At 40.1% G+C, this 1,137,754-nt stretch overlaps 41 protein-coding genes, 7 long non-coding RNA genes and 1 pseudogene across 86 annotated transcripts; 26 read left to right on the top strand and 23 right to left on the bottom strand.

The window, feature by feature from the left end:
* Nucleotides 1-12,734: 12,734 nt before the first annotated feature.
* Nucleotides 12,735-34,636, top strand: LOC137186164 (SH2B adapter protein 2). 2 transcript variants are annotated; one of them, XM_067594860.1, is made up of 9 exons: nucleotides 12,735-12,992; nucleotides 21,856-22,801; nucleotides 27,214-27,315; nucleotides 27,583-27,674; nucleotides 28,081-28,181; nucleotides 28,280-28,441; nucleotides 28,543-28,745; nucleotides 29,597-29,771; nucleotides 32,234-34,636. In XM_067594860.1, the coding sequence occupies exons 2-9, from the start codon at nucleotides 21,887-21,889 to the stop codon at nucleotides 32,554-32,556; spliced, it is 2,073 nt and encodes a 690-aa protein (XP_067450961.1). In that variant the 5' UTR covers nucleotides 12,735-12,992; nucleotides 21,856-21,886; the 3' UTR covers nucleotides 32,557-34,636. The 2 variants fall into 2 exon arrangements, with proteins under 2 accessions (XP_067450961.1, XP_067450962.1); XM_067594861.1 differs by lacking the exon at nucleotides 12,735-12,992 and adding an exon at nucleotides 13,038-13,792.
* Nucleotides 34,637-35,279: 643 nt separating this feature from the next.
* Nucleotides 35,280-38,164, bottom strand: dnajc30b (DnaJ (Hsp40) homolog, subfamily C, member 30b). The gene has a single exon (XM_067594863.1). It carries the CDS (start codon nucleotides 37,804-37,806, stop codon nucleotides 36,634-36,636), a length of 1,173 nt encoding a protein of 390 aa, XP_067450964.1. The 5' UTR covers nucleotides 37,807-38,164; the 3' UTR covers nucleotides 35,280-36,633.
* A 37,296-nt stretch (nucleotides 38,165-75,460) lies between these two features.
* Nucleotides 75,461-81,346, top strand: LOC137186166 (uncharacterized). Of its 2 annotated transcripts, XR_010928985.1 has the most exons (4): nucleotides 75,461-75,545; nucleotides 75,576-77,597; nucleotides 78,037-78,134; nucleotides 78,383-81,346. It is a non-coding gene; the product is annotated as an uncharacterized lncRNA (long non-coding RNA). The 2 variants fall into 2 exon arrangements; XR_010928984.1 differs by having other exon boundaries at nucleotides 75,474-77,597.
* A 7,978-nt stretch (nucleotides 81,347-89,324) lies between these two features.
* On the top strand, nucleotides 89,325-94,897 carry LOC137186167 (uncharacterized). The gene is made up of 3 exons (XR_010928986.1): nucleotides 89,325-90,233; nucleotides 91,619-92,949; nucleotides 94,272-94,897. It is a non-coding gene; the product is annotated as an uncharacterized lncRNA (long non-coding RNA).
* Nucleotides 94,898-109,261: 14,364 nt separating this feature from the next.
* Nucleotides 109,262-117,575, top strand: LOC137186866 (uncharacterized; annotated as a pseudogene).
* LOC137186168 (uncharacterized) lies at nucleotides 111,412-113,907 on the top strand. The gene is made up of 3 exons (XR_010928987.1): nucleotides 111,412-112,024; nucleotides 112,457-112,554; nucleotides 112,795-113,907. It is a non-coding gene; the product is annotated as an uncharacterized lncRNA (long non-coding RNA).
* A 12,720-nt stretch (nucleotides 117,576-130,295) lies between the features above and the next one.
* On the top strand, nucleotides 130,296-135,185 carry LOC137186169 (uncharacterized). Its single transcript, XR_010928988.1, has 3 exons — nucleotides 130,296-130,492; nucleotides 131,790-131,827; nucleotides 134,560-135,185. It is a non-coding gene; the product is annotated as an uncharacterized lncRNA (long non-coding RNA).
* A 14,312-nt stretch (nucleotides 135,186-149,497) lies between these two features.
* bud23 (BUD23 rRNA methyltransferase and ribosome maturation factor) lies at nucleotides 149,498-157,298 on the top strand. Its single transcript, XM_067594869.1, has 12 exons — nucleotides 149,498-149,664; nucleotides 151,050-151,087; nucleotides 153,479-153,574; nucleotides 154,074-154,156; nucleotides 154,757-154,853; nucleotides 154,959-155,055; nucleotides 155,143-155,193; nucleotides 155,318-155,403; nucleotides 155,629-155,674; nucleotides 155,760-155,821; nucleotides 156,659-156,748; nucleotides 156,847-157,298. Exons 1-12 carry the CDS (start codon nucleotides 149,617-149,619, stop codon nucleotides 156,899-156,901), a joined length of 849 nt encoding a protein of 282 aa, XP_067450970.1. The 5' UTR covers nucleotides 149,498-149,616; the 3' UTR covers nucleotides 156,902-157,298.
* Nucleotides 157,299-157,920: 622 nt separating this feature from the next.
* On the top strand, nucleotides 157,921-221,787 carry stx1a (syntaxin 1A (brain)). Of its 5 annotated transcripts, none has more exons than XM_067594868.1 (11): nucleotides 157,921-158,281; nucleotides 177,089-177,166; nucleotides 184,848-184,947; nucleotides 201,851-201,925; nucleotides 204,153-204,226; nucleotides 204,368-204,476; nucleotides 214,295-214,368; nucleotides 214,467-214,601; nucleotides 216,742-216,852; nucleotides 217,104-217,214; nucleotides 220,454-221,787. In XM_067594868.1, exons 1-11 carry the CDS (start codon nucleotides 158,252-158,254, stop codon nucleotides 220,529-220,531), a joined length of 975 nt encoding a protein of 324 aa, XP_067450969.1. In that variant the 5' UTR covers nucleotides 157,921-158,251; the 3' UTR covers nucleotides 220,532-221,787. The 5 variants fall into 5 exon arrangements, 4 of the variants coding, with proteins under 4 accessions (XP_067450969.1, XP_067450966.1, XP_067450965.1 ...); XR_010928989.1 differs by lacking the exon at nucleotides 217,104-217,214 and adding an exon at nucleotides 216,161-216,197 and having other exon boundaries at nucleotides 157,924-158,281; nucleotides 218,346-221,787; XM_067594865.1 differs by lacking the exon at nucleotides 216,742-216,852 and having other exon boundaries at nucleotides 157,922-158,281.
* A 2,023-nt stretch (nucleotides 221,788-223,810) lies between these two features.
* LOC137186173 (caspase a-like) lies at nucleotides 223,811-227,778 on the bottom strand. Its single transcript, XM_067594873.1, has 8 exons — nucleotides 227,602-227,778; nucleotides 226,155-226,439; nucleotides 225,995-226,071; nucleotides 225,528-225,704; nucleotides 225,209-225,443; nucleotides 224,889-225,059; nucleotides 224,649-224,758; nucleotides 223,811-224,468 (listed from the first exon to the last, which is right to left on the bottom strand). The coding sequence occupies exons 1-8, from the start codon at nucleotides 227,606-227,608 to the stop codon at nucleotides 224,346-224,348; spliced, it is 1,185 nt and encodes a 394-aa protein (XP_067450974.1). The 5' UTR covers nucleotides 227,609-227,778; the 3' UTR covers nucleotides 223,811-224,345.
* Nucleotides 227,779-229,328: 1,550 nt separating this feature from the next.
* Nucleotides 229,329-231,614, bottom strand: LOC137186867 (caspase a-like). The gene is made up of 5 exons (XM_067595898.1): nucleotides 231,584-231,614; nucleotides 230,903-231,046; nucleotides 230,548-230,718; nucleotides 230,312-230,421; nucleotides 229,329-230,130 (listed from the first exon to the last, which is right to left on the bottom strand). Exons 1-5 carry the CDS (start codon nucleotides 231,612-231,614, stop codon nucleotides 230,023-230,025), a joined length of 564 nt encoding a protein of 187 aa, XP_067451999.1. The 3' UTR covers nucleotides 229,329-230,022.
* Nucleotides 230,903-246,802, bottom strand: LOC137186172 (uncharacterized). Its single transcript, XM_067594871.1, has 22 exons — nucleotides 246,637-246,802; nucleotides 245,128-245,412; nucleotides 244,956-245,044; nucleotides 244,489-244,665; nucleotides 244,137-244,371; nucleotides 243,782-243,952; nucleotides 243,542-243,651; nucleotides 243,234-243,372; nucleotides 239,182-239,466; nucleotides 239,010-239,098; nucleotides 238,539-238,715; nucleotides 238,174-238,408; nucleotides 237,836-237,982; nucleotides 237,603-237,712; nucleotides 237,283-237,421; nucleotides 233,642-233,926; nucleotides 233,470-233,558; nucleotides 233,011-233,187; nucleotides 232,659-232,893; nucleotides 232,304-232,474; nucleotides 232,068-232,177; nucleotides 230,903-231,886 (listed from the first exon to the last, which is right to left on the bottom strand). Exons 1-22 carry the CDS (start codon nucleotides 246,641-246,643, stop codon nucleotides 231,779-231,781), a joined length of 3,570 nt encoding a protein of 1,189 aa, XP_067450972.1. The 5' UTR covers nucleotides 246,644-246,802; the 3' UTR covers nucleotides 230,903-231,778.
* A 6,878-nt stretch (nucleotides 246,803-253,680) lies between these two features.
* On the top strand, nucleotides 253,681-256,002 carry LOC137186739 (uncharacterized). The gene is made up of 3 exons (XR_010929094.1): nucleotides 253,681-254,554; nucleotides 255,409-255,473; nucleotides 255,914-256,002. It is a non-coding gene; the product is annotated as an uncharacterized lncRNA (long non-coding RNA).
* Nucleotides 256,003-258,783: 2,781 nt separating this feature from the next.
* Nucleotides 258,784-456,862, bottom strand: LOC137186186 (caspase a-like). 3 transcript variants are annotated; one of them, XM_067594897.1, is made up of 9 exons: nucleotides 456,852-456,862; nucleotides 269,055-269,123; nucleotides 261,897-262,181; nucleotides 261,725-261,813; nucleotides 261,268-261,444; nucleotides 260,913-261,147; nucleotides 260,558-260,728; nucleotides 260,318-260,427; nucleotides 258,784-260,136 (listed from the first exon to the last, which is right to left on the bottom strand). In XM_067594897.1, the coding sequence occupies exons 2-9, from the start codon at nucleotides 269,059-269,061 to the stop codon at nucleotides 260,029-260,031; spliced, it is 1,182 nt and encodes a 393-aa protein (XP_067450998.1). In that variant the 5' UTR covers nucleotides 269,062-269,123; nucleotides 456,852-456,862; the 3' UTR covers nucleotides 258,784-260,028. The 3 variants fall into 3 exon arrangements, with proteins under 3 accessions (XP_067450998.1, XP_067450997.1, XP_067450996.1); XM_067594896.1 differs by lacking the exon at nucleotides 456,852-456,862 and having other exon boundaries at nucleotides 269,055-269,242; XM_067594895.1 differs by lacking the exons at nucleotides 269,055-269,123; nucleotides 456,852-456,862 and adding an exon at nucleotides 263,945-264,820.
* Nucleotides 272,277-282,146, top strand: rabgef1l (RAB guanine nucleotide exchange factor (GEF) 1, like). The gene is made up of 9 exons (XM_067594891.1): nucleotides 272,277-272,421; nucleotides 273,082-273,278; nucleotides 273,426-273,598; nucleotides 275,498-275,676; nucleotides 276,364-276,445; nucleotides 276,548-276,680; nucleotides 276,834-276,925; nucleotides 277,036-277,292; nucleotides 278,931-282,146. The coding sequence occupies exons 2-9, from the start codon at nucleotides 273,106-273,108 to the stop codon at nucleotides 279,357-279,359; spliced, it is 1,518 nt and encodes a 505-aa protein (XP_067450992.1). The 5' UTR covers nucleotides 272,277-272,421; nucleotides 273,082-273,105; the 3' UTR covers nucleotides 279,360-282,146.
* Nucleotides 283,517-286,415, top strand: LOC137186185 (high affinity immunoglobulin gamma Fc receptor I-like). The gene is made up of 6 exons (XM_067594894.1): nucleotides 283,517-283,592; nucleotides 283,699-283,734; nucleotides 284,083-284,373; nucleotides 284,679-284,951; nucleotides 285,318-285,593; nucleotides 285,760-286,415. Exons 1-6 carry the CDS (start codon nucleotides 283,568-283,570, stop codon nucleotides 286,119-286,121), a joined length of 1,263 nt encoding a protein of 420 aa, XP_067450995.1. The 5' UTR covers nucleotides 283,517-283,567; the 3' UTR covers nucleotides 286,122-286,415.
* Nucleotides 286,485-289,932, bottom strand: otol1b (otolin 1b). The gene is made up of 4 exons (XM_067594892.1): nucleotides 289,530-289,932; nucleotides 289,338-289,427; nucleotides 288,102-288,173; nucleotides 286,485-288,012 (listed from the first exon to the last, which is right to left on the bottom strand). Exons 1-4 carry the CDS (start codon nucleotides 289,930-289,932, stop codon nucleotides 287,114-287,116), a joined length of 1,464 nt encoding a protein of 487 aa, XP_067450993.1. The 3' UTR covers nucleotides 286,485-287,113.
* On the bottom strand, nucleotides 296,447-304,571 carry sptssb (serine palmitoyltransferase, small subunit B). 2 transcript variants are annotated; one of them, XM_067594877.1, is made up of 2 exons: nucleotides 301,801-304,571; nucleotides 296,447-299,768 (listed from the first exon to the last, which is right to left on the bottom strand). In XM_067594877.1, exons 1-2 carry the CDS (start codon nucleotides 301,814-301,816, stop codon nucleotides 299,518-299,520), a joined length of 267 nt encoding a protein of 88 aa, XP_067450978.1. In that variant the 5' UTR covers nucleotides 301,817-304,571; the 3' UTR covers nucleotides 296,447-299,517. The 2 variants fall into 2 exon arrangements, with proteins under 2 accessions (XP_067450978.1, XP_067450979.1); XM_067594878.1 differs by lacking the exon at nucleotides 301,801-304,571 and adding an exon at nucleotides 301,583-301,790.
* Nucleotides 304,710-318,936, bottom strand: nmd3 (NMD3 ribosome export adaptor). The gene is made up of 16 exons (XM_067594874.1): nucleotides 318,812-318,936; nucleotides 318,481-318,556; nucleotides 317,157-317,291; nucleotides 316,943-317,039; nucleotides 316,416-316,496; nucleotides 315,640-315,768; nucleotides 313,858-313,948; nucleotides 312,712-312,790; nucleotides 312,029-312,125; nucleotides 308,910-309,027; nucleotides 307,423-307,568; nucleotides 306,965-307,077; nucleotides 306,776-306,848; nucleotides 306,445-306,551; nucleotides 305,492-305,562; nucleotides 304,710-305,276 (listed from the first exon to the last, which is right to left on the bottom strand). Exons 2-16 carry the CDS (start codon nucleotides 318,522-318,524, stop codon nucleotides 305,143-305,145), a joined length of 1,515 nt encoding a protein of 504 aa, XP_067450975.1. The 5' UTR covers nucleotides 318,525-318,556; nucleotides 318,812-318,936; the 3' UTR covers nucleotides 304,710-305,142.
* On the top strand, nucleotides 320,517-368,448 carry ppm1lb (protein phosphatase, Mg2+/Mn2+ dependent, 1Lb). Its single transcript, XM_067594875.1, has 4 exons — nucleotides 320,517-321,429; nucleotides 352,078-352,294; nucleotides 363,545-363,706; nucleotides 365,996-368,448. Exons 1-4 carry the CDS (start codon nucleotides 321,031-321,033, stop codon nucleotides 366,334-366,336), a joined length of 1,119 nt encoding a protein of 372 aa, XP_067450976.1. The 5' UTR covers nucleotides 320,517-321,030; the 3' UTR covers nucleotides 366,337-368,448.
* LOC137186176 (ADP-ribosylation factor-like protein 14) lies at nucleotides 369,925-372,802 on the top strand. Its single transcript, XM_067594876.1, has 2 exons — nucleotides 369,925-370,402; nucleotides 371,369-372,802. Exons 1-2 carry the CDS (start codon nucleotides 370,088-370,090, stop codon nucleotides 371,660-371,662), a joined length of 609 nt encoding a protein of 202 aa, XP_067450977.1. The 5' UTR covers nucleotides 369,925-370,087; the 3' UTR covers nucleotides 371,663-372,802.
* kpna4 (karyopherin alpha 4 (importin alpha 3)) lies at nucleotides 377,462-391,464 on the top strand. The gene is made up of 17 exons (XM_067594879.1): nucleotides 377,462-377,706; nucleotides 380,095-380,139; nucleotides 380,292-380,381; nucleotides 383,165-383,194; nucleotides 383,469-383,521; nucleotides 384,527-384,622; nucleotides 384,944-385,029; nucleotides 386,807-386,893; nucleotides 386,997-387,166; nucleotides 388,020-388,064; nucleotides 388,599-388,730; nucleotides 389,014-389,142; nucleotides 389,854-389,958; nucleotides 390,080-390,151; nucleotides 390,593-390,755; nucleotides 390,860-390,954; nucleotides 391,226-391,464. The coding sequence occupies exons 1-17, from the start codon at nucleotides 377,638-377,640 to the stop codon at nucleotides 391,319-391,321; spliced, it is 1,563 nt and encodes a 520-aa protein (XP_067450980.1). The 5' UTR covers nucleotides 377,462-377,637; the 3' UTR covers nucleotides 391,322-391,464.
* trim59 (tripartite motif containing 59) lies at nucleotides 391,533-400,083 on the top strand. 3 transcript variants are annotated; one of them, XM_067594881.1, is made up of 5 exons: nucleotides 391,533-394,171; nucleotides 396,142-396,490; nucleotides 396,622-396,843; nucleotides 396,970-397,179; nucleotides 398,490-400,083. In XM_067594881.1, exons 2-5 carry the CDS (start codon nucleotides 396,236-396,238, stop codon nucleotides 399,090-399,092), a joined length of 1,290 nt encoding a protein of 429 aa, XP_067450982.1. In that variant the 5' UTR covers nucleotides 391,533-394,171; nucleotides 396,142-396,235; the 3' UTR covers nucleotides 399,093-400,083. The 3 variants fall into 3 exon arrangements, with proteins under 3 accessions (XP_067450982.1, XP_067450981.1, XP_067450983.1); XM_067594880.1 differs by having other exon boundaries at nucleotides 396,183-396,490; XM_067594882.1 differs by lacking the exon at nucleotides 391,533-394,171 and adding an exon at nucleotides 394,178-396,004 and having other exon boundaries at nucleotides 396,183-396,490.
* On the bottom strand, nucleotides 401,289-420,751 carry smc4 (structural maintenance of chromosomes 4). Of its 2 annotated transcripts, XM_067594883.1 has the most exons (24): nucleotides 420,602-420,751; nucleotides 418,958-419,115; nucleotides 417,790-417,980; nucleotides 417,013-417,204; nucleotides 415,771-415,947; nucleotides 413,509-413,673; nucleotides 412,842-412,969; nucleotides 412,480-412,620; nucleotides 411,754-411,904; nucleotides 409,825-409,989; nucleotides 409,458-409,691; nucleotides 409,097-409,282; nucleotides 408,777-408,938; nucleotides 408,352-408,580; nucleotides 408,120-408,196; nucleotides 407,412-407,564; nucleotides 407,110-407,236; nucleotides 406,486-406,675; nucleotides 405,014-405,158; nucleotides 403,334-403,507; nucleotides 402,892-403,074; nucleotides 402,519-402,751; nucleotides 402,215-402,398; nucleotides 401,289-401,727 (listed from the first exon to the last, which is right to left on the bottom strand). In XM_067594883.1, the coding sequence occupies exons 2-24, from the start codon at nucleotides 419,103-419,105 to the stop codon at nucleotides 401,563-401,565; spliced, it is 3,900 nt and encodes a 1,299-aa protein (XP_067450984.1). In that variant the 5' UTR covers nucleotides 419,106-419,115; nucleotides 420,602-420,751; the 3' UTR covers nucleotides 401,289-401,562. The 2 variants fall into 2 exon arrangements, with proteins under 2 accessions (XP_067450984.1, XP_067450986.1); XM_067594885.1 differs by lacking the exons at nucleotides 418,958-419,115; nucleotides 420,602-420,751 and adding an exon at nucleotides 418,697-418,847.
* On the top strand, nucleotides 421,261-465,358 carry ift80 (intraflagellar transport 80 homolog (Chlamydomonas)). Of its 5 annotated transcripts, none has more exons than XM_067594886.1 (20): nucleotides 421,261-421,522; nucleotides 421,740-421,801; nucleotides 422,112-422,335; nucleotides 425,942-426,052; nucleotides 426,219-426,287; nucleotides 429,154-429,263; nucleotides 433,094-433,183; nucleotides 433,269-433,406; nucleotides 450,850-451,029; nucleotides 452,339-452,457; nucleotides 453,333-453,407; nucleotides 453,986-454,149; nucleotides 454,235-454,299; nucleotides 456,023-456,158; nucleotides 456,381-456,528; nucleotides 457,944-458,115; nucleotides 463,420-463,509; nucleotides 463,736-463,908; nucleotides 464,110-464,233; nucleotides 464,605-465,358. In XM_067594886.1, exons 2-20 carry the CDS (start codon nucleotides 421,767-421,769, stop codon nucleotides 464,713-464,715), a joined length of 2,334 nt encoding a protein of 777 aa, XP_067450987.1. In that variant the 5' UTR covers nucleotides 421,261-421,522; nucleotides 421,740-421,766; the 3' UTR covers nucleotides 464,716-465,358. The 5 variants fall into 5 exon arrangements, with proteins under 5 accessions (XP_067450987.1, XP_067450988.1, XP_067450989.1 ...); XM_067594887.1 differs by having other exon boundaries at nucleotides 421,743-421,801; XM_067594888.1 differs by lacking the exon at nucleotides 421,261-421,522 and adding an exon at nucleotides 421,564-421,624.
* A 3,406-nt stretch (nucleotides 465,359-468,764) lies between these two features.
* Nucleotides 468,765-469,836, bottom strand: LOC137186187 (uncharacterized membrane protein C3orf80). Its single transcript, XM_067594898.1, has one exon. It carries the CDS (start codon nucleotides 469,671-469,673, stop codon nucleotides 469,014-469,016), a length of 660 nt encoding a protein of 219 aa, XP_067450999.1. The 5' UTR covers nucleotides 469,674-469,836; the 3' UTR covers nucleotides 468,765-469,013.
* A 9,488-nt stretch (nucleotides 469,837-479,324) lies between these two features.
* On the top strand, nucleotides 479,325-495,695 carry si:dkeyp-97b10.3 (uncharacterized). 2 transcript variants are annotated; one of them, XM_067594900.1, is made up of 17 exons: nucleotides 479,325-479,812; nucleotides 482,699-482,730; nucleotides 485,901-485,933; nucleotides 486,125-486,178; nucleotides 486,406-486,435; nucleotides 486,582-486,617; nucleotides 487,062-487,103; nucleotides 487,205-487,254; nucleotides 487,445-487,497; nucleotides 487,605-487,831; nucleotides 488,225-488,484; nucleotides 491,757-491,882; nucleotides 492,021-492,156; nucleotides 492,583-492,630; nucleotides 492,731-492,802; nucleotides 492,999-493,289; nucleotides 494,321-495,695. In XM_067594900.1, the coding sequence occupies exons 1-17, from the start codon at nucleotides 479,763-479,765 to the stop codon at nucleotides 494,347-494,349; spliced, it is 1,569 nt and encodes a 522-aa protein (XP_067451001.1). In that variant the 5' UTR covers nucleotides 479,325-479,762; the 3' UTR covers nucleotides 494,350-495,695. The 2 variants fall into 2 exon arrangements, with proteins under 2 accessions (XP_067451001.1, XP_067451000.1); XM_067594899.1 differs by having other exon boundaries at nucleotides 479,326-479,812; nucleotides 486,403-486,435.
* Nucleotides 495,696-496,094: 399 nt separating this feature from the next.
* On the bottom strand, nucleotides 496,095-498,052 carry il12a (interleukin 12a). Its single transcript, XM_067595787.1, has 7 exons — nucleotides 498,034-498,052; nucleotides 497,722-497,867; nucleotides 497,529-497,618; nucleotides 497,234-497,275; nucleotides 496,893-497,036; nucleotides 496,707-496,748; nucleotides 496,095-496,571 (listed from the first exon to the last, which is right to left on the bottom strand). Exons 1-7 carry the CDS (start codon nucleotides 498,050-498,052, stop codon nucleotides 496,431-496,433), a joined length of 624 nt encoding a protein of 207 aa, XP_067451888.1. The 3' UTR covers nucleotides 496,095-496,430.
* A 2,125-nt stretch (nucleotides 498,053-500,177) lies between these two features.
* On the bottom strand, nucleotides 500,178-718,326 carry schip1 (schwannomin interacting protein 1). 6 transcript variants are annotated; one of them, XM_067594903.1, is made up of 15 exons: nucleotides 718,289-718,326; nucleotides 717,944-718,028; nucleotides 712,103-712,170; nucleotides 711,729-711,815; nucleotides 709,783-709,924; nucleotides 651,202-651,266; nucleotides 650,861-650,932; nucleotides 650,151-650,286; nucleotides 540,707-541,480; nucleotides 510,171-510,289; nucleotides 508,642-508,759; nucleotides 507,749-507,946; nucleotides 502,661-502,784; nucleotides 501,766-501,859; nucleotides 500,178-501,098 (listed from the first exon to the last, which is right to left on the bottom strand). In XM_067594903.1, exons 1-15 carry the CDS (start codon nucleotides 718,309-718,311, stop codon nucleotides 501,047-501,049), a joined length of 2,157 nt encoding a protein of 718 aa, XP_067451004.1. In that variant the 5' UTR covers nucleotides 718,312-718,326; the 3' UTR covers nucleotides 500,178-501,046. The 6 variants fall into 6 exon arrangements, with proteins under 6 accessions (XP_067451004.1, XP_067451002.1, XP_067451006.1 ...); XM_067594901.1 differs by having other exon boundaries at nucleotides 717,944-718,031; XM_067594905.1 differs by lacking the exons at nucleotides 650,151-650,286; nucleotides 650,861-650,932; nucleotides 651,202-651,266; ... (3 more) ...; nucleotides 717,944-718,028; nucleotides 718,289-718,326 and adding an exon at nucleotides 544,420-545,007.
* Nucleotides 718,327-718,389: 63 nt separating this feature from the next.
* Nucleotides 718,390-719,885, top strand: LOC137186192 (P2Y purinoceptor 3-like). Its single transcript, XM_067594914.1, has one exon. It carries the CDS (start codon nucleotides 718,893-718,895, stop codon nucleotides 719,883-719,885), a length of 993 nt encoding a protein of 330 aa, XP_067451015.1. The 5' UTR covers nucleotides 718,390-718,892.
* An 86-nt stretch (nucleotides 719,886-719,971) lies between these two features.
* mfsd1 (major facilitator superfamily domain containing 1) lies at nucleotides 719,972-730,944 on the bottom strand. Of its 2 annotated transcripts, XM_067594908.1 has the most exons (17): nucleotides 730,685-730,944; nucleotides 730,446-730,498; nucleotides 730,030-730,142; nucleotides 729,853-729,895; nucleotides 729,619-729,686; nucleotides 729,211-729,319; nucleotides 728,949-729,051; nucleotides 728,353-728,451; nucleotides 727,869-727,980; nucleotides 726,295-726,351; nucleotides 725,657-725,813; nucleotides 725,036-725,133; nucleotides 724,797-724,909; nucleotides 724,533-724,580; nucleotides 724,210-724,276; nucleotides 720,932-721,037; nucleotides 719,972-720,700 (listed from the first exon to the last, which is right to left on the bottom strand). In XM_067594908.1, exons 1-17 carry the CDS (start codon nucleotides 730,851-730,853, stop codon nucleotides 720,641-720,643), a joined length of 1,575 nt encoding a protein of 524 aa, XP_067451009.1. In that variant the 5' UTR covers nucleotides 730,854-730,944; the 3' UTR covers nucleotides 719,972-720,640. The 2 variants fall into 2 exon arrangements, with proteins under 2 accessions (XP_067451009.1, XP_067451010.1); XM_067594909.1 differs by lacking the exons at nucleotides 719,972-720,700; nucleotides 720,932-721,037 and adding an exon at nucleotides 721,206-722,876.
* A 141-nt stretch (nucleotides 730,945-731,085) lies between these two features.
* Nucleotides 731,086-735,649, top strand: LOC137186193 (uncharacterized). Of its 2 annotated transcripts, XR_010928991.1 has the most exons (4): nucleotides 731,086-731,280; nucleotides 733,124-733,220; nucleotides 734,774-734,913; nucleotides 735,007-735,649. It is a non-coding gene; the product is annotated as an uncharacterized lncRNA (long non-coding RNA). The 2 variants fall into 2 exon arrangements; XR_010928990.1 differs by having other exon boundaries at nucleotides 734,774-735,649.
* Nucleotides 735,650-735,977: 328 nt separating this feature from the next.
* On the bottom strand, nucleotides 735,978-739,253 carry LOC137186191 (P2Y purinoceptor 13-like). 3 transcript variants are annotated; one of them, XM_067594913.1, is made up of 5 exons: nucleotides 738,824-739,253; nucleotides 738,524-738,551; nucleotides 737,623-737,824; nucleotides 737,142-737,531; nucleotides 735,978-736,553 (listed from the first exon to the last, which is right to left on the bottom strand). In XM_067594913.1, the coding sequence occupies exons 3-5, from the start codon at nucleotides 737,803-737,805 to the stop codon at nucleotides 736,092-736,094; spliced, it is 1,035 nt and encodes a 344-aa protein (XP_067451014.1). In that variant the 5' UTR covers nucleotides 737,806-737,824; nucleotides 738,524-738,551; nucleotides 738,824-739,253; the 3' UTR covers nucleotides 735,978-736,091. The 3 variants fall into 3 exon arrangements, with proteins under 3 accessions (XP_067451014.1, XP_067451011.1, XP_067451012.1); XM_067594910.1 differs by having other exon boundaries at nucleotides 738,524-738,649; nucleotides 738,824-739,252; XM_067594911.1 differs by having other exon boundaries at nucleotides 738,524-738,649; nucleotides 738,747-739,252.
* Nucleotides 739,254-740,551: 1,298 nt separating this feature from the next.
* LOC137186741 (P2Y purinoceptor 13-like) lies at nucleotides 740,552-741,750 on the bottom strand. The gene has a single exon (XM_067595788.1). The coding sequence runs from the start codon at nucleotides 741,746-741,748 to the stop codon at nucleotides 740,753-740,755; it is 996 nt and encodes a 331-aa protein (XP_067451889.1). The 5' UTR covers nucleotides 741,749-741,750; the 3' UTR covers nucleotides 740,552-740,752.
* Nucleotides 741,751-744,827: 3,077 nt separating this feature from the next.
* On the bottom strand, nucleotides 744,828-745,814 carry LOC137186868 (P2Y purinoceptor 13-like). The gene has a single exon (XM_067595899.1). The coding sequence runs from the start codon at nucleotides 745,812-745,814 to the stop codon at nucleotides 744,828-744,830; it is 987 nt and encodes a 328-aa protein (XP_067452000.1).
* A 1,726-nt stretch (nucleotides 745,815-747,540) lies between these two features.
* Nucleotides 747,541-751,161, bottom strand: p2ry12 (purinergic receptor P2Y12). Its single transcript, XM_067594918.1, has 3 exons — nucleotides 750,603-751,161; nucleotides 750,046-750,309; nucleotides 747,541-749,341 (listed from the first exon to the last, which is right to left on the bottom strand). The coding sequence occupies exons 2-3, from the start codon at nucleotides 750,295-750,297 to the stop codon at nucleotides 748,496-748,498; spliced, it is 1,098 nt and encodes a 365-aa protein (XP_067451019.1). The 5' UTR covers nucleotides 750,298-750,309; nucleotides 750,603-751,161; the 3' UTR covers nucleotides 747,541-748,495.
* Nucleotides 751,162-762,349: 11,188 nt separating this feature from the next.
* On the bottom strand, nucleotides 762,350-776,092 carry igsf10 (immunoglobulin superfamily, member 10). Its single transcript, XM_067594915.1, has 10 exons — nucleotides 775,931-776,092; nucleotides 775,358-775,614; nucleotides 773,361-773,490; nucleotides 772,825-773,215; nucleotides 771,463-772,227; nucleotides 769,435-771,252; nucleotides 767,626-769,251; nucleotides 766,248-767,151; nucleotides 764,914-765,280; nucleotides 762,350-764,836 (listed from the first exon to the last, which is right to left on the bottom strand). Exons 2-10 carry the CDS (start codon nucleotides 775,558-775,560, stop codon nucleotides 763,286-763,288), a joined length of 7,755 nt encoding a protein of 2,584 aa, XP_067451016.1. The 5' UTR covers nucleotides 775,561-775,614; nucleotides 775,931-776,092; the 3' UTR covers nucleotides 762,350-763,285.
* aadac (arylacetamide deacetylase) lies at nucleotides 775,442-808,682 on the top strand. 2 transcript variants are annotated; one of them, XM_067594917.1, is made up of 5 exons: nucleotides 775,442-775,530; nucleotides 800,117-800,345; nucleotides 800,928-800,997; nucleotides 802,194-802,365; nucleotides 805,410-808,682. In XM_067594917.1, exons 2-5 carry the CDS (start codon nucleotides 800,153-800,155, stop codon nucleotides 806,034-806,036), a joined length of 1,062 nt encoding a protein of 353 aa, XP_067451018.1. In that variant the 5' UTR covers nucleotides 775,442-775,530; nucleotides 800,117-800,152; the 3' UTR covers nucleotides 806,037-808,682. The 2 variants fall into 2 exon arrangements, with proteins under 2 accessions (XP_067451018.1, XP_067451017.1); XM_067594916.1 differs by lacking the exon at nucleotides 775,442-775,530 and adding an exon at nucleotides 797,536-798,482.
* Nucleotides 808,683-811,232: 2,550 nt separating this feature from the next.
* LOC137186197 (succinate receptor 1-like) lies at nucleotides 811,233-827,394 on the bottom strand. 3 transcript variants are annotated; one of them, XM_067594922.1, is made up of 3 exons: nucleotides 823,339-827,394; nucleotides 813,031-813,112; nucleotides 811,233-812,777 (listed from the first exon to the last, which is right to left on the bottom strand). In XM_067594922.1, the coding sequence occupies exons 2-3, from the start codon at nucleotides 813,031-813,033 to the stop codon at nucleotides 811,827-811,829; spliced, it is 954 nt and encodes a 317-aa protein (XP_067451023.1). In that variant the 5' UTR covers nucleotides 813,034-813,112; nucleotides 823,339-827,394; the 3' UTR covers nucleotides 811,233-811,826. The 3 variants fall into 3 exon arrangements, with proteins under 3 accessions (XP_067451023.1, XP_067451022.1, XP_067451021.1); XM_067594921.1 differs by lacking the exon at nucleotides 823,339-827,394 and adding an exon at nucleotides 814,937-817,156; XM_067594920.1 differs by lacking the exon at nucleotides 823,339-827,394 and having other exon boundaries at nucleotides 813,031-813,488.
* A 9,151-nt stretch (nucleotides 827,395-836,545) lies between these two features.
* LOC137186198 (muscleblind-like protein 1) lies at nucleotides 836,546-910,746 on the top strand. Of its 8 annotated transcripts, none has more exons than XM_067594924.1 (11): nucleotides 836,546-836,820; nucleotides 861,104-862,158; nucleotides 890,956-891,126; nucleotides 896,193-896,411; nucleotides 899,512-899,751; nucleotides 901,968-902,021; nucleotides 902,887-903,037; nucleotides 904,533-904,568; nucleotides 905,433-905,524; nucleotides 905,870-905,943; nucleotides 907,035-910,746. In XM_067594924.1, exons 2-10 carry the CDS (start codon nucleotides 861,985-861,987, stop codon nucleotides 905,924-905,926), a joined length of 1,194 nt encoding a protein of 397 aa, XP_067451025.1. In that variant the 5' UTR covers nucleotides 836,546-836,820; nucleotides 861,104-861,984; the 3' UTR covers nucleotides 905,927-905,943; nucleotides 907,035-910,746. The 8 variants fall into 8 exon arrangements, with proteins under 8 accessions (XP_067451025.1, XP_067451032.1, XP_067451024.1 ...); XM_067594923.1 differs by lacking the exon at nucleotides 836,546-836,820 and adding an exon at nucleotides 842,265-842,422; XM_067594931.1 differs by lacking the exon at nucleotides 861,104-862,158 and having other exon boundaries at nucleotides 836,798-836,820.
* On the bottom strand, nucleotides 844,352-849,400 carry LOC137186199 (uncharacterized). Its single transcript, XR_010928992.1, has 2 exons — nucleotides 847,460-849,400; nucleotides 844,352-846,801 (listed from the first exon to the last, which is right to left on the bottom strand). It is a non-coding gene; the product is annotated as an uncharacterized lncRNA (long non-coding RNA).
* Nucleotides 910,747-937,046: 26,300 nt separating the features above from the next.
* On the top strand, nucleotides 937,047-940,120 carry p2ry1 (purinergic receptor P2Y1). The gene is made up of 2 exons (XM_067594932.1): nucleotides 937,047-937,402; nucleotides 937,669-940,120. The coding sequence occupies exon 2, from the start codon at nucleotides 937,698-937,700 to the stop codon at nucleotides 938,757-938,759; it is 1,062 nt and encodes a 353-aa protein (XP_067451033.1). The 5' UTR covers nucleotides 937,047-937,402; nucleotides 937,669-937,697; the 3' UTR covers nucleotides 938,760-940,120.
* A 16,597-nt stretch (nucleotides 940,121-956,717) lies between these two features.
* LOC137186201 (ras-related protein Rap-2b) lies at nucleotides 956,718-959,419 on the top strand. The gene is made up of 2 exons (XM_067594933.1): nucleotides 956,718-957,643; nucleotides 958,237-959,419. The coding sequence occupies exon 1, from the start codon at nucleotides 957,036-957,038 to the stop codon at nucleotides 957,585-957,587; it is 552 nt and encodes a 183-aa protein (XP_067451034.1). The 5' UTR covers nucleotides 956,718-957,035; the 3' UTR covers nucleotides 957,588-957,643; nucleotides 958,237-959,419.
* A 32,239-nt stretch (nucleotides 959,420-991,658) lies between these two features.
* On the top strand, nucleotides 991,659-1,020,328 carry LOC137186203 (rho guanine nucleotide exchange factor 26-like). Its single transcript, XM_067594936.1, has 15 exons — nucleotides 991,659-992,081; nucleotides 992,571-994,194; nucleotides 994,949-995,000; nucleotides 995,131-995,273; nucleotides 997,475-997,531; nucleotides 998,084-998,244; nucleotides 1,001,272-1,001,424; nucleotides 1,001,623-1,001,752; nucleotides 1,002,361-1,002,435; nucleotides 1,002,582-1,002,671; nucleotides 1,003,113-1,003,267; nucleotides 1,010,154-1,010,363; nucleotides 1,017,755-1,017,825; nucleotides 1,018,038-1,018,142; nucleotides 1,018,491-1,020,328. The coding sequence occupies exons 2-15, from the start codon at nucleotides 992,665-992,667 to the stop codon at nucleotides 1,018,631-1,018,633; spliced, it is 3,075 nt and encodes a 1,024-aa protein (XP_067451037.1). The 5' UTR covers nucleotides 991,659-992,081; nucleotides 992,571-992,664; the 3' UTR covers nucleotides 1,018,634-1,020,328.
* Nucleotides 1,020,115-1,048,366, bottom strand: dhx36 (DEAH (Asp-Glu-Ala-His) box polypeptide 36). 2 transcript variants are annotated; one of them, XM_067594934.1, is made up of 26 exons: nucleotides 1,047,772-1,048,365; nucleotides 1,043,356-1,043,513; nucleotides 1,043,063-1,043,176; nucleotides 1,042,673-1,042,886; nucleotides 1,041,557-1,041,595; nucleotides 1,041,152-1,041,322; nucleotides 1,040,873-1,040,952; nucleotides 1,036,655-1,036,729; nucleotides 1,035,648-1,035,814; nucleotides 1,035,417-1,035,498; nucleotides 1,035,169-1,035,309; nucleotides 1,032,957-1,033,062; nucleotides 1,029,608-1,029,695; nucleotides 1,028,972-1,029,027; nucleotides 1,028,776-1,028,840; nucleotides 1,028,029-1,028,172; nucleotides 1,027,486-1,027,603; nucleotides 1,026,255-1,026,353; nucleotides 1,025,458-1,025,631; nucleotides 1,025,233-1,025,319; nucleotides 1,025,059-1,025,142; nucleotides 1,024,814-1,024,913; nucleotides 1,024,613-1,024,703; nucleotides 1,022,965-1,023,085; nucleotides 1,021,410-1,021,562; nucleotides 1,020,115-1,021,314 (listed from the first exon to the last, which is right to left on the bottom strand). In XM_067594934.1, the coding sequence occupies exons 1-26, from the start codon at nucleotides 1,048,021-1,048,023 to the stop codon at nucleotides 1,021,081-1,021,083; spliced, it is 3,213 nt and encodes a 1,070-aa protein (XP_067451035.1). In that variant the 5' UTR covers nucleotides 1,048,024-1,048,365; the 3' UTR covers nucleotides 1,020,115-1,021,080. The 2 variants fall into 2 exon arrangements, with proteins under 2 accessions (XP_067451035.1, XP_067451036.1); XM_067594935.1 differs by lacking the exons at nucleotides 1,020,115-1,021,314; nucleotides 1,021,410-1,021,562; nucleotides 1,022,965-1,023,085 and adding an exon at nucleotides 1,023,103-1,024,503 and having other exon boundaries at nucleotides 1,047,772-1,048,366.
* Nucleotides 1,048,367-1,052,712: 4,346 nt separating this feature from the next.
* LOC137186204 (probable G-protein coupled receptor 149) lies at nucleotides 1,052,713-1,065,556 on the bottom strand. Its single transcript, XM_067594938.1, has 5 exons — nucleotides 1,064,236-1,065,556; nucleotides 1,062,377-1,062,557; nucleotides 1,061,719-1,062,221; nucleotides 1,056,253-1,056,393; nucleotides 1,052,713-1,055,549 (listed from the first exon to the last, which is right to left on the bottom strand). Exons 1-5 carry the CDS (start codon nucleotides 1,065,208-1,065,210, stop codon nucleotides 1,055,043-1,055,045), a joined length of 2,307 nt encoding a protein of 768 aa, XP_067451039.1. The 5' UTR covers nucleotides 1,065,211-1,065,556; the 3' UTR covers nucleotides 1,052,713-1,055,042.
* Nucleotides 1,065,557-1,082,564: 17,008 nt separating this feature from the next.
* On the top strand, nucleotides 1,082,565-1,115,496 carry LOC137186205 (neprilysin-like). 2 transcript variants are annotated; one of them, XM_067594939.1, is made up of 23 exons: nucleotides 1,082,565-1,083,052; nucleotides 1,086,235-1,086,411; nucleotides 1,089,125-1,089,160; nucleotides 1,090,349-1,090,510; nucleotides 1,101,106-1,101,186; nucleotides 1,101,639-1,101,734; nucleotides 1,101,839-1,101,957; nucleotides 1,102,146-1,102,214; nucleotides 1,102,870-1,103,004; nucleotides 1,103,579-1,103,680; nucleotides 1,103,793-1,103,929; nucleotides 1,104,137-1,104,230; nucleotides 1,105,087-1,105,215; nucleotides 1,109,480-1,109,578; nucleotides 1,109,686-1,109,763; nucleotides 1,109,980-1,110,083; nucleotides 1,110,451-1,110,509; nucleotides 1,110,625-1,110,744; nucleotides 1,111,060-1,111,193; nucleotides 1,111,625-1,111,690; nucleotides 1,112,576-1,112,671; nucleotides 1,112,945-1,113,021; nucleotides 1,113,203-1,115,496. In XM_067594939.1, exons 1-23 carry the CDS (start codon nucleotides 1,083,010-1,083,012, stop codon nucleotides 1,113,300-1,113,302), a joined length of 2,313 nt encoding a protein of 770 aa, XP_067451040.1. In that variant the 5' UTR covers nucleotides 1,082,565-1,083,009; the 3' UTR covers nucleotides 1,113,303-1,115,496. The 2 variants fall into 2 exon arrangements, with proteins under 2 accessions (XP_067451040.1, XP_067451041.1); XM_067594940.1 differs by lacking the exon at nucleotides 1,082,565-1,083,052 and adding an exon at nucleotides 1,085,351-1,085,584.
* Nucleotides 1,115,497-1,124,578: 9,082 nt separating this feature from the next.
* Nucleotides 1,124,579-1,130,183, top strand: LOC137186742 (extracellular calcium-sensing receptor-like). The gene is made up of 11 exons (XM_067595789.1): nucleotides 1,124,579-1,124,725; nucleotides 1,124,867-1,125,158; nucleotides 1,125,578-1,125,820; nucleotides 1,125,950-1,126,045; nucleotides 1,126,160-1,126,460; nucleotides 1,126,625-1,126,797; nucleotides 1,126,883-1,127,113; nucleotides 1,127,227-1,127,350; nucleotides 1,128,365-1,128,558; nucleotides 1,128,674-1,128,952; nucleotides 1,129,485-1,130,183. Exons 1-11 carry the CDS (start codon nucleotides 1,124,592-1,124,594, stop codon nucleotides 1,129,911-1,129,913), a joined length of 2,496 nt encoding a protein of 831 aa, XP_067451890.1. The 5' UTR covers nucleotides 1,124,579-1,124,591; the 3' UTR covers nucleotides 1,129,914-1,130,183.
* A 3,085-nt stretch (nucleotides 1,130,184-1,133,268) lies between these two features.
* Nucleotides 1,133,269-1,136,836, bottom strand: LOC137186209 (extracellular calcium-sensing receptor-like). The gene is made up of 9 exons (XM_067594946.1): nucleotides 1,136,543-1,136,836; nucleotides 1,136,147-1,136,233; nucleotides 1,135,896-1,136,003; nucleotides 1,135,602-1,135,768; nucleotides 1,134,955-1,135,432; nucleotides 1,134,620-1,134,850; nucleotides 1,134,389-1,134,512; nucleotides 1,133,822-1,134,294; nucleotides 1,133,269-1,133,737 (listed from the first exon to the last, which is right to left on the bottom strand). The coding sequence occupies exons 1-9, from the start codon at nucleotides 1,136,819-1,136,821 to the stop codon at nucleotides 1,133,297-1,133,299; spliced, it is 2,388 nt and encodes a 795-aa protein (XP_067451047.1). The 5' UTR covers nucleotides 1,136,822-1,136,836; the 3' UTR covers nucleotides 1,133,269-1,133,296.
* Between the last annotated feature and the right edge of the window lie 918 nt (nucleotides 1,136,837-1,137,754).

Here is a 1,137,754-nt window from a genome sequence, read left to right on the forward strand (position 1 = left end):
CCATTAGGACCAGGCTTTGGTCCCCATGAGGACTACTGGTCCCAATAAGGTAGGTGTTTATACCGGAAAAGGTCCCAATGAGGTAACAAAAATGTGTACACATATATACACACACACTTAAGTCTCTTTTTGTTCATTAATCAGAACCGACCTGGAGCTATCTCAGCACAATTACAGCCTCGTTCTGCCCTCCAGAGTGCCATTCACCTTTCACCCCAAACTTGGGAATGTTACCACTCACACACACCTTATTTTACTCTCTCGCTCCACATCTTTCGTCCCAGCTTCTCCAGCCGCCCATCGACAGCTCCATAAATATTAACAACCTCCATCTGTGGAATAACAAAGGTCTTAAGTAAGCCTAATGGCTTGATGTTATTTTTACTGCAGTGGACGGGTCATTTCACATGGGCTGATCCTCGGTCAGAGAGCTTTCTTTAATGAAAGCTCACTGATGGGTCAGCGTTTTTTTTGTTTGTTTGTTTTTTTTGCCATGTCATGTTTGTCTTGAGACTGCTCCAAGGAGCAAATGTCATCCTGCAGTGAGCGAGACTGACTGTAGAGGAGAAAGAAGAGGAGAATATTGGATTATTTCATTTTTGTTTCATGGTCTGAATTTTTCATCTCTACCATGGGTTCAGCAGAGAGCAGTAAAGTTATGTTTTATTATGAATATGAATTATTTAGTTGACTTTTCCTGACTCCAGTCCCTCCTGTCTGTCTCTGCCCACCATTTCTTCCTGTGTCCCCTTGTACAAGAAATAAACTGTCTTAATGGGACAGACTTATATCCCTGTTATATTGGCCCCAATGATGGCTTTGGATCACAACAAGGAACTGGTTTGCATCCAACTATTATTAGTTCATCTGCTGTCCAATTAGTTGATGTATAGTTTTATCGGAAAAAAAGTCCTCTTCAAATTGTTTGTTTTGTCCGACCAATCAGGGCTGTAGCTTCCATCGAGGGCGCTGAGGTCGTTTCCTCTGTAATATTTCTGGGATTTTTAGTGGGAGTTTATATACGCGTACACATGTTGGGTTTTTTAAAGGATAGGTTCACAATTTCCCAAGTCTGTCTTAAAACAATACTCACATACAGATATGTTTATTTCAAGAGTTAGTGGTCATTGACATCATTCCTCTTCCTAATGCAGTTCCAGTGTGGGGGATGGGGGACAAAATCCAAGATCCTTCTGAAAAATGCTTTCTAAAAGCTTAGTCAAGGCTAAAATGAGGCTTCGGAAGTCTGAATTAGTCAAATCTAGTGTGGATCATCCAGAGTGGCAGTTTTTTTTGTCTTTGCAGTAACACAAAGAGGAGCCTCGTATTGACTTTAGCTGAACATAAGAATTTATTTTTACACATGGTAAGCGTTGTGGAATTTGTCCCTTATTACTAAGGTTTGTGTTTTCGCAGCTACTTTGAACAGGAAGAACAATTACATCGACCAAAACCTGTTTCAGTGTTAACATGGGCAGGAGAGACAAATGTGAACCTACAGTATCTTTTAAAGAAGATTTTAACCACTGTTAGACTGAATATCTTCAAATTTGACAGTTTTTAGACATAAAACTAATTAATGCATGATTAAATTAATGTAAAAGTGGGGTTTAGTACTATTGAGGAGACTTTAAACAACATTTATTTATAGAAAATTATAATGATAATGTTAAAATTTGTGATTTTTTTAAAAATACTCAAAAAGTTGTACAGAGTTTGGTTCGTGGCAAGTCAACAATTTCTTAGGCTGGTGAAATTTGGATTCATGACCTCAGCATTTCTAAAATACTCGTAAAGAAATTCAGTTTATAATGGTATAAGCCAGAGAAAAGCAGCAAATTCTCACATTTAAGAAACTCAGTGAATACTTGATAAATGGCAATTATTACTTTTCTTTTTGGTTATTTTTTTAATGAGCAAATGGTTTTATAAAGCATGTTTGGATTAGAGTTGTACATATCAGCTGTATGTTTTGAGCTGTAGCCTATATTTGTTTGGGGCCGTATGCAAATAAATTGCTCTGATGTTGTGCACTGAATGAATGAAGAGAAACCAGCAGTTTTTTTGGTGGAGCGTTCAGGGCTGCAGATCAGTCCTAGTGAGAGAGGAATTATGTAAACAGAATGAATTCGGCTTTATCTTGGCAGGTATGAGTTTTGTTTTTTTCCTCCCAGACATCCCTCCCATTCAGAGGCATCTCTTCATTCATTTCTCGGTGGCTGTGAAAATCTCATTCAGTGCATTCATTGAACTAACACACCATTCAGGATTTTTCTCTTTGTGTCGCTAAGTAGCTCAGACCATAAACTGCTGAGGACTGTTGCATGGATACAAAGAGTGTGTGTGTGTGTGTGTGTGTGTTTTTGTTACCTCAGTGGGACCATTTCTGGTATAAACACTGACCTTATCAGGACCAGTAATCCTCATGGGGACCAAAGCCTGGTCCTAAAGAGGCAAAATGTAATTTCTGAGGTCCTGGTTGAGGTTTGGGTTAGACTGTCCACAATGAATGGAAGTCAATGCAATGTCCTAACAAGGATAGCTGCACAAACTTATGTGTGTTTAACGCATTAACACTCAAAACTATATCTGTTCTCTCTTTCTCCATTTCCTCTGCCCCCCCCCTCCAACATATATCACCCTCACCCCTCCTCCCCATGAGTGTTGCTATGGAAACAGACCTCCTCTGTCAGGTGGCTCCATGCTGAATGCTCCCCACTCTGATTTGCTCTGACATCGTCTGGCTGAATCACTCGGCCCACGTGATGCCGGATCAGCCAATCCGGATGCTGAATACGGAGTCGGTTTCCAGCCTCTCAGCCCCTGCTGGACCCCCCACATCCCCACCCCATCGTCCTCTCACCTCGGTTGGGGAAGGTGATGGGAAGTGATGTTCAGATCATGTTAATTCACAGACAAAAGATGAAAGCGTGCAGTCATTACAAAGACAAAACAATAATTAACATATTCAAATGATAGAATTCACAGACTAAATGCATTTACAATGTTTCTAGTTTCATAAAATTTGAGTGGCTTTTTCCACAATAAAATGCATTTTATTTATTGTTACTTCAGTTGGATGTTTGACCTTCACTGTGCAGAATGATGTACAGTATGTGCAGAGTTTGATACTGGAAGACTGTTTTCACATTCATCTGCTGAAGGAGAACCATAGACTGCATGTAAAGATGGAGGTAGCGAGGTACGATGTCACCCATTGCTTTACATTGGAGTCGGTTTGAAGCCCAGAATTGCTGCTTATGGTCTGCATCATCTTTTTCATTTGGAACCAGGACCTTCCAAATAAGGAGTGCGGGGTGTTGCCTTTCATGCTCTGGAAACACACCAGCTACCTCAGACAGAGGAGAACACTGGTTTACTTGGAACAAAGAGCAGTGCACACTTGGGCTAACATTAGCTACTTTAGCTAAATTGTGCTAACAGGGCAGGTATTTTAATTGGGGCCGGCCCTGACTGTGCTGGTGCCCTAGGCAAGATTTTAGATTGGAGCCACCAAAAAGTGCAACAATAGGACCTCCAGACCTTGAACTTCAAAAATGAACTCACACTAAAATAAAGTGCAACAATGGTTCCTCCAGCCCAGACACAGGCCTCCCAGTCATCGAGACAAAGAGGCAAGAAGGGGTCAAGGCACCATTCAATGAGTGTTATGTGTCATTGCCTGAGGTAGCACATGAAGTTTGGTGGCTGTCGGGTGAAAACTGACCAACCAGTAAGGCTTTGAAAAACCAGATAAAAACCCTTTGCAAGTAAATGTGGAAATGGAATGTGGAGATGGTTAACAAGTGTGTATTTCCAAAAGCTGTATACAAGCACACCTGTCTGTTAAAAAAAACAGTACTACTCATTTGGCGTCCCTCCCTCTTTTGGCACCCAAAGCGACTGCCTATGTGGCTTATTCCAGGGGCTGCCTCTGACTGTAATTAAGTAATTTTCTGAAATATTGCAAGAATAGTCTGACTCTACTATAAGTCTTCAAATCTTATTAACGGAGCAATAATTTCCGAAATGACCAGCAGGACACTTATTAGAGGACCTGAATTTAGTGACTGAGAGCATAGTGACTGATTTAAAAAAAATATTGACTTAGTGTTTCTAGAGAGAAGTTGATGCTTTTTGAAAGGAAGACAATTGAAGGCAGGGATTTTTTTGGAGCCAGCATCTAGCAGCTGTCAAATAGGAAACACAAAGAGGGAATTTGATGCTAAAAAGACTGTAAATATGTCAGATATCCACTTGATATAACTAACTCAGACTGCTTAAGCCTCATATAAGCTTCAGATCAACTTTTAAATGCATTTTTGCACAAAATGACTGTGTGGACACACTGTGGATTTTGGCCTCCATCGCTGACATTGAAAGTGCATTTAAAGGGGATCTTTTGATAGCCAGTATGAACAGCAGGAATGATTACAGTGTGCAAAACCTCTTTCAGTGTTCAAATGGACACCTGACTGTTGTTTTAAGACTCACTTGAAAAATGTTGAACCTATTCTTTAAGTCGTGTATATATGAGCATGATTTGTGATGTTACAACTAGATTGTTTTCCTGGTTCAGACACAGACACACTAACACGGGTGTGATGTGGAAACTCGAAACCTGCAGTAAACAAACACTGAAAATGGACTTTTCAGAGAACTGAGAGACATCTTGTTTCCAACAGTTGAACTTTTGAAATGAAAGAATATTTTCATAGATTCTGGGTTTTTTTTAATATCTAGATGTAATTTTAAGAACTCTTAATTAGTTAATAGAACTTTCTTAGGAAACCCCACATCAGATACAGATTATTAATCAAATAATTCATATTTTTATATGTCTTAAAACATGTTTTAACAGATGCTTTGAATAATTTTAATCTAAATACATATGTCTGCAAACAGGCCATTATATTCTCAGATGCACTATAAAGTTTATTGGCAGAGTCTTTACAGTACATGACTAACTGACGTGCTTTCCTTCCTGTTGTTGCTTGCTCATGTTGTTTACAGTGTCATTGATAGTGTGGTTTGCTGTGCTATCTTGAGCTGAGCTCCAGAGTAGCTCAAATGACATCATCGCACACATCACGCATCATCTCCTGCCAGCTCAGCGGGGGAGATGCAACCTCAGGTACAGGGTGACACAGAAAACACACACACTCATACACACACAAACACATTTCATCAGCAGGTCACCTGAGGATCAGCGCTGCTAATTTCCCAGCACCTCTGTGAAGCAGTTATGGTTGAAATGTGGTATGACTCAGCCGACAGACTGACACCTGTGACACTGTGTCAATGCCCTGACATACACTCAGGAAAGGCATGACTTGTGTTTGTTAAACAAAGAGAGAATTACTTCCTCTGGCTTGTGCACTCACTCATGGTGGAGTAAACACAGTTGGATGGACCTCTAAAGCAAGGTTGCATTAACAAGTGAGCAAAACAGGCAACTGAGAATTTTAAAGGTATTTCCAGCATTAAAGGATAAGGTTGGTGATGTTCCTTCTGATCAAAAAAATCCCATGTGCAAGCAAACGATGAATTGATCCTTACAAGTACTGTGTGTATATCCAAAGCCTGATATATTATATTCCTCTGTGCACATAGTTGTACTGGATCACATGTTCCTTCATTATAAAGAGTTTGGTCAGTTTGGTTAGTTTGTTTAGAAACGGCTCTAAAGACTCATGTTCTCAGTCTCTGGTGAGTGGTTCCTTGTAAGGCAGAAGCCACTGTGCATGTGCAGGAACATGGTTCTGTTTACAGAGCTTGGCGAGCTCGTTGTGCTACATATCACAACCTCTTGACTTTGTACTAACTTTCTCAGAAATTTACGATGTAGCACAATGTCAAGAGGTTGTGATATGAAGCACAACAAATTAGCAAAGCTCTGTAAGCGGAAATTCGTCACCATACATGCTCGGTGGTGTCTGCCTTATACAGAACTACTACTAAAAAGAATTGTATTTCACCAAATTACCATAAATTAATTGACACATAGTAAATCTGCCTGGTTGTAGTGCAGCCCACGAGTAGCAGTTTCTGGGTCTCGGGGCATAAAATTAAACCATGTACTCAATGGGAAACTTGTAGGTTACAGGTTATATATGTAATGCTCAGAGGGCATGAGTTGTGTGGGGGGCAGCAACATTTTTTAAAGTCTTTTTATAGGCATTTTTGTCTTGATTGACAGCAGACATATGATGCATTAGATGTGCTCTGCTGTAATCAAATGGGGGAAAGTTGCGGTTACAGTATATGGTACACGTCTAAACCACAGGGCCACCAGTACACCCCCTCCAGCAACATTTTTTTGACCCAACAGGTAAATTGGAGAGAGAGCTGTATTGAAAACAGCGTCATAGCCACAAATTCTAAAAGAGTATTTAACAGTCTAATACCTTTTTTTTAATATCAGTTAGCAAGAGTAGAGGAGCTCCAACAATAGGACGAGGCATCCCTGGTTAGTTATGAGTGAAGGAAAAGTCCTCTTGTCAGAGACAGTGCCTCCTATCAAGTAAAATTTGTTTTATTCCCTATTTTTACACCATGGTATATTTAGATTCTTCCCATTTTTTGTTCCAATCCTGGCAAAATTTCAAAAAGTTCCTGCATGCCATAAGGTCTTAGTGATGAGTGTGTAGGATCTAAAATTCGATCCATCACTTGAACTCATTTTAAAAACATATCGTCTCCTCAGACTTTCATCAGGCAAAATTAATACAGACTAGAATTTAACCTGATGAAGGTCTAAAGACCAAAACGTGTAAAGTGAGTTCAAGTGATGGACCGTGTGTGGGATTCTGTCTTTGGAGATTCAGGTTACAGCACTTCCCATGAGCTATTCATGCATTCACACATTTTTACAAATGCTGGGTGCAGGTGAGGTGTGGCGTTTATGCCACATGTTGGATACGATGCCGTCTTCAAAGGCAACCAGAGTTTGCTATGTACTTCATTGCTGGCTGTGTTTTCCTGGTCAGGAGACAGTGAGGGGCAGTTCTTATTAAAGTCTGCTGACACATTGATCCTCAAACAGCCCCAGGAGGCCAATCTCCATCTCAACCACTTCAGATGCTTTCACAGGAAATCATCTCAAAAGCATCTCTGTTTTTTTTCTTCCCTTTTGTCTTTCAGCCCCCAACCCGCTGCTGCCTCACCCCTCTGAAGTCTAAATATGGTATATATTTGAACTCCTGATCGATGACTTGTTCTTTGTGTGCAGTGTTACGTTATGGGTTCCTGCTCTGCCATCGAATTGTACTGTACGCCTGAACAGAGGGAGGAATGGAAAAGTTTCTCTGAAGGACTGAAAACTGTGACCTTTACTAGTGAGGAATTAAAAAGAAACAGTGTGATACGTTGTTGGTTGATTGGAGGGATTGAGACATGTAAGGAACTAAAACAGAGGTGATGTGTGAGAGACAGTGCTTGTAGATGAGCAGGAGGTTGAAACAGCTCCTGCCCCCTCAAGGCTCCCGTCGATTCATCCTTCCGGCAGGAAGTGTGCAAGGATCAATAAGAAGCAAGGGTCTCTGGAGAGAGGCAGAGAGAGAGCCCTCGCCCAGCCCTGATCTCTTTTTGCTTCATTAAGCAGCTCCTCGCTCTATTCTGGGTTGGAAATGAGAATTATGAGCTTAAAGGCTTCTGTTGTCATCAACATCAGTCATCACTGAAAATACAAACAATGATAGTGCCTCCTCCTCAGAACCAGCCTCTCCAACCAGATGTCATTTCATCATAACCCCACATCTGGTTTTATTAGTTTAAAATGACTTTCTTCTGTTAGGAATTTACACTGTCTTGTGCCACTAACGCTTCCTTTGCTTTAATGTTAAACATGTTTTAATTGGCTAATAATAATGATGATAAACTTTACTTGTATGATGCTTTTTCAACAATTACAAAGTGCTTTCGGCAAAACAGAGAAAAATTATAAAATTGGCTAAAATAAAAAAAGCAGGATAATATAAGAATATTAGTAAAATAAATGTATTTTGGGTCTTTGAAAGATGCGTTAACATGAGAAATATTTTTACAGTTACAAAAGTGCATTTCTATCATGTGGAGGGTCTCATATAATCCAGACTCTAACTTTAAACTCTTCCTTCACCAAACAAGAGTGAACAAAGCACATTTTCATTCAAGAAAGAGCCTGAAAAGTAAACTAGTAGTTCTGGTCTGAAAAACAACACTGGTCCTTGAAAAGGTTATGAGGGGTTACCAGGAGAAGACACGAGTTAGTAACAGGAAGTATTCATTTATGATTGATGATGATTTATTAAGATTTCACAAGGTTCTGCATATCTTCCTGTTACCTCTCTACTGGAGAAGAAGTTATACAAAACAGCAAATAAATATTCAGATAATATTTCTTTAGACTTTGGACCACATTTATCTGAGGGGGGGTCTGTGGTTTAAAGATGATCTGGTTTAGGTTTGGGAACTCCCTGCATTTATTGAAGCCATTGGATCGTTTAGAGCTGCTTTACAGCTGAGCGATGAGTTTTGAAAACAAGATCACACCGCTGATCAGAAGCAGGTGTTGTTTAAGAAGGAAACATTCAGATTAGTTGATGACCTTCTACAGCAGTTCGTCCTCTCGTACTACCACCTGTCCTCAGCCTGACCAGGTTATTATTTTAGCCCTTAACCCAACCACGAAGCCACAGAGTCAATCCTCTCAGAGAGGATTAGTAGTGAAGGTGTGCTACGCTGGAGTCTCTGTGCCATTAACCAAATGGTAAACATCAACAAGCCATCACCACGATAAACTATTATGATGCCGGTCTGAGTGCTCTGCAGGGCACACGACATCACTATAGCCAATAATTAAGACATTTGAATATTATATATCTGCTTCTTGTTGTTTACTTGTCATGTTTAGTACTGTTCAGCCCGCGAAAACAATCACATAAAGTACTGAAGTACTAAAGGAGCTTTCTGAAGTTTAAAAAAATATTCCATCTGCATCATATCATATGATGTTTTTAAATGTGGTTTTTTTGGGTCAGTTCAGTCAAGTATGAGCTGAACCACTGATATTTCTTTATTACTTTCCCATGTTGTTTTGGGTCTTCAGAGTAGCAGTGTTGTAAGAGCAGTGGATCTGACATGTTTGCACGACTTCATGGTTGAAGCTGGAGTGCGGGAATTTTGTCATCCCCCTATGGCAGTGAGAGTAATTACAAACACACTGGTGACACGTGCTTACGCCATGGGCTCCGCCGTAGCCTACTCTGTCGCTACTGTTGTGGCTGTAAAACGGTGGATAAATTGTTTTGAGCATCACACAGCCCCCATGAAATGACTCATTTCCCTATCAGAATTTGATCAATTCGGTCCGATAACATTTGAAAAGTCTAGAAGAGCATGATTAAATTACTTTATCCCCATTAAAGTTAGCAGAGAGCTAACCAGAAGTCAGCCGGCTCGGCCAGCGGAAGTCTCTAGTGCACATGCTCTGTACGCATCCATTCGGCCAGCGCTGGAATGTCAAACCTGATTATAAGATTAAAAACTCTGGTATACTGTGAAATACAGAGAGATTTATCTGGCAGTGACAGGCTTAATCAGCATTGTGTGAACTCATTTGGCAAGGGCTTGAATGTAACAGATGTTAATTTATATGGAAAAGTTCCACACTGCAGGTTTAAGTCACCTCTTTATCAGAAACAAACATTTTGGTTTCAGTTGCGGTCTGACTGGTAGGTTGAATGTTTGAGGGCATCACTCTGATCAACAACATCAACTCTGACTACACAAAGCAGATGTGAGACAGTGTAATCAAGAGTTTGTCTGTGTGTGTGTGTGTGTGTGTGTGTGTGTGTGCGTGTGTGTGTGTGTGTGTGTGTGTGTGTGTGTGTGTGTGTGTGTGTGTGTGTGTGTGTGTGTGTGTGTGTGTGTGTGAGGAAGACAGATTCTACTGGTCCAGCTGGCCTGACCCTCCTTCCAGTGAGCTGTTTTCAGTCTCAAACAACAATATTAGTGAGAACACACAACAAGCAGCCTGACTGGTTCATTCAGTCAGTCAATACTGTTACTGTGTGTGTGTGTGTGTGCTATGAGGTTAAATGCACTCTTTCTTAAATTCACTCACTCATTCACTAATACACTCACACACACACACACACACAGGACATCTATTATTGTGTCGGTGGTGAGTATGGTAACAATAAAAGGGCGTGGCTCCTTTAAGGGCAGTCATCAGTGACTGTTAAATAGATCAGTGAAACACACACACACACACACACACCAGTGAGGGAAGCTGAGGTCAAGTCAGCTGAAGACACACACACACACAATATGCCAGTATCTTAGTGTGCCTTCAAAATAAAGCCTGCAGAATCAGTGACTTGTGTTTCAGGAAATAAAATGCAGTCACAGCGTGTCAGTTAACAGTTATGAAACACAACGACATTTTGGAGTTGCTAAATCTGTCTGAATGGAGCACTAGTATGCTTAAAATGTCAACTTTTCAGGAAGCAACATTTTAAACGTTCATAGCTAGACCACAGTGTATTTTCACTTCACTATATCCACACGCACAAGAGCCATGTCAACTCTCTTGACTGTATTTGTCAGCAATCCTTGAAAATTTGCTAAAAATGCAGGACTTTAATTGATATTGACTGTCAAATGATTTTGCATTTGCAGTTGATAGATTTGTAAATTAATTTGATATGTTAGAGATACTTTGCAGTAATAAAGATAAATACAAGACAGATAAATCCAGTCCTGACATACAATTAAAACTGCAGATTCTAACAGTAAAGTTAAAGGTTCATTTTCATTGTGGTCCTCATTAGAAATAGTAGGATATCAGGTCTTCAAGTCAGAGAGAGGTTAAAAACATACAAAACAGAACAAACAAACAAAATGACAAGACAGACATAAGGGCAATTATTTAACCAACATTTCTTTACCAAGAGTTTAAATCCTCTGTAGGTGTATAAGAATGTATTTTTTATGCATGGAACTCCTAATCTAGATGGTGAAACATTAGCTAAGCTTCGTCTTGTTGTATAACTATGTGAATTTCTGATGAAACTGAGAGGCAACACTTTATTTTACTGGACCTGGACCTGTAGTTCCCAATAATGATTCTTGGGAAAGTTCGTGGGGAAGTTGCTAGTATTTCTATAGAGTCTTTCAATGCATAGCTAAACATGCAAAAATGCAAAATGTGTATACAGGGAAGCATAATATTCAACACATTTAGAACTAATAAAATATTTACTTTGGCTTAAATAGACCAAAAAATCATCAAACTAAACTCAAACTATCTTAGAATATTGTCTCCATTTCACAGGAAGTTGTTAGAAAATGGAAGTGGACCTGTAAAATAGAACATTGAACTGAAATAGTTGACTAGTAAAGCAGGAACCATTTACATCCAGTGAAAGTTGGACATCTGGGGCCCCTGGAGGTCTGGGCTCCAGTCCGGCACATTCAAAAAATATTTGGCAGGTGATTGGATGAACCATCTGTCTGTCACCGTCTTACCTTGTGAGGCAGCTGGATTTATGATGCCGATTGGTCCGGACCACCGATGGTTCAGACACAAGCACATAACTTGAAGCCTCTTGAATTTGAAGATCTTGCGAATCCAGCTGCCTTGCAAGGTAACGTGAAGAAGGACTTTGTGTCAAAATCTACACATTTGACATTCACTGTTTTAGTTTATAGTGTTTAGTGCTCATTTGTTGTAAAGTTGTGTTTTATACCATCATCAGAGTACTGTAAGGCTGCAAGCAGCAATTATTTTCATTACCAATAGATCTGACAAACTTTTCACATAGAGCAGGTCTAGACCATATTCTTTAATTTACAGAGACCCAACAATTCCCCCATGAGCATGCAGTAAGGAAAAACTCCCCTCTAACCGGAAGAAACCTCAAGCAGAACCAGGCTCTTGGTTAGCAGCCATCTGCCTTCACTTGGTTAGCTTCAGGCATGAGGAGTGAGATGGTTAGGGTTAGGGTAAGAGGCAGAGTAGGGGTGGGTCTTCACAGAATGTGGGTTGGAAAAAAAATAATGATATATAAAGTGAACTGGATACAGCGTCAGAGGCGGGGTCCTGTTCATTCCTATGAAAGTTGCTCAGTGGTGCATGATGCCAAAAAAGTTCAACTTCCTCTGCATTGCTTCTGCATCTGTGCGGTCCATAGAGCAAGTGCACTAGTGATTTTCACCGGCCAGCTCTTCTAGACTTTTGAAATGTGATCGCACCAAACGGATCAAATTCTGATAATGAGACGAGTCATTTCGTGAGCTGTGTGATGCTCAAAAAAAATTATACGCTGATTTACAGACGTCTCTTTCACAATGTAAGTCTATGGGACACAGTCTTTTTGGGCCCAAAAGCATCACGTGACGTTGTAATTGCACATTTTGGCCGCTATGCCAAATTGGCGTCACAGCCTGCGCAGTTCCTGGAGACTTGGCCCATAGACTTCACATCAGGGCTTTTTAAATCACTTTTTACAAAATATACGTTTACAAATATAAAACCTTCATGGATCAAAAATTTATAAAAGAAAGAGTCATAATTGACCTTGTTTTCAGTTCTTGGTGTCCTGTCAACAGTTTTACAGATGTCTTTTATAATGGTGGTCTATGGGGAAAATGTTTTTTGGGCCGCAGGGGGATTTTTTCGCTGCAATATCGCGAGTGACCACTGGGCAAAATTGGCTGCAAGGCTAAGCTTATTTGGAAAGAACGAGCCGGAAGTAGCACTTTATCTGCCTCTTTCGGACTTGACAGTGGTCGGTGGGCAGCAGAGGCAGAGGTACGGCAGCGGCACAGTGCGTCGAGCGTAGAGATGGAGGGAGAGCTGGCCGGCGGCGAGCTCGTGTAACCCGGACAGGAGGACATCAGATGAAGAGAGGAGATAACCATGTTTGATGCCGAATAGAAAGTATCTTCACAGCAAAGCCAGGATCGCCTCAGACATACCAGCGTCATGAAACCAGTCCTGTATTGAGGTGAGAGCCGCTGCTGCCGCTGCTGCGTTTTTATCTCTTATTTAGCGCGTCTGACGCTTCTGATGAGACGTTTTTACAGAGCTCCTGTTTTCATGTGCTGGTGATGTGAGGAGAAAGGCTTCGATTTGTTTGAGGAGAACAACAAACCTCCAGGTGCTGAGGAGGACAGAGAAGAGTGTTTCGGTGTCAAAAAAGAAGCCTGCGTTTATTTGACGGTAGAGAACAAGTGCAGTCGGCTGGTTGAGACTCCGGATGAGACTTTTGAGGGGGGTCGCGGTGAAAAGGGGCTTTTCCGATAATCCATTTAATAGCCTTTAGGGAGTAAAGTCTGGTCAGTGACAGGGACGGCTCGGATCAGGGGCCTGATGTGATGTGATCTTGATGTGATGTGATCTATAGGCCCGCTCGAGATGATCCAAAATCAGTGTACCGACTCGTGCCTCCGACGCACGCAGCCTCCCATTCATCGCCTCCATTCTGGACCCGGATCTGTCAGCCATTCAGCAGGAGGCTGCCACCGCTTCCCATTCATGAAGTCCAGTATACGCAGCCTGCACAACGATCCACTGTTGGCTTTAAATAGGCTCCCTGGGCCTGCAGTAGGCCTGTTTTAGGCCTGCTATTGACTTTCTCTCATATATCTTTTTATAGGCTACACGAGTCAGTTAATATGAAGCCTGATAAGTCTGATTTTAACAGGATAAAGGCCTTTACATCACTGTAGTATCATGATAATACCCCAATTAGGCTGTATTGCATCTCTGACACTACGTTGGCATTTTACAGTGAATTCACAGAAGGTAGGTGCTTGTTATATATTTATAATTGAATTATGTCAACAGGGTTGTTGTCTTGCATCTCTCTGAAATCAAATGTTACAAAGATGCAACAATCCTTTCATTAAAAATGAAAGTTTTTCACAGCCAAGTGATGTCACTCCATCCAGGTGAGGCTATATATCCTGCAGAGGGATGGACAGAATAACAAGAACACCTTTCATGTATTATGATACAATCCAACAGCACCACAAAAATGCCTCTTGCACAGATGAATCTTCACCTGTCTGTCATTGTCTCTATGAAGAAGGTATAGCTGAAACGTCTGTGCATCTTTCTCCCTGTGCTTGTATTGGACAAGTGAAATGAAATAAAAAGAAAATATCTGATTGATTTTTTAGTGCAGAAACAGTTAGTTGGTTAATCAATTAGGTGATAAACAGGAAATTAATTGAATTTTAATCATTGATTAATTCAGCTTCTCAAACAAGAGGATTTGCTGTTTTTTATGTTTTATATCATTGAATATCCTGTGAAGATGTTACCTTGTCCTCCAGGAACTTGTGACGGGCATTTTTTTTCTTTTTTACAGTTTTATGACATTTCATAGACCAAACAATGACTCAATTAATATTAGAAATAACCCACAAATGAATCATTAATGAAAATAAGGATTATTTTCATTACTGTTTAATCTGCAGATTATTTTTTCAGTTTGGTCCATAAAATGTTTAATTTGGTTGTTTTGTTTCACCAACAGTCCAAACCTAAAGATATTCAGTTTACTATCACATAAGACAAAGAAAAACTAAATCCTCACAATCCAGATGCTTGAGCAAGGAAATGTTTGGCCTTTTTGCTTGAAAAAAGTCTTAAACAATGAATTGATTATCAAAATAGCGGCTATTTTTCTGTTGATCAACTACTCGACTAATTATGAGCCCTACTAAGTTATATAGTTACATCCCTACATACATAGAGGTGTACATGCTATTTTGTCCACCCCTCTTGGTACCATCATCAGGCTGTTTATTATATCAGCTCCGCTCTGTGACACTGCATTAAAAACCCATCTATTTCCGTGAGTGACACACTTGACGCTCACACAGGTTGTGCTGTATTTCTCCTCCATGCGAGGCCTGTGGTCATCTGTGAAATTAGTTAGACCCTGGTGGGTGAGAGACAGGAAATGGAAGTCCGTAGCGGAATGTGCGTCTCCCACGCGCTCCATCCTTTATCACTGGCTGCCATATGGATGCCTGAGCTCACTCAATATTTACATTGTCACTGCTTGCCAGGGAGAGAAGGAGAGAGAGCCTGCTGGTTGGAGGACACGCTAATTAATGTGTTTAATATCTGTGTTATGAGGCCCGGCTACCGACATCATTAGAAGTGGCTGAAAAACCCGCAGGGAGACGGGCGAGCCCTGATCAGTTTGTTCATGTGTGTTATGTTTTTGGTGATGTGGTACTCAGGAATGAACAGTCTTTGTCTTCTTATCAAGTCTGGTTTGTTATCACTGGTATCACTGGTTTGCACGCACACACATGCACACTGATACTTTTATGTAGCTGGGTGTATCACTATATAGCTTTCATAATGTCTGCCTGTGTGCACGTCACATCCTCTAGTCTCACAGCGAAGGTAGACACTCTCCTCTCTGGTGGTCCTGTGCTGCGTTGGGACTGATAGAAACGTTCCAGACAACATTCAGTTGCATCAATGGAGGGAGGAGGTTATCAGCTGCCAGGTCAAAGGTCAGTGACCGGCTGCACAGATCCAAACGTAGGTAAAGGAGGGGGTCTATTACTGCTGACCCCTACTTCTGCTTTTCCTCATCTCATCCCTTATCTGACCCTTCTATCTGCTATCTCTCCCCTCATGGGATTATTATCTCCTGTCTACATCTGCTCCTTCCACCTCCATCATCCTTCCCTTCATACAGACAGTTTACATACTTTCCCTTATTGCCTTCCCGCCATCTTCACACACACACACACACCCACACACACACCTGGACGTCTACTGTAATAATCTGTCTTTTGACTTGACTGGAGGTGAGTCATTGTGTGACTTCCCCCCTGTGTCGTTGTCTGCTTTTGTGTTTGTAGCTGGAGTGCAGCTCCTCCTTCTGCGAGTGTCCAGAGAAACAAAACTAAACAAGACATGTTCCTGCTGATATCTGCATCTCTGTCATCTAAAAGTTTGTGCTGCAAAATCCATCTTAATTTTTGGCCTAGTAACCAATTAGATAGCTCTGGCAGCCCCGATCCTGTCTCTGTCACATATTTAATGTGCTTAGTTACCTCATTATCACGACTGCAAGTAATAATTGTGACTGAACAATTATTTTCTCAGTTAATCAATTATTCATTTGGTCAATAAAAGGTCAAAACATAGTGATAGATGTCCATCACAGCTTCCTGAAGGCCGAAGTGACAACTTCAAAATATTTATTTTGTCTGACCAACAGTCTAAAACCTAAATATATTCAGTTTAGTCTCATATAAGACAAAGAAAAGCAGTAAATCCTCACAATTGAGACGCATGAAGAAGGGAATGGTTGGCGTTTGCTTGAAAAATGACTGTAATGATTAATCGATACAGAGCTGAAACAATTAGTCAATTTTATTTAGTTAATGGACAGAAAATAAATCAATTTTGGTGACTAGATAATTTAATTAAGTTATTTGATCAAGCAAAAATGCCAAAAACGGGGATGTGGGAACTGGGATCTCTATCTCTATCTTCTCAAATGTGAGAATTTGCTGTTTTTCTCTGATTTATATCATTTTAAATTGAATGTTTTTTGGTTTTTGGGCTGTTGGCCAAACAAAACAAGACATTTGAAGATGTAACTGTGAGCTCTTAGAAATTGCAATGATCATTTGCCCCCCCCCCCCCCCTTTTTTTTTTTTTTTTTTAAATTTCATAAATTAAAATATCAATTAATCGAAAAAATTATTGTCAGATTAATTGGAAATTAAATAATCCTTAGTTACAGCCCCTAAAGTGGTTATCAAAATAGTTGCCTGATTATTTTTCTGTAGATCGACTAATCAATTAATAGACTAATCATTTAATCTCTATTTATAATGAATACTTTTGGATATGCATGAACAGTATGTGAACATCATATTTATGAAGGAGGGTGTGATATCCGGTGTTCTGGTGTGTGTGTGTGATAGACATAACAGCTTGTACGTCTTCAAATGTCCTCATTCCACATTTAACTGCTGCAATATTTACATCTTATATAAGAAAACATAATTAATGGATTCACGTGGCGTGGAAAATGTTGTGTATGTGCGGTGCTGCGCTGTACTGAGTGTGCTGCTAGCTGTGCTGTGCTGTGCTGTGCTGTGGAGCAGGCTAATCTTAGAAAACATGGCTGGACCCAAACTCCCCGGGGTGGGAGCACAACATCACCAATCATCCTCATCAGCCAATCACGGAGGGTGCGCTCCTGGCATGAAACCGCTCGCAGCAACGTGTGTGCTTGGATGTAAGAGTCTAAAACATGTTAAACTACATGTTTATCTCAGCGAGGACATGGAAGTACAGTATGCGTACACACAGCTTTAAAAACACAATCCTTCTACATCCGTTATGCTTGGCTGGAGTATTATTTCCTCAGTAGCTCTATAGTACTGCCCACAATACCGCAGTATTAATCAGGCATATGTAATTCCTGGCTCTGCACAGTTCAGTCCTGTGAGGGCTCTCTACAAAGCACATGAAGTGAACAGATCTTGTACGATGTGTTTTGCAGGCTGCAGTTGATAGCTTCTCCCTGCGCAGTAATGTCTCTTTCCTCTCCTCCCCAGTCAGTTTACTGTTACAGTCACAACTCCCAACCATCTGACAGAGACATCAGCCCTGCTCCCCTGGGTAAAGGAGCAGCAGGAGGGGGCACAGTAGTGGTAGATTTTTACAACAGATAGGGAAGAGATACAGGAAGGGGAAAGGCTTCTGAGGGATGAAGGATGGAGGTGAAAATTGCTCAGATGGACCTGAAGTGAAGGGGAGTCGTGGGGATGCCTCTTCGTCTCCCTTCCTTTATGATCCCCTTGTCCCACCTCCACACACTCCTTGATTGTTTTAGCAGCTGTCCTATGGAGCAAAAACATGCCCCCCCCCCCCCCCCTTTTTGAATCCCACTCCTCTTTTTCTCCTCCGCCACTTGTTCTTTCATTCAGTCCCCACACACAATTCTTGTTTTCGCTGTCTCTGCCAATCATTTTTGCTTTATACCCCTGTGTGCCTTTGCAGCATGTAGTCTGCTGAGCCTCAGAAAAACCTTAATGCTGTCCACTTCCTCCAGCGTCTCATGGCTTGAGTTTCATGCTGACTCGGTGAGCGAGTGTGTGTGTGTGTGCGTGTGTGTGTGTGTGTGTGAATGTGAGTGTGTGTGGGTGTGTGAATGTGAGTGTGTGTGGGCGTGGCATACAGTGAGCTCAGTATCCTTGAGAGAGGCACATCCTCATCTTTGCGGAAGGGCAGGAGTTTGAGAAATGCACCTCGGTGTGTGTTGTTGTTTTTCTGCTGAATGAGTGGAAAGTTGGCCCAGTGCAGGTTTTTAAATAGCTGAATGGGTATTGACTTCCTCGCAGCCAGCGGTAGCACACACACCCACACACACACACACACACACACACACAAGATAATTATTACAACAACACTTGGTGATTAGTGGTTTAGCTTACAAATCTTGTGAGGCTTGAATGAATGAATGGATGGATGTTTGGATGAATGACACGATGGATTCATGAATGAAGCCCTTAAAGTGGAAAGTGATCTTACCTTTTCTTCCATACATTTATCAGCTCGGTGCTGCTTTCTAGTAAGGAACCCTTTATAACAGGTTTTTATAAGTTATAACTAGCGGGTTTATTAATAAATAAGTTAATAAAACATTCAGAGCATTATGCCCTTAATTGCCAGGTTGTGAAAAACACCTTTGTACTTTATATTTCTTAACAAAGCAGTTATAATAGCTGGTAATCCATTTATGAATGTTTTTGTGTTGTTATAAAGGGTTCCTAATACATCTAGTCTGCAGTTGTAATTAGTTATTAATAAATGGATTTTGGTCCAGATCTTATGCGGCTCTTTTCTAGAAGTACTCTATGGAAGCAAAAAGGGGCCATAATAATTTGAATTTTATAAGCAACCAAATACCTAATTGTTAAACCTAACCTCCACTGGATATTAGATACTACTGAATGTATAGCATTGAAATGTTGTAGCCTGTTGTCTCAATTTATGTGGTTTGAATTCCTCTCTTTGAAATTTCCAGAAACGTCAAATTTTGTAACTTCAAAAACTTCCTTCAATTCAGACGAAAAATTCAATTGTCTGACGTTTCCTCATTGGATCACATGACTGACAGAACATAACCTGATAGGTCAGAAGTCTATTGAGTCCAATTAGGTTGGTTTCTTCTCCTTGGTGGCACAGATGTTCAAGTTAGAATTTTTCATTATGAATTTCGCCAATCCACTGTAGGCAACTCAATTCTTTTGACTTTTAGATTCGATAGGCTAATTACCTTCTGGAAATTAAACAAGAAAATTCAAATGAAATTCATTCAGAGGGATGATTTTCAAATTCAAATAATGCAGTGCTATAAATTCAGTGGTATTTAAATTTGAACATGAGTTATTGAGTAGCGGTTCAACTTCATAATTACGTATTTAACTGCTCATAAAATCCTTTCTTGGCTTTCATAGCGGTCAAACTGTCCAACCAATCAAAGGGACTTTTTCACATCCAACCCAACAGATGTTATTAATGGCTTGTAACTGATCTAGTAAGCTTTATTAACCATTAATAAAGCAATTAGTTACAACTCTTTGTGGAACCACAAACTCTTTATGTTAGCATATTTCTACTCTTTCTTTCTCTCCTCTTTCTCTCAGTAAGTCATCAGTTTGTGTATAAGAGCACCGTCACAAAATCAAACCTCTTGCTTTGCCTCTGTGCGCTGCAAGTCTCTAAAACCTGTTAAGATGTATTTCTGTCGCCTGATGACAGGTTATGAAAGCACTCCCATCTCGGGACCTTTGGTTGTGATTTAGCCCGGGGCTAGAACGTGGGAGAAAACAACAACGACACAGTGCTGCTCATTCACTTTCCTTCACTGCACAGACAACCCAAGCGGTGAGATAATCTCAGAAATGTCATGCCTCCAATCAAAACAGCACAAATCGAGATTCCCGGGCCTCCCACAATATGTGAAGTCATACAGCAGCATGATGCAGGGCTAAAATGGCCACAGTATTTGCATTTAAGATTCCACCTGGCCACAGATAATGGTGACATTTCCTTCTCTGTTTTTTTTTATTATTCTCTAATCTCACCTGTTCCTTTGCTTTCTCAATCCATCACCACATTCTTCTGAAAATCTGACACCGTGTCTAAGCATCCAGGAGTTTCTACAAGATGAGCTAAGAGATAGTCCTTCAAAGAACAGGGACTCCTGTGTACTTTCCCTTATCATATCCTGTCTCTGATCTGGTGTATTGTTTGTGTCAGATCTGTGAGTTTTTCAAAGGGGACAGAGGGAAATGGAAGAGGGAATGAGTAAAAGAGATTGGCTTATAGTTGAACGTGTGTGTCAGACTTAATTCCAGTGGAGACCAGAGAGTTTTGCGCTAATCCTTTATGAAAAGACAACCCACACGGATGCTTTTGAAAATGAAAATAAAGCTGCTTGCAGGAAAAATTCCAGGAAACTCTGCAGCGTTGTAAGCGTGTACGCATGCATGATTCGGTTTAAGAGTGCAATTTCAGAAGCAAACATTTGAGCACATTTTGTGAGGGAGCAGCCAAGAGGAGCCCAGCAGCTCTGAGAATAAGCTCTCACAGCTTGGGGAGTGTTGGCCATCCCTGTGCGTATGTCACCCAGCCTGCCCACTCAGACAATCTCCTTTTATGTGCGGTATTTACAGATGACAATAATAAAACCAACATGTGTTTGATTGTGTGATGCTATTTGCTGATGCTGATCTGCAGCTGTATTAGTCACTGATGTTCTGAGGCAGAGAGAGAGAGAGAGGAAGGAAGGGGGTGAAAACTGGCCTTGGATATTGCTACTGACACAATGGTGGTATGACTCTGTGTTAAATCCCCACCGCAGACCAGAGAGAGGAGTTTTTTCAGTGATGTGATGTGGTTTGGCACTGCTTGGCCCTGATGTGGCCCAGAGAGGGAGGCATACACACAGAGAGGAATAGAGGAATGTAAGGATGATTGGAGGAGAGCAACTATGGTCTGAAAAAATATTCATTATTCAGAGAAACAACAGTGAGTGAAACAGACGGGACATAAAGAGGAGCCATATGATCACTCTTTGTTGAATCCAAGTTGCTGTTAACCTGCTCTGACAGAACACACTTCTAGATAATTCAGATAATCTGAGTGCTTGTCAGAAATGATCAATTCGTGAAGCTCAAAACTGATGGAGACCCGGATGATTTTCTTTTGATCAGTTGTCACATTGAATCTGCCAATAAGTCATTTTCAAACTTTCATGACAATCCTGCACAAGATCTTGAGCGGTCATGAATTTAGGACTCTTAAAAATGAATTTTTAAAGTGTTTTAGGGGCATTTTTGCTTTTATTAGACAGTGATAGCAGAGAGATGACAGGAAATGAATGGAGAGAGATTACATGTAAATTCTTTGGCCAGATTCAAACCAGCAGTGTTGTGATTACATGATTATGGATGGATTGCGGTGAGATTTTGTACAGATATGCTTGGTCCCCAGAGGAAGCCTGCTGAACATCAGTATGTTAGCAATTATCATTATGAACATGTTAGCATGCTAATGGTAGCATTTAGCTCAAAGCACACTGTGCCTAAGTACAGGCTGTCATGATATTAATATTATAATGACAGACACAAGCTGGTTCAGCAGTCTGCTTCATTCACACATCTTTTATTCTTTGCACCATCACACGTGCAGGCTGTCCCACAGCTGCTGCATGTCTGATCTAAAGCCAGGAGTTACACAAATACATACTGCAGTCTTTTGCTTGCATCCACACTGACACTGTGCTCTCTCTCTCTCTCTCTCTCCAGCCTCTCCTCGGTGGGTTGGCATGGCCCAGTGATGAACGGAGCGGTGGTGCCCGGTAGCCCGGAGCTCTCCTCCTCGTGCCCACTGCCTGACTGGCGAGAGTTCTGTGAGCTCCATGCTCGAGCCTCCGCTGCAGACTTCGCTGACAAGTTCCAGCGCTTCCTGTCAGAGAACCCGTGCTACGACTCGCCTGGTGCCGATGCCAGCTTCTCACAGCACTTTGCTCATCATTTCTTGGAGTGCTTCTCTGCAGCACTGACCCAGGCCCGGGAGAACCAGGCATCCTCGCCGGGGGAGGACGGCTCCAACACAGCGCCCAAGTACAGCATTGTTCCTTTCCTGGGAATCCAGGGCTGCCCATTGTCCTACGGTCACGACCTCTACCAGAGACGCAAGGACGCCGGGGCTTCAAGTGAATCCCTGGACAGTATGGACAGCGGAGGGGGAGGGATAGATGGGGGAGGCAGTGGCACTGCTGCCTCCCGAGGCCCCCAGCCGGCCCACAAGGTGTCTGCTCTGGGACAGTCCCGCAGCTCAGAGGACGTGTCGGTAAGTCATCCCAAAGCTCGCTTCAAGAAAGGCTTCTCCCTGAGGAACATGAGCCTGTGTGTGGTGGATGGGGTGAAGGAGATGTGGCACCGACGGGCCTCCCCTGAACCTGACGCTCCCTCTGGGGCCAGGAAGGCTAACGGGGGAGGAGGAGGAGGAGCAGGGGAGGCTGCAGGGGGAGAGAAGTGGTCCCAGAAGCTGCGGCTTCCCAGGGGTTCCCAGGGCCACAAGGCCGAGCTGCTGGAAATCCAGAGAGAGGGAGCACTGAGGTACATGGTGGCCGATGACACAAACTGTATGGGTGCTGCGCAATGGCAGAAGTGCCGCCTGCTGCTGAGGAAAACCAAGAGGGAGGAAGGAGGGGAAAGATTCCTGCTGGAGTTCTACGTACCACCTAAGGTACACAAATACACACATTGAGAACAGCTAGGCAGCATGGATATGGTCCTGAAATGATGATGATTTAATATAAAATATGTCTTCATTGGAGTACTTAATACTGTACATTAAGGAAACTTAAAATGTCCTTATATCTGCCCACAATGTGCTATAAACTATTTACGAAATGTTTATATACTGCTTATAAATGCTAAATAGGGATTTTAAGTAAAATGTTACCTTTGGGATCCATGTCTTTATTCAGACCACTTAAAAATGGTCCCCAAATCTTGTTGAACTTTTCACCAGAGCCATTTCTATTATAGTGAACGTTTTCCAGGTATAGCAAGGAAGTAATTTCTTCCAGGCTCTGTGTAAGACTAGGTGGACAAGCTGATTCCCAGTTCGTCAAGATAAGTCTAATTGAAGATTAGTCTTAAAGATTAATTGAAAAAAATGATCAAAACATTAACTATTAATGAAAATAACATGGAGAGACATGAATTCAGCCTGATAATCCAACCTTCTCTTGACCCTGGGTAACACAGCCTGAAGCCGAAACACACACATTGCACTCACGTGCATGCATGCACACTTCACATTTGTCTATATGGGATTTCCAGATCATTGCCCCTGACCTTAAGAAGGCCATGAGGCTGTGCAGCTGAGTGTGTGTAAATCTGCCACTGTCCTTTGATCATGGCTGGTGGGAATGTGGGGGTAAGGCTGGCGGAGAGGGGGGAGAGAGGGGTAAGGACAGGTGGGAGGCAGGCATGGGAGGGGGTTGAAGTAGTTGATAGAGATCCAGAGACTGTGTGAGAGAGAGCGGAAGCTGTTACATTGATTTCTGTAAGTGTAACGGATCGCAGAAGTTTCCCTTTCATGTGCAAAAAATAAATATTGATTGGTTCCCCCATCTCTGGCAAACTGGCTGCGGTGACAAACTGAAGAGGAACCGAAATAGTTTTGTGAGTCACTCAAAAACTCTGCCAAGTGAGAGCCACAAGGGGAACATATAAAATGAAACTTAATAATTGTGCTTCAGCAGTTTCATCTGTTATGTTCTATTAATGTCCACACGTTGGAAAATTATTATCAGCCGCGGATGAGGCTGAGATTAGGGGAGACTTCAGAGTAGCGGTTACAGCCTTGTTGACACATAAATTAAACACACACATCTAGACGGGCTTGCCCTGTAGACGCTCTCCAAGTTGTTTTATCACTGCTGTCCTATTCAGGTCTTACAAATCATAACAGTGCAGAGTCAACAGTGTTGGAAAGATAAACTGACTTATAAAATCTCACTCCTGCCTGCTCCTGGCTGACTGGTTCTGGCTCCGTCCCTGTCAGTGCCATCAATCTGCCGGCTGCTCTGTGTGGCAGAGACAGCACACTGCAGCACGCTAACTGCCTGCATTATGACACAGCAGCAGGCCCTGAGAGGACCCAACTGTTTTATGTAAAAACAAGTCCTAAAATGCCTTAAAAAATAGCTGTCTTTTTCTATTTGCTGAAGTGCTTGTCTTATTTTTATTGATAACTTGCCCAAATGAAACCCATTACTGTGGGTGTTTTGACAATCGGTTACATGTATTTAAGGATAGGTTCATATTTTTCCTCAATCTGTTTTAAAACAATCCTCACATGCCCAAATGCACTTTGAAAGAGTTATTGTTTGCCTTTATTGTTCCTCCTCTCCATACTGGCTGTGAAGAAAACTTGGCTCTCATTCGGTTAGTGTTGTTGGCTTTGTTTGTTTAAACAGTAGGTTCGGCCAACTCGTGGAAAAACATATTTTCTCGCTTACCTCTTGTGGTATTTAACCATGCAGATAGTTTTGGTTTTCTCCTGTGAGGTTTTGAGACATCCATCTCTGAGATTGTCACCTCATTTAAATTGAAATACTGAACTTAAAGCTGCACTAATCAATATTTTCATATTAAAATGGATCAAATAATATGAGTAACCTGAGAGGGGTCACTCAAATTGATGAAAACCATAAACAATTATCGCCCGACTATGCAGTTTCCCTCAGCTCTATGGAGCATTATAGAGTCTTTCAGCTCATTGTTTTGGTTTTACACCCCCCAACTTCACTGCTTTGGTTCAGTCTCACCGTTCTCATCAGTGTTATCTCTAGACGCAGCAGGCAGCTGTTTTCAGAAAAAAAAGCTCTAAAAACGGACTGCATGCTACCGGCCCAGCACCAAACAACAGACAGACAAAGTTAGTGATTATCTGGTGAGCATAGTGGAGCATTTAGTGGCTAAAGAGCAAAATATTTCTCTGAGGAATTGGTAGAGATCAAAGGTTCATTGGATTTACATTTGTCTGGTGTCCAGAAACACAACTACTACTGCAATGCCAAATATCTCAAAACATGGACCAATAAATGCAAAACTATCTGTATTGCTAAATACTGCTCAAAGTGAGTGACAATAATATGATTTTTTGTAATTTGGACAAACTTTTTTCTCAAAAAGACAGTTCAAGATTGATATTTAACACTTTCCTGTAAGACTGTAAATGCTCTGTGCTGAAGCGTAGACTGTCATGGTCACTGGTTAACACTGGCTTGCATAACTACACATTTCAATAGACAGTGCCCACAGATATCAGGCTTGCACTGTCCATTGTAGAGGTACAGGAAATGGTCAAACAGTTTAATACAGGAAGTGGTTTTTGACATCTGATCCTCAGAAAGGAATTGTGGGCGTGGATGGCAGCCAGCTGCACAGGCAGATCAAGATGAGAACAGTGTTACTCCAGACAGATCAGCTGATAAGCCTCTGCCAGACCATCAGTCAGCCTCTCTCTCGCTCTCTGCCTCTCCTGACACAAACAGAAATAAATACACACACACACACAGCTCACTGCTCCGAACACACTCATTGGATCTGTTAAGATTATCGTCTGGATCCAACTCTCTGCAGAGGGCAAACTCAGGCCAGGCTGTTTTCTGTGATCACCCTCTTGTAAACTCTTCCTGTGTTATGTTTGTTACAGTCAGCAAGGATAATCGCTGAGAGGCGCAGTGAGAAATAAGAGAGCTGCAGAATAGTTTTGCATATTGTGCAGTCTTCTGTAAATCCTTACTACTCTTTTATATTTAGATATATGTTTGGGGAGAGTTGTTAAATCTCAGGACAGCAGACAGGGGGTGTAGTTCATTGCTAGTTAGGCTGTACCTATAACTCAGATTGTATGTTACCCCTTAATTATCATGCGTGAGGGACAATTTTGAGGGTTGGGCGCAGCTCATACTAGAGACGGGGGATGTAGAGGCACTGCTTAAAACTACACCACTAATTTAAAGTTCTAAATGGGGCTTTTTTTGTAGTAAAATATAAAGGTTCCACTTTTACAAGTTGCCTCTGACAGGATGTAATGAAGGAGTTATTTTAACTTTGGACCCTTCATAATTGCTTATGGTGTTTTTTGGTGAAAGTACACTGGCACAAAATTGTACTACTATCCATGGAGTGATGCATTTTTGGTTTTCTGGAACAGAGATGATTAGAAGTAATGTTGCCACCATCTTGCAGGTGTTTCTTGATCCACTCAGGCAGCACATGCTTAGTTATCATCTAAAGCAGTGGTTCCCAACCTTTTCTGCGTGTGATTCTTTAATAGAAAGCATAAAGCATACTCTGATTCTGATTCATACTCTTGTCTGTTTTTAGCAGTTCACACCAAGCAGATTTTCCTGTTTAAAACTGTTTAATTTGATTAATTTTTAAAGGCCTATTGAGGTATAAATACACACTATTAAACTACACACTAAGAAATAAGCAAATATTAGAGAAATATAAGAAAATAAACATACTGTTGTGTAGCTGAATTTGTTTTTTTTTGTTTGTTTCCTTCCTTGGAAATAATCTTGGAAATATTGACCCCTTTGATTCATCTCAGATTCAGCTCACCTTGTAAGAGTCCTAATCTCAGCAAATTTTTGTTTTTACTACTTCCTTGAAACACACAAACTGTGTAGATGCAGCAAGATGACACAGTATAACCACAACATCTGCAACACACTGTATATATTGCGTGTACCGTACAGAGTGCACATGATTTTTTCCAATCCTGTTCCTGCCCTGGTGACATCTCATAATCACTTTACCCCACCCTCACCATTGCAGAATATCCAGATTACAGAGAACGGTAGAACTTACATAATAAAGGAATAAACAAATATAAGAAAGCACCACAAGACAGCTCTGAACTAATTTCCTCCCATTTCCTAAAAAGGTAAATACAACACTTTTTAAATTTTATATTTTTTTGCAGGAAACCACTGATCTTACAGTGCAACATACTACAGTTGTGAATTTGGACCTTTATGTCCAGATTGTCTTTAAAGTGTTAAGTTATCACAAAAATATTCATAATGCAGTTAATATGAGCTTTTGTGTGTCTTTGCATGTTCGTTCCAGTCCTCAAAGCCTAAGGTGAGCATCCCTTTGTCAGCCATCGTGGAGGTGAGGACCACCATGCCGCTTGAGATGCCAGACAAGGACAACACCTTTGTTCTTAAGGTAGAAGCTGCTCCATTTTACAGCCACATGTACGCAACTGCATCTGACTCAGTTTCAGATCTAAGTGCTTGACGGGATTACTCCATTTTGATGAAAAAAAAGCTACATAGATATACTTGAAGACATAGTTTGTTGAAAAAACAGGTTGTTGGAAAATGCTAAGCTAGTCCCTGCTGAGTTAACATTGGATTTGCCCTGTTCTGTACCCTGATGCGGTCTCTCAAACAGAGCTCAGTGTGTGATCGTAGTGTTTGGCTGCTTCCACAGGTGGAAAACGGGGGTGAGTACATCCTGGAAACCATCGACTCGCTGCAGAAAAACTCCTGGGTTGCTGACATCCAGGACTGCTTAGACCCTGGGTAAACCACCAGATAAATATTTGCTACTGGCTGAAGATGGAGAGAAGAGAGGGACAGAGGGATGGAGAGAGGGGGAAAGGGTGGATGGGAAGGGGGAAGGGAGGGGTAACACACACAGTCATTAATCATCCAATTAGTGGAGTTTTTTGACAGGTTTCTTTAGCACAAACATGGGCAAGTTTGCACCCTCACACACACACACACACTCACACCGCTGACATTCCTCCTCAGTCCCCTGAGGACGTTTGTCGGCGCAGCTCAGGACCTAAACAAAGATTATTTGTGTCCATGTTTGTAGGATGTCGGTGTGTGTTGAGTTGTGTGTTAGGACGTGGTGGTGTTTGCACATGCGTGTGCGTTGTGTATACGTTCTTGCGGTTCTCCTGACCTGCCTGCTTGTGTACAGTGACAGCGGTGATGACATCGAGCTGGCGTCATGTCCTCATGGTCAGGCCTCCAAAGATTGCTCCATGGTGGCCTCTTGCAGCTGTGAGCTGCTGTCTGAGGGTGAGCAAAGACTTTTTCCCCAGCAGCACTGTCATGTTACATAACATTCAAATCTTTGGATCCAGATGAATGTGTTAATATATAAAAAACATGTTTAGGTGTGTACCGTGCTCCAGAGAGGTCATGTCCTACAGCAGCGGAGCATTACAGCGCCCCCTCGGTCCGTTGCAGGGAACCCCCCTTCACCCAGCACCCATCCCACATGCCTTTAGAGCGTTTCCTCCAGTCCCCAGAGGCCCAGGGCTCCAACCCTGCAGCAGGTAATAACACTTACATTTGCTTTGTCTCTCCACAAATTGAAAGAAAAACAGAAAAGAGGATTACAGATTAAGAAAAGAAACATTAATTTGACTCTACTCAGGTGGCAGTGAAGGTGCAAAAGACTCAGATGGGGATGCTAGCCTGGCGGGTTACCCATGGTTCCATGGCACACTGTCCCGTGTGCGTGCCGCTCAGCTGGTGCTTGCAGGGGGGGCCAGGAGCCACGGGCTCTTTGTGATTCGCCAGAGCGAGACACGGCCGGGCGAGTATGTCCTCACCTTCAACTTCCAGGGCAAAGCCAAGGTGAGGCAATTGGAGAGAGCACAAAAAAAAGAGTGAACTAAACAGTTTAATAGCAGTTTGTTACAGCATGTGATCGAGTCTTTACACCCCAGTAAACTAACTGTAGAGAGAGGAGGGTGTGAGTGTGTTGAATATGTGTAGATCATGGGTGAAATGTGTTAATTTATCAATTAATGTATTGATTGTTTTTCCAATTAATAAATTAAATTTGGTCAATAAAATGTAAAACTGTATAGCATGTGATTGTTACAAATTACCAGATTCCAAATTTGTGTCCTAAGTTGGCTTATTTTATCCAACAACAGTGAAAAACCCCAAAGGTATTGAATTTGAAGTGATATAAAATCAAGAAAAGCAGGAAATCTATTATTTTATTCAGCGAATAATGAGATAACGTATCGTTTCCACACTAGAATACATAATTTTCGTCTCCCAGCTACAGTCTTGCTGTGCAGGAGTATTACAGTATGACATTTGAGGCGGTAGCTCACAGCAGACCAAGTTGCCCCAGGCCTGGAAAAGATGCAGTAATGTCAACGTTTTATGTCCTCTTATGTAACACGATCCCTGCACATCACATCCTGCCAGCCGGCAGTGTTGAGGAAGTGTCAGCTGCCGCCTCTTCCTCTGGTGTCAGTCTTGGCATTCTGTTAAGCTGTTCCCACAGCGAGACGCCTCTCAGATAATGTCCTGACCTCTGTCTTGGTCTGTCTGTTTCAGATGTTCACTTTGTCTCCCTCTGCAATTCTCTGTCTTTCTTTCCCTCACTTCATTTACCTATCTTCCCTCCTTGGAATCAACTCTCCTGTTGATTTCTTGTCTCCCCCTCTGTCCTTTCTTCTCCCTCACAGCATTTGCGTTTGTCAGTGAATGAGAACGGGCAGTGCCACGTCCACCACTTGTGGTTCCACACCGTGTCGGACATGTTGAGACACTTCCATGCCCACCCCATCCCCCTCGAATCTGGAGGTTCAGCTGACATCACATTACGCTCCTATGTACAAGTGCAGAGAAGCTCCACCACAGGTACACAACACGCAAACTTAAAATAATTTATCTAACTGGAAATGTCCTAGATTTTGATGATTCTAGATGTTCTTAAACATACAATAAGACCTTTTCAGAGTATATGTTTCTAGATACTTTGTAAATTGTAACACATTGGCCTTATATTTGTATGTCAGGACCTCTTGGAAAATGATCAGATCCTAATTGGACTTTTAATTAGAGACTTGAAGCTTCAGCTGTCTGAGTTAGTCATATCAAGTGGATATCTTCCACATTTAAAGTCTTTTTAGCATCAAATTCCCTCTTTGTGTTTCCCTGTTGAGCTGTGGTGGAAGTATAGTAACAAAAAGAGGGACTTTGGCACTAAAAACACTGTAATGTTGAAAGATATCTATTTGATTTGACAAATGTGGATGACTGAAGCTTCATATTAGCTTTAGATAAGCTTTTAAATACATTTTTGCACAGAAGGAGGACTGTGGATTTTGGCCCCCATCACTTACATTGTAAGTGCATTATGAAGGGATCTTCTAATGGTCAGTATGAACAGGAAGAATGATTATACCAAGAAAAAAATATTTCAATGTTCATTTGGGCACCTGACTGTTGTTTTAATACAGACTTGAAAAATTGTGAACCCATCCTTTAAAGACACTGTAGAGGTGTTTTCTGGCCTTGTGTTGAAGTCTGGTGGATTTATGATGGGAGATACCTGAGGTCACCAAAGTCCTGCACTAATGGTTAAGTCGTAAGTTGATCTCAAATGTGCAATAAAAAGATGTTGGTCAATCACATTCTATACATGACCACACAACCCTGAGAAGAGGTCCAATCAGGCAATTAAATAAAAATATCTGAGGATGAACTAAGGGTGTGTAGGACTTTTAAAAACCAGCAGTCCTATCATGAGTTGTAGGACAAATGTACAATTTTGTGGTCTACAATGGCTGCACAAAGATGGGCCTGGGTCATATTCTATAAAATATCACAATAGCACTATAGAGCTAGAAGGTACACAAAACGTGTTCACTTAAACTATTCCTTATTTACATTTTGTTGATTTGGGGTATTCCAATGAGTTTCTCATTACTACAGCCTGACCTATACTGGATGTTTAGGCTGACATCTATAATTGATAGGACAATAGTCATTTTTACATAAACACATAACATGCACAATTTTTAAAAATAATTTTAATAATAATATTGTATAACTTGTCAGTTCTCTCTGGTGGACAAACTGAAATGGAGACTCCATTTCTTCACCTCAAAGCTATTGTAGGCCTTTCTGTACTGCAATTTCTTGTTACTTATCAGCTGACATACAATAAACAAATATGATCGATAGGATATATCAGCAGTAAGTTAATATCGGCCGACATATCGGTTTACTTCTACTCATTACATTGCTTGAGATTCAACACAAGACTATCCAACAATTGGATTAACACATCTTCCCTCTTACAAATGAAAAGTTGAGTTCATAAGAAATAAAACATACCTTTAATCAGTTGAATACACTTTGCCGCTACAGCCCTACTTGATGCGGTATGACCAGTAGTTTATGGTGGCTACTGTTAGCAAACTTAAGCCAAATATTGCTATGTAACTAACTACCATTACTAAGCCAGTTCACTCACTTTATGGCTCTTCTACGCATGTGGTACTGTTACACTGTGTTCTAGCATTTTACATGATCCTGAAACAGCCACTTATAGCCACAGTTGTTCCTGTTGAGCAAACATTAAGAGTCACTTTAACAAAAATGCTAGAGTAGAGCTTTGAAATAAGTTGTTTGTGGTTTCAGTGAAGAGCTAGATGACATGAGTATATGTAACTGCATTTTTTCAAGTGTCTCTGCTTGACAGTCACCCTCTCAGGTCACCAGAGAATAATGGAGGGTGATTAGAAACTTCTAGAAAGTTGGATGTGCTGATGGATCCTTGAAGAAGGAGGAGGTTGAGCTGAAACTCACTGAACCTGCCCACCCCCCTCCTCCATACCGTTCCTGCCGTCCGCTCTCCTGGCATGGGATGAATGCCCTCCTGTACAGGAGAGTGAGGGGGCGATTATACCACAGGAGTTTTGCATGCAGGCCGAGACTCTGGTCCCAACCCACCCTGGTTGTCACAAAGAGGCTCTCTGTTTCGCCAAACGCTGGACCTACACACACTCACTCCCATGCACACACTTACATAGAGTGAGGGTTTGAGTCAGGGTGTAAAAGGCTTTATTGATACACTGGTCAGGCATGTCTTTGGCACCAATGTTGTCAGTGTTATTGCCAACCGAGAGAAAGGATAATAAAGGAAGCCAACACTGCCTGTGTTTACATGCTGCTCTATGAAGGAGTCTTTTACTCACAACTCTCTCGGCTAAACCAGTGAACTTTAATCAGCAGCACAGATAAATCTATATTATTGATATGTCTTATATTAAAAGATTTCTTCTCCCCACAAACTCTCCTTGAATCTGCTACAGATGTGACCGTGCCTCCAGTCCTCACCCCACCCAGGGATGCGGGCTGCCGGACAGATTCAGCCCAGCCAGCTCTCCACCCTTCCGGGATCACAGCCTCTGCAGGGCCTCCTCCTGATACCCCTCTCTCTTCGAGCACCTCCTCCTCACCCACAGCCCTTCCCTCCCTCTCCCGCAGTGACCCAGGCACTGGAGGAGGGTTACAGAGCCGGAGCAACAGCTCCGAACGCCTGCTTGAGGCCTCTAGTGGTGCATCTGAGGACTACCATGATGCTGATGGGACTCGCAGGGCCCGAGCAGTAGAGAACCAGTACTCTTTCTACTAAATGACCCAAGGCAGGCTTAAGTCAAAGGTTCTGATTGGATGAGACACAGAAAGTTGGAGGTGACATGGGATGCTCTGCTGATGATGAAAGTGATCCATATCACTGGATCACACATTGTTTTATTTGTTTGTTTTTGTTTCAAGGCAATTTCCTGTTTCTCTGATTTGAGAGGGGAGGTGAGATCATGCAGGGGCAGAGTGTTCACGCTGATAAATCCCTCAGGCTCCGTGGCTGCATTTCAAACTAAAACTGTCAGCTGGCATTGTGAACAAAGAAAGAGAGTGCTACAGGTCAAAAAAGGACATGTTGAGACCTAGATGTAAAAAACACAGCAGTGAAGATGGGTGTGGGCGCAGAAAGCAAGAGGAAGTCATCTAGTCGAGTCATATGGCTTTGATTCACCTCATCTGACCACTTCCTGTTCACTCTAACTCACACTTCCCCGGGAGCAGAGCCTGCGTCACCACCCCACTGATGGATCGAGAGTTTTGAAATGACCCCAAAGAAACACTCCTTCCCCTCAGAGCTCCTCCGAGCTCCCGAGAGCATCCAGTTAATGTTTGTAAAGCTGCTTTGAGTCTGTCCCGGATATCCTCACTGTCCCTGTGGGGTTTCCCTACAAAATCCTGCTCTGGGTCTGCTTTACACTAATATCAGCACAGCAATCATGGGTGTGTTAGTGTTAGCTCAGAGATGTTTTTCTTAAATGTGTACAGCCTAAAAGGTCTTAGTGCCTGACAATTACCTTGGACTTGAACGGACACAGCGACACAGAAAGCTACTGTCAGTGACGATGTCGAGGAGGATGTTGACATCTTGCATAATCACAACAGCCCAAAAACTAAATGCAGGTGGTTCTTTTTACTGTCAGTTTCTGCTTAAAACACACTGAACATGCATACTGAAACGTTTTTGTTCTCACAGATTTATTGATGGCTGCAACATAAACACAAAACATCAGTTTCAAAATGTTAAAACGGAAGTGAAAAGTTCAGTTCAGTCTGTATGAAAATGATGAGGCGGCTCCCATTTTGGTGTCATGCTGGGTTATTTCTATGAGTGTGTGGTGGTGTATTAGAGTCCAAGTATTTTTCAATGATCGGTGTGCTACAGTAGTGTTTCTAAAACATGGTTTTCGAGGTCCCTCCGTCTGGTGCTGGTTCTGTATTCAAGCTCATCATATCGATAACCTGTAGATTAGATATGCTGTTAATATAGGAGTTCACTTTGAAGTAATGCCTTGAAGATTATTATTAAACCAAATCCAGCATTTATCGGAGGGACTTGGGACTTGGTTTTTAGAACGGTGGCAGTATTGCGTGTTGTTTGCACGGCCTGCAGGTGAACTTGTGTGAACTGGAACGGTACAAGCAGTAAAACAAAAGGTACTAAATGGCCATGCTTGAATGGAAAGATGTGATATTGCTGCTTTACTTTATGCTGACCCAGTATTACTTAGGCTTTTAAGTTAGCTATTCAAAAGGATATTAAAACCTGATTATCACACCTCAAGATATTTACAATTAAAAGAATTCATGTCATGGTCCAAGAGATTCATCAGAACACAACGTACCCTCTTAAAGCATGTGAAACCCATTTAAAAACCATAAACCCAGCTACTAAAAAAGCAGCTACTATATATAATATTTCCTTTTGTTCAGTTGAAATAAACAAATCAAGATGCCACCCACGTCTGTCTTTTCAAGCACGGCCATTTAGCTGTGAAGGTGAAATTTCAATTTCAGTCAAGGAGCAGGCAGAGCAGTTCATGTGCCAATTTGAATCCTATTTTTGAGACATATTTATTCCTCAGCCGTTGTAAATTACGTTTTTCCTATTGAGTCTTATTTATGTACAATTGATTGATTCTTCTTGATGAAACGTCCTCAGTGGAAACCGTCCGTTGCAGGAGCCCATCTTACATATCACAGATTGCTCACGTCTCCCTTTTATTTTCTTAACACTTCTTAAAGCTGATTTTCTGTTGTCTGACTGAGTTTTGAAGAGTCTGTGCAATTTTGTACAAAGTGATGTACTTGACATACTACTTTATATTTCTGTGAATAAAATGTGAACAAACTGTTGCACGTTTTTCATTCATAAATGTGTCGATTTGTGGGTTGAGAGTAAAATGTGGGAGGTGAAAGACACTGAAAGGACAAGAGCTTTTAGTTTTGTAAACATAATCTGATGGAGACAGTTTTTAAAGTGACAGGTATTGCTCTGCAGAGATGAAACAGTCACTCCTCAATAGTGGAGTGACTGTTTGTGAGAGATGTGCAACAAGTCGTGGTTTTCTTTTGTTTCAGTTTTAATAAAAATGTCAGTCTGTGTTCCACAAATAGGCCTGAATGCAGATACCATGTTTACAAGTTATGCTATGAATAAACTCTGAGTGGTCATCTATGTACTTATAGTTAGGGTTATGGTTAAGTGTATGACATCTGATAACCATGACTCAGAGATCTTAATTGAGAGTGTTTGATCAATAGGTTAGTTTACTGTATAATCACAGACATTTCCCACAATTGATAGTGATGTTTGTAGCATCTCTGAGGAAACAGATGAGAGAAATGAGTGAAATAGATGAGATATTTTATCATCAACAGCAACCTTCTGCAGGCTGCAGCTGACCACTTGCATCAGTGTCACTGAGCCACTCCAGTCATGTACTCAGATGCCCTCTACAGGTCAGATCTAACAACATTACAAAAAACCCCCAAAACAATTAAACTGTTTTATTTATTTCCTGTATGTACAATACATACACTTGTACACATTTCAGCACCTGGAAGAAGGTGTTAAATATGTACCAATTTTCTAATAACTATTATAACTCTACTGCACTTCAAAGTAAATTTTCTACATTACAGAGCCAGTGTGTAGGGAAAGGAAGAGGAATTATGCATCATTCAACATTACTAGTTACATTTTTCCATCCTTGTGCAGCATTTGGATGGACAAAAACCCTTTCAAGCTGCCAAAAAACGCAGTTTGGCTTCAAACTTTTTGCTACTAATAGAGCTAAATAAATTACAGAGCTTACATTACATCTTTACAAACGACAGAACAAATTGTTGATGTACAAAGACTGAATCTCCATTCACACAAAGCTTTTCGCACTTTGTAGCAACATCTGAAAAAGCATAATTCTTCACACCTCTGTGATGATGTGACTCTGAAATGATCATGAACGTTCAAGTACAACAGTCTTTAAAACAGTTTTATAATGGATAAAATATTTAAGGCTGCAACTAATTTTTATTAGATTTTCATTATCAATTAAACTGCTGATTATTTTTTAGACTGCTCGGTTAATTGTTTGGTCTATAAAATCTCAAAAAATGGTGAAAAATGCCTGTCACAGTTCTCTAAGGCCCAAGATGATGACTTCAGATAGCATCTGTTGTCCAACAAACAATCTAAAACCCCAAAATATTCAGTGTGCTATCACATGAGACAAAGAAAAGCAGCAAATCCTCCCAACTGGGAAGCTGGAACCGATTAATGTTCGGCATTTGTACTATGAAGGATGACCAAAATAGTTGCCTATTAATTTTCTGTCAATCGACTCATCGATTAATTGATTCAGCTGAAAATGTTAAAGCCATGAATTGTGAAACACTTCTTTCCACTCTTACATCAGGCGCTTTGGAGATCCTTGGAAGAGCTATGTGCTTGAAACTTTGCAGCAATAAATAATCCCAGATTTCCAGTCTCTACTTTAAATGACTGTTTTTGATCCAGCATCCATTTCTAGGTAAGTGTACGTGAGTGTATACATGAAGAAATTAACAAAATTATGTTCAGTTGCTCACTTAAAACAATCATCATGTGTGGATTAATTTAATGAAAGACAAGCCTACCTATGGCTTGAGACCCAGTGAGCAGGCTTTAGGTTTCTGCTTGCAACACACTAAAATAATCATCACCTTCAACTGCCAGAAACTGTGCAACACTTGCAAAACAGTCTGAGGTAGCACCCCCACCACCCCTCCCCCCATCCATCTCCTCCACCCTGAGAGTCCTAACGTGCAACCCCAGAAAGGGACACGTCCGGTTGCTGCTGCTTCTATTTCAGGGCCTGCTGAGATTGACAAAAATCAGCCCTGCGGTGGCCAGCAGCATCGCCACAGTCATCTCCATTATTTTACCCTCCCTCCACTTGCTATAATTGTCCTTCTGTTTCTCCTGCATGCGCTGCTTCCTGGCTCTCATGTCCTTCTCTCTCTGCAGCTGCTCCCCATAGTGAGCCTGATAAAAGGCGTCAAAATCAAACATGGGCTTCCCCCCAGCTTGGGAAAATCTTCTGGCCCTCTGTTGATGTTGATGCTGCTGCTGCTGCTGCTGCGTGGATCCTGTGGACTTGCTTGGGGCCTCTTTGGAGGACGGCCTCCCCGCACTTTGGATGTCTGACTGACTCAGGATGCCCCGATCGTACTTCCTCCTCAGGCTGATGTTGCCCAGCACTGTGTAGGCTTCGCTGATCTCAGAGAAGCGCTGCGTGGCCTCTTTGCTCCCCGGGTTCTTATCAGGGTGGTAGATGAAGGACTGCTTGTAGTAGGCTGTCTTGATCTGGGACTGTGTGGCGCTGGGGGTCACTTTGAGAATGTCATAATAGGCTGTCCTACTTCTGTACAGCAGAAGAGCATCTCTTGTGCTGCTGTCACCCCTCCAGCTGTAGCCTCTCGTTGTTGTTGATGAGTGCGGAGTATCAGGATGTAGTTTGAGACGCCTCAATCCACAGCTGGGCCGCTCTGATCCCTGCTCTGCCAGGATGAAGATCACCGTGCAGAAAGCTTGGAGCTGCTGAGGGGACCTGAAGGTGTCAGGGTGGATGGAGACAGCTCCTCTGGTCCAGGGTGTCATCCTGACAGGCAGGAGAGACTGCAGTCTTGTTGATGAGAGGTACAGGGCTGTTTTATGGTCTTGCAAGCTCTCTCTGGTTTGAACAAATCCAATAAAACGGGATGAATCCGGGTCCAAAGAGGCGGAAGTCCCATTTACCTGTCTACCTTTTCTCACCCTGGAAAGTTTCTCTGATTTGCGTCGTGTTGCTCTGCTTTTTGACTCTGGATGAACTTGACGTTGATCCAGAGCTGTTTCCGCTTTTATCCGACTGTCATTGACGGTGCAAGTTACCAGCAGAGATCCGGGACTTTCTCCGGTGCAGACCGGTCGACTCTGGCTGTTTCTGAGAGCGGACAGCCGGTAAACTCCGCTCCCCAGCCTCTGACCGACCTCTGCCATTTTACCGAGAGCGGACCCGGTGACCAGGCAGGCCGGAAAACAGCTGCGGCATCCGGCTGCGTCACACAGCGGAGAACCAACCAGAGTCTATGTTTACAGGAAGTACTTATCACACCCGACCAATCATTTAGCAGAAAAGGCGTCAATAAACAGTTACGTAATCTCCTGTGAAATACCATAGTGAATGTTTTTTTTTTTTTTTTTTTTTTTTTTTTTTTTTTTTAATGAAAGAACTAATATTACTTGAATATAGATCTACAGCCCTTTATTTTTTAAAACTCATTTTCCCTCCTCCTGTGTATTATTTTGTTTTTGAATGTAAGAAGCTTCTTGCACAATCTTTTTGCCAAATGTTTATTCTTATAAAACATTAAGACCTTCATAGTTTTACAAAGTTATAAGGATGATAATATATATATATATATATATATATATATATATATATATATATATATATATATATATTCTCTATAAATGTAATTATTTTATGGCATATTTTCACATTCAGCAATGTAAATTTGCTAATAAAAACTTTACCTAGCTTTTGAAGATAATGGAAACCTAATATCTAAACCACTGATATGTATAATATCACATCCTTTATTTGTTTATTTAATTGATATATTCCTCCTTTGTCTTGAGTCTTGAATTCATATGTAGGCCTATGTAGTACAGTCAATCTAACTCAAAAAGGGCCCAACCCAGGAGAAATTGCAATGGTAATGTTTCATAATTTTTATTGGTCCTAATACCCTCCTACATCATATATTAAAAATATACCTTCGCAGATTCAGTGAAACATACTTTTTTTCAAGGTCAAAAGTAACATAAAGTTTTTGGGGTCAATCTTTCCAATGAAACACTTTTTCAGAGGATATTCTAATGTCTTAAACCTGTATTTGGGATACTACTAGCCCAACACCCATTTTTTGCCAAATTTTCCACTCAAAGTGTGTGCTACATTGTCCCTATGGGTTGCTCCCTCCCCCGCTTCCCCAGTCCTCAGCATTGGCACATGATGCAGGTTACAATGTGTGTGTGAGAATCTGACAAGAGTCTGTTGTTGGGGGCTTATCTCCCATAAGTAGTTCAAACAATGGATATGTCAGACATGTCTGTACTCCTACCACTCAGTACTATATTACACATTTATAATCATCACCAGGCTTCATTTTCACTGCTTAGGTCATTCTTTATGTTAGCTAGCGGTTAGCTAACGTTTGCTAGCTAGCCACGGTAACATCAACCAGTGTTGTGTGCAGCTGTTTGAATTTGAACAGTTGAAAAGAATTTCAGGAGTCAAATATAAACAAAAAATAATGAGTATTAATCAAATGCTGAAATTACTATTGAAATGTGTATTTTTGAAATCTTTTTATAAATGTGTTGGCTAACGTTAGCAAATCTTGCCCTTTGGCCTACATACATGTGAAAACGGAATAGTTTTATCACATCTGATGAACAATGAAAGTTTTCTGAGTCTGACTCTATCTGAATCACAATCTCACGTTTAATGTGCTAACCTCTAATATTACAACATCAGAAATGGCAAAAAATGATGTACCCACAGAGATTACAACTCCTGACCATTTAACAAGCGATGTGTGGAAAATCCATCAACAAATGAAAAAATGTTAAAAAGGGTTAAAAAAGCTTGAGCCTGGGTGATCAATGCTACAGCTTGCATGCTAAATTTGAGCATTAAAATTTTAAAAATTAATTGGCAATGCAATGTAGTATTCCTTAGATGGCAGGGTGAGAGTGTTTGTGAGCAGAGTCACAGCTAGGACTGTAGCTATCGAATACTTTAGTTATCAATTATTCTACCAAAAATTCCATCGATTAATCGAGTAATTGGATAAAACGTAATTTTGCTTAATTAAAGAGTAATAGTAAATATACAAGAGAAAATAAGACAGGTCTCTTAAAATGAACAACTAATTGGTTTCCTTTTTTTAAAAAAAAAAATCAACATTTTTATGTTTTAAATGCATAGTATGCAATGCATACAACAATATTTTCTACCAAAAATAAACATTTAATCATAAACAATTTTTTCTCTGTCTGTAATTGTACTTTGAACAATGACAATAAAGTTGACTGAGATGAATTAAGTGCATCTAAGTGCCATACATTCTGGGTTTTAAAGAAGCATTTTCTGAGATAGAAAAACAAATAAAAATAAATTACTTTCAAATTACTTTTTCAAAAAAGTATCAAAACTAAGGCATATGTGACATATAGGGTATTTATGTGTATCTGCCCACTCAATTGTGACATTATTTTACGCATATGATATTGATTTTGTATCTTTACAGATACCATACAGATACCCCCCGTTCAATTTAAGGCATAACTGATTTGAGTAAAGGCACGAGACCAAATCTGGGTATATAAACGGTTGGTGTGCGCTGCGTTCTTCAGTTGGCAGTTACACCCAGAGTAAAGCTACTGAAGACCAGCAAAATCACCGTTTGTTTTCATTTAGTCTTTCAGGTGGGTAGATGGCAACTGACTCTGGACCGTATCCGCCTCCAAACCGGCAGATCCGTGTTACAGTCTCACCGGTTTTACGTCCCCATGCCAGATACGGACCGCATACAGGCTGACGAGTGAGCGTGTCAGTTAGACTCGCAATCAGTCAAAGTAGTTACGGGCCAGAACTGTGGAAACGAGCGCGCGATTTCTTTCCTTTTTCCTTTTGTTCAGTCGTATCAGACCGGAGCAAGGAGAAGCAGGACACAGTTGGCGGCCTTTCTTCCAGCCTTGGAAAATTATTTATAACGGTAAGGCGAACAATGTTGTGGCAAAACAGTATTTAAAGTGGTTTAGTGCTTCTTAACATAATTTCAGAAGATTCTGACTTCCCATATAAGCTTGCTAATAATATTATATCGGCAACGGCTAGCTTTTTAGCTGGGCTAGCTTACTTAACTAGCTAAGTTAGTTAGAATTAATAATGAATAAACAACTCTGTGTTTGTTATTAGTGATGTTACAACAAATGTTGCCCACAGTTTGCCTTTCATCCGCATCTTACTATCTGTTAACGTTACGTTAGCTGCTCATAGGAATGTAGCCAGTAGCATATAGGCTAACGGCTAACGTTAAGGCTAACTGCTAACGTTAGTTTGAAACAGCACCACTTGACAGAACAACCTGTCTCTATTTCAGGTTCAGGTTCCCCCAGAGTGCCGCGGATTAGTAGGGTAAGTTTTTTTTCCTGCTTTGATTGCCCCATCATTACAGTAATTTTCAAATCCAGGCTATAAGCTAGTTAAAGTTTTGTAGTCTTATTGGATAAGTAACGTAAAGAAGTTAAAACTTTAATCTAAAGTTAACTGTAATTCATTGTCTGATCGCTGTGTAATAAGTTGTGTAATGCGCTGCAATATGTATTACCACTGAAAAGCAATTTAAGGCATAACTGATTTGAGTAAAGGCACGAGAGCAAATCTGGGTATATAAACGGTTGGTGTGCGCTGCGTTCTTCAGTTGGCAGTTACACCCAGAGTAAAGCTACTGAAGACCAGCAAAATCACCGTTTGTTTTAACTTTAAATTAAAGTTAACTGTAATTCATTGTCTGATCGCTGTGTTATAAGTTGTGTAATGCGCTGCAATATGTATGACCACTGAAAAGCATATTGTATTTGGTTGTTCATTTAGTTGTTGTGACTAGCTAAGAGAGAGGTTCACTCACCTCTGTACTTGTAACGTTAGTCGGTTTGTTCGTGGTGTTGTGTTGAATTGCTCTGGCGCAGACTGAACAAAAGTTGAACTTCATGGCCACTGGTTTCACAGCAGTGTGACGATTCTGATGTGAACACGGTGTAAATGCATCATGTTACTCATATACTTACAGTACATGACATTTTAAGCTTAAGTATAGTTGATCGGTGTGCAATACTGAGCATTTTGAAATTTGAATGGAGTTTGTACTGTATACAGGTGCTGAGTTATAAATACAATGGGACTGAATGGGCTTCCATGGACATTAATACATTATATAATTCACAAACTATGCATTCCATCTTTATGAGCTCAAGTAGAGTTAAATAGTGTGCAATAATGAGTATTTTGAAATTTAAAAGGAGTTGGTAACAAATAACAAATTTCATATTTAGGCTAAGCTCTTTATTACCAAGTGTTTTCTGTCATGTCTGTCAGGGGTTAGTGAAATTTTACAGATTAAGTTATGTAAAACTGTGATGAGGTTCATGATATTAGTACATTGAGATGGCTGGTAGAGGTAGCTTGTTCTTTTTAATTTGCCCCCCCTTTTGTCTTGTTTCTGCTGGCTTTGCACATACAGCCATTTGGGGTTGGTTTCACAAACAAAGAGTTTGACTATGGCTTAGAGCAAACTAATAGTCACACTTCAGATAGACCTTTAAATTCATCTGTAGCACAAAGCTGTCTAGTTCTTAATTATTTTAAGATGGACTAATTTGCTATTGAATCTGGGTAAATTTAGACTTTTTTGAAACTAAATAACATGACTGATTATTGAGCAACCCTGTCAAACCGCTCAGCTCTGTTCACTCCAGTAGAAAATATTTGTCTTCTGTAAGAATTTAAAGTTACAAGGACAATTGACTGTGAAAGTTCAGTGAAGATTGCAACAATACAAAAAACTTACAGTAGCATAAAGTCTCAAGGCAGTGTAAATCCATAGCAGAGGTGAGCTGCTGTGGCTTCTTAATGTGGCAGGGCTCAGAAGCTCTTCCAACTCACCAGACTCAGGATAGTTTTCAAATGAAAATGACTGATGTCCACACTGCTGTATATTTCCAACAGGTTACTGCACTCTCTAAAAACTCTTTCCCTCCTCATTGGTCACTTCACAAAAATGTTAACAAACCAAAATTTATGACACATATTTTCCTCTTTTTTGTCATGTGGTGCCACTGGTCAGAAGTTGTCACTGATTGTTACCATGGAAACACTGGTCTGTTACCATGGAGACATGGGTCTTAGTTCCGAGTTAGCCTTGGGATAGGGTGTAGGGGTGTGCCCAAATACATTATTCGTCAAAGCACAAATAGTGTTTTCTTTGTTTTTTTGTTTGTTTTTGTTTTTTTTTAATGAATATTTGTTTCATACAAATATTTTAAAACATGTCAAATATAAGCAGTTTATTTTTATTTGTTTATTTTTGGAAAACTGTCTCGCTTACCATTAAACCACATGAGACCAATGTGAAACTAGAGGTCTATAAGTTACATATTGGTTGTATATTGTAGAGCATGTGAGCCTTTTGGACAGCTTGTCCAATTGGGCTCTACAGTTCAGTGTTTCTTTAGTAGCGCTCACAGCCCTCCTTAGTTTGTTAAGGGTGTACCACCCAGAACTGCCCAAAGATGCTAGGACTATCCTCAAAACACAAGTGAATTATAAAATCCAAGAAAAATGTGGTGGATTGTATCATTATAGCGGTATCTTGACAGCGCTTTGTAACACCTTAACTCAGCTGATTGACAATGTCGCTGATGGCTTTACATTTAGGCTGCAGTTTAATATTGATGGGTTACCATGGACCTGTTGTTGTTGGCCTTTTTTGTGGTGGACAAAAACCAAATCCAGCTGATGAATTTTTGCGAGACTTCACACATGAGTTACAACAGCTAGAGGAAGGATTTCATTTCAGAGGGAAAAAAGTGTTCATCGAACTGGATTCTGTTGTGTGTGATACACCTGCTAGGGCATTTTTAAAAAACACAAAGGCTCACAATGCATACCATGGATGTGATAAATGTTCCCAGCCAGGTGTTTACATTAACCGACGAATGACGTTCCCCATAAATGATTACATGTTACGGACAGACTCATCATTTTCAGAGAGAGCTGATGAGGACCATCACCATGAAGGACCTCATGGATTTTCTGATTTAGATATTGGTATGGTTATTCGGTTTCCCCTAGATTACATGCACCTTGCATGTTTAGGTGTAATGTGTCGATTGTTAAACATTTAGCTGAGGGGCCCTTTTAAGTTTCATTTCTCCTCTAACCTTGTAGACAGGATTTCAGAAAGTCTAACTCAGATGCGTAGGTATATACCAGTAGAGTTTGCAAGGAAACCAAGATCCCTCAGAGAGTTAGATCGTTGGAAAGCTACAGAGTTAAGACAAATTTTCTTGTATGCAGGCCCTGTTGTTCTGGCACAATATGTAGACAGTAATTTATATGACAACTTCATGTTGTTATCTACAGGTATTTGCATCCTTGTCAGTCCACAGCTTTGCTCTGTGTATAGTAATTATGCAAAGACATTGCTGACCACATTTGTATGTCATTTAGGGGAGCTGTACGGCAAAGATGCTTTAGTGTGTAATGTGCATTCTTTGGTCCACCTATCTGCAGATGCACAATTACATGGTTTTTTGGACTCTTTCTTGGCTTTTCCATATGAAAATTACCTCCATATACTGTAGAGGTTTGTGAGAAAGCCAGAATTCTCCCTTGCTCAGATAATAAGATTATCAGAGGTTCAAAAGATTTGCAGCATTGAGTTGTCTTGTAAGAGTTTAAGAGGGCAACATTATGTTGGACCTGTTCCTGATGGTCTTCAAGCTGAAGCACAGGACAGAGAGGTACATACAGAAAAATGGGCAATGAAAGTTTCCACAGGTGATAATGTTTTTGCTATAGGCAGAGAAATCGGTGTTGTATATAACATCACTCGATCTGTGGAGGGAATGTATGCAGTATTTAAAGTTTTCACAAAAAGGGAAAAGTTCTTTGACTATCCCATGAGCTCTGATTTTCTCCAAACATTTATTGTCTCTCAACCAACAGGGCCATTTAAGGTGGCTAAAGCATCAGAGATCTCTCATAAGTGTGTGCTCCTACCTTTTATAAGGATAGGTTTGTTGTCATGGCCTTCTTACATAGCCTATAGGGCATAGTTGTGGTGGTGGGCATAGGAAATGAGGGTGGGGACTTGTGTAGGGGGGGACAAAAAGACTGAAGACTGACTTAACGCTGCTGAGACCAACAGAAATGAAGAAGAGCAGCTTTACTCCACAAAGGGTTCTGGATACTTCTGGTTTTTAATGAAGTAAGTATCCTTAATGAATATCCAAAAAAACACCAAAACACTTGGTTTTTAAACAATGGATGTCACTGATAAATCAACAATCGATTAATTGACATTGATAACTTGATTGATCAAACATAGAGTAGGTAACCAACAAGTAGGAGATAAGGATTGGTTGGTGAGACAGCCAGAAAATGTGCTGTGTTTTTTGTTGTAGTAACTGGTTGCATCACACCTTTCTGTTTGTTGAGACGGAGTTACAGGTGTGTGATATGTGTGAAGTCGAGCAAACCGTAGGCCGAGAGGATTCATTGCATCATAAGAAAGTCACTATTTTCATTGTGCTGTTAGCAACCACAGTGTTATCTCATGCTGCACACATGGCACGAGTAGTTTTCCACACAATAGCAGGGCATAGTGAGTTGTTTATTTTAATGTGTTGGAAGTGTGTTAGTTCTCACAAACTACAGTAAAGGCATGTTGCCTGCAACTCTTCATCTAACAGTTTACTGTGGCTGTTTCTGCTGGTCCCCCTACTTTCTTTTCAAAAATTAAACAAGACCTGCTGACAAAAGTGTTGAAAATGACTGTTGTCTTATTTTGTAAATCCATTTTTTGTGATCAATAGTAATCAGCGTTTAACTCGGTGACAAATGCATTGCATTTACTGTGACTGCTTCACAATAAAAGCCAACCTGCGGTTCCTCTGTTGAACGCTTTTAATGTGAAGCTTCAGCATTAGCAAATGTTAAGTTTGCGTCAGCAATAAAGTAACACTACTCTGATACTGTTGTCTGAGAGCTATCAGTAAACAGGGAGGCTTCTATAATGAGATAAAATTACAAACTGTATTTCTTGAGCACATGAATGCATTATTTCCTGTGAATCTCAGTGAAAGGCAGTCTACTATATAGAGAGATAATTACTGATTGTAAACACACCGAATTGCTATTGCAGAAAAATTACGACCATGGAGAGTATTAAAACAGGGGTTTCAAATAATGATAATCTGAACATTTTCTTTTTCAGATGTACACAGTTGTGGAGTTTACTGAGGCCAAGGAGCCAGGACCAGACTGGAAACAGTACAATGTTCGAGTCCTCTCAAGAGCTGGTAAGGATATGTTTAGAGACATAATTTAGCCAAATTATGCACTGAAATTTACTGATTCCATAACTATTGGACCTATTAAGTTAAGGCCCCCCTTCAGTGTATTTGGGCATTTTTAAGATATTTCTGTTTTCTGAGAGTTTGTGTGTTGCACATGCTGCATCATTAACTAGGCCTTTGGGTGTTTTGCTTTGTTTGTTAGACACATATTTGGTGATACAGACTCTGACAGTGAGCCAGAGGAGGGGAACAAGAGGAGACGCACTCCCACTCCAGCGCCACCTATTCCTCCCCCTACTCCTAACATGCCATTGAAAGAAACTTGCCAGACCTCTGCTAGACCTCTGTCAGATCCAAGGCACACTGAATCGCTTCATTTCACTGGTATCTTCCTTTACTATAGTAGTATCATTCTGCAAACCTCTGGTCATGAAAGTATCCACCCATCAACATGAAAATGTTCAGTATTGTCAACTTACTTCTGCTCAGCTCCATTACCACCTGTTCTTACATCTACTTTGAGTCCCAGGCTAAAAATTGTGTTTTTGTAGTACTTCCATTTATCTGCCTTGTCTCTTTTTAGCTTCAAATATGGATATGTTGCACATTTTCTTCTTTTAAGATAACCATGGCTGTTTTAAAATAAAGGACCGTTTGATGTGATTAACTGCAGTCAAGATTTTAAAGGACTATGTACTAGGGCTGTAGTCTCCTAGTCAACTGGTCGATTAGTTGGTCGATATGCTCTTGTCCAACTAAATTCTCATTGGTCTAATAATCGCCATGTTACTTTCATAAGGAGAGAAGTGCTACATCAATAGTTTTCAAATCCATTATTTCCTGCAAGAGGGACAGACTAACAAATTACCTGTGAAAAACCTGTGTATTCAAAACACCCCTGTTGTTTTCACAGCTTTGCACTCGCCCAACCTAATGGATACTGCTAGGTCTAAGGCTGTATTCAGACCAAATCAGGCGGTGCGGTGTTCAGCAGCAGGGTTGAGTGGAGGTCTGGGGGGATTGTGGATGTGTTTATTTGTGCTTTAGAACGTAACTGCTGTGAAACAATCAGAAAATAATGTTTTATTGATCGGATTCACCAGCTTTCTCGCTACCAGCGCTCCCTCTCTTCATTGACTCTCTAGCTCGCTCGACCACAGCTCCTTGCTCTCTCGCTGGTGCTCTCAGCTCACAAAGACATTACTAGGATGAGGGGAGGATATTTCTCTTTGTTTGATAATGTTAAAAGTAAAGTACACTGTGTTGTCAGCTTCCCAAATCACTTTAAAAAAGACGAGAGAAAAAGAGAGAGAGAGTAGCTGCCCCCCCCCCCCCCCCCGCAAATAATCGATTAGTTGAAGATTATGTGCGATTTCAGTCTTTGGTTGACTCCAGCCCTTCTATGTACATGTAGAATTTAGGTTTGCCTGAAAAACCTAGAATGCATTTATAATTTTGAAGGTGCCAAACATGGCAGCTCAAAACAGATCAGTAATGTAACTGATAACTGAAACCCTTTGGTTACACTGACAGCAACTATGGGCTTATAACACCATCATAACTAACAAATGACACAGGTTTAAGGTGATGAAGTGCAAGAACAAACATTTACTAAGTAACTTTTACTCTAGGTCTGCATAGATTATTCAAATCATCAGTCAAGAACCCCTCGATGAGTGTAACCTAATTTTTTCAGTTGAAAAAGGTGCAGTTGAAAAGTTTTTTGGTCTTCAAATCATTGAACTACAAACAAACCCTGAAGAAATACAGAAGGGCAGAGTAAGGTGTGTTGGTGAAAAAAAAATATAGAGAAGCAGGAACCACAAGCAAATGGCAAAATAAAACACAGAAGTAGAGTAACCAGTGGGACTAGATAGCAAGATACACTGATCAGCTCACGTGTAAACCTCACTCAAACAGTGAGTGGAATGTTCTGGTGCGACTGATGTGGTTGTGACCATGCCCTCAGGTCACATTCTCTGGCAGAACTCTGACATTTTTTATGCTGGTATGATAGCAAATTATTTTATATATTCTTTTATATAAGTGTTTAACAATAAATATAAACATAATAATGATGATGATATTATCAAATTATTTCTCAGCTGCTCCACCACTTGTCCCCATCCCTCCACCTCACATGCCTTCAAGTCCTCCACACCAGTTCTCTGCTAGACCTCTGCCAGATTTGAGGCCATCTGAATGTGGTTATTATACAGGTACTACAATAAATTCTTTTATAAAACTGCTTAGCAAAGTACTTTATTGTTAGCAAAAGTGATGTATTCAATTTACCTCTCCTCAGCTCCAATACCACCTACATCTTGCATGACTTCCTATGAGCCAGATCCCTGCCACTCCTCGCTCAGAAGACCCTTCTTTCATCCCCACTTTTAGACTGGGGAAGACTGGCCCTGGACTTGTTCCTTGCTCTGGTAAAATCCTTTTAAAACAGTCTGTGTTCATATAAATGGTTCAAATAAGCTATTATGGAAATGTTTTTTTGTACTTAGATAACATGGTCTTTGGAACTACTTTACCCCATGTGAATTTGAATAGGGGAAAAACATATTTCATATAACAGCTGAAAGTAACAACACTTTTAATAGAATTGTTTCTCACATTCTGACATTGTTGGAACATATCAAGGAGCAGCAAATGCAGCTTGCTGCTGCTGTTAATAATCTTGCTGCAAGAATGGGGACGGAAACTCCCGTGCCTGAGATGCCTCAAAATGTCAGTGTCTCACTGGCCACCATGTCTGAGGTGGAGGAGTTGGAGGAATGGCTTAAAGATCCAAGACACGCACATGCTAAGCAAAATATGGTATGGTTATTGAAATGTCATTGTCTTTTTCTTTTTTTTTTACATGATCACTTTTAAAGCTACATCCATCAATGCTGTTCAGTCTACTGTGTGCTGATATAATGTCAATTCTCTGTATGGCCCCCTGCCCGGCTTTACCTGCTTACCCTTGAAGGGATAAGAGCCAATCCCATCTGACACAGGTCGCCAGTCAGTCACAATTGTATCCAGTTTTTGTCTTTTGATCTGAAATATTTTTCTGTCTTGTCAGATTTCTGCTCTTGGTGCTGTAGGTGGAGAGAACACCAAAAGAGTCACGTGGAATATCCTGTCAAGGATTTTCTCAGACACAGTGGCCAAAAAAATAAACTGGAAAGGGGTCAATGGGAAAAAGTGCTTCAAAGAAATGGGCACAAGAAGTCTGTTGATCAGTAAGTATTGTAGAATACAGTATGGCAATTGCTCATAGACACGGACAGAACACAGTTTTTTTACTTCACAACAGTGCTGATGTAAGGGATGCAAGTCGAGGAGAATGAATTTGTCACTGAAGTGCTGTTGAGTGGGAATTTTTTACCTTGTTGCCAGTGTTGGTGTCATTCATCTGAATTAGGTATTTTATCAAAGCTTTATGACCTTATAAGTAAAATACCTCATGGTTTCAGTAAATGTCCTACCTATAACTGGGAGTAGTCGGCAGGGTGCTTTGGAAATTGCTCTAGCTGCTAACACTAGCCTTAACTAGCCTGAGGTAGACTGCTTCTGACAGAAACTACAGTACTGCTTGTACTATCACTCTGTCAGTATTGACCAAACAAAATTCTAAATAATTAGGTTTTTGACTTCTTATTTGATGTTGCTAAAAGCATGCCCGGTACTACAACAAAAACACAGAAATCACAGTTCAATTTCCTGCTGTTACACTGCATGTCTCCTACTTGTCTGTTAATTGTATTATGATCTATTAAATTTTTAATAAAAATTACCGTATTTCCTCAAATAATGGCTGGGGGCATGGTCGACAGAAACAAATAAAGGTTGGCCCCAAATACAGGCCAGGGATAATAACAAGGATGGATAAACTCTTGGTGCCTATCATATGGGTCATTCTACAAAACACTTTGCAATTTTTAATTTTTTTATCAAGAGCAAACTTTTTTTTAAAATCCACAACATAAAAGACATGTTAATCCTCCAAGAAAAAATATTTTTCCACCTCAGGCATAAAATCCTTATTAATATGATCCTTTTTATTCAAACATGGGAGCCATTCTTGTACCACCCTGTCACTGACAATATGTACACCAGTTGAGTAATAACACATGAAATAAATTTTAAAAATCTAATGTCAAGTAAAATGTCCTTTTTTTTGGGAATCATCAATAGAAAGTATGAAATTTAATCTTTTTTTTTTTCATTTTTAGATTCTTAATCTTAAAATTGAATTCGACATGTCAATGGCCTCATTGTTTTTACCAAAAATAGTCATTCACTTCAAAATTTTAAATAAAAGTTACAATCATTTGATTATTCCACAAAACAATAATGTTATTCAACATTCATTTATGAAGCATTTCACTCCTTCGTCATTTGTTAACAAAATGACCCTCTGACAGGGTGGTTCACTGTGATGGAGTGGTACAGACAAACTGTCTCTCTATATGATCTGTTGGTTTTAGCCTTCATCTGATATTAGAAACTTTTGTTAATTCTGGAGACAGATCTGTCATGAAATGTAACGTTATTCTTGAAACACAAATACTTTATAACACATTTGGTCAAGAATAAGAAAATACTCTTTAATGTTAGGTAAGAGAGGTTGCATATAATTGGGATATAATTAAGACTTATTCTATATGTTTTGAAACTACAGCATTAGATAATTGGACATAATTTGGTGAGTGAGTGAGATTAGTGAGTGAGTGAGATTAGTGAGAGTGATTCAGAGATAGTGAGTGAGCAAGTGAGTGATTGATTTGAAATATCATTTTCTTTGCATTAATAGTGTAGAAAATTTAATAAAAAACAGTTTTCCCTATCTATTTTGCATGACGGGGTGGTAGGGTTGAGCTTTACAGACCATGTCCCTGGCTGCTCCAAAGGCTTAAATTATGTCACTTCCTCTTTGTGATGTCACTTATAGCAACAGTATAGTATTTATAGCCAAAACTGGTGAGTGTGACGGGGTGGTAAGTCAAACTGAGGAACACACACAAATCAAAAATTTGTAATTTGTAAAATTTTTACAAACAATAATGTTTTTATTTTGAATAAATATATTTTATGTAGTGACACACATATACTTCTGAAAATAATAAAGGTTTGATAAAAATCTAACATTTATTTGGTGATATTTTAGATGTAAATGTCATGTTGGTCAATTCAGACATGTGAAAATGGCCCTGTACTAATAAAAACTTATTAAGAAATAGTATGTTACTCTTTAAGAATAGCATTTTCTCATATATCTTGTTAACAAGAACAATTGAATTACTAGCTTTAAGCTTTAGAAACACACTTTGGCACATGTTTTGTGCCTTATGCACCTCATCAAACATTGCAGACGCAAATGGCACTCGTTTGGTAGAATGACTCATATAATGTGCATGCCAAATAAGCATAATGTACATACATTTCTATCACTTTAATTTAATAAATTTAACAATATAACCATGCTGTTTTCAACACCTTCTTGTTCTGGATTACTCATCTGAAGTGTTATATAACCATGCAAGTCACTGAATTTTCCACAACACATTCCTGCAAATATTTCAATATAAAAGCCATAAACGTTAAGAAATGAAGGGATGCTGTCCACAGAAATGCTAGAGGACTTTTAATTTGAGATGGATACAGGAAGTCTTGAGTTTATATGTAACAACATAATGCAGTAACAAAACTTGAAAACAGGCAAACGGGAGCGGATCAGAAGAAAAGGAGGATTCGTACTAAAATACAAAGAGAGGGAATTAGAAATAAAGGCCTATCACTAATATAAGGCTGGGTAGCCTCTGCAGTTGAGGTGCTATTTGAGGAAATTCTGTAATTAATTGTTGACATCCCTAGCTGTTGCACAATCTGTTTATCACTTAATTGACCCATTGGACATACTTTTTTCCACCCCTCTAAAGCAGCTTTCAAAACAGTGGGTTATTAGCATGGCGAAGTGGAAAATGGAGAATTTCGGTCGCTGACAGCTTATCTGTCTTACAATGTGATGGACATTCTCTCTCAACAGGGGCTGTAAGGAAGAACGAAGCTGCTAGCAGTGCTCCAGACAGTGAGATCGACTCATACGCTATCAGATGGTTTAACTTGGTGTCTGACCGGGGAGGCGGCCGCAATGACCGTGCCAAGGTTAAAGAGGCATTAACCACGGTAAATTTCAGATAAAGTATTGTGCTAGTCTTTTGCAGCAGCACTTATGTTTTGTGTTTTTAACTTTACAATTGGTTGTTTATAGGCATCACAACATTCCACCGAGCAGCAGTGGCTGACTTGATAAAGGTACTGTATATTTTACATATATTTTGCATTCATGATTACTGTGGCAGCCGCACTAAACACCGATACCGAGTGTTAGTGGTTTTCTTTTTAGCACCGTTAACATACAAACATTTTAAGTAATGACAGTACACATAGCCTTTTGTTTTTCCTACAGCACACACTTTATTTTTTGACAGTTTGCTAATTTGTATGCACACATTTTGGTTAACATTCTGTCATTTCTTGCTTACTTTAAATTATGTTCTAACTTTTTGTTTTTCATGGATCCAGCAAAAGAAGTGGTACGAGGAAGTGGAAATGACAGCAAGCAGTGGGAGAGGTCATATGAGTGGGGATATGTTTGGGATTCAGTTAAACTTAATTGTTTTAAGTTTTATTGTTTTTTTGTTTGTTTTTTTTGTTGGGGTGGGGTATTTGTTTGGCATTACAGTCTGACACAGCAGATGCAAATTTTAATTACAGTAGCAGCACTAAAGATGTCCCACCCTGCTGGGAGTGTGTGCTGATAAATTTTAGGGGGCACTCAGTTTACACTCAACATGCACAGGTAAACCCAACTGATGTCATGTCACGCTTCATTCAGTTTTTTCTGGAGTTAATCCACCATGAGTAGAGTACACTTCATTACAGATTTTGACTAATGAGTGTACAGTGAACGACCAACAAAACCGCATCTCCTGTCGTAACTTATGATTTCTGTTTTTTTTTTTAACAACCAGTTATGATGACGCAACTATAGTTCTAGAAATTTATATCCAGAGATACTTTTTTTTAGTTTGAATTTAGTTATGGAAAAGATAAAGGTTAGCCCAGAACTAATTCCGATACAGCAAATACTTGAACAAAATGGCTAGAAAGTGATCTGATCTGGAGCTGGCCGAGTACCGGCCCAGATAAGAAAGGACGCCGGCCCAGGTCTATTTTACACATCAGAACTTATGGAAGCTCTGGGCCGGATCCAGTACAGAACTGAACCAGATCTGGCCCACCTTCGGACAAATGACTACAAAATAATCTCATCCGTTCTGGAGCTGGCCCAGTGCCGGCCAAGAAGTGAAAAAACGGTTACGCACCATTATTGGCCCGTTGAGCCAAAGGACACCGGCCCCGGTCCATTTTACAGATCTGGCCCACAACTTATGGAGGCTCTGGGCCGGATCTGGGCCATATCATTTTTGCTATCTAGTCTACCCTTTATAGTTCATTTGTTTATATAGTTTGTATTGTGTTTCGTTATATTGTTTGAGTGAACTGTAACGTTAGGTAACTGCATACGAGTGGATGCAACCGTCACTAATGCTCATCAGGGATTAGAGCTGTTATTACTCTAATTTTGCAAATCTAACCTGTGACAACACGTTAGCTAAGGTTGTAGGGACCATAGTTGTTGGTAGCTGTTGTCGATTTTGTGTAAATATGTTAAAATTGTAATTTTATGATTTATTGTTTGTCGGATGATTGAGCTAAGCTAACTAACGCTAACGTCAGCTGTCACTTGTTGCCATAGCAACGGTAAACATTCACGCGGGCTAATCGGACGTGGAAGTGCAGACTCAAGGCCTAAACGCACTGGAAGCGATAATGACACGCGTCAGTTGAGGCGCGTCAATTCATGCTCCTATGGCACACAGCAAGCGTCAGATTTGAAATTCCAACACCACAGAACCAACACAAATTTGTCATTTTGTCCTTGTATTAACCGCTAGTTGGATGTAATGAATAAATTGAAAAGGAGAAATGCAGAGGAGGAAAATGAAACTGAAACTAAGAGCGTCTGTTTCTACAGTAAATCATCTGTTGACTGTTTGATGGTTATTTATTTGTGCGTTAAAACGTGACTGCTGTGAAATAATCCGAATATAACGTTTTCCTTCTCTCATTCAGAGGTTTTGTTCTCACTACCGCTCGCTCTCCTTGCTCGACCACCGCCGCGCTGTCTCTCTCTCGCTTGCTCGCCCGTGCGCCAGCCGGCTTGCGCTATTTCTCTCTTTTTCGGCTGCAGAGAAACCAGTTTTGGTCGCTGGGTCCTCATTTGACCCTCCAAAAATCGAAACAAGGTCGGAGTAGAAGTGTCAAGGCAGTTTGACGCGCGTTAGACGCTTCCAGTGCGTTTAGGCCTTCAAGTTTCATTGTAAATATAGTGAAGATGCATTGTATTTAGCACAGGATGTGGGATTTAGTAGTTAGTGAAGTTTTAGAAAAGAGCTTAATTTGTAATATCATTTAATTTATTGTAATCTTTGGGTTCATATATTGTTTTCTTTGAAATATACTAGTCATAAGAATTGTAGATCAATGAATGAGTTTTAATACCTTTTTGTGATTTTTACATAATACTGTGATTGTTGCCCTATATTGTACATTGTTCGAAGCCAGATCAGTACCTAGAGTAAAGCTACTGAAGACCAGCAAAATCCCCGTTTGTTTTCATTTATTCTTTCAGAATAAAACCATCCTTCTTTTTACAAAATATGTTCATCCTGAGTCCAGTATGATTCGTGGGTGCAACACATTAAAATTATTAATAATAATAATAATAATACAAAGACACTGCCTTCAAGTTGTGCAACTTAACTTTCAGAAATAAAAGTTTCAACATTTACAGCTCAGGCATAACATAAGCCTTTACGGACGCACGGACAGGAACTTGGAACAAGAGTCCATGCATGCATAGTTTTACACATTTTTGTTCTGAGTGCTTTAAGCCTATTTATTCATTAGAATAGGCTATACTTCCTTAAATTCTCTCTCGTCGTGTGTGTGCAAGTCTTTAAAGGAGTATGTGATATCAATGAAGAACTAAGGTTTGCCCTGCGCTTTGAAGCAATGTTTCCCGCTGCTGAAAACGCTCTGATGGTGTGGATGTGGCCAGATTACACAGCAAAGTCTTTGCCAGCTTTCCCAGTGTTGGATAGCGTGCTGCATTCATTTTCCACCATGATAGTGGATTCTCCGTCTTGGACAGGGTTCTCTGAAATACATCAAGATCTATGGAATAGTTTTGACAACGAAAGAATGGATGCTCCATTTTCACTTGGAGTGGGCTGCCTCACTTGCTTTTTAGCAGCAAGTGCCATTGTTTGTACTGTGCTTTGGACCTTGAATACTTGGTCAGCAGGCAAGAACTTCAGTTTTTGAAACCTGGGATCCAGAGCAGCAGCAATTAGGGCGATGTTCGGAGATTCAGGTGTAAACTCCGTCAGTCCTTGCCATCTTGCTGTGATCTGTTCTGTCACATGAGCATGGAATGACCTTAGTGCTGCAGTCTCAAGATCTGGACTCTATGTCGTTCTAAAGCTTGTGCACTAGCTGTGGAAGTGCAGAGAATGTAACATATTGCTGTCCGCTCAGAAACACTGTAGCTGCTTCAAAGGGCTCAAGGACCTGGCTCAGCTCCTCAATCAGGTTCCACTGTTCAGGCTTGAGATCAAGATAGTGTTTCCCTCTCTGAGTATCTGCTGGGTCAGAGAGTGCGGCAGTCACTAGCCATCTTTGTTCTAACAGCCTGGACAACATCTGATAGGTGCTGTTCCAGTGTGTACATACACCTTGCACCAGCATGTTTGTCTCGGCGCCCATTTGCTTCTGCTTCTTCAACTTTGATAGCCACTTATACAACCTTGGCATCAAGCTGTTAGGTTGAGAGGCATCCATGAGGCCACATTAGTGACACCAGCTGTTACTTACAAGGGCAACAAATACCAGAATTCTATGGTTGTAGCTATGGAGGACAGAGACACTGGATACACCTTTGGAAAAATTTCACTGATTTTGACAAACTCATCCAGTGTTTATTTTGTCATTGAAAAATATATGTCCCTTGTGTAGTACAAAATTCCTGCATTTATAATATTGGACACTGAACAATGCTGTCATCAGCATTCATGCAGCTGTCAACTATTTTCACGTAAGACAAAAGTAACGAGTAACAAGCCCGTTTAAATTTCAGTAATTGTAACTGCATTATTTAACTTGAAAAAGTAATTAGTTACATTACTAGTTACCACCAAAAGTAGTGGAATTACAGTAACATGTTACTTTGTAACACGTTATTCCCAACACTGCATATAAACATAACCTTAGAAAGACTCAAGTATGTTCTCTATGTATGTAATAAATTTCTTCCATCTTTTTTATTAATTGCTGCACTCAGGTCACGGCAACTCCAGCAGACGTAGTTGGCAGCCTCTCTTTGCCCAGCACCCCAAGGCTGATCACACTTGGTAAGGCTATCAAAATAGTTGATTAACTGATATTATGACTGAGATTATGATCAGCTGGAGGGTCTGCTTTAGCTTCTAAGGTCTCCTCATTCTACTTCCTATGTGCTACGCCCTTTGTATGGGCTTTGTATGGGTTTTGCTATTGGTTAACCCCATCAAGGCTCTCCCTAGGCACCCTGAGACAGTTTTTTGCACTCATCGCCCAATCAGGAGATTGCAGCCTTCATGCATGTCTATCAGCAGGGATAGGGGGTGAACTGAACCCATCTTTCCAACCCAAGTTCATCACCTCCACCTTCAGGTCCAGGGTCTAAGGTGCACTCCACCAGGAGCATTGCCTCATCGGCAATTAAAAAATTAATCAGAATATGCAGGCTGATAATCTTATCCCTTGAATTAATGAAACTAGAGACCAGGACTCACTCCTTTGTTGTGCACAGAGGGATCACAGAGACAGGAGGAGAGAAAACAGAAGTTTAACATGCTGATACTCAGCAGAGTTAAGACTTTAAGAGTTAAGATACTTTCAGACAATCATATAGCAATGTCTGTGTTCTTTATTTTGAATTGGCAGCAGATAAACAGAGAGGGTTGTAGCTTAAAATAGAGGAAAGTTTTAGCAATATGACAAGTTTTGCTAACTTATATCATAAATGTTTATTTTATTAAAAACTGTAAACACCTCTTAATATTATCTCCACCTTTAATAATACTGTCACTGACAAATCACGATCACCTTTAAGCTCTCTCACCTCATTGTCACCCATCATTGTTATGACCATAGACCATAATAACACTAAAAAGCTGCTGTGCCGGTGTCTGTTACAGGGGATTCTGTTCTCCAAACAAAAGCATGGATGCTGACTATTGAGGGTGGCGTCATCATCGAGCTGGTGATTGGCATTGGCTAATGGATTAGCATTACTGTCCTGTTTGGCTTCTACCATGTATTCAATGTGTTGTACCAGGAGGAGGCAGTCAGCACGCTGGAGTTCATTCAGAGGTTTGTACATCATAAATTAATTGAAAAGCAGGATAACTCCAGTTGTCATGTTAGTGTCAATATAATATTTAAACCACTGTTGGGTTTTTTATGTTGAAGTCTGTTACTACAAACGGTACATACTTTATATTCATAATTTATATTTTGGCTGACATTTTATTGATTTCATACCTTCCAGGTAGCCTTCTGTTTTAGTTTAAGTTTGGTCTGAGAATCAATTCACAGTGCTTTGAAACTTATTAGAGGTAGATTCCATCCCAGTTAGCATTTAATTGCCTATATATTTATTCACAGTTACATTATTTGTTAGCATCAGAATTTAAGGAATTACATTATGAGTGTTTATGTAGTGGAAAGCAGCAACTGTTTAAAAAAGATGTAGTTAAAAGACTCGTGCATTTAAGGACATTTAATTTTTTTTTAATGTGAATAACAAGTTCATGTTATACTTTTCACCTTACACATCTTGTGAGAGACTCTAAAGGCAGTTTGTTAATGAAACAGAACAGTATTTATTTAGATTACTTATATTTAGAGGAAAAGCAGCACAGTCAGTACTGTTTAGAGCACTGTATTTCTCTTCCTTCTAGCTGGGGGATGTTAAACTTTACCATAAATTCTCAAATAGTGACCAGGGCCTTTATTTACCTCAACTGCAAAAGGGCCCAGGCCATTATTTCTAATTCCCTCTGTTTGATACGTATATTTGGTCATATTTTAGTATGAAGCTTACTTGTTTTCCGATCTGCTCTCCTTTGTTCTATTAAATTTTTGTTACTGCATTATGCTGTTAATACAAACTCAACACTTTGTGTATTTGTTTCAAATTAAAAGCCCTCTAGCGTTTCTGTGAAAAGAATCCCTTCATTTCCTAACAATTCTTTTATTGTGAAATATTTGCAGGAATGTGTTGTTGAAAATTCAGTGACTTGCATTGTTCTTCAAATGTAACTATTGCTGCCAGGGGCGTCGCAGCCGTGGGTGTTACGGGTGTTGTGACACCCGCACTTTCACAGAAACCTAATTCCACTCCCCACACTTTTTCCTGTGGTAGCCATTGATGAAACGAAACTGAGTTTCCCATACATAAAAAACCTATTGGTCAAGTTAGATTAATTGAACAGCCATCCAGCCAATCACAGCCATTTGACCAACCCACCAGGCCAGGGAAGAGTAAACAGTTGAAGTATTGTATAGTTACGTTTGTATATTCAGTAACGGTGCTTCTGTTACTCGCTGCTGGTTGTGGTAACAGATTAGAGGTATGAAACAGCTATTTAACTAGTTAGTAATGTAGAATTTTCTTTTGTAACTTTGTCTTGTTATGTGATGTATAAGCTCAGCTAACATCATTGAACATAAATGAAATAGGCTATCCTTAATGTAAGCCAGGTGGCAAATGTGGTTTGTAAAGTCACTTCTATTGTCGTTTTTAAATAGTCATAAACAAAGATGAGCATTCATATTTAAGATGTGTAACATCTGTCTGTCTTATGGCAATGTGTTGCCTGCCTTATGGTAAAGTCTGAACAACCAAATTAATGTTTATTAGCATGCTAATTGCTAATCGTGAGTTAAACTAATCGCTAATTAGCCACCATGCTGGGCGGACTTTGGCAAGAATATGTAGCTACAAGTTACCTCTGTGTCCAGAATGTAAACTCACATAGTTCATGCTATTTTGAGCTAAATGTCAAAGGAATATGTTGCATTAGACGTCATAGTTTTTCTCCTTATGTTAGGGAGTAATGTGTGTTTTGCATTTAATTTAAGTTACAGTGAGTTATAGTTTGTATTGCGTATTAAAGCTAGACCACAGTAAAATTACTATTAATTACTGAGCTTAAAAAGGGTTCAGATGGTTGTAGGTGTGGCAATTAGCCTGTGAGAGCTAGTTGCTCACTCTCTGCACTCACTAGCCTCAAATCACCTGCTTGTGTGATATTCTGTTAGCTTTGAGGTAGACTTCAGATGAAGAGGGACCGCTTGTTTCCTGTGGCTGTTGGAGAGGAACTGACACCTGCTGATACAAAACCTCCTGGAAAACTTTTGGTATTTAATTTCCCAATTAAAGACAAATAAAGATCCCCTTTGGATTCCTACTAAAAGACACTTTAAAAAAAAATTGAAGACAGTTAAGGCTGTACTAGTCCATGGACTCAGAAATGACTTGACATCTTTACTGATTTGACTCTTTACTGATTCTGATTTGTTACCAGGGTTCAATTTGTTATGCATCTATAACTATCCATTTCATTTTAATGGAAGTGTAAGTTTCCTTTAATTTTATGTCTATAAGGTATGTAAGGAAGTAGGATAAAGATACTCTGTGACTATCTTAAGCATAATAAGGATAGCTATGCACCAGTACAGCAATTCATACAAATAACTGGATATAAGTAGTAAACTGCTATGAGACCCTAAATAAATTCTGATGAGTTGTTACACTCATATGGTCTCAGTAATTATTTTATGGTAAGCTGAAGCAGTGGTTACAACCACAGTAGTAGAAGAAATTGTTTAAATGCATGGCATTCATTTTGATTTGGCATGTTGAGACTGGAACAGGGCTCGAAGGCGGGGGGTTGCTGTGCTCATGTCCCTCCTCTAGATCCCTCACACTTTTAAAATCACTGCTCCGCCCCTGATTGCCGACTTGGGTCACTTTTGCGTTACTACAAAATACAGTTTGGCTGTGACATTAATACACATACACCCACAGTGACTGAATAAGGACAATAAAACTTCAAATGAGTAATCCAGAACAACAAAATGTTGGAAATAGCATGATTAAATTGTTGAATGTATTACATTTAAGCGATGGAAATGTGCATTATGCTTACTTAGCATGCATATTATACGACTGACACTAGGAGTTTATCCACCCTTGTTTTTTCCAACGGCCTGTGTTTGTTCATGGCAACCACGCCATTATTTGATTACGGTAAATGTTTTTCTGTTTTTGATATCCATTTGATTGATCAAATATAGTACATTTATTAACCAACAATGTAGTAGATGAGGGGTGAGAGGTGTATCGGTGGGGGAAAAAAAAGCTAGCTCATTGGGAAGCATTGTTGCCTCAAAGCCCATCCTGGGTATGCATTTGCTGGCCAGCCAGTGCCTTTCTGTTCTGAGTTTCCTCGCATTGCTATGCTTTCCACCCACAGTCCAACGACATTTACTTCAGGTTAATTAGTGAGTCAAGAATATTTTTAAAAATATATTTATTTATTTTATATGCACTGTATAGACTGGTAGCCCTTCCAGGTGTATCCTGCCTCTCTCCCAGTGTAAGCAGGTTTAGATACAGATGGATGGATGGGTTAGGTTAAATGTGGAAAATTTAAATGCTTACATTTTGTTCAAATGAGGGGTGCAGCATTAGATAACCCAAAATACATTTTGTTGTAATGGATGGAGCTTCAATGATTTGAATGTGATTGATTATCAACTAATTATGTACCTTCCCTGTAGGCTTATTCAGATGTGCACGTATAGTACATGATGCTTTTATTAACATTAAAGTGCATACAGCACCAAGTTATAACAGTTGGGGAAACATTGCTTTGAGTAATAATGTTTTTTTTTTTTGTGCTTGTACGCTCATTCAGAGAATCAACCCTGATGACTCTAAATGCAAATCAACATCACTGGTGAACCAGAACTCTGGAAAGAGGGTCCAAAGAAAAAAACGGCACCCTGAGTCCCCACGTGGCGTCTCTCATCAGAGAGCTTGTCCACTGTGATTGGCAAAATTACTGAACTGCAACACAACAACAACATAAAGTGATTTTGATTGTATTTTATTTATGTAATGTTTTGCTGTTCACCATGTATAAATTTACATTTTAGCAGTTGTTCCACCACTTTGGTCCAGACAGAAATATCTTGGCACTTATTAGATAGATTGCCATGAAGTTTGATACAGATACCCATGGTCCCCAGGTGATGAATTCTATGGACTTTGGTCATGCCCTGGTTTTTCAGCTAGTGCCAAGTCAAGACTTGCACTTATTATAATTGTTACTTGTTGTTTTCACAACATGTTAGTATTGTCATTGTGAGCATGCTGACATTAGTGTTGGATGGATTGTGATGAAATGTTCATTTTTTTTAGGAAACACTCAAGGTTCACAGCGGCTTGCTGGAGGAGTTTGCTGTAAGACTCATTAAAGGGCATTTTTTATAGTTATGGTACTTGTTAACTTTTTTGTAAAAATTAATTATTATAACAGATATTCATGGTGTCATTTTTAACTGAAGAAGTAACATATATGGATGTTAAGGGGGTAGGCATGGGTAATGCAGGGTTGGGGAGGGAATGCCACGAAAAAAAGTCACTTATTGTTACCTCACTTGGATGTTTGAGCTTCACTGTGCAGAATGATGTACAGTTGCATGTGCGATGAGTTCTTTGTAGCATTAGTATGGCCTCTAGTGAGCAGGGTCTGAGGCAGGTGCAGCTTGTGTTTGTTCTGATTTGTGAGCCCAACCTTGTCTGGCATGGGTGATAAGCATGCTTTGGTGGTACATGCTTTCATGGTTATTCAGACCCTTTCTTTTGGCCTGTGGTGAGCAGGGTCTGAGGCAGGTGTGGATCAAAGTGGGTCCAATTATGTGTAAGCTGAACCTGATTAGGGATGGGTGGTAAGCGTACATGGTTGGATGTTTTTTCAGACTCCCACTTGCCTGGCATGGTGTCTAGTGGAGATGTGAGGACACTGTCTTTGAATGTATCCCTTGACTTAATCTTCAGCACACATCCATATGTGGACGTTTTAATGCATTCCCTGACTGGATGTTGATGAGCTCTTTGTAGCTGTAATATGGCCTCTGGTGAGCAAGGTCTGAGGTGGGTGCAGTTTGTTTTTGGTCTGATTTGTGAGCGCAACCTTATCTGGGATGGGTTGGAAGCTTACATGCTTTGATGGTTGTTCAGACCCTTTCTTTCAGCCTGTGGTGAGCAGGGTCTGAGGCAGGTGTGGATCAAATTGGGACCAATTATGTGTAAGCTGAACCTGATCAGGGATGAGTGGTAAATGTAAATTGTTGGATGTCTTTTTAGACTCCCGTTTGGCTGGCAGGGTGTCTGGTGGAGATGTGAGGACACAGTCTTTGAATGTATCCCTTGACTTCATCTTGAGCACACGTCCATATTTGGACCAAGTCTTGTTCATATGTGGAGATGATTCTGCTTGAGGAGAGCTTTGTTTAATGTCAGTGCAACCTCTAGTGAGCGGGATCTGAGGTGGATATGGTATGGATTGAGTCTGACTATATGTGAGCTGCATTGTATCTGAGATGGGTTGGAAGTGTGTGCGCCATGAAGTGTGTTCAGATCCTTGCTTGACCGCATTAGCAGATTGATGCATGTATGGTGAGCTGTTTGTAGTGTTAGCACAGTCTGTGGTTAGTGTCGTTTTTGCTGGACATGTCTTTTCAGACTCCCGCTGGCCTGGCATGGTGTCTGGAGGAGATGTGAGGACCACTTTCTTTGGATGTATCCCTTGACTGAATCTTGAGCAAACATCCACAGTTGGACCGAGTCTTGTTCATATGTGGAGATGATTCTGCTTGAGGAAAGTTTTGTTTAATGTCAGTGTGATTACTAGTGTGCGGTATCTGAGGCGGATGTGGAATAAATGGGGACTGATTATGTGTAAGCTGAACCTTATCAGGAATGGGTGGTAGATGTAGATGGTTGGATGTCTTTTCAGAATCACATTTGGCTGGCAGGGTGTCTGGTGGAGATGTGAGGACACTGTCTTTAAATGTATCCCTCGACTTAATCTTCAGCACACGTCCATATGTGGACTTTTTAATGCATTCCCCGACTGGATGTTGATGAGCTCTTTGTAGCAGTAGTATGGCCTTTGGTGAGCAGGGTCTAAGGTGGGTGCAGCTTGTGTTCGGTCTGATTTGTGAGTGCAACCTCATCTGGGATGAGTTTGAAGGTTACATGCTTTGATGGTTTTTCAGACCCTTTCTTTAGGCCTGTGGTGAGCAGGGTCTGAGGCGGGTGTGGATCAAATTGGGACTGATTATGTGTAAGCTGGACCTGATCAGGGATGAGTGGTAAATGTGAATTGTTGGATGTCTTTTTAGACTCCCGTTTGGCTGGCAGGGTGTCTGGAGGAGGTGTGAGGACACTGTCTTTGAATGTATCCCTTGACTTAATCTTGAGCACACGTCCATATTTGGACCGAGTCTTGTTCATATGTGGAGATGATTCTGCTTGAGGAGAGCTTTGTTTAATGTCAGTGCGACCACTGGTGCGTGGTATCTGAGGCGGATGTGGATCAAATTGGGGCTGATTATGTGTAAGCTGAACCTTATCAAGAATGGGTGGGAAACGTACATGGTTGGATGTCTTTTTAGACTCCCGCTTGGCTGGCAGGGTGTCTGGTGGAGATGTGAGGACACTGTCTTTGAATGTATCCTTTGACTTAATCTTGAGCACACGTCCATATTTAGAGCTTTGTTTAATGTCAGTGCGACCACTAGTGTGTGGTATCTGAGGCGGATGTGGATCAAATGGGGACTGATTATGTGTAAGCTGAACCTTATCACGAATGGGTGGGAAACGTACATGGTTGGATGTCTTTTTAGACTCCTGCTTGGCTGGCAGGGTGTCTGGTGGAGATGTGAGGACACTGTCTTTGAATGTATCCCCTGACTTAATCTTGAGCACACGTCCATATTTGGACCGAGTGTTGTTCATATGTGGAGATGATTCTGCTTGAGGAGAGCTTTGTTTAATGTCAGTGCGACCACTGGTGCGTGGTATCTGAGGCGGATGTGGATCAAATGGGGACTGATTATGTGTAAGCTGAACCTTATCAAGAATGGGTGGGAAACGTACATGGTTGGATGTCTTTTTAGACTCCTGCTTGGCTGGCAGGGTGTCTGGTGGAGATGTGAGGACACTGTCTTTGAATGTATCCTTTGACTTAATCTTGAGCACACGTCCATATTTAGAGCTTTGTTTAATGTCAGTGCGACCACTAGTGCGTGGTATCTGAGGCGGATGTGGATCAAATGGGGACTGATTATGTGTAAGCTGAACCTTATCAAGAATGGGTGGGAAACGTACATGGTTGGATGTCTTTTTAGACTCCTGCTTGGCTGGCAGGGTGTCTGGTGGAGATGTGAGGACACTGTCTTTGAATGTATCCTTTGACTTAATCTTGAGCACACGTCCATATTTGTACCAAGGCTTGTTCATATGTGGAGATGATTCTGCTTGAGGAGAGCTTTGTTTAATGTCAGTGCGACCACTAGTGCGTGGTATCTGAGGCGGATGTGGATCAAATTGGGGCTGATTATGTGTAAGCTGAACCTTATCAAGAATGGGTGGGAAACGTACATGGTTGGATGTCTTTTTAGACTCCTGCTTGGCTGGCAGGGTGTCTGGTGGAGATGTGAGGACACTGTCTTTGAATGTATCCTTTGACTTAATCTTGAGCACACATCTATATTTGGACTGAGTGTTGTTCATATGTGGAGATGATTCTGCTTGAGGAGAGCTTTGTTTAATGTCAGTGCGACCACCAGTGCGTGGTATCTGAGGCGGATGTGGATCAAATGGGGACTGATTATGTGTAAGCTGAACCTTATCAAGAATGGGTGGGAAACGTACATGGTTGGATGTCTTTTTAGACTCCTGCTTGGCTGGCAGGGTGTCTGGTGGAGATGTGAGGACACTGTCTTTGAATGTATCCTTTGACTTAATCTTGAGCACACGTCCATATTTGGACCGAGTCTTGTTCATATGTGGAGATGATTCTGCTTGAGGAGAGCTTTGTTTAATGTCAGTGCAACCTCTAGTGAGCGGGATCTGGGTAGGATATGGTATGGATTGAGTCTGACTATATGTGAGCAGCATTGTATCTGAGATGGGTTGAAAGTATGTGCGCCATGAAGTGTGTTCAGATCCTTGCTTGACCGCACAAGCAGATTGATGCATGTATGGTGAGCTGTTTGTAGTGTTAGCACAGTCTGTAGTTAGTGTCGTTTTTGCTGGACATGTCTTTTCAGACTCCCGCTTGCCTGCCATGGTGTCTGGAGGAGACGTGAGGACACTTTCTTTGAATGCATCCCTTGACTGAATCTTGAGCACACGTCCATATTTGGACCGAGTGTTGTTCATATGTGGAGATGATTCTGCTTGAGGAGAGCTTTGTTTAATGTCAGTGCGACCTCTAGTGAGCGGGATCTGAGGTGGATATGGTATGGATTGAGTCTGACTATATGTGAGCTGCATTGTATCTGAGATGGGTTGGAAGTGTTCGTGACATGAAGTGTGTTCAGACCCTTTCTTGACTTCTTGTGGTGAGCTGGTTGTAGTGTTAGCACAGTCTGTGGTTAGTGTCATCTTCACTGGACATGTCTTTTCAGACCTTTTCTTAACCTCATTTGTGGATAGTGGAGTGGGGTCCTCGTCCTCGTCCCTTACTATATCTGAAATTTCCCCGTATTTTTTTCTGGTAAGAGATGAACGAATAGTCATCATCTCTCGCACTTTGTTAGACAGTTGCTGCTTTGTTAGTATTGGAATAGGCTTAGGTACTGTGGTTACCTTTTTAATTTTTTCAAAGAGGTCTCTATACTCGTTTGGTGGTCTGGGTAATTCCGATGGAAAGTCAGGGAATGGCATTTGATACTTTCCTCTTGTTGCTGTTCTGGGTTCATCTGCCTCCTCCTGGCTAGTATCCACCTTAAGCCTGAGTTGTATAGCATCCCACTCGTGCTTTCCAAAGGTGCCGATAAGTTCTCCTTTGTTTGTCCATAGACAGACATTGCAATCCAGTGATGCTGTAAGTATCTTTCTGCATTCTGAATCGCACTGAATACTCACCACCCTGTCCTTGTGAGCCTTCCAGTGGCCCAACAGAGGAGGTGGACTCAGTGACACACGCCAGCCTCTTATGACCTCAGATGGCCCTTGAGGGTCTCCCTTTTTTAGAAGTCCAAACCGCTGAATGTCCCACAGATAAATGTTTCCAGTGCTATCCCCAATCAGAAGTATCTTCTCGTTGCCATCAGTCGACATGGTGGTAACAACTGCACTTGTCTCACACACCGCCCTGAATTTTCCTAACAGACCACCCTTGCTAATAATCGACCAGGCATAGATATGGTCATTTTTAGAAGTCAGCAGTGTGGCTGTGTCAGTAGTGGCCGCCCTGGTCTGCAGACATAGAATAATGGGACTGGTAGTCACTTTAGTCCTCCGATTAGTCAGAGCAGTAGATTTTTTACATAGAGATATTGTCCCAGTGCCTCCTTTCTTTTGGTGTCTGCCAGCACGGAGGTTTTTTACACAGCCTTGAGCTTTTCCGTCTGCCATGTGTGTTCGTGGGTTGTTACTGGTATCAAGCCAATAGAAAACTTCCGCAGTTTTAGCATCCCAGACAACTACATTACCATTGCTCGAGGCAGTAAACAGTATGTTTCCGTGTGTGCTCATGGAGGATACATCATTTAAATAATCATGCTCCAAAATTCTGTTGTCAGACTCATCTAAATCCAGGTTAAAAATGACGTTTGACCGCCGTCCAGCCACAAACACCCTATTGTTCATGGAGACAATACCTGTCACCTCCTTTTGCACTATGACAGGAAGAACGCGAAGCTCTTGTCCAATGTTGAAGTTCCACAGTCTCACTTTCCTATCGTTGGAAACTGTAATTAATCTGCGCTTTGAACCATCAAATGCAATGGTGGTGAACCCCACATGCTGATCTGGAGTGACCTTGAACTGCATGATGGCCTTTCCTGTAAGGATATCCCATACTTTCACCAAACCGTTCTGGCAAATAGAGATGACTTGCTTGAATATGGAGTGATAAAGAACACTGCACAGGGGCTTGTCATGGGATGTTAACATTTCTATAAAAAGATCTGTTCCTCTTCCAAGAAATGCTCCTATATCTGAGTTAGCCAGGACTAACTCATTGTTGTACATGTTATAGCAAACACTGGAGATTGGGGCCTGTCTCATGCCTTGTACCTGGATGCTTTGCAGGCACACCCAAGTTTCCTCTGACCACAGACGTACATTGTTGTCCACAGATATACTGTAGACTACTTTTTTTGTTGTGTTAACGATTATGTGCCTGATTGGTTTGACGTGTCCCATTACTGTCTTTCTGCAATGTACATTGTCGTGGGGATACCACGCCCGCAGTATGCCATCTGTACCGCCAGTCACCAGAAACTGAACTGAAGGGCAGTATTCAACGCAGGTGAAAAACTCATGGTCTTTATTGCTCTCAAATACCCTTCTATGGATTTTGCCTTGAGGTGTCTTCGGTAAGGTAGTGAGTACCATTGTTTTGGATGAATGACCACAGATGGCAAAGGAATCCAGTGATGCAAAGTATTGAATCTGATGGCATATGTCATCAAAGATGGAAAGCTTGATAGATAGAAACCCTTCCCATTTCTTTTTTAACAGGGATGACTCATGAACAGTTGGATACTGGTGCAGAGAGATTTTATCGAATGCATCTTTGTGGAAGAGGATTTTACTCTCTATGTTGTGGATGACAAAAACAGACAAAGAGCCTTTTGTGTCACCGTAGGAAAATACTGCTTTAGTGCCGTCGGACCAGTAGTTCATGGTATTCACTATGCTGTCGTCTTTTATTAAAGCATATTTGGCTTGAAATAACTCAGGGAATGCATTGCAGGTATAGAATACCAGTTCCCTGCAAGAGGTTGCGATAACCAGCTCGTTGAGGTCGCTGATGTACACCATGTCATTAATACATATTTTCTCCCTGTGTGAAAAAGGAAGTTTCTCTTCCATATCGTTTAGTTTGATTGGGTGTGACTCCTTAAAGCTGTCAGTCCAAAAGGTGAGGATTCCATCAGAGCTGATTGATAGGTATTGACCATTCTGGTAGGTCCTGACTGACGATATTGACAGCTGAGAATCATCCTCTGGTTGGCTGTCATGAACGTTCTTAAATGGACGGAAAATCACCTTAGTTATTGTTGTATAGTGATCTATGGGAACTATTTTTATTGGTCTGGGAAAGGCATGAATACTCAGATTTATGCTTGCTGTTGCTCTGTTCTTAACCAATAGGAAGTTCAGTAGTTCACTAAGGTCCACAGTTCCATCACAGTTTGTGTCAATCTGCATATGGAGTGTAATGAGGTCTTCTTTATTCACAGTTCCATATAACTGCTCCAGTGCAACACAAAATTCATTCATGTCCAACCCTCCACCTCCGTCAACATCCACTTCTCGAAACAACTTCACAATCGCTGGAATATGTTCATAACCGAACATTTCTTTAATATTTTTAAGTCCACTTTTGGTCTCCATTGTAGTGTTCTCAGGCAGGTCTTCTGCTATTGCTGTATGTGTTTCCATTATTATTTTGATATAACAAATCAACCAATTAGGTAATGTTTTCAATCGATGAAAGTTTTGTTGAACCAAAAGAATTCCTTATACACAGGATTCCACGAAAGATTTGTTTGATATCAGACAGAATTGTCAACTCATTGCACTCCTACAGTCAACTTGACTTGGTGAAGTCAATCAAAAGATCAAAGCTGGAATATCAAAGACAAAATCCCAAGATCTAAGCTAAATAAATATGATGTCATAAACTTAAAAGAAATGGCAACACTTTATGATGTCACCACAATAAAGAACCACAAAAGTGACTTGCTACTTTCTCGACCTCATAACTCACTTATGTAAACATGTAATCTTTATTTATTTTTTATTTATTTACCAATTTATTTCTTCTCTTAAGTTCTCATTTCTTTTGGGGGTTTGTTGTTTGGTTTTTTAAATATATGATTCTATTCTTGTGCCTCTTATGTTGTTCTGATCATCCACCTTTTAGAAAAGGGCTGGAGGCCATCAGGACCAAGATACATTTTTTAACAACTTATTAACTGCAGACTTATAAAGTACAGATTTGATGGATTACTACAAGAAGGATTTTATTAAAGATTTATTAACATTTATAATTTGAGTATAATGACTTTGACATTGACTTTATATCATTATGACAGCATATTTACTTGGCTTTGATTCTAGAATCCTGCACCACCCCTCCTGTGTATGAGGACACAACACACACACACACACACACACATATATATATATATGTGTGTATGTATATATATATATATATATATATATATATATATATGGCACTCACCTCCTTAAAGTGTGAACAATAGCTATTCCCTTCCCAGGTCTGTGGATGATGGTAAAATTGAAGCTGCAATATCAAAGAATGCTACAGGAAGTTATTCCTGCCAGCTGCCATCAGTCTGTACAGTGACTCTCCTCTGTGCTCATCTGGACTTTTATTTATTTATTACATTATCCATCACATCTGATTCATCTGTATATAATATTTCAAGTACTGTCTGTGTATATGGTTACATATGTATATACTTTGTGTTGTGTAAATTATTCATGTTTCAGTGTACACTTAACATTCATGGGCAATTATGCACCTTATTGCCATAGCAATATCCATTTGACTTATATTATGTACCATAATATAGCATATTAATATCATTGAACAGTGTATACTCAGCAAATAGTGTATTATAATTATGGTTATGGTTATATCTCTTTGGGTTTCATAAATAAACACTAAATTAATAAATTAGATGGCATAGAGCTCTTTCTCAATCGGGGCATGGTTGACTTTGCTGTTAGTCAGTGATTTAGATGCATAATTATACAACACGTTATAATTATTTTTTTCAGCGGATATCTTAGTTACAATGAGACTGAGCTAGCAAAAGCACTTTTGTGTTTATATATGTGGTATTTGTTCAGTTTGGGAAATGCTGCAATCTCCAGAAAGCATTAGCTGCAGTTGGCGGGCTGATTCAGCAGGGACTAGAAATCGTCTCTGTTGCTAGGTCGTTACTAAGGGTCGACCTACTTGCTGGAGTAGTTAGCTAGGTTTTATTAAATAGGATTTTACTGACGTGAGTGATTATTTTCCAGGTATTAGTCATAATTACCTGGCTAAAAGAAAGCAAAGGTCCACCACATAACACCCCCCCCCCCCCACACACACACACACACACACACACACACACATGCGCTAATGCTTCATGTGAAAGTAAAATCAGTGATGTAGATCTCCTGAAAGGTAGTGTAAGTGAGAGATGTGAAGCTCAAATGGAAGATGAAGTAAGGCTCTAGATATAAGACTAACTGTTGTATTCGTCTTTTTTTACTCTTAGCTATCAAAGGAAAAAGAGACCGGGAAAGATCACAAACATCCCAGTTTCAGATCTGCCCAGGCAAAAACAGGAGAAGATGAGGGAAAAGTGGAGGCAGTATCAGAGGCAATACAGAGAGAAGAAAAGGGTGCTTGCTGATGTTTTGAACCTTACTCCTCCCTCACTGAATTCAACAGCAAGTGACCAGCTTAATGGCCCTCCAGAGCTCAAGGAAAAGGAAAGGCTAAGGACCTTAAGAGTGAAAGAATGAATGCAAAAAAGCTGCAACGGAAACTCGAGAAACTCCCAGAGAAGAAAGGACAGAAAGTAAGTGAGGGAAACAAGAAGAGAGACAAAAAGAAAATTGCAGAGGAAATAGAACACACATAGACAAAAAGAAAATAGCCGCATGCTGTCGGTTACCGTTACAAAAAACAAAATTAAACACCAAAGGAGAGTGCTGCTTCAGTCTCTGAAAAACCTCCACGCCAACTACAATACAACCACCCTGAAACACCATGCAGTCTCATACAGACAGTTCCTCAGATACTGCCCTTTTTATGTTACTCCAGCAAAAGAGTCCGACCGAAACACCTGTGCCTGTTATGACCACGACAATTTTAAAATGATTATTGACAAGCTCTGTCAGAAAGGCATTTTGTTGACTAACAGCATTTCGGATCTCCTGGAAGCAATTGTTTGTGACCCGGCCAACCAGAAGTGTATGTACCGCTTGTGTACTAGGTTTTGCTACAATGAAGTGGAGTTCGAGGGCCCACTAGATAATAGCATCGTCACATGGGAGCAGTGGGAGAGGATTGTTGTTACAGAGGAGGAGAAAACATCTGCAAAATATCAAAAGATTGAAAAGAGTGGCAGAATGGCAGACCTTCTCAGTCTCCTGAACAGCTGGACGCCTTCACCCGCCATCAGTTTCTCTGCTTACAGATGAACTGTGTGTTCATGTTGATTTCTCTGAAAATTATGGCTGCAAATTAAATTGCGAGATCCAGCCCTTTCACGTTGCTGGCAGCCGGAAGCAGTCGACCATCAACACTTAACAGGGACAGAGCTAACATACACACTAAAATGCTGCAAAGCCAAAATCAAGGCTAGCGTTTCCTTTTCAATGACTGAGTAATTCAGGTGATGTTTATTAAATTTCCTTGAAAAAAAAGAAACTGGCTTATCCACTCCTAAGTCATCAGGCTGTAACAGCACGGCCCCTGCACCCACAAAACTTGCATCCACTTCCAGTTTGAATGGTTTCTCCCACTGTGGTAGCATATGCTTGGTAGTGGTATTGCACAGCCATCTTGTTCTAGCTGGGCATCACCTTGCTTGCTTGTGCCAAAGTCCGATAATACTCCTAGGTTTTGTTCAGACTTTCGTAAAGTTAATAATGTCACAAAACCGGACTCTTTTCCACTTCCCCGTATGGAAGACTGTATTGATCAAGTCGGCTCGGCTAAGTTTGTTGGCAAGTTTGACCTTCTGAAGGGATACTGGCAGGTTCCGTTGTCTGAAAGAGCACGTGAGATTGCTGCGTTTATTACACCCACGGGGTTGTGCTCTTATAATGTGATGCCTTTTGGGTTGCGGAATGTGCCAGCAACCTTTCAACGCTTGATGAACAGGGTTGTTGGAGATCTGGAAGGTTGCTCGGTGTATCTTGATGATGTGGTCATCTATTCTGATGACTGGGATGTCCATCTTGACCGCATTGAGAGGTTGTTTGACCGCTTGGCTCATGCACATCTGACTGTTAATCTTGCCAAGTGCGAGTTTGCGAAGGCCACAGTCTCTTATTTGGGTGGTGTGGTGGGGCAAGGCAGAGTGTGTCCCGTGCGTGCGAAAGTGCAGGCTATTGATGACTATGCTCCACCCACAACTAAGAAGGAGCTCATGCGTTTTTTGGGATTAGTTGGTTATTATCGTTGCTTTTGTAGGAACTCTTCTTCTGTTGTTGCGCCTCTCACTGATATGTTGAAAGCTAAGGCCAAATATATGTGGTCCTCAGAGTGTCAGAAGGCTTTTGAAAGTGTTAAAGCCCTCATCTGTAACGCTCCTGTTTTGGCTGCTCCACAATGGGAGAAACCATTCAAACTGGAAGTGGATGCAACTTTTGTGGGTGCAGGGGCCGTGCTGTCACAGCCTGATGACTTAGGAGTGGATAAGCCAGTTTCTTTTTTTTCAAGGAAATTTAATAAACATCAGCTGAATTACTCAGTCATTGAAAAGGAAACGCTAGCCTTGACTTTGGCTTTGCAGCATTTCAGTGTGTATGTTAGCTCTGTCCCTGTTATGGTCTTTAAAGACCACAATCCTTTAACATTCTTGAGTTCCTTACAGTGCCCTAATCAGAGGCTGATTCGCTGGGCTCTGATGCTCCAGTCCTATAACTTAGATATTCGTCATATCAAGGGGCGGGACAATGTGGTGGCAAACGCATTGTCTCAGGCTCCCTGTGAATGATGTCTTTTTTTAAAATGTGGTTATTTTGCTCTGTTTGGTTCCATCATCTTGTTGCTTTCTCTTTCTTTCCTCTTAATCAGCTTCCAGGATCCAGTTGCTGAGGATCGAGGGGGGGGATGACAGGGTTATTAGGGAACAAACAGTGAGGTGTTACTTTATTTGGTATTATATATATGGGTGGTTGACGTGACGCTGCATTTTTGTGTTCTTGGTGACAAATGTAAATAATAATATATAATATTTCATTAAAATCTCTGTTTTTTATACAGTATAATCTTCCAGAACTAATACATCTGTAATTAATGAGCATTACAATTCAAATATGTAAATATTTTGTTTTAAACATGACATTTGTCCACTGGCGTGACTGTCCGGAGTAGCATTGCTCATCTCAAAACTACTGTATTTAAATTAATAATAAGTCAAAATACATAAAATACTTGAATATATATTATCGTAGTGTTAACTTACAGAAACTAAGGTTATAAGTCTTAAGGTCACCATTTAGAATAATTATGAAACGTTACATTTTGTCCGCAAAACTGGTGTCCACCTGGTGTGACGCCACTCTGTAGATATAAAACAGGCATTAATTTGGGTACCCTATTACTGAGAGGGGTCCTTTTTCATCCAGGAAGTACAGTAGACATCACTGGAGCAGATGCACTGCACACAAGGTGAGTTCTGTCTCAAATCTTTTCATAATTTTGCTATTTCTGTGCATTGTTAGAAATGGGATCCATTGTGCAGTCCTTTGGTGTGACGTAATTTAAGCACTGATCTGAAAATTTTCATCAATTTATATTGATTGACATAATGTAAACCTTTACCAAGGATTGAAGACTGTCTCTCATTTAGCTAGGCCGCAAACTGACCTTGACCTTGAAAACGTCCACTGGTGTGACAGCACTGTCCTATAGTGTGACATGAACTGAACGTCACATTGGTGGACATGGCTGTCACACCAGTGGATGTAGGTTCTATGAAGGAGGACAAACCCATCACTCTCTCTCTCCTAACCACTCAATAGTCACTCAATACAGGAACAAGGCTAACTGTTACCTTTTAAGCAGCGTACCCTACACATGGGGGCTAGAGCGAATAATGTGGAACTATTCAGAGAGAGCTCATGGGAAAGGTGCTCCTGATGGAGTTGGGGGAGCGGTGAAACAAATGGCAGACAACCATATCCATGGGGGGCAAGACCTTAAAAGCCCAAAGGATGTCTATGAGTTCCTAGTCCAAAAAGAGGTAACAAACATAAGATTCAAGTGGATCGATGAGGCAGATATCCAGGTGTTCGCCGAGATGTTGCCACCATCTGTCCCAAAAGTACCCGGCATATTAAACACGCACCAAATACTTTCCTTCTCTGTCGGAGAGATCTTCTCAGCTGTTTCTGCCGGTTCCCAGAGATGTGCCACTGCTTCTCTCCAAGCAAGATGAGGCCAGACAAATCAAAAGATTTGGAGGAACCACTCACCTCTGAAGTCCAAGCGACCCAGCCTGAGAATCCCAATAGTGGAGAGGAAGCGGAGGAAGAGCTTGATGACAAGTACACTGTAGGGAAATTCGTCATTGTCCGCTATGACCAGAAGCCATTTGTGGGCCAGATCACACAACTAAATGCTGAGCACATTGAGGTCAATTGCATGGTGCAAATTTGTGGGAAAAACATCTTTAAATGGCCTGCTAAGTGAGACTGCATTATGTACAGCAAGGACGAACTTGTCAGTGTCATCTTTGAGCCAGAGCCCCACCAGCGTGCAGCCCAACTCACCAAATATGACTGGCTGCTGTTCAATGAGGTGTGAAAGGAGGAGGATGAGTCCTTAAACACTACAGCTTTTTTAATTTTGTTTGTATTTCAAGCTGTACTCTTGTGCTGGGTTGTTTAATGAATTTTACCCAAACAGTAGTTTTTAGGTCAGTTCCAATGGTTATGAATTGTGACAAGTATGGCTATTTGAAAAATGATTTTACTTGAGCACTAAAAATGTGACTGAATTTAATACAGAGAACTCTAATTTTAATTCTTTATCCTGTTTAGTTTTGACTTGAACAAAAATGTAATGAATTTTAAGATAAATTTGAAAAAGAAAAGTAATAATAAGCCAGGACAATTTTGTTTACATGTTCATGTTGTGTTGCTAAATGTTACTAGTCTGGCTATCTTAATTGTACAAAAAACATTTGAACTTCAGGTTATAACTTTATTTTAATGAATTGTTAATGATTTTGAAGGTAATGAATTTTAGAATAAATTTGAACAGGAAATAATAAATGTGACTTTGTAACAAAACATGGGCATAAGGTATTTTTTGTCCAATGGTGTGACGGAATGTCCTGTGGTGTGACAAACTGAATTATGAGTGGAAAAGGCATTTTAATGCACAAATTCATGTAAAAAGTGTTGAATAGCATAATAATGATATCATCACTATGCACATATAAGGATGAATTGAAGCTTCATTAGGTTTTATACTAATTATAATGAATATAACCCAACCGTTTGGGTGAAGTCCCTATGTGGACATCTTATAGTAGGGTAATGACATGATTGCGAATTTTTATTGGTTACTTTTGATGTGGAAATATAATTAGAACAAATTGATAAGGATTATGCATATTTGTCTTATCTGGCAAACAATCTCTGAATTAAATATTAATATTAAAAATGTTGTCACACCGGTGGACAATTTTTAGGAGTACCACACAAAAAAGTGAAAAAAATTTAAAATAAATGAGGAATTGGTAATGAACACCATCAATTTTGAGTTACTTACATATAAAGCAATACAATTATGTGTCATTTGACATACATTTTAAAAATATATTTTTTTCCTCTTTGGATTTGAGTTCACGTCAACCACCCATATATTCTGTACTGTAGTTTATACTTTGTTGTTTTATTTAAGTATTTAGTGTATACATTAGTTATATGAGAGAGAAGAATCACTTGTTCTGGTATTACGATGATTTTGGATAATGATATAGCAGGGAGTCGGGTGTGGCCTGATGTTGCACCTCGTGCTATCGTGGCGCCAGCGCCCCTGGTTAGCAGTAAGCCTGACAAATGTGAAACAGAGTTTCCTGATGTGTTTACGTGGTGTACACTGGGAATGCGACTCACACCTATGGCACCATCTCTGGCTGTCTTCACCACGACGAACGTGCTGTGTGGGCGCATTTAGAAGCTGTTGTGAGAGATGCCATGACAAAATGTGAAACGCCGCCTTCCTCCCTCCACATTATAAGTGATGGGCCTGTAACACAGTACAGGAACCAAATGAACTTTTATCTTTACTGTACCCTTTCTCTTTGGTTTCAAGAGTGTGACTAGGAACTTCAGTGAGACTGTTGTTTGTATGTATTGTATGAATTTAATGTATATAGATATATATACATTAATAATTAGGGTGATTTCTGTCCGTTGATGGACGTTGATGACAGCCAAGCGAGGGATGAGTCTAATCTTTCAATATCGTCAACCAGGACCTACCAGAAAGGTCAATACCTATCCATCAGCCCTGATGGAATCCTCACCTTTTGGACTGACAGCTTTAAGGCGTCACACCCAATCAAACTAAATAATATACAAAAGAAACTTCCTTTTTCACACAGGGAGAAAATGTGTATTAATGACATGGTGTACATCAGCAAACTCAACGAGCTGGCTATCACAACCTCTTGCAGGGAACTGGTATTCTATACCGGCAATGAATTCCCTGATTTACTTAAACCCAAATATGCTTTAATAAAGAAGATAGCATAGTGAATACCATGACCTACTGGTCCGATGGCACTAAAGCAGTATTTCCTATGGTGACACAAAAGGCTTTTTGTCTGTTTTTGTCAGCTACAACATAGAGAGGAAAAGCCTCTTCCACAAAAATGCATACGAGTCAGTGACGTGATGCACTGATTTTTTGTTCCAGGAGAAATTACTATTACACACTTGGATTAAATAAGGTTGATATTGTATATATTCTTTAATCTCACGTCACATTTCCTCCTCACTATTCATATTTGCATGAAAAATACAAAATTGACTGACTTTTATACCATTAAAGTGGAAAAATGTCATACGGTAAAACGGCAGTCACTTGATGTCAAAGAAGACAACTTCATTTAAAATGATTAAAAATATGTAAAAATCATCAACTTTTGTCTGTGGCATATGTTTAGAATGTACAGAAAAGCACTGTTAAGTATTAATAGGATAAATCTTGAAGAAATGTCTTTAATATCTAAAACACTTTGTTCCGCAAGGACAGATTTCCCTCAATGTCATTTGGTAAAACAAATTTTGGAAGCCATTTTGAATTGTGGATAAATGACTCGTGTCATGTGACATGTGATGACATCACTCAGAAGACCCCTGAAGACCACCAGAGTTGGAGGTAAGTTCAAAAATGTACTCCTTTTTTACGTTAATATCACCTTTTCCATGTGTTGTACAAAGTGTCACAGATTTCAGCGTCATTTGGTCAAACATTTAAAGAGTGATGATAAAAGTTATTGATTTAAAAATTATTGATTTACCCATGAAATTTAAAGTTCATAAGTCAAGGTCATTGTTAGCAATAGGTGGCCATGCAACTGGCTGTACAGAATGAAAATATTGAAATCCGTCATGCGGAAAAACAAAATATGTCATTTGGACAAATGGTTTGACTAAATGACATGTTGTCATCCCAAATGACACAGAGGATTTAACTAAATTATCTGTTTGTTTTTTAATTATTTTAACTATTTGTTAAGTCTGAACAATTGTTCTTAATTACATTTAACATGTAATATGTTTCCGTATGTTGTAAACATTATTTTACATTTTTACAGATGCCTCTTTCCAGTAAAGAGAGGGGTGCACGTTTTCGTGCAAAGATCAGGGCAGATCCTGTTGCTAGAGAGGAGAGACTAGAAAAGAGAAGGGAAAGGTATTACTGTGAAAGTGTATGATGGTAATAATGTCAGTGTATGTCAGTTGTGTCAGTACAGGCAGCAATCTATAAGCCTGATTTATAGTCCTTAACAGAGGCACAACCATAAAGTGCCTTTGTTGACGTGCAATAAGTAAATGAAGGAATAAATAAATAAATAAACTAATGAATTAATATGATATTTATATTATTCATATATTAAATTCATATTATTAATATATAAACATTTATTTCAATTCTTGCAGGTATCGGCAAATGAAGCAAGCTGGGCAATATGATTATCAACCCATCAAACACTTGACCACATCTGCAGCCACAAAAAGAAGAGAACAGTGGAGTCTCAACCAGAGGAAATGTAGGGAAAGACAGCGACAGGCAGAAGCTGTGATGACCCTCACGCCACTATCAGTGGATTTGTTTGCGGAGCCTTTTCAAGTTGACCATCCTGGAACTCACTGAACTGGGTTCAGTGAACTACTGAACTTCCTATTGGTTAAAAACAAAGCAACAGAAAGCATAAATCTGAGTATGCATGCCTTTCCCAAACCAATAAACTCCTCAGCATTCCTCGCCACCTGGAACTCCTCAGCACTCCTCATCACCACAGTCACCGCAACACTCTGCACCACCAGGGCCATTGCAACACTCTGCACCACTAGGGCCATTGCAACACTCTGCACCACTAGGGCCGTCACAACACTCTGCACCTGATGAGACAGCATTATCTTGGGAGGGACCATCTTCATCTTCCACCCCTTCACATGGAAGCAAGAAAAATAGCTCCCGTCAGAAATCAGAAAATAGTGTTAGGAAATTGAGAGAAGAAATTGGGCAGTTAAAAAAGGACATTTTGAGAGAAAAAAGAAGAGCTGACAGGTTCCGCAAGAGCTTTAAGAACCTGAAGAATACAAACTTCAAGGCAGCTAGAAAAAAGAAAATGGAAAAAGTTTTCAGGAAAGGTACACAAAGACGACGCAGTGTGGTCCGATTTCTAACGCGTGATGAAAACAGTCGTCTTTTACTGGGAAAAAAGGACACTGTAACTAAAAGCAAGGTCAAGCAATAGCGTCGTGTGCTGACCAAGTCTCTTAAAGAGCTTCATAACGAATACAATACAGAGGTAGGAGGAGCACTCATATCATACCGGCATTTTGCCCGCCTTCGTCCATTTTATGTCACAGAGCCTAAGGCTAGTGACCGCAACGCATGTGCCTGTATTGATCATGAAAATGTGAGGTTGATGATAGAGAAACTGCATCAAGGAGGCTTTTTAGGAAGTAAAAGCATTACTGATGCACTCACCCGCATTGTGTGTGACATGAAAAACAAAAAATGTGTGTTTAGGCAGTGTGCAAAGTGCTGCTATTCAGAGATGGAGCCAGCCATTCCAAATGACACTGGGCTGGTTTCATGGCATCAATGGCAGAAGGAGAAAGTCAGCTCAGAAGGGAAAATCTATTCACATTTTGTGAAGAGAGAAGTGACCGGAAAATGGGAAGATCTCCTGAAGAGCTTTAATGAAAAGCTGGAAAGACTGACAAAGCATCATTATACATGGATCCATCAGGTGGAGCAATGTAGGGCTCTCAAGAACAGCCTTCGAAACCATGAGGCTCTAGTCCACATGGAATTTTCTGAGAATTATTCATGCAAGCTGAATGTTGAGGTTCAGTCCTATCATTGGGGGGGGAGTCGAAGACAAGCAACAGTCCACACATGCATGGTCTACACTGCAGAAAGATCAAAAGCTTATGCTACCATTTTCACTTCTCTCAGACATGATGAACGGGCAGTATGGGCACACTTGAAGCCTGTGTTGGATGAAATACAGTCAAATGCACCAATATCTACAGTGCACTTAATGAGTGATGGCCCTCTGACACAATATAGAAATAAGAAAAATTTCTTCTTGATGTCAACCTTGCCTTTCATGCATGGCATTGAGGCTGTCACATGGAACTTCTCAGAGAAGTCCCATGGAAAGGGTGTACCAGATGGTATTGGTGGTTTATTAAAGAGAAAAGCAAATGCATTTGTCCAGCAAGGAGGGGATATTCAGCACCCAGAGGAATTGTTTTCCTTTCTGGAAAAGTCCAATTCTGACAGAGAATACTGGCCAGGAGGAAGCAGGAGAACCAGAAGCAGTGAACTACTGAACTTCCTATTGGTTAAAAACAAAGCAACAGAAAGCATAAATCTGAGTGTTCATGCCTTTCCCAAACCAATAAAAATAGTTCCCACATAAAACTCTACTGGGTAACAGAAGAGGACATTGCTAGGGTGGATGAGGCTGTGCCCACTGCCTTGCCAATAGTCAAAGGCACCTTGGGCATTCACCAAGTGATTACAGACACCCCTGGAAAGATCTCTCACAGAGAGCTGTCCTGTTTTTGCAAGCGTTTTGGAGTTACCTGCGAATGTGAGCCACCCATGGTCTTCGATTTTAACTCTGAAAAAGCATCCTGCACCACCAGTCAAGAACAGGAAGACATGGCTGGAAAGATGGTCATTGTGTCTTATGATGACAAGCCTTTCGTGGGGCAGGTACTGAAGATTGTTGATGAAGAAATTGAGGTCTCTTGTATGCAACAGTCTGGGGGGAAGAATTGCTTTGTGTGGCCCCAAATTCCAGATGTGATCTTTTACTTTCAATCAGATGTGAAAGCTGTCATCTCAGAACCAGAGTCATCAACCAGTCGAAGTTCAAGATTGTCAGCTGAGGACTGGAAAAGATTCTTATCTGTCTGAAGAAAACAACAGTGACCAGCCACAGGGGGAGGGCGTTAGAAGACAGATATTTTATGCACACTGTACTGATTTCAGGTTACCATGACAGATTTGTTTTAATCATTGTTCAAGTGATAGATTACAGTTATAGGGGTTAGACAGAGTGTTACGTTTTTTTCTATGACTAAATGAATTCTGAGAATTAGTATTAGAGATTAGAAGTGTTCATAAGGTTTAGATATAAATGTTACTGTGCTGTTTTTAACTGACTGTTATGTTTGGAATCAAACTGTAAATATGTTTTACCAAATAAGAAAGTTAGTGCTCTTTTTAAATTGACTAGTGGTAAAAATCAAATTTTAAATTGGATTTACTTGTTCATATATTGTATAAGACCTCAAACTGACAATGCATTCATTCTTGTATGAAACAAGAAAACTGTTGCAAGACATTTTAATGTCATTAAAAGGTTTACTTTGGAGGCCCTGTGTATCTTTTGCATTATTCAGAAGTAGCCAACTTAACTTATTGGATATACTATATGTGCCATGGTATTTTGCAGTTGTGCTATGTCATGCGGTAAAACAAAATGTCATATGGTAAAACACTTAATTTTGAAATAAATATACAAAATACTAATATATTAAATGAGTTTATGAATGAGCATAATGAAGAAGTGCTAATAAAATATAAAAGTATGCCTGATTTTAAAGCACTTTTGCCTTTCTACTTGAAAAAAAATGTAACAAATATTGACAAATGACATGATGTCGTCTTTAAAGGCAAAATATCCAAAATTTGTAATTCTAGTGTTGACATGCTGCAACTGTGTATAACATACTTGTGGATCAATAATTGCATTTTGATTGTTTGTAACAGTGTCATTAACATTAATTGTAATATAATATTGAAAATTAGTTCGTTTTACCAAATGACATTTTTCAGGGGTCTTTACAGATAAATGCATTAAAATGTCATATATCGTAGCCTTTTACAAGGGGCAGTAAAAAAAATGAGAAATACACTTGTGGAATCACACATGAAAAGCTGAAACTAACACATTACTTCAATTTTATTTTTTTGCTATTTTGATATTCTAAAATGTCACTGACCCATACGAGGAAATCTCTCTGGACAACTATTGATGAGTCATCCCTGTTAAAAAAGAAATGGGAAGGGTTTCTATCTATCAAGCTTCCCATCTTTGATGACATATGCCATCAGATTCGATACTTTCCATCACTGGATTCCTTTGCCGTCTGTGGTCATTCATCCAGAACAATGGTACTCACTACCTTACCGAAGCCACCTCAATGCAAAATCCATAGAAGGGTATTTGAGAGCAATAAAGACCATGAGTTTTTCACCTGCGTTGAATACTGCCCTTCAGTTCAGTTTCTGGTGACTGGCGGTACAGATGGCATACTGCGGGCGTCGTATCCCTATGACAATGTACATTGCAAAAAGACAGTAATGGGACATGTCAAACCAATCAGGCACATAACCCTTAACATAAGAAACAAAATAGTCTACAGTATATCCGTGGACAACAATGTAGGTCTGTGGTCAGAGGAAACTTGGGTGTGCCTGCAAAGCATCCAGGTACAAGGCATGAGACAGGCCCCAATCTCCAGTGTTTGCTATAACATGTACAACAATGAGTTAGTCCTGGCTAACTCAGATATAGGAGCATTTCTTGGAAGAGGAACAGATCTTTTTATAGAAATGTTAACATCCCATGACAAGCCCCTGTGCAGTATTCTTTATCACTCCATATTCAAGCAAGGCATCTCTATTTGCCAGAATGGTTTGGTGAAAGTATGGGATATCCTAACAAGAAAGGCCATCATCCCATTCAAAGTCACTCCAGATCAGCATGTGGGGTTCACCACCATTGCATTTGATGGTTCACAGCGCAGATTAATTACAGTTTCCAACGATAGGAAAGTGAGACTGTGAGACTGAACTTCAACAACGGAGAAGAGCTTCGCGTTCTTCCTGTCACTGTGCAAAAGGAGGTGACAGGTATTGTCTCCATGAACAATAGGGTGTTTGTGTCTGGACGGCGGTCAAAGGTCATTTTTAACCTGGATTTAGATGAGTCTGAGAACAGAATTTTGGAGCATGATTATTTAAATGACATATCCTCCATGAGCGCACACGGAAACATACTGTTTGCTGCCTCGAGCAATGGTAATGTAGTTGTCTGGGATGCTAAAACTGCGGAGGTTTTCTATTGGCTTGATACCAGTAACAACCCACGAACACACATGGCAGACAGAAAAGCTCAAGGCTGTGTAAAAAACCTCCCTGCTGGCAGTCACCAAAAGAAAGTCAGAGGCACTGGAACAATGTAAAAAATCTACTGCTCTGACTAACGAGAGGACTGATGTGACTACCAGTCCCATTATTCTATGTCTGCAGACCAGGACGGCCACTGCTGACACAGTCACACTGCTGACTTCTAAAAATGACCATATCTATGCCTGGTCGATTATTAGCAGGGGTGGTCTGTTAGGAAAATTCAGGGCGGTGTGTGATACAAGTGCAGTTGTTACCAACGAGAAGATACTTCTGATTGGGGATAGTACTGGAAAGATTAATTTGTGGGACATTCAGCGGGTTTGGACTTCCAAAAAAGGAAGACCCTCAAGGGCCATCTGAGGTCATAAGAGGCTGGCGTGTGTCACTGAGTCCATCTCCTCTGTTGGGCCACTGGAAGGCTCACAAGGAGAAGGTGGTGAGTATTCACTGCGATTCAGAATACAGAAAGATAATTACGGCATTACTGGATTGCAATGTTTGTCTATGGACAACAGCAAATGTCTAAAGAGTATCGACAGATGATGATGTTTAATTCATCTCTTACCAAAATAAAAACCGGGCACCTTTCATATGTAATAAAGGAAAAGGACAAGGACTCCACTCCACAGAAATCCACAAATGAGGTACAGCAAGGGTCTGAAAAGACATGTCCAGCGAAGACTTCATCAACCAGAGACTGTGCTAACGCTACAAGCAGCTGACCAGCCATGCATCAATCTGCTAGTGCAGTCAAGCAAGGGTCTGTGGTGGAATGTAATGCCTAATATGACAAATTATATACATATATATCATATTAAGACTCTTCAATGTTGTTTGTATATATTTGTTAATAGTTCAACTTGTGTCTTAATTTCTTTGTTCATCATAAGGCTTTGTATATAGTTCCATTTCATGATTTCTTTTTAAAGATTTTTTTAAAAACTTTTTTTTAATCTATTGTTATGAATTTCACCAACATGAATTGTGTCCCTAAATGTTTGTATTCTGTTGTTTGTATATATTGTATGAATTTAATGTATATAGTTATATTTATTTATTTTTCACATGATCAAAGGAATGTGCCAGTGAATGTGAAAAGATAACATTTATGTCAATAAGAGACCGTTCCCAGGGAAGTTAAAAAAAAAGGCTAATCAGTAATGTAACATTTGGGTTCTCTGTGTGAGATGATTAACGGCCGCTAGGCCCGTTTTTATTATGAGAAATGTGGAAGATGCTGATAAGGTATTATTTCTAAGATAAATCATACTTGGATTATTACCAAAGCGTCAAGGTCACTAAGTTACCAGCAAAACAGACCCTTTGTCGAGTGGATCTAACTCTGAGACTGTGGGACGATTTACACACACACACAATCACACACACCTTCTTCATTTTTCATCGTTACTTGGCACCCTCATACACAGCAAAACATAGCCATTTTCCCTTCAGTTGAGAGTATATCATAGCTTTCACTCCGGCATCCGGCATGATACTAGGGCGCTACTAGCTTAAAAATGTCTGTGAAGTTTGAGGACATCGTAGTTAAATCTGTCCCTCTAAAAAATGATATCTTAGTTACAACAAGATTGAGCTAGCAAAGCAGTTTTGTGTCTATATATGTGGTATTCATGACAGTAAAGCACACCCTCTCGTGTAATATTGCTTAATTAGCTAAGAGGAGGAGTTTTTGGTTATGTTAACAGCAAGCTAACGTGAATGACTGCAGGAAAGTGAGTTAGGCAACACTCTAAACACAGTTTTTAAAACTATATTTTTAAGTGCATCTTTTGTTTTTTATTTTCCAGTTTGTAGACTGGACTTGCTGTTTGCTAATTTAACATCGACTAAATTAGCCAAAGTAAACATTAACTTAATGCAGTGCTCAACGCTTATTTTCCCCAAGGTACATGTGCTCCTAAATGAAAAGAAATTTAGGAGCACACTGAAAAAGTTTAAGTTTATTAAAGAACAGAATAGAAGAACAATCCATTACATACATATTTACAATTTATTACATACATATTTAAACTCTGTGTGTGAGCGCGCGTGTGTGTGTGTGTGTGTAAATCAAAATTTATGCTGTCTTATTCTTTAAGATAAATCATTCAGTCTGACTTGATGTTGGAAATGGATTCATTTTTAGCAGGACAATGAGCTCACACTGGATGTTGAAGTGACAGCAGGGGTCACTGTAGCTTCGCCGATGTTGTTCTCAGCGGTCCAGTCATTACTGGCTGCCATGTTGAAGTTAGCATCGTTACCGTTAGCCACCGTGCTAGCGTGAGCTACCTCAGTGGAACCTTGCGAATCCCCCTCGCCGGATTCCTCTTTCTCCTCTTCCCTTTTTCGCCCAAAATAAAAATGAATGGGCTTCATCTTCAGAGATGATGTTAACTATTGTACCAAATATTTCTTCAGCGTGAGTGCAAGTCTGTTCCTGACCGATCCGTTGTTTCAATTTAAAAGCCCTCTAGTGTTTCATATAGTCTTATGGTTGTAATTTGTACTTGCTCAGTGTGCGAGTAAATTATTTTTACAGTTCACACATCTCTATTTTTAGAAGCAAATGCGAGTGAAATACTCGCACTGTAGAGCCCTGACTTAATGTTAGAGTAGAGTTTAATATTAGAGTCAAATAACGTTGGTTAATGTTACATCACCAGTTTTTTCCCGTGTACAAAGACCATCTGTCATGTTTCTTTCTTATGTTTGTCTGTTTAACTAACTTAAATCAGCAGTCTCTCATTGTAGTTAGATAACGTGATATACCGTTAACAGACTAACATTACATTTAACAGATGACGCCACGCTCATGACATTCACAATTTATGGTACATATTTATTGAGAGACTAGTTAGCAGTAACTGTCAAGATGGTCACGCCATTTGTTTGCAAACAATGTAATTTATCTGTGAACGCTTTCCAGGTTTTACAACCATATCAAAATGCATAGTAACCTGGCTAATTTAGGGTTTGCTGACTTGTTCTTTCAGTTTTCAGACACTGCCTAAACTTAAGTCCCACATGCGTCGGAAGCACAAACAGCCAAATAAACCTAATGTTAGCTGCAGACCTTGTCAGATGGATGCAGTGATTTGTCAGGTTGAAGGATGTGAACATACATCTCCCAATTTGCTCAGCTTGTGTGATCATTTGAAATGGCATATAAGAGATAGGGAAAAAGTTACCTGCCTCTTTCCAGGATGGCCACGGGTACTTAAAAAGCCTTAAAATGTCTTAAATACACCTTTTCAAATGAAAGGGCCTTAAAATGACCGCACATAGATGTTCTAGCATTTCCAGACAATTATCTTTTTGAGAGATACCGTTTCACGTCACAGTCCATCATCTACATACACAACCTAATCCGTCCTTACATTTGCAACATTACCAATCGTAGTCATGCTCTCACATCCCAGCAGATATTGTGTGTTGCGCTGCGTTTCTTTGCAAACGGAAGTTTTTTGTACAGTGTCGGGGCCAGCCACTGGCCTTCCTATAGTCTGGCTTATGGCCAGCTCCTCTGCCTCCGTTAGAGGTGGCAGTGCTGGACCACCACCCGTTTTACGGACATCTGCCTTCTTTCTGTTGGCTGAGTAGAAGTCTGTGTTAGTTTAAATAGGATTAATTATTTAACAGAACATGATGTAGATGAGAAGACATTTATGTGTGTGAAACCAGCATTATGTTGGGGATAAAACAACTGCACAGTCAAACAGCCACTTTATATTTACTTTACAATATAAAACATGATCAAAATGAGGTACCCCCATGAGATTATGCCGAGGTCTCACCTGTTTGAACAATGTTTTTATATTTCATCCTAAACTGCTGCCAAGTGCGCTTCTCCCTCGCGGGATTGGACCTAAATGAAATAAATTAATAGGCGACCAATCAAGCAGTTTTCCTCTGTAATATTATTGTGATTGCAAAGGACTACATTTAAACTTACGCATTGACCCGAGCAGCGATGTTCTCCCACGCCGTCTCCCTCTCTTTTGCAGCTGCAGCGGTGTTGCACTTCGTTTTGAAAACATGTTCAAACTCGCCGTATTATCGCATTAAGATTTCTAGCCCTAGTGGGGCGAAAAACGCAGCCCTCCTCTTCCCCGTTGCCATGGTGACTCGTTGAATCGGGGCTCCATTGATGCTGGCTTTTTATAGTTGTGGTGCACGCGCTTAACTCCAGGTGAAACTACTCCGAGTTGAATAAACTGACTCAAATCAGCTGTTCTGGAACCGGAAACTCGGAGTTTCCTATCTCAGAGTAGATCAACTCAGAGTTCAGGATTAGACTCAGAGTTTGTTGAACCTGCTTTGTGAAACGGACCCCAGATACGTAGCTAAATTTGGATTGGCCACGTATATTAAAAAACAGCTAGTCGCCGATGTAAGCACAAGCGGTGTGTTTGTAATCATGTTTGACGAGACCCTGAATCAGACAACGAAAAGCTAACAACTGGACCTTCATGTGCGTTATTGCCAGCTGAGTTGAATTTTAAAATAGACTCTGGTATTGCGAATATATAAATATAGACTTACCAGCCACAGACAAAAATTGACCAGTATTAGGCTGGTGACATCTCCTATACTGACTATGGCTATAGGCTAGCTGCACTGGTTAGTTATGTAAATGGCTCATGTTGCTTCATTTGTGAATTCATTCTTTTTCATCTGACCCAGTCATTAATCTGAAGTACAATGTCAGATATGAGATATGGCTAATGTCTGCATCTTTTTTAATTACTAGGAGTGTGTGCAGCAGCTTGACTTGAGAAACATGATTTCTATTTCCATAGATAGACCCAGTGTCAACTGGAATTTTTTTTTAACTGCTCCAGCAGGAACATGCAGAAGTGTTTGGAGGTGCCCAGCTGATTGTGGTGGGGAGCTGTGGGCTACACACACTCCACAATGCCTTCAAAAGTGGCTTCAGTGTCTGTCAGCTGGACAAAGTGCTCAAGACTTTGCATATAGTCTTTCACAATACTCCTGCTAGAAGAGACAATTTCTGCACTTTGACCAAGATATCTGTATTTCCCCTACCGTTCTGTGGGCTTCTCATATGGTTTCATAGAAACCTACCTGTCGTCAATAGGGCTATTGCAATGACCAATGATCGTGATGTACGTGGATGCAGTTACACAGAAAAAACTAACATCGTCCAGAAAATGTAAGACAAGAGCCCACTGAAGTACACCATTGTGAGGCAGATGGCATGTTTGGACCTAACAAACATGTTCTCAGACCCCGACTTGTGCCAGGAAAGAATGAAACAACTTGTTCAGAGGTTTCTACAAGACAACCAGCTGTCAGGAGGTGTCTCTGCTGGTACTTAAGTTTTCAGAAACCTAGCAGAATGTACACTGTCACGCTTAACTGAAGCTTGTTCAGTCATGCGTACAGCAGTGATAGGTTTGTCTGATTCAGTAATTTTTTAAAATTACATTAAATGTATCATACAAAGAAAAAGTCACAGAGCTGAAAGAGGTTGAGATTGAGCCGGAAAATAATCAGCAGAACTCAGGCATATGCCATAATGTCCAGTCAGGAATTTTCTCTCTCTTCCTTACCTTTCCACCTCCCTGTTTCAAGGGTTCACACAGTGAAAGTTGTGCTTTCACGCTGTTATAATGTTTAAGGTAGGCCTATAACAGAAATACAAGGTTTCATTAGCCGGGACAGAAATCAAACTGCTATTGTGAGCTGGTCAGTGATCATAAGCAAGTAATGTGGTACAGTAGCTTCTTTGCAGTTCAAAAGAATTGCTGTTAGTATTTTTTCAGGGGACCTAATTTTAGACCAAGGCAACGTATCCACACATGGCATTACATGGTGAAAAATACTTGGTTTGGTTTGCACACAACTGTCGATTTTGATTTCTAGATTTTTGTCCGCTGATAGTAAATGTTCTGAGAATATTCTAATAAATACCATTTAGGACAGCAATGATATTTTTTTGTTTTTTCCACATTAAACACATTTGGACAATGTTAAACTTAAACTCAACCAACTGAATTTAAACTCAACCGATTATTGTCATTTAACCTTACTGTTCATTTTGAACTGACATTGATCATTGAGTATATTTTCACTTTTGGTGTGTATTTCCATTGCAAGTTTGGGCTGAAATTTCATTTAAAATGGTATTAAAAAGGTATTAAAAAGTCTTAAATTTAACTTGTTTATACCTGTAGACACCCTGCCTTCCCAACTGTAAAAAATATTTTCATGTGAAATCATCTTTCACATCCCACATCAGCAGGAAACACAGAGACTCCTTGGAGAACCCTGCACAAGTAGATAATGATGCATCAAGCTGTAGGCATGATGGTGACATCCATGTAGACAGTCACATGCATTTTGAGATTCAAGATGATGATGGCAATGATGTAAAAGACACATTTTTGACTAATTTGGTACTGTTCTATTTGATGATGCAAGCTAAAATGCTGCTATCAGCCACCACAATCCAAAGTTTAATAGAGGAATTCCAAGTGGTGCATGACAGCAACATAGAGCACATCTTTTCAAAACTGAGAGATAAATTAATAAAGCTGAATATGTCAGTAACCGATATTGATAACATAATAGCTGGCCTAAACAAGAGCAACCTTCTTCGGTTGTATAATGAGAGAGTATTTAGGTCTGATGAAACCCAGGAGACATATTTCTGCAGAAATTTTAACTACGTGGCACCTAAACAAGTGTATTTGAGTAAAAATGCCAAATACTTAAATGTAGTGGCATTGCCGTCACCTTTTTGATCATTGACTGTATATAAATAGTTCACACTGCAATCCGCAAGGTGGCGGTAATGCGCCTAAAAGCAGTTTGCCAATCAACAACAAAAGAGGGGGAGGAAGAAGCGCTCCTGTCGTTTGTATATGACGTCACTGTATTCCCTATTTCACGTGTTGTCTGCTACCACAACACATGGGACATTTTAGCTCATTATTGCACTGATGTTAACTTTTAATCCCCAGAAACTGGTAAACTAAGTCAGCGAAAAGCATGTCCTCCAGCTGTCGACGGCCGGAACGATCGGCTCCTCCAGATGTGGTCAGTGACTCGGTTTACTGCGGTGTATAAGTTAGCTACTAGGCTAACAGTAGGAGCGTTTTCTAACGTCTCATAACCATGGATGTATTAAACAACCGTTAATTAACGCACGGGGACGTTTATCGATGTTTACTGACCGCTTTGGCAACTTCTCAGTGGTTTCTGTTTTCTAATATTGAAATTAGCCTCAGTTTGAGTCTCAAATGTTACAGTGGTGGAAAGTAACTAACTACATTTATCCAAGTACTGTACTTCAGTACAGTTTTGAGGTACTTTAGTATTTCTATTTGATGCTACTTCATACTTCCACTCAACTACATTTCAGAGGGAAATACTGTACTTCCTACTCCACTACTTATTCTACCTATTTATTTGACAGCTTTACTTACCTTTCAGATGAAGATCTGACACGATGGATACTATAACAAGCTTTTAAAATACGACACATGGTAAAGATGAAATCAGTGGTTTCCAACCTTTTTGGCTTTTGATGTCTTGCAGTGTGTAGTCGGGGTCACATTCCAAATAGTTGTTTTTCCTTCTAAACTTCTCATATGGTTTCATTTCAGTAACTGTTCAAATTATACAATATTTCACCAAAAATCAAAGATTAGAGATAAAGTCCCAAAACTGAAAACAGATTTGTGTGTCAAAACTTTGTTTTTTCTTCTTCCCTCTGACCCTTTGGAGGGGCCCGACCCCTAGTTTGGGAACCACTGGAGTAAACTAGCTAATTGTATATAAAGTAGTTCAAACTAGCTCCACCTCCAGCAGCTACAACAGTAACATGCTGCTTACATACTGATGCTTCAGTATTAATAATCTAATGATGTCATATATAATAATATATCAGTCAGTCAGTCACAAAATTAGTACTTTAACTTTAATTGGGGGGTTGTCATTTTTGGGACTTTTTCTCTAATCTGAGTTTTAGTGAAATATTGGATCATATTTAATTGACCCAGTATTGGATCAGTATTTAAATGAAAACCAGAGAAGTTTAGAGGGAAAAATCACTATTTGGTGGCGCTGTTAACAACTCATTGACAATCTGAAATGTGACCCCAACTACACACTGCTTTTTGTAAGATGTCAAAAGACAAAAAGGTTGGAAACCATTGGTTTCATCTTAAACAATGTGTTGTATTTTAAAAGCTTGTTATGTTATCCATTGTGTCAAATCTTCATCTGAAAAGTAACTAAAACTGTCAAAGGAATGTAGTGGAGTAGAAAGTATAAAGTAGCATAAATATTCAAGTAAAGTACAAATACTTTAAAATTGTACTTAAGTACAATACTTGAACAAATATACTGTAGTACTTACTGTAGTTGTGTCATGAGCAGTTTTGTTGAAGTGTTAATCTGATGTGTTCTCTTCTCCGCAGTTCTACAATGAAGAGGAGGCCAAGAAATACTCCCAGAAGCAAGTTTGGATGTTATATTATACTAAATTTCACTTTCTGTGACCGCTTAACATACAGTTTTACCTTTTTTATTTCACCCAAAGTAGTTTTAAAGGACTGGTGTGTAGGATTTAGATGCATCCAGCGGTGAGGTTGCAGAAGATACAACTGAATACCCTTCCCCTTCCACTTAAGCATGTAGGAGAAACTATAGTGGCCTTCTCTAGAGCCAGTGTTTGGTTTGTCCATTCTGGGCTACTGTAGAAACATGGTGGGCTCCGTGGAAGGGGACCCTCTCCCTATGTAGATATAAAGGGAGAGGGTAGTCAGCTTACTCTGTTGGGACGAAAATAGCTGCATGCTGTCGGGTAAAAAAAGACACCATTACAAAAAACAAAATTAAACACCAAAGGAGAGTGCTGCTTCAGTCTCTGAAAGACCTCCACGCCAACTACAATACAACCGCCCTGAAACACCATGCAGTCTCATTCAGACAGTTCCTCAGATACTGCCCTTTTTATGTTACTCCAGCAAAAGAGTCCGACCGAAACACCGGTGCCTGCTATGACCACGACAATTTTAAAATGATTATTGACAAGCTCTGTCAGAAAGGCATTTTGTTGACTAACAGCATTTCGGATCTCCTGGAAGCAATTGTTTGTGACCCGGCCAACCAGAAGTGTATGTACCGCTTGTGTACAAGGTATTGCTACAATGAAGTGGAGTTCGAGGGCCCACTAGATAATAGCATCGTCACATGGGAGCAATGGGAGAGGATTGTTGTTACAGAGGAGGAGAAAACATCTGCAAAATATCAAAAGATTGAAAAGAGTGGCAGGATGGCAGACCTTCTCAGTCTCCTGAACAGCTGGACGCCTTCACTCGCCATCAGTTTCTCTGCTTACAGATGAACTGTGTGTTCATGTTGATTTCTCTGAAAATTATGGCTGCAAATTAAATCGCGAGATCCAGCCCTTTCGCGTTGCTGGCAGCCGGAAGCAGTCGACCATCAACACTTAACAGGGACAGAGCTAACATACACACTGAAATGCTGCAAAGCCAAAATCAAGGCTAGCGTTTCCTTTTCAATGACTGAGTAATTCAGCTGATATTTATTAAATTTCTTCAGTTCAGTTTACTTCAGTTTATTATTGCGGAGTTTGGGTGTGCGTCTCCCTCCTTTGTTGTGGCCTGCTTGTGTGATATTCTGTTAGCTTTGAGGTGGACTTCAGATGAAGAGGGACCACTTGTTTCCTGTGGCTGTTGGAGAGGAACTGACGCCTGCTGATACAAAACCTCCTGGAAAACTTTTGGTATTTAATTAATTTACTGATTCTGATTTGTTACCAGGGTTCAATTTGTTATGCATCTATAACTATCCATTTCATTTTAATGGAAGTGTAAGTTTCCTTTAATTTTATGTCTATAAGGTATGTAAGGAAGTAGGATAAAGATACTCTGTAACTATCTTAAGCATAATAAGGATAGCTATGCACCAGTACAGCAATTCATACAAATAACTGGATATAAGTAGTAAACTGCTATGAGACCCTAAATAAATTCTGATGAGTTGTTACACTCATATGGTCTCAGTAATTATTTTATGGTAAGCTGAAGCAGTGGTTACAACTACAGTAGTAGAAGAAATTGTTTAAATGCATGGCATTCATTTTGATTTGGCATGTTGAGACTGGAACAGGGCTCGAAGGCGGGGGGTTGCTGTGCTCATGTCCCTCCTCTAGATCCCTCACACTTTTAAAATCGCTGCTCCGCCCCTGATTGCCGACTTGGGTCACTTTTGCGTTATTACAAAATACAGTTTGGCTGTGACATTAATACAAATACACCCACAGTGACTGAATAAGGACAATAAAACTTCAAATGAGTAATCCAGAACAACAAAGTGTTGGAAATAGCATGATTAAATTGTTGAATGTATTACATTTAAGCGATGGAAATGTGCATTATGCTTACTTAGCATACATATTATACGACTGGCACCAGGAGTTTATCCACCCTTGTTTTTTCCAACAATGTAGTAGATGAGGGATGAGAGGTGTATCGGTGGGGGAAAAAAAAGCTAGCTCATTGGGAAGCATTGTTGCCTCAAAGCCCATCCTGGGTATGCATTTGCTGGCCAGCCAGTGCCTTTCTGTTCTGAGTTTCCTCGCATTGCTTTCCTCCCACAGTCCAACGACATTTACTTCAGGTTAATTAGTGAGTCAAAGAATATTTTTTAAAATATATTTATTTATTTTATTTGCACTGTATAGACTGGTAGCCCTTCCAGGTGTATCCTGCCTCTCGCCCAGTGTAAGCAGGTTTAGATACAGATGGATGGATGGGTTAGGTTAAATGTGGAAAATTTAAATGCTTACATTTTGTTCAAATGAGGGGTGCAGCATTAGATAACCCAAAATACATTTTATTGTAATGGATGGAGCTTCAATGATTTGAATGTGATTGATTATCAACTAATTATGTACCTTCCTTGTAGGCTTATTCAGATGTGCACATATAGTACATGATGCTTTTATTAACATTAAAGTGCATACAGCACCAAGTTATAACAGCTGGGGAAACATTGCTTTGAGTAATAATGTTTTTTTTTTTTTGTGCTTGTACGTTCATTCAGAGAATCAACCCTGATGACTCTAAATGCAAATCAACATCACCGGTGAGCCAGAACTCTGGAAAGAGGATCCAAAGAAAAAAACGGCACCCTGAGTCCCCACGTGGCGTCTCTCATCAGAGAGCTTGTCCACTTTGATTGGCAAAATTACTGAACTGCAACACAACAACAACATAAAGTGATTTTGATTGTATTTTATTTTTGTAATGTTTTGCTGTTCACCATGTATAAATTTACATTTTAGCAGTTGTTCCACCACTTTGGTCCAGACAGAAATATCTTGACACTTATTAGATGGATTGCCATGAAGTTTGATACAGATACCCATGGTCCCCAGGTGATGAATTCTATGGACTTTGGTCATGCCCTGGTTTTTCAGCTAGTGCCAAGTCAAGACTTGCACTTATTATAATTGTTACTTGTTGTTTTCACAACATGTTAGTATTGTCATTGTGAGCATGCTGACATTAGTGTTGGATGGATTGTGATGAAATGTTCAGATATTCATGTTCCCCTCAGTACTTTTATCAACTTTTATCTTTTTATCTAGCGCCATCATCAGTCCATAAATTCAATTTGTTTAATATTAAGGAAATGTTCAACAATTAAAAAGCATATTTTTAGGACAATTTTTCATGAGTATCTCTCTCTCTCTATGTATGTGTGTGTGTGTGTGTGTATATATATATATATATATATATATATATATATATATATATATATATATATATATATATATATATATATATATATACACAATTTTTTTTTTTTTTTCAGGAAACACTTAACGTTCACAGCGGCTTGCTGGAGGAGTTTGCTGTAAGACTCATTAAAGAGCATTTTTTATAGTTATGGTACTTGTTAACTTCTTTGTAAAAAATAATTATTATAACAGATATTCGTGGTGTAATTTTTAACTGAAGAAGTAACATATATGGATGTTAAGGGGGTAGGCATGGGTAATGCAGGGGTGGGGAGGGAATGCCACGAAAAAAAGTCACTTATTGTTACCTCACTTGGATGTTTGAGCTTCACTGTGCAGAATGATGTACAGTTGCATGTGCGATGAGTTCTTTGTAGCATTAGTACGGCCTCTAGTGAGCAGGGTCTGAGGCAGGTGCAGCTTGTGTTTGTTCTGATTTGTGAGCCCAACCTTGTCTGGCATGGGTGATAAGCATGCTTTGGTGGTACATGCTTTCATGGTTATTCAGACCCTTTCTTTTGGCCTGTGGTGAGCAGGGTCTGAGGCAGGTGTGGATCAAAGTGGGTCCAATTATGTGTAAGCTGAACCTGATTAGGGATGGGTGGTAAGCGTACATGGTTGGATGTTTTTTCAGACTCCCTCTTGCCTGGCATGGTGTCTAGTGGAGATGTGAGGACACTGTCTTTGAATGTATCCCTTGACTTAATCTTCAGCACACATCCATATGTGGACGTTTTAATGCATTCCCTGACTGGATGTTGATGAGCTCTTTGTAGCTGTAATATGGCCTCTGGTGAGCAAGGTCTTAGGTGGGCGCAGCTTGTGTTTGGTCTGATTTGTGAGCGCAACCTTATCTGGGATGGGTTGGAAGCTTACATGCTTTGATGGTTGTTCAGACCCTTTCTTTCAGCCTGTGGTGAGCAGGGTCTGAGGCAGGTGTGGATCAAATTGGGACCAATTATGTGTAAGCTGAACCTGATCAGGGATGAGTGGTAAATGTAAATTGTTGGATGTCTTTTTAGACTCCCGTTTGGCTGGCAGGGTGTCTGGAGGAGATGTGAGGACACTGTCTTTGAATGTATCCCTTGACTTAATCTTGAGCACACGTCCATATTTGGACCAAGTCTTGTTCATATGTGGAGATGATTCTGCTTGAGGAGAGCTTTGTTTAATGTCAGTGCAACCTCTAGTGAGCGGGATCTGGGGTGGATATGGTATGGATTGAGTCTGACTATATGTGAGCTGCATTGTATCTGAGATGGGTTGGAAGTGTGTGCGCCATGAAGTGTGTTCAGATCCTTGCTTGACCGCATTAGCAGATTTATGCATGTATGGTGAGCTGTTTGTAGTGTTAGCACAGTCTGTGGTTAGTGTCGTTTTTGCTGGACATGTCTTTTCAGACTCCCGCTGGCCTGGCATGGTGTCTGGAGGAGATGTGAGGACCACTTTCTTTGAATGTATCCCTTGACTGAATCTTGAGCAAACATCCACAGTTGGACCGAGTCTTGTTCATATGTGGAGATGATTCTGCTTGAGGAAAGTTTTGTTTAATGTCAGTGTGATTACTAGTGTGCGGTATCTGAGGCGGATGTGGAATAAATGGGGACTGATTATGTGTAAGCTGAACCTTATCAGGAATGGGTGGTAGATGTAGATGGTTGGATGTCTTTTCAGAATCACATTTGGCTGGCAGGGTGTCTGGTGGAGATGTGAGGACACTGTCTTTAAATGTATCCCTCGACTTAATCTTCAGCACACGTCCATATGTGGACTTTTTAATGCATTCCCCGACTGGATGTTGATGAGCTCTTTGTAGCAGTAGTATGGCCTTTGGTGAGCAGGGTCTAAGGTGGGTGCAGCTTGTGTTCGGTCTGATTTGTGAGTGCAACCTCATCTGGGATGAGTTTGAAGGTTACATGCTTTGATGGTTTTTCAGACCCTTTCTTTAGGCCTGTGGTGAGCAGGGTCTGAGGCGGGTGTGGATCAAATGGGGACTGATTATGTGTAAGCTGGACCTGATCAGGGATGAGTGGTAAATGTGAATTGTTGGATGTCTTTTTAGACTCCCGTTTGGCTGGCAGGGTGTCTGGAGGAGGTGTGAGGACACTGTCTTTGAATGTATCCCTTGACTTAATCTTGAGCACACGTCCATATTTAGAGCTTTGTTTAATGTCAGTGCGACCACTAGTGCGTGGTATCTGAGGCGGATGTGGATCAAATTGGGGCTGATTATGTGTAAGCTGAACCTTATCAAGAATCGGTGGGAAACGTACATGGTTGGATGTCTTTTTAGACTCCCGCTTGGCTGGCAGGGTGTCTGGTGGAGATGTGAGGACACTGTCTTTGAATGTATCCTTTGACTTATTCTTGAGCACACGTCCATATTTAGAGCTTTGTTTAATGTCAGTGCGACCACTAGTGCGTGGTATCTGAGGTGGATGTGGATCAAATGGGGACTGATTATGTGTAAGCTGAACCTTATCACGAATGGGTGGGAAACGTACATGGTTGGATGTCTTTTTAGACTCCTGCTTGGCTGGCAGGGTGTCTGGTGGAGATGTGAGGACACTGTCTTTGAATGTATCCCTTGACTTAATCTTGAGCACACGTCCATATTTAGAGCTTTGTTTAATGTCAGTGCGACCACTAGTGCGTGGTATCTGAGGTGGATGTGGATCAAATGGGGACTGATTATGTGTAAGCTGAACCTTATCACGAATGGGTGGGAAACGTACATGGTTGGATGTCTTTTTAGACTCCTGCTTTGCTGGCAGGGTGTCTGGTGGAGATGTGAGGACACTGTCTTTGAATGTATCCCTTGACTTAATCTTGAGCACACGTCCATATTTAGAGCTTTGTTTAATGTCAGTGCGACCACTAGTGCGTGGTATCTGAGGCGGATGTGGATCAAATGGGGACTGATTATGTGTAAGCTGAACCTTATCAAGAATGGATGGGAAACGTACATGGTTGGATGTCTTTTTAGACTCCTGCTTGGTTGGCAGGGTGTCTGGTGGAGATGTGAGGACACTGTCTTTGAATGTATCCTTTGACTTAATCTTGAGCACACATCTATATTTGGACTGAGTGTTGTTCATATGTGGAGATGATTCTGCTTGAGGAGAGCTTTGTTTAATGTCAGTGCGACCACTAGTGCGTGGTATCTGAGGCGGATGTGGATCAAATGGGGACTGATTATGTGTAAGCTGAACCTTATCAAGAATGGGTGGGAAACGTACATGGTTGGATGTCTTTTTAGACTCCTGCTTGGCTGGCAGGGTGTCTGGTGGAGATGTGAGGACACTGTCTTTGAATGTATCCTTTGACCTAATCTTGAGCACACGTCCATATTTGGATCGAGTGTTGTTCATATGTGGAGATGATTCTGCTTGAGGAGAGCTTTGTTTAATGTCAGTGCGACCACCAGTGCGTGGTATCTGAGGCGGATGTGGATCAAATGGGGACTGATTATGTGTAAGCTGAACCTTATCAAGAATGGGTGGGAAACGTACATGGTTGGATGTCTTTTTAGACTCCTGCTTGGCTGGCAGGGTGTCTGGTGGAGATGTGAGGACACTGTCTTTGAATGTATCCTTTGACTTAATCTTGAGCACACGTCCATATTTGGACCGAGTGTTGTTCATATGTGGAGATGATTCTGCTTGAGGAGAGCTTTGTTTAATGTCAGTGCAACCTCTAGTGAGCGGGATCTGGGGTGGATATGGTATGGATTGAGTCTGACTATATGTGAGCTGCATTGTATCTGAGATGGGTTGAAAGTATGTGCGCCATGAAGTGTGTTCAGATCCTTGCTTGACCGCACAAGCAGATTGATGCATGTATGGTGAGCTGTTTGTAGTGTTAGCACAGTCTGTAGTTAGTGTCGTTTTTGCTGGACATGTCTTTTCAGACTCCCGCTTGCCTGCCATGGTGTCTGGAGGAGACGTGAGGACACTTTCTTTGAATGCATCCCTTGACTGAATCTTGAGCACACGTCCATATTTGGACCGAGTGTTGTTCATATGTGGAGATGATTCTGCTTGAGGAGAGCTTTGTTTAATGTCAGTGCGACCTCTAGTGAGCGGGATCTGAGGTGGATATGGTATGGATTGAGTCTGACTATATGTGAGCTGCATTGTATCTGAGATGGGTTGGAAGTGTTCGTGACATGAAGTGTGTTCAGACCCTTTCTTGACTTCTTGTGGTGAGCTGGTTGTAGTGTTAGCACAGTCTGTGGTTAGTGTCGTCTTCACTGGACATGTCTTTTCAGACCTTTTCTTCACCTCATTTGTGGATAGTGGAGTGGGGTCCTCGTCCTCGTCCCTTACTATATCTGAAATTTCCCCGTATTTTTTTCTGGTAAGAGATGAACGAATAGTCATCATCTCTCGCACTTTGTTAGACAGTTGCTGCTTTGTTAGTATTGGAATAGGCTTAGGTACTGTGGTTACCTTTTTAATTTTTTCAAAGAGGTCTCTATACTCGTTTGGTGGTCTGGGTAATTCCGATGGAAAGTCAGGGAATGGCATTTGATACTTTCCTCTTGTTGCTGTTCTGGGTTCATCTGCCTCCTCCTGGCTAGTATCCACCTTAAGCCTGAGTTGTATAGCATCCCACTCGTGCTTTCCAAAGGTGCCGATAAGTTCTCCTTTGTTTGTCCATAGACAGACATTGCAATCCAGTGATGCCGTAAGTATCTTTCTGCATTCTGAATCGCACTGAATACTCACCACCCTGTCCTTGTGAGCCTTCCAGTGGCCCAACAGAGGAGGTGGACTCAGTGACACACGCCAGCCTCTTATGACCTCAGATGGCCCTTGAGGGTCTCCCTTTTTTAGAAGTCCAAACCGCTGAATGTCCCACAGATAAATGTTTCCAGTGCTATCCCCAATCAGAAGTATCTTCTCGTTGCCATCAGTCGACATGGTGGTAACAACTGCACTTGTCTCACACACCGCCCTGAATTTTCCTAACAGACCACCCTTGCTAATAATCGACCAGGCATAGATATGGTCATTTTTAGAAGTCAGCAGTGTGGCTGTGTCAGTAGTGGCCGCCCTGGTCTGCAGACATAGAATAATGGGACTGGTAGTCACTTTAGTCCTCCGATTAGTCAGAGCAGTAGATTTTTTACATAGAGATATTGTCCCAGTGCCTCCTTTCTTTTGGTGTCTGCCAGCACGGAGGTTTTTTACACAGCCTTGAGCTTTTCCGTCTGCCATGTGTGTTCGTGGGTTGTTACTGGTATCAAGCCAATAGAAAACCTCCGCAGTTTTAGCATCCCAGACAACTACATTACCATTGCTCGAGGCAGTAAACAGTATGTTTCCGTGTGTGCTCATGGAGGATACATCATTTAAATAATCATGCTCCAAAATTCTGTTGTCAGACTCATCTAAATCCAGGTTAAAAATGACGTTTGACCGCCGTCCAGCCACAAACACCCTATTGTTCATGGAGACAATACCTGTCACCTCCTTTTGCACTTTGACAGGAAGAACGCGAAGCTCTTGTCCAATGTTGAAGTTCCACAGTCTCACTTTCCTATCGTTGGAAACTGTAATTAATCTGCGCTTTGAACCATCAAATGCAATGGCGGTGAACCCCACATGCTGATCTGGAGTGACCTTGAACTGCATGATGGCCTTTCCTGTAAGGATATCCCATACTTTCACCAAACCGTTCTGGCAAATAGAGATGACTTGCTTGAATATGGAGTGATAAAGAACACTGCACAGGGGCTTGTCATGGGATGTTAACATTTCTATAAAAAGATCTGTTCCTCTTCCAAGAAATGCTCCTATATCTGAGTTAGCCAGGACTAACTCATTGTTGTACATGTTATAGCAAACACTGGAGATTGGGGCCTGTCTCATGCCTTGTACCTGGATGCTTTGCAGGCACACCCAAGTTTCCTCTGACCACAGACGTACATTGTTGTCCACAGATATACTGTAGACTACTTTCTTTGTTGTGTTAACGATTATGTGCCTGATTGGTTTGACGTGTCCCATTACTGTCTTTCTGCAATGTACATTGTCGTGGGGATACCACGCCCGCAGTATGCCATCTGTACCGCCAGTCACCAGAAACTGAACTGAAGGGCAGTATTCAACGCAGGTGAAAAACTCATGGTCTTTATTGCTCTCAAATACCCTTCTATGGATTTTGCCTTGAGGTGTCTTCGGTAAGGTAGTGAGTACCATTGTTTTGGATGAATGACCACAGACGGCAAAGGAATCCAGTGATGGAAAGTATTGAATCTGATGGCATATGTCATCAAATATGGAAAGCTTGATAGATAGAAACCCTTCCCATTTCTTTTTTAACAGGGATGACTCATGAACAGTTGGATACTGGTGCAGAGAGATTTTATCGAATGCATCTTTGTGGAAGAGGATTTTACTCTCTATGTTGTGGATGACAAAAACAGACAAAGAGCCTTTTGTGTCACCGTAGGAAAATACTGCTTTAGTGCCGTCGGACCAGTAGTTCATGGTATTCACTATGCTGTCGTCTTTTATTAAAGCATATTTGGCTTGAAATAACTCAGGGAATGCATTGCAGGTATAGAATACCAGTTCCCTGCAAGAGGTTGCGATAACCAGCTCGTTGAGGTCGCTGATGTACACCATGTCATTAATACATATTTTCTCCCTGTGTGAAAAAGGAAGTTTCTCTTCCATATCATTTAGTTTGATTGGGTGTGACTCCTTAAAGCTGTCAGTCCAAAAGGTGAGGATTCCATCAGAGCTGATTGATAGGTATTGACCATTCTGGTAGGTCCTGACTGACGATATTGACAGCTGAGAATCATCCTCTGGTTGGCTGTCATGAACGTTCTTAAATGGACGGAAAATCACCTTAGTTATTGTTGTATAGTGATCTATGGGAACTATTTTTATTGGTCTGGGAAAGGCATGAATACTCAGATTTATGCTTGCTGTTGCTCTGTTCTTAACCAATAGGAAGTTCAGTAGTTCACTAAGGTCCACAGTTCCATCACAGTTTGTGTCAATCTGCATATGGAGTGTAATGAGGTCTTCTTTATTCACAGTTCCATATAACTGCTCCAGTGCAACACAAAATTCATTCATGTCCAACCCTCCACCTCCGTCAACATCCACTTCTCGAAACAACTTCACAATCGCTGGAATATGTTCATAACCGAACATTTCTTTAATATTTTTAAGTCCACTTTTGGTCTCCATTGTAGTGTTCTCAGGCAGGTCTTCTGCTATTGCTGTATGTGTTTCCATTATTATTTTGATATAACAAATCAACCAATTAGGTAATGTTTTCAATCGATGAAAGTTTTGTTGAACCGAAAGAATTCCTTATACACAGGATTCCACGAAAGATTTGTTTGATATCAGACAGAATTGTCAACTCATTGCACTCCTACAGTTAACTTGACTTGGTGAAGTCAATCAAAAGATCAAAGCTGGAATATCAAAGACAAAATCCCAAGATCTAAGCTAAATAAATATGATGTCATAAACTTAAAAGAAATGGCAACACTTTATGATGTCACCACAATAAAGAACCACAAAAGTGACATGCTACTTTCTCGACCTCATAACTCACTTATGTAAACATGTAATCTTTATTTATTTTTTATTTATTTACCAATTTATTTCTTCTCTTAAGTTCTCATTTCTTTTGGGGGTTTGTTGTTTGGTTTTTTAATGTTGTTCTGATCATCCACCTTTTAGAAAAGGGCTGGAGGCCATCAGGACCAAGATACATTTTTTAACAACTTATTAACTGCAGACTTATAAAGTACAGATTTGATGGATTACTACAAGAAGGATTTTATTAAAGATTTATTAACATTTATAATTTGAGTATAATGACTTTGACATTGACTTTATATCATTATGACAGCATATTTACTTGGCTTTGATTCTAGAATCCTGCACCACCCCTCCTGTGTATGAGGACAACACACACACACACACACACACATATATATATATATATGTGTGTATGTATGTATATATATATATATATATATATATATATATATATATATATATATATATATATATATATGGCACTCACCTCCTTAAAGTGTGAACAATAGCTATTCCCTTCCCAGGTCTGTGGATGATGGTAAAATTGAAGCTGCAATATCAAAGAATGCTACAGGAAGTTATTCCTGCCAGCTGCCATCAGTCTGTACAGTGACTCTCCTCTGTGCTCATCTGGACTTTTATTTATTTATTACATTATCCATCACATCTAATTCATCTGTATATAATATTTCAAGTACTGTCTGTGTATATGGTTACATATGTATATACTTTGTGTTGTGTAAATTATTCATGTTTCAGTGTACACTTAACATTCATGGGCAATTATGCACCTTATTGCCATAGCAATATCCATTTGACTTATATTATGTACCATAATATAGCATATTAATATCATTGAACAGTGTATACTCAGCAAATAGTGTATTATAATTATGGTTATGGTTATATCTCTTTGGGTTTCATAAATAAACACTAAATTAATAAATTAGATGGCATAGAGCTCTTTCTCAATCGGGGCATGGTTGACTTTGCTGTTAGTCAGTGATTTAGATGCATAATTATACAACACGTTATAATTATTTTTTTCAGCGGATATCTTAGTTACAATGAGACTGAGCTAGCAAAAGCACTTTTGTGTTTATATATGTGGTATTTGTTCAGTTTGGGAAATGCTGCAATCTCCAGAAAGCATTAGCTGCAGTTGGCTGGCTGATTCAGCAGGGACTAGAAATCGTCTCTGTTGCTAGGTCGTTACTAAGGGTCGACCTACTTGCTGGAGTAGTTAGCTAGGTTTTATTAAATAGGATTTTACTGACGTGAGTGATTATTTTCCAGGTATTAGTCATAATTACCTGGCTAAAAGAAAGCAAAGGTCCACCACATAACACTCCCCCCCCCCCCCCCCCCCCCCCCCCCCCCCCCCCCCACACACACACATGCGCTAATGCTTCATGTGAAAGTAAAATCAGTGATGTAGATCTCCTGAAAGGGTAGTGTAAGTGAGAGATGTGAAGCTCAAATGGAAGATGAAGTAAGGCTCTAGATATAAGACTAACTGTTGTATTCGTCTTTTTTTACTCTTAGCTATCAAAGGAAAAAGAGACCGGGAAAGATCACAAACATCCCAGTTTCAGATCTGCCCAGGCAAAAACAGGAGAAGATGAGGGAAAAGTGGAGGCAGTATCAGAGCCAATACAGAGAGAAGAAAAGGGTGCTTGCTGATGTTTTGAACCTTACTCCTCCCTCACTGAATTCAACAGCAAGTGACCAGCTTAATGGCCCTCCAGAGCTCAAGGAAAAGGAAAGGCTAAGGACCTTAAGAGTGAAAGAATGAAGGCAAAAAAGCTGCAACGGAAACTCGAGAAACTCCCAGAGAAGAAAGGACAGAAAGTAAGTGAGGGAAATTGCAGAGGAGAAAAGGGAGAGGGTAGTCAGCTTTCTCTGTAGGGAAGAAAATAGCCGCATGCTGTCGGTTACCGTTACAAAAAACAAAATTAAACACCAAAGGAGAGTGCTGCTTCAGTCTCTGAAAAACCTCCACGCCAACTACAATACAACCACCCTGAAACACCATGCAGTCTCATACAGACAGTTCCTCAGATACTGCCCTTTTTATGTTACTCCAGCAAAAGAGTCCGACCGAAACACCTGTGCCTGCTATGACCACAACAATTTTAAAATGATTATTGACAAGCTCTGTCAGAAAGGCATTTTGTTGACTAACAGCATTTCGGATCTCCTGGAAGCAATTGTTTGTGACCCGGCCAACCAGAAGTGTATGTACCGCTTGTGTACTAGGTTTTGCTACAATGAAGTGGAGTTCGAGGGCCCACTAGATAATAGCATCGTCACATGGGAGCAGTGGGAGAGGATTGTTGTTACAGAGGAGGAGAAAACATCTGCAAAATATCAAAAGATTGAAAAGAGTGGCAGGATGGCAGACCTTCTCAGTCTCCTGAACAGCTGGACGCCTTCACTCGCCATCAGTTTCTCTGCTTACAGATGAACTGTGTGTTCATGTTGATTTCTCTGAAAATTATGGCTGCAAATTAAATTGCGAGATCCAGCCCTTTCACGTTGCTGGCAGCCGGAAGCAGTCGACCATCAACACTTAACAGGGACAGAGCTAACATACACACTAAAATGCTGCAAAGCCAAAATCAAGGCTAGCGTTTCCTTTTCAATGACTGAGTAATTCAGGTGATGTTTATTAAATTTCCTTGAAAAAAAAGAAACTGGCTTATCCACTCCTAAGTCATCAGGCTGTAACAGCACGGCCCCTGCACCCACAAAACTTGCATCCACTTCCAGTTTGAATGGTTTCTCCCACTGTGGTAGCATATGCTTGGTAGTGGTATTGCACAGCCATCTTGTTCTAGCTGGGCATCACCTTGCTTGCTTGTGCCAAAGTCCGATAATACTCCTAGGTTTTGTTCAGACTTTCGTAAAGTTAATAATGTCACAAAACCGGACTCTTTTCCACTTCCCCGTATGGAAGACTGTATTGATCAAGTCGGCTCGGCTAAGTTTGTTAGCAAGTTTGACCTTCTGAAGGGATACTGGCAGGTTCCGTTGTCTGAAAGAGCACGTGAGATTGCTGCGTTTATTACACCCACGGGGTTGTGCTCTTATAATGTGATGCCTTTTGGGTTGCGGAATGTGCCAGCAACCTTTCAACGCTTGATGAACAGGGTTGTTGGAGATCTGGAAGGTTGCTCGGTGTATCTTGATGATGTGGTCATCTATTCTGATGACTGTGATGTCCATCTTGACCGCATTGAGAGGTTGTTTGACCGCTTGGCTCATGCACATCTGACTGTTAATCTTGCCAAGTGCGAGTTTGCGAAGGCCACAGTCTCTTATTTGGGTGGTGTGGTGGGGCAAGGCAGAGTGTGTCCCGTGCGTGCGAAAGTGCAGGCTATTGATGACTATGCTCCACCCACAACTAAGAAGGAGCTCATGCGTTTTTTGGGATTAGTTGGTTATTATCGTTGCTTTTGTAGGAACTCTTCTTCTGTTGTTGCGCCTCTCACTGATATGTTGAAAGCTAAGGCCAAATATATGTGGTCCTCAGAGTGTCAGAAGGCTTTTGAAAGTGTTAAAGCCCTCATCTGTAACGCTCCTGTTTTGGCTGCTCCACAATGGGAGAAACCATTCAAACTGGAAGTGGATGCAACTTTTGTGGGTGCAGGGGCCGTGCTGTCACAGCCTGATGACTTAGGAGTGGATAAGCCAGTTTCTTTTTTTTCAAGGAAATTTAATAAACATCAGCTGAATTACTCAGTCATTGAAAAGGAAACGCTAGCCTTGACTTTGGCTTTGCAGCATTTCAGTGTGTATGTTAGCTCTGTCCCTGTTATGGTCTTTAAAGACCACAATCCTTTAACATTCTTGAGTTCCTTACAGTGCCCTAATCAGAGGCTGATTCGCTGGGCTCTGATGCTCCAGTCCTATAACTTAGATATTCGTCATATCAAGGGGCGGGACAATGTGGTGGCAAACGCATTGTCTCAGGCTCCCTGTGAATGATGTCTTTTTTTAAAATGTGGTTATTTTGCTCTGTTTGGTTCCATCATCTTGTTGCTTTCTCTTTCTTTCCTCTTAATCATCTTCCAGGATCCAGTTGCTGAGGATCGAGGGGGGGGATGACAGGGTTATTAGGGAACAAACAGTGAGGTGTTACTTTATTTGGTATTATATATATGGGTGGTTGACGTGACGCTGCATTTTTGTGTTCTTGGTGACAAATGTAAATAATAATATATAATATTTCATTAAAATCTCTGTTTTTTATACAGTATAATCTTCCAGAACTAATACATCTGTAATTAATGAGCATTACAATTCAAATATGTAAATATTTTGTTTTAAACATGACATTTGTCCACTGGCGTGACTGTCCGGAGTAGCATTGCTCATCTCAAAACTACTGTATTTAAATTAATAATAAGTCAAAATACATTAAAATACTTGAATATATATTATCGTAGTGTTAACTTACAGAAACTAAGGTTATAAGTCTTAAGGTCACCATTTAGAATAATTATGAAACGTTACATTTTGTCCGCAAAACTGGTGTCCACCTGGTGTGACGCCACTCTGTAGATATAAAACAGGCATTAATTTGGGTACCCTATTACTGAGAGGGGTCCTTCTTCATCCAGGAAGTACAGTAGACATCACTGGAGCAGATGCACTGCACACAAGGTGAGTTCTGTCTCAAATCTTTTCATAATTTTGCTATTTCTGTGCATTGTTAGAAATGGGATCCATTGTGCAGTCCTTTGGTGTGACGTAATTTAAGCACTGATCTGAAAATTTTCATCAATTTATATTGATTGACATAATGTAAACCTTTACCAAGGATTGAAGACTGTCTCTCATTTAGCTAGGCCGCAAACTGACCTTGACCTTGAAAACGTCCACTGGTGTGACAGCACTGTCCTATAGTGTGACATGAACTGAACGTCACATTGGTGGACATGGCTGTCACACCAGTGGATGTAGGTTCTATGAAGGAGGACAAACCCATCACTCTCTCTCTCCTAACCACTCAATAGTCACTCAATACAGGAACAAGGCTAACTGTTACCTTTTAAGCAGCGTACCCTACACATGGGGGCTAGAGCGAATAATGTGGAACTATTCAGAGAGAGCTCATGGGAAAGGTGCTCCTGATGGAGTTGGGGGAGCAGTGAAACAAATGGCAGACAACCATATCCATGGGGGGCAAGACCTTAAAAGCCCAAAGGATGTCTATGAGTTCCTAGTCCAAAAAGAGGTAACAAACATAAGATTCAAGTGGATCGATGAGGCAGATATCCAGGTGTTCGCCGAGATGTTGCCACCATCTGTCCCAAAAGTACCCGGCATATTAAACACGCACCAAATACTTTCCTTCTCTGTCGGAGAGATCTTCTCAGCTGTTTCTGCCGGTTCCCAGAGATGTGCCACTGCTTCTCTCCAAGCAAGATGAGGCCAGACAAATCAAAAGATTTGGAGGAACCACTCACCTCTGAAGTCCAAGCGACCCAGCCTGAGAATCCCAATAGTGGAGAGGAAGCGGAGGAAGAGCTTGATGACAAGTACACTGTAGGGAAATTCGTCATTGTCCGCTATGACCAGAAGCCATTTGTGGGCCAGATCACACAACTAAATGCTGAGCACATTGAGGTCAATTGCATGGTGCAAATTTGTGGGAAAAACATCTTTAAATGGCCTGCTAAGTGAGACTGCATTATGTACAGCAAGGACGAACTTGTCAGTGTCATCTTTGAGCCAGAGCCCCACCAGCGTGCAGCCCAACTCACCAAATATGACTGGCTGCTGTTCAATGAGGTGTGAAAGGAGGAGGATGAGTCCTTAAACACTACAGCTTTTTTAATTTTGTTTGTATTTCAAGCTGTACTCTTGTGCTGGGTTGTTTAATGAATTTTACCCAAACAGTAGTTTTTAGGTCAGTTCCAATGGTTATGAATTGTGACAAGTATGGCTATTTGAAAAATGATTTTACTTGAGCACTAAAAATGTGACTGAATTTAATACAGAGAACTCTAATTTTAATTCTTTATCCTGTTTAGTTTTGACTTGAACAAAAATGTAATGAATTTTAAGATAAATTTGAAAAAGAAAAGTAATAATAAGCCAGGACAATTTTGTTTACATGTTCATGTTGTGTTGCTAAATGTTACTAGTCTGGCTATCTTAATTGTACAAAAAACATTTGAACTTCAGGTTATAACTTTATTTTAATGAATTGTTAATGATTTTGAAGGTAATGAATTTTAAAATAAATTTGAACAGGAAATAATAAATGTGACTTTGTAACAAAACATGGGCATAAGGTATTTTTTGTCCAATGGTGTGACGGAATGTCCTGTGGTGTGACAAACTGAATTATGAGTGGAAAAGGCATTTTAATGCACAAATTCATGTAAAAAGTGTTGAATAGCATAATAATGATATCATCACTATGCACATATAAGGATGAATTGAAGCTTCATTAGGTTTTATACTAATTATAATGAATATAACCCAACCGTTTGGGTGAAGTCCCTATGTGGACATCTTATAGTAGGGTAATGACATGATTGCGAATTTTTATTGGTTACTTTTGATGTGGAAATATAATTAGAACAAATTGATAAGGATTATGCATATTTGTCTTATCTGGCAAACAATCTCTGAATTAAATATTAATATTAAAAATGTTGTCACACCGGTGGACAATTTTTAGGAGTACCACACAAAAAAGTGAAAGAAATTTAAAATAAATGAGGAATTGGTAATGAACACCATCAATTTTGAGTTACTTACATATAAAGCAATACAATTATGTGTCATTTGACATACATTTTAAAAATATATTTTTTTCCTCTTTGGATTTGAGTTCACGTCAACCACCCATATATTCTGTACTGTAGTTTATACTTTGTTGTTTTATTTAAGTATTTAGTGTATACATTAGTTATATGAGAGAGAAGAATCACTTGTCTTGGTGCCAGGGTTCCCTCTGGGACCCTGACTTTATGGGGGGGGGGGGTGTGACGGCCCCAGAGCCTGTCTTACTTGCCTTTCATCACTGAAGGTTTTGTCTCTCTGGTAGGGAGTGAGGAGAAAGTGCATGTAAAGATATTGCGTGACACTGGTGCTTTTGACTCATTCATTTTAGCATCAACTTTACCATTTTCAGATGACACCTACATGGGTTCTTTCATTCCAGTGCTTGGAATGGGCTTAAAAGTTCTACGTGTACCTCTCCATAAAATGATGTTGTTTTCTGATCTGTTTCAGGGTGAGGTGGCGGTTGGCGTGCAGCCGGCTCTGCCTGTGGCTGGTATTACGATGATTTTGGATAATGATATAGCAGGGAGTCGGGTGTGGCCTGATGTTGCACCTCGTGCTATCGTGGCGCCAGCGCCCCTGGTTAGCAGTAAGCCTGACAAATGTGAAACAGAGTTTCCTGATGTGTTTACGTGGTGTACACTGGGAATGCGGCTCACACCTATGGCACCATCTCTGGCTGTCTTCACCACGACGAACGTGCTGTGTGGGCGCATTTAGAACCTGTTGTGAGAGATGCCATGACAAAATGTGAAACGCCGCCTTCCTCCCTCCACATTATAAGTGATGGGTCTGTAACACAGTACAGGAACCAAATGAACTTTTATCTTTACTGTACCTTTTCTCTTTGGTTTCAAGAGTGTGACTAGGAACTTCAGTGAGACTGTTGTTTGTATGTATTGTATGAATTTAATGTATATAGATATATATACATTATAGATAGATAGATAGATAGATTTATTAATAACCCTCATCTCTTTTTCTCTACAATGCCAAGTGTGGCAGACACTTCCCCTTTATCCTGATTCTCTGCACTGAATTTCACCAACATTAATTATGTCCCTAAATGTCTTCTGTTGTTTGTAGAAGAGAAGAAGCTACCACAACAATAACCCTAGGCCAATACTAAATGAGAAGCAAATAATATATATATTATATAGAAATATTATTATTATTATTATAGATTATATTAAGACTCCTCAATGTTGTTTGTATATATTTGTAAATAGGTCACCTTGTGCCCTAATTTCTTTGTTCATCACAAGGCTTTCTATATAATTCCATTTCATTATTTTTTAAAAATTTTTTATTTAAATCTGTTGAGTCATAAAAAGAAACCATGTCCACCTCCTCTGTTGGGCTACTGGCAAGCTCACAATGAGGAGGTGGTGTGTGTTAAGTGTAACTGAATGTAAAAAGATAATTACTGTGTCATTGGATAGGAATGTCTGTCTATGGACAAACACAGGACACTGCACTGGCATCTTTGGGAAACACGAGTGGGATTCTATGCAACTCAGCCTTAAGGAGAATACTGGCCAGGAGGAAGCAGGAGAACCAGAAGCAGTGAACTACTGAACTTCCTATTGGTTAAAAACAAAGCAACAGAAAGCATAAATCTGAGTATTCATGCCTTTCCCAAACCAATAAAAACAGTTCCCATAGATCACTATACATCAATAATTAGGGTGATTTCCGTCCGTTGATGGACGTTGATGACAGCCAAGTGAGGGATGAGTCTAAGCTTTCAATATCGTCAACCAGGACCTACCAGAAAGGTCAATACCTATCCATCAGCCCTGATGGAATCCTCACCTTTTGGACTGACAGCTTTAAGGCGTCACACCCAATCAAACTAAATAATATACAAAAGAAACTTCCTTTTTCACACAGGGAGAAAATGTGTATTAATGACATGGTGTACATCAGCGACCTCAACGAGCTGGCTATCGCAACCTCTTGCAGGGAACTGGTATTCTATACCTGCAATGAATTCCCTGATTTACTTAAACCCAAATATGCTTTAATAAAGAAGATAGCATAGTGAATACCATGACCTACTGGTCCGATGGCACTAAAGCAGTATTTCCTATGGTGACACAAAAGGCTTTTTGTCTGTTTTTGTCAGCTACAACATAGAGAGGAAAAGCCTCTTCCACAAAAATGCATACGAGTCAGTGACGTGATGCACTGATTTTTTGTTCCAGGAGAAATTACTATTACACACTTGGATTAAATAAGGTTGATATTGTATATATTCTTTAATCTCACGTCACATTTCCTCCTCACTATTCATATTTGCATGAAAAATACAAAATTGACTGACTTTTATACCATTAAAGTGGAAAAATGTCATACGGTAAAACGGCAGTCACTTGATGTCAAAGAAGACAACTTCATTTAAAATGATTAAAAATATGTAAAAATCATCAACTTTTGTCTGTGGCATATGTTTAGAATGTACAGAAAAGCACTGTTAAGTATTAATAGGATAAATCTTGAAGAAATGTCTTTAATATCTAAAACACTTTGTTCCGCAAGGACAGATTTCCCTCAATATCATTTGGTAAAACAAATTTTGGAAGCCATTTTGAATTGTGGATAAATGACTCGTGTCATGTGACATGTGATGACATCACTCAGAAGACCCCTGAAGACCACCAGAGTTGGAGGTAAAAATGTACTCCTTTTTTACGTTAATATCACCTTTTCAATGTGTTGTGCAAAGTGTCACAGATTTCAGCGTCATTTGGTCAAACATTTAAAAAGTGATGATAAAGTTATTGATTTAAAAATTATTGATTTACCCATGAAATTTAAAGTTCATAAGTCAAGGTCATTGTTAGCAATAGGTGGCCATGCAACTGGCTGTACAGAATGAAAATATTGAAATCCGTCATGCGGAAAAACAAAATATGTCATTTGGACAAATGGTTTGACTAAATGACATGTTGTCATCCCAAATGACACAGAGGATTTAACTAAATTATCTGTTTGTTTTTTAATTATTTTAACTATTTGTTAAGTCTGAACAATTGTTCTTAATTACATTTAACATGTAATATGTTTCCGTATGTTGTAAACATTATTTTACATTTTTACAGATGCCTCTTTCCAGTAAAGAGAGGGGTGCACGTTTTCGTGCAAAGATCAGGGCAGATCCTGTTGCTAGAGAGGAGAGACTAGAAAAGAGAAGGGAAAGGTATTACTGTGAAAGTGTATGATGGTAATAATGTCAGTGTATGTCAGTTGTGTCAGTACAGGCAGCAATCTATAAGCCTGATTTATAGTCCTTAACAGAGGCACAACCATAAAGTGCCTTTGTTGACGTGCAATAAGTAAATGAAGGAATAAATAAACTAATGAATTAATATGATATTTATATTATTCATATATTAAATTCATATTATTAATATATAAACATTTATTTCAATTCTTGCAGGTATCGGCAAATGAAGCAAGCTGGGCAATATGATTATCAACCCATCAAACACTTGACCACATCTGCAGCCACAAAAAGAAGAGAACAGTGGAGGCTCAACCAGAGGAAATGTAGGGAAAGACAGCGACAGGCAGAAGCTGTGATGACCTTCACGCCACTATCAGTGGATTTGTTTGCGGAGCCTTTTCAAGTTGACCATCCTGGAACTCACTGAACTGGGTTCAGTGAACTACTGAACTTCCTATTGGTTAAAAACAAAGCAACAGAAAGCATAAATCTGAGTATGCATGCCTTTCCCAAACCAATAAACTCCTCAGCATTCCTCGCCACCTGGAACTCCTCAGCACTCCTCATCACCACAGTCACCGCAACACTCTGCACCACCAGGGCCATTGCAACACTGCACCACTAGGGCCGTCACAACACTCTGCACCTGATGAGACAACTGATGTAACTAAAAGCAAGGTCAAGCAATAGCGTTGTGTGCTGACCAAGTCTCTTAAAGAGCTTCATAAAGAATACAATACAGAGGTAGGAGGAGCACCCATATCATACCGGCATTTTGCCCGCCTTCGTCCATTTTATGTCACAGAGCCTAAGGCTAGTGACCGCAACGCATGTGCCTGTATTGATCATGAAAATGTGAGGTTGATGATAGAGAAACTGCATCAAGGAGGCTTTTTAGGAAGTAAAAGCATTACTGATGCACTCACCCGCATTGTGTGTGACATGAAAAACAAAAAATGCGTGTTTAGGCAGTGTGCAAAGTGCTGCTATTCAGAGATGGAGCCAGCCATTCCAAATGACACTGGGCTGGTTTCATGGCATCAATGGCAGAAGGAGAAAGTCAGCTCAGAAGGGAAAATCTATTCACATTTTGTGAAGAGAGAAGTGACCGGAAAATGGGAAGATCTCCTGAAGAGCTTTAATGAAAAGCTGGAAAGACTGGCAAAGCATCATTATACATGGATCCATCAGGTGGAGCAATGTAGGGCTCTCAAGAACAGCCTTCGAAACCATGAGGCTCTAGTCCACATGGACTTTTCTGAGAATTATTCATGCAAGCTGAATGTTGAGGTTCAGTCCTATCATTGGGGGGGAAGTCGAAGACAAGCAACAGTCCACACATGCATGGTCTACACTGCAGAAAGATCAAAAGCTTATGCTACCATTTTCACTTCTCTCAGACATGATGAACGGGCAGTATGGGCACACTTGAAGCCTGTGTTGGATGAAATACAGTCAAATGCACCAATATCTACAGTGCACTTAATGAGTGATGGCCCTCTGACACAATATAGAAATAAGAAAAATTTCTTCTTGATGTCAACCTTGCCTTTCATGCATGGCATTGAGGCTGTCACATGGAACTTCTCAGAGAAGTCCCATGGAAAGGGTGTACCAGATGGTATTGGTGGTTTATTAAAGAGAAAAGCAAATGCATTTGTCCAGCAAGGAGGGGATATTCAGCACCCAGAGGAATTGTTTTCCTTTCTGGAAAAGTCCAATTCTGACAGAGAATACTGGCCAGGAGGAAGCAGGAGAACCAGAAGCAGTGAACTACTGAACTTCCTATTGGTTAAAAACAAAGCAACAGCAACATAAAAATAGTTCCCACATAAAACTCTACTGGGTAACAGAAGAGGACATTGCTAGGGTGGATGAGGCTGTGCCCACTGCCTTGCCAATAGTCAAAGGAACCTTGGGCATTCACCAAGTGATTACAGACACCCCTGGAAAGATCTCTCACAGAGAGCTGTCCTATTTTTGCAAGCGTTTTGGAGTTACCTGCGAATGTGAGCCACCCATGGTCTTCGATTTTAACTCTGAAAAAGCATCCTGCACCACCAATCAAGAACAGGAAGACATGGCTGGAAAGATGGTCATTGTGTCTTATGATGACAAGCCTTTCATGGGGCAGGTACTGAAGATTGTTGATGAAGAAATTGAGGTCTCTTGTATGCAACAGTCTGGGGGGAAGAATTGCTTTGTGTGGCCCCAAATTCCAGATGTGATCTTTTACTTTCAATCAGATGTGAAAGCTGTCATCTCAGAACCAGAGCCATCAACCAGTCGAAGTTCAAGATTGTCAGCTGAGGACTGGAAAAGATTCTTATCTGTCTGAAGAAAACAACAGTGACCAGCCACAGGGGGAGGGCGTTAGAAGACAGATATTTTATGCACACTGTACTGATTTCAGGTTACCATGACAGATTTGTTTTAATCATTGTTCAAGTGATAGATTACAGTTATAGGGGTTAGACAGAGTGTTACGTTTTTTTCTATGACTAAATGAATTCTGAGAATTAGTATTAGAGATTAGAAGTGTTCATAAGGTTTAGATATAAATGTTACTGTGCTGTTTTTAACTGACTGTTATGTTTGGAATCAAACTGTAAATATGTTTTACCAAATAAGAAAGTTAGTGCTCTTTTTAAATTGACTAGTGGTAAAAATCAAATTTTAAATTGGATTTACTTGTTCATATATTGTATAAGACCTCAAACTGACAATGCATTCATTCTTGTATGAAACAAGAAAACTGTTGCAAGACATTTTAATGTCATTAAAAGGTTTACTTTGGAGGCCCTGTGTATCTTTTGCATTATTCAGAAGTAGCCAACTTAACTTATTGGGTATACTATATGTGCCATGGTATTTTGCAGTTGTGCTATGTCATGTGGTAAAACAAAATGTCATATGGTAAAACACTTAATTTTGAAATAAATATACAAAATACTCTATTAAATGAGTTTATGAATGAACATAATGAAGAAGTGCTAATAAAATATAAAAGTATGCCTGATTTTAAAGCACTTTTGCCTTTCTACTTGAAAAAAAATGTAACAAATATTGACAAATGACATGATGTCGTCTTTAAAGGCAAAATATCCAAAATTTGTAATTCTAGTGTTGACATGCTGCAACTGTGTATAACATACTTGTGGATCAATAATTGCATTTTGATTGTTTGTAACAGTGTCATTAACATTAATTGTAATATAATATTGAAAATTAGTTCGTTTTACCGAATGACATTTTTCAGGGGTCTTTACAGATAAATGCATTAAAATGTCATATATCGTAGCCTTTTACAAGGGGCAGTAAAAAAAATGAAAAATACACTTGTGGATTCACACATAAAAAGCTGAAACTAACACATTACTTCAATTTTATTTTTTTGCTATTTTGATATTCTAAAATGTCACTGACCCATACGAGGAAATCTCTCTGGACAACTATTGATGAGTCATCACTGTTAAAAAAGAAATAGGAAGGGTTTCTATCTATCAAGCTTCCCATCTTTGATGACATATGCCATCAGATTCGATACTTTCCATCACTGGATTCCTTTGCCGTCTGTGGTCATTCATCCAGAACAATGGTACTCACTACCTTACCGAAGCCACCTCAATGCAAAATCCATAGAAGGGTATTTGAGAGCAATAAAGACCATGAGTTTTTCACCTGTGTTGAATACTGCCCTTCAGTTCAGTTTCTGGTGACTGGCGGTACAGATGGCATACTGCGGGCGTCGTATCCCTATGACAATGTACATACAAAGACAGTAATGGGACATGTCAAACCAATCAGGCACATAACCCTTAACATAAGAAACAAAATAGTCTACAGTATATCCGTGGACAACAATGTAGGTCTGTGGTCAGAGGAAACTTGGGTGTGCCTGCAAAGCATCCAGGTACAAGGCATGAGACAGGCCCCAATCTCCAGTGTTTGCTATAACATGTACAACAATGAGTTAGTCCTGGCTAACTCAGATATAGGAGCATTTCTTGGAGGAGGAACAGATCTTTTTATAGAAATGTTAACATCCCATGACAAGCCAGTGTTCTTTATCACTCCATATTCAAGCAAGGCATCTCTATTTGCCAGAATGGTGTGGTGAAAGTATGGGATATCCTAACAGGAAAGGCCATCATGCAATTCAAAGTCACTCCAGATCAGCATGTGGGGTTCACCACCATTGCATTTGATGGTTCACAGCGCAGATTAATTACAGTTTCCAACGATAGGAAAGTGAGACTATGAGACTGAACTTCAACAACGGAGAAGAGCTTCGCGTTCTTCCTGTCACTGTGCAAAAGGAGGTGACAGGTATTGTCTCCATGAACAATAGGGTGTTTGTGTCTGGATGGCGGTCAAAGGTCATTTTTAACCTGGATTTAGATGAGTCTGAGAACAGAATTTTGGAGCATGATTATTTAAATGACATATCCTCCATGAGCGCACACGGAAACATACTGTTTGCTGCCTCGAGCAATGGTAATGTAGTTGTCTGGGATGCTAAGACTGCAGAGGTTTTCTATTGGCTTGATACCAGTAACAACCCACGAACACACATGGCAGACGGAAAAGCTCAAGGCTATGTAAAAAACCTCCCTGCTGGCAGTCACCAAAAGAAAGTCAGAGGCACTGGAACAATGTAAAAAATCTACTGCTCTGACTAACGAGAGGACTGATGTGACTACCAGTCCTATTATTCTATGTCTGCAGACCAGGACGGCCACTGCTGACACAGTCACACTGCTGACTTCTAAAAATGACCATATCTATGCCTGGTCGATTATTAGCAGAGGTGGTCTGTTAGGAAAATTCAGGGCGGTGTGTGATACAAGTGCAGTTGTTACCAACGAGAAGATACTTCTGATTGGGGATAGTACTGGAAAGATTAATCTGTGGGACAATCAGTGGGTTTGGACCCTCAAAGGCCATCTGAGGTCATAAGAGGCTGGCGTGTGTCACTGAGTCCATCTCCTCTGTTGGGCCACTGGAAGGCTCACAAGGAGAAGGTGGTGAGTATTCAGTGCGATTCAGAATACAGAAAGATAATTACGGCATTACTGGATTGCAATGTCTGTCTATGGACAACAGCAAATGTCTAAAGAGTATCGACAGATGATGATGTTTAATTCATCTCTTACCAAAATAAAAACCGGGCACCTTTCATATTTAATAAAGGAAAAGGACAAGGACTCCACTCCACAGAAATCCACAAATGAGGTACAGCAAGGGTCTGAAAAGACATGTCCAGCGAAGACTTCACCAACCAGAGACTGTGCTAACGCTACAAGCAGCTGACCAGCCATGCATCAATCTGCTAGTGCAGTCAAGCAAGGGTCTGTGGTGGAATGTAATGCCTAATATGACAAATTATATACATATATATCATATTAAGACTCCTCAATGTTGTTTGTATATATTTGTTAATAGTTCAACTTGTGTCTTAATTTCTTTGTTCATCATAAGGCTTTGTATATAGTTCCATTTCAAGATTTCTTTCTAAGATTTTTTTTAAAACTTTTTTTTAATCTATTGTTATGAATTTCACCAACATGAATTGTGTCCCTAAATGTTTGTATTCTGTTGTTTTTATATATTGTATGAATTTAATGTATATAGTTATATTTATTTATTTATTTTTCACATGATCAAAGGAATGTGCCAGTGAATGTGAAAAGATAACATTTATGTCAATAAGAGACCGTTCCCAGGGAAGTTAAAAAAAAAGGCTAATCAGTAATGTAACATTTGGGTTCTCTGTGTGAGATGATTAACGGCCGCTAGGCCCGTTTTTATTATGAGAAATGTGGAAGATGCTGATAAGGTATTATTTCTAAGATAAATCATACTTGGATTATTACCAAAGCGTCGAAGTCACTAAGTTACCAGCAAAACAGACCCTTTGTCGAGTGGATCTAACTCTGAGACTGTGGGACGAGTTACACACACACACAATCACACACACCTTCTTCATTTTTCATCGTTACTTGGCACCCTCATACACAGCAAAACATAGCCATTTTCCCTTCAGTTGAGAGTATATCATAGCTTTCACTCCGGCATCCGGCATGATACTAGGGCGCTACTAGCTTAAAAATGTCTGTGAAGTTTGAGGACATAGTAGTTAAATCTGTCCCTCTAAAAAATGATATCTTAGTTACAACAAGATTGAGCTAGCAAAGCAGTTTTGTGTCTATATATGTGGTATTCATGACAGTAAAGCACACCCTCTCGTGTAATATTGCTTAATTAGCTAAGAGGAGGAGTTTTTGGTTATGTTAACAGCAAGCTAACGTGAATGACTGCAGGAAAGTGAGTTAGGCAACACTCTAAACACAGAGTTTTTAAAACTATATTTTTAAGTGCATCTTTTGTTTTTTATTTTCCAGTTTGTAGACTGGACTCGCTGTTTGCTAATTTAACATCGACTAAATTAGCCAAAGTAAACATTAACTTAATGCAGTGCTCAACGCTTATTTTCCCCAAGGTACATGTGCTCCTAAATGAAAAGAAATTTAGGAGCACACTGAAAAAGTTCAAGTTTATTAAAGAACAGAATAGAAGAACAATCCATTACATACATATTTACAATTTATTACATACATATTTAAACTCTGTGTGTGGGCGTGTGTGTGTGTGTGTGTGTAAATCAAAATTTATGCTGTCTTATTCTTTAAGATAAGTCATTCAGTCTGACTTGATGTTGGAAATGGATTCATTTTTAGCAGGACAATGAGCTCACACTGGATGTTGAAGTGACAGCAGGGGTCACTGTAGCTTCGCCGATGTTTTTCTCAGCGGTCCAGTCATTACTGGCTGCCATGTTGAAGTTAGCATTGTTACCGTTAGCCACCGTGCTAGCGTGAGCTACCTCAGTGGAACCTTGCGAATCCCCCTCGCCGGATTCCTCTTTCTCCTCTTCCCTTTTTCGCCCAAAATAAAAATGAATGGGCTTCATCTTCAGAGATGATGTTAACTATTGTACCAAATATTTCTTCAGCGTGAGTGCAAGTCTGTTCCTGACCGATCCGTTGTTTCAATTTAAAAACCTTCTAGTGTTTCATATAGTCTTATGGTTGTAATTTGTACTTGCACAGTGTGCGAGTAAATTATTTTTACAGTTCACACATCTCTATTTTTAGAAGCAAATGCGAGTGAAATACTCGCACTGTAGAGCCCTGACTTAATGTTAGAGTAGAGTTTAATATTAGAGTCAAAAAACGTTGGTTAACGTTACATCACCAGTTTTTCCCGTGTACAAAGACCATCCGTCACGTTTCTTTCTTATGTTTGTCTGTTTAACTAACTTAAATCAGCAGTCTCTCATTGTAGTTAGATAACGTGATATACCGTTAACAGACTAACATTACAGTTAACAGATGACGCCACGCTCATGACATTCACAATTTATGGTACATATTTATTGAGAGACTAGTTAGCAGTAACTGTCAAGATGGTCACGCCATTTGTTTGCAAACAATGTAATTTATCTGTGAACGCTTTCCAGGTTTTACAACCATATCAAAATGCATAGTAACCTGGCTAATTTAGGGTTTGCTGACTTGTTCTTTCAGTTTTCAGACACTGCCTAAACTTAAGTCCCACATGCGTCGGAAGCACAAACAGCCAAATAAACCTAATGTTAGCTGCAGACCTTGTCAGATGGATGCAGTGATTTGTCAGGTTGAAGGATGTGAACATACATCTCCCAATTTGCTCAGCTTGTGTGATCATTTGAAATGGCATATAAGAGATAGGGAAAAAGTTACCTGCCTCTTTCCAGGATGGCCACGGGTACTTAAAAAGTCTTAAAATGTCTTAAATACACCTTTTCAAATGAAAGGCCTTAAAATGTATTATAATGTCTTAAATTCAGATTGAATGGTCTTAAATGTTTTTTTGTCAAGTCACCGGGAGAATTTTTCTAATCTGCCAGATTGAAGAAGAGGAAGAATTTCCGGTATGCACTGTCGTTAAAGCAGAGAAGTTTGGTTACACCATAGGGTTAAACTAAAGCCAGATTATTCACTGTAGACAGGCTGTGCTAAGGCCTTGCTAGAACAAATTGTGGCTCTAAGCCAACACTCAGAGCAGAGGTGATTTGGGTGCTGAGGATGGGGACAAGCCACCACTCATACAAGTCAAATGACGGTATTAAAGACATATTCAAAGCCATGTTTTCAGACTCGGGGCTTGAACAGATATTTATATATCTGGAAAAGACAAGACCAGATACGTAGCTAAATTTGGATTGGCCACGTATATTAAAAAACAGCTAGTCGCCGATGTAAGCACAAGCGGTGTGTTTGTAATCATGTTTGACGAGACCCTGAATCAGACAACGAAAAGCTAACAACTGGACCTTCATGTGCGTTATTGCCAGCTGAGTTGAATTGTAGAATAGACTCTGGTATTGCGAATATATAAATATAGACTTACCAGCCACAGACAAAAATTGACCAGTATTAGGCTGGTGACATCTCCTATACTGACTATGGCTATAGGCTAGCTGCACTGGTTAGTTACATAAATGGCTCATGTTGCTTCATTTGTGAATTCATTCTTTTTCATCTGACCCAGTCATTAATCTGAAGTACAATGTCAGATATGAGATATGGCTAATGTCTGCATCTTTTTTAATTACTAGGAGTGTGTGCAGCAGCTTGACTTGAGAAACATGATTTCTGTTTCCATAGATAGACCCAGTGTCAACTGGAAGTTTTTTGTAACTGCTCCAGCAGGAACATGCAGAAGTGTTTGGAGGTGCCCAGCTGATTGTGGTGGGGAGCTGTGTGCTACACACACTCCACAATGCCTTCAAAAGTGGCTTCAGTGTCTGTCAGCTGGACAAAGTGCTCAAGACTTTGCATATAGTCTTTAACAATACCCCTGCTAGAAGAGACAATTTCTGCACTTAGATATTTGTATTTCTCCTACCGTTCTGTGGGCTTCTCATATGGTTTCATAGAAACCTACCTGTCGTCAATAGGGCTATTGCAAAATGACCAATGATCGTGATGTACGTGGATGCAGTTACACAGAAAAAACTAACATCGTCCAGAAAATGTAAGACAAGAGCCCACTGAAGTACACCATTGTGAGGCAGATGGCATGTTTGGACCTAACAAACATGTTCTCAGACCCCGACTTGTGCCAGGAAAGAATGAAACAACTTGTTCAGAGGTTTCTACAAGACAACCAGCTGTCAGGAGGTGTCTCTGCTGGTACTTAAGTTTTCAGAAACCTAGCAGAATGTACACTGTCACGCTTAACTGAAGCTTGTTCAGTCATGCGTACAGCAGTGATAGGTTTGTCTGATTCAGTAATTTTTTAAAATTACATTAAATGTATCATACAAAGAAAAAGTCACAGAGCTGAAAGAGGTTGAGATTGAGCCGGAAAATAATCAGCAGAACTCAGGCATATGCCATAATGTCCAGTCAGGAATTTTCTCTCTCTTCCTTACCTTTCCACCTCCCTGTTTCAAGGGTTCACATAGTGAAAGTTGTGCTTTCACACTGTTATAATGTTTAAGGTAGGCCTATAACAGAAATACAAGGTTTCATTAGCCGGGACAGAAATCAAACTGCTATTGTGAGCTGGTCAGTGATCATAAGCAAGTAATGTGGTACAGTAGCTTCTTTGCAGTTCAAAAGAATTGCTGTTAGAATTTTTCAGGGGACCTAATTTTAGACCAAGGCAACGTATCCACACATGGCATTACATGGTGAAAAACACTTGGTTTGGTTTGCACACAACTGTCGATTTTGATTTCTAGATTTTTGTCCGCTGATATTAAATGTTCTGAGAATATTCTAATAAATACCATTTAGGACAGCAATGATATTTTTTTGTTTTTTCCACATTAAACACATTTGGACAATGTTAAACTTAAACTCAACCAACTGAATTTAAACTCAACCGATTATTGTCATTTAACCTTACTGTTCATTTTGAACTGACATTGATCATTGAGTATATTTTCACTTTTGGTGTGTATTTCCATTGCAAGTTTGGGCTGAAATTTCATTTAAAATGGTATTAAAAAGGTATTAAAAAGTCTTAAATTTAACTTGTTTATACCTGTAGACACCCTGCCTTCCCAACTGTAAAAAATATTTTCATGTGAAATCATCTTTCACATCCCACATCAGCAGGAAACACAGAGACTCCTTGGAGAACCCTGCACAAGTAGATAATGATGCATCAAGCTGTAGGCATGATGGTGACATCCATGTAGACAGTCACATGCATTTTGAGATTGCATTGTTGCCTCAAAGACCATCCTGGGTATGCATTTGCTGGCCAGCCAGTGCCTTTCTGTTCTGAGTTTCCTCGCATTGCTATACTTTCCTCCCACAGTCCAACGACATTTACTTCAGGTTAATTAGTGAGTCAAAGAATATTTTTTTAAAATATATTTATTTATTTTATATGCACTGTATAGACTGGTAGCCCTTCCAGGTGTATCCTGCCTCTCGCCCAGTGTAAGCAGGTTTAGATACAGATGGATGGATGGGTTAGGTTAAATGTGGAAAATTTAAATGCTTACATTTTGTTCAAATGAGGGGTGCAGCATTAGATAACCCAAAATACATTTTATTGTAATGGATGGAGCTTCAATGATTTGAATGTGATTGATTATCAACTAATTATGTACCTTCCCTGTAGGCTTATTCAGATGTGCACATATAGTACATGATGCTTTTATTAACATTAAAGTGCATACAGCACCAAGTTATAACAGCTGGGGAAACATTGCTTTGAGTAATAATGTTTTTTTTTTTTTGTGCTTGTACGTTCATTCAGAGAATCAACCCTGATGACTCTAAATGCAAATCAACATCACCGGTGAGCCAGAACTCTGGAAAGAGGATCCAAAGAAAAAAACGGCACCCTGAGTCCCCACGTGGCGTCTCTCATCAGAGAGCTTGTCCACTTTGATTGGCAAAATTACTGAACTGCAACACAACAACAACATAAAGTGATTTTGATTGTATTTTATTTTTGTAATGTTTTGCTGTTCACCATGTATAAGTTTACATTTTAGCAGTTGTTCCACCACTTTGGTCCAGACAGAAATATCTTGACACTTATTAGATGGATTGCCATGAAGTTTGATACAGATACCCATGGTCCCCAGGTGATGAATTCTATGGACTTTGGTCATGCCCTGGTTTTTCAGCTAGTGCCAAGTCAAGACTTGCACTTATTATAATTGTTACTTGTTGTTTTCACAACATGTTAGTATTGTCATTGTGAGCATGCTGACATTAGTGTTGGATGGATTGTGATGAAATGTTCAGATATTCATGTTCCCCTCAGTACTTTTATCAACTTTTATCTTTTTATCTAGCGCCATCATCAGTCCATAAATTCAATTTGTTTAATATTAAGGAAATATTCAACAATTAAAAAGCATATTTTTAGGACAATTGTTCATGAGTATCTCTCTCTCTCTCTCTCTCTCTATGTATGTGTGTGTGTGTGTGTGTGTGTGTGTGTGTGTGTGTGTGTGTGTAGATATATATATATATATATATATATATATATATATATATTTTTTTTTTTTTTTTTTTTTTTTTTTTTTAGGAAACACTCAAGGTTCACAGCGGCTTGCTAGAGGAGTTTGCTGTAAGACTCATTAAAGGGCATTTTTTATAGTTATGGTACTTGTTAACTTTTTTGTAAAAATTAATTATTATAACAGATATTCGTGGTGTAATTTTTAACTGAAGAAGTAACATATATGGATGTTAAGGGGGTAGGCATGGGTAATGCAGGGGTGGGGAGGGAATGCCACGAAAAAAAGTCACTTATTGTTACCTCACTTGGATGTTTGAGCTTCACTGTGCAGAATGATGTACAGCTGCATGTGTGATGAGTTCTTTGTAGCATTAGTACGGCCTCTAGTGAGCAGGGTCTGAGGCAGGTGCAGCTTGTGTTTGTTCTGATTTGTGAGCCCAACCTTGTCTGGCATGGGTGATAAGCATGCTTTGGTGGTACATGCTTTCATGGTTATTCAGACCCTTTCTTTTGGCCTGTGGTGAGCAGGGTCTGAGGCAGGTGTGGATCAAAGTGGGTCCAATTATGTGTAAGCTAAACCTGATCAGGGATGGGTGGTAAGCGTACATGGTTGGATGTTTTTTCAGACTCCCACTTGCCTGGCATGGTGTCTAGTGGAGATGTGAGGACACTGTCTTTGAATGTATCCCTTGACTTAATCTTCAGCACACATCCATATGTGGACATTTTAATGCATTCCCTGACTGGATGTTGATGAGCTCTTTGTAGCTGTAATATGGCCTCTGGTGAGCAAGGTCTGAGGTGGGTGCAGCTTGTGTTTGGTCTGATTTGTGAGCGCAACCTTATCTGGGATGGGTTGGAAGCTTACATGCTTTGATGGTTGTTCAGACCCTTTCTTTCAGCCTGTGGTGAGCAGGGTCTGAGGCAGGTGTGGATCAAATTGGGACCAATTATGTGTAAGCTGAACCTGATCAGGGATGAGTGGTAAATGTAAATTGTTGGATGTCTTTTTAGACTCCCGTTTGGCTGGCAGGGTGTCTGGAGGAGGTGGGAGGACACTGTCTTTGGATGTATCCCTTGACTTAATCTTGAGCACGCGTCCATATTTGGACCGAGTCTTGTTCATATGTGGAGATGATTCTGCTTGAGGAGAGCTTTGTTTAATGTCAGTGCGACCACTAGTGCGTGGTATCTGAGGCGGATGTGGATGAAATGGGGACTGATTATGTGTAAGCTGAACCTTATCAAGAATGGGTGGGAAACGTACATGGTTGGATGTCTTTTTAGACTCCTGCTTGGCTGGCAGGGTGTCTGGTGGAGATGTGAGGACACTGTCTTTGAATGTATCCTTTGACTTAATCTTGAGCACACGTCCATATTTGGACCAAGGCTTGTTCATATGAGGAGATGATTCTGCTCGAGGAGAGTTTTGTTTAATGTCAGTGTGACCACTAGTGCGTGGTATCTGAGGCGGATGTGGATCAAATGGGGACTGATTATGTGTAAGCTGAACCTTATCAAGAATGGGTGGGAAACGTACATGGTTGGATGTCTTTTTAGACTCCTGCTTGGCTGGCAGGGTGTCTGGTGGAGATGTGAGGACACTGTCTTTGAATGTATCCTTTGACTTAATCTTGAGCACACGTCCATATTTGGACCAAGGCTTGTTCATATGTGGAGATGATTCTGCTTGAGGAGAGCTTTGTTTAATGTCAGTGCGACCACTAGTGCGTGGTATCTGAGGCGGATGTGGATCAAATGGGGACTGATTATGTGTAAGCTGAACCTTATCAAGAATGGGTGGGAAACGTACATGGTTGGATGTCTTTTTAGACTCCTGCTTGGCTGGCAGGGTGTCTGGTGGAGATGTGAGGACACTGTCTTTGAATGTATCCTTTGACTTAATCTTGAGCACACGTCCATATTTGGACCAAGGCTTGTTCATATGTGGAGATGATTCTGCTTGAGGAGAGCTTTGTTTAATGTCAGTGCGACCACTAGTGCGTGGTATCTGAGGCGGATGTGGATGAAATGGGGACTGATTATGTGTAAGCTGAACCTTATCAAGAATGGGTGGGAAACGTACATGGTTGGATGTCTTTTTAGACTCCTGCTTGGCTGGCAGGGTGTCTGGTGGAGGTGTGAGGACACTGTCTTTGAATGTATCCTTTGACTTAATCTTGAGCACACGTCCATATTTGGACCGAGTCTTGTTCATATGTGGAGATGATTCTGCTTGAGGAGAGCTTTGTTTAATGTCAGTGCGACCTCTAGTGAGCGGGATCTGAGGTGGATATGGTATGGATTGAGTCTGACTATATGTGAGCTGCATCGTATCTGAGATGGGTTGGAAGTGTCCGTGACATGAAGTGTGTTCAGATCCTTTCTTGACTTCTTGTGGTGAGCTGTTTGTAGTGTTAGCACAGTCTGTGGTTAGTGTCGTCTTCACTGGGCATGTCTTTTCAGACCTTTGCTTTACCTCATTTGTGGATTGTGGAGTGGATTCCTCGTCCTCGTCCCTTATTATATATGAAATTTCCCCGGTTTTTAATCTGGTAAGAGTTGGACGAATATTCATCATCTCTCGCACTCTTTTAGACATTTTTGCTTTATTATTTGGAATAGGCTTAGGTACTGTGGTTACCTTTTTAATTTTTTCAAAGAGGTCTCTATACTCGTTTGGTGGTCTGGGAAATTCCGATGGAAAGTCAGGGAATGGCATTTGATACTTTCCTCTTGTTGCTGTTCTGGGTTCATCTGCCTCCTCCTGGCTAGTATCCACCTTAAGCCTGAGTTGTATAGCATCCCACTCGTGCTTTCCAAAGGTGCCGATAAGTTCTCCTTTAATATTTTTAAGTCCACTTTTGGTCTCCATTGTAGTGTTCTCAGGCAGGTCTTCTGCTATTGCTGTATGTGTTTCCATTATTATTTTGATATAACAAATCAACCAATTAGGTAATGTTTTCAATCGATGAAAGTTTTGTTGAACCGAAAGAATTCCTTATACACAGGATTCCACGAAAGATTTGTTTGATATCAGACAGAATTGTCAACTCATTGCACTCCTACAGTCAACTTGACTTGGTGAAGTCAATCAAAAGATCAAAGCTGGAATATCAAAGACAAAATCCCAGGATCTAAGCTAAATAAATATGATGTCATAAACTTAAAAGAAATGGCAACACTTTATGATGTCACCACAATAAAGAACCACAAAAGTGACTTGCTACTTTCTCGACCTCATAACTCACTTATGTAAACATGTAATCTTTATTTATTTTTTATTTATTTACCAATTTATTTCTTCTCTTAAGTTCTCATTTCTTTTGGGGGTTTGTTGTTTGGTTTTTTTAAATATATGATTCTATTCTTGTGCCTCTTATGTTGTTCTGATCATCCACCTTTTAGAAAAGGGCTGGAGGCCATCAGGACCAAGATACATTTTTTAACAACTTATTAACTGCAGACTTATAAAGTACAGATTTGATGGATTACTACAAGAAGGATTTTATTAAAGATTTATTAACATTTATAATTTGAGTATAATGACTTTGACATTGACTTTATATCATTATGACAGCATATTTACTTGGCTTTGATTCTAGAATCCTGCACCACCCCTCCTGTGTATGAGGACACAACACACACACACACACACACACACACACATATATATATATGTGTATGTATATATATATATATATATATATATATATATATATATATATGGCACTCACCTCCTTAAAGTGTGAACAATAGCTATTCCCTTCCCAGGTCTGTGGATGATGGTAAAATTGAAGCTGCAATATCAAAGAATGCTACAGGAAGTTATTCCTGCCAGCTGCCATCAGTCTGTACAGTGACTCTCCTCTGTGCTCATCTGGACTTTTATTTATTTATTACATTATCCATCACATCTGATTCATCTGTATATAATATTTCAAGTACTGTCTGTGTATATGATTACATATGTATATACTTTGTGTTGTGTAAATTATTCATGTTTCAGTGTACACTTAATTCTAACATTCATGGGCAATTATGCACCTTATTGCCATAGCAATATCCCTTTGACTTATATTATGTACCATAATATAGCATATTAATATCATTGAACAGTGTATACTCAGCAAATAGTGTATTATAATTATGGTTATGGTTATATATCTGGGTTTAATAAATAAACACTAAATTAATAAATTAGATGGCATAGAGCTCTTTCTCAATCGGGGCATGGTTGACTTTGCTGTTAGTCAGTGATTTAGATGCATAATTATACAACACGTTATAATTATTTTTTTCAGCGGATATCTTAGTTACAATGAAACTGAGCTAGCAAAAGCACTTTTGTGTTTATATATGTGGTATTTGTTCAGTTTGGGAAATGCTGCAATCTCCAGAAAGCATTAGCTGCAGTTGGCTGGCTGATTCAGCAGGGACTAGAAATCGTCTCTGTTGCTAGGTCGTTACTAAGGGTCGACCTACTTGCTGGAGTAGTTAGCTAGGTTTTATTAAATAAGATTTTACTGACGTGAGTGATTATTTTCCAGGTATTAGTCATAATTACCTGGCTAAAAGAAAGCAAAGGTCCATCACATAACCCCCCCCCCCCCCACATACACACACACACACACACACACACACACACACACACACGCTAATGCTTTATGTGAAAGTAAAATCAGTGATGTAGATCTCCTGAAAGGGTAGTGCAAGTGAGAGATGTGAAGCTCAAATGGAAGATGAAGTAAGGCTCTAGATATAAGACTAACTGTTGTATTCGTCTTTTTTTACTCTTAGCTATCAAAGGAAAAAGAGACCGGGAAAGATCACAAACATCCCAGTTTCAGATCTGCCCAGGCAAAAACAGGAGAAGATGAGGGAAAAGTGGAGGCAGTATCAGAGGCAATACAGAGAGTAGAAAAGGGTGCTTGCTGATGTTTTGAACCTTACTCCTCCCTCACTGAATTCAACAGCAAGTGACCAGCTTAATGGCCCTCCAGAGCCCATAGTAAACCTTGCTGATCATGACTATGTGCAGCCAAGTTTTGAGAGACCACAGGCATCATCAACTCCTGTAAGGGCAGTGCAGAAAAGTACCAGCAAAACGTAGAGCAGTGCTGAAGGAAAAGGAAAGGCTAAGGACCTTAAGAGTGAAAGAATGAAGGCAAAAAAGCTGCAACGGAAACTCAAGAAACTCACAGAGAAGAAAGGACAGAAAGTAAGTGAGGGAAACAAGAAGAGAGACAAAAAGAAAATTGCAGAGGAGAAAAGGGAGAGGGTAGTCAGCTTTCTCTGTAGGGAAGAAAATAGCTGCATGCTGTCGGGTAAAAAAGACACCGTTACAAAAAACAAAATTAAACACCAAAGGAGAGTGCTGCTTCAGTCTCTGAAAGACCTCCACGCCAACTACAATACAACCGCCCTGAAACACCATGCAGTCTCATACAGACAGTTCCTCAGATACTGCCCTTTTTATGTTACTCCAGCAAAAGAGTCCGACCGAAACACCTGTGCCTGCTATGACCACGACAATTTTAAAATGATTATTGACAAGCTCTGTCAGAAAGGCATTTTGTTGACTAACAGCATTTCGGATCTCCTGGAAGCAATTGTTTGTGACCCGGCCAACCAGAAGTGTATGTACTGCTTGTGTACTAGGTGTTGCTACAATGAAGTGGAGTTCGAGGGCCCACTAGATAATAGCATCGTCACATGGGAGCAGTGGGAGAGGATTGTTGTTACAGAGGAGGAGAAAACATCTGCAAAATATCAAAAGATTGAAAAGAGTGGCAGGAGAGGTGAAAGTGTTGCATGACAGCAACATGGAGCACATCTTTTCAAAACTGAGAGATAAATTAATAAAGCTGAATATGTCAGTAACCGATATTGATAACATAATAGCTGGCCTAAACGAGCAACCTTCTTCGGTTGTATAATGAGAGAGTATTTAGGTCTGATGAAACCCAGGAGACATATTTCTGCAGAAATTTTAACTACGTGGCACCTAAACAAGTGTATTTGAGTAAAAATGCCAAATACTTAAATGTAGTGGCATTGCCGTCACCTTTTTGATCATTGACTGTATGTAAATAGTTCACACTCCAATCAGCCAGGTGGCGGTAATGCGCCTAAAAGCAGTTTGCCAATCAACAACAAAAGAGGGGGAGGAAGAAGCGCTCCTGTCGTTTGTATATGACGTCACTGTATTCCCTATTTCACGTGTTGTCTGCTACCACAACACATGGGACATTTTAGCTCATTATTGCACTGATCTTAACTTTTTATCCCCAGAAACTGGTGAACTAAGTCAGCGAAAAGCATGTCCTCCAGCTGTCGACGGCCGGAACACTCGGCTCCTCCAGATGTGGTCAGTGACTCGGTTTACTGCGGTGTATAAGTTAGCTACTAGGCTAACAGTAGGAGCGTTTTCTAACGTCTCATAACCATGGATGTATTAAACAACCGTTAATTAACGCACGGGGACGTTTATTGATGTTTACTGACCGCTTTGGCAACTTCTCAGTGGTTTCTGTTTTCTAACATTGAAATTAGCCTCAGTTTGAGTCTCAAATGTTACAGTGGTGGAAAGTAACTAACTACATTTATCCAAGTACTGTACTTCAGTACAGTTTTGAGGTACTTGAGTATTTCTATTTGATGCTACGTCATACTTCCACTCAACTACATTTCAGAGGGAAATACTGTACTTCCTACTCCACTACTTATTCTACCTATTTATTTGACAGCTTTACTTACCTTTCAGATGAAGATCTGACACGATGGATACTATAACAAGCTTTTAAAATACGACACATGGTAAAGATGAAATCAGTGGTTTCCAACCTTTTTGGCTTTTGATGTCTTGCAGTGTGTAGTCGGGGTCACATTCCAAATAGTTGTTTTTCCTTCTAAACTTCTCATATGGTTTCATTTCAGTAACTGTTCAAATTATACAATATTTCACCAAAAATCAAAGATTAGAGATAAAGTCCCAAAACTGAAAACAGATTTGTGTGTCAAAACTTTGTTTTTTCTTCTTCCCTCTGACCCTTTGGAAGGGCCCGACCCCTAGTTTGGGAACCACTGGAGTAAACTAGCTAATTGTATATAAAGTAGTTCAAACTAGCTCCACCTCCAGCAGCTACAACAGTAACATGCAACTTTAATTGAGGGGTTGTCATTTTTGGGACTTTTTCTCTAATCTGAGTTTTAGTGAAATATTGGATCATATTTAATTGACCCAGTATTGGATCAGTATTTAAATGAAAACCTGAGAAGTTTAGAGGGAAAAATCACTATTTGGTGGCGCTGTTAACAACTCATAGACATCTGAAATGTGACCCCAACTACACACTGCTTTTTGTAAGATGTCAAAAGACAAAAAGGTTGGAAACCATTGGTTTCATCTTAAACAATGTGTTGTATTTTAAAAGCTTGTTATGTTATCCATTGTGTCAAATCTTCATCTGAAAAGTAACTAAAACTGTCAAAGGAATGTAGTGGAGTAGAAAGTATAAAGTAGCATAAATATTCAAGTAAAGTACAAATACTTTAAAATTGTACTTAAGTACAATACTTGAACAAATATACTGTAGTACTTACTGTAGTTGTGTCGTGAGCGGTTTTGTTGAAGTGTTAATCTGAAGGTGTTCTCTTCTCTGCAGTTCTACAATGAAGAGGAGGCCAAGAAATACTCCCAGAAGCAAGTTTGGATGTTATATTATACTAAATTTCACTTTCTGTGACCGCTTAACATATAGTTTTACCTTTTTTATTTCACCCAAAGTAGTTTTAAAGGACTGGTGTGTAGGATTTAGATGCATCCAGCGGTGAGGTTGCAGAAGATACAACTGAATACCCTTCCCCTTCCACTTAAGCATGTAGGAGGAACTATAGTGGCCTTCTCTAGAGCCAGTGTTTGGTTTGTCCATTCTGGGCTACTGTAGAAACATGGTGGGCTCCGTGGAAGGGGACCCTCTCCCTATGTAGATATAAAGGGAGAGGGTAGTCAGCTTACTCTGTTGGGACGAAAATAGCTGCATGCTGTCGGGTAAAAAAAGACACCATTACAAAAAACAAAATTAAACACCAAAGGAGAGTGCTGCTTCAGTCTCTGAAAGACCTCCACGCCAACTACAATACAACCGCCCTGAAACACCATGCAGTCTCATTCAGACAGTTCCTCAGATACTGCCCTTTTTATGTTACTCCAGCAAAAGAGTCCGACCGAAACACCGGTGCCTGCTATGACCACAACAATTTTAAAATGATTATTGACAAGCTCTGTCAGAAAGGCATTTTGTTGACTAACAGCATTTCGGATCTCCTGGAAGCAATTGTTTGTGACCCGGCCAACCAGAAGTGTATGTACCGCTTGTGTACAAGGTATTGCTACAATGAAGTGGAGTTCGAGGGCCCACTAGATAATAGCATCGTCACATGGGAGCAGTGGGAGAGGATTGTTGTTACAGAGGAGGAGAAAACATCTGCAAAATATCAAAAGATTGAAAAGAGTGGCAGGATGGCAGACCTTCTCAGTCTCCTGAACAGCTGGACGCCTTCACTCGCCATCAGTTTCTCTGCTTACAGATGAACTGTGTGTTCATGTTGATTTCTCTGAAAATTATGGCTGCAAATTAAATCGCGAGATCCAGCCCTTTCACGTTACTGGCAGCCAGAAGCAGTCGACCATCAACACTTAACAGGGACAGAGCTAACATACACACTGCAAAGCAATGCTGCAAAGCCAAAATCAAGGCTAGCGTTTCCTTTTCAATGACTGAGTAATTCAGCTGATATTTATGAAATTTCTCCAGTTCAGTTTACTTCAGTTTATTATTGCGGAGTTTGGGTGTGCGTCTCCCTCCTTTGTTGTGGCCTGCTTGTGTGATATTCTGTTAGCTTTGAGGTGGACTTCAGATGAAGAGGGACCACTTGTTTCCTGTGGCTGTTGGAGAGGAACTGACGCCTGCTGATACAAAACCTCCTGGAAAACTTTTGGTATTTAATTAATTTACTGATTCTGATTTGTTACCAGGGTTCAATTTGTTATGCATCTATAACTATCCATTTCATTTTAATGGAAGTGTAAGTTTCCTTTAATTTTATGTCTATAAGGTATGTAAGGAAGTAGGATAAAGATACTCTGTGACTATCTTAAGCATAATAAGGATAGCTATGCACCAGTACAGCAATTCATACAAATAACTGGATATAAGTAGTAAACTGCTATGAGACCCTAAATAAATTCTGATGAGTTGTTACACTCATATGGTCTCAGTAATTATTTTATGGTAAGCTGAAGCAGTGGTTACAACTACAGTAGTAGAAGAAATTGTTTAAATGCATGGCATTCATTTTGATATGGCATGTTGAGACTGGAACAGGGCTCGAAGGCGGGGGGTTGCTGTGCTCATGTCCCTCCTCTAGATCCCTCACACTTTTAAAATCGCTGCTCTGCCCCTGATTGCCGACTTGGGTCACTTTTGCGTTATTACAAAATACAGTTTGGCTGTGACATTAATACAAATACACCCACAGTGACTGAATAAGGACAATAAAACTTCAAATGAGTAATCCAGAACAACAAAGTGTTGGAAATAGCATGATTAAATTGTTGAATGTATTACATTTAAGCGATGGAAATGTGCATTATGCTTACTTAGCATACATATTATACGACTGGCACCAGGAGTTTATCCACCCTTGTTTTTTCCAACGGCCTGTGTTTGTTCATGGCAACCACGCCATTATTTGATTACGGTAAATGTTTTTCTGTTTTTGATATCCATTTGATTGATCAAATATAGTACATTTATTAACCAACAATGTAGTAGATGAGGGATGAGAGGTGTATCGGTGGGGGGAAAAAAAGCTAGCTCATTGGGAAGCATTGTTGCCTCAAAGCCCATCCTGGGTATGCATTTGCTGGCCAGCCAGTGCCTTTCTGTTCTGAGTTTCCTCGCATTGCTATGCTTTCCTCCCACAGTCCAACGACATTTACTTCAGGTTAATTAGTGAGTCAAAGAATATTTTAAAAAATATATTTATTTATTTTATATGCACTGTATAGACTGGTAGCCCTTCCAGGTGTATCCTGCCTCTCGCCCAGTGTAAGCAGGTTTAGATACAGATGGATGGATGGGTTAGGTTAAATGTGGAAAATTTAAATGCTTACATTTTGTTCAAATGAGGGGTGCAGCATTAGATAACCCAAAATACATTTTATTGTAATGGATGGAGCTTCAATGATTTGAATGTGATTGATTATCAACTAATTATGTACCTTCCTTGTAGGCTTATTCAGATGTGCACATATAGTACATGATGCTTTTATTAACATTAAAGTGCATACAGCACCAAGTTATAACAGCTGGGGAAACATTGCTTTGAGTAATAATGTTTTTTTTTTTTTGTGCTTGTACGTTCATTCAGAGAATCAACCCTGATGACTCTAAATGCAAATCAACATCACTGGTGAGCCAGAACTCTGGAAAGAGGATCCAAAGAAAAAAACGGCACCCTGAGTCCCCACGTGGCGTCTCTCATCAGAGAGCTTGTCCACTTTGATTGGCAAAATTACTGAACTGCAACACAACAACAACATAAAGTGATTTTGATTGTATTTTATTTTTGTAATGTTTTGCTGTTCACCATGTATAAATTTACATTTTAGCAGTTGTTCCACCACTTTGGTCCAGACAGAAATATCTTGACACTTATTAGATGGATTGCCGTGAAGTTTGATACAGATACCCATGGTCCCCAGGTGATGAATTCTATGGACTTTGGTCATGCCCTGGTTTTTCAGCTAGTGCCAAGTCAAGACTTGCACTTATTATAATTGTTACTTGTTGTTTTCACAACATGTTAGTATTGTCATTGTGAGCATGCTGACATTAGTGTTGGATGGATTGTGATGAAATGTTCAGATATTCATGTTCCCCTCAGTACTTTTATCAACTTTTATCTTTTTATCTAGCGCCATCATCAGTCCATAAATTCAATTTGTTTAATATTAAGGAAATGTTCAACAATTAAAAAGCATATTTTTAGGACAATTGTTCATGAGTATCTCTCTCTCTCTATGTATGTGTGTGTGTGTGTGTGTGTATATATATATATATATATATATATATATATATTTTTTTTTGTTTTTTGTTTTTTTTCAGGAAACACTTAACGTTCACAGCGGCTTGCTGGAGGAGTTTGCTGTAAGACTCATTAAAGAGCATTTTTTATAGTTATGGTACTTGTTAACTTCTTTGTAAAAAATAGTTATTATAACAGATATTCGTGGTGTAATTTTTAACTGAAGAAGTAACATATATGGATGTTAAGGGGGTAGGCATGGGTAATGCAGGGGTGGGGAGGGAATGCCACGAAAAAAAGTCACTTATTGTTACCTCACTTGGATGTTTGAGCTTCACTGTGCAGAATGATGTACAGTTGCATGTGCGATGAGTTCTTTGTAGCATTAGTACGGCCTCTAGTGAGCAGGGTCTGAGGCAGGTGCAGCTTGTGTTTGTTCTGATTTGTGAGCCCAACCTTGTCTGGCATGGGTGATAAGCATGCTTTGGTGGTACATGCTTTCATGGTTATTCAGACCCTTTCTTTTGGCCTGTGGTGAGCAGGGTCTGAGGCAGGTGTGGATCAAAGTGGGTCCAATTATGTGTAAGCTGAACCTGATTAGGGATGGGTGGTAAGCGTACATGGTTGGATGTTTTTTCAGACTCCCTCTTGCCTGGCATGGTGTCTAGTGGAGATGTGAGGACACTGTCTTTGAATGTATCCCTTGACTTAATCTTCAGCACACATCCATATGTGGACGTTTTAATGCATTCCCTGACTGGATGTTGATGAGCTCTTTGTAGCTGTAATATGGCCTCTGGTGAGCAAGGTCTGAGGTGGGCGCAGCTTGTGTTTGGTCTGATTTGTGAGCGCAACCTTATCTGGGATGGGTTGGAAGCTTACATGCTTTGATGGTTGTTCAGACCCTTTCTTTCAGCCTGTGGTGAGCAGGGTCTGAGGCAGGTGTGGATCAAATTGGGACCAATTATGTGTAAGCTGAACCTGATCAGGGATGAGTGGTAAATGTAAATTGTTGGATGTCTTTTTAGACTCCCGTTTGGCTGGCAGGGTGTCTGGTGGAGATGTGAGGACACTGTCTTTGAATGTATCCCTTGACTTAATCTTGAGCACACGTCCATATTTGGACCAAGTCTTGTTCATATGTGGAGATGATTCTGCTTGAGGAGAGCTTTGTTTAATGTCAGTGCAACCTCTAGTGAGCGGGATCTGGGGTGGATATGGTATGGATTGAGTCTGACTATATGTGAGCTGCATTGTATCTGAGATGGGTTGGAAGTGTGTGCGCCATGAAGTGTGTTCAGATCCTTGCTTGACCGCATTAGCAGATTGATGCATGTATGGTGAGCTGTTTGTAGTGTTAGCACAGTCTGTGGTTAGTGTCGTTTTTGCTGGACATGTCTTTTCAGACTCCCGCTGGCCTGGAATGGTGTCTGGAGGAGATGTGAGGACACTGTCTTTGAATGTATCCCTTGACTTAATCTTGAGCACACGTCCATATTTGGACCAAGTCTTGTTCATATGTGGAGATGATTCTGCTTGAGGAGAGCTTTGTTTAATGTCAGTGCAACCTCTAGTGAGCGGGATCTGAGGTGGATATGGTATGGATTGAGTCTGACTATATGTGAGCTGCATTGTATCTGAGATGGGTTGGAAGTGTGTGCGCCATGAAGTGTGTTCAGATCCTTGCTTGACCGCATTAGCAGATTGATGCATGTATGGTGAGCTGTTTGTAGTGTTAGCACAGTCTGTGGTTAGTGTCGTTTTTGCTGGACATGTCTTTTCAGACTCCCGCTGGCCTGGAATGGTGTCTGGAGGAGATGTGAGGACCACTTTCTTTGAATGTATCCCTTGACTGAATCTTGAGCAAACATCCACAGTTGGACCGAGTCTTGTTCATATGTGGAGATGATTCTGCTTGAGGAAAGTTTTGTTTAATGTCAGTGTGATTACTAGTGTGCGGTATCTGAGGCGGATGTGGAATAAATGGGGACTGATTATGTGTAAGCTGAACCTTATCAGGAATGGGTGGTAGATGTAGATGGTTGGATGTCTTTTCAGAATCACATTTGGCTGGCAGGGTGTCTGGTGGAGATGTGAGGACACTGTCTTTGAATGTATCCTTTGACTTAATCTTCAGCACACGTCCATATTTGGACCGAGTGTTGTTCATATGTGGAGATGATTCTGCTTGAGGAGAGCTTTGTTTAATGTCAGTGCAACCTCTAGTGAGCGGGATCTGGGGTGGATATGGTATGGATTGAGTCTGACTATATGTGAGCTGCATTGTATCTGAGATGGGTTGAAAGTATGTGCGCCATGAAGTGTGTTCAGATCCTTGCTTGACCGCACTTTAAATGTATCCCTCGACTTAATCTTCAGCACACGTCCATATGTGGACTTTTTAATGCATTCCCCGACTGGATGTTGATGAGCTCTTTGTAGCAGTAGTATGGCCTTTGGTGAGCAGGGTCTAAGGTGGGTGCAGCTTGTGTTCGGTCTGATTTGTGAGTGCAACCTCATCTGGGATGAGTTTGAAGGTTACATGCTTTGATGGTTTTTCAGACCCTTTCTTTAGGCCTGTGGTGAGCAGGGTCTGAGGCGGGTGTGGATCAAATGGGGACTGATTATGTGTAAGCTGGACCTGATCAGGGATGAGTGGTAAATGTGAATTGTTGGATGTCTTTTTAGACTCCCGTTTGGCTGGCAGGGTGTCTGGAGGAGGTGTGAGGACACTGTCTTTGAATGTATCCCTTGACTTAATCTTGAGCACACGTCCATATTTAGAGCTTTGTTTAATGTCAGTGCGACCACTAGTGCGTGGTATCTGAGGCGGATGTGGATCAAATTGAGGCTGATTATGTGTAAGCTGAACCTTATCAAGAATGGGTGGGAAACGTACATGGTTGGATGTCTTTTTAGACTCCCGCTTGGCTGGCAGGGTGTCTGGTGGAGATGTGAGGACACTGTCTTTGAATGTATCCTTTGACTTAATCTTGAGCACACGTCCATATTTAGAGCTTTGTTTAATGTCAGTGCGACCACTAGTGCGTGGTATCTGAGGTGGATGTGGATCAAATGGGGACTGATTATGTGTAAGCTGAACCTTATCACGAATGGGTGGGAAACGTACATGGTTGGATGTCTTTTTAGACTCCTGCTTGGCTGGCAGGGTGTCTGGTGGAGATGTGAGGACACTGTCTTTGAATGTATCCCTTGACTTAATCTTGAGCACACGTCCATATTTAGAGCTTTGTTTAATGTCAGTGCGACCACTAGCGCGTGGTATCTGAGGTGGATGTGGATCAAATGGGGACTGATTATGTGTAAGCTGAACCTTATCAAGAATGGGTGGGAAACGTACATGGTTGGATGTCTTTTTAGACTCCTGCTTGGCTGGCAGGGTGTCTGGTGGAGATGTGAGGACACTGTCTTTGAATGTATCCCTTGACTTAATCTTGAGCACACGTCCATATTTAGAGCTTTGTTTAATGTCAGTGCGACCACTAGTGCGTGGTATCTGAGGCGGATGTGGATGAAATGGGGACTGATTATGTGTAAGCTGAACCTTATCAAGAATGGGTGGGAAACGTACATGGTTGGATGTCTTTTTAGACTCCTGCTTGGCTGGCAGGGTGTCTGGTGGAGATGTGAGGACACTGTCTTTGAATGTATCCTTTGACTTAATCTTGAGCACACGTCCATATTTGGACCGAGTGTTGTTCATATGTGGAGATGATTCTGCTTGAGGAGAGCTTTGTTTAATGTCAGTGCGACCACTAGTGCGTGGTATCTGAGGCGGATGTGGATGAAATGGGGACTGATTATGTGTAAGCTGAACCTTATCAAGAATGGGTGGGAAACGTACATGGTTGGATGTCTTTTTAGACTCCTGCTTGGCTGGCAGGGTGTCTGGTGGAGATGTGAGGACACTGTCTTTGAATGTATCCTTTGACTTAATCTTGAGCACACATCTATATTTGGACTGAGTGTTGTTCATATGTGGAGATGATTCTGCTTGGGGAGAGCTTTGTTTAATGTCAGTGCGACCACTAGTGCGTGGTATCTGAGGCGGATGTGGATGAAATGGGGACTGATTATGTGTAAGCTGAACCTTATCAAGAATGGGTGGAAAACGTACATGGTTGGATGTCTTTTTAGACTCCTGCTTGGCTGGCAGGGTGTCTGGTGGAGATGTGAGGACACTGTCTTTGAATGTATCCTTTGACCTAATCTTGAGCACACGTCCATATTTGGACCGAGTCTTGTTCATATGTGGAGATGATTCTGCTTGAGGAGAGCTTTGTTTAATGTCAGTGCGACCACCAGTGCGTGGTATCTGAGGCGGATGTGGATGAAATGGGGACTGATTATGTGTAAGCTGAACCTTATCAAGAATGGGTGGGAAACGTACATGGTTGGATGTCTTTTTAGACTCCTGCTTGGCTGGCAGGGTGTCTGGTGGAGATGTGAGGACACTGTCTTTGAATGTATCCTTTGACTTAATCTTGAGCACACGTCCATATTTGGACCGAGTGTTGTTCATATGTGGAGATGATTCTGCTTGAGGAGAGCTTTGTTTAATGTCAGTGCAACCTCTAGTGAGCGGGATCTGGGGTGGATATGGTATGGATTGAGTCTGACTATATGTGAGCTGCATTGTATCTGAGATGGGTTGGAAGTGTGTGCGCCATGAAGTGTGTTCAGATCCTTGCTTGACCGCATTAGCAGATTGATGCATGTATGGTGAGCTGTTTGTAGTGTTAGCACAGTCTGTGGTTAGTGTCGTTTTTGCTGGACATGTCTTTTCAGACTCCCGCTGGCCTGGAATGGTGTCTGGAGGAGATGTGAGGACACTGTCTTTGAATGTATCCCTTGACTTAATCTTGAGCACACGTCCATATTTGGACCAAGTCTTGTTCATATGTGGAGATGATTCTGCTTGAGGAGAGCTTTGTTTAATGTCAGTGCAACCTCTAGTGAGCGGGATCTGAGGTGGATATGGTATGGATTGAGTCTGACTATATGTGAGCTGCATTGTATCTGAGATGGGTTGGAAGTGTGTGCGCCATGAAGTGTGTTCAGATCCTTGCTTGACCGCATTAGCAGATTGATGCATGTATGGTGAGCTGTTTGTAGTGTTAGCACAGTCTGTGGTTAGTGTCGTTTTTGCTGGACATGTCTTTTCAGACTCCCGCTGGCCTGGAATGGTGTCTGGAGGAGATGTGAGGACCACTTTCTTTGAATGTATCCCTTGACTGAATCTTGAGCAAACATCCACAGTTGGACCGAGTCTTGTTCATATGTGGAGATGATTCTGCTTGAGGAAAGTTTTGTTTAATGTCAGTGTGATTACTAGTGTGCGGTATCTGAGGCGGATGTGGAATAAATGGGGACTGATTATGTGTAAGCTGAACCTTATCAGGAATGGGTGGTAGATGTAGATGGTTGGATGTCTTTTCAGAATCACATTTGGCTGGCAGGGTGTCTGGTGGAGATGTGAGGACACTGTCTTTGAATGTATCCTTTGACTTAATCTTCAGCACACGTCCATATTTGGACCGAGTGTTGTTCATATGTGGAGATGATTCTGCTTGAGGAGAGCTTTGTTTAATGTCAGTGCAACCTCTAGTGAGCGGGATCTGGGGTGGATATGGTATGGATTGAGTCTGACTATATGTGAGCTGCATTGTATCTGAGATGGGTTGAAAGTATGTGCGCCATGAAGTGTGTTCAGATCCTTGCTTGACCGCACTTTAAATGTATCCCTCGACTTAATCTTCAGCACACGTCCATATGTGGACTTTTTAATGCATTCCCCGACTGGATGTTGATGAGCTCTTTGTAGCAGTAGTATGGCCTTTGGTGAGCAGGGTCTAAGGTGGGTGCAGCTTGTGTTCGGTCTGATTTGTGAGTGCAACCTCATCTGGGATGAGTTTGAAGGTTACATGCTTTGATGGTTTTTCAGACCCTTTCTTTAGGCCTGTGGTGAGCAGGGTCTGAGGCGGGTGTGGATCAAATGGGGACTGATTATGTGTAAGCTGGACCTGATCAGGGATGAGTGGTAAATGTGAATTGTTGGATGTCTTTTTAGACTCCCGTTTGGCTGGCAGGGTGTCTGGAGGAGGTGTGAGGACACTGTCTTTGAATGTATCCCTTGACTTAATCTTGAGCACACGTCCATATTTAGAGCTTTGTTTAATGTCAGTGCGACCACTAGTGCGTGGTATCTGAGGCGGATGTGGATCAAATTGAGGCTGATTATGTGTAAGCTGAACCTTATCAAGAATGGGTGGGAAACGTACATGGTTGGATGTCTTTTTAGACTCCCGCTTGGCTGGCAGGGTGTCTGGTGGAGATGTGAGGACACTGTCTTTGAATGTATCCTTTGACTTAATCTTGAGCACACGTCCATATTTAGAGCTTTGTTTAATGTCAGTGCGACCACTAGTGCGTGGTATCTGAGGTGGATGTGGATCAAATGGGGACTGATTATGTGTAAGCTGAACCTTATCACGAATGGGTGGGAAACGTACATGGTTGGATGTCTTTTTAGACTCCTGCTTGGCTGGCAGGGTGTCTGGTGGAGATGTGAGGACACTGTCTTTGAATGTATCCCTTGACTTAATCTTGAGCACACGTCCATATTTAGAGCTTTGTTTAATGTCAGTGCGACCACTAGTGCGTGGTATCTGAGGCGGATGTGGATGAAATGGGGACTGATTATGTGTAAGCTGAACCTTATCAAGAATGGGTGGGAAACGTACATGGTTGGATGTCTTTTTAGACTCCTGCTTGGCTGGCAGGGTGTCTGGTGGAGATGTGAGGACACTGTCTTTGAATGTATCCTTTGACTTAATCTTGAGCACACGTCCATATTTGGACCGAGTGTTGTTCATATGTGGAGATGATTCTGCTTGAGGAGAGCTTTGTTTAATGTCAGTGCGACCACTAGTGCGTGGTATCTGAGGCGGATGTGGATGAAATGGGGACTGATTATGTGTAAGCTGAACCTTATCAAGAATGGGTGGAAAACGTACATGGTTGGATGTCTTTTTAGACTCCTGCTTGGCTGGCAGGGTGTCTGGTGGAGATGTGAGGACACTGTCTTTGAATGTATCCTTTGACCTAATCTTGAGCACACGTCCATATTTGGACCGAGTCTTGTTCATATGTGGAGATGATTCTGCTTGAGGAGAGCTTTGTTTAATGTCAGTGCGACCACCAGTGCGTGGTATCTGAGGCGGATGTGGATGAAATGGGGACTGATTATGTGTAAGCTGAACCTTATCAAGAATGGGTGGGAAACGTACATGGTTGGATGTCTTTTTAGACTCCTGCTTGGCTGGCAGGGTGTCTGGTGGAGATGTGAGGACACTGTCTTTGAATGTATCCTTTGACTTAATCTTGAGCACACGTCCATATTTGGACCGAGTGTTGTTCATATGTGGAGATGATTCTGCTTGAGGAGAGCTTTGTTTAATGTCAGTGCAACCTCTAGTGAGCGGGATCTGGGGTGGATATGGTATGGATTGAGTCTGACTATATGTGAGCTGCATTGTATCTGAGATGGGTTGAAAGTATGTGCGCCATGAAGTGTGTTCAGATCCTTGCTTGACCGCACAAGCAGATTGATGCATGTATGGTGAGCTGTTTGTAGTGTTAGCACAGTCTGTAGTTAGTGTCGTTTTTGCTGGACATGTCTTTTCAGACTCCCGCTTGCCTGCCATGGTGTCTGGAGGAGACGTGAGGACACTTTCTTTGAATGCATCCCTTGACTGAATCTTGAGCACACGTCCATATTTGGACCGAGTGTTGTTCATATGTGGAGATGATTCTGCTTGAGGAGAGCTTTGTTTAATGTCAGTGCGACCTCTAGTGAGCGGGATCTGAGGTGGATATGGTATGGATTGAGTCTGACTATATGTGAGCTGCATTGTATCTGAGATGGGTTGGAAGTGTTCGTGACATGAAGTGTGTTCAGACCCTTTCTTGACTTCTTGTGGTGAGCTGGTTGTAGTGTTAGCACAGTCTGTGGTTAGTGTCGTCTTCACTGGACATGTCTTTTCAGACCTTTTCTTCACCTCATTTGTGGATAGTGGAGTGGGGTCCTCGTCCTCGTCCCTTACTATATCTGAAATTTCCCCGTATTTTTTTCTGGTAAGAGATGAACGAATAGTCATCATCTCTCGCACTTTGTTAGACAGTTGCTGCTTTGTTAGTATTGGAATAGGCTTAGGTACTGTGGTTACCTTTTTAATTTTTTCAAAGAGGTCTCTATACTCGTTTGGTGGTCTGGGTAATTCCGATGGAAAGTCAGGGAATGGCATTTGATACTTTCCTCTTGTTGCTGTTCTGGGTTCATCTGCCTCCTCCTGGCTAGTATCCACCTTAAGCCTGAGTTGTATAGCATCCCACTCGTGCTTTCCAAAGGTGCCGATAAGTTCTCCTTTGTTTGTCCATAGACAGACATTGCAATCCAGTGATGCCGTAAGTATCTTTCTGCATTCTGAATCGCACTGAATACTCACCACCCTGTCCTTGTGAGCCTTCCAGTGGCCCAACAGAGGAGGTGGACTCAGTGACACACGCCAGCCTCTTATGACCTCAGATGGCCCTTGAGGGTCTCCCTTTTTTAGAAGTCCAAACCGCTGAATGTCCCACAGATAAATGTTTCCAGTGCTATCCCCAATCAGAAGTATCTTCTCGTTGCCATCAGTCGACATGGTGGTAACAACTGCACTTGTCTCACACACCGCCCTGAATTTTCCTAACAGACCACCCTTGCTAATAATCGACCAGGCATAGATATGGTCATTTTTAGAAGTCAGCAGTGTGGCTGTGTCAGTAGTGGCCGCCCTGGTCTGCAGACATAGAATAATGGGACTGGTAGTCACTTTAGTCCTCCGATTAGTCAGAGCAGTAGATTTTTTACATAGAGATATTGTCCCAGTGCCTCCTTTCTTTTGGTGTCTGCCAGCACGGAGGTTTTTTACACAGCCTTGAGCTTTTCCGTCTGCCATGTGTGTTCGTGGGTTGTTACTGGTATCAAGCCAATAGAAAACCTCCGCAGTTTTAGCATCCCAGACAACTACATTACCATTGCTCGAGGCAGTAAACAGTATGTTTCCGTGTGTGCTCATGGAGGATACATCATTTAAATAATCATGCTCCAAAATTCTGTTGTCAGACTCATCTAAATCCAGGTTAAAAATGACGTTTGACCGCCGTCCAGCCACAAACACCCTATTGTTCATGGAGACAATACCTGTCACCTCCTTTTGCACTTTGACAGGAAGAACGCGAAGCTCTTGTCCAATGTTGAAGTTCCACAGTCTCACTTTCCTATCGTTGGAAACTGTAATTAATCTGCGCTTTGAACCATCAAATGCAATGGCGGTGAACCCCACATGCTGATCTGGAGTGACCTTGAACTGCATGATGGCCTTTCCTGTAAGGATATCCCATACTTTCACCAAACCGTTCTGGCAAATAGAGATGACTTGCTTGAATATGGAGTGATAAAGAACACTGCACAAGGGCTTGTCATGGGATGTTAACATTTCTATAAAAAGATCTGTTCCTCTTCCAAGAAATGCTCCTATATCTGAGTTAGCCAGGACTAACTCATTGTTGTACATGTTATAGCAAACACTGGAGATTGGGGCCTGTCTCATGCCTTGTACCTGGATGCTTTGCAGGCACACCCAAGTTTCCTCTGACCACAGACGTACATTGTTGTCCACAGATATACTGTAGACTACTTTCTTTGTTGTGTTAACGATTATGTGCCTGATTGGTTTGACGTGTCCCATTACTGTCTTTTTGCAATGTACATTGTCGTGGGGATACCACGCCCGCAGTATGCCATCTGTACCGCCAGTCACCAGAAACTGAACTGAAGGGCAGTATTCAACGCAGGTGAAAAACTCATGGTCTTTATTGCTCTCAAATACCCTTCTATGGATTTTGCCTTGAGGTGTCTTCGGTAAGGTAGTGAGTACCATTGTTTTGGATGAATGACCACAGACGGCAAAGGAATCCAGTGATGGAAAGTATTGAATCTGATGGCATATGTCATCAAAGATGGAAAGCTTGATAGATAGAAACCCTTCCCATTTCTTTTTTAACAGGGATGACTCATGAACAGTTGGATACTGGTGCAGAGAGATTTTATCGAATGCATCTTTGTGGAAGAGGATTTTACTCTCTATGTTGTGGATGACAAAAACAGACAAAGAGCCTTTTGTGTCACCGTAGGAAAATACTGCTTTAGTGCCGTCGGACCAGTAGTTCATGGTATTCACTATGCTGTCGTCTTTTATTAAAGCATATTTGGCTTGAAATAACTCAGGGAATGCATTGCAGGTATAGAATACCAGTTCCCTGCAAGAGGTTGCGATAACCAGCTCGTTGAGGTCGCTGATGTACACCATGTCATTAATACATATTTTCTCCCTGTGTGAAAAAGGAAGTTTCTCTTCCATATCGTTTAGTTTGATTGGGTGTGACTCCTTAAAGCTGTCAGTCCAAAAGGTGAGGATTCCATCAGAGCTGATTGATAGGTATTGACCATTCTGGTAGGTCCTGACTGACGATATTGACAGCTGAGAATCATCCTCTGGTTGGCTGTCATGAACGTTCTTAAATGGACGGAAAATCACCTTAGTTATTGTTGTATAGTGATCTATGGGAACTATTTTTATTGGTCTGGGAAAGGCATGAATACTCAGATTTATGCTTGCTGTTGCTCTGTTCTTAACCAATAGGAAGTTCAGTAGTTCACTAAGGTCCACAGTTCCATCACAGTTTGTGTCAATCTGCATATGGAGTGTAATGAGGTCTTCTTTATTCACAGTTCCATATAACTGCTCCAGTGCAACACAAAATTCATTCATGTCCAACCCTCCACCTCCGTCAACATCCACTTCTCGAAACAACTTCACAATCGCTGGAATATGTTCATAACCGAACATTTCTTTAATATTTTTAAGTCCACTTTTGGTCTCCATTGTAGTGTTCTCAGGCAGGTCTTCTGCTATTGCTGTATGTGTTTCCATTATTATTTTGATATAACAAATCAACCAATTAGGTAATGTTTTCAATCGATGAAAGTTTTGTTGAACCGAAAGAATTCCTTATACACAGGATTCCACGAAAGATTTGTTTGATATCAGACAGAATTGTCAACTCATTGCACTCCTACAGTCAACTTGACTTGGTGAAGTCAATCAAAAGATCAAAGCTGGAATATCAAAGACAAAATCCCAAGATCTAAGCTAAATAAATATGATGTCATAAACTTAAAAGAAATGGCAACACTTTATGATGTCACCACAATAAAGAACCACAAAAGTGACTTGCTACTTTCTCGACCTCATAACTCACTTATGTAAACATGTAATCTTTATTTATTTTTTATTTATTTACCAATTTATTTCTTCTCTTAAGTTCTCATTTCTTTTGGGGGTTTGTTGTTTGGTTTTTTAAATATATGATTCTATTCTTGTGCCTCTTATGTTGTTCTGATCATCCACCTTTTAGAAAAGGGCTGGAGGCCATCAGGACCAAGATACATTTTTTAACAACTTATTAACTGCAGACTTATAAAGTACAGATTTGATGGATTACTACAAGAAGGATTTTATTAAAGATTTATTAACATTTATAATTTGAGTATAATGACTTTGACATTGACTTTATATCATTATGACAGCATATTTACTTGGCTTTGATTCTAGAATCCTGCACCACCCCTCCTGTGTATGAGGACACAACACACACACACACACACACACACACATATATATATATGTGTATGTATATATATGGCACTCACCTCCTTAAAGTGTGAACAATAGCTATTCCCTTCCCAGGTCTGTGGATGATGGTAAAATTGAAGCTGCAATATCAAAGAATGCTACAGGAAGTTATTCCTGCCAGCTGCCATCAGTCTGTACAGTGACTCTCCTCTGTGCTCATCTGGACTTTTATTTATTTATTACATTATCCATCACATCTGATTCATCTGTATATAATATTTCAAGTACTGTCTGTGTATATGATTACATATGTATATACTTTGTGTTGTGTAAATTATTCATGTTTCAGTGTACACTTAACATTCATGGGCAATTATGCACCTTATTGCCATAGCAATATCCATTTGACTTATATTATGTACCATAATATAGCATATTAATATCATTGAACAGTGTATACTCAGCAAATAGTGTATTATAATTATGGTTATGGTTATATCTCTGGGTTTAATAAATAAACACTAAATTAATAAATTAGATGGCATAGAGCTCTTTCTCAATCGGGGCATGGTTGACTTTGCTGTTAGTCAGTGATTTAGATGCATAATTATACAACACGTTATAATTATTTTTTTCAGCGGATATCTTAGTTACAATGAGACTGAGCTATTAAAAGCACTTTTGTGTTTATATATGTGGTATTTGTACAGTTTGGGAAATGCTGCAATCTCCAGAAAGCATTAGCTGCAGTTGGCTGGCGGATTCAGCAGGGACTAGAAATCGTCTCTGTTGCTAGGTCGTTACTAAGGGTCGACCTACTTGCTGGAGTAGTTAGCTAGGTTTTATTAAATAAGATTTTACTGACATGAGTGATTATTTTCCAGGTATTAGTCATAATTACCTGGCTAAAAGAAAGCAAAGGTCCACCACATAACCCCCCCCCCCCACATACACACACACACACACACACACACACATGCGCTAATGCTTCATGTGAAAGTAAAATCAGTGATGTAGATCTCCTGAAAGGGTAGTGTAAGTGAGAGATGTGAAGCTCAAATGGAAGATGAAGTAAGGCTCTAGATATAGGACTAACTGTTGTATTCGTCTTTTTTTACTCTTAGCTATCAAAGGAAAAAGAGACCGGGAAAGATCACAAACATCCCAGTTTCAGATCTGCCCAGGCAAAAACAGGAGAAGATGAGGGAAAAGTGGAGGCAGTATCAGAGGCAATACAGAGAGAAGAAAAGGGTGCTTGCTGATGTTTTGAACCTTACTCCTCCCTCACTGAATTCAACAGCAAGTGACCAGCTTAATGGCCCTCCAGAGCCCATAGTAAACCTTGCTGATCATGACTATGTGCAGCCAAGTTTTGAGAGACCACAGGCATCATCAACTCCTGTAAGGGCAGTGCAGAAAAGTACCAGCAAAACGTAGAGCAGTGCTGAAGGAAAAGGAAAGGCTAAGGACCTTAAGAGTGAAAGAATGAAGGCAAAAAAGCTGCAACGGAAACTCAAGAAACTCACAGAGAAGAAAGGACAGAAAGTAAGTGAGGGAAACAAGAAGAGAGACAAAAAGAAAATTGCAGAGGAGAAAAGGGAGAGGGTAGTCAGCTTTCTCTGTAGGGAAGAAAATAGCCGCATGCTGTCGGGTAAAAAAGACACCGTTACAAAAAACAAAATTAAACACCAACGGAGAGTGCTGCTTCAGTCTCTGAAAAACCTCCATTCCAACTACAATACAACCGCCCTGAAACACCATGCAGTCTCATACAGACAGTTCCTCAGATACTGCCCTTTTTATGTTAGTCCAGCAAAAGAGTCCGACCGAAACACCTGTGCCTGCTATGACCACGACAATTTTAAAATGATTATTGACAAGCTCTGTCAGAAAGGCATTTTGTTGACTAACAGCATTTCGGATCTCCTGGAAGCAATTGTTTGTGACCCGGCCAACCAGAAGTGTATGTACCGCTTGTGTACTAGGTTTTGCTACAATGAAGTGGAGTTCGAGGGCCCACTAGATAATAGCATCGTCACATGGGAGCAGTGGGAGAGGATTGTTGTTACAGAGGAGGAGAAAACATCTGCAAAATATCAAAAGATTGAAAAGAGTGGCAGGAGAGGTGAAAGTGTTGCATGACAGCAACATGGAGCACATCTTTTCAAAACTGAGAGATAAATTAATAAAGCTGAATATGTCAGTAACCGATATTGATAACATAATAGCTGGCCTAAACAAGAGCAACCTTCTTCGGTTGTATAATGAGAGAGTATTTAGGTCTGATGAAACCCAGGAGACATATTTCTGCAGAAATTTTAACTACGTGGCACCTAAACAAGTGTATTTGAGTAAAAATGCCAAATACTTAAATATAGTGGCATTGCCGTCACCTTTTTGATCATTGACTGTATGTAAATAGTTCACACTCCAATCCGCAAGGTGGCGGTAATGCGCCTAAAAGCAGTTTGCCAATCAACAACAAAAGAGGGGGAGGAAGAAGCGCTCCTGTCGTTTGTATATGACGTCACTGTATCCCCTATTTCACGTGTTGTCTGCTACCACAACACATTTTAGCTCATTATTGCACTGATCTTAACTTTTTATCCCCAGAAACTGGTGAACTAAGTCAGCGAAAAGCATGTCCTCCAGCTGTCGACGGCCGGAACACTCGGCTCCTCCAGATGTGGTCAGTGACTCGGTTTACTGCGGTGTATAAGTTAGCTACTAGGCTAACAGTAGGAGCGTTTTCTAACGTCTCATAACCATGGATGTATTAAACAACCGTTAATTAACGCACGGGGACGTTTATTGATGTTTACTGACCGCTTTGGCAACTTCTCAGTGGTTTCTGTTTTCTAACATTGAAATTAGCCTCAGTTTGAGTCTCAAATGTTACAGTGGTGGAAAGTAACTAACTACATTTATCCAAGTACTGTACTTCAGTACAGTTTTGAGGTACTTGAGTATTTCTATTTGATGCTACGTCATACTTCCACTCAACTACATTTCAGAGGGAAATACTGTCCTTCCTACTACACTACTTTTCCTACCTATTTATTTGACAGCTTTAGTTACCTTTCAGATGAAGATCTGACACGATGGATACTATAACAAGCTTTTAAAATACGACACATGGTAAAGATAAAATCAGTGGTTTCCAACCTTTTTGGCTTTTGATGTTTTGCAGTGTGTAGTCGGGGTCACATTCCAAATTGTTGTTTTTCCTTCTAAACTTCTCATATGGTTTCATTTCAGTAACTGTTCAAATTATACAATATTTCACCAAAAATCAAAGATTAGAGATAAAGTCCCAAAACTGAAAACAGATTTGTGTGTCAAAACTTTGTTTTTTCTTCTTCCCTCTGACCCTTTGGAGGGGCCCGACCCCTAGGTTGGGAACCACTGGAGTAAACTAGCTAATTGTATATAAAGTAGTTCAAACTAGCTCCACCTCCAGCAGCTACAACAGTAACATGCTGCTTACATACTGATGCTTCAGTATTAATAATCTAATGATGTCATATATAATAATATATCAGTCAGTCAGTCACAAAATTAGTACTTTAACTTTAATTGGGGGGTTGTCATTTTTGGGACTTTTTCTCTAATCTGAGTTTTAGTGAAATATAGGATCATATTTAATTGACCCAGTATTGGATCAGTATTTAAATGAAAACCTGAGAAGTTTAGAGGGAAAAATCACTATTTGGTGGCGCTGTTAACAACTCATAGACAATCTGAAATGTGACCCGGACTACACACTGCCTTTTGTAAGATGTCAAAAGACAAAAAGGTTGGAAACCATTGGTTTCATCTTAAACAATGTGTTGTATTTTAAAAGCTTGTTATGTTATCCATTGTGTCAAATCTTCATCTGAAAAGTAACTAAAGCTGTCAAAGGAATGTAGTGGAGTAGAAAGTATAAAGTAGCATAAATATTCAAGTAAAGTACAATTACTTTAAAATTGTACTTAAGTACAATACTTGAACAAATATACTGTAGTACTTACTGTAGTTGTGTCGTGAGCAGTTTTGTTGAAGTGTTAATCTGATGTGTTCTCTTCTCTGCAGTTCTACAATGAAGAGGAGGCCAAGAAATACTCCCAGAAGCAAGTTTGGATGTTATATTATACTAAATTTCACTTTCTGTGACCGCTTAACATACAGTTTTACCTTTTTTATTTCACCCAAAGTAGTTTTAAAGGACTGGTGTGTAGGATTTTAGATGCATCCAGCGGTGAGGTTGCAGAAGATACAACTGAATACCCTTCCCCTTCCACTTAAGCATGTAGGAGAAACTATAGTGGCCCTCTCTAGAGCCAGTGTTTGGTTTGTCCATTCTGAGCTACTGTAGAAACATGGTGGGCTCCGTGAAAGGGGACCCTCTCCCTATGTAGATATAAAAGGCTCATTCTGTGGTAACGAAAACACAGTGATTTTTATTTTCATGTGATTATACACTAATTAAAACATACTTATGAATATTATATTCCATTTCTGCCAAGTACGTTCCGCTAGATGCCACTAAATTCTACACACTGCACCTTTAAGGTTGAACAAATCATATTCCACACTATTAGATAGTATCACAAACATATCTTTATATATTCTTTATCAGTTTCACAATTCGATTCACAACTGATTTGCGATTCAAAATCAGTTCTCAATTCAATACATTCATAGATTTGATTCTAGATTGATGTTTTGAGTTACTCTCTCCATTTGCCTGCAGTAGACACTTTTATAGGTCTCAAATAAAAAAGATCACACTGAATCAAATGTAAACATTTGCTACTAAATGTCAACCTGAGTAAGATTTATGTTCCTTTAGTTCACTCAGTCAACAGGAAACCAAGGCAGCCCTGAGACAAAGGGTCAAATGAATACTTAATACAAAAATAAAAATGATTGCAAAGATAAACTAAGTGTAAAACCTCAAATAACTTAAATTCCTACTTCAATTGACAAAATCAAACAAACAATAGCTGCCTGCTACATTTAGCTGCAAAGTGCATAAAAGAACATTGATCACTATTAGCGAGTGATTACTATAGGCTAACCAATTTTGTTTCTTTTCCTCCATTTCTCATGCAGATTACCATCTAATTGATATTTGTATATTTACTACATGAATGTAAAGTGATGAAACAGGCAGCTTCGCTATTTACTGAATTTTATTGACTGTTTCAAAATACATAACAGCTGTTTAAACGCTTGTTTCGCTGCTGCATCTTGTTGGCTTGTTTTTGGCAGTTTGTCATAAGCTTCAAGGAGACTACGTTTTTCATTTAGAGAAAATTAATTTCTCGTTCCCGTCCTCAGATAACCAGCTGGCAGCAGACCTGCTGTGCATTGTGTGTTTAGGCTGTGGGGGAGGAGGGCTGCAGGGGCCGCAGCGAGAAAACTGAACCAGAATCAACTTTTGGAGAAACGCAACCTGTAACGCTGTACAACCCTGCCATATGACAAAAACATTACTAGGAAGAGGGGAGGACACAGGGTCATCATTTGATAACGTTAAAAGTAAAGTTAGGATTTGCTGGCGGCTTCCCGACTCATTTCAAAAAGACGAGAGAGAGAAGCAGTGGTCGAACGAGCTAGAGAGTGAATGAGGAGAGGGAGCGCTGGTAACGTTAGTGAGGAAGCTGGTCAGATCAATTAAACGTTATTTTCTGACTGTTTCACAGCGGTTACAAATAAATAAGCCCACAATGGCACACACCTGTGGAGGTGCGCTGCAGCGCCTGATAATGGCATTAAGCTCCTTCTTCCCTTGGAGATGAGAAAATCCAAAATTTGTCCAAATGATCGCCTTCACAGCCGGTGGACCAGGTTGTATTTGTTTTACTGTCAAGTACTCCATTGCTCACGGTCTCTCCATGACACACACTTTACTTCCTTCTTGCCCCCGGATTTGGGTCCGGGCGCCATCTATGGGATTTAGCGAGCTAATTCATATCAGGAAAAAATTGAAAACAGCGTCGTGAAAAGACTGAAAAATGTGAATCGATTCTCGGAATTTCTGAATCGGCAGAGATAGAATCGCGATTCTTATGTGAATCGATTTTTTTTTTGCGCACCCCTATTATTTCTATAATATTGTACAGTTCAGTTTTATTTAATGAACTTGAACAAGTCAAAAAGTAAATAGACAATGCCATCTACAGATAAATTCTGGAGCATCTGTTTTAGGGCAAAAGGAAATTAATTGTGGAGATTTTGATAAATTTAGGAACATTATCTAAATTACAGCTAAAACTCTACACTCACATTAAACTTTATGAAAAAAAAAACCCTCACTAAATCATGGTCAGTGGAAATAATCACGATATGATTACCTCAAGTCAATCTCTTCAAAATCAGAGTCCCATAAGATTTATAAGTCTGCTAAATTCAGAGTAAAATCGAATGGTTTCGAAGTTGAATTTGTATGTCTTAGAGCATGCTTCTATTCCCAAAAGTCACATGTGAAACTGTCTGTGTGTTTTGTTGCTTTACAGCTCTCGTATGATTGAGATTCAGACTCAGATGTCGGAGAGAGCCGTAGAGCTTTTGAACCTACCAGAGGGACAGCCATGCTTCCTGCTAGATGTGGGGTGAGCATGTGACAAAGTCTTATGTTTACGTGAACTTCCGTATTCCACTATGAGCCTGATTAAGGCAATATTAGTGTGAAATGTCCATGCCAAGAGAATTTTGTGAACCTGAACAGAGTCACATTAAGATGTGTATGCTGTATTGTCATAATAGGTGGGAAGGGAAGTTTAGATATGTTTATACATTTTGCATTACAAGAGGATACAATCATTCTGAAGTACAGTAGTTTTGCAAAACTCAACACAAAGATAACCTCACTGGTAAACTGCCGTAGCAACATTACAGAAAGAGTCTGAGGTTGGATGTTTCTGAGAAACTCTGTAGTAACGACAACATGAAGAAGTGGTGGTTTACCATCATCTTAACGGGTGTGCATGAAAGAGTTTGACAGTGTTTGAGAAGTTTAAACATAACTGTATAAACTTAACTTGTAAGATCCAGAATAGCGATCTTGTGTGTTAGTGATGAGAACTCAGGTGTGTGTCATTTGTCTTTCAGGTGTGGCTCAGGGCTCAGTGGAGACTACCTGTCAGAGGAAGGACACTACTGGGTTGGAGTCGACATCAGCACTGCGATGTTGGGTTAGTGACGTTGTTGCACTTATGGAAGAAAGTAGAGCTGGATGATGTAGCAATATAATATCAATATTTTGATATTATACAGGATATCATGTGATATTCTGGTTATCTTAAATTGTGATACAGTTTAAATGTCCTGGTCTTAAAAGTTAAATTACAGTTAAAATGATTTAACTTTCTGAAAAAAATTAGCTAAGGGGTATGAACAGTTAGTACCTTTACCTGCTGTGTTATCATATCAATATCACTTATTATGATTTCTCAAAATATGTTGACATTGTGTGAAAACATTAATAGTCTTTCCTGAAATATTGTGCTTGAAGAATGTATTCCCAAACAGTCTCAGCTGCTTATAGATGACCAAAGATCCAAAGTATACAAAACATCAACATCATACTCTTAAAATATTCTTTACAAAAATTGTGATAATGATTTTGAATATTACACATAGATTAAATTGGGGAGTGACATTTTAACTGTTGTGCAAAATAACTTTATCATTTCTTTTATATATTTAAGATTTGTTTGTTTAATTAATATGTAAAAGTGATGCAAGTAAATTGCTGAGACGATGATCAAATGTGAACGTCTTCTCCGTGACAGATGTTGCACTGGACAGAGAAGTAGACGGAGACCTTTTAGTGGGCGACATGGGCCAGGGGATGCCTTTCCGACCAGGCACCTTCGACGGTTGTATCAGGTGAACAACATAACATACTTATGTAAAAAATAAACAGTCACCGCAGTCATTTCTGATTTTAAAAGCAGAGTATTTTCATTGACATTATGTTTTATTCCTCCTCAGTATCTCTGCCCTGCAGTGGCTCTGCAATGCCGACAAAAGGTCACATAGTCCTCCAAAGAGACTCTATACCTTCTTTACTACTCTGTACTCTTCTCTGGTAAGGTTTTATGAATCTTGTTGATATGAATTCAAAATAGCCAGATATCCATATTTTACAATCTTCTCCTCGCTCTTTGTCTTTCAGTCAAGAGGCTCACGTGCTGTTTTTCAGCTTTATCCAGAGAACTCAGAACAGGTGAAAAGAAGAAAAAAAAAACATTGTGTCATTCTGTATTTTATGATGGTTGGGTGTCAGAGTTTACAATCTGATGTTAGAATTCCTTCACTCACCTCTAGTCTTCCTTGTCCCTCTCTAAAAGCTTGAGCTGATCACGTCGCAGGCCATGAGGGCAGGCTTCAGCGGAGGCATGGTGGTGGACTACCCCAACAGCAGCAAGGCTAAAAAGTCAGTTCCTGTCTGAAGTGGAGCTTTCATTTTGTCATGTTCAGCCACAGGCATCTGCAATTGATTGCTTCTTAACGGCCTGTGAAATTAGAAGCAGTGTACTCTCAACACAAGGCTAATTAGAACAGGATGACATGTTTGGCACATTAGCCTTGTGATAAATTGTCACACATTAGAATGATTTTCCTTCTCACAAGCACCTTTTTCTTTTTTCTTTTTTAACAGGTTCTTCCTGTGTTTGTTTGCTGGAGTAACAGGAGTCCTTCCTAAAGTAAGAAGCAAAGGAGTTAGCTGTAGATATTGTCTGTCTTATTAGCCACGTTATGATTGCTGTGATCTTTTTTTCTTCATTTCAGGGTTTGGGATCAGAAACTTCAGACAGAGCTGTTTCAAACCAGGTCCAGTATTCAGGACAAAGGTAAAGATACAGAAAGACACTGGATGTGTTTACATGAATGTGATACCCGTGTGATCAGATTATTGTGATAGTTTAATGAAACTGTTAACACAGTTTGAAGAAGCAGTTAGTTCAAATAACCAGAAATTATAGAGATTCATTTGTTGGTTTATATTATCTAGAGAGAGATATGATGTGATGAGATACAGCCTGAGGCCATGTGTGCATCACATGAAACATGTCAAGATATTTATTTCTTTTTAGTTTTTCTTAATGTGTTTACAACAGATTTTGGCACAGTGGTTATTCATTTTCCTACAGAAATGAAAGAATTGCCTGTGTTCACAAACACACTGCTGCTGTTTACATCAGCATTGTCTGTGACCTTTACAGAATAATTGCATGTTTGAGAAGAGCATTCATAACAGGCTATAATATTTACCCAACCAAATAAATCCAAGGGACTAGAATAGTAGCTGTATTAAGTGAATAATCTTACACTGGACTTTACTCTGATTCAAATCATTCATATGTGGTTATACTGTCGATTTGTATTTAAACCGCCATTTAAAAACATTCCCATTTACTGCTAGCTGTCAGGATAGGAAACAGGTCTTGGCACTCATAGGTACAGGTTCAGTCATACCTGGATTGATGAAGCCAAAAGACCGAGAGAAATCTTACAAAAGGTTGTCGTCCTGCCTGATGTGAAACCCTGTCAGGTGGGTTTTCCTCCCTTTCACATCATTATGTATAAGTCTCTTCTCCTGGTAACACAAGAGACTTTCATGTCTGATATAGAAGTGCAGATTTTTGATGTGGTGCATTTTAAATAAGCTACACTTTGTCTTTGTGAAGATGCCGTTTCAAAAACATGAAGGGGAAATCGTTGAAGAAGGGACGAGATTGGATCATGGAGAAAAAGGAGAGGAGGAGGAGACAAGGACGGTATGTACATGACTGTTTTAAATTGGCTTTTACTTTTAGGGTTAGTTGTGTCTATAACAGTTGTTGACGCCTCCTCTCTCTCTTTTGTGGTCCTATAGGGAGGTTCGAGCCGACACAAAATACACCGGACGTCAGAGAAGACCTCACTTCTAGCTCTGACTCATGCAGCTGTACCTTCATTAGCTCTCGTCTATACCTCACCCGCACACAAGCACCTCTGGAACTGCAGTGTGTTTGGACTCAATTCATTTTGCAGCTCTTCAATTCAAGTGGATGAGACTCAAGAGCGAAATGCTATTATGGCCAATCGTTTTTATATTTGGTCGAGTGTTTGGCAATTTCTCTCCCAACAAATGGTGGTGAGGATGGAAGGTACCAAGTGCATGAACAGACATCTGTACTGCCCACTGTTGGCACAAAACACAGTGGAGACAGAGGTGGCACCACAATGTCACAGAATTAAATTATGAGTGATCAAATGAATCTCTGATCAGCTGCTTATTGTATTATCTGCAATATTTTCACAATTAAAACTAAACAAAAATAGAAATCTTCGTCATATTTGCTGTTTGTTTTCCCAGAATATAGAAGAAATTGACAAAACTTCACAGTATCACAATTCCATGTTACAAAGAAGAAGATGATGGGATATGCAATGTGACATATTTATTACATATGCAGATGTGTCCTGAACAAACTTAAGTTTGTAAAGATTACAAAAAGGGTGAGTCAGTAGGGACCTCAGGTTGTGAGTGACAAAACAATAAAACCTAATACATAAATGGTCAAAACAGGATTTTTGCTGGTAAAATAAAATCAAAAAAAACAGCTTATGAATGCATCTCACCAAAAAGGAAAACCAAAGGGATGTAATAGCCTATATTTTCCTATACATAATGTAAGACAAATCCAATTGATAATGAAGATTTCTTGTGCTGATGATGTGTTCTGTGCTGTCTTTGCGCTTCGTGTGGCCAACAGAGGTCGCTGTGCGCTTTGGCACGGTGCAAACCACCTGGGCGTTATCTCTGAACGTGCCCAATCGATAATGAAATTCAACACAATTTCACCACTTAGCCTGTCTCTCTGGGGCGGTTATTTCTCTGTCAAACTAAACCACATGCTGTCAGACTGACGTTGGCGGAACAAAAAGAAACCTGGAGGGTTGAGTACTTTTTATTTTATTATTTATTTTTTTTTGAAGACTCAATTAGTGCGAATTGAGGAGGAAGTTGCGGGTGTGTAATGGGTTAACGGCGGAAGGCCTCGCCTCACCTTTTGTGCGCGTCACCCGGCTTTGTAAAGTGGTCCCACCACCACCCCAGCATCCAAACCGAGGGGGGTGGAAATCACCGCCTCTCGCCGCCGAAAGACGCGCATCCTCGCCTCGGTCGTTCTCTCATCATCCTGTCGGTCTCCGCCCCGCCGCTCCATCATCACACACATCCATTAGGAAACGACAACTGACGGAATAAGAGTGATTCAGCGGCGAAGCAGGGCAGCATGAAAGACCGCATGCAAGAACTTAGACATGTAAGTTACTGTTTGATTCTTTAAAATGCTCAGCATCCACCTGATCTGAGAATAAATGATTTTTAAATCCGCTTTTAGATGATGTAAAAGTGTTGTCGGAGAGGGCAGCGCCACAGCGCCCGCTGCGCTGATTGAGCAACAGTTGTTACTCTCGGGGAGTCTGATGGAGCCTGAAATTGTGTTTTATTTTGGGCAACAGGCGCTTATAGCTACCAAGGTTTACTGTTTATGTCTAAAGCAAGATTGAGCCCAGGGCAGATTGATGATTTCAGTTTTTTTAAAGTAAAAGTCAGTTTTTCCCTTCAATCTCCCACCAAAAAACACTGATCTTGCTGCTTATATTCCTCCAGCAGTTTATAGGCTATTATAGCATGTCTGTTGTACTCAAGGGAGTATAGTTAAGACATTTTGTACTTACTAGAATTTAATCTCGATTGTTTCATTCATTTAACATTCAGTGTTAAATTCTACAATTTTTATGTGGTATCATCCAAATTTGTACACTTATCATAAGAGAGAGGTTGCATATTGCATATGTGGAAATGTGCGACCGGTGATTGAATTATTTTGTGTATGTGTGTGTCGTTTCATCGATCTGGCCAATTATGGGTATGTGATTACGGAGGGAAATTGGTCCCAGCTCGCCCATTTCACCTGTTAGATGTCCGCCCTCTGCGCGTCACAGGCGGTCTTATAAAAAAAAAAAAATCCTTTAACCACCCACACCCAGCACAATGTTTTGTGCATTACTAGCAATTGTGTTGTAGTTAATTTGGGTCTCTGTGCATGTGTGCGAGAAAGAGACCGGAGTTCATTGTGTCATAACAGATTCTGGAGAGGGCTGGTGCGCACCAACAGTCTCCGTACCTCAATACTCAATCCCGCATCCTCTAATTGTGAAAATATTTGACCTGATAGCCTCAATATCCTCATATATATAGTTTAAATCAAGACAGTCATAGAAGAACACCTTTATATTTATTGCTCAAAGACATTCAGGGATAAAATTAGACCAAAACTAAAGGATATGATTGGACAGGTAAAGAAGAGGAGTCATTGAGTATCATCCTTTTACAGGAATGCTGCTTTTGAGCTTGATATAGGCTACTGTGTGAGTGTGTGTGTGTATTGGCAAAGTGGCTACTGTCAGATCTGGGTAATTGCCAGTTAAGCTGGGGAGAGAGAGGGGAAACAATTTGCGGCTCCTCGGTTTTCAGTGAAGATCTAGCTATGAATTGGCCTCGAGGGAGACAACCTAGTCCTGCCAAGTGTGTGTGTTAGAGAGGCGTGCCTTGCAGCCTGCCATGCTGCCTCCTCTCAGTGCTGGAGAGATGCAGTTGTGCAACTGAGATAGACAGAGACAGAGACTTCTTCACCAGCTTCAGTTTCGAGTCGTCAGAAATTATCTGTCAGCTGCGGATTCTGTTTAGTTTTCTTATTTTTGATCATATCTTTCATGTCTGCTCCAGCCAGACCCATGTCAGGCAATCTAGACCAAACAAAATTGAAGTAAATTGCAAGTCACAGACTGTTATTTCCCATCAGCACTAGATTAAAATTTGTTTTCCATATTACAGCCTCAAGTTAATGCAGCTTCTTGAATCTCATGGAAACATCTCAGTGGTGCTTGTCGACACATTACAGCAGCACAGTGTAGGATACATGTGTGATTGTATAAAGACTCTGAGCTGGTGTAACTAGTCTCAATATTGATTAATCTATCAATTATTTTTTTAAATTAAGCCACTAATCACTTAGTCTAGAAAATGTCAGAAAATGGTGAAAAATGCCCATCAGAAGTTGCCAGTGATGTCTTCATTTTACTTTTGTTTGTCTGTCTACCAGTGTAAAACTCAAAGACATTACCTTTACAATGCTATAAAACAGAGAAAAGCAGAAAATCCTCACATTTTGGTAGCTGGAACCAGCAAATGTTTAGCATTTTGTTGCAACTAATCTATAAATTGACTAATTGTTTCAGCACTACAAGTGACCCAACACCTTTTGAGCTGCAGCTTCAATTTAGAGCAACGTTATAACTTGTGACTGGGCTGAGATCCTGTTGAGATTTGGTGGTGAGCGCCAACTGAGTTCCTAAAAACACTTCAGCTTAATGTTCGACATTGATTACTTTAATGTAGGCTATATTGCATATGTGTGTACACCTTGATTTTGCCAGTTGCACCTGTAGCTAGTCTAGCAAAAGCCATGCTGCACTTTTTTTGGACTAACTCACCTCTTGCTGGGCTGCTGTTGGTCTTTAGTTTTAATTTAAAGCTGAAATATGTGGTTGCTGTTCTTGAAATGGTTTAATAATTTTTTTTAAAAAAAGAAGAAATAAAATTTGAATGGTTGTGAATGAGATTTGAGAGAGTGGAGAGCCCCCCCCCCCCCCCCCCCCAAGAAACCTCACCTTATCATGGTTGGGGGTGTTTAGGTGCCCCTTTGATTCTGGGGACTTTGCTGCTAGGCAGGGCCCCTCCTGGTAGGGCCTTCTGAACCATATTGAGGGGCCACACTAACAGTAGTTCAAAGACTTCTGTGGATCAGCAGTGGGAAAGAGTGCATTTAGGCCTGGGATCTTGCAGGTTCAGCACCTGGTGGCTCAGTCTGTATCCAGTTGGCCTCAGCCTGAGAATACCTGAGAATGATTTGGGATCCCACAGGAAGAGCAGGAGGACATAGCTGAGGAAAAGGATGTCTGAGCTGTCTTTCTTAGCGTGCTGCCACCCCAAGCTTCCTGGATAACTAAACAACTAAATGTTTACTGATTGGACAGTATCTATGGCTACACACACTCCCAAGGTGCTTAGAAAAGCAATCCATGCATAATGCAGTCTGGTTGAGCCTTGCTAGATAATGGTGTCCCCAAATCTCTCCCAGCTCAGTGTTGATGTTCACATTGATTTGCAAATAATCACCATAATTGGGGGATTGAGGGATTCGGCTCGGGGCTATAACAAAATAAGAGAGTTTACTTATTAAATAACTATTAAACTGTCAAATAAACAAAGTCTAGACACTGGTCTACAGCGCAAAATCATATCTGAATAATGTGGATGGGAATCAGGTATTTGATATGTATTGTATGTGAAGGCAAGTTGAAATTTATATGGACATTATTCATCAAAGCCAGTTAAGGTTTTCTTTATTTAGACTATTTAGATTTGCATTCTGACTCTCTCAGTTAAATGTTGTGATTCTTTTTTGGACTTTGGCACATTTCTTCCAGCATGAAAACATTTGTTTTTACACATAACAAAAGACAAAGATATTACATATTGAGGCCTTCATTTTTACATACAAACCAAGCTTGGGAGCAGCAAGAAGAAGAGAACTGAGCTTTACAGATTTGGTTGCTTCCGTGTGTTTTTGTAGAGTCATACTGCAAGTTTACTCATCCATGTGCTTGTGTGTCATCCTGGCAGGAAATTGTGTTTTGCTGATATTTGTGCGAGAGTGCACGTTCTGCTCCAACATCGTCCATATGTACATGAAGCTACTTTATGAGCTCAACACCTGTTGACGGCTCCGCTCTTCCAATCGCTCATTAGCTTGCTGCCTAAAGCTGCCAGTGTCAATAACTAAAACGGTCATACGTCCTCTCCCCTTCCCTCACCTTGTCCCATCACTCCCAGTTGGCCCAGCAGTGATTTAGTGACAGATGGTGCAGATATGATGCGTTTGTGAGCCTTCCTTGAGCTTTGAAGCCTAAGGGGAAACGCGCTGATGAGGTTATTACAGATTTCACACACCACAGAGACTGTTATCAATCAAATGTGATTGTTTATCATTTTGTGGCAGTGAGTTATTTATTTAGGCCGGCGTTATGAGCGCTGCACCTGTAGCAGGTCATATCTCCTCATTTTTTCCTGACGTTTTATCAACTCTGCCTTTTTTCTTCCATCTCATCGTTTGATTGAACATATCTCCCTCTTTTCCCGTCTCCGTCTCTTTAATAATAACCCTCTTTTTTTTCTTTCATCCTCTCAGTAATGGTGAGTTCCTCTATTATTGCTCTTTGCTCTTTTCCTATCAGTGATTTATCAGATGGCTTCTTGTCCTCCCTTACATTTTTCCTTTCATTTCTCCCTCCCGTCCTCTGTGCAGCCTTGTTAGTCAGTGTTAGTATTGGCTCGGGCAGCTCTTTGTGTGTGTGTATATGGTCGAAGTACTCACTGTCACTGCCTGTTTGGCGTTAGAGTGACACATTAACTAATAGGATAGATGGGAAGCACCGACTCAGAGGCTGTGTTTGTCTTTGACTCTCTTGTTTCTCCTTTTCTTTTCATTACCCCCCCCCCCCTTTCTTCGCCGCTCATGTCCATCTCACCTTTATTCCACATCTTTTAACTCTTTTTTTCTTCTGTCCTTGACCCGATCTTGGCTCGTTGACACTTCTTTAGTGACACAAACAACAGCGAGGAAAAAAAGAGCCACTTCAGTTGCTATTGAACTGAACACTGATCCTAGAGGGTCAGAGGTTTTATTTGTCCTTGTTACAAGCTTCAAGCCTCTGTAAACTCCTGGATCTGTGGCGGACAAACTGGCAGCTGACCCACAAATGAGCCTTTATTCATAAAATCAGCTGTAGAGGGAATTAAGTAGTGCCAATATGTGTCGTCATCATCCTATATTTTTACTATTACCATGAGAAAGGGACATGCTTACACACTGACAAACACATTATTCATCAACACATAAAGCCTGCATAATTGCATTAATGAGGCATGAAATGAGTGTGACTGATTTGGCATTTCACCAGGGACTTGCCTGTCTCTGCAAATGAGGTGACAGTTGCAACGATACCCGATATCTGTTGGCTGCTAATAGTTATTTTTGAAATGTGTGAATGGATGGTCCATTTGAACCGTTATGCACTATGCCATCCTTAACTATTCCAGTAAAGCATGAAATAAGCACCAGTGTTCATGATGGATCCATTTTTCAGGTTGACTTCTTCTGATATCAGTGTCTGCTGATTGTTTTTGTGGTGTTGACTGTGTAGTGAAATCAAGTAGCAGCTCCCGAGGCGTCGGTTAATGGAGATCCTAATAATTAAAAAAGACAATTCTGTGATCAAACCTTCCCCATCTGTTGTGGGAGAATTAGCTTCAGGTCATCTTTGTTACTGCTGCTAAAATTGAATTTTTAATGTGCCAGCCTCCCCTTTCACATCATCTCATAATCAGTGGTAGCAGAGTGGTTCTTTAGTCGTGGTAGCATACAGATAACGTCTTTTATCACAGATACTTGTTGGAGATTAAGGCCTGTAAACATAATTTACAACCATGTGAACTGTCATTGACCTCATAAGGCCCTAAGTAGCTCTGTCTGTCTTTGTCGGGTGATATTCGTGCTTAATCTTGCTATAGGTCTCAATTAGGGCTGCAACTGTCAATTATTTGCATTATGGAGTCATCTGCAGATAATTTTCTTGATTAATTGATTAATCGTTTGGTCTATAGAATGTCAGAAAAATGGCCATTATAATTTTCCATAGTCAAAGTTGACGTCTGTAGATGTCTTGTTTTGTCTGATCGACAGTCCAAAACCCAAATATTTACTGTCATGTTTGACAAAGAAAATCCTTAAATCCTCCACCTTTGAGAAGCTGAAACCAGCAAATTTTTGGCATGTTTGCTTAAAAAATGACTAAATAGTTGAATTATTGATTTCTTTTTCTGTCAAACAACTACTCGGTTAATCGTTGCAGCTCTACTTTTAATCTATTTATCCCTCAGAACAACACTTAGAGTATAAACCTTTTGTGATCTGACCACATGGTTTGTTAGTGTGACAAAAATAAAACCTTTTCATGATCCAACAACTCTATGGTTGGGCTTTGGTTAGTTTTAAGCACAAAAGCAACTTGGTTAAGATTGGGGGAAGATCATGTTTGGGTTAAAATATACTCTGTTAAGGTTGGGGAATAATCATGGCCATGTCTAGAAGAAACCAACATTGACAGCTGGTAAGAAATGGTAAGCATCCACCTTGACCTCCTCCCTCCTCGGACCTCTGCATAATTCTTACGGACACTAGAGAGTTTGTCACTTCATAATTAATCAATGGCTATTTTGATCATCTTAAAATATTCTCTTTTTTTGTCATTTTGTATCCGTCTGCTTCTTTCCTGATATTTTTCTCTTTTCTCTGCACTTCCTGTCCTACAGCTCTTTCATCTTTCCCCTTTTGCTGCCATTATTTTTTTCTACTGGTCCTGCCATTCCTTGACATCCCTCTCACTCTCTGTTACATTTCCCCTATACCTACAGTATGATTGTGTTAGTAACGCATTGGTGCTGTCATAATCCTTCATGGTCAGCGAGTTACGGAGTGAGGTGCTCTGAATATATCCCACAGGGGGAGAAAGAGAGAGGAGACTGGGGGTGGGAAAAGGCATGGCAGGAGAGGTGACAGCACATCTCTTTTTGCTGCCTTTGATCTGTCATTAAAGTTCAATTGCTTTATGACATTTTATCCCCCCACTCCTGCAACGCTGAACACTGACTGACCACCCCGCAGCTGTCGACACGCATGCCCGGGCCAGCTGTTTTTTGTATGAACGTCATTTAATTTGTGTATTCATATCCATACCCATTGGCCTATTACGTGCTAACAACCCAAAATGGAAGTAAGCATCCACTATTTAGTCTAAAAGGTCAGTCATCTCATCTGAGTCCCTGCAGCAGAAAGACTTATCTGTGAGAACTGGCTGCTGCAGACATTTGAATTCGGGCCTGAAATTGATTATCATTGATTTGTGCACCAACGTGTTATTAATCGCATTATAAGTCATAATTTAACCTTTTATAGTGTGTCAGTTTGTGAATTTGTATTTAGGTGCGTTTAAATGGCATCACTTTGATGATTACACTGTTAGAGGTCAGAATGATTTGAGAGAGGCAGAGGATTGAGAGGAAAACAGGGAGGAATATCAAATGAGGGGAGAAATCTGGGGTAAGATGCACTGAGGAGGAAGCGACTGTATGAGGAAGATCAATGTCAGGTTTATTTGTGATTTGAAAAAAGTGAAAAAAGCCACACAGTCATAACTCTAATTTATTTTAACAGATTAAGATCAACATTTTGGCCAAGTGCCTTCTTCAGGAATCGTCTTCTTATTTGTGATTCCAACCATATCCATATGTACAGCAGAGTAAGATATTGTTTCTGTCAAGACCAGGTAATAAAGTGTATGTTTGGTTGAATAAATGAAGGTTAAAGCTTCATTATGCAAGTTCTGGAAGTCAAACTATTGCTGGCATGAGGCTTGAAAGCAAATGACTTTGCTATTGCCTCCCCTTCCTTTCCTGCTGACCCGATGTATTTATTTCTCCTCAGGAACTGGAAGCAATGGCGCTCTTCAATTCGATGTAGGTATTGAGAGCATGCTAGCCTGTTAGTGAGCCATAGTGACGTCTTCATCTAATGCTAGCTTGAACGCCCTGTACAGGACTAGTAGTAGGCCAGAAGTGCATTCACCTATTGGTTGTCAGCTGTGAATGCCCACCCTTGACTTTGGCCTCCTCTGATTCGTTAGAAGGGTTAGTCTTACTTAAAAACTTGAAGGGGAATATCTCTGTATTGCTGCCAGGCTGTTTCATTCAGTCTAGGTAACAGAAGTCTTTGACAGCACCTCTCCATATTAAAATATACTTTTGAACACATTTCTACTAAGAAATATGAGAAAAAACGCAAATACTGTAACTTAAATGTAGATGAAGTGAAGGCGTGAGGAGGAGGGAGAGCGAGACAAAGGTAACTGAGTCCATGTTGTGTGGGCCAGCTGCTGTAATGACTCTGTAGTGAAGCTGAAGTCTGGAGGAAGGAGAGCGAGAGAATGACGGACGTGGAGAATGAGAAAGAAAAAGGAAGATGATTAAAGGGGGAGGACATTGAGGAGGATTGTTAGGAAAAGGAAATTGTTGCGTATGCAGCGCACACACTTTTTGACTCTGTGCTGCTGTGGTGGCAGTGCTTCATCGCTTCTTCCACCCACATTATTCTTCTTTGTGTATCTGCTGAGCCCTCCACACTGTGGGCATGGCTGATAAAAACCATCTTGTTAACCTCGGCCTGATCTGTTTTTCACTGGAATGCAAAGCATCAGTATATTTGAACAAAATCAAATGAATATCCAATGTAATAAGTCATGGCAAAGTTATAACAGGTAAAATACAAGGAACGAATCATACGTTCACTACAGATGTGCTGGCAGAGCCGAAAAAGCCAAGAGCCTTATGATGTAACTTGAAGAGTAAACATTAAAAAATAAATAACTACAGACAATCATGCAATCATCTGTGCAAATACGATTATTATCAATGTAAATTTGAAAGGTTTCTAGGTGTTAGCAATGAAGAATTTCTTAACATGTGACACAAGAGTGCTGGGAAATTTACAAAATTGATGGGAATTGAACTCCAGATTCTGGGAACTGATAATTCCACTGAATAGTAGTAGTGAGTGGTGTAGCCGTTCCATCAATGTCATTTTCAGTCGACACAGAAGCGGCGGTAGGACTTGTAGGAGCAGTTAACGTTTTTCATTTTGATTGAAGATGTGCCTATTTAAGAGTTGTTGTTTCTGTAATTTGGCTTGCAGTAACCTTTACAGATGCATTGATCTCATCCTTCTTTCATTTTTTAATTGTCTCAGGAAGATGACAACCCTGTTAGCATCTAACATCTTAGATGTGGACAGCAATTCAGAGGTCTGGAATTAGACCAAGAAATTGGTCATTTGGGGCATTTGAAGTTCTTTAAAGTTCAATATTATAGCTGCAACTAATGATTATTTATTATCAATTAATCTGATGATTATTTTCTCGATTAATCGTTTTGTCTTTAAAATGTCCAAAAATAGTGTAAATGGCCGTCATGAAGAGGCCAAGGTGACACCTTCAAATGTCTTGTTTTGTCTGATCAATGGCCCAAAATCCAAATATATTATATGTATGTAAAGGTTCAAATTCTCATATTTCAGAAGGTGCAACCAGCAAATATTTGTCATTTATCCTTTAAAAAACGACTAAAACAATTATTCAGTTATCAGATGGTTGAATTAATTTTCTGTCGACCGACTAATTGGTCAATCGATTTATTGTTGGAGCTCTTACCAATGTTTTTATATAAACAGTTGGTCAGATGACTACCTGTACACCATAGACTGCATAGAAAGATGGACAATATGCAATTATCATAATCAAGTAACATTAAACTTACCGAAATATTGCAACAATAGTCCAACTTAGTGCAAGTCCCAGAGCAGCAGATAAGCGAACTGTCAATCACGGCTGTCATTCAGCGCCCACACAGCAGGCATCAAAGCCTACTGTAAGTGTTGAAATCTTATTAACAGAGCAATGATTTCTAAAATGACCACCAAATAACTTATTAGAGGGTCTGAATTTAGCAATTGAGACTATAATGACTCGTTGAAATAAATGATTGACTTAATATTTCTAGAGAGGAGTTGACGCTTTTTGAATGGAAGTCAATTGGAGCCATCTTTTGGAACCAGCATGTGGTGGCATTGCATTTTAAGGTATTAAGATATTGACTTCAGATTCAAACTGTGGTAGTTGCTGCTTGATGTAGACAGATAAATATCACCTGACAGCCGGTCTTCATCTCTTCAGAGGTTTTTAACATCTTTCACCTCATTCTTTTGGTTTCACGGCCTGCAACTTTACTGTTTCGGCTCAGTCTTGCTGCTTTCATAACCTAAAATCTGGTTTGGTAGTTGTGAGTGGTGGTAAGTAAGCTGAAATAAAGACAGAAGGCAGAGTGTTTAGATACACAGTTGTACTGGATTCAAACTCAAATGTCTTGGCAAATCAGAAGAATAGATTTTCTCCCACAAGTAGTTGTGCTGTCCTCCAGGGATGTGTATAAATAACAGAGAAGTTTGTCTGGAAAGTACTGCAGCTCGTACATGTCTTAAATTAAAACAAATTGATCTGTATTTTTGATTTGCAAGTTACCAGCAGGAGTGCATTGATCAGCTCGTACACATGGAGCAGACCTATGAACTCGCCCGTTTTTCCCGGGTTTTTCCCGTATTTTCACCCCCTCTCCCACAGTATTCCCGTCTCGTAATTTCACCTGTAAATGTCCCGTATTTCCCTTTTTTCATTTTTACAGTCATACACAGGGCTGTAGTGGAGACTAAACACACGTAAATGCCATTTACTCACCTCTCAAATTCTGAAAAAACATTACGCAGACTTTCCATCACTTTACAGCTGTTAGTGGCTCAAACTGGCTTGATGTAGCTTTGATAGTTTGGATAGCTTGACTGCTGATGCATTCCTACTGTGTGTTTGTCCACAACCATACAAGCTAAAGTTCTGCTTCATGCTCACTCAGACTTTTAAAAAGAAGGCTTTTTACATTTCCAGAGTGTGAGTGAAGGAATCAGGAGAGAGGAGACAGAAGTAAGGAAAGTGAAGAAGATGCAACTGAAGAAAAAGTTTAAGGAGGAAAGAGAAACACATAGAAGCAGCCCAGGTGTCAGGTGATGGAGAGATATTAAGAAATTCAAAGCAGGAAAACTGTAAGGAACTTACACCTGTATCTAGATGAATTATTGTTTTGGTAAATATTTTTGAAGGCACAATCTAGATGTCCAAATGCAAATCCAAATGTACACTAAAGGCCATCCACACTAACAAAAGTCAAGATTGCACCCTCCCTCCCAAAAGACAGAGAGTGGAAAGAGCCAAGTCTATGGATTTGTAATATTGCTCACACACACACACACACACACACACACATACATACATACATATATACATACATATACATACTTCACTGAATGTTGAATAGCGTTTGCTCTGTTTGTTCTTTTCTATATCATTTCTGTATCTGATAATATTCCCAGGAAAGGGCTAAAAAATAGCCCATTATAATATATGTAGCCTCAGAAATAAGGCTCAGGATATCAATAACTTGCTAACATCAGACAACATTGATATTCTGGCCATTTCCGCGACCCACTTAAATGACTCATTTAATGATGCTACAGTGGCAATACAGGGATATAACATGTATAGAAGAGACAGGGACATCTATGGGGGAGGAATTGTAATATACATTCAAAGCCACACTCCTGTTAAGCTCAAAGAGGACTTAATGTCTAGTGCTGTTGAAATGTATGGGTTGGAGGTTCACCCGCCTCATTCAAAGCCTTTGCCGTAGGGGTGCTGCTATAGGCCTCCAAGTTCTGACAGTCAATATCTAGATAATTTGAGTGAAATGCTTGATAGAATATGAGATGTGAATAGAGAGATTTATTTCCTGGGATACCTGAACATTACTTTTCTTTCGTCAAGCTGAAAAAGAGACTTCTCACTGTAACCAGTGCTTGTAATCTGGTCCAGGTCATTAATCAGTCTACCAGGGTGTTCACTAATTGTACAGGAATCATATCATCCATGTGCATTGGTAACATTTACAATAACGCTAGAGAACCTTGCTCCAAAGCTGTATCTGTTCCCATTGCATTTAGCGATCATAATCAAGTAGCTATATCCAGGAAAGCCAAAGTTCCAAAGTCTGGACCTAAAATAGTGTTTAAGAGATTATTATGTGGATGATGTTAAAAATATTTGTTGGTCTGATGTGAGTAAAGAGAAGGACCCAGATGTTGCACTTGATGTATTCATGAAATTGTTGTTTCCGGTTATTGATAAGCACGCACCTGTCAGGAAACTGACTGTTAGAACTGTTAGTGCACCGTGGTTAGTGTGTCAGTTAATAAATGCTAAAAAGTCAAGTCCGTTGTCCCCCCTCCCCCCAGTGACTACTCGATTAAGTGAAGATTATGTAAGATTTTAGTTGACCAAGATTTTCTTTGGTTGACTAAAGCCCTAGTTGAAAGAGATGAAGCGAAAGTAGCGGCAAATAAGTCTGGCTGCACACCTGGCTGGCAGACATACTGTAAAATAAGGAACAATATGATATAAAGCATGATGGAAAAAAGCTCTTGAGTACCTTAAATGATGATCATGGACAGAAAGAATAACTCAACTCCATCTTTCATGGAATCAGATTAATCTTTAATGACTAAACCATTAGATATTTTCAGTTATTTTATTGATAATTTTCTTGGCTAAGTGTGTAAACTAAAGCAGGAAATAGCAAAATCAAGTTGTGAGCCATCATATTTATGTATAAAAGACCAAATGATGAAAGACAAAAATTGTACTTTTGAACTGTGTGAAGTGAGTATAGAAGAGGTGAAAAAATTATTGCTGTCTATCAATAATGAGAAATCACCTGGTATTTACAACTTAGATGGAAAGCTACTGAGGACGGTAGCAGACCATATTGCCTCTCCTATTTGCCATATCTTTAATTTGAGCCTTGAGAGTAATGTTTGTCCCCATGTTGTCCCCCAATGTTTGTGTTTCTCTTTGAGACGTCACTACCAGCACACTTAACCTGTAACCACATTTTGTATATATTTTACTTTTTTTTTAATTTTATTTTTATGTATATAAATATGTTGTAAGATCTCACTTTGTATGTATATTCAGTGCTTATGAATTTAGTGTATAGTAATATACAGTTTATACATCGATATGAATAAGAATATATATAGTAATATGTTTGCGAGAAAGAATATTGTTAGTTATACTGTTCTGATTTTAACATTATTTAGTTGATTTGTCTTTAAGTCTTATCTGTTGTCTTTTATCTGTTGTGTTGCTTCTATGTTTTCTGTAGACCCCAGGAAGAGTAGCTGATGTTCTGCATCAGCTAATGGGGATCCTAATAAAATCCTAAATCCTAGAAAGCACAGTAATGTGAAAAGAACTGAGTTTTACATCTGGCTGGTCGTCTCTTGGCTCAATCTATCATTTCCTGTGTCCTCTCGTCACCCACACTGCTACATGGTTGTGTAATTATCCTGTCTCAATAGCCCTACTCTGTGTCCTCCCCTTCTATCAGCCAGTCATTCACTCTGACAGTCATTCGGTCAGCCGACCGGCAGGGCAATCAGTCAGTGTGGCTGGTTTTTTGATGTGCGGTTGTGCAGCATCACCTCTGTGCCACCAATGCTCTGCTGCTTTTGTCATCTTTCTCAGACATCTCACATATGATGGAAAATGAATGCTTTAGTTTGCTTTGAAATCGTTTTGAATGCATATATATGCTTTCTCTTGGTTGTAGAAATATTCCAACTCTTTGTCTTGACTGGTGACCTGTAAATTCAATTCAACACCTGCGCTCTGTAATAAAGTCACTCTTAGCATCAGCTACAAGCCTACAATATGAGTCAAAATTAATCTTCCTCTGTGGTTTTACTCCCAGCTGTTCCTGCATGCATATACAGTATACGGTAGATCTCTCAGCGTGTAGGTGGCGAATGTCCTGAGGGCTTGAGTATGGGAGCAGGTGAGGGCATGACTGTGGCTATTTTTATAAGTGGGGTTGTGTGTATGTGCACTGTTGAAAGTTTATCTTTGTGAGGACCAGTTTGTGGTTTAAGTGGTGAGACATTTTTAGGAAGGGAGGACATTGACTGGCCCTCACTTCTTCACAGGGCTGTTTTAGGTTTAAGACTTGGTTTTAGGGTTGGTCCAGTTAGTTACCTTTACAGGTATCTATCCATGCAGATATGTTGGTTTTATTTGTCCATGTTTGGAGATATCTGTCGTCTACTCTTGGAAAGACCCTCACTGATATAATGCATTTTCTAACCTTAAAGGGTGGGTTCTCCCAAATTAAAAAACACTTGTTATACAACTTGTTATACTTCAAGTTTTGGTCTTATTTGTACAGGTTTTTATATGTCAGTCTTTGAGAGTTCTGCCTCCACCCTAATACAATGGAGGTGGAGGAATTTCATCGGTGGTGCTCACAGTACTGAAAAATTACGATTGAGAGCGGAAAAAAGCTACATGTCAATCCAGAAACAGTGTCTCCATAACTCTGGATAATCCACAGATCTTATTGGAGCTACTTTCTATTGAAGGACTAGTTTTAGGAGAAGTGCTCACAGTGTGTGTAGAATTATTTTATAGTAAAGGGCCAGATATGGTCCAAAAACGGACATTGAAGTGGAACCAGTTGTCTGTATAAATGGACACGTTAATGGGTTTGTTGGTGTGTACAGTATATTTTGGGACCCTGCACAGGGACCCTCTCAGACTTGGGCAAATGACTACATTTCCTCACGCTGACCTTCGCCAATCCAAATGGCCACTTGGATGTGGAAAGGTCGATTTGGGCTTAATGGGAGCACTGATTCTGCAAAAAGATGTTGCTGTTTTTTAAATGTACATACACAGGGTGTGTTGATGTTTTCTCTTAAGTAGGCAGGTTAATTGGAGAGGGAGAGAATGCAAGTCGGTATGCATAAATGTCATATGAACTAGTTAGTTTCAAGCATACTGACATTTTTAGTATTTAGATAATGCATTATGTCAATGATTGTCACAAGTGTAGAAGAACAAACATATGTGTGTGTAGTGAGCCAATGACCTGGCCTTGAAACATCAGTTGGTCAATGTCCTCTCCATGTGCTCTCCAGTTGAACTAAGCAGATTTACACACATGCATGTGAGCAACAAGGCTTTGCATACAGAGAACAAAACAAACTCTTATTCAGTTCTTATTCTTCATATCTTTGCAGTTGTCTACTGTAGGAAATATGAATAAATAATAAAATGTTCAAGTGTGTGTGTGTGAGTGAGCACACATACATAATGGATGTTACCTAGCTGTATTATGATAATAAATGTGGTTATGCTCTCAGTAGTCCTCTGTGCAGCTGACATAGATTTTTATGAGTCATTTCTAATGGGACTACAGGAAGCTGCTTGAATTGGCTGTAATACAAAGATACAGGAAACAGGTCTACTGTAATATGGAAATACAAAAGGACAATAAAGTACTGCCCAATTGGGTTTCCATCTCAACTTGAACTGTCTCTCAAAAACTCTCTCTCGTATTCTCAGATAATACTATGAAAAGGGTTCGAATGCATACAGACTTAAATGTACATTTAATTCTCTTCCTCTCCATGTAACCTGACAACTTAAGAGTACACATCAACACCAACTCCGTGTCCTCTGATTGCACATGCAATTACATGTTCACAGCTTTCAATAATGTTGCTGTTTCTCCTCCTCCTTTTTTTCCGTGCTGACATCATCCTTCTCACTCCTTGTCTTTTTTATCTCTCGCTCCCTCACTCTGGGACTGTACTTCCTCCTCCTCCTGTTTACACTGTGTGTGCAGGCACTGACTTTTGTCTTTATGGAGTGACTCCCTGCTGGCATGGTGCCTAGAACAACTCTCTAATCTAATAAGCAGCATAATCAGGCCACTTTTCCTGCCGGGGTGTTTCGCCCGAGTGTGAGCCCCAGAGGCAGGGTGCATTGAAGGGTTATGGCCTAATGGGGACCGGCTTGTATAGGCCTTATTCTCTCTCTCTGTTTACCATCTGGTGTATATTATCAGTGTCAGCTGCAGTGTGCATGTGCGTCTTGAGCTCAGCGCATCTGCTGTGCCTGTGGACAGTCATGTCCAAGTCCGTAGGCTAAGTCAAGAGTGCAGCACTGAAGTCCTCCTTCAACCTCTTTGTGACTCAGCGGGAGCTGTGGATGTGGGTGGGAGGTTGAGGTCCTCTTCCCTCCTCACCACTCCAAGTAAAACCAGACCAAAGGCCCCCTTCTTTCTGCAGGAGATACAGAATCTCTCTGTGGAGTCTGAACACACCACTGGGGCTCTCCTTGTGGAAACTCATTGAGATTCCCTACCTGTCCTCCTCCTCTTCCTCCTGCTGCTGCCGCGTCTTTTCTCTCTGCTTCTAATAGTCTGCAGCTCCTCCAATGCTGTACCAACACCAAGTTTGACTTATTGATGCCATGTGAAGAGCTTTGTTCTAAAATGAGTGTTGTCATGAACATTGAGCACATTAAATCATTAGACTCATTTACCTTTTTTTTAAAAAAATGTAAAAGTCTGATTAATTTCTGCTTTTCCAAATAAATAGCTCTGAGGAATAAAACACTTCATTGTTTATTGTTGGTTTAAATATAGTTTGAGTGGGTTTAGATAATATTAGTGTGATCACAGTGGCTCTCACTTAGTTTTGTGCCAACTGCGTCGCCATCTCTCGCTCAAGTCTGTTATCTCAGAAGTTTTTCTCAAAAGCAGGTTCCTCACTCTCTCTACTTCTCCCCCCTCTATTTTCCCACATTTCCTCCCTGCCTCTCCTCTATTTTGCTGATTCTGATTCTTTGTCAGCACATCACAAGTTAACTCTCCACAGAAGGAGTTTGTGTGTGAGAAAACACGAACGCCTGTATTAGCTCGTATCTGTAACTGTTAGAAACACAGTTATTCACAGGTTTCATTACTCAGTGTCTCAATTTACATGCAAAATCAAAGAAGCAACTCATAAGCTACATTTATTTTGGGATTGTTGTTGATTGACGTGAGAGTAATTGTTTCTATCTGTTCCAGTATAGACAAAAAAAACTATTCTTCACAGAGACGTGGTTACATAAATTGATATCTCACATTTGGAAAAACTGTTTGAATAACTTAACATGTCAGTTTACATCGTGGGCATCTTTTCTACCATATATTGAAACAAGGTGATTGATTGGTGTGGTTTGATTTATGTCTTTTTGTTAATTTGGCAGCCCTATAGAGATGATCTGGTTTTGTTTATCATTATAAACAACTCTAGTGTTCATTCAGCCATCTTCTTTATTAATATATTATATGAGTTGTGATTGTTTAGGTCTCAGTGGATTTTGCTTTGGGATCAAGTGTGTTTCTGTGTTTGTTGATTTGACTAAAACTCAATATTCTCCACAGAACCTAAGCTGTGCCTTGGATAACAACAATGTTAACATAATGTTACCAGCAGAGAGATAGATATTGACTAGCTCTAGATTAGCAAGGGATCTACAAGGGAGCTGTCGTTGATGTATTGAGAGGAATTTATTCATCCTGCTTCCTACCATGGATACCTGTATTTCATGCATATTAGTATCTTTCTCTAGATGAACCTGGTTGACTGCCTGCACACGAGTGGCATGAAAATAATCTCTAATACGACTCTTGGTGGTTTTTAAATATTTATTGGATATAATGTTTTAAAGAGTAGTTCTTAAATGTGAGGGGCGCTCAGGAAATTCTCATCTTAGTTTTACAGTGGTTCCTTTTCAAAAGGAAGCATTTGTCAAATACAGTAGTCGTTCTGAGTCCCAGAGTGTCTGAAACCTATTACACCAATATCACACCACAATCCTTTTGGGCCAATGAGGATTTTAAATAGAAAATTTGGTGGGTTGGTTTTTTGAGCTGCTTGATGGTGGGAAGGAGAAATAGATACGATTGTAATTTTGATGCACACAACTAGGAAAGTTGCTGTCATCAGCATTATATGAGGGTCTGTATTTACAGTGTCTACATTGTGTCACTGCTCAATAACCAACTATGTGGTCCAAAGTCATAGAAACAAGACGTCAACTGACTTACACTGATTTGTGTGTGTGTGTGTGTGTGTGTGTGTGTGTAGTAAAAACATGACCGGTATCTCCAAGATTTTCTCCCTGTTGTTGGGAAATTTCGGGACGAGAATAAGGCATCATTTCAGCCAGGACAAGATGGAAACTACACTCCTTCTCCACAGCGTTGATAAGCAAATGGATCTCATAGGCTGCTAATTGGGAATTGAATTAGTTTGACAGAGGCTAGATGAATGAGATGAAGCTAGATGAGATCCCTGCTAATGTCGTGTAATGGCAGATATGTGATTAGAAATGAACATGTATCTCAGAATGAATCATTGGCCGGACACTGGTAAGTCTGAGAAGTTTTAACTTTTCAGGATGGAACTGATTCAACGGTAAAGTTTCATCTTTGGATGTTAGTAGACAGACTTTAAAGGCCTGATTGATAATCTTTGTGACCATGTAAATGTGAATTTTTGTATAGTTTGAGCTAGAAATGGAAAAACTAAATATTACTTGTTCTTATTTACTGATATTTATTGATGTAAATATAATATTTTGCAGCAGCAGTAAAAACAAACTTTTCTTGTTGTTGTTGTCTGGTATTAAATGACCTGTCAGTCATTTTCAGATTGAAAGCAGGTTCCACTCTTGTGTTTTTTCTTACATACTGGAGCAACCTTTTTTTTTTTTTATATATATGTATTTGCTTCCCATATTGTGCATTTAAAGGAACAGGCGGACATTTCAGGGAAATATGCTTATTCGTATTTTTGCTCCCTGTAAAACCACAACTTAATTATAAGTGAGCTTTAGAGGTGCTAAGCTAACCAGCTGCTAGCTCCAGCTTGATATTTAATGGACAAACACAAGAGTGGTGTCGATTTTCTGAGCTAGCTCTTGGCAAGAAAGAGAATAAGCATATTTACTAAAATTATACTTTTAAACTGAAATGTTCATGTGCATCTGCATGTTGGTGTATGTGTGTGCAGGAAAAAGTGTGTAAAAGCCAAGGTTTTCTCTGCCCCTAGATCCTAATTCAATAATAACTTGCTAATCACTCGACCTGTGGTTCTAATTACAAGTGTTGTTAAGTGCTCCTTGTTTCTAATCAGTCGATGGGTGGAGAGGTGGGGAGCGTGTTAATGCTGTTCTATTTCACCTTGAATTATGCAAAAAAAAAAACAATAAAAAACCCACAACTTACATGGTTTGTTCCATTTGATCACAATTGAAGTTTTTGGGGAACATGTTCAATATTAGTTTTTTAATTGTGTGTGTGTGTGTGTGTGTGTGTGTGTGTGTGTGTGTTTGTTCAGGGGAAGGAGACGACAGAGGAAGAGGATGAAGTCACCGTCGGGATGGAGAAAGGATTTATGGACGAATTCTTTGAACAGGTGTGTTGCTCTCATTGATCTTATCTTCTTTTGTCTCTCTCCATCACTGATCTCATTCACCTATTCAACGAGTTCATAGTACACTAATAAATTGCTGTTTTGACCCCCAGGGGTCCTTGAAGGGGTTCCAGGGGGTCCCTAGCAAAAAGGAGAATAATGTATTTTCACTATAATTCTAAGTGATGACAGAATGTGTGAGTATTTTGGTCACAGGTTTCATACGCTTTCTGTATAAAACATCTAAAAGCAAAAGTCTCATCAAATGTGAGACCCTGGTACAAAATCTTATCAAATGGGTGGTCCGTGGTCTTATTTGTGTCAGGTTAGGGGTCCTTGATGTGAAAAAGTTTGAGAACCACTGGACAAATCTGCCTGGGTATTATTCCTCTCCCAGTATTGAATCTAATTTTGTTGATTTTTCACAGCTCTGTTATCAATCTCGTGACATTTTTTATCTCTGGGGAGCATTGATTTGATTTATGGCTATTGATGTTGTTGCTGGTGTGACATGGATCGTTACGTATTTTATTTCATTTCAAAAAGCCTTTATTGATTCAACAACACAACAATGCACTCCGTGTCCAGCTCTGAATATAAACAATGGTAATTTCTTTCCACTCTTTCCTCTTGTGCATGACAGATATGCACCGAGCCTGTGTAAAACTGCATCTATGCATGCGTTTGGGAGTGTATTTTCCTGTACATGCTGTGCACATATGCTGGGAACACAAACTGAACATCGTCATGGCTCTCAGAGGGGGGGCCCCCATTTCAGTGTAGCGGCAGTTGACATCTCCTCCCCAGAGAGATGGAGACCTGCTGTGAATCATCAGTCATAAGGAGCCAGACTGACTTTACTCTCTGACATCTTTCTCTGTGAGTAAAGTGGCCTCTGTAATGCCTTTTTAATGGGCCTTATACAGCGAGTGGTTTAGAAGTAAAAAGCAGGATAATTCAGCTCAAATAACAAGAAAGCTGAGGGAGACTTCCATATTTATCATCATCTATCATCTGTTTGATCCTCTGGTTCTCTATATTTTTACAGTTTTTAAGACACCTGCATATATCATTTTATGTATACGGGGGGCTTTAACTTTGAAGTATTTAAATCACCATTGCTAATGCTGCTACAAAAGGTGGGTAGTGTGAGGTTGAATGCCAGTTAGCAGCATTTGCGAGCTATGAAAGAGGTCTAACAATAAACACTTTGATATGTGAGTTTTCAAAGCAACATGAAACAACTAAAGAGGCCAAATCCTCTGTGTGTGAACTGCAGGTGCATCCATCAAAAACCTGCATAGTTATTTAATATTTTAAGGGGAATATTTCAAAAAAATTAACCAACAGATTTATGATGGACATACTGTAAATACGTGGTGAATAATTACTGATAAATGGAGCCATGTGGTAGTTCAAGCAAGCAGAGATGTCATTTTAAATTTACATCGTCCATACCCTTCAATCATATATGACAACAACCACTAACACAAGCAACTGGGCAGCACATAAATAGATTTGATGCTCAGTCATTCTGCTCAGCACTGCTTTCCTGCTGCTACAACCACCACCTGCTTCTCAGCAGTCGAATATGTCCACCTCCCCAGCCGACTCCTGCATTAGCTTTTAGATTTCTCGTTTCAGTATGAGAGACCCAGACTCTTTCCCTGTTTGTGTGAGCGTACAGACAAGACCAATGCCTTTTTCTTCAAATGTGGCATAAAGGGGCCATATACACAATTACAGGTCTATATTTTCAGTCTGGGACTCTACCAGAGTATCCTTGCATGGTTTACAGTTCAAAAACTCCTTATTTATACTGACCCTTTACACAGCCCCTCAGGAGGGTTGTTTAGCTCCTGTCTCTTTAAGGCCTCCCTCCTGAGGAGCTCATTCTGCTCATGGAAGCTGCCTCTCAGCAGACTTCAACAACAAACAATGAAACAAACTATAGTAGTAGGATTTCACTACTTTTTCTCATTCTTTGCTCAAAATGTCAACTTCTCAAATACATCTATGCATGTTTGAGCCAAAATCTGATCCAAAATATGCAGCAACACATAGTAAAACCTCAGCAACAACCTTAGCAAGAAAGGCTGTTATAAATCTCAGAAAAAAGCTTAAAAAGCAAATGTATCTCCAGCCAAAATATCCAAACTCAAATCATCAACATTATAATCTGGATAACTCAAAGAACACACAAACACAAAGAATGGGGCCCTGATCTACAAAACACAGATTTTTTTACCTCTTGAGTAAGAAATTGTTTTTTACTTCACTGTACCCAGGACTGAAATCTCCTGAATGTACATGGTGTAACCTACACTTAAAACAGTGTAATTGTGGGATGTTTTAGCTGTGAGGAACATTGCAGCCTGCAGTCATTTCTCTCACATTTGTATCCTCTCATTTCTCTTCTGTCTCTAGTTCTCGCCTCTGACAGACAGTTTCTATCCATCCTTGATATAAAAACGAACATCTCTTTATCTGTCTGGAGTTTCTGTTTCAAGTGAGGAGAGACAAGGTTGAGTGAAATGTGGAGACGGAGTTTCAGACTGAGCAAGAAGCAGGAGAAATGGTGAGACAGCCAGATGAGAGTGATGTGGAAGAAGTTAAATAGCAAGACCAGAGAAGAGGAACAGGTAATAAGATGTGACAGAGGGAGATGTAGATAGTGCAGTGAGCAGATTAAGGGAGCAGAGGGGGAGAAAGAGTAATCAGGCTCTCACCCTGACTGGGTGCATTAATTAAGCTTTCAGTGGAGGGATAGCAGACCGCTGTCCTTCACTCACACCATAAACAGGACCCTCAGAGTGTTGATATTGATTTCATAATGTGTTTGTGGCATTTTGTTCTGCAAACATGCATGTGGTGGTGTCTTTGTCATAATGTATTAAAGTATCATGTACTACACAGCTGTATGTTGCAAGGATATCTATCTGTGTGTGTGTTTGTTTGTGTGTGGATGTTAAAGAGTTTAAGAGGCCCACTAATGGCAATTCAAGGATAAGACTGAAATTATTTTACCTTTCAAAGGATAAGGCTGGTGATTTTCTATATTTTTCTTATTGTCAACAAATCTCATGTGCAGAGCCAAACCAACAATGAATTGATCATTAAAAGTATTGTGTGTGTATCCAAAGCCTGATATATCTTATTCCTCTGTGCCTTAGACTGCTATTGTTGTCCAAAAACTATTAAAAACATATCAATTAGCCACACCATTGCACACATTCCTTTGCTAGCTTGTTGTGCTACATATCACAACCTCTTGACTTTGTACTACATTGTAAATTTCTCAAAGAACTTAAGTAAAAAGTCAAGAGGTTGTGATATGTAGCACAACAAGCTAGTTAAGCTCTGTAATTGTAACCGTGTCATTGTTAGTTGCAGCCCTAAACCAAACCAAATCAATCCAAAGCCTGATGCCTTGAAGCAATTGACTTCTGTTGTTCATACTATGATGAACTTCAGAGTGTCACTTTTCATTGACAAAACCTTTAAATATATTCTTGTGTATGAATGATCAAAAATTGGAATAGTTGGTAAATTTTGATGTCTTTAAGCTAGCTAAGTTTGTCGAAAGTTAGCTGGAGAACTTAAGAAGATGTATTGCTCTACAGATCAAAAAGCCCCCTGAGGCAAACTTTTGTGATCTTTGGCTGCTATAAAAATAAAAATTGACTTGACTCGTCTGAAAAGCTTGGAAAAAAGGTCAGTTTTTTGATCATTTAATTAGTCTTCACTCTGATTTCTCTTGTGGTTTGCAATGGTGTGCTTTAATAGTAATTAATGATTATTTTATTATGCTTTATTATTATTATTATTATTTTACTTTTTATCATTTGAAGATGTATGTGCTTTATTCCATAATCCATCATCACATTCGAAAAAGGCAGTGGCAGAAAAGTTTAAGTTTTAATAGTTCAGCAAGTTTTCCATAGTGTCTGTAGACTTGTCGCAATACTGACTGACATAAACCACACATGGTAACTGTAATGAAGTCTTTCTGCCGTGTCGTTCAACAGCAGGTACAACATCTGACATAGCCTGTTTACCTCTGCACTTTCTGGCCTTCAGTCTGTACGTTGTATGTTGACTTGACAGCTTTGACAGCGAAGTGTGAGCATGTGTATGTTTCTGCAGTATGTGATGCTTAGCTGAAGTTTTAACCTTATGCAGTCATGAACCAATCTGTCACAGAGATGGTGTTAAAGTGTCTGTCGCTCAATAGTGTTTTAATGTACAGTGGAACACAAGATTTGAAGCTGGTATCTCTTTTAAACTGATTGGTGTTTAAATACAAACGTCAAGCACCAGAAAGCAACTAAAGTTCTTAGTTATTGGAGTTTCATGATGCTGTAAAAGGTTTATTTACATCAGCATTGTAGAAAACAGGCATGTATTTTAGCCAATGTTGAAGCACACAATATTCTGATTTTCTATCTATTACTCAAAGTCCTGTTTATACCTCAAAGTTAAAAGAAGTAAAGAAATATTATAAATTTGCCCTTAAACCATTGATGATAATAAATAGGGGTAATTTTCAACATAAAGAAATAACTTTGCTTGTACGACTTCATAAAAAAAAGATTTAAAAGATTTTCAGCCTTATGTGCATGTATTTGTCATAGTATGACCTGAATATAGGCACCATTACACGTCAGTATTCTTCTAACATCTTGTAGGAGGACTCTTTTCTCATGTCCCCAATATCCTTCACCTGATGATGCAAGTATGAAGAGAGAAGACGCAAGACAGACCCGCTGTGGCCACAGGCCTTATCTTTCCCATTATAATATAAAAATGAGACTTTTACACCAAAACACTAAAATTAGACATCAAACTGCAAAAATGGCAATTGTTCTTGTTGCTTCTCATCCTAGACTGTATTACGAGCTGTAGGACTTTGGTGGTTAACAGGGCTTTTATACAAGATACAGAAAACTGACAAATGTCATGTCAAATATATGAATTTCATAAAGAATAGTTATAAAAATCTGCGAAATGGCCCTGTAAATGTGTGTGTGTTTGTGTGTCTGTTTGTTTGTTTCTGCATGTATATGCGTTTTTCCTGATGTGTCTGATAGTGTTTTTTCTCCCACACCAATAAAATCTGCCTGATGTCTTATGAGAGCTGAGAGGCGCACAGTGACTCACTAACACATGGTCTCTGAACCGAGACAGCTCAAAGTGGTTTCATCTTCTGCTCACTTCCCATCCTATCAAACTGTCTAGCTGTCTTACTTTTTTAACTTCTGTGATCTCTCTCCGAGCATTTAACTCTGGATTCACCTCATGTGAATACAGAGCCTTTGGTAGTGCCTGGTCTCTCCTCAGTGGTCTTCCAAAGCCAATTATGATGTTATTAAAAACAGATCCAATCTGCAGCTAATTAAAGAGATAATGTGAGAATAATGACCCAAGCTGAGACGAAGGAAGCTCAGGAATGTATGGATGGAGGAGTGGAGGGATTTCAGATCTGAGAGGACTGACAGAGGTATGCATAAACCAGAGATATGCGAGAGGATGTGACTTTGGTCGTATCAGAGAGACCAGAGGGAAGAACGAAGGGAGAACAGGCTGGCCTGTAGTTGAGCAGGTGTAGAGGTGGAGGAAAGTGAATCGAGAGTAGATGACAGGCTGAGATGAAAGTACAGATTGATGAAGTCACCGACAGATGTGACCTGCTGCTCGTCCAGCTGTTACCGGAGCCAGAGGCAGCACAGCTGGTAACAAGGCAGCAGGGAGGAGGAGGAGGGAGATGATTGGTTAGAATGTCAAACCAGGATCTTAGTGGCAGATGATTCTGTGAAATGCAGTATTCAAAGGAGAATACGCATGTTATGCACTTAATTTCTTTAATGTATTTAAAAAAAAAAAAACAGTGTTCACAAACGAAGAGTGTTTAAGCCCAGTCACACGTCTCGTAGCTTGCGTTGTGTCTCCCTAAACCAGTTAATTTGACTCTATGTTTGTCTTTAGGTCAATTAAACTGACACATTGTTTCATTAAACTTACTTCATTTATCGATAATAATGAGTTGAGATCTTCCTGCTGTTTTAGGGTTATGTTCGATTTGTTAGCTTTGTCCTGATGTGGCGTTCCTCCAGCAAAAGGAGGAGCTTTACCTATTTATCATAGGTGTGGTTACTGGTCAGAACCAACTCACCAGGATTCATAGGGGGAGATCAAAACTTCATATGTGATATTCAGTATAAGTTATGTTAAATTATACAGAGCAAAGTAATATTGTGGATTAAACTGAAAAACTATTTATTGTTAATGGTATTTCTTTTGTCTAATGTTCCCCTTCTGTGTCTTTGTGAGTCAGTCATGTCAGTATGTTCATTGTTCAGTTTTGTAGCTCTTTCTGAGTTGAGCCTCAGTCCATGGGTGGCTAGAAAGAACTGCATTTTTTTGCCCTGTTAAATGTGTTGAGTTAAAGTGATTGTTTGTCTCAGACAATGAAATTTGTTTTCACATTAGTCGGTCTGTCGTCCCTGTAGAATATCCTTGAATATCCTTGAATATGCAAAATCATTGAGGTTTGTTTTTATTATTTACTCCTGTGCTTTTCCTACTGTGATATTTCAAAATGTCCTCCATGAAAAAGGCCTATTGTGTGCTTCCAAACTTGTGGCTGTCCTGTTTCTATTTGATAATGCCCCTGTGCACAAAGCCAGGTCATAAAGAAATGGTTTTCCAAGTTTGATGTGGACAAACTTCACTGGCCTGCACAGATATTTAACCTCAATCCCAACCAACACCTCTGGGATGAACTGAAAAGCAGACTGTGAGCCAAACATTATCTCCAGTCATCAGCATCCAACCTCTTTAATGTTCTTGTGGCTAAATTGGAGCAAATCTCTTCTGCCAGGTCCCACAACATTTAAGAAAGCCTTTGCAGAAGAGTGGAGGCTGTAATAGCAGCATATTAATGTCCAGTGAAGAATGAGATATTCAACAATCACATAAGGGTGTAATGTATGGGTGTAGTGATAATGTATGGGTGTAGACATTTTTTATTGTAAAAGGAAACTGGAGTAGCCTTAGATTCCATTACCCACAGCACTGATTTATTTAAGCCCCATTCACACTTTACAGCCTCCGATTCTCAGTTACATCACAGGTAGTAAAAACACAGCTTTGGCTGAGTATCAAATGTTACAAACTGAGTCATTTCCACTGCACATTATAATTCACACATACATCTTCCCTGACAGTTGTTATTGACTAAAATTAGTTTAAAAAACAGCATTAATTTAAATCAAGTGAGAACTGCTGCATTTGTATTAATTATAAATAGCAGCTGTATATTGATGAGGATGTCTGAGTCTGTAACTTAATAGATTTTAGTCTGAAAACAGCCCAGTTTGCTGCTGATAGAAATGCAAATTTAGTCGACACATCACACGCATGAATGAGAGATCCTTCTAGGTGTCTGTAAAGTCACAGAGAAGTGATGATTGAGGCCAAATAAACATGAAAAACTTGAAAATCTGTGTGTTCCTTCACATGAACCTGCTTCACTCTGCTTTCATTCTGCCTCTAATATGATAATGACATCTTCACTTCAGATTCTATCAACATCACTCAGGCTAATCACTGGTACTTCCTGCCTCTGTGTGCAGAGCAGATCTAAAGCACCTTTTGCTCTCTTATCCTCTCTCTCTCTTAACAGGTGGAGGAGATCCGGGGTTTTATCGAGTCTCTGGCAGAGAAAGTTGAGGAGGTGAAGAGGAAGCACAGCGCCATCCTCGCCTCACCCAACCCTGATGAGAGTAAGGCTGTTTTTATGTATTTTATATCTCTCCGTGTTTCATTTTGTCAACTCAACAATAATTTAAGATTTTAGAACAGTGTTCAAACTGAAAGCAGCCCCATGTTAGAAAAACATAATGGACTGCAGTGGTTTAGGCGTGTTGCTTCAGGTACCAGTGAGACGATGAAATACAATCCAGGAAGGTCAGTTGGAGTGATATTTGAAAGCTGATCAGATGCCAGAACACTTCAAAGTGGGTTACAATACTATTAGGATGGATTTTACAGCTCTGGAAAGTTATGGCAATGGAGATCATTTTATTTTTTCACCAGATGAACAGCAGAAATATAAAGTTGGAGTTGGGCTGACGATGATCTTATTACAGAAACGTTCACTTTTTTCACATTTTTTCAGATTTGGTTACCATATTTAGTCACATTTAGACCTTTTGTGCATGTATTTTCTTTGCATCTGAAGAGCTTCTAATAGTTTTTTGTTGATATGCGGGCAGTTTGATTCTATGGATGGCAATTTGGATGGATTGCCTTGAAATTGGAAGTTTCCAGAGGATGAATCCTACTGACTTTGGTGACTTTTTGATTTAGTGCCACCATGAGTTTGACATTTGCAGTTTTGAGTGAAATATCTCAATATCTATTTGGTGGACTGCCATGAAATTTGGCACATTCCTGTCCTCCTCAGGATGAATTGTACAAACTTAAGTGGTCCTCTGACTTTTAATCTAGCGCTGTCATCAGATTAGTTTGTCCAGTACTTTTGTTTAGGGTCAAATACCTGCGAAACTAATGACATTCCCATCAGCCACAGCTATACTTTGCTTTTATTGCTAATTAGCAAATGTTGGCTTGTAACACGCTGGACAAACATGAGCTCAATTAGCATTTAGCTCAAAGCAAGTACAGGCTCAGAGTCGATAGCATGGACTCATATTCTTGTTTTACTAATGATATGGGACCGTTCGCCTTGACTACATGCACTGGACACTACTTCTTGGAAAGCCTGGATACAAGAGCTCAAAATCTTTCACATTTTCTTATTTTCATGTTAGTAACTACCAGGAATGTGCATGTGTCTGGGCATGCCAGACAACGCTCAGCACCACCATCATCAAAGCACCAAATGAGGGAACATGGAGCACATTATGTTGTTTTTTCCTTAATCTGTCACCCATCTTTATTTCCAAAAAGTGTGATTCATCATGAATTTATTTATCGATTCATCCAGAGGAGGTTACATTGTCCAAGCCAAGACTGACCCTTTTCTACAGACCTATAATCCTATAGCTTCTTAATGATAACATTAATATTTAATACTGCAATGACTCATTAATAAGTCAGAGAAGCAGAAAGAGAATGAAGCCAAAAAGTCACTATTTTATATGCCTCTAATGTACATCAGCAGCAAAGAGCCTGACAATAGTGGCAGATTCTACTGAACAAAAGAAGAAAAAAAAAACAAAAAGAAAAGAAATTGAGCAATTAAAGAACAATTTGTCACAAAGCAAAAAGCCTGCTTGTTGATGGAGGCTGTGACAGAAGTCAGAGAACCAATCAGTCCTCTCTGTTCTTTTGAGCGTCCATGCTCTCACAGTGAAATCTCATGTTTGTCCATTTTCTTCACTTTTCTGCTCCCCCTCCATTGCTCTTTAGTTCTGTCATTACCTCTTCACCTGCTGTTAACACCGTCTGCCATATTTCTCAGTTTCTCTCTTATCTTTACCAATTTCAACTACTCTCCATTTTGCTTTTGCTGAATCCGTGCTTGATGCTGTAAAGTGCTGCCATCTTCCCTCCGATCTTCCTACTCCCCCACCTCTGTTCTGTAACACCTCCTCCTCTCTCGTTTATGTCAGGGCATTGATCTAGATCCCTACTCTCACAAGGGGGATGTTACTCATACTAGTAACATCCCCCAATCCTCTTCCTCCCCCTGATCCCCTACCTGTCATCTACCTGAAAAAGCATCGATCTGCTTGCAGCAGCAGGCATCAGACGAGCCCTTCAACTAGCCGATGACACATCTCGGCAAGGTGCTGCGTTTAAGATACAAATCCTTCTACAAGTCGTCTTCTTTGTGACTGAAATCAATGTTGTGTCTGTGTGTGTCTGCCTGATAAATGCACATCAGTCAGCAGCTGATGTAAATGTCAGGGTTGTTCATTACACGGAGGTCAGTATGTTTTTCACTGTGAGCCTGTTGCATTGTGGTAATTGAGATTCATCTTATTACCCGCAGTGCAGACACTGCTCTGTCTCCTTAAGAGCATTTTATATAGTTTGAGTGTGTATGTGTGTCTTTGTAAGTGTGTAACCCTTTTTCCTACAGTGCCAGTCAAAAGTTTGGACACACTTTCTCAAACTTTTAACTGGTAGGCTACTGTATAAATAATCTGCATACATTTTGTTTGGAAACAATGCTACCGAGATTAAATTTTTAATGAATTTAACAAGCAGTGACAAGGACTGCAGTACACATGGATATGGGTGTTCAAAGATTGAGAGATTGAGAGAAAATGGAGAAAAATTACTTCAGTAGAAAAGAAGAACTAAAACAATCATTTATATTGAGTGTTTTTGCAAAAAGTTCATTGTCAATGTTTCTCATTAGTGTTCCCAACAGTATCTGCTCCTTGCAACTAAAGCATAATTAATGTTTATAGGTTACGTCCAGGTTCTTGAATTACATAAGGGACACAAGGTGGTTTTTGCTTGCAGTAATACCTTTTTTGGCAGCAGAAGCAAGCTGTAAACACAGCAATGACATATTATCACCTTTTAAGCTGATATGGTGAACTTGTTAGCAAACAGTTCCTTATTAATACCTCCAGCATATGCATTAGGGAGCGACATTATCATTAATTTGTGGTCATGTTTCTGGCCACCTGGTGAATATGCAACATGCACTCTTCTTTTAGCTGTGTTTGGTCTCCCCCAATATCTGAGAAAAAAACAAAGCAAAACGTTGCCTGTGAACGTAATCCTTGCAGACTTACATTTCCTTGTATTAGTCATGGAAAATTAGTAGCATATGACTCGTTTAACATGGCGTCGGCGTGTGTGTGTGCCTGTCTGTCGAGATCATACGAACTTAGCAGTGTGTTTGCGTAGTTGTGTGTATATGTGTGCTGACTACTGTGGAAACAGTGTGTAAGTGACATTTTTGTGCTGCGGCTTGCACTGGAATGCGTCATCACAACTACTTGTGCAATGACATTTTAACATGAAATCGAATGTATTTTAACAACTAATGTTTTGAAAATGCTGCTTACATGAAAGGTCAGTGTGGTCTTTAATTTTTTTTTTCTTTCTTCATATTCCGCTTTTTAAGTCTGTTTTTTGCATTATAAAGTCTTTGCTGGTTTTTTTTCCTCCCTTGTGTTGTAAAGGAGTCTGCTCTGCTTCTGCTGTAACTTCAGAGCTTATTCCTCCCACCAATCGAACTTCATCTCCTCCCTGATGAGAATGAGCCCTCTTCTTCTCCCGTATTTTTTTTTCACAGTAGTTTCTCATAAGTCCTCCTCTCTTCACTCTTTCTCTCTCCTACATAAAAAAACATGTATCATGGATGTCACTGAAACAGGCGCTGAGACTTAGAGTGTGTGATAGCAAGAGCGAGGATGATCACAGTGTCATTTATTTTCCCTGCAGTCTGCTCATAAACAGGATAATGGAGGAGTAGTAGGGAATCACACACACAAAATGACTTTTTTCCCCCAGAACTCAGCGTAACATTGTTGGCAAGTAAACCCTCTGTTTCTGTCACGGTTTATCAGTTTCATATTGCATCACATGTCCCCAGCTACCACCCACCTGGCCAGCTTCATGACCCCGGCCTCTCCTCCTTCCTCTCTCCTCCTCCCCCTCTGCTGGGGAAGCTGTTGTGCTCGCTGACTGAGACATTTCCTGGTGATCTCCACGGAGTTAATTCCAACCCACTTGCGGAGCCGGAATTAATACACACACTCATTTTGACACACACACACACACACAAACACAGCCTCTGTGTAATATTACCATCGCCCCTGCATTACACATTATCCCATATCACGGTTTACCCACTCCTCTAGATGAGGCATAGCAAATTTCCACCAGGGAATTGCAATATAGGGTATGTGTGCTTGTTTTGCTTGTTAAGGATTTGTGTGTTGCCTGTTTTGTGTGGGCTGCGCTCAGCAGCAGTGGGCAGTAGTAGGTTCAATAATGATGACAGATTAGGTAATAGCCATCAGATCATAATGGGTATTGAATCTGCGTTTCTTCATGAGCGCATTCCTCTAATGCAGGAAGGGAAGACACAAATGCATTTTTATATTTAGAAACATGATTGAATTCACATCTTCCATGAAATAATTGCATTATTTGTTTTACTTTTCTTGTATGGTTTATTGGCCTTGTGCAGCGTTGCTTCCCATTATTTTGATCAATGATGAAAGTTGGTGATAGATTTCATAATGAAAGGTCAAAAGTCAGGAATGATTGCCTCTCCTGCAAGAGCATCAGTAGCCTTTACTCCCTAGCTTTCCCCAGGAGAGTCTGGGGTCATAGGGAAGGCTGGTATGAAATGAAACACAGTATTTGAGGAGGTTGAGGTATTAAAACCTTTGAGTTATTGTTTAATCAACATTAGAGGAGTGTGGTGCTGGGAAAAGTCTTTGTGAGACTGAGAAAATGGTTTTAGATGTTTTCCCATGTTTGACTCACTGTTTTCCTGTCGTCAACATGTCCAGTTCCTCTCTTTTGCTCTACAGTGACTCATGTATTGTATCAGATAGTGAATTTACTCACCGACTCTGTGTTTCTGTGGTCTGATAACAAAGTACGGCTCATCTCTTCCAAACTGTCAATTCCCGTCTCCGGTTGCAGGTTAGACATCTATCATCAGTATCCTCACTGGAGGGAAGTAAAGATGTGTTCAGCCAGTTCTGTAGCATTGCATCATTTTATCTAAACATCAGACCAGTTTTTGATACTTGAAAGACACATCAATGTACATCGTTCTTCTTTAGAGCAATAAAGGAAATATAACACTATAGTATAGTCATATCCAGAAAATACATTATTTCAGTATATACTTTTAAATTTTGTGAACTACAGACTATAATTTATTAGAAAAAGTTGATCAGCAGCACAAAGACACAATTTTATAAGCTAAAGTTAACCTGAAAAAGTAGTTCACCCTACTCTTTATCAACTTATAAACTAAACTAAATACAGTGTTTCCCCTAGGTTGACTGCTTTGGGGCAGCGGGGGGAGTGGGTGGAGGCAGTGGAGAATGGGGGCAAAACTGGGAGGAGACTTAGCAGCCAAACATTTCTCCATTGTCTATCTAAGAGTAGCTGAGATTTACACTAAAATGAGAATAGCTGGTCCACCTTAAAGTAGGGGTGGGAATCTTTGGGAATCTCACGATTTGATGGAGTTCTGATACTTTGGTGTCTGATTCAATTCAGAATCGATTCTTGATTGAATAGAAAAGGGGGCACTATTTTCAGTCTCTTGCTCCAGTAAACTGTGTGCCGAACCATTCATTGGTGTCCTTAGTCCACTGAAATACAATATGAAACATAACCGGCAGATAAGATAAATGGACCACAGCCTTTTTATTTTAAAGAGTTAACTTCATTTGAATGAATTGATTTGAAAGCAGTCTCCTGCCTGTATGAGAATAACCAAATGAGGGGAGGAGGAGTGCTCTGCTGTGTTGTTATTAACGTCATGTCTTCAGCGGTGGAGAGCAGCCTCTCTGCTGCGCCGTTAGCTCTGGAGAAAGACATCGCTGTCCAAGATGCTTAGTGGACGCAGGGTTGTCAAGGTGAAACAGACAGAGTACTGAGTTAGTTTCTTCACTTCAGAGAAGTTGTTTGTGCCGCAGCTTCACTCTGCTAATGTTACTCTCTGAGTGATGGCGTAGAACGTTCACAATGTACCTCATGTTCATCTTGCAAAGGTAATTATTAGTCATTAAATCAAAAAACGCTTGCAACAACTGCCTTATTTTTAAGATGAACTGCAATATAACTCTAGCGTGTGTTCACTGTAGACTGTCTAGGTGCTATACTGCTCTCGCAGTTGACTTCCACCTTTTTCCTTGCGTCAACATCACGTTATTAACTAACATTTAGAAAATCGATTTTTTGACATTTGTGAATCGATGCAGAATCGTCCACGTCCACATCACGATACATTTAAGAATAATTTTTTTCCCCAAACCGCCACTAGTCCAGATTGACAACTTACTGCTAAGCTTTTCATGTGCTCTGCTCGCATTCACATCACTTTTCTGCCGCTCCCTCAACCACTCACTCTCTACGCACACACATTACGCACTGCCCTCTTCCTTAATGGAGCTACTTTACTCTTATTCCAGTAACTTTCATGGAGATGTCCGTTGAAGAATGAGGAGAGGGAGGATGACTCAAAACAATTCCACGATAAGGGGAAGTAGTGGGGCGTTATCATGCTCACGCAGTGTGCAAGTGAAAATCATTAGTAGCCCATTGATATGAATGATCGTGTGAAATTTTAGCAGCAGCGCTTATGATTTATTCATAATTTATTCAAAAGAATGAATATAGGAGAAACACTGCTATAATAACCATTAATCAAGATAATCCATCCATGCATTAAATCTGACACATGTAGACAGACAATCACACTCACGATCAGACCAATTTTAGAGTCTCCAATTAGCCTAACATGCACGTCTTTGGACTGTAGGAGGAAACCTGAACAGTGATCATAAAAGACTGATCCCAGTGCACTTAATGTGCCTTCCTGGTTTGTACTTTAAAAGCATATGAGACAAGTATCCTGGTGTAAGAACTTGTAGTGCTTTCTATACAAGTAAAGTGATGTAAAACTAATAGAAAACCAGGACTTTTTGGCTGGAGAGTTTTGGATCAAATAATGTCCTGCTCCAACTGCTATCTACCAGAAAATTGGTCCACAAATAAATGTTAACAGTAACTCAAAATGAAACATCCTGTTGTTTGTTCATCATTCCATTTTCACATTTGCATTTTCACTCAAAACCAGTGGAGCAGACAGATGTTTGTGTTAAAAAATGGAAGGAATGTTAACTTTCAAATATAATAGGAGGACCAAAGATGACCTGAGAGTTGCAGTTGTTGACAAAAAATTACTCTCATATATAAAATATAATTAAGTACAGAATCCACAGTTTTAGCTGCCATCATGTGTCTGCAAAATTTACTAGTTTAATTAGATGCAGAGAATCTGCTCCTTAACACTGATACTTGGAGTTTATTTAATAACATTTCTCAGTCTGTTTTTCCAACCACTTAGCGTTTGCTCCCTCTGACATCTCAGCCTCCTGTTTCTAATGAGCATCTTTTCTCTGACTCGTAAAAGTCCTCAACTCGCAGCTCTGGAGATGCTTGTTTTAATTGCAGCCTGTGAGTGTTACTATTTCTAGAGTCAGTTTTTGGCTGAGTGTGCTCCCACCCTCGGAGTACTGTTTGCCAAAGCTCATCCACCCTCAACCAAAATTTGAAAGTGTTGTGTAAGTTCCCCCCAGCTTTTCTCTGTTGTCTTTTGTTCTTCCTCAACCATCTTTATTTGTTTTATCTTTGTCTCTCTCTCTATTTTCCTGTCTCTTACATCTCCCTCATAATGTCCAAGCTGATGTAGTGTTATAGCCATTGAAGACATGGCTTCATCCTGTGGAATAATAAGATCCCTCTTGAAGTGAGAGACACACACACACAATGGAGGTCAAAGCGAGTAAGATAACTCATTCATGCAGGGATAAATCAGTTTAACTGCCCTCTGTCCTCTTGGCTCCTGAGCCAGCGGTCAGCGTGAGGCGTGTGGTGTTAGTGCTCTGATCTAGATTGAAATGTCAAGTGTTGGGAGCCAGGGGTATTTTTCAAAGTGACAGTGATAGTGTTATGTTAACTCACAGCAACCCTGTTTCACTGTCTCAGAAGATGTTGCAGGAGAGGAAGAGGTTGTAAGAAAGCAGGATGGGGGTTGTTAACAGAAACTGATTTAGGTAAAACACTCACATCTGTTCTTGAGTGGCACCCAAAAAAAGATGTACTGTGTTTTACTCGAAACAGAAACTATATGACAATGATAAATATCAGTCAAAATGGATTGCCAAGTGTAAACACATTGGGTTATTATTCATGGCATGATTTTGAGGATAACAATCCAGAATACATGAAGTTTCCCTGAAGTTAACCTCAGATTCAAGGATATGGATCATCAGGACTGTTATTCTTTAAGTTTATAAAAACCTTCAGTGTAATAACTAAAGGTTGTTTATAAGAGATCAAAATCAGCAGCAGAACTGGAGTCGCATTATTCTTTGGCAAAACCTGGTCTAACATTAGGCTGAGTGTCCATACCACATTTTTTTCTGAGTGCCACCGTCTTTTTCAGATGTTCCCAGTGAGGAGAGAGCGTATGTGCCCACCTAGAGAAAACGTCTTTTTTCAGAGCGCTCCGACTGTTTTGTGCAGCCACACTGAGCACTTCTAGTCGAAAATCTCTGAACTCTTCAGAAAGATGCATATTAGATGGGGCGTCCTCTCATCGGTACTCATGGTGAAAAAACAATGTCAAACAAATAAATAGTAGCCTAAGAATAACAAATAGATAATAAAAAGCAAAGGGGCGATGCTAGTCTATCATACAACAGTGGTTAGAGTGGTCATATGTTGTCAAGATATTGTTGTCATAGAAACAAAACCCATGCACAGCGTTTCATCAAAAAAGCGCTGGTTGCGCGGGGATGAAGCGCTCCCTGGCACCCTGCCAGCGCTTTTCTGCCAGAGAACAACGTTATATGGACAACCCCCCCCTTACCCACAATGCAAATTGAATGCTGACAGCAGAGATGAGGTGCAGCCTACAAAGGTCTAATAACCTCACCTCTGTCTAACACCACATCCTGAGACTTTTCAAATTTGCAGTCTTCAGCCTCAACCAATGAAATCACATAAATTAATCAGTTTTTTCACAGCTCCCTCTGGAGCCACAAAAGGCTTTATACAACTTTTTTCACATATGCAGTAGTTTTCCTTGAGACCTGTAACAAGACGTTAATATGTAAAATTGCTGCACTTCCCCTTTAAAACTGATGTTTTTTTTAAAATATATGTATATATTTGGGGGGACAGCCCAGTGTAAGGAACTAATTTGTCTAAATTGGATGTGGTAGCCATGATCTGCCACAAAGACAAGAGATTTACGTGATTTCCCAAGATCATGTACTTTATGAGTTTCATTACATACTATACTAGTTTGTCCTAGATTTGACAACGAGAGAAACAGATTAATTAAAGAATAATATAAGATTATACCCACCACTGTTAAGTTTGAGATTATTCAACACTAGAACATCAGAAACTTGCAAAGTTTCTTAAAATGATAATGGCTACTTTTAAGTTACTACTGAATATTTTGAATAGTGTACTTTTTAATTTACTTTCTTATCATTTCCTTCTTTGTTTTATTATATTTGCCCATTACTTGGCAACGAGCTCCACTGTACACTTGCTCCATTTCTCTTTCTTTTATTTGTATGTGTGTCCATATAACTCAATAACATGTCATTGTGGAATAAAGAAAAAGTCTAAAGTCTGCAAGTTTATAACCAGGATTTTAAATAGTAATACTTGTTATTCACTGTAGCAAATCTGTACAACTGTCACAATGGAAAGGTTAGTGTGTGTTATCACGAAACTCTTTTCCCTGGAGTAGTTTAGTGGTTAGTCTTTATCTGTGTTGTCAGTTTGTCATTACCTGAGTCTGTACTGTATTCCTGCACTAAGGCAAATATCAGTAATGTTTGAGGGATGAGCTCAGAATCTGTCTCTCCAAAACATCAGACACCTGGACTCTAGACGATCAATAAGCGGAGCAAACACACAAAGGACTGGTAATATATTTACAGAGAGAGCAGAGGGAGATGGAGAGAGACTGTGAGATAGAGAGAAAGATAAATGGCTGCAAGTTAGAGATTGGAAAAGCAGCAATTGACCCTGTGTTAGCGCGGAAGAAAACAGAATCGGTTTGGTGTCTTGTCAGTGTCATGGCACCTTGACATCAGACTGACACACACACACACACACACACACACACACACACACACACACACACACACACACACACATTGTGTCGATGAAATAATAGGAGCTACAGTGTTAAAGACGCACTACTGATTGACAGTCAAGGAGAAACCAATAATAGTCTTATTTGGTGCAGCACAGTGGTTAGCACTGTTACCTCACAGCTGGGTCCTGGGTTCAAACTCCGGCCATCACAGGTCCTTTCTGTGTGGATTTTGCATGTTCTCCTGTAGGTGTTTTCGTGGGTTTCTGCCAGGTGCTCCAGTTTCCTTCCACCACCAAAGACATGTACATTAGGGTTAATACTCCTGTCAGTGCCCCTGACTAAGGCACTGGCAAGAACTGCACTGCGGCTGCCCACTGCTCCTAGCTTATAGGATGGGTCAAATGCAGAGGTCACTTTCATTATAATGTATGTGAGTGCTGAGAAATGACAATAAAGAAATCTTTATCTTATTCAAATGCATCCTGGTGCTTCAGTGGTGTAAGGTGCATGCATTATAGGCATGTTACTGTGTCCTGGTTTTCAGTCCTGTTGAGAGCCCTTGTTGTATTTAAAGCATTTCTATCAGAAAATCTCATGAAAAGACCAGAACTAACAACACGTCCATCTCTGAATACTTACCGACCTCTCCACTCTGCCTTTAATACGCAGACCCAGTTCATGCTGAACAGGTCACAAAAGACATTGTTTCAGTTTTTAAAAAGGCTTTATTAGCATTTTTATGGTAATGGAGGTCCATGTTTCCCAGTGGCTCATCGATGTGTTTTTAATAGTTTTTGGACAGCAATGGAGGTCTATGGCGCAGAAGAAAACTTTTTTTCTTATTTTAGGTTTTGTTTACACAGGCAATACTTGTTATTCATCAGTTCCTTTTTGGTCTTTTTATTGGATTTACTGAAAAATAGAAATATATTATAATTTTATTATATAAATTTTTTTTATTTATAGTTATATATTTTTTAAAATATACTATTTCCTGACTTTTTGTCTCAAAAAGGACATACAAATAACCTTTACAAAGAAATGTATTTAGCACACTGGTATAACTTTTCCTGAATACAATGTGTTTGATCTTCTGTGCTTGCATGTTTCATCAACTGCTTCCTGCCTCGTAGCGTCTCTCTCTCACTCTCCGGCTCTCTTTTTCCCTCTGCCACTTTGAAACAATCTGAAGCCGGCGAGAGGACCGACTGCACACATCGCCATAGCAACGCAGTCTTAATGATGGCAACAAGCGTGACCTGAAGATTCCCTTTGAGAGCGTCTGGGCGAGGGATGGAGTGTGAAGCCACAGCTCAATTGACTCCTCAGTTTTGCCCTCTAATTTGCTTCCCTCTCACTTCTCCCTCTACTTATTCATCAGTGTCTGCACTCTTCCTCTTTTCAGACAGCCAATAATGAGACTGAATAGACACTTGATCGAGCAGGTTGGCCTCCTCTGTTTGGTAACCACGAGGAAGAAATCTAATCTAACTCCTTAACACACATACCGCGCTCTCTCTCTTTCACACACACTCAATGCATGGCCCAAAACTAAACTCAGTTTTTATGTTATTATCTCCATGATGCTGGTGCAGCTGACCTCATGGAACAGGTTACCAGAGGTTGCTATGGTTACACAGAAATGAGACCTTACAGCCGTCTGAGTTTCTGAAGTTGTGCAAACACATGCACAAAAGCACACAAAGATGAACAAACAAAACAGTGTCAGGAAAATCCACAAACAAATCCATCATGCAGAATGATAATAAAAAGTTTATTTAATAACGATAATTCAGACTGAATCTAATCAGCTCACAGTTTTAAGCAGGTAATCTGTGAGCTATAACTGTTTACATTTGTGAAGCAGCTCTCACTGTACACACAAACACACACACACCACAGAGCACTGCTTATATATTCTGCCCCGAAGGCCGCAGGTCACCACTTCACATCAGTCTCTGATCCCGACAAACTCAGTGTATGCTGCATACATCTCTCCGCTAGCAGCAAAATTATTGACATGAGACACAATTATATTCAAATGTGTACAATTGATATGGTGATGTTATGTGTGCTCGAGGAAAAAATCGAATTTTCATGTTTAGTTTGTGTAGAATTTAATATCCCAGTGTTTTCAGTACTTTTAATTATTGTTTGATTGTTCCAGTCGGATTGGTTTCTCTCTATTTCCTAAGAGCCTCGTATCACTTCACTATGATGTGTTATTTCTCTTTCTAACCTCGCTGCACATTTGTGCTCTCATCAGTAACCTTCCTTTTTGCTGGAGACAATTGTTGGTTCCTAAACATTTCTTAAAGAATAAGGGTGATCATGCTCTATATTTTTCTCATTTTCAACAAATCCAACAGTATGAAACCAACAGAGCGTTAGTCTGTCTTTCAATACTTTCCAATGTCCCCAGCCTGTCTGTGGCACTCACTCCCAAAACCATTAGTTCCTAAATGAACACTTGTATCTTAGAAAAACGGATCACAATTATAAATCTTCATTTCTAAAAATAGGCTAAATAATGTCCTAAAACAGCAGCAGTTTTGAGCAAAGGTTACTAAAAGAGGAGTCAATTGTGTATTTGTTGGGGACTATTTTTAATCACAGATCCTTTGAATATTTGAGAAACATCACCAACACCTGCCTGAACGTTCTGGTGACCCAGGAGTATAAAGATCCCTTTATGATATAAAGACATCTTTATGATATAAAAATACTCTTGAACAATACATTTGTTTCTCGCAATTGGCTTGTCAAAAAAATAAAATTACATCTCTTCCTTCTCTTCCGTCTCCTGTTTCACTACAAAGTTCATTCTTAGTGTACAGTATGTGCACTTCTCCTACATAATGCTTGTGTAAGTTGTATACTGGACCACGATTGGCTCTAGGCTAGTTGTGATGTCACTAATCCTGCTTATACATACATGTCTTAAACTTAAGACTAAACTTACATTTGTAATGAGCACAGAGAAACTTTCCACCTTCAGCGGATGAATGTGAAAACAGCCCTCTAGTGTCAAACTCTGCATATACATCATACTGCACAGTGAAGTTCAAACATCCAACTGAAGAAACAATTATCAAAGCACTTTTTTTTTACTGGAGGGGGGCTTGAAGATGCTGTCCATATAATTGCAACGCCCCTACTTCATGTCCATTTAGGGACCTTTGTTGTCTGTCATTCCTCCTCCCTCTCCCCTCATTTCCTGTCACCTCACCTCTATTGTCTCTATCAAATAAAGTAAAAAAAAAAACAGATTCTTAAAAAAAAAAGAAAATATAAAGAATTTAAAAGAAAAGAAACACCTGGCTGTGGCAGATGGATATAAAGTTAAATCTGTGAAAGAGTCCGAAGTTATCAGTTAGCACTCTGCATGTCCACAGCTTTGTCCTGCTGAGCTGTATGCACCACAGACTGATTTTCACTGATATGGAAAAACATCTGTTAAGCAGATTAAAGGTTGTCATGTTTTGCTGATCTGTGTGTAATAGGTTTACCATTTCCACTGAGCTGTTATAGTTTTACCTTGTCATACAAGCTGGCCAGAGGATTTATCCCAGTTGGTGTCTGGTATAAGCTGCTGATTAGGATTCATATGACATATATTATTTACTACAGTATGAATAAAATGAGGCCCTATCGTCACTTTTTTTGCTTGTTTGTATTTATGAGATTTCACATGCTACCCATGTGGGCTGTCTTGACTGTTCTTAATCATCAAAGTGTGATTTGTATACTGTGGATTTGCTGTGTGGCTGTAGACATCACACATTTTTGAGCTTCATTCTTATCATAAAATATGTGCAAATATTATGTTTTAATAAATGAACATCAGTGATTGAAGCGTAACTCGCACTGTGTGATTAAATTATCCGTTGAGGTTCAGTCTGTAATTGGGTGCAGATGTTTGCTATGAGTTTCAGTTATTCTGTGTCTCTTATTCATCTCTGTGATTCATGCAGCCTTAAAGAAGCAGGTACCATGCAGAGACAAACTCATTATGAAGAGATACCGCAGACAGTCTTTGTTTGATTGAATAGTTTGACTAGAATGACTTTTAAGGACCATCTTTTATGTCTGCTGGCTTCCTGGGGATTGTTATCATATGGAGATTTGGTTCTCTGATAGCATTAAGATGATAAATGACCTTCTCACTTCTTTGCAATGTGCTAAAATGGCAACAATAATAATAATAATGCTAAATAATAAACTTTATTTATACAGCACTTTTCAACAAACTTATGAAGTGCTGTACATGGTTGAACCAAGATTAGAACATTTCAGGACTGAGGCAAATAAAATCAGGCAATTCAAATAATACAAAAATAAAATGGAAGAAAATCCACAACAATAAAGTAACAACAGTGATAATGAAACAGGTAAGACATGTTATAAAACGGTGTGCTAGGATTAATAAAAGGCCTTTTTAAAAAGATAAATTTTGAGAAGTGATTTAAAAGATGTATATCCTGCAACCCTCAGATTCTCAGGCCGGGAGTTCCAGATCTGAGGGGCCCTGACTGCAAAAGACCGGTCACCTTTAGTCTTGAGCCAGGACATAGGAACAGCCAGCAGAGCCCTTCCCGAGGTTCTGAGGCCATGCTCTGGCTCACATTCTGAACAGGGACGACCTGATTTTTGAGATACTCCTTAGTTGATAAAAACATCATTGAACAACATTTGTAATTTGTTTTTCAAATGAAAGATCACTGTCCAATATTAAACCCAGGTTTCCGGCAGGTTTGATATTTCTTTTGGACCGAAGAGAATTATTTCTGATTTCTTTTCGTTTAGCCGGAGACGGTTTTGGGACATCCAGCACTTAATTTCTGCCAGAAAAGATAAAAGATGACGAAGTGCCTTCTTCACTGGTTTTTAATGGGACATAAATTTGTGTGTCATCTGCATAACAATGGTACTGGTTTTATGTTCATGTATGTTTGTGATTGTATAGATCTTCTGTGCTGCTGGGTTGAAGATGTGTGAGAAGCATCCAAGTTTTAGAGTTTGTAGCTTCTTTGGATGTCTACTGTCATGGCTACAACTTTGTGTTCTATCAGAATCAGCTTTATTGGCCAAGTATTTGAACACAAAATACACTTAACACCTTTTATTAAATTCACTACAAATATTATATGAGTCTGGACAGACATGGATGTAAAATGCAACTTGACTGGTTGGAGGAGGTATACAACCGCAAGGCAGTATTTCTAGTTTCAGTCTACATTTTAAAGTAATGATAGCAAAGAGGAAGATGGTTTATAATAGTTAGGATAGCACACTGGGAAAATTATGATAATCATATAATTTTCATCTGTTTCCATTTTGTATGCAAATGCAAATACAAAAGAAGAAGAAGAAGGTCATTAGACAAGCTTAGTCAAGTGAGTCGTTCATGTGCATCTACATCACCAAAGAGAATATTATTTTGTTTTTTGGTTAATTTTCTATGCTCTTGTTGAAACAGTCACTTCAGATTGGAATCCAGTTTCACATGTGGTCAAGTTCTTTGACATGACAAAATAATCACAATATTTATTTATTTTTGACGAGGGAGATGAGGCTCAGTAAATCTAAGGGGTTTGCAGCTAATTCGTTTTTTTGTGCACTCTTATATGTGGAGTGTATGTAATATATAACTATGAAACTGCTGATAGCTGTAATGAGCAACAGAAGGAAGGGAAGATTAAAAGAAAAACACAGATTTGTTCGTTCTTCAGTTTGTCATAAGCAGCACTGTGACAATCACTCCGCCCGACCATCAGTGCTGTCGCTTTTTAAAGATTGTACTGATGAGAAGAACTGTATGTCCTCTGTGTGGAGGATGTGTGTGTTTCTGTTAAATTATCTCTAACAAAAGATGTAGCCACTAAAACAATCTCTGCTGTGGCATTAGCATTAACATCTAAACTTGAAAAAAAGAAGAAATGTCATTTTGTAACTATTTTTCACACATGTTGCTGCTCCAGGAAATTTATTTAGTTGCAGAGAAAAACTAAATGGGAGACTTTTGTGTTTTTTTGCACACCAGACTCGTAAACTGTCCCTTGCTGATTCTTCCTGAGGCGTCCTCAGGCTGTGTCTTAACCTCCATGAATTGTTTTTCTTCCTTTATTTGGGCTGCTATATATTTATACTGAATTTAGCAAACTGTGCAGCTGCGCTTTGGTTGTCTCTTTTGCATTTATGCCCTCTGGACAAGAACAGCATCCATTTAGGAATCTGTCAGTGCGCCATGCCAGAGAGTTTGTTGATTTGATTGATCATTATTGAAGTCTGCCTCAACTCCACCTTCTGATAATGTGGTCCTGCTTCAACGTTTTTTCCAGATTGTATCGCAATCTGTCATTTTACTTGCTTCTCTTGTCACCAGAATAGCTAATCTTAGTTGTCCACAAGCACGTGTACCCATCTATCCGCATGAGTTGCAACTCTATGTCTCTATACTGTACAATATTTGCAGTATGTGTGAAGGATGCTGGTTCTCTATATGAGATAAAGAGACACCATAAGGAAATGTTGAGCTGTACTGTTGAGGACTGGAGCTGATGAATTGTTTGTTTGTCCCTTTTGGGAGTCATCCCTTGTGTGTCAGCATTGATTCTGTCTTTGTGAAACTGGCTGGCACGCAGGTTTTTGTGAGTGGGTGAGTTAGCATATACTACAAGTGTGTGTTTCTGTGTGTGTGTATGTGTTGTTGCAAGTCCACTAATCTCTTCTCTTCTCTTCTCTTCTCTTCTCTTCTCTTCTCTTCTCTTCTCTTCTCTTCTCTTCTCTTCTCTTCTCCTCTCTTCTCCTTTCCTCAGAAACTAAGGTTGAGCTGGAGGATCTTATGGCAGACATCAAGAAGTTGGCCAACAAAGTACGCTCCAAATTAAAGAGTAAGTATAATTCTCCTGCTAGAGCAGCAGCTAGTGATTATTTTCTGTATCACCTAAATATTTTGATTGCCTGTGTTCAACTAAGTCAGTGTTTAGTAAAAAAAATCTAATACTGGCAAATGCTTGTCAAGAGCCAGACCCTTTTTTCTAGCTAGAAATTATTCATTTGTACAGCTTCAACTAACAATTATTGTCATTATTGATTAGCGTTATTAATCTTATTATTTTCTCACTTAATCAATTAATCACTTGGTCTTTATAACTGTGAAAAATGCCCATCACAATTTCCTACAGCCCAAGTTTCAAAACCCAAAGACATTCAATTAACCAAAATGTTAAGACAAAGAAAAGCAGAGAACTCTCATTTAAAGAAGCTTAAAACCATCAAATGTTTTTGCTTGAAAAGGAACTTAAACAATTATCAAAATAGTTGCACATCTCATCTTAGTGTTTGGTCATTTTACATGATAATTGACCCTAATAAACAATGAATTGTTTTGTGCTATTCTTAACAAAGCTGATTTATTACAACTATATCCATAAGCAGCTGTTTATCTTTTATGTAATGTGATGGTCATGGTGCTTTCTGGTGAGGGGACAGAGGGAAACAAGTGAGACATAAAGAGACAGTGAACTGTATAGCATTTGGCAGGTAACAGACAACTCAGTTTACACTAGTGGATCCTGTGCTGCAGTGGGCAGAGTGATTAGTGTCACTCACCACAGAGGTGGTTGGCTGTGATTCATTCACACAGAGTCATATTCATACAAACTGATTACTGTTATAGTCTCATACCGTGTGCAGGCATAATGGACATGTAGCTAGTCCTGGATTACACCCCCAATATGTATTAGTATCCTTGCTTGGTTTTTATCCCTGCATGTTTATATGTATGTGTGTGTGTTAGGCCAATAATCTTATTCTCTTTCGCCCTCCCACCTTTTAAGCTCTTCTTGTATGCTTGACAATACCTTTTTCGCCTCTCTCTCTCCCCTCCTCTGGCATATATGAATATTTTCTCATATTCATGTGCCATTCCTGAAATCATGTGGCATCAAAGCTCCTATGTCCTCTCTACGGTGCCTTCCTACAGGGCTCAGGTGTCAAAGAATAGGGGTCAGATCGAAAACATCTGTATAAAGTAAAAGTAGAAAGTAGAACACAACTTCAATGAAGAAAGCAAGAAGATAATAGCCCCTATCCCTCATCCTTGTGCCTACAGCATGAAGACGCACGCACATATACACACAGTGTCATGTGCACATATATGTACACTGATACACACACTTGACACAAGTGCTGTCAGGCGAAACAGGCTCTGCATCACACGCTTCTAACTGTGTCACTCCAGTTCACATCACTTGTTGCCACAGGATACCTTTGTGTGTGTGTGTTTGGTTAGTCAGTAAGTGACCTCATCTTTGTCACACTGCACACTGGGATTGATCCTCAAGAGGGAGTAACATCATTTACTTTATCTTTAACTTTCCCCACCCTGTTTAATGGATTCAGAAGAAGTCGATGAATTTCTTTAAAAATAGAAGACACACAATGCTGATGTTGATCTTGATAGATTTAGGTATATCTACTGTAAAGTGATACATCTTTAACAGCTTTGAAAGTTCTCAAGAGAAACACTAATAAAATTAAGGGGTTAAGAGTTGAGTTTAGACAATGGTCCTAATGCAAGTCAATTTTTATATTTTCATCCTCACCTCTCTTACTTTTTTCTGTGAGACTTCTTCTAAATCAGATTCAATAAACTCTCTTAGCAAACTTATCACAAATTGCTTGTTCAACCTAATGAATGCGACTTATGATCATTAGCATAATCTGCACCCCCTACAATTGCTATATACAGTATGCTATACAAAGATGTATGGCTTTGTATACAACATATACAAGGCTAAACAAGGTTACTTGTTCATTTTTATTCACAAAAATGTTAAGAGTTAAAAAAAGAACAAAGGCAGTGTTTTCCCCCTTTGGAGATAGATCAGCTCAAAATTTCAGTTTGTCCAGTACTTTGGTTTGTGACCAAACACACAAATTAATGGCATTCCCATCAGCCTCAGCTATACTTTGTGTTTAGTGCTGATTAACAAATGTTAGCATGTTAACATGCTAAAATAACATGGGGAAGATGTTTAACTTTATACCTGCTAAACATGCAAACAAACATAAACAACCTGCTGACTGAATGTATGTTTTTGCGTATTCGTCCAGGTATCCTGCAAACCATTGAGCAGGAAGAAAAGCAGAACAGATCATCAGCTGACCTGAGGATACGTAAGACACAGGTACAGCAGCAGAGTCAAGTCACCTCTGTTTCACTGTCAGTATATGTTCATACTTGCTTAAATTAGTTATGAGTTGGCGTCTGCTGCTGGCATCAAGCAGGCTTAATTTAAGTGTTTTGTTGTTCTCCACTGTCTCTCCAGCACTCCACACTGTCCCGTAAGTTTGTCGAGGTGATGTCAGAGTACAACACCACCCAATCGGACTACAGGGAGCGCTGCAAGGGACGCATTCAAAGACAGCTGGAGATCAGTGAGTATCAGTGAGTGGGAGACTAAACCCTCCTCCACCCTTCATATTGACTGCACACATATTAGCACTGCATGGATCCAGCACATCTGCATCTCTTCTAAATCATGTGGTGTTTATTGTTCTGTTTTTTGAAATGTTGATGTTGCAGTTGAAGTCGTCAAGTTATACATGGGGAACCTGACCACTTTCCCCAATAATCCTTTTAGTTTTCAAATCAAGTGCCTTATTTGTTTGCATCCTCTTTAACTGTTAAAAATCACAATCAAAAGTCAGACAATCAGCTCTTGGTCACTTGATAGGAAACACTACACACTTTAAATCCTGTTTTATATGGAGAAGGAGCTGGGGGAGGAGTTAACATTGTTAGGAAAGAGGGAAGACTGTCAAACAAAGAAAATAATAGTTGAAAACAGAACTGACATGCTGATCTTTATGTTGAGGCATATGTATTGTACGGTGCCCCAGATGCCATGTTGGTTATCTTCCACCATGTCACACCACAGGGGATAAAATGACCGACTGTCATCCTCGATGCTCATTTTCATTCTTGATGCCAAAGGTTTGTCAAATCAGTCTTATATCATGTAGTCTGATCCCACCTTTAGGGGCTGGATGTGCCATTTATGCTATGGCCTGGATTTGGATAAGTGCGCTGTAAACTGTTACTATGCGCAAAATATGTACAAAAATGTTTGCCTAATGTATAACTGTCATAAAAGAGTCACTGTTAATCAGGTGCACTTTGAAACTTTTGGTCATTTCTACACAAAAAAAAAAAAAATCACAATTACCTGTCATTCCTCTTCAAGTTTATTGTCAAAACAGTCAACAGGATTCCCATATTTCCTTGTATGTGTTTTACTGCATGCTAAGCAAAACATCCTCTTCATCTTCATCCTCCCTGTTATTTGTTAGATGTTAGATTCATTTAATTAAGCTAGAAAGACAATATGTATTTCAAAATCATTTTACATCTGCAGAGTATATCGGTATCATCTATGTTAGCAGAAGGGTTACTATGTCTACTTACCCATATTAAAGGTCCAGTGTGTAGTATTTAGTAACATCTAAAACAACAGACTTGGTAAAAATTGAATAGATTATTTATAAGTATATCTTAATTAGTGTCTAATCAGCTGAAAATAATAATTGTTGTGTTTTCGTTACCTTAGAAATAAGCCCTTTATATCTACATGGGAGCGGGTCCCCCTCCACAGTATTACAAATGTCATTATTCTTAGTGTTGTTTTTTATATTTTTATTTTGTGGTTCAAACTAGTGAATTACAGTTAATATAATCTGAAGTGGCAATGAAAATTAATCCATAACATGTACTACAGTGCCCTGTTCTGTGGATCAGTGGTATTCAAACTTCACTACTGTTTTATGTTGCTTTATAAATATAAATAATGACAATATGAATTAATGGTGGAAGTGGTAATGACAATATACTGACACAGCAGGGAAATTCTGTCATTGTATAAGTATATATTAATATGTTTATCATTGCAATTATCACAGCACATCTGATGAATATCTTATTTGGTAAACTTGCACATTTAAGTTGAACAAATGTGAAAATATAAACAAAAAGTTTAAAAATTATCCAGAAAATATATAAATATAGAAAATGTATAGAACAAGTATAAAATAAATAAAATATCAGAAATGTTACAAATAAATATGAGATGATCTGATGCCTTGATGATGAACCGGCAGGTGTGCGAGTACCTGAGATACTGTGTGGAACTTGTCCCTGATCCTCCAAACACATCAACTGGAGATGACAAGTCAGTTTTCCTGGCCTAAAGAGCCATGCTGTCAATAGATGAAATGTCTATAGGCAGCATAACGGTACTCCCGGTTGTCATCCCCAGGCTTCCTGGTTTGGCCAATTACCATAATGTCCTCCCAGTATCGCCTGTGAATTCATAAAAAGCATTTTCAAGACAGTACTAGGGGAAGTGCGGTATTGCGGATAACGTTAAAAGTAAAGTTAGACTTTTCTGTTGGCTTCCCAACTCATTTTAAAAACACGAGAGAAAGAGAGAGAGAGAGAGCAGCTGTGGTCGAGTGAGCTAGAGGGTGAATGAAGAGAGGGAGCACTAGTAACGTTAGTGGGGAAGCTGGTGAACCAGATCGATAAACGTTATTTTCTGATTGTTTCACAGTGGTTAGCTTTTAAAGCATAAACACATCCACACACCTCTTCAACCCTGCAGCTGTGCGTTGCGCCGCCTGATTTGGTCTGAATACGGGCTAAACAGAACAGCGAGGCGGATTACAGGTGCAGTATTCCCGCCTTGAACGGGCTGTGTAAAAGGGGCTACTGACTCACATTACACTGATAACACATCAAACTATACAGACCACAGTAATGTAAAGCACAGAGCTGCTATGTAAATACCACTTTGTGTTGTATTGGCATTTTTAATATCATGCAGAACAGGTAGGAATATGATAAAATAATTGTATAAATAACGTCACAAACCTCAGCCTGCTTCCGCGGTGCCGGTGTTTGCTCTCCTCCCTCGCCTGGCCCTGCCTGCAGCAGAACCGCTAAGTGGCCCTCTTCCTCTCCCGCTAACCTCCGGTACTTGACTCTGCAAACGGATAATAAAATATGTAACGTTATCCTGCCAATGCTATCTCGCAATAATGCCTAACGTTAGAATAAAATAACATAAATTTTGTTTAGCATGACATTGCTAATGTTAGCTTGTATTACCAAAACAATAAAACACTCATAATTGCTATCTTACTTGTGAGCTATAACCTATAGTATTAAAGACTAAATAATTAAATACATCTTCACCTCATCGCTTGACTTGTTAATAATGCTCGAAGTTGTCGTGGACGATGACATCTTCAGCAAATAGCTTCTTGTCCTTGAAGGCCACCGTAGCTTCTGGAATCTCCAAAGTCTTAGGGAGGACACTAAACTGTTAACAACAACGGCTCAATTTTAATCAGTGAAATTCATGTGGCGAGAGGTGCTATGATTGCAGAAGCAGACACTTCTCACATTTCTATTTTTTAAGCTTTTGCCTCTGATCGGAGAAAAGTTCATCATTACGACATCCTGCGAGTGCCGTAACCATTTTCGAGACTCGCAGCTCCATTGTCTCTAGTTTTTAGTGTTGCACTTAAATAAATAGTTACTTTACTGGGTTGACATGCAGTTTCATTTAAAAAAAACAAACATATCTGATACTAACAGAAATATATTAAGTGCAGTATTTTCTTCTGCATCCAATCGAAAAAGAGGCTTAACATGGGTGGTGAAAATACATTACCTGAGCTCCAACCTGTTGACTGTGTATGCACAAGAAAACACTATCCATTACTTCTTTTATTTATAAAGAAATTACACTTTAACTCATCCATATTTTATGTTGAATTGGACTAGTGTGTGCAAAACAACCACTCACTTTCCAAAACACATACATCACCAACACCTACACTCATATTCATGCACATGCCAGGTTGCTGCAGCTAAGATCTGTGCTCCTCTCACACGTGTCACACCGTATGCGTAATATGATTTGACAGATATTAGCTGCAGGCCCAATGCTCCTGGACCAGGCACTGACACGGCCTCTGCCACGGCATCCTGGCAGGCTACTCTGCACCAGCTGCCCCTAACAGTCATTGTCACACAGTCACCTTAGACACAAAGGCACACACATGCACACACATGCAGAAAAGAAAACTGTGAGTCAGTTAGTGGTAATAGCAGAGGAGATCAGGGGCAGTTGTGTGGCAGGGCACTTGGCATGGATGTAATTTCCTCTGGCCATCTGTCAGTTTAGAGTGGACACATGCAGCCAGGTCTGGATGTGTGAGCACCGCCCAATATAACTCCACTAAATGCGGTCCAGTCAAAAGAACATTGGCAACTTGGTGAACATACAGGTTCTTTGAGGGGTTAACTGAAGGACCAACACAAACCATCGTCATGGAGTAAAACACACACACCTGACTCATTTTTTCCTCAAGCTCCTCCAGATCCATTTGGATTTGATTTGTCAGCTGGTGGAGTCACAGGAGGCCTTAGCTGATATCACCTGTTGTCAAGGAAGGGATTAGACACATAGAGAGAGTACAGAGATGAAATGAAAGCATAAAGGAGATGGGAAATTATGAGAATGAAGGAAAGAAACACATTTTTTGAAGGAAACAAGTTCACAAGTCTCGAATAAAGCTTTTTCCCTTAAGATCACATTTGGTCATATATTTTGATTTAACACCTTTTAGTTCCTTCAGGTTTATTTGGTAAGAGAGCTGTGTTTTCTGTAGTGCCAACCTCTTTGACTTGTTTGTGTGTGAATCAATAAGAGTGTGTCACACACAGGGGGAAACCAAGTCTGTTCTGTCAGACTGAGTATTGATATTTTCTCTCCTGCTTCTCTCCTGTTCCTTTCACCTCTACACAAACCTGCTTGATACAGAGATTAAAAAAACAGGAAAGCATCAGACATTTTTAATACAACAGCATTTTTGCCCCTATTTGCATGGACAACCAGAAGTTCTTTGGGTGTCTTTCTGTATAAATAAAATGGTTGAACAAGTACCCAGGAGCAAAAAATTGTGAACACAAAACAATTTTTCTGGATACTGCATATAATACTGTCACACTTTTGAGATATCAAGGCAAGCCATGTGTTTCTATAGAATATGCTACATCATTTGACAGTTTGGATAACTTCGATGCCTACCTTATTGCATAAATGAAAACTGATATTGTTGAAATACTTTCCATAAACAGTACTGTTGTCAGTTGCTCGGCCTCTCCTCCACAATTTATTCAACTCACACTTTTGAGTAAATGTGCATGCATGAGAACTGTCCTACATGAGACAGAGAGAGCTCCTTCCACTTACATTAATAAATATATATGTGGACACACGAGAGGTCAGAATAAGTCTGCCTTGTTTTTAAGCCTTGTGTATTTATTTGTACTGCTGCTATATTTTGTGAGTTTCCTACTTTCATTAATTAGCCTTGAGGCTTGGCTAAGGGTGGCAGTGCTGGTCAATTGGTCCTGACTGAAATATTTCAACAACTATTGGATGCATTGCTGCGAACATTTGTACAGACATTCATGGTCCCCAGAGGATAAATCCTACTAACTTCGGTGATCTCCTGACTTTTCCCCTTAACACTATCTTGAGGTTCGTATTTGTGGTTTTGAGTGACAACAATTGGATGGATTGTCATGTAATTTGGTACAGATATCTGTGGTGCCCAGAGGATGGCTTGTAATAACTTTAGTAATCCCTTAGCTTTCCCGTAGCTCCTATACTGCTATCATCAGGTCAAAATGTCAATATGTCCAATGCTTTGGGTATTTGGTTGATGGTGAGTGATGCAAATACCTGCAAAACTGAAGACATTCCCATGAGCCTGAGATACTTTTGAGTGCTAATTAGCAAATGTAAGCATGCTAAAGTAAGATGCTGAACATGGTAAACACTATACCTGCCGAACATCAGCATGTAAGCATTGTCGTTGTGTGCATGTTAGCATGCTGATGGTATCATTTAACTCAAAGCACTGCTGTACTTCAGTGTAGCCTCACAGAGCCGCTAGCGTGGCTGTAGACTTTTTGTCTTGTGAGTTCATTGTTGACACTACCATTACAGTCAACTGAACTTTATTTAGATACGGTTCATTCATATCTTTCGTCAAGTCACTGTTAATCACTGATAGTTAGATTAAAGCCGGCAAACCAGCAGTATGTACTATTTTAAATTACAATACGATTGAAATACTGAGCTAATATTCAGCCTGTTGTGTCAGTGAATTATAGTCCCAGTTCTTGAATATTATTGAGGCTTAAGTAACACCTCTATTTGAATATTTTTGCATTGTAAATTAAGATTAAAAAACACATTGGGATATGGTCATATTTCAAGCCAATGAAGTGGCCTTTACTGTATGTTGCCTTTTAGTTTAATATTGATTCAGAATGAATATTACACGTTTATTTATTTAAGCAGTGAGCAGACAGGCAGGCTCAGCAGGATGGAGGGTATGTTGGTCACAGGCATCGCAGGGCCTCTTTGACATTTGATTGTTATTTTATTTCCCTGTGGACACTCCTTTAGCTGGGAGAGACACACTCACAGTGCCGGGGAAAAAGACAGAGATGTACACCAACACATTCTTCTGGTATAATAAACATATTGACTTACATGTGAACAAGTAAACAACAGGTAAAAAAAAAAATTACATATGCACATTTTCTCATTCCTTTGCAGGTGAAATTGATATGAACAGAAGCTTATTTCATTCTGCAGGCATGAACATTTGAGTGGTTTGCCTTTTCACTCAGGTCCTTGGGGGTCTCACTTCATTTGTGTTACATAACAATGGAGATGAAATAATATTGTTAGTGGTAGCAACATCGTATGAATGATTTAATAACCAATAAATGCTACGGGTGAATTGAGACTTCTTGGCTTCATATTAGGTTTTTCAGGGTTTGGGTCTCCATGGTAACAAATAAGAGGCTCCCTCAGAGCCTGTCAGGGCTTTAAAAAAGCCAGTGAGGAGTGGGAATGTGCTTGTGTGTGTGTGTGTGTGTGTGTGTGTGTGTGTGCGCGTGTGTGGGAAGTGGGATAAATAGGGTAGGGTAGCACCAGAGGGCCTTCCCTCTTTTTTCTTCACAATTATCCATGACTCATTGTCGCTTTTCTCTGTCCTTCAACTCTAACTCTGACCCTCTTAATGTTGCAGTTTTAGCCTTAATGATAGAGAAATTATTTATTATCAGAGGGGAATAGGGAATTGATCACCATGATGTGTTGAATGTGGCCTCCTCTTTGTGTCCCGTCTTCATCCTCTCATTTGTCAAACTGCAAAATGTCATTGCTGAACATGAGTAGATTGTTAAGTACCGTAATGACGCAGCGGGACCACTTAACCACAGCTAAATCAAAATCATAAGTTTCATATGAATATGACATTTGGACATAAAATGCCAAATGCCATTATATGTAAAGAGAAATTAAACACACACGGGCACAGGTGCACGCGTTCATGCACCGCACAGTAAATATTAGAGAGCAGCTTCATCAGTATTCTTTTCATGAAGGCAATCATCGCCTCTGACTCCCAACCATCATCACTCACCATCAACCTGCCTGCTCTGCCACCAAGACCCCCGCACCAACCACAGGTCTTCATCACACATATAAACAACATTCTGATTAGGGCATGAATGGAGGTTTTGTAGTTGCATCCAGAATCTCCTAGGAACCACAGCTGCTGGAGGTCTGGTGCAGAACGAGTTGGAGAGAAAAAGTATATCTGACAAAGCTGTTATGAGTGTAGGTCTATTTGGATATATTATGGGTAAAACTGAATTGACTAGTGTTTTTTTTTTTTATGAATAGTTCAACATTTGGAGAAATAAGCTTATTTGCTTTCTTGCCAAGAGTTAGATGAGAAGATCGATACCACTGTCAAGTCTGTTTGGTAAATAAGAAGCTACTGCCAGCAGCCGGTTAGCTTAGCTTAGCTTCCCCCTGTTTCAAGCTAAACTAACTGGCTGCTCATGGTAGCTTCATAACATTAGCATCATGAATATGACATCAACTCAGAGAGGTTGGAGAAGGGGAAAAGATTGTGAAACTGTATATACTGTACTGTATCTCACAGAAGATTTATAATAATAATAATAATAATGACTGATAATATAATAATGACTTAGTATCTCATAATAATGACTTAGTATCTCAAAATAAGTCATTATTTTGAGATACTAAGTCATTATGAGATATTAAGTGATTATTTTGAGATAGTTTCTCATTATAATGACTTACAGGATCTTTTTTTCCATCACAGTGGCGGAAATGGGCTTCCATAGATTTAATATGTGCAAAGGAAAGACTGGAGATGATACTGACTGGCTGTGACTTACTGTATCAGCAGGGCGGAAATGGAGCCCAAGAGAAACAGCTCTGCAGTCACAGTCAGCGCTCATACACAAGGATATTACTACACGTGTAGCAAAGAGGTGTAAGGAAATGTATATGAAGTGGGACAACTCTGTCAGGGAAAATAAAGACAGATGAGGAGCAAATACATCAGCAGGAGGAAGCGGTGAAGTGTGCTGTCATATAGGCAAGGTCGATAAATAGATAGATAGATAGAAGCTTTGTTGGGGGCAAACAGATAGGTATGTGATGATCTTTACTGTTTAGACTTAAGATAGCATACACACCCAAAAACTATGAGGCCTGCTTACACTGATTTTTCCCATATGGACAATTTGAGGGGAAATATCAGAGATTATCTGCTAGAATGAGATGCAGTCTTACACTGCAAATGACGTGCACACTGACACAAGCTGTTCTGATACTATCAAACATGACTGATATTTTCAGACTCAACATTTGCACAAGCCCTGTGGTGTGTAGAAATCAGATTGATTCAAAGAGAAAAAAGACACAAGTTTTTTTTTGGTTTAAACACATTGTAATGCAGTGTAGCTTACCTTTATGGCTGCAACTATTATTTTCATTATTGAATCTGTTGATTATTTTCTTGATTAGTCGATTAATCGTTAAAAAAGTAGGTCAGTAAAATGTTCACTGTTTCCTAAAGCCCAAGATGACATCCTGAAATGTCTTCTTTTGTGACAACCAGCAGTCCACAACAACTGTCGTAGAAGACTAAAGAAACCATAAAATATCCATATTTGAGAAGCTTGATTCAGAAGAGTTTGATATTTTTTAATTATTAGAAACAAGTAATTGATTATCAAAATAGTTGGAGATTATTTTCAACTAATCGTTGCAGCTGTTCAAAATAGTATTTAAAACAAACAAAGTGTGCATAGATCTAAGAGTATTAGAGGTTAATGACACGCATGTCATGCACAAGTTAAATGAGGCAATGCAGGATAAATGCTTGTATGCAATAGGTTATCATGAAAATTTGGGGCTTTTTTCCATTACAGCGTCAAAATCCACCATAACAAATGGATCTACAGAGAAGGAAACCTCAAGAGCAATATAGTTTATGTTAACCTCAGAAATTGTTTCAGTCAGTTATTTTACACACCTGATCATCTTCACATTAGTCTGGGAGAAAGCTGGATCTGGAAGACCTTATTTGGACAGGAAAAATGTATCACATCTTACTGGCCAATATTTGAACTGTAAGCCTGTAAGTGTTGGAGCTGTCCAGTGTTTATGTAACTGAAGTTGTGTATGGTGTTGAGATTGCATACTGAGTCTGGTAGTTGTGGGACTGCACCAATTGTTGTTGAGCCTTGTGTTGCAGGTCAAACTCAATTGCATATTTGCTTGATTGAATAGCGACAATGTCACAAACACACACTTAACCCTGTCACATTCAGATCAGCTTGAAGCGTAAGTTAGTTAGTTAAAGGCGCGGCTTGTCCGGTGATCCAGATCCATGATGGTACAGACTTATATCTGCTATAACTGTTATTCCATCATTCATTTTGACTCCAGCAATAGATGTTTATCCTGAATTCTGGCAAATGATTTTTAAGAATAAAGAGTTTAAAATGCAGTGGAGACAGATTAGACAGAACAGGCACACAGCTTTTTAATTAATCCTCAGACAGATATGAAGAAGGAAGGGGGATGGCTATTATTATCCTTGGAGTTTTATCAGCGCTTCTTAATGTGGTCCTCATCCACTGTAGTTTGAGGAACCCTTTAAATCCAATTGCATTGCACCTACACCACTTAATTCCTGGGCTTAAAATTATTAGTAACACATTCACTAAATCTCTAACACCTACACATGTTTACGACTGTGTGTGTTTGTCTCTTTAGCTGGGAGAAACACAACAAATGACGAGCTGGAGAGCATGTTGGAGAGTGACAACCCAGCTATCTTCACCTCGGGGGTAAGTGATGGAACAAATGCAACAATAGTGCACACAAAGCATGTTTTTAATCTAACTCTACTCCTCTCTAACTCTTTCCTCCTCTAATATGATCTTAGATCATTATGGACAACATCACCCAGCAAGCTATGAATGAGATCGAGACGCGGCACAATGAGATTATCAAGTTGGAAAACAGCATCAGAGAGCTTCACGACATGTTCATGGACATGGCCATGTTGGTGGAGAACCAGGTGAAATCACTGATCCTCTTTCTCTGTACCTACAGCTGTGTGGTTTTGGGCTCAACCAAACTCATGTGAAAACAAACCTGTTAATGCTATTCATAAATTGGTAATCTGTCTGCCATCATTTACTGCAGAGCAAAAATGGGCAATCTAGTCAAAATTCCAGTTTCCGGATTCAAGTGTTTCTTCTTGGCAATGGTTTGAAAGGGTGGCCTGGCTAATGCAGAGGTTCAGTAGCACATGGGTTTCACAATGGTAAAATCATTAACCAGTTATAAGCATGCTAGCCTTCTGCAGCAGCTGCTACTTCTCCCTCTCGTGAAAATAACTCCACTTCAGACAAACAGCAACTGGCAGACTTTTAATTTGCATACAAGTTGTAGAGTGTATTAGTACAAACATAGGCCTATGTCTGCCAACAGAGTTGGAAGGAGGTTGTGTTTTCATCTCCATCTGGTTGTCTGTTTGCAAAATATCTCAGTAAATTTAGACAAAATTTAGGGGACAGATAATGTTTGGCTCAATGATCAGTTGATTGGAATTTTATGATTTTCTGTGATTGGGATTTCTGCCATTAAACCATTTTTTAGACGTAAGTTTCATGCTGTGTTCATGAGCTGGAAGGAAAATCTGACATCTGGGACTTCTAGTTGGCAACTACACAGCATTGCATTTAGTTTGTTTTGTCGCAGCATCAAACCAGGATAATTTAGGATAAACAAACCTTAAATGTTATAAAGAGGCTTCCAATTTTTTCACGATTAGTGGAGCTTTGTTGTTTGCTTAAGGCCTTCTAGTTTACAGTTGTATAATCATCTGCTCTGTGGGATTTAACAGGAGGGCTTACCTCATCTTGTTAGCAGTGAACATACTTGCGCTGACAACGTTTCCTGAGTACATACAGTTGCTTCTGCAAAGCCACGCACGAAGATTATCCTCAAGAGTAAAAAGAGTGCCTATGTTCTGCTCAGTAAATTGCAGAGCTTCAGGTAAATCTGTAGGCCTAGTGCCTGTATGTGTGACTCCACGAGTGTGTGGGCTGAACCCCCACAGAGATGAACTGTTTCCCTCATCACAAATACTCGACCTATGAATTATGCAAAAGGCAGTCTGAGTGAGAGAACACATGAATAAGAAAATCCGCTGAATGACGAATATTTAAGTAAATTGTTGCATATACAGTACCAGTCAAAAGTTTGGACACACTTTCAAGTGAATGGGATGGTGTGTAACTGATATGAATTACAATGACGGCACAATGCAATGGCAGGCTTCCCTTCGTAAATTCAGTGTAGGAGTTATAATTGTATAAATGTCAAACAATTCAGTAGTATTGTGTGTGTTTCTGTGAGTTTGTGTGTACTCTTTTATTCTCGTCACACATGTTAATGCTCTAAACGTAAATAATTCAATTAACTAATCCTTCCTTTATTAACCACATCATTTAATATTACACTTCAGTCAGTTTGTTAATTTTGCCTTCCTCAGCTTGCTGTTTCTCCCTCTTTTTTCTCTTCTCTTCTCCTATACAACACTGTCATCACAACAATGACTCTAAGCTCTAGAGAACAGAGAACAGCGCTCCCCTTCTAATACAGCAAGGTAATTTACCTGTGATTCCTCATTTCCTCCTTTTTATACTTGGAGAAATCATTGTCAGAGTGCATGCACGAAGACCTGTATACACTTTAATAGTCATTCAAATGCTAAATTGTTTATTCTTTATGTTTTTTTTATCAATCCTGGGTCGGTGCTAAATGTGCAAATGTGGTGTTCTTTGTTGATGAATGCTGATTTAAACATGTTTAATGACACCTGCTGCTTTCATAAATTAAAGTGTGAGTAAGAAGGAAAATGTGGATAGGTATATGAATAAAGAGAAGAAGAGAATGGATGAATTAGTACCTTTTTCAAAGCCTTCACAATACACTAATGTTTCAAATTCTATAAACATGATGAAACTATTTATTATTGTCTCATATAAAGATAAATGAAACCTAATGAAACTGAACTTGTCTTCTGATTATTATTTAAAAGCAAATCTATGAAGTTTCATTCTTGATGTGGTTAAAGATGAACATGTGAGCTCAGGCTGATTTCTGCTCTCACCCAAACTACAATGACTCTTTCTCTTGTTTTTGTGCAGGGCGAGCTGGTGAACAACATTGAGCGGAGCGTGGTGGGGGCACAGGAATATGTGGAGCAGGCAAAGGAGAGCATCCCAAAATGCAAAAAGTTCAAAAAGACCGGCAAACGGGTGAGAAGCAAAATGCACAGTCTAGAAACTAACTCTTATGTCGTTATTTCTCTTTTTCCCCTTTCTGCTTCTCCTTCTCTCGTCCTCTTTCACCCTTTATTCCCCCCGTCTCTCACCTCCTCTCCATCTGTATTCACCCCTCCTCCTCCTCCTCCCCCTGCTCCTCCTCCTCCTGCCCACACATCTGTCTCCCTCTTTTCTCCTCCTGTCTGCATGTCCTCCACACCTCCTCTGTAACTAACCTCTTCTAGGGGGAAATGATAGACCGCATAGAGTACAATGTGGAGCACTCAGTAGACTATGTGGAGAGGGCAGTATCAGACACTAAGAAGGCGGTTAAATACCAGAGTAAAGCTCTGCGGGTGAGTTGCATACACAGCAAAACAATGCATGTGCTTTCACCTAACTCTGAAGATGTCGTGGCTGACTTCAGAAGCATTTCATGTGTATATTGTGGTGCAGTGACTGTCTTCAATGTGTCTGCATGCTCTGTCATGTATTCGGCATGTGGAGCATGTGTGTCGTGAGTGTATTTGACATATACTGTAGTCTACAGCAGTGATTCCCAACCAGGAGGTACTTCCACAGTTACTACTAAAAAGTACCTCAACTAATTTGATCTGTTATATGTGTTTAGGAGGTAAATAAACACACAAATAGGATTGCAAATTGATGTGAGACTAATCTGATAGTGTATTTAATCAATTAAATACCAGCTACAATAGGCCCACCTCACAGGACACACCTCCCACCAACCTGAGTCAGTTATAACACCTGAGAGTTTGTGTCATCTAGTTAGAAAGCAAGCAGATAAATCAAAATACATGTTTCCAAGTGGTACAAATGAAAACTTGACCAAACATACTGAAAAAAAAGAACCCAAGCCTAAACACCAACAATTCCAGGATCACTATGTCAAAAAAAAGTATTGTAACAATATCCCCTTTTTATATAATAAATAGTTTTAAATAACATCCAGTTTAAAATTAACTCAAAAGAACACATACAGTAGTTGGTGTTGATGATGAGGTGCTTGAGCTCATCTGACTGGGCTGTGGGTGTCGGTCAGACAAAAAAAGCAAAAAAAACCCCAAACACTTGTCTACAGTTTGTAAAGAGGGTTATTCACCTGGATACTTGAAATAGGTCAGAAATACAACACTCAGTGATAAAAAAAATATGCTTTTGAAATGTGTTATTTATGTCCCTCAGTCTGCACTACTGTGGAACAACTCTGCCACCTCTTGGCTAATATCCATAATAACACTCACAGGAAGAGGAACTTCATAGATCGCTTGACCCCAATTCACCAGGAAAGTCATCTACATGATTATTCCCCCCTCTTTCTTTCTTTCTTTCTTTTTTTCTTTCTTTCTTTCTTTCTTTCTTTCTTTCTTTCTTTCTGTCTGTCTCTGCTCATTCTCTCCTACGTCCACTGAATCATTATCTGAAACTACACTCTCCTTGTTTCCCTTCCCATTTCCCCCATCCAGAAGATGATCCTGATAGGAGGTTGTGTTGCAGTATGTCTGACCGTCCTCATTATTTCCCTTGTGGTTGGACTCAGTTAGGACTTTAAGAAACCCCCACAGAGAGACACTCTTTATTATTCAGATGTTAAAAATGTACTGTATACTGGGTCTTATGATGTACAGTCAGTAATTGCTTGTGAGCTGGGAAACTGGCTTACATTACTGGTCTGAAAGCTGTTTATGAGTAAACCAGCTCAATATGCTTCTGTGCACTTAAATATTTTATATTACAAAACAATTAAAATTTGCTTTTTCTAAACTAAATAGTCAAGTACCTTGAGGATCTGTTTGTGCTTTGTGTGCCATGATTCATATACCTTTGTCATGTGCATGTTCTGCAGTCTGTTAAAGAGCTTTGCATGTTTTTCTACAAGCACAAAGCGGCAGATAAATTGTCAAGTTAATTGATAATAAATATAAACATGTGTGGAATCAGAGTTACAAAGAACATTTTCATTTTTCACACACCTCAGCATAGAGTAAGTTCATGAACAGTCAACCTTTCAGATGAATCTTACATTGAGAACCCTGATAATGAGTCTATCCAGATCACTATTTTGCAAATATAAGCTGTTTGTAGCACTAAAGGAATAGTTCAATAATATGGGAAATTAGCTTATTGGGTTTCTTGCCAAAGGTTAGATGAGAAAATCGATAAAAACCCGTAAAAAGTGTAAAAACATCAAGTTGTGGTTTATTTTTCAAGGGGCTATGTGCTGAGACTGAGCAGTTACTTCTTGGAGTCTCTGCTGGTTGCTTGGCAACCTCACGTTGACGACAATACTCCAGGAAGTGTACTGACTGCACCTGGCCAAGATATAGTCCAGCACATAAACCCGATGGATGTGTTATATTATAATACATATAATACATGCAGTTCTTATAATAAATATAATTGAAATATATAATTTATTTGAAAGTGCAATGATTAACCTCAGTAAGCATGCAACTAGAAAAGGAAGTAAAGGTTCTTTTACTTTACTTTAATTGGGAGGAAAGGGGAAGTTCAGAGAGTTGATGGAAAGTCAAGAGTCAAAAGGACATAGTTGTCCTATAAAACTGGGAAGTAAAACAGTCAGAAATATATTAGCCTTAGAATTAGAGAAGGAGTCAAACTTTAAATCAAAGGGTGCAGAAAACACATCAACCATAGCAAAGACGTTGCTGCTACTATCTCTCTGTGAGGGACAGAAACAGCCTTAAAAAAAAACAGCATTACTTACTGGAGATCAAGAAAGAAAGTAGACAGGTACTGAAGGGCGATGAAATATATAAATATAAGAACTGCAAGTCTCCAAGATGCCACCCATTCACCAGACAAAAAACATGATGTAGCTTCAGGGTTTACTTCCCCCTCTCTTTCATACATGTTTACCATTCATAAGGGTGTTACTGATCTCTTCTCATCTAACTCTCAGCTGAAGGGAAGTAAGTGTATTTCCCAAAACGTCAAACTATTTTAAAAATTGTTGTAAACTGTTGATTCCACAGACTTTAAATGTTGGACGTTGACTGTTTATGAACTCATGTTGAGGAATGCATGCTAAAAGAAAAGTTTTACAAGTTAAGTTTGCTTTAAAGTCACTGTGTGGATTTTTTATGGAAAATTAATCTATCTCGGTGCAGTCTGTACATGTTTTCTGCCTCTGCTGCATGAATTGTCGTCTGCCACATTACCCTCTTTCATATTACCACTAGATGTCGCCAAAAATGAGGATTCCCATATTCTACACATAGTGGCTTTAAGATGAAGAATGATTCATGTTTGTGGCATGTTTGAATATACTGTATATTGTTTGATGTGGTCTGAACAAAATGCAGGAACCGAAGATTTATGGTTGTAAAAGCAGTGGATGTGAAAATGCTTCTAAACCTCAGTCACACTCCAACAACATCACCAGACACATTAAAATCAAACCAGCCTTTCTCAAAACTGCATTTTGTTCTTATTGTTATAAATATTGTAACATGTGTTAGGCAAAATACAAGTGATATTTCTAACATGTTTTCTTCTGCTCTTCATTTGCTGCCTTGGATGATTTTTTTCTGCTTTTGTTAACACTATTCAGAAGAAAATTATGATTATTATATGCTGTGTGGTTCTGGGAATTATCATTGCTTCCGTCGTTGGGGGAGTGTTGGCCTAAACCTCAGCCACAGTCCCCACTAAAACACACACAACAGAGCAAAAACAGAACAGATCCACCTTTTCAGTTCCATTTGTTTTTCATGAATGCAATCTATTACACATATAGCACAAGCGTTGTTACACACGATACATTTTACACACAGTGTACAGGGCCAGAGGTGTTTTTCGCATGAGTTGCTATTTTGTAAATGTGTGGTGCTGCAAAATGTTTATCTGAGTGTTGAGTGTTGTCAGCGATATGTTTCCAAAAGTTAATTATTGAATGAAAAAGCTACTAAATGATATGTAACACTATACTGATACATTCCGACTTCCAAATATGACACTTATTGAGTTGTAAAGTCCATTTTGTGTTGTATGGGCAAAGTGACAGGCCACTTATCCGCAGTGTTGTCAAGGCCACGTTATCTATAGACCTCTGTTAGCTTTATCTTTTCTAGTCTTTACTTTCTCTCTAATCTCCTCTACCTCCCTCTAAAAACCCTGCATGGTTTAGTTCACTGTAAACTAGTGTTTTTTTATTCTATTGCAAAAGGGAAAAGAAGACAGTTGTACTGATGTTGGATATTTTGCTCGCAGAATCGTCATACTGCCAAACCTTCATAAAGTCATCACTTCTAGTTTACAGAAGCAACGCTACTGTACTTTTTTTTATCTGGCCTTACCAATTGTGCAGCATTTCCGACCGTTGCTCCAGTGTTGAGTCTGAGTGAGTGCATGCATACGGGTGAAAAAGGATATGTTCATTTATCTTCATGTTTGAACATGTGAGTTGTGCGATAAGAACATGAGTGCTTGTTAGTAGCCACTTGTGTCTTTGTTTTGTATAAAGTGTAAACTGATATAAAGCTCTCTAACACTGCCAGTATGTTCAAATAAGCTGTTAATATGGAGTCTAGTCTGGTTGGATTGATAATTCTGATCTGTAAGTGACAAACCATTGTTGTTTTATGTCTTTTTATAAATCTCAAGCTTTAAACAGAGCATATCCTTCTGTAAAGCTACTTTTCTGTTTATTTCTAATAAGTGAACTTGAAGAGTCAATGAAAACATCAGCATGATCTCAAAGTAGCCCCGTAAAAAAGACTCTCATATCAGTTTTCTGGCGACACATCAGACATGCACAGACTGCAACCATGTTACCATGTTGCCTACTCAACTTGTTGCCTTTGTGTTGTATATTGTGATAACATGGTTCTGTTTGTTTCATTTGGGTATTTTTTTTTCAAGTAAAGTTTGTCTGAAAAAGCTAAACCTGAGTTTGTGCCTTGCTTCATGGAGACAGGGTGTTTTAATAAGTGGATTAAATGGTGTTTATTCCAGATAAATATACTGTTCCCTGTAGTTATTTAAAGAAATAATGCAGCCATATATGTATATATAAATATATATATATAATATAACAGAAATTCTAAAAGGCTTCTGAAAGGGCTCAGTATTAATAAAGATTATTTTTATTTACCTTTCAAAAAGTCCAAATACATGTACATCTGCTGATATGAAACCCAATAATGCTCATATAGGAATAACACTACACTAGAAATTAATATTAAGCACTACACGGACCCCCATCTTCTGATACAAAGGAATACAAATACAAATCAAGATATTTATTGAACTACTAAAGGAAATCAAGATATTTATTGAACTACTAAAGGAATAGGGATCAATAGGGAAACATTAAGCATATGTACATATGTAAAATTAAAATGAATGAGTGAATGGATGCATGAATGAATGGGTAAATTGACAAGTTATTGCCAACAGAATGAATGGATGTTATCAAAAACGCAATGAGGGGCAATTAACTCTAAGTAAAGCCGATAAAAATGTAATTTTTGAATATCTCTTGTGTCAACTCTGAGACAGAAGCATGGTAGATGGTTTTCCTACTGTTTCCTACTGGTGATGAAGGCTTGATGATGAGGCGAACTTCCCAGAAAGTGCCAAGCAATGCGAAGCAGACTCGGGGATCTTCGAGTACCAGCTATATGAGAACCGCTGCAGCAGGTTCAGTGAAGCACTTTGGTTCACTGCTTCTTTTGTCTAGTTATCTAATGTTTAGTGTATGAAAAGGCCTTCTCGTAACTGTTGAGCATTGTTAAAACAGTATGTGCGTCTATATTTTCATCTCATGCAGACTATAATGACTATTTGCTACTCTTGCTGGGCCTGAATGTGATTTGCTGCTAAAGCTGCTTAAAATAAAATGTCCGGGTTTCCCAATTAAACAAGAACTCATCAAACATTATTGCTATGTAGCCCATTTCATTCACTTTCATTTCAAATAAACAAAAACTCAGCCATGTAAGTTCATAGGAACAAATGAAGGCAACTAAAATGGGTTCTAAAGGTTCAATGTTTTATTTAATTTAGGTGGAGACAAAAAGGAAAATCATGGATTAAATGAGAAAATACATTGTTCCATAAACTAATGTGTGTGGCACCTTTCTCTGAACAAACACTTGAAATGACAATCGTGAGCCATTAAACTTTAACTAGTCACATAAACTCGCAGTAATTAAATCATCATGCCTTAGTTAGATTCAAGATTCAAGAGCTTTTGTTGACACATGTACAGCAACATTAGAGGCAGTGAAATTTGGCTTTTTCAAGCTCAAATTCCAATTAGAGTGTATAATAAATGTTTGCAATTAATAACTTAATAACATCTAGGTGGCATATACAACAAAATTCAGACTCATCAAGACTTTTCTTTGACAGACATTCGTTGTAAAACTGAGGAAGTTTAAGAAATATTATCTCTAACCCCTATCCTCCTCTACAACACAGACACACACGACAAATACAGTTTATGTAAGTTTTTGTCTGATCGCCTTCACATTGCCACCAACTTTTAAGTCATGTTACTTGCATTTAGTGCATTTAGACCGAGAACTCTTTTGCTCAAGTCTCAGGTCACTGGATTATTTAAATTGAAGCCTGCAAATTGCACATGAAACCCCCCCAGCTCCCTGTAGTCTGGTGGGTGCGTAATAAGCACTGGGTGGTGGTCTCCGTTTCCTGCTTTACATCAATAATGTCTATATTTTCATCTCATGCAGACTATAATGACTAATTGCTACACTTGGTGGGGCTGAGTGTTATTTGCTATTAAGACTGTTAACTTTGCTGTGCTGTATGTTGTTGCACTTACACAGAAATTGATAAATATCTATATCAATATATGAAGACCAAACCTTAGTCTTAATTTTTTACACCACTAATGGTTTAATGTGTGCGCGGTTTTAGTTTGTTAAAAAGAGTAATAGTAGCCTTTTACTGTATCTAAAAGATCAATGTTTTATTTTGTTTAGGTGGAGACAAAAATGAAAATCATGGATTAAATGACAAAATACACTGAAACAAGAATAAATGATAATTCAGAGACATATTGAACCATTCTCTGTCTTTACTTACAATCTATTAAGGTCTGAAATCATTACAAATGATAAAAAATATAATTTTCAGGTGGAGCCATTAAAACAGATTAAAAACAGCAGTGTGTAATTCATAATAATTCATCAGTGGCAGTTATACAGTACAAGAAAGTTTTCACCTCTTACCACCAAGAGTACATATTGATCATTTCAGGTAGATAGAACAAATATTATTCTCAATAGTATTTTTCTTCATATCATGTTCATCACACATTTATTACATCACCTCAGCTAACTGTGGAGCAGACAAGATTACTTTTTCATGCAGAATAAAGAAAGTTCAAGGCTACACTTTGTATTAGCAAAGTACTTCCTTATAAAGCATTCTGATCATAATGTTTAATGTTAAACAAACTTTGCATTGCACAACACTCAAGCCTGACTCTGTGGCCTGAGGTAGAAGCGTCTTGTTAGAGTGCATCTTTCTTTGGTTGGCATCTGTGTATCGTGACCTCTCTCAGTGAGGACTAAAAGATCTTCAAAGCGTTGCATCACCTGTGAGGTTGAAACAAACAGTTTATGACATTAAGCAAACAAATAAATCAAGAACATCATTACTGCTTGCTCTTTGGTCGTGTTGCCTGACAGCTGATATTACTTTCCACTAGATACATTGTATCCTATTATACATGAAAATTTTACACCCTGAAGAGAGTTTACACTTGCAAAACTTACTTTTCTGAAAAGTTCATCAATGTCATCTTCACGCCAGCTGTCGTTGAACACCTCAACAATGTACTGGATAAGAAAAGACCCTTTATTTTCATCTCTATGTGAGACTGTATCTGCAGGAAAATAATACAGACAGTTTTTATTACATAAAGTAACTACTCTTAGCTGTTATTAATGCAGATTATTGATGTTTACATTCTCGAGCTTTAGAATAAGATCTGAGAATATTTCAGACAGACTCACCAGGAGTGGAAGAAAGAAGAGCAATGAAGTCTTTTTCCTTGTGTGCATGTCGCACAAAGTCCTCCTCGATGTCTTCGACACCAGCAGACAGGGATAGATCTGGCTGTTGCACATCATCACAAACCACAGCTGCTTGTGCACTATCACTTACAAGCACAGATCCTTTCTTGCCTACAACACATGTGACATACTTTAAATACAGTGTATATGAGCCTCATCACTTAAAGACAACAAACAAGACATTAGAGGACTTTTTTCCAGAGAGTCAGAGAGTTTTTTTCAGCATCTTTCAAAGATCTGTAAGAACAGATGAGAATCACCTCCTCTGCAGGCCTGGATGATGATGATCTTGGGTTTGTTCAGCAGTGCTGGACATTTCTGTGTGTCCAAGTGTTTGTAAATGTTATCAATGGGGAATTTGTCTGGTTGCCCCTTTTTATGGTTGACACCGAGGACAGCTCCCGGTTTCCCGTGAGACATGATAATCACAAACACGCTGTCTGTCTCTTTGAGTTTTGGATGTTTGGAGAACTTAATTACAGCATCATCAATCTCCTGCGAGAACACAGAAAAGTGAGATACCAGTTACTGTATCGCTCAATCAACCAGAGAAAATGTGTTTTTTTCCATCAAAAATACCTTTCCAGTGAGGTTTGTGTGTTTCACCACCTCGTATCCCAGCGCTTTAAGCAGTTTCTCCATGTTCTGCTCGTCTTTCTCTGCTCCATCTCTGTTTAATTTCTCATCAGTAAACTTTATGTTAGTGATTAGCAGGGCGACACGACTCCTAATGGATTCTTCAGTCACAAGGTAGGGCTGAAAAATGGAAATTTAAACTAAGAAAGTTAATCAAAAAATTATTATAATCATTTACAGGAAAAAATGTACTGGAACTTCTTAGTAGACTTTAATGAAAAAAAATTAAGCTCAAAGAAAACCATTTTATTTCTTGATGAATGATGCACAAGAAACCAACTTAATGTTGGTTCATTTTGCATCAGAACTACATTTTTCTATAATGTTTCCACTGTTGGCAAATAGCTGAAGATAAATCTATCAGTTAAGACCATGTGACATATTTGATAATGCTTTTATGAATGACTAACCTTATCATCGGTTCGTTTGAGTGTGGTTGACGACTTCTGCTGCAAAGACAGACCCTGCTCCGTCTGGGGCTCTGCAGCTGTGAACGGCAAAACACAACGTCACTGTTTAAAATGAAGTTCTTCTACTTGTATACTACACCTATGAAATATGTCAGCTCACCTGGTTCAGCAGGTTGACCAGGAGACAGACCCAGGGTGGTGTAAAGTGCAGCATCTCTGCATTTTAGGTGATCAATCATCTTCCTGCTGGCTTCATCTCCTTTCCTCTTCACCGTGTCAATGAGGCAGCGTGCCCTGTCTGCTGTGGTTTTGTTCTCCTCAAGTATTGAGTCTTTCTCCCCGTCGTTTACGATACCATCATGTAACATGTCATCCAGGAGCTGATTAATAAGGTATTTGTTCACCCTCTCTACAAACTTTCTCCTCACCTTGAAAAGCTCCTTGTCTATAGGAGGGAACATAAAGCAAAAAATAAATTAAAAAAATTAAAATATAATATTCTCAACCCATAAAAAAACACTTAATCCTTCAGTTTAACTGTAATATCCAATATTAACAAATGGGGTTGCCACTTATCCTGACAGTGATGAAAGGATGCTTGGATGTTTAAATTCTGAAAACCATCTGAAATCAATTTGTGATTTAATCATATTTCAGTAACACTTTATGATAAGGTTAATAAACAAATGTTCAAGTGATAAATATAAATTAATGTTTGAAGTAACTGATGATCCACTATGCATTAACTAATCACATAAACTCACAGTAATTAATAGTGAGCCACAAGAATCCATGATGCATTAAATCATCATGAATCATGCATTTTTTAACTCATATTATGAACTGTTACCAATATTTCTTCATGGTTTATGTTTATATGTGTTTTCAAACACACTGTAATAGGAAACTATGAGTACTTCCCTTTTATATCGCGGGAGGAGGGTTGGCGGTGGTTTGTGCCCTTCCTCCTCACACAGAGCAGAAAAGAAGCCTCCAAAGAATTTCACATCATAAATCATTAGACCATAAGTGATATATGTTTTAACTTAATGTACACTTTTCTGTCAAAATCTGATACTTTAATACAAATCTTTACGGGCTGACCTGCGCTCTTTGGACATTTCAGCTCCATAAACTCGTGTTTAATGTTTTCCACCTTTCTATGAACAAACACTTGAAATGACAACCGTTATAACAGAAAACATATTGCAGTTGTCATTTCGACAGATCTTTCTCTTACACACTGAGCTGTTAATCGATATTTCGAAAAACAAAAAGGTTGCATCATATTATTTCATCTTCTTTTCTTTTTGCAAATAAAACAAAACAAAACAAAACGGAGCGGGCATAAACGATCAGCAAAGTGAAACTTAATAGTCTACGTGGTATATACAACAAACTCATCAAGACTTTTCTTTGACACGCATTCGTTGTAAAACTGAGAAAACAGAAAGATTATGAAGAAATATTATCTCTAACCCCTATCCTCCTCACCGCCTCCACACGGTAAATACAGTTTATGTAAGTTTTTGTCTGATCGCCTTCACATTGCCGCCAACTTTTAACTTATGTTACTTACAAAATGCATTTAGACCGAGAACTCTTACCTGCCATTGCTCAAGTCTCAGGTTACTGGATTATTTAAATTGAAGTCTGCAAATTGTACATTGAAACAGATCCCTGTAGCCTACGTAGGGGAGATCGGAGATGACTGTAACATGGCTTAGTTGTAACACTTTCGATTTCTCCAATCAGGAACATGTTACAATTCATCTGATTCACTCTGCACATGCTCAATTTAGTCCTTGTTCCACATCTGAGGAAGTTGCACCCTGTGGCAAGTTATTTTTGTGATAGCATTGCCCACTTTGTAGATGAACTCATCAAACTTAAATCATGTTAATTGTGTGTCTGTGTAGATATCTTTCATGCAAGTGGTTAGTGCTAATGTTTTAGTTGTTAGCTGTAAGGTAGTTCATGCCTATAAGAGTCTCGGTTAGTTGTAACAACATGTGAAAAAATGTTACAACCTACCCCAAGCAAAAAATTAATTGTATTTATATGTTAACCTTGAATTTCAATATGCATAGGTCATGGAAGAGAAAGCCAGGGGGGTGCCTCTCAACATTTTGTAGTGCCATACACACTCCATACACACTTGGCACACATAGACACCGACACACTCACACAGAAACACACTAATGTTCAATTGATGAAGATGGTGCACATTTGCACATTTTGTTTAGTGTTATTATAATGTTAAAATGAAAGTGTAACACACACACACACACACACACACACACACACACACACACATCCCAATTATGTTAAAAAAACATCAAAAATAATTTAAGTAATGAATAAAAAGTTTTCAATATGTTAAGTATTTGTCATAATCCTTATTTCATAATGTTACATTTCACCTCAGGGTATGTTACAACTAACCTGGACTATGGGGTCAATTGTAACATTTCACTGCTTGTGTTTGAGACTAAACCATGCATTTTCTGTTTGTGTTGCAGAGATAACAGGTACACCATTTAATAGCAGGCACATGTCACTAGTTTGCATCACATTTTGAAGGCAGTGGTTTAAAAGTTCCCAAGCTACAGACAGAAATGTCAAAAATGTTACAACCATCCCCAGTCTCCCCTAATGGACACTGGGTGAGTTGGTAGCCTACTCACTGAGGCTACCAACAAGTACGTTACTTGTTTTACATCAAGTAATGTACTTGAATTAATCAGCACAACAGGGTACTATTAAAGGTTAAAAATGAAGCATAAAAAATACACCAATCAAAGATGCACAAGACATATTCTAACCACACATAAATCACACCATTGTTACTCACAAATCGTATTTTGAAAGCCAAAATGTTACAAAACTGCTGGTTAAAGATTCACTTCACCGAAATTACAAAGAAGACAGTATCGTATGTAACTCTAGTGTTGTCTGACCATACATACTGCATGTATGTATGGTCAAATATGTTTGTTGGGGGGTTTACATATCTGAAGAGGGAGATTTGTTTTCTTTTGCCTAAAAAGGGGAGTTTTTCAGCAACATCAGCAGATACATTAGAACATTTTTTAATTTTAAACTGCATTGTGTTCTTCTGCTATTCCTCTAAACTGCATTATACTCTTCTTGTTGGGAATGTAACATTTACTAAGTAATATTTCTAACATGTTTATTTGTTTATTTGGTGTCATGTACCCTGTCTCAAAGAGAATAACAAGCCCACAACAGCAGACATTCACAACCCAAGAAAAAACATATTGAAAAGAAAAAGCCTTAACCCAACTGTTATCAGTCCTGTTAATATATAATGTTAACCAGGAAAGGTACAGATATTCATAAAACCTTTTCTAAACATCTGGTTCTATATTGTAACAACATAAAGAGAGACTCTTGAAAGATGGCGTAGTGAAGTTTTAATTTGTGGTTAAACATCTGGACAGAAATGAATAAAAACAAACACAAGTAAATGCCCATTCATAGTCAATATGTCACACTAAAAAATCTTAAAAAGGTTAATTATGCTGAGTTAACTTACTTATACAATACAATTACAACAAGATCTGACAAGAGGAATGACCACAGCTATCATATACTTTAATCCTCTATATGCTGAAATGGATTTCCAATATAGTCCCTGTTTAATATATGTGTAAACTACCACCTATTTAAATGATGAGAAATTAATAACAATATATAACTCGTAGAGATTTTTGATTTTCAGGCACATTGTGTCTGACTTAATGGCAGTGTTGTCTGGTGTCATAACCTTTAAAAAGTTTAAAATAGATAATAAATGATGCACATTTTACATGATGTGGTGTTATAGAAGATCAAAGTCATTTCATAATTTTGTGTGAGTGGGTGAATTTTGAAATTTGATGGAAGAACAAGGAGCCATGTGAAGGAAATCATTCAATATCCTGTTTTTCTTTAATAGAAAGTCAATCTCAGTAAGCAACCAGTTGAAATGAAACATGGCTACAAAGTCTGTGTTGGATCCTGTCTCAGAGGCCTGGGAAGAGGTAGAAGCGCTTTGGGAGACTGCATCTGTCTTTGGTAGGCATCAGCTTTTTGGTCGCAGAGGGGAAATCCTCTTCAAAGCGTTGCATGACCTGTGAGGTTGAAACAAACAGTGTATGACATTAAACAAGGCAAATAAAACAAGAACATCATTACTGCTTGCTCTTTGGTCTTGTTGCCTCACAGCTGATATTACTTTCCGCTAGATAGATCGTATCCTATTATATATGAAAATTTTACATCCAGAAGAGAGTTTACACTTGCAAAACTTACTTTTCTGAAAAGTTCCTCAATGTCTTCCTTATGCGCAAAGGTGTTCACTACCTCAAAAATAAACTTGATGAGAAAAGATCCAAGGAATCTATTTCTATATGAGACAGTATCTGCAGGAAAAACATACAATTTTTATTACATAAGGTAACTACTCTTAGCTGTTATCAATACTGATTATTGATGTTTATATTCCTGAGCTTTAAAATAAGATCTGATAACATTTCAGACAGACTCACCAGGGGTGCAAGAAAGAAAACGAATGAAGTCTTTTTCTTTGTGTGCATGTCGCAAAGCATCCTCCTCAATGTCTTCTACACCAGCAGACAGGGATAGATCTGGCTGTTGCACATCATCACAAACCACAGCTGCTTTTGCACTATCACTTACAAGCACAGATCCTTTCTTTTCTGCAACACATGTGACATACTTTAAATACAGATCACAAGGGCCTTGTCACTTAAAGCAACAACCAAGACATTAGCAGACTTATACAAGGCTATATTAATATACAAAAAATAAAGCTATTAAATGTAGGTCCTAAAAAAAACCATGTTGATGTTTGGTGTATCTGTGAGAACAGATGAGAATCACCTCTTCTGCAGGCCTGGATGATGATGATCTTGGGTTTGTCCAGCAGCGCTGGACATTTCTGTGTGTCCAAGTGTTTGTAAATGTTATCAATGGGGAATTCGTCCGGTTCCCAACCCAAGAAAAAACATATTGAAAAGAAAAAGCCTTAACCCAACTGTTATCAGTCCTGTTAATATATAATGTTAACCAGGAAAGGTACAGATATTCATAAAACCTTTTCTAAACATCTGGTTCTATATTGTAACAACATAAAGAGAGACTCTTGAAAGATGGCGTAGTGAAGTTTTAATTTGTGGTTAAACATCTGGACAGAAATGAATAAAAACAAACACAAGTAAATGCCCATTCATAGTCAATATGTCACACTAAAAAATCTTAAAAAGGTTAATTATGCTGAGTTAACTTACTTATACAATACAATTACAACAAGATCTGACAAGAGGAATGACCACAGCTATCATATACTTTAATCCTCTATATGCTGAAATGGATTTCCAATATAGTCCCTGTTTAATATATGTGTAAACTACCACCTATTTAAATGATGAGAAATTAATAACAATATATAACTCGTAGAGATTTTTGATTTTCAGGCACATTGTGTCTGACTTAATGGCAGTGTTGTCTGGTTTCATAACATTTAAAAAGTTTAAAATAGATAATAAATGATGCACATTTTACATGATGTGGTGTTATAGAAGATCAAAGTCATTTCATAATTTTGTGTGAGTGGGTGAATTTTGAAATTTGATGGAAGAACAAGGAGCCATGTGAAGGAAATCATTCAATATCCTGTTTTTCTTTAATAGAAAGTCAATCTCAGTAAGCAACCAGTTGAAATGAAACATGGCTACAAAGTCTGTGTTGGATCCTGTCTCAGAGGCCTGGGAAGAGGTAGAAGCGCTTTGGGAGACTGCATCTGTCTTTGGTAGGCATCAGCTTTTTGGTCGCAGAGGGGAAATCCTCTTCAAAGCGTTGCATGACCTGTGAGGTTGAAACAAACAGTGTATGACATTAAACAAGGCAAATAAAACAAGAACATCATTACTGCTTGCTCTTTGGTCTTGTTGCCTCACAGCTGATATTACTTTCCGCTAGATAGATCGTATCCTATTATATATGAAAATTTTACATCCAGAAGAGAGTTTACACTTGCAAAACTTACTTTTCTGAAAAGTTCCTCAATGTCTTCCTTATGCGCAAAGGTGTTCACTACCTCAAAAATAAACTTGATGAGAAAAGATCCAAGGAATCTATTTCTATATGAGACAGTATCTGCAGGAAAAACATACAATTTTTATTACATAAGGTAACTACTCTTAGCTGTTATCAATACTGATTATTGATGTTTATATTCCTGAGCTTTAAAATAAGATCTGATAACATTTCAGACAGACTCACCAGGGGTGCAAGAAAGAAAACGAATGAAGTCTTTTTCTTTGTGTGCATGTCGCAAAGCATCCTCCTCAATGTCTTCTACACCAGCAGACAGGGATAGATCTGGCTGTTGCACATCATCACAAACCACAGCTGCTTTTGCACTATCACTAACAAGCACAGATCCTTTCTTTTCTGCAACACATGTGACATACTTTAAATACAGATCACAAGGGCCTTGTCACTTAAAGCAACAACCAAGACATTAGCAGACTTATACAAGGCTATATTAATATACAAAAAATAAAGCTATTAAATGTAGGTCCTAAAAAAAACCATGTTGATGTTTGGTGTATCTGTGAGAACAGATGAGAATCACCTCTTCTGCAGGCCTGGATGATGATGATCTTGGGTTTGTCCAGCAGCGCTGGACATTTCTGTGTGTCCAAGTGTTTGTAAATGTTATCAATGGGGAATTCGTCCGGTTCCTCGTCTTTATATTTGACACCGAGGACAGCTCCTGGTTTCCCGTGAGACATGATAATCACAAACACGCTGTCTGTCTGTCTGAGTTTTGGATGTTTGGAGAACTTAATTACAGCATTGTCAATCTCCTGCGAGAACACAGAAAAGTCAGATGCCAGTTACCGTATCGCTGAATCAACCAGACAAAATAATACTTTTGATTTACACTAACATGAGAAAATGTGTTTTTTGGTCATCAAAAGTACCTTTCCAGTGAGGTTTGTGTGTTTCACCACCTCGTATCTCAGCGCTTTAAGCAGTTTCTCCATGTTCTGCTCATCTATGTCTGCTCCATCTCTGTTTAATTTCTCATCAGTAAACTTTATATTAGTGATTAGCAGGGCAACACGACTCATAATGGAATTTTTGGCCGCAAGGTAAATCTGAAAAATGGAAATTTAAACGAAAAAAGTTAAACAAAGTTAAACATAAATGTATTATGATAATTTAAAAGAAAAATATACTGTATATAGTAGACTTTAATTAAGAAAAAATGTAGCTTAAAGAAAAACATTTTATTTTTTGATAAATGATGCACAACATTATTTGGTTTGCACCAAAACTACATTTTTCCATAATGTTTCCACTATTGGGAAATAGCTGAAGGTAAATCTGTCAGTTCAGACCATGTGACATATTTGATAATGCTTTAATGAATGACTAACTCTTTTATCATTCTGTTTTTCCCTCCAGAATGCTTCGGTTGTTGGGATGAGTGTCGGTGACCACTCCTGCTCCGTCTGGGGCTCTGCAGCTGTGAACGGCAAAACGCAACATCACTGTTCAAATTGAAGTTCTTCTACTTGTGTACTACACCTATGAAATATGTCAGCTCACCTGGTTCAGCAGGTCGACCAGGAGACAGACCCAGGGTGGTGTAAAGTGCAGGATCTCTGTGTTGAAGGAGAGCAATCATCGTCCTGCTGGCTTCATCTCCTTTCTTCCTCACTATGTCAATGAGGCAGCGTGCTTTGTCTGCTCTGGTTATGTTGTTCCCAAGTATGAAGTCTATCTCTTCGTCATACATGACACAATGCACTAAAAGGTCATCCAGGAGCTGCCTAATAAGTACTTCATTCGCCCTCATCACAAACGTAGTCCTCACCTTGGCAAGCTCCTTGCCTTGGAGAGGGAATATGAAGCAAAAAAAATTAGTTTTACTAAGTTTAACGATACATTGGAAACCACTGATAGTGATCACAGTTATGTTGATCAACTGCTTATATGGATCAAAAAGCTCAGGACAGAATCATTCTTATACAAATGCTGTTTAAATAATTTGCTTATAGTAATCGAATAGTCCGCTTACATTGTTAATTTTTGTTTTTTTCATACATGAAAATATATATATATATGGAAAAAAATTAAAACTACAGTTATTCTATTTTCTCCTTACCTTACTCCCATAGTTCATGTATGATAGTATTTAGCGGCTGCAGCACCATTATCAGGGGTTGCAGCGCACCTCCACAGGGTTGTGCGGAGGTGCGGGGTGTGGGCATGTTTATTTGTAACCGCCGTGAAACAATCAGAGAATAACATTTTATTCCTCTCGTTCACCGGCTTTCTCGCTACCACTGCTCACTCTCCTCATCCACTCTCTAGCTCGCTCGACCACTGCTTCTTTCTCTCTCTCTCTCTCTCTCTCTCTCGGCTTTATTAAAATGAGTCGGGAAGCCATCAGCAAAGTCTAACTTTACTTTTAACGTTATCAAACAAAGAGAAATGTCCTCCCCTCTTCCTAGTAATGTTTTTGTCTTCCCTCATGGCAGGGTTGTACAGTGTTATAAGTTGCATTTCTCCAAAAGTTGATTCTGGTCCAACTTTCTCACTGTGGCACCCCTGCGGCACCCACCCCCACAGCCTAAACACACAACTCGTCTGTTTCAGGCTGGGAGGCTGGTGCTGTGTGCACATTGAAATCATGACGGGAAAAAGAAAAGGGAAAAGTCATTTTCTCTCAATGAAAAATGTAGTCTTCTTGATGCTTATGTTAAACTGCCAAAAACGAGCCAACGAGATGCAGCAGCAAGCAGCAACAACAAGTGTTTGAAACAGCTGCATGGTATATTGAAACAGTCAATAAAATTCAGTAAATAGTGAATCTGCCTGTTTCATTATTTTATATTAATGTAATAAATATACAAATGTCAATTAAATGGTAATCTATCTGAGAAAAAAAAATCGGTTATAATTATCATCCACTTATAGTGATCAGTTTGACCTGAATGGACATGATCACTATAAGCGGTTTCAGTAACACTTTATAATACAGTGTAACTCCCCATCACTTACCATGTAATCTCCCAGAACTCATGGTGCAACTTCCTCGTATGAATCCGTACATATAAAATACTTACTGGTTCTTACTGGTACTTAAATGCAGGTACAGTGGAAGAAAACAAGACAATGAGAGACAAGGGAGTAACAATCAGGGATTTGAAGTGTAACTTCCCGACATTTACCATGTAATTTCCTGGAACTTATGGTGTAACTTCCTCGTATAAATCAGTATATATGTACATGTGCAATAAAATCACATGTTTTTGCCCTTTGCTCATGGCTGTTATGACAATATTTTTTATGCATGTGTGTTTGGCAGGCTAGCTTCACCCACACTCCAGAGATTTATTATGTTTATGTCTTGTACTTCATTGTATGAATTTGAATAAGAACAAGTCCAGAAATGGGTCCATACTTTTGAAAATTAGCTCCTAGCAGGCATGTTGGTTGAGCACTGCGGCAGCTCATAACAAGCATCTTACCTCTCTCAAGTGCATATATATTGCACATATACGTATGTACTGATTCATACGAGGAAGTTACACCATAAGTTCCAGGAAATTACACGGTAAATGTCGGGAAGTTACCCTTTAAATCCCCAATTGTTACTCCCTTGTTTCTTGTTGTCTTGTTTTCTGCCACTGTACCTACATTTAAATACCAGTAAGAACCAGTAAGTATTTTATATGTACAGATTCATATGAGGAAGTTACACCGTAACTTCTGGGAGATTACATGGTAAGTGATGGTAAGTTACCCTGTAAAATGTGGGCTGTATTATAAAGTGTTACCACAATTTCCACTTTATGTGTTTTCAAGCACACTGTAAAAGTAAGGTAGTGTTTGTTATTTATCAGAGGGAGGGGAGTGGCTGGGGTGTGACTTCGTTTTTTTTTTTGATCTTGACCCTCCCTGGAGCTACAAATATTTTTCCTTGAGCCTCCCTGAGTGACTGGGGGAAAATGCATGACCCTCCCTCCACTATAAATAACCATATTTTATTATATTTACACCAAAGGTAGGTAGTATTGGAGAAAATAAAAAGCAAAGGCTGACCTTTTCAAATCATTTCGTTTAATAGTGAACCGTGACTCTTAAACCTTGGCCCTCTGACCCCCCTTTCCTCGTCAGGAAAAAAAGCAAACTAGCAGCTCAATTTCCCGTACAGTACTGCAAAAGTTACCCATGACAATTCCAGCTCTGAAACAAAAATAAGTTGCTAACTTAGTCCAGCCAATGTAACAATCAAACAGCACGGAGGGAGTGAGAGATGTCACCAAAACAAACAGATAATTTCTTAAGCAAAATGCAAATCCTCCTTACAAATAATCACATCATCACACAAGCTGTGTGCACTTCCGCAGAATATGAGTGCATGACAGTCACCCATCCTACCACACATAACCAACAACATTTAATAAGCCTATACATCACAGACACACACACACACACACACACACACACACACACACACACACTCACATACATCACAGCGCACACACATTAGCGACACATATTAATGACCGTTTTTCCAAATAAAGTAACATACGCAACAGTGGCGGCAGCAGCCAGAATAATATCAGTTGGCACGGCAGTCGTTATCAGATTTTAAAAACTTACCCTTTGATGATCACATTGATGAAAGTTACTTGAAAAAAAAGCCTTGGCTTTCGGCGCCAAATTAGCTCTGGTGAAGGTCTTCCTTTGCCAATTAACTCCAACTTTTCATTAAAAGTTAATCTTGAAAAAGGCATGGATAATCCTCACTAGCCATCGTTACTCCTGGCTTGTTTGTCTAGCTTTTGATTGTGTCTGCTCCATTTCAGTGCACCGGTGTACCGCTCAACACGTAACACTGAAGGGCAGGAAAACTGTTTAAACTATGTGTTTAATGGATAATCTGCCTGTAATTTGTGTAATCTGTCAGTCAGTGGCAGCAACCACGTAGTTGTCAACTGACAAAACAAATAGCAGTGTCGGCCTACAGGGCAAAAGCCATGGTAGATTTCCTAGCTGACAAATAATTGCCAGCATGGACACTAATGTTCACAATATGATTTCATGTAAGCCTGAATGGCATTATCAGTTCTCTGTCTCATCAATCTTCTTTGACTTGTTTGTGTTTGTATGGGCCATATAGTCATGCCTGTTGTTACTTGCAAAGTGTATTTTGAATAGAAATCATTCATTCTTACCTGCCATTACTGTCTCAGAGGCCTGGAAAGCCTGGAGGCCTGGAAAGAGGTAGAAGCACTTTGGAAGACTGCATCGGTCTTTGGTAGGCATCTGCTTTTTGTCCACTGAGGAGAAATCCTCTTCAAAGCGTTGCATGACCTGTAAGGTTGAAACAAACAGTGTATGACATTAAACAAGGCAAATAAAACAAGAACATCATTACTGCTTGCTCTTTGGTCTTGTAGCCTCACAGCTGATATTACTTTCAGCTAGATAGATCGTATCCTATTATATATGAAAATTTTACATCCAGAATAGAGTTTGAACTTGCAAAACTTACTTTTCTGAAAAGTTCCTCAATGTCATCCTTATGCGCGAAGGTGTTCAGTACCTCAAAAATATATGTGATAAGAAAAGATCCAAGGAATCTATTTCTATATGAGACAGTATCTGCAGGAAAAACATACAGTTTTTATTACATAAGGTAACTACTCTTAGCTGTTATCAATACTGATTATTGATGTTAATGTTCCTGATTAAAATAAGATCTGATAACATTTCAGACAGACTCACCAGGGGTGCAAGAAAGAAAACGCATAAAGTCTTTTTCATCCTCGATGTCTTCTACACCAGCAGACAGGGATAGATCTGGCTGTTGCACATCATCACAAACCACAGCTGCTTTTGCACTATCACTTACAAGCACAGATCCTTTCTTTTCTGCAACACATGTGACATACTTTAAATACAGATCACAAGGGCCTTGTCACTTAAAGCAACAACCAAGACATTAGCAGACTTATACAAGGCTATATTATTATACAAAAAGTAAAGCTTTTAAATATAGATCCTAAAAAAATGTTGATGATATGTTGATGTTTGGTGTATCTGTGAGAACAGATGAGAATCACCTCCTCTGCAGGCCTGGATGATGATGATCTTGGGTTTGTCCAGCAGTGCTGGACATTTCTGTGTGTCCAAGTGTTTGTAAATGTTATTAATGGGGAATTCATCCGGTTGCCCCTTTTTATGGTTGACACCGAGGACAGCTCCCAGTTTCCCGTGAGACATGATAATCACAAACACGCTGTCTGTCTCTTTGAGTTTTGGATGTTTGGAGAACTTAATTACAGCATTGTCAATCTTCTGCGAAAACACATAAAAATCAGATACCAGTTACTGTATCGCTCAATCAACCAGACAAAATAACACTTTTAATTTACACTAACATGAGAAAATGTGTTTTGTTTTGGTTTTTTTTTTAAATCAAAAGTACCTTTCCAGTGAGGTTTGTGTGTTTCACCACCTCGTATCCCAGTGCTTTAAGCAGTTTCTCCATGTTCTGCTCATCTATGTCTGCTCCATCTCTGTTTAATTTCTCATCAGTAAACTTTATGTTAGTGATTAGCAGGGCGACACGACTCATAATGGATTTTTTGGCTGCAGGGTAAATCTGAAAAATGGAAATTTAAATGAAGAAAGTTCAACAAAGTTAAACAAAAATGTATTATGATAATTTACAGGAAAAATATACTGTATATAGTAGACTTTAATTTAAAAAATGTAGCTCAAAGAAAAACATTTTATTTCTCAATAAATTATGCACAAGAAACCAACTTAATGTTGGTTAGTTTTACATCAAAACTACATTTTTCCATAATGTTTCCACTATTGGGAAATAGCTGAAGGTAAATCTGTCAGTTAAGACCATGTGACATATTTGATAATGCTTTAATGAATGACTAACTCTTTTATCATTCTGTTTTTCCCTCCAGAATGCTTCGGTTGTTGGGATCAGTGTCAGTGACCACTCCTGCTCTGTCTGGGGCTCTGCAGCTGTGAACGGCAAAACGCAACATCACTGTTCAAATTGAAGTTCTTCTACTTGTGTACTACACCTATGAAATATGTCAGCTCACCTGGTTCAGCAGGTTGACCAGGAGACAGACCCAGGGTGGTGTAAAGTGCAGGATCTCTGTGTTGAAGGAGAGCAATCATCGTCCTGCTGGCTTCATCTCCTTTCTTCCTCACTATGTCAATGAGGCAGCGTGCTTTGTCTGCTCTGGTTATGTTGTTCTCAAGTATGAAGTCTATCTCTTCGTCATACATGACACAATGCACTAAAAGGTCATCCAGGAGCTGCTTAATAAGTACTTCATTCGCCCTCATCACAAACGTAGTCCTCACCTTGGCAAGCTCCTTGCCTAGGAGAGGGAATATGAAGCAAAAAAAAAAAAAAAGTTTTACTAAGTTTAACGATACATTGGAAACCACTGATAGTGATCACAGTCATGGTGATCAACTGCTTATATGGATCAAAAAGCTCAGGACAGAATCATTCTTATGCAAATGCTGTTTAAATAATTTGCTTATAGTAATCGAATAGTCCGCTTACATTGCTTACGAAGAGAAATGTCCTCCCCTCTTCCTAGAAATGTTTTTGTCCTCCCTCATGGCAGGTTTACAACTTTCAAGCAACATTATAACTTAAAATAACATTCAACCTCTCTTATGTATTTATATGAATGTACAGAACACATGGCTCCACTGGACAGCGCCATCTTGGTTCATACTACACCTGCCTATTGGCTATGTATGCAGTGAACGACACACTCAAACAGTGCCTCATTACGAGCACCTTCTAAACTTTGAGAAACAATCACCAGTTCACTCCAGACTACCAGGTACTACATTGATACACATTGCATGAAAAATAGTTATTCTCTCAGACTTGTCATCCTGAAACTCTCCGGAGCGACTGAAAATGGGATACAACTTACGTCTGCTACGAAGGATTGATTGACAGTCTATTCAACCAATCAAAATACACAGTAAGCAGGACTGAGCAAATGATAGGCAAAGACATGAAACTAAGAACAGACATTTGAGCAATATAAAAACTGAGGTAGAAATACATGAAAGGATATGAAATCTTCTTTACAGCTGCCCCAAAATATGGTGTGCCATATTTGCTGTCAAGGAGAAGATTTACTCAGTCAATGTCCTCGTCTGGAAGGGCTGGGAGCTTGATGAGACGCGCAACTGGCCTTGTGTATGTCTTCACTTCAATCTGAACTCAGCTGTACGGATTCATCCATCTGCTCCTGGGATGATCTTGCTCACTTGTCCAATTGGCCAAGACGCCCTTGGCAGCTGTGGGTCAACGACCATGACCACTGTGTCTGACTGGAGGTCCTCATTGTCATTCCACCACTTGGAGCGGGTCTGTAGATTAAGCAAGTCATACCTCACAAAGGGCCTCCAGAACTAGTCAGCCAACGCTTGGCAGTGTCAACATCAACAGCGACTTAGAAGCTCTGACTCCTGGTAAACAGTCTGAGGCAATGCAGTGTCAAGCCGCCCCATGAGGAGCAAGTTTGGTGTGATGGGTTCTGGGTCTGCCACATCTGTAGACAAGTACCCCAAAGGCTTCGAATTTAAGATTCCTTCCACTTCAATAAGCATGGTGTTAAGGACTTCCTCAAGGATGATCTGTGCTTTCACATTGGCGTTTAGAGTGGTCTTGACAGATCTAATCTCACATTCCCAAACTCTCCCAAAATGAGGGGCGCTTGGTGGGTTGATTGTGAACACAATCTGATATTTACCCAGCTTTGCTTGAGGGGTGGGGTGCAGAGCCCTGAATACCTCCAGTAGTTCTCCGATCTCCACCTTTGAAATTCGTGCCCTGGTCGGACAGAAGCTCTGCAGCTTTTCCTCTCCATGCAATGAATCTCTGCAGGGCCATGAGAAAGGAATCTGAATCGAGGCTGAACAGGAGCTACATATGGACTGCTCTAGTTGTCATGCACTTAAACAGGACCCCTGACCTTTTCTCATTCCATCGTCCCACTTTCACTTGGAGAGTTCCAAAGCGGTCTGATCCAGTGGAGGTGCATGCTGGCTGGCAAAGAAGTAGATGAGATTCGCGTGGGTCGGACATTTTCAGAACAGTAAGTTTGGCCCTCCATCTTTGGCATTCTACACAGGTTGCTGCAACAGCAGCCCATAACTCAAGTCATGGCATGAACTGCTGGCACTTAGGGGCTACCCTTGATCTAGCAGTCAGGAACGCCACTTGAACTTGCCTCTGGTAATCATCTGTGAGTAGGTGTGCCACTGACCCATATGCACATTCTGATGCATCACAGAATATGTGTACATCCCTGATGCTATCCGTGAGGTCAATTTCAGTGCTTGCATAGCAGTGGGAAAGGAAATCAAGGGTAAGTATTTCAGTTTGTCCTCCCAGGTGTTCCAGGCCTAGAGAGGCTTGCTGTGCAAGAAGGGATCATGCCATTGTCTGTGTTTGTCCCACAGACTTTGCACCAGTACCTTGGCTCTTGTAGTGTAAGGCACAATGAATCCCAGCGGATCATATTGCTTGGCTAGTATACGGTAGATGCTTCTCATTGTGGGTGTGGGGCATCCTGTGCCACATGCTTGCCTTTGCATATCTGACTGGTTGCTTTGAGCCGGCACTGTGCTGCTTGGTGGCCACGGCCACACCTCCAGCACTTCTTATTGGACTTCACTGACATGCTCCTCTGTTCTTTAGTAAGTTGACTGAAGTTTGAGCGCTGGTGTAGGAAATGCAGTGTGTTGTTGCAATACAGGTAATACGGTTTCACCTTTTCTTGGGATGTGTTTGTGGAAAGAGTAGGCTCTTTGGCGGTGGTGAAGGTTGGGGCTGCACCTTGTAGGATGGTCATCAACCTATGTAAGTTGGAGTCTCTGCATCGATCCTTCCTTAGCTCTGTGCTCTCCTTCCCTTCACTGCGGCCAATATTGAGTGCACTCTGTAAGATCTCAAGCTCGTACTCCAGCCAATCAGCAAAGTTCAGAAGGGTTGGGACTTTGATCTTCAGTGGATGAACATACCTTTTGAAGTTGGCGCGCATGACGTGAGGCAATTTGGCAGTAAGTCTCATGGCCTGTGTTGGGTGCTGGCACAGGCAGACTGTTGGGCTGAGATAACTGTTCAGGTTGTGAAAGGGACTAGACCTGTGGTGGCGGGACTGGTGGAGGAGGGTGCGGAGAAGATAGAGGAGTGCTAGCTTCTATCTGACATTTCATGTGTTATGTCCGTTCTCTGATTCTCTTCTTGAAGCTGCCTAATAGCTCTTAAAACCTGTGGTAAAGCAGCTGTAGCAGGATGGTGGAATAACAGTGGCATATTGTAGGTGGCTTCAGCAGTGCTCATCCATCCAGGACTTGGAGCAGCTTCAGCCCCAAGAGCATACCAGTGACTTGGCTCATTGGTCACTGTGCTCCATTGCTGTACCTCTGCCATTGTGTGAGGGGCATCATCTCGGCATAACCCTCCCTTTGACTGAATAATGGCTGTTCTTCAACTGCTTGGTGCTGAACAGTGCGACTTAAGTAGTTACGTAGTGGAGGATGCCTCAAACCAGGGAGGATGACCTTGTAATCCTCCAGCCATAAACAGTCAACTAAGCGGAACTTAATAGTCTACATGGCATATATCACAAAATGCAGACTCATCAAGACGTCTTTGACAGACATTCATTGTAAAACTGAGAAAGTTTAAGAAGTATTTCTAACCCCTATACTCCTAACCGCCTCCATAACACAGACACACATGGTAAATACAGTTTATGTGATTTTGTCTTATCGCTTTCACATTGCCGCCAACTTTTAAGTCATGTTACTTGCAAATTGCATTTATACTGTGAACTCTTACCCGCCATTGCTCAAGTTTGGGATCACTGGATTATTTAAATTGAAGTCTGCTGGGTGAGTTGGTAGCCTATGTTTCCTGTTTTACGTCAAGTAACGTATGTTAAATAATCAGCACAACAGGGTAGTATTAAAGATTAAAAATTAACCATAAAAAATACACCATACTACTTATCAAATGTAAGATGAACAAGACATATTCTAACCACACATATATCATGCCTATTGTTACTTACATACTGTATTTTGAATAGAAATCATTCATTCTTACCTGCCATTACTGTCTCAGAGGCCTGGAAAGCCTGGAGGCGTGGAAAGAGGTAGAAGCGCTTTGGAAGACTGCATCTGTCTTTGGTAGGCATCTTATTTTTGGTCGCAGAGGGGAAATCCTCTTCAAAGCGTTGCATGACCTGTGAGGTTGAAACAAACAGTGTATGACATTAAGCAAGGCAAATAAAACAAGATCATTACTGCTTGCTCTTTGGTCTTGTAGCCTCACAGCTGATATTACTTTCAGCTAGATATTATTATATATGAAAATTTTACACCCAGAAGAGAGTTTACACTTGCAAAACTTACTTTTCTGAAAAGTTCCTCAATGTCATCCTTATGCGCAAAGGTGTTCACTACCTCAAAAATATATGTGATAAGAAAAGATCCAAGGAATCTATTTCTATATGAGACAGTATCTGCAGGAAAAACAAACAGACAGTTTTTATTACATAAGGTAACTACTCTTAGCTGTTATCAATGCAGATTATTGATGTTAATGCTTCTGAGCTTTAGAATAAGATCTGATAATATTTCAGACAGACTCACCAGGGTTGCAAGAAAGAAGAGCAATGAAGTCTTTTTCTTTGTGTGCACATTGCAAAGCATCATCCACAATGTCTTCTTCACCAGCAGACAGGGATAGATCTGGCTGTTGCACATTATCACAAACCACAGCTGCTTCTGCACTATCACTAACAAGCACAGATCCTTTCTTTTCTGCAACACATGTGACATACTTTAAATACAGATCATGAGGGCCTTGTCACTTAAAGCAACAACCAAGACATAAGCAGACTTATACAAAGCTATATTATTATGCAAAAAGTAAAGCTATTAAATGTAGGTCCTAAAAAAAACTATGTTGATGTTTGGTGTATCTGTGAGAACAGATGAGAATCACCTCCTCTGCAGGCCTGGATGATGACGATCTTGGGTTTGTTCAGCAGCGCTGGACATTTCTGTGTGTCCAAGTGTTTGTAAATGTTATCAATGGGGAATTCATCCGGTTCCTCGTCTTTATATTTGACACCGAGGACAGCTCCTGGTTTCCCGTGAGACATGATAACCACAAACACACTGTCTGTCTCTTTGAGTTTTGGATGTTTGGAGAACTTAATTACAGCATTGTCAATCTCCTGCAGAAACACATAAAAATCAGATGCCAGTTACTGTATCACTCAATCAACCAGACAAAATAATACTTTTGATTTACGCTAACATGAGAAAATGTGTTTTTTGGTCATCAAAAGTACCTTTCCAGTGAGGTTTGTGTGTTTCACCACCTCGTATCCCAGCGCTTTAAGCAGTTTCTCCATGTTCTGCTCATCTATGTCTGCTCCATCTCTGTTTAATTTCTCATCAGTAAACTTTATGTTAGTGATTAGCAGGGCGACACGACTCATAATGGATTTTTTGGCCGCAGGGTAAATCTGAAAAATGTAAATGTAAATGAAAAAAGTTCAACAAAGTTTAACAAAAATGTATTATGATAATTTACAGGAAATGTACTGTATATAGTAGACTTTAAGAAAAAATGTAGCTCAAAGAAAAACATTTTATTTCTTGATAAATGATGCACAAGAAACCAACTTAATGTTGGTTAGTTTTACATCAAAACTACATTTTTCCATAATGTTTCCACTATTGGGAAATAGCTGAAGGTAAATCTGTCAGTTAAGACCATGTGACATATTTGATAATGCTTTAATGAATGACTAACTCTTTTATCATTCTGTTTTTCCCTCCAGAATGCTTTGGTTGTTGGGATGAGTGTCAGTGACCACTCCTGCTCTGTCTGGGGCTCTGCAGCTGTGAACGGCAAAACGCAACATCACTGTTCAAATTGAAGTTCTTCTACTTGTGTACTACACCTATGAAATATGTCAGCTCACCTGGTTCAGCAGGTTGACCAGGAGACAGACCCAGGGTGGTGTAAAGTGCAGGATCTCTGTGTTGAAGGAGAGCAATCATCGTCCTGCTGGCTTCATCTCCTTTCTTCCTCACTATGTCAATGAGGCAGCGTGCTTTGTCTGCTCTGGTTATGTTGTTCTTAAGTATGAAGTCTATCTCTTCGTCATACATGACACAATGCACTAAAAGGTCATCCAGGAGCTGCTTAATAAGTACTTCATTCGCCCTCATCACAAACGTAGTCCTCACCTTGGCAAGCTCCTTGCCTAGGAGAGGGAATATGAAGCAAAAAAAAAATAATTACACATTTCAAAATTTTGTCTCTTGAGGTGGTTTGAAAGAAGGTGCTAATAATGAATTAGATGGAACATTAGAAACATTTACAAAAATATTAACACTTTACCAGCTAACTTTAAAAAAACACTTAATCCTCCAGTTTAACTGAAATATCCAAAATCAACAAATTGGGTTGTCACTCATCCTGACATTCTGAAAACCATTTGAAATCAATTTGAAATCAATCAATTTTAATCATATTTCAGTAATACATTATGATAAGGTTGATAAACAAATGTTCAAGTGATAAATAAATTAATGTTTGAAGTAACTGATGATCCACTATGCATTAACTAATCACATAAACTCACAGTAATTAATAGTGAGCCACAAGAATCCATGATGCATTAAATCATCATGAATCATGCATTTTTTAACTCATATTATAAACTGTTACCAATATTTCTTCATGGTTTATGTGTATATGTGTTTTCAAACACACTGTAATAGGAAACTATGAGTACTTCCCTTTTATATTGCGGGAGGAGGGTTGGCGGTGGTTTGTGCCCTTCCTCCTCACACAGAGCAGAAAAGAAGCCTCCAAAGAATTTCACATCATAAATCATTAGACCATAAGTGATATATGTTTTAACTTAATGTACACTTTTCTGTCAGAATCTGATACTTTAATACAAACCTTTACGGGCTGACCTGCGCTCTTTGGACATTTCAGCTCCATAAACTCGTGTTTAATGTTTTCCACCTTTCTATGAACAAACACTTGAAATGACAACCGTTATAACAGAAAACATATTGCAGTTGTCATTTCGACAGATCTTTCTCTTACACACTGAGCTGTTAATCGATATTTCGAAAAACAAAAAGGTTGCATCATATTATTTCATCTTCTTTTCTTTTTGCAAATAAAACAAAACAAAACAAAACGGAGCGGGCATAAACGATCAGCAAAGTGAAACTTAATAGTCTACGTGGTATATACAACAAACTCATCAAGACTTTTCTTTGACACGCATTCGTTGTAAAACTGAGAAAACAGAAAGATTATGAAGAAATATTATCTCTAACCCCTATCCTCCTCACCGCCTCCACACGGTAAATACAGTTTATGTAAGTTTTTGTCTGATCGCCTTCACATTGCCGCCAACTTTTAACTTATGTTACTTACAAAATGCATTTAGACCGAGAACTCTTACCTGCCATTGCTCAAGTCTCAGGTTACTGGATTATTTAAATTGAAGTCTGCAAATTGTACATTGAAACAGATCCCTGTAGCCTACGTAGGGGAGATCGGAGATGACTGTAACATGGCTTAGTTGTAACACTTTCGATTTCTCCAATCAGGAACATGTTACAATTCATCTGATTCACTCTGCACATGCTCAATTTAGTCCTTGTTCCACATCCGAGGAAGTTGCACCCAGTGGCAAGTTATTTTTGTGATAGCATTGCCCACTTTGTAGATGAACTCATCAAACTTAAATCATGTTAATTGTGTGTCTGTGTAGATATCTTTCATGCAAGTGGTTAGTGCTAATGTTTTAGTTGTTAGCTGTAAGGTAGTTCATGCCTATAAGAGTCTCGGTTAGTTGTAACAACATGTGAAAAAATGTTACAACCTACCCCAAGCAAAAAATAATTGTATTTATATGTTAACCTTGAATTTCAATATGCATAGGTCATGGAAGAGAAAGCCAGGGGGGTGCCTCTCAACATTTTGTAGTGCCATACACACTCCATACACACTTGGCACACATAGACACCGACACACTCACACAGAAACACACTAATGTTCAATTGATGAAGATGGTGCACATTTGCACATTTTGTTTAGTTTTATTATAATGTTAAAATGAAAGTGTAACACACACACACACACACACACACACACACACATCCCAATTATGTTAAAAAAAACATCAAAAATAATTTAAGTAATGAATAAAAAGTTTTCAATATGTTAAGTATTTGTCATAATCCTTATTTCATAATGTTACATTTCACCTCAGGGTATGTTACAACTAACCTGGACTATGGGGTCAATTGTAACATTTCACTGCTTGTGTTTGAGACTAAACCATGCATTTTCTGTTTGTGTTGCAGAGATAATTCGTACACCATTTAATAGCAGACACATGTCACTAGTTTGCATCACAAATTTGAATGCAGTGGTTTAAAAGAGCTCCAAGCTACAGACAGAAATGTCAAAAATGTTACAACCATCCCCGGTCTCCCCTAATGTGCTTTTTTATTTAGGTTGAAATCTAGTGGCAGCAATGGTTGTGACATTACACTTATTACATTATTTAGTGATATTTCATTTGGGGATAGTAGCACTGTAATCCTTTACGGGACCACTCCCATTTGCTTTGAAATCATATCATAAAGATCAATTAAAATGTGTGTTGTGTGGCCTGGCCATAAGGGGTTAAGTGACATTGACCCATGTTCATCTTACCAGTTTATTATACAGTCTGGTTTCAACATGCCATCCCTTGATCACCAATAATTTTCCTTATTTTTTTCTTCAGGATAAAATTCTCAAAGACCAATAGCTTTCCTGCTTCTGGTGTATACATTATATATATAGGATCCCCCTGGGCGTCAGGTGGTTTACCCACCATCATCTCAGCCGGAGTCCGGATCTCCCTGCCAAGCATGAGAAGGGCGGGTGAGCAGGAGGTGGAGTCCTGTGCAGCAGACCGGTACCAGTCCCATTGGTGTTTAGCTGTCACAATGGCCAGCTGCTGTGCTAGTGTGCAGTTAAATTTCTCGACCAGGCCATTGCTCTGAGGGTGGAGGGGTGTGGTGCAGGTCTTGTGGGAGCCCAGTTTTTCACACATGGCTGCAAACACACGGGACTCAAAGTTCTTGCCCCCAGTATGAATGACTTCGGGCACCCCAAATCTGCTGAACATTCCCTCCACCAGCGCATCCACTATGGTCTCTGCCTCCTGGTCCAGCAGGCAGTATGCCTCAGGCCACTTAGTGAAATAGTCCATGGCAGTGAGGATGTAGCAGTTACCTTGCTCTGTGTGTGGAAACAGACTAAGGACATCAATCCCCACTCTCTCCATCAGGCACCCCACTAGAAACTGTTGGAGCAGGGCATGAGATCTGTCTGTGGGCCCCTTACGGGCCTTGCAGCTATCACAGCGGCGGCAATTGTCCTCCATGTCTCGTTTGTGCTGGCCCCAGTAGAATCCCTGATGGAGGCAGCAGAGCATTTTGCCGACCCCGAAGTGACCAGATCCTGGGGCTCCATGTACCGCCTGGAGCACCACCTCTCTCAGGGCCCTTGGCACCACCACCTGCCAATGTGTCTCTCCTGTAGCTGGTTCTTTCCACCCCTTCTGCAGCACCCTGTCGCACAGGCGCAAGGCTTCAAACATTGACTAGAGTCCTTTTGTGGCTCGAGAGCACATTCTGACCTCCTCCCATGAGGGTCGGAACTGTGTTGCCAGTCACCTGAGCACTGGTTTGATGTCGACGTCCTCCGCCTGTTTGTGCCTCCACTCAGCTGCACCCACAGCTATTAGTTCATGCTCAGCCAGCTGCCCCTCTGACCCCATCTAAAATACAGCTTAATTACAATATTAAGTTGACCAAATGCAGAAGTGTTCAGCTATTTGTTCAGTTAGTTTATCTGCTTTTTTCTTTTTCTGCATCAAAGTCACTGGAGCTTTGTGCCTGCTCTGGTGCCTACCGGTGTGTATCTCTCACTTGAGCTCAGCATCACTTTCCTGGAGGTGCGTTTGTAGCAGCTAATAATGTAATAACTACTGTTAATGTAATAACTGGCATAATGTACTCAGGCTTGAGGTACCGAACTAGCTCTTTCAATCCCTTGCCCTCTACCACACTGATAGGCAGCATATTGGTCTCAATCATTCGGCACACAAACTGAGTGATGGCCTCTGACTAGCGCGCCCCTTGGCTAGCAGCCTTGTTCTTAATGTGGTGCAGCATAATGCTAATACACTATTCACCCAAATATAAGCTGGCCCTGACGCCTAGGACACACTGGATGCGTGAGCAGCGCGTGTGCCTCATGGAACGTCTTGCTTTTCATTTCGGCACCCATGTTAACAGGTTAGAGCAGCCACAGCTCGCGTGAGACACGCATCTCATGCGAGGCTGCTGCTTCGCATCATCTAGAGATTCGAGGTCTATTTTCTCCGCGTGACTGCGCGGTTCTCAGCAGAAATAGACAAGGAACGCGATAGAAAGATAGGGCTGCCAGTGGCAGAAGCGCCGCAGCAGACACACTTCCTGTGTGGACGCTGCAAGCGTGAGAGACACAGCAGTTCAGCGACGCACACGCACTGCTGAGGTTCGTCACACAGGCGTCACACATCCAGTGTGTCCTAGGCGTGAGTATAACTGTTTTTGGAAAAATAATGTTAAAGTTACTTTTTGAATATAACTTACATCATATTATACTTACGTACTCACACACTCTCCTACCAGGCTCTTGAAAGTGGTGAAAATTTATTTTCTCTGGCAGTTAGCATTTATCAGACTGCCTGTTTTGTCTTTTTGAGCTCCTTGGTATTTGGCAGCTTGACATATTCTGTTTCTGCAGTAGAAATGTCAGAAGATGCTTTTTTTCTTCGTCTTCACTTGTCATGAATTTATTACACAACTCTTCAAATTGGACTAACGAAACAGTTTTAGGGCTGACTGACTTTCTCACTCTGACTGACACTCGATATAAATAGATTTTAAGACAACATCAAGGCTACAAACAACCCACAATGCAACACTCTGTGTAAGAGTCAGTTTTACATCAGTACTTTATCCATTCAAAAAGAGTATCTGATGTTGTGAACATGTAATTGTTTAGCCGTTAGCGAAGTATGTATGCAAATTAACCTATAGACTGACATGTGTAACTTGTCAAAAATATTGTCAGTGGTTTACCAATCAACAGTTAACTGCTGACATCCCTAGTCATGTGTCACAATAATGTTATTGAGTTGAAATTTTGAGGCTTTTCTAAACAAATATTGATTAAAACGATCTACATTGATTGATCAAGGCTCTCAGTCTGTCTGTGAGGTCACCTGTTTCTTCCACTTGCTATGGTGGGCGGGGCAATGAAATCAATGAATCAATAAATACAAACACTGCTGATTTCTTCCCATGGAGCCAACATGCAAACTATTTTGGTTCTGTAAATATCTGCTGTCAGTCAGCCTGGTGAAGACAGGTTAGCCGGCCACTGGTCAGAATCTGCTGCTGACAGTTGGCTGTTACTGTGGAGAGAGATGCTGAATGCAGGTCGGAGTAGGTGTGGATTGAATGGTTAGAACGCACTCACTGACATCTCCCAGTAACGTTGCATTGGTGAAGGCTCGTAGTATGGGGATAAAACTTGGTGGCCACAGGGGGCCACCTACATGGAGTATTTGGTGTCTACATAGTTACTTTTTATGGCCACAGGCCATCAGGCCATGGTTCATGTTGAACCCTGGAAAAGTGTTCCTAATATTCCCTCCTTGCGTATGTTAATGGAGTGGTAAAATATTAGGAACACCATTTAATATAATGCACCCCAGTACACCACCAGTATCCACTACGACCTCAATAATAAACATAAAGTAGATTTATCACATTTCTGACAATGTCAACAAACTGAAAATGTATAGGCTTCATAAATGTAGAATTTATAGCAGAGCTGTTGTATTGGATTGCATTAGATTGCACAGGTTTTTCTAATGAAGTGGCCAGTGAGCGTATGTCAATGTGTGTTGTTTGAGGATGGCTTGGATTAGGGCAATGTGGCAAGAGAATAAAAGGCAAGAAGAAGGGACGGTGCCAGCCAGCTGGGTAGACACAGAAAACATGCCGTTATTCTGGCCAAATGTGTAAATGCAACAAGACATTTGAATGAATGCCGCAAACCATCTGATGGTTGGAGAGAGTTTCCTCTTCTGAAAGTGAAGATGAGATCCGGTAGGTACAGTTGCATGATACATTTATTTTGTAGATTTTAGATCATTAACCTGCCATATCAATGTTATGCATTCATGGGTGCAAGAGCTCCATCTGCAGACGGATTTCCATCAAAACTGAACTTTTTGTTCCATCATAGTCTGTTTATTGTTAATTGTTTAAAAATTGTTTATTTCTAATGCAAAAAAAGAAATTCTTTTATTGATACTTTTGTAACGTTTATGCATTTTAAAAATGGTGCAATTTGACTCAAAACATTTTTTTTCACCAGCACCCACGTGCACTGACAATCTTTTTGCTTTGCCACTGTTTGATGTTATTTATGATTTATCGATGACTTCAAAGAATGTGATAACTTTAACTTCACGAGTAGTACAGAAGCTGAAGAAGGTGCACTGGAAGTAAAAAGAAGAAGAAAAACTAAGACATCTGAAGAATGTTTGGCAGGTATTCTGTTTACTTTGCAGTTGTTAATCATTCACTGAGTTATACTCCTGCATTTATTTATTATCTAACCAGTTCTTATCTCTTCCAAAAGTAGTTATTCATGCCTATCTTGCAATGGAACAGTACTGTTAATGGAATTTCATGAACTCCCTTTTTGCCCTGTTGACAGTGCAACACTTCACTTAAAAGCAACACATCTTAAAATCCATTTAGCATACTTTCATGAATTCTTATGAGTGCACTATGCTACCAAAAGCAAACTATGTCAATTTTGGTGTCACCATGACAACAAGGCCACAATAATTAATAATTATTGCCATCAAATTTTATAAGCATACACACTCCTGTAGTATTAAACTTATAAACTCTGGTCATTGGATTGCCATGCAGTTTGCAGAGTGAAGTTATGCTTCCCATGAAATAAACCCTGTTGATGTCAGAGAGCCCATGTTATAGTCCATTACAGCTTGTAATTAAAATACTAATGTGAATCTAAAACACTGCTCCCACAACAAGGAATCCTAATACATTCCTCTTTTTACTCACCAGTCAGTCAGTTTTGTTAACTTAATAACAGTTAGCCTAGAACTGCAAACAACATCAATTATGACTCTTTCTATTATGAACTTTTGATCGATGGAGGTTTTATGTTCGTAAAACTTTCCTCGAGCCAAACTCATCATTCTTCTTGTCGCTGAAAATAGTTCTTTATGACTCTAGCTGTATGCTTGGGGTCATTGTCATGTCATGAATAAATTTGGGACCGATCAGACACCTTCCTGATGGTATTGCATAATGGATAAGAATCTAAACATCTAGGGTGCCTAAAACTTTTGCACAGTGCTGTATATATATATATATAAGGAATTGCTTATCGATGTGTAAAAAAGGTCAAACTGATGGTTTTATGTAATATTAGAAGGGTTAGTGTTACATAATTTAGATCCACATATGGGCACGTCATCCACAGTTTCAATGTAAGGGATTCCATTTTTATTTTCAGTAATCACATTACAGTTGCTCCTCTGAGATTTTTTCTCTTTATTTGTGTTACTTAAGTATATGACTTTAACTTAGTTAGAGTTATGACAAATTTAACACCTAAAAAATTAAATCAAGGACAGCTCACTGATCAAATGCATGCTCAGTTTATACCAGCTAGTACACAGTGGCAGGCTGCTACTTCTGGACAGAGGTGTCGTTGCCAGTTAATCCACTGTTGCTGTCATGGCTGCTGAGAGTTTGAGCTCTATAGTGTATGTGTATAGAGAATATAGTAAAATAGGAATGCCAACAATGATTGAGGAGCACCCACTTGTGATTGATGGCAAAGGCTGATCTGGGTTTTTAGAAAGTAACTAAAAAGTAAAGTAAATTGTAATCCGATTCCTTTTTATAGCAACTAATTAGTAAAGTAATGTGATTGCAATTAATAGAAAGTAATTAGTAACTTTACTTCATAACTTTTTTGGAGTAACTTATCCAACACTGGTCATCCATTATGAAGAACAAACATGAGCAGTTTCATTTCTGGGCTAAGATGAGCAATTTTTTTGGGAGGCCAGCGTGCAGTGGTGAGATGAAAGTTAATAAAGTTACCGCTAGGGCAAACACTGGTCCACAAATTAGGATGACAAGTGAAGAGGTGTGATATTACTAAACTACTTTTTGTATAATCATTTTTCGGTAGTGTTTGCATGGATATAAATACGAGATTTCAATCCTTTCTCCAATTTTTGTACATTCCAATTCACGTGCCAATCCCACGTTCACACAGTTGCTCCTTTTCTCACCAATTTCTGTGACAGACAAATATTTCAGCTAGCAAAGGTTTATCCTTTGGACCTGGTCTTCAGCTGTTAGTATACCAACTTGACTGCACCTCTGCCATTACCAAGGTGTTATGAATAGTCCTGTCATATCATTGAGCTGCTTGCAGAGGCTTTTAAGACAATGCAGCAGACGCCAACCTCCTTTAGTGTTCACCAGTGTGCACAGGATGTGCTTGACACTAATGTAAGGACACCCTCTAGCTGTGATTGTTTGATTTGAAACAAATGATTATTGCCAATTAAATCAGGAGCAGACAAAGAGAATGACTTTGTTAATATTATATTGAATACCCTTTGATACAAATTGATTTTTTTTTTTTTTTTGTTATCCAAAAATGACAGCTCTGTGGGATAAAACTAAATATCTGTCCCAGGATCATACAAATTAATAAGTGCTTTTTATTCGGCCACATTTATGTTAGCAGCTACATGATCCCATAGGTATCCAAGAATTGAGTTAAGCTAAAGGGATTTGCATTTTTATGAGCTTTGTGCAAGTTAAGTCCAATAGTCTGAGACTAAACCCTCTGATATGGATTAAAGAACAATAACATCTATATTATAGTACATGATTTTTAGTTGCCTGTAGGTTGGGCCAAAGGGTTAGGGTTAGGGCTTGGGGCTTGTTATGTTAGTGGTAAGATATGCCTTGATAATATTTCAAATTATGATAATCATTTGTTTCAGTGCATTAGAATTTCAGAGAAAAGTCATGGAAATACTCGTGAAAATCTGTGAGGATGTCAGCGCCATGAAGAAACATCCTGGGAATGCTGAAAGATGCGAAGACTCAAAGATTCCTGCACAGGGTTCAACAGTTGAGGCACTAAACCTCCTTGACAAATCCCTTGACTCCCTGGATGAAAAGCAGAAACTGGTGAGATCATACCTGTAGTAGGAATGTGAATCTCCATCACTGGGGCCGATGCGATACGCATCTTAATGCATTGCCAACAATTCATACATTAAAGATACATATGAAGCAACTACCAATGTGATACGATATGATTCACCCCTATTGTGATGCAGTGCAATTTGACACGATTTGATTCAACACAATGTGATTCAACGTGATATGATTCGATTCAATGCAATAGAATGATGCTATGCAATTCAATATGGTACAGTTTGATTTTATTTCATAAGCATACGGAAAATTATAAATCAACTAAAAATTTCCAGTTTTACTTTACCTATTTGTTTCTCTAGTAGTGCAACTCAGTAAGCATATTTATGCTGTTTCTTTTACAAGTCCTTTGTAGTGTATTGTTTTCTGTCTTCAGTTTACATGCATATGCTGCGTGAACCAATAGAGCATGAGTCTCACCCAGAACGTTTTGGCATCACACTACTTAGCTGTAGCATGCTAGCGCACTTGAGAAATCAATGTTAATATCAAATGTCTAAATAATAAAAGCATAGGGTCCCTACTAATAATTATATCTAAATAAATCTGATTTTACCGATGCAGATGTTAGAAAGGATTCATCGCAAGTCATCCAAAATTGTATCCAGAACACACCTTTTTTAATTGGGGCACTTGCATTGTGAACACTTATGCACCGATGTGAATCTCTCCATCCCTAACCTGTAGTCATAGCAACATAATGCAATTTTTCTCTAATGTGCAGTATTTCAATTCCAGTGTGACTTGCAACAGTCATGGGTATATACTGAACACTTTTTTTTTTTTTTTTTGGTTAAACAGAAATATTGTTCGTCTAATTTCAGATTAATGGCTTGTCCAAGGTGGGAGGAGTCCACTTGAAGGACAACGTGAAGAGAATGATCAAAAAGTAAGTTTTTTGTTTTTTTATCTCAGTGTCAATCAATAGAATGGGAATTGAGTAGAATTGACATTGTATAGCGGACTCAGTGGTTGCCACTGGGCCCACTGGCAGCCTTCTTCTGGGAACTGATGGAGTACCTTCATTGACATTTCCACTGTGACAAAACAGGCATCTTGCTTGGGATCTTCATCAGCTTATGTCATAAAACTATTATTGCCTTTTTTTTATTAATTAGACTTTAAAGGATAGTTTGGGTTTTTTAGACATGGGGTTGTATGAGTAACTTCTGGATAGATGTTATCTGGTGTAGATCACAGACAGCGAGCGCTCTGTTTAGAGAGCAGCAGTCCCTGGCAGTGGAGCCAAGCAGCAGCACAAGCGACACGCTGTTCATAATACAAGTAAATGATTGTGACATATAAATCCTTTCCCTTTCGTATCCACAGGTTGAATACAAATTGGGTCATGGCGAATTTCAACATGAAGGGTGGAGGGGGCAAGCTTGCCTTCCCAAAGCTCTGTCTCTTCACTGTTGTCACAGGTAAAAAGCATATATCCTCAGTGTTGATAGTGTCACCAGTAACCACGTAGCACAGTGAACAACCTGTGAGCAACCTGGCCGCTACCTGCAAGAAATGTCAGATTTTCAGTGCACTGTTTTTCATTGTTTTGTAGTGTAAAAATGCTGGATGGATGTCTTTTACATTCTTTTATGTCTTTAAAACAGAGAGCTGCTGGCATTCACATTTTGACAAGTTTACATTATTAATTTCTAGTTGATATTGTGGGTGTAAGTGATGTGCTATTGTGTGTAGCTTTGTATTTTGTATAATGTGTTCTGTGTTTTTAATTATAAGGGACTGCAGATGAAAATTGGCTTGAAGCTAAATCTGGTACAGCAGGGTCTTCAAAAATGCTCCAATAAAAGGTTATTTTGATAAAAATAAAGCCACCAAAAATTTCACTTTCATTGAGATTTTAAAGTTTAATTTTTCTATGTTCATGTCTTAAAATTAATACTTTTGGGTCTGTCTGACATTGGATCTTGATATCTGTCCAACCCTGATATGTCATCCATGTTTCTCAGTATGTTGATTTTTCATTTACAACAAAAATGTGGCTCTGTTAAAAGTTTGATGTCATGCCACCAACAACATCCATACTAACCAAATTTAAACATCTTTCTTTTAACGGGTAATGTTGAGTTTTTATAGATATTCAACCAAAATTCAATGTCTGTCCAACAGTAGAGGTTGATGTCAAACCAAGGTTGGGTTTTGACATCAACCTGATTTTCATTTTTATCTAAAATTCAACATCTGTCCAACGTCTCTGTGACGTTTAATTGATGTCCTGTGCCAGCTGAGAGGAGACAGAACACACAAAGATTTGCATCAGTTCATCTCAGCGAACAACAAGTAAACCTAATCTTTTATAGTTGAAGAAGGAACAAAGAAATTATCTGTGATTAGTCAAATCATACAAACTTATGGATTACAGCCAATGGCAAACAGCCACAAGATACATTTACATTCATATGTATGTTAACTAGGAGCCACATCACCTATAGACACAAATCAAGGAAGAGCCTCAATCCATGTATGGCCTTTAACCCCTCAACATTGCTTGTTTACTCTAAGACACAGAATAGTACCTTATTTGGGCCTAAGCCAGGATAGGAAGAGAGGGGTGTGGGCCTCCTAAGGCACATTCCCTCTCTCAGGAACATGCACACATTAGAAAAGGAGAAAAGTAATGATCATCCTAACACATCTCTGCACATCAAAATGATGAGACAGTATCTGCAGGAGTACATAAACAGAAAATACATTTAGTTTTTGTTACTATTCTTGTCTGGTATCAGTGCAGATAATTAATGTTTATCTTCCTGAGCTTTAGGATCACAAGGGCCTCGTCACCAAGACATTAGCAGACTTATACAAGGCTGTATTATTATACAGAAAATAAAGCTAGAAATTATGTTGATGTTAGGTGTATTTGTGAGAATAAATGGGAATCACCTCCTCTGCAGGCCTGGATGATGATGATCTTGGGTTTGTTCATCAGCGTGTAATTGTTTCACTTTTAAAACATGCTTTTCTCTACTACTCTAATAGTAATGCACCTTAAAGGAGCTTCTCTGCTATGTGCGTTTTGTGTGTGTCATAATTTACATACCCTCTTGTCACGTGCATGCTTTGTGATCTGTTGTAGAGCTTTGCATGTTTTTCTAAGAACACAAAGCTGCAGATAAGTGGTGGTGATAACTGATGATGAAAGAATAAAAAGCAGCGCTAAGAAGAAAACAGATTGTTAACAGAAATAAAGCTGTTACAAAGTTCATTTTCAAATGAATGTACGCTAAAAATGAAATATGATAACATTATAAGGAACAAAATTGAATATGAATTAAAGAGAGCATAGTTAAATTATTGCAAATGCGGGGAGAAGGCAGGAAAGGTGCTAGCTTCAAGACTTAAAAAGCAGATGACTAAAAATACCATATCTTGTATTAGATTACCAAATAACTCAACTACCACTGATCCAGATCAAATAAATAAAACCTTTACTAACGTTTATGAAAATCTCTACAAGTCTGACAGTGATGATGAACCCGATTCAACGCAGTAATTCTTAAATAATATTAATCTTCCCTGATTATTAGAGGAAGAAAAAATGCATTGGAACAGCCAATAACCATATTTGAAATAAATAAAGCCATTAACTCACTCATTTTCTGAAAATAAATCTCCAGGGCCTGATGGTTATAATCCAGAGTTCTTCCAACACTTTATTGAGGATCTATCCCCTCTATTTTTGCAGGCTTATCAAGCATCATTTGTGAATGGAAGTTTTCCACCCATGCTTAATTATTCCCACATAACTTTAAGTCATAAAAAAGATAAAGACCCTTTAATCTGTAACAACTGTAATCCAGTATCATTAGCAAATTTGGATAAAATCCTGGCAAAAATTCTTGGAGCAAGATTAGTTCATGTAATCAGAATGATGATACATACTGACCAAACTGGCTTCATGAAAAATTAACATTCATCTGATAATTTAAGGAAACTATTCAGTCATTTAATGCGCAAAAAAGGCTCCCTCATCCAGTAGCACTGTGTACTTTAGATGCTGAAAAGGCCTTTGATTGAATTGAATGGTCCTTTATGTTTAGTACCCTGCAGAAATATGGGTTTGGTAACAATTTTATGCAGTGGATTAGGATGATCTACTCAAAGCCCACGGCTTCAATAGGAACTAACAATGTAATTTCAGAACATTTCATTTTACATCAAGGAACAAAACAAGGATGTCCAGCTTCAGGACTTTTATTTAATCTAATCATTGAACCGTTAGCTGAGAAAATAAGATCTGAAAAGAATATTAAAGGCATAAAAATTGAAAGTCAAATATATCAAACATCACTGTATTGTGATGACCTCATCCTCTACCTAACAGATGTGGACTCCTAACTTTGTATATCAATCAGATTAATTGAATATGGCTCACTCCCAGGATACAAAGTAAACTGTATATTAATACAGAAATAACATATTTAGGATTAAGAATTACAACAAATAGCTATCAAACACAAGATATAAATCTCACACAAACATTTAATAAAACAAAATCAAATATAGATCGATGGTCAAATCTTCCCATATCTCTGTGGGGTTGAGTGAACATAATAAAGGTGAACATTCTTCCTAATGTCAATTACACTCTGAGGATGTTAGCTGTCACAATACAAAAAACCTGGTGTGAACATTTGCATAAAACAATCTCAACCTTTATTTGGCAAGATGTTCATACTTAAGGATATCTATAGATCATACAAAAAAGGTGGAATACAGCAACCCAACTTCTTTCACTTTTACATATCCTTTGATTGTCAGTAAGTCAGTGACTTTGATCCTTCTGTAAGCAAAGATTGGAAATACATAGAAGAAAATATGTTTCGAAGCTTAAACATTGACACAAAATGTGCATAATTTATGAAAATATTTCCAAAGGAAGTAATGCAAAGCCCAATCAAAGCGCCATTTAACATCCTGAAATCACATACAAAGATCATTGAATAAAACACAGATACTTCAATAACTCAACCGTGGCAAGATGAAATATAACAGTAAACAAAAAGGTTATAAGATGGAATAAATGGAAAGATATTGGAATAACTAAACTTTATCACATATTTTCTAACAACTGTTTTAAAACTTTTAATGAATTATTCAAGGAACCTAGTATCCCAAAAACTGAATACTTAAATCACATCACTCTATGGCATACTATTAAAAAGAATATTCCCACTGACAAATTGAACACTGACACAATCAAATTTGAAAATATACTTTTTAACCACAGCTTGTCCAATATTAAATGAAAGTGCCAATGATCAATTCTTCAAAAGAAAGTCAACTTGAATAAACAACCTGTTGAATCAAGGAATACAAACTGATAAAACTCTTCAATTCAGAAAGCATTGCAAGAATAATTGAATGAATAAATGAATTTGAATGAATGAAACATGGCTACAAAGTCTGTGTTGGATCCTGTCTCAGAGGCCTGGAAAGAGGTAGAAGCGCTTTGGGAGAGTGCATCTGTCTTTAGTAGGCATCTGCTTTTTGGTCGCAGAAGGGAAGTCCTCTTCAAAGCGTTGCATGACCTGTGAGGTTGAAACAAACAGTGTATGACATTAAACAAGGCAAATAAAACAAGAACATCATTACTGCTTGCTCTTTGGTCTTGTTGCCTCACAGCTGATATTACTTTCCGCTAGATAGATCGTATCCTATTATATACGAAAATTTTACACCCAGAAGAGAGTTTACACTTGCAAAACTTACTTTTCTGAAAAGTTCCTCAATGTCCTCCTTATGCGCAAAGGTGTTCAGTACCTCAAAAATAAACTTGATGAGAAAAGATCCATGGTCTCTATTTCTATATGAGACAGTATCTGCAGGAAAAACATACAGACAGTTTTTATTACATAAGGTAACTACTCTTAGCTGTTATCAATGCTGATTATTGATGTTTATGTTCCTGAGCTTTAAAATAAGATCTGATAACATTTCAGACAGACTCACCAGGGGTGCAAGAAAGAAAACGTATGAAGTCTTTTTCTTTGTGTGCATGGTGCAAAGCATCCTCCTCGATGTCTTCTACACCAGCAGACAGGGATAGATCTGGCTGTTGCACATCATCACAAACCACAGCTGCTTCTGCACTATCACTTACAAGCACAGCTCCATCTTTTCCTGCAATACATGTGACATACTTTAAATACAGATCACAAGGGCCTTGTCACTTAAAGCAACAACCAAGACATTAGCAGACTTATACAAAGCTATATTATTATACAAAAAATAAAGCTATTAAATGTAGGTCCTAAAAAAAAACATGTTGATGTTTGGTGTATCTGTGAGAACAGATGAAAATCACCTCCTCTGCAGGCCTGGATGATGATGATCTTGGGTTTGTTCAGCAGTGCTGGACATTTCTGTGTGTCCAAGTATTTGCAAATGTTATCAATGGGGAATTCGTCTGGTTCCTCGTCTTTATGGTTGACACCGAGGACAGCTCCCAGTTTCCCGTGAGACATGATAATCACAAACACGCTGTCTGTCTCTTTGAGTTTTGGATGTTTGGAGAACTTAATTACAGCATCATCAATCTCCTGCGAGAACACATAAAAATCAGATACCAGTTACTGTATCGCTCAATCAACCAGACAAAATAATACTTTTAATTTACACTAACATGAGAAAATGTGTGTTTTTTTTTTAATCAAAAGTACCTTTCCAGTGAGGTTTGTGTGTTTCACCACCTCGTATCTCAGCGCTTTAAGTTGTTTCTCCATGTTCTGCTCGTCTTTCTCTGCTCCATTTCTATTTAACTTCTCATCAGTAAACTTTATGTTAGTGATTAGCAGGGCGACGCGACTCATAATGGAATTTTTGGTCACAGGGTAAATCTGAAAAATGGAAATTTAAAGTCACACAAAGTGACACAAAAATGTATTATGATAATTTACAGGAAAAATGTCATGTACATAGTAGACTTTAATTTTGAAAATTAAGTTCAAAGAAAACCATTTTATTTCTTGATAAATGATGCACAAGAAACCGACTTGGTTAATTTTGCATCAGAACTGCATTTTTCCATAATGTTTCCACTACTGGCAAATCACTGAAGGTAAATCTGTCAGTTAAGACCATGTGACATATTTGATAATGCTTTAATGAATGACTAACACTTTTATCATTCTGTTTTTCCCTCCAGAATGCTTCGGTTGTTGGGATGAGTGTCGGTGACCAGTCCTGCACCGTCTGGGGCTCTGCAGCTGTGAAGGGCAAAACACAACATCACTGTTCAAAATGAAGTTCTTCTACTTGTGTACTACACCTATGAAATATGTCAGCTCACCTAGTTGAGCAGGTTGACCAGAAGACAGACCCAGTGTTTTGTGAAGTGCACGATCTCTGTGTTGAAGCTGAGCAATCATCTTCCTGCTGGCTTCATCTCCTTTCTTCCTCACTAAGTCAATGAGGCAGCGTGCCTGGTCTGCTCTGGATGAGTTCTCCTCAAGTACTGAGTCTTTCTCCCCGTCATTCATGAAACTATCCTCTAAAAGGTCATCCAGGAGCTGCTTAATAACTTCTTTGCTCACCTTCTCCACAAACTTAGTCCTCACCTTGCGAAGCTCCTCGTCTAGGAGAAGGAATATAAAGCAAAAAAAAAAAAAAAATTACACATTTCAAAATTTTGTCTGAGGTGGTTTCAAAGAAGGTGCTAATACTGAATCAGATATAACATTAGAAATATAATATCATGCTGATTTTTTTTCTTTTATTTAGGGATTGTGGTCAGGTGAAGCCATTTATTTTTACATAATTCTGTGTGCCCTTTTTAAATCACAATGATAACTGAAATCACCCAAATGGCTCTGATCAAAAGTTTACATACCCTTGAATGTTTGACCTGATAATACACACACAAACTGACACACACAGGTTTAAATAGCTATGAAGGGTAAGCTTCCACATGTGTGACTTGTTTGATTGTAATTAGTGTCCTTGTATAAATAGTCAATGAGTTTTCTTGAGAGTTGAACTTTATAAATTAGGAAGAGGATATAAAAAGATATCCAAAGATATGAAAATGCCAATCAGTAGTGTTCAAGCTCTGATAAAGAAGTGAAAAATTAGGTGTTCTGCTGATACCAAGCCACGGTCAGTTAGACCACCAAAGATTTAAGCCACAAATGGCAGGAAAATTGTTCGAGTTGCAAAGAAAAACCCACATGTAACTTCAGCTGAAATAAAGACTTCTGTAAAAAACGTGGTGAGGCTGTTTCGAGATGCACAATAAGGACGTATTTGAACAAAAATGGGTTGCACGAGTTGCCAGAAAAAAAGACGTTCCTGCGCCAACGAAAACAAAACGGCCTGCTTGCAATATACCAAAAAGCGCCAAGACAAGCCTCAATTTAGAGTGATGAGTCCAAAATTTAACTTTATGGTCACAACCATAAACACTATGAATGGTACACATCTTACAAAGTCTGCCAGGGTATGTAAACCTATTACCACAACTGTGTACATACTGTATACACAAATATGCATTAGACCTATATTGCACATAAGTGATAAATCGGTGAATTAGTGTATTGCACATAAGTGGTATGTGAATATATGTGGATATATGAGTGCTGCATTACTGAGCCCCTATATACTTTATGTATATATGTGTTTTCAAACACACTGTAATAAACTATGAGTACTTCCTTTTCGTATTGCGAGAGGGGGTTTGACGGTGGTTTGTGCCCTTCCTCCTCACACAGTGTGGAAAAGAAGCGTCCAAAGAATTTCACATCATAAATCATTAGACTATAAGTGATATCTATTCATGTCCGCCCTTCTTTCATAAGAAATTCTTTAATAAAAACTTTACAGGCTGACCTACGCTCTTTGGACATTTCAGCTCCATAAACTCGTGTTTAATGTTTGCCACCTTTCTCTGAACAAACACTTGAAATGACAACCGTGAGGCGGATATGAATATAACAGATAACATATCACAGTTGTCATTTCAACAGATCTTTCTCTTATACACTGAGCTGTTCATCGAAATTTCGAAAAACAAAAAGGTAGCATCATATTATTTTTTTTTCTTTTTGCAACCAAACAAAACGGGGCGGGCATAAACGATCAGCAAAGTGAAACTAATAGTCTAGGTGGCACATACAACAAAATTCAGGCTCATCAAGACTTTTCTTTGACAGACATTCGTTGTAAAACTGAGAAAGTTTAAGAAATATTATCTCCAACCCCTATCCTCCTCACCGCCTCCATAACACACAGTAAACACACGATAAATACAGTTTATGCAGGTTTTTGTCTAATCGATTTCGCATTGCCGCCAACTTTCAAGTCATGTTACTTGCAAAGTGCATTTATGCCGAGAACTCTTACCTGCCATGGCTCAAGTCTTGGATCACAGGATTATTTAAATTGAGGTCTGCAAAGTGCACATGAAAACTCTCCAGCTCCCTGTAGACTGATAGGTGTGTGATAGGCACTGGGTGTATATGGTAGCCTGTGTTTCCTGTTTTACGTCAAGTAACGTGACCTACTTAAAGTAATCAGTACAACAGGCTACTATTAAAGGTTTTATTAATGAAAATGACATATGTGTGGCTGAAGAAAAGAAGAGAACAATTTTTCCAAATGATGAAGCGTATACTGGACATTTTGGTGTTAGCTGATATTAAACACGTTTTAAAATATTGAGACCCTGACATAGGCTAAATCCCATGCTTAATAATTATTAATCATTAAACCAGAGGCTTTAGATAAAATCTCATAGGTTGTGAAAGGCAACCTTTGCCTGGAAATGGAAAATTACTTCCTCTAACTTTTACACAGCAAAAAACATGACACTCCCAACAAGAATGTTAGAGTTTCACAGTGAAACTGAAATAACTGAAAAATACTGTATTTGCCAATAAGTACACACGTTTGTTTTTTTCCCATTGAAGCTAGATGAATGAAGCCTGATGAACCCAATCAGTTAAACAAACTCCAAACATGCCTTAACGACATAAAGACCTGGATGACCTGCAATTTTCTACTACTAAATTCAGATAAAACTGAAGTTATTGTGCTTGGCCCTAAACACCTTAGAAACACATTATCTAATGATAAAGCTACTCTGGATGGCATTACCCTGGCCTCCAGCACCACCGTAAGGAATCTGGGAGTTATCTTTGATCAAGGACTGCCTTTTTTTCACTTACGTAATATCACAAAAATCAGGCACATCCTGTCCCTAAAAGATGCAGAAAAACTAGTTCACGCATTTGTTACTTCTAGGCTGGATTATTGCAATTCCTTATTATCAGGCTGCCCTAACAAGTCTCTAAAGACTCTCCAGCTGGTCCAGAATGCAGCTGCACGTGTATTGACTAAAACTAGAAAAAGAGACCACATTTCTCCCATTTTAGCTTCGCTACATTGGCTTCCTGTAAAATCTAGAATAGAATTTAAAATCCTTCTCCTAACTTACAAAGCCCTTAATGGTCAGGCACCATCATCTCTTGAAGAGCTCATAATACCGTATTATCCCACTAGAACACTGCGCTCCCAGTATGCAGGCTTACTGGTGGTCCCTACAGTCTTTAAAAGTAGAATGGGAGGCAGAGCCTTCAGCTATCAGGCTCCTCTTCTATGGAACCATCTACCGGATTCAGTCCGGGGTGCAGACACCCTCTCTATGTTTAAGAGTAGGCTTAAAACTTTCCTTTTTGATAAAGCTTATAGTTAGGGCCGACCAGGCTCGCCTTGGATCAGCCCTTAGTTATGCTGCTATAGGCCTAGACTGCTGGGGGACTTCCCATGATGCACTGAGCTCCTCTCTTCTCCTCCTCCTCTCCATCTGTATGCATTCATGTAACATCAATGCATGGCCCTAACTTTGCTTCTTCCCCAGAGTTTTTTGTGCTTTCTCATCTCACAGGAAAAGCTGAGTCCCGGGCCGAACCTTCGCGGTCCTTCACAGTCCTGATGGCATCCTTCCCTGGCTATTGCTGCTTGTGCTTATTGTTGTTGTTGTGATTGTTTTTCTTCTGTCCCCCCTCCCCCTTTCCCTCTCTCAACCCAACCGGTCAAAGCAGATGGCCGCCCACCAAGAGCCGGGGTCTGCTTGAGGTTTCTACCCGTTAAAGGGGAGTTTTTCCTTACCGCTGTCGCCAAGTGCTTGCTCATGGGGGAATTGTTGGGTCTCTGTAAATTAAAGAGTACGGTCTTGACCTGCTCTATGTGAAAAGTGCCTTGAGATGACTTCTGTTGTGATATGGCGCTATATAAATAAAAATTGATTGATTGATTGATGATGATCTTATTGCAAACAGACTGTATAGTAAATGACAGGAATCATCCATATATGACCATTATGCAAATATAAATACAAATGCATTTGGACTACATTCAGTATAATTAAGGACTCCCTACAAGTGGTTGTAATTAAGTCACTTTACTTAATCTTTATAGATATTTCTCCATCTAGCAAAAATAAATCAATATTTTTTCTTTTTGAAACATTTCACGACTGTGAAATTTCATACCCACAAAACATTTTTATATTTCATAACTTGGACTTCTCCCTGGAAAATACAAGGTGAAAAGATCTGCTGCTGGTGAAGAACAAAATGTAGACTTCTGCCGGCCAACAAGGTTTTATTTTCTTTGCAAAGAAAAGGTCATGGTTTTTAAAAAATGAGTAGTGTACAGTACTCAGTGTAACTGAATCTACTAGACTTCTTTGTTACTCTCTGCTCTCTAAAACTAAACAAGATGAAAAGTATCATGATATATCTCTGAAACCAATCCAACACTTGCTGAAAACATTAGTATAGTGTAATATATGCATAGAGTTTGTATCCAAGACATCAAGTATGAACATATATCCTATATCTTCATTTTCCCTGTCCACAACGCATCAGCAGGATGAATGGCAAGTTCTGCTCCTCCTGAGACACTGTGGATGGAAACAGCAAAACACAAAGTCACTGCAACAGATTACTGTGTATGTATTTAAGATATGTATTTCTCTGTTTCTCTCTGTTCTCGAAGCTACAGTACAATATAGGGTGTCACACTTAAAGGATAGGGCTGGTGATATTCAGTATTATTATTGTTTTCAATAAAATCCCATGAAAAGATGGAAAAACAACAATGAACCTCAATTGTTGAACAAAAACAATAAAAAACACATGAGTAAGCCCTGCTGCTGCACTGGCTCACATGTTTTTTCATTACAGTTAACATGGACACTATAGTTTATACCATCCTGCTGCTGTAAATACTCACTAACACACCAAATGTGTAGTAATCCGCAGCTGAAAATAGTCCCCCAACAAATACACTATTTACTCCTGTTTGAGTGACGTTTGCTAAAAATGACAGTGCCCAGCTGTTAAAGGAAATTACTGAGCCTTTTGGGGAAATGAAACTATATGCTTGATACCCCTTTTTTTTAAGGTTTTGGTCTTCAGTAAGAACTAATCTGCTTGGGGCTGAATGCTACAAACAAGTTAGTACATGTCAGGAAACAGAATGTATTAAGAGACAGACTACAGCATTGTTGGTTTTGGTCTTTTCATGGGATTTGTTGACAATAAGAGAAATATCAAATAAAGCCAAATTTATTATTTGAACAAAAATAGGATAAATGTATTCAATACAGTTATTGTCACTGTGATTACTGTTCAAAACAATATACTTCTCTATGTACTGTATGTAACATAGCTCTGAACATAACAGTGTCAAGGTACAATATTAATTTGTGACAACACTTGCATAAAAGTGGGGCAAAGGTCTCCCTAGCTCATTAATGTTTAGCAACTCCTGTGAAATATGTCAGCTCACCTGGTTAAACAGGTGGATCAGGGCAGGCCCAGGGTTCTGTGAAGTGCAGGATCTCTGCCTTTAAGGTGAACAATCAACTTCCAGCTGGCTTCATCTCCTTTCTTCTTCACCGTGTCAATGAGACAGCGTGCCTTGTCTGCCTTGCTCAAGTTCTCCTCAAGTATTGAGTCTTTCTCCCCATCATTCAAGATACCATCTTCTAAAAGGTCATCCAGGAGCTGCTTAATAAGTTCTTTGTTCGCCCCCTCCACAAATCTAACCCGTACCCTGGCGAGCTGGTCTAGAAAAAAAATGATGGAGAAAAAAAACTCAAAATTTGGTTTCTGAAGGTGGTATAAGATCCTAAAAATGAATATGACAGTAAAATATTTACAAAAGGTGTCTGCAGATCTACATTTGAAACTCAAAATATGATTTGAAATGAATATATGATGTGAAAAATATAAACATATTTCTCAAATGTTTTCCACATGGTTAAGTTAAACTGTAATGGTAGATAATGGGTGAGCGGTGGAAGAAGTACTCAAATCCTTAACTAATGTGCTTAAGTTACAAATACCCTCTTATAAAAAAATACTCCATTACAAGTAAAAAGTATTGCATTCACAATTTTAGTTCAGAAGTTTCAGAGAGCTATATCATAACCTATGATATATTATTGGATTACTATTAGTGATGCATCAGTATGTAAGCAGCATTTTAACATCATAACGGGTCAAGTTACTTTATGTACTATTGGGTTTTTTAAACTATAATAAAAACGGATCATTGTTTTGTATTAAAATCCTAATCTGCAGATTAACTAGTAATAATAGTTGTGGAATAAATGTATTTTAGTAAAAGATACAATATTTACATCTGAATTGTAGGTGGAATAGAACTATAATGTTGCATAACAGGGAAATACTCAGTTAAAAGTACCTCAAATTGCACGTAAATCGGATGTACAGTACTTTACACTACTGCAATCAATGTAACCCGTAAAGGTAAAGTGTGTCTGTGTTTTGGGTCATTGTGTGTCTTCCTATGGTGGTTATGAAACCTATATGACATGTAGTTTTCCTAGAGGCGAAAATTAATGTGTCTATAATAGTATGAATTTATATTTTTTTATATACGGGTTTCTCAGTCAGGGGAAATAAGTCAGTGAAACCATTCATTTCATCTAATCTCTTATGTATGGTCATAGTTTTTGCCACCTAATCTTAAAGAAGTTCTTGACCTAAAAGTTCTTGACCTAAAAACATCACAAGTGGCTTTCAAAGTTGTGGGATTCTTATGGCTAAAGCTTGTTTATGCATCTTTATGGAGGAATGCATACCCTGGGCTTTCAGTGTCACTTTTTCTTTCTAAAAGAAAAAGAGCACTCGGCTAGTTTAAAATAAGGCGGATGCAACCGTCTGTCGTGCGTAATGTAATTTGGATACGCCCACGCAGCAGCTCAAAGCTGCACTTAACTTTGCGCAAACTTTACTTGTAACTCTCGATATAGCTCATATTAGCGTCACACAAAGGAAATACTAAAAATCTAGCCTCCTTTGCAGACTCCCTACTTGTAGATCTGACCGTCTGTATCAAACTACCGCCGACTTTATCTTGAGTTATACGCACATACACAATTGCATGAAAAATACATTTATACCACAAATCATCTTACCCGCCATTGCTCATGAAACTCGTATCACAGAGTCGTGCCGCTTAAAGCCAAACGAGTTTTACTGTAACACTGTCCTTCCCGCTTGTACTGTAGTGACGTATGCGTAAAGTTTTGGAGATGTCGCGTCATGGATTATTAGTTTCGGGGTGGAGTCATCATGCTTTCCGTGAATCCTTTTACTTCTTCACTACGCCAATGAGACAGGGCTCTCTTTACCTCTGTGTTGTTTTTTCTTGAAGTCTCAGTAGTAAAGAGTCAAGCAGGGTCGAGCATTGTGCTTTTGTGTAATTTTGAGGCTACTTCACTTAAATACATTTCCATTCTCTGCTACATTATGCTTTTATTATTATTTGCCTCCAAAAAGTAGTGGAGTAAAACTTCATTTATACAGCACATTTCATACAGAAAGATGTAATACAATGTGCTTCACAAAACCATGAAAAACACAACAACAAATGCAATGCTGTACTTTTTACTCCCTGTTTATCTGCATCAGTAGTAAGGATCCAACAATGTAATATGGAAAAAGAAGATAACTCCAGGAGTCACTCTGCTGCATAACATTTAATATATTAAGTACATTTTTCTCATGATGCCTCTGAACGTCTTTTTTCTTCAGTAGAAATATTGAATGCAGGACTTGTAACACTTGAAATACTTCTTCTGCCACTGCATTTCTTTAACAGCTGCTCTGCAGATTAAGATTTTGGGTGACATACAAAACTCCTCATATATAATATCCATGTGCAATGTGCATTATCAAAGACCACATAAAAAAGGTGGCAAATACATCAAATGTTCACCCATATGTGTCATTCTGGATGTGAAAAATGCATTGTTACAGATTAAATGTTGCAATTAGAATATAAAGTAGTTAAAATAGCTACAGCCACAACATTAAAAATAATGATTACACATTAATGCAATGACTAGTAAAACAAAAATGTAATATCCATAGTAAAATGACAGTATGAAAGGGGGCATTCTCCAAATCTTAGTTACTTTTGATACTTTGAGCACATTTATCTAAAAATACTTGGTTTTTACTTAAGCAAAGGTGCCGAGTACTTCTTCCACTGCTGAGTCTTTCTCCTCATTACTCAAGAACCAGACTGTAAGGTCCATAGATAGGTGTGTGTGTGTGTGTGTGTGTGTGTGTATGTATGTGTGAGTGATTGAGAGAGAGAGAGAAATACATAATGTAATATGTGTACAATTTATGACATTAATAAATATATTAATATATTACAGTAGGTGTGTTTACTGAATCTATTTCGGATAGCTACATAAAAGATATTGCTTAATGTAGCCATTCAGAATACCAAAGACAGTTCTTGCATATTAAGTTCAGGCAAAATTGAAAAAATAAAATCATTGTCTGCAATATAAATGCACAATTATGAGATTATCTTCATGATTGAAAGCATGGTTTGTTCTCATGGAGCTATGATAATCAAAATTCTACCAGAATCTTTGTTTTTTTGGTTCATTCGAGACAAGCACAGTTGTCCTATGCTCATTACTTAAAATAAAAACCAGTATTGGTAGAAAAATACAAGGATTAAAAATACAATATAAGCCTCTTTCATCATAGATTCCAATTAGAGCAAGTTTTAAAATGGATCCAGGTAAGGTGGCTGCCATATGACTCCATCCCAAAATGGCAGTTCACTATGACTCATTGCATCTATGGCAACGGTCATCCAGGAGCTTCTCATAATACCATCCACAAACTTCACAACCTGACGACATCTGTACAAAGGGAGATATTAGGATTTAGATAAGGTCCTTTTAGCAGAACACAGTGTGACATGTCGCAGTAGAAGAAGAAAATGGCTGAATTCCATTTAGCTGCTTCAGTTTCAGGGTCCTGATGTTGTGCATGATGGCTCAAGATTCAAGATTCAAAAAATGTCCCAGAGGGGAAATTTGCTTTACAGACAGTAGTCCAACACAAATACATACAATACAACATACACAACACAGCACAAGATCTGTTCCTCTTACACTGTCTACTACGCATTAAAATACACAATTTTTTACTTTTATGGCCTTGATATTTTCAGAAAAACACTCAATTTGCATCTTACATTTTACATATCTCCAGCTGATTTCCCACATTTTCTCACTCAGTAGCACATATGCTATCATAAAATCTCATAAGTGGCTCATGGTAATATATTGGCCTTTTTGTTTGGTTTGCTCACATAAAAAAATATTTACAAAAATAAAATTTAAAAACAAGTGCAATTCTGCCCATCGTATTTCTTTTGCAACACTAATCATCACAACATGATATACCCTTTTGACATACAGTACTGGGCAAAAGTTTTAGGCACTAAAAGTAAAGGGAGGATGCTTTCAAAAATAATGGAATTTATCAATAACTTCATACAAAGTTCAGTAAAAAGAGGAAGCCTAAATGAAATCAGTATTTAGTGCAAGCATGCTTTGCCTTTAAAACAGCAGCAGTTCTCCTCGGTACACTTGCAAACAGTTTTTCAAGGTTCTTGGCAGGTCGGTTGTTCCAAGCATCTTGGAAAAGTTGCCACAGTTCTTCTGTGGATTTAGGTTGTTTCAGTGTCTTCTGTCTCTGCATGTACTCCCAGACTGACTCCATGATGTTGAGATCATGGGTCTATGTGGGAGCCAAACCATCTGTTGCAGGACTCCTTGTTCTTCTTGTTGCTGAAGATAGTTATTTATGACTCTGGCTGTATGTTAGAGTTTGTTGTCATGGTGCAGAATAAATTTGGGAAAGATCAGACGCCTCCCTGATGGTATCGCATCAGGGATAAGAATGTAAACATCTCAAGTGCCTAAACTAGGTCACCAAAGACACCACCTCTTAGACACATTTTATTTCACTATGACTACTTATGTTCAAAAAACAAACTTTGGACTTCAATTTATATCCAGCTTACTGTTTTGAGCAGTTGAACAGACTTGCAAAAAACATTAAACTAATGGATTAGTCCACCAAAATTGGGCATCTAAAACTGCTTTTAAAGGGGCGGTTTTATATCGTCTTATATAATAGGAATGTGCGTGTTTCTATTGAAAAGGGTCTTAACTTAGAGTATTAACATCAATATTTGTAGCGAATAAGAATGATTAACATTATTATTTCCTCACAATGCCAATTTTTTCTGATAAAGTATATTGGCTATTGCACTGTGTCAACGCTAGGTGGCGATAAACAATTTATATTCATGCGTAACACACTTTAAAAAAGAAAGAAGAAGAATTGACAGACAAAATGGCCGTAGGGCGAAGCTAGCTGCCTGGCAAATGTAAACATCCACCCTCAGCAGACTGAAGCGACGACAGCATTACCTGATAGCTTGTTGACTCTGCGAATGAGAGTGTATGTTGACACCAAATTCCTGTCGCCAAACATAGAGCATCTTCATCAACACGCTGTTAATCTAGCTAGTTAGTTAGCTTAGCTGGCTAGGCTAGCTCTGTAATTAGCTTGAGTAAACACTGGTAGGTAGCTGCAGATTAGCTCGCTGGTTTCGCGTTTGTTTTTGAGCGTGAATACCAACTTTTGCAGTCCGAATATACTTATCTACAACAACACAACCATCTTTCTGAATGACAGAAGGCTATCGTAACGAAGGGACAAAACTGTATTTAAGGCTGTATCTGTATTGTCAGGTCATGTTTGTGAGAGGCAGCGATTGGACATGAGCTAATGCTAACAAAGCTGGAGACTCTCCTTTAGTATCTTATTATTCGCTGCTTGTGTTTTGTACATAATTAATTAAAGACATCAAATTAGACTCGTCGGGCCTCTGGTTAAACGTTTTGAATTAGCTGGGTCTGATTAATGACGTGTGGTGACATTGATCCCAGCTACAACTCAACGATACACAAAGTTTTTGTTAATTCTTGAAAGGCAAATTGAAGGACCAGTAAGACCTGTCTTTAGATACGACAATACAAAGTTCTGGTCACTACGGTGCTGGATGACCTCACTGTCTTGATTTTTTACTGTTTTCTGTCGTGTCCCCCCCCCCAACAGCAGTCTTCCTAACTCTGGTGAGAGATGTTGAGCCAGCGGCGTGGTATCCATCTGGACCAGTCCGAGCTGCTTTGCAAGAAAGGATGCGGTTTTTATGGCAACACAGCTTGGCAAGGCCTTTGCTCAAAGTGCTGGCGAGAGGAATATCAGCGAGACAGACAAAAACAGATTCAAGAAGACTGGGCACTTGCTGAGAGGTTTGTCTGTCTTTGTGTTGACATTTGAACTCTTATTTCTACACAGTGTCTGTTGCTGTCTTACCTCCTCATCTTCTTTTGCTTGAGTTCCTGTCCATCTGTCCACCTGACAGCGATTAACAGTGGTGCTGTATTTTCCCGTCCTAGGCTGCAAAGAGAGGAAGAGGAAGCGTATGCAAGTAGAAATCAGAAGGCCCAACCACAGCCCTCCATCACACCCTTCAGCAAGTTTGAGGAAAGGAAAACAAAGGAGAAGTCCAGCAAGGTCAACACAGTCACAAAGTTTTTTACTCCTTCCACAAAAACACCGCCAAAAAAAGGTACATCATTTTACACACTGTAAGAGATGCTAGTCATTAATCACCAAATATTTGTAATTTTACAGGTATTTTTGCTGCTCTTGCATTAAGAGATAACTGTGTCGATATCAAGCACATTTTTGTGTGACTGGCTTTCGTAACCTGTTACTGGAGACACATGAGGAAATAAAACCAGACTGTGGTCTCCCAAATTATCTCAATAATCCGTGTCTCTTTTCAGTTCAACCACTTCCTTAGATTTGTTGCTATAACCTACATACAGTCTGGTTAAAAGAGGCTATTAGACTTCAGCACACAGCAACACTATGTGGCAAAGGAAGTGCTTATACAGTGCTTATACAAAATCATCATACCCCTTTGAAATAGTTACTTTATTTGTTGTACAGCCTGAAATCAAAATCCTTTTTAAAAAAAACAAAACAAAAAAAACTTTTCCAGCTTTATTTACAAATTACACCTTACAACATCAAACTAATGAAAAAAAGGCAGCAACAGGGTTGGGAAATTCATCAGTCCCCTGATTTAATACTTTGTAGAGCCACCTTTTGGTACAATTACAGCCATTAATCTGTTTGGATATGTCTCTACTAGCTTTGCACACCTAGATTGGGTAATATCTGCCCATTCTTCCTTGCTGAATTGTTCGAGTTCAGTCAAATTCGTTGGTGAGCAGCAATGAACTGCTCTCTTCAAGTCAATCAACAGATGTTCTATCGGACTTAAATCAGGGCTCTGAATTGGCCACTCAAGTGCATTTACCTTCCTGTCCTTAACCCACTGCGTTGTTCTTTTGGCAGTATGTTTAGGATTGTTGTTGTGTTGGAAGGTGAATGACCTGCCCATCCACAGCTGTCTAGCAGAGGGACGCAGGTTTTCCTCAAGAATTTGAGTGTACTTGGCAGCATCCATTTTCCCTTCAGTCCTGACCTATTGCCCAGTCCCCACTGAAGAGAAACATCACCACAACATAATGTTGCCACCACCATACTTCATAGTAGGTGTGGTGTGTTTCAGGTTGTGTGCTGTGTTTGGTTTTCGCCAAACATGTGCTTGGAGTTCAGTCCAAAAAGTTCAGTCTCAGTCTCATCTGCCCACAGAAACGTTTTCCACATGGCAACAGAATCTTCCAGGTTTGTTTTTGTATAGCACAAACGAGACTGTGTATGGCACGTTTTCAGAAAAGGCTCCTTTGTTGCCACACTGCCATATAGGCCAGCTTTGTTTAAAGCTTATGAGATTGTTGTCACATGCACAGACAGACCAGTCCCAGCCATAAAAACTTGTAAGTCCTTCAAAGTTGCCTTTAGCCTCTTGGTAGCCTCTCTGATCAGTGTCCTCCTGGCTCAGTCATCCAGTCTGGACGGACAGCCTGATCTAGGCAAGGTGTTGGTGGTACCATACGTTTTCCACTTCTTAATGAACAGTACTCAGTACTCTGAAGCCTTAGAAATCTTTTTGTAGCCTTCACCTAACTTGTACCTTCCTCCAACTTTATCCCAGAGGCCATTTGAAAGCACTTTCCCAACCATGGTGAATGCTTTGCAGTACCATTCACTACTAGTAGTGGAATCACTGGTTTTATTCTGAATTTTTATTTTGTAATCAAAATCACTATACTTGATGTCAGGTGGGGGGCAATTAGCCTGGTGTTTGATCTAGAAGTTGATTGGTTGCACTTGAGCAAGTTTATAATGTTATACTGTAAGGGGTTGATCACTTAACCAAACCAGGTCTTTCACTAATTCATTTTTAATAATTGTCCAGAATTTTTTTAAAATGCTTTGATGATGAGGGTTATATTGTATACATGCAGCTCAAAAAAGTTATTTTTTTCATTTATTTTAATTTCCAGGGTGTAATGTGACAAAGGTTAAAGTAACATTAAATATCTTCTCCCAGATGCTTCTCCTTTTGATGCTCAGTCCAGCCCAAGCCCCAGCTCATCAGCAAGCCGGCATTCCTCTGTGGACACTGATCACGCAACGCGGGAGTTCATTGATTTTCTCAAGCCTCTGAAGTCTGGCAGGGAGATCTTCAAACAGTGCCGGGCCTTCACTGAGAGTATGGCCTATAAGCGGGTGAGCTACAGTGGATTACTTGCAATGTTTTTGTGTGTTGGCGGGTGAATTGAGCTTTTAGGAGCCAGGTTATTATTGTGTATGAATATCTGTGTAACTTGTTCATTTTTGCTTAAATTTATTTTTTGTGTGTTTTTGCTCAAAGCAGGTGACACTGATTGCAGTAGTTGTTTTTTTTAAAGTCATTGTGATTGCATTACTTATCATTTTCCACCAGTGTGTACCTGTTTTACTCTTTAATTACCACCTGTCCTGATTAATTACTAAACACATCACCTCATTAAGTGTCCATATGAATGAAATAAGCACAAATTGCTTCATCTCAAATGTTGAAAACAGGCAGCATTTACTTTTTTCATGACATTGTCAAATATCTTGAACATTTAACATTTAAACATAGAGCTGGTGGAACGTTCAAAGCTTCCCTACAAGATGCTGACTGTCGTTTTGTTGCCTTAAGTGAAAACAAGTTTTTGTTGTTATCAATATCAAATGTGAAAATCTGCTGCCTTCAGTCTTTGTATTTCTAAAAACTTCTACACTCTGTTAAATAGGAACTATTTATCTATTTAACATTGTCTAGTAATTGTCACATTTGAACAGATAAGGTGATCACATTTTAATATATAAAACTATCAGAATATAAGACCTGCCAGTATAATTGTTTATGTCCATTCCTTCATATAGGACATGGGTGCTGACGAGCTGTCAGAGTGTGTACAGGACTTTTACCAGAACCTCTCAGAACGCCTCCAGACCCAATTCAAAGGTACTGCTTTACTCTTGCACTCATGAAGAATCAGCTATAAACAGTGCAGAGTCTGAACATCACAAACCTTATACAATATATTCTTTGTGCTTCTATGTCTAGGTTCATCAGAGCATGTAGAGAGCGTTATGGATGAAGTAGAGAAGTACATGATGACTCGTCTCTACAAGGAAGTCTTCTGTCCTGAGACCACAGATGACGAGAAGAAAGACCTGGCTATTCAGAAGAGAATCAGGTTAGTGCACAACAGTTGTAATAATGCCAGAAAATGCTACTCAAATCGTCATTAATCTCCCTGAATTTCCTCAGAGGACAATGACACACAATTGCGGGTAAAATGACAACATCAAAGTTACTTAGATTGAAATTCTGATTGTGTTTTTTACAGAGCCTTGCACTGGGTCACCATTGAGATGCTGTGTGTCCCTGTAGACGAGGAGATCCCTGAAGTGTCTGACAGTGTGGTTAAAGCCATCACAGGTGAGAGTTAATTTTCAGAATGCCACAGCAGGACATCACCTCATCATCCTGGTGGTAGAGATCCAGTAAGATTTTCAGATGAACAATTTACCATCTCCGCATCATTCCAGATGTGATCGAAATGGATTCCAAGCGTGTGCCCAAGGACAAGCTGGGGTGCATCACTCGTTGCAGCAAGCACATCTTCAACGCCATCAAAGTCAGCAAGAAGGAGGCAGCGTCTGCAGATGACTTCCTCCCCACACTCATCTACATTGTGCTGAAGGCAAACCCTCCACGGCTTCAGTCCAACATCCAGTACATCACCCGCTTCTGCAACCCCAGCAGACTCATGACTGGAGAGGATGGTTACTACTTCACTAACCTGGTGAGGAAATTAGTACATGCTTGTGTAACCCCTCTATTCCAGCTCAATCTTCGCAGACTTAAGAGACCACTCGACGACTTCTCTCAGGTTCACGGCACATTTATTTCAGCTGTTAGAAAAACACACATCAATGTGGCTGGTGATGGTCAGATATACAGTACAGCTCCTTGCCCCACATCTGAAATTGGCGGTGGCAAAAGGGATGAGCTGACGTTTTCCAGTCACTATATTTAACACCACCGACCACGGGAGGGCGCTCAAATCAACAAATAAAAGGAGCCTTGCATAGATAAACACAGGATATTAACCTGTTTTCAAAGAAAATAATGAAAATGAAAAACAGCAAGATAACTTGCTTGCAAAATAAAATAAATACTGAATGAACAGAAATGAATTTTGACGAACTTCAACAATCTATAACAACCTTGTTACACTTGTATGCATGTATCTGGCTTATATGTGTTTGCCTTTAAGTATCCATATATTCACATTTTCGAAGCAGAAAATCCACCATAGAACATTTAAAACACTAAAATATACAAATCAAAAGATATAACTTGTGATGTACTGTGGATTATTGGGGTCCATGTTACATTATTTTCTAATGACCAGGTAATCATCAGGTCCATTTTGTGGTGATATCTCATGTTTTCTTTTTATATTCATATTTTATTTAACCTCTATTTAACCAGGATTCCTATTGAGATTAAGAATCTCTTTCAAGGAAGACATGGCCAAGACAGCAGCAGCACAAATAAAAAACACATAGTTAACAGACACAATAAGAAAATAAAAACAAGCATAAGGAAACTCACAAACTCACAAAGAGAAATTTCTTGGAAACAGTTACGTCACCAGGTAACTTAAAAACATTTACATTGTAGGGAATCTGCCTCTAATTCTTTCATTTCATAAATTATTGGTCAAATATACACTATGACATCAGTCTACATTAAACATTTCTGTAGAGAAAAAAAAATTGCTCATAAACTAAAGATGTCAGATTATGATTATCTGTGCAGCTCATATAGAAACCAATTACCTGTTACCACTCAGAGTCTTTTAGCCACAAGACGGTTAACATTATTCTGTGTAGCAGTTACAGTAAGCAGATCATATCCTGAAAACCTCGTACTTCACAGTGTTATTGTTCACTCCACTCATCATAAAACCAGCAGCTGATTTGCTCTGGTAGAGAAGTCAGAAGAATAAAAAAGTCAGTGAAGAGGTCTTAAAATCTCTGAAACATTTAAGGCCTCAAGTAGCCTTGAATATAATTAAATACTAGTGTTTTACATTTAAAGTCATTTATAACGGTTTTAAAAATATTTCAGGTTTCTTCTGTCTTCTGTCTACTGATTGGTCGATAACTTTTATTTTCAAGTTCTTGTCTGTGTGGATGGGTATGTTCACCACTCCAATTGGCATAAAAGCGTCTTTAAAAGTTAGAAATTTGAGGAAATCTGGGGACTCCTGGTGATCAAGTGGTCTCTCCCCTCGTTTGCTGTCTGTCTCATCTGTCCAATAAAGGATAAAATGCCAGAACATTCATAAAAGAAAATCTGATGTTACTGATAATATGATGATGTTCTACAGTGACTTTTTCCCTTAATGACCCTCTACGTCCTCTCTCCCCAGTGCTGTGCAGTGGCCTTCATTGAGAAGCTGGATGGCCAATCTCTGAACCTGAGCTCTGAGGAGTTTGAGCTCTACATGTCGGGCCAGGCATCCCCCAACTGGCCTCAGGCTGCTGGAGCTTCCTCCTGCTCCCCAGGCAGCACAGCTCTCAATCAGGTCCATAAACGACTGGACCTGCTAACAGGGCTCGGGGAAAGGCAAGACCGTGTCATGGAGAAGGCTCGCCAGCTGGAAAACGACCTCATCGACTGGACGGACGAAGTGGAGCAGAAGGTGCAGAACGTTTTGCAGAGTTTCCCACCAGAGACGCAAAACCCTACCCCAACCACGGCTACTTCGACATCCGCATCTTCATCAGCAATCGACTCTGATAACGTTGAGAATGAGCTCCTGCCGCCACCACTGCAACCGCAAGTGTTTGCTGGTTGATGTGAAGAGATCTGCCCTAAATTAAAAAAAAAAATCCCTCTAGATGCTTTACTCCACCCTCCCCCTTTTCCCGGCTGTTAAACTTTGCTGTCCGTATGCACATACAGCCATCTTTATTCCATCCATCGTCCAGGTCCAGGCTGTGGACAGCGGCAGAAAACTAGAAGCCCTGAAACTACATTGAACAGTAATTGTACATTGGAATTAAAGCAATAGTTAAGAATTTGGGGAAATACTCTTATTCACTTTCTTGCCAAGAGTTAGATGAGAGGATCAGTACCTCTCTCATATCTAGCAATTAAATACCAAGCTGGAGCCAAGAGGCAATTAGCTTAGCATAAATCAGCTAGCCTGGCTCTTTCTGACAGTAACAAAATCCGCCCACTAGCACCCCTGAAGCTCACTAATAAACGCGTTATATCTTGTTCTTGTTTGTACAAAAATACAAGTGAAAAACAGCAAGTTTCAGTTTTTACAGAGGTCACTTGCCCAGCTATATCTTGAGTATCTGCTGGCTGCCTTGTAAACTCAGAGTGATGACAAGTTTGCATGAAGTCATTGTGCAAGAAATGGTTTTGACGCCCCGTAAAACCACAACTTTTCTTTTTTTTACACTCGAGTTTTTGTATGGATTAGTGAGCTTTGGAGGTGCTGGCAGGGAGACTTTGTTACCTTTGAACAGAGCCACACAAGCTGTTGCCCCCGTTTTCAGTCTCTATGCTAAACTAAACTTACTGCCTCCTGGCTTTAGCTTCATGATAAATGGAGAAACATAAGTGGCATTGATCGTCTCACCCAAGTCTAAGTAAAAAACTGATTAAGTATAAAACTGTTCCTTGAATATCAGACTATATGAGACGAAAAGTCCCAGAGTCAGCGCTGTAAGGGCAAATACACTCCAAATATTTTGTCCTGGTTGCAAAGAGAAAGATCCGGTGCATTCTGATGCTGTTTGAGTTTCAGTGCAGTTTCAGGATAAGCAGGCTACTGCAAACGTCCTTAGCCCAGCTATGTCCTCCAGAAGTTCTAGAGGCGTTTTCCTAGACTATTTGGGAAATCTAATCCCCTCAGAGCATTTTCTGACTGTTGCTTCCTCCAATGGGATTATGCAGGGAAACCTTCCACAGAGTGGCGTCCAGGAGACATCCTGATAAGATGCCCAAACAACCTCACCTGGCTCCTTTTTAATACAAAGGAGCAGTGGCTCCACTCCAAGCTCTTCCCGAACATCTCTGTTGGTCACCTACAACAGCATCTTCAGTACCTCAGTACTTAATTATCTTAGTTGTTGTTTGTGCAAACAGGATAGATGGTTGGATGTGATTTTTAGACATGTTTCTGTCATTATTCACATCTTTTCAGACAAAGGTTTTTGTCATTATGTTGAGGTATCTCCAGGTGTGTGGGTAGTGTGTGTGTCTGAGTGTGTGTGTCTGATTGTCATGTTGACAGGTAGAACTTTACAGCCCAAGTAACATCTGAAAACAGCAGCAGTAACTTTCAGTAATAATATGGTTTAAAGGAAATGGAGAAAGCTGAATGATCTGAAATTTAACTTCCTCCCACTAAAATAACCCTTCACTTCATGCTCGTGATTTGTATCATATTTACTGTGTATTTCCCTGTCCTGCGGAGAAGTGCGTGTGAGTGTGTTGCATGGAAATGTTCCATTAATGTTGATAAGTCATAAGTCCTCCAGTTGTGTGTGAGTAACATAGTCTTGTCTCATGCCAGACCTCTCACTACAGTCATAAGCTGGATGTACAGAAGTGATTTTATTTTTCTATAGAGTGGCAGGTATCAATTCCTCTGGATGCAATCGGAGACATTAATCCTGTAATATTTACAGTAGTACTCTTGTCATAGAACATTGCTTGAAGATGTATTACATGAATTGTAATGATTGAATAGGAAGTGATAAAAGCTTTCATCTAGTCATTTATCCTCTTAAGAGGGACTCTTAATAAGTATGTCCCATCAAAGAAAAAAAAATCTGTTTTTAGGTGAATTAATTCTTTGTTGCTGTTAGATTGGTAGATAAGAAGACAAAGATGAAGATATGAAATCACTCCTTAAGGCCTGTTGTTTTACCGGTGCAGAAGAATCAACACAACAGGTTTAACTTATTTTGAAGCACTTTTCTTTTGTTTGATTTTAAAGATCTTAATTCTGATTTAATGAAGGAGAATTGGTGTACTTGAGATGAAAGGATACTTTGAAAATAGTGTTGTGGACTGTTACCACACAGGCATATTTCAGCTGTCTTTGTATTTGGCAGTCAAATGTTTGGGGAGAGTTGTATGTATGAAAAAAGGTGAAAGGCACATTTATTCCCCTTTGCCTCATGAGCTAATATTCCCATGTGTTGCTTGAATTGAATCTTATTTCTCATTCATATTTGCAACAAGTATAGTCAGTGTGTGTTTTGCTGTACAAGTTTAATTTGAGAAAAGGCTTTTAATGCAAACTTAATAGCTTGAATAACTACATATTGCACTGTATGCAGAAGCCATTTATCAGGTATTTTAAAAAGTTTCAAACATCTTTGTAACCTTATAGGTTTGTTATTGTATCACATGGGAGAAAGTAACTCAATGCTGTCTTTTATTTAAACGTAACTTATTGGGGCAGTATTGGTTTATTTGCATCTGTGGGTGTGTGACGATTAATAAAAATTGAAAATGCACGTGCACTCGTGTGCAGTTCCTCTTCATAATGTAATTTCACATGACTGCACGAATAGATTGTGCAAGCTGGGATTAAATAAAGAGTTGACTGAGAATTTAACTACTTCTGCAGTTCTGTATCATGTTGGGGAAATACAGAGGATATTAAGAAATATTGAGAAAAACACAAAATGCCAGAAATTCATTAACCTTTTTTCTTCATATACACACTGCAGTGATGGTGCTCATACTTTACTATTTTTTAACATTGGGCTCTTGCAGGCTAACAGTTTGTCAAATTATTAAAGATCCCCTCCAGACATATAAGATATATAACAATACTCTGCTTGGGATAATAATGTGTCTAATGTGTTTTTTCCTCAAAAAAAGTAATTACCTCATTAAAAACCTTACAATTCCATCTATTCCTTCTCCTTCATTGAAAAATTCAGTATTGATGAATATGCAAATATTGTTAAAAGCTGTCTCCTCTTTCGCTGACAAGTCTTCTCAATGTATGTACCCTGGAGGCTTCAAGTGTAAATAAATACAGTTCAATGTCATACATCTTGTTTTGAAATTTGAGTTTATTTAACACCAAAAGTCTTCCCCACCTCACTAAGGAGGAATTTAAAATAAGGATTTATTTAGACCTTTTCTATACTATGTGATGTCATTTGTTGTTTTTTTCCTACATTTCTCTCTCAGGCAGTGTTTTTCCCCCATACAGTGCACTCTATAGGGCACATTTTTCCATTGATAGAGCACCCAATTCTGCACTTCAATATGTCAGACCCTAAATTTAGAACCCTAAATTGCACTTTGTTCCTCCAGCTTACCGCATTACAACAGCATCAAATGGGCACCACACCACATCCTCTTCATTTAAAGGTTCTTTACAGGGCACTATCACATTTTCTTCCACTGAAAGGGCACCATGAGAGCACTTCATTCCAGATTGTCACATATAGACGCATTTCATCCTGATTTACCCACAACTAGACAGTCATTACAGGACTTTTGTATGTTTTCGCCTTTGTGCAGGAACCTTAGAGGGCACAGTTTTTTGTTGTTGTTGTTTTGTCCTTGAGTCCACCAGGGCTCTCAGGGGTGTACATGGGTACATTTCAACTGAAACTGAAATCTAAAAAAAGGGTGTGTTACTTTTATTTCCTTTGTATTTCACTGGTCATACACTTTCCAGGATTGAGACATACCTCCAATAGGGTTAAGCAGAAATTTAGAAGGAACTGAAAATGATTGTAATATATATATATATATATGTATATATATATATATATATATTAAAAACTACAATAATACAACTCATTCTTTCTTCAAAGAAAAGCCCCTCTGTTTCCATAAAAATATGCAGTTACATGAAAAATAAACTTATGCCAGAAATGAAAGAAAGAGGGTGTTATTTGTGGAAAAGAGGATATCCTGTGTGATTTGTTAAAGCTCAGAAATCACCATTTTCACTTCCCTCTTTAACAGAAATAAAAGTCTCCTTCATTCTGTTTCTCACAAACAGAAATCACAATGGACGCAGTCATCACCCTCCTTGGTGAGTTTTCTTCAGTTTATTTACAACATCTCACAAATTTGTATTTTGGAAATATTGTCATTTACTGTAATTTGTCATTCATTCTCAAATATTTGTCCCATTTCAGTTCTTTCAACACTACCACAGCTTGTAGTATCTCAGGGTATGTACCAAATATTCTTATAATTAAATTCTAAATGTACTGTAAAACAACATATGTTAACATTTGCAATCATATATCAAGAAAATCAAGATGTTAGTTTCTGATGATGCTGTGAAACATGAATCTCTTAAAATGCCATTAATTATTCCTTAATTTACCCCTGAAAACATTAAGTGGTTTTGTATGGTAGACAGAGATCCATTAAGTTACCAATTAATTTATAAAACCAAGTTATTAAGGGCTTCTAAATTGAAAACCTCTTCATTATCAATTGATTAGTATTTTCTTTTTCTTCTTAAAATGGGCCCAAACTCTTTTTTTAGGGATAATCTATGTTTGTCTCTGTAGCTTCCTCTGTGGCCTCATTTAGAGCTGTTGCGGAGATGGTGTCAGGAGATTCAAGGATCTTCTCTGGGGAGAGTGTCCGATTGAGATGCAGCATTCCTGCTGGCCACAGGTCCACCTGGACTTTCCGGTGGTTCAGGGGATCTGAGCAACTCTCACAGGATATGGACAGCCTCACTCTGTGGAAAGCCAGTGTTAAAGAAAGTGGAAAATTTTACTGCCAAGGAGTGAGGGACACAGCGGTGGGAAACATATACACCCTCCAAAGTCTGCCTGTGGAGATAAACGTGGATGGTAAGACCTGATTTATCAGTATAGACAGAAAATCTCTTCTGGTCGTCATATCAGGCCACACATTTCCTCTTTGTCCTACTTCTGCATCTCCTGTTAAAATTGAAAATTTGAAAACACTGAAAGTCTTGCTTCCCTAAGCTTGTTTTTAGCACTGTACAGTGCTTTTTGTGTTTCATTTTAGAAAGCAAGACAAACTTGCCAGTGTTGATATCAAAACAGATCTCAAACATGCTACTACTGTTCTACTTTATTGCTGTGATCATCAATATTATAATCTAACTTCCTTCATTGTGCTCTTTGTTCAGGAGGGTGGGCTATTCTGCAGGTCCCGCCACATCCTGGCCTTGTTGGAGACACCTTGACAGTGACGTGTCGCGTCCGAGCCAACCCCCAGCTTAGAGAGGTGATCCTGTACAAAGATGGTGTTGAAGTTATGAGACAAAGTGGCCTGAACCCACATTTCAACTTGACCAACTTGACCCTCAAAGACCAAGGACTGTATTCCTGTAGGGCCTCCTGGGATATAGACAGACGTACACGCTCTGTAATTTCAGCTGACATTGAAGTGCAGGTCTCAGGTGAGTTTTACATACTGGGTTGCATTTGCTGAGTTTGGTTGTGATTACACGATACATGTTAAGTAGGGTTAAGCACAGTTATTCCGAGCCGAATAAATTTCCAATATACAACAGCACTGGGGATGAAGTTGCAAAACATATGATCTTATTTCTAGATTTTTCTCTCTCAGTCTTATTTGGTTAATGCATGGACATTTGTGATTACATTTACTTTCTTTGTGGTCTATCAAACTTGTAACCCCAGCCCTATTTAATTATGGTTAAATACCAATGAAAAATTGACCACATAAAAAAAAAAAAATCAGAAATGTTTTTTTAAGATTCCAATGTCTCAACAATGTTTTCTCTTCTTTGGCTCTTTCTCAGAGGTTCTGACGCAGCCAGCTTTGGAGATTGTTGCTGGTGATAACCTGATACCAGCAAATATGATGAGGCTCATTTGCAATCTCCAGTACAACGCCCGTGCTCCTGCCCCTCCAATACACTACTATTTCTATAAGAATAACCAAAGACTGGGAATAGCAACCTCTGAGAACCATGATCTGGTGAAACAGACCCCAGGCCAATACAGCTGCAAGGCCAAGGTGCCTGAGTTGGGCATCTCTAGGTGGAGTGAGCCCAAAAGCTTTGGACAAGAGACAGGTACTTTAGGTTAAATGTAACCTGCTGTTTACTAAACTGACTTTAAATCTTAATCCCCTGCCAGTCTTTTTAATTCCATCATCACTCCTTCCTAAATTGCCAAAAATGTGAAACATAGCACAGCATTTGCGCAACTTCTGAGGTCAACTTGTCTCTGACCCAATAGGACCAGTGACGATGTCTCCAACTCTTCATCCCAGAGATCCATGGCCTTTAGCTCCCCCAATCCCAACCCCAGACCTTTCCCTGCTTCCTGCAGTTGAGCCCACAGCAGCCTGGCCCACCCCTCAACAATCCAGTGCAACTCCTACTTTTATTCGGCCTACAGAGGAGCGCACCCAATCCTCAGATCCTCCTCTGAAGCCTTCACAGCCGGCACCAAGCACTCTGCTACCTACAGTCCACCTCATCACACAAACCCCAGAGCTTGTTGATATATCTGAGGAATCTGGTGACATGTCTGGGGACTCTCCAGACATTTACTTTGATTATATGTCTGGGGACTTTCCAGACACTGTCCCAAAGTGACAAGTAATCTTACTTTACAGACCATTGCAGAAACTAATCATCCAAAATCATCCAATCTGGGCAATAATGTGTGAAAATAATGTGTCATCTTTCTCTATCTGATATCAATCATACAGGGTCATTGGGCTGCGATTGCACACTTGTGTATGTGATTCTTTGTATAACATTAATTTAACAGATTATAAGGTATCGACTTCATGATCTCATCTGTAGAAAACTAACTGGATCAATACTGTTGAGGATAATAACTAATGTTATTTTGCTTGAAGGAAATAAAGCATTCCATAAATGATATGTACTACTGGATTTTATTTTCAGTGAACACAATCTCTTTTTACAACCACATTGTAAAGCAACGCTGTTTACAAAGAATATAAGTATTAATGATATGACAGTGGATATTATATTTTTCCACTGCAGAAGAGTAAGGTCTTCATTGCCAGATTTACAGTAAGAATACAGTTATAGGTCACAGTGATAATCTCTCAACACACACATCATATATTTCTGTCTTATTTGTAGTTACATACAGATAGCCTAGGTCATCAGTGACAGTGTTGTGAAGGAAGAAGTCAGAGTGCAAGAAACAAAATCACAAAACAGACATCATCATAGAATGAGGATGTGAAATTAATGTTTTTGGGTCAGACAAACAGTGAGGTAAGCGTGACATGGGGTCATAGTGTTTAACTGATGGTGTAATTGAACTATATTGACCATTAATAAATACTTCAGAGCTATGAGTTTTAAGGGTTAAAGTCGAAGTTCATCAGGGTGCCAGGCAAAATAAGAAAATACTTGCAAGGTGATAATATAATAGACATGATATCGCCAGTCCTTAAGTTCTCAGACTAGTTGCACTGCAGCATAGAGTACAGTTCTGGAAGAGTTCGGGAGTAGCAGTATAGTGTAACACCACCAGTATTTGGCCTTTTCACAGATATGGATAACAGCCCAGTAAATGAGAATATTTCCAGTTACATTTATGAGTATCAGGCCTTGTCTGAGTAAAGCAGAAATCCAGAGAAGATGCTGTCATCCTCACTGCTGGCATACACCCCATTCCAGTCTCTGAACGTCTCCATCCACACCTGATCACCCACCGCCAGCCGCAGCACCACCAGAGTAGATGCCTGGTCGATGTCTTGACCATACAGAGAGTCCCGTGTCCTTACCCGCCGTGACCCGTTCACCACCAGCGTGGCTCGTAGTGGCTGATTGCGCACAGTGATGTGGAAGGAGAAGACGTAAACCCCAGCGTGGACACATGTAAAGCTGTTGGATGTGACATTGAAGTGGTTCTCTTCATTGTAGAAGACTTTGTCAAAGCGGATTGGGAAACCAGAAGGAGGGAAAGACTTTCTTGGAGAGATACCTACACTGAAGGCTGAACGCTTCAGGGGAACCCCTGATCCCTTAGCTCCTTTGAACCCACGAATGCCCCTCTCCCCTCTCATCCCAGGGTAACCTCTATCCCCTTTTGGCCCAAGCATCCCTCTTAGGCCTTGTGGTCCCTGAGCCCCTCTCACTCCTGGTTCCCCCTGTGGTCCAGGAAGTCCTGGATCCCCTCGTACACCTACAGGACCTGGGGAACCATGCTTGCCATTTATTCCTGGAATTCCCATCCCTCCTGGGATGCCAGGAGACCCAGAATCCCCACGCTCACCTTTCTGTCCTCTCTCCCCAAATGTGCCACACTCCCCCTTATCCCCCTTATCTCCCTTAGGGCCTAGCTCTACAGCCACTCCTGGAGGTCCAGCTGGCCCCTCTTTTCCTGGTTCTCCTTTCTCACCAGCAGTCCCATTCTGGCCAGGTTCACCTTTCTCCCCACGATTACCTTTTACACCTTGCAACCCTATTTCACCTTTGCCCCCTTTTGAGCCAACATCACCTGCAGAGTAAAGGACAAATTGTCAGAACTGTGACAACAAAATGAAATAATGTAACAAGCACTTGAATAAGTCAGCACTGTTTCTGCACCTTTCTGTCCTGGTTTCCCTGGACCTCCTGGTGGCCCAGCTATCCCACTGTTTCCTCTGTCACCTTTATCCCCTAAGAAATCAACATAATACAGCTTTTATTCAATTAACAATATCAAACATCAGATATTACATATATTTGCTTCTACTAGAGCTAGTAGGTGAGGAAGAACAATATACTGTATGATCATGGATGATTACAGAACAGGCCTACCAGGTACAGGCTCAGGAGCCCAAGTGGTCTTTTTGGTGGTCGGTTTGAAGTGACTTTTAACATTTCTCATTGGAAAGTCACAGGGTTCAACCAAATGAAGGAATGTTATGATCATGTTAATTTGGTCCTGATAAAGTAAGTACATCCAGATTTTTTTCAGTTGTAAACTTCTATTTATTATCCTCACAGATAGAATAAAACAATACTGATAAGTATGTCACCAGGTGAGCACATAATGTGAAGTGGTCCTGTGAGAAACTGAGGGTGTCCCACCCCCCTAAAATTCTTGTCTTTGGCGACCTCCAGTGGTTTAACCTCTCACCTTGCTGCAGTGATGTAAAGGTGTACTCCAGGACCTTGTGACATTACTATTGGGTGTGATTACAGGTGCAACACACACTTGTGACCACTTGTGACCACACTATCAGTGATGGTTGGTGGTCAATAAAACATTGCTTTTCAGCCTGGAGTGTTAATATTTTATATGACGTATTTACTGATATTTAGTCTGATCTACAGTTTATTTTTGTTATATTTTATTTATTTCCAACTACATAATATAGCTGCACAGTTCATACTTAGGATACATGAAACCCATATCAACATTAATTAAGCAATTCAATTTAGTTTGACAGCTAGCAGACCACCGCTACTTGGACTTGGACTTGGACATTAAGAAAATTGGACTTGCATCACAGCTTTCTCTTGATAGTTTCCAATAATATGTTGTATAATATGCTACAGTATTTAGTATGATATCTGTGGAGAGGAGTGGATCTGCTGCTCCAGGAAGCTGTAGGAAAGATTATTAATTCTCTTTTCATCTCCAGCATGAACAAAATACTGAAGTTAAGGGTCTGTTTTCAAAAAGCAGCTGCACTTTATTGTTAAGGTTAATCTACAAAACAGTAAGGAAAGATATTCAAGTGAGGGGTGGTGGCTGGGGGTGTTGCCCTTGCAGGTAGGAGGAGGGGCTCTTTAGATGTTGGCAACTTTAGTTGTGTTTAACCATATTATGCTCACCTTTGTCTCCTTTTAACCCCATAGCACCACTCACACCTGGTGGTCCAGGTAAACCAGTTGCTCCTACAAGGCCTCTTTCACCTGGTGGCCCTAGATAAGAAAATGTAAGTGAAATACAAAATGCTGAAAGCAAACACACAAACAAACAAGTTATTTAATTAGATCTATAGCCTTTTTCTGTCAGTCTTTTACCTGCCAGGCCTCTGTCTCCCTTTGGACCCCTGGGGCCTCTCTCAGGTGGACAGCACTCACAGAAGTTGAAGTAACATTCATTGTAATCCAGAGTGTAGTTCTCGGGGCCAACACCAGGGGACTCAGTGCTCTCTATGTGGTACTGTTGGAAGACATGACTGGGGTAGGTGGTCCTCTCTGTGGCAGGCAGTGGATTTGGCTCCACCGGATTTGCGCTTGCCACTATCTTGAGGGTCTTGGGAATGCTGGTGGTCACAGGGCTGTGCATTGTGACCTGAGAGATGGGCTTCTTGGTGTACTGGTACTTGGGCTTTTGTGTAGTTTTAGCTTCAGTGCAGGACACCACAGTGAGTGTAAGCACAACTACAGCCATAAGGGTCGACTGACAGGAGATAATCCTCATGGTTGACTGGGATCTGAGAACAGATGAGTTTACACATGACATGTTTCCTCTGTTTGTCATTTTCCCTCTACTACAGAAGTTAAACAGTCCACTGCTGTAAATCACTCACATAGCACTGACAAGTGGTGACATCTTCCCTCTCGTCTGTAATCATTCCCAATCTTATTCTTACCATTCCTACTTCTGCTTCATTTCTCTGTTTCCACTTGTACATTGTTTTTAGTCATGTACCATCATGACCCAGTGTGTCTGCAGTCCACTGAAAGCTGATTTCATTATTGTTTATGAGTAAATTAATTGATTAACTGGAATGAAAACCTGTATCCTCTTGGGTGTTTAAATTCAGTACGCTTCTCAAGGTAGATACAGCATTTATTACACATAAACTAATGATTTTAGCAGGTTACCTGCCATGCTGTCATGCAACTCTCTGTACAGATTATATAATTTAACAAAGACTCACCCAGTTATGCATAAGTGGTATGGTCATTTACTCTCTCTAGCAGTGGTGGTGGAGGCAGCACCAAGGAGCTCCGGGTCTCTCTGATATCTCTGCCAGGCTTGGGCGAAAGAACTTCCCCACCAATGAGGGTGTTTGCTGGAAGCACAGGGGGAGGTCTGAAATCCAACTACGGCAGGCTGGAGCTGAACCAAGGAGAACCACTGTGCTGTGGCCCATTCTCTGTACCCCTGTTGTGTAGAAAGGTGCTTTTGTGACATGGGATACAGCACCCGCCAGGAGCACTCCCTCACTGCAAGCTAGGCAAGGAGCAAAGGCCGTGGGGCAATGGGTCACCCGATATGGAGGAATTCCTCCAAAATCCAACCAACTACCTTGCTCTTACAGTGGGACAAAGCCAAGCAAAGAGGGTTCTGTGACAGAGGCCAGAGCACTACAACGGCCTTTTTTCAAGCAGAGGTTTGGACAGCATTCTGCATGTCGCTGCAGGTGGGAAGGTGCAAACCATTTTAGAGGTCTTTTACAGAATTTTGCAAGTTAATAGCAAGATGTATCTTCATTATATTTAATTACAACAGTTAATTTTAAATGACTTACTATTAAATCTGCAAACTGGCACACAGCAGCACTGGGAGCTCAGTGTTAACAATCTACTGGCATTTGGTGAACATCCAGAAGAAAGCTTTAGCCTAAAGAGCACTGATAATCTCCTCACTCAACAGTTGCTAAACCTGAGCTGTTCGTCAAAGGCACATGCTTATCTCCCCCAAATCAGTGCAGTTGCAATGCTTACCTGATCACTGTGACCGACTTTCTGCTCATGAGCCCCGGAGACTCCTGGCAGGTACATTTGCTTACTATGATTCATACTGTGTGGCAGGACAATGATTCATTCTTACGGTGTAACGAGATAGCATTGGGTTTTTGTAGAAAAGTGATTTTCTGGTAGCTGTCTAGTCGAAACTCTCGACTTGCCAGTGACAATGAATGTTTGAGCAGTGGACATGCCTGAGTTGTCAAAGACCTCACGTCCTAAGAGGGATCTATGACAAGCTATGAGTGAGCAGGAAGAAGGGAAATGAAATTTGGGAAATGGAGAGGGTTGATGGTGAGATGAAGGGGTGAGGATGGAGCTACTAAATAGGAGAAGCTTATGTTTACATAAACCATTTTGATCTTCTCTTCTCACACACACTTTTCTTTATCTCCTCACCTCCATTTACATGCTCTTCTTCTTCTCCCTCCTTCCCAGCAGCTCAGGTGAAGTGTCCCTGACTTGCCCCTCCAGGATAAACAGAAGGAGTGTAAGATATGCAGCTGAGTCCTGAGAGAGAGAGAAGTTCCTCTGGGGTTCTCCATGCCCGACCTCAACCCCCATTGTCTCTCAGCCCCATTCAGACCACACACAACAGCAGCGGTCAGCTTACAGTGCCCAGCTGGTCACTGAGGACTCAGGCACTGCTCACCTGTCCGTCCATTTAACACTGGCACCGACCGACTGCCCTCAGCCTCCATCCACATGGACTATGGAGCGAAGGATAAGGAAGAGTTAACTTACTCAGAGGGTGCAGCCGAGCAGAGAGAGGACCAAAGAGGACTTGGATGGATGGAGGGAGGTGTATTGCCTTACATTAACCCTATTCATGTAAAGGAGATCTTGAAGCTGCAGTGAATGTGTATAGAGTGAGTTAGACAGGGTGAGAGTGAAACAATAAGATAGACTTGTTTACAACAACCACTTATTCAATTTATCATTATTCTCCTACTGTGCTCACCAGCACTAGTAAGGCCAAAGATTGTTTTTTTTTCTTTACTGTGGGGTCTTATCAAAGAAAATCTAGATCCCACAGAATTAGCCGCTAATGACTTTGGCAAGAGAACTGTTGGCAGTAAAGACACATCTCATGTAATCAGACAGAGTACAAAAACACTTTCCCCTGCCACACTTGATCTGATGTTAAGAAACAGCACGATCCCATTTTCCACAAAAGAAAAGCAGTTTTAGTTATTGCAAAATTCATTATTGCTAGATGGATTGTGCACTCAGAGAACTAGATTTTAATCACACAGACTGATATTGTATATGTGCAGAATATGTAATTTCATTCGGTGTTGTTAATGAATGTGGAATTGGAGTATTTTTGCATTTACTGAAAAATGTTGTAATAAGCTGTTGATTGAGTTTCATCTGGACATCTCCTATTTAAAGAAAATATGTGTGATTCATTTTCTTGCCTACTGAACAACACATCATAGTTTAAAGAAGTGGTCTGACATTTTATGGAAATATGTTTATTGGCTTTCTTGCTGACAGCTAGATTAGAACATTGATACCACTCTCAAATTTCTTAGTTAAATATAAGCAGGAAACATCTATTGGCACCCCTGAAGGGACTGATCTTTTCATTATTAATTATTATTATTAACAATTATAAGAAATGTGTAACTTTATTCAACTTAACTAAACTTCTGGTCTGTTTCATATCATCAATATGATATAGTCTGTCAATTAGTACCTTTACATGAACATTAGTCCCTATTATGTCTTATTCTGATTTTAATCATGTTCAGTACTTGATATGGAACATAAGACACCTGGTTATTCATATTCCTTTGTAATGCAAACATTATCCAGGTTACTGTTCAGCTGTGCAGGAGTGTCTTTGACTCCTCAACAACCCAGACAGAATCAGCCAGTTAGCTTAGCTTAGCACAACAACCAGAAACAGCAGGAGGTCAGTCAGCTACCCTGGCCCTGTCTGAAGGTAACAAAAACAAAGCCCTTATGCTATGTTATGCTGAGCTAAGCTAACTGTGCTACTTGCTCCAGCTTCATATTTGACTGACAAACATAACAGTGGTGCCAATAATCTCATGTAACCCTTGGCAAAAAAGTAAATAAGCATTTCCCAAAATGTCAAACTATTTCTATGAGGAGCAACTTAATGGTAGCGGAAGCTCTTGTTTGTTAGGTAGAGTTAAAAGTGTTTTGTCAGTAAACATAATTCGCAGTTGACTGACCGCTGGCCTGATGGTTTAACTTGGCGGTTGGACAAATCAAAGGGGAAGTCATAGCAGAGTTTTTGGATCATTATCTGCCCTACAAGCTTCTTGAATGCTTTCCTGTACTGAGTTGTGCCTCCAGAAAACAGGAACTACTTACAAAAAATTAGATTATATTGCAAAATGTGGCTGATGAATGGATGGTTTACCACCTGCATGTTCCCCCTCTCCTTCTTCACAACTTATAGCCTTTCCTCCAACTCCAACTAACCTACAACTCCACCAGCAGCCTCATGATATCTTTCTTACCTTATACAGTACCTACATTCCCAAACAAAGGTCCCATACCTAATACACCAACTGCCCTCATGTGTCTATTTAATGACTCCTGTGATTGATTCTAATGCAGCATGTGATTTTTGTCTGGCTATTTGTGTTGTGTGTCTCTGTCCTTTTGTTATGCCTGGTTATGTTTGTTTTCTGTCTCTCTGTGGTACTCAGGCGCCTCTTGCAAAAGAGACCTGATTAAATAAAGGTTATAAATGCCCCCAAATCAACAACAACCCCTAAATAGAGGAACAAAATAAAAAGCCTTCATCTTTCACACCTCTGGATTTAGTGAACTAAGCGAGATGGTGATCAGTGTAGCTCTCCCAACAGAGTCCTATGATGATCAGGCAGGTTTGGTGTCTGTTGGAAAAACATATTACCAAACTCTGACTCACTTTCTCCCTTGTATGTTTCACACTAAAATTCTTGATACCTTGTTAAACGTTCCTTCACAGCAGCTTGCACACATGTCATGCAGGAAAATTTCACTTTTTACAAGACACCAAATTCATTGACACTTTTTTTATTGTGCAAAGAATAAGTTGATTGTTACTGTTCCTGTACTGCAATAAGCAAAAAATAGTTTCTCTACTAGACCACTTGGTGGCAGACTTGTGGGCTCTTTATATTTGCAGGGCTTGAATTACTTTTGTGATTGTTACCACATATTTGATCAGACACAAATGAAAATGCATGTGTATTAGTTCATGTTAAAGGTCCAGTGTGTAGAATTTAGGCATCTAGCAAAACAGACTTGGCATAAATTGACTATAATATTCATAAGTATGTTTTAATTAGTGTATAATCACCTGAAAATAAGAATCATTATGTTTTCGTTACCTTAGACTGGGCCTTTTATATCTACATAGGGAGCAGGTCGTCTGCCATGGAGCCCAACATGTTGCACCTCCATGTTTCTATAGTAGCCCAGAATGGAAAAACCAAACACTGGCTCTAGAGGGTCTTTTGCATTTTTCGCAACCACTTTAGGTTCTCCTACATTCTTGGAAGGGGAAGGTGAAGGGAGGTGTATTCAGTTGGTTGCCATCTGCAACCCCACCACTAGATGCCACTATATCCTACACACTGGTCCTTTAAAGCCTATACACCATTCACAATATCCAGATTAACATTGCACTCACAAATACATGTAGGAACACAACACTCCTGTATGTTATACGCTGCTCATCAACATCTATGAGAAAAACATGTTGTCATGTGTCCATTGACTGCATCAGGGTTTGGCTCCAGTTATGTTTTCATACCTTGTTGGTCTCATGTTTTTATCAAGTCAGCCACTCCTAGGCTCATATTGACTTATTGATCCTTCAGATATACCATGGCACTGGGAGTTGTGTCTTAAGGTGAATTCCTCTTCCATCTTTGATCAACAGAGTATGGCAATAATTGCACAATGACTCTGAACACCACAGCACAAACCTTGTCTGATTGCACAGAGATCAGTCTAGAAAGAAATCTGGTGTTGATATGCAGTAGACATACAACATAATTTATCTTCAAACCATAATAATGTGATTGTCTACGTGATCTCTGTTGTGGATGTGATTATATTCCCAAATCATGTTACCACATGATTGCCTAATCTGATCTATGCTAATTGTTTGCTCAGTGGATGATTAGACAACAATGTGTTTAAAACCTTTGTTTTAGTTCAAAATTAATTTCCAACAAGTAAAGAAAGAAAATGATTGAAGAATATTTACAGGGCTTGTTAGCTCACCAAGTGTTCCTGAATTTCTGTTTTATGGGGGGGAAAACACAATTTTATACCCAGTGTGAATTCAACCTTTTGGAGATGACCTCCTGACTTTTTCCATGTACACATCTGAATCCTTAAAAGGAGACGTGCAGTTAAAAGAGTGTGTTGAACCAAGCCTCAGCCTGAAACACTACACTGCATAACAACAGACAGAGACACACGCAAACACACACACACACACACACACACACACACACACACATACACACCCAGCAGAGCAAACAATGTTCCCTCAAAAGAAGCCTGTTGAATGACACTATAATATGTTTTAATAGCAGGGTAGTGTCTTATCTTCTCTCTCTCTCTCGCTCTCTTTTGAACTAACTCATAAAGTAACCAATCACTGCAAATTGTTGTTTCACAATGAATCATATGACTCACACAGTCAAGTGGAATACATTTGTTGGCCATATTAGTTGATCATGTGAGTGACCAAAAAAAACAAAACAACACTTGCACAATGTAAATTCATCTGACATCTTTAAAGTATACAGATTTGTGGCTAACTCTCAATGAAGGCTCTGGCAGATAATAAAATGATTATACAATTCATTGATTTTTGCACTTTATAAAACATCAAATGTCTCAAGATACTGATGGTATGTAGTGACAATAGCTATAAACATGTTCAAGTACAAGCAGTTTATGAAGGCTGTCCTGTGATTAAATGATAGTGACATTCACTATTTCTACTGCAATTATCAATTTAATGTATATAACTGTAATATAACTAACATGTTTTATGTATCTCTGAACATGTCCCTTAAAACCTAATGGATTATGTTTACAGTAAGTATAAATACATATTTCCTACAGTCGTGGACACTATGTACAAACACTTATATCAAACAGGACACACAAGAACATGAACAAAAACAAGAAAACAGCTGTTGTGTTTGTCTTTATTTTTTATTTTATGAACATTGCAGTGAGATGTTGCTATCATACAGTACAGTACAAAAAAAATGAGTTTTACAAAAGTGAAGATAAATGATAAACTGGAAATAAAAATACATTACCAACCAATTATTTACCAGTAAACATGAATATATCACCTCATATCAACAAATTACTACATAGATCACGTACATGCTGTAAAATCAGTTGTGTGTGTGTGTGTGTATATGTAGTTTGTGGTTAAACAGTAGCCTTAGGTTATTACCATGGAGACATTCATTGTAATGGCACACGTGTGTGTGTGTGTGTTGGCAATAATATTAATATTTGAACACTTTCTGGGGTTTTCTCGTAAACTGAAACCTGGTGGTGAGTGGTGGTGTCGGTGTGTTTTTCTTTGTCATGTACCTCTCCGTCTGTGTACCTGACAGTTGCTAAGAGTTCCCCCAAGTTGTCTTTGAGAGAAACGGTCACAGGCCACATGTAAACATGACAGAAACAATACACCACCACCCCGCTGAGTGTGTTTAGAGCATTTGTGTCTTCAGATAGCTTTGTTTACACCTTGTCATTAAGGAGATAACCTCTGACCTCTTCCTTCGTGGGATACAAATTAACATGTGACCTGTAAACAGAGGACAGTTCTTCAAAGATGCTGAGGCAGACTTCAATCCTAAAAACATGCACTATGTAGAATATCATAAGAATTTTACATAGTGCATTTGGTTTTTTTGTATTGGAGAGGAGAGGAAAGGGAAGGAAATGAAGATAAAGGAGAGGAAAGAAGAAGAAACTAGAGAAAAGTAGAGGAGAGGAAAGAAAAAGAAAGGAAAGGAAAGAAAAGGAAATGAAACAAAAGGAAACGAAAGGAAAGGAAATGGCTTCAGTAGTATTTTGGGATGTGTTTCGGTGTGGACGTTGGAAACATATGCTGTTGCAGCCATTGTGTTCCAACATCCTGGGGAAAAAAACCAAGATGGAGGTGTCCAATTACAAGGCATAAACATAATTACCTGACTGTTCCCTCTACTGAAGCCAAACTGATAACCAAAACAATTTCCTGCTCCCTCACCCATCGTCCATGTTAATAATATTGCAGGAAATTTGCAGTGCAAATTTAATTTCAGCACCATAAATTTTACACGATTCTACCAGCAAGCCTTTAAAACCCTATTGTGTTTTACATTGGTATAAACTGTGTCCGTGCCAATAAAGAGGGTGGACCCCGCAGAGCTTGTAGGCATGGAGAGGTTGGACAGTGTCTAGAGAGGGGAAGGTGAAGCCCCTGGCCATTCATTCTTGCACTGTCTGGGGAGAACTGGTTTGGTGGCTCTGCCTCTTATTGTGTGAATTCACTTAATGTGTTACAGTCCATTGTGTGAGAAATGTGCCACCCAAGCTTTTATTTCACTTGTTCTTCCATTTCAAACTGACTGCTTGTGTTTGTGTTTGTATGTGAGGCTTACAAAGCCTTCTGCTTGTTTTATCAGCATACATTCAAATCAAAAACCAAACTTGGATGAGAAAGACGTATCATCAGATGTCTTTATTTCCTGAATGTTGCAGTGATGTGTTGCTATCATATATAAATAAAACATTCATTTGGTGACAAGAGATGTCTTCTGTCTTAAAGCTTCTTAAAGAGCTACTCATTCATGGTACAGAAATGTCCCGGACTACTGCAAAACTAAATGACATAAACGGGAAACAATATAAAAGCATGTTCAGCTGGAGTAAAACATAAAGAACAAATTATAGTATGTGTTATTTATGGCCACAAGAGAACACAGATATAAATAATTAAAACAGTTTGGTAATTGACATTGTAACCAGCCAAGCATTTACCAGTGTGTATAAATATATAACTCCATATAAATAAGGTTAACATAGAGATCATGTTTAGACTGTAATCAGCGAGCCCTTGACCCAAAGCACAAAAGTCAAAGATGATCTTGAACACACAACTAAACGCAATGCTCAGTGCTCAACTACTAGGAAGACAATGTTTTTGGTTGGCCAGTCAGGCTTTGCTTTTCATTCAGGCCAATTTGACTGCAGTGTCTCTGCATTTTTACATGTGAAAGCAAACAGTTTTGCTTTGAGTCCAGAGGCTGTTGATTAAGTAAAGCGATGTCATTAACAAAGCCAAGCCTAACACACAAAGGTGTGTTTTGTCAATATTTGATAATGCTCAGTGGTGAGCACACCTTCCTGACATACCAACAGTTAAAACACTGGAGATAAAGAGAGGGTTCGGCACACATCGATGCCATTATTGCAGTTTATTCCTCATTTTGACAAGGAAATCAGCAAATGTAGGCTTAGGGACAAACATTCCAACAACTGACAGATCCCTGATCATGACGCTTTTTGATTCATTGCATAGCTTTAGCTTTTCTATCAACTCTCTCTTTAAAGATCAGCTACACAATGGCTTCATGAAATGTGCAATGTACCCTGCCAATTAGTGTTACAGTGCATAAAGGCAACTAAAAAAGGTGATAGTGGTTCTGATACAAAACCATAAATCAACCAGTAAGTGCATGCCAAATATGTTGGGATGACTACTAACTCCCTCTTTATCTGGGAGTGCTTCACATTTCAGTGATAACATGTTGTCACAGATACAGCAGATAAACAAAGACATAAAAACTGCGGTATGGCGGAAGGAAGAGGGTCTAGTAGTATTTTGTAGTGAGACAAGCATGCAAATCTACTACCCATGTATGATCCTATCATGCAAAACCCAGAGGTGATATGCACTCACACAGAACATAGGGTAAGAAGAATTAAAAAAAAAACAACAAAAAGGACAGACAACATTTCACAAGACGTTCCACAGCGAGGGTGTGAAAGAAATGTACAGTCGTGTGTCTAATACCGTGGGGTAAGGCCAGAGGGTTTGGGATGTAAAGAAGATAGTGAGGCTCTGATTTCCAGAGCATTCCTTTAAGATCTTCATGTTTTCAGTCTTGATTAGGATTTGCTGAGGTGACTGATAGGTTCAGGATTACTGTGGTGTTAAGAGAGGCTCAAGGTGCTCCAAGAGCTACGGAGTTGAGTTATAGAAAATGATTAGTGGACTAATCCTTTCCTCCATATTCTCTGCTTTCTTTTAGTTCATGAGTGCCATGGTGCTCTCAGGCTGTCCACCGCAGATGCCAGAGAAAAACTCCAATGCCAGACGTACGTGAATGGGCACAAAGACATATGAGGTGTAGATCACCATGGCGATGGCAGAGAAGAGGATGGAGTTAAAGATGGACTTTTCCCACGGCTCCAGGACATAGATGCCTGTGATGAGAAGGTACTGGTAGTACAGCCAGGCCAGGTACTCCCTCAAGTTCTTGAAGTTCATCCTGCGGGCTGAGAGAAAGACAGAGAAATGCCAACATGTAAGAGGATAAAGAAACTGTGGTAAAGGTCAGGGATACACCTATGAGGCCACTGCTCAGTCTACAGTGTGATAAATATCTACGGATGATTCAACAACATCTCTGAGTCATGATTGTTACTTTACTTGCAGTGATGGAGGATGTATTCAGATTATTAAGTTAAGTTAAAGTAGCAACAGCAAAGTGTGCTTTAAGTATCAAAAGTCAAAGGAGAATTACTTCTCTTAGTGTTATTGGATTATTATTACTGATGTTCAGCATTTAATGTTGTGGCTCGTCAAATTAAGCTATTGTATACAACTTTATATACTGGTTGCATTGTTTAATTTATAGCAATGCATCATATTTTATAAGCTTGTCATACATTTTTGTATGTAAAACCTTGAATTAAGTAATGGTAATTACAGTGTTGTCACATGAACACAGAGGAGTTAAAAGTCTGATGTTTACTTCTGAGATGTAGTGGAGTAGAAGTAAAAAATAACATAAAATGGTAACACTCAAGTTGTACTTAAGTACAGTTCTTACTCACTACCTGTATTTTAGTGGGTAAATATAAGGAGAAAACACCCTGAACAAGAGGAATTTACTCTCTATGGAAACAAGTTGACTACGAATATGCAGAAAAGAATATCTCATAGTGCTCTCATCATGTATCATTTTGTAATCATGAAGACTGATGCTCCAAACACAGACGAATATATTCTGTCCCCTGTTTGCCATTATCCCTGGGACACTTGTGTAACCACAATGGAAAAAAAGACCCCCTTGTGACTGTGTTTATTAATAAGGAGGTGTGAAGGGGAATTAGGAGCACTCCTCTAGCCCCTCGAAACCCAAAGCAGAGCCCTGAGGGGGCAATCAACAGGCCATATGGGAGCTCAGGGTCTTACAGGCATTAGTTGTGTGGGTGGAGAAACGCAGAGAAATTAAACCCAGGGGTCCCACATGGACCAGAACAGCAAAAACCTTCCTCCCTTATTTTCTTGGCACATTTCTCCCCATACTTACATGATACACATACACGTATTACACATGGGACACTTACAAATGAGTTTATGCTGTGTGAGGAAAGTAATGAGCAATGGTTTTCCACAACTACAGAACATACAGCACAGGGCAAAAAAACATGCACTTCAGCCTACATATGGATAAAATAACGCACACTTGTTTTAAAGTTTGCTTGGGTTAACACTGTTTGCAATCATTTTAACTGTTTTTTTCCCCAAATATCAGATAAAATCGCTGTGTTTATTTGAAGCAAGGTTCACATAGCCGCAGGCGTTAACAGATCCTGCTACACAGGCAGGGGGCGGGGCCAACAGGTGCGCTACAGGTGCGCTACAGGTGCGCTACTGGTGTATACTCACCTGGCTGTGTAGAATATACTTTATAAGTAGAAAGAATGGGAAATATAAGCCACGTCCGTTTTCAGCATATCTTCTGTGTACAGGATGCAAACAAATTAACTTCCTTAATAGCCCTTAAATAAAGACAACAACAAACCTGTTGTTGCTTTCTACTCAGTCTCTTATTATAATTAAAATACTTGATAAATGCCTCAATTAACAAGCTTGGCCCACAGAAGTACCAAAGCAAAAGTTGTTCTTCTTGGCCTAATGATTTAAATAGGTAATTATTAAAGACTTGCACATAGAAATGATATATTTCATCACTTAGCTGTCATATTGATATTTTTAATAAGCAGAGTATTAGAGGGGGTATAGCAGCTCTTGAGCACCTAGTGTAGCCTGAATTATGTATAACAGAATCCATACGACTCACCTCAGCAGCCGACGTCAGTTCTTCTGGATATTTTCTACTAATGATAGATTATTATACAGGACGAGCCAAAGACAACAGCCCGCGTCCCGCTGCTGCTGCGTTGCTTTGTGTAAACGAAAAGCTGTCTCACCAGTTTGCCACTGGCCTATATGTAGTGGGTCACACGGACTATGAGAATGACACCACACCCACTACTCGTGTTTACACTCCCGACTCACCTGGCTCACAGATCATGCAGGTGGAGTGGCCGTGACACACAGGCCGGTGTATGAGTGTATGTAGGCTACGTGTGTGTCCAGGCAGCGAAAAGAAAACAATCCTCGCATCAGAAGCTAAGGAGGTTTCGATGTCTTGGTTGCAGCCCTATTTGCGCCATGTGAAGTCCGCTGCTTTGTGCAGCATCTTGAAACTTTCTTCAGCCCGTGTGTCGCATCCTCCTGCGCATCTGTCCCACCATGCTGCAGCCCGACACTGCGCCGCAGTACCACCTCTGACGTAGGCAGCCAGCAGCAGCGCTGCTCTGCTGCACAGGATGGGAAAACAAGCCGAAAAAGCACAGACATCACACTGGTATGCACTTATACCGCAGCCTTGGGTACTGTAGTTTATATGAATTACTATATGGAAATGAAAGATTGAACAAAAATGGTCAGAAATGATACACTGCACATGAAATTATTTCCAACATGCTCTAAATATTAAGCTGCAGTGTTTGCACAGTCCGTAGCTCATAAACCATTCACAAACAGTCATGCTTCTCTTTATCTCCGCCTTTGGTAGACTTAAGAAAAAAATCAATCTCATGGACCCTCTTTCATGATAAGAATATATTGCAGGCTGCAGAAGTGAGTGTTTCTATGAGATCACAGTGCATGCAGCATTTAGGACTAGTGTCCTCCTAGTAAGTTTGTAAACCTTTGGCCATTTTGAAGAAATATGCAAAAATCCATCTATACTCCCTTTTGTCCTTTAGTCTATGGGCGTCGACATTTTGGTGGCTGATATTTGGTTATGTATAATGAAAAATAGAAATAGGAATCAGAGGAATGAGGTGTGTGACTATAATCAGGTACTGAAACCATAACATATTACGCACCAGTGACCACAGAATTGACCAACTCTAACAGCAGCTGTGGCTCAGTTTGTCTTGGAAAAATGCCAAAAGCCTACTATGCACACTCACATACAATAGAATATATTCAGAAAAGTATTAATATAGTCTTTCTTCTCTTCAAAGCCCCTGCCTAAACAGGGCTGAGAAAAGGTTTTCTGAATTAAATGTGAATAACCTGAAGGGTTCCTTCAACACCTGGTTTTAGACATCTAGCCACTGCAGAATCGAATAGGAAAAGTTAATAACCAACCACAAACACAAAGAGAAAAACGCTCAGTCCCAAACACCCCTGAAAAAGAAATTCAAGTATAAGCTTGAAGACGGTGTTTCTTTGTTTTGGGGCAATCAGACGTACAGTTAGGAAATCTTATCTCCTATCTGCCAGGGGTTTGCTGACCAGCTCAGTTCTTACACTTCACAACACTTTGCATTATTGATGTGTAAACACGGGCAGTGCTGCCGTGGCGCACCAATTACGCATGGATACACTCTGCAGCTTTGTTAGCATCAAAAGCTCTGCGGATGAATGCCAAAAAACAATTATCAACTTTGCGAATATTGAACCGCTCTTGCAACAGATTTGTCACAGAAAATGCACATAGCCTCTGGTTCTGTTGTGATTCAAAGATCCAATAACACACCACGTGTCTTCTAATACCTGGAAAGTGAGTCTGTAATACTAGAAATTCCAGGTAATGAGGTGCCAGAGGCAAAGCATTTGGGTCATAAGGGTTCAAATTGTGCACATGCAAAGATGGTGAGAAAATCAGGACAACAGGAGGGTGATCAGAAAAAAAGGAGAACCCCTTTTCTGCACTGTTGCTGCACCCACCTGCATACACACATACTTCATTCACTTTCCCAAGTAGATCTGATTACCATTAACAACCAGCTCGGGTTTGTGAAAAACAAAACTGGACGACCTCCTCCTTCTTCAGGTTAGAATGTGAGACATGTCACACAGACTAAAACACCCTGAAACAAACATTCCTCTAGTGTGTTAGATTACATAAAGCTTCATATCATTAGGGTTTACACAGCGGAGCAACAAACACAAAACTGTGCCTGTAACAATTTAATGGTTTTACATTCCCAAAATCATCACCGGGGATTATTAAATTATCTGATATTCAATTTGATATGAATTCCATGCTTTCAAACCGTTTTAAAATAAGAGTTTTTAAGGCAAACTGTTTTATAATAGCTGCTCTTCACTTCTTCCACAAAGATGCTCAAAAGATGTTTTCATAACGTAAAGTGTCCTTGCATTTTATACATTATACTGCAGCTCTACAGTATTACCACAGTGACAGCAGCACCTATATGCGGCTGCCTTGAATGAGAATCAGGATACAAAAAGAAAGAAAATTATTTGATAATTTGATAATAATTCAATTTTTACAGTGTTTTAATTTGTTTTCTTATAAGGACGAAATCTTATCTAAATCCTTAAAAATCAGACTACTGTCAGACTACCAGATAACACATCTACATAACACCTGAAAGTACTGTGCTAATTATTACTGTCATTACAGGATGAATTAATAAGTTGTCACTAGTTTAAAACCCCCTTATTTGACAGCTAGTGAGGTATTATGTGTTTTGAAGGGCACTTCTATGTGTTAAGTGTTCAAATGTTAAATGTTATTTTGTGTATATAGAGCACTCTAGGTGGGGGACAGTTTACAGCAGACATTGCACATCACTCCAGATCATCTCAGGACATTACTGTTATGCAGAACATCCTTTATCCTTATTTGTATCTTAAACTTCAGCCCTTATCAGGGCACAGACAGCACAGTCTGACTGACAAGGCCCTGCAGCTGAGTCTGTATTTGAATATTACCCACAGTAACCAAATCACACCATTAAGGGGTTTGACTCCACTTACTTTATGTGTGGCTGTTCGAATATATTACTTCCTTTTTCTAAGTGTCTCTGAGCTCCCTCTGGTGGACCTCTCCAACAGAACACTGTGTTTTTCATCTCCAAGTAGAAAATATATATGAAAAGTGTGCATAAGACAAATATTTATTTTGATATTGTAAAGCAGAAGCACACCATTTCTATATCACTTCAAAACTTTACATGACAAAGGAGAGAAGAATACTTCAGTAATAGGTGAAAATGTTAATTTTTTTGGAAAGACAAAAATTCACTGAGAAGAGGTGGACAAGGTAAATAAGTCCGGTTTCTCGGGGGAAACTTGTTAAGTGGCACTGCTATACTGCACAGTTTTGCAGCTTTAACTGTAATGAGTCACCACACCAGTCAGAAAAACTGTTATTTTTCAGTATGAAAAATCATCTGTCAATGGTTCAATCAGTCCTCAATCTGCTGTCAGTTCAAAATCAGATGCCTCAGCTCTGTAACTATCACTGTATCATCAGTGGACCTGCATTTGACAGATCAGCTGTCAGTGTCACACAGGCAGAATGGCAACCGGCTAGTCTGTCATCATGTCAGCACCCTCTCCTCCTGTGGCATCTGAGAGGCTGAGCTCCTCCATCATCTCCATCAGGGAGATGCGCGGTGCTCCGTCGTCATCGGTGTCACTCTCCACTGGGATCTTTGTTGCATCTGAAATTAAAATATTTATTAAAAAAAAGAATCAACCTCTACTCTGTCATCCAGTATATATTCTCTCAATTATAATAAACTGTGTGCCACTAGATCTTTTAGCAGCTTCAGCAGTCATTTACAGTAAATTAGCCGTAGCCTGACTATTTTAGTTGCAACAATGGAAAGATACAGCAAATATATCAAAGGAAACTCTGCCATGTCCAGCTGCTCACCTCTGTAGATGTTAACATTCTTCCTCAGTGCCTCATCCTCCTCCAGGTCCTCCAGGAAGTCCTGGTATTGTCTGAGGACAAAAAAGCAAGTTAAAGGAAAACCCATGTGGTACAACATTACAGATAGAAAACAATCCACGGGGTACTTGGCATTCTTGGCACACTTTCAAACTATTCACCAACTAATGAAAACAATGTCATCAGTCATGCCTTTAATCACCGCTCCAGATATCTTGAGTGTTTTCCCTTATTTTCTGTGCCAAGTACATGTGTGCAGAAAACAAACTTTGAGGAATCCCTCATAGCCTAAATGGCATTTTTTAAACACAAGACATTATTATCTTTTTGTAAGCATATGTCTACATTAATAAGATACTTCATGCAACTGAATACAGGATATTCCAAACAACAAATCCCATTAAAAGACCAAAACCAACAATTAATTGGCTATGTTGTCATGTATGTTGCCTGATATAGATGATTAATTTGTGTCACAGACCTCCATTGTTGCCCAAAAACTATTTAAAAATCACATTAGTGAGTCACACTGTTTCACTGGGTGTCATGTTCCTTCATTATCACAAACACAGGCACTGAAGTTTATTTTTAATCCATCCCACAAACACCGTCGTGTTGCCTGGAATACTCAATAGATCACCAAGTACTCGATGTAATCAACATGGCTGAAAATAGTCTCCTACAAATGCACTTTTTTTACTCCTGTTTGAGTAACATTTGCTCAAATCTACGGTGCCCAAGTGCATTAGAAAATATCTTTTGAAAACAAATTCACATCTTCAGTTAGATCTAATAGGTAGGGAAGTAGGAAAGTATTGAGAGACAGACTAATGCATTATTGGTTTTGGTGTTTTCATGGGATCTGTTGCCAATAAGAAGCTCTCACGAGACACGTGGCAATTCACTCCACGAGAACTGTGTGATTACTCTCCTACCTCTCATCATCTGTGTCCATGCCATCTCGGTCTCTGGCCATCTCCTGCAGTTTCCAGTTCCTGCGCTTAATCCTCCTTGTGCGGTCATAGCTCTTCTTGATCAGCACCTTAAACAGTCCACATTGTCATTGTACAAATTAAAAGCACTACAACAGATTCCCACATATTTTTGTTATGTGATTCTATGGGAAGATACAGCAGATATAGCACAATCAGTATTTCATACCACCACTAGAGGTCAGTGTCAAACAAGTCGACAGTGGTTACTGTGGGGATATACAGTATGAAATGCAAGTTTATTCTCAATCAGTGAAGTGCAGTTTAGTCTTACCACATCAGGAACGTGGTGAGGGTTCATCTTATTCAAGTACTCATCATTGACGTTGGAATTGGCAAAGTCAAACCTGTAGGGTGAAAAGTAAATGCGGCATTAAGTGCAAACCACACAGCCTGCCATCGGTCTTTATTTTACTGCCAATCTGACCAACATCTCAAATTCTTGTGCCTCCTCCAGACTCACCCGAGAACCAGGTCTCCTATATTAAGCAGGTGACCCAGGAATGTGCGGCAGTGATACTGCTGACTAGTGTCCATCTCTGATGTTTTCTGAACCCACACTTCAGCCAGGGTATGCTGTAAAACACACACACACACACACACACACACACACACACGGAATAGAAATTTACTTTCAAGCCATTGTAACAACATTACTCTTGTTCTTTCCCTCCAATTTGTTCTGACAGTTGCATCGATAATAATGCAGCAGTCAGACAGAAGAGAGAGCCCAATGTCCCTACAAACCTCATTCCCTGTGCCATCAAAACAAACACCCTCAGTGCGTTTCTGTTGTTTTGGCTTGAATCCCGCATACAGGTTCAGGGATAATGTAATGGTTCACTATTGATTTTGCTTCCAAGAGAAGAGCAATGTTCCGCCATAATGCAATCTGTTCTGCAACAAAAGACACACGTTCACCTTATTGGACCTCATGCCGGCTCCAGCACCCAGCTTCTGGTCTCTGATGATGTCAGTGTCCATAACGATGAACTCCTCCAGTTGCCGTGGGTTACAGAGACTGTTGAAGGGGTTACGCCAGTATGTGTTCCCATCCACCTCAGCAACTAGTGAGTTAGAGTTATACATTTATTACTAACAGCAGAGCAAAGTGAGCACTAATTATAATCTACCCTCTCATTCTACTTAATTAGATAGCTAGAATACATTTCGCCCATTATCATTTCACAGACAGCTTTTTAAAGAAATGAGTCACTCCTGATGCAAAGTTTAAATATTTTTTGAATTCCTTAAAAAGTCAAACCTCAACACTCCCAGCTTCTTAATCAAAAGTCATATGGGTACTGAGCTAATATGAATCAGACTTGTCTAACAGTGTGTTTTTCTAACTCTACATATTAAAAAATAAACCAAATGCAGACAGGAGTGATATGTTTCTGCCTATATAGCAAATAAAGCAAACACAAGCAGACAAACAGCAATAAAAATATTTTTAATAGTCCAGTTAATTGCCAACTGAATCCCAAATCTGCCTAACAGAGCTCTGCCTCGAGGCTGTTTCTGATATTCAGCCAGCTCCAAAACTTTCTGCAGCAAAAATAGCCTAGTCTTTGAAGAGTAATTAAAAACGTGTGTGCCGCTTCCAAGATGTCAGAATTCTGTTGAGGAGTGCCAAAGCCTCTCAAGTAATTAGTGATTACACCAGGAAGAGAGGAAACACATCCTCACTAATTGTCACCATACGTGTATTGATTAAAAATGCATCCAAATAAGCTGACTTGGCTGTGACAGCATGCTTAACATAAACTAAAAATATGTTTTTTCTTTTTGTGAGTGTGTCTGTAGCTGAGCTGTGACTGGAAGCAGAGGGAGTTAGACATCTGTGATAAACATGTGGTCCGCAGACTGAGGTCAGCTTAGTGCAGCACTGAAGGGTTTAACCAAGAAATGAGTGTCACCATGGTAACATACAGGAAATGCTTTTGATGTTTTTTGATAAACACTCAGACATAAATGCATAAATATGTTCCTTCTGCAGCAATGATTCCCAAATAGTAGAATAATGCAAAAGACCCTACTATAGTGCATAGCTGAAACGATTAGTCAATTAATGAATTAGTCCATCAACAGAAAATGACTGTGCATCTATTCTAATACTCATCTGATTGTTAAAGTCACTTATCAAGCGGTAAATTCACTGATTCCAGCCTTTTTAATTGTCTGGATCTGCTGCACTTTTCTGTTGATCCACTAATTGATTATTCATCTATCCTTTCAGCATAGACACCTTTGGAAATCTCTCCCCTGCTGTACACTAGGTCTTTCACAATGTCTACACATAGAGCTCATATTATTGAATGAAAGAGTATCTGTGCTTTTTCGCTAAATACACCGAGGCAACTGAACCTGGTAAAACTCAGCAGGACACTGTCAGTGGAGATACTCACTCTGCAGGGTGTTGGGATCGATGAGGTGGATGGTGCTGGTGACACGGACGCACACACACACTTGACCCATGTTCCCCAGGCTCTGCGCCAGCCGTGGTGAGAGGCACACTACGTTGTCCTGGCAACAAGACAACTCAGGGTCAAAGTGAGCTCGTTGGGAAAGTAATAAGACTGCCGACTTGCTACGGTAAGTGAAAAAAGTACAAAGTGTGTCCTACTGCTCTTGTTTCCCAAAGACAGTCCTTGTTATCTTAAAGCTGAGATAACAAGTGTGTCTGGATTATATCTTTCTGGCCTAAAAAAATAACATGGGAGCTAAGATTTGCCAGTTCACACATAAAAATCTGATTAAGATCTTGATATCAGTTGATATTAATTTGCTTATTGAATGTGTCAGTGGCTTTTGCACCATTTGCCGCCCCTGTCATTCAACCAGGCTATGAAATAAACCACAAAAATGTGTGTATTGCTATATAAAATACATAACTAATACTACATGTCAAATTGGATTTAGCAACTACTGAAAATCAAAGATATGCCTCTGCCAAAAATCTCTACACCCAATTTAAGTTTTCATGTCAAAACACTGTAGGACATCTTGGATGATTCATGGATAATTCATGGGTAAAACAGCCTTCCTTTAATTTCAAAATAAGAGACATGGAGAATGCCTCACCCTGAACCCTGAACTTACCTCCTTGCCAAGTGAATGTCTGTTAGCGGGACATTACCCCAGAACTTAAACACTGTGACAAAACAGAGACTGAACAGACCTCCTGAGAAACCATTTTTGACCCTAAACTGAATTATGGCCTGAACTAAAAGCATAAATGACCTCTGGGGTCATTTGAACCAGGAGAAATCATCAACAACTCAGTAAACATGGACAGAGAACGCCCCTCTTTTGGGCCTTTCTCTTACCAGACCAGAGCCACAAACTCTAACTCACATTCCTGGAGTCTCCCTGCAAATCTGAGCCAAACCTGAATTTCATGTAAATTATATGTCTAATCATTATGTAAATTATGTAATGTTATTTGTCATGTAAATACATGAAGAATGGTACAACTTTGATAGTTGTGTGATTATCTACTAAGGAGACATTAAACTTTGATTTTATTATCTTTTTACTACATGTGACCCTACTGCCCTCTAGTGACAAGAGTTAAACTCCGTTATGTCAAAAGTTAATGCAATTGTATTTTAAAATCACCTAAGTGTTTAACTTTTGATCTATTAATCTAATAGACAATCATATTTTAGTAGTTAAATTAGATAAGTAGTTGTATTGAAAGAGTGAATTTTCTGAAGTAATAAGAATGTAAAGATAGTTTGAAGAGTTTCAATTTTAACTTTTCTTTTATTATCAAATAATAGTCAAATTAAATGTTTTTGTATTATGAAGTAAGAGTTGTGTTGAATTTATATTTGAATATGTTTCTGAAGGTTTAATCTAATCACATAAGTGTTGCTTAACTTTATTTCATTTCACTATAGTATTAAACTTTTATTTCAGTATGGATGGTTTGAGAAAGTTGGATGTTTAGACATCATGAAGTGCTAATATGAAGGTTAATGTTTGATATGTTAATAGAAGAATTATGACTTATTATAAAGTGGATGTGTACTGCTCAACTGTTTAGCGATATATGATACAAAGTGACATGAAATGTTCAGACCTAGTGACTCTGAAGTGTGAATTTTGTATTTAAAAGTCAAAACTTGATTCCTCAGTGTAAGAAAGTAATTTGCCATCTCAAGTCAAACTCAAACCACACCTTATAACTCCCTGAAACAAAGAAATTGAATATTCATCAGTAATTTGGCACGAAAATTTAAAACACGCCCAAAACTCCAACCGTTTTGTCCAAACTTATAAAACAGCCTCAAAGTGAATTCTCTTTGAGGGGGTCTCTTTTATTTGTTTTTCAACCAAGTATATGTGAATTTAATCTTTTATTGCAACAAGTTTAGTTTGTCCTAGTTTGTGACATTAAGTGTTGTGTTTCCACATACAGTATTTTACTTTTGAAGTAAATGCCACTGAAGATTTGAGAGTAGTCAGATTAAACTTAATTCAGCATTAAACTCAGGTTGCCACGAGCCAACCAAAGCCTGAACCCTCAACTTAAACGCCTGAAGAAGACGATTGAAAAAGGACCTCTACCAGCTTTCTGAGAGCAATACTGCAAACTAGAATTTAAGCCAGCCTAAATTTAAGCACCTCTGTACCCAGGAAGACGTGCCCACAGTCTAAAGCCTGATCTGGGCTCTTTAACTGCCAAACATTGCTGATGATTCTACACCAAACAATGCTGGACCTGCCAAGATGACCCCTCTATCATGACGAAACACGTCAACTATAAGGCTAAACATGGCTTTGTGATAAAGGGTTGATGTCGAATAACATTAAAATTAAAAAGAGAATTTCTTTAGATAAGTTGAATTAGCTTTCCTTTAGCATCCTTGATGCAATAAGTTAGCACTTCGTGCTACTCTTGCTGAATAATTTGATCTTATTTTCATTACCATTTATAGGCCTTATTATTCTTTTTATTTGTTATCTAATGCTTTATCATCTATCCTCAAGATGTTTAGCTATTAATAAATGTAATAATTTATCCTAAAAGTGGTTGGTTGTTTCTTTAAGCAACAGTAAATAAGAGGTCACTGTCGGGACAAGAACAGTTTTGAGACTGATTAAGTGACCAAATTGAGAATTAAATTCAAACTTAAATGTTTCCTCCAGACATTAAAAGGTTACTTCTAGGAGGTGGTGCCCAGACGAGGTTATGTTTTATATTAATAAATTGTCATGTCACAACAGCACATTAATTCTGTCTAATACTGAATGAGTTGATTTTTTTACTATGTGTCAGTGCCAAAAACAAATATAACATGAGAGATTTTTGGCCAGCCGCAGGTTTCCATCTGCATATCACCAAAACGTCTAACACCCTTTTAAAACAACATTTTTCCTAAACTAACAAAGTGAAAGCTTTCGCGATGACGTGTAAGAACATCAACAGTTCTGGCTTGTCTGAAAAGGTCTGAGCAGATACAGTTGTGTCTCAGCGGCAATTAAGAGAAACAAAATCCCACTAAAAATGAAAACAAACCTTGCAGACAGGTACAATCTCCATAGAGAAGGTGCTCTTATAGTTGAACGTGTTTGAGTGGATGTCATGAGAGATGAGCCGCTGGGAAGTCTTTGACCTTTAAAAATGAAAAGAAAGTGTTCGTCATTATCACAGACACCATTCAGAGACATAATCCATCGTGTCCCAGGTGGACAAATCATCACAACAAAAGAGCCTAATTGCAATAAGATGTTCTGCACACATGGAAAAGACTATGTATTGTGCTGTTTAACTCATCTGAACTGTTGAAGGTCATGTCAACATGCCATCTCCACATCCAGTTGACTGATTACATAATGTTTGAGTTTTTACTATCCAACAATAGCTGCAGTTTATTTTGGCAAATTACATTATGTACATAGCAAAAGAAACACTCATTTAAAATAATGTCACAGTATGAATACTGTTTTTAATAGAGTTAAATTCTTTGTTTATGCAGTTTTTATTAGGATAATTTATTCACTTCAACAAATATGTTGAATCAAGCCAATGATTTTTTGTGACCGCATTTGCTCATAAATTTCTGGACTACTGGGTGGAAACATAACTACTCAATGTAGCTCTGAAGGTTATGTTCTAAATAAATAAAAGGATAATGTTGGCCTAATACTGAGCCTCATGAGAACAATGTTTTCATAAGCACAGACTGAAGCATCGCTCACCTGCAGGGCACAGTGCACTGGAGGAAGTCCACCATCTTCTGAGCGTGCTGCTTGGAGCCATAGTAGAAATCAATCCCCTCTGAGAAAAAAAAAAAGAAAGAAAAAAGAGCAATACCATCAAACCCTCCACCAATAAATTAATCACTGGCATGCTTCACGGGTCATCATCACTGCGGAACACATGCAACACAAGCTCGAGCCGATGAAGACAGGAGACAATATGGCAGCCACATGTTGTAACCTTCATAAAGCTTTTAAGTCCTGCTGAGATATGGGCATGATTTAAATTACACTACCAGAGCCAAACTCCACTTCACAGTCCTAGAGTGCAGAGAGCCGCTGCTCACTCAACTCACAGCATGTGTGCCTGAGTGTGTGGATGCTTGTGTGTGTGTATGAGGTCGGAGTTAGCATCTCTAAATAGGGTATGAAGTGAGCTTGCATTGCTGGAATCTGGTATGGAATGCCTGCTCTGATTACAGCACAATGATTAGACGCACAGACGCATGCCCCGCTGAGGCCCACACAGGCCAGCTGTATGAACTGATTGGCACCAGCGATATGCATGCATGGCTTGCTGTCTGGTACGGGAAGAGGTAATTAACACTCGACACGTCATTATGTTCTGCTCAGTTCTAATCCACATTAGTTACGCCGGTGACGAATGAGACAAGTTTCCCACTTTTCAGTGTAATTTGGCCCTGTGGAAAACAGCGGGTCTCTACTTTTAAAGATATACATACTAGCAGCGGTTATCTGAGTGCTCGCTGTCCTTCACGAGTTATTAATGGACAACTCGTGAAAGACAGCGAGGCACTCACAACTGCTGCTCTTCACCATTTGTGTGTTTGTTTGTAAACATGTAAAGGGAGATGTGCCTGTTTGTAATTTATTGAGATGCTTGAGATGTTTTTGCCTTAGACTGCAGTTTTTTAATAGAGTGAATGGTTTTTGTAGTAATTTGATGATTCTCAGGCCAGCATCTACATGTGTGTTCTTAGTTACTGTGTTTGTACTGTGTTTGCTTATTTACTGTGTTTTTTCTTAGATTGTTCTTATTGTGATGTTGTTGTTGCAGCAATTCTCTTTGTCCAAGACGTGATCTTGAAAAAATTGAATATATGAAATCATGTGCCACAAACCTACCATGGATTTCTTTGATGTTGAGGGAATTCTGATGGAGCTTGTGCTTGAGGATCAGCTGTTCTAGGTAGTAGAAAGTCTTTTTATGAGCAGTCTGTAAAAAAAAAAAAAAAGATTTCTCAGTATAATCATTATCATACAAATCCCTGGCCTGGCAGACTAATTTGCAAATACGAATTAGTCTGGAACCTCTCAGTTCATTTTGAATTTCCAAGGGGTGTTATCAACAGGCGAAGACCAAAATGTCTCTGGACGTAATTGGACAGACCTACAACCAGTCAGAGCAACAAAATGTGTGACGTAGCAATGAGCGACACATGCAAGTTGGGTGGTGCTTCGCCCTTCTCAAGGAGGAAAAAAATGGCGGTCTGGTCACAAAATTTCTCATATTAGAGCTAAACAGTACTCTAAAATATGTTTTTGAAAACATTTGAGGTGGGAAATAGGCAATACAGTAACAGAATCTTGATTCATATTTGATCAGCACCGCCTAGTTTGACAGTTTGATCTGAGTTTCGTGAGCCTGGTGCGTTGCACTGGACGGACCTCTGCAGACTGTCAGTGACAGATCCTGCACTAACCAATAGGGTGCTCTGATGGAGTTTAGCAACGTCGACCAATCACAGCATGGAATCCCTACATGGCCATTCCCCCCATACGTTCCCACACATATGGATAAATGGTTGTGATTGGCTCATCATGGCCCAGGACGGGTGGAAATCTGTCTGAACGAGAGGGGGCCAGACGTATCTGCCAGAGCAAATAAAACATGAGCTCGGCAGACTCTTCTGGTTCCCAGGCTAACAAATCCCTCCACCCCATGTCTCAATTACTGTAACATTTATTGGTGTGGAACGAGGATGAACAGATTAGCATCTGCCACAGCCTGTCGCCACCTTTGACCTCTCAGAAAAATACTCAATTTAAAATCTTCGGTATCTGGGGCTTACTACTTCTTTTCTCTGAAAAAAGCAGTTTGTGAAAATGCATTCCAGTGGCAAAGCGTTGCAGAGGAACGAGTGAGAACAAGCAGACCTTTAGTTTTTAGTATGTTGTTAATTCACACTTCCTGTACAGCTGCTTCACAGGAAATGCCTTCCAGTGAAGAGAGGTAATTGTGGCTGTTAAGTAGCCGTGGACAGTGTTGAGTTGATAATCAGCAGGAGTAACTTAGCTTAATTTAGGTGGCATGATCTCACAAGTCTATTGTCTTTATATGACTGCAGCAAAACTTGGTTTATTTCCACATCAATGATAAAAGGGAAAAAAAGTGTAACCTTTGGATTTAGTGTTATATTTTACTGCAGAATATCTAGGCCTCTATATTTGCTTTACATTAAACCTACAAAGATACAGGGTTAGGTTTAAACAAACAAAAACAACAGGATTGAGAGAAGGGTAAAGTGAGCGCGCCAAAACGGAAAAATGACATCAACCTAGAAAAACCCCCACACACTTAAATAGGAGTCAATTAGGGAGTCACACCCAGTATAATTTATTTACAAGCATATTTTCAGCCTCAAGCATGAGCAGTTTTTCAGGCTCTTTGCTACCTAGACGACTAGAATTACTGAATCGTACCTTGCTAAAATAAAACCACTATTAATGATTCAACTAATCAATAAATACTTCCTAAAATTAGGCTTATAGCACGTACACATTGGTGTATTTTACATTCTTTATAGGTGAACATGTGAGTCCAGTTCAGGTAGAGTAAAACAGCAGATAACCAAAAATAAAATAAATATTTATATATACACGCTTCGTTAGATCACAGACAACTACCTTCTGCCTGACTTGAACGACGGCCTTCCAGAAGTCCTTGGCCTCCACACGGTGGCAGTCGTCACACATCTGGGACTGGATGACAAACTCGACCACGAACACCTGCTGTAGGATAGCACCATTCATCACCTGGAGACGCAAAAGACAGCAACAAGTTACACCATATGCTCTAACGGCATTGTAAGCAGCAGCGAAGACTGTGCACACAGCCATTCACTAACCAAGTCTTTCGGGGGGGAAAAAAAATATTTGTTCATTATGTTGCCATCTCTGAACCATTAAGAGAATATGTGAGCAGCGTTATACAGACCCTTCAACAGCACAAACAAAAGAGTTGGCTCTGAGCAGCACAGGGCTCAGGTTCTCACTTAAGGTCAAGGAGATGAGATGACAGCCACTGGCTACGCTCACCTCTCTCAAACACAACTAAATGAACTGAGAACAGGCGACTCTGTTTCAAGACTTTACGTCAAAGCCTGCTGTGCTTATGATTATCTCTGAGTCACTTTGTAATGGGAGTGTTGTGTGTTGCACCTTGACATTATTATTTTCATATGTTGTTAAACAAAGCACTCAAATTATTGCAATTTCTAAATGAGAACAATTCAAACACAAACAAATCTGGCTGCCAATTACCACCTGAAATAAATAACCTAGATAACCTTTGGACAAAAAAAAAAGGAAAAAAAAAGAAAGAAAAACATCTTGCCAATCTCAGGTCGCTAATCAGTTTAAATGTCTCTCTCCCACACTTATCACTTCTCCTGTTTCCTTACCTCTTTCTGGATGGTAAGTTTCATCTTAATCCTCTTGGAGTGTGGTTCTGTCCACAGGAAGCCAGCGTCAATAAGACGCACCTGTGAGAAGAGAGGTGTTGTTGAATCCATCAAGCAGCAGGAGCTCTGAATCAAGTACTTCTCCTTGATTTTAATTATCCATGACATGAGATCATTTCTATAAACATGAACATTAAAATGTTGAGTTTTTGTTGATTTAACTTTATGTATTAGGCAGCTTTATATTATAAGATGCAACAATTAATTTGTCATTGAAATGATGCATGATGCGTCTACACACTGCCAAAAAAATTTAATTAAAAGGCAAAAATGAGATACAGAAATGATTTCCTTCATAATTTATTACATTAGTATTAAAAGGCTGACATTGAAATCAAAATCAGGGAATCCCACGATTAGGAAAGGACACGAGATCCCCTAGCTTTTATAAACTTTCTTTGTACATGTGAATATTTTGTGCAAATATGCTGTTGTCTTCTGTGCAGTTTAGTAAGAATCACACTTACTTTGGTCATAGATCCTTTAAGTTTTTTCAGGCAAAGGGCCAGCAGCTCCCTGGACTCCAGAGCACACTGCACCCAGGTGGCTGGAGGCTGCAAGTACCTACACGGAGGAGACAGCCATACAGTACATTCAAGCCTCAACACAATTACTCAAAAAATGGTTTTGTACAGTGTGTGTTTTTGAAAAATGTACTCTATGTATCATATAGTTCAGTACCGTTCACACTGCTTGCAGAAGTGGACTGTGACCTGCTTGGGGATTCCCTCTGAGATGTCTACCTGAGTACGCAGACAAGCCACGCACATGTTGGCTGGGTTGGGAGGAATAGGGACACCGCAAGTACAGCACAGGCTGGGAAGAGAGAGGGTCAAATCTGTGAGATAAATTGCTTGCGTATTTTCACATCTCTAAGTTGAAGAAAAATACTGGCGTTGTTACTGTGACAAAGTGGGTGTGGCCACGCCATTTATCCCTGTTAGACTTTGCTGTAGAACTTCCCATTCTTGTCATTTGTTTGTTTGGAAGGATAAGTGCTTAGGTGTGGAAGACTGAAACAATCCTGAGAGAAATGTGGTTCTTCTTAGACAGATTGAAGGGCCTGTTTAAGGGAGGAGTTTGTTGTTTGTTCAGGACAGAGACAAGGATGTCCAAGTAGCTGTAAGAACATGATCATGCCTAAGTTTGTGGACTTTTCTTGAGTTAAATCAGATTAAGCTGCGTTTGATTTGCTTGCTTTTTTCATTTCATTTTTGGAGTCACTTGTCTTTAGTTACATGGATCTAAATAATTCACCTTTTTTGCTATTCAAAAAGTCTCTGAATCTGCCTCTTATCACCTTCCTTGACACCCTGGCTAAGCTTCCTCACAGTTATGTTTTAGACTATTAATTTCAAAACATGTATACTTAGTTTGACAAAACAATATTATTTTCCATGTATAAAATCAGGGGCACAAAACTTCACATTTGATCTATCCATCTATCTGAATATTATGTTTTACATTCATTGATATGATTGCTGCTGTGTCATCTAACCACTGTGAAAATATTAAATTACATCATTAAATTACATCATCAACATGATGTCAGCAGCTTTGTGAACAGATCTCAAGAAGAAACTTTTAGCCAGGAACCTTTTGGGTAATTTAGGAGGACTCCTAGTGAAAAGATAAAGATACAGAGTGCTGAGTAATGCTTGTGCTTGTTAATGTGGTGCTGGGCTGCAGTCAACTCTTCGTTTCCAATCAATGCTTTCAATGGCAAAACAAAGCTTCAATAAGTTCATCTTAAAAAACAACAACAAAAATGACAAAATCTTCACTACAATGAATTCCCCATCACCAGTCTCTACAAACTGAAACCCCTCTGATTGTTGAGCATGTCTGTCATGACCACTACAGATGAGTATTTGAGAGATATATCTGCAGTAATACGTCTGTCAGTACAGCAAAGACGCAATAGAATAGTAGACATATTGACGAGACAGAGATGAAATGTCATTAATACACACACACAGTACTACATTTATGCATTTTTACTTACATATTCCCCTGGCTACTTGTGGCAGGAGCTTGTATGTACTCCATTCTTGTCAAACCTCACAGTTTTGTGTGGATCTCTAAGGACAGAAACATCATGGCAGACAGATTTTTATACAATATAAGTGTATTGTCACGCACTAGGTGTTAAAGTCAGGGACAGAGAAGACAGTTATACACAGGCTGTAGTTGACGTTACAGTTAGCACCAAATGCTAAACGGCTACTTCTGCTGATTTCTGAGAGACATTTCGTGAAGAAATGAGCAGAAGACGTCAACTTAACTTTTTTTTTCTAGCTACGACTGTTGCAAACTGAGAGGGTGACAACACTTACTGGTGTTATTTAGAAGTGACATCCGAAACACACCGTGAAGTGCTCCACGTTTTCCCCACCGAGGACCAAGGAAGGCTGGGTGACGTCAGGCAGGCCTCGAGGACCCCGAGACTGTCTTTGTTTGCCTGAATGAAAATTGATTCAAAAAGCCATGCAGGTTAAATTAAAATGGGATAATAAAAGGCAAGTAAAGTATATTTGGCATTTAATTATTGTCTTATCTGATCTACCTTACTGAGTCACAGCATAAATAGAGCTGTTTAATATCAGAAACCAAAATGAATGGTTAAAATTTGAAAAATACTGTCATCATATTGCAGTAAAAAAAACTAAGGAAAAGAAAAATAAGGAAAGAAAATAAGAGAGAAAGAACTTTATTTTGCCCTATGTATGTCTGAAATTCTGCCCTGCTGCAACATAGGTCACACAAAAAGTAGTAGGCTGCTAGCCCAGCAATGTGAACAGATAACCTATAAGGAAAATATTTATGAGAAATGTATACCATATTCAACGATATGAGATTGTAACTTGGAAATGAACAATTAATATTTCATGTGTGCGTGTAGTTTTTCTTAAACACACTGCAACACACCTCAACAAACAACAAACACACCTCTGGACCTGATTCCATGTCATTGTATTATAGTGAGAACAGATTAGCATTTATTTGACTAAACTGGGTATTGACTTAGTAATATAAAACAGTTCTACTGGTCGTTCACAATTCAAAATACAGGTCTGATAAACTCAATATATAGCTTTAAGCGTGGACTGGTCTATAAAAGCAAACATTCAAAGCCTCAAAATTCATATGGACCGTATAGCCAGGTTAGTGTGAACTATATTGATTTCTGCTCAACATTGTGATTGTTTTGTCTGATTTGTTTTATGGTTGTGATGGATTTATCGCTTGTGGGTTACCTTTTATAAATCTGCTGTCTTTGCACGCACCTGTGGTTCGGCAGCGCTTTGGACGCCTTACATTGCTGTCGGAAATATCCAAACTCAAAACGTGCGCACGTTAATGATCTTCCAAAGGAAATACGAAATGATGTGACTATTAACCGACACTAAGAATAAAAGCCCGAAGATTGATGTTAACAATTATAAGGTCTTTTTTGGTGTGCATTTAATGTTAATATTGCTGTACCCGATTAAATCAACGAATAACCAACCAATTTCAGAATCATATTTTGGGTTTATTGTGCTATCATCATATGTACATACTTTGTGTACATTATTCAGGTATGAAGTTGGAGTTAGTTTATTTAGTTATTGTATATAATTTAGCCTTTGATTGTATTTATTTCTTTTACCACATTGTTTTTTTGTTGTTGTCGTTTTTTACCTAATAAGGCTGCTGCTCTATCTATCTATCTATCTATCTATCTATCTATCTATCTATCTATCTATCCATCTATTTGTGTAAACATACTGGACCAATAAAGATTATTCTGGTTCTGATCATTCATAGAGCTTCTAATGAAATACTGGAGCAGCAGTTGGAAGTTGTGCCATTTTATAGACCTATAGCCTACCAAAAAAAACAAAAAAAAAAAAACAACAACAACAAAAAAAAAAACTTTCAGAAACGTAGCTGAAACATGTTTCCAGCAGTCTCCTGTATATGGTCATCCGCGCTTCTCAACTTCACTAGATCTCTGACTCACTTAAGTGAACTTTACGGGGTGCACTTGAAGGCAGCACCGCCGCTTAGTCAGGTCAGGCAGCAGAAACAGAAGCAGAGTCGCAGCCAGTGTGGCAGCTGGGAATGTGAGGGTTCAACACAGACTGCTATTTTCAGGACTGGGAACAGTAGCAGGGGAAGAGACGCTGCCACGGCTCGCCTCTGATCCCCACATTGGCTTAATTTTAAGTCAAAACGGGCGACCTGCGTTTTCTCTCCGGGGTAGCGGATCTCTCGGACCGCATCAGATGGTCAACGGACAGCCGTTGGTGGCTCACTGCGGGGCTGTGTGCTAGAGCAGCCGGAGCACCGTGCTTAGACCGGGTCTGTGTAGGAAACAACCTTACCTCCAGCCTGGTGGTTCCGCATAAAATGCAGTGAAGTGTCACCCTTAAAGTCAGTATAATCTTAATGTTCCCCGCTGTGAAACACTCGGTTAAATGCGCCTGTTTCACCGCGACGATGGACTGAAATCTGCGGCGGGGGCGAACGACACACAACCTGCCGCGATTTCCTGCATGTAAATAAATAAATGATAGAGGATACAATGACCCTGCTGTCTCTATTAGGTCGGATCATGCGTTATTTTCTGCTCAGACCGGAGACCTTGTTCCTGCTGTGCATCAGCCTGGCTCTGTGGAGTTACTTCTTCCACACGGACGAAGTGAAGACCATCGTCAAGTCCAGCCGGGATGCGGTCAAGATGGTCAAGGGGAAAGTGGCGGAGATGATGCAGAACGAGCGGTTCGGCGGGCTGGACGTCCTGGACGCGGAGTTCGCCAAGACCTGGGAGTTCAAGAGCAACAACGCGGCCGTGTACTCCATCCAAGGCCGGCGAGATCACATGGAGGACAGGTTCGAGGTGCTCACCGACATCGTCAACAAGAGTCACCCGTCTATATTTGGGATTTTTGACGGCCACGGAGGAGAGGTGAGTACAATGTGGAGGAGAAAACGGAGGCGAGGTGTCATTTCTGTCTCTGTGTGTGTATCTCTTTCCCACATTCAGTCCAAATTACGCTCCCACTCCAAAATATACTCAAGTGTTTGGGTACCCAGGGGCCCCAAAAATAAACAAGGAGCTCTACTTTGAATAATAATTTGTGTCTGATATGGTTTTTCCACAAAAAATGTTCAGTTATCTTGTTAAAATCCTTAAAATTACCTCTACTCCTTCTCCCTCATTAAAAATCCAGAATCTATTAATATGCAAATATATTTAATTTCTAAAGTTTTCCTGCTGGACACAGGATGTCCCCTACTTCACTGTAAAGTCTATTCTCAGTGTTTGTGCACTGGAGGCTTAAAGTTTCCATGTCACACCTTGGATATTGGACCAGTTTGTCTTCCAAACATTTTGTGATTTCAGAAATCCCGCCTGTATGTCCGCCCCTTAAAAGTGGATTTTCAGTGATCACAGAGAAAGTTTCCACTTTCAGCAGATTAATGTGAAAACAGCCTTCAACTGTCAGAAGTCTGCACATGCATAATTCTGCACAGTGAACATCCAACTGTAGGAACAGGAGGAAAAACAAATTTTTGAGTGGAAGAGGCCCTGAAGTATCTGGAGTAAAATGATTCTCAAGTGAGTATTTAACACAGTTTGTAGGATTATTTATTATGTCTGGTCTGATTTTCAAATTCTGCTGTCAAAAATTAATGAAAACCATGAAAGAGGCAAAGTGGAGCACGCTGGAATCTATATTTTCCTCTTTCAAATTCAAATTACAGCTGAATTGTCTTCCACACACTTTGGAAAGAGGATTTCTTAAGTGGAAAATATCTCTATTTTTTTTTTTTTTTTTTTTACAATAATCATTTACACCATTTTTTATTATCTTTTTCTATTTAAAACACAGCCAATCAGCTCTTTCACGCCAGTACCCAAAAAACATAACTCCAGTAAGTCATGCATCTCATCAAAATCCCCAAATCAATATGGAAAGCTGTGATAAAGGTGTGGACATTTGCAGGACCAGATTAACCTGACAGCGGGCAAAAACAAGCTACTGGGCCTCTTTTAACTCCCTGTACTCATACATTCTTTACACCAATTTAATAATGTGCAACATATGAGCACAAAACTGACCCAATTAAGCTGTTTAAACTATGTTTTGACATATAGGCCTCTTCAAGACAGGTCCTTGAGGTCAGGCAATAAAGCAGGACTGGTCTTTAGGCCTTTATCGCACTTTAGTGGTGCATATCCCCAAACAACTTTTCAATTAAATTAGCTCAAACCAGCTGACAAATAAGCCCAGAGCTTTCTGGGACTGAGGAGTTCTGGGATTCTGGGACAGTTGCCCGGGTTGCACGGTTAATAGTCCAGCGTTGGGCTTTTCTCATTCAGGGAGTATTGATAAGTGGAGGTGGCATGTAGAAGCCCATAATTCCTTGCTACAGCCCTGCACACACATACACCCACGCTTTCACAGTTTTCTTCCAGATGGCAAGACAACCGCATCTTGTCCATCCACAGCTTAAAATTATTCCCCCAAAATACCCATCTCTTGTGTTTTTTTGTGTGGCCAAAACAACATTTTTAGGATGCGGACGGTATTGGCCCCACAGTCTATGATGATTATAGCTGGAAGGAGGAGGATGTACTCAAATCCGTGTTATTCAGAGGCAAACACAGCTAGCCAAGCTCAAAATACCATGAGCAGAGCAAAAACTGAAGTGGGTCATTGATCACTGATCTGCTGGTCACTGTCCGCCCCCGATTGATACTTGTTTGCAGCTAAGAAACCTCCTGGGTCTTTCTGCTTCCTTGGAGCTAACTAATGTTGCCCTTCCACACGAGCACATGAACGTGGCAGCGAGTTCAGTGTAACAAGGGAACAGTTTAACAAAGCAAGCTCCTGGAAAAAAAAAAAACGATGTCACTTAAAGGGACAAAGAGAATTTGAGATGACGCCGCGGTGAGACGGGAACTGCATGAAAACGCTGATTTATCGTGCAGTGATGGCATGCTTGAACACTGGCATTGTCTCTTAGGGCGGCAACCATGACCTCAGCTGACAGTATAGTATTGATGCTACAAAGCCACAAAGAAAAAAAGTGTATAAACTGTAAGTGACAGGGCATCTTCTCTTCTCTTCTCTTCTCTTCTCCTCTCTTCTCTTCTCTCTTCTTCTCTTACACACTTTTCGATCATCCAGTTGCGGTTGTTGCGGAGCTCTGTTCTGTTTTGCGCTTGACAGCCACTGTCTTCATTCTTAGTTTGACTGCTGTGGTCTGATTGAGGCTGAACGATAACATGCTAAAAATAGGCAGCCAAAGGCATAGAGGATAGCTGTTCTTTTAGGGGAAATTAAATTTAAGGCCGCAGTGCTGACTGCTGCAGCTTTTGACCAAAAGTGGTCATTGGATTGTTTTTCCCTGCGGCCTTTCTCCCGATTCTCCTTCCCTCTGTGGAGTTCCTTTTGAGACCGGTGACCTAACCTGTGAGTCCTGCTACAGCTACCAGACATGTGGTTAAGAGACTATGAGAAATAAATAGTGAATAGAAGATATATGTTTATATATGTGAAAGAGAGAAAGGAGAAGATGAGTGGGAGAGCATCAATGGTGAGAGTAAAAGCAAGAGAAGGTTCAGATTCTCCCATGTAGGCGAGAGGCTGTTTTATCACTGAACGTCCATGGGCAAAAATTTGGTCTGTTGTCATTCCTACGCCCTCTTTTGAAGTGTGTGAAATGGTTGCCAGACAGCAGCTTTAAGAAACAACTTCCTCTGTTTAGTGAATTTAGATTTTTTTTTTTTTTTTGCTAGCCAGAGGGCATTGAATAAAGCAGAGGGACTCTGTGTGGCCCAAGGCAACACCAGGAATACTGGCTGCCTCAGCTGGCTAGTTAGTGAGGTGTCAACCGCTTCCCTATCTCTCCACACATACAGTAGACACTGTCCATATCTACACCTCATACACAGTCATTAAAGCAATGAAGGACATGTATCATCAACAGATAGCCTGTAATGGACAGATATGTAAGATACAGTTCAGCGTGCCAGTTATTTAGAGCAGAGATTCAACAAAAGAGAGGTAGTCAATCAGAATGCAACTAACATTATTTTCATTATCTATTAATCTGACGATTATTTTCCCAATGAAACAATGAGTTGTTTTGTCTCTAAGTTCAGGGAGACATCTCTCAATTGCTTGATTTCCGACTAACAGTCCAAACCCCACTTTACTATCACATAAGACAAAGAGACGCAGCAAATCCCTATCATTAAGAGGCTAGAAAAAAATGACATTTTTGCTTGAAAAATGACTTAAATGATCAATCAATCAATGAAAATAGTTGATATTTGATTATCTGTTGGCGGACTGATCAATTAATCGACTCGTCATTTCAGCTCTAACTGCAACATAATGATGTATAATCATTTAGCCTTTTTTTCAGTTGCCCGTGGCACCATCACCCATTGTTGACTTATTGTAAATGCAGGGAGCAGGTGTTGTGGAAGAGTACGTGCTGTAAATGGAGCTTTTTGAAAGCTAGAAATGGCAGCACCAAGTGATGTAATCACTCTATCAATATAGTACTGACCAGAACAGCAATCGCACTGGTGAAAATGATGTAGGTAATGGATATTTTTCAATGTGGGACATATAAAAAACGCACTTAATGCATTTGTCATAACAGACTATAGGGTGGGTGCAGTTCCCCACAAAACTGGAACATCAGAGGAATAGTTCGACATTTTGGGAAAAACACTTTTGACTTTTTTCCCTTAAGAGTTAGATGATAAGACTGATACCATGTGCTGTTTGTTTTTTTACCTCTCTGTAGCTTGGCAAGTTACAACATTACAGTAACCACATTTGTTTATATATATTTTTGTTTGTGTAGAAATTAAAGACAATATGTGAATTTTAGGGGTGCTGGTAGTTGTCTTTTTTCACTTTAGACAGAGCCAGGCCAGCTGCTTTCCCTCGCTTCCAGTCTTTACACTACACTGGCTCCAGATCCATATTCAACACATAAAATGAGAAAGGCATCGATCTTCTCATCTACTTCTCGACAAGAAAGCAAATAAGCGCGGTTCCCAAAATGTCAAACCATTCCTTACATAGTTTTAATCTGCAAGGAGGTTGGGTTGATTTTAATCCTGCGACCCCACGGTGTGAGTCCAGCAGGTTGGAGGAGAGGAGGTTAAGGAAGTAAAACTGAATCTCTCGTTGAGTGTGACCCTGTCACTATTTCACCACCTCACTGGAACCAATCCGTTTACTAGCAGATGAATCACCAGTCAGTTCTTGATAACATCTGGAAATCTAGTTTTCTCATTTTCTATCTCGCTGCAGCACACAAACACACACACACACACACACATACACACCAGCCCAAATTCAATTTTCAAAGTGTTTAAAATCAGTGTCTAATGTGAACATATCCATCGGCGCCCTCAGTCATATTAGATGTCAGTGAGAGGATTTATCTGTTAAATAGAGATTGAGTTTTAGCTGACACATAGGAATAACCTGCATGAAAGTGATAACCCTGGGCTTTCCATCCATATAACGGCAACATGAGCCATTTGTTCCTCACTGACATGTAGAGAGTCAGCCATGTTCTGTCCCTCCCTGCCTCACAGGCTTCAGGCGCTGCAAAATTACCTTAACTGAGTACATATAAGACATTCGCTATAAGCCTGTTTGACTTGAGTGTAGGGGCTGCTTTTCTTTCTCTGTCCGCTTTGCCGTCCTTTAAAACTTTTGTTCTGTCGATTTCTTTTTCTATCAGAGCTCCCTCTTTTATGTAGTATCAATCAGTGGTGTTTGTTTGTGAGTGGGTTGTGATAGATGTGTCTAACTGTGATGGAGGTGACAGGAGAGCACAGTGTAAAGAAGTGGGGGGGGGGGGGTAAACATGCTGAAACCACAGGGACAATGACCATTTTTAGAAGGATTCTCTCTGATATTATTCAGCCTGTCCTTAGTTCAACTTTACTTCATATTCAGGCTGAATGGCAATTTCATTTTCAGCTTCATTATTCATTTTTTGAATTGCAAAGTAGGCAAGACTTTTGAGAGCGAGTGAAGCAGTCGTGCGGCATAGTTCACCTTCTTTGCAACTTTACAATGAAGGATGTTTTATAGTCAGAAATACTGCTGTATAGTTTTAGGTAATTTAATGCGTTTATATTCATGTTTGTGTTTGACTCCGGCGGGGGCATGTAGTTAAGATACTAAGCAGTTTGAATTCCTCCTGAGCTCGCTCTCACTTGGGGGATGAAAGAAAGAGCCAGCATGTGACTAATTGCACTGTTGGTATTACAGGATTAGAGAGAGAGCAAACGAAGAGAGGGAGTCGTGTGAAAACCAAGGACAGCAATGTGGGCCTGAGTGCATGAATATGTATATATATGTGTGTGTGTGTGTTTGTGCGTGTTGCAAGCTTACCCAAGAAGACACACTGCTTCTCCTTCATGGAAGTTGAAGATTCAGAGATGAGAGGGGCAGTTTGGTGTTATCTGGTCTTCCAGGGAAAGACGACATCAGGGCGAGAGACTAAAATGCCAGAGGCCTATCAGAACCAAACACCTGCCTCACACCATTTTACATCACATCTTCAATCAGCGCCCACAGCAAGTTTGTGCACCGTGCATTCTCACTGCATTTTGGAATAAATTAGATCAACTAAATTAAGACTGAGAATTTAAAAAAACTGTTAAAGCAGCTATGGTGACTGTTTTTATATTAAATTGGATTGTGTGACTACTTTTGTGACATGGCCTATGTTCCCTACATCTTTTGGACTGCAATTTTACTGTTTTGGTTCACTCTCATCGGTCTCACCAGCATTGTAAAGCACTAAAACCGTACTGTACACTACCTAACCAGCACCAAATGGCAGACCCACACAGTTGGCAGCCAGGTGTGAGGAAACATGACTTCAAATGAACACTTATGTTGCACCATATCTGCTGGATGTGTAAGTTTCCAAGTTCCCCAATAACAAGTTCCTCATATTACCATAAAAGGTGATAATGTCAGTGCGTGTTTACAGCTTGTTACTGCTGCCTCCAAATGGCAAAAAAATCAGTTATTGCATGTTTGCTTTGTCTAACCTCTGCAGACACCTACCAGCTCATTACTTTCTGTAAACTATGACTATGGTGGTGCAGTTAATAGGGTATCCATTTACCACCAAGCTCAGGCTAAAGCATCAGCAGCAGGGCTTGCAAAAAACATCAAGCATCAGCCACACACTAAAATGTCTTTAAGTAGGACTAAATTCTAGGCAACTCCAGCAGTTCTCTTTGCTCTTTGACAGGATAGGGCAAAAAAAGAGGAATTCATCTAACGGGGATCAGTAAAATTGCTTGTTACTACTGCTATCCTCCCGTACGCACTTCACTGTCGCTCACGGTGAAAGCTGATGCTCAACATTTCAGCCCTTCCTTGATGTCAAGTGAAGTGGAAAGTGGAGCGTACACAGGAGGTCATGTTCTCCTGGAAAATACTTGTGCAGCAGAGAAGAGACCGGAGAGAGCTGAAAGGCTCTGCCGAAAAGTCTTCTGACCTCTCAGTAATTTGTCCCCGGTGGTGAGGTTTGTTTTCCTGTATAGCGGGAGGACTGTCAGGCAGTGAGTGAGGAGTGGAGTCACGTTGTGAAAAAAGCAAATAAATGGATCAAGGGGCTGTTGCCTGTCAAGCAACCTAAATGTTTAGCCCTGGAGAAAACATCTGTAATCTGTTTCTTTTCCATAAAAATAAACGTGAGGCTCATATAAAAATCCTCTTAACTGTATTAATATTTTTACCTCTGTGTGTGTCTTAGTATATTAAAACCTACTCCTCTCTTTAAAAAAAAAAAATCAGAGCATTTGGTTGGTTAAAAAGATCATGCACTACTTCTGGTGTTATAGGTGTTTAAGTGTGTGTCTGTGTGACAGGATTGTATATGTGCATGTTTGCCAACAGCATGTAGCGCCAGATAAGCGCCTTCTTCAGCCTCACTGTGTCGTCCTTCCCTGCTGGCATCCACTGCTCAATAATTTAACACCCGCTCTGTCAAACACTTTGGCTAAAACTCCCTGACTAAATATACACCCACCTCCCAAGCAGAAGGAAACCACAAGGTCATTGTTCGCACACGCATCACATATCATGGCGTATGTGGAGTTTTGGGGAGGAGGTCTTGTCTGTGAAGGTGTTTGTGAAGTCGGAGCTTCAGGGTGTTTAGCTTCTCTTTGTCCTCCTGCACTTCACCCGCTCCTCTCCCAGCGGGGCTAGTTTGAGCTGACACAGTGTTGAAGGGTGGGTTTGGTAATGGAGCTGTTGTGTTTGGTTGCTAAACCCCCCCCCTCCCCCCTCCTCTTGTCACCCCCATCACCCTGTTTTCTCTTTTCACCTATTTTCCCATCTCCCCTTTTCTCCTCTCTCTTGGGGGGTTGGCAGTGAATGAATGGGCCACAAAAAAAAAACTCCATCTCCAAGGCCATGTCAACCTGCTGTCCCCCCATTATAGCATCCCCCCTAATGCCTCTGTGTGCACACACTGGCCTCGGCTGATTGCCACACTCAAACACTCGATGTGGCAAGCTAATATACCACGCCATGTGATGTGTGCCCTATTTTAAATGCCTAACATGCCAATTGTATTAGAAGTGTAGGTTTAAAATCCAATCCTAGACATTGTAAAGCTGCATGTCTGGCTTTAAATGCATAATGCTTTCCTACAGCAGTTCTACTGTATATCTGTCCGTACAAAGCATTGCTATTAGATTATATAGTCTTAAGTGTTTGTTTTTTTTGGTCTGTAGCTGATAAGCAGTCTCTAAATCTAATCACATGGCTGGAATTGACTGTGCTGCTTGGTCTAATCTACACTTTGTTTTGAAAGGCAGACATTCCTCATGTAGAAGGCAGTTACATAAAAAGCAGAAATAGAAGAATGTTTGTGCATGCTTTTTTCCTTTTTAGTATCGTCTACAGTTTGAACCCGACTACAGGAGCCTAACGCGAGTGCGAGCTTCACAATTGTTTGTTTGTGTGTGTGTGTGTGTGTGTGATTGAGAAAATAGATGAGTCAGTTGGAGTTTGCCTGTTTGCTGTCTTGGCAGTGGAGGCCAGCGGGAGAAGAATGTTGGCTGAGAGAAGGTAGCAAGTCGCAGCTGTTCAGAGTTAGTGACATTGGTGTGATTGTGTGTGCAAGGAGACTGGGCCATTATTTTTTTAAGGCTCACAGTTGTGGCTCTTCCTCTCTTCACACTGGCCAGATGGGCCTGTGGGTAGGGCAGGTGCACCCTGGTAAATGAAAACAGGCTTCCTGGTTGTGTTTGTCTCTGCACATAAGTCTTTCACTGTCTCTTATCAGTATGTATGCTCACAAGTTAAACATGCGGCATCAGATAATTCTAAATATCTAAGGCTTCTTAGATGAAGAATTAAACATTTCATGGTTTGTTTTTCAATTGCAGAATCTGTTTTCTATTCTTACTTACTTTTGAATGTATGATTGAGCCCTCCACATGTTTGTATGTACGTTTAAAGTTTGCATGCTGGAGCCGGTCTGCAGCACACATGTGCTGCACAGCCTTCCAGACATCGATCCATCCAGACAAGAGGAATGCAGCTGATATGAATGTTTGATATTTGCACATGGTTTCTATTCACTGGATTAACTGTGAGCCACAAACCTTCAAATAACACACCGCGGTGAACCAACCGTGAGCCAGGTTGTCTTTAATTTACACTGTAACGAATGCTCATGGGATAAAGGATCGGACTCCACAGCATGTCATTAATTTGTGCTTGTGATTAAAGTTGGGAGGAAGTGGGATCTTATGTGCACGCAAATGTGTGTGTGTGTGTGTGTGTGTGTGTGTGTGTGTTTTGCATTTATTCTTAGTCAGAGTACATGTGATTATTTGTATACCAGGGTTTTGCTGGATCTCTGTCATGTAATTATGGCCCTTTGAGATTTATGACCCTAAGAGTTTTTTTTTTCACCCTCTTGTTGTTTTCCTCTGTGGCTCCTTCTTTTTTTCAGGGCATTTATTGAAAAGGGTGGTGCAGGGGGCGATTCTAACGCTTGAGAGGCTTTCTGGTGAACCATCTGCAGTGTAAGGCTTAGAAAAAGCTGTGAGTCTTAAGGAGAAAACACATGAGGTTGGAGGGTAAAGAAAGACAAAACCAGGAAGAAGGGGAAGAAGCAGATTGAGAGTTATTTGTAAACAGATTGAAGTCAAAGTTTCCATGTTCATCAGAGTAACTGCAATAAATAGATTTAATCCTCCAATGGGATTGAAAGTTGATTCCAATCTGGGTCTGTCTGACCTTTTGTTTGTAATCCTGAACCATGTCAACAGTGGCTGAAGGCCATAACAAGCAAGCTGAGTGTAAACCCTGCACTTAGCCACGTCCCAGTCAGAGCTAGGCTATCCGCTGGCTGCCAGAGGTCTCTAGAGGTGCTGTTGGCCTCATTCAGAAAATCAGAAACGGGTTGTTCACATGTTCTGACCCCAGTGACATAACTGCTCTCTCACACATCTTCCTCCTTATATATGAGCTAGGTTTCTACGTTTACTGATATGAAACATTTTAGCACAGTTGCGTACATGTTTAAACCCAGAGCCAGACACTCTATTCACAAGAAAATATCAACATTTTGGCCACTTTTAAAATAAAAACTACACTACATTTAAACAGAATAGCATGCAATTTTGTAAAACCAGTTTTTTTTTTAGTAGAAGAGAGCATATATCTTTTACAATGAAGTCAAGCAGCATTGTCTCTGATACTAGGGCTGCAACTAATGATCATTGGCATTACTGATTAAACTGCCAGTTATTTTCTTGATTATTTGATTTACTGCTTTGGCCATAAAATGTCAGAATAATGGTCCCAAAGCCAGTCAAATTGCTTATTTTCTCTGAACAACTGTGAAAAAAAAATCAAAGATATTGAATTTACAGTAATAGAAGACAGAGAAAATCCAGGAACCAGAGAATGTTTGGTGTTCTTGCTTGAAAAATGACAACTAAGAAATTATCAAAATAGTTTATACATTAACCGACTAATCGTTTCACCTCTCGCTACTATATTACGAAAACTATATATAGTCTTGGCCTTCTAAACCTTTATTTATTATTATATTTATTTGCACTTTTCTAAACTTAAATTTGTTCTCCCTAATGAACTAAACTGAGGTGATGTGATAACTTCAAACTGCCACAGACACTGGTGCATTAGCAAACAGGACAACAGATAAATACATCAGATCCAGTATATCGGTAAATGGGTCTCATTTAAAGGAGCTTTGCAGCCCGTGTGTGTGTGTGTGTGTGTGTGTGTGCTGCAGGTCACAGGCTGGTGATGGCTCGGAGTGGATGGGAAGTTTAGAGGCAGATAAGCAGGTTTGGTAATTGATTAGTGTGGTGCAGAGGAAGCTTACAGTGATGTGAGCTAATGCTAACAGCTCAAGGCTCTTAGGATCCCTGCTCTTTTCCTGAGAGCGTCGCTAAGCCGAGGCTAAAAGGAGTTGAAGAGACAGCGGGACAGATTAGATTTACACTAATCCCGCTGGGGAGATTGGGACTATACGTTCTCTCCATGGATTGAGTTTCCTCCCCTCCCCCCCCATCATCATCATCCTTCTAACCACTTTATTTCCCCAATTAATTTTTCTTTCCCTTCCTGTCAGACTTTTCGATATTTTTAGATGCCCCCCTCTCTCTAGTGCATGTTTTTACACATCCAGTACCTGCGTGTGTTTGTTATCCAGAGAAGTCTGCATGCTGCCCTCTTCCTGACTTGATTTAATGAGCTTATCCAGTAGCAGAGCTGGCAGCTATACTTACAGCTGCTTGGAGGAGGAGAGATGCTTTATTGAGGGTGAAGAAGAGGAGAATGATGGTGAGGATGAGAAGCGCCCTCAGTAGGGGCAGGAGAGAGGAGGACAGAGGGGGAGTGATGGGAGAGGAGAGAGATATTGACAAAGCAGTCGGGAAAATGAAATGCTTCGGGCTTAAAGAAGTAAAAGGGAAGATGGTGGAAGAGGGGGCTTAAAGCTGGTGTTTGGAGGTGGAGAAAAAGGCGTGGAGGAGGCTGTTTCTTTCAGAGAAGATAGGGATGAAAACATGGATGTACGGAGAGGCGACTCCTCGCCCGTAGCCTAAAGATTTTCCAGGCCTGCATAATAATTCCAGTTTAGTCAGAAAGCAGCAGAGCAAAGTTGGTGTAGATTTCCGAGGCTTAAAGAGTGCATGTGAAGCAAAGAGTTGACAGATACAGGCTAAACATACTGTAACTGTACTACAAGCTGTGAGTTAGATTGTGTGTGAAGTGCCAGGGGAGGTTTTTTCATCTTTTGATCATAAGTCTGTTAGACTGAAGGCCATGGCACCATGGGGTAGTTCCTCCCCCGAGAAAGCATGCCATACTTTTCCACCTCTTTCTTCTGTTTTTCATCTTCTCTCTCTCACACTGCTCTGTGTCTCTGTTGACCTTTCCCCACAGTAACTGTCTCTGTTTTCTCTCTCCCCCCTCCCCACCCGCCCCCTCTCCCTTCCCAACAGTTCCTACCTCATCATCCTCTCCCCTTAACTTCCTTCCTTCCTTTCTTCCTTCCACCTTACCTACTTTATCTCTTCTCCCCTTTCTCTTCTTCTGATCCCCCACCGATCACTTTCGTCCCCAGAAATCAAAATCTGTCATTCACCATGTCTCCAGGTCGCTATTGTCAAGGGAGTGAAATTGGAGATTCAGTGTGTTTGTGTGTGTGTGAAAGAGAAAGAGAGAAATGTGAAGGGCAGAGATTCCAACATCGGATATCATCTGATTGGTCCGTTGAACTACACAGGTTTTTAGAGAGATTTTAGGTTCGTGATGCATTAGAGGCTGCTGTTCCTAAATGTTTTGTAAAATGTTTATAGAAAGCTTTTCCCTTTTTGCCGGAGGTGTCTGGATTTCCATTTATAGTATAAGGAGTCTTTTTTTGGTTTTCCCATTCCTTTTCCTCATGTCTCCTCTGACCTTTTGCTCTATTACCTTTTATATCTTTCTCTCTCTCTACCTTGCTATATCTATTTCCCCCCTTCTCCTTTTCTACCTCTGTCTCCCTCCTCTTCCTCCCCCCTCACCCCTACCCTCAGAGTCACCTTATCTCTCTGCAGTCTGTCTGACTTATTTATCACTGCCCTGAAATATTAAAGAGTCGGCTGCCTCCAGTCCTGAGGGGAGTCCACAATTTTTACTTACAACGCACACACACACACATGCAAATACATATACACACACACACAACCCACATCATAATGTCTTCTGAAGATGGTGCACACTCAGCAGCACTATGCCGTGCTCAAACTTGGTTGTCTTGTCGTTTTAGAGTCTCCTCCTGGTTCTAACAGACTGACAGACAGCACACATAATCTTGACAAATCCTGCTCCTTCAGGACCCTGCAGATGCATGTATACTGTCGGAAAAACTGATGGCATGCATGCCTGAGCGACTGCCAGTCTGCCGAACACATGCAGGTTACAGGACACCAGTTAATATTAGCTGGTCTTGCAGAACAAGGGAGGACTGACTCATTTGAGTTACTGTCGGTACAGCAGTTCCTCAAACAGTTGATAAGAAAACTCTAGACTGTATTTAAGTGAGTAGAAAAATCAACAACTTTCCAGTACTTTATTCCACAAGACATTTCGGCTTTGATAGCCAATTTCACCTCTCTTAAAGTTTGGGAATTGCAAAAAGACAGACTGACAAAAGCATGGTCAGAATAGGTGCAGCAGATGCTTAGATAATCAGACTTTAAGTCTCTAGTAGGAGTCAAGTTTAGTGCTGAAACATTTAATGTACTGGCAGATGTATTTTATTGGCAGTGATTGTTAAAGTCATTTATCAAGTATAAATGCCAACATTTTCTGGTTGCAGCTTCTCAAATGTGAGGATTTGTTGCTTTGCTGCTATTTTATATCACTGTGAAGAGAATATCTTTTGGAAAAACAGGACATTTGTAGCCATCACTTTTACGGCTATTTGCTAGACCGGCCCTCCCCCCCCAACTGGTTGTTGCCCGTGTCTTTCAAACTCACCCAAGCTGACATATCTCTTGAGTAATTTTGTTCTGACTTGACAAAGCTCCTCCAGAGCTAAAGAAGACAGTCGTTGGTGCTCTCAATGACTAGTAAATTGACTTTGACATTGATTGCCAGTGGGGTATCTCTGGGGGGGTGTTTTTTGAGGGGGGTTTTTGACATTAAGGTGTAGTGGTTGCATGTCTATGCTCAACTTTGAATTTTCTGGCTCCAATTAAGCATGTTGGCGAACTGCAAACTCAACTCCAAGCTTCAAATCATCACTTAAGACACCTATGAGTGACATCACAGTTAGTTACACTTTCCTCACTTTATGGTACACACTGCATATGGATGCGCATGGTTCTCACACACACACACACACACACACAAACACAAACACAAACAAACAAACAAACATATAGTCAGAGAAGGACAGAGGCTCATGTTGGCTATTCTTAGCAGGCAGTCCCTTGGGGGTCAGTGGTGTTTAAGGCTAGAAATAGTGAGCAGGTCGAAGTGGAGTGGGTCTGCTCCATGATGCTACTGCACCTGCTGTGGAAACTGGGCTGCCTTGGAGACCCGTGGCCTGACGCCTGCTGGCTCTGCCACTGCGCCTGCAGCCCTCCCTCACCAGGCAGGCATGAAAACAATTGTACAAGCTGTCAAAAGCTTGCAAACCAAAAGTGAACAAAAATGATTAAAAGCATTTTTAATCCAAAATTATTCCCTACGTGGGCATGCTTATTCAGCATATAAGCATTGATTCAGTTCATTAGCTGGACCGTACTGAAAGCAGAGCTGTTGGACGCTTTCCACATAAAGCCTATTGAATGTGGCCACAGTGTCGTTTTGAGCTGTAATGGGCAATGTTTGGGATGGAGCCTGTTTTTGGAAATTGGGCACCGGGTTGGTCTTTGGCAACACATCCTGTCCTCGTTATGATGTACGGGAACTTGACTGTGCTATAGATTTGAGCCATCATGGAGCAACAAGTGTCATCATCACCTCATCATCTGTCATTATACTGTTTACCATTTAAATCAATTCGACCAGAGGGAACAAGTCAACTTTAAGGTATAAATTAAGGGACATGAGTTGGCTCTCTGACACAGTGAGGATTTTGTCGTGTTGTTTCCAGATCATAACTGATTTTGGTTTAGTCAGCACCTTGTTTTCTTTTGGAAATTGAAGGACTAGTTTTAGAAGACACAGTGATCCTGGATGAGATTTGTGTTCCTCAGAGACATCCGTTACTCTCAGCCAGCGTCTCTTCTGGCAGAGTGTGGGAAGTGATAGTTTGGTCTTCCACAAGCCTGTCACACAGACTGATGTGATGCAGGATTCACCTCTATCTCTGTCCTTGTCTTCAGCATGACTCACATGCTGAAAGTAGCTACTTCTATTTAGTTTTACTCTTACTCATATCTCCCAGTCCCATACTTCTGTATTGCTCCCATTTTCATTGCTCATGGCTTCATCATGCAAAGCCTTGTCCTCATACGCACTTTACATTTCTCCTCGTATCCAGAGTCCATTTAATCTAATCAATGTTCTGATTGATAGAGGTCTGTACTTTCCACAAAACAGAAGTACTCACACACAAAGCATGCACACAAAAGCCTTTATATTCATCAGCAAGCTTTATGAGAGCAGCAGCGGATGGAGTAGATGAGTATTGATTTTTTTTTATGAATGTCTGTATGTTTATCAGCTAGTGCAATTTGGTTTTGTGCTATGACACACACACAAACAGGCATTTTATTGATCACTGTGTTTTTTTTCCTTCTCTCTGATGAATGGGAGCGCAGAGTGGGGGAGATGCCAGCAGGCCAGTGTTTGGACCACTGAAGAAAAGTCATATTTTGAGCATTGCATATCACTCAGCAATCAAGAGCATAGAGGTTAGGATTGGTGTTGGATTTTTTTTGTGTGTTTGTGTGTGTGCGTATACCTGCACACATCCATGAATGCCTTCGGTGAGGTAATTGTATTTGTGGATTTCTTCGGTGGTGCTTTTTTAAACTGTCACTAATCAGACCGAGAGAGAGAGAGAGAGAGAAAGGAAGCAGGCAGTTTATAATTAACGTGATAAATGCAGCATCTGTCTCCAGAGTGACAGCAAGAGAAAGGGGGAGAGGTAAAAGAAAGGGGAGGAGGATACAGATGGAAGGCCTGGAATAAGCAAGCGGTTTGGGAGGGGTGGGCAGGGGGGTTGTGAGGAGTCAAAGAAGGTATAGTTGTGTAGTTACATAAAGTTGCGAGAGGGGGGGGAGTAATCCAGATGACACCAGCAGAGTGCAGCGTTATTAAAATGAAAAGCTATCACTTTATTCACACGTGAATCTCCTGCAAAACACATCAGCAGAAATCCAGGCGCCGCTCTGTTCCTTATTTATGGGTGCCCCAATTATAGGGCCTGCCGCCTGCTGCTGCTCAACACGCTGTATGTGTATGGTAATTAGGTGCATGTGCATGTGAAATATGGAATGGTTACTTTGCACCATATGCCCACTGTTGGCTTATTTTTCATGTGTGCAATGTTGTTTAATTGCCAAGGAAGCCAGCTGTATGGAGATGAGAGCGATCATGAATGGATGGACACAGGAAGGGATGAATGGAGTCCAGGAAGCTGTTGACTCAGGATGGTGGAAGCGACACTTGGCAGAGCGTGCTGCAATGTGCCTTTTGGTGGCAAGAGTCTTTCAGAATGACAACGAATCTGACGACTCAATCATCAGTTGTCTGTATTGATAACAGTGATGTTATATTTGTACTCGACTTGATATTTGACTACAAATGATTTTAAATGCATAATGCAATAGTGGCACACTTTTAGAAATCAAGAGGAATTTAAAGAAAAGTCTTGCCAAGAGAAACATGTTTAGGATTTCTATCTATTCTGATAACATGGGGCAATTTTTAGCTCTTTAATTTGTGTGTTGAGAAGTGTTGAAAACCACGTTTTCTTGTAAAACAACAGTATGTTTATATTCAGTGTTTCTCACTAAATGTGTGTTGAACATGTTTCCTTCCTCATAAAACATGTGTAAAGCCACTTTTTAGAATGTTTTAAACCGAGTTTGCTTGCCAGCGGTTTTCTTACTTGCTCATTGCTTCCTTTTTTGCTCATTACTGCCAACAACTGTCGATCAGCAGAATAGCATAAAACCAGCAGCGGAATGAAAATCATGCCACGTCATGCTTCATTTGTGTGTTCAATACAAACAAAACAGGGACCCACTTGTAAAAACATTGCTCTATAGCACCACTAGTGGTCAAAAAATCCACAGGGTGCCTTTAAACTGGGCGGACACTATAAAGATTAAGCCTGATTTTAACTCTAATTTGTTGGCAGTGACTAATTTTAGAATCAGCCGGATTGGTTGTCGCTTAAAACTCAGTTTAAGGACGGTCACAACATGATTGATTGCCTAAATGATCAATTACCCACATGACTGCTGTCTTAAGGTCCATTATAAACTGCAGTGAGTTTTCCCTGCTTTTTTATCAATAGATATTTTTCATTTTATATTAAAAAAATTATAATATGCTCAACATTATTACTGATGTTTTGTCTTAAATACACAAAAACAGCCGCGCAGAAAGGAAGATATAAATGTGTCTGTTAACACAACATACAAGATATAAAATCATTCGTCAGCCCGGCAGTTGTATCACAATTAAATATTAGATGCCTACTTGGACTGGTACAGGGCGTTCACCTCTGGCAGGAAGAAGTAATAGAGGGGAAAGGAGGGGCTGGAGGAACAGAGAAGCAGTGTGTGTTTACTTCAGCTCCATCCTTCCTTCCTATCTCGCCATTTCCCTCTGGCCCACAGTGAAGGCATTGTCGTGTGATAAAGCACTTTTACAACAGAGGTGGTAATCTGTAAACAGAAAACTTAGTTTGCTTTCCTCCCGAACGTCAGCTTCGGAAATTCTCTTATCTCACATTTGTCCCTTTCATCTCTAAATCTTTGTGTTTGCTGTGTCCTCTGTAGATCTAACGAGGTTTGTACTCTATCTTTATTTATTTCAATTTCATTCTCTTTCCATGCTCACATCGCCTTTCCGCTTTTCGATAAGAACACAGGATGTATCCACCTGAACGGAAGGAGAGTTAGGGCAAGCAGTGAGAGAAATGCAGTTTTAAGTTAAGATCCTGCTGTATGAAGGCCGCATGCATAATCACCCCCTTCAATCACAGCTGAATAAAACGAAACGGAAAAGAACAAGGACGAGGTTTCAGTGAGAGTGAGTGATATGATATCGCAGCGTGGATGTGCATTGTGTTTGCAGTGGAGTGGAGAGAAATGCAAATTGATATCTCAGATCAGAGGAGCTGTACACATGTATGGCTGCGACATAAGTGCATGTATATGAGAGGAACCAGACGAAGCACGGGAGCAATGAGCCGTATTCGACACGCCGAAGACGTAGGAGAGAAAGTTGGCGAGCGGAGATGACGAATGCACACTGACAGAGGTCTTGGATTGTCTCTCCACCACCAGCATCTTAATAGCTTCCTACCAGCAAAAAAAGGGCGAGGCAGATTCATACTCCCACTCTAATGAAGTTGACAACGTCAGCCTCCAACTAAAAGTCCAATAATGGATAGACTTTGTGGAGCAATGTACCTTCAGCTGTGGTCTTTTTAAATTATTTACTAAGTCCTTAATGCACTTTTCCTTAAACCAGATGAGATTCTAGCTAATGTCTTTAATGGCTTAAGAAGGGCATCTGAGGTCTGACTGATCTGATACTTCATGTGCATTTTGTGTGTGTGTGTGTGTACACATTTGCAGTTTTCAGCCTCTTCAGTGAAGCTACTCAAACGTAAAAAGGCTCTCAGACAGATGTCATTAATCTACCAGGAGATCCGCTGTACCAATTAATCAACCAGGAAATGATTGATAAGGGGCTTCAATCACAGCAGGAGAGAGACCGAGATGCACCTCTTGTCAGTGTGTATGTGTGTGTGTGTGTGTAGGGTGTGATAGACAGACACTGACACAGTTCATTAGCTTATGATGAAAGACCCTGCTGTGGCAGCTCTCAACACTTCAGTGTTCACATACTGTATGTGTATGTGGAAGGTTAGCATTGTTTAGGAATACATAAATCATCAGCGCAGTGTGAGTAAGGTGTGTGTGCGTGTGCGAGTACATGGGCGTGTGTCTGTGTGTGTGTGTGTGTGTGTGTGTGTGTGTTCATGCTTGCGAAAAGAGAGGGGGTTGGTGTAGCTTGCCACCCTGACTAGTGTATGAATATTCATGCAATTGATATATCAGTGTCTGACAGAGAATGCAAGCTCCAGATCGCAGGAATACAAATAAGAACACTTGCCAAGTGTGTGTGTGATCTGTGTGTGGGCGCAGAGGGAGATTATAGGCCCCGGAGCGCATGAGCAATTGGGAGGGTGTAAGATTGAGATGTGTGTGTGTATGTGTGTGTGTGTGTGTCAGAGAGAGAAAGAGAGGCGTAGCTGACATTTACTTAGCTCCTCTCCTCTAGGCTTTTTGTGCCCCACATTCAAAAGAGGGAAAGGAACACTCGCTCTTGTTTTTGGAAACTTTTGCCTGCTGTCTTCACAACTCTGCCTCCTTCACTATGTTACATCCTGCTGTTTGTTCAGAACACATGGATAAAATAAGCTCAATGTGTGATATTGCAGTAAAATAGGAACCCAAAGAATGTGAAACACTACTAGATCTTGAAAAAGTATCATCAATAAAAATCATGTGATTTAAATCTCTAGTTCCTGTTTATTACATTCAATCAGATTAGACTGTGTTTTAGCTAGGGCTAGGTATCAATACCAACGACAATACGATGCTTTATCAATATTTTTCTCAACAAAGAATAAACATCTTTTTCTTCAAAACCTTTTTTTTTTCACAAAAGTTGCCAAACTTCTCTAGCCTCCTGAATCTCTGACAACTTCTCCAGATTGTTCAATGATACAAATAAAATAATTGAACATGGCTTCATTTGTGAAATAACAAAAGTGTTTGTAGAATTTGTCAAAGTAAGGTATCAATAAAATGAATTAAGCAAAACAAAATGGAGATTGAGTCTGATTATCTGGCTAAAACTTTTCAACAAAAGCAGAAGTTGTTTCATTTTAGTTAAAATGGTCTGGTCAAATTTTGATTTAAATCAGAAACTTTGACCTAAGAAAAGGTAAACTAGTCGATAAATCTGACCAAACATTCAATGCCAACTTTTGGTACTTAACAGTTTTCAACACATGGAGTAACAAACACATTTCAGCCAGAACAAAAATGATATCGAGGTTCAACATTCAAGTTTACGTGGACCAAAATCTATAAATATTCTAAGATGTCATGCTGTCACAGATTTTTGTAAGATTAATGTATCATTTATTTTAAAATACAAATTGTGAGACCATATGATTACATGGAGAGTAGAGCTGAAACAATTTATGGATTATGCTATTAGTTGATCAGCAGAAAATAATCAGCAACTGTTAATCAGTTTGACATTTTAAATTGTCGTTTATCAAGCAAAATGCCAAACATTCACTGGTTCCAGCTTCTCAAATGTGAGTATTTGGTACATTTCTTTGTCATATATGACAGTAAACTGAAGATCTTTAACCCTAACCCTTTGGACTGTTTGTCAGACAAAAGAAGCAATTTAAATATATCTTCTAAACTTCTAAATCTACGACAGGATACAACAAGAGTTGTATATTTACAGATAATTTGTTTTTGAAAAGATCTCTGCAAATACAGTTTCAACTGTTTTCTCTGAACACTTATTTAAAATAAGAAAACATAAATGCAGTAACAGCAGAAAAAAAGAGACAACTAGAAAAACAAAAAAACAGCGTTTTAACTCTGCATGTAAAGAATATTGCTGCCAATTAGTGTAATATAAATCAACTCCCCCAGGTTGTTTTCCCTTTTCTGCAAAGTAAAAGAGAGAATGAAGACAAGAAAATGTCAGCAGTGTACTCCACACACACACAGAAATCGTGCACGGGTGTGTGTATATAAATAGAGCAGAGGTAGGTGTTGGGGTCTGAAGGACAAGTGAAATTCTAATAGATGCCAAAGGACAAGCCTACGGAGGCACTGTGCATCTATTTTATTAGTGTCTCAATCTTCTCTTCTCTTCTCTTCTCTTCTCTTCTCTTCTCTTCTCTTCTCTTCTCTTCTCTTCTCTTCTCTTCTCTTCTCTTCTCTTCTCTTCTCACTATAGATCAGCACTTTCTAATATCCTGATTCAAATGAACATGTGCAGCCCTGAGGAGCCTGTATTGTTATGTACGAACGTGTTTCAGAAACTTTTAATAGTGCTGGCTCTGTCCTTAGCACAAGGACATCTGTAAACTGATGGATATCTGAAAAGTGCTTAGCCAAACCCTCTGGGTCCTGAACAGAAACGGTCATCATTCTATCCTTACATCTGTTCATCTAAGGAAATTGCAAATGTGCAATAATTTAGTCTGCTCCCTGTCGAAATTCTGTATGATAAGCATCAAACTAAACTGAGGTTTTATGCCAAAGTACAGAATTTGCTGTCCTGTCAATGTGAGTCTATATCCATTATTAATATCGATCGCCACCATTGTACTTTGGTTCAATGTGTTATTACTGTATTACCTTTAAGTGCTGCAGGTAATGATTATTTTCATTATCAAATAATCTGTTGATGATGTTTTTGATAATTATATATAAATTATTTCGTCAATTGTAATTCATAAAATGGTGAAAAATGTCCATCACAAGTTTCAAGAGAACAAAGCAACGTCTTGAAATTGCTTGTTTTATCCTAACAACAGTCTAAAAGCTAAATGTATGCAAAGCAGCAAATCCTCATAATTGAGAAGCTGGAACCATCAGTGTTTGGCTTTTCTGTTTGAGAAATGACTTAACTGATGTTGTTGATTGTCAAAATGGTTGTCAATTAATTTTCTGATAATTAACTACTCGATTAAGCAACTAATTATTCCAACACTAATACCGTGATCGTGACAATTTTTGAGATGTCACAGTAATGCATGATGATTGATCATAATTATCATAATAATCGACATGCCCACCTCACATCTCAGGAATGGTTAGTCGTCTAAGGCTGCAACTATAACGATCATTCTCATTAGCAATGTTTTGTGGATTATTTGACTTAAAAAATATATATATTAAAAGTGAGCAATGGCCATCACAATTTCCCATCTTCAAATTGCTTGTTTTGTCCGACCAATACTTAAATCCCAAAAATATTCAGTTCACTATAGTTTAAACAGGGAAAAGCAGCAAATCCTCACAGCTGAGCTGCTGGAACCATGAAATGAAATGAAAAATGACTGAAACTGATTAATTTTCTGCCAACTAATTGATTCATTGACTACTCGTTAAATCTCAACCAATAAACTAATGTCACATCATTTAATTGAAACTACTTCCTGGTGATGTTGTATTAATAAGACAGTCATGACTATCATTCTTGGTGTATAAATTGTCGGCTCGCACTAAACAATAGATAATGCAGTTTGTCTGTCTAAAAAACAGAGTCTTGTCAGTGCAGTGGAAATGTTGACCCTGCAACTTTGTGACATCGCTCCATTTGTTTCTGCAGTGCCCTCCTGCAGTTAATATGATCAGAGTCTGTAGCTTTATAAGACTTGGAAGAGGGGACCCGTGGGAAGTCATCTTTGCTTGGTAATGTAGCAGGAATGTGTAATATTTATTCAGAATTATCATTTATTTTCTTGCAGCTGGAGTAAAGGCGAGGGATTATGTACTGTTATTGGTAGCTGTTGGTAATAATAGACTTACTGGAAGTGGAAGAGGAGAAAGTATTGTCAGTGCTGAGATGTAAGAGACAGAGCGCCCCAAAATGAGCTGCCCATGGTTTGAGGAAAAAAAAGACACTATGTGATGTTGTCCTCACTCATAAAATCTGTCGATATTTTTAATTCTATCAAGATAGATGTAAGTGTGTTTGTGCGTGAATGTGTTTTAATCAGTCCCACGCCTCCAAGAAATTTGGAAGCAGATCTGAGTTGGAAGCGATTCTCGTTCTTTCTCCTCTCTCCATCTTCTTCCCTCTCGTTCCCCCTCATTTTTCTCACCTGGGTGCCCATCTAAAATGGCTATATCACCTCTTCTCTCTTCCTTTCACCTCCTCATTTCATTTTTTTACTTCCATCACTCTCTTTTTCCCTCACTCTGGTGTTTATGGCCCGTGCTGATTTATGCCAGTTGGAGTTATTCTAATTGCCACCCCTGCGCTCAGGCATGTGACGTGTGGAGCACCCAGGCCAAATGTAATAACTGTTTCTGTCTATCTTTTCTGTGATACACACACACACACACACACATGAATATTGGCACATTCACACACATGTGCACGACGACTAGGCTATGCCTCTGCAATACTGCTGCTTAGCACTCAATATTATTACCCAAGAAATTACAGGGCTGTAGTACTTAATGACTAGCATTACATTTCATGGATGCCACATTTACACTGTGGCGACTCTGTTTGTGTGTGTGTGTTGGAAAGAAGGCAGCAAGATGGAAGTCTGAATGTTATTTATTGCCTTGCTGGAAATGTGTGAGCATCAGCGCCTCTGCACCTTTCCACTTAACATTTCCCATGATCGTTTTTTTCTTCTTTTGCTGTAGAAATGGCAGCAATTTTCTTGCTGTTGTCCGGTGAATATAGAAGGAAAATAATGTTACTCACACATAAAAGCTAAAATCTAACTTTAACCCCAATGTTATCAACCAATTTAAGTTCATCACAGATACATTTTTATCTGTTTAAATGTCAGCTGAGAAAGAAATTGAAGCAAAGAAATGCCAAAGCTATGTTTGAGGTCATTTAGAAACAGTGTTGCCATTACATGTTTGTTCACCAAAAAGCACTGTAGCTCCTGTTTGCAAGACACTGATCCACGTAAGATGGCAGAAAGCATCACAGCCGAGCAGACCGCTGATGGAGGTGGACGGAGTTTGTGGGTCTGTTAAGTGTTGATTTCATGGTAAGGTGCTCTTTTGCTTGTGAGATGTGTTACTTAAAAGATAAGTCATGGCTCTGTCACGTCTTTGCTGCTTAAACTAGCTGCTATACGAGGCTAGCTAGGTAGCACAGCAGTGGAGTGGAGTATTGACTGTAAACTTTTATTAAGCAATAAGGCAAGAGAGATAAGATATGACATGCAACATTGGTGCTCAGTCGAACTGGAAGCAGGGATTTTGCGATTAAACCCCTGTCTTAAAGAGCTAGGCCACCAGCAGTCTCTATTCTGGTCCTAGACTGAAGGAAGGATTTAGGAGAAACTGGTGGCTTCTGTCAAAGGTTTAATAAGCAAAATACACTGTCAAACAACTCCATCAGGGTAAAAGGGTCAAGTAGTCTGGATGAGAATATCAATTTTGTTTTCAAAATTAAGTGAAGAGTAATTTTTTTCAGGTCCATGGCAACTGAGCATACCATCCACTGATGAAGACTTGCAAGAAGTGATTGAAAAAAAGTTAGAAGTGGACCATGAGTTGAGATTAATTTGTTAAAGTTTAAACATCTATTTTTCACTGGAGAAATTAAAGGCACAGAGCCTCTGCTGAACTGCTGAGCTCCTCAATTGATAAATGGAAATTACTGCTACATGCTTACATACAAAATATCTCACTCAGTATGTAGTACATGTCTTAAACACAACTTTTAAAAAAACAAATGTATTTCAATTTATGTTTCAAAAATGCATATCAGCTGATATATTTCTACCTGATTTTTTTATAATCTCAGATATAGATATCAGTATCATCTGCATATATCCAGTATCGGTCAGGCTGTAATATAAGCAGTTCAAATCCCTGCGTGCTTCTGCAGTTATATGAATCATGTTCTGGCATCACAGAACACTGGAAATGATGCTGAGCCTCTATTCTATAAACTAAACATCAGTCTATTATTGAGTCAGGAGTCCACGCCATAGACACTGACAGGGAACTGTTACTACGAGGTTAAGCTATAGGAAGCTATGGATCAACCAGACAGCCTCCTTCTAATAGACTGTTTAGGTTTTATATGAGTTTTCACCTCCTCTAATAGACCCGGCTGTCGCAGGAAGGACACATGGTGAGATCTTACTCTAAGCTGTGTGTATTGCGAGCGGAGAGGCAGACTGATTGCTCTGAGCCTGTTCACTGCCTGAATGCGAATCACCTCTGTAATACTTCCCTTCACTTTATGAGTAAAGAGGGACAAGATCTGTCGCTGTTTGTGTGTTTGAGTGCAAGTTTGTACCTGTTGGCGTTCTGAGCGTGCGTGTGTGTGTGTTTGGAGTGGTCGATTTGGAGTCGCAGACGGTCACCTTTGCTGTAAAATCTGTTTTATTGGCAACTGAATGAGCCAACAGGCTGTGGACTGTTGTCCTCGGGGGCAGGTCTTTGTGTGTCACCGCAAGTTTGAGGGGGACTTAGAATGAGATGTCTGCTGAGGTGGGACAGATGTTCAGCCAATGGGAAGCCTTGGCAGCTGTAACCATGGTTACCAGATGTTCTTATCATACCGTTCTTACACCTCTCATTCTTTCACAGTCGGAGAGAAAAGAGCTGGGGCTGACTCTGTTTAGCCATGAGGCAGTATTTCAAGTCGATCTCTCTTTCTCTCTCTGTCTCTCTGTCTCTCTCTCTCTCTCTCTCTCTCTCTCTCTCTCTCTGTCTCTCTCTGTCTCTCTCTGAAAGCTGAAGGCATTGAAGCGTTTCCTTCCACTTTTAATGGACTTCTATTCAACTATCCACTCCTGATTCACTTTTATAGCTCTGGCTCTGCTTCTGAAATCCTCATTCACTTTACAGAAGTCATTTCTGTCCTCTTGACACTGTCAGCTACACTGCACAGTGTTGGGCATTACGTATACCCTCTGAGGGATGACTGGTATTTGAATATGAATCAGAGTGGTTTATTTTTGAATGTTTCTTAAGCCAATGCACTGATGTGTGTTTATGTATACAGTATGTGTCTTTTCTGTTGGCAGCTACAGGAGATTTAAAGTTCACAGTACCAACGCTGCCCTACACCAGCCTTCCATCCCCGAGCCCATCTGCGCTCAGAATGTTTGTTGTGGTTTTGGGGGAGATTTAATGGCTGGCAGGGCGAAATAGTTTTGAGATGCCTGGGTAAAATCTGTGTGTTTGGACGAAAGGGGGTGTTTTCAAGGCCACACAAACAGTTCCAATCTGGCTCTAGGATCACACTGCACAGGAAGCAAGTTATTGCTTTTTTTTTTTTTTCTAAAAATAAGTGAAACAGGTTTAGAAATTGGTTGCCAGTATAGCTTCATTTGTTTGGGATATTTTAAAAGATAAGCCAGTATTTTAAAACCAGAAAGAATAAGTGAGATGACCCCAGTACAATTCATACATTCATTAATATTGACATTTTAATAACATGGCTCAACACAGCAGCTAGTTTGCACCCATAGTCCCAACAAAACTAAAAAGTGACAAAATGGATAAAAAGAATGAAATGTGATTGGTTTATTTCTTTTTTCTAATATATGAAAAATAGCATCTCAGGACTCGATACTAAACAAAAGAACTTTCAATCACATGACGTCAGTCTAATCAGCAGATGACTCAGTTTTACTATCATTAAAAAAACAAAAAAAGAAACAAATTGGTTTTCACTGTTGTTTAACTTGTTTGGGGATTATTCTATAAATCAGTCAATATTTTAAAACCAGGCAGAATAAGTGGGCTCGCTTCACCGCTATCAATAAAATATAAGCTCCACAGAAAACTAATAAGTGAACCTTGAGTTATGATTGTTTATTTCATTTGAAACAACTATTTCCAAAGTTATAATTTCAGCAGCATAAAAAGATTTAAAGCTTACAAATGATATTTGACAAAACATTCTCACCACGATCATATCACTCAGCAGATGGAGCTTGCTCATTTGAAATATCAAAATTTGCATTTTTCTGAGTACTTTAAGTGCTTCTGCTTCCAATTTCAAGAATAAATTTGCGGTCTGAGCCTCACAAACGACGGTGTGTATGTGCTCGTGTGTTCACGTGTACTTAACCCCAGTGTTGTTTGCCCGCTTTCACATTCCACTAAGTACAAAAGAGAGGGCTTCTATTTATTATACAGTGACAACATCGTAATTTTCCAGCACACATACACACAAACACACACAGCCCCACTAATAACCTTTGCTTGGCATAGCCCTGACACATACAAAGCTCAGGTGTGAGATAATGAAATTAGCGCCCCATGCTCATGCTCTCATTGGCCCTGTGGACAGACTAATCCCTGCAATGTCATCCTGAGGAGAAACATGCTACACCCCCACAACAGACATGATAGTTAAATAGACTTTTTCTTCTTTAATTATTCTCATAATCTATTTGTTTTTATTTTTCCTGTTTAATTTAAGGTACAGGCATATGATGTCCTTCTTACTGCGTGTAGCGTTGAGCACATAGTGTTTACACTCAATGCATACTGTACTGGAATTTTAAATGGGCGAATGTTGTCCCCTCAGAGATGAATAATGTTATTGTAATTTAAAACTAGAATTGGAAATCAAAACAACAAAGGGAAATATTTTGAAATGCTCTTCTTCCAGACTCCTTCTCTAGTAGAGTCTATCCACTGCTTTCTCTGTATGTCATTGCTTTGAGGGTTTATCTCTCTTTTTCTATTCTCTTTTAATGACGTGCTTGAGTGATGCTAATGAATGGTTCTTACTCTCTTCTTCAGTGTCTCCCACTCCGTTCTTCTTTTTTCTTCTTCTCTCCATCTGCCTGCTTGATCTGTCAGAGAGACCGCAGAAAGAGATTTTTCTACTTCGGTTATGAGACTCCCTCAGGGTGATTCTAAAGGAAAACTCACATGACTTTTCTCTTTTTCTCTGCCAGACTCGCAATGTGATGGATGGAAGTGTTTAAAAGGCCTGACTATTTCTGTTGGACTGCGCATCAGAGTGGCTCGCAGTTAGGAGTCAGGAGGGAGAGTTAGGGCGACGGGGTAGATGTGTAGGTGGCCCTGTTGAGATAGGAAGGTATGTGTGGGTTTGTGTACTTACTGTATGTGCATACAAGCATTTGTGCTTGCATGTGTGGTGCAAGTTAAGTCTTCTGTGAAGGAGATGCCAATGTGACGCTCTGCACGGCCATGACTGATTGCACTCTGAGCCAGCTTTCCTGTTTTGGGACTTGGAGTCACAAGAATGATTGTTTGCACTGCAAAAAATACATTTTTAGCTATGAATGCTGACTTTATTGTGTGATAAATCAATATGTTGTTCCAGAGAAAATTGACAATTTTGATAATCATTTGAGTCATTAATCATGATAAAATACCAAAATTTAACTAGCTCCAAACATTTTTTTTATATAAATTTAGATTTGCTGTATCTAGGGTTGCAACTAACAATTATTTTCATTGTGAGTTAATATTCAGATAAAGTTTTGTTCTATAAAACATTAAAAACTGTGAAAAATGCCCATCACAATTTACCAGAGCCTGATGTTATGTCATCAAATGTCTTATTTTGTCCGACCAACAGTCCAAAACTCAAAGATATTCAGTTCACTATCGTATGTGATGAGGAAAAGCTGCAAATTCTCAGTTTTTGGTTACTGAAGCTATTAAATATTTGGCATTTTTGCTATAAAAATATTACATGTCTGGATTTTGGAATGTTTATCACAGACTTAAGCTTGGACTCTAGATATTATTCACTCTTTTCTTAGATTTTATAAACTAAATAACCAATTGATTATTCTAAAAAAAATAATCAACAGACTAATAAATAATGAAAACAGCTGTTAGTTACAGCCCTATTAATTATAATCAACAACTTAAAGCTGAACTAATGAATATTTTTATGATAAAAATGGATCAAATAACTGTGTAATGTGAAAGGGGTCGCTCGACGTGACAAACCCTCAGAGAATCCTAACCTGACTTTTCAGCTCTCCGGAGTGTTTTAGCTTCTTTCAGCTCATTGTTTTTGTTTTTTACAGCTTAAATCTTTACTGCTCTGGTTCAGTCTCACAGCTCTAATAGTGTTTTTCTAGGCTGCAGCAGGCACCTGTTTTCAGCGAAAAAGCCCTGCACCAAAACTTAATCCTGCCTTTTCTCTCTCAAACATGCCTCTTATACCATTTGTTCATTCAAATCTCTCTCTATTTTTCCTCCATGACCATATATACTCATCATCTTCATCACTCCCCCCCCTCCCCCCCGCTTTCTGTTTCCGCACATTGAAGCACATTTTCTTTGTCAACTGCTGCTATGCAGTATAGAATTTCAGCTCCTGACCCCTGCTGCTCTGAACCCTCTATGTCTCTCTCAGCAAGAATAACTCTCCCTTTAAGGACCAGCTCGTCCTTCAGCTTCTTCTCACATTCCTCTGTTATGTTCTTATGTCAACTGCTAATCTCATCCTCCGTTTTGTTCACTGCTGTATCACTGTCCTTGATCCTTGCCATCTTGTCTTCATCCCTCTATCCCTCAGTCTTCATCCCCATCCATCCCTTCCTCATCCGCTCTTTCCCTCCTTTCATCCTATAAACCAGTGCAGATGCTACAGCCAGGTGTCTGAAGTGTTGATCTGGTTCTCTAGCAGGTTAGATGGTCAGATAATTAGGATTTACCCACTTCTCACTCTGTCAAGGCTGTCTGCTGTTCCCAGGCTTATCTTGGACTATAATTGTGTACAGTTAGACACACATGCAGTCACATTATCTCCAAAACTGGTTGGTATATTGCTAGGCCAGGGGAAAAACGGGTTTGTGACCTTGGGGCTTTGTTAAGGACTGACAGGCAGACAATTAAAGTGCTCAGTATTTGGCACAGCACAACCAAGGAAGACTAAAGACTTCTATTTATCACCTTTGAGCCCAGTTTATGACTTCTGCACTCTGCATGGTAACAGCAGGATGGCGGTATGTCTACGGTGATTGTCAAGAGACAGGAGAGTGTAGAAAAGATCCATGGTGATATGTGGACTGAACATCACTATGGAAGCAGAGAGAAGGGACTTTGGGAAACGGATAAATAACATAGAAGGACGGTCTGGCGAAAGAAAAACATTGGAAGTGTTTGGGTGTCAGCGGAGAAGATATGGGAAGAGTGACAGAGCCTGCAGCGGAAAGCTGCAACAACACTGACTAGAGATATAACCGGAGAGGAGTAGATGAGTTGTTTTCATGTGTGCAGAGAAGAAGAAGAGGAGGCAGGGTTATCTGAGTCCTTGAAAGCAATTTCCCAGAGCAGAATGAGATATAGACGGAGAGAGAAAGAGAGGGAGGTATAGATAGGAGAGGGAGCTAAACAGGGACAGCGTATGAGCACTTGAGACATGGGGTTCATCTATATCTCTCTGTCATATGACCTCAAATCATTATATTTAGCGCCAGGAAATATCAAACTATTTTTTCTCCTGCAGCCTTCACTGGCTCATTTTGTTTTCTCATTTCACTGCTTCGTACACATGAAAACATGTATGAAATTTGAGATGAATCTGGGATGCTTCAGATCAGTGGCTTGTCAGCAGTATATTATCCAACATTTTTACTTGGAACTTTCTGAACTTCGTGACCTTGGACTGGCTTGCCCTCGCTGTTTGGCACCGAGTCAGGGGAGGGGGATGGAGGAAGGGAGGCATTATTTGCTCTGAAGCAGCAGTAGGAATGTGTGAAAAAAAAGGTTTAGTTGGTGTTATCCTCAAAGTAAAATGGATAGAGGTGAGGATACAGTTTCTCTGGCTCAGCTCTATCCCACAGCGGGGTGTGAGTGTGTTTGATTGGCAATGCACTTTTCCTTTCTTTATCTCTGTTTATCCGTGATTTATCTGGTTCAAGGCAGAAAGGACAAGCAGGCTACCACCACTGTAGCCCACTATATACCACTTGACAAATACACTGCATGTATGTGTGTGTATAGATATAGAAAACATCACAGTTTGGGCACTACGTTCGAATATTCTGCACCAACAATACGCTAATATGTTTTTAAGGCCTATCTTCTCAATTGCTCTGATTTTTAAACTTATTTTTAAATTCAGCTTATCAGTCGAGTTTCCTCTTGCTTGGGGCTGCAACTTATCAACCTATTGATATTATCAATTAATCTGAAAATTATTTTCTCAGTTAATCAGTTAGTTCATAAAATGTCAAAAAATAGAGACAAACGCCTGGTAAATGTTCTTGAATCCCAAGGTGACATCAGTCTAAAGCCTAAAGACTTTCTGTTTATAATGATATGAAACTGAGAAATGCAGGAAATCCTCACAACTGAGGAGCTGAAACCAGTAAGTGGTTGGTATTTTTGGTTAAAAATTACCGATTGTTTCAGTTCTACTTCTGTCAGGTTTTCATTACTTCTCTGTTTGAACACAAAGTATGTAAAATGTAAAAGAGAAACATGCTCATAAACATGTCGATCAGAATATATTTACGCCTCTGATAGTGTTTTTGACCAAAATCATTTTTGTCTGCAACCCATCTAATTTTTTTTCCTCCATCTCCCTCTGCTCTCCATTATCAGGCTGCTGCTGACTTTGCAAAGGCGCACCTGCCCGAGGCTCTCCGCCAGCAGCTACTGACCTACGAACGGGAGAGAGAGCGAGACAGAGAAAAGGACAAGGAGAAGGATGAGAAAAAGGAGAGGGGTGGCCAGTCCTATCCCTCTATCCTGGAGCAGCAGATTCTGACTTTGGACAGAGAAATGCTGGACAAGCTCTCTGCCACTTATAATGAAGCAGGTGTGTGTGTATGTGTGTGAGTGTGTGTGTGCGCGCTATACACCATAATAGCCTGGAAAATACCCCCAAAACTCTAAAAACATGTACACATAACTTTATACATAATATATTCACATGTATCCTTGCAAATGTTTGCATGCGCTTGAATTCGTTACAGTTAGGGAGGACTTTTTTTGCAGTGGGTTAGACGATATATATTCCTCACTTGCTCATTAAATGGTCTAAATGTGGGACTACAATATATCAGAGTGAATGTGTGACCACAAAACAAGAAGACAGAGGCCACATACTGATGGCTGTTTGCCCACGAGTGTTGCTCATTACTGGACACACAAAAAAAGAAAGTACCAGTTATTCCTCCAGTGATGTTTTTAAATGTCCCCTATAATGCTGCACGCAAACTATTATTTTCCACTCCTCTGTTTCACTTGACTGTTGTTGAATAGTGACTGTCAGCAGCCCCGGTCCTTGCTTATTCAGCTGTTTAAATACAAGCTGATCTTCACAAGGCTTGTAGTAATTATCTCTGGAGGGAGGCTGGGGAGGGAGGGGTGACGCAAGAGAGAGGGAGTGATGGATGCAGAGAGGTAGGAGAAGGGTCAGAGGAAGGGATGTATGTGTGGAAGGAGGACATTTTGCTAGTAAGAGCTATACAGCAGAAGGGGACGAGAGACCTGTACGGCAGGCAAATGGAGGGAGAACAGTAAAAGAGAAAGAGCTGAAAGGTAAGGAAAGACAGGAGAGGGACAAACAGAGAGCGAGACAGAGGACATGGATACAAAGGGTGATGAAAAAGATCAATTCGCACAAAAACATCAAAGCGTGAGGAGAGAGGGCAAAGAGACAAACCATGAGGGAGAAGAGAAAGGGAACAAAAAGTCCCACCGCAGAATCATAGATGTAGAAAAAGAAAATTAGAGGAGGCCAAGACCTTATGTTAACAGTGGAGATTAGGATTTTCTTTTCTTCCTTCAGCAGAAACATTATTGGCTTATTGAGAATGCAGGGGAGAGGGTTGAAATATTGATTATAAGATGATTACATTGACTCTCTCTTGTGACAGACTGCAAATGCAACAATACAGTTTTCTCTCCCGGTGCCCCTGATTAGACTAAGGCCATGTTCAGACAGACAACAGCTCTACGTGAAAAGGCAATGTGTTTGCCAGTTAAATACACATAAGCACACATTCCTGTCACAGTAGATTACTTTGCAGCATTTCCTACTGTTTACCCTGCGATCGACACAAACAAAAGATAAAATGCCATCATTATGATTTCCCAGACTTATAAAATCCTTTCTCATAATATTATAAAACTGCAGTGCAGTGTTTTGGCATCTGATAAGTCTTGAAATTCATGGTTCTGTTTATCAAACTTTAACACAAGCCTGTTTTTGGTCTGAATGCTCACCAAGGGCCTCACTATACTTCAAACAATCTACTTGAAGGATCGCAGTGATTTGCCAGGCATGCAGAGGTGAGACAGTAGGCAGATTTTGAACTCTCGCAAGCTTCCTTTTTTTTCTGCGCTACCCATGTCACTTTTAGTGTGTACAACCAAGCACAAAACCATGAACGCCTTCAAGGAGAGACCCAAAGTGTGGGCCTTTTTATCCCCATTTGTACGATTCGTTGCGTCGGAACTTCAAAGACACTCAAAAGACAGAGTTCTTGGAGGGAGATCAGGGAGGCCGTGGGATGCAGCTGGAAGGCTATGATGGCAGACTTTTGACCCCACCTTTGAATGTGACCTTGAGATAAATACTTCATTTATGAGATATTACACTTTTTTTCCAGATGTTTTTCAGATGTTATCCAACAACATGTTGATAGACCAAGTTTGTTTCAAGCATACTGAAACCTTAACTGTCTCCTCTGAGTGGGAAGCACGTTTAAGACAAAATAAATTGAGAAGGGTTTTGGTTCACAGAGTGAAACTGATGTCGGGGATGTTGAGTGGTATCCTTCCTCCTAAGACAGGGGAAAGAGAATGTGGATGTTTACAATTAGATTATAGGTCTTGAACAGAGTATGGCTTAAATAAAAACCTGCACACAGCTGATACTCACATGTGACTCACATGCAAGTTGGTTGCGAAGTCATCGGTATGAAAGAGCCATTGAGAAGGACTGCCGCAGTTAAATTAAGCAACGAGAGAATGGGTCATATGATACTGATTGTTAAAAAGGAGAATTAAAATCTCCAGACTAACAGCGCCCTGTCTGGAGGCTGACAGCTCAGAAGAGGTTGACATACATACATATATACACTCACCGGCCACTTCATTGGATACACCTGTGCAATGTAATACAATCCAACAGCTCTGCCATAAATTCTACATTTACGAAGCTTATACATTTTCAGTTTTTGTTGACATTGTCAGAAAGGTGATAATTCTACTCTATTTATTATTGAGGTCGTAGTGGGTGGTGGTGGTTTACTGGAGTGCATTATGAAGGGGGGCACCACCCACTACGACCTCAATAATAAACGTAAAGTACAATTATCTCCTTTCTGACAATGTCAACAAAAACTGAAAATGAGTAAGCTTCATAAAAGTGGAATTTATGGCAGAGCTGTTGTGTTGGATCGCATTAGATTACACAGGTGTTCCTAATAAAATGGCGGGTGTATGTAGTGTGTGTACTGCAGCTACCTCACCTTTTGTTACACTCACCTGCTCTCGACCTCTTCATCCTTTTTAATCCTTATCATCCTCCCCTTCGACGCTTCTCCTGCTGCAGATAAGCATCAGGTTACTGGTCTATGTTGTCTCTCAAAACAGCCACCAACTAAATCTTCTCTCCTGATCCCTCTGTCTCTGTTTTTAAGCTTTGTGACCTGTTGTATCCGGGCTCCAAATATTCTTCCAGCTGCCCGTCTGTCTATATCTTCTTTTTTTTTTTTTATCCCTCTATATATTTCTATCATCTTTATTCGGTCAGCACAGCAAGGACTGGCACTGAGTTTATAGATTACTTTACAGTCAAGCTCCATTACGATGAAAAAGCTCCTGTGTTGTCTAGTCCGAGGCAATAGACAGCCTGGGATTGAATTTGCTGCAGTATTTGTCCTAGCTTTCTTGTCAGCGTCTCAGGGGGGGGATCTGCTGATCAGGTAATTGTTGTGCATTCTTGTCCGTGTATCTGATTCAACAATCACATCATTTAGGGTGCACAGCTCCCTGCATTCTGTTGTAATCGGGGGCCTAAATTAAGCTGGCAGGGAAGGAAGAGAGAGGGGAAAATAGAGAGATACACTCTCAATTCAGCTCCCAGTCCCCAGGACAACAGCGTATCAGATTTATCCCCCTGTTCGTTCATCCCTCTGTTGTTTATCAGTGAACAAAAGCGCTTGAAAGGAAGATAAGGGAGATGGGACTTTGATGGAATGCCCAGGAGCTTAGAGTCTATTATGGAAGCAGTCTCCTTAATGCGGTATGGTATTCTGCTTGCACTGACCTTTTATGTAGCTGCGTGACATGTCTCACAGCGCACATGTTTGCACCCACGCAAGCACACATAAGTGTTCAGCAGTGCATCATAGTCCAATAATCAGTAGTTGTACTTGTAGGTGCGAGCAGCAATTCAGCAACCAAGCTGGCAGTTTAATTATGTCATCTTGCATCAAGGTTTCTGTCTTACAAAGTGAATGTCAGGAACGGTTGAGATTAGTTCATGGAAATGTGTGCAGAAACATTTTAGAAAAATAATGTTTGCACACTTGAAATATTACTTCTGATACCTCCTAAAAATACAAAATACTGTTTTACAAGTCAGAAATCAAACCTACTGTGTATTGTATTCATGAAGTGGTTTATATTTTATAAAGAGGTGACAAAGAGTCTGTTTAACACGCACACACAGAAAAATGAGCACACATGTCATCATTTCAATGTCAAACAGCCATAACTGGGAAAAGGCTGAATTTGCCAGAAAGCCAAACATTTTGGTTTCAAATATCTGCAGAAAGGAAAGAAAAATATCTACTTCAGTAATATAATAGAAGATATTCATATTTCTGGTGCTAGAGTACTGATATTGTATTGCAACAGATTGTATCACTATACACTGCATATTGTTATATTAATTACATGTCCCATGCCTATTCAGAAATGTTAATCAAGCTTTCCTCAACAGCCAGAAGCAATATAAATGTTGTTCTTTAGCTTTCATCATATGAATCTCTTCCAAGTGAAGCTCCATTTTGTTTAGTACCAATCATCTAGTTTTTGCTTTTCTAAGCTTTGTATGTTGCTGTTATAGTTGGTTTTAGCTGAATGTTGATCTCATTGTTAGTTGTTAATTGGTATGAGTCATTTCATTTTCTCACTCCGATGATGTTTAATGTTTGTTTTGATCATTGGGCCTCATGCATGAATTGTGCATACACACAGATTTGATCTTAAATTGTTCATGCAAACAATTTAAGAACTTTTGTTGCATTCATCAATACTTGTGCAGACCTGCCAACCTGTATGCATTTTGCTTAGCAGGTACGCATTTTGACATGAAAGTATGCTGATACGATTAGTCAACGATTTTCAACAGTCATGTTCATATTCAGCCTGTCATTAGGTCATCCTACCATTAAATAATAGCCTACCTATAATGAGAACTGTTGTATTAACCAGCTCTAAAACATTTATTTCATCGTAGCCATAAAATAGTCTGTTTAGGCTGGTTTGGATTTTACAGCTACATTGTCATCATCTTTTCAAATTAGCTGAAAATCATATTTTCAAAAATCTAATTGGCTTAAGTTTGATTATTGTGGAGGTTGTAAACAATATAAACTATATAAATGCAGCAGTATTGGTTAGTGTGTAGCCTGAGTGAAACTGTGTTCCTTGGTAAGCTGTGTTTAACCAGGTGAAAGAGAAGTGGACAAACAGGCATAAATGACGAACTAACAGTTTTGGCATCTGCACATATTTTTGTAAACAATCTGTTATCAGTATCAAGAGTTTTCATGTTGTACACATGTTACGTGTATTTTTGCAAATTATGTACAATAATTCATTCTGTGAACAGCAGTGATTTGCATCTGATGCATCTAGTTCGCGGAAGTGGTACTCAAAAAATTTGTCCAGGGTTGGCAGGTCTGCTCGTGTTGCATACTTGCTGCTTGTTAAGGCAGCTGTGGTCCAAGACCACATGTAAGCCAATACGCACAAAAGCCAAATTGCGTCTTGTGCTGTGAAATATTAATAATGATGATGATGAGAAAGCAATTTACTTTATGAAAACACAGAAGAAAAATGTTCTACTATTGTTTTTGTTGTTCTATTATTTATTCATTTCTTAATTTTAAATGTTTACACTTATTAAAGATGATTAGGTCTAGTCTAAATGACAACAAAATTAGACCAATAAGCCCGCGCGCGCGCACACACACACACACCTGACCAATCATTAATTATGACAGCACTATTCATCAATTAGGATTTTTCATAGTATATAAAGTAGTATGAAGTGAAGTGGTGCCCAACCAAATCCGCAATTGCTCATTTGCTACTGCTGGATGCGTTGGCCAACCAGGCCTTGAGAAGAGAGCATGTATTTAAAGAGCAGATTTGTTTACTGAGAGTGACGAATGGCTCATAAGCCGTTTTCACTTACCAAGGCAGATTCTTCCGAACCTGTGTGACGTTCTGAAGCCTCAACTTAGATCAGAGATGAAACTACCAAATCCCAGGGCCCGCCCAACACATTTGCAAACTAAGTGCCTGCTTAGAACCCCTGTGGCCACCAGCGGGCCCCCAAGAGAGCTTGAAATGTTCTATTGGCTGGACTGCAACAGCGCGGCTAATCCTATAACCGCATCTGTCCGTCACTCACTGACCGACTGACTGAGTGATGAAGTTACACTATTGGTCAGCCGAAGGCGGCCGAAATTAAGTATCCCGGAATGCATTTTGCGCCAACTGACAGCAATGGCAGAGATTAAGCTGTTGTAATTTTCTCCTCAGGACTGTTAACATGTCACTTTATTATGTTTTAATATTTTTTAAGATGAAAAAAGTAACCATTTAGATTCCCAATATCCAGTCAGTTTATCCAAATAACACCTATTTAAGAAGCAAGGATCTGTGTGCCGTCGCCAGCGTTACTTAAGCTGAAATTATAATGGGTGTATAAAGAGACTGGATACAGCGTCAGAAGCAGGGCCCCGTTTATTCCTATGAAAGTTGCTCAGTGGCTCATGAAGCCGAAAAAGCCGCTTCCTGAAAACATACTGTGCACGCTCTATGGACCTAAACCTATACTCAAGGCAGAAAAACTGTAATGGCATTTCAGTGATTTATGATGATTGATGGTGCATTGGGGCCAGATGCATCCAAAAAATAAAATAAAGACCGTTAATACATATGTTTTTTGTCTAATTTATTTATATACAAATGATTTAAAATAGACATGTAGCTTAAAACAAAAACAGGCACATGGTAGGCTGTAGACTAGGTAAAATTCAAGTGTTTTTCAAATACATTTAATGTGGAATCAAACGAAGCATTCAACTTAATTAAATTCCCTGTGAAGATTAAAAGTTTGGATTGTTGCTTATTGTTGCCTTCGGATCTTGCTAGCTGATCCTGGTGTATGCTGTCTGGTGCTGACGGGATGTTTCCTGGCTGTGGTAGGTCACTGTCCAGTGGAATATCAGGCAGCAACCCCAACAGAGAAACCTCTCCAATAATGGCTCCAATGCGCTCATCCATGTCTGTTGTTTTGACAGTTTCCTGGCCCCCTCCTGTGGCTGTAATAATACGCCTGGCAGCAGGCAGTTGTTTTTTGGCGTCCGTTTTCAGATCAAACAATTTTTTTTTATTTCACTAAGAGTTCTTTCTTCTGCAGATACAGCATTAATTGCACTTGTGATCTCTTGCCATGCTTTGTGCTTTTCTGGACTGATGACACCACTGCTCACATTTGAAATAAGATTTTATTTTCTTAATGAAACTTCATTATCCTAAAGTTTCTATCTCTGCAGAAGAGTTTTCCTTTTATTTCCCCCTGTCTTTTCTTCTTTTGTCTGAGTTTAATGTTACCTGTGAAATTGTCGTGGCTTGTTGGTTTGTGGTTTGCACATGGCAGTTAAGTCTGCTGCGCTTATATAGGTATATTTGGACGTTTCCTTATGCTAATCGCAAATTGCTTGGCACACGCATCCAATTTAAGATCAGACACAATTCATCAACATACTCAGGTGTGTAAGAGCAGACTTGGCTGTCGGAGTTGGCTGTCAGCGCACGTTTCATGTTTTCTCATTTTCCTCTTATTGCTTTGTGCAAGAACAAATGTAAGAGGAAAAATAAGAAAACATTCATGCATAAGGCCCGTTGTTCTTTTCTGTGAAGGGTCTTATTACCTTAAAAAGTGACATACACTCCACTCTCATTCAACTAAATGTTTGCTCACACCGAGTATATTTGCAGCAGTGTGTTCAAACTCCGCAGCGTTTCCTCCTTTAGTTCACTTTGTCGAGCCGAGAACGATGCAATTTGAACTATTGCAGCACCAAATACTGAAGGCAACACCCGCATTACCAGCCCAGTTATGGACACTAACTGGTATCAACTTTCTTATTATTTCCAACTTTAATTGTTAATCCCCTTCCCCCTTCCTAGCAAAACATAGATGAGCCCTGTTCTTTCTTCTCTTTCAGACTGTGTGAAATGTCATCTCATCTCATTTTAATGGTGACAGGTCAGAACAGTTGACTTTTAGAGACACACCCTAAAGCTACTTAACTGCAACATCATCCAAAAGGGACCATAACAGTAGAGCTATAGGGATTGTTGAAATTTTATGTTTCATTATGATAGGACAAAACACAATTTTCTATGTCTGTGTTACCAAAATGGAAACAAAACGACCATTTTTTATTTGTTTTTTAACCCAAACTGGATCTGTTTGCCATTGGATGTCATTAACTGAAACTTAGTTAGTTTGTGTCACTCGCTCGCAACACTTTGTGTTAAAGAAGAGGTTCCAATGAAGTGTTTTAGTCCTCTGGTGTGCCAAGCTGCTGAATAAATAAAGGGTGTGTGTAGGTGTACAATATAGGGATGAAAATTGATGAAGCTCCTAGCAAGCAATGAAAAAAATTCAAATCAATATAGGATACACTATAATAAGTTAGGATCCTACTTTATGCTATAAGGACTGAGATCATACAGCATAGTCCATTGGCATAACAGGGCAATACTCAGAAAATGTGTATCAGCAGAATACAGAAATACAAAATGCTGACTGAAAAAGTTAAAGACCGATGAAAGAGGACACACAAATATTTTTTTATCCCGTTTTAAATGTTTATTGATGTGCAGTAATATTCAAAATAGTACTGGGAAATGCGTAGCCTAAGGACATGAACATAATGTTGATGAAACATTTGACAAAGACCAAACATCTTTGACATCTGAGTTGTGACAGTTGTTGTTATACAACAGCACAGCTCAACAATACAGTGGTTTTTGGAAGCTGACTTCTAAGTAGCAAATGTCAGAGTGAATTAGGGACAGTAAAGTAAAGTATTTCATGCTCACAGTTACTAACTAATTGCAGTAAGATGGTTAGAAAACATAAAGAAAGGAATAAAAAAAACATAAAGATAGTGAGTTTTTCATTGTGATGAATTATCTATCAAATGCAAGTGTCAAGTCTTTGTCTTGTCTTTGATGTTGGATTTGAAAGTGCTCTGTTTGACCTCAGCATGAATTTATTCAGGATTTTTGTGTTTGAAAGTTGTTTAAAAAGTGTGTAAGGACTCGAGGCAAACAGCTTTTTATTTTTCTGTACTCACTTTGTTGTGTGAGATCAATAATCTTAAACCACTTCCTGACCCACAAGGTTGACTTTGTCAGTGTTTCCAAAACGACCCTGTACAATCAGACTGCTGTTTCCCACAATTGTCCTTAGATGTGTAAAATGACATGCTTCACCTATGACCTGACCTGTCACTATTTTTATGACGCCCATGACGTCATAAAAATTATAAAAGGAAAAAGAAACACTGCGCAGAATCAGAAATGATTGACTGGTTCACATGTACACAGGCCCCCCAAAACAAACTCTCACCTAGGACTCCAAAAAGTCTGAGGCCAGCTCTGAATAAACTAGTTATTTATGATAGAAACAAATGAGTGGAATAAGAATTGTACACTATAGAAAGTAGAGCTCACCTGTAGCCTCATTGTGACATAGTATGCAAATGCAGTGTTGAGTGTTGAACAGCCTTTGTAAAGCAGTTCAAAATGATGTACATGGTATGGCTAAAAATAGCATTGTTATAAATGTTAACAGTGCAAGTCCAAGGAGGGTAAGTAAAATAGGATGGCAGCTCTAAGGGGAAAAACTTTGTGGGTGGACTAATGGGCAGGTAGTGTTTTTTAGAAAGACTCTGAAACAGACAATGAGCTGAGGTGAGCAGGGTGGCAGCAATCCTGCCCTCACATTTTTCACCTAAATGCCAAGCAGCTTGGTTAAGAACATAAATCCACGGGATGTAGTCTACACACACTTTTGCTCTCCAGACTCACTGACAGAACAAGCAGAGAGTCTTTGCTTGTTCGGAGAGAGTGAATCATTGCAATGATACAAATTGGAGTGAGGGACTATCTGGGGCTGAGATGTTAATCTTATTGGAGTGTTGAAAGTATGCCTGGCCAAGCTAAGCCAATAATTAGCATGAGCACAGGGTGCATGCGGGCCATGGTGCCATTTTAATAGGGAATGCTGAATATGTGCTTGGCATGGCTAGGCTAATTGGGGAAGGGTGTGCTAGCAAGGCACCTCAGTCCATTATCTCTATCGCCATGGGAACTAGATAAGGATAATTAGCTGGACAGCATGGCACAGTGCAGCGGAAACTATAGGCATAAGCAGCAGGATTAAGGATGCATACAATGATGAAACTAATGGAAATATATTTTTCTCAAACTGGGTAAAAGATTTAGTAAGTCATTTACAATTAAGTGGCATCAATATTCACTTCAGTCTTCCTCACTGCGCTTGCAGCTGTTTCTCATCTTTCTGTCTCCTTTTTTTTTTTTTTGCACAGTTTTTCTGTTTATCACTTTTTTTTTCTCAGCCAAAGCAATAAACGGGAATAATAAAATCATTGTCCTGCTGAGAAGTAATCTATTTTCTCTCTCTTCCCTCATATCTCTCCCCTACTCCTGGCCCTCCAGCCTTCCTCTCCTCTTACTCCTTTTTTTTTTTTCGTCTGCATCCACCGCCGCCTGTGTTCCCCCGTCTCATTCCTCACATATATTGTCCAAGCTGAAGTTGAAGTTTGGGCTGAGTAAATCTGAAGTGAGTGGGAAGGGGAAGACCTACTTCATCCTGCTTAACCCCAAAGCAGCTGAGACATAAACTGTCAGTTAGTCAAACATCACGCCAAGATGTGGAAATTTAAAGGGAAGTCTCAAAAGTTAGTAGGTCGACCACATTCTTACGATGGCATTTAAACCAGCTTTGTTTTAGTTTTTCTTCTGGGCTTGTATCCACTGCACGTCCCATTTTCTCTCCCTGTGTATCCCCCGCACCTCTCACTCTCTCTCTGTCTATCTCTATCTCTGTCCGGGTGGTCCTGGCCAGAAGGACCCCCTACTTTCTCCACTGTTCCCTTCTCTCTTTTTCTATGTCTCTCTGTCTTTCTCTCTGTTTCTCTCTCCATTTTTGTCTTTAGTCTGTGTGAGCAGATGGCCAAACAGGCAGATCTGTTCTTTCTCTACAGGACTTTGGATCTCACACAATAGGCCTCAGATTCTGAGTCCAGACTGTTCTGCCTGGCTGGGAAGCTAAACAAAAAGAGGAAGGAGAAGAAATGAAAGCGTTTGGAGACTGGTACAAGGAAGACAAGTTACTTCAGAGGGCTTGTTGCATTGTTTGCACACAGTTTCATGTGTTTCACTTTGTTGCAGGAGGGAAGTGTGTGTATTGCAAGAGGTTTTTCTCATCGGGTTCCTGTGTTACCAAAAAAATGTTTTTCTGCTTAGATTATTCATTTTTGTATGAATGAATATTGTATTATAATGATTATTGCAACAATGTGATGAATATAAAATTACGCATACCCTGCTAGAGGATTTTTTTTTTTCCATACTGCCAACCCCAATTATGATCCACTTATTCTCTTACGACTCTTTTCTGCCTCTTTCTCCCCCCGCCCTCCCCTGCTCCATCTCTTTTTTTTTTTTTTTTTTTCCTATCTGTATCTGGGCCCCTCCGCTCCCTCTGTTTCAGGTACTACATGTCTGGTGGCCCTGCTGTCTGATAAGGAGTTGACGGTGGCCAACGTTGGAGACTCACGTGGAGTTCTTTGCGATAAAGACGGCAACGCCATTCCTCTATCACATGATCACAAACCTTACCAGCTCAAAGAACGCAAGAGGATCAAGAAAGCTGGTGAGAAAACAGCTGCAGTCCAGACCAATAGACTTTTCACCACTGATTCTGAGCAGCACAACATGGCTTGAGAGAACATCAAAACTCAGATTGTTGTCATGAAGGCATAAAAAAAGTCTTCTTATGATCAAAGCTTAGTGCGTTATCCTTTTCTTCACATCTTGTGTCTCTGTACGGACATCAAAACCCAGTGACTGATAACACAATCTGCTTCTGAATTAGCATGTTATCAAATGCAGCCAGACAGTGCACAGTATTTAAGGTGTATTTGTAGGCATAATTCTCCCTCCTATCCTATCTACATACTCTCAGTTTGATGGCAGGTTGCCTCATTAGTTAGTCAGCTGGTCAGTAGTCAGGACAGCCCACCATCTCCATCTAATGGTCCATTTGGGTACTGAAAGAAACCTCACAGACTTTGTTTGCGTTATGGTGCTGGTCACTTATTAATGCTTGCAATTATAAGATTGCAGGTGCTGAGATTCCCTACTGTACTTTGGGTGAGAGGGCCTCCAAATGTTTTATTAATAAATTCTTATACTGTAGCCCCTTCTCATAGGGTGACATTATCATGTTACAGTGATGTTGGTATCAATCTGTATCTCTCTGTGTACAGACACATTGTTTGAAACACAGTTCCTCGAGAACAATAAATGATAGAAACGTTATACTTACACCACAGGTTCCCCAGGTAGAGCTGATGAGCTGATTAGATGTTGGAGCACCTCGCTGCATACATTTGCATATTAATAAGGGAAACCTGATTTTCTTGAAACTGTTGTAACATCTAAATGCTAAATTAAGCGCTGGCTATGCGATGTTTTAGTCATAGACCTTCGTTAATCTTCAAACTCATAATGAAGCAAAAATATCTTGATACTAGAACCACAGGCTGCAACAACCAATCAAAAAGGGGTCATTTCAGAAACACCTCAGATAATTATATCATCAATAACTGATTAAAAATGAGACCATCAATGTATCTTAAATCTATAGAATTTGATAGAAATTTTTCAATGAAGTTTTTATTCTTTACTTCATATTTCCTTAATAAAAATAAGCTCAATTGTTCTAATTTGTAAACTTGTTGAGATAAATCACTTATTTTGCATCATTTGGTCATTTTCTATTCCCATTCATCTATATTATTATGTGGATCTTATGATACATTGTTGGTCTCATATTAGAGTTTTTTGTCATTTATTGATGGTATAATTGTCTGAGGTGTTGGTGAGATTTTTAGAAAGATGTTCATATTATGAGTGTGATGCCTGATTAAAATCTTTGGAGGAAATGTTGCATTTTAGTTTGTAGTGCAGGAATTCAGACTAACTTATTACCAGTGGCTTGTATTCAAATAAATACAAGCAACCAGTTATGAGAAGACAAATTAATTCAGTCTAATGATAAAGTGAAGGCATAAGTAATACATTCATTAGCTTAATTAATGTCCTCAGTAGCTAAATGCTTAGGTCAATACCTCATAGTGCTTAAGAGAGACATTAGGCAAAATCTAATGCTTCTCTTGCTTCTAATTGCAGTTTGTACATAATGTTACAATATATCAAAGCAGCGAGCTGAAGAGACAGTAGCTACTAAATTAGCTACTGTTCAGGACACAGAGTTCATATCATCTGTTTTTGTTTGGATATTTGGGAATTCTAGCTAACTTTAGTGCAGTTTATTATAGAAAGATACACTTAATGGGATTTTTAGGCTGACACAAATATCTTATAGCCCCCAGTGGCCTGAACTCTCGACCTTGGTATTTTTAAAATCCAAGCTACGACTTTGCTTCCAAGCAATGAGGAAATCATCTTGACCTAGTATGGAAGTGTGCATGTAATCCGGTCATTTCCAGTACAATTCCCTGTGTGCAAATCTGTTGAAGCCATAGAGCACACACAGCTGTAAATGCAGGATGTGACGTGAAATGAAACGTATCCAATGTAAATAAAGTGCTCCATGAGTGAGTGAAAACATGTCAGTGGCTCTGATCTGTATTGTTTTTGGCAATTTCATGTGCATACAACAGCATCAGTGGATAAAATTTAATAGACATGTTGCCAGCTGTTTCAGAGGAACAAAAATAATGGCAGTGACAAAGAAAACATTTGTTTTTCTTCTCTTCCTCTTGCCTTTGTGTTCCTCTACTCTGGACTTTGTCATATCCTCCTTCTTCCTCACATTCTGTCTAACACTTCCCCCTCTCTTGTCCTTCCCACATATCCTATTACTTGTAATATTATTTTCCAACCATGTCCTCTCTGGCTTTGTCTCCCTCCTCAGGTGGTTTCATCAGTTTCAATGGCTCATGGCGTGTACAGGGCATCTTAGCAATGTCCCGCTCTCTGGGCGATTACCCACTGAAGAACCTCAACGTGGTCATTCCTGATCCTGACATCATGTCGTTTGACCTGAACAAGCTGCAGCCAGAGTTCATGATCCTGGCGTCAGACGGCCTGTGGGACACCTTCAGCAATGAAGAAGCAGTCCGCTTCATCAGGGATCGGCTTGACGAGCCTCATTTTGGCGCCAAGAGCATCGTCCTCCAGTCCTTTTACCGTGGTTGCCCTGACAACATCACTGTCATGGTGGTCAAGTTTAAAGGCAAGGCCAGTGAGCAGTAGACTGCCCGTCTACCACATGCAGTATCTATATGATGTTTAAATATAAGCAAGAATAGGCTTAAGATGAAAATATCAAAAACCGAGCCCGCAACTTTTTGAGCGAGAACTATTTCTATCACCGATAGCTACAAAAGTTAGTCCTTCAGTGCATCAAACCACGGCCAGCCCTCTTTTACTTTTACTGCTGTAAAAGTGACACTTGTAACAAAATGTCTTTTCATTTAAGCTTCGCCATATCGTTCAGACACCGTACTGCGAGCTGGGTCACTGTTATGCAAACGAACAGATTTAGCTTTGTGCAGCCGTGGGGAACGCCCATGAGTGTACACACATCTGTATGTCCTGTGTGTGTGTGTGTGTGTGTGTGTGTGTGTGTGTGTGTGTGTGTGTGTGTGTGCGTGTGTGTGTGTGAGAGAGAGAGAGAGAGAGAGTGGCTGTGAGGAGAAAAAGTGATAGATGTCTGTCTTTGTGTGATAAACTTGCACACAAGTGTCAAATTAACAATTCGTTGTCTAGCCAATAACGGCACATTTAAAGTATACATGATAGCATGGAGTTTCACGTCCATATTATTTCAAATATATCGTCTTTCACTCAATGTCTGTGTGACCACTAATTTTATATTTTTCGTTTCCTAACTCTGTGTTTCCACATTGTCCACTTGTATTGACGTCTACCAAGTGACTGCACTGAAAATTCTGTCGTTTAACACGTGGGCAGTTTATTTTTTCCCTGGATCAAACATATGTCACTGGTGCAAATCAACATTATGAATTTATTCCCTTTATACATGAACAACACAACTGATAATATACCTACGCTCGTTCAAATATCACCATACGTATTGTACAGCAATAGAGCCGATTACATTGTCATATCACACTTGCTGAACATGTGAGGATGAATGAAGTGTTTTTTTTGTTGAGTTGCCCCGTTTTAATATTTTGGTTGTTGAATGTCTTGAAACGATTGCTGATAGTCTCATGTCCATTTTGATTGTTGATGACTTTTAAGACTATTTAAAGCTGAGACTCCTGTTCTGTTACTCTGTTCAGCCCCAACATATCAGGATCTATGTACTACTGATAATGAGATATTTGTTGGATAATCTAGTAGCTTGTCAGTGTGTAAAAAAATGGCACTTTAAATGGGAATAAAATGTAAAGTATTAAAGCAATACATTTCCAGATTATGTTGTGATAATAAATCACATTATGACAATTGCAAATTATTGGCTGTTAATGTAAAAAGAAACTTGTAAGAAAAGGTAATAAATTGAGTAATAAATTGAGTTATCACATGCAATAACTGAAGTAATAGTTGGTAGTTATACTTTTAATATTATTACATCATCTGGAAATTGGCATTAACATGTTAGATCTACAACCCTTTTGAATAGGCTTACATATTGACATGCTATTTATTAGGTTATCTGACCTTTCTTATCATTTAGTGCAATCCACGTGGAATATAAAGATACTGAAGCTGACAACTCACTGTTACCATCAATACGTGTCATCTTCACATAGAGAAACGTCCTACATCCTGATACAGATCACGTTCAATTTGATCTCCATTTCTCTGAACACAAAATGTAACAAGCCTTCGAATGAATAGCGTTATTGTTGCCTTATGTTTTTTAACTGTTTGTCTCCTGTTCTGAAGTCTGCTGCCAAAACTGCTCCTCGCTTTTTTTTTTTTTTAATGCAACACTGTCGATCATACCACGCACACAGCACGACCTCGGTGTCCCACCGTGTTAAATCACATGTAGAAGAAGCATTGTTGAAAGAACGTCTCCAAGAGACATGAAATTGTAAGATGAATGTACATACTGTCCTCATGTCAGTATCACTCCCCTTCACTGTTTATACAGCAACGAAGCAACGCGCCTGTTCCTGGATTGATAAACTTCAGAGATAGATACCAGATAAAACCGTTTGTTTGTGCTTTTTTCAGTTGAACATTCTTCCTTGATAATGTATGTTACAGAATGTTTATGTGGCATTTGTACTTGTTTTTGTTGACTTTAATAAACTGTAAAAACAAATCTGAATTTTAAAATGTAAATCAAAAAGGAAACATTACAATTATAAATGATCATATCAGTTTTCTCTGTGTTGTGGTTTATTTTTTTCTCCTGTTTGAAATTCACATGGACTCTGACATTGATCTGCAGGTTTTGAGAACCTTGTTTGTAGTCAGTTTATGCCACCTGCTGGGTGATTAGAATATTAGAAGATCTTTACAGCAGTCCATGTTCTTGACTGTTTGTTAGTCTGGTCAATAAACCAAATTTATTAAATAACAGACATTATGAATCTTTTCAATCCACGTTTATTCATACCACAATTTTCAATAAATAAAGTAAATTGAAGCCCACAGTCCACTTTATTAAGCAGGACAAACAATCAGAAGCAAGCAAGCATGAGAAATTAAATATGCACTGATATATTAAAAGAATACTTTGTTATATTTATTTATTTATTTATATTTATTTATTTATATATTTATTATATCAGTAATTGTGACAGTTAATAGTGATGTGGATTTTAGGTCATATTTTCTAGTCTTTACTGTATGTAGCTGTAGTGCTTAAAGTGCCAAGAAAAAGTAGCTTTATCGTTTTAAACCATTAGAGTCAAAGGGGATTTCATGTGGCCTTTGTGACATTGATCAATATAAAAAGCAGTAGCAGTAATGTATGTACACCTGTGTCTGAAAAGTCAGTATTATGGCAAAATCTGCACCATAGACAAGACAAATGAACACCGCAAGCAACTCTGCAAAAAAAGATGATTGAAAAGCACAAGTCAGGAGATGGATACAAGAACATTTCCATGTCACTGAACATCATTTTGAACACAGTTAAATCAATCATTAAAAAATGGAAAGAGTATGTCAATCTCCTCAAAGCAGGCTGTCCCCAAAAACTGAGTGAGCTGGTAAGCAGACTAGTGAGGAAGTACCAAGCTTTAGAGGCTTAGATCGGAGAGACATTAACACTTGGCCGGGTGCAAAGAGAAAGCCTCTCTTTAAAGACTCACAACATCTCGGCTACAGTTTGCCAGAGGGCACGTGGGAGACTGAAATCAGCAGGAGGAAGGTTCTCGTCTGATGAGACCAAAATTGAACTTTTTGTTATAAACGCACCATTCCCGCTGTCAAGCATGGTAGCTGATGGCTTGTAGGGGGTTAAGGTTATAGGCACTATAATGTAATATCTATATTGCTGTAATCAAAAGATGTTTTATGTATGTGCACATCCATTTGAGTTGAATAACAAATTTCCAGAAACTGTTTTTCTTTGTAGGTTTCTGTGAGCTGCATCTTCTAGAGATAATTTTACATTTGGCCATGTCATTGCTATGGGACGTACAGCCAGGAAGAAACATCATCCTCCTGTTGTACCAAATATGGGCTTCCCGGCTGGTGTGCGTGATGATCTGGGGCAGGTGTGATGTGTCTCCACTAACTGTACTGTGGTAACCAGAGAACTGCATGTCATTCCTCATAGTTGCACTGTCACTCTTGATATAAATAGCTTTACTGAAAGCCACTCAGGGACCAGGAGAATCCCATCACAACAGAGGGGGAGGATCCACTCTGTCTGTGTGTACATAAAGCATACTGATTACAGACAGTCTCCATAAGAGACCAGACATACTGAGCCTACAGACAGACAACACAGAGTGATTCGCTGGTTGCAGGAATCCATACGTTTGGATATAGACACAAGCTGCATTCAGACATGGGTATGTATGGTTCCAAGCCTCAGAAACAAGCACAGGTCCTGATGCTGGGCCTGGACGGATCAGGGAAGACCACCTTGCTCTACAAGCTGAAGTACAATGAGAGCGTGGTGACGGTGCCAACTGTTGGCTTCAACGTGGAGACGCTGGAGACAGACAGGAGCAGCCCGGGGCTTACAGTGTGGGATGTGGGTGGTCAGAGGAAGATGAGGCCCCACTGGAAGCATCACTATACTGACACAGCCGGAGTTGTGTTTGTGGTGGACAGCTCGGACCAGAGTCGGCTGGACGAGGCCTGCAAGGAACTCCATCGGGTAATTAAATCAATATTTGATTCTTAATTAGGGTAACTTTTTAAAGTTCTTATTTGTCAATCCCCCATCGTGAAGCATCTGTCGTGCTATAAAATTTTCATGAGTGACTGATAACACAGTATATTTAATGACATCATCATACACAAGGACAGATCTTACAGTGTGTTACAGTATAAAGCATTTATTCATTCTTTACATGGACAAATCATTCACAGACACGTTTAAAATTATTTATAAATGTGATAAAAAATAATGAAGATGTGTTGATCTTGACTTTGGAAATGGTGTTTGACAAAAAAATCTTAACTTTCAAGGTTCAAGCTTCAGGGTTTTTTATTGTCATATATACAGAATAACGTAGCAGTCAATGAAATTCTTATGATGAGACAACACCAGCATGTACTAGTCATAATAATAAATAAAAAGTAGGAAAAAAAAGCAAAACGTAATACAATAAAATGATACATACTTATATAAATGGCAATATATACAGACTATGAGTTTTCAGCTGCATCTTGTGGTGCTCATCAGGTGATGGTTTGTTCAGTTGTCATGGAGAGTGAAGAATTTATAAAAGTATTTATAAATAAATACATACTTCATTAATAAATAAATGAATAAATATGAGAAACAAATATATTGTATATTTTATATGATTAGAACTGTGTTATATTTTCAATCATTTTGCTTATTCACCAGTTATGGATGCTTCATATGAGGAGTCGTAATTGTTGAGACATGCATTGATAAACATTTAAAATGTCCTTATGTCTATTTACATTACAGTGTATTATAAACTATATATTATGTGTGTATATACTGCTTTTAAATGTTGAGTAGGCATTAAAGTAATGTGTACCCTGATGGGATGTGTAGCAAACACAAAATCTTCGTAATAACGGGCAGATTCGTCTGAAGAGTTAGTTTTATGCCATACTAATTGAAGTGTTCTTTATTCTGTTTTAGGTCCTGAGGTACGAGAGTCTCAGAGGAGTTCCTCTCGTGGTCCTCGCAAACAAACAGGACCTTCGGGGAGCTTTAAGTCCAGAAGAGCTTTGCCTGAGACTGGACTTGAGAAGCGTGTGTGAGGGCAGGGCCTGGTTCATCCAGCCCTGTTCAGCCACCACCGGCATGGGACTAGAGGAAGGTTTCAGGAGGATTGTCTATCTGATGAAGACTCCACTGAAACAGACTCAAGAGGACATTAAGGTTAAGATGAAGGCTAAGGGCTTCAGTATCACAGCTTTTCACTGTGGTTGATACATGGTGGAGGAAAATCTTGCTTCATTCATGCTATAATTCCTTCTGGCCTGCCTGCATACCTTGCTGTGTGATCTATGAGATCAAATGAGAGGAGGCGGTAATAAAGTGGATGACATTAACTCAGTATTTAGCGCTCCTTGTAGCAGAAAATACTTTTATGGAATCATGGAGAAGATAAAGTGTCTTTGGACCGTGAAAAAAGTCCATGAAGACGCAGAGAGCACTCTTGGGCTATCAGGATGTTTTTGAGGAAACATTCAGTGTATCACACACTGTCATGATCAGCTTGCTTGAATGCGAACATGGAAAACTGGCAAATAAAAAAAACTAGTGTTTGTTTGGTCATGTTTGTTTCTATCACTGAAAGAAATGTTGTTTTTCAATCGTGCATCATCTGTTTTTCGTTATTTTTTATGTATTTATTTGTATTAGTTTTCATATTACGGACATTTTGTTATGTTCTTGGTATTTCATAAAAACTTTATTTATTGATTTGAAATGCCATTTGAACTTTTATGTATTTATTTAATTTATTTATAGGTTTATTTAAAGGGACAGTGCACATTAATAACATTTTGGTAAATGTGCCAGACTATTTTTCAACTATAGTCCCTGGAAATACGTTACAAAGTCAGCCTAAAAAAGAATATAAGATTTAAAATGACAAAGTTATTAAGAAGAATGCAGAGCAATAATAAAAATAACATAGAATATTAATGTTATTTGAAAATGTACCATATTGTCGTAGTGTTGTCTCACAATATGTTAAAATGTGAAGATTTCCTTTAGCAACACAGACACGACTACTGTTAATACTTAATAACTTCTGTACTAGTATAATGTACTCATATTGCTACTGATTTTATTTGAGGTTGTATTGTTTCATACTTGAAATTAAATAAAAATATCACCATTTTAATATTTGCAAAATTGAACACATAAAGTAGGATATGGCATAGAAAATTCCTCATTTACCTCATTTGAAAATGAAACCCAACAACACATTGAAACAAGTCAAACTGTCAATCCACATTCTGTTTTGAAAATGTGTTTGTTTAATGCACATGTTAGCGCTGTTTTTTTTATTGTTTTGTCTATTTCTTGCACTGAAATAAAGTTGATAAAAATATCTGGAAACTGGCTTTGAATTAAATATTTCTGAGTTTAGATGATAAAAAGCAGTGATGGAAGTAGAATAAATATGCTTTACTTAGGCAAGGCAAGTTTATTTGTATAGCACATTTCAACAACAAGGCAATTCAAAGTGCTTTATATAGAGCATAAAAGGCATCAAGACAGAATATAAAAGCAACACAAGTAAAAAGACATTTAAATACAATTAAAAAGTGTTAAATTTGGAAATAAAAAGAAGTTAAAAAGGAATAAGACAGATAAAACAGGAGAATAAAAGTTACAGTGCAGTGTAAGATATTAACCTTCAAATTTGGTTCAATAAAAGACAGCAGCTAACAGAAAAGTCTTCAGCTGTGATTTGAAAGAAATGAGAGTTGCAGCAAGTATTATTACTTACATTATTACTTAAGTAAAAGCAGCAATACAACAATGTAAAAATAGTCAATTACAGAGGTATCATCAGTCAAATGTACTTAAAGTATCATAAACACTAGTACTAGCTATGCAGAAGAACAACAGAATATACAGCAGGCTATACATGGTAGCTTCATTATTTGCCTAAAGATCCAAAAAACGTACAAGTACATATTTTGATTAAACACAGCTTTACTATGCTCCATGTGAGCAGGATAGAAATTTGAAAAATAAAGCTCATAAAACCAGGTTTTAGCACAGGGCACATGTACAAGATAGGGCCTCAAGATTACAGTAGCTAATAGTGCAGGACATGCTTCTGTTGATATTTTACTTTAGTGGGCAAATTCTATATAAAGTCTGCAACTGATAAAAATCAACTGACTTAAGTATACTTGGGGTGTTGGAGCTCTGTTGATCTGGCACCATAAGTCAGGGCAAACCCTGGTCAGTATGGACAGGAGTAATGATTATAGCAAAAAATGTTCATTTGGGCACCTGACTGTTGTTTTAAGACAGACTTGAAAAACTGTGAAACAATCCTTTAATGCCACAGTGGAATTACAGGACCAGTGTGTAGGATTTAGTGGCATCTAGCTGTGAGGTTGCAGATTGCAACCAGCTGAATACCCCTCCCCCTCCTCTTCCAAGTGTGTGGGAGAACCTATGGTGGCCTTGAAACTGTGAAAGGCCCTCTCTAGATCCAGTGTTTGGTTTTGTCCATTCAGGGCTACTGCAGAAACATGGCAGTGCAACATGGCGGACTCCGTGGAAGAGGACCTGCTCCCTATGCAGCTATAAAAGGCTCATTCTAAACTGACAAAAACACAATTCTCATTTTCAGGTGATTATACACTAATGAAAACATACTTATGGATATTATATTCCATTTCTGGCTATAGATCCCCCTAAATCCTACACACTGGTCCTTTAACATGAATATAAACTTAAGATGATGAACATAAAACACTGATCAAACATGATTTTGTTTGCAGTGGTATAGGCAGAAAATTGCATTTTGGGTGGGCCAATACAAAAGTCAAGAGTCGAGGGTTTCACCCCAACCAGCCATGGAGGTGTCTGTGAAGACCTGGATGTAGTGAGGGACACACCCCAGCTGAACCCCCTCACAGAGGCGGCTGGGTGAGGGATATAGAGTTTACACTGTTTGTCCTGGAACAGGTGCAGCCGTAGCCATGCAAACCAGCACTGGAGATTTCTCACGTTCAGCAGCCCCTGGCGCACAACCGGGGGGGCTGCTGACATCATCCCAAGGAGTGACATGATGCTTCCTGCTGGCACAAAGGCCATGGACCTCACGTGGCTGGTCAGGGGTAATATCACCTCCACACGCTCCAAGAGCAGTCGGAGGTAGGGCATCTGCTGGCTCGGCTACAGGGTGCTCTTGGTGGGGTTTATAGCGAAGCCCAACTGCAAGAGATACTGGATGACCAACGTTGTGTGGGCTTCCACCTCCTGCCAGGAGAGGCAAGAATAAGCCAGTCATCTATGTAGGTCAAGATTCTCACACCTTTCTCTCTGAGTGGCGCCAGTGCTGTCTCCACACATTTGGAGAATGTATGCGGGCCCAGAGAGTATCTGAACAGGAGTAGGCAGTATTGGTAGCTCTGTCATCCCACTGCGAAGCACAGGTACTTCCGGTGGCACTGCAGAAAGGGGGACATGGAAGTATGCATCAGTCAGGTCTATGGATATACGGCAGGATGCATTCCAAAAGCTGTCTGACCATCAACCTGTGAAAGGGCCTCTGCGCAACATGGCTGGGGCCCCTGCAGAAAGGGCTGTGAAGTGGCTAAAGCTAACAGAGATGCTGCCGCATCCCTTGCTTCGTCACCCATCAAGCTGGTTGTGGGGGGGGCGGTGGCAACAATTTCCTTTTGGGGTTAGGCAAAGCTCCTGCTTTTCACTTAGGTCCGCTGTGCACACTCAGTGAAGAAAGAACACTCACCTGCAGGGTGTTTTGACTGGAAAAATGCTCCACTGCGGTAGTGTTTTGGGCCCTGCATAGCCAGGAATAGCGGTGAATAGATGAGACATGAATCACCTATTGGCAGTCTGCTCAGAGCTCAGGACATCCCAACTCAATGAGGAAAGGCTTACTTTAGCAGGCTGTGGGCTAGTTCACCTGGAACATAGCCCTGCCTTAGTGTTTTGGACACCATCTTGTGTGTGAACCATGATGGCCTGCACATGATTCTCACCTCCAACATCACATGTAAACACATAAGTAGTCTAGCTGAAATGGTGGCATCTAGTAGTGCTAACAGAGCTAACAGTGCTTACGGGGGTTAGCAGCTCAACCTTGAACCACTTATTCACCAGGGCGACCTGGGGGAGAACCAGAGGGTGGGCGCTATGCTTCTGCAACACTGGCCTGCTACCATGGGTCAAGACTGTTTGCGGTAACTGCCGTGCGAGTGGCACCACTCGCCTGCACCCACCTAGCCCAGTTGGTGCACACTCTATTAGCAACTGAAGCAGATTGTGGTGGCCCTACTCGTGATGTGGAGGCCAAGGAAGAGTGAGCCTCGTACACCGCCATCCCCTTATTCGCCTCATCTGGGGAGTAAAGGGGAATGTCCCCTCCGACACGAGTGGGGTGCCATCTTGGGACAGATGACACAAGGGTGAGGGCTCCCATAAAGCTGGGCAAGGAGCCCTGTGGTAAAACCCTCTGTGGGAGCCTTGGAAGGTGGCTGAGGTACACTGGGGTCGTCATCCTGTTGGCGGCTGATTAGAACAGGCTGGGCAGATCGTTTATGGATAGTGCTGGGCTGTCGGTAGGTCGCCGTCTTTGAAGAGGGACACAGGATCTTCCTCTTTGCCTAACGCTCATCCTCCTTATTGTAATTGGCCCACAGCTTGGACTTAGTCGTCACATCTTCCATCTCTGGTGCCACGCTGGTGTAGAGGGAGCGGAGAGACTTGGTGAAGGCCAGCCGACACTTGCGTTCCTCCCGGGTGAACTTGAGGCAGGTGGCACAGGGGTCGATTTCTGCCTCATGCTGCCAACCCAGGCAGAAAAAGCAGGACTCATGAGAGTCCGTTGGTATAGGCGTGGCACGGGAGATGCAGGTCTTGTAAGCAGACATGACAAAGATGGTGAGTTTTCTGTGACACCGGATGGTGACACAGTTTGCAGTGATGATCCTCTCTTGAAGGTGACTGGTAAAAAAAGGGAGACAAGTGGTGAGAGTGCTGGAGCTTTATAAGGGGAGTGTTGTGCGGGTGCTAGGATCTAATGTTAATTAATGTTCTGTGTTCCTCTACACATCCAAAAGGTCACACACACAGTCCAGGTCCAAAAATGAAAATGTTTGGAGTAAAGCAGCTGTCCTCCTGATCAATCCTGAGCTCCATCATAGCTGTCTAAAAATTATTTCAAAATAAAAGTTTAAGCTAAAAGTTTAATTCTGTTTCCTAAGGAGAGTTTCCTCTGTCCTGTGAAGTTAATAACTACAGTTTTTAGTAGTCAGGCTGCCAGAGACAATTCTAACCATCATGTGTCAACTGGGTCTGTGAGCTGTGCGCCTCACGTCCAGTTCTTTTCCCCACTCCATTATCTTTATGGATCTATTTTTGCAAGACCAGCTTGCACATGACAGAAAAAAACTTATTGCAACAACACAAATGCCAACCACATGGAGGCTGCAGCACTCCCAGCATCCCTTCTTCTGGCGACTATGGGTGAACCCGCATCAGACTGACTGTGAGAAAGTCATATACCATCATTGAGCAAGCGACCCAGCTGACCGCATCGTGGGCTGATGAGTCTGGTTGACTCAGTCGATGCAGTGGAATTTCTTCTTCCTCAACTCTTTTCAAATGACACATTAAAGACTTTGTTCAGCCATTGTTACGTAGCTTTAATGTTACATTGCCTGAAAAGCCAGCTATTGGCTGAAGACAGCTCAGGAAGGTCTGAGTGTCAGAACCAAAGCAACCAATTACATTCTGGAGACTTCCTACAACTTATTTCAAAAGTTCAGTTTTAATCAGACAACAAATTCAAACCAAGTCCATATTTACTTTATTTCTATATATATATAAATTATATTTATTGTTACAAAATGTATTTTGATCAAACTCGGCTGGGTGGGCCAGTGACTAATGTGGGTGGGCCAATGCCGCCCAGGCCCATTACTGGCTACGCGCCTGGTTGTGTGGCGCGCCCTGCAGATGGATGTGAACAGAGAAGCCAATGAGAGTGAAGGGGTTTCCCCACCCTTCCTCTACGCCAGAGCGAGGCTGCCCTCCACCGCCGGCATTCCCAGTATGCACCGCGGACAGAGCAGCAGAAAATAGTCCGCTCACGAAAGGCTGAGAAAAGGGAACTAGAGAAGGGCAGCTCACGAGCTAAATCCACGAGTAAAACTTACTTAACGCAAACCAGAACCGCTAACATGGCTGACAGCGAGAAACTGGACAACCAGCGGCTGAAGAATTTCAAGAATAAGGGCCGTGATTTGGAGGTAAAAGTTGAACAGATTGGTGTCGAGGCTCTGCGCTCAGTTCGGGGCCAGCTTCGCCTCCTCGCTTCCCTGTGACGTCGTTTCTAATTTCCACCATCGGGAACTTTGCAGGCACAGCAGCAGCCGAGGCCTTTACTGGGCATCAGTTTTAAATCACCGGCGATTTTCCTTTAGGTGTTTGTTGCGCCATGAGACCGCGTTGGTTATAAAACATGTAGTTTCCTCCGCTGCTAGCCAGGGCCGCGGGGGACATGCTAACAGTTAGCCTAACTGAAGCGCCGGATCGGTTGAGCTCGATGCGTTGGCCAGTGAAAATGCTTAACGTGTGTGTGAAAGTACATACACTTGACTTTCAGGTTGTCTTTGGAAGATATTTTCATGATTGGCAAGCGAATACAGCGGCAGATGGACGTTATTTTGATACCGCAGTTGGCTAAACTGCGTGCTAGCTTGCTCGTTAGCTTGTCGTTAAGCTCGCTGGTTGGGCTCGATGCTGCTGCTGGCTGCACTTCACCCATCCCCCGTCTTTATCACCAAAAACAATGGCGGAAACCAGTTAGCCTCTTAGCTGGCCACCAACCTGTATCGTTTAATTTGTGGCGCAGTGTTAAATTGTGATCCCGCGACATGTTAAGGTTACACATTATCTTCAAAAACAAGGTTAACACGAGTAGCTAGTTAACGTTAACGCGATCACATGACTGATAGATCAAAGCTAACAGTTAGCTAACGCTGGATCCATAAGTTACCTAGTTGATTTACTGTCAGTTCGGCATGTCTGTGTTTTACTAATCCCAGCAGGTGATGATGTGTTTTCAGGCGGTCTCTCTGTACATGTATATGAGCGGGGTATACTGATACATCCTGTTTGACAAGTACGGTAGTTTCTGTGCTGCAGCGAGGTAGGCCACTAGACAAGAGGTGTCTCGATTATAGCAGCATGTTAGAGGACGGGATCACAATTTCAAGCCTGTCTTTTAACAACAGTCAGGTACCAAAATAAACATTGAAGTATTTTTTTTTTTTCTTGCTGTAATCATTCCTCCTGTTCAGAGAAGATCTCTACATGATGCACTTATAATTTAAGTGAGGGGGGGCCCGAAATCCAGTCCTCCTCCTGTGCAACAATGTATTTAAAAGTTTCAGCCGTCCAAATTAGTCAAATCAAGTAGATTTCTTTCAAAGTTAGTCTTTTTACTGCTACAGTCTCTGTTTGTTATTATACTTTCATCACAGCTCAACAGGGAAACACAAAGAGGGAATTTTTTACTAAAAAGGCTGTAAATATGTCAGATATCCACTTGATATGACTAACTCAGACTGCTGAAGCTTCATATAAGCTTCAGATAAACTTTTAAATACATTTTTGCACAAAATGACTGTGTGGACACACTGTGGATTTTGGCCTCCATCACTTACATCGAAAGTGCATTTGAAGGGGATCTTTTAATAGCCAGTATGAACAGAAGGAATGATTACTGTGAGGAAAACCTCTTTTACTGTCCAATTGGGCACCTGAATGCTGTTTTAAGACAGACTTGAAAAATTGTGAACCTGTCTTAAGGTTAATAACTTGTCATCACCGTGCTGGAAGTCACAGTGATCACAAGCAGACAAGCATAACCTTCTTGTATCTATTCTGTAACGGCAACTAGAACGACACTCTTTTGCAGATGAAGTATATAATAAGCTTTAGTTGCTAGTTTTCATGCCACACTTAACTACAAACTAACACCCTATGATACAACTGCAATAACTCCTACCTTTATGAGACTGTTATAAAGGATTCAACTTCATGGTCATTCTGGAGGCCTGTTTGTGGTGCTGTTGAATTGAATTGAATACTTACTTAGAGGTGTTTCTAATATTGTGTTCAGTCCATTTATATCAATAAGGGTAAACTATTAGATTTACTATGAGAAACATCTCTCAGTCTAACAAAATACAATTCAAAAGCACTACAAATGTCAATGAAGTTGAATCAACACCTTTCTGAAATAGTGTCAACATTATATAACCTTTATGATGGTAGAACTTATTGTAGGACTGCATTAGTTAAAGTAAATGATTTGTATTTTACAATTCTAACTGTGTATATTTTTATTATAGATTATTAAAGATTCTTTTTACGGCAGGTGAAATGTTTTGGCTTTATCTTTAGCTGAGTCATTTTAGATGTGACTCTTGTTTGGGTGCTGTCATACGCTGTGTGTAGGCTGCTGACTGTAGGCTCCAGGTATGACTGAGACTGCCGCTCGGCTCCATTAACGCAAACGGGATCCTGACCTCAGACTGTGCCCAAATTTAATGTCAGCTGCTCTCACTCTCTTGGGAGACTAGGATTAAAGTTCCATGTTGTATAATGTTAATATCCTATCTCGCCCACAGACTATGAGAAGACAGAGGACCGAGGTAGTGGTGGAGCTCAGAAAGGTAATCCCATTTGTGTATTATGGTGCTTTTACATTAGTGTGCCATTAAACTTTTAGCCGTTATCTGCAACTTATCTTTGAAATAATGAGTTTTCCTTTTGGTGATCAAGCCTGAATGTGCATGAAGTGATATTTCTGTACCCTCCACCACAGAACAAAAGAGATGAACACCTTCTGAAGAGGAGAAATGTGCCCCACGAGGACATCTGTGAGGACTCTGATGTCGACGGAGATTTCAGATCGGTACGGTTGTGTGTCTTCAACTCATCAGAATGACAGCTTGGCATAAATAGTCTGTTGTGGCCGGCTGTCCAAGAGGTTTTGCGCATTAGATTCATCTCGCAGGTTAAACACTCCAGACATTTAGGCCGTGCTGACATTTTGTCCCTGTGATGCTGCCTCTTTAGCTCTCCTTGTTTAGTGACAGTTGGGTGGGGCAGGAGTGTGAGCAAACATGCAGTTTGTTTTTCTCTGTGCTAGTTGGTGTCTCATTTTCCTAAACTAAGAGGCACACTTGCAACTTCTTTAGTATGAAAGTTATTGGTTTGACAGTCACTGACACAAATGTACCAAGTATAACTATCCCTCATTGGGGTTTTTTCCTTTTTTGAATATTTTCTGGGCTTTTTTGGCACAATACTTCCATTAATATTTGAGAGAGATTCATGTTCTCTCTCTTTTTTATTTTTTTAGACGAAAGAAAACAGGTATGAAGTGGGCTCCAGGGAAGAAAATGACTAATATTATTATCATTATTGCCCGAAATAGTGCTGGTTGTCATGGCAATCGCGATAAATACTTCAGTGACTTAAAATGTAGGTATCTGCCTGAAAAGTATCCCTCAAATTGGGCCCATTTGAGGCACACGATATTTTTTATGTAAAACTAATCTTACCATGAGTGATAAACTAAAAACATCAGACCTTGTACTTTTATAGTGATTTATTACTGTGGAAATACATGCAATGTTTTGTTTTTGTCTTCAATCTTTGTGTTGAATTGAGCTTCAGAAGCCTGAATCACAATGATAAAAGTCTCTGTAGTTGTCCCTTGATGTATACAATGATGGCACACATCAGACCTACATGTTTTGAAGTAACACAGCCACAAAAACGAATCAATCAAGGATCCCACCTTCACTAAAGGAACCAGTGTTTGGTGGCACTGCTGGATTAAAATGGCCACTCAGCAGTTCAGAAATTCAATCACAGTAACTGCCTAGTGGTATTGAGAGGGCTGACTAGAAACGGGCCGCTTAGCAATATATCAACAATGACATGCAGCTCTGACTCACTGCAAGACATTAGAGAGGCTTTTGTGGAAAAGCATGCTGGCCAATGTAGTTTAAATACTTAACAAACCAGCCACTGCGGAGTGAGTCCTTTCAGTCTGTTTAAAATAAAATACCTGTTTGTGTTGCCTTGTGGACATTTGCCTTTTTTATTTTTTTGCTGGTATTGTGGTCAACTCTTAAAAAAAAGAGTAATTTAAGCTTGCTGATCTTGTTAGAGACTATCAGCCCTTTTGTTATTCAAGTGTTTCCAAAATCCCCTTATCTTTCCTTCTCATTTTTTTCAGTGCTTCTGCACTGGCCTGTGTTGTCTGAGCTCTCGTCACCGCTATTTTTAATTTCTCTAGGTTGCGATCGTCTCTTTTAATCTTTGCCCACAGCAGTGGAATGTAAATACACAAACAATATAAATCTGTTGCAAGTACATTCATATTTTTATGCCAGATCGTGCTTGAATGTGGTTCTGCTTTTTTTTTTTTTTTCCAAGTCTACTACCAGCCTTAATTTGAAGGTGCACAGGCAATCAGCTTCTGGCTATCTAAGGTGTCACCCATCAACCAAATTTGATTTCATTAACAACTGAAATTGAGTAAAACACAGGATCCACCAGAGCATCTTACCCCGGACTCTGGAATCCCTGTAGAGGGCTTTAGGTGAATTTGCCAATTGGCAAATAATCATGTTGAATGCCTGCCTGAACGCCACGTTGGTTCAAATGAGACTGTATATAGTCATGACTTTCTCCTGATGGCATTTCCCAATCCCCAGCCTCCCTTCACTGTTCTCACTGGTGCTTCAGTGACATTTCCTTCCTGCTTTGCCGTTTTCACATAAAAAAAGAAATTTGAGGAAGGACTGTTTCTAATGCCAGGCAAGAAGCTAACAGATGTCTGCTCACTCTTGTTTGGCACTGCCAGGTTATGCACTCTTCAGGGCATTCAGATGGATTTTGTTCTGTGTGAATTGCTATGTTCTTACCAGGGCTTTCCACCAGGATATAGAGTAGCTAGTGGGAAAAAGTAGTCAGCTAAGGGGGTCTGGGGATAAGATATGCCCCCCTGGAGAAAAAATTTGGCTGTAAAAGCCCAGATTTGATGGCCTCTGGCACATTGTAACGTCACTATTCCATCATGTACACTTTTCTTAATTATTGCATATTTTAATGAATTTGCCTACCTGATAGTAAACATGTAGTCAACTATTGTAAAGGAGAATGAGGCTTTTTGTATGTTTTAGCTCACACAGATTGTAAATAGCTATTAATATTTAAAACCACGCCTATTCCTGACTGATCAGAACTTTTGTAATTAAGAATCATCAGACCATATTTATTGACACTTTCATTGTAAGGTTTATCATGCCACATTGATGGTTAATGTATTGTTTTACTACAAACATAAATGCATGTTTCTCTATCATCATGCTCCCATTGTTCTGAATCGGAGGCTAGTGGTTGTAAATGTACATACATAACGATTCGCTACTTGTTAATCAAAACTATTTTATTAGGATCAAAAATGAATACAGTAAAGTAGCCGGCTGGACATAAATGAGTAGTCGGCTGTTTGGTCAGACGCTTATGGAAAGCTCTGCTTTTTAGTGTTACAGGTATTTTTATGTTGCCAAACCACTGGTTGAAAAAAGTTATTGATCATGTTGTGACTCAGTATGTGATAATGTATGTGTGTCAAAGCTCTTTTCTACACTAATGACTTTCCAAAATTTTCTTTTTCAGCAAAACACCTCACTTGAAGCAATAGTACAAGTAAGTTGGGTGTTTGATTTTCTTTTTCTTTCCTTCATTTACCCTTTTTTATTGGCATTGTATATATGTTTCATTAATTCCTTAATGCATCAGAATTTAACACTACATGTAACAAACTGTATAGTAATTCAATACAATGTAAATGTGAAGCTAGCTAACCCTCTACCCTTTGATTTATTATTTGCATGTACTTGAGAGTGTACAGATACCAAGTTCATAATTGATCATTTTAAATGTTGTGTATGACTCTTTTGGGTTATATGTGTTGTTGTAGAACGCCACCAGTGATAACCAGGGAGTCCAGCTGAGTGCCGTTCAGGCTGCCAGGTACGAACACACACAAATCACACTCGGGCTCTGAGGATTTTCACCCCAGTTTACCCAAGAACAATTTTATATTATTAATAAACATTTTCTATATAATCATACAGTGAGTAGTGACATTTCTTATGTTGTGATACTGTATTCACAGAGTTTTAAGTGGTATCTAAATAAATCTTACTTTTAAACTCTTCAAAATTGCCAGATTTAAGTAAAAATGTTTTTGTACAATCCAGTGAGAATAAATTGTACTTACTAACAAAGTATTAAATTATTATACACCAATAGTAGCAAAACTGCTGTGATGGTTATTGTTGTGTTACTATTATATACAAACCTAATGTAGACTATGAGGAAACAATATATTAATGCTGTATCATGTTGGAGTTTTCAAGATCAAGACTCACATGTAGTTCACAAATGTAATTGTAAACCTGAGATTCTGCATCAGTACACTGATACTTTGTCTTAAGAGGCTCTCTGATAAAAATTTATGACCTCTTGCAAAATACTGTTTCAGTGTTGCAATTTCAGCGGCTGAACGTTTTTCCAACTCGGTAAGACAGCAGTGATTTACCGTTCAGACTGTTAGCCTGATTAATGGACACTGTAAATGGGGCTGCAGCCTGATAACGCAGCCCTCATGAAGTCGGGTCAGGTGCAGCATTAGTTAGCCTAATTTATAAAACATGTTCCTATTCCACAGGGCATATTGTGTTCATTTAATTGTATTTTACGACTCAACTAAAGTCTACATTGCAGCTCTATCTCCACATTAAAAAACGCCATCACACTGTACCTGACGTTGTGTAATGTTGGGTCATGAGCGGCTGAAGTCTCGTGTTATTACAGTCAGTGGGATTGTGAATGAGTTATTATTCGTAGACACTTCACATTCCTCAGCTGTTTCACTGTGTGTGTAATTGGTTCTTCTTGTTGGTATGTGTCCGTTAAGCTATGTGCGTATGAGTGTGTGAGTAATGGTCTTTTGTTGGCTCTTTGTTTTTGTAGGAAGTTGTTGTCCAGTGACCGTAACCCTCCCATAGATGACCTGATTAAGTCTGGGATCCTTCCTATACTGGTCCACTGCCTGGACAGAGATGACAAGTAAGACGGCTGTAATTTTGTTTGTCTGTATGTTGCAGTGAGTCGTGCTTATTCATACGTGATAATTATAGTACAAGTTAGCCTTTTCCCCTCCGTATCATGTTGAGTCTATGTACACTTCAAAGTTATGCAAATGCACCAGCAGGCTTTAGCCCGGCCTACATCTGATCGGTGTTGCAGTTATGTAAATGTGTTCCAGTTTTCACCTTCCAGGAAAGGCAGAACATCAATGACTCACCAGCGTGCTCTTAATGATTAACGCTCCTGCCCAATCACAGTCACTTTTACTGATTCTGTCTCCTCTCTCTAACCTCTCACCAGCCCATCTCTTCAGTTTGAGGCAGCCTGGGCTCTAACCAACATAGCGTCGGGTACCTCAGAGCAGACCCAAGCCGTGGTGCAGTCCAGTAAGTGTCACTGTACCATAACGCGTCACTTTTTTTATTTTTATTTTTTTTACCTTTCTCTTGATTTTGTTTACACCTTTTTTATGTATCATTCTTATGTTTTGCCTTGTTTTAAGAGGACTTTGACTTATTGAGATAGTCTTTTGCTGGAATATAAACCTGTAATCTTTATCAGTTCATGTCCTTCGTTTCATTCAACTGTATATTTTCTGTTTTGGAAGATTTGAGCTTCATAGTTTTAGCTCTCTTATCTCATTAAGTAAATGATACCATCACATCACCTAGTCAGTCAATGATTTTTACTACAACAAGGTGAAACCAGTTAATAAACACAACATGATCTATTATCTTTGCTGCAATTTAAACACACATGAAGTTCCACATTTCATCCTCAGTATTTGCACAGAAGAATGCCATATAGTGATGCTGTGTGTAACACATAAACTAGGGCTGCAAGGTGATGCCAAAATAATTAGATAGGATTAAAATTTTATTAAAAGGTACATGGTCAAATACCAGAAGTTGATCCACTTCTATAAACATAGTCTTTAATGTAATATTGGGATTATCCATTCCTTTACTCTTTCTTAATAGAGCTGCTTGCTTCTCCATCTTGATTTTTTTCTTTGCTACGTGAATGCACACTGAGAGGATTTGATTGATCACACTAAATTACAGCACTTATATCAAGCAGGAACATAAGGGAAATTAAAATATACAGTAAACAGTTAATTGTAAAACTACAGGATTATTACTCATGACCACAGAATATCACAGAATATATAAGATCTGATTATGATCAGACTTTGTATGTTGTAGTTGTATGATATTTTCTCTTCTCTCCTCTTGTTATTCTTAGTAGTGTATTGGGGCTGAATTGTATCCATACTAGGTTGATTTCTAATCATGGTGCAAGTGTGACCCAGTCTGAATCAGATTTCTAGATGCGTCCATGGCAGGAATTATACCACGGCCAAATGGCCAGTGCCATGGATGCCCCGGAGTGTGGCTGCAGTGCCCTTCTAAAATTAACTACCCACATTGCCAGTTTGGCATGCCCTGTTTTGAACTGGCTGTTGTGCCCTTGAAAGAAAGTTGCAGATATCCCCGTTTAAAACTACATGTGACGCAGCAAATAAACAGACTCAGCATTTCCCAGTGTCTCCATCATCACGCTGGACATCAACAGCAGCACAAGATTTCTCCCATTCCAACTGATGTTAACGTAAACATGAACAGCTAACCGGTTGGCTAACATTAGTGGAGTGTGTATACAAATGAATCTATAGACCGACATGCGTAACTGGTCAAAAATATTCTCAGCAGTTAACCGTTAACATCCCGAACCAGGACATTGCTGCATAGTGTTAGCTAACTATGAACATACATAGAGTTTATAACTTGCTGTTAGATCTGTCGAGTTCTTACATTTTCAGTGCGATGCAACATTGACACACACAGAGACACACACTTCTCTGTAAGCAGACATAGCCACTTCTCAGTTAAGACAGATCAGATTTGTATTTATCCAAGGCCAAAGTGGCCTTGCCCTAAAAATGACTTAATTCCAAGCCTGTGTGTCCAATCGGTCACTTGATGCTTGTAAGTGCCAGATAATACAAGTCGCTTTAAAACTATCTTAATATTTCTTACTGGGGCTTAATCAGACACATGTTCTGTGAGGAACATGGTGTTGAACATGGTGTCTGATTTAAAAGCAACCAATCAGATCATGAGATACATTTTTTTTAAATGATTATCTGTTTTCTTTGTGCAGATGCTGTGCCGCTGTTCCTGAGGCTGCTTCACTCTCCTCATCAGAATGTGTGCGAACAGGCTGTCTGGGCTTTGGGCAACATCATAGGTGAGCTGCCGTTGCTGTGTGAACATGAACGTGTCAGAAATGTGTGTCACAGTTGGTCCCAACATGTGCTCCATCTGTGTACGTGTGATGTCTTTCTCTCCAGGTGATGGCCCTCAGTGCAGAGACTATGTGATCAGCTTGGGTGTGGTCAAGCCCCTGCTCTCTTTCATCAGTCCCTCCATCCCCATCACCTTCCTCCGCAATGTCACCTGGGTTATGGTCAACCTGTGCCGCCACAAGGACCCCCCACCACCCATGGAGACGATCCAAGAGGTGTGTATGTGTGAAAAGGGAATTGGGCATGTACATGTAAGAATGATGGGTAACACGGGTGTTTTTTGAAAGGCGATATTTCAGCGGGAAGCCTTCACTAGTGACTGCGACAGGTTTTACAATTTTCTTATTTTTATGATAGATCAAAGATCACCTTCTCCATTCTAGTATGAAACTCTAAAGGAAAAGATGTGTCTGAAAAGCCACCATCAGGAAAAACTGTAAGAAAGGATCACAACAACTGCCTGTGGCTCACAGCTGGAACATTTTTTATCAACAAACAGACAACATTTCAGTCCAACTCAGATCTTCCCTTCGAATATTGAGGGGAGACAGGAAGATTTACACCTGATCAAAATGTTTCTGTTAATTAAATCTAGTTTTAAGTTTTAGGCAGAGTGAAAGATCTCCTTCATATGCTAAATAAATTGATGATATTACAGTATTGATGGCTAAATGTTCTTGAACACATTGGTGATAGACAGTGTGTGTCAAAAACTATATTGACTATTGATTCCAGAGTAAAATATTACCTCTTACTGTAAATGTCCATCTGCTCTGTGTATCAGTGAATGCTCTCTACGCCTCTCCTGAAGTCTACAGAGAGAGATCTGTGTTTATTAGTTTGTGTATGGCAGAATGAGAGAGGCACAGAGGATTACTGCTCCATCAGTGGTCTGTCTAAATAAGTTAATCTATTAATGACATAAATAAAAGTGTAGCAGGTATTTCTCAGTTCACAGATCCTACAGCTTTTATGGATCACGAAGGAACCCTGTTGGCGTTTTTATTGTTGTTTTTACTACTTAATGATTCCCTCTGTTCTTATTTCTTTCTCCATTCTTTTTTTCAGATCCTGCCTGCTCTCTGCGTGCTGATCCACCACACTGATGTCAGTGTGAGTACCCAGTATTTTTTATATTTCCACATTAGGGATGTCAGTTTAGGTTAATTTTGCATTCCACAGACAGAGACCCATTAACTGGTCGTTAACCAGTTAATTTTTAAGAAAAGTTGCGATGTAACTTTCGTTTATGAGAACTGTCCAGCAGTTGGTGGTCAGAGCTAGCTTGTCTACCCTGGTTAGCTTGACTTTTAGCTCATCCTTCTTCACCTCAAAGTGTTTTCAATGCGTTTAGTCACAGTAGCTCTCGATGACATAATGTACTCAGGCTTGAGGTACTGAACTATCCCTTTCAATCCCTCGCCCTCTACCACACTGACTGGCAACATATCGGTCTCAGTCATTTGGCACACCAAGTGGCTGATGGCCTAATAACAAAGTAACACCTACGTTGTTAGTACAGATAGACTGTAGGCTTAGACAGTCATCCCTATTCCATGAAAGTCCCTGCTAAATCATCAGTGTCTAATGAAGTTGAGCAGGAAGCAGAATGTATTCATTCAAATAAAATTTTCTTGCTGTTTCCAGATCTTGGTAGACACAGTGTGGGCTCTGTCCTATCTGACGGACGCCGGGAACGAGCAGATCCAAATGGTCATCGACTCTGGCATCGTCCCTCATCTGGTGCCTTTGCTCAGTCACCAGGAAGTCAAAGTTCAGGTAAGGAGAAACACTGAAGATCAGATTAATTACTCTGGGGTTTGAATTTGGTATTCAATAAAAATATCCTGTGTTGCCTGTAGATACCTTGACACAGTCATTGTAGAATAGCACCATACAGAGATTGTAATACATCAAAATAAATCAAAATAACCTTGGAAGTTTAGTCCAATTATGCAGCTGGACTCTTTCTACCTCTTTTGGCTTCATGCTAAAACAAGCATCTTTGAATATCTGAATAAACATGCTCTATAAATAAAATACACTCGCCCTCCACATCCAGACTGCTGCCCTGAGGGCCGTGGGGAACATAGTGACTGGCACAGATGAACAGACGCAGGTGGTGCTCAACTGTGACGCCCTCAGCCACTTCCCCGCCCTCCTCACACACCCGAAGGAGAAAATCAACAAGGTAACAATCTCTTGTCTTCTCCTCCTCCTCTCACACAAACAACCTCGACGAGCTCAAACTACTTCAATGTCTGGAAGTGATGAAATTAGAGACTCGGTGCTTGTGTGAAAGCTGTGTGAAAGGTATCAGATGGGACAGATAGAGTACAGGAATTTACAACATCGACAGGAGACGAAGAAGATGAAGAGGATCTCAACGGCCGGCTTGTAGTTGTAATTAGTACAATGGGTGATAACTGGGGAGGAGGGGTCTGTGTGCATGTGACTGAATGTGTGGTAAAATGGGTTGGTGGCCAGAGGGTGCTGAAGGCCATGTGTCATGTGTCTCTGCTGATATCGGAGTGCATCTGAGTCCTGTCACTTAAAAAGAAACGAGGCCCCTCCCTTTGTGACCTGGGCGATGATTAGAGCCTCAAATTCGCCCTCGCCCCACCCGAAGCACTCTGTCTCGGCCAGGGGTCCAAACTCTCCGGAGTGGATCTCTGGATTCTGATCCAGTTCAGACACAAAACCTAATTTTTGACAAGTGTTTTAGCCCTCAATAAGAGGAACAGACAGTCACTCCAATCAAAGTATCCTCCAGGTGAATTCCTTGACTGGTTCTTCTGTTCGGCTCCAAAGTGTGACACTAAAATCATCTGGGGTCTCTGCTTGCTTCGCTTAAACATCCATGACACAACTGACTCTTGTATTTGTGCTTTTTGTCCTGTAGGAGGCAGTGTGGTTCCTGTCCAACATCACAGCAGGCAACCAGCAGCAGGTGCAGGCTGTTATCGACGCCAAGCTAGTTCCCATGATCATTCACCTGCTCGACAAGGTGAATGTTTCTTCCTCCTTTATTACCGTATCTGTGTCAAGTACAGTTTGATGATGTGTGATACTTTTGTAGAACAACAGGTAAAATATGGAAAGCTCACTTTGAACAAATGTCATTGTAGGGCGACTTTGGCACTCAGAAGGAAGCAGCCTGGGCCATCAGCAATCTGACAATAAGTGGGAGGAAAGATCAGGTAAAAACCTTTTTTTTAAAAAATATAGTATATAGTATTTCACCCTGTACTCACTAAAGTACTTTGTCTTCTTTGTGCTTTAACGTTCAACCTTTTTACCCACAAATTCCTTACCAAAGTGTCATTAAATTGAAATAAAGGTCATTTTCAAGTCAATAAAAACTGAAGAAAAGAGAATCTATTAAGGAATGTTTGTCCTAGTTGGTATTGGCACAGTTGTTTGTGTTGAAGAATAATGTGTTTTGTGTTTAGTAGTTTTATTGTCAAACCATTGTTGGCATTTATCATTTAATACGGACTCAAATCTTAAAATGCAACCCAGAAAATCACATCAGCAAAACTCTAAATTTGAAACAGAATGTAGAGAAAAAAAAAACAGTGTATTGCTTCTTCTCTAATATGTCACATTACTGACGTGAGTCGTATCTTTTCCGTCTACAGGTGGCACATCTGATTGAGAAACAGGTGATCCCTCCGTTCTGCAACCTGCTGACAGTGAAGGACGCCCAAGTTGTGCAGGTCGTTCTGGACGGCCTCAGCAATATCCTCAAGATGGCTGACGATGAGGCTGAAACTATTGCTAACCTCATCGAGGAGTGCGGAGGTGAGTCTCACTTCCATCAAGGTTACATGATGTTTTTATTTCTCAGCAATATGTGTTCATATGCAATTGAATGATGCATAATCTGTTATTTATTTGCTCATCAGGTTTGGAGAAAGTGGAGCAACTGCAGAATCATGAAAATGAAGATATCTACAAATTGGCATACGAAATTATTGATCAATTCTTCTCATCTGATGATGTAAGTAATTGTTTTTAGTACTTCCAAATTTAGGTTTAGTTCAGATTTTTACTATTTAAAAGCAAAGTAACTGTAAAGTAGTGTTATTTGTTCACTGATTACTGTTTAGAAACTCTTTTAATAGTAATGCTGTGTGACGTTTGGTATCAAGTTTCGCCAGTTTTGTCTGCTACAGCCCAATACTTTTCCCAATGTAGCCTATTTAATTTAAAAGTCTAGTGTTTGACCTGCAGCACATTGTTAACGCCCTCTTACCTTGTCCGTCATTCAGATTGACGAAGACACCAGCCTGGTCCCAGAGGCCATCCAGGGTGGAACTTACGGCTTTAACTCAGCCAACGTGCCAGCCGAGGGATTCCAGTTCTAGACGGCATCTGGGGTATTCTGGAGTTTTGTTCACGATGCAGCACTCTGTTCAACATAAAAAAATTAGGAGAGAAAGAGCGAGAGAGAGCGAGAGTGTGAGAAATTTGATCCATTGTGCTTGGCTCGTGGGATCCATGGCTGCATCTTATCTGAGAGAAAAATGTGTGGATTTCATTTGGCATTCCAGGGGAACCAGCCCAAATGAAGTTTGAGATGGCGAGTGGGTGCGAGTGAGAATGAGTGGCTACATGTTGCAAAAAAAGCAAAACATCTACATCGAATGCGTTGAGAGACATGCCGACATAACTTCTGTGTTATTGGAGCTGTCGTCTTCAGAAAACTACTTCAAATGACAACAAAAAACTCGATGTCTGCCCGGGGAGAACCAAGGACATCCAAAAATAACAAATCAAGAGATCTTGAAATATTTCAATACAACAAAATGCAGAAATGAATAGAACTATAATTATGAACTGAGATGAACCACAAACCATCACAATTCTGCGGTCCTCCGACTAGAGAGGGCGCCACCCTCAATGTGCCCCTCCCCCAATCGGCCACGCTATCAGACATGTGTGTGAATGGACCCATTGTGTATGAATGTCTGGACTCAGTGCTGAGGAGCCAGGTTCATCTCCTCCAACGAGACGCCCCGATGGGGCACCATCCTCTCCCCCTGGCGGGCGAGGCCAGGAGTCCGGCTGCGCGTGACGCATGTGCGAGAGAATGGATGGATGAGTTGTGTGTGCTTGGCTGCGTGCGTGACTGGGAGTATGCAAGACTGGGTGAGAACGCATGCAGAGACGGGAAAAAGATACCAATACAACATCTGAAGAGAAACAAAATTGAGAAACGCAACAATGAGGTTAGAAAAAGGTTTCAGGAAAGAAATTCTGCCTTTGAAAGAGAGGCTGATCCTCAAATCCCTGAACGGAAGAACTTTGGATATGAAAAAAAAAAAAAATCATCGTCATCGCAAGGATTATTTTTTGTTTTCAATTATTGTTAAGTTAGTATTAATTGACACTGGACAATGCTATTGGCAGGCGTGGAGCAGCAGTGCATTGTATTAAGATGCATTTGGTGGCTTTTGGGCTTTTCTTTTTGCCTCCAGTGTGTTCCTTTTTATGATATTTTTTATTTTCAGCTTTTAGTTTCATTGCTTCTGTAAAGGTGATTGACGACGATCGTATTCCACCCTCACACCAGAACCCTAACCTACGCACCAGACATGGGCTTGATGCTGTGAAATTCTGACACCATCACTATAATCAACCAAATGACCTGTTCCCCTTGCTATTATTTTTCCTTCAATTACAGCAAAATCACTGCTTTGCAGTATTGTTGCCATAGCTTTGACTTATCACCAAGGGAGAAGAGAACAATGGCCATTTCACGTAGGATTGTGAATCATAACCTTTGCATGTACTAAACTATAGCACAGTTACTTTTTAGGGTATTTTAGTTTCCTTAGGCTGTGGATACAGTGTAATTTTCATTTTAAGTAAAACTGTGCTTTAATGTTACATGTTCCCCCTTCCCTTACCCCTCACTAGTGTCCGATTTGCTAAATAATCTGTATGGTTTTGCACATGTACTGCAAAGTGAGGCCTGAAGTCTTTCTGAAGGTGTGTTGGTCGGTTTTATAGGTTTGACCTGCCAACAACCTCTCCAATATGCATCACTCAACCACAATCTTTGTTGTCTTTCTAGAGTAATCCAATGATGCTTTTTAGTGATACTTGAGAAAATAATGAGTTTATTTCAGGAGCAGCAGTAATGAATCTGCTAATGTATCTCAGCTAGATTAAGAGGAGATCTAACCTCCCTTTTCTCAAGGTCAAAGGGCATCCCACATGTCAGACTGGAGTTAAATTTAGTGGGTTCTCTGAAAAATAAACCCATGAACAAGTTTGCTGTACCTTTTAGTACCTTGCAGAGTCCTTAGCCCCATACTCCTATTTCCTCTTATACCAGCTAGGTGTACAAGCTTACCCTTTCCCTTTTTTTTTTTTTTTGTGTTAACTTCAAGACACTGTAGTAAATAATTACACATTGTGCTCATAAACCTTCTGTTGAACATAGGGTTTTTTTTCTTTTTGCAGCATTCCTTGTTAGCAAAGATGTGGTTTCAAATTTAAAATTATGACATGGAAGAGAAAAAAGGTGGTTTGCCCAAAAGCCTTTTTGGGAGATAGGCTACAGGATAGGTTGTCTTCGAGAAAATAAATAGTGAAACCCAAATCGAGAGACTGTTTGTGTGTGTGGTCTGTTGTGAAGAGGTGCCTTTGCTTTGAATACTGTAACAACGTGGTATTTATCAGCTTGTTTTCCCCACTTTTTAATGCTGTAGAACAGCCAAAAAGTCTGGTTTCTCTCAACAGTTGAGCTTGTATTCAAATTGAGATAAAGTGGAGCCTGATTGGCCAGAGTGACCGTTTATCCGCATGCGTACTACGGTAAATAAAAAAGATGATGCATTCAAGTACTGTCGGATTCGTAGACATTAAGACAGGGGCGTTGACGTCTAAGTGAAAACGGAGCCAAAAAAACTCTTAATAGTCAACGTATCAGAAACAACATGAACATGTTTGCACATTTTTTCTAAACTGATTAGAACTTTAAATGTCAACATATATCTATCTAGCTATATATATCATCATTTCTCAATTAACACATCATTTTATCTAGTTCAACTAATTTCGTCGTGTTATCCATTTTCCGACATTTTTTTTTTAACCTGTTGCTGGATGGGGAGTGGGAGTTTACTGAGAGCATTTGAACGCAACACGACATTAACAGGAAATGAAGGCTCTGTTTGGACCAGCAGGCACTGAACTCCGAGCAGACGGTGAGTTTAAAATCGAAGATTACTCTTATAAGACATCTTTTAGATTGTTTAAAACGAAAACGATAACACAACATGGCGGACAGGTTCCTTTAAAAAGTAGCTGAAACAACTGTAATGTGGCTAACATAACGTTTCCAGCATCAGGACTGAAAACGTTTGTTAAAAATGAAGATAAAATGAACAGTTTGTTTTGCTAGCAGCTACATCTCGGCACTTTTTTAGTTAGAAATGTCGCTTTTATCACTTTCGACACAATTGCGTGTTTTTGCGTGTCATTCGGGAGATGGATTACGCTGTTAATTTAATGAAACTTAAAACTAAATAAAAAAAACAACAAAGCAATAAAAGTTTTTGAACTAATCTAACGACCTTTGTCAGCTCATCCATCATATCAGATCGACGTAAATGAGCTGAGCTTTTGACATTTCAAACTAAGGCGTAACAGAGTAAATATTTAGGGCATACAGCTAATTGTAGTTTTGCAAAGTGTTTAATTGAGCAGGACACCTGTTAACCTGTTTGAATCTGGGCGCCTAATCGTTTGCAGTTTGACTTCAGACACGTACGGATCAGGTTTACAGCTTTGAACAGTCCTCACAACAAAGTGGGTGGGTGGGGGTGTGTATGTGGACTGGGTAGGCGCTGGCATAAGGCCTCCTATTGTCACTGCGGTGTTGGCTGTAACTAGAGAGGCCATACACACACACACACACATACAAAACAACAACATAACTGATCCTGTAATAAGAGCTGAGCTGTTTTTTTGGCTGTTCTGCTGTTATTCAGTACAATCTGTTCGTCCTCACATGCTGATTTAGACTTCGGTTTTTTTTTTATTGGGGCAATCACTGCTAGTTAGATAAACCTCCTAAAATAAATGGAAGCATTAATCATACATGCTAGGAGGACTGGACTGGAGATGTGAAAGTGCGTCATGAAGATGCAACATTCAAGTGTCGTTTGACACTAGAAGACTGTTTTCCGGTGTATCTGCTGAAGTAGGGAAAAGTGTCTCTGAGCTCACCTTCAACCTCAGTTTAATGGTGATGCTGTGAATTCAAAACTAGTTTATGAATTTACTTTTCTTGTGTCTAGAAGTTAAACTTTTGAAATGAAAAATATTTGCATATACAGATTCAGATTTTTTCAATCAGACAAGGAGAAGATGTAGACTAACTTTTGGATTTCTTTCACAAGGTAACCAAACTTTTTGTGGTTAGTATTAGTGTGTTTACACGTCTAACCCTTTTTGTCATTTTTGATTAACTTGATGATTATTTTTTCGATCATTGTGTCTATAAAATGTCTATGAAAATATGGAGAAAGGTCTATTAAAATTACCCACAGTCTGAATTGCATCTTCAAGTTAGGGCTGCAACTAACGATTATTTTCATTATTGATTAACCTATCGATTATTTTCTTGATTAATCTATTACTTGTTCGGTCCATAAAATGTCAGAAAATGATGAAAATGACGATCGCTCTTTCGCAAAGCCCTAGATGATGACATCCTCAAATATCTTGTTTTATCCTGACCAACAGTCCACCATCCAAAGATCCTCAGTTTACTCATAGAAGACTAAAGAAACCAGAAAATATTCACGTTTTAGAAGCTGGAACCAGAGAATTTTGACTTTTTTTTCCTTAAGAAATGACTCAAAACGATTGTTCGCTTATCAAAATAGTTGGCAACCAGTCACTTAATCGACTAATAGTTGAAGTTCTACTTCAAATGTTTCATCTCACCAACAGTCCAAAATACAAAGATATTCAGTTTTTATCACTTATGACAACAAAAGTATCAAATCATCACATTTGAGAAGCTGGAACCGGTGAGTTTTTGGCATTTTTGCTTGGAAAATGAATCAAACAAATAATATCAAAACAGTTGGTCGATTGACAGTTTCAGCTGTAACCTCAGTCACATTCACTTTACAGTTGTAGTAAGTTAACATATTTTGCTGAACAGGTGCAACACATCACTTTTCATTCATCCTGCTGTCCTGCCAGATCTTCTTCTCCCTCAGCCATCAGCGCTGAGCCTGGCCCTCTAGTCTCCCATCATGGACAACCTGGAGGAGGACCTGACGTGCTCGGTGTGCTACTCTCTCTTCGCTGACCCGCGAGTCCTGCCGTGCTCGCACACCTTCTGTAAGAGCTGCCTGGACAACTTGCTCCAGGTGTCGACCAACTACTCCATCTGGCGTCCGCTGCGCCTGCCGCTGAAATGCCCCAACTGTCGCAGCGTGGTGGAGCTGCCCCCGACGGGCGTAGACGCTCTGCCCACCAATGTATCTCTGCGGGCCATCATCGAGAAAGTAGGAAGGAGCCACTTACGTTCAGCTGAAACATGAACTTTTATTAACCTGAAATCTTCTTATAGGCCGTTACTTACTCGGCTGCCTCACTCATCTGTCTTGCATGTCCGTTTGCTCCTCTGCTGTCTCAGTACCAGAGTGACAGCGAGCCGCGACCCCCCACTTGTGAGGAGCATCACAGGCAGCCTCTGAACATGTACTGCATCCAGGATCGGCAGCTGATATGCGGGTTGTGTCTGACTATCGGGCAGCACCAGGGCCACCCCATAGATGACCTGCAGGCGGCTTTCATCAGAGAAAAACAGACCCCGTCGCTCCTGCTGGCCAGACTGTCTGAGCAGAGATGGGCACAGGTGGGGAGTCCTCACATATACATGGCTAGTGTTTGATTTGGGGCAAAGTTAATGTTTAACTAAATATATTAATATAAATGCATGTTCCAGTGGAAAAAAAACACTATTACTCTCTCCGTCTGTTAGGTATGTGAGCTGGGGGAGCAGCTGGAGCAGGAGAAAGCTCGCTGTGAGGGCCTGGTGAGGCAGGACCGACAGGAAGTCAATCAGTTTTTTCAGACGTTGGAGGTGGCGCTAACCAGGAAGAGACAAGCTTACCTGGAGGCTCTGGATAAAGCTGGTGCAGAGGTGTCACGGGCCTATGACCCACTCATCCACAGGGTGAAGGAGCTACAGGTGTGATTTCAAGGCTAATGGCTGGTTTACATCAAATCAAGATGAAGTGTCACACATTTAGTCCCAGCTTTGTAGTACACATAAAGTAGTGCTCGGCAATATGGACAAATCATATATATATATATATATATATATATATATATATATATATATATATATATATATATACACCTTGATATCAATACTACATGAGATTTTTTGATAAAACAACATCGGTAATGTGGATATAATGACTAAATGGGTAAAAGCAAATAACAGAACAGCAAGAACATTACATCATTTTACTGTAACGCAGCCTTTAAAACCAGGAAAAGACAACACGTGTGCCACATCACAATATTACCATATCCAAAATCTAAGATAATACATAGTCTCATATCACGATATCTATATAATATCAATATATTGCCCAGCCCTGATATAAACAGCATTTAGCAAGGACGGGTGATTACAGTGAATTACACATTTTAGGAATCATTCATTACATTTCACTGTCAGACGAGCTCCTGATGAGTTTAAAACAATCTCAGCTGTTTTTCGTCTAAAATGAAAGAACTGTCAGTGAGCGATGTGCACATTTACGCTGCATTCACTTCATATGGGAAAGATTTCCACGTTTTGACTTGTCAGCGTTCACATCACAGGACGATCAACGAAGCTGGCTGTGTAAGGGTTAAAAATATTTTGTATTGATATAAAAAAAGTTTCACTTTTTTTTTTTGCTGAGTTTAGTGCGTATATCTAATTTAATAAGTAATTCTAATAAGTGTGATGTGGAAACAGGAAGCCTGCAGTGCACAAACACTGAAAAGGAGACATCTTTTATACAGCAGTTCAACTTTTGAGATGAAGAATATTAGAATATTCATAGAATCTGGATTTTTCAATGAGGGAGAAGGAAGAGATGTGAATGTGTTAACGGAAGATTATTGAACTTTTTTGAGGAAAAACCATATCAGACAATTTATTACTCCGAGCAGAAGATTTTTTTTATGTCTTAAAACATGACTGGAGGGGATCTTTAAGCTTCAGGTGGGACATATTTGAGCTGAAAAATCTGAGTTTCCCAGTCATAACTCTCATGTTGACATTAATGTTATTAACAAGTCAGAAACTGGTAATTACGGCATCTCCCATATGACCTGAATGCTGCATTAACATTTATTTATGATCTTGAAAACTGACATTAAAATTGTGTTTCTGTGTTTTCATCTGAAGATAATCATGATTGGCTTGTATGTTGTTTACATGGCTGCAACCAATAATTAACTGTCATTGTCGAGCGCTGATAACAGTGAACTTTCCTCCAGGAGGAGCAGTTGGACCTGGTGTCTTTGGGTTCGTCAGTAGAGGAGGAGGACTCGCCGCTGGTCTTCCTGGAGAAAGTGCATCTGTTCAGAGAGCGGGTGGAGGAGTTCATCAAAGCGCCTCTGCCCTCTGTGGTAAACCTCTCCGTCACTCCGCGAGCAGCAGAGTACCTTCAGCAACACTGGCCCGCCGTGACCGTCGGGAGCCTGGAGGAAGCACCTGTTCCCAGGGTGTGCTGCTGTGCCAGATGTGGCGGTGCGGAGGCTGAAACCGAAAGGGGTCAGTCTGACAGCAGGGTCCAGGACCAGCGGTTCGAGCTTCAGCCCACGTCGTCTGTGGTGCTGCTGGGTCTTCTGCTGCTGCTGGCGGCGCTGTGGGTCAACCCTGTCGGAGGGGCGTCGCTCGGATTCTCGCTGCTCTCTCGGTTCAGTCAGCTGGTTCACGGCCTGAGCAGTGAACTCATCTCGTCTGCGTGGGACTCGGCGGGGTCGGCGTACACGGTGATGGAGGCAGCTATAGAAAGATGGAGCTGTCAGCTTTCTTCGGCGGGAGAAAAAGCCTTCCAGCAGCTTACTGCCTTATTCAAAACTCTGACATCCTATTGAAAGAGACCAAACTGGAACCCTCGATGTTTATTTAGAAGCTGAGAAAGTCTCACTTCCCTCTTTCCTGTTTTGTATAAAAGGAAAAAAATCCACCCTGATACACTTTTTAAACAGAATTTGCATTCCTGGGTCTATTTTGATGTTTTTTTAGTTTGATAGAGGAAACATTCAACCAAAAATCATGAACATTTGATGCAAGTGTGAGGGTGGAATTTTCCCTTTTTATCCTCTTCAGGCCTGGAGAAAACACGGAAGTGAGAACTGCACATAAAACGTTTGAGCACATTTTCAGTAGCCAATATAATCGTCGCACATATCAGATTGTGTCATTGTTGAGCGTCACTGTCCTTTATCTGGGTGTATTACTCCAGGTTACAGTCATACCGCCTTACTAACATCAGCTTTTATCATGTAAAACACTACATGCTCCTTAACACTGTGTGAAACTCCTACTTTTCCCATCATGCAATGAGACATTTCAGCTGCTTTCCTGCTGTGTCATGAAGCTCAGGACATCAGTACAGCTGCACGTGTATCTCCTTACACAAGACTGTTTACAGTGAAATTTAGAGCACGGTGAATGGATGCAGACGCGCACTGGAGCTGTCCCGAAGCCTCCACAGATCATGTTGCATTGATTCACGGCTCCGAGTGGCTCCTTTACTGTGCCTTTAAACCACTACGCCTTTACCTCGCCCCACTTAAAAGCTTTATCGTAGTGGACTGGTAATTCCACCAGGGCCAATATGTCTTGCTGAGAGCAGTGCTCTTTTTACTAAACAGCGCACTGATATATAGTCTGTTTTTAAAATTATTATTGCCTTTGGAAAAGCTCTTCTTGAGACTGTTTTGCATCCCACAAATGTTACCTACATTTCGCTCATGCAAACTTAAGTAGGGCTGATTGTACTGTATCTGTCATATCAGTGTACGCCAAGCTGCATTCCTAAATAAATAATCTTATTTCAAGCGTCAGACTGAACAAATCTCAGCAACGGCTTCAGTGTAATTTTTTAACAAATGCTCTATTTCTCAGACCTGTTCTAGTGGCTCTATTTCTCTAAACTTTTGACCATTCCTGCATATTATAGATGTCATAATAAATTTGGTCAAACGCATCCTATTTGTAGTGTCCTGTTTAAATGTTCAAAAGTGCTTTCTCAGTGCTGGTGAGAAAGTCAGTTAGTGTAGCAGTGAGTTCAATTAATGGATGCCTGCTATAGTTGTCTGTTTAGTGTGAAATTGAAATATCCAAGCTGTCACATGACCTCAGAGCAGGATATTAGTGTGTAAATAGAGGCCCGGTCATGACTACAGTTGTGTTATATTATATATATTTAAATATATTGTTAGTTGACCATTTTTGCATCATCTCAGTAATTCACTTACTGGGTTTCATCACTGAGACTTAAAGGACAGATTCAACTTTTCAAGTCTGTCTTAAAACAAATCAGGTGCCCAAATGAACACTGACACGTTTTTCTTGTTGTAATCATTCCTCCTGTTCATACTGACCATTAATAGATTCCTTCATAATGCACTTAAAATGTAAGGGACAGAGGACAAAATAGACAAAGCCTCCTTCTGTGGAAAAGTATATTTGAAGCTAAAATGAGGCTTTGGCTATACAAAGTATCCAAATCAAGTCAATATCTTTCAGTTAGTCTTTTCAGTGCCAAATTCCCTCTTTTTGTTACGATCCTTCCTCTGCAGCTGAACAGGAAAACGCTGTCCGGCAAGACACAAAGAGGGACAAGTTTACTAAAAAAGGCTGTAACTGTGGAACAGATCCGCTTTGTTTGAGTAACAGACTGGTAAAACCTCATATTGGCTTCAGATGAAATTTTAAAATAATTTTTTTCCATCAAAACAAGGACTGTGGATTTTGTCCCCACTCACTCACATCTTCTAATCGTCAGTATGAACAGGTGGAATGATTACAGCGAGCAAAACCTATTTCATTGTTCATATGGGCATCTCACTATTGTAACAGACTTAAAAAATTGTGAACTTATGATTTTTAGGAGTAAGACCAAAAATATCTTTTGGGACATCAGTGACTCAGTAGGAATCAGGTAAGTTTTGTTTGGAATTTAACCTAAAATGTTGACAGATCTCAGTTACTACTAAGCAAAAATACAAACATAGATGTCTAAGATTATGTTTATTTTCATCATGTGAGTGGAAATGTGAAAATTAAGGAAAAGATGAAACAAACGTTTATTGATTGAAACGATAACAAAGAATAGCAGCATTTCATCATAAAGAATAAGATAAAAAGATAAATATTTACATTGTGTGACGAGAAGTAAAACAGCAAAGACAGACATCTGAGTTTAACAGACACTCGACATTTAAAGGCGCAGTGTGTAGGATTTAGTGACATCTAGTGGTGAGGTTGCAGGTCGCAACAAACTGAATACTCCCCCGCAAGATGCCACTAAAATATACAGACTGCAAATTTAAAAGTTTAAGCTGTGACGGCGTCGTGCTCTTTGAATACAATGGTCTTGGGGTTGATTCCCACACTCTTAGTGGTGTTGTGAGTTTTGTAGATGCCGATGAGACGATCGGCGATCTCAAACATGTTGTTCCTCAGGGAGATGATGATGAACTGAGCATTCTTGGTTTGCTCCTGCAATGAGATGGGACAGAATCAAAATATTAATTAATCTGATTAGATTTTATTCTTAGTTGAATATTAATTATATGGCATGTTGAATGAAGTGAACAATTATCCAGAAGCTTATAAAATAATGAGCACTGTGAGTGGCAACAGTTAAAGGCTTAGTACTTGTTTTGCTCCAGCTCCCAAAAACAGGTGATTTTTCTGAACTCCTCCATTATTCCAGTGTTACACAACAGAAACACTGAGATCACATGAGTCAGTGATTACAACAGTGATTAGCTGGCTGCACAGTGTTTAAAATTAACTGACTAATGCAATTTAATGTTTCAATTACTTTGGTTGGATCACCGTTTCCTCCAACAGCATCTCTTGGATTCAGCACTTTACAACAAGCTTTTCGTGGTTTGTTACACCACTCCACAGCCCAAAATCTAATCTGGAGTTATGAGAAAGAGATAAGCCTCATGAATGTAATACACAGGTTCATACTCACATAAATGTAACAGGCCACAATGGAGACATTCTTGAAATCAAGAGCAGCATCAATCTCGTCCATGAAGTAGAGTGGTGTGGGCTTATAGTGGTGCAGAGCGAACACCAGCGCCAACGAGCTGAGGGTCTTCTCTCCTCCTGAGAGGTTAAAGATCTTCTTCCAGCTCTTCTTCGGAGGACGCACACTAAGGAGAGTGAGGAACGGAAATTTATGCTCAAACATAAGGATAGGATTAATGTCTAGAACACAATGTGCCAGCTGCATTTTGTTCTGAAGACACTAGTTCATTTTCCTCGTCTCTTACCTGAACATGATGCCCTCAGAGAAGGGGTCTAAACTGTCCACGAGCTCCAGCTCTGCGTCGCCCCCGAGTGTAAGCATCTGGTAGTTTTCCTTCAGCTTGTTTGTGATCATGTTGAATCCGGTCATGAATTCGTTGAGGCGCTGTTTGCGCAGGTCCTCATAGCCACGTTTGAAGTTGTCCCTCTCTGTGGTGATCTCGTCCAGCTGAGCCACACGCTGCAGGTACAGTTCCTCCTGAAGACACAATGATGATGAAACCTTTGATCCAGTACTTTTTGCGTCAGACAAATTCTAAATAGAGGTTCCTCTTATTTTGCTCTCACTTCCTACTTGTTTAGTTCAGAGCAATAAACTAGATGCATATTTGTGCGTACCTTCTTCTTGTACTCTGCAATGGCGCCAAGGTTGGGCTTCATCTGAGCACTCTTGGTCTCTAATGTGACCATCTTGTTGATAATAACATTTGGATCTGAGATTTCTTCCAGTTCAGCAGGAGTATAAACAGGAAGTTCCTCTGCTGGCTTATCCTCAATGGTATGAAGGGACAGCTTAGTGGCCTGAAGAACATTTCAACACAATAGTCATAAATATAAATCATGTACCCACACAAGTGCCGAAGAGAGGAAACAAAACAAAACAAATATCCCCTACCCCACCCTCCAAAATCTCCCTCAGTTAGAAATATAGATCTTCTCAAAGGGAACATCTCAAATCAAAGTTAATAAATGCTTCAGAGATGAAGGATAGGACACTTTTAAAAAACAATTTAAGGAAGTTATGTAATGTGCTTGAACAAACACACACGCACACACACACCTCTTTCTGCCAGTTTTTGATCTTGCTGTTGTGTTCAGTGATGGTGGTCTCTATCTGCTCAATGCGGAGCCGTACGCTGAGGGACTCCTCCTGCAGTGCATGCTCCTGCTGCTGCAGGACCTTTATCTCCTTCAGCACCCCCTGGTACTGCTCCTGCACCTCAGGAAGTGATGCCTAGAGGACAGAAGGAAACAGTGCTACAGTGTTACCTAAAAGTCATTTAGATACAGTAATGCCACACAGCTACAGAACGTAAAAACAAAAAGCAGAGTTCATATGTAAATGATGAGACAATTCTCACATGTACAAGAATTCTATAAAAAGCACTTGCATACTTGAAACAGAAACACCTTTGAAGCACTGTGGTAAGCTGCAGACATAATTATTGAATTTATCAGTTTATTTTGATTAAAAATCATATTTCATAAACCAAAATAAAAATAAAGCCGCAAGTGGCAATATGTGGGTTCGAATCTTTTTTCAAATCAGCCAAAGTTAAAGCTGTGAGCAGCAACGATCGGGTTTCAGGTTTTACAAAGGTGAACAAACTTGAACATTTTTCATTTTTCACTATTTTTTCTAAATATAATGAAAAAACAGTGACGGACTTCTGAAATGACCACATGTTGCAGTGAGGCCATCTTTTGTCACATCAGTGGATGTGCTGCAAGTCTAAATTGGACATCCTGGGACTTGAACCCATGACCTTTGTATCCCCAGAGAAGGTGACTTACTGACTGTGCTACTGGGGAGACATGACTTTCTATATATCTTCTTACTGAATCGACTACAGGTGGCAGTAAGGCAAACTTTTGTCACATATCATAGGATGTGCTGAAAAATGTCAGCTCTGTAAGACGCACAGGAGGATTTTTTTTGTTTGTTTTGTTTTGAAGTTTGGAATGTGAAACTTCTGAAAACTTAGATTTGTTGTAATAAGCCAAGCCCCTTTAACCAATCATTACCAATTTTTATTGACTGAGTCATGAGCCTAGATTGCACAATCCAAATTTTGTATGAATCCATGCAGCCAATTATGAGATATAAACTTTTCGCATTTGTGGCTCCCCCTAAGGCTGAGGCACAATGCGCTTCACCAGACATACTCAATGAACACTCCTCAACATATGTGTTAAGTTTTGTGTTGATTCAATAAAAAAAATGTATGAGTTATGCCCAATGTCCTGCTTAACTCCACCCTTTTGTGAGGTCTTTTTGATGGATGTTGATCATGTTTTTGAACCGATTATCTATCTCAGTCCCCCAAGGCAGTATGCCAAATTTGGTGACAATTGCTCAAAAATTGTAGGTGGAGTAGCGAAAAAAAAGGTTTGGACAAAATTCAAAATGGCAGAAAATCTATCTTGGCGTAAATGGGCATGGCTTATATGGATAGATTCGCCTGGACCTACAGAGTACAGGAAAAAATAATTTTGTTTGTGAGACTTATGGTTCAAAACATAAAGTTCGCTGTTACAGCGCCACCATCTGGCTGACATGGGTGATTATTGGTGCCTGAGTAGTGGAGGGCCATAGGAACCTACTGTATCTGGTTGGTTTTGGACTTATGGTTGCTGAGCCGCAGAGACTTTTAGTGGAGAAAAATAATAATAGTCGGAAGAAAAACAATAGGGTTCTACCCCTTCAGGGTTTGAACCCTAATGAAAGAAGAGTGCCGACCTCAGCCTCCTGACAGGCCTTCATGATCTCCCCGGCCTCCTCTTCCAGTTTGTTCAGCTGTTCTTCGAACTGAGCCAAAGACTTCTCATTCTCCTCCTGCTCACCCTGCACACGACTCACACTCTCCTCACACTTCTTCAGGTTTCTGAACGGAGGACACACACAAATGCAAAGAAATTAGTCTCTGTGAGGGTGGTGGCATCGTAACATGTGTTTGAGTGAAAAAGAACTAGTGATACTGTCCGCTTTGACTTGCCATACGAGACTGTTAATGAGTGACTACTTTAGAGCAAACATCTTGTCTACAAGGCTACAAGGAGTTTTCCAACTTAGGAGTGTGTTTCCCCCCAGGTTGTTACAGAGTTCAGTCAGAGTTCAAACACACAGGATTTGATGTTTATAACAGTGAACAGCTAAGCCACGTGCGCAAAAGGACAGATACATTTTGTGTCAAACATGGTTATGACCATGCTATTGACTTCAAACCTTCTCTTCCTCCTTCTCTCCGTCATCATCTGGTTAGGAATGGTGTTGATAGACCACTGACAGATAGAGCACTGTTCCTCCACTTGGGCTCAGCATGTTAAACCTAAATATCGTTGCCGCTTGCTCTCTACAAATGCCAACAATACGTCACCTGCACAGTCACTGCCCATTACTCCATAACGCTGCTAGTGATCCAAAACTCCAGAGTACCTGGCTTTTTGGCTTTTAGACATGCTTCTCGATTAGAGAAAAAGTTCCACGTTGACTCTTTTCAAACATGACAGGATAGTTATGATAGAGCTGCAACGTTTGTTCAACAAGAAAAACTGTTTTTGTTCCGTTGCTCCTCACCATGGTGTCTGCACTGCTAGGAAGCATCAGTGAGTTGGAAAATACATCAAGGATTTATATGACATCTAGAAAGAAGAGTTTTCACACAGGAAGCTTCAGTGTCTCAGTTCATAAGTTCCACTGTGTTTGTCATCGGCAGGACAGCTCTTCCAGCAGAACAAAGCACATCAAATGCAGCTACCAGAGTCTTTTTGCTTCAACAGACAAATCAATCTTAATGTTCCAGCTACAGGTACTGATGACTAGATGGCTATTTTAGTTGCTACTGTCAGCATATTGATTAAGTAAACGAAAAAAATGCCAACAATAGGAATAAGTGGAGTTTAGTGAGTGTTCCTGTAACCTAACTCTATGTATTGTATATTTGTCAGTGAGGCACAATAATTCGTTTTAAAAATAGTTCTATGATGTTGTATACAGAATCAAGAACTAACAATAAGGAAAGTTTAACTATACCACACTATACCAACACATTCACTCAAACTAAGCTGCTAAATATGGCTCAACATTTCTGACTGTATCGTACGTTTCATCATAGTCAAACAATAGATGATCCTAATAACTTAAAACAAAGTATCACTGTGTCAACCAAGCAATCATTTAATTGTAAAATGCAAATGTGCGTATTTCCTCACCGGTCTGCGGTCTTTATGGCAACTTGAGCCTTGGTTATGGTGGAGGAGCAGTCATCGAGGTCCTTGTTGACCTTGTCGAGCTTGTCCTGCTGAGCCTTTAGCTTGTGGCTATTGATGTCCACAATCAGGTTGTGGAGTCTTTTCACCTCATTTTCCACCTTCCCGGCTTTACTGGACGCTGCCTCGAAGTCTGGGAGTGCAAGAGAGTGAATGAATGAATGGACAGAACAGGAAGAGAGGAGAAAGACAATAATATTAACGTTGGAATTTGATATCTGTTTTGCTTTATATTCAGGGGGATTAAACTGGACAAACATTTTCATGAATGAAACGGTCATGTGGTATGTAGACTCATTTAGACATTAGACCTGAAACTGTAACTCAATATGAGAATTTTGTCACCATTCGATTATGTGGTGAGACATACTTAATATGGAAACTGAATTAAAGCTCAAGCTAACCTAAAGTCATGTCAATCACTCATGTAACCTTCTGTCCAAACGAGGCTCAGCCATATGTATGGTGCTAATTCTATTATCACAACTTAGTCTTACATAAGAGTTCACATTAACCCAAAATCATAAACTACAAGAGTCCTCTTTACAGTTTACAGGAGGATCCTACCTTTCTTAAAGGCCTCCAGGCTCTTTTCCATCTGTTTCTGTTTGGCCTTGTCTGGCGCAGCAGCCAGCACGTTGGCCTCGAGTTCCTTGATCTGGAGCTTCAAGTGAGTCTCCTGGTCAGCTAGACTCTGAAGGACAGAAAGAGGGAAAACAATCAATTGTTAAGAACACTAAGTTATGAGTCAATACTGTCACATGTTACTGTTAGTTATGAATAGTAGAGGTTATTATTTAGATCACAAATACATCCAAATGGATGAAAGAAACACAGTTAATGAAAAGGAAGAGGTGGATGTGCTGTACAGTCATGCTGTTGGTGTATTTTTCCAAGGTGTTCTTCATGTCTCGGAGCTGTGGCCGGAAGCGCTGTATGTTCTCCTCTAGCTGCAGCTTTCTCTCTTGGCAGCCCTGCAGCTTCGAAACATTCTCATTCAGCTTGCCCTCCATACGGTCGAGCTGCAGAAAACACATGAAAATCATCATGTTTTGTGCAGTAAATGTCTGCTGTGGTGCTTATCTGATAGCAGGTCCTGCAAAATCACTTCTAGGAAACACATTGGAAAGAAAACACTGTAAAGTTATCCAAGTTCATAGTATGAAGTAGGAGTTAGTAATGACACTTCATCCACTTTCAATAAGAACTAGAAATTCTCCTTTGAAATCAGTTTTATGATACTAAGAACTAAATTATGTCTTATAGTTTCTTTGTAGTTTCTAACCAACACATTCAACAGACTGACAGATGTCCTGTCCTAAATGATCACTGTTGTAACTGTATTAATTGCTTTCGATTAAATGCAAATTGCAATAACATGTTGTTTACACAGGGGGCAACAAGTGAGAATCAAATCAATTTCTTTAAAAGATGCTTGTTGTTTTAAAATCAAGCAAAAAAAATGTAGCGCTCCCACATCTTGAAGGAGATACTATGATCTTTCTATCTAAAGCAGGACCAAATGTGTATCACACTGAATTTTTGGGCCACTCATGACATGTGTATTTTACACTTACCTCCTGCTGAGAGACCTCAGTACCAATGGAGGAACCCATCCTGCCCTTCAATATTCTTCCTCCTCCAGTCATGGTTCCTGTGATGAACACACCGGACCACAGGGGATAAGAGGGGGAGGGTCAGACTAGTAAAATAATGGCAATTGTATTATCTTCACTGAATTACATAACTATAAGAGCTAGGAAAAAAAACAGGATATGATTATGACAGAAAAAGCAGGAGGCCACCCACCAGCCATCTCGATTATCTGTCCCTTCAGGGTGACCACTCTCCAGCGCTTGTCTTTCTGGAAGGCCATCCTAGTGGCCTGCTCCATGTCCTGGGCCACCAGGGTGTCCCTTAGGGCGAAGTAGAAAGCTGGTCGCACGCTCTCATCTTTCACTCTCACCATGTCAAAGAGACGAGGGCTGTCCTCAGGGGTGCGGATGGGGGTATTGATGTTCTTCTCCCACACCTTCATCTAAGTAAAGCCAGTGAGAAGGAAAAGGAAGACGCAGAATCCATGTAAGCTTTTGATAAGAGATCCTGCTTACAAACTAGAACAATTTCTGTAAGCGGTTAAAGACACTGATGTTGTTTACATCTTAACAAGACAAGAGAGATAAAAATCAGTTTACACCCTCTTGACTGAGGGCCCCAACTGTAATCATCTTTACCTTGTCAAGACCAATGAAGGTAGCAACTCCAATGTTCTGTTCTTTGAGAAATGTGACACATTTCTGAGCTGTATCAATGGTATCCACCACAATGTTGTCCAGAGCACCACAGCTGGAGGAAATAGCCACATCATACTTCTCATCTATAGCTCCAAGGTCTCCCTACAAGAAAAAAACAAAAAACAATCTGAGCACTGTGACCACATAAGCATATCACTAAAGAGTTTATAGGTGTGTTCCCTGTAATAATTTATAACTGAGATATTGATGATATTCTTGGTAATAATTAGACTGTATTTTATATTATAACAGCTTTTTACCAATCTTCCAAGGATGCCAGGGATTCTGCCACTCTTCTTCTGCTGCATGAGAGCATCCAGGACCTTTCCTCGACTGCGGTTGGAGGACAGAGAGCTCTTGGCTTCCTCCACCTTCTGCCTCATTTCCCTCACCACTTCCCTAGTCTCATTATCCATCTTCATCAGCTTCTCCAGCTCTCCCTCATCCTGCAGAGGAAATGGGGGGGGATCAATTCAAGGACAAATTCACAATAATGACACCATCCGCTGTGCAGATATGTTCTATACCACACACATTATTTATTGGCAGATGCTAAATGTCCCATGTGAATTCTGCCTAAACAAAATGCTATCACACAGCAATGCTGATGTTCGGTTTTACCTTCTTGAGCTCTTGTTCTTTCTCAGGTATTTTGACTTCCAGGTCCTTAATAGCTGCGCGGCGCTCCCGCAGCGTGTCAGAAGTTGTCTGAAGTGTCTGCTTGGCTGTGTTGAGCTGTGTCACAGCGGTGTTGTGGCGGCTAAGGTAGATGTCAAGCTCTGATTGAGCCAGGTCCATACGAGAGCGGGTCTCGTTTACAGCCTTACTGAGCTCCATCAACTCTTTCTCTTTGGTCTGGAGAATACAAAAAGAGGAGAGGTTGGGAATGTTGGAGAGAAAAAAGGAGAGTAAACATGTTTTACAGAAATGTTTACTATGCAAAGTTAAATATAGCATGGTACAGTGAAAGCAAGATGTAGTCACGCACCTCTTTGTCCTGTTGCAAGCCGCTGGTCTCTTCCTTCAGACTCTCCATCACCTCCTTAAGTTTCTCTTCTTCTTTCACCTTCTGCTTCTCCAGCCCTTCCTTGCGAGCTGTTGCCTCAGAGATGGCCTTTTCACTGTTGGCTGGTACACTGCGCACTTCCTCCAGCTGAAAGATGAGCCAGACAGGAGAAGGTACAGTAACAGATGAGATGTGTCCAAGTTGGGATTCTAAGCAACAGTGGCTGCACCTGTCTAGGTTCAACTTAAGGACACAATTCATTAATACACACTTCTACCAAGCTTTACCTCTTAAATTAAAGGATGATCAAATAAAGAGATCTGAAGAATTCAGGAGACAAGAGTTGTAAAGTAAATGGACTGAATCAGTTTTTTGCCAGTGCCAGTTACAAGCAACTGTGCTACACATTCAGAAGCAGGCCAAAACACACAACTGTAATCAACTATAAACACACATTCAGGACTGAGCAAGCCCTGGTTAAGACTGGCACAACAGTCTGCTGCCTGGCAGGGCTGAAACAAGGCAAAGGAGTGGTGTGTGTGTATATAGTCTATGTTTTGTAGGGTTAACTGCGGGTGAAATGTGAATGTGGCTGCTGGGAGTGTTACACAAGCCAGGCCATAGTTGACTACCACACAGCAGAACACTGCTCCCCAGAGGTCTGCCCGCTTCTGCCCTGCTCCCCCTCTGACCAAGACATTTCCAGAGCACAGGCATTGTAGGTGGAGCAGATAGACTTTTAGAGCAGGAAGGGAGATGAGAAGATATAACAAGTTACAAGGAACTCTTAAGGTTAGGTTTGTCTGTGATTTTTTTTTTTTGCACAAGTTAAAAAAAAATGTTAGTCTAAGAGACAGGAATACAATTAATGGTGAAAGAGAGCATGAGTGTGCTGTCATTAGGCACACACTAACAATCAACTTGTGTGTTACTTCACAGCCCCCTAGTGGCTAGTTTAGGGTAGATGGCCCTTCCTGCCATTAAAATTTGATTTATTTATGGATAACGTCACTTAATCTAGAAGAAATCCAGGTATTACACTATTCCTTAATTAAGAAAAAAATACAGAAAATTAAAGCAGAGTCCCTAAATGCTTTCACAAATGACACAGCGTGATTTCTCAGTCACACAGGGCATCATGTCTAAGATCAAAGTCCTTCAGTAGCAATGTTCAATGTTTTTGGAAAAAGCCTACCTGACTGTCCTCAGTATTGCTTTGTGTAGCTGCAGCTAGAGCTATCACAGAGAATTATTTCAGTTCAATGTCTTTGAAAACATCAACTCTACCAGCATCCAGGCTTTTTGTTTAAACACTAAATTATCTGCAATATTGTTTTACACAAAATTGTATTATCTTCAAAGAACTTATAGAATGCTTAGTTCTTCACTGCCAGGAACATTTTGAATTCTTTATCTACAGGGAAATTTATGATTATAGAATCCATGTTTATAATGGCAAATAACTCTTGGGAACTGGAATAATTCTGTAATTCACTAATCACTCCTATATAGGTTGTGTAAAGCCTTGACAAAAATCTTTTTCTCCTCGGCCTCAAAACAGAACTTGTGTTTTCTATAAGCAACGGAAATTGTATTTTTAGTGCCCATGTTTCTCTCTTGGCCACGGGACAACATAAACATGTAAAACTGGAGTGTCATACCACTGCTGCTAGCTCGTCCTGGATCATGGTGCAAACCTGTATTTGTTAATGGGTATGTATTGTATGTAACAGTTATCCTCTCCTGACAGATTGTGTGTCTGTGTGCCTCTGAACACTGTGAGAATGCCCACTGTGACGCTGTCAGAGTGAAATACTCACATCTACTGCAGAGCAGCAAACAGTAACACCATGTCAAATGAAATCATTGAAGTGGGTATAATAGTGGAAGACAATTTTAAGGTTAACACACCTTTTCCTTGTCCTTCTCCAGCTGCTTCTGCAGTTTCTTGTTCTTGCTCTTGCAGTGTTTAATCTTCTCACGCACTTCAACATCCTGCAGGTCCAGCTGAGTGAACTTCTCCTTCTGGGTCTCAATGTACTTGTTGAGCTTATTTTGTTTCCTGGTGGAGAAACAGCATTTTTACTGGGTATGCTCAAGTCAATCATGGAAAAAAAAATCAACTCAAGTATTAGATAAACTATGAAAGGAAATATACAAAACCATATATACCTATAAAGACTAATAGGCTCAGTTTCTATAATGTGAGACAACAAGCATATCATAGTAAAGCTCAGCCAGATTTCTGTATCTACATTTTCCATTTCAAAGAAGATTTTAATATAGATTTTAAACAAATTTTAAAAGCAATATATGGTCATCAAAGCCATTTTTGCCCACATTTTTAAAATTGTGTTGACTTGAATATCAAATTTGCACATTTTTTTATTGGAAGGGAAAAACAATATTCATCACTTTTTTTTCAAGCACTTGTGCAACATTCAAACTTTACCACATACAATCTGCTACTATAACTTCTATACTTTTCCATACCTGAATTGGAATTTTGCCTCTAAACAAAAGGGTTGAGGGCAAGAAAGGCTCTGACAACCACAAAATTATTGAATTACTAATCTTCTGACCATATTACACTGATTTTGAAGAGAGAAGAACAGGTAGAACAAAAAAATGTCTTACTTCTCCACATTTTTGAGTTCTTGGTTCTTTTTCTCCATCTCCTGTGATATATTTGTATTTTTCTCAGTGAGTTCCTTGTTGTCCTCCAGGATCCTCTGCTTTTCCTGCTCTTTATCCACCACACGCTTCTGCAGATCATGACTAATGGCAAAGAGATAAGCAAAAACCAGTGACAGATTAAACTATATAATTCACACATGAAGTAAAGGGCTATGGGTCATGCTGCGCTTCTCAAGGTTTAAAAATAGTTGACATTTTTTTCTTCTCTATGACACTGATGGGTCTAAATTGAAATTTAATGAGATTATATTATTGTTTAATTTGCTTTGTAAAGAATAGAGAAATTGCGCTGGTGTACTTACACATAATATTGGCAAAGCTGACTCTTGTGTTTGAAGATGTTATTCTCCAGGGTGAGGAACTCCACAGCTTTGTTCTTTTCTCCCTCCAAAGCATTCTTCTCTTTTTCCACAAGCTTTACTCGGTTGAGCTAGGGCAGTGAACATCATAGTGCTTAGTATCAGATGACAACACTTAAAATAAAGTTTCTAGTCATAAATTATATGCATAAGTGCCACGTTCAGACAAGATATGTAGTTTGTACAGTATCTCCATCATTCTGATGCCACAGAAATATTATGATGAAAGATGTAATAGCACTGATTTGTTTTTAATCACTCCAGTATCTTGTTACTTACATAGTACAACAAAATACAAATTTAATTGGAAAAAAAAAAAAAAAAAAAAAAAATTGTCAACATACTAACATTGCACAATCTTCAGAAGTAAATATGTGTGCACAAAAAGACTTCCATGAAAGCCATATATCATGTCTGGGGTAGTTGGCCCAGCCAAGTACCAACTTATCTTACATTCTGCACAGTTACACCTCTATAATTTTTTTTTTTCAAAATCAAACTGTGTCCTTTATTGAAGATAGGTACAACAAAATAAGTCATGACACAGGAAGGAAAGTTGGTAAGGTTACGAAAGTGTGAACATATAGTGTGTGAGTATACAATATATCACCTTCTCTCCCCTCTGCTCATTGAGCAGTTCAATGCGACGGGCCAGGGTTTGGATGGGCTCCTTGAGGCGGCAGGAGCCAATAATGTCCTCTAGGTACTCCAGCATACCCTCATCATGCTCTGTCTGACCTTTAGGCTTCATCATGGCAATTTGCTCCACCTCACCCTAGATACAGGTCAGAAGGTCAGAACAACACATGGACACAGACATGCATGCAGTCATTCATGGAACTCATAGAGCTAAAGTTTGAACAAAACAACAACTCTTATAATTTGTAATAATATAATAAAATATGTCCAAAACATTCACTATTAAGACATGTGGTCAATTGATTTCTTAACTCTAAACTTGCAATAATGCTGACCTGATACACACACACACACCCAGGCAGTTTCATACAGTCATGTACAGTGAACCAAAAATTACTTTCTGGAAGTTCCCTTTGAGCACACAACAGATTTTCTCATTCAGATAACATAAGAATACCACCCAGTACTATATTTGGCTTAATAAACAGTTAAATTAATTCAAAACAAAAAAGAATGTCAAATTAAAATACTTAACTACTCATTCTTCAAAAATAAATAAATAAATAAACCAAAAAATAACACATATTCAGATTCAAGAAGAAATATTTAAGTTAACACATTATCACCTCACCATCCCACCACAGTACTCATTACAGAACTTGTGTCATAATTATAATGACTAAATTATAAGTGATTTAAAAGCAACTGCGTTTGATAGCATGCACATTTTGACTCCTTGTAGTTACACTTCAGTTCAATTTCTAAATATTGCACATGTGCACTGCTTGGCCCAAAGTCAGGGACAGGTCTCTGGTGTAATTTTATATGTCTGAATGTGTGTTCATTTTTAATTATTTTTTAGATAGGCTGGCTTAGAATAACAATGTTGCTACATAATAAATTTCAAGTTAAACACAAATAAAATCCAGATATAATAAAAACTTAAAGTCTCCAATTACATCCTATTTATGTGTAGGAAAAAAAAGGCAGCTCACATATTACTTTTATGTATGAAAGAAAGGAGAAGCCAGTAGAGGAAGGGGGAAAAAAGTCCCACGTCATCCTCTGCTCTGACCAGTGCACAAAATAGACAGCTTTCCCTTAGCCAGAGGCCTGGAAAATTGACCTTGGAGAACAAGCTAAAGCCTCTTCCCATAGTCATGCAGCCATGTCATTGACAGTGAGAATGGTCATGCACACACACATACGAAAAAAAAAAAAAAAAAAAAAAAAAAGAGAGTGAAGCAGGACACTTGTAAGCAACCAGCTAACCACAAAACCACAGTGGAGGATAGAAACTGAATGTTCACCTGAAACTACCAAAAAGTGTAAAAAATATAATTAAAAAATTGAGACAACGAAGATTTAATCAGCCATTTTGTACTACTCTAGCATCAGCCATCACCCCATAAGCCCTGAGTTAATCAGTAATAATAGGTAGGTCACACATGTAATACAGTCAGAGGGGTAGGAGTGTAACCAGTGAGCTGATTCAAACTCAGTTCAACACAATGCTAAATAAAAAATAAAATTAAAAAAACCCAACAAGAAAAATAATCTAAAAATATAGAGGAATGCATTAGATTCACAGTGGAGTAAAAAACAAACAAAATGTTAAACCAATATTAAGGCCATGATAATGAAGGAGGGTGTCTGATCCAGCCACACTGAAGCAGCACTGCTAATATTGGGGTTGGGGTCTATTCTCACACGCCAATATTTACGTGCTGCTAAAGCGTGGCAGGTACATGAGAAAAGGAGAGGAAGGGAGGTCCAACCTGTCTCCACTGGAGGGTCAAACCCATCAAAGATCCCCCCACTACAAAATCTGAGTTAGTTGTTAAAATGCAGCCACCTACATCCAGGTCCATGTATGGGTAAAATTGCATTTCCTTAAAATTCTAAAGCAGCAAATTATGGTTCGCACCTTTTCCACATTGTTTCAAACCATGATGCGCTGCTATAGCAGTTTAAGGGCTGTCGGAGGGCACACCCTCTCCTTTCCAATTCCAGTGCAACAGGTTATTCCCACAGACAGGCATGGCTTTAAGACAGCCATGAAACATATGACTGAAAGAGGACTGGGTAATGGGCAGAAAACGAAGAGCAGGAAATCTCTGACAGAATGGGATGGTCACAGCAGGGATAAAAAAAAAAAAAAAAAAAAAAAGGAAAAAAAAAAGAAGCAGAGTTAGAAGTGGAAGAGGAAATTACATAAAAAATTTACAATTACCTGTAAGATCAGAAATCTGTTGTGGTCTAGGTCAATACCATGACTTCGGAGTAAAGCCCCCACTTCTTTGAATGTGGCTTTCTTGCCATTGATATGGTAGGCTGAGGAATTGTCTTTGTTGGCAGTCCTGGAAACATAGAACTTGCTGCTGGGGATGACTTCGTAGTCATCTCCTTCCTGGCTCAGAGGGGGGAGGGGCAGAGGACAGAGCAGCTTAGAGCAGAGCAGAGTAGAGCAGTTCAAGAGAAACTCAAACAGCTCTACACATCAAATGATAATACTCATAATACTGATAAATCCACTGAGGGTGACAAAAGAATAAAACCCCACATTAGAAACAATTAAGAAACTCCGCTTTAAAAAAAATGACACAACAGATCTAGGCCAGCTAGACTGACATGTAAATAAACCATATCAATATTGGAGTGTATTCTATAATGTTAGATTAACAAAATTAAAACACCATGCTATAAAAGATAATCAGCTTATACATGCAAAGCAAAATAAAAGTTTCTTTGCCTAAAAGATTATTAAAGTTTAGAGCCAAGTCTGATAATTTAAGTTGTGTACACCACTTCTAAAAAAAAATCTTTTAAGTTTCAGAAATAGCAGGTTATAAAGCAGGCAAAATTCTCAGGATTATGCCATTAGTTAAACAACTTGATTTTAATTTACTATGAATGGATAAGCCCAAACAGAAAGGCTTAGATATGTTTAACAGTGTTCAAGGCAAAACTTACTCACACTCCATGTGGCAGATCAAATACAGAAACATATTTAACTCTAATTCTTCAGACTACAGTCCGTTTTTAAGTAATTTGTCTTCTGGTGTATGAAACTATATTTGTCTCTTAATGCACACACCCACATTACTGATATTTCACAGAACCATCAAATAAATAGAGCCTAGTCAGTAAATGACACATTTAAAAATTATTCAAAAATAAAGAAACCAGTTCTAGCACATTATGAACTGTCTATGGTACATGTGGGTGTTGGTTGACTTTCATGACTGATCTGAGTCTGTGTTTAGGCCCTGGTGTGATAAGACTTTAGCAATATTAACTCAGGAGCCTCAAGGAAAAAAAAATAATTTTAATTTTACAAAAATATGTGTCCACAGGAAAATATTTCTAATCATCCCTTTCAATTTGGGCTGCGTGGTGGTTAATTTATGTGAGACCAAAGCAAGTGTATGTGTGTATCTGTGTGACAGAGATATAGATATAGATATATATATACCTTATCAATAATCTTTTGAAAGTGCACCTCCACAGTACAGCTTTGCACATCTTTGTGTTGATCAGAACTATGAATCAGCACTGAGAGCTTTTTCGATCTGATCTTTTGAGCTCTGTATCCAAACACAAAGAGCATTGAATCTATCACATTGGACTTCCCACTCCCATTCGGACCAATGATGCAGGAAAAGCGCTGAGAGAAAAGAAAGAGAAAATGTTTAAAAATAGTATAAATGAATTTTATAAAAATATACTACATCCACATACAAATAATGTAAATGTCTTAACATTAGAAGCTATAAATTAACATTTCAGCATAGTATGATTGTCATGGTGGATGTATTCTGAGTGGGTGTAGTTAAGATTTATTTTGTACTCATATCTGCAGAACAATGAGGGGAGCAGAAAAAGGTGAAAAGAGAGAGTTTAAAGAAAGTCATAATTTAAGGAAAATGTCAGCATATCACCAGAACACTACCCCTTGTAAGATACACTAACTAAATCAAAATGGAGGAGTGTGACTTTTTCCACTTTGAAAAAAAAAAATGTAAAAAAAATCCAATAACTGTTACAGTGTAATATCATTAATAATTCTGTACTTTTTTGTGTCTACTACCACACAAGGCAACTTGTTTACAGTTGCATAATATGAAATTTAAGACAAATTAAATAAAATTGAGAAACACTACACATGCTGATAAATCTGTGAGCTAAACACAACACATTCACAAACTATTTCCCACGCAGGGTTTATATTTGTAATCATGTTTGGTCGTACCTTGTGAAAAGGCCCCAGAATCTGCTCGCCTGCGTAAGATTTGAAGTTGCGATTAACTAAATGTGTTATCATCAGGCGAGGAGCGCCCGGTTCATTGGTCATTGCGGGGGGCGGGGGTGGAGGGATGCTACCGAGAATCTGCTCCAAACTTCGATTATCAAGCGCCTCGGCAACCTCCCCGTGAGACGGATCTGTGGCACAAAAAAAGTACAACTTTTATTCCTCTGTGCTCGTCGTTTCAGGTGACGGACAGTGGTGCGTGGGGGAGGGGTAGAGGAGAAAAAAACAAACAAACAAAACACAGGCAGCAAGTTAGACAACAGCAGACTCACAAGAAAGTTGACAGGCGTTATTTTTCTTTGTTCTAAAAACAAGAGCCAGCCCAACAAAAAAAAAAAAAAAAAAGAGACCATGGCCGCTTTATGAACGAACCCACATTATTATACAAACGCTCTCCACGAGAAGCGTTGATATGTGAGAGTAGATGCGCCACATTCATTTCGTCGATGATAAATAACTAAAGTGCAAATTTCAATCATCAACGTCACATTTTCACTCATGCTGAACTGTACTCAAAACACAGCCAGGGAAACTCTTGTTCTGTGATAATAAGGTATAACGTAAAACCGATTACGTTGCCATCACACCAAGCTACAACGACCTGTCCAAAATCTATTGTGCTCATATTAAGCATAAACAAGCTATGGGGTCGATGTTTGTAAATGAAATTCTTGCAGCCAGACACACAGTGAAGCATTAAAACGTACTGTAGGACTACAACCACCAGTTAATACCAATGTGCATCTGAATCATCGCATACAAATGATTTAATATCAAGTTATAAGAATTAAGTCAAAATCCCTTTAGATCTACTACATAAAGCACTTCATTATCCGAAATTAATTACCTCGCTTGATGAGAAGATCCGAGAAAGACGTTCACTCGACGATATCAAAATCATCTCAAAAATCATAATACATGTATTGATGACTGGCACTTTAGAAAAAAATATATCAGCCATCCTAACTACGTGTTGAGATTCAAGTAAGAAAAATAAGCTTCAGAGCTGTGCCAATTGGCCACTACCAATACAGCAATACACGCAACGCCATTGAGTGAACACAACTTATTTAGATTCACAGACACCAAAACACTCTTTGTTACTTGCCAGTTTTCGGCGGTGCCTCCTCTTGGCCATTGGAGTTGGTTTCTTGAGGGGGTACATCCAGCTCGTCTTCTGAGTCATCCCGAGGCTGCGACCCTTTCCCTCTGAGCTTGGCGGAGGCAGTTGAGCTCTTTGCAGTTTTAGATGGCATAATTTTAAATCTGAAGGGGTCATTGGTAAAAAGGAATATCCATGAGTGGTTTTTGCGCCTGTCAATCTCCCAACTCCTCTTTTAGTCGGTCACACGCAGCTACCCAGTCAAGCTTTAATCATTACCACAGTCAGATCTCACTGCCGCCCATCTAACTATTTTTAATATGGTAACATAGTGTTGTAACAATAAAGTAACAACGTGAATTGAGTCTATGAGTTTGTGACCTGAACAAAGTGCGTTATTAAAAAAAAGGCTCTCGGCCTGATGAGATGGCAGTGATCAAGCTGCCTATCTACGAGATGCTTGTAGAGAATTAGATGCTATTCTATCTAATAACAAATAACAGTGTAATGTAATGGCCTCCTCCTTACACAATCGTTTTCGTAATCTTCTGCATCTAAAGTATACATTTTATTTGCTGTTATAATAACCTTTGTGGTATTGAGGAAAAACGGAAAAAATAAGGTGAACGTCACGTTAGCTGGAAAACAAAATCTGTTAATATGCAAATAGCTAAATTATCTCCCTAGAGCTCTTAGCCTAGCCTTGGTTGTGGCCATTGCTGAATATACGCAGCTAGGATATCTAGGCTCCCTGTTCTGTGGCAAAGACACATCGTCCTAAATTGAACGAAGTCTCAAACTGACACTTAACGTAATTTTAACGTGAATCCCGTCACCTTGTAAGTTATGTTGGGGCGGGGGTATAGACGGGGCAATCTAACTGGCTAACTTAGATGATTGGAAAGCACATTCAAAAAGCGAGTGTAACTGAACGGTAACGTTGGACTAATAGTAACGTTAACATTATAACTGGCGTACACGTACGTTTGTCAAATAAGAAATTTGCTCACGCTAGCTTGGCCGCCGAATAAAATAACACTCAAGCTAGCGTTGACTAAGCCACGTTACTGTGTTATATTCACTCTGCTGCTCTTAACGTTAACTGCTATAACTTTCTGGTGTTAAACAACGCAACGAAGCTAAAGCTAATGTAATGGCTAACTTTGGCTAGCAAACTTATCTGCGTTGTGGATCTGTAACGCAACACTGTAACGTTAACTGCACTCAAAGTTTGCGTTGTCTGAATTAAAAGGGGCGCTTCATTTAGCGTTTACCCAACTAACGTTGGCTAAAGCAATAGTAGTTGGCGTTAAGCAGACAAAGATAATGCATCAAAATGTTTAGCAGCCATCTGCAACATTAACATTAGCGTAGACAACCGGAAAACTTGCATGTTACTGTTAAGACTGCGTGTCTACGAAAAGCCTATTTTAGCATTAAATGTCATAAAAAGCAAAAAGAGATAGTCTCTCAATACATCCTGGAGTATGTTAACGCCAGTCTGTGCGTTTCCCACCGTAGTTTATGTTAAAACTCGACTTAATGTGTTGTTAATAGCAAATCTGGTTTTGAACTAACGTTAACATTATGCGTTTCAGCAAATAGACGGAACCCAGTCATTATACTGTCCGCTAAAATGTTTCTGTGTACCTTCCACAATATGCACACGGTCTGTCAAGAGTCTTCCTTTCTGATCCAAATCGCGATTTCGAAAAAAGTATTCGTTAATCCAAAACTTGGCAAATATAATCCACAAAATTCAGCCCCGTGTCGCTCCGACTCGCTCTCCCACTTGAAAACTCTAACTTGTAAATGGCGCCTAAACTGAGCCGTCGAACCAAATTCGTTACAAACTGACGCAAGGCACCATGGACCGTTCAAAGGGCAAGGGGAAAAAAACACGAAATTCAAAAAAAGGGGACGAAGCCAACTCCGTCTGGTTCCAAGCAAATGATAATCATTTTACAAAACAGTATGACGAAAAAACGCAGGTGTAATAATGCTTCACCTTTATAATGTTGAATTTTATTCAAGATTTTTGTCGGATTCAAAGCCTAATGTTGTTTCTACGTATTCAAACGGTTGCCTGGTTACAGTTAGAACGAAGTCCCACCCCGAGGAGTACTTTGCATATCAGGAACTATTATTCGATAGATTGACGATAAATGTTAGTTTTTTCGATTTTAATTAGTCCCAATTTAATACATTCATTTAACATGTTATTTGTACTTGTAAATAATTCGAAATATCCGTTGTCAAGGAAGTGAGATTTGCAACTCTCGCGAGAACTCACTCTTGAAGCTGACCCACATTAAATGGCTACCAAAAGTTAGCCCTTGATAACGTTAGCGACAAATTGCTTATTATAGATGAACAGGCTTGTTGTATTGACTACATGTGCATCTTTCGCTGGAGTACATGACACTCATGCCATGTTGGCTGCCCTGCAGTAAAGTCTGTAACGATAAAAAAGCGATGTCAATTATAACCAGAAAACCAAGTTAACGTTAGCATTCAAGTCACAAGCAAGACTCTGGGGCAGCCGAGGATTCACGTTAGCAACAGTGGCAGGTAACGTAGCAACTGCAGACGCTTGTTTCATTTACCGTTGCTGGTATCGGAACATGTAGCAGCTACCCCGCGTTATTCACGGGGTACGGTTCATACGTGCAGGTTTTAGTCTTCTATATTTTTTATGTTGATGAGGTAGTTTCACATTAGTCTGAAATATATAACTTTACTGTGTGAGTTACTGTCACTAATCTAAATGACCATTTCATCTTCTCAGCAGGGGTTAATAGCACAAACATTCACCATGAGATTGAAAACATCGCTGCTAAAGGAACCCAAACATATCCTTTTTATGACGTCTTAGCTATCAAACCTTATGTGTGTGTTTCTGTGGAGTTTAAAATGTACGTCAAAGACTTTGATATTGCTATCATTATTATTGCTAGTACCATTGGAAGTAGTAATTGATTTGTAGTAATTGATTACTTCATATTGCTTGGTTATATCTAACACCTAACTTGAACCAAATCTTGTTCATTATTTTTTCACATGACCCTATTTATTGCAGAAGCTACCGTGGTATTTCACAAGACCAATTAAAATACTTGTCCTAATAACTTATTTTGATCATTTTCCTTAATAGTAGATCACATAAAGAACTTGTGAGTTGTGTTGGCTGGACCACAGCTGATGAGCTGTACTCATGCAGTGAGGACCACCAGATCCTCAAGTGGAACTTGTTGACCAATGAGACCAGTCTTGTTGTCAGATTGGCAGAGGACATTTACCCCATTGACCTGCACTGGTTCCCCAAAACTGTTGGTGGCAAGAAACAGACCCAGGCAGAGATCTTCGTCCTCACCAGCACTGATGGCAAGTCTCTATATTCTCTATATTCTTCACGGCTTGGTTTCTGAGTTCACTCATTAAATCAATATGTCAGTTTTATTTCACAAGTTGTTTATTCAGTCAACAGCCACATAACTGGCTGGCAGGTTGTTTTTCAGTCATATCTTCACAGGGAAATGTTTGTTTCAATAGCACTTTGTTGATTTAGAGTAGAGATTGTCATATGCTAACTAAACTAACAGCACATAATAACTGTTAACAGAGTTTTCACTACTCTTTGATATGCCTCTAGTCTTATTTGTCATCAGTATGGTTTTCATATTGAGTAGGATGACGGTGTCTTGCCTGATTATATGTTGAATGAGGCATATACTCAGAAGTTGCTCTTCATAGTCATCTCCACCAGTTTAATACTTGTGCACAAAAACTGATCTCGATCTAAACAACACAATGTTTGAGGCAGTGAGGCAGTTTCTTTTCTGGTTTTTGTTTGGCTTTCACCATCACCAGTGCAGCGCCACTGCTAAATGATGAACGCTCCTGCTGAAATTTCACTTTGTGCATAATAATCACAATGAATGCAAACTATGCACGCTTTCTCCACTTCGAGCAGCAGACTGGAGCTAGTGGGGAGAGAATGGCCTCTGCTCTCTGTCCTCCCCTCTGCACTCTGTGTCTGTGTTTGACCGTGGGCAGGGCTCAGCTCTTTCACACACACACACACACACACACACACACACACACACACACAGAGAGCAAACAGCAGAGCAGAGAGGTTGTGGTGGAGACAGTGAAGCAGGTGAAGTGAAAGAGAAAGTTTTACTCGAGTTGACGACAACTACTCTCGTTACTGTAAGTGCAATAAAACCTTTGCAAGTAAAAAGCCAATGAAAGTAATTTATCAAACCACCTGTTCAACAAGCATAAACAAGCAATATTTTTACCTGCTATGTCTGCAGTGTCCCATCCACCACCGGTATGTTCAACGACAGCACACTCATTAAGCTAATAGTGTTATGAACAAGCTAAAACGAAAGCTGTCTGTATGTAGCTGCTGTAAATGTTTAGCGTAGTTTGCCACGTATATTAAAACTAGTCAAATTACTGTAAACTTAGCTACTGGCCGAGACAGCAGCCCCCCTCCAGACCAGCAGTACCTGATGGTAGTGAATCACATCAGTAGCAGAGGAAGGAGGACAGAAGACAGGATCAATAACTTATAGTGACTGATGTCTGTGTTCTTCATTCTTTCTAAACTTCACTCAGTATTTTGATGTCAGGAATATTATTTATTTTGCTGACATTTTAGATTTGTTTCCAGTGAGATATTATTGAGTTTATATTGTGACTTTGCAGGGGCCCTCCACACTGTCCTGTAACACCTGGAACAGCTTTTTTAGTTTTTAGTCAAATAACATCAAATTTTCTTGTGGGAAAACCCTCAACCCCCCCGACTGTGTTGAGGCATTTCATTTTTTGACATTTATTACAGTGACACTTTTCTGGATCTCCAGAGCCCTTCTGGTGTCAAATGCTCCTGTAAATTATCACACACATGACTCTGTGGACGTGGATAAACCTATCTGGAACAGTTCTAAGGTAGTTTTAAGTTAATCCAATGCCGGTGTTGGCAAATGCGAGTCCTGGCATCGTGGGCTCTGCGTGCGCACAACAGCACCGCTGCTGAAAAAAATCCGAGGGGAAACACTGATTGTAGTAATATTTCACTTGACAGCGCAGTCGGTGTGAAGTGCATCTGCTGTCGCTTAAGTCTCTTCTTCGGTCTATATTAGATATAAACACACAGAATATGGATGAACTGTTATGGCAGGCAATGTGTGGTCACAACACTAATGGCAGTGTAGGGTTGCATAAACACACCCACAAACTGAGGCAGCAATTTTCTCTGGCAGACCAACGAGTAGTGAAAACTCTGTTACGATTCACTTTTGCAACTTTCTTTTGCTTTCTTGCCTTGGTACAGTTAAACACATATCAGTGTCACCCTTATTTTGCTATTGTTTTTAAATAAATTATTGGCTATTGTAGAAAAATCAAAACATGACAATCACACAGATTTTGGTGCAATTTTTTAAATTTGGATTCTGTGCAGGATACTTTTTTCAGAGATATGTGTAATACAGTTGAAAAGAAAGTACATAAAAGCTAGGGTTTTATTGGGTGGGAGGACTCTGCATTCATTTTGTCACTTTTCCTAGTTTGGTTTGTTTACTAAACCTTTTTTTCTGTGCCAGTATATTAAATCTGTATTTTGTATAGTGCATATGCAGTTGACTTTTTTCCAGTTGCATAGAGTGAGAAATAAATGTTTAAGATTTTATAGCTCTATTTTCGATCTCTACAAACAAAATATTGAACATCTAATTAATAAGTATACTTCATTATTTTGGGATGCTTAATATTTCCCCGTGGCTTAGAAGCATAATTGCATAGTTTAGATGCATAATTTGACATCTACCAGAGAGGATCCTGTGTGGAATAGAAGTAGACTAGTTTCAAAGAGGACCAAATTAAGCATGAAGCATATTGCTGGGGCTTGTGTTTGGAACAACTATCTTGTTCTTCTTTTCTCCCATGAAATTATAACGTGTTGTCACAATAGATTTCACACAGATGACTCATCGAGCTTTTCTTAACATAGCATCTCAAGAATATATAAAATTCTAGTATGAAAATAAAAATCTGCCAGATAAAAAAGCACACTAACAATTCATCACACAAGAGCATTATAGACATAATGTTGGGCTACATAGATGTGATTGATTGAGTGTGACTGATGACGTAAGTGAACTTTTGGATGTAACAAAAATAGAAATTATATTTTTCAATTAATTTAATACAGATTTTTAAAATTTGAAGAGTCCTCTAAGAGAGCTGTACATGCTTGTTATATTCACTACCTGCTGGATCAGTAACATCCACTTTTGTTGGCATCTCCAAATTTAGAAATGGGAGAGAGCAGTAGCATGCTGATTTGCAGTTTTAGGCCACCAGAAATTACATAGAACATTCAGAATTTTTTAATACACACTGCCACAAAGTATATGTTAGGCTAGTGTCTTCAATAACTGTCTCCATGCCTGATCACCCTTCGCGTCTACCGAATAGAAAATTGCCCTAATTCAACCAACGGAAACCCTTTAGTTTTACTCATCCGCTTCATGTTGTAAGTTTATAATTTAGCTGGGAGAAAGTATAGCTTTGTTGCTAATTGTGTGTTAGGGAATTGATAGTTATTATATGTATTATTTATAGTGCTGGATTATAAAGTTTCAAGCTTCAAAAATGTGTTTTGGAATGGATGTGGTAAAAAAAAAATGTCTGGCCCATTTGCCTCACCAAGCCACCTGAATCACTTAGAGTTATGAAACCTGGTCTTTGTGTTCTCTATATACAGTGCCAGCCAAAAGTTTGGACACACTTTCTCATTGAAGTGAATGGGAAGGTGTGTCCAAACTTTTGACTGGCACTGTCAGTCAGCATCCACTCAGTAGCCAGTAAATTACAGCAGACACTTCTGTTCCTGAATCAGTGACTGTGTACACCTACACCAGCCCAACCTTGAATTTGGAACTTCCATATAGTAAGCCTCTTTTCGTCTCTTTGCAGGGAAGTTCCACCTGACCTCCAAGATAGGGCGCATTGAGAAGAGTGTTGAAGCACACAAAGGAGCTGTTTTGGCCGGCAGATGGAACTATGATGGGACTGCTCTCATCACAGGTAAGACTGATAGAAAAATACATGATTTCTTCATATTTTCATCGACATTTATCAAATACTAACTTAATCTGTTTTAAATTTTTAAAAAAAGGTTTAAATAAAATTTTATATTTTTTTTTCAAATTCAGTTACATACATGTTGATCTGTTTCTGTACTTCTGCATAGCTGGAGAGGATGGGCAGATCAAGATCTGGTCCAAAAGTGGTATGCTGCGCTCAACACTAGCCAGCCAAGGTAAGGCTAGAGACCCAGCTTTAATTGACTGAATTTAAGCCACATAACTGTGACTAGTGCTTGCAGGAAACTGTTGTTCATAATTATAAATGATCACAAAACAATTTATATATGATCATTGAACCAAATACTAATGAATGGAATAGAGCTCATTCATTTGTTATGCACTCATTATTTACTCTGTGTGCAACTAGCACAATATTGGTTACAGTTTCCTTGCTTGATAGACTGAATGGTAAAAGTAGAGCTGAACAATTATTTTTATATCAAAATCTTAAAGAGTCCAGGTTTCAAATTGCGTTAGCGCTGATATTAATAATAGTCTACATTATTTATAGTGTAGTCTTAACATGTTCTAACACGCAGCCTGAAATGACAGCTGTCGCTGTAGCTAATGATCGCTCATTCAGTGAGTTGGCCAAACCACAATATGAAACTAGCGATGTCATCCAAAGATGGTTTCTGTATCATTTTTATTTTTGAAAAATATTATATTCTTAAAGACCAGGCGAGTGCAGAGTCTTTGTGTTAGTATTTGATGTAGGTGATTGCATCTTGTTTTTTTCAGACAAGGAGTTAGTTAGCCACTAGCTTGGTATACTTGCAGATTGAAAATGACAGACAAATAGACTTTAACCTTGAAACATGTCATTGTTTAAACGTATCACTTTAAATCCACTATGTGAAGAATTTGACATTTTTTCGACCTTAAGGCAATATTTTCACATTAAAACTTTTGTGCATACATAAATATGAAAGCTCAAACACTGTTCACAATCTTGTCTACTGGATAAACTCATCCATCATAAAGTAACTTGTAACCAACTGTAAATATTAAGACAAACAGTAGTAATAACCCAAACCCTAGAGCTGTATGCACAGTGGTTAAAGTCCATGTTCATTTCTAGATATAAATCTTGGTTCACATAATTTGAATGTGCATGTGAGAAGGGGACTATTTGAGTTTTAGCCATAGCAGCTGCCAGGCATCAGCAGCCATGTGAAGCCAGTCACCGACCAACCAGCTGCAGGCATTTAGTAAACACAACACAACACACCACCACCAATTACACCCTCTCTGTCTCTCTCTATCACATATATGCATAGTACTGATTGTTTTTGCCCCTTTTGGTTTAAAAAAAGCGTCTCTTGTGACAGAGAAAAAGAGCAAGAAGCCGAGACCTGATAAAGATACTAGGCGCTCAGAACTTCAGCTTTATTTGTGTGTATAATTTCTTCTTCTCAGTGCTATGACACGCAAGTTCACCTCCTCATCTGGCTCCTGTTTGACACCAGACTTAGATTAACCGCCCCTGTAAATGGGCCTTGCAAGTCCTCCCTCACACAAGGTCCCAGATGACAAATGTATTGCCACACCTTACATATTGTTTGATTTTATTCTTCAGACTTTCATTCTACATTTAATATTATGCTTTCATTATAAAAGTGTGTGCATGGTCGTTGCGTTCATGTATGTGTGTTTGAACTGGCACGCAGGCTGAACGATCTGCAAGATTCATTTTTTATGCTGAAGCTGCTTTTTTATTCAAGCCAGATTATTTACAATGACAATCAAGGAGGAAATGTTTTTTTTTTGTCTCTTTCCATGGCTTTGTGTTTGTGTGGTGTGAATGTGTTGGGCCTATTGGGATGTAATTGTGCTCAGTACAACCAAAAGCAGAGTCGGTCTTCCAGTCCTTTTTTTTTATTTTTAAATGAAAAGCACCATAAAGTTTCAAAGCTTTATAGCAGTGGAGTTTTATTAAAAGCCATAAAAAAAGACTCCTAATGATACATTTCTCTATCCAGCATTCACATTACAGATGGCTTACTTATTAATTGATTCATTGTGCTGTTTGACTTATTAAGTATTTCTTCTCAGTAGTGAAACAGAAAAGAGATGAGTGGTGGATGAACGGTGGCTTCTAGGGAAATGGATGGCACACTCCTGCTGAATGACGGGTGCTGTGAAAACTTGGCAAGAGAACAGCAATTGAGCCCGAGTATGTAGGAACATTTTCCCTTAACTGGCTGTTTGAAGAATGAGCTGCTGAACAGACCAACAGATTTGTAGAACACCTGGATATGTATGTATGTGTATATATATATATATATATATATATATATATATATATATATATATATATATATATATATATATATATATATATATATATATATATAGCACTGCCACAGGGATGCACCATCATCCACATGGCTCTCAGATCACTGCAGGTGTTGCCTCTCCTTAGAGCCCAAAACAGGCTGTGAGGTGTGTCCTCCTTGGGTACTATGACCCATTTTAAGAGAGACAGAGCTCTAGGAAGAGGTTGGAAGTGAGCAAGAGGCAGTACAGAGGAACTTGTCTCAACCCCTCTCATCGCCTTTGTCAGATTTAGATCATGTGACCAGTTGGCATTTGTGAGAAACCACATGCACCTGGAGCAGGGTTAAATGTCAGGCCCACCTCCCCTACACACACGCGTAGCCACAACCCAACTCATATGCACATTTTCCCCAACGCATGTGCACTGTAGAGGTTAGGCAGGTTTGCTCAGCTGGTGTGCCTGCAAGCTAAGTGCTGTTTCATTGGCTGAATGATGAGGAGATCTCTGACTCTGAGGGAATGTGAGAGGAGGAATTAGCAAAGCTGTATCCTAGAGCTATTGTTCATATCAACTCCTAGTTTGTCAACAAAAGAGGGAGAAATTCTTACACACACAATTTAAATTCACATCTTTTTAATATAACCTAAGATAAGTATCAGAGTTCACTAAATTAATTTACTTACATTATTCGCTGAAGCTCAATAAATTGTTCTTGGGTTGAAAATAATGCAAATTGTCATTTTCTGTTTATCCTCTAGGGTCTCCTGTGTATTCTGTGGCCTGGGGTCCGGACTCAGACAGAATCCTTTACACATCAGGTCGACAGCTGGTCATCAAGCCTCTGCAGCCCAGCGCTAAAGTCATACAGGTGCACTAACTTTATTTATTCTTATGTACTTTGGTTGTTGTTTTAAGAGGTCAAAAATCTTTTGTAGCTGCTTAAGATTAAAATGAATGAAAGTTTTGAAACACTATTTTTTAAAAGTTATGGTAATTGACTTAAAATCATGTTAAAACTTGATACATAGACCACATGTGACTCACCTCTATTTATGGTCATTGCATATGGGATTTAATTTCAATCATTTCTTGGTAACATGACCCAGTGACTCCAAATTAATATTGTTAACTTTTACTATACTAAGGCTACATGGAGTATATGTCATATGTTACCATAATATGCTTAATTTTTACAAATCAGTCAATATCAACACTGAGGAATTCTGCTGCTTTGTCCAAAAGTTTCATGGTGAATTAATGACTTCAAATGAATGTGAAAATGCAGACAAATGGAGCACAGCTCTTTATAAACTGATCAAATTTTCCTCATTGCATAAAAAAGTTTTAATGAACAATTGAAAAATTGAAATGAAAAAATATTAATAATGAAAAGATTATTAATAATAATCTGCCTAGTCACCACTACAGTATTTAATGAGCAGTTTCATTTCACTTGTCTCTGTTTGCCTTGTTAGTGCCAATGACCTGGCAAGAGAGGCCAGGATCTTCCTAGTGGCACTGGCAGGTAGTGGCACCTCATTGGCAGCTTTTAGCACCGCAGTGACAGCCTGCGGCACCTCAGTGACAGTGGCACCTCAGTGGCAGCCTATGGCACCTCAGTGGCAGCCTGTGGCACCTCAGTGGCAGCCTGTGGCACTCTGTTGGCAGCTGAAAGACACACTGTTAACTAGGGTGGGGCCAAATTTCCTGTTTTGTTTTCACGACACGTCAGCAGCCGTAAGTCTGTTTTAGGATGGTTGTTGAGCAACCATGTTCTACTTTTTTGTTTTTCATTCATTTTATGTAATTACTTCCACAAAGGAGGTTATAATTTTGCCCGTTTTGAAATAAAAAGGAACACAAATACCCTTTACTAATAATTACTTTTATAATCACTTATAACAATCAGCTATAATAATGAAAAACAAATCCTCCATTTTATTTAAGAGTGAAATTGTGTTATGTAAACATAATTGTGTGAACACGGTGTGATGGCTTGACTGAGCTGTGTTTGAACTTCACTGAAGTTATGAGGAAAACCCAGAAAATGTTGGGCTGATTTATTCCTTGCCCCACACCCACATTGCTTACATTAATTTAAAAAAAAAAAAAGTATAAATAACATGTAGGCTACTTAACCTCTTAAACTCTACAAAGATGCGGGTGTCCTTTGCTGACATTACTGTCTTTCAGAGGCTGTAGTGGGCTCTGTCTTAATGCTAGAGTGAAGATTCTGGTATCATCTGCAACTAGATGACGGCATCCAGGCATTCATTGTTACCAACCATGTCATGCTAGCTTGTCAGGAAGAGGCTGGATAACACTCCAAATTTAGGCTAAATTTTGGCAAGGGAAAAACAGGCATGGTCAAAGGGGTCCCCTGACCTCTCACTTCAAGATATCTGAATGAAAATGGGTTCTATGGGTACCCACGAGTCTCCCCTTTAAAAATATGCCCACTTTATGCTAATCCCATGGTGTTTTGGGCAAAAACCATGGCATTTTTATTGTGCAGTATAAATGTGTTATTTTCGCCTATTCTAAAAATGGTGTACTTGAATATTTCTGGGGATCCCTTAACAGTCTTGGAAATGCATAATTTGGGTACGACTGGAAAACTGAGACTCTTGTGGATTCAATGAGCCCACTTGTATTCATGTGTGATGATATTAGTCCCCACAGTAGCCATTTCATTGTAGTGAGACCATTTTTTGAAACTTGACCTCACCATATAAAATGACCTATTGTGATCTCTAGGAAAATCACAGCCTCATGAAAGTTTACAGCCACAAACTACAGACCTAGGGTATTCAGAGGATGTATGGCTTTCCTAGGTATATTGACAATAAGGGGGTTTCTAAGCAATTTCTAGAACAGTGCTCGCCATCCAATCACTGAAAATGCAATTCTTACAGAAACCTCCAAATGTCAAATGTTTCCTATGGTGGTCCTCAAGGTCTTTGGGTCTTAATGTGGTATTTTGGAAGGATTTTTGGTCATTTTTATCAATTTTCCATTGGTCAAAAATGGTTACATTTTGTACCAAACTTTATCAACCCAAAAATTGCTGCAACAACTTATGAGACATAATTGAGCATGGGAATGGTCATCATATACTTCCATAATAATGGAACCCTTTTACACTCTAAACTTTCAAAATTTGAATAGGCAGCTAACCGAAAACAATGTTTATAATACATTTATGACTAGAAAAACTTGACATACAGTGCTGAGCTACATCTCAAATGAATCACTCTTGTGGCAGCCAGTGGCACTCCTGTGGCAGTTAGTGGCACTCCTGTGGCAGTTAGTGGCACTAGCTGGAATACTTGATATCATGATATCAACTTAACATTACTGTAACCACTAAATATGTGTAAACAAGATGATATATAGCAATTAAATAAGAATATACTAAACTTATGTTTGCTCAATTACGTTTAAACCTGTGTTTACGCAATTGTGTCAACGTAATACAATGTCACTCTTACAGTAATAAGATTGAGGATTTGTTTTCAATTATTGTAGCTGATTGTTATGACAAAAAGTAAAAGTAATTATTAGTAAAGAGTGTATTTGTATTCATCTTTATTTCAAAACTGGCAAAATCATAACCTCCTCTGCGGAATTAATTACATAAAATGAATGAAAAACAAAAAAATAGTACGTGGTTGCTCAACAACCATTCTAAAATGGACTTATGGCTGCTGACCTGTCGTAAAAATAAACCACGAAATTTGGCTCCGCCCTAGTTGACAGCGAGTCTTTCAACTGCCAACAGAGGGCCATAGGCTGCCACTGTGGTGCCACAGGCTGCCACTGTGGTGCCACAGGCTGCCATTGAGGTGCCACAAGCTGCCACTAAGGTGCCACTACCTGCCAGTACCACTAGGAAGATCCCAGCCTTGCTGGACCTGGCATCACAATGCCCTTTGCCTCTTGCCAGGTCTTTATAAATGAAACTTGCCGTTAATTGATTTGCATTGCTATACAGGGGCTAAATAACAGGGACAAAAATGCAATAGATCTATATGTGTTAGAGTGCTTTAAGGGAAGGTTGCATCACTGAGGACCTTGCACACCAGTGAGAATTTTTCTTGTTCATGTATACATTCGTTTATTATTATTCTTGAAGCTGAATGGCGCCTGGGACCTTAAATAAACAGCGGAGAGTTTTATATGCGCCTTCTCAACTCTTTGTTCTCTCTCTCTCAGCTATTACCACATACGCATGCGCGGGCACCAACACACACACATGCCCAATTTCATCACCTCCCTTGAGACCCCTTTGAGACCAACGCAGTGATACGGGTTTTAACTGTGTCTGTGGTCTGTCTGAATGGGTCAACATGCTTCAGTAAACCAGGGTTGAACAAGGGTTGGATGCTGTGTGGCTTTAGTGAACATTGTGAATGTGAGGATAAACAAACAACAACAACATTTATATACTGCCACTCCAGTGTAAAAAAAAAAAAAAAAAGAAAAAAAAAAGAGCAACATAAAGAGAGAGCGAGCATGAGAGAGTGAGGGAGAACACACAAGTAAGCAATCAAGATAGAGTGAGCTTGAGAGAGAAAAATGAACTGAAACTTGTATGTAATGTTATTATCTGTGACACAAGTTGCTCAGTAACTTGTGATAGCAGTGTTAGAGGTGTGAGATCTATGCATAACTTTGTTGTGATCTGTCTCTCTCTAGTGGAAAGCTCATGATGGGGTCATTCTGAAGGTGGACTGGAATTCAGTCAATGACCTCATACTGTCAGGTGGAGAGGACTGTAAATACAAGGTGAGCAGTGTTTGGGTATACTTTTGGATGTCACTGGATCTTTTAAATTGTTTTACACTTTTCAGTCTTTGTCCCTCTTCAACAGGTATGGGACAGCTTTGGCCGTCTTCTTTACTCGTCATCGTCTCATGACTACCCAGTCACCTCTTTGTCCTGGGCTCCAGATGGAGAAGTGTTTGCCATGGGCTCCTTCAACACCCTGCGGCTCTGTGATAAGACTGGAGTAAGGAAAGCCATTTTACCTTCCATCAGTGCTTTATTTTTGAATTGTTTTGTCCCATCATGACGCTCACAATAGCAGTCACTTCAATGGTATGTCAGCAGTTGTAGAAACTTACAGATGCTCTTGTCGTTCATATATGAAATGTGGAAGTTCTTGCCTATCTGCAAAAAACACACGCAGGAGGAGGAGAGACTGAGTCTAAAAAGATGTAGCAGTAGCTTAGTACATCGAAATAAGATTAACTGGGAGATAAAAATATTGCTGAACTTTATAAATATTTATGTTACTGACCTCTTTGAGTTTCAGACTTGATGAATTCATTCAATTATTTTTAGTATTTTTGTGTAATGAAGCTTTGCTTTACTGAAAGCAGGACATACAAGTCATGTGCCACATTAGTTGGTATTAAATTATCCAAAAACCAATATTGCTTTGCACTTTCAGCTACACTCAATTCACTACCAGCACAAATACACACTTGCATTTACATTGCAATTTTAGTCCTCACTGTAATTCCCCCTTTCACACACATGACCAAGGAATGTTAAAACGTTGATGGCAATCATGTGCAATAGTGTGACAAGGAAATAGATGTTTTCATTCATAGGTTGCACCGTGTAATTCCAGTGATAACTTCCTGTTACCTTGTTAAAGTTCTGCTTGTTAGTCAGAATAGATAGAATTATTCAGATGCAGCATTATTTCATGTTAGAAGTAATTCATACAGCCTCACACAAAAAGAATATCTTTGGTGGCTATCACCTTATATTAACACCAAGAACAATTCTGTCAACATTTTACGTTCACCATGTTAGATGACACAAGACTGCATAAAACAAAATGTTGTAAGTACGTTGATCCTAAATTAATCACAGTTTAACCAAGGTCTCATCCCTGATTTTGTATACAGTTGTTGATCACATTGTAATATTTTGACATTTCTGACGTTTCTGACATTAGAAGTCTGATGTAAAATGGGTATAAGCCATCATCTTTAGTGACAAGAGCTCAGAATGCTTCTAAGTTGAATGAAGAAAAGTAGTTTGAATGTAGTTATAAGCAGCTGCCCATGACATGCTTTGAAAGATATATACTACTGTAGAGCTTCTGGAGTCCATGTACTTTCCACATATGATAGTATGCATTTCTGTTTTGTTTATCTTATTTGTTCATGCTCATTTATCAATACAACATTTATGAGTTATAGTCAGTTACATCCTTTTCCCTGAAACACACAGTATCTGTGGTTCACTGTTAGCTGTTCCAGTGCAGTGTGGTTTATATTATGTAGGCCATTATATACCTTGTGCTTTCTATACATTGTTCATCTCTGTAAACCACATTCAGCTTTAAGCCACATGTTCATGTTACCTGGTGCTGATGGTAACTGGAGTTGTAATGAGAGGGGAAATGAGAGAATGATGAATGGTAATTGTTGTTTTATTATTGCTGAACGTTTGGCCAGAAACAATATTATTTGTTCGCTGCTCTGCCCTCATGGGACGTTTTAGGGCTTCTTTACGTGGAGATGTCAGTGTTTTGCTCCATCAGACCTGTTGTAATGAAAACAAACAGCCGGGGCTGGGTTCTTGTGTGCTGATCACCAGGCATTTCATGCTCCATTTTGATTTATTTAGGATCAAATGGCTTTTTTTTCTGGAGCACTAAAACAAATGGGCTGGAGAGAGGTCTGAGCCAACACATGTCTTCTCCAGAAGGGCAAGGTGTGTGTGTGTGTACGTGTTTTGGAGAGGTTACATTAATATCATGCGTTGAGTATGAATGTTTGAAGGAAGACTGGGGAAATCCCTCAGCCTTTAGCATTACTTTTGGTTTTCTGAACCAGGGTTTACAGTAGTTTTTCGGAACAATTGCCAGATTATAGCTGTGAGCTGATGTAATCATTCAAATGAAGCCAGCTTGTATCCATTTTCTCAGTCTAAACAAAAATAAAAATGAGTGTGCTATTAAAACTATAACAAGAAGAATTGCGTACAACGTGCTCCTTTTATTTTTTGTAATGACCCGATTCACCTTACGCCCCCTATTATGGGTTTGTTTACGTGGTTGATTTGTTCCATTGTTTTGTCATTGCACCACTTGCTTTGCTGTGGTGTGCCTCAGTTAAGGCAGTGTGATGATGATGATAATTATGATGATTATGGTTCTGCCCTACTCTAACTGGAGGAAGGGTATGCTTGCCTTCTCCTCCCTAAAGCCCCTCAGAGACTGTGTGTACTGTAGCATGGCGTGGGAGGCTTGCTCAAGAAGAGGAGGGGGGGCTAGGAGGGGGGGGGGGCAGAGAAAGAGAAAAAGAGTTTAGAAAAAGAAATTCACCCTCATGGGTCACTCCATTTAAGTGTCTTTCTATGTGTGAATGTAGACATACAGTACACTCCTCACGCATCAAGTTAGGCAGTTTGAATTCATGAGCACAGTTGGGCTCTGTACTATAATAACTGTGCATTTGAGTTTACACACAAACACAGAAGCCATTGACCAATTATGAGGGCTTTACCTGTGTTGGTGCTGTGGTTTGTTTGCGGTGCAGTAAGGGTTAAGCATTCGCGAAGAGCCTTTTCAGTTACTAGCGGGACTAATGGGAAGGAGTTTCATTTTGTATCTGCTACAATGAAACCTTGCACTTTAACGTACTGCTGCTGGCTCAGCAGGATCAGTCCCGCGCATTTAACCCCTTCACCTCCCGTCCAGCCCGGCTCTCCTCTCGCCCTAAACTCTCAACTCTCTCCTACTCCTTTCTCTCTCCTCCACATTTTCTTCCTCGGCACACCACAGGGTAGATGTAGTGTGTTACCCCCCTCATTATCACCGTGGAGGGAGGGGTGAAGACACACGCACACACACACACACACACACACACACACACACACACACACACACACACGCAAAGTTTACATTGAGGAAAAAGTACTGGGAAAGAATAGTCTTGTAGTTCCAGCAAGTCATCCATTGACATAAAATTTTGTTTTCTTTTTTTGAATTCAGTTATAATTAAATACACAATTGTATTATTAATACCTATTTAATTACTTTAGTTGGGATTTTGTTGAGTTAGGACTTCTTGTGTGTGGAGTACTTTTTCTCTTTACAGGATCTTTAACAGGACACAAGACACAAAGAGGTTCACTGTCCCTTTTACAAGATTTGGGAGAGACAATAAATCAGTGTCTGTCTGTGTGGCTCCATAGTATATGCATGTGCCCACATGCCTGTGTGTGTCTGTGTGTGTGTGTGTGTTTGTGCACAACCATTGCCGTGCAAATGTGCCTGCGAGACAGCAGTCTATTTACGAGGTGCTGCAGCTGGTGTCTAGCGTCTGGACCCTGTCACGATCCCTGACACTGTCACTGGCTAACAAGTAGGACTCATTGTGCCAGGCAAGCACCCTCTCGCTTCTTTCTCTCCGCCATTTCTCCCCCCCCCCCCCCCCCCCCTTCTCCCCCTTCTCTCCCCTGCACTTGTTTTTTCTCTCTCAACTGTACACCCATGCTCACATACATAAATGTAAGAGCTGCTTAGTTTAGCTTTTAATGATTCCTTTACAGTCTTTCAGTTTTTATGAGTTCCACTTTATGATGACAAGTTAAGTTCCAGGGATTTTCTCTGGTCAACACAAATGAATTCTGTGTTTGAGAAACCTCACTGATCAAAGAAAATAAAATTCTGCTTTGCTTACTGCGAGGTCAGACTGCAGGACATTGTTCCTAGAGTTGATAGAAGTTCAGTATGCTGTCAAGACAGCTTGAACGCAGCTTTCTAGTTCAAAGGCACAAGGTTTTGATGATTATTTATTTCACTGCCCTTCTGCTTAGTTTGATGCTCAGTCAGGGCTTAGAGCCAGGCGTGATTGAACTCTGTGATTACTGTTGCCCTCTCTACTGGTTTGCTTTAACCGGTCTTACTGAAGTCGTGGCCGAGCTTAGCCTTGTCCAATCCAGGTTCCTGTCACTCTCCTGCTGATAAGCCAATGTACACCTCCTCGAATCCCCTCTCCTGTCCCCTCCTCTTTCTGCAGTCTACTTTGTAGATTAGTTAGTAGCTTAGTTAGGATCATTAGATGTTTGTTATGTTATCCTCACACTGAGCCCTGTTAACTTCACCAACAGCCATGTTACGTGTAATAACTAAAATATCTCCTTCCTATGAGTGCACTGTACATGCTTGCACTTTTCCTTCCACAATGTGATAACAACAGTCACACTCTCAAAGTTTTGGGAGATGAGTAGCTATAAATCATGTATCAAAGTTATTGCTCATAATGGCAGCGTTATTTTCAAGAGTAGGGTTTGTAAAAAGTGTAAAACCACTGGTATCTACTTGTGGATACTCTGTTATTTCATGCAACAGCCAAATGGCCCACAATCATGACAATCAATGATTTATTATCTCTATCTAGCTGTGATTTTCTGCCAGCTTCACTGTATCTGAAAGAAACTGCTTCTTCTCTTATCTGTCCACCCATCCTGAGTACTTTGTGCCTGTACATTGGTCTAACAGCTATTCTGTACGGACTTAAATCAGAGATTTATCTACATCATTTTCTTCCTAATTGCCTCTTTGTCTGTGAGATACAAGCCCGCTTTCCTTCTTGAAGAGGGAATTCTCTCTTCTCTATCGTTCCTCCTTTTGCTGCACATGCCTCCCTCCTCCCTGTGTCAGGGTGTGTTGGTCTACCTCGTGCTTATCAGTGCTTCCCCATTGGCTCCTTTTTCCCTCCTGCCTTCCCCGAGGCTGTGTCTACCTCCCTTTTTCTGGGGGAGTCCGGGGGGGTCCTCTTAGGGTCTTTGTGAGCCTTGCTCAGCATTGCCACTCTGGGAATGGGTCCATGTCCAGCTGGAATCCCCATTGCTTCTCTCTCTCTCTCGCTCTCTCTCTCTCTCTCTCTCTCTCTCTCTCTCTCTCTCTCTCTCTCTCTCCTCTCTCTCTCTCTCTCCTCTCTCTCTCATCTCTCTCTCTCTCTCTCTCTTCTCCTCCCTTCCCTCTTTAACTTACATGCTCATTCTCTATAGGATCTTTGTCTGCCATCCTCATAGCTGCCAAACCATTACTTTCTCTCAGAGTCAATCACTTTTCACTGTCCGTTAACCTGCCAGCAGTCAATCTTATTTTGCTCTTTGTCAAATGTCATCCTCTGTGACATGAAACATTCTCCCTAACTGCCCCTGTCTTGTCAACGAGTCCTTCTAACATTTTACCATTTTACTCCCCTCCACAATTGGGGAGCATATACCTGAGCCTGTGCTGGCAGTTTGCTGCCAACCACTGGCCAGCCAACATCTGGAAATCGCCGCTGCTGGAAGAGAATAAAACGGCCCAGAGTTCTGGTCCTGATCGTGAACCACTGTTAGTGGAGCATGAAAAGGCTAAAGAAACCACTGTAAATTTATTAGACTGTGCGCCTTTATCTGTTTTCATCACATGAGAAGGGGACTTTTTAGTATACAGTAGTGCAGATGGAGAAAAATGTCACTGCACAGTAAGGGAAAAGGCAAAAAAGTAAGAGACAGAGAGAGAGAATAGTGGGTGGAAAAACAGCGGGGGGGGGGGGGGGGGGGGTTACACAGGAGAGACGATGACGAGTAAGTCAGAGTGAAATAATTGGTGCAAGTCTGACAAAGAAACGCCATGTGCACATGAGAAAAAGATGGTGACTGAGTGTCTCAAAAAAGAAGAGTAAGTTTGAGAGCGTGAGTGTGTGTGAAACAGGGAGAGAGAGAGAGCAAGAGCGAGGGAGCATTGTCAAACAAAGAGAGTCCTGAGTCAGCAGCAGAGCAGTTTTCTCCCCAGGCAACTGGGCAGGGCTTCTCCTCTCTCTCACTCTCTCTCCCCCCACTTGCTTAGTCCTCCCTCCCTCCCTCCCTTTACAAATCTGCACTTTTGCATGCTATTTCATGCTTTCTGCACTCTTCCTTTCTGTTCTCTTGCTGTAGTGAGGCTGCTCCCTCTGTACACCGTGAACTGCAGTGGTAGGAAGAGAGCACAAGTTCTGAAAAGGGCAATTGGGGTCTATATCACCCTTCTAAGTTTTCTTCCTCCACTGTTTTCTCTCTCTTGTTTTCATATGAATAATTTTACCAATTCCTTTTAGCACATGTTGATGAGGTTGCCAGGCCCACCAAGGCCTGTCCTAGTGGGTGTGAACAGTGTAAAAGTGTAAGATGCTGTACTTGCATGTAGACTTAATCTGTCATCCCAAGGAGCTCATTAGTTTCCCAACCAGAATGTGAGGATAATGGTTTCTCCTTTGTATTGTAGGTCCTTTGTGCCGAACAGGCTTAGGTTTTCTGTGTTTCTGAACTTATTCTGGCACAGCCTGTGGAACAGTGTATACTAAAGTCCTTCTTGCAGATGATTGACCCCAATTTTTTTAGTGCGAGCTCATGTGTGTGTGTTTGAGCCGGTGCCTGAGTGCGTAAAGTGGGTTAGAGTAAAAGGCACTTGTTGACATGGTATTACTTTTACACCTCTCCAGAGTTCGGCTAAAGGCTTGCCTTGTTGGAAACCAAAAAGGAGGGGAGCATAAAAAAGAGCTGAGAAAAGAGAGCAGTTGGAAGGGTGGGGGGCGGGGTAGTGTGGAACTGTCCAATATATCCTGTAAAGTTGGCCTAGGCAGCGAGGCTTGGAGGATTGGTCTCCATAAAAGACGGTGGTTTCTCTTTCCCTCAAGTCTCTCTCTCTCTCTCTCTCACTCTGCTTTCGTCCCTCTCCTTTTTTTCCCTTCTCTTCTCCCCCTCTCCTTCCCTGCCCCCACGGCTGGAGTAAGCGTATGACAGTGAGACAGTGCCCTGCCAGGCCCACTGGCAGAGTCATCATTCTTAGCAGCACTAAATCACTACCTCCACTAGCTAGACAAACATGTCACACTCACAGAGAGAAAGAAGGAGAAAGAGAGGAAAGAGGGATAAAACGGTATAAGGAGCGAGGGTGATACTGAGTGACGAAGGCAGGGAGCAAATAAAGGGCTTTGGTGGTGCACACAAATAAGTGAAAGCAGAGCATGTGTGGAACTGGGGTATCACTTCAAGCTTTACTGCCAACCCAGAGTTCATTAAGGGCTGTTATTGAGGACTAGGGCTGGGCTGGAGGCAATGGACCAAGGTCCAGAAAAGGATGATTTGAAAGGGTTTAATTTTGGCTGCTCCCCAGGGTTCCTCCCCCCTTCTGTTGGCTTCCACATGGATCCGAATGGTGCTACGCTTTGACGTTGACTAATTTATTGACTGGTTCCCTCATTCGGCATAATTTGTTATATATGTTCTCCTCCGCAGAGAAGTAATGGGCTTGTCATCACATATGCGTATGTATGCACTTAGCTTAATGTGTGTGTTTTTATTGCTATATGGATACCTGTATTTGTTTAAGTCATATGAGACCTGAATTCATGGGCATATGTGATTTTCACATTATAGATGACTAGCCAAGGTGTCAGGATGAAATTAAGACCTAGAATACCCCATAAAGTTTAGACTAGCTGTTATCAACAGGTATTACATAACCCATTGAAGAGCAGTTGAGAGGAGTGCTTGTCAGTGCAAAATAAACTCTTTGTGTTTGTAGAGATCCCATAGAAACTCGTCTGGGGTCATTGGCAAAATATTTTCAGACTTCTCAATCTGTGTCTGGATAAACTAACCCGATCAAGTGATCAGTATATTCCAGACCTACCTTCAGTGGTGTAGTAGGTCCGTTGTAGGGTAAAGGGTCTAATGTGTTGTGCCCCGTGTAGCATGCCAAAACACAGTCAAATACCTAAATTACCTGTGTGTGTGTGTGTGTGTGTGTGTGTGTGAGCGAGCGAGCGAGCGAGAGAGAGAGTTTGCAAGCGCATGTGTGCATAGTTGGTGCTAATAGAATTCTGCTGTCCAGCTCACAGCTGTGTCCTGCTGATGAGTCCCAGGAGGCCCCAGCATGTGTCTATGGTTACTATGTTGAGGCTCCAGCATGAAACCATGTGTAGATCATTACTCTCTCTCTCTCTCTCTCTCTCTCCCCCTCTCCCTCTCTCTCTCGCTATCTTCTAGTTTGTCTTGCTCCCCCTCACACACCCACCCACCCCTCTCTCCTCTCTGTTTCCTCTCACACTGCCAGAGCTCCAACTTGTGTCACTCTACACTCGTCCCAGGCCCAGACTCTGTATCTCTCTAGCCCAGTCAAGTGCAGAGCTCCTCTCACTGGGCTATGTTTAGAAATGGGCTTATAAGATGGCTATAGTTGTTGTGTGCTATTGCAGAGGCAGGGAATGCAAATGGTTTATTGTGCAGCATGCAGAGCGATAATGCATGCAGAGACTATAACTGTTAGCAGGTTCACTTAGCATTTATTGGGTACTTTAAACGTCGGTAATATACATTGTATTGAGTAAGAGGTCATAACGCAACAATACTACAAAGCAATAAAATTAAGTAGTTTAATATATGCATATCTGTTCATTAAACATCATTTTTGAAGACAAAACCAAAACAGAGAGACTAAAAAAAGACATTTGAGGACATAAAGTCCCACATAAGCAGAAAAATTTTTAAATATATTCAGGCATCCTATAAATTAGAGTCATAGAAATGTTATGTCAGTTATTAAAAATTACAAGCTCTCAACTGAGGGATTGGTTGAATTTGCTGTAATTCTTGTAATCACAAGGTCACACATTCCTTGAGGGACTATTTTTGCCCATTTCACTATCAGCTTACCTGAGGGGGTGCATCAAAGGTTAAAAGTTCAAAGTTAAACCTCAGGTAACAATAATATTTCCTGTGTATAGTTTCGTTTAGATCGCAGCCTTGTATCAAGGTGATGCAGCAGCACCTCTTTGGTGATTCGTTAGTGTTGACGGTGTGTGTAGCTGTGTGTATTAATCTTAGATTAATTGTGGAAGTTTAGACTATGCAGTGCAATGGCACACTTGAAAGAAGCTGTTCTATGGGCCCAAGTCCTCATTCTGTTTGATAGTGTGTAGAGTAATACAGGGGTTAAGCTTCATTACAAGGTACAGAGCATCTTGACAGTATACCTCACCAGTCTTGAAAATGATTTTTCTCTAGGTAATACAGTTTAAAAAAAACCCCAACTTATTAATTATTAGAAACACAGTCACTTTGATGGTATAGGATATAACATACAGAGTGAAGTGACATTACATACAGATAGGTGGCAGCTGAGTGAAACTGTAACTGTCAGCTCTTAGAAAAGGTGTGGTGTTTTGGATCACCCCAGACCATCTAAGAGGCCAATTCCCAGCCAGAGGAGTTCCCACACATAGGTCTGACCAGTCAGACATAGGCCCAGCCTGCCCTTATCCTAACAGTCAACCCCATCCCCCATGGAGGGGTCACTGCAAGCTGACATTTACAAGGCCTCCTAATCTGCTGAGAGATTGATGAACCCTCATCCAAAACTCCTCCTTTCCCCAAAACAAACGGCTTTGTTTTTAGTTTCACTCTCCTTCACTTTTTTCATCTCACACCATTGGTTTGGGAACGGGTTTTGTCCTGAAGAGTACATTTGTGTCAGCATTTTCTGTCTGTTTACAGCTAGATACCTGTATATGTCTAGTGTCCATTACGCTCAGACATGTGTGTTGTGTTTATTATGTGCAGGGATTTACACTCTGAACCTGCACTGCCAGGTTCTGTCCTGCACACAGACACACAGGCAAACTGAAGCCAGCTGGCTTTGCAGAGAGTCTGCCAGCTGTTCTGATTTATGTAAGACTGTTAACCCTGGACTAGGTTGGCTCCCACCAGCTCCCACTAGCCCATTAGCACAGTGCTAAACTAACAAGTAATATAGCTCTCCTTTCACCAATGTACAAATTGTACATAATATCATAAGCTTGAAACAGCAATCTTGGGCTTTGTTGCCAAAATTTGTCATGTTACACTGAGATAAACAAGTACCTCTAACACTTGGAGCAGAAGTCTTGTTTCATGCTAAAAACTGTTGTGTGATTAAACGGTGGCAGATCAAAGTCACGTATAGATGGTCAAAAATAGGGCTGAACGGTATCGGAAAAAGATTTAAATACTTTGTCTAAAAAAAATCTACATTTTGCCAGATATCTGCAGCTTTATTTGTCAGTAGTTCCATTTAGACAGAAAGAGTGATCATTCGCAGCGCAGGCACTCTTTTTCATTTGTTCTCTTTTGTTGAAGAAAGTCAGCATTTGTGGAATCTGTTCATGTTCAACCCAGTTTTGACCATTCATACCACATTGTTGGTCACAGATAAATACTGGGTTGCTGCTAAACATAATTGTCATGTTTCCATATCATTAAAAGTGGATGACACAATGTTGTTTTTACACTTGAAATTAAAGCTTTGGGTATTATTGTAGACAAATTTGTGTCACTTTATCATGTGTAAGTCGTAAAATTAACAATAATCATGGTCAAATGTTGCAATTGAGAGGAGCAGAATTTGGTGGAATATATACTCTATACAGTGCTATATACAGTGGGGTCCAAAAGTCTTAGACCACTTTCCTATTCACTTGAATGGGAAAGTACTACAATAAATTTACATTATGTTCATCTTTTTATACCAAAGTCCAACATTGTTGGACCTTCATAAAAAGCAAGTTTTTAGCAGGGTCAGAGACGCAGGTTGACCCATTAACACTAATGACAGTTAAATGTTTTTCTTGGATGCTTGTTTCAGTGTGACAGGAGTGTCAGAGATGAAGGGCTAGAAAAGCATAGAAAGCCTGGAAATCTCATGCCCCCCTTCTTATTAGCATGTTGTTGACTTGCATTGGGGGCTGGGGGGAGCAGAGAGCGGTCAGGGCAGACATATTTAATGCTTGTGAAGTAATGGGGCTGAATCAGCAGATAGCTCCACTGGGAGCCATTAGCCCAGACATGTGTCATTAACCCTTTCCCTGGCCTGAGCTCCACCCCTACCCACCCCCACCCCCACCCCCTCAGACGGAGTCATGTAGACCAAAGCACTGATTCAGGTAGTGCAGATACAGAGAGGGGGAAGGGGTAAACCAAGGGTACAGATAAACACTTTCATTTGCTCCTTTGACGTTGTCTCTAATATTTTTCCTGCTCCTCATTTGATCTGTCTGTTTCCTCCTTTTTCCTGTAGTGCTTTTTTATTTAAGTTACCTTCTGCTTGTGTTGTTTCAGTCAGTATTTCATACACCAGGCAAGTCTTGCGTATAACCCGCTCTAAAGTAAGATTGAATAAAAGTGTTTGATAGAGTTAGTTATAGTTATACTCCACTCAAAATCAGTGTTTTTAGTATCAAATGCTCACCCCCAGTAAGCTTGAAGCTTTGTCCTTCATAGCGTTTTCATAGCAATTCAGTATCTTCCAAAACCTCATATTTTGCCTAAAAAATGGCTTAATACACAGCTTTGATGTAACTGATGTAATAGCTGCTGTCAGTGGTCACTCATGAAAAACAGAAATAGCTCACCATGCAAGGTACAAATTTTTCAAACACAGGGCCATGTTGGGATAAAGTTGCTTTGATTTTCATGAAATTTGGTGGGATGATTGCTCTCATCATTCTGGATATAATATATACAGGACAGGAAATCAGCCATTTTGGATTTTGTGCGTAAGTTTTCATTTTACGAACTTGTTTGAGGACTTTAGGATGCACAAAAACTCACGAAACTTTGCACCCATGTTCAAACTATTAAATATTTCCATTTGATATTGCAATTGGGCTTGAGCGTGGGACGTCGGCTATATAGGGCCCCCTAATTACTTTTAGCATTTTTGAGGTGCTAGAGGTGCTCAAATACTCACAAAACTTTTCACATGCATCAGAATTGGCGAAATGTGATATCTGATATGGGTCTTGGGCTCGGGTGTGGCAAAATGGCTCAATAGCGCCCCCTACAAAATTTCAGAGTCAAAGCCCCCACCTAATTTGACGTACGTATTTGATGTACGAAATTTGGTAGGCAGATGTACCATGTCTAGACTTAAAAAAAAATCTCTTGGAGCCATACCCTAACAGGAATTGAGCCATTTTAAATTTACTGCACAATTTTTGCGCAGTTTGAAGCCATTTACAGGCATTGTACGTTAATGAACTCATCCTAGAGAATTAACCAGAGGGACTTCAAATTTGTTCGCTGACATCTAAAGACCTTTGTGATGCTAAATTGCGAAGCCTTTGAGGTGTCATGGAGCGGCCTTGATGTGGCGAGCCAGTCAATTTTGCCAGTATTGAGTCATAGTCATAGCGCCACCTACTGACAACAGGAAGTCAGCCTTATATGACAAACATCATCTGATTTACATGAAATACACAAGGTGTGGTCTACACGATATACAGCAACATGACTTATAAGTAGTGGGTGTTCTGTAGTGCCACATAGTGGACACAGGAAGTTATATTTAACTCCTTTGTGCAGTGTCCAATATTCATGAATGCATATGCATGTCAGGCGACCTCCACTAAATGTATTGCGCTAATGACCCACGTGTGTAGCACCACCTACTGGCAACAGGAAGTCAGCCCTATGTGACAAACACCATCTGATTTACATGAAATTCACATGGTGTGGTCTACACATGATACACAGCAACTTGACGTGTAGTTAGTGGGTGTTCTCTAGTGCCACATAGTGGACACAGGAAGTGATAGTTATCTCCTACATGCAATGTCCGATATTCATGAAAATATATATCCATGTCAGTTGCCCTCTGGTAAATCTATTGCTGCATTAATATTTCTCTTATGTAGTGTTGCTTACGGGGAACAGGAAGTGAAGCCTAAATGACACATAGTTCATGAAATGTATACACAATTTCCAATATCTCATCTTCAGCACCACGTACTACACATAGGAAATATTTTACCCATTCACACAGTGTCTGATAATCCTTAAAATTCAGAGCCCTGTCAGCCGACCTCCAGTAGCAATCCCACAGCTGCCACTCCATCTGATGAGCGAGGTGCGAGGGCCAGTTCCTCGCTGCTTGCCGTTTTAATTTCCTTTCTTTCTGCTGTAAAAACCTGTTGCCATTGGAATCGTAACCATAATCAACATAATTCAAGCTGAACCCAGGCAATATTCTGTGGAAATGGATACGACTGTTAACTTTCAACAGCCACCTTTCAAGCTTAAAGTTATGGGTGGAGAATCACTTTAACTGTGGGGTAATAAAATACTAAATACTAAAAATATTAAGAAAAATAACTAGGCAGAGAAAGTAGTGCCTCTGTAGAGAGGAGCACATAGCAAGTTAGAGGTAGCGTTTGCCTTTAGTAACAAGTTTGGGTTCTAATTTTTGGGGTTCTCAGAACAAGAACGTCCTTGCCTTTAAGCTAACTTTTTTTTTTTTTAACGTAACCTTTTTGCAGGCCTCCCCATGTTGGCTGTGGCTGCAGGGCAACAATAGAGAGAAGGGGCAGGCCCATAACACCTGCCAGTCTTAATGGTAAACATATGTTGAGAAATGCATAGAGTGAGGAGGAGGAAGGGAGCAGTGAGAGGGCGAGCACGCTCCTTAAAGAGGCTCTACATTCGTACATTTCACTAGCTGTGTTTCTTTGTGTGTGCATGTGTGTCTTTGCGAGTGTGCCGTTGTCTTCAGAATTATCCAGCATTATCACATTTTTCTGTGCAGTACTACAACATCCCACAGTATCATTTGACCAGTTCAGCACTCCGGGGTTTGTCACCTACATGCAACTAACGTCTGTGCGTCTGAGTCACATTAACACACACATGTCAACACACACAGGATGCATGTGTGGGTGTTTTGCTTGGTGCTCAGAGAGATCATCACAAGTGTAGACTACCAGACTTGATCCCCTGCCATGTATTTGACACAAGTACATCTGTATGTGTGTGGGCATGTGTGTTTCTGTGTGCATTGAAGTTTGCACCTAGACATACACGCGCAGCCATGCCTTGCTGCTATATATATACGTAGTCTTCGTGTATAAGCTCATTGTGAGTTTGAGGGGTCTCCCCCTCTCTCCCCCTCAACTCAGCTGAGAACTACACGTCATGTCTGTCACCTTCTCTCTGGCCACAAAGCTGCCCATTATGGACACACAGGGTTCAGTGACCAGAGAGTGGACTTTAGTAGATGATGGTCTGGACCCACCTTCCACATCCCACTTGGCCTCCCTAGATCTTCATTTCAGCCTTTATGCACTCTTTCTGCATGTCGACTTGCTCTTTCTTCATGCTGTATAATATTTCTCTGCACTAATTTTGATTGTCCTTCCAGCCTTCTCCAGTAATTTTTTTGTTCCAACCTTTTTGGCTCCAATAAAACCAGTTGCCAAATCTACTGCCACTGAGTCATTCACTTCTTCCTGCTGCCCTCTACTTTCCCCATCTCCTCCTCTTTCTTATCCTCTTGATAGTCCATCCTTACCCCTTTTATGCCTTGCTTACTACCCTCACCTTATTTCCAACATCTGAAAATGTCAGTCTTGCTTTGTTGTTGTTTTTGCTTTTCTCCAAATCTCTGACTGCTCATTTTGAATTACAATATAGTCGATCACACCATACAGGTGCTGTTATTGATCTGTATTTATACGTGTATAAGTTGTCAGACAATATTGCAAGAATAAAATAGTTATTTGATTGACGGCCTCAATGCAATTTCAAATTGTGAGTGATGAATGATTATTTATGGAGAGTCTGATGCAAGTAAACAAAGCAGAGTAACTAGGCTGTGTCTGTCTCACACTTACCAGATGATGGCTGTAAAACATGTATAGTAAAGAGCATTTTCCAATTTATTTGCCTTCCAGTGGACATGCCCTGTTGTCCTTCTTTTTTAGTGAAGAACTCCCAGAGGCAGTTTTTCTCCTGACCAGTTTCTGGTTGGGCAGCCAGCTGTCAGAACATCTAAACCCTTCACCAGTCGGGCGAGAGGGAATAAATGAAAGAAAGGCAGATCAAGGAGGAAGACATGCAGAGATCTTGTAGCTGAATACTGCTCTGGAAAAGGTTTTGTGTCCCAGGTTTCTCCTCTGCTAGCCCTCCCCGCCCCTCTCTGGATAGCAATAGGAAAACCCCTGTGTCCCATAGTCAGACACTGCCTGACAACTCTGACAAGCCAGAGGATTTTCACCTCTTTTACACACACATGCACATACACACCTTCAAAACAGACATTGGGCAGTCACAAGAGGGAAATGTGAATTCATATTTGCCCCCCCCCCCCCCCCCCCCCCATGCACACACCCATTCATTACTCAGATGTGTTGTTATCTTATTGTCTTTTATATCTGTTATTCTCACCCATACTGTATTTACACTTACTTCAACTCATCTATACTTTCTGCCACACACACATGCTCTGCGCAGACACAGACACGTACACACACACACACACACGAGTACTGTACACACAAAGACACCCCCCCCCCTCCACACACACACACACACACACATTCTCACTTGCTGGCTTGCCGGCTGGCTCTAGAAGGAGTCAAATGGCTCAATGTGTTAAAAGCATTAGGTAAGCATGAATCCAGCAGTGCTCCTTGGGCCGATATCATATGTCCTGCTTCATTACAATCTGGTGTATACATTCAGCTGCATCTCTGACCCTCCATCTATCTATCCCTCCCCTCTCCTTTCCCTCTTGGGTGCTTTAACACAGAGCGGGCCATCTCAAGATGTTAGCTGAAGAATAGATGAGATCTCTCATTATTGTAAACGCTGGCTCAGACTGTAGAGCCTTTACAAGCACATCTCCACTCATGTTTGGAAGGGAGGAGAAAACATGTATAAAGAATATATACATCTATAAAGAAAGCCTAATTTCTGTTACAGGATTTATGAGTGAAGAGGGCTGGAGCTGCAGAGGGAGGGAAAAGAAATTAAAATGCATTTAATTGAAGTTTAACAAATTATCTTTTGTCCACATGGTGGTACAGGTCTTATTTTTTTTGTCCCGCGACTATTTTTGGGACCTGATATGACATTAACTACTGGGAGGGTGCTGACTAAAACCAGCTGAGAGACGTGTGTATGAGGGAGACAGACAGAGCAGGAGAGGGAAAGAGATCAAAGCAGTAGCCTGTAGCAAACCTGTTGCCTGCCGACTGTTACCTTTAGCCCTGTCAAAGGCAACGAAGAGGAAATAACGCCACACCTCACATCCCGCAGCTGCATGCGTATTAGGCAGCGAACACACTGAGGCCTTTTCTCCGAGCTTCACCGCAGCACTTGGCCTGCTGCACCACACTTGTCTCTCCATCGCAGGCTGCACTAGGCTAACATTAGTGCTTTTCTCTCTTCATAAGCAGTTGACGGTGTGAATGCATATATTTGTGTGGCAGATCACAGCTAAGAAAGCAGCTCAGATCAGCCAGCCATTTGTGCCCAAGGCATCAGGAAGGACTGGGGGGGGCGGGGGGGGGGGACGAGGAAGGTTGACTGTGGTTGTAGAAGGGAGTATCAGGGTATTGTGAGAAAATCAACATTAGTTTTGACAGAAAGATCCCAGGTGTGCACAGCAAGACACAAAAAATGTTATCTGGATGAGATGTAAACTTTTTCAATGTACCTAACTATGGTACTGTTAACGTAGCTTTTGCTTGGTTCCTGGAAAAAAAAAAAAAAAACAAATCGGAAAACTTTTAACTACTGGTGGATCCAGACTGTCTCAACTGAATCACGGTGAATCAAAACACCAGATTATTGTGATACTCCACAGAAGACTTCAGGGACACGAGCGTGGAAAAACAATAGCGAGAGAAGGAAAAAGTACTGGAAAGAGAGCAAAAAAAGGGATTAAGTAGAGAAAAGGGATACCTCAGGGAAAGATGAGAGAGGCGCTCTTGTCTTAGATACTGTAAAGAGCCACATATCTCTCAGTTGTGTCTTTTGCCATCACTGACTGTCATCAACAGTGCAGACTTTGGCTGATGCAGCACCAATGCAGCGGACCAAGGGAAAACTCCTCTATTACTTTGTGTCTGTTAGCCTCTCTTTGCCTCTCTGTCTTTCTCCCCCTCTCTCTCACAGGCTCTGCCTCTTTCAAAACCTTTTCTTACAAAAAAATAAGAGAGAGGTCTTGTTAATCAGCTTTTGGTTTCAGTTTGGGGGCTCATATATAAACCCTCCCTATTTTCTCCGTATACCCCTGCCCCCCATGTATGTAATAGATGAGGATAGCAGAGTGTATGTTTACGAGCGTGAGTGCTGGACTTGGCAGGGCCGAGCACTCCTTCAGTGTCTCACAGTTCATCACAGCTCAGTGACTGACTGACTGGGCCCCTGTCTTTCTACCAGAGTTTACATTATGTGCGCACACGTATATGCACTCACTCATACGCGACTCTTGACTTTCACGCTTCTCTAAACTTCTAATTGTTTCTAGTTTCTAAGCCGCCCCCAAGGTAATTGTTTAAGATTGTAGATAATATATCTGTAGCCATTAACCATAGTGTTCTCTTTCTCTCTCCCCCCTCTTCCCCTCCCTCCAGTGGTCCTATGCGTTGGAGAAGCCCAACACAGGCAGTGTGTTCAGCTTGGCCTGGTCTGCAGACGGCACCCAGCTGGCCGGGGCCTGCGGCAACGGGCATGTCATCTTTGCCCATGTGGTGGAGCAGCACTGGGAGTGGAAGAACTTTGTGATCACCCTTACCAAGAGGAGAACCATGCAGGTAGAGAAAGAGCCACACACACACACACACATTCAAAATCATGTTTCTGTTCCTTTTCAACGCTCAGTTATATGCATATGCAAAAGAATCAAGCTTGTGTCTCGCCTGGATTGCTGGTCCATCATAAGAGATATTGTTTTACATGTTAAAAGACGTCTTTAAGGGTGTTTTTGAGAAGAAAAATAATATATTTTCGGCAGGCAAATATTAACAGGGCCAAGCTCAATTATGTCAGCATAAAGATAGAATTATAAAAATACCGAGATGCCATAGGCAGACTGTGAAGAGGTGAAGTGAACATGCTATGTAGAGAAGCAAATGCTTCCCAGGCCCTGGCTACTTGTGGCCATATATTATAGTAAGACCCTCCCAGTGTGCCAGGCAGTCTTGCAATGACAATGACCAGCCTGTCTAGCTGCCTCCCTTGCTCCACCATTCTCTGCTGTTTAAACTCAAGCTAACCACAAGGTAGCGTTTACATGCGGTTAACACACCCAAATGTACATATACACACACACTTGTATACTTTCAGACAGGAATACACACGATACACCTACAGAAACAGGGTCACGCACATGCATGTGTGCCAACACGCATGTACACTCATTAGCTTGTAGACATCTTTACCAAGTGCAGTTTATGTAAACCAAACAAACGCGGGTCATCAGCCATTTATTTTGAGCCTCGCAGGCGCTTTTCTGTCTCCCTCCTCCCCCTCTCCTCCTCACAGTCCTTTTTAAAAGTGCACATCTGCCAGTGGTTTGTGAATCAGCCAGCTAAATTTACCACCTTGCGGTCAAATGTTTTTTATTCTTGGTTGTGTTGCATGTAAATTTGGCTTGCTGGAGGGGGCAGAGGAGGAAGATTTGTAAAGCTGTAAAAATAACCCCACCTTTCACCTGGTGCTGGAAAAGACCCTTTCATTCATTCATAGAGAGAGCTGCAAGGGAAGTATTTATCTATGCAGGTGAAAAAATGAACACCAAACCAGTGCACGCACACACTCTAAACAGTAAAAACTGCTTTCTCTGACCACAGTTGCCCTGCGTATACTTGGACATACTGTAGACTGTTTCCTGTGTATATTAAGAAAAAAACTCTCTAGTGTGTACGTGACTTTGTGCGCCCCTCTGTTAGTGAAGCTAGTGTCTCCAGTTTGTTGTTTGCAAGTTTAAATGTAAAGTGTTTGCTCAGTAGTATAAAGTTTATGCCTGTTTTGTAACCTCTGAGGATTCACCCATATTCTTGTTTTTTTCTTTTTCACTGCACGCATCTTTTTGTGTCCCTCCCTTTTGTATTTTTTTCTCAGGTGAGGAATGTGATGAACGATGCAGTGGACGTGTTGGAGTTCAGAGATCGAGTCATCAAAGCCTCTCTTGCGTACGGTCACCTAGTGGTGGCCACCTCCCTGCAGTGCTACGTCTACAAGTCAGTAGCCGGCTTCTCCCTTGTTTGTCTCCTCTGGTCCTCTCTTCCCTTATTCTCACTGGAATTAAACTTTCAGAATCACATCAAGGTTTTGTGCATGCTTGTTTTTGTTTTCTTACAAATTAAAACTAAATATTTCACAAATCCTAAAGACATTCTCTGGAACCAACTGAAATATAATGGCTGAGTTGTTAGATAAGCCTAATGAATTTGCACACAAGACTCTGTCAAAGAATGAAAAAACACGGAAAAACTGGCAGGATTAAGAGTAAAGACAACCTCACAAATATAAAGAACTTGGTAATTCTAGTCCTGTGTGAAAAGGGCTTCTTTTTACTGTATCTCTGTCCATCATCAGGGCCATAGATACCATTAAGAACACCAAGGTCACGTACTCAGTATTGACTCTGGGAATTTTAATGATCGATAAAATATGGTGGATTTGAAGACCCTGTCTGGTATTTGTTAGACTAAATATTTTTACATTTGACTATTTTTAGGAAAAATTTAAATGAAAATACAGTAAATTAATTCAGCATCTCCACCAGAATTAAATCCTGGCAGTGAGGAGAAGGCCTTGAAACAACTTGAAGACTATCGTGTGAGGAGATAAAGAATTCCAGAAAATTTAACACTTAATTAATAAAATGAGAAAGAAATAATCAGAAAATATCACAGTCTGTAGATTTCTCTCCACTCCTTCATATTGGTATTCCCTTTATGTTATTTTAACTTCTTTCATAACTCTTAATCTGTCTTTTCTTGGTGTTGTTTCTATGGCGTTTGTGCCAGATGTGGCACTTCTGTATTAGATGTCTGAATTTTCACAAATTTTGTTATGTGTGTGTCTGTGTGTTTGTGTTTATTTGTGTCAGCTCAAGAAACTGGAATACTCCCCTTATCTTTGACCTGAAAGAGGGAACAGTCAGCCTCATCCTGCAAGCAGAGAAGTGAGTCTCTTCATTACAGGAGCAGTGCAACAAGAGCGAGAGAACAGACTGTTATAGATCATCTATCAGGTCCTCTAATGCTTCATTACTCCGCACTTACCATTCATCAAGTAGCCAAGCCAAGCACACACACATATAGATATACACACAGTGACCGTGCTCTAGCTTAGCCAGCTCTGTCATACAATAAGGCTGAGAGTGTAACCACTGGGGGAAATTAGATTAATAAGGAGTAGCTCTTGTGCAATACTCCAGTGCAGTGTCCCTGACACTCATCATAGAGCTAAATAGATTACTTGCCATTCTGTAATCTCAGTTGAGCATGATGACTCTTGCTGAGTAAGTCTATGCTGTGTTAATGTGCAATACATATTTAAACTACATGCTGGTGTCAGCTGATTGACTAACTGTTTAAGTAACTGTTACTGCATAACTTTTCATCTGTATCTCTGTCTCCCCTTGCTCCCCTCCTCCCCTCTCCATGCTACCACATGCACCCATATATAAAATCATACATTTACTTTTATACTGCCCTCATCCACTGTATCCTCTTCCCTCCCGTTGTCTCTCCCACCCAGACATTTTCTGCTAGTGGATGGAGCAGGGTTGTATACGTTCTCCTATGAAGGTCGACTGATATCCTCCCCCAAATTCCCTGGTATGAGAGCTGACATCCTCAACGCCCAGGGTGTCTCGCTCAGCAACGACACCATTGCCATTCGAGATAAGAGTGATGAAAAAGGTGAGGGAACCACTGTCACTAATATAATTTATAAATAGGATGAACTGTGCCTTAACTATGTTCACTTTTCCTTCTTCCTCACCAGTCATCCTTCTCTTTGACGCCCTCACTGGGAAAGCTCTTGGCGATGGGAAGCCCTTGACTCACAAGGTGAGTAATCCTTTGCCCTTATAGAGTAGTGAGGTGGTAGATGCTAGTTCTGAAAGTATTTTTTCAGTCTGTAGTTTTTTTAAGTTGTAATTTTGTACCACTTTTAGCAAACAGCAATGATACTCAGCACAGTAACACAGGAGTCTCCTGGATATCTTCCTCACTCTCCTCTGTTTTGTCACAATTGTCACGGGAAAATTAGCACCTTGATCATTCTTACTAGTTCATTAAGTTTGCTGACCTCAGCGTGATTAACGTTTTGATAACTCTGTCCCATAAACATCAGTTGTCCAGTCATACAGTTGCTTAGCAACCTCAACTGGGCATGGCAGGCCTGTCAAGCTGTGGAGTATTTTCAGCATGCCAAAGTCGTGTTCATGGAGCACTAGGAAGTGCCTGGTAACATCAGGAAGTGTCATATCAAAATTAGTTTGTGGTTCCTCGCAAGTACGTGGTGCTTGGACCTTAAAATAGTGACAACTTTTAGATTGTGTGACAAACCTAATATGATGGCTATATGTTTCCTCAATTCTTCAGATCCCTTAAAAGCCAGCACTGTCAAGACAACAGTGTAAATTCTTGTATCAAAGTTCCCCAACATTGAACTTAAAATTTAACTTTTATTAAGTTTGGAACAAAAAGCACTGCACTAAAGTACTTTGTCTCTAATAGTGAATCCACTGATCACACTGATCCCATTGAAATGAACAAAATGTATTTATTTATTTTTGTCTTTTCGGAAACATAGCATAAAAGTGTGTTAGCATACTTAGTTATTAAGCATAACTACTGGCTAATTACAGTATTTTGTATGAACAGACGCAGGCTGCCATCATGCACATGCGTAGTTAAAAGCAAGTATATATCTGGCCTTAGATTAATCCAGCGACCTCTTGTGGGGGTCCCAACCCCCGACAGCAAGATTTGCCAAACTCATCATACTCTGCCAAATTCATTTGTTACTCCTCACGCTCAAAGCCTTTTCTCTTAAAAAAGAAGTTAAGCACATTGTTTGAAAAAAAAAAAGCTGTATTAAATTATACAGCATATCTCATATTTGTGTGGTTTGTCCAAGTATGTTTTGTTATTTTATGCATCCACATTGCTACATTAGAAAGAATTAACAGTCTAATCTTGCACACATTTTCCACAAAATATTGTATTTACATCATTTCTATGCCTTCTACATAGATCACCATGTAGTGAGGATCCTATTCTATAGCCTGTGAACAGGGAAAGTTATTTCCAAATAAGCTTAGTTGAGGGTAACAATCTTTTCAGAATGAGTGTCTGTGCTAAAAAGATACTTATATATATTCAGAATGGTGAGAGACAATAAAGACACAGGAAGAGAATGGGGGAAGGGCTTTGGAGTCAAACTAAGAGGGAGAGAGACAAAAAGAAGGAAAGAATTAGAAGAGAAGGAAAAGAAGTGGAGGTAGCAGTAGTTACTGTTTGTCAGCATGGCTTTGTCTGCCAGTACTCCACAGCTCCAAGACACTGCACCAAAGCCAGCTGGCTCTCGCCAAAAACACACAGTCACACACAGGTTCGCACACACATACACACATACACACACACACACAAAAAGGCTGTTGGGTCATGGTACAAACCGCTCTCCCTCTTTTTCTTTCTTTTCCTGATCTTTTGTGTTCCTTCCATCATTCACTCCTCTGGTCCCTCTTACCTTTGTGCTTGTATGTGTGTCTGTATTCATATGTAGCTGGAGGTGGTGGAGATAGCTCTGGACCAGTGTGGGCCATCCACTGAAAGGAAGATTGCCCTGATAGACAAGAACCGTGACCTTTACTTGACCTCTGTGCGTCATCTGGGGCGAGAACCCAAAATCTGCAAAATGGGTGAGACAAGGAGGAGGGAATTCACATGGCAAGATGCGGAGTGAAGTCTCTCTTTTTAATGCACATTTTAAAAACTATTTTCTTTTGCAATTAAACACATTTGATTTGTTTGTTACATTCATCCAAACGGATTTATTAGAATTGAATTATTTTGTAAGTAAAAATTGCAGTGTAGTTAACGTCAAATGAACATGATTGTTGTATGTGTGTTTTTTCCTGTAGGTAGCATGATTCACAGTATGGCATGGAATGATGCTGCTAACATCCTCTGTGGTATCCAAGACAACCAGTTCACAGTGTGGTACTACCCTAGTGCTGTCTTCACTGACAAGGAACTGCTGCCAAAAACATTGTACATAAAGGATGGCAGGTATACCTCTTTGCTCTCACTTTTATCCTGACATTTTATAAGAAGATGATACTTTCACCAGAGTTACTATGACTAAAGCAACTGGTCAAGTTAGTAGCAAGGAGTACAAATGTCAGGACCAGAGTTACCTGACTTTTTTTTGTTTGTTGTTATCTTAAAGCAGTCATGGAAGAAAAGTAGAAGGAAAAGATGTAAATAAGAGCTAAGGAGACAGATAGAAATAGCTTTTTTGCACCTTCTAGCTCATTCCCCAAGGTACAACACATAGCGATTTAGGCACTCTTTTTTTGCCAGCAGCTGTCAGACTGTACAATACTTCCTGCCCAAAAGTCCTCCAGCACAGGCCAGTACAGGAGGTGCTAAGGCAAAGTGCCTGCACTGCCTATACAATCTTGGAATACTTTTGCATGCCTCCGCTACACTATTCTGAATATTTGGTTGCACAGTTTTGTGCAACATACTGTATGTAAAAAACACACATTTGTACATCCATTCACACATTTGCACTTTATATGATAATGATGCAATTTTTGGTTGTTTATGCTGAAAAATTGCTATTTTCTGTTTGATGTTCTGCTTTTACTATTTTGGTGCTCCAGTAGCCAAATTTCTCATTGAAATGTTCTTTTTATACAGTGTGCAAATGGAGAACACCAAATGCCAAGTGACAAGACCTAATAAAAAAAACAAATATAAAGACCCCACTTTAACCAATGCTTCTAGCTTTTTAGAATATCTTGGATGGAAGGCAGGTTGGACCAAGAGCAACACTTTCAGTATATTATTTCATCAGTTCAGCAGATTTACTGTATATGTGGTGGGCTGCCACAAATTACTCTTTGTATTAGAAATTCTGGCACACATAACACACATACGCATACTGGCAAAAATTGCATGGTCAGCACAATCCATCATCTTCTACCTACCTTAAATGTTAACAAGTTAAATATTTTTTATCAATACTTGCAAACACATTTCATGAAAGCTTTCATATTAGTTTGAAGCATTGTGTTTAGACATGGTGTTAAGCAACTCAGATCAAATGGAGTGCAGCGACAAGAAGTCAGTTTTTTTTTAGAAGTCCCCAGTATCAGTGACTGATAAATCCTTGAATCAACTTCACCTACTGTACTTACTGAACCCACACTTCAAACAGTGTTTGACTGCAGACCAAAATAGCTGGAGGATTAGACAGGCTCATTAGCCACGTCCACTGTTTTTCAGCATTTGGCTGGTAACTGTTGTTTGTCCTGATAGTATGGATAGCAAGGCCAGAGAATTTGACAACTTAATATTCATAAATGCATAGCTTTATAGAAAGCTATAAAGCAAGATGTTTTATAATACGAAATGTGAGATTGTAGTCACGTGAGCGTTCATTCTAATTCTGATGTGTGTCTTTGTCCCCTTCAAAGTGAGTTCAGCCGTGCACCCCACATTCTGAGCTATGTGGGCACCAAGGTGACGTTACGCCAAGGAGACGGTTCATTAGTGTACAGCAGTGTGCCTCCCTACCCAACCCTCCTTCACGAATACAGCACCTCTGCACGCTGGGAGGATGCACTGCGCCTCTGCCGCTTTGCCAAAGTAAGATATCGGTCTTTCCCGATTTATGTAGACAAATTCTGACAAATAAAATATTATCAGTTTGAAATTGGCTATACCTACGATGACATTGCTATATCTGGTCTTAGTGTTTGTATCCTCTTATTAAATATGTGTCAGAGTGCATTATTTTAATTTAATCTAAATTTCTTCAATTTGGCATTTGGATTAATGTAATTGACCTTAAGATAGCGTGACGTGTCCTGCAGTCTAGGGCTCTGGAACTGTTTGGGTTCCTGTGGTGTGTGTCACACGCACACGTGCATATATGTATGGGAGAGAGCGAGACAGAGTCTGAAATGAGAAGGTAGTAGACAGGTTTATGGGACCAAACCAGCAGGCTTTAATTAGCCTTCAATTAGCCTGGTGACACCATTTACCGGATTTAGCCCCCCTAGACCTCACTCATAAATGCACACGCCACTATAAGCATGTGTAAACTCTCCACATGCATACACACACACTGGACGCAGTGTGAGACTGAGTCTTTGCTTGGGCAATGATGCAATAACCACAACTCTGGAGAAATGGACGACTAGTAGCAAGAGGAGGGTGGGACAAAAGGGATGAAGAGCTTTTTCCTTGACCCCTCCCCCCCTCTACTTCTGGTAAGTTTAGTGGCAGCGTGGCTTTTCCCAGAATCACAGTCTTAGTTGTCAGTAAGTGCTCACCTGCTAAGAGTTGATACACAGGAGTTTGAAGTCATACACACAAACAGTAATACTTAATATACAGTACAGTAGAAGAATAATTTTTTATCTGTGATTACATTTTTGTATCATTCTGACTTCAGGCTGGGAATGACAGTGTTGTTTGTTGTTTTCCATAAGTGGTTTCCGATTAGAGCTGTTAGTGATGGACAGTGATTAAAGGGGGGGGAGTTACAGAGTGGTGACTCCAGTGTGAGGTTTGCTCAACTGTTGGCCAACTAGTGGTTAAGGCTCCATTTAATGAATGCAGCTGCACGGAACAAAGTGGTGAAACATTTGTTTACATTCATTAATGTTGTGTGCAGAAAATGTCTAAGAGGTTTGGAAAATGCTTGATTTTCAACATAATCTGGTGTTTCATCTACACAATCACTCATGTAAACCAAAAATCTTTTAATATTTGAAATGAAACGATGCCATCATTGTAGTTGTTTGTTGTCTCCTGGCGTCTTACACCAGACACGAAGTGGAGCGGATCGGACCAGAGCTAGATTGACTGACGTGGGCACCAAAATGAAAAAGGCGCGTTTTTCCATTCCGCTCAGCGTTTGGTGTAAACCTGCCGTCATGAGGGCGACCATCTGCTCTCAGAATGCGCACGTGTCCTCTTACTTTTGATGTTGTGTGTGCAAGCACATTGACGGTAGCTAGCTAACTGTTGTACCTGCTCATCAGCTACTAGAGAACAGGTGGATTTTGTTATCGCTTTAGCAACATGCCAGGTTGTTGTTTTAATGACAACTGGATGGCTAATGAAAAATATAAAAAATGGCTGCAGAGAGGAGCCACAGAAAGCAAGGCGTATTGCACAACCTGCAGAAAGGAGATGGAGGAGTCGGAACACGCCAACCATTCAAGAGGTAAAAGTTAAATTTATCTAAAAGTTGTTAACGACAGCCAAGTAAAATTGCATCATGTTTGTACATGCATAGTGTATGGTACGCCACATTTTTGGCTAGCCAGCTGCTAAATTTCATCAATGTATACTGAAATTCATGCCAAATGCCGATAACCTAACCTAACTGAAACCTTATTGATAGAGAAAATTAACATGTTTGAGTTCTAAATGTCTATCATTTAAATTTTTGGTGGGATATATAATTGAGCATTAAGCCTTGTTTATGGTCGTTCGCAAGACCGTGGCGCCGTCCTCCACAGAAGGCACACGTGCAAACAGAGGCTTTCATACTCAAGCCGTAGTCTGTAGCAGTTTTCTTCAAATAGACAGGGTTAGGGTTAGTAACTCAAGCATGTTGATTTTCTCTATGTCAATTAGGTTTCAGTTAGGTGTCTACATACTGCTGGTCCGTGTGGCCTACCTCATTTTGTTAGCAAGATAGATCTATTCTTGTGAGATTTTCAAGCTTGACATAGTTGAGGTTTCAGTTGGGCATCCATTTTACTTACCTAGTCCACTTCGTCCAATATAGCTAGTGAAAAGTTAAGCAGGTTATGTGACACCGCACTCTCCCATAAAAGGTTCAGGTCAGGAGTTTTCTTTGACAATAATTACACAATAAAGAAGGCTGTCTGTACACCAATCTTTCCCCCTGCTGCTGTTAAAGAGAAACACATTAAGTCATGAGTGTAGACTCATTTATTTTGCTTTATATAGTGTATTTGCTAGGTTTACCCCTCTGTAATGTTGCTAATGATGATGTGTTGCTCTAATTAAATTGCAATAATTGATTTAATGTTAAATATGTTAGGTTAGATTATACTTCAAGTAATGGACCTTATTCTACTTACTTTTATAATTGGGTGGTCCTCATTTTGTTTTTGTTTTATTTTTTCCCCTTTTGTTCAAGGCAAGAAGCATGAAGACCTTTCAAAACTCAGGTCAGGTCCCACCTTGGGGGCTTATTTTTACATCCGACATCTGAAGCACTCCGCAGTGAAGCTTCAACATCAACTGGTGAAACCACAGCTACTCCTGCAGCAGGCAACCGTGCAAACATTCTGAAACCTTTTGTTACCTCAAACCCAGCACTGATGGCAGAAATTTGTTGGGCAACAAAAGTGATTACGAGTCATTACTTCTACAAGTCATGTGAGAACATTGGAGCTGTTTTCCAAACCATGTTTCCTGACAGTGGCATTGCAAAGCAGTTCACTTGTGGGGAGAAGAAAGCAGCATATCTTGGAACATTTGGCATAGCACCCTGTTTCTTGTCACTAATGAAGGAGAGAGTAAAGAAAGGATCAGGATATGTGCTTTTGTTGAGGACTTGCCAGCTTGACATCTACTTAAGATACTGGCATGACAGCTGTGTCCAAACAAGGTACTTCCATTCTTTTTTCATGGGGCATCACACTTCAGACCAAATCCATGAGAAAATTTAATCTGTGTGCACAGATGTCGGTTTCCACAGCCTCATACAGATTTCAACGGATGGCCACAATGTAAATTGGAAGCTTTTCTCACTCCTGCAAAAAACATACAAACCCAAACTGGCAAGAAGATGGTGGAGGTTGGGAACTGCGGTCTGCACATTCTGCACAATTCCTTCAGGGCTGGTTGTGCAGCCACCAACTGGGAGCTAGCGAGCGCCCTCTCAAGCCTGAAGTGGCTTTTTAAAGATGTTCCAGCGCTCAGGGAAGACTATTCAGCGGTGACTGAGTCGTCAAGTTTCCCCCTTGATTTCTGTAGTCACCGACAGCTGGAGAATGTGGAGGTGGTGGTTCAGGCTCTTCAGATCCTGCCCTTCTTGAATACCTACATAATTGCTGCAAAACAAGGAAAAGCGGCAGAACCATCCAACAAGTCGTTTAAAGCTGCTGAGAACATTATTGGAGATGGTCTCTTCCCAGCAAAACTGAGCTTTTTTTCTCATGGTGGCAAAGGAAATCTCTCCTTTCTTAAGAAAATACCAGAGTAATGAACCCACGCTACTATTTATGAATGAGGATGTTTCCAGTTTGCTGAGAGGGTTACCAGAGAAGTTCATAAAGCCAGCTGTCATGCAAAATGCCAGCACCACACTGAAGCTGCTACAGGTAGAATATAATGATGTGGAGAACCATGTTGATGTCACATGTTGGATTCATTGCAGCAAGAGTCCATGAGGACCACAGAAACACCCAAACGCTCAAAGGCTGAGGCTGGAGTTCAGACAGAACTGTAAATTGTACTGTAAATTGTTTTTGATTAAGACAGTCTCAAAGCTGTTTAAAAAGGCTACAATCAGTCATCCCTTTGTGAGACATCTATCAGTGCTAGACCCAAGAATGCTCATCAGGAGCAAAGAAGCAAGTGTGAAGAAACTCACCAGTGTTCTTCAGATCCTTGTGGAATCTGGCCGCATCCATGATTGATCCTGTGATGAAGTCCTGAAGTAGTTCAGCCATTTCTATGATCACAGCCTCAAGTCTCACTCTTGACTCGATTTCCAAAGCGAACAGACTTCAACGAGCCGCAAAGAGAAGGTGGTCCACCTTGAGATGGTGGAACGTCAGATAAATGAGAAAGTAAAAGAACTGAATGGGTTTCCATGAGCACTAAACTTTTCTAATGTAGATATGTAGATATTTTCTAATCTGAATGTGTAAATAGACTGAATAAACATCTAAATATACTAATTTACTGAATTTTACTAAGTAATTTACTGTAACACTAAACCCAGAGTAATAATACAAACCATTGTAAGTCACTATACTTTATATACTCTGGCTGCAATGCAAATAGTTTTGTTTAACAATGATTTTCCTTTAAAAAAAAAAAAAAATCTGGGATAATCTGATAATTTTGTTCATTTGATCATTTTTGTTGTTTGAACAGATATAAATGTTGTTGTACTCGCTTTTATATGCAAACATATAAATTGTTTTTTTAAATGCTTTAAAGGCTGTCTGTTGTAGCCAAAAAAAGGAAAGTTCTTTTCTTGTTTTCTTGTGTCTCATCATTCATAGCTAGATAAGTCCTCTGTTGATCCTTTACTCTGGAAATCAGCAACCATTAAATAATCATGATCAAAACATACAATCAAAGTTAATATGAACAGCTGGTAAAATAAACAAAGTGACAATCTCTACATTGATTGCTGTTGGTATGAGGGAATTCTCCAAACTTTATTTTTCACAATTGCATTTATAGTAACAATTTAGATGTGATGATAAAGGCTTCGAGAGTATGGAAAGTTTTGTTTTAGGTACCTTGAAAGTGCTTGAATTTTACTCTTAAAAAGATGTACAAACCCTGTGTCTATGTCTGTTCCTGTGTGTCATGCATGTCTTTCAATGACTTCCAAGCACGACTACAGTGCGGTCTTCCAGGTTATCAGCATCATGTGATGGGGACAATAAAGACACCATCATACCTTGTTCTTGTGTGCACACACGTCTATCTACTTTGAATCTGCCATCCCCAACATGCTTTGTTATATTCTCAATCAATGCTAGCTTTAACTGACTTTGCACTTTGAATATAAGATGTAGAAAAGGGGCGACTATAAGTGATTACATGTCCAGATAATAATTAGAGTATTGAAATAGCTAACTACTTCAAAAACTATCCTCCTAGTCAATGTGTGAGATGGTACGATATTGTCATTTAAAGATTCTCTGTTCCCATCTGCAGGACCAGTCTCTGTGGGCTTGTCTTGCTGGCATGGCAATGGCCAACAGGGAGCTGACCACAGCGGAGATGGCTTACGCTGCCATTGGAGAGGTAAGAGCATCATTTAATGAATCAGTCAATCAAAAACACTGTTTTTGAACCAGGTATTCCAACTCCAGAACACATGCACACACACAAGGAGTGACACACAAGGTTGAATCTCACCAAACTTCAAGGATTTCCACAGAATATGTGAGTCAAAGAGACTAAATTACAGTAGTATCTTGTTCACAATCTCTTCTTTTCTCTCTGCATATCATATCCCCCCTCCTCCCAGTTACCTAGAGTGCAGTACATCAACTTCATCAAGGAACAACCATCTAAGGAGTCGTCTTTGGCCCACATGCTGATGTTCAGTGGTCAGGTCCAGGAGGCTGAGGCCACTCTGTTACAAGCTGGTCTCATCTACCAGGCCATACAAGTCAACATTGACCTTTTCAACTGGGAAAGGTACTACTCTTTGTTTGCGTGTACAAAGGTGCAGCTGAAAGGAGAGGGAAAATATGAGTATTGTTGGAGGATACTTTTTATCAGGCTCGTAAGGGGATATTTTTAACAGAGGGTTTAGTATTTGGGTTAGAGTTGAGGTGAATGAAGCATCCTCATCCATACAAGATGTGTTCTTATGTCTTCATCTTCATCTGTGTCCAGGGCACTGGAGCTGGCAGTCAAACACAAGACCCATGTGGACACTGTGCTGGCCTATAGGGAGAAGTTCCTACAGAAATTTGGCAGGAAGGAGACCAATAAGAGATTCCTGCAGTATGCTGAGGGGGTAAGCTAGGGCAGCCTGTCTGTTGCACTGCATTAATTGATTACGGTGGCAATCACTTGCATTTTTAGCAGTGGAGGGTGCCCTTTTCTAATTCTTTCCCATGAGTTATAAGCTTTTTACACACTGCTTTTACACCCTGAGCACCTCCAGTTGAGAGAACAAACACTCTACATCACTGTGACTTTTTCTCTGCTTTTCATCAAAAGAGCAAAGGGATAAGCCTGTGTAACTGAGCTGTTAACAAAGATGGAGGAAAGGCTTAAACTAGTGACTAGTTTAGCAGCTTTACTTAATCAGTCTCATACTGCTAATAGCAAAGGACATTAGTTTAACTAATCTTATTTCATCACATCTTTCTGTCTCTCTGCCAGGTTGAGGTGGACTGGGAGAAAATCCAGGCGAAGATAGAGATGGAGTTGTCTAAGGAGAGAGAGAAAGCCGCTAATGCCTCTGTCAGGAGCAGCGTGGCTGTGCGACGTTAATGTTCAGGGGACCTTTCTCTAAAACATCAGCTTTGCAGAAATTGATTCCCATGTGTTTTTGACATTTGGTGGATATTAGGTGGTTTGGCCCAGCCTCAGGGTAATAAAACAATGTCTGTACTTGAGGTACAATCTCCACCATTAGTTATAAATACATTAACTTAAAGTAAAAACCAAAGGAACAGTAAGAGATGTGAAGATTAGTAGGCCATTAAAGATATTACACTTGACTTTGACTATTACACTACAAACTTGTGGTGTATGCTGTGTAATACAAGACATTTGCAACATTGTACATGGAAATCTGTTACTGTGGGTGGATAACTTGACTCATAGAATATCATTAAAGGTATCTGTATTTCTCAGCAACAAAACCACTATGGCCTTTCTGTCATAACAGCTTCACAGATATTTCAGTGTCTCAAGTCCATAGTTGATTGTTAATTTTTTCCCATTTGTCAAAATTAATTTGGTTGAATCAGTCATGCAAAAATGTATATATTCGTTCTTGTAAGTGATGCTTGATGTTGTCTTTATATATAGATAGATATTTTTACAGTTTATATATTTGAAAAAATGCCCTCTGTAAACACAAAAATAGAATGTCAGTTAATAAAACATATGAAAATACTGTTTATATTCAGCCTAAATCTCCTCTTTTACCTTTCCTTCCCTATTTCATACCTATTCCTTTAATGTCTTGATGCCTCATCAGTTTCATACAAAGATCACAGAGTGTCTTTGAGATGTTTTTTCAGCTTTACGCATACACCCAGAAGGTATTTCTGAGTGCTTGTGTGTTTTAGAGTCGAATATATCCACAGTATGTACTTCTCTTTGAGTTATTCTTGTATTTCCTTTTCTGCTGAGGTGTGAAACCAACTGCTTGCCATTCAGCTCCACCCCCTGGTTGGCAGAGAGCCAGTACATCAACGGACCATAATAGCCTATCCATCTCCTCTAGTGGCCCAGGAGGGACAAATGAGGGAGAAGATCTATCTCAGGGCTCTCCAGAAACAACTGCTAGACCATATCATGATGGTGTGGACAGATATGGTAGAAAGTGATCGGCATAATCCCCGAAACTGTGAGTGGCCACAGATGCTAAAACATGAGAGAAAACAGTAGATGTAGGAAAATCTATCAATGGGTTCATTCTCTCTTGCCGTTGCTTTTTTTTTTTTCTCTCTCTGACTCACTCAATTTCTCTTTTTCTACTCCCTCCAGTTGCTTTCTTTCTAAGCCTACTCACTGTGTGATAAACCATAGTCATCCAGACCATTCACCATTAATCTATGAAAAGACTTATCAGTGAGGAGTCAGGTTTCACATGCATTAGAACTAAGAGTGGCCACACACATTGAAAATGATGATTGAAAATCCTCTTGAACTATACAACACAATTTTAGGTTTTTGTTTCTCTATTTGGTAAGAAAATAATACATTTTGCATTCTTTCTATTTGATATATCTATATTCTGCATTTTACTCAATTTTGCACTTTAGAAGGACACTAGATATTTTGAGCCTCATGCATAAATGTTTCAGACTGCCAGACTTTGGACTTTAAGTGGTAACATCAAATGGACTATGTTAATATTAAATATATTTGAAACTGTGCTGCACAAAATACAATACAGATACTTTAGATTTATTAAAACACAATGCTGTAGATCCATATTCAAAGACTAGCAAGTTCTTATACATTAGATTGATGGCCAACAATACAGCTCCCCCAAAAATACATTTCCTGGATTTAATGTAGTATTTATGAGGAGGATAATGCTCATTGATTTGACCTTTATAATTTATCTGTTGTTTGGTCCGGTGAGTGATACTGTAGCTGTAGGATCATTGGCACAGACTCTAATGTTGCTTACACTGAATCCGTCTTGTGTGTATGTTGGTGTACTGTGTATTTGCCTCTGTTTATCTGTCCGTTTTGTGCTGTGCTGCTTTCTCTGTGTGTCTCTCTGTATATCTTTGTACACACAGTATATGTTTGGATTTGAAATGTGTACTTTTGAAGAAAAGAGAACTATATCACTCTCCTCTCCAATGCCAGGGGATGTCCCAGTTTTACATTATCTGATTAAAATGTCTCTAGAAGACTGATTATGCCGCCTGATCTCAAACCTTCTGTTACAGCTCAGACATGGAGTTCATGATGAAGTGCAATGATTGTGAAGGGAAGAGAGAGAGAGAGAGACATTCAACATTCACACCTCTTATGGTTCGAGTAGCACTCATACACAGCCAACACTTCATGCATCTTGGGGTCACATCCTCCATCTCATCTACCCATCAGTGGGTTTTGAGCATGGACTGAATGCTTTTAAGTGCAAACACCACCCACTCAGCCACAAATTTCCCTGTGGAAAGGAAAGCCATCATTGTTCACTATCTACCATCATGGTCTGGCAGTATTGGATTACACAAGCCACCACAATCACACTCAGATTTTCAGTGTCAGGGGCATTAGAGGAGCTCAAGGTCTCTAATTGTCAAGTCTCGTTTTTGCAGATACAGATGCTTTAGCATCAACTTCTTCAATTGGGTTGATTTGGTTCTGTTTCGCATTTTAATAGCTAATCATCTAATAGAATTTTTAATTTCTGTATACTCTGGTGAATAATAATGGATATACTGCCTCTTAAAAAAGTGTCCAAACAAGTAAACATCGGCCTTTCCAGTGACACATAACCACTGTGGAGGTTCCTCGGATATATCACTTTAGCTGATTTGATAAGGTGAGGGTCACTCTGTGTCTCTTTACAGCTGCTCAAATACCATCAACACTTTACACTTCACCATTCAGGAAGGGTAAATATATGAGTCTTGCTTGCCATGAGTAGAGTGCTTGATCTAGTGGATATTCTCGTTGTAATACATTTTTCTGCTTCTCATTTGGCAGAGGACTAATGATGCGCTAACATTTCTTCACGTCTGAGTTGGAGAGGAGAGGATATGGCAAGTGTGACTGTTTACTTCACTCAAAGTCAAAGTAAAGTGACACCTAGTGACAAATGAGTGTTTTCAATATTATAACAATTAGGCATTTTAATGGGCAGTTAATGGAAAGTGCACCAATACATGTAATCCAAGTAAACAGGTCATTGAGCTTGATAGAAAGAGGTGTGTGTGTGGTGTCAGTTTGGTTGTAGAGGCAAAAAAGCCACTTCTTGTCTCATTCGTCAGGAATGTAAATTAGCAGGGAATTGTTAAACACCTAAGTTCAAACATACAGGCAGATCTGAATGTATTCATCGATCTGCCAAAATCTGCCAGGACAAAGACATAACATGACATGCGAGTCCTGTCTAGTATCACGCTTGTTTCCTGTTAGATGCCCCCTTGTCTCCTCCTTCGCTTGGTGTGACCTGTACATCATCAGTGCCGCTCAGGGCAGCAGTTGGGATCTTGTCTGACATTGCTATCATCAAAATACAACTTTGTTTTCTTGGCAGCTTAAACCATATCAGTATGCCAGCTGTAATCTCTGCCTTTGTTTTCCTGAATTCAGAACCTGGAAGACACTGATAGATGTACTGTACATGGCCTCAGGCAGCAAGGCTCTCGGGATCAGAGCGTTTTTAAAAAATTGCACATCTATGCTGTGGCTTCAGCTTTTGCAGTGGGCATATCAGACACGGCTCAGGTCACTGATAAAACGCTCAGCTCTCTGTGAAATGTGTGTATGTAGCAGTTGAGAGAATATTGCTTTCATGCTGATAAATTAACTGGCTCCTAACCTGGCTGATAAAACATGTTCCTCAGACAGCATTTAAATTGAGATTCACCCCTTCATTCTCCCTTTCAGCCCACATTTCAGGTTACTGAGGGGAGAAAAAAACCTAAATATTTTTTTCCTTTTGGATGCAAATTTGATATAGAATAAATAAAAGAATAGCCAGTCTTTCAGGCCCAGCAGCATATTTAGCATTATGAGTAAGAACTGTTTCACGGTGCCACTTATAATTGAGTTGCTGAAGTAAAACTTAATGCGATTGTACCGGAGCCAAATGAGCTGTCCCAAAAACACAAAGAGTGTCAATTTCAGCAGCCCTCGTTTATTTTCTAATCTCCTTTACTTAACCCAAGCGGTCATTTGCATACAAAAGGCGAGTAATCCCCTATAATCTTGCAAAACACGTACATTTTCTCAGCCTCCTCTTTTATTCTTAACATTCAGGATTATAATTGCACTTGAGTTTATATCTCTGCAAGATAATTACCCTGATGATATTAAAATAAGAATGCTATATTGTCTCTGTAGCATTGCCAAAGATCTGTTTCCCGTCAGACAGAGTTCCGAGATGTCCTTGGGCTGTGCTGCTGTCCTGACACCTCCAGGACATCCCGTCTCTGCTCTCCAGCTCTCGGTCCGGCTGCTCTCACTCTGCCCTGACAGCTCCTCTCGTTTTCCGACAGCAAGTTGTCATCGGACCGGTCTCTGTGCATCTCCTGCATGCTTTCCTCATACGTGGGCAAATATTTGACCTCGTCGTAGGCTGGCAGGTTCGGAGAGGCGAAGCCACCGAGCCTGTGCTCTGGGTACCGGTCCAGCAGGGAGTCCTGGGACGCCGATGCGTGCCCGTGAAAGAGGGAGGGCTCCTCGCTGCGGTCGTGGTGCGGGTGCCGGCGGGGCCGCGGGCAGATGATCCGCTGGATGAAGTAGCCCATGGCAAAGAGCAGCAACAGGATCAGGATGCCCGACAGCTTCCGCGTAAACCAGCTTACGTTGTCGAAGAAGATGTGGATGGGAAGCTTGCAGCATTGCACCGCGGAGCTGGCATTGCCGTTCCCGTTGACGATGGGCGGGCAACACTGTTGCCCATCGCCGCACTGGACCCCCCCGCAGCTTCGGAGGGCTTGACAAGCGGAGACCAGACATGCCCACAAAAAGGTGCCAGTGGTCCCGCACGTCGTCCTGCCGCCGCACGGCAGACGGGGCATCATTTCTGGATCTCCAGGTATGGAAAGTTAGTGCGCGTCTGTTGCGTCCCCCCGGTCCCAGTCCGTTCAGGTGTTACAGGTCTGCTTTTCTTTCCAGCTGTGCACTAATCATGTGTTCTCACAGCCACTGCAGCGCGGAGCAGGACAGCAGGTGCCCCCTCCACCCCCCCACCCCCGCCCCCTGCTGAGGACGACCTGTCTGCTGTTGCATGGGCGATAGGAGTGGCGCAAAAGCGCTGTCAGGAGGGAGCAGTGATGGGAATCATGAATAATCTTACATCATTATTGCGTGAAGACTTTTTTTTCTAAATTTCCTAACATGGCCTTTTCCCAGTGCAACCCACAAATATGGTTCCTATAACTTGACATTGTCATATCCAGCACTATCTAAACTGCCCAAGAGATTTGTGACCCCAACAGTTTCATATCAGTAACCCTCATCAGACAATGTTTGCTGCAGAGCTCCATGATTTATGTTAAGATTCAGTAGAAAATCCTGTACATGTAAGAGAGGTGACGAGCATAGATGGGAGAGTGAGAAAACATTTTACGCTATTATAGCCTGTCAAACTTGACTGGTCCTCATTCTGCAGTGGTGGAGGAACTATTCTGATCCTTTTAAAAGTAAAAGCAATACAAAAAATACTCCATTAAAAGCCCTGCATTGAAAATGTCACTCAAGTAAAAATGCACAAGTGTAATTAGCAAAAAGTACTTGAAAAGTTAAAAGTTATGACCCCTGCAAACATTACACTATTATGTATTATATTATTGGACTATGATTACACATGTGTAAATAGCATTTTACACATTAATGCATGTATACACATATTTAAGATAATAAATATGATTTGTATGTAAAATCTTAGTATGTATAATACCCAAACTGAAAACTATAGCTGTCAAATAAAATAATATCCTCTCAGTTGTAGTGGAGTGGAAGTGTAAAGTATCATGAAATACTCAACTCAAGTAAAGTACAAGCACTTTAGATTTGTACTTGAGTGTAGGCTATGTACTTGGTTACATTTCACCACTGGGGGCAACCCCCTAAAGGATCCCTACAAGTCCTCAGACCCCGTTTTAGGGACCATTGCCCCCATTAGGCTGAACCATGCTTTACACATATATCCTTACAGACTCTTGAATGGACACAGTGCCAGATGTAACCAATAAGGGTAAATGCCCCTGATATAAGGCGCCAACAGATCTACCCCTCTCATAAAAAATGAATCGTTCTCGCAATGTGGGCTGTAATGGCCCCCCATTAGAAGAGTGTCTGGATTCACATTAGTCCAGCATCACCCCAGAGGACTATGTGTCTGCAGCATTGAAGAACATAACCATAAAACTAAATCTCCAGTTTAAACGATAGTCTCCTCGCCCAATGTGTTAATTTACATTAAAGATGTTCCTTTGGACAACATCCAAGTATGACAGACGGCTCAGTAAGCCGTGCTACAAATACTGAATATTAACTGATTAATTAAGCCAATCTGATTAATTTGTCGTATTGCAATGAATCAGCATCTGTATGAATAATTTTCTGCAGTGGCTGTAGTAGATTGACAAAGGTCACTCTGGAAGCCTTAATGTCTTTATTGAATCTGAAAGGATTATCTCTCCCTCTTTTCCTCAGTAAACAGGATTTATGATATTTAGATGGAACAGAGAAGACTACAGTTACTATATTTTAGATAAAGGGGATCGTAGTGATGAGATATGGTCTCACTGTGTTTTGTGAGGTCTCCAGTGTAAATCATGTGTCGGATCCTTTTAAACTAGGGAACGTTTTAGCCCCTTTTGTCTTCATGTTACTCTTTATCGCTAATAGCCAGTCTGTATTCCTTTCTTTCCCAAACAAGGCCTAATGCACAATATACCAAATTGAATTACTGGAGAATTATGACGTGAAATTCAGTAGAAGGGCAGGATCATGCAACCTAATTTATGCAGCATCATATTTCTCTCTGTAATCTGCCTCGATTACGGAAACGTGATCGCAGGGCGTCCTTCTAACCAAATAAACAAATACACAATCAATAGCTGGTGGCCAGTTGCTCTGAGAGTTGAGTTCAGAAACCCTTTTCGGTCCATTGTTTCGAGGGCTTTCCCAGCACTTCTGCTATTCTGCTTCTTAGTGGGCACTTATTGACATGTAAAGGGAACAACTGCTATTTTTGACCACAGCTTTCAATATACACTGTCTCTTGAAAGTAAAGACAAATTCTGCTTTCTCAAGAGGAAAGCTTGTGATCTTTAGATTTGTAATGCAACCCAAATTAAACCAGTCTAAGTAATTATGAAAGCAGGGTGCATTTCAATGTTTCCATTTTTTTTAAAATCTTTGTTTTTCACTGATCACTGAGATTTTACGACAATATATCAAACTATAATCTGTTCCCTCTCCGCTCATTTACTTGTTTGTCCTCTTTATCTCATTATTTCTCCTCCTCGAGAGTGTGCTAACCTCACATCCTGCCTCTTTTTCCCGCTTTCCCTTACATCCACCACAAAGTGCTGCTCTTATATAAAAAAAAAAATAAAAAATTCTCTGTCTTTATCTATCTTCCCTCTCTTTCTTGTCCTCAATCCATCCAGGAGCAGCTTTCAGCAAACACATCAAGCTAATTGGAGACCAGATAAGGACATTAGGACAAGTGTTCTGTGTTTTTTCTAATAATGCATGGTAGTATATTTACAAAAATGGGGTTTCTGTAATTTAACAGATGGGTTTTTGATGCACACTGAGGCATGAACTTCAATAGACAGATGTAGAATGAGAGAGAGGATTGAGATGAAACAGTGAGGAGTATGTACACAACAAATCTGTTAACACCAGCAACACAATGGCAGCTGCTCTCATGTTGCATTAACTGACACGATAATTTGAAGTAGTAGCCTCCCGTATGGCTAACAATTAAAATGATAACACACTGACTCTAGTGCATCACTGTAATAGATGTGCTGTATGCTTCCATTAATCTGGCACAAAGGTCTCTTGTGTTGTGCTTAATAATTCAGTCTTATGGGGTCCATTAGCTCTGTATAATGATGAATGGCAGCGTTCATTTTCATGTGTCAGAGACGTTGATGTACGGACCTCCCAACGGTCAATGTCACGGTTATCACGTTTGCATTAATTATGAAACAAAGAAAGCCTTGTCAGGCCTTGGGCTTTGTTAATGGACCCACTGATGGTTCTGGCTTTTGCTTTGTTTGCACCAGAGCAGAAGTCACAACCTCGGGGTTACTGCCCCGAGACCAGCCTGAGCCTCTGTCGTCTTTTCTTGCTGTATTTAAGGAAACAATCTGATCTTTACATCATATGATATATTGTTGTGTTATATAATCGATCATATAGTGTCACAGATTATATTAAAAAAATCTCTTGCTGTGTAAGCATATGTAATAATAGTTGTGTCTGGGAAATTGCAGACTATGGAGGATGAGTGCATAATTTTTGGCTTGTTTAATGTTGTGTAAATACTGTATCTATGCAGTTTTAGGCCCAGAAATGCAGGATACGTGTGTGGGTGTCATCAGCGTCTGTGTATTCCCATCAGCTTGAACTCTAATAAAAAGCAGGGCTTGCAGTCAGTGTAGATTGTGTGAATCCAAAAAGTCCCACACCACAGCTATTTCACACCCACGTACTTCCTCTAATCTTATCGCTCTGCTGGCTCAGAGGTCTTTAAGTGTATGGGATTGTGTGTGTGTGTGTGTGTGTGTGTGTGTGCGTGCGTTGAGAGGAGCGTGCATACTTTTATGTATGGGGCATCTATATTTGTATTGTAGTTTGTTTGTGGGGTTAAAGTTTCAAGCATTTTTTCTCATTTATATGTTACTGGACAAAGTGTGGTGGTGAGTGGATGGCAAATGGAAGCGAGAAGGGATGACATGTGACACAGGTCATGGGATAGACTTAACTGCATAAACTTTGTGCGTTTCCAGTCAGAACTCCACTGAACAAGCGTGTGGATGTGGTCATTTCTTGCAAACATGTTTGAAAGAAAGTGGGCGCCTATTACCTTTATGTGGCTTGTTCTCCCAGCGTTGTGTAGCTTTTGGCTCAATGATGAATCAGAATTCAGACTTCCTTTGAGGAGAAAACCTGCTCCAAGAGGCCAAAAAAATCCATAACAAAAAGAGAGGGGTAAAATCCCCTTTTCAGTCTCAAGGGAATCACTTTCAGTGCTCTTAATAAATCTGATGAGCTGGAAGGTTTCTGCTGAGCTGGGCTTTTTGACAGTATGGTGAATAACTGTATAAGGTTGCTCTTACGATGATCCTAGGGCATAATACACTTCTATCATTTAGACAGGTTTGATGGGTAATTGCACTAAGTGATTTGACTCAGCATCACTGCTTTCTGTATAAATGGGAACATCATTTTGCCTGGATAGATTTATGCAGATATATATCAACCCCTGTCTTTTTGTTTTTTGGCAATACTACCCCTCCACACTGCCACAGGGGTGCCTATTGCTGCGAGATCAAGACTCTGAACATGGCTAATGATATTCTGTCTGAGAAATGTTGAACTAAACTGCAACTTTATTTAGCTGACAAAGCAAAACAATGGCATTACATTCACAGTATTACTGCATTTACACAGTGATAGCCAACTGACTTTATTCTCCCATGTCCTGACTCTTTTCCTCAGTGCATTTCACACAAATCTAATGCACACACACACACTCGCCCTCAGACAGATTTAATAGTTCTCATCAGAGTGAGGTGACTGTGGAGCCCTGGGGGGGCCAGACACAGCTTTTCCACGACTGCCAAAAAGCCCCCAACCAATCCAAAGGACCGGGACAACCTCATTTTTCCCTATAAGATAACCCATCTACAAACAACCAACTGCAGATGACTCACACGCATACATACACACACTCATACATACCGGACAGACACCTGGAGGTTAAATATAGGATAAAATGTTCCCATTACCACATGTTTTGAGACTGGAGGCGGAGGGCAGGGGATTTTTGACCCCCTGCCTCCGCACTACTGCGCTGAGTCACTCATAGAAGAGGAGGGGGCGAGGGGTGGTCTGCGCTTCAGAAGGTGACTAGACTTAAGTCTTCAGTTGCGTCCCTCCTACCAGAACGCCCACGTTGTGTCCCAGGACTCAACGCTCTGTGGCCTCTGAATGCACAGACTTCCCCGAGGGCTCTGAAATATGGAATCAACAACACGGAGAAAAAGAGGGAAAGATAAAAAGCGAAAGAGGCCATGACACAACACACATTATACAGAAATGCTGACAGGCTAAGTATACAGTAATATAGAGAAATAAGTGCAGAGTATGTGTAAGAGATGGAGGGGTGGGGGGTGTAGACTAATGTGAGAGGAGAAATGGAGGGGGTAGTCAACTCGAGTTCCTTGGAGACATGCAGGCACTAACCTCTCTTTTTTTCCCCAATTTTTCCCCAATTACGGCCTCCATTCCTCATTCATTGTCTCTCCCCTCCAATCCTCCATCCAGTTTTATGGATGTCCAGAGACAGGAAATCTGTTAATATGTGGAAATGTACAACAATTAAAGCCAATCCCGTCTGGGTTAGTATTAGAATTCTGTGTAGGTGTCAAATCCACACACTGACAACATCAGGAACAGATGTGGTGCATGTCATCTTAGAAAACAGAATTTACACATGATACAAAATGTTTTTGGATCAACTCTGATGTCTTTCACAAAATGAACATCCATACATGGGATGCTGTACATTAGACGTTTGTATATTATGACTTCTTCAGCTCTTTGGATTTTTTGGCAGACTTGTGTGAAAACAAAGCTCATATCCGCAGAAATTTATTTTGCATTGTAATCAAGATGCCAGGGTTTCCAAAGATATTAAATATTGCATGCCAAATTAAAGACAAATTTGTGTAAATGATGTACAGTGGAATTTTCCACTTAATCAAAACAATGCATCTATAGAGAACAGCAAATTAGATTTGAGTATTTAATTTAATAAATTTGATATAGCCTCAAAGCAATCAGATACAAACAGATGGAGAATATAGGAAGTATATAATGTTGTTAAACTCTACTGAAAATGTAGACTATCTGACTTGGAAGCTGCCTTTTAAAGTGAATATTAGGAGCACAGAGGTTTAAGTGGTCAAACCTTTTTAGCCAAGCTAGCGGCATGGCTCTAGGGAGGGATAGCAATGTCAGTCAGCCTGTCCGCCCCTTTGATCCATCTCAATAACTGTAAGATGGATTGCCATAAAATGTTGTACCAGATATTCATGGTTCCCAGATGATGAATCCTGCTGACTTTGGTGATCCCTTGACTTTGCCTTTAGTGCCAACATGACATTCGGTGCACACATTCAAGATGAATTGTAGTACCTTTGGTGATCCCCTAAGTTCTAATTTAGCGCCATCATCACGTCAGACATTTTTGAGTTGTAGTTTATGACCAAATACCTGCCAAACTGATGACATTCCCACCAGCTTCAGTTGTACTTTGCTTTTAGTGCTAATTAGCAAATGTTAAGGTGATGGTAAGTTAGCATTATAGTTGTCAGTATGTTAGCATTGCTAAATTTACCATTTAGCTCAAAGCATCGCTGCAAACAGCCTCACAAAGCTGCTTTACATTAACCTTAGTTGCTATATCATACTATCTCTTACATAACACTGCACTGTAGAGTTTAAATTTCAAAATGAATTATCCTCATCAACAGTTGAAATAAAAGGACATTATGTCAAAACAGCCTCTCAGCTTCTGTTGTTGTTGCTGTAAGGCATTTTGAGAAATGTGACAAAAACAATCATTTTGGGGGGTCTTAGGTTTATTTTCTCATTTAAATCACAAAACTCTGAAAATAGAGAACAAAAGGAGTATAAACTATGTGGGTGAGATGAAGAAATAAAGGACTCATAAAACATCTCAACCCCAAAGGACAAAAAACAAAAACGAGATGATGGCAACAGCAAACAGAAGTGAATGCTGAAAAACAACAAAAAAGACATAAAACAAGCAAACACCGGCCTCGGATAATGAAATCAAAAGGGAAATGGGCTCGGTGAATGAAGTCACAAGTTCAGTCGCAAATCATTAGCGTTTGAATCCAAGTCCAAAGTTGTCTGCTATTAAGTAACACTTTATGAAACATTTCTCCCTTGTTGATCCAAAACCCTGTATCAGAGTACAACAACACTGCACTGTTTTTTGGTTTTTTGGTTTTTTTTTGTTGCTTTCACACAGGGAGGTTATTCTATTGATTGCTCAGGAAATAATTTTAGAAAACTGCCAACTCTTAGGCCCATACATTAAACATTATACGGGGTTAAAAAGAGATTCCCTCTGAAATCTTTCATGGCTGGATGATCTCCAGAGCCTCTTTCCCATTTTCTCCATGCAAAGGTGTTGCTCTTTGTCCCTGTTCACGTCTCTCTGGCTTCTTTATGCAGAGCTGCAGCAGGCACGGCTCTTTTGTTACTATGGATCTTTCCAGTGATAACTCAGCCCGGATGGCAAAATGGCCCATTGAAATTGAAAGGATGTGGCGTTCCTCATCTGCAGAGTAAGAGGACACCTTTTGTGCATCTGTGTGTGTGAATACATGTATGTTATAAAAGGGGATGTTTGAGCACAGAGGTATGGGTTTTCTTCCTCTTTCTATCCGTATACGTGAGTGGCTGTGTGTGTGTGTGTGTGTGTGTGTGTATGTGTGTGTGTGGGTGTGTTATTTTGAGTGTGTGTGTATGTGTGTCTATGTGATGGATAATGAGTCTGCACAATGAAGGCTCATATTAACCCTCTAGGGTGTCTGACATCATCGTTTCCAAACAGGTTAGTCCATCTGTTAAAAAAAAAAAAAAAAAGCAAAAAAAAAAAAAAAGCCCTGTCATAACACACACACACACACACACACACACACACACACACACACACACAAATGCTATTTTAACTGAGCTGCAGTGGAGGGAAAGATTATGTCAGTTGTTGCTTTTTTACTTGCTTTTTAGAAATGTATGATTACAACACATTGGACATAATTCCAAGAGCTGTTTTTAAGGCTTTGGGATCAAGTCCAACTCTTTGATACTTGACTTGCAAGTCAAAAAGCAAGTCTTTCCAGTCTGTCAGTGCTTAGTATGCTAATTACAGTAGCACAAAAGCCAAAAATCATAACAAATACTTCCTTTCTTTAATGGAATCAGTGCATTGAACGTCCAATTACAGGCAGTGAATCAAAACAATCCATGTGAGTGAAACAGCAATATGGCATTTTAAAATATTGAGTTTCCTCAACTTTTTGCCTTTCAATATCAATTCAAGTCTTCAGGAAGTCAAGATTTGCATGAGTCCTTTTCTTTTTCCTCATCTTGTTTCTTACTCCCTCTCCTCGCATCCATCCACCTCTCTCCTGTGCTTCTGACCTTTCCTGTCCTCTTCTCTCTCTCTTTCTCTCTCTCTGTCTCTCTCTCCCCCCCTCCTCTCCTCCACTGCTCTCAGTTTATCTCCTCTAATTTCCTGAGGTATTGGGGGTATCGTCTCGCCACTGAGTCTGATGTCGTGCTGTCTCCTCTTGCACAGAGGAGCTGATCTCTCCCTTTAGACTCTCAGACTTGGATAGCGTCCTTGTTAGTCTGCGGCATCTCACTCTCTCTCTCTCTCTCTTTCTCTCTCTCTCTCTTTGTCTCCCTCCTCTCTTCTGCGAACTGCATATCCATCCTTAAAAAGTTGGACGGGTGGATGGAGAGAGGAACAAGGGAAGAGATCAATGAGTGGAAGATCAATAGGAAAGCCCTTGATCCTTCACTCATTCCTCCCACTGGACATCTCCCAGAGAGCTCTCCCTCCCTTTTTTTTTGCTCTCTCTGCTGGACAGTGAGCTGTGATAGATACTGACTGAAGTTTTTAAGTCTTCTTTGATTCTTTACACATGTCACTATTAACTTAATTCTGCAATGTCAAATACATGAATCAAGTTTGAATATGTCTTCCGGTGCAAGGATATTTTGCAGAGGCTTAGTGTGGCTGATGACTGGTACTTGTTTTGTTGTCTGATGTGACATCTGGTGGTTTGTTGCCTGTAATGCAGCCTGGTAATCTGATGTGGATGTTTTCCCGCTTAAAGTGACCTACTTGCACTGTGCTGCTCTCTGTGTGGGAGAAAACGTGCAACTAAGAAAAAAAACCCCTCTAAGATTAATACAGACACCTTATTTGGAAAGAAGAGTAAACACGATCACAGTTTGCTTGATTCTCCAACTACTTGCTCTTTCCTTTACTGGAATAGTTCATTTTAGGATAAATCTTTATGTTGTAATGGAAAAAGATGACCAGATGTAGACTATATAAATGTCTAAAATGTTCAGTGATTTCACTTTATCCTGTGTTGTCTTTCCACAAACATCAGAGATGCTGCTGCTGCTGTGTAGGGTGTGTATCTCCCCTAATCAATGACCTCTTTCCGTATTCTTGTTATCTCTGATATTAAAAAAGGGTGTAGGGGGGATTTGGGATGGGACTTGGGGATCCGACTGTAATTCATCAACATAACTTTACAAAGCCCATGCTGAAGGCGCGATGCTTCTCTCCCGCCCACATGTTGCGTCTATTGATGTGCGTTCACGCGCTGCGCCGCAACTGCGCAGCACCGCAGATCCTGAAAGCGGCGCCATCCGCAGTGAACAGATCAGTATTGAACAACATGATGATAAGATCTGTGTCGTATTTGTTGCATCTACAACAAGCGCAGTATTTGTGAAGGCAAACAATACATCCATATCTACACTGCAAAAAGGCCGGATGCCTGTTTTGTTTTTGGATTTTGGAAACTATAAGCGCCTTTTTTTTTTGGTAACATCCAGATGTTTTGTTTTTTTCCGATGAAGGGATGCTGCACTCAAATGGACAAGTGATGTGAAGAAGTTGTCGAGCAACGAGGGCTTTGATGACCACTAATTCGCCAATTACTGCTTGGCACTTTAAGGAAACACTGATAACCAATGGTTGCATCATTTTGCCTTTCATGTGCTTTGACGCGCAGACGCTGCACGCCGTGAGGAACAGAAAGTATAACGGGGTTTGATTACAGAGAGAGAGAGAGATAGTGAGGATGGTGGCGGAGATGGCGAGCTGCGGAGCGGCTTGTCACTTGGAGGACGGGTAAGACTATTTTTAATGTCAACATAAAGCATATAAACTGTTCATCTCTGGCTTTATATCAGTGTTTGTGTTTGTGTGGGTACTGTTTGCACTGCAGTGGATAAAACCAGCGCGAAAAACTGCATGGCGATAATACAGGAAATGGAGTCTTTTGTGTCTGTCGTTGCCTGGTGCCATCTGTGTAATGCATTTCAAGTAAAAGAAGTAAATGTGCAACCATTGCTTCATTGTAACAATCACATGTAAACAAACATGGATCCAAACAGACGATAGTACGGAAGCAGTGACCTCTTTGTTGCTCTGCACGCCGCTGTGTTGATACACTGTGATGACTCACTTACAATGTATCATGTTGCAAAACAGCCTGTTTGAAAACGACCTTTTAGGATTGACAATAATCGTACATGAAGTCATAGGCTATACTGTTGAAAATAAACACACACGTGCTTATAGTGATACTATAGGAGAGAAAAATAGGTGCCATGCGCCATGTGCGCTATTTTGTCAATGTAACCTCACCACAGAGTCGACTAAAAACACTTTATCTAATATAAGCACCAAAATATAACCTCCTGCTTTCAGTTCATCATTATGGATGATTTAAAATGTTAAATGTCTCACTATTTTACATAGATATATGTAAAACAGAGGGTGAAACTCTTTATTCACACCCATCCACCAATCTTGAAGAGTTATACAATATTTATTATCAGTTGTATTGTGTAGAGCAGACAGGTAAGGTGATACTGATGACTCATTGTCCTCAGTGAGTACTGCTGTGCTGTTGCCGGGGCCATTCAGTAAGTGATAAGGCCTGGGAAAGTCATTAAGTGAACAATATAATATAACATGTTGTATTATAAACATTGTACTACAGCCTATGGAATATTCAGTGAAATTAAATGTGCATAAGGGACATGTAAGTAGTTTAATATAAAGAGAGAAGCAGTGGCATGATGATATAAGCTTACAGGATCATATTTTGAATAAAGGCATTCTTTGACCCTGTGAAGATCACGGTGAAAGTAGAGCAGTATAATATCAATCAGTGGAAGTATTAAAGGTCAACAGTTTTTTTTTGTTTTTTTTTAACTTGTGCAGTAGACGCAGGCCAACTGACAGTTGTTTATCTACAAACAGATGTCCTCTCTCTACATTGTGTTTATGGGAAGCTGTAGGAAGCATGTAAATGTTGTGGCCTTTATCTTTCAACCAGAGACAGACCAAGACGCTCACAGAAGATTTTATTATCGCGTTTTGTGGAAAGGAAGATAGAAACAAGAACTCATGCAGGGAGTTAATACATTGTGTCTGAACACATTTGAACAACGGAAAGCAAAGCTTGCAAAGACGAAGAGATGATTATCATGGCAACTAATGAGCCTCCATGTCGTTGTGGTGTGGCTATCTGGCAGAGCTGTGGACAGGCTTACCTTGAATAGTAGGAAACAGTGTTTCCTGCGCAGATGTTTGAAAACAACAGGAAACCACGGTGCCTTATCACAAATTAACACATACTAAATAAAAGACTGTTATGTTGTCAACCTTAATATCCCTCATCCTCTGACATATCATTTTACTCTTCTATGACCTAGTTCTGCAGTTTTACAACTAGAGGGAGTGAAACAGGAAAAGCAACACAGACAGATGCAGAGTTAGATGTGTGACCTACGCCTGCTGGTGGTGAAATTGTTCATCTTGCGGGTTTGGCCCGCCCTTGATTTCCCCAGACAGATCTCAAGCGTGTTGCCTCTTGTTAAAGCTCAGACTGCGTCAACAGGTTTCTCCAGTCTTCTGCTCTGACACAACATTTAAACTATGGCACTTGGACATGGCTCAATGATTTACTAAATTCCTCGAACAATGTAGCACATATCAAAAGATTTAAAAGTCAGATTGAACTAGTATTGATGTCTAATATATACAGTGGTGGAAGAAGTGCTCAGATCTTTTACTTAAGTAAAGGTACCAATACAGCGCTGTAAAAATATTCCATTACAAGCAAAAGTATTACATGAAAAATTCTACTTAAGTAAAAGTACATTTTGCTGCACAAGTACTCGTTTTGTCCCTCTGACTGATATATTATTATAAATGACATCTTTAGATTATTAATACTGAAGCATCAGCGTTTGAGCAGCATGTTACTGTTGTAGCTGCTGGAGGTGGAGCTAGTTTGAACTACTTCATATAGAGTTTAACAATGTGTTGTATTTTAAAAGCTTGTTATATTATCCATTGTGTCAAATCTTGTACTTAAGTAATATTTTATACATCTTGTATACACAATGTATACATATATACATTGATATATATCACAAAATTTTTCATGTTTGTAAAACAAAAGAAATTTTTATTAGTTTGTAATTACAATTTTCTTGAAATCAATTATTTGGAAACCAGAACTTTGTAAAAACAATGACACCATATCATATCATCACAATATGATACCACTGAAACTAGATAAATGACTATATTGAATATGAATCATTCAGCCACACTTTTGTTAAATGGCAAAAGTCTCCAGCTGGTATCTTTCCATGGCCGGTTTCCCGGCCACCAGCACTGCTCTGAAAGTAGGTCAGAGTGGTAGTTTGGGTGGAAAGGTGAATCTATAGTATGGCAGGATGGGTTGTGTCAGAAGTGTGAAAAAATGAGATGCGGCAGCTTGCACACATTTCCTGTTTTCTCAAGCTCACCCGACTGCGTGTGTTCCTGTTTGAAAGCAGAAGTGGTGTACTACAAGAACGTGCAGCTGCACAATAATAAGAGCCATAACTTCTAACGTCTACATTTCATCCAAAGATTGTCACCACATGCTAGACGGTCTTGCATGCTTCTTGTGTAATTTGTAGCTGTCTGAATGTTATCTCTTCTGCCCTACAGAGACGGAGATATCCCTGTGCCTGAAAACAAAGGTAAACATCAACCCATATTCTACCCAGTTCCCTCCCCCTCGCTGTTGGCCACTCTTTCTCCTTTCATTTTCTCACAGAGCAGATGTGTGGTTTTTTTTTTTTTTAATTTGGTGACTGTACTATGTCACCTGGAACATTTTAATATTAAAAAGGTGTGCATCCCCATCTATTATTTGTCACTACTTTTGATTTCCTTCCTGTCTCTGTCGTCCTCTCACTGCTTGGCCTCTCTACTTCCCATATCATTTGCCTTAAAGGGCAACAAGATTTTTGCACAATCATTTGTGTCCCCAGATTTGCATTTGCTTTTAAAAACCTGTACTGTACACAAAAATGTGTTTATTTTTTCAGATGTTCCTTTAATATTTAGTCTTTTTAACATTTTTAAAAATCCCTCTATAGTTGACCTAGTCATAATAGATAGACATTCAACTAGTGATGATTAGGAATGCAGGGATCTGACTTTTTCTCTCTGAATATTGATTGTGATACCTCAACTCAAAGTGTCTCCTGATACAACTACTGATCCAGTATGAGTGCTCTATTTTTCTCACATTTCACAAAATCTTTATACCTCACTGCGTGGAACTCATCCACAGCCAGGAGGATGCTGTGACCCACCATCACTGAATGAATGCAATTGATTGTTGAAACAGTGACATTAACTACAAAAGTCAAAAATCTGTCACATGTGCTTGATGATAAGTCATTACATACTGGCTGGGCGGATTAGAGTGGTGCATTCCTAGTGACCTCTTGCATCCACACTTTGTTCAAACCCACATACATTTGCTTTAAATGCTAGTAGATATACCAGGGTTTATGAAAATAGATAAAGATAGAAGTGTCAGGCTGAATTTTTGGGACATGTATTTGAAATAATGCACAAGACATTAAGAATATTACTTTTTAATAAAAAATATTTTGCAGTCTTTTTCTATCCTGATAGGAGTGGTCTCTTCCAGGATGGCAACGCCCCAATTCATAGGGCACTGTGGGTCACTGAATGGTTTGATGAGTAAACGAATGGCGTCGATCATATGCTATGACCTTCGCAGTCACCAGATCTCAACCCAACTGAACACTTATGTGAAATTTTTGGCTGATGTGTTAGATAGCGCTCTCCACCACCATCTTCAAAACACCAAATGAGGGAATATCTTTTGGAAGAATGGTGTTCATCCCTCCAGAAGAGCTCCAGAGACTTGTAGAATCAATGCTAAGGCTGAGGAACACCATTCTTCAGAGCGCTGTCTAACACGTCAGTCCAAAACCTCCCATCGTTGTGTTCAATTGGGTTGAGATCTGGTGACTGTCAATGCCATAGCGTATGATTCACATCATTTTCATACTCATCAAACCATCACTGACCATTCGTTCCCTGTGAATTGGGGCATTGTCATCCTGGAAGAGACCACTCCCATCAGGATAGAAATGTTTCATCATAGGATAAAGGTGATCACTCAGAACAGCTTTGTATTGATTTGCAGTGACCCTTCCCTCTAAGGGGACAAGTGGACCCAAACTATGCCAGCAAAATGCCCCCCACAGCATAACAGAGCCACCAGATCCCCTCACTGTAGGGGTCAAGCATTTAGACCTGTACCAGTTGTTCCTTTAACTTCATCACCTGTCTGTATATTGTTGCCTCTGTATAAGTTGATACAGATTCTAAGATAGTGTGAAATAAGTTGAGTTTAACAACCTTAACATAAAGGGGAAAACTGTATGTTAAGAGGTTAAGGGGTCACAGGCCTAAAATGTTAAAAACAACCACTGTACATCACACATCAACCCTTCTCTTTATGCCCTTGGTTTCCCTGTTTTTTTAGACCAGCAGATGGCAGGCAACACCCATGAAACTACCCAAAACCTTTGAAGCTATGAAGTGTGTGAAGTGTAGTGTGACCGGTGTGTTTGTGTGTGTGTGTGCACACATGTGTGTGTGTATTTGTGCAGGTGTTTGTTCTCCACCTTGTTTGTCAGTCTGATGAAGGGAAGCGGCCATGCCAGAGTGAAGAGGGATGCCTGCTGGCTTAGATGAGGCAGCAGCAGAGAAAGAGATTGGCCAGAGGAGTCATGTGAGGACAAGGAGAGAGAAATGGTGGAGAGAGAGAGAGAGAGAAAGAGAGAGAGTGCAGAGAGAGGTGACGCAGACGGATAGAGCGAAGTGGAGGAGAGAGATTGATGAGGGAGCTGCTGCGAGCGGAGCAGCGATGGCAGCATCTGCTTGTTAGTCTAAGATAAAACTCTGTGGGCCAGAGAGGATGGGCTCCATCCATTAGCCGACCAGGAACTCAGCCAGATGGCCCGGTCCATGGACATTCGCTGCTACTGGGAGGAGAGGAGCAGCAGTTCCTTTGGACCCATATGTATAAATGTGCCAGAATGTTAATGCGTGGCACTTATCACAGACTTCTTTGCAGGATGCCACAGTTAAGCTGCTAGGGAATGAAAAGTTGTTGATGTAAGTCTGACCTGCTAAGGGCTTTTTTGATGACTAATATGGATTTAGACTGTTTTTTTTAAAAAAAACACAGTACACAAGGGTAGAAGCATTGGGGCTGTACCTGTTAAAGGAAGAGCCCCAGTGACAGAAGCTAAAACTCTGTACTTCTTACTTGTTATGACACTTAAATCTACATGAGTCCATTTCACCCTGTCACTTTCCTTTTGTACGTAAAGTTTTAAACAGTGCGAATGTGATGAATAGTGGACGGGTTTAGCAACAGGGTATGTCACTGCAGCTGAGGTTTTCTCTGCTCTAAGTAGGGTTTGTTATGTCAAAAAGAAAAAAACTACAGAGTCAGTATGTATACAAGCTTTACAGATGATTGTGTGCTCTCTTTTCACTACACAGTGACTTTCCCCACTCACAGGTTAAATGTACTTTTCCTGAAACTCTTCCTGAACTGGTCATACATTAACTGCTGGGTAATATAATAACCACAAAAATAGTTTGATGATGGTATCAAACCTTTAAAAGTAATGAACGTCCCATAATGATGACCATGATATGGATAAAAGCAAACCTTATTAATCATGTAGCAATAGAAATGACTAATAAGACAGAAGTGTACTGGGACTTTTTCCTCACAATTAGACATTAATGCTTCAGTTTTTACAGACCAAACAATACTAACCTCAAAACAATTACTAATTTGTTGCAGATAATCTGACAGAAAGTGACAACAGTAGTTCAGGTAAGCACAAATATAGCATCACACCAGTGAAAGTCATTTGTTCTTTCCATATAACTCATGCAAAAGAAAATGGGTCATTCTTTTAACATTTAATCCCTTTTTCAATCTTTTTTCTTGTAAAATTAAAACTTCATTGGATGTTCAATGAAAATTTTTCTCATGTGTCCCTCTCATATGGATTTATTGAACAGAAAACACAGGTACATCCACTGAGGAAAGCTCAGAGGAAGAGGAAGAGGACTCGGGTTAGTCTATCATCACTCTGTCACATCTCATAATTCACGTATTTGCATTCTCACTGAGAGTAAGATGAGAAGACACCCTCATATCTGAGAGTGGTATCTTCTATCTTCTTATCTAATTCTCAGCAAGAAAACATATATAACCACGTATCTAAAAAAGTCAAACTTTTCCTATAATTTCTCTGTTTCTCACCATCCCTTCTTTCTCATTTTTTGACTTTAACCAGAAGCCTGTGCTGAGAAGGATGAAGGAGAAGAAGGTAAGAACTAACATCATATAACCAATTCAACATACAGGATGATTTGAAGAGTCTCATGGGATGCCTGAAACTCAGTGATTTTACAAAACATAGTGAACATTGGTAGAACGGTTTCACTCAATTTATCTCCTTTATATTTTTTGCAGACAATGAAGAAGCCGATGCTGAGGAGTCAAAAAATGGTGAGACACTTCATGAAACAACATTGTGTCTAGATAAACTTCAAATTAATTAATTATTTATTGACACCTTCCTTTACTAGACTGAGCAACTACTCTGCTTTTTAAAAAACTGACTGTTTGTTGTTTACATCCAGTCCGTCATGTCAGCTTGTTGCCATGGCTTTTAGCGGTAGCTGAGCGGAATATAGCCTCAACCACATCTTAATGGCAGCCACACTACGTAATTATGCCACAAAATGTTGGACTCTTTGGGATTTTTTGGAATGCAGAATTCAATTTGACATGTAATTGAGCATGCTCCACCCTCGCTCACAACCAAAAAACTGACCAAGGATGTGAAAAGTTTTGTCTAGGGTATCTGCCAGAGGTTTAACACAAGGTTTTCCGCCTCTGTCATGTGAATTCCATGTAATAATATTGGACATTAATTATTTTACCCCCTAGAGTTGATCCCTGGAACTGAAGCAGAGGTTCCAAATGGGAAAGGTAAGAAAATTATAACTGATGTTACGGCACAACTGGTGTACTGGAGATAGTTGCACCTGTCTTGTAAATAACATCCCGTTTACTGTCATACATCCTGACAGATGAGAGGCCCTTCAAATTATGCTGTGAAAAATGCAAAGCCATACAGCAGGTGAGCTCAGAAACCAAATGTTCATCTCACAGTGTTGTCTGCCTGATATTTTTGATTATCCTTGTTTACTTGTATTTGACATCCTGACATTGGGGAGGGCCGTGTGTGATCTTTGCTTCTCTTCCTTTGAACATATCCATCTGTAGTTGATGATGTTTTAATTTGAAGCTGTGTTGGGTCTGTTTGACAGAGCCATGGCAATGAGCTTGTTACTCCTAGGAGGATCTCTAAGGGACGATTACAGTGAGTATGAAGAGTCTATGCAGGCACCTTCTACATGCTCCTCTGGTGTGTGCACAGTCATAATGATTTCTGTATGTGCAGCATCACTGACTCTGTGTGTGTTTCAGGGTGCAGCTGGAAGCAGAGGGCACTTATGAGTGTACAGTCACTGGCCTGGTGTTTGAAGCATCAGAGCGGGTCCTTGTGCGGTACTCCGTCTTGTCTTGGTCCAAGTTTGGCTCGTTCCTCCGGGACTCCTGGAAGTTCGCTGGGCCAATATTTAACGTGGACACAGTCAACAAGGATGCGTCCGTCCTTAAGTCCATTCAGTTCCCTCACTCTGTCTGCCTGGCTGGTGAGAATACATATCAAGGTCATCTCAGGCCTGGTGTCTTCTATGTTCAATAAATGATTGTTAATAAAGATCTTGGCCCATAAGGCAACTTTATGAAGGCCAAGTATTTCCAATTAAGATGTCACCGGGAGGCTGTCATGATTTTAATTAACAGTTCATTTCCATGATATTTTTTTCACCATTTAAAATAAAAAAACATAACATGCATGCCTACTGAACAAATTGATTCCTGGCATGAAAGTAAAGATAGAATTCTGGATCAATTAAGACATGTGTGACCTTACGTACAAAGTAAAGTTTAATTAAATTTATAATAATCTTTTTTTTTTTAAAACATTCACTAAAGCAAAAACGAAACATTACACTTTCTTAATCCCTGTTTTCCTCACGAAGACCCAGATAACGAGATGACATTCAGTGTCCTGCACATAAAGGACAACCGTCCACTCATTGAGCCGACAGTGGACCACTCAGGCAGCCATGTAAAGTGGCGTGTGTCGTCCCTCTCACCCGTGGGTCCCATCATCCAGAAGAGCCAGCCTGTAGAGCACCACGGGGTGGTCCTGGTCTACAAGCAGCTGGGCAATGACAACAACAACAACAACTACAGCTTCCACATCTACCTGGCCACCAACAGCTCATCTGACATCAAGGTTTTTTTTTCTTTTCTTATTAGCAGATTTTTATTGGGGTTTTTCAATTATAACAAACAGTAAATATTACTGAAATGGTCAGTCTTGGCAGCAAATACAGTATACCATCAAATGAATAGGGAAGTAAACAAAAACATAGAAACAGAAGTGAATATACAGATGTTACAGTAACTACAATGTACAGAAATATTGCAGATCACATGGGCTACTCCACTTTATAATCTGATCCCGGTTTCCCCGCCCCCACTCCAGTCTATGACTTCATCAATCATTACCTACATTTGCTTCAAAAACTCCATGAAGCTCCCCCAGATATTTTCAAAAATTCCCAGCTTTCCTTTAGTAATGCATGTTAGTTCCCATGGCAACACATGAGGATAGAACCTGAATATCTGGATTCATTCTTGTTTTGGTCACATTTTTCCATCCCATAGCTATTGCTCTCTTAGCTTGTAAGAGACACAAGTCTGATAGTGCACGGTCACTCTTCTTAGTAATAAAATCCCTTGGATAAATACCCAGGAGGCGCAACTTTGGCAGACAGGGGATTTTCAGTTCTAGCTAACCATATCAAGAACCCCCTACCAAAAACCTTTGATCACATTCCCATAAACAGTGAAAGAGTGTTCCTTTAGCATTGTTACATTTGAAGCATTTATAATTTTAAAGTGTTAAATATTTTCTTTAAATTCACTTGTATTGTAGCAATTTAAGCTGCGTGTTAATTGTTTGTTTTTGAGCCTTCAGGCATACCTCAGACCATTCCTCTTCTGAGAGTTCTTCTTGTAAATCTAGCCTCTAGCTTTTAAGTTTATCTTCTGAAGACTCAGATGGCTTATCCACAAACAGGAGTGATACCTGTCCCCTACAACAGCGTGTTTTACTGTAATGTCTTCCAGCATTGAGAGAGGTGGCTCATACTTTTCTTGTAGTTCAGTAAATGACATTAGCCTTGCATCGTTGTGTAGATCCATTATCGTCTTTAATCCCTTGTTTGCCCATGTCTTAAAACCAGAATCTTTTCTTCCAGGTGTGAATTTGCTATTGATCCATGAAACGTGACAGTGGGGGGGGGGGGGGTGTTGTTGGGTTTCCCCATTATATTTTTGGGCCTCATGCAAGATGTACATAGTATTTCTAAGAAAGGCTTGTTTGTGTTTTTCCCCAGCTTGTTTGGCTCAGAAGAGTAAAGGTAGTTGAGTATGTCTCAGACTTGATCCAGGCTGGAGGTTCTTCCGGGAACAAGTAGTGAAGTAGCACATGGCTGCTCTTAGCTGTGCTGCCCAGTAGTACCAGTGTAGGCTGGCGAGTTTTAGACACCTTCTGTTGTAAGTAAGGTAGAGTAAAAAAAATCCTAGAGTGTCTATTGTTCCAGATGAAGTTGGTAAATACTTTATTAAATCTTTGACTTGAGTGAAAAATAACTTGAGTCGGGATAAGGGGATTGATTGAAACAAAATGAGCAATTTGGGTAATGTATTAATTTTTAAGATGTTAATGTCGCCAATTAAGGAGACTGGTATTAAAGTCCATCTGTTTAATGATTTTATTACAGATTCCACAATAGGGCTCTAGTTTGCCGGAGTCAGATCATTAATTAATGACATCAGAGTTCATGTTGATGAATACTGTGTGCATCTTAATGGCACCAATCACAAGTGACTGGTGATCGGATCATTTAAAGGGATGGTTCAGGTTGTCGTGACTTCTACAGCTTTTTTTCCAATTTACCTAAACTAATAAAGTGGCAAGACCATCTCATCACTTGCATGGACCTAATTAGCTCAAAAAATCCTCCTAATCATTTTGAGGCAAGGCAAGGCAAGTTTATTTGTATAGCACATTTCAACAACAAGGCAATTCAAAGTGCTTTGGAGCCTAATTGGAGCCTTTGTAAGCTCTACATTAAATAACAGTTTTCTGACCAACATGAGCCCTCCCTTTCACCTAACATGACAGGTGCAACATCTGCTGGATTGTCACTGGTGTTTTGTTTGAATTTTTAAAACTGATGAATGAGCTGTTTTGGAAACAAAATTTCCCTAAAACCTGCTGTAGTTGCAGGATCCTTTTTTATTTTATATCTATAATACCCAGTTCCGAGGAAGCCCCTTTCAGACAGACATGCAAATGTCTGCAATTTTAGATGTTTTAAAAAAGACACTGGGTTCGTTTTCTGTAAGCGTTGCTTTGGCAATCTGTAAACTCAGGACCTAGTAACATTTCTGTATGTCCTACTATTGAGGACATATTTATATTTTTATAAATACACACACACACACACACACACACACACACACACATATATATATGAGCCATTTCATAAACCACTTTTAAAATACAGTGAATGAGCCATTTTTTGTTTTTTTGTAGAAGCGATAACAGTCTCATGACTTTTCACGTCAATTGAACATTTTGTGTTTTGAGGATTTTTTTTTCTGAAGGAGGGAAGCAAAAAAATAAAACACCCTCTCTACATGTATGCCACAAAAAACTCCAATTCATGAGACCATCATCCAAGCCGTCCCCAATTTTTCATTCATCACTTTCAATCATGTCAACTACTTACCACATAAAACTCCAGCAAAATGCCTTACCTATGAAATGGTATATAAGAAAAATAAGAAGTGAATTCGAGGCAAAAACTTTCCCTTCTTGTCTATTTTTGTAACTGTTGTGGATTTGATGTTTCCAGACTTTGTGAAATTGACAGTAGACGCCCACATTATGTTTGTGTAATAAACTAAAGCAAAGATGTGAAAGAAATTTGTTGTGCTGAGGTGATACAGTATTATATAGTAATTTTGTGTTGCAGGACAGTTAATAGTTTTTTATTAGAATAGCCTTTATGGTCAACAAAAAAATGTTATTGTTACAGTATGTGTCAGAATGCTGGAATTACTGTAAGTGTGCCACGTAAATCTGACAGTCACATGACAATAATGCCAAGTCATTTTTTAAATGCTGCACTGCTGAGGGAACTCAGGAAATGTGTTTGCGTTTGTGGTTGTGAGTGTCTGGCAGGATGCAACTGGTGAATAATCATACTACATTTATTGTAACCTAGAAAAATGACTGGCATGTATGTACATTATGTTGCTCTAACCATCACTGACCAGGGCAAGTGTTTTTGTGGTTTGTTCTTCTGAGATGCCTTCAATTTTTCCACTCTGACTGTGGAAAATGTGTTATTGAATGTTAATCACAATTCAGCCTGCTTATCGTCTGTAAGACTTCTAATTCATGTTTTCCTCCTGCCGTATGTTAACTAGGACATAGCCAAGCAGGTGCGGTGCTACAAGAACCGTTACATTCGGATAGAGAAGCCTCCCACTTGTAAACTGGATGAGGGGACGTATCGTCTCATGAGCGAGCCAGAGGGGGAGATCAAACCTGAGGTTTGTGTTTTTTTGCATGTGCATGTATGGCGTGTATTCTCACATGGACTCATTTATATTTCAACTTCATGTATACATATAGTTTGCATTTGTTATGCATTGACTACACAATTAAATTATGTTTGTGTCTCTGTGCAGGATTTGAAATTCACCCTTGCAGTGACTAAGATGAAAGGCTACTTTGAAGCTTTCTTTGAGCAGCCTCCTCCTTTTAAATTGTCTCTCATAGAGATTAACACTGAGGAGACTGTATGGTCCGCCATCATCAGAGAAGGTATCAGTGCATTTAGTCTCCCACTGCAAACTTTTGGTGATTTGCGGGTGAAAAGTGTTTTGTCAGACATTTTTTTATTATTGGACAGGGAAGAGTAACAGGAAACATGGCAAGAGAGAGGAAGACAGAAAGAGAGACAAAGATGCAACAGTGATGTTTGGCAGAATTGAAATCCTGGAGCTTTTTAGACACATGTTGCCGGTTAACTTATAATACCAGTAATTGTTTTAGTGGCTTTTCAATGACTGTGGTGCCACACATGAAGCCATAAAAAGACCAGATGTAAATCTGGACATTTTTTCACCTGCAAATTAACAAAACCGTTTTCTCTGGGCTTCGTCTATCTAATTATTGTGTTTCAGAGTGTGTAATTTGGGGTGAACTCCAGAGTAGTGATGCCTTTTGTCTTGTTTTTCATACTTTCAGGTGACTGTTTGGATACCACAGAAAAAAGGCCAAGAAAAAGAACAAACAGTAAGTTTGTTGTTGTTAATCATGTGTTTTTACCATCATAACATGCTTTCAGCTTTATAACTCTACAGGTTGACTCACATCACATGTGTCTCATTCACAGGCAGACAGAGGAGCAGCAGCCCTTCAGAAGAAGAACCGGACTGTAAAAGAAGTCGACAGCAGGACATGCCAGGTGACTTTCCATGTTTTGTTTATTATTGTTTTTTTGTTTCTTTTAACCAACTTCTGATTTGACTACAACTTCAGGCACAACTTTGTTTTGCACCTGAACACGGCACTGTTTCCAGATGCACCTGTCTGTCTAAAACTATACTGAAATTAAGTACCTGTGTGTATGTGTGTGTGTGTGTGTGTGTGTCTTTTTCCAGATGGAGTGAATATGGCAACGACTCAGGGCCAGGACATGTCAGACAAACAGTTACTGCAGGTGGCCAAACAGCTGGGCAAGGAATGGAAGCAGGTGGCCATCTATCTTGACTTGAGCACCAAAGAGCTGGAAGACATCCAGGCATCAGAGAAAGACGTGGCCATACAAAAGATGAAGATGCTAGTGAAGTGGAAGAGCAGGAGGGGGCCGGGAGAGGCCACAGTGTCCCACCTGTGGAGCATTTTGAAGGACCTGGATGACTTGCCAATTGAGGTCCAACAGACACTGCGAGGTAATGACATTCTTGACATAAACACTCTCTAATACATATGATAATGATGAAAAAAAAGATTAATCTCTAAGTCAATTGGTCAAAATCTTGATTGCTTCTAGTAAATGTTTAAACTAAAACATTTGCAGGTTTCAGCTTCATAAATAATGAAATGTGCCTCTTTTCTCAGTCCTACATTGTGATAAAATTAATAATTTCAGTTTTTTTCACCTGCTGGTCGGATTAGATAATCTATTATATGACGTAGGTTACAAGCCCTCATCCAAAAATGTATACTGCTTCACATGCTGTCGTACTATTACAGTCCTGCATGGCAATCTCCCGGAATTTGGACATTTCAGTCACAGATCTGCTCATAAAATTTGTTACAGGGTGAAAATTCGAACTCACCAAACTGTTGGAAATCTTTTTAGCAACCTATAAACTCAGAAAAAAAAAAAACGTTTTGCGGCTGTAAGGTAACAAAAAACATTATTTATTTCCTCTGTTATTGCAATTCCAAGAAGCTGAGGGACTTTAGAGAAACTGTTTTTTGTTTTTTTGTTTTTTTTTTAAAGAAAAGAAAGTAGAAGCAACAGAGGCTGAGATGTCCTGATTTTAGTCCCTAGTATGGGATAAGCTTTGAAACCACTGAATCCTACACTTCCCATAATGCAACTCAACAGCATCCTTCTTTAGAGCCTCCCTGCCTTCTTAATGCCCACATCTTCTAAAATGCAGACCTCCAGTGTGTAAAGCAGACTTTCTGTTAAAAATTTAGGTCTAAGGCCCAAATGGGTGGCCAGATGATATATAAGTCAGATTACAGTTTTAATCAGTTGTATTTCTGAAATTACATCTTGAGCAGATCTCTGACTGAAATGTCCAAATTCTAGGAAAAAAAGGCACTTGTTCTTATTTTGAATTCCCTACATTTTGTATGTTTATAATTTAAACTAGTTAATTGTTGATCAAACTAAAAATCTATAGATTGATTGTAGTTCTGATGACCACACAGGCAATTTTTTTTTTCTATTTGTGTCTATTTTCAGGAATGATGCACAATCGAGCAGCTAAGTGAAAGGGATCTGACTCAGACTGACTGTTGGAAGAAAAAAACATCTCAGGAATACAGAGAGCCAGAGTTGATCTCTGGACCAAACATCAGTTCTTCCCTCAGTTTGTGTTTCTCTTTTGAGAAGTTTTCCGAATGTTAAAATGATGGATGGGTTATTGTATTGCTGCATTTCACAAAAAGGGCCACTATCTTAACTTTGGACGGGCATTTTCCCCTTATTTTGTTCACGTGTGGTCCTGTGGTTTTGTAACGAATACAGAATTGTCAAGCTGTAGCTAAAGGTACCTTTATGTAGCCAGAAATGTAATGCTTAGCATTATCAGGTTAAAGAATGACCAGTCGAGGTAGAGGTCATTGAAATATTCAGTAGCTAATTATATAGCCAGTACTAGATGTAAATGTAGGTGCTGCAGTGTTGAAACTGCAAAAATGGGAAAAATCCAACCCGTGTATCTTGTTTCACTTTAAAATGTTATGTTTGTGGGACTTTTTATAAAACAATTAGGCATTGCATCACATGCATGTGACTGTCCAAAGCATAACATGGTGAATTACTGAACTACATTTTTATATTTGTACTCACTATGTACTGTATATATCTTTTTTTTACCTGTTTTTCAAACCCGTGATTTAATTTTTTTTATGTCATTTTTATTTGTTCATGCCTGTTCATATTTTATTTGTCAAATCTGAACCTGTAAAATAGAAAAGAGTTGCCAGATGTCCATAATTATGTTTAACTTGAACTATGAGTCCATTCCTACTTTAGACGGGAACACACATTTTTTGTTTAAGTATAAATCTTGTTTGTGTGTATTACAAAAGTGTACACTGTGGAAAAAAACAAAACAAATCACAAGCATTTTGGTGCAAGGCTGAATTTAAGTGTTCCACATGTGTGAGTGCAGCTACAGCCTGACAACACTGATTTATTTTTACGAAATGTGAGCATATATTTAACAAAATGTGCTATAAACCGCCTGTGGAAATATTTCAGTTACAATTTCTCAACATACTTGGCATTTAAATGGTATAGTTAGATCTTTTTCTCTGTTTTTTCTCTTCCAAATGACACTCAAACAAATGATCTCAACAACACTATTTTGGAAAAGCTTCAGAAACGGCACAAGTAATGTTTTTAGGAGCGTTTTTAGGGTCTTCCATGTCGATATTATGCAGTAATGTTTACATTCAGAGAGCAAGGCTGCTTCCTTAAATGCTTTACCACTGAGAGTACAGCCCATCCTTTTTGCACTTGTTTATAATCAGGTTTGAGTCCCTCCAAAGACTTTTGTAATAATGGTAAAGAAACAAATGTTGACTGAATAAAAACAAAAGATGATCCCCTGCATGTTTTTTTCATTGTCATTTTTATAAATTGTCATCAGCAACAACAGTACCAGTCAAAAGTTTGGACACACTTTGGACACACAACTTTTGACTGGTACTGTAAGTATATTTGCTCAAGTACATTTTGTTGCTAATACTTATTTACTTTTGCTTAAGTAAACTTTTAAATGTAGGACTTTTACTGGTATTGAGTAGTTTTAAATTGTGGTTTTGCTACTTTTACTTAGGTAAAAGCTTAGATGCTTCTTCCACTGCATCAGTAAGTTTTGAATGTTATTTTGGACAAGGTATTGTGTCTTTGCACCCAGTTTCATTCAAAAAATCACTTCCATTTCTGCACTTTCTGCATCAAACAAACACTTTATTATAAATAACAATAAATAACATCACACGTCATCAAATAAATATATGTAATAAATACACCTTAAATAAATTAAATACATTCTCCCCAAATATTGGAATACATTCATGTGAATTGGCCAACATGGCCTCGACTGCTAACCTTAGCAATAGTCGGGCTGTCATTCAGCTCTAACTGAGACTAGACAGCTAGCTTATGCCTGAGCACTACTCATACAGAGAAGACATGCAGCATACAACGCTACTTGGTCGGTAGTTGTAAATGATGGTAGTGAATGATCAGGAGGGCTTGTTTAGTGGTGACATAGAAGAGGATTGTAGAGTGATTTTGATGATGATGATGATGATGATGATGATGATGATGATGATGATGTTTACTTCCTGTGGTCTCCTGAGGAGATGTAGCCCATAGCTCTGTTGATGGTGATGGTTCGGATATGGAAGCCTCTCATCATCTTACACATCTCCTGCCTGTTGCTGAAAGTGTTGCTTTCCCACTGCGGGACAGTGACCTCCTAAAAGACAGAAGAAGAATGAACTGCCAGTTTTACAAACTAAATAAAAAAAGAATTATTGGTATTGGTTTTGATCTAAAAGACTGAAACATGAGGACTAAATAGGGAACAAACAAAAAAAGAAAATGAAAGTACCTCTGAAGAGTCACTCCCTCCATTCAGCATTGGGGAGCAGTTCTGTATAAACCAAGGAAGATTTTGTCAGGCAACTTTCAAATGTTATTTCCCAGGAGATTCTCTCACGCTGTATCTGTCTTTAAATCGTGACTCTGTTACTCTGTGTGGTTTTCTACCCCTCCTACACATGCATAATAAACACACCTTCCTCAGGCTCTGTACAATTCCCAGGGTTGGTTGCAGAAGTGCAGTTTCTTGCTCAGCATCTCTGAGTGGGGACCTGAGGTAGGACTTGATAACAGAATCATAGTAGGCCAAGTCCTTCATGATGTTACTTAGACATTCACTCTGTGAAGACCAACAAGAAAAAATACACATTAGTCATCTGTCTCCATTATATATGCATATAAGAAATAAGAGGAATGACTGATTGAATATGTCTATAGAATAGCAGATTAACAACAAATATTATGTAATTTATAGTTTTATATACAGTATGCTCTAATCCTAAGAATATTTTAAAAGAAATAGTAACTGAAGCATACCTCACTGAAGGAAGAGGTTCTTTGCATTGCGCAACCTGAATTCTGTTGGTTAAAAAACACATTTTAAACATTAGACATTTGCTGTGTTACTGGTCTAACCAGGTGCCCATAAACATCTCTGAACTATAAATTTGATCCATTAAAAGTTGATGGACCAACAGTAAATTTGTCCCCAAGATACTTAATGCAAGACTGACTTGAAAGCCTTCCACAGTACGTCTAAAAACAATTTTATCCTCAATTCAACATTTAAATATCAATTCATATTTCACATCACTAATAAATCAAGTCTCACCTGTCTCAGCGTGGGTGCGCATGCCAGTGCTGTATCCGCTTTACTCTTCAGCACCACTGTATCAGATGTGATGCCAAAACACAGAACATCCTGTAAAACAAAAATAATGATATTAATTACTCCGAAACTACAGAGGTGTGACAAGAAAAGAAAATCCACTACAGTATTGCAACATGAAATGAATTGTACTCACACTGTTGAGAAGCTCTGTTATGTTTAGCAAGAGGCTCTTGAAGAGCATTGAGCATTGTGCGCAATTCTCTGCGCTCAGAGTGGGCACCGGGACTCCCGTGGATGTGCGCCAGTTCAGGGTCAGGAGCAGCACACAGCTGACGAAGTCTGCAAGACAAGAGAGAGATAACCATCAACACATACGTCTCATGAGTCGACCAAATACCATATTCAAGTTACATGATAAAAAGACACAATATAACCAAGATGAAAACAGCAGTTGGCTAAGGTATCTTATCTCTTGGTAATCTGTGTTTCAGGCTGGCAGACTTACAGAAATTAAAGTTTGCCATCTTTCTGATCAGATAGAGATCTCTGGTCGTGTCTGCAGTAGCACTGTGATGCTGCTTTCTTTATCTTATGATTTATATTCACCCTCGGGAGATTCCCTAATTCTGCCTCGGGAGCTCAACATGAAATTTAAAACGTCACAAATGTAGTTTCATAGTGTGTGCCATTGGGCAAAAAAAAAGGAAGTTTTGTAGAGACTGCGAGGCGTGGAGTAAATAGACAGAGATAAATTTAGACTGATTCAACTAATGGTTTGAGTTTGCGTGTGCGTGTGCGTGTCATGCTTTGACGTGTAATTACTCGAAATTGGCTTTTGATGAGTAGAATAACCTGTACCTGTACCTTCATCCATTATCTGAGAGGCATCTACAGCATCTGCAATACAACATCAAACCCTTAAACAATCTTAATAAACTGCATAAGTTTGTGCAATTATTCTTATTATTTATACAATTAAACATGAATTGCATGTAAATGTAAGCATGTGTAAGCAATGTGTTACAAATTCAGACACAGTTCATTTTATGCACTTACACCAGAATCACTGTCGTCATGTGCAGCAGGCTGCTTGTGTTTTCAGCGCTATAGTGAGGTCATTCTGTCTGACTGGATTATGGTTAATTGATCATAATGAAATAACGCTTTATTCAGGGCTGTAACGGTAAATTAAAGAGCGGGCAAACCCTGATTCATCCTCATCCTTGGGACCAGCCACATTATGTAGGCCACTTTACTCACTTGTGGTGTTCTGTTCAACAGATGATTATTGTTGGGTGTATCAATTGTGTTTCAAACTGATACCGAGGGGATGTCCATCTTGTCTGACTGGTCTGGAATTCAAGACCAGTCAATACTGACGTCAGCATGGAGGAGGCTTTGTTTTATTTTTGCCCAGCGCTGGTGGGTGGGTCCGTGACTCCTTCACTCTCACGCAAAAGATCACGCAAATACACCGAAATCAATCAAAATTACCAAAAGCAAACACAGTAAAAACTTATTAAAAACAAGTGCCAATACTTATTGCATATATATATAAATATGTGCATATGCATTTCTGTAGATTTAACGACCCAGCAGTATATAAAGTAGTTAAAATTAGCTCCACCTCAACCTGCTACAATATCAAAATGCTGCTTAAATACATTGAGCGAAAATAATCAAATAATATAACAAATATGATAAAATGACATTATGAAGGGCCATTCTGCATAATGAGTATTTTTTTGATGCTTTCTATACTTTAAAACTTTTGCAGAACTTTTACAGGTAATTGTGACGTAAATGATCTGAATACTTCTTCCACCATTGGTACTAATCCATGTAAAAGCTGCAAGAACACTATTCTAGACTTTTTTTTTGAGAGTTGATCATTGTGTCTTATATAGGCTAAAATTATATATCTTTTGGCAAATGTGTGTCATATCTGTTGTTCAGTATTTGTCAACTGCTTGTCAAAATAAAATTTATGCTGAATTTCATCAGTACATAAAGCATGACATTATCCTCTCCTTACACTTCTCAGTGCCAGATTTTAGGACCTATGATCCATCCATTTGTTGTGTTGAAGTCACTTCTGGAAGTAGTGCACTCTCAGAAACTGCAGTGGTGTTGAGTAATTAACAGGAGTTTCCTGGCCTCTCTCTGTGTTTACTAAAGGACCATCAACAAGTGAAACTCACCAGCAGTCCTGACAGATGACCCACCACTTGGGAGGGGGGACTTCCTGAAAGAAAGGTTGATCATCTATTGCATGAAAAATAGCATCATATTCATTACTAAACCTAGAATTATTTACAGCCACTGGAGACCATCATTTATTTTTCAAGTTTACATGCTGTCATTTTTCATCTGAAACAAAAATTCCTGATTGTGACTTTAAAGGGGCTGTCCAAATTAATATTCCTCTGAAGTGTAGTGACCCAACCTGAGTGAAAGAATAAGACACGAACTGTGTCCTGATGAGGCAAGACCGAAACAGAGGGAAATGAGTTACACGACATAAAATGTGATGAGGTCATTACACTTCATAAATTCATCAGAATGAGAATGAGGAAATACATGAAAGAGCAGTCATCCAGCTGACATGCCACCACAAAAATTCAACATAGTGTACGACAAACCAACAAATTATGAAACAAAGTTTATTCTTTATTTTACATATCTGTACATAAACATTTCTTCCCTCAAATAAAGTTTCTGAATACAATAGGATGAAAACGATATTAACACACTTATTCATTTAAAATGACTCGTGTCAGAAAATCAACATTCACAAAATGTTGAAGAGCAATTAGAGTGAACGTATTACCAAAAGCTACGACTCCACTACAAGGCAGGCATGTTTCCTTTACACTCTTTTAGCACCTTCAAATAAACATTTCTCAGTTGAAAACTACCATTTGTGCAGAATAAAAACAGGTCGACTTTGAAATACTTTACTGTCCAACTTAAAATGGTCTGAAGAAGTTAGTTTTCCATCGTTTTTTTTTATACAATGTTGTTTCTTTTTTCTCATGACTGACTTTCTACTAAAGTTTTCACTATTATTTTATTTTTTATCACAATTTTTGCATTTTTTTGCAGTTATAATTTAGTGGCGAATGTAGAAAGTTAAAAAGAAACAGTAGCAAAGCCGATCACTGCACAGTAAGCTGGGGGACAGAATCCATAACAACACACAATCAGTTTCCTCTTCTCCCAGGAAGTAGGAGGTGCTCCTCTGCACTTGGCGCTGGGATAAAACCACAGAAGCAAATAAAAGAGGGTGGCCGTTTTCTGTGCCGCTGCTACCACTGGAATCAGTGGGTCAGACAGGAAGGTAGACATGGGGGAACGGGAAAGCAGCGAGGAGCAAAATACTTGGGACAAGCGGGCAGGATTTGGATCGACACGGGGGGGAGAGGTGGAATGGCCGGGAGGGGGGAAAAGTCTGGTTTGGAGTGGGTTTCAGCTCGGTTTTTGGCAGAGGGGAACGGGGTGGAGTGGGGACGGGCATCTTATTTGGATAGGGTCCGCTCAGCCAAATGTTTCTGCTGGCTCTCAGCATGCCTGGGAAGGAGAAACAATAAATACAGTCACTTAAAAGATGAGCCTGGCGCTATTCCACATTTTTCTTTTTGTCAAGAAATCCCATGAAAACACCAAAACCAACGACTGACAAGTATTGTCTGTGTATGATTTAGCTTATTCACTTCCATTGTTGTCCAGTAACTATTAAAAACACATTAGGAAGCCACACTGTTGTATTGGGTGACATGTTCCTTTATCCCCGTGAACATGGGTATTGTAGTTTATTCCACATACACCTTACTTCTGCCATAAATACTCGTTAGTCCGCAGCTGAAAATAGACCCTTAAAAAGACACTCTTTACAATCTGTTACAGTGTTCAGCTCTTTTAGGAAATTACTGAGCCGTTTTTTTTTTGTTTTTATTTTTAAAATGAAAGTATATATTTGAGAAAAATTTTCCATCTTTAGCATGAACAAATAGACATGGGGTTGAGTGGGGAATTCAGAAAGTATTGAGACACACAAACACAGTTAGTTTTGGTCTTTTTCTTCACAAAATTCCTTGATAATAACACAAATATTGACAATTGTTAGCTTGAAGTGTTTTCTGTAATGTGATAAAAATGTCAGGAAGAAACTACACCAGATGAGTGAAATAATAAGGGTAAAGGCAGTGAATTAATTTCTTTGAAAGTGCTTCCTCACCTGGTGAGGTCCTCTATGTCAACCAGCATGGCATCTTGCTCCATGTGTAGCTCATCTCGGACCACTAGCAACTGTACTAACTCCTCATTCAGACCTGGAGTTGTAGAAAGTATAAGAATAATATAAAAAAAGGTGTCAAGCTACAGAGCTATCACTACAAATATGAAAATGTTTCTGAAATGAAAGTTAAAGAAGTTATTATAAGTAGGAATTCTCAACATGATATACAGTATGGAAATATTCTAAACACCACAATGACCACAGTGGACACATCATCTATTGTGACCTTCATTAATAGATGTCCATTAAAACACATCAAATACAGCAATGGCTTTATGATTTTTTTTCTCACGGCCATCTAAAAAAAGATGAGCATTGACAGTCTGTGGTTGTTTTCACGTCACATGTTCCAGCTATTGTTCCCTCCGCTTTGCCAAGAACATTTGAAACACCAACAAAAGAGATTTTAAAGGGAAAGTCTATTTTGTAAGCAAAAACTAGCTCATGATTTTGGACTCATGGGGACTTTTGGAACAGTTTTATGTAAGATGAGAGATTATTCATCCCTGAGTACAAGGATCAATGATCTGTATAGTATGGTACCAGTAAATGCTCAGGGGAAGCTTTGAACTAGTAAAGTTCTTTGAACTGACTAACATATATAAAAGTACTTTCACATCCACTGAGCAGGGTAGGGGTCAGTATGCATGTGTATGTTTTTCCCCACTTGTTCTCTTGCTCATTTCTGTAATTGAAAGTAGAGGTCAGTCACTGGGTATGCCTGTACTCTACAGTGTGTGTGTGTGTGTGTGTGTGCGTGTGTGTGTGTGTGTGTGTGTGTGTGTGCGTGCGTGTGTGTGTGTGTGTGTGTGCGCGGTTGGTGCGGTCAACTCACTTTCAATCTGGGAGTGCAGATCATTGACTATAACCTGGAGCTGTCCCAGTGTCATGTCTCTCAAGTCGGTGGGCTTCAGGCTTCTCTTCATTAGACACTCACTGATGTGGGGCATGTGTGGGAGCTGCCGAAAGAAATCGCACACAGAGACACGAGTACATGAAAAAAAGACACGTCATCATCAGGATATTGCCAACCGATTTTTGGTGAGGATATAGAGATGGATAAGAATGAAGTTCAACTACAAAAATTAGTCTTAATATCTAGTTTTTTCAGATATTTAATTAAAGGCAAGTATTGCAACAAATACTATGGATAATATACAGTGGGGTCCAAAAGTCTGCTATATACAATTATAAACTTATAGATATATTATCATCAGAAAATACATGGACATATCATTACAACAATTTTGACCAATGATTAATCATTTAAATAATTCATCAAGAAAATATTGAATATTGTTGGGTTTTTGGAGTGCTGGTCAGACAAAAACAAGCAATTCCAAGATGTCACTTTGGGCTCTAAGAACTTCAACAATTAATCTATTCACAAAAAAAGAATAGTAAGAGGGTTATTCCATAATGAATATGGTTGTTCACTGTAACCCCAAATTAAAAAAACCCTAAACTACAATGGGATGAATTGTGAGCAGAATAGGATCAGTCAAATTGAATGAAACCTGTAACTGAGTCAGCTGCTTTAATTGACTGACACGTCTGCTGTGTGGACTAATGTGTTTAGTTGGTATTTCAGTTGTTGCGTTCTCTGTGAGAAACTAACACTCTCTAGTCTCTCACTGCGTCTGATAACTCCCCCCTGTAACAAAAGTAAACATCACTTTTCCTCTGAGGTGTTCATCACTTTGCATCAGGAGACTGTAAAGTTGGGGAAGTACAAGTTGACACTGCTGTTTGGTCACAAACAGTGTGGCAATGTTTTATGTAATTTCACAGTAGATGAGCTCTGTGACTGTGGCGAGATTTAACTCGCCGGTAGAGGCCTGCAGTGGTGCTGCTGTTCCTGAGAGCCCACACCTGCAGACTGCAGCAATCTGGTTAATTTCCCTTCTAACATTTACAATATGATCTCACTTTTCACAGGAACTTCCAATCAAATCTGAGGAACGCTCATCTAGAGAAAACATCTATTATGTCATCAAAAAACAAGTAGGAGCTAAGAGTGAAAATAAAAATCTGTGTCCTGGAGTTTTTGGACCTTTCTTTGTGCCAATTACAGTGCTGCGTGAAAGTTTGTAAACCCTTGAGAATTTTCTCTATTTCTGCATAAATATGACCTAAAACATGATCAGATATTTACACAAGTCCTAAAACTAGATAATGAAACAAATGACACAAAAAAATAAACTTTTTTATTTATTCATTGAGGAAAATTATCCAATCTTACATATTTGTGGGAGGTAAAAGTATGTGGACCCTTGCTTTTAGGTCAACTGGTGTGACCCCCTTTTGAAGCAATAACTTCAAACAAACATTTCTGGTTACTGTTTATCAGCTTAGAGGATGTTAGTGGGCTTCTTTGCATGAACTGCCCGCTTCAGGTCCTTCCACAGCATTTCTATAGGATTAAGGTCAGTACTTTGACTCAGCCATTCCAAATCATTATCTTTCTTCTGCTATAACCATTCTTTGGTAGAATAACTTGTGTATTTAGGGTCATTGTCTTGCTTTCAGTTCACAGACAGATACGTTGACATTTTCCTATAAAATGTGCTGGTACAACTCAGAGCTCATAGCTCCATCAATGATTGCAAGCTGTCCTGGTTCAGAGGCAGCAAAGCAGCCCAAACCATGATACTACCACCACCTTGTTTAACAGATGGCTTAAGGTTCTTATGCTGGAATGTAGTGTTTGCTTATCACCAAACAGAACGCTTCTCATTCAAGCCAAAAAGTTCGATTTTGGTCTCATCCATCCACAGGACATTTTTCCAACCCTTTCCAGCGTGGTGAGCATCAATAACTCTTCTTCTAAGGTCCTCAAAAATCTCCTTTGTTCGAGCCATGACACACTTCCACAAACCTGTACTGTGAAACTCAGACTTTGATAGTGAAGACCCAGATTTCTCTTCTTTAAATAAGGTAGGGCCTCCCAGACTCACACTTGATTGTCATCCTATTGATTAAAACACCTGACTCTAATTTTCCCTTCAAATAAATTGATAATCCTAAAGGTTCACGTACTTTTGCCACGCACAAATATGTAACATCGATTATTTTCCTCAATAAATAAACAAACAAGTGTAATGTTTTTGTCTCACTTGTTTAACTGATGTCTCTTTATCTAGTTTTAGGACTTGAATGGAAATCTGATCACGTTTTAGGTCATATTTATGCAGAAATAGAGCAAAATCTAAAGGGTTCACAAACTTTCAAGCAGCACTGTATAGTTTCCAGTATGTGAACAAATAAAGCTCCAAACACAATCAGTTGCAGCATGTTCTCAGGTCAACCGCAGAGTTGTGCCACCACATGCAATACAATCACAAAGCATCACAGGCACGCATAGGCAGATCATTTGCTTTTTGTTTACCCGGCATTCCCTCAAACAACACTCCTGTCCCACCGGTTTACATTCTTTCTCTTTCCATCCAACACCAATTTTCTCTCTCCCGCCCTCCCGCTTTTATTTCCAGTCTTGACAAACAGTAGGCGAGAAAAGGGCGAGCCCTCTCTCTCTTTTTGCATGCGCCGCACTATAAGTGTTGTGTGCGTGGGCATCTGGCTGGCTCTTGCTAGTTTCTCACCCCTCTTTCACTTTCACATCGGCACTGATGCAACTGTACTGGAGGCTGTCATGTGTCAGTTTCAGTTTTGGGTGACTGGACTTGAGCAGAGTGACATAGGGAGAAATGTGATGTCAAAAGGCAATACAAGGGGGTGGGGTGACGGGGAAGGTTATAAAGAAGTGTTAGACCTGACTCAACGGTCTAGTGTGCTCAGTGAGTTTCTGTCACACATTGGTCTCATTACTAATGAAGAATACAAATTACTGTTTAAATGTTCAACCATTAATGACTCAATATCAGATTAAGGAACTACATTCTTCTCTGAATGAATGAAGCAGACAGAGAGAAATTTGTTTTTATATTGGTATCTAAATCTCTCCTCCACTTTCTTTTCTCTCTCTGACTTGTACAGATTTAGGAAAACCCATACTCCCAGTACACACACAGGCTTACTGTGCTGGCTGAATTCCCGCGCTTTGCCCTTGGCAAGAGGGGAGGACGATACAGTTTAGCTAGAGCTGACTTAAACTAACTGGCAGCAGTATAACAGCAGAGGGATTGTTCTAGGGGAAGCATGTAGCACATGAAACTTCTGCGGTTTAATAGATCTCCAGTGTTGTGGATATTGCAGGCAGCTGTAGCTCTAACACATCTCAAAATTCACTGTATGTCCAGTCCAGATGTGACAGTGATGTCTTCTGACTGCTGAGCACTGCTACATCCCTAAACACCACAGCCAATGCTTTGTGTATAAATTATAAATGGACCTGGGCTGAGCTGCCCTTCTTTTCTCTGAATAAGTAAAACGGTTCTGCCTGTAAGTCCGGGTAGAAGTATAGTGTGTGTAAGTCTGACTGCCTGGGTGTGTGAGTGTGCCAGTGTGTGTGCTCCCGAGAAGGCAGCGAGGCAGATAAAACGGGATGAAATAATGATGAACAGGGTCGTCATCACCTTCCTTCCTCTTAATGGGGGCAGAGGGAGAGAGGAACAGAGAGGAATCCTGTGACATCATCATAACATATAATTGACCTGATACTAATTTTACTGAAACACAAAACACTCATCTACTCTCTGTGACTAATGGACCACATGACTGACACTTGTAAAAGCCGCCATACTGACAAAAATATGTCACATGACGCACGTTGACCATAATATGAACTTTTTGCTCTAAAAAGGAAACGAAAAAAAGTTATATGTATTATTTTATATTATGTCTGGTTGCTCCACTTAGCTGTATTACTCATTTACAGTAAGACTCATGTAAGACTTGTGTAAGATTCGGTAAATGTGACTTGTGTCTATTACCGGCCAGTGTGAGCTGTGTCAGGAAAAGGTCAGTATTGTACTGACTTGGTTGTTGGTTATTTTAATTTCAGTCTCAAAAGCTAATTTCAAAATGTTGTTCTCATTAGTGTAGGCCTATCAGTGCTATCAGTAAGTCTAAAGTTATTGAAACAAAAGAACTGAAATTGTTTACATGACATTGGGAACATTGGATGTTGACATGTGTTGATTTTCTATCTTACAAACAGTGTGACATCATAAGCCCGACTGCTGTAACTGTACAAAAATCCTCTCTACCTTCTCCTGATGACAGTTTTAAACCTGCAGATTTTGTAGCAACTCAGGGGCAGCAGAAACAAGCTGTAAACACAACACTGACATATAATCACCATTTGTGTTGATATGGCGAACTCCTTATAACACTCCTTATAGCTTTGTTTGTTGTCAACACCAACTCCTGAGAAAAATTCTGACTCTTTAGCTGCCATTTGGTGCTGGGAAGGTACTAAACAGCAGATTTTTTCAGAGTATTTTTTCCTCTGAAAAAAGCTGCCTGTTGGCTAGAAATGACACTTAAGAGAGCGATGAGAATGAACCAGAAAATTAAAACAGTGAGTTTTAAGAGGCTACAAAGCTCCATAGAGTTGAAGGGAACAGCAGAGTCGGGCTGTAATTCTCACTCCGAGAAAACCCCTTTCACTTACAAGTAGTCACATGATCCATTGTTAATACACAAGTATTGATTATAGCTGCTTTAAAGCAAAACCGAAAGCTTGAAACAGAAAATATGCGTCTGTCCTTTTTTTGGAGTTACTCTCTTACACATTCTGAATATCAGTGGATCTCTTGGTTCCAGTGTAATCAATTTTGTGTTATTTTTGTATGCTACTACATAACTACTGGCCATTCTTTCTAAATTCATTCTAAAATGTCAGAGAACATGGGAGCAATACAGAAAATTAGTGTTTCACATTTTTTGAGTATTTACTAAAATACAACTTCACTGTAAAAGGCAACATTATACTATCACACTGTATCATTCTGCTACTGACCAGGTCGGCCACTGGTGATTTCTTGCGATTCTGTTTCTCCACCTCCACCTGCATCTTAGCCATGGGCTTGGCCATAGCCAGCGCTAGCTTCGCCTCCGCCTGCAGTTTCTTCTGTCGACTCAGGAAGTCCATGTCCTCCAGAGACTCCGAGTCGTCCTCCGTGGTGTCCCGGTCTGAGTAAGATGAACTCTGCTTGGACTTTAGGGAGGTGGTGGTGGGAGGAACAGGGAGAAAAGACAAGAATGGCGAGGTGGAATTAAATATGAAGGAGAACGTGAACAGAATAAGAAATGAGGGAGAAAACACGGCAGGGGAGAGAATGTATAGTAAAGGTGGGAGAAAGGGGGTTACACCAGTGGAAGGGAAAGAGAAAGATAAAAGAGACCAGGTTAGAGCATGAATGTTCATATATTCTTGGCATTTAGGTATGTAGATTTCATACATAGACAGGAATGTCATTGTACATCAGCTGGGATGAGAGGAGAGTGAGGATGAACATGTAAAGAGATGATAATTCTCTCTTTCTCCCACTCTTTACTTTAAACGTGTCTCAGGCTGACAGGAGGTTAATGGGGCCATTCATCCATGGCCGTGGCGAGCGTATTCCAATTCACCTCTCATTTGCTGCCCATGAATTGGTTAACAGGCCAGAAAACGTGAGCAAAGACATTCATACAGCAACTAAACCTGATTCATAATGAATATCTACCTCAACTGCTTTCTGTCTCGCTCTGTCTCAGTATCGCTCACACATCCAATCACTTTCACATTCTGTCAGTTTTGTATATCATAACACATGTTTCGTAGTGACTTCAGGATTGTTTTCATTCTTGCATTCTGGAGAAATTCTCTAATAATTCTGTGTGTGTTTCAAGGCGCGCAACGGTGCCTACCATGGGTGACAGAGGTGTGTCCAGACTGGTCTCTGTCTTGCTGTCGTCTGCATCGCTGTCCTTGTCGCTGCCGCTGTCGTTGACAAAACAGATCTGTAAGTTCATCCCGCTCTGCAGCCTGCGGGGAGAGACAGAGATGGAAACAGACGTAGATATGTTAATATTAATAAATGCAAATAAGAGTCACATCAGTTCAGTGTTAGCTGCTTGTGCAGTAATTGACTCGGACCAGGGCCAAAACAGACAGCAATGTCAATACCACTGCTGCTAATACAAATGACCTATGATGAGTTCAACAAAGTGCTTTACCTCAATGGAGCATTTAGAGTGCTGTGAGTACTGTATGCACTAAGTACTGTGTGCACTAAAAGTACAAAAATATAGGGAAAAATGGAGAGCCAACAGCCACTAGCTGCCTTTATTACCAGAGCAAAGTGCTGGCTGAGGGTAGAATTAAGGAGGGCTTGTGTTTTTAATCATCTCCCCTCTTGTCTTCAATATGGATCGATCCAGGATGCCTCCAGTAGGTCTGATCCAATCTGCCTGGGACCAGTGGGGGTGTTTTGTGCCACCAAGGAGCGGAATAACACTAGGTGTAGGACCAGCCCACTGTGGATCAATAATCTGCTTATTCAATGCAGTAATTACAAACAGAGCTGATTGATTACACAGCATAGATCCAATCAGTCCCGATTAAAATAGGACTGGAGTGGTCGATTGCTTTTGTATTTTACAGAGGAGGCAGCATCAAAAAGCTCCTGTAGCTCAAACATACGAGCCATTAAAGTGTTTGCTAACTTTTTTGACGACTGGAAGCTGACAAGTTGATATTCAATATATTGGCTGGTATGAGCTTAATGCAGATATATTTGTATTGGAGAATTTGTTAGCGGATAAGTAGAAAGACACTAAATGCCAAAGAAAGATTAGAAATAGTCTTTCCATCACATTGTTTGTGTTGTTTTTTTTTTCCTCACAGTACTGTCATCTGACTATTTCCCTATTATTATCATCAGTGAGGCATTTATCACCACAGTCATCAATCTGTCACGACAATATTGAGAAATCCACGTGATTCAAATCACAGAAAACCAAAGAGCACTTAACTGTTTACAGAGCATCTAGTTCCAGTAAGATAGTGTAGGAGGTAGTAGCAGTGTGTGTGCACTGGTCTTTTAGGAAGTGAAAGCCAAGGGTTGATCATATCTCGCTCATTGCACAAATCCTCTCTATTTCCTGTCTTCTCTCTTCTTCATTACAGGTGCCCGTTACAGTAAATCTGCACTCTCAGATTTATTTTACTTTTATTCATGTTATTTTTCATTTATGCTATTTTTATTTCATGTTTCTTAGCATTGAAACAACTGCTACTACTTGTCTTTGTGAAGGTTCCCCTTTCTGTACATACTTCTTTAGGGAATAATGAGACCACAAAAAATACTAGAAACCCCAAATTTTGTATTTCCCAGGAAGTGGTCACATGTTTATTGGTAGAGAGTAAGTAATGTGACAGATGCCATAAGTCTTACCGTGAGGACAGACTGGGTTTGCCGCTCTTGCTGCAGCTGGTGTAGATGCCCGGCCCATCATCGAAGAAACTGCCCAGGGCCAACTTCTGCCTGATAGACTCCCTCTCATTCTTTTGGGCCTGCAACAGGAGATTAACAAGAGATGGTTACAATTTTACTTTTTTAACTTATTGGTTTCCAACAGAGATATCTGTCACTCCCTTTCACAATGAGGTGAAAGGTCAGGATCAAGCTGGAAGGGTTTATGTATCTTCCTAAAAGACGCTTCAGCAGGGTGGATGCTTGTCGTCTCAGCAGCTTAAACACAGGTACTTATATAGTTTCCCTGCATGCCCTGAAACCCCTTTCTCTCTATGATTGGCTGCTTGTGCAAATAGAAGCACTTTTTCCCCCGAGCGCTTTCTGACAGTCCAAATCACAGGTGCAAGTATATTAATAGCAGCAGACTCATCTTAATTTGCAGGAAGAGGTTCAGTGTCATCTTAACAAGCTCTGATATAAAATGTGGAGTCAGCTGAAGCACTGAAAAAATATGTGAAATATCTAAGCAGGGATCATTACATGTTGGCAGTATTTTACAGGCAGGTGGTGCTGTTGTCTCAGAAAACAACCAGTAAGCACTCATTCACACACACATACACACACTCACATACACAGTAGGCCTTCTCATGCAGGACTCAAACAGGATTAAGTTTAGTAAACTCCAGAGGAAGAGCACTAATACCAGTTTCATACATGCGTAAATCTGCAAGAATCCAAACGTTACACAATTCCTGAGTCGCTCTCACTTGGCCACCTCCCAATCCTGAATTCCTAACTCAGCGTCGCCTCAGCATTGGCAGCACTTCACACATGTTCATGCAAACACTAGTCCCCATAGGACGTCTCGTCTACGCTGATAGCAGGTAAACACATTCAGCTGAAGTCCAAACAACTAACAAACGGCTCAGACTGTTTCTAATCAACTGGGAAGAGTTACATTCTCTGAAGTACCTTTTCACATGTGCTACTGTTGCACACAAACACTAAAGCCCAGATTTTTGTCAGGACGTGTTATGACTTAGGAAGGACTTTCTGTTGTTTTTATAGGAGGCTTTCAGTCTGTCAGACACACCACAGTTTGCCTCAATTGCAGCCACTGCAGAGCTCCTGACTTCCTCTCAAAGAGAAATCACTACGCCTGAAGGACAGAGTGGAAATGTTTACATGATGTGAGCTGTAAGAACATTTTGAAGGTTTAAAACACAGCTTCCCAGCCTTTTTGGCTTGTGACCCTTTATAGCCAAACAACGCATACTGATACTGTGTTCACATCATATGGGATGCATGACAGAGATAAGAAAGACTCCCATGTTTGTGACTTGCGAGTGCTCACATCATTGAACAGCTCAAGACTGTAGTATAATTACTGAGTTGATCATGTGATGGGTAAAAATACTGTAGATTGACAATAAAACACTACATCCATTAAATGTGGGTATAATTATCTTTAACGACAAATTCCACCTGATATAAGGCATTCATGCTTGCTTGGTTATGAGATAAAATAAACTTAATGCAATACATTTTATGAATCAAAATGTTTTTCCACTTGTTTCTTAACTTATTAACCATATGTGATCCCTAACATTATTATCTTGTAACACCTTGGAGAGCTCTGACCTCAAAGTTGAGTAGGTTTAAAAAAAGGTTAACAGGGACGTTTGATGGCCTGATGGTTAAGAAGTATTTTGCTCTTTCTCTTTCTCCCTCCATCCATATTTCCTGTCTGTATCTTGACTTTCCCTATTAATTAAAGGCAAAATGACAATAAAGTGAGAGGGTGAGAAGGTGATGAACAGGAAATACTCCAATGGCCTGAGGTATAGAGGAATATTCTGAATCGTCTTTTTCTCCATTATTTCCTTTTTCCACTTAATCCTCTACACATCTTCCACCTGTCTCATCCATCTCTGTTCCACACATTTCCATGCTTTCTTTATCCACCTGATTCAGCATCACCAGTCATTCGTCTTGCTCTCTCTCCCTCATTATCCCCAATTCCAGTCATCTCCTTCCATCTCCACCTCTCTCCGTCTGCCCGCAGGCCTTCACAATTCATGTTGTATCTCTCATCGGTTCTTTCTGTTCGTCCCTCTCCAAATCCCTCATCACACCTTCACCTCTCTCCCACTCATTTTCTCTAACTCCTTTGCTCCCTCCTTTTCTCTCCTCCCTCTGTCTGTCTCTCCTGACGATTGTGTGCAGGCGTTGGTGAGAGTGCCTTCACCAAGGACAAATTAACATAATCCCACTCCACACAAGAGCCCGGCAAGACGCACTTGGCACTGCCAGTACACACACTGGCATGTAGAGGACCTGGCACTGTTCCTTAATGTGTGTGTGTGTGTGTGTGTGTGTGTGTGTGTGTGTGTTTAAAAGAAAGATAGCCTGGGGAGTCAAGATGAACACACTTGAGAGTTTCAATTCAATGCTCCATAGGCGCAACAGTAGCCTGCGTGGTACAGTTCAGGTCAAACACATTTATGTACGCGTACATCACTCATACAAGCCTGACTACAGTACAACTGACACACTGTCAGTCAAGTTACTACACAGAACACTGGTTCACTGGGCATTGTTAACCATTTGTTCACCTCATGTGGTGAGGGCTAAGAAGAAACACAAATGGGGGCTGTGCTGAGGTGTAGCTGGGGAGGAAGTGTGACACATTCAAGAGGACTCTGGATGTTTTGCATTAGAATACTGTGTAATCAAACAGCATCGTGTAGTTTTAACAGTTTGACAGACCACACACACTGCTCACCGTTATGTTCTCAAGTGGAAATGGCAGTGGTAGTCAGACACTTGTTAAATTAACTGTCTGAACAGGTCATTGGTTTCACTTCCCCAATCAAAACAAAAAAAAAAGTTTTTCGTCTGCCATCGCAAAAGCAGTTAAAGTCATGCCATTAACATTATGAAACACTTCTTTGTTGTGATTCACATTTCATGCTCTATGGTCAGAGGTGAAAGATGTTTAAAGAAATGAGGCGGAACACAGAGCATATGGCGCTGCAATGATTTAAAACGAGAAATATTTCATACACTGCCACTGGTAAGCTCATCACTCCTCAAGGGCAACCTAACTACTGCCTTGGGATAATATTTATGATTTATATATACATGGATACATAAGGGCACACATTTACACAAGGCCACAAATTACATGTATTCGTGAGAACAATCTGTTAAATATAGTGCTCGATATGAATCAGTTATACTTAAATAGACTAATAATAGAACTGTGAGAGAGTCAGGGTGAAATGCATCACTTCTGCATTGATTAGACTGGTAACTTCTCAATCACATGATTATTTCATCATCAGTTTCATCATCAGTTTATCAGTTAAATGTCTTGTTTTGTCTGACAGCCATAGACATTACATTAACATATTCCATTTACAATCATATAAAACAGAGTAAAGCATTTTCTGTGTTTTTGCTTAAAAAATGGCTGAAACTAACATCAAAATAGTTGCCAATTAAGTTTCTGTGTATTGACTAGTCGATTGAACACCTGATTGTTTCAGCTCTAAATCACACAATCAACACTGTAACACATCATTACATTCTCATAATAAGTAGGTGAAATAAAACCCTCAAAGCACCACCAAGGCAAAAGTTATCACTGGATTAGCAAGTAGGACTGCATCTCACACCTGCCTGACAACAAAACTTCCTGTCTTTGTCTAAACATCATCTGTTATACAGCTCGTTTGTGTTGTTTGTCTGTGTCTGGGTGGGCTGTGTGTGTTAAACCAGTCATCATAGCAGCACCATAAACCATTTAGAAAGGTGTGGAATACGCCACTTACGGTTGGACGTGCGAATGGGTAGTAAATACAAGCTCCTCTTTTCACTTCTTTTTCTTCACGCTTCCTTTAACATCCATACTGACAGCTCTGCCTCATCTTCTTGTCTTTTTAAATCTCATGTGCTATCATATCAATCTGAAAACATACCTCTCTCGCTGGAAGTAAAGCAACAGATTTCTGAGTCTCTTAAATACAAGAAGCAATCTGTATTCCTTTGCTTGCCTTGCAGGTGTGACTTTTCTATTTCAGTTTTTGGATGAATTAGGTGCCAACCTTGCATGTCACATGCCTTAATCATAAGCTCTCTGCTCTTTTGACTGGGTCACCCATTCAAACTGTTATGAATAAGTAATCGTAACCTTTCCCACTCATTTCCCACTAGCGCTCTGGTGGGAGATTTGCAGAAGTCTTATAAAATCCTCAGACGGCAAATTGTCTGAGTGCCTGTTTCCACACGATGATGACATGGAAAATTGCTGGATCCATTACATTAACATTTTAATGTGCATGTGGGGAAGGGAAAAGAGAGAGAGAGAGAGAGAGAGAGAATGAATGACAGTCCTAACCACCTCCTTCACTTCCTAGCCTTGAACACCACAGCCATCACTGTCCAAATTAGATTGGGAGGAACACAATTAGGCTAATTTGTGTTTTTCCTCAAATTCACCAGGCAATTTCCTCTGTTGAAAAATGCTTATTGATAAAGACATTTTCTCCTCCACTCTGCATTACAACTATTCATTCACGGGCCTGGAGGGTGATTTAGCCCTGGCAATGGACGACGGGGTGCTTGTTTTGAGCCCTCAAATCTTCCCTGAATATCTATATTAGAGAAGGGAGATGAATTTAATTATCTGTGCTAACAAAGAGCATCCTCCCTCGCCCTCCCCCAAATTGCTGGCTCTTGTGGCCAGAAATTGTTTAGTGGTTAAGATCTGAGAAGAGTATGAATGTGTGCATGTCTCTGCATGCCAGTGGGTTTCCGTCCTCTGCTTCTCTCTGATTTCAGTCTCCTTTTTTAGCCTTCCTTCTGTATCTTAAGTTTAAAAAAATATTAAAATGTGGAGGAGGTCCTTTAAAATGTATCACCCCTTCATTTATTAATATTTCTTCCCCATTTCTTCTCTTTTCCCTCCATTCCTCTCTAAGTGCTCTCCTTTTTCCTGCACAATGGAGGCTTTTCACTGGTAAAGACCTCACCCCCTGGTTGGAGACAAGAACCCGCTGTTCATACACACACACACACACACACACACACGAATACTAGGTCTTGTGAGCACAGGCTATGTGTCTGTTTAAGTATAGCAACAGTGAAAAGTATAACATTACAGAGTACCCGAATAGGACTGTGAATGTGGAAAACAGTTCAGAGAGCTTTTAAAAAAACCCACATTAACTAGTTGTCCCTCTCTCCCTTTCTTGCCTCTCTACGTCACACCCATTGTGGTATTGCTGTAATTTACAAAAATATGGAGTCTCCAAATGTCTTTTTTGGAAATCTGCCTGGACCTTTTAATGAAAAAAAAACATTCACTGTAGAATGGTCATACTGTGTGCTATGTATCTTTTTGTGAGGCAGGTATTGACAGGTACACTGCCCTCGACCTTTACAGGCAAAAACAAAGGCTTATAAGGCAGACAAATTTTTTCAAATTTTACTGACTTCAAAGGTAATCTGCACTATTTCCGTATCACTCAGAGTATTTCTGACACTTTCACTATAAACTTTGGGAGTTTTTCTTTCTGGCAAGACCTAATTTATGCATATAGTCACTGTAGTTCAGGAGCTACAGACAATTTAATTTGAGTATTTCAGTTTACTTTTTCTCCAAAATAGGGAGTGGAGTCGAAGAGGTTAAGGTATGGTTGTACTAAGCGTGTATGTGTCGGTTGCTGTGTTTTGGCTGTGTGTGGTGTTGAGAATCCAAGCAGAGGACAGCTTCACACTGATATGTTTTCCAGGTCTGACAGTGAGCTGCTGCTGAGCTCACAGCTTTACAAACAGATACAAGGTCACTGTGTCTTCTCTCTGTGTGTGTTTTGACTGTGCAGTATAGTCTCCCCGTTCACACAGATGTTCTTGCAGGCCTTGTTTACTCTAAAACTGCATCAACTTGTACATATTTTTGGAAATGTAGAGTGAAGTCTGTGTATATTCTTTTTAAATATACAATCTGAAAGTCTACAGCCTCTTCGTGGAGGCTAAAAATGTGTGTATGTAAGATCCTTCCTCTTTCCGTGTGCTATCTGAGATCTGTCTATCTAGGCAGTGCAACATTCTATCCCAGATAAGGGACCTGACCTCTGACCCCTCTTACAGTTCAGCGGCAGGTCAGTAAAAGGCTGTTCCTGTCACTCAGATTGGAGGAGAACAACTCAGCAAGTGGTAGAAAGCTGTGAATGTGTGTGTGGTGGTAAAAGAGGTGGGGGGAGGGCGATAGTGGGAAAAAATAAGAATAGGGGGGAGAATGACAAAAGAAGGGAGGGGATATGGGGAGCATGAAGTGGGTTTAGACAGGACAATGGGTCTCCAAGTGACATCTGAGCTTTCTCTCTGCGAGAGGGCCAGACGATGGATTTGTGGGAAAAGATTCAGTAGAGGAATCTGTTTTTATACCCCCTAAAGAATGAAGCAGATTTAAGTTACTCACAGTATTATGTCATAGCACTGCCACAAATATCTAAGCGCTTAAACACCCAAACTTAAACCCAAGCATTACGTCAGCCTCGGTCTTTGGGTTGTAACATATTTAAAGCCTGAAGTATAACATCAAAGTAAACACATTCACGTCCACCTCTATTGACTACACAGATATGTCAGTGAGTCCTCAGCGTGCAGCATTTTCGATTACGTACGCTTAAAGGATTCTTTGTAGAAATAGCCTGATATAGCTCATTCCTACATGCCAATTAACCCTATTGTTTTCCAAAATCTATTAAAAACACATAAGTGAGCCACACTTTTGCATTGAGAGACATGGTCCTTCATTATCATGAACATGAGCAGTGAATTTATTTTGAGTCAGTCCCACATAGACCATCCTGCTGCTGTAAATACTCAGCAGTGCACCAAATAAACATCTGAAAATAGTCCCCACACACACACAAAAAAAGCACAATTTCCTGTTTAGGTTACGTTTGCTAGAAACTACAGTGCCTAAGGGATTTAGTGAATTATTTAGCCTTTGAAAAAGAGAAACTATATATTTATGGCTCACTTTCAAGCATTCAGTAGGAACCAATGGGCCACAAACAACATATGAGGAGTTTTGATCTATGTTGACATAAATATAGATTACCACCAGATTTCTCCTGAAAAAGTTAAGCTTGGAATATGACACATATAAACAGCAACATGGTCCTTTACCTCTTTGTAGTCGTCACTAAGGTAGAGGCCGGACGCTTGCCTGATGACATCATCCACTCCACCACAACCATCCATGGTATCCAGCGCCTCCCTCATCCCTCCCTCCCTCTCTCTCTCTGTCTTCCTGTCTTTTCCTCTCTACTCCCAAGTCAGTAGGTTAGTCCAGACCCGACTCCTGACGTTGGGTCCAGTCAGTACGCATCATATTCCCCGCCGGCTCACCCCTGCCATGATCTGACACACAGCCAGAAAAAATCTACTCCTCCACTGGTGGCTTCTCCCTGTTCCTCTCTTACATGTTGTGACATTCATTCATTTCCCTGCACTCTCCTTTGGGTTTCCTCTGCTGTTCTGCCTCTCCCACAGGACTGTGAAAGCACAATGGTCAGAGGTAAGGCCCCTTTAGACCCTCCCTACCTTCCACCCTCTGGTCAGGGCGGCCTCTCACAGCCAGAGAGTGCCACAGAGCGAGGGAGAGGGAGAAATTCACTCTGGTGTTTTTTTCCGTTTTCACGCCCTGACGTGAGGGCAGCAGCTGCTCACAGCCAGTTTGGAAAGAGACACCACAGCGACGGGATAGCCACAGTGTGTGTGCGTGTCTGTGTGTGCATGTGTGTGTCTGTGTGTGTGTGTGTGTGTGGTTAGATGTCTCCTGGTGTGTCTGGAGCCTCTTGTCGTATCTCCTGGACCCAGTCTATATTTATTTCAACCTCTGTCACACCCAGGACTCGTTCTGACTTTTTCCTTTTTAAGCTTCCTAACCCTCTTATCTAGAATGGCTTACAATTGTGTGAGAGAATGTAGATTAACTTTCATATCTCAAGTGAAACGAATGTGAAAAATATGTGTGTTTATGTAACAGAGGAGGTCTTGTGCTCCCTCCCTTGCTGAGGTAAAAATAGTGCCCTGTCTGGACTCCAAAGCCAGCAGCCCCACAGCCCCGGCCAGCTAAATAAACCCTGACAGAGCACAATGGACCATTAGTCTGGCACGCACATACACACCCACACCCACACACACACACACACACACACACACACACACACACACATACACACACAGTCACCACTAACTTGAGCCTTGTATCAATGACTTACATTTTCAATCTGAGCTCTCCACGGTGTGTAATGATCTCATCTTTGCGAGACGCTATCGACCCGTGACTCATATATTTGTCATAGCCGCCCAGACAGAAAATTATATCCACACATGGCTGCAGAATCATATTGCCTGGGAACATGACTTCACACAAACACAAACCATCAACTGGTTACACAGAAAAATGGAAGGCGTGACAGGGATTGTAAAACCATTATTATGTTCTTATGGATATGAAACCATAATTCATAATCACCACATCAGGGGATCACATAGCCAACATTTTCAGTGTGTAATGAATCAGTGGAATGCACTTTAGTGTGGACTGCAACTACTGATTATATTTCTTGATTGATTAATCTGTTGATTCTTTTTAGTTAATTGCTAAATTGTCTATGATATCTATTAATTTCCCAGAGTCCAAGGTGACATATTCAAATTGTTTTTTGTCTGATGAACAGTTGAAATCCCAAATATATGTCGATTTAAAATGATATGAAACATAGAAAAGCAGCAAAGCATCATATTTGAGAAATAAAAGGAGTTGAAGAAGTAAAACTAATCATTTTAGTACTACATTAGTGTATACAGCTACAAAAGCAGCGGGTAGGGTATCAAACCTCACAACAGACTGCCGAAAACTGGTCACTGGAGGCCGGCATCAAGAACATCGTTGTTGTTCTCATTCTTTGTTCAGATATTTTCAGATTTAAATGATAATTTTGCAAGATTTAGACTATATTTTATATTTTTATTCTTGTATGTCCCACTTTTATTGAAACAAAATTAAATACAACTGTAATGCATTTGAGAGCAGTAGATTATTTTGTTAAGCAGAAAAAAGGGTTTTGTGTAGAGCTGCAACCATTAGTCAATTAATTGATTAGTCAATGGACAGAAATGAATCAGCAACTATTTTGATAACCGATTAATAATCCTTTAAGTCATTTTCAAGCAAAAATGCCAAATATGACATCATCAATTTCATGACATCACCTTGGGCTCTGGGAAATTGTTTTTTGATATTTTTATAGACCACAATGATTAATTGATTAGTCAAAAAAAGTAATCAGAAGATTAGTCAATAATGAAAATAATCATTAGTTGCAGTCCTAGTTTTGCAAAAACCTTATACAACAGTACTGGCAATTTTCCAAAAATATCCAGCTCTCATACTATAATAAGAAATGTCTAATCTTCTCCTTGGACACTTACTTTTTATTTATATACCACACACTGACATTTTGTTCTATTGATTACCAATTACCTGCAAGCAGTAATGATACCTGCATTGCAGATGGTGCATGTCATCCCCTATTCGAGGCTACGTATAATCAATATACACATGTTCAAGGCTTGCTGCAAGGTGATATGAAAAATATCTTATACCTGTCAAGTTACTATAGATATAAACACGCTAAAAAAATAACGCTCTTTTAAGCTTTGAAGAAATACGCAAAACCTTAACCCTGCCTGCAAGTGGAGCAGGAGCTGTTTCAAATTTCTATACTGTTTCCGTCTTTTTTTTAAAGCATCAAAACCTCCACCTGTGGACTGATTCAAAAGATGAATCATACTAGACAGTCAGAGATCTAATGGGAAGACAAGGATATCAGATAAGAAATAAAATAGCCAGCCAAGGACAAACGTATCTAAGGAAGAGAACGCCAAGTGATACACGATGAACATGAGTCACATTCATCTGTTCCTCTGCTGAGAGAGAGAGAAGATAGAAAAATAATCAGACAGCTGGGGGAAAAAGCATTTGCCTGACAACATCAAAGCTCATCTGAACATGCATGCTCCACTCCAACACACACACAGGGGTTAAATGAAAAAATAGGAAGTAGGTTTGATTCAGTGTTGATCCCTAAGGATTATGGGTAGAGTACAGCGAATTGTTTGGCTCTCTCCTGAATCCACCCACGCTGGACTGCTGCTGCCGGGGACAATATAGACAACAGACACACACACACACACAGGCACACACAAGCCAATAAAACCGGTGTTAGTTGTGTGTGAGAGTGGCCTGTTTGGGGCTGAAGGGTGGGGCCCGCTGGTTCTCTGCTTCATTACTGAGGCTGACTTCATAGTGAAGGTGAAGTCACTGCTGATTCAAATGGGATAGGAGGTAGAGAGGGAAGGGGTATCTTGGCTACCTGGGCATGAGAAGCAGGCAACACACACATACACTTACAAACGTGTACATGAATATATTGCCTCGATCACAGTTCAAGACCAAAGACTGAGGATACTTTCAGCTGACTATTTGAGACAAACACACTCTCTCTCAGACACACACACAGGTTAATTCCTCTGATGTAGATGATGGCTTGACTGTCAGGTCAGCTGAGAGAGCGAGAGAGGGAGAGATAGACACATACAGACAGACACAGAATGGTGTATTGTTCCAAGTGAACAGAGGGTGACTGTGGGAGAGTGGGTTCCTGGCACCTCCTGTAAGCCTGGCATCCAAGGCCAATGGCACTGTGTGTGTGTGTGTGTATGTGTGTGAACGTGCATATGCTTGATACGAATGCACCTACACTTGCGATGCCCTCGCTCTTTCTGTCAGTCCCGCTTCATGCTTGTTTATGAGTTCCTGTATCTGCAAATGCATGTGTGATGTTTCTGCATATAATCGTGTGATATTATAACAGCATATCACATTTCCTGCCACATTTGAAAGGAACACTAGAGACTCAGATCCGATCTTATTTTGGAAAGAGGAGGAAAAGAATGGGGGCTGCTACCATAGCAACGTGGTGAGAATTTCTCCATGGCAATGCTCTGTGTTCCAAACAAATTGGGCTGCGAAAGGAGCACGGGGCGGCCCATCGGGAAGTCCGTTAACTCAAACACACTGTGTCATAGAGGCCAGTGTTTGAGGGAGCTTTAGTTTTGACAAATTATGTACTATGTGTAACAATTTTATTACAAATAATACTTGTGTCTTGTTAAATCTGTGTAGGTACTAGAGGTAATAGTCCTCTTCTTTTCCAATCTGACACTGGTTAATAGTGCTCTGGACAGTCCTGAAGTCTACATCAAGATAAGCTGTCATGCTTACCTCAATAACATTAAATGGAACAACATGGACTATTTTAGGATTTTAAGATTTTTAGGGAAGGCAATGTCAGTCTATAGGTTGGTCAGTCCACTGTTTTGGTCCGGACTGTACTATCTCAACAACTATTATGACGGATTGCTGTGAAATTCTCTGCAGAAATTCATGGTCCCAGGAGGATGAATCAGTTTTCTTTGTTGGTTCCAAGACAATGTGTACCACTGTGTTTGGTGATCCACGTTTTTCTCCTCTAGAACCATGAGGTTCAAATTTGTGTTTTTGAGTGAAATGTCATAACAATTACTGGATGGATTTCTATAAAAATTGTAGTGTAACATTCATATCCCCCTCAGGATGAATTTGTATAAACTTTTGTGATCTCCTAACCTTCAATCTAGTGCCATCATCAGATCAAAATGATAATTTCTCTAACCAAATGCCTGCAAAACTAATGACATTCTCATCAGTCTCAGCTAGACCTTGTATTTAGTGCTATTTAGCAAATGTTAGCATACTAACATGCTACACTAAGATGGTGCATATGGTCAACAGTATACCTGCTAAACATCAGCATGTTAGCATTATCAGTGTGAACATGTTAGCATGCCGATGCTCAAAGTACTACTGTGCCAAAATACAGCCTCACAGAGCTGCTAGCATGACTTGTTTAAATATGCATGGCATCATGGCATGATGTTTCTTTTTCTGTTGTCTCGCTACTGATGAACTTCTGGTTAGATAACAATGTTTGTTAGAGTTATTTACAGTTTAATTACATGGGTTTTAGACCATTTATTGGATATCAATAATACCATACATTTGGTTTACTGTCAACCCTCAATTCTGTCATTCTAGTATGATCCATCAGCGGTATCTACTGTGCTGCTAGTCCTCATTTATAATTCATTAGGCCACACCTCATACACTGTTACACTGTTCTGACACTGGAGCTCTCCTTCATCGCTCTGCCAGCCAGCTTGAAAAACTGCATGCACTTGTATACACATATGGATAACATAAATACACATACTTTCTCTCTCACACACACAGACATACATATATACACATGCTGTGTGTGACAGGATCCAACATTCAATCAGAGTTCCTGAGGCCTTGGCAAGCTGACAGTATTCCTACGGCCCGAGATGACATACTGTGGCCAAGCGGATAAATCTCACCATCACCCTTCACCCTGCTTGTGCTGCTGCTGCTGCTGACAGCAAAACAGCTCCACCGGATTTATAGATTTACAGGAGAATCTGAAAACAGGATGACATATTGAGACCTCAGCCTGTAGTAAACACAATGAACAAAAGCATGGTTTCAGCTCACTTAAGCACTTAATAAAATGAAATGCTGCATCGAGATGAAGGAGATGGCTGCAGACAGTAGATTGGCTGATGATTGATTGTTCTTGTGATATAATGATGAGCATTTTATTTTGTCCTTTTTGCTCTCATAGTTTATTTGTAAAATTGATCCATGATGCATCTACTCCTCCTGACAGGGCTTAAATCGATGGATGGTTTTTGGTTGACTACGGGTCAAATGGTCAATTTATTGGTTTTTTTGGGTCAGCCTGAGACTTAATTGGCTAATGGTTTTTGACATTAAGTGGGAGGGAGCTTGCCTTAACATTACAGGGTGAACAAACAGGGAAGGACAGACGCTTTCCATTTCCTTCCACTACTTTTCATCCTTTTCTCATCTCTTAGCCACCAGTAGCCAAATACAGTAAGATGAACACCACACCTTACTAAAAGTGGAGGAAAACAGCGCCGTTGATAACCAAAACAAAGATTGCCCCAAGACATAGACTAGACTGTCCCAGGAGACAAACGGAGACACAGGGACAACACCCTGCCTTCACCACTCCTTGTTCACTTTATTCCCTAATTAAACCCTTCTCTCGTTCCCTCTCATTAATCCTTTCTCTTCCTCTAGTCCTCTGTTCTTTCCCCCATCACCCTTTACTTCTTCCCATCCTCCGGTGTGTGTATGTGTGAGGGGCGCTGTCTCACTGCTGGTTGCCAGGTTACCAGTCTAATTGAGGGGCCTCCAGAGAGTCGCTGTTATCAGAGCCAGAACCCTCTGTTCCGCTTACCGCTGCTCTCGTTCTTTCTCTTATTCACTCCATCTCTCTTTTCTGGTTCACTCCTTGCAATATGACAACTTGCTTCCCATTCTCCCACTGTCAATAAACTTTTTTTCAGCATCCCCCTGAATTTTCATTCCCTAGATTAAACTGGCGTCGATTATTTTTTCCATTCTCCCTATCATGTATAATCTCCGTCTGCTCAGAAAGCTGCACGCCGTTCTCATCGCTCTCTTTCTACCCATCTCTTGCTTCTCTTTACTCAGGCTGTATAGTCAATACTTCTTCTGCTACTGTTTCATCTCTGCCTTTCATCCGCTATCTCTACACTAGCCCCTCGGCATGTTATCTTCACCTCTTTCCGTCCATCTTTCCGTTGCTCCATCTAGCTTTTATCTACACTGAACACGGCAGGAAATCCTTATCCTGTTACACAACCGCTCTTTCACTCACCCACAGAAAATCCACCCTCCTGACATACAAATATGTAGAACATGTACCAAGATTAATACAAATTATTTGTTAAATAATGTGAGTCGTTTTCTCACCGCAAAAATCCCAAACTGGAGGCCTGAGGGCAGTTTATTAAATCCTAAGCCTAATCTTGAGCTTTAAGAGGATGTGAATGGAGCTGACAAGAGATCAGCTTTTATAACTGTTGATAATGCCAGGGAGGTGAGTGCTTACAATTGTTAGCAACCAGTTTGAAGCCCTTCAGCTACGCTAAGACAAATCCCACACAAGAAACAGCAATACATAGATCACTCTCACTTTTTTTTTCAAACGCTGTTCCATTAAACCCCAAAGGAAAGTCACATAGTTGGAGGACAGAATTTAGACTTCCAAGTTTCATGTTGCATGTTGCATGTTGATATCACACCCAAAAGGCCCATCCACCCATCTCTTTCGAACCCTCATGTTTCTTTCTCATCACTTCCTCTGCAGCTTTTCCCTCCCTGCTTCTGCACTTGCTTCTCCCCATCAAAGAAGCTCCATCTTTCCCCCTCAACGCCTCCCCTGGCATATTCCGCTCGTCTCTTTTGCCTTTCATCTACCTCTCTGCTTGTTCCCACTCTCCATCTCTACTGCATTGCAGACTCTCTTCCCTTGCAGAGCTGGTTGTAGAAAATCGGATGTACAGCTGTGATGTGTTTGCTTTCCTTTAATCACGACTGCTTCATCCCTCCCAATTCCTCTTTAGATAAAGTGGGACACTGCTGTCACATGTACAGGAATTACACACACAGACACTCATAGACATGAATGCACACACAAGCACAACCCCTCCAAGCAACTATTCACATTTAAATCCTATTTTTCACCACGGTGTCCGAATTTAATAATTAACGCATCATCTACATGAAACTCAGAGCACAGAACACATTTACACACACACACAGAGTTCAGTCATGACACCAAAAACTTGCACACCTCATCGCCTCCTTTGACATGGATTGATGAGGCTGGATGAGGAGGAGGTGGAGGGGAGGTAGGACATTATTCCCTTGAGTCAAGTGCTCTCTTAGCAACCAGCCAGCCATCAGATTCACAACACAATCACGTAACACAAAAGACAGCTCCTACACAGGTCTGAGTCTCCGCAATGACACACAAGTCCAAAGCTGTGCAGCAATTTCTTAGTTTCAATATGACATTTAAGGATTTATGATAAACTGACAAAATATGATAGTGCCACAATCAGCCAAGCTAACACCAACAACAAAATCACAGCAGCTTGTGTCAAAATGAAAAAAAGACATTAGCAATTAACTTAAATGTCATCTAAATCTGAGAACTACCTGGTAAGAACAGTTTTCCTGGTGGACCATCCTTCACAGCATCCTAGAGCGGAGCTGGCTGAGCTGGGAGAGCTGGAGTGGGACTGGGATAAGATTCCCAGCCCTGCAGTGGTATTCCAGCGGAGAGGAGAAGAGAGGAGAGGAAGGATCCCGCCCTGCGCTTGATCCAACTAACAAAAAATCAATCACCACTTCTCCTGCTTGCCTCTCCTTGCCATTCAGTTCAGTCTTCACTGCTTCTTTCTATCTCTGTTTTCTGCTTGTTTTCTGGTCTGTCTGTTTGTCAAAAGAGAAGGGCAGGGTCTGATCGCTGCTTCCCCAAAGCCGAGAGAGGGAGGGGAGCGAGAGACTGGAGGAGGGGTGTGAGAACGAGAGAGAGAGAGAGAGAGAGAGAGAAAGAGGGAGAGAGGGAGGGGAGCAGTGAAAAGCAGAGTACACTCCCGGTTGCCTCTCTCTGTCTGGTTTGGACTGAAATGGGGGAGGAGCTGGTGGACTGAGTGTATGCAGAGTTGGCCAGTGGGGAGAGGGGATGGTGGAAAAAGGAGGGAGGCAGGGAGGGAGAGAGGAGGGTGGCGCGGGTCAGTGTTGGGATGTCATTCTGCTGTTTCATATGGAGTCATGCCAGACAGGGACACAGAGACAGGGGAGAGGAACAAGGGCAGAGGAATGACTTTAAATCTTTAACCTTAATCTTAATCCTATCTGCACTGCATGAATAGTCAACAAAACAAATGATGCAATGCTATAAAGTCATAAAACTAAAGTAGAGCTGGGTATTGAACCTCAAGTATCAAAAAGCTGGTATTGAATATCTAGTAATGTTCACTCATTCTTTGACAAGATAGTTCCTGATTCAAACTAACATTTTGCCCGTTTTAGACTATTTTATTTAGATAAAGATGTCTCACTGATGTGTTTCTCTCACTGTGTAAAAGTATACACAGTATTTGAGTATTGCATGGTATGCACAGCCTCCCCTGATTCTTTGTCTGTCTCTTTGTGGGATTATAATCTCGTGATGGCAGATGGCCTGTCTGTAATCCACACACAGGCCAACCTACTCACATAATCCTTTCTCCCTTCTCCATCTCTTCATCCATATCTCCATCCTGGCATCTACCCATCAATGTTATAAATCAGTTTCTTTGTTGTCTGATTTGTCTGTTCGTTTTGATCTCACTGAGACTCTCTCCATCTTGAGATATCAGCATTGGGTTGACAATTGTAATTATCAGAGAAAAATCAGAGAAAAGCAGCAAACCATCACATTTGACAAGTTGGAAACACAGAATTTTTGGCATTAACAATATACTTAAAAAATAATCACAATGAATCACTTACTCAAAGATGTTTGAAGTTTCTATTAGAGTTCTGCATCTCTATTTTGCTCCTCTATCAACACTCCCATTAAAGCAGTGGAACAGCTTTGCACAAGAATGTGACATCCTGATGCAATTAAATCACACATCTGTTTGAGTTTTTGATGTTTGTCTTTTTTGGAAAGGTACATACGCCTCCTGTTATCTCATCCTTCCTCTCTGGCTAGATCTCTCTATCTGATATTGATGTCTGCTGGGTGACGCTGCTTTTCCCGATAACACCACTCTTGGGTTTAATGACATGGAAGTGGATCGATGTGCTCCCTGCTCTGATCTCTCTGCTCAAACCCTGCACATCACTGGCTTTGCTTTGGCCTGCCGCATGGTGCCCAGCTGGAGCAGAGTGGAACGGTGCCAATCCTGCCACACTAACCTTGGATATAATTATCTGTGCATGACGTTGGCTTGTGATAAAGTTGTTTCCTTACACTGGAGGCTACTAACTGGGGTTCTTAAAAGAACTCTTAAGCGTATGCTGAGTTTACAGGCGTACAGTAAATGAGGGGAAAAACAGTAAAGCTTAGTGAGAAATGGCAGAGAGAATAAAAAAGTGGCTGCTTAAGTCACTCACTGAGTACTTTATTGGGAACACCTGTGCAATCTAATGGAATCCAATATAACAGCTCTGCCATTGATTCTACTTTTACAAAGCTTATGTATTTTCAGTTTTTGTTGACATTGTAGGAAAGGTGATAAGTCTTCTAGGGGCGGTTGTGGCTCAGGAGGTAGAACGGTAGAAAGGTTATTTTTTTTCAATGCCATGTCCATGCTTTGCTGGACTGACTAATTGTCTATTGACTATTGTCCTTTCTTGGCTATAGTAGAAACATGGCGGTGCAACATGGTGGCCTATGTGGAAAGGGTCCCGCTCCCTATGTAGATATAAAGGGCTCATTCTAAGGTAACGAAAACACAATGATTCTTATCTTCAGGTGATTATACACTAATTAAAACATACTTATGAATATTATATTCCATTTATACCAAGTCCGTTCCGCTAGATGCCACTAAATCTTACACACTGGACCTTTAATTGATATCAGTATGATGTAAATGTGACAAATTTAGCCATTAGCAAATTTTATCTTTCGCTGTCGCTGGGTAGGTTTATGTTATACATTAAAAGAAACAAACCTAACAAGACTTACAAAAAGCAGACGATACAACATCAATGCACATGCAGCGATTGGTCAGGTATGAGGAAGTGCTCTTTTTTCATTTTTCACACATCTACTTTCTTCACTTTTTGTGTGCAGTGTAACACCATAAGTGCCTCTCATTTGTATGATTCATCGCATCTCTCCATTCTCTATGATGGCAGGCTTTTCAACCAGACTTAAGACTTTTGCCTGTAGATGTGGTCAGACAACACTTTGTACAAACTAATTTGTCTCAAGCATACCCCAACCTTTAGTGGGGCTATAGATTTAATGAGTGAAAAAAATCAAAATGGAAGCCAAACCCTGATGTAGTGAGTCAATGATTGTGTGCACTAGTCTTGACAGCTTCAGATGCACTAAAGCCTAATGCCTTCCATTTCTGAACACAAATCCATGGTACTGATTTCTCTTTCTGATGCACATGTGCTCTCAGGCAGGCGCACGCATACACAGGAGCAAAAAGAAAAACATCTTTGATGTCCAACATCTGTGAGCCATGCTTTGATATAAGAAGCCACAGCAACCCCCTGTCTCTCCTCTATCACCATGGCAGCAGTCAGTCCAAAGACACCCCCCTGCTGACCTTCACACTGTTGTCAAGGTTACAATCTGAGTCACAGCACAGGTGGAGACTGAGAAAGCACCTCTTTATTCACAATATAACAGAAAACACTATCAAGAATGTATAATGTGCAATCCCTGATTCTCAAATAACAAAAAAATAAGCAGCAAAAAACAGACAAACTCCAAAAACTGTGATTATTTAAGTGGCCTAAATCAACACAGATGACAAATATTATTTAGTGAAGACAAACAGGCAGGCAGACCACATTTTAGCCTCCCACACACTGGCCACATTATGAGATATTCCTCTGGGCTGAGCTGGGTGGTGTTAAATATGAAAACTGATAGGAAAATGAACAAAAGTGAAGAAAAGAGAACACTAAACATAGCTGTATGCTGATTCTAATGGCGGGTTTCAACAGTAGCATGTCAATTACGCCTGCTTAGAGTAGGAGAAATTGCTATTATGCGTGTCACTTTTGCTGTGAGGGAGCGTTGTAGTGCACACTGAGCACTGGAGCATCTCCTCTCATCCCGCACATCAAAACAACACTCATGTTAGGCTCTGTGTATTTAACTCTGCTATGTGGGTTTATTTATAGATGCAAACAGAAATAATGAATACTTAATCAAAAGTCACTGATCACCAAGTGAATAACATGGTGGTTCACTCTACTGTAACTAGTGGGATATAGAAAGAGCTGGAAATGATACTGTAGGTGGTAAATAATGCCCTGTGCCACTCCGTACAGCTCATGGAAAATACATGAATCTCAGTCATGCTGTGATGCCTCCTCCCTTTCTCTGACAAACAGCTTGCCCTCTCTCTTTTTTAGCCTCGTTGCCATCTACCCCTCCTTCCTCTTTCTCTCTGGCCTTTCAGTGTAACTACATTTGCTTTCTTTTCATTACTTTTCTTGATCGTCCTCCTCCTTCCCTCTCTTTCTCTCTGCCTCCTTCTCCCTCTCCCTCTCAGCGGGAAGAGGGGAGCTCAGATGCTTTTAGCGAGCTGACATTTTGTGCCAGTGTAAAAACACTGCATAGCAAAGCAGGTTGGCTCAGTGTGAGGGCCAGATTCTGGCGGTAATGAGCTCGCTCTGACAGGGAGGAACTGATGTGGAAGGCCAAGGAGTGCGTGTGTGTGTATGTGTGTGTTTCTGTGTGTGTATATGTGTTTGTGTGTGCTCATTCTTATGATCAGCCACCAGAGGTTATTCTAACGAGGACTGTATGTCTGCCTTTGGTGGTGGAAAGACTGAACATGCTGTGACCACCAGGCTGTAGTAAGGTTTGTTTCATATTTTTAAATGTGCCACAACAAAACTGTGTAGCCTACCAACTGATTAAATGAGTAGCTGACCACCACAGACACAGTCTATTATGAAACAGGAGCTGTGACACACAGTGAATAATAAGCAGCTAAGACATAAAACAGATATGTTCATGTGCCTCTTGATGTCTTGACTGCAGATACAAAATGGGGGAAAGTAAGAGGTAAATGATAAAAAAGTAGAACAAACTAACTTAAAGTTGCGGTGTGTAGGATTTACTAGCATTTAGCAGTGAGGTTGCAGATTGCAACCAACTGAATAGCCCTCCCCCTCCCCTTCCAAGCGTGTAGGAGAACCTACGGTGGCTGCGAAAAAACGCAAAAGGCACCAGCGTTTGGTTTGACCATTCTGGGCTAGAAACATAGTAGTGCAACATGGCGGGCTCTGTTGAAGAGTACCCGCTTCCTATGTAGATATAAAGGGTTCATTCTAAGCTAATGAAAACACGATTCTTATTTTTAGGTGATTATACGCTAATTAAACATACTTATGAATATTATATTCCATTTCTGCAAAGTATGTTCTGCTAGATGCCACTAAATTCTACACACTGCACCTTTAAAGCTGAAATAATTAGTCAATTAATTAATTTATTAATAGTATATCAATCTGCAGAGACTTTTCATGCAAAAATGCCAAGCATTCTCTGGCTTCAGCTTCTCAAATGTGAGGATACGATGTTTTTCTCTGTTTTATATCAGTGTAAATTTATAATGTTTTGGTTTTGGACTGTCAGACAAAACAAAATGTTGTCATGGTGAAAAATTGTGGATTTTTTCTTTTTTTTTCCAAAAAAAAAGAAAAATTTTATAGACCAAAATTATTAATTAAGAAAATCATCAGCAATACGAATCATAATGAAAATAATCATTAGTTGCAGCCCTAGATTAGTCATTTAGCTCGACAGAACAATGATCAGCAACTATTTTGATATCACTTTAAACTTTTTAGAAGAAAAACGCCAAAAATTCCTTAGTTCCAGCTTCTCAACTGTGATGATTTGCTGCTTCTCTTTTTCTTATGTGATAGTAAACTGAATAGTTTGGGGGGTTTGGACTGTTATTAAGACAAAACAAGCAATATGAAGAAGTCATATTAGGCTTTAGGAAATTGTAATGGGTCCCAGGAGGGAAATTTAGTCATTTTCAGGAGGAATATTGTAAATATTACTGACATTTTACAGGCTAAACATTTCATTAATTAAAGTTGCAGCCCTGCTTGAATCTGATGGAATGATTATTCTTGTGTTATGGGTATGTGAGGAGATGAAAGTGCTCTGTGCTCAGTTCTCTACAGCAACAGATGAAGCTCTCAGCATGACCTGGCACCAAGTCTCTTTTTCTGTCTCTCTCTCTCACACACACGGTCACATGAAGGGCTTAGATAACACAAGAGTGAGAAACATGGAGACAAAAATACCATTGGTTGTTTACAGTCTGTGTGTGCGTGTGTGTGTGTGTAGATGTGATTTGCACATGGCTTGTCAGTATTTTTAGCCCCAGTATAAAGACACCAAGTTCACAACCCATGTCTCTACCTCTCTCTCTCTCTCTCTCTCTCACACACACACACACACACACACACACACACACACACACACACACACACACACACACACACACACACACACACACACAAACACACACATGCTCTATAATTAGGAGCAGAGAAGAACAGTGTTTCATGTTTCAACTCCACCCAAATGAATGATCATGTCCACACAGGCGCGCACACACACACACATGTGCACGCACACACACACACACACACACACACACACACACACACACACACACACACACACACACACACACACACACACACACACACACACTCAGCACAAACACAGGCCTCTGCATGTGTGTCTGACTCAAGGCTTTATTAGACTCCGACTGCAGACATGAGAGGTGATGGATAGGAGTTTAAAATCCTTCACTACCTGGAAAACATAAAACCTTTCTCCGTGTTCTCAATTTTTCACTCTCCTTCTCTTTTTGTTACCCTCTTGAAATAAACCTTGTTTTTTTCGCCTCCTTCTTACTTATAAAGCCGGCCTGTGTGCGAGTGTGTTGCTCTGTGGTGACTGTGCAGTATGAGGACTGACACGGAGCTATAACATTAGAGGCTGTCTCCTCACAGCTACATAAATCCCCATTTCCTCCACAGCACGCTCTGCCACTCACAGCCTGCACCCCCTCTTTGATAGTTTTCATAGGGTGGAGAGGGGGAGGCAGGCGGAGGGGAAAAAATGGTCTCCTGCTGTATTTTGGCTGTGTGAGAACATTAGACTATAATGCTTCCTGACAGCTTGAGGAAGAGGACAATTAGCAGGGAACAGGAGTGGGAATGGTAGTGAAGGACAGGAGATGTCTGGAAGAGAGAGGGAATAAGGAGGAGAAAAAGACGAAGGTGGAGATTCGCAACTGTGTAGTAAAATGAGTTGGAGACTTGGTATGAGTGTGTTCTGACATGCATGCCAGATTCGATATAACGCATACACAATGAATCATGGGTGAATGAATAAGAGGAAGGGTGTGTTAGTGATAGTTTTTGTGTATCTTTCAGGATGATCATCCAGACTAACTGTAGTGGAATGTTTCACTGTAAGCTATCCCTTTCTACCTAAAATATTGTCATTTTATCTCCCATCAGAGCTGCACCTCCGTTTGGTTTACCCTAGGGCTGGGTATCTGTACTTGATACCTTCAAGGTATCGACCGAAATAACTGAGTACCAAGTAGTATTGAAACTTCTCCAGTCAAACCATACTTGCATTCGATCCTTTTTGTACCCAGATGTGGTAAAAAATGAGTATTTGTATGGTTTTGCTAGCAGTCAATCACTGCAAGCATTCTTTGATTTAATGTGACATGTGATCGGCCCACTACCGCAGGAGCTACAACCCATACAGTCTGTGGTGATAATACTTCATTGTACAATTTTGTACAGTTTCAAAATGTATTTGTGTAAAAATAATTTGGATGGGGAGGAGTGATGGCATTTCACACAACTGATTGCTTCCATTCATATTATGGGTATAGAACGAAGTAGAAAAAAAAGGTATTGAATGAAGTACTATTGGTATTGGTATCACTTTAAGGGTACTGGTATTGGTAGTGGTATCATAATTTTTTAAACAATACTCAGCCCTAGTTTACCCACAACATGCTGGCTTGCCTTGGTGACATCATTCTGGATCATCAAACACACCTTCGACCTCAAGCAACTGGATGGGAAGCAATATTACTCATCAATACAAAGGTGTTCGTGCGTTTCTGTGTTTGTTTACAAGTTTAGAGGAGGAGTGGTTGTTATGCAACTGATCAAACTGTACTTTGACACCAGATAAGAGCAGTTTAGAGAGTACCACTACTACTGAGGCAGAGATTTCAACTTATGCCCCTGCACTATTTCTATGACCTTTGTGTTTCCACTGGTTACAGTTTGTATGTTTCAACAATACATATATGGATCTATTTCCCTATCTTTATTCAAGAGCGTGGTATATCAATTTGAGAGCATAATTTATTGATTTCACGTTCAAATTTTGTAATATTGTCCCTCAAAACCCTGCCCTCGCACTCAAATAGCCTCTGTTTGCGCTTAGATGTGCTCTGTTTCTGCTCAAACTGTGTGCTTGCACTCAAATATAATGTTGCTTGCACAGATTTCCAGTGCTCCAGCTTCAGCTCTTCTCCTCGCACTCAGGCTGCTTCTGTGCGCTCGTGGAACTTCTGCTCTCAGATTGCTTCTCTGCTCTTGGATTTTTTGTGCAACAACCCTGTCAAAATCCCCCAACCAACAGAACGCCAGGTTTAGTGTTGACCAATGAAATGACTCCTGCCTCCTTGTGGGCATGTTCGCTTTACTTCTTAGATTGTCCTATGGGCGGGTACTCTTTAACCAGGTTCATCCACTCCCGCCCCCCAGGGCTTTATTAAATGTACTTCCCTTGCTTTCTTTACGACTTTTGGAATAAAAGGACGGTTAATTTATACACAAGCACCTGTGATTTTTACTATAGTAGCTGCATACAGTATTATAGTAGCCACATAGCACAGCATCCGCCTGTTGGTGTGCTGGAGGAGAAAATGATGTCACCTTCATCATAAACGTTTCTATGGTTAAGCCCGTGTGAGAGTGGCGAGATGGTCGCTTGAACTTGAAAATTGAAGTAATAAGCGTAACACGGATCCACAGTTGTAGTTTTACTTCTTATTAGGACCCACAGTTGTAGTTTTCTCAGGCTGGTCAGCAGCTCCTCCATCCAGACTGCTGCTAGTGCAAAGCCACTGATACACTGTTAGCTTAGCCTGTTAGCACCTGCTACAGCCGATGTTAGTGAGGAAAATACGCGAAGCAGCTTGCAAGCCAATTAAATCTGTATCTACGAAGCTGTGTGAAAGTTAATCAGGGATCCTTTCTAAGAAATTGAACAAAACTAGTGATGCATCATCGCAGACAGGCGATTCACTCAACACTCATTAGCTAAAAAAACCGTCATAAAAACTGATTTTACTCCCACTGCTTTGGTTGTTAAACTGTCACATTCACACCAATCTGAATTTGAATTATGGCCACAACATGGCGTTTTGGCTTTGGGTGTTTTGGCCGCTGTGGCGCTGCACAGGACTGCTGTCGAAATGTTGAGCCAGAGTAAACTTTTGGAAAAACGCAACCCGATGAACCTGGTTCATCAGGTACTAGCTGCCTGTACGGGATGCTCTAAGAAGTAAAGCAAACATGCCCGCAAGGAGGCAGGGGTCATTTCATTGGTCAACACTAAACCTGGCCTTCTATTGGTTGGGGGGATTTTGACAGGGTTGTTGCACAAAAAAATCCAAACAAATGAAGTATAGCAGACAACCTGACTTGTCACACTGACTTCATTTTTTTCAACCACAGTTAATAATCATGGGGTTAATGCTAGGCTTCTCAGTGATAAATACTCTTCAACAACACTAGTATATATCTTTAAGTTCCAACACTCCAAGCAGACATGTTTGCATGTTGAAACAGCAACAGTGAGAGAGCTAACTGACTGTTCAGCCTTGTGAATCACTGATTTTACCCATTTAAGGTAGTTTGTTATTAAGTTCTGCCTCTGCCTTTTCCTTTTTTCTTCCATGAGCAAAAGACCATAGACTGACAACACCAGTGCAAAGCCAAGCTTTTACAGTGCCAGACGCAACTTCTTATTTGACATATTCTCAATTTGTATTTTGAGCATATAACAAGACCTGTTGACTAGTTTCCTACAATGTATGTACATGCTGGTGGTCAGTTGCCAGTCACTTGTAGTCTTTACAGTACGTTTAAATGCAACTTTAACAGAAGGCCTGAGGTGACATACAGTACCAGTCAAAAGTTTGGACCCACAAGTGCGTCCAAATGTTTGACTGGTACTGTAGGTGTTATGAGGCGACAGAAAATCATTAAACAGTGGGGCTTTCTCATCACTAATACTTATAGCCCGGTTTGGTGTGTCAGAGCTCTTACTGTATGAACTTTCTCTGCGGCTCAAGGTAAAAGAACATTCAAAACAGGTGTACAGCACAAAACTTTGCTTATTTAAAGCAGGATTCAAATACATGTGCACTGCATATTTGATGTTTTTCTTTCTTTGCCAGAAAGTCAGAAAAGAGAATGCTACCAAGCAGCAACCCACATGGTGAGAGAGTCCTGCCAGCATGAACCTGCTCTTTGTTAGAGGGTCAACAGAGATGCATGGACAGATGTGCAGCTGTCTGGCTCTTTATGTTCCCGTCGCTAAATATTTGACTTTTCTGTTACATATAAACTCAAAAGACAACATGTGACAGCAGAGGAATGTAGTGCCCTAGGCTATAATTACATGTGGAGGCTTTTGCAAAACAATTTATCTTACTCAAGTTTTGTCTCAGTTTAACAACAGCCACATCACATTACATGTAAAATTAAAAAGGGTTACTGAAACTGGACAGAAAACACATTTCTAAAATTTTTTTACAGATAATCATATTTTGCTATACCTGAGTTAAGTGCCCGACTTGCTGTGAGGAATCCAAGGTTAAGCTGAGATGAAAAATACTCCACTGATAAAAAAGGGAAAAACATCTACCAACACTGGCAGACTGTCAGAATACCACGAGAAGAAAAAGATATCCTCTGATTTAGTGACGTGAGTGTGTTCATGTGTGTCTGTGTGTGTGTGTGTGTGTGAAGACTAACAGGAGGAGTGCCTGACTCTGAAGCAGAGGCGGTGCAGTGTAAGGAGAGTGTGTGTGTGTGTGTGTGTGTGTGTGTGTGTGAGCTGCGGTGTGCAGAGGGCCGGGCATGTTTCAGCTGGTACCGGCACACACACGAGGAGCAATGGTTCAGCCTAAGGGGCTGAACCAGACACCGGAGCCTCAGAAGGCACCGGAGCTCAGAAGGCACTCTCCACACCTGGTTAAAGCCCTCTGTTGCCTCCTCCCACTTCCTACCCATGTATACGTTGACGATCTACTCCTCCAAATTCCCTCCCTTTTTGGCATTCAATCAAACACAACTCTGACCCCACATACCTCCTCTCACCTTCCTCCTCCTCTTTTTGATCCCAGCTATCTCTCTCTACCCCTGAGGTTTCGCTACTCTCCTGAATTCAGATCTCACTGCTTTGTTTTTCCCGGTCAGGACCCAAGTCCACTGTGACTTCTTTACACTCATTGTTATTTATATCCACTATCCACTTCTCAAACCCTACAATTTCTTCCTTCTCTCCTACCTTTGCTCTCTCTCCCTCTACGTGGCAACGTCTGAGTACTGAGCGAAGGTAATAGTTAGTGGAGGGTGCGTAAAGTTCAACTGCTGAACTCGTACATAATCACAGAGCAGAGAGTGGAGAGAAACAGAGAAACCTCTCTCTGCCTTTGCTCTTTTTCTCCAACTTCTCTCTGCATTTTTTTTTTCTTATCCCTTTATTTTCCACAGCCCTTGAGTGCTTTTCTGGGGCAGTGTCCACACTTCTACCATTTGGTTTGGCTCTTGGCCTTTTTTACTGTTCATATGGTGTGCTTAAGAGACGCTTTCCTATTAAGTAGATACTAGACCTGACAGCTGAAAAAAAGGTTAATTGTCACATCTGCTCTAACAGCACAGATAAACATTTAGAAGTTGTCCAACTTTTTAAAAGGTGGATAAACATATACATCTCACATGTAAGAGAAATCAGCATAATAGTAGAGAATTTCTAATCATATTAGGTCAAAAAATCCCATTCAAATGCGCCAGATGGAAATAAATAGATCCAGTCATAATCTGGAAGCCCTTAAACATTGACAACACTTGAGTAAATTGTCATGCAGTGTGAAATGGTGAGATTTCTGCAGACAATATGTAGTAAGTGTTGCCAGGTGTTTCACTGGTTTAGGGGCAATATACTTAATGTTTGTACTGTAGATATGAATATATATATATATATATGTATATAATATGGATTTCACAGATGTCTTGAGGCATTAGTGAGCCAATGTGTGAGCCCGCACCTGAGTGAGGAGTATTTGAGTCAACTGGCTGTTTACAAATTTCCTTGTATGTGTGTGTGTGTGTGACAGAGAGAGAGAGAGAGACAGAGAGAGAGAGAGAGAGAGAGAGAGAGAGAGAGAGAGAGAGAGAGAGAGAGAGAGAGAGAGAGAGAGAGAGAGAGAGAGAGAGCTTGTCTCTTTAAAGTGGGAGTGGTGCTGCAAGTCTCAGCACAGGCCCTATCTTGATAACCTCAGTTTACCCATGGGGTGTTTTTAAATTGTGTCTGGGTGTGTGCATTCTGAGATTCAAAAAAGTAGCCTTCAGGCATGGATATTTTCTAAATACTTTTTTCAGTATGCACCTTGGAAATCATACAGGTAAACTTCTGAGCTGTGAGCGAACACCCCCTTCTTGGCCTCCTTCACCTCAAGACCTCGAAACAATAATATTATTGTTTACCTTTCAGGGCTGCAGAGCTTAATGAAGGGTTAGGGGAAGTGTTACCCCTGACAGACTTGGGTCCCTGTGGGCCCCTCTCTGCCACGCTCCTCCAGAGTTCATTAGAAACAAATTACAATCCCGTCACCATGCCCCTCATCCTCATGAATCCTCCTGACCCAACACCCTCAGCCTGCAGGCAGATGTTTAGATTATAGCAGCCAGAAACCACACCCTAACTAAACACACCTACACCACTATGACTACTGTACTTCATTCATACAAAAGTGGGCCACCGGGATAAAAACACAATGCAAAATGCAATACCATACAGTACCATTACTCTAAATGTAGACCTGCAGTGCAGGGTCACTGAACAGTGGAAAAACATTACCTCTACCAAGAGTGTTTTAAAAAATTTAAGGATGTAAATGAAGCCAATTTAACTTTTTAAAGACCTCCAGACTCTCCTATACTGTAACTCAGACAGGGGATTGTTGCCATGAAGATATGGACAGGACAACCAGTGTGCAGGAAAAGGTCTTGACATTAGTGTCTGTGTATCCTGTCAGATGTAGTGAATGTGCCTGGTGTATCACTGATTTTAATTAATCGTATTAAAAAAAAAAAAAAATCTTAAGCACAATAAAAAGTGTGTGTGAGCCAAACCAGTCTCCAGGCACTTAGAGACCGGTACTGATTATAAGCCTAGAGCTTCACTGTGTCCCTTTGTTCAGAAAGCACAGATGCTTTTGAAGCTCTAGTGAAGCATGAATATCTGTCCCGCTGGACCCCAGCAAGATCCCAGACAGACAGACCCCTCCATACATGAACACACGCACCGTCTCACTGGTGGGTCCCGCCTGTGTGGATGCCTAAATATTTAACAACATTTTAAAAGCACCAGCCCCCCCTTTCCCTCTAGGGTGTCTGCTAAGTCCTGCAAATGTGAGAATGAAGACTTTCAGATGCCCCCTGGCATAGAGGAGAAGGGGAACATCCATCAATACACTATCTATACCTTATCCTTTGCAGGGTCACAGAGGGCTGGAGCTTTTCCCAGCAGTGTTTCAGCTCCTAAATTGCCACTTGACTGCTTTTGTGCTTTTGTATTAACAGGTTAGAAAGGGGGTCAATACTAGCACTGTCCTCTTTTACTGTAGGGGGAGGCTCAGAAATGGAATGCAGGAAACCAAAAGGTCAAATTACTAATCGGGAGTTCAGTAACGGACTGTATTGATGTGATCCATATGACATAGATGATTTTGAGAGTGGGATTGTCCTGGGTATGAGCGTGTGTCTCTGGTCTTCTCTGGTATATCTCTTCAGCTCCCTGCTCAGGTGGGATTACACGGCTAATTCCAATTTCTTATCTACACAGGACCATCGAAATCTGAGGCCTGTCTGGGTTTTCCTTGTAATGGGAGAGACAGCTGGAAGTCTATCTCTATCTGCCACACAGGGCCAAGTCTATAGCTTCATGCACAAACATAGCAGTGACCAAGAATGTCTCTACAGTGAGAGAGGCATGTGTGTGAATTTATGTGTGTGCATATGTGTTGTAAGAAGATAGTGGCTCCATGTGGAGACAGAGGTTCTCTTTCAAGGGATTTTCCTCCACCCAGGTCAATTATATCACAGACCACTGCCTATGGAGAGAGACCAGACTTTCCCCAGACTAAAGCATACCAGGATGTGACCTTCCCGTTTAAGACGGACAGCAGGTAATGAACATTGACACAAACACACAAGCCATGTGACCCTGAACTGCCTGATCCCAACGATACCATCTTCTTGTCCTTTCCTCCCTTTTTCCTTCCTCTCATCCCCCACTTCTCCCGCTGCATTCCTGACATGCCTCAGGGAGACAGAGGGGGCCTCCAGGACAGACAAACAAAGACACACAACACACACAACACACTCACAATGGCACTGGCTGCAGCCATTGTCTGTGTGCACTGAGGAAAAGGTTTTGGTGCTCGCATACCAAAAGGAACACCAATTCCCTTCTTTCAAACACACTCACCCTTGCTCAGTTTTACTCAGTGACATAAGTAACTACACTAAAACTGCGGTTGCTGTAAACAATTTTCTCCTGCTCCTCCCTAAACAGATTTAAAGCTACAACATTTTGGACCCGCAGACTAACATAAAACTGCTTTTGATTGTGATTAAAACTGAGTGATGTCATGAGATTGCAAGTAAATCAGAAAAGCCTTTAGTGGAGCTGCTGGTGAGGCATGAACGGCCTGTGGCTGCTCTCTGCAGAGTGTCAATGCAACACTGACCTCTTCTGGTAGAAATACCACATGGCCACAAAAAGGAACAGCTTTTTCAAAAAATAGGTTACACTGGCACAAGTCTCTAAGGTCAGCCATGAGCCTTTGCAGTAGTTTTCTATCCACAGTAATCAAATAATAATGGTGATGTGCTGTTTAAACTCAGACTAATAACAATATGACAGTCACATTTCTGGGAGTCCAGTTTTTCCAGATTATCTGCACAGTTTAACTTTTTCTAAATCAGTGTTCTTACTGTTGATGTCTGTTTGCATCTGCAGTGAGATACACTGAATTCCTTTTTCCTTGCTGCCCCCTGCAGCCTCCACTTCCCTCCAGCTGTGTAGCCCAGACTTCCATGATGGTCAGGTTAATAGCTGGGCCACATAGCTTAGCGCTACATTAGCCGACTAATCCCTCTTCCTTACTCCAGCTAACCTGACCTCATACTTTCCAGGGTCCATCTGACACGGATAACTGCTGGATTACAGCAGCCCACCAGAGCATGGGAAAAATAAGAAAAAATATGTGTGGGATAACCTTTGACACACATAAGCAGAAAATCTTAAAAGACCAACAGCAACACACTGAAACATGTAAAATCCTTGCACACTCACTGAGGTGTAGTTGGTCTTGCCCATGTTGTGGTTCTGGTTGTGGTTGAGGTTCTGGTTCTCCTGCTCTCGGCACTGCAGCCCCGCCAGGTGCCTCTCCAGGGCTGCCCAGTCCATGGTGGGCAGAGGCTCCTCCTCTACACCCTCCTCCTCTCTGTATCCCCCCATCCGTCCCCCAGTCCCTCCACTGCCTCCTCCACTGCCACCTCCGCCACTGCTGCGGCTCCCCCTGCCTTGACTGGAGCTGCGGTGTCTGGGCTTGGGAGTCCCTGTGCCCCCCTGTGGTGTACCGGGGGAGTGGAGCTGGTTGCTCCTGGGCAAAATCAGATTGCCATTCTGTTTCAGTTCCTCAGGGACAGCTGCGGCTGAAGTGGCAGTGCGTCCGCTGGGGGCCGGGAGGGGTGGGACGGCCTTCACATCCTGTAATTCTTCTGCGAGGCTGCGGCTGTTCACTGTCTTCCTGTGGCCTCCGCCAACCCTGTCAACCCCCATGACGCCTCCTCTGCCTTCCTCCTGACCAGGAGGCTGTGGAGAGGTGTAGTCCTCTCCATACTCGCTCTCCCACTCCTCTATCACCTTTTTCTTATACTCTTGGTAGTCCTCGTCCTCCTCATAGTCCTCTAAAGTGACCAGGTCCAAAGAGGGGGAGGATTTGTAGTCCTCCAAAGTGGCCAGGTCAAGAGAAGGGGAGCAAGGTGTAACCTTGTTGGAGTTGGACTCTGAGCTGGAGCGACTGGATGCATCACTCCCCAGGTCCATGCCATCCTCCCGGTAATCCTGCAATGACAGAGGTGAAGACAGATAGAATTAGACTGAGGACAGGAGAGAGGAACACATATAAGTACAAGAGTTCAAACGAGACATAAAAAAGGGGAGGAGGAGAGATGAGGAAAATGTATTATTGAGAAAAAGATTATTTAGGGAAGTGTGTTCATTTAGATTAGTCACACCAGTATTGTGGTTTGAGACCGGCAACCACAAAGCACTTCCTGTCCTGCAGGAACTTCCTTTCTACAAGAATTTTGCAGGCACTGTCTCTCTTGGACTTGTTTTCTGGTCTTCTCCCCGGCAATAAGCAGTGCTCCAAAAATTCTCAATCTTGCTAGACTTTGCTAACTGATAATCTCTTTTCTTTTCCTGTATTGGCAAATATGAACATGTATGTGTGTGGTCTTGCGCAACACTTGACACACACAGTGAAGGTGGAGTCTATGTGGCTGGATGTGTCAGAATAATATCCCACCACCCACTGCTACATCTGCACAGCACCACAGGGACAAAACAGGGTGTTATGAGGGCTGAGAGTGAGTGACACTGACATGTCACTACACAAAACACCAAACGGTGACACGGACAGATGAGTCCAGAGTGACTGTGTCGCTCCCGCAGAGCCCCAATCACTGCCTGACTGATTAGTTCACACCTAATGAAAACGTCCGTGTTGTTTACAACCCTCCACAAATATCCCCCTGACCTGAGCCTTCTCTTGCAGAGTTATCAGTCTTTTCTCCACAGGAGCACATTATCATAGCGCCTCACACCACTTTTAAAAGTTAATGAAAAGCAAGGAGCAGCAAAATTTCTCTCAGGGCAGACAAGACAAATTAATGACAGATTGCTGCGTGATCCACATTATGAGTTGCTCTAAAAAAGAAATTAATTATGAACATTGCTGATTGCTGGTTAACACTACAAGGGCTCAAAGTAGTTTTGCCTCTTATAAAAGATTCAAGGGAAAAGCTGCAATAAATATATATATATATACACATTTAAATTAAGCTTTCCTGTAGACCACACCTGTGCAGACACTGGCTGTTGACGTCAGAGGACAGTGCAGAAAATATCTACGATGGGCGAAGCGATGTGACTCAGCATCTTGGAGACTAGATACACAAATTTGCTGATGCAGTGTAGAGACATAACTTACACTGTGCTAAGGAACTTACATTTCTCCATGAAATGCTAACAGGTCGGAGAGAACAGAAGTGGAGCTGCTGCAGGGATGAGGATGGCACTGGCAGCACAAATACAAGCACAAAAAGCCACATTTTGCTCTGACTAAATGGTGAGGCATCATTACATAGTCAAAACAGTGTTATTAGAAGAGCATTGGGAACGTATTATATGCCACTGGCGTGTTGGGACCTCCAAGAGTTCCAGAGGGAGAGTTTTATTATTTTAAGTATTATTTTACCCACTGATGAATTAGCCCACTGCAAGAATGTATGATTACAGTTTTGCTTGTTATCCCTCAGTCTAGACAATAATGAAATGACATTTAAAACCACCCTATATTCAGCTCCTTGGGATCATTTCCAACAATCTATGAGTCCTTGACATGAAAAACTCCAGGAGCCCCTGTGGGTTTACAACTAAAGGGGGAGGACTTATTACCAGCCTACTTATGGCCTAACACTCTGAAATCGCTTAGACCTGGTGTTTTACAGCAAAAAGGCTTCGGTCACGATTATGTGAATTTATCACAAGAAATAATTTGGCTATAAAATGTAGCACGGGTCCTCCTATTTCACCATACAATGTATCAATTTAGCAGCACATCGGAAAACAACCTTACCGACGTGCTCATCAAACGCGCTGGATCACTACGCGGTCACCAGTCCCTCTGGTGTGTGAGCCAGCCTGTCATATTGGCTCGGTCACCCTTAATTACTGAAAAAAGAAAACATAAAAACCGGCTTCAAGAACCGGGTGGGTTTTCCTTTCCAAAAGTGGGAAGATCGCTAAGTAGAAAAAGAGTATCCAAAACGATCGCGTTTCAAATCTCGGTCACCGATCCTCTCTGGAAGTACGTGGTATCCCGATGTGTGCAGCCTCCAAGCAGCGTCTGGTATCCAAATATTATCACGACAATACATGATGGTCACATGAGCCCGATTAGAATAATGTAATCATTTAAAGTGTGTGTTTATGACAGACAGAGGGAGAGAGAGAGAGAGACAGAGAGAGACAGAGAGAAAGGAAGGCGCTTGGAAGACGGCCCGGCAGGCGGTAAAGCTGATCCGCTGTGGGATTAACCGAAGCGCAGCATACAGGCTGGATTTGGCCAACAAAATACATGCAAATTGACAGCTGCACCGTTCCCCACCCCGCAGCCGGGCGGGTGCTTGAGGGGGGCGTTTAATTTACGTCAAAGACTACCCTCACAACTCTGCCCGTCGTTTGGTAGAGATGGTTCGCAAAGGGGCATCATCGTATCGTATACGCCCAGTCTTTGCATGCATCGAGCGCTCTCCAAGTGGCATTTCTGCACGCGTGACAGTTGCATGATTACATCTGGCTACATATAGGCTATTATTTATCACGGGTGGAGGAAGAGGAGGAGGGGGGGATGGATTGAGAAGACACATTTTATTCTGATTATAAACGTAAACATAGTGCGCGTGCGTTTCTTCAATTTGCAGAGTCATTCATAGGCTACTCAAATGATGTCATGTTCCCAAAAAAGTCCCAGGAGGAACCTGATATCCCCCCGGCAACAGCGGTGACAGAAACGCCCAGCATCACACTATCACACGGCGGGTGACACCCACTACAGCTGCGACCAGGCTGACCCCCACTCGATTCACTATTATCGGTCAAAATTAAAGTCACCGCCTGCCTGGATAAAAAAAAAAAAAAAAAAACCTGTCCCCGAGAGACGTGCTAAAAGTAGCCTGGATGCAACATCTGTGCCGTTTAAACGAGGCTATACTCACTGTCATCATCTTTGTAGCTTCCCCGCCGCGTCTCAAGACATGGTAAAGTGTAAATCCCAGCTGTTAGGCAACGGTGATGGTGCTGACTTGTTTCACAGCAGCTTTATTTTAAGGGCGGGTGGCGGGGCTGATGGCTTCGCCGGAGAAATGACAGAGAGCCGGTGGATAATTCAGTACAGTCATCGCTCTGAGTGTGTAGTCTGTCCACCGAGGAGCCAACCGGAGTCTCTGAGTCCTGATGGAAAAAAAATAATAACGTGGATGCCTTAAAATCCCTTCAGGTTAACGCCGCTTCTCTGCTCTCCTCCCCGGCACACAGAGAGATGCCCAACCAAGCAGTTCAGCCTGCGCTCTCTCGCTCCCACGTCAGCTGGAAAATAAATTGCTCTGAGTTAAGTGCGTCCCCTTATATTGTGGGCTTGCGCACGTTTCAGAGCTCACACCCAACCAGGCGGCCTTTATAACTCAGTCATTAGACAGAAGCATGACTTAAAATTATAAGCGCAAAACAAGCTCCGGCTCCAATGCCTGGCACAGGTTTTCTGTTTGTTGCAGCTCCTGTAAAGCCGGCTCTCTGTCGCAGCCTGCATCTCCGAGGAGAGGAGAAAGTGACGACGACAAAACACAACTAAAGCCCAACCTTCTGCACCCACTGACCTTGCAAATGGCAGTAAGAGAGAGAGAGAGAGAGAGAGAAAGGAGAGAGAGAAAGAGAGAGAGAGAAAGAGAGAGAAAGAGAGAGAGAGAGAGAGGGGGGGCTATTTAAGTGAATTATTAATCATATAGGCTACTTCTGGTGTTCTGAATTTAGAATATTTCTAGACCCATTTTCGAGCTATCACATATTTAGAACCGCAGGGATCCCAAGGACCCTTCTGCTGTTATATCTACTATTCGGCTTTACAATTTTAAAGCAAAGACTGTCATGTCTCTCTTACACTGAATTACCAGTCTATTGGCACACCTGTACAATGTAATGTAATCCATTGCAACATCCCTGCAAAAAATCCTGCATTCGTGAAGCTTATAATATTCAGTTTGAGTCTAGACTGTGTCACACAGGGGTGGATTCAACTGCTCTGTTCTAAAAGGCTTAACATCAATTCTTTTTATTGTAAAATTTTATTTATATTATTTGTGATCACCTGACTTTAGTGGGAATTGTATTTCTCTTACTTTGTATAGGTTGTATTTTCTCTTACCTTCTATTTTTTGATTGTTATGCACCACAACAAGATAAATTCCTTGTAGGTGCAAACCTACCTGGCAATAAATCTGTTTCTGATTCTGATTCAGGTGTTTCTACTGTTTTCTAATGTTTTAGTACACCCTTTTGTGAGGTGAAATAATACTAGAAACATCTCCCAGTGCAACAACATCACTAACTACAGCTTGAAGGATGACTCAGTGACACAGTGTCAGCAAAAAACGGAACATTATCACCTTCAGAGAGACAAGTTTTAATAGAGTGGAAAAATTGCAGTAAAGCTTAAAACATTAGCTGATACATCAATTAGTCATTAGACAGGAAAGTAATCATCAACTGTTTGACAGTTGTAATCCTTTCAGTCATTCTTCAGGCAAAAATGCCAAAAATGAGCTGGTTCCAGACTCTCCAGACTGTGATTGCAAATGGAATATCTTCGGGTGTAGGCTGGTTGGACAAAAAAGACATTTGAAGACGTCGCCTTGGGCTCTGAGAGTTTGTGAGAAATTTGACATTTCATAGACTTGACGATTATAGTAACAGATTCATCAATAATGAATAGAATCATTAGTTGCAGCCGTAAATTGAAGTTGATGGTGATAAACTCATAACTGTTTATTATTCATAACTGTAAATCCGATGGCACCAGATGTCAGTGTTGTTTTGGTGTTCTCTACTAGTGTCATTACTTTTATTCTATCTTACATTAGGATAAAAGCACTGTAGTAGACATAAGTTAACACGCACATGCACCCATGCAGAAACACATGCAGATGGCAGCTGCAGGGTCACAGCTGAAGAGGGTTGTAACACCAACATGGTATGATATCTTCATGTTGCATTCTGTTTCCTTGTGCAACAGCTGGTAATTTACATATTCCGAAATTGATATCAAGATAAATGTCAGTGATGAACCAATCTCATCAACAGCAGGAGTAAAACGCACTCCAAAGCATTTGTATCACAAGTGTTATGATTAGGAATTGGATAGTTGTCTCTTGAGTGTGTAAAGCCAAACATTTGGAAAATACAAAAGAGCCGTGTTGTCTTCCAGTGATGATGTTGGGAACCTCTCGGTGAGTCACTCTGCTTCCACAACTTCCTCTGCTCTGCTCTGCACGGCCGGCTGGGCGCAGCCTAGATTTGTAGTTGTTTGAAGAATGGGAGCTGTCTTCAGATATGGCGCGTTGAATATATAATAGCAGCACAAAGGAGTTCATCCATGTAATAACAGAGCAGTACTTCAAAGACCCCTGGCTGAGCCTTTCCTTACTCTACAGTACGGACAGCACTAGTGGGGATCTCCCCAAAGAGGAGCCAGCAGGAGTCCAGCCTATTGCTACCACTCCATTCCCCACCACTGCTTTCAACTCTCTTATCAGCTCTTCCTCTCCTCCCCTCTGCTTTTCCTCCCCAATTCCCAAAACATTAATCGGTCATAGTGAAGTAAAGTGAAGAGTTGTAGAGTTAACTGAATGCCTTTAAGGAGGATAAGGCACTTTTGAGGGGTTTTATCTTGGAGAGAATGTGAAGACTAAGAGTTCATATGTTCACCAGGCAATTAACTTATCATTAACTTGTCAACAGGAGGACAATATTGTTTAGGTCACTATATGCACGCGCACACAGTTTGCTTTCTTTGAAGTTTCCATTTCCCTATAGCGTCAAAGCCTCTAAAAACAGTTGACATGGCATCCTTCCCCTCAGCGAATTGTTTCACAAAACAATAAAAGCAGCAACAAGCTTGGTGTCAAAAGGGCAGGATGAAGTTGTCCATGTGACACATCAAAGCTCTCTGTTCCATGTCTTCATCACACCTGGAAGAATGAGATGACTTTTACTGTACTTTTGATTGAGGAGGTGGTCAAAGAAAGTTCACTGCTCAACATGATGTGCAGCTCCACTTCAGGCACCTCGGATCAATCACTCCCCCCTGTTTTGTTTTGTTTTTTTCCTCCACTCTACCAAGAAGCAGAGGTGTGGTGTCTGTCAAACTGCCATTCATTGGGATTTACCGATCACTGAGGGGGCTGAATCGTGGAAAAACAACCCGGTCTAGATCTACAGTATCTGGGAAAGCTTTGCTCTATCTGCCTGCCTAACAGTCCATCCACAGCAACTATCTGGCAGAAATCACCGAAGGCCCATTACTGACAGAGAGATAAGGCCAGAGAAAAGAATGCCCCTCAGATAATACTGAAAAGTCAGGGAACATCTTCCTCTGCTTATATCTGTCTCGCAGGCGTTTAAAAAACAGGGAGCTCCTGACAGTCGGTGAGAAATTGAAACTGTCTCTGCCTTGTCAGGAACTCACCAACTCTAACGGAGAGACACTGAAAGTGACCTTGGAGGATTTCTCTCCCTCTCTCTGTTCCTCTGTTTCTCTCCGTCTCTCACCTTGAAATAAAGCTCGGGTGGAACCAGACGACAGAAAATGAAGCGTCAGAAACATGACTGTGGTACAAGGCCTGACCTGCAGATGGGAAATGTCCTGCTTGGTTATGAGAGACACGGAGCCAAGAGAGGCCAGTCAATAGACTCAAGACTCACCTCTCTCTCTACATGTCAAGTCTTTTTAGATAAAGAAGACCCAATCTTGGCTGTCATGAAAGAAACCAACCTACTTTTACCACTTAGTATAGAAGTAAGAAGTATGTTTAGAGGCAATAAAGACTCGTTATTGCCTCTAAACATACTTCTTACTATCTATCACCTAATGCCAAGAACAGTCCTACAGCATGTAATTGGCTTTAAGTGATGCCTGCATGTAAAAGTAAATGGAAAATTGTTGACATTTACCAAATCATCACTTCCTGAGAAAGAGAGGGCTTTCTGTGTCCCACATGTTCAATCTTGTGTGCATAAGGATTTTGCTAACATACTAGAAAACCTGGCTAAGTTTTCCTGACAACCGTGGTCTTATATAATTTAATGTGCTCAGCATATAAGCCAATTCGAAGAGGTAATTTAGCCACATTGTACCACAGAACTCATTTTACTTTAACTAATGCTTACATTAAAGCTTGATTTATGGATGTGCATTATTCCGTACCAGTGGTGGCTACATGCGTAGGCGCTGTACCTACGCTGTAACTGAAACGTGCCTCTGCAGAAATGCAATTATATGTCAAGGCTATGGAGGCGATGGAGATACCAAGTGGGAACCACAAGAACTGTCTGCATGTGCTGACTGATGCCAGTGGAGATTGTTCAGAGTGCAGACAACATGAACAAAGCTGAAGAAAGACTTTTTCAGCAGCAGCACACATCTAGCAAAGTCAATTCCAGTGCAAACTTTCTGCTCACCGCAATGGGAGAAGCCTACTAAGTCACGAGACAAGACCAAATTGAAGTTACCTGGATGTAACTCCAGTTGTGTGTGTGTAGCCCACAGTCTAATCATATTTATAAAGTGAATGGAAGCATGTAAACACAGTTTATGTTGGGTGTATATGACTAAAACCCAATACGGACAGATCGTACGTCACAGTACTTTATCACATAAATGCAAAAATCTTATATTCTTATAAGTTCTGCTCATTGATTTGCCTGCACTGACCTGGTGCACCCTGACTTATTATTAAAGGGAAATATCCTTCTGTATAAACAGTGCAGCAAAATGTCTGACGGTTGACAAATTTATCTTGTCATCCACTATATATCATTTTTTCGCCAAGCCTATGTGGACAGTCACTTTTCCCCACATTTGTTGCAACATGTACACAAAGTGCCACCCTCAAGCTATAAGAAAGCAGCTTGTGCCTTGAGACAGCAGCAGCAGCAGCAGCAGGATGCAGACTGTGTGATGATGAATAGAGATGTCAGACGGCCACAATAGAGGTCGGATCCTTAACTGGCCGACTGACCTGCCTTTCTAAATAGAATGGGTGGCCAAACCATTGAGACCAGCCATCAATCTCCTTCGCGAACACAAAGATGATTTGCTCCATTCAAATCACTGGGTGAATGAAAAGGGGAGCAACAAAGAGGAGTGTGCACGCAGGCAACTATATGCAAGTGTATGTACATCTGTGTCTGATATGTGCTCATGTGCTATGATGCATAACCACACGCCTTGGCAGCATGTTTTTTTTGTAATTGTGTTTACACAATCTGTCGAAACCCCAGCGCTTGTATTGAATTGCACCACTAATACCTGGCTGTAATATATTGATCTTCCCTTCCATACTGTATATCCCGCCAACAATTTCACTTGCTAACGAAGTGTGAAATGAATTGTGAGAGCAACATCTTGTCGAATGTATATACAAGCACTCACAGCTATTAGATTCATTTACAGTAAACGGGAGACACGTCGGGCTCCAGTCTGCACTATAGTATGTGCAAGGTACAACTTGTCGCACAGTGACGACAGACTCAGACAAAATTTGTTTAATCTAGTTCGGTTTTATGGAGGGTAAATGGATCCTTCGGTGGTAGATAGCATTTCACACAGCTTAGCATTCATCAAGAAGCCCTAAACCCAAACTAGCAATTACAGAGAAGATCAAGATATGTACATATGGTCATAACCATAAAGAAAGTGAGGGCAGAAAATAAACAGTGATAAATGTAATGAAGGAGGAGGCAATAGTATTGCTGAGGGGGAGGAGGAGGAGAATTACAGTGATGAAGAAGGTGTGGGAGATGAAAATGTTGCTAATGATAACGTCACCACATAACCACAGAAATCAGAGTGATTACGGCCCTGCTGGTGCTGATGAAAATGATAGTTTCTAAGACTATAGTTACAAGTGAGGGGATGATCATGATGACAAGCATGATTAATCAAAAACAATACGGTCTGGTTACATCTCAGTATTTATATTGGATAAAATAAAGAAGCGGAGGCACTTCCTGAAACAGTTGGGAGCTGAGAAAAATGTTAAATCAAATCAAAGATCTTTATGCTGTAGGGAAGCTACATTCAGACCCTACTTCCCCCAGGGACTGGAACCAGCAGAGTTGGAAAAAGTCAGCCAAGTCGTTAATGAAGTTATGACCAGAGTCACCGCTGTGACAGGAGATCTTAATCGCCTGCAAGAGTGGAGGAACGAGACCTACTCCAGACCCATTTAGTCCATGGCACTCTAATGCTAATTAGAGGGAAAGAAGGGAAGGCTTGTAATCTGTTCAATTAGCCCATCCTGGAGAGGCATCCTGTGGGGCTGATGAGAGATTCAGGCCCGGGACCGTGTGCTGTTGCTGAAGACTATTTTCATGAATCACAGGGGAAAGTCCTTAAGGTTTATGTGATGGTCATGTTGAGGTTTCTGAGATTCCTAAAGCTTTTCGATTAATTTTCAAACACATCTCTGACACGCTGGATGAATTTTGGTCTTTTTTTTTTTCTCCTGCTCTCACTCATCTTTACGTTTCTACACCATATCGCCCCCTCCTTTTGCTCTTTCTGCAACGCAGCAGAAAACATCCGCAGTGGTTAAAGTCAGATATAGAGACGGAGACTGAGAGTGTGTCAGGTCTCAATCCCCAGCCTCTCTGGCACCCCTCCATGCTGTTTCTGTGCCCTGTCAGCAGTACAGCCAGGCAGAGATATGCATCCACCCTGCCCTGTGCTCAGCTCAGCTCTGCTCCACGCCGTGCAGCGCGCAGATGTCCACACAATTTACTGCCCACACCAAATTGGATCACTTCTCTGGTGTTTTGTGCAGGCCTCGCACCTGCTGTTCTCCAACTTCTCTCATAAACGACTAAACATCTAAAGATTGTAGGGAAGAGAGGAGGGAGGAAGCGGGAGTTGATTTAAGGAGCAAATTAAACCGGGAAGGGCTGCATGACATAGACACAAAAAGAAGAGAAAAGGGTTGATGGTGGATATGAAAAAAGGAGAGACTGTCCTCTACTTTTGCAGCAAATCCTCTTCCTATATGCACACATCTTTGATAAGATTCTACCTTTGAGCACACGGTTGTTTGTGGAAATCACACTGTAGTCTGCAGATTTAAGTACCAGCCAGTGATGAACTACAGCTTATACAGTTTGACCTTAGAGGCAACCATGTAGTCTGCCAGGTCACCACAGACTTGTCGAGGTTAAGCACGATCTGACATCTGATCGGCTATACCTGAGTTGGTGGTGTATAGATCATTAGAGTAACAGGAGAAAAAAGACGTGTGAGTTTGTGTTTTCTGGTAATACACGTGTGCATGTGAACCCTGAGGGACCCTGACAGGTGGTGGTACACTGTCTAGATCATTTATTGATCCTGGACTGCCAGGTGTGAGATACTCCTGCATCCATCTCAGACGTGGCCTCATAACTCATCATCACAGAGATGACACGAGCGAAGGACCGAGCAACAACTGAATAAGTGTATCTTCATTCCAGCAGCAACTTTGTTGTTGTTGGGTATTCTACAAAGATTATTTAATGCCTATATTTTTAGATTATTTATCTCTGCAAGGGCAACTACAATACGCCTAAGGTTAGGCAACTAAAATGATTAATTAAAGTTAGGGAAATATTCTGGTTGCATTCGTACAGTTGGTGTGTAATGGGATGCAAACTCTGGCATAAAAGTTGGACATGCCAAAAGCTCATCCACTACCCCGACTTTCAAAGTTTTTGCTTCAGTACGTAATCCTGCATTGGCACTAAACTCTTGCATTGGATATGAGTTGTGCGCTGCAGAATCATCCAATATGAAAATAATTCCCAGGATACTGCTGTCACTTGTGGGCATTGCTATCCATCATGTCAAAATTTCGAAATTTGCATTGCATTTACACACATTTATAACATATACCACTTGTAGACACACATACTCACCACACACTCAATTGCTGTTGACCCTAATTCATGGTTAAACATTTAAGGCAGGTAATCTAGTCTTTTGTTTTAACCACAATGTGCCCACAGAAAGAAAAAAAGAAAGAAGCAACAATAGCCCAGAACAAAAACTCTCTCAGCATCTCAGATAAAAATCAGCGTTTGAGTGTTAATCGTCCGTGTACAGTCTATTATACTAAGAGTTCTCTTTTTCAGATCTGTATTTGGTTGCAGTAAATAATATGTGGTGTAATCATCATCAGTCACTGAGCAACTTTTACACTCAGTAGGATTATCTGACGAGATGACATACAAACTGCAGCCTAAGCCTTCTTTGATTATCACTGTAATTACAGAGAATCACCATGTGTTTGCCACTGACTACGCCAGTTAAATGTTCTTTTAGCAGACGGTAATAGCTCTCCCATATGGATTTCCAAAGTGAACCTGTTACATGTGTCTGTTAACATCTTCTCCATCTTACTGTCTTGCAGATTATTACATGTTACTTGGGTCTTGCGGGAGTAAATTACCATGTTGTTTCTGAAAATATTATCCTATAATACTCTTGATTGGACTTATTCTCATCTTCTTAGTTGTATAGGACTATATTGTAACAGTATTTGTCTGTGATATAGGTTAGGTTAATTTCTTTATCTTATAATTTTAATTTAAAGTCATTGTTTTTCTTCTAACATCTTATTTCTTATTTGGTGAGTATCAGTACTATTTCTATCCTCTCAGCTAATAGCCTATATCTAATTGTTACCTTAGCTCTTGTAAAGGCATACAAATCAAAATAATTACCTCTAGCCTTTTTTTTTGTTTTTCTTTTACCTGCTCCTGCTTACCAAATGCAGCATAAGATACACATTAATTATACCTGCAAGATATACAGTAATTACTCCGATTACCACAGTTTATTTTCTGTCTTACATAGGATAGCGGTACTGATTTTACTCATAATATTTTAATTCAAAAACCTCCACTTCAGGGGGTCATCGATGTTCAAAAATGAAACCATAACACGGTCAATGGTCCCTGTCACCACTACATATCTAACAGCAGTTTCTCTCTCTTTTTTTTTTAACATTTAGTAAATATTTTCTTTTCTTTAAGATTTTTTTTACATATGATAAAAACAAATTCTTTGCTTTCATGATTCAGGCTTTGGCAGCATATTTCATGAGTATTTGGATTATCTTGAATTGACTTTAGTACCACAACTATCCCTGCCACGGTAAGTGTTTAAAAATCTTACTGACTCCAAATCAGTATAATTTTATTGCAGCATATTCACACTCTCCCATTTCGGTGCAGTTAGGAGACACATTCAGAGATTAGCTAAATGATGAAGTAATTGGGGAGACAGTGGAGGAAATGAGATCAGATTATAGCAGTTTAAATCATAATAGCCTTCTTTTTCAAGTGGATTATATAATACAACAGTGATGATTAGAGCTAATCCATGACCACAGAGCATGGATAATGGTAGAATCAGTGAATAGATTGCCAGAGTTTTTATAAAATGATGGTTTTGGTTTCTGTAATTACATTTGTCATTTATTAATGAAAATATTCTGAAGAGACCGGAGTAAATATCAGACCCGACAGCACTGGCTTGGTCATTACACTTCTGCTTTGCTAACTAATAGCAGGTTAACTGGCAACTGTTTAGAGCCATAATCAGAGAGCTGCTTTGAATGAAGTCCAGCAGGATTGAAATATTTGTGATTAAAATGATACTGAGCCAGAGCTGTGTGCTGGATTTGCTCTTTTGGAAATAAGACAAATTCATCCAGTGCACCTGCAGTAAAAGGCTTGAACATTTTCTCCTCTGAAAAGCCAAAAAGTACAAAAGGCAATCCAGCGTGAGCCACTGAGAGCTGAGAGAACCGTAATGGTAACCAGCCACTCCAGTAGTGATGCATGCAAAGCCCCTGGCACTGAAGAGGGAGGATGTTACTTTGGCCATTTTGGCACAGAATAACCTGGAGGGGGCCTTATCACCTCCATCACCCCCTCCCTCTCCCCCCTCAGCTCCCCATAGTTGCAATCGTGTCCCTTTTGCTCTCCTTGTGTTCCTTGCTCCATCAGGACTTCTCAAAGAAACATTCATGTCTTTTCCTCATCTCCACCGGCCCTATTCTTCTCACTTCTACATTCACAGTCTCTCTTCATCTCTCTCCTCCAGGCTCTCTGTGCCATCTCTGATGCTCTATGCAGCATCAGAGATCGCTGCTGAAGAGGTTGGGAGGTATAGGCATGGGTCATCAAGCCCACAGCACACTGTCAGAGAGGGGGGGTGGGGGATCATCAGCAGAATATTGAGAAAACCTCCCTGACAAAAGGAATCAGACAGCAAATGGACCTTGCACTAGAGTGTGTTGAATCATTCAAAAGCTAAACAGGATAGTACATCAGTATAGCTGATAGGTAAATTGTGTGTGTGTGTGTGTGTGTTTGTGTGTGTTGATGCAACTTTGCAACATTGTGCTACATTTAACAAAATGCTAACCGCAAGTAATGTAAAACAGTTTCTTATCTTCAGCACTTTGATTCTGATTGTGCTAATTCACCAAAAAGCCAGGTTGGTGAGAGTTTATGAAAGGCTTTAAATTGTATGTTAATTTACATTTGAAAGTTTTGGTTGCACAGTAAATACACTGAAGTATGTTTACATGTGTGTTATGTAGGAGGGTGAGATGAGGTAGGAGGTAAAGACAGCGCAAGGCGGTGTTCGTTTTATGCAAACATGCTGCAATTTTAATGGACACTAACGTCCTTAGCAGCACCGCCCCTGTGAGTAAAGGAGGGGATGAAGAGAGGAGGGAGGCTGTGGGAGCCTTTCAGACCACTTTGCTCCTTTGAATCTGTCAATTTTGCCCTGCTTTTCCCATCCTCCCTCTCTCCTCATCTTCCCATCTTCTTTCACCTAAGGTCTACTCATGCATGTTATCACTAAGCTGGCAGCAGTGGGAAGCTACAGAGGAATTCTCCCCCAGTGCCATCCAACTCTCCACCGCTCCATCTCCATTTTTACCTCCATCGCTCCATAGCTGTCCTCCTCCCTCACTACTGTAACCATTATACCATTATCCCTTCCCTGCATCCAACGTGTGTGTGCCATGACAATCTCCTCTCCTCTCCTCTCCTCTCCACAGTGACAGACTGGCTGTGTTCTGCGAGCTGGAAAAACTCTCTGATAAGCAGAGCGGACTTCAAATAGGTGTGACAGGTTTGTATTTCTCCCCACCACCAACTGACTCCTTTCCCTCTGGCAGAACCAAAATGCCGCAACTAAATCCACAATCCTGCACCCTCACCTGCTGGCGCTCCATTATACGCCCCCACAGTTACTGTGCCACTCCAGGCCTTATCCCACATATGTGTGCCAGTCACCCAGTGGTTCTGCAATGACGATGATGACAACCCTGCACTGCCATTCAACAGCTATGCCCCTCCAGACTCTGTATGAGTGCACATGTCATCAAAAGAAATATGAATGAGTGAGCATCAGCGAACGAGCCACTGTGCTTCTACAAATACACAAACAGGCTGACACACACATATGGTGTGTGTTTTAGCATGAAGAGGGGGGTCAGCTTTGGTAGTTTACTAGTCTTGTTGTCCTCTTGCGTGGACTGTAAGTGTGTATATTTGTTTATATATGCACAACACACTAAATGCAAAAGGTTTTGGTGGAATATAAGTGAGAGCATGTGGTAATCAATGACCATCCTCCTAGCCAGTCACATTTCAAATGTGTTTTCAAACAGCTGTGATAATCACAATGGGATATGATGAACATGGTTCACTGTGAGAGCTTCTCCCAACAGGAAAGTGAGTTTGCTCTCAGGGAGGTTCAAAGAGGTGAGGGGCAAACAGATGGCAAAATAATAACAATACATCCCAGGGCAGATGATCTTAAAAAGGCTTTTAAAGCTGAATTTATGATTGAATGTCTGGTCATCATGTTTCTCAACACAGTCATCTACGAGATAACCACATGCTCAGTTACTCAATCTTGAAGTAAAATAAAATGAGAGAGAGAAAAAAAGGAAAATAAACTATTTGAAGCGTACTGAAAAACATTGTTTTCTCTGGCAGCCTGGTGCAGCTTGTGCATGATTTAGTCAAGGTAACCGATGTGTGTTAAGGCGCTGCATGGCTCTTTTTAAATCAGAGGCTGCAGAGAGAACATACATACAGATCACTGCGGCAGTTTAAAAGCAGTTGTGAATGACACGTACTGCACTGGAAAGTATGACGGATTCATCTTTAGCTCAGTATAGACTGCCTTCCTGACCATTTTGATTTAGTTCCCCTAAATTACAAAAAGGCATATTCTTCCACTTACCCCTCGTGGTATCTATCTCAGAAGATTGTTTTGGTTTTATTTGCTCAGATTTTGAGATTACTGATATGCAATACAATAAGGGTAAATGCAGTTTTGTTTATGATGCTCAAAGCTTAAAAATATATATATTTAGAGAACTCACAGATATTTATTGTATATGTGCCTTAAACTCAGTTTTGTGGTTATTTTGAGATATGAGGTGAAAGGTTGTTACCTTTTTTATAATTCAAGGGGGGCAACAAATGAAAATATTGAAAATGTTTAGAAACAGCCTATAAATATACGTGTGGTCCACCCTAAATTTTCTGTATAGTTCAGATAAATTGATACAACACAAAACTGCCTTCATCTTTGTCCAACCTTGACATCACTTTTCTTTTTTTTAATAATTAGATTAGATTAGATTAGATCATTTTTTCCACATTAATTATAACTATCATTTTTTGTTACAGGCCTGAGCTTGATAAAATAATAAACAGATGAATATTACATAACTTAGTGAAAAAAAAAACAAAATAAAATAAAAGAGAAGAAAAAATCAACTCAACTCCTTTTTTATACATGACCAGAATTTAGCAGTTTTAGAAGAGTCCCAAATCTGAGGGGATCTGCTTGGGTCAATTTTGTTTAAGATTTGAGGTGTTCTGTGTTAAAAATATGAAATAAAACATTTGTTTCTTGTCTAGTGGATAATGGATTCCTCAGTTGGTCCAAGAAGGGTCTTGTCCTGAGATAATTTAGTATTTAGTATCTAAAGTGGTGAGAGTGAAGATAAGCAAAGATATCTTTCTGTGGAACTCCAAATGTAATTTCGACCATGACACGTTTTCACTCTCTCGGTCCATCTCTACCTGTTTCTGCCAGACAACACCATCTAAATCATCTGTAATCAATACACTTAGAGGTAGCGTGGACAAGTGAGAAAAAAAGAGGAGTACAGGAAAGATAGGGCAAATGTAAGACAAAATATTCAGCACTTTCTCCAAGAGTGGAGGTTGTTTGCCCCTCTCCTCCTTCCCTCTTCTATTTTTTTCACCAACTCCTTTTCCTCTACTCACTAGCTCATGTGGGACATGAGAAAAATGAACAACATGGAGGAGGGATGTCTGTCCGTATTTGGCGTTTACTTAAGAACACATCAGAGTTAACTAAAAAAAGACAGTGAGAAAATGACAGAGCACATCGGCTTGTTGAAAACACAAGATCATCAAGACGTGTCACAGCTTCATGCTCTCGCTATTTCTAGTCTTTTGCAAACTACATACATGTATGCACACATGCACGAAAGTTGCAAATAACAGAAGTTGCAAATCTTGTGATATATAATCTTGAGATAACAGTGTGGCATGAGTGGGAAACACAGAAAGGCTCAGCAAACATGTAGAGATGGATGTAGCAATAATTTAAAAGCCGGATGCAGCCATCCCTTCAGGAAATAGAAAGACATTGAGAAAGTAAAAAAAAAACAGATAAAAAAGAAAAATGCAAGCAGAGGATGTTTCAGAAGTGTACAGCAGAGGTGAAGAAGCGGGAGGAAAGGAGGGAGGGGAACGAGTTTTGAACAACCTCCAGCATCCCAGTGCAGTATGAACAAGGTGAGGTCATCTCTGGGGGAGCTGGGGCTGAATTCTAATCACAACAATAAGGTCAACAGAGTAATCCCTGTCCGCTGAAATGTCACTGTTCTCTTGCTCCGACACGGCTCCCCACGCACAGCATCACAACAACCAGCTATCGATCACACACTAATTAGGAATGGATGAAGTGCTGCTGTATGCCGGGATACAGGGGATACACAAATGTGAACAAAACTACACCCGCAGGAGAATGAAATATATCTTTTCATACACACACTTATACTACAACTATGTTTTTCATACGCTCTCCTCATCACCTGGGACAGAAAGTCAGGTGAATAATCTTGACCTGAATTGAGCACAGGCTTCAGAGGAAAAGGAAATGGGATTGCAGGATAAACATGAAACACCTACACACACACACAGGCACACACACTCACAAACACACACACACACACACACACACACATAAATAGATGAAAGACAGTAAGGAGGAAAATCACAGCAGTATTTTATTTGGATCAGTGATGCTCCTGGGAAAGATTAGTGTGTAACTAACTAACTTACAGCAGTGAGAAGTCTGGATTATAGATTTTCATCAGACTGTGATTAGACTGAGAACACGGCCAGAGCGTGAACTGCTGACCTCAGGTTGACAGGCTTAATGCAACCTGCTGCTATCATCTACAATTACATGACAACTGAGCAAATTACATCTGCTGATGGAGACCATGTAATACTGTTGAAAGCTGTGGAAAAAGCAAGTACTGTAAGTGGACCTTGAGTTGTGACTGGTTTGTCAACTGCTGTGGTCAGCTTAAAGGATAAGGTTGGCAATTTTCTATATTTTTCTTATTGTCAACAAATGTCATATGCAAAGCCAAACTAAGAATGAATTGATCTTACTTACAAGTATTATGTGTGTATCCAAAGTCTAATATATTGTATTCCTCTGTGTAGAAGACCTCTGTAGCTTGTTGTGCTACATATCACAACCTCTTTGTACTTAAATTCTTATAGAAATTTAAGTCAAAAGATTGTGATATGTAGCACAAAAGCTAGCAAAGCTCTGTAAATGGAACTGCATTGCCATGCATGCGCAGTGGCGCCATAGAAGGAACTTCTCGCCTGAGACTGAAAATGTGATCACTGTTATTACTCTTTGGAGCCGTTTCTAAACAAACTACCATAACTGTAGTCTTCGGGGTGAAGGAACATGTCACCCAGTACAACGGTGTGGCTCACTGATGTGTTTTTAATAGTTTTTGGACAACAACAGAGGTCTACAGCACAGAGGAATACAATATATCAGGCTTTGGATACATACACAATACTTAATCAGGATGAGTTCATTATTGGTTTGACTCTGCACATGAGATTTGTTGACAATAAGAAAAATGTAGGAAATTGCCATCCTTATCCTTAAACTTTAAGACAAGATGAAGTGCTTAGAAGGATTTACACACGCACAGTATCTAAAACTACAGTTCAGGCTGGGCAATAATAGATATAATCTTATATCACAGTATACATCATAAATCAATATACAGTATGGTCCAAAAGACCATTTTGGATCCCACTTATTACGGTAAATAGTCCAGAAATTCAATTGAGATACAAAAATCCTATAAGTATAGTACTGCCCACAATGGCATAATACAACAAGGAATTAAAGACATATCTATCTAGGTATAAATTGTATGGCAAAATCTCTGACAGTTGATACATTTTAACATCTTATCGTATATACTGTCATACTGTCCACCCCTAACTACAGTATGTACTATAACAACACACATGCACACAGAGTCACTCAAAGCCAACAGTATAGAGGACCAGAGAGACGTTGTATGCTCTGCCATCTTGGTTCAACCCATCTAAACTGACAGCTAGATGGGAACGACAGCACCGTCATAGTAACAAAGATAGAAACTGCGACACCACCGCTACTACTGTATGTGTATGCATTCTGTATGCATGTGTGTAGTGCACAGTGTGTAGAAAAAACACGTGAAACAGTCTGCACAGGAGGCCTTGTCAGATAGACAGGAACTGAAGGAAGAAACGACAGCAAGTCGTGGCGCAAAACTGAGAAGGAATGCCTGGAGAGAAGAGGTGTATTCAAAGGAGACAGGCGGGAAAGCTGCAACAGAAGTCGAAAGACAAGAAAAGTATAAAAGGAAGTATGTGGGATGGAAGGAACGTCATACATACAGCATTTTATGAGCATGAGTAAAAGTTGCTATGTTTTGAAACCAAGGGGCATAATGACTCAATTTGCATTGAGTCTGCATTCATACCAGCATTATGGTATTCCATATGAAGGTGTGATTGATGAGCCTTACTCTGGTGACATTATTAAACTGATCCAACTCATTAACATTTTAACTACCTAGGCGCTTTGGTCAGAAGGGCAAATGGAAGGAGAGGGATGCTAATGAAAAGCAGGGATATTATACAGTCGTAAGTTTTATTCACTCGAGTGACACAGTTTCATCATACAGATTATGTGAAAGTGTAAACTCAAATTCAGGTTGGATAGAGACATGATGTGTTAGATTTTGATGGTATCATCAATATATATGTTATTCCCAATTTGGCTTTATCTTTCACCTCTATTCCGCTGTTTCGCCTCCTTTCAGTCAATTACCCTGAACACAATTTTATAATATCGAGGCAACCAGTCTGCTGACTAAGACACACATTATCTATGCATCCGCAGAGGATCACAAACAACAGCTTATTGCTCATAAATGCAGCCAGGCTTTAAACCATACATACACATACACACACACACATACACACCTTCCTACTCAGGACCTGTTTTTCATTCAATTATCAGCATGTCTGTGCAATCTAAAACAGCTTAGAGATAGACAGAGCGCTTTAAAAATGGACTGTGAAATTCGGCCTCCATAACCATGAGAAAAAAAAAAAACAACAGTGACAATACTTATAACACCGAGCACAATTATACCACCTCCGCCTGCCTCTGCTGCTCTCAGACAAATGGATAGGTAGATTAGTTTCGCACTTGACTGGTTTTGTCTGGCAGCTCCAGCCGGTCCCCGTGTCACATGCTGATGACAAGGCCACCACTTCCCCAGGTCTGGTCACAGTGAGACAGACTCATTTGATCTGCTGCAGGGTCTTTCACTGTCACCCTCACCCTGCCTCATGCTCACTACAAACTGGAGATACAATTATGCAAAGACGGATCTGTGAGGGAAATATAGATGGCACAAAAGAAAAGTGCTATGAAGACCTGGAGGATGAACAGAAGATTATTTGTAAGGACGGATGCCATGATGGATGAGAGGAACGATGTAAGGATGGATGGGTGATGAGAAGAAAGATAGGGACGAGCAGATTCATGATACGGGCGAGCAATTATATATATATATATATATATATATATATATATATATATATATCACAATATATCACAATAGCAATATATAACATGATGTAGTACTGCTACTCAGAAAATTCAATTGAGAAACTGTCTATAGATATTATAAAACAGGAAAACTCAAATATTGTGATATCTTAAAACAAATACCTTGACATCAATATCTAACAATAAAATGTGGTGAACAGTATTGCTGCTTTAGGAAACACTTAAATAAACCGTAATGTGAAAAGCATCGAAAAGCATTTCTGTACTATAACTTTCAGAAAGCAATGATTTGACTAGCATGCCTACTTGCAGTTGGCCAGAGGTGAGAAAGTAAGCATTTTTTTTTAAATTCGTCACACTGTTAAAATGCAACACTATAAATATCTTCGAGAAAAGAGCACCTCTTTCCCCATTTGAAAGATTATTGGGTCTCACCCTTCACATGACAGCAGGCTTTTCCCACCTTTGAGTGTGGCTGTTTGGAATATCTACAAACACTTTTGTCTTTTGCCACAGTTGTCACATCGTATCGCATCAGCAAACCTCTGCCTTTAAAGATCCTGAAAGAACAATGTTAACATATACAGACAGGACCCAGTATGAAGAAAAAAGCTGAATAAATGAGTGGGGAAACAGAACAAATGCAGATAGTGCCTTAATAAGAATGAGGGGTCACTGAAGCATCAAATGAGGGAATACTTTTTGGAAGAATGGTTTTTTGCTTTAATGTGTTATGCGTCTTGACATCATGATAACCAAATGAATCTTATTACAGTATCAATATTATATTGATTTATTACCTGGCTCTATATGAACAACAATGATGACAAATGAACCAAGAAATGAATGAGAGGAGACATTCATGGATTTATGGAAAAATAAACATAGGAATGCATGGAGTTAGAGGGGAATAAAGCTACAGAGAACAAGTGGATGAGAACAGATGAGCACAATATTGGCCAGCGAAAAAGAACCGCAATGGAACATATGGCCTACAAACTATATAATTGTATAAGCCTATATGTGAAGTCTCTCTCTCTCTCTTTGTGTGCCTGCCTTAGTCCCAGTGCAGACAGGTGTAGCTGCAGCCCAATAAACAGACTGGCTAGTATTTCAGTGTCTCGTCTCTTATGCTAAGAATAGTCAGTCATGTGTCTGAAGCAGAAACTCACTGAGAAAGCCTTTCAGCTCATGATCACACATACTGGATGACCTCAGCTCACACACAGCAGGATCTCACCGCCTTACAGAAGTGTAAACAGCCTTTCTGTTTATATGCGTCCACTTAACTCGCAAATTCCTGTCTGCATGCACATCACGTGCCCCGTCTCGAACTCTATTTTGACCATAGCCACAGCCAGATCTCTTCCCTTCTCCCATTTCACTCCACAGGCCTATAATGTATCTCTCCTCCTGCTCTTGCAGCACCCTTGGCCTCAGGGGACAACAGGCTGCTGGGTTGTCAGGCTGCGGAGCCCTCAGAGATGGGAGGGATGACAACGTACTGTATGTCTCCTCAGGGATCGGCCGGGCACAGAAGGAGCGATAGGAAAGCAGAACGGGGGACGGAGAGGAAGTACAGAAGTGCAAGGAGTTATAGACTGTGATGTGATTTAACCCCACAAGGTAATATGTGAGTGAAGACAGAAAGTCCTAAACCATCTTCCCCCGCCTCAATTCCCTTTTCCTCAAAGTGATATATTCCCTGCCTGTCCCGGCGGATATGGAGCACATACAAGCGATATCGTTCACTTTAATGCTATCTCTACTACAATTCCCTGATGAGAAAAGGGACAATGAAACTTTATAGTGTGAAGAGAAAAGAGTTTGTGTCTGCTGTGCTGTCATAGGCCATATTCTATAAGGCCTAAAGGCTCAGTTAAATACACAGAGAGAGACAGGACAGGGAAGCACAGTGGGACACTTCAGAGTATAAGCTCCAGACAGAATATAAATGAAACAAAGACATCAGTGAAATCAATTTACATAAACAAGATTTTATAGATTTTATGATGGATGATTTAAAATACAATAAATCTTCACTGATTAAAGATCAAAAACAGATTAAAATTAAGGTTAGAGGTCACAAATGCCAAATCAAACATGACATTATCGGGTCTGGGTGAGTCAAAATAAATCCTTCAAAGTGAGAAAATATTGTGTAAGAGAATGATTACTGTGCTTCACCAAACTCTCATTCACAAATTCTACCTTTTGAAGAGGGAGTAAGCAGAATAGGGACAACTTCCAGCAAATATGTGACCATTTACAGAGTGTGTCATTTGCCTTCCAGCCTCAGTGCTGGCCGGCCTCTCTCTGGGGCCCATCTGTGTAACCATAGTGATTGAGCAGTCTCCATCTCTGTCTGTTAATCTAGTCTTCCCTGTGGGCTGTGATATGTGTTTGTGTGTGTGTGTGTGTGTTTCTGTAGTCCTCCCATAGGCAGCAGTACACAGGTTAGTGATGCATTCATTATAAGAGCTCATTAATTTCCCTTAAACTGCTGCAGGCTAACACCCACTGTCTGGAGGATACTTTAGAAAAGGTGGTGTGCATGTTGGTCTGTGCTTGTGTTTTATGTGTATGTGTGTGTGCTGTTATTGGTAGATCCTGTCAGGGGTGTGTGGAGAGAGCAGGGTGATGTGCACAGGGCAGCTGCTAGTTAAATTGAGCCTAAGCAATGTGACATGTAAACAGATGCACACACACACGCACACATTCACACACATACTCAGGCCAGTTTTAGTTAGGAACATGTGAGGCTCATAATGGAGGAGTGGTTCTCACCTAGTCCCTTTATAAATGTATAAGTGTGTGTGTGTCTGTGTGTGTGTGTGTGTGTGTTTCCATGTGTATATGCTAGATAAGGCTGTGAAATAATTATAACTATTTGCCATTTCTTGGCCAGCGTTTCCACAATAGCGTAGGAGGCAAATAGTTCAGATTCAGATGGGGAGTGTGTGACTGTATATATGTGTATGTGTGTGTGTGTTTGTGTGTGCTCTCAATCTCTGCCCTCACTGCCAAAAAGGCTCCACTATCAGTCTAGTGTTATTCCAGACTGACTCTCCTCGGAAGCATAACTATCTGATCAACAGCAGCACTGCGAGGATTCAACACAACGTATTTCCTCGGTGAACACAAGCAGGAGGAGGCAACTTTGTGAAAGCTGATGTTTGTCAGTCTGTGGCAGCAGATTAGAGGACAAAATGAAGGGTGGAAAAAGAGAGGGGAGACGGACAACAGAGTGTGTGTGTCATGTTTAATGAGCAGGTCCAGCTCTGCTTCTGCCTCCATCCTGATGGCTGTTTTTAACTCTGAAGATGAGGGGCAACTTTATACTCACTAACCTCTTCCTGTCTACTACTTACAGTAACTATGACTCAGAAAGGGTACTCCACCTGCAGAGCGTCTTCAGAGCCATCATCTATAGAGAATCTGTGTATAGATTTCCAACAAGGAAGATAATAAGCAGTGATTCTCCACATTTCGGCTCTTCTCTTTGAACCCAGTGACCAGCAACTCCTTTCTCCTTCTTCTTCACTCCATTTGCAGCTCTTCTCAAACACACTTTATCTACTTTATTTCTGTACTTTCATCTACCTTTCCCCAAAGTCCCTCCCTCCTCCCCAGAGGTCTGTAACCGAGGGATGATGGACAGATCTGCCAGTCTCGGGGTAATACGCCGTCAGATTGGTATGCCAGTGATACCAAAGGCTGTCAGATAAAACACCTTCCGCCCAATCCTTCCTCATTTACATCCAATTACACATGCACATGAGTGTTTGCGCATGTACATGCTGAAATGTGCGTGCATGTATGTGTGCACTTGCACACTCTATCTATCTTCTAACATGATGTATCTCACACACACACACACACAGATAAAAAGTGTGTGTCCGTGTGTGTTACTGTGTCTGGATAAGTTTCTTTGACAGGTTGCAGAACTTGCAACTATGCCCAGACAAATCATAACTCTACATGCCAGTTCCCTCAGACAAAAACTAATAAGAGATTCAGAGACTGAGTTGGCTAGGGAGGGTGGAAGAAAGACAATAAAAAAGGAAGCCAAAGAAAAAGGTATAAAAAACAAAGAAAACAGAGAGAACATATAGCATTTATCATCCATGTTGTGAAATTTGACATACAGCCCTCCAGGAAGTCTGTTCAACTGGTCACATGAGGCCCAGCAGAATGCAAAAAAACCCAGTTTGGAGAGCTGCCTGACAAATCAGTCATCCTTGGACCACAGGGATGGGACCTCGGTGGCTTGAGGACCTGAGAGGTGGCCAGCAAACTGCCTGACATATCGATCATCCCAGTCCTATGGGACATGAGCTATACAGGAAATCACAGGTGGCTGAGAGACACGGGCTGCCAGGTTCAGTACACATGGAGAGGTCGCCAAAAACTGCCTGACCCATCTGTCAAACAGGGAATGTAAAGCTCAACACTTAACATTTACTCACAAACTGACAGAGACACACAATACACAGAAAAGGAGTGTCAAAAGCTGTCAATTTTTCAAAAGAAACCACTCTCCAACACATATATAGTTACACACACAGATGCATGCTGGTCTACATAAGCACACATACAGGCAGGCAGCCATATGCTTCTGGGCTCTTCTAAGACAGTGGACCCGAGGGAAATTAAACAATATCAGTAATTTCTCTTCGTGTTCCCAATCAAACTCCCATGACTGAATGTAAGAGTTTTAATATGGCTGTGCATTTATGGGTGTGAAAGAGATAGAGAGAGAGATAGAGAGAGAGTGAGAGAGAGAGAGAGGGAGAAAAGAGGAGGACAGAGAGAAAGTAACTATCTGGGGATGCATGTATACTGTGTGAGTATATATGAATATGCATTGTACTAACAGATGGGCTGGCCGCAGTGTCAGGGGGCTGCACACCATGATTTGACGATGAGAAGCACATATTTAAATGAATATGAATTTGCATACCACTGACACTTCCAGACCAATGTATTAGAGTGTCTGTCCCACGCTGACAAGCTGAGCATCTGTTTGAAAAGCTGAAGAGATTGCTTGAAGTGCTCTTCTCAGTTTCCCATTCATTTCATTCATGGGCCACAAACTTGAACTATTGGAATAGTTGGGAGTTGTGGAGTTTTGCGCCACAGTAGCAGGTTTCTTGCTTGAAGGTTAAGAGGTACTTAAGAGGAAATAAAACTGATGAATAAGACTGCTGAAAGAGAGGCACTGTATCTGATTTTCAGCAGCACCTGTTGAAATGATCTTGTTCACACAAGCGAACGCCTTCATTAATTTATTTGCCTCTTTCTCTTCTTAATGTGGAAAACGGAGGGAGTGATAGAATGAGGGATTACAGCTCAATAACAGGCTGGCATTATGGCTCCCTGTCCTCCACCCACACAGGGATTAGCTAGGCGGGGAGAACCCCACTTTAGCGTTGTAGCCTAATAAAATGGCCATCATATAGAGAGGCATTTAGGAGCAATGAATACCAATGAGTGACTACAGAACACATTCAGCAAACTGGTAAATGAAAGCCATGCATCACAGTGGTGGCGTATTATCCATCTGTTGGCTGATTGGAGCTCAGCTGGAGCTCAACATGTTGGCTTCCTACGTCTTACTGAGTGGCTCGGAGAGGAGCACCATTTTTTAGTTTGCAAAGGAAAAGGACAATGTGGAAGCTGAATAGTTCTATACTGCGAGTGTAAACAAACAGTCATACATGAACAATACTATTCATTTTGTAAAGGGCTGTAACCAACAATTATTTTCATTAACAATTAATCATTTTTAAATGGACTGATTAAACCTTTAGTCAACGAAAGGATGTTTTGTCCTACTAACAGTTCAAAACCCAATTTTCAGAGATATAAACAGAGAAAAGCTGAAAATATTAACATTCAGGAAGCTGGAACTGGCAAATGTTTGGCGTTTTTAGTTGATAAATGACTTAAAACCGCTATATTTGATATTTATATATTAACAATAGTTCACATGATTATGTATATGCTTGTAGTGATGAACTCACAGAGCAGTTTCCCTTCAGGTCTACAGAGCCGTTTAGCATCAGCTCATTGTTTTGTGTTTCCAATTCAGTTCAATTCAAAATACTTTATTTTCCTCAAAGGGCAATTTGAGGTGAGCGAGTTTGCAAACAAAGTACACATATACAGTTCATTCACACACACAAAGACAATCTAAATATACAAATATGACAATGTTAGAAAGAGTTCAAATACACAAAGATTAATGGCAGAGGCCGGTCTGTAGCTGGCCAAAATATCAAACACCACAAAGGCACATATTATGTAAAAAGTGTCAAAAGTGCATTTATCAGCCTATACATGAGGTAAACTGACCATTTCCTGTACTGTCTGTTCACAAGTCTAACGGTTTCTGGAATAAAAACCAAACTTCCTTCTGTTTGTTTTACATACAGGTAATGTAAAACACCTTCCTGATGGCATTAGTTTAAATAGCCATAAAGAACACGAGTGGGATCGGTTCTTGAACTTTTGACAAAGGGATGTAAACTAATAGTCAAATTAAAGTTTGCAGGTGCAACTTTACTGATTTAGTTCAGTTCTGTGTGGTACCCAGCAAGCAGCTGTTTTCAGCAAAAAAGCTATAAAACCCATTGTACACTACTCGCCCAACACTGAACTGTAGACAGAAAAAGTTAGGGACTAGCTGGTGAACATAGCAGACCATTTAGCAACTAAAGAGCTAAATATTATTCTCAGGAGTTAGTGGAGACCAAAAATAGAATGAAATCAAGGGAGAATATTGGATTTACGTTCATCTGTGGCCAGAAACACAACTTTAAATTAATGCTAATGTTGCTCCCTATCTGCTGGAAAACCTGATGTGATAATATGCCAATGCTGTGTTTACAACTTGTTTCCGCTGCCTCCAAGTGATAAAAAAAAATCAGTTAATGCAGGTTCAAATGGTTAATTGATAATCAAAACGACCAATTGCTTCAGCACCCAACAGCATTATATTCACACTACTCACCATATATGCTCAACACAGAAAAGTAAGTCTTGTTCAGAAGCAGAGTTGTTGCTGATGTGAGACGGAGGAGAAAGGCATGAGGACAAAACAGGAGAGAGTGAGAATGGGAGTTTGTGAGGGACAAAGGAGGGTGAGAATGAGAGGGGGACAATGATGAGTGTGGTTCAGCTGTGTTAATAGTTCTGCCCTGGATGGCCGTCTCTCCCCGCCATGCCAAGCCTCAATGATTTATGGGCTATTTGGAGATAGCTGGGCTACTGAATGTAAACAATCCCTCACACGCAGCTGAGAGAGAGAGAGAGAGAGAGAGAAAGGCTTGAGGTATATGAAGGAGATAGCTAGAGTATGGACCATTCCTCACACAACACAACAAGTAAAGAAAGAAAATAGAGGGAATCAAAGGTGGGAATAGGGAGGGCGGGCGGTATAGGTAGAAGTGACCAGAGGAAGAGGGAAAAGTGAGCGAGGAAGAAAAGAGTGAGCGGTGATGAATGCAGGGAGGCGAAAAGTGTCAGAGCAGAAAAACAGATGAGATAGAGGGCTGGATGAGAGAAAAACCCGAGAAAGTATAGGAGGGGATTGAGTGAAGGAGTGATGAAGAGGAAAAGAAAAGTGAGGAAGGGGGTGATGAACAAAAGGATAAGAGGAGGCCAGCGCTTTGATCTGGACCAAAGAGCATTGGTATTCACCTTCAACACTGCAGAGGGAATCTCACTCTCCCATCCTGTTGATCACCTCGTTCTACCTTTTCAGCTACCCATCACTACGCCCCACATCCTCTCCCATCCTGATGTTCCTGTATTGATAGGATACACAAGTGTTTTCTTATTTCTCATTTGTTATTTGCAGCCACAGTCCCACTTTGCTCTAACTATGGATTTGCTGTGAGAGATCTGTGCAAAAAGAGCTGCTGAATGGATTTTCGCTTCCGTTCTGTTGGTGTTTGTGTGTGTAAATGGTTTGTAGAGAAAAGCCAGAGTGGACATACGGATGGCCAAGAAACATGTGCATTAAATGGGGACTAATACATAGAAAGTAAATAAATAAAGATGTCAGATGTTTAGGTAAAGTTTTACAAGTTATGTTTTCATTAAAATGTTGGGCGAGTTTACTGTGAAATTTCATGCATCAGTGTGTGTTTCCATCAACTACGTTTGTGTGAATATATTCAAGGACATGACAAGATTACATAATTAATCAAGCAGCAGTAACTGTGGAATTTCACTGCTGCTTTCCATATAAGATGGCGCCTGTCTCCTAGAAATTACTCTCATATATGACTAAATTGTTTTCCCAATTATGTTATGTTGCCAGATGTACTTGCAGTATATATTGTGGTTTCGCTTAAATGTTAATTAACATGTTGTGCTTCAAGTCATTGTGGACTTTTTTCTGTATTAAACAAGACCATAATTGTTCTCTTACCTTAACCGAGTGCTGCTAGTGTCTAAACATAACCATAAAAAGTTTAACATTGCTGTACTGGCAGATATTGTGCTGCAAGATCAGATATTTTAGTGGCAAAATAAAGAACTACATTGTCTCTGAATATTTCAGTATCAACATTTTATCAACTTGCAAAACATGTTAATTAACAACAGTTTCTCATTATGCGGAGAGAAAATAATTAGAGTATAGTATTATAGTAATTCAGTCAGCATCTTGTTTCTAGCAAAATGTATTTGCTGTTGCAATTTAATCGTCTATGAATGTAATTTTTAGGAGGAGACAGACACTGAAGTGTTTTTATCAGCCACTGTTGGGATAGAGAGGGGAGGTGACATGCGACAAGTGCCCCTGTCTGGCCTCAAACCAGGGATGTTGGGCTCATGTACACCTACAATACCCCTAACGCTCTTTGTATTTTATATCTTCCTATCTTTTAAGCTTTGGTGAAGCAGAGGCAGGGAAGCATAACGTGAATGTTTTGTCTAGAGTGGAAAAAGAAGAGGCAAGTACTGAAATGTCAAGATGTATTAGAAAGACAAGCATAGAAACTTGATACTTTTGCTTTTTCTTGTATTTCTGTTATTTCCACACTGGTGGAAATTAGATATGTGCATCACACAGGTGCATAGAAATGTACCTAGTGTAAGCATTATACAGTATATTGCATATAATGTATATTTTGTGATAATTTCTCTAATGTAAATATGAAATAATGCAGTGTCTGTGTCATCTGGCAAATCACTGTTTGTCCGCTATACCTCTGTCTCTATTTCTCTCTTTCTGTACGGCAAAGTACCTGGATGCTAGACTATGTTCACTCTAGCAATTACATGAACAATTTAAGTTGTCATGGTTTTTGTCACAGTTGTCTTTCATCCTCCATTTGCCTTTTAAACAACACTTTCATCCTCACTCTGGCTCACCTAAACACACCTTCAACTCTTGTCACTTCTTGAAACAATAGCATCACTCCAAAACAACCATTTTACCCCCATCGTCTCTGCCCCTTTCCATAGCATCCAATTTTCAGTCCTCTGCCTTGCTTTGCAAAACATCATGTTACTTCCTGTTTCATTTACTGTGCGTTCATTATTTTTTGTAAGGTAATGCATACAAAAATGTCATGATTTTGGTTTTCGATATTTTTTATGTTGCCCATTAATTTCTGTTGATTCCCACAAATTACAAAATTTATTGAGGATGCAGGTATTTTAATGCATATGTTTGTTTTTTTTGTTTTTTTTAATGTAATTCAACCAAGGATTCAACTGTCTTTCATTTCAGCTAACAATCAGTTGCAGCCTTCTCCCTCTGCTGTATCGTCCTGCCCAGCTGCTCAGTCAGTCCATCAAATAGGCTGCATGAAGAGTATTACTGACTGTTCTCCAGCCAAGAGTTTGACAAAAACAGTAACATCAACAACAAAGCTCCAGAATAAACAAAGAATACTGACCACAGCAGCGGGCAGAAAGGGACTCGCCGCCACATACTCTCCACTAAACAAGGCAGGATTTCCTTTTCATGGTCTCTGGCTGACTTCTGACTGCTTCCACTTCCTGGCTTTCCTCAGTTGTGCTTTACTGCCAGATACCCCATCCAAACAGCCAAACAGTAAATGGCACATAATGAGAGAGCCACTAACCTTGTTCGAACCCCAAATGGGGAGCCGCCAAGGTGGGACACCTGTCATTTAGGTGTGTGTCTGTGTGTGCACATGCATGCTTGTCTATGGGTAGGTATGAGACTGGAAGTGGTTGGATCTATGAATGTCCTGCTCCTAAATTGGTAAAATACTGAAGTATGCACATATACATGCAAATACATGAGGAATCATGCACCAGACACCAGACAGGAAGGATGAAGGGGATTTTATTTCTCTGACTTCCTCATTTCATAATGCAGCACTGACTAATTTAATTGTCTAATTAACATTAAAAGAAAAAAAATCCAACGGACACATTTTCCATCGTGAGAAACAATATCTGCTTACAAGTGCAGTAAAAATGAAAATGTAATGTGGCTGGAGGGTGCCAGAAACATCAATTATGTTTATCCACAGCGCATTTACACTGTATCTGCATTAATACATCTATAATAATAACAATCTCCTGCACACTCCTTGTAAACAGTGCATACTCAATGCTAATGACCGACAAACAAAGAACTGTGGGTCCTCCTTTCCTGCAGATACCATGATGTTCTCTGAATTGCCATTTTGTTATCATTTTGACACTGGCTTCTTGTTAGCCATTTTCTGTTGGGTTTATTTTGCCCTAAATAGTTCCTGTGGCTGCTGCATCCATCTGGTCATTTTCAGGTGACACAGAAGCTTCTTTAGTGGTGGATAGGAGCAGTTAGCTTTATCAAGTTGCACAAAGTCCCATATTATTTGTAACATGCTAAAGCAAACTTTATCTATTTAGTATTCACTATTTTGTTTTTGCTGTGAATTCAAAGCCATGCTGTTGTCAAGACAAGGCTCTCATCTTTTTTCACTTAATCTCGCTTCAAGGTGATCAAGGGAACTATAAACATGAAATCCTTGCAAACCATTTCCTCGAATACCACAGGGGCCAAGTGATGAATTAAACCTTTTCTGGAAATCTGTGGGGGAGTACAGCAAAAACACCATACCTCTGAAGTGCTGAAATGCATTCAATGCACAGTGTTGCTCATATATAAAAGCTGTTATTTCAGTTGTTCGATTTACAACAGCCTTGATAAGTGAGTCAGTTTCATCCACACTTTGCAACATATTTGTTTGGATCCTGGCCCTTTATGATCTGGGATGATTAGAGGATGTTCCTAACCTACAAAGGTGCTAATTGGCTTTCTCTAAATGTAGAGGAACACTATTGCTTAACTAATTGATGAACAAAATTTGTGACTGAGGTGGTAAATCAGAGGTCTGGATGCATACTGGAGTGTTAGGCTACATAAAAATCTGTCAGACTGGTAATTGATTGAATTAACGCTGAAGATTAGAGGTACTGCAGTTTATGAAAGTTGTGAATCAGCAGCTGTAGAAGAGTGGCACGCTTGGATAATTTGGTGTGACATTATGTAATAAATATGTTGTGATACACTGGACGATTTTATATTTAACACTAAAATAAAAAATTAACAATAAATTCTCCTCTCTCTTCACACATACTGTAAGCTCGCGGGCTTATGTGTCTGCTTATGTTTTATGTTACAGAGATTGATGGAGTTGAAGGCCAGTGGGTAGCACAGTTGTGTGGGTGTAAAGCCAGCAGCCCTCTGTCAGCCTGTCAGAAAACTGAGGCATGCCAGCAGCTGTGTGTGTGTGTGTGTGTGTCACCTTCTTTGTGTGTGTGTGTGTACATTAGCGGGTGTATATTTGTGTGCAAGCATAGTGTGTGAATACTGGTCTCTGTGTATGTGTTTGACATGGGGACAGCCTGGTCCACTGCCAACAGCTCAGCGTGAGCCAAGTTTCCTCTCGATATGACACCTGCTGGCCATGGGCAAGAACAGGACACGCTGAGGACGGGCCTGATGGATGGTGGCAACTAAGTGTGTGTGTAAGTGTGTGTGTGTATGTTTGTTTGTGTTTGCGTGTGCCATTTGTGTAAAGACAAATCTATCACACATGTACAGCTTCACACTGTGAATTTATGAATGTTTAAGCAGACATCTGTGTGTGCACGCATGCATAACAGCGTAACAGCGATGAGCATGTTGGATCCCAAAGAATTAACAGGCTCCTTTGGTAGTGGACTGAAAAAGAGAGAGAGACGGAAGCGAGAGGGAAGCCCCAGGCACTTTAACTGCTGCCTCACAGATAAGTGAACCTAAATCTGCAGCCTTTTATGCTTTCATCTGTCCATCTATCTCCCACACACACAAACACACAAACACATGCACGCACGCAGACACACATGCACCACACACACACACACACACACACACACACACAAACACAGACACAGGTCTCTAAACTTCTATCTAAAGCTCAGCCTGCATTCCTCATAAATATCTTTGCTCATTGAGTTTCCCCATTCCATTTTCAAATCTCATCAACCCTTTCCTAACCTCATTTACTCTGTGCTGAGAGGTACCTTCTTTTCATTCCTATTTAATACCACCCTTCTTCTATTCATCTAGTCATTTCCCAATATCAGTCAATATTTCCCCTCCCTTCTTCATCATTTCTCCATTTTCCTCCACTGCTTTTCTTCTCTCATGATTTTTTTCCCCTCCTCTTGTCTCAGAGCTCGGCCATTGTTTTCATTCTCTGTGCTAATCTGCTAGCAGCAGACATTGCAGCACAGACACATTGGCGTGCTAGAGCAGACACACACGCACACACACACACACACACAAACATTCAGATATGCACAAAATCATACACACACACACACACACACACACACACACACACACACACACACACACAAAGAGCACAGAGTGCAGCAGCCCCAGACATAAGGGCTTAAACAGCGGTTAATCCTCTAGCAGAGTGTTTCTGTCTTCCGCAGGGCAATATTGGGCCTGATGGCATCCATCCAGATCAGACCATATTATGTTCGTGCATCGTCTCAGGTTAAGTCTGATCTCTCAGAATCCTCTTCCTCAGAAGTGTGTCCTGCTTTGGCTGCTTGTACAGTTGTGCAGTCAGCAATTATTGAGGGTGGGAGATGGTGGGGTCAGCAGTGCCTGATGATTCTTTACTGCGTAGTCGCTTGAAGAACTCTGAATTGCTTCAAATTTTAGATGTTTGGTTAGCTCACCTGACTGCTGAAAAGCATACTGAATTGGCTCAACTGATATAAAGTTATCCATCCTTATCTGAGGACATGCTGTCAAAAATGGATTTCATTGAACATGACATTGACGTGGGCGACGCAAAACCAATTCAAGATACTGGCAGGTGCCATTAACCCCAAGACCTCAAGAAATATCTGCTTTCCTTAAACCATTTGGCCTGTTTTCTTATACAGTCATGGGTTTTGGCTTACGTAACGCACCAGCTACATTTCAGAAACTCATGAATATGGTCATTAATGCACTGGAAGGTTGCACTGTATATTTGGAAGATGTAGTGAAATACAGTAACACCTGGGAGGATCATCTAAGTCGTACTCATGCTTTGTTTGAACGAAATTTGACAGTAAACTTAACAAATTGTGAGTTTGCAAAAGCCACTGTTACATATCATGATGAGGTTGTGGGTCAGGGTCATGTGTAGCCTGTCCATGCCAACGTTTCAGCTATGGATGAGTTTCCTGTTCCCACCGCTAAAAAGGAATTAATGAAGTTTTTGGGTTTAGTTCGTTATTGCTGCTGTTTTTGCTGGAATTTCTCGACTGTGGTGGCTCCTCTGACTGACTTGCTGAAGGCAAAATCAAAATTAATTTGGTCCACCATGTCAGCAAGCTTTTGTTAACATTAAAGCTTTGCCATGTTCTGTTCCAGTTCTGTTAGCTCCCTGCTTGGATCAGCCTTTCAAGCTTCATGTGTATGCAAGCCATATTGGAGCAGGTGCTGTACTCCTTCAAGCTGACAAAAAAGGTACGCCCAGCTTGTTCTGTTCAACACCTACCAGCTGAATTACTTACTGGTAGAAAAAGAAGCACTGGAATTAATCTAGGCTTTGCAGCACTTCAATTTCTACCTTGGAATGCCTATTGTAGTGTTTACTGACCATAACCCACTCACCTTTTCGAACTTTCTGCAGAACCAAAATGAGAGGCTTGGTTTTTGCAGCCTTTCAACTTAGACATCCGGCATGTTAAATGGAAAGATAATATTTTGGCGGATTCCCTGTCCTGTGCATCTTTGTAACTCTTCAAAACTTAATTAATAACATATTTTCTACACTGCAGCCTCTGTTTCCTTTCCTCTAAAAATTGCTCCTAGGCGCTACGGCTGCTGAGGTGGGAGGTGCTGTGTCTAGAGAAGGGACGAGTCTCAAGTTGTGTAAATATGTGTTCGGCCAGTGTGTTAAGGTCCAGAGTAGGAATTCTTTCTTATGGGGGGGGGGAGTGAAGGCCCCAGGGTTGGCCCTATCTTGCCTTTCTTTGTTCCAGGAAGGTGATGGGTGGAGCTGAGACCTTGTCAGAGATGCAACACACCTGAGCAGGCTGGGTTCAGGAGGTTATAAATCAAACCTGCAAAATCCCCTCACTCTCTTCCCCTGGCCTGCCAACTGACCTTCCCAAATACTACTCCCCACTCACACTCAGACATTGCATACATACTGACATACTAATGGACACACCCTGTTGCCTTTCCTTATTTAATTTACTAAATTTAAACATTTTTTTTGCATTATTTAGCGACTATGTGTGGTATCCCTCTTTTGTCACACACTTTTGAGCACTTTTCACCTCCCATTCACACACATGCAGAAATGGACACTGCAACACAAGAACACCACTCTAAATGTGAAACACTCACAGTTCTGACATGAAAGACATGAAAGAACAATGAATGAACGAAAGAACAAGTAACATGAACACATGAATATGAATATAATGTGAGTAATACTATGAGTTAGGCAGCAGATTTGATGATAAAGTGTGGTTACAAATAGGAAAATAGGGTGCAACAATGTGACACTATGTGGTTGATAGGATTATAAGAAACCCGATGAAAACCTTGTGCCTACATCGGGGTTTAAAGAGGCTCTCGACAAGCCTCTGACTCACTGAGAAAGAGGAGAGGAGAACAGAAAACCAGAGAGAGAGAGAGAAGTAAAGGGAGTAAATGGGTCTTTTGAGTTTTGGCCAGGCAGACGGATTGGCACCGCATCAGAAACACAGCACATAAAAAGAGGAAATCTGGGAGATTTCTCCATTTGCCACGGAAGAGGCCTGTACAAACGAAACTATCATCCACCATGTGCACCCCCACCAACCCTGCTCTCCGTCGCCTTCCAAGAATCCCCTATCCCTCCCTCTGTCTGGCTGTCTTTCATTCCAGCTCTTCATGTCTGTCTCTCCTCCCCACCTCTAACTCTGTCTCTCTCGCCAGTCATCCCTCTGTCACACCTTTTCTCCACTCCATATCTAATACTGTTTCTCCATTTCTCTCTATTTCATTACCACTATCTCCGAGTTTTTCTCTCTCCCTCTAGCCCCCGTCCCTTCACTTGGCTCTATTGGTGGGAGAATGAGGTGCTTTAATGAGTCTGTTTTTTCACCCTCATTAGAGGGTGGACAATGATTGATGCAGGAAGCAGACTGAAAGAATGCACACATACAAACACACACACAAATGTGCACAATCAACACCTTGAGCGGATTTGTTGTGTGTGTGCGTTCGTGATACCTCAGAGGAGCCGCCTGCCTCACTACATCTGAGAGAGATGGCCACTTTGCCAAGGCCTGATGGGAAAAGCAGTTGGTAATGATCAGTTGGAACAAACATATGCCTCTGTGTGTATGTGTGTGCACATATAAGTGCACAGCAGTGCCTCTGGAGGAAGAATACGTGTGGCCTCTGGTTCCTATGGGCTACACAGAGGTTTTTGGTTCACCTCCCTCCCTCAGTGATGCAAAACACACAAACGGCAAACTCTACTGTCTACTGCAGGGGGAAGTGAAAGGGATGACAACAGGAAAGAAAGATGTGTGAAGAGATTCCAAATCAATTTCACATTCTCATCATACACACACATGCACATTCCTGATTAGCCAATCAGCATCAGGCCTCTCTGGGTGACGAGGTAATTACAAAGTGCTAATTGGAAGTCATTATTATTAGCCCTGATGAAGGGGAGAACGAGGAAGGAAGGAGGACAGATGACAAAAGCACCAAGCAGACCTCAGCACATGACAGTTCATAACAGGGAAGCCTGAGTACATTAACCACAATGAGGTGAAAGCTTAAGGACACTGTATACTGAATATCTGATGGTAAATTGAACAGTTCTGATTAGAGCTCAACTGCTACTGGATTTTTGGTGCTTGGGAATAATACAAATATGGTAACAATATATCAGCTGGATATTTGATATATCAGCCGGAAGCGTGAGAGTTCATTCTTGGCCTTGGACACAAAGTAAGATCTTAACTCAAGGTCCACTTGCTTGCTTTTTCTAGAGCTTTTGGTATTTGTGATTAAGATCATAAAAGATATTTATGAAAATGTAAATGTAAAAGTTAAACAATAATATTTATATTCAAAGATGAGAGAAAAAGTAAATATAAGATAATAGTACATTTTGAATATCATTGAAATTTAAGCAACTTTAAATAAAGACATACTATATGAAACTATATAAAACTTATACTGACTATAAGACCCCCCCAAAGATTAAAGGCAAAAGAAAAACAAATTTTTGCTGCCAATAAATGTTTTATTGGCAGCAAAAATTTGTTTTTCTTTGGAGCATGAAGGTCAATCACTGGAGGTTGTTATTTATATGTTGTAATCCCACGTGGAACAGACCATTTTAATTCATCTTGGGACGAGCATTGCAAACTAGCTTAGGCTATAAATGCTGTGCTATGTGGCATTAGTTCATGTTGTAGACTTGTCCCTCTGCAAATAAACATTAAATAAATAATGCATTTTCTGACACACACACAAAAAAATAATTCATTTATTGCAGCACTTTACTGCTCTGCATTTTTCATTCCAGTGATTCTGAAAGAATAGAAAGAAGATACTAATGTACTTAGGACATCGTTTATCTATAGGAATGTAAACACTGATGGTATCTGAGTGAATGAATGATTCTGCATTTGACCCTGAAATTCACAAATAACGTTACATCAATTTTTTATGTGTTTGAGCATTTGATATCAGAGGAATCCCTAATAAACAAAACCTGAACTCGTTGGCAGCCAGACGGAGACAGGCAGATGAAACGCAAGAGGAAACATAAAAAGAATGTTTTGCTGTTATCATACTTATAAAAAGGCGGTTAGCACTGGAAAAAAAGAGGAGGGAGAGAGAAGGGGAAGGAGAGGTGAAAGACTGAGAGAGAGAGAGAGAGAGAGAGAGTCATAGGGAGAACTGGGGTTTGAGTCGAACATCAATCACACAGATGAGAGGATAGAGGAGGCATGAAACGAGAGAAAGACAGAGGGAGAGAAAGGCAAAGCGACAGGGAGTTGTTTGATGAGTTCATACGAGTCAGGTCCTGGGTGGCCTGGAGTCAGGGATTAACTGTTGGAGAAAAGGCTGAAAGGTCAATATTGATTGACACCTCAGCTTTATAGATGTTGGATCCTAGTTTTGCATGTCCATGAGGCAGCACTCTCAGGCGCAAATCTTTAACAAAAGCTTTAAATTGATTTGTTTTCTAACCTTAAACAAGACCTTTGTTCTTAGAAAATTCAAAAAGTGACTATGTTATCCAAACCTAAACTCTAAACTGAATGCTAATGCCGAACCTTAATACAACCTCAAAACCAAACCCTTAAACAGAAAGAACCCAGAGATAGTATGATCCTCATTTTTTCTCATCTAATTATATTTGTGGGGACATATGGCCCTTAACAAAGGTAAATGTAAAGTACAAAGACACACACACAGTTGCATTATAAGTGCACAAAGCAAAGCAGTTGTGTGTTATCAGGGATCTTAGACATGTTTGCATGTCTACTTCATCACCATTCGTCCTTCTACTATATCCACCTTCCCCTGCCCTCTGTTTTCCCATAAACAGGAATGAATTGCATTTTATCTTTTCTCGTAGCGATAAGTTTGTCACATGAACCAATAATGCCAGAGCCATGTCCTCTGGCCTGTACGACTTAAAGCCTTCAACAGCACAGAATGACAACATATGGTGATAAAAAGCTGCAGTGAAATCTGGTATTTTAATGTAACAGCACTAAACTGTGTTTAAATTATGTACTGTATGATCTACTTGTACCAGTTCTCAACACATATAGGCCACACAATGCATAATAAGTCTCTGCATAATCGTAAACATCATCAGATATGGAGTGTGTGTGTGTATGTGTGTACATTAATGCACAAAAACATAGTGTGTATGGTCATGTGCAAATGAGTGCTCATGTGAAGGTGAAAAAAAGTGACAGAAACCCTTCAGCAGCTGCAATCAATCACTTGAACAGATCAATGGCATGTGGTTCAGCCCAGCCAGCACTGCAGAAATGAGAGGTGTGATAGGCTCATATGTGTGTGTGTGTGTGTGTGTGTGTGTGTACATGTTCTGCAGGTAGAGAGTAGGAAGGAAGAAGCCGAATGAGAAAGTGAGTGGAAAGAGAAGGTTAAATGAATTAGATTACAGTGTGATATGACTTCCATATCAGATGACGTGTTCTGCCTCTCCAACTCCGAGGAGCTGCGGCATGTGACACACAGATGATTGTCTAAAAAAAGATGGCCATGATGATGATGATGCAGATTCTCATCTAACTCTGAAAAGGTCTACTGATGATTAAGAACCACATTTGAAGCATGTGAGGGAAACCAAATTGATTCATTTTCCACTCTTCTTCATGCACTCTGCTCTTCCCTTGTTCTGTCTCTCTTCAAACTAAATCTCCAACACGCTTTCGCACCCTTTCTCACGCTCTGTGAATAAAGCTCTATGTCTCTCAGACTCTCCCATCAAATATTATACTGTAATGCAGTTTGGAGGACTGTGGTGCGGCAGCGCTACTAGAGACAGGCTCTCTGGACACCAGTGGAATAGAGAAAGAGAGTCCAGTTTTCTTTTATACAATCATCAGATTTCTAATAGGGCTGCTTTTCTAATAGAAAATGTGGGAATCTGGTCCCTTGAAACTTGAAACTGACTGTGATATTGAAAATATCTGACCATTTGGAGTACCTTTTCTGCTGTTCATCCTGTTCAGGCTTTTCTGTCGAGCTTTTATCTACTCAGGCATGAATGTGAAAACTGACCTCCCATGGGTCACTGTAGGTGATGCATGGAAGACCGCCCCTGTAGCTAAATGGTAACTGTGCATGCCACATAACCGCAACGTCCTCGGTTTGATTCCAGCCAGGGATCCTTGTTGCATGTCATACCCATCACTCTCCCCTTATTCCCTGTCTGTTACTACAATGTCAACTGTACAATAAAGGCAAAAAATAATCTTAAAATAACTTCCTCTTGTGAAAAAGCTGCATATTTATCACAGGTTTTTTCTTCACTTTTATGTCAGGAAGAAATTCTGATCTGTGCTCATTGCAAGAAGACCTCATTTATGGTAAATTATGGTGAACAGCAGCTTGCTGAAGTAGTTTTTCAGTATGTGAAAGGCAGTCTCCTTTTAAAAAAATCTGGTTTGGTTTCTTACAACTAAGACGGATGAGCCTTATCCGAGACTTATTTTTCTGCTCAACTAAAATCACCCTGAAAGGCATTAAAATTCCACTCTGAAGCTGATCAGCAGTTACTTCCCCACCCTAGCTGGGATATTGAGTTGCAGCAAAAAGCCAACTAAGAATTCCAGAAAGGGTTTGTAATATCCATACCCCACAGATATGATTAAGAGAATAAACCATATTAAGTACAGGAGATACATGGGAGAGGAAACACAGGTTATAGGTCTTGTTAGAGCGAGAGCCCAGAGAAGAACGAGGATTATAAGTGTTGTGTGGAAAAAAGTGCTCTAGGCCTCCTGAAACAATTTTAGAGCTGTTATTATGAAACCAATACGTTTTGTGCTATGGACCAATGTAGCTATTACACATTTTGATGTGAGACTGGGTTGACATGGCAGTCTGATCTGAACATGCTGTTAACTTAGAACTATTATGAAAAAAACAGAGGAGGACATCGTCGGATTGCAGGGATCATTGTGACGACCCACATCTTTCTTTGTCCTTCTATTTCTCTCTCTCACACACACACACAAACACACAGTGACACGCATATTTTCCTCTCTCACCCCTTCAGTGAGTCATTGGTGATGTGTCAGAGCCAGATCAATACTGGGTGTCTCTTCCACAGATAGAATGGCAGGCCAAGAAACTCTTTGGAAAGGAGGAGAAAGTTGTGCTATGAAAACGTGTTCTATCTTGACTACTAATATCACCATTGACTCATTCCTCTGGAGGGGGGGGGGCATCTTTAAATCACAAACAGGACTCAAGGTGAAAATTAGAATATTGGCACTTTTTGAGGAAAACCATGTATCTTGAAAATGTCTACGTCCAGGAGTTTTTTTTTTTTTTTTTAAAAAGTCTTTTTATGCCTGGTAACAACACATTTCTTAAGTATTTTAAGAGCAAAAAAAGAAGAAGGGGAAGAGAGAGGGGAAGAGAAGAAAGAAGAAGGGGATTTTTTTCCCTGTGATCCTTCTATCAACATGTGGTCATATCCAAGTGACCAGGATGATGATTTGTTTGGTGCCTTAACAACCCATGGTGGTTGCAAACACTGTATATATGAGTGTTGTCCTACCACCGTCTTATCACCATTGTGGTAAATGTTTGGCTAGGTTTAGGCAACTAAAACTGCGTAATTAAGTGTTAGGGATACATGGTCGACATGGTTAAAACAAACAAGGTTTGAGTGCGTGGGAGATGGGATGCAAACCAGTCAGGTCTTATGCTGTTTAAGCCCAACCACTCACACAGACTGCCTTCCTAAGTGATTTTGCTAATACTGCACTACTTACAACTTTACTTCTCACAGGGAACCGTATTAGACAGTACTGAACACCTATGTGAGATGTTACGTGTTAGACAGCGCTCTTCGTCACAATCATCAAAACACCAAATGAGGGAATATCTTTTTGAAGAATTGTGTTTATCCCTCCAGAAGAGGTCCACAGACTTGTAGAATCAACGCCAAGGCTGAGGAACACCATTCTTCAGAGCGCTGTTTAACACGTCAGTCCGAAATTTCCCATAGGTGTTCCATTGGTTGAGATCTGGTGACTGAGAAGGTCATAGCGTATGATTCACATGAATTGGGCCATTGTCATCCTGGAAGAGACCACTCAGGATGATGACTCAGAACAACTTTGAATTGATTTGCAGTGATCCTTCCCTCTCAGAGGACAAATGGACCCAAACCATGCCAGCAAAATGGCCCTCACAGCACAACAGAGCCACCAGATCCCCTCACTGTAGGGGTCAAGCATTGAGACCTGTACTGGTTTTTCCTTTAATTTGTCACCTGCCTGTATATAGTCTTTCTTCAACTTATCTGAAAACTTAAACATTTAACAATATTGGAAATACATGGTTTACACCTAACAGTCATGATATGCTCCTGATAATAGATATATTTAGATTTTTTAGATTCAATCTATTGACTTGTTCTTGTTTTTTTTTTAGGGATTTTGATACAAAACAAAACTATAGTTAATTGTGGGTTTATTTTAACCTCAGATAACATTTTTCTAAACTGTCATGATTCTTAATATTAGAGTCCGACCAACCTGCTACATCTCACATTCAGTCTATTTAATCACACTCATTTTCTCCTCTGCTGTAGACTGTTAACACCGTTGTCTCATATCTTCTCATACACTTCACACCTGGCTGACTGGACTGGAAAAACATCTAACGCAAGATCAATACAACATAAATTTAGCAAGTCCATCCCTCTGCCATCTAATGCACCTCAGTGGCTATCTTTCAAACACAGTGGTATATCTCTTTACTGGGAGAAATGCAGGTCATTGGTTCATGTGCAGTTCATGGTGGCCTCTGACTGACCAGATGCTTCACCAGCTGCACACACACCTTCACCACCCACTCTGTGTGTACATGGATTAAGTGTCCTCTTCATTGTATTTTCTTGTGCTGTAGGGTGGATTGTAATTCTCTACTGAGGATGAGTTCAGTCGGTTTCAGGCAACCCAGTCTCACATCAAAATGTGTAATCGCTACATTGGTCCACGGTGCAAAATGTACTAGTGTTACAATAACAGCTCTAAAATTGTGAGATGCCTACATTTTTTTGGCTTATTCTTTTCTATTGGCCTGCGTCCATGTCACGACTTTTAAGTGCTGCTCAAACAAACAAAATGGCTGCCATTCCCTTTATTTTCAGTGGAAAATGCAATATTTTAAGATAGTTTCAGCATTAAAATGTGTTTTGATAACATTTCTAGCAAGAAATGTGCATTTTATTTTCATAATCTTCATTCAGTGAATGATATAATGTTTAGTTTGTTAGTTATTACAAAGATTTTTTTCAGGCTTTCTGTCATTGCTATGGTGGTTGCTACGGACGCTGCTATCTGTCGTGAGAAATCGTCAGATGGGCCAATAAATTCTCAGGTCACCCACAACTTAGCATTAAGGTTTACTGTGCATAAAAAGCAATACAAAGCAAACCGAGGCCTTTATCTCGGGATAAAAAACCTAATGCAAAATCATAAAACATGATACTATATACTTTCCATAACCCCTCCTATTATGGAGCTTATTTTCTAGACTCCACCTCGTTTTTTTTACCATATTCAAAACTATTTTTTCAATATTGCTGAGTTCATTAATGACCTTGACGCTTAGGTAATGATCCAAGTATGATTCATCTTAGAAACAATGGTGTCTCTGACTCCTCTAAAATGTATCAGTTGCATCTGGCTTAGAAATAATATTCTCTCAGCATCTTCCACATTTCTCAAAATAAAGACATCTCACACAGAGAACCCAAATGTTACATTACTGATTAGCCTTCTTTTTAACTTCCCTGGGAACGGTCTCTTATTGACATAAATGTTATCTTTTCACATTCACTGACACATTTGTTTGTTCATGTGAAGGCAGTTTCCACCACATATCACTGAAACCACATAGCTGAATGTTATTTGAATCATTGTCTTTGCATAGTTATCTGAGCTGTTATGTTATTTGTGTTATTTTATGTAACTGTTTGATGATATTCTTTCAATAAAAACGTAGATTTTAGAGCGCCCCAGGGATTAATTGAATTAGAAGTACAGAATTTGAAGCTTTGTAATTGGCAGACTGAGGGACTCGCCCAAAGTATTTTCCTCACTGTCACTGTGTTAAGGTTTTCTTTTAATGATAAATTTAACATTTCTCAACACAAAAACATGACAGTGTCCTTGATAACTCAACTATACGATAGGTTAATGTTAAGGCCATCAGTTTTAATAATTTCTCCATTGATTCTGATAATGTTTTTTTTTTTTGTCAGGTTTGGATGGCGGAAAGCTACAGAAGAGCATTGTGTTGTGGGTAACTTGGCGTGTTGGAGCTGCAATCTGAACCCAAAAGCCACTATCTCTGTTAAGAAAAGGAGTTTTATAGCCTCTAGTTGTAAAGTGTGAAGTTTTAATTTAATTTTATATTTCCAAGAATATGTGGCTGAGGATATTTAATATGAAATCATCTTTCTTAAAACATAGAGTCTTCCTCAATTAATATTGGGCCAAGTCATCCAATCAAGCAATCCAACGTGTGTGTGTGTGTGTGTGTGTATGTGTGTGTGCGCATTAAATCTTGTACCACGGCCATATGAACGAGATGAAGACGAGGTTGTCAAACTGCACTTTACATTTCACATGCCTCATTTAATCCTTGCACTTGTCACTTTCATATATTTCATCAAACTGGACTTTACAATGTGCTTTCAACCTTCACTGTTACATAATTTAATTATATATGCACGTCACATTTCAGTTTTGCTCTTGTCACCTTCATATATTTCTTTGTCGATAGCGCAGTCCATATTTCCTTGGTAAAGTCAGTATTGCATTTCATATCCCATTTAAAAACTATTACTTTTACATTCTGTAAATACATTTTAAAATTTCAATTGAACTTTAATACTACTTTATGTCATTGTTATTATTATTACCATACTTTGGTCTGTTTTTATTCTTCCATGTTGCGCTTTTTGGGAGCAAACGCCAAGATACATTCTTTGTATGCTTGCATTGGCTAGTAAAACAGACTCTGATTGAATGGGCAAATCTCCAGGGTTTTGTAAATAGTAGCCTAAGCATGAATGAGAACGGGTTGGTCTCTTCAGCCCAAACCCAAACCCTAACCCTAACCCCAATCCTTAACCTGTAGTAATAGTAGTAATAGCCTGTAGTAGAAATGGGGTTTTGGGTTGGTGTTCAGTGTCGGTGGGGGTTATGCAGCGCTTCAAACTGTGTTTAAGGAGCTTGTTTGTTATGGATTCAAAATGTTTGTTGAGGCACATCATGCATGTATTAACCTGTTTCCTGAATATTTACCAATATGTTAACAATTGCAGTAGATTAACTTTCTTGCAATTAGAACTGTTTTCAGAGCGGTTGCTATGGTAACATAATTTGTAAAGTCTACATTAACCGTGGGGGAAACTGATCTAGTGCCAGGAGCAGCACTATTTCTGGCCATAACATTGTATTGTTGAGTTATCAAGAACACTTTGATGTTTTTGTGTTGAAAAATATTAAAGATATCATTTAAAGAAAACCTTAACACAGTGACAGTGAGGAAAATACTTCCAGGCAGGTCCTCTGGTCAGCCAATCACAAAGCTTCAAATTCTGGATTTCAAATTCAATTCATCCCTGGGGTGCTCTAAAATGTATATTTTTTATTGAAAGAACATCATCAAACAGTTACATAAAGTAACACAAATAGCAACGATAGAAAGCCTGCAAAAATCTGTTAAAATTGTTATAAATGACAAACTAAACATCATATACATTGACTGAATGAAGATTATGAAAATAAAATGCACATTTCTTTTGAAAAATGTTATAAAATGCATTTTAATGCTGAAACTATCTTAACATATTGCATTTTCCACTGAGAATAAAAGGACTGGCAGCCATTTTGTTTGTTTGTTTGAGCAGACAAAAACTTGAAAGTCATGTGCCATGGACGCAGGCCAATAGAAAAGACATAGCTATAACACATTTTGATGTGAGACTGGGTTGGCCGTGTAGAATTATACAGTAAGTAGACTTGGCACTGGTAAACACACATGCATGTACACTTTCTGTGGTGTTTAAACATTTTTTTTCTAAGGTAGGTCTCTCAGTCTCTTCTTAGACAAATGAGCTCTCCCTCTGTCTCTTTCTCTTGTGTTTTGTTCTATTTTGTCTCTCATTGTGCTTGTGTGTGACTGATCGCAGCCTCTTCTTCACCTCTTGCTTTCACTCTCTCTGTCTGTGGCATCCCTCCTTCCTGGTTTGAGGGAGACGGCTGGCTGTGGTGTACAGATTAGGTTCAAGCTTGCCTTGCTTTGTGTGCGATTTTGAGGCCAGTGGCATGGTTGGAAGCTGGACTTGAGCATGTTAGATGAGTCATTACCCCAGGGAGAGTGAGGGAGCAGGAGGAGGAAGAGGGCAGAAAGAAAAGAGGTAAAAAGGTTGACTCCAGAACAGAATATTCTACTCTTAACAGAATGATTGCTGACATGAAAGAAAAACTTGTGACTGACTGTGCTTGATGTTCTTCTTAGGCTGTTTTTTTTTAATCTAAGAAAGATGTTGAAAATCACATTTTTCTATTTTCTATAGTAGTGAACAATGAACATTTCTTTTTAGCCATGCTAGTGGCATGGCTCTAGGGATGGCAATGTCGGTCATTCTGTCTGTTGGTCCATCGGTTGGACAGTATCACAACTTTGGTCAGAAGACATAAAATTTGGTACAGCTATCCATGGTACAGAGAGGATGAATCCTAATAATCTTGTTGATCCCCTGATGTTTCCTCTAGCACCATCATCCAGTCTCATTTTTCCAACTTTATTGGACTGTTACTGGCAAAGAATGTAAATTATGTTTAGAGCTAATCAGCAGATGCTAACAAACACTAGCATATTAGCATTAGCATGTTAGCATTACAATTATGTTGGCAGGCTTACATTTGCATTTAACTCAGAGCACTGCTGTGCCTCAGTACAGCCACACAGAGCTGCTATCTCATGTTAGTAGACTCTTAAGCTGCCAGTATACTCCATCAGAACTGCTTGTCATATGGTCAAATAGCTTTGGATACTCCCTCCTACCACATCTTTCCAACATCTGACAGAATTGGGGGATTGTGTCCAAAAAGTTCTGCAACTTTTAAAAACTGATAATCTGACATTCACACCCACTTCATGCACCGATTGGCCCGCTGTACGGAGGTGAGAAAGTAGACAGGGTTTTAACTTTTCTCTCAAACTCTCAATTATTTCCAGGAAAGACTGTAAACATGTGTAAGTGTGCTGAAAATGTGCAACATTTTCCCCATATTTAAATGATATTGCATCTCTTCCTGCCCTATGACGGATGGCTTTTCACTCTGCCTTTTTTTTGATTTCTGACCAGTTGGATAACATGTCATATGAACCAGCTCATTTCTAGCATAACAAGTCCCAAACCCACAACAAGTTCTCCAAATTAAACAACGAAATACATTGTTGGTCCATGCAGTCCAGAGCAACACATAGAAGCATTTTCTGATCTGATCTGGGCAGTAATCAGCAGGATGCCATAATTTATCTGTGCCTTCCAAAACCATTACAAATCACTATTGAAAATAAAAGTTTGTTTTATGATGTAACAACTCTATGATAAAGGTCTAGTTAGGTTTTGGCACAAAAACCACTTGGTTAGGTTTAGTAAAGGATCATGGTTTCATGGTTTGGGTTGAATTAAGCAATTTGTTAAGGTTAGGGAAACATTGCAGTTTGGATATAAATAACTATTTCTTCAAGATTTGGGGACCTTCGTTGCCATGGTTACAATAATAGCTATTTGGTTAAGGTTAGCGACTTGTGGTCATGGTTTTTAAAAACGGTTTTAACTCGCAGTCAGAAATGTGAAACTTGCATTTGGAAACAGGAAAAAATTTGGTATTTTGTTATATATTTATGCCATATGATTTCCTCCTTTGCTCCCATTATAATTACTACAGCTGCTAGAGGGCTTTTGTCACTTGAATGTAAACATGACATTTTGGGGAACTTGCATTAATGACTGATTCTGTCCTTTTTCTTGGGAGGTAAGTCTCCCTGGCCCTTAGTCTTGTTAAAAAATGGCCACATACACAGTACCTGGGAATGAAAAGCTTTCAGTGTAGACAGAAGACAGGGGACACAGAGAGGGAGGGTGAATTAGTGAAAGAAAGAATGGAGCAGAGAAACTGAAAATGAGAAAAAAGGAATGTGATGAAAAAAGAAAGGAGAAAAAGGACAGGAGATGTTATTTGGACAGAGAAGAGGAAGATAGTGAAACAAAGAAGGAGAGAAAATAATTGCAGCAGACTTTATTCTCTCACTGTTTAACAATGCAAGGTAGTGTTCCAGAGCAAATCACAGACAGCCTGTGCATACTAATAGATTAATACTCCAGTCATTACTGCTACCATCAGCACAATGGCAAATATTCGCCTAATTGCATATCACAGATAACACTACAGCTTTATGTTGTTTATGCGTGCCTTTGTACGGGCACGTTTGTGTATTTACTCATATTTGTGTGACTGCGTGGTGGGAATGTATGAAGTTAATTGGTTGCCACAGACAACAAAGCAGTGTCACGTTCCATTGCTTCACTCACTGCTGGGTTTGAGCTTGTTTAAAATGAAATTTAGGACAATAAAAATAAATCACTGCGATGATGGTAAATACAACATCATTTGGATGAATGAGTTATGCTGAAACAATTAGTTGATTCATCGATTAAGTCAATTCAATTCATAATTGTGCAACAGGAAATTAATGGCATTAGCCGGTTCTATTTCCTGAAATGGAAGAATTTCTCTATTTTATATAATCATAATTGCAAAACAAATGGACTGGGTAAAAGCATTTTACCATTTTCATCAATGGATGAAAATAATCATTAGTTGCAGCCCTATACTGTTACAGCATGTTGTGGTGAACATAAAGGTCAGATTCCTTAACGAGGCAGGTACTTTCCTCCATTTAATGTGGGAATGTTCTTTTGCCTCTCATTTTTGGAAACAAATAATCAAAAGTATTGAAGAGTGCCAGAATCTCCCCAGCGAGGAGCGAGGAGAAAGGTTTCTCCTTCCACTGGGTATAACTAAACAAGAATTTGGATTTGAAACGGTAGGCTTTACCGGAGCTTCAAGGATTATTCTCCACTATTGGAAAAGTCAGACAAAGCCTGATTTTGCTGAATGGTTAAAATTAAAAAAGGACATTTCCTTTCTTTGAATCTCTCATTCTAAGACTAATAATCATATATGTATATATATATATATATATATATATATATATCTAAAAGGAAACATAATAGGAAGTCATAAAATGTGCCGCTTCATTTATGTTTGTTTTTCTTGCTTTATTTCTTTTGTATCAGCTACTTTTATGTGTGCAGATTTGCTCTGTTATCATCTATTTAATTATTTATTATTAGGTGTTGTGTTGCAGTCTGGAAAAGTCAATAAACAACTTGAATTACAAAGTAGTATCAGCAGTATCATTTTTATCTTGCATAATGTTGCTAACTCAGCTGATGATGCAGCCCAGTTTGACAAATGAATCCAGCTTTTGTTTACACTTCGCAACCCGATGAGCACTCCTACATCATGGGCTGAGATGATTTCGGGATGACATCAACACACCGAATACTATTAAATGTGGGAGCACTGCTCTCAATCTGAATAGATGAGAGAAACAAACATTATGTCTGTTCCTCCTCACCAAACACTTTACACTACCATCCAGCCTTGTTTTCATTCATGAATATTACATAGCCTGTGATTGGGTGCCAGATCATTACACTGATGAGTGAGAGCAGGCCATCTGGTGGTGGTGAGAGGGTTATCATGACTCGCAACCACCAAGCAGCCCACATTTAGGAAGACGTTAAGAGTACAGTGTGTTTCTGTGACTGTGTGTGTGTGTGTGCTGCTGTGCACACCAGCTGTGTTTGAGTGTGCATGTATGTGTAAGTGCAGTAGACAGATAAGAAAGTCCCCAGCTGCTTAAATACAGAGAGTGTGCAGAAAAAGCCCCCTCCAGAAATACACTCTCTGGGGTAGGTCTGACTCTCCAGAGGGGAGGCAAGCAGGCTGTGTGAGGTAGCTACCCAGCAGGAGAGAACTCGTGACAGGCTGCTTGCGACGGCATCCTGGCCCCCTTTCCTGGAACTCACTGCTCACACAGGTGTTGTGCTCAGGTGGGCGAGAGAAGAGGAAACTTGGCAAGCAGGTAGTGCAGAAGAAGTGAGGGCAGGATCGTGGGCGGCGGAGAGGAGAAGGAATGAGGGGAGAAATGGAAGGAAGGAAGAAAAGGAGGAATGGGGACTGAAAACACGAAAAAACCCCACTATTTTTCTGCTTACATAACTCACCTTACACTGTAGGTTAAAAAAACAAAATCTCTTGCTTCCCTCAGCTTCTTCTCGCTTTTTTTTCTGCACTCTAAAGCAAGCCTCTATGCATCTCTGGGGAACACGTGAGAATAAGGAGAGCTGAGAGGTACTCAGCGTCTGTCCTGCTTTTACATCCTGCACGCACACACACACGCAAACATACAGACAAACACGACACACTCATTCACTATTTAAGGAAAACCAGTCGCTATAGAGGGGAAAAAAAGAGAAACCAAGCCCCTTAGCGATATCCATTCTGATTTTTTTTACAACGCTCCCACCCCAGGCTGTCATCTTGTGTATGATCAGCTTGTGCCCCTCCCTATAGGCCATGTTCGCCTGTGCTCACTTGACCATCACCCAGTCAATGTGTTCCTAATTGAGCCTGAAATGGAAATGGTGATAGTGCGCATGTTTATTGCGGGGCAAGCAAAAACAAAAAACAACAAGATGGTGTTTGTTGACACAGCATCAATACTAGAAACCCCCTTTGGAGGAAGCCATATCACTAAGTGGGAAACACAATAATCATATTCTCTCCCATGATAATTTACCCCATGGGCAGCTTTAGCACCATTAAATGAAGAGTAATCAGCCCGACTTGTCAAATCATCAGTGTTTATGAGCATTTACACAAAAACCACTGGAGACATCAGTCAGTTAGCTAACTCACAACAGAGCTGAGCCTCAAAAAGGCAGCTAAACATCTCTTACCAGAGTATCAGTGACCGCTAATTCAATATAAGGCGTATTGGTTCCCCAGCATCATCTGGGAGCCACTGTTAATCATTCAGTCACTCTAACAACTTTCCAATGTTTTAAAACCTTTATTACTCAGGCTTGTGACAGTGAGATTAAATCCCCCAACAAGCGGAGGCCAGTTAAGTCGGTCTGATGTGAGAGTGTATCCTGCTGATTTCCACAGAGCCCCGAGGCAGGCCACCTAATCTGCAAAGCCTCAACACTCACCCGTATGGATCAATGGATAACCAGGCAAATATTAGCACACATCTCCCCTCAGTCCACCCGCCTGACAGACTATCACTGGGTCTGTCTGTATTAGGAATTTAATCTACTTGGGAACTATGTCCATGTCCACTGAGCGCCATGCCAGTTAACCTTGATACGCTCTTAAAGCTTGAATTCTACAAGAGCTGTAAATGTTTTACAATGGCAATAACTCTGATTGTATATTATCTTTGTATGAATTTATTATCACTTTCTGTTGATGGACCAATTAGGTTTAACATAATACGTTAAATAAGAGTTACTCTGTTACTCTGAAATGTTGCTATCCAAATGTTTCCAAGCAACATAGTTCAACATAGCATAACGAGTCCATTTCTTGGGTCAAAACAAAACCTTAAAGGGGATATATTATGCACATGTACAGGTCTATATTTTTAATATGGAATATCTTTGTATGATTTACAGTAAGCAGCCCCTCAGTTCAGCCTGTGTCTGAAACAGGTCATTTCAGCTCCTGTCTCTATAAGGCCCACTCTGTTCTGATAAGTTAGCTAAGTTGTGTCTCTGCCAATGGTGGATCAGGAGGTTACATCAACAAACCATGAAACAAACTATAATAGCATTATATTTTCTCTACTCTTTCTCCTTCTTTATTTGAAATGTCCACTTCTCACATACATCTGTGCATGTTTGAGCTGAAATCCGATCTGAAATATGAGAATGGACAATGCAAACATGGGAAACTCTTAGAAACACTCTTGGCAACAAAGGCTACAGCAGTTTATGGGCATGTGCAATGTCCATAAACTGATGACAGCTCATCGACAATGTAAAAAAAAAAAAAAAAAAAGAGCGTTCAGAGCAGGTTGAAGCCTGGACTTTTGACTTGCAGGAAGCATTTCTACATACATTCACCTCAAGCTTTGAAAATTTGACCATGTTTAGCATAGATATCCGACATCATAACGGTAAAATAAAGCATAATATGTCTCCTTTAAGGGACACTATTTTAATTCTGAATACATTCCCATTTTCTGATATATGTTATTATTGTAGCATTAAATGGTCTTGTTGGAGTCATGATTCTGACCACATTGCACTCACAGATATCACAAGATCACAAATACCTACAGTATGGCAACACAGATGGTCCAAACATTGTATATCTGTCTCCACTTTCCAGCCCTGTTGGTTTAGTAATTGAGGCATAGCCTGGGGAGAATGGTGTGTGTGTCTAGAAATCTGAGTGGTTCAGCTTCTGTGGGATGTATAATGTGGAATTTGGAAGATATATATTTCTTTGTTAGTGTGCGTGGGTCTGTTTGTGTGTGGTATGTTTTATAGGCTGTAGGTGGTGTTGCAAATATGGAAAGAAGAAGACAAATGGGTTTACTCTGCGCTGTTAGTCCAGTGCCATCTCTCCTCACATCCCTCCATCTCTCTCTCTCTCTCTCTCTCTCTCTCTCTCTGCATCGTTAGAGTTGTTGTCTGGGTTGTGAGGCCCTGTGGTGTGATATTGAACATGTTGTAAAAGACTCACGCCCCACACATTAGAGCTTCTAACGCACAAAGACACATAGAGAGGAGACTGTGGCATAAAGACAGTGCATGTGTCAAAGATCTGAATTACTTCAGGGCTGTCTGGGGCAGCAGTGCAGAGAGGACAAAGAAGAAAAACAGGGAGGGAGGGAGAAAAAAATAAGCTTTTCTATCCTGCTTTAATTTTCCTGTGGGATATGAGGGGAGGGGAGGCGTTCAGCAGATCAATAGAAAAGTTTGTCTCTGTCAATGCAGAGTTCGGCTTGGAATAGAAGAAGAGCAGGCAGAGCGAAAACATGCTACTATTCATAGCTCCTCTGCAGAATGATGAAAAAATCCAGAAAAACACAAAGGAAACTTGCTTTTCCACTTAAGAAATTGACACACAAATATAATACTGATTACAATCATAATTATAGCTATGACCTTTACCTACAAGTGCAAACATGCACTTTCCAATTTCTTTGAGAGATACTGAATTTAAATGTTACACAAGAAATCTTTCTTTTATAAGTGTAAGCTGTTGCTCTACATTTTAAACATGATATGCACAATGAGACTTTGGTCCACTAACTGTGAAGAGATAAACGAAAAGTAGATCATCCATCTCAAATTAAAAACAAAATGTTTTTGCAGCACATGCGTGAAGCCAGTCACATGTTCTAGCATCATGGGGCTATGCAAAGGGTGACTGAGTACATCTGTGTACTTGTTGTTGATTAGTTTTGGCAAGCCATGTGGATTCTGGCTCAGAATTAAGCAGGGTAACCAGCTGCCATTCATATGAGGGGTGGGCGAGTTAGATACAACTTTTGCTTAACTGTGAAAATGCATGAAACAGTAAATTTAGACTGCAGACTAAGTGAAAATAATCCACATATGGTCTCTGTGAATAGAATTTACACAAATTACATGCTATGATATGCTTGGAAATAACTTCTGAGTCTTAAGGAAGATACTGAAACTACGACGGCTTTGAATATAATCACTAATACTCCCATATGGTACCTTTGGTCATGCGAGCAAATAATGGCATGGCAGAGAATGAAAAGTTACTTGTTAGACTGTATTTTCTAATTTCTGGTTTGGGTTTTACACAACCTAGTGAGGATGCAGAGAATAGTAGAAGACACCATATAAGCTACAGTAGATTCAATATCGTATATTAGATGAGGAGGAGGTGGTTTCCCAGGAAACTGTGTTCGAGCTTGTAGCCACTGCAGCCTGTCAATGAACACTTTTCTAGTAATTTACCATGCACACCGGGTGCAGACAGAATTTGACCTGCTTAACTAGCACTGGCACATTATAGCAACGTCACACAATACAGCACTGATACAATCTTCATATATTTCTTTTATTGCGCAGTAGCGTAGTGATTAAAGAGCTTGTCAATCAGCTCAAGGACTTGGGTTCAATCTGCCGTGCCAGAAACAAGAGGATGTTGAATATAAATTGCAGGTCAAAAGATTCTGCTCCTTGGAAAGTTTTCAAGCAACAATTACTTTAAAAGGTCTCTTATTTTTAATAGTATCCTCCTGTCGTATCTCTATCTGAATGTGAAGTCAAGATGCTAATATTCAGACAAACAAAAAAGGAGCATGAACTAAATTGCTTTTCTTGGCTTTCGAATCGCTGCCACATTGTTTTGACTGAGCTCCTGTCCTCTCACTCTGTGCACTCCACCACCCACCAAATAGCCTGAAGACTTGATTTGAACTCTGGCATGAGTGCAGCTCATTACTGCAATGTCACAGAGTTGGGGAAAGAATTAGGTGACACCAAATTCAATTTACATAAAGAAACCTCAAGGTGAAATTTAGCATCTGATGGTATTAGTTAGTGAATTAAAATGACACCCTCTGTATTCCTTTATTTTCTCTGTCTTTCTTAATGGATCAGTGTAGTGGCATCTAGCAGTGAGGTTGCACATGGCGACCAACTGAATACCCCTCACCTTCCGAGTGTATAGGAGAACCTACGGTGGCTGCAAAACTTGCCAAAAAACGCGAAAGGCATTCTCTAGAGCCAGCATTTGGTTTGTCCATTCTGGGCTACTGTAGAAACATGGCAGTGCAATATGGCGGGCTCCGCGAAAGAGGAACTGGTCCATATGTAGATATAAAGGGCTCATTCTAAGCTAACGAAACACAACAATTCTTATTTTTCAGGTGATTACACACTAACTAAAACATATTTATGATTATTATATAACATTTCTGCCAAGTTTGTCCCCCTAAATCTTACACACTGGTCCTTTAATCCTGTGAAATGCTCTCTGACATGGAGAATAGACATTTACCCCCTCCCTCCTTCTGATTTCCTCCTCACCTTTCCCTCCTTTCTCCTTTCCTTTCCTTTCCTTTCCTTTCCTTTCCTTTCCTTTCCTTTCCTTTCTCTCTCTCCTGTCTGCAATTCACAGGAAATCAATGATCCCAGCGTCAACATTATAACATTATATCAATTCTGTCAGTGCAAAGGCGGTCCAATCGTTACTGCAGTAATGAGCGCTTGCTATATCAGTTTGGGCTCAAGCAGCAGTCTGATTGGCAGAGAGCGCGGCATTGATTTATCTATTACTAAGAGGAGATAGTATTAGTGTTTATCACACAGACTTTACGTCCTGCCAGACAGAAGTTAGGGAGACGACTGGTGAGTTTGTGAGCATGTGTACAGTATGTATGTGTGTTTTATTTACCCTAAAGAACTATGTGTGAATGTAGGACTGTTTGTGTGTGAGCTTTCTGGAAATTAAGATTACTTTTAATTAAAAGACATTCAGCATTTTAAACTCAAAATGGGATTTCCTGCCTGTGGCAAGTATAAAGGTCAGGCTGAGTGGATGTGTTATGGGTTCCTGTGCCACATGGACGTGCCCGAGAAAAGCAGCAGACCTGATGTGTTACATGTGTCAAGAATAAAAGTGAAGACGAGGGGAAATTAAGACAAAGAAGTGATTAAACTTGTCTATTTGTGTGAAAGAAAAAGAGAAAGCAAGAAAGAAACAGAAACAATAAAAGGCATAGCTTTACAGTAACGGTTGCTGGGAAACTGTTTTTCATCTGGTCTGGTTGCCCCTGTCAACAACCACTTGTCCTATGTTTTTTAAAAAAAAGCTGTATCACTTGCCCTTGACATGATATCTTCTGCCAAGGCGAATGAGAGTGCCGCTGTCACACTGATTCACTGTTTCTGACAATGATGAAACAAGTGAAACTGAATGTGGAAGAAATAAGTTAAACGATTACCTGTCAGCATCATAGAGTAACTTAGAAGACAGCACAAATACAGCCAACTCTGGACGAAACAGAACTAACAACATACAGACTGAAAGTAAATCTGGATAAAGAGGGCAGCACAGTGCACAAAAGTAGGGGCTTAATGGACACAGCACTTCAGAATATGAATGTAGCGAACAGGCTGTTTACTACATTTGTAGAAAACTTGTTTGCTGCAAAAACAGCACTAATCTGGTAAAAGTAACATATTACAGATTATGACAGAATTACTTTAAGAATTATCATGCAAATGTTCATTGAATTTAATCTATTTTTTTTTCAATTATTATTATTAGTAAATAAATATTTGTACTTGTGTGTGTGAAATTTGCTTATGCTTTAACCATTCTGGAAAACATTTTAATTGATTGAACACTGGGGTACAAAACACCATTGTCATTCCTAGTATGATATATTAAAATACGACCAACCATTCTATTATTTTGACTGCCAAAAGCTGATGCTTGCTCGGTAATTATTCAGAAACTTCCCTGAGGTGTCCAGCTCCATCTCCCCCTCTCTCCCTGTTCCTCTCATGCTTTACTCTGCTGCTCAATCCGCTCGCTCAAAACATTATGTGAAATACAGTAAGTGCCCATCCGTGAGCAGAAGAGAGGGCAAATCCAATCTGTTAAAAAGCCGCAACTCAGCTCCAGAGCCATGCGGCCACCATCCAGCAATTGACCCAAATCTGCAGCATTGCAGTGTGACTGCCACACAGTACTGGCGGGGGCTTTTGTTCTCTGGGAACACATTTTTTTTTGTTTTTGTCATGTATGGGTGTTTATTTTGAGGAGAGGAGATTATATGTGTATTGAAGTCCATGCATTGTGTCTCTGTTTGCATCCACTTTAGCCGATGCTTAGCTTAGACCTTTGCAGCAGGAGAGCAGCATGTCAATGAGCCACTAGATTACTGAGCCATAATTATGGTTTCATGGCCTGCAACAGATTTAGAGCAATGGGCACCGCTTCCCCAAATCCACAGAACACGGCCTAAATATTTAGACTTCAATACAACTCACACAACTAACAGCAGATGCAAACACCTGTAATCCATTAAAATGAAGAGTCAATATAAAATAGCAAAAATTCGAGAATGATACTAAAAGAGTGGTTGACACCAGTGCTGACATAGTGAATACTCTATAAGAATAGAGGCATTTTTGTTGGCAAAATCATCAATAAACGTGCTTCAGTGAGTTTTTTATATCTTGGCTTCAAAGAAGAAACTTGGGATGTGCATTTAAAGCACAGAAGAAGAAGAACAAAGAAGAGGAGAAAAGCTTGCACTAACTTAACCTTTCAGAAATCACTCTGAGAAAACAACTGAGGAAGTTCAGTATGTCTTGCTTTCTTTAAAAAAGTCACACCCACAAACATTTTCAGGAGCAAGAGCAACTGGTTGATTCTGAAAAAACAGAGACAGACAAAAATGCAGATTGGGACATAGATGAAATGCAGAAAAAGAAGGGAGAACCTGTCTCAGTGGAGGTCAGACTTCAATCATTCAGTCTTCTAAGATGCAAAGATGTCTCTCAGAGGATGCTTTTGCAGGGTAAGTCCTTTAACACTATTAAAATAGAGGGGAAGTGAAGAGAGAGAGTGTGTGCAAGGGAGTAGGTGTGTAGTGATGGAGAGGAGTAATCCAGCATTCCTTATTGTCAATATTTAACTGCATATTTTACTCACATATGGCTTTCTAAAAGTATCTGTTTTCTTTCTCCATACCTCCACTCTTTGCATTCTCTCACTGCTGGTCTCCCTCTATTGGTTTCCGTCTCTCTCTTTAGCTATCCTCTTGGTCCCTGCATAAACACATTTTTGTTTCCACATCATCTCCCTCTTGCACTCCCTCTTTTGCCTGACTTTATATGAACAGATAAAAGCGCTGTCGCTCTTTGACAAGACACAGTCGGCTGCTTCCTCCTCAGAGAGAGAAAGTTAGTGGTAAGTGAGTGACGGAAAGAGGAGAGGGCTGATGTATGCAGGTACAAAAGTTCACTGCGTTTTTGCAGCCCTTTGATCAGCTGAACACCTGTCTGCAGCCCCAAGGGCCACCACAGTTCATAAGGTCAGCCATGCAATGATCTGCAATTCGTTTGTACATTTGAAACATCAGAGCTGTACGGTTTGCAACAGAAATACTGTCACTATGCACTAACAATGTAAAAATAACACTTTGATCCTACATGGAGATATTCATCTTTTGCAAAAAATGCTGCCATATTTGGATGAGGAGCAACAGCCTCAAGACTGCTGAATGTCATGAGTGAATGATCTTGATGCCTCTTTAAAGACTTCATCTTTACAATTTTGCCCTAAACAAAAAAAAAATATAGCCTAAGTTATAAAGATATATTTTAGTCTAATTGATAGATGGGGGCATCAAAAGTTCCTGGCCTGTGAAAGGCTGACAGATTGGACAGACTTCTTCGATCAAAAGGTGAAACACAAGTACAGTAAAGCCTGAGAGACACAGCGGCACAGAGGAGATGCTTTCTTGTGCCTGAATGGAGACTGCAGGATAGTGGTGGGTGGAGGTGGACTGGGGGGAGAGGGGGGGCAGGAGCAGAGGGAGCGGCATCCCTGACACAGAACTGCAGTCTGTTTGGATTACATCACATAGATCTTTCAGACCCATTACCACTCTGACTGGGAAGTAGGGAGGAGGTAGTAGCAGAACAGAGACAAAGAATCAAGGGACGGAGACTGAGAGCCAGACGCTGAAAACAAATGAAACTGTGTGGGTGAGAACAGAGAGAGATATAGGTGGAGAAAGAGGAAGAGAGAGTGGGGCAGAGGGAAGTAGGGTGACGTGGCAGAGCACAATTTATTATGGTTCCCTTTCTCTCTGAGAGAGCCCAGGAGTGAACGGCAGTGTGAAATATCCAGAGAGAGACCAGGAACAGAAACACCGGCTCTCAGTGACGTAACGCAGCTGCAATGCTGGAACAACGCCCACAGAACTCTGCTCCGCTTAAAGCCTCGTTTCTGGGGCCAGCTTTGATATTCATTTCCAAAGTTATGAAACAAAGAGACAAATTTAGAATTAGTGAGCAAGTTTCCTGAGAAACCAAAAATAACTTATTTGCTACATCTCATTACATTGTTTGATGCATTTGTGATGCAAATTCTGCATCATGTTTTAATGACTGTTTCAAACAAAGAATCAAATATGAATATGCAAAGGCATGTGAACCTTAAAAATAAGTTTATTCCTCTACAGGAAAGTACTGACTGACTTTACCTCCATCACTCCTCCTTCACAACATTTCCCCCTCAATCGCTTCCTCATCTTGAAGGACTTTTACCATTACTCCTGTCCATCCCCTGCCACTCCTCTCCCCCTGCTAAACCCAAGCTTGTCTTTCACCTCCTGCAACCCTTAATCAAACTCAACCTGTCTGTCTCTCATCTCTGTTACCATTCCAAGGTCACTCATTCAATCATTTCCTCTCTTACACAGTCAAATCTACTTTCCTACAACCCCATCCCAACAGACTCCACTTCCAATATGTCCCGGGGCAAACAGAGGAGAGTGTCTTTGCTGTGTGTGCATGTGTGAGTGTATCTGTGTGTGTACGGAAGGGGTCTAACATTATGGATGGCTTCATTTAGGGGGGCTATTAACAGAGCATGTCCCTGGGCTGTGGACCTTTCATACGAGTCCTCCCCGGAGAGACAGCAAACAGAGAAAATAGAATGGAAAGCATTTGAGGGCATGCAGAGGAAAGGAGATGTCACTGAATGTGTGATGTGTGTTTGTGTACAATTTAAAAGTCAGATTTGATAACCGTGACCTGAATAATGGCTGTTATTTCCCAACTCAAAGAAAAAATGTGCTGTAAAAAGTCCCAAGACTCCGGGTTGCAGTGATGTTGTAGAATATGTGATCAGATCCAGGGCTAATGTATGTAAGTATTACCCTCTGATATAACCTTGTAGCTGCACACACATGTGCACAAACACAAACAGTGCATGCATAGTGCAGACAGTTAAGTGCGGGTGTATAAAGAATATTGCTAATATTGCTACATTATTCTGAGTAAACACAAACCCCTACAGCCCCTTTTTACTGTCAGTTTGCCTGGATGAGTGATGATACTCATAATAACATACTGATGCTGTGTGACTATCAATCATATGATCAAGAAAATTGCTTGGAGTGAATCATAAACCTCACTCCTCCCTCTACATAAACAGAGTTTGTGGTAGGTGTTGCAGCTTTTATTTGTGTTTTTATTTGTGCCATCATTTATGGCAAACTACGCTGTAGTTGTTTGCATGATTATATGCTGGCAGACCGAGAAGTGACACCTTAGGGGTCAACAGATTATTGGATATTATATTATTGGATCTGATATTCAGCATTTTTACAAGTATTGGAATCTTTTTTTTTCTTTTTTCGATTGCTAATATGCTCTACTTTGGCTCGGATGCAGCCGCCTCCCTCTTTCTGTGGTCAGTACTCTGTGGTCTCGAGCAATGTCCCGCCCACGGCCCTATCTGATTGATTACATGTCATGAGTAACAGCCTATCAACACTGAAGGCTCCGCATGCCACACACAGCATTGAGAAGCACGAGCCAAAAAGTTTGGAAACCACTGATTTAATCTTTATCAATGTATTGTAATTTATAAACTCATCATTATATTATTTTATGTAAAATTTTAATCTGAAAAGTAACTAATAACTTAAACTTTAAAATAAATGTAGTGGAGTAGAATATATATTTCCCTCTGAATGTATTGGAGTGGAAGTATAAAGTAGCATAAAATGAAAATACTCAAGTAAAATACAAGCACCTTAAAATTGTACTTAAGTAAAGTACTTGAGTAAATGTACTTAGTTACTTTCTATTACTGCATTTAAATAATTGAAATCAACTACAGACTTCCCAGAGCTATTTTGCTGTAATAAATGAAGCACAGTTGTGCGTTAAAATCGTGCGTTCTAAATTTTGACACCAAGGTTTTCATTTGAACTGTAAATGTATATCAGTTGGTTCTTAATATTGGTTATTGGTCTCCTTGATTACTAATAATCGGTATCGGTAATGGCCCTGAAAAAATCATATTGGTCAACTCCTAGTTTGCATTTGCGATTTTGCTCCTGCGCACAGCTAAATCAATGTAAAGGAAACATTTCATACTTAACATTTACACATGGTAGAGTGGTTTAATTCAGAGGTTTATCAGCAGCTCATTTCTGAGAAAGACTGAGGTGTTGTTTAAAAAAGCAGACAGCTGTAAACATGTCACATATAATATACCAAGAGACCAGATAAGGCCCAGACTCCTGCCCACTTTCTTACTTGCTGCATCTCAATTGTATATTATACCAACACCTACAAAATGGCCAGAGAGAGGGGGAGACAGGTAATGAAAAATGTTTCATTTCTGAGACTGTGTGATATGTGTTTAATAAATGAAAAGAGAAACAAAAAAGTAGAAATGTGTCCTTTTATTCCTGCTTCTATTGCAAAGAGGAATGCAGCAATACTTTAGACACACAACACAGCTTGGAAGAGGAGCTGGGGGGAAAAGTGAACATGGAGTGCAGGATAGATCAAGAGAAGGGCTTGAGGCAAAACACGGTACATACAGTACTTTCACATACTGTTTTCTCACCTCCAGCTGTGGCGCAGCCAGAAAGTGGGTTCAGTGTGAGTGAACAGGCAGCAAACAAGAGCAGGTGATGTTTGTCTGAGGAAAATTAGCAGATGGAGACAGACCATGGAGGAGAAATCTGGGAATTATCAAAATAAATACAGCATTACTTAAACATCTGGACCAAACATCCATCCACCCACCCACCCACAGACACACGCACTTGCAAAGTCCATGACTTCACCTCCAGTGACTCTGTACACGCTCGTCCTGATCGAACTGGGCAGTGGAGGTATACGGTGGGTGGATGGGTGGGGGTAAATGAGAATCGATAGAGTTAAAGAAAAAAGAAGAATGCTCCTCTCCCTCTACATTGATTCTCAGCTCCTTGGGGTAATGGTCCTAATGTTGTAGGCTCTGACCTCACACACAGAACAGCTTTAATTAAGAGCCCACTAGCCACATATAACAATCTCTCTGGAATGAAATGAATGTTTGAAATAAAATGTGCAACTATGGCTCAAGATGTAATTAGCTATTACACTGAATAAATCATAGTTAATGGATTTTACTGGCTGATCTGAGGCTTCTTTACTTAACCACTAAAGAATTAGAAATGTACGTAAGGGATAATATCTGACAAGTTATATGTTTCATGACTGTAATGGATGATGCAGGGGTTAAGCCAAGCCTCACTGTTGTTGTCTTACAGGTTAATGAGACTGTCCTCCTAAGAAAAACAACACAGTAGGTCATAATGTCAGTAGCCCAAATATGACAAATACAGTAGTTACTTTTGAGTGACAGATACCAGCCGGTATTTTTAAAAAAACGTCTGTACTGTATTCCTGTGTGCAAGACCTCTGCACACAATTACAGGGTACTTTACTTGTAAGTTGATGGAATCCCACAATCCTTCACTCCAACAGCTGACCTCAGACCCTGCCAACTACATCTAACACTACATAATTATAAACGAGGAAACGATATAGCACGGTGAAACACAAACATAGGAAGTGCAGGGAACCTCACCATGCTATCTGCTGGAAGTGAAAAAGGGGAGAGGAAATTAGAACAATCTGGCATGCCGACAGCTTCTGACCTCTCGAACTAGCAATCAAACACACCTACACACACACACACACACACGCACAGAAAAACAGACAGGTCACATTCCGCCACTCTCATTGGTCAGCTCATCTAATGACAGTTTCTCTTTAGGTCAGAGGCAGGAAATGTCAAACCAATTAACAATACGACATGAGGAAAGGGAGGTTGCTGCTACACAGGGAAGGTAGACAAAGAGGAAGGAGACGTGCTACAAACGTCACCTCTTGTGCAGAAATATATACGTATATGCATAATGTTGGGTCTGTGAGTTCTTTGCAATTTACTCATCCTTTTTTGACAATAAAGGGGACGTATTTTCCATGAACTGTATTATTGTTTCATGGCAGTTTCCTAATGTTAAAAACAGAGCTCACAGTGCACAGCTGTAGTGAGAGGAATGAATAAAGCCGAAACAGACGCATAAAAGAAGACAAACTAATGTTGACACTGGGGTGTAATGATTCAAATTTTCTCCCTCTCTGTGCTTCCATATATACTCTCCCACACAGTAAATGGGTGGAAATGAGAGGCAATAAAAGGATGAGATGAAATCATTGTCAAAGGCACTATATTTATTTTCCTCCCATCTTCCTTGTTAAATGCTGTGCTGTGTCGATGTTAACCAACACGGGGACTCACAAGCATGCATGTGCCCATACAGAGACGCTAAGACATCATAGAAAGACTTATACACACACCTACATAGATGGAAATACATGCAGAAATGGACAGAGAACAAACAAACAAACAATCCACCCCCACAAATCCTAATATATACATACATACATTACCTGTACATACAGAGACATACCATAAATTAGACAGAAAACCTCCCTTTTTAACTACACTCGTGCCAGACATTTAATGGTCTCTCTACAGGTGATTAGAGGGTGGTGGAGCATTGACATCTTGACTCATGCTCGGTGCTGCTGGTAATGTTAAACAGCACAGGGCCCCTCTGACCCTGCTCCTGCTGCAAATAGATCTATTTACATACAAACCTTCCCCTGCAGTCTTTAACTAGGCTCCCAAGGCCACTCAAGGCCCAGACCTGCTCTGCTTATTAGCTGAGGATTGTTATGTTGGATTTTGTGTGTGTATTTTTGCTCATGCGTGTCTGCAGCATATGTACACACTAGCCTAACTTATCTGACACCAGTCATGCATTGATGTTGGGAATCTCAGGGAGGACAGAGGGGACACTTGATAATGAGACACTTTCTCCCTGTGTTTCTCAGTCTCTTAACATTCTTCTATGAATGCCCTTTTTTGTTATTGGATGGTTTTACATACAGGTTTATAATTAATCATATGTGACGGTCATGCAGTGATCCAGGTCACTCACAGTAAGACACACAGCAGATCTGCAATATAAGTGTGAATCCATATAAAATGACACAGACTTCATTGTACACAGCTTCACATTCAGCACAGAAAAAAAACAGAAACAACTTCATCTGTTTATATAATAATACATAATGTGAGAAACAGGAAAATGCCGAAAAGCTGTTGTGTAGCAGGTTGTAAAACAAATAAATGCACAAATCCAGATCTCCGGTTCCTCATCCTTCCTGGAGAAGAAAGGGATCCTAAAAGGAGAGTTTTATGGCCTCAAGCTATCCGGAGACAAGATAAGGAGGGGAAGCTATGGGACTCAGTGTCTTCCCTTTTATATGTGTGTGGGAAACATTTCATAACTGGTGATCTCTTTTATAACTTACAAAGTAACATAACTAGTCTTTACTAGTTAGGAGTTAGTAATAAACTTTAAAAAAATATGTGTAGATGTCCAGATAAGCAATGTCCAGCCACTGTGTTGGGTCACTTGGATGGAGGGAGGCTGAAGGGGTGTGACGACTGACCGATCAACCTTAATTTATTAAGGTATTGTGAATGCTCAGGTTCAGGCAAGGTAGCAAAATAATTACTAGACATGTCTATAAAACAAAGGTTTGTTTAACGCAAAATGAATGCATGCAAACTAGTCAAAATTCTCACCTAAACACATGTCAAATTGCATTAACATCTATAGGATCTGAGGTTTTCTATCCAAAAAGGAGCCCCCCATGACGTCTGCTCTATTGATGATGGCAAAAGTCTCTCTCAATAAGCACAAGTTTTGTGGTGCGCCACCCCCACCGTATCCAGTCCCTATCATGATGAATTGATTGTCAGACGTGTTTGTGTCAGGAGGACCGTGAGGCATCCTGCTGCTGAGTGATTTATAGAGGCAAACTCTAAAAGAGAGACACCCTCTCATGGATGACAGCTCTGCCACTGTCAACTGGTCAAGGGTGGACAGAGAGGTGTCTGTCTGTCTTTCAGCAAAGCCGTACTGTATGAGTGTGTGTGTAGCTGGGAGGCTGGATGTAAGCTTACTAGTGTGTGAAAGAGAAAGGATGGAAGTGTTAGTCATATCCATAAATGAAAGGGGCTGAAATTAAAGTGTGTTTATTTATTTATTATAGCAGAGTTGCAGCGTGTTAAAGAAACACATTTCCCAATAGCAGCTGGTCGGAGTGTAAAGTTATTATATTTGTTATTAACCCCTCTAATTATCATCTTGAGGTTTAACAGAAACAATGTCACTGTCACTGTCATTATAATTAGTTGATAATTAGTTTTTAATTGAAAGGAAGAAAATGCCCTATCATTTGTTGTGCGCAAGAATGAGCCTCTGTGATGTAAAAGTTTCTTTTCTCCAGGCGAAAATATTCCACCTTGATTTTATGAGGATAACAATGACTCTGTTTTTAATTGTAAAACCTTTCCAGTGCAACCACATAAAACACAATGTCACCCTATACTGAAGTGCCCACTTCAGCAAAAGGACAAGAGCAAACACTCAGAGAAATGCAGAGGCTAAGTGCTCAATCAGTTTAAGATACAGCGAGTTCAGACAACCTTAAGGTGCTCTTGAAGATGAAAAAACTGGTCATCCAAAAGAAATATTCTTCAGGCACTCTTAGCCAGAGTGAGGAGAAAGGGTATGTTATGAGCCTTTCAACAAGTCCTCCAAATTAAACGACCACATAAATTGTTTGTACCTGCGCTCCAGAACGACCTATTGGAGCGTTTTCAGAACGACCCATTGGAGCATAAAATGCCACTTTCCAAAACCGTTACGAATCACTGTTAAAAAATAATTATGTTTTATGATGTGACAATGCTGCGGTTAATGTCTGGTTATGTTTAGGCACAAAAATCCTTTGTTTAGGGAAAGATCATGGTTTGTGTTAAAATGTTCACTTGAAACATGGTTACTACTTTCGTTAGGCAACCTTCGTCGTCATGGCAACAGTAAACACCACATTACAGTTTTTTAAAAAAACACAGCGACTCACAGTTGGAAGCAAACGGCAGTCTCCTGCAGCTATGTCCACTTTTTGCCATCTAAGTAACCTAAAGTACCTAGCCATCCACCCAACCCACCTCCTACTAATAAGGAAGTCACCTTATACAGACGTCATCTTAACTGCGTCACCTCTCCAGGTCATAATTACTACGGCTGCTAGATGGCGTCTGTCACACAAATGCAACTACAGGTCGTTTTTGGTGATTGATTTTACGACCTATAGGGTTTTTCTTTTTTTTTTTCCAAGTGTTCTTCGAGCATGAAATACCAGCCTATTTTTATTTATTTTTATTTAAAAGGGACAGTGTACAGCTCAAACATAAATGTCACCATTTGATGCACCGTACCGTACCAGATTATAGCTTCAGGCTAATTCGCATCTGTAGTTCCTTGGCAGGTCAGAGCAAAAAAAAAAAGCACACACAAACACACACACACACACACACACACCATAGGATAGAATATCAAAATCAGAGAGTGCAGAGCTGAGCAGCTTTTAACATACTTTTTAAGTTGGTTTTGAAAGTGCTGATAGAGCTGCAGCTCCTCACGTCGTCAGACAGGGTGTTCCATTGATTTGTGGCAGAGAAAGCTGATTGCCCAAAGGCAGTGTATGAAATGGTATGTTACAATGTCATATGGAGGATAATCTGGAGGATCTAATAGAATTTACTGAGTGAGCGCACACAAAGTTTATAAACCTGGCACAAATTTGAAAATAATCTATATATGGGAAAGGCTTATAGCATGCATAAATATCTTGGCTGCATCCAGAGAGACAATTTGAAATTCGCTAAATTGTACTTTATGGTTTTAATCATTTAACCTCACAGGATGGAGATCATCAAATTGGTTGATGTATCTGTCTAGAAAAAATATACTGGAGGTAAACATTATTCCACTACATATTGAAATGAGCACAGATAAAAAGAATATATACTAAAGTTCATGTATAAAGCAGCCAACAACAGTTTTAAGGCATAAAAAAAAATCTTAAAAGGTGTAAATACATGGGGAGCAAGACTCATCATAAAATTAAAAAACTTAAATTACTGCTCCCAGGGAGTAACAAGTGTTATTGTGCGCAACGAGCCAAACACTGTGTCTGCTGGGCTCTGAAATGAGAGACCACAGTGAGGGAAGCTGGTGGAGGATCAGGTGTGGAGGGGTGACAAGTGTTTGCATAAATAATAAACAGCATGAATTCCATCAGCCACTTTCTCCCTTCCTCCAAATTCATTTCCTCCACTCCTCTATTCTCTCACACGCCACTGCCCTCTTGCTCCCGTCATGAACATCAGTGCATGAAATTCTCCTCCTTATAAGGACACACGTACTGTACATGCTGAGACTACTTCATTAGTTTCACACTGTAATTAGCACTGGAGGAGGAAATTATGTTGGAGTTTACACTCCGTCTAAGTCCAAATGTCAGAGGGCAGCAGCAACATCTCTGCAGAGTTCACAGATCACAGCTGTTATATACACACACACACACACACACACACACACACACACACACACACACACACACACACACACACACCATAAAGAGCAGAGGCATGCTGATTGATTATGCTCATATTTCCTTACCTCATTTACTTGTGTATGTGTATTTGATTTGTGGGCTTTTGCATGTAAAAGCACTATATATGATGGTCATTTTGTGCTTGACATGTTGTCCAATATTGTAAATTGGAGCTGTATTGCTGGTCAATACTTCTCATGTCTCATGTGCAGCACTGGCCTGCATCTGTTTAACAAGGAACATCTGCTAAAGGCTTTAACGGGACCATTGATCTCAATGGGTAATGTTTTGTTTGTTCAGGCTTTAACATATTTATTGTTTTTTGTTCCCTACCCACGATCTCTCCTGTTTCAGCTCTACGCAGCTCTAATCTTCTCACTGTCAGCCTCTCACTGTCTCTATTTTCTCTAAGTCACTTTATTTTAGTATGTAAGATGTAGTCTCATTTTATGGCAAAGATTCTCTATTTTCTCCTCTCCTCTCCTCTCCTCTCCATAATTAAGGTCATGTGAGTGTTAGTTGGCACATGTGCTCATCCATTACACACACCTGCCAGAAACCACCTCTTGTAAGTGATTCTTTCTTGTTCTTTTTTCTGCTGACAATGTCTTACATATTGCAGCTTTCTCAAAAGCCCAGAGGTCTCTGAGCAGCAATTAACTTTGTCTTTCAGGTGTGCAAATCAAACACACATGCACACACACACACACACACACATTTAACTATATACTCTTATACATCTTACACAAATGGTGGGTGACATATTTCTTTAGCCTGCAGATAATGTTATTACAAATCGACTGTATGTAAGCATGGACGGACTGCCATGAATCAATGTGACAACATCCGTACAAAAGGCAGGCGACACACTCTGTGGATCTCTCTGCCTGTGTGTTTATGATTGGCCCAGGCACTCAAATGTGCAAATAACCCTCCACGCACCCGTTAACCCGTACTTCCTCCCTATTTGACTTAGTTGCGGTGAGATGATAGGTCATTACTCATTCAGCACTGTTGCAAGCCGTAATGACTCTCCTCTCTTTTGCTTTCTTTTCCTTTTCTTTCCCCAGTCTTGGCTGTTCTCTGTTTCCACTGACATGGATGTTAATGTAACACACTCTGGAAGTTTTGTTCAGCCATTGTGGCTGCATGCGGCTGCAGTGTGCCGGTGAGCTCAGGAGAGCCTTGAGGTTTTGCTCCAAGAGAAGTTAAGACAAGATGAAAGTTTAATGATCCCCCTGGAGAAACTGGGTCATTGCAGCACCAAAGACTGTGAAATATATACGATTATGGATAATAAAACAAATTGAATAATGATACAGTGTCTTTTTCATGCTAATGCACTGCCCTGCTTCAAATAAACCTTATTTTGCGTACTACTGATAGATTGTTCAGTTAATGCTCACAAATCTACAAATTTACACTTTAAGATTTATGTGAGCTTGTCAGTGAAATCCAGCTAATTTAGCTTTAGGTAATTTTACAGCCACTACAAAAAAGTGTGGCTGTGTAGATTTGATGAAACAATCTCATGAACCATTTAGCAGCTGTCCTAGAGCTTTCAATTGTGCTCTGTAGTATGGATTTTCCCCTGTTTGATATGATCGAAAGCATCACAACAACTACTAAATGGACCTTGTGGTGACTTCCAAGATCAAAAATGAACTTTCAGTCTCAACTTTCGAACCAACATGGATGAGAAGTCCTTAAAGTGATCAGAAAACTTTGATACCAACACTCCCATGAAAATCGGGCAAAACTCCATCTACTAAGGAATATTGAGTGATATGATTGAAAGCCTCAAAACAGCTACTAGACTTTGTAATGAGATTGATTTCAATTACCACTGTTTCAGTGGTAAAGTATGAACTTTCAATCCAAACTGTGGGGTAGAATCTGAGACTTTGGTGCTCTGAGGGTTGTATCAAAAACACACTGTAGCAAACAGATGTGTCAACGTCAAAAAGTGACACCTGATGACATCATGATGCTCTAACTTCCAGTGAAGAGAGTCAGTTTTATATGTTTGTAGATACTGACTGTAATGAGTAGAAATCATTAAATACAAAATTGTGTTCCCAAGTTTTAGCCTTCAAAGGTTAGAGAGCTAGACAGACAAATATAACTATATCTCGAAGACAGAGTAGATGATGAGGCAATAGGAGAATTGGATTGTGGGTATATGGAATGGGGGGAGGTGGGAGATGACAGGACGCTGATGAAGTGAGACAGCAGTCATGTGTTAAATCACTGCTTCAGTCTCCTCTGCTCACTGCAGCCAGTGTTGAGTAACCTCAAAACAAGATAGACAGGTATGGCCAGACAATTCCCTTCTTCTCTCAGCTAAAAGGAATCGACCCCCCTTCCTCCACCCTCCTTCGGGTAAACTATCTGACACATGGGATAGTTTGGTGAAAATCTTGTAAAAAGAAAAAAAAAAGAAAGAAGTTTCTTACATCTCTCTCCTTCTCAACTGCTTCATCCCTCTGAATGACTGCCAAGCTCATTTCACCGTTACAAAGCCAAGTCTGATTTGAATAATCAGCCAGATTTTTTTTCCCATTGCCAAAAAAAAGGGCTTTCTTGCTCATTAATTTCCATTTGTCAACACATTCACACACCTGTCTCCCTATGACTGTTGTGTGTGTGTGTGTGTGTGTGTGTGTGTGTGTGTGTGTGTTTTCATGCACGTGCTTGTGTACCCGGATGGGCGCCGTATGAATGAGAACTGGTGGCCAACTGACAAACCAAGCAGAGCTGGTTATTGAAAGTAAGAAACTATAAAAGATTGAGAGGGAGAGAGGAGAGGAAACAAGTGGGATGAAGGGAGAAATAGGCCATGTGCTGTAGATGCAGACGATTACTCCTTAAAGTTGTAGACAGCTGTGCGAGGGGAGTAGACGTGATTGTCCTTGTGTGTATGTTTGTGTATATCTGCACTTTTTTTTGTACATGTGTGCGCTTTCTGTATTTGTGGATCTCTGTGAGAGTAATGAAAGGAATAGATAATCCAGGCATTTTTAAACACACACACACACACACACACACACACACACACACACACACACACACACACACACACACACACACACACACACACACACCCTCTTTATTTCCCTACCTTATTGTTGCCATTTCTTATCCATGAGTATATTCTTTTATGACCTTGCTTCCAGCCCTTCATCATTTTAATGACCTGTAAAAGCAAATGGGCTTCATGGGCCACTAATAACAAGGGGGGGTTGGGGGGCACATAATTAATTGATTACATGATCAATTATGTGCGTATGTGGACAAGTGTAATTAAGGCCTGCCATATGCGCCTGGCTGATGTGACCAAATCCCTCACCAAGATGGCCTGTCACCACTGTACACACCACCATTTGTTTCTAGAGGGAAAATCATTGTGTGGGTGTGTGTGTGTGTGTGTGTGTGCGCATGCTCATTTTAGACTTCTGTTCGTGTGTGTTATTATTGTTTTCTGGCACCCTTTGTATGAGTGTGTCTCTATCTCAATTGCATGCCAGGCAAATCTGAATTGCATTTGTGTATGATATGAGGACGTGGTGTGTGTGTGCTTGTGTTGTCCCCTCCAGGTCTGCGGGCTGATAAAGACTTAAAGGTCAGGTGTTCCCTCTCATTTCTCTGCCTCTCCAGGTAATTACTCCAAACCACAGTTCAAGGCACACAGAGAGACAGGAGGCAGGTACACACTCACCACGGGGATCAGACGGAGAGAGGGAGATAAACTCGCTTCTGCTCTTGTAGTCTAAACAGAGAATTAAAGACAGACACCCGGATGAAAGATTAAAGCCAAGCAAAAGGAAAAAAAACAACAACAAAAGCTTGAATAAAAGATGAATTGTGTGTTTCTTTGCACAGGTAGTGTATGTACTCATCTAATCAGCAGTATGTAACATGCATCTATATGGCTTTTTGGTTAGTACTCAAGGCCGTAACGAATTATACAATTCAGCACACACTTCTGGTTCATGCACAGAGCCGTATAGAGCATCTGGGCTCCAGGGAACTTCAATGCAGAGAGCTTGAGGCTGTCCTGATCAATACGTCAGACAGCGGGGCAAGGCAGGGCACTGCAGTAAGGGCACAGACACGTAGTTAACAGTGGATGTTAAAGTAGAGACACGTATAGAAAAGGATTGGGGTCAGCATAAAAAGGGTAACCAGGCTAGAACTGCAAGAAAAATCTCACTATTACTGTGTATATCAGAGAGCGGAAACAAGGCCAAAACACTAAGCATAATACTTTCTACTCTATTTTTTTTTTTTGCTGTTTTATCATTTCTCTCCCTCTGGCTGCAATATATACTCACACTGTGGGTGGTACATGATGTTTTTTTGAAACATCTCTTAAATAGTTGCCTGTAATCCGCACTAATAATCCTCTCCCCTGAATAGCAGCAGTGATAGTAACAGTGCCGATTACAGTCTCATACAAAATGCATGTGGAGAAATCCTCTTAAGGCCAAAACATGCTGATCTAATTCAATCAAGGATCTGATACGGTGGATGAGGACTCAAACATGATTTGCCATTAGACATGTGCGTGCTGCAGTGTGTGTGTGTGTGTGTGTGTCTAATGTTCGCTGATATCAGGGAGCTCTGACAGTGTGTGATACAGCTCTGAACACACACGCGCACACATAGTATCATGATGACAAGCTTAGTGTCGCTGTCAGCATGCACAAGTGAAGAAATCTCAGAACATCCCCATATTCCCAGAGAGAGGAAAATCTCATTCCCACCACTCCCCTCCCCTCCCATCCTTTATCCCATTTCTTACAGCATCCTTGATCCGATCACCAGGCTTCTCCCAAGCTTCAAAGCACACAGCGAAGAAAGAGGAATCCCTGATTCAAATAGGTCTCTCCCTCCTTCTTTCTCTTTACCCTTGTGTTTATCATTTGTTGCCTGCAGAGGGCTTTAGTTCATCTGACAGTCAAGACATCACAGTGATCCGATTACAAAGGCAAAGGACACAAGCACAGTGACACACAAGAGTATTCAAAGAAGGCCATGTTTATAATAGGCTTGCCTTCTGAAGTTGCTGTCCCTGTGCTTTTGTGTGCAACAAACTGAATAACCTCAGACTTTTGCATGAATTCAACATCCAAGACATAGGCTGGATCAGTTCTTTAAAACATGAGACTCTGTATGTATTGAATGAAAGGATTTCAAAGGAAGTTTTGTACTTTCGTTTCTCGGGAATGCCGCTTGAAATCCTTGTTATCCAGCTAGGCGACAGCACGCATGAGTAGAGGAGTGTTGGATCTGGAATATAGCATTGGTGTGTAATTTGTTCTTTATGTCCATGGCAAGTCCATCCCTTTGCTCATGGCTGCAGCTGCCTGCAAGGTGACTGGCATTTTAACAACATCTGGTTGTATGTCCTGAGCAGGCAAGCTTACCGCAAGACACTGCACACACAAAAAGCTCCATCACTATAGATCTCCACAGATCAGGTGATACTGAAAATTGTTAAAAAAGTGAGCACACACAGTGAAGACAAAGACACACAGAAATAATCTTCGTTTGAAGCGCTGTGTTTCACCCTGACTTGATCTGGTGGGATTTGCAAGGACAGAAGTCAGGCATAATGTCTTGGTACATCGAGACGCTCCGACAGCACTCTGACAGCTTTCCAGCAGCTCCTTGTCATCCTGCAGCATAATCAGAGCCTCACTGTGCCCAATTAACCCCATTAATCGTTGTTATGGCTGACGAACGCGAAAACATTACACACACCTAGCACCAGCCTCAGGATATCAGCCTGTCAGTACCAGCTGTCAATGTTACAACCTGACTGGAGAGAAAGTGACCATGCATGAAAGGAGTCTATTGTCATGTGCAAGCACATGTGTGTCTGTGGATTAACTGTGCAGCATAGAAGACTACAGGTTGATAAGAAGTCTTATGATCTGACATGAAATAACAACTATTAACCGCTGTGGCAGACTGACAAGATGAATTTCAGAACACCAGTTTCATTGCTGGGCAGGAGCAAGAGCCTGAACCTACTGGGAAGCTCCAGCATGACCCGGACTGATTCACACAGACTGTAATCCATCACGTTACAGTTCATGCATTAGTGTTGTGTCCACAGCAGAGCCAACCAATAGACCATTAGCTATGTAATTAACCAGCCACTAGCTCAGTGAAGTAGGTAGCATACAGAAACACGATCTCAGCCACAATTAGCCAGTAAACTTAAATTAGCATTGTGATTAAAGACAGAGAGGCAGAAAATCCTTCGGCAAATTCCTCAGCCTCCCACTCCCTACAAACTCTGACAAGACTGTCCAAGTTGAGCTGCGTCTGCGTTTTTCTAAACAAATATGTGTGCAGGCCTGTGGTCTATCTGGGCTTAAACTAACGCAACTCAGCATTTACGCACAGCGAGGCTGAGGACACAACAGCTAACGACACAGCAAATAGGGGGCAGAGAGGGCTGTGCTGCAAAACAGGAGCATGCATATGGTAAGAATCACAATGTTTTTACACACCCTCTTATGAACAGCCAGGAACACACTGTGAATCTGTGTACACAGTGGCAGCAGTAAAAGTATTCAGATCCTTTACTTTTCAAGTTGAGGTAAAGCTCATTTTAATTAACTTTATATTTGTAAGTAGTTAACTCTATATCAATATCCTGTATTTTATGAATTGAACAAACCTTTTGGAAAAAATGTGGAGTAAAAGTACAACAAAACTCTATTTAAGTACAGTACTTGAATACAGATACTTGTCCCAGCGCACATTAGTACATACACTAACACTTAACATAAACAAAGGTCATCCCTCATGAGACTGTATGTTCTTGTTACAGTATGTCCTGGAAGCTTGCTCACACACACACGGCACTGTGGTGGGCAGTGATTCATAATTCAAGGCATGGATGGACTGAGTAAAACAAATAACATTTCTAAGCGCTATCGACAGAAGTATAATGGAAGCTATGTAGTACTGTATAGCAGTGGTGGAAGAAGTACTTTACTATTACTCGTGTAAAAGTAGCAATAAAACAATGCAGAAATACTCCATTACAAGTTAAAGTCCTGCATGAAAAATCCTACTTAAGTAAAAGTAAATAAAAGTATTAGCAGCAAAATGTATTTAAAGTATCAAAAGTAAAACTACTCATTATGCAAAATGTCTCAATTTAGAGTGTACATACATGTATTTATATTATTTGAATATTAAAACTTATTAATTGACGTGCATGTCAGCAGCATTTTACTGCTACCAAGGTAGAGCTCATTTTAACATATTATACTGTTGAATGGTCTAATATATAACAATATTTTACATATAAAATCTTAAACTGAAAAGTAACTAGTAACTCCATCCATTCATCCATTCCATCCATTTCCTGCTGCTTATTTGGGACCAGGTCACGGTGGCATCAGACTGAGTAAGGAAACCCAGACATCCTTCATCCCAGCAACTCCCTCCAGCTCCTCCTGGGGGATCCCAAGGCCTTCCCAGGCCAGAAGAGATATGTAGTCCCTCCAGCATGTTCTGGGTCTGCCCCGAGGTCTCCTACCAGTTGGACGTGCCTGGAATATCTCCAGAGGCAGGCATCCAGGAGGCATCCTAACCAGGTGCCCAAACCACCTCAGCTGGCCCCTTTCAAGCAGCAGCTCTACTCCAAGCTCCCCCTGGATGTCCAAGCTCCTCACACTATCTCTAAGGCTGAGACCAGACGGTCTCCGGAGGAAACTCATTTCAGCAGCTTAGGTGAGGGTTGGGATGTAGACCAACTGGTTACTGGTAACTAAGGCTGCCAAATAAATGTAGTGGAGTAGAAAGTACAATATTTCCCTCTGAAATACAGTGGAGTGGAAGAATAAAGTAACATAAAATGGAAATACTCAAGTGAAGTACGAGTACCTCAAAACTGTACTAAAGTGCAGTACTTGAGTAAATGTACTTAATTACTTTCCACCAATGCTGTACAATCAGTAATATCTACAGAGCTGCCTAGTCATCCCCAGCTTTACTCCACATCTCTATTATTCACAAGCCTGCTGGAAGTTGGATGAACATGACTTGAACATGTCAGAAATTAAAACAAAGACAAGTTGTATAAGTTGTAAGTTTAGTTTGGAGAGAATATATAAATAAGAAAAAAAAATCCTACAAAAGAAAGTCATATAGGGCCAAACAAAAGGAGCAGCCAGTGACACAGCCCTGTCTGCCATCACCACTGCAGGTGCAATGATTCATGGGAGAATTCATCTAGGGATGAGCTAGCAGGCTATAAATCACCTCTACTGCAAGACATGTCCACGCACCGAAACCCAGTCTGCTCTTTCTCTGTGCGTTTGCTGAAGTTTATGAATGCCGCTGTGCATGTGGAGGGGCGTGGCTTGCATATATTGGACTGTGTGTGTGTGTGTGTGTATGTGTGTGCAAATACTGTAGATCATTATTTAAATCTCTACCACAGGATCCCTTCTGCTGATTCTACTATGGCTTAGCCCACTGATTTGTGACTGAGAAGTGAGGCATATTTAAAACATGAACTGACAGAGTGCTATTTCTCCCTCCTTCTCTTTCTGCCACTCACCCACTCTCTACTTGTCTGTCCACTTGTCTGTCACAGCAAGTATGCGCCATTAGAGCGGAGCTGGGTTATAACTAAGTTTCTCCGTCCGTTCGTCTATCTCAAACTGTTTCATTCTGCTAAGCCTCCCTCTGTCTCCCTCCTCTACCTCTCCGCACTGCGGACTGTCCCTCAGCAGTGAGCTGGTCTTTAAAGCAACATATTTATCTCTGCATCAATGACATCACCAGTGAACAGAGAGGCACTGAGAGAAAGAGTGAGAGAGTAAGGGAATGGGAGAAGAAATAAAAAAAGATATAGCATTCAGTCTGCTGTCTGTCTGGCAGAGGTTAGTGTCCCCGAGGAGAGAGGAGTGGTGAGGAGAGGAGAGAAAGAGGAGGAAAAAGGCATGTCGGTGTCCGTGTATACATTATGGTTTAACTCCCTTACATTACAAGTCCTTCCACAGTGAAATTCTCCTTCTATTATCCTTTATTGCCCCCTCTGCCACAAAGGCCAGCCTGACGGTAGTGCAGGTGTGTCCATCCTAAACCAACTGCCCCCTTGCTGCTTGGGAGGGATGAAAAACAGGACGGAAAATGCAGGTAGATTAAAACAGGAGCACAAAACAAGGTGGGTAGAAGATCGAGCTGTGGAGCCAGGAGGAATGCTGCTCTTAAACAGACAAGCTGACCTTTTACTTTTTAGTTCCATAAGAGTGGTTTAGTATTACTCACACAGCTCTCTTTCACTCTTTGTGTGTCTCTTCCTGTCCTTTATTGTCAAATATGCCTCCTATCTATTCCAATTATTAGTCTCTTCTTTCTGAATTCGAGTCTCTCACTTTACCCTTTTCAAAGCCCCTTTTGGCCCCGTGGTGGTGGGTAAATAACATAATGGTAAGAGTCTCAATTTGATGCCACACATACACACACACAGAGCTAAAGAAGCTCATGCAAGTTTTATAAGATATTTTAGGTGGAGATTACAGCTGGATTACCAAATGGAAAACATGTACAGTTAAATACAGATATCAAGAGCGGCTAGAAAAACTTGTGTCCCAAATGACTGAAGGCCAGAGGTGAGGAAGTGTCAGACATTGATTAACAGTAATCAGATTCAGCACAAACAGCATTCACACATTTAATGATACAACAAGAAAACTGACGCATAGTTGATGTGCATGGGGTACACTGAAAGTGCTTGTCCTTTGTATTGCCGCAGACCAAGTGGTAAGGAGAAGTAATTTCTTTTGTGGTATGTTGTTTGTGTAATCTAAGCTCTAAAGTCCACTTACTTATAATTCAGAGCATCCAACCGCATCTGCAACTTCATAAAATAAATGGAGTTGGCTCAGGTGTGATCACGTGACCTAAATGTGAACTTTTGGTCACATGATACTGTATTATGCCTCTACGATACCTTGAGTTTTCCTGGTGGAGGCCATGGGTATATTATGCCTGGACATAACAGATGAAACAATGGCCCTTAAATGGAGCACTGCAGACAGTGCCCAAGCGTAGGGTCGAAAAGCAGAACAATGATCAATCCCCTGGTTGTTATGGTTACAGTACACGAGAAAGGGGACAGCAGAATATGTTCATGTTCCTTAATAAAATAGAACTTGTAAGATGAAGGAGCCAAAGAGAAGACAGTGGACATGGAAGCGAGGTGTGAAATTAACAAGATTCTGTCTGACTTCATACGAGCTGTAGTGGCAGTTATGTTCTCCGCCGTTGCTTTCCTCTTTTCTCAGACTCCAGTCCTGTCGTCTTCCAACCTGCAGTCAGGGACATCTTGGCTACTTTCCTATTTCTGGAAACGGCCTTGCCCCCCTCCTCCGTTGTCCTTTATTTCCACACCATATCAGCTATTCTTCCTTTCACTGCCTCTACTCCTTCCACTTGACACTGAGCCAGATCCAGTTATTCACAACTTGATCCAATGGTTCTTATCAGCCTCTCTGTTTATCTGTTTGCATTTTGCTGTCTTATCTACTGAGGTGCTGTCCATCTGTCCCAATCGACAAAACACTGGCTGTTTATTTTGGACCATTATTTACCCAGGGAAAGTTGGCAGAGCATGTCTCTTCCTCTGCAGCACTGCATTACGTCACATTCATGCAGTCACATTTATTCACTCCACTGCAACCACAACTTTTGACTTTGACTTTTGAATTTTAGATCAATAAGGATGATACAGGGCAATATTATAATGAGCTGGTCCCCGTTATGTTTGTATTTCACATGCATGAGAGCACATTTGTACATCCACAAGCACATGACACTATACACAATGTTGCTGACTACAGAGGAAGGTAAAACAGCGAATGCAAGCCATGAAACTCAAAGATGAAGGAGACAAATTGTCCAAATCATGATAAATTAAACTAGCATTTACGTAAAAGTTTGGCAATGCCTGACTATAAAGATTACCGCCATTTTTGTGATTGACAGTTGGTGTCAAAAACATGCCAAGAAACATAGCAATGTGCAAGAAAAAGGCAGTGAAAAAGACAAGGCTTAGAAAATGTAAAGGATAAGGCTGGCGATATTCTGTACTGTATTTGTTTTGTTACTGTCAACCAATCTGATGAAAAGACCAAAACCAATGACCAAAGACCAAAAACTTTCCCAGCCTGCTGGCACTTGGCCCCCAAAACATGTCTTTCTACTAAAGATCCACATCTTTAAAAATAGGTTATGAATATATATTAAAAAATGAGAAATAAAGTCTAAAACAACTGGGACTGTATTTTTTTCAGGAAACATTACACAAACAGGAGTAAATACTGCATTTGTTGGAGTCTATTTTCAGCTGCAAATTTGGTGCCCAGAGCTCGTGTTCAACTTAATGAAGGGACATGTCACCCAGTGCAATTGTGTGGCTCACTGAAGCACTTTTAATAGTTTTTGACAACAATGAAGATCTGTCACAGAGGAATAAGCTAATATCAAGCACACAAACAAAAAATGTTATTTGGATCAAATTCATTGTTGGTTTTGGTCTTTTCATGGGATTTGTTGGAAATCACAAAAATATAGAATATCACTAAATTTATCCTTTAAACATTGATTTCAACAATGCAGGTTTCAAAATGTTAAAAATGCTCTGCAGAAGGAAAAGCATTCAACACCTTTGTTAGGTCTCAAGGATACACACAATGGGTTTTGGTAAGAAACACAGAATGTAAACCTAATGTAAACCTAAGCAACCTAACCTCATACTGGGTACCTTTATGTGCCTAGCTAAAGGGCACCTTGGAGGTAGTTTGCTGTGTAAGAGAAGAGTGTTTCTTTACCGAGTTTGCTCCACAAGGAATTAAATTGGCTACATTCCCTCATCTCTCATCTTTACTCTTCTACTGCCCTGTTTACTGAAGTTTTATGTTCATTTATCTGTCTGTACTGTCAAAAAATGTACTGACTCTCCAGTTTCATGCAGAGCGATGTGGCTGCCATGTTTAGGTTTAATCATAGAGCACAGACACCACCATGTAACCTCTAATAGGCACCTACAGTCTAGACGCAAGGGTTTGTGTTGGCCAAATAGAAAACATAAGACATCTGCAGGGCACCATCCATTCAGTCTCCATTACCCCACAGATAGGCTTTCTTAGTCCCACACTAGCCATCATCATCTGTCAGTAGCCAGCCTAAGCACCCATATAGACCCAGTGTTCTGTCTCCGAGCCAATTAAGTAGCAGTTATGAGTCCAGAAACACAGCTCTGATGGGACAAATGACAAATAATCAGACATGCTCAGTCCAAAATGAGCCTGAGCCTAATTGGTGGACATTACACACACTGAGAGTAACTTGGACCAGAAGGAACCGTTAAGAGCCTGTAACAGTGTGACTGTGTGGCAATAAGATTGGATGGGGGTGTGATGACAACCATTTGGAATTAACTAATCTGGCATATTGCTCTCCATTTCCCTCTATCGTTACATTTCATTTGTTTCCATGGTCTTCTCCCCTCCTCTTTCCTCCTCTGCCACACCTCTGCTTTCTCTTCCATACACAAACTGCCAACCCGGTGCACATGTAGATGCAAATAGCCGCACATCACATGAGGTGAGATCTTGAACCGTGAAGAGGAAGTGAGCCAGACTTGAGAGAGAGAACTGGTAAAAGAGGGAACACCAAAGGGAGGAGCTGAGAAATTCAGAGCATGAGGGTTTGAACAGACTGCAACATTTCATCATCAAAACTCCAACAAGCAGCTATTCAGAAGAAAAAAAAAAAAGCCCTGAACCGTGTCAATTTGTTTCGGAGGGTGAAAAGCCGGCGGTGAGATCAAACACGCCTTTGATATTCCTGTCATGTATAAAGGGAACCATACTCTTGGGAGGATATACTGGTGAACAAGCACTTCTTATATTCACTGTTTATCTTATACTCTCTGCCACTGTATACATACACCTCAGTGGAATCAGTCCCAAAATACACTTTGCAGGCTTCTTTTCCCCACTGCATATGGATACAAAGCCCTTGTGCTTTGGTAGTATTGTATCTATCTGTGCTTGTCAGAAGAATTAAAGCATCCCATTTCTTTGACAAGACATCCCCACCTGTCGTAGACCCCCAAAAGCAGCAACCAGTGGTTCAACACAATGCCACTAAAGCTTCTTCTGTGTCCATCTACTTTGCTTTTCTTCCTCTGTGTAGAATCACTTGCCAGACTGATGTGTAACGTGTGCAAAAGGCATCAAGAGTCGATCTACTGATGAAGAGAAATGGCTGCAGAGTTAATGTAATACAATTTGGGCAAGGTATTAAATGGGATCAAGCAGAGAGATGGAGGAGTAAAGGAGACAAAGCACTGTGCCATAACATCATTTACTATGAAAATAATTAGTGCTGCTGTAATATTGATGGATTCTATCTTATGTTTATGCTATGCTGTCTCATCGTGTCTCTCACATTCTCTGCCTCATACACAGTGGTTAATAAAGAAAAAAAGAGATCAAGCAAACCCAGGAGTACTATCATTCCACTGTCTCTCAACCTCGGGAATCGATTCACCAATGAAGAAAAAGTAGACTCCAGCTAAAAGTATGCAATGATAAATCAAATTACCTTGCTGAGAAATCATTATTCATAAGCCACTGGAGCTCTCTGGCTTTAAGATTCACTCTACTTTGTGGTTCAATAAGGCCAATAACTTACTACATAAACTGTGTGCTAATTGTGTTACTCTGTGGGTGTTCTCCCCTGCAGTCCAATGTTTGTAATATGCAGTTTTTTTTAGCTTGATGACCTGATCCTATAAGTGAATTAACCAGCCTGTCCTCCTAAGAAAAATGACAGTATCGGTCATAAATTCAGTAGCCAAAAACGACCTCTCTGATGTTTGAGTGACAGACGCAATCTAGCAGCAGTTCAGATGACGTTTATAATAGGTGACAAATTTCCATATTTGGAGGTGGCAGGTTGGATGGATGGCTAGATAGATAGATGGCAAAAAGTGGACTTGGCTGCAAGAGCTGTTTGCTTCCTGTTTCCAACTACAAGTGTCATGTTTCCGACCACGAGTCAGGACAGTTTTTTAAAAACCATAACTACTATTGTCTTGGTGCTGTTGCCATGATGACAAAGGTTGCTTAACTTTAAGGAAGTGGTATGATCTTTCCCTAACCCTTACCGAGTGGTTTTTGTGCCTAAACCTAACCAGGCCTTAACCACAGCATTGTCACACTATAAAACATAATTTTTAATGGTGATTTGTAGGGATGCACGATATTATCCGCACGTCATCGGTATCGGCCGATAAAAGCTCTAAAATGAAATATCGGCATCGGCCATTTCTGCCGATTATGCGAGGCCGATATGTTGCCATCTCCTCTGCCACCTGACTGTGCTTCCCGCCACTGACTGTTTCACCCTGATGGTCCTAATGCTTCCTCCGCAGGCTCCACTTCACTCAAGCTGCCTGTCAGACCCGCTGCTTCTTCCCACTTTAACTTGAATAACAAACCGGGGCTCAGTGCTCTGGTTTTGATCCACATGCAGAACCGGGGCTAACGTTAGCTGAGTGGCTAGCAGAGCGTTAGTCACAGCATGGCTGGAGGGAAGCACAGCCAGCTAGCCTCTGCTAGCCTCCCAGCTCACGGAGCCTGCGGAGGAAGCACCGGGACCGTCAGGGTGAAACAGTCCGTCGAGGAGCTGCTAAGTTCAGCTGCACAGATAGGAAACACCTCGGCTGACAGGATGTACATCACTGTTTAGGAAAAAATTTTTTTTGGTTTATAACGGCAGTTGGCAACCAGCGTATTAGGTGCATTACTGACACCTTCTGCTCCGGAGTGTGGACCAGAGATTAAATCCTACATATTAATCCTGTCTGTCTAATGAACTCAATGAAAACTCTACTGCTCCACCCACTTGGCAGGTTCGTGTAAGTTTTAATGCTTCCTAAATTCTTCCTTCACATTTTGTCTTTCATGATCATACTTAGTACAATCTATGCTTATATGCATAATAGTCTCCTCAGCCATTTGGAAAAAAATATGTGCACATATCAGTATCGGCATCTGCAATCGCCACAGTGAGTTGGAGATATCGGCATATCGGATATCAGCAAAAAATCCAATATCGTGCATCCCTAGTGATTTGCAACAGTTTTGGAAAGCTGCTGATAGAGGCAGCATATTAGAAAACACTCCTATGGGTCATTCTGGAGTGGATGGTACAATTGACCTATTTGGTCATTTAATTATGAGGATGTGTTGGAATGAACACACACATGCACACACATATTGCACACACACACCTTAAGAAACCTTCAGTAGCAAAGGTCATAGGTATAAACTGTTAAAGGCTTGAATTCATTCACAGGTCCCTTGCTGCACACAGGACAGTCTGAAAAAGTATTATATCACCGCTATAAATCTCTGTGCGTGTGTGCCGGTGTGCTTGTGTGTTTGTGTGAGTAAGACTTTCCTGACTTCATGGAGGATTAATTGATTGCTGCTGTGCCGTCATCCAGATTTCATTTCCTTCTGAGAGAGACGTGCATCCTAGCAACAATCTTACTGTCTCCGTACACACACCGCAGCATTGCTTGATGTGAACACCTTCAACACCTTTTACCCCCCCCCCCCACACACACACACATGCAGTACATTCCCAACGGAGCTCAAATCAACTGCATCTCTGCTGATCAAATCCAAATGCATAAGGATTCATCTTGAGTTTTCAGGACAAAGAAAGAAAGTTTCAAATATCCTGCTGAGAGCCAATGATTAGGATGTTACATAAACGCGGACCCACTGATTTATGGGAACAGCCTGAAGATGAAAAAAAATGGGTTGGGAAGTAGGGGTGATTGGGATGAGTCATCAACAAATAGCCAAGTCATGGTCAGGTTTTCCACTCACCTTTAAAAGGGCCATGGCATACTTTTTGTGATTTTCTGTAATTTTTATACTGTTATGGTGAAGTTACGATAGAAAGCCAGACTTCAACCTACTCTGAACACTTTGTTTGCAATGTTACCTCTACTTCCTCCTTGTGATGACATAAGATTGTTTGTGCAAGCCCACAAACGGCCCTCTGTTCTGTAGCCTTTGTTGCTAAGGTTGTTCCATGAGTTGTTTACATTGTCCACTAGCATATTTTGGATCGGATTTGGGCTCAAACATGTATGGATGCATTTGAGAAGTTTCCATTTTGAGTAAAGAATGAGAAAAAGAAGTGGAATCTTACTACTACTGTTTGTTTACGTAGCCTCTGAAATCGCAGGAAGTCAGCCATGGTACAGTTTCCTGAAGCTGGCCAATCAGAACCGAGTGGGCTTGTTGGGAAGGGGGCCTTAAAGAGACAGGAGCTAAAATGGCCTGTTTCAGACAGATGCTGAACTGAGGGGCTGCATAAAGGGTCAGTATACAGATAAATAAGGAGGTATTAACTGTAAATCATGCAAAGACAATCTAGTACAGCCCCAGCATATAAATATAGACCTGGACATTTGCATATGTCCTCTTTAAGGAAATTATTACGATGCAAGACAAGGGCATAGAGGAGCTGTGTGTCTTGTGATGGTGGGCCTGATTACATTAGAGAGCCACTTGGCTGGTGCTGAAAGTGTGCGTTATAAATCCACAAACTCTTGTTCACTCCAGGCGGGCTCATTTTATTCTGGTAAGCAAGCGTCCTCAGTTCCTTACAGCGACAGAACAGCTGGAGCTTCCTCAACTTGACAAAGCAGGTCCCACTTTCTCAGACACACCAGCGATGCAGTTGTACTGATCCACTGCTTATCCAAGGAAACTGGACTAGTGGGAGACATTCAGGGTCTCAGCTGAGTACCTCCCTCCCGTTTGCTGGAGGGCTTAATTGGAAGAGGGAGAATGATGTCCAAGGAAGGTTCTCTGTGGTGAGACATAATGATCCTGTTCTCCCCCTTTTCTCCACAACCTTTTCTCCTTGTTGTCTCCCTGTTCCTTCACCTTTCTCAGTTTTGTACTGGTCTGCCGTTGTCTTTTCTTCACAGTTCTCTATATTGTTTTTGTTCGACCCTCATATCCTCTCTCTATGTGTACTTACAGAAAATAAAACAACCCGGGTAAAAGAAAATACTTAATAATAACGGGTCCCTATTAATCAATAATGGGTCAAGCTAAAAAAATCATGTCAGACACATCCAGCACAGTCATTTGGACAAATTAATTTAAAAACACAACAGGCAGAATGAGAAGATAAAGAAAAAAGCACAGAAATACACAACAGAGCTTATTATTTGGAATCAAGACATGACTGTATGTAGTGTTGATACATAATTGCTTGGGGCACAGAGCCAACAATATTGCAGCTGGATATAGAATATATTGGAGCCTGAAATTCTGAAAAATTACCATATTATTTACATCAATGTAATGGCTCCTCTCCATGCAATGGGAAAACACTAAATTTGAAATGAAACCTCCCTAAATACATAATGCCTTCCACCACAGTCCCTCAGCAGCTGCGACAAAGTAAATGAATGGATATGGGGGCATTAAAAATGGAAATTAATAAAAAGGAGTAATTACCTGTGGATTATCTGTCTAGTAATTAAACAGCATTGGCATATGCCTGACAGTGATATGCCTGCAGAGCTTTATGAATTATGCTGATGTCAGATCAGTCTGCAGCTATTGTTTTGCTTTGTGATATCTCTGATATGGGAGAGATAAAACACTGAGGTGTCTGTGAATGGACTGAAGGTGATTTATGTTTTCAGATGAGGTAATCTAGGACAGGTAACAGCATGTAGCACTGTTCTTACTGAGTATTCCTACTACTGAAATAATAGAAATGATCAGGACCCAGTTTTCTCAGTAGCATCTTAAAGGAATAGTTCAACATTTTGGGAAATATACATATTCACTTTCTTAGCAAGAGTTAGAACATAAGATGCACTCTCGGGTGGGAAAAAAAGTATAAGTTCACAGCAGTAAATTAAAACTGGTAGACAAACCTTTTGCAGTAAAAAAGGCTGATTCATGAACGAGAAAGACAACTGTTGATGCTTTTTCTTTTGCCACATTACAAAGATGCCAAACATGACAACTACCAGGGCAATGAAGGGTTGAAATGAAAATTAATCAAACTCCATTTAGTTTCTCTCAAGTAAACATGTTTACATGTAACCTGCTAGAATTAGGTAAATATTGATGCAAGATAATTGCTTTACAGTTACACTTTCTTTCTTTACAATTTCTTTACAATTTCTGTACAGTCGTACGATGAGTGCATCATTTTCACTCAACACAATTTTGTCTCGAAATTCAATCCTGATGTATGTTATTTGTTAAACATTCATTACACTGTCTGGTAAAGGAGACAATTTGTTTTCCTATTGGTTCACAGAGAGAAGGCAAATGTGGAGGATCACCCCTTTACACCACTCTCATGTCTAAACTCTCAATATAAAGATGTATCCATCAGGCTTTTAACTTATCTTAGCACAAAGGAAGGAAACAGCTAACCTTGCTCTGTCCACTGTTAAAAAAAAGTCTGCCTACCAGCAACTCTAAAGCTCAATAATTAACACATTATAACTTGTTTGCTTAATCCGAGCAAAAACTGAAGTGTAAAAATGACAAGTTGTGGTTTTACGGGACCTTATGTGCTAGGCTAGTTTTTACACAGGTTTCCAATCTTAATGCTAAGCTAAGCTAATCGTCTCCTGGCTGTAGCTTCATATGAAATGGACAGGCATGAAAGTGGTATGAGTCTTCTCATACATGCTAACTCAGCGAACACATGTGTTTCCCAAAAAGTTGAATTATTCCCTTAAAGCTGAACTTTTATGCATGCAGAAACTTTGGATGAGGGGACAGTTCACTTCAACCTACGGGATGGAGACAGAATATGAAAAATAGATTTTTACTCAATTTTAAAAACTAACTTTAGGCTGCAAATTAAAATGACCCCTTTCTATTATACTGTTACAGTGGTGATATGTCAGGCTTAAAACTGGGTTCATTTTCAATGCACTTCAATGCTGGTAGGTGCCTGCTTTATTACTGTTGCCATTCTAGAAGATGTACAGCTGACCTATTCAGTCTCTAATCATCTTTGTGTAATTACGCCCACAGCTCGTTAAATATTGTGCCATACAGTCATGGAACATGAGCTGAGCGGTATAGGCAAACCAGGCAGTAATGAGTCTGGATGGTACCAATCAGGTTCAGCTGGAATGAGTTATCTTTGCAATTTTGATATCTGTGAGCAGATATTGAAATATTTTATTCATTTTAATGGAAAGAAAGTAGCAATCTACACTCCGTGCCCTTCAGCTGTTCAGGGACAGGCACGTATAGTCATGCATGCTCAAACAAACAGACAAAGTGAGAAGGACAGAGAGAAAGGGACGTGTCTCCCCTCTGTGGTTCCCCGAGTGGGTGTCTATCAGGCTAAATGAGAGATGAGAGGTTTAGCTTGGTGTGACTTGGATACAATCCTAATGACTGAAACCTGGCTGGCAGACGGACCAACCACGTTCAACCATATGGAAGAGCACAAGCAGACACACACACACACAGCCATGTAAAAATGCACACACACACACACACGCTCATATACAGACGCACACACGCTTACGAGCAAAGGAGGAAAATCCATGACTATTGGCAGCTGTCACCTTCAATCAAGGTATTTTTCTTCAGGTCTGAGGGAGTTTTCATCAGAGAGGCAAGGATAGGTATAGGTGAAAGCTTCAATAACAACCTTCATTTCTCCTCTACAACATAGGAACAGAAAGGAACAAGAAGAGACACAGAGAAAAGAGCAAAGGGCTACTTCTTTTGCTTGATTACAGCCACGCACTCTCACACAGGAGAAATCCCTTTAGGATATATTCATAGGGTCTGCTCAATGATTAATGGCTGCATATCGGGTAGGTGTATACGAGCAACATAGCGTGACCATAGCTGTCCCAGTATTCACACACGCAGGCATCAAACAAGTGCGCACACACATACACACACACACACACACACACACCTACACACACATGTACAAACATGGACAAACACATATTTGCCTCTGCAGAGGTGACGGTGGGAGTCATGCAGGCAGGATGGGCTGATCCACCTGTACTTTAGCTAATGGAATGGAAGGGTCCCTGCTGGGTGCTGTTCAGCTTGATTTCCCTCGGCACCACAGTCTGCCGGGGGCTGCCACTGCATGATTATTCAAGTCTGTACACACATATTATTTAGTAAGAACACAGCAGTGGTTACGTCTGCTCCAGAGAGCATGCTGGTGCCCTGGTACTCTCTGTTTTCATAAGATACACCAACATGTAAATGTATACGACAATGCGTCAGTGATACTATCTTAATCTTTAGTTTACATATATAGCGCTATAATAGTGCTGTGATAATTAGTTGATCAAGAGAAAATTAATCAACAGCAATTTTTATAATTGATTAATTATTTAATGTCTAATCATTTAATTTAACTGTTGCTGCTTCCAGTTTCTAAAATATAAGGATTAACTCAATGTCTCTGCTTTATATTGAGTATCTTTGGCTTTTGGACTGTTGATCAGACAAAACATGCAATATGAAGATGTAACCTTGCAATTCAATTAAAATGAAATCTTAGAGACTAAACAATTAATCAAAGAAAATTATCGACTGATGAATTGTTAGTAAAAATAATCATTAGTTACAGCCCTAATATATTAAAGAATATTTGTATGCGTGTATGTATATAGAAATGTGAACATGAGTATGTGTGTATTTATGTGTTTGAGAGCATGTCTGTGCACATGATCATGTGCTGCACATGTATGCATGTACATTATGTCTATCTGTGTATGTACATGTGTCACAGAGCTAGTGTGTGTGTGTGTGTGTGTGAGAGTGTGTTGACCTCTCCTTGACTCAATTATTTTTCTGCCTATAGCAAGAAGGATTAGAACTTTTCACCGCTACAGAAAAAAAAAATCCTCAATTCATTTGCTGGAAATATGACAATAAAAACGAAATTGGTTTTCTTTGGCTGAGGAGATAGAAAAATCTAAAAATAATTTTCCGCCCCTCGATGACATTTTTCGGTTTAGAAAAGCTTTTTAGTTTTCATTTTCCAGGGAATATCACTTCACATAACAGGCCAGGAGATTAAAGGAAGGCTGCGCCTATATGATTGTCAACATATTCGGGGCAGAAGACCCTACAACAAGGCTGGTAAATAATGAGGCACTCACAGTAAAGCTCAGTGAAGGCTGTGTCGTAATTTCAACAGCACAGTCCACATCATTGCACTTAACATGGCAGCTGTCAGGGTGCAACACAAGGACAGAACCCCACAGGGCTGAGGGCCAGAGGTGACAGTGGTAGTTTTACTGTTTGTTGCACTTTAACAGACCTCCTCTAAATTCCTTATTTCCTGCCTGAATTACACAAAAAACATACAAGTAAAAGATGATTGGAGTTACAAATGCCACTGGAATAGGGAATGAACACTTTCGCTCCCCTGCTGAGCGAGTAAATGGCTTGTGGCGGTCTGACTGAGTGTGTACTAGAGCTTAGAAATGAGTGGAGCTTTTGTATATGCAAAGAACATCACAGAAACGACAGCACAAGGTTTTGATTTTGAAAGCTTTGCTTAAAGATGCATTGTGTATGGGTGTGTGTGTGCGCTTGTACACATGTACAAGGCAATACAGTACATCACTGAACAAACATCACAGGCGAGAGATTAAGGCTTTGATATCAAAATGCTTACTGAAAGATGTATAATTGTGTGTGTGTGTGTGTGTGCGCAAAATAAAACAGTTTATCTGTGAAATAGAATATTGGTCTTCATGGTTAACATTTAACATGAAAGACTGGACTAGATATTCTCTTATCAATCGATCAACTTGACTCCATTTCTTCTCTCTTCTGTACATACAGTCAGCCATAATTGGCTGTACCCTAGTCTCATCCATCTCTCTCTCTCTTTCTTCTTAACAAACAAACAAACTCATTCCATTTGCTGTCTGATTCATTTCCTAGCTCTATAGAGGAGTGGAGGTCCCAGGCTTGGCAAATTGACAGAGTTGTGATTTCCGGAGTCCCTCAACGAAACAACACTGATTCGCTGATATAAAAACCCTGAAACCTCTGCATCATGTCTGTAACACCTCATCACATCGACTGTCAATTTAGTAAAAGGCTGTTGAAACACGTTATAAATCTCAAACCATTTGGAAAAAGCAGGGCAGGGAAAATAAATGGTAAAAAGCTCTCACTGTGCAACTACTGTACATGCACCCTTAAACAAGGCAATATCTGATGTGGTAGTTATCCAACATCCATGGCAAACAGAGGCAGTTTGTAACCAAAACACAAGCAGGACACAAGCAGGTTTTTTTGTTCATTTAGAAAGCTTCTTAAAGCAATAGTTCAAATATGAAGCTACTGCCAACAACCTGTTAGATTAGCTTAGCACAAAGACTGGAAAAAGGGGGGCCTGCATGGCTCTGTCCAAAAGTAACAAAATCAGTCACCCATCACCACAACGTGTCATTTTTACACTTCAGTTTATATAACCTTATTATATTTTATATAATAACATGTTAATTAGTTAGCTTTAGATGTGCTGGTGGGCAGATTTTGTTATCTTTGCTTTCCAGTCTTTATGTTAAGCTAAGCTAACCAGCTACTGCCATATTTAAAGAAGACACATATGAGAGTGGTATCGATTCTCTCATCTAACTCTCAGCAAGCAAGCGGATAAGTGTATTTCACAAAAAGTCAAACTATTCCTTTAACATAAACAGCCACTCAAGAACTTTGCTGAAATAAAATGATATACATTTGGCAAAGTGATGACTTCAATTGGGAAATATCTTATCAAGACCTTACAAAGCATCGAAAGCTTGCTATTCATATGTAATAGTTTTAGACAGTTGATGCTACACACTTCAGTCAAAAAGTAATTTAGTTTTTATACCTCTGACTACAAGCTTTTCATCTTATTGTTCCTTGAGAATGTAGGTATATAACTGTGTGTATCTGAAGCAGGGCATTGCTGACACAGCTTCCATGCTCAATCTTCTCTCAATAAGCAAAAGGACATTTAAGTACATCTGTAATCCAATATTTCTAGTGGGTAAAACAAATGATAGCATTAAAACCTCTTGCTCTGCAGTGATCATTTTAAAATGCTTAAACAAAGAAAAAGACAAAACAAGAAGAAGCTCCCTGAGGGCAAAACATCATGTGAGTTTGTCTGTGACATAAAGAACAACTGGTGGTAAAAGTCATTCTATTACTGAGAATAGAGAGCAGGACCATGAAGTTAACTGTGGATTATCAGACATTACACCTCATATGGCAAACACAGACCAACCTGAAGCAAAGGTTTTAACAGGCACAAACTCTTTCTTTGGATTTCACGGTTTTACAAGATAATCCATGGCTACATCCAGGCTGTATGACTGATACACCCAATGGAGAACGAGATGGTGACTGTGTCTCTCTGTCTTTCTATGAGTAATTATCTTCTTTTGTATGGGGGGGGGGGGTAGTTGGGGGATCGTCACTTTGCCTTCTCCTTTCAGATGTGGTGCAATTATGGTTTATGGCCATTACACACACATTAAGGCAGGAGAGCTGAACATATATTTTCTTGGCCTTAAATTGACTGAACTAAAAAGAGAAGGGGAAATAACCCCCTAAACACACACACATGCACGTACGCACACACACCCTTTAGACAAGTTTATAATGAATGCAAGCTGGGATATTACATTGATGAGTCACTGAAAACAATGGGAAGAAAAGGGGGAAGAAGCAGAATGAGAGAGGAGTAAGATAAAACTGAATTGAACACAAAAAGTGCAAAATTACAGACATAATAATACGTTCACGGTTCAAGGCCTTTATTTGTCAAATGCACAAGAATTAACAGGCATGGCAGGAATTAGTGGCAATGAAATGCTTGAGTTTCAAGCTCTCCTAACAGTGCAAAAGATGTTAAAAAGTAATATCTAAGGACATAACAAAATTATTAACATAATAATTCAAAACAATAAAAAGAGTAAACAAATGTGAGACAAAGCAAGGAAATAAAATCAACCAGACAGTCATGCAACACTGGGAAACAGGCGACGGAGTGAAAAAAGAGATAGAGGCAAAAGAAGAGGATGGCAGAAGCTGAGGACAGTAAATGAGAGACAGAGCCAGTCTTTAAGTCTGGGAACTGCCTAATAACCCCTAGCTGCTGATCGGGCTGTTTCTGGGCACCGACACTAAACGTCCTGTTCAGTCGTCCTCAGTCCCATAATCCTCTTATCCGAGTTGATTTCAGCACCGTGAAGTCACAATCCACTGTTTGCTGTGAAACTGTCTGTCGTGACGACTGTCTGTGTCTTTGGCTCAGGGAACAAAGCCAGAAAGAGCAGGGCAGAGGCAATAGGGTAGATAGAGGAGGACATGACGTGATGTACTGTGAGTTCAAATAAAAAGGAAACTAAAGCACCCTGAAATTTAAAGATTCGACCTGGAATGATACTGTACTGCATTCCTAAGGGGATTACCTCTGTGTATCGCACTGCACTAAAACCATATTACCTGGAAGGAAGGAAAACTCATAAATCTTCTCTGTTATTCCCCCCAAGGTCATCCACAGAGGGCTCTGTTAAATCAATGAAGGCTTATTGGGAGGTGATCTGAGGTCAAGGACTCAGTAGTTTGACTATTGACCTCACCCTGGGCGGTCATGTGATGCCTAAGTCATGTGATGTGTTGTATGAACTGCGGACAAACTGCAGGTCAGATTTAATCACACTAGCTTTTATTGGGACCTCTATTCTGACCTTGGTTAGGGGGATAAAATACTGAAGGAGGAAAGTGCATCAGTGATATTAATTAGACAAGAAGAAAACATGTCTTTGTATTCAACAAAACTGCATTTTCCACTTTCTTCCTTCTTTCTTTTAGCACATTTCTTCACCAAAATCACCCCTTTCCAACTGTTTTCCCCTAAAGGATACCTGCAGTTCTTCAATTTGCTTTGGGAGAAAAAGCAAAGCAATGAGGATTTCTGACTGGTGTGTGTGTGTCCCACTGTGAGAGAGATGGCCGCCCAGCTGGTCAGCTCTACAGGACGTTCCATGCTCTGTTTAAGAGATAACACTTGCAAGGATTGGGACCTTCCATAGTTTCCGGCAGGGGCCACCTACACATGCACATACACACTCACACGAGCGCGGAATGGAGGAAAACTGATTGGTTCAGGGTATCGAGAGCTGGACAGGGGTTCTGGAGCATGCCAGGAATTATAGATGTTTACTGTTTCAGGGCCATGAGTGAGCTGTTCTCAGGAATGTGGAGCTGTGCTCATGCTCTCACACACAAAAAAGCTATTTCATATCTCTACAGGTGATCTAGTACATTTTATTCAGTTTCAGACATTGTTAGTCTGAAACTCATCTGATCAGCACAGTTCAACCAGTTATGAGTCACCTTGTAAGGTTGATAGTAAAGCAAACAGAATTACTCTTTCTCTCAATATGACTGTGCAGAAGTCTTACAGAACAGTGAGGTAAGGCCAAAATATGCAGAAAATTCTCTTCTGCTAAAAATCTCATTTCTAACACAAAAAGCCTTAGCTTTGTTTATGCATGTGTAATTGTGCATAATTGTATACTCAGCGAGGTGAAAGATGAGTAATTTCTCTCAAGAAGAAGTTTTGAAGCATGGAATATTGCAATATTTCAGTTATTTTAACACTTGTTTGGTGCAGATGTCTCTGTTTTGGTAGGTTTCATATCTTACGCCAGTCATCTTACATAACGGTGTGCCTCCACATCTAAGCACTAAGTTCACAAACTCTGTGACAGCCAAATGTAGACATTATTCTACCCACCTCATATTGCACACATTGATATTGTAATCTCTCTCTCTCTCTCTCTCTCTCTCTCTCTCTCTCTCTCTCTCTCTTATTTAATTAGACTGGGCTCTTCTCTCTCATCTCATACTGAGTGATGACCAGCCTTGGATGGGGGGCAGATAGCACATGAGATACCATGTAATTAAGGCTGTGGTGAAATAGGAGCCAGTGAATTGATGGCTTCAGTATTAAAAACAGACAGTAGTAGCTGTGATTTTCATATTTCAGCTGCGGGGGAAGAGTTGAAAATGTTACTTTAGTGATGGATTGAGCTAAACTATGCAATCTGGCAGCTAGTGGTGTCATTGAGACTATTCATTACAGATTTCATAACTCACATTTTCTTCCCACCATTCTCACTTCTACTGTGGCTGTTATGCAGAATGGGTTGGGTCTTGGGTTGGATGCAGAGTATTTTGCGGCTTCTGTCAACAACAAGATTTGATACAATAAATCTTAAGACGGCTGTCTAACATTTCATAGCATATGAATCTACAGCAGATTCTATGTCTATGTCCTGTTTATCTTTCTTATCCCTCTGTCTGTTTGTCAGGTGAACATCAGTGTTCATAAAGCATCCAAAGTCTCAGATAATGGACTGCACTTAACCATAAGTACTGTTGCCAGGCACTGGATGTACATCAGCCTCTACAAAGGAGCACAAGTTGAGCGCAAACAACTATGATAGCTAGCCTTTTGGGATAAGACACTTTATTCCACCCTATGATATGCCCAGCTGTTTTCTATTAGAGATAGATAGCAGGGTGGAAGACAAAGCTGAAACAGTTCAGATGGAGGACACAGTCTTATCTTGTTTAGTGTAATTAAACATCAGGCCTGATCAAAGGGACATGTGGTAGGGTGGGATCAAAGGATGAGAGGGCTGGGATGCACAAAATGATATCAGGATATCATCACACGTATATACACACACACACACACAGACACACACACACACAAACTGATCTATAGTACACTATGACATTTTTCCAGACGGCTAAAATGTACTGCTTTCACGCAAAGGGATCTCAGCTTTTTATCATCATACCATCAAAAGTGAGATGATCAGACTAAGCTGTGAAACTGCAGAAACAATTTAAAAACAAAAGTGCTAAGTCTGTTCACAGCAAGGTAAACCCATTACCACTAATCCTACTGTATGCTTTCTGTTGCAAAAAGATTTCTCTATGTCCTTTGGTGATTTCGACTGCCCACGGCGACTGGTTTAGCATGCGGTATGCTCGTTGAAATGGATCCAAACCAGCATGCTATGCATTCTCTCCCACAGGATAATTAGCTGTGCAGAAATGAACACTGGTACATTGATATGACAGTTGTTTACGGAAAATCCCTCGCAGGTACAGTTTCATAGTGTTAGGGACACCTGTTTGGGTTTTCTGTGTTAACGTGGGATTATTATTACAAAAAAACAAACAGTAAAACAAAAAACATGCGTTGTTCCTTCCTAATGTAATAAACAAAATATTATAATAGAAGTTCTTCATATGCAAGGTATGTAGGTTTATTATTCTCAACTAAATATATTTGACAAAGCATGAAAAATCCTATTTTTAATATATTATTATTGATCAATTTTGCATCACAAACTCCTCATTGAACAGCATAACACTGGCCATGTTTTCACTTTCTCCACACCACAGTCTGTATGCACATTTCTGTGGTCCACACCAAATTCTGAACCATAGCGCTGAAGACAGGCTTTTAATTTTTACAGAGTGAGAGATGGAGTGCTGTATGGAACAAAGTGTGCTTTGAGCAAAGCAATCTGCCTTATTGAAAAGTGAGTTAGGTAATCCTAGTGCATAACTCAAAGACAATGGCTGCATTGAGGCCAGACATACGGAATCACGGTCCAGTGGTCCAGTGAGTTGTACTTAACAGCACATACAGGCACACCAGCCTTCACACAAGCAAAAACCTACTGTCTGTGCACACACACAACACTTACGCAGATAAATAAGATGAAATATGTCAAAAAACAGAGGAGACTGGAGCATACTGATTAATTTGCAGCCTTTAATTGTGCAAACAGACTAACGTTCCGACACACCCACAGTAGTGTCGAAATGTTAGTCTGTTTGCACAATTAAAGGCTGCAAATTAATCAGTGTGCTCCAGTCTCCTCTGTTTTTTGAAGTCTGCTGTCCTCAAACTGAGAAGCACCTGATTCAGCTGCTTTTTGTTGGAAGATGCGTGGAGAACCCTGTTTCTACATGATGAAATATGTGTCTGCTTTCTCTCAAATAATACAATTTGCTTCATGTCAAACTTCCTTAATCTCGCTCTCAGCCTGTTTTTTTTCTCTTTCTCCAGTCTCTTACTTATTTTTCTCTGATTAACTATCATTATAAATCTATAATGTGTGTGTCAATACAAAAAAAACTTACTGTAATTAATCTTCCACCTTTTGTCATACTAATAATGCTGACTCTGAAAGAGTTATATTGAATAAAACAAGAAAAGATAAGCATTATTGAATCTAAAGTTAAAATAAATTAACCTTGATTTGAGTGCACTAGAACAGCATATCCGCAATGATGTGACTTCATCAAATTTCAGTATTTATGGCCCCCAGCAGACACTCATGCTGCTCGTTTGTACCACCGAACTCTTCTTGTGTCCTTGACTGCAGCAATACATCAAATCAACTCCTGTTCAACAAATTAGTGTCCGCCTAGTTGTTTGTCATTTAATTACGACAGTTGACTGAAATATGGTCGCTGTGCCCGCTATCCTGCTTTCATTCACTGAAAAAGATGAATTTGTACAGGAAACCCAACATAACTGTGTTGAATGAGGATTTCTGTGCTGCATTATGCATGCAGAGAGCGTTCCTCCATTCAAAATGGTGCTTGTAAGAGCACAATATTGAATTTGTAAAAGACTTTGAAACATATGCAAATAAGGGATGGTGGTATAGAAGTATATTAGATATATATTGTGATTGATGTTGTGTGATTTGAATACATTTACTATGCCAGAGAGACTCAGGTCATTTTCATATTCCAGCCTTTATGGTAGGGAGAAAGCTGCCTACTGGAGAATGGAAATCATCCAATGAAATATTCATCCAAATTGAGGAGCAAAACAGCTGGTGTGCACCGAGAAAGAGACAATGAATTAATAACACAAATGTAGGACAGAAAGGAACCTATAGCAGGAAATTCATTTCTAGAACTATAATTAATAAAGCATAGCAACTAGAACTGGAAAACTTCCCTGTTTCTAAAATAATTAGCTTCTCCTTGCTTACCTGCTAAACTTTCTACCTCTCCTAGTCCCAAGTGAGATCTACTTACTACCAAGAAGTGAAAATGCCTTCGTCTGAATAGTGATGTGATCTCCCTTCTTAGTAAAGCCTCTGTTCTCCCCACAGGAGTGGGAAGCCACTGAAGAGTTGCACAAGAATGATAGAGTTCTTGGAAAGATTTCTTCTCTTCCACATTTTCTGTCTTCTCTCTCACTCACATATCGCATTTCTTCCGCATTGCTTTCTTCTCCCTCTCTCTTTCTAGTTTTCTCAGAGTTCGTGAACTCAGTGAATGAATGATTTTGAGACTGTGGTGCTCTACGCAAGGGGAAACGTGTTGTCATATCAAAACTGTCAGGCATTCTCTGTTTGCTCTATGAATCCTGCATGCATCGTTTCCTAGACAGTTGATGTGAATATTCAGACACTGTAGTCTGGGAAAGTACGACTGCTGTCATTCAGTATACAATGAGGGTAAACAGTTGTCTGTGTTTGAGGACACATGTACTATATTACTGAATACACAAACAAACACAAACTGAATACTTGATAAACTTAAAAAAAGCAGATAGTTGACACAATGCTGAAAAAAACCATAAACTCTACTCCAAGTTGCCAGTGTATTGGGTACATCAAGCTAAAAGTAATGCTGTCTCATACAATCATTCATGAAGGTTACAGTATAAAGTTGAGATGCTGCTGAAACTGTTTTAGAGAGGTGTTGATTCACCTTTATGGTAATTTTGGGCACTGTAGTTTGTGGTACTGCTGAATTACATTGCATTATAATGAGAGGCATTTCTTATGCTTTGTTTATCTCATCCCAATCATATTAATGTGAGGGTAGACTAAATATGAGAGGAGATAGCTTCTGCCCCAAGTGGAGGGATTCTGGTATAGGAACGACGGTGAAACTGAGTGACTGCTGGTTAGATACGCAGTAATGTGGGCAGACATATCAGACTGTAGTAGAGAAGAGGGAGCTCAATCACAAAGGAAAGCTTGTTTGATGCCTGTTCGTGCCTTCTTCCATATCCATGAACTACAGTATGGGTAGTGACTTAAAGCTGGAGTGCAGGACTTTTGTCTCCCCCTTCTGGCAGTGAGAGTAATTACAAAAACACTGTCAGCACATGCTTTCGTCATAGGCTCCGCCCTAGCCTACTCCATTGCCACTGTTTCCGCTGCAAAAACGGTGGATAAATTGTTTTGAGCATCACATAACTTCTGCAAAATGACTCTTTTCTCTATCAGAATTTGATCTATTTGGTCTGATAACATTTGGAAAGTCTAGAAGATCCGCATGATTAAATTATTTTATCCCCATTTGAGTTAACAGAGAGCTAACTGGAAGTTGGCTGGCTTGGCTGGTGGAAGTCTCTAGTGTGCATGCTCTGCCCATAGAGCATGTGCAGTATGCATTCATCTGGCCAGTGCACGAATGTCAAACCTGATTAAGAACTCCGGTATACTGTGAAATAAAGAGAGATTTACCTGGTGGTGATAGGTTTAATCAGCATTGTGTGAACTTGTTTGGCAAGGGCTTGAATATAACAGACATTCATTTATATGTAAAAGTTCCGCACTGCAGGTTTAAAGAAAAAAAAGAAGAAACAAAGTTGCTCTATTCAACTTTTAATGTGGTAGAGTGAGGAGCTTCAAAATCAGATGGGGTTTTATGCTGAGTTGCTACACCTCCACACTGAGAAAAGCCAGCTGAGGTGATTTGAGCATCTGGTGAGGAGGTTTCTGAGGGCTCAAGACAAGGAGGTACTCTGTGCATGACTGACTGTGCGGAAACCCTTGGGCATACAGGGAAAAACTAGAGAGTCTTAGTTAGGACATAAGCACAATGGGACCCTAAAGGAGCAGCTGGTGTGAGGGAGTTGTCCTAGCAACCATAACCGGCAGTGTAGGTGGCTAAAAAATTAATGGATAAACCTCAATATTATCTAACTTTGGCCTGACATTCTTTATTCTTGAGTGACCCTGTTTACATTTTTCAAAATCTACCCTCATGTGACCTTTCTTCCACTGCCTCACCCCTGCACGGCATTTCCTTTCACCTTAGCTCCCCATGATATTATACATAAAATCAGACCTTGTCTTGCATTTCAGGAAAAATGCAGTTTCTCTTCCTCATTAACATATTTCCCTTTACGCCTCCGTTTTCCCGTCCCCGTTCTTGACACATTGAGAAGTGCGTGCTTCCCCTGCGTAATGTTGTGTGAATGACTGGTTGTACCGCGGCTGCTGTGAAGTCTCCCCTGTGACAGGCAGGTGCAGGGTTGCACCGTGGCTTCTGATCTTCTCGTCATGATGATACTTTTGCTCACCCCTATTCTGTATCTACACATCTTACAACTACAGCTTTTCTCTTCCTTTTCCACCACCCTACAATAATCTTATAATGCTGCAGTTTAAAGACAAACAAGCACCTTCCTTGCTCCCTCTGTCCTCCCTGTATTGCACTGGCGGAATAAGGAGGCAAAATTGATGCCCTGCGATATCGGTAGGTGCAGGGATGTGTGCTGTGTGGTGGGAGAAAGTGGTGGAGGTGATGATAAGCACAGCACAACTGATATCAGCCTAATGAGGCATGAAGGAGCTAAACTCAGGATTTCCCTCCCCTCCCCATCTGTGCGTCTACTTTAAAACTCTATAATACTCACTCTTATTCTGCATCATCAGCCACACTGTGCGGCTTACTCATTTGTTACCACTTTGCTAAACTGTTGATGAAAATGATTATTTGTTGTGAAACTGGGGAGAAAGTTAAGCGGGAGAAGGTTATGACTTTGCGTTTTGCAAGAGGTCAGGTGTTTACTTCATGATAAAACGTTATCTCCATTCCCCCGCAGAGTGGTTGTGTGATGATAATACTGTAGAATGTTTTTGTGTTCCTTTCATTGGCTGATTTCTCTCTTTATCTGCTCCCTAATCATTCTCCACACACAGACATCATTACCAAGATGGATTTTCTGGGTGAGAGAGGTAGGTAAGGGAAAGGGGGGAGAAAGAGAGAATGAGAGACAGAGAGAGGAAGAGAGAAAGAGAGGAAGCCTCTCCTCCATCTTTTCATTAATCACAAATCAGTTTATTTCTCTCTGGAGGCCAGAACACTCAGTGGGAAGGAGAATAGGCTCTTTCTCCTTTCTTTTTATCTCCCTTCTGTTCAATACATTTTCCTCCCTTCTTCTTCCCGGGAATTCTCCAGTCTCTAAATGCCAAACCAATAAACCGAGAAACCCCTTCCCCTCTCTCTTTCTCTCTCTCTCCCTCTCAAACAGACTGCATGTTCAGTATTTTAATAAAAATCACAGCTTAGATGGTCACATCTGAGAAAGCACACACACACTCAAACACATGCGGACACATACACAACAGTCAGCATTGAGAACACGTGCCGTCTTTTATATTTCCAGAGTTGGTTTAGTGTAACCTACCGTTCCACGCCTCAGCAGCCACTGTGACTATTAGTGGGATCTCGCAGGGCTGAATAAACAGTGGGATTGTTCAAGTTGAATAACAACATGGCAAACTTCTCAGAAATACAATTGGACCAGACAGTCAGAATCACAGAAATGGAGCGTGAGGAGGCTGTCTCTTTGACAAGAAACAGGAAAAATGGAGCAGTACACCAGTCGAAGAAAGAAATACTTCACAAAGGAAAAAGTAGGGAGCAGTCGCCAGATCATTTGGGTTACTGTACACTGATCTTTTAAAAGCAATTATTATGGTGAGAGAGCTTGCCAGGGCATGGTTAATGTTCCATTTCCTGTATATAGACAAACGTGTCCTCTCATGAAGACATATATATGACCTTGCTGTGCAACATAAACTGCATTCTATAATGCTCAACAGTGCGGTATACATGTGCATGAAAGAAGACGGTGAGTGGTATTGCGCTGGTAACAGAGTTGAAACATTAATCTCGTCTTAGATGTCTATCTCTCCATCTTCATGCCCTTCCACTACACTGATACACACTGATGGAAGTGTCAACTGTGGCCTGCATACCACCAGTGTCAGGAGTGGAGACACACGTGCACACACTAACCTGATTTTGTCATTTTTAACTGTTGTAACAAAAAAATAGAATCTTGCACCTATATCTGCACATACACACTCAGCGGTGAACTATTTTTGGTTTTCACATGTAAAAGAGAGGAGGATAATAAGCGTTCTGGGTAAATGCGAGTGAGATGCATGTGTTGATATTTTGGTATGCCACCTTGAATCCCAGTAGAAGTGAGGCAGCGAGGGCAGAGTGGAGAGCGGATAATGATCCTGCTGATAATGGAGGAGTGGAATCCGGTACAGGCTGTTCCTTTACACCCAGTGTCACACATACATACACACACACACACACACACACACACATGAAAATGCACGCCCCCACATCTCACAGCTCTAAGGTATACAGTATGTGCAAAAACCTGTCAAATACTAATTCACATGGCGATATACTTTCCCTTACCACTTTACTTCCCGTGCTTTGTGCATGTATGTGTGTACATGTGTGAGTACCTATGTGTGAGTCTGAGAGCATGAGCACTGATGATTCCCCCTATTAATAAGACATTGCCACCTAAGACGACAGAGCTTGTTTCGCAGGAACAAGAAGCAATTTTTAGCCTCATCTCTACACAGGTGAGATTTTTCAACGTTGCTAAAATGACAGCACAATTGCAGTATTAAAGTTTATATCCTCAATTTCATATATTAAATTTAGCACCTGAATGTGGAGAGACTTAATGTTCACGCCTATCAGCTCTCGTCAGCAAATTCTGTCTTGTATCCATCAGCTGAACTAGCCACTTAACAGTTCAGAAATCTTGCATGGAGACTGTCTTCAGAATAAAGTATGACATTTTGCAGCATGTGGCTAATCTGTCCTTGATTACCTCTGCAAAGCCCCAGTCAATAGATTCCAGAGCTAAAATGATTCCTAATGGTATCAATCTGCTGCTCTTCGTATCACCACTGTCCCCAATCAGACATTAATGATCAATTATGGACTTGTTGCTGGGTGAATAGAGATCAATGAGATAATATGGTGGTTGTGGGATCCCAGAAGAGAGAATGGCACTCTTGGTATGAGAGAAAAGACGAGAGAGAGAGCGAAATACTTGGAAAATGCGAAGAAACAAACAGAAGAAAGAGGCATAGAAACAGTGGTCTGTATTTAGCTGCTTTGGTGAATTACTTTGATTTGTTTTACCAGGTTTGCTTTCATTTAGTTCGTGTTTTTCATTGTGGTCAACTGTAGTAAATTGTTAGTGGGAATGTGTGCAAATCCAACAGCTGTTAACAAAAATAATGTACAGCAATAATCTACAGTTCTTTTTTAATTGTTATTATTTCTTTTACATATACTTGCTGTAAATTGCTGTAAAGCACAAAGTATGAGACATATTATATGTTGTAACATACATCAGTTCCCGAAAATGGCTTGAGGCAGCATTGATTACATTTAGCAAATTTCATTATTATCATCATTGCCTTTATCTACCGTCTCCTGATCTGCATATTTTGTCTACACAAATGTATTTATGTGCCATGCCAGTAGAGCAAGTTGTAACTGAAACTGTACAAAAGATTTAAAAAAAAAATGGGAAGAAATTTACATATAGAGAGCAGGCTGGAAAAACCCAGCAGCTTGTTCACAAGTCTGACGTAATCCTGAAACACTTTAATATTTAATTGAAGTGTCATGAAATTAAAAGACTCAAGGAGAGGAGGTAGAGGACAAAACAGGAGAGAGACACAGTGAGAGAGAAGGAGAGAGAAAAACAGAGGGTGCTAAATAAGCCACTGAAATACAAAAAGGCAGCACACCTAATGACAAATATGATGATAATTGGTTATTATCTTCGGCAGAAGAGGCCCTTGACTAGCATTATCAGAGAGAAAGAGAAGGGGGTGTTTGCTAACTAAGAGAGTCCTCTACACAACAACATTAAGTGCCCCTGTGGTTCTGACGATTTGGAACACAACATGCTTTTAGATCCATATTCATTCTGTATGGATGTCAGATAAAGAAGGAGAGGAATATTCTCCAGAGAGGAGAATGGATCCATTTTGATCCAGGTTTTACTAGACCTGGAATACTCCCTGCTAGCTTGCCGGTGTCTCCTGGCAAAGCAGAACAGTGACCCCCTGTGGATTCTACTAGATAATACAAGTGCAACATGACGTCACTCTGAAGATACGCAGGAGCCGGTGTTATTTGTATACAACTCTCCTACAAATATCTAGATATTTATGGTACAAATTCCAATGAAAAATAATACTTTCTACAGGTTTAAACTGTTGCAGCGTTAGTTTCAACAGGCTTTTCTAGGTGTTTCATGCTTCACGGTTTGACTAATTAAGACCAACCCCCCTCCATCAAATGCTACACATCACGTCCAGCATGTCACATGGACATAATGTGTATTACACACCTCAGAGAGTGTATGACATGACATGTCCCAGGTGTAAAGGGCCCGTGTTCGACTCGACATGCCGCTGGCAGGTGATTAGTAGAGAGTCAGACCTCACTGCCCCCCATCAGACTTTATTGCATGGAAGGCTCCACCTCCCTAATACATAATTATAAGAGTCATATCAATGTCCTTCACATGTTTGCAGGGTGGTTGAAGCATTTACAAAGAAGCCTAGAGCTTGAGTGCATAAAAAGGTCATTAGCAAATTAATTTTTTTTTTCAAAAAACTGGTTTGATTGGTTGCAATCACAAGAGGATGTAAATTCTTTAGCCTCTAGATCTAGAGACAGACTCTCTCCACATATGGTGGTGATGGAGTGGTGAGAGGTCACTAATGATTCTGTCAATCAATACCTTGGCTGGTGTGTCACAGCGGTCTTCTCACATCCTGCCAGGGCTGTCACTCTGCCCGGCCCACCTCAGACATGCTGGAGACCCAGCACACCCACACCTGCACAGCTACCATACAGTACATCTTATCTAGGTGAGAGATTATGACAGGAGGGATTATGTCAATTAAATCTGCAGCCCACAGACACAAAGCCAGCATCCCTGCTGAGGAATATGAAAGAGTATAAAACCATGCGTAGGCTTGCTTCTTCAATCAATTTGGAGCTAATGAATGAAGAAAAATGATTAAACACGTGAACTGCATTCATGAGGCTTCAATAAACCTAAACTAATTCAAGGGAATCCTTAATCTGACCTAGGCTTTTTACATTGTCCGTGGTATTACAGTAACAGGATTGTAAAAGCATTGGCTCCAGTTACACCCATCCTCCAGTGACGAAGAGACCGGTGGGGGTTAGCATTAATTTCCAAAGCCTTATGTTGCATTTGCATAATTACCATAAATCATCACAGGAATGTGCTGGTCCACAGTGGAAGAGAGGTGGGAATGGATATTGGGAAAATGCTTGGAAGGGTGACAGCGTGCAACACACTGCTGACTTGATAGCTGACATTGTAATGATTAAGAATGATCTTGTGGTTCTTGGAATAACATGTATATTGCAAGGTATGTCTTTGTGTCTAGGGAAAATACGTCTGAGGGTTTATACAGAATTTGTGTGCCACATTATCTGCAGCTTCAAAGGTCTGCTTATTGCTGTGTTTATTCATTTTAATAATACATGTCATGTCTCAAAGTGGTAATTTGATTACCTATACATATTTAAAACTGCTGTAACAATACTGTGTGTGCACTGCTACTGATTTACTGGCCTTGAAGACTATTAGAATTGCTTTGTGCCAGCTGTGACAGCGCTTCAGATACATTGTTTTAATAAAGATCATTATTTTGTCTTGAAAAGGGATCAACAAAATTAAATTAAGACTATAGACAAACAGAAAGTGGCATTAAAGAACTGTGCTGTGAGATTGGTGGGCTGCCATTGTCTACCTATCAGTGAATGGTACATTATGAGATGGAGGTACAGTAAATACAACATAATAGGGACACAGTGAGCCTGAGGGAGAGTCATTCATACAGTAACAATGCTGAGGCTTTCGCATAATAACCATTTTCCTGGGGTGATACAATACGTGACCTTTCCTACTTTCTTCCATCTACAGTATTGAAAGGTTGGCTTGTGCAGTGAATAGAAAAGACTGTGAGGCTTAAAATGATGTGAGCTTAGTGACAGAGCAACAATTTGCACCCTGCATTGGATTAGATGGGTGAAAATGAATACGAGGGGTTAAATGCTTTGACACAGAGAACAGGCTGTGCAACCTGCTGGCTCAGTAATCTGCTGAAGTTCCAGTGCTTTGTGTAATGATGAATTTGAGTCAGCGAGAAAGAAAGTCAGTGGGTTATTCCAGGACAACTTCAAGCAGATGCAGAAGCTAACCTTTAGACAAGAATAGGTAGTGAAACAAGACTGAATGTCTCTTACTTCTGTAAAGAAAACTACTGTTTCATGTACCTGTACTGTATATAAAAAGTACAGTAGACATACTGTACAGTCCCTCCACTAAAATTCCCAAAACTTTGCCCAGACTCCTTTATCTCTCCTGCCAGGCTTCCATGGCTGTTGCTGCAGCTGCATGACCTGATAATGCCAAGTGAACAGTAGGTGGGTGAGTGAGTGAGAAAGAGACAGAGACTGAAACACAGAGCCAGAATGAGAGAGGCTCTGAGAGCAACAGAGAGAAAGAGAAGAGGAAAAGAGGAAGACATTAAATATGAAAGTGAAAGGTAAAAATAAACTATGACGAGAGAAAAAGAGGAGGAGGAGGAGGAGAACATTAAGAGAACATTGATGGGGAGGGTAGAGACTGAAGAGCATGACAGCTGGCAGACGGGGAAGGCGGCGCTGCTCTGATCGGCCCAGTCTCACTGCACCTTAGCAGGCCAGATGGACTAACCCATCCCTGTGTGCCCTTCACCAGCCAACACACACACACGCGCGTACATATACACAGGAAAACACAAGTATGTTCTGTAAATGCAGTAACACTTTATTTTACAGGCTCCTGGAAATCGTCTGACAAAATTGCAGGTATTTAACAATTTATTTTTAGGACATTAACAGACAGGGTGGTACAATTTGGTGAAAATTAATTTGAAAAATAAAGTGAAAAGTGTTAAGTTGATTTTGTTGGTAAATACCCAAAAAATCGTAATAAATTTTCTTAACAGTTCTTTAAACAAACTGAAAAAACATACTTTTAAATGTGTATTTTTGTGTGTCAAAAGATATAATAGCCAATTAAAACTAACTTAACACTTTTTTCCATTTCTTATCATTTGTACCAAATTGCACCATCCTTTGTGTAAAATATCCTAAAGATTAAATGATAAATACTTGCAAATTACTCAGAAAATATCCAGGAAATTTGCATAAAATTAAAGAACCTGTACAATAAAGTGTTACCGTAAATGCATATTCTGTATACTGTCATTATTGACTATTATTGAGTCCAAAATATACAAATAGCTTAAAGGGAAAATGTGCTTGAAGAAAACTCCAAAAACAAGCAAAAACAATTTTTTGATGTCTTGTATATGTATTTCCACATATTCAAATAGACACAGCAGGTAACTCTGACTCTGGTTATATTACTTTTGAGTCTTAAAGGTGGTTGTTTTCTGAAAAAATGTCAACATGTTTGTGGTCCAATCATTTCCCAGAAGGAGCAAACTCCCACTGTGATACGGCATCTCCCTCTAGTGTCTAAACTCTGCTACTACATCCTGGAGCATAGATCAGCACCAAGGTAAAGGACAGCTCCCATTCCCAAAAAGACAGGCCACCAATAAGCTAAAAAGCAGGACATGAAACTACGCTTTATTCTACAAACCAGGATTAAAACACTACAAAGTTTTAACAATTAAAAAATAAAGATCTTTTGTTGGTTTGTATGTGTGTTTTTGTCCTCATTTCTCAAGTAATTTAGTGGCAACCTTGCTAGAAAAACATTCAGCCAGTCCCCAAACAGTATTGATTGATGTCTGGTTATAAAAAGACATCTATCATCTAGACAGTCTGAAATTGGAGCTGTTGTGGTCTGTATGTCTATGTGCCTGTGCATGTGTGTGTGTGTGTGTGTGTGCTCACTCTCCCTTGTGTGTGTGTGTGTGTGTGTATGTAGGTGGTTGGGGGGCTATGTGTTGATGTGGTACAGTATTATGAAACAATAAAATTTAGACGGATGATTCATATATGGACATAAAAGCAAGAGTTTTGTTAGGTTCCTCTTTAATGAAACCTATAATTTCTGCCTCCCTCTACAGTGTTGCTATGGAGGGATCGATCACAAAGAGAGATATCCAGTGTTGCTCTATTTCGCGGTATTGCCATGGTAATGCATGAGCTACGTTACAGAGTGAAAGATCATTTACCCAATTAAGAGTTGCATGTCAAATACTGTATGTCACACTGCTAAGAGCATTGTACTCATCCGTCTTTAAATCACATGAGGATGACAAAATATCTTACTTTTGAAAAGAAACATACAGAAATCTGGATTGGCATATACAAGCATGGTCTCGCACACTCTCACACACACACACACGCACACGCACACACACACACACACACATACACACACACACACACATGCATGTCATGCAACAAGGTTTTGTCAAAGACTGATGCTATAGGCACAAAGGTTACAAATTCAATCACTTTAGAGATGGCTGCAACATCACTGTGTCTCAGGAATATATAACTCCATCTTCTGTGTGTATGTGCGAGTGTGCATGCACCCATGAATATATAGACCCTGGTGCGGGTGCAGAATGTATTGCTGGGTCAACAGAAATAAGACAGTTAGAAATTCAAACAGGGCGGAGCTGTCACATCCACCAAAAGTATTACTTTTAAAAAAAGGACAATAAAATAAAGAGAAAAAAAAGTGACAGAGAGATAAAGTGTGTGAAGCAAGACAGAGTTAAGGTAACAGAACAGATATTATATGGGCTGTTGTAATCAATCAGGTAAAAGAAAAAAAAAGAGCCATGAAATCATATGAGAGAACCTGGGCCTCTCTTTCCCACAGAGGAAGGAGAATCTACAGTATCAGCACATTTCAACCGGTGAACCAACATCTGTTTTTCATCTCCCTTTCCTCTCCACCACTCTCCTCTATCTCCCTTGACCTTAGGGTCTTATTGTATACATACACACTCACACACACACACACACACACACACAAACACAAACGCACTCTTGCTTTCTCTCAGTGATGATCATCTGCCCTTGTCAGCAGGTCTGAGTCACTGAGCTAAGCATTTCCTGGCCATCCCAATGGATCTCAAACACAAGCACATGTTTACTAGGTGTGTGTGTGCATGTGCTGTATGTGTATGTGTGAGTGTGTGTATATAACCTTATAGGATGCACTGATGACTTCATCCACAACCTTCCTGGCCTGAATACTGACCATCATGTGAGACAGCGTACGTTTATTTCAGATGCTTACCACTCTGAATTCTATGCACAAACCAATCTGACCCCCCTTTTATCCACAATAATCTAAATCAAACAGTCTTCTTCTGTGTAAAAGCTTTTCTCGGTAGCGATCGAGTGGACAAGTACCACCTAAGTGTGCTCATATACAGAACTCTCCCAGCCGTCTCTGAGATTTAACCTGCCTGTTGACTTGAGGCTCAGAGATTAGTGGAGAAGTGTACACACACTTGCTATTCAGCCTGAAGGCTGCAGACGACGTCAGTATAGAATTATAATGACCAGAACAGACGCAGTTGAGAAAATCCAGGGGATTTACTGTGGTCTGGTTAAATGTAGGGAAGATGTGCTGAATGGGAATGGCTGTTTCACTGATTTCTATTCTCAGTGTGTTCTTATGCACGCAGTTTCTGTGTGTGAGAGAGAGAGTGTGTGGCTGTCAGGCCAAATCCTTGTACATTTACTCTCTGCTCCTAGAGAAGAGGCTGTGAGTGTGATAGATACTCCCACCTCCTGGACAGGAATGAGACCATACGCATTGTGCAATATTCTCAACATTAAGCACCCAAAAACTGCAAAATCACTGCAGCCAACATGTGTCCATCAAGACACACAAACCCTACCACTGAAATCACTGCGTGTCAGCATTGTCTCAGTGCCCTGAATTTATCACGCCGAACATGTTTCTGATAGGCATGACTTACTGGGGTGCTGCCATCTGATAGAGTCGTCATGCTGATTGACATGCTCATCTTGTCAGAGGAGGAGAGGGAGGGCGGGGAAGGGCTTCTTTTCTCTGCTTCCTGTCTATGGAGGAAGTCACGCCAGGCGCGCTGAATACTACATGTAACAGATGAAGAGACAACATGTTAACGCAGGCAAGGACGATCATTCAAACTTTTAAATATGATGCATATGTGAATAGCTAAAAAATGGTAAGACTTCAGATTCAGACAGTTCAGGAGATGGATTTTCTTTAAAATTCAGAATATTCTTGAAATCAGTCTTAAAATGCATGGATTAAACTTCCCATCTAATCCCAATCTCATCCTATTCATACTGTGTTACCACCTGGACCAGCAGTTACCAAACGTTTTGGCTTGAGACCCCTTGTGTTTAGTTACATACTTCTATGAGTTGTGAACACTTCCAACAAGGAGTAATTTCCATTATAACTGTACTATGTCTCATTTGAATTGTTTTAGAAAACTATCCTGTATTTAACAAGATGCCAGTCAGATTTTTTCTTGTGACCTCATGGAGGGGTCTCAAACCTCGGGTTGGAAACCGCTGACTCAGACATGTAGACCGACATGTATTGAGACAGGCCATTTTCTGTTTTATTGGATATATTTAATCAAAATTAAACTCCACAGCGCACGTTTTTTCAGCCAAAGACTAAATATATACTCACATCAACACCTTGGTCTCAAAGGGCGGCATGTTGATATTGATGTTGTTGTCTAGGTCCATGGTCAGATGATTACTGAGCCAGGAGAGGAGGGGATGGGCGGGTAGGGGACATTCAGAGGACACACACACACATACACAAACACACATTACATTACAAGTCCAATGTCAGTCTGGGTTATCAGTAATTAGCCAGAGATGGTTTGGTCCCATCTGCAGGGCACAAGAGCAGGCTGCTCATTCTCTCTTTGAGTTGTGTGTTTATTGTGTGTGTGTGTGTGTGTGTGTGTGTGTGTGTGTGTGTGTGTGTGTGTGTGTGTGTTTGTGTTGTGTGTGCTAACCCACCTCTGCAGCTGGAAATCTCCATCATTAACATGCTTGAGGCCACTCTGGAGGCTCTTCAGCTGCTCCTGTGTGATAGACAGAAGGAGGGACAGACAGAGAGACAAAGAGAGAGAAATAGCTGGCTTTAGTGCACACACAGAGAGAAGCCTTTACAGTAAGAAGAGATAACTATGAGTGTGTGCAAATATGAGTGAATGTTTGGCAGATGTGCTACCACTGTGCTGAGATCAGGGACCCCTGCAGCAAGTGGTTTGGGAGCATTTTGGCTTGGTTAGATGTTTTCCTGTGAAGTAAGCTTTGAAAGAACTCGGCCAATTCTGCTGCCTCAGAGTTTTTTAGGCATTGAGCCCCCGAAGCAGAGAGAAAGTCAAACAGAGAAAGAGACAAGTAAGGCTGATGAGAGAGCAGTAGAGAAGATACAGCAGGACATAATTCATGAACTATGGCACAAGTGATGCGCAGATGTAGCAGACACATTGGAGATTAGAGCATTGAAACTATACACTCTCACTTTAATGACTTTTAGCTCCGTTCTCTGCTCCTCACCTGCTGCTCCCCTCCCCTCCCCTTGGCTCCATCCCCGTGTTTTACAGTAATAGTGCTGAGGACAGGCCTGCCTCTACATAATTGATTGCAGACTAATTCAATAACATGGGAGCAACAAAATTTAAGTGGAGCAGTTCTTCCTGATGCACCAGGAGGGTCATATCAGGGCACTGAGCTGCTATCATATATGTAACAATATATGTTACTAAGAACATTGACTGTTGTCTACTGTCTACTAAGGCATAGCTGCTTTTTTGTAATAAAAAGGTTTATCTCATTTGGCTGTTTGCTCAATTTCTCTGTGGCAGGCAGTGTTGTTTTTCTCATTACTCTGCCTCCCAGAAGGAACAAGCTCCTCATTAGACAGAATCAAGGACTTTGACTAGTGATCAATGATTGCTTCAAGTAGCTGTTTTTTCATCTCTCTCTGTCTGTTTGTCTTTTCCTCTCAATTTCTCTCTGATGAAAAAGAGGATCTGTGAAAGTAAAACTCTAGCTCAGCTATGGATTCTGCACAACCCTAAAACCTCCCTGAACTTTCCTCTGCATTAAGAGTCAATGTCACCTCAGCTTTTCCAAATCCACCTAATGCTGTCCCAAACAGACAGCTGTCTCTCTTTTATACAGTCCATCACTCCCACACATACACATTTAGACAGACACACATTTTAAAAAGACTTTTGAATGTGTCGTTTTGGGAATTTTGAGACAGGCAGGAGCAAAGCAGAGAAGACTGAGCATGCGCAGAGGTAGAACGTGAAGTTTGAGAGTGTGTAGCACCCTCATCAAACTTTAATGAAAATTCAGGTTACTATTTGATGATTCAATGTTTCAGTCAAAGACCATTGGAAAAATAAAGTACAAGGGAATGTAATGCCACCAAAAAAAATCAAAGAAGAGTTATTAAATCAGCACTGTAGTCTATCGGAAGTTGAAGAGACACAAAGAGGACAAGCAACGGAGGAGAGCGCCATGGAAAGCGAGTCCTTGCTGGTCAGCCACTCTGAGTTGTCGGCTCTAATACTCTCCATAATGAGGAAAGAGACTGGGGCTGCTTTTGACAGACTTCAGGTGCAGCTTGATGCTTTAAGGGTAGAACTCGACTCCTGTTGTCGGAAGCTTGGGGAGTTGGAGCAGGGCTGGTCAGCATGGATTATCGTGTTGCTACACTTGAAGCTACAAATGGAAATCTAATAAAGGAAAACAAAGAGCTTTACAGACAAAATGGAGAGGATGGAAATACACCGCAGAAAGTTAAATCTACGTGTGTTTGGACCGAAAAGTGATATTGAGAAGACTGATCCCACTGCCTTTATGACTTTTTAAGGAGGTGTTCTGAGGAGAGCTCACATGTGAACCAGTGGTAGAGATTGCACACAGGATTGGTCTGGTGCTCAGGTTGAGACCTGTGATTGTAAGAATACAGAGCTATCAGGTGAAGAGGCAATCTTGAAGCTGGCAAGAAGTAAGGGAGAGGTTATTTTTCAAGACATGTGAGTGAAGACATTTCCTGATGTGACACCTGAAATCGCCAGGAAAAGAGTCTAATTCAGTATGAAGCTGCTCAAGGCTGAGGTGAGGCAAGGATTACTGTTCCCCACCATACTTATCGTTACCTACAATGGACAAATGAGACTATTTCAGGACTGCAGTGAAGCTGAGACTTATTATAAAAAAAAAAATCAGACCTGCAGCTCAAGCTGGAATGGAGGTGTTAAATGGCTGACAATGAACGGACATATTACTGAGATCTGATAGATGGTGTGATAAGGAGAGGAAGAAATGGAATCTGCAGTAATTATTATGAATTGGAATTAATTGCAGTATTAGATAAATTTTTTTTTAGAGGGCAATTGCCACTGGTCTTTGAGATATGTTCTTCTTTATTTATTTACTCTTATTTGTTCATTAACTGCAGTATTAGTTAAATTATTTTTTCTCAGAGGCCAATTTTCACTTGTCTTTGAGTCACTTATCTACTGATATTTATCTGTCTACTGTTGTTCATTTCTCCTACAAGGATGAAATTTGAGATAGATCTGGTTTTAGTGAAATGTAACCTGAATCTAATTCTAATAGAGACTATTATTTGATTGTGTGTGGGAGCTACCAGTATGCTCTTTTCATTAAGTGTAGTGAGTAGGATGCATGTATGACAAACTATGTGTGTTTGAGTGTTGGCTTGTATGTGATTGTGTGTGTGTGTTTGAGAATGGATTAAATGTATGTTCTAAAAAAATTGAATAAATTAAATCATTTATAGATGATGTTAAAAATAAATGTTGGGAATATGTACTAGAGAAGGATAATCCAGATGATGCTTTTGAAGTTTTTAAAGGTATAATATGTAATTATTCCACAATAAAATGTCTAAAAACAACTAGACCTATGTTATATATTTTGTTGAGTTGTGTACTTACATTATCCGAAATGTTTCCAACAGTTTTCAAACCCAGAGAAATCTGTAATTTAATCAAAGTAATGGACCGTTTCATTTGGTCGCATGTCAATGGCGTCATACCTCCTCTACCAAAGAGTAAACACGCACAAGATGCATACGGCGGCGCTGTGTTTGTCCACTATAATGGCGTCTACCAAAGAGTAACTTACACACATACAAGATAATACATTGGTGTTGTGGTTGTTCCACAGAAACTGTTATAAATGGACTTTTATTTAGTTTTAAGCTACATTTTCATGATAAATTTAGGCCCCTTTTAACTATATCTTTTAGCCAGAAGAAGGATTTCGTCATTGGACGTCTGGATCTTAAGTTATCAGAGAAATAAATTAGGCAAATGTTAGCAGCGGCTCGGCTAACAGCCCGTACCGGATGTTGGGTCGTCGCCGTACATCGTCGGAGAGACACAAATTTTTTTAGGTAAAACAGCTTTAATTAGTATTTTAAAGATTTTAATCTGCATGTACATTTGTTTTTGGACAGGAGGAGACCTCTGCGGATAATTGGCTCCCGGGAGAAACCAGCCGAACGTCTGGATCTTAAGTTATAAGAGAAATAAACTGAATAAGTGTTAGCAGCAGCTCGGCTAACAGCCCGTACCGGACATCCGGTGGTCGCCGTACATTGTCGGAGAAACACTGATTTTTTAGGTGAAACAGCTTTATTCAGTGTTTTTACCTGTAATCTTCGGGTCCGTTTGTTCTGGAGAGGAGGAGACCTCTGCGGGTAATTCGGCTCCCGGTTAAAACATCCCAAATGATTAACACTGGAGTAATCCTATCCCGGTGAAGCTGGTTATTTAACAACGAAGACAACAACTCCCATAATCCCTTGCTACTTCATACCGTCATCACACTCCGTCTTTTGTTATTGTTTTGATTGAGAGACCCCTAGCAGCTGAAATTACATATTGTGCGTTTAATGTGTTATTTATACAAGTGATTGAGAAACATGCACCAATTGGAAAGCAGATAGTCAGGAACTGGAGATCAGCCTGGATAGATGAGGAATTGAGGGAACTGATGAAACAAAGAGATGATGCAAAAAAAAAAAAAAAATGTAGCTATCACATCATTTAAATTTAAAATTGCAAAACTTACAGTTACAGATGTTGAGTGTCTGCTTAATAAATGCAAGGACTGACCACCAGTGTAGATAATTTAGATGTTACATCTCTTAGAACTGTTGCCAATTTAATTGCTGTTCCTGTCCTTAATATTATTAATTTGAGTATTGAAAAATGTATTTGTCCACAGGCATGGAAGATGGCAAAGGAATCCAATTGCACTATTTTTTGGTACAAATAGCCACCCTATAAGTTTGTTACCAGCTTTAGGAAAGGTAATGGAGAGAATTATTTTTGAACAAATACAAACTTATTTTGATGTTAATGACTTATCAACATGCTTGTAGGTCTGGTCGTTCTACAAGCATGGCTCTGACACAAATGACAGTTGATTGGCAAAGTGAGCAAGATAACAGGAAGTTAGTGGGTGCAGTTTTATTGATTTCAGTTCAGCATGTGATGTTATAGATCATTCTGTGTCGTTAGATAAGCGGAAACAGTACGGCTTCACTTTGAAATATTAAAGCAGACAGAGAGCTACCTGAAATAGGAGGCAGACAGTTTTCTTTAATGGCAATTTGTCAAAGATCAAACATTTTACTTGTGGGGTACCTCAAAGTAGCTGTTTGGGGCCACTATTGTTTTCTGTCTTTGCTAATGATCTTCCATTAGTTTTAGAAAAGGCTGAAATTGCTGTGTATGCAGATGACTCAACAAATGTATAATAGGATCAAGGTACCAGTTAAAAGCTGAACCAAAACTGAAATTAAACATAAACTATATACCTAGTACAAGACACAAAACTTCTGGGTATAATCTTGGATCATAAATTATCATGGTCTTGTGAGAAGAGTTTTAAAAGTTATGCCACCAGATGTCATTAGACAAGTTCTAAATGCTTTAGTTCTGTCACAGTTTGATTACTGTCTTGTGATTTGGTCCAGTGCTTTGATGAAGAAGATAACAAAAAATTACCAGTAACTCAAAATAAAACATCATGTGCTTTACAGTGCTCTTACATAACTAATGTAATCTACATGCATAACAGTCTGAGTTGGCTAACTGTCAATCAGAGATCCGTCTATGCTTTTTTAAATTTAGTCAGAAATGAACCGGTGACATGATCACCAAAGATATTATATGAAAGGTTATTCTCTCTGTTTGCCCAACACAATTATCAAACACAATAAGCAACAGAAAGAAGGTTCATCCTACCTAAAACGAAAACGACAGTCGTGTACAGAGCTATGGTCAAGTGGCATTCACTGCCAGTGCATATTGTTCAAGGGAATACACTAAACATCCATTCAAAATTTTGTTAGAACAGTTAAAACATATATTTATATATATTTTTATATTTCAGGAACCATAATTGAACTGTGTATGTGTAAACTAGGAAAAAAACGGTGTAAGAAATAAAATGTAAACCTGGGTGAAAGTAGAAATCCCCCTTGGCAGAGAATGAGAAATGTATTTTAATACCCTATTTTCTTGGAATTGAATGTGCAAAAGTGCATTATATGGATAAATATATAATTTAAGAAGGTCATTCAGACAAGGATTTATGTTTATTGAGAATTATTATTTATTTGTATGAAGAAGAAAAAAAATCAAGTTTGCTATGAATTCTTGAGGTATTGTGATAGATTTATAATTTTCTGTTTGGGTTAATTTATGCTGAGAGGATGACAATTCTGTTTCTCTTCCATATGCCCTTGATTGTTGATTTAGTGAGATGAGCTGTTTTGTTTGTTGTGTTTATGTGGCTAGAGTGTGTATGAGTATGTATGACTGTATGGGTGGTGGATCCCAGGAAGAATAGCCAATGCTTATGCTGCTGCTAATGGGGATCCTAATAAAGAAAAGGATGAAAACAAAGTAAGAGAAATAGAGAAGAGAGAAAAATGAACCTAAAAGACGCTAAAAAATAGCTTAAAGTCAGTGAGATACAGAAGAAAGACTTGAGACTACAGACAGAGAAATGAGCAAGTGGCAGTGATGGAGAGATGGAGGGGAGGAGATGTGTGTGTGTGTGTGTGTGTGTGTGTGATTGTGAGGTTCTGGGTAATGGAGTTGCTGGAAGACTGAATGAGCCGATCATTTCAATTTCCCCTTAGAGTTACTGATGGCCCTGTCACAAGCCTGGCCAGACAAACTATTAGCCCACCAAAGAAACAAGCACACACATGCACACACTTTCAAGCAAGGCACAGACATAGACACACAAAAAACGTATACAAATTTGCATATGGACAAACATTTATAAGCCTGTTCAGCAACAGCACACATGAAAATTACCACACACACTCACACACAAACACAACATCAAACATCTCTCATATCTTAGCTTATCTATCAACAGCTCAGCTTAAAGCATCATCCACTCCACACTCAGCTCCTTCTCCAGTCTTCTCTTAATAGCAAGTAAACCCCCATGATAATAAGTTATCAGAAGTACAAACAGAGAGGATGTTCAATTGGTGATTGATTAATTAAAATGAAGTGGCGACTACATGAGAAAAACAAATACCAATAAAATTATTCTGTAGGTACACCTTGTTAGTTTGACATGTACTTTTTAGAATATACAGTATATTTAAGAAAAACATTGCGGATTATGATATAACAGCACTGAATTTATAGAAATATCTGTAAAGATTGTGATCCAACCTTAAAAAAGGAAAATATCAGATTTCATGAGGATGTCAAATAATTTTGGATGAAGGTCAGATTTCACTAGAAAACATTAAAATTTATAATACTTGTCCATAGAAATAGATGATACATATCTTCATTAAATACTGTTATGGATACCACCTTTTAGTGTGTGAATGTACTAATAATCTGCAGGAGGTTGCATTTAAAACTCTGAACTTTGTAAATGATACTTGGTTATGTAAATGTTTCATTCTATCCCAATTTTTCAAAACTTTTTTTTTTATCGCTGTTGTTATGATTGATTATGTTTATGTGTGTGTGTGTGTGTGTGTGTGTGTGTGTGTGTGTACGTGTGTTTGCTTGCAAAACAGAAATTCCAACACTGATATCCGGATCACATTATTCACCACTTAAGCAAAACCCTGACTTCAGCAGGACATTTACAACCATCTTAACACATGGTATTGATTTCGAAATCTATAGCAGTATACATTTTGCAATTATTGTGTATCAAACCAAAGACTGTATGTCTTTGCTCCACAGTAACTAACAATCTGTTGTCAAAATCTGTACAGTTGGTCCTTGGTCCAAAAACCCTTTTCTCTTTCTCTGCTACCCACATCTGTATCCTTCCACCCCTGCCTCAGTGGAAAACCCCATCCTGTGTCCGGGGTAGGCATGCCAAAAAAGTACCGGAACATAAACCAGAGGTTTGCATAATTTAGTGGCAGAGCCGACAGAAAATCTATAGTCATTTTGGGCTTTGGCAGTGCCAAGCAGGCTTATATTGATTGGTGTGTGGATATGTGTGTGTGATTGTGTGTGTGCGTGCAAAATATGTGTAGTTACTGGATTTATGGCACAGCCAGGCGGAGCAGAGAGAGAAGGAGGCAGGGAGCAAGAGAGAGAGGGATGCTGATGGAGAAGAGACCTTGAACCCACAGGACACTATACAACAACAGAGGAAATAGAGCTACTGACAACCAAATACAGACCACAAGCACTCTTCCGTCATCCATCCCTTCTTCACCCCCTCTCTGTCTCCACCTCCTCCCTCCTTCATCAATCCTTTCTCCTTAACTCCACTCTCTGAAAAAAAGTAATGAAAATAAAATAAAACAGGTTTGAACAGTCGCTGAGAAGAGAGTGCACTGAATTAACAGAGATGGAAAAGAAGAAAACGATGATTGGATCACACTGTGAGAAATGTGCCTTCATATTTGACATATTGGAGAAAGTAGACCAGTAGTTGTTTGGGTGGATTTTCCTCGTTATTATGGAGAGAGAGAAACAGTAATAGGTGAGGTGCAAGGTCAAAGGGGCTGCAGGGTTTAGGAGAGATACCACCAGGCTCCTGGTGAGATACTGCTGCAATTTACGATGTATGGCACAGACGAGCCCAGCAGTCTAGGCACCAGGCTTGCTAGAGGATCTTCTATGCAGGTGGAGGTTTGCCCTACATCCACAGTAGCAATCATGCTGAGGCAATAGGCGCAGGAGCAAATGGGCTAAATGATGGCCAATCACAGGTCTGACTGTCTTTTTGTTTTAGCATACACATTACATAAGCCTAAATTTAGTCCATATAGCTGTGATTAAACCTGCAAAATTAGCAAAAAAAAGCTCAGGTCAATGTGAAATGTTTCCTATTTTTTTGCTAGAAAAATCATAAACCATAAACAATTCCAGATATTTTACTTTCTAACAAACTGAACAGGCCTTTTTTGCACTCATCATAGGTTACTGCTGTTTAATATAAGTCATCATTTAAACATCTTTTCCAAAATTAAAAAAAGTGAATATAGAAACTCTTTCATTGCAGATTTCAAGGGTGTAAGTCCTTTAGCTGAAAGTAATAAAACCAAAGTTTATCATTTTCTGGTTTTAATTGTCATCTTCAACCCTTGAATGAATGAATTCTTGACGAGAAACTCTGTTCACAACATGATAAGAATGCCATCTCAAAACTGCACCTTTTGCTCTTGAGGAAAATGAATTCTTAGGGTAGCTCTGTTTTTATGCATTTAATAGAAATTGTTTTATCCTTTTGTAGTGATCGCTAGTACACATGACCATAAGAATAGGCTTGACAGGATGGTTGATGTGGCAAGCAGCACAAGTTGATTTGAACCAAACTCAGGTTAGGGAATATTTACAATAAGTGGTTCCATAGGAAGCCCAAAGCTGTCCTACATTGTCCTGATGTCTCTCTGAACAAAGAGTTTGAGCTTCAGGCTGCAGCTATAGATCATCTGCTATGAAGATAAAACCACTAAAGCTAACCTTTGTGTGTACTGTATGGCTATTGATATGCTGAACATGGAATAGCTCACGCACATTACCAGCTGCCCTCTCTGCCTTTCATTTGAGCTTTATGTTGCCTCACTTCTGATATGATTTCTGGGTTTTTATACTGCTTATTGTTTTTATATTGTTTTTGCAGCATTATTGTTTTTACTGCCTCATAGTTGTTTGTATCATTTTTTTTTTATTGTCTTACAGTTGTGCGGTGTCCCTGCTGTCTTATTGTCGTGTTAATATAATCTTTTAAAACCTGGCTGCACATGTCATTTTCTATAATAGAGTAATAAATACTGACTTAACTTGAGTTTAAGGAAGAAAAACACTATACTGGAGTGATATGTTTTTATTAGATTGTTCTGGTCTTTTTGCAGCTGAGATAAGCAGCTTGATTCATCTATTGGTACTCAAGCACAAAACCCATAATTTACTTTTTGGCCTTTTTTCTTTGTAAGGAAATATTTTGGAAGCAAATTCAGAAATGTAGTCACCTAAGATATGGAAAAGCAAACGGCAAAATGCTTATGGCAAACATATAAACATCCCTAAACTACGCCTCACAACATCTACATCATGTGTCTATTTTTCTGATGCAAGGTGGCAGCATTTCTCACTAGGTGATCAGCTCGACTGGCTTATGAAGCTTTAGGCTGACAGTTCATACAACAAGAAAGAATCTGTGCTATGGGGAAGAAACCGAAAAGGGAGACAGAGGAGAGAAGGGCTAAATGAATGACGCTTTAAAAGGTTAGATACCTAAGCTGTAGGGGACAAAAGGCAGGGGAAAGATAAAGCAACAGCACTTTGCAGAGAGACAGAAAATGATATAGTTTGAGAGTTGGCGAGGGAGTTAAAGAAGGAGGAAAGTATGAAAGTAGGTTCCCCTGTTGGCGGTGAGAATAAGGGATATAGAGGTGAAAGAACAAGCCTGTGGGCTCTGAAGAAATTAAACTGGACCAACTCCAGCCAGGCAGCCAGAGAAACACAGAAAAGAGAGAAATGGGCTGCCTGGGAAATGGCCTTCATATCTCCTGCACATGGGGTGTAAATCTGTTCTTTGCACCTCCAACTGATCCACACACACATACTAACACTCACACACATGATTTAAATAGCTCTCTTGCTCCTCTAAATGCCCCCTTAACTCAGTTCAGGGACAGGAACAGAGTGACAGACAAAGAGAGGAGAGAAATGCACACAGAGACCACACATTTAAAAAGCCTAAAGTTCCTGTCTGCCTCTTCATTGCTCACTATCCAATAAAGGTGAAAAATTATATTTAAAAAGCCTTTAAAAACACAGACTAAGTCAAAATCATAACTTATTTCCCTCATCCCTATACTTATAAGGTCACTTTCTAAGCCTTCTTCTTCTCATAACAAACATGATATATTTTCATGTTGTTCCACTTCTCTGTGTCAGCTGCTTTACTCTCGCCTTGTTTTGTCTCATGTTCCTTCTACAGTCTCTCAGTCTAAGTTGGTTTTCCTCTTCAATACTTGATGAGCTTCCTGATGTGAAGTGCTGGCAACAGATTCCTGGTCGTCACTCTATCGTCTTCCAGCACTGCAGAACATTGGCCAGCTGTGTTTGTTTTCCTGATGAACTCAATTAACTCGAGTACACAGTCTCCAGAATACACACACATACACAAACACACAGAAATTTATATGAACCAAATAATTCTAGTTAATTTTACATGCTGTAACCCAACAACATGTAACAATGATGCAAAAAAATCCATGGTGGGGGGGGGGGGGGGGGGGGGGGATAAAAGTACATAAATCTTTTTCATTTTATCATAAAGGCAAGGAGCATCCTGGTGGCCTATAGGTTTAACACACTGATCATATAATGTCCCTGGTCCGAGTCAAGCCTGGGACCTATTTCCTGTTTGCTCTCTCTCTAACTAATGAAGGGGAAAAGGCCTCAAAAATATAAAAAATATCCATAAATAAAGGCAAAGACAGCTCTGCATTAAACCTGTCCAATGCTCCCTCTTTATTAGCTTAAAATCACCATGAAAGACCTGAAGCAAACTGTTACATCCACACATAATTAAATCAAGTTTTGCACATTTGCATATGGATACAGTGCACAAAAATGTCCTATGTAACTTTGAAAAATAATCAATCACACCCGCAAACTAACGAGAATACGTTCACTATTACCAAACAAGAAAATTCAGCTAACAAAAAAAGGCAATCAGCCAAATAAACAGTATTCCCCTCCCTAAACTTTGTGCATAGATTACTTCTTGCTAGTTAAGTTTGGACAATGACCAGGTACTTCTGACCCAATAATAGTGTAACCTTGAGGCGAGGAGTTTTTCCAGTCACCTTTCAGCCAAAAAGCTGTCATGACCTGGTCCTCTACTTATGGTAACCTAACTAGTTTAAACACCATCATACCATCTGCCACACTACATAGACCCTCTTTCTCTCTCACACACACATGCAGACACACACACACACAGGCTTTCCAAAGGGGTCGGAGGCAGCCTCTATCAGTCAAGCCTCCCTGGGGTCCTTTGGCCCAGCCAGCCAGCCAGCCGGCGCCATCTCTGCCATCACACACACATCCTCATTGCTCTCTTTTGCTATGGGGACACAGAACCTGTCAGTATACCGTGTGTTTGTGTGTGGGAGTGATAGCAAAAACAGAGGACAGGTGCTGTTATCTGTAGCCATTCCTGGCCAGACACTCTGTCCTCTGGCACCTATGTGTGTGTGTGTGTGTGTGTGTGTGTGTGTGTGTGTGCGTATGAGAAAATGCAACAGAGAGAGTGCCAGCCAGCTCTGATTGTAGGGTCACTCAGGGACGACATTGCCAGTGTCTGGACACTAAACCCCAATGGGCACTACGCAAATCTACACACACGCTTGCCCGCGCACACACGCACACACACACACACACACACACACACACACACACACACACACACACACACACACACAGAGTCCTTCTTTCTGCTCTGGGGGTTAGGCTAATGACTGACGGTGTCAGAGACGGAGAGGAGACCAGCTGCATACTGAGAAAGAGGAAATGGAGCAGGGAGAAAACCTAAAGACAGCCACACAAGCTAATACAGAACCATGAGGAAAAAGCACAACAACACGTCACTGCTGCATAATCCAAATAATGATAAATGACAAGGTAATGACAATGTTCGCGGGCAAGGGAGGTGAAAGGAGTAGCTCTTACAGAACTGATATGGTGTTTTTACTGTGAGTTGCATGTGCTAAACAAAAATTAAGGGGAGCTGTGCCAGTTAGTAGGAGACAGGAGGAGTTGCCAGGTGTAAGCACATATACTGTACACACACACACACACACACACACACACACACACACACACACACACACAAATTTCAGAGGTCTGTGGTTGTCCAGGCAACAAATTGAGCATCTGTGTGGTGTCAGGCCAGAGCAGAAACTGGTCCAACATGGAGAAATATGCACAGTATGCCTGTGTGCATGTGTTTGTGTCTTATTAATTTCACAAAGTGTTTCCTGGTTTATGTGGATAAAATGGAGTGGAGATGTAGTAATGTGAAAATAAAACTTTGTCAGCCATGCTTGTCAGTTGTCTTTGTATTGGTTGTATTAAATTAGAAACTCAGTCTCAAAATATACATCGCAGGGAATTTTGTAGCACCAGATTAACATTGTATTTCTTTATTGCACAATCATATAACAGGAATTTGTCTTAGTGACACAGGTGCACACATACACAACTAAGAACAACAGTGTATCCCATGATAGGGTGATTTCTTTGACTTTCACGAAAGACATGCATACCTGTGGAAGCGCACATTATTTTCTGTCCTTTTTTGCCTCCAGCATTTTCCCTGCGTATTTAGCACTCCCTGCTCCCCTGGTGGGCCATAATCAGAGCAGTAAAGCCAACCGTTAACATGCCAGAACAAACACACAGTAAAGCAGCTCCTTTTACAACATCACTCAATACTACCTGTTCTCCACGGCAGCCGAGCAGAACACCACTGTACTAACGACTGCACTGCTGGGTGGAGAGCAATATATATGCAAAGAGCTGATGGTAAATGTATGCAACTATAAAATCTCTTTTATTGGGCATTATGGTCAAATGGAGGGATCGGCATTGTTGCTTAATAAGATTGTAAAAGGCAGTTGTAGAAAGAGTAGTAAAAGAGATGCCGACTAAGGAATACGAGGTCCCCAGAGGCTTTTCAGTTAAGGTGATGTGATGTGATTTGGAAGTTTATCGTGCATCTGAACAAATTTTGTTAAAGACTTCTAAAGTGTATTCAACTTTATTTGTGCCTTCCCCAGTACTTTGGGAATCTGTCTGTTACTTTTCAGAGCTCTCAGTGGAAGGAATCAAACCAAGACCCTGTTAGAAGAAGAGTTTAAACTACACCCACAGACCAAAGAACACTTAAAGGTGATATTCAGCGATGAAATAGTCCTCCAGTGAGTTAGTATTGAACATGAGGTAGATTTTAAAAAGTGACAAACTGACACAGCCATGACGTTATGTCAGACAAACAATATGACAATATGAAATGGCAAAGTTAGGAGGTGTACTTCAGTCATCACAACAACTAGACAGCGCTATAACCATCAATATGGAATACAAAATATTATAGGAAGCTATCTGGAAACCTCAAAAATAATTATAAAGAACTGATAGACCAGGAGAGGTGGGGTATACTGTGACAGAAAAAAATCTTTCAACAATACAAATATACCTCAGTCACTCTCAGCCCTATGGCAAAGCAATTTAATGCACTAGAGGTCTAGATATCTTGACTTTCAGTCCTTTATACAGGTCAAGCTCCAAAAAACACCATATCATATTCTCATTTCCTATAATTCAACATGAAAACACTTTTTTGTTAAATTGTTAGAGTGCCCCTTCAAAGGTGTGATAAGTAAAGGTCATCATGATTTGATGGTTGCTTCTGTACAGCTACAGTTTCCCTAAAACCTCAAACAAATGGCAAATAAACAGGCACATAAAACCTGTTTCCTTCACAATGTTTGTGATGAACATTGTAAAAGAAACACAAGCACACACACACAGACACACACATAAACAATTAAAGCCAGGTTTGAGTTGTGAGTTAGAGCTGAGGCTGTCCATTAGCAGTGGTCCATCACTGTTTCAAGCTTAATGAAGTAGAAAGCCAGAAGAAAGAGAGAGCCTGCAGACCTGATTAATGAGAGAGAGAGAAAGAGAGAAAGAGAGGGGGAGGGAGGGGGGACGAGAGGAACAGGGATGAAAACCAAAGGAGAGAATGGGTGTTGAAAAGAGAGAGGTGAAACAGGAGACAAGTAACGCATAATTAGAGCTGATGAAGTAAGGAGGGAAGGGCAGGGGCCTGGAGAGGGCGAGACTGTGCTTGATTTTTAATTGATCCATGTAAAGCTGCTATGTGAAAAGCGCTTACCTTGTCTTAATTCCTTCAACCTCTCTACTAAATGGTCTCCCTCTCCTCGTCTCAAACCTATCACTCTATCTCCTTCTTTGAAAGTCTTTTGAAGAATCTTTGTGTCTACGCCGGTAGCTTAACACTCTGGAAAGCCTGGCTTACCGCTCCTCAGCTCAGCAGGAAATTATTAAAGTCACGGTCCAGTTAACTGCTGGTCACCCTCAGCCCTGTGGGCCTCGGTTGGACCCACTCACCTGTGCTGGGCGTTTTAAGAGGGCTAAGTGCACAGCTACACACACACACACACACCAATGAAATCAGTCACCTGTGCAGGGCTATGCAGTGAGCGTTAAGCATTAGCCATGGAGGGCTCTAGCTAAAGCTTGGCTATGCTCTAAAAAGCAGCGGCAGGAATGGCACGGCAGGCTGGCGAGGCAGGCAGGCAGGCAGGCAGTGTGGGTGTTCATTAAAACACACAGTACCATTCACAGGGAGAAACAAGGCCATAAAAGCAATTAATCTGCCCATAAACAAGCCATTTCGCCTGTCCAACACACCCACAAACACACAGGCATGACAGTGGGAGCAGGGAGGAGAGGAGGGGGGCTGTGCCTCTTGTTCCTCCCGGCTCTCTTTCTCATTATCTCTCTCTGCCTGATTCTGTTTCTCAGAACTATTCAGATAAATCCAAAGATCTTAAGGATTTTTAATCTAAAAAGTGCTGCTATCTAAATCCTGCAGTGTTAAATTGGAGAGATAACTCCTGACAGAAGGTGGGTAAAAAGGCTCTCATCACACTCGCCGCAGATCAGCAGACTGAGCTCAGATGCAGAAACCCAAACCAGATGGTTTACTGAAACTGTCAGTGATGTCATCTCATAGGTTTGTGCATTATTTTGTACCATTCATCTCTGCTTCTTTGCTTTTGAGTTGCATCACAGATGGGGGTGCACCAGAACCATAGAATAATATTAATAAGAATGTTTGAATGAATGATAGTGCAAATGTATGCACAATTACGTATAAAATAATCAAACTGATGTTAAATGCAATGAACTGTGTTTGGGTGCTATGTACAGATTCATCATACTGTACATTAACTCTTAACGCATGTAAACGATTGTAGTTTTGAATTACAGTTTGTTTGGTATTACTAATACAACAGAATTTAGAAAAATATATAAAAAAAACCAACAACAAATCAAACATGATTACACAGCACATGATTATATTATCATACAATCTGATCGCAATCAATATACGATTATACTGAATTCTTGCTCAACCATAAGTATGATGTATTTCGCCAAGTACTTGTACACAAAAAACAAATATGATGACAATAAATTAAATTTACATTTGTAATTTGTTCACTTGATGTCTTCTGTGACCTCAACACCTTTCTGTATTTTTATTATGGATGTATTAGAAGACCTGGATATCAGACTCTAAGATTGCGCCCATTCAATGAATGAAAATTGCTCGCTGAGCGTGTAAGTGACCCACTAAACATGAGCATTAGTGTTTCTCCCACTGGTCTGCCTGTGCCATCCCGCTTAGCCTATGGACTTTACATTGGGATACTGTCACACTCACTCACGAGTGGCCACTGGGGCGAATTGGCAACAAGACTGAATGGCGGGACTGTGCCCAGCTCTCTTAATGATTTTCACTCATCTTTACTGATTCCTTGACATTTTTTCCCCACAACAGATGTTTATTACCCCACACCAGAAGAAGATTATTGGTCTCAGAAACAGATAAACTCATTTTTCAATGCGGAGTATGAGAACTAAAGAGCTATGTATATCAGCAATGATACCGGTGCTAGTTTTGAGGAATGTCTTCTTAACACTCTCCTCTCCTTTACAAAACATCAGATATAATATGTGTTAACAAGCAAGTGTGTTTGTGTGTGAGCACGTGTGTGCATGTGTGTATGTGGTGTGTGCAGAATCGTAGTGTGTGCTGTCATTGCCGGGGGCAGAACAGATGATGAGAGATGATGAGTTGCATGCCTCCACCCTATTGAGTAATAATGAGAGTGCTGTGATTGCCTGAGCTAAGAATAGTAGGCTGCTAGTAGCTTTAATAGTGGGATTGTCTCTCTGCTATCCGACCCCTCGGCTACACTTTAACTAGATTAATCACTACAGGAGAAGCTGTAACAATGCTGAAAAATGCAGACAGACACAAACGTATGCATACACATTCATGTCCAAAAACATGCTTTAGCTATCGGGGGTACAGATAATAGAGGACATATGGAAATCAGAAAGTGAAAAACACAAAGACGTTGAAGGACAGGTGGACTCAAAACATAGGGACTCTAAAAAAATATTTTTTCCTCACCAAAGGTCAACTCTAGAGTTTAGAGAAGCCAAAGCTCCCATACCTCTGCATTTCCTAACATCCAATTATCTTTTCAACACATCCTCTCCTCAGCTTTCCTTCAAAAATTTCCCTCACTCTTTGCCTGCTTTCTTTAAGCCTTTCTGTCCTTCTCCCTATTATTTAAGAAAACCATGACATTTTTGTCTGTTTTGTAACTCTGACTTTCTATAATTCATTCCAGCATGTCTCTTACACAATTACTCTGCCCTTCAGGGTCTATGAAAACATGTGCATGTGCAGGAATGTACATTATTAAATACATTATCATATACTGTAATGTACAAACAGGCAAAAGAGCTGTTATGCAAAAAAAGGGTAACATCCTCCTTGACAGAGGATAATAGTATATACATATTATCATTCCTCTCGTGAAGCATCTGCTTATACTCCTCAATGAGGGTCTGACAAATGGTAATGTTAAACACAAACACATATGCCCTCCCCAGGGTCCTCTAATTTTATATTTCCCTCTTTCCTTGTCTATTCTTCTAGCGAGTGGTCATCACCCAGAGCCAATCTTGTGGAAAATGAAAACTATCTGAATATTCTTGGGGAGCTCAGAGAGAGTTGTGTGCTCTCCAAGCACCATTTCACCTGCCGTGTTTATGGCTCCACGCTGAGCTATTGCATGACTTGTCTTTTCTCTCTGGATCCCAGAAGGAGAATGAAGTTGAAATTACTTCTGGGGGAAATATGTGTGAATATGCATGCAGGCGTGCCCACTCAGAAGCAAGCGCACAAACATACACACAGGTTCAATTAGTGTCCAATCGTAGGGGATTCAGGTGAGGGATAAGTCATGTTTAGTGCACCTGTCTCTCCAGCAGGACTTGTGCTAGAATGAAAAAAGAGATTTTGGGAGCTCTGCCACAAGAGTATCTACTGGAGGTCATAAACACATATAGGAGACAAGATGGAGTCTATCCTGCTTATGTGATGACTCTTAGGGACAGATGCAATGAATAAATCAGTACATCCCATTTTCTCAAGCAAACACACTACATTAATATAAACTTAAACAAGCTTGAGTGCATAGTGTGGAAAAAAAAGCACAAATATCCCAATACTGGAAACACCAAAGCATCTTTTCAAGGATATGTGTGTATGTATATGTGTGTGTGTGTGTGTGTAGTATTCATACAAACTGTATCCACCTGAGGCTCTGAATGACAGGTACATGGGTAACTGTCACTGCTACACAGCTAATGAATATTCACACTGTTATTCTCGCTGCATTATTCACACCAGCATGAATTCACACACACACACACACATACACACACCGCTGTTCATTCTGTGCAAATACGCGCATCCACAAGCGTGTGTTTTTGCTTACTTGAACAGACAAGGTGAATGTTCAAGTAAGGATGGATACACAAGCAAGTAAAAATTAAAGAAAGACAGACACACAGAGAAAGTCAGTCAGACAGACGAATTTCCATCCCTGCTGCTCGTAACTGTATGCGTAGCTGTCAGCGCGCAAGTTGACAGGGAGACAAATGTAGTGGTTTGACCTTGACTTTAAACACACGCATACAATAGTGCACAGTTACTACAGAAGTTGCCATTATTCTTCTTTCTATGTTTGACTCTTTGACAGTTGCAGGTGTCTGTCACTCCGTCAGTCTGTCTGTCTCTTCTCGTTTAATGTCGTATCTAAATGTAAGAGGAAATGCCAGTGTTGGTCTGTAAATTATCCTTTCAGATTGTGTATGTGCGTGCATGTGTTATGTGTTTTAATGCAAGGCTCTGGAGAGCGGTAGAGAAGGCAGCAAGACTTCCTCCTACTTCTGAATAAAACATCCCATTTAGAGCCAACAGCCATACACCATAAATCACCTTACCACTACCACTGGGCCACTACCCAGAGAGAGAGATCGAAAGAGAGAGAAGCGGGATGAGTGGGTGTGTATGAGCGGAGAGGAGAAAGAGATGCAGGTGATAATAAAGAGAAGTGGTGACAAGTTTTGAAAGATAGAGATGTTTGAACAGGGTGTGAAAAGAGCGAAAATTAGATGAGATGGAGAGCTGAAGTTGTGATTTTTGTCTGCCATATCCACAGTATTATGTCCTGCGAAACCTACAGATTGGTTTACTCTGCTGCCAGGCCAAGGAATGAATGAATGTCAAATTAGAGAGCTTAGGAGTCAGATAAAAGTCCTAAAGGGAGGTATTATGAGAATTCTAGTCTATAGTCTATGGTCCATAGTCTGTGGTGTGTGGTCTGAACTGTCCTGTAGTGTGCCAGTACCAAAAGCACTACCAGCCAATGACAGCAGTAGTATTTGAATCATGAAAATATGTAGCTATGGCTGTAAAATTTATAAAACAAAAAATCATATTAACATTAATATTGTATCGACCCATCTTCCCATCTTCAAAATATGATCATTCTGCCCTCCTGTGAATGATAAGAGAGGCCAAATAACATTGGAGTCACAAGGTCTCGTCAAACTTTCTGAGTCAAGGAGGAGGAAAATGTTAATCTAGAAAAATTCCATTCTACCATTTATTATTTAAAGAGGACGTATCATGCACATTTCCAGGTCTATATTTATATTCAGGGGCTCTACTGGAATATCTTTGCATGATTTACAGTTCAAAAAACTCCACATTTATCTTACACTGACCCTTTATGCTGCCCTTCAGTTCAGGCCCGTTTTAGCTCCTGTCTGTTAAGGCCCTCCTCCCGATGAGCTCACCTCTGTCCTGATTTGCCAGCTTCAGGAAGCTTCCGCCAGCCCTGGAGGCTACGTAAACAAACAATAGTAGTAGGATTTCACTTCTTTTTCAATTCCTTCTTTACTCCAAATATAAACTTCTCAAATACATCCGTACATGTTGGAGCCCAAATCCAATCTCAAATATGCGAGTGGACAACCTATAGAATTACCTTAGTGACAATCTTTGCAACAAAAGCTACAGAACGGACAATGTTTGTGGGCATGCATGAACAATCTGATGTCATCTCAAGGAGGAAGTAGAGGGAACATTGCAAACAAAGCGTTCAGAGCTGGCTGAAGCCCTGACTTTTGACTTTCAGGGAGCATTTTTACATATGTTCACTTTGGAACTTTAATCATGTTTAACATCTGACATCACGACAGTATAAAAATGACAGAAAACCACAACAAGCCCCTTGTTGTCCCCTTTAAAAGAGTCAATTCTCTTGCATGAAGTGACAGAAAAATACAAAAAAATCTGAACAAAACAAACTGCAGGACTGTACTTGCAATGGGATAGAGGGTGTAAAAACAAAACAACCAACTGTTTGGATTGGTGCACTGGTGGTTCATTACTCCACTAATTACTGAGAAGAATAAAATTTTTACCAAACACGCTGAATAATTGTTACCCAACAAAAATGCAATTACTTGAAATTACAATGTGTGGTTTGTAAATATGTATTTGTCACTTGATTGTTCTTGATGTGTGCATGCCTGCTATGATTTGTGCATATAATCACGTCTATCACGTCACGGAAGACAGGTGAAGGTCAACTTTAATTACCCTTCCTTCTATATGTGAAAGCAGAAAGAGCTGGGAGGAGGAGGCAGCAATCAGACAGGGTAAGGGCTGCTTTTTCCCTCAACATTTTTTAGTGATTTTAATAGAATACTAGGGAGAGGTTATCGTATCAGAGTACCAATCATTTCTACATTAGGGGGCAAAAGTGAATTCCCGCAATAGGCTGGCTGTTAGGGGAGGGTAGCTGACTCCAAGTGGCTATCAAATCACATTCATACTCCTCCTAGCTGAGTGAGAGAGGAGGGGTGGGGGTGTTTAACAGCTTGTGTCTGTCCATCTGACCATCTGTCTATGTACCTGTGAGTGTGAATGCACGGGATCAAGGTGGTTCTTGTGTACGTCCACGTGCCTGAGTCTGCAGTGTGTTTCACCAGCTACAGTTGTTCACCCTTCTCTAATAGCTTGCAGGTTATTTACAGCCAACACACGCGGCTGCATTTAGCCAGTGTGTCGTATATCAGGCTGTGCGCGTCAGGCGCGGGCACATGAACACACACAAACACTCACAGAACAATGAAGTAATGTTCTGGACTTGGATGCAGGCACATAACAGAATAAATCTCACCTCACCTTAATTCCAAGCTCTTACAAACAAAAAAATGTAAAAAAACAACCAACAAAAAAAACCATCATAAAAATATATTTGAAGAAACCACTGTTTGCTAAGGTAATGTAAAAATTCACTAAAATTCACTATCCTCAAACCAGACTGCATGCTAAATATGGCTGATTTTTCAGTGTGTTGTGGGTGAACACAATCGTCCAACAATGCAGCATTATGTGTCTCATAGCGTACAGCCTGCTGGAATCTCATAGAAAGAGGAAGAAAAACAGATGAGGGAAAAAACTGAAGAAGATGAGATAGGTGCTCCTCACATTTTCAAATTTGACAGTATGAGGTTGCAGATGATATGATGTCCGTCGCAGGAGGTGTTGGGTCATTATCGTTTAGTATGAGATGTAAAGTACCAAATCCTGGTTCTGCAGAGGGCGTTTCACGTTTTTTGCGGCCACCGTAGGTTCTCCTACTTGCTACCGCTACATTCTTAATAGTTCTGATATGTGCAGGTCTGCTGCTTTACACTCAACACATCTGGTCAGAATGCTCAGGGAGATTTCCCCTTTACATGAACTGTGAAACATAGCTCATATTATATTTACATTAAATCCTCAACTGAGGCCCTTACATTGTAAACCTTTGCCCATCTAGTTTAGCTGATTATAATAAACAAATCCACATTATTAAGCCTTTAGGCTTATTATTCTGTGTGAACATTATACCTCACTACATCACAACAAAAAGTGAAAAAAGTCATCAAAAGTAAATATTTTACACAGCCTATTATTGTCATTACGATGATGATGATGCTAATTATTGTTTTTTATTATTGATAATAATAATTAGTAGTATTCTTTTCTTTCAGGCTACATCATCACTTTAAAGCCTGTTGATGCAGGATTATGGGCAATTTTCTGGGCAATGTCTGGTGAGGTCTGCACCCCAAGCAGATCCTCTGGAAGTCTGCAGAAAGTCTGCTTGAGGGCCGTTGTGGACTTGATGAATTGTGGGTTTGGACAGCCCTCTGCACTCTCAGATTTCCTGGGGACGCGCCTGCAAAGTCTGCGAGTCTGCAAGTGCAGTGAAGTCTGGACATTTGGACTCAGCCTAAATCCTACACACTGCACCTTTGAGACCAAAAAATCTATTAATGTTGCCTTAAATATGTTATCAGCTCTCTTGTATTCATTACCATTATGTATCTGACATACTGTATGCACACACATATAAATAAAAACATACACTGGTGCTAACAGGAGGCAGTGGCATATAGCAGGGAAACACTGACTTTGTTCTTGCTTGTGTTTTATTCACTATACCTGCTTTAATGAAAGCTCTCTCTCTCTCTCTCTCTCACTCACTCACACACACATACACACACACACACACACACACACACACACACACACTAGTAACCCAGCCAGCACAAACACAGGGAGAAAAAAATTCACATTATGGGCATGTTGCAGGGGTAATGGACTTGGTAATTGCTTAGCAACAGGCAATGGCACCACCACCTGTCTACCAAGGTACCCACTGAAGGTCAGTGTGTGTGTGTGTGTGTGTGTGTGTGTGAGTGCTAATATGTGTGGGAGGGCATCTTAATACAAGACACAAATAACCATTTAACACACACTATCAATGTCTCACTGTACATCACATTACAATACATTACATCACAACACTGTTAAAGTTGGAGAGCCTCATATAAAGCTTGGCTAAGGCGATGATTGTGATCTTTGTCTGCTTGTGTGTGTGTGTGTGTGGGCATCAGCGCGTGTGTCTTTTTGTTTCCATTTGTATGGGAGGAGTGTACTCGTGTGTGTGTGTGTGTGAATGCGTGTGTGTGTGAGGGACTTGCCAGGTTGTCGTGCTGTGGGTCTTTCAAGTGCCTCAGAGGAAGATGGAGTGATCTTTCAGCCACGGGAGAGAAGGGCTGTGACGATGCTCTGCTTTTATGTGCTATGTTTTCAGGCCGTCCTCTCTTTATCTCACCCTTTCATCACCCGCCCCTATCCTTCCTTCGTTCTCCTCCTCTCTCTGTCACTAACCCGGCTCCTGAGTTACGTCACATGACACACACACCGAGACCCTCTCTATATCACACTCTGACTTACCTCTCCCTGTGTGGGGTGAGGTGTATGCTTGTGAGAAAAAGAGAGACCTTGAGTGCACACTTGATATTGAGTTGAAAGATGGAACTACTATGTGTGTGAACAATAGTATAATGTATATGTGTGGGTGCCTGCAAGCAAAGCAATAGAAAAAAAAGAGTTAGGACCTCCCCTCCAGTTGTGCACAGGCTATATTTCTCCAGCAAATGAAAAAGGAGTCAGCCTGCCTCTGGTGTTTTACTGTAGAGAGACAAGCATGAGGTTCAAATCAGATACAGGACTAGATCACAGTCACTGTGAATAATACATGCATTTCATATTCATGGTTGCTTGTGCATTTCATGAGTACCCTGCAAGATGACAAGACTGTTCAGGGTTATAACTGCCAGCTATTGTTTAGCAAACAGCTGTGAAGAAAAGCAACACAGTAGAAAACGTTCATCATTACTACACCTGCTCATATGTGCTGTCAGGGCTGTTTTAATGAGGAAAATAGGTTTGACAGTACATTGTGGAACATACAAAAGTATTTAGCAAGGATATGCAGGTTGGATGTAATGCATGCATGGTAAATGTACTACAAATCAGGGTAGCGGTAGGGCAGGGTAATTAAATTCATTATGGATTCACTTGTTGAATTTTTTCTCAATTAATCAATCCATCTTTTAGCCTAAAATGTCAGAAGAGTGAAAATTGCCCATCACAAGTTCTCAGAGCATAAGATGCCATCTTTAATTGCTTGTTTTGTTTGGCAAAAAGCACAAAACACAAAAAAATCAATTAAAAATGATATAAAACAGAAAACAGAAGCACAAAACTCATATTTGAGGCTTCAACCATTGAGTGTTTGCCATTGTTGCTCGATGAATGACTTCGAAATTGAATAATTATTTCAGCCCAAGTACAACACCTGTCCACTCCCTCCTAACATTACCTCTCTGTCTCCTCATGTAAACCAATTTTCTTCTGACTTTTTTTTGTTATTCAGTGTTTATTGATTTTTTTTGGGCTGTCAGTCAGTCATTCAATACCAAACAATTCACACTGCCCAAGAAACTCACATGAGTAAATTTTCTTCTGATTTTAAAAGCACAATACATGATCTAAATTGTAAACAAATGGTTGCTCCAACGCCAGAATTGAAAACATAAGAACACTGTCTCTCCGAAACAGATTGACAGATCTTTAAATACACGGACTAACACTACAAAAAAGTTATACTGATGCTTTCTGATGCTATTTGTTTAAAATAGTAACGTTTATAAAGACAAAATTGTCTTTATTTGAAATGTGAAACACAGAAATCAAACTCCTCTTTACTACTACCACTACTCACAATATGAAGAAATTGATATTGTTACGAAAACACAAGAAGTAATGGGCATTCACACACACAGGGTGCAAAACAGCCCTCATCCTCAGATGTGCGGGAACGCGTTGACACGTACAATCACAGCACACCTCAGCAGGGTAGTTTTTTATGGGGAGCAGAGAAAATGAACAGTTATTCACTCTACACGTGCAGTCAGCACGTTCCAGGTCAGTCTGTCTGCCTGCTTCTCTGTACTGTCCATACATATGGATGACCAAACTTGTCTGTGCTCCTCAAACACAAAGCCCAGTCTCTTTGTCTGGTTCAATCATCGCTTTTTCCCCCCTCATCTTCTTACTCTCCATCTTCTTCCGCCACCCCTTTCCTCACATGCAGAGGCAAAGCCGGGCTTCTCATTTTTCATTGTTTGCCTTTTGGTGAGGTGACACACGACACGTTGTGCAGTCCAGCCACCCTTGGGGAATACTAATAGCAGAGAACCATGAGTCAGTGAGTCAGGGAAACGGAGAGAGAGAGAGACTGTGGCAGTGCAGAGAAATGGAGACGGGGTGAGACAAAGATGGGGAAGTGAAAAAGTGAGATTATCATCAAAAGAAATAAAATGAAAGAGTCTGAGAGACCAAGAAAGTCTGACAATCTAAATTAAAGAAAGAAGGAGGGAAATAGAGACCAGTGGTCCATTGAAACAGGTAAAAATTGAGACTGAAACTGAGAGGAAAAGGAGCGTATGGAGGAGGTAGAAATGGATAGAGGGAGGTTAAAGAAGTAAATGTGAAGAGAAAGTGGGAATGAGGGAGGTCTGGACATAAAAAAGTGTTGTGTTTAGTCGAACTGAAAGGACAAGGTAGCCAGAAGGGAGGAGGAATGAGGCAGAGAAGGATGAAAGAGTTATGCTGCCCAAATGAGTAATTCCCTCACAAAAACAAGGGAATCAGTAGAATAAAGCTTTCCCTATCTATATCCACCCACACATGGTAACAAATGACATACAGTATATACACATATAACACAAACCGACTGATGTGTGGTTTGTTTCAGGTCCCTAAACAGCAAAAAACTTCTTTGGATTTCCAAATACTGTTTCTCCTTTCATTTTTAAACACCATGGTGGCCAATGTCCTCTACACTTTGACCTTTTCTCAATCCTTCTGTGTGTGTGCACGTGTGAAAATGTTTGCATGCTTCAATGTGCGCATTAAGCTCAGGAACCACATGTGGCACTCTAGCAGGTCCTAACCTGACTTTCATTTAAATCTCAGTCTCACAGCCCCCTGCCGCTTCACACCAGAAGTCCTTTTCTTTTAGATCAGTAACTATAGCAACACTCAAAAGCAGACCAAGTGAATGAACGGCAAGGCAAGATGTACAGGAAGAAAAGGGGAACTGGGGGAGTGCAGCAGAAGAGATGAGGGGCCAAAAAATAAAGCGGGATAGAAGTACAAAGCAACGTGAAAGATGGAAAAGAGGGAAAAGGAGAGGGCATTCAGTCTGGTAAAGTGAGGTCAGGTTTATATATAACATGCTGTCAATTGGTTTAACACCACATGCCCCTGGAAGAAAGGACAAAAACAAGAAAAAGTTGTAGTGCCTATGTGCATAAAGGCAGTATTTAAATATAGGACCTGAGGGTTGCACACAAAGATGTCATGTTAACCAGTACTACTCTCTCTTTGGCCATTGCTTCTGTTATACCATTCAGACAGGGACGACATCAGTGGTGTAGAGGAATGTTCATTTTTATTACCTCACCAGCAAGGCTCAACAAAACCTGCAAGCCAGTACAGTACAGCAGCATCGCGCACACATTCGTCAAGACTCAGACCATCAACTGACACTGGTTTTCTTCTACATAGCCTGTACCACAAATAGTCTACTCTGCCACCTGCTGGTGAGTGCAGCATATGAAACTTAACCTTTAAACAAGAAATAAACCAAACGTCATTGGTTGAATTGTGGCTGGATTGCACCTCACGCATAAATATGTGCCGCACTTTGCTGCTTTGCCAAAAAAAAGCTAAAACAACACTGATGGCAATAAGTTACGGAAGGAGTGGCAGTAAAATGGATTTCTCTGGTGACACGTTTCTTTGAGAACAAGTGTATTGAAAGCTGGCACGGAATGAAATCTACATTTGTTTATACTCAGCTGTATTGATGTCAGGCGGTCAGTGCAGAGTAAATATCGAGTTTGGGTAATGTTTGAAAGTGCATCGCTGCATGATTACTGACCCTCTCTTTCTACCGCTTCATCTCTACATCCATCTTACCCGCGTCCCGTCTCATCCCCATTCCTGCTGGCTTTTCGTTTATCCCTTAGAATAAATCCTGGGTTATAGTGCCTCATAAACAGGTCAACTTTCACCCAACCAGAGCTCTAACATACTAGTGTCTGTGCACATGCGCTATCATTAAAGTAGGAACAATCAGATAAATGAAGAACTATGTCAAAAAACACGCTCTGCATCATTTTATTAGTAGTATCATGATGTTTTTCTCAGGTGTATATGTATATTTAGAGAGGGCGGTGCCACTAATAACCTGACCTGTGGTTTTATGGAGCACGGTATGTTTTTTTTTTTCCTCCAAGGGGTGACATTCAATTGATCAGTACTTTCTACATCCTTCACTGTGGACATTACAGCCGGCAAACAGCCTCGTCAATCAGACAGAGATAAAACAAACCCTGTAAGCATTCACTGTCTCTTCACACACTTGCATTTCTTCTTTTCTAGCCCTTACAGCTGTGACTTTCCCATCATCACTTCCTTTCTTGTGCTCGGTCTTATGCGTTTTATCTGAACGCTAATCTCCTTAAAACAGCAATCTCTTTCCTCCCTCCTCATCCCTCTCCCTTTGTCTCTCCCGTCGCTCTGGCTCTTCCCACAGATTGCCCTCTGCCCATCACCAGACCTCTCTGTCTTCTGACCTGTCTGGCTGCCCTCCTTTCCTCATTTCTCTCTCTTCACATCTCCACCCATCATTCTTCTCACCCAAAACAACTCTGCTCCTGTTTCCCTCCGTTAATCCCTGATGGATAGCTTTTTGCTGTCCGCACCCTTCTCACTCTCCATGTTACATTAGCTGCTTTTCAAGGTCAAGTTCAAATGAAATAGATAATTTTCCAATCCTGCAGTAAAGTCAGACTATTCAAACTATTAATGATGTACTCTGGATGAAGCAGTCAGAAAATACTCACCTCTTTTGTTAATGCTGATGCTTTAACAAATCAGATAGGTTGGAGGGCAGGGCTACGTAAAGGTCAAACAAATTATCAGAACACAAATAAGCTTTAAAGCCGGGAGATCCCCCTCCCACACACTCTTGCATGACTGACATTTTCATTAAAAAACAGACAAATATTTAAAAGGTATAAATAAGGAAATGTCTGCCTTCCTTGAACATGTAAGAGGAATGTGGAAGATATAGAAAATTTGGAAATAGAGCAGACTTGAAGTGAAAGAGAAGAGAGACAGAACTGGAGGATGGTGTGAGAGATGGGAGGAGAGATGAAAGCGCAGCTGAAGGGAAGGTTTAACACAGTGAGATGGCAGGCTGGGTTGCTGGTGATTGACTGATGTTCAGGGCGGAAGGAGATTAAAGCAGAGCCATGAGGCCACCTTAGACAACACACGGAGGGAGAACTAGGAGAGACGAGGGGGTAAAACAGAGCAGGAGAGGCGAAGAGAGAATGTAGGAGTGGAAAAGAACATCGTTGGAGGCAAAATTTTAAATCATACTCACAAAAATAGTTTCTGTAATTTGTTAGAGGTGACAATCAGTTACAAGGAAAGTTGAATTGTTTGTTGCTTAAACAATTATAAAAATAAATAAATAATAATAAATCGACAACAGTTATTAATCTAGCAAAAATTTTAAAAAATGTTAGTTCCAGTGTCTAAAATGTGGAGATTTGCTGATTTTCTTAGATTAATATCAATGAATTGAATAGAACCTGCTTTTGGGTTTTGAGCTAATGGTTGAAAAACAACAACAAGCTATTTAAAGACGTCACTGTAACTTATGATGGGCATTTGTCACATTTTTTTGACATTTTACTATTTTAATAAAAATAATCATCAGCTGCAGTATTTACACAAAGTACATCATCTACATCTAACACAGTTCTTCAAAAAAGATGAGAAAAAAAAGATAATCCACCCTTCTCAAAAACTGACATGAGACGTAACGATCATCTTAACAAAACCGATTTCTGTTTTTCGTACAGCATGAATTCCACCAATTTTTGCCTTGCTCATAGAGGTTCTGCATGGCCATGGATAACTTAGCTTGATACAGATGTCATCTCAAGAGAACTTACTCATATTTAACATTTTGACTTTTCATTTAAGGAGAACCACAGGTGTAACTAATAACATTAATGTTCCAATTAATTATCCCAGTAATCCATATTGCACATCACATACAGCAGGGCCTTGAAACATATCTGAATGGAATGCAGCAATTAATGTTTATTAATTTCACCTGTGCTTTTCCTGCAGTGAAAACAACGTTCTGGAAGAACGCACCGCTCCCTGGATGTCGTTGCTCTTTGCTCGTGTTTTATCAAATGAAAAAAATAAGGCTGCTTCTCTAGAAACAAATTACTGAAAATAAATCCAAGGTGAGAAATATCCAGTTCAAGAATTACAGTATGCATCATTTTATATCTTGAATGTCTTGTTTTAGACTAATAGTTTAGAGTTCAGGAGTTTCGAGATGGGCCGAGAGTCGTCCCCATCTAAATGATTGCTGATTGTGGTCTGGTACAGTATCTGATTAGGCTGGTTCAATTTTGCAATAGATATTTCCACACCTGCTACATGTTGAGGTGAAAACTGACCTGATTGTAGTTTGGCTGTGTTATTTATCAGATAGACAACATGCAAGTTTAAGTGTGTTATGTTGACCGAATAAATGCAGTTTGGATTGATTACATACTCTCAAGTATCCGGTTTCTCTGTAAACATGTGCAACATGTAAAACAGTAAAACTACAGTATGTTATACTCAAAACTGAATAGAGACACAGGTTTAGATGGAAAGATGAAAAACCACAAAGCCAAGTGTGAAAGTAAGGGGACAAAAAAGAGAGCAGGAGACAAAAACAGAAGTGGAATACAGTGTAGGAAACTGGATAAAGATAGCGGCATGGAGAAAGAAATTATAGCATGGGAGAGGAGTGAAAGTACAAAGAGTGGACACAGAGTCGAAGTAAAGGTTGAGGGAGAAGAGCAGGGAAGGACGGTTAATGGGAGAAGAGGAAACAAAAAAGGATCGATGGATGGGTGAAGTGGGGATGTTCGATGTGCCACAGTGCAGCCGCTGAAAAGCCCATCTCACCCCCAGCGCGACATCTTTCCACTCAACAACTCACAGGTGGAGCGGATACACATATATATACACACACATACATGCACTAACAGAGCTCCAGTAGAGCCTGTAGCATGTTTCAGTGCCAGTCTTCCCATGTGTGTCTCTGTTGTTGTGCTCTAACAACCCGCACTGAGACCACACCAGCCAAAGTAGCTCAATGTGATGTTGAGAATGAGTAGGTGTTTAAAGTGTGTGTGTGTGTGTGTGTGTGTGTTATGTGACAAAACTGGAGCTGGCATGTGCACAACTACACATTCTTGCATCCAATTACTCTGTAGTTACTGTGAATGAATAATAAATGTCTCAGTGTAGATTTGTTTGATATGCATTACAGAGATTATGAGCTCAATGTGACTGCAGATGTTGAATTCAATCATTTGCTTCAAGGCTAATCTGATGCTGCAAAATAGAAGAAGGCTGTGTAATTCTCTTTAAATGTATTCATACTTCACTCTGACTATGCACAACACTACACACAAGGTCTATTAGTGTGAGAATGTCAACTAAAATGTGACATGATTGAACTTGATTTGAGTTAGCTTTTAAATAAATATGAGAGAAGATTACTTCTTTGTTTTTTTTTATTTTCTTTTATTTTTTTACCAGAACAAAATCCTAACAAACCAGGAGTACGGAGGAGTTTCTATATTACAGTTGCATCATCATCTGACATTTGTTTTACGTTTTAATTCAGCAAGAGGTGATAATGTACGATCATCTGCACAACATAAATTCAGAAAATCAGTTATACTTGCCTGTTTTTGCAAATAGGATCAAAATCCAAGTCCTCAAAATCACCACTTCTAATATTTAGAAGTTCTGCCTGTAGCATTTAGATTCACGCAGCTTTCATGGGTAGAAATTCTGTTCCCATAGAATACCTGGAATGTATTTCTTGAGACAGAAGGGAGTTGTGTGAAATCCTGCAATGGCCCTTTAATTCTGAACTCAGCACAACCCATCTCACCTTCACAACCTCTCTTCATTGTGATTACCGGCACTTTGCCAATGCCACCTGCGATGTGTAAGTGGCTCACACTCAGCTGCTGCTCAGTAAAGAATATAATCTCTGGAAATGGGATAATTACTACATTGCTGAATGTCAATATTGTAATATTCTATCACAGAAGGACAAAAGCCAATAAAAGACAATTCTTGGAACATTTGTCCCACTAATTTGGACAAATCTTTAACAAGAGTATGAATTTGGATTGGAAATGTATCTTTGGCTGTGGAAGAGCATGGGTCGCTATTCTAAAGCTGTGCACATGTGTGAGCAAGCTGTATCTGCTTCATTGTCTTAACGGTGAAACACATACACATTGTGTGTTCATGTGTGCTGTAAACATCATTATTGTCTCCTCTCAGGGAGCAGGCAGGTTACTTGGCTGCCATGTCTCAGCCTGTGCTCCTCGCTGATAAACTCTAATAATCTCCATGAATGACTGAGCATGTATCAATGTGTCTGTGTGAGATAGTAAGACAGAGATCTGCAGCCACTCTGGGATATTTTAAAACGCACAAAGCACAATTTGATTTTAATATTTACCATTCAAATGTCCAAGTGTTCATCTGTCTCCAACCTTCAGGAGGCAATCTGTGCTATTGTGTGTGCTTATCTTTGCGCACCATAGCATATGCTTGATTTCTTGATAGAAGTGGGATGTCTTAAATATGAGGGCAGACTAACCTATTCTCTAAGACACACACACAAACTTGTTTCAACCCACAGTATACTAATTCCCAGGAAACGTACCCTATAGTGTTAGAGCTGCTCTTATCAGTATTTATAGCCACACTAGTTTCATGGCTCTAGGGATGGCTACATGCATACGCTTCCAAAATACATAAAATACTATAGCTGACACCATAGCTTATGTGCGTCTCGTGTATGCTATGGAGAAACTACATGTTGACCGTAAGAACTAACAAGTTTTTAAAGCCAGTAAAGATTGTCTGGAGTGAATAAACATGAATCATGTTGTAAAAAAGGATCCATTATCTTCTCTTTTTCAGTAACACACATTTAACACAGACATTTCCACTGCAAATGCAACCCCTGCTCTCTATCACAGTAGACGAAACAATTGAACCCCTGGAGTGAATGAAAGAATGTAAACCTAGTTATTCCTGAGAATATAATCAAAACATGACACGGCCGACCGATCTATGGATAATTTATAAATGCCAAAATGAAAACAAGTCAAAGAAAGAAAGAAAGTGAAATACAACACACATTGTTATATGTACTTCCTTTTTATGCACGAATTTACTATTTCATAATTAAAAGGGCAGTTATTACAGTTTATGTATTTAATAACAGAATTGTTTTTCATCGTGACATGAATTTTCCATGACACGTTAAACGAGATCTTCTTGGCCTCGCAATGTGAATGATACAAGAACACACACCCTTAATGCATTTGAACACATATCTAAACACATAAACAAACAATGCATAATCAATAACATTTTATTCCTAATTAGATAGTTTACTGATTTACTTTGATTTATTCATCATCTAAAAACTAACACATTTCATGTCTGACTCAGTGCCAGCAGCCAGACAGGTTACATCTGCACTGCACATATTTCTGACATCCACTGGGAGTGACAACCGTGAGTCCTGATATTTGTTGATCTAATGACTAATTCTAGCCAGTTAATGGGAAGGTTTCCCTATTCCTTATCAGTACAGGAGAGATGGGCTAATATGGATGGAAATTGCCTCATGCAATTACCACCACAAACAGGATTGTTATCAGTGTAATATTAGTCTATTAGTCATGCAGCTTGATGCTGGAGTTAATGAGGCAGTGGTTGAGACAGTGAAATGATGGGCAATAGGACAGCCAGCATAAAGTCATAGTCTGCAAATTGGAGGTGGGCTAAGGTGTTGCAAAGCACAACTATGGCTGTTATCACCTCAATTTAGAAAAAAAAAAAAAAAAAAAAAAAAAAAAAAATATATATATATATATAAATATACTGTGGCTGTACTAAAATGAATCCTAGATATGACTCTCTCCTTCTTTGTCCAATCACTCTGCCATTCCGACTGTGAAGCACACAGCCACACAAACACACAGAAAAGGTGAGGGTGGCATCTCTAATCCTGTAAAAGCAGCAGCAGGAGGGAGAAAGCCTTGTGACGGGAGTGTTGGATAGAGAAAGCTTGCCTACAGCGATGTCTCAGCATTTGGATACACTCCGCTGGTGGAAAATCATGCAGCTGCACACTACATACGCACACGCATATGCCAGAAAACAGACACGCAATGCACACAGACACACAGACACACACACACACACACTACAGCTTTGGGGTTTCAATATTCTGTGCCTGTTGTCCCACCTGGATGCTCATGCAGCCTGAGGAGCATGGAAAAGAAAGGCAGCGAACAGTGAAAAGCATTTCACCTCACTGTGGGAGCGGGTGACAGGGCTCAGCTAGCACACAACGGGGCCCTGTCAGGTACACACACACACACATACACATACAAAACACACGCATACACCAAGTGGCATGCCAGCACACAGATGGATCTGACTGAACCTGCATTGCGGTGCAACTATTTATTGAGAACAGTTCAATAATAATCTAAGACACAGAGCGACAAACCTGATTCAATGTTCTGTTCATTGTGTGCAGTAAATGAAAGTGAATTAGAAGCCAAGCATGTGATTATGTACGAATTAGAATCAAATAAACTGTGTAGTGTACACAAAGTGCATGAGCCTGTGCATGTTATGGGTTATGTTGCTTACAGGTGTTTGATAGCAGTAAAGTTTCTCACCACTATAAGACCTTGTATGGTAACTCCCTGTTTCACAAGGCTCTTAAAATGCAAACTGTGGTTGTTTCTCTGTGTCTTTTCTTTCTTCCTTATTGCTGTGATTTAACTCAGTAAGGAGCACTGCAAAGTGTGGACATCTCTTTTGAAGTCTGAGGAGTGCAGATAGCAAAGTGTGTTATTTGAAGTTTCCAGGTCTACTGATGACCAAGCACCGAGTTCGCTTGAAATTTAAAGTTGTGAAATTGCTGTTACACCATGTTCCTTCTGACAATGCAGACATATATACAAAGAAATATACCGGGTTTTTTTTTTTTTACTTTCAGTTACTAACTATGCTCTCAGCTTAATGGCACATCTCAGCAATGTGGCGATAATAGAAAATCCAAAGTGTCCCTGTCATGCAGTACCCACTCCTTTGTTGATCATGATCACACACTCTCAGCTGCTATTTCCAACAGGCTTCTGTAAGCAACATAATGCTACCTGTTAGAACAACTCAATTTCACGTTACACAACTAGTCTGTACATGAAAGGTAGTTCATACTGCACCACAGTAAAGCTGTCAAGGACAGGATGATATTATGATCACACCACAATTATATCAGTATGGAGGTGGCAGGCCAGTCTAATACAGAACAACCAAACAGCAATTTTTTCTATACTTAGAAAAAGCTCTAAAGAAACATGGCATTAAGGGTTTGAATATTTTTGATCAGTGTAATCTATAGCTTTGATAGAGTTGATATACTGTCAGATAGTGTGGAACAAGATGACATTTCCAAACTCAAAGCTGCTTAAGGGAAATATGTTAAAGGATTAATAAGTACCGCTTAGTCACAGGTCAATAGATCCATTGGTAAAACTGACTACTCAAGACGATCAGCTCTTACCTACTGGTGTGGGAAATCCACCATGAGCATTTCCAGCCATGCCAGACTTTTATCACTTCAAGTCTGGCTCGGCTGGAAAGGCATACTGTATTAAGTTTAGATTATTAAGATAAGACACTTACAAGGCAGATAAGTGACTTGTAGGAACACTAAAACTATGAGAAAGATAAAAATTTGGCTTACAGGTGTTAAAAGAAATAAACAAAATACACACACTGACAAATTTGCCGCAGTGACATGGTATGCTATTTGCACATGAGAAATGCTAACATTATTCAGTGCAGTTTTATTTTCACGTCAACCTCAAAGGAAGAGAGTTAACTAGATTTGGCTCATTTTTTCATTGCAGGAAAAGTAGTGAGAAATACTTTCCAGGTAACTGCAGGACAAGGATGGAGAAGAGGTAAAGACAGAGGAGGAGGGAAAATGTGGAGTCATGAGAATAAGCAGAAAAGAAGAAAAGAAGATAGATAAGAAGGAAAAGGCATTATTTAAAACGAGTAACTTGAAAAAAGACGTTAGAGGATACAAAGGAGAACCGATGTGGTTTAAGTTAATTCAACAAGGCAGCCTTAACAGAAAGTCATTCTAACCTCATGTCTCTTGTGCTAAGCTGGAAAAGTCTCATTTCTGCAGTGTATGATCATATTCAACAGAACAATTCACAGAAAAAGTCAATCTGCTCTTTGTATCAGCTGGGTGATGAAAACCACGTTCCCGTCTGAAGCCTTGAGGTGTTCAGCTTTTACCCTCTCATCCTTTCACACTCTTACTAATGTTCTTTTTCAATGTCTCAGTCCATCTCAGACTAAAGGGAAGGAAGGATGGAAGGGGGGTTTAACAGAGAGGGCAAAGTGTTTTTTCCTTTGTGATATTCCATCCCGTTTCTTCTCTGCACGTCCCCAAATGGATCCTCACAAGTCGGAGAAACCTCCTTCACAGCTATTCACCAAGAAAACTAGTTTTTTGTGTGTGTGTGTGAGCCATGGATGTGAGGCAAGAACAATGTGTGTGTGCATGCGCATGTCTTATGGATGTCTTAGTTCATATACAGAGACAGAGGAAGAGGAATATATGTTCAGGTTCCACATAATCCACATAATGTTACCTTACCTCCCCTTCTCTGGTCCATCTCATTTATTCTCTTGCACCATTACCACTAATAAAAATTGTCATGATGGCAGCTAAATTAAAAGAACGATGTTGTTCATGATGGTTCTATGGCTTGATATGATTTTAATGGGCTCGTAAATGTTGGAGTAAATACTTGTCAGGAACAAAGTGGCTTCTCACCAGGTTGTCTGAAGAATTCATTTAGAGAGGATTTGTTTTACAAGTGCTTGCATAGACAACATTAAGATTGGTTCATTAATATAATTCAATGCTTATTTCCCTCATATTTCATGTTGTAACACATTGCACATAGTATTTGTTATACTAAACGCACTTTATTTATAAATGAGTTGAATATTTTTGAGTTTCAGTTGGCTATATTCACATACAAAACGGTGCTAACGGTCCTCTAATTGCAGAGTTGGTGGTTCGATCCCCGGCTCTTCCTGTCTATGTGTCAAAGTGTCCTTGAGCAAGACACTGAAGCCCAGGTTTCTTCTGATGGTAAGGCCAGCACCTTGCATGGCAGCTCTGCTGCCATTGGTGTGTGAGTGTGTGTGTGTCTGAGTGGGTGAATGAGAGGCAAAAATTGTAAAGCGCTTTGTCCGTTAAGGTAGAAAGACACTATATAAGTGCAGTCCATTTACCATTTAGAAACCATGAAGTTACTCACAGAAAGCCTATGAGATAAGGAAAATAAATCCTTTTATCAGAATACAAATTGGTATGAACATTTCTCTCCTTCTTTCTACTGCTGTTTGGTACACAATTTATTTGAAATTTTGTACATAAACATGTGAACTGAAATTACTGTTGGTAGATAATTTCATGATTGATTGTCTTTGCTTTGGCTTTGTGTGTGTGTTATCAGTAAATGTCTTGCTGTATGTTTTTATGTTTGATTAAGAATAATCTGCCAGCTGATTTATGTCTTGTGTGCTCTGGCAATGCTGCCATTACTGTGGTGGGAAAGTCAAACTGAATGCAGTTTTGCTTACAGTGAAAGCAGAGATGTTTGTGTTGATCATGCCAAATAATCACTCCTGACAAAAGATAGGTAGTCTGTGTGAATGCAGAAGTTATTCAGTCACTTTTGTCCAACCACCACAGTCTGGTTGCTGAGTAACCCTTGCCAACATTCCTCACTAGCTTATGATTATAAATCAACAAACACCATACTTACTTGCATGGTTATCACATGTAATCCATCATTTAACAAAAATATGAAAAATATGAAATCTTAAAAGTGGATATCTGGTGATGAAACACATGCAGAATGTACCCCAGATTTTGTGGTCTGTCCGCCCCCCCCTCCCCAAAGTTTAAGTTTGTTGGAGAAGCTGATAACAGCACTGTGATTTGCAGGTGGAACATGTCTGGCTTTCTATTCAACTACACTAAATGATGTTGAAAACTTGTGTTTTAAGTAATATTGTTTTCATTTCATTGGCATTCACTGACCATATTTATAACATGTAAAATATTCTACAGGAGATGCTAGACATATTCCTTGTGCAAAAAGTGGTTAAAAAAAATCAAAAACTTTGCAAACATTGTGTTTCAAATCATGTTTTACTGCATCAGTTTTCTAGCGAGATGGGACTGCAGTAATGACACATTGTTCACTTTTGCTTTTCACCCAGATTTGTCTTTACATCTGTGTGTTGTAATCTCATATGAGATGGGACAAATGCTTGGCATGGCATGGAAACAGAAATGAACAAACTAAGTACATAAATTAAAAGTTTTCTTTCAGAGTCGTGATAAAGAGAGTGATCATGTGATGTCGGTTGTACTTGAAGCAGTGATATCTCATCTCAGTTACAGTAAATGTGCCAAACTCCAAATTAAAGAGGGAATTAATTATCTTTACAGCAAATCTGCCTTTTTTTTATAGCCCGTGGTTTTACTTTTTACGAAAAGAGGGAATCTGTACAGTGCATCCCTACACTGTACAATGTGTTATCTTCTGAATGTGCATCTTGTTGTATGACATCGTGCTGCAGCTGTCCAAAGTACCTTTAAGATGAGAGCAGAGGCCACAGTAACACCTGGAGTGTGTTTGGCTCCTTAACTGCCCAAGAACATCTACATAAAACTCCAATTACACACACTCATAAAAACTCACACAGGCTACAATATATCACTACCTCTAAACTAGATTGATGAGGAAGGTAAAGGTGGGCATATTTCAAAAGAGCAAGGAGCACCCTGAAACAGAATGCATCAAACTTTGGCCCCCAGCAATTCTTGGCTTCTTGTAATTAGAAGGCAACATTAATGCCATATTAATGAGCATCAGCAAGCGAGCACACACACACACACAAACAGAGAGAGAGAGATGGAGAGAAAGTGCAGAGAGAGCTAGAGAGGTGGAAAGTGGAATTAAATCATGACGTCAAATTTATGTCCTGGCCATATTTACTGCTTTAATAAGAGTTGGGTAAGCAAAGAGAACTGCTGGAGGGCACAGAGCCTATGTCAGCAGATATTCAACACACACACACACACATCCATGCACAGACACATACACGTCCTTGTCGACGTGACCTGTTTTACATATCAGTCTCCACCTTTATGCAGCTAACATATTTACACATTACAGGCATGTGTAATGTGTGAATGTGTGAGCACATACATACACTATGCTTTAACTGTACTCCTAACGAGCTATAGGGGTCATTCCTAAAAAACAACAGCTAAAAACTGTGTGTGTGTGTGTGCATGTGTGTGTGTGTGCGTGTGTGCATCTTATTATGAATGAGCATGAGAGAGATAAGAGATCGAGAGATGCAGAAGGAAAAGAAAAATGTAGGGGTGGGGGGGTAGGGGGGTGGGGAGGCGGGCAAGTGAGAAAATTGTCCAGATCTAATTAAGTACCCCTCAGACATGAGCTGCCTGCAGAGGCACTCACTGATAAACCCATTCTGACTCTATCGCTATTATAAACAAAGCCTTAACAACATCGCTCTCAGTCTTCCCTTTTAAGTCACTTGTTTGTTCATACCTGCTTGCACACAAGGACAGGAGAGCACATCAAAATATACTGTAGCATGTGCTCCACACTGTTGTCCATGTAACTCATCCCTAACAGTGAAATGGTACATTTGATGACAGGTGGAAGTGGTGTGTGTGTGTGTGTGTGTGTGTGTGTGTGTGTGTGTGTGTGTGTGTGTGTGTGTGTGTGTGGGTGGGTGGGGGGGAGCAGCTGGCCACCCTGGCAGCTCGCAGGGCTCAGGGGCAGGCTGTGATATCTGACTGCTGGGTCGAGGTGGGAGGATGGAGGTTGTGGGGTTTGGGGGGGGAGAGATAAAAGTCCACTGATAAAAGCAATGAGTGCAGAGCCGGGCTTGGTACAGAATCTCAATCAGACCATAATACAACCCCACGGACAAAAAGGGGATGGTGGGGACTATGGAGTGTTTGCGTGTGTGTTGTAGCAGTTAAATGCAATATCTGCAGTAGTTGGACGGCTTTACCATCTGCTGGTCTCAAAGCAACACTGTGGGTAACCTTTGAGTAGATAGACAGACGTGTTATCACAGTGTGGGCAAGCTTTACATTATTGTACATGCTTTCACACACAAACACCATAAAGCTTCAGCTTGTCAACTTCCCCCAGAGGATGTTCGTTTGGGCATAAGCTGTCTTTTCTTTTGGTGGTTACTCTATCATCCTGAAGCTAAAAAACATGTGAAAATTACTATTTTCATCCTGTGAAAGATGAGTTTTAAGGCTCCACAATGCATTTGTTCCAAACAATCGAACAAAGTTATCAGAAAAAGACCAGAATTTGGTTTGTCTGGAGTGACAATAATGGGTCGGTTAACCAAAATTACAAAAATACATTTTAGAGTGCAAGTTCACCCTGACCTTGGGATCTGTATGTGACAAAAACAACACAATTTAACTTCTACTTACTAGCTTTTTTCACTTTCACAGACTTCAAATGAAATTTTCTTTAGGTCATGTTTGTCATGTGATAACAGGTGATCGTATATGGCATATTATGAAAACTGAAATGCAGTTGAAAGCTCTGAAAAATTGACTTTGAGTTGAGATGGCATTGGAGCTTCATCTACTGATACATTTCCGGTAACATTTTAGAAGCATTTCAGCACTTAAAATCTTACAAATGGCAGCTTTCACCATCAGTGGACCAGCTGCAAAAATAATTCTATTCAGCGCCAAAGGGCACATCTTCATCTACACACACACACACAAACACACACACACACACACATACGCACGCACACAGACAAATACATTGACAAAAGCTATTTCCCTGTCTGAAGAGATCTGTGGAGATAAATGTCAGTCAGTGACCCTCTGTCCCACTGGACAGGGTGGACAGAAAGTTGGAGAGGAACAGGGAAAGAAAGGAGGGAGGTCTGACCTCTGGCTAGCTGCCCCATGGGGGCCAATCTGACAGACAGCATAAACGAGGGAATGAGAGTGAGGGAGGGAGACAAAAAGATGGATGGGAGACTGATAAGTCATTTCTGCTTGACATTCAGGGTAGTCGAGGTACCTGGCATGGGAATAGGCTGTCCAGGGCAGGTGAGAGTCCTTCAAGACAGAGACATCACACACCATAATCATGTTCTGTGAATCCAACAGACCATATGTGTGTATGTGTGTAAAGTGAGCAGTCAATGTTAGAGATCAACCACAGCACAAGATAGAGACAAGCCCAGAGGCATTCACAGTATAATCACTGCCATCCAGGCAGAGAGGTAATGTTCTCATTTCTGTTTGTTTGTGTGATGCATGCATGTGGTGTAGTACATCAACAAGTACTTTTAGAAAAGAAAAAGAGACGTGTGTGTGTGACCATGATTTGCACCAACAAACTATGCATTAACTCTGTCGTCTTCACTCTACCTTTTTGTTTGTCTCTCTGTGAATCAATGGCCTCCGACCCAACTCTGTCTAAGCCTGACCAGTGAAAATAAAACCAGAGGAATGAAAGGGACAGCGGTGCCCTGCCTGGCTACAGGTTATACAAAAGGTACAAGAACTTCTGATTCACCCACCCATACCTCAGTAAGAGCCAGACAAAGTAATACAGTCAGACAGTGACAAGAGTCAATAGACAGAAAGGCTGCTAGTTCAACTAACAGATACTAAACTCTTTTTCAGTACATCAAAAGACAGACTGTTTATATATGCCAAAGTCTGCATAAGAAATCAGATAATAATGGAATAACAAATTAGATATCCTAAGACTGGGCTCCTGCTGGCAGCTCCAGAATAGACGTAGGATGTCTCCGAGTTTATACAGTCTGAACATTATTTCAATGAAGGCTAATATACTATTTCTAATATGTGTCCACTCCATTTAAAATTACCACAAAGTTGAATCAACAAAATCTGAACATTACAGCCTTCATGAATTATTACAGGGCTGTTGCATTAGACTACATCAACTTTAGCGAGGTGTAACCTAATAAATGAGTGTATTTTGTTATTTAGGTAATTCACATAAGCCAGACTGAAACCACTTCTTGATCCAATGGACTCCAGTAACTGAGCTAAAATAAGATAATCTCACCACTCAGCATGTGTGTGTTTGGTGGAGTAGGAAAAAACGACAATTCTTAAAAAGCAAGCTATTACTTAGAGTCATGGAGATTGCACAGTACATACTGTAAGATTTGATTTATTGTGGATAAATGTCACTGACCTGGCTCTGCAGTTTGCTGTGATCTCATCAATCCAGGATATAGTACTCTGTTGCTCTTAAGTAAACCAAATCAGGAGCATACAACAAAGAAACGCACAATGTCTCTGATCATTGTTTCTGATAAAAAGCAAACAATCAAACACTCTTCTTGACCCACTTCCCTGTTCTCGAATTTTTTTCCCCCTTTGTCTGTCATCTTGTTTTCATTGGAGAGCATCAGAGATGGAACTAGAGACAAAGCGAGACAGAAAACATTAACCAGGTTTCTGGAGGCATTTTTGGAGCCTGGATTTCAGATTTCTCTCTTGCTGCCATCTTGTTGGAGCAAGAAAATGAGTGCAATGAGCGAGGGGTGGGTGGAGCTAAATTTTATTGATGAGGTAGCAACCAGCACAGCTGAGTGTGATAGCATAGGGCCCCTGTCAAGGCAAACATGTCTCAAAACATACTCTTTAAGCCTCTTAAAGCTGGAGTGCGGGACTTTTGTCTCCCCCTTCTGGCAGTGAGAGTAATTACAAAAACATTGTTTACATGTGCTTACATCATAGGCTCTACTGTAGCCTGCTCCTTTGCTACTGTTCCAGCTGTAAAACGGTGGCTAAATTATTTTAATTGTCACACAACCCCCGCGAAATGACTTGTTTCACTATCAGAATTTGATCCATTTGGAATATTTGGAAAGTCTAGAAGAGCTACACGTTGAAATTATTTTATCCCCATTCAAGTTAGCAGAGGGCTAACCAGAAGTTGGCTGGTCGGCCGGCGAAAGTCTCTGGTGCGCATGCTCTGCCCATAGAGCATACGCAATATGTATCCATCCAGCAGCGCGGAAATGTTGCAACCAACATCAGATTTAAAAACTCTGTTTACTGTATTATACTCTGAGAGATATACCTGGTGGTGACGGGCTTAATCAGCATTGTGTGAACTTGTTTGGCAAGGGCTTGAATGTAATGGACGTTCATTCATATGTAAAAGTTCTGCACTGCAGGTTTAAGTCTCTTTAATGGAAAATTTAAAAAATTGACTTCAGGATTTTCCTATTGCAGCCTGAGAGGTTTTGGAGCCATCATCTAGCGACCATTAGAAGAACTGCATCTTATGGCACTCTGCATTGGTTTCAACATTCAGAAATAGTTACAGTTTATAGTAAGTTGATAGGAAGGAAAGACTCAGTGTCAGAGAGTGATCACAGATGTTGCAGGCTTGCACTGTAGAGTCTTAGATAGGCGTTGTGTGTGAATGTACTGAGCATGTGCTTAGTGACTAGCTGCAATCCACTAGAGGCTAACCAGCAGGAAAGCCTTTAGCTTAGAGGGTGTTACTTCCACATACACAGGGTAGCATGCATTAAAGATGAGTGCCGCTCACACCAAATACCAGTAGAGAGCCCTCCTTACACTCGTGAACACATGTGTGCCAACATGCAGAAAAGCACAAACATACACTGACATGCACAAGCTTTGGCTCGTCTTGAGGTGTAAAAAGCCAACATGCAAAAAACTCACAGAGAGAGGCAGAGGCACAGAGAGAGAGAGAGAGGAGAGAAAAACTTAATTTAGAAAGCAAACAAGCTGTTCACAGCTTCCTCATCTATAATGCAGAAGAGAAAGCCCCAGTGTTTCAGCAGCAGCAGCAGCAGCAGCAGAATATACTAATGTCATCTTGAGTACTGTGCACATACCTGTAAGTGTACAAGTTTACAATGTGCATGAATACATGCATGTGTTTTGTGCCTATGTGTCTGCATGCAATGCTGTGAGTATACGTATTTTAGAATTCCTGTGTACGTGCGTTTCTCATGTTTATACAGGATATATGTGAAAATCAATGCCTTCAGCCCCCTTCCTCCTCACACACAGATACACTATGACAGAGGGGCTTTAGAGGCAGGATAGCGAGTCTGATGTAATGCAGCTTCAAACACTGGCAGGGATCATATGGAACATCACACACTTTCACAAAAACACAAACCCTCTTTCCAACTCTCATTCAACCAGACAAGGAGGAAAACAAGCTCTGGGAGAAAATGAAAGAAGGTAAAGAGTGACAATACAGGTGAAGAGAAAACACATAGGAATTGAAAAAGTGAAAAATGAGGGAAATCTCTATTCCTTATGCTGCAAGTGAAGCCGTGGTAAACTAAAAATGACAACCACTCCAAAAAAAGAACTATTATTATACATTTTGGGGCGAGAGCAAAAGTTTTGCCCAAACAGAAGATTATTATTGAGGCTATAGCTTTGTCAGGGCCAGAGTGGCATTAACTGTTCCCAGTTTCATAGTTCTCACCAGAATAGACTGCTGTGCCAGGCGACTGTGTGCTGAGAGAGCCGTCTGGGAGATAAGGAGCTAAATATAACCATTACAGAGCCTCTACACATGCTGCTACAGTCACTAGCCCTGGTGTCACTGATACAGCCAGACTCCTTCTAACAGGCTGCTGAATTATCTTGATTTATCTCAAGTGTGTTTGGCTTTATGCCACGCTGATTAAAATTACAGATGTGTGTGTACAGATGTGTGTCTTATTTTTGTTTTTGGATATTCTGAACTTCAATTATAATGTCTGTCCTTCACTGATGTTGGTAATAGCGGTTTGCTTTCTTGTTTATTGGCTGTTCATCATTACAATTGAGTTAAGTTGAAGCAAGGATATTTAAGTCCAGCTGATATTGTCATATTTATTCATATTTAATCATCCCTCTTTGCAGTCAAAATAACATGTTTTTTTTTCAAAATATATTGTTAAGAGTTTTGTTTTATTAAAACTGAGAAAAAAGGGTTGCGGCCGGCTGGAGGGGTGTGTCGGTGTCTTTGTTTGATTGACATTAGCTGGCAGGCTGCCAGAGAGACCATAAGGAAACAGAAACAAAGTAAACAACCTGCTGTAGCTACAAGCCATGGGCAGACAGGAATTTCGAAGAGCAACGACCAAACCAGCATCTAACAGGATGAAAGTGACATTTGCAGGTAAATTTACATGTTGTTTAAAGGGGACCTATTATGCTCATTCCCAGCTCTACACAGTGGAAACTGCTTATAGTGATCACTTCTGTCAAGGTCAAATTGATCATTATAAGCGGATGATTATTATATCCGATTTTTTAACTTTAGCAGGAAAGCTAATATGGGTTGTTGTTCAGTCTGCGGCTCTTGTGTCGTGTAGCAGGATACTGTCAGGCTCAGTGTGACCGTCTGCTCTGCCTATGATCGAATGCCATGTTATTGGTTTATGCGAGATTTGATTGGCTGTATAGAATTAGGGATTACATCTACATAGACGGATAGTAGAACAGTATTTCATCAAATTAATGAAAAACTTTGGTTTCTGATTTTTTGTCAAAGGAGAACGCAGGACAAGTGATTTACAGAGCAGATATGTGTGCTATTGCAGACAAAAAAGAGACTCTAACATCAGTTGGACTGACTTAGAGGTGGAGATTGTGACTATTTTTGAAGCTCTCTGGTATTACCTGTCAAATAACTGATGATTAGTTAACATAAAGCTCCATGTCCCTTTATCCTTTATCTTTATTTTACTTTTAGAGCTAATCCTGAAACAACAGTCTCTTTTTTAGGGTGGTGAGACATTGTAGGGCATTTAGGTGTGTATGAAGTTGTCCTCTATGTGTCAGCAGACACAGCAGACATGATAGATCCTTATTATTGATAGAAGTAGAGAGCAATATGAAAGAACAGAGAGGGGAGTGAATATTTAAGGAGACCACACACACACACACACACGCACGTACACCTACACCTGGTCACAGGTTAATGAGGAGATAATTAGTGCTTTTGTTGGTGCAGACAAGGCAGCATTGAAATTCAGATTCTATTTCAACACATGGAATCACAGATCTGCTCCTATCATACTCCTTGTGCCCTTCCCTGCAAAAATATCTGTCAGTGTAAATGTGCGGGCTCTATATATCAGCATTCTGACCTTGCCCAGCAGTGCCACTATGAAAGGTGCACAAGGCACCAGGCATGATTTAATGAGGTGTCATACTTTTTTGGTAGAAGGAACAATGAGAGAATAAAGGGACATGTGAGAGAGACAGAGAAAGATACTGAAAAGATTAAAAATTAACTCAAGTTTGTCAGAATGCATTTAAGAAATCTGAGTCCATTTTGAAGCAGTGAGAGGTTTTTTTTTTTTTTTTTACATTACTGTGTCTTAAAAATATCTTACTTTTATCAGTCATTTTGTAAGAGCAGATGTCATTTTTGTCAAACAGTAATATCTCCTTTTGCACCAAACTGCTTTATACTTTCTGCGATTTTACGAGTCAAACAAGGAACTAAGACAAAAAGAGTGAGGCTAAAAGAAAATGTATATTTATATTCCTCACACAGCACAGAGAGAGAGGTATTTTTGGGGTGACAGACATGCTAATTAACAGTCAAAACACAATGTGCTAGAGAACAAGAACAAGGGAGGCAGAGAAGTAAAAAGATACAGTTTGTAAGATGAGAGGTGATTAAAACTGAGCTCATAGGCCCGGTAGTTCTTCCTCTCTCTTCCTGTATTTCAAATGGCCTTTCTACACTCGTGCAGCCATTTTCGTCATTGTCAGAGATGGTTAACCACTGCACAAATTGAAAGGAGAAAAATTATGAGGCAAAATGTTTGACTTTTAGAAGTCTACTGACTGTCTTTAGAGCTGAGTAAATAAGATTCCACCAGAGGAAAAATTGGATCTCCAGAATGCCATCTGGGGTTAGTAATTAGCTGCTGTGCTGTAATGGCACTACCCCCCTACAGTATAACATACTCTTATTGTTGCCTCACTTAAAAATGCTCTGTGTGTGGCCATAAATTGGAAAAAGCAAAATTATTCTATGAGTCATTTTTCTTCCTGAAAGCTGCATATTACGGTTCATACCTCCCATTCTTCACCTGGGCTTTTTATCTCCTCTTCCTGCTAACTTAGTCTCTTATGTCTCTGAGCCTATTCTTGTTGAATACATGTAATGATGTATCATGTTCATTTTTTTGCGCTTAAACAATAACTACAGAAAAAAAGTGGTCACCTGTATTATATTCTCTCTGTCTCACACACATGCCCTTCTTACTGTACAATCAGTCAAGTCATTTATTAGGCAAAAAGGCCAAACATTAGCTGGTTCCAGCTTCCATATGTGACGATTCGCTGCTTTTCTCTGTTTTATATCATTGTAAATAAAATATGTTGGGGTTTTGGACATTTGGTCAGACGAAACAAGCAGGCACCTTGAGCTCTCAGAAAATGTGATTGTTGCAGAAGACTCTGCAGAAAGATATGAATGAATGATCAAACTGAAATGATCAATTCTTTAAAATTACGAAATGCCCAACTCCAACAAGACTCTTATCACATATGCATGTCTACTGTGCACTCCAGCATGCTTTTCATAGTGGAAATAGGCATCTAGAGTACTGTTATTTACATGGAGTTTGAAATAACTAAAGCACACCCACAACAACATAAGGGCAAATACTAAAATTGAGATTAAAAATGCCTGGAGAGGAAACATTGTGCACAAACATTAGTTTATTTTAGTACTGCTATATACATGTGCTAGTATGTGTGCAATAACTACGGCAAACTCTGGATTAATGAGCACTTGAAGCCACTAAAAGTCATAAATCTTTAAATAACATTGAGATATTAAAGTGTTTATATATAGTCTATACGCATGTACAGTTTAATTGGCTTCTTATTGAAAAAAAAGTAAGTTGAGCAGTCACCCTCAAAAACATTCCCATTTTTGTGTCCTTGTGTTTCATTTCTCTCTCCTCTCTCTGCCACTCCCATTACTGTCTTGGTATTTGGGTGTAATACTAATTCTTCTCTCTCATTCCCTGTTCACTTTCCCTGTGGCAGGAAATAACATCTGCTAAATGACTGCAGGAGGAGAAACATTTGGAGGTGATGCATGATATCATTTTTCAAAGTAAATGTTTTACTGTAAACAGTATTGTAAACCTTCTTCCCCTCAAACACACAAACACACACACACACACACACACACACACACACACAAACACACACACACACACAATTATGTGCATGGAGATAGAACAGTAACTCATGAGTAGTCATTAGCTATACACAGTGCCTATAGACCCAGAGTGTTTCCTGTTTGCCATTACTGGCTTTTTGAAATTGCTTCATGAAGAGGATCACTGAGCTATTTACTATAGAGCTACTGGGATCTGGGATCATTTATTCAAGAAAACTAATGACTGCCACCTGTCCCAAAAAAACGAAATGTAAAGAATTTACAGTAAGATATCATTATTACCTTCTATATTTTCATGATACGGTAATACAGTTATTTTCCATGCATTCATCTATGCATGGAAAAATATCCCAGACACCCTCCACTTTAGTGACTTCCTCCAGTGATCCCAAGGTGTTCACAGGCCAAATGGGTTACAAAATCTCTCCAGTGTGTTCTGTGTTTGCCCCAGGGTCTACTCTCAGTTGGACACACCTAGAATACCTCCACAAGGAGGTATCCACCTCAACTGGCTCCTTTTCATGCAAAAGAGAAAGCTGTTCTACTCTGAGCTGATTCCAGATGCCTAAGTTTGTCACCCCATCTCTAAAGGTCAGCCAAGACATCCTGAGAAGGAACTCCTTTTAGCAGTGTGCGTATCCACAATCTCATGCTTTCGGTCACTAACCAAAGCTCATAACAATAAGTGATGTAGAAGTAGACGTAAATTAAGAGCTTTGCCATCATGCTTTGCTCCCTCTTCACCACAACACTGCCTGCATTACTGCAGATGTTGCATTGATCCACCTGTCAATCTCACACTCCAGTCAATCTCACCCTCACTTGTGAACAAGATCCCGAGATATTTGATCTCCTTCACTTGAGGCAGCAATTTATTCCCAACCCAAAGGGGCCATTTTCCAGACGAATATCACCACCTCAGACTTGGAGGTGTCTCATTCCAGATGGATCAGCCAATAATGGACAGCAGCCTTGTCTGGAATAAGATACTGCATTTTTGCTCTACAGTTCTATTGCATACTTTGTCATTTGAGCACATATTGTGATGACTTGCACAACAAATCCAGTGGTTTCAGAAGATGAAATGTATAAGAACTGATAAAAAATGATATCAGCTACAGAGAAAATATGAGACTCAGGAGGAGAGTCTCAGGAAGGAACTGCTAAGAAGGAGGAGATCGGGAGAGAAAAGTTAAGTGGATACAAGAGTAGAGGAGAGAGATGGAGAAGCTGGAAGAATAATAAGTATTTCTGCTATTGCAAAAAGAAGAAAATGAGCACAAGCAAGCTCAGGAGGTAATGCTCAGTCCAGACAGAAAAAGAAGAAAGAGAACAGGGGGACTTCTGTAGCTTTTGCAAGTTCAGACAGCATTAAATCACCCTTAATTTCCTAAAACATTGCAGCCATTTCTATCGTATATGCAGACAAAATAAATATATAAATGAAAGTGAAAAGCTGATGGGTCTGCTTGAAGCTTGCACAGAGGTTCTTTACAAAAACACTGCAAAAAACACAGTTACAAAAACAGCACAACAATGTAACAAAAAAACCCATGAATTATAAGACTGTAAATACATAAAAAAGAGAAAAGGTTCTAATACCCATACCATACCGACATTGCCATGAGGTATTGTGAGATTTAGCATTGCTTCAAAAACTTTTAGAGACATTGATTTCGACAGAGAACACTTGGGCTTTGGACAAACCAGTGCTCGGTGAAGGTTACATAACGGACCTGACATTGACAGTTCCTTTTTGGCTGAACTTTTACAATATGCTTAGGATCATGATTGACAGGTTGGAGAGCTGCATGATGTCATTTGCATAGGTAAATAAGGACATCCTGAGCAAGTTCACTGTTACCATGGTGATGGTAGAAGATTATGTGGACACATTGGGCCAGTGTTTAAACTGCTAGGGGGGGGGGGGGGGGGGCAGGTCTGTGGGTGCACATGACACACATGAGCACACATACTGTACTGTCTACACACTACACATGCCCATACAGTATGTTTAAGTTGATGTAAATGCATATGCAAATACCCGTTCTTTCACAATGGCTTCAAAGATTCAACAATCTATTATAGACAAAGGCAAACTTCAAAGCAAAGGCCTTTGGCTGAGAAGATTCCCCAACACACTAAAGCACACATGCATCTGACAACACTAACACAGTTTTTACACGATGACATGTGCACATGCGCCACATTAAAATGCTTGGCATTCAGCCCACAGCAATCTGCTATCTATCTTTCTTTTCAACCCTTTAATGTGTTATGTTCTGTTCTTTGTGATGCAGTAAAGAGTAGAAACTCATTATGTGCATCAAACTAGAGGACAACACTTCTCCCCCTTCATCCCTGACTCACAGATCAAAAAGACATGAGAAAGGGCAGATAGAGATCAAATGTGTCTGTGAGAAATCCACCCACAAGACATCTCCAGGGCCTCCCCTAGCATACTCAACACGCTTATCCAATATTATGGATACACACTTTCATACACAGACACACACATTCAACATGACTGAGTAGTTAAAAGGTTAGCCTTGCAGAAGCCAGCCTAAATCTCACAAGGTCGGTTTTCAATGTGAGATTTTAGCCTGGAAGACATCGATTGAGAATCAACAGAGCCTTGCAGCTGCAAGCCTGACCAAAAAGCTAAATATTAGATGATGATGATGATGAGACATTTTGCCTCATAAATCTCTGTAACTTAACCTCGCACTGTCAAAATAAAATGATGCATGACTTCGCATTTGCATCTCAAATTTATTCAGAAACATATGTGGCGGGCAATTTGTGACAGCTTTGACAACGAGTGCTGAAAACCTATTTTGTGCAACAGTGTTCATTTGAAAGTAAAAAAGACCAGTGAGCAGGTTGTTAAAAAGAGGAGCAATACAAGATCATTGGGTTGCTACAGCAAGGAATCCTAAACCACACTGGTCACTGAAATACTAATATTTACATGTACCTCAGAGATAGAAAGAGAGATGGATGAACAGATGGACGGGCAGACAGAGAGCTAGATAAATAGATAAAGGGAAGGAGGAAACGACCACCACCACTTTGCCAAAAACAATGTCTCCTTAAACGGCCAGAACATTTCATTAATGGTCTCTTGTATTGAATTCCTGCTTAAACTCTTAATACACCATTAGAGCTGTGATGAGCAGCTCTGTTAGTGCACAGGGTAATGAGATAAACAGCAGCTAGCTGCCACAGCCTAGACTTTATGATATCAGGGAGGTGCCTCCAGTTTAACAGTCGATGACTAGCTCATCAGTCCTTTCTACTTGGCCTCCTATATGGTTGATGGACTGAGGACTAATCGGTGAAAGGTCTTCACTGAGGCAAAATAAGAGAAGAGAGTTTATTATTGAACAGGGAGAATCAAATGAAAAAAAGAAAGGACATGAGCAAACCCAAAAACACAGGTGTATAAAAGCAAGTGTGTTTTGTAGAAGATTTTATATGCATCATCTCTCTTTCTCTCTCTCAGAAGGGTGTTTATCTTACCAGTGAGGAGCCGATGATCAGATAAGAAGAGAGGATGTGAATACCTTATGGACCCACTGTGCACACTCGATGAGATAAAACATCTAACTCACAGCCTGGACTTCATTTTCTCTTTCTCCTCTGACCCTCCATTGCTCCATTGCTGTCTCTAGCCTATGCTTTCATATGCATGCTTTTGATTTAACTCTACAACCGAGCTATCCTCTCCTCTCTAAGGACAGATACCAGTTACCTCACCCTACCCTCAGCCCCTCCTTGCAAAACCAAGTGTACACACAGCCGAAATGCTGTCAGAGGAGGATTATAATGCCTCTGATCTGGTTAATGGACATTAATGGTGGATGGCTGATGAACAGAGGAGGGGGAGGAGGAGAAGATGATGGAGTAAGAGTAAAGGGGTATGGTGATAGTAAGAAGTGTGGGGGTGAACTATTCCAGAGGTTTCCTGTCACAGTAGGTCAGAGTGGAGATCAACCCTCAACTCTTTCTCTCCCTTCTGCTGCCCTCCTCTGCTCTTTATGCTACTCCTCTCTCCTCCAGGGATCTCATTATGGCAGACTCACTGGCCATGAGGACTGAGCCTATCTGCGTATGAGATGGGCTAAAGAGGGGGACAAGCCCTATGTGTAAGAGGAGGAGAAGTAGCAGGAGACTGGAAGCGATAGTGGAAGAATGGATGAGGAAAGAAAAACTGGAGAACGGGAAAGAGGGTGGAGGAGATAACTGGAGGGAAAATGTGTGTGCAGAGAGAAATGTGCTGTAATAGAACAGTAGAGCATATAGCCTTAGGTACCAGATTGTTATTACTGCTGCAGATGGTTGGGAGACGCTTCTAGCAGATTTATGTGTTACTGTAGTCTGTGTGTATATATATGTGCCACTTCCATGTCTGTAAGTGACCATATGTGAGAATGCACACTGCTATATGCTTGTTTAGTTTAAGTAATGTCAGCTAAAAGGCATGTTTTCTAGATAAATAACCAATTACAAGCTCAGGGGGAGTTTGCGGTGAGCTACAGCATCCAATCAAATCCCCATACACAACCTGTAAACTATCGCTCTTATCGAAATTCTACGCACAGCCTGTTGTAAATATCCAAACAAGTGATTCAAGATCCTGTGCTCAAGAAAAACAACAGTAAATGTCATAAAGTGAGGAGTGCGCAGACTAAAGACAGCTGAAATGTTCACACCCTTTTCACTCCATATTCTTCCTATCTTTCCCCTGTGTCTTGATCAAGATCTATCTTGCCCTCTCCGCTTTTCCACTTGTCAGCTCTTCTCTATTTGTGTAACAGCTTTCATTGATTTTTTTTGGAGGGGTCATAAGATGCTCTTAATGTGCCACTGAAGGCTGTTGGTGTGTTTATATTTTGTGCACATGAGGTGGCGTGAGCGTGGAAGTGTGTGTATCTTTGCAGGTTCACGGCTTTAATAGTCAGCATTTATCTTTGGTGCAGGTTGGACAGAGACAGAGATGAAGAAGAAATGAGACACTCTGACACACATACCTGCGCCTGCGCGTACACTCACGCACCCACACAAATGTAGGCTCATGGAAGCTCTAATGCAGAGTTATTATCCTCATTACCACTCCAAAATCCACATCTTTTCTATGTTCTTTCTCCTCCTCATTTCAGCTTTCTAGTCATCCATCGTCCTCTCTCCACCTCCTGGAGTCATCAGCACTCTCCTCGTTTTCCTCTACCATACTGTATAGCCATGATAAATCTCTATGATATCTTCCCAATGGGCTTTTACAAAATCAATGGCTATTTTGGAGCATTGCTCTCTAGACATAAGCTTGTGTGCGTGCCGGCTAATGTACACTTTGTCTATGTAGACTCTCATATGGTGAAAATTCTCAAATAAAAGCCATTATTAAAAAATTGTCCAAGTCTTAAATGAATGCAAAGAATGTGCCCAGAATAAACCAATAATAATAAAGTCCAGTCCTTAATAAAGGCAGGGTAAAACACTGACGGGGGATGAAATCATCTGAAGGCTCACATACATAATGTACATCTGCACAAATTCAATCAGTACGACCAAGCCATATCATACCTGCCAATCTATTGCTGTGAGTTTCCCTTTTATCAGTGATCAATCACTAATTCTAATATCTTCTACTTTGCCATTGTTCAGATTTAAACTACTGTCAATACAACTCAATACTTACTGCAGATTATTCACATAAAAAGCCTATAAAGAAAAGGAGGGATTGTGCCTGTTGAGCTTCTAGAAGGCATTTACTGTGAAACATCTGAGCAGGAAGTACTGAGTTTCAATGACAGTAGCTCAACACAAAAAACTAACTAACTGTACACCTTGGTCATGATTCATCTACTTGACCAAGCAAGGCTGAGGTTAGTTAACCTGTGCTTTATTGTTTGTATATTCAAACAGTGATTTCACTTTTAACATTTCAAGAGAAAAGGCTTTTAGGATAACCAAGTCTAACTTCCCCGAAATCTAATAAAAGCAAAGGACAGAGATGCTATGGTTACCCTAATAGCTTCCATGCACGGCCAGCTTCAACACAGTAGAGACTATAGAGGAAGTAATGCTTGGTTAGGTTACTATTGTGGGTAGTAAGCTAGTTACATGGACATGCTTACATTTACAGCTTACATTAGAGAAGACAAATACAATGTTTAAACCATTCATTACGCTTTTGCTTTAACCATTGTATTTTTGGGTTCAGAAAGGGATTAAAAAACAATATTCTCAAAACTGTTCATATGCAGGGTATTGAACTCAACACAGACCCTTGCACACCACTTCGGTATGTGGAGAAATCCAGAGCTTCTGCCATCCACTAGTTACAGTTGTTAAAATTGGACAATTGCTGTTCAGGGGAGGGGTTTAGTGAATCTCACTTGTACTGATGAAGTTTTGCATTATCAGCAAACAGCAGAAACAGCAAAATAAAACCGGAACAGATTAAAAAAAAAAAAAAACAGGAATACTTACTAAAAAATTATAAAATATCTCTAATGTAAGCCTGTTTCAAGTAAAGGCCTGGACCTCTGCAGTTGAGGTCAACAACAACCCTACCACTTGGAAATTATGTTATGCATAATGGGTGTTAACTTTAGTGTGTGTGAGTCCATGTCTGTGTGTGTGTGTGTGTATACTTGGATTGAATATTCCTCTGGAGTTTACATTTTGCACAAGCAATCACATTTTCTTCCAGATAACAAATACAAATGTGAGAGCGACTGTCTCTCAGGAAGCCAGCTGAGTCTGGACCTGTTTTGACAGTAAATAAGCTAATAGGCAAATGTCATGGATATTAAATGAGTTAAGCCTGATCAATGTCAACTCTGGGGCAGAGGTATATAAATTTATTTCAAATGAGACACCAACTGACACCAATAAAACAAGTAATCTGTTAGCATCTGTCTACAGAAACGGGGGACTGGTGTGTGTATGTGCCTGTGTGCATCAACAGGCAGTGGGAGGGAAAGCGAGGGATGACATAGAGTGAGGGTGGGAAAAAGGGATTAGGGGGGGTTGAGGTGGAGGCATGGATGAAGCCATCACTTCGCTTTGTGAGATTCTTGGCAGTGAGAGATGAGAGAATGATGTCCCACGCAGGCTGCAGGAATGCTTACACTATCACTTTCCTGCCGCCGGGGCCCCAGAAGAAGAAGGGGAAAGAAAGTGCGACACGTCACAGAGATGGGAACACATCAATGTCCGCAAACACTGCTAGCAAACAAACACAGCTATTGACACACACACTTGTATTAGCACAGTTACCCAAGCATTCATGCTCTTATGTGTATTTTTAATCTTTATTTATCCTTATTTATCTTGAGCCCAGCAGCAGTGTTAGTTTCTTTATAACGACAGGCGGAGCACTGAAGCACTTCATTTTCACTCTCAACTCAACACTTTAGCTTTGATCATTGCTTTGTGTCTTTGAATAAAACTCACCAAGCCATCCCAGAAGACCACGCTCAGCTATGAATCATGGGGATTTCTCATGCAACAAACTCAGTATGTACAGACACACACTTCTGCACATGCACAAAGGCAAAAATTCATGTCACACTACAAAAGAGCACAGTTTCAAAGCTAATACAGAACTGTGCAAGCTGCCTAATAATAAACACTATTTATGCTAATAAAAAGCACCACTGCATTTGTGCCCATAATATCTTGCAGACTTCACAGGTCTAGGCTCTTCACTGTGTCCAAGAGCTAATCTGTATTCAAAACTGCAGCCAATCAGTTATAAGTTTCTTTCTCAAATTCTCCAGGATAAGTGGACATGCAGAATGTTAAGTTTAGCCTGGAGGCAAGTTGGAGACATGGCTTGTGCTACTAGTGCTGGGAGTGTTTTTCCTTTAACAAGTCAAGAACTTGGGTGAATGCCAGTATTTTAAGTTGCATTAAAGGAATAGTTTGACATTTTGGGAAATACACATACTTGCTTTCTTGCCGAGAGATAGATGAGAAGATTGATATCATTGTCATATCTGTACACTAAATATGAAGTTACAGCCAGGACACATAAGCCTATAAATAATTTCCTGTAAAACTGTAACTTGTCATCTTTACACTTTGGTTTTTGCACGGTTAATACAGATGAAAATAATATGTTAATTAGTGAGCTTTAGAGATGTTAGTAGGCACACATTTCTAGCTAGGCAAGCTGTTTGCCCATGTTTCCAGTCTTTATGCTAAGCTAAACTAATTATCTCCTGGTAGAAGCTTGATATTTAAAGGACCGACATGAGAGTACATGGCATCCATCTTCTTACCTAACTCTCGACAAGAAAGCAAATTAATGCATTTCCAAAAATAATTCCTTTAAAAAGGGACATATTATGCACATTTCCAGGTCTATATTTTGAATCTGGGGTTCTCCTGGAATATTTATGAATGAATTACAGTTAAAAAACTCTTTATTTAACTCATACTGACCCTTTACGTTGCCCCTCAGTTCAGCCTCTGTCTGAAACAAGATGTTTTAGCTCCTGTCTCTTTAAACCTTCCCAATGAGCCCTCTCTATTCTGATTGGTTAGCTTCCAGAAGCTGCGTCACAGCCGACTTCTGGCTGCTCAGGAGGCTATGTCAACAAACCATGAAACAAGCTATAGTAGTAGGATTTTTTCTCATTCTTTACTTGTAACGTCAACATCTCAAATACATCTGTACATGTTCGAGCCGAAATCTGATCTGAAATATGAGAGTGAACAATGCAAACAACATATGGAAAAACCATTAGCAACAACCTTAGCAACCAAGGCTATGGAAAGGATGGCCATTTATGGGCATGCGCCACGAGCTGACGTCAGCTCATAGGCATGGTAGAAAAAACATTGCAAATGATGCGTTCAGAGCAGGTCGAAGCCTGGGCTTTTGACATGCAGGAAGCATTTCTACATATGTTAACCTCAAGTCTTGGAACTTTGTCCATGTTAAGCATAGATATCCGACATCATAACAGTATATACATGGGAACAAGAAACCAGAAAACAAAACATAATATGTCCTCTTTAAGTAAAAATTTTACTATCCCATAAATGACCACATCTGAGAGTATGTTATTACATTGTTGATCATTACTTTGCCAGGTGCTGAGATGTTGTAGCTTTTAAAAGCTCATTTACTGACCTTTAGGTTACTTTATATGTTTGAACAACCCAACACTCTGCCTCTTACACAGTCTACACACCAACCCCCACAGGTCAGCCAACATTCAGCAGCAACGTGTTCAGAACAGTCAGACCTATTGATTTACTATCAACAGTCCAGGAATGACCAGAGCAGGACATGTAGGGCCTGGCCCCTCGGTGTAGAAATAATACATCAGGGTGTAGGGTTGCAGCGGGCCTGAGACCACCATTGCTGGACATACATCTGCAATATACGGAAGACGCAAGAGAAAACTTGACATTGATACAAACAGTTTCATTCTGGGAGGTGTTATTGAGAGCGAGTGTGTGGATCGAGGATATTTTTCTATGTTGGAGCAGATGAGGGAGAAAAACCTCAGTGCGTGCCGCAGTGTCTTATCTATGTCTGTGTGTGAGTAAGTGTTTATGTGTGTGTGTGCTTCGTGTTCAATATCAGAGATCCATGAAATATGCATGAAGTATGTTTGAACCTTCCCCCCTCCCCTACAGGGCAGTAGCAAGGTCCTTCAAGCCCACATGAGCTCACATGAACACCCACACACATATATACACACACAGATATAATGTGGCACCCTGGCCTTACGCTGATGAATGTCTGTCCTTCAGCGATCACAACAGCCACAGGAGAGTGATCCAGTGTGTGAATGAGGACAGGCGAAGAGAGTAAAACAGAGAAAGAGAGTGTGAGAGGGGAAAAACTAAAAAAAAAAAAAAACAACAAAGAAAAACTGAAAGGTGGGGGATTGTGTTCTGAGCAGAGGTGGAGGAAGGAAGAGTGATGCAAGCTAGTGAAGAGGGTAAACGAGTTGGAGTGACGAACATGAGTGCCAAAACAGTTTCTAACCTGAAAATGGTGAGGTGTTTTGTAAGATAGAAAGTTGGCATTTAATCTTAAAAGAAAGTTGCCCCTTTTGTAATTGTACACTTTTGCTTATATGTACGCATATATGAATAATGTATTTTGTTTGTATCTATGTATTGTTTGTTGAAAATAGAGGGGTTAAGGAGGGATGAGAGGTGAATATTGGAGGGACTGGATGGTGTGGGAGACACATTTTTCACAGTCTCAATAATGTTAATTCAAATTCCCATAAAGATATTGTTGAAAAAAAGGAAGTCATGGGGGGGGGGGGGGGGGTGTTCTTTGTCATCTTGGTTTTTAAGTTACAGTAACTTTCTAATTAGGAAGACATTTGCTGCTGTGCTAATGATCAACAAACTCTTTCAAGCAGAACAAACAACCTAAAAACAACACAAGCACACATACACACACACACACACACACAGAGTCTCACCAGGACACTGGCCCATCTGTTTGCTGAGAGAATCTTGCTTTCCTCTAGCACTGCTTAAAAAAGAGAGTGGGAAAAAATGCATCCCACACACACTAGTGAGTATGCAGACATGACATCATATTTTTCAGTCTCTGCAAAGAGCGTAGGCAGGCAGCTTGTGCGTCTCAGTGCGATTACTACACTGTTACAGCCAACACAGAAACCAACACAGCAGACTGTGTATGTGTACCCGTGTGTCCTTGTCTGTCACTTAGAACTTCAGGCAGTCTTAAAGGCATCTTTTTGCATCTCCGCATTCATCTCATCGCTGCCTTTCCCTGACTTTGCTTCTTTCTCCCTTCTTCTCCCTCTTACTGTTTATCTGCTGCTCATGCTATGTTTTTTTTCTCTGGCTTTTGTTTGGCTGCCATGCCATGTGAGCACTGTTTAATTCTCCCCCTGCGCTCTCTCAGGAGTAGAGAGAGGTGAGGAAGGGGAGGGGCAGGGGGGGTGGAGGAGGACAAGGGCAGAGGCACTTCATTAATCAATCAACCAGCTTTGAAAATTTACCTAATTAACGGCTAATTACAGATCTGGGCACAGTGCCAGTTGGCATCCCATCCACCTCTACCAATACGACCCCTACGGTCCCCCAGATGACACTAGAGGTAAACACCCCTCCCATCATCCCCTCCTTTGCTCTGTTCTTTATTAGTCTATCCATCCATGCATCCACTAACCAATTGCTTTTTCATTCTCTGCAGAAAGAACAAATCACAGCTGATAACTAGATAGGAGATAAGTTAAAGACGTCCAGATCTCTGGCCACCTGCTTTGTTCTCATGTCGCACCATATGGTTGTCTTTTTGATTTTCTTTATGCATTCTTACCGGAGAAATATTGGTGGTCATCACAGGGTCCTGGAGGCTCTTTGAAGGCACCGTCTCATCCTGATGATGACTGGTACGGTTCTTGTCTTGCCCATGCCAGCTCCCTCTGCGGGTGACGGTGGCACGCCAGGCACGCTGGATCCTGGGAATGTAAGTGAATGAAATATAACTGTGACATTTACATCTCAATATCAATTGCACTCATTAGCCTTTGTATCAGGTTGTGTAACAGTGAAAATGACCAAACTGTGCTGAATTAGGGTATGAAGCTGATGACTGGGAGGAGTAATTCAGGGACATCCTGGGTTCCTAAAGTAAAAGTTTTGTTCATTTTCTGCACTGTTAGGTGACTGGAAAGTGGAGCACTTCCAAGGCTGGGATGGACATGAGAGTCCACGGGTTGAATTATCAGTACAAAAGAGGAGCAACTGTGTTAGAAAGTGTCTGTTCTTTGATTAAAAAAAGTCAAAGACCCATAAATACTTAAGGAGCAAAGTCAACTATGACTCCCGATGAGTATTTCTGTGACAAATATCCAGTCCTCATGCTTAAAATTCGGTCTTATCCACCACTAATATTGGGTTGAAACTCAACAGTTATGCTTTATAGAAACATTATATCACATTGAGCAGTTTAAATCACTTAACTTTCAGATTTAGGGTAAATCAGGGATCAATTCATCAACTATGGTGCGTTGTTTTGTTCACAACTGCACTAATTTGGAGCTCTGCCTGGCTTCTTCTCCACTGCAATGGTGCTGAGACTCATGAGTATTGTATTATTTAGAGCCATCCGCTAAACCGAAGTGACTGAAAACACATAATTCCATCATTTCTCAGAAAGTTGACATAACACAAGCCCATAATATCTTTTTATTTATCAAGGAGACTGAAGAAATCACTAAAGAAAGCACTCAAATTGGAAATTATATTGGTAAAAAACACTTTAAGAACTAGAAGCTCCTTGCACTTTAACAGATAACAGTGGGTGGAAAATACTACTTTTCACACACAGAGAGAAGCAGCAGATATACCAGAAAATCGATCTGCTGTTGTGTATAGATCAAATCATTGGCTTCATAAGAATTCTAGAAACACAGAGCAGATGAATGATGCACCATATTGCTCTGTCTTTCTTTGTCATTTTCTTCTTCTGTGACTTTCCTTTCATTTGTTTCTTGGCCTTTGCTTATTTATTTGCCTTTGAATCTTGCTCACACACTTTCCTGACCTCTCCCCACCTATCTCACCTGTGTTCTCAACCTCCATAGACCGCCCTCTCCATCTCTCTCACTTTCCACTTCCTTTCATCCCCATAGTCACCCCAACTCCAGGGTCCAGGATGGAGTGTAGGATCAATTACCCGATGAAGAAACACATTCACCTCCAGTGGAGCAGAGAGACAGCTGAGCCAAATGGAACAAATTGAATTAAGCCATAACTCCTGGCTCCAAAACCAATACCTTTCCCCCCTTTCTTTCCTCCACTTTTATTCTCCCTTTGCTTCTTCTATCTCTCCATTCCTCCTCTCCATGCCGCTTGTTCCACTGCCTTCTCTGTACTTTTATCCTGACATTTTTTTTTCCTATCCATCTCACCTCTCTACACCCCAATCATGTTAAGTCTACACAGAAACATTGCCTTTCTCTTCTCCATCCTCCACTTTCAAGGAAGTGAGAGCCTGAGGCAAGAGCTCTGCTACCTGTTACACCTATAAAAGCGCTGGGCCATGTTAAAGTAAAATGGTGTTAGATGGCACTCTGTGCGGGTTCATGAACTCTGACCCTGACTCTGAAACCTAATAAGATGGAAAGATTGAATTAAAGCCACACATAAATTGATCTCTACCGAAAAACATATATAATGCACTTTCGAGGTAATAGGTAACACAAATATATAGCAAAAATAATCATAAAAATGCACAAATAAGCCACAGGTGATACTCACACAATAGCCTTGATCTCTAGATGCTGCCATTGCTCGCGGCGATGAGGGCTATTGTCATCCTCATCCTCACTCCTATGGGGACGGCTTCTATGACAATAACAAGAAAAGACAGAAATGACAAAAAAAGTGGATTTTTATCAAAACAACCCATGCTGTTTGCAACTCATCTTGTATTCTACTAATGAATGAGTTAATATTTCAAATAATATTGGAAGTCATAGCACAATAAACACTTCTCTTGGTAGAGTAAGTGTTGTGCAAGAGTAAAGGCTTCCCATTGTAAAATAAGGCATACTTGTGGTAGGAAGAAAGGGTCGTGTATATACATACATATATTTACTACTACTACTACACACTACTATGTGGTGTCTTACCTCTCCACCTTGGAAACTGCTTGCCCTCCACTGTGGTTGCAGTAGCGATGATACCTCTTCACTTCTTCCTGCATCAAGTGAAAAGCACCAATATGTCAACAAGGCTTTTAATTCTCTACGCCAAGGATGTGACACAGGAGGGAGCTGTGCTTCGATAAGATACAATAATAAATCTGCAGTATTTTGTGTATGTGTAATTGCTCCTCCACCCACGCATACCGTCTGTCTGGCGTAGCTTCACTACTGAGCCAAAACAGAGGAAAATTGCTCTTTTTATCATTTCTCTCTGTTATCTGTTTATTAACCTTAAGAGTGGCGGCTTTTCTGGGTCTGTTAACATTAAGTGTAAATAATAATAAACACATATTAGTAGGGAAAAAAACAACTGGCTTGTGTTGCGTATGTTGCTGCTGATGGATAACAGCATCTGTGCTCTGCAGGTGCTAACCAGCCAGACATGGGCTGCTGGCCAGGGGGGTGAGACCGATCCCAGGCAACTCTGGGGACACTGCCATAGAGCTCAATGGGACTGGGCAGATGGATGTGCTCCAGAAGCAGCAAAGCAGCTCCACTCCCATCTCTAGTATTCACTCATTTGTTAGCCAGCAAGCTGTGAGTATTTGCTCATGCTTGTGTTCATGTACTAAAGTATACATCAGAGGTATAATGACAGTCAGCTCACAGTTCAGTACAGGCTTCACGATTCGATATACTCACAATATTTTTTAGATTAATTTTAAGATGATACAACCAACAAACTGTGACTACACATAATACATTATTTATTCCTCCTTGAGCATAAAATGTTCAAAAACTGAGCTTTCGAATTTCATTTTTTTCTGTCTAGACGAGAATTTCCTCAGAAACATGAAGGGCAAATGTCTTAACTCACTCCCTAATTTCAACATCTTGCACACAATCTGATGTTAAAGTTACTGTGGAAGCATAAAGACCATTTTGTTAAGACTTAAAGTTGGTTTACACTTTCAGGCAGCAGTAGAAAACCCCCTAAACAGTTTACATTGTTAACGAATGACAGTGTTTCTGTACGTCTTTAAGCTCATGTTGTATGTTTGGGTACATGTGATCCAGACACTGTGTGCTGTTGCTGTATTAGCTGAACAGTTCTGAATGTTCCTGCTTCTCCACACAGCCAAGCCAGTAGGGATTAAGTGTTCAGGATACCAGGCAGAAGGCCAACAAGGGTTTAAAACATAACTGTAGCAACAAGTGTTATGCTGTATTAACTGTGAACTCCATCCAGATGCACAAACTAAAATTAAACTCCATGAGAAATGATAATGGTGGTGTCTCGTTTAGGGGTGAAAATAAATGAATGTGTTACTAAGGTATATTTTTAAAGAGAAAAGTTGTTGAAATATACATTATATTTAGGAGGCATGCCAGAAATGACTAATTTAAAGCCCAAATAATACATTTTAATGACACAACAATAATGAATTGTCTGGTTATATTGCATGATTTAGCATAAAGGGCACTATGATTGAAACACTATCACAATGGCAGTTTTTAAATATAGCGACACTTGCTATATAGTCCTTGTGTTGGTCTTTTTTTTTTTTACTCATTCTTTACAGCTACTATCTTTTGTGTCTTTACAACCAATCTTAATGTGTTGGGTCTCTGGACCGGATAAAATGCACTAAAGTTATACGAGAGCAATAGAAACACCAAGGGAGTGATACCACTGTAGCTGATGACAGGAGAAATGTATTCTTCATAGCCTATAGGGTACATGACAATCCATTAAACCAATCGCACAATACATAATTGCATAAAAACGTGGATATTATCAGAACCTTCTTGGCATGGCAATGTAAACAGCTTAATCGCATTATTTTCAATATCAAAATAAGGGCAATCAATACACCGTGAGGCTGAAAAATGAGAAAAGGCAGAAAAAGATGAAGGAAGAGAAGAGAAAACAACAGCACATAACAGAGAGCCTGATGCCATTTAATTGATGAGTTATTAAAATCATTATTTCTCAGAGTCCCAGTTCTATCACAGAGATCGATGGCTGGAATACTAACACACACACACACACACACACACACACAAACACACAAAGCCAAATCTCTCCTGTGTGTGTGAGATGGTCAGCTCTTTGTGCCCTTCAGACTAGTGTGGTCTCTCAGTGAGATAAACTCCCACACACACACACACACACAAGCACATACGCACACCTGAGTGCACTAAGAGAGCAAAAACACGCCTGTATGCACACATACCAACACACAGTCACATGTAAACACACAAATCAATCTGATCTCAGAGGATGTGACTGCAGTGTGGTGATGCGCTGAAACATCTGCATCAGGCTGTTTGCTGTTAGAGCAGCAGCTCGACTTGCCGATCAGCCCGGGGAAATGTCCAATCAGGAGAGGAGGTGTGCCAGTGGAGATGCTTGTTAATCGCAACATCGGAAATCAATTTACATGCACAGTGCGTGAGAGGAGTAATATGGAAGTCAACATTTACTCTTTCACCTGAGTCCCTGAGTACAAAAAGAGCCTGCTGAGAGATGTAGGTGTAACTGATGTGCTCATGTGATTACATGATTTGAGATGCTATTTCCTCTTACTGTTATAGCTATGGGTACTTTCAAGTACTTTCCACTGAGGCAAATGGATGCATTTATGTAATTTTGCTCAAAACTTTAAATTCTATTTGAGCAGAGAGGATGGCACATAAAAGCAGGATACAGAAAGAAAAAGACACTCAAATTTGGAGGCGTAAATTAACAAAGAATCAAAATGATAAACTTTTGTTGACTGCAGCGAGAGAGCCGTTTCATACGGATCAGATAACCGTGTGTAGAGACCTATATATTCACAGAATAGCCAGGCTGCTACTGCAGTTTCACAGCCATCAATACTAGGCTGGTGCAGGCGATATAAACTGACCTACAGTATGAGGCACAGATAAGAAACAGCAGCACCGAGGAGGCTTACATCATGCACACATACAGATGTGAGGTTAATTTCATATCTATAGTATTCTCATTATCAATTAATCTCTAAAGTGTTTGTTATGTCTGACAACAATCATTAAAAAAAGCAGCAGATCTTCACATTTGAGAAGCTGGAACAAGCTAATGCTTGACATTTCTGCTTGATAAATAACCATTGATTGATTATCTAAATTGTTGTTAGGGATTAACTGTCTGTCAATCAACTAACTGATTAATTACTGACACACACATGAGACTTCAAACCTTCATGTACTAAGGCAGTGGTCATGCTGGGAAGGAAATAGTTAAGGGGTTATCAATATGGAAAAAGAGGAAGGCCCACTTTTATTCTAATCTGGGAGAGGGGAAGAAGAAAAAGACATCCCGAGCGAGAAGTGAGGAGGTGGGTGGGGTGTGACGGGTGAGAAAATGATCATACAGTCTATCAAAATGCAAAATGGAGCGCTTGGGACTATTCCCCCTGCCGCTATTAACCAGTAAGAGAACTGCTCTGGTTAACATATGGTGAGGGAGGGAGGGAGGGAGGGAGGGAGGGAGAGCATGTTCACACACACACACACATACACACAAAATCGGTGAGGGGGCTTCTTTCAGTGATCAAAGACTAAGCTCACTCACTTAGACCAAACCAGCCTTCCAAGACATGGTAATGGGATGGGATGGAAATGACTTCAAAAAAAAAAAAAAAGGGCAGGAGTGAGAGTGAGAGAGAGAGAGAGAGAGAGAGAGAGAGAGAGAGTGTGTGTGTGTGTGTGTGTGTGTCTGTCCATGGGTGCTTCTCTGCGTATGATTTGGAGGAGTTAGGGTGCATTTAAATAAAATAAAATAAAATAAAAGAAGAGGAGGCTTTTTGTGGTATTGAACTAAAGCTCTGCAAACACATACACACACACACACACAGGATACATCTCTTCGTCATGACCGTAGCAACCAGAGAGACACCTATCTGTCAGTGTGCAGGCTTGTCTCACTCCTCCGCAGGTCATTACGACTCAATCGCGGGGCATTTGAGTGAGCTGGTGCAAACAGCACTCAGTACAGCTCTGTCCCACTGGGGGAGAGAAGATAATGCACTTCTGAAATATGACACCTTCCCTGGCACCGCACTACCACTATATACAACCCTCTATATATTACAGCACAGTGAGCCTGCCCTCTCCTATGATACAGGCTCTGAATGACTCCTGTGTATGTTGGATTTCTGTTTCCTTGTTGAACACAAGCAGATCACTTCATTAAGAGGGTGGCATGCTGGGACATTTTTTCATTAATGAATGAGGAGCAACAATTAGAGGTTTCACGCACGATATTGAGAAATTATTTCAAGATTCCAGCTAGCGAGTGCTGTGTCAACAATGTCACCTGTGTTGTATATTTCATGCTTAACCTCATTAAACATGACCACCACCCTCCCACCCCCCCACCCCCTTGGCACGCTGTTTAAATAAGCTCTGTGTAAAATGGTTAACAACACGGGCCCATGGCTGTAAAATTCAGCTGTCCCATTGATTATGGGGTAATAGCTGGATAGATTAATGTGTTTCTCAGGGGGGTTCACGCCTCGGCAATGAATCTGAATCACTCGTATGGACACAAGCAAGTGGAGCAGCCTCCATATCCAATAACCTGCATTTCTATCCTCACTCATATTTCACACGCCAATTACTACTGGTTAGTCCTTCACCAAGCTTCCACTGTGCTTGTCACCCTTTGGATCAATTTGGAATGTCATTTTTTTGGAAAGTGATAATGAAATTCAGCTGTCAAGTAGTGCAGTAGTGGAAACGGATTGGGACCGTTGCAGACCCAAAACGAGGAAGTTTAGGGGTACAAGCAATGAATGAAAGAAAGTATGTGTGTGCTTGTGTGTGTGTGTGTGTGCGTGTGTTGCACCATCATAATATATTGCAGAGTAAGTCGAAAGCTGTGATGGAACAGTGCTTTCAGAGCTCACATGCTCAATATCCCCAGCCGCCGATAATGCGCAACACTACATCACTGGCATTAAATATTCAGAAGCTCAATACAACCAGGTGAACTTGTGCACCTACACTCATCCAATCACACAAAGGAAATGTTCAATTTTTCTCTGCACACAAGTAAAACTGATCAACATTATGATGTAAATTACAACAGCAACTCTCCTCAGATCAGCTGTCTGAGTTTTTAAAACATGTTGCATGAGCTCTGCTCTCAACCTGAGGGAGGCATGACACCTTTAGTCATCTGAGCAGCTCAGCTGTGCCTTTAGCACTCCTTGCTGAAAATGAAGACATTAACACTGGGAGGTAGAATATTTAGTATTAATGAGACCTTCTCAGCTGCTGTCATGACAAAAATCTTTAAAGTGGCCTCAAGCCAACATGAAAAGGCAATTTGCCTGACTAAATTGAATTCAGCCAATTGCGCCATTTGAACTGGCGAGGGAAGCAAAATTCAATGAAGTTAAGGTTACTATGATTTAGTTTTGCACATGATAAAAGGTTTTCGCTGTCCAGGGTGCTGATAGTCTCTCCAGCTGTAAGCCACTGAGGAATAATTGCCTTAACATTGTCATATTGCAGAGAATGATTATTTTAAAGAATGTTCATCTGGTCTATAAAGGCTTATTTTCCCTTAGGAGTGTCTCTGCTGTTATGAGCACTATAAACATCAACTTACTGCTCTTTAAAAAAGATCAGAAAGTCAATGACATCATTGCTAAAATGTTCCCCCACCAGAGGAGAAGATATCACCAATATGCAATATTTTCCCAGAGAGGTAAAGCAATATGCACAACCCTCTTCTCACTAACTACACATATTCTGACAGACCGCCTATTGCCTTTTCATCTGAGTGTCTCTTACCTGGCTATTAATGCACAGAGCAAGGTGTTTCCTCTCCTGAGCCAGACTCCCGCTGCGCAGCCTCGCCTCCTCTCCCTGGTACATGCTTCTGGAAGGACACCGCTCAAGTTAAGACACACACACAAAAAACTCCAAATATGAAATCAGCTGTGAGCCTTTCGCATGTGAACAGCCTGTACTCGTCTGTGTGTCCAAGCTGCAGAGAGTACCGTTATGCAGGATTTTTTTTTATTTTTTATCACACATCAGTGCATGTCGAAGCAGCCTACACTGTCTCATGTATCCTACATAAGCACTGTTGCCATACACTCCTTTCTAAGACCAGTCGGTGAATGTGACACTAACCTGTACGTGCCGTTCCTCAGCATGACGAGCTCCCTCTCCGCGGTCAGACAGAGATGAAGTGAGCACTTTGAGACAGGAGCAGCCGGAGAGAGCCCAGACTTGGAAAAAATCTCGCAGCCAATGGGATGCTGAGCGTGCGCGCGTTTTTTTCCCCCCCATACAGCGCCCCCCGCGTGCACGCGTGTCTGTGTGTGTGTGTGTGTGTGTGTTGACTGTGTCATTTAACTTGGCAGTGGGGCTTTAATCACTGCATTCATTATTCTGCACGCCTTCTCTCTGGGGAAGGGCAATCGCATGCTACAGTATCTCAGCCCATTATACGCGGCTTTTGAAATGCTTCACGGTACGTGTGCAAATCTATTTGCTCATAGCCTAGATATGGCGTTATAATGGTTTACATCACACAGGTGTGGGCTGGGAACAGGAGGGACGCACAAGTTGAACAAACACCTTCATTTGGTATGCTTTTTTTTTTTTAAGAAGCACACGTCAGCAGTTAGATGAGCAGCAGATAGGTGAGGTAAAAGGAGAACTGGTGCATCTGTTAATTAAGGTTTATTGCAAGGATCCCAAATTATCAAACCTATCCGAGTTGATCTTTTGAATGGCGGACTTTCAGATCTGTCCAGTGACTAATTACTACCAAAGGATCCTTCTACCGGTGACCTACAGCCTTGTGTTTCTGCTTGGCCTGGGTTTAAACGGTGCCCTGCTGTGGTGTGTGTGTTATCAGACGCGCCGCTGGAGCAGCACCGTCATCTACCTGACCAACCTCGCCGTGGCGGATCTCCTCTACGTGCTGGCCTTGCCCCCTCTCATCATCAGCAATGCCATGGGAGGCCTGTGGCCCTTCGGCAACATCATCTGCAAAGGCGTCAGGTTTTTCTTTTTTGTCAATCTCCACTGCAGCATGATGTTCCTCACCTGCGTCAGCGTGCACCGCTTCATCGGAGTGTGCTTTCCCATCGCCGCCGTGCGCCTCAGGACCAGAAAACTCACCTTGTTTGCGTCAGGGTCCGTTTGGGTCCTGGCCACGGCGGAGATTTTGCCGACACTGGTCTTTGCGCACACAGGTGTGATCAACAACAAGACTGTATGCTTTGAAATGACAAACCCGCGACAGTTTAAGGTTTACTTCCCTTATGGGTTGTTTTTAGCCATAGTGGGTTTTCTGATCCCATTTCTTGTCGTTATCACCTGTTACTGCTCTATGATCAAGGTGCTTTACTGTAGGGCGGCGGACAGCATCTCCAATGCCACGACAGCTCGTATGCGCAACAAGTCCCTGTGCACTCTTTTGGTCGTGTGCCTCATGTTTGTGGTGTGTTTTGTGCCTTATCATATTGCTCGGACTGTCTACTTGTTTGTGAGGGTCTACATGCCCGGAGACTGTCAACTGCTGAACATCGTCATGATCTCCTTCAAGGTCTTGAAGCCAGCGGTCAGTTTCAACTGCTGCGCAAATCCTCTCCTCTACTTTTGGGGTTCTGCTCGTTACCGTCAAAAGCTCCGGACCTGGCTGTGGAGCAGGAAGACGAGAGTGCAGCCCAGCTTATGTCTGGTGGATGCAGGCAGCACACACAGATCCGGAGGATAGAGAGCAACCATCATCTTAACAGTGACTTTTATCACGAGTTAGTGCGCAGAAATAACAGTAAGGACTGTGCCAAGACTGCCTACAAGCTGTGTTTAATATCTCTTTTTATTATTTTAAAAATAACATTTGACAGCATTCAACAGGCCACTGAAATCCCTGACTTGTGAGATTAACTTTTTTGTACACAATAACTTATTCAAATAACTTAATGTAATCTATAAAACCTGGAGGGTAGGCAAAAGCAAAGAACTGATAGTGCAAATACTATGGTGCCTATTAAAAAGCAATGATACTGTGGCCAGAGGTGACATTTAACATTTGAGGGAACTGGTGCCCTCTGTTGTTTGCAGAGGGGCGAGTCTCTAAAACAGCAGATACCATAATGCAGCAGTCCAATTTTATGATACAACCCCCTGAAAATATTTTTGTGTTGTTACTCTAGTTCTATAAAAAGGCACAATAAACAAAAGGCAAAGAGAAACTAACTACAAAAAGTACAAAAATAACATCTGTGGTGACAATACTTAGTCACAAAATGCCTCAGCAAATGTAAACTTAACAAAGGAAGAGATACCTGCCTAAATACCCAGAAGTCAGTCTCACATGACTATGAGGCTATAAATACCTTGAAGGTAAAAAGTGCCTCAGTATAAAGTGCAAAACCAGACACCTTTTAAGCACAAATTTTTTAGTGCATGCTTGTCTGGAGCCACAGAGTAACAGTGTTGGAGGAGCAGACAGCTGAACGAAGGGCATCATTTCAGAACACTCCTGTGGGCAAGTGATGACAGATGGGTAGAGCAGTGGTCTGGGAGCTGAGAGCAGAGAGGGAAGGGAACAAGAAAGATTAAAGACCACAGTTGTAGCAGGAGTTACACACATATAATTACACAGTGGTGTTGCAGTAAAACTAATCTTTCTGGTCCTCTATTATAAAAAAAACAAATGTATTACCAGTGTCAAGATTAGAGGCTGACTGAAATAATAAATGGATTGCTGTTTGAATCATGTCTAATCGTCCAGTCAATTTATGTGTGTGCACATACCTGTGTGCCCAACCTGGAGAGGTAGCGGTTGCGTAAGCCGAAAGCAGACATGGGTGTTAGTCTAGCAAGCTCACCCTCTGTCAGCTTACTGGGTCGCCTTTTAATCCTGTAGGAATAATAATGTCACCATCTTTATCATCTCTACAGCCAACACCAACATGAGCACAGTTATATAAATATTACCGGTAGAATTAATCGCTCACACTCTGCTGGAAAAGGCTGAGAAAATAACTATTCACCAAAGGTGCTGGAATAAAACTTACTGCAGAACATATTTCAAATGTCTTCAAATAAATTGCTTTTAATGGAATGTCATTGTTCCAGAAACAGTCAAGTATCAAATGTGATTTGGTTTTACAGAAGACTGCAGGTGATTATTTAAGTGACTTTACATCCAATTTTACTTTCTGTTTGATGACACAATTTATCTTCTGTAATTTCTTAAATACATTAGTTCTTGTACACAGCTCGATGACAGTTAGTTTAATACAAATATTCTCAGTTAAGCAAAGACTGAACTTCTGTCTCAACACCATGGAGCAAATGAGTGACACGTGAAGAGAGCAGCATGTTTCTAGCTGTGTGACACAGTGGTTATTTTAATGTGCAATCACAACATTTTAATGTTACCCTACTGACCATTTCCTTACAGGTGTTGGGCTTTTTCTTTAACATTTTCAAGAAGACTAATTTGCCCAACTGAGGTAGTGAATGTTTATCATCCACAGTGTATGACCCTGATAACACAGGAAGACAAATCTCTCCCCGTATTACTGGAATGATGAGAATTAAGCAGAGTGCATGAATATTTTGTTGCACCATTCAGATGAGGCAGGCAACAATTAGGGGCAGCGCTTAAAATAAGTTAATTACCTGAACGTGATAAAAGAGCAAAACAGCCCACAAAACATAATTTATATGTGGAACTGATTCTTCAAAAGGTCACATTAATAAAAAGAGTTTTTAAAAATTTGAAACTGTGAATAACATTACATGGATAAATGCAGCCAAAAGTGTGCCTTTCTCTTTTTCTTATCCATCTTATCATTATAGTAATGTAGCATTTGATGATGCGAAAAAAAAAAAAAATTTATGAACCCCCGAAACCAGCGAAGAGCAGATAAAGGAATTAAGAAATGAAAGAATTGAGCAATAAAGATTTAAACATTAAAGAGCTATGCTCTTTTTGAGATTATCCACCATAAAAGGTCAATAGCGCATGTGATTAAAACTGAATATAAACGCACTCTGCCTAAGGAGAGACCAGGAAGGGAGATTTTGGTTGGCAATTATTGTGAATTCTAACAAATGATATGTACATAGATGTACTGCTGAGTTGTCTGCAATAAGGGAAATAACAGACTCTAGCTGAAAACCATTTGTATAAAGAAAAACATATAAAAAACATTTAAAAATACCCACAAAAGTTACCTCTATATACATATAAAACAATTGAATTAATATAGGAATCCTATATTGAGAGTTGCATTCCTGTGTAATCAAATCTACTACACTATTAATCAGGGATATAGGCACCTTTTCACATGACAGAAGTCATCTCTTACTCAACAGTTCAGACATTTAAAATGTTTTAAAACAATTTTCAAGCAACCAAACTTTCTTCTGTAACTGAAGAAACTTCATGCTATAGTTTGATGCACGCAGGTGTCAGTGGAGAGTAAATATTGGAGGAGATGTCAGTAACTGTGGAGTCATTTGTCAGTGTGTTGATTGGGATGTAATCAGCTATTAATACACGGTTGGTTATGTAATAGCCTGGGCCAGACAGTCAGTTGTGCTGGGAAGAGCCACAGATGACAGCACTGGGCGGAGTCAGTAGTGCAGTCCCGCCCCATGGCAGATGATTGACAGCTCTGGGGTGGACAGTGCAGCCTGCTGGCTCTGAAGCCCAGGACCATGTGTGTTCCCTCATCATCATCATCATCTGGAAAATATCAATTACAGCACGGACCGGCATATTAGTCTGAACTTTCACATAGCATGAGCTAGAGAAAACATAGAACATATTATGTATATAGATTAGATTGATTAGATACATCAATAAAGAAATAGAGAGATAGACATAAATATCGTGAACCCTGTGATGCAAAGAAGGAGAACAGAAAGCAGTCATAACCACCAAGAAAACTGGTGTGGTTTGTTTTTCTGTTGCAAACACAAAATAATCCAACCACAGGTTTGTGTGGTATTGGCACGTGACATTTAGTACGTATGGATTTAATTTCAAATTACAGATACAGCAACCATTTCCTCCATCATGTTGTGGTAGAGAAAACCTCACTTCCTCATTTCTTTGTTGTTTTGCTTTCATCTCATGATTAATGCCAGACAAAGTCTAGTTAATCGAAAGTAATAAAACTCAAAAAACATTTTCTGTCTTTCACCACCCGAGAAGATGAGTAAAAGCCTTAAATCACAGTGAAATGGCACAACTAAGTTTTAAACACCAGAGTAGACTTTGCTTTGTTTTTTCCGGTGCCAGTACATGTAGCACTGGTGAAGGGAGCTCATTCTTTAGATAGTTTTGGTGGCCTGTCTTGCTTTTAGTCCACATGACTGACAAGTTGACAACTTGTTTGCAATAAGCTAGGGAGAAATAGAAAACAAAAATGGACACCATTTTGGGCATTTATATATATTTTGCCTTTAAATATATCAATATTGATAACTGTCACACTCTACCTTGTTACCAGTTAGACAATCAGCAGTTTCTGGAAATAAGCCCTCAAGAAACAATCTTAGCCCAATCAGATCAACCAATCAGCAAACATTTCATTGATAACGTGACTCCTCACCTCTCCAAACTGTTAACTATTTAAACTATGAGTTGTAGACATAAAATAAAGCATGATTCTACAACTCTGCATGTGAGTCATGTGGTCAATGGGTAGAATATGGGATCAAAGAACAAATCCATAAAAACCTCTTGTGAGTTAATGAGGAGAGCAGCAGCATTTACAATAACTCTCACATTGAAAATCATGCTCAAACTGTTAAATCTTTTTTTTTTTTTATCTCACTGGACACTCAGACTAGAACAGAATAGAAATGTATAGCAATTTCAGTAGATTTGTATTAAATTGACAGCAGGCTTAGCTAAGGAAATGTCTAGAATAAATTAGAGCAGGAGCTCTTTTAAATCTTCCAAAATATGCCTGTGCCACTTGATTATATGAGTGGGTTGTTAATTATGTTTCTGAGATGCTTGTTTAATTGTTGGCTGAGTGGGTGGAAAAGCAGTGACGGAGGGTACTTACTCTGCGTCTGAAGTGGCTTCTTTAAGGAGCTTGGCTCTGTCTGAGGCTGACCGGTTCAAATCTCCTCCTGAAGCAAGAGAGGGAGATGGAGAGATTAAGAAGGGAGCAATTGTGGAAGAGTAGTGAGTGTGGTGGTAAGGAGTGGGTTGTGCTGAAGAGTGGCAGAGTAAAGTGAAGAGTAGTCACACGTGAAAATGAAGGACAGAGGGAGGTTGGGAAACAAAATCTAAGAGAATGTGTGTAGAGAAAGAAGAGAGGAGTCAGAGAGGGGGGTGGGGAGGGGGAGAGCAGTGGGAGAGTTCAAGGCGCCAGTCTTCTCTTACCTCTGAGATAATCCACAAAGTACAGCATCACCACTGCCATCAGTGCAACTGCAAAAGAGGTGAGCATAAAAACAATGTGGAAAATCACTAAGACTGTCACTCAAAAAAGTCCAACTGGAGTTTGAATGATTTTACTCTCATAAACACACACACACACACACACACACACACACACACACACACACACACACACACACACACACACACACACACACACACACACACACACACACAAACACACAAAAACAGACACAAAATACTGACTGCAGATGCAGGCGCAGAAAAACACTTCCAAAAACAGGTATCCTCTGGTGTCTAGTATGGCTCCTGCTGCCATGGCGATGAGAGCAAGTCCCAGGTTCTGGATGGACTGCATGCTGGGGGCGGATGATGAACATCATAGTGAATAAAAAATAACAACATTAACTGATTGTTGACGGATTGACTAAGCAAAACTGAATATGTATGGGTTAAGTCATAATGATGTCATTAGGGGTACATACAAGCCATAAGCTGTCCCCAGTTGATGCTCAGGCACCACAAAGGCCACCATGGGCCACAGTGCACAGGCCAGTAAGGAGTAGGAGACACCCAGCAGCGACTGGAAAACAAGCAATCATACACATGCTCTCAAATTACTTAAAGTATTCCTTGGTATGATGTGCTATCGTCAGTTTGGCTGTCAGTAATTATAACAGTCATTTGGTACTCTTTTCTTGTGTTTTATAAACAAAACGATTAATTGAGAAAATAATTGCCAGATGAATCGATAATGAAAATAATTATTAGTTGCAGCTTTAATGCATTTAAAATCCTATTCTGGAACTTGAGGAATGGTGCTATTATTATATTCTTTAAGCAAAACCCTGTGTTAACTCCTACTGCTACGTCAACAACATGACCTTTTGATACAGTATCTAAGTCATTTTAACGTAACTACGGTTACAGAAGTTCAACAATAACTTCAAACATGTTTTGAGAAGCTACACAATTTACCTCACCTAACAGACTTAGATTTCTAATGAATACACTGACATTTGTAAACGATGCAAATTAATTACAGCAGTTTATGAATGTACAAAATATAATTTTGCTTGGAGTATAGAGCCTGAGGTGGGCATTACCATGCCGATCCATGGGTTCCAGAAGGTGAAGGCCAGTATCATGTGAGCGGCGAGTGTGGTGACCACGGCACATATTACCCAAATCACATTCCTCCCTGTCTTGTCAACCAGGAAGCCTAAAACTGGAGATGCGGGGGCTGAGATGATGTACACGATACTGTGAAAGACAGAGAGGAGCATGAAGGAATGCTAAAGAGACACTGTTCAATATGATGAAGCAGATATACTGGAGTATATCTACTTTACTGGAGTATAAAGTAGATATACTGATACTAAAGAGATTGAGACTTAGCCTCAGACTGATGACTAAGTGAAACATGATTGATTTTTATAACTGGATACTATAAAAGGTGTGGTTCTGTAGCTTGATTAATGACAGAAATCTGAAATGAGACAAACTATCTGCAAAAGTCAGTCCTTCTGTGTGATATCAAGTTTTTTTTTTTTACATTATGTAGGATTTTAGTTTGTTCCTGGCTTCAGATAGCTGCACTCAAAATGTAATTTTGGCTAGTGATCCATTGGAATAAGAAAATGCACCCAAAAAAGAACTGTAAGATATATAAGCATCAGCAGACAATAAAAGTGCTGGTGTCTTAAGGTGGATTGGTCTCAATGGCCTATTACACTTGAGTTACCTGTTGACAGCTCTGGCTTCAGCTGGGGAAAAGTTGAATTTTTCAATGAAGAATACCCTGTGAATAAAAAGACAAGATGATGGGCTCACAGTACACAAAGCTGCTTAGCCTTTATATTGATGTGACCACAAGGGGAGAAGGTATTGAGATGACTCCTGCAGCAGGTACTGCAGCTCTCAGTCTTACATACATTGTTTTCTGCCCCATTTGCATAACAACTATTTGCTCTGTAAGCACTGACCCTCTGTGGAAAAACCATGTCAGTTGCTAAGTGATTTGAGAGCGCCTTTCAGTGAAGGAAATGCAGGTTGTGATAGCTTCAATTGGTTTCTTTCACTGACAACCCATTTGTCAAAGCACCTTCCATTTCTGACCCCCCCTCTCCCTCCCTTTGTGGTTTGATGACAACGCAGCATTGGGAGGTTGCACCGTTGAATCTTTCCTCCGACACACGCATTGTACTAATTTAATGATGTTCTCTATTTTATTCACGCTAGGAGTATGCACACACATCCAAGCCGAAGAGGGCAGGCGCTGGGCTGAAATTTTATTCATACCACACATATAAAACATAATACCATTGTGTTTAGAAGTTGAATTCTATTCTTTCCTCACACAAGGACGATCAAGATATTTTCATCATACACGAAAAAAATATCCCATTTCTGTATTCAGTGTATGAAGTATTGAAGCCCCCCGAGTTTAGAAATTATATGTAATTATAGCACCTTTAAAATTATTCTGATGGAATACGTGTTTGTTTATTTTCTACAGTAATATCTAGTGCCCCTAGAAGCTGTAGAAGTCAAGTTCTACACATATGAATCTTAATAAGGAAAAAAATACCAACAAATAACCTTTCCATTGCACTAATCCAAGTAACTCTGTTTATTTTCTATAAATAAAATGTCTTAAAGGGGAAGTATCATGCACATTTCCAAGTCTATATTTATATTCTGGGGCACTATTGGAATATCTTTGCATGACTTACAGTTAAAAAAACTCCTTATTTATCTCATATTGGCCCTTTATACAGCCCCTCAGTTCAGCCTCTGTCTGAAACAGGCTGTTTTAGCTCCTGTCTCTTTAAGGCCCTCCCGATGAGCCCACTTGGTTCTGATTGGTTAGCCATCCGGAAGCTGCATCATGGTCGACTTCTGTCTGTTGGAGGCTACATAAACAAACAATAGTTGTTGGATTTCACTTCTTTTCTTTGTTCTTTATCCGAAATGGAAACTTCTCAAATACCTCCGTACATGTTCGAGCCCAACTCTGATCTGAAATATGCGCGTAGATAACGTGAACAACCCGTGGAACAACCGAAGACAACAATGGACGGCTATTTGTGGGAATGCACAAACAATCTGATGTCATCATGAGGAGGAAGTGGAGGTAACTTTGCAAACAGAGCATTGCAGGATAAAGTATATAAAAACAGAAAATCATAAAAAGCATGATGTGTCCCCTTTAAGTCATACAGACGAGACAACGCCCTGACTTACTCGAGTAACACAAAGACATGTCAGCACTACTGGAGGTTTTTTATTGTAGGATGGCACCAATGTAATACTCACTGTCCCAGTCCAATAAAAGGGAAGATGGCCACGTAGTAACCCACACATATGATGAAGATGATCCACAGGGGGAGGGGGAAGTCTTTCACATCTGTCAGCTTGATCACCTCACCTAACATGTGAAATTAACCCACAAACCCACACAGATCAGCTTGAGAGCATATTTATTTTCCACCACTGTAAAAAGAGGGACAGCTTCTCTGACAATGAAGTCATTCGTTCTAAAGGGAAAATTCACTAATATAGCACACATTGAACTGAACTGCCCCTGCTGTTTAGAAAAGAAACTACAGCACAACAGAGGGGGCTAAAGCCTATTAGCAGTCTAGCCGGTGTGTCAATTTTAAGTAGATAACAACAACAAAATGTGACCTTACAGTCTGTTTTCGGATCAATACTGACTGTGATAAGCTAGTAGTTTTTGACATGTGTAGGTCAAAGAGGAAAAACAACAGATAGGAAAGACATTGTTAGAATACATCACCTGTTTTTCCCTGCTCCTTGTGGAGGATTTTCTCTGCCCTTTTGTCAAGGAAGGCCAACACCAAGGCACAGATCAATGAGAATAAGCAGGTTACCGCAGCTAAGGAAAGAAAACGGGAATTAAAAACATAAATAAACATGGAGGAGACAAAAAAGAAAGTAAAGAAACAGAAGTTCCAGTTATACTTTGATGATAAGATTATCAAGGAATTCCTGATGACTGCTGATTAATTCTATTTTTCACATGAGCTGATCTCAAATGGTCAGATTAAAGTTGAATTAACAGTGGCAGTGGAGCCGGAATACAAAATAAAGCGCACAACTGCAAGGTTTGCAAAAGTGGAAGCACTTCTAGCATTGCTAAGTAACTGCAGAAAATTACAAGAACTGACGCCTCTTTTAACTCGTGATTCATCATATAGCAGCCAGCAGCACTTTTAGTTCTCTATATCACTTCTCTCTATCTCTGCTGGCTGTGTTATCTGAGATCACTAATTACAGAGAGAGGATATAGTATCTCTAGCAGAGACACAGATAAAGTATTTGTAACCTGAGTCTTAACATTTAACTCTTAGCAATATCAGTTGCACACTTTACCTATCATGAGTGATGCGCCGAGTGTGATGTATCCAGAAGAGCCAACAACATCAGCGACTCTGTTGTACACCCAGCCCATGATGTTCATGTTCACTGTGCTGCCCTTGAGACGGAGGATGAATGGACTTAAAGCATATATTCACTGTATCGATGACATGTGATTTATATAGTAGGCTCATTCGCCATGGTTATGATCAAGACAAGCATTAACACATTATCTGAAAGCCTAGATAAATTGATGTTTTGTTGGCAGCGTCTTTACCAGGCGGGCCATGCTCAGCTGAAGGCCAAACACCAGATTGAGCTCCTTTCCTTTGAACCAGTTGACTGCATAGGTGTTCTGGGCCACAGCCAATGACTCTCCTCCAATACTACCCAAAAGAAAACAAAGAGTAGGAGCATGTCAGCTATGTGACAGTACAAGACCAACCTGAGAATCATCAGATTTTCATATCCGTTTACAGTAGAAAGTCTGTGACCAATTTAGAACAGACAAGGTCAGTTTTGGAGCGTCAACACAAGGCCTTTGTATTGTGAAATTCCAGCTAAAGTGTGCTGAATAGAAGTATGTGCAATATGGACGCAGAAAACTGGCCACTGACATGTAAATGTGTTAATTATGTTAATAAAATTAATAGTTTTCAACACAATGGCACAATTATTTTCTCACCCAAACACAAAACGTCCAACTTCCATCAGCCAGAAACGATTTAATAAAGCTCCAGCAGCAAATATTACCTGTGCAGACAGAGAAATTATAATAAAATAATAAATAAAATAGGATTTTTTTGTTCATGTGAGTGTACCTACTACCTGTTGTTTCCATGTGTGTGTGTTTTTTCAAGTTAGTCAAGATGAAAAATGTGCATCTGTATGTATTTCTGACTGTGTAGAAACAACATACCTGTCCAACACAGACAAACAGGGAAAAGATGATGGTTCCCAGCCTAAAAAGAAAACAACAGAAGATGAAACCAACCAAGGGCACAACAGCTTAACCATTCTTTCACTTTCACTTATGGCCAGTGCATATAAACAAACACTGAAATCAAAACAGATGGTGACTGTTGGGTGATCATACCTAATACCAAAGACCCTGTCCAGCAGGAATCCCCCAAAGAAGCAGAGAACCACATTGGGCCAGGAGTACCAGGCATATAGCTGCATGAACTTTGCAGTGTTCAGGTTCATATCCTGGTACAGAGATTGAGAAAACACATCAGATTCTTGTCAGCTTTGGTTTTCAGCTGTTACATCCCCTTAATAATCTAGGAGTGGAATACAGAGTATAGTGTGTGGATTTAAATATAACGAAATCCTCTAACTGCAGCATTTTTTAGGTTCATTTGTGTGTTCTGGTTGGATCATAATGCAGGTTTCACCCCAATACAGAATTCTTTTTTAGCTGTTTTTAATTAAATGTCTAACTAAAGGTGGGACTGTGCTATTAACGCATGATGACAAGTTTAAACTTTGTTTTTACAAAGGATGACTTACCTGAAGGACTTGAGTCTGAAGTGCAGCTGGGTTGTCATAACAGAAGTAGCTTCCTGAAACAAATAAACAACATCAGCAGACATAACTGTGATTCTTTAAAGTTAAATACTTGAGACAACTTGACTTGAGGGTAAGAACACTACAAACTTCATTTACATATATAATGACTTTAAATTAGCCCAAAATCTCCACAATAACATGTCAGGATGCTTAGTGAAGTTTAACTTGTTCCAGCTCACCGAATCCCAGGAAGCACATAAATATCAGGACAACCACTCGGTGCAGGAGGTGGCTGGGGTCGCAGATGGCCGGCAGTGGTCTGCCGGGTCCCCTGGCTGCCTGTCTGCCGGTGAACGACCCCCTGTCCTCATCTTCCAACAGGCTCCGCCGCTCTTCAAAATCCGCCATGTTCGTTTGTTTAGGATTTACAGGGGTAGGGGGGGTGAGGTGACGCCAGCCGGGAGAAAACCAGCAGACGTAGGCGATCGATCATATGACCCAATAGGCATGTCACGTGGGATTAGCCTTGTAGCTTGTAGCTATCCGATTGGTGCGCCAATTTTTCTTCCTAGGATGGCGAAGTCATGGCCCGCCTTACTCTACCTCTGATTGGCTAGTACTTGTTCCCTTTGTTGGCTGGGTTTGGGAATGCGAGGTTGAGATTGGTTAGAGTTAGAGAAGGAATACCACAGTAAGCCAATCAGAGGCAGAGTAGGGCGGGTCATGACTTCGCCATCCTAGAAAAAGAAATCATCGCATCAGGTGCTATGTCTGCGCGCGCCTGCCGAGAAGTTCAAGCGGCTGGCGAGAGCGCGCGCAGATAAAAGCTTCAACTGTAAGATATTGTATCGATTTCTGAGAAGACTTTTAACACAAATACCTTCACTAACTCAGTTTGTAGCCAGTACCACGAACATAACAGGGTTAAAGTGCAGTCATAAGATTCGCTAGAAATACGTTTGTGCACTTCGTTTACCAGAAAAAAACAGACATTTTAAAAACAACATATCATTATGATATTATCAGTATGAGATTAACGTTATGGGATCTTTATGTAGTAATTATGGGAAAGTATGAGATAAAATACCCTCCTCTCCTTATTCTGAGAAAAGTAAAACAACAACAACAACAGCAGGAAAAATGTATCTCAAAAGTGAAGAGTTAAAGAAGAATGTGGAGTAAATTACCACGGGCCTGTTTCAGAAAGCGGGTTTAGTGAAAACACTGAGTTTGTTCGCCCTGAGATGAAGGAAACTCTGGGTTTTCAGTTCCAGAAAGAGGGCTAAGGTGACTGATCCTGTGAAGCTAGCCTGCCTGCTGGCAGGTTTTCTTCATCAAACTCTGAGTTTCTCTCTGTCTCCTCCCTCTTACAGACTCAGACACCCTGTTTCATTTCCTCATTCATTTAGTCCGTATCAAAGCGCATTCATTAGCGGAGGTTCACCATCTGTAAGAATCTATATCTCGGCTGGTTGGATATTAGTTTAGTTACTCAGGACTTTCTAAAGTTAGTTAAAGTTTAATGCGCATCAGTTGTTTCTTTGAACAGCAGTTTTTTCTCTCACATTCAAATATTCCACAGCGTGAATTCATCCTCAGCTCAGAGTCAAACCTCCGCATGTCCTTCTGTTATAACACTGAGACTGTCAGTTTGTTAGAGCAGCTCCTGACCTGAAATATTTATTGCACATAGTGTGTAATCTCACTTTAAATTGAAGAAATCTCTATGAAGCTTTAGACTTGTGGGATCAATTGAATAAGTATCTCCATCACTCATCATGTGGTTGGTCGCACTGACGGAACATCATTCCCATAATATTGTAGATTATATGTTAATATGCTGAGTGAGCAGGATTGCGGTGCGGCTGCAGAATATAGTTTGAAAGTGAGATTTTTAAATAGGAGCATAATCTTAACGCGTTTTGACAGCATTTCAGTGACAATGTTTAAACTTACTACATTTGTTGAAGCAGCTGAAATAAAGTCACTGAATGTTGTTGAGCTGAGATACAAATAGATGTCTAAAAATTTAAAATCTACTGTATTTTAACCTCAACGCCTTTTCAAGGGCAAATCAGCAAACACATTATTACTGATCAGACTGTGAGTTTACAGTCATGTCTCTGTATCTTTGATCTATATGTTTTAAATCTTTAACTATATTTTTCATCTTCAGTTGCTGGTTCCTGAGGCTCTGCCTTTTATTTACCTGTTGCCATGGTGACTCATAGTATCAGGGCTCCATTGATGATGGCTTTTTTCATTCATCAAGCACACGCTTAACTCAGAGTGAACATAATCAGCTGTTCTGAGACCAAGAACTCTGAGTTTCCTATCTCTGTGTTCATCAACTCAGAGTTCAGGGTTAGACTCACAGTTTGCTGAACCTGTTTTCTGAAACAGGCCCCACATTCTGTTAGGTTTTTATGTTTGTATTGGGGATTTCGGTTTATTTGTTTGTTTTTTTGTTACTTTTGTATGACAAGTCTGGACTGTCATCTATGGTTCAGCCTCACTGCTCTCTGTAACCCTGTTTCCAGCAGCAGCAGCAACAGGCAGCTGTTCTTGCAAAGTGCAAACAGTCTCTGATAAACCTGCTAAGTGCCCAGCAACTAGTGGCAGGCAAGTAGCAGAAGAAAGCTATATATAATTGTTTTTTTTGTTTTTTTTTTTTCCAGGAGGTGGTGATGCAACTAAGGACAGTGAAAATTGAACTGGATTTGTCAGTTGGCCGGATAGACAATTCTTGTGGATTTTGCTCTGTCATCTTGACATGTAAGAAGGCACATATTGCAAACCTTATAACAACTCTATAAGAAATACAATTTCTGCTTTGTTTGTCTGTCAGCTTTTTGTAGTTATTTTGCCCCTAGTGGACAAAATTGATTGTTGCAGGTTTAAATATGTGGCCTCAGACTTACTTTTCTCTATACTTTGTCTACATGAATGTCAAAGTTAAGGATATATTTGGTTTTGCATGTTGTTGAGTCCCAGCTCTGTTTGTGGGCTGAGTTTAAAGTCATGTATCTTTTGGTTATATAAAATGTACATCCTTCATCTCAACTCAAGTTTGAGAAAAGTGAGTGTCAAAAGTGTCAAAATAACTTTTTTGACCGAAAGCTTTAATAAGCAGCCTTAAAGCCAACGCTCTGGGGTGTCTTGACATAAAACAGTGGAACAACTGCTGATTGGCATCACTGACACATAGACCTGACAGATTTCTCTGATATGCAAGCTGTACCATCTTGTTCCATCAGGACCTCCACAAGGATCCAGCTATATGACACTTTCAGCCCCCACCTCCACCTGCCTCCTATTTATCTGGCCCTTCTCTGTCCCCAACTTGTGTCTGTGCATACTGCTAGGCAACACTATCTGTGGGGTTTATTTAATTTCCATGAATGTCATTTAGAATTTCTCATAATTCACTACTGTGGGGTCATCTGTCAGAGGATTTAATCTGAGGGTGACGAACAGTCCTTCCTTTGGCTGCAGTCGCCGCTCCGACCGCTCTGTAGCTCATTAATTTCCTGCCCAAATATCAGCCTCTGTCGTAGCCAACAGAGGGTGGGATGGAGGAAGATCATATTTCATTATTACATTAATCAAACCCACATGCAGACACGATTGTAAATCAGGTGGAGTATGACATTAATCCTGCAGAACCGGTTTGTGAATGTCCTGAAACCCGTCTTCGGGAGGGGGGGTTGCAGTGTTGGAAAAAGTCAATTTATTACAATTCTATATATTTTTTCTCCTCTTGTTCGATTCAAAAATTAATCAGGTGCTTGCTGCAATATGCAATATTGTGAAAGACTACATGCCCTACTTGCAGGCCTAGCTGGGCCTTTATAGATGTGGTTTACATTCAGTCTTATCAACAACATGATCTCTGCAGTTTGCAGTTCCTGTTGGCCAATTGCCCCACAATGATAAAATATATCTCAGACACAGTTACTACTGATAATGAAATAGTAAATATAAAGATAAAGGAAACTTAAGCATCTCTAATCAGTGCTTTTCAGAAGGGGAGCAAAGGGGACAAATACAGCCTATGTTTTAAAAAAAATTTGTATCTAATAATCTAAAAAAATACTTTCATTTCCTGTTATATAACAGCCTCGTGCTAGAGGAGCCATGGGTGGTTGAGGTGGTTTTACCCTCTTTTCTTTTTGGCCATCTTTGTTGCACTGCTACCTCAGCTCAGCTCTGTGCACATACATTAATGTCTCTCAGGTTTTATCAGAAATTGCAACGATTCCTGCCTCAGTCCTGTGTCTCCCTATCTATTGCCACTTCCCCAGTAGCTCTCTCCCTCTCTTTCCCAGTGTGTGTGATTGTGTGAGTGGAGACAGGTGTGCTGGAGTCACAGCAGAGCCCCACCAGCTGCAACCCGTTCCATAATCAAGACTTCTGCTTCTACTCAGCCCTGCCAGATCTACATTGCCAGATTGTAGCCTCTGCTCCAGTCAGTTTACGCTTCAAGGTTTCTCCTGCATTTATCAGTTTTCTTGTTGTTGCCTGTTTTCTCTAGCCTGACCCTGTCTCCTGTTCCCTGCAGTCCTGTCTGCTCTGGCTTCTGTCCCTGTCTCCTGTTCCCTATAGTACCTCTGCCCTGTCTCCTTTCCCATGTCTCCTCAGCCTTTCTTCCCTGCCCTTGACCCCCACTCTACCCAGCTTCTACGAGTTCCATTCTGGACCTGCTCCCCTTGCCCCAGCCTGCCTCATCTCCTGGTTCCCAGCTACCAGCCCAAGCCCCAGTTTCCCAGCTACTAGTACTAGTTTCCCCTGGCCTGCTTTAATAAATACCCCGTCCTACTGTGTCCCTGTCTCCTTGCCTCTGTGCGTCTGCACTTGGGTTCACCTGCTCGACCCCACGTAACAGAAATGCCATTTGACCACACGTTTTAGACTCATGTCCAACCCGCTCACGCTAACCTTGAATGTGATCTGTATGTAATATGGATTGTGGCATGTTTATTAACAAGCTGTTCTGGTCACATAAATGCTATGCACTAATGACACAATGATAAGCTCTATCATTGCTCTGGTATTATTATAGATTAATAGGTTTCCAGCGTAAAACTTCAACACCATGCAGTTACAGTATGAAAAATATGTTTTTATTATTATTTATATCACACAGATGTTTTAGCTGTATTATTACAATTGTTATAAACTTGCTATAGTTCAGTCCTCAAATGATTACACCACACACACTGTGTGTGTGTGTGGTGTAATCATTTGAGAATATGTGCTGTCAAGATGTTTGCCCTTTTGGTCAAACTTTTGCAAAGGGAAAGTGCAGTTTAAACAAGATTAGAAGGAAGGAAGCAGCAGATGACAGTAAGCACAGTTAAGGAGATGTGTTGGATGACTTAGCAAACATGCGAAAGTTCTTGGTTAGCACTGTATCAGAAGCGGAAGTAATGTTGACATGAAATTCATGAGCACTTTCATACATGTGACTTTTTTCTGTGATGCAGCATTGTCTTTTCAGCAGATTTTGACCATTTTGCATCAATTTTAGAATTTTTACATCCTCTGTCATCAAAATAAAATGCTACTGACAGATAAAATTACACAATTATCCCTGTGCCTCGACAGTTATTAAACATGTCTCAGTGTACTTTGTCCAGTGTGTCACTATGACATGCCATTGTATGACAGTCTGTTACTGTGGGCTATCTGTGACATCTCCAGCTGAGTTGATGTTGCTGTTGGGGATTCCATGGCGCCTTTGTGAAGGAGCTTAGGGCTGAATGCAGCTGTCAGTCTTTTCCTAAACACCTTGCACAGGAACACGTAGATGAGCGGGTCCAGACATACATTAGTGGCTGACAGCCACAGGGTGGTTTCCTTGGCAATGTAGAGTGCCTGGCAATGACTCGCCATGTTACGGGTTTGGGTCAGAGTGTATGGAACACGGGCAAAGTGAAAGGGGGCGAAGCAGATGAAAAACACCCCCACCACCACGAAGACCTTCGCCTTGGTTTTGCGACTGGCAGACTGAGATCTGCTCTTTGAGGCTTTGTATGACTCATACACCTTCTTGCTGATGAATGTGTAGCAAACCACCATTAAGGCCAGGGTGCCCCAGAAAACCACCTGCAAGTAATACACATCAACAAAGTATTAAACAAAGCAGCACCTTCCCACAACTTTTTTCATGACTACTCTTGAATTATGGCTGAAATTCAAAGGTCAGATGTGTCAATATTGTAATAATTATTTAGTGGATAGTGCACACTGCAAATATATTAATATACATATATTTATCTATATAATATATATCTCTCCATCAGCTGGTTAACTTAGCTTAGCATAAAGACAAGACAGAAGGGAAACAGCTAGCCTGGTTCGGTCCAAAGATAAATCCACCTACTAGCACCCCTAAAGCTCACTAACTATCACGTTCTATCTCATTTGCTTAATTTAAACAAAAACATACATGTAAAAAAAAACAAACTGTGGCTTTACAAAGGTTACATGCCGGACTACTTCTTAACTGGGAGCAGTGATTCCAAAAAAGATGTTCCCAGTCTTTATGCTAAGCCAAGCTAACCATCTCCTGGTTGCAGCTTCATATTTAAAGGACAGGTAAGAGTGGCATCAATCTTCTCATCTAACTCTCAACAAAAAATCAAATGAGCACATTTCCAAAAAAATTTAACTATTAATTTATTTAATAGCTACCTGACAGAAGTAGTTGAATCCCTCATGCCAGAGCAGGCCGGCTTTGCTCTTCATGGAGCTGCACTTCAATTTTCCTCCAGAGACCTTTGGTGGCTGGTCACTTAAAATAACGTTGGGTAGTGCTAAAGATAACATCACCGCCCAGACAGCTGCACTCAAGACCTGACCGACACGGACCCGCTGCAGGGCCGACTTCCCAAAAGGCCTGACTATCTTCAGGTAGCGGTCCAGGCTGATGAGGCCCAGCAAAAGGATGCTGATGTACATGGTGATGTAGAAGAGAACTGCAGAGTACCGGCAGTGAAAGGCACGCAGTTGCCAGGAACCCACACCTGCATCACTCAAGATTCTCAGAGGGATGGTCAGAGTCATCAGCAAGTCGGCCACCACCTGTTGTTAAAGGATCACACATAGCTTTTCTTTCTATTTTGTTGCTCTGCACTGACAACAACATTCATGAGCAAAACCTTCTGTGTCTTACCACATTCTTTAGAAATACCACAAATGTTGAGGTGCTGGGGATGCTAAAGAAGATCCATGCAGCCAGGGAATTCAATACAAGGGCGAATACAAAGAGGACGCTGTACAGACAGGGGAAAACCACAGCTGTCACACTGGTATCACGCACACACTTGATGGAGGCGTTGGACAGGGTGTTGTTCATCTTGCAATCTTCGGTGGACCTTAGAAGGGTCGAGAGAAAGAAGAGACGATATGATAACATTAATAATGATGGCTTTGATACATACAGTAGGTATAATAGACAGAGATGATATTCATATGAAGAAATAAAAAAATTATATGAAGAGGGAACACCAAAAGCTAAATATGTACAGAAAGATTACAGCATTTTGGCTGCTGAGCTACAACTTATTGTGTATTATTGACGATGAGTTATTTAATTATCTAGTTTATCTTCTGGACTATAGTTTGAATGATCAAGTATTTCTTTGTCTTTAAATCCAACAAGTAAACTTAAATTTAAACATTTCATGCACACACTGCATACAGTGTAACCCCTATGCTATACTACATTTAGAAAGCGACCCAACAAGTCAAATGTAGAGATACACTGAATACGCAGTGATGAAACCTCCAACGACCACTGTGTTTGTTCTTTGTGAAATATCCTCCCGTCTCTGTCACTAACATGCCACTGCAGTAAATCTCCAGGATGTGCCGCCTTTACATTGAAAGCCTTAACAGCTTAGAATAACTTTGAGGGCAGGAGCAGGTACTATGGCAACGAATATATACAATAAAACTTTTGTCTGTGCACACTAACATTAATTAGACCTGTTACAACAGTTGTTGAGCAAATTATGTGATCTGTGTTCCCAGCATAGACAGCTATTTTATCTGAAGATGTACTTGAGTCTTACCTTCTTATGATGTCCTTATCGTCTGTGACTGTAGAAGCATGTGAAGAACAATGAGGAAAGCAATGAAAAACCACAGTATTTCAAGAAGTAAGTAAATAAGGGAAGTATCCACTTCCCCCTTCTTACCTACAGTAAGAAAAACAAGAGAAAAAATACAGCTGAGAATCTCTCAATTGATACTTTCGTTCTTATTAATGAAGAAGTATGAAATACTACTTCTGACCCAAGGAGGTTTCAGCCTTGGTCTTTCTCAGTATTTCTCTCTCCCTCCCTTTAAATGTGTGTGTTTGATGCTCTTACAATGGGTGGTCTCTGGAGCTACTGTGTGGCTGTCTTGTCACAATCCCAATGAGGTTGCCAGTCTTCCTCCGGGTGAAAGACCCTTTCCTTCCTTGCTTCCTGTTCCAATTGTCTGCTGAGAGGCTTGTTCTGCTCCGTGCCAGTCCTCCTGCCTCCGTTGGCTTGCGTCAGTCTCGGTAGCTGCTGACAGGCGAACACCAAAGCCATGGACTCATTTCTCGACACTCAAGGTCTAGAGATCTCCTGCACCCCACTGCTCCTCCCTCCCTCCATTCTGCAGCTTATTTACCCCACCTCTATCTCTCTGTCCTTTCTCTTCATGAGACTCGGTCTTAGCAGCAGCAGCCAGCGAGGCACAAACAAAAGCTGTGGTTTTAGTGGGAAAGAATGTATACTGTGGGCAACATGTATATGGGCCACTGACGTCTCAGATGATGTGTTTTTGTTTTTCTCTTCAACTTTACCATAAATGCCAACTATGACGCGACAGAAGAGGCAGATTAGTTAACAGATTAGTTAACAAGTTTGTAAAAAAATGTTATTTTAAATTATTTTTATATTTTACTATGACTAAATTTGTACTTTAAATTAAACTTTATTCTAAATTCTATAATCTGTAACATGTCAAATACAACATTTCACATAAATACAATATAAGTGACTGAACCTTTCCTTCCCCTCCTATCTGATTAAACTTTGCTTTCTTAGAGTTTTATTCCCTTTTGTGCTTTCTTGATAAAAATAGTGCATTCTGAGAACTACACAACACGATTTCCTGTGTGACTTTTCTTGGATCTGGACCAGGAAATTTTGACAGATGGGGATAGCGTAGCTGACAAATTGCATGCATGTGTTTACTACAATGAACTTTCAACTTACGTGACTAACTTGTTGACGTGGTTTTAAGTAGAATCTGTTTTACTGTAAATGATACAGAGACGTTTGGTTTCCAGGACCCCCACGGACTTAAACTTCTGACAAATAAGCACAGTGTCTCTCATTAGGTAATCACAACCTCATGTTTAATTTCGTCGCAGTGTACTGAAAGATATAAATGTCTGTTCATCACATTTACCAACAAGTTTTCAGTCTCAGAAAATCCCTCAGGAACTGTTCAGTGGTAGTATACTAATACCACATACAAATATACCATAATATACAAGCAATGACGTTTTAATAGAAAACAAGTTGATGCTAAAAGTAGTTTTTTATAAAAGTCTTAAAACTGAAATGCCTCAAGTTTGTGGTTGTTTTGGGATTGAACAATTAGTAATCAGCAGATTTACAGTACACATTCCTTGTGTTACAATAGTTATGATAGAAGAAAGATGAATAAACATACTTGTTCTTTTTTGCATGCACTATTTTCTTTGCAGAGTAAAATGTTAAAAGCTGATGGGCATGCCGCAAATTGATTACAGTGGTCATCACATTGGACATCTGCAGAGCTCCATTAAGGATATGACTCATTTTTACAGTCACCACAAACAAAAAAAAATGCAAATGTTAACTAGCTTTAACTTAACTTGGTTTGCATGGCAATTTCATTTACAGTCTCTTCCTCTAGAACTCCATTGGCCTTCTGATTTTGAACTTCAAGTGCTACTATAAAACTGTGTTTTGTTGAAATAAAAACAGCCCCATACCATCACCCTCTTGTCTCATGTTTATCTCATTCATCCTTATTGTATTTCCTGTTAATGGTTTTCAAGCCATTTAGAACCACAGTTTGACAAGACACAAAACAACATATGAATGACATTAACATGGGCAGAAAAAAAATGCATAAATAACAAAATGTGAGAGCATGTGAAACAGTAACTTGGCTTTTAGTCTACAGAATCTTCAGGGACATCTGAGCATAGTCCATGGCAAGGCGTGTAGCATACATTAAAGCTTTATTGTACATGACCTATGTCAGAATCTACTCTATGGTGGAGTGCCTTCTGCTTTGCCTGCTGAGGCTACTTGGAATGATTGGGATACATTTTTCATCAAAGAAATCAGCTTCTCCTTAAACTCTCTACACAGGAAGACATAGAGGAGTGGATCCAGGCAGAGGTTTGTGGTGGCAAGCCACAGGCTGAGCTCTTTAGCAAACTTGCCCTTTATGTAAGGGCAGACAGGCTGGGAGGATGTTTTGACTTGTTGGAAAGTGTACGGGATCCTGACAATGTGGTACGGTCCAAATGACACAAAAAACACAATTACAACCAGGAAAACACGTAGTTTGATCTTCTGCTTTCCCTGGTTGTTATTGCTGCCGGATTTTCGGAAAGACTGGATAACCTTGTTTGCGATGCAAATGTAGCAAACCACAATGACCACACTGACAAGCCAGAAGAAAACATTCATGGTAATCACTGTCACATGATGGAATTCAAGTCCAACCGGTCCTTTAAACTTCATGCAAGTCCTGGACGCTGTTATATTAGATGTTGATCTGTTACTTAGAATTATATTTGGTAAAGCAGAACCTCCAAAGAAGATCAGCCAGACTAAGGCTGATATCAGTTTGCTGAAGTTTAGATTCTGACCAAACAACTTGCTGCGGGGTGTCATGATCTTGAAGAAACGGTCCAAACTGATAAGGCCCAACAAAGTGATACATGTGTACAGTGTACTGTAGAAAATGGCACTGGAATAACGACATGAAATTATAAATAACCTGTATGATGCACCTGGCAAATCACCCGCAGCTTTGATTGGGATGATCAAGGTCATGACAAGGTCAGCTGCCACTAAATTTTTCAGGTACACCACAAAGGTGGTGGTGGACTTGAGGTGCAGAGACACCCAGGCTGCCACGCCGTTCAGCAGTAAGGCTATGGGGAACATTAAGAAATAGAAAGCTGGAACAATGTCGGGGTTGTAAGTAAAACCGTCACACTCCAAATCACTGCGAGACGTCTGATTCGATGGCATCACTGCACCTGAAAGAAATTAAAAGAGTTTAAAATACCTTTTAGAACCCGCAGTTCAGCTGTTGTCAAGAAATGTGATCTTGATGGAGACTATAAATGTTCAATATTATTTGGATGACTTGACTTTTAATAGTGACACAGATTCTTCTTTGAGTTCCACTCACTCTCTTGGCTCCTGTCAAAGAGGCGATCCATCCATTCATCCATTTTCCACCACCTATGCGAGTGTGGGTTGCATTGCCAGCAGGCTAGACGAAACAAAGGGAGCAGCTTCTATAGTTTATTGTGTTCTTAATTTTTCCATTGTGTAATTCTTTCTTTTTTTTTTTACATTACACACATATGCTTTCTTCCATTACATATCTTCATTCAGGAAATAATCAGCAAAACTGGAAAACCGTTCACAATATTTCTCCTTTGCTTTTATCTTCTGTTACATACAGTACAGAGAACACAATATTTCCACAATTACATTGACAGGAAAAAATACAAAAGAACAAAAAAGTAAATTGAGAAGTGCAGGTATATTTAAATAGAAATGTTATTTCACTGAGGATAGTTTATAGGTTTCCTTGTCCTGGAAGGTTTGTTCCTCTGTCTGCTAAACTTTGTAAGAGATGCATCTGATTTGCCTGAAAGTAGATGAAGAAGTAACTAATTCAACTAATTAAACCCATGGAAATCTTACTGGGCATTAGTTCAAAGAGTATTTCTTTTCAAGGATCAACAACAGAGCCTTAAAGGATATTGCATTTTTCCTATTTAACTCTGCAGAAGACAAAAAAGCAGTTGGTATAGTTTTGATCAAAACAATCCACTCTATTTTTATGCAATAAATTTCAATTTATTCAGATGTATCAGACTGATACAGTAAACATTCCAACCTAAAAAGCATTGACACACCTTGTAGCATCCATTTTTGTTTTGTTTTTGGCGTGGCACCATTCAGCTTTTTTTAACTCCAGTTCATTCATTAAAGGATAGGTTCACATTTTTTTTAAAGCTAATATGAGACTAAATATCACCAGACAGTTTTTCCTTGCTGAGACGGGCTTGAAAACATGTGAACTTATCCTTTAAATTACTTCTTTAAAGAGAATCCATGTTAAAAGAATTAGCTGAATGTATATTTTTCTAGTCACAGATTAACCTTATTATTTCAAATGCTAGATTTTGATAATGACTTACAGTTGATGACTTGACTCACTCTTCTTGAACACAAGGTAGCCAGACGGACCGGAGTTACAACATACGGACGCAATGGGTGTTAAAGAAACACTGTTGATTTACGTAACAAACAAATCTTCATTTCAGCTGTGATAAGTCTGGCAATTTATCAGGACATATGCAAAAATAGGGAAAACTTAATGGTCTTTAGCCAAAAGCAGCAAAGACGTCATACACCCAGGCCACAGTGACCACCATGGTGTACAGGCTTCCTTAACCTCTATATGACCTATACAATCAGCTCTGTTTTCAATTAATTCTTCTTCTGTGCCAAATTGAAGAAAGAACTGATCCAAGTAAGCATTTATGTTTGTTTACAGACACAAATTGATGCTGAAAGACTCTTTTTATCATTGGCCTAAAAGCATATTTCTACCTTTCCTTAGCTTTAAGTATTTTTTGGAAGGGAGAGTAGCCCACTCATTATCAGTTTTACCCACTCACCATCATTGTGATGTTCAGTGCTGGCAGAGGAGCAAGAAATAATCTTCTCTCTTTTTTCACTTCTTTGTTATATGATTGATTGCACCAGTTATTTCAGGAATTAAACAGCTACTTCTCTTGCAGCACCATGCATGGTGCAGTGGCATTATCTGACCAAAGGGTGGCATCAGCTGTTAATGCCAGCCAAAAGTCCTACAGGTGACACTGAAGGTTATTATCTACTTAGAAAGAAAGTGCAGTAGCTGCCAAGAAGATTTAAATTATAGGAGAATAGATTTCAGTTCCTTTTCAATCAAACCAATTAAAAATATTTAGTATATGGTAATAGTGAGATAAAATATTGTATCAGTGTAGCCTTGAGTATTTTAGTGACTAACAAACGAGGTGCATTGGTTTTGAATTTTTAATTTCACTGCTTGGCACTGAGGAGTCCCTTGTTGCGTATAAACATAATTTATTACATAGAGAATAATTAAAGATAATGAAATCATTTAATGAGGTGATGAAAAATTAAATATAAGAAATTCATTCAGCTGAAAGAAACTAATTCTTGGCAATTGAACAATGCTCTTTAGCAGGGATGTTAAATTTGGATAAAGGATTTGTGAGAGAGCTATTCTTTATTTCAGCTCAAGAAATAATAAGCCAAAACGTTATGGGTTGTACTTCAATTTTTCTTTTGTACAGTTAAAAAGGTGTCCTTGCTCCCACTGTTTTGTATGGGTTGGTCAATAAAAGTAATATACAGGGATAGCCTATAAATTTTCTATTCTCTATTATTCTCTATTATACTGTTTGTTTAAATCCCCTCCCCTATAAACCCATGGGAGACAAGACTGAGTTATATCATTACTGATGGCTAATGAAGTCTGTCCCTGAGGGGGCTCCTCACAACCGCAAAAAACAAAACATAAGATGATTTCACACTCAAATTTATTGGTATAGATCTCACAATAACACTTAGATATGAAATTAAGACAATGAGTTGAGTAAGAATGGACTTTCATAAATCTAAAAACACATACAGTACACAGTGCCTGCATAAAGGATACACTGCTCTGAGACATGGCCACTGAGGTTTAACATTGAATTTGAATTTGTTTCTTTAAAGAGCAAACACACATAGTAAAATATATTTGCATAAATCCTTTTTATAACAATCAGACTGACATTTTATTTATCATATGATGTTGACTTATTCTTAGTGGACCTTTTGTCTCAATAGATGCTAATCCTCATTACTTCACTAGAGGGCGGTACAAGATAAAATTTAAACATCAAACATTACTATAAGACTACTGAATTGTCTGTCCATAAAATGAAACTGCTAATTTGTGGCTGAGGACATGTTATATGCCTCTAACTGCTGCAAAATATTTTCAATTTGATGAATAATAATTGACTTCTTTCTACTGTGAAGTCTCCTCTCTTTCACCTGAATATAACCCAACACAGATACCTCCAGCTTTCATCATATCAGACAGTTTGTCTTTAAACTCCCTACACAGGTACATGTAGAGAAGAGGGTCCAGGCAGGCATTAGTAGTAGAGACCCACAGGACAAATTTATGGGATAACATCATCCACGCTTCAACACAGACATTAATGCCAAAGATTTCATATAGTGTGAATGGAATGCGCATCATGTGAAGAGGCAAAAAACACACAAAAAACACAAAGAGGATCAAGAAGACTCGCAGCTTGGTCTTCTTCTTCCCATGGCTGTTGTTGCTCCCGGAGTTTCTGAAGGACTGCAGGACTTTCAGGGTGATGCAGATGTAGCAAAACACAATCAGCAAGCTGACAAACCAGAATAACATCTCCATAAATAGAACCACAAACTTTTGAAGAGTCAGACCAGCTGGACTTTTCAGGGACATACAGAAATCTCCTGTTATATTAACAGGATCCTGGTCAGTTAGAATCATAGTTGGGATAGCTGTGCTGCCAAATAACACAACCCAAACCAAGGAGGACATTACAACACTGAAGGCCAGGCTTTGTCCCAGCACCTTTCCACATGGTCTAACAATTTTGAAGAAGCGGTCCAGACTGATGAGACCCATTAGAGTAATGCTTGTGTACAAACAGCTGTAGAAAATGACATTGGAGTAACGGCACGCAAACGCCTTTAACTGCACTGTGGCTTTTGGGAGCATGCTAGCTCCCATCAGCGGGAGTGTCAGGGTCATGAGCAGGTCAGCAGCCACCAGGTTTTTCAGATACACTATGAAGGTGGATGTGGACCGGAGGTGGAGAGATACCCAGGCTGCTACGCCATTGAGCAGCAATGCAATGGGGAACAAGATGAAGAAGAGGTAGGAGACAGCCACGTTTCCGCTCGCAAGTCTGAAATGGGCACAACCCGAGGAGAGTTGTGATGAGTTGTTGGACATCATCATAGAGTCTGGAATATTAAAAAAAAACATATAGAGATCAAAGAAAGATTGCAAACTAAGAGTTCTGTGAGTTTACAGCAGAATCAAATCAATGACTAACTACATCATGGTCTTTTTAGGTAGATTTCTTTACTATATTTCGACAAATTTTGTTAAAAAATGAAGCAGACAGGAGACATTGCGGTTGTACTGCAATACGGATGACACGTGGGTTTCATGTAGACAAATTTGAGCAATTGCTACCAGGTTGCAACATTTTGTAATGCAAAAGAAACATCCTCCAGTTCCAGTGTAGATTGCTCAAAGGCCAAGGTCCAGGGTTATGAATTTAGCTGGAAATGACTCATGACTAGAACTTGTTTGGAACAGGGAACTACTGCTGTTAATGTTTCCAGCTTGCTGAGTTGAACCCGATTTGCATTTACCATTAGTTACAAGACATTTGCTACTATGATTTGGTTTTGAATGCTCAGCCAGAGCATTTGAATGTGCCCTGAATGCCGAACCTAACACTTCCACTTTTGACACTGAGTGACGGAAGTTACGCAGTTGCAATTTGTTTTCATCATACTGAATACAAAAACACAAAACTGGTTTGTATTATTTTATCACATAGAGACATGCTGAATATACTACATAGACACACATTTTAGAGACGTCTGTTTTTGAGCTGTTGACCCTTCTGCACATCACATCTCAGTTGCTTCAAAGCTTCTTTTTGTCCTCTTATTAATTGTTTTGGATTTAATAAATATAATCAGTATCTGGATTCACCTCACCAGTGTATTCACTCTGAAATTATACACATTTATTGTCTATTTGTGCATTTAAGCACCTTGTACTAACAGTAGCCAAAGAAAAAGAAAGTACTTGCTTGATTTGAGTGAATCCAGGCAAGAAAGCTAAATTAAAGCTTCTGCATCATAATCTTTTGTTGTAGCATTTATCAATTAAAATAAAATTTTTATATTTATCCTTTAATCATGTCCACTGTTTTATGTGACTGGTTAACTTCAAAATATCTCTCCCACTGCACAGAAAGATCTTTGTTTAAATGTGCTCAAGACCATTTTATTTTGAGAAAGTTTAATCAGGCCTGATTGTATTTTAACAGCAATGGACGTGCATAGATAGGCTTACTGTCAACAAAACAATAAGCCACGCTAAAATGTTCTCAAGCTATTTTGCGTTCAGTCTAAATCACCCCATCTGTTTGTTTTCCAATTAGTAAATTTGATTCCTTCAGTGACTTTTCATTTTATTCAGAAGAACATTATCTTTTCCCAAAAAGTTGCGAAACAAAGTGTAACATTCAGCCACTCACCAAGAACGGTGCCTCCTTATCGCCACGCTGTGCAGCTTTGGAGATTAACACCTTTAGAAGAAAAATTATGAAAGTGTATCAGCCTCTTTAACCAGAGAGATGCAAATCCATGAACAGCTGCAGTGGGGGAAAAAAGGGATTCAAATAACATACATTGTGGTTAGCTGTGTGTTTTCAGGCTACAGTGAAGCAATTTCTATCTTTGAACATCAAACTTAGGTTGCTTTATTTCTACACGTCTCAATGTAGTTAGCAGTTTTTAAAATGTGCTTTTTTCATCTTAACCAGTCAGAGAGATTATGTTTTTTTTAGAGTGTAATGCCATGTAGTGACAATGTAGGATGTAGTAGGCATAGTCTCTCATTTTGGCTCACATGTTTTTGTGTGTTTATTATAATTGTTATTGTGTCATTTGATTTCAGGAGATAATTCATTTCCTGTTTACTAAATGAGAGATTTCAAGAGACATCAGTGGTTGTTCAATTTGAAATCACAGTTGAAGCTCAAGTACATTCACTGAACACTGAACACTGAAGCTTTTGTTACTTCCCTAAAAATGTTGTTTCATTATAAATTTCTGAAAAGCTGATAGGCGAAAGTGGCCGGCTATGCACATGAAGCCATTTCGAAAAATTCCCCTTGTACTTTTCTATCCCATTATCATCTTCTGTAGACTGGGGAAGTGAAGATTATTGTTAACAGCAGATTTCAACATGATCACACATGACAATCACATTTGTACACATTACCTGCATATAACAGGCAATGTGTATCGTTCTTGTTTTTGTATTCAGATTTTATTATCCTGACGAATAAGTCATTGTATAACACAACTAAACAACATAACCTTTATCCACAAGCAATAATAAGACAGATTTTAAGACTGTTTTTAAGACTATAGGAATTTTAGACAGATCAACCACCCGTGAGGGATACCGAGGATTGCCTTGAAATTAGATTTATTTTCACATTGTAAATGGATACATCACATTTCTTCTTTTCAAAATACAAAAATACAAAATATTCTATTTGTTTTCAAAAAACAAATAGAATAGAAACTTTATCTTGTTATTAACTGGAATAGAGAACAGAAAGAAAACCAAAGAAAACATGCAGGCATCTGCTCTTTATGTTTGACACAAGAGAAAGCAAACATCAGCAAAACTGTGTTCATCATTTTTAACCGTTTTTCAATGAAAAATCACAAGTCACAACGGATTAAATGGAAGAAAATACATCAGCGGCAGTATGTCCTTTGATGTTCAATCACAAAGCTGCATTTGGATGTCATCTGCCATCAGAAGCTGCACATTCAGATACCACATTACTAGAGTTTTTATCATGTCCAGTGGCTCTATGTACAGACTGAGGAGTCTCTCATGGCGGTGCTACCTGAGTCTGTGTCTGACCCTCTCCTTGTTAGGCAGCTACAGGTGCCAGGGGGCAGCCGCAGGGTCTTGAACAAAGTTGTCCTGAAGGACTTACAGAGGAAGAAGTAGATGAGAGGGTCCAGAAGAGAGTTTAGGGATGAGAGGAAGAGCGTACTTTCCTTCAACTGAAAGAAGAAGAGTTTGAGTTTACACTCAAAGAGAGGGCCTCGGGTCTGGCTCAAGGTGTACGGTACACGGGCAAAGTGAAACGGCACAAAGCACACAAAGAACACTGCCAGAACTAGAAATACATTTGCATTCATTTTTCTTTTTTCCTGTTGGGGCTTCCGGGTTGTAGCCCTGCTCGGTTCTTTACATATAGTCTCCCCAGTGCCATGAGACTTTGTGCGGGAGTAGGATTTATACAGCTCTTTGGTGATTAAGGTGTAACATATTATTACAGTCACCAGGTTGCCCCAAAAGATAACTTGACAGACATAATTTACCACCTCATGCCAGTTCAAGCCAGCTTTTGTCTTCAGGTCGCCACACTTGAAGTCTGGTGAAGTTGGGGTTTTATGAGTCAGGATCACATTGGGCAGACAGAGAAGCAGCTGGAAGGTCCAGATGGCTCCAGAGAGGAGCTTCCGACGGGTCAACCTGGCTGCGTTCGTCCCCCTAAAGGGCTTGAGGGTCTTTCTGCAGCGATCGATGCTGATGAGGCCAAAGAAGAGGATGCTGATGTACATGGTGAGGTAGAAGAGCACTGAGGAAACTCGACACACAAATATACGCAAGCCAGTGGATGCCATGTTGGAGTCTGCTAACACCTGCAGAAACACAGAATTGAGTCTTAATTGTTACATTTTTACAATGACACTTTTAACACATATTTCAAATTCATGCAATTTATTTTAATCACATTTAACTGTACCGCTCTTGAAAAAGCGACACTTGATTATTAGTTAGTTAATCAGTATAACTCAGTTAAATCATTAATCAGAAAAACTTCTGTGTTGCCAGGTTGTTCATCCTCCTCCACGTGGTGTTTTTAGCTGCAGGGAATCTGGACCGCAATCCATTTATTAACATTCATTTACAACTGCAGACTTGATGGATTATTGTAAAAGATGCTATATCAATGACTTATTAATATTTAGCATTTATCATTTAAGATTACTTGCCCAATTCTGCTGATTGCTTATTAGAAAGTGAGAAACTCATGACTCTTTATTAATGACTTTATTAACATGTGTAACTGGAGAATGGATGTTTATTGTCCATTTTAATGAGTTACTAACATGTAGAGACTTAATAGTTTATTATAAAATTAGAACACATGAGTATTTAATGACATGAGTATTAAACAAGAAAGAGTTTTCACAACCTGGCAACCAAAGAGTTGTTCTTATTGATGGCTTATGGCTGATCCATAAAGTATTAATAAATGGTTTAATAATTATTAATAAAGCTATTAATTACAACTTTCATAAAGGGTGGCTTGAAAGAAAGTGGCACCCGTGTTTAGACAAACCTTAAAAGGGAATGTGAAAGTCATGATGACATCCGCAACCACAATATTCTTCAGGTATATAATGAAGTGTGACCGCGAGGGGATGCGTAAAAACACCCACACTGCCAGGCCATTAAGAGTCAACCCCACCAAGAAGAGGAAGGAGTAGAGAACAGGAAAAACCACAGTCTTCAAAATGTTGTCGCGGGAACAAGTGATGTTGGTGTGGCTATGATTGCCAAGGAACAGGGGGAAAGTTGCGTTTCTGTCCATGGAGAGAATTATCTAAGAAAATACGAGAGAAATTTGGTCTCCATGAGTTCCCAAAATTTCTTGGGGAAAAGTAAGTCATATTTATAATCACTCATAGAGAAGCTGAAGCATTACATGAAAACCGGTGCAATATACAATATAACACAGTATAACACATGTGCACCCATGCAATTTTGCATGGGTGTGCACCCATGTTCAATTTCACACTCTTAAAACATCAACATTAACATTTCTTGTTATAAAATAATACATTTTAACATAACACTACATTTTAACACTGGTAAGTGCAGAAAACTGTAACTGACCTCTTAGTCCCAGTGGAGTTCTTATGGAGTTTTCTGGTCCCTCTGTTCTGTGTATACTGCACAAATGTGCTGTGCCACCTACCATCTGAGAAGTCTAGACAGTTTCAGTGTTTCAAACCAGTGTGTGTTTAGATCGATGATTCGTAAGGCACACGCAGACTTTCTTTTTGTCTTCTCCTTTTTATTTCCTGTCATGAGGAAAGGCTGCAGACCACAGACTCTAGATGTATTTTAATACACTTGAAGACTGTCGCTCTAAAACAAGCAAAAGACATCTAAAAGCAACATAAGTGCACACTATAGTGATAAAGAATTCATTATCACACAACTAGATCATCATCATATCAGGAAGTCTTTTTGCAATTTTTCCGATGCACTCTCAGATATGGAGAAGTTGTTCTTATTTTAGGATCCGATAAATATGTTTCCTCATTGTGTAATCTCCGCTACTTCTGCATTTTCTGTGTTGTGGAAAAGTTATACTTTTACTTATGTTTTTCTGTATGATCCATGTATTCCTGTCATTTAAAGCATGCTGTAAATGTTAATAGAAATTCATAAAATTATTTGGTTATCTGTAAATGTTTTCTTATCATTGGATAAATCAAAACTATAACAACAATAACAAATCCTACTAAACTGTATTTTGTTCCTTTAAAACCTTTGTTATTGTTCAGTCAAGTATTGATTTCCATTGATATATGGCTTCTGAATTTCTCACAAAATGGAAAAACTTCCAAAGGTGTGGGGTGTGCAGGGCATGAATGACACATCATGAGTCATAAAAACATCCTCTATTTTCTATAACTTCTTGTTCCCCTGCAGGGTTCGTGAATTGCATCATATCCCAGCATGCATGTGGCAAAAAGCAGGAAAACTTTCTCACGCTATTTATAAAATATCCCCAAATAGTGTAAAAAACTTTTGATACAATATAATTCATTTTCTTTTAGAACAAAGAGCTTGGAAGCATGAGGCAGCAATACCGTCTGTTCCATGGTGGAAATAAATACGAGACAGTTTTTGGCAGATGCTTCAGTGATATAAAACTTTCCCATTGCTCACAGACCTATTCAGATTTTGAACTCACTGCCTTCCCAGGTAATTTTTGTAACATTTTATACTATGGGGTGTCTAAACCATGTGTGATGTTATGTAATAGACATTTGCTTTCATATGAGTCATTTCACTCTCCAACCTCCCTCTCTTGGTGAAAAAGCACGAGGAAGCTTATAGCAGACAGAGTCCAGTCCAACGGTCTTCAAGAAAAACATAATTATGACAAAAAAAACAAAAAACAGAGCGAAACTGATTTCAAAACAAAGTGAGTTACTCAGTAGTTATTTTCAGTGTCTGACATGACTCACAGTGGCTAATAACTACTATTTATAACAATTAAAATTTCTCAGCTCTTGTATATCAAGTCAACAATCACAGTGGGTGTCCGCAGAATGGAGGATTCATCACTGGTGTGATATTCTAGTAGCCCAGTAAGTCTGGAGTGTGTCACAGGAATCATAAAACATGTCTTAAAAGAGCTGTGACTTGATAAACGTTAAAACAGAAGACAAATGAACAGTCAACAAAATGAAGACGGATGAGTAAATGGAAAAACACAGTAAAGTAACATTAAAAGCTTTTTAGCATTTTGCAAATCCATTTAAAATTAAATGCATTTAAATCAGATTTTAAATGTAGAATAATGTGATAGAAATATTAATCTGCACATTTAATGATCAGTCTATAACCTTTTAAACAAAAGATTTGAATTATTTCTCATGTTGTTTTAAAAAGCAAATGAATTAGTAAGAAACTGAAAAAGTAGTCCAGACTCTGTAGACCAACATCACTGGTGTCAAAGAAGCAAAAGATAAATATCTTCAGAACCATCTGCCTGTAATGGTGATACCAATTCACATACAGTGCATCTTGTAACTGACTCTTATCCATTCTGCATACCACTGTGATTATCAAAGCTCATAAGCTCTTAACCCCACTGTACAAAATCCTCCTTCCTGCCAAGTCCTAGTTGGGCAGGACTTAGCCTCAACCTAACGGGCCACACCTGAACTGATAAGAGGCCTGGATCAGGCCTTGTATGCTGACCTGTGTGTTATATTAGCTATGTTCTCCACTTGACTGTGCACCATATGCATTATTTGAGTAGGTTAAGGAAATTTGTTATAGTTATTGCTGTTTCTTTGTTTAATTACCAAATGAATGCTTTGATTTGAATAAGATTTATTAGAAGGCCTTTGTTTACTGATTATTGTTTCCTTTTGCCTTTTAAAGGTTAAATCATCTGTGACAGTCAACTATTTGAGTGGAAATCCTGTGAACAAGACAATAAACTGTTGAACGGCTCTCATCTCCAGTCCTCATACTTTAACTGGTGTTCCAATGTAGAGGCTCTTTAAAACCCAGCTAACACAAAGTCAAGTTTCTACAGCCACTGTTGAACAGTAATTAGTACTGTGTTGTGTTGTTAAACTACATGGTGTCTTTCCATTAAGAGGATATGACCCCGGTTGGCTTTTTGTTCATATTTGACAGTGAAAGTTTCACAATGGCTTCTTCTTTTTAAATTTTTTTGAATTATTATTTTAGGAACTGAATTGACCAATATCTTCTCTCCATCACATGCCCCCGATGGCCCTCTGCCCTTCATTCTCTTGGGTGTTAACAGCTAGCATGACAATACTGACTTCCTGTGTCTGGGACAAGATTGACATAGTCAGCAGCATTCACTTCTAAGTTTTCACTTCCTGAATGCTTATCAAAGTGTGTGTTTGTGTGTATGTACATCTGCATGCTGTCGTGGTTGTTGTCACATATATAGCTCAGCCTAAATTTAGTCATATCAATTTCCTAACTCTCCATATTTACATGCAGTCACGTTTCCCACAGCTGTGACCTCTGTGCATCTGTGTCTGATCAGGACCACATTAAGCATGCATTCTCCTGAAGAGCTACAGTAGCTGCTTCTCAGTTTAACGCTGGTCTTTCTGTGTGTCTTTCGGTCATCTTTTTCTATTTTACTACTTTTGTTCTGGTTCTATTCCTTGTTTTTCACCTCGCCTCTGACATAGCTGATCATACGATGAATCAGTTTTTTAGATTGCATGTTCTGTATTTCTTTTGGTAATCAAGCTTTAAAATAACATAGCTCTCGGGGCCAAGGGTCACTGTGTAATCCTACCTCTTGTATTAATGTTTTAAATTTACATGAATCATTCAGACAAAGGCATAATCAAATAGCGTGTGAATGCACAGTTGCAGATATGCACGCAGACATGGGCAAAGCTGCACAGTACACAGTAATCCCTCTCAGACAGACAGGAAGAGGGGAATGAGGAGAGGAAATAAAAAGAAAGTAACACAAGACTTCACTGAGTTTCCATTTAAACCCTTCTGAGCCTCCTCCAACACCCCCCCCCACCCCATACACACATGCCTTTTACTCTCTATAGGTGCACTGCTCTCCTTACCTCCCACATCACCCCTTGACCTTTAAGTCACCACTCATTCTCACTTTATTCCAGTTCCAGACCACAAGCCTACTGTTGCACAGCTACCGCCTTGCTGGTCAAGATAAACACTTTTCTTCACCCTGTGGCGATAAAGTAGCTGGAGAGCAACAGGAGTAAGAACGTCATCTCTTCTCTGCACATGGGGAATTGCTTCTAGCAGCCAGGCTAGGAGGGAAAAAATAGCCTCTCTCTGCGTAGCCTTTGGACAAGCTTTCATCATAACACTGAGTATGAGGTTAGGGAAAAGGTAATGGAAAGAAAGCCTGGTGTTTGAGGGCAAACATCAAGCTAATAACAGTCACAGAGCTGTAACAGCTGCGGACTGAAGCGCCCAGTTGATCCAAGGGCAGGATGAGGCCGAACTATGACCCCTGACCCTAGAAACAACAGTCGACGGTTGATCATCTTGTCATCATGACAGGTAGACAGACATAAGCAGGGAGCATCTTACCACAGAGATAGAGTGAGAGAAAAACATTCATGGTGGTCTTTGCATTCAGTTTGTTTGTGACTGTCTTTGTCTTTATGTATGCCTTTTTGTGTGTATACATTTCCTTTGGCAGGCTTTCAAATTAGCTTCAACTCACATAGTCGCAATGTGTGGGCCACACTTTGTTTTGACAGTGTAAGGTTTCTTTAGCTACTGCTGGCGTGCTGTTCAGCGTAGGTTCCAGTGGGTCTGCCTCCCATATGTTTATCCACACTGACAAATCTAAAGCAGCTCATATGAAGGTGAAGGGGCAGATGGATATAACCAAAAATAGTGTAAGCTACAGTATTTCTTGATTTTTATTGAGGATGAAACCAGATTTACTGTCATATCATTAGGCTGTAAAGCATCATTCCACATTTATACATATAAAAAATTGAAATGATCTGTTTGTCCTACCATAGCTGCTAGTTTTATCTTTCAGAACTTTATGAGAGTTTCACACAACTGCTGATTTAAGTGCATTCCTTCATTTCTCATGAGCCCCATGTGTCCACTATGGGTGTGTTGACTGTCTGCATCAAACCTACACACACACACACACACACACACACACACACACACACACATACATACACACACACGCACACTTGTACATCGATAGGTCCAACTGGCTCCCGGGCTTTCCTCTCTACCGGTGAATGATGTCGTTGATTCCATCCTGAGCTCCAGTTTGTTGCTAACATAGACATTTTCCTAGCAACTGCTTTTGTTTGGGTATTGCTACAAATCAGTGCTCATCTCTTAGGTCTGGTATATGCATTAGTGAGTGACCTACTAATAAACACTTCCTGGCTTACGCAACTGATCTTTTCACAAAAGCAGAGGAAATGTTCATTTTGACTTACATGATGCAAAAAAAAACATTTATCAGTGTAGTGGCCATTTTCTTTACCTTCAGACCAATAAAAAATGACTGGTGTTGAAAAACCAACATAAGTGCTCATCTGTCTAAAGTGATTTTATTTATTTTCAACTTTTTATAATTTTGCCAAAGTGAAAATATGTGTAATGCAAATTTTAAGCTCAACCTTAATTTAACTTCAATCAACACACCAATTGTCTGTTATGTTAATGCATGGTAGCTTTGGTTTTTCCAATGTACATGCCATGGTACATAAATAGTATAAATGATGTATTATAGTATTGGCCAAGGCACAAACACAACAGTGAATCACTATTGCAATATATTTCCATACATAACTTTACAATGGTATTGTTTTTTGTATGAACAGCACATGGTACATACAGTACATTGTACTTAAATAACAACGTGGCATTAAAGACATGGCGAAGATACGGTATGCCTTGTTATCCTGTGCACAACTGTTGATGATAATCTGTGTTGTGGTTGTATGAGTTATATATACCATAAGCCTACTAGTTTATAATATCACCTAGGGTCATAATTTTGTAAATCCTGTGTACACCTCGCTGGTAAGCTATTATTTTGAGATTTTGTGCAAATGGATTAGGGCCCTGTAGGACAATGAAACATAATATTTTGTTGGTAACACATTGGTTTATTTATTTTTGTTTGTTTCAAATGATGATTTTATCTCCAGCTAATTAAATATAGGTATAGTTACAGATCTTGGCTGTAACCTGTGCATTACTGTAACAAGCATCCAACAACAGCAAGTTAGAGATGCCAAGGCCATCACCACTACTAATGTTGATAAACATGATGTAATTTTGCCCTACACTGCAGGAGTGATGAGGACACCCAGGTCAGGATTAGCTCAGCTGTTGTTAAAGCATTCATTAACCTGATTGGACAAACCCTACTGAACACAGTTGCTGCTGTACTGAGTTAAAACCACCGCCATGCAATAAGACATAACATAATGATAATAGGAAAAAACTGTAACCATGGTATGTTTTTTCTAAAAGGTTGACATCATCATTGTGTAAAAGTATTTTTACACAAGAGTAATGACATCGCATTGGGGACACATACACACCTACACTTTTCTTTGATGGCCCCAGCAGCTGTCAGCAGTGGAATTTCCCCTTTAAATTCTCATCCTGAGTGTTGATGTTTGTCTGATAATCCCTCAACCCACTGCCTGAGAAAGTTTGATGCGGAAATGTGGCTTATGGATTGGAAAAAGAAGGACAACAGCTCCCTTTGAGAGGCTGGCTAGTCCGGGATACCTCACATATTTGACAGGATGTCTCTGTGTGCTCAGCAGAGACCTATATGCACACAGAGGGCAGCAGATAGGCCAAGGGACAGGGCAGAAGGCATCAGCTGTTAACCGTACTGATGGTGAAAGCTTGTGCAAAAAGGTCAATGTCATGTACAAACTAAGACAGGAGGCATTAGATGCAAATAGTATTAACCTAAACACACATTATTCATGGTCAAGCTAAGGTCTAAACTTGAATGAAATTCTGCAAATGCAAAACAAAGAAATCTGAAGGCAGAGAACTAAATACGAGACAAAACAGATGTATGTGTTCCATCGTGTTCATGAAGCAAAGCTACCCCCACAATTTCCTTGTCTGTTTTGGACACTGGGCACAAAGTAATATGTAGTAAAATTATATGACAGAAAACTGTTTTAGAGTATGTCTTGAGCAACGTTTATGATCCAAGTAGCATGCATGACTTCAGTAGCAACCAGTGAACTCAGAGCTATTAAGAGGGTTTGTTTTCCTGTGATGTCATCGAGGTATCTGGGGCTGCTAGGTGCTGCAAAGACAGACAAGCTGCAGCAGGTGGTCTGAATGATGTCATGTAAAATGACTTAACTGCAGCACTTGGTGTAAAACTAGACCTGTGAAAATGTTTAGGAGTTTAACAGTGACACTTTTTATGCCTGGCTGGTTTGGTGTCTTGGATTCAGGGAGATTTTTTCATATTGAATAAATATATCGTAAATATATTTGCAGAGTCTGTCAGCCCCTTATTTATTATTATAGCACAGATACAGATTGATAATTAGAGATGTTGATGCCATCTATTGGTTGCCTGACAGGATAACACAATCAGGGGCATTTTGATCATCATCATCATCGTAATATCCCGAAATTATAGGTAACAGAATTGACCTACTCACTCTGACTCTCTGATCTTTATTGTGTTCTAGATAAATAAAAGCTTTGCCTTGGCAGAGACTTTTGAGTAAAAGTTTCCTACAATAGTTAAGTTTAATTGTCAAGATCAGGCCCAAATTTAGTTTACAAATGACTGATGTATTGTAGGTTTTGTGTCTGTTTTCTTTTTAAAAGCATAAATCCTTTTAAGTATGCACATGCAATCTTTGACATTGATATTTCTTATTTTTGAAACAGCTATCATGACATGTCCATTCATTAATATTACTGCAAGAATTTATGTTTTGACAACATGCATAAATATTCTTCTTAAACTGAAGAAAGGTACCGCGGTGTCCAAAGCCAAGCTTCTGGTCTGCCTTGTTTTTTATTTATAAGTGTGAAGTGTTTTCTTCAGCTGAGTTACTGCTCCTTCAGATTGCATCATGCATGCATCTAAATTCCACATCAGTGGAATGGTAAATTCAACTTTATTTCCAGAAGCACAGAGGAAATGCTTACCATGGATGTGTCTGAGTAAAGGAATGTATTTTGTGAACACATGGGCTTTGTTTTTTTACTGGAAACAATGAGGTTTCGTAAGAAAATGGGAAACCAGCCAACCAGGAGAAATAAACTCCATTTTGAAGGTCTGACCCCTAGAAGTATCTTTACCCTCATGGTCCAACTGACACACCCCACCCCATTTACCTTTACTACTTTATCACTGAACTTAAAAAGCTCTCTGGAAAAGCTAAACCTGTCGGAAAGAAACATCAACCTCTGCTGTAAAGTAGTAGTGCCACATTGTTGATGCAGCCTAATTGGGTGAGCTGGGTTGTTTAAAAGCTTTACCCCCCTTTGGGACTCAATAATTTAGAAGTGCTTTGATGTTTTTAGATTGGTGTTTATGCGAATGAAGTGAGGAAAGTTAGGTATACCAATCCACCTGGTTACTCTCTGAGGACCAAAGGACGACATCTGTACCCAATCAGATTGGAGAACCCCCACTGAGGTACTTCCGCTGCCCTCAGGACAGAGACTAAAGAATATGGTCTCATTAAAATGTATATAGCATTCCTTATAATATACAGAAAGTATGTCTGATCCTTCTTTTTATTTTATGTACTAGGCCCCTATTACATTTAATGTTTGTAGTATTTAGTTACTCAAAGCTTTGACCAATTTAAGGTTGAATCAGTTGATTTACGTTTGGACGTTTTAATGGGTGTATACATGGCCTATGGTGCAATATTGTTCAGTCTTAACACTTAAAGCTGATACTTGAGAAAAAGAAAGATCATGAGATTTAAGGTGTTATTTCACAGTGTGTGGAATCAATTTTTGCTGTAATTGCAACTGCAGGAGCAAGAGGACAACTGATACCTGCATACTTCTCTTTTGAGCTCCCAGTCAAACTGACAGATTCTCAAAAGCCTGAGAAGCGATGGTCCGATGAATCTGGGACCACTACCACCGCATGACACATCTTACCTGGAGGGGAAGTGCAAAGATGAGTCTGTCTTACTTGTGGCTGGAAGACTGAGGTGTGGATTCTACAATGCAGGTGTGAAATACCAGCATCACCGCAGATACTGACAGAGACGTCGATCTACTGTACAGTAGGCTTGTGTGTGCATTTGTGAGGCTGTATGTGTTAAACACCCACTTCAATATTTTGAGAAGGTTTTTCCACCTATATGCTTGGATTGCAGCAAAAATGAAGGAACTGATCCATTAATTCTTTTGGAGACTTTCCTGGTTGCCAAGTTTGTGGCATCAAAGAAATGAGACAGACTCTCTGAGCTAACAGAGAAGTACTGTCTGCTGCTTCTGGTCAGCTCCCAGCAGTCCTCTCCTGAGATTTCCATGTTCAAGCTTCTAACAATCTAGTTTAAGTATGGAATTCATACCACAGACCAAAAATATGTCCTACGCTTCCCTGGTTTCCCTTGTCAACCACCTCTGCCAGACTTTCTCCTTCCTTTCCACTTTTTCTCACTTGGCTTGAAGTTTTCTCCTTTTTAACAGTTTGTCACACCTCATTAGGTATTCACTACACATGCAAATAATTAAATAAGATATGCCATAGATTCAGTTTCAAAAAAAGTATAACTTTATGCATACAATATACATTTTTCTCTTCAACAACTAATCTAAAGGGGACATATCATGCTTTTTGTGATTTGCTGTTACTTTTATACTGTTGTGATTTCATATATCTTTGGGGGGTTGGGGGTGGTGGGGGGGTTGCTTAGTTTGCAATCTTCCTCCTCATGACGACATCAAATTGTTTGCACATGCCCACAAATGGCCATCCATTGGTAGCCTTTCTTACTAGGTTTTTGCATGGGTTGTTCACATTGTCCACTCACAATTGTTGAAATATTTGACTAAAAGCCAAAAATGCCTACCTCCAGGTGGTGCCAGAGAACTTCAAAATCAGTGGGATTTATCCTCTGGGGTCCGTGAATGTCTATACTAAATTTTAAAGCAATCTATCCTATAGTTGTTCCGATATTTCATTTTGGATGGACTGTGTTCACTAGCTTGTCACTAACTTTGTCAGTCTTGCTGAAAAACAAGGGGCTTTGTTTCAGCTTTGCTGGTGGATGGAAACACGGAGAATACTGAAATAGGAATTAATGGTTGAACAAAGCATCTATTGTTAAATGTTCCCTGAATGCTTGATTTTACAGTCACGTTGAGGTAAAGACTGGGATGGTGGTCTCATATTAAATGAAAATCCAATGAAAATCAAGTTTTTAACCTTGTTAACACTTCTGTTTTTTCACAATCTTCAAGGGAGCCTAGGAGTGGCCAACTTTTACCCATCTCCTCTAGAGTGAAAACACGTCATGTTTATTCATCTAGTGAAATGGTTGTGGTAGTGTAACTCTATGATGACATGTCTCACTTCAACAGCTGTCACCAGAAAATAGGTTCAGAGGTAGTATATTTGACCTGGTAGAGGTGAAATTTTCTCCTGCACTCCCACAGACACACAAGAAACACACACTGCTCCTTTCAGTAGCTACATATGAAATCGTATTTTAAATGGTACATTTGACTTCAGTTCTTTTCCTTTAAACACCCAAGAGGAAAGGAGAAAATGGGAAAATCACATGTTTAAAATCCTCATAAATATCCCAGTCAGTAGAAGGTAAACTCCATCATCCCCCAAACATTAGCTGCAAAACCAGAACTGAACAAATAAACGCTCCGCAATCCACAGAGGGCACATGGTGTGAATGATGAACTGTCTTTAACATTGAAGGGCCACATATAAAGAATCTGTGGAGTTTTTTAACCCATGTAATTTGTGTTTGATTGTCCTCTAGCTTACATATGCAAGCAGTTTTCTCTCGTAGAGCAAGTAGCCCACATTCCAAAGTTTATGGAAGACAATTCCCTTTCCCCGAATCTGCCTGGGTCATATCACACTGCTGCACACTGGCTCCTTTCTTTGGAAAAAATTCTTTTTTTAAGATCTAAAAAATTTATTTATTGGAATATACACACTTGAGAACTAACCACTGACCTCTTTTTGAGTTTCCATTAAAATGCAGCTGTTTGGCTTTGGAAGCCACTGTAAATTAATTATGTCCTGTTAAACGGTTGTGTTTGCAGTGGTCCGTTGTGCTCCAGCACCAGAAAAAAACTCTAGGGAAGACTATGATGACTATTTCTTTACGGGAAACATTTAATGATACCCCCAATGCCTGTGTATAGACAGAGTATTGGGCGTATCCATTCACAAATCTATACCCCAGTCACAGGCAATGTGGTGGATTTAAACATGTAACTCTGTCATTAACTTACCAATTCCATCTTTTGGAAGAATTGATTCCTTTATTTTATGTAGTTTTTTTGTGTTCTCTCTGGTTTTCCTGATTAATACACAAAAAACATAACCCTATTGTAAGTCACAGCATTATTTATGAGGTCTTGCAAAAGGAAGTTTATTTGCCTATTCTAAATGTATATCATTATAGGCAATCCACAATTGGCGCAATTTACTATGAAATCGTTTCCAGTTGTTGCCCTTAAGGCAAAGGGCATTTGTTGTAATGAATACCCTAAAAATGACTGCTGTAACAATTTCTTCATAACACACATATACAAAAAAGGTATGTAAATCTGCAGACAGTTGCCAAAAAAGTGTGGTTAGAGAGCAAACATCACTATATAGGAAGAGCATATCAATCTTACCATCTCTCAAAAAAATTAATTCATCATTATAAATTTAAGATTTTGTGTTACATGTGAACCATTTCTTTCTTTTTCTTGAAAATTAACTTTGCAAACAGGATTATATCAAATCAGATTAATTTTCTAAAAATATATGTCTCTGTTCCTCTTCCCTGTCTCAACCTCTTCCCTCATCTCTCAGTTTAACTTGCAGAAAGGCAGTCAAATCAGCACACAATCACAAACAAAAACCAAAGGTTCCCCTGTGGGTCTTGTGCACTGAAGTGAAGAACTATTTTCACAGCTGGAGTTAAAATCATGTGTCTGGAAGATTTCTACTATTACTCATAGTAATAACAACCTATTACTATATGTACCTTCAACAATAATGGACGATTTCACATATATAATACATAAAAATATCTAATAGCAAATCTCAAATTTGAAATGTATTTGTGCAAATTGTGTGATAAAAACACATTAAAAAGACATGAAACATTTACTTTTTTAATTTTTCTCCCATACTTTGATAAAGTAGATACTACAAAAAAGATATACTGTACGTATACTGTATTATTACAGATTAACATAATGTATAACATTACTGTAAATTCTTGTGTACAACACAATAGATTTAGTGTGTTTTTACCAATTAACTGCACTGTGATAGACATCAAGGAATCTGCTTTAAACTGTTATAAAAATATGAAAAGTATCATAAAGAAATTCTGATATGAAAGCATTGTACTGTCCAAGCAGATAAGTATCCAGTGTAAAACAAGCCTCATATATTTTTTGAATAAACCTATTTTCTTCCACTGTGAAATTCAAAAAATTGCTCTTGAAAGATATTTTATTATATATTCTGCCAGTTGTTGTTTTCTTTTGCTGTTAAACGACAAAGCAGCGTGTAATGACAGCAGCAACTTCTGGCAAATGTCTAAAGGGAATTAAAACCCCACTGGGAGCCTTTTTTCTTTATTTCAATCTGTTACACATTTTTTTCTCCCTGTCTGTGTGTGCTGTAATAATAACCCTATGTGTGGCCAGCAGTGCCTAGTCAGAGAAATCACTTTAAATTTGACTGTGCCCTGGCCCTTTTGCTCCCATGAGAGTCACCCCAAATGAGAACCACCTATGAATTTCCAGACCCCCAGTTACAAAGTTACAATAACAACTTTCTTGCCCCAGGCTGGATTTTCCAGTTTAAAAAAAAATCCCCTTTTTAAAACGTCTGTTTCCTTTCTCTTCTTGTGCTGTTAATTTTTTTTAATCCACATTTGTCACTTTTTAAATAATATTCCACAAGCTGTGATCACAATTTTACATGTGAGAAAGCATGTACTATACCTCGCAGACACAAGTGACTGTGTGTCTGTTAATGTTTACATTCGGATATGCCACTGGCCTCCTCCAGTCATGACTTTTTCTCACAGTACATGTATATATATGACTTTTGAGTCTGAACCCAGGTGATTCTTGGCCAGGCACTTGTATGAGCCAGTGTCTGAGGCCGTGAGCGTCTGGATAGTAAGTGTGCCCTGAGGGTGGAGCTGTTCACTACCCATAGGCCTGCCCTGTTCTGCTGTTGACAGAAATGAATGATCAGGCAGCTCCCAGGTGATGTCTGGCTTGGGGATCCCAATGGCGGCACAGTTGAGCTGTACAGATGTCCCAGCCACCGCCTTCACACTGGGAGGTGGCCCTGTCGTGATCCGTGGAGGGTAGGCGAGGACAACAACAGGCACAGTGAGCACAGCTTCACCAGCATCATTCCGAGCCCTGCAGACGTAATTCCCCTGGTCGTGGACAGTGGTGTCCCCAACAACCAGTGTACCATTGTCTAGCAAACGGTAGCGTCCGAGGACTTGCGGCCGAGTAAGGGTGTGGCCCCCAGGTATGGTCCAGTAGATCCTGGGTCTGGGACTCCCATCAGATAGACAGTGAAGGAAAAGAGGTTCCCCAGACACACTGCGTATGATGCCCCTCGGCCTTGTCAGGATGTAAGGCTTCTGCCCAACGTCCAGAACTATTAGCTTCTCTATGTAACCCATAACGTTCTTGGCACCACAGCGGTACTTCCCAGCATCTTCTTGGCGAGGGTTGTAGATGATTAAAGTCCCATCGTTGCCTAGGTGGTGGCGGGAGACACCTTCAGGACCACCAGTAAATCGTGTTCCATTAGGCAGGGTCCAGGTGATTTCTGGCATTGGCTGTCCATCAGCAGAACAGTTCAGAACTGTGGTTTTCCCAATCCAAGACACAATACGTTCATTGAAGGGGTTCTTAAAGATCGGCCTTCGGAGCATACTGGTCACCTCTAGCTGCACCACCATTACTGCCTCTCCTCCATCATTCCTAGCCATGCAAATGAATTCAGCCGTATCAGTTGGGCGCACGTTCCGTATTTCTAATGTCCCATTATGGTGGACGTTAATCCTACTGCCAAAGTATGGTGCTGTCAGAAAGATGTTATCAGGCATTATCCAAGTAATAATAGGAGCTGGGTTGCCCTCTGCTTTACAGTCTATAAATTTCCTGGAGAATTTAGGGGCGACATCTTTGATTACAGTCCGGTTCTGCTGGTAGCCATTGATTACTGGTGGATTCCCATCTATATAAAGCTTGTAGACTTTTCTGTTTTCTCCAGCAGGGTTGCGAGCCATACAAACATACTCCCCAGCATCGATTAGCTTCACATCCCTGATATCCAAAGAGCCATTGACATGCATTAGGTAGCGTTCATTAGATGCTGCAATTACGTCGTTGGTGGGCAACATCCACAGGATCTTGGGTTTGGGTTCTCCAACTGCTTCGCAGTCAAAGCGAATGTTCCCTCCAGGCTTCACCATGGCATAGGTCTGGCTGTGTGGACGTATCCTTGGGGCAGCAGTCACCACAGTGATATGCACATGCATTTCATCTTTTCCCACTTGGTTCTCAGCATAGCAGGTGTAGTCCCCTTCCTCTGACATACCAACCTGGAGAAAGATGACGTAAATATAAAACCTTATAAAATGTGTTTATATGTTATATGATTTTTGATACTATAGCATACCTGGTTTAGGTAGAGCGTTCCATTGTCAAACAGAGTGTAGCGCCGTGCTCGTCCTTGTCCACTGCTGGCATCAGCCTGCAGAGCACTGTTGACCACTGTACCGTCTGGAAGACCCCAGGAGATCTCTGGCTTTGGAGCCCCAGAGGCTTTACAGTCAACCTTCAAGTCATTACCATAGGGCACCTGCTTTTTGCCATAGAGCTTAGGCTCTATCTTGGCTGGCTTCATTGATACCCTGACCCTCATGAGTTGGAGGTCATCACCAATCTTATTTCGTGCCACACAGAGATAGTCTCCAGCATCTTTATCAATCACAGTGTTAATAATTAATGTACCATTATCCAAGACCTGGATTCTGCTGCCCATCCTGGAGAAATATATGACATGAAAATGAGAGTAACTTAGCATTAGTATGAGGACAGAATAAAGCCTGATAAGTGCAAACACAAGGCCATATAAATTCTGTAAACTCTATACTGTAAAACAATATTCCTATGTCTCTATACTTGTGTTTGACTAAAACATGATCTGTACAGCCTGCTATTTTTCTCTACTCAAGAGAAAGCAGTGAAGAACATACAAAATATACAGTATTTATTGAAATGGAACTTAAGCTGTTTGTAGCAAGTTGTCAAAGTTTCAGTATAAATACGGCTTGTCTTTTGACTGCAGTATATCTTAGGTCAACAGCACTATTTCCCCCCAAAGGCATCATATCATAACGTAATGAGATATGATGATAATAATGAGATATTAAAAAACTGCTTATAACTCTGAACAGGCTGATGTTAATAAATATAATGTTATTAATTAGAATAACCACAATTATATCCTCACAGTGTTTAATTTTCATAAGACCAAAATCCAAGACTCCATTATTTTGTAGTTTAAGGGGATAGCTCAAAGGGTCAATGCAGGAAACCAAACTTGAGACCAAGATGTTAAAATGAAAACATAAGTATTTCACCAATACATATAATACAGTAACTCCTTGAGGTGTTTCTTGTTTTATCATTACTATATATCCTCAAGCTGTGCTGAAGAGCTCAACTGTTACTCAAAAATTTGGTTTTTGTTCAAGTGTGGCCGTTTCCAATCAAAGCTAGACTTGCAAATCCCTAGACTTGGTCCATGAAAGGAGACTTGTTACTAAATCCTGAAGTGAAGAATTCCTCTCCTCTGTGAGTCTTTTTGTAAGACCTGCACAGCCTTAAAACTATCAAGAAATGTTTTATGTTTTGTCCAACATGTTCACTGTTTGTTCCAGCTTTTACTAGTATGTTTGCTGTAAATATTATTCTGTGCATTACTGCCAGTGATGAAGGCATTTTTACCTGTGCCACTGGTCCACCACAGCTTTAGAGGGCAGCCTCCAGATAATTATGGGTTTAGGGTCTCCTGTAGCTGAACAATTCAGTGTCAGCTGGTCCCCAAAGAATAACTCGGTCACGCGCTGGGATGTCTCCACTATTTGAGGTGCAGATTCTTGTCTCTCTACTGTCAGAGTCACCACCCTTCGCTCTGAACCAGTAGAGCTGGTAGCAATGCATTCATATTTCCCGCTGTCTGCTATAGTCACATCCTTCATGTGGAGGGTTCCATTCTCATACACTGATATCCTTGTGTCCCTGGCAGGTCTGTTGGAACGGACCACTGACCCATCATAGAGCACCCAGTGAATAGTAGGCTGAGGGCTGCCTTGGCCGGTGCAGGGCAGCCATAAGTTTTGCCTTACGCCAGCTTTCACCTGCTGCCGTTTTTCCTCCATGATGCCTGGTGGAGCTGCCACCACCTGTAGTCGGACTGTAGCAGTATCAGCTCCAGCTGGATTACTGGCAATGCATTTGTAATGACCTCTGTCATAAACAGACACCTGCTCAATGACCAGAGTCCCCTCAGCAGTCACTGATACCCTTTCCTTCTCTGAGTTTGGGCCCCTGACTTGAGTCCGGTTTGCCAGAATCCAGGATATCAAAGGTGTGGGCCGACCCTCTGCTTTACATTTCATCTCCACAGTGTTTCCTGCATGAGACTTTATCTCACGTATTTTTGGCTCAAGAATGCGTGACGGATAGGCCACCACAGAGAGGGTGACAACAAGTTTATCTGATCCATGATCATTCTCAGCTAGACAGAGGTACTGGCCACGGTCCTTAATGTTGGCATTCTGGATGGACAGCGTGCCATTACTCAACACCTCAAACTTGCCCATCCTCCCTTTAATGGTATCAGTGCTTCCTGAGGGAGAGAGAGAGACAACTTCTAAAAACAACTTTAAAACATCCAAAAACAATATACATCACTCACACAAATACAGATTCAAAGCAACTGAACCTTTTTAATAAGTAGGCTAACCAAAAGTAACTTTAGATTATTTATTAAAACTCGCCTCCTTCAATGTTATGATTTTATATGCCTTATTACTTATCATTTGTATTGTTTTTTGTTAATTTGTTTTAATTTGTTTTTATGTGTATGCTGTTACTGTTATTAAAAACCCTTTGTCAAAATAAAGAATTAGTTGCCTCACTGACTTTCTGACTTAATTTACTTAGTATTGCCATTCCTAGATATTGCTTACAAATGCACCTGAAAATAGAGAATACCGTTTTCACATGGCTTTTAAAAGACTTTTGCACTACATCTGAAATTTTATAGATGTTTTGTTTTGTTTTTCTCCATGGTTTACAATTAATGAAATAGTTGTTGTACCTGTGCTTGAGGAGAGGCGTTTCCAGGTTATAGTTGGCTGAGGGTTTCCAACAGCCTCACATGGCAGGAAAGCATCTGAGTCAGCCAAAACGGTAAAGCTTGCTGCATTGCCACCAACTATCTTAGGTTTGCTTGTCATGACCATTGTCGTGGGTTGAAAGCCAGCAATATTGGCCCCGGTAGTTTCATAGCCTGTGGCATGATTATAAACACTGGTGATGGCATTGTGTATATCCTTGTTATTGTATGGGGCTGGGGTATTGGTGTATCCTTGCTCTGCTGTAAATATGGTCATTGTGTCAAAGTTTAGGCCTTTATCTGCACTTCCTCTGGCAGCACTGCTTTGCACAGTAGGTTTGATTCCACTCATTGGTGTCATATGAGTGGTGGGACCATTGTTCTTCTGTGTTGGTGGTCTGATATGGCTGTGGATTCTGTTCTGAGCTGTTGTGTATGGCCGTTTTGAGGTAGTTGGCATGAATGTGGTGGAAGGGATAAAAGGTGTGTTGGTTGTAGTATAGACTGGTGTACTGCTAGATGTGAACCTGTTCCAGTCAACTTCCTCGTATGAGTATGTCTCCCGCTCTGATGTTTCCTCAGCTGAAACAGTTACCGTGGTTCTGTCTGCTGTCCTGGATGGCGTGTACAGGGGCTTGGAGACTGAAACAGTCTGTCGAGGTCCTATAGTTGTCTCCACTGAAGTTTCCATGGTAATCTCAGTAGTTGTTACCTCTGTGGTTAAAGCCTCAGTTGTGGTAGTAGGGTATAATTTAGAGACTGTAGGTTTCTTTAAGGGTCTCCTTCCCCTAAAGGGCCTCCTTCTCCGTCCTTGTCGTCCTCTTGTCCACCAAACCCGATCTTGTCCACCAGACCCTGATGATAACGCTTCATCAGGATTTTCCATTAAAGGTGGTTTGACAGTAGGTGGGGAGGGTAGAGTCTGTGACTCAGGTGGTGTTTCAGCAGTGGTGGAGGACCTAGAGTAATATGATGGGTTAGTAGTAGTTAGATGTTGAATGCTGGGTCCCACTGTTGTTAGCTCAAACTCTGCAGAGAATACATTTCCATAGTCATCATCTAATGAGCTCTCTTTGCTCTCTGTGTGTCTGGATGGGGACAGAGTCTCAGGTTCAGCCAGGGAGTTTGTAATGGTGGTGGGCATAGCACCAGGGGCTGTAGTTGAGGTCATTGTTGTAGTTTCAGCTGTAGTTGAGGTTTTGGGATTGATAAATGGCTTCCTTAACCTGCCCAGTATCTCTTCCCTTTGTCTGCCTCCAAACAGCCTGTTCCATGGAATTCTCCCACGAATAACTTTAGAGGTGGTTGTAGTAGTGGTTGTGGTGGAGATTGACAGTTCTTTGTTTGTGGTCAAAAATGGATCAATTGTAGGGTCAAACTCAGGGGCATCAGCAGAGGTTATGTAGCCATTGGAAACATCTGGCCTGGACTCTGTATGTGTGAAGGGGGCATTTGAAGGAATAAAATAGTTTGTGGGTGAAGCTGCAGTATTTTGTGTAGAGGCAGGTCTCTCTGTTCTGTGTAAAGATGAACTAGAAGAAGCTGTTGGTGTGACCACCTGCAGATCAGTGGTTTCTGTCTTCTTTTTGTCTTCATCACAGTCACAGTCTGAAAAAAAGCCCAAAACATTACAATGCCTCTAAGTTTCATGTACAATGGATAGATAAGTAAATAGATATTTTTTTTAATAGTGCTATTAGTTATAATAGATGCATGAAATGTCAGAAGCATGTCCAGAAAAATTAAGCACAAACTGAACTATGGCTTTACTTACTGAACAAGGTTACTTACCTGTGGTCAGTTCAATTCTATATGGCACCGTGGCATTCCCTTGCGTCACTTGACCCTTGTGCACTGATGGCTGTTTAAATTTATTGATGAATGACTGTATGTCAGTAATCCTGTTGGGTTTGATGATCCTCCTGCGGCCTTGGAAGGTCCTCCTGCGGCCCCCTCTTCTGCCATTCTTGTTTGGGATGATATGGATCTGCTGCCGGGAGATGATGGTGGATCCAGCAGAAAGGCGTGGGGATTTGATTGTTTGGGTAGTGTGGAATGTGATCTCATCTTGCTGTCTCTTTGTAGTGGTGACGGCTGTGAATGTAGTCTGGCTTTCTGGATCTGTGTGGATGACTATCTCCCCTGGGCCTGGTCCATCCCTCATTGGAGTGACATAAGGGTCTGTGGTAAATGAGAGTGCCGCCCCAGTGGATGTCTCTGGTTCTGCAGGTTGTTCTCCTGAAAACAGGAGCTGAGTTTCTTGTGAAGTGTCTGTCACAGTGACTTGGAGAGTGACTGGCTTAGTAGTTCTTTCCAGGGCATAAAACTCTGTAGTCTCATCAAAACTAGAAATGCCTGTGTTGTGTGAAATTGTGTCATATGGTGTGAATGCATCTCTTTGACTTTCACTCCTTTCTGTTGGATTGTGCATGAATGTGGACCTGATTGGTGTAGCATCAGACTGCATATATGACTCTGTTGTTAATGTGTTTGTATTTTCTGTTACTGTCTGATGTGTCCCTGTTGTTGCTACAATACTACCCTGACTGGTCTGTTCGGTTGTTTCAGACTGCCTGTTCTCCTGCCCAAATATTCTACCTTCTTCTGGGTTATCTGTAGTTGGCTTGACTATACTTGGTAGAATGTTGAGATGGTTTTTACTATGACCCTCACCAGAGCCAATTTCACCATCACCAGAAAAAACAGTATGCGACTCTACATCTTTTACCTTCTCTCTCTCTGTCTTTATTCTTGATCCATCTTGAGCCTTTTTCATAAATTCAGCAAATTTCTCTGGGTCCACTTTCCTGTGTGCTTTATCAAAGACCCTACTGCTCCACATGCGTCTGTTGCTGACTGGACCCCTCCTTCTCTGTCCCAATCTACCCCCTAGGCCTCCTTTGCCCCGTAACCTCAGTCTGGGGTACGGTCGATCTGAGGTGACGGTCCTGGATTCCTGACTAGTTCCGTCAAAGGAACTGGAAGACGGGGTCTCACTGAGGGTGACTGTGTTGTCAGTCACGGTGGGGTCCATCTTGACCTCCATTTCTATCCCGGAGCCCTCATTGTCAAAGACTGTCCTTTCTCCAGTTACTGTCACCTGAGACACCAGCAGGTCAACTCCCAGGTGATTAGCAACCAAACACCTATAAAATCCTCGGTCCCTCGCAGTGAGACCCTCAATCAGTAGGGATCCATTCTCATACAACTTTCTGTTTCCATGAGACTTGTCCAGTATTGAGTGGTCAGGGAGGATCCACTGTACCGAGGCCTTAGGACTTCCTGAAGAACCACACTCAAATAACAGATTTTTACCCAGTGGCTGTGAGAGTTGGACACCATTGACATCAAATTCTTCCACATCAGGGGACAGAACTGTCACTCGAAAGGTGAGAATATCTGCATCCAGGTAGTTTGTGGCAATGCATCGGTAGAGGCCTGTGTCGGAGGCATCTGCACCCCGCAGAGTGAGCTTCCCTTCAGCAGTGATTATGATCCTTCTGTCCTCACTGGTGTAGGGTGCTCTGACCTTACTTCCATCTGGTAAAATCCACTCCAACAAAGGCTTTGGCTCACCCTGGATTTGACAGCTTAACTGTGCCACACCACCTATGTTAAAATAAAAAACAATATTTATTGCAGTAAGTATTGCTGTCAGATCTACTGGAACTACAGTATATAAAACATGTTCAATGGTTGAAGTATTGATTTTTTTTTTACAGTGCTGGCTGTTTCATCATGTGAATTGCTCAGTAGGTTTTTATGCATCAGCTCAGAGTTTAATTATGGGCAACTAGTTTATTAATCTCTAACTCCCACCTGTAAGTACTGTGTGCTCAGTCTTGGTTTTGTTGTCTCGCTTTATCATGGTCCAGGAATAGCGGTCCTTCTTAGGGGATGTGTTTTCCATACGTAGGTTAACCACAGACTGGTACTTAATGTGCAGAGTAGAGGAAGTGGTAGAAGTGCGGTCAAGCTGGAAGTTAATCTCGCCCTGCATCAACCATGCAGGAGAGGCTTTAATCTCACCCTCAATGTTTGTGTGAACCAACTCCTCTTCCTCCTTTGGTTCCTGACTGTACCTGTACACCATTTCTGGGCTTCTGGCCAGCATTAAGCCTCTCTCCAGTCTCATTGGAAAGTCACTGTAGGTGGCCAGGATCTGCCACAACCGCTGGATGTGTTCATAGTCAATGTTACAGACTAAATATGTAGTTATGCCAGCTGTAAGCACAGTGATGTTATTTCCTCCCTCCTCCTCCAAGGTCAGTGTGAGGTTCTCAACAGCATATGGCCTCTGGACAGTGCAGGATAGGCTGGCATCATTGTGAAACTGGTCAGCCAGGTTCATTTGCATAGAGCCTAATGGGGCGATAAAGTCCTTGGGGGAAACTGGAGTGAAGTCCCCCTCGTCCAAGCTGATGTTTTTCTTCTTTAGATGGGGATGGATCCAGGGTTTGGAACAAGTGAAGGAGTCACTAGGGAGAAGGGACAGGGGTCTGTCATGGTAAAAGGTAGGATTTTCACAAACAGGACACAGCTGGCCTCTTGGATATCTCCTGTCTCGCTTGCATTTCAGCACACCTGGAAACATTTAAATCAAGTGTTGTAGCATTAAGATGGTTGCATGTAAAAGAACATTTACAGTTCCCACAATATGGGCCAACCAAGCTGAAACTGATGAGTAAAAACTTATGAACCATAAAAGATCATCATCATCATCACTTTACAGATTTGTAATTTATGAGTTGACTTTTACATCAGCCAAGTCACGAATAAAAGGTATAACTTTTGTCTTCTGTGTCTTTAGAATTTTCTGTAGCTCTCATGATGAAGAGAGGATATGATCTCTATCTCCAGTGATGTCTCTGCAAAGATTTATATGTTTCCTTTAGATAGCTTTTCTTGCTTGGGATACTGTTCCACACACTATCAGTTTGTAGCAGAAAATACATACCACTTTAAAAGTGCAGAATAAACTATTAAAGTGCAAATGCAGTTAAAAACTTTACCAGATGTGACTTATTAAAGCTGCTAGCAAACACAGTTCCACAAAGATTAAGATAAAAAGGAAAATGTTTCGCATATGTAAGATACAGGTTGCTCAACATTAGTAAATACCTTCCCTTGTGAACATGCACTCAGACTGCACCAAAGTTAACACACAGTTCTACTCCTCACCTGCGTTTCTCTGTGCCCACACTGGGAACCAGTTCATACGGCAATCACAAGTCCAGGGGTTACCATGCAGGAAGAGGTTTTCCAACTGGCTGCAGCCTGAGAAAATATCTGCAGGCAAGCTGGTGAGGAGGTTGTCTGACAGGTGGATGTTTCTCACTGAGGAAACCTTGAACACCTGGCTGTGTCTCAGTGTAATGAATGTGTCTGGGTGGAGCTGCTGGAGATGATTACCCTCCAGATGGACCAACTGTAGATTGGTCAGGCCATAGAAAGCCTCTGGGCTGATGAACTCAATGTTGTTGTGGCCCATGTGGAGTCTCAGCAGACTGTCCAGGCCTTTGAATGTCTCTTTGTTGATTTCCTTTACTTTATTATAGGACATCTTCAGAACCTGTGAGAACATGATTGAGAAATGTTTGGCAAAAAGTAATGTTGACTTAAGACCATGAAAGTAACACAATAACTCAGGCATTCTATTTCATGATCTCTTCCATTCCAGTGAACTTCAAACAAGACTGACAAACACATGATTTTACCTGTAACGACTTGAGGTCTTGGAATGCTCTGTCTTCAATACTGTGGATAGTATTACTATGCAGCATCAATAGCTCCAAGTTCTCAAGTCCTGAAAGATCGTTTTCTCCCAAGACAGTTATGCTGTTGTACCTAAAGACAGAGAAATCAAAAAGAGACTTCAGCTTGGAATTATTCATCATCACTCTCACTTAATGTCGCCAGTTTACCATGTTATCTATGGCAATTAATGAACAATGAAAACAGTCTCATTAATATCGACATAACGAGCACAGCGGTGTACTTCACTTCAACATACAATTTAAGCAATAAATTTGAAAATCTTAATTGCTTTGTTGTGTCAAAGGATGAAACAATAACAATATTATTATTGTCCAAATATGTAGTATCTACAGCAGTATCTTAATAAAAAATGTTTTGTTTTTTATAACTGTAAATCTGATAATCTTCTATTTCACCACACACTTGTGGAATATACATAACATGTGGTGGAAGGTGTGAAATATGTATTTTTAATTGGCACAGACTGAAAAAAACAATAGATGCTTTTACAACATTAGTAAATGGTAAATGGGCTGCATTTATATTGTGTCTTTCTAGTTTTCCGACTACTCAAAGTGCTTTTACACTACATGCCCACATTCACTCATTCGCACACATATTCATACACTGGAGGAGCCAGGGATCGAACCGCTGATCTTCCCATTGAGATCATGTAAGGTCACCACAATTAATGTACTAGTAAAATGACAAAGTGCATAAAAACTAAGAGATGGTAAACAAGCACTATTTGTAGACTACACAAAGTATTGTATAGTATAGTCAACTTGATATTTGCAACCCTGCCCATGCAATTTTCTGTCTTACATTCTTTAGCCAGTGTATGAAATTTGCGTTATCAATACACATTTTACATAGCCTAACATACATTTTGACTTATCATACAATGAAAAGCACAGGTGAAACTAATATCATTAATGATGGCTCAGTTCCATCAAGGGTAGTCATGCCAGTGTGCCAGCATACATAATAACAGGACCTGGAACTGACACAGCCAATACTGTATGTAATTAATGTTAGTAATTACACCTGTGCTTATCCTGCCATGATATATTAATATCTGCCATAGGAAAGTTTCTATTCTGGACTGACTGCACCAAGAGAAGTAAATTTAATAAGGTGCGTGTGTTTAACAAAATAGGCTGACAAAAAGCTTTTAGAATCAACCAGTTTTTAAATAGTGGCACAAATGTAAGGCTGCAATGCCGCAAACTGATCTTCATCACCATCACCCCACACATTAGTGTTGTCTCTGCTATATGTAACAAATTGTTTATCTTGACAGCCCAACGTGTCAGACCACATCTTTTTTATGTATCACATAATTTCTGTATGTAGGCTAACTACATTCACACTCTCAAGAAGAGGAGACCAAAAACCTTTTTTAAAAAAGAGAAGCTAGCTGGCGAACAGGGCGGGACTTTTGCTCTTCATGGACAAGAGGTGAAACTTTGCTCTACCAGTTTTCAGAAGTGAGTCAATCCAGAAGTGAAGAGCTAGCTAGTAGTTGCTGTAAAAGTTGCTTTTTCGCAGGTTGGCTTGTTAGCTATTAAAGCTGACCTTGGCTAACGTGACTAGCTAACCCTAACGTTAGCCATTTCGGCCAGAGCTAAGCTAGCCTGCCTTGCCAATCTTAAAAAATCAAAAGCTAATTTAACAGTTACGAAATTAGTTAGCGTTTACGTTGTTAATTGTCAGTGAATGAAAAATTACTTCCATTTATTTATTTTTTAACATTTTAATATTAAGCAGTTACTTATTTTAGCATTACTGGATGTGTATATTTTGCTATTTTAAACAGAAAAGGCAGTAACTTAGCTAGTTTCTTGCACTCTTACCGCCTGTGCATTCAATCACTTAATAAAATTATTCATCCCCAGAGTAGCTACAGTTCTCCAATCTGCTAAAAAAAAAAAATGGAAAGAAAGCGAGAGCTCACCCGAGGTTAATTCTTTCCACAGCTGGCTGGATGTGGTCAGGTATTGCGGTCAGGTATCTGAAGGTGCAGTGCACTTCGGTGGGAACATAACAGGCGCATGATTTGGGGCAGTCGCCGCTCGTTGGCAGCACAGCAGCCAAGAACAACAGAGTCCTCAGCAGCAACCTCCGCAGGTATGAAGCGCTGCAGGCACACACACTCATAGTGCACAGGAAGAGGGGGGCTACACTTTGTTCTGAACCATTAATGAAACCCACCTGGAGAGAGAAGCACAGCGTGTTGTAGCGTTTTTCCCAAATATGAATGATAACAGATAGATAAATAGTTCACTTTGCATCATCACTTGTTAACTACTTATCGCTTGCTTGTTCTTATTGATAATTATCTATAGCCATTATGGAGAAAGAAGAAATTTGTGTGATAAGAGTGCACATGCAGTTAGAATAGGATAAAAAAAAAAGTCAACTAGAGAAAAATGCAAAGTCTTATGCAAAGATGATATAAATACCACATGTTAAACTATACATCAATGAATTTTGCCCCTGGAAAGAAACTATCTACAATTTCCCTCACCGCACTTAGGCAGCTGTAGCAAACGGGATTGCTGCACTTGTAGGAATTAAAAAATCCAGTGGAAGAAAGTGGGAAAGGTCCACATTCAGTTTCAGTAGTCCTCCAGATTGAGTCTTCAGATGAGTGCGGTGCGTCTGAGGCGCAGGGGGACTGGAGTCATGTCTGTGTGAGCGCCTGTGTAGTTGAGCGCTCACTTTGGTCTCCTCCGCCCCACTTTGTAATCTGTTGAAATGTAATCCTGGACCACGAAATACTCAGGGAAGCAATCTGCTGGGAAACCACGCATTTGATAGACTGTTAAATGCCACCAAAAAAACACAAAAGCCTTCTTCAGTTGACAAGAGTGGAAATATTAATTGCAGCCAAGATAGTAATATCTGACATATGTGATTAAGTTTTAGAAGTAGGTCATCAAACTGTTTTACACTGAAGCCCATAATTTAGATAATGAATTTAAATGGTTCCCTGATGTGATTTATTATATATGGCTCCTGAATAATTTAGACATTTTTGCTCATCTTGGCTCTCTTTCATAATAATAAATAGTACAAGATTGCATTTGGACATAGTATGGCAAGTGCTCTCAGCTCCCCAAACACTGTTGAAACTCCTTGTTTCACATCAAAGTACCATCCAGTCATGATGGTCAAGGACAAATGTGTTGTAGATGAGTTCAATAAGTATTTTACTGTCTTCTCTCCCGTCACATGGGACACTTGAATCTTTTTATTAGTTTGTTTTGCTTTGTTTTTCTCACGGTGAAGTCACGAACCCAGCATCATTCCAGGCATGTTTGGGTCCGTTTTTTGTCTTTTTCTAAATCCAATAATTTTGACTGGATTGTTTAATTCCCTTTATATGCTCAGCATATTTAGCAATACACATATTTAGAAGCTTTAAGAATAGGACATTTAAATGTACGCTCCCTCATCTTATTATAGGGTCATTCAGCATCCTCATGCTGTTGTTTTGAAACTCATCACAGTTCACAAGTGAGTGTGTGTACCTTTAAACCTTGACTATACCTTCACATAGATCTCTGTTTCCCAGAGCTATAAATTATACCTGTCCCAGCATCTGATTAATCCCCACCTTACTGTTTGCATGACTCATCGTGACTGTCGTTGTCAACATTTCTGATTCATTCACTTGTAAACAGTATTCATGAGAGAGTATCCATGTGCCCCGCAGCCTAAGCTGTCTTTAAATCATACCATGTGTGTTTTGGCCTCCCAAATACTATGCTGTGTGTCACCATGGCTCACCACAGCCCACATCCACACCGTCAAACATCAACAAACATGCACACACTTTGGACACTAATCCACACACACACACACACACACACACACACACACACACACACACACACACACGCACACACACGCAGAGACTCACAATCACATACACACACCTCAACACACTCACATGCAGAAATAGTTGCACATATAAGGAAGAGGGGTCACAGAAGACTATAAATGGCTACAGTATAACCTTTCAGTTATATTTGAACCACAGAGGAATAAGAGAGATAATGAGATAACTTCATCATGAATGTGTTTATGGACTGGTAATTTGTGTGGAAGGACAGTTTATGGGGATCCCTTTCATCAATTATTACAGGTCACAGGCAATATGGCCTCGTTCAACTGCTTGTGTCATCACTGTTGTTTACTTGAACATCTGGACAACACACCAACACATGTCGACAGCAACACTTCTTCTCTTCTCTTCTCTTCTCTTCTCTTCTCTTCTCTTCTCTTCTCTTCTCTTCTCTTCATCACTGTTGCTTAAATAAGTTTTTCTGTTTGAGTGAGATATTTCTCACCCAGAGAAATTGGTGCGCTCTCGCATTTGTTACTGTAAATGAAGGGAGACATTCCTGTAAATCTACCAACAGTGATCAGGGAGGACAGGCACTATTAATCCTGTATCGTTAGAGGCTACACACATGATTCATTGAATCAAAGTTTCACAGTGATTGGTGTTACCAATGCTCTATTCTCATCTCTCCAAGGTAATCTTGATACAAACATGAATTAATTCAATTATGAAGAATTCATTCCTGTTAGAGTGGATTTAATCTGCTAACAGAGCAGAATTTTTAGAGTTAATTATGTCTTGATCCCAGTCAAATCATCATTGTAACTGAAGAAATAAGCCTCTTCTTAGAGATGGCAAATTGCAGTGATAAGAGGCTTAGAGGGTTGAGGAGATGAGATGAGATGAAAATAGCATAGCTTGCAACAGGTTTTTTTTGAGTGTGTATGTGTGTGTGTGTGCATGTATATAGCTATGTGGTCTGGACAATATGATTTGTTTGTTTGAGTCTGGTTCATCCCTGTTTTTTGGCCAAGAAAACTGTTTCCCATTGACTTTAATGTACTCCAGATGATAGAGTACTATAAGGGCAGCTGTGTTATTCTTCAAGCTACAATACTTAAATGTTCTAAGTTGGGATTCCTGGTGGTTTTAAATTTACTTAAAGTTTGAATGACTTCAAATAATTCTGCAGTAGGTTGTTTGATTTAGGGAATTCCTCATATACAGTCGTCCTCCTTACCGACCAGGGGCAAAGGGAGTGTAGAGGGACGGGTTGGCTGTTAAAAGTCACAGCTAGCTGGTAGGCTCTGAGGAATCTATAGACACATACAGCATTGGTCTCAGCTCCTCACACTCACTGCTCGGATATGACTGGGGGCCCACCGCTGTGGGAGGTGAATGACAGGCATAGTGTGGTTTGGAAAAAATATCGCCTTACATCCTTGACATGTTTTTCCTCATGTGGAACTTTCTCCTAATAATTCAACACATTTTATGTTCTTCTAGTTCTTGTGTTACAGTAACAACCTTCATATATTAATACATATATTAATTTTTCTGATTATACATAGCCTATATACAGTACATGCATTCATAATTTAGAAAGTTATTTCCCTGTGTGTCAGTTGGCACATAGTTTAAGTTAAGTTATACTCTAAGTGGTGTCGTGGCTCTTTTGATAAAGTTCTCTTTCTAAACTTAAATGCCATGAAAGTTCACAGAGCAGTAAACAAACTTAGAACACCTCTTTAACAGTTTAGTTAGAGAAACATAAACATAAAAAAGTGATTTCGTATATACAGTGCGTGAAGGGGCACTGAAAAGATTAATTGTTGTGTTATTGTTGTTATACATACCGATAGTTTGAGAAAATGAGATTACAAAATGCAAGTAGATATATGATATTGCAACTTGTGGACAGATAGCCAGGTAAACAGTATTTGATGGATGTCCATTTCCGTTTTGGTGGAGTCAAACGTGAGAATTTGTGCTTGTGTGATATCGGACTTGCATAACATCTGTTATCCAATGTGTTTTTTATTGAGTGAATTTATTGAGTCATTCAATTTGTGCTCTTCCCAAGACTGTAGAATCTGTATTTTGATGAAGACAGTCGTCACACGTCGGGCATGTTGTCTTTTCAAAAATCTTAAGATCTGTTTTCACCTTTAAAGGTGCTCTATGTAAGACTAGCCCCAGCCTGTCCTGTCTCGTAATGCCACTTTGTGCATCAAGAGGTTATATTGAGTCACTGTAGTGTCCAGTCTGCCCTCAGTCTAGTGAATCTGTGCTATGGTGTTGTCAAGATATCAAAATGCTATGGAGACATTAGAGTCAGTGGTAAATTGCCAAAGAGCTGCACAGATCAGTTCAGGTCTCACCTGGTCAGCAGCTCCAGCGTTTCCCACACATAGGCTCGACTCAGGCGGCTGGCCCAGGTAGAAAAAATCTGTCTGAGTTACATGCTGCAGCAACTGAGTGGAGACTAGAGGCTTCTCTGTGCACAGCCGCCTAGCTAGCGTCTACCGATAGCCTGCATGTGAGGCATTAAGGGAACATCGTTAAATTGTAATGTCTGCAGATAGTCTGCATGTTAGGCGTTTAGAGGAGATCTGTGAATTGTAGCTACAGAAAATTAAACTGCATGAGTCTCTGCATGTAAATCGGTCACTCGCTGCGCCACTCACTGCCACAAGTAAATTCTCAGCCTCTGGGAAACACTGCATCTCCGAAAACGTCGCAGCAAATTTCCAAACAGGCATTATTTGAATAAACTGACCACATATTGGTAATTTAAATGGTTACTATCTCATCTGAAATATTAAAACTCAAACAAGTGACATAATAATGGCCCTAGATCAAAAATTACATCAGCGTGCATGGCTTAAAATCTCCCCCATTGCTGCCGGTTGCTTGAAATCTGTCTCTGTTAGTCTGCATCATATTCCTCCATGTTTGGCAACTTCGACATCCCAAATAAGCAGGGCTGTAGTTACAGTGGACTTTATGGAACACCTGAGTTTTTTTATGGTTGTAGCCAGAGGGATGACATGAAATTCTAGATGGAGTGACTCTTGATTACAAAAAGCACTGTACATGTTTATATTTGTAATTAAATTTAATATGGTCTGTCTTTGTTTAGAAACATAGTATAGTGTGTGTTAATTTGTGTGTTGTGTGAGCTTTCGGGGCAATTCACTTCTTGGATTCCAGCTCTGTGACTTCACTGCTGCATACGCTGTGACTCAGGTTTCATAAACTTCCAGCTATACTGAACTGAGTTCTCTTGACATGTCTTATCAATGTGACATTAGTCACACATGTTAACAGCTATCTGTCATGAGTTCGATGTAACCTTTGGCCTTTAGGCTCATGACAAGGCAGGTGACAATTCTGTGAAAGAGAGGCCACTACAGCTCTAAATATATATCTGGTACAGAGTTAAAGATGAGGAGGACTTGTTTCTCTGTCTTGCCCCATCACTGTGGTTTTGTGTTTTTACAACACTATTAATGCAGTTTATACTGACACCCCAGGTGTCAAGATTGATGAAATGATGATAAACAAGGTCACTGGAATTTGGTTTCTGGAGCGATTTAAGTTCAGTAGCTTGATAAAATGTAACTCAACAGCAGCATTGGGTTTGTTACAAAGAAAGGAACATTCTTTACTTATTACTCATTTCAAAAACATGTTGTACATTTGTGGTGGTGTGTATTAGGCAGAAGGGGAAGGACCCGAATACCGACTATAGAGGCAGGGACAATTTATTGTCAAAAGAGAAGATACGAAAGCTCACAGGCATGGGTGGCAAATCAAAACAGTCCAAACAGCAGTTATATTAAATCCACAGAGTTTCAGCGATGAGACAGACTGTGCCAGTAGATGAAGCAAGTGGCCGATGAGGGAATGAGGTGCAGGTGAGGAGATGGGCAGGGAAGTTCAGGTGAGGGGAATGAGGTGATTGCAGGGCAGATGGGAATGGCAGGATCTGTAAAGCAAGGAGAAAGATCTGAGGAAATCTGGTGGACCGGTGAAGAATGGCAACTAAGGGACCTGGGGAAGTGGGAATACAGCTAGAGGAAGGGACATAGAGCAAGACTGTGACAATATTATTAACAAACAAAATTAATCATATTGCTTTTCTATCCTGGATCCTGGATTGCGTTCTTCTATTGATAATGATTGAGATCTTAAATTTAAATGATTTTTAAATGCCTACACACAGTTTTCAATGTTTATTTTTACCTTTCCAGGTTTAAAAAGATAACTCACACAGTAGTTGACATTTTTCCAAACAGAGAAAGCAAACTTCAGTTTGTTTAAAAAATGCTTTGATAGGTAAGTGCAATATCATTACCGTTCAAATAGTAATTCTTAATCTACTTATCTTACACTAGTTACAGTCCCCTTGTTGCCAGTGAGCTGATCAGTATCTCTGTCCGAAAATAGGACACTGACCTTTTGTTAGAGAGCTTAAGCCTCTGCTCTCTGTCGGCTTCAGATGCTATGATCAGAACCATATGTGTTGATTTTTTGTGGACAAGGACTTCTGTTGTTGTGTGAGTGGATCTATTTAATGCCCCGCTTGTTTTGTTTGAATAAGTTCCACCACTGCAACAAACTGAGATAGTATGCAGCAGGTCGTCCCAACAGACCTACAGCACACAGGGAATCTAGTTAAGTGTCTTAATGCTTCATTAAAAAATGACCTCTACTGACATTCATAGTCTGTCACAGCTATTGTGTGTTTATCTGTGTTAGCTGACAGTGACAGTTAGTGATGTATGCGTTCTCTCGATGTATGCAGGCACATGTATTTGTGTGTGTGCCTTCGAGCCCGTGACTGCAGTCTGTGGAGGTTCAAGTGACATCGGCTTTGAGGAACACATTCCAGTCCTGGAGGAAGCTGCTTATTGTGTTTGTATTTTGCGTATGTGAGAACAAGATCTTTCAAAAGAACTTGCTCACAAGAATTTCACTCATACATCATAATGATTGATTGACTGATTGATTGATTGATTGATTGATTGATTGAATGATCTATTGATTAATTTTTTTTTTCAGTCAGCCAACATCAGTCAGTCTGTTTGCATCCCTTCAGTAATGAATACATCAGTGCATGATTGCCAAGTACCTCATGGTTGTCATGTTTTCATTCACTTTATGAGTCTTGACTTTTTTTTTATCATGATCTCATCCTACAAATCACGTATTTATGGGACTACGTCAGGGAACTGCTGTATGTCATGCTTTGTACTGATAAACCTTTACAGCTAATGATCAACTGAGGGATTTCTGCTGCGCCATAGTTAGAAGTTGGAATTTGGTGATATTTTTACTCAGAAATGTTTTTGGAGCTCTCAAAATCCACATGGCTGTTTGGCATTGACCTAGTCATTGCTGATTTACGAACATGTCACTGACTGTCATCTGTGTCAGTAAGCATGTAAATCACGGTGATGGTAGAAAGAGTTTTGGCTACTGGGAGGACGCTCATGACAGCGAGTAAATGCCGGAGATTCTGAGTGGATCAGCAGGACCTTCTTATTGTAATGAATTCAGCAAGTGATTGAGGGCCAGTGAGTATTAGATATTATAGTCTTTAAGACTACATCAAAACAAAACCAGATGGTTGGATTTTGGCTTTATGAATAAATCAGCAAACAGAGTTTAGAAAAGAACTATTGTGAGAACAACATAAGTAATTTATTTCCAGTGAGTTCCCTCTTCTCTCATATTCTATATGGCTTTGGCAAAACTCTGTTTGGCTGTGCTTGACAAACTTAAACGGACTCTTGCTACACATTGTGGGGGTGAATTAAGTTAATTCCTCTCTCAGGAGAGTGCTCCACTGAAGACTGGAAGCAGCGGTCAGTGGTCTAATTATAATTTGCATGTGTGTGTGCAGGCATGTGTCAGACCTGCTGAAGCAACAGGGAACAGAGCTGTGGAAAATAACTTCCCACTGGAAAATATAGTTTGGATTATGGAGAAATACAGTTAGCCTAGTTGACATAGCATCCCTTTATGCCAACAATGAAATTAAATTTTGATTAAGGAAAACTAGAGCAATCTGCCAGTAATTTTGCTGCACTGTTTACCTATTGGATTTAAGGCTGATGGTGAATTGGACCATTAATTTAAAATTTACTGATCAGACATAGTGTTAGTTTGGGATGGGGTTTGATAGCATGCTATTGAATCTGGATCCAGAATCAAATCCAAATCCTTTCCAATCCCTCATTGAATCTTATTATGTTTACCTTTGAACAGTTCCACTAGCTTTACTGTGTGGTCATTGAAACTGGTTGAATAAAATTGAAATTGCAAGTAAGAAAAGAACTGAAATAACTTCAACTCAGTAATGTCTAATCACCTTTCGTTGTTAAGTGGCAGCCTGCTTAGTTGATGTTCACAACCTGAAAATGAGAAGAGTTTAAGAAATGTATTTCAAAGCTGTCTGTATCTGTATTCTTGTATATCTTGTCCAAATATTGAAGATTCAGAACTATTTAGTTGATCAGACTAAAATGCTGACGTTCAACTGGGACTTAATGTGACATGAGAATTTTCAACAGGATCTGTTGGTCCCTGCTGAGCTACAGCACACACACAGTTCACTCAGTGTTACAGAGTGATGTCTCCACTCAGAAACAATTAATCTTTGGCTGCATACATACTGTATGTACACCAGCTGCAGAGAGCACATTAACAGCCAAAAAAGAACAGCCAACATTCAGCCTTCATGGAATTAATTAGCAAAAGCAGATCTAATCTTCTGCCTCTGTTTGTTATTTTAGGGACAGCAGCTTGCAGCTAAAAACTGAGAAGCCTGCTACCTACTGAATATATTTTCTATTGCTCTTTGCCAATGGAATAGAGGGAGGAGACATAAAAGTTTGATTAGCATCAGAGCTTAATGAATTGGAAATGGTTATTAATTCTTATCACCTTCAGCCTTTTAACATTTAGGCAACGTTGCACAAGACAATACATAAGATACACCAGAACTAATCCAATCCAACAGCACTCTGAAGAGGCACTGAATCATATATTTGAACTCTGACCTCACTATGAGAAACCCTTCATGGTTATTGAGCATGATGGAAAAACTTCTGTTACTCTGATATATTGGTTACTGGTATTAAATGCTGCTCTGTGGTTTCACATTGACCAACCTCAGATAGCACATGTGGTACATCGGTATGCCACTTCTTCATTCGTGAATGATAATAAGCATGATGTTACATGATGGATGAAGTTAGATGCGTCACACATGGTTAGTGATGTTGTGAGACATTCGCTTCCTTTGCCATGCATAGTGAGATAATGAGAAACACAGGACATTTCTTTTTTGTGTGTTGTGTGTTTTCTATAAGCCATTATGTATCATAAATACAGGGGAGGCTACAAGTTGTGTCTACAATGTGTGTGTGCACATGTAGCCACTTAAGCCTTCAGCTGCAATTCACACACTGCCCTGTATGTATTTTCAGTGCATTCATGCTGATCTCTGCACTTCTTCTTTAGATTCAGGTTGTAAATAAAGTTCCAGCTTAACTGGCTCGACCTACTCGTTTTTACAGGCCGCACTCAGCAAAACACAGTGGGACACAATGAGGGATTGCAAGGATCAGACTCCTGGAGCTGCTCATGTAGTAAAGCAATTGTTCTTTTTCTCCTCTTTTGATCCATCCAACCATTTTTTCTCATGCATCCTTCCTTTACTGCTGCCTGGAACTTGTGAGTCAGTTTCTAATCAACTTCAAGGTATTTTTACTGCAGGAAGAAGAAAACAGATCAGCTATCCTTTCATATTTTCTGATCATTGTTTTTACTCTTGGGCAAAATGTCCTAGACTGTCGCACCATCAATCAAATTTTGGTGTTGTTTTGGACCTTGTGAGAAAGGCCTGTTATATTTGTGTGTGTGGCCATTGGGTGATGTGCAGTTGCATGCACAAGCGTGTTAGTGCATGTGAATGTGTCTGACCTCATTCTGGTATGTATAAACATGTCAGGAACACACAGTGTCATTTGAGAGAACTGCAAACTTATGTGTTTACTGCTTTGTTTATCCCTCTGATTGCAGTGATCAGGTTACCAGCTTGAGTGAATTGTGCAAAGGCGTCCAAAAATCACACAGTGAAGCAATTTCCAAATCTAATGACATAAATAACCATGTTAATATGTCTTGAAATCTCCAGTGGGCAGTAAAAAAAACTTGGATGATTTATGTTCACACATGAATGTATCTCAACCCACTGCCACATGTGTTGTGTTGCTTTAAAAAAACACAACTTTAATACAAAAAACTAATACAAATCACTAGAGGAAGATATTTTGCAATGCAACATTTCTCGTCTTACAAAGAAAGAGGTCATTTCCACAGAAACCTATTGTATATTTTTACTTCGTTTCAGTTAGTGTGAGGTCACAAATTGGGCTAAGTATTGGAGAAATAGCACAAGCAAAATACTGGACAGGACATGGCTGGTGTGGCAGGAATCATTGGTGTACATTACCTGCCTCTTTTTGTTGGGGCTGAGTGATTCTGACATACAGAAGCACTGTGCTCTGAGCTTCCTGTCATGTTTAGCCGCTGTAAGTTCCAGTGATTCCAGAGGTTACAGCAATATAGGCTTCACCTACTGAACATGAAGAAAATATGACAATGCGTTTCTGATCTAATGCTCCAGAACATGTGCTTGGTGACCCAGGACCATGAAAACGAAAGCGTGCCCCCTACTACCTTTTTTATTCCACTTTGAAGTGGTCTAGCAGTGCTTAGAGCCCTAATGGCCTCAATAAAAAGAGTGCATTCCATTAGAGCCATTAGAGGGTATCAAGGTTTTGCTGGTAGTTCTGTATGTCCCTCCTTTATTTATCATTGTTCTCTGTAATTTGCACATAAAAAACAAAAGCACCACATTGAACGCACGTGTGAATTAATTCACTGAAGGGGAATGCTATTAATAAACAACAGCTCTCGCTTTCTCAGTTGCGTGAAATTAAGACCATGGCTAAAATGTGTAAGGATTTTACAAAAAATTATTCATGTATTTATTTATTCAAGGAACTTCTTAAAGTAAAAGCACGTATCTAAAAGAGTGCAACAGAGTCCAGATTAAGTGGAAAGTATGTTGGTATTATCATTTTATTGCTAATGGAAGAACAAGAAAGATGTGCACTTCCTGACCATGATAATTTGTAGGCTTTAATGACAGAAGTTATGCGACTGATCTCTATAGCTGTACTCAAAGTACTAAATATAGAACGGGTTCCAGGAAGAAAATTAAATCCATTTTGCAGAGCATATACCTATGATGTCTGTAAAATGATGCAGCAGGTGAAAGTGGCACCTTTCCAACCACAGAATATATTTTGATGGGATGATTGATTGTATATACTAATGTTGGTGGTTCAGTATTTTTGGCAGTAAATATACAAAAAATGAATGTAATCTTGTTTATTTAAAGCATGCATGTATAGTGTTAACAGACATCAACATGTTGTAATTTGAGAATGTTAACGATAACTTAGAAAAAGATCATATCATGTTTTTTTTTCTTTTTTGTTTTCTCAGTTGTTTGTTATCAGGAGAATATTGCTTGCAAACAATGTCATTGGCTCCAAAACGATCCATTCTGCATCCAGTACAGGCGCCATTAAACCTCCACAGTTTGTCAGATCAGTTTAGTCACTGTAGTGTTGTTGACATTATTGTTACTTTACATGTTTGTCTGCCTGTTGCCAATGTTCTGTTTGGCTGCTGATTCCAGTGGTTACTCCTTGTCTTACTTTGGAGACATTTAGATTTGAGACCCTGCTTCCAGACAATCAGATAGAACTAAAAGTGGAAATGGACAACTTTTTTTTGCTTTAACTCATCATTATGAAGTAAATTTTGATTGCACAGTGTAATGGTTATAGAATAATGACACCATAGGCATTTAGATTGGGTCCCTATAAGCCTCGCTTTCACTATCCAATTCTGTCCCCCACCAGGTATGATCTCCTGGGAAAATGAAGGCTCAATTTACAGCACAAAGGAAGTGCGTCAACCACTGCACAACCAAAAGATGAAGAGGATAGCGTTTTCCCTGGTAGCTATTGGTAGCTATATCTTATAATAACTTGTTGGGAGGCCAACCTCTTTCTTGTTCATTTGAAAATCAATGGACAGAAAATATGTTATCACCGTCTCCGTTGCACAGTTTCTTTCATTTTGTAAAAACATTAACATGCTACCAACCTAGTTCGCTTATCTCAACACATATTAAAGAATTTCTATCTGCTTTCATGTCTCCATTATAGACTAAATGAATGAACAAACTCACACTTTGTCTCCTAATGTTTTGTTTTGTAATGCCAACCTCTGCTGTAGTTATTTGTTTGTGTGGAGCAATAATGTTACTCAAACTATGTTATTACTATTCAATGCACATCATTACAATATCTTTTGCCTGTTCCCAAATTCAATATAAAATTGAGACAATTTCAATTCACCTCCTCAGTGAACATGTTTTTATCTTCTCTTTTACTTCCAAAGTGGTGTTAATCATTTCTTCACAGAACTACACTCTGAGGAAAATAATTGGTTGTCAAACATTAATACCACTTGGAAACACTGGCGGAAGCTGAAAAGTTGTCTGTTTCCACTTTGAATAAAATAACAGAATAGAATAAAAATAATGCAGTATGATGGATGCAGACAAGAGTAATCCAAAGACTAATGATACACTGGCAAAGTAAGGTCTGTTTGCTTAAAATATCCTTTTCTTAGGTCACTGATAAAGTAATAAATGAACAGAACAGAGTGTGCATGTTTTCAATACTGCTTCCCAAGAGTGACCTAGCGGATTTGGATTTTGCCCGAATTACCAGCACACCCAATCCTTATGGGTGTTGTACGCATTACCCATCAAGAAGCATCTGGTCCTGTCTTCTAAGAGCCAGGGCTAAATGACTCATGTCTGTCAGGCAGCTGAAATATTGTTGTTATTTTACATGCAGGATATTTGTATGATTGATGGCTTTTCAGAGGCTGATGTTTTGAATGACATATTTGCTGAAATGCAACTACAAGTTGCAACTAGCCTAAAAACAAGATACATTATTTAAATTTCGAGTGAACTGGCAATGTGATAAAATTAAGTTTGCGTCTCACAATATTGTGATTAATACAGGTAACAAAAACAGGTAAATAATGACAGCCTAAAATTCCCATCAGCAGTGTTAGAGCTTTTATACAGTTCATGTTAATTTAGTGCTGGATTCCTTGCAAAATTCCCAATGTACACTGCTAAAAATATTTTCTGTATCCGAGGGACCTGTAAACTAAATCATCCTCATAACAGGCAATGTAATGATTTTGCAGTATCTCAGATGAGGCCAAAAACCCATCAGAATCAAACATGTGGCTCAGTGATCTCATTCAGACCCATTAGGTTCTTCCAGTTTCTCTGTGTCCTCAGTGCTGGCCAAGGTGTCTGTCACAGGAACAAATCTGAGTGCTTTACAAGTCTTACTATCACCCATCCAGAAAGCCCTAAATTTAAATGACAATGAAGTTTAAAGCAGGAAGAGAGGAGGCCGCCTCTTTTCCTGTATGACCTTATTTCTTACTGAATATTGAGACAGTATCTGTCCACCCAATACCTCCGATATGTCTATTATCAGTCTGGGAGTCAATTAAGATGACGGAAACTGACAATATTAAACTGCACTTAACCTATTGCAAGCCTTATTTAGTAGGTTAAAAAAAAAAATAAGAAAAACATCTCAGCCGAATTTGAGAGCAGCAACCAGTAGTCTCATCAGAGCAGTCACAGCAGTCTCAGTAAAACCTGCATGGAGGTTGCATCATATTTTGGATTGAAATATTGGAGCTCCTTAACCTCCTGGGCCTTACACTGCAAGCAGCCAACTGCTTTGGAGATCAAGGATTGCACAAGCAGCCACAATGTCTAAATAGGAATATATGAATATCCTTAACTTAAATTTACAGAGTAACTTCTGTTTACTCACTCAATACTTTAAACCTTATCTACTGGGGACTGGAATTTATCTGGATGTGATTCATTGTTTAAAAGCTGGTGAGTAAAGGATAGGATCAGGAAAGGATGGAAAGCATGCTATGGATTGAAATGTTTTCAGGTTTTCTTTCCACACACTGTGAGCAGAGAAGGATAGTGACTTGTCCCAGGGGAGTGATTCTGTAAATCACTGTGATTCATGTCCTCTTTTATGGCTTGGATGAGCTCAAACCAGCCGTTGTTGGCCCTATACAGAGCATTGATATAGCATATTTTAAGTGTGCGTATTCAGCCTGGAAATCTTGGATATATCAGATTACATTAGTTGTATTTATTGGATAATGTATACAGTCATTTGCCTGTAATGTAAGCTAATTCTGTTCATTGTGTAACAAAAAGTTCAAGTTTTGTTAAATTAAATTAAAAATAGCTCTTTGGGTTACACATGTGGGTGTGTCTGATCTGATTTGTCTCAGCTCTTCAGTATCATGACTCTGGTTTTTCCATTTGTCCAGTTCAGGCAGAGAACCAGATGGTGAAAGTCTAGTCACTGAATAATAAGCAAGAATCGAACATTGAAAGGTGATTCAGGGGTGACATCGAGGTCAACTATGTTGTAGCTCCTTATGTACATGGTTGATGCATGGTATTGTGTAGTGATTAATGGTGACCAATATGTGTGTCACTGCATCTTTCCTGTATACTTTCTCTGTCTCCTTTTTATTATTTATGCAGCCATATTTGAAAATACAATACAATCAATTTATTATAACAAACCTCAGTTAAAACAGACAACATACAGTATATTTGATGATAACACTGGCTGATCTGGTAAGAAATATAGTTTATTCAGTAAAGCTGAGCACATTGGCCATGCTCAAACAGAATTTCTGCCCTTACTGCATGTGTGAGACCTCATGTGTGAAACCTTTATGTTCGTGTGATGTATTTAATGTGATTGATGGTAGCACATCAACCAGATGTAAGCCACACTTCTGGGGCTGATTTACACATCTTCAACCTTTCACCTGTAGGGGTCAGCAGAGCAACACGCCATGCAACCTTAGGGGCCGTAAAGGGTCAATGTAACAAAGGGAAGCTCCTGACCAGGAAGTCTGGATGCGCTGGGGTGATACCAGAGGATATGTATGTACAAGTGTAGAAAATTACTGATAAAGTCCACGAAGCAAAAAGACAGATATTGTAGTGCCATGGGCGACAGTGGTGAATGTGCCCCATGCAGTGTACATGGCTTTTGTGCCAAATAGTTTTCTCTCTCTTGACATCAGCAACATCAGAATAGAAGAGTAGAGCATTAATAATCAGTCTACATTTACTGTATGTTGTCACTGTTGATGATGGTTTGCATTCCTCATGTTTCTCTGTGAGCTTAAGACATTTTTTCATCATTTTAGGGTCACAATTTCTCTCTGAGCTCCCTGTAGAATAAAAAAGTATTGTCATCCAGCTAAAAATCCAGCTAAAACACAGTTATTGTTGACATTTTGGAGATACAGGGCAAAATGTTGTGAAATAGATGCATGAAGTCTTGTAGTAGTTGACTTGGGTCATAGCACCACCTGCTGGAGAGTAGACTTCATCAACTACAGATGGACTTGTTTAACTGAAGTGCATTTAATATCATGCTTTTTACTTCAACATGCATTATATTTGAAGTTAGTAGCAATACACAATTGTTAGTAATTTTCCTTTTACATTCTAAATGGTGCTACTAAAAAATGAAATAATAGCCTGAAGCAAGTAGTATTGAAGAATAGCTTTATATTTAGAACAAAAATATGATTTTGGAATAGTAATTTAATGATTTTGTTTATGCTCTATAGCAAGCACAGGGTTCTTGAGAGAAGGGAGAAAAATGACGAGGGGGGGGGGGGGGTTATTTCGAAATATTTAAGAAATAAAACAACAAAACCATGACACAGAATACAGGGAATACTGCCTAAAGGTTAATACAGTACGCATTAAGGTAAAATCATCAAAACAGCAATGTCACAACAATAATCTCACACAAAGCTGAAGATACAAGGAAATGATTAAGTAGTATGATTAAATTACATGGTAAAATAAGTAGGAGAAGAAGTAGTAGCATTGATTGTCTTCTAGGAGGAATTGCAGGAATTCTTGTAAAGGTTGGTTGTGAGGCTAGATTGAAAACCTTCATGGAAAATCTGTTTCAGAGCCAAGAAACCTGTAAAACTTAACCAAATCTCTGCTGTAGCAAAAAAAAAAAACTAAACTGGTGAGCCTGAGAACTCCTTATGTGCTGTGGTGAAAACAGAATTTTGCAAAATATGTCTAAGATGTTGCAAACATCACCAAACCATATAATGTTTCTCAAAGTTTAAGCCATAGTCAAACAATGCACCATAAATACTTAGAAACAGACAATGTTTGAGATAAGGGTGTTTTACCAACACTTTAGTGAATGAGTTATCTTGTCAATGTGTAACAAAATGCAAATACCTTCTGGTATCATTGTTGCTGGTGATAACCCAGAAGAAATTCATGTGGAATGCGGTGAGAGGCCAACATTCCTTATGACAGAAGTGTTGCATAGGCAACTACTGATAAAGAGCTTATCCACTGCAGTTTCCTACACGCAGTCCCATGATCATGAGGCACAGTGTGGAAATAATAAACCTCGAGATCCTTACTGCTTTACTTTGGTCACGACTAATCACATAAAAGAAGAGCATTCTGGGGAAGAAGGGTGATGAAAACTAAACTAAAGTTAAACATTTACAGTGAATAGCACTCTGATGTTCACAGAAAAATTCCTGCATTACATAAAAGTACAAGGCAAGTCTGAAAACTGTCAGACAATATATTTAAGCACTGGCACGAAACAAAATATTTAGGCCTCACTGGGCATTGTAAAGATTTCAAGTAAGTGATTTAATGTAATGAAATAGTTGCTACATGGTGTTGAAGAACAGCTTGTTACACACTAATTGCCTTCCAAATCAAATACATTACTTTAGATATTTTGTGATATATCATTGATTTACATAAATCTATGCTGTCAAATTGAGATGGTGGTGGTTGTGGGATCTGTTGACACTAAGAAGCATTCTGTCTAATCATCTAGTCTGTTGCTCACTTACCATTGTTCTCTGCTAGTTTGTCGTTGTTGCAGTGTGTCTTTGTGCTCCAGGAATCCTGTAACCTGTTCCTGAGATGAGGACCTCTTTCTGGTTTCCCTATTCCTGATTTTTCTGCCTTTTGTGTATTGTCTGTGTTTTCAACCTGCTGCCTGTTTTTGACCTGCCTGCAGTGCTGCAGTGCGCTTGCACTGTACACTGCCCACTGTGCAGTGAGCACAGTGAGCACTGCATACTACACACTGCATAATGTACATCATATACTGCACACTGCGCACTGTACACAGAGCACTGCGTACTGCCCACTGAACACTGTCCTGCCGCAGGTCAAAAATATTCCCCAACCCCTCTCTCAAAATGAGGATACTGCAACATTAGATTCTATTTAAAATAGGCTTTGTTTTGAAACAAATGTGTTTGGTTTGGCATAGAAACTGCAACATTTTACTCTCTCTCTAATCTGAAACAGCAGCAATAGCTTGGCTCCTCATTTGGTAGAATGTGCTGTCCATATGACTTACACTGCCTTATTCACTTAGATCCAGCACCTAAAAGGCTGGTCGATGATTAAATATCTTGTCCCACCCCTTTGCCAAATACTGTCCTCAATCCCATCAGACAACTTATACAAACACATCTTTTGCAGCTTTATCTTTATTAGAATATCTGGTCAGACAAAATTTCACTCATCTTTCAGCTATGTACAAAATGAAAACACTGGCCGACAAGGGAAAACTATGTAACAGGGTGCTGCCGGGATAAACAAGTCTCTGTCATTCACTTCCCTTATGTTCTGAGTACAGTGGTTGACACCACCCTAATACAATACATCTTCAATGTTCACTGTGGTGGAGCTTTGTCTCAAAGGGAGAAAAACGTGGTACATACTGTTCCTGAGAAATGTCTGTGCCATGGCATGCAAAAACCTGTTTAGTGTTAATTTATCAAAGTGAGTAATTGCTTTGATCTTTCTCTTACACTCCCTCTCTGTAAGACACATTTTTATAACCTCAAGACTTGGTAAACGCAGTGTTTTTCATGAGTGACATGTCTTTACCATTATTTCACAATCATTAATTATTCATCTCTGTATGATATATTTATATCTCTGTTAATTTAGTACTTGATCAGTTGTTTACACAATGGCACAAATGGGTCATGCAATAAATTGAGATGCACCATAGCACAGTATTTAGGTTGGAAAAGTGACAGGAGGATGGACCAACAGCTTGAGGCAACTTGCCAGGCTCATAATTAAAAATGGTAATTAAGTTGTGGCTCTGTTTTTGGCCTAGAGTTTGAAATCAAGGCCACTCTGTTCAGCCACACAGGATTTCTGTAAACAAATACAATACACAAGTTAGTAGGTATATATTTACTTAGCTGAATAGCCAACATGGGAAAGACACATTTTCTATTCTTCTTGTTGTAACCTGCATAACCTGGCAAAGACACTGTAACCACACATACTTGAGGAAATTGCCCAGTCTTGATATAGGCCTAGCTGATTCCACTGTATTTTCGTTTTCAACAGATTCTATTTTTTGTATTATTGCCTGATGGACCCGGGTACAATGTCTTAGTAGTATAAACAAGAAAATATTTATATCCCACATTAGTATACTTTGTAATATACCACTGGGATTGTTAACCTTGTCTGCTGTTGTAAAGTATTGGTAGAAAAGAAAAATGCAAAGACGGATGCAAGGACAATTTCAAAAGCTTTGACAATAATATTCTGAACTATAATACTATAATATTCTGAAAATCCGACTCCTAATCGATAAAACATGGAATATGAAATGCGAGACTCCCCAAGAATGTTCTGCAGTTTCTTTGACGCACAAATGGAAATTTCACTGGAAACTATGGCTAATGTTCAATTGCTGAATATCAACTTCTATATAGGGACATTGGAGTATGTTATCTGTGTTGCCTATTTATGGAAGTTAAAATGTTTGTCTAATCATGAGAGACAAATGTGCAGTATGGCTCATATCAAGTAATTTATGCTTAATGGCCAAAATGTTGAGTAGAACCTCTTCACTCCATGCTGTGGTTGGTTGTTGGCCTTACAGAGTTGATAATAAACTATTCAATAATTACTTTTGAAATGGTGGTGGACTTCAGGTACATGTGCTTTCTTGTGAGCTGAAGGGATGTTACTTTTTCTTCTTTCTTAGTGTGTGTACATAAATGTGTCAATGATATTCGCAGTCTTTCTGTTCATTAAATTTGTAAAAATACTTGAATTCAAATTTATGCCTTCAGTTGGCAGCAAGATTAGAGGCATTACTGTTGCTTTTTCTTAAATAACTAGAATGGCATGTTTTATGTTCTGTCTGTTAATATGTTCATATATACTAGAACAATATACAAGCACCATAAACACGTTCCTTAAATGTTTTTGCTTCATCCATACATTGAGCGAAGCCTGTGAGGTAGTTTAGGCAGACAACTTGAATGTGCTGCTACACTCACACATTATATAGTCTACTTGCTTCTACACTTATCCAACATTTCATTTAGGGCAATATATTTGAGCCATCTTTTTTTCTGCTTATTCTTTTGCTCTGCCACACTTGCTCCTGCATTGTTCACCTGAAAACTCTCCAGAATCCACCTGTAGGCTCTGAGTATAAAGGTTCCCACACATGATTACTGGTAAAACTGCTCTTTGTCGGCTGAGCCGTTGTTTTCCTATGGGGAAAGTGGTGTGCCAAACTAAGCGGAAGCAATACCCTTGTTGTGGCACGCCGCTCACATTTGCCACTGAAGTTCAAATTATTTCAACTTTAACCTTGGTCACCGCTGACCTTTCAAAGAGCAACCAATGAGATAACAGCTGTATGTGACACATGCAAGCAAGGAATGTAGAGAGCAATGGAAGAAAACCCGCACCATGTTCTGCACCCTACCTCGCAGTGAGCGAAGAGCAAATTTCTTTTCATCTGAAGGGAACTTAAGTTCTTGGGTAGGCTATCTTCATCACTACTCAATCCCTGCTGTGCTGAGATTGGTGTAAACATGTTTGCTTGTGGGGAGTGACGAGTTTAAAGCCTAGATGTCAAATATTGACTCTATAAATGTAATTTTCATTCAAATAAGAATCCATCAGTTGGCTGGCAGACATCGAGCGTTAAACTGATGTTTTGATTCTTTGTGAAATTGGGAGAATCAACTAAAAGGTTCAAATAACCTATGAAGAAGGCTAGTGTTTTATGTACTTAACAGCATGTTGCAGAGGTGATGTTTTCATCAGTCACACTTTGATTTCACTCACAAACTGTGCACACATGCACATGTACACACAGGCATTCACACACAGATTTCCTCTAATCTCACCAGACAGGAATGAAGCCAGTGTTAACAGCTTGCATAAGGGTTACAATGAAAACAGTGGGGTTCAAACTGTGTATAGGGGAAAAAATGTAATTTGTTTAAGAAGAGTTTTGCATACAAAGGGAGCCATTTAGAACCACATATACAGTATTTACATTTTACATAAAGAATGTTTTCTTCTTTTTAGTTACAGTCAAGTTAATGCAATTCCCAGACTTGTGTCATTGGTTGGCTGAAGTTGGCTGTTTCTTCATTATTAAATCAGAAAATGTTCTTTCAGAGTTGAGTGCCTTCAGATACCTCTTGTCATGCAGCCCATCTATTGCCTCAGCGGGGGGTCTGCAAATTAAAAAGTTCCAAAGTTTGCTGCTCGCACTCGTTGGCGGTAGAGGTCTGGAGTGAGTTCCTTAATTATAAGAATTTGGTGTGCCTCTGCAGATGTCTTAAACTGAAGAATGTGCACGCAAAAAGGAATAAAACGTGGCCTGTCTGCATGCACATTCACATGCATGTATCCACACGGGCTTACAAAGGCAAGCACACACACTTTAACGCATGAACAGACTTTCACACTCCAGTACTCCAACTCCTCGTTGGAGTCTTCAGACATTTTCACATCTGCTTGAGCTACCCCTAACACACAGCAGGGTATGGGGTGTCCACGTGGCAAAGCATTGCACAGCATGGCTCTACGTAGATGAAGACAACATCCCCACCCACGCACACTCTGACACCTGTCCTCCCCACTGACAAGATGCGAAGAGTGAAGAGAGCTCCATGAAAGATTTACTAACCCTCTGAGGTGGTCTCCCTTAGAAGCTGAGTGGAGGCCGGTGGTTAGAGGGGAAAGGGAGGGAGGGAATTCCATAGGGAATCCCTGAGTGTCTGAAGTGTGATTTTGTATTCAGAAAAGTGATTTAGTATTCCACTGCTCAGCAGCGATCAGTCTCACAGAGGCTTTCACCAAGCCTCTGTCACACCCTGGATCCTGTAGTTCCCTATTGCATCTCAATTGAGTTTGATAGCTAATGGAAGGAGACACTTGGCTGCTCCTAAACACTGGGCAATTACAAATTCCAACTCGACTAAGAGAAAGTTTGTAAAGATCATAATGCAGAGGTTAACATAAAGTCACGTGGAGGCATGTGGATCAGGTCTCTGAAACATTAAACTGCTGCACAACACGCACACACTTGAAAAGCTAACTTGCTTCCAAACCAGAGTGTGTGAACTGGCACTCAGGACCTTCATCTCGACCAAGGCTTTCGATTATAATCTCTGCACTGTTTCTCCTACTTTATTAATAAAAGTGGTTTAAGTGTGCCTCCACCTTTGAGGATTTTAGCGCTTCTCTCTCAAGAGCACTGATGTTTTTCTTGGGTGCAGCTTTATACTTTTCCTTTGCTCTTTTGGACAATAGTGAAAATAGCTCTGAGAGAAAGTTAAGAATAAAGTAGTGTACACCAGAGTAAATCTCTGAGTACATTGATGCCATGGGAGAATACTGCATATGTATACATATGTTCTAATAAGCTCTCCCTTTTGTAAACTCTAATAACAATGTGGTTTGTCAGTACTGACCTAAGCTACCACTGAGACTTAAATACTTGAAATAATACTAGACTCACAGTCACCTGTTTGACCGTTTTGTTTATTTTGGCTGCCCCACACAAAGGACCTGTCCTGCAGTATTTTTCTCTCTTGTATGGGCTAAAACTACAGCAATCAAATTTAAAATAATAGCCTGTAGTAAGAGGAAAAACAGCTCGCATGAACTCCTTTGTCAAACCCCTGCAGCACTAAATCAGTTCCTCATGCAGTGTCCTTCCTAAACGTGAGTGCAGGAGGAGTCACATTGCCTTGGCAGTTAGTCCTGCCAGGAAGCAAGACATCTCATCTGGCTCTGTCACCAATAATATAATTAGCTTGGGCTGCCTTGCAACCATAGCTGCACTACAGAGCCACTTCCCTATGTCGCAAGGTTATACGTTGCACCAGAGGGCTTCTGACGTTATATAGAAACTTAGATATACAGAAGTTTCAGCTGAGAAACGCAGCGAATCACTTACATTGCTGTGTGTCAGCTTTACATAGGATCTTGCGTTGAAAAATTGGGGAAACTGGCTGCAAAGTTGAATTACTGAGTCACTCTTGTCTCATAAACTATGATATTTATGCATGAGTTGCATCTCGGCATAAAGTTTTGTCGCGCCTCCCGTGTATGCGCCTAGAAGGCACCTGAGGAATTTGCGGTGCGGGCCAAGGTGGGACGGTTCTGCCTCGTGAGTACACTGGGTGCGCGCTCATGTCTCCGTATCACTGACACTTCAATTAATTCTACGGCTCCACGAGACGGACATGCATTACTGCACGCGCACGAGCAGCGAAGGAAAGCTCCGAACATGCACGCCGATAACCATCAAATGACACCAAACACGTGCTGTCATATTTAGCTGGTCTGGATCCAAAATTAATTCCGAGCGTAAGCTTTGTCGCGCACCGCAGTGACTTGTTAACAAGCGCAGTTTACAGCCTGCTTGTGCTTGCACCCTGCAGTCAATCGCTGGGGGACGCACGTTGTAAAATGAGGTTTGGAAACATCATTTTAATCGTCGCTCTCTGCTCTTTTACCGCTTATTATATATATGAGCCCATTCCCGAGGAGATAGAAGAGAGATGGAAACTCATGCTGACCAACTCTTTCTTCAGAAGTCTCAGCCACCTGGTAAGGACAAAAACAGGAGTTATAGTTATGTTCTGACATTAAGTCTGCTGGTATTGATAATTACTCTGGATATGAAATGTCTTTAGAATAGGCTCCCGTAGTCTATTCTATAGGCATATGCTGCAGGTATTTCTTATTTCAATGTAATACATGATTAGATAATCTAGCCATTGATCAAAGAACACATTTTGCAACATTATCTTGTTTTTATTTGTTCTCGCACAGCAGGTACTGGTGCTGGTTAAAGGTTTATTGTATTTCGCTGATGTGGATATACATGCTGGTTACACCAGATTATGTCAGATGCTAATCCATGTGTTGTATAGTCCTGCTCACCTGTTCTAATAATAGACCCTATTAAGGAAACCGACTGTTAGATGCCTGTGGTTTACTGTAGCCCATCCTGGCAGGGATAATATGACTTTATTACAGCTCTAAAACATAATAAGGTGATTATATGCATGGTTATAACAGCAGGAACATAGGAGTAGTGACTACATTTTGCCACACTTTTACTATTGAAGGCTCAACATACTTTGTCTATTGAACAGGTGTTGCTGTAGTTGGAGTATTACAGTACATGCATGCCTCAAGAAATATTACATCAGACTGAATGGGAAAAAAATTGTACAGGCCATTGCATCTAACACAGCAGGGCACTGTTTGTGCTGCAGGGAGAATAGTGTTCAGTTTGACTGTTAACCTTTATTAACAGATCCATATTATTTTCAGCACAAAAAAATGAAATTAATTATAGAGCAAGAAGTTTCTTAATATTATTATTGTGTAACATCTAATGCAGCACAGAATCAAACTTTTTTATTTCAACTTGTATTGTCCAATATATAGCTAAATGTATCCCCCTTGACCAGCATCCTTTTTTTTAAATAATATTTTTAACTCTTATGATTACAGTTAATCATGCTCGTCATCATTGAAATACATCCAGATACACTGAAGTATAGATATAAAAGACAACCTGATCATGTTACAAATACAATACCTTTTTTCATTTTTAATCAGATGTTTCACTTGCAGAATTATAGACATTAATAGTAAGTGACAGAGATGCCATATTCTTGGCTGCTCTATTATGGGTTTTTGTCTAGCTTTACATAAGCAAATAATCAGTATTATTCTATGAAACACAGAGAGAGAACACTCCACTTTTGTTTTTTTCATACTAACATTAGTGCCTGATGGTAGAGCTTAGAGTGGATGACTCTGATGAATTTGTTTTGGTCACAGTCGAGGAGCATCAGCTGATTAGCCTCATGCTTGCCACTGACTGCCTATATCATCAGACATGTATGGTGTACAAGTCATCCTTTTATAATGTATCATTTAGTTATGACTTCTCAGAACAAATAACTGTAGGCGGCTGTTGAATTTTTACAAGGCAACATTTACATGACTGTAATCTCCCTCAGTAATATGGTCACATGTTTTTCTTTTGAACAATATAAATGTTGGTCGAGGTGATTGTTTACATAGTATAAACTGGTTACAGCAGCTTCATTGTATATACAGTCAGTAATGCTAATAATGGCTTGAATTTGATGAACAATGAGAAATTCTGTAATGTGTCTCTCTCTACAGTATATCTAACACTGCCTTTATGTCTCTCTTTACAGGCAGACTTTAGTGAATTAATAGGGCTGAAGGACTACATGGGAGTAATGTACTTCATTACTCTGGCTGAGAAGGTAGTGCCTGTGTCTGATGAGCATGTCAAGGTGACAGAGGAGAAGTTCGATGGAGTGGAGGTGGTGGTGTACCAGCCAAAGCAGCGAGGTGGTGACACAGAGCTCAGGAGAGCTGTCATCTACCTGCACGGTGGAGGATGGTGTCTGGGGAGTTCCAGTGAGTAGATGCGTTTGCCCGTATTCTCCTTTGTCACACACAATTATGACTCAGTGAATTTTAAAGGATGGATGAAAAGATGGATGGAAGTATGGATGAATGGGTAATACATATCCTTGTGATGTGTGCATCACACAGTAATCTCTCTATTATTTAGAGAAAGTATTCTGATTGATGTGACAAGTAATGTAATAGCTTTATTCTCCCTACGACAGCTATCATGACAGGAACATAAATAATGAAGAAGCTATCAAACATTACGCTTCCCTTCCACAGTATCTGAGGAAATAACACACCGTCTGTCGGAGCGGTTGGGACCTCAGAGGGTGGCCACCCTTGTTAATCCAGAACCTGAAGACATGACATGCAGTTTGACACATCTCATGCTGTTCTTGCAATCTGTTGAACTCTATCAATTACAGTTATACTAATCTTGCCAGGAAGTATCATTAGACTAGATGGCATCTCTGATACTGCAATGTTATCTCCATGTAAAGTGAAGTGTATTGTCAGTTACTGTGATGGTTTGGAAGTCTTTTAAATCTCTGTTCTGATCTGTGTCTGTCTTTTCTGTCTATGCAGGAATGAGCCCATATGATCTCCTGGCCAGAAAAATGGTCACCGATCTAAACGCAGTGGTTCTTTCTGTAGAGTAAGTATTTCATATTTTATAGCCAGTTTTATGCAGCTGGTATACAGCACCAACTACACAGACTTCTGTCTGTGAAAAAAGGATGATTTGCAAACCAATTAGATGTTAAAAGTGTTGTGGATGCAGGACTGGTACATGTAATATATAAAGGTAATTATTTAGCTACACATTTCCTGGTTTATCTCTACTATAGATAGTTAAATCCCACTTTTTCCCTCTGCTTCTCTCTGTCTCGCACATAATTTTCTGTTGTCATATGTGCCTGTCCTCCCTCATTAGTCACAGGCTAGATAGAAGTGGGGATGCAGCAGAGTGAAGCTAACAGGTTTTCATTTGGGTCTTGCCAGGCTTTCCCTGTCACAGCTACTCTCTGTTGTTTTTCTGGCACATCCGGCTCTAACTCTGCCTCTCAGTACTGTAACTTTCTTTTGCCATTCTTTATTCAGTAATTCCCTCTTCACAGTTGCTCAGTTTTATCAAACAGCAGCTAGGTGAAAGACCAGCACTCAGTCATAAAGTAATACTCTCTTCTTTTTGTGTGTATAAAGTGGTTGTGCCAGTTTACATATTTGACAGCATGAGGTAGAGTGTGGGGGAGGGTGTATGGGGGTTGGGTCTGCCTCATCTGAATTCCTGTCTGGAATTGGTTTAGAGGTTAATTAGTAATTCCAACATTTCACAATCTGAAAGGCCAAACCAAAAACATGTAGCAACATGATTTTTTTGGTGATAGAATATTACAGAAACATTGCTTATATAGAAATGAATCTAATCATGGTTGATTTTGTACCTATGTTAGAAAATATATTTAGATTTAGATTATTCTCATTAAGACTGCAAATATAATTTAGTAATAACAGGCAAATGTAATGTGACTGACCACTGATTTTATAATTTACAGCCTGGTTAAGCAGCTTTCTGACGCTTTTATTTATTTATTTACACCCTTATGTTTTCTCCCAAACGTGGCCAAATAAAATTAGAGAACTTTTTTTTACCCTAAATCTGATTAACATTTTTGTGATTATAGCCTCTCTACTGTGATGTATACTTTTGTTTGCCACCTGTTACCCCTTGAAAATGTCATCTTGTTTATTTTTCACTGGCTCAAAATGTTCTCTGTGCTCATAGGCTTCAAAGATCTTTTTATGCTGTGACTTTAATCTGAATCTTTCTGTTCTGTCCTTTCTTTTCAGGTACCGCCTTGCCCCTGCTCACCATTTCCCTGTCCCATATGAGGACGTGTATTGTGTGGTCAAACACTTCCTCCAGAAGGGGGTGCTGGCCCGGTACTCTGTGGACCCAGGACGCATTGCTGTGTCTGGGGACAGTGCTGGGGGAAACCTAGCAGCTGCAGTCTCTCAGCAGGTACTGAATCTATTTTTTTTCTTTCTAGTGTCAGCTCTATTTTCTGGTTCACATATGGAAATGAACTGTCAGAAAAGATGACATGAGACAAGGTTAATGTGCCATTTTATTTAGTTACAGTATGTCAAAATCACAGTAAACTGACTGCTCTCCCAAGAATTTCCATTTTCTTAGAGTTTATGATTTAGGGACGTGACTTGACTTGATATGGATTAAAGAATCAGTGGTGTCTTCATTAAAGGTGATTGTGATGAGCTGCTTGGTGATGCTACACCCTCAGTAACTACAATGTTTAACTCCAGGGCCTTTAGTGAGGATCTGAATATACATATTGTTGGAATCTGAAGTCAAATCTGTTCTTGTGATGGAGTGGATGCTGTTATATATGGTTATAACCATTTACATGAAAGTAGCATTAAAGTAGCAGAGGAGCAACAGAGCTGTTCCACATTTACAGATGACATTGTGGAAATAAAAAACACATATGAGAAACGACTGCAAGGGGATTTTCCATTGTGCATAAACATGAAAAGGGATGCAGAAGAACCCACATTAAAAAAAAGACACCATCAAAAAGACCACATCATGCCAGTTTATAAGGTTTAAGTAAGCTTTTGTTTGTACTGAGTTCCATAACAAAATATTTCAGCTGCTCCTCATAACATCAGTACAAGTGGCCGTTTCAAATTACAAAAATACATAAAAAAAATCAGTATGGGGATGGAGGTGCAATTGCTTTTACAGGAGGGAGTTATCAGGTTACAAGAGAAGAAAGCTGTAAATATTTGTATTCCCAGTGGCCATAAGGATTCTTACTGAAATACTGGTATTGAGGGATTTGACCGCACATGAGATCCACTGAAGCTTTTGAAAAAGAGCAAAATAAAAAGAATAAACTCTAAATACTCAGCAATGCAGGTACTTGAACAGATAAAATAAGGGAGCAGAGAATAAGCCTTAGCAAAGCAGGGAGTATGGCTCTCTCAAGATAATCTCTTTGGAATTTAATTTTCTTATGGTGATTATAGGTTTAGGTTGTTTGCCAGGGTCCAGACCTTTGAATCCGCCCACTCCACCAAGTCTGATATCAGGCAATTAGGTTGTGGGTGAATGCACTTATATTGTACTATACCCTTGCTTCAGTACAGTTTCACACATAATACAAACGCTACTAGCAAGATAAAGACTATATTTTGTTTTACACAAGTATAATAATGTAGTTGAATTCAAAACATTATTTAGTGTATACACATGTTACATGTATCACAGTGATTCAAAAGGTCATACCGTGTTAGTCGTTATTATATTTGCTAAAGTAAATGTATTTTACAGTTTATTAGCAATAATATACTTGAAAGCGCTGATAGTTGGGCAAATATAACATTTCCTACTATCTTATTATACTAAAATCACCTGAACTAAGATGCTGAAACCCAGGAAATACCATTAATCTGGTAAATTACTGTTTAAAACTGTAATGATCAAAATGAAAATTTCTCTGTAAGTTACAAAAAGGTAGTATCAAATAATTTTTCCCCATTTCACACTTCATCTTTGATCAAGGCTCCTTAAGCTTGACCACTTATTTTTGCATTAATGTACACTGAGGTTTGCATGCTTGGATGCACCCAGGATTATTCAGTTCAGCACCAGGGGAGCTGGCACTAGAAAGACAGCATTCTCCCAAATCCCAGTTTTCTTCAGTAACCATGACATCAACCCAAAGAGCCAAGAATGGTTTTACACGGCTCTGTATGGCTCTTCTCCTTGTGCCCATGACAATCACATCGGACCTGCCTGCTTCCTGTGCCTCAGCTTCGATGGAGGCTAAACATGGGATCTATGACAGCTCAGAAGACAAGGAACAGGGAGGAACTGCTGGTTCTCAGTAAAACCACAAATGTAAAATCCATCCAGTATCAATGCTGTTAGAAGGTCTGCACTGCACATACATGTGTCTGCATGAATTCTGAGTAGACTGATTAAAGTGGGCAAGCTGGATAATTGGTTCATCACCATATACTTACAAAATATGTACCCCTATCTCTCATGTTCTCAAATACAAGACGTTCCTTTGCTTAGCTCTACAAGGAGTGGCTTTAGAGTTGCACAGGTTTTCATCATTTCAAAATGAGTGAACATAACCCTGAACTGCAGCACTGGGGAATGAGGGACTTTTCCCACCGAGATGACCTTAGTCTTACTGCTCACTTTGGGTTGCGTGAGGGCACAAATGGACTATCACATATTTCTTTAACCTTAATCCTACCGACTGGGGTACCCGCAGACCCCAGAGGAATACTTTTTGTCATATGTCACTGGTGCTTTATTCTATCATTCCATTTTTTCACGACTTTGTCATTGAATTTGTTCTATAATGACTTCATATCACTGTTTCCAGTTAAAAGCACCCAATTGCCATGGGTCCCAATTTAAAGAATCACACACTGTCAGGGGGGTAGATGTACTCTGTCAGTCATTTTGAAGGCTTTGTGGAAAATTGTACTTGGTCCACAGGGACCCCAGTCAGTAGTCCTTGTATGTTAAATATGTTGGTAGGATGAGTGTTAATATCTGCATCACTGTTCAAAGACATGGAGAACTTATGGTGTTGTGCCATGGAGAGAAGCTGATCCGAGTCTACGAGATTCTGGAACCGACCTCAGGCTAATATTCCTAAAAGACCCCCTAGATTTACTTGTTCTTTTATTTCTGACCAGACAATCATAATAGATGCTTAAGATGGATTTGCTTTGACACAGGATCTACAGCAAGCCATCCACTAATCACAATGTTGGCCATTCAAGGTCATGATTAGACTTATGACCTGGCTTTAATTTTACCAAAGAGTTTTCAACAGCTCAGTGAAGCGACAGGTAAATACACTGGGGGTGATGCAGTTCTTCCTGTAAACAACCATGACTGGTACAAGTGATGATGCTGGTTTATTTGTAGAGAATTTCAGCTAATATTTCAACTGATTGAGAAATCCTGTTTTTTTTTTTTTTAAAAAAACAAACCATCCTCTCTTTCTCTCTCAACAGTTACAGAAAGACCCTGGACAACAGGTTCAATTGAAGGCCCAAGCACTCCTCTATCCAGTGCTGCAGGCTCTAGACCTCAACACACCCTCCTATCAGCAGAATCAGGACATGCCCATTTTGCCCCGCACCCTCATGGTACGCTTCTGGAGTGAGTACTTCACCAGCGACAAGGCCCTTTTCAGAGCCATGATGGCCAACACCCACAACAACCCTGAGTCTTCCAGCCTTCTGAAGTTTGTGAACTGGAGCGCCTTCCTGCCAGAAACATACCATAGAAAATACAACTATAGTGCTCCTGCTGTGGTGCAGGGAGTTGGAGGGCAGGCGGTTGGGATTGATGGACCATCTCAGTCTTTTGCTGACCCCAGGGCATCACCCCTGCTGGTTCCAGACACGGCCTTACGCTCCCTGCCCAAGGCCTACATTCTGACAAGTGAGTATGACGTTCTCAGAGATGATGGGATCATGTATGTCACACGGCTCCGCGCGGCTGGTGTTGAGGTCACACATGAACACTATGACACAGGATTTCATGGAGCACTGATGTTCACCGTGTGGCCAACTGACTTCCTGATCGCACGCCGTATGACAGACAACTATGTCAAATGGCTGAAGGAAAACTTGTAAAAAAAAACAAAAAACAAAACTCTTGACTATCAATATTCATTCCTTTTTTTTTTCCCACACAATGCACCAGTGTTTGGTTAGGAGCAAATCTTTCCCATTTGGTGTTCAACTTTTTGTTGTTTATTTCATTTTTGTTGGTCATGCTACTTTTCTGTAAATATATTAAGAAATATATTAACTTATACTATTTTTCCACTCATGCATCTTACTACATTAGGTACCAATAGGGAATAAGAATTTGAAAGATTAGTTCAGATCTTTTCACATAAGGTTGTGTGAGTCCAACATAACACATGTGACACCATTGCTCAATTACAACATAGTGTTTATTCTCCAACAAACACAAAACTACTAAGAGGTCTGAGGGGAAAATCAAACTGTGGAATATCTCAAAGTTTGTTGTGTTTTGGATGGCTGAACATTTTTTGTGCATTGTTTTGTGGTTGTGTGTTTTTTTTCTTTTCTTTTAGCTGGCTAGCTGGCCCTGTGTGGTGCTGCTCACTCTTGTTTTCCACTGCAGGAGCTGCTACTTGATCTTATGTCCATTGCATCAGTATCACTAGTTAGTAATGCATACCAATAAAAGAGTCTGAGCTATCCCATTAGGGGTTTTAAGAAGTAGTGTATATCTTAGCGAAGCAGAAAAAATGTTCTCACAACAGCAAAAATGATGTTCGGTTTGGCCAAAGATAACATTTACACTGAGTGCAGCTGATACTGAAACCTAAGATTTATATATTTACGAAACTAAAACACACATGTAGAGATTGCATCAAAGATTGGCAAATGATATTACATTAAATACAGCAATGATGTTTTTCATAAGAACTAGTCCTTAATTGTGCAATCACACAAACACACAGGCACACAGGAAGATGATTGGATTTGCTGATAGATAAGATAAATGATTTAAATTACAGAATGAAATGTATCTTCATCACCACAACATGTTCTTGTATCTAGTCTCATTTCCACACACTTTCAGAGATATAGCAACAAATGTATTACAAGTCTTGTTTGCTTTGTAATGGCTGCACATCAGGGCTTCCTGGGGCAGCTTGTATAAATGATGAATGCACATAATAAAATTTGATGAGCCACATTCCGCACAGAATATTAGTATTTATAAGTAAAGGCCATACGGTAACAATGTGCATACCTCCAAACATTCTTCACACGGGGAGCTCACATACTTTTATGATTGAGCTTTGCTGAGTGTGAGGGAATTTGGGCAATATTTTATTTGGAGCCTTTATCTTTACAGCACATCACAAGTCTCAGAGTCTTAAGAGCTCCCTATAATAAGATGTATAGAAGTGTGTGTGTGCTGCACCCCTTCTTTGTTCAAAGCATGATTTTATTGTAGTGTGAGTTAATAGTGTCTATCTTCTATATGTTAACAATAAATAACATATTATGGTGCATAACATAGGCCAGTCCTTGTGTAATGGATGCAGGCAACGATGCAAAGGCTGCTTTGCTGATATTAAGAGGAAGTTGCCAGTGCCAGGCCAAGCGGCAGTTATGAATTTATTTTATTGAAGAGTGGGGAGGAGATTATATGGCTGGCACTCATATCTTTGCAGTCATGTCTGTGTAGTTTGTTAGACCTCAGTCAACTATTAGTCCCTGATCCTCTTCTCTAACAACATTTTAGAGGAGATGAGATTGCATTTATTCTCCCCTTAGGCCCAACAATCATATGAGGTGGCTTGAAACCATTCACTTGTCTCGCCCTTTCTTCTCCCTTATTTTTCCCTTTTTGTCTGTGGGTGACGTCATCTTGTGATTTCTCTGCACATGGGATGATTATCAAAAAGATAACGGGGTAAAAGATTACCAAAAAAAATAATCCTTTAAAGGTGCAGTGCGTAGAAGTTAGTGGCATCTAACGGAACAGACTTGGCACAAATGGAATCTAATATTCATAAGCATGTTTTGATGTGTAATCCCATGAAAATAAGAATTGTGTTTTCATTACCTTAGAATGAGCCCTTTATATCTACAAAGGGAGTGGGTCCTCTTCCACAGATGCCACCATGTTGCACCTTCATGTTTCTACAGTAGCCCAGTGCGGACAAACCAAACACTGGCTCTAGAGAGGGCCTTTTGAGTTTTTATGAGTTTCGCGGCCACCATAGATTCTCCTACAATCTATGAAGTGGAGGATGAGGGGGGGGGGTATTCATTTGGTTGCAATCTGCAACCTCACCGTTAGATGCCACTAAATTCTACACACGGGTCCTTTAATTGTACCTGTCTGGTTAATGCTGTTTTTTGAGCTTCACTGTTCAAAAAGCGTCACAGTTGATAAGAGCAGAGTCCCAGCCTTTGGGCATGCTGTTCTTTGATTGTCTTTTTGAGTGTGTGTGTGTGTGTGTGTGTGTGCGTGTCTTTTTTTTTTATCAGCTTCTCCTACAGAAAGATAATACACAATCACATAAAGTATGTAACTTTTCAAAAGAGTGACTGCTTTACAGCTGTTATTTGTCAGAGAAACCTGGCTCATTTGCTCAAGCACTGCTACATTCTCAATTGTAAATATAACTATTTCTATTTTAGTTTTGGGATCCCTCTGGAGGCGCATAATATTTTCATCATTTTTCATTTTAATGTTATCTGACAATAAATGGACTTGACCTTTCACTACTGATTAGTTGTTCTTGTGTGTGTAGTCACATACTGTGTGAAGAGAGAAAGACATACTAGAATAGAGGAGAAAGAAGAGCAGAAGTGTCCCATCATGGTACATGATGTTGACAAATGCATTGCATGTAGTGAAAGTGAACAGGATGATAAGCTGAGAAGGATGTACTGTACAGACCGACTTAGACACACCAAAACCATTTGGCACCACTTGAAGCATTCCCTGTTTGATCTGTTAAGGGAGCATATAGCTGAGGGAGAGTACAGTTGATATGCAAACATCCTGCAGACTGTGTCCATAAATCTACCACTAAACACACCTACACACGTTCTACCCAAGAGGTTAGAAAAAAATACATGCAATATTTTTTTTTCTCTGGATAGCAAAGAGGATGATGCATGAGTGTGAAGAAACCATTTATACAAAAGGATGATTCAAATAGGTCAACCTCGTTCATCAGGACACATTAAACAAAACACTCCACGCCCCCTGGGTGTAGAGTGGACTATTTATGTGGTAAACAATGTTTGTCATATTCTTCTGTATCCTGGCCTTGGTTGCAGGTGTGCTTGCAGGTACTGTATGTGTATATGCACTGTTTTATTCTTTTGTAGATGGAAAATACATCCTACACATGGTGAGACTGTTCCCAAATTCCTTCACTGGTATGGAGGGCTAATAACAGTAACGTGAAATGGATTAAGACATATGATTCCTGAAAACTGTTAATAATGTATAGCGGTTTTACACGGATTACACCTACATACAGTAGAAACTGTACAGACATACTCTGTTCATACATAGGAATGTGAGTAAGCATGCACACACCGCTCATACAAATATGTACTTTGTGCAAAACCGATTTTCTTTCAGGTTTGGTGCAACACTGGCTTAAGACTTGGGAAAAAAATCATATAATTTTCGCTCCAATACTAAAAGATTTAAAGCCAAAACTAGTCAAGGTAGATTGTTTTTCTTTGTTAATGCTTAGTCTCAGAATAATGTTGATAACCAAACTATACTTTTCTCATTACACCATTATTACTGTTTAGAATAAGTAATTTATTTAAGAAACCATATGTTTAACATACAGCAACCTCCCTGAAAATGTATATACAGACCACATGCACTCAATGACCTCAGCTGTCTGAATTTTAATATTGAATTATGTTCCCAAAGTATTGTTACATTAGAATATCACATTATATGTAACACAGAGCTTTAGGTTTTGTATTTGTCCTCACATGTACTTTTCTGCTGCTTTTTCTTCATTGGCTCTGTCGCACAATATTCAACAATATTCCTCAGGCTTTTGTTATGAAACTAGAAACGTGCACACAGAACAATATTTGACCCTTTCTACTTTTTCTTTGCTTATTCCAGGAGCGATGCCAGTGTAAATGAAATGACAGATCAAGCATGGTGTGATTATTCTTGACTGAAAGAAAACACCTGATCCTGTCTGTTGCTCTAAAGCCTTAGAAATTAACTGTGTTTAATGGGGATTCAGGGCCTTAGCAAGCATTAAAGGTCACTGACAGTCCAATATGAAGGAGGCTTTCATGAGAGCTGGGACCACAGGATGATTCCAACTTTAGAAATATATATGTATATATATATTGTTTCAATAAACCAGACCAAACCACACCAATTTCCCTATTTCAGTAACTTTTTCATGGCAGATGAAGCCTTTTAAATTAAGCTTTTTAAGCTTTTAATTACTAGGATTTTTATTCAGGGTTTGTTTTTTGATCCTATGCATGTAGATATGCAAAGCATATGTACTGTTTACAAGTCAGCCAAGTCCAAACCCTTCAGTTATCTATTCTTAGTGTCTATCCCCCATGTGATTTTTGTGTAAAGCCCCGATACAACTCAGGACATTGCACAATAAACCTTCTGATGAAAACAATGAGGAGCTTTTCGAAATGAAAATGAAAACCCAGCTGATTCAGTTGAAAAAGTCATGATGTTAGGTACATATCTCAGCAAGTGGGAATCAGCTAAATCCATGAAAAACAAAGACAACTGAGATCGAATCATGAAATTGTTTCTCTTGACTGATTTTCAGCACACTCATAGAATCCTCTTTCAGTATGTGTAAAAGATAACAAATATGCTCATCATGCAGTTTTTTCAATATTTGAGTTGTAGAAAATCCAATTCCAAACCATGCTGTTAGATGAGATATGGAGTGTCGAAGAAGTTAAAAGTAGCAGTTCTCAAAAATACTCAGGAAATCAGCCAAGTTTCACATTACACAGGGGAAAATCTGAGAGCAAAAATCATAAATATTATTCAAATATAGTTCAAATTAGGTGGGCTTTACTTCTGTTCTTACAGTAATTCCACATCATTATGACTGGTTAGTCATAGTTAGTTCAAAAGATATACATATACAGTACCAGTCAAAAGTTTGGACACACCTTTTACTTCACTTGAATGAAAAAGTGTGTCCAAACTTTTGACTGGTACTGTACTTTCTCACAAACCCTTTACCTTCCCATAATAATATATCTAGCACTCTTATTAGTTGAGTTACAGTTATATTTTATTATATTACAAAGCGGTTATCCAAAATTGACTTTAATGCACAAACATCCCAAAAATAGAAGTACATTGGCAAAACATGCACCTCCAGTTTCATGTGAAAACAAATATAAATAATTATGCTTTCTCAACAAATACAGATGCAAACACAAACAGCAACCCATCAGCACATTCATTATATGCATGCTTACAGAGCATTAATATAAAAATAGCAACAAACTCTGGCCTTCAAATGTATTAAGTTATTAACTGTGTCATAACTGTGCCCCAGCTCCACTTTATGAATATCCCGACATGTTTTCATGACTTACTATCTTGTAATATGTGTGGATACAGTCACTATAACACCATAATAGGCATGACAAACATAGTCTGCTAAGACCAAAGATATGCAATGATAATAATAGTAGACTGAATTGTTTAATTGTAAATCATTAATATAATATCATCAGACAGACACAATAGAAATAAAGAAAAACATAACTTTAACAAAACACAGTATGTAAAGATAGAGCTGACTCACATGTGTGGATGTACTATTTCCACACATGTTGTATTTCTGTACATACAGAAGGATTTTGTGTTGAGTTTTCTCAGGCTGATTCTCTACGCTGCTCTATGTTTCTGACAAACTTTCTGAGATTAGTGATCAGGAGTTCTCTGAACTTGTCACCCATGAAGAAGTAGAAGACAGGGTTGATGACACTGTGCAAGAAGGCCAACGGTCGGGTCAAGATATACAAGCCCTCTATGTACATATTTGTACACAGACGCTGCTCTTTCCCAGTCTGCCGAGATGCAATTCTGACATTTCTCATCACATGGTATGGAGTGTAGAGAACCAGAAACATTACTGCTGCTGATGTAACAACCCTTAGAGGCCTCTTGAACGAAGTTGTCCTGCGCTGTAGAGTGTTGTCCTGGGCACGGAGCAAATGTGCAATCTGGTAGGAGAAAACACAAAGTCCAAGCAGTGGGAGAATGTAACCAGTCAAGGTTAGCCCTAGGCTGTAACCTAATATATCGACATCCCCTTCTAGGCTAGCAAAATCTTTGCATAGACTATAGTTTTCAATCTGCAGGTCCTGGAACATCAGTACTATCATTGGAGTCACTTCCACGTTGACAGCTAGCCAGCTCAGCCCGGTCACGATCCGCGCTGATTTTGGCCTTAGCAGGAAGTGGTTCCGTGCTGGATATTTTATGAGCAGGTAGCGGTCCATGCTAAGCCAGACCATGAAGAGTATGGAAGAGTAGAGATTGACATGGAGAACATAGCGGTTGATAATGCAGGCAAAGGGACTGGTTTCAAAATGTTTATTCGCATAGAGGTAGGAGAGGCGTGGCAGCGTGCAGATGAAAATAAGGTCGGACACTGCCAGGTTGAAGAGATAAATATTGCAGCTTTGCCACTCCGTCAAGCAAAATATGTATCCAAGTACAACCAAAAGGTTGCCAAGGAAACCAATGCAGAACTCTATACCATAAAATGGTGACAGGTAGTACATCTCCAGCACATCATCTATCATTGTACAGTTGATCACCTGGAGAGTGGAGAGGGGAGGAGAAGAAAAGAAAAGAGGAGAAGAGAAGGAATAGGAAGAAAGGAAAGTAAGGGGTAAAGAAGGAGAAAATAAATAAATGGATGAGTAATAATAGAAACAAAATCTTATGACCTGTAACTGTGAACTTTAAGGAAAATTCTTCAATAACGTAAATAGTAGAAACTTATTTTAGGTTCAACGCTAACCACTTTCAGCACATTATAAATATTGTGTGTTTTAGGATAAGACTTACCATGCTGTAGTAGTAGTAGTTGCTGGTGGTGTGAATACTGTAGGGAGTGTGACCATTGGCAGGTGCAGCCACTATCTGTACACTGGAAACAGTAAACATTGAGCTCTGAGGGTACTGGTGACTCTAATATGACAAGGTTGGAAAATACAACCACAATAACAATTTCACCATTCATTTGCATTTACAATATGCAAAGATGATTTAAACCAAACAAGACCTCAAAATAGATTTAATAAGTTACTTGGTATCTGTACACCTATTTAATGTTTCGTTACCTGGCCCACCTGTCCAGGAGTACAGCTACTACTGTTTGTGACTGCTGTAACCCTAGATATTATGTTTATACAAATCCCCTGAATACTTGTTGTCTAGAAAAAAAACCCATAAAAGAAGAAAATGCAAAAAATACAAAACTTCAAAAACTCTAAAAAATGTTTATGTTTTCATCTAATGTGAAATTTTCATACGGCAAACTGTAGTCTATTGACTTCTCTACTCCCTGACCAAAACCTGGCACGGGGATCAGGCTATGCTAGATCAGGGCTCTATTAGATGAGTATATGGTGGTAACTATTGGTGAAACCCCATCATTCAGTTACACTACTTCTTTACACTCGCTGCTCAGAGACGGCTCATTATGGGCCCACATCAGGCCCTTTCAGTGTTTATGGTTAGAGAGCGGTATTTGGATTTATCCGGGGCAACCTTGTCAAGAAAGATTTACTGTGTTGTAATGGGGCATAGCCAGACAACATTTAGCCACCTTAGAAACCATCACAGTACTGGAGGCTGTCCCACCACTTTATCTGGGTCAGGAAGTTGTCGCTGAATAACTTATGTTCCTATCTGTCTGCACTAATGTTGTGAACCGCTCAAAGCAAAAGCTTGAAGTGCTCGAATTGTTGACTGTTTCTCTTTCAAGGTCTGTGAATGCATGAATCCTCCACTAGTCCTCTGAAAATAAGGTGTTTGTTTTTCTTTGCTGAAGTTTTTAGTTGTAAAAACAAAAAAACATTCAATCATCCATTCAGATTTTGGATACTTATCATTATTTACATAATATTGTATTGTGAGATTATTAGGAAAACTTAATAATAGTATGGACATATACACGATTTTTGTTCCATTGTGATAATTTTTGAGGGCAAAACCAAAACTATTGTGCACTAAGCAGTAAATAAATTTGTATACAGCTAATGAGAGATACTCTGAAAAACTGAATTTAAGTTGGATATTGCTGGGTGCTTGTATACACAGCTGACTGCAGCATGCACAGTATTGTTTGATCTACAGTGGAGTGCTTTACATAAGTCAACAAATTGAGCAGCACTTGATCATTTAGCATCTAAAAGAGCAGTGTCAGTAAATAGATTTACATAGTTATAATCAAATGCGCAGCAAAAATGGAGCAAGGTCTAAAAAAAGAAACGTGACTGTCAGAAAATGTTTACCATTCACACACTAACTACTTTTTTAAGAAAGTTTGACCTAAAAGATGCTTGTCTGAAATTATTTTGGTCATGTATAATACAACAAGTAAGTGGTATATATGCACCCCTTCTAAACTGTTGATAAACTCCATTTTAATAGTCATATTAAGTCAGTGGATAAAAGATAAATTCTATTGCTGTTTTCAACAAATTTAAGATTAAGTTTATGAGCTCTAGTGAAGTTCTTTTGGTTGATAGTTGATAGCTAAAATTGAAAGGTCTCAGTGCCTGGTCAGTGGAATAGGTAAGAGAAAATGGTTCAGATTTAGTCAAACAAATTTCAAACAAAGAGTTGACACATATGAATTGGTAATTCAGTGTGTTTATAGCGAATGAGGACTTCAACCACTACTACTCAACTAATCTCATGCAACTGCTACTCAATTGTCAACAGTGTGAGTGTATCTTGCCCAAACCTGATCCTTCTTGTTGGCTGGACTGGCGGCGGACGAGGACTATAACTGTGGTTGTCCGTGACTGACTGACTGACTGAGTGATGAAGTTACACCGTTGATCGGGTGGCCGAGTGCTGGAGTTTCCCCATTGGCCGTTGCTCTTTCAAAATGAATCGGCGTGAGATGATGGAAGTGGAGGACAGTAGCGTGACCCAGAGTGACTGTGTTTCCTGCTCCAATCTCTAACGCTCTCAGCTCCGGTGTTAAATGCAGTGAAGTCGGTTAAACTCCTGTTTAAACAGATGCATACCAGCGTCTCTACCGTCTCCTCCTCTACCGTCCAGTCTGATCGACACTCCGGCTGGAAGCGCTGTCAACAGCCGGCAAGAGCTGCTCCATGGTGTGTTTGGATTTTATAACTGAACTAAATACCAGAACATAAGTATTTCTCTGATGTTTTCACATTACAAACGATGAACAACAGCATTAAAACACAAGTCTTGCAGGAAAACATGCTAAAACTCATGTAGGCTGTTATATCAGTTTAGTGTGGGGCGACTGTTCTGCAGGTGCACTTAATTTGACTGTAACTGCGGTAACCAGGCGGAGATAAAGCCTCCTGAATTTCCACCCAAAATGCTGTCACAACTTTCATTTACAATTTCCACTGCAGCCTCCATGATCACCAACAGGTAAAGAGGCAGAAAAAAAGGCACAGAGAGAGTGCACAATTAAAGCACCCCAAATTAACATTACTCTGTCAAAACACTCAATGCAGAGTGAAACAGATGAGAGAGCAGGGAGAGTTAACAGATAATTAGAATAGTTATAATAAGAATTAAAATAAGTTCTCTTTCAAATCTAACATCCCAAGATATGAATGCAAAGTATTGTTCATGCAACTGCATTTATAACCTTGTTTTTGACTCAAACGTGGTTTAACCATATCATGTGATGCTACTTCAGTACACTTTACCAGCAAATATTACTGGACCACTATAGAAAAATTGAAGATGAAAATGTAATATCCAGGAATTCATATTATAGACATTACCACTGACTATCCCTGTAACAAATTGGCCACAATTTCACACATCGACCATACACGGTTTAGCCATATAATAGGTTTTGACCTAGTCTTGTCTTTGGACAACCAAAGTAGGCAGTAGGTAGTAGGCAATTGGCAATTCTAATCCTTTTAAATTTAACATCATTATGTTATATGGTGATGCTCCTGTTTTTAATTTTATAAGCTTCAATAATGTAAATGACAACTGTTCATTCACTTTGCTTTGGAACATATGCAGATAACAGAACAATACCACAGTGTTGACTTTTGAATTTTCAATCTATGGTGTCAAGAGCCTTTCCTGTGGTTGCGTAACACCCCCTGATCTTAATGATGTTGATTCTGATAGGAGGCCACAGTATATTTTGGCAACAAAGCTTACAATGTTGGTCAGCCTTTAGAAAGCACATGATCTACTGCTGAGAGACATGTGAGATGAAGTCAGGGTGATTTTTTTTTTTTTTTTACCTTTCCCTGCCGAGAAAATAAGCTAGGTATAATAGAATGTTCCTGTCCTTAAGAAACCCCGCCTGGGACTGACAGTGGTTTGTTTGGTTATATTACTTGGGCTGAAGAGTAATCTTTCAGCATCGCTGTGCTTTAGTGCTGTTGGGATTTATTCGAGCAGAGGCCAACAGTTGGGCAATGACATAAGTCTATTTTTGATATTGACTTGGACTAGCTTATGTTATAGTATCCTTGTGTTTATGTAATTCATATAATTTTTGTTTTTAAGTCATTAAATGGCCTTGCTCCAGATTAAACAAAACAAATGTTCATCCAATATCAACCGCTAAAAATTCTCAGACCATCAGGCAGCCTGCTCATGGCTCTGTCTTCTATCAGTTCCCAAGAGCAGGAGAGGTTACCTCTGATTTCTACACTTCTGACAGACGATATATCTTACCTTAAAAATGCCACAAGATTAATAAAAAAGAAGGCGTAAACCTGCGGTGCTTAACTTTTACATATAAATGAACACCTGTTACATTCAAGGCCTTGCCAGACGAGTTCATGCAATGTTGATTTAGCCTATCACAGCCAGATAATTCACAGTATACAGTCAATTTTTAAATCTTATGTCAGCAGGGCCGCTGCTAACCATTTGGAGGCCCTAAGCATAATTGGTCATGGGGGCCCTGAGTCGAGTCTGAGTCGAGTCCCAAGATGGGCTACAGGCGAACCGAAGCAAACTCCGAAGCGAACAGACGAGCACTTTGAAGGTTGTACCATTTCGAGGAGGGGGGGGGGCTCTTTTTATATATTAGATAAAAACATCTAATTAACTGAGTGATAGGGTACATACAATGAAAAAAACAACGGTGGGCCTGTCCATAACTAATTTATATATTTTTTCAATTTGTGTTAAAATGTAATAATGTGATAAATATCATGACATTTTTATCAACCTTAATTTTGGGGGCCCCTGCCTGGTACTTGAGGCCCCACGCACTCTGCGTATGCGGAGCGGCGGCACTGCATGTCGGGCAGGACGTTCCTGCTTTGGCTGTTTGTATGTGCTCCCAGAGACTTCCACCAGCTGAGCTGGCAAATTTCCAGTTAGCTCTCTGCTAACTTGAACAGGGATAAAATAATTTAATCGTGTGGCTTTTCAAGGCTTTGCAGATGTTATTGGACCTCATGGATCCAATTCTGATAGTGAGACGAGTCATTTTGTGGAAGTTGTGTGATGCTCAAAACAATTTGGTTTACATTCGCAACAGTAGAAACGGAGTAGGCTACGGCAGAGCCTATGACGTAAGCACACATCGACAAGTTTTTTGTAATTACTGTCACTGCCAGAGGGGGGAGACAAAAGTCCTGCACTCCAGCTTTAAAACATTTGTTTTTATTACAGAATTTGAATAAGTAATATACAGTTGCCTGCTTTTGATACAATGTTTTATTTTTTATTATTTGACACTCTCTAAGTACCTTTTTCTTTGCTTTCTGTCAATTATTTTGCACCATGTGCTATTTAAATAAAGTTTACCTGGCTCTGTCTTGTCTTGCCTTGTTCATAGCAGAGTTCAGCTCATTTTTCCTGTCTGGGAAGAAGTTGCCCCTGGTTGAATCACATTATCATATCAAAATATCTAATCGCATGTCAAATAATCCCTTAATATTTTTAAATATATTACCATGATAATGTTTTCAATCACCACTTTATATAGCATGAGAGTGCTCTCTGGTGGTTGACCACAGCAATTGAAGTATTAGAGTCTTCACAGAAGCAAGTGCTGCTAAAAGGCTAAAGTCATACACATGACCACATGACCGGTCCACATACAGTAGCCAGTTGTCATCATTTTATGTCCATCTTGTGTGCATGGAGTGAAGGCGACTCTCAGTCATGCCACACATTTTTAAAACTATAGGCTGCACTTTTTCCCTAGACCTCAATTTCTCAGGTAGGTTTGAAAAAATCAGAGTGACTGGCCTACAGTATGTGTTTGGCCTTTGTAAGTCAAAGTACTCAGGTCAAATAGGAGCTGTATGTACATTTTCAGCATTTGGCAGATGCTCTTTGATTAAATTGATCAAGAGTGACTTGCAGTAAAGCATTCAGGATTCGAACCCCTGGACTCCCAGTCACCAGAAATCGTTTTTTCTGTCTCTTCCTACAGTATGACCTTCAATACTTTTTAAGTCCTGCAGAAGGAGTCTGAGTACTGGCCAGCATCATCCCCTCCAACACCCACTGGCACCACACTTCTTTATAGATCTTTTTCAGACAAACCTGACATCAGCAGGTAGATTACATTAAAACTAAAGGACCAAAAAGTGTGAATGTGTGTACATGTGTGGGTTTGAGACTTACAAATTACCACTACAAAACAGTAGTCTGTACAGTAAACGACCGTCCAATTGTACTTTTTGGCTGAATTTGAGTGCAGTTACTGTAAAACACAGCAGTCTCCTGTTCACCATAAAAGGAGTCCATAAATGTGTGTTAAGATGTCATTGTTGTGTATGTGTGTCTGCTACAAGAAGCTAGAGGACAACATTTTTAAATTGCACTCCTCACACAATCTGAAGAGAACACTGAGATCAAATTAATGAGAATGCTATCTAAATCAAAAATAACATATTTATTCCAGCCGCATAGAGCCTTAACAGACATGTAATACAAATTTAATCCAGAAGAGGGCAGTATTAGCTAAAAGCTCAGACTTTGGGGTTGAGACTCCACAAGTGTCCTGCTTTATATTTGTAGAAATTACATTGATAGAGTTATGCACTTGTTAGAGGATTGTTACAGAATTTTTATTTTTATAAAGGTATATCAAATGAATTGAAATAACTAAGAAGTTATGAATGAACCAGATGAATTAATGAAAAACAATACAGGAGGGCAAGTCCTAAGTGTTGCCAATTAGATGGAAATTAAACTGGAAATAAAGACAGAGACAGAAGGAATAAAAGAGGAACAGATATCAGAGCTTGTGATGGACTGGTTAGTTTAACGGTGGAGCTTTGCCAATTAGTATGTCACAGTGCCCTCATTAAGTGTGATTCTGTGTGTGTGTGTGTGTGTTGGTGTCTCTGTGTGTGAAATGAAGAAATGAAAAGGTGATGAACTAAAGCTGTTACTTTCACTTGTGCTCATTCCTCCATCTCCCCCTGAGTTGGAGAATTTGTCCTGAATGTTCCCTGACACACACACACACACAAAGAAAGAGAGAAATAGATAGAACTTAATGACCTAAAAGCATCACCAAAAATCAATTTTGCAGAGAAAATACGAATATATAATTTGGCCTGGTGAACACATACATTTTTTTTCTAAGTAGATTTCCATATTAACGTGTTAGTGAGTGAGTGTGTGTTACATGCTGGCCCATTGTGGGCGAGTGCTCCCATTAGCCCCTGTAGATTTCACTGTCCCAGTTCTGGAAGGTGACACAGTTAAAGCTTTATCGCTACAACTCTGCACTAATTATCAGTGTGGTTCACATTTGACAGTGAGTTAATTGGATCAAAACCTGAGGTAGCGTGTGGCCTCAGGAGTGTTTTAGTGTGTATCACATGAGATGAAGGCGGAGACAGTGAGAGATTTGATTGGCAAATATCATCTTTTTACTGCATAATGTTAAGGTTGTTGAGTTACATCCAAAAGTGTGACCTGAAGTCCTCCAACTCTGATATTCTCTGCATATTTGAGTCATTTTTGTCTATTTAGAATTTTCCCTTCCCTGTGGTCTATCTTCTTTTTTCATCATTTCAACCCTCTCTCACACTCTTTTCAATCCTGTCTCCTTTCTTTTCTTCCAAACATCAAATCCCGATATGTTGTCATAGGTTTGAGAGGATGTTTCAACAATTCACCAAGTGTTTGTTTGAGCAGCGGTCAAACTGGCATGCCCAGACAGAGGTGAGATTGAGGACTTCATCTGCTCTGGTTGTTTGTGGGGGTCACAGCCAGTACCGGTTATGCAGACTGGTTTTGAAAAAATGGCTTTAAAATGTCCCAAACAGTCTTTGTTTTCATGTTTCAAGTGCCCGTGGTCATTCTGTCTCAGTGAAACATGATCATTCGTTGTAAAAATATACAGCGAGCTATTGCTTTTTTGGCCAATTTACAGTTTCCCTTCAGTGAGAGAACCAGTTAGACCCATGCTGTTTTATCTGTGTCAGAGGCACTGTTAAATTAAGCTCCCATTCCTCTTCCCCTTACTTCTGCAGAAGTAATTGTCAGAATTCAACATAAAGTAACATTTTTAGGATATTTCTTTCTTCAAAATTGCAGAGTCCATTTTGGAGATCTGATTCTTGATAGTAAATATAATTGAATAGCCAGGACCCCCCATCTTCAACTACTATCTTGACTCTTCTGGTTATTTTGGAACCTGCAAACCCATCAGTTTGAACCCCGTACCTCCAGCATATCTTTTTGTATTTTTTCTGTGGATCTATTTCATTTTCAGTCACGGTAGCTCCAGAGGCTTGTTTTACACACGCGGGTGGTGCATGCTGTGTCAGGCTTTCTCAGCGTTACTGATATGATTGCCTCTGCTGTCTACTGGGACGTATAAATTCAAAACCACCCTCAGGTCAGCTAACCGTCAGCTAATCTCTACTCTAGTCACTGGACACGTCGCAAAGCTAAGACTTCCTGGCCTCAGCAGGGGCTAATATCTAACTCTGCCATGTTTTCTCTTCAACCTCTGCTCTCAGGGTCAGTCAAGCACAACAAATGTCATGCCGTGGCTGTATCCACATGCTTTACATTTGAGTGTGAAACTCATACAAAATCTCTGCTTTAATGCTGGCCTGCTGTGTTTTCGTCCCAAAGCAGATTTTAAGATAATACTGGGTTAGCATAAGCATACTTTTCAATATAGTGAACCATCAGAAATGCAGTAAGCAGCTGCCTGCTTTTAATTTTCCTAAAATGGTAGCTTGAGTGAGCCTTTGTGAAAGTTTCACAAGCTATGAAACTTGTTTTCCGCATTAAACTGGCAGCTGTGTGACACACAGGGGTGCACTTCGAACAGCAACATCTGTGTGTGATTTGCCTGTTGCGTCCATGTCAGACTGAGTTCACGTGAATCGCTGTCATTCATTTCGGCAGGTTTTCTGTACAGTGGTTGTTTCCGAGCACACGCACGCATTTTCAAAGTCTTCTCTTGTTTAATTACTGGCATCACCAGGATTTACAGATCTGAACATTACCGCATCTCACAGAACATAATGGCCCTCCTGTTCTGTATTTCGACTTAGTGACATCATACCGTTGCTGTTGGGAAACCTGGGAGCTGTAAAACAGGTTATATTATGTAAAATACACATTGTAATGGTTTAGCAGGGTTTAATGGAGATAGTGAGTGTCTTCTAAGCCTTTAAAGAACTGTATATTGCTATAAACAGCAAGCAGGGAAGTATCCTTTATATCACAGATTTCCAAGTACCCTCGTAGCACATCAGCTTTCCTGTCACTCCTTTTCTGTGAAGCCTGAATTGGCAGCTCTGTCAGCTGACAGTTAAGTGTGGGCTGATGACAGAAAACTTGCCTTTGCAACACTGACATCAGCCGTTCTTTGCTCCCTTTCAGTTTCAACTCAATCCCTTCTCAGGGTTTTCCCCACCTCCCCATCATTGTAATTCTCTTGACTTGTCTACGTTTTACTCCCTCACTTCTCACTACAATGTAAGACACAGAAAACACAGCTAGGGAGGATTTTTGCATCAGTAACAGCATTTGGACCAATGGCTTGTCATATCTGCAGCTTCCTAATTGGTGTTGCTCAATTGGCGTCTCACAGCACCACGGAGGACGTCGCTGAAATCCGTCTCCACGCTAAAGAAAAGAGAGCGTGCAATAGGTGCTTGGAGGAAAACAATGCGCTGAGCAGTGACATAATGTGGATGGATTTTACTGTAAATTTGGCGAGATGAAAAGTAAAATTATGAAGTAAGATTTCACACAAAAGTAGAGTAAGATGAGTTGACAAGTATAATGTAAATAACCCCTGACTGCATGCTAAGATCTCTCTATATCAGGTCTCTGTGTCGCAGGTTGAGAATGATGAATTTTCTCTGTGTGGTCTTTGACTTCCCAGTTTGTGTGTGTTGGCACCAGAGGACAGGACTCACTCTGCCAGCCATTGTCGAAGTGGTCAACAGTTCTCCTAAATAACACACCCACAGGAATGTGTTTCAGTCTGCTTGGTTTTACAAAATATAAAGAGAGGAAATAAGGAAAGATCACGTTTGGAGGTGCTCACATGAACTGAACCACTAAGAATTTAAATGTTTGTTCTGTGGTTGAGAAGGGTCATCCTGTTTATTTTCTCATGTGGAGTGATGTCTAACATAAATAGTGTGAGATGTCAAATATGCTTCTGCTAAATGGTTCTGATGCGCTCCAGAATCTAACACAAGTGTCAATCTGGGCACTACTTGGGAGTCTAGGCCACAATCCAATGAAGTCCTGTTCCTATTGGTTTGGTGCTATTTAACCATTCACAAGTACTGCCATGCAGTTTGAGTTACTAGTACTCCTATGCTACCTCCTGCCTATCAGCTAGGTTGTAGTAGGTGACCGGGGTGAGCAAGAATCAATACCTTCTTCCAGAGTCTCTAATCGCCGGATAAGATAATAATAATAACACAATAACTTACTATAATCAGTTGAACCAGTATGTGTTTAAAGAGGTCTCTTCTCCTCCTAGAAACTTGTTAGCATCTCACAGAAAGCCCCAGCACCGTGGTAGGTATGTCCCTCATTCTAGGCTTTTCCCCTAGTGCAGTGGCTTCTGCCCTAACAGTTCTACCACTTGTCCCTCTCTTGGGGGGCACAGATTAGCAGTTCAAACATATTTGAGAATTATTAAAAAGCAAGAGGTCTTACCGAACGGGTAGTTGAGAGCCTTAGATGGATGAATTATCAGGACCAAAAAGATGAGAAGTTCCTGTCTATCAATAGATCAAAATGATCTACTTTGTTTTATTCAGCACATAAATCAAGCTACAAAATCTCCAAAAAGTAAAATCTAATAAGTTAGAGAAATCTTCACAAAAGAGTAGTTTAAGTTTAATATACTAAAAAATCTTCAACACAACAAGCAAACTATAATATATCAAAAGAATACAATCTAATGAGCTGAAAATCTACTCAAAAACTCAAGAAAAGCAAAAACTCACAACTCAAAAAACTGAGAAAAAACTGACTCAAAATCTCTCCTCAGAGTTACATCTCCTCTATTTAAGCTGCAGCTGAGGGAGGTCTTCACTATTTTTGTCCTATCAGAATCCTACAGGACACACATTTTAGATTCAAAATATTTCATTGGTTATGTGGAACATGCATATATTATCAATTCAAAACATTCATTGGTTATATGTATGCAGATGACACACACACAAAAAAAGAATAATAACAAAGGATAGTACCAAATAAGGTTAGTATGACAAAAAATGGAAGTGTGCTTGCACAAAACTTGTGACACAGCTAAGATCGCATTTCCTGAGAATCTATGCAGATGAGTATGTGTTAAGCAACAGCCATGACTGACTCTACTATTAACATTACACGTATGCTTGTATTAGAGTTTCAGTTCTCAGTCTATGAATCGGTTTTTCTTTCCCTTTCTGTCCTTTGCTGGGCAGAATACACTCTTGCCCCGTGTTGTCTCCCAACACTTAATAATGTATGCTTGTCTGTGTTTGTGCATGTGGTGGCCTTCACATCCATCCAAACACCTGATCCAGTGTTTTCATCCTCCTGAAGAAGATACTGTCCTCTTTTCCTTTTCTCTATCACTGGTCAGTTGCTCTGCCTTTTTCTCCCTTCACTCCTCCCCAGGTGGCGATTATGAGTGACACGATACTAATGTCTCAACTTCATGCTCTGATGCACACAGACAAGGGGAAAAAAATGTCAGGGAAACAGTCTCTCCCATCTCCCATTGTCCATTTCCACTCCTGCTCCCTCTCTCATCACCTCTCTCAGCAGGTAGATGGGTCAGAGGTCTCGCTCTGTGACATCACAGCTCTTTGCTTGTCTCATGGCAGCTCAGATTTCAGCTCCATGGATTAGATTAGGCTCATATTGGCTGGCTGACTCACTGTCCTTGAGTTATGTTGCGCTTTGAAGGAGAGTCTGCATGGCTATGTGGTCAAGGAGGGGTGGATCTAAATTGGATTTTTGCTCAGATGGAGATAAATCTAAAAATGAAACTCCATAGATTCCCTTCCCTCTCTGTGCTATAGTTTGCTTTGTAATTCTAAGCAATTCTAACCACTACCTCGTTGTTTTGTAAAGGTCTGACTTATGAAAATGTTGCCTATTTGTTCACCACTCTGGCTCAGACTGAAGTATCACAGCAACCACTGGATGGATTACCATGACATTTTGTAACATTCATGTTCTCCAGTGGATGAACCCTACTGACTTTACCACCATGAGGTTGACATATTTCTTTTTTCAATGAAGTGTCTTGACAACTACTGGACGGATTATCATGCAGTTTGGTAGAGATATCCATGGTGCCTAATGTCCTATTGACTTTGATGATCCCCTGATTTTTCATATAGCACCATTGGCAGATCTAATTTTTCGGTTATCCAGTGAAATCAACATCTACTTGACTGATAGCTAGAAAACTTGACTTTCATTAGCACTAACATGAGGTTGACATTTGTGATTTTGAGTGAAATTTCTCAAAATCTACTGGATGGATTGTTATGAAATTTGGTACAAACATTCATGCTCCCCTCTCCAGCTTTGGAGATTGTTTAATATTCCATATAGTGCCATCATCAGGGCAAAATTCATCCAATATTTTGTCCTGTGAAACTAATGACATTGCCATCAGCTTTAGCTGTACTATTTGTTTAGTACTAATTAGCAAATGTTAGCATGCTAACATGCTAAACAAAAATGGTGAACATAGTAAACATTATACCAGCTAAATATGAGCATGTTGTGACTTTGAGCATGTTAGTAAGCTGATGCACGCATTTAGCTCAGAGTCACAGAACTGCTAGCATGGAACTCGTGTCTTGTTTAAGAAGAGATTGTCTGTGTCGCTGGTACAATCAATACTATAATTCTTGAACTACTTACTCCTCCTGCTTTTTCTCCTTCACATGAAACAATTTCTGCCATCAAACTAGCTTTTTTTCTATCAACACCCTGATGCCACCATCCTGATTATATTACGCCTCCTTTCCGACTCCTGAATTAACTTGTGTGACCTCTGTTCCACATATACCCAGGTAGGGAATGACCTACATGTCCTGAGGCATGTTTCTATCTAAAACCTTAAACCTTAAAATGTCAACTGAAATTGATCATTATCAGCCTATGACACAAAGGTTGAGAAACTGACTCTCTATTTGACCCTTTTGTTTTATTTGTGTGTATGATGTGGTATTTTATTGGAATGTGTTTGGAAAGTGTCTTAATATCACAGTCTTATTATCCCTACCCTCGATGTGTTGCTGATAGGCAGCATGAAACAAATAGGTTGAATGCGATCTGTCTGCAGTGGAGATGGGAGTGCTAGAAATGGTGCAGTAGGACAGGAAGGGCTTTGATCCAATTCTAAAGAGAGCTTCCCAGATTTCATTAACCTGAGACTGCATTCTTACCCAGAGTGTAAAACTCTCCTCAATGGACAACTCGCCTGAGCTTTCTCTTTATGGATGCCATTCTTTTCTTTTTATTCCCATTCCCCCGTTTTCTTTCTGTTCTCCATTTTTTTCCACCCCTGCTTTGGCAGAGCTCCAACGCCTAAGCTTTTTCATTGGCCTGCTGACTCTACAAACAGCTTTACAACATTCCTGAGTAAGAATCATGCCTCCTCCTCACCTCTGTGTACATACTACACCTTGCCCCTCAAAATCTCTGAAACCCCTTACAAAGACCTCCCTGGAACAACCTCACCCTTGTGTTACTTCAATCTTGCTCTGTATTTAACTACAACTCCATGGACAGCAGTCTTACCTCCTGCTCTGGTTATATGTCTTTATCTGTTCTGTGTAAACACTGCATACACATGCTAGTGTGCACATGGTCAGCCGCATTCTGTGTTTATATGAGTGGGGATAGAGGCATGCTGGCGGTTTAAGCACTGTAAACATGTCTTAAACGGATGTCTGCCTCACAGTGTGGGTGATGTCATCTTGTGTGCGGCACGGGCCAAGTTCAACATTCTACACATGCAAGCAGCGGATAGGGTCGTCGCACACAGGAAAACATATGACCAAAAAAAGGCAATCCAGCATTGGCTGTGGCATCAGTAGTCTGGAGCAAACATCATTAAGCTAAGAACTGTGACTAGCAGAGCAAAGAATTGAGTTAGCTCAGACAGTCAGCTTTCATCTAGACTCATTAGGTTACAGCTCACTCTTAGGCCTGACACACAACTGCCTCTGTGTTTTTGTCTTCTTCCTCTCCCCTTCATTCCTTTGTAGCCTCCTCCTTCCCTCCCTATGTCTACATCATTTTCTCTCTCTCCCTCTCTCTCTCTTTCTCTCTCTCTCTCTCTCATATACACACACACAGAAAAAAAAAACAATATTGACTCTGCATAGTAGAATGATTACTTATAAGCTGATGCCGTGGCAGTCTGCAGCCTGTTTTCAAGTCAGTGACTCACTGTGAGGAATGGGTAATGGCTGAGAGATGGAGCTGGAGTCAAGAAGCAGAGTGGTTGGCAGGCTGGCTAACAGGGGCTGGGAGGAAGGAAGACAAGTCTGCTGCTGGTTGGCTTGGTGTTGCTCTGCCTTAGAAGGCTGTGTTTGGGAACAAGGTTTGTTTGCACTGCAGGGCTAATGGACTATTCAGAGACGACTACACATATACCGTTATGTTCTTGTCCTCTTTCTCTCTATGTCTGTTTATCTACTACTTATTGGGGCGACTGTGGCTCAGGAGGTAGAGCAGGTCAATTTTTGTGAGTGTGTGACCAGTAGAGACATTGTAAAGCGCTATATCGCTCCTGAAGAGCACGTTGGCACCTTGCATGGCAGCCTCTGCCATCAGCATATGTGTGTGTGAATGGGTGAATGTTGACTTGTGTTGTAGAGTGCTTTGATTGGTCGGTAGACTTGAAAAGTGCTATATAAATGCAGACCATTTACCATCTATCTGTCTGTCTCTAAGTCTGCCTGTCTGTCTGGTCCACTCAAGCACAGATGCATACTGTATGAAAAGGCACATGCATACAGAATAACACAAACACATGTACTTGCCTTGCTTTTGCATAAACAAACAACAAATGCTTGTCTGCTCTGTGTGTAAATGAATAATTCAGGAACAATGCAGCAAACTCCAAACACACCAGGATGTTGATGTGAATTTCAATCTGAAATAGTATGTTAACATTATTTCATGTTGCAAAACACATAAACATGCTTTGCATGTTCTTGAAAATGTTTTTTTTTTCATTATTTTTCATGTTTTCTTTCTGTCATGCATATTTACACATGAGGTAGCGCGCATTGATTGGCAGAAATATATCATGTTTCTGATAGTTAGGTTACAAACTGATTCATTAAATGAAATGAAAAGAAACTGCAAAATATAAATAAATATGAATATCATTAACATATAGCTTTACATTACATTTCAATACAAATACTACAACAATGAATACTAAATTAGCCATTATGTAGTAGCACTAATTAGCTGAGATAGAACATGACCTATCAATAAGAAATTAATACTGTGATCATCTTGTCATTACAAGTACTATAATTAGTGAGCTGCATAATTATCTGCTATTTTTTCGATGATACGACAAAGTGTTGCTGTTAGTAAACAAGACAAAGTGTTTACAGCCGTGCTAGTGGCTCTGTGAGGCTGTAGTACAACAGCGCCTTGAGCTAAAAGCTGACATTCGTATGATAACATGTTAACAATGACAATGCTAATATGCTGACATTTAGCAGGTATAATGTTTATCATGTTCACCATCTTCGTTTAGTGTGTTAGCATGCTAACATTTGTTAATTAGCACTTAACACAGAGTTCAGCTGTAGCTGATGGGAATGTCATTAGTTTTGCTCATAAATCAAAATATTTAATCTGGACCACAGTGGTGGACCAACCAACCGACAGACTGATGTGTCCATTTGTAGAGCCATACTGCTAGCATGTAACAAGAAACAAATCACTTGGTTTATGTATCACTGCCTTCATTGAGAAACTCATATTCTCTGAAATGATTTTCATGATCTTCACGATCGCGATCTTCTCTATAAATCTTCTCTACAAATCTCTCCCTGTAGCACACATATACACTGCTAACTGATAAAATAGGTTAACAATGTTTTGGGTTTACCTTGTTATCTAATCCTCTGCTACATCCTTTCGTTTGGTGACTTTTTTCACAGTACTTACAACCAGCCACCCACCAAAACACACTGTCTCACTGTCTCAGTGATAATATTGATATTATATTGCATGCCTCTCCACTCTTTATTTCATCTTTGTTTTACTGTACTTTAATCTAAGTAAAGCTGAGGAAAGTGCATGGATTTCCTGAAGCATTATGGGAAGCGTAGTCCCCCAGAGTGTCTGTCTCACTGTAGGTCTGGGCTCTGTGCTCCCTGTCGGGGTACTAAGGGGATTGGATATGCTCTGCTAATGCTATTAGTGCTGCAGCTGGGGATTACTGTCTCAAAAGGAAAGGGGAAAAGGGCGTGAAAAGTGAAAAATCATTGCGTCGGGGAGGATGTGCGTGACAGAGATTTGCATGTTTGTACATGTATTCCAGAGAGAAAGAGAGAGATTAAAAAAGGGATATTCATGCAAACTATTACACACCAACAAAATACTCAGTCACTGTCTCTAATGCAAAGTGTTGTGTGAGCTGTTTTTTAATTTCATTTGGCTGTTACAGTACTCCTGTGATTTGAGTTAATTAGTCTATTAAGCTGGCCAGCACCTCTTGGAAACAGAATTATTTTTAGCTAAAGGAGAGAGATGTTGTGATTACTCTCTTTTCAAGAAGGCCAAAGTTGAAATCTGAGACAGAAGCAGAGGGCTGATCCATTTCGACTCGCTCGTGCCAGAAAAGCTCATAAAAGCATTGTGTTGCATGTTGACACAGCAAAATCTGAGTGAAAACAAAAAGTGAAAATCACATTTTAAACATCCAGCACTATCGACAGCCTTATGAGTGGCACTTGCGGTAAATATCATACACCTTTTTTTTTTTTTTTTTTAACAGTCCTACCCATGTGAACAACTGAGTCCTCCAGTCAGTGTAAGTGATATTACTGAGTTGAGAGCAGATTTCTTAAATGGGAAGTAGCCATACTGTCCAGTGTGCACATTGCTTGAGATCAATACAGGAGGAAAATGAGAATCATCCTCACCTAAAATAAGGTACACCATTTACCACTCAGAGTATGACAGCAGGACAGGAGTTTTGAGAGGTCAGCGTCTTGTTTTCTTACAGGAACGATAAAGTAGTGTCTTTCTCAGAAGGCCAAGTTGCTGGAAGCATTATATATCACCGCTGTTAAAGAACACATAGAAGCAAGCAGAGGATAATGTGTGGTGCACAGAGTGGACACTATCTGCCCACCAGGGTCTGTAGCTTGCCTTCTGGGTTCTATGGATTGTGCATCTATAACCAGCTGGTGAAGAAGAGCATGATCCTTCAGGGAAGGACATTCTGACTTGGAATTACGAAATAAGAAATGAAGAAATGTTCTGAATCATTAAATACCACATACCTCATCTAGTGAATAGCATTGCCTTATGAATATGTGCAGTGTGTATTGAGGACTCTGATTTACCACTGGCAATACTATTTCACGAGGCATTTGTTTGTCCAATCAAACAGAAAATATAGATTTCATATTGCCTGGGGGCTGCTGCAGGTGATTTTTTGAGGTTTTCCCACCGCAACAAAAGTAAGAGTTTGATATTCCCAGTCAAATGTCTGAAGCAGTACAGACTGTAGACATAGATTGTGTACACTAGGAGTCTGTTTCAACATCTTTTTTTAAGTTATCATTGATGGGCCCTCAAACCAACCCCGCACATAATTAGCACACAAATTCACTGATCCAGTTATGTTGCATGTTTTCAAATTGTTTTGTTCATGCATCTTTAATCAGCTATTAATCTCCACGTAAAAAAAGTGCAGTTTACTTTTGTTTATGCATTAGTTAACTGCCATAATTGCCAATTAGTTCCAAAAAGTACTGATCTTTCATTCCAGTTCTGTCTAACTGTGTATAAACTACCAAAACCAATAATAAAACCAATGTTTCTGTTTTTCCTCTGTTAATCCTTAGCCCTTCTGTCTCTCTATCTTAGCATCTGTTGTCTTTCTCCAACACGCTCTCCAATATTCATTATCTCCCCACATCTTTCCCCTCACTGTCTCACACATTTACACATTCTTTCTGCTAGTTGCTATGAGTTGAGACTGTCCTTATGAATATTTACCAACAGCAAGTTACCAAGGGCAATCTGCTGAGATTTGTTCACTCCCACCCTGTTTCATGTGTATGCATGCGTATATGTCTGTGCGCTTCACACTGCATCACTGCATGTGAGTGTGAGTTATTTTTTCAGCGATAATGCTCTGACTCTCCTCTAGGCAGGGTCGGGTATTTGGATCAAACCCAAGAGTAACCTATATGTTATCAGAGAAGTCAACATCTCTCCCACGTACAGAGCCTGACCTACTGTAGATTCATGTTTAAGAATCTCTTTTTTTTATTAAAAGGGAAATGCAGTTGAGTTAGTATTCCTCACGTCCATATTCGATGTACAGTACAAGCTCTTTTTGCTGCATTGTTAGGTAACTGAATGTACCTACAACAGATACTAGCTGTAAGCACACAGTATATGTTGCATTTTGCACCCCCAGCAAGACACAGCTACAAACAGACAAGGTTGCAGCTACATTGCACCATTCTGTGTGAGTGGCATTAACAAGGAATTTTTCTTCCATCCAAACACTTTTTAACAATTCACATTACTGTGCCAACAATGGAGTAGCATTCATCTGTGGAGCACAGTCAGGGGCAGCAGTGCTGAAGAGGTCGATCAAATTCGGCAATCAAATTTGATTGAATGGCTTTTAAGTGAAACAAATGGGGGTTATTTGATGTCTATTGAATACTTTGCTTTATACACGTTGCCTTTCAGATATAGAGTTGTTTGCTGGTCAGCCTTGGCATTTCTGGGTTTCAAGTGAGAACTCACCTCTATCAGTTTTAGAGGTTTCACATTAAGGCATTTCTTGATAGGGGTCACCAGTTTAAACTATTCATACTCTTGCCAAACTCTTCAGTGTTGTTGCTGTTTCCTTCCATGACTTCTTTGGTTATAGTTTGGTTATAGAAGCTGCACTTGGCATTTCATTGCTGTTGTGCGGTGGATGTTTTCTAAGCCCTGAACACCACACCACTTTTAATTTAAGGGTGACAACAACATTTTGGTATTCTGTTTAGTTTCTAGCGTTCGCAGGAAAAGAGTTTGCAGCAAAGATTGATTAAAACGTTTTCTATGTTTTGTTAATGTCTTTCAACTGGCCATGAGCAAAGAGGTGACGTAACCTTGCATTAATAATATTACCCCTACTGTCATAGCATTGGGCTGTTATTGCTTGGATGATGGTGAAAGGGCCTGTTGATTGTCTGCATGTGAAGGAATATTAAAAAGAATTCAAGACTGTGATGCTTGTCCATTCTGTTTGGTGTGAGTCCTCCTCTGCGATAACAGACTGATTATAACAGAGACAAACATCAAACCCCTCACCCATTCCCATCTCATCTCTCAAATAGACATGAGGGGGAGATGCGCTTAAAAATAAATGGGTAAATATTATTTTGCTGTCAAATTCACCATTTGAAAAGCCTGTTCAATTTGCCACCAGCAATAGGAACCCTAGGCCTTTAACAGCGTAGCTCTGCTGTTTACAAATTACACCCAGGATCCCACTCTTTAAATCGAGGGTTTGAAGTGCAATGCTGTTTAGATATTCAATGTAAAATATGTGTAATGTTGTGCTGTGCTTGCATCAACAAATTAAGCCTTTAGAAAAATCTCTGCCTCAAGTGATAGGAGATAATATGCAGTACATCAGTTGAACCTTTTAGACTTCTCAGGATCTGCATATGTGATATCATGAATGATATCCACCACAACAGAGATTGTTTTGACTTTATTTTACATACAATATGACAAAGTGACCTAAATATCACACCCACTGTAGAATCTATTATCTGAAGCAAATATTATGATGTGGGGAAGCCATCAAAAGATATACAGATCTACCATATCATATTCAACAACCCCTACTTGTAATATAACAGTGATGACAACAACCACTAATCTTTCCCAAATGTTCTAATTGTATCTAAGATGCAAGGCACATCTCAAATATTTCAAACTGCAAACTTGACACAACAGTCTCTGCGTCCTGTGATAGTTTTTTTCTGAGAAAATATTCTGAAGCCACGGTCAGATAACAAGGAAAAACAAAGTTTGTGTGAGCCTCCTCCATAATCATATGTGTGGTTTGTTTATATTTTCTGGTGATGGATGTCATGCGTGCAGCCACATTCTGATAAAAGTTCAAATTACATGAACTTTGACCCTGAGCTGTGCAGACCTTTGTAAGTGCAGCCAGTTTATGAAGGCTAATGGTTGTGCTGTGCTTGAGGATGAAGGATAAATTAAAGGGAACATATTATGCACATTGCCCAGTCTATATTTTCATTCAGGGTCTCTAGAGGAATATATTTGCATGATTTATAGTTCAAAAATTCATTATTTATCTTATACTGACCCTTTATGCAGCCCCTCAGTTCAGCCTATGTCTGAAACAGGCCATTTTAGCTCCTGTCTCTTTAAGGTCCTCCTCCTGATGAGCCCACTCTGTTCTGATCGGCCAGCTTTTGGCAGACCACTGTCTTCGGAGGATAAGTAAATAGTAGTAGGTTATCACTTCTCATTTCTTGTTTTTTACTCAAAATGTCAACTTCTGAAATACATCCGTACATGTTTGAGCCAAAACCTGATCTGAAATATGTGAATGGACAACGTGAACAACCCATGGAACAACATTAGCAATGACCTTAGAAACAAAGACTACAGGATTGATTGGCATTTGTAGGCATGCGCAAACAATCTGATGTCAGTTCAGTGGGGAAGTAGAAGTAACTTTGTAAATGGTGCATTCAGAGCAGGCTGAGGCCCTGGCTTTTGACTTTCAGGGAGCATTTTTTTTATATATTCACCTCAGGTTTTGGAATGTCTAACATCATAAGAGTATAGAAATAACAGAAAATCACAAAAAGAACGATAAGAAAAGGTGTGTTTCTATAAGTATCTATACAATAACAAATCATCATCATATTGGATAAAATATCAGCCTTCAAATTCAGCTACCAGGTTTGCATTCATACTGAATGTAACCTTACTAGAAACCAAATTGCAAATTGCTATTTACCAATAAGTCTGCTCCCACAGAGTCCCCCACAGCCAACCCAAGAATCTGGCACAGAGCAAAGTAGCAAGCTCAGCTCAAAAGCCTTTTTTTCTGCTATAATGTGAATAGGGCTTATGAACTCTCTGCAGTAATGCAAGATAAACACAGTAAAATGCATGACTGCTGTCGATATACAGTTTTTGAAAAAAACCCAAACCCAGGTGAACAAAAGTCCGGGGGGTGAATTCACAAAGAATGGATTGCAGTCGCTGATAGCACCGTAATTGCACATCACTTGCAACCGCTATCTGCCCTGTCTCAAGATCCAGTTCACAAAAGATATTGCGCTAATGATATCACAGTGCAAACACGCCCATAAAGTTTTGCAGCTGAGTGCAATATGGCCTTGTAAATGCGTTTCAGTTACCACCAAATCTCTGAAGACGCTAAAAATTTCACTCTAACTGCGTGTGGCTATTAGTGCTAAATGTATGCATATTACCTCATTTAAATATGTGTAAATAGAAAAGGAGCACAGAGACGCTATTTGCTTGGCAGCACAGTTAGGGGTGTATTTCAACCTTTGCGGATGCTTCGTGACTTTTTGTCTTATTTGTGCAGGTTTAGTGGCCGCAAAAGCCGCGCAATCCTTTTGTGAGTTCGCCCCTGAGGATAGTAATAATTACATCAGGAGTTCCACTGCCATCATTATGCATAAGCCTAATCAATGGTCATTGCGCTTAAGGGGAACTGCAATGTTGTTAATGAATAGTTCCAATGAGCAGTGAGCTCCGTATGTGTGTGTATGTGCGCGAGTGGTTAGTGTTAATGTCACTAATGAATAGATGTGGCGCACAGAGCCTGTGGACACCTGCTGTTACCATTAGTCCCAAAGAGCAGACTAATCACCCTGGCTTTCAAATCTGGGCAGGTTATTCAGTATCCCTCAAACTCAAGGACTCTTACTCTTATTACACGGAGGATATGAGTGGATTCAGTGATAATGCCAGCTTGTTCAGATATACTCCTTCCAGAGGCAAAAAATGCCACAGAAAAGCCCATTTTATTGATTTAATGCAGTTTTGTCTTCTGCAGAGCACTGAACGCCCGGAGGAGTAGCTTTTACTTAGTGGCACATTCTCCACAAACCTAAGGAATAAAGTAGAGCAGCAAGTGTCAATTGGCAGCCTATGTGCACAAACAAGCGCACAAGTGCTGGCACATTCACACTTGTTGCCTCCCACATTGTCTATACCTTACTCTGCTCCCTCCCCTTCCTTTGCCAAGCTCAGTGATTAAATCATTCTCATAAGAATTTCAACAGTCAATGCTCAGTGTATCCCAGTTTCTACCTGTTCCCATGGCTACTGAAAAGACAGAGAACAGGACTGTGGGAGGTGTAGTTTTTTTCTTAACTGGTCTGACTAGTCTTATTCTTTCTAGCTCCAGTGGCATGGCCGTATGGCTCATCTGGATCCAAATGTGAACATGCAATGTGCATGTTTCGGTGACAGAGAGGATTCTCGTAAGGTCATGACGGATTTGAAGTAGGTAATGCAAGACTGTGGGACAGAGGGAGAGAAAGAACGATGACAGCTACCAGAGAAAAAACAGGAAGGCTAGATGTTGAAAGATTGAGCGTTTGGGGAACCAGTGTGACGGTTGCACTGCAGGACTCAGCTGCAAGCTGCTGATTTACAGGGCCTGAAGGACAGCCACGGCCTTCCACCCACTCTGTCGCCATGGGAGACGGTGGAGAGGAGGTCTCGTCTCCTTTTCTTCTTCACCTTCATTCTCTCTCCTTTACACACTTATCTCTCTTTCTCTCCCTCTGTTCTTTTTCTGCCTGTCAGCTCTCCCTTTCTTGATAATTTATTGAGCTCCCATTATCATTCTGAATCAGCCAGCCAAATAACTATTAAAAGTTAAAAGGAAGGTGAATAATGAGGAAAATTGAAATAATTACATCAAAGTGTAAAATCTGTCTATCCCGGTGTGTCTGTCTATCTGGCTGTATGCATGTGTGCACATAACCCATTCATCTGGTCCATCTGTCCAGCTGTCCAGCCGTACTTTCCTTGTTGATAATGTGACTGAAATGTGTGTTATCAAAGTGCTGCAGGCCTCAGCGCACTGACAGTAGTAATGGAGAAAGAGGAAGAAACCACAAACAGGAACTATAGCCTGCTTCCAGGAACCAGCATGGACCGCCACATCAACACCCCCCCCCCCCCCCCCCCCCCACATACACACAAACACACACACTCAGAGGCAAACACAAGCACAGGGATGCATGTGCATACACACAAACACTGTATCTGTGTCTCTCTCACTATACACCACCCTCTCTTTATCTCACAAGGCAGAAGCAACAGTTAGTGATCACATGACCTCTCCTCACTTCTGTGTTAGCAAGCTAGCTCAGGCTCTGAGTAAATGTTAAATAGAAGAAGTAGAGGCAAGTAGAGTGAATGCAGTTTGTGAAACATTTTGTTTTGTTCTATTCTATTTCACTATTTAAACAGAATACAGAGAGAGAGAGACTGAAGAGCTACAGTAGAGGGGGGAGGGAGGGAGGGAGGCTGTTGCCAGGGCAACCAGAGCCGCGGCGGTCGTCATCATGAGGCTTCTTCTGCATTGTGTGTGTGTGTGTGTGGACACAGCGCGTGTGAGTTCACCCTCCTCTCTCCAGACAGAAGGCGAGGACATCCCCCTCTAACACTGTGCCAACAGAGAGAGAGAGACACACACAGCAGAGAGAGAAAGAGAGAGAGAGAGAGACTGAAACCCCATAATGCACTGCACGCTGCAGGGCTGAAGTCGTGCAGATTCATCAGTTCCTGTTCGGAGGGGATTGTGTGTGAGCACACACTCACTCATACATCCAGACCGAGTGCAGGAGAAACACACAGACAACCTGGCAGGTAAGGCAGCCCTTCTGTGTCCGTTGGACGGCTTCTGGGTTTACATGATGATCTGCTTGTCTGTCTATTACTGCCTCTGAAAGGAGGAGAGGGGAGAGTTCTCTATCCAGACGACAGGGTGTCATTAATATTTGACATGTTATGATTCCGACAACTTCCCTGCCTGTTGCTGGTGATTGCTGCTGTATATTTTTCTTACTTGTAAATATTTGAGTTTGGGATTTTTCAAAAGCAGGATTTATATTAGAGAGAAGATTTGAAACAGCTGATATGCATGTGGGATATGTGTTAGTTTTTGTCTGTTTTGTTGGGGTTTTTTTTGGACAGTTTTACATCCTTCCAGCGTACAGATACTGTCTAAACAGCTACTGATTTGAATACACTGGAACTGTTTTGCATGTAGTTATGTCATGTGAATGCTGGTGTGCACAGCTTAACTTTTAGGGAAAGACAACTGATATGGAATTCTACAGCATTCACTTATTATTATGAAGGCTATTTACATTTTCGTGTACAATGTATACAGTGCAGTACCTTTATGATACTAAATAGTTATAATAATATCAATATTTCCAAATACTGTTTAACAAAAGTAATAGCAATTCAGCATTAATATATAAAATTAAGTTTTAAAGGCTTAATTGCAAAACATCAAGTTAACGTTGCATTGATTCTGTCTACTTTGCTTCATGTAATGCTAAAGTGAGACTAATTAGGTCATTTAAAATATAAGCCTAATGTGCCAAGTCAAAAAACAACTTGATCTAATGATACATATTGAGTTATACTCTGATTACAACAATCATCGATGAGGCATTTTAGGATTAAGTTTCTAAAGTTCTTTCTTCACAGAATTAAAAATATAGTAAAATTCCTCAAAAGCAAAGCCTGTTTTTTTGAGTCATCTGCAGTGACATTGGTGAAAGCTGATTGGCGGGTAAAAGCGTGGCTCCTCCTTACGGGTCATTCTGTGGTTTAACGGCCACTGAGGCTTGTGACCGTATCTGTTGCGCCAGAGACACAGGCAGGCTGGAAAGTGCGATTGCAGCAGCTTAGGGCAGGGGCTCTTAAACTTTATTACCTCAGGACTCAAATGGGAAATTTCAGTTCTCCACCCTGGGATCCCTTTGAGAACTAATGTTTCAACACTGTCATGTGGAGAAACAATGGAAGGTCAAAATAAGGGCTAAGAGGGAAAAAATAGCTTTCAAATAAAACTTCATGATTTTTCAAATTAAACCTTAATTCCAAAAGGACATAATTTAAATGTCAGCTGTTCATACTGACCCCTGAGTTATATTATCTCAGAATACAGCTTTTAAATAAAATACAGCTCCAAATAATTTCACAAACAAGTCTCAAAGGAGCTCGAAGATTGTTTTACTGGTATATCTTTCACCTTCTGACAGAGTGTATTATGTGGACGTGGGAAGCTGTTTATACTGAACACTGTAACGGACTATGCAAAGAGCTTTGCGGCTTGGGACATAAAATGCAAAAAAGCCATAATGCAGATCAGGCAAAAAAAAAAAAAAATCTTTTGAATATTCAGTTTGTCTCCATTTAGCGCAGACAGAGCACCGCTTCTTTCTGCTCTTCCCCTGCAGAAATCCACCTGTCAAAACTCAAAATGGAGAGGCTCCTCTTTTTCATTATGGCTCCTTTCATTAAGAGCCCCCCCTTCACTATCTGTGTTGCCGCCTGATAGAATTATCCACCAGACACCTATGTGACAGTAGCATCTATATATCTGCCCCCGCTCTGTAATAATTCAGCGTTGGTGCTCTGGAGACTCAAAGCTGCCTGATAAAAGTGAATGTGTGCGTGAACATGTATGTGTGTGTATAGTCATCTGGATGTTTAATGTGTTCTTGAAAGCATGTGCATGAGCTCTTATTGAGCTCCAGTTGAAGCGGAATGAAAAAGCAGAGGGAAGTATGTCTGTTTTAAGTTATAAGTTAAAAAAAAAAATGGGAAAAAGTGGTTGTTGGTTTGCTCCAACTTTGCACTGAATAACATTGGTAATACCAGACCTCCACCAATGATTAGTTTCAGAGTTTAGGAGGATTTCAAACAATGGTCATTCAGATATTCCACTGCTGGTCTGTTATAGAGCTTTGTGTTGACAGATTTCCAGATTTTCCATCCTCGTGTGGTGAGGTCACATCCTGGGGCTTCACATTATGTTGCTACTAGTACTCTGAGCTGTTCATAGTGAAGGGAAGGACATAGGTGCTGTGAGGTCGTGCAGTTTTAAAAGATTAAAATAGCTGCTATTGTTTGAAGATGATCAATTCAATGATTTGACCTTAGATACTCAACAATAGAGCAGAGGTCTGTTATGAATGTTGAAAACCTCACAGACTCACACTGGGTCGCCCTGCTGGATTTTCCATTCGGTAAGAACCCTGAGGTTCTCCAGAAGATATTCTTTTGCTGTCGGTCCAGCTCTGGCTTCGCTTAGCAGCATGGATCAAAGGTGATATATGGATCCAGATCTTCTCGTCCAACTTCAGCTCCTCCTTTCTCTGTTCTTTTTCTCAATTTTTTTCCTCATTCCTGGCTTTAATGATGTGGAACACAAGAGTTGAACATGTTCATGGAGTTATGGCCTCTTTTTGATATGATCACAATGAACCAGGATGTTAAGGCTTGTGTGGCACTGGTTTGTGTTAGAAAGCAGCGTCTGGAACGTGCTTTCTCGTTCTCTTCTCCGCACACATCAGCAGAACAATGGGCAGGATCCTTAGTGTGCATTAAATTATCTGCGATTGCAGCAATTATCTGCATCCAAAACCTTTCACTGTGCCTTGTTTCTTGATCACTGTGTCTCTCCTTTAAGACGAGAAGCACATCACCAGTGGTGGAAAGTACATTTACAGAAGTACTTCAGAGAAATTCTGAGGCACTTACTTGAGTATTTACAGTATTTACAGTATTTTATGCTACTTTGCTTCGTTTTTGGAGGAAAGCGTACTCTGCAGATTCAGATTCTCAAGCTCTGAGCATGTAAAAAACTATGCATTGTTATACTGTAAATGAAACAACCTAACAGTGTATAAAATAGTTTAGGTTAGCTCCATCTTGACAAGCTACAATAATAGCTACAATAACAAAATGCTGTTTACATGTTAATGCAACAGTAATAATACTCCAATAATACAATATAACATGATATACAGTAAAATTGTTCCTAATATTTTACCGCCCTCATGTATGTTAATGGAGTGGACAAAATATTAGGAACACCATTCAATATAATTCACCCCAGTACACCACCACCACCTACTAGGACCTCAATAATAAACATAAAGTAGAATTATCACCTTTCTGACAATGCTAACCAAAACTGATGTATAAACTTCGTAAATGTACAGTTTATGGCAGAGCTGCATTAGGTTGCACAGATGTACCTAATGAAGTGGCCAATCAGTGTATATATCAACGTTGTGCTTACAATTTGTTGCGCTGACTCCAAGTGGCCAGAAAAGTAATGCTGTTTTAAATAAAATTTTAAAATGTTAGACCTTCCAGTGATGATGGAGTATGAATACTTTGAATGGTTCTTGCCACCACATCGCTTATTACAATGGCACATGTGGGAAAGCAGTTAACCTACTGAAGTGATCGTGAGCAGGACTCTGAATGTGTGTCTGACATCTGAGCTCTCAGTAGGGCAAGAAAAAAATAAATCTTTCTTTAAAGAGTGTAACACAGACAGATGTTTTTCCAGAGAAAAGTGCTATCACATCCTGTATTTTTAGAGTCCATCTGTATTCTAAACGATCACAACATGACATGTACACACTAAATCCAGTTCCCATTTCCGCATAATCCTGGAAGACAACTATAGGGCCTTTTTTGGGCACAGGACAGTGACTTGCCAGCTCTAAAATCGAAATTCCATATTACTGGCGTCTGTAGTGCGTTGCTTTGACTCTATGAACGAATGAATAAATATTTACAGAAGCAAAAGCTAAACATTAACACTTAGAGCAGAACAGACATTCATCATATGTGATTTTGAAGGCAGGCTGCAGGCTGCTGCTCAATCAACACCCCAACACTCTTACACACACACATGCACACACAAGCCAATACAGTGATAGATTCCAAACACCCTGATATATTGCAGCCACAAGTCAGTGATGTGGCTCTGAGTCACTTGGTAACACCCACCTGACACATACACACACACCTCCACACACACACACACACACACACACACACACACACACACATACGCACCTGACGTAGTGTTTGATGGAGTTAGACACCATGGCAACAGAGCTGTGACTCTTGCTGTCCTGTGAGTGGACTGAAGCTGTGGAGGAGGGAGGAGAAAGCTACAATATAGCGCTGCTACTCAAGTGCAGCTATTATTATTCCCAATCGCTCTTTCTCTCTATTCTCTGCTTTTCTTTTTTCTCTCTCTCTTCACCACAGCCGTTATCTGCATGGTGCATTTCTCTTCCATTTTTTTTTTTTTTTTTTTTTGCAGTATAAAGGCTGTGAGTTGAAAAACTCAGCCAAAGGAAGTAGAGGAGGTAGAGGAGAGGTCAGCAAGCATGTATTTCTAAAGCTATCGATGTGCAAAACCTGACACATTATCAGAGGGAATCGCGCTGATTCTCACAGCTGCAACCAGACATCATCCAGGATGGCGTCTTATTTGTTGACATATTATTTTTATCTCACCCATCTTGTGCTCTCTCACTCACGCTGCACCTCCCTGCTTCAATCACAGACCAAAAATCAATTAACTCCTCCTGTCATTATTTCTCTATTTAACCCTCCTTCATTTTTATTTGCCTTGCAGTTTTACTCTCTCTCTCTTTTCCTGTCAGTCATGTTTTATAAAGGTAGTAGCACAGATGAGGCGAGCGGAAGGAGGGAGAGAAGGGGGCGTGCAGGTGGACAGGTCTCACAAACAGCATCTGTATGAGATTTACTGCCTGCAGATACAGATGGTGGAGAGACAGGGAGGAAGAAAGTGGGGGGAGAGGGAGGTGTTGGAACAGTGCAGGTGAATTGCATTTTTGGTCTCCGGTAGCATTTTCACAGTCTGATTGTCAGCATTTGTTAACATACACACATGCACACACACACCCACACACACACACACTATAACGCAGTGTGAAATTGTGGGAACGTGGCTGTTGACAGTAGAAGTTTGTCTGAGATAAGTTCCCCTCTCCTCTCCTCCCTCTTCTGCATACGATCCAAGCGCGAGCTGTGAAAGGTGAACTTGCAGCCTGCTGTGGATAAATTATGTGTGACATGTTTAGCTGTGCAGCCTTATATGGAGACGGGTGTATCTGAATACAGTAGGGCTCTGCCAAGAGGGAAGGAGGGAGAGAGAGAGAGAGAGAGAGAGAGAGAGAGAGAGTGAGAGTGAGGGAGTGAAGGACAGGGAGGGAGGAAGAGGAGAAGGAGGAGGAGGAAGGAAAAGAGGCAGGGGAGGGAGAAAGCGAAGGAAAAAGGAGGGAGGAGGGGGCAGTGACGGAGGGAGTGAAAGAGAGGAGTGCCGCGAAGCAAGCATGAGGTTTTCACTTTCCATTCTCCCCTCAGCAGCAGTCAGATGAGTCCTTGCAGAGACACAGTAAGTCTTTGCTGTTTACTTTGTGTATGTGTGTGTGTGTGTGTGTGTGTGTGTGAGGTGTGTGTACAGGCATTACTTTGTGTTTGTTTAGTCACTAATGAGTGAGTTTGCTGCTTACATTTTCTGCCATATCGCTTTTGGAATTATCATTCACCATCTGGATATTGACTGTGGTGTATTCATGTGCGTTTGTATGAGTAATTTATATGTCTGTTTGTGTGTGTGTGTGTGTGTGTGTGTACATATGCAGATGGCCACCGTGCTTCACTGCTAATGTGTGGTTGTTTGAGGCGGGACAGTTTTAATGTGGAAAAGAGCTGAGCAGACGAAAGAATGGGTAACGTTAGTGTTTAATGTTCCGCAGAGTAGTTAACGCTCACAACACTCGCGCACAAAGACACACACTGACACACACTGACACACACACTCTCTTTTCTGGCAGACTTCACTCTGTCTCTCTCAGTTTCTCACATGCTCTCCTCCTTCAGTTGGACTACACTGAAATCCCCGTTGGGTGACTCCTACTGTTAACACTAAAGCTAAAATATTCACTCACATTTATGGATGAATGAATGAAAACACACACATACACACTCACTCACTCAGACACACACTTACACATATGAACGGCTTTACACTCCCCCCTGTATAATGACAGGACTACTGTTTACACTACAGCTGCCCTCAGGAAATGATTAAACTCCTGCGTTACCCGGGCTGTCTGCGCCAGTCTGACACACAAGCGCGAATACACACACGCATGTACACACACAAAATAAATCATCACTGACATTTGCATGCTGTATAAAGGCCAAAAAAGTGAACATAATTTGGTTAAAGTGGCTTTATAATCCTTAGTAAAGTTTGTGTATACATTCAGATAGTAAATGGATGCTATAATTAAGTCATGTATATATAGGCTGTTATATTTTGTCAGTGTTTTCCTGACAATTTCTTAATGTGGGTGGTTTTATTTGTCAGTAGGGTGGGGGGCAACAACATGATAGAATTATAAAAGCCTATGCTTAATACAGAACCATTTGGAGAAAATAATATAATAAACATACTCTCTTTAAAACCTGGAATTTTGGATATTGAATATAAGCAGGGTTTCACTCTTGTTTGCTTTGCATTAAAAGTTAAATTCCTGGAATAGGTCGAGTGTGGTCTAGAATACATTAACTTTGGAGTCTCGACATTTTTCAATTAATCTTCTAAACATGCACCGCTCATTTGCCACATTTCCATACGGTTCGGACACCTGCTCGGTGCTGTAACTGTGATCGGAGTCTATGATGCAAATTTTCCGCACCGCATCTATCACTCTCTCATTCACCTGTCTGCCTACATGTCTCAGGAGGGTTTGCCAGAAGGTGTCACTTACTTTGATGACATGTTGCGGGTTCACCCAAACTGAAACACGTGCCTGCTGCCTGCAGTTCCTCGTCTAATAAGCTCAGTGTGACTTCATTTACCAGTTTTAGATTTGCATCAATAGTACCTTAAGTTGCAGACTTCATTGCAGCTCCAGGAGCACAGCAGAGAGATGTTATTGTGGGTCCCTTTTCCTCCTCCCTCCATCTGTCACAAGTGAAAGTAAGCACCTAAATTTTGGAGTAGAAGGAGTCGAGTTGGCTGATTGCTGATGGAAATATTTACAGAAGGGCAAACACAAATTCTTTCTAACAACAGTTAATACTGCAGTTTGAGCTCTCATGTCATTATTCACCAAATTGATCCTGTCGTAGACACCATGTCCGTCTATATTTCCTCTCTTGTTTCACATACACGCCCTCTTCTCACCCACTAATCTGAACACTTCTACCTCTTCGGGTTTCTCATCCTTCTCTGTCTTTGTCTCTCTCTGCAGCTGTCTGTCTTATTCTTTGCGTCTTTCTGTTTTTGTTTTTGTTTTTTTTTATGGCTCACTGTATTTCTCTTTCGTCTGACTCTTCGCGGGATCGAAAAGCTTCTCTGCAGATCAGAGAAGGCAGATCTACACGGTCATTAGAGTATAGAACAGCAAGAGCGCAGAGGCACTCATACATACTGAATTTCACAGCACACATATCCCGACTAAACAACTGTGTGTATGTGAGAGAAAAGAAAGAGACTCTAATGGATGGGGAGTGAGAGGACGCATGCTTACCTGCTTTTGACTGTATCGATTAAAAAAAAGAGGAATTATGGTTTTCCTCCCCCACCTTCTCTTTCCATCCTTCAACTAATCTTTGGAAGTGATGTCATCTCCCTGCTGTCCTCAGCAGGCACAGGGCAGTCTGTTGCATGCAGATGAGTAGTGTGTGTGTGTGTGTGTGTGTATGTGCATAATGACATGAGCATGCCTCCATCCTGATTTACATTATTCAATTATCAAGTAAGAAAATGGGGCGAAAGCTCTGATCAAGGTTATGGCAGGGGAAGGTGACTGGAGATGACTTTGAGTCTCATGCTTCAGAAATTCAACACAGAGCATGTAACCGGCAGATAGATAGACAGTCAGTCACTCAGACAAATGGTTGGGGGAGTCCTACGAGGCCATTTGGTGAGTGGCAAAATCACAGTGAGTCAGTCAATGGTGTATGATTGCTGTTTTCCCTGCAGTCTGCAAAGCTGTCACTGGACTAATGCACACTGGTGGAAGATGTAATCTATAGTAAATACACTTGGCTCCACAGAGCAGCCCTCTGTGATTTCCACAGATTAAGGTGTCAAACTGAATCACTGGTCATAGACAGCTGAAGAGTACAGATTATCCGCCGTTTGGCCAAGGGACTCCCTAAAAACTTGGTATTTCACCCGGGGGCGGTGCCTTTGCCCTGCATCACACAAAGTGTTGCATGCCTGATGCACGTTGTCATCGGCTCACTTTGGATCGTCTCGTCACTTTTTGGTAACCTAAGTTGTTTATCAACCTAATCTTTGCCTCAACCCCAATATTAAACCTACAGGAGACCTCACGCCTAATTGTAATTTCAAACAGAGATGTTTTTTTTTTCACTCATCGATTTATGAAGATAGATACACTTAAATTTTTGCTCCTGGCACTGCTGGCATGGCTGCAACCGCAACTAGAGCCCTGGAGATTTTCAAATGACTTTTACCAGACTGTTGATAAATTCTCAAATTGACCATCATAACGTTATACTGGAATATATGTACAAGTAAATAGTGCTAAAATATATTGACATTTTGATATACTAAATTATGTCCAACAACAAAAATCTATTCAGATGGAGGTCTGTATTCTGATATCAATGTACTATCTTGCATCAATAGATGCCCAAACGAGCTTACATGGCAGACTATCAGTTTCCATATAGGTGTGACACCAAATATACAAATTATAGGAAAACATGAATAGTATATTATGTATGCCTTCATACTTGACATGCATCAAATAAACTGATCTCATATTGTATTTGTGTATTATTCAGTCGTTTGCCTAATTATCCAAGCTTTAGAAATAAAACTAGCCCATACTTTGCCACTCAGTCCAACTTCTCATTTTCATTAAACCAAAACAATTCAGGATTTTTGTTCTGTGTGCTTACAAAGGTGGACACAGGTTATCATAGTACAATTTATTTTCATCATCTCCCAGGTCTCAGACCAAATACACGCTACCTTAATCACTTACCTACTTCTATTGCCAGCAGTAGGATACCTCCTCTGGACATAGCATAGAGTTCCTCACCAAAGGGTTTCTGTTCTTTCTATTTGAGAGTCCTTAGCATGGAAAAGTCTGGGAACTCCTCACCAATCCACATTTCAATTGGTGCAATCACCAGAGGCAGTGCATGTTGCAACTCCTTGGGTCTCATAATTTGGATTTTTAGTATTTGTCAAAACATGTCATTAAAAGTAACTGAGGGCCCTATCTTACATAAAGATGCTCAGGCCGTATGGCCTGACAAGGCACACACCAGAATTGTTTCCATGTACACACTTGAGACCAAATATACAAATTAATACTTTAACAGAATATTATGTATATGTTCATATATGACAAACATCTGCACAAATAACTGGTATATGTTATGACATTCTTATGTTAGCATGACTGGATAGTGCAAATTAAATGTAGTAACCCATATTATTTGTACAAAACTAGCGTAACTCACCCTCCATCATGTAAAAGCAATGAACGTGCACTATGAGCACGGGCTGAGACGGTCACGGAGCTCGCAGAAGCGTGTGCACTGCTATGTCCTGCAAAACCACACCCATCCAGGTGAAATACCAAGTTTTTAGGGAGTCCTGTTTGGCCCAGTTCTGCTCTGATGATGAGTCAGGGATTCTGCACTTCATGTGTGTGTGGTTGTGATTAACTGACATCCACTCCTTTGGTATTTCCTGATTTGATCTAAAATACCAGACTGAAGAATGACAAAAATTCACAGAAGGCCAGTTCATTAGTGTTAATTATCTTCATCGGACTTTAATAATCTATACAACAATTCAGCTATTAAGGTTTTCAGCCATTCAGCTTAATCAGTGATCATCTTGCTGTTACTGAGCCATCTCCTGTCAAGGATTGTCCGTGGCTCAAGTTGTCATAAATTGCATCTGTCTCTGTCTTTATATGCTGGTGTCCTGCGTGCTGAATATCTCCACTCTGTCTATCTCAGGCCATGCCATCTCTACCTCCCCTCTGTCTACCTATTTGTCTATATCTGTATACTGTATGTCTGCATGTATGAGCAAAGGAGAGTCGGGGAAAGTAAAAAAGTAAAGACTGCGTATGTGTCTGATAAAGGCCCCGTGCTTGAAATGCCACATGCGGAGGTCATAAATTTACACAAGGCAGCTTATTTCAAAGTGGGCAGACTACTTTTTCACGGGCATCTGTCTGCCTCCCTTCCACCTATTACATCTATATCCCTGGGATGTCTCCTCTCCATCAATCAGTCTGTTTCTCACCCTGTCTGTCTGTCTTTCCATCTAACTCTCTCTCTCATTCTCTCTGTTTTCCAATCTTTCTCATCTACCCTCCCACCCACACTCTCACACACATATATATTCTCATACACACACCTCCTCCATTGCTATTCCTGAGAGGAGCAGACTGGTCTGGCAGTGGCTTGGTTTATGTCCATGAACTCAGTGACACCGTTTTTGCCGCTGCATTACACCACACTGGCACTACCACAGCTAGGTATCCACACTGCAGAGGAGATAGGAGTAAAAAAACAAGCAAAATGCATGTCACAATACATGCATGCACAAATAGGTAATCATGTATCTAAATGTATATTATCTCACATCCCTGTGTGTGTGGATGTCTACTATCTCCCCAAACCCCCACCCCCACCCCCCATCTCTATGTGCATCAGGCTGTTTAAACACTTGCACTGATATCACAGTGCAGACGACAGCTTGCACACGTGCCACTTGACTGCCCTCATCGTCTCCCCTCCCCTCTGTTTGTCTTACAGCTGAAGGAGGGAGTCATAGATTGTGTGTGTGTGTGAGAGACAGAGTGAACACATGAGAGAGATAGTTGATGTTGTTCATATGCATACATATTACTCATATGCCTGTGTCCTGAATATAAATGCACTGGCTGACCTTCCGTTCTTCTCTACTGTTGTGTATGCTTTGTAGATGATGCAGATCTGCTGTGTCATGGTTTGTGGTCAATACTAATGTGTGTGTGTGTGTGTAAGATTACCCTGATGGTACAATCTGTAGAAACATCATCGTAATGGAGTATCATTTCAGAATGACCAGCACTCAACCGGAGACTGCTGGATCATATCTTAAGCCTGTAGGGGATTGGCATGTGAGCATTATTTATTCGGTTGTCCCTTCAGCAAGGTATTTAATGTCACACAGATGTCCATCACTCAGTTTTCCTGAGCAGTTTAAGTGGAGAAAAAAAGAAAAGTTTTTATTGTGCCTTAGATTAGTGTGACCAGAAGTCCCTGTTTTCCAGGGACAGTCCCAAAGACAGTTTTTGATGGGCTGTCCCTGGCTGGAGCTGTCCCTGGATATGTCCCTGTCTTGAACTGTACGTTAAAAACAGACCACAAAGTGAAATAATATTTTACGTGGCAAGAAAGGCCAGGCAGCAGAGCCTACCGGTTGATGTCTCAATTGCGTTGTACTTGTTTTGGCCAACAGAGGAGGCTGCTTGCTATAGCGGCTTCATATCACTCTTCTTCTTCTACTAACTACTTGCTCGTGGCAATTTTAGAGAAAACTAGCTAGCAAGTGTCACGTGAATCCACAACATCACCACAAACATCTTTTCAAGCCAGGTAAGTTGTCGCCATGAGAAGCACTGTCGCCAAGTGCTTGCTCATCAGGGAATTGCTGGGTCTCTATAAATTAAAGAGTACGGTCTGGACCTGCTCTATGTGAAAAGTGCCCTGAGATAACTTTAGTTATGATTTGGCACTATATAAATAAAAATTGAAATTGAGTGAATGAATTGAGTAAGTTACAATCATTTGAGATCCTAGCTAGTGATGTTATAATGTCACAATTTATTATGTAGATAGATAGATCAGCTCTATAAGGTTTAAAATGGCCTTTAAATACCCTAAGTTAGCTAACTAGGTTAGCTAGCTACTGTCATGCTAGCTAGATTAAAAAACATTCACATGTAAACATACAGTGGACAGGGTATATTGAAAATATGATTATATAAAATGAATGCACAATTAATTATAAAAATATTTATCTGTACTTATTATTTATTACTTATTTGTATAATTTTAATGGTTTGGCATTATAATAAGTAGTGTGAAAATATATTTTGAAATTTTCATGGATAACATTAGCATAATGTTTTGTTAGGGAGTGGAGAGGAAGGAGAGGAGGAAGACTGGATAGGAAGAAGAGTGAAGGAGATAGAGGAGGAAAGGTGAAGATATAATTACAGAGCCTGCCAATTTATTATTCCAAACAATGTTTTTGAGATAGAATACAAAATGAGGCAAGCAGTTAGAATCTGTTAACCTAAGTATTTTATCTAATAGTGTACTATTTATTATTAAAGATTGGAGAGGAAGGAGAAGAGAGTGACAAGGAAAAATTAAGGCAGTAAAAAGAGTGAAGTGAGGAGACTGTAGGAGAATGAGGTGGAAAGGTTAAGAGAAGGACAGGAAGAAAGAGAAGGAAGATAAATGAAGAAAAGAGGAAGAGAAAGACCGGAGGAGAAGAAAAAGTTGAGAGTAAAAAGAGTGACACAAGGAGAGTGAAGAAGAGCAGACAGAGGAGGTACAATGGCTATTTCCAAGAAACGGAAATGCCATTTTAATGACAACATGATGAGAGAATTTCCATTTATACGCCCCAATTTATGAGCCAAAGTTTACATGTGCTAGGACAAAATGTGATGCCATAGTAAGTAACGTATTAGCACCATGGGCAGCTACTTTGGTAACACATGACCTCGACCTAGACCTGTCCATTAATGCGTCTAATCATGGACATGTAAAGCCGCTATTGTAAGATAGCCTATATAATGGCAACACATCTGTGGAAACAAAACTGTTTGATTTTGTTGAATTGAAAGGAGAAACAGCAAAGGAAAGTGGAGCTGAAGTCCTGGTGGTCATCCAAAAATTTAATCTGGAAAACAAAGTTGTGACATTCTCTGCCGACAACACAAATACCAAATTTGGAGGACTGAATAGGCTGGGGAGGGTCAGTGAATACCAAAGTTAAAAATGCTCTGCAGCGGGAGATGACTGCAAGACGTGATGGCAACTTCATTCCAGTTTTGGTCAGAGAACTTCTGAGAGAGCTAGAGGAAAATGGAGCAATGTCAAAAGAGAGCTTTCCCAAAACATCCCAATCATTCTTCACTACGGCTGTGAACTACTTGCAAGCATGGGGAAAGCACACAGATGATCTAAAGATTTACATTGTCTCCTTTTAAAAAGGGAACCGCAGCACGAAGAGATCCAGAAGGCAGCAGCCACACTGCAAGAAAAATGCCCCAGTGTGACCATCAACGAGGATGCGTTGTTTGACGAGGTTACTGGCCAGCAAGATTTCCTAAAGGGGGGGATCTCTTGAAGAATGGAAAACATCTGAGACACCACTTAGTCAGAGATGGAGCATGGTGGTTACCCACTTCAAAGTGAATGACATCCCACACACTAACCTGGCTAGATTAATGTTTATTGTCATGTGCTTACTTGGAAGTAATGCACCAGTTGAGATAGTGCTCTCCCAAATGAATGATATATGGACAGCAGCAAGAAATAGCTTTGCTGTTCCTCCCATCAAGGCCATGCTTATTGTGAAGACAAACGTCAACCTCCCCAGCCAGGAGTTAATGGAGAAGCTGGCCGAAGACAGAGCAATCCTGAAGAAAATTCTTCTGAGAAATATACAGATTAGTTTGGTATAAGTATATTGTGTACTTACCAATCTCATCATCATATTTCTTTATTATGTTGTTAAGTATTTCACATATACTGTTGCCTCTGTTTTTTCAATTTTACCCATGTTCTCATCTGCTCTTATTCTGCCCAGACTACTGGGGATCACTGTTAGTGTGTCTGATAGTTTTGTCTCTCTGTTGCAGTGTGTCTGTTATTGTGTCAGTCTGATAGTGCTTGTCTGTCTTCTCTGTCTTGTACGTATAGATAATTAAATACACTGTATTGAACCAATGTAGTTTGACCATTCTCTTTATTGTGTGTTCCAGTGTTTACTATAGCTTCACTCACCATGGTACTGTAAACTATGATTGTCTGACATGGTTTACAAAGTAGCATAGTTTATTACAGTACAACAGTTACCATGGTCAAAATACTTGAAACCCAAATTGTCCCCCTTTTTTATTTCATAGATAATAACATTGGATATTTTGATCATATATTGACCGCCAGACTGAAAATGGCCCCCGTTTTCATTTCAGAAATCTGGTCACCTTACCTTAGATATTTACGGACTCCAAAAGCAATTTGCTGTTCACTTGTACAATATTAGCTAAAGTAAAATGGAAAGTTATCCCATTAGCACTCATTATACACATTACTGTCATGTGACTTGTTGACATATTTTCTTAATGAGCCATTTCTGCATAATTAATTAAGATGTTATGTCACTCTTAAATATTACCTGTATTTAAAGAAGCAAGAGTCTACAGTCATGCTAGCAGCTCTGTGAGGCTGTACTTAGGAACAACAGCTTTGAGGTAAATGCTACATCAGCATACTAACAGGCTTACAATAGCAATGTTAACATGCTGATGTTTAGCAGGTTTGAGGTTTACCATCTTAGTTCACCATATTGGCTTGCTAACATTTGCCTATTAGCTCTTCACAAAAGTACAGCTGAGGCACGTGGTTGGTCATAAACCAAAGTTTTGACAAATTAAAATTTTGATCTGATGATGGTGCTGAATGAAAAGTCAGCGGATCACCAAAGTTAGCACAATTTATGCTAAGGGAAACATGAATGTCTGTACGAATTTTCATGTCAATGCCACCACCAGTTGTTGAAATATTTCAGTCTAGAGCAAAGTGTTGGAGTGACCAACCAACCAACAGACAGACATTGCTATTCATAGAGCAGCCCAGTCGCCAGAATAAAATGTTGGCATTGTACGTTTCTGTAAACCACGGATATGTTGAATCTCTACATTTCAATACATTCAATATGTAGCATATCAACATTTCTACAATACATATCATAGGGAAAGTGACATAGTTCAGATGACATCTATATGACTGCACTTCCATGTTAGGAGGAGACAGATTGGGCTAGACAGTTGCCAAAGTATCAAGTAGCAGAGACCATTGTTCAAGACCACTGCTCACTTCCCCCTTTAACCGACAAAACTGGGTATTTTTAGCGAGTTGTTGCGACATTTGCAGCTGTTTTTCTGGCGACAAAACTGGGTATTATAACCCAAATGATGATCTTTTCCTAACCCTAACCAAGTGGTTTTTGGGCCTAAACCTAACCAGACCTTAACCACAGTGTTCTCACAACATAAAACATAATTATTCAACTAAAAACAGCCATTTAATGCAGCGTTAAATGACACACGAAAAGTTTAAAATGCGATCAACAATGAAACATTGAAATATAGAGATTCTACGTATCCGTGGTTTGCAGAAGCATACAATGCCAACGTTTTATTCTGTTGACTGGGTTGTATAGAGCCATGCTGTGAGCATGGCTAAAAGAAAAAAACGCTATCTCACAATATTATTATAATGCTAGCAAGTATTTCTGCAGCGTGCACCAACAGAACAGTGCTAAGTGATGAGTATGTTAACACTGTTTTTTCAAATAAGTGTTATAAAAATATATTTATAGAGAATGAAAGACCTGCTGTCTCTTCTAGCTAGCCTTGGTCCAGTATTTTATTTTCATCTACATTAATCATGCAGTAATTCCTGCTGCTAGTCTATAGAGAGGAAAGATAGGGACTGACAATAACATTAAAGTCACATCCACAGCCCTTGAGAATGTTACATTAACGTTAGCTTACCTTTTTATCATGGTTGGCACGCTGGACTGTCTGTTTTTGTAGTTTGTCCCATCTATTTTGTTGCTGTCTTCTTACCTAATTTCCAGAAGGATTGTAGTTTCATAAATCTGTTATAAACCGGTGAAGTTAGGTAACATAACTGGCAGAGACAAAGCATCACTGAAATGCAAGATGCTGCTTATTGTGCAACAGGTCAAGCAGCAATAATCTGTCTTTTACATTTCTGTTTTGTTGTGTACAAAAATTTTAATGCGCTTCATCTTTGTTTTTGTTTTCAAATGTTACTTTTTATTTAGTTTTAGCATACAGGGGAAAAAAAGGTCGTCAGCAAATATTTGTTTGTCATAATTTTCATAGATGACATTAACACTGCTCAGGACTGAAATCAGGCTATGACACTCTTGTACTGATTTTTAATGTGAAACTATAGTAGAATAGTTTTATAGAATATAAAAACATTCTTAGAAACAGTAGAAAGTAAGTTTACGAAATATTTCATATTTGTTTACAGGAAGCTCACCAGATATGTAGAGTTATAAATATTTAAGTAAAACTATTTGGTGAAAACTATTGTCTCTTGTTATTGAAAAGCCAGAACTTCCTGCTCTAGCCTCAGCACTGGGTAATAAACTGTCTACTGAGCAATGCTGCTCAGATTTCATTGCGGCATTTGAAAACTTGATGATTTCCTCTGAACCGCCTGATTTCAGGCAGGACCTGACACCATTAACCACTTTGTCCTTGCTTTAAACATGGTTTCTCTAGTTGCCGTGGTGATGATGACCTTGCAGCACATTTCTGTGGTACTGCAGCATAAGGTGTTGTGTGAACAAGGAACGAGAAGAGAGACAGCGAGGAGCGATAGAGGGGGCAGAGACAGTGGGCGAATAAAATGAGGCCAGCTACTATTAAAAGACAAGCCACGTTCACAAAGTTGTTTATGTCACATGATACTCATACGAGTGCAGCTTACCAGAAGGCGCGTAGATTTCCGAGAAGGAGAAAGATTTGGGGAGAGAAAAAGTGGAAAACAGAGTGAGAAATATGCATGAAGAGAAATAGAAACAGAGAACAGGTGGGGATCAGAGAAAGATAAATGAAGAAAGATAAGAAAATTCAACTTTTTTCCCTCTTATTTCATCTTATATCCTCTTTTATACCTGCCAGGATTCACCTTGTTTCCCCCTCTCACTACCAGACACCTACCTCTGTCTCCCTCCAACTTGTACTAATTGCTCCTGTTTGCCTCCAATCACTCTTCCTTTAGCCTCTTCCCTTCCCCTGTCACCACCTCTTGTCTCCTTTACTCAATTTGTCTCTCACAGTCTCTACCCCTCCCTTCTTCCCGATGCTCCTGTCAGTATAAAGGGCAGCTCAGGTCGTATATAGATGATGTCCTGGTCAGCCGGTGATGCGGTGTAATACGAAACGTCCAGCATCTGCTTTTTGCTGCTGCAGTCAGCGCCCTTTAACCTCTCGCATTACTGAATTTCTCCTCCCTCCCTCCGTCTTTCCTTCCCTTTTTTTCCTTTGCTTTTCCGAGGGTGCACCAGATAAACCGCTGACTTCTAATCTGTTGTATAAACTTGCTAATTACATTTTAACTGAATTACAATAATCCCTGTGCTTCTAATCAACTATATTTCCAAACATACTAGAAGAGAGCATAAAAACGAGATTCTGAGTCCTTCACTGAAATTTGTAACAGTTAAGGAATGTCTGAACTGTCAACTCACCGCCTAAACAAACAGGACTGTCTGATTGGCAGACAGCAACAAGTTTTCTTTTTTTTAATTTTTTTTTTATTATAGACCAGAGTTTACACTCTGTCTCTTGGGCAATTTAGTTTCAAGGCAAATTGTTTCCTCTCTCTTTCAAGCAAGTTTGACCATTGCTCTTTTTGTCTCTGTCTGTTTGTTGTTTTTAAAGGTCAGCAATAGGAAACCAAACATGTAGCAACCTGGTTTTTTTTTCTTCTTTCCTTCCACTTTTTCTCCTTTATTTCTTCTTCTGGAAGTCATTCGAGGTGAATAAATGGCTCCCATCTCTGGCTCCTGTTGACTTCCTCATTCCTTCTCTTTCTCCGTCTGTGCTGCTCTCAGATGCAGGGCTGAATGTGGCTTGTGTTAACAGAGGCAGTTTGATGAAATAAAGTGCAATTCCATGTGGCTTGCACTAAAGGATACACAGCTACTTAAAGCAAAAAATGTGGTGCTGGCTTGACATTGTACACAAACTCACGCACAATTATTATCTCTCGTAGATTATCATTGATGAATAGGATCCACTTTTCATCATGAAGACCACGATTTGTGAATATTCTAATCTATATTCTCTAAACATAACAGTCAGTAACTCAGCAGCAGTGGTGTCACTGGAGGCTAAATTGGTGTGTTTTTTTCGGGGGAGTTGTCATAGCCATAAAAATAATCCAGAGTTCGCCAAACAAGCGGCACCATTTTAGCAGACAGATTAACACAGGATCAGGTGGCTTTCTTTAAACGAGGAGATGCATGAACCCCGGTGACATTCGCAGCATTGCACTCTGCTTTGTGCATGTCGACAGCTGAGGTTGGTCACGAGTGAGGCAAAATGTTTAGCCAAGATTTTATGCTTTTAATGAAGTGTGTATGTTTGTGCGTGTATGTGTGTGTTCAGGGATTCGGGGCGTTAAGGGGCTGGGGGTTGCGTAATATCCTCAGCTTTTTCTACCTCCCTCTCCTCTCCAACTTATTACCTTGGCTAGTTGATCTGATAGTGTAATAATATCTCCTGCCTCTGGCTACGGGAAATGGCCACATGCATTATTCACACATGCTAAGATGCTTATTGATGACTCCTTTATTTATATATTTCCTCAACACCAGAGTCATTTCTCACATTATTTTTTTTTTTTTTACCCTTTCAGTTTTAATCCCCTGTTTTGATATGAGCCTTGTCTAATGAGCCTCATTCACTCTCAGTTTTCAGATGTGTTGTGTTTGTTTGATAGGCATTTAGTTCAAGCTTTTGGCATGAGAGAGCTCTTTGCATGTCGGTGTGACATAGAGGCTAATAATACATGTAGGTGGAGCCCCATTTATTAAATTTGCTTTATTTGATGTTAAAGCTCATGGCAGTTCATTATGCCGTAGCTGTTTCCACTGGGGTATAATACCAGTGCTGTATGAAAGTCCAGAGAAAACATAACTCATTTTGGAAAACTAGCATGACATTGCTTTTTGGACTCTTGGGTGGGTTTGTCTAATCTAATTTTTGTGCATTCTCCAGCTATTTGCTTCCTTTCCATTCATGCAGTCATTGTAAGTGGATCGCATTCTCTTTTATCTCGGTGCATGCCAGAGTTCAATGCTACTGGATATTTTCTCTCTAAACCCACATTCCCTTTCTGCTTAAATCCATAGCCTCTGACACAGCAATTACACACAACATTGGTGAGCTGTGTTTCTGGCTAAAAATTGATACTTAAGGTGTGCAATTGTGTGTGTTTGAATGTTTTTCTTGTTGAGAATCAGTGTTTGTGTAGTGAATGATAACAATAGAGTTGGTTCCATTTCTAAAAGGTATTCATGATATCTAGCTCAGGTAGATTAAGTCAAGTAGATAAAATCCAAAACGCGCAATTTCATAATGCACACAGACCAGCCCACATAAGCATCTTGATTCCATCTCCTACAATTCTGAATCGATTCACAAATATTAGAAATTGATTTACAAAATGTTAGTTAATAATGTAAACTCAACTGCGAGGGCAGTATACCACCCGGACAGTCTATAGCAGTCACAAGCTAGTTACACACGAGTTATCTTGTCAATACATCCATGTATCTTGTAGTTCATCTTCAAAAACAGGAAGCGGTAGTAAACATGTTTTGATTGAATCACTAAATAACTTTGCAAGACAAATATTAAGTATATTATGAACTTTTTACACTGTCACTCAGACACTAAAGTTAGCGGAGTGGAGCAGCAAACTTCAGCAGTATCAAACAAGACTGGCTGACAAACACACACTGCAGCATTAAACAAATTAAACCAACTCTAAGGTGAAGAAAATAACTCAGTGCCCAGTCTGTTTCACCTCAAGAACCCTGCAGCAAGCAGCAAAACAGTGATGGCTTTCCTCAGAGCTAACGGTGCAGCAGAAGCTGCTCTTCACTGCTGGAGACATAACATTAATAACACAGCGGAGCACTCCGCCCAGGGGTGGATTTAGTGATTTGAGGTCCCAGGCAAACTCTCTCTTGCTTTATTTTCACCCTCTCTCTAACTGAGAATGTTAGTATTGGCAGTGGTAGAAGAAGTACTCAAAACTTTTATTCTGAAGTAAAACTATTAATACAGCACAGTAAAAGTCAGTATTTAAATTTTTACTTAAAAGTGAAGAGTGAAACAGGTATTATTAGCACAGTGTACTTACATGTACTTAACTTGTGTTCAAGGTGGAGCTTTTAATTCTTATATAATGCTGGATAATTTAATGAATAATATTAATCATCATTTTATCATTTTATTTTTTATATTTTATGAGTAAAATCTGAATCTGCAATGTAACCAGTAACATTTATCTCTCAGGTAAATGTAGTGGTACAATGTTTTCCTTGGAAGTAGAAGTAGAATTATACAGTTGCATATTTTTTAAGTGCTTGGAGGACCTTTTGTAAGTTATTTTGGGGTATAATGAGTTAAAATAGTAACATAATTCAATATTTTTCATGTCTAAACATCATAATAAAGTCTGTGCCTGACTCCGCCTCCCCCTCATTTTGTTATTCTCATACAGGCAGGAGACTTTCAAAATGATTAATTAATTAATTAATTAATTAAGTTAATTAAGTAAACTTTTTAAGATAAAAAGGCTGCGGACCATTTATCTTAATTGCTAGTTATGTTTCATATTGTATTTCAGTAAACTAAGTACAGTATACTGGAGCAACAGACTGAAAATAGTGCCTCCTTTTCTATTCATTCAATTGAGAATCTATTGTGAATCAGAATTGAAATGTGAGATTCCCAAAGATTCCCAGTCCTAATTAGATAATTTCAGATAGCAATAAATAAGGTTATTCATAAAACTTTGTTTGACTAGTTTATTATGCTACTGAACCCACTCGTCACACACTGTGCCTTCACACGCCATGCACCACCACCACAGGTAAATTCTCAACGTGTGGGAAACACTGTATCTAAATATAATAAGTACATAAGTGCATTTAAAGGAACAGCTCAACATTTAGGGAAAAATGCTTACTTGTATTCTTGCCACGAGAGAAGATTGATGTCACTTTCATAAATGTTTCTTATAGTAAATAATACTGAAACAACAAAATTAAAAAAACAAAACAAAACGTCATATCTCATTTGTTTAACTGGTGATGACACGAAAAATGCAAAGCTTTAGCCGCATAACAGTTTGCTTTGCATAAAAACTAGAAGTAGGGGAAAACTAGCTTGTCTCTGACCCACATAAAACTACAATGTGTAGTTTGAATAAACAAACAAGGTGGAACGTGTTCATTTTAAGCTTTAGAGGTGCTGGTAGGTGGATTTTGTTATCTTTGGGCAGAATCTGATTCGAGATTCCAGCCAAACTGGCTACTGGTTGTAGTTTCATATTTAATGGACATACATGAGAATGGTATCAATCTTATCATCTAATACTCAGCAAGAAAGACAAAAAAGCTATATTTCCCAAAGTGTTGAATTAGTCTTTCAAGTAAAAAACCTTAAAATTGAATTCATTGCATTATATATGTAGGTCCTTTTATTTGCAGACAAGAAATGCCACCTACTATCCTGACATCTGTGCGTTAGAAAGAAAGAGGGAAAGTTATAGGAGAGGTCAGGAAGTAAGTAAGAATAGGCGATGCAGAAGACTAATTTTGCCACTCCATATTTAATGCACTGGTAATGGTAGCCCTCTCCGTATTCTCTTTCCTTACCACATTCCTCCTGCCAGATACAGTGGGCTGCCCTGGCCTCTTGCACACACACATGCACTGCCCAAAATATCAACTTCGGGCTGAAAAAGTAGTTCACCACAGATGTGACTGGCCTAAATAGTCAAAGAGGGCATGACACATAAGCAATCAATGTTTGACCAAGGGAGTATTTTTACTTTTTCTCTTCCTTCCACTCTCCCTTTGCTATTTATTTCACGCTCATTTTACTTCAAACCACCTGTTTTTTTTTGTTGGTTTTTTTATTATTGTTTTTGCAGTATTAGTGGTTGCAGATCTGAAGAAAAAAAAAAATCAATCCTTAGATGCTATGCTATCACTGTTAAATATCATCAGTTTGTGAAGTTCAGGGTGTTCCAGGACTTATTTTGTGATAAATAATTGTAAATCACCCTCTTTCAACCTGACTCATCTTCTTTTTCAGTTTGTGATTTCCCTGAATGCGTTGTGACAGTTCCCAGAGAGAAATGCCTGCTTTTTTGTGCATCCACTACATGTAGGTAGCAAAAGAGATCGGCATACTAGGTTTATTATAGTAGACTGAGAACTGAAGTTTTTCAGTCAAGTTAAGGACTTGAGGTCTATTGACAAAGCTCATTCTATTGTCTTTTGACCAATTGATGCATTTAAGTGAAAGAAAAGTGTCACTTTGGTGTGTTCACTTGCTGGTGGGAAACGCTGACATCCAAGGCTGCAAAAAAGCAATCCTTTAATGCAAGATACTACCACTTACAACTTTTTCCACATCATTCATCAGTGTTGCTGTTTGTCCTCATGGCTTCGTTTTCTAATACAATAGCCAGTGTTTGGCAGCTGGTCTTTATGTTTGGGATGTTAGTGTTTCCCACCAGCACAAATAAACTCAACAGGCCACATCAGCCCAACAGACAAAGACCAGCCTGCTTTCTGTTTCTGAATCAAACCAAAATAATGACAACTAGTAGGCTCCTAGCTTGCATACGGTATGTAGGAACATGACAATGAATAACAGGTCTACTTCAGTAACCAGGCGTTTCCCTAAATAAAGTCCTTTTAAAGTTGCCCACAAACTTCTGTCTCAATGGCTGCTTTATATAAAGATCATGTCATCCTTTCCTGATATCATATTCACAAACACATTATATCTGCTAGAGTGTGGGGGGCCTAGAAGTGATGTAACCATATGTGGGATGAGGGCACTTAGTGTAAGCGTAGCAGCTGTGGGAGTTTTGGGGGGCAGTCGGTGCTTTCAACATCTGAATGTGAGCACAGAGGTCAGAAAGTGGATGATTTAACGAGCGTGTGAGAATATGTTTAACAAAATAAAAATGCACAAGTAAAACAATATGTCATCACTTGATTCCTTCCTCTCTCTCTGTGATGAGCAACCTCACGTAGTCCTATCTCTCATCTCACTTGGCCATCTGCCAACTGTGATGCTGGAACCATTCAGCCAGCTGATTGGGTGTTTCCAGTCTCACCAGGGATGGGCAGGTTTATAAGTCACTGACTACTCAGTGACAGTGCATACTTGGATACTTGAACACTTGCTCTGTTGTTATTGATACCTATGTTGTTATTTTGTTTTTGCAATGTGGGTGCAAAGTTGCAGTGTTTCTGCACTTAAATAGCACGTGTTTGTGCCAATAACTTACAGCACAGGTTTCTTCTTTCTTAAGTAGGAAAGGGTCATTTGAAGTAGTTCTCTGAAGTAATGATTCAGTTTTTACATGTGTTATAGAGATTGAGAAAGTGTAGAAGTTCCTAGTTTGAAGTTCCTATTGTTTTGTTATTTTCTTTTAATTTAAATTTATCTGGTATCAAAGTTGTTAAAGACTGACCTGTGCCAATCATAATAAGCATTTCAAAGTAATTATTACTATAAAAATCAAAATGAGATTGTCATAAAACAGTCTAAGATTTCTAATATTATCCATTCCTACAAGTCACTGTTTCTCTCTCTCTCTCTCTCTTTCTTCTTCCTCTTGATCTCTCTCTTCTTCACTGTCTTCCTTATAAATAAATTGTCTGTGCCTGAATGCGTGAGCTTTACTGTTAGCGATATGGTGTTTGATTTGATTTTCCAGTTGAGAGCCTGGCAGTGTCTGTGAGGGCTACTGTGAGAGAGGATCTGCAGGAGAATGAATGGGAAACATGTTCCAATGAAGCTGTGTGTATGAATCTGAATGTGTGTGTGAATGTATTAGCCTCTGTGCGCGCGCACGTGTGTGTGCGTGAAGCCATGCTCCACTGACACTATTCCCTCCCTCTCCACAGAGAGAAGTGCCTTCTTTCGCTGACCCCTGTGGCTGTTTGGCTCCACTGAAGCCGCCTCTGCCTCTGTGCCTGTACATGTCTGCCGGAGTTGCCAGCCACACCAGGAGCCGCAGGACTGCTAGGACTGCCAACCCCGTCCACTGAGCCAGTCCCCACACCACTGACACCTCCCTCCCTCCATCTCCTGCTCTGTTTGCCAGCCAGAACTCTCTCCATCTATGCCACTCAACCCTCCTCTGTGGAAGTCAACCACTCCCTCCTCTGCAGACAGAGCCTGATGCTGAAGACAGACAGCTTTTATCAGCTCCTGTGAGCGGAAGGAGATTGTCTCTTTGGTGTCCCCTCCACCAAAGCCTACTCCTCCTCCTCCTCCTCCTCCTCCTCCTTCTCTTCCTCTTTCTCCTCCTTCCTCCTTTCCTCCAGCCCTGCATCTTTTCATCATGGGCCAACTCGATCGATAATGTGTTTTGCCATTCGTCTCATCTGACAGTTCAGCCAAGGAGCGAGGCGATTGAGAGAACTTGTGTGTGTGCGTGTGTGTGTGTGTTTGAGAGAGAGGACGAGAGAGAGAGATTACAAAGCAAACCTCTGTGGCCATCACCAGCTCAGGCCCTGGGTGACAGGCGGTGAAGGATTCCTATTACAGCCACAAACAGACTCTTATGATGGGCCGCAGGTGGTAGGCGAGTCCCAGGCCTCACAGGCTTCACCTCAGAGTCAGACCCTCTGGAGATAACCTCTTAAGACTGGCTTTTTCCCATGTCATTTACTTATTCATTCTCACCATTTGTCCCAGTGTCATTAGAAACGTGCAGACGCACACATAATTGCATTTGCTGGATACCTATTACTTTCAATCAACCCCTCCTGCCTGGCTCAAAATGGCGGTGAATGTGACACCGATCCGGGACACGAAGTGGCTGACGTTGGAGGTTTGTCGGGAATTCCAGAGAGGAACATGTTCACGACCGGACAGTGAGTGCAAGTTTGCCCACCCTGCCAAGAGCTGTCAAGTGGAAAATGGCAGAGTCATTGCCTGTTTTGACTCACTCAAGGTGAGTATGACAAACACCTGTGATGTTCATTCACCACACAGCCCTGTTTGCTTTTTTGTCTGGCTTGCGAGGTTGACAAGCACTGTCTCAGGAAGTTTTAAGTGTTTACTTTGGGGTTTTAGGGATGCTAGAATTTAGGAAGAATGTGTAGCTGGTGATTCAGGCTTTGATACAGAAAAGTTCAGGAAAGGCTTTTCATTCAGGAAGATTGAGTATAGTTTGTAGTAAGGAAACAAGGAAGGAAACAGCAATTTTGCTGCAGAGTGAGATATTGTGTCTTAAGAGTACCACGAGGTTAAGCCATGGCAAGGGGATAAATACATACAATGCCAGTCAAACCTGTGGACACATTTTCCCATTCACTTGAATGAGAATGTGTCCAAATGTCTGACTGGTACTGTATCTGTATAAATATGTTTGTGTGCCTTGGTAAGCTGAGATGAGGCCACAATCGCATTATGGGAATCTGTCTCAGAGTTTCCTTCTCTGGTACAAAACTTTAAGGCAGGACCGTCTGTTGGCACATTGCAAAAGTTTCTGTGTGATCGTCACATCAACAGGCTGAATGGGAAACAGAAGTAGGACAGCACACTGTGTGTTTCATGTTTGTATGTGAGTCTGCAAGTGTATGTCTGTGTGTGTTATTTTGAGGTCATGCAGCACAGTGGGGTGTTCTCAGAAGGCTCTGTAATTTACTATCTATTTTTGCCCTGGCACTGAGACAACACACTCCCACTATGCAGCTTCTCTCTCTCTCTCTCTCTCTCTCTCTCTCTCTCTCTCTCTCTCTCTCTCTCTCTCTCTCTCTCTCTCGCACTCTCTCTTGTACTCTCTCTCTCTCTCTCTCTCTCTCTCTCTCTCTCTCTCTCTGAGATGGAGGGAGGGAAAATAAAAAAATGAGAGAAGATGGAAAGAGGGGAATATAGAATGGACTGGTTTGAGAAGTTGTGTTGAAAATATATATGAAGGGTTTCATCACAGAATGCTGAATGTCCATTGTGACAAAAAATGTTTGCCTGATGCTTGAAAGCACAGCTGATTAAAATGTCTATATTGTCAGTAGACTGTGACCAAAGTACTTGAGTTTAAAAGCTTCTTAGTGAGTCTGATTTTTATGTCATTATGTCATTTTTGTCACAGTATGTCAACCAACCCTGTCTCCCCAAAAATTAAGTTCATATATTCTCTTAATTTTATTTTTGCAGGTATTTGGTCATAAACCTAACCCTAAACATATTGAGCAAATCAAAATTTTGTTGTTAATTTTTTGTTGTTAAGCGTTGTCAGTTTCAAGGCAATCAATTCAATAGTTGCTGAGACATTTCACTTAAAACCATAAATGTCAACTTCATGGTGGCACTAGATGAAGGGGATCACCAAGTCAGTAGGATTCATTCTCTGGGGACCATGAATGTCTTCACAAAATTTCACATCAATTCAACCAATAGTTGTTGAGATATTTCAATCACTAAGTGGCTAAACAGTAAACACAGCCCGCCTCCTGCTTCAAGTCAGCATTGATTTTTTCAGTATATAACAAAGTACAACCAACCTTGACCAGTTAAGTTGAGTTGCCTAAACTTAACCTTAAAACCATTAATCATGCTATTGTTGGTAAAAGAAGTTAAAACCTGTTGTTTGTTGTTTTGTCTAATGTATTTTTTAGCTTCAACTAAAACTAAGCTATCAAGAAAAGAGAAGTTTTGACAATAATGAAAATAGATTTAAATAAGATACAACACATTATCTCATCAGTTATAAATATATGGTACTCAGCTGACAGTTGTGAACAGTCATTAACTGCGGGTATGCATCTGGTCACACACAAAGGGTCAGCTGTGGCAGCATGGCTGAGAGCCAAGCACAAACACTGGGCTTCTGTAACAAAGTATATGACACATAAATATGTACATATTAAATGTACATATGCAGGATATGAGTTCACGTACCTCAACACATGCCTGCGTGTGTCACACAAACCTCACAATGTGAAATGTGTTGGATACAGAGATATCAGTTTAGTCAATCTGGGCATTTTGGCTCAAGTGGGCACAATGATTCTGGATCCCAGAGTTCTGTCTACCGTGTTGTGCACATGTCCTGTAATTTGTCTCCTATCTGATTGGCAAGCAGGGTGTTACTCAGTGTAACTGGAGACCAGAGCTGGAAGTCAGTCAAGCCAGGCCAGGCTGTAGCTTACCCCGGTTTATAACTGGGGGGATTTCTTGTTAAGCCAGGCACTGTGTTATTACAACTCTGGGCTGCTTGGTTGGAGTTGGGGTGTCTTGGGTGGGTTGAGTAGGTACAGGTAAGGCAGGAATGGATAAGGGGGACTGCTGGGGCATCGTATGGATCATGAAAACAGTCATGCAGACTGAGCCGGAGAGTGCGAGAGCAGGCGCAGCAGGGAATGTGCGAGGAAGCGTAACTCTGTACTCAGAGCCCTTCCCTGCTCTCAGTGCCAGGACATTCCACAGTCTACCTCCCTTCCCTGCCTCCATGACAGTATGATAGATCTGCTTTATCTGCAGATGAATTCATAAAACATAGCTAGGCATGGAGAGAGGGGCAAGGGGATAGGGAAGGACAGACAGGAGGATGTGGAGAGAAAAAAAAAGGGAGTAAAGGAATGGATGGTGGTACACGTGGCTTCACACTCCTGGACAATTTGTCATACCACCTGCCCTTCAATTCTTTTGAAACGCAGTCCGGCTAAAGAATTGAGGGCCTGTAGCAGGAAGAATAAAAAGGCATAAGGATAGCTCTCTCTTGCTTTTTTCACTTTTGCATTCTCTCTCAGATTTCATACATTTAATCTTTAACTACAGGTTCTTGTAGGCTTAACAGTTGGTCTGTATGAATAGATGTCTTTATTTTTCCCTCTCTGTTCATGGTCTTCATTCAGCCATTCTGTGTTATCTCAAAAAAAGGTGTTTGTCAGCGGTGAATGTAGTGGAAAGTTCCATTTGATGGGTGACATAACAGAAGATGAAGTGATAGAAGCCAACAGGAAATCAGTCAGAGGCAGAGACTCTGTGGGATTGGCTGATATTAGTGAGAGATTGACCCTCTCATCCTGGAATCACTGAAGATGAGCAACCTTACAAAGAAGGGAGGGAATACACAGTACAAATTTGAAATAATTTCATTTATTCATTCATGGTTGTCAGGAGTACAGCTAAAAACTGTTGACAAATGCTTTAAACAACCTGTTCATGTTTTCGTGATCAGTGATTTTTCAGCAGTCTAGATGTGCAGATTTTTTGCTCAAGTTGAAATATGATAACATTTAATGCACACTCATGCACTCAAGCATCCCATTGACTTTATACACAATCATGCTGAGTCAAAAATTTGCTTTACATCATGTCTGACTACACCGTGGGAGTAATGACTGTCCATTCTCAGTAGCAATGGCAGACCTAGCATAATGTTGAACCTGCGCAAAATGTTTTGGTTGTGTATATAAAGACCAGGACATTCACACTGGAGATCATCAATTTGCATCCTGTCTACTTTGAACAGTCAAAGTTGATTTCTTTTAGCTTTGATGGTTGTCTTTCTCTAACCTTAAGCAAGTAGTGTTAGTTGCCTAAACTTAACCAAATTTAAGCAATAGACGTGGCAGATCAGAAAACTCTCATGAGTCATTCTTGGAACAGCCATTTTGGAAGACACTGACAAACAACCGGTCATGTCATTAGGTATGAGGACTTGTTGGATAACTGTCATCTTTTTATGAGAGAAAAAAATCATAGGAAATTTGTTTATCCTCTTGGCTTCTGTTACAGGAATTCAGCAGTGTGATGCTATTAGCAGCTGGAAAAAAAAATAAAAAAGGAAATCTGGGGGTATTTAGGCTAACTTAAGACAATAAACTCACACTGGGCTATGATGGGAAACAGGTGAGAGTGAGCCAAAGAGCCACAGGGGCTCCACTACAGTATGCTGGACTGGCTACTGATGCACATGCTGCAATTGTCTGACAATGGAATGAATGAAGTCATTTCTTGTGATTTTTAAGATTTTCATCTTTTATACCCTGGCTACTCAGTGCGTGGCCCCTGGACCATGGGCCCGCAGAGCCTCAGTTTTACATGTAGACCTACAGTATGTAACACAATTAACTTGATTAGCAGAAACCACTTCCACACCCATCTTGGGGCAGTACATAGTTGGTATACACCTCAATTGTGGCAAGAGGTGAGCAGGTTAAACCCCCATCTGATGAGAAGGCCATGTCGAATTATGGATTGTTTTATGATAAAACAAAATCGGCCTGAGAAAGAAACCACAACACAGGTGTAATTTTGTGAAACGAGGATGAATTTTGACGATGGAGAGGAAGAGAATGGACTGACAAATGAGTGCGAGGGAGAACAGGTTAGCAAAAAGATGAGCACAGAAAGTTCTATGAAAAATATACAGATGAGTCGCCTTAAACCCACTGTGCTTACTATGCCAGAAGACACGCTCTGTTTTAAAACCATGCAAGCCAGTATCAACAACAAATTTCACCTGGCAGCAACCTGAAACCTGAACCTGAGTTATAAAATGAGCAACTACTGCTCTGATTAAATGGCAGCAAAAACTTGATTGGTGTCAACTGCTAAAAGACTAACAGAGGCGACATATGAAATGGATGCATCGATCCTGGCAAAGCATAAGAAAGCATTTACAGATGTAGGTATAGTGAATGACTGTTTTTTGCCATCTGGAGAAACTGTGTATGCTGAAGAGGCCATTCTAAAACACATAAACAACCATAATTTGAGGGGTTGAAGAAATTGGCAAAGACTTCTACCAGCAGATGAACCAAGATCTGGCAGCCAGCCTGTGTTACAGCTTGGCACTGGATGAGAGCACTGACATTAGTGATGTTACTCAACTATGCACCTGGGTCCGGTTCCTCAAAAACGTCTCTTTTCATGAAGAACTTTTGTGCATACTGCTAATACAAGGCCAGAAGAGGGGAGCGTACATGTCAATTGCATGTTTTTTTGACGAGAACAATCTCAGCTGATCAAAACATGCATCTGTATGCACCCTAATGCATGGGAAAGTAAAGGAAGTTATAGGGCTGTTGAGGCTGAGGGAGGATATCCCCAATTTTGCCACGTTCCACTGCATTATTCACCAAGAGGCGCTCCTTGCAAACCTCAGCTTCATCCTCTCCAGAGTCCTGAATCATCGCCAATTCTGCTGTTGCAAGAATGCGAGACAGAATACAGAGACTTTGTCATGCACAATGAGGTACGCTGGTTATCTCGTGGCAGGGTGCTGGAGAGGTTTTAGAGTCTTCTGCCTCAAATCCACAAATTCCTTTCGAGCAAAGGGGAGAGAAGAGCTGGACTTGGTGAATCCAGTGGGTACTGAAGCTGGCCTTATTGATAGAGAATGCCAAAACAATGATACCAGCAGAAATAGTGATTTAATTTCTCTTAGTCTATCCTTGCAGGCAATATGCTTTGTGTGGTCGTAGCTTTCCACAACAAAATTTGTTGTTAAGCAGTGTTGTTCACGTTTCTCAACAAGACCCAGACTTCTGCAAAATTTCAACAACACTTCTGTGGAAGTCTCTGAGGAAAGACTTTGAATCAAGATTCAAAGGACTGCAAGGAGTTTTTTGACTTCACTGAGAACCCATATAAGGTTTGAGTATCATCTCTGACCCCAGTCATCACAAGCTGGTCTCCTGACCGTGCTGCAGTGAATGTCAAATTATTGAGCTGCAGTCAAATGAGATCCTCAAAACTAAAATTGGAGCAGGTGTACACCACTTTTGGAACATGGTGTCTGTCAGTGAGTGCCCAGCTGTGAAGAAGTTTGTGCAGAAGGGAATGTCCTGTTTTGTAAGTACGTACACGTGTGGATCCACATTTTCCACCATGAACATTGTGAGAAGAAAACACGGGAACAGACAAACCAATTCTGACATGGACTGACATGACTAAAGACAAGTACAACGCAACAAGATTCAAGCAACAGCAGAGATATGTTTGCAAGTTCAAATATAACATAATAGCAATTTACCCCAAATTTTATAAATAAAGTGTTTTTTAGTTATTATTGCGTTATTAGGCATTTTATCTTACTAAAATTTTACACAAGCCTGATCACTGAGATCTGTCACTGTGGCCCAGTGTAAAAAATAGTGAGTACCACTACTTCAAATAGACATTTTACTACTTTTTTCCATCCATAAAATGTCACTATTTAAAACCCATTGTAACAGCTAAAAGCCACTGTTCTCAATATAATTTATTGAAAACTGGCATCTTTAATAGGCCATCTTTTAAGCTTATAGGGCTGAGTATTTGATCCTCAAAATATTTGGGGTGGTTCATTAGGTGGATGAAAATCTTTAGACACAATCTCAAAATGGTTCAGTGTTAAAATTTAGAAGATGCTAATATTGGTAATGTGTATATTAGGAATAGATATGAATGATTTTAGTTTCAGGGAGTAGTTGTTGTAATTGTAGTTTTCCCATCTACAAAGATCTTTCTTCATCTGTTGATTATATTTTTCCCAAAACAGAGATTGTGTTTACATGCAGTCTAACAAGCCAATGTACTTATTGTTAATCTTACTAGTGTTCAACATCCATGTCCTCCAGCCCATAATCAATAGCATTTTCTGCCAAGAACTTGATTAAAATAGCACAATGTTTTGAAATGCAAATACAAAGTGAGGAAGGTTCCCACGACAAATGCTATGAGGAAACACTGGCATAAAAGCAGAACAGTGGCATGGAAAATGTTGAAATAACCTAACTTTGAGTTTAGTATGTTGTAATTTAGCTTGTGTTGTCTTTACATTGTCAGTAATATTAAATTCACAGTGGAAGAAGGTAGTTTTCACATGGATTCAGTCCCAGAGTTTCATCTGTGCTTTAGAGTTCATGTGTTAATTATTAAAATGTTATAAGAGTTTGTTGGAGCCTTGGCTCTACCTGATCATGTGTATGATGCATGATAACGCAAAATCTCCTGAGAACTGTTATGTTGCAATTCAAAGTTACATAAGACATATGTCTTACTGAATTCAATGGAAAGCGGGATGATGTAAAAAGCTTAACATTTATATTACATAAAATTACCACAACTTATCTTTTCCCTGAATTAACTAAAAGGAGCATTTGGTACAAAAAGTGAGTTCTAATCATATGACGTCAAATAAAGAAGTTCACCATACAAATCTCACCTTTCTTGTACAATGGAAGTCTGTGACAGCCAATTCTTATGAAAGTGGCACACTGATAGAGGAAATTTGGGTTTGTACTGTAATACAAGTATTTTGCTATTTTGGACTGTTGTATTCGGTTTAGTGTTTAAGTTAGGAAGTGACCAGTATAAATATGTCACTCTCTATTTAACAATCTCTCAGTAATTACATGTTACACAATGTTTTTGAAAATAATACATATCTGGTTAAATGTCATACAACTAGACAACTCAAATTTAGATGCCTTAGATGGCTCTTTGTCAGAGAAAGTGTTTGGCAAAGACAAAACACTCTTTATAGTTGAAGTATAGTAATGTTTTATTTCTACCGTTTTCCGGCCAGTGTTACATCTGACTGTTATCAACTAGAGACAAACTTACCTTATATTTGGCACTCTGGGGGTGTTACTTTCACACCCTGTCCACCTGCAGTGGTGTAAAGGTGTCTTATGAAGACTGAATTGGTGAATTGGACAGAGCATAGCTGACCAGACAAATGCTGTTTCAGGCCTCTGGGCCATTTAGGAAAGAAAAAAGCATAGAAACCAATTTTAATTTTTTAAAAGACAGTATGGCTGGATTGTGACTTTGGTCTGCTCCAAGGTCTGGTCTACACTTAGTCCCGACTGAGTAGTGACTCATAAAAAAAGGAGTTTGACACACCTACCAGCTGAGACATAATTAGAGATAAACAATATAATTAAAAAAAGATAATGTCTTTTAATATTTATCCAAAATTCCAAAAAGCACTTAAATAAAAAGCATAGAATTCAAATTATTAAATTCCAAATTGAAAATCATTAAAAGCACCTCCACAGCTTTTGTAAACCCAATAATGTGCCATCTGAAGCAACAATGTACAAGTACTTTAATGTACAATATGTGCATGCCTACCAGCTGGGACAATCAATGCAGCATGTTTAGAAATATGTTTCTGATACATGTTCATATGACTAGCAGTCCCTCATGTTGTGGTGATTGTAGGCTGTATTATAAAGAGTACAACTCACACAACACGGACATTCATATTGCGCAGACACAGCTACTCAAACATGAGCTAGGCAACACTGGGAATGTATGGTGACCTAAGTCCTCAAAAAGACGTACAAAAATGTACTTGTGTATGAGAGGGAGAGTGCGAGAGAGAGGAAAGCAGAGAGAACAGATAACAAGAAAATAGGTAAGGCAATATGTATTGAGATGAGAGCCCTGTGGAAAACAGGTATAGGTGTGTGTGAGTGTGTGTGTAAGTGCACAGAGGGATGCAGTATATTGGATAAGAACCCTTTGAAAGGGAAACGTACTCCAACAGTGTTAATCTGGTCTGTATCTGTATTCTACTGTCATGCTCTTCGCTCTCATCCTCTCCTCTCATTACCTCTGTTAATCTGTCTCTACTCAACCCACCCCAAACCCTCCCTCCTTCTCCCTGTTCTTCTTTTTTCTCCCCTAGCATCCCAGACACTTTCATTTCCATTTCACACACTGTGATTTTTATCGTTTTTTTAATCGATTTTCATCATATTTTGGGGAGACATTTGTTTTTTTTTCTGACTATTGTTACTGTGGCCAACCATCAGGAGGAGATGATTCATACCTGATAGATGCCGCTTACCTGTCTTCTGTGTGCGTCATTGGCCTTTGGTCTGCAGGGGTCGCTAAGGGTGGTTGTGTTTAGACTACACATGAAAACAACGTGTGTCCACAGTAGGGGTTTAGGTTGTTGTGTCTGAGCAGTCTTAACTTCATTGTTATCCAAAACCTCAGTTTTTTCTTTCCAAACAACAATTTGAGGCTAGTGTTTTAGAAATCATCCACTTTGGGGACCGTTTACACAAAGCTTGATATAGGCTTGTGTATTAGATCTTACATCTCCAGTCAGTAATTTTAACAAATAAACCACAATGTTTCTTTCTCTACATACTTTTTATGTACTGTTGATCTACATATTTAAAGTTGAAGTATAATTTGAATTCTTCTTGCTTTTTGTGCTAAAAATCATATAAGCGATGATGATATTGCAGCTTTTGTGTCTATTTTTCCAGTTTGGAAAAGACTGTCCTCCCAAGACAAATGTCACAATAGTTTGTAATGTCAGTTGCCCAAAAGCGACATATAGTCATGTTTGAGTAACAGATGCCATCTAGCAGCTCAGATGATGTTTATAAATCAATGACAGTTTTCCTCATTCGAAGGAGGAGGGGTGGATGGAGGATATAACCCAGCAGTGGACAGGAGACCGCTGTTCATTTCCTGTTTCCAACCACAAGTTGGGACATTTAAAAGAAAACAAAAAACGTAACTACGATCACCCCCTAACCTTATCCCCGTGGTTGTTATTGTAGCCATGACAACGAAGATCACTTTATTTGAGGAAGTAATAACTTTAACCCACACCACATGTTTCTCTAAACTTATCAAAGTGATCATTTTAACCCAAACCATGATCTTTCCCTAAACAAGACTTAAGAATAGCATTGTCACATCTTAAAACATAATTATTTTTTATGGTTAAGGTTAAAGTTTATGATTTTGGAAAACACAGACAAATATAGCGGCACCAGATTAGAAAATGCTCCTATGTGTTGTTGTTGAGTGCATAGTCAAACAACCTGTTTGGTTGTTTAATTTGGAAGACTTTTGCTGTGGAAACAGCGTCTAAAGTTCTGTCTTGTTTTCAAACTTTCGTGGTACACTTGTGACTGCATATTGTATGACCTACGAAGGTTCATACAAGACATTTTCCCCCAGTTTTCAAAAAGCTCTCACACCATAGCATTGGCTGTAAACTGTTTAAGACATCTGTCTTTTTACAACATTCAACATTTGGGAGGACCCATCGTGCTGTTAAGTTTCAATTCCAATCGGAAAGTGGAAGCTAGTTAGCCTAGCTTGCTAACATTAGAACTAATTCCCACCAGACCTCACGCTCCCTGGAGAACTCTAATGTATGTGACTCTGTCACTGCGAAAAAATAAATTTAAGTTTGACCAAATAAGCTTCTAGCCCATATCTCTAGGATATCTCTAGATTTCTGAGCAAAAATACTTGTACCACTTGTTAGCAGATTCCATAACTGTGGTTATTTTGGGGCAAAACGTTTGTTTTCTTTAGATGATGATATTAGATTATGATAGAATGTGCCTTTAAATTAGTGCATGTTTGTACATAAGTAGTGAGCTGTTTTTGTAAAGTGGTGTTACTGCATGAGAGATGCTCAAAACATTAGTGTTAGTAAGTGGGCATACTTATCCTGTTATCATCTAGTCCTGTGCAGATCCATTTATAGAATATATTTTTGGGCCTAACTAAACAGGATATACCATATCTGATTTCTTGCATAGCTCGGCCTACACGGGACATTATGAAAGGAGGCTTTTATTAGCACATAGCCATGAAGTAAACAGTGAACACACAGCCAGCAGATATCAACTTTGTCTGGCTCTATTCATGAGCGAGTCCTCCCTTGAAGCGTCTCCTCTAAATGTCTCTCTGTCCTCAGAGAGGCCACCATTTCTACATCCATCTGTGGATACGCTGCCTCAGCATAGACACACACGCGCACACACACACACACACACACACACACACACACACACACACACACACAAACACACACACACACATCCATCTTTAAACATGCTGCATCAGCATGGAGACATGACACAACAACATCAGAGCCAAAATACATACAAGGGCATTCAGGAATAGCCTACCACCACATGAAATGGTCTCTCTTTCACCTTTTGGGACCCTTTCATTCTTTCACTTTCCTTCCTCTTTTCAACAGATTTATGTGACTCACATAAAATCCTGATAACTACAACTCTGCATACAAATTTCTCTCCCAATACGACAATTTCTAGTGTTGCGTATGTGTGCATCTGCATGTGTTTTTTGCATGGGGCTGGAGGGCCCTGGATGTTTAGGCAGTCTGGAGGTAATATCAGCATCTCTGCGTGCTGAGTCGAGATGTCCCATTGCTATTGCTGCTCCTGCTGCTACTGCTGTTGTGAACAGAATATCTAATCAGTTATGGCCTAATCCATTCCTGTTAGTCTGTCTCACCCCCTTCCCCCCTCTCCAAAGTAACTTGACTTCTTTCTCCAAGTACACTGACCACCTCCCCTCCTCCTCATTCTCTTCCTCCTCCCTGCTTCTTTTACCTCACCGTCCTCCGACTATACTTTCAAAGTACCCCATTTGTAATTCTTCAAGAGGGATGCGGTAAAACAAACATTTAAATTAAACTGCAGACAAGTAAGGTGTATGGGGATGGAGGAAGAGGCAGATGGAGAGTGGGAGCAACAGAACATTAATTCACTCCAGGACAGCAAGTCGTCTGCCAATTTGTTCTCCCGCTTTTGTCGTTTGGCAGCGCCGTAAGTCTGTCTACCCCTGTCTTGCCTTTCCTCCATCTCCTCTTCCCTCTATCTGTCACTGACCCTCCGCTCTTCATCTGATCTCAGGAGTTTGGGCACTGTGCAGCCGAACTTCTGAAGTGTAATCCTTCACTTTCAACCCTGAACACATAAACACACACATTGGCACTCAGGCAAACAGCAAACAAACACTTTCTCTCTTCTGCAGTCGCCCACATACAGTGACACACAGATGGATCTCAGTAAAACAGCAGAGTCCTGTAGAATCATGAGCATTCACCTCAGGTAGGTAATCACGTTAAAGTGGCTTTGGTGCCTGGTTAATGGTATTGCAGGCTGCAACAGGCAGGAAGTTGGAGACAGGGTTAGTCTCTCACTGCTGTGTTACTGGACATTTTGAATTGATTATGCATATGTGTTCCACTTTGGAAAGCATTGCACGATAGCACTTAAATTATGACATAATTGAAGAGAGAAATTAAAATGGGACAAGAGAGAGTTTGAAAGATCCAAATGGAAACAAAGAACAGATGTGTTATTATTTTGGTAAAAACATATTATATGTCGGGCCGGCATGTTGGGAGGGTTTAGGGGTTTTTACAGTGTGAACTTTACATATTCTCCCCATACCTTCATGGGTTTCCTCCCATAGTCCAAAGTCATGCAGGTTAGGTGAATTAATGATTCTAAATTGCCAATAGGTGTGATTGTGAGTGTGAATGGTTGTCTTTCTATGTTTGTTAAGCCTGTGAGAGTGACCAGGGCGTAACTGCCTCTCACCCAATGAATGCTGGGATAGGCTCCAGCTATTCCTGCAAAGGATAAACATATGTATATAATCAGATAAGATGGATGGATGCTGTATGAATAAAATTATTATTCAAAGCATCTCCTCCATCTGGAGGGGAACTTGAAATATTGAAAAAGTCAAAAGTGACTTGAATCACGAGACAGCACATGTTTACATTAGTAACATGTGACAGAAAACTACGGTCTTTCCCTAATCAAACCTTAAATAGTAAATGCCTTTTCTGGTTGAACATTTCAGCCCTGTGTCACCTTTTCGATACTCCCAGCATCACTGATTGGGTTGTGGAGTACACCTGTACATCACTGCAGCAAATAAAACCACTGGAGGCCAAGTGCTTTAATTGAGCTTTTGTTGCCTTAACTTGCCTAAACACTCATGGAACTCTTGCAATAATTTAAGAGACAAATTAGTAGTATACAAACAAAACTTCTAGGAGACGGGGGTGGAGTGGTATGTAAACTTTGGTAGAATTTCTGAATCCTACTGCTCTACCAAGGTATCATAATAAAAAAATATGCTTGCAGATGTACAATTTGTTAGCAGTCAGCTAAAGCTTGATTAATGCATCTAAAACATTGTAATATTACCTGATCCACACTTACATGAGTAACCAAATTTGATTTTCAGATTTGTAATTTGTTTGTGTCCCAAACATTTCTTTCTGCCAAATGACCTCCGCTCCCAGGGGAGTGCAGGGAACAAGGCTCGACTGAGTATGATTTCTGTCTCTGCATCTGTCATGAGCGTGTTTGTTGTTTTATCCCCTCCCCCCGCAGTTATAAACATGCATTCATGAATTTACTCATTGCCCCCATCACTCACTCCTTTAATTAGAAAATAATCAGAGTTGGATGAGAGGTTCATTAAATCTCATCCTTGAGAGCCATCAGCCACAAACACAGGAGTGGGATATTTATCACTCTTATGAAAAGAACTCGGATACCCCCTCTCGCTTTGTTTTCACTGCTGAGAGACAGAACATTGGCTGGGAGGACAGAATCAACAGACTTACACAGACTTACACAGAGGAATGAGCAAGCAACAAGGGTGAGTCTAGGATCGGACCTGTAGGGGGACCTTTAATGAGAATGCGCAATGCATACAGTGCCTTGTAAAAGTGTTCAACGCCCCTGCTACATAACATAGCATTTCACTGGGTAACAATTAATACATTCATATTTTTCTATATATGATATTTTAATTTACAACAATAATAATTTTAATACATTACTGGTAAGTAGCATGTGTTTTACACCACAATTTTTTTTCAAGAAAATGAATAATGGAATATGCTGTTTGCAAAAGTATTCATCATCTTTCACTTTGGCAAACCTCAATTCAATTAGATACACAATGTTATCTTTAGAAGCAACCTAATTAGTTGGGTGGTATATTATAGTAGTATAACAATAATGGTTCAGAAGGAACAATGTCAGATTTCAATATAATACACCTGTTCACCCTTAGTTAGTTAATGAAACCAGAGGCAAAGACTCAATCATAATGACCAGAACTTTCCAAAGTCAGTACAAGATTAAGTTATAGCAAAGTAGATATGTGGAGAAATGTACAAAACATTGTTTCAGTCTCTGAACCCAAATGGAGACAGTCCACCATATCATCAAGCAATGAAAGAAGCATCATACAATACAGATACTGTCAAGTCAGACCATCCCACCCATCTGTGCACCTGGGCAAGAAGCAAACTGGTAAGAGATAACAACCTGAGACCAAAAACAGCTTTGAAAAAGTTCAGTGGCTGCAGTAAGAGAAAGAGTGCATGAGTCACATTTTCTGTTCCAATGCTTCAATTCATTCTCCATAAATGTACTGGCCCAATTCTATCACAATAAAAAACATTGTGACTACTTTAACTAAAATAATAAAGTGCATCAGTTAGCTCATTAGCTGGCAAGTGTGCAAGCAGACTAGCTCAGAGAGCCAATATTAGCCAATAATCTCTGAGCTAGAACAATGTCAGCTAACGTTCTTTGACACTATTCACACCATGGAATTATAACCAGAAACTTTCTAAGTCTTAAATCAACTTTGTTATGACTCCATAACCCACACAAACAACATTAACTAACTTTAACAGTGCCCACACAAATGACATTCATGCACTGCCATGTTTAAAATCAGAAATTAGCAAATTTACAATCGGGCTAGCTCAGAGATGATCTAACCGTTAGCTAGCTAGCTAGCTTGTGAGCTCACTAATAAAGTTACAACCTGAAAATTCCGGCAGTTAACACTATGGCTCATTCTGAAACAATATCAGTCTCTGATAACTTCTTAAGCCTCTAAGCCTAATGTTAAAATTATGTTGATACAACCAAATACCCTACATCAAATCAACGTTCAGTAATAACAACCAATTTGACCCAACTTTCTCTGTAAGCACATTCAACAATTTTATTTGCTGATGTTTCAACTTACTTGTGTTTTTCTGCACCATGAAATCCTAAATTCACTACCTAGCTACTTCTTGCACGCTCAATTTGACACTAGGGGTGAGTAGGAAGTGTAGAATGGTGCTGATTTTCCATTTACAGGCATTTAAGTTCACACACTCTAAAATTAGAGGGCTAGAAATGATTTCAAAGAATAATAATTAATAATAATAATCATTATTGTCAGTTTAGGAGTGCTGAGATGAAATTTAGGTGTGCTTAAGCACCTCTAAAAAGAGTCGCTAGCTAGCAAGCTAAAGAAAGAAAGGGTTTTAATGGAAGGGAGTAATACAGTGTGAGAGTGGGAGGGAAGTACAGAAAGTGAGGGAGTGAGGAAAGGAGGAGGAGAAAAAAGAGAAGATCATTAGAGAAGTGCTAATTAACAGAAACCACACTGTTTAGCAGCACTTTGTCTCCATGCAATATTGATCCTTCATGACCATTATGGAGCGGATGTTTTTTGCTGCTTTCAGCTTGGGTTTCCTCCTTCCCCTTTCTTTTTCTCTTTCTTTCTACAAAAGTTAATACATCAGCTCTGAATCACTGTCTTGCAGCAACCTGTGAAAATCCATGTGTTTTTTTCCACCATGAAACATGTAGCAAAAATAGCTGCGAAATGACCCAAGAAGCCAATTTTGTTGCGGAAATGCCTTCCTCCTCTAATTGCATCATCATGACATTAAATATGAGGCAAAGAATGTGATCCCTGCAGAGAAAGGCAGATAGACAGACAGACAGGAGGGTGGTGTCAACAAGCAGATTATAGCCAGTGAGGAAAAGAGACCATGCAGCAATGAAATAGAGTGAAAGAGAGAGGGAAAGAGTGATGGATGGGTGCGTAGACATTTAATGGTGTAACATGGACAGTGATGGACAGATGGAGAGGAAAGGACAGCAGATAGATGGTGTAGCCTATGGATGGTGAGAAAGCTGTGACAGAGGAGAGCATAGAAGTGAGCGGCAGTCGTGTGAGTCGTCTGTTCGGCGCGTGCAAGATTGAAGAATGTCTGTAATATCCCTTTATTGTTATAGTGCATGTTGCAGGGCTTGCTGTTGGACATTGTGATTCTTCAAAAGGCTTTAACTGGATTACAGTAGTATCAGGCTCAGCCATCAGAGAGAGATACAGCAGCTGTGTTGTGTTGGGTCTGCCGACAGTACACTGTCTGTCACCATGCTGTCTCCAACAGCAACTTCCGCTACTGATATCTGAAGTCTAGACTTGATCACATATCACAAAATATGTGATCAAAATGACATGGAGATTACAGTGGGATCCTTAATGTCAAAACAAAGCAAGATAATATTTTTGGCATCAGTATTGATTTATATTCTAATCTGATAGCTGCTCTGATATGGAACACTACTTTTTTAACCACTAATACAGCACATGGCAAGGTCTCTCACAACGGATGATTCCATTGCGAGAGTGGCTTAGTGAAGGTGATCACCCTGCCGTCTTTACCCCCACTCTTTGCTGAAGTGGTACGAGCCGACTTTGATCAATGTGGATCGATGTGGATGAGTGTGCAGCCGGAAGGCGCTACGTGGAAAGGGAGGGGGTGATGGCCCTCTGCTCTGTCGCTCAGTGCGTGTGTGGGAGGGAATTAAGACACACTGTGTCATGCTTTTCTCCGTGATGTATCACACTAACAAAATATATCCTTAACCTACAAATGACTCTGTCTCGGTCTCTTGTCTCTTTTCTCACTGTCTGTCCCTTTGTCTCTCACTTTCGCTCTCTTGTGTGTCTTCATGGGCACAGTGCCTGCTGAATTTGCAATGGCAAAATTAAGGTCCTGAGGGGTGGAAATGGTTATTTCACTGTTTTTAACAAATCTTGCTTTTGTGCTGACTATTATTGGATAAGAAATTTGTAACTTCAGCATGAAAAAATCAAATTCTTAAATCTAAATGTTCTTCATCTGCTTCTTTTCTATTCCACATTTGGGCCTTGTTTTCTTTTTTCCTGAAATTGTCAGAACTCATAAAGAACACCCAAAGCTTCAGTTTGAGGATTTTCCAGCTCTGTGGTTGTTGATGCTACAAAGGATTACATGCTGTAGCTCTGTATTACTGGTATTTCCCTTTGTATTAAGCTTTGATGGTTAGTCTTCAAAAAAGGAAGCACTGGCTACAAAAAAAATAAAAAAATTCTGGCCATTCTCTTCGTGTGTGTGCACTGAGCATGTCTGTGCATTGTAGTGTGTGTGGGTGTGCTTGCGGTGGGTATCATCACTTTATAGAGTAATGAATGCTAATCCTCTCTTATCTGCTTTAACCTCGAGGAAATGACACTAGCTGCTGATGCCAGTACAGTGACACACTGCGTTGGAGGAGAATGGTTATTGTGTGTGTGTGTATGTGCACGTGTGGGGCTGTGTGTGTAGACATGTACCACATGCGCACGTTAGAAGAGACGTCTCTACTCGTTGTTGACAACTTTCTCCTCAGTTTTTCTCGCTCTGAGCTTCAGGGCGTGGTCTTGTGATTATCTGCCACGTCCCCCATGACTCATCAGGAGTAGAATAGAATAGAACATTCCAGCCCTCTGACTCCACTGCATCTGATCCCGGCTCATCTCAACAGGAGTGCAGAAAAAAGTAATATCGACATTTGATACTAAATCCCTCCTCAGGTCATATGAAATTTCTGTGCACTCATGCCTCTGTGTCTGTGTTTGCTGTTTGCATCCACTCGTGCAGTTTCCACGAGCCTGTTGCCAGCAATGTCTTTTGTTTTCACTTTGGAGCCACTTTTGTGTAGCTGCTAAAGATCACAGCATAAAGCAAAGGCAGCTGCCAGTCTTTGTCGGTGAGCATCTTTTGTTCATTCACAAGGACAACTCCATTTTCTCTTTTCCCTTTTTTTCACACTCTCTGACTTTTTCATGTTTCTCTCTTCAAATAGTAATAATATAGGCAAACAACATTTTAAGGTTGTTTAGATGTAAAAAAAAACAAACAAAAAAACGACAACAACAAAGAGGTCTGTTCCCAGCAGCCATTGAAGCTCATATGTCAGCAGAATGAGCGTTACAAAGATGGGCAGAAAATAATTAGGCCTAAAAGCTGTTGAATCCTGTGTGCCTGTTCACCAGTCTTCCATTAAGGCTGTTTTAATGGGTCTGCTCTCTGCCTGCCTCCTTGGCACATTGAATGGGAGATAAAAACTGAATTAGGCTAAACTTTAGAGATTGTGAATCGAGAACGCTTAGGCTGAGAGTGAAGGAGAGATGAGGGCAGAAAGAAAAAGACGAACAGATAGAGGATGAAGGAAGAGGGTTAATTGAAAGAGAAATAGAGAAGAAGGGCCAGATCTCAGGGGCTGTGGGGTGGCCTCTCTCTACATCACTATCTGTGTATGTGTGTGTGTGTGTGCTGGTGAATGTGTGTGTGTGTTTGTCTGTCTGGGGGGAGACAATGTTGTGGACCTAATGAGAACAAAGCTAATTAGAGACTTTGCCGTGCACAATTCTACAATGATGTTCCCACAGGACCCAGGACAGCACTTGCCACCTATACCGCACCCTCCAGAGAGAAAAAGAGAGCGTAGAGACTTTTTCATTTTAACTTTTTTCATCCTCTATGTCAAGCAGATTTTACAAGCAAGCGGCTATATGAGCGCAGCCAGGTCAATTGAAGGAGCACAGTGAGCAAAGATGAAAAGGAGGCTCTGCTGCTGACTTTGGGACTTTGACATTAGGCTTACATAATAGTTTTACACACACCCCAACATTTCTGTAGCTTTTTCTCGAATGCTACAGAAATTGTGACATTTCGGACTATGGGGATGTTAAATTGCTCATTCTCAAAGCAGGCAGCAGCAGATATGTATTTATTTGTCCAACCCCAAGAGGGTCTAACAATCACATGATATATAGTACAGGCCCACTGTGTGGCTCATCTCCAGTGTCCACCCTTATGTCCACAAGGACCTAGGGCTGTCCCACTGTAATCAGCAACTGCTTGAGGGCTCTTTAGTTGACTTCTGAGCCCTTTACACGCTCATTTTCTGTTAGACTTTGCTCAAGGGAATAACCCAAGGTGCACAGTGTTGTGACATTAAAACCACTATGATAATGTAAAAAGGAGAAACATAAAAAACATAGGAGGTAATGGAAATGTTTCTGTAAGTAAAAACACATGTCACCATGTGTATTTGTGTGCTTCATGCTGGTATAATTTTAGAATATGTTGATTTTGTCCAGCAGCATTATTTTAGGAACAGGAAGCACTCCAGGTCATTTGAATATGTATGAGATATGAGCCTCACTTAATTGTCCACACAAATTTCTCTGTCAACCGTGGGTTACGTCATTTCACAAATTGCTGCTCCATTTCTTACACAGGGTTTGAAGCCCTACACCCTCCTGCACTCAGGCACTTAACACTGATCACACAGGTGATGTCAACTAAAGTCTCAGTGCTTATGGCTTAGGTGGACATTCGAACTGCATCTGTACCTCTGTATCCATCTATAACATTATCTCTTGCCACTCATCCTGCAGGGTCAAGGGGGTCTGGATCCTATCCTAGCTAACATTGTGTGAGAAGGACACTGGACAGGTTGCTAGTCTCTGAACATCAAACATATAGACAGACGGTATAGACAGTTCACCTAATGTGTCTTTTGACTGTGGGTTTTTGTCTGACCACGTTTTCAAATGAGAAATTTGAAAATGTCATCTTGGGCTGTGCGAAACTGTGTTGAAAATTTTGTCACTTTCATCTGACATCAAGTAGACTAAACAATTAATCAGTTAATGTAAAATGAATCGATAGATTAACTGACAATGAAAATGAGTTACTTAGTTACAGCCCTAGTTGGGAGGCAGCCATTCTAACCAATGAGCAACAGTGTCAGCCGCATGCCGCATATTATTATCAAATTAGCAATGATATCATTGGGCAAGCTTGGATTTGGAAAGGGATTTCACTGTGAAGCGTACAACATTATGCCTGCAACTAAAGATCATTTTGATTATTGTTTAATCTGATGATTATTTTCTTAATGAATCAATTAATAGTTTTGTCTATAATATAGAAAATAGTGAAAAATGCCTGTTATAACTTCTTAGAGCCTAAGGTGACATCCTCAAATATCTTGTTTTGTCTGATCCACAAAAAAGCTTCAAATGCTCACATTTGAGAAGCTGCAACCAGCACGTGTTTGACATTTTTCCTTAAAATAGGGACTAAAACATTTATTTGATTATAAAAATGATTACTGATTAATTTTCTGTCGATTGGCTAATCAATGAATCAACTAAGCATGCAGCTCTATACAACATCTTATAATGAATTCACCCTGATTATTTAAATAACATATGTTAAGTATATAGCTTAAAATTAATTAAAATAGAGAACATGGTATAACAGAAAAGTATTTGCTCTTGTCTGTTTTTGCTAAAAGCAATACATATGTATTTTATTTACAGGGCAATACTGAAATGCATTATGTTAAACTTATGATAATTATGATCAGGTTATAAATAACCAGCATTTTTCTCCCCCCTACATCACTGAACATGAGAAAAACATGAATGAATCAGTTAAATGTCAGTTTAACATGGACCACTTGAGCCATGAGACATTTCAGCCATGTCTAATAGTGGATGACAAACAGGGAACAGCTCATCTCGACAGTGGCAGAGTGCCGTCATTAGCCATGACAGCTAATGATTTTGCCCCATCATTAGCTTCCTGTGCTAACGATTCTGTACCCACACCCACCCAAAACATGCTAAGACACTGCCATACTAAGTAGTGCTTTTGGGGGCTGTAATTGGTGTTTTGGCTAATTGAGCACTACGGCTAAAAGCTTTGAGCGGACTCTGCGTCATTTGTGACGTGCAGGAGCTTCGCTGTCTGAGGCAGCGTTTTTTCTGTGAACTCATCAGCTGTTTTATTCCGGTTATAGTTTCTACTAGCTGTGTTGTATCACCTCTATCTATCATTGTCTGTGATTCTTCTGTCCACACATCTATCTGTTCTATGTCTCAACGGCTTATCCCTCTGCCCAGTTAAATGAGATTTTAAAGCCATTAACTGATCCAGGCTATTATACTAATGCACCAGAGGTGTTCCAGATTTGATAGATGATTGGAAAGAGATAATGAGACTTATATAGACATCTAGTATGAGCAGTGGCACACGGAAAGACGGAGAGAGAGAGAAGACGAAGGAAACAGGATGTTTTTTCTCTGTTGACTGCGGAGAAAAAAAACATGTTTGTCATCAGGTTTCCTTTCTACCATGCGGCATGATAGGCCGGTGGTTTGCAGCTGGAGTGTGTTGTGTAACACATTAATATGCTGTATTAATGTGTGAGTGTGTGTTAGTGTGTGTTGTGGGCAGTCTGGCAGCACTCTCAGTCCTCAGACAGGCCGTTCTTTGTGCTGTGTCTGATGTCATAATTTGTCTGACGTATCCTTGCCAAAAGAAACCTGTGGTCAAGAAAGCACATGCCGGTGTGTTTGTGTGTGTGTGTGTTTGTGTGTGTGTGTGTGTGTGTGTGTGTGTGTGGTCTGTCATGGGCTACTTTTTGTGGACAAATTTCAGGCTTATGAACAGTTCATTGGGGATGGCTTGTCCAACTGGGGACAAAAGCTGTGTCCCCCAACTGGGGAAAAGCTGATTTTTGGGTCAGTGTAGTTTTAGGCAAGTAGTGGTGATGGTTAGGGTTAGGTAAGTCTGTGTAATGTCCCCAAAAGTGACCATGGTCTGATATGTGTGTGTGTGTGCATGCACTTGTATGCTTGTGTATTCTCATCACGTCCCTCATCCAGACGCCGTTTTCTTGATTGATGGTTGTCTTTTGGAGCAGGAGGGAGAGATGGTGCCATTGGGAGAGAATTAATAATGCACAGGGGTTTGGGACGGTGGCTCGGTCCAGACTTGAGCTCTACAGTTGTCACACTGGTCACGGTGTTCACTGTGCAGCAGCCGCGGTCTGAGGGGAGCTCAGACACAGCGAGAGCAGAGAGAGAATGCGGAAAAGATCAGAGGCTGTTGGATTATGTGTGGTTAAATTGGAATGAGTCATTCTGGATGAGTAGATTAAAAGATCATTTAGAATCAATGGGTGATTACGGGAGTGAACATGCAGAAGGGCCTGGTGGAAAGCAATGCGCCATTCAACCCTTGGAGGATGTGGATATCTGCCAGCAAAGACACTGCTCAAATCACTCGCACAGACTGCTTTGATTAATATTAATAGGAAAAGCATACTCCGCATTCGGTTTTCGTACCTCTCTCTGACTGTCTACCTTCCACTTCTTCTGTTCTTGTTTTTGTCTCTGTTGCTAGTCCGTGAGTGGAATTCTGCCATGGGTTTTATTCTCTGGGATTCCACAGACACATCCTTCAGAGAGCTGCCAAAGTACCACAGGCAACAAATAAGACTGACAGTATGAGGTTTTGATCATATAGTCCCACAGCGTGTACTCACACACACACACACACACACACAAAATAGTAAGACAGTTACTTCACAAACACGTGACCCAAAAGTCCTGACCATCAGCTTTGCAAATGTGGGTATAAGCGACTTTTATCTGCAATTATAATTAGCAAAGCATCCTTAACATTTAACTCATTGTAATTTAAAAATACCTCTTTATTTCATTGAATTCAGTGAGAATAATTCTAGGGAGAAAAAAGGGCAAAGAACATAAAAGGAGGGACAATGAAAATAACTGGGTTTACGGAGAAAATGATAGAGCAAAAGCAACAGAAGGAAGTAATGCTGCTGGATCATGTGCAATAACAGCAATAAAAACTGAAATGATACAGTTTCAAACATCTTTTATTCTTTCTTATGAAGTTGGTATTAATCGTTTGCAAGAAAGAAAGAAAATAGAAGAATAGATGAGAAGATTTGTGTACTTCAGTTAGAATTGCGTTTTAGCATCTTAGCAAGGGGCAGCCTGAGATTTCCCTTAACATATTTTCAGAAAACAGCTAGAATCTCTCTTTGTTTATGGTGTCTGCTTATCTGTATATCTGTATGAACCGTATGATGATACAAGGGAATATAATAATCTCTCTGCCAAAACAGTGGTCTGTGTCCTTTAAAGCATTATTTATAGTACAATTACAGATTCCCTCTTAACCTTTTCACCAACAGACTTTTCCATCCACTGGACCATAGCAACATGTTGAATTTTCACAGACTGCATGTAAACAATTTTCATGAAAGTTACGTGAATGGGAGCATGCAATACATATTAATACATTAGACTTGTGTTTTTTCTATCATTATGGTAATTTTCAGTTCCTTGTCGTGAAACTACTGTACATTGCATGGCAGAGTATACAAATGGAACTTTATTTATTAGATTAATAGTTTAATTATTAATTAAAGGGCATTGCAACAAGATTCAAATCATTCAAACCACTCTGACAGCACCTTAGAGTCATATGGTGAACTTGTCACCAAACAGTTTTCTATTTATACATCCAGCAGACACTGGGCAACATTAGCACTTATTTGGAGACGTGATTCTCGTCACCTGGTGGATGTAAGTCCAATATTCACTCTTCTTTTAGCTCTGTTTTCACATAGGTGCTAAGTGCTCCACTATGTTCACCAGCTAATCGCTAACTTTGTCTGTCTGCCATTTGGTGTTGGGCAGGACAGGTGGTGTACAGTGGGGTTTTAGAGCATTTTCACAGAAAAGAGATTGATGAGAACAGTGAGAGCAAACCAAAATAGTAAAGTGTGGGCTGTAAAAAGAAGAAAAACAACAACAACAATGAGCTGAAAGATGTTAAAATGCTCTGCAGAATTGAGGGGGACTGCAAACTTTGGGTGGGGCTGTGGCTTTTTCACTATGTGTGACCCCTTTCATATCACACATTTGATCCATTGTTGATATAAAAATATTGACTAGAGCAGCTTTAAAAATATGGTGTATCCAGGGGGGTGGGTATTAAAAGGTTTAAAAAAAAGTCTAGTGCCCATTGACTTACTTTTGTTTTTCTGGATGGTCTTGTTGACTTTACAGTCGTAGTCATAGAGGATTATGGGATTGTGATTAAAACCATGTTGTTGCTGAGGTCACAACCAGCCACATGTGTGATACCTGAAACTGCAGAGAAAATACCACAGTGGTAATTAAAATTAACTCAAGGTTAGGACATGTATACAGCATGTATGCTTGTGTGTGTTCTTCTATACTTTGTCACTGTAATCCACCTAAATATGATTATAAGCATCAATAACATTCTGCCACCCCAAACTTTTTCTTACATTATCCTAAAAACAAATAATGGTGTGTTTGTGTGTGCGTGCACGTGTCTAGACACACGTGTGCATGTGAGTGTGTGTCCAGGAGCTGAAATATGGCTGAAAGATATCTGGTGTAATGAGGCCAAGGTGATTTATACTCGCAGAATGCTCCATTCCCCAGCACGGACTCGTACATGCACACACATACACTTCAAGTGTGCGAGACTGTGACAGCTGGTTCACTTGCTTTTAATTGCTTGCCAATTAAAAGCAAGTGAAACTGTGTTTGCCACACGCAACTAAAACCTGGCAAAAGCAAATTGGTTCAACTTTCAAAATCTATATTTGGTGAGACTACTGGGGGGGGGGGGGGGCTGTTTATCAAACCCTTACCCTGATATGTTAAAAGATGTTTTGTAGCTTTGAAGGGAGAAAGAGTGTAATTTGTTTGGTGCAACAGATAGTCCAGCCAATCACTCAACATCTGAAATTATGGATGGAAGGGTGAGAAGGAGACAGAGCAATCGGGAGAGTGTGTGAGAGACAGATACAGGTTGTCTGTTAGCATATTAGCATCTCAGAGGGGGGACAGGTGAAGGCAGAACAGAGTCAACTTGAGTGGAGTCTGGTAGTCACACACTCTTGCCATAGGGAGCACTGCTTTGGATCAGACTGGCTCGCCATTAACCTATGCTGACACTGTTTAGACAACGGGGAAAATGGCAGAGAAAAGAGTCACAGGGAGTGATTGGTGGGGACTCCGGGCTCACACAGAATTGAACTGTTCAGACAACAACAAAACAGCAACAGATAATGGGGCTTTTGGTGAAAACAGAGGGGAAAAGAAACATGTCCAAGTGCTGACCTTTGTGAATGTAGCTGATAAAATGCACAGAGGTAAATTCTCATTACTACAAGCATGATAATTCTGATTTCACCTTTATCCTAATGATAATACTTAATCCAGATAATGCCTTAACAGCAGCATCTATGTCAAAAGGAATTAAATAATCTACAGTACTTCTTTCAGAAACATAATAAAGATGAAAAAGATAAAGTTTGCGTTGTATTATAAGTGACTCTGGAACAACAACTGACACTGTGTTTTTCTACATTTAAAACTGATAGAGCAGCCACAGACATTGCCCTTTAGGAAATGAGAGGACAAAACCATCAAAAGAAAAACACTCCCTAACAAAGCTTTTTTTGAGCCATCATAATGTTATGTTTTCTTCCATCCAGACCGCTTTAATATCCCGCCAGCTTTGCTGAGTGTACATTTCCAGTATTCTGACCGCAATTTCAACTGATAAACATTCTGCACTGATCCATTCATCCATCATGTTTAGAAGGTGTTAAGTTTCCTACATGTCAGTTCAGGTACTGTAGTACTGGAAAAAAAAAAAAGTTACATCTCGGGGAATCAATTAACACTAAACCTTGCGGCTATACCAGCTACTTACAGGCCACAAAATATACTGAGTCCCGTCAGTTTCTGATGTCTTTGAAAACATGCAGGCCTTACCTGAACTCATGTGAGTTTGACTCGTCTCTCGTGGTGTTGCTTCCCTCAGGCTGGATGGTAATCGTGAACTGATGATGAACTTATAGTTCTTATAGTAGTGGAATTTGCTTCAGTTCATTTAGGTTAACATGTAAACACAGACAGAAACTAAACCAAAATTACTTTGAGGTTGAGGACCCTTATTCATTGTCTCTCCCTCCTCTGCAGCACGCCAACTTTCTTCGGCACAAAACACAAATTAAAGCTGGGGTTGATGGGAGGTTTATTTTCGCTGGTATTTGGTCATAAACTAAATATTTGAGCAGATGATGGTGTTAGAGGAAAAGTTAAGGGATATCTTGGCAATCCAATTCAATCCACTTAAAAGTGCAAATGTCAACCTCATGGTGCTGCCAGAGGAAAAGTCAGAGGTTTACTAACATCATCAGTAGGATTCATCCTCTGACAACCATGAATGTCGAAAAAGGTTCTGTGTCAATCCATCTTGTAGATGTTGAGATATTTCACCAGATACGTTAAAACTCTGACTTGCTGGTGGCACTAGATGAAAAGTCAGTAGATCACCAAAGTCATTAGGATTTATCATCTGTGGACCACGAATGTCTGCACAAAATTTCATGGCAATCCATTTTATAGTTGTTGAGATATTTCAGTCTGGAGCAAAGTGGTGGACCGACTGACAGACTGACATTGCCATCCCTAGAGCCACATTGCTTAACATATTAAAAAATGTTATTTAAACTGCTGAAAACAAATGAAGAGAATGCCCTCAAAGACTGTCTGGAGGATTTTTTTTTTGTCATGATAAGCTCTGCATTGTGCTAGCTAATCACATACACACGGCTGGACTTGACATGCTAGAGTCTAGTCACCCAGAGGGAATGTGCCCTGAAAATCAAAAGACATTAACCAATTAGCGCTGATCAATAGTCACAGCCACACAGGGATGAGCAAGACTAGCAGCATAGTTAATGTGTGCCTCTAGGCCAGTCGGCATGCTGGGAATACTGTTGCTCTCAGCCAATGAAAATGCTGCAATAACTCTTGACATTTTGCTGCTCTCCAATGCAAAGTATCTCTCCGGCTGTAGCTAGGCAGAACAGGCTGTGTGAGGAAATGAAAGGGAGAGATAGGAGCGATAGCAAGTGCCAAGGAAAGGAAAGGAGTAGAAAGAAGAGAGGTGGGATGAATAGGGGAAGAGTGGGAGGCTATATGTGTTAGGTTGTGAAAGCAGGTGTCATAGTGGGCCGCAGTGGGCAGCAGGTAATCTCACCGAGATAAGGAGTAGCATGACAGCCAACCTTTAATTCCCCATGGGAGGTGGCACTGTGGAGTTGTCGCAGGGTCGGTCTCCCCATTCCCTGGAAATAGATTTATATAAAGGAGTAATGGGCAGAAGATGGGAAGAGATGGGAAGAGGATGCATTTTGATTTAAAAGAGAGAAAGCGACAAAGAGACAGTGAGAGTGTAGCACTTCTGTTTCGCACATTCCGCACACATGAACATGTTTACATACACAGATCACAGCAGCACCTCTGCGCCTCCACTGCTCTGTATTCATGATTAGGAGAGTAAATATCAGCATGGGGTTCGGGAGGTATGGGGATTGAGGCGAAAGGAAGGGAATGAAAGAGAAAGGGGGGATATAAAAAAGAGGAGGAGATATCTAAGATATTACACCTATCCGGGGGAGTGTTCAGTGGAGCAGGCATTATGAGAGTGTAAATTACATTCCCTCCTTCTCCCCTTGGGCTGCCGGCTGCTAGATGAATATAATCACCCACAGCACCCAGACGCACACTGCACTGTCTTTAGACACTAGCAGAATGTTAGATACAGTGCTGTGATTTGTGTATGTTTATTGTCACAGAAGTCTCCATTCAAGTATAGATCCTGCATCGGTTCTCCAGGCTGTTCTTTTCTGAAATTATGTAAAATATTGATGCATACCTCATTTGTCTCAATTGGGAGGAGATCAATAGTGATTCGCTGAGCCTTGTTAAACATCCAGCATCAAGTGGGACTGCTTCTAAGGTGGCAGCCATTGAAGGACTACTGTAGCACCGTAGGATAGAGGAGAGTGTGGGTTTTTGCTAACTGAAAGTGCCAAAACAATTCCCTTTTGGAAACAGAGCAACAGAGCAATAGCAGTTAAGGTAGCATGTAAAAAACAGAGTGTTTCTTTTTTCCCTTTTTATTTTAATTTGCTTCTTTATTTTTACAATTGTTATACAAAGAGATATGTCCCTGACCTTTTTCATTCCCTCCAGGAAATTGTGCAATCGCAATAATTAATGCAAATTCAAGAAATCTCCGCAAGATTTGCGAGACCTTGCAATTTTGCTAAATCACTGCAACTTTTCCACATGAAATGGCCAAATTAACAGACCGCTTTTGATTTGAACTAATTGTTGCATGGAAGATGACATGTGTGTCATGGAAGATGGATAAATCTCCCACAATTTTACCGCTATAAGAGCACATAAAATATCATAAATTGTAATTGTCATTTTTTAGAAAAGCCGCTGTAAAATCAAACATTTTTGGCTGCAACAATCACAAAAAACCTCTGGGAAAACCTGAAGGGACTGCTTTTTGAACTTCTTGTAACATCATTTGTCTCCAGAGGAGAAAATACCTTTTAAATATAACAAGAAAGAAAAGAATACAGAAATCACACATTGAATACTGAACGTAGAAAAACCCAAAAAGCATTTTAGAATGTATGAAGTGAGCAGAGTGCACAGTGCATCATTCTCCATGTCTTTCTTTCTTTCGCTCTGTGTATTATAATCTGTTAGCAGAAGCAGATAGACTAGCTAATCCTCTTTATCACTGCTTTTGGAGATAATTTGTCTGTCGCTGAGACCTTGAAAAAGTATAAGAAAGTCCCGGGCGCAGAGCTTAGGTCATGAAGGGAGTAAAGAAAGCAGAACTGATCGGTCTTCTTTACGACAAACCCACTGGCAGGCCCAGATGTCAGGGATGTTAGGTTAGCGCCTGCTAATGGGAGGGCAGCAACTTGAGTCAAGGCTCATTACTTCTTTACATTAGGTAACAGTTAATGGAAACACCTCTAATTCGCCTCTTTCCATGTCTCTATCCTCCTCATCCCTTCCTCTTTTCTCTGTCTTCTTCTCTTTCTGTCCTGTCTCATCCCATCAGGGCCGCTGTTCCAGGGAGAACTGTAAGTACCTGCATCCTCCTCCTCACCTAAAGACCCAGCTGGAGATCAATGGAAGGAACAACCTCATCCAGCAGAAAAACATGGCCATGTTGGCCCAGCAGATGCAGCTCGCCAACGCCATGATGCCCGGCACACAGCTCCAGCCAGTGGTGAGAGCACACATACGCATACACAGATATACAGCATAGACTGCAGATGTGCACATGTATAAACACTTACAGGTAGCACTTGTGCTCTACACACAGGATGCAAAAAATGTTCATTTTAGAAATGTACAGGGCCCTGTTTGATTTCCTGAGGCTGGTTTAAAATTCACTTTTAACTCCAGATACAATTTAAGATAAATTCGAGGAAAATAAAGTTTATTATCTGCAGATCCTGCTTTTATTGGTTATGATAACATTGTACTCACCAAAGTAATTGCTGAGATCTCAGAACACTGCAGCATTGTTAAAAATAAGTCAGACAGGGCAAAGAAAACACAAGTGATCAGACAATCATGCTGGTTGTAAACAAGCTGAAAGTCTAGTTTAGCTACCACTTTATTTGGAAGTGAAACCTTAAGTAAGCGTACCCGTATTATCTCTAATAATCCCTCATTGCACATGAAAACTATGAGTTTGCACAACTACAGGCAAGTATTTCAGTCAAAAGTGAACCAGGACGCTGACAGTTTATGCAATAATTTTACCATTTGCCTTTGTTTTCTCTTTCAAATGATTTTGAATAACCTGTATGATCAGCTTACACTCAAGTTTGTTCTCTGTTTGGACTTACTTTTAGCAATGTGGGCACATTCTCAAGTCTCTGCAATAATTTTGGGGAGTACAATGTTATCACTGAAGTAGGAAATAAAACTCAAGTTGTAATAAATTTAATTTTCACAATAAAAAGTAAAATACCTATACATGATGAAATAGGCGAGACAATAAAATAAAAGCTGTACATTTAGAAAATGACTTCAAATTTAGTTTGCAATAAATCAAAGAGATAAACTTGGCTGAAGGTTTCTGTTGCCAAAGCAATAGAACTAAAGTGCCATGTCAGCATCATATGATCAGCATTCAGCCAATTATATATCTGCTTATGTTTGCTTTCATTTCGAGTTAAACTCAGCCAAGATAATCAAAAAAATTCTACAACTCCGTTTGAAGCACTTATTTAGCTGGATCAGAATTAACTGGTATTTCATTTGAATGTGGAAGTTCATTCTTGGCCCCAGACACAGTTATTAGACAAAAGAAAAAACTATGTAAATATAATGTAAAGATTGATCAGTTTACTACCTTTTTACCAGAAAAAACTTCTTTGTCAGAATGGAGATTGCACACTAAGAAAACTAAAAAGCTGATATCCACTCTGTTTACAGTAAGATAATTAACATGACGTTAGCTTGGATCAAACAAGAAATGCTAGATGAGCAGGACCCAGATATAAGATACTGATCGCTGTGGAATTTTTTTATACAGTGATCAATAAAGTATCATATTATCATTACACAATCACTGACACACCCACAAATCCATGCATGCCCTCTGATTCACACACACACACACACACACACACACACACACACACACACACACACACACACACACACACACACACACACACACACAGTAAATTATACCAGAAATTGCTTTGTGGTGATGCTGCATGCTCCAAGGATCTTCAAGGTGATGGCCGGAGCCCCAGTCAGCTGGTTCAAATGAATGTTTCCCTGGCTGGTCCATGAGACCGTACAGAGTCAGTGAGACCTGTCAGTCAGGCTTGAAGTAATTCCTCTGTCTTCTCCTCCATCCCTTTATGTTTAAGTGAGAGCAGTGGAGTGAATTTGTCTCACACTATTCAAAAGAGCTTCAGATGCTGCATGCTTGGACACACACACACACACACACACACACACACACACACACTACATACCTAAGTCACTTTTGTGGACATCACATTGACTTAAATTCATTTCCTGGAGACTTACTGTAACCCTAACCCTAACCACTACTTGCCTAACCTTAATGCTTACAGTACCTTAACCTTAACCTAACCCTAACCTTAACCACTGACCCAAAAATAAGCTTTTTCCTAATTGGGGACACAGGTTTTGTCCCCAATTGGACAAACCATCCCTAATTAATTGGTCTTTAGTCTGAAATTTCCCGAAAGTCCCTGAAAGTAGGCTAAATCAGAAACACACATGCACACACATACACACACACACGCGTGCACACTTAGCTGATGGCTTATCACCCTTATCTGGGGAAGAGGTGCAGAGTCGAGAGGCCCATTGAGAGGAACAGAGGAAACCATGAAAGGGTTTAAAGAAGCAATAGATCTCACTAGGACTGCAAAGCCTTCCTTTTCTGTTCATGTCATGGGGAGAGAGAAAGTAAGAAGAGCAAAGGAGGAGGAAGACAGGCTGACAGAGAAGGACACAGCAGAAGAAGAAAGGGAGGACTGAGAGAGAGGCAGGGAGAGATAAATGGACAGAGTAAAGACAGGTAGGCAAAGTGAAGGAGATAGGACGACAGCAGCAAGAAGAGATGGCTTTAGTCTTGCGCTACAAAGAAAAGTCAAGAAAACAGAGCCATGTTGTGTGCAAAGGGAACAAAGGGTAAGACCGGGTATACTAGGCTTTCCAGGAATCCTTCCTGCTCAGACTGTCTTCCTCCCTCCCTCCCATGTGTCTTTAGCTCAGTTTCCTGCCCCCATCCTCGGCATCTCTACCACATTTTATCTGTTACTCTCCCACTTTTTTTTGTCTATAGCCGTGCCCCCTTGCTCTACGTGCGTAGGAGAGTGATTTCATTTCACGCATGGAACTGTGCAGAGGGTGAAGTAATTAGGGTCCATTACAGCTGGCTGTGAGTGATGGTGCTCCTGATGCTTTTTATTACAGAGTCAACGTCAGCGGACAGCCCACATTACAATTATATCTATTTACAGGACTGTGTCAGTCATTCACTCGCTCACTCACTCACTCACTCACTCACTCACTCACTCGCTCACTCACTCACTCACTCACTCACTCGCTCACTCACTCACTCACTCACCTCATGATCTTCGGTGCACTTGTTTGGTGCAGACACAAAGTGAATAACTTAAAATGAAAAATAAATGGTGAAATAAAAAAAAGTAAAAAACACAAACACAACAAGGGAAAAGCATTCCAGTGCTGTCTTACTTCTGTAGACGGATTTATTACCATGTATGGGCAGGAGGTAGCCGAGTGCTGAAAAGTTTGATGGACCATAACAAACAAAGTTAAATTTTCAATATTTCTTACATAATTTATTTGTTTATTTCAATTTTTACCTTACTATATTTGTGGTGTGTTGTATTGTGTATTATTACTTTTAACTGCCTGATTTTACATTTTTTATAACAAGCACATTTGTAGTCCCAAAATATTTTAAACCTAATTTACCTATGTAAAGCACATTGTCACTTTGTTTTTAAAGGTGCTGCACAGTTAAGGTCCATTACTAAATTAAATCTTACAATTTTTTGAAACATGCATGTTTTACATTCAGATTTAAAAAATGGATTAAGCATGAATGCACTGCATAAGATAAACAGGGCATAAGATATTGTAAATAAAGGCCTTAGATTCAAAATATGTGAATAAGCTTGGTACTATGAATTTGAGTGGCAAAAAATGATTATAGAACAACTTTAAAGACTGTGTCAGTTATTGGCTCCGTGGTCGGATATGTCCAAGCTTGAAATCACACAGGAGCGTTTAACACTGGTTAAAAAAACATTACATTACTTGCAAGAGCATGACATTGAAACCCAGCTCTAGATGATCACATTGCTTTTGATCTTCCATAATTCATAAAAAGCAAGTTGTTCAGTCTCACTCAGATAATACCTCCATAGCAATCGGTTGTCACATAAAAATGTGGGGCGAAAAAGTTATCTTTGATCTTAAAGTGTGTGATCTAAATTTTGATTGATGTGTATTTGCAGTGTGTATCTTGTATGATGTGCTTTTTCAATCTGGATTCAGGGCATTTAAAATGGGGAATCTTTACTGCATAACTATAAGATGTCACTGTTGCAATACGAAATGCTGACAGGAAGCATGAAGAGTCCAAATTTTCTTTTTCTACTGTGTGATTCATTCAACATAACTGAGGAATCTGCATTGTCATATCATTGTTATTCAGAGCAAAGTGAGGAAATATTTCTGAAATGACCATGAGCACGCTCGCAAACTTTAACAGGATGACATCATTACATTGTTAAAACCTCATGACTCTGAGTCTTTTCAATGACATCATACCCACTTCATCCCAACCATGAGCTATGATATCTGAGCACCTTGAGAGAAACATGTCTACTTTTCCAGAGCACTTTGTGATAGGACATAATTCTCCAGACATTCCCGAGGGCAGCACTGGAAGAATTAGAAAGTCCGTGCCATTTTTCTTGATTTTCTGAGTCATCTCAGAGCTGCAAGGAGGTTTTGGGAGGAATGTAGCTGTCCAGCCCTGGCTGCTGCTGCTTTATTACTCACTGTGTCGTGTTGGCAGGGGCTCAAGAGACAGTCCTCAGACTGGGGCTGAGGTCAGGAACGTGCAGGGAAAACTTGCAGCGGACTGTGTCAGCTAGCATACTCCTTAGTCTCCTTCTCAGAGAAAGTCAGAGGGATCTGTAGCAAGGATGTTTCCTATTTCAAACTCCAGCACGACACATAAAGGTTGTTGCCCCCCTCTTGCAGGTACACACAGCTTGATGTCCCTCATCCTTATTACTCCTATATGTGTGTGATCTTTGGTGTATGAAGCGTGTGATTCCATCTGATCCTTGTGGGGAGTATGTGACACCACATACAGAGCCTAGACCTCCCTTATGTGTTACTGCAAATAAAAGACAAGCAGCCATCAAAGAAGACACATTCTTCTTTCTCAGATCTGCGCCCATTAATTGTCTATTTTTGCCATCTTGTTCTTTCCACATCCCCAGCCACAGTTCCTATCCTTTGCTTGGCTGTTTTTAATTGCATACATGTCTTATTTCACCATCTACTGTCATATATCTTCAAGGGGAATATGAGTAGGAGTGAGGAAGGATGGCATTATACTTATTGATAGATATAATTAAATATGCAACATTTTTATATATATAGACTTAGTTGGTAATCTGAAGGAGATCATTTTGTGTAAATTTTGCCCGACATTGACCAGCTCTCTCATTTTGCATGTGCCCACAGCCCATGTTTTCAGTCACACCCAGCCTTGCAACCAATGCCAATACTGCTGCGGCAGCGGCCGCTGCATTTAACCCCTACCTTGGCCCTGTGTCGCCCGGCCTGATGCCCGCTGATATCTTGCCCAGCGCCCCAGTACTGGTCACCAGCAACCCCAGTGTCCCTGTACCAGCTGCTGCTGCTGCTGCTGCACAGAAACTCATGAGGACAGACAGACTGGAGGTGAGAAACACACACACATTTACACACACGCACAGATGCAGGTATAAATGGAGAAAATATGACCGCATTAGCACATATGCACACACACCACAGATCACACAGATGCAAGGATTTGCATAATTATTTTGTCACTCTCATATCAGTCACAGATTAAAAGATAGATTATTAAAACTCTAGTAAACACTGCACCCGATGAGAATCTTTTTCCCAGCTATGCAAACAGATTGGGCTTTGAAATGAGGGACTGTGTCTATTTGAATATTAAAGGCATGGGTTGGAAAGTCTTGCCTCAACAGTTTCTGTTTGTAGACTTTAATTATGTATCTGGTACACACTTTCTGTTACAGTAACTACATCCTATTACCATAACACAGTCATTACCCAGACTTAAGCAAAGAGAAAGAGACATTAATGAGAGTATCTGTCTACAAACATTACCTTAGTCAATGCTGCATTCAATCAACAGGCTGGAGACAGCATTGTTTGGCACAAATTCAAGTTATACTGTGTCAGTGTGTAATTTTCAGAGAAATCTTTAATTCTCCTATGAAAGCAATCAGTCATTTGAAACCTGATGAGTGCCTCTCCCGTAGCTGTGTTCAGATAATCATTAATTGGACAGTAAGTCAATCTCATCCATTATGCAGCCCCACCCGGGAAACACTTGCAGCGAAATAATGGGGAAATCGTTGGAGGCAGGCAGGAGGCGGGCAAGAACGTTAGGAAGGTTACATTTAAAATGTAACATTGGGTAGCCGGGTAATTAATGGGAGTGAGGCTGAGGAAGTCTCCAGGCCCGATGAACAAGTGGACAACATGCAGAGTGAGGGAATGGGTCAATGACAGGAAAAAGAGATGGAGGGGGAGATAGGAAATCAATTTGTAGACCTGTTGTGGTCATCAGGGGAGGGGTTAGGGCAAGCAGAGACAAAGATAACAGAAATAAAGGAGAAAGTAGTGACTGAATTTCATAGAGGAGTCTTGACGATTTAGAAGAAGTTACAGAGGTTGAACAAGATCGGAGGCAAGAACCGGTTGTTAGCAGAAGAGGAGCAGTCAGATCTTGATTCAGGCCGAGGATTGAACCAATTGTCTGGCAAAGGATGGATAGCATTGTGCACCAAACTCTGAACAGACAAACAGATATGAAATATTTATTAGCCAAATACAATTATTAACAGTAGAGGCAAATCTGCTCATTTTCAGTGTTTTCCCTTCAAGATATTTAAACCCAGTGGTCAACACGGCCTGTTCTGCTCAGCCTGTGTATCCTATAAAGCTTTTTGATTGGGAAAAATTCAGATCCCAGCCTAATTTGTCAGGAACTAGGTTTACTAAAAATGTCTTAGAAAACAGGGCCAGCCATATTTTAGCTTCTAGTGTGTGTCGTTCAAAATAAACATAGCTGGAATTCTGTGGACTGACACACATACCAGTGAGTAGATATGTTACAGACTATTTCCTTGAGGCTGAGAGAAATTCCTATTTTAGAAGACAATCCTCTCGGCTGTTTTCCTGAGAAATATTTTCCAGGAGTCTTGCGGTCTCTATCTCTTATGTGGCGATACACTGCAGCGTTTCAGCATGCATACACTCATATGTTGCTTACCTGCAACCATGGTGATGTAAATGGCCCAGAGGGACAGTTACCATGGGGACAGAAATATGATTAACAGGCCCTTTATTTGTTTCTCCAACTAAGCACTTTCACTGGGTTAGCTCCCTTTAATGCATGATTAACCACTGTTAAGAGAAACACACTGATCCACACCTGGTGCAGAGAGAACATCAAATTGCTTCCATTTAGCCTTCCCTCTCTTCAGTAATTTTTAACCATGCCAGCCACACTCACTCGATCACCAAAGACTCTCACTCTCACTCCTTGATCCCCATCTCTCTGTCCTTTACTCCCTATTCATCAACCACTCTTACATTTTCCTTTCCTCTCCCTTGTTTCCTTCCTCCCTCACCCGCCTCTCCAACATCTGCCTGACAACAAGGCAGTCTCTTTTTTTCTTTTTTTAAATAAGACCAGTAGCAGCCATGGTGATGGTGGCAGTGGTGGGGAATTAATGTGTGTGTGTGTGTGTGTGTGTGTGTGGGTTCACATTCATATGTGAGAGAGGCACATAAGAGCAAAGAAGAGACAGACAGAGAGAGAATCGTACCCCATCGCTCACACAGATCAGCGATTGCGGATGATGAGCTGTCATGACAGGAGACAGAGCAGGGTTAGTCTGTAGATAACGGTGCTGGTGGCCTTTTGTCTGGCAGCCGGTCCACCACAAATCAAATGCTTTATGCATGCAGACAGTGAGACCGGTAAACAGACATTTGGTAAATGGCTTGTTCTATCAAAATAACTGATAAATTGATACAACGTACCATGAAATTACATTTCATTTGGTGGAGGATAGGACTCAGACTCAGCGGTGGCTGACTGTGCTCAAACGGAGATCTTAAGTTATTGCACAGCTCTTTAAGTGTCAAAATTTCATTTTGGGGGAAAAAAAAACGCTGTCTCATAATTTATATGTGCAGCCACCTTGTGTATGTGTGTGTGTGTGTGTGTGTGTGTCTGTATACGTGTGTGTGTGTGTGTGTGTGTGTGGGTTGGTGATTACGTCAGCTACAGCCTCCTTTGAGGGTAACCAGTCTCATATTTCCCATGAGCCTCATTGAGCCCCTACATTCAGGCTGAGGCAATCAGTATCTCAACTGCTCATGCAGATGCTGCCCCCTTCTGTCTTTCTCAGGAAGAACAACAACACAGCTCATTTGAATAATGGATAAATGTTGTGTGATTGATGAGTCTGTAAAAGCTGGTTACGGTCTGTTCTGCTTATCAATCAGCAGTAATGGCCGGACCTGTCATTAAGATTGGTTAGCAATGTCTGTTAAAGTGATTGTCAAGTTCTGAAATGACTGAATAGATTGATTACTTCATCAAATGTGAAGTAAAGTGAACAACAACTTCATAATGTGTGTGTGTGTGAGGGTCTTGTATTTGCATGGATTTATGTGTGTTTTGGCGTTATGATCAAATTCTTATCTTCAAGTTAACAAAATAAAAGTAGTAAAATGTGTGTTTGTGCACCAGGTATGTCGGGAATACCAGCGTGGCAACTGCACACGTGGAGAGAATGACTGTCGCTTTGCCCATCCTTCAGATAGTACTATGATTGACACCAACGACAACACAGTCACTGTGTGTATGGACTACATTAAGGGCCGCTGCTCTAGGGAGAAGTGCAAGTACTTTCACCCTCCGGCTCACCTGCAGGCCAAGATCAAAGCCGCTCAACACCAAGTCAACCAGGCTGCAGCTGCTGCAGCCATGGTAGGTATCTGTCCAGAGATTACACCACCAAGAGGGACTCAAGCTGAGGAACATCTACTTTATTATAACACTTTCAGCCCTGTGCAGCAAGAGGAATTACTATAAATTAAAACAAATTAAATGTAATCTAGAGTAGAGTTTATATAGTTATTTCAACACTATCTTATGTGATGACCTAAAACATATTAATGTGGGCTCTACTACAATAAGGGCTCAATAAACATGATGTGGGTGATTCTATGAGGGTATGAAGCACAAACAGTGTAGCACAATCACTCATATTCAGTTCTCACAGACAGAGTTTTCTGAGTCAACATATCCTACCCTGTGCCTTTACTCAAGCTCCCAGCACACATTTCAGACTCCACTGTTGACCTAATACACACTAAGAAAGATATGGAGTCAATGCGTGCTTTATTAGCAGCAGGCTGTAGTGATCGTGCTAGTATGTGACTGAGCCTGCTGCTCCCCTGCCCTGCTCCTCCTCCTCCTCGTTTTGCTGCTTTGTTAGTTCTATATTTTGCTGTCGTTCACAGTCGATATGGACATTTGTGCTGAGAAGAAAACTGTGAGGACTATTAAGTGATAACTCAGTGTTTATTTTCTTTGAAGAGACACAATGATAATTGCTCAAAATTCAAGTTATTACATGAAGCCAAAACAGAGCTAACATGATTAGGTTAATTCCCTGCTTTGATAATAGTGTTTAGATAAATACTTAAGATTGGTCTTCAAAATATCTGATGTAGTGACAAGATTAAAGGGTAACTTCACATTTTTTCAAGTTATCTTAATACAAAACGCATATGCACACAGGATATGTTGAATAGATGTATGAGTTCTTGGCCGCTCTAATCTCTCCTCCTGTCCATACTGGCCATGACAAGATTCCTTCCTAAAATGACCACACAACAGATGAGGGACAAAATCCAGAGTCCTTGTTCTGAGCAAAAATGCACTCTCATGTTCAGCTGGAACTAACCTGAGTCCGTCTGAGTTAAATCAATAGGTATCTTCCAAAATTGCAGTCTTTTCAGCACAGAGTTCCCTCTTTATTTTTCCTCAGATAGCTGCAGTAGAGGGATACTGTAGTAACACAAATATGGCATTTAATACTAAAAAGACTGTAACTTTGGAACACACCCACTTGTTTTGGCTTACTCACTGAGTAAGCGCAACTGCCGAAACCTCCTATTTGCTTCAGCTGAACTATAAATCACAGTTTTTGCACCAAAGGAGGACTGGGGATTTTGTCTGAGATCTCCTACATAAGGAAGAAGTCGCTTTTCAGCCAGTATGGAGAGGAGGAATGATTACAGCTACTAACTAACTCTTCCAGCATACATATGGTGTGACTACTTTAAGACAGGCTTCAAACCTATTCTTTAATTCCTTTAATCTCATTTCATGGTGACAATGCTACTTTCACAATGCGCCTACAAATTAGGACCAAATTATCTTCATGAGCTTCATAATTACATTCTAATTTGATCATAATTCATAAATGAGCGAATAAAAAAAATATTCTAGTATATTTAAAAGCACATAATAAAATGCTTTGGTGTTTTGGAGGCTTTATATTTAAGTAGGTAATTATAACAATGTTTCTGATACACTATATCAACAGTAATTGTGACAACTTAATACCAGTTATTCATAATTATGATTTATGGCCCTAGTGCAATGAGATATTCTGGCCAGTTGATGGTAATCCCATCATAGTTGGGTACATGGGTAATTGAGAGTTGGAGCCTGAGTTAGGATCAGTTTAGTTTCATAGCGTCATTTGCCACAACCGTGTCACCCCTTTAGTATCTGAGACAGGGGCTTTTCTGTTAGGATTTTTCTGAATTCAACAACTGGCTTAACTGGCTTCTCCTCCTGTCTGCAGTATTCGTCAGAACATCATTGCAATCAAACTTACACTTCACTAAACAAAATTCTCTTCTGACAATATATGATATCAAGGCCCATAATTCTTTTTAGTAACCCTACAGCCATTAATGTGCATGCCCTAGTCTTGTTATTGTTGTATATTGCATTCCAATGATTTGTTTTTTTATTTGTTTGTTTTTTTTTATTTGTTTGTTTGTTTTTTCTCACCAACCCACACTGCACTGCTGCCCCCATGATGCACCTCCGCTTGCTGGTTTATGTTAATGCGCTTGAACCCCATTGGCCCATTGCCATCATGTGCTCGCTGCCTGCTAATTAAGACTCAGTCGGCTGTCAAATCACTGAAGCGACCCCTCGACGCAACTTTTGACCTGGTACTATGACCTTTCACCTTTTAGCTTGGCATGTAGCTGTGGTGTAGTAGATATAATTTAATTGTTCTGGCTAAAATAAAGTAGAAATTTAATTGACTGAACTGAGGAAACACTGAGGGGTGATGAACTGATTGCCGCAAACTGTTATATTTGTTGCATACAAATTTTTTATAAAATACCAATTGAATCGTAAATCAAGACAACAGAGAAGAAACACTTTTTCACTATCAATGGTCAGTTCATCACCTCATATGAGTCTCAAAGGCATATAATTGGTTGCATGATGTGACTGTAAATGTAAATATTTTAGTGTCTAATATGATATAGTAGTCTTTGCATGATCTTGTCACTTCCCATACTGCATGTGTAATTGTAAAAGAGGTGTCGTGACAGACTTAACATGGCTTATAGTGTACTATTATCATGGAGCGAGCAGTGCAGCTTTCCCTAACTACATCATTTCTGTTGATGGTCCAACAATCAGTACTATAAAACTTGTATTAAAGCTGAAAGTGTAGTTAGCCCCTCTTTGCAAAAGCCTCTAGTTATGCCTTAGACTGCAGAATTGGTATGTTTTGAATTGTTCAAGATCATAAGGTTCATGAAATTGTGCTGAGGACTGTTTTTGTTGTCATCACTAGCAAGATAGATGTCACAGTTTGTCAGCTAGCACCACTGTCCTGTCCTGCTCTGACAGCGGTAGTGTAGTCCACTGCTTGCTTGCCAGTGTTTGTAATAGCTGTTTGGAGGGGCAACTTTATCTTCTAACGAAGTTCTTTCTTCTCTCTGTCCTGAATGTCACTGCTACCATCCTTTGATTTCCCTCACTTCCCATTCCTTTATTTTGGCGTTGTCCCCTCATCAGGGGCTCCCTCCCGTCTTGCCTCCTTTACCAAAGAGACCTGCACTTGAAAAAGCCAACGGTGCCACCACTATGTTCAATGCTGGCGTATTCCATTACCAACAGGCCCTGGCCAACATGCAGTTTCAGCAGCAGGCTGCCTTCATACCATCAGGTAAGGCCTGATCCTTCTTCAGCCCATATTTGTGGCAGTGATCGCATCGCTATTGGCTGTCAAAGCACACGTAGTTTCTCACAAAACTCCCTGATTATGTTTTGGCATCAGCAGTGAATGATTATGTGATTTCATTGTTGGTGACAAGGTGGAAAATTTTATTTGCATGAACGTAATTGCGCATGATTGTACAGTAATTACATAGGTCAGAAGTGTGTTTGCATGTGTGTGTGTGGGGAGGTGAGGGGGGGGGCATAAAGTCAGAGTTGTGTTGTTTAGATACTATGACTGCTATTTTCTGTATACATAAACATGTAGTGCAGTGTATCAACTAATCGAATGACATGCTGTGATAGAATTGGTTGTTGCACCTTCCATAATTAAGGTAGTCTAACAAATCAATTAGAAATGTTGTGTTTATATCAGTATTATTAATGGCTTAAGCCTGTTGAAAAGACTCATGAATACAGGCCTGATAACTGCCTCCTCTTTTATTATCAATTTTTTAGAAGAATATTATCATCAACTGGCTCTTTCTGGCTCTAACTTATGTATGTGGTGCTTCCTCAGGCTGCATCCCACTCCAACAAATGGCACCAATCAGATAGTCAGGGTAGTCTGACAGGCAAAACAAAATAAAAAAAACAAAAAACCTATTACACAGTAGGTGAACCAAATGAGCATTTTTATCAACCCCTCTCTTTTCTGATCTGGATTTTGGCAGCTACACAGTAAGAGGATAATATTCGGAGAGATTTTATGAATACAGTCAAACTGAAACTGTAAAAGTGGATGGGTATTACAGTGGAAATTACACCCTTGATGTACAATGTGTGTGTATGTACATACATATGTGTATATACAGTTTGCACACACACTCCCACAGAGCTTATTTGAAGTGCTCTTCTCTGGCCACCGCATAGTCATCTTACACTGCGTCCCATATTCTCGTCTGACAGCCTAAGAATAGCCTGCCATCGATTCCCTTCTGTGAGAGATTCGGATACTCAGATCCTCATATGTCCCACGCTATTGGACTGTCAGGTCACTGCAACACACTTTGAGGATTTTGAAAGCAGGTCATTCAAGAGTACCACTGTGCAAACAGCTCTTAACGCTGCAGACAGGAAAATGGGACCACTGGCAGTGTTTCATTTGCCCTTCCGTTTAATGGAGCAGCGATAGTTGAACAGTAAAGTGGGACTGGACAGACAACTCTCCTCTCTTAGACTGTTATACAGTAGCTCAGGCATATGCTTCCTATGCAATATGCTGTGCATGTGTGATCGCAGAAATTGGGATGTGTGAAATGGAATGATTACTTTGTTCAATTATTGATAATCAGTACTGTTACATAATCAGCTATAGCCCTTGTATTGATGCCATGTCCAGGTTAAATCCAATGTTGTCTGACTTTATAACACTTGTAATGGGTTTTCTCGATTTCTTCTCCTCCCTATTCACTCCACTCCCTGTTGCAATGCATGATGGGCAGGCTCGATATTGTGCATGACACCTGCAACAAGTGTTGGTAGGTGCCAGCTTTCCTTACTGATTATCTCTGAGCCCATTTTAGTCACTCACATTTTCATTCAACTCTCCACATAATGTGAGCACATTCTCCATTTTTAGACTTTGATATTTACACCAAAACTATGTAATCTCTCCTTTGTGCAATCGAACATGTGGCTGACAAAATAATTTGTGTAATTTCAATTGGAAGTCATGTGTTTTATTATTCTCTGCAATATATTGTTGTATGAATCCCTTTTTGCTCTGCCACAGGTCTGTCTGTCACCTAATACTTGTTGCAGTTCAAAATTCCTTGACCCCTGCTTCATTATACAATACTTCCATCCCAAGCTCTCTAACCTCTAGAGCACCTCATTATACTGTCTGGTTATACATGCCTTATAAACATGAGGGGTTATTATTGGTAGTGGAAGTGGTGGTAGAAGTAGTGGCTGTTTAATGTTTGCATTATTTGTTGTAGTAACAGTAGTGATTTGCAATTTTATTGTTTTATGGAAGTAAAAGAAAAGCCAATTAATGAACATGTTCAGTATGAATGCCAAGAAAAAGTTGTTTCCATATGAATTTATAATTTTGGAAAGTACCTTCTTGTCATTCAAATTTGCCAGTTAGCTCCATTACACCCTTTGGTTCTGCTTTTTCTTCCTCTACAGCACATCAGACTATCTCTTAATTCAAATTGACAGAGTAATTGGTGGCAAAATTTAAAAAAAAGTCGCTAGAAAATAGATCTTCTTTTGAGCTATTTACAGATTCTCTCATGTTTATTAGCAGTCTATAGACAGACTTAAAAATGAAGTGTAAACATAAAAAGCTTTAAATCTGCTCTGGTTCAAACGCCTGTGTGATCTTTCCCTCCAAGTACCCATGATGCACGGTGCTACTCCAGTCACTGTGTCTGCAGCCACCACATCTGCCACAAGTGTTCCCTTTGCAACCGCAACAGCCAATCAGGTTTGCTCTTCTCCTGCCTCCTCTCTCTCTTTTTCACTTCTGGTATCAGCTCTGACTTTTCAGTATCTATTAGTTTATTTATTTTTACTCTTATGATTCCCATGTGCCTCTTAATGAAAAATACATGAATGCACATCTCTGATCTTTGTGGGCTTTTGAGAGCATCTGATACTGTGATTACTCAGATACTTATTATGCATATATTTATTATCAATTTAGGTTGAATTAATGACAGAGTGGGTGCTGTTTGTCTTCATTTCAACTGATTTCCCCCTCTGTTTGTTTCTCCATCTCCCTCCATCTCTCTCTCTCTCTGTCTATCTCTCTCTCTTCCCTCTCAATCAGATTCCAATAATATCTGCAGACCATCTGACTAGTCACAAGTATGTGACCCAGATGTAGGAGTCTCAATCAGAACAGTATGTACTGCACCTCTTCCTAACATCTCACATACAGCTTTAGGACCAATACTGTCTGTTACTCTTCACCCAAACAGCCACAATGCAACCTGTGAAGCAATTGCTACAACTGTAGTTCTTGCAGCTGACAAAGCTGTTTGTTAAGGCAGTCACCCATTTATTTATTTATTTTGCAATTTCAAGGAAGATTACACTTAAGTAAAAGATTTTAATTCAGCATTCACTCAGCAGGAAACATGATTGTGAAGCCACCAAACATCTGTTGATTTTCTAAATTTGGCTACTGTGGAAGTTTTTGGGGTCATGCACCATCAAATGTCAGTCTGACTCCTTGCTTCCTTCCTTTGCAGCCAGTGTTAGTTTCCCTGCTTCCCTGCAGTGGTAAATGTGTCATAAATTATATTTATTTTAGAAAAGAACTAGAGGTTCTGTAGCGATATAATAGAATCCTCTTCACTTTAATCATATGAATATTACCCAATTAATACATGAAAAACTGATTGTGATGTTACATCATTGTGTAATATTAAGGAAACACCAAAAATACATGATTTGCTTGTTCAAACTCAGCCCAATATCCCATCGAATAAACTCCGTGTTGGATAATTCTGCACCTTGTGATTTACTTCCAGTGCCAGCGCAGGAAGTAGTGTGCCCTGTATGTAGTGAGGTGGGAAGTATGGGTGTGCAGGTTGGGTTGGAGGAGTGTGTAGCACATCTGACTTTCATGCAGGAGACCAGAGTTTGTGTCCACTCACACACTTGCAATTAAGCATGACCTCTCCCTAACCAAGTGTGCATCCTGTCCTTTCCTAATCTTTCCCTAAATTTAACCATACCATAATTGTCATGCAGAAAACGAGAATAAAAAAATGTTGACATTGACCGTAAAAAAACACTGGGGTTGAAGGTAAATCAGGGTTTAAAAATCATCCTATATTGATGTTTTGTCTACCGGCTTGAAACCTTGCCTGTGATGTGAAATCAGGAGCCGATTTCAAGGCAATAAGAAACGTCTCAACTAAGCTTTGTTATGACTTGTCCCTGTGATTCGAATCTAATTCTGCGGTCTTTTGTGATCTTCTTTTCAGATGGAACTGGAGTGTGCTGGTGTCAAGTCCAAGATTAGCGGTCACCCTTCATGCCTGTAACATCGAGAGCAAAACGAAGAACCGACTCTGAATTGGTTTGGGATAAATCTGCATGTTAACATAGGAGGCACAGTTTGTTAGGGTTGTTTTCATGTGTACTTCATGCACACTATTACACAACTACAGAAGAGAACATCATTTACATTAAAAGACTGCCTTTCACTCTGTAGAGGCAACTTACCTTTATTCACCGGACACACTTTGAATGTTAACATGAGGTAAATGTGTGGCGCAGTCATCAAATCGGCTGGATTGGTACGTCCATTGACCAAGAATCATGACTTCTTTTGTTCGTCCGTTCATTGGTTGTTGGTCTTTGACCTAAATGTGTTCATTTGTTTACACAAAGGTGCACCTTGTATTTCAGTTGAGGTAAAAGAAACGAATAATCTGACTGAATCACATATGCATGCACAATGATTTTGTTATGTATAATTTTATTTTGTTAAACCAGTGATAAGGGAAATTACAAGAGTGCACTCAGAGGCAAAATAGCAACTGAATGTCTGTGAGGTGTCTTTCAAACCTTTGTAGCCTATCTTTCTATCTCTTAAGCACATGTCTTTAACCTTGCAGGCATCCCTGTAAAGTGCCATACATCTCAAAATACATGAATGGTATTTAAGCAGTGTTACAAAGTGTTAAACTCAACAATTCCCTTTAATATTTTCTCTCTTGGACAGCATGTAGTGTCCATTGTTGTGACCTGTCATTACCTGTGATTCCCAGTAGCGCCACTGCTGAATAGATTTCCTTCCCCAGATTTTCTGCTATCCTCAAATCTTCTACTGAATGAATGAATTGCTTTTTAATTTTTTTTTCCTCTTGTCAATGTCAGACAGGAAATGACTGGAACTGTTCTGACACAGATCTTTCCACGATCATAAGTCTATTGACTCTAAAAGTCAGATGAGTTGTAAAGAAGGGTCTTGGCCTGCACGAGAGACCAAAGACTCTCCCAATGATGAAGACATGATGATGAATAGCTGAAATAGGTGAATTGGTATCCAAACTGCTGTGAGACAGAAGTCAAAATCCACCGTGCAACTGGTGATGGATATGTGATTTGTATGACCTGATTTGTTTTTCATTTGTATGGTTATGCATATTTTAAGGCAGATTGTCAAAGTAAATTCCGTGTTGTGTATATAGTCTGACATATTTAAGAATATTTGTTTAATACGTCTACCTGAGAACTGTTTTCAGATTGTCAGCCAAAGTCTTTTTGTGTCACTGTTATTGGATATTGTGGGTAGACTAGTGGGGCTAAATTTCTTAGAAAAGTCTGGGCCGCAATAGCGAGCCCAAAGAAGGATTGGGTGTTTAGAGTAGATCTCTAGAACTCTTTGTTTTTGTTGTGTTCTGGGTGTTCTTCAGGCATATTTAAATGGTGGATAGTACAGGGAAAGTGGCAAGAATATAACGATTGTATTACTCATCCAAAGCCTTAGAATGTACCATCGGGTCAGCACAATGCAACATGCCATTTTGAACCATCCAGTTGCCTAATCCACGCCATATTAACACACACACAGAGCACTATGTAACTGTCACTTTGTTTTTGAGTTTTTCTTAACTTTCTTGTAGTTTTTTCTTTAGACAGGAGTGTTTTATTTCATTTTGTTTGGATGATATTTTGATATTTAGTTCTGATTTTCAGTTCTGCTTATTATATTTATCTTTCTTATAATGAATATAAGGTAAAGTGTGTGTTTGTGTGTTCCTCATGCACAGTTTCCTGAAATTCCATGTAATGTTAATTTTAGTATGATTATGATTGTAAACACAATATTTTCTACGTTATGCATATTGTTGAACTGTATGCATATTGTTCATTTCTCTAGTCTTTTTGTGTTCTTTGAACAAAGATGTTTTATATGAGTATCTAACAGTGATGAAATAATAGAACAGAGAGGCTAAGTTGTCACTGTGGCAACCGTCGCCGATAACCGAGTAATATTTTAATGATTGTAAGGTTTGTAACTAGTCATATAAGAAAAAAAAAGACTATTATAAAAAATCTAGTTCTTAGATGTTTAGAGTAAAGATGTTATTTTCTACTGTATCCATTTCAAATAGTAACTATTGTTTTAATATTTTTACTCTCCCTGGAAATTGGGCCATGTTGGAAAACAAGCTGCATATTTGATCACTTTTTCGGGGGCGTTGCTGGCGGGGTCAGGTGAACGTGGTGAGTAGAGACGTGAGTCTGCACACTCATCTCTTACTCAGCCAACTGCAAACAACAAGGGTGGGGTGGGGAATCTTGAGGTGATAAAGGTGATAAAGGTTGACTTTTTTGCACTTCTGTACATAGTCAAAAAAGAGAGAATCATGTATATTGAGATCTTATTTTGAATAAAAAAAATAATGTCTATAATGACAAGGAATTTTGCTAGGATAACAAAAAAATCTTATGAAAGGCTGAACAAAATTGCTTGCATCAAAAGGGCACTGAGTTCTCACTCTCCTACCCCTTTCAGAAAAGGCCAAGTGTTGCTCTTCTTTTTTGTCAGCAGCTTGTAGTTTGCCAGGTAACCTTCCGGAGGAGGCGTCCACTACCCTCCAGCGTAAGGGCCTGACTGGGTTTGTCTGGTCCCCTAACCTGCCTGTACTGACAGGTCTGTGTGTCATGGCCACGCCCTCCCAGGCCCAACCAATCACAACACGTCCTGTCTCTTTACTTTACTCAGAGAGGAATGCATGTTAAAGGAAATACATATACAGTTTAAAAAAAAAAATCACGACACAGTAATATTGAATAAGAAAACATGTTACACAGAAAGATGTATTTACAGTATACAATATTCTATCAATGTAATGGAATAAAATATATATAAAAAATACAAAAATAGAATAGTGGTTTATTTAAAAAAAAAAAGATTCCTGAGACTATACTCACAAAAGTTTCACCACTTGGAGAGTTAAAATACATGCAACACAAACACCATAGCTATAAGTATGTTCTTTATGTTTATGTAAGCTGTGCTTCTAGTAGATGAAACTGACCAAACAGGAATGTAGTTCAACATCAGGCAGAATTTAAGTAAACTGATAATTTGCTTTGTGGTTTGGTCATGAACTCGTTAGTTTGGAGTTTTGTCCTGATCATCTTCGTCATCTCTCATCTCCTACAAGCACGCATGCTTACGTTAATGATATGATGTAAACTGAACTTTTTTCGTTTGTTGTTTGTTTTCTCTGCTTGTAGTGCTAATATGATGTATTCTGTCTTCTGCTGCAGTTTGTTTCTGCTTGTTTAACTGTCACAGGCCCTGTGAAAAGATATGTCATGTTTGTCAGCTGGCCACCTCCTCTGAAAAGCACTTGTAGTGAAAACCGCTGATTGCCACAGTCTAAAGCCATAAAATATAATCTCATCCGAATGAAACTTGTGTGAAGAAACCAGAAAGGAAAAAGAGGTGGGAAATTGCTAGTTGGAACATGTTTGCAGGGTTTATATTAACAACAACATCATGTAATAATTGAAGTCATGAATGTAGTTGATATAACTTGTGGTGTGCTGTGCCAACTTTGATGGATGTGTGCGGTTAAGAGAATAGTTGGTGCATTTTTTCACGGGGCCTGCATTGCTATATTTGATTCTTGCTGTTATGAATTTAAAAAAATGAAATAAAAATTTACAAATGAACTGAAGAAACTGCTGAATATGCATTATTTCATATATATGTGGATCGTAGCTAAAGGTTGTTCTGTCTAAGAAAGGACAAGTTTGACATTTTGGGACATACACTTTCTTGCCAAGAGTAAGATAAGAAGGTCAACTCTCATGTCTGTCCATTCGATTTGAAGTTGGAGCCAGCACAAGGTTAGCTTAGATTGGCATAAAGACTGGAAACAACTAGTCTGGCTGTGTCCAAAGATAACAAAATCTGCTCACCAGCACCTCTATAGTTCATCAATTAACATGTTATATCTCGTTTGTTTAGTGCGTACAAAAACTGAAGTGTAAGTTGCAGTTTTACAGGGATTTATGTTATTTCTTGGCTGGGGGCATTAAAGGATAGATTAACAATTTTTCAAGACTGTCTTAAAACAACAGTCAGGTGCCCAAATGAACAGTGACACGTGCTTTTCTTGCTGTAATCATTCCTCCTGTTCATACTGGCTATTAAACGATCCCCTTGAAATGTGCTTTCAATGTAAGTGATGGGGGCCAAAATCCACAGTGTGTCCACACAATAAATTTGTGCAAAAATGTATTTAAAAGTTTATCTGAAGCTTATATGAGGCTTCAGGAGTCTGAGTTAGTCATATCAAGTGGATATCTGCCACATTTACAGTCTTTTTAGCATCAAATTCCCTCTTTGTGTATCCTCGGACAGTGTTTCCCAGTTGAGCTACGGTGGAAGTATAGTAACAAAAAGCGTGACTTTCTACCACAGTTTCGACTCTATATTTGATTTTACTAATTTGGATGGCTGAAGCTTCATATTAGATTAGAAGACTGTTGTTATAAGACAGATTTGAAAAATTGTGAACCCCTCCTTTAACTTCTTGGAGTCTTGTCATCAATGAGAGGTTGTCAGACAACCAGTGGAGACTCCAAGGTGCCACTGGCCAAGAAATAGTCCCACACATAACCCCACATAACCTCTCATTTAACTCTCACTGATCTTGAACTATTTCTTTAAACAAAGGCAACATTTCACTAGTTACCAATTACCAATAAGCGGGAAAACAAGAACAGTGATGCCACATAACACAAAGCCAATGAACTGATGAAAATTCATCACCTAGATTATAGTGTTGTGTCTGAAACAGGCCATTTACATTACAGAGTTAAAGAGGCTACTTTAAAAAAGGATCTAGATTACTGGATATTAGTTAATGCATGTTGTCAGCACCGTATACATAATGTACCACCCAATATTTCACTTGGTGAAATATGTGACATTACTAATTTCCATTGCTTTTGATTGAAGTCCTATAGCAGCTAATTTGAAAATGACATTTATACTTGAGCTTGAAGTTTCATTCTTGACCTTGGTATCTTGATCTGGCCTGATTATTGATTATTGTTTTTTAACAATGTGTCTGCAAAATCAAGACTTTTTACCTTGTTAAAAGGTTTCTGAGTGATTCAGTAGGCAATCACACCTTATGTTAATATCTGTATCTGAGAAGAGGTCGAGAACTTACAGAGCTGGAGCCGGGACAACAACCTTGTTCTCAACCCAAAGAAAACAAAAGAACTGATATCGGACTTCAGGAGACTGAAACATAATGGCCACAATCCCATTAGCGTCAACAGTGAGAGGGTGGAGGCAGTTCCGAGCTTCAAATACCTTGGGAGTCCATATAAGCCAGGATCTGTCATGGTCCATCAACACAACAGTGATGACCAAGAAAGGTCTTCAGAGGCTTCACTCCCTGAGGTGCCTTAAGAAAGTACAACTTCCACAACAGCTGCTGGTCAACTTCTACAGGCACACCATAGAGTCTATCATTACATACTGCATTACAGCATGGTACTCTGGCTGCACCTCTGAGAACAGGAAGGCCCTCCAGCGCATCATCAAAACAGCTCAGAGGATTATCAGCTCACAGCTCCAGAAACTAGAAGAGATCAACAGAACCCCCTGCAGCCGCAAAGCCATGAACATCTACAGAGACCCGACCCGACCCCAGCCACAGCATCTTCACCCTTCTGCTGTCTGACAAGCGCTACAGAGCCCTGTATGCTCACATGCTCATGTAATACTTCTCCAAACTGCTGCACTACTACTGTAGCTCCACTTGCTCCCACTACCAGACATTTTACTTTTTTCTGTGTATGGACAGTATTTCGTTCTTGTCTATTTTATCTATTTTTTATATTTTTTTGTATCTCTAGTGTCTATATTTTTTTTAATAGTTTTTATTCTTAATTAGGCATCTATAGGCTTGCTCCAAACAACATTTCATTGTACTTGTACAGTGACAATAAAGTATCTTATCTTATCTGAAATTATCAATCTAAATAATCTAAATCTAATTTTTGCAGTAACTTTATTAATTACATAGACTCATATTTAGTTTGCACAATTATCTTACAAACATCAACATTCGTCCTTGTCACAGATATGTTTTACATGTTTTCAATGCACTCAGTGACTCCGCATCGATTTTTATTTTCATTTTTGTATCTCTACGCATTATGCACCAATTTGTCCTCGCTACTGAAGCTACTGAAGCTTCTAATTAGGAGCAAAGATTTTAATTGCAGTAGAAATGTATGCCTCATTTCTTTTAGAATCATGAATTGATTCGCTGATCAAATCTGACTGAGAATGTGATTCAATTTAGATCCAATCTTTTTTTTTTTTTTAAAAAGAAGCTAATTAAGTCAGTAGGATGAGGGATTCCTTGAAATGTTGAGGTAATTTATTCATCTATAATTCAGCTATATAATACAGCATGTACACACACTGTGAAGATTAAAGTAGGCAATTAACATTTAAAATGACACACATCCTAAATTTAAGCCACCCTGCTTTTTTGGCACATGTGTTATGAGTTAATTTGGTTTAATTAGGCCTCTTGATTAGGTTGAAGTGCATCATCATCATCTAATCAGCCAGAATGATTGAAAACACATGTGCAGGTTTGCAGGCGCTTTAAAGTTTGATGTATTTACACAGAGAGAAGTCAGAGGTAAGGTGTCCCTCTCTAGAATAAAACAGAAACCATGCTGCTTGTTCAAAGATGTGATGCACAGTACAGCCACCAGATAGCACCATTTCTTTGTCAATTTGGACTCACAGTTCAGCAGTGACAGCACAGTGTAACTGCATCATCACCTGTTTGTCCAATATCAGAGCTATATACTGCACGTATGAAATAATTGCATACATATTCTTGAATCATATAAGCATTTCAAAAGGCTGATGAGACTGAATTCTGGTGCTCTGATTGTGCGTCAAATGATGTAATAGCCACAGCTGTCAGAGAAAACGAGAGGGACAAATGGTTGAATAGATAGATGGGATTTTACCTCTGAAACTTGGATGTGGTGAGGTATTGGAGGGTTTGCCAACACACAACTTGAGTTGTTGAGGAAATGTTGACTAAGAGAGCATTAACAGGAAGCTGCAGGCCATTATCCCTAATGCATTATTTCTTTACTTTAGTCCGACTTTTACGTCAGATTATCTTCTTGGGGGAAAAAGAATCATTAAATAACCTCAAATTACAGAAAAGTGTGGGTGATTGCAGTTTAGTCCCACAGTTTCTTTTCTTTATTCAATCTCACTCCTCTCTCTCACCCCCTTGTCCTCTTGCAAAACTGTTTTGGCTCTCTCTCCTCCTTCACTCTGTCATCAGCTTCCCCTGCCTTGTCTCTTTCCTTCCATCTCTTTTCCTCCAAGCCTTTCACTCTTCCTTTCCCTCTAGCATCTCTCTTTCCTCTCTTCCCCTTCCCTTCATCTCTCTGTCCAGAGGCGTTAGCAGCAGACTGTGTCATGTGGGGACTTAATGAAGCAGTGCTGATCCAATAATGGCAGCTTCTGTCGCCCGCCTCACAAAGTATGATGTATGACCTCATGTCCGCAACACGTCATGAATCTCACTTACCACAGGCCCCCTCGACATGCCTAGATTTTCAATTAGGCTACCCTTAAAACAACAGAGAAAGCTGAATCATGTGTAGGGGTGATTCTGTGTGTGTGTGTGTGTGTGTGTGTGTGTGTAGAGAGAGATTGCACCCTCAGTCAAGTTGTCTTGTGCGCGTGGGGAAAACAATGAACTGAAGAGTTGCACTGTGAGCACTGAGCCGTAAGTGTCCATTAATATACAATAAATATCATTTAATGAATCACCTCTCAAGGGAGGAAAATACTGAGAAATACAATAAAAATTCAAACACTTCTATTTAGATACAGACAAAAGTGATGTGGGATGTCTTTTCAATTAAGGGGTAGGATAAGCAGTTGAATTTAATGTGTGTGTGTTTTTTTTTAACTGACCCCATGATGGACTAATGCTCTGACCCCATTATAGAAGGCATAATGAGAAAAAAAGAGGGAGGGAGGAGGGAATGGAAAGGAAGGAGGAAGAGAGTGTGAAATGGAGGGAAAGAAAGGCGAGAATGAGTCTTGAACTCATGGTTACTAGAGCTGGCAGGAGGTGCAATCATGAGATATGAGTGCATAAAAAATAAATCATGATGTGTTTTCTTTGAGATCCGAGATAAACAACAGATTAGAGAAGACAGGCATCACGAAGAGTTTTATGTGCATACAAACAGAGACAGACAGGTAATTCCACGCTTGATACACGATGATCAAAAAAGAAAGACAGCTTCATCCTCTTCATCCTTTGACACCTTCACATCAAAGTAATCATTTCATTATTTTTATATGCACCTTCCTCCCCACCTTTGACTTTAAACCTCTTTGCTGTCTCTCCCTCCACTTTTATCGCACCTGTCTGCTGAGTCACCACTTGACTTTCACTAGTGCTACTTGGAGCATGGCTCAAATATCCAATTTTCTATGTGGGAGTGTGCGTGTGTGCATGCATGCATCCAAGTGTATGTGATTACAGTAAGTGTCTGTGAATGTTTTCCTGTGCTGATGGAAAAACAGAGTGGGAGCTGCAGAAGGTTAGTCTAATCATATCTCCTTCTGCAAGAGGAGGCATATCGATCCAGTCATTTGAAGTCCATCATTGAATTTAACACCAGCTGTATATAACAATAACAGGCCAATAAGAGGCCTGTGATTTTGTTGTGTTTTGATGGAGTCAAATCACTGAATACTGTTTGAAGACACTGGGCCAGTGCTGGTACCATTTAGGCATGGCTACAATTTCAACTACACTTTTTAAAGTCAGAAACAACTCCTCTGTACTGAAAGTTCTGGTATCTTCAAACTTACCAGAGTTGCCACTGATATTGCCCACTTTGTTGGCCAATTGATGGCAAGTTCCTGGAGTTAAAATTGAAATTTTTCAACTATAACAGTAAAAGAGGATGTCCTTAACACACCATTAGGTTTGGCTGCTGTGAAGCTTGAACAGAAGATGTGCAATTCAGGCCATTAGCAGTTCTCAGAAGGCTATACATTCATAGACCAAGTTCTTTAAAGAGGGGGGTTCTGAACTGGCTTCTGTAAACTGTGTACTGATAGGTGTTGATGACATATGTTACCTTAAGGTGGCAGTATAACCATTAGGTTATATATTGTAGGTAGTAAAAGGAAGTGGAGAATAAGCCGTGACACGTGAACACGAAGGACTAAATAAAGAAGCTAGCCTTTGCTAGTATAATGTTCCAACCGGAGTATTTATTTATAATATAGGAACATTGCATGGTACCAGGACGGGATTAACTTTTTTTTCGGGAGAAAGGGGTGTCACAAGATGATGGATGCACTTAAACCGCCAAGTCAGTTGAAACTGACTGGAAACGTGGATGCAAATTGGAAGGCTTTTAAGCAGCAGTTTCTGCTGTATCTTTCGGCTTTCGGAGTGGATTGACGGGCAGATGAGAGAAAAATAGCCATGCTGCTCACCGTCGCCGGCACAGACGCCACAGAAGTCTTCAACACTTTTGTGTGTGCTCAACCCGAAGACAGAGACAAGTTGTCTTTCGCTCACGTGTGCAGCACCAGGGAGGGACATTTGATAATTTTCTCACAGACCTCAAGCTAAAAGCACAGACTTGCAATTTTGGTGATCTCAGAGACTCTATGGTAAGGGATCAGATCGTGTTCGGTAAAAAGGATAAGAAGCTCCAAGAAAAATTGTTGAGAGAAGCAGAGCTCACGTTGGGAAATTCTATCAAAATATGCCAAGCCAGTGAGCTAGCCCAGTGAGCCTGCTTTGGGTGCAGCAAGCCAAGTTGGGGAGCGGTGCATGCCCTGTCGGTGAAAGGGAAACAGCGGGGCAAATTCAAGTTCAAAGACAAAGAGACATTTTCCTTTAAGAGATGCGGTGAAAAACATAAAGTGATACAGTGTCCTGCTTATGGAAAAACATGTGCAAAGTGTAAAGGAAAACATCATTATGCAAAAATGTGTTTCTCCAAGGATGTGAAAAAAGGACATCAAGTACACACTGTAACAGAAACGGATGACAGTGATGATTTGAATGAAACATTCTTCATCAAGATGGTGTCAAGTGAAGATGATGATACTGGACAGACAGTGAGTGCAGTGCAAAGTGATAAATGGATGGCGCCACTGTTGGTCAGTGAGATAATGGTGACATTTAGGATTGACACAGCAGCCAAAGCTAACTTAATTAATGAGACTGATGTTGAGGCACTCAAGGTTAAGCCAAAAATAATCAACACCAGAGTAACATCACGGAAGGCATACAATGGTCGGCCGATTGAGACAAAAGGAAGATGCAGACTTAATGTGACATCGAAAGGCAAGCAGTACAACCTACTGTTTGTAATTGTGCCGAAAGGACATGAATCACTCCTAGGAGACAAAGCCTCAGAGGGCCTGGGTCTGGTTAAGAGGGTCTATCAGATAAACAGTGAAGACAACATGGACAAAAGCAAGCAAGAATCAAACTACACAGTGTGAAGGATCGGCAGACATTGTAGAACAGTTTCCCTCTGTCTTTAAAGGACATGGAACATTACCATACACCTACAAAATCCAACTCAAGAGTGAGGCCAAGCCTGTAGTGCATGCACCACGGAGAGTGCCGGCACCACTTCGAGCTGGTTTGAAAAAAGAGCTGGACAGAATGACGCAGCTGGGTGTCTTTCGGAAAGTGGAGGAGCCCATGGATTGGGTGAACTTGTACCAAGAAAAGCAGTGGTGAGTTACGAGTCTGTCTTGATCCTAAAGATTTAAATGAGAACATCAAAAGAGAACACTACCCTATACCAACACGGGATGAGATTAACAGTGAGATGACAGGTGCAAAATACTTCAGTAAATTGGATGCGTCACAGGGATTTTGGCAGTTGAAGCTAGACCCAGAAAGTAGTAAGTACTGCACCTTTAACACGCCATTTGGGCGCTACTGTTTTCTGCGGCTCCCATGTGGCATAATCTCAGCGCCAGAGATCTTTGACAGAGCGATGGAGTCCATAATAGAGGGTCTGGAGGGTACAAGAGTGTACATTGATGACCTGGTGGTTTAGGGAACGACATGCCAGCAACATAATGAAAGACTGAAAAAACCTCTTCACAGAGTGAAACAGAGTAGACTAAAACTGAACAGGAAAAAATGTCAGTTTGGTGTCACAGAGATAACTTTCTTGGGAGACAAGCTCTCGGGAGAGGGGGTGGAACCTGATCATTCAAAAGTGCAGGCTATACTGGACATGCCGCCTCCCACTTATTAAAAAAGGAGTCCTGAGAGCCATGGGAATGATCAACTCCCTTGGAAAATTCATCCCACATCTTTCTTCCAAAACAGCATGTCTCAGAGAGTTGCTCCACCACGATAAGGAGTTTGAGTGGGCTGCTAGACAGAAAAAAGAGTGGAAAAAACTGAAGGAAACCTTATCCACAGAACCAGTCCTCACATTCTCAAAGCCAACAAAGATCTCCACCGACGCCTCAAAAGATGGCTTATGAGCTGTTCTGCTTCAAGCTACGGGAGACAAATGGCCGCCTGTAGCATATGCCTCAAGATCAATGACTGAAACAGAGCAACGCTATGCTCAAATCGAAAAAGAGACTTTGGGTTTGTTGTTCGGATGTAGTAAGTTTCACAGTTATGTCTATGGTTTGCCAGCAGTCTATGGTTTTACAGCAGAGACTGATCACAAACCACTGATTTCAATCATAAAGAAAAACCTGAACGACATGTCCCCTAGAATCCAGTGCATGATGATGAAACTCCAGCGATATGATCTTGAGTTAATCTACACACCAGGAAAATACATAGTGCTTGCAGATGCATTGTCAAGGGCACCAGCACCTAGCAGCAGCGCTGTGGATGGCTCCACGATGGATGATGTTGAAACGCATGTCAGCATGGTGGCGGCTTCGCTACCCGTGTCTGATGTGATGTTAGAGCGTATTGCACATAAAACTGCAAAGGACCCTATGCTGCAGAAGGTTAGCCACCTTATTCACGATGGCTGGTCTAAAGGAAACTGCCCACAGTACTATCCAGTACGTGCTGATCTGAGTGTGACCAATGGCCTTGTGCTGAGACGGAACAGGATTTTCATTCCTCAGTCCAATGCGCCATGACATGCTTCAACATATACATGAGGGACATCTCGGCATAGAGAAATGTAAACGGAGGGCCAGGGAAAGAGTCTATTGGCCAGGGATCAATGTGGATATTGAGAACATGATAGGAAGATGTGACACATGTCTCAGACATCATTACAAACAGACAAAAGAGCCGATGCTCATCATGGAGGAACCTACAGCTCCATGGCAAAAAGTGGGAACTGATCTACTCCATCTGCATGGGAAGGACTATGTTTTGGTTATAGACTATTTCTCAAACTATCCTGAGGTAGCACAGCTCACTAGTACATCTGCGCAGTCTGTTATAACACACTTGAAAAGTTTCTTTGCCAGGCATGGCATCCCTCAGTGTGTGGTTAGTGGCAATGGACCCCAGTACAACTGTGTGGAATTCAAAGAGTTTGCTAAGCAGTATGGATTTCAGCACACTACCTCTAGCCCACTGTATCCACAGGCAAACGGACAGGCTGAAAAGGGAGTCCAGATTGTCAAAAGGCTGTTTAAAAAGGCAAGAGATGGTAGAGCTGACCCATATCATTTGCTCAGTTACCGGACTGCAGCATTGGAGTGTGGGGCATCACTTGCTGAGCTTCTCATGCATCGCAAGCTGCGCACCACTCTGCCACACATTTACAAGGAAAATAAGACGCCACTAGCCAACTGGCTAACAAGCGAATCAAACTGAAATTCAAACAGAAAACGGACTATGACAGAACAGCGAGGAGACTGGAACCCCTTCATGAGATGGATGTTGTGAGAATCAAGGACCCTGGTGCTTGGACCAGAAAAGCAACTGTCCTCAGTGAAGTGGGTCCCAGGTCCTATACTGTGAGGACAGAGAATTGAAGGACATTCTCAGGACATTCTCAGGAGACTGAGTCTGGACAGAGTGCTAGTGTGACTCCAGACTTGCAACACACTGTGTCTCCTACTACACCATTTCCAGTACTGAATGCTCCAGTTTTGAGACGATCTAATAGAGCCAGGAAACCACCTGACAGACTCATAGAACAAGGGCGAAATACTAAAGATGTACAAATAATAATTGAAAAGAAAAAATCAAAAACAGAAAAGTAGAGAGAGAAAACATGTTGACAAGTTTGCATGATGTTTTATGATTTGTTACATATTGGACATGGGTGACTGTTATTGTTATGTCTTGTGTACCCAGTGTATTCGGTGTTGAAGGACAATAAAGCTAAAAAGAAAAAATGTATTAACAATTTTGTTTACGTTATATTTTTTACATGGTATTTTGAATGTTAGCCAGAATGTTAACTTACTTGCAAACTTTAAGTGCGGTATGTGTTCATGTTATAAAAGTATGTTACATCAACCTTCTTATTAAAGGGGATGTACTGATAGGTGTTGATGACATATGTTACCTTAAGGTGGCAGTATAACCATTAGGTTATATATTGTAGGTAGTAAAAGGAAGTTGAGAATAAGCCGTGACACAAGAACACAAAGGACTAAATAAAGAAGCTAGCCTTTGTTAGTATAATGTTCCATCATCATTTATTTATAATACAGGAACATTACAAACTGTGTATAAAGATGGACCTAGCAATGTGTGATGTCACCTGTTGGATTGCATTGGAGCCGGTTTGAAGGTACTTCAGCATTGGCTTCAGCCTCAAGCTGTGGGAGCTGCCGCTTGGAAGGAGTCCAAAAATACTTTGTTGGCCCAATGATGGATCTGATCTGATGGATTTCGCAAATTCGCACAACACACGCTCATCTATCAAAGCTACAGTAGTATTGATTGACACATTTGAAGACACAAAAGTGTATCTGTTCTATGACATGAATAACTGATGAACACTGTGTGCACATTTTTCTCTGTTACTTTACCAGACTGTTACTGTCAGTGCTGTCCCAGCTTCCAAATCAGTGCAGTCGGGATTCTTCTCTTCTGGAGTTTAAACTGGTCTTCATCCTAGACACCTCTGAAAGAGCAGGAGTTCTATGTAGCAATATATATTTCTTCTTAGTCTTCAGTATGAATGAAGCTCAGATCCTTATTTATACATTGATAAAGTAAAAAATCTTTAGTTTAAAAGTTGCTCCTGCCCCCTCTTCCCTTCTTTCTACTTCTGGTTGTTCCAACAACAGTCTGTTGTTGACACAGAATTTGACAAAACTCAACAAATCCATCAACTGTCAACCCTTTGCCAGTCATAATGGGGCACTAGTCTGTAACTATCCATCATTTATTCTCCTTTGGAACGAACAACTTACACTCTCCATCAATCTGACAATGTATGAAGGTGCACATGTGCATGGTGTACAAGTCTATTTTAAGAACACTTGCAGTACAGTGCAGAGGGAGTTTTTACACAACTATTTATAGTTTGTAATGCCTCCATTATCATCACTGGGACCGCAGCCATAAGTGGCCAGTGGAAGCCTGTATTTACTGTAAATTAAGTGCTATAAAACAATCTTTCTTTCATTTTTGCCCTGCAGTGGGAATAATGCTCATTTGTGAAAGCCTTGTGAAAGTCACAGAGGACTTGGCATGTCTTTCCTGTCTGGATTAAATCCTATTTAAATTTAATGATGCAGCAAATAGTTAGACTACAACCTTTAAATTACAATCAGAGCACCACACATTGTTTTCAGGCATGACCTTGAACCTATTCTCAATTTAGTAAGTGAATTTTCAGATTACAGTTTACTGAATATTTTAGCTCTTAGATAGCAGAGGAAGTACAAGTAGGGGGTACATAACAACTGGCAGGACATCTTGCTTCGTGTGACAGAATATGGGTCACACGAAGAGGGTACTGAGGGCACAGCTGTACCCAGAGATGAACGGCCACTATTCACATGGTGACAGGATGTCCCTCTGCGTTACGTGTAGCACACAAAGACAAGAATAAAGGAAAGCAAGAGGAGGTCAGGGAAGGCATGACGTAGAGCCTATTAACATACTGTAAGATATCCTTTATTCTGCGTTAATTAGCCAGTCGTTTGTCTTTATATGTCTGTACTATTTGAGGACGAATGAAACAGCAGCAGGGGGAGTCCACAGAGAATGAGAGCCGTGTACAGAAAGACAAAGCCTAAAGAAAGATCCCACTGTGATACCAGAGCCCACAGGAAGAAAGTGGGAAAAAAATCTGTTGTAACAGCTGTGGTGTAAACTTCATCTTTGTGACAAGACTCTGTGGACAGCTAGGAGGATGAAGTGAAGAGTTGCATCAAGTCACAGCGTCACCCTCAAGCATGTGAAGTTGGGGAGGGGAGGAGAGAGGAGAAGGTGGGGATCACCCTTTCAATCCTTAAGACAGACTGTTTGAAGCTTTAATGTAAATCTGCACTTCGGGGTAGACCGAGTGTAAATCAGTATGCTGCTCGTGTATGCGTATGTATGTGTGTGATACCAGTAATCCATCCCTCTCATTAGTGAGTTTCCTCATCTCCTTCTCTCTTTTTCTCCCTCACTCTTCCTTATCTCTTCCATCTCTGCCACCCGTGTTTAACTCATAAAGCAGCCTGTTCACCGTGGCTATCACCAAGCTATCGGTACAGCGACGATTGGCATCTAAATCACCTGTGGTGTAATTAATTCACAGTGATTTAGGAAGAGTGAGAGGGGCCTATTGCTGAGACACGCAGTTTGGCGTATAAGGCTTCAATGCTGCCCTCCCTTTCTCTCAGTGTCTTGTCTCAGTTTGTCTGGCAGAGATCAAATCTCTAATGGTTGCATTATGTGCTGTATTACATTTTCACAAATTAATTATTCCAGTGCTGGTCCTGTAACAGCTACTTTCATGAAAAAGCGAGAGAGAGATCAGCTTCTTCCCCGATGGGCTTCTTGTAAAAGGTTTTCTTAAATTAATTGTTAAATGTATTGGGAAATACAGTTATTTGCTTTCTTAGAGAGTTAGAAGAGGAGATCAATATCACTCTCACGTCTTTATGAAGCAACTATAGTTAGCTTAGTTTAGCTTAGCTTTAAGGCTGGGAACAGGGAGAAACCGCTAGCTTGGCTCTGTCCATTACAAAAAACAAAAAGCAAAAACAAGATATTACTTGTTAGTTAATGAGATTCAGATGTGCAGGTAGGTGGATTTTCTTAACCTTTGGGTAGAGCCAGGCTAGGTGTTTCACCCTTTTTCCAGTCTTTGTACTAAGCTAAGCTAAGCTAATTGTCTCCGGGCTCCAGCTTCATATTGAATAGACAGATGAGAGTGGTATCGATATTCTCATCAAACTCTCAGCAAGAAAGCAAATAACTGTATTTCCCAAATATTCCTTCAACACACATTTCCATCTCTTCAGGCAGGCCTTTGTGCCACATTTTATTACACGTGCTTCCCAGTGTGAAGGTACGACATTATTCTTAAATTTGAACTTTTTGGAGGAAAACAGGAAAGGAAATGTTTGTGGCATTTATACAAAAGATAGCAATCACAGTACAGGAGATGTCTGAGCTTCCTTTGCTTGGATTTGTCTTTTTTCTCCATTGGATTGCCACGGCATGGAGGGCTGTTCTTCCCTGAAATGAAGTCTTATCAGGTCGTAGCTATCACACACTTGATATGTGTTTTAAACCCACAAGGGGTCAAAATGCAGAGATAAATAGTGAGTTGCGGTTTTATCTAGGGTCTGTCAGTCTAATTTCACTGCTATTTCCTGCGCCTAGCTGTGCCCAACCCACCACTGTGCTCCTCCATGTGACCTTCAGCCCGAGTGTATTCATGTAGGCAGGTAAACCTGAGGCAGGCAGTTTCTCATGAACCAGTGTGTGAATAATCCTTAGTAGCACTGTGACTCAGACACTTTATCACACAAGAACAAACATCTGCTCAGGAGGCTCTATTTTTATCTGAGCCACTGTTGGATTCAGGCAGCTCCTGTTTTGAAATCAATCTTATTTTTGATCAATCTTTATATTTGCCAACCGACTATGACTTAGCCAATAATAATAGACCAGTTGGTGGAGCAAAGCGTTTCAAGTTGTACTGACTTCCTCCTGTAATCCTTTCTGTCACCTTATTAGGCTTGGAAAAATGGTGCCCGCCAGACCATAGAGCTATCTAATACGAAGTTAAAAAAGTAGCATCACTGTTCTTTGGTTAAATGGGTCTGTGAAAGTACAAGGGAGTAAAAGTTGAAGAATGCAGGGAGGAGGAGGAAACAGATATATTAATCTCCTGAAAGTTACTGTAGAGGAGAAAGTTGAGTAACTAAGGCGGCATACAGTTGTTCTTTTCCAAACTCAGGAAGGTAATTACTGAGAAAATTCTTAGGCTAAAATATTTTTTTACCCTACACATGACTGCACAGCTGAAGTCTTGACCTCCAGGCTAACTGCTGTTCCACTACCCTCTGCAACTGAAACAATGATTAACGAACATCTACAGTTTTAACAGGTTAAACCATGATTCATTAGTTAGCATGCCAAAAGCCTACAGTTCCAGTGAAAATGTACCAGCCTTCGCCTGCAGTGTTGTTCTCCCAACTTTTTAGCTGTAATCTGTGTTGTCTAAAAAACATCTGCACTATTTGGTCCTCCCTGTCCTGCTGTTACTACAGACATGTCTGAACTAGCTGCAACCCCTTGACACCTTCACTGTCAAGCTGGTCACAATAATAAGGAGAACAAGAAAACCTCCTGTTATTTGGACTTGGGAGTGTTCACGTATATTTCCAAGATGGTTACCTTGACTGCTGCAACAAACAAAACACCGGCACTCACAGATCTATCTTCTTAGTATTTATGGACAATAATTCTGTCCACAATAAACCGTTACTGTCCACCAGATACTCTGTTTAAGACTTAAAGCTGTGTGCACTGCTATTTTTACACTGACTGCTAGCCTTTTGGTCACACAACTTTTTCTGTTATTTTTATATTGTTATGATGTGGGGTATCCATGTTAAACATGGTCAAAGAGGTAAACATATGTAAAATGCTCAGTGAAAGTCAAAAGCCCAGGCTTCAACCTGCTCTGAATGCTTTGTTTTCAACGTCACCTCCACTTCCTCATCAAACTGATGTCAGATCGCATATGGCCATCTGTTCTTCAGTCTTTGATGTAAAGGTTGATCCATGGGTTCTTCACGTTATCCACTCACATATTTCGGATCAGATTCAGGCTCAAACATGTGCAGATGTATTTGAGACATTTTCATTTCAACTAAAGAACCAGAAAAGGAAGTGTTTGTTTTTTATGTAGCTTATGGCGCTGCCAGAAATTTACTGAGGGGAGCTAACCACACAGAGTGGGCTTATCAGGAGAGGGCCTTAAAGAGACAGGAGCTAAAATACTGCATAAATGGGCTGCATAAAGGATCAGTATAAGATAAATAAGGACTTTTTTAAAGACACAAAATATACATATAGAATTGGAAATGTGCACTCAGACAGGCTGAGTCTGTTGATGCTTTTAAGATGCGCCTGAAGACCCACTTTTATTCTCTGGCTTTTAATTGTGTTTAATCTGTTTTTTTTTTGTTGTTTTTTTTTATCTCATTCCTTGAGTTTTAAATTGCATTTAAACTTGTTTCTATTTTTATCTTGCTTTATTTCCACAACATCTGTTATGCACATATATGTCTTTATGCTTATATGTATGTCTGTCTTTGTGAAGCATTTTGGTGTAAAATCTGTTTGCTTTTTAAAGTGCTATATAAATGAAATACATTTGAAACTTAAAACACTAAAAAACAAAATATTAAACAAACAACAATATTGTTTTTTTTAAAAAAAAATTACCATCATTAGCTGGACATATGGAGTGAACCTCTTAACAAACTGTTGAGTAAGGTTACGTTTTGAGGTTGGATTTTTACTCATTTGTGTTATTATGCATGTTAGTGTGATTTTGAAAGAGTGAGATACAGTTGAACGTTAGCCTTGAACATCAAATTATTTTTCTCTTTTGCTACTCAGTTTGAACCTGACTCTCAGCCTGCTTCTCTTCATCTGCAATTAAATGCTTTGGAACTCCCATGGTGCACTGCTGCCTTCCTGTCTTTTTCTTTGCCTCCCATAACAAGAAAGGATGGATTGTTTCATTCTTGGCGCTCCCATCTCTCCCAGATGTGACACACTGTTGCTTCCTTTCTCTTTTCATATCTGTCAGTTTTCCCTCTGTTTTGTGCTCTATATTCAGAGTCTCCTTCCCTCGTCCTCCCTCTGCTTCTCTTTTATTCATTCACCCGTTGGTCCCTCTCTCTGTCACTAATGCTTCCCGTTGTCACATCTCTCTTCTCTCTATGTGCTGTCCCTTCATCTGCCTTTTAAGTCTTCCTCCCCCTTGTGCTTCATCCATCTCTCTCTCTCTCCTGTCACGGTGCAGAATATTGATAACTGGCACTCTGACAAGGAGGGACCCTTAAACGCAACGCCTGAAAAACCTCCACAACATGGCAGCTGATGTTTCTCTTTTATATCTCAGGTGTCGAACCAAGACTTGCTTTAATTGGCAAGCTGCATTGTGACTTCATGTCATTTTATAATTAGAACCCACTTGTGGTGTGTGCAGCCACAACCATTAATTGTTTCTCGTTTTCTTTAATGGCAGTGGTGCGCTCAAAACACTCTTGTGTTAATTAAGAAAATAAAGTAAAATAGAAGAGCATGTGAGTGAGTCAACGCTTTGGAATGTGGTTAATCGACTGCGATTTCCTGAGAAAATGTTGAGGAGTACAATATTGTATTGTTGGTATGCATGTGTGAATACAAGTGTGTGTGTTTGTGTGTGTGAGAGAGAGAGATAGCACGTGAGAGAGAGAGTGAGTAAGCGCGTAATGTTTCTTTTTTTCTTTCTTTCTGTCTCCCTCTCCCTGTCTTTCTTTTGCCAAGGCTGTGTATCATGGCTGCCAAATGTGTTCCAACACCTCTTGGCATGTTTAGACACGGCAGTTTACACACCATACAGTAGATCCAACTCTGAGAAATGATTTACTGCTCAGTTTTTGTGCATTGTCTCAAATACATCAAACACACATTATTTTTCACCTCGTCAAATTGCTCATAAAATGCACAACCTTGTTCGCTTTCCACTCTGAATGATCAGCAATTTTACGGTGGCTTGGTTGCCTAATGGGAAAAGTTAGACAAAGTCATTTTCTCCCCTCTTTTCTCCCTTCGTTCCATTTCTCACAGCAGGATTTATTTCATTAAGGATTTAGTGAATTAGAGCAATTCTGATTATGATTCACAGAAAAGATGATAATGTTAATGCTGTGAGGTACTATATGTTGAGATGGTGCCATTCATTCACTTATTTGCCTTCCTCCACACAAAATAGGATATTTCACCAAAGCACTTAGACACTTGTACAAATATACAAACAGAAATATGAGCGCAGTTATAGCTCTTTTCTGCTCAACACTACCAGAGGCACATAGGATGTGTTGGGTGAAAATGGAAGCAGTCCAGGAAATATTGGATTAAAATCTAATTTAGTTGGCAGAGTGTAGATCGATGTGGGGCTCTCCTGGAAAGATAATGTACATCCTGTACGTCTCACCAAGCTCCTGAGTCTTTATGAGTCAGCATTAGCCCAACTATAAGGCCACAGCTTTACGCTAATGTGCACCATTAGCCCCTACTCTTTCACCCCCACTTTGCTCAAAGCATCTCGGCATCTCAGTATCCTTGTCTCCAGTGCAACAAATTGAGTAACAGAGAACCCTCTCCATTAGACGATAACAGTGCTACCCCGCTTTCCTCTCCATCCATCCATCCATCCATCTATCTGCATTCCTCACATTTCACACTTAAAACCCTCTACTTTGGAAATGTTTCGTCATTTGACCTGACACCTCTCATAAATCAGATTAAGTGCCTAGTTTCACTCTGTTTTTACAGCTTGACTGTTGCAAATTGAGTTTAGAAACGTGCTTTTTTTTTTTTTTCACCTTAAGTCCAAACTGTTGTTCCTCGGTGTAAATGAAATAAAATAAAATGAGATTTCGATCTGGCAGTTGGGAGCCCTCAGGCAGACTTGACATCATTTTTGAATATTGAGAGATAATGATAGTGTAGGTAATAAAAAAAAAAATCTCCCTCCAAGTCGTGAGAATCTTGTTGGCCTCACCCTACCTGACTGTAATTACTATTACTTGTAACATAGAGAAGTCAGTTTAATTTCTGCTTGTTATCTGCCCTTAAAGGATAAGACTGGCAATATACTGTTTTTCCTTTTGTCAACAAATCCCATGAAAAGTCAAAAACCAACAATGAACTGATCCTTCTAACTAACTAATTATTGCTACTAAGTATACTTAGCATTCTTCATAGACCTCTATTGTTTTCTCAAAACTATTAAAAGCACATCAGTGAGCCACATTGTTGTGCAGGGTGGCATGGTGGGCACTGTAGTTTATTTGAGGTCAATCCCACATATCTATTAATCCACGTCTAAAAATACTTGGGGCTGAGTATCACAGACAGGCAGGGAAGTCAGAAAGTTTTGAGAGGCAGACAAACACATTGTTGATTTGGGTCTTTTAAAGGGATTTGCTGACAATGTAGAATATGGACAGCCTTATCCCTTAAAAAGTAAGTTGTTCAAAGCCTGTCACTCACACAGGATCTGGTCAGAGTTTATTCTGCATTTCAATTTCAATTTAAAGTTTCATCATCCTCCTCTATTCAGTCAATGTCAGTACTTGCATTTCAGAACCAGTAAGGGAATGAAGACTGCTTAAGTTATGTGATTTATGCAGAGTTCTTTAATATAAACTTACCTTTCAGATATCTTCAAACGAAAATCATTTCCAACTTGCCAACAAATAAAAATTGTTCCCTTCCCTCCAAAAAAAATATAGATTTTGTAGTTTGTATGACATCATGAATAATAAGTAAGCATCCATTTAACTAACACCAAGCTTTCAAATTTATTCTGACATAGATTTCTCATGCCGTCAGTGTAAAGACCAATCATCACACTACCTATCTACTCTATATATCTTGGTCGTTTGTAGTGCTTCCTAAAAGATGTGTCAAACTGATATTTCTCCCCAAATTCATTTGACTAGACTTACTCATATCTCCTGGAAGCCACAATCATCAACATGGCCTAAATATGTCTGTACTTTTTGAAACCGAAAAATGGACTCATGGGGAGAGCACAAGAATTTATAATTATTTTGACCCCTTTTCTTGATTGACTACACTTTGTTCTCATTCTCCTTTTTTATTAGGCTCCTTCTGCTGCTATTATGCATTCTTATGGGCGTTCATATTGATTTTAATAATCAGTCTCAATTGGATCTGTTAGGAGATAGTTGACAGACTGGATGTTGTGGGGTTAGTGCTAGTAGGATGAGAAGGTACTTAGAGAGTAGAAAGTATAGATAATCTTGATTCTTTGAGTACATTTTCATTTACTTGCTGTCTTTTATATAAGTAAACATTCTGTTTATTATGTTTCACATGTAACATTGAAAATGAGCAGAAACCGATAAAAAAAAACTGTCAGAAGGATTTTTGTGTGCGCATGTCAGCATTTGTGTTCAGCTCTGACTGTAATGAATGTGTGTTGACTTTGTGACATAAACATAAACTCTGTGGTCAGGCTGTTTGAGGTCCAGAAGGATCTCATTTTGGCTTTATAAGGATGGGGGAGAAGGAATAGGAATGATGGAGGAAAATAAACAAGTGAAAAAAAAAGCAATACATTAAATCCTTGGAAGAGAGGATGAGACTCTGATGGGTTGAATGCAACCAAACCGGAGGGACTGTCAGAAATTAGAGCAGCGGATATCGTTAGCATTTAGCGTTTGACAATGTTTAACAGGGTGGTCAAGACTACTTCACTCATTCACTTTTCTGGGAACAGCTATCAAATTATATTCACATCACAGTCTCCTTCCAGAATTGCACAAATACCAGCCACACTTTGACTCACTCCGCTGTAAAAGGTCTGGCAGAACGGTGGCCCGGGAACTACATTACTGCGGTATTTACACAGAACAGACACACTGACCTTCTCTCTGCTAGATAGAAAGCCTCTGTGACATTCAGCCGCATTGATCAGATTAGAGAAAAGTCAGTTGCTTAATGTGGAACAGCAAAAGTAAATGATACCTTGCCATTTGGTTAAGATTGACAGATATCGGATTTGAGAAATGCAGATGGAGTGATACCAATGTGCAGAGAGATGAAAGATGAAAAGGAGGAGAGAAGGTGGAGCTGGAGGCTGCATGTGGGGTTGGTCATAAGGTTTAGCCTGTTGATCACAGTTGCAGCCAGAGGAGCCCTGGGGAGCAGCTGACCTTTTTGTGTATGTGTGTGTGGGAACACACCTGAGCTGTTTACTGAAAACGAAAGAGGGCACCTGATTTAACTGACCTTTCTTTTAAGGTCTGTTCTGTGTGGACGCTAGTTCCCTGGTAATCATTCCAGGAGAGCAGGAGGTTATTGGTGCTTTAGATGAGTTACAAATATCACTGAAAATTTGTCAAGGTCACTCTGAGAATGTGTGTACATCAAACTTTATGTCTTTAAACCCGCATTGATTGATTTGTTGGCCACTTGGGAGCAGTGGAAATATACTGTAAACTATCACTGACGTACAGTATTATCACCTTTTTATAGTATGTTGATATAGTCGGACTTGTTAGCAAACAGTCGCCTATTTACACATTCAGCAGATAGCCTACGGAGCAATACTGGCATTGGTTTGGGGTTGTGTTTGATTCCATCTGGCATATCTAGGTCCTGTTGACCTTATACGTTTTAGCACCAAGGACGTCCTCAGCATCTGTAATTTTGTCTCTCTGGGTTATGTCATGTTGTTTACATTGACATCTGCCGCTTGCGATCACATTGTGCCTACCTTGCGAAAGACTGATCTACAAGACCACAAGATCCTCTTCTGCAACAGTCTGACAAACATTGAGTGCTATTATTATAGCAGCAGTCATTAGATAATTTCTCCCACACAGCACCTGGATCAACTGGTCATGCTGACTGCTCAGGATGTGTTGGCATCTTTGCTTTATGGTTTTATAACATCATAACATATTATGACATAAGTTGCTTACGTAACCAGTCTCCACTTTGCACACAGAGTGCAAAGTGGAGACACATTAGGTTAGTTACACTATTACACTGCACAGTCTAGTTTTGTTTGTTCATGACATGGGATTTTTTACTAAATATATTACATAGTTGAATGAAAAGATGTTTTAATTTATGAAAAAAAGGTAGTGGTGTGCTCGAGGACTGTCTTGATCATGTAAAACTCAAGAAAAACGCAGGTGCTCTTCAAGATATGGGTCATCACATAGAAGGAAAAGCAAACTTCAGGCACTTCCTTCTCTGTTTTAATTTATGTTGAAAAATCAGATAACAGACCAAAAAAAGAAGCTAACATTGAAAAGAGTGAACCAAAACAGTAAAGTACCTGGTCAGAAAAACAAAACAATCAGCTGAAAGATGTTAAAACGCTCCATAGAGCTGCAGAGTTGGGTAAAAATATATTGCAGCAGCTTTAAAAAAGTTTCTTGCCATGATTACAGAGATAGTCCCATGAAATGAATGATGGGAGATATCAGTTCTCTTGTGGAATAAACACTCCGCTTCCCCTTTGAAATAAGAATCTTAATAGTTTTCAAACAATTATGCAGTGTACACTGATTTGCTTAGAAAATAAATGAATTGTAGAATGAGTTTATATTCACAACTATTTAACAGATCATCATTGAAAGCCCTTTATTCATTCTGCATGTTTACACTGTATTTTTTTCCCCATCTTTTCAATGTCAGACTCCTTTCAGAAATCACATTAACTTGAGTATGTTAATTGAGTTTCAATATGGTAAATATTATGCTTTGATTTCAAATATGCAAGATTAAAAAATGTCAGCACTATGAACACGAGCCCTACTCACTACTACAAACACAACATTAACATTTTTGACAGCTGACGCACCATAACCTAGCTATGTTTGGTTGCAAGTATGTTGTCAAGTGAACCATGCAGTGTCATTACAGCAAGAGTCCCACGGGGAAAGAGTCTGCCAGGCTATCAGACATGCTATTACTGGAAATTTAGCTAAATGTTTCAGTACTCACGGACTCTCAAAACAAGTGACTGGCAAAATAGAGGCCAGTAGTAATGGGTGTTTAGGCTGGAAACACAGAACAGGCACGGGAAAATACAGGCAGGCAGCTGAGAGTTTCAATGCGGGTAAAGCTCTCATTCTACATTCGGCTCACCTCTTCAGGAGCTCATTTGGGGAAGGGAGCGGGGAATGCGGATGTTCATCTGAAACATATAAGGATGAATGCAAGGGAGAGGAACATAAAAGAGGAAGCAGAACAGTGTGGAGTGATGCAGAGTGACAGAAAAAGAGAGGCAAAAGCAGAATTAATTATTTTCCAGCCTAGTCTGGTGGACGGCTGATAAGAAAGATCAATACTGGCAGAGATGTTCATCTGAATCACGCATGCGTTGTGTGCGGTGGTCTTCTTATGAGAATGTGATGAGCCTGGAATTGGATGAAGCAAAATAAAGAAGCCAATGAATTGAATAGAAGAAATTTTTTTTTACGGAGAGAGAGAGAGAGAGATGGACACAAAGAGAGACAAAGAAAATAAATAAATAAATGGAGAAACAGAGAGGGAGCTTAAGAGATAGTGAGGATTTTAACAATAAAGAGGAAAAATAATTTTCCCCAAAAATCCACTAACTTGTCAAATTAGATTTCCTTAATGAGACAGATGCATGAAGAACGCTAATGCCAGTTAGCGTCTGATTTTCATCGTTCAGAGACCCGGTTCGACCACAGCTAATGAGAATGACACAAGCAGGAGACAGTGTTAGCCGTCCAGACTCGGATGGTGATTGGGTTGTCAGAGGAACCAGTGAAGCGGCATGTAAAGAAATACAGGTCAAGACCTGAGACAAATAGATTTTCCCTTCATTGCTTTACACTTGTCATTATGATTACATCTGGGACATGAGGAGAAGCGTTATTACGTCCAATCACTTAAAGGGATTCCGGCAATGGGACTAAATCCGCTGGTGCAGCTGAGAAACATCAGGACCCAAAGGGCTAGTTAGAGTTAAGAATGTGTAGTAAAGCATTTCAGTAGTATCTCTCAAGTAATGACATGTTTTAAAGTGTCTGCAATAATGTCATGCTTCTCTGTGCATTCACTTTGCTTTTCACACACTTGAGACCAAATGAGGCAGCAGCTAGAATGTTTTGGACCGGAAGGCAGTGATCCATACGCTGCCTTCCGGTCCTATACTGAGTGAGTGGATGGGAGCTGCAGAAGGTAATTTCAACTGTGTCCTTATCTAACTCCACACCTGGGAGCATGTGCATGGTAACGCTGCACTCGCAGACATGGATTGGTTCTGACTGGGAACACCTGACTCACCAAAAGCTGTGACAGCGGAGTAACCGAGAGTCGAGCCAGGTTGATCCATAAATAATTTTCAACATGCAGCACTGTTACAGAGTGCTCTGCATTTTAATGAAGACAACATTGACTCCGTTGTACCTCTATTTGTCTTCATTTGCAGACTTTTGAAATATTGAATTGTCTGTATGACTTTGTTCTTTACTGTATTATTAGTTACTTGTACTAGCTGTTGTCTGACCTTCTTTCTCCTCTCCCCTGTTACATCATATATTCCATGACAACGGGGCAAACTCCATCCAATGAGGAAGATCAGCTGATATGATTAAAAGCTCCAATTGCTAAATTGTCCTTGAAGAGACTCATTTTTTTTATCACTTACGTTGAATTGACAGTCCAGAACTTTGTATTTCCAGGTTTCTATTGTATTATTTGGATCTTATGAAACATTGCTTTTATGAAAGTATTGTGTCATTTGTTACAGGTATAATTGATTTTTGATTGGTTGTTGCAGCCCTTGCCTGTAAAGATGATGACATTTTATATTGTAAGTTTAATGCCTAACAAAGATCTATGACCAAAACATTACATTTTCAATCGATTTAATGCTGAGAGAACAGTATGTGCGAGAGTTACTACTTTCCTTTGCATTTATTCTTCTATTCACCTGCCTACCAGTATGTGTTTGCCAATATTCAGTAAAGGTAACAGTAGAACATAGAAAACATACATAAAAGTAACGGGAAGAAACGAGAGAACATTACAGCTGTGGTTTCGAGTAAAAATATCTATATTTAGTTGTTTTAGTTTGCTCTCAACTCCATTGTGCCATATGCTTAGAAATGCCACTTTCATGGGTTTTTCAAATAACAAAATGTCTTCAAACCATCATAAAAACGTTGTGAAAACATTAACATCACACAGCAGCTCCTCTGGCAGGTTGAGGTACACTGACCTCGCCTGTGTTGGTGTTTTAATACATTTAAATTAATCTTATAGTGCACATCCAGCCGTGCCCAATATGTCTCTGTCCCTGTCAACCTCTGGGGCAGAAAATGGAGGTCAGAGCCAAATAGGATAGGGTCCTTGGCAGAAAATGTAATAGCAGGTGCAGAGAGCATGTCTTAAGTTTGCTCATCCTGCCTTGAGACTTTAAATTTTGCATCCTCGCCTTTCAAGTAACTTCAGTCTTATACGACAAGACGCGGGGCAGGTTTGACAGAGACATGACAGATAAGAGTAAGCAAATGCAACTCTATATGTCACATGTTAAACCGGCTCCACTGCTATGTTTTAGGAATGAGTTTACACAGTCAAAAATGCCTGAAGAACTCTGTTTTGATTGACGCCTTTGCCTTGCTGCCAACAACTGCACACGGAAAGGATAAATTACAAGGGGGAAAATTCCATCACTCTGTGTTTTGGCAGATTTATACTCTTAAATGTCTTGAACTGATTAAGTGCTAATATTGCTATGCTGTCAGTTTCCAAAACAGGGATACTCAAATTAGCCTCAGAGAATCTTTACAACAATTTAAACCTCCACACCTATTAGTGAGGAGTAGCGTAATGAGAGCTCAATTTATTCAGTGCTCATCCATTTTTACTTCATTTCTCTAAGATATTCTTCTCTCTATCATGCAGTCAAACACAGATAAACTGTAACTCTAATTGAGAATTCTCACCTTAAATTTAATAGTTTTCCATTACAGTGATACTGTATATCTCACACCTAATCATTTGAAATGATGTGAAAGGTAAAATTACACAGTTGAGTTACTTTGGGTTTGTTACACTATTGTTATAAGCAACTCTGTGTTGAGGTAGCCTCTTAAACAGCATGTTCGCTGAATAACCGGGAATTTTTTTATTCCCTAGAGTCTACAGATTTGCTTTAGCTTTGCCTGGAAACAGTCATTTAGTTTCACATCAAAAATGACTCATGAATGAAATGAAATGAATAATTTTTTCATTGCAAGAGGTTACTCAACAAATTGCAAGGAACCTTGGATGAGCTTGTGAAAGAATGGTTTCCTCTTAGCAACGTCTTTTGGTTGTGAGCGGCCAGCAATAATTTATAGAGCTCATAAAGCAACTTGTGTTTTGTTTAATTGCTTAATATTTCATGCTTTGTTAATGTTTATATCTTTTTTTTGTATTTTTTTCATACTTACTACTTCTGCCCCTTTATACAACTACAAATGAATTTGTGCACTTATGCGTTGTTTGCTTTCTTGATATGTGGGCAGATGTTTCACATCATGGTGACATAAAAACTATATCTGCAACTCACCTAATATCCTCTGATGGATCATAATGTACATCTACAAAGTTTATAGTAGACATTTATTCTCTTACTTATTAACAACATCCATTAGATTATTGGTACAACCTTGGCTCTGTCCACTTTCCACCATTTTTAAGATATTTGGCATCACAGCTAAATTAACTTAACCTTTGGCTCTCTCACTCCACGGCCCCAGTCCCTTCTCTATTCTCCACCATCCTCCCTCTGTCTGCTGCCTCTGCCAGTGTCTGCTTTGTCCTTGGCCGTGAGTCGCGCACATACAGCTGTCTGTCTCAGCCTTTTAGGAGACAAGAAAATGACCATCTTGATGTAGAAAACAGTATTTTTTTGTTTTTATGCTCCAGCCAATGTCATTGTTAATCAATGTCTTTATTGAGCCCTGACTCCTCAGTGTGGAGGAATCATGCAAAATGTGAATTGCACTGACAAATCCATTACCATGACATATCACTGTAGTCCATTATGGATCTGCCTATTTCCGATTTAAATGGGTGGCTGTGGCTCAGGAGGTACAGTGGGTTGTCTACTAACTGGAAGGTCAGTGGTTTGATTCCTGGCTCCTCCAGTCCACATGCCAATGTGTCCTTGGGCAAGACACTTAAACCTATTAACCAAATTGCTCCTGATGGCTGTGCCATCAGTGTGTGAATGGTTTTTTTCTCTAATGGGCAGTTTGGGACCTTGCATGGTAGCCCCTGTACCCATTCAGCGTATGAATGTATGTGAATGGGTGAATGTGATTTGTATTGTAAAAGTGTTTTGAGTGGTTGGAAGACTAGAACGGCGCTATACAAGTACAGCCCATTTACCATTTACCATTTACTTCTCAACAGACCCCCAAAATATTTTCAAAACACTATTTCCAAAGTGATATGTGGCCTAATATTTTATCTATTCCTTGAATTTCTAATTGAAACAGCAGTAATGTTATTACTAAACCCTATGGTAAATATCTGCATCTGACAAACGCATAGTAGTATTTGCTTGCGCAAATCTGCACAGCTGAAATCTTGATCCCCGGATATAATCTGTGTATTATACGGGATCCGTACCTTCCTACAGTCACAGCCCAGGTCAGATCTCATAAGGGTCCAATTGGAGGAGAAAAGAAATAGAAAGAGCGCGTTTAGAAACGGGAAGCTGCTCAGTGGTTTTGTGTAGTGCGCACCTCCCCTCTCTGTAGCACAAGAGCCTCCTCTAATTCCTGCTCTTCATGCCAGAGCCTGCAGCTGTCTCTGTTGCGTCCCACCGCCGCCGTTGTGGGAAAATCGTCGCCCTGCATGACGAACCGACGGGAGACTTTTTCCCCCCTTGAAGTGACAGAGCGAAGCCGAAGGATCGTAACTTTAAAACAATTTCCAAAACTGTTAGGAGACTGAATGAAGACACCTGACAGCTCGTAACGCCCCGTCCGTGTGTTGCCTGAAATCTTTGCAACTGTGAAGGCTATAGGAATGTGGAATACAAGTGTATCTCAGCGGTGAGTGTTGTAATGCGTTTATCATTTCTGTCTCTCTCTAGTATTTGTTAGACTGCGTGTAGGCGTTCCGCAAAATTAAGTTTGTGTTTCCTGCCCGCGCACGAGTGGTTTTGATTGCAAATGTCATTTACGTTGAATAGTTATAGCATGCAGCAACAGATCAGTGACATTTTAATCTGTTATTTTCTGTCTAAGAATGCGTTTAAATACCAAAAAATAAGCTTAAACATCAAATATTTCTTCATCTGCTCATCCCTCTCATGCAGTAAAAGGACCTGCCTCTGCCCCTGACACCATGACCACAGACCTGAACTTGACCTCTCTGCTGAATGTGACAGATCTCCACAATCACACAAGAGGATGTTCCCTCACCAAGACAGGTTTTCAGTTCTACTATCTGCCCACCGTCTATATCATGGTCTTCATCACAGGGCTGGTGGGCAACAGCCTGGCCATTTGGATGTTTGTGTGCCACATGAGACCCTGGAGCAGCATCTCTGTCTACATGTTCAACCTGGCTCTGGCTGACTTCTGCTACGTCCTGTCTTTGCCTTTCCTCATCTTTTACTACTTCAACAAGACCGACTGGATATTCGGTGATGTTCTGTGCCGACTGCAGAGATTCATTTTCCACGTTAATCTGTACGGGAGCATTTTGTTTCTGACCTGCATCAGTGTTCACAGGTACTCCGGGGTGGTGCACCCGCTCAAGTCTCTGGGTCGACTGAAGAAGAAAAATGCGGTTATTACCAGCGCGTTGGTGTGGGCGGTGGTCGTTATAGGCATCTCTCCCATCCTATATTATTCCAGGACCGGCTTGAAGCGCAATGCAACCATTTGTTATGACACCACCACTGAGGATGAGTTACCAGGTTATTTTATCTACAGCATGACTTTGACTGTGTTTGGGTTCTGCGTCCCTTTTATAATCATATTTTGCTGCTATGGCATGATTGTCAAAGCGTTAATCTGCAATGACATGAACAATGCGCCTCTGCGGCAGAAATCTATCCACCTGGTTATCATCGTGCTCGCAGTCTTCGCCGTCTCCTACCTGCCTTTCCATGTGATGAAGAACCTTAACATGAGGGCAAGGCTGTACTTCCAGAGCCCTGACATGTGTGATTTTAATAACCGCGTCTACGCCACCTACCAGGTGACGCGGGGGCTGGCCAGCCTCAACAGCTGTGTGGATCCTATTCTTTACTTCTTGGCTGGAGATACCTTCCGGAGGAAGCTTTCAAGGGCCACTAAAAAACCCTCCAGAAAGGGGGACAATGTCCTTCAGTCCAAGAGCGAGGAGACGGCGCTCAACAGCCTGGCTGAGTATGTGGAGAATGGGGACAGGAGGATGTGACAGGGCACAGAGGTGGCCTCTGTGTGCCAGTCATGGCTGTGGATTTTGGAAATAGTACTAGAAGCCACAATGGACCTGGGATTGAATAAGTAAATGCACTGTGTGGACTGAAGGCTGTGTGTAAAATGTAATGGGACGATGGTTTATAGAACTGTAGGATAAATACTCCATTTAACCCTGTGATGACCATCGGTTGCTTGCAGCCTGTCGATGTCGATAAACTATTGTACTGTATTGTTCTATACATGTATTGTAGAGCCATCACTCTTCATTCTCACTGAGTAGTTCGTGTTGTTTACACTTTGGACAAAATGAACATTATGATCAGCCAAGCTAAGGGAAATAGGTTTTCCTACAGGCAATAATGTCCTGTTCATCAATTTGTTCAGAAAAAATAGGACTGAGGATGGATAGCACCTTCTGCAGCCGCCAAGCTGATGCTTAATCAATAGCTATTAAGCAGGTGAGAGCTTGTGGTTAAAGAAGTGTACCTGGGACGGCTTTTGGAGGAAAAAAGTAAATGCACTGAACCTGAGATTGCTGCATGGATGTGCTGTGCAGACATTGTAATGCACTATGACTAGGGGACTCTCTGCTCTGAGGGCTACCTATCACTCCTCGTTTCTTTCTCCATCTATTACCGACTGGGCGAGGAATGTGGTCGAACAGTTTTTCATTTTGACAGCTCTGAGGTTAAGGTCCGCGACGGCTCTGTTACCACAATCTTTCTCGATTTGTTAACCTGTTCTCTACAGAAAAAAAAATAGAAGATAATACTCAACAGTATTTTGTGTATATGATACTACAATGAATGAAAGGTGTACTGTACAGGATGTTGTGACGTTCCAGATTAGTTTGTGTTGATAACCGTTTTGTTCAAATCAGTATCACTAATTCAAACCTTTTAGTGCATGAGTCAAGTATCAAAATATTATCAGTGAAACAATGATTTATCACAGCTGGTTTTAACTACACAAGTGCAACATAAGGAATAATAGCTTTTAAATGAGCAGAACGGACATACGCACTCAATCACCTGCTTTGTGACTCCATCAACATATTGAAGACTTGTTTGTATGAGATACCTCAAAGTAAATACTGCACTGTGCTCTTGTGATGACAGATAATAATTTCTGTTTTGTATCTGTTGTAATCATTCTGGAGAAATGATTGTGGAGCTCTCTCAGTATATTTTACCCTGGACTACCTAGATGTTTGATGTCTGTACTAATGTACCTTTGTAAATCTGTAACGTGGCTTACTATTGTCAAGAAAGGAAGAGAATCATCTGTACAGGATATCTGGGGCCACTTGTATCTTTGTCAATAAATTTTTATATGAAAACAAGTGAGAAAATGTAATAATAATTCTTCTCAGATGGTGGCCAGTTTTAAATCCCTGATTGCATTGATGTCACCTTATCCATACTAGCTGTTCTTAGTTAAGTATGTACACTACGATTGAATGGACACTGTTGGCTGCAGAGACTTGCATGCAGAGTTCTGTCTTCCCCGCTGCTGCTCCTCCTCTTTCTCTGCACTGCTGTTGACTTTCTTTTTCAACATAGCCAGAAGGAAGCGAAGAGACGAGGGAGGAATAAAGAGTGCCACCTTTTTTCTTCTGGCTTATCCTAAAACGGCTTTTGTGTCTGTCACAATGGCGTGAAGTTATTGATGCAGACAGGGGTGTGAGGCTGTCGCCAGGACCCCAGGGTTTCACGGGACTGTGGGCACAGGAAAGCGACCAACCTTCTTCCTCCAAGCAGGGCCCATGAATACAAACGGCTTTTGATTTCCTGGCTTTGAGGTGCAAACTGCATAGCTGGCCTTGGCAAATATATGTGTGTGTGTGTGTACTTGTGTCTCTGTGTTAGAAACCCTGAAGGCAATGGAGACCTTATTCAAGTAGGTGGTTGTTTTAGCCGTTATTGCTGTTTGTTGGGGACTGGTTATTGTTTCTTTGTTGAAAAAGGAGTCACTGTGTCATCCACAGGGGAATTAATATATATCTACAAATGTCTGTTTGTGGGAAATATATCCTCTCTGCTGTGTGTAGATGTGATTAGATAAAAGGACGGTTAGATATAGCCAACGCCAAACCTCAAGCCAACGTCAGTGCTGTTGAGCTTGAGTGTCAAATCTTAACTTGCAGAAAGTTGGGATGCTTGCCAGTATCTCCTCCCTCCCTTCTCAGCCACCTTTCACCTCTTTTTTCTCACATCTTCCTCGCTTTATTCTGAATACAGAAAAAAAAAAACGTTTTCTTCACTGCATTCCATCACCTTCAGGAGAATATTATTTGAAGAACTGTTGGGAAGAGAAAATAAGGGATTTCTGCAAAGTGTACAGTAACGGCAGTTACAATGTTTGAATGTGTGCGTTTCCAGAAAACACTGTTGGTGGCAGGGGGGGGCTCAGAGGGTAATCACCGTCAAGACAGCTAAACCAAAACATTGAGCTTTGTTCTTGGAGATTTACAGTGGGAGCACAGCAGATTTACAATGATGGCACAACCACATCTATCACAGGGGCACCATCTGCTTGTGCCAAAAACTACCGCTAACTACACAAAAACCAAATGTAATCAAAATGTCAGCATGTGGTCCTTGGTGAGTAACTCATGATTCAAACAATCACAATGATGTGTGGCTACATTGCAAATTCCAGTCACTCCACTGACACCATGTGACATCACTATAAAAACACGTGAGGCAATACAAACTCCTTTAAACACAAATTCCCACATTGCTACTGTATTATTAGTGAGTCATGCACTTCTGATATTTACATCATAACAACATTACACCTCTGCGTAATGCTTTTTGCAATGAGCAGTGTTTGGAGGAAAAGGAGCATGCACTACTGAGAGTGTACAGAGCCCTCCCCAGTCATGCATAAGAGAGATACTGTGTGTTTGTACACACAGTGTACAGAAGTCACACAACCAGGTACATGTTTTCCAACTATGTAAACATGTGCGAAAAATATTTTGTTCAATTGCTCTTGGTTACAGCACCACACTTTGTTATTAACATGTGTTTACTCGTTCCAGTCATACATCATCCTACCACACACCCCACCACTAGAGCGCACATAGAGCGTTATTGCACTTATATGGTCATGTCAGGCTGTATTGACATCCTTTTTGACTTAAACCTTTTGAAATAAAACAGGAAATTTACACATCAACGACACCTCCTTGAGTCTACTTTTGAGAGAGGATCCGGACTGTGCTAGTCAGGTAAGCATAGCTCACACCTCATTGACAGTCAAAACAGTTGTGGAACATTCAGGCTGTCGATGCATGCCCAAATGCAAACAAGTGTGCCTGTGTATGTGTGTGTGTCTATGGAGTTGTTCATCACACATCACAGAAATGACACTGCTGGGCAGGTCATCGACTTGCCAACTAAAAATCACCAACCAATTGGTAGAGAGCATGCAGTTGCACACACACACATTTATAATCAAACAGAATAATAACAGTTTCACCGGCTTGATGCAAGAAGCTATCAGAGAATTAAATGTCATGTTACTGCTGCTGAACCAGACTGTAAATGGATGAAGGTCAGATGATAAATGTAATCTTTTTATAGATGATTATGTTTCCTTACTCAAGGGATGTGTTTATGTTCCGACATGTCTCCCTAGACGACGTGTTTATTTGCATGTATTTTAGCAGGAGGAATATAAAGGTAATCTTAACTTCGTTTTACATGTCAGTAAATATGCAGTGTTTATGTAACTCAGCCCATATAACCATTTAGTGTTTTATATTCTGTCTCTCAGTGTCTTTGCTTTTTCAGGTTCTGGCTTCTCTCAGCATTTTTGCTTTCTGTTCTCCAAAGAGCAGCTGCAGGGACAAGAGGTGTTACATTCTCAGCACTATATGCATGTGTAACATATGTAAGTAAAGATACATAGAAAAACTGGCTTGTAAAAAAAAACACAACAGCAACAGAAATAACATCAACAAAAAAAAGCAAAACATAAGAAAAGCAAAGGAATATACGTTTGGCAGTTGAATCGGATGATCTAATAGTAACCATTCATTCTGTTGTGTTCATATGTCTACATCTACACTGCCTCTGTCCACACCAATACTGCCAAGATGGCAACATATATAGCTATGCAGCATGAATTATAGGCTACCAGAAATACAGATGACCTGGGGTGTGGCTGCTTTTGACAGTGAAAGCCATTTGAAATGAGACTGCCGTGAGTGTCTTTGGGGCAATATGTTTACAGTCACCTCTGGAGTTGCCTCTGCCTCCTTTGACCCCCTCATGAAATGACTTCACTTTCATCATGTTGTCAGACATACATCCAAGGGTGTTAAAGTCAATTATAGGCCTTGATCTAATACTTGTATGGACAAGTAAAAACAAAATGAAAGACATTCTCCTCACTCTGTTACTGTACAGATGGTGTAAGCATAACAGTGAATGGGAACTCGTTATTTTGATCTCTATCGGTTACTGCCTAAAGTAAGCCATGTGATGGCTCGGACTGCTGCCAGTAATAATAATGTGAGACTGGTATTGTATACAAGATGTGCAAGATTTAGATGGGACTGGAGGAACAAGTGGGAGAGGGTGTGTGAGACGGAGCGCAGGCTGTCATATTTTGGCTGTCATGAGGTTTATGATCAATATCTCTGCAGCCACTCCTGTCTGGCTTCTTGTTGATTTTCTGCCGCTTCTTGGCACTGTCATCAATCAACTTGAACGATCGGTTTACTGGCTGACATCCACAAACTTACGTCTTTGATTTCATACAATGGGGGTCACAAAGATCTGTCAGGCAGTTTAACCCCCAACTGAAAGGAAGATGTCTAAAAGTGGTTCGGTTTGATCAGTTTTGGACAATAAACTTCATATTAATCCTACGGTTTTCATGCAATATATACAGTACATATGGAGAAGGTAAAGCTGATTCAGATGATGCACTTTTGCAAATAGACAGACACAGCTGGGAGACAAGAGCGTTGTCAGACAGAGTGCAGACGAGCTGGCCCGTCTGATAAGAGTTATGAGATTGGAAGCGTAGCTTTGAAATGAACTGAGGTTAAATAAAAGGGTGCCCGCTGCTTGGGAAGGATAGGGAAGAGACAAGATAAGGCGAGGTGTGAGAACAAGAAGCTGAGAGCTACAACGATATCAAATGTGCTGTAGGCATATTAAAAAAGCTGCAGGAGAAGGAGAAAGAAGCACAAAGAAAGAAAGGAACGTTATTTGTATATCCAAATACACACTGAAATAAATGGAAGGAAGTATGTTATTGTATTGCTGTGAGATTAATTTCTTAATCCTAAATCGCAATAAAAAAAATACCAAGAGTTCTATCATAAGGCCACAAAGTAAGTAATAAGTAAAAGACTTTCAAGAAATGCTTCTTATTAAATCATAAAACAAGATTCACCCAAAAGTGAGTCAGATTAAAATTAATACCAAGGGCCATACTGGGAGACTGTCCTGTGAAGACAACCAAAAGTACAAAAAAGGACACATTTTTTAAAAGTATGAGACTAGATTCTTAATTTTGAGCTCCTCCCTGCCTGCGGCTCGTCTGCAAGTTTGCTAGCAAGAACCACGCCACAACTCTATGTAATTTAAAGGTTTTAATGGACATTCAGGAGGTATTAAATGTTGAGGACAGATGAATGGATGTAAAGGGGGGGGGGGTAAAGGTGGAAAGGAGGACGTTGACTGTTAGGCTGATCTAGGAGGATGTACTGTCGACCGGGCGGAGGGAGACTTAGTGTGGGGGTTCCGTCTCAGGTGTGTTTCCACCTGAGATGATTACAGGCCCCCAGACGGTACCTAGAATGAGACGTGGGAGAGGTATGCAATGGATTGAATAGGAAAAGATGAAGGGGGTAGATGAGGTAAGAAGGTGAATGGATGAAGAGAGGGGAAAGGGAGGGTGGGTCAATAAATCTGAGACAAACAGGGCAGAATTGGTTGACCAGGAATAAGCAGGGCTTGACAGGTGATTAGAGGTGTGGTTGAGGTGTGGCCCTGCTCCTGATCCTAAGTTAACTATTTAATTCGTGAAAACTATTGTAAAGGATGATGAGCTATGCACTCCACTGACAGTCCAATGCTTTTATTAGCTGGCAACCCGACAGTCTGCCCTTCTGCCCTTCTGCAGGGATGATAAATCTCTTAAGACCAAAAGTTTATGTACTGGCAGATTACATCCACTGCTCACATATTCACAGTGTGTCAGTGTGTGTGTTGCAGAGAGTGGGAATAAGCGTGTGGGTATGAAAGGGAAAGAAAAGAGCTTCGCAGCAAACTGTGTGTAGGCATATCTATATATACAGCAGGTGAATAATGGAAATGTTGGACAAACATAACCATATATGCTTTATAAGTAAGACGCAGGGTAATCTTTTACCTCCACAGGTTCACTCCTCCTCACCACTTTTGGTTTCCTGACATGCTGGTCTTGAGCTGTGTGTGGTGGGAAAGAAAGCCTCTGTTTCATGTAAGGGATTAGGAGATCTCTACACACCCTGTGCTGCAACCTCCCACAACGATTCATTTTTGTTTAGATCGGAATACTGCTAGATGAAACCACTCTCGAGTTTGTTCAGCTGCGTTTATGGGTCCATTATCATCTTAAAGGACCATCTTAAAGAAATCACTTGAAGCTGAAGAGCTGATTGCATGTCCTATGAATTGACCATTACATGAACGGGCGGAGCAATCATCAGTTTGTAATGACACTTGCAAAATTGCTTCCAAAAGTCACTAGTTGACGACAAACTGAGGTCATGAGTTCAAATTTCTGCAGTGCAACACCAAACCCTGTAAAACATGTTGACGAGTCACCAAGAAATGTCTTAAAATTTCATGTTTTTGCTCACATTTTGTTTTTTCATTTAGCTTCTCCATTCATATTTTCTAGACATTATATCTCCATATACAATATTCTGTGTATAATATATGTTGCCACAAACAGTCAAATTGAAATATGCTGGGTCAAAAATTTCAAAATCTTCAGCCTTTTAAATTTCATCAAGTGTAATTTGTGTACAATATAAACGCCTCCGCAGGTCATTAAATAAAAATCGAATCAAATCAAATCCCCAGAGACAATGCAGAGGACATGGCCTGACATGTAGGGGATATGAGCTTCAATCTAGATCCTCAAGAATCTCAATCTAACTCAATCTAAATTTTACCATTTTTTTTTTAAATTTTTTGCTCCAATTGTCAAAAAGAGGCAAAAGAGCATCAGAACTCATATCTTCTAATAAAACTGTTATTGCTGTTGCTGTTTATTTCACCCTCTCACATGAGCACTAAGACGTCTTTGTCTATCTCAGAATCTCTTAAGAGGATACAGATCATAATTTCCAGTGGATGTTCTGTTCCAAATGTTCACAACTTATGGCATTTAAATTATATCTTGCCTGATGAATCTAAGGTGAAAAGATTGTCGTTAAAAAATGTCCTTGCAGATGTTTATTCAAACTTTATGGAGTAATTTGCTGGAAAGCCAGAATCCACAGCTGCACACTGTTACACATTTAACAATAAATACCCATGAGCTTCCTGCTGCTTGCAGATTGTAGTGGATTGGAAAGTGTAGAAATGTAGAAAGTAACAACTTTGTTTTTTATCATGTACGTTAATTAAAAACAAACAAACCAAAAAATGCATCACTTCCTGTGTAGCATTACTTTTTTTTGTCCATATTGTAGATCAGAACAGGGAATTCTGAAGCTCTGACAACCTGGAGGAAACAACTGGTTAAACACTAAAAGTAAAACATTTTATCATCAAATAAAACTTTAATGCAAACTTATTTCGCATAATTACACAACTGATAAAACATGGAAATATTAGTGAAGGTCTTAAAAATCCTTTACATTCTAATTAACAAGTGCAGCTTTGAAAATTCACACACCGTTGAAGTGATAGCCGATCTCTTTTAAAGCTGACACATGGTGCTAATTGGCATTTAACGTTGCCTTTGTAATTGTGATTTAACTACTTCAAACTTAATCCCTTCAAAGTTTCATTCTTTGCCTTCATTATTTTGTCACTTTTCCCCTCTCTGCATACTGTGTGTGTGTGTGTGTGTGTGTGCTGTACATCTGCACATGGACACCGATGAACTCAATTACCTCATCTGTTCTGCATCCTATTCTGGCCCGTGATTGTTAATGATCCACCCCAGATCAAGCTGTGTTATCAAGGATCTATAGCCTCCAGTGGGAGTTGTCTTCCTACCTCATTAGGCAGAGATACACCTTGCATGCTTAGCAGATGACTGTCAGGTGCCTGGGCCTTTTATTGCTGCTGCACTATTGGTTTAGGTGTGTTTAAAGCCTGAAATGTACCAAGGGAAGGTCATGTCATTCTCCATAAAATCCAAATCAAGATAAGATTTTGTCAGCTTCCAGTACAGAGATTTAGTCAGCCAGAAAATGAGAAAATGCTACATAATATAAAATAAAACAAACGTTGTTTCCACTCTTTTATTTGATATCCAACATTAGATGTGATTTGATCTCTTTCTTTCTCTTTTTCTTTCTATGCTTACATACTTACTTAAATACTTTGAATTCTACGGGCGTACATATAAGCATTCACAAACATTAACAGCCATGCACACACACCTCCAAAAACTATTATCTATTAATTGAAAGAGACGATCAGCAGTGAAGTGCATTTTCCACTTAAGGAAAAAGCTGACAGAACAGTTTGCTCTCTAAAGCCGCCGCACTAACACCTACACACATCTAGAGAGTGAGAGTTAATCAAAGAAAGACACCAAAACAGCCTGACAAAATGAAATTTGTATTTTTTATATCCAGCACCTACTCTGTGTTACCAATTTCGCCTCTAACCTCTTCTTCTTGACCATAAATCCTCCTCCCCTTCCCTGACCTCCGGTGATTAGTCACTCTCTCTTCAGACACCTCCCCTTCCTATTTCTCCTTTCCTCTTTTCTCTTCCCCTCCAGCCTCGTTGTTCAGATTCTATTATCCTGTGCTGCTTGGCTGCCTCACCCTATTAATTCCTAGCAGTTCAGTGTATGTGTGTATGTGTATGTGTGTTTGTATGTGCACACACACACATTGAAAACGTTCACACACACTGAAAACGCGCACGTACACATTGAAATCGTGCACATATGCACTGAAAACATGCACATACACGCTGAAATTTTTTTACATCCCACCACCTTCGCACACTGTGGGGTATAGGCTACTTGTGTGCGTGGGTATCTGAGTGTGCTTGTGTAAAATAATTTCAGTGCCCCCGGAAGTTGCTGTAGTATAACAGAAAGGCAGGTTGAGTTTTAAATCTAGACCTGTTGCAATGGGAAAAAAAAAATCTTCATGGACAGTAGAAATCTTGTATAGATTGGATGCGGTGGCTGATCACAGGCTTAAAGGTCAACTACAGTTAATTGTAATAACTGCGTCTTCATCTTTGAAAGGACAACACCGTGGAGCTACGTAGGTCCAGGTTACGCTCTGAATCTGAGTCCTCCTGTAGCACTGAAACAACTTCCGAGCGCACTGAAAAATATTTTACGTGCACATACAGGGAGCTCCCTGCACACATTCAGATACCTACACACACACACATACACAAGTAGCCTATATCCTGCTGTGTGTGAGGGTGGTGGAGTGTGAAAATTTTCAATGTGTATGTGCACTTATTTCAGTGATTTAACCCTAATCAGCCTCTCATAGTGACAGTGGGAGAGTGTAGTGGCTACCGAATGCAGATACGTGCAGCAAGCCACGTATAAACACACACACACACACACCTTGCGCAGGTGTCCTGTTATAATCTTGTCTGGAGGGTTTTGTCTGTCTGGACAAAAACAGACACCAGAGCAAGGTTGTGTCTCTCTCAGTGGATTGAGAGAGAAGTGAAATGAGGATGTAGTGTAAAGTCATGTGCTTTAAACGGAGTTGTAGACCGTTAAAGAGGAATAAAACTGTGAAACTACCGTTGGTGACTCGAAAAGCTAATGACACAACTTTAACGGTTAAGACACCACATTATCTTTGCAGTGATTTGTCCTCACACACCAGGAAACAGTGCAATAGATATTGAGTAACATATTTTGAGCTTCTACACAGATTGTATGTTTTTTGTTCATTCTGTACACAAAATTTTGTTTTCTCTGCTTGTGCTTCCCCTCTGGGCTAAAATATGTGTGTGTCTATATGCTTGTGTGTGTGTATGTGTGTAAGCTGATCCACTTGTCCTGGATTCCCTGCTAAACTTAGCCAAGTGACTGTGGTCATGATTGAGTGGTCATCAGCATGGCTCAGTGAGCGGATTCTTGGCCGTGGATGAGCACATTTGTCTGCAGCAGGCCTCAGTACCTGTTGCCTCAGCCTGCTGATCTCACACCGCGTGAACTCACTGATGATCAGAGTATTGATCCAGCAGTGGACAGCGATGGCCAGATTCACTGTGAGTCATAGAGGCTTGGCTTCTAGACAGCAGGCTTAAGGTCAAGTTCACACTAATGCAGATACATTTCAAATAAATCATTTTTTAGCCTTTCATCCATGCTAAATCTGAGTCGTTGACCCCTAAAAATTAATCTTTTCAAAAATGCTTTTAAAAGTGGATTCATTTGGAGAATCCAGTTCAACGTTTTAGTGCAGCAAGGAAGACTAACTTTTAAAAAATGCTGACATATGATTACCACATGACCAACCTTTCAACTTAGTGAAAGCTTCTTGAGTGCTTGAGTGGTGTCTGCTGTACAAGTACCTGCTCTCCTGAGACAGCTGCTATTAGTCTTTGCAACCGTTTGTAAACAAACTATGGTAGCTACTGGCTTCAGGGTGAAGGAACATGTTCTCCAATGCAAAGGTGTGGCTCATTTATGTGTTTTTAATAGTTTTTGGACAACAACTCAAAGGATACAATATATTAAGCTTCAGATACACGCCCAATACTTGTAAGTAGGATTAGTTCATTGTTGGTTTCGCTCTGCACGTGAGATTTGTTGACAATAAGAAAAATATAGAAAATCTACAGCCTAAAGAGTGATTTAATAAATCATGTCAATAAACCCACAAAATTGCAGTCAGCCCTCGTTATCATGAAGCATGGACCTCAATGAAATCACTGATTTATACTCATGCTGATTTATAATATCAAAAACATTTATGTTTGTAAAAAACCTTCATTGTATCATCACCTATACTGAAACACACAAAAAAGTGATCATAGAGAAAGAGCAAAATGTGACATAATCAAGTTTTACCTTGTGAGGACTATTTATCTAATTTCTTATATCTAGATGGTAGCAATGATGCACTATTTTCACACAGTCTTTATGATACTTGAAAAGCAAGTAAGTGGACCCTACATTGGGACTGTTTTATCAAACCAATATTTCATGACAGAAGTCCTAAAAGTGCCATAAATAAAATCACAACAGATACTGAACTTGTCTTCATATATCTTCATGAAAACAGAGCAAACTCCATCTGCAGATAAGGACCATTCATTAGGGTTAAAAGCTCTGGAAAAGGCTTGTTCTGCAAGTGGACCTTGAGTTAGGATTGTTTATTATCAGCAGTCAGCAGTGTCTATCATTTTATGGTTTGCTCACAGTCATTAATCTTAAAGACAAGACAAAAGAAAGAAGAGATTTAACTACTTAATGTAGTTTTTTTTTTTGGAGCCATTTTAGAGTGAACAGCAAAGAAAATCATCCTTTGACAGGCAAATGTCATTTTCTTATTACAGTTGACTTGTCCTAAATGTCATCCAAGCACATACTGTATTGGCAGCAGTTGGTCTTATATAAGGTGAGAAATCAGTGGCTTTATTTTTGTCTGTTGGAAGTCTTGCATGAAACCCCAGTAGACCTCTGAGCCTTTCCAATTCCAATTCCTATTTAGCACTGATTGTGTCTGTGTGGAGTGGGTTAGAGAAGTGCCCCCCCACCCCTCACACACACACACATACACATTCACATACACACACCTCCTATTTTAATGGATGAATTGCTCCCATTGTGTTTGCAACAGCAGTAATTACATTGCTGCTGGGTTTCTGTCGCTTCTCTTTGGCCACAACACTGAAGCTGGACATCACGGTCCCCAGAATGTCATCTGGTTATTATAAGGATTTTCACATCTGGCTGAGTACTTTACAAATCTGTTGCAGCTTCCCTCCAGAGGCAACTTGAAGCTGAAAACCAGGGAAAGAATACATTTCCTCATTGCATTTCTCCCCATCAGCCTCAGTGAGGAAGTGAGAATGTCAGACCCTTCTCTGTGATGATGATGGTTACTGTGACTCTCAACCCTAAACTTTAACCCCCAGCAGTCAACTGTACTGGGCTGGATAGAACTGTATGTATTATTAATGATGGCCAAATTCCACACATGAAAGGCTGGCATTGTGGGCTGGATGAAAGACCCTGTGTCTACTCTCTCGCTGTCACTCTGTTTCTTTCTATCTGCTGCTTCTTCTTTCATTTCCCTGTTTTACTCTTGTCTTACATCATGTATTCTCTCGCTCTCTGTTTTAATTTATATTCATTCTGTGATCAGTTCGGTTGAAAAGCCGTATGCCACAATGTCAATGACAGAGACTCGATGGGTTTCTCTCCAGAATGTTCTTGCTTTGTGAGTGAACATAATGACATTTAACCAAAGACAAGAGCCTTTTGTCTTCCATTTGAACAATATTGCATTCTCATCCAGAAAGATGTCAATAGAAAATCCTCTTCTTGCTGTGAGTTATATTTTTTTCAGAATTGTGAAGCTGTGTTACATATTAATTCAATAAAACAAGTTCTGACACAATCACCCATTAGTGATGAACTCCGATCAATTTTCATTAGTAATTCTGATTTTCTCTCACCTCAGTGTGAAGTCTCCACCTCACCAAAATATCTGAGCTCATGCAGGACATTTCAGGGCACTCACATGGTTGGATGTAAGTCTGCTGCTCTCTGCTGGAAAATATGCCTCATTGCAGACAAGATAGGCAGAACATATCCTATCTGTTCCCGTGGTTCTGAGGAAGTAAAACTCTCCAGTATCTCAAGATAAAATGCAAAGATTAGATAACGTCAGAGAAAAAAAAATGTGTGCACTAGAAATATTTTTTTTCTTATTTTCTACTTTGTAAATCATATCGCAACCCCTCGTATTGATTCAACAACCCCCAGTTTGAGAAAACTGCTCTATCCTGCAACATCACCATCAGGTCTTTTGGCTTTATCTTTATTTTAAGGCTGCATTTTGTAGCCTGCTGGTGGCTCAGTAACTGTGACAGCATCATTTTGAATCTGGCCCAGAACATCTGTCACTCCTCTCAATCTTTCCCATCTGCTTTTCACATCATTTGCGTACTATGTGCAAAGTGCCAAAAAATGTTGCATAGCAAAAATGTTGTCAGCTTGCTCAAACTCTCTCTATGTGATGAAGATGAGATGTGGTTGAAAGGTTGGAAAAAGCAAAAAAAATTTACGTCGAGTTGATATAATTTTTTCAAATTACAACTTCGACGGCTCATTTAAAAAAAAAAAAAATTAAAATTAATTGCACCACAATGGACACAACTCAGAATGGAACAAGCCAGGCTACACTGATAGGTTGAACACTGGTGTTCTGCTTTTCAAAGAGAGATCGGAAAAAGGAAAGATAACAACCCTTGACAGCTTTACGTTATAAAACATAATGGGTAACATTTGGAAACCCTAATGTATAATACATAGCTGCCAGTTTTTTATAGCTATTAAGCCTCATCACATCACAAGGTGGCTATGGAAAGCATTTTATTTACACTGTGCTCTGATGTTATTGAATGATGAATGGGCATCTTCCACCATCTGAATAATTCATAAATCAAAACACACACTTTGCCACAGAGGATGAGTGGAAATACAAACTATGAAAACTGAAGGACTGAATCAAAGTCAAGAGGCTATCAACAGTACATCCGAACCAAGTCATAAAATAACGTTTTTCCCCTTTGAAATTACAGCCTAAAAACATGTTGTTTGAAAGTCCCTGTGGGATGAAAATGTTGGAAGGGACTAATCTCTGTCATTAATTAGCACAGTGTTCTCAGACATTTTAATTAGACTACTGTCAGTCTCACAGGACCAGGGGTGAGGATTAAAGACTTGTCGCTGTACATCTTATTGTGTTGTTGTAGATGTTAACGTTTTACTGAATAGATCACACCGGGGCAGTCGTCGGGCTGTTTCAGGCTATTTTAATTAGAGCATGCTGGGGATGATATGAGATGAAAGTGGTATTAGGTGAGAAGCAATAAGCCAAGGCCCCTTGGTGGAAGTTATAAGGGAAGCTTTGGATTAAGAAAGTTGTAGGAGAGTTTTAGGAATGCAAACACAGCAGATTACTGTTTAAGAGACATATCTTTCTTTTTATGTGACGTGATTGTAAAATAAAGAAATCAAAGCATTAGTGCACTATAGCCTACCACTTATTGTACTAACAACAGATGAAATGGCTGTATGTAAATGTCACTCATAGTGATAAACCTTCAGATATTTATGCTTTGCAGGTCCCAACAGGTCTACAGTGTTTATTGAGTTAATTATTTTGGCTGTTTTCAGCGAAAAAGCTCTCTAAAACTCACAGTGCACTACATGCACAGCATCAAAGTCAGGTCAAGTCGAGTCAAGTTTTCTTTATATAGCCCAATATCACAAATCAGAAATTTGCCTCAGGGTGCTTTAGAATCAATGCTCCTTACAACATCGTCTATCCTTAGTACTTCGTTTTAAAAAAGGAAACCCCCCGCCAAAAGAAAACCCTTTAAAGAGGAAAAAAATGGAAGAAACCACAGGAAGATCAGAACTGACATGTAATTGATGTTGCGTGTAAAGAATAGACCAAGATAGCAAAAAAAAAAACAGGCAGACAAAATTATAGATAAATTGATAACATAAACAGTATGAACACTATGATCGGGAGGGCATACAGGAGCTTACAGGTGCTGCCAAACAGAGATAGGACCTGAGTCACATGACCTCCTCTCACTGTGGAGACCTGGAAAAAAAACACACACACACACATACACACACTCTCACACAGATGGAGAGTCAAGCAAACTATACACACCAACAGCTGACAGACAAATTGAGAAACAAAGTGAGAACATAGTGAAACATTACAAGCTACTAAAGAGCCAGATAGTTCCCTCAGGAGTTAGTGGAGTGCAAAAAGGAGATGGAATATTTGATTTACACTCCCCAGGTAGCCAGAAACATGAATCCAAATGGATGCTAATATTGCTCCATATCTGCTGGGTATGTAAATTGGCAACTGTTAGTTGACAAGTTCACCATATCAACTTAAAAGGCGTTAATATGTGTTAGTATCTGTCTACAGCTTGTTTCTGCTGCCCTGAAATGGCCCAAAATCAGCTAATGCAGATTTAAAGTGTTAATGATTCAGATTTTGATACAATACTCACATGATCATATACTGTATATACTGAAAGAGTTCATCCACAAAACTCTTTCAACGTCGCTGTAATCATTCCTTCTCTCCACACTGGAGACTTCACCTGAAACGTTTCTGAGTTAGTCAGTGCAAGAGGGTATCTTCCAAAGTTACAGTCTGAAATGTACTTTTTGATCTGAAAGTCCCTGTTTGTGTTGCACCTCAGCTGTACATAACTCTTTCAGTTTACATATGGGCATATTGTCATTGTTTTTAAGATACAGTAGAATTAAAAACATCTGAATCTATCCTTTGAGGGTCTCCTATTCATATAGGTATACAGGTAAAACAAAAAAAAGATCATTTAATATAGCCTGAGCACCTGCTGCAGCATTATCTGTACTATAGGTGCTTAAACACTTGCTGGATCCTGTTTTTACTCACATCAAGGGAGTAAAACAAGGGAAGAGACACATCAGTGTCAGTTATTTCCCATCAGATGTCGTCTCTTTGTTTGTGTGACTTGTGTACGTACATATATATGTGTGTATGAGAGAGAGAGAGAGAGAGAAGTATATTAGTGCATACATATAAGCAGACTAGTTAGAGTCAGGCCAGAAGTACTCAACACCATAGCAACTGTGTGGAAAAACCACACATCACCATCACCATCAGCTGCATCACCAGCTCTTTGTTAGTTTTGTTTTTGGGGAATTTACCTAGGGGGGGGTAGGGGGTGGGTAGCATTACTTGACAAAGTGACCATGTCTATCTAATTATCAGTGGTGTGTGAAAATAAACTCCACTCTTCTCTTACAGGGCAGCCTGGTCCTTATAGTCAGGGTGATCACTCTCACAGATGTGACAATCCACATCACAAGGCTCTATAGGTCACGTTACCCTCACTCCCCATGGGGCAGAGCGCTGATTGTCTTTGTATAGGCTTTGATTTGTTGTTTTTTAATGAGATTTGAGGAGGGGGGCTGGCTGCAGGGCACTTGGGAAGCCCACATGACAAGTCAATCCACATGTTTCAACTACTGTCACCTAAAGTCCTCTGAATGTGTGTAAGTTTGTTTGCATGTTGTGCCTCCATCTGTATGTAGGTGTGTGATAATATTTGTGTGTGAACATGTGTGACGTATTCTTAAAACCTCAGCAATCACATACTGACAGATACTAACAGATTTCCCTCTCCATTCACGGGTCTAACCGCAGTGTGCGAGTGTGTTTTGGATCGCTGTTGGTGATTTGTGGATGAATTAAAATTCTATTGATTCAGCAGAGCTTCCCCAGCCATCCCTTGAGGTGATGAGGTCACGACTGTGGTTTAATCATCACTGCGCTGCGCTGACGGGCATTGATTGGAAACAGTGGTTATTTCATAATGAGCTTGTACTCTTCCACATGCACACACAAACAGGCAAATGTGATAAGTTAAATAATTTCATTACAAAGTTATTACATAGTGCCGTTTCCACTCAGATTAAAAATTACACCACAAGTCACGTGTTGTGGGTAACTTCCACATACAGAAAAAGTTCAAGAATGAGAACAAACAAGTTTCCTCCCTGGTAGGTCTGACAGTAGCAGTGTGGTTCAGAATAACACAAGTCAGAACAAGAACATTAATATAAATCTGACATAGGGCTGCATCAACAGACAAAATACACACATATGAGTGTCAGAATGTGCAAGACAAAAGCCTATAATGTGTCATGTGGAGTCATGCTTCACAAAAACTGTGAAATGTTAGTCACTTCCTCCTCGCTGCTGTTGTCATGTCATTAAGGCTTGCTGATATTTTTGAACATATAAACTACATGACAAACATGGGGATATCTTAACTCCTAGTTTCGTTTTTTAAATTCAGAAATGTTCTAGAAGTGTTTGTCATTTTAACAAAATTTCCCTGTGATTTATTAGCTTGACACATTTGTTGTATTTGGATATATTGGAGTTTCATGAGTTTGTAACCCAGATTTTCAGAAGAAGTGAAGAAAACCACAGACTCGCATTGCATCTGGGGGTTAAGCAGAGGCTTGCAGTAGACTGACTTTTCCAGTAAGTTGTGTGAGAATGAGTCAAGCAGTAGTAAGCCCAAGGATCAGTGATGTCGAAACTAAGGTGTGGCAGGTCTGCGTGGGTACTGAAGGCAGCTGACTGTGCGATAACAACCGCACTGCACCTTTAAACTCAGCACTGGAGCGTATTTATTTGAGTGACGTGGGACGCAGACTGCGTGCTGAGTGTGGGCAGGAAGCACAGGCAGAGCGGCGTCAAGTTACTTTTGTGTAGCAAGAACTTTACCGGAAACCACACTGCTCGCTTTCAAAAGAATATAATTATCACGCTCAAATAATTGCTCCCCACAAGAATACGTAAAATAACAACATATTTGGAAATCTGTTTGTGGATGGTTGGATTAAAAAATTTAGTGGAGCTGTATCCGGATAGAGTTTGCATGACACGTTGAGTCAGTAGACTTTTATTTGAAAGCTCCCACCGGAAGTATTATTTTTCCGTTACGGCTAACTTGACTGTAGCAGGGAGAGCAACGAGCGTACGGTGGCTACTTGAACGAAAACGGGGGGAAGCTTGCACAAGAACCGGCTGAGCTGTCGTTGGGGACTCAACATGCCACAATACAAATGCTGAGTGAGGGTCCGAAGAACCGTATTTACCTCTTGAGCGGCGATAGTTGACGGCCACGCCCCGTATCCACCGACCGGAGCCCGTACAAAACTGCTGGCGGAGGCGCAACGGTGAGCGGTTTGAAACCCAGCAGGGCGGCTAGCGGGCTCACAGCGGAGAGGAAGCAGGAGTGTCGGCTCTTTGGGAACCATGAGAGAGTACAAAGTAGTGGTTCTCGGGTCCGGAGGGGTCGGTAAATCCGCACTCACCGTCCAATTCGTGACGGGATCCTTCATAGAGAAATACGACCCCACGATAGAGGATTTCTACAGGAAGGAGATCGAGGTGGACTCCTCTCCGTCCGTCCTGGAGATCCTGGACACGGCGGGGACCGAGCAGTTCGCCTCCATGCGAGACTTGTACATCAAAAACGGTCAGGGTTTCATCCTGGTCTACAGCCTGGTGAACCAGCAGAGCTTCCAGGACATCAAGCCGATGAGGGATCAGATCATTCGGGTGAAACGGTACGAGAGGGTGCCGATGATTCTGGTTGGAAACAAAGTGGACCTGGAGGGGGAGAGGGAGGTCTCGTCCGGTGAGGGGAAGGCACTGGCGGACGACTGGAACTGCCCGTTCATGGAAACTTCAGCCAAAAATAAAACCTCGGTGGACGAACTGTTTGCAGAGATAGTCCGACAGATGAACTATGCCTCAACACCAAATGGCGACGATCAGTGCTGTTCGTCTTGTGTCATTCTTTAAGAAAAAAAGGACAGCCTTAAAAGTTTTATTCTTTGCTCGGTTTTAAGTTTGCAATGGTAAGTTGACTCACCATACAGTGAAAATGAAACGCTGACACAGTTTCATAAAGTGACACAGAACCAATGATAATGAACTTGTTATTGAAATCCTGTCTATTTTAAGTACAATGTAGTGAATAGCTTAACATTGGACGCATGGTCAACTTTATTTCCTACATGTAGCCCTCAGTTTTTCAATAAGACACCACTGAGTTCAGTGCCAATGTTGTTCATATGAGCTCAGCATTAGTTTTAGCTGGTAATCTACAGTAGGACACTTGCAGTCTATTGTTTTGCTAAGCAGATTGGGGAAGTATCTGACTCATTTGCAGAACTGGTAGGGCAAGCTATGGGTGACTTAATTAGCTTTACAAAGATAGTGGTTGAAATTTTTTACACCTACAGTCTGGAGTTGCATTTTCCAGAATGAGGTTAAGAGGAGTCGGGAGATTCCAAAGTTCCTGTATGGCCTACATTCAGGGATCAGCGAGTCAGTTTTTGTTGAGTCGAGCCTAAAATTAGCTGAAAAGCACTGTGTTTTTCTAAATCTTTTCTAAGAGGTCACGTCAGTTCATTCACGGCTCTTCCTCTTATCTCTTGTTTTGTGGCAGTGTGTTGCAGCAAGTGTGTACTGTTGAGCTCTTCTTCGTGTGTCTCACCCTGGCCTTGGAGGAAAATGAAGGGAGGAATGCTGCAGGGGGAAGAGAGGAGGAGGAGGAGGAGGAAGGGAGCAACTGAGACAGAGGGAGGGGTCCACTCTTCAGGAATTCTGCTGGGTTGGAGTATCTTTGCTGCACGATGTGTCCGCCATTGATGTCAACACAGTGTCAGATCCAGAGTTTCAGCAACAACCACCCCCCCACCCAACCCCCCCAACCCGAACCAGTTCCAACTGTACTCACAACTGGAACTAAACCCCAATGGAGAAGATATGGAGAGCAACACTTAGAGACACTCATAAATGGATATTTCTGTATAAGAAGAAGACAGAGAGTATATTTTGTTAAATAACTGCACAGTCTGGGGCGGGTTAAGTTTTGGGGAATATCTCTGCCTAACCCATATTGGAGCAATGCTCCACAACACTCCAAATCCTATGTTTTTTTTTCCAAAGTCAAAAGAAATGGACACCACTTATCTGCTGGTGGAGTAACGTGATGAGTGCCACTTTTTTCTTCATCTTCTCTTTGAGTGTGTGAGAGGACCTTAACTGAAGTGACATGGGGACGGTGACCCGATCGCCCTTGTGTCAAGTGCCTTTCCAAAACAAATCAGCTATTCAGATTTAGTGCCAACCTACATGTATCACCAAAAGAACCTTTCAACATGGCAATCCACAAACTAGTGAACTGTTCTTCTGGATAATCTCATGGGGTGGAGGCTGAAAAAAAAACTACAATAGGCTTTTTGTTAATGGAATGGCGGTTTTCTGTATGTTTTTACGTTGGCCTTTTTGAAGTCTGAAAAGGTGTTCATTTTGCAATGTCTGCTTGGTCTGGCCAAACCTATATCTTGAAATGCACAGGTACTGGAACGCTCTAGACATGACAACAGCACCAAACGCTTACCTTCCAGACCACTTAAATCAAAGGAATTCTGTTTGTTCTGTTTCTTTTGTCGTTGTTTTTAGCAGGAAATGTGATGATGTACCATTGACAAATCTAACCTGATTGTAAGTTTAATTTTCAGACCAGCCCTTTAACTGTGGGCAGTCTGTTTAAAAAAAAAAAAACAAAAAAACAAAACAAAACAAAAAAAGACTTTTAATACAAATTGCATTTTTTAAAAAAGAAACCAGACTGTGTTTTCTTTGTTGACATCTGCTTATTATATTATATCACCATAATGGCTTACTGCCAGATTGCTGAGTTTAAACGAGGTTAGCGCATGCGATTTGGACAAGGTTATCATGGCTTAAACACCAGTTGCACGTTAATTTTATAAATCAATATGTTTGGATGCACACAAATGGTCTATTGTAAATACCCATAGTAATATAGTAGTAATCGTTCATTTGTGTGCATAAGTTACAGTAACTTGATTTACCCCCAAAACCCCAAAAATATTTGAGTTACATCATGTAACTCATGAGTTGTTTGATAGTCGAGGTTGTGTGGTATACCACATATAAACAGGAAGTAGACGTGTAATAGGAAAATGCGGCTACTTTGTTGGTTATGTTGAGTTGTCTGTGACAAATTTACTGGTCTTTAGGCAAGCTGGTGTTAGACGTGACATAAAAGCCATGTCGCTCCAAAAATCATATCTCTGCTTGTCTACCGCTGCCTAACTGTATCACTCTTTTTTTTTTTTTTCCTCAAACACAAACTTTCCATGCGGTTAATGCTGTGACCATTGTGGTGCATGTGCAAAATCAAAAGCTGAGAGAAAACAGACCAAGGTGTATACACGGTATGACTAGTTTTAAAAGGAGATGAGTAACTCGCTTCTGTTAGTCTCTGCTACTATGGTGTTTACACGACACTGCTAATAATCTAAGCATCGCCCCACTCTGGTTATTTTCAGGTTATTTGAGCGCAATTCCCTTACAATCATGAATATGTGCAAAGATAATTGCTAAGTATGATATTGATGAGGTTTATCATTCCCGCCTCTTTGATGAACCTTGACTAAATTTACCAACAAAGCGGAATCAAGACGAAAGCACCTCTATCTACTCATCATCCACACATACCTTAATAGACGAGGCCAGGCTCCGCAGCTCCAGAGAAATGTCTCTTTTAGCTGTGTGGGTGTAGTAGCTTTTCAGCCCAGGGCTCCAACCTGGGTGCAGCATGTGTGGGTGTAGTGGTGTGATGTGGAGAGGCTGGTATGACTGAGCAGGCCCCGCTCTGCTTGTGTTTACCTATGGGGATTACCTAGCCCCGGCTGGCTGGACGACCGCAGAATGGCTTGGGGTAGAAAGAGTAAACAAACACAAGACAAGCTTCACATAGAGTCCAGTCTTTCATAGAGTGTATATACAGTAGTCTTCAAGCTGTCTGTACGTGTGTTGTGGTATGTACTGTATGCGTCTTATGAGTGAGCATATGTGTCTCTGCCTGTCACTGTCCTGCACAGGCTCAAACCCCTACGTGGGACTGTGTAGGCTTGGGTATCTGTGCCTGTTAGCCAGTATAAGCAATGGTATCATATGTATTCTTTGGCTTTGCCTGCACCATGTGAATATAGGGCATGTGGAGGTCGGCGTACAGGGGTGTGTGTTCTGAGGAAGTAATTCAATAGTGACTATGGCATCCAACAGGTGTGATCATTAAAGGTGTACATTAGAGCTGGTTACTATATTTAAATATATTTTCCTAATAATCATATATGTACCATATAGCAAATGTATGCAAAATCACAAAGTAATCAAATTAATGTATTGCACTGAACTGTGTTCCATGTGAAGAACAGGAACTTCAATGACTAATCATGTCCTTTTTTAATTACAATTTTCTTAAAATTTAGACAGAAGAATTATGTAAAATGACCACACAACATGTTCTTATCATCATAATATAATTTAACAGGAAGTGAAGCAATAATTTTGAATTATTCCCCAGCTTAAGTGCACATATACAATGTTTATTTACATCCCCATTCTTGCTGTGTGTGAGAGTACGCACAAAAACTACGTTTCTCTCGTCTACGTTTGTATTTGGTTTCGGTGTTCTGTGCAGATGTGGTTATATGACTGTTGACAGCTGATGTCAGCTGATCTCCCCTACATCTGCTACAAACTGTGGCTAGTTTACAATAGTGCTACCAACAGTATGTGAAGTCAAGGCTAATGGCATGTTTCCTTGTGTAATTAGATCTGAACAGAGCTGAAGTCGAACTCTGCCTTAAAATAATATAGTTAAACTAGTGGTTGATGAGCGGGAGAGGAGTTATTATAGCTATGCCCCAGATACTGTAAATGTACACCCCATCTTCAACTGCTGCGCAGCTTCAGTCTCTTGCTGTGGTATAAACATCTGATAGCAGAAGAATTTGCCCTTTGGAGAGAAAGGGGCCTGTCGAGTTCCTGTTTCTTTTTATCTGTCTCTTTCTAAGGAGCGAGAAGGTGAAACTTTCACTTCCTGTCCCTTATTTCTTATTTTATCTTTTTTGCATAACTCAGCACCGTTGTTATCTCTTTGTGGTTGTGAGCTTAATTGGTTTCAGCCTTATTATGTTTCAGTATGTTGCAGCTACATTTTTGCATTCGTCAACTTGCAGTGTTGTTTTTTTTTTTTTTTTATTTCAAGGAATTTAATTAGGCTATTTTTAAATCCATTGGTTTCAGTTGCAGCCAACAGGAAATCAGCCATGTTCAGGTTTACAGATGGCCTGGCTTGTCAGTAGTTGCTGGTCATGGGAGATGGTCATGTGATGTGGTTGCCATGGTTAAGGGGGGTTGGGATGTGGTATGGCTGCTCAGGGTGGCCTCGTGACCTATGGGAGTTCAGTCACTGCTGGAATGGTGACTGTAAGAGAGGAGGGTGTCGGTCTGTTTGATCATCTTTCTCTTAGTTGCCACAAATACATATTTTCTTTACTCACAATGACTGGAAATCTGCTTTTACTCAGCGACCTAGAGAGGCAGATTCTACATCTCTATTTAAATAATTTCCTTCCTTTGTTACATTCGACTAAATATTGATTTCTTAACGATTAAGATGAGGTTTAAGTGTGTTGCCACAGATGCAAGAACTGTGTTTTGCTGTTGGAAGCAGTTGCACTGACAGGAAGTGTTGCTACAGAGCCAGTGAGAGTGGGTGGTGTGTGTTTGCATTTTTACATGGGACTTAATCACTATATAGGCTCCTTGCTGAATTACAGGCTTCTCTTTCTCTCCCAGCGTCATCATGCTATTTTTGAGGCTATGTTGTGTTCAAGAGTGCGGTTTTGGCTTCTTCTTTTTTTCTTGGTAGATGTGCCGTTGTACTGTATCTATCCAAGGCAGTATGCTCTCTGAAATTCTTTTGACTCTAATAGCCTTTCTTTCTCTACTCTTCTTTGTTTTGACACATCAAATTATTTGACACTCACGCCTGTGACAGTCCCTGCATTGAATTTATATGCAACAGGGTAGTTAATTTTGTTGTGTGTGTGTGTGTGTGTGTGTCAGTGCCGTTTCTTTTTGTGCTTGGCATTACCATAACAACACCGGAATAACCATTGGCTCCCTGTTTGTCTTCCCCTCGAAGGCTGAATGAGCTTTGTTTTTTCTGTGTCGTTCACTCACACATGAACACACACACACACACACACACACACACACACACACTGCAGTTAACTTTGTGTTGTGCACATTTAAACACACTGCAGTTTAGATTCCTGTAGCATTCCAACATAAAGACTTTGTCCAGAGACAAACAGGAGAGGCATCACTCACCTCCTCTGAGTTCCTGCACAGCAACAGCGGGCTGGATTAGACCTGACTGTTCCCTTAATTACCCAGTTATTGTTTAGTTCATTCAGCCTTATCATATCCTTTGTCCCCATTGCACCTTGAACAGTGATATCTTGTAATCTCATTGGCAGAGGATTGTGAGAGATTTTTAAATATGTAGGTTTTCCTGAAGAATCTATTTCAAAAGTTTTGGGCGTTACTCTTTTTCTCTCTGTACAAAAGTGTGGGCTTGATAGGTAAACTGTGTATGTCTGCTGGACTGAGTAAGCGTAGCAAAGGTCGCTTAGACTCTCCTGAATCCTCAGTTAGAGCTGAAACGTCATGACTGATCATCGATCAGTTTCTTCATTCAGCTCTCTCTGTAGATCCGGGAGTTGCCTTCTCACTCTGAGCTAACTGTGCCGAGATGGGAATGCCCCAGAATTCCTCTCATTCCTGTCATTCCTTGAACTGTAATGTCTGGACTTGTCTTTAGCCTGAACTGAAAGAGCGATGGAAGAGGGGGAGAAAGTTGGGATATGACAGGACAGGAGAGTTTGCACAGCAGTGGTATATTTATGTTCTTTTTTGCTTAAATTCATTCATTTGGCCTTACTTGTTTTATATATCTGATTGGAAATGACTTTTCCTTGTTTACCAACTTTCCTCGTTTTAGTCTTCCCTGATCACATCACAGAAACCAAGAGGATGGTATCAGCGGTGAGAGCATAAGAGTAATATTTCTAGGAACGCAGAGGTAGAGAGAGAGAAAGCAGTAGAGATAAAGGATAAAAGAGAGAGTGCAGGGTTTGTCTAAACAGGCCTCCAGACACCGCCCCACTGTGTCACAAGATGGATCCCACTGGGCACACAATCAAACTGCTCTTTATACCCATCTTTAGATAATCATAGCACAGTTGCCTTGGTTCGCACCAGAGCTCCATCTGAAAAGGAAACTAGGCCAAAGGAGCCAGTCAGACAGTTACTAGCAGCGTCCCCTGTTTGGATTAATAGCTTTTGTTCACTTGGTGTCAGTGAGGACAAGTAATGCTTAAGGACCCAATTTGTAATTGAACTCGGTTACAATCAGCGTTTTAATTATGATGGGAAAAATCAGGTCATTAAGTGTGTGTGGAGGCCTGGCAGACTGCAATTTGATCTCTCTGTATAGGTATAATTAAATATATAATTAGTATCTTGAGCTGCCTCGATAAATTCTCAATTTATTAAGATCTTCAATAACATCTAGCCTGGTTTTACCTTTGACCTGAGTGAGTCAGGCTATGTCAGTCACTCTACGGCAGGCTTCAGATGTAGCTCCTGAGGTCTGGGTGTGGTTTCTCCACTTGAACGACAGGCCAGCTTTTGTGCCAGAGGACTAACAAGAAGTGAATAGTCTTGAGCATTTCCTTGTAGTTTGTTTGCGTGACTGTTTGATCATATGCCACATCAGATGTGTAAAGGATGCATTGAGTCACATGTTGAAAAAAGGAAGATGATATAGAGTAGTTTAGAACTGACCATGCTATTTGCGTGAGTTCAGAGGGTTCGGGTGAAACCACAGAAGAGCAGAGTTAGAGTTTTAAACTTGATAATGCTTGAGGACTTGTTTTTTTGTAATATAATAATACCCACACCCCTTAACCACTGCCGCCACCACCACAGGGAGGTCTCAGGGCACCGTCAGCAATAGAACAGCACCTCTGTATCTGCATTGAGTTACACCAGCTATTCATAAATCCATTACTAAGTTTGTGTGTAAAGTCCTTCCTATAGTAGCTACTGGCTAGTTTAAAACTAGTGGTTTATTCAAGTGGGTTGCACCATTAAAACTACAGACTTAAAGAGACTATAAACAGTATTGTTACGTATATTGATCAAATAACTATGTGTAATGTGAATATCCCCTGACTCTGCAGTTTCCCTCAGCTGTACTGAGCTTTATAGCATCATTCAGCCTATTGTTTTAGTTTTCCGGCTTGCAACTACTGTCTTGGTTCACTCTCACTGCTTTCATAGTGTCGTATTTCGGCAGCAGCGGCCAGCTGTTTTCAAGAGAAAAAACTCTATAAAACCCCAGTGTACACTACCTGCTCAGCCCGAAACTGCAGAGAAAGTTAGCAACTAGCTGGAGCATTTAACAGCTCAATAGCAAAAAAATGTCTCCACAAACACGACTCCAAAAGAATGCTAATGTTGCTCCGTATCTGTTGGATGTGTAAGTAGACAAACGTATGCAAAGAAGTTCACCAGATCAGATTAAAAAGTGTTAATTACATCATTAAACTGCATGTTGAAGTGTCAGGTCAGATGCATCATATTACTTCTTTTACTCTTCAATCTGAAAAGGTCATGTATTGGCAAGCTAAAGTAAATTTATCAGTATGTTCAGCTAACTATGCAACAACTACACCTGCCAGTTAATGAGTGGAAATATTTAAATCTCTGCATATTAACTAGTTTCTATGGTGTAACCTGTTTCAATTCAACTCCACTTTGTAAACCTTTGCATTATAACTAGGCTAAGTTTGAGCTCACTAACAGTATGTGTAACTGTGTCTTTCTGTTGACACTTCAGCAAGACAGGATGCTTGTTGTGAGCTTTGGCCTTGTGTTGAAAGAAATCTGTCTTCAGTTACTTAATTATTCTGCTTCCTCAGTCTTCAGCACTGTAAATCAAACTGAACCCATGTCACGTACATTTTTCACACTTGCATAAACTTGCAATTGGCTTTCAGTTTCATCTTCCTGCCCTCCTTTCTTTTCCATCCCCCCATCTGGCAGATCTGTGCTCACAAGAGGGTTTGTGGCATCCTCCTCCAGGGCTTGACGCCGGGTCACGTGACTACCTCCCACCACCCTGGCGTTGCCCTCCTGTCACCACGACAACTTCAGCATTCATGCCGTGACATCCGTGACCTTCCTCCCCCATTTGCAATCCCGTTTCTTTTCCTCATTCCATCATCTCCCTCCTCCCCCCCTCCTCTACTGGGTTTCTGACTGTTCTCATCATTACTCCATACCCTGTGATCTCCTGCCACCTTTTTCTTCTCATTTAGGTTGTCATGCCTTTCTAGGCATTTGTCATTTTGTGCCTTTTTCTGAACTTCAGAACTCTGACTTGATGGGTCGAGAAATGAAGAGGCTTTTGGATCGCTATCACGTCTGTGTTTTTATTTAGTTATATACTTTTCTTCTGTCTCTATACGTTCCTTCTCCCAGTTAAGAGTCCAGATTCATCATCAAACTTTTCTCCTCCTGAGGCAGGTTTACGCAACATCTCTTTCATAACCTGAGCAATGAGGTGAGCAGAGAACCTTGTGGGAGAGAGCAACTACAAAAAGAAGAGCTAAAGTTTTCATGTATAGTGAGAAGCATGCCCTACGCCTTTACTGTCTTATTTTGCGAGCTCTAAGAATATATGCGTTGTCATCTCATTGTTATTTATCTTCCTTTTGGTTTGTAGGGAAGGATAGTGATAATGTCTCCCACCACTGGCTTCCCAATAGGCTGCTATTTTCACATAATGTTGAACTTATTTTAATGTCTTCAAATCAATATGATGCAATTTTACTTTGATTCGATCTACTAACCAATCAGGAGACAAGATTAAGGAGACTTATTTCTTAAGAATTTCTGGGCTTATCATTATTATTGCTCTCAACACATTCCAAGCAGTCTGTAGATATAATACAAAAATATTCAGCAGATAAATGTTGTTGTTAAAAGTAACAGAAAAAGAAAAAAAAAACTCTGGGAAAGTTTGTAAAGCTACACAATTTTTAAAAAGTTTATATAAAAATGTCATTTGTACATAGTTTTTGAATTAAAAATCACAACAGTTTGTTGTGATTTTTAGAGTTGCGCAATTATCAGCCAAAGTGTCAGATCATGTTTATTTACCTTTCGGAAATATTCACCAAATATGGTCCAGGAAGTGTGCACTGATAGATCAGTATGTGTTGTACAGCTGACTTTACCCCATAAAATTACACATGAGCCCCACCCAGAATGCCAAAGTATCTGTCTCACACTGCAGAAGGAAGCAAGCATGACAGCGCAGTAGTCAGAAGCAAACATTTCCTCTTAGGCCAAATCACTGTTAACGCACAACACCGGGTTATTACCACATGAGTCACACATCTCTTTCGTTTTCACCGAAACTACTGTGATATTTTTATGCTGACAAGGTGCAGCGCATACTCATGCAGTCATACCAGCATGTAGTTGCTCATTGTTTCCGCATGTAGGGAATATAATGCCCATACATGAAGCTGTCAGTATAGTCGATATGTTATCTTTAAGATATAGAAGATGCCCTAGATATGACCCTCCACACTGACTTGATTTCTGGGAATTTTGGAGAGACTAGGCTCTGAGGAAATTGCTCATATCCTGTGTGGAGCTGTGGAAGAGGAAGTCTCCTGTGACACTGGGAATCTCCAGTCTGTTGACCTACATCACTGGCTCTGGATCCTGCTGCACTATGAGGGGCCTACCAGCACTTTTGTTGTACAATATACAAGTATATAGCTTACATCAATGAAAGTTTGAATTGCAAGTCACAGTTGTGATGTCAGTAACTGGAGGATGTGTTGCATTGCTTTGTTGCAGTGCTTATACTTAGGCAGTTCAACATTTTGGGAAATATGCGTATTTACTTTGTTGCTGAGAGTTAGATGAGAAGATCAATACCACTCTGGTGAATATGAAGCTGCAGCCAGTTAACTTAGCTTAGCATAGTTTGCTTCTTTTGTACACCTTAGTTTTTGTACAGATAAAACAAACAAGATATAACATGTTAATTTGTGATCTTTAGAGGTGCTGGTAGGCTAGCTTTTCCCCCTGCTTCCAGTCTTTATGCTAAGCTCAACTACCTGGTCATAACTTGCATCGCCTTTTTTAAACAATTTGAAACCTGTTTTGTTTACATCTCCTAGCAGTCTTTTCCTTTGACTCTTGCTGGTGCATTGCTACACTTCTTATCACCACCAACCTTTGATCAGTGGAATAGAGAAATCCTGTCAAGAAGAACGTGTTTGTCCTTGTGTGTATGCACCCACCCATCAGAACATTGCTCCATTGTGCCACTAACGGTCATAAATTCAACACACTGCCTTTAAGGTGCTTATCTGAGTAAATTCAAGTCCATCAGTGTGAAAATCTCAAACCAGATTGGGTGCAATTGTGGAAATGGGGAAGTAGCAGGGTTGTGGGTGTGTGTGTGTTATCTAATTTGATACCTCTGTATAGCTATTTGCCATTTCCTCCATTATGACCGATAACAGTCTCAGTGGTATGGTCTAACTTGGCCAATATCTGCCTGTGAAAATCACACCCAATCCTGCTCACTTTTTTTTTGTTTTAGTAAAAGAAGGTGTCAAAATTATATTTGAAGCTTGTTTTTGCTAATATGCAAATATCTTGCTAGGCTTCATGCACAATAAGATAACTAAAAAGCAGGTTGGGGCTGCATATACAGTAAATCTAGACCTCAGTGCTCCTTTCTGCTTTTGGCACTGTATGCTTGGTTACAGACTAATTTGTTGATCAGTGGGTGTGCTAAAATTCTCTGTCTGGCTGCTGAGATTTCAGTGTGGCCTGTGGGCTTTTACAAAAAGAAAACTCCACTAGGATAGATAAAATATATACCCCCTGGAGATAATTTTTTTCATTGCAGGCACTGAAATCAAAAGCATAAAAAACCCACTGTTCCTTGAGAAGATTGCACACTGACTGACTTCTTGTTGAGCCACGGTCTTGGACTGGATGCAGCAATTCTGCTAAAAGAAGTTACTACGGGCGACACATAGCCTTTAGTATCACTCCATATAAACTGCACAAAGTACAACACATGGTAGTGTCCACCATAATACTTGTCACATGTGTCATGTGATGTGAGACTGAATGGTGTCCAGTGTTGGTGATCAGTGTGCTGACAGGAAGGAAGGGTGTCTCCATCTAAGACTTCCTGCCCTGCTGTGTGACTCAGTGTCGGTCCTTGTGCTGCACTCTTCCTTTTCCCCTCACTCTTCTCTTCCTCTTTGCTCCAGGGCATACTCATGTCCATCCTCAATCACTTCTCTGACTCACATTTTTTTCTCATTCACTTTATTAGCTTTTGTTGTACCATCTGTCCAGCTTGTGGACAGTTAACATGTCATTGACTACAAGAAGCTCCATGCTACAAGAGTAAATTTTATATCTTGCAACTCCAGGTTTTTGAACCTGTTTGTCCTTTAAATTAATAGTTTGACATTTTGGGAAATAAGATCATTTGCCTTCTCCCAGAGAGTTATATGAGAAGATCTATACCACTCTCACATCTGTAGGGTAAATCTGAAGCTACTGCCAGCAGCCCATTAGCTTAGTTTAGCACAAAGACTGGAAACAGCTAGTCTGGATCTTTGCAAAGGTAACAAAATCCACCCAACAGCACCTCAAAAGCTACATTTTAGTCATTTGTTTAATCCATACAAAAACCACAGTTTAAAAACTTCACCACCCAGCTTCAGGAAGTCACTGCTCCCATCCATGAAAATAGTCTAGCTCGTACCTCAACTTGAAACTGTGACATAATTTTTACACTTTTTGTTCCATACAGATTAAACAAACAAGATACAATGTTTTGATAAGTAAGCTTTTGAGCTGCTGGTAGATGGATTTTTTTTTTTACCATCAAAGAAAGCCAGGCTAACTGTTTTTCCTGTTTCCAGTCCTAAGCTAAACTTTCCAGCTGCTGGCTCAAGCGTCATGTTTACTGTACAAAAGATGAGAGTGGTATCAATCTTCTCATTTAACTCTTGGCAAAAAGAGAATAAACATATTACCCAAAATGTTGAACTTTTCCTTAATTTGTGCACTGTATTAGACTCTATGAATGCCAAGCAAATCCATAATACAGTAAGCTACATTTTCAGCGCTTTAATCCACATGTGCTACATGCCAATTTATGTGATAATCCTCTGGATAATTACTTAAACCTAACCGCAACCCTTGACACATCTGATCTTTAATATCTTGATTGCCTCCCCTGATCCTGTTAAAAGTCTTTCAATTTGGAACTGTGACTTGACTCCAATCATGATAATACTGATTGATATCAGGGATGTTTATTGTCAGCTGTAATGAGATGTCTTCCAATTAGAGAGGTGAGAAAAAAATAATCATTGCAGAAATAGTCTGTCTAAACAATGAACAAGATTGAACAGATGAATGCACCTGTAAAAGAGAGAAAAAGTGTTGGAGACCAGCTGGAGATATAGAAGAAGAAGGGAAGGAAGAGAGCACACAGGACTGTGAGGGACGAGAAGAGGCCACGCCGCAGGTCTCTCATTCAGGCTAATGCCATTAGTGTCACCGTGCAGGCAGATCATATGACACACAGCCATTACTGCTCTTTATTTATTTACCCTGGCACACACACACACACACATAAATTCCACCATGTCACATATCCTGTGGAGTTGGTTTCCTCACACAAACCCCCGTAGCCTTGAAAGCCAAACAAATAGCTATCCAAACACACACACGGACTCAAAGAAATTACATCTTTCCTAGAGTGTGTAACTCAACTCTGAATGCTTGTTACATGCTGCCAGTCTGCATCCCCCTTTCTCCTTGTTCTTGTTTCTTCTTCTTCCCGTTCATGGATCTCCAGCCTCTGGGCTTGCTTTGTCATGTCATCTCGGGGTGTGTAAGCCTCCAGACCATATGGGCTCTGATGGGCTTAGTGGACCTCCAGCCAGCCCCCCTTGGAGGGCCTGCTGTTTTAGGGGAATTCAGGGGCATTTTGACATCTTTTCAGCTGCTTCAAACTTCCTGTCAGGAGAATTTGAAAAAAAAATGTCCTATCACTTTGTTATTTCTCTTCCCCCCCATCTTGTTGTATTTAAGCCCAGACGTTTTGCATAATTGTTAGCAAATACAATTATTTGCTCGCCACTGTGCAGTGTTTGCTTGTTGTGTAATTATTATTTGGTTTGTGATCTGTGGATCTCAGCAATCCAGGATGGGCAGATGGCTCTATCTTGCTCATCAGTGACTCTCTTTCTCGCTCTTCCTCTTCTTCCTCTCCATCACATTTTGTTTTCACGTGCACATGTCTGTGTTCCCGTGTGAGCCTATGTGTCTTTGTGTCTGAGTGTGTGTGTATGTGTTGTTTTAGGAAATCTACTCTGTGGACCATATGGTACAACACTGCCTGCTGGGCAAAGATAAATCCCGCATGCAAAGGCAGCAGAGACACCAGTATACACACACACACACAAACACACACACATGCTCCACATAATTAGCCCAACTTCAGTATCATGTACTTGTATTGTGCATTGTAATTAGTCTGCACCTTCACGTCTGTTGTTGTATAACAGCGATACCCAAAAGGCCTGTCTCGTGTTCATCTGTCAGTCTCTTTGCTCCCCTCTCTGTCTTCCCTCCTCCTCCTCCTCCTCTTTCTCCTCCTCCTCCTCGGCTGATTTGCTTTCTACCTGCCTGTCTATACTTGTCTACATCTTATGCTTTCCATCTTCCTCCGAAGCAACTTGCCCCGAGCCTACCTGAGTCATCAGGCCTTTCCTGAGCCATAACGCAGAAGTCAACTCATACCTTCTTCCCACACATCCAACTACCCATATGGAAGTTTGTCTATCTTTTGGTTTTTTCCCGTAAAGTGGTTTAGATGATATGGCTTAACTGTTTGCTTGTTTACAACCTGTCTGGTTGTCTGACTCCTCATGTTTTTACCCCTCAAACTTTGTTATTGTTCTTGTGTTCCCATATCATTACAGTACAGTGGTATCATAACTGATAAAAATGATGTCCAAAATTATGAAAACAATGAGTAATAAATGGAAATTATCCTTTAAATGCAGATTAAATAAGATTAAGACAAGTCTGCATCCCATTATCATGCAACAATATTGCAACACTGATAAAAATGAATGCAGACTCACACTAATAGCAAGGTTTTAGAGTCTGCTAATTGATTTTCATACCATATGAAACTGACTGGAAACCAAATGCTGCATGGACAGGTTTAGAAAGAAATCCAAAAATTATAGTGTACAGCATGTATTTGAAAATAGCAAAAAAAGTAGACCTGTTTTGTGCTTGAGGAGCGCCAATTTGCAAAAACACTGTTCCATCCTTTAACCTGTTCAGTTTATGCATGTTGCTGCTGTCTGTGTGGCTGTTTGTCTGTCTGTGTTTTAGACCAGCGTAGACTTGCAGCAGAGCCAGACAGCATAAAAAGGGAAGGTCGCTGGAATCAAAGTACTCCAAAGCTCCCACGCTTCTCCTCTAGTCAGGCTTTCTCTCTCGGATTAGACAGATCACATAAAACCATTTACCTCGGTGTCTCTGCACACCGGGGTAAACAATGAAACATGGTGTTTTCTTTAGAAATGTGGGGAGAGACACATTGTAAACCCCTGTGGCATAAATCCTCCACCCCCACTACATCTTGTGCCACAATGTCTGCTAACTGTCTAATGCGGTAACATGGATGAGGGCACAGCTGGAAGAGAAATGGGAAGAGACTTATAAAGAGAGGGGAGGTGAAGGACACAAGGCAGTTGGAAGCTGGTTAAATGGGACTGTTTTCGACTGTATTTGATGTTTTTCAGCCAAACGGTTACAAGCAGAGGGATGAAGTAAGAGACAGACACACAGGGACAGGGAGGGGAGGTTAAGAATAAAGAGATGGGCACAGGAACAAAAGCAACGGCATTTAATATGAAACAGAATTTCGGAGGTAGCCTACTAGCTTAGTCACCATGACAACAACACACTTAAACCAGCATTTAATTGGTGCTGTTTGCACTTGTCTGTTGTATCTCCATCCACTCCCTCTCTGTACAATATATAATTACACAGTGATTTGTGGGTATCATGTACCAGCACAAACCTGCCTACAATATGGTATATATTATTGTCTTTGGTTTGTAATGTAATACTGTAATATTGATTAATTTACTGAGACTTTCACATCAGATTAAACTCACCAAAATGATAACTAACCCTTTATTGCAAAGGTCAGGGACACAGTGCCATGTACAATACAGTACACACTGAGTTACATATTTCCCTGACCAGAGAGAGTTAAAGGATTTGAGAATGCAAGGTGAGAGATTTTTGAAAGCAATTACAGTCTGTAGATGACTCAGTAGATGATAGGTGATATAATTCAGTTGCAAGCTCCTTGAAAAGACAAATAAGGCAGATTGTCAGTAAAGATACTAAGGTATACTAAGGTTATAAGGATAGGGAGAGTATATGTTTGCACTAGCTTGTGCTTGCATGCATGAGTGTCTTATGTTCACCTCACATCCTATTTAACTCCTAAAAGCTGCTGTTAAAGTTTAGCGCTCTGCTTATTTTCTAGCAAATTTGAGTTCAGTGAAGACTTTGTTTGAATGTTTGGCCTACAGGCAACCTTTGCTTAGAGTTTCCTGCCTCTTGCGTCATACACATGAAATTTGCATATACTAGCAACAAGCAATTAAGATCTAAGCAATCAGGGAAGATTCTCTTGCAGGGTTTGCTTGTAGAGAAGGTGGTACGATGCACAGGTCTGGCTCGAGGCTTGTGCACAAAGTCCAACTCAGGCAAGCTTTAAACAGAAGAGGATGTTTTTGGTTTTTGACATTTTGCTTCAAGCATGTCTAGTCTTCAACCTCCGTCTAATCATCCTTTCTTCAGATTTCAGTGTCAGTATTTGGTGTAATAACTATTCCCAGGCATGCACACTCCAAAACATTTGGGAAAACCGAGGAGGAAAATTTAAGAGCAAGCTTCAGGCGATGGTACTGAGCTTGGCAAACAGCAATTTACTGTTTCTTAAGGTGCAACGTTCTGAATGTGTCTCTCAGGCTCCCCATGGGTTATTTGTCTATTTTCAGAGAACTGTAGGCGGTAAAGAGCAAGTATTCAAGCCAGGACAAGATGGAGATATTCTCTTAAGAATGTAACAGCTGCAGTGACAGAAAGGTACAAGCAGGATAGGACAATGAACGGCTAAGAATCACATTTTGATTGGACGGATAGAGTCAGCGGATAGATTGGTAGCTAATGTCTCTTATATAGCTTATATTCAATTGATAAATAAGTTCCAATATTAAATCCTCTGATGTTCTGACAGATAAAACAATATTATGCGTGTATTTTTGATTATATTGATAAGTTTTGTGTGCAGGTGAAAACCTAATTTTCCAATAGCATGGAGCTCAGCGGAGAAATGAGGAAAAATGAGGAGAAAGTTGCAACCGTTTATCAAAAACATACAGTAGGTGTTTTGATGTAAAAACACCCAGACTCAGCTGTGCATTCCTGTGAAGTGAATTCATTCCCCATGCCTCCTGGGGCACACACACACACACACGCACACACTGCACAGTTTTGTTGCTGTGTCTGAGCCTGCAGTTGATAAGATAGGGTTGGGTTACACGGCTTGCAGGCAGATACTATTGTAGCCGTTGACAGGAAACTGAAACGAGGTGGGATGGTGCGGCTCCAAAACCGCATGCCTGTTTGTGTCAATGTGTGTATGGTGCTTGTTTGAACGTTTGACCTCTCCCCTCCTGTCAAACGTTGGCCAAATGGTTCCCCAAGTTCACTCTTGTCCCTTGATGAATGCTTCTTCTCACTCGTGCACTGAGTGGGCTTCTTGTGCTCTGTGTGAACGAGCGTGTTTGCCTCCAAAAAAAGAGTAAAGAGAGAAGAACCATACTGTAGTTCAGTCTGCATTCTGCCATTTGGCCACCAGACGGGACAGTGGGGCGACTGTACTAGCTGGCACTATTGTATTCTGGTGAATAAGGGCCCTGTCATGGACCCACAAACACACTGACCTAACTCTCTTTTCTAAGTCACAGGGTTCAAGTGCTGTGTTGTGTATTATTAATAATATAGGCACATGTGATTTTCAGATATTTCACATGTGAAACGTATAATTTAGGAAATAACGTTTAGCATATTTTAAATCTGCTAAATTTGCATATAGGCACATGTCCTTTTTGGAGAAATGTGAATTGGGGCTTTCTTTGTGACAATTGCACTCAGTTTATTAGGTGCCCTGTGCTAAAACTAATGCAGTCTAATGCAACAGCCCAGCAATAAATCCCACCGTCATGAAGATTTTAATCTTCACTTTTTTGTTGAAACTGTTTCAGAGGTGTGTTGATTAAACTTTATGGTCATTTTGTGGTGCTGTTGAATTTTATTGTGTTATACTGACAGGTGTTTATCTTTATAGATATAACATTATATAACATTATTATAATGTAACATTAGTTTTACTTACCTGTACCTAATAAAATTGCAACTGACAGTGTTATATAAATAGAGCACCCTAGGCTCTGGGGAATTATAATGAGTATTTTTTCATTATTTTATTATATAAAAATGATTGAGAAAATATCCAGCAGATTAATCTATAATGAATAATAGTTGCAGCCCTAGCAACCAGGACTGAAAAATGTGTGATAATCAAGTCCATAAAGTCCTCCTGTGAGACACAGAATTGCATTTCCTTTCTGTGGTAGCGAAAACAGCACATAAAATGAAATCATTTGTCTTATAATATGGCATGAATTCAAAGGTTTTGATCTGTGCTAACTGGAGGTTTCTCAGATATCCACTGTTAAAATATACAATGATTCGCAGTGAATAAAATCATCTTAAGCATGTGAATGTCAGAAGAACTGAGGAGAAGCCAGGTGTTTTTCGAAATATCCCAGAAATTTATAGCATAACATCAAATAATAGAGTGAAAATTAACCCCACCTTTGTCATGGTGTTATGACTAATCAGATTTAGACAAACCAAGTGCGGGACATTGGATACACTTAGAAACAAAGTTCTACTCTTTCTGCAGTCTTCACAAACCATGGAATGACACTGCCTAAAATGTTCAATCTAAAAGATATGAAGTTGCTAAGACTGATCCATGGTAGCTGTCAGATGAAGAACTGGGTGATTTGAATCCATCACCACCTGCATTTCAGGGGCGTCAGTGGGCAAAATGGACCCTGCAGCCTGTTTTTTATACAGTTTTCTAATTCAGTTTGAGATGCGAAAGGGTGTCATGGTGAAGTGTTCCATTAGTCTGTCGGGGTCACAGTCAAATAGCTCGTCTAGGAGAGGAGGCTCTCCTCCAATGTGCCATCCTTAGAGAGAGAGAGAGATAAAGGAGGGGTTAGCTGAGTGTGGATAGATGACTCACAGTGTGTAGGAGCAGGAAAATAGATTAGAGTCCTCTGAACCCCCAGGCTTTTTATTTTATCTCCTGTTGCAAAAGAATGAAAGAAAAATACAAAAATAAGGATGAGGAAGACTGTTGCTTAGAGCACGTTAACATGACAGCAGAAAGCCATCTATCTATCTATCTATCTATCTATCTATCTATCTATCTATCTATCTATCTAGACTAAATATTTATTTTCTGCATTCCTCTGTCTCTCCGCTTCTGCGCGGGCGTGTAAAGTGTCAGTTAACAGAGCTGTTACATTGTTCTGAGATGAAGTGGAGGCATTTGTACAACTCATTATATGACTGACATAAAGCGAGAAGAGGCATATGCAAGCACTTGGACAAATGGTATGATAAATATGATCATCAGTGATATTTTACTATAAATAAATGTTGGTTATGTTACTGTCAGATATAAAATAATGGTTTAAACAAAGGGGCGCTCCACTGATTTTACATATCGAAGTCAATTTACCAGTTGCTGGGAGTACTGTACAGCCTGTGAAAATAGTTGTATAATGTCTCCTGTGGCTCTGGAGGAGCTTATCAAGTGACATCAACTGGTTATATCTGCTTGTACTTGGAGACTACATATCTTAAGAAAGCCTGTTTCAAACTGGCAATGTGGAGTTCGAAAGATGTGGGCGTACCCTGCATCATCATATATTGGAAGTTAGAAGTTACAAATATTATGGACTATAAATGCATGAATATCTTGATGTATCGATTTTGACCATTCCACATCCAAGTCCAGTAACTTTATGGAAGTGCAGTGCTACTGTAAATTCAAATATTACTATTTCAATTCTTGAAAGCTTTTAGATATCCTAACCTTTATGTTTAACATCGGTAGAGCTCCCCTTTAATCCTTGTCTTGCAACTCCCCCAGTGTTATGGAAATGTAATACTAATGGGATGGAGTACTCCTTTAACAGCACTCATCATGAATGGCTTCTCCGTGAAAATTTCTCTTGTAAAATGCATATGAAGTGATCATCTTGTGTGTGTGTGACTGCCCTATGTTTAGCATAAACAGAAGTAGAATTTCGTGGTTAACATGAGAGGTGATAGCCACCTTGGCTGAACAAACCAAAACCAATTGGCTGTGTGTTTTAGAGAACATATTTCCCCAGAAGAAGAGTCATATACTGTAGGGGACTGGTGTCAGTTGCACACTTGATACCAAAGCATAATACAAAAACACTATAACTGTGTTTGACATCACTTCCTATTTGCTACCTAGTGCACTATATTTACTTCATGCCATTTTATTTTAGTCTCCGACTTCTCAGTTTCAATTTTATGCTCTACATAGCGCCCTCGAAAATGCCAACAATGAAATGAAAAATGTTTCTTTTAATACTCCAATAATATTTCAATGATCTAGCTTTGATAGGTACAAAAATTACAGTCATGCAACACTACACCTGTCTTTTGACCAAGAAGTTGCAAAAACAAAAAGAAATTCAGAATCCTATGGAGTACCGCTTTAATGGTTAAGACATGAGCTCACTTCTTTCAGCGATGAGCTCATGCTGCAGTGTCTTTGTTCAGTCATGGCCAAGATTGCTTCTTTTGAAAACCTCATTCTACCTGTTCCTCACCGTGCTGATTTAAAATTTTCGACCGTTCACCAATCTCACAGACATCCCTCTATTGCATTAGTCACACTGCAGTGGAGGGCGTAAATTTGTTAGTAATGTCAGTCTGTATGCCCTGGTGATATCATTGTTTTTGTGGAGGCAAGCCATCTTAAATCATTTAGCTATTGTAGATGTCTTCAGCACCCTGCAGACTTTGATTATGTGACAGTGACTTCATACAGTTTCAGAGTGTGTGCTGTGTCAATGCATCCCGCAGGGTATTTCCAGAAAATCACATTTGCAGAAGGACAGAGAAAATTTCCGCTGCGTTGCTTTTATAATGTGTCACAAGTGCTGGGAAGCACTAACATGGTGGTGAGTGTCATGTCTCTCCCCGAGCTGTTGTTTATGTGCATTTTTTTGTCACAAGGTTTATGTGCGTATATGTGACAAAACATGCATGAACTTTTGGCAGAAAAAACAAATAGAGACAGGAATTTAGCCTGAGAGGAAGATGATGTGAATAGATGAGAGAGGGAAGGGATGCTGCCAAATTTGTCAGCAGCAGACGTGGCATGTTGGACAGAACTGTCATTCAGCAGTATTCTGGGCCGCTCAGGAACACGGGATCTACGACGAGCTGAGAGGTGTGGGAGGGAAGACTGACAAGAGACAGAGAGGAAGGATCTATTCAGAGAGCCTCTCTGTGTTATGACTGACTGACAGGACAGTGAGATGTTTGAGATGGATGTATATTCGAGTGATTTAGAGGGATGGCAGTTTTGAGCGTGTTGTGTACTCATGTCAAGCGGATGAGAGTTGTCAAACTGGATGATTTTTTTTTTTTACCTCTCAATGAGAATGTGTGCACTGTGGTAGGACTGAAAAGAGCAATTTTGCCTCTCGACAAACAGCAGCACACATTCACAGCTTTTTCAACTGCAGCCACTTCTGTGAGTTCATATTGTTCTAGTGGCATGCATCAATAATAATCAACTTCAATTGACTTTGACTCACGACCTTGTCACTGAGCAGAAGAGAGAGAAAGAGGAAAAGAAGAAATACGGAGGAAAAAAACATGTAACTGCTATGAAGATGGCTGAGGAAACTGGGGTGGAAGAGGACTGAAATAGCCTTTGGCGCAGTATGACTAAGACTTTAATTGCAGAGGGACAGAGATGTGGCCCTTTACTGTGTGTGTATGTGTATGTGTGTTGTGTGCAAACTGTAGCTGTTTCCTTGTTTATGTCCAATACAAAGATAAAACTTATCATGCAGTTTTGAGAAAATTAGTTTAATGACTGTTTCCTCCCTGATTTACCTGTCAGCTGGTTCAAAGCTTGCGTCGGTGTGCTTTGTGAGAAACAGATTTTTGTTCACATCCTCTGAGGATAAATTGCTGTTGTTGTTTGTCAGCCTACCGTCCAAACACACACTTTACATTACACCTATGTTCCTGCTTCCTCTGTCTCTTTCACACTTTCTCCCAACACAAATAACATTTTTCTGGTGTGATTAGCACCAACACAGCGTCTTCCTATCTCCCTCCTTGCATCTCATGTCCTCTTTGCTTTGCTACATGAGACTTTCATCTACCAGATGATTCAAACTGAAGCTGCAGGGTAAATGGTAAGTCTGTTGTTGCATCCTGTGTGTGTACATGTGTATGTGTGTGTGTGTGTGTGAGTGAAAAGACAGAGAGGTGTGATCCTTGGGACTTGTGTGTTGGCTGTAGTGAATCCCAAGGGCACAATCCCTAAAGCGAAATATTGCTAATGGGTCTCAGTTGTTACAGCTATTTACCTAAAATACAATCATGAATCAGTAGCTGCAGGGAGACCTCTGCTGAGGATTCATCAGTTAATCAGTTTTCACACTGAACCAATAAAAGAATACTTCACTTTACAGTTTTGGTGAAGCTCTATCACCTCAGTCCCTCCAGCAGAGTGAGGAAAATGCAGTAGGAAGTGAATGGGATTGTCAGCCACTCACACACAGACACACATTCACAATTTCTTTCCCACAGTGACACTCAACTGCAGACTCCACTCCATAGTTATCAGGGGGGAAGTGATGCTATCACCTCTTCCTGCTGGAGTGTTGGGTTTGTTTGGTGTGTCTGTATGTAGTGTATATATATATAGTATGTGTGCTGATGTGCTTATATGGGTGTGTCTCAGTGTGACATTTGAATGAAATCCTCTTTATTGTATATTGATGTAAATCAAGTTAAATCAATCAATCATTTGTGACATATTCGATCCAAGGGTTGGCTTTCATGGTCGTCCAACTGTTTCTCTTCTCAGCCTTTCTCTTGAGTTGTTCATATCTTCTTTCTCCACTCCATCTCTTTATGTCATCAAGCTACATTATACGTTGTCTTCCCACTCCTTGTTTCCCTTCAATCATTCCTTCCAAAACCCTCCTCATCAACCTCCCACTGGACCCTCTCAGAATGTGCCCTGCAAACTCAAACCTTCTCTCTGCAATCTTCTTCATAAAATACCTGTTTTCTACAAGTTCCAGAAACTTATCATTTGAAATAAATCTTCTCCGGCTGGTCTTGAACATCCTCCTCCACCATATCTCATATGCATTTATCCTTCTTTTTGCTTCCTCCGTCAATGTCCATGTCTCTGATCCATATGTAAGAACAGAAAAGTTATAGGTTTTGATGAACTTTTTCTGTACTGTGATGCTGATGTTGCCTCTCCAAAGTTCTTTATTCTCCAAGAAAGCTATTTTTGATTGTCCAATTCTGCATTTAATTTCCTCCAGAGATCTTCCATCTTCATACATCCAACTTCCCAAGTATTTGTATTTGTCAACTTGCTCTAATTCAGAATACTCCAGTTTAATTTTGATCTTCTCAATTTTCCCACAATCATTGATTTAGTCTTTTTGCTGTTCAATGCCATTCCGTATCTCTTGCAAGCCTGATTCACAGCTTCTAACATTTCTTAGAGTTCCTGCTCATCTTCTGCCAGAAGAACTGTATCATCAGCATACCTGGTGTGTGTCAAGCTCTCCCCGTTTATCTTTATCCCTCTCTTCTCTTGTAGTGCTTCTTTGATCATCCTATCTGTGTACAAATTAAAGAGAACTGGAGATAAGATGCATCCTTGTCTTATACCTCTCAAGATGTCTACTTCTGTTTCTCCATTTTCTGTAATGACAGCTGCTTTCTGGTTCCAATATAGATTTTCTATTACTCTTATTTCATGTGCCAGAATTCCTTCTTCTTTCAGTATCTCAATTAGTTGCTCGTGGTTTACCCGATCGAAAGCCTTTTGATAGTCTAAGAATACCATGTCAACTTTTTTGTTCTTTTGTATCATCCTCTCTCCACTTGTTCTTAGTATGAAGATGCCATTTCTTGTTCCTTTTCCTTTTCTATAGCTCAGCTGGCATCAATGATCTTGATTATTCTGCTCTTGATTATAAGAGCAGAACAACCAACAGAAGTGAATATATATGGATTGATGCACAAAGGATAGATGGTAACTTCCCTCCTTTATCAGTTTTTATAAAAAACATATATTCTCTTAATCCATGAATCAATGAACTCAGTAAAGGGAAGGGTTTCCAAGGACACATACAATCAAAAGTATGAAGTAAAATTTACTGCAATAGTAAGTAATATAACAAGACTAAGATTCTACAGCCATGCTAGTGACTCTGAGGCTGTACAGGCATAGCTGTGGTTTTAGCTGAATGCTAACTTCAACATGCTAACATGCTCACAATTACAATGCTAACATGCTTATGCGTACACACTACGTCGGATGGTTGGGAAGGATTAGAAAGATTTAGGAAGGTTGTATGATAACCTGAGTTGGTTGGTTTTCAGGAACTTCTGTATTTTCAAGTACCAAGTTGGATATATTGGAGCTTTCAGAAAAATTCCAGTTGCTTAGTCGTAATTACGACTTGAAGGTTGACATGAACACTTAGGTTCATGGTAACTCTAATAGGATCTGAACATGGCATTAGCAAGTATAATGTTTACCATGTTCATCATCTTATATTAGCATGTTTGCGTGCTAACATTTGATATTTAGCACTTAATGTGGATATGAAGCAGTCAATGAAGTTAACATGATTAACTAAATGGATTTCCACTCTAATCAACAATTATATAACAAACATGATAAATATAAACATATAACCTAAAATAAAAAAGAAACCCTGTTATATCTTTTGTGGCAAGGGCACCACCATCTTGCAGTACTATAACCTGTGATATCACAGGGTTGGTTGGACTGGCTCAGTTCAACAGATACTACAGTAGAGACAGTGCATGATGGAGACTAAGGAGCCACAGGAACGAGGAAGACAAAAAGGAGGCCACTATTGTATTGCTTCTGGATGTACAAAGTTTTATTGGGTTAAAGCCAAGGAAAAAACAGTCCATAGTTCATAAACTGCTGCTGAAATGGAAAACACTACTGTTGAGTACTAAAGAGAGAGAGAGAGCCCTCCGATGAGCACTGACTCCAGGATTTGCAGTGAACATTTTTTGAAGGAAGATTACATAGAGAGGAAGACCTTTGAATCGGGCAAGCTAGTGGTTCACCGGACCAACAGACTAAAGGCTGAAGTTGCTCCGTTTTCAATTTCACCGCCTATAATGTGTGCCCTACTGACCGCCCAACATACTCTGACAATAGTGGTACAGAGTCATTGAATACATCTCTCACTCCAAACAGTAGCATTCATGAACAGCTGTTGCCCCTTCCCCCCGACACACAGTCCAAACACACAATCAGACACATGTCCCCAAGCCTAAAAATTTCCAAAGCATTTCTGCAGCACAGGATTTATCTGATGGGGGTTTGGATATACAATAGAGCAGCCAAGAGCAGAAATTCAGTTTGAGGTGGCAAGGTGACCAAAATGGACCACAACCATTATAAACATCCAGGCCTGAAAGTATTCATCTAAAACTCATATTATTCCACAACAAACATCATTTGATTCCTCAGCCAGAGAGGGTCACAGCTGATGCAAACCTCCAAAGAAATATTTCTTACAGTGGCTCCACATTTTCCATAGCACTCAGTCAGGCTCACACTTTACACTTTAGAAACTCCAGACTTTAGACTTTAGATAATCCCCAGACGTTATCCCCAGTTCCATTATCTTCCTCACCATCGCCCAACTGCCGAAAAAGTTTAAAAACAAATTTTAAAAACTATCATAGCCATCCCAAACTAATGTAAGGCACAATAATTTGCTTTGACAAAGTAAGATATTGTTCCAAAAGTAAATTATTATGTAAGTATCTACATCAGAGATATACTTTCATGTTATTTTCCAGCCAGATCACTAAGGTCCTCCACCGCTTCTCTTTTAAATGTTCTTTATGTGTCCCATAAAAGTAGGTGAGGGTGCCTTCTATTTTTATTCCCCCAAACTGTGAAACACACTGCATCTGGATATTAGAATGGCAAGCTCTCTGTATTTTTAAAAGGATTTTAAGACCTATCTTTTTAATTTGGCTTTTAATTTGTAGTAATGTTATAGCCTTAGTTTTTAAGTTTTAATCATTGGTTTTATATTTTTTTTCCTGGTATTTATTTTATTTTATTAATCTTCATTTGTGTATTTTTAACATTTTATTATTTTATTATCGTCATTTTTAATCTTGCAAATTTTCATTTATTGTTATTTATTTTTGTCTTTACTTTTTTTGTCTGTGTTGTTTTAATCTTGCTATGTGCAGCATAGCACATGGGCTGCATATTTGTATGAAAGGTGCTAAGACCAGAATAGAAACTAATAAAAACATACAATGTGATTTCAAATGGAGCACAGAAATGCTTCACTGTCTCCATTCACCAACGGAACCAACCAACCATGTTACGTAGACAATTATGTCACTCCAAAATAGTGGCTCGCTAGCTAGATAGCTGGGTAGAAATTATGAAGATAAATGTGTCATGTCTGTGGTTTTAGCAACTTTTTAAAATCTGCTTTTAGGCAAGGTGTTTTTCTAATGCATTTGGGCACAATCAGTGCCAAAACATACATGTTTCATATCCCCTTTAACACAAAGAAAAACCGAGGCTCATTAGTTTTGCAGGTATTTGGTCATAACCAAAGTATTGGATAATTGAAATATTGACCTGATTATGGTGCTAGAGTAAAAGTTAAGGAATCACCAAAGATGTTATAATTTATCTTGTATGGGACACGAGTATATGTATGACATTTCATGATAATCAATCCAATAGTTGTCAAGACATTTCACTCAAAACTGCAAATGTTGACCTGATGGTGGCACTAGGGGAAAAGTCAAGAGATAACCAAAGTCATTAGGCTTCATCCTCAGGGCACCATGAACATCTGTACCAACTGTAATGGCATTCCATCTAATAGTTAGATATTTAAGTCTGGACCAAAGTAGTGGACTAATTGACTGACATTTCCATCCCTAGATCATCCAACAGATACTCATTGACTGACTGAATCTCACAGCTTACTGATGACGCCGTAGGCCCACAAACACACCTGGTGGCAGGGCTCTTATCTTCTGTTCTCACACCAGCTTATCCTTCTGTAAAATTTGGCCAGAGTCGCCCCGGGGTTCTGTGGTTCTGTCTTCTCCAGGTTTGGAGAAGGTTTGGGTCACTGCATCATGCAAGGGGAGATTTCAGTTTTATTTAATTAAAGGGTTCGTTAAGCAGCTTTGAGAAGAGTAATTAGTTGACTTGATGGGTTCACTGGAGCGGAGGGGGGAGGATGGAGGGGGGTCATGAGGAGTGGACTGGGGGGTTCAGGATGATTCAGCAGCAGCAGGAGGAGGGGTGACAGAGTGGTAGGGAGGCACATGGTGCGAAGACAACAGAAGGCCCTCTAAAAGAGAAGCTGGGGCAAGATGGCTTGCAGGGGACCAGACTGCACACTTCATGGACAGAACTGAAATCAAATCTTCTTCTTAATGCATTTTTGTGTGTCGATTAAGGTATGGACATATTTATTTATTGCAGTATGTTATGTCCTGTGTAGTGTGTTTCTGTGCCCTTTGTTCCTCATTCCAGGGAGTTTAACTTTACATCTAGAACCATTTAGCACAGAAATATGTCTCATTTCTCCTGCATGGAATTTTTTTTATTGTTTCTGCGAATTAAAATTGCTCAAAAATAATATTTCTATTTGACTCTGTGAGTACTGATGTTTATGCATCTGGGGTTATTGAGTTATTTTCTTTAGATTCCATAGAGTCCCATTATCATTTTTACTTTCAAAAGATATTTCAAATTGCAAAATCCATGGCAACATAATAAGCTCCAAAGGGACTTAATACCACTTTCAGATTATAATTCATGAAATACAGTGCAGTCAATGGACGAGTGCATCATTTGTATTTCTATCTTGTTCAGTTTTACAGCAAGTGCTTGGTTTCGTCTCATTTCTTTTGTTGATCACAGGGACAGAGCTGATCAGTAAGTGTAGTGCATTGATTTTAGGAGGAGAGAAATACATAGGGGAGCTCCAGTGTAGATAATTGTGTGTACCGAATGCCTTACACATGTTACACTAGGACTTACATGGGCTGAAAAATGCAAAATGTTTGAAGTTTTTTCCAAATGGTGAAAACATATTTGTTATTTTATCCTACGGTATGCTGAGACAGGAATATATTCTGAGAAATGGCTCATTCAAAAGGAAAAAATAACAAGTTTGAAACATCATAAAATGTGAATTTAAGGATCTGCATGTGTGTTTCTGTCACTAACGTCTCCTTCTCTTTTCTCCCTCTGAATATGCCCTCTACTGGTTTAAATGGGTAGTATATCAGTTGGATGGGTAATATTTCTTAACCATCCTGCACAACTATTAGAAAATCTGATCCAAACAAAAAGCTGCCATAACAGGCCTGTGACAACCATGCTCACTTTGGTCCTTACACTTACACCGCCATGAATCTAAAGCTCATGTGAATTATCTCTAAACAATCGCAGCCGCCACCTCCAGCTTTGATCTAATTCTGTTTTCTCGATGCATGCCCAGTAGTGCATGTCTCAATGCCATATCTACTGAAACATGCCACACATGATGACATCATCATCCTGGGGCAAAGCGCCAATGAGAACCCACGGGGGGGAGTCAATCACGGGTCATTGCAATAATGTCAACCAATCAGCGCAAGCAGAAAAGGGACGTAACCATGGTGATTAGCCTGGGTTCAAATAGTGTATGTGTGGCAGATGCCCCCTGTGTTGGCTCCATATACACTTGTTCATACATAGACTGGCCCGCTGCATTAATCCTATACTGTGAGTGTGTGCATGAAGGAACATAGAACTCTTATCAGCATGGGACACTGAGGTGAACTCACTCACACCACCACATACGCAATAATTAGCTGTCCTAGTTCTGTAACACATAATGTGATCCATGCATGTGTCAGCTATGCCTTTTCTCCAGCTTCTAATGTATTTTCTGTTTAGTACACAGCTTTTTTTTTTTTTTTTCTCAGCCGTTGTAACTTAGCTATGGTAATTACGGTCGTTAGGTCTCTTCTGCATTGTTCTCCGAGTGGATGGATGAGGAGACGTGTGGGTGGCAGTGAAGGGTGAGGGGAGGGGAGGCAAGGACACCGAGCAAACGGCAGTGCTGAGTAGGAGAAGTACAATGGGCTGTGAGTCAGAGGAAAAATAGGAGAGAGGAGCGAGAGAGAGGTTTGCTGAGAAAAGGTCAGTGTGTGGAGGGCTTTTTTTACAGTAAAATGCCTGAAGACTGAAAACGCACAGGAATGTTGTACTCATGCTATCTCTCTGTTTTAAGGCTTTAATGTTCATAGCTGATTAGGTGGGACACGAGCAGGTGACTCATGATGCACAGAGGAGAGGAGCTCAACATGAAAATGTAATAAATGACTGTGAATTTCTATATCCAGAATACATTTAAATAGCTTGTGTTTGACATGTAATAGGTATTTTAATGCAAAGTGTTTCTCTTCACAGTTTGCTCCGACAAAACTTTTTGACTTCTTGTCCTTCCTGCTTCTTCATTCACTAATTTTTAGTGTTTTTTTAGTGTTCATCATGATCAGGAATCATCTGACCCCTGCATTCCCAACTCCTGAGACTGCACACACCATTGTTATCCCATTGTCTGTGACTGAATTATCTCAATTATATGCTACACTACTTTGCACACCCAGCACCAAAACAGACACCACAGTCATCCAAGCTATTCACAGCTTGGACTTCTTTCCCATCATCTCTTCTCTCCTTTTATCAAGCACAGGCAGTCCAGCACCATATCTGTTTACAGTCCAGGTCATACACCCTCATGATTAGATACATCTGCCTTTATCTAGAGCTTTGCCAATGTATTTTGCATGATTTTTTTTGGTCTCTATACTGTACTTTCTAGGAGGAAAGACAGTTCAGTCTTAAGTGTTGAGATATTTAATCATGCACATAGTCCCAGTTTAATTTGTCCAAGCTCTTGAGATAAACATCTCTGAGATTTCTGCCTCCACCTTTATATGGTGATGAATGCAATCTAAATTGTGGTTCTCACAGTATTGGAAAAATATATTTAAAAATTCAACAGTGTACCTGTTACTCTGGATAATCCACAAACCTCATTTGTGGACAGTTGCCATCTGAACTATTTTTTAAATCAAAGAAAAACTCCTTATGAAACCTGTTGAAAGTGTGTTCTTCAGATTATAGAGGACACCATTACTGCTGTTAATTTTTATATTTTTTAAATACTGTGAGCACTGCAAATGTAATTCCAATCACTCTCATTCTACTGGGGAAGAAGCAGAAACAAATATCTAGATACTTCCCTGGATACCACCAGAGGTTAGTGAGAAAATGTATGTAATTTGAGTGAAATGACCCTTTAACAGTCCTTAAACAAGTGAAACCTCCCACTTGGACTGAAACAAATGCACCTGCTCACACTGAGTACTGTGTCTTCACTCAAGAAACAAGTTTACAGTACTTTCATTGAAAACAAGTAACCTTAACTGAAGGTATTTCAAACTTTCAACTGATTTTTCCTTGTATCTAAAATAAGATTTCAAAACTTTAGACTTGCAGCAAACCACCACAGGGATGTCTTTATAGCAGAGTGTGACAATGTTTAATCCAAATGCACACAACAGCAGCGAACACTAAAACAAAAGAATGAAGACTTGGTATAATATACTTCCTGTAATATACACTACATTTATAGCATAAACCATATTAAAGCATTTGGCATGAGAGTTTCTTCCTTTTTTTTTTTTTTTTTTTAACTGTTTTGAGCATTTAGATGTTAATTTGTTTCTTTCAGTGGGGATCTGAATCAGGATCTGCTGCTATCTGACTTGATTATTTGCAGCACATTATGAGAGGAATATTATATCTTCTGGGATGAACTAAGTGGCTGTGGGCAGTGGAGTATAGCTGTCTTAGAAAGGAAACCAACCTTAAGGGAACACTGGACTGCATTTTCATTAAAGTTTATTCATGTAAGGTCAGCAGGGCAGCTAGTTTATAGTCCACCTGCAGCCAATAGCTGAGATGAATCAATTGAGCTTTGAAAATAAACTATAGACCCCTTGAATTAGTATGAAGAATGCCAGGGATCACAATGCAAGCTTATCCTCTCTCTTCTCTGTGTGTTTTTCTCCAGAAATATCACTTCACCAGATAAACTGGTTCACCTGCCTTGGCCGCAGAGGTTTAACTCTATGGGAATATGTCTGCTTTCAGAGCAGCTCATCCCGTAAGCAAATGTTTGCTTTAACTAAAAATCCAAATCCATGACAGTGTAGAAAGTGATGCCATTAAAGCCCATATGTCAATAATTCTCCCTCCAACTACCCTCCACAAACTCCACCTCAGTCACTTACCTGTTTGATGAGGACATTTTGGTTCTTAAGTACAAATAATAAGTTTAAAACACAAAATACAGTCAGCAATCAGATATTCCCCTATGGATTTTCTAAAATCTTGGTTTCTGGTCTATTTATATCAATCTCATCAGTTTTTTTTCCATGATATACCATTGGGATGTCAAGTCGTCACTTCTGCTACCTTGAACTTAACTTTGCCGGTCTAAATTGTTTTGGAGCAGTCTTTGTTCAGACAGGCAAAAGTCAGTACAGGCAGACAAACCCAGTGCTCATGTCTTATCAATCTTTGATGTGTGGCAGAATAAAGACAGATAAAGATATCTAGAGAACCTGGAGGGATAAGTTCAGTCTATAAGAGCTTATAGCCTGCCTCCTCTGTAGCAGGGATTTAAAGTTTTTCTTGTTCTAAAACTCCAAACAAGAAGAAACCCATGATTGCTCCGTACATTCTCTACCTTTTGTCCCTCTCTTCCTTTTTTTTTTGTTCTACTCCACTGGTCCGTTGAGAGAGTTTGTTTTTTGTTGCCTCACAAAGAGCCAGAGCTAGTGTCAGTAACAGAAAAGCTTGGAGATTCATTGTCTCCTCATCAGGGCGGATGCTTGTGGTCACAGGGGGCTTAATTCTGGGCCTTCCAGACGGAGGTGACTGTCTTGTCTGAGGGCAGTTTTTAAACCAAACAACATGAGGAAACATATAGCTCTTTTAAACAATACAACAGGATAGACTGCTGCACTTCCTCTATAGAACATAATGAGGATAGTGATATACAATACAATACAATACAAACAACTTTATTAATCCCGCTAGGGGCAATTTGCTTGGAGCAGCTTGTTCTACAAAAAAAACAGTAACATACAAAAAAACAAATAAAATACACAATATACAGCAAAAAAATGAATATATAGGCTATATATAAAAAAAAGCCCACCAGGGAGCTAAATGTGGAATGAATCTATGAATAATATTGATAAATAGACTTGATATACACAATAGAAAGATCCGATAAAACATTCACCAACAATGACAATGGTAAAAAAAAATCTACAGAGCATTTAGTAGTCAAATTGCAATGAACAATTTAGAATAGCGGTTAGTTTTACAAGCAGGTAAAACATAACGACACCCTGATGGTAACAGAGAAAATTCACTAGCAAGAACATTTCCAGAAGAAGCCAAAATACTCGCTGCATTCTGGAGGATTTGTTGGCTGCAAAAAGAATTCAGATCTCTTTGTTTCACTCCAGTGGTCTTTGAAAAACAATGCTGTTGTTAAAATCTTTCTTTCTGTTTCTGTCTTTTACTGTGAGGCTGTGAAACCAGCAGATAAAAGAAAAAATCAGGAGACTCTCAATAAAACATTGATTAAAAACGACAGAGGATGACGGCTCTGACAGAAAAGGAATTTGATGATATTGTAATTATGATAATGATGTTCATTTGAATTATCATAATGATAATTATGATAATGATGGTCATTTGACTTTTCTTGATAAATGCATTGGTGTTAATGCTGCAAGTGGTTTAATATTGCTGTCAACATGTGTGGGATTAGTTTGGTAAGTGTTTGATAAGTGATATACATCAAGAAGGAAGAAGACCATGTTTGTAATATATTTACAAGTGAAAGAAACACAGAATAAATGAATGATGACGCACATTAAAAAGTCTATTCCTAACCGGTGTTTTATTCACCCTCCCCATTACATATGTACATACAGTATATATTTTTTGTCTGTCCATGTCATTGTGTCTGTAATGTATGTTTGTGCTGCGGATGACATTTGTTTAGTCCTATAAACTTTACTCAGCTGATCCTCCTACTTAAAACACCTTGTCCGCCTGCTGTCTGCCTAAAAAGCGTGGTGCTACAGTACTCACCACAATATTTCATTTCTGTTTCTATAACAACTGGATGTCTCACAATTACTCTGCAACATGTCAGGCTGATGAAAATGGAAATAATGAAGCTATATTAGTGTCTGTTTTTGGACTGCAATCATAGAAAACAACTGTATAATTTGCACTTCAGTTGAACATAATACCAAATTTGTAGGATGATTTTCCCAAAGCCATCATCAATACTTTCATATAACCAGTAGTGATGGTATGTTGGTAATCATAGCAATCACGCCCCTCAGTGGTCAAATAAGTGAAATACTGGCGCACGAAGGCCACATGGTGGCGCACCATCCATACGACATGTATCACACACACACACACACACACACACACACTACATTACAGCCTTCAGTCAGATACAGTAAGCACCCGTAAAATCCATTGTAAACATCCAGTTTTGAGTTTTCGTGTGGGTGGTTAATCTGAGTCATATGTTTTGGATATTGAAACAAGGTTATTATATAATTTAATGAGAACATTTTGTCACACATGGTATTTCACAATCTTAAATTTTCAGTGATGCATGAAATTACCGATGCCACAAGTTGCACAACACAGATTCTTATTGGAGTAGGAATGAAAAAACTATAAATCCCTCAAGATCCAACACCTACTCCACATTTTTTAGAAGCATCAACAAATGTCACTGTAAAACAGTTTAAACAGACAAGTGAGATATGTGGATACCATTCCATAGGAGCTTAAAGTATTAGGAAGGATGTCGAATGTAAAAGACATGACTGGACACACCAAAAGCCTGTGTAGAAATAGGCTATTTTGGGAATATAGTTGGAAGTGCGATGATTTCCTGCCAATTCACTCTAACTTACATGCAGCACACTCACATGCACCGCACGGCATTTTGTGAAATCAGTAACTATATTTGCTTTTTAGTTTCTGGTGTGTGTCTGTTGCAATTGCACCACAAAAACACACGATGGCGAACAACAGCAACAGGTCCATTTAGAAGCCTAATATTAATGCTGTATTTATGCAAATGAGAGTACAGCATACTTTATGTAGGAATGTTTTAAATTTTCAATTTCTGGCGGCATACAGTAAAAAGCGTAAACTCCCTATGACAAATAATAATATGATATTATAAGACAATTTGTAGATCTCACGTCATCCAGGACAGGAACAGTCAAAATGAACCTCATGTGCAACCTGTGAAATCCAGTTGGGTCGCTTGGACTCTTTGTCCTGTGTTGTTTCCCTCTCCTTTCTGCTCCTGCTCCCCTCCTCCCTCCTGCTCATAGAAACTCCTCAGCTCAGTCAGCAGTGCTTCAGACGCGCTCACTGGCGCACACACGGGTTTCCTGTCGGGCACAGTTTACTCTGCGGCTCCAACTCTGGCTTCACAAAATTTATTTGGCTTCGATACCATGCTGGATTAAGCTCATTAACTTTTGTTGAAGTTTATTTTCCAACGGCGCAGGTATAATGACCGCATTCTGCAACAGATCGACTGATTAGAGGTAAGTTCAAAACAGCTAAAAACAAGTTTCTTCTTCAGTTAAAAACAAGTTTCTTCTTCAGCTGAATCATAAACTATTTTCTCTGTTGTGAAGAAAGTTAGAACTAATTGTGAAGGCTAGTGAATTTGCATGGACACAAAGAGACATCAAAGAAAAAATGATTCATTTAAAAACAATACTGCTGTGGCAGTGGACCCATTGTTTCCCTTTTGGAATATTTCAGTGATTAGTCAATACAACTATCTTGTCAGCTTTGTGCTTGTAATTAGGGCATTTCACCGCACTGAACATACACAAAAGGATTATCAGCTGTTTTCACTGTTCTGTGTAAATGAGCAACTTTTCCTCCTTATGTGTTTAGTCTTTCTTAAATTTAGCTGCCAGTTTCTGCACCAAATCCCTGTTAATGAGTAAACTTTGGGAATTTGGATACAGCACTGAGCTCTGTGATACTGATTGGTACTTCTCTCGCTCTCTGTTTACCCATAGGGGTGAGATCAGTTTTCAGCAGGGCAGCAGTGTTTGCACTGTGACTTGTAGGTTGTGACACAGATAGTGAAGAGGACACAGACACTTGAGGACCATGGATTTTGGCAATGATGTGGATCTGTCCAACAATAACATCACTCCTTTGTGGAAACGCCGCACAGACTCAAACAAACCCAAATCACGACCCCTCAGCTACCATACAAATGGGGTCATGACAACGGACTTCCCCGTGGAGGACAATAAGGGCTCTTTTACCTTGAGCCAACCTGCTGAAAGACTGGTGGTCACACCTCCGTGTTCGGGCAAGAACACTGCGGTGTTAAAACATGTTTTACACAAACCATCCAGGAAATCCCGAGTTGTTCGAAGCATCAGCATTGGGCACCTCTCCAATGGACGCTTCTCCCTGCCCAAATTTAGGTCTGAAGACAAATCAGCCTCACTGGACAACAGAGTGTGTAATGGTGAATGTGACAGGGGTAAAACCAGTAATGGAGTGACAGTTTGGCCTGACAAGTGTGCCCAGGATCCCCAAAAAGTCATGTCCAGTCCCTTCAGTCTGAGCTTGCAGAAAGACAAGATAGCTTTGGGGTCATCCACACCTGAAGCTGCTTCTCTTCACAATTCCTCTCCTGTTCTGTGTCCTCCACACACCCCAAATAACAACAGCTATAACAACAGCCACCATGAACTATCCTCCCTTTCATCTACATCCAGCCCGTCTCCCCCTACCCGCCGTACCCCTACCCCCTCCCACAGCTCCACCTCAAGCATCCCCTCCCTCTCATCCCTCACCTCCTCAGACCCCCCGACCCCGCGCTCCCCGTCGCCAGCAGACAGTAGGCAGACTCTCGTCAGACAGTCCTCATCCTCGTCTGCCTCCTCACAAGAAACCAGGCATGCCTCTTCCCCCTCCTCCATGTCCTGCACCTCACCCTCACCCTCTCTTTCCCCATCAATCTCTCCCTCTCCTTCCATCGTCCTCAGCACCCACAGCCCGGCTGCCCTGAAGATGGGCACCAATCAACTTATTCCCAAGGGCTTAGCATCAGATATTCGGCAGAGCAAGGCACCTACTTCTGGGCCACAAGGTCATGGTTTGGCAGGGTTGCTGGGGCTGGATACTTCCAAGAGAGCATTGAAAACTCTGAGCATGGTTGACACAGGAAGCTACTTTGGTACTGGAGGGGGGCATGGGGAGGGGACTGATGCGGAAAGTGAGAGCCCAGGGACACTAAGGAGAGGACTGAGGAGTACATCCTATAGGAGGGCTGTTGTGAGCGGAGTGGATATTGAGGTCCCATCCATAAGTCCCGAGGCTCACCAGCTGTCCCAGCCTGTCATCAAAGGACTAGAAGGGAATAATCTGGATTCACCAGATAGCCCAGGCAGTTCTGGGACTGCAAAGCCTGCCAGCCCTAGCACACCCAAACTCTCCAGCCCTGGGACACCCAGACTCTCCAGCCCTGGAACACCCAAACTCTCCAGCCCTGGAACACCCAAACTCTCCAGCCCTGGAACACCCAAACTCTCCAGCCCTGGGACACCCAAACTCTCCAGCCCTAGGACAGAAAAACCAGCAAGCCCTCAGACAGAAAAGCCTACCAACACTGGGAAAAACAAGGTGGGTAAACCTGCTGTGCTCAAAAGATCCCCTCAAGAAACAAACACTGGTCCTCTAGTGTTATAAATACAATTTAAACAATTAAAAAATGACCAGTTTCAGCCTGAACCCTAACGTGTAAAGGTGTTTGCTTTGTTTTGTACATGTTTGTGTGGACTTGCCAATTGACTTGAGGATTCATCTGAAGACCAAATCCCTAGTTAATTAACGCCTGTTGTTGAACTCGGCAATAAATGTGAATGGACAGCACTGTAAATATTTGTGAATTTAGGCATTACATTTTCTTTTTCTTTGCTGTATCAGAGTTAGATTTTTCAACTCACTTATTCATAATCCATCAAATGGGTTTATATTTAATCATGTGTGTGCACAAAGATTGCTTCGACATGGATTTTCGGCATGGGAGGGGGGTAAAGTTCACATTGTAAAGTTAAAACACAGGCGGAGTATTGTGGAACAAACTTCACAGCAGCAGGAGTGAGGACAAGACCTTACTAGGAAACAATTAATGTGGTTGTTGGGAGACATTATGTAATGCGACTCCATGCCTACACACACTCACACAAACACACAATGGCTCTGAAATTAGACAGGGGTCAGTGAAGGAGGTCACCAGAAAGGGCAGGGATAGGTCATGGACAGGTGACAGAGGCACACACGCCTGTTTCATTTGAAGTGTGTGTATGTGTGTGTCTGCCTGTCCCTCAGGGTTTGTCATTACAAGTCATTATATTTGTGATGTTTTTTTTTTCAGAGTCCAGATAAGAAAAATGTTTTGACCACCCAGCGAACCTTTGACAGTGAGGGTGAGAAAAACCTTTCTGTATTATTTTTATCACACTTATCTCTGTCTCTTTCTCAAACACTGTTTCTTCTTTTTTGCCTATAAAAACTTCAGAATTATGAATCTATTTGTCAAAAAACTGTGTGTTTCAGAGGAGGAGCTGTACCAGAACTACCAGGAGAAGGCCTTACATAATGATTCAGATGAGGATGCTGATTCCAGAGAACCCAAACCTGATAACGGCATCGTGGTGCAGTACAGACCCATACGCACCTCCTGGAGCCAGCTTAGTGTGGTGTGTGTTCAGACATTACACACACACACACACACACACACACACACAGTGATATCTTTCTCTGCTCCCTCTCTACATCCAGTACACAGACAAATATACAATAAACTCTGCTGTGGAGGTTTGGAATGCTAGTGCTCTAAAGAATGCTGTCATATCCAGTTTGGCTGCAGTCCATACCCATCCTCCCTCTGTTTCTGCCTTCCTCTGCCCCTCACTCTGTTTAGCAGGGAGTACAGGAGCATTTCGTCAAAGACAGGGGTGGCCAGGGAGGCAGACAGTCAGCTAGACCTGCAGGAAGTCTTGGAAGCACTGCTGGGCCTGATGCCAGTGTGTTGGCAAACTTCACAGATTTGTCAGCCTTAAAATATGCTTAAAATGCTGCCTCCAGAGAGAAGTGCAGTGGCTCTGCATTACATAATAGGGATTGGATGGAGGGATAGAGGGATATAGAGGAAGGGAATGAGCTAACTTAGTTTTCTACTTAGGCATTCCCATCTGTTTGTTTACTTGTCGAGGAGGGAAAGCGAAGGAGCAAAAACAGGCGAGAGGATAGATGGAGGCAATCAGGATTGATTCTGAAATTGCTGGGCAGAGAATGATATGCACACAGACTCTAATAAACTGGAAATTAGATTGAACCTGGAGAACATTCAAAGTGTTTCTTTTATCCTTTTTGTTACTGGGTGTGTCAGCAAAACACAGAGTTGAATTGAGCAAGAATTTGACAGTCAGGCTGACCAGGACAATCCCAGAGTTGGCTCCCTTTTTCTCAATTGTGACTGTTTTGCCAGACAGTACACAATGTAACACTGCGGGATTCATCTGTAACTTTCAAATTACGGATGAAGTGATGGCATGATGCTGTCAATGTCCTGGTCTGACAGTAAATAAACATAGTTCCAGTGAAGCCAAAAACCAGATATACAAGTTGTCATAATGTTAGTCCAAATTTCATCTCACAGCTCCTCCCTTTTACTGCAGTCCCTGTAGCACCTTGCGTCTTTTAGGGTTTGGTGTCAAGCTACATCTCAAAGTCCTCATATTTCCAGGAATTATTGCCTGTAGTTTCAAAAGGTGGAGCTACTGAACTTCCTCACATGGTGCTAAAGTTTGCCTGAAGTTTTGTTTGTTTTGTTGTGCTTAAAACAAGGAAACAAGAACCCAAGCTTAAAAAAAGGAATGGATAAATTGCTATTGAATAACGATACTTAAGTGATTGTGTTTCAGTTACACCCAGTGATACTGCAAGGCAGGGTAAAGTTCAGTTGGCTGCTCTAACAATAAAAACAGTCTTTTAGTGATAGCTGATCTTGCTGATATCGTGGATAAATGGTTTGGAAAAAGGGAAAGTAGGAGCAAGAAATAATCAAACAGATTTATGTGTGAGAGGAATGGAAAGGATGAACCACAAGAGATGTTTGGTCTGCTGCAGGTTTGTTTGTTCTCGGTGTTTGACAAGGGCTGCAGGGCTGATACTAGAGAGAAGGAAGGCTCCTTCAGGAGCAGTATCACTTCTCTGTGTCTTTATACCAAAACAGGGTGAGCGGGAAGTGGAAGTAGGGAAAGATGATCTTCTCCCTGCATGTATGATCTGAATGTGCCCCAGGTCAAATTAGTTATATTTTGTGAAACATAAGATGGAGGCATACTTTTTATTCAACCGTACCTTCACTCTGTCAAAGCCACAGCCTGATTAATTTAATAGCACTCCACACCCAGTCAATTCCAGAAAATTGCTTTGTTTCAATCGTCAAACATCTCCGGATGAAATCAGACCAGCCACATACATACCAACACGAGCATACACTTTCTGTATGCTTTCAGCCAAATTACACTTTCACAGTGAGCACAAGAGCTGCCAATTTTACCTTTAGAGTTCTGTGGATAAGTTCCAATTTCTACTCTCGCCATGTGCCTCTTTATTCATGAGGGTCTTTCTTTTCCTGTTTTCTACAACTTCATTGGCCTCCTATTCAGTGTGGTATGCAAAGTGCTCCTGTCATTGTGTGTCAACACAACAGTCGTCACAAACACACACACACACACACCCACCCGTGCTATAAATGCAAATGGCCCCTGACCTGAGAAAACCTCAAAGTAGTCAAACAAGTGTGACGTTTTATTTGAAATCTTTTTGTAAGGACTCTTAAAATCGTGCTTTTCAAACTTTTTTTTAACAAATTGTTTTTTTTTCTGTTTAGGTAAAGAAAAGTGGCCTGTCTAACCGGATGAGTCAGGAAGAACGCAAAAGACAGGAGGTATGAATTATATGTTACGCTTAATTTGGTTCACAGCGGTTTGGCCCTCATGAGTATAATCAAATTTTGGGACACATAGATGCTATGTTAAGAGTTACCAAGCTTTGGGGGAGTATAGCTGTCCATTTGGTTTCTGTAAACTCCACTAGACCAATAAAAAACCCATTAAAGGAGTACAGCAGGAAACATGCTTTACAGTCGATTTTATCTTAAAAGTAAATGCACCGTAAAGGGGAGGAGAAGCACAATTATTCACCTGCGTCATATTAAGAATGAAGAGACTGATGACGAGAATCTCTAAATTGATTGACAGGTTTATGTAACTTTCTGTATTGTATTATTTAATAGCGTTCCAAAAATAGTAGAGAACAGGCAGCAGAGAGTGAGTCAGAACCCAGTGGGGTAACTTAATAACACAAAGTCACAAATTGACTGAGTGAATTGTAGATTGTAAACAAAACACAAACATGAAGAATCCCCTCATTTCTATCCCCTACATCTTCACTCTCTTCTTTTCTCCTGTCTCTCTCTCTCTCTCTCGCCCTTCATTAGGCCATATTTGAGGTGATTTCTTCAGAGCACTCCTACCTCCACAGTCTGGAGATCCTGATTCGCATGTTCAAGAACTCGGCAGAGCTCAGCGAGGCTATGACCAAGACTGAACACCACCACCTTTTCTCAAACATCACTGATGTCTGTGAGGCTAGCAAAAAGTAAGTGTGACATTATGGTATTATAGTTTGTTTATAGGACTTTTTTTGGTGTTAGCAGAATGGTAAAAAGAGCTTGCTTTTGCATGCTGGTTGGTATTTTGAGACTTGGCCTACATGTTCCCCAATAATGTGTCAGTGTTTGTGGTATTTGGTTTTAGCTAATGAGGTGGATAATTCCTCACTTAACTGCACTTAACAGTTGGTAGACCGCACTCCTTCCATGTGAGGTGTATCTGTAAACAGCCTTTACTCATTCTTTCAGCCTGACGTTCTACCCTCAGTCAGAGTTGTTTGGATTGCGGGAAGGCAGCTGTTTTCTGGTTGTATGTGTGGTCACGTGTCAATTGACAGAAAACAGAACCTGGGAAGAAGCGATGGGCAATGAAAGAACAAAAGAACAATTTAGCCTGATTACAGTTGCATTGTCAACGTGAACATTCCTCACTGCCTGAGAGAACTCAACGGCAGGCTGGATGTGTCTGTATTGTTTGTTTTTTATAAGTGTCTTGACGTAAATGTGATTGTCTCTATGACCCCTCCGAGTTTTTGTGTCCATCATGATTTATTGTGTATGCATGTGGACTGTTTAATGACATTCATGACCAGGTAACTATGAACTTCTAAGAATCATTTCAACTGATGGAAACTCTGATGCATGCATTAAAGGCCTTGCCAGTTGAGACTGGTTGAAACTGTGCTGCCTCAGTGATTACTGTGTTGGACCAGGCTCCATTATTTCTACAAATAATTGACAGGAGAAATTTCTGACCTTAGTATGCTCTTTCTCTGGTTTAACTATTATATCATGTTTTTTGTTTAATGATATTACTATTCATTATGATAATGGCCTCTGGTGCAACTATGATGTAATTGAGAATATTCTCAGGTTCTTCTTAAAGGTCAGTTTTCATTATGATAATGGCCTCAGGTCCTGCTCTGAAATCACTGTTTACTGTGGCTTTCAGTCTCATGTCCTTCTGTGAAATTGTCGCTTCTATAAGACTCCACAGTTAGTCCAAAGTTCACATTCTTTTCACACTTTCACCCTCCCATAGCTCCAGTTTGGCTGAACCTACTCTGCCAACAAGTTGTTACCAATTTTTTGGGGTTATTCTGAAAGAAAAACAGAGTTGATATTACAACCAAGACAGAGTAACATTTTGATATACAATAGATAATTGTGAGGTGCAGCAGTGTAGCCAAGTTGAATCCAGTGAGTGGTCTGAATATATTAACCCTGCTCTCTTATTTTAAAATGTGGCCCCTTAATCAAGGGGTGTGCTGGAAACTCGAAGTTCAATAAATCTAAGCATGAAATGAGGTTAAACTAGCCTTTGTCTTTCTGTTGCCAAGGGTTTAAGTTTACACAGGGCTAAAAAATGTAAGAATGAAAAGAATTTTTAAGACCATTTACTGAGATTTCATTTTATCATTGCTGTCCCAGAGAAGATGTGTGTGTGTGTATGTGTGCATACATGCAGAGCTTTCACAGCTTCCCTTGTGCAACTGTTCATGACATTTGCTCAAGGATTCCATGTCAGGATGGCAGCCCCGTTGTTGACCCCCCTTGATTTCACCCCTTGTATACAGTATGTGATGTGACATATATATGACTTAACTCCATTAACAGGAGGGAAATTTTACTCCTCATTTTCGTAGCTTATTAGCTAGATGTGGATTGACAAATTGTAGATTGTGTCTACACATTCATTTCACGGCTTATTTCCACTTTGCTTGAATGTGGCTATGTGTAAATTCCTCCCTGTGTTCAGACATGCTGTAGCCCCTCTTTCTACTCATTCCTATTCACAGGCCACATACATTAATACAATACTTTCCCCTCTCCACCTAAATACTTAGCCCCGCATAGCTCCAGGGAGGAGAGTGGACGACAGAGAGATGTAGGGAAAGCAGATCGTAGGATATATAAAATGGCCTGTAGCTCTGGTTAAACAAGATGTTTTACTTGAAACAGATAGTCAAGCTTTGAGTTTACCCTCTTAAGGAAAATAGCAGAAATATCACTACACCTGCAGGCTCCTGTGTTTGATAGTGAGTGGGAGGTCTGCTGAGTATTTCACATGCAGGTATGTTACTGATTGTATTTCACTAGCAGCCTCAGGATATGACATACCTCATTTACTACCATAACATACAGTATAACTGCAACAACACACTGTAATTGAGAGGTATACTGCAACACAGAGTGCATATCCCTGAAGGAGCATGCATTTTGTTTTTTACAACCCTGTCACCCCTGATTTAACTCCTCTTCCTCGACCTCCTCCCATGATAGCATGCTGTTATCGGGGTCAGCGAGTTTTCCCCCAGGAGGGAGCACAGCCTGTACTTGAGCATCCTTGACCTGTTAAAGCCCCGAATTAGGATATAGACCAGAGGACAGGGCAACATGTGTGTGTGTGTTTTCTGTTATCCTGCGCGCTCATGTCCTCACTAGGAGGGTTACAGTTCAGAGATCACTGGGTCAGGTATGGACACAAAAAGCATTGTTTCCCATAGATAGTCACAGCACAGTGTGTGTGTGTGCAGTGTAGGGCGGGGTGGGGTGGTTTTGGGGGTACTGGAGGTGCTTTTGCAGATCAGCTCAAACTCCATCCAATCGGTCAAGGTCAGCGTCCTGTGTCTGTGCGACACCTTCCTGTTTGTCACCTTGGATCACACACGCAAAAACACTTACTCGCTTGAAGTTGGCCATGTGGCGTGCCGTTAACCCAGCCATCTGGTGGTGCTCAGGAAGAGGAAAACCCTCTGTGTTATGGTTAATGGTAGGCTATGTCTATTTTAAGAGGCGTGGAATTCCTCTTTTGTGATCTTACAGCGGCTTTAGAAGAAAGGTGTTGGCAGCGCTTCCTTCCCTGCTGACTCGGTATATGTCATTGTATCCTATATTCTCCCCAGTATGGGTTGACTCATGATTTGATGTGTCTGACTAAAGCTATTGCCATGAATGGCATGAATCGCTTGACATGCTAACCCTTATTCATTTACTGCCACTCCTGTGTTTAGGTTTTTTAAGGAACTGGAGGAAAAACACCAACAGAACATTGTGATCGACGACATCAGCGACATCTTTTGCAAGCATGCGCAGTCCAACTTTGATCCTTATGTCACATACTGCTCCAATGAGGTGTACCAGCAGAGAACCCTGCAGAGGCTTGTGTGAGTGACTTCTCAAACACGCACAAACAGATGTTCTTATCATATCTTTTCTGGATTTGATCCAACATGACTGTTCTGACACTTTGAACAAGGGAGTTTGCTCTTCCTCCCGCTCATTTTTTCTTCTTTCTTTCTGTGTATCATCAAGTTACTCCTCTCTCCAATTGCCCATGCCCCCTCTCTCTTCTCGCCTTGCAGGTCCAAGAATCCAGCATTCAAGGAGGTGCTGACCAGAATAGAGGGCCACCCAGACTGCAGGAACCTCCCCATGATCTCCTTCCTCATCCTGCCTATGCAGAGGATCACTCGCCTGCCCCTGCTTATGGATGTGAGCGCATTTAAGTCATACAGTAGCATGAGTTTTAGAATAACAAGACTTTGACTCTTGCACAATAGTTTGTTTATTCATACTGGCCTAACTAACTATACACAGGGCGTGTTCTCTTTCTGCCTTTCAGCTTACTAACCTCAGAGATGTTGGTGTGACCTTACATCATTCCTTCATTTTCTTAACTGATTTAACTTCTCTTTCTTCCTTTTTAATGGTTTTTCTCCTTTAGTTTCATGCTTCTTTTGGCACCACATTATTCTGTCCCCACTGTGCCTCCCTCTCTTCCTCTCTCTTGCTCTACTTTCATCCCCCTCTCTCTCCCATCTTCCGTGTCTCTCAAGGGACTCTGGGGTTTATGCTTGTACACTTGGAGGCTTTTGGATCCTGAGAAAGTTTGGTTTCAATTCATTTCTTCCCACAGCTTCCTTTTAGGCATAAATATTGTATTAGGCTTTTCTAGAGTGTAGTGTAGTTTGAATTGACGCCTGCATCGGTGCAATGAATTGTTGTGGGTCTTTGTGCATTAATACATTTTAAGTGGGTTGTTTTTTTTTTAAGATATAAATCAGTGTGACTGATTTGTGCCCTGACCCCGTCTTTTGCAGACAATTTGTCAGAAGACACCGAAAGACTCTGCACAATATGAAGAATGTAAGAAGGCTTTACAAGCAGTCAGCAAGGTCAGTGGATTTACGGAGTTACAATGTCATATGTTGGTGAGGTATTTGGGCCAAAAACAGCTGATTTCTTGCCTCTCTTGTCCTTGTTAAATTTGAGCGAATCAATCACTGACAGTATCTGTGTGTGTATGTGTGTGTTTGAGCAGGTGGTAAGAAAGTGTAATGAAGGAGCTCGCACAATGGAGAGAACAGAGATGATGTACACCATCAACTCTCAGCTGGACTTCAAGATCAAGGTATGGATGACATGAAATACATCAAAGTGATACACACTTGCGTTCTGGTTATATGTTTTTAATAAAACATACATCTGGTTAAAAACTGAACATGTAACTAACAACCATGTAAAGCATGACCTAATGCAGTCATGCAATGACATGTTCACACATGCAGATGCTGTAATACAACATAGTGTACACACCACCGAGTATCTGTACACATAATGCACACAAAGCTTGGCAGGCTTAAGTGTTTCTTAGTGTGGGAAATAGCTGTTGGTACATTTGGGATTAACAGATGTCTTCCAAACATATTCTCTTGTCTGCATAGCCAGCTGTTCACACATGCGCACACACACACACAATTGTGATTTAGCATTTCCTGACAGCACCAACATTACAGACATTTCAAAATGCTTTACTTTAATCAATGTTTTCTTTCTTTTTGTGTCCCTCCAGCCTTTCCCCCTGGTCTCATCATCCAGGTGGATGGTGAAGAGAGGGGAGCTGAAAGCCTTTGTGGAGGACAACAGTATCTTCCTCAAGCGGACGTCACGGCAACAGGTCTATTTCTTCCTCTTCAACGACGTCCTCATTGTCACTAGAAAGAAGAGGTAAGCCTATCCAAAATTTCAGCAAACTGTCGGACAGTGCAGGCAGACTCTGTTTTGATTTAGCTGATGTGAGTGTGGCCTTGGGGTGCAGGCTTTGAACATAACTCACCTGTTCTGACATGTTGAGGGTTAAAGTGCAACCATGAGCCCTTAGTTTTCAATGTATGTGAGTGTATGAACCGCAAAGGTCAAGATCCTAAGAATAGGGTGTGTGATATCATCTTCTCTATTTGAACTTGTCTTGGGATATGAGCCTGTTCAGTTGAAAAACAATTGAAATATTAGAAATGAAATCAATAGAAACAAGGCTCACAGTAACCGTGTGAGGTCATTATCAGCAGGGCTGATAAGATTTTAGAAAGCTGAGAGGGACCAGCACCCGCAGATACACTGTGTAATCAGACTGATCTCCCACAATGCCCTCCCTCAGCTTCCACCCTGCCCCACCCTCTGGGTGTGTTTATTAAGCTGAACAGGTGCAGTTACCTGAACCTGCTGCGACTTGGCATTATGAATCTGATCCTGTTTTTCTGAATGTTGTCAAGGTTTCAACATGTCCCAGTGCCATGAATCATCGAAAGCTAGCAGAACCGCTCATTGTCAACCCTGTCAGTGGGTCGCCTTTGCACCCCCGCCCCCCTTCACCCTCCCCTGTTTCCTCTAGTTTTAGGCAACAGCATGAAGCAAGCCATAAAGAGGACTTCCTTGAAATGATGTGGTTTTCATTTATGTGTGTTTAGTGTGAATGTGCACATACAACTGTGTCTATTTTTTCCAAAAAAATCTCTTCCCGTTCATCTCCCACTCTGTCTGGAACTGATTGTCCCGTGACTCGCAGACTCAGAATTCCTAAGAATCATGAAAAAAAAGAAAGAAAAGAAACATTCCATACGATATTTTTCTGGGAATCTGATCCGGGACAGCAGACTCCAGCAGTGTGTGGTGTCAGGCCTGTGTTTGGAAGAGTGATTTGGGAAAGGGAGTTCTACGGAATCAGAGTGTGTATCCATGCGTGTGTTTGAATGAGAGAAGCTGTTATAATATTGGTTTGTACTGCGGGGAGTGCTGGAGCCCTGCTGTGGCACGCTACTCTACTGCACTCCATCTGCAGTAATCAAAACAAAAACACACCAGGGGTACACAGGGCTAGCCAGGCACCGCCAGGTCACCAACCTCCTAGACATAATGGTATAATAGCTCTTACCCTTGTCATTATGACTGGGATAGTGTGGGGGAGATGGCGTACAATCACCACGCTTTGTTGCCAAATGCAATAATCTTGTGGGTCTGAATCCCTTCAGTTTCTTTTTGTCTCATTTTTCATTAACGTCAAGGAATACATTCAAAACCAGAAGGAAGGGGTGAAAAGGTCAAAGCAACAGCACTTACGCAGAGGAGGAAAAAACATACCTATGACCTTAGAATATTTTCTGTTTTATAGGCCTATATTTCACAAATGTGTGATAGCTTGTGCTATTGTGGATCCTACAAGGTTAGTAGGCTGTCTGTGGTTGGGGTTCAATAGCATTTCATTGAATCTGAATCTAGTATTGTATCTGTGCATCTAATCTGAATTTTTTACAATCCAACTCAGAAAAAGTTGGGATTGTATGGAAAATACAAATAAAAAAAGAAAGCAGTGATTTCTAAATTTACTTTGACTTGTTTTTCATTGCAGACAGTATGAACACAAAATATTCCATGTTTTGTCTGGTCAACTTCATTTCATGTGTAAATCCATTCCTGCCATTCAGGCCTGTAACACATTCCAAAAAAAATTGGGATGGGGGTAGTTTGGGGCTAGTAATGGGGTAAAATAATTAAATAACTATGGGATTTGAAACAGGTGATGTCAACCGGTGATTGTAATCATGATTTGGTACAAAAGCAGCATCCAGGAAAGGCCTAGTCCTTTTAGGAGCAAAGATGGGCTGAGGATCACCAGTTTGCCAACATATGCTTGAGAAAATTATTGAAATGTTTAAAAACAATGTTCCTCAAAGAAAGGTAGGAATGAATTTGGATATTTCAACTTCTATGGTGTATAACATAATTAAAAGATTCAAGGAAATCTGGAGGAATTTCAGTGCGTAAAGGGCAAGGACACAAGCCTAAGCTGAATAACCATGATCTCCGATCCCTCAGATGGCACTGCATCAAGAACTGTCATTCATCTATAAACAATATAACCACATGGGCTCAGGATTACTTTGGCAAACCTTTATCAATCACTACAATATGTAGTTACATCCACAAATGCCAGTTAAAACTTTACTTTGCCAAAAGGAAGCCTTATGTTAACCGTGTCCATTGACTTCTCTGGGCTCAGAGGCATCTGAGATGGACCATCACACGGTGGAAACGTGTATTGTGGTCAGACGAATCAGTGTTTCAGAACTTTTTTGGAAGAAATGGACGCCATGTGCTCTGTACCGAAGAAGAAAAGGACCATCCACATCCAGACTATTACCAGCAACAAGTCCAAAAGCCAGGGTCTGTCATGGTATGGGGTTGAGTCAGTGCCCTTGGCAAAGGTAACTTACACTTCTGTGATGGCACCATTAATGCTGGAAGTACATAGAGACTTTGGAGCCTTCAAGACGACATCTTTTCCAGGGACACCCATGCATATTTCAACAAGACAATGCAGAACCACATTCTGCACATTACAAAGGCATGGTTGCAGAAGAAGTGGGTGCGGGTGCTGGACTGGCCTGCCTGCAGTCGGGAACTCTCCCCAATAGAGAATGTGTGGCACATTTTGAAACGCAAAATGTGACAACGAAGATCTTATACCATTGCACACCTTAAGACTTGCAGGAAGAATGGGACAAAATTACACCTGAAATGCTTCAGTATTTAGTGTCTTCAGTCCCTTAATGTCTTTCAAGTGTTGTGAAAAGGATTAGCAACGTTACAAAGTGTGAACTTTTTTTGAAATATGTTGCAAGAATCAAAATTGAAATAAGTGTTAATTTTGAAAAAACAATCAAATTGATGAGGTAAAACATCAAATAATGTGCTGTTGTATTGTTTTCAATGTAATACAGGTCAAAGATGATTTACAAATCACTGTTTTCAGTTTTAATTTTAATTTAACATATTGTCCCAACTTTTTCTGATTTGGAGTTGTTTAATTCAGAGCTTAAACATTTAGTCAATTAATTGTAAATCAGTCGATTGACAGAAAATTAAACGGCAACTATTTTGATAATCATTTAAGTCATTTTTAAGCAAAAATGCCAAACATTCACTGGTCTCAGCTTCTCAAATATGAATATTTGCTGTTGGTAAATTGAATATCTTTGGATTTGGACTGTTGGTCAGACAAAACAAGACATTTGAAGATGTCCCCTTGGACATTTAATAGACTGGGTAACTAATCAAGTATTCAAGAAAAAAATCATCAGATTAATTGACATGGAAAATAATAAAAAGTTTGACATTCAAAGGTCTAAACCTCAGTTTTTGTCAGTACATTGCCCTTTGCTAATTATAAAGAGGAGAGAAGATAAATTATTCAATAAGAGATTTGTTAGACCCTGAGGATAACAAATTTGCTTATTTTGTTAACTTTGAACTAGATCCAAAATGGAGCTGGTTATTGGAAACTAAACCCATGTCAGACTGTGCTATTGTCACGCAGTGGGAAAGTGTTGAGCTGCTGCACTCTGGTTCACAGGAACACTTACATAACACTCCACAGTCCACACCAGCTGGCTCCTCTCTCATCTTCACCCCCCCACCCCCCCTCCCTCTTTTTCCTGTGTGATGCTGGGCATCATCTAAACATTCAGTATTGTTGAGGTTTTCATCTCTGTCTTCTCTCTTTGTTTTTTTCTCCCTGTGCTTTCCCTTTTCTTTTTGGTAGTCATATCTCAGCGGGTTTTTTGTCAGTCATTGTGTATGCGTGCAAGTCTATAATTCTAACACTTTTTTTCCTCCCTCTGTTTGTTTGACTATGCCACAGTCTCAACACTTTGCACCAGGACATTTTTCTCTAACCCTGTGTGTGCGCATGTCTTGACTCCATGCTTGACTTGGAGTCCTATCTCGGTATCTTCTAATCTGATGATTTGTGTTAGTTCTGCCTGCGTGCTGTAGAACTGGTTGTACACTGGTTGGATGGCAGCTGGCACAGATGTGATGACGTGTGGTAGATGCCTGTGCTATCTCTAACAGCGGTGTTATTTTCATTCCAGACAGTTTGTGTGTTTGTTTCAGTGTAAGACGCTGGTGATCAGGCCTCACTAGATGGGGTTTCTTTCAGCTATTATTTCAGTTTTTAATGGCTGTCTCCCATATTTTGACATAGGACATACCAGCTATTTCCTACTTTCACTCCTCTATTTAATAATAATCCAACACTGTATACTCATCCACTTATATATGCAAGAACTCACCCCACAAGCATGCAGATTCCACACCCATCCCATCTCATTCCCCAGTGTCATGTAAATGGCATTCCAGGCATTTTACCTGTAGGGCTGTCAGGAACAAAATTCGGCAAGCATTCTTGTGGTACAAATAGACTTCAAGACTTTAACTCCCATGTAAGCTTTGCTCAGGAACTGTGATAAATCTATAGTTTAGTAAAGCTGATTGAAAATAAGTTAAAGGAGTAGTTCGACATTTGTGGAAATACACTTTTTTGTCGAGAATTAGATGAGAAGATCTATACCATGCTGGTGCGTTCAATATGAAGCTGGAGTCAGCAGATGGTTAGCTTGTAGCTTAGCATGAAGACTGAAAACAGGGTGAAACGGCTAGCCTGGCTCTGTCCCAAGGTATATCTCTCCATTTCAGTTGTACAAAAACCATAGTACAAAAATGACACTTTGTGGTTTTAAAGGGGGACACTAGAGCCTGTCTAGTTGTTTGCACCCGTTTCCACATTTTAGGCTAAGCTAAACTAACCGGTTCCTGGCTCCACCTTCATATTTGATGCAGAGAGCAGTTTGTGGTTACAATTGGATGCAGCTTTAGCACATACCGTTTCTCTTTCTTGCATTTTCTATTTGTTTCAGTCTGCTCTTTCTTTCCTCTCAACTCCCTCAGCCTTTATCTGTACTTTCTGTCTCCTCCATCAAGTCTAATTGGTTGTGGCCAATAGGCTTAACTTGATTGATTGGTGGACAATAGGTGGCTGATGGGTAACAGTTGAACCTTGTTGAGAACCTCCCAACCGTGACTGGATTCTTCAACTAGTCATGACCCCAAAGTCCAGAGTCTGTGTGTGTGAGTGAAAGGAAGAGACAGTAAGACATGGACAGTTACACTGTTCTCTCTTGTTTGTTTAAGTGCTACCTTTGTCCCTGCTTGTGTGTGTGTGTACAGCATGTATGCGTATTCTAATGGACATGTTGGCTTACAAGAAGCTAGTTCCAGTAGCTTCTCAGCTTGGCTGCTGTTTCAGTTTCAGGCTGATAAAACACATGTGGGCAGGACTTAAGCTTCTGTTCTTCGGAGCACTATGAAAACACACACACATTCCTTTTCTCCTAGTTTATGCTGCATTAAAAGTCCCATGTTTCACAATTGGCTCCAGATGTTTCTAACTAACTGTGTGTACTGTTAGGCATGGATGGGGTCATGCTCAGGTAAAGGTACTCATGGGAAATGTAGGCATGTACTAAAGAAACCAGGTGGCAGCATGTGATTTAGCATAAGGCTATGTAGACAGCTTAATGTTTTTGACTTTTGACTGGCACAGAGTCTGAGACATAATGTGACAGCTGATTTATTAATTCAGGTGAATTTGATTAAGCACATGATCTTTAGCCTCTCAGGGGTTTAAGTGCTGAGGGACCAAGAAACTAGAGCTCTCCTGAAAACAGTAACTTTAAATTTGTGAGTGAGTGGATGGATGGATGGTGTAGTGTGTACAAAATAACAAGCATATGTATTTCATATTCAGTTTCAACTTTGGCAAATTTTCCAAATAAATATTTGAGGATTTGTTCTGAATTAATTAGCAATAAGAAAAAAAATCCTGAGACACATGACCAATAATTAATGTTGTCATGGCAGATATGAGTTTCTTTAAACATTTTAATCATCATATAAACATTTTGATTGAATATAATACTATGCAAACAACAACATAGTATATTTTTATTAAAGCCCCAGTTGTTTAGTGGTGTGCCATGTCCATGTTAGCGCAGTAACAGGAATGCAGACTGTAGTTGGGTTGGATGGATGCATTACACCAGTTGTTGATTGGGGCTTTCTACAAACCATAACTATTACAACCACAAATAAACCATTACAGTGCTTAAAAATGGGTAAACCTTTGATTAAATCATTCTGTTTGTAAAACTGTTTGGACAAAGGTTTCTGAATTTGAATCCACAGTTATTTTATGTCTGAATAACAACCTGCCTAATATTTGGACCAGACTTACAGAATATTTATACTTGAAATTACAATGCTAAAAGTCATAGTCTAGTTTGTTTTTTTTTCCATCTGTGTTGGCTGGTGGTACAGTTCGAGGAGCAGTGTTTTTGTTCATTTGACTGCCACATTCAGTTTTCCACTGAAGCGACAGTATGAGTGTTTGTGTAGAGATAACATTCAGTCTGTATGTAGCTATACAGCTCTGTATGCATGTATTGCAATAGGAGAACTGTTATTTTCTCTCAATATGTATCTGAATACTCTTGCAGTTAATGTCACCTTAGGATGTGAAAATATTTTTTCTTCCCTAATTAAACCACAACAAAGATTCACTTGTCTCACATCAGGGCCTCCATCACCAAAAATGTCCGTCATAATAAATCTGACTTGATTTGAATTGGTCGAAGGCCATTAATTATGAGCAGTGATGCCATCTTAAACACATGAGGTGAATTTTCATGAAAGTTTTCTCTCCCTGTGTGTCTTTCAGTGAGGAGAGTTACTCTGTGATAGACTACGCTCTCAGGGACCAGATCTGGGTGGGTTCCTGCCAGCCCGAGGATCTCAACCTGTCACCGGTCAGAAGCACCACCAGCATGCTGAGCTCACGGCAGGCCGGCGCCAACCATCTCTTCCGACTGCGTTTCCGTAGCAACCACTCTGGTGAAAAGGTGACCATGATCCTGGGGACAGAGTTGCTGTGAGTACTTTATTCTGTAACCTTTTGTCCCTCCTATAGGTACTTTTTATGTTTCACTTACATTATAGTTACAGATTTATGAGATCTGCTGTGAAGTATCAGGTTAATCATTTCTTCCTCCTACACAACCTTTATCTTTTTACATACATATTTATAGGCTAGGGCACTCATAACATATGTTTCCAGTCCAGCAATGTCCTTTCTAGTCTAATAGAAGACAGCAGAGTGAGTCTCAGTATTTCTGTATGATTGCTTGTCTCTGTAAGAAATAGCTCAGGTCTCTCTCTGTTCCCTGAAACAGATTCCTACTCCCTTATCTTCCCTGTATGTGCTCTAATATGCTTTCTAACATGAAGTAAGAAAATCCCTTTACCCCACTTTCCTTAGCTCTTATTTCTTTGTCTCATTACAGGTCACAGGGATATGTTGTTACATCTATTCTCAAAGAATGGCCTTAGTCTCACCGCTTGTTTTTAATGTCACCTAGGAAATGCAGTTTATTAGTCCGTTGTACAGTCATTGCGTCTGCAGTCTTACTGTAATGCAGACTGACTGTTCCAGAGATGATTGTTTTGTTGACTGAGCGTCTTCCAACCCAGTGATCTATTCTGAGGAAAGCAACTTCCTTTGTTTGAAGTCAAACTGGTTGTAAATATAATATGATGCATGTGCAGCGTAAATGATTACTCACACATCAGACCTATAAATAGAGTCAGATGTTTTGAAGTTTCTTGATCCTGATTCATGCCTTTGGCTATGTTGGTAAAGCTCAAACCAAACCTCCAATCCAATCTCTCGTTGTACGGTAAATAGACTGAAAAGCTGTGTTGTTTAGATAGATTATATAACCCACACAAACAAAGAGGACCTGTCATATATTGGGCTGCATAGAGGGTTTATTTGTTCTGGTTAGCAATTGTTAATGAACTTGTGCACACACATACACAAATATGTACACACTGCTTTCACTGTAATTATTTGCTGTGGTTCAAGGCTTTGTTATGGAGTATTTTCATATGCAGAGAGCCTGTTCCTCCTCATTCCTCTGTAGTTTTAGATCCTCCCTTTGCATTCTCATTACAGAAGCTGCGGTTTTCAACTTCACTGTACAAAACACTGAGTATAAATGGCTCTTAAGTCCTTTCTATCTTTTTTCTAGTCTTCCTAGGAAAAGCCCAATGATTCTTAAGTACATACTGTTATTTTGCCACACATCACTAGGGGTGTAATGATTTAATCCCGAAGAGTTTCAGCTTTCATTTTACTTCAAAAATTATTAGAGCTTTACAATGTAAATTCTTAATACAGGGGAGTCAGTCAATGATAATTAAACGTGTTAACCTTAGGTACTTTTTTAAAGAATAATAGTTATTTTCAAAGCAGAACAAAGTAAACCACATAACCGCTGAACAGGAACAGAAATATATCAGTGACGAGTAGCATCAGTAGCCTTTTAATGAAATGAAACACCTTAATGTGGTAACTTAAAAAACTGATGCAGGTTTCAAACTTCAAATCCAGACAAGATACCCTTACCTTTCTAGCCTATATGATCCATTTTTAGCCCCACATAAAAGGTTGCATGTCTATAAGTTGCAAACAATAGTTGAAGCATCATTTTTTTTCATCTCAAACTGTGAATATCTTTTAGAGGCCTGAATATGAAAAACCATATAGAATTTCACGAGAAAAAAGCAAAGATGAGAGAAAAGTCAGTCCTTAGATTCATGCTTTGACCCTTGTTGGGGGTCCTGGCTCCCAGTTTGGTAAACACTCACTTGCTGTACATCTTTTATTCACAATTGTGTGGGTTTGCCCCATAGCTATCAAAAAAAAATAATAGTTTTTTGATAGCTAAAGTAATAAGACTACTGACATTGGTTTAGCTATTGACAAAGTGACTGAGGTAATAGTGTTAAGTGTGACTGCACTGGGCCTGTGTAGGAGGTGTTCAGAGTGACATGACTTCAAAGTACTGCCTGCTGAGCCTTTAGTTTTGTCCATGTATACATGAGGGAGTCTCTTCTAACCGCCCCTTCTGTCTAGTGTGTGTGTGTGTTGTTCTGGAAAGCCCCTAGACTCCCTCCTTTGATAGCTTGGGTTTGGGGCCCTCGGCTGAGATGTAATGATGTGTGTGTGTGTGTGTGTGTGTGTGTGTAGTGCTCCACTCACTGTAGTACTGAATGAGCTGAGGAGAGGACACTCTGGCAACTGTCCATTGTTACAGTAGTTGCTAGGCATTGTTTGAGCAGTTGCCTAGCAGCGGCCCATTGTTAATCCGGCTGTTTCCCACGACTATCCCTCCCCCTCCACCTATTACTTCACTCTCCCGGACCCTTCTTCATAATGCCGCGTCTCATCTTTTAGATGGCAGCCAGTGTCTGCTCTTTGTTTTCAATGACCAGAGAATAACTTCCTCTTCCTCCGTCCATTCATCCCAATTTAGTGATCAAAACCAACATGAGACATGGAACTGGTGATACATTAGCCAGCCTAGTTTGGCCCTCTATAAAAGTTAACTGAAGTAGAGCGGACAAATAAGAAGTATTGAGGCTTTCTCAGAAATTGCTAAAAGGGTGGAAAGTAAGCTGCAAGTAATGGTTTTCATTATTAATTAAGCTACTGATTATATTTGATTACTTAATTTTGATCTAAAATCCCAGAACCCCGAGTGCTGTCTTCAGATTGCTTCTTTTGATGGAACAGTCCATTAGTATTGTTTTCATTATCTATCAATCTGTTGATTATTTTTTTCCATTAATCAATTAATTGTTTAGTAAAAAAAAAAAAAAGCCAGAAAATTGTGAGAAATGCCCATCAGTTTTCCAGAGATATTTGAGATTCTTACAAAGATAGAAAACAGAGAAAGTAAATCCTCACATTTATGAAGCTGGAATCAGCAAATGTTTGACTTTTTCACTCGATAAATGACTTAAACATTTAATCGATCACAATTACTGATTCATTTTCTGTTGAGGAACTAATCAGTTAATTAACCAATCATTTTATCAGAGTTGAATGATTAGTAGTGGTGTAGTAACTAAGAAATGTGTTTACTATGATTACCATGTGTTGTTTTCTGACATATTGTTAAGTTAGAATTTCATGAAACAAGATGATATGTTACACACTTCGTATGAAGATACTCATACAGTGTGGGAATGGACGCGGGATAGAAAAGGGTAGTCAGCTGATTTCTTTTTGCCGTCAAACCTCAGAAAGCGAAGATGCATGCCTACTTCGTACATGATTTCCCTGTAAATAAGTACAGGAGCAGCATGTGCGTCAGTGGTGGTGAATAATATACTCTACCAGAAAAAAAAAACTGGATGTATTGCACACACTTGCCTATATTGTCCACTATACCACTGAATTTAAGAGCAGCTCAAGTTGGGTTCCAACGTGAAATTCCACACATTCTGACAGAAGGCGGGTCTGTGTTTTTTTTTTGTGGAAATGAAACTGTAGAAATGGGCTTTTTCTCATGGTGGTCAGTGTGGATGTGTCTGCTTTCAGTTCCATTTGTTCTCTACCTGCTGACCCTTTAAACTGGTGGTTTACCTGTGCCTATGTGCCACTGTGTTGAGCCCTGAGAAATAAACAGCTATAGTAGACTGATCTTTGACCGAAGCAGTGACATGATAAGTCAGGAATTCAGACAGACAACTGGATTGGGGTTGGCACAAGGACGCCTGTGTGACTGGTGTCTCTCTCTTCTTTTTCTGTGTCTGTCTTCTTACTTTTCTGTGTATCCTTTTGTTTGGCGCGCGCATGTCAGCACGTCTTCCCCATGACCCTGATGTTGTGTCCTGTCCAGCGAGTCAGTGAATAGTGCTTCTCTATTAGTGGAACAGAGCGCCTACAGAAGTCTGCAGCAAAACAGTTCTGTTAGTCAGATATGCAGCTATAACACAAAGCAGCACTGGTTACGTAACTGGCCCAAATGGAGGAGGGAGCCTGTACCTCTGCTGCACACTTTGGCATTGCGTCTGACATTTTTTCACTCTGTCTGCTTTCGTTTATCTGATTGTTTTTTATTCTCTTACTAGTTCTGCTTTTGTTTATAAGATAACGGGAAGCTTGCTGATGGGAATCGTTCCCTCTGCCTGGGAGTTTCCCTGACTGGAGTAGGAATTGTACCCGAATACTACTCTGACCTGTGATTAAGTGAAAACAAGGGAGGGATTCGGTTTAGCGTAAACAAACTGATAGGAGGGAACAGACGGTTTGGAGGAAAGGAGGGGATGAAACTGAAAAAGATGAAAAACAGTGATCTGGTGATGATTTTAAGTTGGCAGAGGAGGGAAGGTTAGAAAAAGGCTGTCATCGCTCTTTATCTGTGTGTGTGAGAGAAGTTTTACAGTGCAGCGAGGCCTCTCTTCTTTTCAGAGGTGAAACAAGAACCTCTGACAATGGATTTATGATGCTTAGCATTCACTTGCTCTTCGGGATGAATGGTTAAAGGCAGAAAGAGCTTTACTATCATGGGCAGACTGATCCTGCACAGGCTTGTAGTCCTCTATAGGGTAAGGGGGTGAGCACCTGCCGTTTGTGCATACGCAGTACTCACATGCTTCGTTGTAAACACATTCTCGCAGTTTGAAGGCTGTTTTTTTTTTTTAACCTGAACTTCTTTTGGTATGTGCCTTCCATTCCACAGATAACCATTAAGTGCTTCTCAAACACATGCGGTCGCCTGTTTTTGTGAGCTTGATAAATGGAATGACTGTGCATTCATAGTTTCGATAAAGTATTTCAGCTGTTTTTAGAGTAAGAGGGCGAGCTGTCATGATGGTGTGTTTTGCATTTGCGCATGTGTGTCCAGCTGTTAAGAGCAGCGACTATCAGCTGCCTTTCCCACAGAGCAGCTCAGATGATTGCAAAACTTAAAACACTCAACACAGATAAGTAGCCTATCAGAGAGCATTATTTCTCCTACATTCGTCTATTTCTTCACTTGATTATCATTTATCGTATATAAGTTTATTTTCATAGATGTCCAGTCTCTTAGTGACCACACTTTCAGCCTGTAAGGTGGGCAGAAAGCTTGGATTCATCAGCGGTAACAGTTAGAGCTGCAACAAATAGTCGATTAATTGTTTAGTTTCCAACTATTAAATTAATCGCCAACTATTTTGATAATCAATTAATCGTTTGGAGTCATTCTTAAAGAAAAAAAAAGTCAATTCTCTGATTCCAGCTTTTCAAATGTGAATATTTTCTGATTTATTTAGTCTTCTATGAATATCCTTGGATTGCAGACTGTCGCTCTGGACAAAAGTAGACATTTGAGGACATCACCTTGGGCTTTGGGATCAGTTGTTGACATTTTTCACCATTTTCTGGCATTTTATAAACAGAGCAACTAATCGATCAATCAAGAAAATAATCAACAGATTAATCGATAATGAAAATAATTGTTAGTTGTAGCCCTAGTCACAGTTGCGGGTGCATCCCCGAACTGATCAGTGACTTTATCTGTTTCATGCAAAATGTTGTGATAGAGTATGAAGTAAGTAATTAAAATAAACAGTGGTGACATGTAAATAAGAAACTTACTCAAGTTAAGTTTTCAGGATATTTGCACTTTACTTGAGTGTTTCCATATTATGCTACTTTGTACTTCTACTCCATTATATTTTAGGGGTAAATATTGTACTGGTTACTCTACTACATTTATGTAACAGCTATAGTTTGGTCTCATCTTGATCTGGAGCATGTGCAGATTAAATCCATACCCAATATGTTATGATCCACTAAAGTTAGGCATGATACGAGATGAATTAAAAAAAAAATCCCTGTCTTTGTTATCGCCAGCATCTTGACTGTACACACCTGGTGGAGATCTGCATTCTACTGAGTATGTTGTACATAAATTAATCAGTTTATATAAATATTAAATTAAAATTAAAATGCTGCATACATGTACTGTATACATCAGTGAATAAATATGAATATTCTAAGACGATAAATAAAATGAATATTTACCTCCACCACCAGCTAACCTCTACGCCTTTTTTGTTGCATACTTTTCCATTCATAGGCAATTATAAGCTTAATGTGCAGAACTACATAAAACTTTCTGCCCTTCCTTGTCAGGGACTAATATGGATATGATTGTGCCTGCCAAGAATGTTATATTTTCTTTCCTTCATTTTTAAGCTGCGCTAAGGATGTCTAATTGTGATAATTGCCAAATGTTAGCATGCATACATGCTAAACTAAAATGGTGAATATGGTAACCATTCTACCTGATTACCATAATAAAAAAAATTGCTGATGTCACTTGACAAGTGAGTGATTATTTCTTTTCTGAACTATGACCCATTATTAATGACAGGTGATGTTGAGCACATCAAAAGGGACCAAAGAGAAGTGACTGGTCTGTAAAATTCAACTCCAAAGGTCATTCCATACCAGTCATAACATTCCCTTGTGGGTATAAATTGATGAAGTTAATGATTTCATTCAAAGTAACGGTTATATTTGTTTATGGTGATTTTATAACATACGTTGGTTGTTAATGGATAACTTGACACAGTAATTAACAGCTTTTATGTGCTGAAAAGGATCACAGCAGAAAGTGTACAACAGGGACATGATAATGAGGTCTGACTCATGGGACTTGCCCGGTTGCAGTGCATGTGAGGCCCTTGTGAAGAGACTCCGCACAAATGCCACTCACAGTCTGTGAATGTCTTTGCATGTTGTGTCCATCTACATGATGCGGGCCACCAGTGCTGAGTCACTGTGGGCCTCAATAACCCCCTCTGGTTCATTTCCTGAACCCCCTTTATCTCTCCGTCTCTGGCTCTTTCTAAATCCTTACCTCTCTTCAGTCCTAGCTGAGAACAGGTGAAATGAGAGATAGAGTTTCGTGGAATCTGACCTGTGTGACTCCACCCACTGTTTTTTTTTTTCTCATGAAACGCACACAAGAGTAAAAGAAAGCAAAAGCATGTCTGTCCCCTCCTGAGAATCAGCCTTTGTGCTTGTTCCCCTCAGTTCTCTCTGACTGAAAACACACCTCTGTTCTCTCATTGACAGGGGACAGAAAAGGTTGGGGCAGAAGGCAAAACTTGCCGGGCAACTAAATTATCCATTTGCCTCAGTAGCCTGTTAAATATTTTGTGCATGCAAGCCCCTTATCTTTATTGGTCTAGTTTGATATCTCTGAATGTCCTCTGTGATTGTGTATGTTCACAAAAACTGTGACAAAGCATTTTCCACACCTGTGGCACAAAATCAAAAATAATTAAGCTCCTTCAAGTGATTTATGAGGCAAACAATTCCCACAGCTTGTCCACTTAAGACTTTTGTTTGTATTTAGAATTCCTTCAGTGCCAGAAAAGTTTACCAAATTGTTCATGTACTTTTGTGTTTTTTCTTAGGAATGAGCGTGCTCGATGGATCAGTGCTCTGGGCCAGAATGTCAACAATAAGAGGAGTCAGGACAGAACCAGTGAGTTGTACACCAACACATTCACACACCCGCTCTTCTCCCTCCCTCTCTTTTAAGCCTATTGCACCCCCTTGTGGTTGTTAGATAAAACTTTTTTTTTTTTTTGCTCAGATTGATTTCTCAAGAACTCGCTTCTTAACTCAGATATACTTAAATATGACCAGTTCAACTTATCTGAAGTGATTTATGGATTTGTGTCTGTGTTGTTTTAGACGCCATGCAGATGGAGGTGATCAGAACTTACACAGCCAAGCAGCCAGATGAGCTGTCCCTACAGGTGGCTGATGTGGTGTTAGTCTCGCAGACTGTAGAAGACGGTACGTCACCTCTCAGAGCCTCTCTTGCCTTTCTCGCTCAGTCTTGTTCTCTTTCTACAGCTTCAGCTTTTCCACCTTCCTGTTTCAACCGTGTCCTTTCATCATGCACTTTTATACACTCTCCGTCTCCTTTTCAGTACCTATCTTTCTCAACTAATGGGCCGTGATACCTGTTTCAAAGATGGGGTTTTAAACCTTAATGAAAACACAAACACACAGAGGCGAAAGGTCATTTCCCTCTCGGTGATCATGGCAACAGACAGCGTTGAGCATCAAAAGCAAGGAGACCATAATAGTGACATAACACATGCCTCAGTTTTCATGCATCAATACAATTTCTCCTTTTAGGCTGGTATGAGGGAGAACGACTGCGTGACGGAGAGAGGGGATGGTTCCTCGCAGAGTGTGCCGAACCAATCACATGCCAGGCCACCATTGAGCGCAACATGCAGAGGATGGACCGCCTGCAGGGGCTGGAGACTAATGTGTGAGCCGGATGAGCTGGGCTACTTCAACCACGGAGGGTTTTTTTTTTCGGCCGTTAGTGACTCCTTGACACACCAGTGACCTGACTTTCTAAGCAGTGAGCCCAGACAAATGAGTTCAGTAACAGCATCAGTGACCTGCCTTCAGGGACCGAGTTGGCCAGTATGGGAGCTGCGTGGCTGCTTGGCTCACTCTTTTCAGCAGGATACAGATGGAGCCGTAATTCAGACTTCTGTTTGGCGTCCATTAAATAGCAGGCATGCTGTTTCAAAGCAACGGCTGCGTTCAGAACAATCACAGTGAGAAGAACAGAGAGATTTCCTTAATTACTGATCAGTCCCCTCTGTGGGCGGGATAGCGACAGTGGCATCTGTCACATTCATTAATTCCCCGGTTGGTTGGAAAAACTTCACACCCAATGCCAAAGTCATACATAAGTACATAACAACTGTTGGTATGAAATTTGTAAATTTTGTAATTTTTTGCAAACATGTTTTTTTTTTTTGGCATGTAAGTATGTGCAATGTAATAAGTGAGACTACAGTACCACTATAGGAGGTATAGTGTGAAATCGTCAGCAGCCAGCTCTGTTAATAAGCGTCAGGTCATATGATTTAGGAGCTTTTGTCAATAACTGTTAGGATGTTGATTGTAAAAGTGATAATAAGCCAAGATGGTGGGATTGGCAGCTTCTGTACAGTGTGTGGGTGTGTAGTGTAGCATCTGATGGCAAATGAAACTATTACAAAGATATTTACAGGAAAATACAATATGTTGTATGTTTAGCCGCAGAAGGAAAAAAAAAAGGTGCCATTTGTCTGAAGCCTAAGGCACTTTTTGTAAATAGAATAAATCATAAGTAATTGGATAATATTACAGATTACAGTCATCTGAGAGTTATAACCTCATATGTCATCCCTGGGTTAAGCAGAGGGGCCAAGTATCTGTTTTCTACCTCGCTGTTTGTCACCAGTTAATGTCACTGTCATGAATCAGACTCTACATTTATGTCACATATGCCATTATTCTCTCCATCCACTCAATGATTCGGACAGCCTGAAATATGACACACACTTGATTCCAGCCAGAGGTGTATATATAAATACCCCCCCATAGGATTTATATGTGTGATGTTACAGAGGCAAGCTAAAATTAATTTGTGTGTGCTGATGGTGAGTCCAGGAGAGACAAGCGGCCCTGCCCGGCCCTGCTTTTAACGTGATTGTCCAGTGTGAGTCATCTTTTTAGTGTTGCCCAGCCTAAGGAAATGAATAGCTTGGTCAGTGTGGTGATAACACCATCTATCAAGCCCACTGCTCTGGCTCTGGCCCAAATGACAACCACATACTGTTGAGTTACATAGAGCGAGGTGTGACGGTAGGGAGCAGAAGAGCACCCTGCAGGATGGACATGTCTGTTCAAACTCTCAAGAGATGAGGCTTTGCATTTGCACTCAGGGAAAATTAGCTATGTGATACCACACATCTAAGCATGAACTGAACTTTATTTCAATCATTTCTTCTCTTTGTAACTATTGTAAATCACCTGTGTACATGTAAATATGTAAAACAGTCAGAGAACACACAGAATTGTGACATGTATGTTTTCCTAAATACAGATTTATATGCAGAAACTTGCTTATTCAACCATATATATTTTAATCAGACACTATCAATAAAAGCTTAATTGCTTGGGGTCTATCATGTGTTCTGAATGATTAATATGACATCTCTTTTCCCTGAGGACCACTGCCAGATAGACCAAGGAAAATGACTACTTTTATTCCTTCAGTAATATTTGGAACAATAAATCAGCCTTGCACTCTCCAGACATTTGCTACAGATTAATCAGAAATATGTGTGTATATCCTGTGGCCAGACACACTTTTTCAGAGATATTTATGGAGATATTGGCGGTTCAGTCTGGGGGTATGCAACTGTGTGCTGCTGAAGGTTAATATCTACGCAGGTCTTCATTCCAACCAAATATTACCCAGGTGATTTTAGTGATTGGTCTCTCAAAGCACAGAATAAATGGTGTTCTTCCGTCAAAAGAACAGATGATGGTCTCCCATCATAACGCCAGCAGTATTTCAAGGTAACGGTTTTCACTCTGTTTTTGAATTGCTTGATTTCAGCCAAACCAGAAATCTATAAACTAAACAATAAACAAAACAGCTAGTGGGTGTTTTGCAACATGGATTGGTCCTTGCAAAAATGACCAAATGGGCAAAAAAAAAAAAGAATAATAGGAGTCATTCAAGTGCATTACATCTTCCAGTCCTTTTGCACTTTGTGTTTGGCCTTCAGGGGCATCCAGGGAGCACTAAATTTTCAGCCAAGCAGCTGGTTATCATAAATATCCCAACTAACCTCCTGTGTCCTCCTAAAAGGATGTAGTCAGTCATTTCAGTGGCTCCTCTGTTCCTATCTGGCCAAAAACCTGGCCACGTCTAATCGTCGTCATCATCATCATCGTCATTGAAGTAAACGTGTTGTCCTCTAGGGGCAGACGCCCACGTTCTGCCATAGCCTTTAGTGCTGCCTGCGGGCTTCTCCTGGGTGGTGATGAGGTCTATGATGGCTGTGATGACAGCACAGTCTTTGGACTGACGGTTTTGCCAGTCTACAGGAGCAGGGTTACGGATTTTCTCCTCCAGCAGAGAATCCAGCTCTCTCTTTAGACTCTGGAAAAGAAAATGAGGCTTTTTGTGAAGCAAAAAAAAAAATCATAAAATTGCACTTGACTGAGCTTTGTTGATATGGGTCCATCCTGATTTACCTTGACAAGATGAGCGATGCGTGCCGGTGATCTGAAGACGATCCACTGGTCCACCGCAATGGTCTCCTGGTCCTCGTCTTTCTGGATGGTGATGTCGCCTCCGAAGAACAGCAGGGAGAACGGGGACACCTCAGTGCAATCGTACAGGAAAATCTGAGGGCACATACAGAAAGATGTTGCTAACGCACATCAACAGAAGTATTAACAACAAACACGCTGACACACACTGTGACAGGGAGCGGCATCATTATGACACACCGTGCCCGATAGCTGGTGTGGGCTGAAAGTGTCCCATTAGTGACGAGAAGCTGTGTGAGTTTGAAATGTGTTTTAGTGCTTCCATTGCTGGGAAAAATGTCATCTTGCCCCATCTGCAAATCTCACTATTGTGTTACACTCTTCTCCATCAATTTTCCTCCCTGTGCTAAGCTGACAGCTGCTTATGTAGAGTAGTTTGACTATTGATACTCAAAATACTCACTGCAGACCGGAAATAGCAGTAATAATCTATGTAATGCACTGATCTATATGCAAGCACTAAAACAAATATATAAATAAAAAGACTACATAAGCAGCAGACTCAGGTCAAATTAAACCCATTTCATCTTTGAAGGTAACAGACAGAAGTGTTGAAAATCAGCGTCAGAGCGAGGTAGTGAAAAGTGAAGGCAGTGGGTAGGCGACATGGGGGAAAAAAAAGAAACAAGGAGAGAGCGGGGACAACTTCTTCTGCCCCATGAATGTGTAATGTAATGGACCACCAGGGGCAAGTGCGTCAGAGGAGATAAAGTTTAACGTCATCCCTCTCTTTCTTTCCTTTTTTTTTCCCCTTTCCACAGCCCTGGTCGTCTGCTTCTGTCTCTCTCAGCAAACAAATGACCTTGACAATCTTGCACTCAGAATACCTTCCTTTTATAATAAACACAAACTGCATAGCATTGTGCGAAAAACCGCACTACAAGAGAGAAAAAAAAAAAAAAAGAACGGTGGCAATAATGATGGTCGAAATCTAGCAAACACTTTTCTTCATAAAGACAAAGGCAGCAAAGTGAGAGACAAAGGCGCAGGCAGCAATCAGAGAGGACATGAAAGGTGTTTTTCTGCAGAATGGTAACATTCACAAAGAGAGAGAGCACAGAAAGAACAAAGACAGATAGATGGAAGGGAGGGAGAGGAAATTGGGAGTGTGAAGAGGGGCAAAAAAAAAAGAGAAAAACATAGGAAGCGAGAGAAAAGAGAGGGTGGCAGTCAGGGAGCCGCATTGACCGTTTTGCCGCCCCCTCCCCTCCACCTCTTATATTGTGTCTGGAAGCTTTGAAGCACAAGAGCCTTTGAGATAGAGTTGAAAGGCAGCGTTTTAATCAAATATTCATTCAGTGTAAAGCTGGTGTGGCACCGCTGCCAACCTTTAACCACTGGTCCTTTCTACTCACATGTGCCCTTCAGATGGACACAGCAACATGCACTCAAATGTAAAAACACAAAACATTTATAAAGCACAACATAAATGTGACTGGCGCATGTGTTTTATTGTGTTTCCATCTAGATTACTCACACTGCTCGTTCTCATCTTTAGGTGATAGATGAGCCACGTGTAGTTGAACTCGGTCTCTTCGTAATTGACAGATTTCGGGTGGATACACACCTTCCCGTCAGCCTGGGTGTACACCTTAACCCTGAGAAAGATAAGATGTTAGAGTATGTGTGTCTGTGTGATGGTAGGACTGAGTATATTGGTAAAAATCACATTCCTGACACTTCAAAGTAAAAATATGAGTTTTATTACCATCATTATCTCAATAACTGACACAAGAACACCAAGAGGAAACTTTATGACAGTTTTTGACAATTTTATGATACTACAGTTTCATAAAAAGGTGCTTTAGAATCTGTGGAAAGTAGACCTGAAACAATCAACTGATTAACTGATTAGTCGATAGACAGAAAATTTATCTGCAACAATTTTGATAATCAATTAATTCTTTAACTAATTTATCAAGAAAAATACCAAATGTCAACTTCAGACTGCTGTCACCTTGGGTTCCAAAAAATATGTGCAGGGCGTTTTTCACTCTTTTCTGACATTTTATGGACTAATTTATGGACTGATTAAAAAAAAAATCAATTAATATAGATGTAGAGTTGCTACCATAGTTGAAAAAATATTTATAGTGGCAGCTGAAAGCAGAATGTCAACAAACTGTAACAACAAACACATTCCCATCACTGCCACCACGCAGTATTATGCTGAAGCTTTCTAGTTATTAAGATGTGTTTCAACATGCTACAGAAATGTTATTGTATTGTAGAATTTCTATCAGTATGTGTGTTTGTATGCACGTGTTGTCACACAAATTCCCACAAATTCTGTGGGAATTGATTATCACCAGAATAAATTTTGTTAAATCTCTTTAAAAAGAACTCATCAGATGCTTTTGGCTTCATCCAAAGCTGTTAATATGATGCACAAAGACCGCCTCATGCCACTTTGGCATGGAGGGTATCAAAGAAAAATTGTGATGCTGTTAGCAAACCATCTCTTACATGAAAGTAACACTGTATTCCAAACTCCTGCTTGTCGGGCAAACGACACCGACTGCTTGACTGCAGGGAACAAGCTGCTTGTACCAGACAGCTGTCTGATTTGGCAGCAAAACAAACAAAAAGTGCTTAATCGAGCAACAAATTCATTAAATACTGCAAAGAAAACTCACAACTGGCTTAGCATCACAACTGCTGAGAATTACTTATGCAAAGGAAATGACCCTGGCAATTTCACTGTGCAACTGGGTCTAAAGCTGTCATGGAGACAGACAAATAAAAGTGACAGCCTTAATGTGAGTGAGTGCGTGTTTGTGTGTGTGTGTCTCCCTGTTGCGTGCGTCTGTCTTTTGCACACAGGTCACAGCCGCTGCCTATGACAGCTGCCTGAGGGCAGTTTTATGATGACTGCATTGATCTTCAGCTGCAAAAGCGCCTCTGTTTTCGACAGTTTTCCTAACATGGTCTCTGCACTGCTTCAGGTAATTGTCACAGTATCGTTCCAGAACTCTTACCCGAGATGATGAGATATTGTAGTTTGAAGGCCATTTTTCTGTGTAGAGATCAATAAGAATGATTGTGCACTTCTCTATCTTGCGGTCTTTAGCCTTTTTCCCCTGTCAGTCATTGCTTAACTCTCTCTTTGAGTTGGTGAGACTCACCCGGGCCTCTTTTTGCTGTGAGATGGTCTGATCATGGCCACCTTTGGGTACAGACCGGCTACAATCACTGCCTTGATTAACTTCTCATTGTCTGAGGAAAGACGTTAGAAAAAGAACACATCATACTTTAGCACAGTTCCATAGCCTGACTGTTTTCTTGTCAGATAGCTGAATTGCACTTAAAGAACTCATCTTAGTTACCCGAGTTGACGTTAGATTTGGGGTCTTTGGGGTCTCTGCTGCTGACAAAGCCTGCATTCATTAAATGTTCAGTAAACTGACCCTTCATGTTGTGCAGCATCTGAAAGATAACGGCTAAATTACTTAGAAAAAAAGACAAAAGACACAAGTCAAACTCCAAACGTAATCATGGACAACCCTGGGTTTTATTTTCAAAGCACATCGGTGTATAGCTCAGCACAGCACTTGCAATCAGCCCGGCTCACCTGGAGTGTATTGGCAGACAGGAAGTTGTCCCAGCAGTACTCCCTCTCATACCTGGAACCACGCTGTTTCGCTTCCTCCCAGCCCTAACGAATCAATGGGTGATAAATGAAGAAAGGATCAATTCATGCAGCAGACAGAGATGAAAGCAAACTGACAGATGTGAGCTGTTTTACCTGGAAAGCATTAACAATAGTGAGGTGGTCACTCTTGGAGTTTCTAGACAGGGTCCTTCTCCTCATGTCTGCCATCTTCTCTTTACCCTGAGAAAGGTTCAGATGCATAAAAGAAAATGTCTTTAAGATCGACATTGCAACAAAAAAGTCAGAAGGTACAGTCGAGTGCAGCAATGTGTGTTGCAGATGACATAAGCTTTCATGTTTGTGAACTCACTGCCCTACCAGGGGTATGAAGAAAGGGTCTTTGAAGCTGAGTGAAGCAGCAATTGTGAGAACAGGGTCGAGGCAGCCCAACAGAGCCCCAAACAAGATGAGTTTTCCGATGTGAGGCTCCACAGGCAGACGAGCCAGGTGGAAACCCAGTGCTGTGAGGTTCTCTGAACGGTCCAAGGCGTTCTAACACACAACGTAGTCACGAAACAAAGAAAATGCACACATGTTTAGTCATCTTATGCTCAACACAAGGTGTTTTAACCATATTAACAAAGAAGGGAATCAATGTCCACTGCTCCATTAAGAGCAAAAAATTTTTAAAAAAGCCTTTTCCAACACAGCAACAGGTTAATAAGGGCAAGGTTATTAAAAGAGACTTGTGTTGGTCTTCTTTTTAATCATGTTATCATTTTTAATACTTTCAGGAGCAGCTGCTTTGAGTTTCATTTTTGTCAGAATCAAGCACTGCTTCCTCCATTGATTTTTATTGTGTTTTTATCCATATCACTAAAAAAAACACTCTGATTTCTCTGTTGGACCTAAGTATTTTTATAACCTCTCTCCTCTAGAAGGATATCCTTCACATCCTTCAAGCTAGTACGTTTGTTGTCTTGCCCAAAACATCTGCAAGGATAACGCTTGCTGACAGGAGACCTTGAATTAACGTGCTCAGGTCGAAGGATAGTCTCTCTACCAAAAATACTTGCTGGAACTTTAGATTTTTATAAAAACAGTTCATTACTATTATTGGTTTGTGTCCTTAACATGTTTTTAAATGGTTTTGATTGCTCTTTATTCTTTCTTACCAGGTCTATCAGGTTCTTGATGGCTAGATTGACGGCCTTTTCAGTGGGAGGGTCCAGAGCTTTTTCCAGGAATCGAGCTATAAACCCAAGCTTCAATATCTGGATAGAAAGTATCACATTACATTACACCAGTCATTGATAAACAGCATTTTAGCACTAATTGCCACTCCCTTTGTCTAAGTGCTCTGTCATTTGTGGCCAGTTGAATTGTGGTTAACCCAAGAAGCCCATGGATATAGATAGCTACACTGCAAAATTTATCCCTCAAACATACTGTACACACTGTATGACGTTTAATCATATCATTATTGACAAAATGTATGTTGACAAACAACCTGCACTGTGTAGCGTTAACCACATTAACATGCTTCCCTCAGTGCTACTCTGACCACAGATTGATAAGACCTGATACTATGAATATCTACATTCTCTGAATATGTATTCACTCTCACATCAAAAACAGGATTTTTAAACAACTCAAACATCTACCTGTTGCAAACTGAAGAGTAAGAAAGCGACCACGTTTTTATGTCTGACTAATAGGGTGGTGTTGAAGTGTTTGTGCATTAGAGAATATGCTCTGGGTTAGCATGTTGTCAGTGTTTCTCACACTTTAAGGACAGACTGATGCATTAGTCCGCCTCTCACCCACTAGCTTCAAAAAGCCACATTACACACACACATACTCAAATACATCCAGCTGAGGCTAGTGGAAGAAACACACTCAACAAACATATCCTGTAAAGTCACCGGTGAGAACAATCATTGCAAACACTAGATCTGAGTGAACTTTGGCTTAATATTCCATTAGCATGTGTTGAAATATGTGTGAGTGGAGTATGAGGATTTAAAAAAGAGAAAGCTAAAAGAGTAGGGAGAAAAAATTGTGAGCAATCAAAGAAGAAAGCGACTGTTCATGTAATAGAACGAGACCTTGAAGAGGAGCAATTTTGTTGTCTGTGGAAGGAGAAAAAAAAAAAGAGAGAGAGAAGGGGATGGAGCAAAGGGGCATGAGTCAGCCGAGGATATTCAACCCTAGTTCTCATTAAGCAGGAGAGCCTGTAATTCAACGAAAGACCAAAAACAGCAGCGGTGTCCTCGTTTGTCCCCGCACTCACAAAACTCATTCATAGCAACGTTGTCCTCATCTCAACCTCTCAAGTCGACACTTTTTGCCACAATTTGTCTCTCTCTGTCAGACCGTCTGCGTCTTTCTCTCCATATACACAACCTTGATCTGCAAGCAGAGCTCCTCCAGCGGTGTCCTCATGATTTCGGGTAATTGATAGGCATCCAGCAGGCTGGCCCTGAGACCGTTGTACAGATGATAGCATTTCCCTGGACACACTCTATATAAATGCAGAGAAGAAGAGAGTGGGGGTGAGAGGGGAAAAAAAAGGTTATGTGTTATATCAGTCCTGTGAAAAGGGCTTAATTCAAAATCAATGGGATGAAACTGCACTCAGTAAGCAGCCTGCTGCTAATTGGGCCTTGCTCCATTTTGATGGCGGAGCTGGATAAAGAGCAGACGTCTCGAGTCACAGACTGGAAATAATCTGAGAGAGACTACACTTTGCCTTCTTCTATGTTTACACATGACAAGGCAGGAAGGAGTGAGTTGATGGGGAAGACTGACGGAGAGCTTAGATGACAAAAAGGAAGGCAAAATAATCCTCCCAGAATAGTATTGCATACCCAGAGGTGCTAATATACAGCATGCCCTCATAAAAATATCCACAAATAACCCCGTGTGTAAACAAACACAAATACACACCTGCCAGCACGTCCTTTCCTCTGTTTGGCATTGGCTAGGCTAACCCACTCAGCTGTCATAGTACTGATGTTGTTGTTGGTGTCGAAGTTGGTTTCCTTAATCTTCCCTCCATCTATCACATACACAACGTCGTCTATGGTGATGCTGTGAGGAAGAGTTTAGAGAGAGAGAGAGAGAGAGAGAGGTGGGAGGGAGGAAGAGAAAGAAAACAGCGATGGAATAAAGACCAAATCAGAGAGAAAAACACTTCAAAGCAGTCTGTCAAAAATGCTTATCCAGGACTCATGCACACAATCATTCAGAGGTAAAAATAAAATTGAGCTTTTTGGTAGGTTTAGAGTCTATATTTAGTGGAGTGATGTGAGGAGAGTGCAGACAGCTTCTTAATTTGCTGAGTTGTGTGTGTGTGGCTCTGTGAAAACATTAAGAAATTGCCTGTCACAGAGTCAGTGTGCTCCATCCAAGCCAATATGACAGTATTCATAATCAATTTACGAAATGTATGCTAATTAGTCCCATATCCACTGTTTCCATAAATGACTGAGATCTGCTGCATTGCAAGTGTACACAAAAACACACTCATACACCACTGAAAATAAAATGTCATTACATTTTTTTTGCATTTTTCCCTCAACTTACAAGGGAACAGAACAGAACTTTCACAGGAACAGAACAGCCAAAAATAAATTTTCAAAGGCAGTAAATACAAACGCTGGACAACCCAAACACACACACACACACACGTACCTGGTCTCAGCTATGTTGGTAGCAATCACAATCTTTCTTACACCAGGAGGAGGCCTTTTGAACACCTGAGAAGAGTGAAGAAGAAAGATGAGATTGGACTTTTCTGATATTGAGAAGGGAATAAAGCAGGACATTTGTTGGAGACACAGAAAAAGGCACAGTCAGAGAGACAAAGAGAGAGGCAGAAAATGCTGACCTGCGTCTGATTAACAGTCGGCATGAGGGAGTGCAAAGGGATGATAACGAACCGGTCTGAAACACAACAGGGCACAGAAGAAAAACTCAAACAAAGCACCGTTTGCAGACGTAAGATACAACTCCAAGTGTGTAGAGCTGTACGATGTCTAAAAATATAACCATGAAATTTCTATAAATGTACAGAAAACTCACTTTTACATGGCACTTTATAAACACATTTATACTGCATGTAAAGGTTGTGATTGTAACAGCCTGGTTAATCAAAGTGTGCTCAAAAGAAATGATTATGATTGGTCTGAATTCACCTGTGTTCATGGAGTGTCTGATTCGATACACAAGAGCAATCATTCCTCTCATAATGCATAAAAATCACACCCAATTACATGTAATTAATTGTGGACGACAAAATAATTATCACCATAGTTATAAAATAATTTAACTAGTAGTGTGTTTGCGGGGGTTTAAAGCCGGAACTGACGACTAAAAAACATTCATGATCACATTTTTTTTATCCAGATAAATTTAAAGGCACAAAAACAACACAACTCAAATGAACAATGATTTGTATTAACCTGTAAGTCACTGGCGTATACTCGCATCCACACGGTGTATGTGTGTTATTATGTGTGAATACCTGATCGGAACATCTGCTGAGCCATGAGCAGGTCATTAAGACTGCTGATGTTGTCCCAGCCGGGCAGGAAGACCAAGATTGCTCCTTCCTGTCAGACAAAGAACATGACACAACACTTAAGACGCTGACAGACAAACAAAAACCAGCAGGACTTCAGCAGAAACAACCGCAACAAGAAACAAACTGCTGACAGGAGCAAACAGTCATTAGTCGGAGGAGCCTCAGCAACAACTGAGCCAAGAGAACGAGGTTCCCGTGTCCTCGGAGGAGCTGAGGCGAGGCAAATGAAGATGACTTGCCCTGGGCTCCGAACCTCTACGTTCAGCCACACAATAGGCCCTGACATCACCTGCCAACATCTTCATTGCAACATGTTCCCGCTACAGAACAGGGCCTGCTTCACATTACCGCAGGGATGCACTTAATTCTCGCGGTCAGCGGAAAAAAAAAAGGAAAACCAATTAGTCACCTTGAAAATATATAAACACAAAAACACAAGCTGAGAAAACATCATCGGGATAACAGATGATTCTGACTAATAGAGTTGGAGGTATTCCAGCATGAGCTGATCTCTGCACATTCAGCTGTCTGACAATGCATTATGAAGGTAAACCTACATTAAGTGTCCCTAGAGAGTAAGAATATCTCTTAGGAACAGGATACAGATAAAATATAAAATGAACAGATAAAGATTCAGATTACAGACATAGTTTCTAATATTCTAACTGAAACTATTTTCACCATGTGGACTAAACTGAATATTTAAGTGATTTACAGGTCAGCAGATTACAGTTTACAGATGTGCAAATAAAGACAAATGCCATCCACATTACCAGATATACAGAACAGATGTTCAAATTATTAGCTACTAACAAAGCAACCAAACATCTAGAAAGCTGTAAAGAATTATGTGAGATGATATTTTACACATAAATATGAATGCTACAGTTCACGGCATACACACACAGAACCAATCCGATTCACTGGATCTGCATCTACAAAGATACCGACCTTGTTAAGCGAATCAGGTATCTGCCATGACATGACGAATCAACGTTGAGGACGGTTTCTTTGTTAATGTTATTATGCAATTCAAGTTTCCACACGTAGTGGAAACACTGAATCTTATAATAACATCAGTCATGGCACGCCGTCCACTCAAGTTTTTTTTGGCCACATTAATCTGAGGCCTGATGTAATCTTACATAAAGATGATCCCAATGAGTTCCATACAGTGTGGTATACAGATTTTGGTCAGTAGTTGGTATTAGCAAATACGCTGAAGTGAGATTTTGCAATGAGGAAAGAAGAAGTTGGATCGGTGTCAATAATCTTTTAATAAGCATTGATATCAACTAAAGATAATAATTTGAAAAACTGCGAACTCTGAAAACCTGAGTAAAAATCCAGGCTTTATGTTTGGTTTCAATTATCACCAGTGCAGTAAAGGTTTTGTCAATGCTATTTCACCACATCAAAGTACTAAATTTAAATGAAAAACTGTTCTCAGGAAAATATTAAGCTGGTTTAAAATAACCCACTCTTTAAAAAGGACTAATTTCCGGAGAGGAATGAAGGGGAGATGAAGAACAGACATAAAAAGGTAGCTTCTGGGCACTGAGCACCCCTGCCTTTTAATTAGAGTTAATTATTATTACCAGAGCTCAACCACTGACACCCACGTGGGACTACATGTGTATGTGTGTGTGTGTGTGTGTGTGTGTGTGTGTGTTAGTTAACGTCTGTGCATATGCATGTGTGTGAAAGTGACAGCAGGGAGGGAGAGATGCAGGCACTGCGCCTAGTTACAATCTAACAGAGACACATGTTCACACACATGCAGTACAGAGAGAGGCTCTAATTAATTCCAACTAAAAACCAAGTAGCAGTACAGTTAGCTATGTAATGCTGGCTTACTATTTAGCACACACACATAGCCAACCAAACACGCAAAGTTGCACCCAGCAGGTGTTCATTAATGCCTACATGTCATCGCTCTAGGTGTCTAATCATAGACCCCTGCGACATAATTAACCAATCATCACAGTAGAAAGGCTGGCAGACGGCTGTATCCTCGGCTCAGAATGCAGTCACAGCAAATCAGCCTGTTCCCTCTCGGCTGTTTGACAATGCCACAGCGAATCAGCTGGTCTACTGGCTCAGGGTTGCCATGACCGATAGAGATACGACTTCATATGGAAAGGGATAATTATTCTGTCTCTCTGCGTTAGTCACTCCTCATTCTGGGCCTCTCTCTCTCTCTCTCTCTCTCTCTCTCTCTCTTCAGTTCCTCTCTCTTCTATATGTTTTTCACAAACGCAGCCACAAGTCAAACCAAAATATATAAGTCGAACTATTTCCACTTCTCTTTGGGAAAATAAAGGAAAAATGAGGGTGTCGTTTTTTTTTTCTCCCTTTCTTCTATTCTAGCACCTTGATTTCCTCGCAGGTTCTCCTCACCCATATTTATTCTCATCCTCACAAGACTTACAAAAACACAATCATTGTGGGTTTACTAGTGACAAAAGGCTACAACGAATGTGATATTCTGTTTTATTGTGCAGCTCCGTCCTTGCGCACGTTGGCCGTGGCCTATGTGACTCTGTTAATCGAAACGGCAAAATACAATACAGGGATCATACTGCACATTCTAATCTCAACAGGAAATTTCCTGACTATTTTTGCCAAGTTTTTTGCCTAGAAGGATTCTGCCTTTGAGCTTCAATTTGTCTTCACCAACAACTCCTGATGTGGATGTAGTTAGGTTTTGATTAATTAGGTCTACTGAAAAAGTAAAACATACAAGAGCACTTTCATTTGAATTCGTTGACATACTCCACATTACTAAAGTCTTGAACTGAGTACTGAAATGACGCAGACATTAAAAACGAGGAAATTTAACAAGAACTGGAAGGAGAAAAAAGGGAATGGATGTACGTCGGGAGAGCATCTGTTCGATCACTCATTAGCACAGATCTGCTGCCAGGATCGGTGTTATTTCCTCTGATCTAATGTCGCTGTGTTTGGAAGCTAGCCCTCCTGTTCCTTCCATCTGCTCTACCTAGGAATGCACTATACTTCTCTCCTTTTGTCACTTTCTGTGTCTGTGTCAACTATTCACATTTATTTGATCTGATCACCGCTGTTTCTCTCTGTCTAAGATCAAAAATGTCTGAAGATTTTCAAGTCCAAGAACACAGATCTTAAAATCTACAAGACGAGTTTTAATGATATAATCATAGGCTACCTGGAAGCATCTTTGCAGACAAATGTACTTAATTGAAAAACAGATTTAGGATACTAGAACATTGCCACTTTCAGATAACCAGGCATACCAGAGGAAACTCACCTCCTCCTTGAGCACAATATGGCGGATCAGTGCCATGATCAGCTCCAGGTCGATCTTTTCATCACCGTCCAATATCTCCAGTGCCTCAATGGTCTTGTCAGAGTATCTGTAAAACATGGCACACAATAAACACGGGTTACATTACAACACGGTAGTATAAATGTCCCCTTCTTGCTCTAGCTGTCACACCTGGATAATGAAAGCAAGAGGTTTATATATTTTCAGACAGAGGTTTTTATCCTGGTGTTGTATAATGCGTCCATGAAAAAAATTTATTTACTCATGCTTGACACATATTTTGATTGACACAACAGTTATTTGCTGTAAAACTCTAATGCCTCAGCAACTGGAAGCAACTAAATTTGTATCACTTGTAATGATGCTTTTTCCATCAGCCATTAGAAACAACAGTTCACTACTTTGCCACAGATTCTTTAGTTTAAATTTATTATCTTTATTTCCCTTTTCAAATGCTCAGTGATGAACATCTGTGAATTGTTCTGTTACACACAAAAAAAGTTTTCAAATGAGGAATACTCCTCTTCCCTGGGCATTGTCTTTGATGTGTGATTGACAAGTCATTAATGAGCTGATAAGACTTGAGAGAATGGCGACTAGTAAAGGTCCCTGCATTGTCACAATAAAAATTCTAGGCAACTTATTCCAAGATATTTATACACCATGGGCATTTCATCAAAGACTCTATTGAATCATTATGGTGTATATGAAGCATAAGTTGGTGTCTTTTTTCAGGTATTGATATTCAGTCAGCACGAATATACCTTCCATTTGGTTACATGCAGGGCTGAATGTATCGCAGCTGCTCAGAAGCATTTTCAGTTGTGGTCCTTAAAACGTCATCTGCCTCAAAAAGTTTATATAATTTATGGCTGTACGATTCCTCTGTTACCTTCACTGCTGGTTCATGTATTTCCATAGTGACCTTGGCCGAATGGATTTATTGTTGTGTGCATTAAAAAGTCTGAATTATCTATGTTTTATTTCTCAAGTTAGTAAATGCTTTGCACGGTACTTGAAATACTGTATATAAAAAGACATTAAAAAAGACGATAAATAACAATATATAAAACTTTTATAGCTTCATACAGATAAAAGGTTCCAAGTAGGGATGCAATATATCGGCTGGCTAACAGCATAAGATTGTGTATTACTTCATATAATAGTCTGATTAGCAATAGAATAAATCAGAAACCGGTGAAGTGAGGGAGAACAGTGTTGAATGGAAATTGTTGAGGTTAAGTTGGTCGTGTTGCTAGCTTGCATACAGCAAACTGTCAGTATGTAGAACTGACACTGATAAAGCATATTTAAGCACACTTAAAGAGTTCCTACTGTACTGGATGTAGTCCTACTTTGCTAGTAAACTAGTTTAAGTCATATTTGATTTCACATTTGTTAGTGAAGCCTGAATTTCACTCGGGCATCAAGGAGTTACTCCACCTGCATAAAGCGTAGGAAGGCAGTGTGGGCAAATACAGCGTGGGAAGTGATCTATAGCTCTGCCAAGAGCTCTCCCCATCAACTGTTGTAGTGCTTTCATTTAACAAGATTGTGGTGTTGTGTACTCAGGTAGTGTTGAGCCTGAATGCATTTACAGAGCAGTAATAACTATGGCAAAGAAGAGAGGGACTGTACTGCAAATATCTGTGCTTAATGAAGGAGAGCATTATTGAAAAGAGGATGACATCTCAAGATGAGCTGGTCTCCTTGAAAATGCTTAGGCACTTACTGACAGGAAAGCAACACTACAAAGTTTTGTGGAGTTAAAAGGGGCAAAAGCAGATCTTACAGTGTTTGTGTAGCCTGTGTAACGTCTATCTATAGATACATTTTTGAAGAGGAGCACATACGCTACAATTTTGTCTTTTACATATGTGAGGAGACACTGCAGCCACCTATGCTGTAGGTGCAACACTTAAATGCAGATGTATAAATCAGTGTTTAAGAGACAACTATCAAAGGGTAAGGTGTTCACAACCAATCACCCTGCTCCGTAAACTGCTAGCGGATCAGAGTATACAGCTTTTAACATGCTCTGGTTTCAACTTAAAGTTCAAATCCACATAGAAAAGGCAGTTTTCTTCTTTTTATGACATTGTCAAACAGCCAAAACATCCCACCTAAACAACACATCTATCAACCTGGCAATTACTCTGCCAATTTTACTATCCTGCTGTTTTTTCCAACTCACCTGCCCTGTAGTGTGCGTGCATAACAAGGCCAGCTCTCCTTGTATTCAGCCTCTTTCTCCTCCTTCTCAGGTCTGGAGTTACGTCCCTGCCAAAAGCCTCTTTTCCAGGAGGGGCGACGGTCCTGATTCTGGGGACAATACCTAGCAGAAAGACATCAACCAGCTTATATAATACCCCAGAGTAGGATGGTATAGGTTCCATCTGAATTAGTGTATATTTATGTGTATTGGGAGCAGTGCTGTTCTACCTGGTCATCTCCACAACATCCTCAAGCAGGAACTCTTGCACTGGGAAAGTCAAGCCGGGGATGTGGATCATTGGACACTTGTCTAAAGGATTTTGACACAACGGAAGGGGTTGGGAATAAGGAGAAAAACAATTAATCCAACAGGAATGATTTGGTCTTCTTACGATACATAATGTGCAACATAACGTATTCGCTAAGAAAAATTTGGCTTGTCATTACTAAGGTGTATACCAAAATATTTAGAGAACTTCTCTGCGTTGAGTGTGGCACTCATGAGGACGACTTTGAGGTCGTCTCGGCGGTTGAGCAGGTCCTTCACGATGACCAGCAAAACATCAGATTGCAGGCTTCTCTCGTGGATCTCATCTAAAACCAAATGGCTGACACTGGACAGCAATCTGATGGGGAGACAGAACATAAGACAAAGTTAACAAGACAGAACATGCATACAGAGAGTAAAGCAAATAATGTTATAGCTATGTCTTGGCTTAAAACTGGAGCAACAAGAAATGCTGTTGTTTGTTTATTTTGTATACACATTCCCTTGTAGTTAAGTCTGTTATCATTGGCATTTCAACTTGAATTTAACACTAAATTTTGTGCTCATCTGAGCAGCACTGGTCTTTAATAATAAATGAGTTAACTGGGTCTCCGGCCTGAATGGGTTAATGCATTACTAATGTGATGGCTGGACAGAGCAGTCATACGTAAACTGACATAGATGGCATAGACATACTGTAGCTGCAGTCCATACAGACTGTCATCTTGTAAGCCAGCTGCTGTGTAAACATAAGTTAATGCCAAAAAGTTGCAGCATTTTGTCAGTCTACCGTAGTCCTAAAATGACTCACTAGTCGTGCCAATTCTGGATGAGTATGAAGCCAGACAACAAGAAAAGCTGGCACTCTCACTTAGCCTCCGTGGTTTTTCTGAAGACACTCAGAATGCAAGGATGAGCATGCAGGGATGAGTCAACAGAAGCTGCGTGTGTGTGTGTCTTGATTTTCTCTGCCTATGAGAATGGGGACCCATACTAATGCTTCTTCTACAGACAGTAGAGTCAACCACAAATCAATGGGGATAAAGCGGAGTGACACAGAGGGAATAAGAGAGTAGAGGAAGGACAGCTGGAGCAGACACACAGAGAGGAAAAGCAGAAGAAGAAAACACTGGAAGAAGATGTGATGAGGATGAAGATGAGGAAGCAGGGATGGGGAGGGGTGGGGGGGGAGACTCACGGGTCTGAGCGAAGCCACTGAAGAATTATGCCTGTTGTACAGTACAGGACCGAACCTTGTCTCCGTGGTAACCGGCTGAAAAGTAAGGGGAGAAAAAAAAAAAAGAAAGAGACTTTACATTTCCCAAATGACACAAATCAAGACGGAGTATAAAGTCAAGGGAACAGTTGCCATAATGAGGCTCTGCTTTCTCTGTTAATTTTCCTACATATATGTATGTGATTGTAACAGCCTCCATTGTCTTTTTTGTATTTCTGTCCTGTATCTCCACTCTCCTTTTCCATTTCTGTATTCCAGTCATTTTCTTCTTTTTAAGTTGACTGCACAAACAAACATTATTTCATAGCAGCAAGATCTTGATGCTCACCCTGTACAAAGATACGCACATAAAGCTAAGACGGATGCTGCTATGAAATGTTGCTTATACAGAAAATGCCATCCAATAAGTACTGTAATTTGTCGTAATAGGCACTTGTGTCTACACTGGCTTTACATCATACTTTGCATAAGTATTAGTCAGTTCCGAAAAGTTTATCAAATGATCAGTAATTGTGAGATAACTTCTCATTTCAAGCCTCTTTTATGGTGCGCCTGAAAAATGTATTTCACTGACTACTGAACCACATTAAAGGCTTTGTTGCATAACTGATGCAAGTGTGATATTTCCAACAACTCATTTCAGGCAAAAACAACACTAATAACAATGAAATAATGTTTTATGAAGCACTCATCAAAACATGGTTATAGAATATTTCACAACATGAAAAAACATAATTATAGAATCAAAACACGACACAGTAACACGTAAACTATGGACCAAATTAAGCCTCACTGATAAGCAGATTGCAGCTAAACGGCAGCAATGGTACAACAACATATACTGTAAATGAAAAAGATGACAATCAACAATAACAGAGTGATAAAAGCAATTAATCTTAAAACAAAAATGTGATTATGTTTATAATAGAATCAAAAGATATTACACAATAAATTAGTCAGTTTGTTCAACAGTAATGAGGCCACGCTGGAACATCACCTTGCAGCACGATTGCTGTGCAGTAGTTTGATTAAAAGGCTAAATAATTTTGGAATATGCAACACGTAGTCACAAAACAAAAATAATGAAGGGCTTAAAACTACATTTTCACACAGGGATCCTCTTCATGACAGGGGTCTCAAGGTCAGGTAATAAAGCACGACCGGTTCACAATTTTTCAAGCCTGTCTTTAAACAACAGTCAGGTGCCCATATGAACACTGAAACAGGTTTTGCTCACTGTTATCATTCCTCCTGTTCATACTGACCAATAGAAGAACCCCTTCAATTGAACTTACAATGTAAGTGATGGGGGCCAAAATCCACAGTCCTCATTTTGAGCAAAAATTATTTAATATTTAAAAAATTATTTGAAGCTAATATGAAGCTTCAACTAACCGAATCAGTCAAATCATGTCAATATCTTTCAATGTTACAGTCATTTTAGTAAACGTCTACTTTGTGTCTCAATGGACAGTGTTTTCCTGCTCATTTGCGAGGGAAGGATCGTAACAAAAAGGAGAACTTTGGCACTAAAAACAGTAGCTTTGAAATATATTGACTTGATTTGACTGATTTGGACAAGCCTCATATTAGCTTCAAATAAACTTTCAAATAGACTTTTGTGGAAGGAGGGCTGTGGATTTTGTACCTCATCACTTACATTTAAAGTGCATTATGAAGGGATCTCTTAATGACCAGTATGAACAAGAGGAATGATTAGAGCAAGAAAAACATGTGTCACTGTTCATTTGGTCACCTGACTATTGTTTTAAGACAGACTTGAAAAACTGTGAACTGTGATCTTTTAAGGCTCTTATCATGTCAGTTGATATTGTGTTTTAATGGTGCACATTTCCAAAAAGGTTTCCAGTCAACACACAGAAAGCATGGAGTTGTTTTTCCAGCACAGTATTAATCAGTGATCATCAATCAACTACATCAATTCTGAATTTCACTGGCAACCAGCTGAAATAGGGTTACTATCATCAAAAAGGTAACAGACGTTATCAGTCATCTCTGGTTGTTTGCGGCAGTTTTCAAATCTCATAGCTGAGAAAGATTATTATGAATCAGATTAATGTAATTTACTCCAAAACTGTTTTCTACTTTGTGTTTATTATAACCACTCATCATTTACACTTTAACAGCACCAGAGAGAAAACATTTAATTCAGTACACTGACTGAGTTGTGAAGACTAATAAGTCTGGTTCCCTACAAATGTAACGAATGAAGTAAGCAAAGACTAGATTAAATGTGTTCTAGCCAAAATGAATCCAGACTGTTTTTAAAAGAAGTTGACTCCCCACTAAGAGACTGGAGGAAAAATAAAGAGCCGGAGCTCTGGTTTTTCAAGAGTGCAGTAGTGTGTACTTTTTTTTTTATTAGTTTCTATGTGGGGGTGCTGGAGCATCAATAGAAGCTGAACAAAGCTTGAGTTACAAATTGCCAGTTTTTGCATATACCCATGGTCTTTATCAGTGACAGTGACAGTGGGCACTGACAGCACCGCAGTATGAATAAAGCTCAAAAAGATGCCTTTCTAAATTGACTTTATTTAAGTTCTTTGAGACAAACATAGGCTGTATATTGTTTTTCTCCCTTAATGAGAGCTATGACTCAAAACTTCAGCAAATTGCGACATGCAACTAAAGAAAAAATAGCACCAGATAAAAAGATATGTGGAATAAAATGTGGAAAATTTGATTTAAATTCACGGACTGGAAGACTGTTATTTGTCCCATTTCTTTGACAGTCAGTAATCATTTTCTTTGTCCATCTTTTTACTTCTGATCCTCTGTATCAGTCTCCCTTCATGTCATTTCCGAATTGCCTCTTTTCCCCCTATACTGCATCTATCTTATACTTTGTACTCTGCTGAATATAATTCACCTCTGATTGCTGAAGCTTTTCGTCTCCTGTAACTTTCCTCTGACTCAGTCCGCAAGTCTGCTCAAGGGATTTTTCCTTTAGCTTTGTCCGTGTCTTTCTGTGTGCATGGTCTCAGATGATTCCCATCTACTAATTCTAATATTTCTTGTCCATCAAAACAACTCATTTCCTGCGGTAATTATTCATTACATGTATTTCCCATATGCATCTCAATTAAGCCCATCCATCAAGAAAATGAAATAAGACACAGTGCACAATCTCAATATGTGGATCAGGCCTTTGTAGTTTGATGACGTGACTTCATGTGTATAAATACCCAAGAAGAGTACACATTAGGAGTTACATCTAGTTTTTTTCTGAAGACCAAGAATTTAACATAATCCTCAGGGACATCTGGACCAAGAAAATCTATAGGCCGCCAAATCAAGTTTAAAGCAGGACTTTGAGGGAATGAAACAGACTATTCATGCTTTTTGCTATGAAACATACACAACACTTAAATCTGTCCGTATATGTCTTAGAAAGCTAGATAACGTCACCAATGTCACCATCCTACACAGGCTCTGATTGGCTGAGTTGTTTATCCAAGCGCAGACAAAGCAACAGAGGAAAGCAACGTCAGACCTTTATAAATGAGTAACAAAAATCTGAGACATTGGCAGCAATTCAGAGGTCTGGAACCACTACAGTAGAGAGAGAATCATAAATCATCATCTTAAATAAAGATGCAATAAAGAATTGTCCTCATAACTGATTGATCTTCCATTTTTTCTTCAACTGATTAATCATTTGGTCTATTAAATGTCAGAAAATAGAAAAAAATGCCCATTGCAATTTCCTAAAGTCCAAGGTGATGTCATCAAATTAGGGCTGTGGGATATGACCAAAATCTCATATCCCGATATAGGTCATTTCATATCCCGATTATGATACATATCACAATATAGCACATTTTCTGTTCAATGAATTCAATGAATAAATAGTTTTACACCATTAATTGATTATCAAAATATTTGCAGACTGATTTTCTGACCATCAACTAATTAGCCTATTGTTTCAGCTATAGAGGGAAAAGAACCAAGCTGTGGAGAACCAGCAGCCCCTTCCTTTCACAAAAAAGAAGCCATGAGCAACCCAAAAACAATCGTGAATCAACTCTTCGGAAAGTCTCATGTTACCTTTTAAATTGCCAGTCATTCAAAATTGTAGGGTATTTATGTTGGTGCTTAAACATACAGTTCCTGCATTTTATGCATAAACATACGTTATGCATAAAAATACTTCCTTACCTCTGCAGGCGGATTTGGTAACCACAAGAATTTCCGTTCCCGACACTTTCTGCCCTCTCTGCTGCTACACGTTCTGCTACCTGTGAGGAGGCACACATATACAGGCGTTTAAGAGCACAGTCAGCACCATGAAAAAATAACCATCTAATCTACATGACTGGTGGAAGAAAAGACAAATGCATTGCATCTCCACGATTTCAACTCCACATCCACCCTCAGTATGCACACACCCACACATACTCCAACACAGTCAGATCTAAAAAACTAGAGAGCGCATACCGAGATGGCACTGATCCTACGAGGCTGCGTGCAAACCACTCGGCACATCGAGCCCATGCCACGGTTGATATGGTCGTCTAGGATGAACTGAGTAACCTGGGTGGTCTTTCCGCAGCCCGTCTCCCCGCTCACGACCAGGACACGGTTAGAGTTGATCAGCTGCACCAGTTCCTGAGGATGGAAGGATGGAACCAGATGTGAGACAGTGCAGGGATTATGGGAAAAAGGGGTGATGGCAGGGAAAATAAGGCTTCAAACTTGAACAAGAGTAATTAAGGATTTCAGACTTGTACATGACAAAATAAAGGCACAGCATGGAATTATAATAAGACATCATTTTTAGCAGAAATTTTGCAATTCATTTTGAGAAGGGCAGAATTTACATATGTGGGATCAAAAACGTACCTCTTTCTTCCCATAAGATGGTAATTTTTCCCTGAATTTCTGAAAACAAGAATGAACAAACAAAAGTTAACACTGAAAAAAAAAAACATCAAAAGAGAATGTTCTTAATCTTAATAACTTGATAATGGGAACAGTTGCACACCCAAACAGCTCTTGTGAAATTCTAATAATCACAGATTCTGTGAAGTGGTTTGGCATTAATTAATTAAACCCATAATTTAGCACACACTCACAGGAATCATAAGACATGATAATATTGCAATACTGTGACGTCACAGTGACAAAACTGCATATTAAAAGAATAGCATAATAGTCCTATGATTACCAAGATATTAATCCACCATATTACCCAGCATAATTCTGTAGTAGGGTGTTGTACTAAAACATAACTTTTTATTCCTTTTTATTTATTTAATGAGCAGGATTTAAACCATAGATATATGAAAGAGAAAAAACAAAAATGTAAATGTTAAAGTACAACAGATTGCTTGCACATTGTACTTCACGGAAGCTTGTGAATAAAATATTGTCATACCGAAGGCATGAGTAATTGTTTTGTGGCTGGTAGGAAAGGTGGAAGAAATCAGTTATTAATGAATTCCAGAAAAGGAGACCAAGACTTCTGAAATGAATTGTGGTTAGTTGTAATTTATGGAAAGTTTCTCCAGTTAAGAAGAATAACCTTTTTAGCTATTGTTAGGGATGTTAATGAAAGATTTAAGGTGTGCAGAAATGTGGATGGAGAATTATTAGATCTGTAAAGGTAAACATTTTTTAACCTGTAAATGTCTGACCTTTTAATTATAGTATTGTTGTATTTTTATTAAAGCTGATATGTGTACGCCTTAATGACCTAATTTTCAAACAGAGATTGCTATATTTTGATCATATCACCTTAATATAAAAAAATATCAGTAGGTAGAAAATCAAGGATGAGCATCTAGCCCAGTGGACATTTTGATATTAGCAGGCACATTATAAACTAAATTCAACATAAACTGTCATAGCAATGCGACCAAGACACTACTTAAGCAAGCCCAGAAAACCTCCAGGATGCTCCCTTCAACAGCTTTTGCTGCTGACTGTGTCAAAATGGATGTCACTAATTATACTCACCAGCATTTCTTTGTACTTTGGATCTGATTTCATCCTCTGCTGATCTCTCTTTAAGCAGTCATCCAGTGAACTGTCTCTGACAACCTCCTGAAATAAGAACTCCAGATCCTTGTCTTTCATTCTCAGTTTATCTTTCTCCTCCTCCTGCTCCTGCTCCTGCTCCTCATCTTCATCCCAATTGTCAGGGGTCTCATCTTTAGCCTGAGAGGAGTAACTAATAGAAAACAATAAAGGAGAAGATCAGTAAACAGTGTAAATATCCACAATGTAGTTGTTCACCAGACAATACTGGTTGTTCTGCGTTATTGGCATAGAGAAAAATCCAAAGACTGTATTTTCGGAGCAGGTCAAGTTGGTTTTGGCATGCATCTGGTTTGCTGGCATAGTTACCGTTGTGATTTATGAGTTGCTTTCTTCTGCTCTGCATTAATATCTTCCTCTTCATCCTCAGATTTGATCTTGATCTTATGTTTCTCTTCTTCAGGTAGCTCCCCATCAAAGTAACTGTATACATGGACCATAGATGTATCCATTAATTAAGTCAAATCTGTGTCAGCAAACACATCTCTAGTGAAATAGACACTCTAAGCACTTTAATTCCTATCTGGCTTTTCTTTATTGTACAGTTGAAATTACACAGTACACCAAGTTTTAAAAGGAAAAGCTATGCAAGCCCTTCTCACCAATGACCACTTCTGTTTGCAGCTGTGTGCCAGTTGTCAGATGTAGAGGCTCTTGAATCCCTGCCATCTCTCTCCGGACCAGGCTGGTCATTCTGGACAGAGTTAAGCAGCTTGGTAATCTGCTGCTCTCTGGCCTCATCCATCTGGACCACCGCTCGCTGCACAGAGATATGGAGTTTAGCTGTAACCTGATATTTAGCTCAAGTGCCTGACTTAATGTGATACCAAGGCTTGCTTTGAGGCAATGTCTCTAAATTTCATTTTATCCCACACATTGCTGCTGTCATCTGAAAATTTCATAAATCCAAGTTTGGTATTTTTTTTTGTATTTTAGTGACAGCTGAGGAATTACTTCCTTGACCACTTTGTAATTTCTGATTAGCTACATAAAGAAGTTTGCTTACTTTATGTTTGCTTATTTTTTAATCAACAGAAAATGAATGGCCAACTATTTAGATAATCGATTAATCACTTTGAGTAATTTTAAAATTTTTCTGGTTCCATTATTCCTCTATGATTGTGAACTGAATATCTTTGGGTTGTAGACTGTTGGTGAGGACAAAACATGATATTTCAGTTTGCATGTTGGGCTTTGGGAAACAGTGATGGACATTTCTCACCATTTTCTGACATTTCATAGACCAAACAACTTATCAATAAACCGAGAAGATAATCAACAGATTAATCGATAATGAAAATAAAGGTTAGTTGCAGCCCTAAAGAAAACCCCTGATAACATCATTGAAATGTAAACAGTTTTATTCGTCAAAGTTGACAAGCTTACATTAAGGAGAAGTGTGTCTATTGTTCAGGCCATTGTTTATCCACCAAATTTATCATAAGATGCTTCAGGATCTGCTTTGAAACTGGCTTACTACCTCTACTTAACCATTTTGAGGGGGAAACATGCGATGCATGACCAAGCAATCATGGAAGTTGTTTTCCCTGCTCCTGAAAAGGTTACCTTCGGTGATCATCAACACTTTTTATTAGAAGATGGGGAATTTCTTGCAGTGTATCCAGCATGATGGTGAAGGTGCACTGTTCTGTATGCAGCGTTGTTCACACAGTCTTTACACATGCGGAAGACTTTGCACTCTGAAACATTTCCATATTGAGGAAAATGCAACTATGGCCCAAACTTTGCAAAGTTTTTATTATAGCTAGCTGACCCCATGTCGGCTTGTAACTTCGGAAAGGGTTACAATACACTTTCCGGTTGCGCTGCTCTGTTGCGACCCAAGCTGCCATGCTGCTGTCTCATTAGTGTTTTGTTTGTGCTAAATGGTTCAGCTTTTTTATACTTGACAAGTTTAACCTATTGAGAATGTGATGATGGTCTTTTTGAAAGTACTCGGGTGTGCTTCTATGCTACACCCGAGGCCAGTCACCTGCTCCCCAACTACCGAGAAAACTGTGGGCCCTGACCTCAAGCAATTAGGTACAACCGAGGAAGAGAGGGAAGTGTGGAAGGGTGACACAGCAACTATGTTGAAGAGCAAACAGACCACCTCGACCTTCCATGATTCTCTGCAATGTGCGCTCCCTGAAGAGCAAAGCTGATGAATTACGAGTCAACGCCAGAGTCCAACACAAGTATTGAGATTTGTGCCTGCTTGTATTCACTGAAACCTGGCTACAGGGGGATGTGCACAACTCACCCGTTGCCCTGGAAGACTTCTCTATGGTGCACTCTGACAGGAGTGACACCTCAGGCAAGAGCAGGGGAGGAGGCATCTGTGTCTTTGTCAACCAAAAGTGGTGCTCCCAATTTACACTGAGGGAGTCCATTTGCACCTCCGACAATGAGCAAGCATTTCTAAGTCTCAGACCCTTTTATCTCCCCAATGAATTTGGGAATATTTTATTATGTTCTGTTTATATCCCACTGAGTGGAAACACTGCAAAGGCAGCCATCTTAATTAAGGACTGTGCACAGACAATTGCGATGCACTGCAGAAGCACCTTGTTTTATTGTTGGTGATTTTAACCTTCACAAGCTTGAAGCCACACTACCTGGATTTAAGCAATATGTGGGCTGTAAGACTCACAGAAACATAATTCTTGATAAATATTATGGCAACATTAAAGACACTTACACAGCCAAGGCTAAACCCCAACTCTGACCATAATGTTGTTCATTTAATTCCTGCTTAAAAGCAGTAAACCACAAGTAAAAATGGTACATGTCTGGGACGATGAGGCAATTGAAACTCTGAAAGGTTGCTTTTCTTCTTTCACCGACTGGGGTCTCTTTCACAGCTTGGACTTAGAGGAGGCAACAGACACTGCTGTAGGCTATATTAAACTTTGCAGAGACAATGTCCTAACTCAGAAAAAAATAACCATGAACCAAAACAACAAACTCTATATTTCCAAAGAAATTAAAAAGTGCACAGTTCAGAAAAAAAATTCATTTAAGAGTGTGGACCTTGTGGAAATGAGGAATATTCAGAGAGAACTTAATCATAATTTAAGGACGGCCGGGAGGAAAGTGAAGGAGAAATTTGAAACTCACTGCTCTTCAATGAACAGCAAAAAATTGTGGGATTCTATGAAATCTATGATGAACATGGTCCCAGCTAAAAAGTCTCTTGGTTTTTTAAACAAGGATGTTAAGGCCAATGAACTAAATGACTTTTATACAAGGTTTGAAACAGCTTATTTCTCGCAAGAGCAAAAAGTGGCTCTAGATATATGACCTGCATCTGACTGTCCAAAAATCATCATCGATCAGCATGCAGTAAAGAGACTGTTCTCACACACCTGCCCCAGGAAGGCCTCTGGTCCAGATGGCATCTCTGGGTTACTGCTGAATTCATACAGTGAAGAGATAGCACAGGTGGTGCCCCATTTACCAGAAGTCTTTAAATACTGTTCTTTCCATCTGGAAAATTTCTATCCCTGTTCCTAAAAAAGCATGCTGTAAGGAAAATAACGACTGTCGACCAGTTGCTTTTACTTCTGTAGTTATGAAACGTTTTGAGAAAATCATTATCATCATTAGTCAACTGTTCACTAGATCCTTCTCAGTTTGCTTACAGGTGTAACAGAGGTACAGATGATGCTGTCAAAACCATGATGCATTTCATATCTAAGCACTAAAGGTATGTATGTGTACTTATGTATGTCTTTTATTTGTAGATTTTAGTTCAGCATTTAATACTGTACAGCCACATCTATTAGTTATGAAGCTAGATGAGCTGAATAACCACCCTCTCATTATTAGGCGGTACCACTCGTTTTTGACCAACTGTAAAAAACAGGTCAGTGTTAATGGTATTCTTTCAGTACCCTGAACCTTGAACACAGGGCCCCCCAGGGTGTGTTAGTTCACCTGTCCTTTTTACTTTATACACTAATGAGTGTAGAAGCTGTAAGCCTAATAACTAAATCATTAAATTCTCAGATGATACTGCCATCTTTTAGGTTTAATGAGGAAGGACAGCAACTTTTCAGAGCCTGGTCTTGAATGTTAAAAAGACAGAGGAGATAGTCTTTGACCCTAGAGGAGTGGGTGAGCACAGGCCTGTTGTCATCCACGATGAAACCATCTCACAGGTCCCTCTCATACTCATCTGGGTGTTTTTTATTAATAGCTTGCTAACCTGGAGCATGCATATTGACGGTCTTTGTATCGGACTATCTTAACGTCTGCACTTCTTGCAGCGACTCAGTTCGTGATGTTGATCAGAAGTTTTTGGTAGTCTTTTATCAGGCGGTCTTGAGAGCCTAATTAGATACGACATCACAGCTTGTTTTGGTAACCTCTCTGTGCAGCTGAAGTCCAAACTAGTCCAACTCATGCAGAGTGCATGGAAGATATTAGGTGTAAGACAGCATCCATCCCTGCAGTATATCTATGTTCAGTTCTGAGGCAAGCCAACAAGATAAAAACCGACCCACCCATGTTCTAACGTTACACACTGAGTACCAGCTACTGCCAGTACCACACTGTCGATTGAACAGATTTAAAAACTCTTTTATCCCAACTTAAGTAAATTGCAGTAGATGAAATTAGGACGAAATCAATATAAAAACCAACAGATTTATTTTTACTTATATACTGATGATGGACTATTTTCCAGTTGTAGCACCCTTTTTTTATCTACTAAACACCAGTGCATGTTTTTTCTGTCTTTTTTACTGTATGTTTTATTATTATGTTCTTAGATATGTTTCTTGTTTCTTGTAGCTGTCTTACCCTGTCTTTTATGTATGTGGAATGTTTTTTTATGGGTGGAAATTTTACTGATAAAGTGAATCTTGGCTTACTCGAATTAAAGTTGACGGTCACCTTATTTTGTGCATGCTGAAGGCTCTAAATAGTTTCTTATGCAGTCACAGACAGACTCGCAGACAACCTGCAGTCACAGACAGTCATGTGCAAGAGCATGAAAACATAACGGTGCTTACTGATCTCCGGTCAGCCTGTTTCCTCCTCACGGCTCCGTATTTTGCGTACCACAGACCAATCTCACGGCCCTTCAGGTGGGGCGGAGGACGGTCCCGTTGTCCACCACCTCCTTGGTCCTGGTCAAAGTTGGAGCTGTGTCCTCTCGACCCACCTCCTCCTCTGTCCCATCTTTCTCTGCTACCATCTCTATACCCTCCTCGACCTCCTCTTCTGCCTCTTCTCCCACCTCCACCACCATATCCATAACTCATACCGCCGTCAGAAACAAGTGGCGGTAGCACGAAATTATACAATTATGTCAGAATATCCGTTTATCAGCAAATAACGATTTGTTGGAGTCTATTCGCTAAACGTTACTTTAGCTTGTAGCTGTTGGATGAATTTGTGGAGCAGAGACCGGAGTTAGCGCATATGACGCTACAGCTACGAAGTGAACGTTACCGACAGTTCATTTCTCAACAACTACATATAAATTTTCAAATGCTGTCCCGATAATTCACCCGTAAAACAGCAACAACAATGAGATGCTGCTGTCAAGATGTAGGCTAACAGTTCTAATGCTCGTTTCCATCCGGCATGTCGCACAGTATCGATGTCAGCACTTTCAGTCTCTGGAAACTGACGTCATGGTCTGTGATTGGTTATCCACATTCAAGTCTCCACAATACACACATCCATGCCATGGGTGTGTAATAAGAGCTCTTATAATACATCCATGATCCATGCAATCCATACAACACAATAAATACACTCTTGATGTCATGTGAGAAACCTTAAAATCTTTTTAAGGATGTTGTTATAATGTTTAGCGAATACAGACTGTAATATTGTCAGTACATGTTGTGGTTTTTACATTGATGTTGATGTAAACAACCTATTACCATGGCAACAGGTAAATAAAAGGCAGAGCATCTAGGCCTATTTTAATCCAGTGGCTGTAGAGATATTAATGCATGTGTATGTGGACTGTGCACATGTGACAAGTGTCAATAAGTTAACACAATGAGGTTTTATTCAGTGTTGTCCATTAATTCATTATTTACCAAACTTACATTTCCTTAATGAGTGATAAAGCAGAATCTGACTGTGTATCAGGCTATAACCTAGAGTACATTTCAAATATATTTGTTCAGCTTTAATATGACAGGGGCAAAACACACAGGCAGCGACTGAAGATGAAAAATATAGTTAAAGATTTTAAAATATATAGAGAGAGATCAAACACATAGAGATATGACTGTAAGCTCACAGTCTGATCCAGTAACAATGTGTTTGGGTAATTGCACTTGAAAAGACATCTAGGTTAAAATAGCCTGCAGTAGATTTTAAAATTTCAGACTTCTATTTGTATCTTGGCATAACAGGACTCAGCGATGCTGCTCGATCCAGCTCACTCAGAAATTTCAACATATAATCTCCAATATTATAGAAATTATGTTCCATCAGTGCGACCAATCACATCATGAATAATAGAGATAGTTATTCATTGATCCCACATGTCTAAAGCTTCATACCGACTTTTTAGATTTAAACTGAGATTGCATATTATGTGCAATTAATTTCAGTGCAGGAGCTGTCTCACAGACTGACGGCTGTCTTGTGTGCACAGTGTTTTAATGGAAGGACATGCAGAGGTTTTATTCTGAGTTGAGAGTGAATTCACGCTGTGAAATATTTGAATGTGAGAGCAATAACCGCTGTTCAAAGAAATGACTGATATGCATAAAAGCGGTAACTTTAGACAGTCCTTGATATCCAACCAGGATTTTGATTCTGACATAGCCTACAGTAACCCTGCGCTAATGAATGTGCTTCGATACGCGCTTTGATATTGACTGAATGAATGAGGAAATTAAACAGCGTGTCTGGCTCTGTAAGCGGGAGGAGACAGAGAGAAACTCAGGGTTTGATGAAGAAAACCTGCCAGCGAGCAGGTTAGATTCACAGAGTCAGTTACCATGGTAAATGACCCAGAGTTTAAGTTACTCTCTTTCTGAAACTGAAAACCCAGAGTTTCTCTCATCTCATGGTTAACAAACTCAGAGTTTTCATTAAATCCGCTTTCCGGAATACACCCCTGTGCTTGTTCCACAAAATGCATACATAACTATAGCCTTAATGACAGACAGTGCAATAAAAATGTCATTAGAGTGAGTTAGAAGTCATTTGTTGACCTTATTTTTTAAAAAGTCAGTTTTAAAAGCAGTAACAATATACCTCCTTAATAAGAGGTTTGATATTGAGCTTATAAACGTATATTTTGCAAAGCTGATTCTTTTTCTTTCAAAATATTAATTATTGTTGTGCCCAAAACCATAAAAATTAAAAAGTGACTCTGGAATAGTAATTTGCTTTTTTGACAAAAAATATTGAATATCTTGTAGACAATGTGGTGTTGCTTGCAAAATATTATTTACATAATGGAGATTTTACAAGTTACCTCCTGTGTTTGAAGTGAAACAAATTATGTTATGTATGTTACATAACATAACATAACATGACATGACATGACATGACATGTATGTATGTTATGCTGCTGTATTCTAGTGTCTGTTGGATTTCTGTACAAAGTTAATCAAACAGAAGAACCTCCAACTATTCATTCCCCAGACCCTACCCATGACATTACCCTTCAAACTCTAATCCTACTTATAATTAAAAGTCCGACTCTCGTCTTGACCTTGGAGACCTTTAGGAAGCAAGCATAGGAGAAATAAAAACAAACAAAAAAAACATGAACTTTTAAAAGTCCTCAGGCAAAACCTCCAGTTTGACAAACATATGCACAGAGACAGTCGGTGCTGTCAATGTAACTAGTTCATCCTGCTCACAGCTCCATGGAGCATCAGTGAATGACCCGTTGTCTGGTTGTCTGGGCCTTAAAGGTTACAGCTAAATGAAAAAGATCTACCCTGACTGCTATAGACCGTATCATCTCAAGGGCTTCTGGCTCTGCTGTATTATGGGCATTGTGGTGAATATCATCTATCAGCAGTTTCAAAGCAATTTCCTCACATTTATAAAAACTCTGCAGCTTTTTCTCTGTTGTAAAATGTGATACTAATTTATCTATCCATATACAGTTTGATGATTATAGTGATCTATCACCCTCTGAAAATTCATAAAACCATGATATCATGATGTATTAATGACAGTAACAATTAGACAATAACAACATGTCTGAAAACAACAAGTCAATGCTGAAGTTAGCGAGAAGCAATTAACAGTTAAGAGATCATTTTCAATCAATAATTGGTTCTGCTTTGTTCTTATTTGAGAATTTTGTGGTGGTTGGCAATTACAGTGTGCTCTCATTTCTTTTCTTTACCCTTCATTGACTCTGTTTGTTTTTGGATGTTCACATTTTCAGCAACATATCTAATTGGATTATACTCAACAGTCTCTAGTTTTAAATTAGCTGGAATATTAAATGAGTAAAAGATGTGTTTGTTGCATTTCTCTCTGTCTTCTACTCCCCTCTCTCCCTCTGTCTTTGTCTTACAAAATCAAAAAAAAAAAACTACATACATGCAATTAGTGCCATGAAGCACATGGGAGAGAATAGAAAGAGAGATGAAAGGTGCGAATCAGTCATTCATGTGGTTTGTGCATGATGCTTATGATAGCTTGCAGAGTAGATCCATCCCTCCAAGCTCTGTGTCCCTGTCATGACCTATTATGCATCACCACTTTTAAATGAACTTCTTTTCATACCCTCTCCTGCTGTGTTGTCATCATGGCAATGATACAGATGAGAATATGATACGCCTCATTTTATAATCAGTGAAGTGAACAGTTGCACAGTGTGTCCATTTTCATAGCCTTATCCACATTTTGTAATTAAGGAAATCCAGCTTCACACACAGGCAACAACATAGATACAATGGAAGAAAATCATTTCCGGAGATCAGAAAATGTATTCATCTGGATAAATTGAATTATTTACTGTCTCTTTGTGTGAAAGATAATCTCTATTTATTTAATTTATGTGAAATTTTGTTTCAGTCAGTAATTTGTTGAAGAGTTTGTTTTCATCAGCTTTCTCACATCACATCTGGCTTTGTTTTTAAAAAGGTAAAATTTTGACAGAAATATATTCAGTCTTGTCTTTGAGCAGGGCTCAGTATGAAAAATAAAAAGAAATCACCCATGATCAACTAAACTTTGTTTGCTTGCACTGTGGGTGACTCACAGCATTTCTCCTCAGCCACCAATACTTTCTTTTATCTGTGTCATTATTTTGAAATGTGTGATCACTATCAATATCTCACTCGGCTGCTCTGAGAGGAATGGGTGAAGAATTGAAAATGAATTGGAGCCAGACAGTAAGCAAAGCGGGAAAATAGTGGAGAAGGAAGAGAGGAAAATAAAAAGAAAAAAAGGCATAGAATTAAATTGATATGTGTGAGGTGGGAGAAAAATATGAGAGAGCCACTTGAGAGTTAGAGAGGTTGTGAAAACAAAAGGATATAAGGGGAGAGAGGACTGTTTCATATGTGCCCCCTCCCCTTATTCCTCTCAGCCGTGGTGCTGATTCTTCTGTACACCTTGTTGTCATAACCTCAGGGCTACCTGTGATGTAAACAAATAATCTCTGACTGTAATGAATCATTTAACCAAGATGAAAAACCTTAGAAGAAAAGGTACATATTTTAACATAGGTTGTTTTTTCTCCTCCTCTACCTTTGGCTTACATTATCAATAATGCATGCTGTACTCATTGAAGGTGCACATGTTGATCTAGAGGTCTCAAGCGGTGCCACTGATGCAGGCTTTACCTGCACCTCCTGATTATACTTCAGCATAATCAGAGGTTGTGAGTGGGAGGTGAAAGTCCTTGGATCAGAAAGAAATGATAAAACATCAGCAGAGGCCAGAACCTTTGATAATAACAGTTTTTATATTATTTTACTTTATTTTGTGTTTGATACCATATGCTCTTTATCTCCATTTTCTCTCCTGCTTTCCTACTATTTGCTTTTCTGTCTCTATCCCTCTACTCTCCCACCACAAAGACTGTATCTTTTAAATGTCACACAGAGAACATTTAATAAATTATTTGTAATGTAATGTAAGCAACCTAAAACACAAGAAAATTCAATGTCTTTACAGCTGATTCCGTCTCACTGTATGAACCGATAAGAGTACAATAAAAATATACAACTGCTGCATATCAGTCAAATCATCCTAGAAGCACAACATCCAATGATTGTTGCAAACTATGTAGGTCGGTCTTTTAAGTAGATAATTATTGCACTATGTCTGTGTGTTTTGTATCAGTCCAGATGGTTGACATGAATGAGTAAACATGCAAACACTTGTAAAGCTGATGTGTAATCCCTAATTCTCACAAACAGGGCAAATGACAGTTCATTGATCAACGTGGTTTATGAGGACGTTTGACCAGAAGCTGAGCAGATCCTGTTTAAGAGTGAGAATAAGCAGATGATCGAGTTTCTTCCACTCTGTTAGGCTGCAGAGATGACACTCTGTTCAGCTGAAAACCTTTGGCACCATTAACAGCTGGAATGCTTTATGTTCATTTTATGAGCATGACATTGAATACAACTTTACATTCATTATGACTCATATGGCTGTACATTATTTTCTTATATGTTTTTGCCCAGGAGCACTCAAAATAGAAATGCATTGCATTCTTGTTAGAGGCAATTTTCTTTAATGACAACATTCTTCAAGAGGATGAAACATGTTGCAGCTGATAAAGTGGGCTTGCTACAGAACAATTCAAAAGCCTGCAAATGAAGTCCACAAAGTGCAGCTGATGTGTTCAAGATCAACTGGGCAAACAACTGACATTTAAAAGACACCATCATAAAACAAATGTAAATGAATATATATTATAAATTAGTCTATTATACCTATTTTACTATGTTTGTATACACAAACGTACATGTAAATGTGCATATAAGTAATGATGGATATACTGATATCTGTGAAAGAGAATAAAGATTTATATGCTTCTGACAGATGTTCACAGTCCATGTAAGCATTAAAAATGGTATTGAAATACACAATGCTATCTATGAAAATTTGATCCAGTCCTGAATTTATGCACCCATTAGATTGAAACTGAGAGGCTCTGGTGGCACACTGATTGGATGGGCAGTGAACTGAACGAGAGATGATCCCCCAAAGTGGCTCTGAAATGTACATTCATATGCTGCATACTGTAGTAAAATATGCACACTGTCACTCATTTAAATTGCACTGAATGTGCATGAAGCAGAAAACTGCTCTGCATAAGTATCCTCTCGACCTCATCTTCAATAATCACTTGCACTCTCCCACAAAGGCTTGCCTCTTGTTTCCTTCTCCGGTCGTTTTGCTCTCCTCCTGTTTTAGATTTCCAGCATGGATAGTGGTCTCTCTCTCTCTCTCTCTCTCTCTCTCTCTCTACGTCTTTTTTGATTGTAGCAACATTAATTGTATAATACATGATGGACACGCAGCAGCAGGTGAAAAGGAAAACACTCCACAATTCAAAGAAATATAAGCATAATAAACACATTCTTATAAGGGAAACATACAGTATGAACACTTTTGGCGGCTGACACCACAAACCATTACTCTCTCACATCAGTACCTTCATCCTTATAGGCAAGTCTACTTTAGTATGCAAAACACAACACACAACGACACACACAGGGATGAGTCAGACACATGGGTCAGATGACCCCTCCCCTCACAGCTGAGTCATCGGTGACGTAGTCTTGAGGAGTAGCTTCATGTCAGACATGTGGCTGAACCGTGGCCCCTCCTTTTCCACGTCTAAGTTAATTTTCTCTCTTGCTGTATCTGTTTTATGATGAGAGACTGCCATATGGTGAAAGTCTTGGCAGGAATACAGATGCTCTGCCGCAATACTGTTTCTCTCTCTCACTCTCCCCTTCCTTTGGCTCCGTTTCTCTCTCTCTCTCTCTCTCTCTCTCTATCTCTCTCTCTCTCTCTCTCTCTCTCGTTTACCCCAATTTAATACTATCTTCTTTTACAGCCTAATTTATCTCTATGTACTCTACAGACAGGTGATGTGTACATGTGTTCTCACGAAGCTATCTGAAGAGGAAGTACAAGAGTAGGCAAACAGACTATTATAACAGTCTTAAGCTAAGTCTCAATTTGGGTCACCCGTCTGTTCTATTAGAGTGTTGATCAGAAAGAAGTAAATTTGGAATGATTAGGAAATTTGTCTTCTATCCATTTCTGTTAGAGCTCTCTTAACTTCTGAGAGCCACTTTCTTGTCCCGTGCTGTCACTCTTCCATTTCCCCAGCTTGCTTTCTGTAAGCCTCATTGAGCAGCTGTATCTCCTCACGATATCCCGTGCCTCCCTGCGTCTGTCGCCGGCTGTTCTGCCGGTGGGCCTCCACAGTGTCTGGTATAGTGATGTTGATGGTCTCCGCTTCTGGGTTGCCGCTGCTGGGGATGAGCAGAGAGTAAGAAGCCGTCTCTCCAAGGTCGCAAGATACAAAGCGGTTTTCTCTTCGCGAGTAACGCAGCGACGGTGAGCGAGCGTGGGTGGAGGACTGGCTGATGTTTGAGATGATGGAGACACTGTCCATGGCCTCCTCGTTGTCACAGATCTCCAGAACCTCCAGGTGGATTTTGACATTGGTGTCCCCCACACCAGCTCCGATGCCCATTCCGATTTCCATACCCATCCCTACGCTGCTGACATGCACATCTCCAGTCTGGCCTCCTGATCCTGGGTCATCTGCACTGGGCTCGTGGCCAACTGATTTGGAGCGGTACACTTCCACCTTTAAGGCAGAAGGAGATTAATAATACAATTAAACATAAACAATGTGGGGTCACAATATAATTCAACATCTTTTTTTTTGTGAAACTAAAATATTAATTCAATAAACCCAATTTCACCATAGGGATCATTCATGTCTGATCATAATCTGTCTTGATAGTTTATACATATTTAATTTTAATGCCCCATGTCAAATCCCCCCACTGATTTGTAATAAGGCAAATTTTTTAATTTTTTTTATTTTAGCTATTAGTTTGGCTTAGCATAAAGACTGTAAATGGGGAAACAGCTAGCCTAGCTCTGCCCAACGCTAACAAATCTGAAGCTCACTACTTAATTTAACATGTTATACCTTGTTTCTTTAATCCATACACAAACTGAGATGTAAAAACAACAGATTGTGGTTTTATGGCCAGGGAATAGTTATAGAATATAACTCCCTGTAAAACCACAATGCTTATTTGTGTATGGTTTAAGTCAGACTGGCTGTCTTCCGCTGTCTTTATGCTAAATTAAGCTAACGGGCTCCTGGCTCTAGCTTCATGGTTTTATACACAGAGAGACATTTGAGTGGTGTTCTTTTCATTTAACTCTTAGCAAGATAGCATATTTCCCCAAAATGTTGAACTATTCCTTTAATGAATTGCTCAAAATGAACAAGAATTGAGCTCCTTGCTGAAAAAAACTGTCTTGAGTGCTGTTACCTTCTTGGCATTATTGGGGGAGATTTTGAGTCCATCGCTGCTGACCTCGTAGGTGGAGAGAGAGAGGGTTTTTCCTGTGGGTGCTTGCAGAGATACGGTACCCTGGAAGGCGCACAGGGGGATTGACAGACCTGATGACCGCTACATAGGAAAAACGAAAAAAATAAGCACACAAAATTACTATTATACGATATATTCAATCTTGGCTGCTCATCATGTTATTGACAAGAAGTACAAATCGTCCGATGCTTCACATCAACTACAAGGTCCTTTTGCATCTTGTTCACTCTGTTCAAACTAATTGATCTTAGATTGTGTCTGTGATGTCAAGGCCAGGGAGATGAATGTGTTGACCAACCATCTCCACCCCGAGAGTTAATGAGGCTTACATGTGAGAAAGCTGTCAACAGCAGTTTGCTGGTAAAATGAGATGTTAGGGCTCAGTGGGTTTAGCTGCTAGCTGAGACTTTTCAGGTTCACAGTAAAAGATGTTGTTATTATGGGATGATCTATACAACAATTTAGCTGTTACCAGAATTTTTTTAATTAATCTGAATAATATCATTTCAGTGTGTAAAACATTAATCAAACTTCTTCAGTGTTTTCCTATTAGTTTGGCATCTTTTTAGAAATAATTTATATCAGTCATCTTCTCATCATATTTCATATTTTCTAATGATATTTTATATTTTTTTCATAGTACAAGCAATATGCATATTAGAAAATGCATATTGCTGGCAGAGGAAAGGAGGATCATCCTGTGGTGCGACAGCAGGGAGACCGTGGCAGGTCTCATTAAGCCCTCTAAATTATTTAGATTAGTTCAATGTAATGATCTGATTGTGACTATGACGCACAATAGAAACAAAGAGGATGTCAATCTCTTGTCCTCCATGACTCTGTCTGTTTTCCTGTCATTGTCTTTGCATCATTGCTGATGATAGAGAGAGAGAGAGAGAGAGAGAGAGAGAGACTCCGACTTGTAGCTGAAAACACATTGTCAAGTAAATCAAATAATCCTTAGAACCCATCAACATGGGGAGTGCATTGATGGATGTGTGTGTGTGTGTGTGTGTGTGTGTGTGTGTGTGTATTTGTGTGTGTATGTGTGTTCTGGGTATTTTCTGTTTTGTGTAATATTACAAATGCTGCAGCTCTCATAAAGGCACCAGACATGTTTTAAGATATATAAAAAATACTCTGCCGTGAATAATAATATTTTGTTTTTCCTCAAAAAAGCACAAACACCTTATTAAAAACCTTAAAATTCCAACTATTCCTTCTCCCTAATTAAAATATCCAGAATCGATGAATATGCAAATATTTTTCATTTCAAAAGTTTAACTGCTCAATAGAAAATGTTTCCTCCTTCACAGAAAAGTCCATTCTCAGTGTATGTGCACTGGAGGCTTCACGTTTCCACATAACACTTGGCCTAACAATTGGCCTCCAAAGTAGTTGTGATGTCACAAATCATGCTCATAGGTATATGCCTTAAATTTTCAATGAGGGCAGAAAAACTTTCCTTCTTCAACAGATTAATGTGAAAACAGCCTTCTAGTGTCAAACTCTGCACATACATCATTCTGTACAGTGAAGCTCAAACATCAAAGTCAGGTGACACAATAAGAAAAAAAACATTGATTTCTCATGTATTTTCCATCATGTATTTAAAATATATTAATGTATTATCTTTAGATATATGTAATGCAGATGCATTTTTTGTGACTACATTGCAGAAGTAAACTGTTTGTGTTGACCTTTTGCTTCACAGTATGAGTCTCACATGACTGTCTTTTAGAGGTTGGAAGACAATCAGTGTATAGGGGAAACTCCTGCATATACTAGGCGGGTGGAAGCACGGGTCTTGGGGCCTCTCAGATTTTCCTGTCTGATGTATCTACTGACAGCACTCATGATCATGTTGTTGTTAAACCTACAGTGTGGAACTTTTACATATAAATGAACGTCTGTTACATTCAAGCCTTTGCCAAATGAGCTAAACACAATGCTGATTAAGCCTATCACCGCCAGATAAATCTCTCTGTATTTCACAGTCTACCAATCTGGTGTCAGGTTTAACATTCCTGTGCTGGCCGGATGAATGTATACTGCACAAGCTCTATGGGCAGAGCGGTTAGCAGTTCTGGTTAGCTCTCTGCTAACTTGAATGTGGATAATATAATTTAATCGTGCGGCTCCTTTAGACTTTCCGAATGCTATCAGACCGAATGGATTAAATTCTGTGAAACGAGTCATTTCGCAGGAGTTGTGTGATGCACAAAACAATTTATCCATCGTTTTACAGCCACGACAGTAGCAACGGAGTAGGCTATGGTGGAAACACGTGTCGACAGTGGTTTTGTAATTACTCTCATTGCCAGAAGGGGCAGACAAAAAGTCCTGCACTCCAGCTTTAAATATGAATAGATGTATTCTTATATATCTATACAATGTTTGAGATGTTGTGATATGATGTATGTCTACAACAATGGAAGATGTATCTAAGGAGGATCATGTGTGTTACAAGGCAGATGTTGTTATGTATGATGAATAAGAGTGTCTTGAGAAAGAAAGGTCAAATAGTGCCTCAAGCTAACATGCTATCCCAATGGTTAAACTACAGCTGATGTATTATCTAAAATACTATAAGAGAGAATTTCCGACTCTGCTCGGGGTCCATTCAGCTCACACAGGCTGATGTTTTACTTTATGCACAACGTGAGAATTAAACCCTTGAAAGAAATATCTCTAGTGTGAAGTCAATTTTATTACATAATTACCATGACAAAGGGGACTTTAAACTAAGAGGGAGAACCTGGTAAACATTATACCTGCTAAACATCATGCTAGTGTTGTCATTATGAGCATGTTAGCACACCAAAGCAGCTGCTGTAAACTCTTTTTGTACACATAATGCAAGAATGAAAGTGACAACATAAACCACCTATTTTATATGAGCAGCAGCACTAGCTGTAAGTATGCATTATTGATGCCTACAGATTCTGGCGTGCGGTATTGATTCTGGTTTTGTAATTTTTCTCTCTATTCAAAATCAATTGCTGTTTCATTTTCCACCTTGCAGCCTTATTTGTGAGAGAGCCATCTATTTACATTTGCAGATGTATTCTAAGAAGGGTAAACGGGTTTCAGTTCCTTACATCTGAATGCACATTAAATCTCCATTTCCCCTTAGGGAGAGCGCTTGTGAGCACGCCTCCAGCTCTGTGCTTGCTAACAGAGAGTATGAAGTCACAGAGAGGGTAAAGATGTCTTTAAGCTCTAATTCCACCTCTCCCTGTGGATGCTGAAGGCCAGAAGGGCTGACAGTAAGGAGGAAAGACGCTGCGTAATGACATCTAGCCTGCTAACGAGGAACAAAACACAGCAAAGAAACACTATAAATCAAAAACTATTTAGATGTCATCTGTTGTGTTATACAGTATGTGTGTGTGTCTTATGTGTGCTTTTATGCCCATGGGGAGAGGGGGAGGTTGCTGTATGTGTCTTGCTTAATGTTTGTATTTTTCGTCTTTTCTGTTTTGTTGTGTGTATATATGTGTGTGTATGTGTGTTTGTATATCCAGTGTCTGTCTTCATATACTGTAAATGTGTATCTGCTGACCCCAGTCAATGACTAAGGCCTACAGGAACATACAGTAATATACAGAGTTTGCTACTAAGAAACTGGCAAGTAGGACACACACACACACACACACACACACACACACACACACACAAGCCAGCAGTGAGCATCTTCAGCTTATACATGATGCAAAGTGAGTGCCAAAGCCAAGCAGTAGATGCATGCTCCATGGATTTTCCACCCTCTGGTGATTTTCAACCCAAAACATTTCAGACTTATGAGTAGAGCAGAGACAGAGAGGAAGAGAGACAGAGTGTGTGCATGTGTTTGTGTGTGTGCACATGTATATATGCATTTTAAACATCTGTTAATGTCCTTGTTTGTTTTGTGAGTTTATGAGCTCATAGTGTTATTGTTCTGAAAACTTACAATTACACTGCTGTCAGTTTCAGAGGTAATGCCTGTGGCTGCACTGCTGTTTCTCTGGAACAGAGCGAGGCTGTTCCTTCATCTATGTCTGGTATCTCCAATGCCCGGATACATTAATCATTAAGCCTTTGCTGTTTTGTCCTTGTTTAACAATTCAATTGGATCCAGCGAAACATAGAGAGATTTAAGCTTCTGGTATTACAAGAGCACAGGATGTCAACTACAAAGAAAGAAATGGATTAAATATGGATTAGGGGATAGTGACTCATGTGCTCTTAACAAACTGCCTTGAGCCGAGTTGTTAACCGGTAATACTCTTTGGCTTTGCATCAGCTGGATAGAGCAACTATTGAGTGATTGAGAAAATCATAAATTTATGAGCATAACTTTGGGTTTTGACAGACAGACATAACAACACTGGGCACAAAATATGTGTGTTAATATGTGGATACGGTAGCTGTGTTTGATGGAGTGTGAGTGGGTTGTTTAAAACATGGATTCTATTTAATTTTCATCCAGTTGTCATTCCAAATCACATGTGTGCACAAAGAACATTGACAAACACATAGGGGGGCTAGCCTTCAGTGGATAAATGTCAATTAATACTGCTTAAACGCCAAAATACCACAAGACTAATTCAATGAATAGAGCTCTGGTGAGCTGGTCTTAGAGTGTCTGTGGAGCAGCAATGAATGAATATTTGGTTTTGAAAGACTGGCTGACATTTGTTACTAAAAAGGTAGGCTGCTGATAGTATCTTGATCAATTGCTCCTATTAGTCAGAATCCATTGAGGCTTAACACAGATAAAGATATGCAGAGAAAGGAGAGGAGAGGAGAGGAGAGGAGAGGAGAGGAGAGGAGAGAAGAGGAGAGAAGAGGAGAGGAAAGGAGAGGACAGGAGAGGAGAGGGGCTAAGGGAGAGAGGATTTTAGCAATTTCATCTATATCACATGCACAGCTCTCAGTCTGTCAGCTTGATTATAAAGAGGCATATTCACAGATGCGGAAAACCCCACAGAGAGACAAACCAACAAAGTCAGACAGGCATTCAGACAGAAAACAAATGCACAAATATGCCCGCACTTCTAGTTGTGTGTATACTTGTCTATACCTCTGGCCTACCACAACATATTACAGGTGCACTGCAATAAAAAAGCATTTAATTTCCTTTTGAACAAAATGTAAACACAGAAAGGAAGATTGAAAATCCATCTATTTTATGGTCCTGAGTCGCTAATTGTTTATAAACAATCACCTCAAGAGTACATCACCATATGTTGCATGCTAATGCAGTAGTTATTTGACTAGTTTAGAAAGCAACAGGGCTGAGTGTGGGTGTGGAAAAATCATTTAATGCCAGCCATAAACCACAAAATGACAGATACAAATGACTTCATTTAATGGTTCAACATCAGACTAATCAACTGACTGCTCTGGATCGTGGTGTACCTGTCTTGGTGTTCTCTCGGATTTACTCCTGCACCACTCCCAGTCTGTCAGCTCGATTTTGCGACACTCCTCGTGCGACAGCCTCCTCTCCGACCCCTCGAACACCGATGACGTGTCAGTAAGATTGTGATCCTGCTCCCGGTGATGAGAGGGCATGGAAGGGACACAGCGGAAGTCATCATCATCTCCATGGTTCTCATGTGGGAGTGGGGGACAATCAGCCAGCGCCTCTCCTCCACCGGCCACAGCTTCCAATAGGAGGTCTGCATGGGAGGAGCTGTCCACCGGACATGTGGTGCTGAAATCAAAATTGGGCCCCAAGCTCGAGAGGCCACCACTCTCTAGTGCATCGAGGCGGGTGTTAGGGAAGTCACAGTTAAAGAGGCTGTGATAGGCCGGCGTCTCAATGGGCGCACTATGATGAGACATGGTGGCATTGGATAACTTATACACTCCATAGCCTTGTTGGAAGGAAAGGTTGAACTCAAATTTTCTTTTCATCACTGTGAAGAAAGTAATTGAAAACAAATAAATTACACCCTCAATTTAAAAACAGAAGTAGGCTGCATATCACATTTGGAAATTGGTTTAGAGCTTCTTTAAGTAAAAAACATGCTTGATTGCTCATTGTTAGTAAATTTGGAGCATGCCTGGATACCTGAGGGTTCCTGTGTTGGATCCCGTTTGCAGTTAATGAAGCAGCCACATGGCATGTGAATCCAGCGTTCAGACAGCACGAACAACGGCGTGACCGCAGGGGCAAGCAAAGTGAGAAAGAAGCTCAGAGTCTCAAGGGGCGAGCTGCGTGCATTCACTGTGTGGCGCACCAGCACCAAAGTCTGTGAATGAAAGGGAAGGGGAAATTAATTCACTGAGGTGTCAGTGATTCAGTATGCATGAGGATGTGGGGGTAGGGAAACTCATGAATGGAAACAAATTACACAGATCCTTCATCCATACTGGGCTTTTTTTGCTTTTGCTTTTTATTTTTCTGTGTTGTCGTTGAGTCAAAATGCAAAATGATTGGACTGTTGCACTACTGTACAGTGCACGGGTGTACTAAAATTGAATAAATATAAAAAAAAATGTGTACATTTCTATAATGAAAGTATTCCTTTATAACTAATGTTTATATGACCCAGTCATTGTGCCCCAGCAACAGGTGCATCGTCGTTCTGATATTGACCTCCAAAGCTTTCTAGAAAAATGTTATACCTGTAAATGCAAACACAGACACAAAGACAGAAATCTAAAAGTAAACCTTCTTGGGCAAGACATGTTTGTTTAGGCTTGTGTCTTAAAAAAACAATAAAGTTATTCACATCTACCAAAGGAAAGCTCATTATGAATTGTTCAGTTGCATTTATTGTGTTCCTGAGCAACTTGGACATTTACTGCATTAATCATGGCCAGAGCTTTTCTCATTTTCAGAGTTACAAGTTTGAAATGCCAATTCTGTTTGCCCATCATTGTCTGCTGGCTGAACAGCTTTTATCACCCCAAATTCTTTTTTTGTTTGAGCAGAACAAACACTGTTTGGCAATCATATCAATCAAAATATTTCACAATACAATAAATGCTGCTCCTAAGGTTTTATAGGAAAGCCATCCTACTGAGGGCCTTCAGGGAAGGTTGATTTAATGGGACACTGGCTGTAACCAAACTTAACTAACTAAACTAAAATTTTGAGAGAACTTTCAATGAGTCAACAAATCACGAAGAGATGTCTTAATGGTTTCAAGACATGAACAAAAAGTGTAAGATTATTAATTAATTATCCCACAAAATACACAAGTTGCTGAAAGGATTTTAAAAGAGTAATACATTTTTATTCTGATTTACAGACTTTTTGTTTACTTTCTGTTACTTTATCCAAAGCTTAAACTTACAGGTCATAGCCACAAAAACAGCAACCGAAATGGTGGCCTAATATTTGATTTGGGTATGACAATGTTTAGCAATGTTGGGGTACATTAAAGGCCGAAACATTTATTTTCAGGTGGCTGCAGACTCTTTTCTCAGGTTACTCTGAGTTTGTATAGAAGGCACATCTCTTTGTTGCACCTGTCTTTTGGCTAAAATACAGACCCCCCAAAATTTGTAGCATAGTTCTACTCATCTTTGATATCAGAAACTCAGATTGGCCCAAATAACAGAAATGAGCAAGGATAGTTGGACAGGGGTTTCTGTCTGAGGATCCTGTTTTTCTTGAAAGAAAGTGAAAAGTTATTCCAATATGATCACTTCTTCTGGTTTGTAATGTACTTTTAGGAATTTTCGAAAAACAAATGTCAGTGAAAGATTTAATAAGATAAGACATTTAAACCAAAACATTTAAAAAATCTTGAGACAAGTAGGTTTCCAATGGGAATATGTATAAACATAACTCAACTAGTAGATGTCAGCTGTCAGCTTATTAGATTAAACGGTTTGGGTGTATCGAAATGGACCAGCTATTTATAAAAGTTATGAGGCTGTTGCTTTTGATGTAGCATGCGCTTTTGTCACGCTGCTTACCATCATTGGCATCCATAAAATAACTCGAACAACCGCCAGTATCATGGAGAAGCGCTTTTGTGCAAACACCACTGGTGTGTCCCCGACAGCTGCTGCCCTCTGCCCGCTGACAGACACTGAGGACAGACCGCTGTTCTCCTTCCCCCTGAGCTCCGACACTGTCCCACATGAGCTTGGGCTCAGTTCGTTGTAGGCACCGAAACTTTTATTCAGACTGTCCCGGGAGAAGGACTGGAGATCACAAAGGGGAGCGGATCCACTCAGTCCCCTCGCCATCTCCAAATAGCTCGGGTACAGTAAAGTCCTCTGGGGTTCTCTGGAGCACAGCAGCTGGTAGGTGAGGGGGATAAAGAAAAACAACAAGCCGCAGAAACACAGGGAATATAAAGAGAAAAGCAGCAGAATGTACAAACTGTCGCTCTCTGGGAAACACCCAAGAGAGGCCGGCGTAAAGCTGCCCCATCCGCACAAAGGTAACACACTGACGGCCAAGCTGACCGCCCACACAGCGGCTATGGCCCACATCACTCTCAAGGGCCGGCGGACAGACTGGAGCACTCCAAATCTCTTTGTGACATAAAAAGTGTAGGCTGCTATCAGGCAGGCCTTCATATTGCTTGAAACACCCTGGAACACGTACAGAAGTCCGGATAAAGTGCACAGACTGCTCGATCCTCCACCTCCATCGCTCTCCCACTGTAGGAGCATGAACATGGAGAGAGGGACCACACTGAGCAGGTCGTCCACCGACATGGAAGCCACAATGAGACACAGGGAGGTTTTCCTCCTCATCCGGAGGAGAGAGAGGAGCGAATACACCCCTCCGACAAAGGTAGCAGCCGCGATGGTTACGCACAAGCCGAAAAGCAGCAGGCGAATTTGCCTCTCCACCTCCGAGGGGTCTGTCTGCTCGTAGGTGGTCGTGGAAAGGTAGCTCTGGTTGGGCGCCGGGGAGCTTAGGTGCGTCGTGGACATTTTCAGTGAATGAACTTTGTCTTCTCTGTCCCTCTTGGCACTTTTAATTGGTCAAATCTGGCTCATTCGCCTGTAAAGTTTACCGCGCTGCAAAGATGTGAGGATGGCACAACATGCGCCGCATCTCTAAAAAAAATTTGACAACAGAGATGAGAGAGAGACATAGCGCAACATCCTTCTCCGATCCAACAGGAAACGCACGCGTAACCAAAGCTTTCCGGTCCTTTGGATGTGGAGCCTCCGGGTACAGTGCTGGCAGGCACTTCTGTTCACCGTTCAAACCGCGCAACCAGGGCACCTCTTGTTTCCAGCTGCTGATGTACGCGCTGTCGTCATCACCGTTTCCTCTCGCGGCAGTCATTTGGGGTTGGGCCAAACGCAGCCAACTACTACAGTGTCTGTGTGGAACTGGTCCGATACATCAGGCTGCTTTTTCATTTGTGCCTTGGCCCGATGCTGACCACAGGTCATGCCAAATACTTGGCATGACCTGAGTATTTGTTGTTAAATGTCCCTCTGAATGAGGGAATACAAATGAGAAAAAGAAGCTATTATGTATTATGTGTTTTTTCTTGCGGGTGCAGATTTGTGTTTGTGTGTAAGAAGCCCATCAGTTTGAGGTTAATTCCATCTGGAAACCAAAATAATCATCCACACGACCAGGCAGTGTCTGTGCCAGTCGTTTTCAGCAGATTGGCTTTCATTGTTCCATTTTCAAAGCCTTTCTAGCGTAATAGAGTCAGGAAACTAAATGCCAAACCGAAAATAATAAGGATAACATAAATTAGATAAGGTCTGAGTGGTATCTTGTGACAAGACTGAAAACAATCAGGCCTGTTTACTGTACACGTGTATTTGTGTGTCTGTTTGTCCTGTGTTTCACATCTGTCAGGGTGCAGCAGCCCTCATGAGGCAGGAGTACAAAGGACACATTGAAGGCAACGAAGTGCTTTAAAAGAAAAGTTATCCTTGCTTGACTCATCTGAGTGGACATTGTCTTAACATATTAATGTTATTTGTCACCAGAGACACATGTTTTAAATTATGATTTAATGAATGATTAAGTTGTAATTAAAACAGTCTGATGGTTTTATGAGATACAACACTAAAGCAGGTTATAGGGATAACAATGGGAAATGCAACCAACTAAGGAAGAGCCCCAATTAAACGGTATGTGACCCTGTGGCTGGTCAAAGGCAGATTAGTTTGTGTGAGCAAGTGTGGCGCAAGTGTGGCACACGTGTGTGTGTGTGTTTAAATCCTATACCCTGGTGTGGAAGTGGCCTTGTCTCATCCTCTCCTGTGGTTTTCAAGGATTTTCAGGCTGAAGGACTTCCCAGTTTGTTTAGATGGTTCATGGGTGTTCATTTATCCTCACAGCACTCCGATGATAGAAATAATACTCAATGTGTAATGCTCAGTTTAGCTAAATTTATCACTGGTGATTGATTTCTGGACTGGTGCCCTTTATGTAAATGCATGGATCTGCATGATGACAGTCCATGTTTATTTATTTACACTCCTCCATTATTTCACTCACTCTGTGATATCATTACACAGTATCTGTGGATGCAAACATGGCTGTGAGTGCATCTGACTTCAGGGCTTGTAATTAAATTAGAGTTTGGGCTAAGTGACTTACAGCCAGTCTAATGACTAGACTCTCTCTGGGGCCATGGGGACACAATGAGGAACATAAGAGGACAATACACAATCCACAAGGGTGTACACACACACACACACACACAAACACACAGAGTCACACCAGCTGAGCTCAGCATCACACATCAAGGTGACCTACTTTGTGTGTGTAAATGTGCATTTGTGCATACGCCGTGCAATAGTTTGTTCATGTGTGCATGTGAGATGGAACAAGGTGAGAGTGCAGCTGTATACTTTTTTCCTCTTGGCACAAGTGCATAAGTGTAATGAAACATTATCTGAAGATGAAAAGCTATCTTTCTGTCAAAACACGTCCCATCATCTTTTCATGGAGGAAACACTGAAAATACATTTTATGTCAAGGTAGATGAAGAGATGGAAAAATCACAGAAAAAATATTTGCCATATAAAAAATAAAACATGAGCTGTGTGCAGTTTTAAATAATTCATTAAAGTCCTTATATATGCAGAAAGTGTCAGTGTCGATGTGCATCGTAAAAACAAAACAGGCCATCTTATTAAATATTTTAAAATAAATATTAGTCATACATTAAGTCATTCTGTCAAAACACATCCCACATGATCATCCATAATACATACATGCATTATAGATGTATAATGAGCTAAACTAAATCTGGAGAAGATGCAAAGAAGAACATTTCCCAATGTTTCCCATATCACAAATGGTAAAGCAGATTTAATATTGCCTCTTATAAAAAAAGCACAGTGAGACTATCACATAAAACATACACTTTATTTGGTTACAGTTATGACAAATTTAAGAGTTCTCCATTGCTGTATTCTTAATCCAAAATAAAATAAAACATAAGTCTAGATCGTCATTAGACCTGTCCCGTTAAAATGGTAAAAATTTAGTGAGTTATCAACAGTAGAATCAAAAACAGAGACACTGCAGCACAATGTTCTCTAGCTGTGAGATCCAAATAAAATTAGATCAGAAGAAATATATTTCTCCATCTGCAGACTGACACACATCCAGATGTTCCTGCCTGCTGCCACTGCTGCATGATGCTCCAATGATAAACAGAGTTTACCCTGTGCGGACTAGTTTGGTAAACATCAGCAGAATTCCCCATTCCTTTTAGATTGTGGAGTCCTTTGTAGAGTGTTATGCCACATTAAATATGGGAAATGAGGCCTGTTATGAGCGATATTGTTCCTGTGTTGACACAGAAAAGGTGTCTGCTAAAACCTGACATTTTCATTACAGTGTCTACTTTCATTACTTCAGTAAACATTTGATGAAGGCTCATGAAGTCAAACGAAATTACATTAAAACTAATGAAGCAAGAGTTTTATTTGAGAATTGCAACCATCTTGCAACATCTAATAAATCATTCATTCATAATATTGTCTGGAAATGAAAATGAAACCATGGGAATGCTATGAAATAAAACCTCATTGTGTCTCTATACTGCAATTCATCTGGACCATGAAATGGAAGCAGCTAATCAAAGATAGATGAATGTAATATGCTGTATAAATTCCCCCCTAGTTCATTAATAATGTACTGTGTAACACATATGGGCATACATTTTTGCACAAATCACACCACCATTACCCTGTTGCTTGCTGGCCTCTGGTGGCGCATCCTAAATCCAACAGAGCACAGTTAGTAACTTTAAATTGTAGAACTGATGTTGAAGTGCCACCCCCCAACCCCCTCACTCTCTCTCTCTCCCCCCAAACACGAATCCACCCACACCTGCACGCACACGCACGCATGCGGTTTAAGTGTGTAATTATCCTAAGTCACATCAAATATTAATAAAGCAGCACTTGACACGCAGATACAGACACAGAAACAGAATGGAAGATTATATTTGCATAAAGGAGAGAAATAAAATTGAATGAGAAAAAGGAGGATGAATAGTCAGTGCCATGAATTCGTAATGACTCAATCTTAACTCTCTGCTGAAGTGCTCCTAGGGCTGCAGCATGCTAAGTATAGAAAGTACATATTGGGGTTGTTTAAGTGCTGTTCTGAGAATTAGATTGACTTTGAGAACCAAAATCTATTTGATGTAGTAGAAAAAGAGCCGACAGATTTAAGTGCAGTACAAGTGAACACATGCACAGACAACAGGTCAAGCCTGAATTATTCAATATTATTTGTAGTGATTTTGTATGAAATGACTGTGTGTCATGAGAGAGGGGTCACCTCTAATGCAGAAATCACAGAAAACTTTCACCCATCTCTGCCCACAGAGCTATTTTTGCTCAGTATTTTGGTTTAACATTTACTTAAAGTCTCATCACCTTTCTGCTCTCATCAAAAGCTCTGATAAACCCACTGTACACAACCTGCTCAGCACGAAACATTGCTGGAGCAGAGGTGAGTATCTTGCCAAATCTAGCTGGACCAAAGCTTATTTTGTTATGAGTTGGCAGACACCAAAAAATGAGCTCAAAGGAGAGTGAATATTGGACGTCTATTCATGGTATTCATCATGTTCTTCTGTGTCTGCTTGCTAGGAAAGCAGCTAACTGCTTGCTAATACATTAGCCATAACAATTTTAGTCTATAAGCCAAGGATATGACGTTGATGGTGTGTTTGTCTGCTTATTGCAAAAAGCAAGCACAACCTGCCATCCAAGACAACTAGCCAGCTGTCAACATATGAAAGGCTGCAGCACCAGGCCAGTTATCAACCAAAGCTCTAGCAGATTAGGTGTGAATTTCCTGATAACCTCTGCAATTGTCTGCAAAACAGATGTATGGTACTTTTCTGGGAAGTTTGCCTTCCACACAACATAGATCCTCCTTTTCCGCATAGATCTGAGGAAAGTGAGATTCTGCCTTAGTATAACAATCCCACATTTTTCAGGATTCACTTCTTTTCATGCGGTGTATTTTTCAGCCCTTGAGTGGCCAAAACTTGATTCATGATGCTTTAAAATACTATAATCTCTTAACACAGTGTTCAACTGACACTTCAAGTCAGTGTTATGTTTTATATTGGCTGTTAAAGAAAGAAGAGTCTTAGAATATTAATGGGAACTGGTTATACAATTTTCTTTTAGAAAGAGATCATTCTCTTTAAAATAGACTGCAGTGTATCAAACACTGTGTTTCTTAAAGACACTTTCACAACACCGTGAAATAACTCTAAATCACTTCTCAGGGTAAAAGTGAATTTGATATAAACTTGAACAGAAAAAAAAATAGTATACACACGTGAACACACTAAACGCTAAACAAGCAGACAGTTGGGAGTTGAAGATTGATCTCTCAGTGATTATGCAACAGGAAAAATGGCACAACTCTTTCTTCATACAATAGCTGTGCCAGTAACCAAATGAATCTGAACTATGTGTTTTGAATTTGACTGAAACCAAGGGATTTCAGTGAATCACTGAAACCAGATGTTGATCAGATTTTTACAAAAAGAGAAATTTGTATTATTATCATTAATTCAGATTTGCATTTGACTGCAAACAATAAGACTGAAGTTGATATTGCAATTTAATGAGTGCTTCTATTAAGTATTAAGTAAGAACTTCTAGTATTTCTAACAAGACATGACAATTATTTTTTTAATTAAGCAGCATTTTGAATACTTTAATTTCAGATCAATCATAATGAAAAAATGTATGTAAAAATGTAATTTCTAAAGTTAAAATATAAATTAACTTTCAATTCATATGTATTCATTTCTCTATATACAAATTCAGAATGCACAATTAAAAATTCACAGATATTCTTAATTTAACCATTAATACAAAATTTAATTCAGAAGAAAAGATTAAATATTCAGATTTTCATTTGGCCACTGGCAGAACTCTTATACCACATTTGGGCTTGAATACTTATTTGCACAGTTGTGTACAGTATGTCTACACAAGTGTGTGTGCACCTGTAGGCTTAGTAACGGATGATATCTGTGAAAGTGTGTGAGTGTCTGTGTCTGTGCACATGCGAGTGCACACGCATCTGTGTGCACATCCAGAGCTGTCATCCATAATACATGAGGTAATGTGTTTGAAGACCACATCTTTGAGCATCTTTCCATTACTTATTGATGAATTTATCATATAAGAATACAAACCAGCGGCACAGAAAAAGTTAACAAAATGATGTTGAGTAAGAAATACAGAGAAAGAATTTGTTTGCGTGGTGTGTGCGTGCCATTCCAAGCCAAGCCAGAACGACCGTCAGAAAGTCATGTCAGACCACATATAATTCATAGCACCTGTTTCCAGGGAAACATTGGCTGGAGTTCATGGTCATACACAAACACCTTTTCTCTCCCTTCTCTCTCTCTATCTCTTTCTCCCTCTTTCTCTCACTCTCACACACGCAACACATGCATACCAACACCCAGTTTGCTAACAGCTAATTGACAGAGTTTGAATATTTATTTTGTACTCTTCCAAAAGGGTTGCAAAAGTTGCTAATGGTATATACTCTTAGAAGGTAGTGAGAGGGCGGTATCCTCCTCAGTAACCTAAACTGCATCACACATCAACCACAATGATTTTTAGGTGAAATGAGTAGGGGGATATCCAGCAGTAACAGTACCCATAGAAACATTCACTGCTTACCTATGACATACACTTGAAAAGATTTATTCAAATTCAACTGAGACAAAGCTATAACAGCTAACACTTTAACAAGAAAAAACATCCATTTGAGCTTTTCAAAGTTTTTAAAAGCAATTTAGTTCAGAGCTGAGTTAGGCTGATTTGCATTGGCAGAAGAGTTGGAATAAACTGACATGATGCAGCTGTTAGAAAGGAAGCTGGTGAAAACAAGGACAGGGTCAACATGGCATTTGTGAGCCACTGAACCTTTTCCCAACAAAATGGTTTTACTTTTGGAAAGGAGGCTTTTGTTTTTTTAACTAATCAAAAAGTAAAAAATATTCAGTCTCAACCCAGTTGAAAACATATGGGAGATGATGCAGCAAAGTGTTAGACAGTACCATCAAAATACCATTTAAGGTGGAAAAAAAATAGCCTTTAAGTATGAGCTAATAGTATCCCATCACCTTTACTGTATGTTTGTTTTTCCTTTAGTTTGTCACACATCTGCATATTACAATAATCAACTATACTGTCAGCTAGTTATCCAGTGTGACTGTGTTTGCTAATGATATTGCTATGGCTGTGAATATCAATGTAAATATGAGATGAATATGAGGAAAAAAATACTTTTTTTTTTAGAGTTCTGCTTTCTCTGCCAGGTGTTATTCATGACCTAAAGATACGTTTCAGCTAAAACCCAAAGCAGGTTGTCAGTTGTGTCAGTTACTTTAAAAAAAAAAAGAAAAAAGTAATGATTCATTTTTAGTAACAAATAACTCATTATGTGCACCACTTTACGTAAAGGGGCAAAAAAATATGAAATACTGTATGTATGTAAAAAGGAAATAATGATGCTTCTGTAACATATAGCACCTGATTTAAATGTTATCATTATTCAGAGACTACTATTAAATTACAAATCAGTTATTTCTTGATTTGTTCCTGTCCACTTCCTGAAAATCTGAGATTTTGTGTATCTTGGTTTGCAACCTATGGGTTGGGTCCCCCAAAAGGTGTTACTGAAGGGTTGCAAGTTTTTTTTCTGGATATGAAATCGGAGAAAAAAAATATCCTCAAAATTACGTTAATTCTTTCCTTTTTTCTTACGAGTTACTGGCCAAATCGAGGTGTTTCTAGTTTTAATCAAAAAAACTGAAGAAAGAAAAATCACTATTTGTTTGAATTTGTCACAAGACATGCATTGACTATGGGGGGTCGCATGAAGGCATTGTTTTGTTTTAAGGGGTCATAAGTCAAAAAGGTTGGGAATTACTGCCTTGAAATGTCACCCATTCACACAAAGTTTCTGATTTGTCCACCAGATGGACCTATTGCACTGAGGAAATGCTGGCCTGTGCGAGAGACCAGCTGTGGCCAGTCAAATATAGCCCCGGGTAATGGATCACTCAGGAGGAAGCAGGTGTCCAACATATATTGCCTAAAATCAGTATAAGCTGCACTAAACCAGAGCTAGACAACAATATAATGTCTCCAAAGACCCATATCCATTTTAATGTCTTGTAGCTATGCTATAGGCATATGGGGACATGGGTGTTGCTCTGCAAGACCTGAAGGCAGAGGATCTGGTGAGGCTTCAAGTGGGTCACTGCTATGGTTCTATGGGGAGAGCAAATCAACGAGGAATCTGACTGTGAAGAAATGTGGCAAATTAGTTCTTTTTTGCCATCTCCCTCCATGGTCTCCAAACCTCTATCCCAACAACCTGCGCCACACTAATCAGCATAACGAATTCCTCCAGCATGCCTGGCTTAATGGAATCAATTACTTGTGGAAGACAAGAAACCTGGCAAGAAAACAACCAGCCAAGAGTAATTTACCTGGATGGTTACAGAGAGGACATTAAGGTAAAATATGCCTATGTAGCTTGCCTGAGTGTTTATGCAGAGAAACTGATGATGACAAACTATCATTTGTTTGGTTTGTTATTAGAATGAAAGACAGCATTAAGTGACAGAAGAGAGAGGCGATAAAAGGAGAGCATAAAAAGGAGGTGATGTGACAAACCCATCTGTTTTTCTGTGTGTGTGTGTGTGTGTGTGCTTGTGTGCGTTTGCATATTAGTGTCTATTTTCCCTTCCATGCTCATGTGCATGGTGTGTGTATATTTCTACATTAATGAGCAGACTGGAGATTTTCATTAAGGCCCCCATTAGTACCTTTTTTCCCTCTGGGCTCCATCTCACTGCTCCACTCTCATTCATTCCTCTGATGCAATAACCAAAGAGAGGTAGACAGAGAATGGCAACAGTCACTGTCGCAGGAATTCAGTAAACTGCAATATATCTGGCACCACTTTCAGAATAAACTGGCTCTTTTGAACTCAATCATCAAATTGGGGTTTTCAGAAAAAGACATCAGCTTGAAATGAAGCAGAAAGGCAAAGTGTTTTAGAAGTAAATTATGAAATATGATTGTTCATTAATTTGTGCATCAAGCATTTTAAATTAAGAGCTAAATGTCTGAATTATCCAAAACAAATATGGGACTGATGTCTGGTCGAAAGATTTCCTTGACTGATATTTGTGCACTAGCTTGGCTGTCATCCACACACTGCTGACAAGCATGGCTAGGCAAACTCCTAAAAACCCTTCAAGCAGACATGCTATCAAACCAGAGCACTCTTCAAAACACAGTGGAAGTGTAACAACTCCCCAACAAGTCAACTGACAGCAGATTTTATCTTGGGAAGTATGTTTTCAATCTTGGTCTTTCCTATCCAGTGCGCATCTCAGACAGAGATGAGCAGTTTGAGAAATTTGGCTGGTGTTAAAAATCTTTTGAACATGACTAAAAATAACAAGTGTGTTTCACCACAGGGGGTTACAACTAAGAGAGGATGTTGCTGTGCTTTCATTACAGAACATTAGAGGGCAGTGGCTTTACATAAAGCACCAAAGTGGCCTCCAGATCAACCAGAACCTTTTAAAATAGATTGGAGTGGTAGAAAGGACTCAATGATTAGAGTTAACCAGTCTCTCTGAACAGCCTGCTGTGTTTTTCACCTTCATGCTGCCTTGACTTTATTTGCTGCATACATTTCTGTGCTATCATATGCTCACTTAATGCTGAAACTTTGAGAGACAGGGAAAATACAAACATACTAATAGTATTGTTGTGTATAAAGGGTGGAAGAGAAAACGAAAGATGGACAATTTGCCCAAGTCTGTGCTGACTGTTCAAAGTCAGGTTGAGTAAAATGTTTCCTGTCAGAGAATTTAGGACAGAGGGGAAGACAGGAGAGGAGGAGGAGGAGAAAATGGAGGGTGTAAACCTAAATAGAAATGTAGGAATGTCAGCGGTGGTTGACAGATCATGTTAGTGTGTTAAGACAAATATTGCTTGAAATGGTAAGATGGTAGAAAACAGAACACCACACAAAGGTGACCACATGAGCCTGTGCTGTTGTTCTCGAGGACGTTTGTCACCAAGTATGGTAGTTAGTCACACAACCCAAACCGAAATATCACCACATTAACTCGAGGAATCTTGGTTGTTCTCTGTGGACAAAAAACTGTGTCTGTAATTAGTCTAGACATGTCTTACATTTACATCAGTGGCTGCTTTCAGTCACCTCCATCAGCAGCGTAAAGGATTAGAGTGAATCCCACTGTTGCACCTGCATTAGGCGCCCATATTACGCCATGCCCTGATTTCTTGCTAAAACATGTTGTGATGACAGAACAAATATAAAAGGTGCAAAAGAATAGAGTGGATATTAAGTCATTGTTACCCTAAAGAACTGCATGTGTGTAGTCGAGTGTCAGGGAAAACCTTCTCTTATTGCAGTAATTGAATAGATTTTTCACATACCTGTTCTGAAAACAGGAACCTAGCTTTCACTCAGGTATACTTTCCAAATATTGGTCTCAGCGACTCTTGACAAATGACTAACATTACAGTGTAGCCTATATTTACTCACACTGTCATGTCTAAATCATAATGTTATTGCATTTCAACTTTTTTTTGCTGTCTTTTCCTTGTCAGGATGTGTCATCAGCCCTTTCGCAATGCCTGTATGCACTGGAAGCTACTTTGGCACCACTTCCTAATAAATCACCCGTTATAAAGGGTTTTAAAGTATAAACTACTGCCTTTATAAATAGTTAATTTAAAATTGACTAATGCTTTAGAGATCAGTTATATACCATTAATAATGAATGGCTGGTGTTTTTTTATTCTCTACTTGGTAATAATACCGTCTTAAATATTGGTAATTCATGTAATAATGCTCAATATAGGTTTTTTTTTTAAATTCAAGACGCTCTGCAGCCCTTTTTTGAAAGTTGCCTGACATCAGGCAGCTTTTGATTAATGACTTAAAGCAGATCTACAAAACCTTAATTTGTATTAACTGAGCATTAATTGAGTCTGTACTTCCACATAATTAGGATAGTCTAGTACTCTCTCCTTTGCTGCTTGTAATACATTTCCACAGACATTGAGATGCAGGCAAAGTCACTCACACGTACACCAACCCCTGTCAGGTCATTTGTGCACTAAGACAAATTGTACAGTAGTGGGACACAGTTGAGTGTTTTATCAGTCTTTGAGAGTCTGGCACTGAGGTGCCAGAGGGTAAGAGAGCACACTCAGGAAAAGGCATGCTAAGTGGCCATGACAGATGAGAGCTATCTGAGAGCATTCTTCTGGGTCTCGTTCAGACCAATTCAGAAAAGCTTACACATGCATGAGCAAAACAGCACACATAAAGCTATACACACTGACAAATAAAAACTCATTTGTGAAATAATGCATATTAAGTTGTTTAAATTGTCTTATGGAAAACAATTATGAGCAGGAGAGCTGTTCAGAAGGTTTCAGGCTTCAGCTCAAGGATGGCAGGGCTACATTTAAGCAGTCTAGTGCTTGGTACAGCATGTAACCCGTGGCAATGCAAAAAGAACAAAATGCACTGTACTGGCCTCTGAAAACCAATAGAACCCAGTCCAAAACAAATTATCTCACTAAGTCTGAGATCAAAGGTACTGTAGCAGCAATCAACTTGACCTGCTCGACCTCCAGCTGTCAATGTGTGAGAGTCTTTGGAGGGACAGGGGTATGTGTCTAAGAGTGCGTGTGGATGTTTGTGGATTTGTGTATGCACATGTGTGTGTGTGTAAGATAGAGACTGAATCTACTGTCACTGATGTGAGGCACCTGCCCAATTTATATCATCCAAAATCAGAGCAGCAATTCTGGATCTGAAATTTTGTTCTTACCTGCACCACCTATTGGCAACAAAATTAACTGCAGCAGTAGTAGTTTGGAAGTGTAGGTTGTCAGACTGTAGGGTACAGTATGTGGAACTAGACTGACAACTACATTCATATGCTGAATGCAGACAAGGACATTTGTGAGTGAATTATAAGCCAGGTCCATGAGTTACATAATTCTGATGGAATAAGTTTTTGTTTGTTGAAAAAATTGATAATCCAGGTGAAAATTGGTTCAGTCTTAATGTTGCTTTCAGGCCATTCTTCTATATGCTGTGGTTGGATCCCAGGGTTGCAGAGGTGGAACGAGGTGAAAAAACAATATGGACATATTGTCACCTTATAAAGTTGTTATGTTGAGCGTATTGGCAAGAACTTGCCTATTTACAACAGACATGGAGCAATGTTATCATTCATTTGGAGTCATGTTTCTGGCCATGTTATGAATGTAACTCCAATATTAACTCTCCACCAACTGCTGAGAAAAATATTTAGCTCTTTAGCTGCTAAATGCTCCACTATTTTCACAAGCTAGCAGTTAGCTATGTCTGTCCAATGTTTGGTGCTACTGTAGGCAGGTACTGTAGGTGGGTTTATGAGAGCTTTTTCACTGAAAACATCGTCCTGCTGTGTCTGGAAATCATGCTGATGAGAGTGATGAAAGTGAACCATGAACACTAAAGTGGCAGGCCTTGAAAGATGCTAAAATGCTCTGTAGAGCTGAGTGGGTGATCATTCTTTGTGGGTTCCTCTACTATGAACAACCCTTTTCACATTACATAGTCATGTGATTCATTGTTAATATAATACATCCATCAGTACAAATGAATAAATAAACCTCTTATAAAATATAAAACATTTTAGGCGCAACTGCAAAATATGACTGCATTTGCTGTTTGGATACACGAGACATAAAAACTTTATACTGCATGAAAAAAAAAGTATTTTGTCTTGGGAATCTGAATGAATTCAGCATGTACTGGCATGCAAGACAAAAGGGTGGAGGTAGTGGAGAGGACTGTCTGGCGTAACAAAGAGACATAGAGAGGAAAATGTACACACTACAATGAGCATGATGAGGGCATTTATTTGTTTAGTGTGTTGGAAATTTTCCATCATGAGTACATCTCAAAGGAGAATCTTTGTATTATGACTTCATCTGATCCACTTGTGAGACTGTAAGCTACCTGTCATTCCTTTCCATGTCTTCAGATTCCTATAGATACCAACTCACCATGGCAAAGCAAGTGCGGGCAAGTGAAGAGGCTAGTAACTGATGAAAGGAAATGTGTCTTGAATTGTGACTTTGCTCATGACAGCGACTAGACTGATAATGATGCAGGTGAACACACAGGATGCAGGAGATGTAATGCACATATACACCGGAAAGAAGAAAGAAAGGAGACATTTCACATGGAACTGGAGATAATATTGAGAATTTTATCACAAACAATCTCTGCACAACTTATGAAAAATTACATATATACTGTTTTTGTGTGAGTGTGTATGGACTTGTATTAATCACCTTCTGGGGACTAAAATCAATCAGCCACATTACAGGGACACACCTCTCATTTGGTGACAAAAATCTGGTCCCCACAAAGTATAAACCATTAATGTTTTAGGGTTTTTTGGTTCAGGTTATGGTTAAGATTAGACAAATAGTAGTAACTGTTAAGATAAGCCTCCAAGGAATAAATATAAGTAAATGCAATGTCCTCCCAAGTGACAAAAACAAGATTGTGTGTGTGTGTGTGTGTGTGTGTAAAAAGAGAACTTTTGATCATTCCTTGCTTCAATATTGCAACCGCTTCCCATGTGTGCGCTTACCTAATATTTTATCACACATTGTACTTCATACTGTGTCATATAAATCACTGAGGAGACTGAAAAGAGCAGTAATACCAGTGTCATGGAGTGCTGAAGTACAACAAAGAACCTTTGCTATTATATTGGAATTTTTTAGGACACACTCAAAACATTATTTCCCTCCATCCAATTTCTCACTGATAACAGCAGTAAATAAATAAAAAAAAAATCCCAAACGGTCTGTGCCAGTCTGGAAATATAAGGTAAGTCGACACTTTTAACCATTTTCCTTTCGTATCTCTCTTTCTGTCTGCTCCATTCCTCTTCTTGCTGCTTTATGACCGGCACAAACCTCAGTCTGAAAGCCCCTCTCCCTGAGTGACAGCAGTGATGTTATTAATGTGTGTGTGTAGTATATGTGAGCCCTTCTCTGTGTGAGTGTGTTTGTATGGTTCTGCACTTTGGTGCTAGATTGTGTGTGTGTGTGTGTTTTTATGTGCACTGACTGTAGACTTTAAGCAGAACTGGACAGCCCTGCTGTTGCTGATAGGAGACTTACTCTCCTGACAGGTCCTGAAGGGAGGTGCTGATAGAACAATCCATCTGAGTGACCTTGATCCAACCAAAGAGCCTTCATATCTCGCTTCTTCTGAAGACACACATCTATTATACACCAGTTGAGTTTGTGGTCTGATAAAAATGATTTCTTGTAATTGTGACTAACCTGCTGTTCTGCGATGACTTTGTGTGACTCATGGTCATACTGTAAGTGGACGAAATATGGAACAGTTTTTTAGTCATAGTTGCCTCTATGTATTACCAGTTTTCTGGAACACAATTGTGCAAATCTTGTAAAGTGGTGGTAACATTCAATACTAATTGGTACCAAAAACCACAAGGATGTGAATCATGTCTAATGTAAGAGTAAGAAAAATGAATAAATTCCACAACCGTAAAATTAACACCACATCTTTCAAGCCAGAGAGGAATGGTTTGTGTTTACTTCACACTGTCACAATGCGTATGTTGCTACTTAAAGTGTCTGTGCATCTGTATAACAGTGTTTGGCACTGGTTAAATTCATTGAGAATTATTACAAGCCCTGAGGACCAATGTCAAGTGCATCTGTGTATTTATATCTGGTTTTGTGTTGATACACAGAGTGACTATTTTTGCAACAAAAGATGGTTTAATACCTGTGTCACCACAGGTACAGCGCATTTAAAATCCAATACTCTCCAGGAGTCCATAACATGCTGGGTTTACTGTCAGCGAACAGAGCTCAAATGGCCAACAGAGAAGGGGCGAAGGGTTTTATTTGAAGAGCACAGCAACAAAATGATGGAAAAAATGATCACAGAGGTTTCACTGCAGGCAAATGTGAACATCTTTCAGATGCACTGACAGACAGCTACTGTGAAAACTGCTGTCAGTTCAGCTCCACAGATATTCAAAAGAAGTACACACAGATCGAAATTCCTCAGAGTGGAATTATGCATTTCATTATCAGAAGCATTGAAACATCAATGGTATGAGGGGGTGACACTAAAGTAGGCTTGCATACACATTTATCTTTTAAGTTAGAGTACATAATTGACAATGGAGCCATGATGAGAACACATGCTGAGATGAAGTCTAAGGGCCAGATGAAATGGTTTTGGTGGCCTAAAAGAGAGAGGGAGAAAAAAAGAGGAAACAACTGTCTTCCAATTATTACATAACTGTCAAGAAATACAGCTCATCTTTTACCACATTAGTACTTCACCTCTGATGCAACATAACTACATGGTAAAATGCTCTGTACCTAAATATATAAATACACATCAGCGACCACAGCTTGACAGAGGGCGCATGATTATGATCATACAGACGCTGATGATGACGACAGCAAGTAATTTCATCCGGTATACTCTCTTGCTTCCACTGAAATGAGGTTATTTATTCTCTGCAGTTCCACTAAATGTCACTGCAGTTTGATGCTAACTTTCACTTTCAGACGAAACATCTTCATGTGTTTGCAGAGTTAATTGCTCCGACAGAAATGACCCTTTGGTGAACTTTGGTGTCCAATGGTAAAGAGAGCAGGAGCAAAAGGGCACGTGTAACTAAACAGTGACAAAACAGAGCGAGTGCATCAAAGTAAAAGTTTTTTTTATGGGAGTCATTTCACTATACTGTTCAAATGTACATAGTCTAACGAACCACGAATGCTACTTTAGAGTTGCACATCACAGAGCAAGCAGATTTTTACTGTAAATAGGCTGACATTATATGATGCTGGTGATGGCCCTAATTTATCTGTGTAAAAGTGCAGAAAGGAAACTGCCTCGGTTCAAAGCCTGTTGTAAATGACAAGAATTAACTTGAGGATGATTTAGATGATGCTTCCATTTATGTGGTGCCTCAGTGGTTGATATGTATTGCTGTGCAAGGACAGCATGTACAACATTACAGGAATCCATAAGCATGGTGAATTTCAGGTCCATAAAAGCCAAAGTAATGTGGTGCCGAAGCTTTATTTGGTGTTTAGGTTATAACCACTTTTCGAACAGCATTTCAATGACTATATTCCAGCGTACACATCAAAATGTTCCTGAAAAAGAGTTATTTTATAACTATGTCTGCCAGATTAAGCCTATAGCTCCAACTTTTACACCTACAGTATTTGTCTTTTGACCTGCAAAGCACAGTATACATGTCACTGACTCCCACACTGACCGTATTTTAGCACATTTTCAAAGTGTAGCCTGAATTAAAGAGATGATATTTTTAACCTTCTGAACCATGGTTACAGTAAGATGGACATTTACGCTTAATAAATTGAGTCATACCCTAGCTAGTTTTTTTTATCACATGTATTTGGCAATTCAAATACCCAGGCCTTCCTTGCATCAGCATACTTCTTGTAAATCAACTTGATTTAAACAGGCACAGACAAATAAGTCAATTAAGGGGTTTACGTTGTTTTGTTTTAAATACTTTAAGAATGGTCTCCCAGAGGGGCTGCAGGGACCTTCGTGGGACCTCACTACAAAAATTAAGACATTGTGTTGACCATTAATACCCTGACCCTAGGATATATTATATGATGTTGGTGATGGCCCTAATTTATCTGTGTAAAAGTGCAGAAAGGAAACTGCCTCGGTTCAAAGCCTGTTGTAAATGACAAGAATTAACTTGAGGATGATTTAGATGATGCTTCCATTTATGCGGTGCCTCAGTGGTTGATATGTATTGCTGTGCAAGGACAGCGTGTACAACATTAAAGGAATCCATAAGCATGGTGAATTTCAGGTCCATAAAAGCCAAAGTAATGTGGTGCCGAAGCTTTATTTGGTGTTTAGGTTATAACCAATTTTCGAACAGCATTTCAATGACTATATTCCAGTGTACACATCAAAATGTTCCTGAAAAAGAGTTATTTGATAACTATGTCTGCCAGATTAAGCCTATAGCTCCAACTTTTACACCTACAGTATTTGTCTTTTGACCTGCAAAGGACAGTATACATGTCACTGACTCCCACACTGACCGTATTTTAGCACATTTTCAAAGTGTAGCCTGAATTAAAGAGATGATATTTTTAACCTTCTGAACCATGGTTACAGTAAGATGGACATTTACGCTTAATAAATTGAGTCATACCCTAGCTAGTTTTTTTTATCACATGTATTTGGCAATTCAAACACCCAGGCCTTCCTTGCATCAGCATACTTCTTGTAAATCAACTTGATTTAAACAGGCACAGACAAATAAGTCAATTAAGGGGTTTACGTTGTTTTGTTTTAAATGCTTTAAGAATGGTCTCCCAGAGGGGCTGCAGGGACCTTCGTGGGACCTCACTACAAAAATTAAGACATTGTGTTGACCATAAATACCCTGACCCTAGGATATATAATAATAGCTGTTGAACACACCACATTGCACTTTAAGTAAATATAACATGGATTTTACTGTATACATTTTCATATCTAATCACCAAGTGTTTAGGATAAACACATATTTTTTATCACACTGTTCACCTGAATCTGCGCCCTGGAGCTATTTAGGCGCCACTGGCAGCAAGTGCCGCTGACAGGGTCACTTCTAAACGCCGCCCTGACGGAGGAGGTAGCGACTCGGTTAACGGGGAACTTCAGAAGGCTACTTCACCGCCTCACTACAGTATATGTCATAGGCTGTATAAATATGGGCTCTCCCCCCTCTGTGGATCACACACTTGACCAGTTGCGCCGCGCAAGAGTCTGATGGATCATTTGAATTCAGCGATCCTTACTGGGTATATGGTACAGTACAGTAGGCAGTTGTAGTGAAGGGTCTGTGCGTAAGTGTGCGTGTGTGTACATGTGTGTGTGTGCGTGCGTGCGTGTGTGTGTGAATGTGCACTCCTAGAATAGAAAGCCAAAGCAAGAAGGAGACGAAGAGAGGCGGGATCGGCTTGTGCCTTGTTGAAATCCAGGGTGAAGCAAATAGATCGTCTGTAACAGATCGATCAGCAGTTCGCGCTCCCTTTGTGGATTTGATGGATGTTTGATCAGTGGATGTGATGCCCATATATATCATCGACCGAAAATTTCCCGACACATCTGGTAAGTCGTTCACGCACCCTGAGCGCCTCTCATAACGTGGTGCCATCTGTGTGCGTATCTGTCGTTGTGTATGTGTGCATTGTTTTTTGCATGTGCGTGTGCGCGCGTGCCGGCTGGGTGATACGGGGCAGCTTGCACCAGTTGGTCATGCCACCCCCCTCGGAGTTCCCGACGTGCAACAGGAGATGAAGAGCTGGCACGCATTAAGCTGCGTCTTGCTCGGTTGCGAATGTGTGCTGCAGCTGAATATTTTTATCGCTGGAGTTTTAACACCTTGTTGCATTTGGTTCAACCAGAAAACAATAAAATCTAATGTCATAGAATTCCTACTAGGTATACTATTAACTTACTTTGCAGTATTGGCTCACTGTATTTGAGTCCCTGGTGAGGTTGCTGTAACTTTGGTGTTATATCCCGTTTAAAGTTATTTTCCTTATTCCATTCATACTGCTATCAGAAAAAGCAGTAGGAAAGCAATTTAAAAAATGGACTTCATTTCACCTAGATCACAGCACCTCTGGGAATCAAGTCTCCTCTCACAAAATGATTTTAAAGCGATTTAGTCTTCAGTGTGCAGCTATAGGCTCGGTGCTGAAATCCATATCCCAGTGAAGGTGTTATTTTAAGTTAAAGTAGGCCACATTACAGTACTTGTTCAAGCTCAATTTGATACATGTTCATGACTGACATGGATGTAGGTTGTAAAAAAGTGACTTCATGGAAGTAGTCAATAGTGACTTATGTGTGCAGACGCATGGGTGTTTTCAGGTGTCTCGGTGAATGATGGGTTTAATTTTGAAGGGGTTTGTGAGGTCTCCAATGACATAGGGACTGTTTATGTTTTCGATATATCATGAAAGACCGACAGAGAGAGGAGACAGAGAGAAAGAGAGAGTTTTGAATTTTGGGTACTCCTTTCATAAACCATTATCTTACAAATGCAGACACAGGCTGCATATACCTTCCGAAAAACACAAAAGAAAAACATCAGAGCCACATTATAAAAAGTAAAAAAAAGAGTGGCAGCGCACTGCTAGCAGGGGAACATCATGAGCAGAAATGACAGCTCACATAACAAATAAGTTACACACATATTCCTCTCTCACAGAGCAAACGTCTTCCAAGGCATCAGTGTAATGCACATACTGGCTAATAGTTAGAGGTTCCTTAATCGGCACAGAAGCAGTGTACAAGAGTTATCTGACTTTATGTGCATGTGTACAAATCCAAATCTCAACTCAATCATGTATTTAAAAACGGCAGTAAGCAGTATGAATGAGTGATAGTGCATGAGAGACACATACAGTAATTGCTCCTTAAGATTCATACCTAACATGCCTCAGCACACTGCGAGGGAGTCACTTAAACATGATTTACTACCTCTCAGTGTCCCACTCCATCTTTACACCTTTCTTTCCCTCCTCTGTGCTCGTGTTCCTTTTTGCACATTCCTTCACTTAGTCTTTATGTCCCTTTTCCTTTCTGATACGTTTCATTTCTTGGCATGCAACGTGACAGGATTAGAGCAAATAATATACACCCTCTGCAACACTGACATGCACACATGGTTTTATTAGAGCAGTGGGACTGCTGTCACAGTGATGTGTTTGCTCGCAGACAAAAAGAAAAGAAAAAAGCAAAGTCGACTTTAAGTTTCTGCCCCTTCCTGCAGCCTGAGAAAGACTGTCAGGAAGTTCTGATTAATATATAATCTGACCTCCTCTTTTAATGCATCAATCACTTATTTTCCTCCCCGTTCTCTTCCCCTTGTGTCTTGCATATATTGTGCTAGAATCACATCTTTCAAACACAAACACTGCAAAAGGAAAGGTATCCATTACATGTAGGGCCACCACTCTCCTGTAGTAAATCTTATGACCCACAGTGAAGTCATGCATACTGGAGTGCTAGTGTGGAGGGGGGGGGAGCAGCCTGTAGGGAGCTGTGGTTGGTGTATACAATAATGGCAGATTACCAGGCTGGATAATGACTAACCAGGGGAGTTTACTTTACATTGCTCTATTGTTTTGTCATGAAGAGGAATGAAAGGGGATTTGAGATCTAGCAGGACTGTGACTGTGTTTGATGCATGTGGATGTGTGAGAGTAGGTGATGTTGTGTGTCTGTGGCTTTCTACTCGTTCAAAGGACGCTAAGAGACTTTGTCCTTTGGTTGTGCGGTGCTCTCATCTCAGCCAGCACGTAGAGAAACCCGCCCATCTGCACAGGCGCCTCATGACACCAGCCTGTAAAAGTGTGTGTGAGAGCGTGGCTGTGGACGTGTGTGTTTGTGTATGCTTGTGTGCAGTGATTGCATGAGTGTATGTGTGTGCAGCGGCGGTAAGGGATCAAGGATTAATTGCCTTCAGAGATAGACTTAACTGCTTGTTACATGAACTTTGTAAAGTTCTCACTTGGCCCCAGAGAGGAGAACAACACTGTATAGTGAGGAGCAGAGGGAAGGTCTATCTTATTTTCTGTTCTTCAGAAGTGTTTGTTTCTTTTTTTGTCTGGAGCGTACTGCCACTAGAGGGTAAGAACTTCCATTGTTCTCACCTTTTGCTCCAGGACTGGTTAAAAACTGTTTGTCTTTATTTTTTGATTACTGCCATGTGTCTTTTCCTTTTTAAGCCTGTGCCTGTCTGGAGACTTAGATCTTTTTGATTAAAATACAAGTTTTAAACAATTATGAATTAAAATAGTGTGTTGCCAAAAGTGTGAAAATACTTATATTGATCTGTAAATGTTGCTGACAGTAACAAATATGTTGAAAATGTATGTCCAGGATTCAAAACATTGTGAACAAATGTTGAATGTAACAATTCTTTAGTTCATTTTTAGTTAATATGTGACTTATACCTTTTATTTATTTATTTTTATTCATATGTTATCTAAATCTCCCTCAGGCTCCCTTTTTGTCTATTTATAAAATGTCAGAAAACAGTAAAAAAAAAAAAACATCATATTCTCAGTCTTCAAATCGCTTGTTTGGTCCAACCAACAGTTTAGAATCCCAAAATATTTGATATAAACCAGAGAAAAGCAGGAAATTCTCAGATTTGTTGGCATTTTTGCCCAGTTAACTACTTAAATTATAAATCAATTATCAGAATTGTTTCAAATTCATTTCCTGTCAATTGATTAATCGTTTTCGCTGTCCTTCTTTTGTTCTTCTCCTCTCAGGTGAGTTGATTCAGCCGGCAGCTGAAGGAGGAGACCTGAGAATGACAGAGACCAACCCCCCCAAGTCGGCTAAGAAGCCCCGCTGGACCTCCCTGGAGATCGGCCTCATTACAATCGTCTCCTTGCTCTTCATCGTCATTGTCGCTCTCATCATCCTCTTTGCTACACAGAAGACTGGTGAGTGCTAAATTTAAGGGTAGAGGGCTCTGCTGGACCGCTGATAGTGAAAAGTAAGAAATATCTGCAACACTGAGTGCCTGTTAGAAAAGATTTTTCTCAAAACTGTCTTCAGATTCACATTGATAAAAGTTTGATAAACCTGAGTGTGATAAAAAGAAGTTCATCATGTAATTGAAAAATATTTCTGAGAGCCACTGAGCATTGAGGACACTCTTTATTTTTTTCTGAGAGCAAACCTTTTAGAACTTTTGAAGATTGCTTTCCTGAAACTGTGTCTATGCCTGACTGTTACTTCAAACTGAGTTCATGGTTAATGGTAAACATGAAGGAGTTCACTGGAGAACAGCATTTTGTTCAGGTGAATAAAAGACTCTTGAGCTGTGTGCTTTTAAAGTGTAGTGCAAAAGTACAACCACTGAGCCTGAAAGAAGAATGCAGCGTGCAACCATCCTTTTTAGAGTTGCCTTTGTGTTGTCAGGAATTTTTACAAGACATTTACTATGCACCTTAAAATGCTGTGAGATTTCATATTTCAGACTTCTGTGTAAATTATAAAGAATTGTGTAACTTATATCTTGCTAAATTTCATCAATTCATTTATGACAAATGAAACCAACCGCCAGCTACTCGTCATCAGAAAACAATAGAATCTGATTGAGATCAATGACACAGTATAAGTATAACATGGAGGGAACCTATTATGCTTTTCATTATTTTCAGTCATATATATAATGTTACAATGTCAAATGTTCATATTAAACGTGGCCAAAGTGTCATATATATATGTAAAAGTAATCCCTGTGAGCAAAAAGCACCAGCTTCAGACTGCTCTGAACGCTTGGTTTCCAACGTTTTTTTTTGTACTTTCAGCCTGAGCCGATGTTGCCTCGTGACGGATTTCTTTATACGGTCATCGGCTCCACGCACAGTGCATTAGTTCACCGCTCTGCTCTGCTAACATTATGGCATTTTAACATTGTTTTGGGGGTAGTCACACAGAGCCATGACTCCAGTTGAGCTGACACGCTGTGAGTGTTTTTCCATTACACAGCACAGCAAAGTAGAATAAGTTGTTTACCTGTTGGAGGTGTGCTGGTCGTCTGCAGCTCGTCATCAAACATCTCACTATGAGTGTTTCTGCTCGTACTATTCCTCCCTGCATTGTTTCTAACTGATCCGCTGAACAAATAGCTCCAAATATCTCCATATCTTGTTGTGTCGACTGGTTTTTAAAAACCCTCCTAATTCAGCGAGGAACAAGTTTAATTTCCTGTAAAGTCTCCCATTATTTAGTCATTTAAAAGCTTTTAATATGAAGCAGTAAAGTGGTAAATGTTGGGTTTACATCAGCAATAACTTAACACGACCCTGACAGACCCTGGAGAGCTGGCGAATCAGAACAGAGTGGGCTCACTGGGAGGGGGTCCTTAAAGAGCCAGGAGCTAAGACTGCCTGTTAAGAAACAGCAGCTGAACTGAGGAGCTGCATAAAGGACCAGTATAAGATAAATAAGGAGTTTTTTTGAACTATGAATCATGCAAAACTACTCTAGTGGAGTCTCAGAATAAAAATATAGAGCTGGAAATGAGCATAATAGGTCCCCTTTGATATCCTGACTGATGCTTACTTGCTTGCTTTCAGAGATAACGTAAGGCCAGTGTTATGAAACATGATAAGAAGTTTTATTACGTCAAATGATGACTGATGACTGTGCTGTGGTAAAAGAAAAGCTATCTACTAGTATTTCATTAACATGAATAAACAGCTTATTTATAGATTTATAGATTAATTATTGACAAAATGGAACAAGTTTGAAGTTCAGCGAGAAAAGAACACTGACTCCTTACAGATAAGTCAATCTAATTACATTTAATGATACATAAAACCGTCTGGGTTGGCATATGTACAGTAGTAGTTTGTGTTGAGCTAATATTATCTTTGGCAGTCTTGTGCTTGATAAATGTGTAAACTGCCATGTCAGGAAAATGAGAAAGTTTAAAGTCCCCCTGCCCTCAAAAATGTGTTTTTCTTCTTGTTACTACAGCTGGATGTTTGAGCTTCACAGTGTAGAATGATGCATGTGCACAGATTGACACTGGAAGGCAGTTTTCACATTCATCTACTGAAAGCAAAAAGTTTCTCTGTGCTCACTGAAATTTGATTTTGTGACTTCACAAATAGTTTTGAAGCCGATTCTGGACCAATACCCAACTTACACAAGTGTGATGTGGAAACTTGAGGCCTCCAGTGTACATACACTGAGAATTGACTTTTCAGTGAAGTAGGAAACATTCTGGATTTTTAATGAGGTAGAAGGATTAGATGCCATTTATTGTCCCAAGCAGAGTTTTTTTGTATGTCTAGAGAGGATCTTTAATGACTTTGTCTGTGTTTATATCTGTGTGTCCACTCACCTGTGTGTACATCATGCATTCATACATAACACATGAAGTTCACATGACAGTTGTGTAAACACGTGTGTGCTTGTGTTAGCATGTGTCAGATTTACTTTGATTTACAGTTACGGTACACCTAAATTATTCCTGATAGAGTGAAATAAATATTTCTAAGTAGTTGTAATCTTGAGAAGGATGAGACGGAAAGAAATATAGGAAGAAGGAAACAGGAGGGAGATAATGTGTATTTGACATAATAAATTATGACTGCAAAAATCCCACTGAGTGATGATTTGTTTTGCATTTTCCTGTAGATGGAATCTGTACCACGGCTGACTGCACACAGTCAGGTAAGCATTGTGTGTGTGTTTGTTTGTACGTTCGCTTTAATGTCTCCTTCTGAGGGCTTTGATTTTTTCTCAGAGGAGGACAGAATAGGAAAATTTAAAATGCAGCAAAAGCCCAGAGACTTCAACTGTGAATATGTTGCCTCTGAGTCAAAGCAGTGTTCAAATCAGAAACAGTCCTGATCAGTAGAAACATGTTGCAGAGGGTTATTGTCCTTGGATCACCTCTGAACAACTGTAGGCCCACAAGAGAAGTTGAACAAATTGTAATGGCTAAGTAAGTGTATTCACAGCTTGAGCAAACTCATTAAGACACAAATTAACAAAAATTAAATATGCATAGCTCTACCTCTAGATTCTAGCAACAGATGCCAATTCATTTCTGATTCATTTTTAGGGAACCAATGTCCCAATTCATTCATACTTGACAACCTTGTCAGAAGACATCTCTCGGCTGCCTCATGTAATTTAATTGCAGCTCCAGAAAGTTAACACATTTCCAGTATTGGTGCCCATTAGAATCCAATTACTGCTATTATACGGTTTTACTTATGCAAATGGGTGCATATCAAGATTTTTGTCAAGATTAAGACTTTTCATAGGCCTATGTTTTATTTTTTAATGAACCATTAACTAAAAAGAACTGTTTCTAAGAAAAAAAAAATCGATTTCTGTTACTCTCTACTATTAGTATATAGCATGAAACATTTTGGCGTGCACCCAAGGGTGAAGGTGATCCACAATTTCAGCTGCTCTTTCCTCCATTATTTCCAACATCATGTAAAAGTTTTCTTGAGAATTCTTCCTCAATTATGTTCAGTGCACATCTTTGTAAAAGAATAGTTTGAAAATTTGGGGAAGTTTCTTGCTGAGAGTCAGATGAGGTCAATACCTCTCTTATATCTGTCTATTCACAAAAGGTTCCTGCCAGCAGCTGGTTAGCTTAGCTTAGCATAGAGACTGGAAACAGGGGGGAACAGCTTGCCTGGCTCTTTCCAAAGGTAACAAAACCAGCACCTCTTAAGCTGAGTAATTAACACGTTAAATCTGTTTTTTTCAGCACATGCATTAATGTCTAATTTTGCTATGAAAGTAAGTTTTCTATATGATTTGTGTCTCAGTATATTAGTCTTTGGGTGAGTATTTCCATTTGCTTCACTTCTCAGAGCTTGTTTCCTCTTTGTTGTGCAGCGTCCCGTCTCATTGAGAACATGGATGCTAGCGTGGACCCTTGCGATAACTTCTACCAGTATGCCTGTGGAGGCTGGCTTAAAAAGAACATCATCCCAGAGACCAGCTCTAGATACAGCACCTTTGACATCTTACGAGACGAACTGGAGGTCATCCTCAAAGGTCAGACACCTACACACACGCACCCACACAAACAAACAAAGATCTGCATACAGAAAGACCACAAGACTGACAGACAGACTGACCAATTTATGAAAGATGTGGAGACCTGCGCTGCTTGTTTTCATTAGAGTGATAATTCTGTATTTAGTCCATGATTAAGATGATGATGATGATTAAAACCTAAAACAGTAAGTCTTTTTCAGTCCACTTGCTTTTAAAGAGGAGTGAGAACAGCTTGAATCAGTTGCTCGAGTATATGAGCTAAAGAGGACTGTCCTTCAGGGATTGCAGCTCTATAGATATCACAGATGCCAGGGGAGTTTGGCTTCAGCGCTGCCTACCATGTGAGCTCAGCGTTTGTCAACAGAGCTGGCATTATCAGAGTGTGTGTGTGTGTGTGTGTGGACATTGCGTTCAGGCTGTGCTAAAAGATGTCAACACATGGTAGTGAGAAATTAATTGTAAGTTTGTACTGTATGCATGTGTCTCACGTGTTTTTCCAGCTTTTTAGCATGCATTAGAGTCTTAGTAGTGTCCTTGTGGCATGGTTGATACAGCAAGGGTCAAATTACACTGCAAATGTGTGGGCGCGTGTGGATTTGTGTGGCTCCATACTTCACCTCAAGATGTCTGTGAGAAGGCCAGTCGAGTCTTGAGGAGCGGGTGCTCAATCTTTAAGGGGGACAAACTTTTTCACGGACAACCAAAACTCTTAAGCTACCATAAATTTACAATTTATCTGCCAGTCCCTTCCACTACAATACAGACAGTGCGGATTGCCTGCAGGGCAGGAGAAACAGAGTGATTCAGAGGGGTGAGAAAGATTGATCCTTAGTGGGAAAGGAAAACCAGAGTTTAAAGTGCAGCCTGTCTCGTGGACTCATAATTTGCACCAGCTTCGAGTACTTTATCTGTCCAATCTCTATGGAGAAACATGCAGCCTCGTGTCTTGGGGCACTGTTTCTTTTTTCTTTTGCTATCTGTCCTTGTGTCAGCCAGTGATGACATGTAGATTATTTTTTCTAAACACAAACCTGAATATGGGTGGTAACAGATAGGCTTGTTAATTAAATCCAAATTCAAACAGTCATTCACAATAATTGCTCACAACACATTATGCTTGAAAAGATAGGGAACCTACTGGAAGTCTTAAGACAGGTAAATTATAAGTTTTCTAGAGAGGAGTGTTTCATGATTGTTTTGGAAACAAATGTCTTGTTCTTTCTGAACTGACAGCTCTCACTGGCCTTGCTTTCCCTTTACTTCTTGATAAATATCTTTTTACAGATCAATATAACATTCATTAGCTTTTAGAGTTGATAATGTAGTCATTATAATCTCATTAAGTCATTTATTTTTTATACCTTCATCCGAGGGTGCTTGTAGTGTTAAAAGTGCATCTTCATTCATTCTGTGTTGTGTAATTATAAAAGTGTGTTATTAAAATTCGGAGTCCTGCTTCTTCACAATGATTTGCTTAAAGATAAGATATTATGATTCACAAGTAAAGCCTACATTTGATTATATGCCCTCTGTTCTGTACTGTTCTGTTCTGTCCTCTCCTCTCCATGGCAGTCTTAACAGCCATAAAAATCACACATAGGGGGGAAAAAGCAAAATAAACATTGCCCAACAAGGGCTCATTCTAGGCATTTTGTTACCGTATGCGCATTTACGTACATAGCATGTCTCTGTGTAAGTGTGTGGTGTTATTTCACACTTTGTTGTATTTTTACTGCATTTATCAGACGGTGATGTTTACTGCCTGTCTGAAAACAGAGAGAGAGAGAAAGAGAGGGAGAGAGAGTGACAGAGAGAGAGAGAGAGACAACGAGAGAGAGAGAGAGAGAGAGAGAGAGGGAGGAAAAAAATGGAGAAATGCATTTCTGATCTAATGTGGAAAGACTGGGCAAAGTGCAAAGGTTGATGTTTTAGAATCATTGACTTTATTGCTCTACAAATTGCATTTACCACAAAAAGGAACAGAGCGACTAAAAGAACTGGTCCTAATCATTCAACAGCTCAAATCTCCACCAATCGTCAGCGTTGTGCTCATTCCTTCAGGCTTACCAGTCAGAGAAAGAATGTCTCAGACTGTATTGTATACACACATGTTCAGGTTTACTTTTTGTGTGTATCTATGTGTAGATCTGTGTGTGTGTGTGAGAGAGAGAGAACGCTGTGTATTTAAGATTATACTTGATAGTCAAAACCGAGGCATGTGTGCAGTCTTGAATACTTACAGTAGCAACCTCTAGCTGTCAGGGTTAAAATTTTTCTTAATGACTAATGTACGCTGAAGTAAAAGCCCCGGCCAGTGTGAGGCCTCAACAGAGTTGTGACCTCTACTCTGCGATGTGACATCAAACATGTGACCTCTGATCCTGGGGCTGACTGCTGCCGCCTGCTTGGATACCACCGCCTGCTGATGGACAGATCCTTTTCCTGTCAACAGCTGCAGGGGCCTGGAAACACCTGGACACTGCGGCGCTTGAGGCTGCATGACAGCAATAAAAAGGCTGTATGCATGTGTATGTGTGTGAATAGTAGATTTGTGGTTGCTTGTAAATGCCTTAGATTGTTCTCTGCTGCTGTAAAAGGTCATAAATGATTCGTAATGAGGATCTGCACTCTGATTGTGACCACAACAGTGTGTGTGCTTGTGTGAGTTTTTTTTCCACCTCCGCCTACTCAGGTGTGGCATACTGTGCAATAATTTGCCCAATTGACTGTGAGCATTTTAATTACAAGCTAGCTTGTCAGGAAGAAGAGGGAGGGATGTACAGCAGGCAGAAACAGGATGAAAGAAAGAATTTTCATCGAAACTAATAAAAACGGCAAAGACCGAGGTGAAATAAAAGACAAAAGGAGAGTAATAGAGGAAGAGATAGGTGGTGAGATACACACAAAAGCGGGGGGCTTTGAGGTGAAGTGGAGGAGGTCTGTAGCCAGAGGATGATGGTATACTGAGAGAAGCTTTGAGGATAAGTCAAGAAATGTGAAACAGCATGTGGTAGTCATCTCCAAGCTAAGCCCTACGTGCGTACGTCCATTCGTGCATGCACACGTGCATGTGCCTGTGTGAGTGTGAGCACACTGCTGCTCTTACATGAAGTGCTTCTTGAATGACTCCAGGTCTAAATTTCACTGTACAGAGTCAATTCTAGCTATCGGCATGCAATACATGAACTAGCTTATGTTTCCTGCCTTGCTGAACGTCTCTGAGGTAGCTGTGACGTCCAGAAAAGTGTTCACATGCGAGATGTTGATCTAACAGTTGATGATATAACAAAGAGACAAAATGTCTATGTTTTTCCTGTGGTAACAATAGGATAAAAAAACAAAACAAAAACAAACAAAAGCGTCCGTCTGTACTTACTACAAACGACTTTTGAGATAAATGGTTTGTTCACATGACCTGCCTGATATCAAAATTCCATTCGGAACCATTGCACAACACCATAAATACTGCATTTCTCATAAACATATCAAATAAAGATAGCAGACCACAGGTTTGTGGCCAAGTAAAATAATATGAATATTAATGCAGTTATGCTAAGCCAACAAAAATATACTGAATAAAAATCCTGAATCTAATATGTTTTTGCCAGCCAGGACGCTTATGAATAACAGGACAGAGTTCGGTAGAGCACAGACCTCCACCAAGGTAATAATCTCCCCTGTTAGTTGTATCACAGCCAACACTGTACTGGGTACATGACAGAACATTTGTACACACTAAGACCAGCCAATGGGCGTTACTTTCGTACTGAGTACATGACAGAAAATGACATGACAGATACTCTGGATTCCCATTTTTAAGTCTTCTTTCAATGATGTCTTCAATGTTCTTCCACATGAAAACACATCAATTAATGATACTATATGTTTATGTTATGGTCAAAAGCTTTAATTTTCCGTGCTTAGGGTTCTAAGAAATTATGTTTTTTACACCACTTTGGTATGGCTCTAAAAGACTATACCCATGAGCTTCAGCTGCTGCAGCTATAAAGCAGAGACCAGTCAGAGCAAATTCAGACTGCTTCAGAGTTCCCATCAGGAAAATAAACACTGCACTATAATTGCAGAATTCATTCAAAATTGACCCAGAATCTGAAAGAATGTTTTATTTTGTAAGTACAAAACCTAACCTGTAGCTTACACGTGGCACTAGCAGTGCATGTAACAGCATTTTAAGCTCATCGATTGGATTTTCCCTACAGAAATGCACCTTGGTAAGTTATACTTCCCTGCTTTTCACTACACGTACTGTTTGACAGCACACTCTAAGAAGCATCTCAAAGAAAAATTAACACTTGTCTTTCAAACAAAAATAGGACTAAACTTTGTAAATTATTTACACCTTCTTTAAGGAAATTAAAGTTTTAATGGTCTATTCTGCTGGTTTGTATGACATTTTAAAGGTCTTTTATGTTTTTATACTGCAAGAAGAACAGTAAACAACTCTATTGTCGCTGACTGAGACTCATCACTCTCAAACAGTGTCATCTTATTTCAGTTTCAATTGCATTTACAGCTTCTGCCTGCAGTATAATATGAATTTGTTCCATTATGATAAATTGGAAGCAAAACTCTGAATGGCAACACTGAAATACTGAGGGTGAAATGCCTTGTGGAAAGAGAAACAGTCAAGGATAAAACATCAATGCAGAGAGGATAAACTCAAAATTCGGATTCCGGATCATGCTGAATGGTTTCGTCGAAACTGACATGATGTCTCAAGCAAACATCAGGTGGCACAAAATCCATTCTCAGATACATCCAAACTTGCACACGGGGAGAGTGTGTGTGTGTATGTAAGAGAGAGTGAGAGGGTAAGCCTTTGCTGTGGTTAAACATTAGCACCAGGCTGTCAGTAATCCAATCACACACACATGATCTGTGCCCTTTTGCAGGAAGCGCCCTGTGAAGGGTCCTTATCTCAGGACTTCATTAAGATTAAATGAGCACATAAATAGTGTACACATGGTAATGAGAAAATGGGAGCATTAGAAAAATGAAAGGGTAGAAAGAGACTGAAGTGAAATGCAGCCATGCAAGTAGTGAAACAAGTAGAAAGAAGGGAAAGAAATGAAGCACTAAGAAAATGAAAAAAGATTATGATGAAAATAATTGAATTCAATTTAGAATATTTTGGGGCTGCTAAATTAATTGACCGAAGGGTGGATTTTCATAGAGTTATGCAGCAACAGAACAGGTGTATTTAAAGCTGGAGTATGGTACTTTTGTCTCCCCCTTCTGGCAGTGAGAGTAAAAGGGGGCACTTGGCTGTGATTGCCTGACAAAGGAATGTAGCTTGTTCTCATGTACACCCCGAATGACAGGCACACAGAGAGGGCCAGTAAAAACGGATATGTTTTGACAGTCCACCGGCCCAAAAACGTATTTTTGACAGTTCACCAGGATTTGTCTCAATTTGCTGGATGGCCAGTACACCACTGGCCATAACCCACTGTTGTGGCTGTGAAATGGTCGACAAATTGTTTTGAGTGTCACACAACCCCGGCAAAATAACTTGTCAGAATATGATCAGAATCAGAATTTGATCCATTTGGTCCCGTTAACATTTGGAAAGTCTAGAAGAGCCGCATGTTAATTGGCCAAAATGGGAATGTAGAGTCCGACATGAGATTTAAAAACTCTGTATACTGTTATATACAGAGAGATTTATCTGGTGGTGATAGGTTTAATCAGCATTGTGTGAACTTGTTTGGCAAGGGCTTGGATGTAATGGACATTCATTTATATGTAAAAGCTCTGCACTGCATGTTTAAGAGACAATGAGCTGATATGACATTAAATGAAATTAGTGATTAAAGATAGAGATAAACTTTGTTTTAAATATGGCTAGCCTTTTCATCTACCTGTCTTTATTCTGACTGGTCTGTCAGTTAATCCCCAAAATTGCAAAGAAAAAAAAAAAAAAAAATCTCATTTTCTTCAACTTTCCTCTGATCCTTTTGATCCCAACTCACTGTGACATGAGTGATGTCTTGTTGGACTCAGGGGAGAGTTTCCTGTCAGTTGGCTGAGTAATTTAAGATCCATCCTCTTTCTTGTATTGATCCTGAGGTTGCATTGAAATGTGCAGTATGACGGTTGATACCAATGCAACATTTATGAGAGATCACTTTATAAGTGACAAGCAATCCTGAAGCCATGTTAAGATGTGTGATGGCTTGTCAAAGTATCAAGATTGTTCTCCATCCAGTACATGATACCCCTTTCAAGGGTTTCCTTTTAATTTGTAATATTATTGAAGCCCAACGAGCTAGATTTTCATTCAGAAATACTGTTTTGATGATGTGAACATGTGTTTTTCTTACATTCCGATCAAGTGTTGAGAAACTACAACCGGTAAATTGTATTGCAAAAGAGGTATGATTAGTTTCAGGAATGTTGGATTAGTTTATTTATCTCATGGTTTGTCTGGCAAGCTAAAAGCCATACACAAACTTCCCTTAAGCCCAGTTTTTGCATTTTTTTAAATACAGGAGGAACTTGAGCGCATGATACAGTCATTGTGACTGATAAAGGCTTTGTACTGTGGCACACATTGTTTGTACAGCTTGACTTGGCTAGCTCACTTGACTTGGAGGATATCAATAAGTGGCATATTTGTGAAAGCAGAGAAGAGAGGCACATTCTTAAACGCTAAACTAGCTTATACTGGTGATTTATAGCATTTTAAAACTTCAAAAACTCTCCCCTGAGGGAAGTTGTACTGAGAACAGACAGACAGTGATGTTACAGCTACAAATTCATTGCCCTTTCAACATCTTCTCCAAGGTGACTGGTTTGACCCCATGCTGATCATCCTTGGCACTACAGAGACACTGAACACATTCAGGGTGCCTCAAAGACAATTCATTGGCTATGGCCTTATACCAGCGAAGAAAGTTCTGCTCCAGCATTGGAAAACACACAAACCCCACTTCAATATGAGAGTGGTTAAATGCTTTGTCAGGTACTCTCCACCTTGAAAGGATCAGTTTTTCTCTAAAGGACAAACTAGATAACTTTGGGAAAGAACTGGAGTCCTGTTCTTCATATGTTGTCTTCATACTTTGGTTTTGCTACTCTTTATACTTTTCACTGTGTTCTTGAGGGTTTATATGTTCTGTGTTCGGTTTATTGGAAAATGAAGCTGCCAAAGTGCATGATTTCAAGATTCTGAAAATGCTTCAATAAAATACATATGCTACAAATTATTTCTATTATCTAATTGCATCATGAGAATTGTGTGCAGTGTGGGCACATGCATGTCATGTAAACACATAAGTCATACAAATGCATTACTCTGAACTGGTCAAAATAAACATATCATAAATACTTCATAACACATGTTGCACATACATACAAATGTGCAATATAAATGTAAATACACATGGATTTCTCTAATGACATGCATTTTTTTCCACGTGAAATCCGTAAAGGCTGCTGACTGAATTTCATGCCACAGTATTTTAACAATTCTGCTGAACTGCGTCAGCCTATTTATGTCTTTCTTCTAAATTACCATATACAATAGCGATAGCAACCATGAGCTCAACCATTTCCATACATTTCGCATGTACAGGAAGTTTATCACAGGCGCTTAGAGTTGAAAGAGTTTTGCATCGTTCATTATTCATGATGCAGTCATTATAAAGCAAATACACACACATCAGAAATCCTATGCACTCTACATAATAATCCACAGGCCTTTGGAAAATCAACTCATATATATTCATATATGTTTAGATGGAACAAAAGTGTTGAGCCCAAAAGCAGAAAAAATGATTGACGAAACAATCTCTTTCAAGAATGAACTGTCATCCTCAAAGAACAAAGTAATGGAGCTGGCATAAAGTTATCTAAATAGTTATGGTCTTTTGTTTTACAGAAGACATTTTGACTTTAGTGTAACCGAGAAGTGCTGTGCCACTTAACCATCACCAGATGTCGGATTCCTAGGGATTGCATCAAAGCCCCCCTAAATCTCTCAATACTTTAAAAAAATAATGTGCTGTAAATCATGATAGCTGGAAGAACCAACTTGTTGAAGTGAATCAGGCAGGATTTAAACTCTGGATCTCTGACAGGACAAGTCACTTTTAAAAAAGAACACATTTCTTCAAAAAGGGGATTTGTGCCACCCAGGAGCCCATGCATAAACTACAATAAAATCAGTGATGTGAGAGTCAGGCTTGGGTCTTAGATAAACCCTGCAATGGTGCAGGCACAGTTAAGATATTTCACTTCATGCTAGGTACTGAGTGACAGAGCATCAGATAGTTTAGCAGAAGTCAAGGTGAAGTTTAAAATACCTGTTGAGTGGGTGTTTTCTTTTTGTGAAGGACATATGGTCACACACTACCAATTTATCACAACACTACTTGCATTCATCAAGGTGGTTTTCAGCAAATACCAAAATTACCATGTGGATGTTGGATTGAACCCTGATGATCTGAACATATATTTAAGCTCACCCTCTCTGTCCATGCTGCTGAAAAGTGACAGCAGTTCTTGAAGGAATGGTTACACTTTAAATCTACGATATGCAACTCAGTGCCTTGAGGCAGTACAGGGAAGTGTATTGTTAGTCCCGTTCTCCTCCCCCTCAGTCGAGCAAGTTTACACCCCAACACTTATCACTCATTTTGATTAGCTGTCTACCTAGAAACACTATCTAGCCTGGGGCTGAGCTAACTGGCGTCCATATGCACAGGTTATAACTCAAGCAATAGTGTTTACTCTTTCAAATTACCATTTTCTGCCACACCTTTAGCTTTGCTCTTCTTTGAATTCTTTCCAGTTTTATTCACTATGACTTTCCTGCCCTGAGGTCACTAGCCTCATCATGATTACTAGTCTTCTGAGAAGCAAGTAAACAAAGATTAAAAAATGTGCATGCAGATTGCCACTAAATTGTGGTTTATATGACAGCATTGACCTCTACAACAAATGACCCAAATCCTCTAAATCACCTAAATGAAAATATTAACTGCACCGCAATAGTAAATAGTTCATGTTTAATTATTTATTCAATCATTCAAGCAAAGACCTGACATTCCTCTGGGAATTGTAATGGGGACACAGTACAACTGAAAAGTTTGCAATGGTTTATTTTGTAAAGGGGACATATTATGCTTTTTGTGTTTTTCTGTTATTTTTAGCATGGCCATGCACTCCAGAGTGACACATGGGAGCTTTTTCTAATATGGGGCCTCTATCGGCAGTAATTGGCAGGACAACATTTGTTTGTGCTTTCCAAAACTGTTACAAATCACTGTTAACAAATAATTATGTTTTTGACAACGCTATGGTTAAGGTCTGGTTAGGGTTAGGGAAAGATGATGGTTCTGGTTAAAATGATCACTTTGTTAAGGTTAAAGGAACATGTGGTGTGGGTTAAAGTTACTACTTCCTTAAAGTTAGGTGACCTTCGTCGTCATGGGAACAATAAACACCATGGGGTTAAAGTTAGGGGATGATTAAGTTACATTTTTTAAAAAACAGTTAGAAATGTGACACCTGCGTTTGGAAATGGAAACGAACAACAGTCTCTTGCAGCAAAGTCCACTTTTTGCAAGTATGGGTTAATCCATCCACCCAACCCACCACCTCCGAATGAGTAAATTTGTCAATTTATGTAGATGTCATCTAAACTGCACCACTTTTCTTGGTCATAATTTCTAGATGGCATCTGTCACTCTGACATTGTGGTGATTGACATTGCGACCTGTTGTGTCATTTTTCTTGGGAGGACAGGTTCAAAAATGCTCCCTGCAAGTACAAAGCCTTGAGTGCTGCAATGTTACCTCTACTTTCTCCTTGTGATGATATCAGATTGTTCGCACACGTCCACAAATGGCTGTTTGTTCCATAGTCTTTGTTGCTAAGGTTGTTGCTAAGGTTGTTCCATGGGTTGTTCATGATATCATCTTGATATCATGTCACAGACTTGCCAGAAATGTGGAAAGTGACTTTAAGATTGCTCTGTAAGGCAGAGTCAACATTATGGCTTTATTTGTTATCTGCAGTACTCTCATAAGAATATTACATGCTGGACTGTTTTGTCATTATATACAAACTTAATAACATTTTTTTCAGGAAGTAGCATATTATAAAAGATTAGTATTAACATGAGAAGAATTGTCACGTGTTTCAGCTCTAAAGTATTTTTTTGTGCATGGCAGCTTTGAAGTAGATTTTTCCTTTAAAAACAATCATATCATGTTTTTTATTATCTTTTTTTTTTTCTTTGAATAATGTCATTTCTGTTTTGTGACTGGTTGCTATGTATCCCCATGTTTTGAAGCCATCACTTTATTTTTGTTAGCGCTCTCTGACACAGGGACAGACAACATGCCTTGGTTAAAATGATTAAATGCATCTGGACAACAGCTGGATTCTATTTCCAATCCACAATGATGAAAAACTCTACATTGTACCTGAGGTTATTTACATCCCTCTCTCTTTCCCCTTCCCTCTGTTGACATGTAGACCTCCTCCTCCTTCTCCTTTATCTTTCTGTTTTTATCTGTGTTTCTTTCCTTCACGCTTGCTCTGTTTCTCTGCTCTATTTGTAGGTGTCCTTGAAAAAACAGTGGAGGGGGAAGCCACTGCTCTCACCAAGGCTAAGACCCTCTACAAGTCATGTACCAATGAGAGTGAGTCAGCAACCATCACATATCATCATAGACTTTTTTTAATTTGCTAATGTCCTAAAAATTTTTCCTACTGTCATCAAACGTTATGTGTTACTCATTGGATTTTCCTTCATTGCTCATAATCTCTCTTTATCAACCATTAGCTTTTAAATGCAAAAATTACTGTCTTTCAGTTTTACAGTATTACATAATGCAAATAAATGCTTTCTTCAAAAGCATTTTGGCTTAGAAGTCACAATGAACTCCTCACATGTGCCCACATTAGCATAGATTAATGATGCTAGAAGATAGGAAGTTCAATGTATGATTAATAACAAGGTTTACTTTCTTTTTTAATTAGTTCTCTGAATGTTGATTTGTATAAAATAAATGTATACTTTATATATATATATATAATGCCTACTTATTAACAAAAAAGATTTTTGCTTGTTTGTATCTATGCTTCATTTAAGGTTTAATTGAACAAAGAGGAGGGGCCCCTTTGCTCGACATGCTGCCTGATATTTTTGAGTGGCCCATAGCTCTGGATGACTGGGAGACCAACTATGGTAAAGTATCCTTTATGATATGGTTGCATGCAGCAAATATCACCTACAGGCATTTCTTCCCTAGTATTCCTCTCCTCTCTTTCCTCTCCTTCCTCTTTTTTCAGGTAAAAAATGGAGGTTTGAGGACGTAGTTGCTAAGCTGAATGAGAAATATGGAACTCAACTCTTGGTTAACTTTTTTGTCGGCACTGACGACAGGGACTCCAATTCGCACATCATTCATGTAGGTGTGCAACAGTAGCAAGCTCTCCTCTTTTTTTTCTCTGTCTCTCTTTCATGTACCCACATACATACTTGCACTCACACATCATATCCCATCCAGCTTGCAAATAACCACCCACCAATTTCTACAAATCTGATTGCTTTGGCTTATATAAATACGTGTGGTTTCTTCGTCCTCTTCTTTGCCAGTTTGACCAGCAGACCAGCCTTGGCCTTTTGTCCAGAGATTACTACGCCTGTACCGGACCCTACGCAGAGGTGGGCTTAAAGTTCACATGCACACACACACACACACACACACACACACACACACACACACCACATGCACATGCACACAAGCTTGTAATATAATTAAGACTTTCAACTGATGCATGACGAAAACAACTCCATGTGTTCATTTGGGCCACTGCCACTGAGTCTGGGTTTCATGTCCCCTGGAGTCTGTTCCTGGAAACGTGATGCCCAACAAATGACGAGGGCATTAGTTGAAACATCAGTACCTGAATCAACTTTATGCGTTTATCTGTGTGTCTCATAGTACATGGATTTGCAAGCATGTGTGTGTATATGACAAATGCATTCCGAGGCAGTTAAGTGATGATTAAAATAAAAGAGGCAAAACAGAACAAATTTGGTTGTGTCTCAATCCAGACCAGATGTGTGTGATTGGAGCAGACATCCTCTGCTCTGGTTTTACTTTACAGTTTACCATAGACTCTTGATTGATATGCAGAAAGAAGCACTTAACCGCACTCAGCTTGAGGCGAGCTGTGTGCACGTGTGTGTACGTATCTGTTAGTAAATGCACACTGTTGCCTCTGATTTTCGGTCACTGGTTAAATCCAAACCTTTTTTCCTTCCTGTTGAAGTAAAGTCAAGATATGAATATCATGAATGTGCATGTATTTGACAGGCATGTCGAGCCTACGAGCAGTTCATGATTGATCTGGCTAAGCTTATCCGCACTGACCGGAGACTGGCCATCAATGAGACCCGCATCAGAGAGGAGGTGACACGAGTTATGGACCTGGAGAGGGACATCGCCAATGTAAGCACACATTCACACTTTGCTTTTTCCCAACAGGATCCAACATAGTTACACATATCCAAGTACGGCCTTTATTACTGTTTATCTGCTCTTTGAGAAGCTGAGGAAAAAAGAGACCTTGTTTTCCAGAAACAGTGCATACCTTATATTCTCTCTCAGCTTCACACAACAGGAGGATTTTGTGAGCAAACAAGTTCTGACAGTATGACCTTCCACTCCTCCATTTGTAGCCCAAACGTCTCTCCTCTCTGTGTGTTTGTAGCTCCGGTCTAGAGCAGCTGCTGTGTAAAACAAGCTGTTAACCAGCCTGATCCCAACACAACAACTTTTCTCAGACATCAACAGGTTTCCACAGTCTGCCATGCTTCACTTCCCCTCCACTTCGCTCTTGGCTTTTATAAGGCAGTCACAGCACTCTAGCTCTGACATTTACAAACCTGAAGTCTCCTGGGTCTCCAAATATGTTTGTTGCTGCTGGACCTGCACCACAGTGGTACACATGTATCAGGAGACAGGAGGTGTATGTTGTGATAGCATTCTTGATTTCTAACCTTGCTGTCTTTCTTTCTCCAAGGCTACTGATACTCTAGAGGATCGTAACAACCCAGTCTTACTTTACAACAAGATGGAATTGGGTGATCTGAAAGCCAACTTCACCCTTGAGGTTGAATCACAGGTAAAAATAACTGTTTATCTGTCAGCATTTATTGTTTCTTTTTCACGTTCCATCCTTTTTCTAATGTTTTTTTTAATTTCTCCATGTCTGTGCTTTTGGGCTTGGCCTGAAGCCATTTGACTGGAGTTACTTCACAGCTAAGATAATGGATACAGTCAACATCAGTGTTCCTGACACAGAGAAGGTCATAAACTACTCTCCCAACTATTACAGAAGACTCAACCTTATCTTGGCCAGATACACCAAGAGGTTTGTGGGTTTGTATGAGCCTGTAGCCGTGTTTGTGTATGCAAACGTGTAGGCATGCTTGTGTTTGTTACATAGCCCAATTGTGAGTGTGTTTGTGGGGGCGGGAGTGCACAGCGTGCAATGAAAACAGCTGCTCACCCATTATTGATATATTGTAGCTTTGAATGAGTAAGAGAGTTTCTTTGAACATCCTTCCTCTCCTTGCAGGGATCTGCAGAACTACATGGTGTGGCGCTTTGCTATGAACATGGTGGTGGGCCTGAGCAAAGCATACAGAGAGACCAGGAAAGCCTTCCGCAAGGTACACTGCCAGTCCCTGACACTGAACTTGCCTGAGGATAAACACAAGAGCCCAACTGATACTGGATCTTTGAGGCGAATACCAATATCCAGTTTTAAAAAAAACCAATAGCAATATAGGGGGCAGTATATAATTTTAACAGATAAGAGAGCCATTTTTGATGAGGATCCCCTAAATTTTAAAGAATTGTGACCAAGATACATAAAGTGCGAGACATTTTATAGTAAAGGCTACTGCTAACATGGCAACATGCTCACAATGACAAAGCTAAAATGCTTATGTTTATGTCACTCTAATGCTCATTGTCTTAACGTAGAGTGGTACATTTTGCTAATTAGTGCTAAACACAAAGTACAGCTGAGGCTGACAGGAATTAGTTCTGCAGGTATTTGGTCATAACTACATGACATTTTGAGCCAATCTATCTAGTAGATATTGAGACATTGTATTTTTCAAGATAACTGATTTGCTGGTGGTGCTAGAGGAAAGTTTGAAAATCACCAAAGTCATTAGGATTTGTCCACTTGGTGCAATGGCTATCTGTACAAAATTTCATGGCAAACCATCTAAAAGTTGTTGAGATATTTCAGTTTTGTGTTACTTAATCGGCCAACATTAAATTCTAATAATACTAGATGTACACATTCAGCCCCATTCATATTCTTTCTTCACATTTATAATTCTTTAATCTTAACTTTCTTCCTTATCTAACCATTTCCCCACTACCCAATTTCTTATAGCCATTAATGCATAATGGAGGTGCAAATAAAAAATTGCCATGAGCCTCTTTAACCAATATGCTGAGTGGTTTATCCTCCATCTCTAATTGATCTGTGCCTTGTTACTTTCCCCGTAGGCTCTGTCTGGTACAACGTCAGAGGCAGCAGTGTGGCGACAGTGTGCACTTTACGTCAACAGCAACATGGACAATGCTGTAGGGCGACTGTATGTGCAGGAGGCCTTCTCTGAAAAGAGCAAAGAACTGGTCAGTAGGGGATGGATTATACTTTATATCATTTGGTTAGATTATATTAAATGCAGGATAAAAAGGTATTACAGGAATCAGTTAGTCTACCTTTTATCCCATAATTGTATCATACAAAAGGGGAATCATTTAGACACAGTACATACTGTGTTATATATATTTAAATATGGTGTTTTAGTGTTTATTGTTCCTTGGGACTGGTTTTCAATTGCAGAAATGAATCTCAGGGCATGCATTTCCATAGCCACAGTGTGAGAGTGTTTATGTATTCTGTTATTCAGAAATACAGTATGAGAACATGTGTTTTAGTCACATCCCACTGAATTTATTTTTGCCTCTTATTCACCTGTGTTTTTGTCACCTTTGTGTCTTGTGTCTCCACCACTGTACTGTATTTTTTTTTGCCTGCACCCATTGAAAGCAGCTGAAAAAGGTGTCCTTGTTGTCATGCCCACACCACCCACACTGTAAATCTTGACTTGTGTGTGTGTGTGTGTGTGTGTGTGTGTGTGTGTGTTTGTGTGTGCATGCTTTAGTGTACAACTGTGTATATGTGAGTCAGATTGAGTGCATCTCCGTGACTGTGTACTGCTGTCGTAATGCTGAGTGTCTCACACACCATAAATCTCTGTCATCTTCTGAACCTTTGCCTACTCTAGCATGTGGATCTCACATTGCATCCTGTGTAAATGTGATGTGAGTGCATGTGTGTGTGTGAGAGAGAGAAGTGACACACAACTCCTTTGACCGTGCAGGTACATATCAACATCCCTTTCCCCAAATACATTGCCATACATATACTGTATATGTGGAAGTCTGCTGAGTTGACCTCGGCTGGCACACATGCTGCACTCCTCACTTACCAACTTTCATTCAGCCTGAGAGGTATATTTGACATCTGATCAGTGGTGGAAAGTATCTAGGTACATTTACAGTAGTACCACTGAGTATAATTAAGAGGTACTTGTTCTTTCTTGAGCACTTCCATTTTATGCTAGTTTATCCTCGTACTTCACTACATTTTACAGGAAAAAACTATACTTTTTACTGTACTACATTTATTTAACTGCTCACTAGTGACTTTGTTCGTATAAATTTCACATACAGATATGATCATCTTATAAAATATGATAAGTCTTGTTTTGGATTAAACTTTGCAGCACGTAAGTAAATAAATCAATTAAAATCCGCTCCACCTTGACCAGCTACAACAGTAAAGTGCAACTTACACATTTAAGTGAACCTTTTCCTTATTTTCAGTCATATATATAATGTTACAGTTTCGAATTTTCATATTAAATGTTGCCAAAGTGTCAAATAATGAGGTTAACATATGTAGCAGTTATCCCTGTGAGCAAAAATTACTGGTTTCAGATTGCTCTGAACACTTGGTTTCCAACGTTTTTTTCCACTTTTAGCCCGAGCTGATGTCGGCTTGTGACAGATTTCTTTATATGGTCATCTGTTCACTGCTCTGCTCCACTAAAATTATAGCATTTTTCCATTGTTTTGGGGGTCATCACATCGACCCATGACTTGAGTTGAGCTGGCACGCTGTGAGTGTTTTTCCATTACACAGCACAGCAAAGTAAAATAAGTTGTTTACTTGTTGGAGATGTGCTGGTTGCCTGCAGCTCTCCATCAAACATCTCACTATGAGTGTTTCTGCTTGTACTATTCCTCCCTGCATTATTTCAAACTGATCCACTGAAGAAATAGCTCCAAAGATCTCCATATGGTGTTGTTTCGACTGTTTTTTAGTACCGCTAACAAAGCTCTGGTAATTTGGTGAGGAACATGTTTGGTTTCCTGTAAATTCTTAACAATAAAAGTCTCCCATTATTTAGTAATTTAAAAGCTTTTAATATAAAGCAGTAAAGCAGGAAATGTTGGGTTTTCATTGGCTGTAACTCAACACGACTCTGGTACGGCTGCCCCTCAGCAGGCTTCCAGAAAGCTGGCCAATCAGAACAGAGTGGGCTCATCAGAAGGGGGGTCTTAAAGAGACAGGAGCTAAGACTGCCTATTAAGAGACAGAGGCTGAACTGAGGGGCTGGATAAAGGGCCGGTATAAGATAAATAAAGAGTTTTTTGAACATGCAAAGCTACTGTAATGGTTTCTCACAATAAAAATATAGAGCTGGAAATGAGCATAATAGTTCCCCTTTAATGGAAATATGATAATAATCCAAAAATGAAATATATATTAATATGACACACACAAGTGTCATTTTTCTGCATAATGAGTACTTTTAAGTTTGATTCTTGAACTGTATTTTTTATGGTGATAATTCACCAATTTTATTAAATGATTTGGTATGTAAGACCTTTACTTGTAGACTGTTATTACTTTGTTGTATTAAGTATTTTTAAACCCTGTTTTAGCCATTGGTTTTAATTCAAAGTAACAGTTAAACACACAAAGGAGACGTATCATGTACATTTCCAGGACTTTTTTTAAAAATCTGGGGCTGGGATATCTGGGATATCTTTGCATGATTTACAGTAGAAAGAAAACTCCTTATTTAGTTTATACAGAAACTACAGGGTGTCTGAAAGAGAGAGGAGCTAAAACAGCCTGTATCAGACAGAGGCTAAAGTGAGGGGCTGTATAAAGTGTCATAAGACAAATAAGGAGTTTTCTTTTAACTGTAAATCATGCAAAGATATCCCATATCCAAAGATTTATAACTATTTTAAAATTGCTTTAATATAACCCAAAAATTAAATTAAATAGACATTATTGTGTTTTATTTGGAGTCAGAGTAAATTAAATCAAATTGAATAGCAGTGGATCAGAGCCTTAAATGGAAAACCATTGCATATCTTAAAGCAAACTATCGTGATACATACAGATTTAGGAGATTCACTTATATAAACCCTGCATTTGACCACTGTAAATTACATTGTTTGATTTGACATGAAAACAGACACACATACATACAGCCACAAACATCACTACATGCACACAACCCAATCTCACATCCAAATGCACACAGGCTGTATGCTAAAAGGTTTTTGGAAAAGCCTCATCGGTATGGTCCCTGCCGATTTGTGGCAAACCACAGTGTGTTGTACGAGTGGTCATGCAGCGTGTTAGCAAGGGGTCTGCTGATGTGATGAGACACTGGAATGCCTCTGTCAGCTTGCTGCGGTCTCAGAGTACAACTGTGGTTAGAGGGATCTGGGAAGGTGACCTTCGCTGTCACCTCAGTTTTTGATTTTTCTCTTCCTATTTTACTTTTATTCTTTTTTGTTTTTGCCACGAATCTTTAGTCAGTTTTTGTTTAGTTTTTTAACATAAAATCCTTGGCTGTTTTTGTCATTCAGTGTCTGATGACCATGGCATACAGCACAGCATTATGCCATCCTGGTAGCGTCAGTCAGTCTGTCTGTCTCTCTGTGTGCAGGCTCATTCTTGTAAATACTGTAACTCAAGAGCAATACATTATAGAAACATTAAACTTACACCACAGGTTTGATGTGGATTTTGGAGCACCTTGCTGTGTGAATCAGCATATAAAAATAGAAAATCTCATTATCTTGAGACTACTATAGTTCTGCCAGTGTTTTATGTGAAGTCAAATATGCTGACATAGAAATATTTGTGCAGTTATACACATTTATTTGCCTAATAAGAATAGCATAACTTGTTTATTTAATATATCACAGTGATGGTGAAACATTAAGCTCAAGTACCTCTTCTGTGATTTGAAGAGAATTTTAACAAAAGCCTTCTATAAATAAGCAGAAATGTCTCCAAACCTTTTTGTGCTTTTGCACACTATGTACTTTTAAATGTCACTAAAAGTGATGTAATTCTGGTTGTGATTGCCTAACTCCCTTTTATTAACGCATAAAAATAGTTGATTATATTTTTGTTATGATTCCATCTGTCATATTAATCACACAAACATCATTACACTACTGGTAATACTACCCAAGGTCACCAGACTCCTCCACAGAGGGAGTGTAACCCCGTGTGCTTCTACATTGATATGTGACTGTGTAATGATGAGGCCTAATTCAGGGAGGTGTATTTTTATGACTTTGTTGCACAATGTGTTGCAGAATTTGGAACTAGCGTTCCACTGTTTACTCTCCAATGAGGAAATACTCACCATGGACAATGTAAAGGCATTTTATTGTATTGGACTGACAGTCAATTAGTGTTGAATTTTTTTTAATGTTAGAAATACAGTATAGAGTGACATATTTGTGATTGTTGTCTTTTTCTTTCTTTGTGTGTGTGTGGGGGAATCAGATGGAAGAGATGATTAAAGATATCCGAGAAGTGTTCATTAGTAACCTCGATGACCTGGCCTGGATGGATGCAGAGACCAAGAAAGCAGCTGAGGAGAAGGTATCGGTTATATTTACTGTCTGTTGCATTGTATTGAATTATATTCTTTAGGATATGTGATGACTGAGACATGTGTTTGTCAAATCTTCTCCTCTCTGTTTCTTTAGGCCCGAGCTATTCGGGAACGAATCGGCTATTCTGACAACATCATGGATGATAAATACCTTCACAATGAGTACAAAGATGTGAGTGTTTGAAAAGATGTGATTATGAATATTTCTCTTCTTTCACTAAGTGAATATAACAGAATACAGAGTGGGTTCATTGTAGCTGCATATCAGTTCTATGAAAACATCTCGGTGAATTCTGGGCTTTTATTAGCTTTGAGAATATATGACTGGGTGTTGATAGCTCTCAATGAGACTAATCCCCCTGTTTCTCTTGCTGTGTGTTGGTGTTAGCTGAGCTACAGTGCAGAGGAGTACTTTGAAAACATCCTACAGAACCTGGAATATGTGCAGAAGAAACGCCTGCGGAAACTCAGAGTCAAAGTCAACAAAGAGGAGTAAGATTTCCCGTGGGGGCAGAATTAAATTTATGCTCAGCAAACAGGCTTATTTCAGATGTGAAATAGTTTAAAGTTTCAATGTTAAGTATTTAAACAGCTGATAATAAATGACTTATTATCTTATGGTACTTGTAGTGTGACACACAGTCTTGCATTTAGCATAGTGCATTCACATTCTCCCACATGAACTCCTACTCACAGACACAGTTCAGCCTTTCACTAAGCACAGCAGGACTGCTAATTTTAGCAGGGTTATTATTAACCACAGGTTAATTTTAATATCTTTCACTGAATTTGAATTATGCTGTGCTATAGGACTCATTAATGTACTGTACTTTAATTCCACCCTCCTTGTCTTCTGCAGGTGGGTAACTGGAGCTGCTGTTGTCAACGCTTTTTACTCATCCAGCAAAAACCAAATAGGTATTTCATATGTGCACATGCAAACACATTCAGTTGTTAACACTGATATCATAGATATTTTTAACATTTGGTGAAGTTTTGTAAAGATAAATATTTTTTTTCTCCCTGGTGTCAGTGTTCCCTGCAGGTATCCTCCAGCCTCCATTCTTCAGTAAAGGCCAGGCTAAATCTCTCAACTATGGTGGCATTGGCATGGTAATCGGTCACGAGATCACACATGGCTTTGATGACAACGGTATGATTTTCTGCACTTTTTCTGTTCCTCTCATGTGCTATTTTGGCAGATTATATTGGTCTTTAGGGTAGATACAACCCCCCCTCCCCTGTAACTGGTACCACTTTACAAAAAAGTGCTTTCAAATGCTTCACCGCACTAATTTTCATCGGGTTATGTGAAGTAATTATGTTTGATTTCAAGAAGACAGGATGCTTCTATACTGATATCCACAATTGTAAGCCATCCAGAAACCCAATAGAAACAAATGAAATGGAATGGAAACATAGAGTATTGTCACAAACATTTCTTTTTCTTGTTTTCTCTATTTTGTAGGTCGTAACTATGATAAGGATGGTGACCTGAAGGACTGGTGGACACCAGACTCCACTCAGAGGTTCCTGGAGCTCTCAAAGTGTATTGTGGATCAGTATGGCAACTTCTCCTGGGACCTGGCCAATGGACTTCATGTATGTCCTGGTAGACGATCTCTCTCTTTCTTCTTCGCTAATTTTTCAAAGAGTTTATTGAATTTACAGCAGTATTTTCTCAAATATGATCCCAAACCTTGTTTTTTCTCATTTATTTGCTTTCCTGTCATCTTTGCCAGCAGATCCGTTTTACATTTTTCTATCTTTCCCCCAGTTTTGCAGCCTCATCTCTTCTCTGCTTCAGGTGTCTTTAATATTTTGTGTTGACATATTAATCCTTCTCCCTCTATTTATCTTGCTTCGTCGGTCCTATTGCTTTGAACAATACTTCTTTTGTCCCCTGGGAAAATGATTTCTTGTATCCCAAAGAGTGATATCTGTGGTTTGCTGAAATACACAGGAAAAATTACAGTCTCCCTCTTTGCCCTTTTCAATCTTTGTGTTCTCTCTCCTTATGTCCCCCCCTCTAGTTAAATGGTAACAACACCCTCGGGGAGAACATTGCTGACAATGGAGGGATACGGCAGGCATATCAGGTAAAGAGCCTGAAAACAGTGAGGAAACTTGATTTAAGAGCCCAGGTTTACAGATGACGGAATTTAGTCTGTGGTTATTGTCGTCTGCTCGCTAACATTAATAGATGTGTCATTTTGCCAGGTCACTGATTTGGCTCATTAACTTTGTAAACAATGAAGGAAATGATGTTGCCGCTGTTTTTCGTCAGTTTTGACCCAAGGTGAACAAAAAAGGGGCCCAGACAGATTTGAATGCAATACAAAAATACAAATATCCTCATTTCAGATAAACCATGATGTCATACAAGTATTTCTTCTACAAAACATTTACATTGTAAATTTTGTTCTTCTTTTGACAGGAAAAGAATACAGGAAATGTGACTGTATATATACATATATAGTTTTTCCGTCCATAAAGACAATGTGACATGGACGTAATTTTAACTGTTGATTTAAATGCTGAAAATATAGTTAAAATAAGTCTGTACTGCAAAGTTCATTTTTTTGCAATAAGCTCAAAGACCAGACTGTTTCCAATTCATAACAACGCAGTTGTAGATTTGGCATGCACGCTTCACCAAATAGCTCAACTCATGAAATCTCCCAATGCATCAGAGTTTCCAGAGTTTACAGGCAATATCCTTGGAAATTAAACATTATGTTGAAGACAACAAAATAAAACCAAACAGGAAGAAGAGGCATTTTAATTTGATATTGAATATGCTCACTTTATTGCTTATTTTCCAAATTAACCATTGGATGGTAATGATTCAGGAAAGATATTATGAGGTACATAAAGTCATTTAATAAAGTATAATATGGGATGTTTTTTGGCAGGGCTTTTATTGTCAGCAAAAATTTGAAGTAAGATAATGTAAGAACATTGGTCTTGTGCTATTATTGTAGGCCTATAGGAACTATGTGAAGGAGCATGGAGAAGAGCCACCACTGCCTGGAATTGACCTTTCCCATGATCAACTCTTCTTCCTCAACTTTGCTCAGGTAGTGAATGGATGGATGAATGGATGACCAGATTGATGACTTGATGATTGGATTATTGAGTTGATAATTGATGGATATATGGATGGATGGATAGATGGATAGATGGATGGATGGATGATTGAAAGATTGGGTGGATGGATGGTTTGAGAATTTGGTAGATAGATTGATAGATGGGTGATTGAAAGATCGGATGCATGATTAGATGAATGTAGGATTTGCTGATATAATAAATTTAATTGTCTAATGTAGTAAATCTTAATCTGTCTTTTCCAGGTATGGTGTGGTACACACCGACCAGAACAAGCTGTTAATTCCATCAAAGTAGACGTACACAGTCCAGGGAAATTCAGGTAAATTCAAACTGACAACTTTTCCTTTATATCAGTAATCCATTTGCTTGTTGCAAAGGGAAGGAAACAAAATAGATGACATTTTAAAACCTTGACAAAAATACATGCATATAAATTTCAATTTCAAGTAATGTGCAGCAACTTTACCCCCAACCAACAATTCCCTCTGTGTGTTTCACAGGGTTCTGGGTTCCCTTCAGAATTTCCCAGAATTTGCCAAAGCATTCAGCTGCAACAAGAGCAACTACATGGTCCCTGACAACATCTGCCGTGTGTGGTGATCCACAGACTTCTGGGATGGGGACTGTGCCGAAGTGGGTCGTCCCTGTCCCCTACAGTACCTCTCCCCCCTGACTATTGGAGCACTCCTGGGGGGCTACAGGGAAGTGGAAGCTCCCCTTAGCTCTTTACTGGATGGACCAGGGCTGGTGGACTGACACTGCAGTATGCATTTCCTCTGAGAACAGCAGTGGACTGTACCCTCACGGACAGACGGAGCACTGTCTCTCCGACTCTGATACTGTAGTTCATTCAATCAGCCTGAATATTCTGCTTCTCACTGGATACAATCACTCCTTGTGTTTTTATTTTTTTCTCAATTTTCATCTTGTTTTACTCATCATTTGTGAGTCTGCCAATGTGTATATGTGAGTGTGTGTGTGTGTGTGTGTTTCAGTCGAAATACTGTACAAGTTGTTGGCAAATGAGGGGCAGACAGACAAATGTGCTTAAACTCACTGGCATATGAATACACCACACACCCACTCACACTCATACACATGTAACAGGGCTGAACCACTGTACTGTATGTGGGACTGAGCTGTATGCCTCTCATAAAACCTCAGCTGGTTTCAGCCTTCATCTACATGCTGATACACTCTACAATGTACTCGTAATGTACTCTTTGTTAATACATATTACTAGATTAGGTAAATTATTACAGAAAATCAGATTTTATTTTGTTGAATAGACCAGTAAGTATTTAACCGTGATCATGTATTACACAATACTGTTCTATATTTAATGTTAATGACTTAACTGCAGTTGACAGGCGGCTGCTGATCATTAGCAGTATGTCAAATAAACCAAAATGAAGTTTTTGCCTTTAAGATGACAACTGGTCATGAATCATTAAGCTGACAATCGACAGACACCAGACCCTTTTATACGTTCACTGAGCCTCCTGTGTGTTTCTGTGTGGATGTATGCTGCCTACATTTGTCAAGCAAATCAGTATGCCTTACATGATTTGTTGTGCTACTATGTGTGAGAGTGTGTACGTGTATGCACAAGAGAACAAAGAATAATACAATTTAACATTAGGGAATAGTTCTACATTTTTGGGAAATGCACTTTCTTGCCGAGAGTTAGACCAGAAGTGCAACACCACTCTGTATGGAAAATATGAAGCTAAAGCCAAGAAACGTCAGCTTTGCTAAGCACAAAGACTGGAAACAGGGGAAAAAAGCTATCCTGGCTCTATCCAAAGGTTAAAAAACTCTGCCTATACCAGCACCTCTGAAGCTCACTAATTAACACATTGTATCTTTGTTTAATGTGTAGAAAACCAAGGTGCTAAATTGACAGTTTTGGCTAGGCGCATTAACTTTGTCTCTACTGGTTGTAAAGTTTTTGTACAGCAAACAAATGATATATAATGTGTTAATTAGTGCGCTTTAGAGGTTCTGGTAGGTGGATTTTGTTACCTTTGGACTGAGCCAAGCTATTTCCCCATGTTTCTATTCTTAATGCTAAGCTAAGCAAATTGGCAGCTGACTGTAGCTTAATATTTAAGAGATAGATATGTGAGTGGTATTGAGTTTAGTTCAGTTTGATCGCCATATTACCATCCCTTTTTTAATGATTACTTTACACACTGAAGCAAAAGTCAAATGACACATTATAATATCATAATTATGCTTTTGAAGGAATGTTTATCTTAATTATTTTAAACTGAAAGCTGAGTCTTTACTGGAACCTAATGAACTTTTCATAGTGCATGCATTTCTCTGAATGCAGTATTTGAAGGTTGTATCAAGTCAGTGGATCCTAGTTTAGGATTCATCGTTTTGTATGGCTTTATTTTCTACATTAAAATGTAACTGAGGCTGTGATACAAGGTAATTAATTGTGAAAAAATTGCCTTTGCCTTTTATATAAAAATTAGTGCAATGAATGATGCGCCATGATCATGTAGACCACTTCTTCAGATTGTACAACACTCTCCATGTCTTACCTGTAGACATTGTTGTTTCCCTGTTTTTTGTTTTCATCATTGTTCGTGCAAGCTTCATGTCTCTCTGTCACTGTCACTCTCTCCCTCAGGCTTTCTTTCTTTCTGCCTCTCTCTCTCACACACTCCACCTGTAGAAAGACAGATATACCTCAGTTGCCTGTATTTCGATACTTTATAAAAATGACTGATAATCATCTTGAGGAGCATTTTTTTCTTTCAAAATAAATCTTTAAATAACACTCTGAGTCTGCCGGCGAGTGGCCCTACACTGTATGTGTGGGCTTTTGTGTGGTTTTTTAACATCCGAACTAGGCTTCCTCATAAATGCAAGCTCTTAAATATGATACAAAGGATTGTATCATTGCATCCGAAGGGTTGGTAAAAGTTGGTTTTGGCAAAGAGTCACAAAATGAGAAAAAAAACAACAACAACAAAAAAAAACATTATTCAACATTGGACTCACTCCAAATCTTTTTGTCTTTTATGAACTTTTTCAGAAAAAGAAGGTTGAAATATAAAAATATTTCTACATTCACATTCACTCATACAGAGTTGTTGACTTGAGGGAAGATTTGGGAATGTGTGGATTTAGTTTAATTTGGTATTTTCCACAGAGAGAGAGAATAAAACAATAAGATAATTTAAAAAGCAGCATTAGCCCAAACTCTTTCCCCACTAATTGGACCCATAAGCATGTGGGGAATAGGGGCTAATATGTGAAATTAGTCAAAGGCACGCGATGCAAACAAATGAATGTGCAATATCTTTATGACTGCTCCCAAGCTGCTGGCTGGTGATCCAGTGAACCACCAAGCACATTTCCTGGCACCGGGATAGCTTCTACCCAACTGGAAACTGAAACTGGAGAGGCAAACAGTCAGGGATGTACAGGGACTAAGAAAAAAACACTTCAAAAGGTTCAGAGTTTAAAAAAAGAGAGAATTATAACACACAGAATGTATAGGACAGGGGTGCCAAGTAGGAGCACCAGAAATATTGCTTAACTTTGAAGCCAAGTTTAAAAAATATCTAGAGGAGTGGAGAAGTGAAGAAGTGGAGCCAACACACTTGTGCAAATACACAAGTAAAAGTTGGGAAGTTCATGACTTATATTTTATAACTCTAATGTGAATACACTACTTTTGATTGGTGGAGCTGACCAACAACATTTTTTGGGGTTTTACTCCACATTCCTCAAAATGTCACCAACATGGTGGAGTCAAATAGGTTGGCTTTAAAAATCAAAGACAGTTTGCATTTCTTAAACCCTTTCCAAAATGTTCCTTTGATACTTATTACTTATACTTTATTCCATTTACAATGAAGGTGTAAAAACAGCCTGATTGTGTGATTGTATGCAAAAGCATTTCCACCTCTTTGATAATCATTCCAGTATTGTTTTCAGCTGAACATCAGTTGCAATTGCTTATTTACTGCCTGGCTTCGCCTTTTACTCTCGCTGACTGGTAACACTATGGCAGATAACTGAGGGTTCACACCACCCACTTTCCTCGTGCTCTCACCCTCCCTGTCATTAGCAGATATGCTAGCTAACATAACAGCTAACATTACAACACCTCAGCATGTTCCAGGGAGGCTGAACAGTGTTTGCACTTTGAACACTATAAACTGCTGACGTTTTATCCTGAAGTAACACCAAGAAAGGGGGATGTTTGGAGCTTTCAGAAGAAGTTAAACTCAATAAGAATAAGAAATGCGACATGATTGGAGAAAACATAAGTCAGTGAGTCAGTGGAGAAAACATAATTAACACCTCTGCACTTTAAGCCTTCAATCTTGAAGGCAGTTTTTAGAAAGCCACTCATGCTAGAGCTTCTTTTGTTTTTGCACTCAATACAAAGTTCTGCTTCCCTCTGTTGCCCTCTAGTCATAAAACGACTCAGTTTTCCTTCATGTGCCCTTTGGGCGACCCTAACAGTGGATCCAATGGTATGTGTGTGTGTGTGTGAGTGGGGGGGCATGCGGCCTCTGGAATGCCTGTCAGTGTGTGTGTGTGTGTCAGTGCTTTGGGCAGTGTGTGGTGTGTCTGAAGTATATGCAAGGCGAGCACAACACAATTGTACACGTATGTGTCCACACAGACCACATCGATACCTTAAAGAACACGTGCACACAAGCACACATGTACATACACATACTGTACATGTGCAAATAATATTTTAGGATCATAAGTGAAAAGGTTTTTCAGGTAAGCAATCAGAGTGGGCACTGTGCTATTTCACACTTGATTTGAAAGGGGCTCTTATTGTGAAGTGCACTCTCACTGTGCTCTCATTGTTAAAGGCCACTGATAACCACCCATTCTGATTTTTAAGAGGGAAAATTTCTCTAAAAGTTTTAATTGCTGTGTCTTTCATACCAATATTCTTCCAGGCATTGGTATACGAGACAAAGAATCAATCTGTGCTCATAAAATGCAGTAGTCTCATCTGAAAGCCTCACAGTCATTGGTAGATTTGATTTAATACATATAGAAAGTAATTTCTTCTACAAAAACACACTGTTGTTCTTCAGTGAGTGCACAAGCAGCAGATGAATGCATCGCCTCCATAGTGTATTTTTTTCGACACCTGTTCACAGTTTATGTATTTGATCAAACTGACACACTGTACACCCAGTGGTGTGCCTGTGAAAAATCACTGAGATGCATATAGACATACATAATAAATGTTAATTAAAGCTGCAAGCAATGATGATTGGTCCTTTGCCCCTTCGTGCATGTCAGGGCTCGCCACAGTCGAAGTGCTGTAATTGCAGTGCGACATGATGAAGCAATACATTTGGATACACATTTTCATGAATATTGAACATTGCATGTAACTATCACTTCCTGTGTTCTCTATGTGGCGCTAGAGAACACTCACTAATTATACGTCATGTTGCTGTATATAATGTGGAGACCACATGTAAATCTCTTGTCAAGTCAGATAATTGTCGTATAAGGCTGACTTCCTGTTGCCAGTAGGTGGCGCTATGACTATGACTCAATATTAACATGTAGATGTGTTCAGGCCTGGACTCTTAATAAGCAGGAGAAATTAGAGAAAGTCCATCAACTTCCTGTTTCATGGCGAAACATACAAATTGAACGGCACACCACATCAAAGGCACTCCATGAAAAGTCAAGATTTTTTTATAAATTTACACCATATATCTAGTGTTGGAGCCTTCACAAAGGTTTATGTGCTCCATCTATAATTAATGTAAAACAGTGACATCCTGTGGTTATTTAACATAACATATTGTTTAACTGAGCCTGCAGTGATTTACATACTGTAACAATAAGAATGTCAGTACAAAAGTTCACTTATACCAAAATTATCAGATTATTATTTCTTATTTACAGATAATTTAACTTATTGATTATATCTCATTTTCAAGCTGCATGTTGAGTTGATATGCTCAAGGTAATGCACCTCAAGACACAGGTAGTGCTGACATTAGTATTTGTATAATCTGTAAAGTACAATAAAGTGATTCATGCACTTTTTTTTCTCCTCATGTTTTGACCAGGCTACTGCAGTGCACTTACCCTTTCATTTTGTAATTTAATCATGCAGCAGTTCAGACTCCACAACAAATAAAAAACAACTGGAATCCCAATCTTGACTGAGGACATTATACAGTCACAGACTGTCTCCATTAAAGTAACCATTGATCCTCTTTTTGCAGCAGACAGGTGAAAGATCATTTTCATTACTTTTACATCTCAGAGCAGTCAGTGACACTGAAGACCATGCAATTCTAATTTACTGCTTCAAGTTCAGGGCTGGCATGAAGGTCACAGCGCATAATTGGCTCAGCTGATATAAGACATTTTCTGTCACAATAGGAAATGCCACTTCCTCTTTGACATGCAGTACTCTGCGGGGCTTGTAGTTACAGGCTTCATTTTGCTTTCCACTTCGATGCTCTCGTTAGTCCAAATAATCCATACACACAGTAGTGGTTCCTTGCATCGTTACACACTGTTGATACACAGATACAGTTGGCTCAAATGACAAGTAAGTCTTAAAGAGGCATAGACTGGCAGATGGTTTGGGAAAATTCAGATTTTTAAAGAGAGCTCTGCAGTCTTTCTTCTCCAGTTTTTAATCATCTGACGAACTTTGTATTTTGGTCTCCTGACATCTGGACTGCTTGTAATGCTTACATCAGCATAACAGCTCTGTAGTTCTACAACAAAATCACATTACTCCGATTGTGGCTTTAAGTATCTGACTTTATTTCAGGGTCTTGTTGATTTCTCTTACAGCACAGCTCAATCTGGCTCAAAGCTATTCTTATAGCCAACTTTTGAATTTCCTTGAGTCAGTGAGGAGCATCACATTCACATGCAGGGCCCTTTTTACTGTCCTAAAAACAAGGTTAAGACCAAGGAAGAGTTGGCTTTGTTCTCAACACCCCTAGGGTTTGAAACAATCTGACTTAGGCCAGGTTGTTCCAAGACTATGTTTAAAAACACCACTACTTGTACTGCTACTATTACCACTGCTATTACCATTACCACTATTTAAATAATTGACTAAGATTTTAAAAAAGAACACTTACGTTTTACATTTTCATTTGTAACATGCAGTAATTGTGTAAATTACATTTATTATTTTTAATATGATTAATGTTGCTGATGTTTAGTGTGGCTTAAATCTTTTGTGACACCCATTAGCCTGATGTTAGGATGGCACATCAGTTGCCTGCGGATTCCAACCACAAATTTTCCATATTTTTCCCAATTTCATTCCACTGTGCAAGCAGTACAGCAATAAACACATAGTGTAAATAGTAGACACAGAGACTTAATGCACCACACCTGGAAGACATCTTATTACAGTGCACCATATGGTGTATACCTGCTTAATGATCTATTTGAGGACAGAAATGCCAAATTGTGGCTGGCTGTGAGGATTGGAAGGGGTGTGTGTTTTGACAAGTGGTGGTGAGAAATAGTGTTTTGCTGTTATTGAAGTAAACAGATTTAGCATGTTAACAGCATAATTATTTTTCCAGTTACAAACATCCTAGCACTGCTGAATTGCTAAAAAAGTAGCGTGTGTGTTTAATACAAGCTTGTATGCACTGTTTATCTTTATGAACATGTGTGTGCAAGTCTGTGTGCATGGTGTCTCCGATAATGCATTGCTGTGGTAAAGAAAGTTTCCATCTAAGCCTCATTAGCCTGTCAGAGTGATGTTTGCATCTGGTCCGCATGTTCAACATGTCACCAAGTGTACAGGCTTATTTGGCCTGTGCAGGCTTATAAGTCTTACACCTCCTGCTTTCTGGAAAGTGGATGTGGCACAACCTGCAGTAACAACAATCTAATTCCCTGTTATTAAATGCAGACTTCAAAATGCTCTTTAAAGCTGACAGCACTATTATTATTACAGATTTGGAGGATCAGCTATAATGGCAAGTTATGAGCTGACATGTCGGGTAAACAGGAGTTGTTTGATTGCTTCTGGCTGAAATCCAAATAATGAAATATTTGAGGCTGTGTTTAATTTGGCTTAAATATTGAGTTCAGTAATACCAAAAGTTAAACAGTTCATCAAGTCCTCATGTTTGATAAAAACAAATTATAAGCGAAAAATCCCCCCCTAGGTCATCTATAAGCACATAACAAATAGAAGTGTTTAAGAAATTGCAGCTCCCCATCAAAATTTCTTTCCATTGTTTGTCTCCACATCCTATGAGAGTGTGGGAATACTTAGAATAATAACAGACAGATTTTTGGTAGCCATGGCAACGACATTGCCAGTCCTAACACCCAATATTTTTGATGCCCAGTAGTGTGATATGAATACACAAAGGACACACACACACATAGGTGTACCCATTCCTTATTAACTACCTCTCTGTTACAAACAAATGTCTATTTTTTCCTCTTTACTTTTGAAGAGCTCTACTGAGTAAAGTGCAGCAGGCTGGATAAGCCAAAAGTGATACATACAGTAACACTTCTGACATTGTTTGTGGAGAAAGTGGGTGTTGATTAGGACATCTACTCGGCAGTATAGTTCATGGATTTCAATCCGTAATGCTCAAAATAGGAATAACTCACAGCTTAAAGAGGTATTATATTATACATTAAATTGAAGGGGAGGAAACTGAAGAAATATGTTTATTTGATTCATTTTTGACAGAACAGACAATTATTCATATAAAAGGAAAATTTCTTCCCAAATAAACATCATTACTACTGGACCACAGCAGGGGACAATCCAACGCTCACTATTATATCAGCATTTTCACATGTCTGCCAAAAAACCTGACAGTATGCATCTGATAGAAAATTAATATCAAAACAAAGAGAGGCTCTTTTCTTCCCTGTGTCCCCTGGAAGGTGAACTTCATTTCTGCGATGAATTCAATTTCTTTCTTGAACACCTCTCTTCTGTCAAAGAAAGAAAATTAAAATCCATTAGTAGAACAAAAATGCTGGTTGATAGTTGGTCTGACTGGTGAATAATAAAAAGACTGACATTGCCAAAACAAAAACATTTGGATCACCTACTATACACCTGCTATATTGTGCATACATTTATACAGTACATATATAAAATATACTTTTTTTGATGGAATCATGTACCCAAGCAAAAATGAAGACAAAGTAGATGACTGCTGTGCAGCCAACTATCCATCCAACCAACAGCAGAACAGAGAAGAGTTTGTGGGATGAAGCAGTTGGACCCACAACTAAAGACAAAAATAGAAACAGACAAATTATTGGGGTGGTGATTTATTGAATTCAACCCTGGATCATTTTTTGGCTCACTCTTCTTGGCTGGTATCTGAGTTTCTTACCTCTCTTGGACATGGCACCTCTCTCCACTCTGATCATCTTGTTGTGATGGGTGCAGTGCCAGGCTCCATGCTGTGAAGAGTTGACGCTGGCATCCGGCAGGGTGGAGTGGAACAAATCTGGTGGACTAGGAATTAAATCCATCTTTAGCTCTTCATCAGTCGCATATACAGTAACTTTAGCTTGTCCTCCTCACACAAACATTCACAAAAAGCAGTATTCCTGACAGAGACTTAAATTTGTCCCTCATGTTTGGAGGTGAGACCATTCCCATTACATTATTTTCTCTGTGGACCTGGTCCCATGTGCTAGGCCCTTAGCGTTGCTTTATGTCTGCCTCTGGAGGATCTGCTGCAGCTGGGGCAGGCAACTCTGTCTCTGGAGGGTACTGGGTCTTCTCCAGTTAAGTCAATACTATGGGTCAATATCACATATAAAATGAATTTTAGTGAGCGGCATCTGATTGAAATTAAGCTTCGTGAGGACATGGCTAATAAGTGTCTTATGTGAATATTAACCTGTTTTGTATCGAGCAAGGCCTTTTGTAGTAGCTAGGTACACAAGGAAACTATGAAGAAGCTTTAAAGGTATGTCTCCACATTTTGGGAAATACACTTATTTACTTGCCGAGATTTAGATGAGAAGATCAGTACAATCCTTGGCGGGGTTCGGACTGACATTAGCACTGTGTGAAAAACATGGGGGCAGTGTGTTAACGCAGCAGGGGTGCCAATGCAGAGGTCTCTGGCAAAACAATGCAGAGTCATCCAGCAAAAAAGTTGAACTTTTACTGCAACACAACGTGACATCATGACGTCTGTGTTGGCCAATCACATGTGTATAAGCATACATTCCTGGTGGATGTCTTTATAACGTGAACAATGTGTTTTCTACTGTTTACCTTGAGATCCAAAAGATTAAATAGTTGCTGCCGTGACAACTTTCCAGAGAAATAAAATCCTGTTTTGGCATCTGCTAAGCCTTTAAACGCATTAATCTGTAGCTCCAACCGGATCGTATTTCATTGTCTCATCTGTACCTGTACAACACGCCCCCACTAACACAGCCCCTGCATTGTCTTAATGCAGGGATGTTTCTGCGGGGGGTGGTAATGTTTGACTTATGGGAGCAGAGTCTCTGTTGGTTGGGTATAAAACTGCAATTTGTCATTTTTACACCTCAGTTTCTATGCAAATTAAACAAACAAGATGTCATATTTTAATTAGTAAACTTCAGAGATGCTGGTAGGCTAATTGTGTTACGTTCGCACAGAGCCAAGCTATTGTCCAGTCTTTATGCTAAAATAAGATAATCAGCTGCTGGCTCCAGCTTCATATTAAACGTATATTAGAGTGGTATTGATAATCTTTGAACGCTAGGAAGAGTGCAGACAGGAGAAGGAAGAGGAGAGGAGACCCCTTACTGGAGAACCTTTAAGTTTATGAGGAAGAGAAAGATCAGGTGGTCTGGAAAGTGGACTGCACAGCAAGAATGAGAGAAAGACAAGAAAGAAAGAGCAGAAAAGAGAGGACACTCGTGTTGTAATTGGATGAACACTTGCCTCTGACAGGGCCTGCTCCTGAAAATGACAGCTCTCTCCTTCTCTCTCTAAACCCTCTCATCTTTAATAGGCCTCTCTAATCTATTCCTCCTGCTAATTGTACATCTACACAAGCACCCTCACATGCCCATATATAGCCCACCATCAGTATAGTCAGATTTGAGAGACATGGGGTCAAAGTGATTGCATGATTACATAGAATTACCTTGCTATCACTGAAGAGTGTGTTTATTGAGCCCCATCAACTGTCGGCAATGTACCCAGGTGTTTTCTAAGGTCTTACATAATAAGTGCAATGATAAAAGAAAAAAACTTGTGCTTTTACCATTAGCTACAGTACCTCAGACTAAGATAAGCAAAATTACAGTTGCATCATGTGTTTTGAAGCTACTTTCCCTGGCGATCAGAATGAACACACCTGGGTTTTGTCCCATTAATGCATTAACTCCAATTTATCTACACTGTACTCTCTACCTTCAATAACAAGGTAATTTTCTCCCCCTGCTTATCCGGAATTTCCCTTCCATGTGGCAGTGATTTCTTTATATCAGATACTTCTTCTTCCTGTTCCTTCCTTCGATGTGGCAAGAAATGACCCACCACCACCGGTGCTCAAAGTAAGTATCCATCCCTGTGACTGAGTTGAGTTTGTATTTTGAGCAAAAATGAGTATAATACTTCATTTGCAAAACATGTTGAATGGAATGTCACAAATTATCTCCACAGGATTTAATGTTTTTCTGTCTGTCTTCTGCCTCACTCATCATCTTTATCTTGCTGCATTTACATATTACATCTCATATGTTAACTAATCAATGCTGTTTATACTTTATAATTTGGATTTCCCTTGCTGAGTTTGTATCTTCCACATGATGCATATCTGTGCTCCGCTCCTCTGCTGGCTCACTGGGATGATCCATGGGGTTTATGGAGGGGAGCCGTGCCAGTTGATGGTAAAGTCTGTTCCAGGTAGTGTTTATCAGGCAGGAGATGTAGTCATTGGAGGACTGTTCCCTGTTCATGTAAAGGCACCACAGCCTGAGTTGGAGTTTCGGATGGAGAAGGTTAATGATTCCTGTGAAATGTAAGATTATGAGGAATAACTTTTTTGAAGTTTACTTGATTTAAGATGAAGATTTAATATAATCTGTCATCATACTGTATGTCTTGATTTCTCATGTCTATCTCTAATGCTGCAGTTTTCCTTTTCTCTCATCTGCTGCAGTTTTAACCAGCGAGCTTATCGCTGGCTTCAGGCCATGATCTTTGCAGTGGAGGAAATTAACAATAACCCGGACCTCCTGCCTAACTTCACCCTTGGCTATCTAGCAGCTGACACTTGCTTGGCAGAGAGCACCACTCTGTTAGCAGCCATGGCTATGATAACTGGACAGGAAGTTCATTTGACAAATTCAGAATGTGGATCTGTACCAACGGTGCCAGTTATTGTTGGTGACCCAAGCACTTCAGCCTCCATTGTTGTAGCAAACACCCTCGGGGTGTTTGATGTACCCATGGTGAGGATAATTGCTGTGTTGCAAACATAATGATGGCTCATGTGCTTTTAGTCAGTTTAGTTGCAAAGTGTTTCTAATACTGGATCATTGTACCATATTTTTCACTGCTCTTCTTGCTTTGTCGTAACTGGGCTGCAGTGTGACATTGCTGCTTCACAGAAACTGATCGGTTCAAAACTTTTAAATGGCTGATGTTTGATTTCTGTATTCACAAGTTCTCTAATGCACAGTAGCTGCTCACTGCTTCTAAATGGTTAGGATGGGTTAAATGCAGAGGATAAAGTTTCTTTCTGAGACTACTATAGTGTAACTTACTTTATGTGTTTAATTCTGTACTTAACCCTAACGGTTGCTAATTTTCTTTTAACCCTCTGTCTGTCTTCTTGTCTATCTCTCATTATTCCTCTTATTTTTGACAGGTAAGCTACTTGGCCTCCTGTGTATGTTTGAGTGATAACAAGAGGTTTCCGCTGTTCTTCCGCACAATGCCCAGTGATGCTGCAGAGGCGAGGGCCATGGCTGAGCTGCTGCATCTGATGGGGTGGACTTGGGTGGGGCTGGTGTCTGCGGATGATGATTTTGGTCGATTTGGGATGCAGATGTTAAAGGATGCACTTAGGGGAACTGAAGTCTGTGTTGCCTACCATGAAGTCATTCCAAAGGTACTGTAATGCCTCATTTTGAGAATTCACTGCATATTCCCTCTCTTTCTTTCTCATCCCATCCAACACACCATTTTCTCTCTTTCTTGCTATTTCTTGATTATTAAAATGTCTCTTTTTCATTCCAAGAACTATCCAAAGATGAAAATGCAAAAGATTGTTAAACACATCCAGAAATCCACTGCCAGAGCTGTGGTGACATTTCTTATAGGTCAGGATGCAAAGGTAATTTCATTCCTAAAGCCTTAACTTTAATTTTTTCACATTATGTACATATATAATGGAGACTATATTCACCCATCCAGGTGCATGATACCCTCCTATTCTTCTGTTTGTCAGGCTTTATTTGAGGAATTGGTCCATCAGAATGTAACAGATAAGCAGTGGATTGCTAATGATGCTTGGGTTACCTACGGTACTGTCTCTGTCCCTCGTTACATCCCTTCATTGGCTGGGACAATAGGATTTGCTCTGCGGAAGGCTGATATCCCAGGCCTGGGAGCCTTTCTGGCTCACAATAATACCAGGCTGAGTTCACCCAACTCTGATCCTTTCATTAAAGAACTCTGGGAAGAATTGTTTGGATGCTCTCCAAGTGCTGACCTGGGAGGGACAATGTGTTCAGGCTCAGAGGTTATAGGTGAACTAATCTGTTGAAAAACGACACAAAATCTTTTCTACCATTTGAAATATCTTTCATTTCAGTTTCCTTTTTTTGTTTCACTGGCTGACAGCAATATTTGTCTCTTTTGATTGAATATTTATGTATTTATTTGCTCATCTGTTCTCCATGATGACTTCTAGGAATTGGTGAGAGTTTGTACACAGATGTGTCCCAGCTAAGAATTACATATAATGTCTACAAGGCTGTGTATGCTATTGCTCATGCCATAAACGATATGCTGGTCTGTGAACCTGGAAAAGGTCCCTTCCTGGAAGGCCAGTGTCCAGATATCCAGAGGATTCAGCCTTTACAAGTAAATTAAATTCAACTATTTTTAGATGCCACAAATGTTATCATTTTCAGAAGTGACATGAAAAAAAACCTTTTCTCTATCTCAGATAGCCCACTACCTGAGAGGGGTGAACTTCACCACACCTTTAAACGAATGGATGAACTTTGACAAGAATGGTGACCCGCCTGCCTCTTACGATATCATCAACTGGCATGTGACAGCAGAGCGGACAATAGAGTTTGTCACTGTTGGCCATTTTGTGTCCTCTCAAGGGTCAAATGGCCAGTTTCACATTGACATGGACAGAGTGGCATGGGGAGGAGGCAGCAGACATGAGGTGTGTGTGTTTTTGCTGCTTTTTTATATCAGTTTCTATCCCTTTGTGAAAGTGTCTGCTTCTCAATTCTCAGTAATGATGGAATATTAGAATAATAACATTATATTGTACAGGTGCCTGTGTCTGTGTGTAGCAGTCCTTGTCCTCCTGGTACAAGAATAGCTGTGAAGAAAGGGAAGCCTGTTTGCTGCTTTGACTGCCTACCTTGTGCCGAGGGAGAAATTAGCAACCAAACAGGTACTCTGGAGAGTTAATTTTACTTGTTTGAGCAAATGTGTATTAGTCACTGGAAAACAGCTCTTCTTCTACTGCTTGTTAGCAATTAACCATCCATTTTGGAACCAGGCTTATTTAATAACACTATGAAATTTATTTTTCTTGACATTCAGTAAGAAGCAGAGAATTATTATTATACTTTAAATCACCTTAAATGATTAAGGTGGAGTGTGTATCCAACAAGTAATGTTATGGGTAAAACTAGAACAGACATGTTGCTGATCAGTTTGTGTTAACAGTTAGTACAGTTTACATTTAGAAAAGAGACATAAAAACATCAAGCATATGCAACCCAGTGGTAAACAGAAAAAAAGGAAATTAAAAGATTATAAAAAAATAATTGGTCAATAATTAAATGTTTTTAAAACTTAGTTTAAGGCTCATGTTAAAAGCCCCAAGCTAAATTGCAGATTGTAAGAAATTTAAGGAACTTGTGAGAGAGGTGTGTATAGAATTTTAGTGTTTGGGTTAGCTTTTTATTTACCACCTTAAGAACAGTTTTTATCACTAATGCATAGCATTATTTTTTCCCAGCACACATACAGCTCTATTTCTGTTTTTTTCTATTTCTTTGGATCTGCTGTTTTGGTGGAAATGCTAAAAAAAAAAAAAAAAAAAAAAAATCTAAAAATTCCTTTATATTTCCTTTTAAATTATTTTTGTCTATGTCTGACACAAGATTTCACAGATATAGTTTTTCACTTCAAATGTATAAATACCTGCTCTGTTTCTTTTTAGTGTAAATGCCTAAATGACCTTTTAAAAGGTCAGACCGTGCTTGTGGCAGGTTTTGTCCAGTTCTTTCTATATTTTATGAGCACTGAGTCATACAGTTGAAACCTCTGAGAAAAAGCTGTAAAAGAAAGCTGTGACTTTAGGGTTTTAACTCTACTGCATACTATTTAATATTGGTAAAACGATATAATAAGACTTTTAGATTTATCTGTGAAATCTCTCTGAAAATTTCTGTCTTAGGATCACTGGAGTGTATTCAGTGTCCTGAACGGTTCTGGTCCAACTCAAACCGGACAGTCTGCATTCCCCAGCAGGTGGATTTCCTCTCTTACAATGACACGATGGGGATTGTTCTCTCCATTGTCTCCATTGTTGGAGCAACACTGACAGCTGCCACATTTGCAACTTTCCTTTACTACCGACACACACCTTTGGTAAGTAGCACCATCCCAGATGATGCCAAATCACATTTCAGAGGGTATTACATAGTAGTTTCATCATATATTGTGAAAAAATACGTAATGTAATTAACTCCTCTTCTGTTTAAAGGTGAGAGCCAACAACTCAGAGGTGATCTTTATGCTACTGCTGTCACTGAAGTTGTGCTTCCTATGTGCCCTGGCTTTCATTGGACAGCCAGTCACTTGGTCCTGTATGTTAAGACACACGCTATTTGGAATCAGCTTTGTACTGTGTATCTCCTGCCTGCTGAGCCGCACTGTGGTGGTCCTGGTGGCCTTCCGTTCCACACTGCCAGGGGACAACCTGATACGTTATGTCGGCCCTGCTCAGCAGAGGTTAGGCATCTCCATCTGCACCCTGGTACAGGTGATTCTGTGTTTAACACATCATTCTAATGTTATTCTGTGGCTCAGGAGGCAGAGCAGGACATTCACTAATCAGAAGATTGGCAGTTCGATCACCAGCTCCTCCTGTCTGCATGTCGAAATGTCCTTGGGCAAGATACTGAACCCCAAATTGCTCTTGAAGGCTGTGCCACTGGTGTGTGAATGGGCATTAGAACTCCTGATGAGCAGGTTGGCAACTTGGAAGGCAGCCTCTGCTATCAGTGCATGAATGTGTGTGTAAATGGGTGAATGTTGGCATGTAGTGTAAAGCACTTTGACGGGTCGGTAGACTAGAAACGGCGCTATATAAATGCAGCCCATTTTCCATTCTGTAGGGATTTATGCATGCTGTGTTATCCTGACTTTCCCCCTTTCATATAAAGACAGGGTCAGTTATAAAATAGAGATTCAGTGTCTTACTCAAGGTCCTGCAGGTTCGGAACTGATTAAGTTTAATCTGTTCATGATTTGGATTTCCTTTGCCATTTTCTGACCCAATCTTATTTTCCCAGGTGCTGATCTGTGTGCTGTGGCTGACCCTTGCTCCTCCTAAGCCCGCAGAAAGAGAGATCATGGACAACTGGGGACCCAAGATCGTTCTTGAATGCGCTAATGGCTCTATTGTAGGCTTCTCACTTGTTCTGGGCTACATTGGCCTGCTGGCCTCTGTCTGCCTCTTCCTGGCCTTCCTAGCAAGGAAGCTCCCCGACAACTTTAATGAAGCCAAACTGATCACCTTCAGCATGCTGATCTTCTGTAATGTCTGGGTGGCATTTGTACCTGCCTACATTAGTTCTCCTGGGAAGTACACTGTCGCAGTGGAGATTTTTGCCATCCTGGCCTCAAGTTATGGCCTTCTGTTCTGCATCTTCGCTCCAAAGTGCTTCATTATTCTCCTAAGGCCTGAGAAAAACACAAAAAAACACATGATGGCCAGATAGTAGCAAAGACCTTATGGTCAATATGGGATGAAAGACTTCAGATGAAAATGAAAAATGAGTTTTGTTCATTGTTTTGGGCGATTTTTTATTGACTTTAGAACTGTGTGGTATGTACCATGAAGCATGTAACGAAGAATGAATTAATAAATGAATACGCAAACAAACACACAGTCACACACCAACTAAATAATAAACTAGATAAATATTGTTGAAATTAATATCAGTATAGTCTCTATATTTAAATATTGTCACACTTGTTCTGAGCTTTACATACATAATCTAAGCAATGAGACATTGCTGTTGAATGAACTGTAGCAAAATATTTGCATAAGTATGTCTGCATAAATTGAAATAAACATTTAATCATATTATCAGCTCATGAGTTAGTGTGTCGTCACCCTGACAGCACATCCTAAACATTCACTCACCAAACAGTGAAAGTGTGCGTGTTTGTGTTGCACATTGTGCGAATTGTTCGCTCTCACACATATTATTTATTCAGTGTGAGAAACTCTCTTTTGATTGCATTCTGTCATCACATTTCTTATCTGTCCTCCCATTAACACCCAAATATGAATCTGGCACCTAATTAGATTAGCAGAGTGACTCATGCCATATCAAAAAAAAGCCATCATCACTACCGCTTCTTCAATTTCGGGGGATTTTTTTGAGAACTTCTAATCATTCTCTGCCCTATATAATGTAGGCAACCACGTGGACCCCAGTGATTGATGCTATTATGGCTGAGACCATTACTTTCATGCTGCAGTTTCTATGGTGCCCATCTTCACTGTGACGCTGACTCTCACTACATAATAGGTGAAATAAAGTTGGAGAAAAAGCTACCTGAAAAGAGCTGTTTTTCAAGGGGGAAAATGATAGAAAGCCAGGCTTACAGTGAAAGAGAGAATTAAGGTCAGGTCATGATATAAATCTGAGCAAGATGTGTCATTCATTCAACTCTGTACCTTCATATAATGATTACGTAAAGTCACAGATATACTGTGTACACCTACCTTCCTCTTTGAAAACCCATTATGTCATGCTACATCAGGTCCTCTAATACTGTCACCGGTATCCCAAAAGGAAGAGGAAACATTTTACTTAATGTTGGTGAATATCCAGTTGTGAGTACTTTTCCTTTTTTCTAATCAGTTCTTCCTGTATTTTCCATGTTGTCATAATTTTGAGACCTTCCCCCTTACATACTGTAATTCTCAAATATTTGTGACAGATGCATCAGCAGTCCAGAGGGTATATCTGGTGTCTATTTTCCTCTGCATTTTCCTTATGTTGCCTTGAAAACTCACAAAAATAGTGCTTGTCAGTCTGAAACTAACAAATATTGGTAGCTGGTAATGAATTAATTAGTTGCTATTTGTACTTGTAATTTATTTCCTTGATTGGTGCTAGTTGCAAACACTTCAAAATAAGGTGGGAGGAAAAAATAGTTTAGTTGTCAAGTAGAAGTCACAAGTGCATTGTCAACAGCACTGACTGAAAGGCACTTAACCGTATAACAGACTATTAAGTTGAAGCAACACCTTTGTCACTGTCAAAACATTACAGACTTCACTAAATTGATATTTGTTGCAGGGCTGCTGTGAGGCATTTCTGTTATTTTATTGACCCCTATGTTTCTAGCCCAATCCCTGCTAACATTTCCATCCATCACCAAGATATTACACCACAACGTCATATTCATATCAAAGTATTGTAATACTTTCCTAACCTCTCTCTTTGTGTCCCCTGTCTTTTGTCATTAAAGGACAACATCTGGTCAGCATTTGTGGCCTCATAAAATTATAAAAAACTCACTGATGACAAGATTAGATAATGCAGAAAGTAGATGTCATGTCCTTATTACATCTTTCAGTTCCCCTCCTCAGTTTACCTCTGCACTATCAGCAATGTCATCACGTATCAACATATCCATTGTCTGTATGTCTAAGAGAGGTTTTCTCTGAATAGTGGGCTCATTCTCCACACTCACTCACTCAATACATTTTTCACAGTCATGACAAATGTCCTTCTTTTTGCATGTGTGCTTGAGATTTTGATGGCCCATTCATTTTATTGAAGAAATTACAGAGCAATGTTTTCTCATTCAAACCAAAATTAATTATTTAATCCTCGAATGGAGATCATCTATTCTGGTTTTCTTAATTAAATCAAGCAAATAGTTCTATGATGAGAAGGATTACTCTTTGAAATGAAACAGACACAGACTGTGCACTATGAAGAGAAATCAATCCTACTGTTTTATAGTCATTGAAATTTGTAATGCAAGACAGAGGACAGAGAAGAGATAAAAATGCAAAGTGGAAGAAGAGAGAAAGTTGGAAATAAATTGAGTAATACAGTGCCAATAAAATACTGCTGTCCATCTGCTCCACCCACCACCTTTTCCTCCTGTCTGTCTCTGATGAACCTTTGAGACCCAACGTCTCTTTGTCTTCCAATTTATTCCTCTGCCTTGGGAGGAACAACAGATCAATCAGTGCTGCTTAATCAATGTTAGCTCGAGAGCAGCTGTGGAAAGCTGGGAAAATGTCTGACATTTTAGTTTGTTATTGTACGGAACAGCCAGGCGTGATGTTTATATGTAAAGGCCTCTGGAGTATGAGGATTTAATTAACCAATGACAGCTGGGATTTCCACAGAGCATACCTCAGAGACCCCGGGCCTCATCATTCTATCTCAGGTCAAATCAGCATGGACGCTGCTGCCAAATCCCTTTCAAATCTAGCACTGAGCTGTCCTTCACATTTCCAATGACGAGTGTCAAAGGAGTGTCATGTTGCTTGAAAAAAAAGAAAAAAAACTATTTGGTTTGGTTGTTCATGTTCTTTGTAAATTTTTGGCTGTATAACCATTATTTGGCTTGAATTGGGGGTTGAAGGGGATCACACCCTAGATGATGATGTGCTGTTTTTGGCACTGTTTCTGTTTCTGTTTCTTTGTATGTTTAGTTGTACACCATTAACCAAATGAATTACATAAGTTGAAGTAGATCTATAACTACAACAAAGATAAGATGTTACAGTAGTGTAAGAGTGGAAAAAGGTATCCAGTGTATGATATGATGTTATGTACAATAGTATGGTTGTGTTTATTTTAATGGGACATGATGAATGACAGGCAACATTAACAGCACACTGCTACCACCTGGTGGTAAAATGTACAGTAAGTCTTTATAATCATGGTCAAAAGGCTTAAAACCCTTCTACTTTCTCCTACTGTTTACAATATGTTAACACAATTACAAATTTTATATGAAGTGAGTTCAACATATATATGTATATATATATATTCATTTGATAAAAGGAAAAATAAACATTTGGAAGAAGTGCATATAATGTGCATGGATTAAAGATGATTTCCTAAAATTTGTCAGTCGCAACTTTGGACATCAAATGTTTCTTTGTGTTTTTTTCAGGTCTTAGTAGGATTATGTAGCACTTTGGGGCAAATATGCAGCCCAGCAGTCCATAACTGGAGGCCAGTATAGCAAACACCTCAGTGGCTGTGGAGTACTTTCCTGGAGAGCTGATGTAGGCGGGGATAAAAGCTACCCACACTGCACAGAAAATGAGCATGCTGAAGGCAATGAGCCTGGCCTCATTGAAATTATCTGGGAGTTTCCTTGCCAGGAAGGCCAAGAGAAGACAGAGGCAGGCCAGCAGGCCAATGTAGCCCAAAACCAAAGCAAATGCTATGTGGGAACCTTCATCACACAAGAGAATGACAATGGCGCTCTCGCGTGGCATCAGCTGGCGTGGAGTGGGAGGAGCAACAACCAGCCACACTATGCAGATGATTACCTGTATAAGGGGAGATATATTTTATTATAAAAGTTGAATGTTCATCTAATTGCTCAAAGTACACAAAGAGTCAGTAGTCCTCACCTGGACCAGTGTGCAAAAAGTAATGATTGCTTTTTGCTGTGCAAGCCCAAACCATCTCATGACTTTACTGCCTGGAAGTGTAGCCTTGAAGGCCATTAACACCACTATAGTTTTCCCCAAAATACAAGAGATACAGAGCACAAAAGTGATCCCAAATGCTGTGTGGCGCAGCATGCAGGACCACTCAGAGGGCCGGCCTATGAAGGTCAGAGAACAAAGGAAACACAAAGTCAAGGAGAAGAGCAGCAGGAAGCTCAGGTCAGAGTTGTTGGCTCTTACGATAGGGGTGGTTCTGTGATAGGAGAATATGAAGACCACAACACAGGTGCAGAAAGAGCCGATGAGGGATATAGCCATCAGGGTGATACCCATGGTGTCGCTAAATGAGAGGAACTCCAACTGTTTTGGGACACAGGCTGTCCTCTCAGCATTGGACCAGAACTCCGGTAAGCAGCGCGCACAGTCTATGGCATCTACAGAAAAAACAGGGAGGCTTTAGCTGCTACACTGAAACTGTAGGTCAGATTTAAAATATATTGTAGTAGAAAAAAAGTAGCCTTCCATCACCAGTCTGATTGCTAATCTCCCCAGCTGTACAGACCACACAATCATGGCAGCAGATAGGTAAGTTAGGTCTGATTGCCTTCCGGGTGCCTGGAGGACAAATGCTGCTGCATACTGACAAGGGGATCTAAGCAACAAAGAAATCACACACTACACTGGTCAAAACACAGTCACATGATGAAAATATTAATGCACTAAATGCTATTCACATTATTATTTTTTTGAGATCCCTACATTTGTCTTGTTGCCGTTCCAAACAATATTCTGTTCCTGGATCTGGAGCTTTTGCTTTCCACCTGTGGTCGTCTCATCAAACTTGCCAATAGTGACAAACTCAATTTCGCCATTCGGTCTCAGCTGCCAGTTAACCAGGTCATACATTGCTGCAGGGTCGCCATTCTCGTCAAACTGGATTTCATCACCAAATGAGTTCAAATATTTCACCCGTTTTATATAATGAAGCAGCTAAGGAAAGAGAGCATAGGTAAACTAAGATTACCAAAATTCCTAAAATCACGACAACGTCAGTCAATCTAGACTGAATTATTGGAGGAAATGTGGAACAATACCTGCCATGGCTGTATGTTGTCTGCATCTGGACAGGCCTGCAGAGGAAATGGCCCTTTCCCTTTCTCACAGCTTCGCATAGCCTTGAGTGCATTGACAATGGCATACACAGCCTTATAAACATTGTAGGAAATCCTTAGCTGTGACACATCTGAATAGATATTTGCCACGCTCCCCATCTCTTCTGCTCCAGAGCATGGAGGTTTGCCCCCAACATTGTGTCTCTGATGTTGATCCTGCACACCCAGACTGCATTGAAACACCTCCTCCCAGAAAGATATCAGGAAGGGATCGTCAAGGGCATCTGGGCTTGAGGGGTGCAGGCGAAGCAGAAAGTGTTGCAGTCCAGGGATGTGTGCTCGCCGAATGGCAAATCCCATAGAACCTTGGAGGATGCGGTGGTACTTTTTGGGGGTCGAGAGGACGGAGGCTGTGCTCCAAGCCTCACTGGCCAGCCACTGTATCCCAGTGAGTCCATCCCTAAAATTAAGAGACATGCAGGTGGGATTTTTGCAGTGACAGTGACATCAGAATTTCGAGCTCAGTAAACCAGTAAAAATCTAAAAACCCAAAGCTGATACTGAGTTTTGATCTAATTGTAAATATTACAGTGGTGTGATAGATTACAGTACAAACAAAAGTGTCATGCCTGAGTGCTTCATCAAACAATGCGGCTGCGTCTTGTTCCACAGCAAACACCAGAATCACCCGAGCCCCTGAGGAGCGGATCTTGGAAACAATAGATGAAATTGCAGTCTGTGCTCGGTTCTTAGGGATGATTTCACGGAGTGCAACACAAGCACCCAAATTTCTAACCTGAGAAAGCAATACGGAATATACATGACAATTCATTTTATGTTCACAGCATGTTCAATAAATGAAAAACTGAAGAAAAAGAAAAAATGCAAGTTATGACTAAATTATATGTAAGTGTGTCACCAACCTCATCAGCAAAGATGTTTGCCCCACCACGGCCATACGCATCATCCCCTGCAATCACACCCACCCAAGTCCATGCAAAATGCTTGACAAGTTGTACAAGTGCATCTACCTAGAAATAGACAAGGAAAAGAGAGACAAACGGAGAGAGACAGTTATATTGTTTCAGAAATGGAAATTTAGACATGTTTTTTTTTGTGTTTAGAGATGGCATTTCATTATAGGCAATCTGATTGAGTCTCCAGTGCCTCTAACCTGGAAGAAGTCACTGGGCATGGTCCTCAAGAATGCAGGGAAGTCCTTTTTGTCACTGAGACAGGCACAGCTAGAGAAATAACTAACCTAGAAGGATGAAAACACATTACTCTATTTTTTTAAATATTGCTTTTCTTTTGCATTCTTGGCAGCATAGAGAGACACAGGAAACAAAGGGAGAGAGAGGTTATGACAGGCAATAACTTGAACTGGGGCTTTAACCATTAGTCTACCGGGACTGCCCATGTTAATCTGATTTTTAAATCACGTTTAGTAATCAGACACTGAACTTCATGAAGCAACAGTCACAAATAATACAAACAAAACACATTTAAAACACAATAAAAAATTGATGTACTGAAATATGCAGTTGTTTAGTGGCTGTGAAGGTTTCACCTGTGGCACATGGAAAACTCCCAAGAAACGAGCCACTACCAGAGACTGAGTAGAGCCTCCATCCCCTATTACTGCTGGCACAGTGCCACGGCAGCTGCCTTTGCCCTGCATCTCCCCTTCAGCTACTGAACTGTTCTCACTTCCCATTAACTCCATAGCAGCTTTCAGAGCCTGATGGGGAGTACTGCATGAATCATAGATCTTATAGCCCAGGGTGATGTTGGGAAGTAGTTTACCATCTCTGTTAACCTCCTCAATGGCAAAAATCATGGTCTGCATCCAGCGGAATGTCCGAAAGTTAAATCTGGAAGATGAGAGAAGATGTCTTGAGGCAAAGCTTGAAGCGATTTTAATTCTCAACAAAATCTCATGTTTAAAAAACTTCACATGTCGTAGTTTACAAAAGACAGAGGGAGAAAACTGGAAGCAATATTTGTGCCATCTTTGGCCATTAGATTGTAAATTGCAGTTGCTTAAGCACAGTTTGCATACACAGCTACTTGAGATTGAGCTAAAAAGATTACCTGGTGCATTGTGTAGGTGTAGGTGTAGAGGTGAAGGATAAACTGGGCTCCACCACTGTATCATGAAGGGAGAACAACCCCCCCAAGATGATGTCCCCCTTTTTTTCCAGCACAGGCAGGGACACAGAACCTGGGATTACTTCACATTGTTGGGTCTGGTCTTGGTAGGATTTGTTGGGGAAAATCCCCAAACATAACAGACTCAAAAGCAAAAGCTCTGTCCTTTGCCATAAAAGACTGAGCTCTACTGATTTCATCCAAAACTGATTCATCCTCTCTGTAAGCCAAGTCACCATAGACACTTGATAGCAAATGTATATCTATAGCAATTCAAGTAACAGATGTTTGGATAATCCATACAAACAGTAAATAATGAGCCAAACAAGCACCCTGTAAGCTGACAAAGCACCAAACATTTTGGCAGAGGTCAGTAGAAAGCAAGAGCTAATCCAAAAAAATAATAATACATACATGACCCCATTCAGACAAACACATCTAAAGTCAGTTAAGGTAATTTACCTGCGCTCAAACTGAGAAGTAAAAAAGCATCTAGTCATCAGCTAAGGCCCTGTTTTTAAGTCCATCAAACACTGTCCAGAGTGTTGCATCTTCATTGCGTTAACACTGCATAGACAAGTCATCTTGTCTTGAGTGTCAAGCCAGAGATGCTGCCCTGAAGCCTATATAT

The sequence above is a fragment of the Thunnus thynnus genome, chromosome 7, assembly GCF_963924715.1.
Source record: "Thunnus thynnus chromosome 7, fThuThy2.1, whole genome shotgun sequence".
Lineage (NCBI taxonomy): Eukaryota > Metazoa > Chordata > Actinopteri > Scombriformes > Scombridae > Thunnus > Thunnus thynnus.

What these genes read in the sequence shown, in the direction of transcription:
- aadac (XM_067594916.1), top strand. Translation starts at nt 798,342, where the DNA reads ATGAGGTTTGGAAACATCATTTTAATCGTCGCTCTCTGCTCTTTTACC. An exon ending in GCAGTGGTTCTTTCTGTAGA is followed by an intron (nt 800,998 to 802,193) that starts GTAAGTATTTCA and finishes CTTTCTTTTCAG; the next exon opens with GTACCGCCTTGCCCCTGCTC. An exon ending in CAGCTGCAGTCTCTCAGCAG is followed by an intron (nt 802,366 to 805,409) that starts GTACTGAATCTA and finishes CTCTCTCAACAG; the next exon opens with TTACAGAAAGACCCTGGACA.
- LOC137186191 (XM_067594913.1), bottom strand. Translation starts at nt 737,805, where the DNA reads ATGAACAACACCCTGTCCAACGCCTCCATCAAGTGTGTGCGTGATACC. An exon ending in TGGTATTTCTAAAGAATGTG is followed by an intron (nt 737,532 to 737,622) that starts GTAAGACACAGA and finishes CTTTAACAACAG; the next exon opens with GTGGTGGCCGACTTGCTGAT. An exon ending in GATTCAACTACTTCTGTCAG is followed by an intron (nt 736,554 to 737,141) that starts GTAGCTATTAAA and finishes TATTACTTGCAG; the next exon opens with GTGGTTTTCTGGGGCACCCT.
- stx1a (XM_067594868.1), top strand. Translation starts at nt 158,252, where the DNA reads ATGAAAGACCGCATGCAAGAACTTAGACAT. An exon ending in GCATGCAAGAACTTAGACAT is followed by an intron (nt 158,282 to 177,088) that starts GTAAGTTACTGT and finishes GTGTTTGTTCAG; the next exon opens with GGGAAGGAGACGACAGAGGA. An exon ending in TGAGGATACGTAAGACACAG is followed by an intron (nt 204,227 to 204,367) that starts GTACAGCAGCAG and finishes CTGTCTCTCCAG; the next exon opens with CACTCCACACTGTCCCGTAA.
- LOC137186742 (XM_067595789.1), top strand. Translation starts at nt 1,124,592, where the DNA reads ATGGTAAAGTCTGTTCCAGGTAGTGTTTATCAGGCAGGAGATGTAGTC. An exon ending in GTTAATGATTCCTGTGAAAT is followed by an intron (nt 1,124,726 to 1,124,866) that starts GTAAGATTATGA and finishes CATCTGCTGCAG; the next exon opens with TTTTAACCAGCGAGCTTATC. An exon ending in CCATCTGCACCCTGGTACAG is followed by an intron (nt 1,128,953 to 1,129,484) that starts GTGATTCTGTGT and finishes TTATTTTCCCAG; the next exon opens with GTGCTGATCTGTGTGCTGTG.
- p2ry12 (XM_067594918.1), bottom strand. Translation starts at nt 750,297, where the DNA reads ATGGACAGAAACGCAACTTTCCCCCTGTTCCTTGGCAATCATAGCCAC. An exon ending in CTTTCACATTCCCTTTTAAG is followed by an intron (nt 749,342 to 750,045) that starts GTTTGTCTAAAC and finishes GTGTTTCTGCAG; the next exon opens with GTGTTAGCAGACTCCAACAT.
- dhx36 (XM_067594934.1), bottom strand. Translation starts at nt 1,048,023, where the DNA reads ATGAGTTATGGATATGGTGGTGGAGGTGGGAGAAGAGGCAGAAGAGGA. An exon ending in TCAGCAGATGTTCCGATCAG is followed by an intron (nt 1,029,028 to 1,029,607) that starts GTATTCACACAT and finishes GTTGTGTTTCAG; the next exon opens with ACCGGTTCGTTATCATCCCT. An exon ending in CTATTGTTAATGCTTTCCAG is followed by an intron (nt 1,025,143 to 1,025,232) that starts GTAAAACAGCTC and finishes TTGATTCGTTAG; the next exon opens with GGCTGGGAGGAAGCGAAACA.
- LOC137186741 (XM_067595788.1), bottom strand. Translation starts at nt 741,748, where the DNA reads ATGCCATCGAATCAGACGTCTCGCAGTGATTTGGAGTGTGACGGTTTT.
- LOC137186185 (XM_067594894.1), top strand. Translation starts at nt 283,568, where the DNA reads ATGGACGCAGTCATCACCCTCCTTG. An exon ending in CATTGAAGTGCAGGTCTCAG is followed by an intron (nt 284,952 to 285,317) that starts GTGAGTTTTACA and finishes GCTCTTTCTCAG; the next exon opens with AGGTTCTGACGCAGCCAGCT. An exon ending in AAGCTTTGGACAAGAGACAG is followed by an intron (nt 285,594 to 285,759) that starts GTACTTTAGGTT and finishes CTGACCCAATAG; the next exon opens with GACCAGTGACGATGTCTCCA.
- LOC137186868 (XM_067595899.1), bottom strand. Translation starts at nt 745,814, where the DNA reads ATGTCCAACAACTCATCACAACTCTCCTCGGGTTGTGCCCATTTCAGA.
- LOC137186201 (XM_067594933.1), top strand. Translation starts at nt 957,036, where the DNA reads ATGAGAGAGTACAAAGTAGTGGTTCTCGGGTCCGGAGGGGTCGGTAAA.
- trim59 (XM_067594881.1), top strand. Translation starts at nt 396,236, where the DNA reads ATGGACAACCTGGAGGAGGACCTGACGTGCTCGGTGTGCTACTCTCTC. An exon ending in TGCGGGCCATCATCGAGAAA is followed by an intron (nt 396,491 to 396,621) that starts GTAGGAAGGAGC and finishes CTGCTGTCTCAG; the next exon opens with TACCAGAGTGACAGCGAGCC. An exon ending in ACAGGGTGAAGGAGCTACAG is followed by an intron (nt 397,180 to 398,489) that starts GTGTGATTTCAA and finishes ACTTTCCTCCAG; the next exon opens with GAGGAGCAGTTGGACCTGGT.
- LOC137186164 (XM_067594860.1), top strand. Translation starts at nt 21,887, where the DNA reads ATGAACGGAGCGGTGGTGCCCGGTAGCCCGGAGCTCTCCTCCTCGTGC. An exon ending in GGGCTCCAACCCTGCAGCAG is followed by an intron (nt 28,442 to 28,542) that starts GTAATAACACTT and finishes GACTCTACTCAG; the next exon opens with GTGGCAGTGAAGGTGCAAAA. An exon ending in GCAGAGAAGCTCCACCACAG is followed by an intron (nt 29,772 to 32,233) that starts GTACACAACACG and finishes AATCTGCTACAG; the next exon opens with ATGTGACCGTGCCTCCAGTC.
- LOC137186205 (XM_067594939.1), top strand. Translation starts at nt 1,083,010, where the DNA reads ATGCCCATATATATCATCGACCGAAAATTTCCCGACACATCTG. An exon ending in AAAATTTCCCGACACATCTG is followed by an intron (nt 1,083,053 to 1,086,234) that starts GTAAGTCGTTCA and finishes TTCTCCTCTCAG; the next exon opens with GTGAGTTGATTCAGCCGGCA. An exon ending in GGATACGGCAGGCATATCAG is followed by an intron (nt 1,111,691 to 1,112,575) that starts GTAAAGAGCCTG and finishes CTATTATTGTAG; the next exon opens with GCCTATAGGAACTATGTGAA.
- LOC137186198 (XM_067594924.1), top strand. Translation starts at nt 861,985, where the DNA reads ATGGCGGTGAATGTGACACCGATCCGGGACACGAAGTGGCTGACGTTG. An exon ending in TGAGGACAGACAGACTGGAG is followed by an intron (nt 896,412 to 899,511) that starts GTGAGAAACACA and finishes TTTGTGCACCAG; the next exon opens with GTATGTCGGGAATACCAGCG. An exon ending in GGCTGCCTTCATACCATCAG is followed by an intron (nt 903,038 to 904,532) that starts GTAAGGCCTGAT and finishes CATGATGGGCAG; the next exon opens with GCTCGATATTGTGCATGACA.
- otol1b (XM_067594892.1), bottom strand. Translation starts at nt 289,932, where the DNA reads ATGAGGATTATCTCCTGTCAGTCGACCCTTATGGCTGTAGTTGTGCTT. An exon ending in GGGAGACAGAGGCCTGGCAG is followed by an intron (nt 289,428 to 289,529) that starts GTAAAAGACTGA and finishes TTTCTTATCTAG; the next exon opens with GGCCACCAGGTGAAAGAGGC. An exon ending in GGGGTTAAAAGGAGACAAAG is followed by an intron (nt 288,174 to 289,337) that starts GTGAGCATAATA and finishes TTGATTTCTTAG; the next exon opens with GGGATAAAGGTGACAGAGGA.
- mfsd1 (XM_067594908.1), bottom strand. Translation starts at nt 730,853, where the DNA reads ATGGCGGATTTTGAAGAGCGGCGGAGCCTGTTGGAAGATGAGGACAGG. An exon ending in GTTGGACGTTTTGTGTTTGG is followed by an intron (nt 729,320 to 729,618) that starts GTGAGAAAATAA and finishes TCTTTTGGGTAG; the next exon opens with TATTGGAGGAGAGTCATTGG. An exon ending in CTTTGTGGATTATCTCAGAG is followed by an intron (nt 724,277 to 724,532) that starts GTAAGAGAAGAC and finishes CTCTTGCTTCAG; the next exon opens with GAGGAGATTTGAACCGGTCA.
- LOC137186176 (XM_067594876.1), top strand. Translation starts at nt 370,088, where the DNA reads ATGGGTATGTATGGTTCCAAGCCTCAGAAACAAGCACAGGTCCTGATG. An exon ending in CCTGCAAGGAACTCCATCGG is followed by an intron (nt 370,403 to 371,368) that starts GTAATTAAATCA and finishes ATTCTGTTTTAG; the next exon opens with GTCCTGAGGTACGAGAGTCT.
- ift80 (XM_067594886.1), top strand. Translation starts at nt 421,767, where the DNA reads ATGAGATTGAAAACATCGCTGCTAAAGGAACCCAA. An exon ending in ACCCAAAATCTGCAAAATGG is followed by an intron (nt 456,159 to 456,380) that starts GTGAGACAAGGA and finishes TTTTTCCTGTAG; the next exon opens with GTAGCATGATTCACAGTATG. An exon ending in TCCTGCAGTATGCTGAGGGG is followed by an intron (nt 464,234 to 464,604) that starts GTAAGCTAGGGC and finishes TCTCTCTGCCAG; the next exon opens with GTTGAGGTGGACTGGGAGAA.
- LOC137186187 (XM_067594898.1), bottom strand. Translation starts at nt 469,673, where the DNA reads ATGATGCCCCGTCTGCCGTGCGGCGGCAGGACGACGTGCGGGACCACT.
- schip1 (XM_067594901.1), bottom strand. Translation starts at nt 718,311, where the DNA reads ATGCTGAGGAACGGCACGTACAG. An exon ending in CTCTGTGCATTAATAGCCAG is followed by an intron (nt 712,171 to 717,943) that starts GTAAGAGACACT and finishes CACTTGATGCAG; the next exon opens with GAAGAAGTGAAGAGGTATCA. An exon ending in TGACCACCAATATTTCTCCG is followed by an intron (nt 651,267 to 709,782) that starts GTAAGAATGCAT and finishes TCTATCACACAG; the next exon opens with GAGCAGCTGAAGAGCCTCCA.
- LOC137186867 (XM_067595898.1), bottom strand. Translation starts at nt 231,614, where the DNA reads ATGACTTTGATCTTCTATAACACCACATCAT. An exon ending in TTTTCTTTCTTGCACCCCTG is followed by an intron (nt 230,422 to 230,547) that starts GTGAGTCTGTCT and finishes TTTTTCCTGCAG; the next exon opens with ATACTGTCTCATATAGAAAT. An exon ending in TTGAGGAACTTTTCAGAAAA is followed by an intron (nt 230,131 to 230,311) that starts GTAAGTTTTGCA and finishes TCAACCTCACAG; the next exon opens with GTCATGCAACGCTTTGAAGA.
- si:dkeyp-97b10.3 (XM_067594899.1), top strand. Translation starts at nt 479,763, where the DNA reads ATGGTGGCGGAGATGGCGAGCTGCGGAGCGGCTTGTCACTTGGAGGAC. An exon ending in CCCTGTGCCTGAAAACAAAG is followed by an intron (nt 482,731 to 485,900) that starts GTAAACATCAAC and finishes AATTTGTTGCAG; the next exon opens with ATAATCTGACAGAAAGTGAC. An exon ending in GTCCGCCATCATCAGAGAAG is followed by an intron (nt 492,157 to 492,582) that starts GTATCAGTGCAT and finishes TCATACTTTCAG; the next exon opens with GTGACTGTTTGGATACCACA.
- smc4 (XM_067594883.1), bottom strand. Translation starts at nt 419,105, where the DNA reads ATGCCATCTAAAACTGCAAAGAGCTCAACTGCCTCCGCCAAGCTCAGA. An exon ending in AAGAACAAGAGCTCAAGAAG is followed by an intron (nt 409,283 to 409,457) that starts GTAAAACCGAAC and finishes TTTCCTCTGCAG; the next exon opens with GATGAGGGAGAGCTGGAGAA. An exon ending in ACAGATAATCGAGATGGCTG is followed by an intron (nt 408,197 to 408,351) that starts GTGGGTGGCCTC and finishes TGTTCATCACAG; the next exon opens with GAACCATGACTGGAGGAGGA.
- LOC137186203 (XM_067594936.1), top strand. Translation starts at nt 992,665, where the DNA reads ATGGATTTTGGCAATGATGTGGATCTGTCCAACAATAACATCACTCCT. An exon ending in AAGAACGCAAAAGACAGGAG is followed by an intron (nt 997,532 to 998,083) that starts GTATGAATTATA and finishes GCCCTTCATTAG; the next exon opens with GCCATATTTGAGGTGATTTC. An exon ending in AGCTGGACTTCAAGATCAAG is followed by an intron (nt 1,002,672 to 1,003,112) that starts GTATGGATGACA and finishes GTGTCCCTCCAG; the next exon opens with CCTTTCCCCCTGGTCTCATC.
- il12a (XM_067595787.1), bottom strand. An exon ending in GCGCACCCACGCTGAGACAG is followed by an intron (nt 497,276 to 497,528) that starts GTGAGACTTGAT and finishes TTTAACCAACAG; the next exon opens with AATTCAGGTTGCGCAATGCA. An exon ending in TTGTACAGAGCCTGAGGAAG is followed by an intron (nt 496,749 to 496,892) that starts GTGTGTTTATTA and finishes TGGTTTATACAG; the next exon opens with AACTGCTCCCCAATGCTGAA.
- ppm1lb (XM_067594875.1), top strand. Translation starts at nt 321,031, where the DNA reads ATGATAGAGGATACAATGACCCTGCTGTCTCTATTAGGTCGGATCATG. An exon ending in TTGACGGCCACGGAGGAGAG is followed by an intron (nt 321,430 to 352,077) that starts GTGAGTACAATG and finishes CTCCATTATCAG; the next exon opens with GCTGCTGCTGACTTTGCAAA. An exon ending in CAAGAGGATCAAGAAAGCTG is followed by an intron (nt 363,707 to 365,995) that starts GTGAGAAAACAG and finishes CTCCCTCCTCAG; the next exon opens with GTGGTTTCATCAGTTTCAAT.
- LOC137186186 (XM_067594897.1), bottom strand. An exon ending in AAAAACAGAATGATAAAAGT is followed by an intron (nt 261,445 to 261,724) that starts GTTAGTCATTCA and finishes TCCATTTTTCAG; the next exon opens with ATTTACCCTGTGACCAAAAA. An exon ending in ACACAAACCTCACTGGAAAG is followed by an intron (nt 261,148 to 261,267) that starts GTACTTTTGATT and finishes GTGTTCTCGCAG; the next exon opens with GAGATTGATGATGCTGTAAT.
- LOC137186197 (XM_067594920.1), bottom strand. Translation starts at nt 813,129, where the DNA reads ATGTTTACTGTTTCCAGTGTACAGATAGTGGCTGCACCTGCCAATGGT. An exon ending in ACTACTACTACTACAGCATG is followed by an intron (nt 812,778 to 813,030) that starts GTAAGTCTTATC and finishes TCCACTCTCCAG; the next exon opens with GTGATCAACTGTACAATGAT.
- LOC137186192 (XM_067594914.1), top strand. Translation starts at nt 718,893, where the DNA reads ATGGCGGACTTTCAGATCTGTCCAGTGACTAATTACTACCAAAGGATC.
- bud23 (XM_067594869.1), top strand. Translation starts at nt 149,617, where the DNA reads ATGTCCTCCAGCTGTCGACGGCCGGAACACTCGGCTCCTCCAGATGTG. An exon ending in AACAGCAGCAAGGCTAAAAA is followed by an intron (nt 155,404 to 155,628) that starts GTCAGTTCCTGT and finishes CTTTTTTAACAG; the next exon opens with GTTCTTCCTGTGTTTGTTTG. An exon ending in GTCCAGTATTCAGGACAAAG is followed by an intron (nt 155,822 to 156,658) that starts GTAAAGATACAG and finishes GTCTTTGTGAAG; the next exon opens with ATGCCGTTTCAAAAACATGA.
- kpna4 (XM_067594879.1), top strand. Translation starts at nt 377,638, where the DNA reads ATGGCTGACAGCGAGAAACTGGACAACCAGCGGCTGAAGAATTTCAAG. An exon ending in CCATGGAGACGATCCAAGAG is followed by an intron (nt 387,167 to 388,019) that starts GTGTGTATGTGT and finishes TCTTTTTTTCAG; the next exon opens with ATCCTGCCTGCTCTCTGCGT. An exon ending in CGAAGGAGAAAATCAACAAG is followed by an intron (nt 389,143 to 389,853) that starts GTAACAATCTCT and finishes TTTGTCCTGTAG; the next exon opens with GAGGCAGTGTGGTTCCTGTC.
- rabgef1l (XM_067594891.1), top strand. Translation starts at nt 273,106, where the DNA reads ATGTTGAGCCAGCGGCGTGGTATCCATCTGGACCAGTCCGAGCTGCTT. An exon ending in GACTGGGCACTTGCTGAGAG is followed by an intron (nt 273,279 to 273,425) that starts GTTTGTCTGTCT and finishes TTCCCGTCCTAG; the next exon opens with GCTGCAAAGAGAGGAAGAGG. An exon ending in GTTACTACTTCACTAACCTG is followed by an intron (nt 277,293 to 278,930) that starts GTGAGGAAATTA and finishes CTCTCTCCCCAG; the next exon opens with TGCTGTGCAGTGGCCTTCAT.
- LOC137186172 (XM_067594871.1), bottom strand. An exon ending in CATCCAGGCCTGCAGAGGAG is followed by an intron (nt 243,953 to 244,136) that starts GTGATTCTCATC and finishes CATGTGTTGCAG; the next exon opens with AAAAGAAAGGATCTGTGCTT. An exon ending in TTGAGGAACTTTTCAGAAAA is followed by an intron (nt 243,373 to 243,541) that starts GTAAGTTTTGCA and finishes TCAACCTCACAG; the next exon opens with GTCATGCAACGCTTTGAAGA.
- nmd3 (XM_067594874.1), bottom strand. Translation starts at nt 318,524, where the DNA reads ATGGAGTACATACAAGCTCCTGCCACAAGTAGCCAGGGGAATAT. An exon ending in CAGTGCACTGTGCCCTGCAG is followed by an intron (nt 312,126 to 312,711) that starts GTGAGCGATGCT and finishes TCATTTTTAAAG; the next exon opens with GTCAAAGACTTCCCAGCGGC. An exon ending in CCGGCATGAGGTCCAATAAG is followed by an intron (nt 307,078 to 307,422) that starts GTGAACGTGTGT and finishes TGTGTTTTACAG; the next exon opens with CATACCCTGGCTGAAGTGTG.
- LOC137186173 (XM_067594873.1), bottom strand. An exon ending in ACACAAACCTCACTGGAAAG is followed by an intron (nt 225,444 to 225,527) that starts GTATTTTTGATG and finishes GTGTTCTCGCAG; the next exon opens with GAGATTGATGATGCTGTAAT. An exon ending in TCTTCTTTCTTCCACTCCTG is followed by an intron (nt 224,759 to 224,888) that starts GTGAGTCTGTCT and finishes ATTTTCCTGCAG; the next exon opens with ATACAGTCTCACATAGAGAT.
- LOC137186209 (XM_067594946.1), bottom strand. Translation starts at nt 1,136,821, where the DNA reads ATGCAGACCATGATTTTTGCCATTGAGGAGGTTAACAGAGATGGTAAA. An exon ending in TGCCCAGTGACTTCTTCCAG is followed by an intron (nt 1,136,004 to 1,136,146) that starts GTTAGAGGCACT and finishes GTCTATTTCTAG; the next exon opens with GTAGATGCACTTGTACAACT. An exon ending in ACAACATACAGCCATGGCAG is followed by an intron (nt 1,134,851 to 1,134,954) that starts GTATTGTTCCAC and finishes CTCTTTCCTTAG; the next exon opens with CTGCTTCATTATATAAAACG.
- dnajc30b (XM_067594863.1), bottom strand. Translation starts at nt 37,806, where the DNA reads ATGGCAGAGGTCGGTCAGAGGCTGGGGAGCGGAGTTTACCGGCTGTCC.
- p2ry1 (XM_067594932.1), top strand. Translation starts at nt 937,698, where the DNA reads ATGACCACAGACCTGAACTTGACCTCTCTGCTGAATGTGACAGATCTC.
- igsf10 (XM_067594915.1), bottom strand. Translation starts at nt 775,560, where the DNA reads ATGAGTGTGTGTGCCTGCAGCGCTTCATACCTGCGGAGGTTGCTGCTG. An exon ending in AAGACCTCAAGTCGTTACAG is followed by an intron (nt 773,216 to 773,360) that starts GTAAAATCATGT and finishes ATGTTCTCACAG; the next exon opens with GTTCTGAAGATGTCCTATAA. An exon ending in GAACGCTCTACCTAAACCAG is followed by an intron (nt 764,837 to 764,913) that starts GTATGCTATAGT and finishes ATCTTTCTCCAG; the next exon opens with GTTGGTATGTCAGAGGAAGG.
- LOC137186204 (XM_067594938.1), bottom strand. Translation starts at nt 1,065,210, where the DNA reads ATGTCCACGACGCACCTAAGCTCCCCGGCGCCCAACCAGAGCTACCTT. An exon ending in CCGAGAGAACACCAAGACAG is followed by an intron (nt 1,056,394 to 1,061,718) that starts GTACACCACGAT and finishes TTTCCTATGTAG; the next exon opens with CGGTCATCAGGTCTGTCAAT. An exon ending in CCCCCAATAATGCCAAGAAG is followed by an intron (nt 1,055,550 to 1,056,252) that starts GTAACAGCACTC and finishes TCTGCCTTAAAG; the next exon opens with GTGGAAGTGTACCGCTCCAA.